Source organism: Moschus berezovskii, chromosome 22, assembly GCF_049115385.1.
Source record: "Moschus berezovskii isolate FMDL1 chromosome 22, NW_MosBer_1.0, whole genome shotgun sequence".
Taxonomy (NCBI): Eukaryota; Metazoa; Chordata; class Mammalia; order Artiodactyla; family Moschidae; genus Moschus; species Moschus berezovskii.
The window spans coordinates 22,742,982-23,814,852 of record NC_142481.1 but is presented as its reverse complement, the minus strand read 5'-3'; the positions used below and the strand labels follow the sequence as shown (position 1 = coordinate 23,814,852).

The 1,071,871-nt window shown below is 43.9% G+C and overlaps 13 protein-coding genes, 2 non-coding genes and 1 pseudogene across 34 annotated transcripts in view; 10 read left to right on the top strand and 6 right to left on the bottom strand.

Moving 5' to 3' along the window:
- Nucleotides 1-12,871: 12,871 nt before the first annotated feature.
- LOC129547408 (U6 spliceosomal RNA) lies at nt 12,872-12,975 on the bottom strand. The gene has a single exon (XR_008684081.2). It is a non-coding gene; the product is annotated as a U6 spliceosomal RNA (small nuclear RNA).
- Nucleotides 12,976-27,760: 14,785 nt separating this feature from the next.
- TAT (tyrosine aminotransferase) lies at nt 27,761-41,805 on the top strand. Of its 2 annotated transcripts, XM_055412386.2 has the most exons (12): nt 27,772-28,176; nt 28,315-28,419; nt 30,093-30,160; nt 31,016-31,174; nt 31,392-31,530; nt 31,941-31,993; nt 32,920-33,072; nt 33,731-33,859; nt 34,170-34,253; nt 35,648-35,746; nt 36,492-36,652; nt 41,461-41,805. In XM_055412386.2, the coding sequence occupies exons 1-11, from the start codon at nt 27,942-27,944 to the stop codon at nt 36,630-36,632; spliced, it is 1,365 nt and encodes a 454-aa protein (XP_055268361.2). In that variant the 5' UTR covers nt 27,772-27,941; the 3' UTR covers nt 36,633-36,652; nt 41,461-41,805. The 2 variants fall into 2 exon arrangements, with proteins under 2 accessions (XP_088686330.1, XP_055268361.2); XM_088830204.1 differs by lacking the exon at nt 36,492-36,652 and having other exon boundaries at nt 27,761-28,176.
- A 28,620-nt stretch (nt 41,806-70,425) lies between these two features.
- Nucleotides 70,426-77,396, bottom strand: CHST4 (carbohydrate sulfotransferase 4). Its single transcript, XM_055412385.2, has 2 exons — nt 77,171-77,396; nt 70,426-72,368 (listed from the first exon to the last, which is right to left on the bottom strand). Exon 2 carries the CDS (start codon nt 72,365-72,367, stop codon nt 71,192-71,194), a length of 1,176 nt encoding a protein of 391 aa, XP_055268360.1. The 5' UTR covers nt 72,368; nt 77,171-77,396; the 3' UTR covers nt 70,426-71,191.
- A 48,966-nt stretch (nt 77,397-126,362) lies between these two features.
- On the top strand, nt 126,363-135,663 carry ZNF19 (zinc finger protein 19). 2 transcript variants are annotated; one of them, XM_088830841.1, is made up of 5 exons: nt 126,363-126,407; nt 128,450-128,513; nt 131,387-131,513; nt 132,054-132,167; nt 133,283-135,663. In XM_088830841.1, the coding sequence occupies exons 2-5, from the start codon at nt 128,481-128,483 to the stop codon at nt 134,365-134,367; spliced, it is 1,359 nt and encodes a 452-aa protein (XP_088686967.1). In that variant the 5' UTR covers nt 126,363-126,407; nt 128,450-128,480; the 3' UTR covers nt 134,368-135,663. The 2 variants fall into 2 exon arrangements, with proteins under 2 accessions (XP_088686967.1, XP_088686969.1); XM_088830843.1 differs by lacking the exon at nt 128,450-128,513 and having other exon boundaries at nt 126,369-126,407.
- A 2,733-nt stretch (nt 135,664-138,396) lies between these two features.
- On the top strand, nt 138,397-165,249 carry ZNF23 (zinc finger protein 23). 6 transcript variants are annotated; one of them, XM_088830839.1, is made up of 9 exons: nt 138,397-140,555; nt 147,280-147,348; nt 148,466-148,575; nt 150,929-151,122; nt 151,524-151,640; nt 156,844-156,908; nt 159,127-159,253; nt 160,126-160,239; nt 162,815-165,249. In XM_088830839.1, exons 6-9 carry the CDS (start codon nt 156,876-156,878, stop codon nt 164,611-164,613), a joined length of 2,073 nt encoding a protein of 690 aa, XP_088686965.1. In that variant the 5' UTR covers nt 138,397-140,555; nt 147,280-147,348; nt 148,466-148,575; nt 150,929-151,122; nt 151,524-151,640; nt 156,844-156,875; the 3' UTR covers nt 164,614-165,249. The 6 variants fall into 6 exon arrangements, with proteins under 6 accessions (XP_088686965.1, XP_055268352.2, XP_055268350.2 ...); XM_055412377.2 differs by having other exon boundaries at nt 138,397-147,348; XM_055412375.2 differs by having other exon boundaries at nt 138,397-148,575.
- A 118-nt stretch (nt 165,250-165,367) lies between these two features.
- TLE7 (TLE family member 7) lies at nt 165,368-182,194 on the top strand. The gene is made up of 11 exons (XM_088830036.1): nt 165,368-165,948; nt 166,583-167,794; nt 178,297-178,705; nt 178,808-178,830; nt 178,997-179,055; nt 179,580-179,792; nt 179,897-180,138; nt 180,337-180,478; nt 180,612-180,765; nt 181,507-181,580; nt 181,880-182,194. Exons 3-11 carry the CDS (start codon nt 178,398-178,400, stop codon nt 181,982-181,984), a joined length of 1,320 nt encoding a protein of 439 aa, XP_088686162.1. The 5' UTR covers nt 165,368-165,948; nt 166,583-167,794; nt 178,297-178,397; the 3' UTR covers nt 181,985-182,194.
- A 3,109-nt stretch (nt 182,195-185,303) lies between these two features.
- TRNAM-CAU (transfer RNA methionine (anticodon CAU)) lies at nt 185,304-185,376 on the bottom strand. Its single transcript has one exon. It is a non-coding gene; the product is annotated as a tRNA-Met (tRNA).
- A 24,778-nt stretch (nt 185,377-210,154) lies between these two features.
- On the bottom strand, nt 210,155-238,330 carry CALB2 (calbindin 2). The gene is made up of 11 exons (XM_055412374.1): nt 238,183-238,330; nt 227,726-227,802; nt 224,848-224,937; nt 221,798-221,878; nt 216,624-216,680; nt 215,946-216,023; nt 215,393-215,448; nt 215,036-215,075; nt 214,846-214,899; nt 214,013-214,084; nt 210,155-210,409 (listed from the first exon to the last, which is right to left on the bottom strand). The coding sequence occupies exons 1-11, from the start codon at nt 238,274-238,276 to the stop codon at nt 210,293-210,295; spliced, it is 816 nt and encodes a 271-aa protein (XP_055268349.1). The 5' UTR covers nt 238,277-238,330; the 3' UTR covers nt 210,155-210,292.
- Nucleotides 238,331-282,308: 43,978 nt separating this feature from the next.
- On the top strand, nt 282,309-304,380 carry CMTR2 (cap methyltransferase 2). 3 transcript variants are annotated; one of them, XM_088830544.1, is made up of 2 exons: nt 282,309-282,465; nt 298,720-304,380. In XM_088830544.1, the coding sequence occupies exon 2, from the start codon at nt 298,739-298,741 to the stop codon at nt 301,037-301,039; it is 2,301 nt and encodes a 766-aa protein (XP_088686670.1). In that variant the 5' UTR covers nt 282,309-282,465; nt 298,720-298,738; the 3' UTR covers nt 301,040-304,380. The 3 variants fall into 3 exon arrangements, with proteins under 3 accessions (XP_088686670.1, XP_055268348.2, XP_088686669.1); XM_055412373.2 differs by lacking the exon at nt 282,309-282,465 and adding an exon at nt 295,191-295,328; XM_088830543.1 differs by lacking the exon at nt 282,309-282,465 and adding an exon at nt 295,208-295,344.
- On the top strand, nt 295,219-710,338 carry HYDIN (HYDIN axonemal central pair apparatus protein). Its single transcript, XM_088830541.1, has 87 exons — nt 295,219-295,344; nt 315,735-315,849; nt 387,306-387,463; nt 388,585-388,710; nt 393,454-393,573; nt 396,678-396,812; nt 415,368-415,567; nt 423,251-423,375; nt 438,369-438,570; nt 445,751-445,934; nt 466,154-466,253; nt 491,253-491,371; nt 497,354-497,577; nt 506,890-506,957; nt 515,660-515,895; nt 518,357-518,457; nt 520,788-520,923; nt 530,298-530,462; nt 532,318-532,470; nt 552,345-552,583; nt 557,294-557,567; nt 559,404-559,547; nt 566,486-566,629; nt 575,061-575,374; nt 598,506-598,637; nt 599,335-599,437; nt 601,308-601,427; nt 601,673-601,882; nt 604,536-604,673; nt 607,634-607,811; nt 609,447-609,574; nt 611,198-611,325; nt 611,757-611,893; nt 612,122-612,249; nt 612,398-612,592; nt 612,922-613,071; nt 616,590-616,829; nt 619,616-619,784; nt 626,733-626,912; nt 627,362-627,535; nt 630,187-630,357; nt 633,367-633,584; nt 634,800-634,937; nt 638,202-638,385; nt 641,014-641,155; nt 642,974-643,136; nt 645,016-645,642; nt 647,356-647,577; nt 649,685-649,905; nt 650,124-650,306; nt 651,151-651,270; nt 654,018-654,177; nt 654,282-654,454; nt 655,075-655,273; nt 656,817-656,916; nt 658,352-658,451; nt 660,032-660,200; nt 660,707-660,945; nt 662,046-662,163; nt 664,391-664,595; nt 665,318-665,553; nt 668,146-668,297; nt 668,409-668,598; nt 669,688-669,790; nt 670,249-670,527; nt 672,246-672,388; nt 674,806-675,024; nt 677,781-677,941; nt 680,195-680,292; nt 681,078-681,285; nt 682,622-682,834; nt 683,293-683,431; nt 684,456-684,621; nt 687,032-687,179; nt 687,869-688,076; nt 688,596-688,817; nt 689,277-689,446; nt 693,104-693,302; nt 695,058-695,213; nt 696,207-696,484; nt 697,276-697,495; nt 699,070-699,282; nt 700,332-700,495; nt 701,269-701,419; nt 705,745-705,975; nt 707,921-708,145; nt 709,856-710,338. Exons 3-87 carry the CDS (start codon nt 387,329-387,331, stop codon nt 710,336-710,338), a joined length of 15,381 nt encoding a protein of 5,126 aa, XP_088686667.1. The 5' UTR covers nt 295,219-295,344; nt 315,735-315,849; nt 387,306-387,328.
- Nucleotides 710,276-762,649, bottom strand: LOC129546927 (NACHT, LRR and PYD domains-containing protein 11-like; annotated as a pseudogene). Its single transcript, XR_016035765.1, has 7 exons — nt 762,516-762,649; nt 755,089-756,321; nt 753,011-753,171; nt 750,727-750,896; nt 730,122-730,416; nt 711,111-728,944; nt 710,276-710,404 (listed from the first exon to the last, which is right to left on the bottom strand). The product of XR_016035765.1 is annotated as an NACHT, LRR and PYD domains-containing protein 11-like (transcript).
- A 517-nt stretch (nt 762,650-763,166) lies between these two features.
- POP4 (POP4 ribonuclease P/MRP subunit) lies at nt 763,167-773,699 on the top strand. Of its 3 annotated transcripts, XM_088830018.1 has the most exons (8): nt 763,167-763,404; nt 765,522-765,574; nt 766,940-766,996; nt 767,105-767,328; nt 768,924-769,001; nt 769,153-769,214; nt 770,880-770,981; nt 771,928-773,699. In XM_088830018.1, exons 3-8 carry the CDS (start codon nt 766,973-766,975, stop codon nt 772,062-772,064), a joined length of 627 nt encoding a protein of 208 aa, XP_088686144.1. In that variant the 5' UTR covers nt 763,167-763,404; nt 765,522-765,574; nt 766,940-766,972; the 3' UTR covers nt 772,065-773,699. The 3 variants fall into 3 exon arrangements, with proteins under 3 accessions (XP_088686144.1, XP_055268345.1, XP_055268346.1); XM_055412370.2 differs by lacking the exon at nt 766,940-766,996; XM_055412371.2 differs by lacking the exons at nt 765,522-765,574; nt 766,940-766,996.
- A 36,488-nt stretch (nt 773,700-810,187) lies between these two features.
- Nucleotides 810,188-819,838, top strand: PLEKHF1 (pleckstrin homology and FYVE domain containing 1). Of its 3 annotated transcripts, none has more exons than XM_055412366.2 (2): nt 810,188-810,331; nt 817,885-819,838. In XM_055412366.2, exon 2 carries the CDS (start codon nt 817,899-817,901, stop codon nt 818,736-818,738), a length of 840 nt encoding a protein of 279 aa, XP_055268341.2. In that variant the 5' UTR covers nt 810,188-810,331; nt 817,885-817,898; the 3' UTR covers nt 818,739-819,838. The 3 variants fall into 3 exon arrangements, with proteins under 3 accessions (XP_055268341.2, XP_055268343.2, XP_055268344.2); XM_055412368.2 differs by lacking the exon at nt 810,188-810,331 and adding an exon at nt 810,338-810,574; XM_055412369.2 differs by lacking the exon at nt 810,188-810,331 and adding an exon at nt 813,231-815,735.
- A 23,442-nt stretch (nt 819,839-843,280) lies between these two features.
- C22H19orf12 (chromosome 22 C19orf12 homolog) lies at nt 843,281-856,083 on the bottom strand. 4 transcript variants are annotated; one of them, XM_088830157.1, is made up of 4 exons: nt 855,826-855,882; nt 851,894-851,961; nt 851,197-851,366; nt 843,284-846,379 (listed from the first exon to the last, which is right to left on the bottom strand). In XM_088830157.1, the coding sequence occupies exons 1-4, from the start codon at nt 855,880-855,882 to the stop codon at nt 846,114-846,116; spliced, it is 561 nt and encodes a 186-aa protein (XP_088686283.1). In that variant the 3' UTR covers nt 843,284-846,113. The 4 variants fall into 4 exon arrangements, with proteins under 4 accessions (XP_088686282.1, XP_088686283.1, XP_055268339.1 ...); XM_055412364.2 differs by lacking the exon at nt 855,826-855,882 and adding an exon at nt 855,968-856,028 and having other exon boundaries at nt 843,287-846,379; nt 851,197-851,382; nt 851,894-851,930; XM_055412365.2 differs by lacking the exons at nt 851,894-851,961; nt 855,826-855,882 and adding an exon at nt 855,968-856,083 and having other exon boundaries at nt 843,289-846,379; nt 851,197-851,382.
- An 89,747-nt stretch (nt 856,084-945,830) lies between these two features.
- Nucleotides 945,831-957,910, top strand: CCNE1 (cyclin E1). Of its 2 annotated transcripts, none has more exons than XM_055412363.2 (12): nt 945,831-946,089; nt 946,568-946,616; nt 946,724-946,811; nt 947,041-947,109; nt 950,834-950,985; nt 951,105-951,240; nt 954,278-954,424; nt 954,962-955,057; nt 955,542-955,616; nt 955,726-955,837; nt 955,931-956,088; nt 956,399-957,910. In XM_055412363.2, the coding sequence occupies exons 2-12, from the start codon at nt 946,597-946,599 to the stop codon at nt 956,519-956,521; spliced, it is 1,176 nt and encodes a 391-aa protein (XP_055268338.1). In that variant the 5' UTR covers nt 945,831-946,089; nt 946,568-946,596; the 3' UTR covers nt 956,522-957,910. The 2 variants fall into 2 exon arrangements, with proteins under 2 accessions (XP_055268338.1, XP_055268337.1); XM_055412362.2 differs by having other exon boundaries at nt 945,832-946,089; nt 955,482-955,616; nt 956,399-957,908.
- Nucleotides 957,911-1,067,679: 109,769 nt separating this feature from the next.
- The window catches only part of URI1 (URI1 prefoldin like chaperone), a 69,349-nt gene continuing 65,157 nt past the window's right edge, over nt 1,067,680-1,071,871 (top strand). For both annotated transcript variants that reach the window (XM_055412361.2, XM_088830786.1), the window contains exon 1: nt 1,067,680-1,068,099. In XM_055412361.2, the coding sequence (XP_055268336.2) occupies nt 1,068,007-1,068,099 (93 nt within the window). In that variant the 5' untranslated portion in view covers nt 1,067,680-1,068,006. The remainder of the gene's footprint in view (nt 1,068,100-1,071,871) is intronic.

The following is a 1,071,871-nucleotide window of genomic DNA, read 5'->3' as shown; positions in this document are numbered from 1 at the left end:
CTCCTCTGTCCAGGCGATAATACTGGAGTGGGTTGCCATTTCCTTCTCCAGGGGATCTTCCTGACCCAGGTATTGAACATGCATCTCCTGCATTGGCAGGCAGATTTTCTGCTACTGAGACACCAGGGTAGGCTACATGGATATAACTGACAGTGGTACATGGATATAATTTTTAAATAAAAATTTGTGTATTGGCATGCATGCTAGGTTTGTGACCCCAAGTCGTGCAGAACCCACAGATGTCTTTTTATGAGGAAGTATCTAGTCAAATTTTCTATAGAAATAACCTTTTAGGAAGTTTGGGAAGGAGAGCTGGTTCAAGCCAAGGCATTGTGGATGGAAAGGAAATTGATTTAGGCAATGTTAAGGGGATTCCCTGGTAGCGCAGCTGGTAAAGAATTTGCCTGCAGGGCAGGAGGACCCAGTTTGATTCGTGGGTCAGGAAGAGCCCCTAGAGAAGGGATAGGCTACCCACTCCAGTTTTCTTGGGCGTCCCTGGTGGCTCAGATGGTAAAGAATCTGTCTGTAATGTGGGAGACCTGGGTTTGATCCCTGGGTCAGGAAGATCCCCTGGAGAAGAGAACGACTAACCACTCCAGTATTCTTGCCTGGAGAATTCCATGGACAGAGGAGCCTGGAGGGCTGCAGTCTATGAGGTCACAAAGAGTTGGACATGACTGAGCGACTAACACTGTTGGAAGGAAGTATATAGTAAATGAGAAGGTGCAACCAATCAGTAAGTGCCCAGTGACGAAGAGCATGGTCACTCAATGAAAGAGAAATACTCAAAAGTGTCAGGTGCTCAATGGATGTCATATATTGGTAGCTATAAATATTTTTTATTACAGAAAGCTAAGTGAATTCAAGATTGGAAAGTGTGCGTTGTATTTGGACAGGGTTAGTGAGTCTGGCTGGGCTTCCCTGGTGGCTCAGTGGTAAAGAGTATGTCTGCTATGCAGGAGACGCAAGTTCGATCCCTGGGTCAGGAAGAACCCGTGAGGAAGAAAATGGTAACCCACTCCAGTATTCTTGCCTGGAGAATCCCTTGGACAGACGAGCCTGGCGGGCTACAGTCCATGGGGTCACAACGAGTCGTACATGACTTAGTGACTAAACAACAACAATGAGTTTGGCTAGATCATGAGAGGGTGGCTAAGGAAGAACCAGATTGCATTCTCAGGTGAGAAGAGTAGGGGACAGCTCCACAGCCAGAAGGAAGGGAAGTTATTTTCTAGAAAGGAGAGACTTAATCATACCTATGGACTGAAGAGAAAGTGGGTCAATAAAGGCATGAAAAACAGAAACGATGTCTCTTGTATAGAACTTCAGGGCCTGTTCTCCTAGAAGCACCTCCCCATTCCCCCCCCCCACACCAGAGAAATTCCTTCTCTTGTCAAAAATACTCATCTTAAAATTTTTTTTTTTTTAGTTTTAAAAGTATGCATTTATTTGTTGGTGCTGGGTCTTAGCTGCGGCACATGCAATCTTCAGTCTTCGTTGGCTTGCAGGATCTTTAGTTGCAATACATAGGATCTAGTTGCCTGACCAGGGATTGAACCTGGGGCTCCTGCATTGGGAGTATGGAGTCTTAGCCAGTGGACCAGCAGGGCAGTCACTTAAGTGTGTTTTTGTTGGTTTTTGTAGGTTTTCAGTGGCACAGAATAAAAGTTATCAGTGCACTTGGACCATCAGGGAAGTCCTGAGAATCAATAGTTTTGGGCAGGACTGTTAAACAATGTTCCATGTGATGATGAAGGCATACAATTAGTTTTTCTTTACTTCCAAGTGTTAAATAATTTTTCTATACCTCATCCACAAATACCCATGTCTCTAGAGGAAAGAAGAGTTGTCAAGGGCAAGCCTGGTCCTTTTGAACCTGGGGGGACTCCTCTTGATGTAAGCTGTCCACTTGCATAATTAAGATTTATCTCTCCCATAATATCCACCATTTCCTAAGGTTGCAAAGGCTGTAATTCCAGGTAGGTTAGAGTTTGAGCCCCAAATGAGGGCCCACCCAGATAATTGAGACTAGTTTCCTTATTTTAAGATCCTTAATTAAATCTTCAAAGTCACTTTTGCCATGTATTGCTGACATATTCACAGGATCCAGGGAGTAGGATGCAGACATTTTAGTCAGAAATTCAGCAGTGAATGGGCTCGATGGCTCATGGGTCTCCCATGAGGTTGTAGCTAAGTCTACAGTTCAGTTCAGTTCAGTCGCTCAGTCATGTCCAACTCTTTGTGACCCCATGGACTGCAGCATGCCATGCCTCCCTGTCTATCACCAACTCCCGGAGTTCACTCAAACTCATGTCCATTGAGTCAGTGATGCCATCCAGCCATCTCATTCTCTGTTGTCCCCTTCTCCTCCTGCCCGCAATCCCTCCCAGCATCAGAATCTTTTCCAGTGAGGCAACTCTTCTCATGAGGTGGCCAAAGTATTGGAGTTTCAGCTTTAGCATCAGTCTTTCCAATCCAGGACTGATCTCCTTTAGAATGGACTGGTTGGATCTCCTTGCAGTCCAAGGGACTCTCAAGAGTCTTCTCCAACACCACAGTTCAAAAGCATTGATTCTTCGACAATCAGCTTTCTTCAGAGTCCAACTCTCACTTCCATACATGACCACTGGAAAAACCATAGCCTTGACTAGATGGACCTTGGTTGGCAAAGTAATGTCTCTGCTTTTTAATATGCTTGCTGCTGCTAAGTCATGTCAGTCATGTCTGACTCTGTGCGACCCCATAGACGGCAGCCTACTAGGCTCCCCTGTCCCTGGGATTCTCCAAGCAAGAACACTGGAGTGGGTTGCCGGTGCCTTCAAAGTGAAAGTGAAGTCGCTCAGTTGTGTCCGACTCTTTGCGACCCCATGGACTGTAGCCTACCAGGCTCCTCCATCCATGGGAGTTTCCAGGCAAGAGTACTGGAGTGGGTCACCAGTGCCTTCTCCTTTAATATGCTTGCTGCTGCTGCTAAGTCACTTCAGTCGTGTCCGACTCTGTGTGACCCCATAGACGGCAGCCCATCAGGCTCCCCCGTCCCTGGGATTCTCCAGGCAAGAACACTGGAGTGGGTTGCCATTTCCTTCTCCAATGTGTGAAAGTGAAAAGGGAAAGTGAAGTCGCTCAGTCATGTCTGACTCGTAGCAACCCCATGGACTGCAGCCTACCAGGCTCCTCTGTCCATGGGATTTTCTAGGCAAGACCAGGTTTTAATCCATCTGTTCCACAGGTTGATTACTCACAGGGTAGCAAGTTGATGCTGCTGTTGTCAGGAGGCATCAATTCATCCCTAAGTGAGTCTCTTCACCAGACTGCTTGGGGGTCACCATGACATGGCAGCTGACTTTTCCCAGAGCTAGAGATCCAAGAGACAAAGGTGGAAGCTGCAGTGCCTTTTTTGACCTTTCCCTTGGAAGTCATACAGTATTCTATTGGTCACACAAGTCAGTGCTTATTAAATGTAGAAGGACCACACCAAGGCTTGGCTAGCAGCAGACAAGCATCACTGGGGCCATCTTGGAGACTGGCTATCCTCATGGTTTTCATCACTCATCTTTTGGTGTATAGTATCTGTAAGAACTTTCCCAGATTGTGAAGACTTTTTTCACAACAGTCTCTGATTTTAGGAAAAGTCTATAGAGGCATGTGCATATAGTAATTGTAACATAAAAATTACCTGGCTCCTGACTATAAATTGCTTTTACTTTTGTGTATTTTATTAAGGCTTTGCCTGCAAAAATATTTTTTACATGTTTAAGTATTGTTGGCATCCTTACATACATGAAATTTTGCAGTATGGTGACAAGGTTAAGTATATGGTCTCTAGAGCCTGATGGCCTGGGTTCAAAGCCTGATTCCACCATTTATTACTCAGCTGACCTTGAGAAAATAGCTTAACATTTTTATACCTCAATTTTCTTACGCACAAAATGAGGATAATGATACCTCATAGGGATGTCTTGAGGACTGAATAAATTAGCATATCTAAAGCATTTATAACACTGATTCCTGGAAAAAACTGGATGAGAGTTTGCTATTGTTATTATTTCCCTTAGCATTGTGCCATAAAACGCTATTATGAGTTAAGTTGTATCTCCCCTCAAAAAGAAAAAAGGGGAATTCCCTGGTTGCCCAGTGGTTGGGACTTCGTACTTTCACTGCCAAGGGCATGAGTTCAGTGCGTGGTTGGGAGCTAATGTCCTACGTGTATCTCTTTATGTCTTAACCCCTAGTACCTCAGACTGTGACCTTATTTGGAGACAGGGACTTTACAAAAATAATTTAAAAATGCGACAATTAGGGTGTGACCTGATCCAAGATGACTGTTGTCCTTACAAAAAAAGGGGAAAATTGGACACAGAGATAGATGTGTATAGAGGGACGACAGTGTGAAGAGAAAGGGAGAAGATGACCAGTGAGAGAGGCCCAGAACAGACCCTTCTATGTATTTTGGTTGTTGAATCCACTCAGTCTATGGTAGAGTTGGCCCTTGGTATCAGCAGGGTTCTGCATCCTCAGATTTAACCAACCACAAATCAAAAATATGGGGAAAAAAATTCCAGGAAGTTCCAAAACACAAAACTTGAATTTGCCACATGCTGGCACTATTTACCTTGCATTTGCATGGTATGTACAGCTATTTACATATCATTTACATTGTATTAGGTATGATCAGTAATTAGAGATGATTTACAGTTTACAGGAGGATGCCTATAGGGTATATGCAAATACTATACCATTTTATGTAAGAGACTTGTGCATCTTTGGATTTTGGTGTCCGTGGGGGTCCTGGTACCAGTGCCCCTTGGGTCCTGAGGGACAACTGTACTTTCAGTTTGTATCATCATAGTTCACTTAGTTGTCCCTCAATTGTGGGTATTTAGGATGTTTTCAATGCTTCAGTGTTAGAGCTGAGGCAGAAATAAATTACTTCTTTGGGATAAATTCTCTGAAGAGGAATTCCTAGGGTTCAAGAATATGGATCTTTTGTGTCCAGTTGTGTCTTGCCATTTTCTTTTCTCCAAGAGACATTCTTGTAACATGGCTGTGGCAGGCCAAAGTCCTGTGTAATTGTTTTTCTCTGTTCCTGGCTTCTCACTTCATGCTCTTTGTCATGCCCTCTGAGCATCACTGGACATAGTTTCATTTTAGCCATTTTAGCATCCAGTGAAGAAGTCCACCAGGCACTAGAGAAACCTAGCTGTTCACTAAACCGTAGGATGTCAGTAATGTGTTCACTAATCAAAAACAGGTTCCTCCAATCTTTTCATCTCATTAAACATTCAGTATGTTGCCTCCAGAAGTGACTCAGAAAGAAACCACTGCCTTGCAGGAAATGTGACCTGCATCAGCTGACCTGTGTTTGAGGCTTTCTGTGCGCTGATGTCCTGTCATCAGCCCCATCTTGGTCAGTAGTACTGGGTGCAGGTGATTCATAATGTCCCAGGGATGGTGGCTGAGTGCAAAGGGAAGCCTTGGGCCAAGGAGGGTGGAACTCCGACTTGACGCCAAGACTCAGCTTCAGGTAAAATGTATACACAGAGGAAGCACACTGATCACTACCTTCAGACCTCTCCACACAGCATCCTTTGCTTCTTTGGGCACGTGTTCCCTCCAGCAGGTGGCAGTCTCTTCTGCCACATCACCCCCACCCCAGAATCTTCCCAAAACAAGCTTTTACACAGAGGGATGAATGACCTCTGCCTGATAATATCACTCTCTTCTGCATGGAAAGGGCTTCCCTCATACCTCAGTTGGTAAAGAATCCACCTGTAATGCAGGAGACCCCGGTTCGATTCCTGTGTTGGGAAGATCCCTTGGAGAAGGGATAGGCTACCCACTCTAGTATTCTTGGGCTTCTCTTGTGGCTCAGCCCTGGGTTGGGAAGATCCCATGGAGAAGGGAAAGGCTACCCACTCCAGTATTCTAGGCTGGAGAATTCCATGGACTGTATAGTCCATGGGGTTGCAAAGAGCTGGACACAATTGAGCAACTTTCACTCACTTCACTTCTGCATGGAATCTTCATAGGAGCTGTTGTTTTTACATTATGACCGTGCCTGGCATGGAGTTAAGTGCTCAACACACATTTGTTGCAGCAGCAGCAGCACACATTTGTTGACTAGACAAAGAAACATCTTCATCTTTAAAATCAATCATTATTATTGACATCATTGTTCATTAATAATCATTATTATTTTAGATATTAGTGGATTCTTATTAAATTATTAATACTGTTAAATCTGGTTCTTTGAAAAGATAAATCAAATTGATATAACAGAAAGTACCAGGCCCAGATGGATTCAATGGTGAATTCTACCAAACATTTATTGAAGAAAATTGGATTGAGTCTCTCTAGTTGTTTTCAGAGGATGGAAGCAGAGGGAGTACTTCCTCACGCATTCTATGAGGCCAACATTACTCTTAATACCAAACTCTGATAAAAAGATTACAGGAAAACTACAGACAAATCTCCTTCATGGGCACAGATGTAAAAATCCTCAACAAAATATTAGCAAATCAAAAGAATTATGTGCCATGACCAAGAGGGAATTTTCTCAGGTATGCAAGGCTGGTTCAACACTTGGAAAATCAAATAACATAATCCATCACATCAGTGTAATTCATCAGACAAGTCCCTGGTGGTTCAGATGTTAAAGAATCTGCCTGTAATGTAGGAGACACAGGTTCGATCCCTGGGTCAGGAAGGTCTGGCAACCCAATCCAGTATTCATGCCTGGAGAATTCCATGGGCAGAGGAGCTTGGTGGGTTACAGTCCATGGGATCGCAAAGAGTCAGACACGACTGAGTGACTAACAGTTTCACTTCATCACATCAGTAGGCTAAAGAAGAAAAACCACATGACATATCCTTAGATGCAGAAAAAGCATTTGAGAAACTCGAACACCCATTTATGATAAAAAAACTCTCAGTAAACTAGGAATAGAGGGGAATTTCCTGTATTTAGAGCGTATCTGTAAAAAAATTATAGTTCATTTCATACTAAATGGTGAGAAGCTAGAAGCATTCCGACTCAGAAGTCCCCTCTCACCACTACATTTCTGTAATCCTACAGATTACAGGCAAGTATTTACCCCCTCACTACTGCTTTTCAATATCATACTGAAAATTCTAGCTAATGCAGTAAGACAAGGAAAAGAAATAAAGGGTATACATATTGGGAAAGAAGAAATTAAACTACCTTTGTTCACAGATGACATGATTATTTATGTAGAAAATATGAAACAAAAAAACTCCTGGAATTAATAAGCAATTAAGGCAGCAGTTATGGTAAGGTTACAGGATACAAGGTTAATTTACAAAAATCAACTGTTTCCTATAAGCAAATAGTGAATAAGTGGAATTTGAAATTTAAGCATAATACAGTTTACATTAGTACTGCAAAAAAAGAAAAGACACAAATCTAACAAAGTATGTACAAGATTTATATGAAGAAAATACAAAATTCTGATGAAAAATATCAAAGAACTACTAAATAAATGGAGGGATATTCCATATTCATGGAAAGGAAGAGTCATTACTGTCAAATTGTCAATTCCTCCCAAATTGATCTAGTAGATTCAGTGCAATCCCAGTAAGTCATTTTATAGATATTGACAAACCTGAAGTTTACCTGGAGGGGAAAGACCAAGAATAGCCAGTGCAATATTGAAAGAGAACAAACTTAAGGAATGACACTACCTGACTTCATGACTTAGTATAAATCAACAGCAGTCAGACAGTGTGATACTGGTGACAGAATAGACAAATAGATCAATGGGACAGAATAGAGAGCTCAAAAATAACCCACATAAACATAGGCAACTGATTTTTGACAAAGAAGCAAAGGCAATACCATGGGACAAAGATAGTCTTTTCAGCAAATGGTACTGAAACAACTGGATATACACACACAGACAAAAATGAACCTAGACACAGAACTTACACTCTTAACAAAAATTAACTCAAAACAGAGCACAGACTTAAATGCAAAATTCAAAACTTTGTAGTTTTATACTCCTAGTAGATAGCAGGAGAAAACCTAGATGTCTTTGGGTGTGGTGATGATTTTTTATCATCAGAGGCATGATCCGTGAAGGAAATAATTGATAGTTGGACTTCATTAGAATTAAAACTCTTTGCTCTGTGAAATATGAAGAGAGTGAGAAGACAAACCTTAGACTGGGATAAAGTATTTGCAAAAAATGCATATGATAAAGTATTGTTATCCAAAACATATGAAGAATTCTTAAAACTCAACAATAAGAAAATGAACCACCAGATTAAAATATGGGCCAAAGACCGTAACAGGTGATCTCATGAAAGAAGATATACAGATGGCAAATAAGCACATGAAAAGATGCCCATATCATATGTCATCAGGAAAGTGGAAATTCAAAGTGAAGTAGACCCAGGCCATCCCTCCTATCATGACCAAAATCCAGAACACTGAACACCAACTACTGATGAGGAATAACGGAAACCTCACACATTGCTGGAGAGGATGCAAATGGTAAGCCATTAGAAAGATTTTCTTGGCAGTTTCTTACAAAACTAAACTTACTTTTTCTTATGATCCAGCACTCACTCACCTTCTGCAGTATTTGCTCAAAGGGGCTGAAAACTTAGGTCCTACCAAAGTCTGAGGGCATCCCTAGTAGCTCGGTGGTGAAGAATCTGCTGCCAATGCAGGAGCCACAAGAGACGGGTTCAACCTCGGCTTGGAAATCCCCTGGAGAAGGAAATGGCAACCCACTCCAGTATTCTTGCCTAGGAAATCCCATGGACAGAGGAGCCTGGCAGGCTACAGTCCATGGGGTTGTAAAGAGTCGGACATGATTTATTGGCCAAAGAACAACAGCAAAGCAAAACCTGCACAGAGATTTTAAATACAATTGTTTATATAAATTTTTGGCTTTCCCAGTGGCTCAGCTGGTAAAGAATCCGCCTGCAATGCAGAAGACCTGGGTTCGATCCCGGGGTTGGGAAGATTCCCTGGAGAAGAGAATGATTACCCTCTCGAGTATTCTGGCCTGGAGAATTTCATGGACTGTATAATCCATGGGGTCCTCAAGGAGCTGGATGTGACTGAGCGACTTTCACTTTCACATAGCAATTTTATTAGTAATTCTGAAACCTGGAAGCATCCAAGGTGTTCTTCACTAGGTGAATGGATAAGTAAATCGGGGGATATATCCAGACAATGGCGCTGTATTCAGCACTAAAAAGAAATGAGCCATCAAGCCATGAAAAGACAGACAGGAAACATAAATGCCAATTTCTAAGTGAAAGAAGCTAACCTGAAAAGGCTGCTTTCTGTATGATTCCAACTATATGGCATTCTGGAAAAGGCAAACCTATGGAGGTAGTAAAAAGATCAGTGGTTGCCAGGGGTTAGGTGGAGAGGGATGAATAGGCGGAGTACAGAGAATTTTCTGGTCAGTGGAACTTCTTTTTATAATACTATAATGGTGGATACATGTCATTATATGTTTGTCCAAACACATAGAATGTACAACAACAAAAGTGAAGCATAGTGTAAACTATGGACTTTGGATGATGATGTGTCCATGTAGGTTCGTTCTTGGTAAAAGAAAAACTGTCACTCTGGTGAGTGATGTTGATAATGAAGGCAGCTATGCATATATAGGGGCAGGGGATATATGAAAAATCTCTATACCTTATGGTCAATTTTGCTGTGACTCTAGAACATCTCTAAAAAAATATAGTCTATTAAAAATATATCAGGGCACTTCCCCGGCAGTCCAGTGGTTAAGACTTTGTGCTTCCATTGCCAGGGGCAGGGGTTTGATACCTGGTTAGGGAACTAAGATCCCTCATGGCATACAGTGTGGCCAAAAGGTTAAAAAAGTTATATTAAAATATGAGGAGTGTTTTTTGTGTGATTAAAAATAGTTGGATTTCTTGTTCATCAGGTCCTTTTTCTCTATAAGTTTCCTTTATAATATATACATTAAATATTTTTTTCTCAATAATATCAAGTTTAGAACTTTGCTTTTATATCTCCTTTGATGTTTAGAGTGAATTGCCATGAAGTGATGTATTTCTGGCCTGGAAGAAGCACAGGCTGGAATCAAGATTGCCAGGAGAAATATCAATATCCTCAGATATACAGATAACACCACCCTTATGGCAGAAAGTGAAGAGGAACTAAAAAGTCTCTTGAGGAAAGTGAAAGAGGAGAGTGAAAAAGTTGGCTTGAAGCTCAACATTCAGAAAACTAAGATCGTGGCATCTGGACCCATCACTTCATGGGAAATAGATGGGGAAACAGTGGAAACAGTGTCAGACTTTATTTTGGGGGGCTCCAAAATCACTGCAGATGGTGATTGCAGCCATGAAATTAAAAGACGCTTACTCCTTGGAAGGAAAGTTATGACCAACCTAGATAACATATTAAAAAGCAGAGACATTACTTTGCCAACAAAGTTCCGTCTAGTCAAGGCTATGGTTTTTTCCAGTGGTCATGTACGGATGTAAGAGTTAGACTGTGAAGAGAGCTGATCGCCGAAGAATTGATGCTTTTGAACTGTGGTGTTGGAGAAGACTCTTGAGAGTCCCTTGGACTGCAAGGAGATCCAACCAGTCCATCCTAAAGGAGATCAGTCCTGGGTGTTCATTGTAAGGACTGATGCTAAAGCTGAAACTCCAATACTTTGGCCACTTCATGCGAAGAGTTGACTCACTAGAAAAGACTCTGATGCTGGGAGGGATTGGGGGCGGGAGGAGAAGGGGACGACAGAGAATGAGATGGCTGGATGGCATCACCGACTTGATGGATATGAGTTTGAGTGAACTCCAGGAGCTGGTGATGGACAGGGAGGCCTGGCGTGCTGTGATTCATGGGGTCGCAAAGAGTTGGACATGACTGAGCAACTGAACTGAACTGATGTATATTTTGGTCTGATTTATTTGGTACTTGTAAATCACATTTTTTTATGAGTTTTAAAATGTGTGAATGTGTTCATATCTTACTTCCTCTTGGAAATGAACATTCACCTCTTGATTAAACTGGGTTGTTTAAGTACTCCCTTGTGCATGGAACTATCTAGAACTGTATTTAAAAAAAGTTAAATAAATATGGCCCCTGCCCTCAGAAATGCACAAACATGAAACAAGGATATATACCCTTTCCTAGAGTCCACACTTTAGCAAAAGCATAGGCCAGGAACACGTTGATCAAATATTTACAAGACACATAACCATTACAGTTAATAACTTTCATGTTAGGTCACACTGACATCTAAATGAGAACTTAGTGGTAGTTAAAAATCAATAGAACAGTAAAAATCAGGAACTTCTATAAGCAATTTTATTGGTCACTTTGATAGATTGGTCATACATAAAATCTGAGAAAACACTACTGTATATATGTGTGTGTACTTAAAACTATGACTTTATTTTTTAAAATTTATTTTAAAGAAAGGAGACAGTGGTTCCTGGGAGACCCCAGAACAGCTAACATTCACATGCCTTGTAGTTATGGATTACTCCTTTGATGTCAGGCAATATTCATCACCAACTCCACAAGCCCAGGGTCCCTGTGGGTGGGAAACTTTGCAGGATAAATCTGCAGTCACTCTTCTTCGGTTCTTTCCTCACTCCCTGCGTCCCTCGGCAGCCTCTAATTATCCCATCTCATTTACTAGCTCTGTCTCGACTACCTGATGCTCATTTGAGGGGTCAGGGGCAGGAGAAGAGATGTCTTCTGTGGCACATGCAATAAGGTGCAACATTGGACTCACTGAGTCTGATGTTTCTCAATATTTGCTCTGTCAGAGACAGGCAGCCAGAGCTGATCTCTTGTTCCAAGGCAGCGAAAACTGCTTTGTAAAGAGAGGGGAAGGAGTCCACGCAGCCTCAGGTCTGGAGGCTGGGAGGTTTGTCGGGCAGTGAGTCTAGCCTTTCTTTGCTCTCACTTGGCAAACTGACGCCTCCCTCAAGCTTCCACTCCAGGTTTCATAAAGTCCTCTCCTTTCCTCTGGGCTCATCCTGAAGCTCCTTACAGACCTCCATGGTGGCAATCATTGGTTTCCCAGCCTGTGTCTTACCTGTCTATCCCCATCACATACCACAGTACTAGTCACATCAAGGGCATTCAACAAATGTCAGTAGGACAAAAGTCAACCAAAGTAGGTTTTTTCACTTGATAATCATTGGCCAGAAAACGCAATGGCCTAATTAACCAGAGAGTAAGGGGGGGTCACTTTGGTCACAGAAGCTCATGATTTTTTTTTTATTTTACTGGCAACCCACTCCAGTACTCTTGTCTGGCAAATTCCATGGATGGAGGAGCCTGGTACTATCATTATTCCCATTTTCACCAATGAAGAAACTGAGGCACAAGGATTAAGTAATTTTCTCTATTTAGGAAATGATGAAACTGTGGTCCAAACCTAGCTAGGGCAGTGGTGCTCAGGTGGGGATGAGATTCGCTTGTTCAAGGACCCAAAGAGCCTGTGTGGCCAAGCTTGGAGAAGTTGGGGGGTGGGGCGTGTATGGCAGGATGTAGTGTTTTGTCCACAAAGGACACTTTTGCTTCCTAAAAGAACAACAAACCAGCCTTCAGGTGATGTCATCCACCTGTTTCTGCAAAATTACTATCAGCGGCATCCTTCTCAGTACAGTTGTTTTGGTTTGGGTTGGTTTTAGCTTTTTTTTTTTTGAGGTAACCTGTTATTATTCTTCCTTAAAAAAAAAAATAAGGTGTACTTTACAAACAGGAAAATTCACTTAAAAAAAAAAGATTTTAGTAGTCAAGAGCTTTTTTTTTTTTAAGATTTTTTTAATATAGTGGAGGGGAAACAACTGGAAAATCTCAAACAAATCTACAGATTATTATTATTATTTTTTTAATATGGAACGCTTCACAAATTTGTGTGTCATCCTTGTGCAGGGGCCATGCTAATCTCTGGATTATTTCAGTTTTAGTATATGTGCTGCCGAAGTGAGCTCTGGGTTATTATTTTTTTAATTGGAGTAGATAATTCACTGTTTTGTGTGTCTGTGTCTGTACAGTTCTGCAGTCTTTGTCAAATGTATACAGTCATATAGCCAGCACCACAAAAAAGATATGGACTGTGTCCTCCAAAATTCCTACCAGTAACCATCCCTTTCCCCCACTTCCAGACCCTGGGAAACCACTGAGCTGTTTTCTCTCCTTGTAATTCAACCTTTGCCAGAATATCCTACAAATGAAATCATACTATCACTTTTTCAGTCTGGCTTCTTTAACTTATCCTAATGCATTTGAGATTCATTCCTGGTGATGGGTATATTGGCAGTTCATACCTTTTTATTGCTCTGTAGTTTGCCTGGAGAATCCCAGGGATGGCGGAGCCTGGTGGACTGCCATCTATGGGGTCGCACAGAGTCGGACACGACTGAAGCGACTTAGTAGCAACAGCAGCAGCAGTTTCCCTTTATTTGGATGTACTAATATTGGTTTACTAATTCACTAGCTTAAGGACATTTACGCTGTTTCCCATTTTTGACAGTTACAAGTATACTATAAACATTCACATCCAGAGTTTTGTGTGAAATAACTTAAAAGAAATATTTTCCTGTAATACAGTAAGATGACTTTCAGTGTTGTACGGTTAAGTATGTGGAACTTCATGAAAAAACGTTGTTTTCCAATCCAGAGTACTCATCTTAAAAAAAGAACATCAGTTTTCTTTATATGTACGCTCAATTAGTTTCTGTTGGTATCACAGTAATAAATGTAGTAGGGTTAATGGAGCATTAAATATTATTTTGAAGGAGCATTCAGGTGCTATTTTTTTTCTTCATCATCTATGACCTTCATTTGCCTTTTACTCAGAGGTGCCCATCTCACAGGGAAGACCAGGAAGTGTTACAGCAGAGGGAGAATCTAAGCTCAACTCTGACTTCTAGAAAGGATTCTCAAAGTTTATTTTAAAGACGTTAGCTGTGAGAACCAGAGTTTTTGATCCTCTTTGCTTTATGAGAGGAAGGGAAAAGACTTTTTGCAAATCAAATGAAAGGTCAGGGTTTATCTCTATGCAGTGGATTGAAAAGAGAGACAAGAGGAAAAAGCAAACTGCCTTTCCCTGAGGAGGGGGTAAGAGTGGGAGGTGAGCGGGGGTGAGGGGGTCAAGGAGCCGGGAACTCTGGTTTTCTTTGCCTTTCCCTAACTTTCCTGCAGAAGACTTCCCACATAGAGACTGAACTTGGAGGCCCAGCCCTTCAGCTGCCAGTTATTGTTGCTCAGTTGCTAAGTCATGTCCACTTCTTTGTGACCCCATGGACTACAGTATGCCAGGCTCCCCTGTCCTCCACCATCTCCTGTAGTTTGCTCAAATTCATGTCCATTGAGACAGTGATACCATCCAACTATCTCATCCTCTGATGTCCCTTTCTCCTCTCGCCCTCAATCTTTCCCCGCATCAGGGTCTTTTCCAGTGAGTCAGTTCTTCGCATCAGGTGGCCAAAGTATTGGAGCTTCAGCTTCAGCATCAGTCCTTCCAATGAATATTCAGGGTTGATTTCATTTAGGATTGACTGGTTGGATCTCCTTGCAGTCCAAGGGACTCTCAAGAGTCTTCTGCAGCACCACAGTTCAAAAGCATCAGTTCTTCGGAACTTAGCCTCCTTTATGGTTCAACTCTCACATCCATACATGACTACTGGAAAAGCCATAGCTTTGACTCTGTGGACCTTTTTCAGCAAAGTGATGTCTCTGCTTTTTAATATGCTGTTTAGGTTTGTCATAGCTTCTCTTCCTAGAAGCAAGTGTTTTTTGAATTTTATGGCTGCAGTCACTGTCTGCAGTGATTTTAGAGCCCAAGAAAAGAAAATCTGTCACTGTTTCCACTTTTTCCTCTTCTATTGCCGTGAAGTGCCAGGGATACTCACTAAACCCTGGATATGAGAGGTGGGCCCATTACCTGGGGCAGGGAGAGGAGAGGAGGAAGGCTGGAGGCTGCTTCAGCGTGGGTGGGAGGAGCCCAGCCCCAGCACTTGGGAGCCATGCAATCCAGTCTCCCGGGGGGTGTCCTTCCATGCTGTGACAGTCTGTGACTGCCTAATAATTTCTAGAACCAGAGTGGGATATTTAAAAATAAATTAACAGCTTTTAAATTCCTTTTATAAAACCTAGGGTCAGAGTCCTACCACCATAACCACTGATACCATTGTTCCCTCAAACCAGCACTTTACAGGACTCTCAGGTGACAGCCAAGGGAACAACTCTATTGGAAGGACCTTGGGAGTGATGGAGAAGGTTGTGTGTAAAGTCCCTTTGGGGTGGACTCACTTCCTAGGGGCGACTGCAGGGATCTCCCCAGCAGAGCCCCAGTTCTCTACAGACTCAACCAGAAGGATAATCTCCTAACTCCCCCTGCATCTCTGTCTGGTCCTCTGGCCTTTGCCCAGCAACTACAGGATGAGGTGATCCTGCTGACCTACCAGCAACAGCACGTGTCCTTTGCAGGTTTTATTTTAGTTTGCATGGGGTCAGCACTGATGCAGTTGACACTCCTAACTCCTCATGTCTAAAGGCATCTATCAACAGTGAGTTGGGGCTAGAGGAATAGTCTGGGGTGGTGAAACAAATTTTCCCATCTTAAACCAGTGTCCCTAGTTAGTCCTCTCGGAAGCAAGACTAAAGCACTTCCTCTCTTACTCCATCTGCAGCCACCCTTCGCTTGACTCACTCAGCCCACTGGCCTGGCCACACCCCGAACACACTAGGTGCCAGCCCACCTCAAGGCTTTGCCCTTGCTGTTCCTTCTGCCTGGAACGCCTGTTCTCCTGTCATCCATCGCACTCATTCTCTCTCTTCTTTCCTTTTTCCATTAAATGCCACTGCCTCAGGGAGGGTGTAGCAGGTGGGGAGCTGTTCTAATGACCTTACACAAAATACCCCTAGTCTAAAGCTGATCGCCGAAGAATTGATGCTTTTGAACTGTGGGTTGGAGAAGACTCTTGAGAGTCCCTTGGACAGCAAGGAGATCCAACCAGTCCATTCTAAAGGAGATCAATCCTGGGTGTTCATTGGAAGCACTGATGCTAAAGCTGAAACTCCAATACTTTGGCCACCTCAGGCGATGAGTTGACTCACTGGAAAAGAGTCTGATGCTGGAGGGACTGGGGGTGGGAGGAGAAGGGGACGACAGAGAATGAGATGGCTGGATGGATGGCATCACCGACTCGATGGACATGAGTTTGAGTGAACTCTGGGAGTTGGTGATGGACAGGGAGGCCTGTTGTGCTGTGATTCATGGGGTCGCGGAGAGTCGGACACAACTGAGCGACTGAACTGAACTGAATCTTACACTCTGCTTCATTCTTAGCTGTGATATTGATGCCTCCTGACATACGTCTCTTTGTTCATTGCCTCTCTTGCCCCACAGGAATGTCAGTTCCAAGAATGTAGGGGCAGGGCTTGCCTTGTTCCTTCACTGCTGTCTCTCCAGTATTAGGCATGTGCGTAGCTCATAGATACTTATGGAGTGAATTTATTAATTAAAATTGGTTGCAGAACTCTTGCTGTAGAAGGGCTTTAAGTGACAAGTAGGCACAATGCCCCACCTCTCTCCATGTTCTGGTTCAAACCTGAAATCCTATTACCCTGACTTGTTCTTTTTTTAAATTGAAATGTAGTTGATTTGCAATGTTAGTGTTAGTTTCTGGTGTACAGAAAAGTGGTTCAGTTATACATATATATATATTTTCCCTATTCTTTTCTGTTATGGTTTATTATAGAATATTGAATACAGCTCCCTGTGCTATACATTAGGACCTTGTTGTTTATCTATTTTATGTATAGCAGTTTGTATCGGCTAATCCCAAGCTCCTAATTTACCCCACCTCACCCTCTTTGGTGGCTGAGAGGGTAAAGAGTATGCCTACAATGTGGGAGACCTGGGTTCAATCCCTAGGTCGGGAAGATCTCCTGGAGAAGGAAATGGCAACCCACTCCAGTATTCTTGCCTGGAAAATCCCATGGATGGAGGAGCCTGGTAGGCTACAGTCCATGGGGTAGCAAAGAGTCAGACATGACTGAGCGACTTCACTTCCACCCTCTTTCACCTTTGGTAACCATATTGTTCTTTTTTATTTTCTCCCTCCCACTCCTCCCACGGAGGGTAATGTGTACCCTGTGGTGCTCTTCTCAATCACTAGAGACCCCATCATGTCCTTGTTTCGTCAGAGTCTCACAGGAACTTGATGTTCCCAGACTTGGGTAATTCACTGTAGTTTGGCCCCTATCAATGGTCCCCTCCCTTTCATGGATCTGGGAAGTGAATCCAGATAAAATTTGCTGGGTTGCATCACCTCTGGCACTTATTTCCAGGCAGAAGAGCAAAGGAGTGTCCTTGAGGCCTCACTGGGGGATAAGAGCAGCAAACTCTTTAAACTTTGGGACATTTCTGTGCTTCCTGGCTGAGAGTTCTTCAGAACTGCAGACCCATGAAAACGTACTTGGGAGAGAGACTTCCCTGGTGGTTCAGTGACTAAGACTCCACTCTCCCAGTGCAGGGGGACCAGGTTCGATCCCTGGTCAGGGAATTAGATCCCACGTGCTGCCACTAAAAAGGTCCAATATACTGCAGTGAAGATCAGTGATCCCATGTGCCACAACTAAGATCTGGTGCAGACAAATAAATAAATATTAAAAAGAAATTCTTGAGACTTTCTAAAACATTCACAGATATCTAGCATCCCAGTTGATGACCGAATATCAAGAATACGTGACCCATGGGCAAGAATGAGATTCAGGACCGACTTTGCGCCTCATAGGGCTGGAAGAAAAACTGCCTAACTTTGAACAGCTTCAAAATTTTCTAATGGCTATTTAAATGTCTGTATAATTATTTGCTTAAAGTCTCTCACTAGACTTTAATAATAGTACTCTGAGAGCAGGGTTTGCATCCATCTTCTTGAATCCTGTATCTGTAGAACTTAGAACAGTGCTTAACCAATGGTAGGTACTCCGTAAGCAGAGATAAGTCAATTACTGAATGAATATGGTAGAAAAATCTTCTCTGATTTCTATAGAAGTGGTCATTTTCATGTTTTTTTTTTTTTTTTACTATATTTGATTTCAGCGGTAGCCACTGTTGGCTACATTTTCATGGCAGCTGGAGGTAAGACATGAATGGGGATTAAGAATTAGGAAGATAAGGTATGGCGCCAGGAGCTGAGTCAACTGGTAAATATTGAACAGTTATCAAAACATAATCAATTATGGAATGATTTCAATGTCTATCAGCAGATGAATGGATAAACAAAATGTGCTGTATTCATCCAATGAAAATTACTCAGCTATGCAAGGAATGAAATCCTGATATTTGCTACAAATGGATGAAACTTGAGGACATTATGTTAAATGTTAAAGTCAGACGCAAAAGACTACTTATTATAGGAAATGTTCAGAATTGGCAAGTAGATTAAAGGTTGCCAGAGGCAAGGCGAGATTGAGCAGTAGAGGGTGACTGCTAATAGGTACAGGATTTCTTTTTGGAATGATGACAGTGTCTTGGAATTGGATGGTGGTGATGATTGTACAACCTTATGAATATACTAAAACCCAGTGAATTGTATAATTGGAAAGGATGAATTTTGCAGTATACGAATTATATCTCAATTTTTAAAAACATCCCCAAATAATATTTTTATTATGAGAAAAACAGTGAGAAATTATAGTCTGGAGACAGGCTGATGGATTGGAGCATAGTTTAGACACTAGGTTATTCTCAGCATCAGAATGGCAAGAACACAGAATCATTTCCCAAGAATCTAAGTTTATTTGCCTGGTGACTCCCTCTGTAAGTAGAAATGACACTCTTTCTTGACGAATGCTAAGAATTGGAGTGGGACTGAGGTCCTAGACATTCTCAGATGAAAGAACCCCAAGTTCTGAATAAGGGAAAATGACTGAATTAATGTGAGAATGGTTTAAATGATTATGCAAAGTGCAAAATAAACAGGTTTGTATTATTTGCTAAGCTCCATGAAAGAAGTAGCCAGCAGGTGCTTCAACCAGGAAACAGATGAAAGCTTTATTTTCTCTTTAGCCTTTAGTGTCCTGACGTGAAGTGAATGGCCATAATGTTAAAAGCTCAACTTGCCTTCCCCCTTCACCATGAGAAAAACATCAGACAAACCCAAGTTGAGGAACATTCTATACAAAATTGCCAAGGTCATCATAAATGAAGTCTGAGAAACTGTTCCAGATTAGAGGAAACTTTTTTGGATTAGATTAGATTCAGGGGACATGACCATTACATATAAAGCGGTCTCCTGGAGCAGAAAAAGGGTTTTAGTGGGAAAACCTAGTAAATCTAAATAAAATGTGGAGTTTGGTGAATATTAATGGACTAACGTTTATTTCTTAGTTCTGATTAAGAATATGCCATGGTAATGTAAAATATTAAAAATAAGGGGAAAACTGGGTGAGGGTATGTGGGAACTCTTTGTACCATCTTCATACCTTTTCTGTAAATCTAAGTCTATTCTAAAATTAAACATTTACTTTAAATTTTAAAAGTTCAACCAGAGTAACCTCTCTGTTCTGATAGCCTTCTCTTTGTCTAGCTCACAGGTCTGTGGTTTGTATGTGGGTTGGTTTTTAATTACTTGATAGTGAATGTGGGAACAAATTGTGAAGCTCTCTGTAAATGTAAGATGGCACCATGAATGAACAAAGCTCAACCTAGCCACCTATCCCCTCCTGAATCCCTCACCTCATTGTCTACAACTGGGCAAAGGCTTGAGTTTCGCCTCATTGATCACCCCTTCTGCCATTTCTCTCCCTCTGGTTTATGTACTATTCACTGCCAGCTGGCGAGCAAGCATTGGGTATGGCTGAGAGAAGGTATCAGGCCAGACCTGAAGGAGGTTGTCAAGAAGTGTAAGGAATGCTCTCTATCTTGCACTTCCTCAGGGAGCTTATAGTCCACCAGGGGAGTTAAAACTTATGAATTCCTTTGTACCCAACAGATGAGTGATCACTGGGAATGATTCAGGATGGAAAGTTAGAAAATAACAAGTAATAAGTAATAAAAGGTGAATCTTCCATGCTTAATCCACGTAATCGATTCATTCATTATTTTCTTAAAGTTATCCCCAGTGACTCTCCATGGTTTTTTTTCTTTCTTTTTTTTTTTTGAATTTTTTTTTTTTTTTTTCTATTTGAGAAAGAAAGGACTGTATTTCTCAACTCACTTGGCCCTATAAAGTGGGGCAGACTTGTGTAGTAGAGTCTGGAACCAGATGGTTAGATTGGAACTACAACTCACCATTCAGTACTATGGGACTTGTTTTCATCTTTAAAATGGAAATGAAATAGGCCTTACTTCTGGGAAGGAGGTGATGATTATGAGTTGATTTGAATAGAGTGTATCAAATAGTGCTGGTGATAGGATAAATAGCCATGAGCATAAACTCTCATACCTGGGTCAAGAAAAGAAGGGTGTGGCAAGAAATGTATAAAAATGGGGGGACACAGGGTTATAGGTGATTCCTAAAAACCGGGTTCAAATTGTTTTTTTACAGTCTTAGTAGGACCACAGTATCATATGGGATACCAAATTCTGATATATAAGGCCTATGGATGTACCCCTAAGGAAAACTATTTCAGAATATTAATTGTGAGCCAAATAGTTAACAGTGCTTATCTCTGGATGTGTAGGACTATTTTTAAAATGCTTTCTTATTGGAAAATGAAAAGGTGGAAAATAGAAAGGTGGTTGCCAAGGACTGGGGGAAGGGGAGAGGGAGAATTGGTTTAATGGGTATAGCGTTTTAGATTTGCAAGATGAAAAAGTTCTGGAGAACAGTTGCACAAAGTGAATATACCTAACACTGCTGAACTTTATTCTTAAAAATGATGAAGATGGCAAATTTAATGTTATGGGTGTTTTTTTTTTTTTGCCACACACACACAAACACTTTTCTATGGCAAACACAATAGTGTCATATTTAAGAACAAACCCAGTGCAAGTTGTTTGATTTTTAAGTGAAAGCCTTAATGGTTGGTTGGTGTACCTTTTAGTGAGCGTTTCTATGGTTTACTGGGCCCTGACTGCCCGGGGAAGGTTAGCTGGTGGCCGTTAGGCTCCATAAGCATGGTTGGGCCTTCTCTCTCATTCTCCCTGCTCCACTTTCTATGGAGAGAAAACGGGAACTACAGAAGAGGGGTGTTACTGAAACTTGTTTGCTTTGTCTGTTTTCCCTTCTCATCTGGGTTTGCTTGTCAGCTACTGAATGAGGGCGTGCCCAGAGGATGGCCTTCTGACCCAGCGGCCCCTGCTCCCTTCACACACCCTCAAGCCCTGCTGGTTCTGCGTCAGTTGCACTATTTCCAGGACCACCCTCAAAAACCCTGCGCTGCTGGCTGTTCTTTGATCTGTAAACCTGAGTCTGAGCCAGCTGGATTGAGACAGAGGAGGCTAGGCCAGTGATCTCGGAGCTGCCGTTTTTTTGCCTTGCAGTGCCTCCCTTGGCCCAGGTCTCACCTAAGAAAAAATACAGCCCCCAGGCAAGACGGGTGAGGGATTGTAAACAGGTAATTTACAAAATGTGAAGAACTATTCAGTTCAGTTCAGTCGCTCAGTCATGTCCAACTCTTTGTGACCCCATGGACTGCAGCACGCCAGGATTCCCTGTCCACTACCAACTCACGGAGCTTGCTCAAACTCATGTCCATCAAGTTGGTGATGCCATCCAACCATCTCATCCTCTGTCGTCCCCTTCTCCTCCTGCCTTCAATCTTTCCCAGCATCAGGATCTTTTTCAGTGAGTCAGTTCTTGGCATCAGGTGGCCAAAGTACTGAAGTTTCAGCTTCAGCATCAGTCCTTCCAATGAATATTTAGGACTGATTTCCTTTAAGATTGACTGGTTTGATCTCTTTGCAGCCCAAGGGACTCTCAAGAGTCTTCTCCAACACCACAGTTTAAAAGCATCAATTCTTTGGCGCTCAGCTTTCTTCATAGTCCAACTCTCACATCCCCATAGCTTTGACTAGATGGACCTTTGTTGGCAAAGTAATGTCTTGGCTTTTTAATATGCTGTCTAGGTTGGTCATAGCTTTTCTTCCAAGGAACAAACGTCTTTTAATTTCATGGCTGCAATCACCATCTGCAGTGATTTTGGAGCCCAAGAAAATAGTCTGTCATTGTTTCCCTTATTTCCCCATCTGTTTGCCATGAAGTGATGGGACCAGATGCTATAATCTTAGTTTTCTGGATGTTGAGTTTTAAGCCAGTCTTTTCACTCTCCTATTTCACTTTCATCAAGAGACTCTAGTTCTTGGCCTTCTGCCACAAGGGTGGTGTCATCTGTGTATCTGAGGTTATTGATATTTCTTCTGGCAGTCTTGATTCCAGCTTGTGCTTCATCCAGCCTAGCTTTTCTCATGATGAGCTCTGCATATAAGTTAAATAAGCAGGGTGACAATATACAGCCTTGATGTACTCCTTTCGCTATTTGGAACCAGTCTGTTGTTCCATGTCCAGTTCTGACTACATGAAAAAAAGACCACCCTCACTAAAATAAAAAGGAACAGAAAGAACAACAACTTTAATACACGTTTTTTTTTCCTATTGATCAATTGAGAAAAGTTTTTTTTCAGAAAATAACTCTCAGGGTTTGCAAGCAATTGCTGATAGGAAGGTAAATGGCCATTCTGAAAGGAAGCTGGCAATGTGTGTCAAGAACTGTACAATTTTTCATTCTAGAATATAATTTTCCATAAATGGTTAGGAAGATAAAAGAATTTAGTACAAGATAAAGGTGATATTTCAAATTAACAAAGAGAGACTTTCATTTTTGGTGATATTGAGGTCTGGAGGACCTGGAGGATCTCCAGTTATAAAAATATCTAGAAATGTTGGGTTAAATATAACAAAATGCCTAACTGAGCTCCAAAGATAAAAATGGAATGCCCCAGAGGCCAAGCAATGAGAATGACTGAAAACCAGAGGCACAGATGAGCTTACACTGCTGATGCCCCACTGAGATTATCAATTTAAATAATCTAAGACTCCTGGTTTAATGTTAAGGTGGGGACAGGACACCAAATCTATTTGGCTGTGAGGGTGTGTGGAAGAGCGAGTTGAACTCCACTGTAGTTGGGATCTTTGAAAGTTTAAACCTGGAGTGGTAGAATAGTCACAGTAGCTTTAAATTTTGAGACAACCTCATTCTTGCTTGACTTAACTCTTGCAAAGGCCAGTATCAAAAGGAAGGGCCTTCACTTCTGAGATTCTCTCCACCTGGAAAACCCCTGCCGTAACTCAGTTGATTCCCTATATCACCCTTCAAGTTCTAATAGCTGGTTTGAACTCCAAGAAGTTGTCATGATAAGATATATTTGTGCTCTCTCTTCTTCCTATGGTCCATTATTTGATCAATTTTTCAGGTCTATCAGTGTTTGAAATGTGATCCTGCCTCAAGGAAATTATCCCACAAATTGCAGGATACTCATAAAAATTCCCAATCATAAATAATAATTGTATGCAATGTGATTTATTTCTAATAGAAAGAAAAATTGGAAGCTGCCCCATATCCAAAAAGAGTGGAACGGCTAACTGAACATAACATAGCCATTAAAAGGAATTAAGCTGATCTCCATGTATGAAAATGAAAAGGATGTCCATACAACGTATTATTGAGTTTTTAAAAAGCAAGCTATAGAACAACATTATTCAATAGAAATGGAATGCAAACCACATAGTAATTTCAAATTTTCTAATGGGAATATTTTTAAATGTCAAAAAAATAGAAATAGATGAAACTAGTTTCAGTAATATACTTTATTTCACCCAATAGATTCAAGTATTGTTTAAGCATGTAGTCAAAATAAAATTATTGGTGAGACATTTTACATTATTTATGTAAGTCTTTGAAACCTGTTGTGTATTTCACAGCAACAACACATCTCCATTCAGATAAAGCACATTTCAAGTACTCAATTGCCACTTAAGAATAGTGGTTACAATAAGAGACAGTGAAGCTGCAGAATGAACATAGAGTATATATATAATTCTGAACAACTCCAAAACCAGCTGTATAAGCACAGTGTAGACATAGAAGAACACTTGGAAAGATAACCAAGAAATGGCTAAACTGGCTGTCTCTATGAAACGGGATTGTGGGGAAAGAAGTTTTTAAGAGTTCAGTTCATAAACATCTGAATTTGAATTTATTATATGATTAAATATTATACTTTAATTACTAGAAGAGTGAAAGCAAAATGTTTGCTGTCTTCAATGCGGTAAGTCCATGTATAGTAAAATTTACATTAAGGAGATAATAACATGTATGTCTGGTCAAGGCTATGGTTTTTCCCGTGGTCATGTATGGATGTGAGAGTTGGACTGTAAAGAAAGCTGATCACCGAATAATTGATGCTTTTGAACTGTGGTGCTGGAGAAGACTCTTGAGAGTCCCTTGTACTGCAAGGAGATCCAATCAGTCCATTCTAAAGGAGATCAATCCTGGGTGTTCATTGGAAGGACTGATGCTGAAGCTGAAACTGCAATACTTTGGCCACCTCATGCGACGAGTTGACTCACTGGAAAAGACTCTGATGCTGGGAAAGTTTGGGGGCAGGAGGAGAAGGGGACGACAGAGAATGAGATGGCTGGATGGCATCACCGACTCTGTGGACATGAGTTTGAGTGAACTCCGGGAGTTGGTGATGGACAGGGAGGCCTGGTGTGCTGTGATTCATGGGGTCGCAAAGAGTCAGACACGACTGAGCGACTGAACTGAACTGAACATGTATGAACTGATATTTATATACAATGATGCTCTTGGCAGCATTTCTTACAAAAGTAAAAGCTAGACTCCACATCATGTCCAACAATAGGAAAATTATTCAATAAATTCTAATAATTCTCTATGATGGAATGTTTTTCAGAGCATGAGAAAATATTCATGATATAATTTAAAAATTCACAATGCAAAACTATCCATAATATTGTCCAGCAGCTCTCCACCAAGGTATATATTCAAGAGAATTGAAAACATATGTTCATACGAAAACCTGGATCTAAGTGTTAATAACAACATTATTTCTAATAGCCAAAAAGTGGAAACAACCCAAAAGTCCAGCAGCTGATGAACAGATGAACAAATGAATATATTCACACAATGGACTACTATTCAGCCATAATAGGAATGAAGTAATGAAATATGCTACAACTTGGAAAAACATTTGCTAAGTGAAAGAAGTCAGACTTGAAAGATGACATATTGTATGATTCCATTTGTGTGAAACATTAGGAATAGGCAAATCCATGGAGACAGAAAGTAAATTAGTGGTTGCTGGGAGCTAAGAAGAGGAAAATTGAGAGGGGCTAGTTAATAGGTATGGAGTTTCTCTCTGGAACAATGAAAAAAAGTCTTGGAATTAGATGGTGGCGATTGTTGCACAATGTTGTGAATGAACTAAAAATCACTGAATCTTACACTTTGAGATGGTGAATTTTATGTTATATAATTTTTTTTCTCAATTTAAAAAATATGTACATAGAACAAGACCCCAACTTTGTAAGGAAAAAGTAAAACTAATGTATTAAGAGTGGTGGTAGATTATAAATGCTTTTAAAATTTTCTGATTTTCTCCAGCACACATATATTTTAAATGGAGGTGGTGGTGGAATAAATATGTTTAGGAAAGGGTGGACTTCTCTTTTGACAAGATCTTTGTGTTTTGGAAACAGCACCGTGTTCTCATTTGGCAACCTCACCAAGGGTAGTAGATCCAGCCTGCGAAGCATGTGTCTATCTGTAAAATGGTTAACTGTATTTAGTAAAATGAGCCATTTGCCTATGTATAGGGTGCCAAGTAACACACCTAAACCTTTCCTTTTCTGTCTTTTAGATGTTTTAAACATAGCTTTTTGAAACAAAGCAGTCTGGGTTGTCCAGCTCAGGGCTTCATAATTAACCTAAATTTTCTTTGACTTGGCTGGCTTCCTGCACCTGCCTGGTGCTTTTGCTTCTCCACTGGTGAGACGAAGTGGTAAATGCTTGCTTCAGTGGAGTGGGCAAGCGACTGCATTAGGTGAATTTTTCAAAGCACTACGAGTTGGAAGGGATATATGTATACATACGGCTGATTCTCATCATTGTATGGCAGAAGGCAACAAAACATTGTAAAGCAATTAGCCTCCAATTAAAAAAATAAAGACATAAATAAATGGAGGGAAAAGAAGAAGATGGAAAGACCAGAGAAATAAAAGGTCGTTCAACTCCAGTGGAGACTCAAATCACCAATAAACAGCTGAAGAAGACAGAGCTTATGAAACAACTCTCTGTCTCTCAATAAGTAAACGGATAAGAGTTGAGCCATGGGGTCACTGAGGTTTCTCTTAACCCTTGGGTGGATGATACTTTTCATAGGCTCACAGGAATTCTGAGATGTCTGCTGAGCTGACTTAGCAAAGGTTTTTGTTTAGATCTCACCTGACATCTTATTTTTCCAATAACTGCATAACAGGAAAATTAAGAATTCACAGCACAAGGATAAAATTGCACAGGTTTCGGTTGCCTTAGATACCCTGTACTTTTAAAATGTTTATGGAGTGGGCCTTCATTTATTCTAGTTGCCACAGTTTGTTCTAACTGGAGTAGAACTTTGTGGAAAGGAGCCCCAGAGGTAGGAATTAAATAAGCATGCTGCTGAACAAGTTGCAGAGCACGATCTCAGCTGTTTTGAAAATATATACAATTCTGTATCTATGTATCCATCATCTAATCTATCTACTGTCTATCGCCTATCTGTTTATCATCTGTAGATCTATTGATCTACTATCATCTCTCTATCTTGATGAATGGATAGAAATGGCCAGATCATTACCACTGCCTGGCCCTTGCAAGACTCTCACTTTTTACTCTATACATTTCTGTACTATTAACATTTTAATAGGTCTTTGTGTCACAAAAAAAGATTTAATAAAAATTACCAACTGTCATCCTAACTACCTCTCTGACAATCCTTTCAAACATCTCACAAATTACCTGGAAAGAGTTAACACAGATGTTTCCAGAAGGCTGAAGTGTTCAAATTCCTGATTTGGTGGTGGAGGTGGAGGTGGAGGCAGGGTTAGAGGTAAAAAGCACCAAAGAGGAGGGGAGGAAAGAAGAGGGCTGGTTGCTCCGTTCTTACCTGAACCAATAGCATGAAGAGTTTCAGGCCCAACACCCATTTGTGGGACTATTTCAGGCAACAGAGGTTGTATCTGAATTCACCATCACTGTCACTTGTCAAAGAACTTAGGCAACTTCCTGGTTTGGCTGCTTGGAGGCTGCTTCTCCTTTACTGGGAAGGTAAAATCTTAAGCCTCAGCTAACCTTGTGATTTGGGATGCGTGATTTTTACTTTGTGGTGTATTGACTTCTTTTTCCACAGGGCAGTAAGCTGCTTATAGAATAGGGCTTTATTTTTACTAATGATAATGTTAACACTAAATTTCTAATAATATGGAATAGTTCTTCCTGGTTGTTCTTTGCACAGGACAAGACACAATCTGTTGAAGTGTAAGGAGACTCTTCCTTGCATGGAAAGGAAGGGATACCTACACTTTCCTTGTTTAACATTAGTTTTCATGTCATTCTTCCTTGGTTTTGCTGAGAGCATGGTTAAATTTTCGTGGTGATGATGTAGCACATTGTGAATCTCACAGTAGATAAGCATTCAATGGAACACTCTGCTAATATTGTAGAATGGTTATTTTGCTTATTTTCCATCTGAGTGAAAAGTCTTAAAATTTCCCTCATTCATTCAAAGCTACTTTATACGTGAAAGGAGTTTGAAAAGACATATCTGGGATGTCTGGCAAAGTTACCCCAGTGTTTAGGTCCAACTGTAGCTGCCCCACTGGACTGTATCTGTTCTTAGAGTCACAGTGACTCCTTCTTTTCCCCATAGTCTTTGCTAGTCATGGACCCATATGTGATTCAGATGCAGGACCATGGCAGCCTCCCCTCAGTTCAGGATGTGCATGTCAGTGTCGCTGGGAGAAGCTCTGTGCTGGGAAAAGCGAAAAGCAGGAAGGCCAGATGGTCCGTGAGGCCCTCGGACATGTCCAACAAAACTTTCAATCCCATCCGGGCCATTGTGGACAACATGAAGGTGAAACCAAATCCAAACAAGACCATGATTGCTTTGTCGATTGGTGAGTAGAGTACACTTCAAGAGGCAGGCAATTGTTCCTCTCACCCCCATCCTCATGGGTTGGGCGGAGAGGATGGAAGTGGAGGGTGGGTCTGGGTCCTGGGCGTGGAAAAATAACCTCTTGGTGGTTCTTGAAAAGGGGACCCTACTGTATTTGGAAACCTGCTGACAGATCCTGAAGTTACCCAAGCAATGAAAGATGCCCTTGACTCAGGGAAGTTTAATGGCTATGTCCCCGCCATTGGTAAGTTCCCCCTGAGACTCTAATCTGGCAGTTTCCAAATCTTCTGTGCTCTTCTGACAGGACTAAATTTCTAGCAGTTCTCTTTGCTTTCCTGATGCATAATTCCTAAGGAGAGGCTAAGATAATACGGCTGTTAAATTTGGGGAAAGGAGTCTCAGAATGCTTAACCTCAAGCCATCAAGGTCCATCTTCTTTCCTGGCTTCCTCTGGCATTATGGCACCTCCCTGCCCTAGGTTCCCATTAGACACTCTGCTCAAAGAACGCTCCTATCCTATCATTGCTCCTTCTCCACGGAGGCCTTGAATTTGGCTGCAGCTGCTTCTTGACAGAGCCATCTAGCTCCTAAAACAATTTACTTACTGCCCTATGTAAATACTTCTTGGCCTTATTTCTCCTCCTCTGCACATTCAACATTTATTTTAATTATGGTCTTGGTCACACTCTCAATGTAACTGTGCTTGTTTCAAAGCAAAAACAAACAAACAAAAGCAACAGCAAAGAATAAGTTGTTCTATTAGAGGACAGAAGGTTGTTTAAGGCAGGAATAATTTTATTTAGGAGTCACTCTCTCCATGTATTGAACATTCCTACCCTAAGCATTCTGGTAAAATAAGTGACTCCTTATCTTTGTTTCAGTGACACACACTTCCCCACTGTGTGTATGTGCAGCATAAAAATCAGCTTCATGCAAAAATAGAATTTAAAAACACTTTGAAGAGATATCAGGGACATGATTTTTAGGTTGATTATTTACATTTTATACAGCTTCATAAATAAAAGTCAGAACAAAATAAGACCAAAAGTTAGTTGTAAAAAGAGTTTATACATATTGAAAGGGAATATGAAAAAGAATATATATGTATAACTGAATCAGCTTGCTGTACAGCAGAAATTAACACCATTTTGTAAATCAACTATACTTCAATTTTTTTAATGTTTATTATGACTTTTATATTCAAAGTATTAAGAAACTGATTTAACCTGAAACCTAAAACCAAGTCTCCACTTGACAAATACTCAAAGGATATGAACACTTCATGCCAAAGGAAACAGAGATAATGTTTATCTGTGTTTTTTATTAGCAATTAAGGAAATGCTGATTAATTTCAAGAGAACTATCTGTACCTATTTAAGTTAACAAACATTAGGAAATATTGCCTCTCACTTTGGTAACTGAAGATAATCTTTTTGGACAGCAATTCTGTAAAACATAATAATTGGTATGAGACTGTCTATACTTCAGGCTTGCAAGCCAACATTTGGAAACTTTGCATGAAAATATAATTTAAAAGGAAAATATTTTAATTTAAATATAAAAGGAAAATACTAATAGGTATACAATACAATGTGAAAAAGTTAAAATGAACCCAGTGTAATGAACTCATTAATTACAAGTTTTCAAATATAATCCCTGAAAGGGATTTGAAAATAATCTAAATCCTGTATTTTAGATTAAATAATCTAAAAGAAAATAAAACATAATCACAGTAACCAAGATGCTGCAGAGTATTTTATAGTTTTGTGAACACTTTTTGTTATTATTTATACATTTGTGTGCTGATTATAAAATTGTAAGGTATGAAGTTAGCCTTGAAGCCCTGTGACTCAAGGGCATCTCTGTCAGTCGTGGGATGAAAACTTCCAGCTTTCTCCTTCTGCTCTTTTTTCTCAGGCTACTTATCCAGTCGGGAGGAAGTTGCTTCTTATTACCACTGTCCCGAGGCACCCCTGGAAGCTAAGGTGAGCCCTAGACGAGGTGCCAGCTCTAAAGCGATACCAGGCAAACTCTACCCTTTGTTGTTGTTCCAGAGGAATAAGGGTTTCAAGGGAAACAAAAACTAAGAATAATTTCCCTTTGGCAATTCCAGGACTTTGTAATATGGGGAGGCCACTAGTCAGTGATTAAATTTAATGTAATTATAGTATGATAATAACATTTCATACAACTTATGTGATATCTGTCTCAAGGAGGCTCAAAGGACTCAGAGGTCACCCTATATTTGATTCTCTGCAAAAGATCATTGAAAAACAGTAATTCATAAATACCAAATAATTGAAAATTTTAATTTTGCCAATAGGCTCTTTTATTAATCTGTAGTTCCCTTGACTTACCTAAGGTCACTTAGATGGGAGGATCGAGTTTCCATGGCATATTGGACTGATGGCAGGGTCAAGTTTAAATGCCCTCCACTTTGTTGTTTATAGGGTGGAGGTCAACATTTCTTAACGTTAAGGGGAGCCCTTTGTATTTCAGAAGAGAGCCATGCTTCAAATCTGTGGTCAAAAGTAAATAAATAACCAGGTGAAAAAGTCCAAGGTCATAATGACCTCTCATGGAGGTCTGCTGAGTCACAGCTAACCTATCCTTTTTAAAGTGATTTATTTCTTCTAAGTGGCCAGCATTTTCAACAACCTCTAAATATGGACATGTATAAACATATTTGTTTCTTTAAATTTTGGCCTAGTACAATCCCTGCTACTTTACATACGATTTTTAAAAGTAAGTTTATTTTTTGCTTCCCACTCACTCATCTGATAATCCCTTTCCTCCTGTTGCTGTTGGAACCCCTAACAAAACAAAACTTTTCTTCACAGGATGTCATTCTGACAAGTGGCTGCAGTCAGGCTATTGAACTGTGTTTGGCTGTGTTGGCCAACCCAGGGCAAAACATCCTAGTTCCGAGACCCGGCTTCTCTCTCTACAGGACTCTGGCTGAATCTATGGGAATTGAGGTTAAACTCTACAATTTATTGGTAAATGACTTTTTAATTTTAGATACAAATTAGATAATTTTAGATATAAATGCTCAATTACTACTTCATAAAAATACATGACCATTTTCTTAGCAGAGAAAGATCTGAAGAGTCGGGGGCCACAGATGCATTTTGGGACTTATACCTTTGAGTGAAGTGAGTAGTCTTCCTAAAATTTTCAGAATCATCTTGATCTCACTGTTTTTTCCCTCCCCAGCCAGAGAAGAATTGGGAAATTGACCTGAAACAACTAGAATCTCTGATTGATGAAAAGACAGTTTGTCTTATTGTCAACAATCCATCAAACCCTTGCGGGTCAGTGTTCAGTAGACGTCATCTCCAAAAAATTTTGGCAGGCAAGTCCAACAGATTTCACTTGACAGGAAAGAAGACGGGGATGGAATCCTTTAGCTGTTTCCTGGAGTGAGAAAGAAGTCCTTCACTAAGTTCTGAGACTAGGATAGAGGTCGGAGGGCTCCAGTGGGGTCCCTAGTGAGTGGTGTGCCACTGGAAAGGTAGAAAGAAGGAGAAAAAGACTTGCCTCTTTATCACTCCCGTCATGTGGAAGAAAGGATTTGAAATATCTAGTTAATTAAACAGCAAATTTAGGCTCTGTACCCTGGAAGAGTATGAGAAGAATTTGTAGTTCTTAAAGAGGAAGACAAAATCCACAAACATGAAGTGTAAAGTATAAGCCCAGGTAAACATTTAAGTGCCAAGGCAATTCACATTAAAAATGACACCAGTATGTTTCTCTTATTTTCAGTGGCTGCAAGGCAGTGTGTCCCCATCTTAGCTGATGAGATCTATGGAGACATGGTGAGTCTTGGGCAGGATCTAATTATTTCATTCATTCCCTAGAGTCAGGGGTTGTACGTATTACTGGGCTGGGACCAGTTTCTTCATTTTAGGCTTCTTGGGAAATAGATGGGGAAACAGTGTCAGACTTTATTTTTTTGGGCTCCAAATCACTGCAGATGCTGATTGCAGCCATGAAATTAAAAGATGCTTACTCCTTGGAAGGAATGTTATGACCAACCTAGATAGCATATTAAAAAGCAGAGACAAAATTTTGCCAATAAATGTCCATCTAGTCAAGGCTATGGTTTTTCCGGTGGTCATGTACGGATGTGAGAGTTGGGCTGTGAAGAAAGCTGATTGCCGAAGAATTGATGCTTTTGAACTGTGGTGCTGGAGAAGACTCTTGAAAGTCCCTTGGACTGCAAGGAGATCCAACCAGTCCATTCTAAAGGAGATCAATCCTGGGTGTTCATTGGAAGGACTGATGCTGAAGCTGAAACTGCAATACTTTGGCCACCTCATGCAACGAGTTGACGCACTGGAAAAGACTCTGATGCTGGGAAAGATTGGGGGCAGGAGGAGACGGGGACGACAGAGATTGAGATGGCTGGATAGCATCACCGACTTGATGGAAGTGGGTTTGAGTGAACTCCGGGAGTTGGTGATGGACAGGGAGGCCTGGTGTGCTGTGGATTCATGGGGTCGCGGAGAGTCGGACATGACTGAGCGACTGAACTGAACTGAAATGAAACCCAGAGAAGACACCAGGTTAAATGTTTTTGGATAGTTCCCTTTGAAGCTTCTTGAAATCCCAGTCATGCTTCAGGGTAGAAAGAGCCTGTAAATCTGAGGCCCTGTGCTTAACGATATAAGGAAAATTTGGGGAGGCATGGGATTTGGAGAGAAGCCAGAAAACAACTGTAAGAAGCGTCTCTTCTCCTCAGGTGTTTTCAGATTCCAAATTTGAGCCTCTGGCCACCCTCAGCAGCAATGTTCCCATCCTGTCCTGTGGAGGGCTGGCCAAGCGCTGGCTAGTTCCTGGCTGGAGGATGGGCTGGATCCTTATCCATGACCGAAGAGATATTTTTGGCAATGAGGTGAGAATATGTATATATGTATATTCTAAATATTTATTTATTTGTTTACTTATTACTTGCTTGCTTTATCTCACAGTGGTGGTATAGATGTGAGATTTTCCTTTCTTGATCCTGTAGTTCTGTGTGCCTGGAAAGACATTGTATAAAGATAGTACTAGTTATTTCTCTCCAGAACTCAGTTTTTCTGTGTTGGTGAGGAAGTTCCATCTACCTCCAATTTTATTACCACACAAAAAGAAGCAACAAGCAGTAATGATCCCTAATACTATTTGTGGGCTTACAAGGTGCCTGTGCTTTATGTACTTTATTTCAATGTAATTCTCCCAACAACCCTGTGAGGCCAGTATTATCTCCATGTTACAGCTGATAAAAATGAACTCAGATAGGTTGTATAATTTTCTCAGAGTCACACAGTCAGTGTGTGGCAGAGCTGGGCTACAAACCCAGGTGGTCTGATTTAAGAATGACATGAGGCACCACCACGTCTCCAGAGATCAAAAACTAACCCTAACTCTGCCTAGATAGAAGATAACAATAACAACAAAAAAATTAAAAATAAATAAAAATAAACACTATACAAAGAATGGTTAGAACATGAATCTCCACAGCAGGGATGCTTAAGAAAGGCTAAATAATGTGTTTGCTGGGGGGCTTTTAGATCCGAGATGGGCTGACGAAGCTAAGTCAACGGATCCTGGGCCCCTGCACCCTTGTCCAGGGAGCTCTGAAAAGCATCTTGTGTCGCACCCCTCAAGAGTTCTACCACAACACTCTAAGCTTCCTCAAGGTAAGGGCAGCCTGTGGCCTTCCACTTTGGGAGTCAGGGAATGACTCCAGTGGAATTTTGCTCCATCATGGGGCTTCCAAGCCAGAAGGTGGCATCATTGTCAACATTCATCCATACATTTCTCTAACTTCTGGCAATCCACTCTGCTCCTGGCCTAAAGCTTTGAGTGGGCAGAGTTTTTTTCTTGTTAACTCCTTATGCCAGCAGAGCAAACCTAGGTTCCCCGCCTTTGATGTGGGCTTTCTTTTTAATGACCCGGTTTTTCTCTAGCTTAAGTTTTCATCCTTGATGTCTCTTCCTCTTCTCATAGTCCAATGCGGATCTCTGCTATGGGGCATTGGCTGCCATCCCCGGACTCCAGCCCATTCGCCCTTCTGGGGCCATGTACCTCATGGTGAGTATGTGGGTGCCAGGCACTTGGTGGCAGGTGAGGGAAGCCAGTTCTGCAATGCTCACAAAGACAACCATATGGGCTCCTGAGCCAGTCAGTTTAGGAACTGCCTTGTTCTGAATTGTCCCACTGACATGGTTTAAACTCAGTGCTACTCCTGGGCATTTCTGAGGAAACCAGAATTGAAAGAGACACATGTACTCCAGTGTTCATCGCAGCACTGTTTAGAATAGCCAGGACATGGAAACAACCTAGATGTCCATCTGCAGACGAATGCATAAGAAAGCTGTGGTGCATATACACAATGGAGTATTACTCAGTAATTAAAAAGAATGCATTTGAATCAGTTCTAATGAGGTGGATGAAACTGGAGCCTATTGTACAGAGTGAAGTAAGCCAGAAAGAAAAATACCAATACAGTATACTAACACATATATATGGTATTTAGAAAGATGATAACAATAACCCTGTATAGGAGACAGCAAAAGAGACACAGATGTATAGAACAGTCTTTTGGACTTTGTGGGAGAGGGCAAGGGTGGGATGATTTGGGAGAATGGCATTGAAACATGTATATTATCATATGTGAAACGAACGAATCACCAGCCCGAGTTTGATGCATGATACAGGATACTCTGGGCTGGTGCACTGTGATGACCCAGAGGGATCGGATGGGGAGGGAGGTGGGAGGGGGGTTCAGGATGGGGAACACATGTACACGCGGGGCAGATTCATGTCAATGTATGACAAAACCAATACAATAATGTAAAGTAATTAGCCTCCAATTTGAAGTAAATAAATTAAAAAAATAAAAATAAACTCAGTGCTAAAAGAAAGAAAGAAAAAAACCTCTTAAAATGACAACTTTTCAATACAGAGAATTATTTTATATGCAGATACAGAGATGATATGACACAAATAAGAGGCTTTCTACACTACTGTAGCTCTCAACCTGGAGAGATCTGGTTCCCTTGGAGTGTTTGGGGATATATAGGAATGTTGTTTGTTTTTAGAAGGACTGAAAGGTGCTATTGGCATCTTGTGGGCCAGCAATGCTGAATATTTTTAAAAAATGGGCAGGGTAGTTCCATGCACTCAAGACTAGCCTGGCCCATAGTACCAATAGTGCCTTTTTAAAAGAGCACTAACATCCTATTTTCAGCTTTCATTTATCAGCATCCAAGAAGGAACTCTTCAATAAACTAAAATATTAATATGAATATATCCTCTCTTCCCTATGAGAAATTCCACAAGCTCATGAGAGCAAGAACTCTCAGTTATCAGCAGTGGAGTTCCAAGATATTTTTTAGAGCAGTCCCTGCCTTGATTTCTGGCATAGGGAGTTGGCCTGTTTCCCCTTCTTATGATCAGTTTGCCTCTCCCTGTTATTGGTATAGGTTGGAATTGAGATGGAACATTTCCCAGAATTTGAGAATGATGTGGAGTTCACAGAGCGGTTAGTTGCCGAACAATCTGTCCACTGCCTCCCAGCAACGGTGAGTGCTTAAATCCCTCTCAGGTTTCTTTAGAAACTCTCAATGGTGTATAGTGCCTTGGGAGCTCTCCCTGAGCTGGTCTTTAGCCTTTTCCTCCCCCAACAAAGTGTACAGTTGGCCTTTATATGTGCAGGTTCCGCATCCAAGTATTCAACCAACTGGGGATGGAAAAATATTAGAAGAAAAAAAATTCCAGAAAGTGCCCCAAAGTAAAACTTGAATCTGCTGTAGCCTGACAACTATGTACATAGCATTTACACTGTATTAGGTATTATAAGTAACCCAGAGATTATTTAAAGTACACAGGAGGATGTATGTAGGTTATGCAAGTACTATGCCATTTTATATATGGAACTTGAGCATCCTCGGATTTTAGTACTCTCAGCGGTTATGGAACCAACCCCTCTATGGCTACTAAGGGACTACTGTATTCTCTTTTGAAAAGATTCTTACTGGTAGGTGTCATGACCTCTATTAAAAATTTGTTTCTTCCTCCTCATTATCCCATCTGATTCAGGAAGAAAAATTGTAGTTGGACATTCTAAGTGAGAGGAAATCAAGCTTGTTCCACAAATTCCTTTTAAGATAAATTAACTCAGTTACTGGTTCAGCATCCCAATGGTGGGAACTGATAGCCCTGGGTAAATAGTGTTGCTGCCTCTTGCTGATTAGGGCCCTGGTCATACTAGGGTGGTCTAGTCACTGATTCAACTGCTCTGAGAATAACAGGCTTTTATTTTTGCAGTGCTTTGAGTATCCAAATTTCTTCCGAGTGGTAATCACAGTCCCTGAAGTGATGATGCTGGAGGCCTGTAGCCGGATCCAGGAATTCTGTGAACAGCACTACCATTGTACTGAAGGGAGCCAGGAGGAATGTGACAAATAGGATGGAGTCCATCCTCCTGAGTATGTGTTCCGTCTGGGAAACTAGACTGAACCCTCCTGCCCCTCCAGGAATCAGGTGCTCCTGCTGGGATAGGAGCCTCACAAACACCACGTCAAGGGCAGAGAATTGTTCTGGCTTTCCCCCAGCTATAGCCTCACACACACACTCTAAACCCCAGATTGCATCTCACTGTGCTCTGCTGGAGTGACTCACTAATTCATTAATCCGTCCCTCTCCCATTCGACTTCCTCCTTTTATCTTGAGAGTACCAGGTGAACAAAGTTGCCCAGGAAACAGAAGGGACAAGAAAATCAAGAGCTTAGGATTCGAGAAACAAAAGATTGAGGGAACTTGTGCCCCCAACCATTTCCTTTTATTCTAAGTAAGAACATACTGTCTCTAGTCAGGTTTGAAGCCCAACTCTTCTGGCTCACTTCAGGTATACCTCACTGTAGGAAATAGTGCTAGAAGGAAAGAAGTTGGGGACACATATATTTGGTTAATTCTAAACCTATTAAGAAAATTTGCCAGTTTGAAGGATACATTACAGAAACTTGTTGATTTTTTGGTAGAGAATTATTTTGTGACACAAATAAATTTAATTGATAGAGTTTATAAATATAGATATATGTATATCAGGCTTTCTTAAAATGAAGGATTAACTGTACTAAAAAAAAAAGGAGGCATCAGAGGGCCTTCCAGAAATGCTGCTGTGCAAGGGCCAGAATTATCCTCACTTGTCAGTGTTATACAATCATTATTACTTTTGCTGTACCATTGATACTGATTTATTGATATATATATTATATTATCTTTTCATATGTTTTCTAGGAAACATTTATATTGACAAGATCTTTTATTTTGCCAAGGGCATAAATTATTGTTTTTCTTTTTTTATTTTAATAAATTTTACTAAGTATTCTCTTCTGTGATGCCATTTTTCTCCTCTGTGGGGAATTTCTATCCCCAGGTGCTGCTTATTGCTCAACCTGGTTGATGTATTACCCACTAGGTTTCATTTATTTCTTTGTTGCCTAGATCCACTAACCACTTACTGGGTAACAAATTGAACTGGTTCAGCTAACCAGGAGAATGAGCTGTGTCCAGGATCTTTTTTCAATACGAGATTTTTGTCTGCAAATCCTCTTAGGTACAGTTGCCTACTTTTTTTTCCTCACCATTCCCTTGGAGGAGGGAACCTGAAGTTGTCTTACAAGGTTAGGGGAAGGAATGTATCATAATCATCCTGGAGATTCCTTATTAAAGGATGTTTTCCTTGTCTAGAATAGAAACTTCGAGTCCCAACCCTGCCAACCACTGCCAACTCAATTAACTTCCTTTACAAAAACAAACATCAAATGTCCCCTTCCAATCTAGTTGGACTTTAGTGAAATCAACTAAAATTTACCCTTCAATTTTCTTCAGCAAATCCAAAAGGAATATACAAGTGATTGAGATGATAAAAATTTGTTTCCTGTATGCCAACCCTACCGACTTTTTGAAAATTCCTGGCTCCTCTTTTCCTGTACTTCCCGCCCCAATTCCCAGGGATGTTTGTCCAGAAATAAACAGGAAAACTTAGTGGTTTACACAAAATGTTTTATCTTCACACATAATGTATAATTCTATCCAGCATTAGGGCATCTAGACAGACGTCTTGTTTCCAAATTTCCTTGATACCTACATTTTGGTAAGGGAGTCAAATGAACATTCAAATATTAAAACACAAATTAAAACACAAAGATTAAAACACAAATTTCAAACGATGAAAAAAAAAAACCCAAAAACCCAAAACATTCATGCGCATCCTTCAGCCACCCATTTCTCTCCTGAGGTAATCACAATAGCAGTTGCCATCCAGTTCGTCGAGATTATTCTATGTACACGTAAATGTTTACATGAATTTTTCCTTTTTCTCTCTTTTTTTTTTTCAACGTTAACTGTTACTTGGTCTTCCCTGGTGGCTCAGACGGTAAACAATCTGCCTGCAATGCGGGAGACCTAGGTTCGATCCCTGGGTTGGGAAGATTCCCCTGAAGGAGGGCATGGCAACCCAACTCCAGTATTCTTGCCTGGAGAATCCCCATGGACAGAGGAGCCTGGTGGGCTACAGTCCATGGGGTCGCAAAGAGTCGGACACGGCTAAGCGACTAAGCACAACTTTCTAATTCAGCTTCCTATGGAAATCAAAGGAGGGATGACATTTCTGAGGTGTCCATCACGTCATGGGTGATCCTAGATAAAAAAAAAAAAAAAAAGGAACCACTGGCCGGGGCTGCTTCCAAACAAGATTAAAATTCTCAAGAGACAATTTCCAGCCGCCTCGCGATGGCCACAGCAGGACGTCCAAGTATCCGAGGATAAAACGAAGGATACGTTAACAGTTCGGAAACAACGGCTCGCAGCTGTGAATTCTAACCAAAGCATCGTTTACCCGGTAACCGGCGAGTCATCACTGGCCCGATACCACAAACCATCCCACTCTAGTCCCTAGCAACCACGAACGCCCGGGTACGGGCTGGGTGGCGGCTTTCGAAGACTGGATTGGGAATGAAGTGGGTTAACCTATACCTAGCTCTGGGCAGGTGCCAGTAAGTTCCTTGACTTGTGAAACGGAAAAAGAAATTCCCAGTAGCTGTTGTCAGTTTTCAGAAGTATGGTCCCTGGAACTTTTCTTCAAAGAATCTTGCTTTTCACGTACCTGACATACGTGTTTGGATTTCTGCTGAGCCAGAAAGATGAATCCTCCGCTGACCTCCACGCACACCACACATTACTGTGCTTGGGGGGCTGAATTTTAAGTACCCCAAAGGTTGAATTGGGGAGGGATTGGGGGCAGGAGGAGAAGGGGGACGACAAAGAATGAGATGGCTGGATGGCATCACCGACTCGATGGACATGAGTTTGAGTGAACTCCAGGAGTTGGTGATGGACAGGGAGGCCTGGTGTGCTGTGATTCATGGGGTCGCAAAGAGTCAGACAGGACTGAGCGACTGAACTGAACTGAAAGGTTGAATTATTGAGTTCTTTGGAGAAGTGAATTCCAGGGACATGTTATTCATACTCTTACTTTAAACAGTTTGCAGATGGGTTTCATGCGGTGACATAGAAACCTCAAATCTGGATTCTCTCTGTGGGTCAGATTATTGCACAGCACCTTCGGAAGAAACGGTCGCTTTCTGATATTCTAGTTGAGGTGTATTATGTAGGAAGGAGGTGATACCAGTTCTGGGAAGAAAAGAGTCTGCAAATGAGCATGTGGGTCTTAATTTTTGTCAACGTTTCAGGCATAGAAAATAATTCTTGCTCCTTGAGACATTTACTTATTTGAAAATTGAAATGCGAAAGTACATTATCCCCTATTTAAAAAATAAAACCACAGGGACTTCTTGCTTTAGCAGCACATGCGCTAAAATTGGACAATATAGAGAAGATGAGCACAGGACCAGCAATCTGAATTCAACAGCAGATTTGACCAAGTGGGATTTATTCCTGGAATATGAGAATGGTTCAACACATGAAAAAAAATCAGTGAAATAAAGCACAGTAATAGAACGAAGGACAATCATACCACCATCAACACAATTTTAGAATATCCCCCTTCTACTCATCTTTTCTGTTATTAAAACTCCTGGATTAGGACCACTTCTCACGTGAATTTCTCAGCTTGGGATTCCAGACCATTAAGGTAGGTAGAATGCAATTGAACACCAAATCCATGTGAAGGAATGCCTGTGGTTACAGATTCTCATGGGAGAGATTTTATTTTTCTTCCAAAAGGCAGACCAAGGGAGATTAATTTTTAATTCATCCTTTTGTTCAAGCTTAGCATTTGAAAGGTCCTGATTTCATGCAGAGTTTAAATTCTGACTGCCTGTCTTACTTGGGCCTAAGGCCTCCTCTCCGCATCTTAAAATCCAGACCTCTTGATTACTGAGATGTGTGCTGGGTTCAGTTGTTTAGTTGTGTCTGATTCTTTATGATCCCACAGACTGTATCCCACCAGGCTCCTCTGTCCATGGGACTTGTCTGGCAAGAATATTGGAGTGGGTTGTCATTTCCTCCTCCAGGGGATTTTCCCCACCTGGGGATCAAACTGGTGTCTCTTGCATTGGAAGGCAGATTCTTTACCACTGAGTCACTTGGGAAGCCTAGTTACTGAGATAGCGCCAGCATAACCATACTCTTTTTTTAAAAAATAAATATTATTTTTGGCTGCACTGAGTGTTTGTTGTGGCATGCAGGGGCTTCTCTAGTTAAGGTAGGCAGGCTTCTCTTGTTGCAGAGCACAGGCTCTAGAGCAAGAGAACTTCTGTACTTGTGGAAAGTAATAGTTGTGGCATGAGCAGGCTTAGTTCCTAACCAGGGATCAAACCGTCGTCCCCTGTTTTGGAAGGCAGATTATTAACCACTGGACCTTCAGGAAAGTCCCAACCATACTCTTTTTTTTCTTCTTCTAGTTTTTAGTTCTCTCTTTGTGATCCTTGAGAGGTACCCTTACCCTCTTGCAAAATTAGCTCTGAATCTGAAAGTATGTCTTTTAGATTTGATTTAACTTATCTAGGTGTTTTGAAGCCCACATATTTATTTTCACGTTATCTGGTTTGTGATATTGTTATAGAAATTCCCATACTTTTTGGTCCCTCCCACCTCATGCTTCCTCCTTCAATTGTTTTCCCCTGGAATTCTTCCATGGCAGATAAAATTCTGTGCCATTCCCAAATTGTTGAGAATATTTCCTTCTCCTTTTTTCCTTAAGTGTAACTTGGCTGTTTCCTGAAAGACAGTGCCATCCTTACAGCCTCTTTGAAGCTGCTTTTTTTCTCAGGCTAGAAGTCTCATTTGAAAAGACCCTGATGCTGGGAATGATTGAAGGCAGGAGGAGAAGGGGAAAACAGAAGATGAGATGGTTGGATGGCATCACTGAGTCAATGGACATGCATTTGAGTAAGCTCCAGGAGTTGGTGATGGACAGGGAAGCCTGGCGTACTGCAGTCCATGGAGTCTCAAAGAGTTGGACACGACTGAGCAACTGAACTGAGAAGTCTAACATATTGATTGTCCTCTCAGGATTTCTGTTCTCTGAGTCACACAATAACTATCCTTTAACATATAGGCTATAACACAACATTGTAAATCAGTTATACTCCAGTAAAAATTTAAAAAAATAAAATATGTGCTATATTACTTTATACCCTTTCTGTATACTCTGTTTACTTAGGGCCTTGACATGTGGGAAGTTTCAGTATTTCTGTGGATAATCCAACCAACACCTGTTAAGGCCTCCTGCCTATCTCAGACTGGAGGCACTGTAAATCCTACCCCTATTATGGCCACCCTCTCCCACAGCCACACCTTTGTTCCTTATGGTGATCTTGAACTAGACTATTTTAGGAATCTTAAACCCGGATATACAAGTAACTTCCTAAAACTTGCTTGCCCTCCAGCTTGATCACAGTTTATACTTAGACATTATTCAACATTCTGACCTCTCCACACTTTTCTCCCAAGTCCATCAACTCCCCTGCATTGTTGTTATTCTATTTTTCCCCCGGCATTTACCCCTTGGTGCAATACTCAGCCACATTTTTGCTAGCCACTTGAACTTCTCAACTTCCTTAACTTTGTGTAGCATCTGCTGTGGGCAGTCTTTACCAGAAATTAATCTAACCCTGAACCCTCTCCATTTCTATACCCTACTCCCCACCAAAAAAAAAAGGGTAAATTGGTGCTATTGGTGCATGGGCTCCAGCCTCACTTTGAAAACCCTTTTACTTGTGCTGCTTTAGAAGCCTTCAGTTGAAGATGGCAGAGCACAGAATGGAAAGAGCCCAAGTGCCTGAATTACTGCTTAGAGGAGAGGACCACATCAATGAGGATGTTTACTTCCCCCACACGCTTCACCAGGGGGCATACAATACTGGTTTGTCCCAGGATTGTTGATGCTAAATTCAATCACTTAGTTAAAGTGGTGTTACTTAACAGAGCTGTGATGGGGGATTAAATGAAAGACCCAGGGGGCCTGGTTCATAAACCTTACTTTTTCCCCATTCCCTGTCAGTCTTCACTTTGGGCAGATACACGTTCTTGACTACATTTTCCCACCACAAGTGCCTCTTGGTGGGACTGGTTCAGTTCAGTTCAGTTGCTCAGTCGTGTCTGACTCTCCACGACCCCATGAATCACAGCACACCAGGCCTCCCTGTCCATCACCAACTCCTGGAGTTCACTCAAACTCATGTCCATGGAGTCGGTGATGCCATCCAGCCATCTCATTCTCTGTCGTCCCCTTCTCCTCCTGCCCCCAATCCCTCCCAGCGTCAGAGTCTTTTCCAGTGAGTCAAGTCTTCGCATGAGGTGGCCAAAGTATTGGAGTTTCAGCTTTAGCATCAGTCCTTCCAATGAACACCCAGGATTGATCTCCTTCAGAATGGACTGGTTGGATCTCCTTGCAGTCCAAGGGACTCGTAAGAGTCTTCTCCAACACCACAGTTCAAAAGCATCAATTCTTTGGCGATCAGCTTTCTTCACAGTCCAACTCTCACATCCATACATGACCACTGGAAAAATCATAGCCGTGACTAGACGGACCTTTGTTGGCAAAGTAACGTCTCTGCTCTTTAATATGCTATCTAGGTTGGTCATAACTTTCCTTCCAAGGTGGGACTGGTAGTTATCACTAACTTGAGATTACTTAAAAAAATATTTTATTATGAAACTTTCAGGGGACTTTCCTGGTGGTCTAATGGCTAAGACTCCCAGTGCAGGGGCACAGGTTCAATCCCTGGTTGGGGAGCTAAGATCCCACATGCTAGATGGTGCAACCAAACAAACAAATACACAATTGTAAATAAAATATAATTTAAAAAATATTCTCCTAAAAAACTTTTAAAGTAGAGTGGTTTAATGAATCTCAGTGTATTCATTAAAGAAAAAAGATCACCATTTTGCCAGTAAGTTTTGTAATTACTTTTGAGTTTTATCCTTTGAGCCTGTCTTTTCTTTCCCTAATACTCAGGTCCTGAATTCTACTGGAGGCATTTGGGAAAACTTCACTTATGAATTCTCCTTGTTCTATTAGTCCAGCTTGTAGGTAAGTGCTAATGATCAGTACACACTGTTGGGAATAGTAGCACTGGTTCAACATGTCCAGAAATGCTACGTACTTCTCAAACTGTGCACTAGTTACCTGGGGGTCTTGTGATGTGACACATTCCATGGCTCTGGAATGAAGTCTGAAATCCTGCATTTCCAAACACATGTCTAGGTACTGGCAGTGATGCTCGTCTGAGAAAATGCATTGAGTTGGGAAGTGTTCTTAGAAGGTGAAATCTTGATATTTGGGGTACAAAAGATAAGAACGAAACATCTGATAAGAAGGAAACAAGCTAAGTAGTGCCCAGAAGTTCCTTCCAGAGCTTAAATTCTTTGAGTCTTTGCTCCTGTCCTTTAGCAATTGCAGAAGTAACTAAGCACAGTGGCCCCTGCTACTTCTGGGAAGAAGAAAAGCACGCTTGAATTGAGGATTTAAGAGCCCTGAAAAAAACTGCAGTAAGTCTGATCCAATTTCTTCTGTACAATTAATAGTCCTAGTGTCTAGTTCAATGGCTAGTGTCTAGTTCCACTGAAGCACGGCCCAGACTGTCACACAGACTTTTCCTTACCTTTTAAAATATTTGTTTCTGTAGGCAGGCAGATGTAGTTAAAGCACAGATGAACCAGTCTGTGGAGGTGTGGCCCCCAAATTTTTAATTCTTTTAAACACCCAGGTGATGGAGACTAGGCAGAGTTTGCTATAGTCATGAGAAATGAGAGGAATGGCTGGAAAGTTCCGAAATAATCTGCTCATGATTTCATCTTTGGTGTGGAATGTGGTCAATCAGCCACCACATATTAAGCATCTACTATGTGGACAAACAAGACAGAAATGTCCTAGTGACAGGGGAGACAGAAAATAAACATGCAGCAGACAAATAGCGAAGACAATTTCAGGTACTGAGATGTATACTAAAGAATTGGAACAGATCCTGCTTTTCCTTGTTTCAGTCTTTACCTCCTTTTGTTTTAATTTTTTAAAAATTTTAATTTTATTTTTGGCTGCAAAGCATGGGGGATCTCAGTTCTCTGATCAGGCATTGAAGCCAAATCCCCTGCCTTGGACGCTTGGGGCCTTAACCACTGGACTTCCAGAGAAGTCCCTTTACCTTCTTTTTTTGTTTCTTCTTTCTTTCCTCTTTTTTCCCCTTTCTGTCAGTCCTTCCCTCGAACCTTAACTGACATTAGATCTTCAACATGGCTTACAAAGATAGCTCTCAAAAGAATCTTTTGAACTGCTACCAAAGTACTGTCATTTATGAGAAAAAGGCATGAATACCCCAACATACCCTTTTAAATTGCAATGTTTTGCAGCATTTACAGATAAAGAAAACTGCAACTTGGGACAATACCATAACCATTTACCCCTCTCTTCTCCTGCCCTATAAAAACTCCTATTCTGCTTCAGCTCAGGGACTTAACTAATTTTGTGGTGCCACCTGACACACATCAGCTGAATAGATGAATTACTTTATTTTTTGTTCCTGAACAGAATGTAAAAGAGACCATTTTCAGGGGGAGAGACTGCTTTAATTGGTCAGGGAAAGTGTCTCTGAGGAGGATTCACTTGAATTGAGAGTAAATAATAATAATTTCAGCTTGAGATAATTTGGGATAGAATGTTCTAAGTAGGAACCATAATTCCAAAGTATAGGAAATTTGACAGAAAGAAGAGAACATGGATACAGGTGAGTGAGTGAGGAAAGAAGGGCCATGTGGGTTAGAAACCTAGAGATTTATGTTTTGTTTTTTTAAATGGCATTATTAAGACATAATTCAGGGAATTCCCTGGTGGTCCAGTGGTCAGGATTCTGTGCGTTCATTGCCAAGGGAGTGGTCAGGGAACTAGGAACCCAGTGAGCCATGTGGCTGCCCACTCTCACTGCAAGCCCTGTGCTCAGTCACTCAGTCATGTCTGACTCTTTGTGACCCCATGGACTGTAGCCCGCCAGGCTCCTCTGTCCATGGGGATTCTCCAGGAGTGGTTTGCATGCCCTCCTCCAGGGGATCTTCCCAATCCAGGGATCAAACCCAGGTCTCCCACATTGCAGGCAGATTCTTTACCATCTGAGCTACCAGGGAAGCCCAAGAATACTGGCATGGGTAGCTTATCCCTTCTCCAGGGGAGCTTCCCAACCCAGGATTCGAACCTGGTTCTCCTGCGTTGCAGGTGGATTCTTTACCAGCTGAACCACCAGGGAAGCCCACCTCCAGTCCTAGTGAAGTGAAGTGAAAGTCACTCAGTCATGTCTGACTCTTTGTGACCCCATGGTCTATAGTGTCCATAGAATTCTCCAGGCCGGAATACTGGAGTGTGTAGCTGTTCCCTTCTCCAGGGGATCTTCCAAACCCAGGGACTGAACCCAGGTCTCCTGGATTGCAGGCAGATTCTTTACCAGCTGAGCCACAAGGGAAATCCAATTTATTTTCTGTGTGTATGAATATGCCTATTCTTGCCACTTCATATAAATGGAATAATACAATATATAGTCTTTTGTACACAACTTTTCACTTAGCATAACATTTGCAAGGTTCATCCATGTTGTAGCATGTATCAGTACTTCATTCCTTTTTTTGCAGAATAGTATTACATTGTGTAAATATACTACCTGTGTTTATTCATTCATCAGTTGAGGAATATCTGGGTTGTTTCCACTTTTTGGCTATTATGAATTATGTTGCTATGAATATTTACATATAAGATTTCATATAAAATGTTGGTAATGGTTTTATTTCTCTTTGGCCTGTAACTAGGAGTGAAATTGCTATTTCATGTGGTGACTCTATGTTTAACGTTTAGAGGAACTGTCAAACATTTATCATCTTTTTATTTCAGCAGTCTTAGTGGATATCTCATTGTGTGTGTGTGTGTTTAATGTTATTTATTTATTTGGCTGTGTCAGGTCTTAGTTGCAGCATATGGGATCTAATTCCCTGACCAGAAATCAAACCTGGGCTCCCTGTATTGGGAGTACTAAGTCTTAGCCACTGGACCACCAGGAAAATCCCTGTGTTTATTTTACTGTTTTTTTTAATAGTATTATTGAGATATAGTTGACATACAGCACTGTATAACTTTTTAAAAAATTGAAATATAGTTGATTTACAGTGTTGTGTTAGTTTCAGGTATACAGAAAAGTGATTCAGTTACACACGCATATTTAAACTAGAGTATTTACTTTTTATTGTTGAAATGTAACAGTTCTTTATATATTCCAGATACAGGTTCCTTATCAGATAGATGATTTGCACATATTTTCTTCCATTCTGTGAGTTGTCTTCAGTTTTTTTTATAAATTTATTTTTTTATTGAAGGATAATTGCTTTACAGAATATTGTTGTTTTCTGTCAAACCTCAACATGAATCAGCCATAGGTATACATATATCCCCTCCCTTTTGAACTTCTCTCCCATCTCTCACCCCAACCCACCCCTCTAGGTTGATACAGAGCCCCTCTTTGAGTTTCCTGAGCCATACAGCAAATTCCTGTTGGCTATCTGTTTTACATATGGTAATGTAAGTTTCCATGTTACTCTTTCCATACATCTCACTCTCTCCTCCCCTCTCCCCATGTCCATAAGTCTATTTTCTATGTCTGTTTCTCCACTGCTGCCCTGTACATAAGTTCTTCAGTACCATTCTTCTAGATTCCATATATATGCTTTAGAATACAGTATTTATCTTTCTCTTTCTGACTCACTTCACTCTGTATAATAGGTTCTAGGTTCATCCACCTCATCAGAACTGACTCAAATGTGTTCCTTTTTATGGCTGAGTATTATTCCATTGTGTATATGTACCACAACTTCTTTATCCATTCATCTGTCGATGGACATCTAGGTTGCTTCCATGTTCTAGCTATTGTAAATAGTGCTGAAGTGAACAGTGGGATACGTGTGTCTTTTTCAATTTTGGTTTCCTCAGGGTATATGTCTAGGAGTGGGATTGCTGGGTCATAAGTGAAAAGTAAGTAAGTGAAGTTGCTCGGTCGTGTCCGACTCTTTGCAACCCCATGGACTGTAGCCTACCATGCTCCTCCATCCATGGGAGGAGCAAGAGTACTGGAGTGGGTTGGTGGCTCACATGGTGGTTTTATTCCTAGTTTTTTAAGGAATCTCCATACCTTCTTCCATAATGGCTCTATAATTTACATTCCCACCAACAGTGCAAGAGCGTTCCCTTTTCTCCACACCCTCTCCAGAATTTATTGTTTGTAGACTATTTGATGATGGCCATTCTGACTGGTGTGAGGTAATATCTCATTGTGGTTTTCATTAGCATTTCTCTGCTACTCCACGTTCAAAGTCAGGAGGGGCGGCCGTGAGGAAATACCCCTTGTCCAAGGTAAGAGAAACCCAAGTAAGACAGTAGGTATTAAGAGGGCATCAGAGGGCAGACACACTGAAATCATAATCACAGAAAACTAGCTGATCTGATCACACGGACCACAGCCTTGTCTAATTCAGTGAAACTAAGCCATATCATCCAAGACGGGCGGGTCATGATGGAGAGGTCTGGCAGAATGTGGTCCACTGGAGAAGGGAATGGCAAACCACTTCAGTATACTTGCCTTGAGAACCCCATGAACAGTATGAAAAGGCGAAATGATAGGATACTGAATGAGGGATTCCCCAGGTTGGTTGGTGCCAAATTTGCTACTGGAGATCAGTGGAGAAATAACTCCAGAAAGAATGAAGGGATGGAGCCAAAGCAAAAACAATACCTAGTTGTGGATTTGACTGGTGATAGAAGCAAGGTCCAATGCTGTAAAGAGCAACATTGCATAGGAACCTGGAATATTAGGTCCATGATTCAAGGCAAATTGGAAGTGGTCAAACAGGAGATGGCAAGAGTGAACGTTGACATTCTAGGAATCAGCGAACTAAAATGGACTGAAATGGGTGAATTTAACTCAGATGACCATTATATCTACTACTGTGGGCAGGAATCCCTTAGAAGAAATGGAGTAGCCATCATGGTCAACAAAAGAGTCTGAAATGCGGTCCTTGGATGCAATCTCAAAAATGACAGAATGATCTCTGTTCATTTCCAAGGCAAACCATTCAGTATTACATTAATCCAAGCCTATACCCCAACCAGTAACACTGAAGAAGCCGAAGTTGAACGGTTCTATGAAGACTTACAAGACCTTTTAGAACTAACACCCAAAAAAGATGTCCTTTTCATTATAGGGGACTGGAATGCAAAAGTAGGAAGTCAAGAAACACCTGGAGTAACAAGCAAATTTGGCCTTGGAATACAGAATGAAGCAGGGCAAAGGCTAATAGAGTTTTGCCAAGAGAATGCACTGGTCATAGCAAACACCCTCTTCCAACAACACAAGAGAAGACTCTACACATGGACATCACCAGATGGTCAACACTGAAATCAGATTGATTATATTCTTTGCAGCCAAAGATGGAGAAGCTGTATACAGTTAACAACAACAAGACCAGGAACTGACTGTGGCTCAGATCATGAACTCCTTATTGCCAAATTCAGACTTAAATTGAAGAAAGTGGGGAAAACCACTAGACCATTCAGATATGACCTAAATCAAATCCCTTATGATTATACAGTGGAAGTGAGAAATAGATTTAAGGAACTAGATCTGATAGAGTGCTGGATGAACTATGGACAGAGGTTCATGACATTGTACAGGAGACAGGGATCAAGACCATCCCAATGGAAAAGAAATGCAAAAAAGCAAAATGGCTGTCTGGGGAGGCCTTACAAATAGCTGTGAAAAGAAGAGAAGCGAAAAGGAAAGATATAAATATCTCAAGGCAGACTTCCAAAGAATAGCAAAGAGAGATAAGAAAGCCTTCCTCAGTGATCAATGCAAAGAAATAGAGGAAAACAACAGAATAGGAAAGAAATAGATGGGGAAACAGTGGAAACAGTGTCAGACTTTATTTTTGTGGGCTCCAAAATCACTGCAGATGCTGATTGCAGCCATGAAATTAAAAGACGCTTACTCCTTGGAAGGAAAGTTATGACCAACCTAGATAGTATATTAAAAAGCAGAGACATTACTTTGCCAACAAAGGTCCATCTAGTCAAGGCTATGGTTTTTCCAATGGTCATGTATGGATGTGAGAGTTGGACTGTGAAGAAAGCTGAGTGCCGAAGAATTGATGCTTTTGAACTGTGGTGTTGGAGAAGACTCTTGAGAGTCCCTTGGACTGCAAGGAGATCCAACCAGTCCATTCTAAAGGAGATCAGTCCTGGGTGTTCATTGGAAGGACTGATGCTAAAGCTGAAACTCCAATATTTTGGCCACCTCATGCGAAGAGTTGACTCACTTGGAAAAGACTGATGCTGGGAGAGATTGGGGGCAGGAGGAGAAGGGGACGACAGAGAATGAGATGGCTGGATGGCATCACCGACTCAATGGACATGAGTTTGAGCGAACTCTGGGAGTTGGTGATGGACAGGGAGGCCTGGTGCGCTGTGATTCATGGGGTCGCAAAGAGTCAGACACGACTGAGTGACTGAACTGAACTGAACTGAATAATGAGTGATGTCGGGCGTCTTTTCATGTGTTTGTTAGCCATCTGTATGTCTTCTTTGGAGAAATGTCTGTTTAGGTCTTTTCCCCACTTTTTGATTGGGTTGTTTGTTTTTCTGGTATTGAGTTGTATGAGCTGCTTGTATATTTTGGAAATTAATCCCTTGTCAGTTGTCTCATTTTCTATTATTTTCTCCTGTTCCGAGGGTTGTGTTTTCACCTTGCTTATAGTTTCCTTTGCTGTGCAAAAGCTTTTAAGTTTAATCAGGTCCCACTTGGTTACTTTCGTTTTTATTTCGGTTACTAAAGCTGAAACTCCAATACTTTGGCCACCTCATGCGACTAGTTGACTCACTGGAAAAGACTCTGATGCTGGGAAAGGTTGGGGGCGGGAGGAGAAGGGGACAACCGAGAATGAGATGGCTGGATGGCATCACCGACTCTGTGGACATGAGTTTGAGTGAACTCCAGGAGTTGGTGATGGACAGGGAGGCCTGGCGTGCTGTGATTCATGGGGTCGCGGAGAGTCGGACATGACTGAGCGACTGAACTGAACTGAACTGAACTGAGGAAGTGGGTAATAGAGGATCTTGCTTTGATTTATGTCATCGAGTGTTCTGCTTGTGTTTTCCTCGAAGAGTTTTATAGTTTCTGGTCTTACATTTAGGTCTTTAATCCATTTTGAGTTTATCTTTGTGTATGGTATTAGGAAGTGTTCTAATTTCATTCTTTTACATGTAGCTGTCCAGTTTTCCCAGCACCATTTATTGAAGAGGCTATCTTTGCTCCATTGTATATTCTTGCCTCCTTTGTCAAAAATAAGGTACCCATAGGTACATGGGTTTATTTCTGGGCTTTCTATCGTGTTCCATTGGTTTATATTTCTGTGTTTGTGCCACTGCCATACTGTCTTGATGACTAGCTTTGTAGTATAATCTGAGGTCAGGAAGGATGATTCCTCCAGCTCCGTTCTTTCTCAAGACTGCTTTGGTTATTTGGGGTCTTTTGTGTTTCCATATGAATTGTGAAATTTTTGTTCTAGTTCTGTGAAAAATGCCATTGGTAATTTGATAGGGATCACATTGAATCTGTAGATTTCATTTGGTAGTATAGTCATTTTCACAATATTGATTCTTCCTACCCAGGAACATGGAATATCTCTCCATCTGTTTATGTCATCTTTGATTTATTTCATCAGTGTCTTATAATTTTATGTGTACAGTTCTTTTGTCTCCTTCAGTTCAGTTCAGTTCAGTTGCTCAGTCGTGTCCGACTCTCTGCGATCCCATGAATCACAGCACGCCAGGACTCCCTGTCCATCACCAACTCCCAGAGTTCACTCAAACTCATGTCCGTTGAGTCAGTGATGCCGTCCAGCCATCTCATTCTCTGTCGTCCCCGTCTCCTCCCGCCCCAATTCTTCCTAGCATCAGACTCTTTTCCAGTGAATCAACTCGACACATGAGGTGGCCAAAGTATTGGAGTTTCAGCTTTAGCATCAGTTCTTCCAGTGAAAACACCCAGGATTGATCTCCTTTAGAATGGACTGGTTGGATCTCCTTGCAGTCCAAGGGACTCTTAGCTCTTCTCTAAATGTTTAATAGAATTCTTCTGTGAAGTCATCTGGTCCTGGGTGTCAGGACCAGCCCAACAATGAACTGACCTGAGGGAGCGATGCTGCAGAAGAATAAGGAAAAATAAGACTCAGAAATAAAGTGGGGATCAGGGGGCTGATGCCGTTCGCAGGCAAAAGCCGAGATTGTAATTCTTGCATGCCTTTTATTGTTAACTTCTACTTTTCTTGTTTGTGCTCTAGAGATATCTGTTCTTTACAATCTCAGATCATGGATAAAGATATACAATGCACAGTCCTCAATGTCAAACCGTCAGGCCTTTCATGACTTTGTTTAGCCCTTTGGCTAGTGATGCCCTTTCTCAGCAACTCCCTCAAGGCTCTGGTTATGGGAACAGTCACTAATGGTTTTCCATCAGTCACATCAGTACTTCAACATCTTATTTTCAAGATGTCTTTCCATGATGTACTTTTTTACTGCTTCCAGCCCTTTGCCTGGGAGTGATGAGAAAGTCATTCTTATTTTTCAAAGTAAAGTTGCTCAGTCGTGTCCGACTCTTTGTAATCCCATGGACTGTAGCCTACTAGGCTCATCAGTCCATGGAATTTTCCAGGCAAGAGTACTGGAGTGGTTGCCATTTCCTTCTCCAGGCCCTGTTAATTATAGTACAGGCCTGTGCATAGCATATTCTTTACACTGGGCTTTTGTTTTGGGGGAGATTTTTGATCACAGCTTCATTTCAGTGCTTGTAATTGGGTTGTTCACAGTTTCTATTTCTTCCTGGTTCAGTCATGGAAGGTTGAACTTATCTAAGAATCTGTCATTTCTTCCCGGTTATCCATTTTATTGGCATATAGTTGTTCATAATAGTCTCTCATAATCCTTTGTATTTATGCATTGTTGTAACCTCTCCTTTTTCATTTCTAATTTTGTTGATTTGATTCTTCTTTTTTTCTTGATGAGTCTGGCTAAAGGTTTGTCAATTTTGTTTATCTTCTCAAAGAACCAGCTTTTAGTTTTATTAATCTTTACTATTATTTCTTTCATTTATTTTTCATTCATTTCTGCTCAAATCTTTATGATTTCTTTCCCTCTACTAATTTTGGGGTTTTTTTGTTCTTTTTCCAGTTGTTTTAAGTGTAAAGTTAGGCTGTCTATTTGATGTTTTTCTTTTTTATTGAGGTAGGATCGTATTGCTGTAAACTTCCCTCTTAGGACTGCTTTTGCTGCATCCCATAGGTTTTGAGTTGTGTTTTCATTGTCATTTGTTTCTAGAAAATTTTGATTTCCCTTTTGAGTTCTTCAGTAACCTGTTGATTATTTAGAAACGTGTTGTTTAATCTCCATGTGTTTGTGTTTCTTACAGTTTTTTTCTTGTAATTGATATCTAGTCTCATAGTGTTGGAGAAGATGCTTGATAGGATTTCATTTTTCTTAAATTTACTGAGGTTTGATTTGTGACCCAAGATGTGGTCTATCCTCTAGAATGTTCCATGTGCACTTGAGAAGAAGGTATATTCTTCTGCATTTGGATGGAATGTCCTGAAGATATCAATGAGATCCATCTCATCTAATGTATCATTTAAGACTTCTGTTTCTTTATTTTCTGTTTTGATGATCTGTCCATTGGTGTAAGTGCGGTGTTAAGTCTCCTACTATTATTGTGTTACTGTCAATTTCTCCTTTTATATATATTAGTGTTTGCCTTATGTATTGAGGTGCTCCTATGTTGCGTGCATAGATATTTACAATTGTTATGTCTTCCTCTTGGATTGATCCCTTGATCATTATGTAGTGTCCTTCTTTATCTCTTGTAATCGTCTTTATTTTAAGGTCTATTTTGTCTGATATGAGGATTGTTATTCCAGCACTGTTCTATCTCCATCCTGTAAGTTTTGTTTTTTTGTGTCTTCATATTTATTTGTTCTCTTTATTCCTAACATTTTCTATGTCCCTTATTGGTATTCTCTGTTGGATAGGATATTGTCAACATCAGTTCAGTTTAGTCTCTCAGTTGTGTCCAACTCTTTGTGATCCCAGGGACCACAGCCCGCCAGGCCTCCCTATCCATCACCAACTCCCAGAGTTTACCCAAACTCATGTCCATCAAGTCAGTGATGCCATCTAACCATCTCATCCTCTGTCGTCCCCTTCTCCTCCTGCCCTCAATCTTTCCCAGCATCAGCGTCTTTTCCAATGAGTCAGCTCTTCGCATCAGGTGGCCAAAGTATTAGAGTTTCAGCTTCAACATCAGTCCTTCCAATGAACGCACAGGACTGATCTCCTTTACACTTTCCTTTAATTCCTTAACTAGGATGTCCTTTAATTCTTTGAACATATTTACAATAGGGGGGCTTTGAAATTTTTGTTAAGTTCAACATCTAGGCCCCCACCAAAGCAGTTTTCTAGAGCCTACTCTTTGTTTTCTTCTTGTCATGAGGCACACTTCCTGTTTCTTTGCATGTCTCATGATTTTTTTTTGTTGAAACTGAACACTGTTACAATAACATATTGTAGCAACTCTGGATTTTGATCCCTCTCTTCAGTTCAGTTCAGTCGCTCAATTGTGTCCGACTCTTTGCGACCCGATGAATCACAGCACGCCAGGCCTCCCTGTCCATCACCAACTCCCGGAGTTCACTCAAACTCACCTCCATCGAGTAGGGCCCTCTCTTACCTGGGGCTTATTTTCTTATTTATTTCTTCAGTGACTTGGCTGGAATAGTTCACAGAAATTTCTTTTCCCCAGTGTGCAATCTCTAATGTTACTCCTCAAAGAGTGACGTTTTGACCATGTGCAAAGTCTCTCTGACCACCAGGGATTATATTAGTTTTAGCAGTATTCTGTCTGTTTCCTTTTCTCCCTATTAAGCTACTAGTTTTTCTGACTTGACTGTAACACTCCCAGCTTTAAGCCTCCAGTAGTTGCTAACTCATTACTCTATTGTTTTTGGCAAAGTCTGGGGAATAAATTGTTTCACAGTTTAATCTAACTAAAGTCAGGCCCCTTTGTTTACTACTCTGAGCTCAGAAGGGCTCTTCTTACCTGTCTCTTTCCCTGCTTTACTCTCTTAAACTTCTAGAGAGTAGAAGAGCTTCTACTACCATTTTGTTTGCTGCTACTGGTTTAAAGCATCTTAGCTGCTGCTGCTGCTAGGTTGCTTCAGTCGTGTCCGACTCTGTGCGACTCCATAGATGGCAGCCCACCAGGCACCCCCGTCCCTGGGATTCTCCAGGCAGGAACACTGGAGTGGGTTGCCATTCCCTTTTCCAATGCATGAAAGTGAAAAGGGAAAGTGAAGTCGCTCAGTCATGTCCAACTCTTCGCGACCCCATGGAGTGCAGCCTACCAGGCTCCTCCATCCATGGGATTTTCCAGACAAGAGTACTGGAGTGGGTTGCCATTGTCTTCTCTAAGCATCTTAGAGACTCCTCTTAACTGTTTACCACCAAAATCTCCATTGTTTTTGACAACATCCCATGTTGTCTTCCCAGTAAAGTTATGTCCTCTTAGGGAGAGTTGCTGAATTCTCTGTTCTTATGGCCTTCCTCTCTCCCATCCCCTAAGCAGAATCTCTGTACTATCACATCAGGGTAATGTGGGGTCCATTGGACTGTGGTCCATTTCTAAATGATAAACCTGTCTTGCTCCATGAGTAGGGCATTGGATGTACATGGTAGCCCCTAGTCTTTTTGACTTGCCCTCCTGCCACAGAACCTTTGAATGAGTTGGGGTAGTTGGGGGAAGCTGGGACCCAATATTTTCAGCTTTTAGTGGCTTGCTTCCATCCTATGAGTGGAACCTGGGATTTGGAAGGGAGTCCCAGTCCAGGCTCCTGCCTGAAACAGGGATGCTATGCTGGCCACCTGCCCTTCCTTGGGTGGAATCCATAGTCACAGACTAGGAGCTGAGGGAAAAGGGAGCCCTGTCTTCTTTGACCTCCCGGCTTGAAGTAGAACTTCTGTCATACTGAGCTGAGAGGAGATAGGATCAGAGAGAGGTGCAAATACCATAGACTCTTCCTGTTCTTATCAAGATTTACCAAACTTTCTTGAATCAGTGTTTCTTCATTTTCTGTATACTCTTAGGACAATATCCAGAAATTATAAATGACTGTTTTTTTAAAAAAATGATTTTCACTAGTTAAATGTTTGTTTCAGTGGGGAGATGAGCTTCTCACACTGCCATTCCAGAAGTGTGGTCACCTTAGGAAGTTTTATCTCCCCATCACTTTTTAGTGTGAAAAATTCTAAACAGCAGAATTGAAAGAATTTTGACAGTGAATACCCATACTTTCCTTACCAAGATTCTACCATTAACATTTTGTTATAGCTGTTGTATCATATATCTGCCCTATTTGTCTATCAATCACTCTGAGGTATTTTTGGATGCAGTGCAGAATTACTGATGTCAGTAACTTCTAAATTCTCCAGCATGTATATCATTAACTAGAATTTAGTATTTGTTTGCAGTATTTTTCTTGTGAGATTAAATTTGCATACAATGAAGTACATAAATCTTAAGAGTATAATCATTGAGTTTTGATATATTCATGCACCTGTGCAACCCAAACTCCTCTATCCTGAATATGAAACATTTCCATCACCCAACAAAGTTCTCTCATGTCTCCTCCCAGTCAGTCACCACCACCTCCCTGGCCCCAGAGGCAACCGCCATTATGATTTTTTTTCCTACCATTTATTAGTTTTTTTCCTGGCCTAGAACTGTACATATTAAGACATTATATAGTAAGTACAAATTAGGACATTATATTGTACATGAACTCTTTCATGTAAAACTTCTTTCATTTAACCTGATTCTTTTGTGAGGCATCCATGTTACATGTATCAGTAGTTTATTCCCTTTTATTACTGAATAGTATTACATGGTATGAATTTAACAACTTATTTATCCATTCTGCTTTTACAGTCACCCGGGCTGTAATTTACTGGAGGACTTTAGGCAGAGAATTGACACTAATTTACTCTTAAGATAGGTCATTCTGGTTAGTAAATTGGAGGCAAACCATGAGGGCAGGCAGAAAGAGACCTGGTAGGGGGTTCTTGCAGCAGTTCAGGTGAAATTTGAGGTTGGTTTGGATGAGCATTATCATTGGAGATGATGAGAGGTGACCTGATTCAGGGTATATTTTGGAAGTCAAGCTATTAGGATTTGCTGATGGACAGGATGTGGAAAGTGAAAGAAAAGAAAGAATCAAAGGGGACTCTATTCCCCCAAGCCATTCCTAAAACCAAACTTTGCCATTGTGAGGGTGGAGAAGCAATAAAAAAACAAGCCGTGAACTTTCTGCTTAGAGATTTGGCTAGAAAACGGTTGGAAGGTAATTGCTAAGCAAGTATTTGCAGATGCTTCCAGGGGCATTCGATTACTTCATATGCTACGTTCTGTGAACACATGCAGCTTGTTAGACAACCAGCATAATTTTCAGCTTCTCTTGCTATGATAATATCACTATTAGAAATACAAATCAACTTAATTTTTGAACCTCTGTTTCATCCACCCTGCCACCTGCCACCTCACTTGACCTAACACTTCAGAGCTGTTGACTTTAAGATTCAACTTCCCTTATTTCTCTCTGACAGGAAACTCTTAAACGTTGGTTATTTCTTATCTGAATCTTTAAATATGTCACTGTGTTTCATGATTGGCCTTTTAAAAAGTATTATGTAAAGTACAATCCCTTTTCACGTAATGAGGCTGAGATCAAGGTTTCATTAAATAAAGAAGTATTATTGAGTGCCTTCTAGATGCTGGGAACTGTACTAGACATTGGTTATACCACGGTGATTAAGATAGACCTTACCCTAATAGAGCTCAAATTGGGAGGTTTTATTACAATGTGATAAATACTGTAATAGAAAGAAAGCCTGTAAAAGTTGCACTCAGAGGCTTAAGGTTCAAGCCAGGAAAAACTTCCAGAGGATCTATTTCAGTTGAGGACTGAGGGATCAAAAAAAAAAAAAAACGAGCCAGAGAAGTTGAAGGTGGGACAGAACAGGATATTCCAGGTGGGAGAATCAGCATGATTTAAAATCCAGACATGTATGTGGCACACTGGTAGAACTTCAAATATGAGATGGGGGAAGTCAAGTCTAAAAGGGGGTTATTAGAGAGGAATGTGAAGGGACAGATCATGCAGGCTTCCTAAACTCTACTAAGGAATCTGGACTTTCTGAGTTTTCAGTAACAGTGTAGGTATTGGATTGATGTGTGCATCATTGGAGGCAGGAAGACCAGTCAGTGGTTCAGGGAGGAGATGATGGTGGCATGAACAAAGTAGTGCAGAGAAGCTTCAGCGGAGAGGAGAAGTACGTGAACTTAAGACATGTTGATGAGGTAGCATTGATCAGCAGCAGAAGTCAAGGGCAAAGTCCAGGTTTTTGATATGGTAGCAGGTTGAAAACGTGGGAAGGAGACCCCGGAGAGATGATATGTGCCATGGTTGAAGGTGGAAGGGAAACTCATGAACACAGTGTTTGGACATGATGAGTCTGAGGTGTCTTCTGAGACGTTCAAGATATGTTGAATTGGTGGTTGGACTTACAGATAAGTCTCCGCTGGAGAATATACCTTTGTGGGTCATCTATATGTAGGTGGTTTTTAAAATTGTGGGCATGGTTGAGATAGTCTAAAGAGAAAGCATACAGTGAAGAAAGAAGAGAATATGTGCTGAGTCTTTGTTAAGTAACTGCAACATTTAACAGCTACATAGAAGAGAAAAATTCTACGAAAAACTGAGAAGGGGCCAGAGGAAAACCACCATAGTATTTCAAGGAGATATATATTTCAGAGTTCCAAAGAATAGCAAGGAGAGATTAGAAAGCCTTCCTAAGTGATCGAGGTAAAAAATAGAGGAAAACAATAGAATAGGAAAGACTAGAGATCTCTTCAAGAAAATTAGAGATACCAAGGGAACATTTCATGCAAAGATGGGCTCAATAAAGGACAGAAATGGTATGGACCTAACAGAAGCAGAAGTTATTAAAAAGAGGTGGCAAGAATACACAGAAGAACTATACATAAAACATCTTAATGACCCAGATAACCACGATGGTGTGATCACTCACCTAGAGCGAGACATCCTGGAGTGTGAAGTCAAGGGGGCCTTAGGAAGCATCACTGTGAACAAAGCTAGTGGAGGTGATAAAACTACAGCTGAGCTGTTTCAAATCCTAAAAGATGATGTTGTGAAATTGCTGCACTCAATATGCCAGCAAATTTGGAAAACTCAGCAGTGGCTGCAGGACTGGAAAAGGTCAGTTTTCATTCCAATCCCAAAGAAAGGCAATGCCAAAGAATGTTCAAACTACCACACAATTGCAGTCATCTCACACACTAGCAAAATGATGCTCAAAATTCTCCAAGCTAGGCTTCAACAGGACATGACCTGAGATCTTCCAGATATTCAAGCTGGGTTTAGAAAAGGCAAAGAAACCAGAGATCAAATTACCAACATCCACTGGATCATAGAAAAAGCAAGAGCATTCCAGAAAAACATCTACTTCCGCTTTACTGGTAAAGAATTTGCCTGCAATGTGGGAGACCTGGGTTCTATTTCTGGGTTGGAAAGATCCCCTGGAGAAGGGAACAGCTACTCACTCCAGTATTCTGGCCTGGAAAATTCCATGGACTGTATAGTCCATGGGGTCGCAAAGAGTCAGACACAACTGAACGACTTTCATTTTCACTTTTTCTGCTTTATTGACTATGCCAAAGCCTTTGACTGTGTGGATCACAACAAACTGTGGAAAATTCTTCAACAGATGGGAATACCAGACCACCTTACCTGTCTCCTGAGAAATCTGTATGCAGGTCAAGAAACAACAGTTAGAACTGGACATGGAACAATAGACTGGTTCCAAATCAGGAAAGGAGTACGTCAAGACTATATATTGTCACCCTGGTTATTTAACTTATATGCAGAGTTCATCATGTGAAATGCTGGGCTGGATGAAGCACAAGCTGGAATCAAGATTGCCGGGAGAAATATCAATAACCTCAGATACGCAGATGACACCATCTTTATGGTAGAAAGCAAAGAAGAGCTAAAGAGCCTCTTGATGAAAGTGAAAGAGGAGAGTGAAAATGCTAGTTTAAAACTCAACATTCAAAAAACAAGGATCATGGCATCTGGTCCCGTCACTTCATGGCAAATAGATGGGGAAACAATGGAAACAGTGACAGACTTTATTTTCTTGGGCTCCAAAATCACTGCAGATGGTGAGTATAGCCATGAAATTAAAAGACACTTGCTCCTTGGAAGAAAAGCTATGACCAACCTAGAGAGCATACTAAAAAGCAGAAACATTACTTTGCCAACAAAGGTCCATCTAGTCAAAGCTATGGTTTTTCCAGTAGTCATGTATGGATGTGAGAGTTGAAAGGTGAGCACCGAAGAATTGATGCTTTTGAACTGTGGTGTTGGAGAAGACTCTTGAGAGTCCTTTGGACTTCAGGAAGATCAAACCAGTCAATCCTAAAGGAAATTAATCCTGAATATTCATTGGAAGGACTGATGCTGAAAACTGAAGCTCCAATACTTTGGCCACCTGATGAGAAGAAATGACTTATTGGAAAAGACCCTGATGCTGGGAAAGATTGAAGGCAGGAGGAGAAGGGGACAGCAGAGGATGAGATGGTTAGATGGCATCACTGACTCAATGAACATGAGTTTGAGCAAGCTCCGTGAGTTGGTGATGGACAGGGAAGCATGGCATGCTGCAGTCCATGGGGTTGTAAAGAGATGGACATGACTGAACGACCGAACTGACTGATTTTAAGCAAAGTAAGAGTGAAAGTCCCTCAGTCATGTCCAACTCTTTGCGACCCTAGGGACTATACAGCCCATGGAATTCTCCAGGTCAGAATATTGGAGTGGGTAGCCTTTCTCTTTTCCAGGGGATGAAATGATCAATAAAGTCAATTGTTGCTGAGAGTTCAAATCAAATGAGAATTGGGAAGTGTTCGTAGGGTTGAGTGAGCAACACACAATTTAATTTTTGTTAGAGCTGTTTAGAGAAGGAGGAAAAATCCAGATTGAAGTGAGTTGAGGAGGAAGTAGAAGGTAAGAAAATAAAGTCAATGAATGCAGATAATTCTTTAGAGAAGTTTGGCTGTGAAGGTGCTGAGAGAGAGGTCAGTATTTGGTTAAGGATGTGGGAATGAGGGAGAGTTTTTCCAAGATGGTAGAGACTTGAGTAAGTTAAAAGCCAGAGAGAAGGATTCAGTTGAAGAGAAGCTGAATTCAGAAGAGAGGCAGTGAATAATAAAAATATATAGTTCTTAAAAAGGTGAGAAGGGGCTGAAATACAAAACTATGATGGTCTTAACAGGAGATAGACTAACATCTGTATTGTAACCCAAGATAAGAAGGAAGACAGAATGCTAAGGGAGGTTTGGTTATTTGTACAGAATGGTTGAGAAATTGGTATCTGATGGTTTTCCTTTCTCCTGGGAAGGAGAGGAAGGCATGTGGTCAGAAGATGGTTGTGGAAAGTTCTTCTGGAGAGTAGGGGAAGGGTTGCAAGATTGCAAGTGAGTGTTGAAGTGACCATAAACTGATGGAGGTGATTCTAATTCTTTGTGAACTAAGCTGCCCTCATGTGATTTTCTCCATTCAGCTTTTGCCTACTTGGGCTTGGCAGGAGGCAAGTTGAAGCCAGAGTGTTGGGGCCATCCAAAGTTATGGTGACTGAAGACAATTCAGCATTTCTCTAACTGGTCTTTCTCAAAATATTCCCCTGACAGATGTTAACAGGAGAAAACTTCCTTGGTCAAAGAAGTTTGGGAGAACTGCTGTATACTCCAATCCCTTCTTAACATGCGTATTAACACATTTGAAGCTCTGGGGGTCTCACATTTGAATACTCAGTTAAATTTAGTGTAGTCAACTCTTTCAAGCTTGTTTGCATCTCGAGTGGTGTGTGTGTGTATATTGCATCTGCTAAGTTCTTATAGTTTGGTTTGCTGCTGCTGCTGCTGCTAAGTTGCTTCAGTCGGGTCCGACTCTGTGTGACCCCATAGACGGCAGCCCACCAGGCTCCGCCATCCCTGGGATTCTCCAGGCAAGAACACTGGAGTGGGTTGCCATTTCCTTCTCCAATATATGAAAGTGAAAAGTGAAAGTGAAGTCGCTCAGTTGTGTCTGATTCTTCGTGACCTCATGGACTGCAGCCCACCAGGCTCCTCCATCCATGGGATTTTCCAGGCAAGAGTACTGGAGTGGGTTGCCATTGCATTCTCCAATAGTTTGGTTTAGGTTGGGTCATTCACTTCACTGCCACATATATGGTAGGAACTTTTCTTTTCATTCAAACATGTTTAAATGATCTGCAGTTAGCCATTTAGATTCACATTGATTTAGGGTAGAGCAATAGCTACAGTATAATCATAAGGGATTTGATTTAGGTCATATCTGAATGGTCTAGTGGTTTTCCCCACTTTGTTCAATTTAAGTCTGAATTTGGCAATAAGGAGTTCATGATCTGAGCCACAGTCAGCTCCTGGTCTTGTTGTTGTTAACTGTATACAGCTTCTCCATCTTTGGCTGCAAAGAATATAATCAATCTGATTTCGGTGTTGACCATCTGGTGATGTCCATGTGTAGAGTCTTCTCTTGTGTTGTTGGAAGAGGGTGTTTGCTATGACCAGTGCATTCTCTTGGCAAAACTCTATTAGCCTTTGCCCTGCTTCTTTCTGTATTCCAAGGCCAAATTTGCTTGTTACTCCAGGTGTTTCTTGACTTCCTACTTTTGCATTCCAGTCCCCTATAATGAAAAGGACATCTTTTTTGGGTGTTAGTTCTAAAAGGTCTTGTAAGTCTTCATAGAACCGTTCAACTTCAGCTTCTTCAGCGTTATTACTGGTTGGGGCATAGGCTTGGATCACCATAATATTGAATGGTTTGCCTTCAAAACGAACAGAGATTATTCTGTCGTTGTTGAGATTGCATCCAAGGACCGCATTTCAGACTCTTTTGTTGACCATGATGGCTACTTCATTTCTTCTAAGGGATTCCTGCCCACAGAAGTAGATATAATGGTCATCTGAGTTAAATTCACCCATTTCAGTCCATTTTAGTTCGCTGATTCCTAGAATGTCGACGTTCACTCTTGCCATCTCCTGTTTGACCACTTCCAATTTGCCTTCATTCATGGACCTAAATTCCAGGTTCCTATGCAATATTGCTCTTTAAAATCCCTTATGATTATACAGTGGAAGTGAGAAATAAATTTAAGGGACTAGATATGAGAGACAGAGTACCTGATTAACTATGGATGGAGGTTCATGACATTGTACAGGAGACAGGAATCAAGACCATCCCCATGGAAAAGAAATGCAAAAAAGCAGAATGGCTGTCTGAGGAGGCCTTACAAATAGCTGTGAAAAGAAGAGAAGTGAAAAACAAAGGAGAAAAGGAAAGATATTCCCATTTGAATGCAGAGTTCCAAAGAATAGCAAGGAGAGATAAGAAAGCCTTCCTCAGTGATCAATGCAAAGAAATAGAGGAAAACAACAGAATGGGAAAGACTAGAGATCTCTTCAAGAAAATTAGAGATACCAAGGGAACATTTCATGCAAAGATGGGCTCGATAAAGGACAGAAATGGTATGGACCTAACAGAAGCAGAAGATATTAAGAAGAGGTGGCAAGAATACACAGAAGAACTGTACAAAAAAGATCTTCACAACCCAGATAATCACCATGGTGTGATCACTCACCTAGAGCCAGACATCCTGGAATGTGAAGTCAAGTGTGCCTTAGGAAGCATCACTATGAACAAAGCTAGTGGAGATGATGGAATTCCAGTTGAGCTCTTTCAAATCCTGAAAGATGATGCTGTGAAAGTGCTGCACTCAATGTGCCAGCAAATTTGGAAAACTCAGCAGTAGCCACAGGACTGGGAAAGTCAGTTTCCATTCCAATCCCAAAGAAAGGCAATGCCAAAGAATGTTCAAATGACCGCACAATTGCATTCATCTCACACGCTAGTAAAGTCATGCTCAAAATTCTTCAAGCCAGGCTTCAGCAATACATGAACGTTAACTTCCAGTAGTTCAAGCTGGATTTAGAAAAGGCAGAGGAAAATTGCCAAGATCTGCTGGATCATCGAAAAAGCAAGAGAGTTCCAGAAAAACATCTATTTCTGCTATATTGACTATGACAAAGTCTTTGACTGTGTGGATCACAATAAACTGTGGAAAATTCTGAAAGAGATGGGAATACCGGACCACCTGACCTGCCTCTTGAGAAACCTGTATGCAGGTCAGGAAGCAACAGTTAGAAGTGGACATGGAACAACAGACTGGTTCCAAATAGGAAAAGGAGTACATCAAGGCTGTATATTGTCACCCTGCTTATTTAACTTATATGCAGAGTACATCTTGAGAAACGCTGGGCTGGAAGACACACAAGCTGGAATCAAGATTGCTGGGAGAAATATCAATAACCTCAGATATGCAGATGACACCACCCTTATGGCAGAAAGTGAAGAGGAACTAAAAAGCCTCTTGATGAAAGTGAAAGAGGAGAGTGAAAAAATTGGCTTAAAGCCCATCATTCAGAAAACTAAGCTCATGGCATCTGGTCCCATCACTTCATGGGAAATAGATGGGGAAACAGTGGAAACAGTGTCAGACTTTATTTTTGGGGGCTCCAAAATCACTGCAGATGGTGATTGCAGCCATGAAATTAAAAGATGCTTACTCCTTGGAAGGAAAGTTATGACCAACCTAGAAAGCGCAGAGATATTACTTTGCCAACCAAGGTCCGTCTAGTCAAGGCTATGGTTTTTCCCGTGGTCATGTATGGATGTGAGAGTTGGACTGTGAAGAAAGCTGAGCGCTGGAGAATTGATGCTTTTGAACTGTGGTGCTGGAGAAAACTCTTGAGAGTCCCTTGGACTGCAAGGAGATCCAACCAGTTAATCCTAAAGGAGACTAGTCCTGAGTGTTCATTGGAAGGACTGATGCTGAGGCTGAAACTCCAATACTTTGGCCACCTCATGGGAAGAGTTGACTCCCTGGAAAAGACCCTGATGCTGGGAGGGATTGGGGGCAGGAGGTGAAGGGGCACTGACTCGATGCACATGAGTTTGGGTGAACTCCGGGAGTTGGTGATGGACAGGGAGGCCTGGCATGCTGTGATTCATGGGGTTGCAAAGAGTCGGACACAACTGAGCGACTGAACTGAATAGCTACTGTTTTCTGAAACGCTCCTCATTTTTTATGAACCTATTTCGTGTGCGTGTTCCATTTGTTACCAACTCTTGTTATAAACTTAAAAAACAAACAGACCGTAAACTGCCTTCCTTATTGCTCTTCCAGGACCATAAGAAGTCAATGTGAGAACTGGCTAGGAAATCTGGACCATCCCAAAAGATTAGGATTAGGGCTGGCAGGGTTACTTGTATTATTATTTTACAGTACTGCTAACCAAAATTTTCATGGTCTTTACAGTTTACAAATTGTTCTCATATATGTTAATTTTCAAAACCATAATCAGTCATTATTGAGCAAGGTACAGCTATCATTGGTGAGCACAAGGAACATAGTTTGGGGAGATGACAAATGAAAAGATATGATGAGGATAAAAAGAGAGGAGCTACATGGAATGGAGCTTAAAAAATGTTGGGGACAGTGGTCTAAAGCATGCATTCTCAGTGAAGGTCAAAATTACCATGGGTGTAAAAAGTGGTTTAGGGGAGTCAGAAAAATGAGTAAATATTACGGTGCTTTGGACCCTCCAAAGGGCCACCATAAAAAACAGACATGCCATGTGTTAGTGGTATTAACATTTCATGGTGGGGGTGGCAATTAGGGAAAAAAACATCTCAGAAGGCTTGTTGGTTGGGGGTGGTTATGGTGGTAGTGGTGGGGTATTGTGGTTTAAATTCTGTGGTGCCTATGGAACTTTTTAAACAACTGTCAGTGTTTCTTCTGTTCCCAGACATGTTAGACAATTCATTTGTCTAGCACAGAGTCTGTGTCTGGCTTCATTCGTCTGCCCTTCTTGCCCAAGGCCCTATGTGACCTTGTTTTGTGCCTTTAAACTCTCTTCTTCAATCCACAGCTAACTGAATTAGGGTGGACATGAGTGAAGATCAGTTAAAGCATAGATTGGCCCATGAATGACTGGCTGGTCTCGGGAAGCTTGGCTGCGGTCACTTCATCCTGTCAGACTTCTGTGGTGCTATTCTTGTTGTTATAATGTGTCTACCACTTCTCCCTTTGAGATAACTTGAGTGGGTCTCAAAGGAGCCCAGGTTATAACATCACTGCAATCATAACACTTGGCCTGCTGGTATCCCCTTTGAGTGAGACTGAATGTAATTGAATGAAGGCGGAACAGAAATTTATTTGAATCTTCAGCTCATTGTCCTTCATGTATTAATCATGTATTAGTTAAGGGAGGGCTTTCCTGTACATTGTAGGTTTAGCAGCATTCCAGGCCCTTCCCCACTAGGTGCCAAAAATATCCCCTCTGCAAAATGTGACAACCAGAAATGTCTCTGGATGTTGCCACATGTCCCTTGTAGGGTAGAGTCACCTCTGGTTGAGAACTACTGATATTGGGAAACTAGAATGTCAGAAAAATTTCAATTTCCTAATGGTATCGTGATCAGAAATGCCTTAAATAAAGGGTTTGTGATCTGCTGTTAAACTTCACCTTAATAAGGATGTTACCAGAAATGATGGAAGACAATCCTTGAGAGCTAAGACCAGTGTTGTTACCAAGATATTCACAGCTAGCCGTAATGAGCACCAGATACTTTCCTAGCAGGTTCTGTATATCAACTCATTAGCTATCCTGGCAACTCCAAGGAATTGGTACTGCTATTATTATACCCACCCTACAGTTAAGGGAACTGAGACATGAGATGTTGAGAGACTTACTGAGGTCACCCAATTGGTAACAGCAGAGTCACCCAGACAACCCAGTTCTAGAGCCCACATGTTTATGAGCACATAACCTTGGTCATACTGTTCTTTCTGTAACATCTGTACTTCTTTATTCTCCACAACACTCAGCATACCACCAAGCATATAACAGGTTCTCACTGGACCCTGATGGATCCTGTCCATATTGACATTGACATTTACTGGGGCACTTTGTCCCAGATCTCTGCTCTACAAATGCCTCTGCTCAAATATCACTTTCTCAGCAAAGATATTCCTTATTTCCCTCTTTAAAACATTACTCTCCCTCACCTCCCAAACACTTACCCAGCTTTATTCTTCCCCATAGTACTTATCACCATCTGACATGTATTTATTGTTTATTCCTCCACTCCCCAACAGACTGAAATAGAAGCTGCATGAAAAGAGGGGCTTTGCCTATGGTGTTTGCTGCTATATCCACAGCACCTTGAACATTTCTTGGCATGCCCATCAAATGTATGGGATGAATGAAGAAATCCTTTAACTTAATCCTATATCCAATATCCTTGGTTTGATTATCTGTCCTTACTTTTTCCTCAGTACTGCTTTTAGAAAATAATCTTTCTCTGAATGAACAGGAACATTTATTCAGGAGAGGGCCCTAGCCCTCAATAGAAATGCCAGGGTATTGGGGATCCCCCACTAATACTGACCAGACGTATACTGGTGGCCTATGTCACTTACATATGTTTATTTTTAATTTTGCTTTGCTGGTCTGTGAGAGTAATTCAATAGAGTCATTATAATATGCATACTCAGAAATTATGTTTCGCTTTATATTTACATAGAACAGTTGGAAGGTATTCTTTTAAGAAAGATGTTACATACTATTCAGTGACAGATTTTCCACAAAAATCTGATTCTACCTTCTTATTTCTCCATATAACTACTATTCATAAGCTGAAAAGAATATAATTTTAATTAAAAGTAATTTAAAAACTTAGCAATTGCTCTCATGATATAGAAAATGTAGCCACAGAGAAACACGGTCAACACCACTTTGTTTCCAAGCTAAGCTTTTCTCACCCTCCAAACACATATTTAAAATTTTGGGGCTCCCTTCTCTTGCCAAAGTGGTGGGCTTAGGGCACTTGCCCAGTATGTCTTTTTATAAAAATCATCAATTGCTTTCCTGCAATTAGGCGTTTCAGGCCATTATGTTTCTCTAGATATGAAATAGCTCATTCCCCAAGCCTGATTACTAGCCCTAAGAAATTTAGATCAAATTCAGCCCTCATCTGTGTTCAACCTCATCCTTGGATTCCGTGCAGCTCAAATAGGCTTGGCAAGCAAACAAATACCTTCCTGTTTGGCGGGGGTGGAGGGCTAGAACAGATGCCTCCAGAGTAGTAAGGCTGTTCTGCAGAACACAGTCCTCTGTTCTCATCATGGGTTCTCAGCTTCCCAAATTTCCCATGTCCCATAATTGATTATACTGCCCCTGGCACCCCTGAACTCCACTCCAGTGGCAGCTTCCTGAACACTTCAGAAGGAGACATTCCATTGTTCTCTAAATATTGCTCAGCACTGGGTCACAGTTTTAGAGGTAATATAGCATGATTTTATACTACACATTCTTACATAAGAATGCCATTACAATATTATATTCTCCAAACTTTTTCTGGGGGGTTGCGGTTTGAGGTTAAGAATATGATACTGCAAACAAATAGAAATTAATTTAGACCAGAGCTATCTGATAGAGCTTTTACAGTGGTGGAAATGACCTATATCTGTGGTGTCCAGTACAGTAGCCATTAGCCACACATTGCTATTAAGTACTTGAAACATGGCTAATGCAACTGAGAAACTGAATTTCATTTTAATCTTAACTTATTTAAATCTAAACAGCCACCAGTAGCTCCTATATAGCAGTGGTCCTCAACCTTTTTGGCACCAGAGATTTTGGCACCAATTTCATGGACTGGGGTGGGGGTGAATGGTTTTGGGATGAGTCAAGTACATTACACTTATTGTGCTCTTTATTTCTAATCAAATGCTACTGCTGATCTGATAGGATACACCAGTTTGTAGCCTGGAGGTTGGGGACCTCTGCTATATAGGGTCATGTATAAGACTGTCCTTCAAGAAGATGGACCTCATCTGACATCAGGACTTGGAATATAGGAAATTTAAAACTATTTTAAAGTAGATCTTAATTTTAAATAAGATCCTGAGATTTCACTCTGTCCTTGTCTGGGGATGGGGTGACTCTTTTGGAGATAGACAAGCAAACTGCTCTGCACTCTGGCATTCCATAGAGACGGTTCTTAAGGAAGTTGCTAACTTTAAGATAGTGGTAGAGGCTGGAATTTCAGGGGGAAAATCAGAGATGGTTGTCTATCACTATCTCTTCCCCTCACTGACCATCTTCCCTCTGTTTCCACCATCACCTACTGCCGTGGCTTTATTTTCAATGTTGGGGAAATTTTTATTGTTTTGAAAGGTTTGTAGTGGAAAGAAGCACATGCCTGAGAGATTCCAGGCTCTTAAGGAGGGTCTAGAGTGGCATGGGTTTAGATATTAGAATAAATTCATTTAAAACCCATATAAATTAACTTAAGAAACCCAGATGGCAAAGGTATCTACTCAAGCGTCTCAGGGGTGGCACAACCCAGGAGCAAAATGAAGTGGGAAAATTCCCATCTGATGTGGAGGGAGCTTCGTGAAGTGAGGACCATGCCAAATGTGGGTGTGGGAACAAAAGGAACGGTGAAATGATGGTACCTCTCAGATGTGAACAAATGTCTATAGAGTCAGGACTCAGACACAGAGTTTCAGACACACAGGGACCTTCTTCCTATTCCTTCCAACCTGAGGATAGCACCTGTGTCATGAGTAAGTGCTGAGATACTTGGCAGGCACTGGAGAAGTCATCTGTCTTGGAGCAAGAAGGCAAAGAGTGCTGGTGCCCAGGGCAGGGGGTACCACTGTCAGACTGGCTGTGGAAGAGTTACAGTTCAGTTCAGTTCAGTTGCTCAGCCGTGTCTGACTCTTTGCGACCCCATGAATCACAGCACACCAGGCCTCCCTGTCCATCACCAACTCCTGGAGTTCACTCAAACTCATGTCCACAGAGTCATGTGATAAACATACAGAATCCCAGCCTCTTCAGCAGATCTGACGTCAGGCATAACAAAACACATCTTTAACAAGTGATTCTGATACACAACTAGATGTGAGGAATCCTGCAAAGACTGAAGGAAACAACCTTTCTTGTTAGGGGAGGTGATCAGGAAGAGTTGAATGGCACTGATTATATTATAACTGAGGTCCTCTGGCTGAGGTATGAGATTAAAAGAACTATAGAACCTAGAGTGATGCATCCTGTATTCTTACAGCTTACATCTCACATGAGAGTGGGCCTAGCTGTGGTTGTCTACTTTCTACAAATTCTTGAGAGGGCAGTGTATAGATCAATATTGACCAAGTTAGACTTAGTCCATCATCTGAACTAAACTCTGTCTTGACAATTTTGTTCTATGTGTGGGTGATAGATAATAACAAAAGTATTTATAAAGAATCTATAAATATAAGAATATATATATATATAAAACTGAATCACTGTGCTGTACACCTGAAATTAATACAACATTGTAAATCAACTATATTTCAGTAAAAAATTTTTTTAATTTAAAAAGTAAAATATTCCAGTAAAAGAAATCTATAAAGATGATTAAGCTGTTAGTTAAGATCCCATAAGAATGAACATTTACTACTAACTAATTAGAAAGCATAAAAAGTCACACTCCAAACAATCTTATTTTGAAATTTTAGTGTTAACAGATGGCAATTTCACAGCTTAAAATAGGAAAACACTGAGGGGAACTGATGTCCAAATTGGGTCCATCCACCCCATAAATTTAAAAGCTTGCTCTGTTGTACAGAGATTTTCTTCCATATTTGTGGTAATTGACAGTTGTATGGCCAGGCTCACAGGTAAGTGTTCAACCCTGATCCCTGCTCTCTTTCTGAATCCACTCGGAGCTCTGAGGGCTCAGAGTTCACATGCCTGTTGAACGTGTTGGTGGGCTCTTTGGCAGAAGACCCATTTCCCTATTTTTTCCTGTTTCTCTCCTTTCCCGTTGGGCAAGATGTGGACAGAGGAGTTTATGGATTTTCTCCAGTGATACTGCTTGTACCACATAGGTCCCAGGCCACAGAATCTCTGAGGTAAACACGGGTAGGAAGGCCAAAAAGAGAAGAAAGGCATCACTTCCGTTTTGTTGGTTGGTATGTGCTTCTCACGTAAGGTTCCCAAGTCTCTTTTCTAGAAATGAGCAGAGACACAGAGATCTCTCGATTTGAACACGTGTGGGCAAACCCATTCTCAAGCAGACACTGACACATACTGTCAAAGCTCAGAAACAGCCTTCAGTTAACGTGGTTGAAGCTGGTGCTGGGTGGAGAAGGAGCCTCCTTAACCCTCTTGGTAGACCAGCTCATAGGGGCTCCAGGTAGACAGAAGATCCAGCGACAGGTTTTTCTGCTCTTGGTCTGATGTGACAAGGTGGTAGCCCAGTAGGTTCATGGTATTCCTGCAGACTTTCTGAAGTCGAAAAACCTTTTCATAAGGCAGGGACCAGCGCCAGGCCTGAGAGACATTGAGTGCATTCCTGGCGTTTGTGTGGAAGGCGTGCTTACCCATGCCCTTGCCTCGAGTGATATTATGTACCCAAGTCTGGAGCTGGGGCAAGAATTTCAGCCCTACGTATTCATACATTCGGGCAGTTTGGGCCAGGGGGTCCCGGACCAAGTCCTCATAGCGCACGAGCAGGTAGCGCTGCCTTAGGGCTTTGGGCAAGGACTGCACGGCTTTGAAGATCTCCAGCTGGCTTTGGCAGATGACTTGCATCGCATAGTAAGGTTGATCCTCCTTCTTGAGTTTCTGCTGATGCTGCCCCATCACAATGTGGCTGTCAATCTTAAGCTCATTCGTGGTGTGTTCTCGGGACCGGAACACTGCACGGGGGTCCCGGACCAGGTGCACAATGTGCAGGTTGAGGGAAGGGTCTCTCAGCAGAGGGTAGAGCACCTGCAGGTTGAAGAAGCGCACCTCCTTGAGCACCACGTGGCTGTAGGTGCGGCAGGCCTCCTCCACCACCTCGAAGGGCTGCTGGTGGCACAGAATCCTGCATTGGGCCTGGGGTATGATCTTATCTCGCGGGAAGAGGTTGCAGGCAGGTGGGGAACACAGGGCCCGGCTGCCGTCCCACTGGAATAGGCTGGACTGTTTTCGGGGGCCAGGATTCATGTAGGCATCAAAGACGCTCATGTCACACAGAAAGACGGCCCGAATGAGGTCCCGCACAGCCATATGCAGCCTCTGGGCCGTGCTTTGGGTGAAGGTCATCCACACGTGCCAGGCGGGCTCCATCAGGTAAAAGACATCTGGGTGCTGTCCAAAAAGCTGTCCTACAAAAGAGGAGCCAGAGCGCCACGAAGACAGGACCAGCACATGCATGTGTGGGGGCTTGGGTTCCTCCTTCATCTGCAGGGAGTTGTTGTCGTGGGAGTACACAAGGATGAACAGAATGAAGATGGCCATCTGGGAAGCCAGGAACAGCAGGAGCTTCATTCTTTTGAGCGGTATCATGCTGAAGTGGAAGACCGTGGAAGAACAAACAGAGGGGTATCTTAGGCTATCACAACATAGAATTTTATTGTACAGATGTACCACAATTTATCAGTATTTAACCAGTGTCCTCACTGGTGAACTTTGGGGTTGTTTCCAGTCTTTGGCCATTTCAGAGCTTTCAATAATGACCATTATGTTCACAAATCATTATCCAAGCATGTAAGCTAACTACCAAGAAGTGGAACTGCTGAGTCAGAGAGTATGGGTATGTGCACCTTTGGTATCTGTTGTCCAGTTAGGCTTCATGCTGGTCATTGTCTGGTCTAGAGCTCCACAGATTTTAGGGAGCAGATTTTAGAGGAGGAGTTGGACAGCCACAGATGTGACTCTTAGAGTCTATGGCTTGCTTCCTGAAGAGGTAGAACATGCCTTGCCAGCCCATGGGCTTCCCTTGGAAGTCCCCTGAACCTTCTGGGAAGTGTGTGATGACCTCAAGAAAACCTTAAGTGGCAGTGGCCCAGAAACTTTTCTCTTCCATTCATGACAACAATGCATTTCCTCCACATGTGCCAACAGATCCAGTGAGGATCATCTCTCCCAGGTGCCAAAAAAAACCACATTGTTATATGCCAGGAACATATCAATGAATAGTAATTCCTGTCTTGGCCCCGAAGGTTAGAGTAGGACCAGCTAAGAAGAACAGGACCTAGTTCTTTTGAACTTGAGCCCAAGAGGAAATGATTAGAAACTAAGCCATGTTTGATAATGACTCAAGAATTGAGCCAAGTATTGAGGAATTGACCAGAGAGACCTTCTCCCAAAGACAATATGAGTGTGAGGAAAAGTTTGGAACAAAGATAGAAATTAATGGAGCAAAAGAGAAAGGAAAGAACTTGACCTGTGTAGAAATATAAGGATAGAATTTTATAGGCAGGGCCTATAATCAGCTCAGGAAAAAGCTAACATTTCCTAGAGACTGGTAACATGGACCTTTCAAAAGTCCACCTCCTGCCCCCATGTGGCTTTGGGCCAGCTCAGGGTCCAGGGTGGGCTACAAACTCTGAGCACTCCTTGCCTGCCTGTGGCTCCTAACCTCATGTCCATTCTCACCCAGAGCTGGAGCCTGGCCTTCAGACTCGTCCCCGGTTGTCCTTAGACTTTAATTGGCCACAGTTTTCAGGGACTGCCAAGGGAACCCTCTCCCTTTTTTCTCTGCTTTTTCTTTCCATGAGCACTTTCCCTGGCCAGCAGGAAAGTGTGCTTTTGTAAAGTGAATCCCATCTCTTGTCACTGGGATCTGGATACAACCTGGATCTAAGCAAACCATGATGGGGCTGATGAGCTCAGCCAGAGACCGTTGAGGGTGTGTCTCAGGGAAAGATCATCTCTGCAGTCACTGGAGTCAGTGTTGAGGCGGCCCAGAAAGAACAGGAAACTGAAGGCTTTTCATGGCAATGTCCTCTCATCTTACTATCACCTCTCCCCCGCTGTCCTACACTACCTTCTCTGTAGACCCTCCTTGAGGTTGGGAAGCATTTATGAGAGGTCCCTAGTGCACCTTACTGAGTGTTCTTTTCTGGCTATTTGATGCATGCTTGAACCCTGCCCTCCCTGTTATCTAATCCTGAATCGGCTCATCTCTAGCCTGGCTTTTATAATAAGTAGCCTCTCACTTCTGTCTCTCAGTTCTCTCCCTCAGCTCTCCACCTCATTTACTGCTGCCAAAATATATCTTTTTAAAGTGCAAGCCTGTCACTCCCTTCCTTAAGTTCCTTCAATAGCTTTCGGACACATATAGGATTAAATCCTCAATTCTCATGTCTGGGGGCCCTACATAATCCAATGTTAGATCTCCTGTCACTCCCTTCCCTTTCTGACACTTAGGTTCTGGATTTTACTTCCAGTTCTTCCAACTTGCCCTGTTATTTATTTTTAATAATTTATTTTTGGCTGTGCTGGGTCTTCGTTGCTGCGAGGGCTTTTCTCTAGTTGCAGTGAGTAGAGGCTGTTCTCTAGTTGTGGTGCACAGGTTTCTTATTGTGGTGGCTTCTCTTGCTGTGGAGCATGGGCTCTAGGGCCGGTGGGCTTCAGTAGTTGTGGCTCCAGATTTTAGAGCACTGGCTTAGGAGTTTTGGCACATGGACTTAGTTGCTCCACAGCAAGTGGGATCTTCCCAGACCAGGGATGGAACCCCGTGTCTCCTGCATTGGCAGGTGGATTCTTTACCACTGAGCCACCAGGGAAGCCCCTGCCCCATTGTTTACAAGCTCTGAGACATTTGCAAGACAACCACTCTTTCCTCAAGATTCTGCCCACCTCTCAGCTTTCTCCCTGAATGGTATCTTATTTCCTCCCAAGATTTAGTTTTTCCCCGAACTTTCCATTCCCCTCTATCTCTCTCTCTGCAGTACAGTTAAGTGAAGTGAAAGTTGCTCAGTCATGTCGGACTCTTTGCGACCCCATGGACTATAGAGTCCATGGAATTCTTTAGGCCAGAATACTGGAGTGGGTAGCCTTTTCCTCCTCCAGGGGATCTTCCTAACCTAGGGATTGAACCCAGGTCTCCCACATTGCAGGCAGATTCTTTACCAGCTGAGCCACAGGGGAAGCCCCTGTAGTACAGTGGAGGATGAATATCTCTCACTGGGCTGCTATTACCTAAAGGTGAAGGCTATATCTTATCTTGTTTACAGGCATATAAAACACACAACTGATTAGGGCTCGTTAAACACTTGTTGAACAAATGACTAAATAAATGAGTGTGAGAAGTGGCATGTGTGTGCACATGCCAAGTCACTCCAGTCATGTCCACTCTTTGCAACCCCATGGACTGCAACCTGCCAGGCTCCACTATCCATGGGATTCTCCAGGCAAGAATACCAGAGTGGGTTGTCATTTCCTCCTCCAGAGGATCTTCCTGACCCAGGGATCAAACCCATATTAGTTACTAAAATTTAGATGATTTTATTGATTATTGAGCACAAAACCAATACTATCTCAACTGCATGGAGCAAGATATTAAGTCAGAACTGTAGTTTAGAAGCAATGTGGCACAGTGAACCTAACTCCAAAAAATTAGGTTTTATACAGAGCATGTATTATTTAGAACTAAGGGGGTAAAAACCATGGGCTTCATTTTAAAGAAATATTTATTAATAAGAAATTAAAGCCCCATTGAAGGGCAATAGACTACTCACAAAACTTCCCTGGGTCCATTAGTAAAAGAAGAAAATAAAAGGGAAAAACACTCACAGCACAACCTGTCATCTCCTTCCAAGAAATGTAATTTAAAAACATATTGGGGTCTTCCCTTGTGGTGCAGTGGATGAGAATCAGCCTGACCCCTGATCTGGGAAGATTCCACATGCTGCAGAGCAACTCATTCTGTGTGCCTCAACCACTGAACCCAAGCTCTAGAGCCCGACAGCTCCAACTGCTGAGCCTGTGTGCCTCAACTACTGAAGCCAGCATGCCTAGAGCCCATGCTTTGCGACAAAAGAAGCCATGCAATGTGAAAGCCTGAGTACCACAACAGAGAGTAGCCCCTACTCCCACAAGTAGAGAAAGCCCAAGTGCAGCAGCACAGACCCAGTGCAACCAAAAATAAATAAAAGAAAAAACAAACACTATATTGAGACTTCCTTGGCAGTCCTGTGGTAAAGACTTTGCCTTCCTAGGCAGGGGGTCAGGTTTGATCCCTGGTTGGGCAGCTAAGATCCAACACGCCTTGTGGCCAGAAAACCAAAACAACACAGAAGCAGTGTTGTAACACATTCAATAAAGACTTTAAAAATGTTCCACATGGGGCTTCCTTGATGGCCCAGTGGTAAAGAATCCACCCGCCAATGCAGGAGACACGGGTTGGATCCCCTGATCTGGGAAGATCCCATAGGCATTAGAGCAACTAAACCAGGGTTCTGCAACTACCAAACCTGTGCTCTAGAGCCCATGAGCCATGACTGATGAGCCCTTGTGCCACAACTGCTGAAGCCCGTGCCCCTAGAGCCTGTGCTCTGCCACAAGAGAAGCCACCGCAATGAGAAGCCCTAGCACCACAACTAGAGAGGAGCCTGAAGACCCAAAAAAAATAAAATTTTTTTAAAAAAAGGTATTTCACTTCCAGTTAGAAGTTCTAGACTTGTCCACAGCCTTGTAAGACAGAAGTCTCTTCTACCTTGGCTGACTCACTGGCCTCATAATTTAATCTTATTTTACATCGGAATGGAGCTCCACAACTTTGAAAGCCCTTCTAGCCACAGTAATGACAACACTCCAATTAAATACATCGCATAGAACAGTGATGAGCCACACCTCCATGTTTCAGAATAAGTGAACTTTAATTCTCAATGATAAAAACAGCCCCGCCTGATCAGACCCAGATATTTTGGGTCCCAGATCTGAGAATTCAGTTATCACACTAAATCTCAGCTGAGCTAGAGAAAATCTGTAGCTCCTAGCACCTCTGGTCCTCACCTTCCAGCACCTGAGCAGAGGAGAAGCTACAAGAAACACAGAAGCCAGCATCGGAATAAATAAGACAAACCAGCTATAAAGTATACATCAGAATAGCCCCACTCACTTTCTAGGCTCTTTTCTTAGGGATGGGGGTGGGTGGGGTTAGGAGAGCTGCTGGCAGGCAACTTGTGCTTTGGGGGAAGATTATCCAGGTGATTTTCATCCAGTCCCTCTCCAACACCTCCTCTCTGCCATTCACAAAGAAATGCCCAGCTTATTTGTCCCATGCTATCTGAAACTCTGCTCCAAGGACCTGGGTATAAATGGCCCTGCTCTGGAGGTATACACGGGAAATTCTCTCCTTACCTTGTTAACGACTTGGGCTTCTCCACCACTCTGAAGGCTCTGCCAGCCAAGTTGTGCAGCTTTTTTCCTCTGACTCACCAGCTCTTCTCTCAGCTTCCTTCTCCTCCTCGAATCTTGTATAACCATCCCTACTCAGAGCACATTTCACTGTCTTCTTCCTCTGGCCAGAAATCAGCCACCTTCCAAGACAGGGTTAAGAAAGCACTGGCTGCCAGGGAGGTGTGATCCCAGCAGCTTTAAATCTAAGAGACTCGAGGGGTGGGGAGACGCTGTTTGAATGGGCCGGGCCTGGAGAAGCAAAGGAGGAAGTATTCTCTCCCACAACTGGAAGGTGATGCTAAATTCCTTAAAGGCAGTGGAAAGGTTAACTCTCTTAGGGCAAAGTGGAGAAAGGAAAGGAACTCCAGAAGTACTTGAGGTTGATAGGGAAGTCACAGGACAATGACAGCCAAAATGACCCAGTGTGATACCTTATTGTTAATCTCTGGTGCAAAAAGAGGAGAGAAAACCTGGAAGGTATTTCTGGGTTGTACCTTCCTGCTCACTCCACAGTATTTATGGAGATAAGTTTTTTTTTTTTTGCCTCTGTGTTTTTTTCAACATCTTCACCCTTCTTGTGCGAGGTAATAACTAGATGTCTTGCCTAGATGCAGTAACTCATTCTATGGGAGGATGTAGATGTATTGGCCTTTAGCTGGGGTATGGGAAATTTCCCCCTCAAGGAAAAAAAATGTTATTGTAAAAGATTATAGCTTCTAACTAGCTGTGTGTACATGGGCAAATCATGCAACTACTCATGATTGTTTTAAGCATAAAGCAATAGGCAAATTGAAAAAATTTTTTTAATTGAAGTATAGTTGGATTTACAGTGTTGTGCTGATCTCTACAGCAAAGTGACTCAGTTCAGCTGAATATTTTTATTCAGTTAACTTAAACATGAAAAAGTCACCCAAATTATTAAATAAATATGAATTAATTTTAATTAGTTAATTACAAATAATTCAATTTACTAAGTAAATTGAATAAAAGTTATTTTAAAAAGTGACCACTACCTTCCCCCACCACAGTGTGTAGGAATGACAGATGTTTCTGTCTGAAAGGGGCTGGGAGGTGGCGCACGTTCAGTGGTTGTTAGACTTCTCTCCAAAAACAGTGTCAGTGACCTCAGAGTTTAGGCAGTATTTTTTTTTCTTCCTTATTTTTAACACTGGGCTGTTTATAGGTGTTTGTTAAAAATGGATTTTAGTTGCCATTTACAAAATATTCTAAAGAGAAAGTAAATTCTGAAATGTCCCAAAATAACTAAATACAAAATGCCTCAGGGAATTAAGGGCTTGTCACGATGGCCTATTATTTAACCACAGACACTAGGTACAGTCAGCTCACCTTGTCCTTAGCTTCTGCATCTGAGGGTCAAACAACCTTGGTTAAAAATGTGCAGAAAAATTTTTTTTGCCAGTAAGTTCTACATAGCACATAGTAAAACTTAAATTTGCCAGGCACAGGCAACTGTTTTTATAGCATTTACAGTGTATTTACAGCTATTTACATAGCATTTGCATTCTATTACAAGTAAACTCGAGATTATTTAAAGTACACAGGAGGATGTGTATAGGTTATAAGCAGAGACTACACCATTCTCTATAAGGAACTAGAGCATGGCTTCAGTGAGAGTCCTGAAACCAGTTCACCTGTGGATATAGAGGAAGAGATGATTGTACAGGTGAGAAAATGCAGATCACTAAAGGGAAGTCTTCAGGTCAATAGCCGAATTATATAAAGCAACACACCAGATTTCCCAAGCCTTGAGTCAGCCATGAAAAATAGCCTGTATAGTTTCCAGGAATTTAATTCAGAAAGCATCTGACAGACATCTGCTCCCTTTTGTGGAGAAGGGAGATCCAGGAGAGAAGTCGCAGGTAGTGCAGCACTCGGACAGACCGACTGCTCTTTCTCGGCAGGCAAAGGGCCTCTTCCACTGTATATTCTTTGTCAGATAATCATAGGTTCAGCCGCTGGATTTGTCACATTATGAATTCCACAAACACTGTGTAATTGACACAGACCTTTAAGTAGTCCCTTCTTCCTGGTGGCGAGTTTGTTGTTGTAATTAAATGAGTTGTCACTCCCTGGGGAAATGGAACCTACATTTCACTTGGTTCATCTTGGGTAGAAGTAGGGGGAAAAAAGATGAGGAAGCTCTTTTCACCATGTACAGGAGTAAATCATGGTGGAGTGAGAGCAACTGGTTTTGAGTCAGACATCTGGACAAGTCATTCCACCTTCCCAACTCTAGAATATCAGCACAAAATATATAGTCGCCTAATAGAATGCTTGTAAATATTAGGATTGAATTAATGCATGTAACACTCCTAGCACAATATTACCCCATTCCCTTCTGCAGGGGATCTTCCTGACTCAGGGTTCATACCTGTGTCTCCCACATTGCAGGCAGATTCTTTACCGTTTGAACTACCAGGGAAGCCCCTGTTATGACAATAATGGGTTTAAAAGTGTTAGTTATTATCAAATTGTAATAATGTCTCTTTTTTTCTTTCTCAGCTGTTGGCTCATTTTCCAAGTCTTTGAAAGAGCGAGAATAGGCAGAGTTGTCTGGGTTCTGGGATAAGACAGGCAAAGCAGAGACATTACTTTGCCAACCAAGGTCCGTCTAGTCAAGGCTATGGTTTTTCCAGTGGTCATGTATGGATGTGAGAGTTGGACTGTGAAGAAGGCTGATCACCGAAGAATTGATGCTTTTGAACTGTGGTACTGGAGAAGACTCTTGAGAGTCCCTTGGACTGCAAGGAGATCCAACCAGTCCATTCTAAAGGAGATCAGTCCTGGGTGTTCATTGGAAGGACTGATGCTAAAGCTGAAACTGCAATACTTTGGCCACCTCACGCGACGAGTTGACTCACTGGAAAAGACTCTGATGCTGGGAGGGATTGGGGGCAGGAGGAGAAGGGGCCGACAGAGAATGAGTTGGCTGTATGGCATCCCTAACTCTATGGACATGAGTTTGAGTGAACTCCAGGAGTTGGTGATGGGCAGGGAGGCCTGGCGTGCTGTGATTCATGGGTCACAAAGAGTCGGACACGACTGAGCAACTGAACTGAACTGAGTATCTTTCCTGGTTTCCGTCAGCTGAGCCCCTGAAGGCCTATCATCAACATTAATAAACAGACCTGTGGTGGTGCTTTGTATTGATTTCTGTTGTGTGGCCTTCGCTCCCTTCCTGTTTCTCTCTAGCAGATGGAAGAGAAATTTCTCTTCCTCAAAGTGACTCTACCACTGCAGAGATACAAATTGAAGAGCAAAACTGGCGGTCGGTAGTTCTGCTTTTATTCTTATTGTAAAAGTAATACTCATTAAGTATAAAAAATCTGAAAAATGTGAAATGTATGAAGAAGACAGCATAAATCTCTTTACACTTTGCTGCCCAGAGAAGAGCACTGTTGATCATTTTTCCCATGCCTGCAAGCATCTGTATAATTGAGATAACACTGAAAATGTACTTTTATATTTATTTTCCTTTTGTCTTTATTTTAAAATATTTTAAATTATGAATTAAAATTAGGGCATAAAGGTACAATTTAACAAATAATATAAAGGAACTACCACTCTGGGAGGAAAAAAGAAAAAACAAGAAACAGAACATTGCCAAAGCTGCCTCAGTTTCCCTCCCCCCATCACTCCGAGGTGACCACTTCCATGAGAGGCAGTTCCTTGGTCTTCCTTACAGTTTATCACCTTAAGCAGCACAATTGCATTTTCCACAGTTTGACCTCTTTCTAGGTAGAATTATACCACATGTTTTCTTTTGAGATTTGCTTTTTTCATTTCATGTTATCCTTGTAAGATTCATCACATTGTTACATGCAATTATGGGGGTTTTTTTGGTTTGTTTTTTATTACTGTGTAATATTTCCAGTTTTTCATTATTACATATAACACTGCGGCAAATATGGTGACCTTAATGATTTTTTAAAAAAATTTTGTTTGTTAATATTTGACCGTGCCGGGTCTTAGCTGCGACACGTGGGATCTTTGATCTTTGTTGCAGCATGCAAGATCTTTTAATTGCGGCATGTGGGATCTATTTCCCTGACTAGGGATCAAACCCAGGCCCCCTGCATTGGGAACACAGAGTCTTAGCCATTGGACCACCAGGGAAGTTGCCCTGATTTCAACGACTAATGAAGCACCTCACATAGTCCTGGGTATAAGTAGCCGTTCTCACCTCCTTCCTTACATGTGTCAATAATACCACAGATCTTAGCCTTTTTCATTTGTGACTCATAAATATGTTAGGAATAACTTCTAGAAAGGCAGGCTGGAAGCAGTAGTTAAGAAATAGGTATTCACAGTAATTAATCAAAAACTTACGGTATCCAAAACAGAGGGCATTCCCAATAAGGAATTATGGAGCATGAAGACTATGAAAGACCATTGTAGCTACCACTCCTTGAGAGCCTGCTACAAACCAGGTACTGTACTTCACACTTATTTGGGTTTTCACCTTTAGTCTTTGCCATGGCCTTGGGAGATAAATTTCATAATTTCCAGGTGATGAATAGTGGTTTGGAGAAGCTAAACAGTGTATCCACAGTTACATGGTTTATCGTGGCAGAGTCTGGACTCCACCCCAGGTCTGAGTTCAAAGCCTCGGCTTATTCATCAGGTAATATTACCTTCCTATTATCCCATGGACCATTTCTTTAAGGCAGCACTGTCTGATAGAACTTCCTGTGGTGAGGAAATGTTTTTGCACAGATACGGTGACCACTACCACATGCGGACATTGAACACTTGAAGTGTGGCTAATTCTACCATTTTGGAAAATGGAATTAAGGTTGTACAGATCCAATCTCTTTCTTAAGTCTCAGAGAATCTGATAATGACCTTCTCTCTAAATAAAGTGCACATGTGCTCATCATACAAACAAAATCATATTCAATTTCAGGGAGGTCCCAAGTTAAGGATCTCTACAGAATCCTGCGTGCCCTTCTGGTGCTTCTCAAACTGTAGTTTGTGGGGCCAGTTGTCTCCCACGGACCATATACAGCAGAGCTCTGAGCTCTAACAGTTGCTCTTGGATTTTTACAGTCTGGGGACCCACCTGAATGGTGAAGAGATCCTAGGTCAGCCCCTGCAACAAAGTCTGATTTTCTCAGAGATCAAGGAGAAGCCCTGTGCCAGTTACACTACACATACCTGCTACCTTCACCCAGACCATCACTCCTTGTGTACTAGGGTTGGAGTTTCTTCACTGATGTACTTGGCTACTTGTTTTTCCTGTCCACGGTGACACTGAAAGGACAGTCCAGCTTTCCTTTTGTTCCTTTTCATATGGGGGCTCCAGCTCGCCTCTTTTCACTCAATATGCAGCAGCCTGCAATGTGGATATTAAGGTCTGAAACTTAAGTGACATTAAACTCCCTCCATTGGTCGACAGCCCTGTGAAGCTTACCAAAGCCTGATGTCAGTCCCAATTAGGATATTGGCTAAGGGGTTAGGTTTAAAGAATGAGTTCTGGAGGACTAGAGCTTTCTGTTTTGGCTAAGCGTGTATAGACTGTAGTAGTTGGTCCTTAGCATCCTGGGAAGCCACGACCTTCTGAAGAAGTATGCCAGGAAGGGAAACTTTGTTACTATAAATCCTATTATCAAATGGACAACTGCCATCAAGAGCACTTACTTCCTTGAACTGGGCCCTGGGTGGGGGGTTCCCTGGCAACAGGATAGCCCTTATCTCTCTGCATCTGTGAGGTATCTATGTCAACAGTGGGAGAACAAGCTGAATTAAGGTAGGTCAGTAGAAGGTAAAAAGTAAACATGGTTTTAAGTTTCTTGGTGGTTCTTGCTTTCTTGAGTTTCCTTAACAGGGCAGATAGAGTGGGTGAGAAAATGGGAAATAGAGCCAGGAGTTCCTGGTAAAGCCCAAACCTGTAAATTCTTAGTGGTTCAGGAGCTTGACTTTGTTAGACAGTGCCTTACCTGGAATCAGGACAGGGTGGGATTTAAGAATTCTAGCTCCAGGCTTTCAAAAACCTGCAGAGACTGCTACAGGTGATCCATAATGGCCCAGTCTAGGGGTTTCTGGGGGTGAAATCTGGGGAGAATAAAAGGGTGTCTTCTGGTGGACTATATTCCACATATCACACTGATCAGCAGGGTCTGTCTCTTCTGCCCATAAGTAACTGTCAAATTCACTCCCTTTCTCTTTATGTCCATAGCCTCTGTCTTTGTTCAGGCTTTCAATTTTTCTAACTTGAATTTCTGCCAACATCCTCTCAAGTATTCCTTCCACCTCCAATCCCACCCCTCCAGTCTCTGCTCCACCCTGTGGCTAGACTGATCTTTCATTGTCCAGGTCTGATCCCTGTCACTCTTCTGATGGAAACGCTGCAGTGGAGCTCATCATGGACGAGATGAAAACTCGGCATGCCATTAAGCATTTTCTAAAAAGTGCTGTTGTCTCTCAACGTTCCATCATAATCTCCTTCATGTGATATATTCCAAAAATACTTTTTGGGTATCTCTTACACTCCAGGCACTACTCTAGGCCCTGAAAACAGCAGGAAACAAATCAGAAAAAATTCTCTGTGTCTGTGGAGTTTGAAGTCTGTTGCATGGGAGACAAACACAAATAAAATGTGTAGTGTATCAGCTTGTGATAAGTGCTATGGAGATGAATAAGGAAAGAAGAGATTGTGACCAACTTTTATTTTAAAAAAAGGTTTATTTATTTATTTTTGACTGCACTGGGTCTTTGTTGCTGTGCATGAACTTTCTCTCGTTGTGGTGATTGGGGGCTTTCATTGCAGCTCACAGGCTCTAGTGCTCAGGATCATTAGTTGTAGTGCATGGGCTTAGTTATTCTGCGGCATGTAGGATCTTCCTGGATCAAGGATCGAGCCCGTATCCCCTGCATTGCCAGGTGGATTCCTAACCACTTGACCACCAGGGAAGTCCCAAATTTTTAATAGAAAGGTTAGGAAAAGTAACATTTTGTTGGGTACCTAAAGGAGGTAAGGAAAATACCCAAGGAAAGACCATTCTGGGCAAAAGGAACAGGCAAGTGCAGAAGTGCTAAGCCAGGAATCACAAGGAAAGCTGTGTGACTGATCAGAGGAAGCAGGACGGTATGAAAGAGGAGGCTGAGAGGTAACAAAGGCAGGATGAGACAAATTGTGTAGGAGTCCCTGTTAGTTTGAGTTTGACTCTCACTTACGGTGAAATGGGAAGCCACTTGAGGGTATAAGTTTAAGAATAACATATTCTAAGGAGATTATTTGGGTTACAGGGAGGGGAATAAACCATTAGAGGATCAAGGCAGAACTGAGAGGTCAGCTAGGAGGTGAATCAAGAGACTAGTGTATCAGATCAGGGTAAAAGCAGTGGAGTTAGTAGATCCTTAAATATCTATTAAAACATATATTTTAAAAGTATTTTAAAAGGCCAGAGAACTAAACAGACATTTCTCCAAAGAAGACATACAGATGGCTAACAAGCACATGAAAAGATGCTCCACATCACTCATAATCAGAGAAATGCAAATCAAAACCACATAGAGGTACCATTTCACACCAGTCAGAATGGCTGCTATCCAAAAGTTTATAATAAATGCTGGAGAGGGTGTGGAGAGAAGGGAACCCTCTTACACTGTTGGTGGGAATGCAAACCAACACTCTGTACACTAGTACAACACTATGTACAACACTAGTACAACCACTATGGGGAACAGTGTGGAGATTCCTTAAAAAACTGGAAATAGAACTGCCATACGACCCAGCAATCACACTCCTGGACATACACACTGAGGAAACCAGAATTGAAAGAGACACAAGTACTGCGATGTTCATTACAGCACTGTTTATAATAGCCAGGACATGGAAGCAACCTAGATGTCCATCAGCAGACAAATGGATAAGAAAGCTGTGGTACATATATACAATGGAGTATTACTCAACAATTAAAAAGAATACATTTGAATCAGTTCTAATGAGGTGGATGAAACTGGAGCCTATTATACAGAGTGAAGTAAGCCAGAAAGAAAAATACCAATACAGTATACTAACACATATATATGGAATTTAGAAAGATGGTAATGATAACCCTGTATACAAGACAGCAAAAGAGACACAGATGTATAGAACAGTCTTTTGGACTCTGTGGGAGAGGGCGAGGGTGAGATGATTTGGGAGAATGGCAATGAAACATGTATATTATTATATGTGAAACTAATCACCAGTCCAGGTTCGATGCATGATACAGGCTGCTTGTGGCTGGTGCACTGGGATGAACCAGAGGGATGGTATGGGGAGGGAGGTGGGAGGGGGGTTCAGGATGGGGAACACATGTACACCTGGGGATGGAGTCATGTCAATGTATGGCAAAACCAATACAATAAAAAAAAGAATTAAATATTAAAAAAAGAAAGAAAAAATAAAAGTTCAGTTCAGTTCAGTTCAGTCGCTCAGTTGTGTCCAACTCTCTGCGACCCCATGAATCACAGCATGCCAGGCCTCCCTGTCTATCACCAACTTCCGGAGTTCACTCAAACTCATGTCCACAGAGTCGGTGATGCCATCCAGCCATCTCATTCTCTGTCGTCCCCTTCTCCTCCCACCCCCAACCTTTCCCAGCATCAGAGTCTTTTCCAGTGAGTCAACTCGTTGCATGAGGTGGCCAAAGTATTGCAGTTTCAGCTTTAACATCAGTCCTTCCAATGAACACCCAGGATTGATCTCCTTTAGAATGGACTGGTTGGATCTCCTTGCAGTACAAGGGACTCTCAAGAGCAGAGTCAACCAATTCACTGATGGATCAGATATGGGAGTGGAAGCAAGAGAGGAGTCTAGGGTGACTCAAAGATATGGTTGCCATTAAAAAAAAATGAATTAGGTTTGGGGATAGAAATCAGGAGTTTCATTTTGGATGTGTTAAGTTCAAGATGCCTATTGGACAACCAAGTGGGAATGTTAATCAGGCAGTTGGATATACATATATATATTAATATATATATACACACACATATATAATGCAATGGAGTATGTGTGGTGCCCTGGTAGCCAAGAGAAGAAAATGTTTCAGGGAGAAAGGAGTAATCAATTGTATTTAAACCTTCAGAAAGATTAAGGATAGATACTAACCATTAGATATAGCAATATGGATGTCATTACTGACCTTGACAAGAGGACATTATGTAGAGCCAAAAGAATGAAAATCTGATAGAGGAAAGGGTTGGAGATGCCAATTCTTGTTGTCTAAAGGGGAGGAGAAAGGGGATTGTAGTTTGAGAAGTGAGGTCAAGAGTCAGTTGTTGTTTTTAAAGATGAGCTAAGTATCCGCTTGTTTATTTACTGATGGAAAATGGTCCAGGAGAGAGAGGATGGTTGGAATGATGGAACCAGGTGTACACAAGTGGAGGAGTTGGCCCAAGTTAAGAGCACATACTGTTCATCATTGCTGCAGTCCATGGGGTCAAAAAGAGTCAGATACGATTAGCGACTAAACAACAGCAGCAAATGTTAATCATTATTAATAGGAGGGAAGGCAGAGTGAATGAGCATGGATGTAGGGAGGTGGAGACCTTATGGACTTTCTTCTCTTTTTATTGTTTTTTTCCTTGGTGTACTAAGAGACAAGGTTGTCATCTTAGGATAAGGAAGATGTTATGGAAATTTTGGAGAGAGGGGGAGTTGTGGAATGGCTGTCTGTGAGACTGGTTTAATAACCGTGCCAGGATAATGTAAATAGAATTGATGAGTGACATTGAAGGCCTTTTTAAGGTGAGCGGTCATAAACTGAAAATGAGAGCAATTAGCAGAGAGATGCGAATTTTCCAGTCACGTTCAGCTGCTACACTTGTGCAAGTATGGGGGAAGAAGGTCAGATTTAATTAAAAGGCTTATGTTCAATCAGAAAAGTACGGTGAAGTGTACTTGGAAAGAGAACCAAGGTTGTTTTCGAAGGAGTGATTATAATAACAGACATAGAATCTAAGTGAGATAGGAGGAGAATCAAGGATATAACGGGAATAAATGGGCTAAAACAGAGGACAGATGTTTGGAGGAGAGGAGGTCAAAGATTTTAGAGATTAGTGTTTTGGAAGGATTGTCTGTAAGGGTATTGAGATCATGTGGGAGCAGGGTTGGAGAGTGATAGTGGCTACATGACAGCAGTGAGGGCTTCCCAGGTGGCATGCTAGTGGTAAAGAACCTGCCTGCCAGTGCAGGAGACATTAAGAGATGTAGGTGTGATCCCCTGGCGGAGGGCATGGCAACCCACTCCAATGGGTAGCATAGTCTGGTTAATGTCTGAATCAAAACTGGGCACGTTTGGAAAGGAGGAAAGCAGAATGGCCTGGAAGTAGCAATAAGGACAAAGTGGACACCTTTTCCATTGCACGGCATGGGAGAAACACAGCCACCCCATGGGAGGGCTATAGAGGAAGCATTGTTCTCAAAGAAGAGCCAGATTTCCTTTAGAGCAAGGAGGAGGGAAAATTCAGAGACTTTGAGGAAAGAAGGATTTTACTGATCCCAACAACCAATTCCTGAAGAGTTTCAGGCAATAGAGAGGGTATGAAATAGGATTAGAAAAGAGGATGTAAAGGACCATTTGGGATGAAATGGAATGCAAGGGATAAGGAATGACCTGGAAACCTGGACTTCTTGTGTGACTAGCATAAACCAGCATAAAGAGAATCATGATGACAGATAATGATGATTTCAAGGCGGGTAACACTGGCCAGACTTAGGGTACTGAGGAAAGGGAAGTGTGAAGGACCTGCCAGGAGAATCCAAGGTGCACCCATCTTTACTCTTGTCAGTGTTGAGGCCTGGGGAGGGATGTTGTCTTAACCAGAGCACCTGACATTCTAGAAATTTAGACACATCATTCTGGAATTAAATAGTTTCTCTGGAGAGAAATATCACCACTGCTGCAAATGATGCAAAGCTTTTGGAGTTGGCTTGACCAAAGGAATGGGGGCTCTGATTGAAGGAAGAAAGGGAAGTCATGGTGGGGTGTGAATACTGAAGAACAATGTAATTCTTCAGGGGATTTTATCAAGTTCCTTTTGCTGACAGTTTTTTTTTTCAAATTTATTTATTTTAGTTGGAGGCTAATTACTTTACAATACTGTAGTGGTTTTTGCAATATATTGATATGAATCAGCCATGGGTTTACATGTGTTCCACATCCTGAACCCCCCTCCCACCTCCCTTCCCATCCCATCCCTCTGGGTCAATCCAGTGCACCAGCCCTGAGCACCCTGTCTCATGCATCGAACCTGGACTGGCAATCTGTTTGATTTATGATAATATACATGTTTCAATGCTGTTCTCTCTCAGATCATCCCACCCTCGCCTTCTCCTACAGAGTCCAAAAGACTGTTCTATACATCTGTGTCTCTTTTGTTGTCTCACATACAGAGTTATCGTTACCATCATTCTAAATTCCATACATGTGTGTTAGTATATTGTATTGGTGTTTTTCTTTCTAGCTTACTTCACTCTGTATAATAGACTCCAGTTTCATCCACCTCATTAGAACTGATTCAAATGTGTTCTTTTTAATGACTGAGTAATATTCCATTGTGTATATGTACCAAAGCTTTCTTATCCATTTGTCTGCTGATGGACATCTAGGTTGCTTCCATGTCCTGGCTATTAAAAACAGTGCTGCGATGAACATTGGGGTATGCGTGTCTCTTTCAATTCTGGTTTCCTCAGTGTGTATGCCCAGCAGTGGGATTGCTGGGTCATATGGCAGTTCTATTTCCAGCTTTTTAAGGAATCTCCACACTGTTCTCCATAGTGGCTGTACTAGTTTGCATTCCCATCAACAGTGTAAGAGGGTTCCCTTTTCTCCACACCCTCTCCAGCATTTATTGTTTGTAGATTTTTGGATAGCAGTCTTTCTGACCGGTGTGAGATGGTACCTCATTGTGGTTTTGATTTGCATTTCTCTGATAATAAGTGATGTTGAGCATCTTTTCATGTGTTTGTTAGCCATCTGTATGTCTTCTTTGGAGAAGTGTCTGTTTAGTTCTCTGGCCCACTTTTTGATTGGGTCACTTATTTTTCTGGAATTGAGCTGCAGGAGCTGCTTGTATATTTTTGAGATTAATTCTTTGTCAGTTGCTTCGTTTGCTGTTTTCTCCCGTTCTGAAGGCTGTCTTTTCATTTTGCTTATAGTTTCCTTTGTTGTGCAAAAGCTTTTAATTAGGCCCCATTTGTTTATTTTTGCTTTTATTTCCATTACTCTGGGAGGTGGGTCATAGAGGATCCTGCTGTGATTTATGTTGGAGAGTGTTTTGCCTATGTTTTCCTCTAGGAGTTTTATGGTTTCTGGTCTTACATTTAGATTTTTAATCCATTTTGAGTTTATTTTTGTGTATGGTGTTAGAAAGTGTTCTAGTTTCATTCTTTTACAAGTGGTTGACCAGTTTTCCCAGCACCACTTGTTAAAGAGACTGTCTTTTCTCCATTGTATATTCTTGTCTCCTTTGTCAAAGATAAGGTGTCCACAGGTGCGTGGATTTATCCCTGGGCTTTCTATTTTGTTCCATTGATCTCTATTTCTGTCTTTGTGCCAGTACCATACTGTCTTGATGACTGTGGCTTTGTAGTAGAGCCTGAAGTCAGGCAGGTTGATTCCTCCTATTCCATTCTTCTTTCTCAAGATTGCTTTGGTTATTTGAGGTTTTTTGTATTTCCATACAAATTGTGAAATTATTTGTTCTAGTTCTGTGAAAAATACCGTTGGTAGCTTGATAGAGGTTGCATTGAATCTATAGATTGCTTTGGGTAGTATACTCATTTTCACTGTATTGATTGTTCCAATCTATGAACATGGTATATTTCTCCATCTATTTGTGTCCTCTTTGAAAATCACTGCAGATGCTGGTTGCAGCCAGGAAATTAAAAGACGCTTACTCCTTGGAAGGAAAGTTATGACCAACCTTGATAATATATTAAAAAGCAGAGACATTACTTTGCCAACCAAGGTCCATCTAGTCAAGGCTATGGTTTTTCCCGTGGTCATGTATGGATGTGAGAGTTGGACTGTGAAGAAAGCTGATTGCCGAAGAATTGATGCTTTTGAACTGTGGTGTTGGAGAAGACTCTTGAGAGTCCCTTGTACCGCAAGGGATCCAACCAGTCCATTCTAAGGGAGATCGATCCTGGGTGTTCATTGGAAGGACTGATGCTAAAGCTGAAACTGCAATACTTTGGCCACCTCATGCGACGAGTTGACTCACTGGAAAAGACTCATGCTGGGAAGGGTTGGGGGCGGGAGGAGAAGGGGACGACTGAGGATGAGATGGCTGGATGGCATCACCGACTCTGTGGACATGAGTTTGAGTGAACTCCGGGAGTTGGTGATGGACAGGGAGGCCTGGCGTGCTGTGATTCATGGGGTCGCGGAGAGTCGGACACAACTGAGCGACTGAACTGAACTGAACTGAACTGATTTCTTTCATCAGTGTTTTATAGTTTTCTATCCATAGGTCTTTTGTTTCTTTAGGTAGATATATTCCTGAGTATTTTATTCTTTTCGTTGCAATGGTGAGCGGAGTTGTTTCCTTAATTTCTCTTTCTGTTTTCTCATTGCTAGTGTATAGGAATGCAAGGGATTTCTGTGTATTAATTTCATATCCTGCAACTTTACTGTATTCATTGATTAGCTCTAATAATTTTCTGGTAGAGTCTTTAAGGTTTTATATGTAGAGGATCATGTCATCTGCAAACAGTGAGAGTTTTACTTCTTCTTTTCCAATCTGGATTCCTTTCATGTCTTTTTCTGCTCTGATTCCTGTGGCCAAAACTTCCAAAAATATGTTGAATAGTAGTGGTGAAAGTGGGCACCCTTGTCTTGTTTCTGACTTTAGGGTAAATGCTTTCAATTTTTCACCATTGAGGACAATGTTTGCTGTGGGTTTGTCATACACAGCTTTTATTATGTTGAGGTATGTTCCTTCTATTCCTGCTTTCTGGAGATTGTTTATCATAAATGGATGTTGAATTTTGTCAAAGGATTTTTCTGCATCTATTGAGATAATCATATGGTTTTTATCTTTCAATTTGTCAATGTGGTGTATTACATTGATTGATTTTTGGATATTAAAGAATCTTTGCATTCCTGGGATAAAGCCCACTTGGTCATGATGTATGATCTTTTTAATATGTTGTTGGATTCTTTTTGCTAGAATTTTGTTAAGGATTTTTGCATCTATGTTCAGCTGACACAGTTGACAAAGAAGTTGGGGTATAGTCAGTTAGGGCTGTTACAGTGACTTGATGTTGCTGTAAAGTGCCATCTTTCTGCAGACCTTCAACCTGACACTTATTGTCTCATGGTGATAAGAAGGTTGCCTCACATCTAGAACTCACATCTAAATCCCAAATGGGAAAGGAGGAAAAGGTTCACAGGTAAAGGGTATATGCATCTGTGAGGCAAACATGTGGAAGTACTTACACTAGCTTATGTGGGTTGCTCTGTTTAAAGCATCTTCTTTATTCCCTAGCTAATTTCCATCTTCTCTTTCAAAATTATACTCAAGTCAGCACCACCTTCTTGGAGAAACCATTCCTTATCTCCCTAGGCTGAGTTAGGTGCCTCTGGTATGTGTATTCAGAATCTGTAGTAGTTTACAGCGACAGCCCCAATTCTCCCATCTCTGATCTATGCCCTGTGCTGTGTAACTCTGATTCCAGTCTCAGCCATGCAACTTTCTTTGACCAATGGGATAGTTTAAAGAAGAAGCTTAAAAATCATTTGTGCAGTTAGTTGAGCATGCTCTTCCTCTTGTGCCTAAGCCAGTGCCATGAGAACAAACCTGCTGAAGGATGAGACCCTTGAAACAGAGATGAATCAACATGGTGAGGCCATCCTAGATCAGCCAATAGCAACTAACCCCTGGACACTTCATTGAACCCAAACAAAATGGGCAAGACTACCTAGGCAACCACTCCAGATGCATAAGAAATTAACAGTTACTGTTTCATCCACTAAAGTCATGGACTTGGTTGCTACTCAGCATTATTATGGCATTGGATCACTGATGCAGAGTCCCTTGGGTGTAGCTCTGTCACAAGCCTTAACCTTGTCTCCTAAACTAATGTTAAGGAACACGTTTAGGACAGGACACCTTTATCTGTATACACCTGGCACTTAGCACGGTGTCTGGCACATAAAAGGTGCTCAGTGAAAGCTTGTGAAGGTGTGAATGAATGAACCTTTGTTCAGCCTTCACAAAAGGTCTCACTGCTTTATCCACAACAGTTGCAAAATTCCCCCAAAATTAAACAACATAATCAAACAGACACACCCATGGAAAACCTGGTTCAACAAGATATACGAAGCTATCAGTTCAGTTCAGTTCAGTCGCTCAGTCGTGTCCGACTCTCCGCGACCTATAGTACGTAATAAACTCTCATCACAGATTAAAGCGCTTTTCCACCTCAGGTACAATGGCCATTTCTTAAACATTGGGCAATAGATTTTATAATTTATTATGTTTTATAGATCAATCTAAAGATAATCTAAATCTTACAAGTACACTTTAAAGGTTAGAGTGTAGTAAGTGGATATGACTCGGTCTAGAGATCCTTGCTGTTATCTTCAGTTCAGTTCAGTTCAGTCGCTCAGTCGTGTCTGACTCTTTGCAACCCCATGAATCACAGCACACCAGGCCTCCCTGTCCATCACCAACTCCCTGAGTTCACTCAAACTCATGTCCATCGAGTCAGTGATACCATCCAGCCATCTCATTCTCTGTCATCCCTTTCTCCTCCTGCCCCCAATCCCTCCCAGCATGAGAGAATTTTCCAATGAGTCAACTCTTCACATGAGGTGGCCAAAGTATTGGAGTTTCAGCTTTAGCATCAGTTCAGTTCAGTCGCTCAGTCGTGTCCGACTCTCCGCGACCCCATGAACCACAGCACGCCAGGCCTCCCTGTCTATCACCAACTCCCGGAGTTCACTCAAACTCATGTCCACAGAGTCAGTGATGCCATCCAGCCATCTCATTCTCTGTCGTCCCCTTCTCCTCCCGCCCCCAACCCTTCCCAACATCAGAGTCTTTTCCAGTGAGTCAACTCGTCGCATGAGGTGGCCAAAGTATTGCAGTTTCAGCTTTAGCATCAGTCCTTCCAATGAACACCCAGGACTGATCTCCTTTAGAATGGACTGGTTGAATCTCCTTGCTACAAGGGACTCTCAAGAGTCTTCTCCAACACCACAGTTCAAAAGCATCAATTCTTCGGCGATCAGCTTTCTTCACAGTCCAACTCTCACATCCATACATGACCACGGGAAAAACCATAGTCTAGCATCAGTACATAATACTAAACCATTGTTAACTACAGACATTTCCGAAATCATGTCAAGAGACTTGCTTTTCTTAAAAAAGAATTATATGAGTATAAAAAAGAGAGAGAACTTCTGCTGGGAGTCTAAAGAGGAAAAATACCTAATAGCCTAGTCAAGTATGGCGGTGGGAAGGCAAGAATATTATCGTTATGAAAGGTCAGCAATAATCCTATGGTAGGGCATGTTTTGGGGACACTGAGCAAACTAGTTTTGCCAAAGAAGAGAGTTTTTTGCAAAGAAATAGTAAAACAACAAAACTAAAAACAAGCAAAAAATCTGGGAGTAGTAGAGCAGGATGGAACCCAGTTGTGGAAATCCCTGAATAAAAGATTAGGGGCATTTTCACATTATTTTTTCCCATCAGGGGATAGTTAATTTTTGAGCAAGGGAGTGACATAATGAAGGATTGGGTCAGTCTTAGCTGTTGGATTCTAGCAGCATGGTGTACGGATGGGTTGCAGACATATGGCTAACAGTCATATCAAATAATTTAATACAAAGTACTGCTATTCAGATTCAGTTCCCATTTTAAAGTTAATTAATTTACTTGGGCTTTCTCTAGCTGTGGAGAATGGGGGCTACTCTTTAGTTGCAGTGCTTGAGCTTCTCATTGTGGTGGCTTCCCTTGTTGCAGAGCACAGGCTCAAGGCATACAAGCTTCAGCAGTTGTGGTACGTGGGCTCAGTAGTTGTGGCTCGTGGGCTTAGTTGCTCTGCAACATGTGGAATCTTCCCAGACCAGGGATCACAGCTGTGTCCCCAGCATTGGCAGGCAGATTCTTATCCAGTGTAACACCAGGTTAGTCCCTCTTCCTGTTTATTTTTAAATCTCATGTCTTGAATAAGTTTGTATTTCTGCTGGATGCAAATGACCAAGGAATTATTTTGAGATCAGAAAGTTTGCTATTCTCTCCCTGACTGTCTTAGCCTTTGTCCATTGACTGTACGTGAATTGTCCACCCCACCCCACCCCGCCCATCCACCACTGGGTTGTTTCATTTTCTTCTTTTTTGCCTTTGATACACTCCCCTGGCTCCTGCTGGTCTAGTTCTGTGAAGAACTAATGATAGCCTGGTGTAGAGGTCAGATGTAAGGATGAATGAGACTCCATGTAACCAAAACCAAAACCAACATTGGAAGAAACTATTCTAAGCTCTTAAGAGCACTTCTCACCTGTGCTGTAGTTGCATTTACCTTTCAGGTGTGAGGGTGTCATTTTGTCCTCAAAAGGTGTTTCATAATCCCATGATTGTATTACCAGGTATGTGTCACTGTTTATTCAAGCAGAACTTACAGTCAGGAAGGGAAAATATCAAAAATCTTATGTTAGTGATGTGTGTTAGTTGCTCAGTCATGTCAGACACTTTGCGACCCTATGAACTGTAGCCTGCCAGGCTCCTCTGTCCATGAGATTCTCCAGGCCAGAATACTGGAGTGGGTAGCCTTTCCCTTCTCCAGGGGGTCTTCCCAACCCAGGGATCGAACCCAGGTCTTCAGCATTGCAGGCAAATACTTTACTGTCTGAGCCACGAAAGAAACTCCTGTTAAGCCTTCTGAACCCTGTTCAGACATGTGCTGTCTATGCAACGTCTCCTTATCCACGCTCAGTTCAGTCTCCTCCCTCTCCCCCATTGAAATGATTATTCTTTGGGTTGTAAGAATTTCTGTAATTTTGCACATTGTTTTACATGTCTTTCTTCCCTGTTGGACCACAGGGGTGTTGAGGGTGTTGTAGAATCCAGGGGAAGAGAATCTAAAGGCCAAGTAAAGAATTCTAAATTCAGCTAACAGTCTAAGCACAAGATAAAGGGGCAACCCCTAAAACCATCCCCAGTTAGATTTATTTTCTTCCTGGTTTAAACAGTTTGAGAAGGAGTTTTCACAGCCCTCCAGTAGCCATCAGGGGAATGGTGTTCACTGCAGGGGCTCCCATGCCGACTTGCTGTGTTGCTTGCTTCTCACCTGCTTTTCTCTCCTCATGCCACCTGGACCCCTCCTGGGTGTCCCTCAGGGCACAGTTGCTTTTTCTGCCTTCCTGTGTTTTCAGAGTGGATGCTTACTCCTCACTTCACTTTGCCCTTGTTTTCTCACATTTCTGTCTCCCAGGAACTTTCCTTTTTCTGAGGAGGTATGTCTGTCTTGCCGTCCACATCCTCCTCCACCCACTGCCTCCTGAGCGGCCCCCCAGGAGAGTGGGCGGAGAGGGCTAACTCTTCTGGGCCCCAGGGTGTGTTTTCTTTTACACGGTGAACGTTGCTTCCAACTTTTCAAATCTGCAGTCAGACAGGCATGAAATGTAATCAACAGGTGGTGAGGACTGAATGAATGTGAGCACAATTTACTTAGGGAGTGAGGAGGAAGTCTCCCCTTGCGGGCCTGCTCTTCCAGCTTCTTCAGGTTCCCTGTGGACAGAACCACTGGTTAGCTGGCTTAGGGCTGAAACAAGCAGGTGGACCTTGGGAAAGCTGAGTCCTGAAGCTTCACACACATCCTGTCCTCTGGATGCCGAAAGGACCCAGCACAGGCGTGCAGCTCCCCACTTGAACTCCTCAGATCTGTAACAAAGCTGGGCCCAAGTGGCCCCAACTGCTCCAACTCCAGGGTCTCCTTCTAGTAGATGATTAGAATGGATGGAGGAGAGAAATGCGCCAACCTTTCTCTCCTCCCACCCTCCAGTTTCTAATAGGTGCCTCCTAATGGCTGAGCCCAGCTGGAAGCCAAAAGACAAAGAAGCCCATCGATGCAGTCCTTAGGGACCAGCCCGCCCAGGGGGAACCACAACTGGGCAGAGAATGGATCTGCTGGGAAGAGGGAACATACAGGGAATAACTGAGCACAGTCAGTGAGGCTGAGTGGGGCATGCACAGGGGTGGAGCCTGCCTTTATTTAAAACTTAGGTATTGTATCATCCTGGACTTCCTTTACAATAATTTTGATTTTTTAAAAAATTAAAATATTGATTTTTTTTTTTAACACCTCCCCTTCCTCTTAAATTTTGCAGCCGAGGCAAAATTCACCTCACCTTAATCCTGGCCCTGAAATGGTGCTCTCTGGATTAGGGGTATTATGGGAGGTTCTTATTTTCTCAGTTTTGCACACCTAGTTTTAGTATATTCTATTTTTTTTAAGTGATCATCTATTTATTTTTTAAAATTTATTTATTTTTTTATGCTTATTTTTGTTTGCGCTGGGTCTTCATTGCTGCACATGGACTTTCTCTAGTTGCAGTGAGTGTGCTGCTCACTGTGGTGGCTTCTCTTATTGTGGAGCATGGGCTCTAGGTGCACGGGCTTCAGTAGTTGCAGTATGCAGGCTCAGTAGTTGTGGCTCTTGGGCTCTAGAGAGCAGACTCAGCAGTTGTGGTACATGGGTTTTGTTGTTTGGCGGCACGTGGGAATTCTTCTAGACTAGGGATTGAATCTGCCTCCCCTGCATTGGTTGTCAATATCCGCTGTACCACCAGGGAAGTCCCAATCATATATTTTTTATAAAAACAGTCAAATGCAAGATATCTTCTTTGAAAGGAGGGGTCCTTAGTTTGTACAACATGGGGAAGACTTGGCAGAAAAATCAAATGTTTGTTGGATGAGTAAAGAATGTGTGTTGTTGTTCGGCCCCTAAATCATGTCCTACTCTATGTGACCCCATGGTCTGCAGCATGCCAGACTCCTCTGTCTTTCACTACCTCCCACAGTTTGCTCAGATTCATGTCCATTGAGTCAGTGATGTTATCTAACCATCTCACCCTCTGCCACCCCCTTCTCCCTTTGCCTTCAATCTTTCCCAGTATCAGGGATTTTCTAGTTAGTTGGCTCTTCACATCAGGTGGCCAAAGTACTGGAGCTTCAGCTTCAGCAACAGCTCACAATGAATAGTCAGGATTGATTTCCTTTAGGATTGACTGGTTTGATCTCCTTGCAGTTCAAGGGACTCTCAAGAGTCTTCTCCAATCACCACAATTCAAAAACATCAGTTCTTCAGCTATCATCCTTCTTTATGGTCCAATTCTCACATCTATACATGACTACTAGAAAAACCATAGCTTTGACTATAAGGACCTTTGTCAGCAAAGTGATGTCTCTGCTTTTTAATACGCTATCAAGGTTTGTCATAGCTCTTCTTCCAAGGAGCAAGCATCTCTTAATTTCATGGCTTCAGTCACCATCTGCAGTGATTTTGGAACCCAAGAAAACAAAATCTGTCACTGCTTCCATTTTTTCCTCATTTACTTGCCATTAAGTAATGGGGCTGGATGCCATGATCCTAGTTTTTTGAATGTTGACTTTCAGGCCAGCTCTTTTTGCTCTCTTCTTTCATTCTCATCGTCAGCTCTGTTCCCAAACCCTACCTCTTCTCAGATTCTAACTCAATACCACTGTCTAATAAAACATTTTCTTATATCCCAGATCACATTGGCCTACCAAGATCTACACCATGTGTCCATGGGCCACCCCCATTTCTCCATACCCCTGCTAACCTCCTGCTACCCTTCTTCTCCAATATACTGGCCTCCTACTAGCTATTGCTCCTGGAACACAGGAAGCAATTCATTAATATGTGTTGAGAATGAGTGGGACCACTCCCTTTTTCTATCATTCTTGACATAAGTTTTTGTTCTACAGTTATATATTTATCTCCCCTATTCTTAAATGACTCAGGCTATCTTACTTTGATTTGATTCTTGGTGCCTGGCACAGTGTTTGGCCTGTTGTTAATATCAAATATTAACAACAGTAGTAGAAGAGCCATCATTTGAGTGATTTCTCAAGCACTGTATTAAATACTTAGGAGTATCATCTCACTTACATATTTTATTTATTTATATTTTTTTTGTGTTTAAACTCTTGAGTTTATTTTTTTTTCCTCTTTAAAAAAATTTATTGGAGTCTAGTTGATTTACAATGTTGTGTCAGTTTCAGGTGTACAGCAAAGTGAATCAGTTATATCAGTTCACATTCACTTTTTTTCAGATTCTTTTCCTGTATAGGTGATTACAGAGTACTGAGTAGAGTTCTCTGTCCATACAGTAGGTTCTTATTATCTATTTTTTTCCTTTTTCCAAGAGTTTATTTGATTGTTCTGTTTTAATTTTTAAAATTTTAATTGGAAGCTAATTACTTTACAGTATGGTGGTGCTTTAGCCATACATTCACATGAATCAGCCATGGGTTACATGTGTTCCCCATCCTGACGGTCCCTCCCATCTCCCTCCCCATCCCATCTCTCAGGGTCATCCCAGTGCACCAGCCCTGAGCACCCTGCCTCATGCATCGAACCTGGATTGGCGATCTGTTTCACATATGTTAATGTACATGTTTCAATGCTGTTCTCTCAAATCATCCCACCCTCGGCTTCTCCCACAGAATCCAACAGTCTGTTCTTTACATCTGTGTCTCTTTTGCTGTCTTGTGTATAGGGTCATCGTTACCATCATTCTAAATTCCATATATGTGCTTTAATATACTGTATTGATATTTTTCTTTCTGACTTAAACTTCACTCTGTATAATAGGCTCCAGTTTCATCCACCTCATTAGAGCTGGTTCAAATGCATTCTTTTTAATAGCCGAGTAATATTCCATTGTGTATATGTACCAAAGCTTTCTTATCCATTCGTCTGCCGATGGGCCCCTAGGTTGCTTCTGGCTATTGTAAACAGTGCTGTGATGAACATTGAAGTACATGTGTCTCTATCAGTTGTAGTTTCCTCGGTGTGTATGCCCAGCAGTGGGATTGCTGGGTCATAGGGCAGTTCTATTTCCAGCTTCTTAAGGAATCTCCACACTGTTCTCCATAGTGGCTGTACTAGTTTGCATTCCCACCAACAGTGTAAGAGGGTTCCTTTTTCTCCGCATCCTCTCCAGCATTTATTGTTTGTAGACTTTTGGATAGCAGCCATTCTGACCGGTGTGAGATGGTACCTCATTGTGGTTTTGATTTGCATTTCTCTGATAATGAGTGATGTTGAGCATCTTTTCATGTGTTTGTTAGCCATCTGTATGTCTTCTTTGGAGAAGTGTCTGTTTAGTTCTTTGGCCCACCTCTTGATTGGGTCGCTTATTTTTCTGGAATTGAGCTGCAGGAGCTGCTTGTATATTTTTGAGATTAATTCGTTGTCAGCTGCTTCATTTGCTATTGTTTTCTCCCGTTCTGAAGGCTGTCTTTTCATTTTGCTTATAGTTTCCTCCGTTGTGCAGAAGCTTTTAATTAGGCCCCATTTGTTTATTTTTGCTTTTATTTCCATTACTCTGGGAGGTGGGTCATAGAGGATCCTGCTGTGATTTATGTCAGAGAGTGTTTTGCCTATGTTTTCCTCTAGGAATTTTATGGTTTCTGGTCTTACATTTAGATCTTTAATCCATTTTGAGTTTATTTTTGTGTATGGTGTTAGAAAGTGTTCTAGTTTCATTCTTTTACAAGTGGTTGACCAGTTTTCCCAGCACCACTTGTTAAAGAGACTGTCTTTTCTCCATTGTATATTCTTGCCTCCTTTGTCAAAGATAAGGTGTCCACAGGTGCGTGGATTTATCCCTGGGCTTTCTATTTTGTTCCATTGATCTCTATTTCTGTCTTTGTGCCAGTACCATACTGTCTTGATGACTGTGGCTTTGTAGTAGAGCCTGAAGTCAGGCAGGTTGATTCCTCCTATTCCATTCTTCTTTCTCAAGATTGCTTTGGTTATTTGAGGTTTTTTGTATTTCCATACAAATTGTGAAATTATTTGTTCTAGTTCTGTGAAAAATACCGTTGGTAGCTTGTTAGGGGTTGCATTGAATCTATAGATTGCTTTGGGTAGTATACTCATTTTCATTGTATTGATTGTTCCAATCTATGAACATGGTATATTTCTCCATCTATTTGTGTCCTCTTTGATTTCTTTCATCAGTGTTTTATAGTTTTCTATCTATAGGTCTTTTGTTTCTTTAGGTAGATATATTCCTAAGTATTTTATTCTTTTCATTGCAATGGTGAATGGAATTGTTTCCTTAATTTCTCTGTTTTCTCATTGTTAGTGTATAGGAATGCAAAGGATTTCTGTGTGTTAATTTCATATCCTACAACTTTACTATATTCATTGATTCATTCTAGTGATTTTCTGGTAGAATCTTCAGGGTTTTCTATGTAGAGGATCATGTCATCTGCAAACAGTGAGAGTTTTACTTCTTCTTTTCCAGTCTGGATTCCTTTTATTTCTTTTTCTGCTCTGATTGCTGTGGCCAAAACTTCCAAAACTATGTTGAATAGTAGTGGTGAGAGTGGACGCCCTTGTCTTGTTCCTGACTTTAGGGTAAATGCTTTCAATTTTTCACCATTGAGGATAATGTTTGCTGTGGGTTTATCATATATGGTTTTTATTATATTGAGGTATGTTCCTTCTATGCTTGCTTTCTTGAGGGTTTTTATCATAAATGGATGTTGATTTTTGTCAAAGGCTTTTTCTGCATCTATTGAGATAATCATATGGTTTTTATCTTTTCATTTGTTAATGTGGTGTATCACATTGTTTGATTTGAAAATATTGAAGAATCCTTGCATCCTTGGGATAAAGCCCACTTGGTCATGATGTATGATCTTTTTAATATGTTGTTGGATTCTGTTTGCTAGAATTTTATTAAGGAATTTTGCATCTATGTTCATCAGTGATATCGGCCTGTAGTTTTCTTTTTTTGTGGCATCTTTGTTTGGTTTTGGTATTAGGGTGATGGTGGCCTCATAGAATGAGTTCGGAAGTTTACCTTCTTCTGTAATTTTCTGGAAGAGTTTGAGTAGGATCGGTGTTAGCTCTTCTCTATATTTTTGGTAGAATTCAGCTGTGAAGCCATCTGGTCCTGGGCTTTTGTTTGTTTTATAAGATTTCTGATTATGGTTTCAATTTCTGTGCTTGTGATAGGTCTGTTAAGATTTTCTATTTCTCCCTGGTTCAGTTTTGGAAAGTTATAGTTTTCTAAGAATTTGTCCATTTCTTCCAAGTTGTCCATTTTATTGACATATAGTTGCTGATAATAGTCTCTTATGATCCTTTGTATTTCTGTGTTGTCTGTTGTGATTTCTCCATTTTCATTTCTAATTTTGTTGATTTGATTCTTCTCCCTTTGTTTCTTGATGAGTCTAACTGATTGTTTGTCTATTTTATTTATCCTCTTGAAGAACCAGCTTTTAGCTTTGTTGATTTTTGCTATGATCTCTTTTGTTTCTTTTGCATTTATTTCTGCCCTAATTTTTGTGATTTCTTTCCTTCTACTAACCCTGGGGTTCTTCATTTCTTCCTTTTCTAGTTGCTTTAGTCGAGTTAGGTTATTTATTTGATTTCTCTCCTATTTCTTGAGGTAGGCTTATATTGATATGAACCTTCCCCTTAGCACTGCTTTTACTGAATCCCATAGGTTTTAGGTTGTTGCTTTCATTTTGATTTATTTTTTCATTTTGATTTTTGATTTCTTTTTTTATTTCTTCTGTGATTTGTTGGTTATTCAGAAGTGTGTTGTTTAGCCTCATATGTTTGTATTTTTCAGTTTTTTTCCTGTAGTTGATATCTAATCTTACCGCATTGTGATCAGAAAAGATGCTTGAGATGGTTTAAATTTTTTGAATTTATGAAGGCTAGATTTATGGCCCAGGATGTGATCTCTCCTGGAGAAGATTCCGTATGCGCTTGAGAAAAAGGTGAAATACATTGTTTTAGGGTGAAATGTCCTATAGATATCAATTAGGTCTAACTGGTCCATTGTATCATTTAAAGTTTGTGTTTTCTTGCTAATTTTCTGTTTTGTTGATCTATCCATAGGTGTGAGTGGGGTATTAAAGTCTCCCACTATTATTGTGTTACTGTTACTTTCCCCTTTCATATTTGTTAACACTTGCCTTACATATTGCATTGCTCCTATGTTGGGTGCATATATATTTATAATTGTTATATCTTCTTGGATTGATCCTTTGATCATTATGTAGTGTCCTCCTTTGTCTCTTTTCATGGCCTTTGTTTCAAAGTCTATTTTATCTGATATGAATATTGCTACTCCTGCTTTCTTTTGGTTTCCATTTGTGTGAAATATCTTTTTCCAGCCCTTCACTTTCAGTCTATATGTGTTCCTGGGTTTGAGGTAGGTCTCTTGTAGACAGCATATATATGGGTCTTGTTTTTGTATCCATTTAGCCAGTCTTTGTCTTTGAGTTGGGGCATTCAACCCGTTTACATTTAAGGTAATTATTGATAAGTGTGATCCCGTTGCTATTTACATTGTTGTTTTGGGTTCAGGTTTATAAACCTTTTCTGTGTTTCCTGTCTAGAGAAGATGCTTTAGCATTTGTTGGAGAGCTGGTTTTGTGGTGCTGAATTCTCTGAGCTTTTGCTTGTCTGTAAAGCTTTTGATTTCTCCTTTAGATTTAAATGAGATCCTTGCTGGGTACAGTAATCTGGGTTGTAGGTTTTTCTTTTTCATCACCTTAAGTATGTCCTGCCATTCCCTTCTGGATTGAAGAGTTTCTATTGAAAGATCAGCTGTTATCCTTATGGGGACCCCCTTGTGGGTTAATTGTTGTTTTTCCCTTGCTGCTTTTAATATTTGTTCTTTGTGTTTGATCTTTGTTAATTTGATTAATATGTGTCTCGGGGTGTTTCACCTTGGGTTTATCCTGTTTGTGACTCTCTGGGTTTCTTGGATTTGGGTGGCTATTTCCTTTCCCATTTTAGGGAAATTTTCAACTATCATCTCCTCAAGTATTTTTCTCAAGGCCTTTCTTCTTGTCTTCTTCTTCTAGGACTCCTATGATTCGAGTGTTGGGGTGTTTGATATTGTCCCAGAGGTCTCTGAGGTTGTCCTCATTTCTTTTAATTCTTTTTTCTTATTTCCTCTCTGCTTCATTTATTTCCACCATTCCATCTTCCACCTCACTTATCCTATCTTCTGCCTCAGATATTCTACTATTGGTTCCCTCCAGAGTGCTTTTGATCTCAGCTATTGCATTATTCACTATTGATGGATTCTTTTTTATTTCTTCTAGGTCCTTGTTAAACTTTTCTTGAATCTTCTCAATCCTTGTCTCCAGACTTCTTACCTGTGACTCCATTTTGTTTTCAGTATTTTGGATTATTTTTACTATCATTATTCTGAATCTTTTTCAGTTAGACTCCCTATCTCCTCCTCTTTTGTTTAGTTTGGTGGGCTTTTATCATGTTCCTTTACCTGCTGAATATTTCTCTGCCTTTTCATCTTGTTTAGGTTGCTGTGTTTGGGGTGGCCTTTCTGTATGCTGGAAGTTTGTGGTTCCTCTTTATTGTGAAGGTTCCTCCCTGTGGGTAGGGTTGGATGAGTGGCTTGTCAAGGTTTCCTGGTTAGGGAAGCTTGCATTGGTGTTCTGGTGGGTGGAGCTGGATTTCTTCTCTCTGGAGTGCAATGAAGTGTCCAGTAGTGACTTTTGAGGTGTCTGTGGGTTTGGTGTGACTTTTGGCCACCTATATTTTTGTGCTCAGGGTTACGTTCCTGCTTTGTTAGAGAATTAGCTTGGTATGTCTTGCTCTGATACTTGTTAACTCTTGGGTGGATCTTGGTTTCAGTGTAGGTGTGGAGGCATTTGGATGAGCTTTTGTCAATTAATGGTCCCTGGAGTCAGGAGATTTCTGGTGATCTCAAGTTTTGGATTTAGGCCTCCTGCCTCTGGCTTTCAGTCTTATTCTTGTAGTAGCCTCAAGACTTCTCCATCCATACAGCACCGATGACAAAACATCTAGGTTAATGGTGAAAAGGTTCTCCACAGTGAGGGACACCCAGAGAGGGTCACAGAGTTACATGAAGAAGAGAAGAGGGAGGAGGGAGATAGAGCTGACCAGGAGGAGAAGAGGGAATCAAAAGGGGAGAGAGCAGTCTAGCCAGTAATCAGTTCCCTATTTGGTCTCCACAGTCTGGATCACTCAGAGAGGTTCACGGAGTTCCATAGGGAAGTGAAAAGGGAGGAAGGAGATAGAGGTGATCAGGAGGAGAGGAGCAGGGGTCAAAAGGAGAGAGACCAGTCTAGCCTGTGATCAGTTCCCTAAGTGTTCTCCACAGCCCAGAACACCCAGAGAGATTCACAGAGTTAAGTAGAGAAGAGAAGGGGGAGGGAGGGATAGAGGTGACCTGGGGGAGAGAAAGAAGGGTCAAAAGGGGAGAGAGCAATCAAGCCAGTAATCACACCCCTAGGTAAAAATGGGTACTGAAGACTGGATTCATAAAGGTACAAAATTGATAACAATTACCAAAAAGCAAAGATTAAAAATCTAGAGTAGAGGTTAGACTATCAAAAATACAATATTAAAAAAACAAAATCGTAAATGTTATATAAAAATATATGAAATTTGCTTTAAAAATAGGGTCTTTTTTTTCAAGGTATGTTTTAAAAATGAAAAATAAAAGATTAATAAAAAAACTTAAAAATTAAAAAAATTAAAAAGAAATTTAAAAATGATAATAGTAAAATATATCTAGGAATTTCTCTGGAGCTGTTGAGGACAGTGGGTGGTCAGTTCAGTTTCAGATAGTTCCTTGTTCCACCTCATACATCTTCTCAAAGTCTATAGGTCCCTTCCAATGTCAGTGTTAACTACAGGCTTTTAATCTGTTGCACCTGTCACTTCCAGAGCCGTTCTCTCTTCTTGGTTTATTTTGGCTTCCTCTGTTTGCAAGTCTCTTCAGGATCTAACTTCTGCTCTGACACAAGGGTGAAGGTGAAGGTGGTCATTTGTTTAGGCTCACTTGTTCAATTGTGCTGCGGGGAGGGAGGAACACTGCAAACAAATATCACTGGTGGGTGTGGGGAGTGCTCAGTGTCTGGGTCACGTTGGGTTTGCCCCTGCTCACAGCGTGTGTGCTTTTCCTGTCTACACTGCTTAGGCTCAAGGTTGCTCTGCTGGGGAACTTTTTGGGGCGGGTCCTGGGTTGTGTGCACTTCCCAGATCTACGCCGCTCAGGTTCATGTTCTTGGGTACTCCACAAAGGCACAGACTCAGTTGGGTCTGCGTTTTGTGCCCTTCCCAGGTCCGAGCAGCTCAGGCAACCAGGTACTTGGTGAGCACACACTCCCCAGGTGCGGTGCGTCTTATCACCTCCCCGGTCCCAGTCGCTCGGTTTCCTGGGTGGTGTGCCCTGTGTCTCTTCTGGAGAGCTGATCTCTGGCTGCAACTCTCCTGACAGATGTCAACCGTCCAGGATCCCAGGAAGACCTGGTTAGCGACTGAGAATCTGTGCGCAGTTTGGGAGGGGATGCCATTTCTGGGGCCGAGTTTGCCCCTTTCCTTCCGCCTGCCTCCCTGCCTCCAGTGGGAAATGGGCCTGTCCGCGGCCACCTAGCTCTCCTCTGGTATTAGCTCAGTCCTTTGTTCTGTGGGCCCAGCAGTGCCTTAGGTTAGAGCTTTTCCCGGGAAAGCTCTCTCTCTCTCTCTTTCTTCCTTTTTTTTTTTCCTCTCTGGCTATCCCATGGTTTGTATTGCTATCTCACGTTAACTCCCTCAGATTGCCCTTGGCATTCAGGCCCGGTCCTTACCCTAAGCAGTGCAGCCCATGCTAAGCTGTTCAGCTCCCACTTGCTGGTGGCAGACATGAGCATCTGGGCTACTTCTCCTCTGGAAGTTGTAGTTAGACCCGTAATCTGTGGGTTTTATTATTTATTTTTTCCTCCCGGGTATGTTGCCCTCTGAGATTCCAAAACTCCTCACAGACCCACCGGTGAGATGGTCTCCTGGTGTTTGGAAACTTCTCTTTTAAGACTCCCTCCCTGGAACAGGTCTCCGTCCCTAACTCTTTTGTCTCTCTTTTTATCTTTTATATTTTGTCCTACCTCCTTTCGAGGACAGTGGGCTGCCTTTCTGGGCGCCTGGTGTCCTCTGCCAGTGTTCAGAAGTTGTTTTGTGGTATTTGCTCAGCGTTCAAATGATCTTTTGATGAATTTGTGGGGGAGAAAGTGGTCTCCCCATCCTATTCCTCCGCCATCTTAGGACCACCTCCTCACTTATATATTTTAAATGACTATGAGGAAACACATTTATAGGAATCCACACAGTCATAAAAAAGACTATTTTAGTCCGACTTCACAGCTAAGGAAGCTGAGGTGTAGAGAGACAGGTAACTTGCTGAAGGTCACATTGCTAATAACTGGCATTAACAGAAAGTGTAATCCTAAATTACATCAGACTGGTAGTTCTCAAACTGTGATCCAGGAACCTCTGAGGTTCCCAAGACAGTTGAGTCTGTACATTCAAAATTGCTCTTGTATGTATATAGAGTTTTCCCTGAGATTCCATGCTATGTGATAGCAAACACCTTGAATGCAGAAGCAGAGGTGTGAATTCAGCTATCTCTTGTTAAATCAGGCACTCAAAAGATTTTCAAAAACAATGCCAATCTTTTCACTTATTTTTTTCTGTTTTGGAAAATATAGGTTTTTTTTTAACCTAAAGTCATACTTACATTAACATGCAATGTGTTTATTATCATTTAAAAATTATATTGATAAGTATTTTAAAAAATCCATCAGTGTCCATTTTTAATATGGTAAATGTCCATAGATACAGCCCACATAGTCAAAAACTCTTTGGAGTTCTCAATATCTTTAAGAGTATTATGGGCCTGGCTGCTCAGTGGTAAAGAATCCACCTGCTAAAGCACAAGACACAGGATTGACCCCTGGTCCAGGAAGTTCCACATGCTACTGGGGAGCAACTAAGCCCATGTGCCACAACTACTGAGCCTGTGCTCTAGGGCCTGGGAACCCCAACTACTGAGCCCATGTGCCACAGCTCTGAAGCCCATGCACCCTAGAGCCCATGCTTTGCAACAAGAGAAGCCACTGCAATGAGAACCTGCGCACTGCAACTGGAGGGTAACCCTCGCTTCCCACAACTAGAGAAAGCCTGCATGCAGCAACAAAGACCTAGCACAGCCAAAAATAAATTAAGAAATAATAATAATAAAGCATTATGGAGCCCTGAGACCAAATTATTTGAGAATACATGTGTTAGATAATTTCTAAGTTTTTTCTCAGCTCTAGAATTTAAGAGTTCTTTATCCATGAAGCAGTTTTGGAGGGCAGGGACAGGAGCTTAAGATCATTAATCAGTGTCAGAAAAGAGGGGCAGTCTTGAGGCCTGACTCCATGCTGAGGTTCTACATAGTCTGACTAGTCTTGGTTACCTGGATTTATTCTTAACTGCTTAACAGCAGAACTTAACTGCTCTGTAGACTTCTGAAAACTCCCATTACTGCCTTGGACTCATGGATATCTTGCAGTCTTACTATTTCATTCCTTTATCCTTCACCCTCTTTTCTGCTTGCGTGCCATGGCATTTTTTATCTCAACCCTGCTTCCAACTTTCTATACTTAGTCTTCCATAACTAAGGTTTTACAGTACCCGAACACTTCCTGGGCTTCAGATTAGCCCCAGGTGGTTTATCTCATGTTGCCCCTTCCATGGACAGAATTACAACGGATTTCATGTTTTAAATTCTTTCTCATTGATTCAGTTCAGTTCAGTTCAGTTCAGTTCAGTCGCTCAGTCGTGTCCGACTCTCCGCGACCCCATGAATCACAGCACGCCAGGCCTCCCTGTCCATCACCAACTCCCGGAGTACACTCAAACTCATGTCCACAGAGTCGGTGATGCCATCCAGCCATCTCATTCTCCGTCGTCCCCTTCTCCTCCCGCCCCCAACCTTTCCCAGCATCAGAGTCTTTTCCAGTGAGTCAACTCGTCGCATGAGGTGGCCAAAGTATTGCAGTTTCAGCTTTAGCATCAGTCCCTCCAATGAACATCCAGGATTGATCTCCTTTAGAATGGACTGGTTGGATCTCCTTGCAGTATAAGGGACTCTCAAGAGTCTTCTCCAACACCACAGTTCAAAAGCATCGATTCTTCGGCGATCAGCTTTCTTCACAGTCCAACTCTCACATCCATACATGACCACGGGAAAAACCATTGCCTTGACTAGATGGACCTTGGTTGGCAAAGTAATGTCTCTGCTTTTTAATATACTATCAAGGTTGGTCATAACTTTCCTTCCAAGGAGCAAGCGTCTTTTAATTTCATGGCTGCAATCAGCATCTGCAGTGATTTTGGAGCCCAAAAAAACAAAGTCTGACACTGTTTCCACTGTTTTTCCATCTATTTCCCATGAAGTGATGGGACCAGATGCCATGATCTTTGTTTTCTGAATGTTGAGCTTCAAGCCAACCTTTTCACTCTCCTCTTTCACTTTCATCAAGAGGCTTTTGAGTTCCTCTTCACTTTCTGCCATAAGGGTAGTGTCATCTGCATATCTGAGGTTATTGATATTTCTCCCAGCAATCTTGATTCCAGCTTGTGCTTCTTCCAGCCCAGCGTTCCTCATGATGTACTCTGCATAGAAGTTAAATAAGCAAGGTGACAATATACAACCTTGACGTACACCTTTTCCTATTTGGAACCAGTCTGTTGTTCCATGTCCAGGAACAGGGTGGAAGAGAAAAAGAATGGACAAGAAACCTCTTTTGTAATACCTTTTGCATTACTAGTCAAAAAATAAATGAAAACTTTGTTTCAAGTGAAGCAAAAACAAAAACAAACTCCACCCCCAAAGTCTCCTGAAAAGTAATTATTTCTGCAAACTTCCTTGTTCTGTCAGCTGCATTCCTTGCAGCAGGGGCATCACCTTGGAGGGTGGTTACAGAAATAGGGAATATGTCATCGATCACTACACAGTCAAGAACGAATGTGCGTTTGAGGAGAGAGACTACCTTTTCCTGGCTTCAGGGTTTTCTTTTCCTTTTCAGTTAAATGAGTCGTGCTTTGGTGGGGTATACTGAAAAAATATTTCTTGGCCTCTGTTACTGTTAAGAAAATGATTTAAAATCAATTTGAGTGTACTATACACTTAGATCTACATAGGTATCCTACGTGTTGTCTAGAATATACATGCTAGATATGCTTCATACTTTGTGTGTATTTACTTCATACTTTGTGGTATTTGATTTAATTGATGGTTTCCTTGGGCTCTGCTTTCGTTGTTTTCTCAGTATTTTCCCATGCTGATGCATTTGGAGAAAGGAGGTGCTATTCCCAAAGAGGTCACTTATTGGCTATGACATCTTTTTTTAAAAGAACTTTTTATTTTTTATGGGAGTATAGCCAATTAACAATGTTGTAATAATTTCAGGTGGACAGCCGAGGGACTCAGCCATACATATACGTGTATCCCTCCCCATCATGAGATCTTTGGCAAGACTTGTCCTGCGTCTCCATGACCCACATCTTTGAAGGCCAATTAGGAGGAAAGCACAAGGTCCAGACAACAAAGTCTTTTAGTAAGTTGAAAGAACTATTCAAAACCTGACTGGTATTATTAACTGCTCCTCTTGATTAGTTCTTAAAATACCGTGGGAAGGAAACAGGTCACTAGATATTGATTCCACTTTTCAGATTAGAACAATAAAGCCAAAGACCGTTCCATGAGTTCCAAAGCAAACTAGTGGTCAAGTCTGCGATATCTACTTCTTCAGAGCTAGAGGCCAGCACTTAGTGGTCTTCTAAGTGGGAGCAGCAGCATGGACAGTCTTAAGGGAACCCATTTCGAGATTCTCATTTCATGCTTCATCTGTGAAAGCAGGCCTGCTTGCTCAGGCGGCTTTTCCCTTTCCAAAGTCTTTTTCATAACCTGACCTTCTCTTAAATACTCTTACTCTGCCCTGGACTGCCGCCAGGAAAACCTCTGAGGCACCACACAATGGGACACTTGAAAACATGGATTTCTGAAAAGGCTCCTTGAATAATTAGTCCAAGAGCAAAAACAAACTGCCCATGATATGTCTTCCATTGTCCTGTATGTTTTTTTATTGGAAGGAATTAGCCTGCATTGGAATATTCTGAATTCAGATATTATGGAGTGTGATAATAGGGTAGGAATGACTTCATCTCTTTTGTCTCTAGTTTATTATTGAAGAAAGCCTCACTCCTAACAACAAATTCATGGAAGCAAAGCAAACATCAGATCCTCAGAATGCTTTTCCTGTTTTTAAGGATTCCGTTGAATCCTCAATCCAGGACAGGTCTTTTATGGAAAGGATTGGTGCAAGTTAAAATGCTGATTTTTTTCAATGAGACATGTGTTCTGGGACTAATAAATTATTCAAGATATACTGTATAAACTTACCAACAAAAGTTTTATGTGATTTCTCCCAGATTTTTTGCGCATCAGTCTGGTAGTTCATGAAAGCAATTTTATCAAAACATATCATGAAATATTTATTCCAATAGCAGTCAATCCTCATCTGATTTTCTCTTATAAAATGTTAATGATACAAAGGCTGGACAAATTAGTGTAATATATGCATTTCTCTTTCATAGAAAAAGTTTGATCATGATATGTAGTGAAATTAGTAAAGTTAATTGTGATATTTATACATCATTTTATTTAATTATTTTCAAAAGCTGAACACCTAGCATTGATATACACACAAGCAAACATCAAAGAAATGCCATATTTTCCTTTCGTATTTCTTCCGTTATAAATAACTTACAATGTTAACTGCACATTACCTTAAAGTATAATTGATGACGAATGCATGCTTATGTTGTTTTTATAAATTATTCTAAATGTGAATAAACTATATAAGAGTTACATTATTGAGGGGCTCATATAATTTATTCACATTTAGAATAATTTGTAAATCTTAGTGTTTAGTAATATATCGTACAAAATCTATTTCATGATTTATCAGTAATTTTTATATATTCCCCCAAAATACCTATTAACACATTTACTTGGATATTAAAATCCAGAGAAAGTAAATTATCTCTGATTTAGTTTATTGATTTGAAAATGAGGATCAGAGTTGCCAGTTAGGTTTTATGATGAGTATTTTCCATAAATAGGATGACATAAATCTCTTGAGATTTTTTTAACCAAAAATGTATTTTAAATGTGGCGTGAGATAGAATTATTTTTATTGGAAAAATGTTGAGTTGGTTGTAATGCATTCAGTTCAGTTGCTCATTTGTGTCCGACTCTTTGCGACCCCATGAATCACAGCACGCCAGGCTTCCCTGTCCATCACCAACTCCCGGAGTTCACTCAAACTCATGTCCATAGAGTCGGTGATGCCATCCAGCCATCTCATTCTCTGTCGTCCCCTTCTCCTCCTGCCCCCAATCCCTCCCAGCATCAGAGTCTTTTCCAGTGCTAAAACCATTAGATGAAAATCTGATGGGGACCTTGATAATGAGTGGATACACTGAGCCCACCGATTAGTACTCTCATGAAAAAAGAGATATATTCAGACTTTACATACTTTCAGTGAAACCAGAAGCACACAAACACAGCCTCTGAAGGATTCTTGCTAAAGTATCAACTCAGAATCTGAACAAGCCTAAATATCAATTTTCAGAAAATACAGAGGCCAGAGAGATATAATCAGTAAAATCCAGAATGTGGAAAACCATACAAGAAAAATGATCTAAATATTGGTTTTTCAACAAACCATTTACAAGAGGAAGGAAAAACAGGAAGAAGAATCTACCATTAAAAGAGATAAGGGAAATATTAGCCAAAAGCATTTTGTGGGCATTGTTAGGATCTTGAGTTGAAAAAAACAACACTAAAATCCAAACCAAAACAAAAAAACAAGAGCACATATGAGACAACCAGAGATCTGAATGTTTGCTGAATACTAGATTACTCACAGTTTTTAGGGATACTAGTTTGTTTTTAAATGAGTCCGGATTTCTTAGAGCTATGTATAGAGGTATTTACACATGAAATGGCATGATACTTGGGATTTGCTTCAAAATAATCCAGCAGTGGTGAAGGGTGGGAGTTGGAGAGGGGAGAGTGGAGAGATCAAACAGGACTAGCCATAGGTTGATAAAATTGTCTAAAGCTTGATTGTGGTCACATCGAGGTTCATTTTATTATTCTTCTACATTTACATACATGAACTTTTCAGTAATGAAAATGAAAAGATAGATTAAAAAAGTGAGTCTAAAAAAATAAACTCACTGAAGGAATACCTAATTCAGCTGTCAGCAGATAGATCACTGAAACTAATTTTTTGATGATTAATCACTGGGTGGCTTTTGGCACATACCTTGAAAGGGCTGAGTGACTGACACTGATATAACGAAACTCTATTCCCATCCACTTGTTTATGTGAACAGTGCTTGAACATATAGAAGCAAAATCAAGAAATCGGAGTTTATGCTGAACTCTTTCATTTGGCAAGAGGTAATAGTTACCCATGAATTCATGAATAAACAGGAAAAAAAAACCCTATCCATTCTATTAAGAGATTTGTATTGTCAACAATTTTTTGTTTTTAATCATTGTATTATATAATCAAAATGTATAATACTTATGCTGTTTTGACAAATGTGTACTAATACCAATTATTATAATCCAATCCAGAAGAAATTTTTAATATTTGGAGCTCTTGGTATCAGGAAACTAAAACAAAAACCTTAAAAAAATCACAAGGATAAAAATACATGGGGAATTTAATGGCAGTATCATTTTAAGGAGAAATAAGAATGATGCAAAATATTGATAGTTCTTTTTTTCTTAAGTGTATGAGCCATACATTCTGGTTTCTTTGTATATATCATAAGTGGCTTTTTGTTGTTGAAAACTGAATATTTTAAGTAAAATAATGTAGCAACTCTGGAAAAATAAATAAAATATTTGAGAGTTAAAGAAGAGTTTATGTATTTTTATAAGTAGATGATGGGGTATCAAGTTAGAGCATTAAGATTGTATGAATTTATTTAAAGGAATGATGTAACAGTTTTATTTTAAATTATCATTATTTATAGTATACCAGAGAGCTGCCCTTTTAGTACAGCCAGCAGAGCATCAGTGAAATATAATATACAGAAATTATATCTTTTGTAACTCTTTAAAATTCAGAAATGTTAAATATTAGCTAAAAATGACTTCCCTTGTGGCTCAGCTGGTAAAGAATCTGCCTGCAAGGTGGGAGACCTGGGTTTGATCCCTGGGTTGGGAAGGTCCCCTGGAGTAGGGAAAGGCTACCCACTCCAGTATTCTGGCCTGGAGAATTCCATGGACTGTACAGTCCATGGGATCACAAAGAGTCAGACACAAATGAGCAACTTTCACTTTCACTTTGGGGCTTCCCTGATAGCTCAGTAGGTAAAGAATCACCTGCAATGCAGGAGACCCCAGTTTGATTGCTGGGTTGGGAAGATCCCCTGGAGAAGGGAAAGGCTACCCACTCCAGTATTCTGGCCTGGAGAATTCTTTACAGTCCATGGGGTTGCAAAGAGTCAGACATGACTGAGCGACTTTCACTTTCACTTTTAAAAATGAGTAGGGAAACTACTTAGGTCTTTTTTCCTTTTATTTCTTATTGAATAAAATTCACAAAACATAAAATTAACCATTAACCATGTTAAAGTATGCAATTCAGTATCATTTAGTATGTTTACAGTGTTGTACAACCATCACCTCTATTTCTATCATATCAAAAGGAAACTCTGGACCCATTAAGCAGTCATTCCTCCTGGCAACCACTAATCTGTTTTCTGTTTCTGTTGACTTAACCCTCTTCATATAAGTGGAATCATACAACCCATAACCCTGACTAGCTTCTTTCACTTATTGTAATGTTTACAATGTTTATCTCTAAGTTGTAGCATGTATCAATATTTCATTCCCTTTTTATGGTTGAATAATATTCCACTGAGTGGATATATCACATTGTGCCTATTCATTCATCAGCTGATGGACATTGGGTTGTTTTTACCTTTTGGCTATTATGAACAGTGCTGCTGTTATGAACATAGTTGTACAAATATTTGTTTGAATACTTATTTTCAGTTCTTTTGGATCTAGACCTAGCAGTGAAGTTGCTGAGAATTCTGTTTAAGCTACAATTAGAAAACAAAATCTAGGGACTTCCCTGGTGGTTCAGTGGTTAAGACAGCTTCTACTGCGGTGGGCATGAGTTCAGTCCCTGGTTGGGGAACTAAGATCCCACATGCAGCACAGCAGAGCCAAAAAAAAAAAAGCAAAGTAAACAAAATTTTCTTTCTCTGCTGCTTACTAGATTAGCCCTTTTCTGTTTTGATGACATCCTTATAAATGCTAAGCTTCCAAGGCTCTATGATGAAATTTGAATGCCAGAGTTAGATAGCCTCTTGGACATAGTGACCTTTCTCCATGCTGATTTGTTAGTTTGACATGACAACTGGAAGAGACCTCTGGCTGTGCCGAACTGTGTTTCTCATAGACTGAGTGGGAGTGCTAAGGGAGAGACATTTCTGTGTCAGGCTGAAGGAAAATCACTACACTGGGGGTGATACCCAGGCATCACAGTTTTAAAAAAAATCTTCCCAGGTTAATCCAGCGTGCATCCCAGTTTAAGAGCTGTGTTGATGGAATTTCCTTTGGGAAGTGTATCCTGGTGGAAAGTCCCGGGACTTTTGGAATGGGTTTTTGTAAACTGATTTAATATTGATTCAGTAAGGATAGATTTATTCTAACTCACAGAGCAATTCCATTCATCCTGTGTAGTAAGCATCTCCTTCTTTCAGTTAAGGGAACTTTGGAAAGCAAAGAGGCTGTGAGTATGCTGAGATGTCATCAAAGCCAGCTGAGCCTATAACTTAACAGGGAATCTTTACAGTGAGCTAATGAAAGGGACCTGAGCAACACTTGTGGACCACTGGGGTGTGTACCTTATTGGTGCCACGATAGTATTTACCACTGAGTGAAGGAACCCTGTGGGCAAGGATTTGTACTGGGGGATCTATTTGTGTGTGTATGCGTGCTTAGTCACTTCAGTCATGTCCAACTCTTTGCAACCCCATGGACCATAGCCCGCCAGATTCCTCTGTCCATGGGATTTCCCAGGCAAGAATACTGGAGTGGATTGCCATACCCACCTCCAGGGGATCTTCCTGACCCAGGGATAGAACCCTTATCTCCTGTTTCTCTTGCATTACAGTTGGATTCTATATTGCTGAGCCATTAGGAAGTCCAGCGAACTCTATTTACATGTCATCAAATAAGAAATCTAAGTTGATAATAATCATAATGAAAGAGACTGACTGAAGAAGTAGATATGTTAATACTTTTGCAACATATTTTAAGCCTAATTGGTGTACATAAGCATTTACACATTTCTAGTGTGCTTCTACTGTGGCAAGAACTGTAGGTTGGCTCAAACTAAATCCTTTCCATTTCCTTCCTGTTATGGAAGCCAAAAAGCTAAAACCTTGCCTTCCTAATTTCTCTGCTGTTGGAAGTAGCCATGTGATGTAATTTTGGCTGTTATGAATGCAAGACTGTGATGGCAGGGATTTTTGTCTCTTTCATTCTCTGCTGGTCAAAACTCATCATATTATACACCCTAAAAATGTCCAGTTTGGTGGGAGGATGACAGATGTTGTTTAAAGCTACAAATTTGCAACAAGTAGTAAATAAGTCCCAGAGATTTAATGCACAAATAGTGAATTTGAAAGTGTTAGTCGCTCAGTCGTGTGTGACTCTTTGCACATGGGCTGTAGCCTCACAGGCTCCTCTGTCCATTAAATTCTCCAGGCAAGAATACTGGAGTGGGTAGTCATTCCCTTCACCAGGGAAATCTTCCCAACCCAGGAACCCACGTCTCCTGCATTGCAGGCAGATTGTTTACCGTCTGAGCCACCGGGGAAGCTATGGTTTTTCCAGTAGTCATATACAGATGTGAGAGTTGGACCATAAAGAATGCTGAGTGCTAAAGAATTGATGCTTTCTAATTGTGCTGGAGAAGACACTTGAGAGTTCCTTGGACAGCAAGGAGATCAAATCAGTCAATCCTAAAGGAAATCAACCGTGAATATTCACTGAAAGGAATGATGCTGAAGTTCTGACCCTTTGACTACCTGATGTGAAGAGCTGATTCATTGGAAAAGACCATGATTCTGGGAAAGACTGAGGACAGGAGAAGGGGGTGACAGAGGATGAGATGGTTGGATGGCATCATTGACACAATGGACATGAGTTTGAGCAAACTCCAAAAGATAGTGAAGGACAGGGAAGCCTGGCGTGCTACAGTCTACAGGGTGACAGAGTCAGACACTATTTAGCAACTAAACAAATGAATGAATAATGAATATAGGGCTTCCCAGGTGGCACTAGTGGTAAAGAACCCTTCTGCCAGTGCAGGAGATATAAGAGACGTGAGTTCAATCCCTGGGTCAGAAAGATCCCCTGGAGGAGGGCATGGCAACGCACTCTAGTATTCTTGCTTGGAGAATCTCATGGACAGAGGAGCCTGGTGGGCTATAATCCATAGTGTTGCAAAGAGTCTGACAGGACTGAAGATGCATGCATAGTGAATATAAAAATATACTATAACCATCAAACTTTTTGAGAGACTATAACTTAAAAATTCCAACCACTGAAAAGAAAGGATAATTATGTAATCTGGAAGAGGTGCTAATTATCACTATAATAGCAATCATATGACAATATATAAATGTCCCAAATTAACATACACCTTAAGTTTACATAATGTTGTGTCAAGTATATTTCAGTTTTAAAATTTTAAATGTTCAGTCTATTGTATGTCAATTTTATTTCAACAAAGTGAAAAATGAACATTGTTAAGAAAATTAGAAGGCAAATTATAAAATGGAAAAAAACAGAAACAAATTTCTCAGCCCTATAGGAAGCTGAAGTGAATCCTGAAAGGAAAGGAGGCGTAGAGACCCTGTTTCCCTGAATTTCAAGTCAGTTGCAAATCTAGCTGAGATTTATCTAGCTAACACTAGGTGTCACCATTGTGCTTTAAAAAAAATGTAGCTTGTGCTCATGTGTGCTATTTAATATTCAGGACCAAGGGAGGTCCTAAAATCCTAAAAGATGATGCTGTGAAAGTGTTGCACTCAATATGCCAGCAAATTTGGAAAACTCAGCAGTGGCCACAGGACTGGAATAGGTCAGTTTTCATTCCAATCCCAAAGAAAGGCAATGCCAAAGAACGCTCAAACTACTACACAGTTGCACTCATCTCACATGCTAGTAAAGTAATGCTCAAAATTCTCCAAGCCAGGCTTTAACAATACGTGAACCATGAACTTCCAGATGTTTAAGCTGGTTTTAGAATAGGCAGAGGAACCAGAGATCAAATTGCCAACATCCGCTGGATAGTCGAAAAAGCAAGAGAGTTCCAGAAAAACATCTATTTTGGCTTTATTGACTATGCCAGGCCTTTGACTGTGTGGATAACAACAAACTGTGGAAAATTCTTCAAGAGATGTGAATACCAGACAACCTGACCTGCCTCTTGAGAAATCTGTATGCAGGTCAGGAAGCAACAGTTAGAACTGGACATGGAACAATAGACTGGTTCCAAACAGGAAAAGGAGTACGTCAAGGCTGTGTATTGTCCCCTTGCTTATTTAACTTATATGCAGAGTTCATCATAAGAAACACTGGGCTGGATAAAGCACAAGCTGGAATCAAGATTGTCAGGAGAAATATCAATAACCTCAGATATGCAGATGACACCACTCTTATGGCAGAAAGCGAAGAACTAAAGAGCCTCTTGATGAAAGTGAAAGAAGAGAGTGAAAAAGTTGGCTTAAAGCTAACATTCAGAAAACAAAGATCGTGGCATCCAGTCCCATCACTTCATGGCAAATAGATGGAGAAACAGTGGAAACAGTGGCAGACTTTATTTTGGGGGGTTCCAAAATCACTGCAGATGGTGACTGCAGCCATGAAATTAAAAGATGCTTACTCCTTGGAAGAAAAGTTATGACCAACCTAGACAGCATATTAAAAAGTAGAGATGTTACTTTGCCAACAAAGGTCTGTCTGATCAAGGCTGTGTTTTTTTCCAGTAGTCATGTGTGGATGTGAGAGTTGGACTCTAAAGAAAGCTGAGTGCCATAGAATTGATGCTTGTGAACTGTGGTGTTGGAGAAGACTCTTGAGAGTCCCTTGGACTGCAGGAGATCCAACCGGTCCATCCTAAAGGAGATCAGTCCTGGGTGTTCATCAGAGGGACTGATACTGAAGCTGAAGCTCCAATACTTTGGCCACCTGATGTGAAGAGCTGACTCATTTTGAAAAGACCCTGATGCTGGGAAAGATTGAAGGCGAGAGGAGAAGGGGATGACGGAGGGTGAGATGGTTTGATGGCATCACCGACTCAATGGATTTGAGTTTGAGTAAACTCTGGGAGTTGGTGATGGACAGGGAGGCCTGACGTGCTGCAGTCCATGGGGTCTCAAAGAGTCGGACAGACTGAGTGACTGAACTGAACTGAACCAAGGGAGGCCTTCCAGTATTTGAAACTGTTACATTTCTCCCCTCTCCTGATCCCAGGATGTGATTGCTGTTGCCTTATTAAAACTCCCTGAACCCTGATTGTATATGTAGAATGCATATGATTCATTCTACATCCCTTGAGCCGGGTAATGCTTGAGACTATCCATGCTGGAAGAAGAGACCAGGGAGGGCACTGGCCTCAGTGCTACTGGTGGAGAGCTTCCCTAGTTCAGTGGTTCCCACCTTGGAGTCTCTGCCTCAGCCCTGGGAGATAAACAGTCCCTTGGGTTCTGTTACCAAAAGCTAAGGCTTTAACCACAGTTGTTGAAGTGTCCAGTGGTCTTGGAGCATCCAAACCTACCAGTTTGGTACAAGAATCCATGTGTAACACAGAACTTATTGTCCCCAAAGTCTTTAATGATTCCTGGGCTTTGGCAAGAAATATCAGGAAGCACATATTGCGTATGAAATATAGGAAAATGGTTCATGAGACCTCACATTTAATTTGTTGCATTAGTAATTTAGAAATTTATGTTTAGTATAGTGTTGCTGCTGCTGCTGCTAAGTCGCTTCAGTCGTGTCCGACTCTGTGAGACCCCATAGACGGCAGCCAACCAGGCTCTGCCGTCCCTGGGATTCTCCAGGCAAGAACACTGGAATGGGTTGCCATTTCCTTCTCCAATGCATGAAAGTGAAAAGTGAAAGTGAAGTCGCTCAATCGTGTCCAACTAGTAGCGACCCCGTGGACTGCAGCCCACCAGGCTCCTCTGTCCATGCAATTTTCTAGGCAAGAGTACTGGAGTGGCTTGCCATTGCCTTCTCCATTAGTATAGTGTAGTTCATGAGTTGGAGAAGGCAATGGCAAGCCACTCCAGTACTCTTGCCTAGAAAATCCCATGGATGAAGGAGCCTGGTAGGCTGCAGTCCCTGGGGTCGCTAAAGGTCGGACACGACTGAGCGACTTCACTTTCACTTTTCACTTTCACACATTGGAGAAGGAAATGGCAACCCACTCCAGTGTTCTTGCCTGGAAAATCCCAGGGACGGGGGAGCCTGGTGGGCTTCCGTCTATGGGGTCACACAGAGTTGGACACGACCGAAGTGACTTAGCAGCAGCAGCAGCAGCAGCAGTTCATGAGTATATAGGGTCTTGCCTTCAGTGAAAAGAGTAAGGGCTCTCCAGGTATTAGAAACAGAACTGCTCTGGCTTGGGAGGGTTGACTTGGTAAAGGCTTATTCACAGTCTTATTTACCTTTGGATTTGAGGAAAGTAGCCCCAATTATCTAGGCAGAGTATGTTTTATCTGTTTTCTGTATTGATACATCTAAGAATTTTTAACCCACTTTTTTTTTTTTAATTTGTTTGACTGTGCCTGGTCTTAGCTGTGGCACTCAGGATCTTTGTTGCAGCGTGTGGAATCTTTAGTTGTGGCGTGTGTGATCTAATTCCCTAACCAGGGATTGAATCCAGGCCCCCCTGCCTTGGGAGCACAGAGTCTTAACCACTGGACCATCAGGGAAGTCCCCCAACTTATACTTGTGATAAATTTTGGTCTGGTGTCTGTCATCTTGAATGCCTGTAGTTTGTAATGATTACTTTTATCCTGTTTTGTGTCCCTTTTGCTTTTCCTTTTTTTTGCTCTTTTATCAATTTTTTTAAAAAAGATATTTTTCCTGGTTTTATTCTACTAGTGAAACTGTTGAGGTTAAAAAAAAAATCTTTAAAATATTTCAGCTGTAGGAAAATAAAGAGAATAACAAACACCTGTGTATCTGCCCTCAGCTTTATTGTTTTTGACCATTTTGTCATGGCTGTTGCTGCTGCTGCTAAGTCGCTTCAGTCGTGTCCGACTCTGTGCGACCCCATAGACGGCAGCCCACCAGGCTCCCCCGTCCCTGGGATTCTCCAGGCAAGAACACTGGAGTGGGTTGCCATTTCCTTCTCCAATGCATGAAAGTGAAAAGTGAAAGTGAAGTCGCTCAGTCGTGTCCGACCCTTAGCAACCCCATGGACTGCAGCCTACCAGGCTTCTCTGACCATGGGATTTTCCAGGCAAGAGTACTGGAGTGGGGTGCCATTGCCTTCTCCGGTCATGACTGTTACGCATGTTTTTTAGAACTAAACCATCGCAGATGGAATTGAAGTCCCCTGTGTACCTCTTTTGAATTGTTTTCTCTCTGTGTGGTTCCAGAGGTAGTTACCATATGAATTTGGTGTTATTCATGCCCATATACGGAGAAGGCAATGGCAAGCCACTCCAGTACTCTTGCCTAGAAAATCCCATGGATGGAGGAGCCTGGTAGGCTGCAGTCCGTGGGGTCACTAAGGGTCGGACTCAACTGATCGACTTCACTTTCACTTTTCACACATTGGAGAAGGAAATGGCAACCCACTCCAGTGTTCTTGCCTGGAGAATCCCAGGGACGGGAGAGCCTGGTGGGCTTCCGTCTATGGGGTCACACAGAGTCGGACACGACTGAAGTGACTTAGCAGCAGCAGCAGCAGCATGCCCATATACGCTTTTAAACTTGTTATATATGGTTATGCCAATAAGCATCGTAAAAGTATTTTACATGTTTTGAATCTACATAAGTAGTAAACTTGATGTTTTCTTCCACAGCTTACTTTTTAAAAAATATCATTTTTAATTTCTGGCTGCTCTGGGTCTTCATTGTTTCTTGTGGGTTTTCTCTGGTTGCGGCAAGCAGGGGCTATTCTCTAGTTGCAGTGTACAGGCTTCTCATCGCGGTAGTTTCTGTCGTTGTGGAGCACAGGTTCTAAACGCGCGGACTCAGTAGTTGCAGCTTGAGGGCTCCAGAGCACCGGCTCAGTAATTGTGGCACACAGGCTTTAGTTGCCTTGCAACATGTGGGATCTTCCTGGACCAGGGATTGAACCAGTGTCCCCTGCACTGCAAGGTGGATTCTTAAGCACTAGAGCACCACTTACTTTTTAAATTCAACTTTATAGAATTGATATTTAACCACGTAGCTCAAGTTCATTCCTTTTCACTGATGCTTAGTATCGTGGTTTTATATTTTCCATCTCTGTCTAGCTGTGCTATAGTATAGGTCTGTGTTCAGTTTCACTTTCTCACTGACTGCGCTCTGCTGTCCAACCCATCCACTGAGGATTTAACTTCAGTGTCTATATTCACTTGTAAAATTCTATTTAGTTCATTTCCACGTCTGTTTATAAAACACCACTTTCCTCAAGGTTTTGATTTCTTCTTTTACGTCTTTATTTATGTTCAGACTTATCTTACATTCTCTTTTCTTATTAACCCTAGATCTTGGACCTTGCTTTTTGTCTCATCCACTTAACCTCAATCAAAATTGCTTTTTTTTTTTTAAGTTTGTGTGCTTCTCTATAGTGGCGTTTACTTTTTCTGGGGATCCTCTGCTACTCTGAAGAGATAAGGAAGGAGGAACCAGTATATATATATAAACTTCTGCTGGGGGTAGGGGACAACAATAACAAAAAAACCATATCAAGCATTAAAAGATTACTGCTAAACACAAAGTACAGGCACCTCAAGTTAATGATTTTAATGCTTTTCTTTGTATGTAAAGATTCAAGAATTTGGGCTCACTGAAAATTTTCCTTGAATATGTATCTATGTAACCAGGGGTTCTACCCAAAGCACAGAATGCTTCCTATTTTTCTCCACCCTAAATTGTCCTCAGGCGTGTTATGGGTAGGAGACTGCAGTGGCTAGTGTCTTGATCCTTGTAGAACTGAAATGGCAGGCAACATTATTTCTTTACAGTTCCTAGGGCATGTGAGTTAGCCATGTGGTGATGCCAAAACCATAGGAGACCTTGCAAGGAGAAAGGAGGATCTCCTCACAGGTCGGCTCCAAGAAGACCAGGTGCATGCAGAAGAAAATACAGCTGTAAGAGGCAGTGGACCCAGTTCCTAGATTCCCTATTAAGGCTTAGTGGCAGTGTGGCACTGGCATTGTTGTTGCTACAAATATTTGAAAATAGTACCTTCATAGTAAGTGTCTGAGCCAGACAGCTGGACCCCCGAGGTGCCTTTCATTTCTGAGGCACTGGAGTAGTTCCATCTTCCTGGAACTTGAGCATCTAGCAGATTATCCACGATATGTGACCTCGGTGCCACTGCTGGAGGCCCTGTCCAACTGATTTACTGTCTTTGGCTCAGACTTGGTTAGGTTCACATGCATATATCCAAAATAATAGAGCTTAAAATAAGACTGGGGTTGATTTTTTCCTTTTTAAAAAAGAGATATGGAGATAGGCAGCTGCACACCATCAGCAGGAATCCTGGTTCCTTCAGGTTCACCACACTGCCATCCATCAGATATGGCCATATCCTCATGGTCTGAAGCAACAACTGGTGCTCTAGCCATTCCAGGATGTGGGATGGAGGGAAGGAAGAAGATCATGTCACCTTCCTTTCAAGGGAATATTCTATGAGTACTGAAAATACTTCCATTTCATTGTGTAGACCTTGGTCCTGGGAGACCCCAGACTTACAAGGGTGGCAAGAAATGTCCTTGGCTGAGAGGCAAGGTGCCAATCCCTAATTCAGTTTTCTGTTACTAAACAAGATGGATGAATGAATGTTCTTGTAGGCAACCAGAAGCCTCTGACACTACCAGTATGTCTTAACTTCATATGTCTAAAGTAGTTTGCATGTGCTGCCATGACAAAACACCACAGACTGTGAGGCTTACCTGACAGAAATTTATCTTCTCACAGTTCTGCAGTCTGGAAGTTCAAAATCAAGGTGTTATCAGGTTTCATTTCTCCTGAGGCTTCTCTCCTTGGCTTGCAGAAGGGCAGGAGAGGCAGTCATAGAAAACAACCCAGACCACAAAGAGGTTATCAGTCCCACTGGGTATTATGGCACAGTAGGCAGCAAGTGGGTACAAGCATGTACAGGGAGGTCATCTGAGATGCCTTTGAATGCACATGTCCATGTGCCGGGAGTGCTGGAGTGTAGCTTTCTCCACACCCTCTCCAGTATTTATTGTTTGTAGACTATTTGATGATGGCCATTCTGACCGGTGTGAGGTGATATCTCATTGTGGTTTTGCTGCATTTCTCTAATAATGAGTGATGTTGAGCATCTTTTCATGTGTTTGTTAGCCATCTGTATGTCTTCTTTGGAGAAATGTCTTTTTAGGTCTTTTTCCCGCTTTTTGATTGGGTTGTTTGTTTTTCTGGCATTGTGCTGTATGAACTGCTTGTATATTTTGGAAATTAATACTTTGTCAGTTATTTCATTTGCTATTATTTTCTCCCATTCCGAGGGTTGTCTTTTCACCTTGCTTATAGCTTCCTTTGCTGTTCTAAAGCTTTTAAGTTTGATCAGGTCCCACTTGTTTACTTTTGCTTTTATTTCCGTTAACTCTAGGGTCATAGAGGATCTTGCTTTGATTTATGTCATTGAGTGTTCTGCCTATTAGTGTTCCTCTAAGAGTTTCATAGTTTCTGGTCTTACATTTAGGTCTTTAATCCATTTTGAGTTTATCTTTGTGTATGGTGTTAGGAAGTGTTCTAATTTCATTCTTTTACATGTAGCTGTCCAGTTTTCCCAGCACCATTTATTGAAGAGGCTGTCTTTGCCCCATTGTATATTCTTGCCTCCTTTGTCAAAAATAAGGTACCCATAGGTGCATGGGTTTATTTCTGGGCTTCCTCTCTTGTTCTATTGGTCTATATTTCTGTTTTTGTGCCAGTACCGTAGTTTCTTGATGACTAGCTTTGTAGTATAATCTGAGATCAGGAAGGTTGATTCCTCCAGCTCCATTCTTCTTTCTCAAAACTGCTTTGGCTGTTTGGGGTCTTTTGTGTTTCCATATGAATTGTGAAATTTTTGTTCTAGTTCTGTGAAAAAATGCCATTGGTAATTTGATAGGGATCACACTCAATCTGTAGATTGCATTTGGTAGTATAGTCATTTTCACAATATTGATTCTTCCTACCCAGGAACACGGAATATGTCTCCATCTGTTTATGTCATCTTTGATTTCTTTCATTAGTATCTTATAATTTTTTGTGTATAGTTCGTCTTTTTAGGTAAGTTTATTCCTAGGTATTTAATTATTTTTATTGCAATGGTAAATGAGACTGATTCCTTAATTTCTCTTTCTGATTTTTCATTGTTAGATATAGAAATGCAAGTGATTTCTGTGTATTGATTTTGTATGTTGCAACTTTGCTAAATTCACTGATTAGCTCTAGTAATTTTCTGATACAATCTTTAGGGTTTTCTATGTACAATATCATGTCATCTGCAATCAGTGAGAGCTTTACTACTTCTTTTCCCATCTGGATTCCTTTTATTTCTTTTTCTTCTCTGATTGCTGTAGCTAGGACTTCCAGAACTATGTTGAATAATAGTGGTGAAAGTGGACACCCTTGTTAGAATTTATTTTAGTATGGTGTGAAGTAAGAATCTTATTTTCTTTTCCTATTGTGATACCCAAATGTTTCAGCATAATTTACTAAGAAACCCCTCCTTTCTCCACTGCTTTTTTCAGCTCTATCAAATGACTGACATACAATTGAATTGAATCAGCTTATTGATTTTTATAAAGGGTCTTGTTGGGATTTTGATTGGATTGCTTTAAATATATAGAGCAGTTTGGGGATAATTGAAATCTTAGTATTGGCTTTTTCAATCAGTGAACAGAGTATCTCTCTCAATTTATTAGGTATTCTTTCATCTCTTCTGTCATTATTTTATAATTTTCATCGTGTGTATATTACACATATTTTGTTAGATTTATACCTATTTCATGTTTTCTTGCTGTTGTAAATGGTACTATTCTAAAATTTTTATTGAAGCTGTATTACAGGAAATTTTATCGCTGCACATTTCAGTTTCCAACAGTTTATCTTTTTGCACCTTTAACCCTGTGATCTTGCTAAACTCACTTGTTAATTCTAGCAGTTTTGTAGCTTTCTTTGGATTTTTTTTATGTAGATAATAACGTCCGCTGAAAATCTTAACAGTTTTATTTCTAATCTCTATGCCTTTTATTTCCTTTTCTGGCCTTTCTGCACTTGCTAGGACTCCAGAGCGATGTTGAATAATAGTGGGAAGAGCGGACATACCTGCCTTGTTGCCAACCGTAGAGGGAAGGCATTCTGTCTATGACCATTATGTTTTCAGCAACAAGGACATAATCACGTGAAATCATATCAATATACACACTGCAACAAAACAGTTTAACTGTACTTTTTGGTCGGCTAAGGCAAAAATGATCGTGCATGAAATGGAAGTTCCCCTATAACTGCAATTGTAATGTGATATGAAAACATGGGATTGCTGACAAAGTCACAAGGCACTACTGATACTGTTGTGGTCCTCGCCAACACAAAATTGATGGAAATTCTAAATTTCAGCTAGAGATTAGCCTAACGATAAGCTTTTCGTATTTGATGTCGCCGCTTAAAATCGCGCGCCTGGGGAGGAAAGCCAGGGACCACAGAGACGGGCACTCTGACTTCCTAGAGAGGAACCTCGCGATACTTGGGTGCCACGGCCGACGTGCTATCGCACTTCCGGTCACACCGCACATTGAACTTTTCTTGAGGTGAGTTTCTGGGTCTTGTCGCCTCAGCGAGCCTGCTGGGAGCACATCTTTCACCCTGGAGAAGGCTGTCCGCTTAGTCCGTCATGTCCAGGTGGAGGGAGTCGGGCGGCGCCACCTGGTCCGGGGAGCTAACGCGTCCGCCGGCTGGTCTCCCCGGCTCTCGGTGCCTTCGCCCCAGTCCTTAGCGGCCGCCTTGTGTAAGGCTGTGGATGAAGAGGAGACGCTGTTTGACCTCACACAGCCACAACCTCCCCTGCTCCCTGGGCTAGCAACTACTAACTGAGCCGCTAAATGCTAGTTGCTGTTCTAGGTTTGCAAAATGCAGCTGCGAATGAGAGGGCCGTGGGCCACTCTCCCAGGGATCTTTCAGTTTAATTAAAAGTCCTCTGTTAATCCAGGGCAATCATTCTTGACATGCACAAGGCCTAGCAGGATTTGATCTCTTACAACTTCTTCACCTTCGTCTTAAGAACATTCCACTTGATTCTTGGGACTTTCACTTCGAGAACATGTTTTTGCACATGCTGTTAACTTTGGAAAGATTTTCCTTTCAACCTGAGTAATTCCTATTCTTAAGCCTCCGCATCTAGGATAAAGTATCCCTGTCACTAGTCACTATTGTGGTCTTAAAGCTAATTCTGAGGATCTTTGATTCATATTTGTGTTTCTCTTAGTTTAAGCCCCATGAAGGAAGGGATCACACCCTTCTTTCTCAACTGTTTGTCCTGTGTCTCACACTTGACCTGGAATGAAATAAGTTTGTGATAAATGTTGGATAAAGAAAACACAGTGTCTTAAACTGAGAAAGGTGGTATACAGGAAAGAGAATACAGTGCTAGTGGAGTGTGTAACCTGGGACCCTGACCTGGTATGTAGAGACAGGCTGTTGTGAGCTGGCTGTTACCTATATGAACAGAGGGCCGACTTCTGAAAAGTATTGCACACAGTCTATCAGTTACAAAGGTTCTGAACATTGGAGAAGAGTGGTTCATGCAGAGGAAACAGCAGGTACAAAGGTCCTGAATTAGCAGAAGCTGAAAGAAGATCAGTGTGGCTAAATTAAAAGAAAAGAGTGGCACAAAGATGAGGCTAGCAGGAAATGGCCGCATGCAGTGAATTTCATTTGGGAAGATCCTGGCTTTTTGGTAGGATATGACTGCGTAACAAGAATACAAAGTGTCTGTAGGGGATGGTAGAATTAATGACCCAGACATTTTTTCCTGTTGAAGTGGTCTTTTCATGGTCTTTTGCTAATTGGTTTCTGGTTATCACTGGGTCCTAGAAGAGGATGGTGAACAAAAAAAGATGTTTGCCCCAAGATCAAGAAAAGGGAACCTTACTCTAAGATGATTTTTCTGATTTGGGGGGGTTACCTTTATCTGTTTTTTTAGCCTTAGAATCCCTTTATTGAGTTCTAAAAGAAAAAATCCTGTTGGGATTACTGTTGGAAGCAATTTGATGTAGTTATTAAAAGCTTGGCCTCTGGAAATCAGGCCCATCTGGTTTGGGATCCAAGTTCATCCATCCACTGGCTGAATGACCTTCATAGAGAAACTTAGACTGTTTTCTTATTTGGGAAAAAGAAAAGGTTTAAAGAATTATTGAGGTGATTGAATGAGTGGATATGTATTTATCATCCAAAAACATATTTCTTTTTTTTAACCATTTATGTTTCTCAGTAAAATTTTATTTTTAAGAATAAAGGTCTAGGTTCCTTCTTATAGGGTTTGCTTTGAGTTTTCTCATGTCTTGCTTGTTTGCTCTTTGTGTATTCGTGTTCCCCTGTTCTCATGTCTTAGGACAGACAGCGTTGCATGATGTTGGTGAGTACAGGCTCTGATACCCAAGGTCAAGTTACTTACCTTTCAAAATCTTAATTTCCTAAGAATTCAAACCTTATGGCATATTGTGGGGAAATATTCATATACCATCTACTCAGTGGCGTTTAGTAAATGGTTGTTGCTGTTATTGGCAGATTTGTCTTAAAAAAGAGCCTTTGTCTGGATCGGCTCACTCTTGTTTCTCTTTGCTTCTTCCCTCAGCCCTTGCCCTTCGTTGAGAGAGAGCCCAATAATGGCTGTCATGCCCCTGAAAGTCTGGCACCAGGTGAGCTGTGATTCCCTCAGGTCAGCCTTGGAGAGATCTGATGTGAAGAAAGAGGGGGATGAAAGAGATGATTCTGGCAAGAAGTCTTAGAGCCAAAGCAGTTGGAAGACCCTTGTTAATTCTCTTTAGTAGGACTGGATGCTGGGGGAAAGCTGATGACGCGGGAATGAGCAGCCAGAAGTCCAGCAAGCAGTGGCTGCATAGAGTGTCCAGGGATGCAAAAGGATAGTCTCCTGTACTCTGAGGATCTCTGTTGAGCTAGTGGGTTCCCAGGTTTAGTGGTTCCTCCTGCAGAGGGCCCTGTGAGAATGAGGGACTCAGATTGGCTTTATAGGTGTCCATTACACAGTGGGAGTAATCAAGATCAGGGAGATCACAAGGTTCTTGGGAAGTAGGGGCAAAGCGATAGCAGGAAGAAGACAAGCAGAAGGGAGCTTGTACCATTTATTCAGAAGTTGACTTGGCTAATCAAGGCAGGGGGCTATGACAGGAAAAATCTGCACTAGGACAAAACACCTGAAGTTAGGGATCCTGTAAAGCCTCTGTGACATTGTGGCCTTGAGCCAGTCACTTAACCTTTTTGCACCTTAACTTCATCTGTGACGTGAACATTAAATACGTTAGCATTTATGGGATAAGGAAATTGACTTCTTGAGTTGATTTCACTGTTTGAGACTGATGAATTTCTGGGTGTTCCTTAACTATTTCCTTCTTCCTGGGATTTATTTATCTAGTAACTCAGCATCTATGAACCATAACCCAAGTCCCCGTCCTGGATTTCTGATATCTAGCTTGTCCCTCTGCTTGACATTGTCTACCCTGTTGCTTCCATCTTCTGATCTTACATAAGTTGTCAGTTACTGGTATCACCATGTCACAATCCTGACCACTCCGTTTCTAGGTTGCTGAGTAGTTGTTGACTCTGTTCTCCCTTGATACCATTTTCAGAGTCTGACTCTTTCTGGTTACTCTCTCTTCCATTTGTCCCATCTTTTATATTGACCTCTTTGAGGGTTTGTCATTCCTTTTTTTAGGTTTTGTTTGCAGAGCTTTCCAGCCAGTTTCTCTGTACAGTCTTGGGCTTTCCCCTCATCCTTTGTTACCTGATAGAGCTTGGTTTCCTGAGCTCGGATTTTATCCTGTAGTCCAGGGTTCTTGGACTTTAGTGTGCATAAGAATCACCTGGAGGGCTTATAAAAGCACAGATTGGTCTCGGATGGGGCCTGTGAATTTGCCTTTATGGCAAGTTCCTAGGTGATCCTGCTAGTGTGGTGGGGTACCACACCTTGAGAACCATTGTTGTAGTTCATGATGACTCATTCAAGGAAGTCATTCAGTTGACTGAGTCAGTTTGTCGTTATAGGTCCATGATTATATAGCTGGCTGAGGATGGATTCAATGCAGGACAGGCCTAGAATTGGAGTTAAGTATCCCCAGCAGGTACTCAGAAAAGGCAATGGCACCCCACTCCAGTACTCTTGCCTGGAAAATTCCATGGATGGAGGAGCCTGGTAGGCTGCCGTCTATGGGGTCACTAAGAGTCGGACACAACTGAGTGACTTCACTTTCACTTTTCACTTTCATGCATTGGAGAAGGAAATGGCAACCCACTCCAGTGTTCTTGCCTGGAGAATCCCAGGGACGGTGGAGCCTGGTGGGCTGCCGTCTATGGGATCGCACAGGGTCGGACACAACTGACGCAACAGCAGCAGCAGCAGGTACTAGTGAACTGATTGTATGATAGTGAAGAGGAATCAGATTCCAGAAATATTTAGAAAATAAAATTGGCAGGATTTGATTACTGACTGCTTATTGGAAATGAGCAGTGAGTAGGGCAATTTAGTCCAGGATGAATCTCAGATTTCTAACTTAGGAGACTGGGATGAAATTCGTACTATTTCTGTGTTGAGAAATAACACTTTCACTCACTGTGCTGGTTAGTTACATGAATTGAAGATAGAGCCAGTTTGGCAGGAGGCAGATATGGTGGATGCATTTGGTGTTAGGTGGTAAAAGTGCTGACGAGGTCTGCAGAGTCAGTTGAGGTATTGAAAGGTGGGAGGACATTCCCTGCATATTTAGGTGATCAAGTTTGATACCAAAGCCTGGGGAATAAATAAAAATTCTAAGCCAGATCCTGAGCTTTCTGGCATGGTAGAGTGGGGCCATCAGGGATGGGAAAGGGGGGCTATTGAAAAAGCATGATACTTAGTTGACAAAAACATTTACAGATTGTTTTGGAGGTGTATAAAGAAAAGCGGTTAAAAGAACTACCCAGCAGCAATTTGATTCCAGAAGCATATTCTCCCAGGAAAACCCATCAGGAAACAGAATACACTGTCCCATGCAGCACTGAGTTCTTTCTGCTGGACATTCTTGAGCAGAGGCTGCACAACCCCTTCTTCAAGCAGGAGATGAGGGTCGGATGAGGCCAGTCATCGGTGCAAACCATGACTCTGTTCCTGTCATGTGAACTTGAGGTCTGGGGTAGCATGGGGAACATATGGTTTGATTGGGCACTTGGGGCAATGAAGGGGGAACAGGTCGGTCCTGCAATGTCACTTCTGAGTGGGTGTCTGAAGAGATTAAAGCTGTTTACTTGTAGGTGCAACAATAAGAGATTGAAAGTTTTATAAAATCAAAGAGATTTTGCTTTAGGGATTTTAATTCATGGGAGACTTTCAGAACATGATGTTGCGTTTCACGAGACTAAGTTTTGTGTCCAAATGGAAGCTCTGACTTTTAGTGAGAGAAGTTCCGGATTTGTTGTTGTAGCAATAGTCATTTAACACTTCGCTTACTGTCCCTGTCCCCTCTGCCTCACACTGTGAGCAGAGAATTGGCTCTGGCACAGCAGGAACCTCTTGTTTTAGGAGGTGGTGACCTTTGAGGATGTGGCTGTTTACTTCACCCGGACAGAATGGGCTGGCCTTTCTCCTGCACAGAGGGCCCTGTACAGAAGCGTGATGCTGGAGATCTATGGGAACTTGATGTCCCTGGGTAAGGCCACTTTTCTCCTGGTGCTCAGATCTGTGCTTTCCTGTTTCCTTCCTTTTTTCCTCCTTATCATCCAGGGGTGTGGTGTGGAAAGCAGGAAGTTATATCCTCCATGGTCCTGGGACTGAGATCAAATGACCCACTTGAGAGGTTATTGGGTAGGGACAAGTCTTGGGTCAGTTTGGTCCCAACGTGGGGGATTGTTGTTGCCTGGTATGAGTATGCTCCATCCTCCCAGGGAATCTGCAGGGTAAGTAGTGTCTGTTGTTAGATAAGTTTTCGGCTTACTTTTATCTCCCTATAGTCTAGGGAAGGGTATGACTCCTTCCCTTTGTTTGCATATGTCCCTCAGGATCACTGACTTACTTGTGGGTCTAGTTTTAGGAAGCAATCACAAATGTCCATTTCCACTTGAGCAAAAATCTTGGCTTTCCCCAGTCCTGAGCCCTTTTCTGTGGATCTGTTCTAGTCTCACTGAGAGCTTTTTGTTCTTTTGATGCAGCAGACATAGGACTGACAGGTGCCATTTTCTACCCTTTTCAGGATACCCAGTTCCCAAACCTGCGTTAGTCTTACTTCTAGAGAGAGGAGATTTGCTTGCGGGCCTGGAGACACAGGATAATCCTCCTGCACAGGGGACTGGAGACATCTACAAAAGTAAGTGAGGCATTGACTATAGAGCTTTACAGAGCAGTATGTTTTAAATGAACCATGCTGGGAAGGATTTAAATAGAAGATTTCTCAAAATAGGCAAATATGAAACCATTTCCACCAACCATAACTCTTTTCCACATATTTCTGATTAATTCATCTCATAATTCTCAAATCCATTTCCTTGTCAACTGTTCTCTACCTGTGAATATTTGACACTTTCATTTTATTAGCCTTGTCTGAAAAGCAGGCTGATGTTGGGAGTTCAGTAATCTCTAAAATCTCTGTTGTGACAGTATTAGTCACTCAGTTATGTCCAACTCTTTGTAACCCCATGGACTGTAGTCCACCAAGGCTCTGTCCGTGGAATTCTCCAGGCAAGAGTACTGGAGTAGGTAGCCATTTCCTTCTCCAGGGGATCTTCCCAACCCGAGGACTGAACCCAGGTCTCCTGCATTACAGACAAATTTGTTACTGACTGAGCCACCAGGGAGAGTCACATATGGGGTATATGTTTTCAGATCCCCAATGGATGCCTGAAACTGCAGGTAGTTTCAAACCCTATGTAATTATCCCTGGGTATCCACAGGGGATTGACTCCAGGACCTTTGTAACTGTGGGGTCTGCTTTCTTGGGTACAGAGAATCAACTATGTATCTATCATGTTTTTTTTTATATATGCATTCCTGTGATAAATTCGACACAGTAAGAGAATATCCAGGTTGCCAGTGTCACTCCTCTTGCATGTTGGAGCCATTATGAAGTAAAATAAGGGTTACTTGAACACAGGTACTGAAATCCTGCAAAGGTCTATCTGATAACTGAATCAGCTACTTATGAATAGGCAGGTAGCATATATAGAGGGATGAGTTATATCTGGTTGGAGTGGGTTGGTGCTAGGTTTCATTATGCTATTCAGAACAGTGCACAATTCAATTTAAAACTTAAGGATTATTTATTTCTGGAACTTTGCGTTTAATGTTTTTGAATTGTGGTTGACAAGGAAACTGAAACTGTGGAAAGAGGGACTGCAGATAAGGGGTAACCACATAATTTTCAATGTTCTTTTGTTTTTGCTATAATTCTCAGGTGGCATTTTTGTTTTCTATTTGTTATGTCAGATGCCAAGACCCACATGGACAGTGAGTTAACACCAACATGGGGAATTTATGAAGAAGGAGACATGATGATGTCACATGGGCCACAGAAGAATGTTAACAAAAGCACCTTCCTAGAAACATGTGAACTGGAGCAACACCAGGAAATCCCCACAGTGAAAAATATTAGAGGAAACGTTCTAAGAATCCACTATGATAGGAAGCCCTTCAGATGTGAGGAGTGTGGGAAATGCTTCAGCTATTTTTCTTACTATGTTAGACATCAGAGAATCCACACTGGGGAGAAACCCTTTGAGTGTAATGAGTGTGGAAAAGCCTTTAATGGCAATTCTTCATTAACTCGACATCAGAGAATCCACACTGGTGAGAAACCCTATCAGTGTGAAGAGTGTGGGAGAGCCTTTAATGATAATGCAAATCTGATCAGGCATCAGAGAATCCACAGTGGGGACAGACCCTATCTCTGTAGGGAGTGTGGAAATGGTTTCACCAGTAGTTCTGAGTTTGTTATACACCAGAGAGTTCACACTGGAGAGAAACCTTATGAGTGTAATGAGTGTGGAAAAGCTTTTGTTGGTAATTCACCACTTCTGCGACATCAGAAAATCCACACTGGAGAGAAACCATATGAGTGTAATGAGTGTGGCAAAAGCTTTGGAAGGACTTCTCATCTTAGTCAGCATCAGCGTATTCACACAGGGGAAAAGCCTTACTCTTGTAAAATATGTGGGCAAGCCTTCAATTTCCATACAAAATTAACTCGGCACCAGCGAGTCCATAGTGAGGTGAAACCTTTTGACTGCATATGTTGTGGAAAAGTGTTTAGTACTCAGGCTCAGTTGAAAAGGCATCTAAGAATCCATATTCAGGAGACCTCCTGTGATGAGTGTGGAAAAGTCTTCACTGGCAAAAGAAATCTGCTTCATCATCAAAGAGTCCATACTAGAAAGAAACCCTGTGAATGTGTCAAGTATGAAAAAACCTTTAGGACATCTTCCCAGCTAGATTGTGTCCACCCTGGAGAGAGGCCTGTGCTGGATGTTGGTTGTTTTGGGCTCCCAGAATTTTTTACCCCCTTTGACTGGTAACAGTACACTATATTTCCTTTGCCTTCCATCTTCCACTCGGGTAGAATGTATGACACAGGCCCAGCTTAGCTGCAGATTTTTTTCCCTCAAGCTATAGTTGTTGGTTCATTTGTCAGTAGATGACCAAGGATAGTCCAGTTAGAATCCCAGACCGAGTTAATAACCCTCCTAACGTTGAGCATGGCCCTGGCCACAGCAACCAGACAGCAGACTGTGTTCCTGCAATCCTTTCACCTTCCAGTTGCAAACTTGACATTCATACTTGTTAAGAGTCAAAGATATGTGAACAATGCGGCCTCCTAATGGATGGCTTCTTGGTGTTTGGAGAACCAGGTGCACCCATGTGGACTTTGGAAAGCCTGCCAGTTATGAATTCTATGATACTGAATCATCCTTGAAACTCCTAGTACTTCATTGAGCGAGGATTTCCTTACCACCCTTAGCATTTGGTGTCTGTTCTTAGTTGCACAGGGAGAAGAGGCTGGAAAAATGAGCGGTTTGGGGTAGTGGTTGATTAACGTGGCCAGGGGTAGGCTTGAATCCTGAGCTCCCACCTAGCAGGAACAAGACAGGTCTATGGGCCTTGCAGGGGCATGAGACCTGTTCTGAGCCAGTCTCTTGAGATGCAAGAACCTGATGTTCAAGGCTGGAGCCTGGAGTTTATCACCATCATCATCCTTGCTCTTTAGCAAATGGAAGAACTTACTGTGGCTGGATAGCAAGAGCATTCGACAGGTAGCTATAGCCACCGACTCTAAGTAACTCCCTTTTTACCTTGTGCTTCAGATTCTGTGCTGTGCAGTGGGATCTGCTGCTTTCTCTGAGCCAGAATCTGTCCACATGTCCAAGTACAGCATCTCAGCTTTCCTTAGGGAGCTACATCTCACGTGCTTCCAGTCCAGACAGTATCAGAGGGCTGACCCCACATTGGAAGATGGGTGTATGATGCACGTCTAGCCAGTTCCATTTTCTGTCCTCTGATTGCTATGATTGGTGCAAGGGCGAGAATGTTATCCAAGTCAGACCAAAGGCATTCCAAGTCATGAGTTTTCACCGAACCCTAGTGAAGGAGAAACCATTCCCTGTAGAATGGACTTTGAGCTTGTGTCATCCAGGAGGTGCTGGATGTAGTGAGAGACTGCCTGAGTGGAGTCATCGTAAGGCACTCAGCAGGACTGACAGAGGGGCTAGGTCACATACCATGTGAGCCCTTGGATCTGACACCTCTGAATCCACTCTTCAACTTGTCTCTTGTAAAGATTACTTTCTATCATCTATAATATAATATTTATTTCACTTGAGTGTGTCTAGTCCCTTGTAATCAAAAAAGTCCTGACACATCAGGATCATTGATTGTTGAGGCTCCCTCTGGCATGGTGTCTGATGGGTGGGGCATGCTTAGGGGAGGTGAAGACACTAGGTGCAGTCAGGTCTAAGGGGAGCTGCCAGACAACTCTTCCTGATTTCTTGACGTCCCAGAACAGGGAGAGGAGAACTAGCAGGGAGAAAGGGCCAGAGGATGGTCAGTTGGTCTGTTTGTATTTTCCATATTTTAAGGCTTATTTTGTTTGTGTCTTTCACCTGTTGAAGTCTTCAAGCACATCTGCCAGAAACTCATGACAGCCTATTTATTTATTGGCTTCTTATACTAACGTAATTCATGAAAATCTTACCAACTTTTTTTTTTACCTCTACCCTGAAACAACTGGTGATTCTTTAAGGACAAACGTTTCCAGACTTCCAACAGAGTCAGTCATGACTGTCGCCAGGCAACTTTTATCAGCCTCATTGCCTTTTGTTTTTAAAAGTCCCTGTCTCTCTCCCTCCAGAATCTTTTTGTTAAAACAGGAAGGTAGCTAGATATGGCAACCTACTCCACTATTCTTGCCTGTGAAATTCCATGGACAGAAGAGCCTGGTGGGGCTATATACAGTCCATGGGGTCGCAAAGAGGTGAACATGACCAAGCAGCTAAACAGCAAAAAAAGCTAGATATGAGCAGAGAAAGGGGAGCATGGGCCAGACGGCAGGAAGCCATGCATCTTGTGCAGAGGAGAGGGGGATCCTTGGAACCTCCATACTGGAAACCATACATTTGGAGATAAGTGTCCTGGAGGCAGAACAAAGAAATGTGGGGAAACGCAGGAATATCTGGTGTCTGAATGTAACCTTTTGCTCATTAGGCTTTTGTTACAATAAAATAAGCCTTGCAAATAAGTGTCCATCCTGCACCGATGCCATGACATTTCTGATCAATATTAAATAAGGACAAAAGTCTTTCTTCCCTCCAGGAAGATGGTGCTATGATAAAAATCAGAGAACATGACCCCCAAACTCCTCTCTCCCCAGTGAATATTATGTTCCACGTACCTGGCTTGACAAAAAAACTCAGGGCAGCTATTCACCTGAGCCTGTCTGCTCTTCCCACTGAGAGGGTACTTTAACTTAAATAAATACTTGCTTTTCTTTCTTGATTTCTCTGTATCATCTCTGAATTTTTCTGGGATAAAACGAGAACCTTTCACCAAGAACACTTTCAGGGTTACTTCAGTCTGTCTTCTGAATAGCAATTCTTAAGACCCCAAATAAGTTATTTTCTTGTTTGTTGTCTCCTGCATTATGTTATTTTATATTTTAACACTTAGCAATATATATGTAGAGTCATCTTTGTCTCTGTTTGGGTTTGTGGTTCATTTCTTTCAACAGCTAAACTATTCCATTGCCTTTGTAGGATGGGAAAAATGATTTTCCCTATACTCTTCTTCACTCTTGGCTGAGGCCCCCTCTGTAATGACCTCATAAAAAGGTAACTTCTGATGGATTTATAGATATGTGTTCACAGTTTAAAAAGTTAATCAGCCTAAAATAATTCTTAAACAGGCATATTTGGGGTGCATATGCTCTTGCCCTTCACGTGTCAGTGCCCCAATATGCTTATGCATTCATCTACAGAAGAACATCCTAGTATCTTTAAGCTTTTAGCCATTATGAATAGAGCTGGTGTATGTAATTCATGGCAGTTTTGTTTGAACACAGGTTTTCCAAAACAGTTGTCTAAATACTAGAGGTCTGATTTTTATATCCATGGTAAGAATTGTTTAGTTAAAGGAAAAACTTCCAAACAGTCTTCCAAAATGATTGTACCTGTACTCCACCAGCAGAGAAGTAGAGTTCCTGTTCTTCCCCCTCCAGCAATAGATCCTGTCATGTTTTGAAGTTTAGCAGTTCTAATAGACGTGCAGTACTGTCACGTTCTGATTTGTATTTCCCTAATGGTATGCTTTTGACTGTGTGGATCACAATAAACTGTGGAAAATTCTGAAAGAGATGGGAATCCCAGACCACCTGACCTGCCTCTTGAGAAACCTGTATGCAGGTCAAGAAACAACAGTCAGAACTGTACATGGAACAACAGACTGGTTCCAAATAGGAAAAGGAGTACGTCAAGGCTGTATATCGTCACCTTGCTTATTTAACTTATATGCAGAGTACATCATGAGGAACGCTGGGCTGGAAGAAGCACAAGCTGGAATCAAGATTGCTGGGAGAAATATCAATAACCTCAGATATGCAGATGACACTACCCTTATGGCAGAAAGTGAAGAGGAACTCAAAAGCCTCTTGATGAAAGTGAAAGAGGAGAGTGAAAAGGTTGGCTTGAAGCTCAACATTCAGAAAACAAAGATCATGGCATCTGGTCCCATCACTTCATGGGAAATAGATGGAAAAACAGTGGAAACAGTGTCAGACTTTATTTTTTTGGGCTCCAAAATCACTGCAGATGCTGATTGCAGCCATGAAATTAAAAGACGCTTACTCCTTGGAAGGAAAGTTATGACCAGCCTAGATAGCATATTAAAAAGCAGAGACATTACTTTGCCAACCAAGGTCTGTCTAGTCAAGGCTATGGTTTTTCCCTTGGTCATGTATGGATGTGAGAGTTGGACTGTGAAGAAAGCTGATCGCCGAAGAATTGATGCTTTTGAACTGTGGTGTTGGAGAAGACTCTTGAGAGTCCCTTGTACTGCAAGGAGATCCAACCAGTCTATTCTAAAGGAGATCAGTCCTGGGTGTTCATTGGAAGGACTGATGCTAAAGCTGAAACTGCAATACTTTGGCCACCTCATGCGACGAGTTGACTCACTGGAAAAGACTCTGATGCTGGGAAGGATTGGGGGTGGGAGGAGAAGAGGACGACAGAGAATGAGATGGCTGGATGGCATCACCAACTCGATGGACATGAGTTTGAGTGTACTCCGGGAGTTGGTGATGGACAGGGAGTCCTGGCGTGCTGTGATTCATGGGGTTGCAAAGAGTCGGACACGACTGAGTGACTGAACTGAACTGAACTGAATGGTATGTTATATGATCATCCCTGGTAGCTCAGACAGTAAAGCGTCTGCCTACAATGTGGGAGACCCGGGTTTGATACGTGGGTCGGGAAGATCCACTGGAGAAGGAAATGGCAACCCACTCCAGTATTCATGCCTGGAAAATCCCATGGGCAGAGGAGCCTGGAAGGCTACAGTCCATGGGGTCGCAAAGAGTTGGACATGACTGAGCGACTTCACTTCAATGGTATGTGATAGGGAAGGAAATGGCAACCCATTCCAATATTCTTGCTTAGAGAGCCTCATGGACAGAGGAGCCTGATGGGCTGCATACAGTCCATGGGGTTGCAGAGAGTCAGACACAACTTGGCAGCTGAACAATAACAGTTTTTGTGATGTTGAGTGTATTCTTGTGTACCTATTTCTGCTCTGCATATCTTTGGCCAGGAGTCTGTTCTGATCTTTGCCCATTTTTAATGAGGTTTGTTGTTCTAGAGTTCTTAGGACAAAATGAGAACAAATCCTTTACTAGATATGTGTTTTGCAAACATCTTTCTATTTGTTGTTTGTCTTTGGCTTTCTGAATAAGATCTTTCACTGAATAGAAATTTCTAATTTTATAAAATCCACATTATTAACTTTTTTCTTTTGTTGATAGGCTTTTGGTGGTGTGTGTTAAAGTCATCCCCATATCCAAGGTCATATAGATTCTTTTTTCTTTCAGAATTTTTATAGTTTCCTAATTTGTCTGTGGACAATTTGGGGTAAACTTGGGTGTAAGTTGTAAAGTTTGTCTATATTCATTTCGTCCCATGTGTTCTCTAATTAATTACTTGGTGTATAGTGTCTAGTTTCCCTAACACCATTTTTTTTCGGGGACTGTCCATGTTGTATGTTCTTGGCCCTATTCTCATGAATTAACTATCTGCATGTGAATTTTTTTGCTGGGCTTGCTCTGTATTCTTTTCCTTTATCGCGCATCTGTGTTTGTGACAGTTTCACACTGTTTTTGTTACCTTAGCGCCACGATATAGTTTGAAGTTGGAGGGAGATTTCTGACTCCCAGCTGTTTTCTTTTTTCTCGGGATTTCTTTGGCTGTTCAGGGTCCTTTGTGGTTCCATAGAAATATTAAGATGATTATTTCTAGTTTTATGAAAAAAGCCTTTGAAAATCTGATCAAGAATGTATTGAATCTACAGATGGCTTTGGGTAGAATGGACATTTTAGTAATAGTAATTCTTCCAGTACATGAGCTCAGAATATTTTTCTATTTATTTGTGTCTTCTTTCATTTTTTAAATCAGGGCTTTATAGTTTCCCAAGTACAAGTAGGAGTCTCATATCCTTGGTTAAAATTATCCTAGATATTTTTTTTCTTTTCTATGAAGTTATAAGTAGGATTGCTTTTTTAATTTATCCTTCTCATGGTTCGTTATTAGTGCATAGAAACTTAGCTGATTTTTATATATTAATTTTATATTTTGCAACTTTATTAAATTTTATTCCAGCAATTTTTTTAATGTGGAGTGAAGTGGAAAATTGTAATTCTAAAATCCCACTGTTGGGCTTTCCTGGTGGTTCAGTGGCTAAAATTCTGCTCCCAATGCAGGGAGTCTAGGCTTGTTCCCTGGTTAAGGAACTAGATCCCACATGCCACAGCTAAGACCCAATGCCTCCAAATAAATTATTTAAAAAATTATTAAAAAAATAAAATCCCATTGTTTCTACTGTATTTCAGGTCATCTATAATACCAAAGACATGGTGGCTCCTAATGTAATCTTCTTATGATATGTCTTAATAACATGTGGCCCCCTACAAGGCCAGTTAATATCACAACTTTGGTTAAACTGGATCTAGGTAAGTCTCATTTATAACAGAGTTAAGGTCTTCTGTTTTTCTGGCATGGTACTGACATGGTTGTTTTGAAAAGTAAATTACTTTCTAATAATTTCAAACAAAATTTCACAGCAGTAAAAAGTATTCACGTTTGCCACTTCACACAGAATACTCTAGTGTGTTTTACCCACAACAGAAATTCTCTCCTCAGAATGACACATAACCCTCCAATCAAGAAATTCTGTGGTTCCCACATTATAATTTAATCCACAAGCTCACTTCAACTTTTAACAGTTGTCCAAATGTGTGAAAATAACTTTTTCTGTTCTGATCCAGTTGTTTTGGAATGATTACTTCAATTTTCCCTTATTTTTATAACCTTGATGGATTTAAAGCCCACAAGATGAACATGTGATCTGGGTGGCCTTCTCTATATGGCTTTTTTTCACTGAGAATGTTTTCAGTGTTCATCCATATTGTAACAATTATCAGTACTTAATTCATTTTTCTCTACTGTGATTAAAAATACATGACAGTTACCATTTAAACATTTTAAGTGTACAGTTCTGTGGCGTTACCCTCCTTTATATTGTTGTACAAATACCCTCCATCTGCAGAACTTTATCTTTCTCAAGTGAAACTCTTTATCTATTAACATGGTGCCCTCAGCCCCTGGAAACCACATTATTTTTGTCTTCTCTGGATATCTGTGTAAGTGGAATAGTACAATATTTGTATTTCTGTGACTGACTTATTTTACTTAGTGGGGTGACTTCAAGCTTCATCCACGTTGTGGCATGTTTGAGAATTACTTTAGTTTTAAAGGCTGAATCATATCCCATTGTGTTTATTCATTTGTACTATATCTTGTTTTTCATTCACCTGTCAGTAGGTAGTTGAATTTCTTCCACCTTTGTCTGCTGTGAATAATGCTGCTATGAGATGGTTGTACAAATATCTGTTTCAGTTTCTGCTTTCAGATATTTTGGGTATTTATACTGGAGTGAAATTGATAGATCATATATTAAGTTTTTAAGGAACTACCATATTGTTTTCCACAGTGAGATTTGTATAACTTTGCAAAAATCTTCCCAAATGTCTTGCAAAGTAGCTGTATATCCATTTCACCAGCAGTGAAGGATAGTTTCTGTTGTTCCTCACACTTGCATCAATTGGTAGTATCATTTTTTTTTTTAGTTCAGCAGTTTTAATAGTTGTATAGTACTTTCTCATTGTTTTAATTTGTAATTCCCTAACGGTATGTGATACTGAACATATTTTTATATGCTTGTTTACTATCTTCGTTGGCCAAGTAGGTCTCCTGTTCAGATATAAAGCCATTTCTAATGGGGCTGTTTGTTCTATAGTTGTTGGTATAATTTGAATACAAATCCTTTATCAGCTAAGTGTTTTGAAAATCTTTTCCTTTCCATTTGTGGCTTATCATGGAATTTTTGGCTCAATTTGAGTTTTGAAACTTAATGGATTCATCAGACCTTTCAGATGGGCACAGGGCCTCAACTGAAAGGTTTGAGTGGTTGAAGCCTGCACTTTCCAGCAGGCAGAGCCAAGTCTACCTCTCTGGCTTTTGAGGTGCCTGCGTATTCATCTGGAAGACTTGATTCCATGCAGCTGACAGGAGCTTGGTTGTCTCAGGATTCACCAGGGCTTTGACTTCCAGACTGTGCCTGGCTCAGTTAACGCAGACAAGAGGTTCAGTTTCCTCAGGACACACTCACATGTGCAGACAGGAGTTCAGTGTTTTCAAGACCTGCTGGGAGGCACTGCTGCAGGAGTAAAAGGCAAAGAAAAAGTAGGGTGAAGCTTCCTGTATGTGGCTGACTCCTGGGTGGGGGGCAGCAATCCATTTTCAGAGGAGCCAGAAAAGGACTTGATGTGGAAAATTGTGGCTTTTAGGTAATTTTGTGTGTGGTGTAGACAGTTTCCAGTGCCTTTCTTTTGGTGTGTAGTATCTAGCTTCCTGGGCATCAGTTTATTGAGGGGATTTGATCCTAATGTATGTCCTTGAGTTTACTTCTGGGTTCTCTGTTTTGTTCCTCTGGTGGGTGTGCCTGTTTTTGTGCCAGTTCCACACTGTTTTGGTTCCTGAAGCTTTGTGATGTAGTTTGAAGTCAGGGAGTAAGTTGATTCCAGCTGTGCTTTCATCTTTAGAATCTCCTTGGCTCCTTCAGGTCTTTTTTGGTTCTACACACATGGTAGAATTGTTAATTCTGTTTCTGTGAAAAATGCCATTTTAATTGTGTTTGAATTGAATGTGTGCACTGCTTTGGCTGGAGGAACGTTTTAACAATAGTCTTCCAATGCTCAATCACGGAACATTTTTGTTTGTTTCTTCTTCAGTTTCTTTAGTAGTGTCTTCCAGTTTTCATTATGCAAGTGTTTCATTCACATCATTGGTTAAATTTACACCTAGATATTTTCTTTTTGATGCAGTTGTAAATGCGATTGTTTTCTTAATTTTTCATTCTGATACTTCTTTATTAGTATGTTAAAAACTCAACTGACTTTTGTGTATTACTTTTGTATCATACAACTTTACTAAATTTATGTATTACTTGTAACTTTTGGCAGTTTGATGTGGAAAATTATAATTCAAAAATCTCATTGTTTCTACCATATTCTAAGTCATCCACAAGACCCAAGACATAGTGGCTACTAATATAATCTTCCCACAGTACCTCTTAGTAATATGTGGATTCCTATAAGAGTAATTAACCATTTTAGGAGAGCTGAATGTGGGGAGGGCTTGGCCCCTATCATGAAGTTTGGTGTCTTAATACCGTATCAGAAAAGTAGATGACATGTTTGTTTTGAAAAGTTATTTACTTTTTGCTAACTTCAAACATGTAGAAAACTTGAAGTAGCAGTACAGTGTATTCTTTATCTGTAGGTTCACATTCCCCGGGCTTCCCTGATAGCTCAGGATATCAGGGATAGGCTACCCACTCCAGTATTCTTGGGCTTCCCTTGTGGCTAAGCTGGTAAAGAATCCACCTGCAACGTGGGAGACCTGGGTTCGATCCCTGAGTTGGGAAGATCCCCTGGAGAAGGAAAGAGCTACCCACTCTAGTATTCTGGTCTGGAGAATTCCATGGGCCGTATAGTCCATGGGGTTCGAAAGAGTTGGACATGACTGAGCAACTTTCACATCACATTTCCCAGTCATCACTGATTTGCCACATATGCCAGTTTAAATGATAATTTCCTTTGTGTTTTACCCCACAAAGGGACACTGTCCCAGGGAACACCCCTATAACCCCAGAATGAGAAATCATTATGATTTTTACCTTCTGATACAATCTACAGGCCCACTTCTACCACCTGTCCCAAAGTATGAAAATGTCTTTTTCCATTCTGATCCAGTTTTTTTTTTCTGGAAGTGATCTTGAGACTTTCATTTTCACAACCTTGATGGATTTAAAGCACACAAGGTGAGTATGATCTGGGTGGCCTTTTCTATATGGCTTCTTTCTAGGGTATTTTCAGTGTTCATGCATGTTGTAACTTGTGTCAGTATTTCAGTCACATTTTCCACTGTGATTAAATCTATTGAACATAACATTTACTAGTTAAACCATTTAAAGTATATAGTTCCATGACATTCACTACATTTTCATTGTTCAAATATGTCCTCACCATTCATCTCCCATACTTTTTCATTTTTTCCAAGTGAAACTGCATCCATTAAACATTAACTCCCTTTAACCCTTGTCAGCTGCATTACAGTTTCTGTCTCTGAATTTCACTTCTCTGAATACTTCATAGAAGTAGAATCATATAATATTCATCCTTTTATGCCCAGGTTATTTCACTTAGCATAATGGCTTTAAGGCTCATACATGATGTAGCATGTGTTTGAATTTCCTTAGTTTTTAAGGCTGAATAATATACCTTTGTGTATATATCAAATTTTGCTTATCAGTTCATGTATCATGGACACTTGGGTTGCTTCCACCTTTTGGCCAGTTTAATGCTGCTATGAATATGGGTGTACAAATATCTGTTTCACTCCATCCTTCAAACCTTTTGGGTGTATATCCTGAAGTGGCATTGACAAGTCATACATTAATTTATGTTTTCGATGGACCACCATACTGTATTCTTTTCCACAGCAGATGCACCATTTTACTCTATTACTGTGTATGGTGGAATAATATGGAACTTTATAGATCCACCCTCTGTTACTTATCTATTCATCCACTGATGGATTATTTGAATTATTTCTACCATTAGGCCAATGTCAACAATGCTGCTATGAATATTTATCTACAAGTTTTTGTTTGAACAACTGTTTTCAGTTCTTTGTGGCATATACCTAGGCATGGAGTTCTTAAACCAGCTTGAATTGTATTTTACCTTTTCTGAAGAAATGCCAAACTATTGTACATATTGTCCACACCATTTTACACTTTCACAAAAAATGTGTAAAGGTTCCATTTTCTCTACATTGTTGCCAACATCTTTGTTTGTTCTTGATAATAACCATTTATTGTATGTGAATGGATGTCACTTTGTGGTTTTAATTTGCATTTCTATCATAACATGAAAGAAGTATATGTAAGAAGGTTTTATTAGAATCTCAAACCTCAGGATACTGCTCAGTAGACATAGCTGTTGTATAACCAAACAGTATTAAACATTCCCCTTAAAACTATTAAACATATTCCTCTTAAACAAATTTTAAAAATCATTAAGCACAAAATAATACACCAAAATTTATTACAGTACACAACCACTTTATTAACCCATAGAAGTGCGTGCTCAGTTGTGTCTGGCTCTTTGCAACTTCATGGACTGTAGCCCGCCAGGCTCCTGTGTCCATGGAATTTTTCAATCTAGAATACCCAAGCCCACAATAAATTTGTGAAGGGTTTGAAGAAAAACCTACAAAACTACCAAAATAGTACTTAAAGCAAATATAATGTGTGTCATCATTATTCTTACATGCAATGTAATCATAGCCAATGACTTGAAAAATCGTGTCCCAACTGTATTAACACTAATGACCAACATTAATTAAATCCCACCCATTAATCAAAATTGTTAACAATGCATTTACTGATCTACCAGCCCTATCAAATAGCTCAGTCAGTCAGATCAGTCATTCAGTCATCTCCGACTCTTTGCGACCCCATGGACTGCAGCACGCCAGGCCTCCCTGTCCATCACCAACTCCAGAGTTTACTCAAATTCATGTCTATTGAGTCGGTAATGCCATCCAACCATCTCATCCTCTATCATCCCCTTATCCTTCCACCTTCAATCTTTCCCAGCATCAGGGTCTTTTCAAATGAGTCAGCTCTACCATTAGGTGGCCAAAGTATTGGAGTTTCAGCTTCAACATCAGTCTTTCCAATGAACATTCAGGACTGATTTCCTTTAGGATGGACTGGTTGGCTCTCTTTGCAGTCCAAGGGACTCTCAAGAGTCTTCTCCAACACCACAGTTCAAAAGCATCAATTCTGTGGTGCTCAGCTTTCTTTATAGTCAAACTCTCACATCCACACATGACTACTGGAAAAAACATAGCCTTGACTAGATGGACCTTTGTTGGTGAAGTAATGTCTCTACTTTTTTAATATGCTGTCTAGGTTGGCCATAGCTTTTCTTCCAAGGAGCAAGCGTCCTTTAGTTTCATGGCTGCAGTCACCGTCTGCAGTGATTTTGGAGCCCCCCAAAATAAAGTCTGCCACTGTTTCCACTGTTTCTCCATCTATTTGCCATGAAGTGATGGGACTGGATGCCATGATCTTTGTTTTCTGAATGTTGAACTTTAAGCCAACTTATTCACTCTCTTTCACTTTCATCAAGAGGCTCTTTAGTTCCTCTTGACTTTCTGCCATAAGGGCAGTGTCATCTGCATATCTGAGGTTATTGGTATTTCTCCTGGCAATCTTGATTCCAGCTTGTGCTTCTTCCAGCTCAGCGTCCCTCATGTTGTCCTCTGCATATAAGTTAAATAAGCAGGGACAATATACAGTCTTGACGTACTCCTTTTCCTATTTGGAACCAGTCTTGTTCCATGTCCAGTTCTAACTGTTGCTTCCTGACCTGCATACAGATTCTCAAGAGGCAGGTCAGGTGGTCTGGTATTCCCATCTCTTTCAGAATTTTCCACAGTTTGTTGTGATCCACACAGTCAAAGGCTTTGGCATAGTCAATAAAGCAGAAATAGATGTTTTTCTGGATCTCTCTTGCTTTTTCCATGATCCAGTGGATGTTGGCAATTTGATCTCTGGTTCCTCTTCCTTTTCTAAAACCAGCTTGAACGTCTGGAAGTTCACGGTTCACGTATTGTTGAAGCCTGGCTTGGAGAATTTTGAGCATTACTTTACTAGCATGTGCAATGAGTGCAATTGTGCAGTAGTTTGAGCATTCTTTGGCATTGCCTTTCTTAGGATTGGAATGAAAACTGACCTTTTCCAGTCCTGTGGCCACTGCTGAGTTTTCCAAATTTGCTGGCATATTGAGTGCAGCACTTTCATAGCGTCATCTTTTAGGATGATAGCTCAGCATGATGAAATTTTCTTCCCTGCTTTATATTTGTTTAATTATACAAATATTAACAGGGTTATTGTTAACAATACATTATACATCAGATATAATAACTGCCTTCTCATCTGTAACCCATATCTACTAAAACATAAACTATGGATGAATTATCTGGTATTTATATGCAATTGGACCTTTCCTATTCTAATTCTTTGCTTATTTATCCATGTAGGGAGAGGCCTGTACTTGGATGTTACACTTTCTAGAAATATGAAACATTGGAGTCATCCTACTATTTAAGGTAATAGCCACAGCATTTATAGGTTATGTCTTACCACAAGGCTAAATATCCTTTTGAAGAGCAACAGTTATTAATTACAAATCTCCTTTCAGTAATTCCTGACATTGGCAGTAACCTAGTCAAATGACTCTCAGGAGGATTCTCTGTTGATAAAGCCACCCTTCCCCTGTTCTTCACGTTCCACTTTATTCTCCCATTCATTATTGCAGCTTTAGCAGTTCTTCACCTATTATTCCTTCATGAAACAGGCTCTAATAGTCCAAAATGGATCTCATCCTGAATGAACAATATAACATTTCATCTACACTATACTAGACAATTAAAGATATCTTGGGTGCCTTGTTCCTATTTCTAATCTTAATCTTACTAATACTAGTCTCACCTGATCTTCTAGGGTACCCAGAGAGTTATACTCAACCTAACCTCCTCAGTGCTCTCCCTCACATCATATAAGAATGATATTTTTTATTTTCATATGCAATTCTGTGATCCATTTACAACAAACAGGAGGTGTACTAGCATGAACCATCTCATTCCTAATTTTATCAGTGGTCCCAATACTTCATATAGTAAAACAACGAAGTATAACATTATAACCTCTTAGCCAGTGTTTATCCTGAGTACTTGTTCAGTTCAGTTCAGTTGCTCGGTCGTGTCCGACTCTTCGTGACCCCATAGACTGCAGCACACCAGGCTTCCCTGTCCATCACCAATTCCTGGAGCTTGCTCAAACTCGTCCATCTCATCAGTGATTGCCATCCAACCATCTCATCCTCTGTCGTCCCCTTCTCTTTCTGGCTTCAATCTTTCCCAGCATCAGGGTCTTTTCCAATGAGTTAGTTCTTTGCATCAGGTGGCCAAAGTATTTGTAGGCGATCTATTAACAGCATACTTGTAGGGGACCTCTTAACAGTCACATGAATTGGAGGACAACCTGTCCATCACTCGCTTATTATCATCTGACAAACAGGATCTGTTCTGTATTTTCCTATAATTGTAGTCCTTATACCACTAACAAGCATTATTATACAGAACCTCCTAAAATGAAGAGTCTTTGTAGTGTATTTATTAGTTTGTTCTTCTAAAACAGAAAAGGAAAATAACATTTTTTCCTAAGACTCCAGGAAGATGCTCCAGCCCTCCATCAACACCCAAAGCTGAACTCTACGTCAGCGATTCCCTGAACAGCTTGCTTATGGAACATTTTACACTATCTTTAAGTACTGTGTGAGTATTTAAAAATGACATCTAAAAACTAATATTATGGTGTGCTTTGTGCATTTTGTGCCCTTCCACTTATGTAAATAAATATATATGCCTTCTCATGCATAGTATATGATATGTATAATCATGAATCATTTATCTGTCCTATGTATATAAGTATGCATATCAGCCTGTTGATATTACATACACATTAACAATTCAACTCACATAGGTTCCAGTCCCCACAAACATTCACAGGGGTAGTTGAAGTGATTAATATTGCACAGGACATATTTTTTTAATCATGCATATCACATAAAGCTGATCATTTCCAGTCATCATGCTTATTATAATTAATAGGCAGAGCATAATTATATTAAGCCATGATAAATCATCAGCTCACCCACAAATGTGCCTCTTTCCTTGTAGTAGGCCAATGAACCATGAGGATTTCTATAAATGAACTATATCTGGCATCTGGTTCTTCAAGATTATCTCATTTAAAATCACCCACTCTTTCCCCTTCAGTAATACATCTCAATAGATTAATGATTAATCAGCCATGCTCACTCGTTTCATGCTTATGGCATTTTTAATTTGAGGGAGATGCTGGGACTCAGCTATGGCCATCAGAGGCCTTAACACAGTCAAGAAACTTGTAGCTGAGCTTTGAGAGTGAAGGTGAAAGTCGATCAGTCTTGTCCAACTCTTTGCGAACCCCATGGATATACAGTCCATGGAATTCTCCAGCCCAGAATACTAGAGTGAAGTATTCCTTCTCCATGGAATCTTCCTAACCCAGGGATCGAATCCAGGTCTCCCACATTGCAGGCGGATTCTTTACCAGGGAAGCTGAGCCACCAGGGAAGCCCAGGAATACTGGAGTGGGTAGCCTATCCCTTCTCCAGTGGATCTTCCCGACCTAGGAATTGAACCAGGATCTCCTGCATTGCAGGTGGATTCTTTACCAGCTGAGCTACAAGGGAAGCCCTTGTACAAGAAGTAGCTGAGCTTAAATTGAGTATTATTTTCCAGCATCATCTATCATAATGTGTTATTGTATCAGTGGTCACAGGATACAGAGCAGTTACACACATACCACACATGCACGCTTATATCTGAGAAATAGCTTGCCTAGCCAAACCCCTACCATCCTCCCACTAATTCTCATACTTTATATACCATTATCACCCTGCCAAACCCCCAAAATAAGTCAAAGCATATAAGATTCTGCTAACTCACCTAACAAACATACTGCCCTCAATTCACCAACCCAAAGTTAGCTGAACTCCAAACTTGCCTCCTAACTACACCATTGAGTTCTTTATATATATAAGGCTTATATAGACAGCCACCTACCTCAATCTGCCATTTACCTTCAACAAAATTAAAAGTAAAAATTACATTTTAATGGTCATTTTGGAGTTTATCAGGGCTATTTTTGTCACAAGATTTGGCAGTGTTGATTGGGAGCCAGGAGTAACAAATCCTGCAGTGCACAACACAGACCTGCCTATGAAAAGTTTTCACAGGCTTTCATACGTTTTGATGGACATTCACATAGGTAAAAACTGCTTACACATGACCTGAATCTAGAGCTTTATTTTTAATGAGGATAAACATTGTATTTTTGCACAGTTTTGACATGGCTGATTCTCCAGAAATGAAACTACTGTGTACATGTAATCAGGAGATTTTGTGATCAACCATTCTGGATCACACCTTGTAGTTTTTTGAAATACCAATATAAGATACAGCATTATGGCTGTGGACCCCACATATTCTATCTGTAGAGGCAAGTTATCTGAGGACTTATTAGGTCTACAGGCTTCCTTGGTGGCTCAGACGGTAAAGCATCTGCCTGCAATGTGGGCGACCTCGGTTCAATCCCTGGGTCGGGAAGATCCCCTGGAGAAGGAAATGGTAACCCACTCTAGTACTCTAACCTGGAAAATTAAACGGAAGGAGGAGCCTAGGCTACAGTCCATGGGATCCAAAGGGTCGGACACAACTGAGCAATTTCACTATTAGGTCTACAGCAGACTTACCAAACATTTACCTACTGAAATACATACCCTTTAAATCATAAATTATTTTATTTCTCCTTTATTATATATCGTTACTTTTAAAAGAGTAGGTTGTTTATACTGTTTATGATCTTCTAAGCTATTATCTATGAGTTTCATGACAGGAACTTATGATGGTCATTAGGAGATATTTGTTTTAAAAAGGGGGCCTTAGGTTTGACATCGTGTGATCAGGGGTCCAGTCCGGCAATTCCCAAATCTGTTTATACCTGCAGCTTTACTACGATACAGATCCCCGACGCCAGGTCCTGGTGTTGGTCCATCGCTCACCTCATTCTTGCCTTCCCTAGCCCACCTCGAGGAGCACTGGTTTCTCTATTAGACCCGCAGCCGGGAGAAGGAAGCCAGGCTAGAGTACCCGGGATTCCGCTGCAGGGGGCGGGGCCAGAGCACATCCAAAAAGGAGCGGCGCTGCTGCTAGAGAGACTCGGCCGCGGTCTGGTGACGCACTTCCGGCCGCGCCGCGGAGCGGCCAGCTTGGGAGGTGAGTGTTGGCTGCGGGAGGCGGGGGCGGTGCCTGGTCAAAAGCTCTGGTTGCGGTTGTGATGCTCCTCCAAGCTCGCTTGAGGTGGATCTCCTGTATCTGTGGGCTTCTTCCGCTCCTCTTCGCGCCTACTTTAGACTTAGCAGCCGATTACGTTCCGTCGGGTAGAAGGCGAAGCCTGGGTTATTGTCACAACCGCGAAGCTGCGAGCAATTAGCACTTTGGAGAAGATGCTACTGGCCTTTTGGGAGCTTGTGTTGGAGCAGCCAAAGGGTGGAATATTTGCAGAGATGAAGAGGCCTAAGATAGTATCACGAGTCTTTCGACGTGTTGGGTTAGTGCAGGGGCTTTTATCTGTATGCGTTTCAAGTATAAGCTTTGTGTGCCTTACTTTCAAACAGGGTGAATCGAGGTCAGTGGGGGAACAGAAAAAGCCGAGCCCCTCCAGGGCACCCGAGAGCGGAAGAAGCCCGGATTTTGGAGGGCACTGTCTTCTGGAGCGATGTCAGTTCCAAAAGGTAACCTGGGCCCAACATCTCGGGCTGTGGGATGACGATGACCTGGGAATGATTTTTACAATGTAGAATATACTGATTTTCTCAGTCGTAGAATACCCATAAAATAGTTATTGAATTGCTCATTCATACTCTCAGGAAACCAAGTTTACTAAAAATATAAAGCAGTAATGAAGACATATATACATATACATATATTTGAAAAGCTTTTGGATTGTGGTTTGTAGTGTATTCAAAGGAAAATTTGTAGTCTTAGGTTTTAACTGCCAAATAGGGAAGAATGGAAATAAATTTAAAAATCGGGAACTCATGTACACCCAGGGCGGATTCATGTCAATGTATGGCAAAACCAACCAATACAATATTGTAAAATACTTAGCCTCCAATAAAAATTTAAAAAAAGAAAAAAAATTGGAATATAGTTGTTCTAAAAAAATAAAATAAATAAAAATCATACAACCTCAAGAAGTCTTTGGGTACAGGTCTTTTTAGCCTTACAGTGTTTAGTTAAAGTATTATTTTTCAGAGTTAACTTGTTTTCTTTCCCATCGCTTCAGTGCAGGAATGTTGTGGTATGGTTAGGCTCATTTGTTATTGTTTTTAGTTTTTGGAGGTTGTCACCCCCATCCCGTTCTGGTTCGCTGATTTTTTTTTTTTATTTATGTACGTGTATGTGTGTGTTTATTTTGATATGCAGAGCATTACTATGGTTAGAAAGAACAAAAAGACACACTCAGTGAGATGTCATTTCCTGTCACCCCTTCTACACCCCAGGTTTCTTTCCACCCTATTTTCATTCCCTGAGTTGCTTTCACCGACTTCCCATCCACACCTGAGGCACCCATTCTCCTTAGTTTCTGGTTTTTCCTTTTATTTCTTTTTGCACAAATCACCACATATACATATATCTTCTTATAGTTCCTTTTTGTTTTACACAAAAGATAGCACAGTACCTTTTGCATGTTGAAAATTATTTCATATCATATAGATAAGTATATATTTTAAATGTAATTCATGTATTCAGAAGATTGATCTAGCATGGCATTTATGAAGCATAGTAGTGATGTGAGCACCCATGAAACACTCCAATAAAAAGGAGAACATTGCCAATATGGCTGCATGTGTTTGTATGCTCCTCCCCACTCCAGCTCCCACTTTCTGTCCCCTAGAGGTACTCTCTTGAATTTTGTGTTAATCATAGCCTTTGCTGTTGTTTAGTTGCTAAGAGTCATGTCTGACTATTTTGCAGCCCCAAGGACAGTAGCCCTTCAGGCTTCTCTGTCCATAGGATTTCCCCGGCAAGAGTACTGGAGTGGGTTGCCATTACCTTCTTCGAGGGATCTTCCTGACACAGGGATCGAATCCGAGTCTCCTGCATTGCAGGCAGATTCTTTACCACTGAGCCACTAGGGAAATCCATCATTCCCTTACCTATTTTAAAAAATAATTTTATCACATATAGTTGTTTCTGTAAATAATGTGATTAATTCTGTTTGTTTTTGAGTTTTATGAAGGTAGTGTCATGGTGTCTGTAAGTCTTCTGAGCAAGTCTTCTTAGACTTGCCTAACTCAGTATTATGATCCTAAATTCATCCGGATTGTGTGTGTTGATGAGTCATTCATTTTTGCTACTGGGTGATGTTCCATTGTAAAAATAGTATGACAGCTTGTTTTGCTGAAAGTCTTCACTTCATCTCAAGGTCAATGGATTTGTTAACAAAATATGCCACTTGTTACATACAAGTAAACAATAGCAATATTTATTAGAGAATTATGTAGCTTACTTTTAATATACTAACATTAAAAGAAAAGAGAAACAGCAGAGGATGCATCACCAAATTGGGTTTTGACCAACATCCAGACTCAAACAGCACTGGGAAGTCCTGTGTCACAGCACATCTGGAGTCCCAACTGGGAAAAGGTCCCAGGCAGGACATCCTCTCCATGGGTGAAACTTCAAAGATTGCAGTTTGGGTTCTCCTTTATGATCCTGGAAGAAAACTGATATCATTGTCAATCTGAGCAAAACTGCAGCACTGGTATTATGTTAATTTTTTTACAGTGCTGTTTGCATTGTTCTACAAATCTTGGAATGTTGCTAAGTCTGGGAGTGTTTGGCCAGACCTCCTCCAGGGACTTAACAGTTTCCAAGATCTGCTCCCTACCTATCTGTTGTTTCTCTTCTGACACTAAGAGCAGGTGTGGCTCGCACCCACAGCAGTAGTCAGGGCAGTGTCCAGGTAGGTCAGAAGCGAGGTCAGAGGCCTGCTCTGCTTTGTCTCTGAAGCCTAAACAAGACTATTTATTTAATTTCCCTAACACTGCTTGTTCATGTATTCTCAGTGGACATGTAAGGTGTTTCCAATTCTTTTGTTACTAAAATACTGCTGATAATAAATAATTTTGTATGTGTATCACCTACATATGGGAGGTTCCCTAGGGTATTAATTTTGAAATTTAGGCATGAATGTTGAATTTTATCAAACACGTTTGACATCCACTGAGATGGAGAGTATGTTTATATTTCTTTGATTTATTAATGTGAAAAAGTATAATCTGTATGCCAGTATTGAACTTTACTTGCATTCATGGGATGATCCCTCTTAGTCATGATGTGCTGTTAATAAACTACTACTAACTTATTTTGCTAGTATCTGCTAATGGCAAGCCACTCCAGTACTATTGCCTAGAAAATCCCATGGATGGAGGAGCCTGGTAGGCTGCAGTCTGTGGGGTCGCTAAGGGTCAGACACGACTGAGCGACTTCACTTTCACTTTTCACTTTCACACATTGGAGAAGGAAATGGCAACCCACTCCAGTCTTGCCTGGAGAATCCCAGGGACGGGGGAGCCTGGTGGGCTTCCGTCTATGGGGTCACACAGAGTCAGACACGACTGAAGTGACTTAGCAGCAGCAGCAGCAGCTACAGTTTAAATAGTGTTAGAATGGTCGCGGAGAGTCGGACACGACTGAGCGACTGAACTGAACTGGAAGATTTGAAAGGATTTGCCCATGATACATAAGGACTCAGAGTTTTGTGAGAGTTCACTGTTTACTGGGTGTCTAAACAATTAGGTAAAAGTAACCATGGGTTATGGAGAAAATGTTATGTAATAAAATTGGTAGAACCTTTTGTAGTTGAGCATTCCCTAAAAGCAGGACATTGGACAGAGGCTTGTGGGCAGGCTGTTTATTTGGAAATTTAGTCCTGGGACAGAGTTAAAGACGAGGGGAGTGAAACAGAGAAGGAGGAACCAATACAAGGATGTGTTGCCAGGCTGGTCTCTCAATGGGAGAGTGGTGCTTTGACTTACGGGGTCTTTGAAGAGCCTTGGAGTCTCATGGCTGCCCACCTGGGAGACTAAAGGGGAAAATGTTTATCCATTGACCTCTGTCTGCTGTTGGTCAAGGGTGGCATCACAGATTTTAACTCCCCTGTCCTTCGGGACCCAGTGGATGTCTGCAGATGTCCCACACAGGACAGAGAAGCCCCAGGGCAGGAGCCACTACCATGTGTGGTGTAGACCCTTGAGGAAGCATTGGCAGGTTGTACTTGTGCAAAGCTGGTCAAAGCCTCTGGAACTGGACTAAGAGTAGACAAGAGGATTTGGTAAGGTGCATAAGGTGTCTCTTACAGAGCTAGAGAAACAGATTTTACAAAGCAGGGCTTAGGGAGACACGTGTGCACCCAGGCATTCATGTCGATATATGGCAGAAACCAACACAATATTGTAATTATCCTGCAATTAAAATGAATTAATTAATTTTAAGAAAAGCAGAGCTTAATTAAAAAGTAGAAAAGGAAGTGGTGTTCAGAATTAAAAAGCTGGTTGTTTAAAAACAAAGTTAACATAGATAAACCACAGTTCAGCCTAATGTTTATAGTCTGCTTGGGTTGCCATAACAAAACACCATACACTGTTTGCTTAAACAACAGAAAGTGATTTCTCTTAATTTTGAAGGCTAGAAGTCCAAGATCAAGGTACTAGATAATTTGATTCTTGGTAAGGATTCTTTTTCTTTACAGATGGCTGCTTCTCACTTGTGTCCTCACATGGCAGAGACAGAGAGCTCTGGAGTCTCTTCCTCTTCTTAGGGCACTGGCCCTATCAGATTATGACCTTGTTTAACTTACTATGTCTTCATGAATCCTGTCTCCAAGTATAGTCACATTGGAAATTAGGACTTCAACATACAAATCTTGACGGGAGACACTCAGTCCATAACATTAACTAAAGCTAAAAGGTCTGGAGAACACATATATCAAAAGAAGTAGGAAAAGCAGAGAAGCTTCAGGTATGGGAAAAAATGGGTAAAAAAATCACAAACCAGTGTTTCCCATAATCCTACACTTGTTTAAATTCTGAAAGACATGGACAATATTTTAAGAAAATATAACATCTCAAGACTGACTTTGGAGGCAGTAAAAATCAGGAAATAACCAGTCCATGTCGTTTGGAATATAACGAACAAGGAGTGCTAGGCCATGGGACCCTGGATGCTATAGTGACTCCCTCTGTCAGGCATCTGAGGCCTTGGCTTCTTTGCCATCAGAAGCCTGGAAGGTATGAGGAGCCAGCTTGGTATCTCACTTGCAGCCCGGCCTCCTCATTGTAATGCTGGGCTGGGCAGGAGCCTAACTTCCAAGATCTGTACAGAGGTATCAGTACTCTTGAAGGCTCTCAGCTGTATGGGGGAATAGGCACATGGGAGAGAGCGGCTGTACCTTTCTGCATGAACTGCCTCCCTGGAGCCTGACTCAGGCCTCTGTATGGGGGCTGCAGCCCCTTTATCTTGGCTTCTCTTGTTGTAGAATGGAAGGGGAAGCTCGTTTAGAGAAAGACATTAGTAAGCCCAAGACCCTGGGAATGTTCTGTCCCTTGAGCTGAACTGTTGCTACATGAGTCTTTGTTTTAGTACTCTTCAGGCTCTACCTGCATTTTATGTACACACTTTTGTGTGTACAGTATATGTCAGAATTGTAAAAGTCCCAGAGTTCCTGGCAGTGAGCATCGATGTCATGGCTGGGAGGACCCCTGGGCACAGAACCATTGAACAGATCACTCCTTTCTTACCATGGCAGGTAGCTTCTGCTCACACCTCAGTTTGGATGCTGACTGCCTGTATCTCAAACCTTCTGTGAGGGGCTATATGGTTCCTGGTGGGGGTGACTTGTCTTACACTTGTTCCCCTGTTTTCCCTCAGCTCCAGTCCTCCTCTGAGAGGGAGACCAGGTGATGGCAGCCATGCTCCTGACCTCCTGGCCCCAGGTGAGCTGTGGGTCCTTCCTCTCTTCCTCTGAGCAGTTTCACATTGAAGAAAACTGAGAAGGGAAGCTGGTGAGCCTTGCTGTGAAAACTGGAGGGGGCCTCCATGCTTCTGCCTGCTGGGCTGGAGCTTGTGAAAAGAGGGATGATGTGGAGGGCTGGGGTCCAGAGACCAGGAAAGAAAAGACGCAAGTGAGGGGAAGGCAGAGGTATAGTCTTCTGCACAGCGGTTTGTCTTGCTCCACCAGCAGAGGGCTCTGGTGAATAAGAGAAGAGGAAGCTGCCTGTAAATGGAGGAAAATAGCAAAGGACTAGGATTCCAGGAAAGGGAATATAGATAAAGAGGGATAGCAGGACCAGATCCACATAAAGCTGATTGTGCCTATAATTCCAGGGCAAGCAGAAGATGAGAGTGGGGTCAAGTGAAGGAGAAAAGAAAGGATGTACTGTGGGGTGGGATGTCTCGCTGTGCCCTGGAGAGGCTTTCAGGGCTTGGGGTGCAGTGGTCAAAGTTTAGTTCTCTGTTAAGAGCTGTGGATACTCTCCCCCAGAATAACAAGCAAACAGAGTTTTCCATATAATTTCAAGGATTTCATGGACCCCCTGATGCTCATCCATGGACCTCTATGGACTTTAGTCTGGGAATAATCATAATCACAGTGACTCTAGTTACACTACTTGAAGCTTACTATACTGCAGCCACCATAACTAAGCACTTTACATGGATCACTCAGTCCTGACTGCAGCGCTGGGAGACAGGCACTGTGTTGTGTTCATTCTGCCACAAAAGAAACAAAAGGCAAAGGGGATAGAAGTGACTTGCTCACAATCACACAGTCATTGTACGAATCTTTACTGTTCAGCCCTGTGTCACATGTGGGACCATAATGTGGTCAGATTTCTTATGGCTATATAAGGAATAGTTTTGAGGGTGATTTGAAAGCAGAGTGACCACTTCAGAAAAAGTCCCATCAGTCTAGGTGATGTAGGCTTCATTAAGACAAGTTTTGCTAAAGAGGAGGATGCTTAACATAATTCAGGTAATGCTTAACATAAAAATCTCTAGGACAGTGAGTCAAAGGATTGGGGTGGGGTAAAGGAGGGAGGAGCTAGGAATGAATCACCAGGTTTCTTTTTTATGGGGATGATGGTGGGTGACACCAGCTGAGATTTGAATTCAGGAAGAAGCACCGGTTGTGGGATAAAGCAGGTGGTGTCTGGTGTTGAGGGTATTTCATTTTGTACTGGGAAGTTACTTGACTTATCCAGGTCACACAATGAGTGACTCACAGAAATGCTCACAAGTTGGACTAGAATGGTTGATGGGTTGAAGGCCAATATAATTGAACAAGACAGATCCTGGTAGAGAATAGTTGAGAGGCAGATTGCTGCCAGTGTGTCCCAAAGATGTTTCAGAAGGCCGAGGAAGCAGTCTGTGCTGAGTGTGGAGTGATGCAGAGGAGTAACTGAAAAGATGGTGACCTTTCTTCTTTCCCAAACCTCCTTGGAGAGACAGTGAAGTCTTGGGTGAAGTTGGACAGGATGAGGCTTGGACAGGGTGAAGTTGGACAGGATGAATGGGAGAGGGTAACAGAAAACAGGCTTTCAGTGAAACCCATTTGGAAGCAGAATGGGCAGCCTGCTGTTAATCCACTCTCCACCCCCACACTGCCAAGCTGACCTGGGCAGCACTGAGCTTCCTCTGCTGGAGGTGCTGGAGCAGAGGCTGCACATCCTCTCATAGAGGGCGCATGATAGAAATCTGTGGCAGCTGGGGGTGGATGGGATAGAAGCCATGGATATGCTTTGGAGCTGGCTTGAGGGTGAGGGCGAGTTGTGGTAAGCTGGGCGCAGAAGGCAAGGCCTCAAGGCCAGGAGTGTGTAGCCTATGGGTGGGTCCAGTGCTGCTTCCATCAGTGAGGGGCATGGTAGCTTAACTGAAAGAAAGCAGTTGCATTGGGAGAACTCAGTCATGGGAATTTGTTTTCTTTCATTTCAACTTAATGTCCTCTTTTGTAAGTATGAAATATGGCATTAGGTTTCTCTGCTGTGAGCCAGATATGCCATGCCTTACTTTCCAGGTGTTTTTTGTAAATATTTTCCCCTATTACCTCTGTGCTCTCCACAAGCACCTCCTCAAGCCCTCATACTGCCCTCTGCCCCTCACCTAGGGCATGAGCCATGGAATTGGCCGTAGGGCAGCAGGAACCTGTTGTTTCAGAAGTCGGTGACCTTCGAGGACGTGGCTGTGTACTTCACCCAGACGGAGTGGGACGGCCTGTCCACTGCACAGAGGGCCCTGTACAGGGATGTGATGCTGGAGAATTATGGGAATGTGGCTTCCCTGGGTAAGCACTTTCTCCCCCTGGGACTCAGACTGCTTATTAGGGTTTCCTGGCTTCCTTTCCCTTTACTGGTTGCAAGGGGGCTTCTGGTAATCCTTTACGGAGTAGGAACCTCAGGAGCTGATTCCTAATTTCCTAGACCCAGGGGTTGCTGGGAAGGATGAACCTTAAGCCCTTTTAGGGCCAATATAAGACTCTGCTGGCACTGGCATGCACTCTTGATTCACACTATAGGCTGTTCTGGATACAGAGAGGAAAAAAAGTAACTTCCTGTTTTGCGGTATAACCTTCAGGTTCCCCCTCAGCTCAGACACTAAAGCATCTGCCTACAATGTGGAAGACCTGGGTTCAATCCCTGGGTTGGGAAGATCCTCTGGAGAAGGAAATGGCAACCCACTCCAGTATTCTTGCCTGGAAAATCCCATGCCTGGAGGAGCGTGGTAGGCTACAGTCCATGGGGTCGCAAAGAGTTGGACATGACTTATCGACATCACTCACTCACTCCCCCTCACCCAACCTGCATCTCTTGAGTCTTTCTAGGAGTCTCAGTGTACTTGGAATATTATTTAGGCCATGGTCAAAAATGGTATCTGTCCCTTTAGACAGAATGTCTTTATTTGCCCTGCATGAAGTGTCTCAGTCTGGCCGTCCCCAAATCCTCTCACATCTTCTCAAGCTTCTGCTTCCCACTCCACCCTACACATACACCTTCCTACCCACCCCACTCCCCGGCTTCCCCATAGTTCTTAGGCACAGGACCCCCCCTAGGGCTCTTTCCTTCTCTCCCCATTACTGACACAATCTGAGAAGAGGTTTAGAAAATCAGCTGTGGGAGCTTATTCACCTGCCTTTCCTTTTTCCTTTCCCTGAAACAGGATTTCCCCTTCTCAAACCTGCTGTGATCTCACAACTAGAGGGAGGAGGTGAGCTGGAGGGCCCATCTCCCCTGGCCTCTGGAGCAGGCACAGGCCCCCAGGGCCTCTGGACTGGTAAGGGAGGCACATATTGCCCTTATGCTGGAAAGTAGTTTAACCCTTTAGGAAGAAAGTCAACTTCAGCAACATAGAAGCGTGCCATGTTTATTGGCCAAGTGTACAGAGTAACATTTAAATAAATTTTGATTTCTAGAGATAGGAACATTTGAGACCTTTCTGTTTTTGTAGTTCACTATTTCTTTATAATTCCAGGAACAGATCTTTTTTGAATGCTTCATTCTCTTTTCAATCCTGATTTTGTTATTCTACCTTTCTGAAACAAAAGGAATGGATTCAGTACTTCTTTGGGTCCTTGCTATTTTCTATGCACCATCCACTTAATATGAAGGATACAGAATTAAGTCTTTTACCCTCGGCTTTGGAGTAGACTTTCTCAGATCCAGTCCTAACTGCTACTTCATAGTTGTGTGACTTTGAGCAGGTCAGTTATTTGCCTTCTCTAATAGTATTTTCACTGTTGAAAATGAGTAATAATTATAAAATGAGGTAATAGTCCTGTGGGTTGTGGATTGGTGATAAAATGAGAGAACATGTACCAAGTGCCTAACGTATAGTGTGTGCTCAGTTAAATTTGGTTTTATTATTTACTAATGTATTTTAGGAGAAAGCTGTATATAATAAGCTGTAGGAAGTAAGGTGGGAGGAAGTACTGCTGTCAGTTTGGCATTTCTCAAAAGAAGAATGAATGCATCACCTGGGCATCTTGCAGATGTGCAGGTTGTCATTCAGTTAGTTTGGGGCAGGGCCAAGATTAAGATTCTCTCTTGAAGTAATGAGGTTCTCATGGGCTCACACAGAGTAGCTGCCAGGTGATTTCCCATTTCTCATGAGGCTCAGCTTTAATTCCTGCCTTTGGGGTCCATAAGATACTCCTGCATCCTTTTGATAAATCTTTTTTTTTTTTTAAAAAAGATGGTTTCATTGGATTTTTGTTCTTTGTGATCGTACAACCAGATGTTTACTGACCAAGGGAGACACATTTTTGAAATGAAATGGAGAGTTTAAAGTGTTTGACCAACAGAGGGGGAAGTCAGTGGTGTTTTGGAGATTCTCAGTCAGAGAAGTCTAGATTTCATTCTGTAGGCAGCCCACAGTCCTGAAGTCTTTGAGCAACCCATCATGATGTCAGCAGAGGATAGAAAAATTCATCTCATTAGTGTTTGTAGGTTAATTGGGATAAGGAACCAAATGGGTTCTAGGCAGGCAGAAAGGGAAGTCATAGGGCACAAGACCTATGTCAGCAGAGTTGATTTCTTTTTTAATTAATTTATCTCTGCACTTGGTCTTTTGTTGCTTCATGTGGGTGTTCGCTACTTGTGGCGAGCAGAGGCTACTCTGTTGTGGAGCATGGGCTCTGGGCTTGATGACTTCAGTAGTTGCAGCATGCAGGCTTAGTTGCCCCGTGGCATGTGAAATCTTCCCAGACAAGGGACTGAACCCATGTCCTGCAGGTAAAGAAAGATGACTTGGGGTTACTGTTTCGCATTATTGTCTTGGTATAATGAAATACTGGGGGTAGGGGGCTTATTACATGTGATTGAGAAGAGATGAAACATGAAAAAATAGAGGCAACATTTTGAGGCCAATTTTGAGAAATTTGAGAATAAGTGTGGAGATCATTAGTTCTACTAGGACTGTGGGGATTATAGAAAAAGTAATAAGATGACAGAATGTTGGAGAGTGACCAATTTTAGGATTGTAGGAAGAGGTATGAGGAAAGACCAGGTGAATTCAGCAGTGTTCTGGTGGAAATGGGAAGAGGTGGGGTCAAAGGGATCAATTGGGCCTGAACAGAGTCATTCACAAGTACAGAAAGAGATTAAAGGAGAAAGTTTGGAAAGCCTAGAAATTCAGTTCTAAGAAAACAAACAAAATTCATTCCCATTTGCTTCCTAGTGCTGTCAATACTTGCCATCCCTTGTTGCCACATGTTGTTGGATTCTGTGTCTTTTCCTTCTTAAGCAATTTCCATTTTTATTAACAGAAACTGCAGAGTGTAGTAAAATATGATGTGATAGAAGGGATGTTGATCTGGCAGATAAGACCTAGAATTTTGTTGCACTGCTGTTACTCTTAACCTTCTTGTTATTGGCTATTGGTTTAGAGACTGGTGATCTTTTAAAATCATTACTATTTGTAATATTTGCACATGCTCAAAACAGTACAAAAAGTACATAAAGTGGAAGCAGTGGGGAGGTTTCCCAAAATTCCTGTGCCAGTTTGTTCAGTTTCTTGTGTATTCCTGCAGTAGATTTCTAGCCATATTCAAATAGATGTATGTCAGCCCTTTTTACTTTCTGTACAAAAATGGAAGATATTTTACATACCATATCCCAAGTTGTTTTTCCAGTAAACAGTATATCTTTGACATCTTTTCATGTCAGCACACATGGGTTTCTTTCACTTTTTTAATAGCTACCTGTTATTCCAATTTTAGATTCTTTGGCCCAATCTGGTGATTTTAAAGAGCCCTCTTGATTACTTTGATCATGTATTCTGTCCCAGTTCTTTTTCTTTTTTTTTAAACATGGTTCTTACATGATATTTTATGTTTTGTTTTTTATGTTAGATATTGATATCCAGACTGATGATAATTTGACAGAAGAAATGTATGAAGAAAAATATAATACATCATATGAACTTCAGAGGAACTCTTTTCAAGAAACAGACTTTTCAGAAACCTGTATCCTAGAGAAACAGCAGGAGGTCCACTCAGTAGGAAGTGTGAAGAAAGAAAACAGCAATGTCATTGACAGGATGGTGAAAGACAGTACTAGCCCCATGGAGGAGTGTTTCTTTAGTTGGAGTCCAAATTTGAATCAGTGTCATACCAGCTCCACTGAAGAGCAGCCCCCTGAGTGTACAGGACTGGAGAAAGCCTTCAGCTTTGACACAAAACTTATTCAACAGGAGATAATTAATTCTGGGGAAAGACCTTTTAAATGTGAAGAATTAATGGAAAACTTTACCTATAGCTCTCAACTTAATCAGGGTCAAGATAGCTACACTGGGGAGAAGCCCCATCAGTATATGGAGTGTAGCAAAGCCTTTAGCATCAATGCAAAATTAATTTGGCATCAAAGACTTCACAGTGGGGAGAAGCCCTTCAAATGTGTAGAGTGCGGTAAAAGCTTCAGTTACAGTTCCCATTATATTACACATCAGACAATCCACAGTGGGGAGAAGCCCTATCAGTGTAAGGTGTGTGGAAAAGCCTTCAGTGTTAACGGGAGTCTAAGTAGGCACCAGAGAATCCATACAGGAGAGAGGCCCTATCAGTGCAAGGAGTGTGGGAGCGGCTTTAGCTGCAGTTCTGCATATATCATACATCAGAGAATCCACACTGGAGAGAAACCTTATGAGTGTAATGACTGTGGGAAAGCTTTCAATGTTAATGCAAAATTAATTCAGCATCAGCGGATCCACACTGGAGAGAAACCTTACGAATGTACTGAGTGTGGGAAAGGCTTCAGGTGCAGTTCCCAGCTTAGGCAGCATCGGAGCATCCACACTGGAGAGAGGCCCTTTCAGTGTAAGGAGTGTGGAAAGGCCTTCAGTAGTAATGCAAAACTCATTCAGCATCGGAGAACTCACACGGGGGAGAAACCCTATGAGTGTACTGAGTGTGGAAAAGCCTTTGGCGTCAAAGGGAAATTAATCCAGCACCAGAGAATCCACACAGGTGAGAAACCCTATGAGTGTGAAGAATGTGGCAAAACCTTCAGGTGTAACTCCCAGCTTCGGCAGCATCTGAGAATCCACACCGGGGAGAAGCCCTATGAGTGTAATGAGTGTGGAAAGGCCTTCAACGTTAATGCAAAATTAATGCAGCATCAGAGGATTCACACTGGGGAGAAACCCTTTGAATGTAATGAGTGCGGGAAATGCTTTACTTCTAAAAGAAACCTACTTGATCATCACCGAATCCACACTGGAGAAAAGCCCTATCAATGTAAGGAATGTGGGAAAGCCTTTAGCATCAATGCCAAACTAACTAGGCATCAGAGAATACACACTGGGGAGAAACCTTTCAAATGTATGGAATGTGAGAAAGCATTCAGCTGTAGTTCTGACTATATTGTGCATCAGAGAATCCATACTGGAGAGAAACCCTTTCAGTGTAAGGAGTGTGGAAAAGCCTTCCATGTTAATGCTCATTTAATTAGGCATCAAAGAAGCCACACTGGGGAGAAACCCTTCAGATGTGTGGAGTGTGGCAAAGGCTTCAGCTATAGTTCTGACTGTATTATACATCAGACGGTTCATACTTGGAAGAAACCCTTTGTGTGTAATGTGTGTGGGAAAGCCTTCAGGTTTAGCTTCCAACTTGGTCAGCATCAGAGCATCCACAGTGAAGAAAAGTCCTAACGAAAGGGATGTAGAAAATTGTCAACATTAATGCTGAACTGGATCAAGTGTCCTCAGATTCACCCTGGTGGAAAACCCTGAAAGGGAAATTAATATGGCCGAATTGTCACAAGGAAACAAATCTTTTTCATTTTATTCAATTTAAATCAAGAATGATGACCAGTTTTCAAATAACATCCAAAAATAAATAGTTTGGTTTATACCAACAACCAATAGAAAATATAATGAAGGAAAATATTCCATTCCCAATAGCATCAAGAAGAGTCAATTTTCTGGGTATAAACTTATTATGTAGGACTTATGTGGAGGACTTACAGATCTCCACTGAGGGCCACAGAAGGGAAGTCAAATCGAAGAGAGCAATACCTTCTTAGATAGAAAAACTCTTTACTTACTTAATTTATTGCCCTTTAATATTTGACAACAAGCATGCATCAGTTTGTAAAGAGGTATAACAATAAAGTTTTCCTTAAGGGAAAAATATGAGTAAATCTTTTTATTTTCATGGAATGGAGAAAACCTTTCTAAGCATCAAATGAAAGCTAGAAACCAACCATGAGGGAAAGTATTGATAAATTGGCTTTTCAAAATTGAATCTTTATGCTTTTGTTTTAAATAACTCCAAATAAAAGATAAAGCACAAAAAGTGGAAATACCTTTGTAAAATTTGTGATATTAACATGTAGTACATAATATACAAAGATCTTACAGTTAAGAGAAATTCCAAAACCTAGCAAACCACAATGGAGAAGGCAATGGCAAGCCACTCCAGTACTCTTGCCTAGAAAATCCCATGGACAGAGGAACCTGGTAGGCTGCAGTCCAGGGGGTCGCTACTAGTCGTACACGACTGAGAGACTTCACTTTCACGCACTGGAGAAGGAAATGGCAACCCACTCCTGTGTTCTTGCCTGGAGAATCCCAGCGATGGGGGAGCCTGGTGGGCTGCCATCTATGGGGTCACACAGAGTCGGACATGACTGAAGCGACTTAGCAGCAGCAGCAAACAACAATAGCAAGCAGCTTTTTAAAAAGATATAAAAGTGACTGATAAAAGAAGATGTTCAGTCTCAGGAGTACTCTAAGTAAAAATTAAAAGCATACAGTCACACATAGGAAGCCCTCAAACCTCTGTCCCACGTCAAGATGAACACAGACTCTCATAGACACACAGTATACCCCCACAGCACCCCTTTCCCCACAGCTGCTCCTGTACTCTAGCTTGGAAGACCAGTGTTTTCTGGAAGTACTGTCTTGTGTACCTCAGAGGAACCATTCCTGCCAGAAAGCTAATGACATGGTGTAGCAGCTCAGCAGAATGTCCAGGACCACTGTGTAAGTGACCCTTCCCCACCCAACTCCAGCTTCTGGAAGCTACACATGGGTGGAGGCAAATCCTGGAGGCCCCCAAACATGGGAGAGCATAGTCCTTCACCCAACCATCTTGGCCTACTCCTCTGGGCAGTTCTAGACCACACAGACCCAGAGGTGCCCCAGGCTATGGGATCCAAGTTCTTCATTTATAGAAACACTGAAAACCAGAGACAGATGACACTGCCCCTGGTCACGCAGCATATCAGTGGCTAATGGGTCTCATTACCCAGGCTAGAGAAGAGGGTAGAAGGCCGTGGTTCACCCCACCCCTCCTAGGTCATGAATATTCTCCAGCTGGTCTCTGGATGTTACAGGGGAGATGGGGACAGGAAGTCCTGCAGTCCTGGCTCCAGGTGGAGTCCTCACCATCTCCACTGTGGCAGGACCAAGGCAGGGACTCTAGGAGGGCTGAGAATCACTGAGGACAGAACCTGTCTTCCGGATATATCCCCAAATCCTGTGTGAACTTGGCCTCTGGGTCTCAAGGCTATTGATCTGCAGGGTTGGGGCTGGACCTAGGGCATAAGGCCCATCTCACCCAGACGTCTCCTGAGAGTTTTCTCCCTCTCTGTAACTTTGTTACTACCCATGGTAGGTCCTCTGCTCAGATCCCAAGGATATGAGGGTGAAGAAAGCAAATAACCGCAAAGTCTCATAAAGTCATGTGGCCCCTGTGGTCCAGAAGTTCTGACACCCTGTCACCTCGATGTTCACTACTACAGCTAAGAAGCTGCCTGGGTCCAGTGGAGGCCTTCCAGGAACTAAAAAGAGTTATGGCACTGGAGACCATGCAAAAGCACTTCTTTTCTCAACAGGAGCCATGAGCCTGGAAGGGTCAGGATTAAATCAAGTGTCTCTCTCAGTCCAGGTAAGCGTGTTCCATCCCTGCAGCACAGGGCACCCTTCTGCCCAGGCCTGTCACACTGGAAGGGACCTCAGAGAACACCTGATCCTGCCCTGTCCAGATCAGGAGGGAAAACTGAGGCTCAGAGGAAAACATGACTGCTGCAGGGCATCCAGTAGGTCTGGGAAGCCTGGTGAGCAGAGGCCCAATCAGGGAGGGAGGGTGTGTGCAATGGGTGGAGGCAGGGCTTCTGTGACATCTGGTCTGGGTGGGGGTGGGGGGGACAAGAGACAGCACAGCTCCCCCTGGGTGGCAGCCCTCTCCTTGTGGTGGGGCTGGGGGTTCCGAGAAGAGGCTCCTAAGATGTTTCTCTGACCTCTCCACCTCTGACATCCCTGTTCTTCCCAGAAAATAGCGCTGCTCTGCTGTTCTTTCTCCTGACAAGGAACTGAGGACACCCCTTCCCTTACACAGTCCACTGAGTTCAATTGAACATTTGCGGGCCCATCCACAGGCCAGGGTTACCGAAGTGACTGGGGAATACGAGAGGAGCGAACTTCGGTCTTCTCTGCGAGCTCCCTGCAGCCCCTTCCGCCTTCTCTCGGGCCCTATTCGCACCACAAAGCACGTGGCCTCAGCAAATTCCACACCTCATAGTGTTCCTGGGGCTTCCGCCCGGGGTTTGAGCCTGCTCTGCGGGGGCCCAGCATTCTCCTCCTGCTCCTGGGCTTCCCGGTCCTGAGTCCCGCTCTGGCTCTGGTTTCCCACCCTCCCCTCTCCGCTCACCAGCCCCTGCCCTGCGCAGGTCGGTGCTCAAGTGTTTCCAGTGCCCCTGAAGCGTGGCCCGCCCCCTTCCTGGCCACTGAAATCCCACCCACACTCAGCCGAAGCCCAGCCTCCAGGAAGCCCTCCCAGCCGCGCGGCCGCACGCACCTCTCTCGCCCCTCTCCTCGGCTCGCCACGGTAAGGGGTCGTCCTGCCCAGGGTTTGACGCATCTGCCGGCCGTGCTGGCCGGGGCTCGGGGGCCCACCTGCTGCAGGTGGGGGCCTGAGGCTCTGGGTCCCATCCGTCCTGGCCCATAGACGTGCGGCGCTGGCAGCCGGTGGCCGCCTCCAGTGGTTGCCTCCCTGCCTGTCGCCCTTGGTCGCGCGCCTTGTCGCCCTGGGACTCTGTTTTGGCCTCGAAGTGAGAGAGAGCGGAGAGGACGGGCCTGCGCGTCTAGGGCTCGGAGGCCGGCGCTGTGGGCACGAGGAGCCAGCCATTAAGACGCACAGACCGCCAGCTTGGCCCCTGCTGCCCCCGGCGGCCAGTCCGCTCACTGCAGGGCGGGAAGAAACGAACTAGGAGCGCGAGGTTGCCCGGGTCTCCTTGGCGCCGGCCGCCTTTCCCCGCCCTGGTCCTGAGGAGTCTCCCGGGCGGAGTCCTGTGGCAGCCGGCCTGAGCCCTTGACGATAAGTCTCCTGCTGATCCGCGGAGCGGGGGTGGGGGAGGACACGATCTTAGAGACCAGGGCGCGGAGGTGGGAGTCGGGGTGGGGTAATGCTGGGGTGCGTGAAGGCGCGGAATTGGACTGTGTGCGGCCAGGACCCCGTGTCCTGCAGGTCAGTCAGAAGGACTCATAGAAGGCGTTGCAAACTTTTCTTAAAAGAAGCACAACCTATTTCCACCCCCACCCTCAGTCCTGCTGCTGCTGCTGCTAAGTCGCTTCAGTCGTGTCCGACTCTGTGCGACCCCATAGACGGCAGCCCACCAGGCTCCCCCGTCCCTAGGATTCTCCAGGCAAGAATATCGGAGTGGATTGCCATTTCCTTCTCCACCTTCAGTCCTACCTGCCATGAAATCTGACTTGAGGCTTGTGTTGTGAACACAATATAGATCTTCTGTAGGACTGCGTGCTGTGCTTAGTTGCTCAGTTATGTCTGACTCTGCGATCCCATGGACTGTATGTAGCCCGCCAGACTGCTCCGTCCTTGGGGATTCTCCAGGCAAGAATACTGGAGTGGGTTGCCATGCTGTCCTCCAACCCTGGGATTGAACCCAGGTCTCCCATGTTGCAGGTGGGTTCTTTACTATCTGAGCCACCAGGTGGATGCAGGTAAATAGAACTGCTGTAGGACTTCGAGGAGAGGGCAGTTCCAGGCCCCTGGGGGTAAGGGGCAAGGACTTTGCTTAAACATCCCTTGGGAGGTAAGAGGTCGTTCCATCAGGAAAAGTGAAGTGCAGAATTGAGAACACAAGCATTCAGTAGCCAGGCTGTGGGGGTGAGATGGGTAGGAAGAACCTACAAGATGGGGGAGGTGGGACCCACCACCATGCTCTCCTGGGAAGGGCTCAAAGTAAGGAGTGGTGAGTTGGAGGCTCCTCATGACAGGAAGGGAGGAAGAGAGAGGAAGTGAAGGGACCCAGGGAACTGTGAGAGTGTCCTTTACCTGGGGAACTTTTCCCCTCCCCCTTCACACACCTCAGCCAAAGGCCACCTTCCCTTTGCTGGCCTCCCTGATCTCCTTGGTTGGTTAGCACTGTGTCCCCTGTTCTGGGTTCTCACTCACCTCCGTCTAATCGACACCATTTTTTGCCTTCTCTACTTGGAGCTGCTGGTTTACTGACTTGCCTTGCGGACTGCAGGCTCATTGTGGATAACTCACTGGGCAAGGCCAGAACTTCAGTTCAGTTTGCTTAGTCAGGTGTGACTCTTTGGCACCCCATGGACTGCAGCACACCAGGCTTCTCTGTCCATCACCAACTCCTGGAACTTACTCAAACTCATGTCCATTGAGTTGGTGATGCCATCCAACCATCTCATCCTCTGTCATCCCCTTCTCCTCTTGCCTTCAATCTTTCCCAGCATCAGGGTCTTTTCCAGTGAATCAGTTCTTCACATCATGTGGCCAGAGTATTGGAGTTTCAGCTTTAGCATCAGTCCTTCCAATGATATTCAGGACTGATTTCCTTTAGGATGACTGGTCAGATCTCCTTGCAGTCCAAGGGACTCTCAAGAGTCTTCTCCAACACCACAGTTCCAACACCACCTCCAACATTCACAGGCCGGGTGGAACTTGCCTGTGAATAATTTCTGTTGAGTGGATGATGTCAGTGAGTTAGTAAGGCAAGAAGTGTTTCGTGCCTGTGTTTATATGGTTTGTACATTTTCATCCACAGCAGGGGCTCTAGTCAGTTCTCTGGAGGCTCTCCTGCAGAAAGTGAAATTCCAGGGTTGGGGAGTGGCACGCTGAGTACAACCATCACGTGCTTTGGGATGTGAGCACAAATGTCTTAGGTGGTTAGAATTGGGTTGCTCTCTGATTGCCCATCAGAGGGTGAACAAACCCTTGCCCATTAGACTGTAGCTGGCCAGGGTCTCTGGGCACGGAGGGGTACCTCCCTGCATCTTGCTGGTTCTCTTACCGAAGCAAAGGTGAGAAAACTATCAGCTAAACTGGGGTTTGGTGGATGAAGATGAAGAAGGGAAAAATGCTACTGGGACTTGCACTGCCTCTAACTCATTGACACAAAGTCTGTTTTCATTGGTTTTCTAATTGTGGTAAAATACACATAACATGAACTTTTCCATTTTAACTATTTTAAAGTGGCATTCGTACTTTCACAGTGCACTGATCACTACTATCTAGTTTCAGATCTTTTCATCACCCCAGCAAGAACCGCATGACTATTAAGCAGTTGCTCCATGTACTCCCCATCCCCACCTTCCAATCCCTGCTGCTGCTAAGTCACTTGAGTCGTGTCCAACTCTGTGTGACCCCATAGACGGCAGCCCACCAGGCTCCGCTGTCCCTGGGATTCTCCAGGCAAGAACACTGGAGTGGGTTGCCATTTCCTTCTCCAGTGCATGAAAGTGAAAAGTGAAAGTGAAGTCGCTCAGTCGTGTCTGACCCTCAGCGACCCCATGGACTGCAGCCTTCCAGGCTCCTCTGTCCATGAGATTTTCCAGGCAAGAATACTGGAGTGGGGTGCCATTGCCTTCTCCAGTCCTAGAAACCACTAATCTGCTTTCTCTATATATAGATTTGACTATTCTGGGTATTTAATGTATATGGTCTGTGATCTCTTTTGTGGCTCAGATGGTAAAGAATCTGCCTGCAATGTAGGAGACCCTGGTTTGATCCCTGGATCAGAAAGATCCTTTGGAGAAGGGAATGGCAACCCACTCCAGTATTCTTGCCTGGAGAATTCCATGGACAGAGGAGCTTGGTGGGATCACAAGGAGTCGGACACGACTGACTGAAGAACACTTTCATTTTCACTCTGGGTATTTCATGTAAATGGCCTCATATAATATGGAGCTATTGTGTCTGTTTTTTTACTTAGTGTAAAGACGCTTACTCCTTGGAAGGAAAGTTATGACCAACCTAGATAGCATATTAAAAAGCACAGACATTACTTTGCCAACCAAGGTCCGTCTAGTCAAGGCTATGGTTTTTCCAGTGGTCATGTATGGATGTGAGAGTTGGACTGTGAAGAAAGCTGATCGCCGAAGAATTGATGCTTTTGAACTGTGGTGCTGGAGAAGACTCTTGAGAGTCCCTTGGACTGCAAGGAGATCCAACCAGTCCATTCTAAAGGAGATCAGTTCTGGGTGTTCATTGGAAGGACTGATACTGAAGCTGAAACTGCAATACTTTGGCCACCTCATGCGAAGAGTTGACTCACTGGAAAAGACTCTGATGCTGGGAGGGATTGGGGGCAGGAGGAAAAGGGGACGACAGAGAATGAGATGGCTGGATGGCATCGCCGACTCGATGGACATGAGTTTGAGTGAACTCCGGGAGTTGGTGATAGACAGGGAGGCCTGTCGTGCTGTGATTCATGGGGTCGCAAAGAGTCGGATACGACTGAGCGACTGAACTGAACTGAATGTTTTCAAGGTTCATCTAAATTGTAGCATGTATGTGTCCTTCCTTTATTTTTCACTGGTGACTGATATTCTAGTGTATGGATATACCACATCTTGCCTATCCATCCGTTTGGTGATGGACTCTTGGGTTGTTTGTTTGCATCTGTTGGCTATTGCGAATAATGCTGCTGTGAACACTGGTATACAAAAATCTGTTTGAGCCTCTGTTTTCAGTTCTTTTAGGTATATACCTAGGAGTGGAATTGCTGGGTCATATGGTAATTCCGTGTTTAAGTTTGTGGTTTGGCTGCTCTGGGTCTGTGTTGCAGTGCACAGGCTGTTCCTTGCTGCGCACAGGCTTTCTCTAGTTGTGGTGAGCAGGGTCTACTCTCTAGTTGGGGTGGGCGGGCTTCTCACTGTGGTGGCTTCTCTTGTTGCAGAGTACAGGCTGTAGGGTGCACGGGCTTCAGTAGTTGTGATGCATGCGTGGGCTTAGTTGCCCTGTGGGATTTTAGTTCACCAACAGGGACCAAGCCCACATCCCCTGCCTTGGAAGGTGGGTTCTTTACCACCAGGCAAGTCCCCACTTCCATTCTTATCAGTAGCTGACAGTTCAACTCTTAGCATTCTCATGTCTGTCCTGAGAGTGCCCAGAAAGCACCCCTCCAGGCTGCTGCAGCCAAGTGGCCCCCTGTTCCTATCGTCGTCCATCTCCCTGCACTCCAATGGAAGGCTGTGTGGGGTTGTGCAAACCTGGTCTCAAACTCTTAACTCTAGCCCTTCCTTGCTGTGTGATCTTGAGCAAGTTATTCAGACTCTCAAAGCTTTAGCTCCCTTCAGTGTAAACCTCCTTCCTGGGTCAGCTCTGAGAGTGGGTTATGATGGTGATGCAGAAAGTGGACGTTTAGTGCCCAGCAGTGCTCTGGATCGTGATCCAGACTCTCAGTCCTGTCAAACCCTCTTCTCCAGGGGCTTCCTCGCTGACCACTGGGGTCCTCTCACTGGCCTCTCTCAGGCTGGCAGGCTGTCTGAAAGTGACAGATGTGGTCTTTTTTTTATTTTTCATAATTTTTTTTTTCCCAAAACAGAGGTCCTAGATGAGAGAACAAACAGCTTGAGGGTGGAAATGTGGAGCCTTGACAGGGACAACTCACTCTCTCTTTTTTTTTAATATTTAGTTATTTGGCTGCGTCTGGCCTTAGTTGCAGCATGTGGAATCGTTTAGCCACTGCATGTGGGATCTCGTTTCCTGACCAGGGATCAAATCCGGGCCCCCTGCGTTGGGAGCTGGGAGCATCAAGTCTTAGCCACTGAACCACCAGGGAAGTCACCTAGGGATAGACCTTAAATACAGGCATTATCTGGAAGACCATAGGCAGCGGTAACAGTTTTGGAGACAAGCGCTGTGTTCATGAGTAGGGAGAGAGAAAGGGAGAAACAGAGAGCTTTGGATATTGGAAGTCAGGGGTGGTAAAAGATTTGTAAGCAGCAGCAATTTCAGGACTTACACTTCAAAAGAAGGAAGGCAACAAGTGAGAAAAAGCAGGACAGAAGTGAGTGTGTTCAGTGGGAGGGATGGGCCATGACTGGAGGTGAACAAGGGGAGCAGAGCAGGAGAGGTCTGGGCTCGTCACCCCTTCCTCTTCTGCCAGAAAAGGACCGCCAAACATAGGGATTTAGGTGGTGCCTCTCCAGTGGGGTCCCCGGACCGCCAGCAGCAGCGTCACCCTCACCGGGGAAGTTGCTAGAAATATCAAGTCTCAGACCCCACACCAGTTCAGTTCAGTCACTCAGTTGTGTCCAACTCTTTGCGACCCCATGGACTGCAGTACACCAGGCTTCCCTGTCCATCACCAGCTCCCGGAACTTACTCAAACTTATATCCATTGAGTCAGTGATGCCATCCAACTATCTCATCCTCTGTTGTCCCCTTCTCCTCCCAGCTTCAATCTTTCCCAGCATCAGGGTCTTTGTAAAAGAGTCAGTTCTTTGCATCATGTGGCCAAAGAATTGGAGTTTCAGCTTAAGCATCAGTCCTTCCAATGAATATTCAGGACTGATTTCCTTTAGGATATATTTCCTTTAGGATGTGAAGAGAAGTGCAAGGCAAAGGAGAGAAGGAAGGATATACCCATTTGAATGCAGAGTTCCAAAGAATAGCAAGGCTAGATAAGAAAGCCTTCCTCAGCAATCAATGCAAAGAAATAGATGAAAACAATAGAATGGGAAAGACTATAGATCTCTTCAAGAAAATAAGAGACACCAAGGGAACGTTTCATGCAAAGATGGGAACAATAAAGGACAGAAATGGTATGGACCTAACAGAAGCAGAAGATATTAAGAATATACAGGTGTCAAGAATACACAGAAGAACTATACAGAAAGTTCTTCATGATCCACATAATCGTGATGGTGTGATCACTCACCTAGAGCCAGACCCCACCCCAGGGCCACAGAATCAGAATCTCCTGGGGTGGGCCCAGTGCTGGGTTTTATCGAGCCCTCCAGGTGTTGAGCACTCCAATGTAAGAATCACTGATGAGGCGTCCGCAGAGAAGAGTTCCCTGATCCTCACTTTCCAAGAGAGACTGGTGAGAGATGAGAGGTGACAGGGCTGGCCTCCCCGTGCCCCGGGGGTTCATCTGGAGATGAGAATATGAAACTGCTTCCAGGTGTAGCTCCACCCAGCTCTCCATCTTTGTGCAAACACCGGCTCGCATGGGGTGCCCCGAACCCATCCCCTGAAAAATGTCTCACAGCACCTGGCCTCCTGCCATGAATTTATTGGGCAGATCCCAGTCTTATCCCGGGACTCTTATCCCAACCTTATCAGTAAAGGCAGCCCAGCTCTGTGGTGGGCGGTGGCTGAGGTCACACCCGGTAGCTGATGAGCCATCCAGGGCCCTACTACCTGACCCAGGTTCTGACCCGGGGCTTAATTATCAATTAGTCTAAACTAGCAGCCTGCAGCACATGGAGCAGCACCTGAATGAGGGAGGGGTGGAAGAAGCTGGAGGAAGAGATTCCCATTGCTAACCGGGTGTGTGCAATTCTCACCTCCTGTCTCCAGCGTCTGACCTGCCTCCGGAGGTGAGTTGCGTGCTGTGAGGGACTGGTGAGTGCTCGTCTTGCTGGCAGGGTGAATCTCTGCTCTAGCATTTTGTGTTGAAGCTTGAGAAAGAGAGTTGCCTTTATTCCCAGTTCTGAGGTGGAGCAGAGAAGGGAATTGGTGATGCTGACTCTTCCTTGGACACTTTAGAAAACCTTGTCTTTTGCAGGTCAGGAAGCAACAGTCAGAACTGTACATGGAACAACAGACTGGTTCCAAATAGGAAAAGGAGTACGTCAAGGCTGTATATTGTCACCCTGCTTATTTAACTTATATGCAGAGTACATCATGAGGAACTCTGGGCTGGAAGAAGCACAAGCTGGAATCAAGATTGCTGGGAGAAATATCAATCACCTCAGATATGCAGATGACACCACCCTTATGGCAGAAAGTGAAGAGGAACTCAAAAGCCTCTTGATGAAAGTGAAAGAGGAGAGTGAAAAGGTTGGCTTGAAGCTCAACATTCATAAAACAAAGATCATGGCATCTGGTCCCATCACTTCATGGGAAATAGATAGAAAAACAGTGGAAACAGTGTCAGACTTTATTTTTTTGGGCTCCAGAATCACTGCAGATGTTGATTGCAGCCATGAAATTAAAAGACGCTTACTCCTTGGAAGGAAAGTTATGACCAACCTTGATAGTATATTAAAAAGCAGAGACATTACTTTGCCAACAAAGGTCCGTCTAGTCAAGGCTATGGCTTTTCCCGTGGTCATGTATGGATGTGAGAGTTGGACTGTGAAGAAAGCTGAGCACCGAAGAATTGATACTTTTGAACTGTGGTGTTGGAGTAGACTCTTGAGAGTCCCTTGTACTGCAAGGAGATCCAACCAGTCCATTCTAAAGGAGATCAGTCCTGGGTGTTCACTGGAAGGACTGATGCTAAAGCTGAAACTGTAATACTTTGGCCACCTCATGTGACGAGTTGACTCACTGGAAAAGACTCTGATGCTGGGAAGGGTTGGGGGCGGGAGGAGAAGGGGACGACAGAGAATGAGATGGCTAGATGGCATCACCGAGTCTGTGGACATGAGTTTGAGTGAACTCCGGGAGTTGGTGATAGACAGGGAGGCCTGGTGTGCTGTGATTCATGGGGTCGCAAAGAGTCGGATACGACTGAGCGACTGAACTGAACTGAATCCTCATCCATGAAATCCTGCCAAAATGGCTTCACTGCCTTTTAAGCTTTACCCACACGTGGGCCTGGGCTCCTGCCCGTCTCTCTCTGTGCATCCCCATCCCCCTGGCTGGGAAGGTGTGTGCTCGCCCTTCCACCACCCTCAGGGCCAACCCAGACCTGGGATCCCAGTTAAAAGAGACTGCTGCATGTCTTGGCAAGTTTGCTGAATTATTTAAACAAGTAATTAAGAATTGGGCTTCCCTGGTGGCTCAGTGGTGGGAAATCCGCCTGCCAGTGCAGGAGACCTGGGTTTGATCCCTGGGTGGGGAAGATCCCCTGAAGAAGGAAATGACAGCCCACTCCAGTATTGTTGCCTGGAGAATCCCATGGACAGAGGAGCCAGGCGGGCTACAGTCCTTGGGGTCTTAGAGTTGGACACAACTTAGCAATTAAACAATAACAACAATTAAGAATCATGAGAACCTCAAATTGCCAGTTGGAGAAAATGACAAAGAAAGGACCTGGTTGAGGAAAAAGGCTCATGGTCCAACAATTTTCATTTAGGTCTAAAGAGCCACAGCCATGCAAAATATATCCCAAGTTTTGCAGTGACATCCTCCTGCCATTCCTCTTTCCTACTTGCCAATTTCTATTCCTAACGGCAGCACCCTTCCTAATTTCTTAAGTCTATACAAGCGTATGCAAAGATAGGTTCTAATTTCCATCCTTTTACACCAAAGCTGTGCATTATACACATTGAATCCACTCCTTCCCCATTAACTTCCCTTGGAATTTTCCACGTCCAGACATCAGCGTCCTTGCTCTTTTTCACAGCTGTGTCATATTCCACTTCACACATATTACTGTATGACATTATATTGTTTTACCACTCCCTTCTTACAGGTTTTGGGTTCGTCCAGTCATTTATCACAAGCAGTGCTATAATGCTTCCATTTAGACATAGGTTATTTAGCTTATATTTGAGGGCAACTTGAGGATAAATTCCTGAAAGTGGAACTGCTGGGGGTTAAGTAACTACCTCGTGACAGTGGTGGATAGTACCCTCCTTTGATGGGAAGGAAGGAGACGGTTGAGAGCCGGAGACGGTTGAGAGCCAGTCAGGGCAGAATTTGAACCTCTTCTCCATGCTCTCTAACTGTTTGCCTACCCACTCAGAACCTCAGTGTTTAAAAACTGTCAAATGTGGCCCGCACAGGTGTGTGGATGAAATGGGACCAGCTATGTGAAGTATTTGATTCAGGGCCACAGGCACAGTGAGACCACCAAGTGTCAGGAGGAGTTTCCCAAGGGCAGGCAGCTTGGGTGCCCCATTGTATCTGAGAGCTGAGGACCGAGCCTGGTTTTCAAGGCATTGGTTCCAACTGGAAAATCCCCTCTTCAGCTCTGCCTGTCGTCTTGTCCCTACAGCTTCTGATCTGTCCTGCCAGTGAAACACTGGGTCTCGCCTGGGACTTCTGGGGTTGGCTTTTCGGCAGCCTGAAGGAAGGCATTTGGTCTGCCTTCAATCCTCAAAGCTCTGGTCCCTGACACAGCCCTCAAATAAACGCATATCTGCCATGTATTAAGTGTTTGCCACTGGCCTTGTATAATTCTGAGTATTCCACATGCATGTTTGCATTCAGTTCTCAGAATTAACTCCTAGGATGGGAAAGATTAAATCCTCACCAGCCAACCTCTTCATCCTTCTGCAGCCTTGCCCAAGGCTTGTTGCATGACCGCTGAGTTCTTCCATGCTGTCCCCTCTAGGGGAGTGAGACCCCATGACATGTGTATGGTTTCCTGTGGCCTCATGTTTCTTTTACCCGGTGGACGAACCCTCATTTCAAAACACTATGCAGTGGTCAAGAATCTGCCCGCCAGTGCAGGAGACGCAAGAGACATAGGTTTGATCCCTGGGTCAGGAAGATCCTGTGGAGTGGGAAATGGCAACCCACTCCAGTATTCTTGCCTGGAGAATCCCATGACAGAGGAATCTGGTGGGGTACAGTTGATGGGGTTGCAAAGAGTTGGGCTCTACTGAGAACGCAAACACAATCGTTGCTCAACAGTGTGCATGTGCTTAATGCCACTGACCTGATCTGTATGTTCAAATTAAAGGGTGAGTTTGATTTTAGAGGATAGGAAATGCAGTCTGTGTGTCGAGAAGGAAAAACAAAACTCACACCTGGTACTATTATAACATCGCAAAATGTCCAAGTGACGTTTCACCCTCAGCACCATCGCTGCCAACATTTAGTATCAAAAGTGAGTCTGTGACCAATTGTGAATCCTCTCCCTCAGAGGAGTGTTCTCACAGTCTTCTCAATAGACCCCAAAGATCGCATCCACATATCAGCATCTCTTCTCTCTTTTGCTGCAGGGGGATCGGGACGAATTGGGGACCCAGAATCTGTGTGACAAACTCATTCATTCCTCAAGCCCTGGAACCAGGCGGCTCAGGCACTTCACTGACCGAAAACCATGAGTGAAGAGAAGGAAGAGGCCTCGTTCGGTGTGCTCCCAATTTATGATGAGCCTGAAAAGAGGAGGGACGTGCCAGAGAGCCCTGATGCTTCCTCCCAGCCGGAGCACCATGCACGGGCTCAGCTGGGCGAGGTGTGCAGTCCCCCAGAGCAGCCCCTGGGCTCCCTGAGGCAGCACGGCCCAGCTTATCAAGAGATGACCTGTGTGAGTCCCCAGCAGTGGGCCCCCCAGGCCCTGGACAGATCTGAGCTGCCAGCCACTTGGCTCTCCAAGGCAGAATCTAAAGATGCAGCGGGCGGTTTCAGGTAAGTCTCCCTTGAATGAGGCTGGCCTGGGATGGTGAACTTTCTTGGGAGAGGGGGGCTCTACCCATCTCACTTCCTGTCTGTCTCCTCCCTGTGTCACAGCCCCCCACCAGGAGCGGAGTTTGGTAAGTCCTAGCTGGGACGGTGTGAGCAGGTAGGGTGCAGCCCGCTACTGGGCTTCAGAGTGGGGGTACCCTGGGGCATGAGAGCAGCCTTCTCCCTGGGTCCCGTGATGCTGTTGCTGCCTGACCCTACTTCTCTGAGCGGGTGGCCGCTGGTCTCTCCCTGTAGGTCAGCCTTGTCCTTCGCCTGGTCCCAGTGAAGAAGTCTTGTCATTCCTCAGAGCAATTGTACGTGACTTTTTCTTTTTTTTTAAACCTGGCATCTTTCCCTTCCTATTCCCCTCTCCCACCCCAACAAGAAGTTAGTAGGAGGAGGGTGAGGGCGTGTGGTGTGTCTGTACCCTCACTGTCTCCCGCATAGGTGGTAGGTGCATGGAGTCCCTTCTTCTTTGGACCCGGGCTCCCCTCCTTCTGTCACCAGTGTGTGGGGCCTCAGCTGTCAGGGTTGCATTTAGAGTGACATCCTCAGAGGGAGTCTAAGCCAGGGTCTGCTGTCATTGCTGAACTCAGAAGTGTCTAAGATATGGGAACTCAGAAGTGTCTAAGATATGGCCTGTTTGTCAGGGAGGCCACCCTGGGCTGGTGCAGAAGGATGTCAGTGGTCTGGGGACCCCAGCAGAGGACATGGTCCTGCCTGGGGATCAGAGAGGAGCTGGTGGATGCAGGCTTAGGAACTGAGTTAGAGGACAGGACAGGCTGGCCCCCATCGATGAGAGCAGGTCAAGGCTGTGACCCTTTCGTGGCCATCCCAGCCTCCCGTTCCAGATGATGTGGTGGTTAGGCAGAGGGCCCCACATAAGTCCTGGAAGGTTGGCCGACTCTGCCACGGGAAGAAAGTCTATGCAGTGGCCGTCAGCGGCTCGACTCACCACGTGTACACGTGTGGCCACGGCTACATCAGAGTGTGGGATGAGAGTGCCCTGCATGCCTGGAACCAGGCGCCCCAGGCCCAGCTCAACTTCCAGGTGAGGGTCCTCCAGAAGGATGGGGGGCTCGGGGATGACTCTGTCCTGACACTGAGAGCCCATGCTTCCTGGAGACCATTTGAGAATGTTGGCCCTTCCAACAGGACCGTGACAGCTGTGTCTTCACCTGCAAGCTGTTCCCCGATGAGCGGAGCCTGATCACGGGGGGTCTGTCCCAGACCCTGACACTTTGGGACTTGGTGCCCACCCCCCGTGTCAGGGCAGAGCTGGCCTCCACTGGCCCTGTGTGCTATTCCCTGGCTCTCTCCTCCAATGCCCAGATCTGCGTGGCTTGTTTCAAAGGATTTGTTGAAATTTGGGATTTGCAGAACCAAATCTTGATCAGGTATGACCCCAGGGGGTGGGGTGCAACAGTGAAGCTTTTGGGAAGCTTGGGCTTGCCCTACCTCACTTCCTCCTCTGCGGTAGGATGAGGTGAGTCTGTGTGGAAGACGCATATGGGCTGCGTATCTAGGGACTTCCTGGGCCCCAGACTTCTGAGGGTTCAACCAATGCACGAACCTCTGAGTTGTTTTCCCACCAGGAAGCATGAAGTCCCCGTATACGGATCCCAGTGTGTGGACATCACTGGCAATAAGTTCTGGACGGGAGGTGAAGACACCAAACTATATTCCTGGGACCTGAGGAGCTACCAGAGGCTGCAGCAACATGATTTACGGCATGAGGTGCCCGCATGGCTACCGCGGCTCTGAGTGCGGTCCCTGGGGCCTGGGAGCTGTGGGTTCCTGCAGAAGTGGGGTGCGATGAATGATGGGCCTGGCCTCTTTGAGTGCTGACCCCAAACCTCCTCCCCAACAGATCCTCAGCATCACCCATGACCCCAGTGAGGAGTGGTTGTTAGTAGGCTTGAGAATGAGTGACATCGTAATCGTGCACACACACCGGAAGGAAAAGTTTAAGGCTGTCCTACAGAAATACGTCTGCCATCACAATCTCCAGTTTGCCTCCTGTGGTGAGTGAGCAGGCCGGGGACACCTCTGGGTGCCCCGTCGCCTGACAAACTGTCTGCTCATCTGTGGAGTTGGGGCCCAGCCTCCTTTCAGACTGTTTAGTTTCCCCCTCTTTGGCCCCAGAACTGGCCAGACCAAGGTCTCAGGCCACCTTCCCAATTGCCTTCACCTCTGCTTCCTCCCACCACCAGTTTTTCTCCCCTGCTGGCATGGCTAAGTTTTCTTCTTTCTTCTTCTTATGATTATCACTTACTTATTTGGCTGTACCAGGTCTTAGTTGAGCCAGGCAAGCTCTTAGTTGCAGCCTGTGGGATCTGTCTAGTTCCTTGACCTGGGATCTAATCTGGGCCCCCTGCATTGGGAGTGCAGAGTCTTAGCCACTGGACCACCAGGGAAGTCTCTTTCCTCCTTTCCTTCTCTGCTTGTTCCCTCTGCTTTTCTGACTCTGTCTGCAATGGTAGCTTCCTACACGGAACCACAGCCCAAAGACACCAACCAAAGAGAGAAGGGGAACGAAGCCCCATATGATTGTCCTGTTGTTCAGTGACTCTCCCTGGGATCCTGGGTGTGGCAGGAGGGAGCAGGCTGAAGATGGAATGGTTTGGGTCATATCTCTGAGTTTTATAGATGGGGGAAGCTGAGGCAGAGAAAGAGTGGTTCCTTCCCTGGTCTCGTTGGGAGCAGAGCTGGGGCTGGAAGGCAGGCATGGTCTCTGGCCCCTCCATCTGTCTTTTCTCTGCCAGGGAGCTATTTTGTGGCCACAATGAATGAGACAATCCGCTGCATAGCCGCACCTTCTCTGCATAGATTGTTTCAGGTACTGGGTGGAGGGGTGTGCAGACCCAGGCACTTGGAGCTTGCAAACCCCAGACCCCAGATGGTGGGGCCCCAGAGATGGTGCTGGAGAGTACCTCTGAGATGGCAACCACGGCCGTTGAGGACATCAAGGGGAATGAGGACTCGAGGTCCTGGGAACTCCTGGGCTCCATTTTGAGCCCCGAACCTAGCCTGGCCTCCAGACCAAGCCTCAGGTCTACGCGGAGCCTTGAAAAGAGCCCTGTATGACACCTGAAGCACCCCGCATGTTGTTCCTCCGTGGCTTCTCTTTTCCTCCAGGTAGAGGAATCCGCACACATCCTGTGTTGTGATGTATCTTCTGACAACCAGTATCTGGTCACGGGCTCCAAGAATAGTGCCACGGTTTACCAGCTCTTGTATTGAAGGTCCCGCTGGTGAAGACCCAAAGAAGGCCAGCGTGCTGGGAGGGTAACCTTGGGGTGCTGGGCCACTCTGACACCTGCCACTCCCCCTCCTTCTCCTCATGTGTTGGTTATCTGTCCATTCCCCTCTTGCCCAGCACATGCCTAGCCTGCCTTCCAGGTATTTATTATACAACTTAGGGATTTTTCCTTTGTTATTTTTCTACCACTGATTTCTGGGTTTTGTAATTAATAAAATAGAAAAGCAAAAACCAAAGTGGCTTGGGTGTGTGGTCAGTTGTTTCAAACAACAAACTCATCATAATGGATTGCTTACACCCTCTTTCAGCAAATTCCTGGGTGGGTAAAAAATTTTAGACCAGACTTAGTTTTGTTTATAACTCTTTTTGGGGGTGTCAGGGAATTCTTGGACTCTTAAGAAAGCTCAGGAAGCAATGTATATCCACGTACAAACTTTGAGTTTGTATCAGGATGCTGGTAGACCAGCAAAATTCAACTCTTGACGCAAGTTAAAACTCCAGGAGTTGATCTAACCATATCCAAGGTCTCAATTCTCAGTCTGGCATTTGGTGCGTCAGAAGCTGCCTGTCTGTTTCAGGGCATCTTCTCATGTTGGTGAATGTGATATTTTGTGTGGCCTTCACTAACCTGAAAAAGACCCAGCTCTCTGAATCAAGCCATATAGGCCTGCTTTCCTCCAGCCTCTGCTTGGAGTTGGCATGGCTGAGACAACTCGTAGCCTACCAAAGTTTATAGCTTAGAATTTACCTGGAAGAGGCATGAAGCCTGGGACCAACTGTACCATCCTTTGCATTGAGATACTGTCCAGTACTGGTTCTTGCTGACAGATAACGAGTGAAGAATGTGCCTCCTTTCTGGGCCAAGACTAAAGGAGTAGGGGGATGTCTCGTCCAGGCTCTCTGTCTCCTACCAGCTCCAGGCAAGTGATTTGAAGGTCCAAGGGGATTGCAAAACAATGAGATGAAAACATCCTGTGTCCCCAAATCAAACATGGAGAAAAGCTTCCCCCTTTGGAATATTTCAGGGGAGAGAAATAAACTTATATTTGAATTGTTGTACATGTTGAAGTGTATTTATCACTATAACTCTGGAAATAACAAACTTTTACTTAAAGGGCCAGATAGTAAATATTTTAGGCCTTGTTGCAATTGCTCCGTTCTGTTGTAGCATGAAAGCTGCCATATGTGTGTGCCAATAAAACTTTGTTTATAAAAATAAGCAGTGGGTCACATTTGGTCTGCTGGCTGTAGTTTGCTGACTCCTGCTATAGCCATTGTGCCTCTCAATAATATATTTATTTAGCTTCCATGGAAAAATATACAGAGAGTAGGGTCCAACAGTAGTCCTGTCCTGGGCTATAGTAACAATTAGACTCCAAGTGTCTATATATATTTTTACACAATATTTTAAAAGGTAGGGACAAGGTGGTAATTTCTGGAGACTAAAGTAGAGAAACTGGATCATAAAAGGAAAAAAAAGGACAGATTCAATTCTATATGCATTGTTTATTTCTTCAAGGTAATGTTTGTCAAAAAAGAATTGACTTCAAGAAAAACCATTAACAAAGTGAAGACACCCTACAGAAGGGGTGAAAACCTTTGCGAAGATATTTCTGGTATGGGATTTATATTGAAAATGTGTAAAGAATTCTTAAAACTCAACAACAAAAGACAAAACAATTTTAAAAAGAGCAGAAGATTTGAATCGCTGTTTCTATAAAGAAGGTATACAGATGGCAATAAGCACAGGAATAAGCTCAACGTTATCAGAGAAACACAAACCATACCCACAGTGCAAAGGAATGTTGCATGAGCAGGATGGCTAGAATAAATAGGACAGACAGTAACAAATGTTGCTGGGGCTGTGGAGAAACTGGAACCCCCATAACCTGCTGGTGGGATTGTATTAATAGAACACATTGCAGCCACTTTGAAAAAGTTTGGTAGCTTTTTAAAATGCTAAAGGTAGAGTTATTATATGACTTAGCAATTCAACTCCTAGATGTAGACCCAAGAGAACTGAAAAAAAAAAAGGCATGTAAGTTGGGAGAGTAAGACTTTGAAAAGATAAAATAAGAGAACTGTACTTTTTCTTCTTTTGTGGAAAGAAGGTAAAGTCCAAGTTAAGAGTAGTCACGATAAGTCGACGAGTAGTGTAATTTCAAGGCTAGTTACTAAAAGAATACTAAACAAGGGTATAGCTTCCAAGTTAATAGAGGAAAACTACTGGAATAATAGAGTATAATATAATATTAATAAGTTATTTATATTTATAATTTATTATTAACTCTGTACATTGTTTAATTTGATGTTAATCTAAATAAAATTATGTAATAATGACAAACAGAAGACGTGACTAAATACTGAGTCATAAAGTTCAGAATATTTAGTTCTTACAGAATATATTCTAAGAACATAATGCAATTAAGATAGAAATAAACAAAAAGGAAACTAGAAGTTTCTTTATTTTGGAAATTAAGAAATATATGTCTAAATAATTAGTAGAGTCTAAATCACAAACTGGAAGCTATTGTCAACTGAATAATAAAAAGTTGAAGGATTAAAAAAAATCTAAAAAGAATGGAAGGATTTAGCTAAAGCTATAGTTAAAGTTTAGCCATTTCTAGGTCATCAATGCCAGGCTCCACCTTGCTTTCTGGGGCCACGTGGGAGACTTGCACTGACAGCCCAGGTCTTCCCAGAAACTGAAAACTGGGTCTGGACTGGAGAAAGGATACAGTCTCCGGAGACAGCAGAAAAAGAATGTGGAGACTGGGCCTTGATCTGAGTAGAGGAAGGTGGTCGTGTTTTAGTTGCTAAGTGGTGTCTGACTCTTTGCAGTCCCATGGACTGGGGCCAGTTAGGCTCCTCTGTTCCCAGGATTCTCCAGGCAAGAATAGTGAAGTGGGTTGCCATTTCCTTCTCCAACGGATCTTCCCCACCCAGGGATTGGACCCCCGTCTCCTGGATTCCAGGCGGATTATTTACCGCTGAGCCATTAGGGGAGCACACAGAGGAAGTTGGGGGAAAGGAAGTCAGAAATGGTTTAGGAAACAGATTTTTCACAGATGTTGCGAGATGAATTTAATCACTCAGCAGTGCTGGATCCATTTCCCCGCAGGAAGATGGGACAATGATCGACCCTCGTGGTTGTGGCTTAATGGGCTCTCTGTGGACCTTAGCATTTACTTCTGTCCTCTGGCAGCACGTGGGGATCCCTCTGCCTGCCGGGTCCGCGGGGCCTCTGTAAATGCCATCCCGGAAAGCAGATTATTTTCTGTGAATGGCAGCAAAAAGTCATGCCCTCTCTGAGGCTCGAACTCAGGACCTTCAGATTATGAGACTGACGCGCTGCCCACTGCGCTAAGAAGGCTGACTAGCAGGAGATTTTCTTTATCGCTAAAGGGAAAGTGCCCACAGCCGCTTCCTTTGCCCTAAGCGCCTCACAAGGGTCGGTGTTCGCCGGCAGAGCGCCGGTGGGGCCCGGGACAGCTGGGGAAGGACGGCGCCTCTCTTCTTGCGGCGGGAGGGAGTCCCGCGCCTGTCTGGAGCTCAGAGGGTCGCGAGAGGAGGTGGGCTCGTGCAGCCGCGCTCGCCGCGGGTGGAAGGGCGCGCGGCCGCTGGGGCTCTGCGGAGTGCGCAGGGGTAGGCGGGGCGGAACGCGCGAGGGGCCGCGCGGGCACGGGCTCCGAGGGAGCCCGGGGAGCGCGCGCCTGGCTTTGGCTGGAGGACGGGCGGCAGGGGCGCGCCGTGCACGGAGCAGGCGGCGCGGGCGGCTGGCGGCGCGGGGCCGTCCGCCCAGGCTGCCACGGCCGCCGGAGCGCTCGGGGCGTGAGCTCGGGCTTGTGTTGCTGACAAACGGCGGGTGTTCGGCTGGACGAAGGCAGGAGGGCGCGACACCCGCTGCAGATGGGCATCGGGGGGCGTCCCTCAAGGGTGGGAAGGAACCTGGGGCTCGGGCAGGCGGGCGGAAGGAGTAGAGAGGGGTTCGGAAGAAGCTGGGGCGTGAACTCTCCAGGCCCTGAGCCGGCCTTAGGAGTGGGGATGAGTTAGGAGAAGGGAGAGAAGATTCCAGAAGACTCTTGGATGTCAATTCAGTTGGAAAAACGGAAGGAGAAACCACAATTTCCTTGGACTTGCCATCTTACTCGTTTATTCAACCTTGTGGTTCTGCTTTCTCCTTCAAATCATTTTGTGTCCTTATTACATATAGAGCATTGCATTTCGGAGAGCAGAAGAGCAGCAGCATTCCCTCTAGGCAGAGTTTAAAATCTTGTTACAAGAATGCAGGGTGGGTGGATGGATGAGTGGATGGGCAGAACATATAACATAGAACATATAAGTCAGAAAGCATTTCCTCCTTCCTTCACGGGAATTTCTGCTGCCGATGCCCAGAAGGCATGACTACCGAGGAATCACTACCCCATCTCGTTTAGCCAACGATTATTAGGAGGTACGATTACTACCTTGAGCTGGGCGGCTTCTTCTTTCTCTCAGCCCTTGTGGAATTATTGTTTTCACCAGGGAACAGTGTATTTTCATATCTGGTGGGTCTAGCCCCTTGCCCCCACTGGCCCCTTTCAGGGCTTTGCTGCTCAGCTGAACGCAGGTTTGAGGTCACCTCTTGGACAGCCGTTCACACTGGTTCCCTCTTGCTGCTCAGATTTCCCAGGGCGCTTAAGTGACTGTATTGCATCCTGTGGTTCCAGGGTGTTCTCAGTTGTTCCCTGTGTGTCTCCTCCCTTGACTGGGTGTTCTGTAATGCAGGGACAGAATCTGAGCCACCCCTGGGAACGCCACGTTCAGAAGGATGGTCGAGGAGGTTCTGGACCTCACCCCCAAGCCCCTCTTTACTGCCACCTCCTGCCTAGACTCAGTGTGCCTGTTTAGTGAACAAAGAATTCACTTGGCCGGAGTCAGGGCTTGGCATTTGTTTTCTCTCAGCCAGTACCCAATCTTGACCTTGTGGCTTCCCCTCCGGGTCATCATCAGTTCAGTTCAGTTCAGTTCAGTCGCTCAGTCGTGTCCGACTCTTTGCGACCCCATGAATCACAGCACGCCAGGCCTCCCTGTCCACCACCAACTCCCAGAGTTCACTCAAACTCACATCCATCGAATCGGTGATGCCATCCAGCCATCTCATTCTCTGTCGTCCCCTTCTCCTCCTGCCCCCAATCCCTCCCAGCATTAGTCTTTTCCAGTGAGTCAACTCTTCGCATGAGGTGGCCAAAGTTTTGGAGTTTCAGCTTTAGCATCAGTCCTTCCAATGAACACCCAGGACTGATCTTAGCCTGGTACAAATTCTGCCCTGAGAACAGGAAGAAACCGGTTGCGGTACAGGCAGCTCCTCCAGCGGGCCAGGATCTCAGAAGCTATGAGTGCTGTGTGGCCAGAGCTCCCTCCAACCTTCCCTTCCCTCTCCACCCCCAACTTGAGAAGCTGCAGCGCAAAGGACACGGTTTGTTCCAGGAATCTCTCTGAACACATTTTTCAAAGCATCCCTGCTCCCAGTCCTGAATGGCACCTCACAGCATTTGGGGAAATAGTTCTCAGGGCTCTGCAGCTTGGTCTCTCAGCTGGAAGACTTAGGCCATGCACCATCCTGCACACCCACTTGGAACCTTCCAGCCTCCCTCCCAGCCTCTGCTCCTGCCTTCCACCTACCCACACATCCTAATCCGATGTTGGTCACCCTCAAAGCCCCTCTGTCTTGAACTCCTCTTGTTCAGCAGCCCAGAACCAACAGAGAATGTTTCCCTCTCCTTCACTTTCCTGTATCTTTATTCTTCCCTTGAGATGATTCCTTTACCTTTGTGGCAGAGGTTGCTCTGGAATTTTCTAAATCCTCTGCAGCAGATACACATGAACTAGTTTTAGCTTATTGATTGATTACCATAGAGAGTTCTCTATAGAAAGGCCTACAAAGGACTGGGAACTCTGAGGATTTGGGGTTGAGGTTGGGAGATGTGACCAAGGGTGTGGGGGGAGGGAGGGGAGTTAGGAAGGGGGGTCTAGAGTGCCCAATGGGATCCTGGATTGGCTTCTGAAACTTGAAAAGGACATCAGTTAACTGCATACATTTGAATGAAGTCTGTAGATGAGTTTATATATCAATATTAATTTCCTGGTTTTGATCATTGCATGACAGGTTAAGTGTTAATATTTGGGGAAGCTGGGTAAAGGGTATATGGGAACTTTATTAAATTTCCAAATTTGAAAAGTACTTTAAAAGGAAAAGTTAAAACTTGAAAACAAATGAATCACAGTGGAAGCCCTCAGACCTTCCTTTAGAGAGATTCTGATTCAGTAAATTTTGGGAATGGGCTTAGGGATTGTACTTTTAACAAACTTCTTAGGTATTTCCAGTATTCAGCTGTAAATTCTCCTGGATCAGGTAACCATTAACATCTCTTTCATTCATTAGCTCAGGAAGTATTTGAATGAATAGTCCACATGCATTAGTGGGTGAAAACAGAAATAAATGAATAAAAGCAGGGCAGGTGTGCAATGCAAGGGCCAGAGTGACCTGGACTGTGGGAGTGGGCAGTTTTATAAGTTTCTGTGTCATTACTTCCAAGTTGTTAGGTTTTTTTTTTTTTAAATAAAATGCTCCCTATGAATCAAGACACTTTCTGCTTTAACTGAATCCCCAGATTATTTTATTCAAATATGTTATTAGTGGTTTTCTGTGCTACTTACTGTGATCAGTGTCAAGGGGACAAAGAATAAAAAGACACAGCTCCGGCCCCCAAGGAGTTTATGGTTCACTGAGTAAGACACATAATTGGAACTAACTCTTATAGGGGCCAGAGTGTGGACAAAACTGAAAGCGGGCTTGGATTTGGCCTGAGCTTGCAGGAGGGCAGGGAGCAGTTGGGCTTTTGGAATGTGGGGGAAGGGAACAATCTAAGAGGCAGTTGGGAGGCAGTTGTGAGTTGAGAAGACAGTTGGGGGAGTGAGAAGCCTGCTGGAAAGAGATGGTCCAGGAAAAGTTTCAGATCTTAGAGGACCTGATGAAGGAAGGATACAGTGCTGTGATTCAAAATGGGAGAGCAGGGAGGGGACACTGGTTGGAGAGACAGGTAGGTCCTGTGTTGAGTATGCTCGGGTCTTTGAGAGGCACCGGGAGACAGAGTCTGTCCTCCAGGACCCCACAGTGGGGATGGAGGCCAGCATGGCCACCCTTCTAGACAGAATGAAGTTAGGAGGTACAAGGCATGAGTTACCCAGGCTCAGGCTGGAGGAGGGGCTGGGAACTTGGGACTGGTTAGGCTTCAGAAGAAGACAGACATCCATGTAGACACTGGCCTTTGGGAATGTGGGTCTGTTGATCAAAGAAGATGAAGGCCAAAAACAAAAAAATTGAGACTGGTTCTTGTAACTGCCAGAGGAGGAGTTATTAAGGGAGAATGTGTAGCTTGAGAGTCATGGAGGAGCCACAGAGTCCTGGGCCGTCTCATTAGGAGGCTGTATGAAAGTGTGGTTAAGAGAGGGGTGCTTGATCCAGTAACCCAATTCAAACCCTGTCATTGAGTTTTCTCACCTTTAAATCAGGGAATGAACAGAACTGATCTCAAAGCATTATTGAAGGATTAAAAGAGCTTGTGCTTTGATATGGGTGTAGTACTCAACAGATGCTAGCATTAATTAGGGGAAAGAGATCGAAGGAGTAACTCAAAGAGATAACCAAGGCGGTGCTATCTTACTGAAGCCCTGGGAAGAACAAGGGTTAAGAAGTAGAATAGAGTCGTCATGATATGGAGCACCAGCTAGACACCAGGTGCAGAATGTGTCTTAACACAGGCAATTCTTACCTCATGAGGGAATTTCTGTTATGGTCCCCACTCTATGATGGAGCAAGTCCAAGGTCACAAGAGCATTGACTTACATTTCCTGTTCTGATCTAGACCTTGAGTCTTAAATGGCCGGCCCCTGCGTTGAAGGCTGGCCTCCCATGGATATGGTCAGCTGGAGGACACCTTCCAAGGCCAAGGCTCTACGAAAATGCTGGTGACCCTGAGATGAATGAGCCTCTAGTCTTGCTCTCAGCAAGTTTGCAGGTAAGGGTTCCTATAGCCCCTTCCTCCATTGAACCATGTCCAATACATCCCAGAAGGCCTTTTCAAGGCCCAGGTTTCCCTCTTGTCCCAGTACCTTCTATGGCTCCCTGTGGCCTCCAGCCCAGGATCTGAATCAGCTCTACCAAACAGTCCTCTGTCTGCTTCAGGGTCTTGTCTATGTTCTGAGCCACTCCCCTAGTGAGTGAGTGAGTGAAAGTCGCTTAGTTATATCCAACTCTTTGTGACCCCCATGGACTATACAGTCCATGGAATTCTCCAGGCCAGAATACTGGTATGGGTAGCCTTTTCCTTCTCCAGGGGATCTTCCTAAGAAGACCCAGGGGTCTCCTGCATTGCGGGCAGCTTCTTTATCAGGTGAGCCACAAGGGAAGCCCAAGAATACTGGAGTGGGTAGCCTATTCCTTTTCCAGGGGATCTTCCCAACCCAGGGATCAAACTGGGGTCTCCTGCATTGCGGTGGATTCTTTACCAACTGAGCTATCAGGGAAGTCCCGAGCCACTCCCCCAACCCAGTTTTATCTCTCACAGCTGCCCAACACTTACTTGGTTCCCTGGTCTTACTGAACCCCTTTCCTGACCTGTTAATACCTTTCATTTGGCCTTTTGACCTGAAACCTGCCTCTCCATCCACCAGCCACTGAAATCTCACCCACCCCTCTCACAAGCCCAGCCTGCAGGAAGCCTTCCCTGGCTACACTTTTGTTCACACTGATGTTTTTCTTCTCTCTGTTTTCCTAGATTTAGAGATGGTCCCACAGCGTCATTCAAGGTGAGAGGTTATGTTTGGGTGACATCATGTATGTGTGTGTTGAGTTGTTTATTTGGGTGGAAGTTCCTTGAGCCGATGGTACTTTTGCCATCTCTGGGATACCCACTGTCCTTGCACTAGGAGCTATGGGGAAGTTCCAAAACCCCGTCAAACTCCCACCACCATTTATGGCCATCTGATGCCCAGGCCCAGTTCTGGGTGCTGTGGGAGTCAGTGTCTTAAGGTCTGTGCCATTCCACCTGGTATGTGGCCAGTGATGCTGAGAAAATGAACTTTTCCCTCTTGCTTCAATCTCTGCATTTCTAAACTAGATTTGGCGCTGGACTAAGACCACCCTAAGGGCCCTTCTGGTTACTAGGGCCAGCATTCCTCAAACTTTGATATGCACACAAAACCCCTGGAGATCTGGTTAAAATGCAGATTCTGATTCAAGAGGTTTGGGATGAGTCCTGAGTTTCTGCATTTCTAACAAGTTCCCAAGTGACACTGATGTTGCTGGTCTGTGAACCACAATTGGGTTACAAAGGCCTAACTCAGCGGCTCTCAACCCTAGCTGGAAAAAATGGTCTGAGAAGGTTGCTGCATCTCCTTCATTTTTTCCCCATTAAACAAAAATAAAGATTTTGTTGGGAGACCAGAAGGTGTGATGCTAGGATTGCACCCTGGGACAATCAGAATTTCTGGGGGTGGGATCCTGGCGTCAGTGTTCCTATAAATCTCCCTAGGTGAATCTGATCTGCAGCCAAGGTAAAGAACCACTGCTCCACCTCGTGGACCGAGAATGTAACAAAGGAGCTGTTTTCTGGTCAGACTGCGGTCTTCTTCTGCCCTCTGCTGGCAGCACAGATTTCTAGCTCAAGCTGATCTCCCCCAGATGAGATAGGAATATCAGAAGGCTAGAGAAAACAATGCTGCTGTCCAGGGTGACCGGGTTTCCCTGCACCTTCAGGACTCACCCTGCCATGAGTGAGGACGTATAACAACGATAACAGCCTGCAGGGATCTTGCTTCTTCCTCTGAACATGCAAAAGATCTTGGCGTGACACCTTCATACTTTTTCTCCTTTCCTGGGATGAATTCTGTTTCTTAGAGACAAAGGATGGTTTAGGCTTTGCTGAATCCCCTGCATAAGAATTATTTCCCACGTATTGAATTCTCAAGTGTCCAGACTGCGGACGGACTTGTGCAGGATCCAGGAAACTGCATGTTCATGGGCAGGGTCAAAGTATGAGAGCTGGGAGAGTCACAGGAATCCCACTGGAGACGGACCTGGTGGGAGAGGGGAGCTGCAGCCAGGAAAGGTGGGTGGCTTCTCTAGGTGGACAGCCACTGTGACCCATGGTGAATTAGGATGGATGGAGGGAGGAAGAGGAAGCAGCTGGGACATGGGGCTAGCGAGAAGGGGTAATGGCTATGTCTGTTCCATCCCCCACAAGTGCCTTCCCCTCTCCCCACATCTGTCTACCTGTTTCCTCCTCAAAACTCAGCTAAAACACCTTGTCGGTCATTAGAGCCCCTTTGATCCATTTCCATGGTACTTGGTCCTCCTTTCTACCTGCTCCATCCCACTGCCTACCATCAAATCTTTGTCTCACTATGTTTCTTTTTCTGCCTCACTCAAGAAATTCCACGGAAGAAAACAGTATCTTGTTTCCATTCCTCGAAGTACTGTATCCAGTGGCTGGTCACATAAAGCCATCAATAGATGATGCTGGGTTAGGGATGCAGTAAGAGAGAAAAAGGGTCTTGTACACGATGGATATGATTTTATCATCAGCTGGAATCCTGGGGATTCCCCCGGGGGTAATCTAGAGGAAAAAGGAAAATCTCTCCAGGAGGGGTTTGCCCTGAATCCAACCCTCAGCTTTCCTGGGTGGGGATCACAAGAAATCTTAGGGGTAGACTTAAGGTTTGGGTTACTTAGCAGTTAGCCAGCATATGGCACTCTGGCTCCACCTAGATCTTAACTTGGGTGCCCTAGTCCTCTCCCTCCTGACCAAAAATGCTGACTTCAGTGGCAGGATGCCCTCAAGCGGAATTTTAGCAGCTCAGAGCCTCCGGCCACGGCTTCCTGTAGCTGGCTGGCTCCTCTCCAGGCTGAGTGCAGTGGGGAAGGAGGGCCCCGTTCAAAGAGCCCACTCTTTGTGGGATGGCGAGGAAGAAGGTTCTGATGATGTCACCAGATCATGAATGCACCTTGGCCCAGGCCAAGAGCTCAGGTCTGTTCCCTACCTTGCCACTGACTTTGTGATCTCGCATGTTCAGTTCTTCTCTCTGGGCCTGTTTCTCCTCCATCAGACAGCAGGGTTCATCCCATCCAGCCCGAAATGGAAAAAGCCACCCTTGCCCAGTTTTAGGCATCCGATATCCAGTCAAGAAAAGGAACTGGGCCTGTTTTAGAATGAGTCCATTAGGGTCCAGATATGGGAAGTATAATGCCTTTTCTGTAAGTTGTCAGAACTCACTGGGCAGGTATGACATGCTGATTTCTGGCTACACTAGTGTCCCATGCCAGTAAGAAATATCCAGAGAATATTTGACTGGATATCTGTTGACTCATTGTCCCAGAGTAGGGGTGGATTAGGGAAAGGAATAGCGGGGTAGTGGTGGTGGGTGAGCTTTGGAATAACGTTTATTCATTTAAAAAACTGATCTGGTGTACACAGGGCAAAGGGTTGGCTGTGTTGGCTGGTTGGCTGTTGTTTTCTGAAACAAAAATTTTAGATATGAATACATGTAAAGCAGAAGAAAAAAATGTGCCTCTGAACAGTTTCCCCAAATGCCATTTCTTGACTGTCACAGGCCTCTGGATGCAAAGGTGCCCTGCTGGGTGGTTTTCAACAGGAATCCCGTGATTAAATTAAAGCTCGACCACCAGGAAGTGAGGACACAGGATGAACCCAGGGATATGAATGTGCTGCTTCATTCCCAGCCAAAGGTGGAAAGTGAAGTTTCCCCCTGCAGGACCACTAGCCCGCCTCGTCCACAAGCAACCTCTTCCTGTGAAACAAAAGCAGAGACAAACTGAGGAAAGTGAGGAGAAGTTTAATGAAGGAAAAATAAGGAAACCTCAGGGATTCGCCACTACTCATTGATTTCTAGGTATTGGCTGGCTTCTGGCCTCCAAGGAGCACAGAAAGGGTCCTGGCAGAGTGAGCAGGCAAGTTTGGGGGACCCTAAATGCACAAGTGCTGGGCCTTGGCGCTGACCTGCTCCATGAACCAGTAGCGCCGACAAGTTCCACAGGCAGGCGTGCTTGCAGCGTTAAAGGAGCGGCCAGCCAGAGGCACCTGCGGAGACCCACACTGCGGGGAAGGTCGGGACAGGGCCTTCTCTGCGCAGACGCAGCGCCGGCCTGTGGGAGGCGGTGCTGCCCCCGCCCCACGCTGCGTGTCCACGTCAATGCGTCAACGTCAAGTCCGCACGTCCTGTCAACGTCCCCACGTCCACGTTCTTGTCTCCGCGTCTGCGCCAAGCGCCACCCTCGGTGGTGTAGGGGTGCGAGAGGCCTGGGTCGGGCCTTCTGGGGCTTTTACCTTCCAGTGAGGGGAGGGCGGCCACTGAGGAGGTGCGAGCTGGGGGCAAGCCAGCCTGGGTCCGAAGTGCCCCTCGCCCCCGCCGTGGGCTGGGGTCCTTCCGCGAGTTTCCACGTGGCTCTGGAACCTAAGGCCCCCGGCCTGCGGCTCTGCCGCCTTGGAAAAGTTGCCTGAACCTTTTTGTGTACTCCGGTCTCCTCCTCTGTCACATAGTGACTCCGAGTCCCGACCTGACAGAATGACTGTGAAGTTTAAATGAGGTAATAAGTGCTGAAGCTTGTTTTGAGCAGGGTTTCTTTTTATTTAGAAGTATCTTTAAAAGTTTTGGAATACACTCTGCAAAGAGTATCTGACCTGAGTATCCTTGGGTGCCTGGCATTGCAGAGTGTGGTGAGGGAGAGTGGTCGCGAATGGCCATCAGGGGTTGTTGACGCCCCCCACCCCTTCAAAACGGCAAAGCTCGGAGTCTTTGGGTACAATATATTTCCTCTACCAGGGATACGATCTCCAGACTAAGCTGCTCAGAGGGGTTGTGACTCAAGAGTGGATGCCTCGGGGATTTCAAGTGACTTTTGGTTGGGAGTATTTTAGCCTCTGAAATACTGACACTTGGGGCTGGATTGTTCTTTGTCATGGCGGGCGGTGTGCTGCCCTGTGCATTGTAGGATGATTAGCAGCGTCCCTAGCCCTCCCCATCAGATGCTAGTAGCATCCCCTCCAGTTTGTGACAATCAAAAATGTCTCCAGACATTGCCAGATATCCTCAGAGAGGAGAGATGGGGACAAGATTGCCTCTGGTTGAGAATTACTGCTTTGCAACATTCTCTGTGAAGTGAGCCCTCAGAGCGCGGCTGTTAGGTGCTCTGCTGTGTTTCGCAGGATTACTTTTCTGAACCTTCGTGGTCTCTGCCTGCTTCTTCTGTGCACCGTCTGGAGGGTCCAATGAAGGCATGGCAAAAATATTTTCAAAGGTGACGGACACAGACTTTTTAAACCCTAGCCCTTTGAGATGTGAATTACTGGTTCCTAAATCTGGTTGGGTATCTGCATGGGCTGGAATTCAGTTTTTATTGTATTTCTTTTTACTTACATCTGAAGAGTTTTTATTAGAGCATTATACGGTAGTGCTGTAAATCCGTAAGTCCTTTACTATTAAAATAGTTCTGTGGGGAATAAGGTCTTGAGATAACCTTGTGTAGTGAATACATTTTCTTTTTAACTACATACTTCAGAAGTAGTAGTTGCTTATTCAGGGGAGAGACCAGAGAAGGGTTTTAAGGAGAAGGCCCAGCAGGGAAGTGATGTGGAAGATGAATTGGAAGCATTTGAGGTCCCCACTATTTAGGAGGTGATGTAAAAGTGCCGTGCACTCACAGAGCCGTTATGCTGGGGCATCCTGGATACCATGAGGATCTTTGGCCCTTTTTTTTTTTTTTTTAAATGATGATTCGTCCTCCATAGTCGAATCAGACTTTCTTTTTCTTGCTTAATTCTTTGTATAGCTACTCCAGCACTTCCCCAGGAATTCCAAACCCCAGTATACATTGCTGATCAGGAGTGAGGAATGTTACTCCAGGCTTTGGAAGTTTTTTGTTTTAATGCTCCTGTGTGGCCTGCTTCTGGCAGTCCTTCAGTTGTAGGTCTGCCAGCCTGCGATTCCCTCATTGTTGGGACTGTGATGTCTGGTACCAGGCAGCAGAAGCAAATTTTGGAAATGCTCAGGTGCAGCAAGGAGCACCTCCGGGTGGGGGAGCTGAGTGCTGGTTTTTGCCTTGAGTCGCTTCTGCGCTCTATAGGATTTGGGGATTTTGACAAAGACCCCAGGCATAAGAATTGGCACTAAGCTGGGCTCTGGGAGGTGCATGTCAGTAGCGTTGAGTGTGGCCGTTTGAGTCCCTCTTCCCATTGTGCATACCTGGATGGTTGTCTGCACAGCTGTCCCTGTGAGTTCGATAATGCAGATTCCAGCTAGCGCTTTGTAACATCAGGGACGTGCCGCGACAGATGTAATGTACACGGAGGTACATTGGGAAAGATGTGTGCACTCTGGCAGCATTGCTGGGCCCTTTAAAGCATGGAGGTGGTTCTCTGCGAAGCGAATGTGGCCGTTATCATGAAGTCTCTAAAGATACCACTGGGATGTTGAGGGCTGCGTGTTATAGACCAGGTCGATGTTGCAGATCATTACCGATGTGTGGGTTCAGAGATTCTGGTTTCCCATGTGAGAGGTAGCTGTGGAGCCGGGGCTATCAGTCTTGGTGTTAATTGCAGATGACACCTCTTCATGCTGGTCAGACTGTGCCAAGGCTTGTGGTGTGACTAGTTACAAGAGTGTGGAGCCCTCTGATTTGCTTTGTAGACAGCAAAGCCAATGCTGGAGTATGCCCAGTCTCCACAGGGTGGGGGGGGAGCCCATCTTAGAATTCTCACTTGGAAGAGATGGCTGAGGATGGTGATGATGGGGTTGGCCCGGGATTGGCCATGTCTGTGGGAATTGAGTTGGTTCCCCTTTGATGCTATGATACTATGGCTCTTCTACACAGATCTGCAAAAGTGAAGGGTTTCAGCAGAGCACAGCTATGTGACCAGAAGAGACCTTGGAGGAGCCCAGGACAAGGTGTAGGGGCTTCCTCTGCAGACCAGGACCCCAGTTCAGGCTAACCTCCTCCAGTGAAGGGCTAGGAGGGGCTCATGGGCTGTCTCACTGTTGGTGGTGGGAAGAAACAGTTCAGCCAGTGGTCTTTACAGGGGTCAGATAGTTGTTGGAAACCCAAACCTCAGATTGTCGTCTGGGTAGAATCTCTTGGGCAAAAGGAAGTTCTTACTGGGTTGGGGGAGGGGGAGAGCGCAGGTTGTATTTTCTCAGTAGGTCTGAGGGGAACCGTAGGTGGGAAGATGCAAGGCAGTGCAGGAGGTCTTCCTGGTGGCGTGGGTGTCTTTGTCTCGGTGTGACCATGGAAATTGTGGAAATGACAGGCAGCCTGTGGCATCCAGCTGCTTAGGAGAGAAGGGTTTGTTGCATCTGTGGAGGGACCCAGCTGAACCAGCCCGGACGTGGGTGCCACACTAGAGGCCTCAGGTGAACCCTGGGAGTGGTTGTTGGGGCTTCCAGTCCAGGCCGGGGTCCTTCAGCAGGGAGAGAGCTCCCACCCCCACCCCTAGTTGGCCTGGGGAGCCAGATTTCACCTGTTCTGATGGTTGGACAGACCACAGGAACCTCTGGTCGTCGAGGGCATCTTCCAGGAAGTTTCTGGCGGACTGCTTACATCTTGGAACTTTTTGAAGAGACACAGCTTGTTGGAGAGTCTCTCTTTTTCTTGGTGTGTTTGTCCTAAAACATGTCTCAAGTTGGCAGTACCCACCTCCTCTGTGGCAAGAGCTCTTTTAACATCCTGTGCCCAGAACAGGAGTTCGTGGCTTTCCTGTTCAGATGGCAAATGTAAGTTTTAGAGGATCTTTCTTGTTTTTCTAATTTTTTTCTCCAGATCTTTACTTTTCTGGTTGTCCATTTTCAATTTCTCAAGGAACATCTGCTGTTTCTTCTTCCCGATTGGCTGGCTGTGCACCAGCGCAGCCTCATGGCCGATGGCCTTCATTAGGGCCTGCGTGTTCTTGGCTTCATTTTTCAGGGGTGCATCGATTGGCCAGATGCAGGGAACTCTTGCCTCCTTCACTGCTCCCTTTCCTCTTCCAGCACTTGCCCGCTGGACACATCATCTCACCTGGGATTGGGAGGCTGCATCTTTTTTCAAACCATTCCCTTTCTTCCTGATTTGTTCGTGTTATGGAGCCATGACTTGCTGCTGATAGCCTTCTGAAGGCCTGTGTGACTCTCCTCCTGATTTTTCGGTAGAGTGGCCTGTGCACCTTCACTGTGTCTCTGCTGTGACACAGTGATGCCCCCTGTCTTCATTTGGATGGGAAATAAGCTAGCTTTTTTGAACCGTTGTGGGCAGTATTTTGTTCTGGGATCATTTCATCGTGATCGAACTCATCAGACTTCTGATTTTCTCACCCTGGGATTCAGTTGCTTTCTGGCTTGTGGTGCATTTGGATGCTGGGTTTGGGGGCACGGGTCAGGGGTAGGGTGTGAGCTGCAGGAAATGGCACCAGGAAGTTGGGGTATTTATTTGCCAACTCCAGTCTCTCCTTGATTGAGGGATGCTCCTCAGGTGATAATTCTTCCGATTGTGTGGCCTCCCTGCCTTTTTGGGTCCATTTCTTTCCCCCTTTATACTTTTCCCTGGGGCTCTTCAGCTCTTTGCCAGTTAATCCAGCTATGGTTTCAGCTGCTTAGTCTTTGATACAATAACCTACTTCAGAGGAGTGCCTCATGACTTCAGTGATCTTTCAGGAAAGTAGAAGCCAAGAGAGGGGAGTCCGGAGCAGCAGCCTCCTTCCTTCAGGACTTAGAGAGGCTACCTTTTGGGTGAGGGGAGGCATCCTCCTCTCGGCTACAACCTGGGCACAGCTGGCACCCCTTCAGTTTCATCTCTGTTTGCTGACAGTATCCCCACTGAGGACGTGCTGCCCTGACCACACCTGTCCCCAAATCAGGCCTGCTGTGTAGGCTTTTGTGATTCAGAGTGTAGTTTTGCGGTCATGAAGCACCCTTCACAACTTCAGTTTGGTTTTTAAAATTAACATTCAGGAGCCTTGCTTTTCTTGAACTGTTAAGTTTCATTAGCAATTTCTGCTCTAACAAGTGTTAGCGATTTCTTTAATGGTGAGTTGGTGAGATTCTGGAGATTCTGGGTCCTGCTGGGGACGGTCAGGGATGAGAGCCCATCCCCTGCTTATGACAGGCTAAGGGGTCACAGACTGATGGTTCTCTTTTGCCCTGAGCTGATGGTTAGTAAGCTCATTTCTGTCTCCATGTTGCAGGGGTACGGGCTGGCTTTTGGAGTGCACAACTTGAGCAGCCACAAAGGGCCACCCATGCTTGGTTTAATGCTCTGCTGTCGCTGCCTTGTACTTCTTGCTAATTTTCTGAAGTGGGAGACCCCGTTTTCTTTTAGCACTGATCAGCCCTGGAAATCATTGGCCTGGTTAGTCCTGAAGAAGGGCAGTTACAGACCACAGTGTGTCCCTGCAGTATTGCTAAGGGCAGTGAAGGCAGAGGGAACAGGTCAGCAGAAAGAGAGCTGTGCACAGAGGCTGGGGTCGGGGAGAGACAGTGGAGGGCGAGCATGGAGGGAGAGGAAGGGGATTAGTGGGATGAACAGTGTGAGAGACTAGCATTTTGTATGGGACTCAGAAAAGGCAAGGACACCCCTGCAATCCAAGGGCAGGACAACCCCTGGAAGTATTTGCTGTCTCCTCCACTAGGAGCCCGGTATGGGCAGTTTCTTCATGATATAAACTCCAGTGTGAGTGTAGCTCACAGCCTGTGCTTATTGCTCCAAACAGTAGTTGTCAAGTGATGACAAACTTCATAACTGAGCTGAGTGACAGTGAAATCTCTTAATAAGCAGCCAGGTCCTGATCGGTCAGGGCCCTGATTAAGTGGAAACCAGCTGGTCATTTGGCATTGACCACTGATACTTCTATTGTTGGTTTAATGTGATGGAGCATGTACCCTTCAGGACGTATCCATGGGATTTGAACCTGTGGCACTGACCCCATGGATCTCTCTGCACCTTTCGAAGAACCTCCTCTCAGCTCATGGCCCTCCAATTGGGATTCTGTGTGTCTCTCCTGGGTTCTTTCTTCTCCCCTACCTCTCACTGAGGGCACCGTGGTGCTCCAGCTCATGCACCTTTTAAAGACCTACACTTAATAGGATGACAGACAGTGTGGTTGCTCCCTCCGGCCACTTCTGTCACTTCCTGCCTATTTCCGTGTTAGGTACATGCTTCCCACCTGGCCAGTGTTCCCAGCCTTATCCCTGCAACTCTACAACCTCTTTGGTCAATGCAGGTGGTTCATACATGATAAATTTCGCTTGCATTGCCTCTCTGGTGTCCACCCGCCTTCCCTCTCCTGGGAGCTGCTCCCTCCAAGGCCACCTCTCCCCTGCTCTCTCCGTGTGTGGATTGCTGGAGAAAGTTCTCCAGGATGAAGCATCTCTAGGAAGGCGATGATACTCGGAGCCCAGAACGGGGGTCTCTGTGTATTGTCAGTTCTGTCCTGGGCAGCTGCAACTTCCTTTGGGAGGGGGTGTGGGAACCCTCAGGGCCTAGGGTGAATTTCAGCACACTTCTTAATCTGTTTCCTTTCTCACCTGACACAGCTTTCAGATGTGGTCTTCCGCTCTACATTCTTAAAACTCATTGAGATTACCCAAAGAGCTTTTGTTTACGTGGTATTTACTGCATTTGATATCAAAATGGAAACATTTTGAAAAGTATTTATTGAGTCATTTGAAAATAGCAATGATGAACACATTGGGTTGACATAAGTAACATTTTATCACTATTATGAAAATTGTTTTGACCTCACAGACTCCCTGTCACAGTAAAGGGTCAGTTTGTTCCCAAAAGTGAAAGGTCTGCCTTTTGCTTGTATTACTTTACACTATCTTTCTCTGGAAATAAAACTGTGCAGTGCATTCTGTTTTAGCAAGGTTTGCTCAGGTTGGATGGGCTTGCCTCCTTGGTTTACTGATTAATACCATTGCCTACAACATAGAAGGTTATTTTTAACAGCAGAGATGCTGTGTCCACCAGAAAACTTTTTGGTGCTTTATGTTGAATTTATTTGTTGTATCCTGGAATAGACCATTTTATAACACAAAAAATACAAACTCCTTATTTGGTAAGTGATTTTTAGTATCTTATTAGGCTGTGCGACCATCACCACTGTCACTGCTATGTCATTCTGCCTCATTCCAGAACATATTCACAATGAAACCCCATACCAGTTAGCAGTCACTCCCCAGTACCCTTCCTTGTCCCCAACCACTGCCCCAGTCCCTGACAGCCATTAGTCTACTTTTGGTATCAGTGGATTTGTCTGTTTTGGACATTTCACATGAATGAAACTATACAGTATGTGGCCTTTCGTGTGTAACTTCTTTGTGTAATGTTTTTAAGGTTAATCCATGTTGTAGCCCGTATCAGTAATTCATTCCATTTTATGAGTGATTAATTAATTCCAGTGTATGGATATACCACATTTTATTTATCCATTCATCAGTTGATGGGCATTTTGGTTTGTTTCCACTTTTTGGCTATTATGAACAATGCTGCTGTGAACATTTGTGTGCAAATATTTATGTGAACTATGCCTTCAGTATTCAGTATGCCAGTATTTTGGTCACTTGATGTGAATTGCTGACTCATTGGAAAAGTCCCTGATGCTGGGAAAGATTGAAGGCAGAAGGAGAAGAGGGTGTCAGAGGATGAGATGACTGGATGGCATCACTGATGCAATGGACATGAACTTGGGCAAACTTCGGGAGATGGTGAGGGACTTGGAGGCCTGGCGTGCTGCAGTCCATGGGGTCACAGAGTTGGACACGACTGGGCGACTGAACAAAAACGAACAACATGCCTTCAATACTCTTGGATCTGTCTACTATTAAATGTTATTTAAATGGGTAACCACAGATTGTCTCTCAGGCACCCACAATCATATATTAATCAAGTGTCTATAGCTCTTCTGATAACTCTTTGTAGATTTTGTCTTTTCAAATAATAAACATAGTAAAAGAAGGAAACTTTCAGGATATCATTTTCATGTACTGTGTTCTTTGACATTTATTTCTCAGAGCAGCCCTGGAAAATCACAAAGATTTATTTTTGCATCTTATTAAAAGAGAGGTACCAGAACAAATTAGGTTTATTTAATATATTTCTATTTTAAGATTTGCATAAGACTTGTCAGATCAGAGAGTGTTTTTGGCCTTCTTGTGGTTATGGATGAAATGTTAATGTAAGTGCCTTAGAAATTATATGGTTTATGGAAGCTCCTGGCGACTTGTCAGTGCCTCACTGCCCATATATTTTTACCCTTAGGGGCGAGGTTCATCTAAAGTCTAATGAAAGTGTTCTGTACTATAGTCTGAGAGAGAAGTGTACTCTCCTCCATTCTGATCTTATTGGTTAGAGTAATACATTAACTGCAGTCATGAAATCTCTGTCAGCTTAGAGATGTTTTTGTTTCGTCTGGTGCTTGCCTGAAGGCTCTGCTCTAAGCTGTAGAGGGCTTGAGTTTTCAGTTAAAGAGGATGGTCTTAGAGCCTCATAATAAAAGACTGTACCAGGTACTTCAAACTGTCCGTACTTCATATGAAGAATAGACTCTTGAGCTTCTGAGTTGACTTCAGTTAGGCAGCTGTCAGACTATCCCCGTGGATTGAGTTGGGATTTCCAGGACTTTTTTGGTCCAGAAACAGGTAAGAATGAGTTACAGAGCACTGCGTGGAGGGATGTGGGAATTTCATTGTGTTGTCGTTTTTGTTTTTTAATTTTTGGTAATGTTGTTTTATAACACTCTGCTTACTGGCTCTGTGAGGAAGCCTTTTTTCTTCTTTAGCTCCCTGTCATCCACAACAGTTCAGTAGATTTTGCTTTTGTAAATGGGAATAAGACACCTAAAAAAGATACTCAGTTTTTCACAGTGGCATTTCCCTAATGGCTGATGATGTCAGTCATCTTCAGTGTGTTTATTTGCATTTATAAATAGTCTTCAGTGAAATGTCAGGGGGTAAGATTTTGAGGGATACCTGCACACTGTCCCCTCCAAGCTTCCCATTCTGCAGATGGGGAACTTGAGAGCAAAACCAGGACTGTCTGGCTGGGCTCTCTTGGCTGACCGTGGTCTCTGAGTGGACACACAGGACCGGCATGAGGAAGACTGAGCACCTGGAGACAGACTTCCGGGCAGTTTTTGGGGCCCTCATCTGCCTGGTGTGTGAGGTCAGCTGCTGGGCCACAGCAGACAGAACCATCCCGCTGGAGTGTCTACCAGGCTCAGAAGACTCCCATCCCCGAAGGAGGAGGTGGTACACTGCGGGGGACGCCTCCTGTAAAAGGTGAGATTTCCCAAATTTGGAATCAGCTGGGTCCCTGTGAGTCCTGGGGCAGCCCCAGTCACACAGCAGACATTATCCCCACAGCTGTCAGTTAGACTCCATGCTGGGCACCATGCAAAGTGTGTGTAGGCAGGATTATCTGGATCCTCACAGAAACACCTGGAGGAAGATGCATCCTTACCCCTATCTCATGATGTGCCAGGAACACAAATATGGAATGGGTGGGTCTGTGGTTTTGCCTGTGTTTCACTGAATTTTGCTGCTGTGTATTCACGTACAGTTACTGCAGACTTTGGCTGCTTAAAACAACACAAATTTATTACCTTACAGATCTGGAGGTCAGAAGTCCAAGTTGTGTTAAAATCAAGGTATCAACAGGCCTGTGGGGCGGCTCTAAGGAAGAATATTCTCCTGCTTTTCCTAGTTTCTAGGTGCTTCTCACCTATGCATCATTTTTATTCTGGGTTTGGCCTCCATCTTTCATATCTAGGGACCTTTGTGATGACTTCAGGTGCACCTGGATCCCCTGAGATAACCTCCCCAAAGTCAGCTGATTAGTAACCTTAATTCCTTCTACAAGTAATTCCCCTTTGCACGTAAGATAATGTATTCACTATACATCTGGGGATTAAGACTCCGACATCTTTGGGGCCACTCTTCTGGGGAGCTGAGGGACACCAGGTGAGGAGGAGGCTGGGAGGACCGGTGCCCCCAGGTGTGTGGGTTAAGCGGGTATGGGCAGGACAGTAAAGTGAGAGCACTGCCCTGGAGGACTTGCCTTCTAGCCGGGGGGAACACCTGAACGCTCATCAGGGAACGTGGTCATGTGCTGTGGAGAAAAATGTTCCTGGGGAAGGGAGTATGGGGTACGGGGTGTGGATGAGTGGGTTGCAGTTTCATCAGGGTGGGCCTCATTGAGGAGGTGACAGTTGAGCCACCTCCTCAAGGTGGCTCCTCAACAAGACTAGAAGGAAAAGAAATTTCAAAGCATCCTGGGGAGAGATTGATGACTAAGCCTTCAGGGCTGCAGGACCCTGCAAGAGCCGGTCCTGTCTGGTCTTTGAGCTTTTTCTCTGAGCTTCTCCCTTCTCAGATTCAGCTCTCAAGGGACTAGCATTTACCACCAACCCCACTCTCCACCCCACTGAACCTGGCTTCATCTGGCTATGGTGCCTGTCAGGCATTCTCACCAAGGAGTTCCTCCACCCTTAGGGGCCTCTTCCCTGCTTTTTTCTGACCCACCACTTACCAGGCTGAATTGCTAGTTTCCTCATCTCTCAGGCCTGGGAGCCTTTAAGCTCTCAGCAGCCAGGAGCTGGTCTGTTTACTCCTGTGTCCCCAGCATCAAGCGTTTGTTTATCTTGCAGATGTTTGTCAAAAGCAAATAACGTGAACCTGCTGTCTGTTTTCTGTTGGTGTCCTGACAGACACCTGATACCAGGCAGCATGTCCCACATCCTGGTTCAGTCAGTTTACTCAGTCATGTCCAACTTTTTGCAGCCCATGGACTGCAGCATGCCAGGCCTCTCTGTCCTTCACCATCTCCCAGAGTTTGCTCAAACTCATGTCCATCAAGTTGGTGATGCCATCCAACCATCTCATCCTCTGTCATCCCCTTCTCCTCCTGCCTTCAATCTTTCCCAGCATCAGGGTCTTTTCCAGTGAGTCAGTTCTTCTCATCATGTGGCCAGAGTATTGGAGTTTCAGCTTCAGCATCAGTTCTTCCAATGAATATTGACTGATTTCCTTTAGGATTGACTGGTTGGATCTCCTTGCAGTCCAAGGGACTCTCAAGAGTCTTCTTCAACACCACAGTTCAAAAGCATCAATTCTTCGACACTCAGCTTTCTTTATAGTCCAACTCTCACATCCATACATGACCACTGGAACAACCGTAGCTTTGACTAGATGGACCTTTGTTGGCAAAGTAATGTCTCTGCTTTTTAATGTGCTGTCTAGGTTGGTCATAACTTTCCTTCCAAGGAGCAAGTGTCTTTTCACGGCTGCAGTCACCATCTGCAGTGATTTTTGGAGCCCAAGAAAATAAAGTCTGTCACTGTTTCCATTGTTTCCCCATCTGTTTGCCATGAAATGATGGGACCAGATGCCACGACCTTTATTTTTTTAATGTTGAGTTTTAAGCCAGTTTTTTCACTCTCCTCTTTTACTTTCATCAAGAAGCTCCTTAGTTCCTTTTTTCTTTCTGCCATAAGGGTAGTGTCATCTGCATATCTGAGGTTATTGATATTTCTCCCAGCTATCTTGATTCCAGCTTGTGCTTCATCCAGCCCAGCATTTTGCATGATGTACTCTGGATATAAGTTAAATAAGCAGGGTGACAATGTACAGCCTTAACTTACTCCTTTCCCAATTTGAAACCAGTCTATTGTTCTGTGTCCAGTTCAAACTGTTGCTTCTTGACCTGCATACAGATTTCTCAGGAGACAGGTAAGGTGGTCTGGTATTCTCATCTCTTGAAGAATTTTCCACAGTTTGCAGTGATCCACGCAGTCAAAGCCTTTATCATAGTCAATGAAGCAGAAGTATATGTTTTTCTGGAATTCTCTTGCTTTTCCTGTGATCTACTGGATATTGGCAATTTGGTCTCTAGTTTCTCTGCCTTTTCTAAATCCGGCTTGAACATCTGGAAGTTCTCAGTTCACGTAGTGTTGAAGCCTGGCTTGGAGAATTTTGAACATTACTTTACTAGCGTGTGAGATGAGTGCAATTGTGTGGTAATTTGAACATTCTTTGGCATTCCCTTTCTTTGGGATTGGAATGAAAACTGACCTTTTCCAGTCCTGTGGCTGATGCTGAGTTTTCCAAATTTGCTGGCATTCGAGTGCCACATTTTCACAGCATCGTCTTTTAGGATTTGAAATAGCTCAACTGAAATTCCATCACCTCCACTGGCTTTGTTCGTGGTGATGCTGCCTAAGGCCCACTTGACTTCACACTCTGGATGTAGGCTCCAGGTGAGTGATCACACCATCATGGCTATCTGGGTCATTAAGATCTTTTTTGTATAGCTCTTCTGTGTATTCTTGCCACCTCCTCTTAATATCTTCTGCTTCTGTTAGGTCTATACTGTTTCTGTCCTTTATCGAGCCCAACTTTGCATGAAATGTTCCCTTGGAATCTCTAATTTTCTTGAAGAGATCTCTGTAGTCTTCCCCATTCTGCTGTTTTCCTCTGTTTCTTTGCACTGATCACTGAGGAAGGCTTTCTTATATCTCCTGGTTATTCTTTAACAGTCTGCATTCTGATGGATATATCTTTTCTTTTCTCCTTTGCCTTTTACTTCTCTTCTTGCCTCAGCTATTTTTAAGTCCTCCTCAGACAACAGTTTTGCATTTTTGCATTTCTTTTCCTTGGGGATTTTTTTGATCGCCTCCTCTTGTACAATGTTTCGAATCTCTGTCCATAGTTCTTCACGCTGAAAGGTCACGCGGACCGAAGGCTGAGAGTACCGGACGTCAGCAAAACCCCCCCGTCGGAAGGTCCCGAGGAAGGTCCCAGAGACAGCCATCCACCAGTCAACGGCCGGTTGCCAGGCAGACTGATGGACACAGAGGCGCCAAGACGCCGGCCAATTAAAAACCTACACGAGGCCATATAGACCAACCGGCACCTCAGGGTCCGATCCTTACCCTATATGGAAAGGGTCTGCCACATCCTCATTCACGGGGTATAAAAGTGTGCCTCCCTTCCCGCAAGTTGCAGACTCCTGCCCCTCCCTGCTCGCGCCTGGGAGTTCTGCCCCAGAGCGATTGCCCAATAAAACCTCTTGATCACCCTTCTGGCACTCTTTCTGTCTTGCTGCAGCGCATTCTTACACACGCATTCTATCAGATGTAATCCCTTGAATCTGTTTGTCACTTCCACTGTATAATCATTAGGGATTTGATTTGGGTCATACCTGAATGGTCAGTGGTTTCTCCACTTTCTTCAATTTAAGTCTGAATTTTGTAATAAGGACAGGAGATTTGGCTGCAGCAGACCTGGGAGGTGCAGTGTGTGGCATAATTCCTCTTGGAGGAGGTTGCCATTAGCCCCACCATAGAGCCACTGAGCATTGACCCACAAACTGGAGAAGAATTACACCAAAGAAGTTCTTGCACTGTTGCAAAAGTTCTAGGACCCACAACAGATACCCAACCTAGGGATCTGGCAAAGGGACTGAGAACCTGCAGGGCATTTGACTTTGAAGGCCAGTGTGTTTTGATTACAGAACTTCCACAGGACTGGGGAAATAGACTCTTGGAGGGCACGGACAAAACCTTGTTGTGCCAGAACCTAGGAGAAAGGAGCAGTGAGTCCACAAGAGACTGAGTCAGACTTGCCTGTGAGTGTCCAGGAGTCTCTGGCGCAGGCATGGGTCAACAGTGGCCTGCCATGGGGTCAGGGGCGCTGAATACAACAGTCCTGGGAGCTGCAACATACTGGTGTGCTGGTGTAAGCCCTTTTGAAGGAGGTTGCAATTACCACCATTACCCCTACCATAGTTTGGCCTCAGGTGAAACTACAGGGAGGGAATACAGCCCCACCCATCAGCAGAAGACACCCATCAGCAGAAGATTGGATTAAAGATTTACTGAGCATGGCCCCGCCCATCAGAGCAAGACCCAGATTCACCCACACCCAGTCCCTCCCATCAGAAAGCTTTCACAAGCCTCTTATTTTTATCCATCAGAGGGCAGACAGTGAAAACCACAGTCATATCCCGGTTACCCCTCCCCCATCCCCAAACATGCTGTCTTCCTGCTGGGTTACTGGCGTCCACCATGCACCCAGTTGCTCCAGTTAATAGTCTTGGAGCCATTCCTGACTCATTTTTCTCCCATATGACTTATCCAGTCTTCAGCAAGCCCTTTTGATTCAATCCTAGAAATAGGTCCAGAATCTGATATTTGCTGTCACCTCCCATCACTTCCTTGGTCCAAGTCATCAGCATTTCTCAGCAGCCCTAGTGTATTGGCCTCTTAATTGATGTCTCCGCTTTCTCTCCGAAGTTTAGTGTCGACACAGGAGTCAGAGTGACCTTTGAAAAAATGTCACTTCTCTGATGTTCCCCCTCTCTGTGGCTTCCCTTGACACAGTCCTTTTTGTCCTGGCCTTACCCTTCCGCCAGCCCTATTTACTGTTCACCCCCTTCTGTTTTTCTGCCCTGGCCCCAGTGACCAAATTTCTGAGCTCGCCAGGAACTCTCCCACTTCAGGGCCTTTGCACTTGCTGTTTCCTCCATCTGGACTCCCCCCCACGATGGCAGCATGGCCCACTCCTCTCACTTCATTAATTTCTCTTAGAACCTAAATAGATTCTCTTTTCAGAGAGCCTAAAATAGGTTCGTCTATCTGACCCAGGTATATCCACTCTGGGGGCTCTGTTGCTCCAGCTAGGTTCCTGCTTATCAAATGGACACTTCCAAAGTTATTTAATGTCTTTGAACTTTAGTTTCTTCACCTGAAATAGTATTCATTGCAAGGACTGTTGGGACATGAAATGAGGTAATGTGAAAACTCATCTTGTAGACAGTCAAACCTGATAGCATTAAAAAAACAAAACCACACACACACACAAACAGTTCTGTCTCTATTCTGAGGTCCCAAAGAGTTCTCTGCACCCAAAGGCCATGCTGACCCTGGGGCACCTGATGTGTTATTGTGGGGTAAATTGCGTTTTGTGGGGAGAAGTTAAGTTTTTGGTGTCTGGAACTCCTGGGTGGAGGTCACCCCTACTCAGGGGACACCTAGTCCCACTGTTCCACAGACTGTGGTATCCCTATTGTGAAGAGACTTCCCTGGTGGTCCAGTGGTCAGAACTCCATGCTCCACTGCCAGGAACATGAAGTCAATGCCCAGTCAAGGAACTAAGATCTTGCAAGAAGACATGCAGCATGGCCTAGTAAAAAAAAAATGTGGATCTGATGCTCAGGAGTCATACCCCGGCTCTGTGCCGCCAACTGGCCCTGAGACATGGGGCTCGTTACTTAACCTCTTTAATCGTGAGTTTCCCTCATCTGTTCAGTGGAGACAGTCACAGCGCCCCTCTCCGGGGACTGAGAGACTCTGCAGGTGAGCTGTGTTGCACAATACCTGGCATTTAGTAAATTGGCAGTGAACTGATAACTGCAGTTATGATCTCAGAAACCTGCAAACACACGCGGAGCCGAGAAACAACATATTGATGGAGAGCAGGCGGTGCATGGCACAGTAAGTCCAGAGTCTGGGCTCCAGTGCCCTTGCCTCCAGTGCTTACACCCCAGTTGGGTGGTTCCCCCCCAGCCTTCCCTCTCCCTTGAGAACAGGCTCTCTCTCTGGCAAGAGTTGGCTGTAGAGAGAAAGTTGACCACTTGGCCAGAACTGGGAGAGCTTCCACAGGAGAACATTTTATTGTCTGTAAACTCTTCTTTGGTAAACAAGAAACCCAAAGGGAAAAGGCGCACACTGCATCACGAAAAGGACAAGGCTGACACCCACCACGAACAAGGAGCTCTGAGAGACAGCTACACCATTAGCGAGGTGGTGCAATGGGGCCTGGGTGGTTGGGGTGGCTGGTGGCATGGGGGAGAGGCAGAGGAGAGGGCCCACTCTGTTGGACATAGAAGTCTAAATCATACAGCGAATGAGCTCATGCATCACAGCAAAGAGAACCAGGGACCCCCCTGTCCGTGCCCACACCCACCGCCTACAAGGTCTGTGCCCCACAGAGTTCTGTGCCCCGTCAGCCAGGGTGGGGTTGCAGGGGGCTCCAGGGGGCCCGCAGCAGCCCCTTCTCCGTTTCTCCTTTCCTGCTGTGCAGGCTGGTGTGTGCAGGTGGCAGGGACAGTCACAGGGATGCTCAGGATCTCTGGGTCTGGGTGGCAGTGGCAGGGCAGCAGGGGCAGGTTTGAGGGGGGGGTGGAGAAGCAGCCCCCACCCCCTGTTTTACAGGGGGGGCTCGCTGCAGAGGACAATCTCCAGGTCCTTGCGGTAGAGCTTTCCCGCCTCAGCCAAGGACATGACGCTCTTTCTGTAGCTGGTGAGCTGTTGGATGTTCATTTCCTAGGAGACAGAGGGAGAGGGTGAGAACAGGATCAGGGGAAGGTGCCCCCCGTTCCCCTCCCGAAACGGCCCTCCTGTCCATGCCCCAGAACCTTTCTCCTGTCCCGTCTCAGTGCAGGTAGCTGAGAGGCATACAGAGCATGGGCTTTGGGGCCAGAAAGCCCTGGGTTAACATGCTCTGCCTCTCACTTACTAGCTGCACTGCCCTGGGGAGAGTATTCAGCTTTTTCTAAGTCTCAGCTGCCTCATCTGTGAAATCAACACAGGAATAAGTCTGCCTCACTGAGGTGTTATGATGATTAGATGAGAAATGAATGCAAACAGCATCGAGCACAGACCCTGAGACTCAGCATGCGCTCCAAACAGCAGCTGCTGACACCAGTCATTATCTGCATACAGCTTCCCTCAATTCCTCTACCTCACTGGGCTTCCGTTCACTCAGTCTGCTGGGTCCCTTTGGGTGAGAAAGAGAATGCCAGCGAAACTCCATGCTTTTGTCTTTGCCCTAAGCCTCACCCAGCGGAACAAGGAATTCTAATTCCTCTCCTCCAGTGGCAAAGCCTACCAGCCTACTTGTTCACTGGCACCTTGAGGCCTTCAGAGGCTCTAAGACCGGTGACTCATAGTCTCATATAAAATGGAAAACTGAAAGTGATAGCATCCAGTCGTGTCCGACTCTTTGAGGCCCTGTGGACTGTAGCCTGCCAGGCTCTCTGTCCGTGGGATTTTGGAGGCCAGCACTGAACAGAACACCAGCATCTGATGTGCCTTGTGTTGCTTTGGATGCAAATAGCCAGTAGCACTGAAATACAGCAAAGTCATCATTGGAAAATCACTTAAGCAATTTTCCTTCCCTCCTTCCCCTCTACACCTCTTTCCTTCCTCCTCCCCCCCTCCTTCCTTCCTTTCCCCTCCTCCTCCTCTTGTATTGAACCTGTTGGCAGATTTTTTTTTTTTTAATACTTCTACGCTAATGGGTCATTATCTCCATGAGAAAACTGAGGTGTGAAGACTAAGGTATTGGCTAAAGGATGGAACCAACCCTACAGCTATGAACATTCTTAGTCCCCTGAGTCCTGAAAGTGGAAAGTGGAGTCGCTCAGTTGTGTCTGACTCTTTGCGACCCCATGGACTGTAGCCTACCAGGCTCCACTGTCCATGGGATTTTCCAGGCAATAGTACTGGAGTGGGTTGCCATTTCCTTCTCCAGAGGATCTTCCCGACCCAGGGATCGAACCCGGGTCTCCTGCATTGTAGACAGACGCTTTACCGTCTGAGCCACCAGGGAAGTCCCTGAGTCCTGAAGGCTGTGTAATTCTTTACCTGGCTCACCTGTACTCAGTGCTTGAGGGTCAGTCTTTCATTTCATTCTTTGGTGACATCCTCACATTACTGATCTCTGGGTTTGTGCTATCAGCCAGTCCCAAGGAACTTTGCAAACATCTCTAACTTCCCTAAAATTGTGAAGTTCCTGGAAATGTCACCTAGTCCATAACACTGAGGTGTGCCTGAGCGACCTATCCCTCAATCAGGAGCCAAGGAAGGGACCCATATATCAGCCATGAGCCTGAGAAAATCCTCTGATTCAGCATGACCTGAGGAGTTCCAGCAGAATGAAGGGAGGAGGCTGCTGCCTTTCTGTGTCTGGAAGCATTGTGTGAAGCTGGGGAGGCTTTAGCAGGTTGCAGTTGTCTAAGAATCTTAAGAACATGTCAACGTTTGAGCCCATCAGCCTGTCCCGCAGGAGCCTCAGATGTTAATCTGCTCAGAAACCAATTCACTGTCCATGTAGTCACCATCAAAATGGCCTGTGCATCTGCTATGTGGGGTCACCTAAAAATGGTCATTCCCTTCCCAACTCAGGTTATTTACAGGCATATAGCTCTCTCTACTGATTCCTTTTTCTTGATCTCTATGTGCTAAGTCTGGAGCTTAGCACTGGTGGAAGGTTCCCAGGTAAACAACTTTATTAATATCCTTGTTCTCTAACCTTCAGAACTTTTCTTAACCACAACACTTGGCTTTTTGTTTGTTTGTTTGTTTGCACATCTCAGAAAGTCAAGCTGTGTAGCCATATGAGTTGTCTTTTGTGGGAATCAAGGAAGAGCCTAGTTAGATGATGACCACAGAATTCAGGTCTCTCCCAAGATTTAATGCCTGCTCTCAAGGCCCATCAGCCTCAGGCATAAAGTAGGGTCATATGGAGAAAAACTATGCCTCATTATTCCAATTACAGTTAAGCATATTTTTCATGACGATGCCCAACATCCCTTGAACACATAAAGATACACAAACAATTTTCTCCTAGAGTTTGGTAGCAGGAAAAAGTTTGCCAAGTTCAAGCACGTGATTCCTTCTTCCTAGGAAGTATTTGCACATAATTTATTTTCTGCCTCTTTCAAAAAGCTATTATAGGTAACATTAAAAAAAATAAACCAAGGGTGAAAGAAATGGATGATATTCAGGATAAAGATAAAGAGGTCAGCAGACAACTGGAAAGGGAGACAGATAGACTCAGCGGCCATGATGAATTTTTTTCCCTGAAATTAGGAGTTAAATTTAGTTCTTGCCTGACTGCCCAGGCAGTTAGACAACGCAGGGAATTATAGATCACTCATCATCTAATTAAAGAAAGCAGCAAAAAAGCTATTTGCTCAGAGAAAGACATTTTCCAGGAGGTGGAGGAAGACGCTGCCAAGACTTGTCTCTTGGTTCCTTTTCTGCCTGTGTCCTCCCATCCTAGGAAACGAGATGAGCCCCTGGGGACTGCCCAGGAGGCAACATGACCAGGCAAAGTAATGGAGTTCAGTTCCCAGCCTTTCCTTCCAGGGAACAAATTTGTCAGGGACTTCTGTTAGTCCCTTCGCCAGCTCAAGATTCTAGAGTCAATTCAGAATACCCTCAACTCCCACTGGCCCTGCTCTTCCAAATCTCTCCTAGTATACAAGTCTTTTTTTTTGGCCACGTGACTGACACTTCCAAGAAGTGTGCCACGTCAAAACTGCCATGGCCTCATAGCTGCATTGTTTACATCAGTCAGCAGGTGGGGGCAACCCACGTGTCTGTCTGCGGACAACAGATAAAATGTGGGACAGACACACCACCTTACTCAGCCTTAAAAAGGAAGGAAATTCTGACATATACTACAACATGGATGAACCTTGAGGAAGTCACATGAAGTGAAATAGGCCAGACACGGAAAGACAAATGCTGTATGATCCCACTTGTATGAAGCATCCAGAGCAGTGAGGTTCACAGAGACAGAATGGTGAGTGCCAGTGGCTGGGGGGAGGCAGCAAGGGGGAGTCATCATTTACTGGGCACAGACTTTAATTCCGGGAAGACCAAAAGACTGCAGGATGGTGGGGACGGTTGCAGAACACTGTGAGTGTACTTGATGCCACTGAACTGAGCACTTAAAAGTGGTTACAGTGGCAAACTTTGGTTATGTGTATTAAAAAAATCAACCATGAAAAGAACCCCCAAAACTGCTGTTGCCTTGTTAGGGGTAATCAGAGGGGAGCAAGATACACTCCTTGGCCGGCCTTCCCGCTTCCACACCACCTCCGTGACAGCACCCCACCTCTGGGCTCAGCCCCTCACCTTCTTGTTTTTCTCATACAGATCCTTCAGGAGGGCGTCCAGTTCATTCTCATCAATGTAGCCACTTCCGTCCTGGAAGGAAGCAAAGGGTCAGCACAGAGCCTCAAAACTCATGCTCACCCCTGGCTAGAGTCTAGCTTTGCTAAGGGTCTTTACTCTGAGCAAAAGAGGTGCCCAAATAACATGTCACTTCTGACTTTGCCAGTCACTGTAGCAATGTGAGGGCCCAGGGCAAACTGTTGGTAACCTTCCCTTCTGGTATTTTACATTTGTGTCGAAAATGTAAATGAGGTTCAAGAAGCATTTTGCTAATTCCCTGGGTGTTGAATCCCGCAATAATATGTCAGGATAACATGGGGCTGTTTACCCCAAACCTGTAGTTCTAAGGGAAACCACTGGAGTCACCCAGGCAAGGGCAGCTAAGAGAGGGGTGACAGTGGTACAGAGGGCCTCTCACTCCCCACTTCCTAGAAGAACAGCAAGGTGATGACCTGGCACCAGGGGAGCAGTACTAAGCACCTGCTGCCTTTGGGCCCCAACAGTGTAATCGCATCCTAGTCCTGGGCATGACCCTTTTCCCTTCCATGAGCCCTCCTGTACTTTGAAGGAACCAAAACCTTGGGTCCCACAAGCCACACGTTGTTGAGGACATGTATCTTCTCATACAGCAAAAGATGCTGCACGGAATCCAAAGGGACAGGAAGGAACTGCATGGCCCAGACTGCTGCTCCAACAGCTTGTTTACTTCTAAGGACCGAGGTGAGCATTCTGGTGGTGGTGGGGTGACTGGGACGGGCCTCCTGCTTTTCCATCCACACTGTCCTCTATCTTACCTTGTCATAAAATGTGAAGATCGCGTTGAACTCCTCCGAGGTCAGCTTCATGCCCTAGAAAGCCCAAGGTATTAAAGACAGAAGCCAAAGCCCTGCAGAGTGTGTGTGTGTGTGTGTGTTTTGAGGAAGGGTGAGCACAGCAGGACGAGGGGAAGGGAGGAATCAAAGAAAAGCAAAGTTGCTCTTTTACCTGAAATTTAAGCAGGAAGTTCTCCTGTACAGGCAAGAGTCTGGAAAGATAATGTTAGAGCAGTAATTAGGAGATAGAGCAGAGGTGGGAACAGCTAGGACCTGGGGGGGATGCAGAAGTAGCATCTGTAGTTATAGAAATTATTTCTGAGCACTTCAGAGGAAAGTTCAAAAAAGAGGGAGATGGAACATTGAGGTGACGATGATCACTCTTTGATCTAACTTTGATTTGCGCTTCAGGACACCTGGCCTGTCACTTTCCCCACTGGTTGATCCTGGTGATGGATCGGTAGCACAGGGATTATCTGTCAGGGTCTTGCGAAAAGTGATGCTGGGGTGAGCGAGGACGGGCACTTACCGGGACATCTCCGAGAGGCCCAGTTTGCCATCCCCGTTCAAGTCAAACATCCGTAGCTGTTGGGGACAGAAAGTGGTGCTTGGATTATTTGCTTTGACCCTCTCTCATGTGAGACCTTGACACGCCATCCCCTGTACTGGAGAGGGAGGAACATGGCAGAGCATGCTCATGTGTCCTCTGAGGTCACCTGGAGGCAGGGAGCAGCATGAGCTAAATCAGCAGGAACTTGGTCGTGACTCTCCTCTCCCCTTTCTGAGGGACAGGGCTGCAGAGGACAGTGGCCAACACTGAAGGCCCTCCTCTCCAAGTTTACCCTCTCCCGGAGCTGTGGAGGCTGTCACACAAACAGCTGCTCTGGTCTTACTCTGGCCCAGGAGCATCTGGCTGAGTGGGAACCTCAGAGAGAAGGTGCTGGGGCCATGAACTGGCATCTCTCTTGCCAGCTGCCGCTGGGATTCATTTCTCCCCGACCTGAAGAGTCAGCCAACTAATGACCCCGCAAACCCCAAATCCCACCGATTTGGGTCCCATGTCCTGTGCCCTGGCCACTCACTATGGTTTGGGTGTACTCTTGGAGCTTGGGTTCATCATACGGCCGGTTCGCCTTCTTGAGCAGATCAGACAGGAATCCCTGGAATATGAAAGGCCTCTTCAGAGCTTCCGACTCAGTCACTTTGCCCCTGACTCACGTACTTGTTCCTTCAGATAGTCACTTGATCTTGTTTTCTGAAGCCCATCATTTGCATAGCTTGCAGCCCTCATAATTCCCTCACCCCTTGATGCTTGTGGAATAACCCCAAAGGAGGCAGGAGCTGATAAATGCAACCTCATCCCATAGGACAGGTAGTAGAAACCGGCTCTGGCTCCTCAGAGAGCCCAGAACACATGCTCAGTCATGCCTGGAGATCCCTGGGTCTAGAGGAGTTTGGTAGATGTACAAGCCAGAATGCCAAACTGCTGGAAGACTTTGAGGATGCTTGTTCTGGGCACTGATGTGCTGAGGAGTGTGAACTGGTTGTACTCTGTGACCTTGCAGCTCCAGGTTGCTGATTTCAAATGGCTGAATACGTCCAACCATTCCGAGCCAGGCCTGAGTATCCCTGATCAGGCCACACGCCCAACTTCCTCACCCAATACCTCCTTCCTCCCCAGGTTCCTTAAACCCACCACCACTTGGGCCTCAGGCCCATTCTCCATCTTTCTGTACCCTCCCTGACAAGGCCCATCCTACCTTGAGCTCATTGGCTTCAATGTAGCCGCTTCTGTCTGTGTCATACTTCCGCCAAGCCTGAAACGGGAATGTCAACCCATTCACAAAGATGTATCCACACCTATAAGCTTCCCTCCATCTCTGTTTAACGGACCAGGCTGGGTCTTGATACTCAAGAATATCACAGTGGGATGGAGACATTGAGATGGTTTAGCCCAGTGCCTTCCACTTTGCAGATGAAGAAACAAGGGCAAGTGTCTTGGCCAAGGTCACACAGAGGAGAAAAAATACCTGCTGGGACAGGGTCTGCCTACTCTAACTGGCTTCACAATCATCTTGTAACCAGGGTTACAGTTTTCTTAGATAACCAGCCAGGCAGATTTTACCAAGACTAGCACTAGGGTCTGTGGATCCTGTTTTTTGTTGTGGGTGTATTGAGTGTCCTTTTACTGTTCTGGAAGCTTCTCATTCTCTGCGCGGGTCCTGGGGCCAAGGGTGAGACCCCTCTGGAAGGGGCAGAAACAGATTTTGGTTACTCTTCACTGTACGACGTCCTGTGCCCCTCATCATGGTGCCTGTGACAGCCATGTCTGAGGATGGAACAGGAGTGGCAGTGTGATCAGTTTGTTGAGACTATGCCAAGGCCACTCCCCCATCTTTCTGAGAAAAATCATCCCCCCTCCTTTGTCCTTTAGGAAACTGCCCCTCTCTCATGCTCAGTCCACATGGTTCAAAAAGGACTGACCAGTCTCCAGAGGTAGACATGTGACCTGGGCCTGGACAGTCAGTCCCTCCCTGGATTTTGCTCCATTACTGGTTCTGGGCTCTGATCTGAGTCCCAGTTATTTGGTACATGCATTGGGTCCCTGTGAGAAACCAGAGAACTGCTTGCTGACCACAGCATCTGGAGGATCAAAGAGAAACAAAGCTTCAGCAGGTGATATGGTTCTGACCACCTCTTTCCTCTCTGTTCTGTCCATCTGAGCAGGAGCAGACATTGCACAGGAGAAACAAGGAAAAACAGTTGGAATGTTTTTAAAATGTCCATAAACTCTTCACCTCCTTAATTCCCTACTCCTTGAATGTGGACTGAACTCGGTGACTCACTTCTAATGAATAGAATATGGCAGATGTGGCAGTTGTGGCTTCCAAGACTAAGTCATAAAGACAGTGAGGCTGCCTTCTTGTTCTCTCCCTTGGATCACTCACTCTGGAGGAAGCCGGGTGCCATGTTGTAAGGACACTCAAGCAGCACCATAGAAAGATACATGAAGTGAGGACCTGAGGCCTCTTGCTAATAGCCACATGTGACTGCCATCCTGGAGGTGCATCTTCCAGCCCTGTCAAGCCTTCAGATGACTGCTGCCCTGCTGACATCTTGACTCTGAGCCAGAGCCACTTGGCTGACCTTTACCAAATTTCCACAGAAACTGAGATGTTTGTTGCCTTAGGCTGGTAAATTTTGGGGGGTAATTTGTTACATAGCAATAGGTAACTAATACAGTGGTCCTGAAAAAAATCTGGTCCTGAGTACAACCGTCCTGAAACCTAAGCCATCTGGTGGGGAGGAGGGAATACCATGTTGAGGGGTGGTGGTGATGGAACTGGGTATATCTGTGACAAAAGGCGACAGAACCGTTTCCCTAAACTTTGGTCTGTTTTGGTGCCTGACCATAGTTCTTAAATTTTCTTTCAAGTTTTTTCCCCTTAGTTTTCATTCCCTTCTCCCTTAGCCCCAAACAGCACACCTTGACATCAGCAACACTTGATTTTCTAAGAGTCAGCAGGCACTCATTCTTTTCCCAGATTTGCTCTCCTGCATCCCTAACTCCTCCACATCATGCCCTCCACTTAAAAAAATTTTTTTTCATTATAGTTGATTTAAAATGTTGTGTTAGTTTTGGTGTACAGCATCGTGATTCAGTTATACATATGTGTGTGTGTGTGTATATAAACACACACACACACAGGTTCTTTCTCATGTTTTTTTCTATTATGGTTTATCAGAAGATAATAAATACAGTTCCCTGTAAATACAGGGACTTACTTATGTTATATAGTTTATCTATTCTATATATAATAGTTTGCATCTGCTAATCCCAAACTCCCATTCCATGCCTGCCCCTCTCACCTCCCCCTTGGCAACCACAAGTCTGTTTTCTGTGTCTGGGAGTCTGTTTCTCTTTCATAGATAAGTTCATTTGTGTCATATTTTAGATTCCACGTGTAAGTGATGTCATATGGAATTTGTCCTCTTTCTGACTGACTTCACTTAGTATGATAATCTCTTTCTCCATCCGTGTAGCTGCAAAGGGCATTGTTTCTATTTTATGGCTGAGTAATATTCCATTGTATACCTGTACCACACTTTGATCCGTCTGTGGCGTGTCCCCCTTTTATTGTGAGGCGTGTGAGGACCTTTCTTCCGTGCCACCAAACTAGGCTGTGACTCTCATGGTATAGTCTTGTCTTGTTCAGTCGCTCAGTTGTGTCCAACTCTTTGGTATAGTAGTGGCTCAAAAAATTTTGATCCTGGTGTTTTTAGAAAGTTATATTGCTCACAGACTTATTCTACATGAAACTTGGATAGATAACTTTTGACTTGGGAAGAGAACTTTCTCTGGGGAAAGAAATGCCCGGTTCCATCAAAATATTCTGTCTCATGCTCTGAAAGCCCACCCTTGAGTTAAGCACAAAGAAATATATGCGATTTTCAAGTATGACTTCACCAACCACCTGCATGCATTGAGTGCATTAGAATTTGGTATCTAGGTTGAGTCTTGACTGGGAGAAAAGACAGACACCCTCCAAACTGCCCAAGGGGAGGATAACCTGAAGGGACTCCAGTGCTCACAGAAAGCAAAGCATTCAGATGCCTTCAGAGTGAGAGCATCCCAGGAGGACTGCCTTCCCTCCCTGGATCCACCCCAGCCCCATGATCTCATGCTGGACTTCTCTTCCCTTCCAGCACTTTGAGCTCTGCCATCAGTGGGTCATTACCCTCTTCCCATTCAAGGAAAAGAGTTCAAGAGACCTGGGCTTTGTGAAATCTCAAAGAAATCCTGAGGTGTCACTAAAATTAGAAATTAAAATGTCGTTCTGAGCAGTGGGATGGAATCCATCTGAGAGCACAAGGCTTTCAGGGCTACAGAGGGGCCGTTCCAGGTTTCTAGCTGATAAAGATGGAACCAATGGACAACCCCAGGAGGGGATGGTCCTGTAAGGCAGTGGGGTTCCAGGAAACTTGTGGGATGGGGTGGGGATCAGTAGTTATGCTGGGCTTAGCTTAAAGGACAAAGACAGGTAAAACATGGAACCATGTCAACTACATAGAAAGAAACCACTGATGATTTGCAGGGGGAGGGGGGTTGTTTGGCTTTTGTTTTGCTCTTTAAGCGTCTCTGTCCCTGTAAGCTATCATCCCCATTTTCCTGATCATAAGTGGAACAGAGCCAATCTCCGGCTGCCTCCCTATCAAGAAAGGAGCAATCAGGTATAAATGCTCCCTTTTCTTTTCTATTTTTTGGCCACATGGTGTGGCAGGTGGGATCTTAACTCTCTGACCAGGGGTGGAACCTGTGCCCCTTCAGTGGAACCACAGAGTCTTAACCACTAGACCACTAGGGAAGCCCCTTTTCTATAGACAGAAAATTGACACTCACAAAAGTAGCCCCCCTGACAAGTTCTATGTATATGCGACTTCTTCTAGATAGGCAAGGGAGGGCTAAGAACAGAATCCAGCATGTCAAATTACCAGCTTATGGGATTTTGCCATCTTGAAAAAACTGGAGAAAATCCTTTAAATCACCATAAAATTAAACCCGTATCTAATGCTTAGGCACACTGCCACTTAAAAAAATGAGTCTTCTACTCTGAGAATCCATTATTTCTAACTGACTTTCCATCCATGTGGGGAACTCTCTGCCATGCATGTTTCTGGACTGGGTCTCCAGTCATTTCCAAGCAGTGAATCACAGACAGGCGATTACTGGTGGCTGGAAATGGATTTAACATGACAAATGGCAACTGGAGTTGTGTTGAAGGCCAGTTAGTTATCACAGCAGACAGAGTGTGTGTGTGTGGGGGGGATGATGAGGGGATGAGTTGAATCTCACCTTGACAGACACAGACGTTGAGTGGCTAGGGTGAAGAGCCCCAGAAAAATAGCAGAAAATATTTGGTAGTTTGCTGGATTAGTAATATATTTGGTTAAACTGTAAGGAATTTCCAATTTTTGTAAATAAAGAATGATTAAATATGAGCAGTTTCTCATGGTTCAATCTATTTAAATATTACTCAGAAGACATTTGAGTTTCATTGTCTTGTTCACATGAAGATCTCAAAGAATCCCTACTGCAGAGATGGCCATGTCCACTTTGAAGTGAAGCCATGACCACAGTCACAGATCAAGCCTGGAAGATCCTGGAAACTGGAGTTGTCACTGGCCGTTTTCAGTTTTAGAATGGTGTCTGAATCCTTCCTTTCCAAGAATGCTTCTTGGAACTCTGAATTCTAGGAACACTAACGCTATTGAGTGAGAAGAAAACATGAAAGTGTCCAGAAGCAAGCTGAATAAAACAGGTCTGTTTACTGCAGGACTTCTCAGAGCCTGTCATATGCAAATATCTATGTCAGATACCTGCATGGGAAGCAGAGTGTACACACGATTTCCCAAAGGTACTCTGAAGTGGAGCGAAAGCCGCTCAGTCGTGTCCTACTCTTTGTGACCCCGTGGACTATAGAGTCCATGAAATTCTCCAGGCCAGAGTACTGGAGTGGGTAGCCTTTCCCTTCTCCAGGAGATCTTCCTGACCCAGGGATCGAACCCCGGTCTCCTGCATTTCAGGCAGATTCTTTACCAGCTGAGCCACACAAGGGAAGCGAAAAGGTCCTTTACCCAGGCTGACTTCTCACCATATCCTCCACACTTTAATGTGCACAGACATCACCTGGGGATCTTGTTAAAGTGTAGATTCTGATTCAGTGGGTCAGGGACTCGGCATTTCTAACAAGCACCCAGTCAATAGTGACACTGATGCTCCTGGTCCACAGACCACACTTTGAGTAGCTGAGCTACTCAGAAGGGGTTTGGTATCTTCCAGGGACCATTGCTAGGCATAGGGTGGGCCTCTGTCTGAATGTGAGAGGAAGGCAGGCCCCAGTGTGCAAGAGAGAAGGCAGCGCCTTGGTCTCACCTCCATAAACTCGGTGCTGGAGCCCACGTGCTGCCTGAAGCACAGAAGGAAGTTCTCCTCGGTCGGCAGGATCTGTGCCAGCTGTGGGGATCAGAGAGTGACAGTAACATTACAGCCCTGCTAGGGAAGGACAGAGAACAGCCAGTGCAAAGCAGCAAGGGAGTCACATTTTGTTTCATTTTGCTTCCTTCCTTGAAAATAGGGGCTGGGAGCTCTTTAAATGGGAAGAAGGATTTCTAAAAGTGCTTCTGGGTGCCCCCAAGCCTCTGGGTATGAGTAGCTGGAGGGACCAAAAGTGGTGCCACTTTAAAACACATGTATTACGACTCAAAGGAATATTTAACGATTCCATAGATATGCAGTTCTAGAAAATGCAAAGCAATCTGAGATGGGTGGTTGCCGGTGCTCAGAGGACCCTTTTGGGGGTGATGGAGATGTTGTATTTTGATTGTGGCTATATATAGCTGTCTAAACTCATGGAATTTTACAGTTCAAATTGATGCTGCTTACTATATTTAAATTATACTGCAAACAAATCTGGTTTTTAAAAAAATGCAGGATGTGCCACTGTCCCTCCAGCCCCCCACCGCTTCTCTGTTCCCAGCATGCTGGAGTCACAGGCAAATCCTAATCAGTCTCAGTTAAACATGATAATCTCATTTCCCTGGCCAGTGATTGGTTTTTGGGTAGTAGTGACCTAGTCCTGGCCAATGAAATATGAGGAGAGGTCTGCTGAGGGCACTCCTGGGAAAGGTTTCCTTGCTTTTATCAGGGACCAGTGAGGTGGGCCCTTTCTGCATCTGGATGTGATGCCTGGAACTGCTGTAGCCAGCTTTCTTATCCAGCCCAGGGATGAAGCCGTTGTGGGGCAGAGAACAGAATCAGGAGAACTGCAGAGAAGCCAGGCTGGAGACCTGGCCTCTTTCACCAGCCGCCAACCCTTCTCATGGCATTTCTCCTTAGGAGTCTCTCTCAGTTTAAGCTAAGAGTCCGTATATTACAGCCCATGAGCCAAATCTGGCTCTCCATCACCCCCGAAAGGGTCCTGTGTGTACCAGCAACCAACCATCTCAAATTGCTTTGCCTCTTTCTGTAAAGAAACTTGTATTGGATCATGGCAGGGCCCATTTATTTACATACTGTTTGTGGTGGTTTTCATGCCACAGTGGCAGAGTTGAAGAGTCATGGCAGAGACTGTACAGCTTGCAAACTGAAACACTGACTGTAGTCTGTATCTTTACAGAAAAAGCCCGCTGACCCCTGGTTTTAAGCCCACTTGAGTCAGGATGTTCCAACAGCTGCACTTTAGGCATCTATAGTGGATGGTCTTGGTGCCTTTTGCAGATCACCTTTAACTAGACTGGAGGGCTATCCCTCAGCTGCTGAGAAGGCTGTGAGCTAGTGGCTCATAGCTGCCCCCTGCAGGAGAACTGCCCTCCACCAAACGGGCTACTTCAGCCATCCTCCCCGTCAACCCCATCCTGGAGTGGGCAGCCTGCATCCAATACCTGATTGACATAGGGGTTCAAAGTACTACCCCTTACTTCAAGGTGGGACCAGCTCTGTGGCACAATCCACCCTCCAGAGGCCCCCATGAGATCAGCTGAGACCACACCCTTGCTTAGCTTCTTCCTTTGCCCTTTCCTGCTGCTCTTTCCTCCCTTCTCTTGAAGTCCTACCCACTCGAATCTCTGTCTCAGTATCTGCTTCCAGGGCACTGACCTAAGGCACCACGGTAACCAGTCCACCCCAGAACTATGTCCTCCGTGTGCCCAATTGTCCTTCTGGATCACTTGATCGTGGGCTGCAAACTGATTTCCAGAAGAGTTTGGTTAGGCCTGCACACATGTGCACATGTATTTGTGTATGTATAAGTGTGCATATGAAAAGTGGATGTGTCACTCTCTCAGTTGTGTCCGACTCTTTGCAGCCCCATGGACTGTAGCCCGCCAGGCTCTTCTGCCATCGTTAAACAGGAAGTCTTTAGACTGAGGTGGCCTTAATGCCTTAGTAGCCTACATAACGGAGAAGGCAATGGCAAGCCACTCCAGTACTCTTGCCTGGAAAATCCCATGGATGGAGGAGCCTGGTAGGCTGCAGTCCGTGGGGTCGCTAAGGGTCAGACACAACTGAGCGACTTCACTTTCACTTTTCACTTTCACACATTGGAGAAGGAAATGGCAGCCCACTCCAGTGTTCTTGCCTGGAGAATCCCAGGGATGGGGGAGCCTGGTGGGCTTCTGTCTATGGGGTCACACAGAGTCGGATACGACTGAAGTGACTTAACAGCAGCAGCAGCAGCCTACATACACAAACCAAAATCTACACAACCAACCAAAACAGCCAACTAGGCTTTCCCAAACAATGTAACCACTTGGCTATAGCCAGTCAGAGAACTTTGTTTGCTACTGTGTCTTCTTTATAGAAGTCTGCCTTAGCTTCTGTTGGTAGAGTGTTCCTAACTATTTCAGGTTGGTACTGCCGCATTTGAATTGATTTTTGCTTAAAGAAACTCTTAAAATTTTTAGTATGTCTCAGTTTATCTTTTAGCAAAGTGTGTATATCTATGCATATCAATATGCATATATAAATGTATGTGTGTGTGTATATATATAAATATGTTATACATACTCAGTTCAGTTCAGTCGCTCAGTCGTGACATATGTAAATTACACACACATACACCCTCCCTTGAATGCCTTCAGGTGGGGCACGAACTCTCCTACTCCCCAGTCCTCACCCTGTTTCCTGTCTTAAGTTCATCACACATTTACAGTACCTGTTGGACCCTGAGAGCATCAAAGTTCTTTATCCCCGTCTTAGGCCAATGTTTGTTTGTTCCTCTTTCATTGTGAGACAAAGAAAAAGTCCCATCTGTTCTCTTTGATCTGCCTGAGGGCTAGGGGCTTTGAGACCACCACCTCATCAGACTCCTGGAAGGATGCTCGTGCATGGGAAAGATACAAGCAACCGATGACCCTTCCCATGTAGCTCTTAGCAGCTAGGACTCAGGTCTGATAACACTAAGCAGCTTAGACACTAGGACTCACCTCCGCCATCTCGATTTTCCCATCTGAGTTCTTGTCATACTTCTGCATGAATTCCTTCATCTTCTCCCCTAAGTTGTCACTCTTTGATACCTGCAGAAAGACAAAGAGGACGATTTTGCCACTAGGTCCCCTTCAAACCAGGGATCTCTCACCCTTTTGGTGTGGCAATGATGGGGAGTTATTTTGCACCCCAAATAGGCAGGTTGAACCAGTGATCTGAATAATCGAGGCTGTACTCTTTCCTTTTCAGGGTCCTTCCTTTTCAGTGCTCTCTTCTTTGAGGCTTGTGCACGCCTGCTAAGGTGCTTCAGCTGTGTCTGACTCTTTGTGACCTTGTGGACCATGGCGTGCCAGCCTCCTCTGTCCATGGGACTCTCCAGGCAGGAATACTAGAGTGGGTTTCCGTGCCCTCCACCAGGGGAATCTTCCTGACCAAGGGATTGAACCCATGTCTCTTCTATCTCCTGCCTTGGCAGGCAGGTTCTTTACCACTAGCGCCACCTGGGAAGCCTTCTTTGAGGCTCAGTCACATAATTTTCAAAGGGGAACAGGACATGTGGAGATGCTGTGTACCACATAGGTAAACACACCCTCTGCCTTTGGAATGGATTAAATGATAAGTCTGTCAGAAGGGTGAGGATTTATTCCCATTGCAGATGTGAGAACTCAGGTCCCAACATTTTACTGAGGCAGCGTCTAATAATTCCAGCTTATTGCAAGGCCCCCCAATAGGTTCTAGGCACTCCACCAGAGCAAGGGAAATCACTCGTTTTCTTCTTTAAAGACTATTAAAGGCAATTCTACAAGGCTTTTCACTGTGATTTTAGGCCAGGAAGAATGTGAAGAGAAAGTCTGTATTAGCTGAGGGTTATTTAAATAGTCCACTAGATGAGTGTGACTGCTAAAAAGCGTAGAACTTCAAAAGTTCTGTTGGGCCATCATCACCTAACTAAAATTTAAGCCCTTCTTGAAGTTCTCAGAGCTTCTCTTGGTTTGGGGTGCTGCTGATTGATTATTTGCATTAACAAGCTCTTCCTTATCCTTAATCAATGATGAATTATTTTGGCATTTGATGCTTTTTCTTTGTTTCACTGAAGGTTTTCTAGTGGATGTGTGTTTCCTAGGATTGGGCCGAGAAGAATTCTACCAATTCTTACAGTCTTTTCTGAATCCCTTCTATTGTCTTTTTTTTTTTTTTCCTTTAATCTTTGGGACTGGTCTCAGCTTGCTAATATGTGTTTGTTTATCAATATTGATTCCTTTACATTTACAGATGTGCATGGAATGATCCTAGACCCTTATTACAAGTAAGGGTCTATTTACCCTATTTACATTTCACAACAATCCCCATGAAGCTAGTAACCTGACTGTTTTACACACAAATGGAGGCTGAGATGCAGTGGCTTCTCCTGAGGTCACCAGTTAGTATAGCCAGAATGTGAACTCATGATTCCCGTTTCCAAGACCAGTAATTTTCCTGCCATGTAACAGCTGCTCTGAGAACCAGTCCAGGATGATGTTAATTGGGAGTGTTGTTGACAGACTTGAAAATCACCCCTGATGCCATCTGAGGAAGGGGATGACTAAGAGAAGGGTTTCAGCTTGGAGCACTTCATAAAACCATATTCCTTCATCTACCTCATGATCCCAGGCCCAGCTGAGAAGCCTGTGTTTTCCATGCTCTGGGCTTCATTATCTTGGTAATGAGGAGTGATAGAGGACTGTTGATAAACAAACCCATGAATCACCTCCACCACTTAAGCCCATCTCTTGGACATCCTTCTCATTGGGGCCCACTGCCGAGCTCAGAACCGAGTGCCCACCAGTGGGCTTGTGACTCATCTCCCCAAGGCTCCATGAAGACTTGCTAATAAGCAGTGGATTAGCCAGCAGACACGCATAAGTGGAGAATGGAGAGACCCTCCCGTGAAAACACCCACAGGAGCTGGGGGGAGGGAGCTGGTCTGACTCCATATATTTGAGAACCAGACATAAGAATCACAATGGACTAGCTCCAATCGCCTTACCTTTTCAAGATGTTAGACGCCCCCCAAAAGGCTTTAGTGGTCAATACTGCCAGGTTGGCACCAGGAGGAACAAGGTACCTGCCATTAAGGGGCTGGGATGTGATTTGGAGTCACTCCAGGCCATGAAGGGCAGTCTGACACCTGCACAAATGAGCCAGTGCGATCCAGCTCAGATACTGGTTTGGAGCAATTCTCCATTCTCCTCTAAGTCCTTGCTGAGGTTCCAGCCTTGGTTGTTCTAGAATAGTGGTTCTCAAGTGGGGACAATTCTGCATCCCCTGAAGGGGATATTAGCAGCATCTGAAGACACTTTTGATTGTCACAGTTAGCAGGGGTGCTACTAGGATCTCATGGGTAGAGGCCAGGGATGCTGCTAGTCATCCTACAATGTCCAGGACAGCCCCCCATGGTATAGAGTCGTTTACCCCAAATATCAGTAGTGCTCAGGCTGAGAAACTCTAGTCTTGAATAAAGGCACTGGAAACCCCCTAGGCATCCAATCTTGAGTCATGACGCCTCTAAGCATATTAGGTAGGCTATGGACTCTTCCCTGGGAAAAAATAATGTTTATAGACACAGACACAAAAATTTGCAGCTTTGGGGGCATTTATCAACTTATGGTACCCATGAACACCCCTCAATTCCAGACACTCAAGGATAGTGAGGTAAGGTACCCTTTTTAGGGATTATATCAATTTTTAAAATCCTTCCAAATAAAAGAAAAACTCTTAAGGGTCAAGACCAGAGATGTCAGGCTGCTGATGGAATGCATGACCTAGGACAGATAATACTCAAAGCCATGGTCAGGATGACAGAAAATTCCATGCAATGGGAGAGGGGACTGGGCTTACCATGCCAGAGCCTTTTCTTGCTTTCTCCAATTCTTGGAAAAAGTTTTCTAACTCTTTACCTTCAATATACCCATTTCCTGCAAAGATAGCAAAAAAAAAAAAAGCAATGAATCTCCAAGCTAAATAGTAAGATTTACAGTGGGTGGGGTGGGGAGGTCGGGGGCTTCATGGAGAACTTGTTCTCCTCACTGGTCATCAAGCAGGTGTCTGGGCCAACCCTGGACTGTTAGGGATGTGGGTCCTGTCCTCCAGGCATTTGAAACCATAGAAATCCAAGATTAATAATGGTGTTATCTTTGTAGTATACGTTTAGTAGTCAGAAAACACTGGGAGTAGTCAGAAAACATGTCAGGACCATGCCGGCAGAGGGAGCAGGGACTGGCAGCTGTCCATCCATAGCCAGCTGGGCAAGCAGCAGGAGCTGGAGCTCTAACAGGGGACAACAGGTCATCAGCCTCAAGGTTTGTGGGAGGTGGCAAGCCCTGGTCACCAGGGTGGATTGGGTCGGAGGCAAAACTTGAGTCTTTGGGGTACTCAAGTTGGAGGCTATACTGAATTGAAGATTGTCCACCTGGAACTCAGAATGTGACCTTATTTGGAAATAGTGTCTTTGCATATGTAATTAGTTAAGATTAGATCATACTAGCCCTAAATCCAGTGACTGGTGTCCGTAAAAGAAGTCCATGTGATGACACGGAGAGAGAACAAAGGAGGCCATGTGAAGACAGGCAGGGATCAGAGTCATACATCTCCAAACTGAGGGGTGCTGTGGGTTGTTAGCCACTACCAGAAGCCAGGAGAGGGACATGGAACATATTACCCCTCAGAGCCTGGAACCAACCCTGCTGGCACCTTGATTTTGGGCTTTGAGCCTCCAGGACTGTCAGAGAATAGATTTCTATTGTTTTACGCCACCCCGTTTGTTGTACTTTGTCATGGGAGCTCCAGGAAACTGATGCAGAGGGAAGAGTGGAAGGAGAAAGGCAGGGTGTCTGTCCCACGGGATGGGGGCACCTGATGTTTTAAAAAGCTCCCCACGTGATTTTCATGCCTATAGCAAGATTTGGAAACCACTGGCTAAAGGTCAAGTTCCAAATCTGAACTAAAGCAGTTGAGGAAGTTTCTCATAGACAGTATTCAACTGGAAAAGGAAAGGGAGGTGGTAGCTTGTGTCAAGGGCATACGGAGTTACAAACTAAACAAAGAGAATAAAGAAGACCTGTTTACCCTGGCCTTGGTGGGGGCTTTTGGGAGGGTGGAGGGGGATGTCAGCATGGGAGTGTATGTTCTTCCCAGCCTCCCCTCCAGTGCCCCATGATAATAAGTAACCTTACTGGCGCCCTCTAGTAGGAAAAATGCCACAATATGGAGAGTGTATGGAGGGCATCATGTGAGATAAATTATGTATTTTTATCTGCAGGGAATAGATACGATTGTAACTGTGGGTGGGGCAGGGGGGTAGTGCATGGTGGGGAAAGATTTGAGTTCCCTGTTTCCCTTAGGCTAGGGTGGTCATCTTTCTTCTAGGATGTTCTGCAAAGCTTCTTAGGAGAGCTGGAATTTCAGAAGTGTGTGCCTACTGCCAGCGAGGCCAGCTGGAGTGGGGTGGCGGAAAGCGGGGTGGGGATAAAGGGCTTTCTAGATAAAAAGGCAGTCACCAGTGGACAGTGACTCCAAGTTGGAGGAACCAGTACTTTGTGTCTCCCTGGGTCGCTCCCTGCCATGATCTGGTTGTTCTTATATTTCTCAGGCAGGAAGCTGAGCGTACCTCTGGGTCCAGGAGAAGCCGGAGGCTGAGGTTGGAGTCGGGTGGTGTGTGTGGAGCTCGTACAGTGAGCACGCACTGGGGTTAAATGTAGCGGGGGCCTCAGGTGGGCTGGCCCAGGGCTGGAGGGACATGTGAGTGAGTGCCCGTGAGTCTGTTTCGCGAGTGTACTGGGAGGAGGCTGAATAACTATGGGGCTCCTTGGACAGCTTGGGCGGGATGGCCTCGCTGAAAAACCCCAGCTACTAGCAGAGGCAGGAGGGGGCCAGGAGCCGGCCAGCGCCCCCGTGGAAAGAAACTCCTCCTTGAGTCCGACTTGTGCAGCCTGAGTAGCAGGGGGCTGCATGACCCCGCTTGCCACCAGCACCTCATTCTGTGCAGAGGAACAGAAATGCGGTTCAATTCTACAGCCTTTGTTTTGTTTTGTTTTTTTTGAACTGAATAACAAGTTCAACATTGTGGGAACTATAGCCAAGTTTAGATACAGGCCGGTTCCCCAAGAGCATTTAATGGTCTCCTGGGGTGAGGGAGCCACACAAAAGACAGAGATATCTACCAGCTGAAGGGAGAGGGTGCGGAGCAGAGATTAGGTAGGCTGCAGGGGGCAGACGAGGCATCTTCCATCATCGGGGGTAGGGTGGGCTTGTGGGGAGAAGGGCCTCCGCTACCCTGGCTTCCCTCAGAGCGACTCCCTGCCCATCAGGCAGGAGGCACCTGTTATCCAAGGTGGGAGTAAGGGACAGGTTGGCCTACCAGCATCCAGGGAGGACTTCAACACTAGGCAGGTGGTTTGCTTTTTCTATGACCATCTTATATGGGGGTGGGGTGGCTGGCCACCCCACAGATCTCGTGGATTGGCATTGATAAGGATGCGGTTAACACAACAGCCATCCCTTGTAATCTCCACATCAAACCACACCCTGTGAACATTAGGGAGGGGGACTGGGTGGAGCCAGGGACCCCGCATCTTTCTGCATGCTAGGGTCGCTACCATTCTTCACCGCCACCGTACCTCGGTTTCCCCAAATTTTGAAGTGAGTCAGCACTTCTTTGCAGTTAATCTGACCACAGACACTTGGAAAACTTGACTGAAGAATGCCCTGCCCCACGGTGGAAAGGGGTTTGTTTCTCACTGACGTTTGCGGATACAGGTTTTCCGAGAGTTGAACAAGTAAGAGGAGCCTGAGTAAGAGCTGTAAGTCTGTCGCCATTTCTGTACCTGTTCACGTGCTGTTGAGCCAGTCCGTCTCTCTCAACTCTTGATCTTTCTTGATCTCTAAAATGGCTGTAACTGTTTATGCTCAAAACTACTTATGCTTTTTTTTTTTTAACTTTATATAGAGTCACTGTGACAGCCATATAACACAAAGCTGTGATAGCATTCTGGAAAATGTAAAATCTCACATAACTTAAAAGCATCACTTTATACTCTGTGCTCTTAAGGTCTTCCAAACCAATCCATGGCTATAAACCCTTTGGCCCAAAGAGTTGCAGCATTACTGCTCAGCTTCGGAATCCTGGTTCTCAGCCCAGGCTAGGTATTAGAATCACCCAGAAAGCTATTAAAGCAGCACCATTGCCTGGGCCCCACCCCCAGAGCTGCTGATTTAATGGGGTGGGGGGTGTCTCATTGGCATGTTTTCAAAGCTCTCTGAGCAATTGTGAGGTGCAGTCAGGACTAAGGACTGCTTTAGAGCAGCCTGTCTCAAATTTTAAGGTATGTAAGAATTACCCGGGGAGCTTGTTAAAATGGAAGTTCTAATTTGGCAGATCTGGAGTATGAGAGCTTGACGTCAAAGTGTGGTCTGTGGAATGGGAACACTGAAATTACGTGGTAGCTTGTTAGAAATGCAGAATCCCAGGCCCCACCCCAGACCTGCTGATCAGAATCTGCATTTTAACAACATAGGAGCATGAACATTTGAGAACCACTGCTTTTGAACGTGAACTCTTCTCCCTTGAGATACCATGCCTTTGGTTTCACCTCTGAGGTTGAGGTGGAGGGCTGGTGTGAACCCTGAGGTGGTAGACCAGGGTTTCATTTTAAGTGACAGTGCCTGTTTTGACATGAGTGGTATGCTGCTACTGCTGCTGCTAAGTCAGTTCAGTCGTGTCCGACTCTGTGCGACCCCACAGACGGCAGCCCACCAGGCTCCGCCAGCACTATTCAGAGAGTGATCAGGGCCTGATGATGTCAGTATCACCTGGGAGTTTGTTAGAAATGCAGATTTCTAACCAACCCCAGACTGGCTGAATCAGAATTGTTGGCAGTGAGGCCCGGAAATGTGCCCTTGAACCAGCCCTCCTGTATGCTCCAGTTTGAGAAGCATGGACCTGGGGCTGTGGCCATGAGTGCTCACCAATCTGTATTATTCTATGTTCCTTCTGTTTAAGGAAATCAAAGTGGGCAGTTAGGCAGTTTCAAGTTAGCTGCCCAAGAAAGCATCCAGAAGGCCATGCCTCCTGGCTCCCTGTCAGGAGCTCAAATTTATGAAAGGGTAAGTAACCGTCTACCCTCAGCCCCGGTTTTCTTTGGGACACATCTCACCCTTTGAGGCAAGAAATGGGCTTCCTCTGGCTCTGCTCCAGTATTAATAATATGCCTTTGCACAGTGTACACCATATAAAGAGCTCTCCAATTCCTGTCCCATCTGGGCTTCAGGACCCTGCCAGGTAAGCAGACGGGTGCTATCGACCTCATGTTAGAGAGAAGGAATTTGAGGGGAAAGAGACTGAACCACAGCTTACAGCCTGTTTTCCTTTGACTTGATCCAGGGACAGCCTCTGTCCATATCTCTGTTTTGTTTTGGTTTCTCTCTTTGTCATTCTTACACAGATGGACAGACACAGACATACGTCTCCCAGAGGCTCCTGGGGGAAGTACCCAGTGTGCAGAGCTCCTGGATGAATATTCAGTGATTTTATCTGTGTTTCTGCGCTGAGCTGCTTCTGGAACACTGGCTCTGGAGCTGGGTCCCCCGAACCTGTGGACATCTGGCAGCCTAATGCTGGGCCAGCTCCCAGGGGTGGAGGCCAGAAGGATGGGACAGATTGGGCGAGAGAGGAGGGGAGGCAGAGGGCCAAAGCCAGAGGCCCCGGCTGGGACCGGCTGGGCAGAGGTGGGATCTGATGCAATCTGCCAGGACAGCCCCGTGGGTCAGAGCTGGAGAGCCTCAGTTCTTGAAGAGCCGCACGCCTGCTCTATTAATTCTGGCTCCCTGGGTACCAGAAGAGATTTCCCCGAGAGGTCTCCTTAGCCCTGGAAACCTCCCCCAGGGGCTCAGCTACTGAAACTACTCAAGTCTAGAGGGAGATAAACAAGGCGAGTAGGGCAGGGATGCGGGATCGCTGCTGGCTGCCCTGGTGAGGCGGGGCAGGCTGAAGTGTCTTGTTTGTGCAAACGTCCCCATAGCTGCCTCCCTGGGGAGCCCCAGCTCTTCTCAGACACAGCTGCCTCCCCACTCAGCTGGCACCGTCACCCTTGGAGAGGTTGGGCCATGGGGCACGAGTCCACACAAAGGGCACCCTGTGCAGGGCTGGTGTGCTGTGGACATCCACACCAAAGGGCACTGTAGCCAAAACAAACGGGGGACTTGAGGGTGAAAGCAGAGGTGGGGTGGGGGCCTTATTCTTAGGGCTTACCCAGGTGGGGCGGGACACTGCTCCCAAAGAACCCCAAATCCCGACCTCAGGCACAAACGGGGCACGTGGACCCCGCAGAGAAACACCGACAGGGTTAAAGGAAAGCCACCTTCAGACAGCGCTGGCTGCCTCCTGGCATCAGACCCCTCTGACTTTAATGTTCCACGAAGCAGTCATTTCTATAAATCCTACGATCATCTTGTGAACAGCACAGCTGTGTTGCACAGTAACAATTGTCGTGTTTGTGTAAATGCCTAGGTACAGGATACTCTGTAACCCTTTCTGGGCAAGTCTTCATTTTTTTTTTCCTTTTATTGAGTTTGATCGGAGTATAGTTGCTTTACATTGCTGTATTAGTTTCTGCTGTGCAGCAAAGGGCATCAGTTATACATATATCCACCTTTTTTAGATTTCCTTCCCATTTAGGTTACCACAGAGCTTTGAGTCAAATTCCCTGTGATCAACAGTAGGTTCTCATTAGTTATCTCTTTTATACACTGCGCTGGGCTTAGTTCCTCAGTCGTGTCCGACTCTTTGTGACCCCATGGACTACAGCCTGCCAGGCTCCTGTGTCCGTGGGGATTCTCCAGGCAAGAACATTGGACTGGTTGCCATGCTCTCCTCAAGGGGATCTTCCCAACCCAGGGATCGAACCTAGGTCTCCCGCAATGCAGGCAGGTTCTTTACCGTCTGAGCCATCAGGGAAGCCCTATTTTATGCACAGAGGTCTTCTTTTCAGTGTCTCAAAAGCCTCCTTCATTGAGAATTCCAGTGCAAGCCGCCCAGGCCTCTCTCCACCTCTGAGGGGCACTGCTGTTCAGCTTTCCTCAGCTTCCCCCATGAGGGACTCAAGCTCATCAGTGACTGAACGCTGGCCTGGCCACTCGCTGTCTGGCCGGCCAGTGTTCCCGTAGTGGGTGGGCTGGGAGGATGCTTCTGTTATTACCCCTGTGGAGAGAGGCGAGAAGACTGGGCAGGGCCTTCCTTAGTTCCTGGTGGTCCTCCCTGTCAGTAATTTTTAGTCCTTGGGGCCACACTGGATGGAACAAGGCTCAGGCCCTGTGCAAGGCTCTCAAAGCCTCCCACATCACCAGGGCCATCTGGAGGAAGACAGAGGCCTAGAAGACTGGGCAGAGGCCCACAACTGGAACGAGAGATGTATTTCTTTTGGGGGGCAATGCCCATAAAATTATTTTATTCTTGACTCTTTTTATTATTTTGCTAATTATACAAGAAACACAGGCTCTTGTAAAACACTATAGAAATTAACATCACAAGTTAAAGAAATTGCCTTTTAATTTGATATCATCTAAGGCAATGGCAACCCACTCCAGTACTCTTGCCTGGAAAATCCCATGGACGGAGGAACGTGGTAGGCTACAGTCCATGGGGTTGCAGAAAATCGGACACGACTGAGTGACTTCACTTTCACTTTTACTCTGCAGAGAAGACCACTATTTTTATATTCTTTCTAATATTTTCATTAATAGTAAAAATGGGCTCATACTATAATAGTGTCATGCTGCAGTTTAAAAAAATGCCGGTACTACCTCTCGGACATTTTTCCATGTCAGTATAAAAGCCCCATCTCAATCCTGTTGGTTGTATAATATTCCACTGTAGAGATTAGAGGATTTATTTTCCTGTTCCCTAGGGAAGCACATTCTTTCTCAAAAGTTCAGTTTCCCAAAGAACTTGGTAATAGACCACTGTGTTCATATAGTTGTATGTATATGCACGAATATGTCCTTGCAGGATGCTTCTTGGGATGAGTGGGATTCCCTGCGTTGACCTGTGAGTGTCTGTTGGCCTCTGGGAGAGAAAGTATCCCCATGCTTGCATCAGCTTCCAAAGAGTAGCGAAGGCCAAGGGCAAATCTTGGCTCCTCACGGACCCCCTCCTGATGGTCAGCAGAATAGGAGCCTGGTGGCCGTGTGGTCAGAACCACAGACAGGACAGCATCAGCTTGGACCTGGGCATCTCTCTGAAGCCTGAATCTTGCACAGTGAGAAAGGTTCTGACAAAGAAGTGACCAGGAAGCAACAAAACAGTGGACTCAGTCATGTAGGGCACGTAAAGGTTTCTCAGCCAGGCTCACAGAGTGCTCTTGGCTGTCATCTTCTTTACCTCTGCCTTTGAGAGACGACCTGGACCCTTCCAAGTGCATGACCTCGGTTGGCCATTGAGGAGGAGTAGGGAGGGGGACTAGGAGAGGATTCGTGGGTCCCCCACCCTCTCACTTTGCGATGTGGTATTGTGAAAAGAATGGTGCCTCTTTGAGTCGCAGTTTCCCCCTCTCCAGACACCTGCTCCTTCCTTTCTAACCACAAGGCTGATGATAATCTTGAAGATACTCTCTTTGTGCAAAGTCACCAGGATGATGGCTTTTCCTCCTTGTTAGAAATGGGCTGAGTTAGGGTTAGATCCCCTGCCTCGTCCTCACTCTCCTCAGAGTCCAGCTTCTCCTACGGACTCCTGGTCTCCGTTTATTAGAGTCCAGGAGGTGTGGGTCGGTGCTCCCTAGTGGCTGGGACTAATTGGGCTCCAGTGAGCTCACTCCAGGGACCTGGTGAGCTGAGTCTTCTCAGAGGTCTTTAACTCTCTGAGTGGCAGGAGAGTTGGGAAGAACCCCAAGATAAAAACAGAAGCCTGAGTTAGGAAGAGGAGGCTCAGCCAGGACAGGGAGCACCTCAGGGGTGAGAGGGAAGCTCACTGGCAGCCTTGAGAGTTCAGGAGGGGACAGAGAGCGAAGATCCAGAGCAAGGTGACCCACAGGATAATTCTGGGTCCTTTAGTGGAATTTCAGTTTGGTTGTAGCATCATTTTCTACCATCTCTGGCATTTTAATCTATGCTTTCCTTCTCTGTGAGGTCCATGGTCCCTCCTTGGAACTTCCCTGAAGCAGTGGTCAGACAGCGCAATGGGATGCCAAGTGGGACAATGAACCAAGAAGCAATCTAGCTCTCTTTCATGGAGGAGCAGGAGGGAGCCAGAGGCACAATGGTTTGGGAGTCTTTAATGACTCTTTGGCCTCATGCTAGCTCAGCTATGCTCCAGCCATGCGAAGGACCCCTTTCTAGTATTAAAGGAACTGCCTATCACTTCCAGGGTCAGGGGCCCTTCTGTGAGTGGAATGGCAGGGAAAGCAGGTGTCCAGAAATCAGAGTGGGGATATAAGCACTGGCTAGGGGCCACTTAGCTTCACAACCTTAGAGAAGTCACACTTCGTATCTGTTCCCTCATCCACATGAGGAGAGTCATGATCTGCCCAGAGCCTCTCTCTGTGGAACTCAAGAAGGTGTGATTGTGTTTTGAAAAGTACAAAGTCTCAGACAAATGTGAGGGTTTGCCTGATTATCGAGAGTGCTATTGGCTGTCCCTGTGAGAACAGGGGGAGAACTGTAGAGTCCTCTGTTTATAGCTGACTCATCTGGCAGGAGGCCGGTGGTATAACCTTGGCCACTTGGTAACTTTCCTTGAATCATGCAAGTCTCTGGTGCAGATAAACTGGCAGGAGAAGCCTTAGGGACTGTCATGTCACCTGGAATACGAGACAATCTTCTCATAACCCTTGCCCCCAAGGGATTTTTAGGCCCCAGCCATGGACTGGAGACACAACCCCTCCTTAGCCCCATTTTACAGATTTAACCATCTACCCTCCTCCTTCAGTAATTCATAGGCAGATCATACGGCCTCTCATCCCCAGATTTCTTGTTGGCTCCTAGGGAACAAAACTTCACTCATCATTATACCCGTTAACCCCTGCCTCTCCACAGCAATCTGGTGCAAGGTACCTGTGTAGCCACCTTTCCTTCCACCCTGCTGAGGCAAGGAAGGGAAGGGAGAAGAATGGCGGGACCCTCCACCTGATCCTTCTTCTGGTTCCCACCCCCTTCGCTCTCAGTCCCAGGATAAATACTCTGGACCACCATCCTGCCAGTGGTGTGAGATACCAGAACATTTCAGATGCCCACCCCAGGCAGGACTTCTGAGAAGGAAATAAGATCACTTAAGTTGGGTGGTGGTGGTGGTTTAGTCACTAAGTTGTGTCCAGTTCTTGCGACCCCATGGACTGTAGCCCATCAGGCTCCTCTGTCCATGAGATTCTCCAGGCAAGAATACTGGAGTGGGTTGCCATTTCCTTCTCCAGGGGGAGTGGTAGAGAAAAAAGTCTCTAGTGATATCTGAAGCCTCTAAAAGGGGACCTCCCTTTATGCCTGAGACCATCCTAGACCCTTGGAATCCCTAGAGCCAACTTCCAAACGTCATTCAGTCCAGCCCTTGGTTTTTGGTTGGACAGTATCAACATCACACAGACCAGAGGGTCAGTCACTGAGGCATTTAAGATGGTGCCTCCCCTGACCCAGAGAAGGAAGGAGTCACCCAAAGCACCCAGGATTAGCGCTCTGAAAGAATGCACCAGGCTGGCACCCCAAGCTTGCCCCCTACCACACCCACTGCTGCTGTGAGTGGGACCTGCATGCCAGTGAGGGATGGAAAATGGCAGAGGAAGCCCAGGGGATGCTCACTGCCTGGCTGTTCTCTCCAACCTTCCTCATACCAAACAGGCTGGGGAGGCCAAGGGTGTTCCTTCAGCACCCCTCAGCTTGCCCCAGCCCCCGGGACCCCTACTTGGCTAACCTGGTATTCAACAAAAGGGGAACTTGGGGGAAGAAATGAGTGGGCTTCTGAGACCTGTGGCTGCCGCCGCTGAAGGCAGGCTGTTACCTTGAAGGGGAAGGTGGGGGAAGATAAAATGGCAAGGGGAGTCTTGGGGACCCTTGCCAGCACAGACGTCCTGTCTGGGAAAGCCCCAACTTGCCCAGAATGAGGCTGCAAAAGCCGGTGGGCTGTCAGGGGAGAAAAGTTCCTGACAGTTGTTACTGGGCAGCGAGGTGTCTTCCAAACTCAGGACCCCGACCTCAGCAGGTTCTGCGGCCAAAACATGCCCTGGGGGCAATCTAACACCTGCCCACATCATCACTGACCCCTTCCCTCCACTGCAGGTCCCCTGGGGGCGAGCGGGCACACAAGTTGGAGGTTTACTGACCGTCTGCATCGAAGTGCTTCCAGATCTCCAGGAACTGGGTCGCCGTCAGCTCGGCCAGGTGCAGGTAAGGTGGCTGCTGCTGTGGGCCAGCCATGGCGAGCCGCTCAGAGATCTCAGGCAGCACCGCGCTCTCCTTGCGCGCCGGCTCCGCTCCGGCACTCGCCAGGTCCTGCGCGCCACGCTGCCTTTATATACAATCCAGAGGCTGCGCCCGCGCCCCGCAGCCAGCAGAGGGCGCGCGCGCTCAGAGAATCGGCTTGCGTCTCAGCGGGGCGGCGGCCGCCCAGGGGCTCTGCAGGGATTTTCTGGGTGGGGATGCCTGTCTGTGCTGAGACCACTCTGGACCTGGACAGGGAGAAGGCTCTCAAGAGCAAAGGAGAGGTTACCCTTGCCTTCCGTCTCCCACTCTGATTATCTGAGCAGCCACCACGTATCCTCACTAGCAGCGGCAATAATAAATAACTGAAGTAACACCACCACCACCAACAGTAGTGATAATAAACGTTTGACAAATCTTTAGCCCTGGCACTTCGGAGTTCTTATAGGACTCTCTCATGCGTTGTCTTGTCTGACCCTTCCTCAGCAGGAAGACCAGGGACCACTTTTCTGATAGGGGGACTTGAGACTTCAAATGACTTGCCCTGCCCAGCCCTCTTTCCTTGCTATCATGGTCCCTTAATGGCCAAGGCTTGGGGAGAAGCCGAGGTTCTCTAGGCTTTACTGGGGTTGGCTGAAATCAGCGACCTCCACCACCCAGGGAGTGGAGGAGGGGCTTCCACTGATTGCCCTCGCCTGGGTACCTCAGCTCCACCCTCTGATGCCTGCTAACACCTAGGACAGGCCCTGGGGGCTTTCAGGCCCTTGGCCATTATCTAGATACTCCTGTCCCAGGTCTCAGCCACGCACACCTAAGGGGATCATGGGAATCTGAGGCTGGTGGGCCCAGAGGGTCCTAGGAATGATCTCAGAATGCTGGTCTCAGAGAAGATGGAGGCAGCTGCTGAGGATACAGTCCGAGAATATTGACAGGTCTCCCCCAGCTGGGAACTGGGCTCCCTCCCATTCTCCTGGGGGGCCTGAGCCTGGGGGGCTGCTCTGTCCTTGTGAACCATCACCCCCAGAGTGGCAGCGTGTCCCCACCTTTCCCTCCTCTCCCGCTGAGTGACTGAGAAATGAACTGATGCTCATTAGCATGTGCTAATGAGTGTTAGCTGAACCGCCTTCCAAAGGGAGAGCAGAGGCAGGGAGGTGAGAATGAAAAGGAGGTCAGCAGGGGAGAGAGGAATGCCAGGAGGAGTCCGAGGGGCAGGCTGCCCCTCAGGGGAGGGATGCGCCCTGAGTGAGCAGTGCTGAAAGAGGCAACACAATGAAGATTCCAAAACCACTTGTGGTTTTGTTTTTTTTTTTTTTTTGCCGAGCACAAATGTGTTTCCAGTTACTTGCAGGAACAAAGTAAGAGAGAGAAGTTGTCATAAAAAGCTAGCTTTCCAGGCCTGTATGCACCCTGTGCCCCCATGCTGTCTGGTCCAGGGCTGAGGAATTCACCAAAGCCGCTGGGTCTAGGGAGGTAGGATTGTTCAATGGTTAAGAGCAGGCACTCTATAATCAGGCTGCTTGGATCTGAACCCCAGAATAAGCTGTGTGACCTTGGGCAAATTATGTAACCTATCTGTGCTTCAGTTATTCTCTTTTAAAACATGGGAATGTGAGTATCTACTTCGCAAGAATTGTTGCAAGGATTAAATGAGCTCACCCTCCAGCTTCCCTTTGTGGAGATGGAGATCAGCAGCAGTTGACTTGGCAAGAAATTTCTTGGCCAGCATCCCTCCTTGAGGGGGCTAATAGCTTCTAGAGGGGCTGACCGCAGAATGAGACCGAGGATACGCTGAACCAGACTCTTAACGTTACACTGGGCTGCTGGCCCCGTTTGGCTCTGCCACTGTCATCTGGGCTCCTCGGCTCACCTCTTGTGCCCTCCCCTGGCCCAGACAGGGGTGAGAGATCCATCTCAGGTTCTCTAAAGATCCAAACCAGTACCTCTTTGCTGCTTTGGTCTTCTGGCGACAGAGAGTGGAACTCATGCTTCTTACTTTTCAGAACTGCTGAGATGGTGGAAGATGTTGGCCTGACTAGGAAAGGTACTGAGTATGACTGCAGGGTTCCACAGTGGCCTCCAAACCCAGCATTGGGACAGCCCTGCATTGTTCATTTTCGTGCATGCTTGGAGTCTCTTTCTGGGAGGCACATCCCTCATTCCCAGATACAAGCCCAGGAGGGGTGGCAGAGCCCAGGCAAGTCCCTTTGTCCTCAAGGTAAGTCGTGCAGAAACAGTCACATTTAGTAGTTACAAGTCCCTGCTATGGGATTGGAGAATTGTGGGCGCAAAACCTACTTTGAGACCTGTGCTCAGTCGTGTCTGACTCTGTGATCCCATGAACTGTAGCCCACCAGGCTTCTCTGTCCATGGAGTTTTCCAGGCAAGAATACTGGAGTAGGTTTCCATTTCTTCCTCCAGGAGATCTTAGACCTTGGGCAAGATATATAACCTCTCTGATCCTTAGTAGAAATACAAGTCATAATAATACTGGTGGTGCTAAGTTAGTATAAGGTCTAAAAATAATGTACTCAAGGAGTTAGTTAGCAAGAATCCTGGCAGCAATAAGTGCTTACTTAAAAAGTAGATACTATTATTAATATAGAATGTTAGAAATTTTTTCTTGTTGTTCTGAAATAGTAGCTCACAAGGGACTGAGTACCCCACTTGCAAAGCTCCCCTCCAGGAGCCAAACATCTTGTGTTCTGTCTTCTGGGCTGCCCTCTGCTTCCAACCAAAACCATGGGCTGTGAAAGGAGAAGTTGCCTGGGGGAGAGGGAGGAACCTTAGTCTTCAGGGAATACAGCATGTGTGGTTTCTCTGAAGCCACACTCTGTTGGGGAGACTCTAGAAAACTTCTCCAGGTCATGAGGGGTGCCTTCTGTAAGGGGACACTGGCAGGCCCTCCTCTTCCCCGAGCAGAATTCTGGAGTCTGCACATGAAGACAGAACTGGTGCTTTTGTCTGACTTAGAGCTGTCTGAAGGCTCAGGCTGTCCGGTCCTGGCCCTAGAAGGAAGATGGGAGTGATCACACCCCACCCCGTTCCTTCTCTCTGCAGCCCCTGGAGGTCACTGTGGTTTCTGGGAAAGCTGCATGGAGTTGAAAAGGAGGAGCAGAAGCCAGATACTGCTGGTTGATTCTTGGTGTTGAAGGAAGCTAGGGTAGAGCTGAAAACAGCTCCAATAAAACCTTCGTTCTACTTTGCAAGGAGCCCTCAAACTCCCTAGAGACCAACCTACAGTTCCTGAAACCCGAGGCAACCAGATAGCTAAGATCTCCTCCTGGTCCCAGGCCTCCTACTCACTGAGGGAGGAGACATCTCCAAACCAGCCCACCCCTCCTCTCCATGATAAGCCCCAGCCCAAGACTCTCAAGTCTCTCATCCAGTTTGAAGTGGGGGAGGAGGAGAGTTTTGAATAAGAGCAGAGTCTGGAGTTTTAAGCTGGACCTGACCAAGTTTAAATACCTGAACGTGAGAACGGCATGGATCCAGAAATTACTCAGGAATAAGAAAGAGACTCAATGAGCATATTTGAAAGCAGTGACTATAGAAACAAAATTCTTTTTATGTTTATATCTAAATTGAGTCTTGTGATTATTTTGGGGGCATCTGAAGTTCTGCTACTCTTCCAGAATTTCCCCATACAATTTATAACGATGATGAGAGGACCACAAGGATAACTTTCAGTTCAGTTCAGTTCAGTCACTCAGTTGTGACTGACTCTTTGCGACCCCATGAATCACAGCACGCCAGGCCTCCCTGTCCATCACCAACTCCCAGAGTTCACTCAAACTCATGTCCATCGAGTCGGTGATGCCATCCAGCCATCTCATTCTCTGTCGTCCCCTTCTCCTCCTGCCCCCAATCCCTCCCAGCATCAGAGTCTTTTCCAGTGAGTCAACTTGTCGCATGAGGTGGCCAAAGTATTGGAGTTTCAGCTTTAGCATCAGTCCTTCCAATGAACACCCAGGACTGATCTCCTTTAGAAGGGACTGGTTGGATCTCCTTGCAGTCCAAGGGACTCTCAAGAGTCTTCTCCAGCACCACAGTTCAAAAGCATCAATTCTTCGGCGATCAGCTTTCTTCACAGTCCAACTCTCACATCCATACATGACCACTGGAAAAACCATAGCCTTGACTAGACAGACCTTGGTTGGCAAAATAATGTCTCTGCTTTTTAATATACTATCTAGGTTGGTCATAACTTTCCTTCCAAGGAGTAAGCGTCTTTTAATTTCATGGCTGCAGTCACCATCTGCAGTGATTTTGGAGCCCAGAAAAAACAAAGTCTGACACTGTTTCCACTGTTTGCCTTTAGATGACTTTAGAAAGAGAGCTTTACTGTGTCTTGCTTGGTTAAGTCTTCACAGCTATCTTATCAGTGCAAGAATAAATAAAATAAGGAAACCAAAGCTCAGAGAGATTAACACCCAACCATGACCTGGCAGGAGTGGGATATGGGGAACATTCTGGCTTCTCTGGTATATGGAGACCTTGTGGACCAGGTGGCAAGGCCCTGACGTGCTTAGTCACTCATTCATGTCTGACTCTCTGCAACCCCTTGGATTGTAGCCTGCCAGGCTCCTCTGTCCTTGGGATTTCCCAGACAAGAATACTGGAGTGGGTTGCTATTTCCTTCTCCAGGGGATCTGTCTGACCCAGGGATTGAACCCATGTCTCTTGTGTCTCCTGCACTGCACACGGATTCTTTACCGGCTGAGCCATCGGGGAAGCCACTGGGGAAGACAGTATATACAAAATACTTACCATTTTCTGACCACCGGAGCTGCAGGGCACCTCCAGGTGGCAAGGAACCTTGCCATGTCTGCTGTTCCTGAGATGCCCAGGAGCTCAGCTGATGGTTGCTTCCTTCTTCTCCAGAAGGGGCAGACTGGGTACATCCTCCCTTTTGCACCCCCAGGCCACCAGCTGCATTGTGAGTGCTACAGTCCAGTACCAAAGATTGGCAAGAAGTCTTGCCCTCTGCCTCAGACCCCAGACTTGCACCCCCAAGAAGGGAGGGCGGCCTGCTGACTGAAATGGTGAGATGCAGGAGAACAGATGACAAACAACGTTCCAGCCCGTATCCACTGGGCCGAGGTAATTGGCAGAGCTGCTCAGAGCACCTGGTGTTATTTTGGAGAACATCAAAGGAAAAAATCAGAAACCCCTTTTGGTTCCTCCCTCTGCCTGGAAATATTTCTTCCAGATATTACCTCTTTGGTCTTTATAATGGTTAGGCCTGGCTACTGGGGTGCCCGAGAGCTGGCCTTGCTTCCCAGAAAGAAGGATAAAAGGGATGCAGGAGCCAAGCAGTTTCCATGGAAACGGATCAGGTGGAAGGAGAAAAGAGTCCAGAGGAACCCAGAGGTGGGAGCAGGACTTTTGAGTAAATTTGGTCTGAAGCCAGAGAATCTGTGGACAAAATACTTCCCTCTAAACCAAGGATTTGGATAGCAATACGAAGTGGAATGACAGTAGCTGGGACAGTTGAGTGACACCCTCCCCCAACAGGCAGGGACACAGAAGAGGCTGAGAGCTTTGGCTTCAAGATCCCCAAGGCCCCTTTTAACTCTTGGTTTTACTGCTAATCAGCAACTCTGCCACGTGATGGCCATGTGACCCTGGGCAAGGCTTCTAACCTCTCTGTGCTTTCCTTTCCTCGTTGGTAAAGTAAGGATAATTCTAACAACTTCCTCACTGAGCTTTCTGAACATTAAGAGTTGGAATGTACGTAAAGAATGGCATAGGGCCTGGGACATAAGGAACACTCCAGTGTTGTTATTATAGGTGAGGAAACTGAAAGCAGATGCTTGGGGGTCTCATCGAGTCAGTGCAGCCCACTGCTTGGCCAAAGTGCAATCAAAGATAGGCAGTAAGAGATCCCATTCCAGAACGAGAAGGAGCTATTAGAAGGGATGCCCTCTCTATGGCAGACAGACTGGTATGCAGCTGTGAGGTCTGGAATTGCTGCAGCCATCTTGACACCATGAGCTAAGAGTCTAGAGTGGCCCAGGTTGGGGAAGGGCATGGAGTGGGGGTGAAGACCAATGACAAAAGGCAAGGCAGAGAAACTGCAAGAAATTGGATCGTGTGTAACATCATTTGAGTTGCTGGATTAAACTGAACCTGAAGCATCTTGGCCTTTTCAGTTATATTAATTGATATATACCCATTGATGTTTAAACCCATTTATGTTAGATTTTCTTTCATTTGTAAACAAAAAAGCTTAGCTGGTAATCCAAGAAGAGGACAGTTTTTCTCATGAGACCTGGACCTGGGAAACCTCCAGGGACCGCGGCCCCTCTCTTTCATTTTATCTTATGGCAGCAAGCCACTCCTGCCAGGGTACTGTCTCACAGTCAGCACAGTTCCTCCGGGTTCTTCTGTCCCACAGCACATGTCCTCATCACTTTGCCTTTCGTTGCCTATCATACCCACCTGGTCTCCACTTGTTCTCAAGAGTCACATCTTCCATTTCCCTTAGCGGCCTGGGTCTCTCAGTTTCCCTTTCCTAAATGCCCAAGAGAAGAATCTGATTGGTGTAGTTCACTTTTTTATATCAAGTCATTCATATCATAGGTTACTGCCCAGCTGTGGGTGACACCCACCCCTTGATCCCATTAGCTATGGATCGAGTCAGAAGAGGGTGAGGGGAGTCGAGGCGTGAAGCAGTACAGAGCAAGGGCTATTGATCTTAGAGGGAGCTGTGGGCACAGTGGCATTAATGAACACTTCTAGGCTTGTGTGCTCAATGTGGAAAACTCAAACATGCAGTGGGATGTGTTTGCAGTAAACCTGCATGTAAAACACTCTGACCAATGAATCCAAATGTAAAAAAGCCCAGAGAGAGGGTGTCATCTAAAACAGGGGTTGGCAGACTTTTTTTGGTAAAGGGCCATATAGTAATATTTTTGGCTTTGCAGGCCACAGAGTTATCTGTCTCAGCTACTCTGCACAAAAACAGCCAAGGATGATATGTAAACAAACATGGCTCCATTTCATGTGGCCTGTGGGACATAGATCGCTGATCCCTGAATGAATGAATCCTAGGCTTTCTCTAACTTCTTAAAGCCCCAGTTTCTTCTTCGATGAAATAGGGACACTAATAGAATCTCCAGAGAAGAATAGTAGTGATTCAGTAAAATGAGGCACGTAAATTACTCTGCACAGTGTTTGGCACAGAGTAGATAGATATTGGCTGCATTTATTCTCTTTATCACTGGGTGGGACCTCAGAATAACTGGATTCTGTTTATTTATTGGCTGTGGGTCTTCGTTTCTGCGAGAGGGCTACGCTCCAGTTGTGGTGCTCAGGCATCTCGCGGCTGTGACTTCTCTTGATGCGGAACATGGGCCCTAAATGTGCAGGCTTCAGTAGCTGGGGTGCACGGGCTTAGTTCTCAGCGGCATGTGGACTCTTCCCAGACCAGGGACCCAACCTGTGTGAATTGGCAGACAGATTCTTAACCCCTAGGCCACTGAGAAAGCGCCGTAACTGGATTCTAGATCCACTAGTTTGCTTTATGAATCTACAAGAGTCTCTTCATCTTCTCTGACCCGATAATGCCTCCCGCTAGAAGGTCACAGGTCACAGATCTAAAGGACCGGGGTGAAGGAGCTGGAGAGAGACAAGGCCCGGGAGGAGCGCAGGGGGAAATGTAGGAGCTGGAGAGAGACAAGGCCCGGGAGGAGCGCAGGGGGAAATGTAGGAGCTGGAGAGAGACAAGGCCCGGGAGGAGCGCAGGGGGAAATGTAGGAGCTGGAGAGAGACAAGGCTCGGGAGGAGCGCAGGGGGAAATGTAGGAGCTGGAGAGAGACAAGGCTCGGGAGGAGCGCAGGGGGAAATGTAGGAGCTGGAGAGAGACAAGGCCCGGGAGGAGCGCAGGGGGAAATGTAGGAGCTGGAGAGAGACAAGGCCCGGGAGGAGCGCAGGGGGAAATGTAGGAGCTGGAGAGAGACAAGGCTCGGGAGGAGCGCAGGGGGAAATGTAGCTGCACATGAATCTGAGCTGCAGGGCCTCCGGGTGAGGCTGGTTTGGCCTTTGTTTGGGGACCCGGCCAGGAACCCTGGGCTTGCTGTGCAAACAGACCTGCTCTATTTCCTGATGAAGGGGACTTCCTGATGACTGTGAATTTGGATCCTTTCTCTAAGGATACATACAGAGTGCCTATGGGAGCAGGGTCCCACTTCCAGGACTTTCCAGGATGTAGCAGGGAGTTGGAGTGAAATGCTGAAAGCCAAGGGATGCCTTCTGTTTATTCATAAGCTCATTTAAAATCAGAACTGTTCATGCTCTCGAAAATATATTTAATAAGCCCCAGCTTTGTGCCAGGCACTGTAGTAGGCCCTAAGGATTCACTGGTTAGAAAAACAGAAATAGTCCCTTCTCTCAGGAGTGTCAATTCAAATGGGAGAGACAGCTATTGATCAAACTATACAATGGAATGTAGAAGTGCAGACTGTAAGAGCAGTCCCTGAAATATCTAGTGTTTAAAAGAAGTCATTCTGAGAGGGAGTTAGCTGAGAAGGGAGGTGGGGAGCATTCCTGGGATTTGAACCCTGTGTTCCGTGGTGGAGGAACTGTAAGACCAGTGGATTTGGAGCACAGCGGGTGTGGGGTGTGTGGTGGGGAAGACCCTGGAGAGGTAGGCATTGGCCAGGTTCCATCTCCAGGGGAGATCCCTGGAGAAGGGCCCTGGTGAGACAGGTTAGCAGCTGTGAGGTGGGAGCCCTGGTTAGTGAAGGGGGTGGATGGGGACCCAGCAGCGGCTGCTGCACCCCTGACAGGACAGGCATATCGGAGCCATCTAGGCAGTAGCAGACCAGGCCAGCCACTCAGGAGCAGCAGCCAGCAGGGAGGACCCAGTGTTCCTCCGAACGATGTCCACCCCTCACTGCTAGTTATCTAGTTATCACCGCCCTCCCTCACCCTCAGACGCTGCCCTGGAGATGGAGGTGAGGAGAGGATGGCAAAGACTGAACGTTCTCCAGAGGAAACCAACTCCTTCAGAAGCACCCTTCTGAGCAAAACAGCAGGGTGGTTCCATAAACTGGCAATTTTAAAGTGTGTTCCCCCATTCCTGCTCCCACTGCCAGGCAGAGCAAAGGCATTTGAGGAAGACTGAACAAGTTATGGGATCCAGAGAAACTGTTTTTTCCCTGCGCATCTATCTGAGAGATTTGCGGCCTTAGCACACACAGTCCTTCCTTGTCACCCTCACTAGAATGGAGGTGAGGACGCTGTCTGTTTCGTTCATCAATTTTCTGCAGTGCTTAGTACAGTGTGTGGCCTGTATACGCTCAATGAATAAGTGCTGAGAGATGAATGAACGAATGGAAGGCAGCACGGAGGAAGAGATAAATCTACTTAGAGACCCACAACCCTCTGAAAGCCCTAGAAGCAACCCCTTGTACCAACGTGGCCAGTGTGGCTCCTGGTGATCAAGTGCCAGGCAGCAGGCCTCAGCAGGTCACCTTCGAGAGGGCAGCTGCTCACCCTGCTAGGGCTGAAGCACTTTCTGGGGAGGAGGAGCCGCCTGCTCTTGTCCTCTCCCTCATTCGTTAATCCCCAGACCTGGCTCATAGCTGCTCCCCACCCATCACATCAGTGGCGATCCCCTTAGAGGCAGAACACAGGATGGGGCTCTGGGGAGAAGACTCAGGCTGGAAGGATCTCACTGGGCGCTTCCTGGAAACTTCAGCTCCAGCTGTGATTCCTGATGGTCTCAAACAGGAGCCAGAGCCCGGGCCAAGCACTGCCCAGCCAGTGCTGGATGGTGACAGAGGAGGAGGTCCAAGAGGAAGGCAGGAAGAGGAGGAGAAAGGGGAGGGGAAGGAAGGAGTGTGGTTTTCCAGGAGTCACAGAGACGGATAGGTTGGGGCCTCCAGGGTCACTTGCCCAGAGTACATGCCAGTTGTGTCCTGCTGAGGACCCTATTAACTCTGGGACTATGCTCCCTGGCTGCTGTGAGTGTTGACTGCTAGGGCTCAAAGCTGCTCCATTATCTGAAGAATTGCCACCTTGCCCAGAGATGTTCCCCCATCCCCACTGGGGGACAACCCATGATCAATGACTGACAGATACAGGGTATCTCATCTTGCCTCAAGATGAGAGAACTTTGTGGTCCATCCCAGCTCCACTGGGGAGCAGACTGAGGCCAGACTTCAGCTGAACCTGTACCTTCTCCCGTTGCTCCTCAGGGTTCCTTCTGGGCACCTCCCTCAATAACTCACTTGCACAGAATCCCTGTTGCAGGCTCTGCTTTTAAGTCAGACCTCAGACACACTCTCAGAATAAGATGACAAAGATTTCTCTCTCACCATTCCTTGAAAGGCCCCACTCTTTAGTCTAGGACGCCGGTTTCTGATGCTATCTAGAAATGCGTGTTTTCACAAGAAGGCAGGATATTTCCAACACATCAAAGGTTCTAACAAAGGGTTTTACCACTGCCATCCATCAGCTGCATGAACTTGGACCAAGACTCGAACTTCTCATGGTTCACATTTCTTCATCTGAGGAATTGGGATCATGACACAACCTTGGAGAGGGGCTGTGAGGTAGAGAGGATCAGGGGAGCCGGCAACAGAGAAACCGGCTCTAGAGTCAGATAGAACCGCCCCCACCACCAGCTCCGTGCCTTGGGTGTGCTGTTAACACCGCTCTTCTCCGTTTTCTCATCCATAAGATAACAGTGGTATTGGTACTAAAGCCATAGGTTCCTGAGAGCCCTAAGTACTTGCCAAGCACTTACAACAGAGCCTGGTCCATCCAGGGAATATTAGCCATAGAAGGTTTATATGGCACCTGCCCAGACCGAGTACCCAGTCCACAGTGAGTATTGTTTGCTGTTTTAGTAGTAGGGGTGGTCTGTCTAAAGTCAGATGCGATAACAACAGCAGATACCTTTGGTAGTTTGGGAGAGGCACCTAAAGAGTGGCCCATAGTGTGGCAGATGGAACCCTTAGGACTTGACAACATCAGAGGTGGGCCGAAAGGCAGATGGAGCCCACCCCCATCAGCTGGCATGAACCTGAGGCCGCTGTTCGTCAGCAGCCTGCCGCCGGTGGCTTGCCGGCATGCCAGCCCATTTGTCACCCTGTCATCTCTTCTACACTTGAAAGCAGATCCTCAGGGATCACAGACAAATCATGCCAAACAAGGAGCTGATATTTTTTTTCTCAAGGGCTGGAGAGGGGAGGCAAGGATGGTGAGCAGCAAAGAATGACCACGGGCTCGTCCTTGCGGAGAGGACGGTTTGACAAAATGGAAAAGGTGCAAATTCTGTCTTCCGCGAAGGACAAGGGGCAGCGAGCTACAGCTCTCAGGCAAAAGCCAGCCACTGCCCATGTTTGCCTGGCCTGCAGGCTAAGAATGGTGTTTACATTGTAAGTGATGGGAAAAAGTTAAAGAATATTTTATGAAAATGATACGAAATTCAAGTTTCAGCGTCTGTAAGTAAGGTTTTACTGGGACACAGCCATGCCTGCCACTGCATTCACTTACATAATGTCTGTGGCTGCCTTCATGCTGCCATGGCAGAGTCCAGTGATCACAGCAGATATTCTGTGGCCAGAAAAGCTGAAAACGTTTACTGTCTGGTCCTTTTCAGAAAAAGTTGGCTGACTTCTGACTCAGAGCACCAGGCTAGATAGAAGAGAATGATGCTTCACTCTTGCTTACATTTGCTTGCCCTCCATGATTTCATCTCTTTTCAATAACCTTTCCCTTCAAACGCTTGGTATTTTCTTAACGCCTGGCTAAGGCGGAAGGAAGAATCTGATTAATAAATTCACACTAAGGTGTTGGTGACTTAATGTATTGCACCCTCCTTCTCCCAGGAGATTGGACTGAAGGAGTAAGTCTTTGAGTGGTGGAATTTGGGAACTGTTGACCCTGTGTGTGTGTGTGTCTGTGTGTGTATCTGTGTGTGTGAGAGAGAGAAGGAGTTAGGGAAAGAGAGGGGGAGAGGGAGAAAAATGAGTAATGACAAGGATGACAGCTGTAGAGCCCTGGCCCCAAGGGTATAATAGATTGATAACTTTCTTGGGAAGGGCCTACCTGGGAATGAGCATTGAGAGCCCCCATTCGTGGTCCCCAGAACTTCTGAGGCAGGTTAGAGAAGGTGCAATGCTTCTGATGTGAACTTTCAACCCAGATGGTCCAAGGTGTCTTTGATGACCGGATGGTACTGGGAGTCTGTGAACAAGTCAGGGCAGTGGGGGCACCACCTCCCCTCAGGTGCTGCCCAGGAGGTCAGACCCCCACAGCACGGCCCAGGGACAGGTGACAGCTGGCTCTGTGCATGTGTTGGCCTTGGCACTTGCTCTGCGGGCTCTGGTGCCCTGGGTACCAGATGCTTGCCTTTATGCAGAGGCATACTTTTGTTCTCCTTTTCTCTCTGCTGCCTGGATCTGAAGGTCAGTCACAGCCAGAGGGCAGGGTCAGTGCAGTTTGGCTACCGCTGCTCAGCTATCCCGCAGACTGCGGACTCAGCCACCCTGACTTCAGGCTCTGAGTGGCTGGTTTCACCCAGCCTGTCGCCTCTGGTTTCTCCTACCAGAGCCAGGGAGAGCTTTCTGAAATGCTCACTGGTATGGGCTGAATTCTGTCCCCACCCCAATTCACATGTTGATATTTGAACCCCCAGCACCTTAGACTGGGACTCTGTCTGGGGATAGGAACTTTGAAGAGGTAATTAAGTTAAAACGAGGCCCTTGGAGCGGGCTCTAATCCAGCCTGAGTAGTGTCTTTCTAAGAAGAGAAAATTTGGACAGAGAGAGAAAGACCGAGGATGTTCAGAGGATAGACCATGTGAGGACACAGTGGGTTTTCTGTGGGGTTTTCTCATGGCATCCCTGGAAAACTAACACCCCAGCCGAACTACAGAGCTCCCTGTTTGAAATCTGCATCGGCTGTCCATTCTCTCAGATCTGTTCTCTCTGTGGCCTCCGTGCCCTGGTCTCATCTTCCACTGCCCCCAACTCAGCCTTCATCCACCCCCACCAAAGTCCTTGCAGTTGCCAGAGTGTGTGTTGTTCCCTGCAGGCCAAGCCCTTGCATGTGTTGTGTTCTGAGTTGGAAAGCTTGTTCCCCAATCTGGCAACTCCCATCTCTCCTTCAAGACTCCTTCCCAGGGTCACCTCCTCCCACCTCTGTGATGGGACCACTAAGCAGGGCTCTGGTGGAAGTTATATGCTAGATCCCCTGGCGACCCATCATCTAGACTAGTTTTGTTCATCTCGGTGGCCCCAGAACTCAGCTCACGACCAGACCTGGGATACAGAAGCACCTCTTTGTGAGTGCTTCCTCCGTGGTGGGTGATGGACTGAGCATCCCACCTGGATGACATCATCTAACTCTCAGCTACAACGTGAGCATCATGTACTTACACCTCCTACCACTGCACCAAGTAGTCAACATTGAAATGTACCCAGAGTGCTTGACACAGTGCCCTGTGCCTGGGATTGCTTCTGTGGGCTTTGCTTCAGCTCACACCTGCTCCCTTCCTCAGGGACCATCTGAACCACACCACGGTCAAGGGAAATGCTCATGCGGGGCTCAAACCAGGCTGGGGCTTTACCTGAAGTCATGCCCTGGCTTGGCCTCCTTCCCTCCCCTGTCCTGCTCCTTCCACCCCTGTACTGGTTCCTCCTGGCAGCATTCCCTTGATAAATCACTTTCCCCAAATCTTTTTCCCACTTCTGGGAGATTCTAATGAAAGATGGGGTCAGCAAACTTTTTCCATAAAGGGTGAGATAATAAATACTTAATGGCCCTATAGTCTGTCATAGTCACTCACTTCTGCTGTCCTAGTTCAAAAGTACCCATAGGCATTCCATGAATGAATGTGCCTGGTTGTGCTCCAATAAAACTTTATTTAAAGAAATAGCACGTGGGCTGTATTTAGTCTGGGGGCCATGGTCTGCTGACCTTAGACTAAAGACAACAGACTTGGAAGCTTGGCGCTCTGTCACATCCTCATTTTTTTTTTTTTCCAGAGAGAGTTTATTTTTATTTTTTGGCTGTGCCACTCGGCTTGTAGGATCTTAGTTCCCTGACCAGGGATTGAACCCACACCTCCTGTATTGGAAGCACAGAGTCTTAAGCACTGGACCGCCAGGGAATTCCACACATCCTCATTTTTATAGACATAAAAACTGAGGTGCAGAGAAGTTAAGTAGCCTGCTCAAGGTTACATGCTGGTGAGTGGCAGGGCCCGCAGCCTGGCTCTGAAGCTTGTATACTAAACTGCTCCCTGAAACCGGGGGCTGGTGGGCGCAAGGCAAGTGCCTTCCAGGGTGAAGGAAACAGGATGCAAGTGAGAAAGTTCTGTTTGGCTTCACTCCCTCCATCTCTAGAAGGAACAGTAGCAAACATCCCTGGGGTGAGGGTTGGGTGATGTGTCTCCTCTAAAGTTCTGGGCGATTTCTACTAAATCATTAATTGTTTCATTTGCCTTCCTAAAGCACTGGGTGGACTGAGCAGGACTCCTGAATCCTTTGTGAAACTATGAGGTGGAAAGATTTTAAAAATAGCACCAGATTTTTTGACAAGTGAAGTGTTAATTACCCTGTCAATCCAGCACCCTGGCCCGAGTGCTGCCACCGCTGTCTGCCCGTGGGCTTGGAGCTCTCCCCCAGCTTTGAATCCTGAAGCCTTTGTTGGGGAGTGATGTGAGGCTGTCACTGCGGCCCGAATTTTCTAGTCAGGTCTGGGAGCCGCATCATAATAACAGCCTCCAACCTGAATGTGATTCTGATGGGGGTGTGGCAGATTCTTGCTTTCTATACACTCCAGGGAATAGGGTGGAGGCTTGAGGAGCCCAGGTTGGTCCCACCCAGTGTCGACCAGCCCAGGAAGCTTTCTGGCTAGCTTTCTGTGTGTTTGTGTGTATGTAAACTTTTCCTGAGCAAAAATATTTTATATTCATTGTAGTAAAAGCTGCTAAACAAAAAGAAAAACCACCCACAATCCTATCCCCTGGGTTAGTGATTTATCAACATTTTGGTTTAATTCTTTCCAGTCTTTTGCTTATACTTATAACATTATTTATTTATTACAAAAATAGGATCCTACTGTGCAAATGGCTTTGTTTCAAAGACATAGTTTGACCATCTTTCCACATCATTGCATATTCTTCCACAATGTCTTTTAAAATGGCCAAGCATGAGATAATTTGCGTGCATGCATCCTAACTTTATTTACCAATTCCCGCTTACTAGGGAAAAGGTGTCGTTTCCAGTTAGTTTGCTTGTATAAATAAAGTAGTTAAGTCTTTGTTCATCTTTGATGATCCCCTTATAGTTTTAGGTGTGGAACCACTGGGGCTTTGGGTAACATGGAAGAGGCTGGAGTCTTATTAATCTGTTCTTAGTTACCTACAGTTTCTAAGGGAGCAACTGGGGTATGTGTTTTAGATTGAACAGTTGGGTTTGATTCCCAGCTCTGTCTGGAAAAGATTTGAGACCCTATGTGTATATTACTTAACCTCAGTTTCTCTGTCTGTAATGTCTGAACAAGAGTGCTCGACTTTTTTGTGTCACAGTTAAATAAAGATCTGATTCTCGTTCATTGATCTGGCCTGGTCCCCTCACTGTTCAGTTCTCTCAGGTCTTGGTTCAGATGAGAAGAGTGTGAACTGTTTATTTTCTAGATGCAGTTTTAATGAGGTGATTCAGTTCCTCTTTTTTCATGCTCCTTTCTGACCATCCACTGTCCATCACTCTCTCTCTCTTTACTGGGTATGTTTCTTAAACCACTATGTTTTCTTGACATATGACATGTCTATTTTCTTTTGTCTATCTCTTCCCCCATCCTGAGAATATAAGTTCCTGGAGGGCTAGGAGTTTCTTTGTTCGTGACCATGTCCCCAGTATCTGAATTACATTGTTTGCTTTATGGAAGGTGCTCAAACATAATTTTTGGGATGACCGAATTTTGCATTTTAAAGTACTGAGTACAGTGCCAAGCCCGAATTGATGTACAGTAAATTGTTACTTATCTCTGAGGAGAGCTGAATGGAATGAACGAGAAGATGAAAAGGTATGCTCCAGGCATCGAAGCAGTGGTGATGCTCTGAGGAGACCGGAGGCGGGAGGTAGGAGGGATATCCTGGTAACAGGCAGCCCTTGGTGGGACAGGAGTTGGGGCTGGCTGGGGTGATGGGCATCGGGAAGGTGTAACCATCTTACCTGCAGTGTCCTGTCAGAGCCCTTCTTCTCAGGGACACTGGCCCTCCTTGCCCAGGTGCAGAGCCACCTCTCAGTTCATCTCTTCCTTTGCTGTTTGGCTGTCAGGGGGAGTTGAGTAGCTGGAAGCCCATGGAAAACCAAGGGACTCTTCCCTTCCTCCCTCGCCTTCTTCTTCTACATTTCTCCTCCTCTCTTTCACCCTCAGTCTCCACACTACACACAGCTGCGTTGAACCGCTTCCTGCACCCCGAGTGCTCTCTCCCATCCCTGGGTTTTTGCATATGCTGTTCACTCTGCCTGGAGCAGCTTTCTTTCCTTCTGCCCATTTGTTCCCTCCATCACAGCTAACTTTTGCCCACCCTTCAAGACTCAGCTTAGGTTTTGCCTGGAAAGGACCCAGCACCCCTTCTCCCAGTCTGGTGCCTCCCTGCCCCCACGCTTCTGTTCTCCTTGCTTTTCTCGCACTGCGCTATAACTGTTTTCTTATTGGCCTCCCCGACTACACTGCCTTAGTGAACACAGCATTGCTCACCATTTATCCCCAGTGCCTTGTTCAACACAGAGAAAGTGTTCAGTACTGTTGAGTGAGTGGATTACTAATAAAATAGGCACACAGAGTCGGACATGACTGAAGTGACTTAGCAGCAGCAGCAGCAGCAGCAAGTATCAGCAGGGGACATCTCTTGGGTGAGGATGCCTGTTTACAGTCACGAGGTTAATTGATGCCAGGGCCTGGAGTCTCAGGTTTTTCTCCCAGGCTGTTACTGAATTGGGGTTTGGGTCCGTTTGTCTGATGTGAAGCAAAGCCAGTCTACTGACACCAGGTTGTGATGAAAGAAAGTACCGTGTTTATTGCAGGGTGCCAATCTAGGAGAATGAGCAGCTAGTGCTCAAAAAACTTGACTCCCCAACAGCTTTCAGGGAAAGCTTTTTAAAAGCAACATAGAGGTGTGGGTTGCAGGGTGTCTGACCAGCTTGTGGACATTCTTCTGGTTGGTTGGTGGTGAGATAGCAAAGGTGATGTTTGAGGGATCAACATCATCAACTTTCTGGTCCCAGCTGGTCTAAGGTCTGTGTGCTTGTGATTAGCAGTTTTCATTTGGTGGGAGTCTGGTTTCTGTAAAAACAACTTAGGAGTGTGCATCAAACGTTGTTATCTGTGTCTGTCAGGGAGGAAATAACGGTCCTGTGACTGCTATATGGCTGATCTATTGTTTAAATTATTACCAGTTTCCTAGTCCAATAGCTATACTTGTTACAACATGTTCACACTTTCCTAATCATTGATTCAGACTTTTGAGAGAGCCGGAAGCCTTCACATTTACAGAAACTGGCTACTTAAAGAGATGGGGGACTTGGAATATCTGTATACCAGAGAGGATCCTGAAGGGCTCTGCTTGGTTCCCACGCTGGTGCTTCCGCGGTTTCTGGATGAAGCATCCTTGTGTGTCTGGGAGAGTGACATTCTCTGCTAGGTGTGCTGGTCCTATTAGATTCAAACGCTTTGGCCAGTTTCTATAAATGTGAACATTTGAATCAGGCAGCAGCTGCCATGGTAACTGGGTGAATCTTAGAACTTGGGGACTAGAGCAGACAAGAGATCAGATAACTTTTAAGGGCCTCTTTTTGAATCGTGCTGGTGTTTGGAAGCTCACCAGTGAGAACTGACTTTGCCCAAGTGCCCCAGGATGCCGAGTCTCTGAGCTTCCCTCTCTTTGGGAAGGGATCTTTAAGGACTTTGACTGTGGTCTCATCATCTTGACCTCTTGGATCCCAGGTTGTTTGGGGCTCAGATGAGGCAGACTTAGATTTTCCTTGGTACACCGAGGTGGCAAGACTGGGGAAGAGATATGGTAAAACAGGGGGATGACGTCACGTACACCTATCATATTCTGTTCCAGTCAAACTTCCCAGTAACAATCCAGGCTCATGGGTGCCTCTTTTTGGAGCTTTCTTAAGTGGCAGGACAGTAGTTTTGAAATATTAACTAATGTTATTTCCCTGTGGTATTTTTTCTCCTCCCCATTCAGACTGCACGAATGTGTGGTCAGTATTTTGAAACATGCACAGCTGTGGATATGCGTACAGCTGTTTAGGTTGTGCGTAAGATCACATGGTGATAGCCCTAAAAAAAGATTTAACAACAAAAGAAAGTGGAGCTGCCTCAGGGACTTTGGCATTCAAAAGCCCTGGCCTTAGGGGAACAAAATGAACTCCAAGCATAGATAAAAAGGGTAAGAGAATGTGGATAACTAGAAACAAGAATTCTTCAGCCTCGGTGTAAAGATAGATTCCATCAGCTGTCAGAGGACAAGAGACAAGTGCATGGAAGTTAGTGGCTGTCTGGGAAGAGGACCCTCACCCCGCTCCCTGGCCAAGTCCGAGTTAGGGCAGAAGGGTGTGGCAAAAACCTCAGGTCAGTTTGCAGAAGGAAGAACCCCAGTGATGTATGCTCCATTTCCCTGTGGAGCCCCAGAAAAGAAAGGGCTGCGTGGTAATTCTAGGCAGGCAGGACCTTCAAAAGTGGGGGCAGTGGGATGATTTCAGTGCTTTGGGCATAGCATCTGAGCTGGTCAAGGAGTTGTTGGAACTGACCGAGCCTGTGGCCGGGTCAGTTTTCTGGGCCATCTTCTGTGTGGATCAGCGACGAAGGTGGATGGGGTGATGGCCTGAGTGGACAGGGAACAGCCAGAGTCAGGCCTTCCTCCACTCCCAGACCTTGATACTCCTGGGAACTTAGATGCAAGTTTGTGAGGAAGTGGAATTGGGATTCTCATTTTGGCCAAGATCTCTACTCTGGTGGGATGAGAGGTCAAAGTAGAGATTTAGTTGCATTAAAGAAAAACAAGGTAATGTTTCTTGCAGTCAGACCTGAATCTTGGATACGAGACTTGTTTCTGCAACAACAAATTGCTTCAAGATTCATGAAAAGAAGCCTGATTGGCTGTCACTGGCTTATGTTGGTAGTTATCCACCAGGGCTGTTTCTTAGAAATACCTAGGGAGCTTGCAAAAACACACAAGTGCTTTTAGGTTTAGAGAAACAGACTGTCTCAGATGGGGCTGGTCTTTACATTCTTTTGGCTAGATTAGTGCTAGAGAATCTTTCTTTGTGGAATTTGCTGTGTGCTTTTGGAAAAATTTCTTATCCTTCTTTTTGTTTTGTTATTTATAAAAGTGGGTAAATCTCTCTTCTTGGGAGTGATTTTGAACACTCAGAAATCCTCAGAAGAGAGATCTTAAAAGAAATATATAGCAATGCTGTTCATTAAAAAAAAGCATTCCGTGATTACCATTTAAAAAGTAGTCTTTGGCACTTAGAAATTCACTCTTTAATATTAACAGATGAAGTAATAAAATGATGATAATAGTAATAAAACTAGTTACATATAAAGGGAGAAGAAATAGATGGAGGGACAGGGTCCAAAGCAGAACTTTTCAGGATGTACCTTTTCTGTGCATTTGACTTGGAAACAATGTAAATGTTGTACATGATTCCAGTACAAAATAAACTGAAAAAATGGGGAAAAAGCCCCGAAGTAACTGAAAAATGAAAATAACCGTAGTTGGATATTGAGAGAAACATGATACACTGGAACCTGATTGTGTACCAAGTTGAAGGCGCACAAAGATAAATTATTTCACAGGACTTTGAAAACACAGTAATTGTATATACCCAGTAGAATATATCCTAAAATCAAAATAACTAAAAAAATAGATCTTACACTGTTTTCAGTAAAAATATCATCAGAAATAATTATTGTTCAAAGCTTTCTGTCATGCACAGAGTAAAATAAAGTAAATAAGTAATGATGTTATTAGAAACCAAGATTTTCAGCATGAGAAAAGACACAAATGTAAGTGTAAGACTTCAAGGAAAAATTCTGTAATTTAAAATTTGAATTGGAAATATTTTAGATTTATGATATATTTTCTCTTAAAATACACACACACACATGCCCACTGTTTGTGTTTCTTACATCTATAAGCCCCAGAAGCCTAGAATAATGACCAATTCCGGAGCAATGCAAAGCTCAGACTCATTTTTTAGTCTCCAAATCCCATTCAACACTGGAAGGGGTGCCATTTCAACCAAATGCAGCATGTGGAACTTTAGATCCTAATTCGAGCAGAACAGCTATCAGGAAACACTTCTGAAATAATTGGAAAAATTTGAAGACCTGTTTGATATTTGATGAAATTAAGCCAATTATGATAATATCTGTGTTTTGGCTATGCTTTCAAAAAGAGACTTTATCATTTAAAGGTATATCCTTGGAAGGAAAGTTATGACCAACTTTGATAGTATATTAAAAAGCAGAGACATTACTTTGCCAATATAGGTCCGTCTAGTCAAGGCTATGGTTTTTCCAGTGGTCATGTATGGATGTGAGAGTTGGACTGTGAAGAAAGCTGATCGCCGAAGAATTGATGCTTTTGAACTGTGGTGCTGGAGAAGACTCTTGAGAGTCCCTTGTACTGCAAGGAGATCCAACCAGTCCCTTCTAAAGGAGATCAGTCCTGGGTGTTCATTGGAAGGACTGATGCTAAAGCTGAAACTGCAATACTTTGGCCACCTCATGCGACAAGTTGACTCACTGGAAAAGACTCTGATGCTGGGAAAGGTTGGGGGCGGGAGGAGAAGGGGACGACAGAGAATGAGATGGCTGGATGGCATCACCGACTCTGTGAACATGAGTTTGAGTGAACTCCGGGAGTTGGTGATGGACAGGGAGGCCTGGCATGCTGTGATTCATGGGGTCGAAGAGAGTCGGACACGACTGAGTGACTGAACTGAACTGAACTGGACTGAACTGTTCACGAAAGACAACTCTTGGGTTTGCTTCAAAATATTTCAGTAGGAATGGGGGAAAATTAGGGGAAGGAATAGAAAAAAAAGAAGACTGGACATGCATTGATCATTAGTTACATGGGCATTCATTGTACTATTCTCTGTATTTTCACATATGTTTGAAAATTTCCATCAAAAAATTGCTTTAAATTGAAAAGAAGGAGTAGGAGAAGAAAAAAAAAGGGATTCCACATATCTCCCAAGTCAGAGGATTCTTAGGTTGTCCTCCAAGAGAGAAGTCCAGGCACCTCCACACAGCACAGGCACTTCCCTCTGCCCAGAGGTTCCAGTGCCTGCCGGGCAGGGGGGCACATGACTGGTGACCCAGGCAGTGATTCGAAAGTCATGGCAGTGAGTTGGATAATCCATTTAGAGCAGCTGGCTGAACTGGCCTGGTGGGAGGGCAGCCGGGAGCATGAGCAGAGGTAACTGAGGAGCGGGACCAGCGATGGGCCATGGCCCCTCTTCTCTCTGGTCATGGCTTTTAAAGGGAACAAATCCTATTTTTAAGGCACTAGGGTCCTACTTAGAAGATATCACTGGGAAGGGCTCACCTAAGTCAGGCTCTGGAGACACTGTGTGATTCCAGCTTTAAAATACTTTGTAATGCAAATGTAGTTCTTTTCAGATTTTAAAAACAACGTATTCTTTTTTTAAATTAATTTTTACTGGAGTGTAGTTGCTGTACAACGTTGTGTTGGTTTCCACTGTGGAACAGAATGAATCAACCCCTTCCTTTTGGACTTCCTTCTCATTCAGGTCACCACAAAGCGTTCAGTAGAGTTCCCTTTTTGATACTGTATGTTCTTATGATCTATTTTAAAATAACATATTCTTAATATTATATGTTACTAAATAGCACATTATGTAAAACGTGTAATGTTTTGTAAAAGGAGTCAGACACAACAGAATACAGAAGATATTATTCCATTTATATAAAATTCAGAAAGAATGAAGCTGTGTTGTTTAGAGATACACGATCAAGTGGCGATTTAGAGGAAAAACAAGTGTGGGAACAATAAGATGGTGAGGGGAGTGGTTATTTTTAGTGAGGAAGCAGGGGGCTGGGGTCAGAAAGGTCATGGTGGGCTTCTACGGTGCAGGCATAGGGAGTAGTCACAGGGCTGTTTATTCTACTCTTCATCAAGCTGCAAATTTATATCTTTCTAGATGTGTAGTATTTCACAATATAAATATAAAAACAATATACTTTGCCTGTAGGAAATTCAGAAAAGAGGGAAAGTACAAACTAGAAAAAGACAGGCCACCTATGATCACTCCTTCTGAAAATAACCACAGTTGACGTTTTGGTGGGAATCATTTTAGAAGGAGTTGACCTTGGTAGTTAAGAAGAGGACTTGGGAGTTAAACAGACCCAGCCCGATTCAGATCTTGGCTTTGCCTTATACTAAAGATAAAAACTGGGAAAATGATTAAAGTTCTGCAAAGGGGGAATAATAATAATAATAATAACAATACTTGTCTTAGCAAGATGTCGTGGGGATCAAATGAAATAATGCATGAAGAACATCCAGACATAATAAATGTTCAGTATGTTAGCTATTTTTAGCTCATTCCAGTCTTTTAAAAACTTATGTGTATTATATATGACCTGTGTGTTACATGAATATACGTATAATAAATGTTTTTACAAAATTATGATTGCACTCTTAACAATTCTGACTTGAGGCAATTTTTTAAAAAGTGATTATCCATCACTGAACTTCTCAGAGGGACACTTCTGTACAATAAAGCCTGAATTACCTGGTATAATTTCCAAAGCAGCCTGTAACCAATGTTGCTCCATCATTCTCCAGAGTATCTGCGAATGTCTTGACTTACCTCATTTTCTTTGTCTGGTGCCCCTTCTCCTTTTTTGCTGGTTGAATTTCTACTCATTCTTTGGGAACTAGCCTAACTTCTCCTCTGTGAAACGTTCCCAACTGAGGCAGGAGAGAGCAGTCCTCTCCCTGCAGATTTCCTGGGCCATGGAAGCCTCAGGGGGAGGAGCCCCCTTCCCTCTTAGCTCCAAGGCACAGGTGGAACCTTAGGTACTACTTACCAATAAGGGTGGTGAACTGGTCCCAGGCTTGTTTATGGCTGACCTGAAGGCCATTAGAAATGAGTCTCAGGTCGGGGCTCAGGGTGGGGATAACCTACACAGATGCTAGACCTTTGAGCAGAATTTTAAACACGTCAAGGCAGTATGACTCCCTCCTTTCTTCTAAAAGCTGGAAACAAACTGTAGATTAAAACATAAGGGCTCATTCTCTCACATAGAAAAAGTCCAGAGATGGTGGTCAGGGCCTGAGAAAGGGGGCTGACTCCCATCCATCTACTTTTCTTTTCTGGGGGGCTGCATTATGAGAGCTCCCAGCTGCCAGAAACCCATTTTTCACATGAAGAAATGAGGCTTAGAGAGCTGAGTTCACTTGCCTGAGGTCACAAAAGATGGAATTGAGATTTGAACCAGTTCTGTTTGATTTTGAAGCCCTTGTTCCTTAACTATCAGGCTGGAATGGCTCTTACTCCCCTTTGGCTTCCCTGGTTGCTCAGATGGTAAAGTGTCTGCCTGCAATGTGGGAGATCTGGGTTCGATCCCTGGGTCGGGAAGATCCTCTGAAGAAGGAAATGGCAACCCACTCCAGTACCTTTGCCTGGAAAATCCCATGGACAGAGGAACCGTCCACGTGCTACAGTCCATGTGGTCACAAAGAGTCAGACACGACTAGTGATTTCACTTTTCCCCTTTGGGAAAAAGGGCCTGAGAGAGTTAAAATGACTTGGGAAAGATTATAAACCCAGTGAATAGGAACACCATCAGGATCCAGGCTCCAACACTTGCTGCTGAGCTGCTGACGTCGTTGCCCAGAACCTCAGAGCAGCACCCCGGGCAAGCTGACTGATGTGGCCCAGATCATCCTCAGGCTCCTACCCACTCTGTGCCATTCTAACCTAGAGGCATCCAGGCTAATCAAGGCCAGAGGAGGACTGGTGAGGTTCCAGGAGAAGCTGCAGACTTAGCAGGAGGGAGCAAGAAGCATCTTTTGATTTGTGAGCTAAACCCCTTTGATCTGAAAATCAATCAGTGTAAATTGGCTAGAGCCACAGAAGCCTTTCTCTGCCATGCCCTGCATGCACTAGCTCTTGAATTCGCTGCTGTCCTCCAACACTGTGACTCCCTCCAGGATGACCCCTGCAGTGGCCCCTGAGGACAAGCAGGCAGCAGATGGAGTTATCATTCTGCCAGCACCGAACTGGCAGTTTTTTCACTGATTCTAGCCCATAGTGTGACTTTAGTATCTCTTCACCACTGTCTAGTAGGGGCAGCTGTCCCAGAGTCATAGCTGTAGGACGAAGGCCTGGATTTAAGAGATCTTTATAGAATATGCCAACTGGACCATAATAAACCTTCCTGGAGACACTACAGGGTGAACACCATAGGACTGCTTCAAGACTCCTTAGCCTCGGTCAAGGACTGAGTGCTGTGACCAGCCAGGCATTTGCAGCCTGGGGCCTGTCTGTCCTGTCAGTCACTCAGAAGCTTTTACTGACCACCTGATCAGTTTCAGGCACACCGAGGATCAGCAGACCCAAAGCTGGAAGGGAATGCTATAGTCAACTTGTCCACTCCTGAATCTCTGTGGCAAAGCAGACCTACTGGGAACATTTTCCAGTTGTAAATCATTTGGCAGCACATCCTCAGCACTCAGTGAATAAGCACTCAATGAATGAAAATATGAACAATGCTGTAATGAATGACTTAGCCGTGAAGTTCTGCAGGAAACCCTGAGAACTCACATCAGCTGTACAGGAGTCGAGACAAGTGTGAGCTCAAGAAACCAGCACCTGGGTGTTCCTGACATTATCCTCACTGAGCGTGGACCTGTCACTTGATCTCTTGTCCTGTCACATGCACGTTTCCTTGTCTCTGGTGGGTGTAGTACGGTGATTGAGACAGTGAGTTTCAGCATCCAGCACATCTGGGTTCAAATCCATCCTCTGTCACCTGTTAGCTGTGACCTTAAGAAAATTACTTCATCTTTTAGAGACTCAGTTTGTTCATCAGCAGAATGGAGCAATAGCTGTACATGTATATTCCTCCTGGTAAAGAATTCTATGAAGAAAAGTAAGGCAGTTTGAGGGGGAGAGGGCATGCAGTGGTGGGCTCTAATGGCAACCCACTCCAGTACTCTTGCCTGGAGAATCCCATGGACAGAGGAGCCTGGTGGGCTGCAGTCCATGGGGTCTCTAAGAGTCGGACACAACTGAGTGACTTCACTTTCATTTTTCACTTTCATGCATTGGAGAAGGAAATGGCAACCCACTCCAGTGTTCTTGCCTGGAGAATCCCAGAGACAGAAGAGCCTGTTGGGCTGCCGTCTATGGGGTCGCACAGAGTCGGACACGACCGACGCGACTTAGCAGCAGCAGCAGCAGCTCTTATTATACAGTCTCTTCAGGGAAGACCTCATTGATGAAGTTAATGTTTGAGCAGAAACTTGAAGGATATGGAGGAAGAGGCTTTGTGGTCCCAGGGAAGTGCTGTCCAGGTGGAGGGATTATGAAGTCAGAATGCTCTGATATGGGGATGCGCTTTGATGTAGGGTACCATGTGAGAAGAAGTGGATGGGCTCAATGATGGTTCTTGGCCTGAGAAACTGAAAGAATGGAGTTTCCATTTATTGAGATGAGAAGGACTGTATTTTATTGTGCAAGAATTTAATTTTTAATAAACTTTTGACATTAGCATAGTTTTTGATATATAGAAAAATTGTGATGATACTACAGATCATCTCACACCCAGGTTCCCTTATTTGTATTATATATTAGTATACATTTGTCACAATTAATGAATCAATATTGATACATTATTGTTGACTAAAGTCCATCCATTATTCAGATTTCTTTGGTTTCTACCTAATACCGTTTTTCAGTTCTGGGATCCCATCCAGGGTATCATAGAACATTAACACTCATGTGTCTTTAGGCTTCTCTTGACTGTCAGTTTTTCAACAATTCCTTGTTGGGTTTTTTAAAAAATGAACTTGGCAGTTGTGAGGAGTGATGCTCAGGTATTTTGTAAAATATCCCTCAACTAGGATTTGTCTCATTTCTCCCCCTCATAATTAGAGCTGTGATTTATTTGGAGTAAGACCTCAGAAATAGAGTGCTCTTCTTATCACATCACACCAAGAGTACATTCTACCAACATGATTTATCATGTTGATGTTAAACGTGATCATCATCTGGATAAAATGGTGTTTTTCAGGCTTCTCTAATACAAAGCAACTTCCTTATACCTTTTCCAGGCTGTACTCTCTGAAAGGAAGTCATTCTGTACAATCTACACTTAAGAAATGTTATGATCCACCTCCTTGAGGGCAGAGTATCTTCAGAAGTTATTTGGATATTCTTATGCATTTAGCTAATCTCCTCCATTTACTTATTCATTCAATCATTTATACTAGTATGGACTCATGGATTTTTGCTGTATCTGTTCAGTTTAGTCACTCAGTTGTGTCTGACTTTGCGACTCCATGAACCGCGGCATGCCAGGCCTCCCTGTCCATCACCAACTCCCAGAGTTCACCCAAACTCATGTTCATTGAGTCGGTGATGACATCCAACCATCTCATCCTCTGTCATCCCCTTCTCCTTCTTTCTTCAATCTTTCCCAACATCAGGGTCTTTTCAAATGAGTCAGCTCTTCGCATCAGGTGGCCAAAATATTGGAGTTTCAGCTTCAACATCAGTCCTTCCAATGAACACCCAGGACTGATTTCCTTTAGGATGGACTGGTTGGATCTCCTTGCAGTACAAGGGACTCTCAAGAGTCTTCTCCAACACCACAGTTCAAAAGCATCAATTCTTCAGTGCTCAGCTTTCTTTATAGTCCAACTCTCACATCTATATATGACTACTGGAAAAACCATAGCCTTGACTAGATGGACCTTTGTTGGCAAAGTAATGTTTCTGCTTTTTAATATGCTGTCTAGGTTGGTCATAATTTTCCTTCCAAGGAGTAAATGTCTTTTAATTTCGTGGCTGCAATTAGCATTTGCAGTGATTTTGGAGCCCAAAAAAATGAAGTCTGCCACTGTTTCCACTGTTTCCCCATCTATTTGCCATGAAGTGATGGGACCGGATGCCATGATCTTAGTTTTCTGAATGTTGAGTTTTAAACCAACTTTTTCACTCTCCTCTTTCACTTTCATCAAGAGGCTTTTTAGTTCCTCTTCACTTTTTACCATAAGGGTGGTATCATCTGCATATCTGAGGTTATTGATATTTCTCCCGCCAATCTTGATTCCAGTTTGTGCTTCTTCCAGCCCAGAATTTCTCATAATGTACTCTGCATATAAGTTAAATAAGCAGGGTGACAATATACAGCCTTGACGTACTCCTTTTCCTATTTGGAACCAGTCTGTTGTACCATGTCCAGTTCTAATTGTTGCTTCTTGACCTGCATACAGGTTTCTCAAGAGGCAGGTCAGGTGGTCTGGTATTTCCATCTCTTTCAGAACGTTCCACAGTTTATTGTGATCCACACAGTCAAAGGCTTTGGCATAGTCAATAAAGCAGAAGAAGATGTTTTCTGGAACTCTCTTGCTTTTTCGATGATCCAGCGAATGTTGGCAATTTGATCGCTGGTTCCTCTGCCTTTTCTAAAACCAGCTTGAACATCTGGAAGTTCACGGTTCACGTATACTTTGCTGTATACTTTAGGTTATAATCTAGTACTACTTTATTTTGTTGCTGAAGTTGTTTGGCCACTGAGAGTTTTTTTATTTGGCTCCTGTGTCTTTTTGACATATCCCTATCATTATTGTTTCCTTACAATTCTCCAGGCTCATCTTGTATATTTTCTTCCCTAGTCTCTAGAATTAGCTATTTCCCCTGGTTTCTTTTATTGAAGAATGGTATTACCAAGATCTAGAAGCCAGTTCCGGAAGTTGCTACTGGGACATTGTTATTTCTAGTCCAGGAGTTCAAATTTGGTGATATTAAGTTCAAGCCTCTCATTTGATGTCTAAGTTGAGATGTGTACACAAATGGCAGTTCTGTATAGAGGTCTGGAGTTCAGGGAGGGATCTGGGCTGCAGAGGCACATTTGAGAGTCATCATGGTGGAAATGATCATGAAATTACAAGACTGGATGAAACTTCCTAGCAAGCAAAATATAATTAATGAGAGATGAGGAGTGAGCAAAGAAGATGAGGTGTGGCCAGTGAGATAGAAAGGCATGAGGAAAGATTTTTCAGGAAAGAGATAGTGGTCAGTTGTGCCAAGTGTTGACAATATTGATGAGACGGTTGAGTGAAATGAGCACTGAGAATTGATCAGTGGATATAGCCATGGGGAGGTCATTGGTAATCCTAACCACTGCTCTTTTAGGGAAGTGGTGGAGACAAAAAAAAGCCTGATAGCTCTGAAGCTGTCAGAGACAGGGAAGAGAGAACCCAGAGACATTGAGTTTGGATAGCTTTGTAAAGTTTTGTTCTAAAGAAGAGTAGAGAAATGGGGCAGTAGATGGAGAGGGATGTGGATCAATAGAAGTATTTTTTTATTTTCATTTTATATAGGAGTATAGTTGATTAACAATGTTGTGTTAGTTTCAAGTGTATGGCAAAGTGATTCAGTTATACACGATGTATTCTTTTTCAAATTCTTTTGCCATTTACATTATTACAGGTAGTAGGTCCTTGTTGGTTATCTATTTTAAATATAGCAGTGCCCCAAACTCCCAATCTATCTTTCTCCCTCTGGTAACTATAAGTTTGTAAGAGAAGGATTTATAAATTTATCCCTTTTAAAAATAGCTATTACTATGTGTTTTATTTTTAATCCAGTGGAAAAGAGAAACAATGATTCAGTAGCAACTGGGGACAATAGCTACAGTGTTTATCAAGAATTTACTATTTGCTAGCTGCTAAATGCTTTGCATGTACCGTCTTATCAGGTACTCACAAAACCCTACAAGGTAAACATGATTCTTATTTAAAATATTAGAAAACTGAGGGCCAGAGAGATCAAGCAACTTGGCCAAGGTCTAACAGCTTGTGAATGGCAGATCCAAGACTCAAATCCAGGTTTTTCTGACGCCAAAGTTCATGCTCTTAGCCAATGTACTGTCTCTTAAATCTTTGGGAAATTCCCTCTTTTCTTTCCTTCATTTGCTTCTTTCCTCTTCAGAAGAAAGAATTTTTAGAACAATGGACACCATGTGGGCTGATAACCCTTTCTGTGGTTGGGCTTTGGAGCCACCATACTTCTCTTGAGCCACATAAACAAGGCAATAATTTCTGATGTTCCTCTTCTCCAGTGTGGATCCCAAGATCTCTCCACCCACCCAGCCAGCCAGCCAGCCAGCTAGCCCAGGAATATACGGAGCACCTGATAAATGTTAGATGCTAGGGCTACAGTAGAAAATGGGCACAGTGAATGCCTGCCCTCACAAAACTGACCGTCTCCTTCCTGAGACCTTCAGACAAAGGAGGCCAGTTCTGTGGTGAAAGGTAGCAGTGAGCTTTTTCTGTCCTCTGGTCTCAGGCAGGTACTATAAGGAAGGCAGAGGGGTTGGGTGTAGCACAATATGGATAAGCAGGGACTCTGCTGAACTGAAAAGTGCATGCCCTACCTCAAGAAGGAAGCCAGTCCTGAATTCCTCCTGAATATGGCCCCCAGGCCCAGTGTTGTCAGATATTTGTATTTTGTCCAAAGAAGGTGGAAAATTAACACTTTTATGGAGAACTCCCAATGTAAAGATCTAGGCAATTCATTCTAATAAATCTTCCCCTGTCTGTTCCCCCTTTCGGTGCCCCCAACATTCCCCTCCCCTCCATCTGTGGGTATGATTCACTCTATAGGCTGTTGGTTTGCAATTTTTGCTTTACAGCAACCCAGTGGATTACCTAGCATGATAGCCCCCATTTAAGAGATGCTATTTCATCCTTGCTACTCTTTGACCTTATTAAAAATTCAGATTGAGACTTTAGCCCTGCAACTATCACCACTTAAGAATAATTTCTCTGAAATATGCCTTCTGGTTAGTGAAATTTACTGAAGTATCCCCAGAGAATGCATGCATAAACATGCATTTAGCTATGTGGGTGTTATTTAATTTTAAAAACTACCTTGTTTAAGTAAAAAGTTTGAAAGAAATATATTATAGGAAAACTCTTTGGTGTTTTGGAGCCCACTTTGATAGGAACAGTCAGAGCACAGGGACAGGACAACACAGCTCAGAAACTTAGAACTGGGACACAGCCACTCTTTAATGTCTAGGTCACTGAATTGAATCCACCCGAAGGCAAAACTGTCTAAAACATGTAAACATCAACTGCTGCTCAGTGGACTGTGTGAAGGACTCGGGATCTTGATTTGCTATCATATTCAGATTTTCTGTACCACTTTGTGGCTGAGCTTAGGTGCCGCCCTTCACAATATACGCGTAAATGCTACCAGCATTGTCATTCCCTGTTTAGTGGCTGCAGACACCCAAGTAGAGAGAGGATGGGCTGCTGAATTTAGAGAGACCAAGAAGAAGCCAAGATTTAAGTTTCGATCTTGAAGTTATGTTCTTTGTCCACCATATATAATACAGTGTTTCCTATATGCCATGTATTCATATATTGCCATAATGATTCTTATCGCAGCTTTGTACCACCTGTGTTCTTACCTACACAATTTTAAAAATGCCCCATATTTTTGCTTAAATAATTTTATAAGAAAAATTTATAAGAAAATTTATCTCACCACATTAATCTGAAACCATTATTACTTGCCATGAATAGAAGGTAACAATAAGGCATGATAAAGTTACATAAGCATTACAGTTTTGTAAATGTTTGTCCATGTATTAAGTATTTCTTTTGCATGCCATTAGTGGAATGCACTATGTCCAAATCCTTCAGTGAGGAAAGAAGAGTATGCCTAGCTTTGAGTATGTGTAAGCAACAGTTCAGGTTCACCTTTCTCCTGTAACTCTTTCTGGGTAGCTGTTAGTTCATTCATGTGTTCATTGACTTGACAGTCATTAGATCCCTACTCTGAACCGTGCAGAGTTTCCCGACCCTGTGATCCCCCCTTTTTTATTTTTATCTCTCCTGAGTGAGATTATTTCCTTGGGTCATGAATGGTGGGGTGTATTGCCCTGATATTTTGTCAGGCTTCTTTGGCTGCAAACTGGGCTGATCTTCAGCCAGAACACACCATAACAGTCATACCAGTTCCCTATGACTGCTGTCTGCCCTGATTGCTCAGGGTATCTGGTTTAGATGGGTTGGTTGCTAAATTTTTTGAATATAAATATTAGTGGCAAGCATCAGAAATCGATTAAAATTAGTTTAAGCAAAGGGGCATTCATTGGAAGGAACTGAGATCTCACAGAATTTTCTGAAGGCTGAAGAATCAGGCTGGGCAGAACCAAGGTCAATCTGGAGTACAACGATGCAGGAGACACCAGCATGGTTGGGACCTGATGCTGACCAGGAATGGACCCCATAGAGGTCGGTCTCTTGACTCACTGATCAGGACATAAAATCCAGAGAGTGCCTGACTGCCTCAGGCTTCAGTCAGCTGGACACAACTTGAGAAGCAGAGTGCTAGGCACAGGTATTTATATCTCAAAGAAAAGAAGTAAGTTCTCAGAAGGAAATAGAGGTGCTTTTAGAAAAGGGAGGTAGAGGCTGGTTGATCAAAAGGCAAGATGAATCCAAATATATTGTGTTTTCAGATCTGGCAGAGAAAAACTTGGTTTTTCTAAACTTAGAAAAGCTTAAAACTTATCAGGGGAATAATTGTGGGATGGGAAGATGAGTTTTGTCATAAACCATAACATTGGAAAGTGGTGGCAATATTTACCCTTTAGTCATTTATCAGAAAGAAGTGCATTTTTCTCTCTCAGCGATTTTGTATCTCCATTGCATGATTGTACTGACATGACATCACCGACTTGATGGACATGGGTTTGGATGGACTCCGGGAGTTGGTGATGGACAGGGAGGCCTGGCATGCTGTGGTTCATGGGGTTGCAAAGAGTTGGACACGACTAAGCGACTGAACTAACTGACTGACTGACTGAGTAAATCTGCCTGATTATTTATTTAATTGGAGTAAAGCTGCATATTTAATCAGAAAGATCATTGTACCTGGAGTGAGTTTCTAATTTCCCCAGGATTTCCTCTCTGACTTCATTTAGGTAAAACAAATAAACACCCCTGTCCCCACAGAGGTGGGATTTAATGAGTAGGATATTTATCCCAGTTCTTTCACTGAGTACCTTATGAGAAGAGATCTTTGGCAAGATGCTTTCCAGGAAGATTTTCTGTGGCCTGACGCCAAGACAGACTTCCCAAAGTCTCTTCTGGGTTGATGTTACCCAGATTGGTATTCTAAAGCACCCAGATCTTTTGAGGCCTCCCCTGTTCGTGAGCATTCCTCCTGATGAACCGACTTTTAGGCAGTACTCCTCAGTTTATCAGCCTTGTGGGGAAAAATAGTTTTCTTGATTATTTAGTGTCAGGCAGATCAAACCCCAGATATCTGACTGAATTTTTGACTCAGTAGTTTTGATATTTGGAGCGCTATCTTCAGTTCCCCAGAGTTGTGGTGTGTTGGATCATTGCAGCTGTTTTATTGTGGCTAGACCAGGAGAAATGGCATGTGTGTCTTTAGTCGAAGGGAGACCCCAATAGTCAGTCAAGCCAGAAATAGTTTGAGAATGGATTTTTCTAAAGAAAAATGAATCAGTGGTTTTCTAGCTTTTGACACATATATGCATGTGTGTGTGTATGAACATATATATATATCTCAGTATACATACACACTCAGGATTCACGAAATAGTACTTTGTGCAAATACACTGTGTTTTTTTTAAATTTCATTCTTTTTTAAAAATTCTGGTCACAACCCTGTAGTATTGATTTTGCTATAACCACAGTTTAAAAAAAACTAGTATAGATGGTCCAAGTCCAAAGCCAGCACCTTCTGCCCTATTTGCTGTTGGTGGAGCAGTCCACAGTGCTGATTTCTGCCCACTAAATAGATTTGGTTTGTGAAAAAAGGCATCCTAAAAACCTCTTGAGTTAGCCACCAGGAGATGCACTTTTATGCTTGGTTTCTCTTCTTTCCCATCCTGAAAAATATTCTCTGACTGCAGGGCTGGATATATCAATGCAGAACTCTGTGCAGTGGAAACAGCCCTTGCTTACTGTCAGTCACTGTTCTGAGAACTTTGCCTATGTTATCTCCCTTAATCCTCATAATTACCCTGTTTGCAAAAGGTCGACATCATTCTTAATATCCATTTAAAGATAAATAAGTGAATTCCCTAGGAGATTTCATAACTTGCTCAAGGTTGCGTAGTTACAAGGGGGTAGAGTTGAAATTTAAATCTAGACCTCTCTGACTTCAAAGATTTTTAATAAAACATTCTCCTTAAGATGTGTAAGTATGAGAGTTGAATAATTTAGATCAATTCCACAGTGTAGTGTTTACTTTTTAGTGGAAGGTTCAAATAACAGTACTCAGCACAGGGCCCAGAACTGTGGCAGCTTGTCACAGGGCACAGCTACATGAGATGCTCCGTGCGTGACTGGCCAACACCAAGGACTAAGCCTTGCTGATGGCCAAAAACACCTCCCTCTGAACTCAAAGCACCCTGCCATCTGGAGAAATGCTTCTCTTATGTTTTGAGGGATTGCTAAACATAGCAAGGCCTCCTGCAGCAAAACATACCTTCCACATGATTATCTGTTGGCTTCGAGAAAATCCAGCCAGACAGAACACAGCCAACTCCAGAGAGTAAGAAGAGAGCACACATGTTCAAAGAGCACCTGCATTTGCCATCCATGTAAATACACCTTCTAGTTCAAACCAGAGAGTTTGCTATAGCTTCATAGATGGCTGGTGTTATACCAATGCAAGCTTCCCCAAGGTCACCTGGGAATTGCAATATTTTACAGTCCAGACACCTGACATGAACCAGATGGCTCCCTTCTTTTTTCATAATAACATGTTTACTTCTTCTCATCCTCTGTCTGACATTTATGGAGTACCTGGTCAGAGGAGCAAAGAAAAATAAGGCAAGGCTCATCTGCTCTTGAAGCTGATGCAGTCTCCTCCCTTCCAGAACTGCCTATCACAGGGCTTTGTGCATTGCCCAAGGCCTCACCTGTCTCTCTCTGCTCTTCTGTTCTGTTTCTGTAAACTCCTCCCTACTTTCCCCAGAGATGATCACAAATTAATGTGGGCAAGGAGACCAGCACGTGATGACAGGAAGGATTTTAAAGAAGGAAATTTTCCCTGTGTAGACATTATAGGCTTGTCTCCCCATGGTTCTTCAGCTTCCAATCAGACATGCCGATTAGATCTCCATAAACAAGCAGAATCTCAAATGAGAGTGATTTCAAAACGGTTAAACATAGAAAGTTGTTCGGAACTCTGCTAATACTGTGGGTTCATATTTCTTTATTTTTTTTAGCCACTATATGCAGCGTGTGGGATCTTAGTTCCCTAATGAAGGATTGAACTCATAACCCCTGTAATGGAAGTGCAGAGTCTTACCCACTGGACCACCAGGGAAGTCCCATGTGGGTTAATATTTCTTACTCAATGTTCTCCATCTATATGTATTATTCTGCTCTCAACCTGCAGTCTCTTACCCACTATACAGGATTGTGGAGACTATTTTGCCATCTTCTTTATCAGAGTTGACAAGTAGCACTTACACAGTTTCTGTGGTTGATCAACTGATACTCTATAAGAATAGGTACTGTTATCTTTTTCGACCTCCCTCTGACTGCACATGGCAGGTGCTGAATACACATATGTTGAATTGATTCATTTAAAAATTGATCTGGGCAAGTACCACCATGATAGTTTTAGGGCTGAGATGTTGGATACAGCCCAGGTCCATCTCTAAAGGGTTTTCATGTTCCTGGATGGTATAAAACAGAACAGACTCAAAAGGAAATATTGATAAAATGAGAACTCTGAGAGTCAACAAAGCTCTCTGGATTAGAAGCTAAGGTGCTATCAGCCAGTGTCAACTGCCGTCTTTTCTTACAGTGCCCTTTGCTTGTCCTAGGATGTGATTATAGGGATTATAGGAATACAGAAAAGTTAGGAAGGCTAAACTTAAGATTGTGAAATATTACAGTGAGAGAAGGTTGAGGGACATGGAGACAAAAGGTGACTGTTTGAGTTATCTGGAAGATGATTAAAGCCTTGTTTCCATCACTGGGCAAACATCAGTTCTCAATAACATCTCCTAGAATTCCACAATCCAGACAGAGCGTTCTCTCTCCCCTATTCTCTCAGGACCCCAGAATGCCCCAAGGGTCTTAGGATTTTAGAGCTAGAAATGACTTTCGATATCACTGAATCCAAGAGATCTTGTTATATAAGTGAATCTTGGGCTAATTGAATTCCTTCAGTTGTTCGTTAATTCCGTCTCTTGTCTTAAAGAGCTACTGAATGCCAGGCACTGAGCTTGTGTTGCTACAGGGCCACAGTAGTAACCAAAACAGAAAGAGTTCAGACTGTCTTCTTTGCTCTTTGGTCGTTTACATTGTGATGGAGTGATACAGAGAGAAAGCCAGTCAAGTCAGTAAATAAATAAGATACTTTCAGGTAGTGATGAACACTGGGAAGAAGATAAAACAAGGCGGACAGGGTGGAATGGACTGGGAAATCAAGGTCAACAGATGTACACTACTATGCATGAAGTAGGTGGCTGGCGCGGACCTGCTGAACAGCACAGGGGAAGAAAGAAGGTGCAGTCTGTTTGTAGGACATGTATATTAAATTAACCTTGAAAATGCATTCCAGTATACACTAGGAATGCTGTTTGGTTCCTCCTATATAAGGTACCTAGAATAGTCAAATTCATAGAGTCAGAAAGTACATTGGTAGATGCCAGGGGCTTGGGAGGTGGGGAGGGGAAATGGGGAGTTAGAGTTGAACGGAGAGAGTTTTAGTTTAGGAAAGTAAAGAAGTTTGAGAGATGGGTGATGGTGAGAGTTGCACAACAATGTGAATGTACTTAGTGCCACTGAACTGCACAGTGAAGTATGGTTAAAATAGTATGTTTTATATTATGTGACTTTTACCACGATAAAAAGAATTTTTTAAAAAGCCAAGACACAAAGCAAAGCAAGGTAGTGAGACAGTGACTGTGAAAGAGATGGCCATGGGAATAAGGGAACATGCCTCTGTAATGAACTTTTGAATTGGGATCTGAGTAATGAGGAGTCAGCCTTGCAAAGGTCAAAGTGAAGAATTTTCTGGTTGCTTCTCTGGCAGACACCTCAAGGTGGGAATAAGCTGTCATATTCAAGAACAGAAGGAAGGCCAGTGTGACTGGATTACAGTGAGGGCAGGGGAGGCGATGCAGTGCTTAGAGCATGCATGATTTTGCAAGTCATGGCCAGGGTGTTTTGAATTTCGTCCTTCGTGCACTGGGAACCACTGGAAAGCGTTAAACAGGGCAGCAAAGTGATCTGATATATATTTTTAAAGGGCTAGTCTAGCTGTCTGAGAAAAACAGTCCATTGGAGGTGGCAACAGAGGAGTGTGGAGTATAGGAAAGAGATTTCTGCTGTGAGCCAAATGAGTGATAACCTCTCAGTCATATAGTGAGTTAATGGCAGAGCCTGGGGGTAAAAGATTAGATTTGTTCCAATAGTTAATGTATTTGGTACAGTTGAAAAAATTTAAAAAATATAAGAATAAATATCATTTATTAAGTGCTTGTTATTGCCAGGCTCTGTGCAACATGCTGTATATGCAACGTCTTATTTAATTTTTATCATAATTATGTAAGGTAGATTCTATTTTTCTTTCTATTTTATGGATCCGGAAATGGAAGCTTCAAGAATTTCTGTATACTGTCGAAGTTCACACACATGGCAAGTGACAGAAAGGCAGACTGGGGATTAAAATGCCAACTAAGTCCCAGAGCCCACAAGCCACAAAGATGAGGCTCATTACTTGCAGTAAGGGCAGTGTTGCCTAAAGGTTAAGCTGGTGAGTGTTGGAACTTTCTGGTTTCATATCCCAGCTCCCTTGTTACTAACTCTGTGACCTTGGGCAAGTCCTTTCTTCTTCTTTTTTTTTTTTAATAATATGCTTGAATTTTTTGCTGTATTACATCCTTCTCCACACTTTCCCCCTGCCAGTTCCCCACCGTGATTAGCAATAAAACTCTGGAAAGAAATAACTACCCGTGGGCTTTGTCTTTGCAAAGAATGGAAAAGCTGGGAAGACTGGGTCCCCTGTTATAGCCACAACTTAGAGAGTAGATGGTGCCTGCAGGGGAACAGAAGCTGATTCTCTGGATCCCTGGGAAGAAGGAGAAGGGTTAGGGAACTTGTGAACTAGGCCCAATAAGCAGCCTTGGGGCCGAGTAGGCAGAAAGGCCTCCTAGGTTCCTTGGTACAGGTGTGATCTGGTCTCTGAAACCCAAGTTCATTGCTTTCCGTTTGTTCAGTGTCTGTGCTCTTACACATGAAGGTCAGCAGGGGGCAGTGCAGCCAACGTATTGCTCGTGAGTGAGGGGCTGCCTGTTTTTCACACAAGGGTCTGAGGAAAAGTTTCTGTGCCTTGAAACTGTGCCTATCTGGGCAGGTTCTGGGTGGATGAGTCCACCCTTTCTCTTGTCCAAGATCCTATTCTACCCACTTTCCTCACCTCTTCTGCTCTGCCTCACATCCCCAGATCTTTTATCTTCATAAAATGTGCTCCTTGGGTCCTCCTAAATATTCTGTGCGAGAGACAGGGTCAGGTTAAGTATTTGTCATTTGCAGATGAAGGCCTAAGGCAGTGCCTGGTCCCTACCCTGTCCTTTCCTCCAGTGTACTCATAGGATATGAAAGCCAATAGCTGAGATTGATCTCGTTTACCGTTCCAGGGAAGGCTATTATGCCCCCAGGGCACCACGGGCACTTTGGAATTAGAACAAAAGCTGCCAGAGCAGTAAGCTGAGAAGGGGCTTGTTCAGAGTGTGGACTCTCGGGTCCTATCAATTTCCTAGGGCCCTCCACAGAAAGGATGAAAAATCAAAGGGCTAACCTTTGAATACACACTTGGGACCAGACAGGTACAGATCAATCTTTATGCTTTTTAAGAAAAGAAGCTACCAGAGCCTCTGGCTCGGGGCCCAGCTGGTTGGAGAGAGCCAGCCAGTGCTAAGGCTATGTCCTTTGTGCAGAAGCGTCATATTGCTAGCAAGTTTCTCCAGCTCTCTAAGCCTCAGTTTCCTTTCATATGAGGGGCAGTTATAATAGAGCAATTGTGACAGAGTCCACAAGTACTCTGCATTCAGCCAGTGTTGCTACTGGTGTTGAAATAGGAGGTTTACTGTTTCCATAGCTACTCATTGTGGAAGATGGATTACATTGATGGCCCTGGTTCATGATCGCCGTATCCACACCCTTTGTGGTTGAGAATTTCTGGTCCCTGCCCTCTTCTGACTCAGGCTCGCCTTGGGTCTTGCTTTGGGCATTAGAATGTGGCATCTGTTAGCCTCAAGCCTCCAGGGGCCTGGTAGTCTTCTGCAGTCTCTTACTTGTTTTGAAACCCTGCCACTTCTGTATGAAAAATACTGGGCTGGACTCCTGGAGGATGAGGGCCACAAGGAGCACAGGCCACTTGTCCCAGCTGAGGCCATCAGACTGGACTGCAGCCCATAGACCCCCAGTGGTGTGAGAGAGGCCAATTAAGATCAACAGGACTGCCTCCCTGACCCATAGCTGACCTCAGCTACTTGAGTATGTCCAGCAGAGACCAGGAGAACTGCTCAGCTGGTCTGTACAGACTCATGAGCAATAATAAGTATTTATTGTTTCATGTTGCTTGGTTTTGAGAGAGTTTACTATGCAGCAATAGCTAACTAATATGCTACTTAAAGTTTTATGTGTGCCAGTTGAAGAAGGGGGGTTACGCTAGGTGAGACTATTTGAAAGGTTAGTAGCTATATTACTATTTGGAAGATTACTAACTATATTACTGAGTACTGAAGAGAACTTGATATGTATAGAGTCTCAAGTTTAGGGACCATATGTAGTGGTTCAGAGTAAACACTGGAATAAAACAGACCTGGTTTCCAATCCCTCCTCTACCAATTACTAAATGTGTACCTTTGGTCAAATTTCTGAACCATTTCTATGACTCAATTTCCTCTCCCATAAAATGGAGATAATAATAGTTATTGGGAGGGTTGCTATGAGGATAAAGCAAATGTATGCCTAGTGTTTAGGACGGTGCCTGGCACACATTGAGTGCTCAAGAAATACTACCCACTCTTCCTTTGTTTTTTGCCATGTATTTATTTGGCTGTGTGGAGTCTTAGTTGCTGCATGCAGGATTGTTAGTTGCAGCATGTGGGATCTATTTCCATCACCACTGATTAAACCCAGGCCCCTTGCACTGAGAGCCACTGGACCACCAGAGAAGTCCCCGCAGTTTTCCTGGTAATGGTGAATTTAATCTCCAGAGGACATCTTTACATAGAACCCTGTGGTTGCTGCAGGTTCAGTGGGTAACACAGGCAGGATTTTGCAACTGATTCATTTAAAGCTTTGATGAGAAATTTATGATTGTATATACATCCCCCCCTTTTTTAATTATAAAAGTAACATACCTTAAGCAAAAGGGATTCTAGGGGGAAATTCCTGATTCCAAGAAAATTTGTATTGTGAGCTGTGACTTGTAATTATGAATATTGATGTCTGCTTTAGTGCATCGAAGTATACCTTATTATTTTTAAGGAAGAAATGTGCACACCATGCTGAGCTGTGAGACAGGGGCATAAATCTATCTTTGTTGAAAATTATAACAATTTACCTCATATTTCATTGACCAAGGAAGCAAAGCAATTATCCACAATATATGATGTAGGAAAAAAATCATGACTATATGAGCTCTCATGTAAAAGTTTAACTCAGCAGGATATCTCAAAAGGAAATAAGATTTTGGTTTAATGTTCAGGACAAAACTTCCTGCCATGATCAACGCCTCACTGGCTTTCGGATGGCTTTCACTGACGTTTATTCCTGATGGAGAAAGAAAGCTCATCTCTCCTGGGGGGGTGGGGGACGGTGGTAAGGAGTCAAGGTAGAAAGTCTTCCCAGTCTAGAGAGAGGAATGCTGTGTCTACTCCTTGTTCCTGAGCAGAATCAGGCTGCATGGGCATTCACTGATTCTGTTGACTCTCAGTTGGTTTAATTTAAAAATAATAAAAATAAAACTGACCCTTTCCCTAAAAGCTTGACTTCTTTCGTCTTCATCATGTAATTGGAGTATCTGATGTTACTTACATGCCTGTGAATATCCACAGTACTGCTAGTAACAGTCTAGGGGTTCCTGATCCCTGGAGTGTATCAGGGAGCTCCAGGGTCCTGTTTTAGAGGGATTGGTAAGTTCCTCAAATCCCGTTACCCACTAGTGGATCTAGCCCCTCCTCACACAGATCAGATGGAGGCTCTCCATCTGTAGGCCACTCATGTGTGTTATTCCAAGAATCACAGTGAATGCACTTGACATTATCACAAACATTTATCTGTGAGTTGTCTGGAAGAGACACTGACTCCCCAGTGGGCTACAGAGGAAATCTGTGATCACACCAAAGTTTGTGCTAGGCTGCCCTGCGACTCCCGCTTGGGGGATCCTGAGGTTCTTAGGTCACACCTTCCTGCAGCTTCACTCCCTGACGGCAGCAGTGTGGGTGGGGTGGGAAAGAGGTGAGCTTTGGGGTGGCAAAGAGCTGTTGGGTAACCAGAGTCCAGCAGTGGGGCTAGTTCTAGATGTTTATGGTGAGTTCCCCTGGATTAGTTGGCATTTGGGCCTTTTAGTGGTTAAATATTATGACTATCACCCCTGGTTACAAGTGACAGAAATCTAAGGTTTTTATTGTACCTCTCCAAATCCAGGAAGCATTGCATGTCTGTTTGTCTGTCTGTCGGTCTATCTCTTGGTTTCTTCCTCTCCACCCCCTCCCATACCCATATGTGGCTCTCTGCTTATTTTTGAGCATAGCAAAAGATGGCTGTCTCATAGCTCCTATTTCTGTCTGTTTCAAGGCTCTAGTAGAAACTAATCAGAGTCTTTGAATTATAATTCTGAATTCCTGGGGGAAAGTATCTAATTGGCCAGGTTTCGGTTAGGTGTCCATCTCTGGATGGTGGTTAGGGGGTCCCAGTCACAGTATGTAATCTTACCATCTTGCTGGCCCCCATGAGTGATGGGGGAGGCAGTTAGCAGAGAAGGACACGGTGATAGGTGGCTTCTGAGATGGCTGTCAGTGATTACTGTGACTATTGGCATCCACAGGAATTATCCTCTCTGTGATCCCCTCCTCTGGAATGTGAACTGGGTCTGGTGACTACTGCTTCTCAAGTGAACAGACTGCCCAAGTTAGGTTGCAGAAGACTGGGACTTTGATCTTGCTCAGACTCTTTCTCTCTGGTTCTTGTTTTATTTGCTGTGATACAGCAAGCTGCCATGTTGTGCTCTGTGGAGAGATGCATGAGGCAAGGAACTGAGGGTGCCATCTGGCCAAGTGCCAGCAAGGAACCAAATCGTGCCAGCAACCCTGGGAGTGAGCTTGGAAGCAGATCCTCCCCCATTCCCTTTCCCTTGAGATGACTACAGTCCCAGCTGACACCTTGATTATAGCTTTGTGAGGGACCCAGAGCCAGAGGCACTCAGCTATGCCGAGATTCCCAACCCATAGAAACTGTAAGATAATAGATGTTGTGTTTAGCCATTAAATTTTACTCCACTATTCCAGAAGTTCCACCCCCAAGCGACTACATTTTGGATTAGTCTGTTATGCAGTGGTAGATAACCAGCCAAGAACACGGTGATTGAGGGGCTCTGAGGTCAGTTAGGTTCATGTCTTGTCCTAACTTCACCATGAGCCAGCTGTGTGGTTTTGTACAAGCTGTTGAACCTGTTCAGGTTGCATTCTCTTCTGTAGAACTGACATAATAGTAATATGGTTGTTGGGAGGGCTAAATGAGTAACCCAGTGCCAGCACCAAGTTTAACTATATTAATATTCATTCATTCACTAATATTAACATTAGCAGTATCAGCCAAGTTTAGCTATTGTTATTGAATTTTCACAGCTTTGCTAACCCTATACTCTTGGGTTATTGGTTGCCTCAGTTTCTTCAGAGAAGTGGAGAATTCTGTTTCCTTTACAGGAATGATATAGAGAGGAACATTAAATACCCAAAAATCTCTTTAAAGCAAATAGCTTTTTAACTGGTAAATGTGGAGGACTGTTTTCCTTTTACTCTTTTCAGTTTCCTGGTAAAGAACAATTTCATATTATGGAGAAGTTAAATTACAGAATTCGTGCTCTCCAGTTCCAAAATATCAAAAAATATTTGAGTTGATAGAATTTGTTTTTGCAGCTTCCTTCCCACAAAGGCATCCAACAGCCTTCTGCAACCAATTATTTTGTGCATGGAAATGCCAGGGCACTAGGCAGGTGGCAATCCATCACCGAGACGGAGCCTGAAGATGAAGAGCAGGGGGATGATCGTCAGTGCTTAAAAGGTTTCTGCCTTCTGAAGCCAAAGCCCGTTGTGTCAAAGGTTTGATGGGATTTGCTCATTAATTCCAAGCTCCAGTGCTCAGTTGCCATGTTTTCATTACTCCTTGGGGATGCTGTTTTTCTCCCACTGGCAGCTGTGGACTTTGTGTGATGGTGGGAGATGTCAGGTTTTCAGATCTCCCACCCACGTCACCTCCATTCCCCCTCTACTTCATCCCAAGACCACTGCCCAAGCCTAGATTCCCCATGCATCTCCTTCTGCCATGCTGTGGGTTTATTATAGTGCCTGGGGCTCAACCTGCCTCCTCCCATCTCCACTCCTTCACCCTGCTGAACTGCTTTCCTTCCTGAGCTGGCTGCTGAGTGCGGAGCAGCTTGGCTTACCCACATTTGCTGTCCCCACTCTTTTCTGTCAAGTACCACAGAATCCCTTTCTGTGTTAAGGGTGACAGTACTCCTGGCTGAGAAAACACAGAACGGAAGAAAGAATAAATGGGAGGTGTGGTAGTCAGATACTCTTTGAAAAAATGTACCAGGATTCTTGAAACGGGCCTGCTACTGCCACAAGGCTGGGGTCTGCTATGTTCATCACATTTTGTCTCTTCCCCCACCCAACCTTGTCCCCAAGGATGGTAGAGTGAGATAACCAGTCTCCTCACGACTGAGAAAACACTTTTTTGCTTCCAGAATCACCCTCGCCTGTCACTCAACAAAATAAGCCAGTTAAAAATAATTACCGGCAATGGCCAAACAGGGAAAGAGCTTATCCTCATGCTAAAAACTGAAAAGCACCCAACAAAAAGAAAAGCAGATTTTGGTGTGACCAACCCACTCCAGTGTTCTTGCCTGGAGAATCCCAGGGACAGCGGAGCCTGGTCGGCTGTTGTCTATGGGGTCGCACAGAGTCGGACACGACTGAAGTGACTTAGCAGCAGCAGCAGCAGCAGTGCAGCCCCTATACCACCCTTTCCCCCAGAGTGATACATAGGGAAACCCTGAGAATTCCCACCACCCCCTGATTTAGATAGCAACAGCACAGCAGGCATAAAACAGATAAAAGACTGCCCCCCTCAAAAAAAGTCTACAGAGGAAATTAATAAAAGCATGGATTCAGTAAGACAAGGCTTAAAAAGAAAAACAAAACCCACCTACTTCAGTAATGAAATTCAACAAACCACAGGATGAATGGCGAGGTCAGGAGAGAAGAACTAATGCGACACTAATTACCAGGTGATCATGGAACAAATTCTGTAAGCTCATGAGGGAAAGAAATTCTACATGTCCTTTGACAATAAAGGAGACATTTTTAAGCTTGCTCAAACTTTGCACCTAGGTGCCCTCTTGAAAAAAAACCCAAAAAACTCTTGGAACCATGATAAAAAGACATAAATGGAGAAAGCATAGTAAAAGGAAATGAATCAGCTTTTATATGATGACACCAAGGTTTGGGCCTGTTCAACGGCAAGAGTGCATTCCCATCTATTGACATGGGGAAGGCTGTGGGAAGCAGAGGTGTTTGGGACCGGAGTTGGATCTCAATGAAATCTGAGATGCCTAGGATGCATTCAAGTGGAGGTACTGAGTGAGTAGTTTTGTATAAAGAGACTAGAGGTTGGGAGAGGGATCTAGGTTATAGATATAGATCTAGGCATCAGAGGTAGAGGTGATATTTGTGGCTTGAGATTGGATGAGCTCAGGGAATTAGTGTAGAGAAGGTCAAGGAGTGAGCTGTGGTTAATCTCAATGTTAAGAATTGAGAGAAAGGAGAAATGAACAAAGAGGACTGAGAATGAAAGTCAGTGAGGAAGGAGGCAAGTCAGAAGATGGTGATGTCAGGAAAGCCATGGGAAGGGTGGGTATTAAGGAAAAGGAGGTGATTAATTGTGTCAAGTGTAGCTGAGAGATCAGAATAAGATGAGACTTGAAAATTGTCCCCGGCCTCTGGCAATGCAGGAGTCACAAGTGACCTTAACAAGAGCTGTTTCAGTAGCGCTGTACAGTTGAAAGCTTGATTAGAGGGAATTTTAAGAGAGAGTTTTCAAGAACTGCTGTTGTATTTGAGGCAAAGAAAAGAGAAGGTAACTGGTTGGGATGGTGGGTCAAGATAATGCTTTTCTTAATGAACAGATTTTATTTTTTTAAGGCAGTTTAGGTTTACTGAAAATTGAGCAATAGTACAGAGTTCTCTCTCCCCACTACTCAGGGTTTCCTCTCTTATTAACATCTTGCATTAATATATTTGCTACAGCTGAGCCAATATTGGTACAATAGTATTAACTAAAGTCTCTAATTTATATTAGGGTTGATTCTTTGTGTCATCCAATTCCATGGGTTTGGACATGCATCATGTCTTGTGTCACTATAGTATCCTACACAATAGTTTCACCGCTGTAAAAAAAAAAAAAATCCCCTATGCTCCAAGGATAATGCTTTTTAAGATGGGACTGGATGTGGTAAATGAAAGAGAAGACGGACAATTCTAATTCTGTCAAGCAGTTGGCCAGCTGGCTCTAACCTCAACAGTGAGCTCTGGGTTGAGAAGTAACTCAAACAGTCATCAGCTTATTTAAGGACTGCCTGGAGATCAATGAGCCATCTTAGCGGGGCATGTAGACTGAGAAGAGTGGAAGGCCTAGTGGAGAACTCTGGGGACACCAACATATAATGCATAGCCGGAGGTACTGGAGCCCACAAAGAAGTTGAAGGAAGAAGGAGCATAGGAGGAAAAACAGGAGGTTGTGTTGTCACCAAAGTCACAGGAAGAGAATGTTCAAAGAAGGAAGACCACAGGGCTGAATAGTGCCAGGAATTCAGTAAAGATAAGGGCAGAGAAGCCCAGGTTGGATGTAGCAATAAAGGAGGTTATTTCAGATCTTCAGTGAGAGAGTTTAAGGGATATGAAAGAGGAGAAACACATTTTTCATGAGCTGAAGAATTACTGGGAGGTGATGACGTGAAAGCCATGAGCATACAACTCTTTCAAGAACTTTGGCCACGAGCGGAGAGATAGGACGATGATTGAAGCAAGACATGAGTATGAGAGGCTTATTTTCAAGATGGTAGAGACATGCATATGTAAATGTTGATGGAAGCAGGAGAGAGGGTGGGGGGAGAGGCTCCCCTGTGCCTATGGCATGAATTTCAGCGAGACAGATACAGGAGAGAGAAATGATTGATTGAATCAGGTTCCCTGATAAGGTGGAAAGACCTGGGACACAGAGAACAGAAGGAGGGGTTATTCTTAGACTTCTATTGAATTATGACAGGAAGACCAGACAGTGGGTACAGACAAGTTTGGGATGAGTGGCAGAATTCTGAAGGAGTTATCTCCTGATGGTTTCTGTTTCCTTTGTGAGGGAGGAGGTGAGGTCATCTCCTGTGATGACAGGGTAGGAAATATGAGAAGAATGGGAGAAGGCCACAGTCTCTGGAAAAGAAAAAGACTAGTCATTTGGAAACACAGAAAGGGAATCAGGGAAATAGAAGGGAGTTTGTTCCACATTCTTCTTTGTCTACTGAACCCAAGAAATGTACCTCTCCTCTTTTCAAAATGTTAAGGGGACTTAACATCGGTCTTTACTTCCATCACCAGTCACATCCACAACTGGGCATTGTTTTCGCTTTGGCTCCATCTCTTCATTCTTTCTGGAGTTATTTCTCCACTCTTCTCCAGTAGCATATTGGGCACCTACCGACCTGGGGAGTTCATCTTTCAGTATCATATCTTTTTGCCTTTTCATACTGTTCATAGGGTTCTCAAGGAAAGAATACTGAAGTGGTTTGCCATTCCCTTCTACAGATGACCATGTTTTGTCAGAACTCACCACAATGACCTGTCCATCTTGGGTGGCCCTACACTGCATGGCTCATAGTTTCATTGAGTTAGATGCTGGGCAAGATTGAAGGCAGGAGGAGAAGGGGACGACAGAGGATGAGATGGTTGGATGGCATCACTGACTCGATGAACATCAGTTTGAGCAAGCTCTGGGAGTTGGTGATGGACAAGGAAGCCCAGTGTGCTGCAGTCCATGGGGTCGCAAAGAGTTGGACATGACTGAGTGACTGAACTGAACTGAAAATGGGGTTCCAAATGAGTGATCAAGAAGGTTGTGGATCAGTTGGTCTTGGATTCCTCTAGGTCTCCTGAGAGTCTTTGTCAAACTCCTCGCCTCCTTCCTGGTCTCAGCTTTGCAGGTGGTTCTCTCATGAGCCTTCCTCAGCTCCTGGACTTGGAGGTGTGAAGGGATTGTTCATGTGACTCCAGCAGGGACTGTGGAAATGGAATCAGGATGCTGGGTTTCGGGATGAGACAGAAAGGATGTTTAGTGAAGGAACTAGACATGTAGGAGTGTTTATTTGCCATCTTCTACAGCATGGTCCCCAACCTATGGCCCATGGGCCGGATCTGGCCCACTGCCTGCTTGTGTAACAAATTATTTCAGTACAGCTATGTCTATGATTGCTTTCCAGCTGTAACATCAGAGTTAAATGGTTGTGACAGGGGCCTTATGGCCCACAAAGCTGAAAATATTTACTATCTGGCCTTTTTACAGAAAATGTTTGTCAACCTCTGTTCTAGAGGAAAGATGGGGATGTTTTGGAGGAAGGATAACCTTGAGAAAACCCCAACTCCTGAGTCTGTTTCCTTTTCTGAAAAATAAGGACACCATTCATTAAATCGTTCTTTCATTTAACAAACATTTATCGATTGTTCACTATGTGCCAGAAGCTGGGAGAGAGAGATCAATAAGACCCAGCCTTGTTCTTTCAAAGCCCAATAGCAGAGATAGATGGGTAAGCAAATAGTTGGAATACTTAGAGATAAATGCTCTGTGCGTGCCATGGGGATGAAGGGGGGCATCTCACCTGGTCCAGATGGATCTGGGAAGGCTTCATAGGAAAACAGAAGAGAAGGGACTCATCAGCATGGAGGGTTGCTGTGGATGAAGATGAAATCAGCCAGGGATCCTTGCAGGCTGAGGGGAGATCAAGGGCAATGAAGGAGCGTGAGTACTTTTCTGGAGGTGAAGAGAAACAGAGAAGGAGCGTGAGAGAGGCAGAAGGAGAATCAGGAAAGTGTCAGGAGTACCAGTGGGACACACAGTGCCCCCCAATTCTACCACCCTGCCCTTGACACCCTGCCCTGCCTAGCTGATCACCGCCAGTCCGGCAGGGCCCAGATGCGATTTCACAACTGACTCAGCACAGTATTCAGAGCAGGCACCATCAATCAGCATTTGCCCCCGTGATGAAACCCAAGGTGATCTTGAAGTATTCACAATTGATTTGTTAATTACAAAGCACCCCAAAATTGTAATGTGGTATTACTATCAACTGTTAGTAAAATGCAACAAGAGCTCAATAATATGGTAATATGTGTAATTCAACTCAGCTATCAGAATTGAAATCTATTTTAATAATGTAAACATAACACAAAACATAACCTATTTTTAATAGATTTATTATACTCTTTTCAAACTGAATCTGAGATGCATACTCATTCCTGAAAATCATTCATACATATGATTTATTTGAGCAAATGGATTTCTGCAGTGTGTGGGAGTTTGAATGGATTTAAGAATGAGGCAGATTGTCCTCTTTTTTTATGCTTAAAAGTTTTGGGAAATATTTCAAACATTCAAAGAAGTAGAGAGAATAATATAACACCCGTGTATGTACTACTCCGGTACTCTTGCCTAGAGAATCCCATGGATGGAGGAGCCTGGTAGGCTGCAATCCGTGGGGTCGCTAGGGGTCGGACACGACTGAATGACTTCACTTTCACTTTTCACTTTCACACATTGGAGAAGGAAATGGCAACCCACTCCAGTGTTCTTGTCGGGAGAATTCCAGGGACGGGGGAGCCTGGTGGGCTTCTGTCTATGGGGTCACACAGAGTCGGACACGACTGAAGTGACTTAGCAGCAGCAGCAGCAGCAGCATTTTGCCACACTTCACAACTTAATAATAAGAGTAAAAACATTGTGGATACAGTTGAGGTCCCTTTTGTGCCTTTCTCATCCCTTCTGTCTTCCCAGAGCTTACCACTCTCTGAAAGTTACAATGTGCATCTTCTTCCGCTGTGGTTTTATATTTTTCCTACATTTGTATCAATAAAACATGAAGCAGAATTTTTTCATGTGTTTTTAAACATTACACAAATGGTAAGGCAGTATAAAACTTCTGCCACTTGCCTTTATCATTCTCCTCTGTGTTTTTGAGCAGCAGCCATGCTGATTTGTGTGTTCATTCATTTTACAAAGCTGGTCTTCTTTCCATTCTTTGAAACCTGCCCAAATTGTTGAAGGCAGTGAATACATTTGACTGCTTCTCAGTGACAGATATGAAATAATTTGGTCTCAATTGTCTTCTCAGTTTTTGTTTTCTCTTCCTTCATCTCCCTCCCTCTTTTCCTCTCCTGCTCTGTTATGGGTTTTGAATATAAAAAGAAATAGTCAAAGAAGAAAAATTCAAAAAGGAAGGTCTGCACCCTATCTTCCAGAAAAGAATAGACTTCCCCCCCAACCCCCCCAGGATCAGCTAACATTTATCAGATACTAAGTGCTTTATATTCATTTGTTAATCCTCAGTGTGACCCTTGGAGATCTTCCTTGCCCCAAGTAACAAAGCTAGTTTGTGAAGATTTTAACCTAGACACTCAGATGGTAGAGCTGATAAAGGCTTAACCATTCAAAAAGATAAGCCATATTGAGCCCAAGTAGCGACAGTGTTAGGTGAGCTATTAACAGTAAGATTCCCCAGGGTTAGTGCTTTAATAACTTTTTGTATTGATTTCACTTCTAAGTATCACAATGATTATTAATAATAAATAATAACAAAGTACTTACTTAATTCACAAGCTTGAGAGAGTTAACCTCAGATTAATTTTCTCACCTGAACTTCAGTCACCCACTGATTTCAAACTTCTGCCAGGATATTTCTGCTTGGCTATTCCTCTATCATCCCTTACTGTCTAAGTACCAAACAGTTATTTCTTTTCTTCTTGACCATTTCTAGTTGCTGCAAATTCTGGCACCTAAGCTTGGTGTCCATGGCTCTCTATACTCTGGTTCTTCACTGCCTGCTGTGAATTGAATTGTATCCCCACAAAATTCATATTTTTAAGCCCTTCCCCTCAATGTAATGGTATTTGGAGATGGGGCCTTTGGGAGGTAGTTAGGTTTAGGGACAGGACTGAGCACCTAACACTAGGTTTAGATGAGTTCATGGGTGGGGAGCCCCATAATGGGATTAGTGCCCTTGTACGAAGAGACCAGAAAGCTGACTCAATCTCTCTCTCTCTTGTGAGGACACAGTGAGAAGGCAGCCTTCTGCATGCCAGGAAGAGAGCCCTCACCAGGAACCAACCTTCCCACGCCTTGATTTCAGACTCCAGCCTCCAGTACAGTGAGAAACAAAGTTCTGTTGTTTAAGATACCTAGTGTAGGGTATTTGTTAGAGCAGCCTAAAGTGACTAATACACTACCTATATAGCATTTTAATCTTATTAAGTGTCTATCCCTTTTGAGCAATTATCCTTCCTCTTGCCTGTTTTTCCACCTGTGTTATTTTCCTGAGCTAGGCTGGAACTTCCTCTATCCAAATAATAGTAGCCTTTTAAGGAAAAAATTAAAGTCTCTTTTCCCTACCATTTCTTTCTTCTTTCAGTTCAGTTCAGTCGCTCAGTCGTGTCCGACTCTTTGCGACCCCAGAGACTGCAGCATGCCAGGCCTCCCTGTCCATCACCAACTCCCATAGTTTACTCAAACTCATGTCCATTGATTCAGTGATGCCATCCAACCATCTCATCCTCTGTCATCCCCTTCTCATTCCGCCTTCAATCTTTCCCAGCATTTGGGCCTTTTTAAATGAGTCAGCTCTTCACATCAGGTGGCCAAAGTATTGGAGTTTCAGCTTCAACATCAATCCTTCCAATGAATATTCAGGACTGATTTCCTTTAGGATGGACTGGTTGGATCTCCTTGCAGTCCAAGGGACTCTCAAGAGTCTTCGCCAACACCACAGTTCAAAAGCATCAACTCTTCAGCATCCAGCTTTCTTTATAGTCCAATTCTCACATCCATACGTGACTAATGGAAAAACCATAGCTTTGACTAGATGGACCTTTATTGGCAAAGTTATGTCTCTGCTTTTTAATATGCTGTCTAGTTTGGTCATAACCTTCCTTCCAAGGAGGAAGTGTCTTTTAATTTCATGGGTGCAGTCACCATCTGCAGTGATTTTGGAGCCCCCCAAAATAAAGTCTGACACTGTTTCCACTGTTTCCCCATCTATTTCCCATGAAGTGATGGGACCAGATGCCATGATCTTCGTTTTATGAATGTTGAGCTTTAAGCCAAGTTTTTCATTCTCCTCTTTCACCTTCATTGAGAGGCTTTTTAGTTCTTCTTCACTTTCTGCCATAAGAGTGGTGTCATCTGCATATCTGAAGTTATTGATATTTCTCCCGGCAATCTTGATTCCAGCTTGTGCTTCATCCAGCCCAGCGTTTCTCATGATGTACTCTGCATATAAGTTAAATAAGCATGGTGACAATATACAGCCTTGATGTACTCCTTTTCCTATTTGGAACCAGTCTGTTGTTCCATGTCCACTTCTGACTGTTGCTTCTTGACCTGCATACAGATTTCTCAAGAGGCAGGTCTGGTATTCCCATCTCTTTCAGAATTTTCCACAGTTTATTGTGATCTACATAGTCAAAGGCTTTGGCATAGTCAATAAAGCAGAAACAAATGTTTTTCTGGAACTCTCCTGCTTTTTGGATGATCCAGCAGATGTTGGCAATTTGATCTCTGGGTCCTCTGCCTTTTCTAAAACCAACTTGAACATCTGATAGTTCACAGTTCACATATTGTTGAAGCCTGGTTTGAAAAAATATTTATTTTAATATATGCATATTTATTTTAATGTAAAAATATTTATTTTAAAAATATTTCTTTATTTGGCTGCACTGGGTCTCAGTGTGGCATGCATAATCTTTGATCTTCACTGTGGCACGAGGGATGTCTAGTTGCAACATGAGAAATATTTAGTTGTGGCATTTGAACTCTTAGTTAATGGCATGTGGGATCTAATTCTCTGACCAGGGATCAGACCTGGGCCCCCTGCATTGGGAGCATGGATCTTAGCTGCTGGACCACCAGGGTGCTGTGCTGTGCTTATTCGCACAGCCATGTCTGACTCTGTGCGACCTCATGGACTATAGCCCGCCAGTCTCCTCTGTCCATGGGGATTCTCCAAGCAAGAGTATTGGAGTAGGTTGCCATGCTCTCTTCCAGGGGAACTTCCCAACCCAGGGATTGAACCCAGGTCTCCTGCATTGCAGGCAGATTCTTTACTGTCTGAGCCACCAGGAAATCCTGGACCACCAGGGAGGTTCCTCTGTTTTTTAATGGAAAGAGATGCCATTTTTGTCTTTTGTGATATGAATTTCTATTTCCCTCAGTATTTTATTATGAAAAATTTTAATAGAGAAAAGCTGAAAGAATTATGTGTCCACTACCTAGATTTTACAGTTGTGAACATTTTGCTATACTCACTTTATCATTGATCTATCCTTCTATTCATCCACCAACTCATCTTCTGTGTAGTACATTTCAAAGTAAGGTGCAGATATAATATACTTGTCCTCTAAACACTTCAGCATGCAAATGGTTAACCTAGAGCTCAATATTTATGACTCTTTTTTTTAAAGCAAAATTTTTGTTTAGTGGAATGCTAATCTGAATTGTACCATTTGATGATTTTTGACAAATACATATACCTCTTAACCTAAATCCCCTATCAAGATACAGAGCATTTCTATTACCCCAGAAAACTCCCTCTGGGGTTTTGGAACCATGATTTGTACATTGTCGCCTCACAGCATCTGAGGATGTAATTAGAGACTCAGCAAGTCGAGTGGTGATAAATGATCACAGAAGCAGTTTATGTTTTGCTTGCTTTGACAGAGAATTATAATCAGAGCAGAGGCTGGGGAGCCAGTTGTTTTAATTCTTGTATGCAACTTATGTTGTATCATGCCAATTGAAGACGTAAAGAACTCTTAGGAACTGGAAAGAATAACCAACTGTACCTGGCTTTCACTTAGACACTGTGTATGGTCATTAAAATATATTTTAAAAAGTTAATACTAAATGCATTCACATAACTGTGCATTTTAATACAAATGTGCAAATTAGTACAGGGCCTGGTGATTTTCTTTCAATTCTTTAAAGTTTTAAATATTAATTTAATTCATTTGTAACATTTCATCTATTCCCTCCAAATTTGCAACAATCCAGCTTCCTGTTTTTAGGACAAATTGAATAAAACTCATCTTTTTAAAAAATTACTGGCCTACTATAAGCATTTCTGGCCATGAATGTGGACTATAAAGTGGTTTTTAAATTACTGGAGGCAATTTCTAGGAATTCTCTGTCGAACAGATTGGCCTTGGAGTCAGCCAACCTAGGTCCAAACCTTGACTCCACTACTAATTGACTGCATGACCTTCAGAAAACTTCTAAACGACTCTGGTCCTTGATTTCTCTGTTTATAAAATGGAGGTCTATAAATTGACCTCATAGAGCTGTTGAGAAGAATAAGTGAAAAATGGCAATTTTCAGGGGTTAGCACATATTACGTACTCAAAAAAGGTTAATGTTGTGATTATTTTAGTAAAAACAAACTCACTATAAGCTTTTTTGTTTGGAATGTTTCTGATATTTATAAACCTTAAGGAACTTGGTGATTGTGTTTAAGGGATTACATATCCTTTGTCTAGTCTTTGGTCCTGTGAAAGAGCAATAGCCATAGCTTTTAGTTAATATTTACTAAGAATCAGATATAAAAAGCAACCAACTCCCAACAGTAGTTAAAATAAAAAAGATTCACAACACTGAAAGTTGGTGAGGACGTGAAGCAACCAGAATGCTCACATACTGTGGGTAGAGATATAAAATAGTGCAAGCTCTTTGGAAAACTCTTTGGGGGTTCCTTAAAGAGTTACACTTACATCTTCCTCAGTGATTCTCAAAATGACAATAATGCTGAGGTTGAGATATCCTGATCTGCTTCATGACCCAGCCATATCATGGCTAGATACTTACCCAAGGAGATCCAACCAGTTCATTCTAAAGGAGATCAATCCTGGGTGTTCACTGGATTGACTGATGCTAAAGCTGAAACTCCAATACTTTGACTACCTCATGCGAAGAGTTGACTCACTGGAAAAGACTCTGATGCTGGGAAAGATTGGGGGTGGGAGGAGAAAGGGGACGACAGAGACTGACATGGCTGGATGGCATCACCGACTCGATGGACATGAGTTTGAGTGAACTCCAGGAGTTGGTGATGGACAGGGAGGCCTGGTGTGCTGTGATTCATGGGGTCGAGGAGAGTCGGACACGACTGAGCGACTGAACTGAAATGAACTGAACTGATATATATCTTTTATGATTAGTGCCTTTTCTGTCTTGTTATAAACTTTTTGCCTATTTCAAGATCATGAAGATGTTCTTTTATATTTTCTGCCAAGAGTTATTGTTTGACCTTTAAAATATAGATTGACAATCCAAATGAAATCTGTTTTTGTTTATTATGTGAAGTAAGAGTCCAGATAAAGTCTTTTCCATATAAAATAGATATTCAAATGTCCTAGCATCCTTTTTTAAAAGATAATTTATTTATTTATTTATTTATTTCTGACTGTACGGGGTCTTTGTTACTGTGAGGGCTTGCTCTATTTGTGGTGAGCAGGGGCTTCTCATTGCAGTGGCTTCTCTTTTTGCAGAGCACAGGCTCGAGGTGTGTGGGCTTCAGTAGTTGTGGCACAGTCTTAGTTGCCCTGTCACATGTGGACCTTCCCTGACTGAGGATCAAACCCGTCTCCTACATTGGCAGGTGAATTATTAACCACTGGATCACCAGGGAAGCCCCACCATTTATTTTTTTTTGGAAAGACTTTTCTCCACTGATGCATATACTGGAAGAGTTGTAAAATTAGTATGTGTGTGCTCAAACACACACACACATATATATGACATAAATGGATCAAACTCCACATATAGTTCTATATTCTATTTTCATATGACACTTTTGGCATATATAACCTATTAATGGCTGCATAGTAGTGTTAGTCGCTCATTTGTGACCAACTCTTTGTGACCCATGGCCTGTAGCCCGCCAGGGTCCTCTGTCCATGGAATTCTCCAGGCAAGAATACTGGAGTGGGTTGCCATTCCCTTCTCTAGGGGATCTTCCCAAGCCAGAGATCGAACCCAGTCTCCTGCATTGCAGACAGATTCTTTATCACCTGAGCCACCAGGGAAGCCCATATATATGTGTTAGTATACAATATTTATTTTTCTCTTTCTGACTTATTTCACTTTGTATAATAGGCTCCAGTATTGTTATTGATGTTATTAAGATGCTATGATAAACATTTTTTTCCCAAAGTGAGTGCAAGTTGTTTTCTAAAGCTAAATTGCTAGGAGTAGGAATTGCTGGGCTAAGGTGCAAGGTTATTTTAAAGTTTGCCTTCTGTAAAAGTGAAAGTGAAAATCGCTCAGTCATATCCAACTCTTTGCTACCCCATGGACTATACAGTCTATGGAATTCTCTAGGCCAGAATACTGGAGTGGGTAGCCATTCCCTTCTCCAGGGGATCTTCCCAACCCAGGAATTGATCCCGGGTCTCCCACATTGCAGGCGGATTCTTTACCCACTGAGCCACCAGGGAAGGCCTTGTGTTCTGTAAGGTAGTAATAATTTTCACTCTCCCCCCAAATTTTTAAACTTGTTTCTCCATATTCTCACCAATAGCCATTTCTGATCTTTTAAACTATTTGCTGAGTGAAAATAAACCTTATTATTATTATTTTTTTTAAGTCAAATAGCTTTGTGAAGTGAAAGTCACTCAGTTGTGTCCGACTCTTTGCAACCCCATGGACTATACAGTCCATGGAATTCTCCAGGCCAGAATACTGGAGTGGGTAGCCTTTCCCTTCTCCAGGGAATCTTCCCAACTCAGGGATCGAACCCAGGTCTCCCGCATTGCGGGCAAATTCTTTACCAACTGAGCTATCAGGAAGCCCAAATAGCTTTCTCCTGTGAAGAAGGCAATGGCAAGCCACTCCAGTACTCTTGCCTGGAAAATCCCATGGATGGAGGAGCCTGGTGGGCTGCAGTCCATGGGGTCGCTAGGGGTCGGGCACGACTGAGCGACTTCACTTTCACTTTTCACTTTCACACATTGGAGAAGGAAATGGCAACCCACTCCAGTGTTCTTGCCTGGAGAATCCCAGGGACGGGGGAGCCTGGTGGGCTTCCGTCTATGGGGTCGCACAGAGTCGGACACGACTGAAGTGACTTAGCAGCAGCAGCAGCATGGAGAAGGAAATGGCAACCCTCTCCAAAATTCTTGCCTGGAAAATCTCAGGGACGGCGGAGCCTGGTGAGCTGCCGTCTATGGGATCGCACAGAGTCGGACACGACTGAAGTGACTTAGCAGCAGCAGCAGCAGCATATCCCTATTGGTTATTTTGCTTTTTCGAATGGCCTGTTCAATCTTCTCCCATTTTTCTTTGAGGTTGTCATGTTTAAGTGAAAAGTGAAAGTGAATTCGCTCAGTCATGTCTGACTCTTTACGACCCCGTGGACTGTAGCCTACCAGGCTCCTCTGTCCATGGGATTTTTCTGGGCAAGGGTACTGGAGTGGGTTGCCATTTCCTTCTCCGGGGAGGTTGTCTTATTCGCTTATAAATATATGTATGTTATGATAACAGTGTTTTTGTAGTTTCCCTAGTTTGGCTTTTTAACCTCACGTTCTTCTGAGCACCAGTTTTAACTCAACCAGCGCTAAGAGCTAAATTCTACCCCAGAGCGAGACAACCTCCGGCGTCCAGGGCCCAGGTGGGCGGGCCCAGCGTGTCCGGGACAGGTTGTTTTCGCCCCATTCCACGCCTCCACCCTCGGGGGGCGGGGCCAAAGGACGCTGGGGTGAGCGCGCAGTTGCCATAGCAGCCGTTGGGCGGGAGGCGGGCGCTTCCCAGCTTCAGAAACGAAACGCAGCGGAGAAAAGAAACCGAGAGCAGAGGTCTCTTACGAGAATCGCCGACGTGCGTAACGTTGACGTAAGACGCCAGCTCAGCCTTGAGGCGCACGCGCAGTGCGAGTGTTAGGGCCTTTGGGCCTCCGTCCGCCGGCGTCTGGCGGCGGCGCGGACTCGAGTTGTGCTTCCGCTTTGCTTGTTCTTAGGGCTTCTCCTGCCGCCTTGTCGAGCTTCCGGCGCGCCACCTCCCACCCCTGTGCTAGGGGTCGGAAGACCTGAAGTAGCGATGCTCTTGGCAGTCATCCCCAGGAGTGGAAGTGGAGAGTGCCCTCCTTGAGTGAGGAGAGCGAGTGAAGCGCAGCCTCTCTAGACTCTGGGGGCTGAGGTGGGCGTGAGCGAAGGTAATTCAGGTCCACTTTCCGAACCCGGGTCTTCCTTCGACTTTCCAGTGGCAGAGGCTTGGGCCGGGTCAGGGACTGGGCCGCCCGAATGGAACTTGAGACCCATTTCCACCTAGAGGAAACGAGGTTTGGGGTGCCCCTGGCGGAAAGTAGGGCGCTGGATACACACTAGGCATTATTTTCGCTGTTGCTGTGAGGAGGTGGAGCTTTTGGCACCTCTTCTAAAATTCCTTTGCAAGTGTTAACTGGAGGAGTAACAACTATTAATGAGACTTTGTGTTAGGCCGGTGAATTTTGCGGGTATTCCCTTCGTGGCTTTGGGCAGGGGGTATATGACTTCCTACTCAGTTCTGCAAAACAACAGTGGTAAAACTGACCCTCTAAGCAGAATGATGATGCCACAAAGCTCTATGGAGTGCTTCATAAGAGGGATAGAGGAACCTTTTCCAGAGGGTCATGTGAAGTCTGTCAGTCGTGTCCGACTCTTTGTGACCCCGTGGACTGTAGCCTACCAGGCTTCTCTGTCCATGGGATTTTCCAGGCAAGAGTACTGGAGTGGGTTGCCATTTCCTTCTCCAGAGGGTCATACTGAAAAATTTTTCCTTGTATCTCGTAAACCATACATGTGGAGCCTGGGCTCCACAGTCCATGGGGGTCGCAAAGAGTTGGACACGACTGAGTGACTTCACGTTCACTTTTTCACTTTCATATGTTAGAAGGAAGAGTGTCATAGGAAAAAACAGCAAAGTTCTTACCTTTACCATTGTTAATGGAAGATGTAATTTTAAATTAGAATGTCAACGTAGGCTTCACAGAAAAAATGACACTTCTGTAAGTTCTTAAAGGAGATAAGGGACGGAAAGAGCATTCCAGGTGGAGGGACTGACTGTCCAAAGACTCCCCGTGCTATGTGTCTGGGCTTTTAAGTGAACAGCAAGAGAGCCTGTGGGGCTGGAACACAATGAGAAAAAGGGGTAGTAGGAGAAAATTAGGTTAGACATGGGGTGGGGCTGGAGAACAGACATCTTCAAGGGCCTTGTAGGCTATTATAACGACTTTGGCAGTTATTCACTTTGAGTCAGACGGGGAGCTATGACAGCACAGTTTTGAGCAGAGCAGCCATACAATCTAACTTAAGTTTTTCAGAGTTACTCTAGAGGTTGTGTTTCAGAGTAGAATGGTGGAGGCAAGGGTGGAAGCAAAGAGGAGTGAGAAGGCTGTGGCAGTAGTTCAGAAGAGAGTTGACAAGTGTTTCTAATCAGCAGGTTGGTAGCTGGAGTGAGTGAGAAGCAGTTGGATTCTGGGAATTTGGTAGTAGAAAACAGTGTTTGGATAAGTTGTGTGTTATCAAACTGAATATTTTTCAACATGATACACAGTTTATGTATAAATATATAGTATGTAATTTTGGTCCATGTTCCACAGGTATAGTTGGGAAGAACAGTGGAGTGTTTGAATCACTTTAGTTGTTCTGTGAAAGTAATTACCTATTAGCTTAGGTAAGATTTCAGAGCTTACTTACAGCCATTAATTGGTATGTGAAGTTAATGACTACAGTCAGACTTTTTCCAAAATAGAATATAGTTGAAATCTAAAAGTTGTAGTTTCCAGTAAGCAAAGTGTGAATTAGGACAGAATAACTTGTAGTACTCGTGCATTTACTTTTAATTAAAATTTTAGTGAATGTGAAAATGTTTCCTTTTTGCCTTCTTTCAGAAATTCATCTAAATATTCTAGCATTAAAAAAAAAAAGATCTAAGGGAAGAAAAATACATTAATAGGTAATTGTGACTGTTATCCACAATTTTGGGGTAAATATACCATGGCAAATAGAAATGACTAAGATAATTGTTACTTCAGGAAGTCTGCAAGCTCGTGGGCTTTCCTGGTGGCTCAGACAGTAAAGAATCTGCTTGCAGTGCAGGGGACCTGGGTTCAATCACTGGGTTTGAACGATCCCCTGGAGGAGGGCATGGCAACCCACTCCAGTATTCTTACCTGGAGAATCCCCATGGACAGAGGAGCCTGGAGGGCCCACAGTCCATGGGGTTGCAAAGAGTCAGATACAACTGAGTGACTGAGCACAGAATGGCACAGACAGACTTGTAAGTAATTTAAACAAAATATAAAAGGATGAAAAAGTATTTTGAGTACAAAGTAAATGCTAATAGAATACAGCCTTCTTTTGTTACTGATGTAGACTGTATTGAATACGCTAAATAAACACAGAAGTCATGAACTGAAGAATGTGTTGATTAATACTGTGCCAACAAGTACCATGTAATACTCATTGCTGTCTCTGCTGGAATTTAGAACTTTTCCAACACTATGCCGTTAAACCTTGCTTCCTTCTCTTGCATCCCTTTCCGTTTCCAGTGGACAGATGTTTTTGGTTTCTTAGACAGTATTAGAGCACAGAATGTAGAGTGACTATTTGTAATTTGTATATTCATTAAGGATATTTCTTCAGTTTAAAATTATTCTATCAAAGTATATTAAGTTTTTGTGCAATAAAAAGATAATAGTTTATAATATAAACATGGAGCTGTCTGACTGACCATATGAGGCAGGAATCTGAAGTTTAGAGACATGCCAGGGTGAACAATAGGTCAGTTTCAGTATTGAGCGAGAGGCTAACATGTCAAGTTCACCACAGTTGACAAGTAGTACGGTGATGGGTGTTTGCTGGTGGGTGGCCTGTAAAGGTGATTTGGTACCACCAAAGTGCATGACTTAGCAGGAGTCAAACCTGGACAGAGGACATATTTGGCAGTCCTCATAGGTGAGTTTAAGTGGGTGGGGGCAGAGAGGTCATAGCAGGACCAGTGCTGGGTTCAGTTGCTGGAATCTCTCCTGGAAGGAAGTGATATTTGGAGGGAGCTAAAAAACAGAGCTAAAAGTCACTTGTTAATAGTTTGAACAAAAGGATAAATCTTCCTCTGAGTGTGTGTTTGGGTCCCTGTGAGTGGTGGTCTCAGCCATGGGTGCAGAACTTTGGGGAGGAACTAGGTGGGTTACTTTGGTAATAGGAGCTGCCATTCACTGATGAATGTTCTTTTGTGTATGCGAACATGTTTCAGCCTCATCTTAAAAAATAATACCTCACGTTTTTAAAGAAGAACTGATGTAAAGTTATTTGCCCATGGCCACTTTACTAAGCTGTAAATAAGAGTACTGGAATTTGAGCCTAGGTTTATTGGACATCAGTGCTTTTATTCTTTCTTTATTACAAATTGCTTCAATATGTAATGAATTGTACTCATATTATCTACCTATTTTATGTGATTTGTCATGTTTGTGATCCAGTTTGCTGTGGATTAGATTTCACTCACTAATAAAATTTGGTTCACTTAATTGTGTGTTTTCTTTTTCTAGATTTTAATTTGATTTGAAAATGAGTAAGTGCAGAAAGCAACCACTGGGTTCAAGTCCTGAGACATTCAGCCCAGATGTTCTTGCTGACATTTTTGAACTCTTTGCCAAGAACTTTTCTTACGGCAAACCACTTAATAATGAGTGGCAGTTACCAGATCCCAGTGAGATTTTCACCTGTGACCACACGGAATTCAGTGCACTCCTTGATTTGAAGAACTCCCTAAACGAAGTGAAAAACCTACTGAGTGATAAGAAATTGGATGAGTGGCATGAGCACACGGCTTTCACTAACAAAGCTGGGAAAATAATTTCTCATGTGAGAAAATCTGTAAATGCTGAACTTTGTACTCAAGCATGGTGTAAATTTCATGAAATTTTGTGCAGCTTTCCACTTATTCCACAGGAAGCTTTTCAGAATGGAAAACTGAATTCCCTACACCTTTGTGAAGCTCCTGGAGCTTTTATAGCTAGTCTCAATCACTACTTAAAATCCCATCGATTCCCCTGTGATTGGAATTGGGTAGCCAATACTCTGAATCCTTATCATGAGGCAAATGACAATCTTACTATGATTATGGATGACCGACTTATTGCAAATACCTTGCATTGCTGGTACTTTGGTCCAGATAACACTGGTGATATCATGACCTTGAAGTATCTGACTGGACTTCAGAATTTCATAAACAGTATGGGTACCATTCACTTGATCACTGCAGATGGAAGTTTTGATTGCCAAGGAAACCCAGGTGAACAAGAAGCCTTAGTCTCTTGTTTGCATTACTGTGAAGCTGTCACTGCTCTGATGACTCTTGGAAATGGTGGTTCTTTTGTTCTGAAGATGTTTACTTTGTTTGAACATTGTTCCATAAATCTTATGTACCTACTAAACTGTTCTTTTGATCAAGTTCATGTTTTCAAACCAGCTACTAGCAAGGCAGGAAACTCAGAAGTCTATGTGGTATGTCTCTACTATAAGGGGAGAGAGGCAATCTATCCCCTTTTATCTAAGATGGTGTTGAATTTTGGGTCTGAAATGACCAAGAAAGCTCTCTTTCCCCATCACATGATTCCAGAATCTTTTCTTAGAAAACATGAAGAATGTTGCATGTTCTTTCATAAGTACCAACTAGAGACTATTTCTGAGAACATTCGTCTGTTTGAGTGCATGGGAGAAGGGGAACAAGCAAAGCTGAATAGTTTAAGGGACTATGCTGTTCAGTATTTCATGCAAAAGTTTCAATTGAAGCCTCTTTCCAGAAATAACTGGCTAGTGAAAAAATCTAATATTGGCTGTAGTACAAATACAAAATGGTTTGGGCAGAGAAACAGATATTTTAAAACCTACAATGAAAGGAAAATGCTGGAAAACCTTTCCTGGAAAGATAAGGTGGCCAAAGGGTACTTTAACAGTTGGGCTGAAGAACATGCTACATATCATCCTGGGCAAAGTTCTCTTTTGGAAGGGACAGCTTTCAATCTTGAGTGTCACTTATGGCAGGTTTTACAGGGAAAGAAACTGCCAAAGGTAAAGTGTTCTCCTTTCTGTGATGGTGAGATTTTAAAGGCTCTTAATGAAGCAGTTGAAAAGTCATTAGGAGGAGCCTTGAATTTTGATCTTAAGTTTAGGCCAAAACAGCAGCGTTGTTGTTCTTGTCACGTTTTTTCTGAAGAATTGATATTTTCTGAGTTGTTTAACCTTACCAAGTGCCTTCAGGATCATCAGGATGAAGAACCCAGCGCCCAGATAAAGTGCCTGCTAGTGGGTTTCCCAGCTCTCCATAATATCAAAATGCACATACCATTGGAAGTTCAACTCTTGGAATCAGCTGCACTCATGACTTTTAGCTGTTCATTGCTTCATGATGGAGACCCCACTTACCAGCAATTATTTTTGGACTGCATACTACATTCATTGCAGCAGCTTCATACAGGAGATGTTATGATTTTGCCTATACTTTCTTGTTTTACAAGGTTTATGGCTGGTTTGATCTTTGTCCTCCACAGCTGTTTTAGATTCATCACATTTTCTTGTCCCGTATCCTCTGAGCCCCTGAAGACTTGTGCAGTCCTGCTTTGTGTTGGTTATCAGGATCTTCCGAACCCAGTTTTCCAGTATCTGCAAAATGTGAATGAATTGTTGAGAGATTTGGTTAACACTGAGGCACCCCAGCAGGTTTTACAGTTTGTGCCAATGGAAGTGCTCCTTAAGGGTACACTACTTGATTTTTTGTGGGATTTGAATGCTGCCATTGCTAAAAGGTATTTGCATTTGATTATTCAAGGAGAGAGAGAAGAAATCATCGGCAGCCTTCAGTTATGAAGTTGATCTCGTCCTTTCTGAGATTTAACTTGATGGCTTCTTACAGTTTCCATTGTTACTGCATTCCTTTGCTGTTAATTTAAAACCTTCTATTTTGAAGAATAAGTTTTGCATCATTTAAAGTCTCACTTTTTTCTGGAAAACCCATCAGTTAGTCTGACCTCTAGGGTATATACACACACAGGCATAGAGCGTCCTATATGGTAGAAGATAGTAATGATGGTATTCAGTCTCACACAGAGAAGTGTATATGCTTGGACATAACCATGTGTGCATATGCAGTTTGCTGCTGCTGCTGCTGAGTCGCTTCAGTCGTTTCCGACTCTGTGTGACCCCATAGCCCACCAGGCTCCGCCATCCCTGGGATTCTCCAGGCAAGAACATTGGAGTGGGTTGCCATTTCCTTCTCCAATGTGTGAAAGTGAAAAGTGAAAGTGAAGTCACTCAATCTTGTCTGACTAGTAGCGACCCCATGATTTTCTAGGCAAGAGTACTGGAGTGACTTGCCATTGCATATGCAGTTTAGTTGGTTTTATTTATCTGCACCTGTGTGCCTTCAGGTTAAATTTTTTTTCCAACTAATTTTCTCTCAGTGGCTAATACTGTTATGAATTGATAAGAGGTCTTTGATAAAAAGAGATGAGCCACTCCTCAGCAACATTAATTTCCTTTAATATTGACCATGTCAGTTACTAATTTGGGGAACTCATCATTCTAGACATCTTGATATGTGCCATTCATTGCGTTTAGGCCACTGATCCAATTTACTTGTGTCGTTCAAATGAAGCTACTGTGCTGTTTTATAAATATTTTACTAACTAAAATCCAGCTAGAAAGGCTATCAGGACAGCTTTAAACCAAAGATCATATTTAAAACAATGAAGAATTATTGTGTCTAAAACAGTCTTATATGAGTGAAAAGTTTCATTTAGCAATGGAGTGGTGATTTTTAGCTTCCAGGAAATAATGTGTGAACAAAAAGATTTTTTTTAATTGCAAAATAATGTTTATGGTCTCATATTGGGGACATACAAATGTGATGAACGTAGTGAATACTGAGAAATTTTGGCACTTTGAGAATGATGGTATAACATGAACATTTTTTTAATCTTCACAAATCCTTTTTTCCGTATGAAAGTAGCACTTTACCAAAAGATTAACCATGTGATTGTGATGTTTATTTTTCAGTTATGTTTGATTTCTTTTGCATTATATGTATCTGTCAGTATAATCAGGCTATTACGGCCAACTATGTTAAGCAGATCTTTGTTACTTTGAAATTCCACAAGGTGAAGATATTTGTATTTTCACATGTGCATCTTAGAGATTTTTGTTAGTTATATAAAAAATAAATATTCTTTGATGTATTTGGTTGATAAATATTAACCTGAAGTTTTTCATGTTCTTTGCTATTTTGAGTTCCATTATAGATTCATGAATAAAGTCATTAGCAGAGAAATTTTGTGTTCATTCTTTTAAAGAGAATCATGGGGGAATTTAAAAATATAACTTGGAAACACTTTTTTTAAGGAAAGCTTTAATGGAAGCTAATGTTCCTTCATTTTCTCTGATTTGTATTCATTAAAATTTATTCCTTAATGTTGCAATATTTACAGAAGCTCTACTTCAGGAAAGAAATGGAATACTTAAGGGACAGAGGAAGAGGTTATATTTAGTTCTTGACAGGGAGGATGTGAGTGTTGGAGGTAGATTTCTGAAAGAAATGTGATTTCCTACTGGTGACTTTATGAAAGCTGTTACAGTTGTGTAATGGTAGACATCTGATAGAAAATTGGTTACCAACAGAGAGTTAAAAACCACTCTTGGGAAACCATTTTGCACTTAAATAGACTTTATGCCTTGGTTAATGTGGTCCAATACATTGACTCAGTTTATTTTTACCTGTTTTAAATATTTGAGTAGAATGAAGTTGAAAGCCTTGGGCCAGGTTCTGATATTAAAACTTTTTAATTTAAGTCCCTCAAATAAGTATTGAATGTTTAGTTGTTTTTACTGTTAACCTGTGTTGGGATATGTAACATACTGGTGTATACTAGAATGTATTTGGTTTTTAATCAGTGTTTGGGATCCGTTGCTTTTCATCTGGCTTATTGAATTCAGAGTTGGCTCTAGAGGTGAGATAGAACTCAAGGAAGATTCGAATTGAACAGGGTGTAGCTGACAGGTACCAGTGATTTGTAGAAATTGCTCTGAGAAAAAGGGAAGGAAAAATAATGTCTGAGAAATGAATAAGAAAGTAGAGGAAGACCATAAGATGAGATGATTTGTGTAGGTTATCAAGGCAGTAGTTACTGTTATTAAAATTTTTGTGGGGGTCGGTCTTGAAATTTTTACTTAATTGTGTTTTGAAAAGAATTTTTAACAGCCAGAAAATTTAAACATCACAGATGTGTTTCCTGTAAAAAATCAGAGAAAGCGGTCTTAAAATACTCTAATTTCTTCAATATTGTTTTATGTTTTCCAAGAGAAAAGTCAGTTTTGTATTTTAGTGGGGCCTTTTATATATCATGCTAATGTCAAAGTTTTGAAAATTTCTGAGTCAATGTAAAATCCAAATTTGTGGACTTTCTCCATCTTTACAGTCATTATTTTGTTTAAAAATATTTGTATTAAAAGTTTTTTCCTACTCTGAAGATCTAAGTGGAACAAAAATAACAAGTTACTAGAGGAGTTGAAAAAAATCTTTATGCTTTTGTTATTTAATCTTTGATGAGAATACAAGTCCTTTTAAATATTTAAACCTTATCTTTTATTTCCAGATATTTAATTGAATATTTTTAACATTTGTTAAGGTACTGTGGTATGAGTGTATGAAATACCTCACTTTTTATAAATACCTCACTTTTTTAGAATGAAAGTGTTGATTCCGTTCCTTTCAGTCGCTCAGTCGTGTCCGACTCTTTGTGACCCCATGAATCACAGCACGCCAGGCCTCCCTGTCCATCACCAATTCCCGGAGTTCACCCAAACTCATGTCCATCGAGGCGGTGATGCCATCCAGCCATCTCATTCTCTGTCATCCCCGTCTCCTCCCGCCCCCAATCACTCCCAGCATCAGAGTCTTTTCCAGTGAGTCAACTCGTCGCATGAGGTGGCCAAAGTATTGGAGTTTCAGCTCTAGCATCAGTCCTTCCAATGAACACCCAGGACTGATCTCCTTTAGAATGGACTGGTTGGATCTCCTTGCAGTAAACCCAATTAAATTTTTGTTTTTCTTGTTTAAATACTTAATATTTTTCATTGATTCTTTAAAAAGGACAATAATTTTGTTTAGTGTATTTTTGCTTTTTAAGATGAAAGTAAGAAAAAGGAGATGTTTTAGTTCTGTTTCAGTTTTTTGAGTCATTTTAATCAATAAATGATTTTTTTTATAAAACCAGTACATGCTTATAAAGATTTTAAGTGAAGCTGAGAAATTTTCTGTTAATTTTTATGTTCTATAGACCACCAGGCTCCTGTGTCCAGGGGGTTTTCCAGGCAAGAATACTGGAGTGGATTTCTTCTGGGGATCTTCCTGACCCAGGGATCAAATCTGTGGCTCCTGCCGTATCTCCTGTGTTGCAGGAGGCATTTTCTTTACTGCTGAGCCACTGGGGAAGCCTGATAAAAAAATAAAATCATTAATTACAGTGTTATAATTAGGTCTTAAATTCCCTTTACAATCTGTTTTAATACAGTTTGAACAAAACTTAGATTTAATATCGTAATATCTAGTATATCCTTTATTAAAATGATGAAAAATTATTATACATATATGGTACTACAGATTTTCAGGGCCTGGCTGAATATTTGTTTGCACATAGTTCCTACTGCAAAGAGACTCAATTATTTGGTAATAGGCCTCCCCACCTTTTTTTTTTTTCTTAAGTTAGATTAAAACTTATTTCTGGCTGATCTTAGCAGAATTAACTATAAAACAAAAATTTCACGGTTCCCAAATAAATTTCTGTTTGGATAGTAGATGCTTTTCTGGTTGGCCTAATGGCCAAGTACCAAAAAGCTAAAAGCTCGATACTGCGTAGAGTCACTTGGTATGTTTTAGGGCATGTGATTAAAACAATAATCCTCAATAAGTTTATGATTTTGTATTTCTAATCAGTGCACACTTTATATAAAACAGTTTATATTAAAGTTTTTAATAAGATGGAAGTTTTCTCCTCATTCTATTGTTTTTTCTTAGTTTTGGCCAATACAGAAAATGAAGGTAATTTATCTTTAGATAAGCACAAGTTTATATTGGAATGTTTTGATTTATAACCACAAATATGGAAGATACCAACTTTTCTTTATGAATATGAAATCTTTTAGTGAAAATATTTGGAAATTACCCGTCACTGAGCATAGGTTAGCATTTGGTTTCATTCAACTAAAAGTTTTCTGTAAAAGTGTAATCTGCTTATGTTCACATAAAGGTTGTATGTGCATGTGTGCTAAGTCGCTTCAGCCCTGTCCAACTCTGTGACGCTATGAATTGTAGCTCTCCAGGCTCCCATGTCCATGGCGATTCTCCAGGCAAGAATACTGGAGTGGGTTGCCGTGCCTGCCTCCAGGGGATCTTCCCGACTCAGGGATCAAACCTGCGTCTCTTAGTCTCCTACATTGGCAGGCAGGTTTGTTACCACTAGTGCCACCTGGGAAGCCCAGTAGGTTATATACTCAATTACAAATACAGTGTTTCTCTAATTTTCTCAAGATCTTGATTGTCATGTCTTTATAGCGGCCTAATAGATTAACTAGGTGTAGTCATTCTTCGTTCCCTTACACCAAGTGCAGGAGCATGAGTTTAACCTGTTACCAGGGATTTAATAATATTTAATATTGCAGCCATCTGGTGATGTCCATCTGCAGAATCTTCTCTTGTTTTGTTGGAAAAGGGTATTTGCTATGACCAGAGCATTCTCTTGGCAAAACTCAGCCTTTGCTTTGCTTCATTTTGTACTCCAAGGCCAAATTTGCCTGTTACTCCAGGTGTCTCTTGACTTTCTACTTTTGCATTCGAGTCCCCTATATTGAAAAGGACGTCTTTTTTTGGTGTTAGTTCTAGAAGGTCTTACAGGTCTTCATAGAACCGTTCAGCTTCTTCAGCATTACTGGTTGGGGCATAGACTTGGATTACTGTGATACTGAGTGGTTTGCCTTGGAATCGAGCAGAGATTGTTCTGTCGTTTTTGAGGTTGCACCCAAGAACTGCATTTGATACTCTTGTTGACTATGATGGCTACCCCATTTCTTCTAAGGGATTTTTGCCCACATAGATATAATGGTCATCTGAGTTAAATTCATTCATTCCAGTCTATTTTAGTTCACTGATTCCTAAAATGTTGATGTTCACTCTTGCCATCACCTGTTTGACCACTTCCAATTTGTCTTGATTCATGGATCTAACATTCCAGGTTCCTATGTAGTATTGTTCTTTACAGCATCAGACTTGACTTCCATCACCAGTCACATTTACAACTGGGTGTTTTTGCTTTGGCTCCATCTCTTCAGTCTTTCTGGAGTTATTTCTTCACTGTTCTCCAGTAGCTATTAGACACCTACCAACCTGGGGAGTTCATCTTTCAATGTCCTATTGTTTTGCCTTTTCATACTGTTCATGGGGTTCTCAAGTCAAGAATACTGAACTGGTTTGCCATTCCCTTCTCCAGTGGACTGCATTTGTCAGAACTCTTCACCATGACCCGTGATGTCTCCATCATGACACCTGATGCAAAGAACCCACTCACTGGAAAAGACCCTGATGCTAGGAAAGATTGCAGGCAGGAGGAGAAGGGAACAACAGAGAATGAGATGGTTGGATGGCATCACCGGCTCAATGGACATGAATTTGAGTAAGCTCTGGGAGTTGGTGGTGGACAGGGAACCCTGAAATTCTGCATCCATGGGGTTGCAAAGAGTTGGATATGACTGAGCGACTGAACTGAACTGAATATTGCAGCCGCATTGTTGGTTTGTGGCTTAAATTTGTTATGACATCGTTAAGGAACACATTTGTAGAGATCGTTCTTTTTCTCTATTTATGTACACTATGCTGAGAAGATACTTTGATTTTAAAAAGTCTTTGTAGCTTTGTGGATAAACCTATTTTGTTTACATGTATATCTACATCGTTTTCCTCTTTAAGATTATATGTCAACACCTAATTAATTTACTGAGCAAGACAGATGTGCTTTTATTGTCTAGACTTTTGGGAGTTTCTATTCTGTTTCCAGTGAACTCCAGGGCTGAAAAATTAGTCTTTATATTATGCTAGCTGAGAAAATTCAAAACAAGCACAAACATCCTAATTTCCTTTTTTTTTTTTTTAGAGTAAACATCATTCCTGCAACTATTTAATACCTCTAGTAATGTTAATCTGTTCCTGGAGCTATTTTTATTGCACATACATTTTGGGTTGTTCAATGTGAAATAAATTGATTTTTCTAGTCTCAAAAAAATTTTATTTGTAGTAGTATATATATTTTAATGAAGTATAGGGCTTCCCTGGTGGTTCAGATGGTAAGGAATTCTGCCTGCAATGCAGTTGACCTGGTTTTGATCCCTGAGTCAGAAAGATCCCTTGGAGAGGGTATAGCTACCTACTGTAGTATTCTTACCTGGAGAATCCCATGGACAGAGGAGCCTGGTGAACGAACAGTCCATGCAGTTGCAAAGAGTCAGACACAACTGAGTGACTAACAACACACTATTGAGGCATAGTTGATGTACAGTTCAGTTCAGTTGCTCAGTTATGTCAGACTCTGCGACCCTATGGACTGCAGCACGCCAGGCCTCCCTGTCCATCACCAACTCCTGGAGCTTACTCAAACTCATGTCCATTGAGTCAGTGATGCCGTCCAACCATCTCATCCTCTGTCGTCCCCTTCTCTGGCCTTCAGTCTTTCCCAGCATCAGGGTCTTTTCAAATGAGTCAGCTCTTTGCATCAGGTGGACAAAGTAAGAGTTTGAGCTTCAACATCAGTCCTTCCAATGAATATTCAGGACTGATTTCCTTTAGGATGGACTGGTTGGATCTCCTTGCAGTTCAAGTGATTCTCAAGAGACTTCTCCAACACCACAGTTCAAAATCATCAATTCTTAGGTGCTCAGCTTTCTTTATAGTCCAACTCTCACATCCATACATGTCTACTGGTAAAACCATAGCTTTGGCTAGATTGACCTTTGTAGGCAAAGTAATATCTCTGCTTTTTAATATGCTGTCTAGGTTGGTTATAACTTTCCCTTCCAAGGAGTAAGCGTCTTTTAATTTCATGGCTGCAGTCACCATCTGCAGTGATTTTGGAGACCCCAAAAATAAAGTCTCTCACTGTTTTATCTGTTTCCCCATCTATTTGCCTTGAAGTGATGGGACTGGATGCTATGATTTTAGTTTTCTGAATGTTGAGCTTTAAGCCAACTTTTTCACTCTCACTTTCATCAAGAGGCTCTATAGTTCTTCTCTTTCTGCCGGAAGGGTGGGGTCATCTGCATATCTGAAATTATTGATAATTCTCCCAGCAATCTTGATTCCAGCTTCTGCTTCATCCAGCCTGGCATTTCACATGATGTACTCTGCATATAAGTTAAATAAGTAGGGTGACAATATACAGCCTTGACATACTCCTTTTCCAATTTGGAACCAGTCTGTTGTTCCATGTCTGGTTCTAACTGTTGCTTCTTGACCTGGATACAGATTTCTCAGGAGACAGGTAAGGTGGTCTGGTACTCCCATCTCTTGAAGAATTTCCACAGTCATATCATTTGCAAATAATCTCCTCCCATTCAGTAGAACTTTTTTTTCTTCTTGATGGGATTATTTTTTTTTGCTGTGTAAAAGCTTTTAATTTGGTCCCATTTATTTTTGCTTTTGTTTCCTTTGTAGTAGAAGACAGATCTACTACATTGCTACAATATATGTCAAAGTGTTCTGCATGTGTTTTCTTCTGGGAGTTTTATAAATACTTAATTTAAAAAAACACTTTATCAGTTTTCAGATAAGTAAGATGGTGTCTTAGTAACTTCTAGGGGTGACCAGTGAAAATTTTTTATAGTTTTTTAAAAAAATTATCTATAGAAACTTCTGGGTGCTTATTTAGATGTATCTTAATGAATTACAGTTATTGTTTTTGCTCGATGCTCAAGTTATCCTAATTGGCATGTGTGGGTCAGAGAGAGGATCCTTCAAGTTGATACTAGGTCATTTTTAAAATAATTCAGTCTCTGATAGTTTCCATACTTTCTGGCACAACTCAGTTCCATCTTTTATGTTTTCTGCCCATACCTGCTACCATCCTGACCTTAGTGGGAATGTCTGTAGTACTGTGGTTCTCAAACTTGGTCTCAAGACTCTTTTACCCTTTTAAAAATTATTGAGGAATCCAAAGAACTTTATAGTTTATGGGAGTTATATCTGTTGATATTTTCCATATCAGAAATTTAAACTGAGAAACATTTTATTAATTCAAAAATAATGATAAAACTATTTTAGGTTAACAGATTTTTTTATGAAAAATAATTTTCAAAACAAAAGTCAGTGAGAAGCACGGCATTGTTTACATTTTTCCAAATCTTTTTTTGTTTATGTGTTTTAATAGAAGACTGCTAGGTTCTCATATCTGTTCTTACATTCAGTCTGTCGCAACACACTGTTTTTGTTTTATTGAAGTACCTAAAATCTGGCCTCACACAGCTATGTGATTGGAAAGGGAGGAGTATTAAACAACCGCTTTAGGTAGTTAGGAATATTCTTTGATGCCACTCCAGAATCTGACAGATGATAGTTTCTTAAAATTCAGTTGCAATGAAGAATGTTAAACTAAATTAATGACCTTTTATACTCTGTTACACTAATATCCATTGGTCTGTCTTGAGCTTTGAGTGGGTCCCTTACATACAGGTGGTTTTGTAACGCCATGAATTTGTCCTTTGGAAAATATCAGTTCCTTGAGTTTTGCAGATCTTGCAAATGTTGACACATCTGATTATATGGTATCAAAAAAGAATCACATTTTTAAATATCTCAACTAATGTCTCCAATGTAACTACTGAGAAACTGTCATTCTCACGATGGTGAACAAAATTTTTCTTAAATTCTGATTTTCACATGTGTGCTTGAATGTTATGGCAGCAAATATTGTCAGTTGTTTTCCTTGAAGTGATAGCTCACTTTATCAATTTTTGAGAAAATATCTGTCAAAAATACATCTGAGTAACTACAGTTTATCTGCTGGTTGTTCTTTAAAGTAAAAAAAGTAAAGCTTCAATTTACAACTCAGTCTCACAAATGCTTTTCCTGAAGACAGCCATCATACTTGGATATGCAGCAGAAGTGCTTTGTGTATAGTTCCCATTTCTTCTCCTAGAATATTAAAGACGTGTTCTCAGGGGTCGAGACTTGATAAAATTCATCATGTTTATTACGTCATCAAAGATATTCTTTTTAAAAAATGTTGTATTTTGTTTATTTGTAATTGAAGGATAGTTGTCTTACAATGTTATGTTGGTTTCTGCTGTACAGCAGTGTGAATCAGCCATTTTTTGTTGTTCAGTCGCTCAGTCGTGTCCGACTCTCCACGACCCCATGAATCACAGCACGCCAGGCCTCCCTGCCCATCACCAACTCCTTGAGTACACTCAAACTCATGTCCACAGAGTCGGTGATGCCATCCAGCCATCTCATTCTCTGTCGTCCCCTTCTCCTCCCGCCCCCAACCTTTCCCAGAAAGTGAAGAGGAACTCAAAAGCCTCTTGATGAAAGTGAAAGAGGAGAGTGAAAAGGTTGGCTTGAAGCTCAACATTCAGAAAACAAAGATCATGGCATCTGGTCCCATCACTTCATGGGAAATAGATGGAAAAACAGTGCAGTGTCAGACTTTATATTTTTGGGCTCCAAAATCACTGCAGATGCTGATTGCAGCCATGAAAATAGAAGACGCTTACTCCTTGGAAGGAAGGTTATGACCAACCTTGATAGTATATTAAAAAGCAGAGACATTACTTTGCCAACAAAGGTCCGTCTAGTCAAGGCAATGGTTTTTCCCGTGGTCATGTATGGATGTGAGAGTTGGACTGTGAAGAAGGCTGATCGCCGAAGAATCGATGCTTTTGAACTGTGGTGTTGGAGAAGACTCTTGAGAGTCCCTTATACTGCAAGGAGATCCAACCAGTCCATTCTAAAGAGTCAGCCATAAGTATGTATATATCCCCTCCATCTTGGAATCCCCGCCAATCCAACCCCTCTGGGTTGTCACAGAGTGCTGGCCTGGGGTCCCTATGTTATATATAGCAGCTTCCCACTATTTATCTGTTTTACACATGGTAATGTGTATAGTTGGTGATGGACAGGGAGGCCTGGTGTGCTGCAGTCCATGGGGTTGCAAGGAGTCAGACATGACTGAACGACTGAACTGAACTGAACTGAGTGCGTAAAAGTGTATATTTGTCAGTGCTGCTCTTAGTTTGTTCCCCCTTCTCCTTCCCCCGCTGTGTCTACAAGTTTGTTCTCTATGGCTGCATGTCTATTCCTACTCTGCAAGTAAGTTCATCAGTACCATTTTTCTAGGTTCCATATATATGGGTTATATCAAAGGTACTCTTAAGTAAAAATGGCTTCTCCTCCCACCACTATAATATGGTGATGAAGAATGACTACTGGTATAGTTTGTTGCCACTATGGTGATTTATGCTGACACCAGCAATTTTGCTCGTTGCTTTTATATTACATTTACTGTTAACATAGTGAAAAAGGGAAATAAATAATGTCTTGGTTTGGGTCCACACAACACACTTTGAGAACTGGGGCTCTTTTCCCCATTATATCAGCTGCTGAGATTTAAAAATTTTATTTTTATTTATATTAATGAGATATTAGTTCCTATTTTTGAGGCTTTTAAAAGCATAAATGAGTGTTTCATTTTTCCATTTTTTGAAATCTGTGAAGATTAGCATAGAGCATATTTTTCTCTTTGGCTCTACTAATATGATTAATTATATTAATGGATTTCCTAATAGCGAACTCTTACTACATTTCTGAAATAAGCACTGCTTTATCTTGATGGGTTATTGGATTCTGTTTGCTAATACTAATTACAATATTTGCTTTAATATTTACAAATGAGATTGGTTTATATCTTTGTCTTATTGAGCAGTATTTTTCTGATTTTATAATCATTATTATATTTGCTTTATAAAAAAAATTTGGATGTTTTCTTTTTTCCCCAACTCTCTGAAGTAGTTTAAATAGCATTTGCATCGTCTTTGAGGTTTAGTAGACTTCTTTGTGAAACAATCTTAGCTTGGTATATTTTTGGCAGGGAACTCTTACGATTTCCTATATTTCTTTTTCCCAGGTGGACTCTAGTGGTAAAGAATCTGCCTGCCAATGCAGGAGACATACGAAATGCAGGTTCGATACCTGAGTTGGGAAGATCCCCTGGAGAAGAACTGGCAATCCACTCTAGTATTCTTGTGTGGGAAATCCCATGGACAGAGGACCATGGATTTGCAAAGAGTCAGACTTGACTGAGCATGTGTGCGTGCACACATATTTCTTTTTACAAAATTCATTTGTTTAGAGCCTCTGTTTCTATTAGTGTTAGTTTTGATACATTTACCTAGAGTTTTGTTTATGTCATCTAAATTTTCTCAAACATTTTCTCTTGTAGAATTGTCTGATTGCAGCCATGAAATTAAAAGGCGCTTACTCCTTGGAAGGAAAGTTATGACCAACCTAGATAGCATATTAAAAAGCAGAGGCATTACTTTGCCAACAAAGGTTTGTCTAGTCAAGGCTATGGTTTTTCCAGTGGTCATGTATGGATGTGAGAGTTGGACTGTGAAGAAAGCTGATCGCCAAAGAATTGATGCTTTTGAACTGTGGTGCTGGAGAAGACTCTTGAGAGTCCCTTGGACTGCAAGGAGATCCAACCAGTCCATTCTAAAGGAGATCGATCCTGGGTGTTCATTGGAAGGACTGATGCTAAAGCTGAAACTCCAATACTTTGGCCACCTCGTTTGACGAGTTGACTCACTGGAAAAGAGTCTGATGCTAGGAGTGATTGGGGGTGGGAGGAGACGGGGACGACAGAGAATGAAATGGCTGGATGGCATCACCGACTCGATGGACATGAGTTTGGGTGAACTCCGGGAGTTGGTGATGGACAGGGAGGCCTGGTGTGCTGTGATTCATGGGGTCACAAAGAGTTGGACACGACTGAGCGACTGAACTGAACTGATACCTTTTTAAAAAAATCAGGTTACCTCTTTCTATTTTGTTGATTAATTTTCAGAGAACAAGCTTTTTTGATTTACTTACTGTTTATTTCTCTTTTCTAACTCATCAATTTCTGCTTAAAATTTTAAATTGAGATATAATTTACATATAACATTATTTCAAGTGTGCAGCATAGTGATTCAGTATATGTATATATTGCAAAATGACCACCACCACTAGTTAGCATTTGTCATCATACATAGGTTACAAATTTTCTTTTTCTTACAGTGAGAACTTTGAAGATCTACTTTCCTGGCAACTTTCAAGATTGCAGTATTAACTATAGACAGTTGACTCTTGACCAACATGGATTTGAACTGTGTGGGTCTACTTACATGTGGCTTTCTTTCACTAAATACATATTATATACATACACTACACTATCCACAGTTGTTTGAATTCGTGGTTGTGGAACTGTGTATATGGAAGGCTGACTGTAATGTTATACTTGAATTTTCGACTGCATGGAGGGTTGGTGTCCCAATTCCTGACTTGTTCAAGTGTCAGCTGTATATGTATTAACCTCCATCTCTGGCAACCACCAAGCTTTTCTCTGTATAGATCATGGGACCTGGGACCTATATTCCCTGTATAGGTCACGGGACCTCGCTTTTACATTTTTAATTTTGTATATTCTACATATAAATGAGATCATGGGTTATTTGTCTTTCTCTGACTTATTAATATTTCTTTTAACATAATACCGTTTAGATCCAACCATGTTGTCTCAAATGGCAAAATTATTTTTTTTTTATAACTGAGTAATCCATTGTATATATACCACATGTCCCTCATCCACTCATCTGTTGATGGATAGCTTGCTTCCATATCTTGGCTAGTCTAAATTTAATGCTGCAGTGAACATTGAACATGAAAGTGAAAGTTGCTCAGTTGTGTCTGACTCTGAAACCCCATGGACTATACAGTCCATGAAATTCTCTAGGCCAAAATACTGGAGTGGGTAGACTTTCCCTTCTACAGGGGATCTTCCCAACCCAGGGATCGAGCCCAGGTCTCCCACATTGCAGGTGGATTCTTTATCAACTGAGCCACAGGGGAAGCCCAAGAATACTGGAGTGGGTAGCCTATCCCTGCTCCAGAGGATCTTCCTGACCCAGGAATCGAACCAGGTTCTGAATTGCAGGCAGATTCTTTACCAGCTGAACTATGAGGGAAATGCATATATATATATATATATTTATATATACATATTTGAATTAGTGTTTTTGTTTTCTTTGGGTATATACCCTGAAGGGAAATTACTGGATTACATGACAGTTTTATTTTTAATTTTTTGAAGGCTGGGGAAGCTGGTTCCTGTTATTGATGAGGGAAACTTTCTCAGGCTGAGGAGTTTCCTCTTAGCACTGAGCAGGGCCAGCCTGGGGGATGACAATGATGCAGACAAAATGAAACTATTCTTCCTATCTTTTTTGTGTGGTTATTTTCAATTTTTTGGCTCCATTGTATTGCTGAGTGTGCTGCAGTCCATGGGGTCACAGAGTTGGCACAACTGAGGGACTGAACTGAACTGAACTGTGTTGGACTCCTTAAGTGGACTCCTGAGCTCTCCCAGAGCTATTTTCATTCATGGATAGGTGTCTAATTGTTACCCTTTGTGAGGGGTGTTTCCTACTTCACAGTCTTGATGAAGTCACTCTTGTTCAGTCCTTTAAACATGTCACACTGTTGTCTTTTAGGAGCATGATTTCTAAGAAGATGCTGTTGTAATTGTTATTAATACATTTATTTCTCTTTAGTAATATGTCTTTTTTCCTCTTTTGACTGCTTTCAAGATTTTCTCCTTATTTTGTGTTTTCAGAGGTTGAATTTTAATATGCATACATCTGACTTGGGTATTTATCTTGGTTGGTAGTTTAGATCTATAGTTTCATATATGCCATTAATTTTGGAAATTCTTAGCCGTTATCCCTCAAAATATTTATTCTATCCCATTCTCTGTCTTTTTTCCTTCTGAAGTTGTAATTGCACATCTATTAGATCATTTGTTGTCTTATAGTTCTTGGATGCTATACACTGTTTTTATTTTTAGATGTTTTTTTTCTTTGTTCAGTTTGTATACTTTTCAAATTTGCTGATGAAGCTTTGTTAAGTCTACTGATGAGTCTGCCAGTAACAGTCTTGGTCTCTGTTACTGTGTTTTTGTTTCTAGCCTGTCTTTTTTTTTTTCCTTATAGTTTCCCTTTCTGCTGAAATGACTCATTTGACAATGAGTATTGTCTACTTTTTCCACCGGAGTCTTTGCCATATTTTTCATAGTTATTTTAAATTCCCTATCTGATAGTACCAATATCAATGTCATATGTGAGTCTGGTTCTCTTGATTGGTTTGTCTCTTGGCATTGTGGGTTCTCTTGCTTTTTGGAATACCATGTAAGTGGTATTATTATTATTTTTTAAATAGGGGAGATGAAGAAGGATCTGCGCAGGGCTCCATGGCCTTCCTGCACAGCTGCTCTTGCCCCCCCAAACCTGTACCATGAAGACTACTTTCTCAGGACTCCTGTCATAATTTTTTTGTGAGTACCCATTGAAATCTGTTGAAAGAGGGACCAGTGAGTGGTGTGAAGTCCCCTTTATCTGCAGCCTTTAGAGCTCCAAATTCTGTCTACCAGCCAGTACTTAGCCTCCACCAATACAATTCTAGGTGAATTCTTCTTACCAGTATTCAAATGCCCCAAGTAAACAAATGCTTGCGTTTCCCATCTCCCTGTAGGCATTTGTCTCTCAGGTTTGGGGCTAGTTGACATGTCTTCAGCTTCAGCTCTTTGATGGATTCAGGAAAGGTCATTGACTTGCAGTTTGTTGAATGTTTTTTTCAATTGTAAGGTCTTTTTCCAGCTATTAATCAAACCCCAAGCTTACTCCTTTTTACCCCACTCACCACCACCCCCAGTATCTCTGCTGGTCGGATGACTCTTTGTCCTTTTTTACACCAGTTTTGTCCCCCTTTTACTCAAGAGGTGTCTTCATTTGAATGGTAAATTGTGTGATCACCCTGTCCTTGAAAATATTACATAATGAGTTTTCACTGGGAACATATGTTAACTCTGGATGAATTTGTTTATCTTGGATAAAAATCAAATGTTGAAGGCCATTTTGGCTATATTCTAAAGGACATGGAGAGAAAAGGTGTAAATGAAAGACACGTCAACCAAATCCAATGTGTAGACTTTGTTTGGGTCCTGTTTTAGTCCAAAATAATTATTTTTACACAATCAGGAGCATTTGAACATGGACTAGGTATTAGACATTATAAAAATATTGTTATTCTGTTAAGTATTATGAAGATATTATAGTTATGTTTTTTAAAAATATTATTTGTTATAAATTCTGATATATTTTGAGGTGAAATGTTATGATAGCGGGAATTTATTTAAACGTGCTCAAAAATAAAAATGAAGGTGAAGAGAGAGAGAAGTTTCATAGGTAAAAACAAGAATGACAAAATATCAATAATTACTGAAGCTAGATAATAGGTAATTATTTTATAATCTCATCTTTATTGTAGTTTTTGTCAACTTCCATAATAAATACTTTAAAAAGAGAATCAGGAATATAATCAGGAATCTTTTTTTTTAAAAGGTTCAGTTCAGTCGCTCAGTTGTGTCCGACTCTTTGCGACCCCATGAATCACAGCATGCCAGGCTCCCTTGTCCATCACCAACTCCCAGAGTTCACTCAAACTCATGTCCATCAAGTCAGTGATGCCATCCAGCCATCTCATCCTCTGTCGTCCCCTTCTCCTGCCCTTAATGCTTCCCAGCATCAGGGTCTTTTCCAATGAGTCAACTCTTCACATGAGGTGGCCAAAGTATTAGAGTTTTAACCTTAGCATCAGTCCTTCCAATGAACACCCAGGACTGATCTCCTTTAAAATGGACTGGTTGGATCTCCTTGCAGTCCAAGGGACTCTCAAGAGTCTTCTCCAGCACCACAGTTCAAAAGCATCAATTCTTTGGCGATCAGCTTTCTTCACAGTCCAACTCTCACATCCATACATGACCTCGGGTAAAACCATAGCTTTGACTCGGACCTTGGTTGGCAAAGTAATATCTCTGCTTTTTAATACACTATGTAGGGTGGTAATAACTTTGCCTCCAAGGAGTAAGTGTCTTTTAATTTCATGGATGCAATCACCATCTGCAGTGACTTTGGAGCCCAAAAAATAAAGTCTGACGCTCTTTCCACTGTTTTTCCATCTATTTCCCATGAAGTGATGGGACCAGATGCCATGATCTTAGTTTTCTGAATGTTGAGCTTTAAGCCAACTTTTTCCCTCTCCTCTTTCGCTTTCATCAAGAGGCTTTTTAGTTCTTCTTCACTTTCTGCCATAAGGGTGTTGTCATCTGCATATCTGCGGTTATTGATATTTCTCCTGGCAATCTTGATTCCAGTTTGTGCTTCTTCCAGCCCAGCGTTCCTCATGATGTACTCTGCATATAAGTTAAATAAGTAGGGTGACAATATACAGCCTTGACGTACTCCTTTTCCTATTTGGAACCAGTCTGTTGTTCCATGTCCACTTCTAACTGTTGCTTCGTGACCTGTATATAGGTTTCTTAAGAGGCAGGTCAGGTGGTCTGGTATTCCCATCTCTTTCAGAATTTTCCACAGTTTATTGTGATTCACACAGTCAAAGGCTTTGGCATAGGTAATTATTTTTAAAAGGTAATTATCCTGAAATTGGGCTTCCCTGGTGGCTCAGATGGTAAAGCGTCTGTCTGCAATGCAGGAGACCTGGGTTCATTCCCTGGGTTGGGAAGATCCCCTGGAGAAGGAAATGGCAACCTACTCTAGTACTCATGCCTGAAAAATTGCCATGGACTGAGGAGCCTGGTAGGCTTCAGTCCATGGGGTCGTAAAGAGTCAGACATGACTGAGTGACTTCATTTTCTTTCACACTTTCTATCCTAAAATTTAAAGTGGTAAAGGTGAAGTTTTCTTGTGGCAGATCAGAGGTCAGGCAACCCTGCCTAAAATTTCATTTGAAAGCTTCCTGTGCTTCAGTGGGTATTCGGGTAATCAGATAATATGGTATATTACAGGTATAGGGAGGGGGGGAAAAAAAGGGGAAATGCCATAGTTTTAATGTAGTTCAGTCCTGCAGACCTACATTGGACCCAGAGGAGGGAATGAACCATGCAGGTATCTTATTAATCCTGGTTCAATTTAGTGTCTATTTTGTGCAAACTTGAGCTTCCCTGGTGGCTCAGATGGTAAAGAATCCTCCTGCAATGTGGGAGATTTGGGTTTGATCCCTAGGTTGGGAAGAGCTGCTGGAGAAGGAAACAGCTACCCATTGCAGTATTCTGGCCTGGAGAATTCCATGGACAGAGGAGCCCGCTGACAGGCTACATCCATGGGGTTGCAAAGAGGCGGACACGACCGAGCGACTTTCACTTCACTTCGTGCAAACTTACCTTAGAAAGGGTATGTTTTGCTTTGCTTTCCTTTTATCCAGGTTCTCAGTGTTGCTCTATTCTCCCCTGTTTTCATAATATGGAGAGACAAATGCCTTGGGAAGGGGAGATCAAGGCTATAAACTCCATGGGGGCAACAACTATTCACTGCTTTGAACTAGATATACCTAGTACCATTACTGTACATGAAAAGCATTTAATAAGTAATGGATGATTTATGTCAGCTTCATTTAAAATGAAAACAAAATTGTGTAGCTGCATATAGACCACCTTTCTTTCAAATATATTTATGGAAATGATTAGGAGAGGACAGTGATTCTCTCTTCTCCTCTAAAAGTCCTTAGCTCTAGTTCAGCCAAGAAATCAAGAGACTGTAATATCCTGTCTACAGAAAGTTGAAATGACAGGTACCCTTAAATAAACAGGTGTAATTAATCATGGTGCTACTTGTTTTGATGAGCATGCAAGAGTGACAAGTTAATAATAAATCTCCAGCTCATACAGGGGAGGTGGCTAAGGAGATGCTGTGGTTTAATTTACATCTTTGGAAGGCACCGAAGATTTAATAATCTCCCTGCCTTATATATCAAACTAATACCCCTGAGGCAGAAAAGCATAACATTTTTAACTGTTAATCTGAGAAGCAATAAAATCTCGTCTCAGATCAAAAATAAATTGAGTTTCTAGTGGTCTCAATGGACCCTTAGGATGTGTGATTTATTCAGATTCTAAAGCCGCTCAGGACCCCTGGGGACCTTGGCTGCAAAACCAGGCAAGCTGGGAACACCATGGGGATTGCCAATCCAGTCAGAAGATCAGACCGAGGGCAGTGACTGATTTTACCTTAGACTTACCCAATAATTTATTTTACCTTCTGTGTCAGCTACAAATAGATTATGGAATACAAACCTTTGTGAATTTGAGATTCAGTTCTAAACGATTGCTTTAGTTCTGTTTATGTAAATTGTCGTATCTTGTATAGTCACTCAGTCATGTCCAACTCTTTGTGACTCCATGGACTATAGCCCGCCAGGCTCCTCTGTCCGTGGGATTCTCAAGGCAAGAATACTGGAGTGGGTTGCCATTTCCTTCTCCAGGGGATCTTCCTGACCCAGGAATTGAACCCAGGTCACCTGCATTACAGGCGAATTCTTTACCATCTGAGCTACCAGGGAAGCCCTCGCTTATGTTAATATTTGTTCTTTTTTTTAAATATTTGTTCTTAAAAGTTCAGAAACTGTTTTGGGGTTTTTACTAAGTGTAGGATTTTAACCTGACTAGAGAAACTGGGATACAGGAAAAGAAAATAATCCTTCATGGCACAATGAATCACTTGTGAAGGCTCAAGTGTTCAGACTTCCAGCTCTTTGTTTCTAAAGGAGCTAAACTGTAAGGTACATTGAATTTATTAATTTGGAAAACTGCCTCCTTACAGATACTAGTAGAGAAGATACCATCTTCTTTGTTTAAAGAATGGACCAGAGCTAGTTGAGGATCCCGAAGGAGACACAGAAACAATTTAGAAATAACTTGAGTCACCCACTCCCTGCTTGAAGGGAACCAGACTCTTGGTCTTTGGGGAGCCACACAAATTGACTGAGGGAAGACAGAGGAAAATTCCCTGGATCCCTGCAGGGTTAATTTATTCAAAAAGGAAATTGAAAAATACTCAACACGCAAAAGTCTTGTGAAGAAAATAAAGGAAAACCACAGAACATGCCAAAGGCTGAGGAAGACCATCTTTTGGAATCTGTACCACAGGAGGCAGAAACAAATCTTCAACCTTCTGAAGAAGGTGTAAGCCAGGAAGCAGAAGGAAACCTTAGAGGAAGGCTGACTCAGCCTGGTCAGGGATATAAAGAGGACACTCCTGTTAGGAATTTATACCCTGAAGAAATGATAAGAGGAACAGATGAGTTGGAAAGGCTTCTGTTCAGTTTAGTTCAGTTCAGTCGCTCAGTCGTGTCCTACTCTTTGCGACCCCATGAATCACAGCACGCCAGGCCTCCCTGTCCATCACCAATTCCCGGAGTTCACTCAAACTCATGTCCATCGAGCTGGTGATGCCATCCAGCCATCTCATTCTCTGTCGTCCCTGTCTCCTCCCCTCTCCAATCCCTCCTAGCATCAGACTCTTTTCCAGTGAGTCAACTCGTCGCATGAGGTGGCCAAAGTATTGGAGTTTCAGCTTCAGCATCAGTCCTTCCAATGAACACCCAGGATTGAACTCCTTTAGAATGGACTGGTTGGATTTCCTTGCAGTCCAAGGGACTCTCAAGAGTCTTCTCCAGCACCACAGTTCAAAAGCATCAATTCTTCGGCGATCAGCTTTCTTCACAGTCCAACTCTCACATCCATACATGACCACGGGAAAAACCATAGCCTTGACTAGACGGACCTTGGTTGGCAAAGTAATGTCTCTGCTCTTTAATATACTATCAAGGTTTGTCATAACTCCTTCCAAGGAGTAAGCGTCTTTTAATTTCCTGGCTGCAGTCAGCATCTGCAGTGATTTTGGAGCCCAAAAAAATAAAGTCTGACACTGTTTCCACTGTTTCCCCATCTATTTCCCATGAAGTGATGGGACCAGATGCCATGATCTTCGTTTTATGAATGTTGAGCTTCAAGCCAACCTTTTCACTCTCCTCTTTCACTTTCATCAAGAGGCTTTTGAGTTCCTCTTCACTTTCTGCCATAAGGGTGGTGTCATCTGCATATCTGAGGTTATTGATATTTCTCCCGGCTTAGGGAAGAGATAAGAAGAATAACAAGCAAGTTTGCGATGATGCATTGGAAACGACATTCACGCAGCCGTCCTTATCCTGTGTGCTTTAGGCCTTGAATTCTTTTTTTGTCCAATGTTAAAATCTGGTCCCTGCTTTCTGTTAGCATTTTCTGATGTATCTTTTACTTTTGCTTTATTTTTAATCATCCAGTGGAGTTTTGTTTTAGTGTTTTGTTTGTTTTAGTTTTCCTTACATTGCTGCTGTAACAAATTACCACAAACTTAGTGGCTTAAAACAACACTGATTTATTATTTTACAGCTTTTTAGGTTAGAAGTTTGACACAGTCTTACTGGGCTACAGTAACTTAACAGCAGAGCTGTGTTCCTTTCTGGAGTGGCCAAGGGAGAATCCACTTCTTTGTCTTTTCCATCTTCTAGAGGCCTTCTACATTTCTTCAGTTCAGTTCAGTTGCTCAGTCATGTTCAACTCTTTGCGACCCCATGGACTGCAGCATGCCAGGCCTCCCTGTCCATCACCAGCTCCTGGAGTTTACTCAAACTCATGTCCATTGAATTAGTGCTGCCATCCAACCATCTCATCCTCTGTCGTCCCCTTCTCCTCCTGCCTTCAATCTTTCCCAGCATCAGGGTCTTTTCCAATGAGTCAGTTCTTTGCATCAGGTGGCCAGAGTATTGGAGTTTCAGCTTCGGCATCAGTCCTTCCAATGAACATTCAGGACTGATTTCCGTCGGGATGGAATCTATGTTCCTTAGCTTGTTTATTCTTTATCAGAATCTTATCTCTCTGAACCTTCTTCCTTTGTCAGCTCTTTCTCACCACAACTGAGAAAAATTCTCTGCTTTTAAGGTCCCATCTGATAAGATTAGGTCCACTCATATAATCCAGGATAATCTCCCCACCTCAAGGTCCATAACTTAACCACATTTTCAAAATCTTTTTTTGTCACGTAAGACAATATTTTCACAAGTTTTGAGGATTAGGTCATAGACATCTTTGGAAGAACATTTTTCTGCTTACCGCAGTGTCCAAATAAATGTCTCCAGCCTAGACCATTCTCCTTAACTCTTAAGACCATATATTCAGCCACCTACTTGACATCTCTGTTTGGATGTTTAATAGACATTTCAAAGCTATTTGTCCAGAACTGAGCCCCAAGCAACACATATACACATACACCATACATGCATGTATATTTGTGTGTGTATATAAGAAAAAACTTGTACATATATATATGTTTGAAAAGATTTATCTTTTGACCTTCATTTTGGTGCATGGTATACATCTTTTACAAAGGTAGAACTGATAATTTGAGACTTCATAATGTATTCTTTTGTTGACTATGATGGCTACTCCATTTCTTCTAAGGGATTCTTGCCCACAGTAGTAGATATAATGGTCATCTGACTTAAATTCACCCATTTCAGTCCATTTTAGTTCACTGATTCCTAAAATGTCACTCCTAAGATGTCACTCTTGTCATCTCCTGTTTGACCAGTTCCAATTTGCCTTGATTCATGGACCTAACATTCCAAGTTCCTGTGTAATATTGCTCTTTACAGCATCGGACTTTACTTCCATCACCAGTCACATCCACAACTGGGTGCTGTTTTTGCTTTGACTCCATCCCTTCCCTCTTTCTGATGTTATTTCTTTGCTGATCTCCAGTAGCATATCGGGCACCAACTGACCTGGAGAGTTCATCTTTCAGGGTTGTATCTTTTTGCCTTTTCATGCTGTTCATGGGGTTCTCAAGGCAAGAATACTGAAGTGGTTTGCCATTCCCTTCTCCAGTGGCCCGCGTTTTGTCAGAACTCTCCACCATGACCCGTCCATCTTGGGTGGCCCTACACTGCATGGTTCATAGTTTCATTGAATTAGACAAGGCTGTGGTCCATGTGATCAGATTGCTTAGTTTTCTGTGATTGTGGTTTTCAGTCTGTCTGCCCTCTGATGGAGAAGGATAAGAGGCTTATGGAAGCTTCCTGATGGGAGAGACTGATGGGGGAAACTGGGTCTTGTTCTTATAGAGGGGCCATACTAAATAAATCTTTAATCCAATTTTCTGTTGATGACTGTGGCTGTGTTCTCTCTCTGTTATTTGACCTGGGGCCAAACTATGGTGGAGGTAATGAAGATAATGGCGACCTCCTTCAAAAGATCCCATGCATGCACTGATACACTCAGTACCCCCAACCCTGCAGCAGGCCACCACCGACTCCTGGACACTCACAGGCAAGTCTGGGTCAGTCTCTGGTGGGGCCACTGCTCCTTTCTCCTGGGTCCTGGTGTGTACAGGGTTCTGTTTGTGCCCACCAAGAGTTTGTTTCCCAGTCCTGTGTAAGTTCTGGTGGCTCTATGGGGAGGTTAATGGCGACCTCCTCCAAGAGGACTCATGTCATACCGAGGTCTATTGCACGCAGAACCCCTGCCCCTGAAGCAGTGCACTGCTGACCCATACCTCCTCAGGAGACACTCAAACACAGTTCTGTCTCAGTCTCTGTGGGGTCTCTGGGACCTGGTGCACACAAGGTATGTTTGAGCTCTCTGAGTGTCTCTGGTGGGTAAGGGGTTTGGTTCTAAATGTGATTTCTCCCCTCCTACCATCTTGCTGGGCTTCTCCTTTGCCCGTGGACATCCAGTATCTCCTCAAAGTTGCTCCAGTGCTGTGCAGCCACCATGCCAGTACCTACCATCTTGCTGGGGCTTCTGTGGCCTTGGCCATGGGTTATCTCCCTATAGCCACTCTAGTGCCTTGCAGCTGCCGCTCCAGTGCCACTCAGCTACTGTGGGCAAGAATCCCTTAGAAGAAATGGAGTAGCCATCAGTTCAGTTCAGTTCAGTTGCTCAGTCGTGTCCGACTCTCCGCGACCCCATGAATTACAGCACGCCAGGCCTCCCTGTCCATCACCAACTCCCGGAGTACACTCAAACTCATGTCCACAGAGTCGGTGATGCCATCCAGCCATCTCATTCTCCGTCGTCCCCTTCTCCTCCCGCCCCCAACCTTTCCCAGCATCAGAGTCTTTTCCAGTGAGTCAACTCGTCGCATGAGGTGGCCAAAGTATTGCAGTTTCAGCTTTAGGAGTAGCCATAATAGTCAATAAAAGAGTCCAAAATGCAGTACTTGGATGGAATCTCAAAAACGACAGAGTGATCTCTGTTCATTTCCAAGGCAAACCATTCAGTATCATAATAATCTAAATCTATGCCTCGACCAGTAATGCTGAAGAAGCTGAAATTGAACAGTTCTATGAAGACCTACAAGACCTTCTAGAAATTACACCCAAAAAAGATGTCCTTTTCGTTATAGGGGACTGGAATGCAAAAGTAGGAAGTCAAGAAACACATGGAGTAACAGGTAAATTTGGCCTTGGAGTACAGAATGAAGCAGGGCAAAGGCTAATAGAGTTCTGCCAAGAAAAGGCACTGGTCACAGCAAACACCCTCTTCCACAACACAAGAGAAGACTGTACACATGGACATCACCAGGTGGTCAATACTGAAATCAGATTGATTATATTCTTTGTAACCAAAGGTGGAGAAGCTCTATACAGTCAGCAAAAACAAGACTGGGAGCTGACTGTGGCTCAGATCATGAACTTCTTATTGCCAAATTCAGACTTAAATTGAAGAAAGTACAGAATACCACTAGACCATTCAGGTATGACCAAAATCAAATCCCTTACAATTATACAGTGGAAGTGACAAATAGATTCAAGGGATTAGATCTGATAGAGTGCCCGAAGAACTATGGATGGAGGTTCGTGACATTTTGTAGGAGGCCGGAATCAAGACCATCCCCAAGAAAAGGAAATGCAAAAAGGCAAAATGGTTGTCTGAGGAGGCTTTACAAATAGCTATGAAAAGAAGGGAAGCGAAAGACAATGGAGAAAGGGAAAGATATACCCATCTGAATGCATAGTTCCAAAGAATAGCAAGGAGAGACAAGAAAGCTTTCCTCAGTGATCAGTGCAAAGAAATAGAGGAAAACAATAGAGTGGGAAAGACTAGAGATCTCTTCAAGAAAATTAGAGATACCAAAGGAACTTTTCATGCAATGATGGCACAATAAAGGACAGAAATGGTATGACTTAACAAAAGCAGAAGATATTAAGAAGAGGTGGCAAGAATACACAGAAGAGCTATATTGAAAAAAAAAAAAAAGATCTTCATGACCCAGATAGTCACGATGGTGTGATCACTCACCTAGAGCCAAATATCCTGGGATGCAAAGTCACATGGGCCTTAGGAAGCATCACTATGAACAAAGCTAGTGAAGGTGATAGAATTCCAGTTGAACGATTTCAAATCCTAAAAGATGGTGCTGTAAAAGTGCTGCACTTAATATGCCAGCAAATTTGGAAAACTCAGCAGTGGCCACAGGACTAGAAAAGGTGAGTTTTCATTCCAATCCCAAAGAAAGGCAATGTCAAAGAATGTCAAACTACCACACAATTACACTCATTTCACGTGCTAGTAAAGTAATGCTCAAAATTCTCCAAGCCAGGCTTCAACTGTGTGAACCGTGAACTTCCAGATGTTCAAGCTGGATTTAGAAAAGGCAGAAGAACCATAGATCAAATTCCCAACATCCACTGGATCATTGAAAAAACAAGAGAGTTTCAGAAAAACATCTACTCCTGCTTTATTGACTATGCCAAAGCCTTTGATGTGTGGATTACAACAAACTGTGGAAAATTCTGAAAGAGGTGGGAATACCAGACCACCTGACCTTCCTCCTGAGAAATCTGTATGTAGGTCAAGAAGAAGAAGTTAGAACTGTACGTGGAACAACAGACTGGTTCCAAATAGGAAAAGGGTACGTCAAGGCTGTATATTGTCACCCTGCTTGTTTAACTTAAATGCAGAGTACATCATGAGAGATGCTGGACTGGATGAAGTACAAGCTGGAATTAAGATTGCTTGGAGAAATATCAATAGCCTCAGATGTGATACTACCCTTATGGCAGAAAGTGAAGAAGAACTAAGGAGCCTCTTGATGAAAGTGAAAGAGGAGAGTGAAAAAGTGGCTTAAAGCTCAACATTCTGAAAACTAAGATCATGGCATCTGGTCACATCACTTCATGGCAAATAGATGGGGAAATAGATAAAACAGTGAAAGACTTTATTTTTTTAGGCTCCAAAGTCACTGCAGATGGTAACTGCAGTCATGAAATTAAAAGATACTTGCTCCTATGACCAATGTAGACAGCATATTAAAAAGCAGAGACATTACTTTGCCACAAAGGTCCATCTAGTCAATGCTATGGTTTTTCCAGTAGTCATGTATAGATGTGAGAGTTGGACTATAAAGAAAGCTGAGTGCCAATAAATTGATGCTTTTGAACTGTGGTGTTGGAGAAGACTCTTGAGAGTCCCTTGGACTGCAAGGAGATCCAACCAGTCCATCCTAAATGAAATCAGTCCTGAATATTCATTGGAAGGACTGATGCTGAAGCTGAAACTCAAATGCTTTAGCCACGTGATGTGAGGAACTGACTTATTTGAAAAGACTGAGATGCTGGGCAAGATTGAAGGCGGGAGGAGAAGGGGATGACAGAGGATGAGATGGTTGGATGGCATCACCCACTCAATGGACATGAGTTTGAGTAAGCTCCAGGAGTTGGTGATGGACGGGGAGGCCTGGTGTGCTGCAATCCATGGGGTCTCAAAGAGTCGGACACGACTGAGCGACTGAACTGAACTGAATGTATTCTTGGCTTTGGCTCAGCTTTTTGTGACATTAAAAGATTATTTGGGACCAGCTGCAAAACCTCTTCTTTGTAATCCTGTCTGTGAACTGTCACTGAAATAGCAGGAGGGGTCAATACAGACATAAGGACTTCCTTCCCTCACGGGGTAGGGGAGCTGGCCTCTGGCCCTCACAGCTGTTCCCTGCTAGAACAGTCATAGTTCCTGGGTGCTCTTTGATATCCTGAGCAGCTGTGACATCAAGCAATTTAGTGCAGAATAATTCATCAATTAATCTCTTTGTTATTGGACATTTGAGATGCTTGTGCCTTTGTTCATACTATAAATGAGCTAGGATGTGGCATGACTCCTGATTGTCACGCATCTCTCAATGGATGGTTGTCCCCCTGCCCAACCAGTGACCCATGGGGACCTCCAGAGCCCAGAGAAGAATAGCAACAGTGTTAGGAGTTGGTGAGACAGATTGTTGTGGTTTATTTGCTAAGTTGTGTCTGTCACTTTGTGACCCCATGGACTGCAGCACGCCAGGCTTCCCTGTCCTTCACTATCTCCTGGAGTTTGCTCAAACTCATGTCCATTGAGTTGGCAATGCTGTCCAACCATCTCATCCTCTGTCATCCCCATCTCCTCCTGCCCTCAATCTTTCCAGCATCAGGGTCTTTTCCACTGAGTTGGCTCTTCGCATCAGGTGGCCAAAGTAGGTAGTCTGTGGATCATACTCAAACCCCTCAACACTGGCAGTGACTCATGACTTTGTCTGACACCATATGAAGTATATTAGAATGATACTGAGTGAGAGCTAGCTTTGGGTCCCCTTTTAAAACTGGTACATTATTGGAAAACTTTAATACTGGAAACACCGGTGACAAACTAGTGTCAGGATATCATGGTTCAGGCTTACTGTTCTCTTGGAATACTTCTAATAAATAGAAGAAATATAAAATGGTGTCTATGCACTTCAGCAGAATTGTCCAGAGGCCTGCTTTTGCCAAAGCTGAAAAATCCCTTGGAAATCTTCAGCTTTGCACTTAATTACCACCTCCTTTGGCTGTTTCTCTTTTACTACTTTTCTCTCTTCCCCCTGTGATTTTCCTTTCTTGTTGCCAAAACACGCTTTCTCTTCCAGACACCATCTGTTTTCAGAATATATCTGCATTTCTTTTTTCCTTTCCTAAATGGCCCTACTTTGCTACCAGCGTTTTCCTCTCAGTGCACTGCTTCCACTGTTACCCCCATGCATTGGTGGGATGGAAAGCTATGGCCTGCCAAACTGAAATATGACCAGTAACCCAACAGAGACCTTCTGGTCTTGAATGTATACAGCCACCCTCCTAAGGACCTCAGGGTGCCAGGATTGGTCTGTGGTATGTCTTTAAAACAGCTTTTGTTTTTAACTTCAAAGAGTTCCAAAGTATCAAAAGGAGAAAGTGATTCTCTGCTGTGCCAGTCACATTCCTCAGAGGGGCATGACCCCCTCGGCCACACACAGTGACCCTAGTGACTGCTCTCAGCAGTGCGGCTTGTATCCTTCTAACTTTTTACTATGCACGTATCAAAATGCGCAATATGAATACATAGAAATGCAAAACAAATTGGATTAATACTATACATATTGTCTGCAACTTGCTTGCTATTATTTTGCATAAATGTCATGAGTATCTTTTCATGTCAGTACACATATATTTTCTCATTACATTTAGCACCTGGTATTCTACTGTGTGAATGTACAATGATTTATTTACTCAACCCATTAATGATGCATGGTAATTCCGATATCTTATTATTATTTCCAGCACCTAACACATTTATCTTTATCCTTTGCAGCTATTTTCTGTAGGACAGTTGGAATTGCTGCATCAAAGGGTACGTGTATTTTGAATGTTGCTGAGGGTGAAATACATGTTTTAAAGGGTTATGTGTTTTAAACATTGATGTATACCATCCTAAACTTTATATGTAATCACTAATAGAAGCACAGCTTTTTCTCCCTTCAGTTATCAGAGATTATGAGATAAATAATACTAGTTTGCAGAGTGTAAAGCATTTCACAAAGTATTTTTATTCAACTTAACACTCACAGATATTCTATAGGGAGATAGTATAGTCTCTTAGAAACAAGCTCATCAAAATCAAGTGATTTGCCTAAGGTAGTACCTTTGGGTGGCAGATCTGAGCTTGAGTCCATCTTTTATCTCCAAGCCTGAAATTCTTTTTCCAACAGCAGTGCTGGCTTCTCATGGAAGAGTACCCGCTGCTGTGTGAACTGACTGAGCATAGATGCAGGGGGAGAGGGAGCGTGGAGGCGATGCTGGTCTGCCCACCGCTGTGGCACACCCCTGGACACACAGACATTTCTGTCTCTGCCGTCACTTCCTTGGTGATGTTATTTGGTCACAGCTTCAAATACTCTCTATATATCAGTAACTCCTAAACTTGTATTTCCAGTTTAGACCTCTCTCCTTGACATAACCTATATGGAACTCTTGATCTTGCCTCCTAAACTTGCTCTGCCCATAGCCATCTCACTTGGCCACTCCCTCATCCTTTTAGTTTTTCAAGCCCAAGTTCTTTCTTTTTTAAATTATAGTTAACTTGCAGTATTTTGTTTCTGGTGTACAGGTGAGTGATCCAATTATACATATATATTCTGTTTCACATTCTTTTCCACTATATTATATATTTATATAATTATCTATGCTGTACAGTAGGGCCATGTTTATCTATTTTATATATAGTAGTTTGTATCTGTTAATCCTAAACTCCTAATTTATCCCTCTGCTTGCTTTCCCCTTTGGCAACCATAAGTTTGTTTTCTATGTCTGAGAGTCTGTTTCTATTTTGTAAGTAAGTCCATTTGTGTCATATTTTAGATCCCACATATAAGTGTTATCATCTGTTACTTGTCTTTATCTAATTTAACTTCATTTAGTATAATAATCTCTAGGTCCATCAAGATTGCTACAAATGTTCAGGTCCAAAATCTTGATTATTCTAATTCTCTCATACCCCTCATTCACAGAGAATAGGATGAAGGCTAGATGTTGGTTATTGCCAGGTTTGTAATTAAAATCCAGGCACGCCTTGCTTTAAAATGTACCTCAATTATCCTGCTTTTTTCTGATCCCACTAGCCCGAAATGTGGTTCTGATTTGACTCTTAGAATTTGTACTCTAGGTTAGGATTGGTGTTTAGACATGAGATCACATTCTTAATAAATTATTTCTCCTGATTTCTAAGACTACAAAAATTGAAAGTCTGAGTTAAACTTATTGAAAACATAATCAATTTTAGCTCAGGAGATCATTGTGCCTAGCCTCTTGATAACAAGTCCTTCCTAGGTCAGTTTTTCCATATTGCATACATACGTGTTGGGGGACGAAAAAAGGGGATGAGAGGAATTCCAGAGGGAGGCTCTTGCTCTGCTGCTTGTTCTCTTCCTATCAAAAATATGGGATCAGAACGAAGGTCTTCCAATGGGAAGGCCACTGATTTAGGGCGTTTAAAGCAGGAGCTGAGGCAGAGTGGTGGCTCTTTCTCCATGCACAAAGAAGTGCTAACTCTTAAGTAACATGGTGAGAAACTTAAATTATTGATCAGAAAGGGGGGTTCATCTTGTTAGGAGTTGCTGATTTTAATTTTAGCATGTATTTTTGGTGTTTGTGTTTTTGTGCATATGTTTTTGTATAACAAGAGATCATACTCAGAAAGCAAAAGCTGAACAGTATATGTGCTATTTTAATTATAATTCGTCAACTGGGACCTCCCTGGCCTTAGGAAATTTAGGTAAACTTCAAATCCTCAGTTTTCCAGCCTGGTTACAGTTTGCCTCCGAGAGAGGGAGTTCTGGAAATGGGAGCTTTCCAATGCTAACATTGGAGAAGTCCTACACAAATTGCAACAAGTTGGTTATTCTGAGCTTGACTGAGTCCAGAGCCCTTGCTTAATTTTTTCTTCTACCTTGTTGTGATTCTTGTATAGAGGCTTTCTCATTTCTGTCCCAGGAGGACCTGCATACAAATCTCAGTTCCTTCATGGATTTTCACAGAAGATTCACTTGGCACTATGAATTAAATGAAGTAAGCACCTTTCCTGAAGACTTAAGGTGCACATATTGCAATGAACAGCCTTTAACCGGTTTATTTTTGTTTTTTGTTTTTGGTGTTTTAGCATCTTTCTCTTTCTTTCTGTTCCTTTCAACAAAGTAGCAAATTTATTCTCTTATTTTACCCAGAGTATTTCTGCCTCACAAGGTCCTTGGAGGCAGGGGTCCCACCTTTTATTCCATAGGGTACACCAAGAAAGGTGAGTCTCATCTAAGAGGAAGCCTCTTACCCAGCTACTTAAAGAATAAAATCATGTCCATTATATTACAGAGTGAAGAATATTTTATACGAACATAAGCAAAAATTTTGACCTGATTTGGAAATTATTAAGCTGCCTTCCTTTTTAACTCTTTCCTAAAATCTTGTTAAGATGCAACTCCACCCCCAATTATACAATGTCATTTTTTCCTTCTCTCCTGGAGCTTTACCAGTAAAGCCTAAACTGAGGGTAGAGCTTAAGTATCTTCTTGTTTTAGGGACATTATGGAATTTCTCCCTGAGGTATGTGGCTTTATGCATTAAAAAACCCCTCAGGATCCTGGCTATGCAAGGGGAATCAAGTATGCAACTTAGAAACAAGTGATGCATCTTAACAGTAGGCATTAAAGATTCACTTCTGACTTGGATGTGATCATAAGAAAGTTGTCAAAACCATTCATCAGGAAGGAGCTAGAGGGAAGTGAGGTCAGATGGATGAGACTCTTTGAGTGGCCTGGAGCCTCTGAGTTAAAGGTTCTTTTTGGTCTTCTTGGAATTGACACCCCTGAGCAGGGATGGGAACCTGTGTATATCAGAGGTCAGAAGTCTCACTCGGTCTCCAGTTCCTCCTACTCTGTATATCTAGACTGGGGGAGAAACAAGAGGTGTTACTGTTAGAGAAATTAGTCAAGAGAAGTGGGAGGCATGGGGAGAGGCACCCATGGGAGATAAATGATGGGTCAAGAGAGTATAAAATGTCTAGAAACTTCTAGAAGTCTGTGCCAATGTCCCTGTTTGAAAAGTTGTGCTTTGGTGACCACAGGATAATAATAATAATAGCAATAATAGCTAGCATTTATTGCATGCTTGCTATACGCTGGTTGTTGTTCAGTCACTAAGTCATGTCTGGCTCTCTGCAACCCCGTGGGCTGTAGACTGCCAGGTTCCTCCATCCGTGACTTGGTGTTTAATGCACACATGGGAAGGTATATAACCTGGAAAATGCAAATTGAAACCATGTGATAGTGCTGGAAACCCACTAGGACGTGTGAAATGAAAATGTCGCGAAATTGTTAGTGAGGATGCGAAGCAACTGAACTCTCATACACTACTAGCAGGGATTTAAGTTGGAACAACCACTTCGAAAAACTGATTGGCAATATCTGCTAAAACTGATACCCTTTGACCCAGAAATTTCACTTGAACCAGAAGTGTATATATGGTTTCACCAAAAGATATGTACAAGAATTTTTGTAGCAGCACTATTTATGATAGCCCCCAAATGGAAACAGCTGAAATCTTCATGAAGAGTAGGAGGGTAAACAACTCATAGTATATTTGCAAAGTTTAGTATACAGCAACGAGAGTGAATGAACTCTATGTGCAACACAATGGATGAATCTCATTTGCTCCTCAAAGTAACTTTATGAGGTAGTTATTGCTGTTAATTCCATTTTACAGGTGAGAGAACTGAGCACACAGAGACTAAGTTATTGCCTAAGGTCCACACAACTCAGAAGTGGAGTAACTGGGATTCAAACCCTGGCAATTGAGTTCCAACCCTTAACCACTACACACCACTACACAGCACTACCCCCCAACCTCTGGCTGTATAATCAGCAGGTACTTGGTGTGTGTGCTGCTTCAGTATAACACACTCAGAGGCACAGGGTGGAACTGGTGCAAGTGGGCCCCACAAAAGGCTTCTACCAGCTAATTTTGGTCACCATGTCACAGGCTGTGTATAAGCGCTTCACCTAGAGTATAATCCTCACAACAGCCCTCGTAGTGCGTGCTCTTGTTGTGTCCATTATTACAAGTGGGGAGACAGATATGGAGGTTAACTGGTTGACTGAGGTCATATGACAGGTATGTGATGGAATTAGGATTCCAAGCCGTCTGTGTGCTGCAGAGTCTGTGCCCTTCACTGTCCCACCATGTGCCTCTGCTCAGCACCAGGAAAGCAAAGCTGCAGGACCTACGTCCTAACAGGAGCCACCACTTCTGGTCACAGAGCTTGAGGTCTTTGAGCTGTATCAGCTGACAAAAACTGAAAATTTAAGACCAAACTAGGTTTCACGAGGCCATGTGACTTCTAAGTAGTGTCTGTCACAAGTTATCTTCACCCACCTTCAAGGGAAAAAGAAGCCTGCATTTCCATGGCCGTGACCACATCTTCCTAGAAACAAAAGAGATAGATGGAAATCTCTGCAGTTTTTGAAGCTATTCCAAATTGCTCCACAGCATACTGTTAGCATGGCCCCCTTCTAACAGCCAGAGCTGAGAGAACTAGTACTGGGAAGAAAGGGAGGGTTACTTAGCAGATGGTGGGGGTGCATGTGGAGTTCCTTGGTGAATTCTGAAACACGCATGGGCCTGCACCTCAGGGTTCTCTAAGGAGAGGAGGCCAACCTCTAGCCACTAGCTGCTCGAGAAACAAATATCAGGCCTTCCTGCATTGCCAAGAGCAGAAGACATCAGGGACTCAGGTTCTTTTGCTTGAATGTTGCTAGAAGAATGAGAAGGTAGGAGGGTTGAGGATGTTTTTATATTTCTTCCTGATTGTAGAATTTCTTCATCTCTAGCTGGAACCATTACAGTGGCTTCTTACCTGGTCTCCCTAACTCCAGCCCTTCTCCTCCCTGATTGACCTTTCTCACAGACCACAGGGACAAAGTCCGTATCTGAAACTCTGGCTGCCACTTCCTCAGGTACACCATACAGTTGAATGTGGCCATGTCTTTGCAAATGCTGAATTCTCCCACTTAACATGGCATGAGCCTACTTATCTCTGAAGCCCCAGTATGAAGCTCTGTCTTTGGTGTGACTCTTCCTTACCATCTCCCTAGGTAAAATTCATTGTTAACTCCTCATCCACTCCCCAAATGATTTTTCTTCCCAATTTTAACATCCCTGCTCTGGCAATGTACTGTCATCATTTGCCATCCTATCTCTGGTATAGACTGTGGTCATCTAACAGGCAGGAGCTGTGGCATATTCCTCCCCATATGGCTCACACCTAACAGTACACAGCCTGTCTAACCACTCGGTAAACATCTGTTGGATGAAATCCAAAAGCACAGAGGTTCAAGGTATGTGATCATGGTGTGTTTGCAACCTGAACACAGCCACTGGAAAATGAAGTGCTCTTCTCTGGCCAGCTTTGCCCTCTCTTGTCACATTGCTATCTCACCCATATATACCCCTTCTGAATTTCAGCATTAGTATTAGAAAGTCTTAGCACAGTGGTAAAGAATCTGCTTGGCAATGCAGGAGATGCTAGAGATGTGGGTTTGATCCCTGGGTGGGGAAGATTCCCTGGAGAGGGAAATGTCAGCCCAGTCCAGCCTGGTGGACCGAATAGGATTGCAAAGAGTTCAACAAGACTGAGCACACATGTACCACACTGTACCAGAAAGTCTAGCTTTTAAGGGTAGGTAATGAGTTTCTTTCCTCCATCTCAGTTTTCTCATTCAGGTGGGTGGTGGGAGAGGTGACAGAGTTATCAGAGATGAGATCTAATGTAATGAAGTATTTGTGGGTGGGGAACAAGAACTTCTGGTTCCCTGGGCCCCTAGCTCCTGTGCTGCTGCTGCTGCTAAGTTGCTTCAGTCGTGTTCAACTCTGTGCGACCCCATAGATGGCAGCCCACCAGGCTCCCCGCTCCCTGGGATTCTCCAGGCAAGAATACTGGAGTGGGTTGACATTTCCTTCTCCAGTGCATGAAAGTGAAAAGTGAAAGTGAAGTCACTCAGTTGTGTCCGACTCTGTGTGACCCTATGAACTGCAGCCTACCAGGCTCCTCCATCCATGGGATTTTCCAGGCAAGAGTACTGGAGTGGGGTGCCATTGCCTTCTCTTCTAGCTCCCATGATGGGTTAGCAAATATCAAATGATAACTTTAATCAAATTTTAATAAGCAAACTTTTAACAAATTTTATTTTTTAGAACAATAAGCTAAAGTGTATCACTTACTCAGGTTTCCTTAGTTTTTACCTAATGTTCTTTTCTGTTCCAGCATGCCACCCATTAAATTTAGTAATCCTGTTTACATGGGCTTCTCTCTGCTGTGACAGTTTCTCAGACTTTGTTTTAGATGATCTTGACAGTTTTGAGAAACCCTGGCCATGTATATGGGGCAGAAATGGCAACCTGCTCCAGTATTCTTGCCTGGAAGATTCCATGGACAGAGGAGACTAGTGGGCTACAGTCCATGGGGGTCGCAAAGATTTGGACATGAGTGAGACGCTGACCATTCACGCATGGCCGTGTATATTGTAGGATGTCCCTCAGTTGGAATTTGTCTGATGTTTTTCTCATCTTTAGACTGGAGTTATGGAATTTGAGGAGGAAGATCACAGGTGAAGTGTCATTTTCATCATGTCATAACAGTAGTATAAGCAAACTTTTAAGAATGTGAGCATATAATTACCCTTCCTTCTCCTCAAACTTGTGTTCTCTTCTGTATTTCCTAACATGATTAATGCCATCATCACACACACAGTCACAAAGACTGGAAACTGCCTCTACTGTTTCTTCTCCATCTTCCATCTGACTTGCCATCAATTACTAATGTGCTTCTACCCCAGTAGCTCTGTACTTTCCCCCTTATCTGATTCAAGCGATCTCTGGTTAACTGTGTTATTTATTCCATAAACTGTAACCAAAGTTCCCTAACTAGTCTCTCTGATTGGATTTCCTTTCCTCTCCTGTTGGGGTCCTTTAATGGACCGGGACCTGGTGGTCCGGAGACGATGATAAGAAAATGAAAGAGGGAAAGAGGCTGATATTCCCTAGTTTATGCAGAAAACCAATAAAGTCCTTGGCACAGGACTTGTGTCTCCCACAAAGGCACCGGGCACCCTCTCAAGGGGGAGTGAAGGCACAGGGTGCCTTCTCGAGAGAGTCTTGGAAGCCCGGGCAGGAGAGTGGGCAAGACGGTTCTCTACGCTCTAAGGAATCAGCCGAGGAGAGAGAAAGAGAGAGAGAAGGAAAGAAAGACACGGGGACCCAAGCTCTGATGGAGCAAAGGTACTTCAGTGATTTTTCTGTGAGTATATAAAGGCTGTGGTACAAGAAATTTCTTTCAAAAATGATAAAGATCAGAAAACCAAATGTACAGTAACCATTACCAAGGGAACTAGGGGTTAATAATGGTCACAAGGTCAGGAGACAATCCATATCTCAAGAAAGGATTGAGACTAAGCAGTTTTGTTATAAAGAGAATGTTTACTAAAGGAGACCCAAGCCCGTCTCACACAATGACCTTAGTTCCTGGGAACAGTGTGCTGTTCCACTTGAAAAGAAACAAAGAACTTGTGAGAAACAGCACGTAGGAATCCTCCTGTTAAACATTCCCTGACACTCTCCACGTCCTTCTTCCTATCAGTTAACTGTTGGTTCAACATCAACTCCATCTTTAGAAATCTCAAAATGGTATTCCATCACATACACTATGTTTAAATTTCTTTTTTTAAAAAAATATTTATTTTTAAATTGAAGAATTATTGCTTTACAGAATTTTGTTGTTTTCTGTCAAACCTCAACATGAATCAGCCATAGGTATACATATATCTCCTCCCTCTTGAACCTCCCTCCCATCTCCCTCCCCATCCCCAACCCCTGTACGTTGATCCAGAGCCCCTGTTTGAGTTTCCTGAGACATACAACAAATTCCCGTTGGCTCTCTATTTTACTTATGGTGATGTAAGTTTCCATGTTACTTTCTCCATACATCTCACCCTCTCCTCCCCTCTCCCCATGTCCATAGGTGTGTTCTCTATGTCTGTTTCTTCATTGCTGCCCTGCAAATAAATTCTTCAGAACCATCTTTCTAGATTCTGTGTATATGCGTTAGTATACGATATTTATTTTTCTCTTTCTGACTTACTTCACTCTGTATAATAGGCTCTAGGTTCATCCACCTCATTAGAACTGACTCAAATGCATTCCTTTTTATGGGTGAATAATATTCTATTGTGTATATATACCAAACTTCTTTATTTATTCATCTGTCGATGGACATCTAGGTTGCTTTTGTGTTCTAGCTATTGTAAACAGTGCTGCAATGAACAGTGGCATACATCTGTCTTTTTCACTTTTGGTTTCCTCAGGGTATATGCCTAGGAGTGGGATTGCTGGGTCATATGCTGGTTTTATTCCTAGTTTTTTAAGGAATCTGCATACTGTTTTCCATAGTGGCTTTATCAATGTAATAATGTTTAAATTTCTTGATGTGGAATTCAAGGCTCTTCTGGGGCTAGCTCCAAATGACCTCATTTCCCACATTAAATATTAGTTCCCTTCAGTTCAGTTCAGTCGCTCAGTTGTGTCCGACTCTTTGCGACCCCATGAATCACAGCACGCCAGGCCTCCCTGTCCATCACCAACTCCTGGAGTTCACTCAAACTCATGTCCATCGAGTCAGTGATGCCATCCAGCCATCTCATTCTCTGTCGTCCCCTTCTCCTCCCGCCCCCAATCCTTCCCAGCATCAGAGTCTTTTCCAGTGAGTCAACTCGTCAAACGAGGTGGCCAAAGTATTGCAGTTTCAGCTTTAGCATCAGTCCTTCCAATGAACACCCAGGATTGATCTCCTTTAGAATGGACTGGTTGGATCTCCTTGCAGTCCAAGGGACTCGCAAGAGTCTTCTCCAGCACCACAGTTCAAAAGCATCAATTCTTCGGTGATCAGCTTTCTTCACAGTCCAACTCTCACATCCATAAATGACCACGGGAAAAACCATAGCCTTGACTAGATGGACCTTGGTTGGCAAAGTAATGTCTCTGCTTTTTAATATACTATCTAGGTTGGTCATAACTTTCCTTCCAAGGAGCAAGCGTCTTTTAATTTCATGGCTGCAATCAGCATCTGCAGTGATTTTGGAGCCCAAGAAAATAAAGTCTGACACTGTTTCCACTGTTTCCCCATCTATTTCCCATGAAGCGATGGGACCAGATGCCATGATCTTAGTTTTCTGAATGTTGAGCTTCAAGCCAACCTTTTCACTCTCCTCTTTCACTTTCATCAAGAGGCTTTTGAGTTCCTCTTCACTTTCTGCCATAAGGGTGGTGTCATCTGCATATCTGAGGTTATTGATATTTCTCCCGGCAATCTTGATTCCAGCTTGTGCTTCTTCCAGCCCAGCGTTCCTCATGATGTACTCTGCATATAAGTTAAATAAGCAGGGTGACAATATACAACCTTGACGTACTCCTTTTCCTATTTGTTTAATGGTTTTGGGGAATTTATTTATCTCAGAATAAATGGGTGTTTTCTTAAATCTCCCCCCCCGAAAAATAAATGAAATGATATGTGCAGGTATGTGTGTGCTTGCACATGTGCGCGTCTCCCTGGGTGTGTGTACCTCTCCCGGTCATGACTTTAGCTGGGAAAAAGAGCTATGTACATGGCTTCAAGTCTAGAATGAATAGGACCAGTTCATTTGCTGCATAGTTTGTATCAAGTTAGAATAGATGAGAAGGGAAAATAAGGTAAGGAGAAAATACCCTTTCCCAGAAGTGTATGTGGGTGTTTAACAAAACATCCACTCATTTTTCTTTTCCTTTTTTTTTGTGGCTGAAAACCACAGCATCTGTTGTCTCACAGTTTCTGTGGGGCAGGAGAGATTCGGGGTTTCTCCCAGGGCTGCAGTCAAGGTATTAGTGTCTCTACTCTTTGTTTTGCACTTCAGTCACAAACCCTTTCTAAATTCACTGACTTAACTTCAAGTACTTCGAACTTCTTTACCGCAGAGAACTTTTGTCACACTGTGGGAATGGCGTTTAAATGTAAATTAAATTCTTTCCTGCCTGGGAGAGCCAGTTGTCCATGTCACAAGATGTGAACTGAGTCTATTATGCTTGATTGTATAATATGGCTATCCTAAATTTTAATGAGCAAAAGAAATTAGCTTTCAAATTCCGTTTGCAAATTATTTATGTAAGTCTACAGTCTTCATTATTAAAATTTAAAGTGCACAAGGAATTTGTGAAAGTCTCTTGGGCAGTCTGCTGAGGAATGCATAAGGCCATCTAGGTCAGGGAGCACTTTTGTGCCCAACACTAGACAGAGAAGGGCTAACAGAGATGCAGAAACAAGAATGGGAAAAGCAGGGGCCACGGCTCTGAAAGTGCTCACACCCAAGACTTTGGATAAGTCATTGGATTAGTCAGTCAGGAAGGGCATTGCTGTTTTTGCATATTTAGGCATATTGAGCTGTTTGCAGCTCTGTTATGGGGAAAGGCAGAGATTGTGCAGAAATTGTCACCACTGGTTTGGAAACTTTTCATTTCCTGATTTCCTAAATAATGAAACTGTTTTTATGAGAGTGGAACAAAAACTGTGATTCTGGGATGGGAAACAGCCGCAGCTCACCTGATAAGAGCAACAGCTGTGAGAAAACCCCCAGTGTTTTCGCACTCTCTGGGGATCCCATTTGTCCACAGTATAGAGTCCTTCAGTCTCCCATGCTTTTGATAACTGTGTTGCCAGCAACAGAGGTAAGGGCTGTTTATTAAGAGTTTAGGTGGTGGTGTGCAGACACTGACAGACCAAGACAGTTGGTGAGAAACAGGAGGAACGCATAGAACACATCGTATATTAATAATTTCATATATCCATGAAGACTTAGACTCTGTGTCCTCATCTTCATTTTGGCTCTCAAGAAACACACCACACACACAGCACTGTCCACCATGTATATATCAGTTATGTTCCCCTACTCGGTTTTGTCCATGTTAGTAGAATAGCTGTCCACATTAGTAGAACAGCTAAGGACATTTCAAAATACTAATTTTTGGTGTATTATCCATGCCATGACTACCTTTGTTAGTGTAGGTGTGCAATATTTGATTATACAAATAGTCAGCCATGTTGCTACTACTCTTCTAAATTTTTGTTTCTCCTGTTTCTGTAGGTGGATTATTTTCTTAAATTCTAGCATAATTTTAGATTTTACCTTGTTGTTTGTTCCCTACCAAAAGTGTTGCCCTCAGTTTCCAAAGTCATAACCATCTCCAGACGGTCAGCAGCTAGGACCAAGTCATGTCAGGGTCATCCCTGGCTGCTATTAACCCCTCTGATATGGCCATCTGCTTTCCTAATGAGGCCTGGGGCTAAGGGCTCTCTGAAGCCTCAGAGTTGGTCTAATGAGAAGACAAGGGCAATGGGTACTTTTAAATTGGACTTTTTTGTCTTGTTTCTTCCCAAGAGTTAGCCTGGACAGCTAATGAAAGACCACTGGCTCACTGTCTCCTCCTCCTTGCTCCTTTCCCTTCTTGTCACTATCCTGGAGACAGTACCCTTTGATGTTGAGTCTAGCTGGAAAATTAACCCCTGAGAATTTTCCTCTCTTGTCCCTGGTATCAGACACAATTGATACAGTCTTGGATACCTAGGTGTTTGCGAAATTTGGGCTTAAATGGATGAATGTATGAGTTCTTATATATTCTTTCCTATTCTGTAAAAGGATATAATTATCAGAACAAAATTTTTAAAGAATTTTGATTGGAGTGTAATGGGCTTTACAATGTTGGGTTGGTTTCTGCCGTACAGTGAAGTGAATCAGTTATATGTATGTCTTTTTTGGATTTCCTTCCCATTTAGGCCACACAGAGCATTGAGTGGAGTTCCCCGTGCTATACAGCCGGTTCTCATTAGTAGTCTATTTTATACATAGTAATGGATACATGTCAAATCCCAGTCTCCCAGTGCATCCCACCTCCCCTTCTCCCTGATATCCATATCTCTGTTCTCTACATCTGTGTCTGTTTCTGCTTTGAAAATAAGTTCATCATTACCATTTTCCAGATTCCACATATGAGCAATATTATTAATATATGATATTTGTTTCTCTCTTTCTGACTTACTTCACTCTGTATGACAGTCTCTAGGTCCATCCACATCTCTGCAAATGACACGATTTCATCCCTTTTTATGGCTGAGTAATATTCTGTTGTTAGTAGTGATGCTTTCTAAGGCCCACTTGACTTCACATTCCAAGATGTCTGGCTCTAGGTCAGTGATCACGTTATCGTGACTATCTTGGTCGTAAAGATCTTTTTTGTACAGTTCTTCTGTGTATTCCTGCCACCTCTTCTTAATAGCTTCTGCTTCTGTTAGGTCCATACCATTTCTGTCCTTTATCGAGCCCATCTTTGCATGAAATGTTCCCTTGGAATCTCTAATTTTCTTGAAGAGGTCTCTTGTTTTTCCTGTTCTGTTGTTTTCCTCTATTTCTTTGCATTGATCACTGAGGAAGTCTTTCTTATCTCTCCTTGCTATTCTTTGGAACTCTGCATTCAGATGCTTATATCTTTCCTTTTCTCCTTTGCTTTTCGCCTCTCTTCTTTTCACAGCTATTTGTAAGGCCTCCTCAGACAGCCATTTCGCTCTTTTGCATTTCTTTTCCATGGGGATGGTCTTGGTCCCTGTCTCCTGTACAATGTCACGAACCTCCGTCCAGAGTTCATCAGGCACTCTATCAATCAGATCTAGTCCCTTAAATCTATTTCTCACTTCCACTGTATAATCATAAGGGATTTGATTGAATTCATAGCTAGTGGAGGTGATGGAATTCCAGTTGAGCTATTTCAAGTCTTAAAATATGATGCTGTGAAAGTGCTGCACTCAATATGCCAGCAGATTTGGAAAACTCAGCAGTGGCCACAGGACTGGAAGAGGTCAGTCTTCATTCCAATCCCAAAGAAAGGCAATGCCAAAGAATGCTCAAACTCCCACACAATTGCACTCATCTCACACGCTAGTAAAGTCATGCTCAAAATTCTCCAAGCCAGGCTTCAGCAGTATGTAAACCGTGAACTCCCAGATGTTCAAGCAGGTTTTAGAAAAGGCAGAGGCACCAGAGATCAAATTGCCAACATCCAGTGGATCATGGAGAAAGCAAGAGAGTTTCAGAAAAACATCTATTTCTGTTTCATTGACTATGCCAAAGCCTTTGACTGTGTGGATCACAATAAACTGTGGAACATTCTGAAAGAGATGGGAATCCAAGACCACCTGACCTGCCTCTTGAGAAACCTGTATGCAGGTCAGGAAGCAACAGTTAGAACTGGACATGGAACAACAGACTGGTTCCAAATAGGAAAAGGTGTACGTCAAGGTTGTATATTGTCACCTTGCTTATTTAACTTCTATGCAGAGTACATCATGAGGAACGCTGGGCTGGAAGAAGCACAAGCTGGAATCAAGATTGCTGGGAGAAATATCAATAACCTCAGATATGCAGATGACACTACCCTTATGGCAGAAAGTGAAGAGGAACTCAAAGGCCTCTTGATGAAAGTGAAAGAGGAGAGTGAAAAGGTTGGCTTGAAGCTCAACATTCAGAAAACAAAGATCATGGCATCTTGTCCCATCACTTCATGGGAAATAGATGGAAAAACAGTGGAAACAGTGTCAGACTTTATATTTTTGGGCTCCAAAATCACTGCAGATGCTGATTGCAGCCATGAAATTAAAAGACGCTTGCTCCTTGGAAGGAAAGTTATGACCAACCTAGATAGTATATTAAAAAGCAGAGACATTACCTTGCCAACCAAGGTCCGTCTAGTCAAGGCTATGGTTTTTCCCGTGGTCATGTATGGATGTGAGAGTTGGACTGTGAAGAAAGCTGATCGCCGAAGAATTGATGCTTTTGAACTGTGGTGTTGGAGAAGACTCTTGAGAGTCCCTTATACTGCAAGGAGATCCAACCAGTCCATTCTAAAGGAGATCAATCCTGGCTGTTCATTGGAGGGACTGATGCTAAAGCTGCAACTGCAATACTTTGGCCACCTCATGCGACGAGTTGACTCACTGGAAAAGACTCTGATGCTGGGGAAGGTTGGGGGCGAGAGGAGAAGGGGATGACGGAGAATGAGATGGGTGGATGGCATCACCGACTCTGTGGACATGAGTTTGAGTGAACTCCGGGAGTTGGTGATGGACAGGGAGGCCTGGCGTGTTGTGATTCATGGGGTCGCGGAGAGTCGGACACGACTGAGCGACTGAACTGAACTGAACTGAATATTCCGTTGTATAATATATCCATTCCATTGTTTATGGACATTTTAGGTTGCTTTAGGCATGATCTGTTCTAGAGTGAGGATTCAATACAATGTTTGATGAATCCATCAAAGAACCTATTAGTTAGTGAATCAGAATTTTACTTGTCTTTCAATGGCCACTTTAAATTCAACCTCTCTTAAAACTTTCATGACAACTACAGCCAACCATCATCACACTCTTCTTAACCACTCTTGTGTTTGTTGAATGTTTTTATAGAATTTTACAGTGCTATTTATTTTATGATGTGTTGTACATTAATATTTGCTTGTCGATGTCCCTTCTCTCCCAGTGATTTTATAGTATAATTTTCTAGAAAGAATAGACAGTTTTTTTCTCCCCCTCTGGCATGACTAATGTAAACTGGTATGTTTACTATTGATAGTTGCTTACATATCTATGTGTGTTATCTCACACGCCAACATATTCACTCTTTGTTGTACTGCTATACCTCTGGATCCTACAAAAACAGGAATTCTATTTTGTGAGATTTTCATCAAAGAAAGGAAAAAAAATAGTGCATCTCTAATTATGTAACTGCATTATCAACTGTTTTCCTAATAGGGGATGATTTTTACTTTGCCAGGATATTGACAAGAAGCAGAAGCTCTGCTTACAATTGATTATCCATGCCGGATGATGGGAGGAATCTTTCACAGACTAGCTTTGGCTTCACCTCTTTTAAACTGTAGTTCTTCTCTACCATACACTTTTCCAGTGCCACATGACACTTTCATATCATGAATCAATCCTAGATCCTGAGGGTTCTCATCTACTGTTTCTTCAATTATGTCTCATGGCCTACAGACACAGCAAGTGTCTGCTGTCTTCTCTTGACAAGTGTTGGTCTCTGGGTCTCCTCGTGACAGTTAATCACTAGCAGTATATCTCTGTTGACTGTTCTTGGATTTGCATTTTTAGGAAGTCCAAGGTAGAATAAAATCTGATTTTAAATTTGCTTCCAACCCAGACATTGACTGTATTGACTGAGGGCATGAAGTCATCCTCAGGACCTGAGATAAGATATTTTTCTCCCCTACAAGCAAAAAACAGTGGGTAATTAAACATGGTGTGGACAGTTTTTTATTCCAAGGCCCTGTAATAACTTTGTAATTAGTCTTTTAATTGTTGAGCTGAGTCTGATGTTCAGGAGAAGGAGAAGTTCAGTTCTACTAACTGAATAACTATAAATAACCAATGTTAAAGGGGAAGGCACGGGAGATGGCATGCCACAGAGAACCAGAGGGGAAGCTGGGAGTTGTGTCATCTTGGTTAAGACTTTAGACCCAAGTTGGACAGACCTAAGTCCTGCCACGTACTCCCTGTGTGATTTGGGGCAAGTCACTTAACGCTTTGTGAGCTTCTGTTCCTCACTTGTGAAATGAAATAAAACAACCCCATGGGATTGTGAGAATTCATGTATAAAGCACTCCTCAAAGAAGCACATAGTAAGCACTTCAGAAATGCTGCTGCTGCTGCTAAGTCACTTCAGTCGTGTCCGACTCTGTGCGACCCCATAGACAGCAGCCCACCAGGCTCCCCCATCCCTGGGATTCTCCAGGCAAGAACACTGGAGTGGGTTGCCATTTCCTTCTCCAATGCATGAAAGTGAAAAGTGAAAGTGAAGTTGCTCAGTTGTGTCCGACTCTTAGCGACCCCATGGACTGCAGCCTACCAGGCTCCTCTGTCCATGGGATTTTCCAGGCAAGAGTACTGGAGTGGGTTGCCATTGCCTTCTCCATTCCATCTCCTACTCTTGGTAAAATAAGAATGAAAAGTGAGCAATATTTTAGTGTCTTAGTAATTGTTTCACAGCATGCCTGGGCCAAAAGGAATAACTAACAATTCCATTTATTAAGTAAACACATCCAAATAGCTTAATAAGCACTTCTGTTCTAACAACTTAATGCTGTTGAACACTGCACACCTTCTCAAGCCTTGGAATCATGTCAGCCAACACCAGTCTTATTTTCTGCTACACATTGATTTTCAAGTGGTGTGTGCTTTCATCACAGCAATTACTAAAAACCACCTTGGAAAAGATTTGGTCTTTGGAAATAGTAAAATAAACTAATATCAAAACTGAACTACCTCAAGCACTGGCTTCCCTGGAAGCTCAGATGGTATAAGTTCTGCCTGCAGTTCAGGAGACCCCAGTTTGATCCCTGCATTGGAAAAATCCCCTGGATAAGGAAATGGCAACCCACTCCAGTACTCTTGCCTGGAAAATTCCATGGACTGAGGAGCCTGGTAGGCTACAGTCCATAGGGTTGCAAGGAGTTGGACACGACTGAGCAACTTCACTTTTACCTCAAGCTAGTAGTTTCTGACAGGTGTTACTATGATTTCCATGACAATTTAAAATAACCTGAGACACCCCTCTGAGTTGACGGTGGCACCTCAGGGGCCTCAGTATATGCTTTCTGTGTTGACTTGAAACTCAGCAAGAACTGTGGCAGCAAACCAGGCAAGATATGATACTGGCTTGAGATAGAGTGGTGGCAGGGGAGTTAGAAGTGGGAAAATTTGCGGAGAGGTAGAAGTGAAAAGTTGAAGGCAAGGAGAGCTGGCCCCAAAATGGTAAATGAACAAGATGTGGAGATGAAGGGAAAAAGATGTGAAAAATGAAGTCTGGCACCTGGATGTTTGGCAAACTCGTATGTAGTAGATGGCTTTCTGCCCAGCCCACCTTCACTTCCTGGAGAACTGACAGCCACCCTCCACACAGGAGTGGCCCTGGCAGTCATGTTCATCCAGTGTGATCCATCTCTCTGGCAGAAGTGAATGGGCTCAGTGGATGTGTTGTTGTATGTGAGTTAGCCTAAACCAGTTAGATTTTCTCTCCCAGGGATTTGGAATGAAATTAGTGTAAACTTGGATTTGGAATAAAACTTAGTGTAGTTGTTTCTTATGGCTGCTGCAACAAACCACCAATAACCAGGTGGCTTCCTGCAAAAGAAATAATTCTCTCACAGGCTGGAGGCCAGAAGCCTGAAGTCAAGGCATAGACAGGGCTGCACTTGCTTTGGGGCTCTGGAGAGAATCCTTCCTTGCCCCTTCCAGTTTCTGATGGCTGTTGGTGGTCCTTGGCTTCCTTGGCCACATTTCTTCAGGCTTTGCCCTTGTGGTCTCACTGCTGTTTCCCCTTTATGTGTCTGTGTCTTCTCCTATTCTCTCTTGCAAAGTCAGTGTATTTAAGGGTCCACGTGGGTAATTGAGGATAATCTCATCTTGAGACGCTTTACTTGATTACAACTGCAAAGACTCTTTCTAAGTAAGATATCATCCACAGGGTCTGGATTTTAGGACACAGGCACATCCTTTTAGAGTTACCATTTAACCCACTACCTTAGAGACAAAAATGAACGTGAACTGAGAGTATGGGTATGTGGGGCACTGGGTTGACTGCTTTGTAAGATTTGGGTAGAAAAGTAGGGAAAGACAAATCTAAGGTAAAGGAGAAAAATGACATACATAGAGAAGCAGAAACAAAGGGACATTTGGGTCCAGAGAGAAATATGTAGACAGAGGAACCAGGCTTACTTTAGCTTCACTTTCTATTTTTGGTTCACTTGGTGTTTGATCAGTTCAGTTCAGTCGTTCAGTTTTATCTGACTCTTTGCAACCCCATCAACTGCAGCATGCCAGGCTTCCCTGCCCATCACCAACTCCTGGAGCTTGCTCAAACTCATGTCCATCGAGTCGGTGATGCCATCCAACCATCTCATCCTCTGTCATCCCCTTCTCCTGCCTTCCATCATTCCCAGCATCAGTGTCTTTTCCAATGAGTCAGTTCTTTGCATCAGGTGGCCAAAGTACTGGAGCTTCAGCTTCAACATTAGCCCTTCCAATGAACATTCAGGATTGATTTCCTTAGGATTGACTGGTTTGATCTCCTTGCAGTCCAAGGGACTCTCAAGAGTCTTCTCCAACACCACAGTTCAAAAGCATCAGTTCTTTGGCTCTTAGTTTTCATTATGGTCCAATTCTTACATCCATACATGACTACTGGAAAAGACATAGCTTTGACTATATGGACCTTTGTTGGTAATGTCATGTCTCTGCTTTTTAATATGCTATCTAGGTTTGTCATAGCTTTTCTTCCAAGGAGTAAACTTGTCTTATTTAATCTTCAACAAGCACCTGTGGGGTGCTTGCCCCTATTTGATAGATGTGGGAGCTATATGAAGCACAGAGAGGTTAAGCAGCAAACTCCACAAAAGGAATAAGTTCAGAACTGGAGTCATCTTATAATAGTAAGAAAAATCACTGCTCATGTATGGGGCAACTACTGTGCTCTGAGTCTTATACACATTTTTCTCTAAGGCCTTTTATAATGGTAAGTCTGTGATTTCTGCAGGTTCTTACCCAGAGTCTTCCTCTGCGTGGGTCCCATGGGCCAGGACTGCTGGGGTGGGCTTGGTGTCTTGAGGTCCTCAGAGTTACTGTCCTAGTTCACTCTGAAGTCTGAAAATGGTTCTGTCTTCATAATCTTGTCTGCTTGCTGCCAATTGTTTGCTCACAGCTTAGAAAGAAAAAGGCCCTAGCCTCATCTCTCTTACTTGATCAAAATGTAAGTTTCTTTGAGGGGTCAGGCAGCTTAAGACAAATGGAGAACTCTTCACACTTCCTGTTAGCCTTTTTGGTTAAAGAGAAGTGTAGGTTAACAAAAATGATCCCTAAATCTGATCTACTTTTTAATACCATAATTAGCATTCAGTTGGATATCCATTTCTGCATATGTTTCTTGTTTGTGTTTGTTTTCCCTTGTGTTTGCCTGCCTCTCCATCTCTCTGGCACTGAGGCCACACCAGGCTTCTATCGTCATGCAGCAGCTGCAGCGGGGCCCTATGGAGGAGCGGCCATGGTCACTGGCCACAGCTCTCAGCAGCCCTGGCAGGGCCTCTGGGGATGGGGGCTTATACTCTAGTCTCAGGTCTGATGCCAAGGTTCTGTGTGACTGGATAAATTTTTTCCTCCCCATAATAGTATACACTTTAATCCTTAACTTTTTTCATCTACTGTTCTGTACACTTCAGGTATAACCCATGTTGCTGCCTATATTATAGCCTGTCTCATATATCTTATATAACCCTAAAGTTAAGCAAGCATGACTTGTGGGTCACAGTCATAAAGCAGCTTAACTCTTTTCTTCTAGTCTCCCTTTAAAATGGTCTGTGGGACAAATTGTTTTCCTGCTTTTGGGTGAACTCAGTCGGATGCCAAGACTTTTATGAACACTCTTGGGTGTCAAAACACAGTCTCAATATGTTTGTCTAAAGTGATAATCAAAACTTTTAACTTAAAATTATGGCTTCTTCCTTTTTCAGTTTGGTCCTGATGCAAACCAGAAACCTGCATGTGGGGAATGAAAGCGTGAGCACTTTCTGCTTTTTTTCCTGTTGTTTTCTACTTGGGTTCATTGCCAGCCACTTACCTGTGCCTCCAGTTGAGTCATTTTTTTCTGGCTCCTCTGAGATTAGATCAGGAGGAGGGAATAGAGAAGGCATCAAGGAAATTGTCACTTGTCTGATCCTGCTTGACTTGGTTGATACTTCCTCTTGTGGGGCACTTTCAAGAGTCAGAAAACTCACTTTCATTACTGGGCATCTGTACCCTGCATTTCTCTCAGTGGGGGTCAAACTTATTTCTGTTTTGACTGGTTCTTGGCTTTTCCTTGATCCGAGGAACCTGACAGTACCCTTAGCTTCCCTGTGCTGAGGCATCCTTGTCTCACCAATTTTGCTCTTAGAAAGGACCCCAAATAACCATACACATTTCTTAAGAGGAATCTGTAGCACCAGAAAAGCACTCATGCATATTTTTACCCTTAATAAACCCTAGGGGAAGGCGACGGTTTGTTCCCAACCAAGCAGTTCTTCCTTTGCTCTGGTCTCTGCCCACTAGTCCGCTCAACTCTTGCTTGTTAGAACAATTAGGTAGGATTCAGACACAAGCCCACTGTGCCTCTTAATATTATTAAACTTATCTAGTGGTCCCCTCAAACCTCACTTTGTGGACTAGAGGTTAGGAAATGGGGCTCACAGCTCTTTGAACAAATCTTCCTTAATCACCTACTCCTGCCCCTTTTATACACTTCCCGTGACTGTTTGCTCTTGTGTAGGTATTGTCTTCTCATGTGTGCTTAGTTGCTCAGTCGTGTCTGACTCTTTGTGACCCCATGGACTGCAGCATCCTGCCTCCTGCCAGGCTTCTCTGTCCATGGCGATTCTCCAGGCAGGAATACCGGGGTGGGTTGCCATGCCCTCCTCCAGGGGATCTTCCAAACCCAGAAATTGAACTGGGATCTCCTGCACTGCAGGCAGATTCTTTACCAGCTGAACTACCAGGGAAGTATTGTCTTCTCGTGTCTCAACTCAAATACCATCTCGTCAATGTGAACTTCCCTAACCATCGTGTCTAAAGGGCTCATTGCCTTCGACATCTCCATCGTATCACCATATTTTATTACTGCATTGTAAAGTGATCTTGTCTAGTCATCTGTTGTGTCCCACACCATAAGGAGAACTCTAAGAAATTAGGGATTCTGTCTCAATGATTGCTGTCTTCCAGTGGTTAGAAAAGTGTCTCTGTGGTAAATGTACAACCCATAATTAGTGGTCAGTAGATAATGTATTGAATGAATGAATAAAAGTCAAGAGTTAGAGTCTCTGGGAGGCATCTCAAGGCAGGATTTGAATGAGGCCACAGTCTAAGTGGAATCTGGGAAGAACCGCACTATATTTTTATCTGCATTCTCTGAGAAGAAAGATGGGGTAAATGCATAGAGTAGTTATTCTCTTGGACTTTCCTGGGCATCTGGCAGCCTTTGTTCTGTTTCTGGCTCCTTTAAGACTCAACAGTTATGGACCATCCTACTTGGAACAGGGACATAAATTTTTGCAGATAACTTAAGGGTTCACAGACCTCCTGAAGAGCTAAAAGAACCCTTAAATATTTATGGAGAGATGAAGAACCTCACTGCAACACCGGCAGATAGGCGTTAAATAAGATAATGCATGATGCACTTTTAAAGAACTAGGACAAATGTCTGGTGAGAGAGGGTGCCTTTGGGGAGAGAAGGTGTCTGATGGAGAAGGAAATGGCAACCCACTCCATTATTCTTGCCTGGAAAATCCCATGGACTGAGGAGACTGGTAGGCTACAGACCATGGGGTACAAGTATCTCTGCCTGGTGGTTGCTATGGACGCTTGCCTTCTCCAATCATCGAGCAGCTTGCTAAGCTGTGCGGCGCGGCGTGGTTGCTGTGGCAACGGGTGATAACAGCTCCGCTACCAAGCCGCACAGGAGGAGAGCCCGCTGCTTGGAGCCGGGTTGGGAAGCCCTTGCTACAGCGTCTGTGAGTTGGACGCGGGGTCTTGGTGGGGAACGCGGCGCGGAATTGACATGGGGTGGAGGTCACCGGGGTCCAAGGCCCTCGCAGTGGTCGGGGGTCGCAACACGAGGGGTATGAGGACTGGCTGGGGCGTCCCCTCGTGTTCCAGCTCTTCGTCCCAGGGGTTCCCTAAGCTTTGCAGATCCCATCTCACCCCAGCCTCCTCACGCTCTTCCTGCTCACCCACCCCCTCTCCCCCCGCCCCCCATAGTGGAGCCTCCAGTTTCTGTTGGTTCCCCAGACTACCTGTGTGGATGAGGAGCAGTCAGCCTGAAGGACAAAGTTAGAAGTTCACCTTGCTTCTAACTTCTAATTCGCTCGGCCTTGGGCAGGTCATTTTCTGTATTTCCTTAACGGGAAAATGGGGTGGCGTACCCCCTCCTCCATTCTTCTCAGGATGACTCTGAGGATCAGATGCATTCCCGGTATACCCTGATGTGATTTACCTGTGTGGTCTCACTGCACAGCTGCGCCTGCGAAGTGACTAATGATGAACTGCCCTTTCACTTCTGCAGTCTGGGTTCATAGAGTGCCCCGTGTTTGGAGCTGTCGGTGTGGCTCTTAACCACCTGGTGTCCCGTTCTCTACGTGTCCTCACTTGTTTTACCTTAGATTTCTTGCTCCCTGCCTCTATAGGGTCTTGGCCTTTTCTCTTCAGAATACTTCAACCAGGATGCATTTTATCTAGGTGATTCTTCCTCACTCTCCTTTGCTTTACTCCTTAAAGTAATTGAGATTCTACTTAATGTTTGGTAGTAACCTAGAAGTTTTGCAGGAAAAAAAAAATGTAATGTTAAGACAGGGTTTGTGCTCTTGATGAGCTTATTTAGTAGAGTCATGTTTTACTACTGTATTAGGTTGGGGATGCTAAGGTCAACGTTGAAGGCAAAGCCTTCGTTGCTGCACTTGGGCTTTCTCGAGTTACGGTGAGTAACGGCTACTCTGTAGTTGAGGTACGTGGGCTGCTCATTGCGGTGGCTTCTTATGTTGCAGAGCACCAGCTCTAGACGCACAGGCTTCAGTAATTGTGAGCTTAGCTGCTCTAGGTCATGTGGGATCTTCCTGGACCAGAGATCGAACAGGTGTCTCACGCACTGGCAGGCGGATTCTTAACTGCTGGACCACCAAGGAAGTCCCTGTTCCATTTTGTCTTTGTTCTTCTAAATTTTGCTGTAGCGCTCATTTCATTCTTCAGCTTCCTCCTTTAGAACATTGAGGAGGCTGTTGCTATTCATGTGGCTACCCGGACATCACTCTGCTTGGTGGACCGCTAATGCCTTGAAATCATTCATGTATCCTTCTGGGCTCTTCTCAGTCTGCTCTGGACTGACTGTTGAGCACTGATTGATGAAATGGACACAAGTATTCTCAGGACTAACTACCGTCTCACCTCGTTCTGCGGCCCACTGACTAAGCAGCAAAGACAATCACCTAGCTATTATAAAGGTTATTTTTTGGTCTTTTTATTTAGCTGAATATGAATAAATTGAATTTCCATCATCCCCATTGAAACTCTTTTGAAATCTTGTTGTAGAGATTGTATTTGCCCTGCATAGGCATCAACACTTGATATTATCATTCTTAAAACTTTGTCTTTCTTATGGGAAAATAATGTTTACCACTTTGTTGTAATGTACGTTTGCTGGCTTACTAGTGAGATAAAGCAGTTTATGATTATTTACTACTGACAATTGATCTTCTGTGGGTTATCACTCTTTATCTTTGTCCAATTTAAATCTGACTGTCCTTTTTATATTGATTTGTCGGGGTGTCTTACATACCCTTGGTATTGATACTTTGAGATATTGATACTATATTGAGATATAATTTAAACTAATGTTTTATCCCAGTATATTCTTAGCTGTTTTAAAAAGTCAGATTTATATGTGTCATTTACATACTGTAAAATTCATCTCTATTTTTTCTTCTAGTTTTATTGAGATATAATTGACATAGAGTACTATGTAAGTTTAAGCTGTATAACATAATGATTTGACCTGTATTCAGGATGAAATGATTATCACAGTAAGTTTAGTCATCATCCATCATCTCATATAGATACAAAATTAAAGAAATATAAACAATTTTACTTGTGATGAGAACTCTTAGGGTTTGTTTTCTTAGCAACTTTCATGTATAACATACAGCAGAGTTAATTGTATATATCATGTACATTTCATCCCTGGTACTTATTTATCTTGTAACTGAAAGTTTGTACCTTCTGACTGCCTTCTTCCGGTTCCCCCTCCCTCAGCCCATTACTACTGGTAACCTGATCTTTTTCTATGAGTTTGCTTGTTTTTGAAGTATAGTTGACCTCCAACACTGTTAGTTCCTGTTACACAACATCATGATTGAATATTTCTATGCCTTTAAAAATGATCACTACAATAAAGCTAGTTATCTGTCACCACTCAAGGATATATAATTATTGAATACATTCCCCACACTGTATGTTTAATACCAATGACTCACCTATTTTGCACCTGGAAATTTCTACCTCTTAATCTCCATCATCGATTGCTCTCCTCCCTTCACCTCCTCCCCTCTGGCAACCACCAGAAAAAAACCACACAGTTTGTTCTCTGTGTCTATGACTATCTCTGTTTTGTTATGTTTATTCATTTGTTTTATTTTTTAGATTTCACATATAAGTGATTACTTATAGTATTCTCTTTTGACTTATGTCACTTAGCACAGTACCCTCTAGATCCACCCATGTTGTGACAAATGGTAAGATTTCATTCTTTTTATGGCTGAGTAGTATTCCACTGTGTACATATATCACATTTTCTTTATCCATTTTTCTATTGGTGGACATTTGGGTTGCTTCCACATATTGGCTATTGTAATAATGCTGCAGTGAACATCGGGGTGCTTGTGTCTTTTCTAATTAGTGTTTTTGTTTTCTTTGGATAAATACCAAGGAGTGGAACCACTAAGCCACATTGTAGTTCTAGTTTTAGTCTTTTTTGAGGAATCTCCACACTGTTTTCCATAGTGGCTGCATCTTACATTCCCACCAACAGTGCACAAGGGTTTCCTTTCCTCCACATCCTCACCAAAGCTTATTTGTTGTCTTTTGGATGATATCTCTTCTAGAGGTGTGAGGTGATACCTCATTGTGGTTTTGACTTGCATTTCTCTGATTAGTGATCTTGAGCATCTTTTCGTGTACCTGTTGATCATCTATAAAGAACCCAGAAATGAATCCACACTTATATGGGCAATTAATCTATGACAAAGGAGGCAAAAATATATCATGGGGAAAAGACAGCTCCTTCAGTAAGCAGTGTTCATAAAACTGGGCAGCTATATCCAAGAGAATCAAACTGGACTGCGCTCTCATACTATGCACAGAAATAAATTCAAAATGGGTTAAAGATTGAAATGTAAGACCTGTAACCATAAAACTTCTAGAAGAAAACATAAGCAATATGCTCTTTGACAACGATCTTAGAAATATTTTTTGGCCATGTCTCCTCAGGCAAGGGAAACAAAAGCAGAAATAAACAAATGGGAATACTTCAAACTAAAAAGCTTTTGCACAGTGACGGAAACTGACAAGATAGAAGGCCACTTAAAGACTGGGAGAAGATATTTCCAAATGCTATATCTTATAAGTTATGACCAACCTTGATAGTATATTAAAAAGCAGAGACATTACTTTGCCGACCAAGGTCCGTCTAGTCAAGGCAATGGTTTTTCCCGTGGTCATGTATGGATGTGAGAGTTGGACTGTGAAGAAAGCTGATCGCCGAAGAATCGATGCTTTTGAACTGTGGTGTTGGAGAAGACTCTTGAGAGTCCCTTATACTGCAAGGAGATCCAACCAGTCCATTCTAAAGGAGATCAATCCTGGATGTTCATTGGAGGGACTGATGCTGAAGCTGAAACTCCAATACTTTGGCCACCTCATGAGACGAGTTGACTCGCTGGAAAAGACTCTGATGCTGGGAAAGGTTGGGGGCGGGAGGAGAAGGGGACGACGGAGAATGAGATGGCTGGATGGCATCGCCGACTCTGTGGACATGAGTTTGAGTGTACTCCGGGAGTTGGTGGTGGACAGGGAGGCCTGGCGTGCTGTGATTCGTGGGGTCGCGGAGAGTCGGACACGACTGAGCGACTGAACTGAACTGAACTGATATCTTATAAGGGATTCATATTAAAATATACAAAGAACTCATACAACTCAACATCAAAAAAGCAAAAGACCCAGCTAAAAATGGGCAGAGGATCTGAATAGACCCTTTTCCAAACTTTATTCCTTTTGGATGTAGATGTACAGTTCTGTGGGTTTTGAAATATTGTTATGTATCCATGTAAATGTATAGGATGATTCTGTTAACTCAGAAAGTTCTCATTGTTGGTTGTAGTCATCCCCAGGAAAGTCTTTGTATCCGCATATGTTATTATAATTTTTGGATAAATACCTGGGAATGCGATTACTAGGTTCTATGGTAAATATATATTTAATTTTATAAGAAACTGTTTTCCAAATTAACTGTACCATTTTACATTTCTACCAGCATAGTGTGAAAGTGTTATCTGCTCCATATCCATGACATCTAGTGACAGTCTAGTTCATTTTAATCATTTTTGTAGATGTGTAGTGTTTTCTCCTTCTGTTTCAAATTTGCATTTCCGTGATGCCTAATGATGTTAAACAACATGAGTTTATCGATTGTTTTATCTCTTCTTTGGTGAAGATTGTGCTCATTTCTTTTACCCATGTCTTATACACTTGTCTTCTTGTTGAGTTGCCTTTTGGAGTCAAAAGTTTTAAATTGTGATGAAGTCCAATTTACTGTTTCTTCTATTATGTTTTATGTTATCTAAAATTCTTCACCTAACCCAAAGTAACACAGATTTTCTTCTGTGTTTTCTTCTTGAAGTTTTACAGACTTAGTTTTACATTTTATTTCATGTTTTGTATATGAGCAGATTTAGAATTATTTAGGGGAAGGCCCTAAAATCCCTCTGGCTTGTGTGGGAGAGTGATTCATGTGATCACACAATAATATTATCTATTATTAATTAGTGGTATCGTTTTACAAGCTTCACAGTAGCTTTGAGAATGTTTTTACATGTTAACATCAAAAAATATTTAGAAGAGGAAAACTCTCATCAAGTGTGAGAGAACCGACATAGCCTATGAGTGAGTATTGAAGCTATGTTTAAACTGGTAAACTGGGATCTGCATAGAGTAGAGATGCTTGACTCTGGATTTATGTTAATGGGTTTCTTTGTTGTTTGTTTTGAGGGAGGAAAGTTTTTTCAGGGAGGAAACGCACTCCATAGAGTGTGGGCCATCTCAGAAGGCAAGAGAGGCATTAAAGGCACCAGGTTCTGGGGTTGTCAGTTTTTATTAGGGGTGGGTAATTTCATAGGCTGATGAGTGGGAGGAGTATCCAGCTCTTCTGGGGAAAGGATGGGGACTTCCAGGAACTGGGCCACCGCCCGCTTTTTTACTTTTACGGTCATGGTGCATGTGGGTGTGTCATTTAGCATGCTGATGTGTTTCAGTGAGTGTATACTGAGACTCAAAGTCTAGTAGAAGACAACTGGTCTGCCATCCTGGACGTTGTTGTCTCTGCTGCTGCTGCTGCTAAGTTGTTTCAGTCGTATCCGACTCTGTGCGACCCCTTAGACAGTAGCCCACCAGGCTCCTCCATCCCTGGGCTTCTCCAGGCAAGAACACTGGAATGGGTTGCCATTTCCTTCTCCAATGCACGAAAGTGAAAAGTGAAAGTGAAGTTGCTCAGTCGTGTCCAACTCTTAGCGACCCCATGGACTGAAGCCTCCCAGGCTCCTCCGTCCACGTGATTTTCCAGGCAAAAGAGTACTGGAGTGGGGTGCCATTGCCTTCTTGTTTTCTCTACTCAGTTTGTTGTACCCTCAGGCTGTGTCATTCTTTTAAAGGTTGTACCCTGCCCACTTTCCTGCCTCATTCTCCCTTCAGAGATTTTACTCCTGTAATCTTTTGGGGAACAGAAAGTTGACAGTCTTCTGTAGCTGCTTCAGTGCTGAGTAGTCACTGACCTGCTGCGTCAACCCTGCCTGTTGGGGAGTAAGCATTTCTGGATGCCTGATCTAGGGGCCCCAGGCAGGACGACTTCTTGTTTTGAGTTGGTATGGGCTGGAATCCTCCCGCATTGTTCTAGTTGTTATCTTATGTTTATGTTTAGATTTTATGTTGATTTTCATCTTTTGGGGAACAGTGTTCATAGCTTTTAACTGATCCCCAGTGGGATTTGAACCTCGAAGGTTAAAGATCACTGGTTTAGGACAGAACGTTTCAGAGTGCAGGGCACAGTTACTGTTGTTAAAAGTGAAGAAGCAGCTGTTTCCGAGGGCAGTTTCTTTCTACCAAGATCTATTTCCTCATTAACACTTGCAAAGGAGCTTAGCATTTGGCTGCTCTTCATATAAAGTGTCTTGCAAGGGGAAACCAGGCTTGAAATAAGGCAAAAATCATTGTAGGATCATGACTAGAAGGATTTGAGTTGGACAGAGCATAAGTGAGGAATCGACGTATCACATAATGTCTCTACTGCAATTTAACTTGAAAAGCTGTGCAGTCAGTCTTTTTACATCTTTGAGGGTTTAAAGTGCTTTAGTTCTCTAATTTTTTAAGGGTCATATTTTCCTGTTGCAGTGGTAGGGATGGAGAGACGGCTTTTTAAAAGTGTTTCATGTGTGACTGAAAGACTTGTCAGAAAGTATATGGTATTGTTTAAGTGGTGATCTTCATCTTAAAATAAATACCAAAAAGTCAACTCATCTTAATTTGAGGAAAAATTAGTGTGACATGATTAAGAAAGAAATCTCATGTAATTTCACTGTCAGTTAATAAATCTCTCCTGAATTTTATTTTTAAACGGCATCTTCTTTCTTTAATAGGCTATCTGCTGCTGCTGCTAAGTCGCTTCAGTCGTGTCCGACTCTGTGCGACCCCATAGATGGCAGCCGACCAGGCTCCGCCGTCCCTGGGATTCTCCAGGCAAGAACACTGGAGTGGGTTGCCATTTCCTTCTCCAGTGTGTGAAAAGTGAAAGTGAAGTCGCTCAGTCGTGTCCAACTAGTGGCGACCCCATGGACTGCAGCCAACCAGGCTCCTCTGTCCATGCGATTTTCTAGGCAAGAGTACTGGAGTGGCTTGCCATTGCCTTCTCCGAATAGGCTATCTAAAATGTCCTAAATATAAAGTTGCTCTATTAACATTATGATCTCACAGCATTTATCTTTTTATTTTTTTAAACTACTCTTATAAACCCAAGTTAAAAAACTTCGCCCCTAATTTTGTGTTCTGTACAACTATGTTGTTGATGCTTGTTTTTATTATAAACAATCCACCAGCTTTGCGGCAGTGACTTTGAAAAATCCTTAATTAAAATAAATTTCAAGGTTAAGCTATTTTTATTCATGCCTGGAAACAATCACCAATCCTTGTGGCTTTTAGAATAATAGCAGTGTGGTAAGCATATTTCAAAACCAAGAAGGCTGAAATTTGTGTTTATGAAAGCCAAAAAATTAGTCTTGCAATACTTTGGAATGTCCCAGGTAATTAATTATAGGCGATGTGTGTTATATGAAACCTCAAAGATTTGAGCAGGAGGTAGAAAACAGGAGCCTTAGGTATTTCATTTCTGATATAATCCCTGTCACTCTCAGAGGAAATTAAAGTTTAATAAGAAGAAGTAACAGAAATATAATCCAAGAATACTAATTAATAACTTTAGCACCACCAGAATGAGATTCTGTAATAAATAGTAGACTGCCAGTTGCTAAATCATGAGAGGAAATCATTGCAGAGAGGAAAAAGGAAGTACGCTTTTTCACTATATGGCTTGTTATGTTAAAACTGTTCGTGGTAGGGAAGTTTTGTACTTGTCAATCATTTGTGTTTTTGCATCGCTATTTGTAAATACAATTAAACAGATGGTTCCTAAAAAGATCGTGTGCTCTTAGCAATTAAAATCATGGCAGGCAGCTTTTCCTCTTCCCCAACATACAATTAAACTGAATAGAACCACACATCCTGTGGATTCCTCTGAGTAAAGGTTCTGTGCATATTCAAGTAGATGAGCATTCTCTTCCCCAACCCTGAAATCTTAAACCCTGCAAGTTGAGAACAGTGAAGTTGGCAGAGAACTTCCAAACTTGGGTTTTAGAAAGTAGTTAGCCCTCTTTGCTTTCTTCCCAAGTCCTATTCTCACCATATGGGGATTAGTAGAATTTGTTTTTAAGTGGGATCTTTGGAACAATCTAACAGTCATTGGATGTATTGTTTTTGATATGGCCTTCCAAATTCTGAGAGCTCAGCTAGCTGGTGAAATTTCTCAAGGGCACAGGAAAATTTGTCTTTTTTCTTTGTCAGACAACTAATGTTGACTTTTGCCTGTGGAAAAAAAATTCTTTAGTTTCAGAGTTTTTAATCTAAAGAATATAGAATTTACTTTGGGTTCTAGGGAAAACAAATTCTACCTTAGGTTTCTGTTACAACAAATTAACTTCAGGAGATTTTTCAACAAGGACTCAGCACCCCATGATATATTTCGCTCACTGATGTACGGCTTTGCGGCTAGTGTCCCTTCCTTGAACCAGACCTCAGCAGTGTTAATGGGTCTCCCCCAGAGCGGTGGAGTTGAAGCCTGTGGTGATTTGCTCACAGGTGAAGCCTTGGAAATAAGTGTTTTGTTTGCATGAGCATAGATAGGCCCAAGTATACTTTTAATGATTTTTAGGTACAGGCTTTTGTGCTCACAAGTAAGCAATTATTTGCTGGTGTAATTAACCATCTGCACCTTATTATGAGAGTGCAGCTGGCTAATTATGCCTAGCCCTCCCTGGGCAGGTTAAACTTCTCATCTGCATAAAAAGTAGATTTTCAGCAAAGGACACTGACCTTTACAAATCAGTCCCTAAATTTAACTAGTTCAGTTTGAGGTCACCACTCCTGGGTTTGTTTTGTTTTGTTTAGAAGAGAAATTTATATATGGGTAAAGATGTTTCTATTTGGTAAGTAATGAATACAGAGCCATAGGACAGACTTCTGTTATTATGCTGCTGCTGCGTCGCTTTAGTCGTGTCCGACTCTGTGCGACCCCATAGACAGCAGCCCACCAGGCTCCCCCGTCCCTGGGATTCTCCAGGCAAGAACACTGGAGTGGGTTGCCATTTTCTTGCAGGCACAAATGACATCCCTGCTGAGTTCAAATTATTTTGGTTTCTCACTTTGGAAAAGTTGTACATTAGTATGGATTTACAAGTATTAATGAACTTGTATGAACGATCACTTGGGTCATTCATTGAGACTTCAAATGGAATGATTTGTATATTAATGATTTCAAAATCATTTTCAGCAATAGTTGTTCATTTTTCTTGTAACTTATTGGATGGATTGTTTGAGACAACAGCAGAATGCTGGAGAGTGATCTAAAATATCAGTGTAGGTTAAAGTTGCAGTCAATACCAATTAACTAAGTTTGAAGTAGATCTGCTATGGGGAATCTTCCCACATTTGTTTGTCCAAAATTGTCTTTAATTTACTCTTGAAAGATATTTTTGCTGGCTATAGAATTAAAAGATGGCAGTTTTTTCTTTTTTTTTTTAAATTTATTTATTTTAATTGGAGGCTAATTACATTATTGTATTGACATGAATCTGCCCTGGGTGTACATATGTTTCCCATCTTGAACCCCCCTCCCACCTCCCTCCCCATCCCATCCCTCTGGTTCATCCCAGTACACAGCCCCGAGCATCCTGTATCATGCATCGAACTTGGACTGGCGATTCTTTTCACATATGATAATATACATGTTTCAATGCCATTCTCCCAAATCATCCCACCCTCGCCCTCTCCCACAGAGTCCAAAAGATTGTTCTATACATCTATGTCTCTTTTGCTGTCTCATGTACAGGCTTATCATTATCATCTTTCTAAATTCCATATATATGCGTTAGTGTACTATATTGGTGTTTTTCTTTTTGACTGACTTCACTCTGTATAATAGGCTCCAGTTTCATCCACCTCATTAGAACTGATTCAAATGTACTCTTTTTAATTGCTGAGTAATACTCCATTGTGTAAACGTACCACAGCTTTCTTATCCATTCGTCTGCAGATGGACATCTAGGTTGCTTCCATGTCCTGGCTATTATAAACAGTGCTGTGATGAACATTGGAGTACATGTGTCTCTTTCAATTCTGGTTTCTTTGGTGTGTATTCCCAGGAGTGCAATTGCTGGGTTAATCTCAAAAATATACAGGCAACTCCTGCAGCTCAATTCCAGAAAAATAAACGACCCAATCAAAAAATGGGCCAAAGAACTAAACAGACATTTCTCCAAAGAAGACATACAGATGGCTAACAAACATGTTAAAAGATGCTCAACATCACTCAATATCAGAGAAATGCAAATCAAAACCACAATGAGGTACCATTTCACGCCAGTCAGAATGGCTGCTATCCAAACGTCTACAAGCAATAAATGCTGGAGAGGGTGTGGAGAAAAAGGGAACCCTCTTACACTGTTGGTGGGAATGCAAACTAGTAAAACCACTATGGAGAACAGTGTGGAGACTCCTTAAAAAACTGGAATAGAACTGCCAAATGACCTGGCAGTTTTTTCTTCCAGTAAATTTGATTGCATCTTTCTACCATTTTCCGTCTTCCACTATATTGGGAAATTAGCTCTCAATCAAAATTAGCCTCTTTGAAAGTAATTTGTCCTTTTTTTTTTTGGCCTTTTAAATGATTTATCTATTTTTAGTTTTCTTTACCATCTCCAAGATGAGTCTAGGTATGGATTTTCTCCCATCTATCTAGCGTGGGATTTATTGGACTTCTTGAATTTACATATGGGTCTTTTTCAACATTTTGGTAGAATCCTCAGCTATCACTTTTTTAGATATTGCCTCTGACTCATCTCTTTGCTTTCATGGCTCCAATATATCAGATCTTTCTCCTCCATGTCTCTTAACTTCACTTGTATACCTAAGAAATTTCTAAATTTAGCTACTGTACCTCTTATTGTTAGGTGTTCTATTTGGATCTTATGAAATCTTCTATACAACTTCCCCCTACAACGTTTTGTTTTTAAAAGTTTCCAAATCTAAAGAAAACTTGAAATAGTAATACCTAAATGTGCTTTGCTTAGAGTCATTAGTTGTTATCATACTGCCACATTTGCTTGTTTCCTTTCTCTCTCTCTTTTTTTAAAAACTACTTGAGAGCAAGTTTACAGCTTACAGATGGGAGATACCATCACATTGCTCCTTTAAATACATTAACAGATACTTTCTAAGAAGAACAACTTTCTTTCAGGTAATCACAATATTGTTATCACAGTCCATAAGCTTAAAATTTATACAGTGTTAATAAATTCTGTATTCATTCCCCCCCCAATTTTCAATAATGTTTCGTTTTTCTTTTTAAATTAAATTCACTATTCAGTCAATGGTCATGTGCTTCATTGAGTTTTTAAGGTTTTTAGTCTCCTTAGTCTAGAATAGTTCCCCTGATGTATTGGAGGTGGGTAGGGGGACGGTATTGGTTTTTGCTTTTTAGAATATTAACATTTTCTAAGAGTCCATTTATTTTCACAGAATTGTTGTATCATTTTTTGGTTATAGATTCCTGTGTCCTAAAGAGATCTTCAGGCTTACCTGTTAGTACTTCAGGCCGAGTAATATAGTTATTTCATAGTCTGTATCCGTTAAGTCCCCTCTGTGAAGTCTTTGATGATCTACTATATGTTCGATTCAGTTGAGTTGCTCACTCATGTCCAACCTTTGCGACCCCATGACCCACAGCACGCCAGGCCTCCCTGTTCATCACCAACTCCCGGAGTCCACCCAAACCGATGTCCATTGAGTCAGTGATGCCATCCAACCATCTCATCCTCTGTCGTCCCTTTCTCCTCCTGCCCTCAATCTTTCCCAGCATCAGGGTCTTTTGAAATGAGTCAGCTCTTCGCATCAGATGGCCAAAATATTGGAGTTTCAGCTTCAACATCAGTCCTTCCAATGAATATTTAGGACTGATCTCCTTAAGTAGAGATTGGTTGAATCTCCTTACAGTCCAAGGGACTCTCAAGAGTTTTCTCCAAAAGCATCAATTCTTTGGTGCTCAGCTTTCTTTATAGTCCAACTCTCACATCCATACCTGACTATTGGAAAAAACCATAGCTTTGACTAGATGGACCTTGGTTGGTAATGTCTCTGCTTTTTAATATGCTGTCTAGGTTGGTTATAATTTTCCTTCCAAGGAGCAAGCGTCTTTAATTTCATGGCTTCAGTCACCATCTACGGTAATTTTGGAGCCCCCAAAATAAAGTGTGTCACTATTTCCACTGTTTCCCCCTCTATTTACCATGAAGTGATGGGACTGGATGCCATGACTTTAGTTTTCTGAATGTTGAGTTTTAAGCCAACTTTTTCACTCTCTTTCACTTTCATCAAGAAGCTCTTTAGTTCCTCTTCACTTTCTACCATAAGGGTGGTGCCATCTGCATATCTGAGGTTATTGATATTTCTCCCAGAAATCTTGATTCCAGCTTGTGCTTCTTCCAGCCCAGCGTTCCTCATGATGTACTCTGCATATAAGTTAAATAAGCAGGGTGACAATAGACAGCCTTGACGTACTCCTTTCCTAATTTGGAACCAGTCTGTTGTTACATGTCCAGTTCTAATTGTTGTTTCCTGACCTGCATACCGATTTCTCAAGAGGCAGGTCAGGTGGTCTGGTATTCCCATGCTTTAAGAATTTTCCACAGTTTATTGTGGTCCACACAGTCAAAGGCTTTGGCATAGTCAATAAATCTAAAATAGATGTTTTTCTGGAACTCTCTTGCTTTTTCAATGATCCAGCAGATGTTGGCAATTTGATCTCTGGTTCCTCTGCCTTTTCTAAAACCAGCTTGAACATCTAGAAGGTCACAGTTCATGTGCTATTGAAGCCTGGCTTGGAGAATTTTGAGCATTACTTTACTAGCATGTGAGATAAGTGCAATTGTATGGTAGTTGGAGCATTCTTTGGCATTGCCTTTCTTTGGGATTGGAATGAAAAACCACCTTTTCCAGTCCTGTGGCCACTGCTGAGTTTTCCAAATTTGCTGGCGTATTGAGGGCAGCACTTTCACAGCATCATCTTTTAGGATTTGAAATAGCTTTACTAGAATTCCATCACCTCCACTAGCTTTGTTCATAGTGATGCTTCCTAAGGCCCACTTGACTTTGCATTCCTGAATGTCTGGCTCTAAGTGAGTGATCACACCATCGTGATTATCTGGGTCGTGAAGATCTTTTTGTATAGTTCTGTGTATTCTTGCCACCTCTTCTTAATATCTTCTGCTTCTGTTATCTTCTATATTCTGCTTCTATCTTCCTATTGTCTGTAGTTTCTGTTAATTTTGCTCATGGTTTCTTGTTTTCTTGTGTGAGGGCTTGTTTTTGTTCTTCATTGTCCTTGAAATAATATTTGTAGGGATTTTATTTTTTTAGGGTCTGGGAAAACTCAGCAGTGGCCACAGGACTGGGAAAGGTCAGTCTTCATTCCAATCCCAAAGAAAGGGAATTCCAAAGAATGCTCCAACTATCGCACAATGCACTCATCTCACACGCTAGTAAAGTCATGCTCAAAATTCTCCAAGCCAGGCTTCAGCAATATGTGAACCATGAACTTCCAGATGTTCAAGCAGGTTTTAGAAAAGGCAGAGGCACCAGAGATCAAATTGCCAACATCCGCTGGATCATGGAGAAAGCAAGAGAGTTTCAGAAAAACATCTATTTCTGCTTCATTGACTATGCCAAAGCCTTTGACTGTGTGGATCACAATAAACTGTGGAACATTCTGAAAGAGATGGGAATCCCAGACCACCTGACCTGCCTCTTGAGAAACCTGTATGCAGGTCAGGAAGCAACAGTTAGAACTGTACATGGAACAACAGACTGGTTCCAAATAGGAAAAGGAGTACGTCAAGGTTATATCTTGTCACCCTGCTTATTTAACTTCTATGCAGAGTACATCATGAGGAACGCTGGGCTGGAAGAAGCACAAGCTGGAATCAAGATTGCTGGGAGAAATATCAATAACCTTAGATATGCAGGTGACACCACCCTTATGGCAGAAAGTGAAGAGGAATAAGAAGCCTCTTGATGAAAGTGAAAGAGGAGAGTGAAAAGGTTGGCTTGAAGCTCAACATTCAGAAAACAAAGATCATGGCATCTGGTCCCATCACTTCATGGGAAATAGATGGAAAAACAGTAGAAACAGTGTCAGACTTTATATTTTTGGGCTCCAAAATCACTGCAGATGCTGATTGCAGCCATGAAATTAAAAGACGCTTGCTCCTTGGAAGGAAAGTTATGACCAATCTAGATAGCATATTAAAAAGCAGAGAAATTACTTGCCAACCAAGGTCTGTCTAGTCAAGGCAATGGTTTTTCCCGTGGTCATGTATGGATGTGAGAGTTGGACTGTGAAGAAAGCTGATCGCCGAAGAATTGATGATTTTGGTGCTAGAGAAGACTCTTGAGAGTCCCTTTTACTGCAAGGAGATCCAACTAGTCCATTCTAAAGGAGATTGATCCTGGGTGTTCATTGGAAGGACTGATGCTAAAGCTGCAACTGCAATACTTTGGCCACCTCATGTGACGAGTTGACTCACTGGAAAAGACTCTGATGCTGGGAGGGGTTGGGGGCAGGAGGAGAGGGGGATGACAGAGAATGAGATGGCTGGATGGCATCACCGACTCGATGGACATGAGTTTGAGTGAACTCCGGGAGTTGGTGATGGACAGGGAGGCCTGGCGTGCTGTGATTCATGGGGTCGCAGAGAGTCAGACACGACTGAGCGACTGAACTACTAACTAACTCTAGGGTAGTGCCTTCCTCCACAGGAGATTTGTATTTGCTTCTACCAGGCACCTCTGGATTTGTTAGTTTGGGATGACCCTGAACCTAGCTCATGACTTGAAGTTCTGTGGACAACTTAAGTGATAGGACCTGGGCTGCAAATTTGAGTCAGAAGTGATCCCACCTTTTCAGATATATTTTCCACCTTGTTTTTCTTTTTATTTTCTTTCTCTTTTTAGCACCATGATAGATTTTTGTGGCTTTCTGGCGATGGTAATGGAGTTGTCAGTTTTCATTGTGGGCCCCAAGCTAAGGTGAAAAAGACCTCTCATTATACTTCCCATCTTGAGTGGAGTCTGATCATTGTTTCCTATGTCATCGCCCAGCAAGGTCACCAAAACCAAAGCCCAGATTTATCTGGATTAGCAGATGCCCTCGGGCAAAAGTGGCTATGAGTTTAGTGCTTTGCTCACTTCTCTGGTTTTTGATTTCCTTTAGATTTTGGTCTGGAAATTGTTGACTATATTGAAATCTCTTTAATACTTTTAAGGAGATTAAGCTTTTTTGTTTTTTTTAAGGATTCCCTCATAGCTCAGTCGGTGAACAATCTGCTTGTAATGCAGGAGACCTGGGTTTGATTCTTGGGTCAGGAAGATCCCCTGGAGAAGGAATTTTTAGTTGTGTTCACATGACTTGTTGGTTCACCTGTTACCTGCCGTTACTGAAAATGGAGGTCCTGTTTAGTTTTAAAAGAAAGTTTATAGTTGTTCTTATTAGAGACATAGGCTGGATACAGATATTTTTCATACTGTTAATGGGAATTGATCTGGCCAAACCCTTTGAAAGCACCACACTCAGAATTTTCTAGTCAATATTTAACATTGTGATAACTGAAAGAAGAAAAATGGCCCTGTAATACGCTAGACAGCTCAAGTATAGTGTTTTAGTTTGTAACCAATCTCTGTCATTGGTTTTCATTACTGAATTCTGTTATGACAGCCATCCAATATGAATTAAAAGAATTCCATTTGACATTTTAATAAAAGGTGGACGTGCAGCATTTAACAAGTAGCTGCTTGTGAGGGTGTATGAGACAGTGATCAGTGTTGAAAGCACTCTGTTGAGCAGGGTCAGGCAGGCTTGCTGTTCTCTTTCTTCTGGGGTTCAGCACATCCTTAATGGCCAGTGGAGACTGATGAAAGCTTTGGTCCCTTTCTTCACTCATGTTTGTTGAAACCATGGAAGAGTCACTGAGTAAATCCAGATTTGCTCTTATGTGAATGGCTGGCTTTTATTAAAGAGACTCTGTGAAAGGAAATCAGATTCCCAGGCATTATTTTTTGTCAGAGAATTTGGTTAACAAATAAGATCACTTTTAAATAACATTGCAAATAACTCTAAGTTGTTAGTACTTGCTCCTTGGAAGGAAAGTTATGACCAACCTTGATAGTATATTAAAAAGCAGAGACTTTACTTTGCCAACCAAGGTCCGTCTAGTCAAGGCAATGGTTTTTCCCGTGGTCATGTATGGATGTGAGAGTTGGACTGTGAAGAAAGCTGATCGCCGAAGAATCGATGCTTTTGAACTGTGGTGTTGGAGAAGACTCTTGAGAGTCCCTTATACTGCAAGGAGATCCAACCAGTCCATTCTAAAGGAGATCAATCCTGGATGTTCATTGGAGGGACTGATGCTAAAGCTGCAACTGCAATACTTTGGCCACCTCATGCGACGAGTTGACTCACTGGAAAAGACTCTGATGCTGGGAAAGGTTGGGGGCGGGAGGAGAAGGGGACGACAGAGAATGAGATGGCTGGATGGCATCACCGACTCTGTGGATATGAGTTTGAGTGTACTCCGGGAGTTGGTGATGGACAGGGAGGCCTGGCGTGCTGTGATGCATGAGGTCACGGAGAGTCGGACACGACTGAGCGACTGAACTGAACTGAACTGAACTGTTAGTACTTGGAGAAAATGATGCAAAATGTATCAATTTTCTATAAAGGATTTTTCTGTGTAGCCCTCTATAGACTTTCATCCTTCAAAGTGTGAAAATGAAATAATTTTAGTTCTTTCTTCTTGGACTCACACCTTCTGGATGACCAGAATATTTGGATCCATGTGAGCTTCTGCAGAGACCTTGTTATGTGCCAGTCATATTCAAATGTGGGCTTGGTAAGAGCAGAATAATTTATATATGGAATTCCTGTCCTTGGTTTCATAATCCTATATCTGATGATTTTTCATGATTTCCAGCTTTCTAGGCATCCTGGAGAGTACATCTGATGGTACAAATGAGTTAATCTATATATTATATGTAAATACAAAATGTATAAACTTACTCTCTTTTATCCTAATAGAAGTGAGGCATTTTTTACTGGTTTTGGAAATAAAGCTCCTGACTTTGCATAGTAGTTATTTATAAATCATCTTCCTAATTGCCAGGAGTAATTTTCAGGTAAATGTATAAGTCCTAAAAATATAACAGTTATCACTGGAGAGTGTCAGATTTCAAGTGACAGAATCTTACTTCAAGTTTCAGTACTGCTTAAACAAAATAAGAAATTTATTAGTTTGTGTAGTTGGGACACTAAGACACTAGGATGGCTCATAAGATCAAAAGATGAGCTGTAGATATCAGGGCCTCAAAGTTTAGAACTGCTTTCAGTATGGTTATGATTCACTTATATTCATCTTTGTTCCCGCCTGTCATCTGTCCATCCTGCTGACATTTCTGCTTTTATCTACATGGCATTGTCCTGCAGAAAACTTTCTCCACGAAGTGGGGAAGATGCCTGCTGATATCTTTAAATTCATTTTCAGCCCAAAAGGTCCAAAAAAGAACTTCTCTTTCACAGTGTTCAACTATCACTCAAGAGAAGATTCCAGTTGACACTGTTAGGGTCACATTGCTCACACTCAGGAACAAGCAGAGCATAGGAGAACAGGTTATTATGATTGGCCAGGTCTGCCTCCACCTCTGGACAGGGCAATGGGTTCTTACAGAAGGAACAAGAATGGGAGGGGGAAATTAATACTGGACAACTCAAATCCTTTACAATCGTTACAAAGCATTCAGTTCAGTTCAGTTCAGTCACTCAGTCGTATCCGACTCTTTGTGACCCCATGAATCACAGCACTCCCTGTCCATCACCAGCTCCTGGAATTCATTCAAACCCACCTCCATCGAGTCAGTGATGCCATCTATCCATCTCATTCTCTGTCGTTCCCTTCTCCTCCTGCCCCCAATCCCTCCCAGCATCAAAGTCTTTTCCAGTGAGTCAACTCTTCACATTAAATACTGTTAAAAAGTATTCCTAACTGAGTATTCATTCTTGAATCCAAGTAACATAAGCAGATTTGAGAAAATGATCCACTAAACCCATTATAGTATCATATGAGAAGATATTTTCTCATGTTAGAAAAATTCTGTAGAGGAATTGATATAGCACACTGGAGGAGGGAACAATTGAATTAGGGATTTCTTTTTTTGTTAGGAAAAGAAATTAATACACCCAAGATTTTCCTTTGCTTAGTTAGATTTCTTTCACAAAGAAGTCATTAAGAGATCATCGACTGTTCAGTTCAGTTCAGTTGCTCAGTCGTGTCCGACTCTTTGTGACCCCATGAATCACAGCACGCCAGGCCTCCCTGTCCATCACCAACTCCCGGAGTTCACTCAAACTCATGTCCACAGAGTCGGTGATGCCATCCAGCCATCTCATTCTCTGTCGTCCCCGTCTCCTCCCACCCCCAATCCCTCCTAGCATCAGACTCTTTTCCAATGAGTCAACTCGTTGCATGAGGTGGCCAAAGTATTGGAGTTTCAGCTTTAGCATCAGTCCTTCCAATGAACACCCAGGATTGATCTCATCTAGAATGGACTGATTGGATCTCCTTGCAGTCCAAGGGACTCTCAAGAGTCTTCTCCAGCACCACAGTTCAAAAGCATCAATTCTTTGGCGATAGCTTTCTTCGTAGTCCAACTCTCACATCCATACATGACCACGGGAAAAACCATAGCCTTGACTAGACGGACCTTGGTTGGCAAAGTGATGTCTCTGCTTTTTAATATGCTGTCTAGGTTGGTCATAAGTTTCCTTCCAAGGAGTAAGCGTCTTTTAATTTCATGGCTGCAATCAGCATCTGCAGCGATTTTGGAGCCCCCAAAAATAAAGTCTGACACTGTTTACTCTGTTTCCCCATCTATTTCCCATGAAGTGATGTGACCTGTAGCTTATTTTTAAATTATTTTTTATTTTGCTAAACCAGCAGGAGTGCCATTTCATGTTATTATTAAAATAAACCTTCATTGATATAATGGTTAGATCCAAAAAAGGGATTTTAGTTATCAGTAAATGGTAATTTTAATATCTCTTCTTCACTGCAACAAATTCATAAATAAATATGCATTTGTTTATGAATTTTCTGTAAGCATATAAAATAGATTACTTTGAGTGATGTGCATTTGTATGTGAATTGAAGCAAATTCTCCAAATGAACATTCATCAAGTGTTTCATGAAACTAAAGGCATTCAGAAACCAAAGGCATTCTCACCGTGCTTTTGCAAGCCTACCGGTTTTTAGACTCTGGTGGTAACAGAATCAATGGCATATAAATTAGCAGTTATTTTATTTTATAAAGAAAACATGGATTTAAAATAGCTTGTCTTCCATGTTTAAATTAGTATATTTGATAAAATGAACAGGTCTGTCAAAAACTGCTTTTACATGTTATGGTCTGAAACTATAACTCTTGTTATTTATGCTATAGTAATACATTACATTAATTAATTGAATAAAGTAGGGAAAAACAGTAGACCATTCAGGTATGACATAAATCAAATCCCTTACGACTGTACAGTGGAAGTGACAAATAGATTCAAGGGATTAGATCTGATAGACAGAGTGCCTGAAGAACTATGGACAGAGGTTCGGGACGTTGTACAGGAGGCAGGGATCAAAACCATCCCCAAGAAAAGGAAATACAAAAAGGCAAAATGGTTGTCTGAGGAGGCCTTACAAATAGCTATGAAAAGAAGAGAAGTAAAATGCAAAGGAGAAAAGGAAAGATGTACCCATTTGAATACAGAGTTCCAAAGAATAGCAAGGAGAGATAAGAAAGCTTTCTTCAGTGATCAGTGCAAAGAAATAGAGGAAAAAAATAGAATGGGAAAGACTAGAGATGTCTTCAAGAAAATTAGAGATGCCAAGGGAACCTTTTATGCAGAGATGGGCACAATAAAAGACAGAAATGGTCTGGACCTCGGCTCTGGCGGCGCAGATGCGGGAGACGCCCGCCTCCGGCGGCGCCGACGCGGGAGACGCCCGGCTCCGGCGCAACCGACCACGTGCAGAATCGTGGCTGAGATGAGCTACCCCTCGCCCAGGGTTAGGGTGGTGGCCGAGAGGAGCTGTACCACGTTCAGGAGGCGGTGGCTGCTTGGGCACCGGAGGGCCGAGAGGAGCTGATCTACATTCAAAGCAGGAGGCGCGGCCTTGAGGAGATACCCCTCGTCCAAGGTAAGGTACAGCGGCTGCGCCTTGCTGGAGCAGCTGGGAAGAGATACTCCACGACCAAGTGGAATATAAGAATCCAGTGTTCTGGGGAGGAAGGAACAAGATGGCGGAGGGATAAGATGGCAAGACCACTTTTTCCCCCACAAATTCATCAAAAGAACATTTGAACGTGGAGCAAAGTCCACAAAACAACTTCTGAATACTGGCAGAGGACATCAGGCTCCCAGAAAATCAGCCCATTGTCTTCTAAAGGAGAGAGAAGAAATCCAGCTCCACCCACCAGAACACCGACACATGCTTCCCTAACCAGGGAACCCGGACAAGTCACCTGTCCAACCCCACACACAGCGAAGAAACTACGTAATAAAGAGAACTCCACAAACTGCAAGAAGAGGGAAAGGCCACCCCAAGCAAAGCAATATAAGCAAGATGAAGAGGCAGAGAAATACCCAGCAAGTAAAGGAACAAGATAATTGCCCACCAACACAAACAAAAGAAGAAGATAGAGGGAATTTACCTGATAAAGAATTTCAAATTTTGATGGTGAAAATGATTCAAAATCTTGAAAGCAAAATGGAGTTACAGATAAATAACCTGGAGAAAAGGATTGAGAAGATGGAAGAAAGATTTAATAAGAACTTAGAAGAAATAAAAAAGAGTCACTATACAATGAATAATGCAATAGATGAGATCAGAAACACTCTGGAGGGAACAAACAGTAGAATAACAGAGGCAGAAGACAGGATAAGCGAACTAGAAGATAGAATTGTAGAAATAAATGAAACAGAGAGGAAAAAAGAAAAACGAATTAAAAGAAATGAGGACAATATTAGAGTCCTCTGGGACAATGTTAAACGCTCCAACATTCGAATCATAGGAGTCCCAGAAGAAGAAGACAAAAAGAAAGACCATGAGAGAATACTTGAGGAGATAATAGTTGAAAACTTCCCTAAAATGGGGAAAGAAATAATCACCCAAGTCCAAGAAACCCAGAGAGTCCCCAACAGGATAAACCCAAGGCGAAATACTCCAAGACACATATTAATCAAATTAACAAAGATCAAACACAAAGAACAAATATTAAAAGCAGCAAGGGAAAAGCAGCAAATAACGCATAAGGGGATTCCCATAAGGATAACAGCTGATCTTTCAACAGAAACTCTTCAGGCCAGAAGGGAGTGGCAAGACATACTTAAAGTGATGAAAGAAAATACCCTACAGCCCAGATTACTATACCCAGCAAGGATCTCATTCAAATATGAAGGAGAAATCAAAAGCTTTACAGACAAGCAAAAGCTGAGGGAATTCAGCATCACCAAACCAGCTCTCCAACAAATGCTAAAGGATCTTCTGTAGACAGGATACACAGAAAGAGTGTATAAACTTGAACCCAAAGCAATAAAGAAAATGGCTACGGGATCGTACTTATCAATAATTACCTTAAACGTAAATGGGTTGAAATTTTCAAAAAGGCTAGGAAACAATTCTCATAGCCATCAATAGTTCAGTGTTGAGTTCATGAATAGTTTTTAAGTTTGGGACAAACTGTAGTATTTGCTATTTGAAGTACTATTTGTAACTGGCATATTACGATGTAACATTGGTCTTCATTTCCATCTTAAAACGCCTAAAAATGCCTAACAGGTTTTTAGATTTGTGAATTTTAGTTGAAATGTATTTTACGATGTTACTAAACCTGCAGAAATATTGAAATATTTCAGAGAACTTATTCACTGTACGTTTAACTTATTTTATTTATAAAAGTTATGAACTGTAGAAAGTTTTACTTGTTGGGTCAAATGCTTGTTGCTTCAAATGCTTGTTGCATTTGAAGTGCTAGTTACAAGAAAATCAAATACCTTCAATGTATAAATGCTATTAAGTTTTTAAAGGACTCTGGAGTATAAGTAAGTTTGTTTAAAGAAATTTAGTCTGTTCAACTTGAAAAAAATAAATAAATAAAATTGGAAAAAAAAAAAAAAAAAGAAATGGTCTGGACCTAACAGAAGCAGAAGATATTAAGAAGAGGTGGCAAGAATACACAGAAGAACTATACAAAAAAGATCTTAATGACCCAGATAATCACGATGGTGTGATCACTCACCTAGAGCCAGACATCCTGGAATGCGAAGTCAAGTGGGCCTTAGGAAGCATCACTATGAACAAAGCTAGTGAAGGTGATGGAATTCCAGTTGAGCAATTTCAAATCCTAAAAGATAATGGTGTGAAAGTGCTGCCCTCAATACACCAGCAAATTTGAAAAACTCAGCAGTGGCCACAGGACTGCGAAAGGCAATGCCAAAGAATGCTCCAACTACTGCTCAATTGCACTCATCTCACATACTAGTAAAGTAATGCTCAAAATTCTCCAAGCGAGGCTTCAACAGCACATGAACCATGAACTACCAGATGTTCAAGCTGGTTTTAGAAAAGGCAGAGGAACCAGAGATCAAATTGCCAACATCCATTGGATCATTGAAAAAGCAAGAGAATTCCAGAAAAACATCTACTTCTGCTTTATTGACTATGCCAAAGCCTTTGACTGTGTAGATCACAATAAGCTGTGGAAAATTCTTGAAGCATGGGAATGCCAGACCACCTGACCTCCCTCCTGAGAAATCTGTATGCAGGTCAAGAAGCAACAGTTAGAACTTGACATGGGACAACAGACTGGTTGCAAATTGGGAAAGGAGTATGTCACTGCTATATATTGTCACCCTGCTTGTTTAACTTATATGCAGAGTACATCATGAAAAATGCTGGACTGGATGAAGCACAAGCTGGAATCAAGATTGCCAAGAGAAATATCAATAACCTCAGAGATGCAGATGATACCACTCTTATAGCAGAAAGTGAAGAAGAACTAAAAAGCCTCTTGATGAAAGTGAAAGAGGAGAGTGAAAAGGTTGGCTTAAAACTCAACATTCAGAAAACTAAGATCATGGCATCTGGTCCCATCACTTCATGGCAAATAGATGGGGAAACAATGGAAACAGTGATAGACTTTATATTTTGGGGCTTCAAAATCACTGTGAATGCTAATTGCAGCCATGAAATTAAAAGGTGCTTGCTCCTTGGAAGAAAAGTTATGACCAACCTAGACAGCACATTAAAAAGCAGAGACATTACTTTACCAATAAAAGTCCATCTAGTTAAAGTTATGGTTTTTCCAGAGGTCATGTATGGATGTGAGAGTTGGACTATAAAGAAAGCTTAGCGCTGAAGAATTGATGCTTTCGAACTGTGGTGTTGGAGAAGACTCTTGAGAGTCCCTTGGACTGCAAGGAGATCCAACCAGTCCATTCTAAAGGAAATCAGTCCTGAAAATTCATTGGAAGGACTGATGCTGAAGCTGAAACTCCAATTCTTTGGCCATCTGATGTGAAGAATTGACTCATTTGAAAAGACCTTGATGCTAGGAAAGATTGAAGGAGGGAGGAGAAGGGGACGACAGAGGATGAGATGGTTGGATGGCATCATCGACTCAATGAACATGAATTTGAGTAAGTTCTGCGAGTTGGTGATGGACAGGGAGGCCTGGCATGCTGCAGTCCATGGGTTGCAAAGAGTTGGACCTGACTGAGTGACTGAACTGTACTGATCATTGAGAAAGAAAACAATAAATGGTTCAACTGCCCATTAATCATTAAACAAATATTTATTGATTCCATGCCTGGCACTGTTAATGTATTAGGCATATATACTAGTGGTGAGCGCAATGGTTGAGGTGTCTGAACTCAGAAAACTTTCTTTCTGGTGAAGACAGATATAAAAATCTAGTTACACAGGCAATTTATTCATTATATGAGAAGTGCAGTTACTATGGGAACATATAACTCGGGGCCTTCAGGGTGGTCAGGGAAGGCTTTCTAGAGGCAGTGATGTTTCAACTGAGACCTGTAGGATGAGTCTAAGCAGGGGGGAGGGTATAGAATGGGAGGAGAGAGTTTCAGAAGTTTTTACCCCTAAGCAACCCTGTAGTTGGATCAGGGGAAATGGAGAAGCCTGAGAACCTAGTCAAAATGGGGACAGAGTGTACCAGTAGGGCTAATGGACTTGGAAGAAGAGACTGGATATTCCAGAGATGAGAACAGTGCATTTTACCATGTCATCTGAGGGTGTCTGTGATAAGTGTGTCTCATAATCCAGATCCATACATGGATCAAGACTCTTTCTGAAAAAGACAAAGGTCTGTCTAGTCAAAGCTATGGTTTTTCCAGCAGTCATGTATAGATGTGAGAGTTGGAACATAAAGAAGACTGAGCTCTGAAGAATTGATGCTTTTGAACTGTGGTGCTGGAGAAGACTCTTGAGAGTCCCTTGGACTGCAAGGAGATCCAACCAGTCAACCCTAAAGGAAATCAGTCCTGAATGTTCATTGGAAGGACTGATTTTGAAGCTGAAACTCCAATACTTTGGCCACCTGATGCTGAGAGCCAACTCTTAGAAAAGACCCTGATGCTCAGAAGGATTGAAGGCAAAGAAGAGAAGGGGATACCATAGGACAAGATCATCACCGACTCAGCAGACATGAGTGTGAGTAAGCCCCGGGAGTTGGTGATGGACAGGGAAGCCTGGCGTGCTGCAATCCATGGGGTCACGAAGAGTCAGACACAGCTGAGCGACTGAACAACAGCAAAGCTCGGAGAGTCTCGATTTCAAAAATTTTTGCTTTTGGGGTTCTTAAGGTGAGAAGGAGCTAGAAAAACATGCCTTTGGCTGCTTGATAGACAAATTAAAAATGTTTTCTTTGGGGCACTAAAATTCTGCAAGTAGCTATTCAGTGTTAGCACACTAAGTGTGCATCTCAGCTAACGGTAATTGTATCTCAACTTTTACCTGAAATGAGACAATCAAGATGTCAAGATATCAGCTCTGTATATCTTAGATAAGTGGCATGAATGGGATATCCAGGTAATTTCAGACATCTGAGCCTCTAAGTAGACTTCTACTTGTCCTGGGTGCTGTTTGTATTGTGCTTATTTTATATTTTATCTTCAAAGTTTCAGAAAAGTTGGAGTATTGGAAAATTCTTTAGGCCTGGGTCAGGGTTTCTCCCCTTATACCATCTACACTCAGTGAATGAGGATTTCTGCTTCTCAGAATGGTAGACTAGGTAATACAGGCCCACCCTCCTGCTGAGGGTGATTGCAAAAAGTGGACAGATTATAAACAAAGGCCTGCTTCAAGTTTAGAAGGTTAACAAATAGTGAAGTTATCAGGCCACGTCCAAGGGCAACAGCAACCCAGGGACTATCCTTTTATAATAAACCAGTGATCTAGTAAGTAAAATGTTTCTCTGAGTTCTGAGGGCCACTGTAGCAAACTAATTGAACCTGAGGCTGGGGTTGTGGAAACTTCTGATTTACAGTCAGTGGGTCAGAAGCACACACGCTGGGCTTGCAACTAGTGTCTGAAGTGTGGGGGCAGTCTATAGGACTAACACTTAACCTGTGGAATTTGATGTCATCTCTATGTAGATAAATTGCTTGCTATTGTGGGGAACACCCCTCCTGCCCCCGCCACACCACTCACAGAAACACACATGCATTTTGGAATTGGTGACCAGAACAAAATTCAAAATGCATCTCTATTTTTCTTTTCTTCAGCCTGGTCAAATAAGAGGATTCTTTCTGAAATTTGTCTCTCTTTTATCTGCCTAGGCTATAAGCCACACATCCTGCAGAGACAGATTGTTTTCAGGACATATTTCAGGGGAAAAGAGCAAAGCCCAATGTGAAACCTATGAAATTGAAGAAACCCAATTTAAAAGAGACCCTACACATAAGAAACCAAGAAGCATAGCAGCTTTAGAAACAGAAGAAAACCAGAAGCAGCAGCAGGATTAAAATATGAAAATTAATCCTTTTACTCCAAATGCCTAGAGAACCCCTCACTGGTAACAAGTCATGTTGCATTTACTTAAGCATTTTCTGCAGTTTTTTCCTTCAGTATTTTCCTGCTAAAATGGTACTGTGGGATAAAGAAATATTTATCAACATCCCAGAGTATGTAATGGCCCCTGTCCTTACTTTAGCAGTAGCAGAACTTGAAGACATGTAAGCAGTTTCATATGATGCTCTTACTTATTTTTAGCAAGCAAGGTTTAATTAAATGGAATTTCCATCTTTTCAATTTTTTTTTTAAACCAAACTTTCTGACAGTAACACTGCTGCTGCTGCTGCTGCTAAGTCACTTCAGTCATGTCCGACTCTGTGTGTCCCCATAGACGGAAGCCCACCAGGCTCCCCCGTCCCTGGGATTCTCCAGGCAAGAACACTGGAGTGGGTTGCCATTTCCTTCTCCAGTGTGTGAAAGTGAAAAGTGAAAGTGAAGTCGCTCAGTTGTGTCCGACCGTTAGCGACCCCACGGACTGCAGCCTACCAGGCTCCTCCATCCATGGGATTTTCTAGGCAATAGTACTGGAGTGGCTTGCCATTGCCTTCTCCATAACACTAAGAACAATTATATGCCAAGTACTGTACAAAGTGACATATAGTTATTATGTCATTTAATCCTCCTAATAAAACATATGAGATAGATGTGGAAGATGGTTCCAAGATGGCTCCCAGTGATCCTTGCTGCTGCTGCTGCTGCTACTCCTACTCAGTCACATCAGTCGTATTGGACTCTGTGTGACCCCATAGATGGCAGCCCACCAGGCTCTGCTGTCCCTGTGATTCTCCAGGCAAGAACACTGGAGTGGGTTGCCATTTCCCTCTCCAATGCATGAAAGTTGAAAGTGAAAGTGAAGTCACTCAGTCATGTCCGTCTCTGGGACCCCATGGACTGCAGCCTACCAGGCTACTCCGTCCATGGGAGTTTCCAGGCAAGAGTACTGGAGTGGGTCTCCAGTGCTTTCTCCGCCCAACGATCCTTCAGTTCACTTCAGTTGCTCAGTTGTGTCCGACTTACTTCCTGGTAATTACGTCCCTGTGTGGCCTTTCTCATATGGAATAGGGCTGATCTGTGTGATTAATAGATCTTGCCTAAATGATAGTGTGTGAATTCTGGGCCACAGAGGACACAACGCAGTTTCTCCCTTTGTCTCTGGGACTGCTCTCTGTGGAAGTAGTCAGTCATTGTGCCATGAGGACACTGAGGCATCCCTGTTGACAGGCCCATGAGGGAAGGGCCTGAAACCAACAGCCAGGAACAACATGCTAGCTGTGTGAGTGAGCCACCTTGAAAGTGTGTGTAGCAACCCTTGCTACCATCTTTGCATCCTCGCCGAAGAATTGATGCTTTTGAACTGTGGTGCTGGAGAAGACTCTTGAGAGTCCCTTGGACTGCAAGGAGATCCAACCAGTCCATTTTAAAGGAGATCAGTCCTGGGTGTTCATTGGAAGGACTGATGCTAAAGCTGAAACTCCAATACTTTGGCCACCTCATGCGACGAGTTGACTCACTGGAAAAGACTCTGATGCTGGGAGGGATTGGGGGCAGGAGGAGAAGGGGCCAACAGAGAATGAGATGGCTGGATGGCATCACCGACTCTGTGGACATGAGTTTGAGTGAACTCCGGGAGTTGGTGATGGACAGGGAGGCCTGGCGTGCTGTGATTCATGGGGTCGCAAAGAGTCAGACACGACTGAGCAACTGAACTGAACAGAGACTCCAAGCCAGGTTCTATTTCCTAAGCTGGATGAGAATGCATTTTTCTCTGTTTTCTTTCGAAGAAGATACTGTGTCATGCCTACTGAACATTTATGTAACTGGACTGTTAGGTAGAAACCCTGGAAGGAGCTGGAAGTTTATTTTCAAATTAAGGAAAAAGAGGGAAATTGTTCCTCTGTGAAATGTTTTGACCTCGTAAAAACTCTCTTTTAATGAGTATGATTTAATATTAAATTCAATTCAACAAATACTAATTGAGTCCCTTTGTGGCAGTCACACATGGTCTGTACAATGAAGGAGCTTATATTCTTGAGGTAGACACAGGCTTGTTAGCAGATAGTTGTAGTACAATATATTACATTCAGTAAGAGTCATGTGCAAAGGACAAAGCGATTGGCATTCTTTGAATGCATTAGGGAAAGCCTTACTTCTGGGGACCCTTGAAGTAAGTTTTACAGGATGAATAGAAGTTCACAAGGCAGAGAGGGATATGAATGTAAAAAGAAAGGATGAGTCTGTTTAAAGGTATAGAGGTATGAAATAGCCTGGCAATTTGGGGATTGTGAAAGCCATTTCATTGATTAAACACATTTATTAAATAAGCGTGTGTATGAGGCACTGTGCTGGATTCTGGGAATGCAGTGATAAGAAACAGAAAATCCTTGTACTCAGGAAACTTAACAGTCTCAGGGCAGAAAAGGAGATGGATAGGTGGCTATGATAGGGTGAGCATGAGAACCTGTGAGGTCAGTAAACAAGTGGCAGCCCTGGATAGTCAGGGAAGCCTTTCTGAAAGAGGCCACATCTTGATTCCAGAAAGACAAGCTGGATTTAACTGGAGAGAGGGGTGTAGGGTAGAAGAAAGGCATTCCAGGTGTTATGTGTAAGTCTGGAGGTGTGTGAGCCCCTGAGACTTGGTGAGTTGTGAGTTGAGCATAAAGTGCAAGAAGGGCAGGTTCCTGGAATGGATGTCATGCTGAGAGCCTCATGGAGTATTCCGGACTAAAGGATTTCAGGCAGGGGAATGGCATTACCAGGTTTTCCCCTTAGAATAGTCCTTTGTGGCTGCAGTGTAGAGAGTGACTAGGCTGTGGGAGTGGAGTGGGAGTGGAGACCTGGAGGCAGGGAGGTCAGTTAAGCTGTTGCAGTCACCCAGACAAGCCATGAGAGTAACATTAATAAAGGAAGGCAGCAGGGATGAAAAGGCATAGGTCAGTTTGTGAGATATTAGGGGATAGAATCTCAGGGTAGAGGCAGAATAGTGTCCCCGTTGATGGTGTGGACTCTGGAACCAGAATGACTGCTTCTCCGTGCAGCTGTCCCCTTTCCTAGTGTGGGAACTGGGGCAGGTTACTTACCTCCTCTGTGCCTCTGTTTTCTTATCTGTGATACGGGGAGACTAATAGTACCCACATCTAAGTTGTTGTCATAATACGCAGGTGATTGATAGGTATGTGGTATTATGGTATTATTTAATCATGGTATTAATTTGCGTTTTCCTGATATCGAGTGATGTTGAACAGCTTTTCATATGCTTTTTGTGTTTGATACATCTTCAATGAAATGTCTCCATGTCCTTTGTCCATTTTCTAATTGGACTGTGTGTTAGGTAGAATAATGTCACTTTTCCACCAAGTATGTCCATGTTGAGTCTTCCAATCCATGAACATAGATCTCCTTTTACTTGGATACTCTCTGATTTTTTAAATTGGCTCTTTGTCATTTTTAGTATACAAGTCTTCTATATGTTTTTTTCAACTTACACTTACTTTGTTTTTGAAGGAATGACAGTTACAGATGGTATCGTATTTTGGTTTCCACATCTTTATTGTTAGTATATAGAATTATGAATGATGTTTGCATGTTTTTACTCGTTAGTTCTAGGAGGTTTGTTGTAGATTCTTTGGGAATATCTATGTAGACAGTTATGCCATCTGCATTTAAGGAGAGTTTTTTTTCTTGTTTTCTGCTCTACATGTTTTTTATTTCTTTTTTTTTCCTTCTCCTAGCACGACTAGAACTTCCAATACTATGTCTGATAGCCATGGTTAGAGTGGACCTCCTTGCCTTGTTCTCAGTCTTCACAAGGAAACCATGCAATCTTTTACCATTCACTATGATGTCAACTGGGCTTCCCAGGTGGCTCAGTGGTAAAGAATCTTCCTGCCAATGCAGGAGTTGGGGTTCGACTGGGTTGGGAAGATCCCCTGGGGAAGGGAATGGCTACCCACTCCAGTATTCTTGCCCGGGAAATCCCATGGACAGAAGAGCCTGGCATGCTACAGTCCATGGTGTTGCAAAAGAGTTGGACATGACTTAGTGACTAGTCATCAACAGTGATGTCAGCTGTAAGGTTTTTTGTATATTTTCTTTATTATGTTCCTCTATATTCCTAGTTTTCTGGGAGTTTTTTTTTTTATCATGAATGTTGTTGAATTTTGTCAGATGCTTTTACTACATAAATTGATACGATCATATGATGTTTCTTCTTTAGCCTGCTAATGTGATGGATTACATTGAAATTTGAGTGTTGAACCAGACTTATATTCCTGGAATTAAACTATTTGGTCATGGCATATAATAATTTTTCATATTGCTAAATAACTTGTTAAGATTTTTAATATTTTATTAAACTTTTTTTTCACTTATATTCATGAAGGATACTGGTTTTTAGGTGTTTTTTGGGTACTACTTTCTTTGGTTTTGTCTTCAGTTTAGTTCAGTTCAGTCGCTGTCATGTCCGACTCTTTGCCTCATAAAATGAATTGTAAAGTGTTCCCTTCTTTTCCATTTTCTGAAAAAGATAGATAGTATTGGTGTTAATTCTTCTTTAAATGTTTCCTATAATTCTCCAGTGAAACTATCTATGCCTAGAAATTTCTTTTTTTTTGAGTTATAAAATTATGAATTCTTTTTCCATAATACTTTGAGTTATTCAGATTATCTGTTCATATTAAGTTGTGGTAGTATGTTCTTTGAGAAATCGAAGCAATACATCTAAGTTGTCAAATTTATGAGTGTGCAGCTGTTTATAGTGTTTCCTTATTATTCTTCTGATATCTATATTGTTTGTCCTTTTTTATTAAATTCCTAATTTGGTAATTTGTGTCTTCTTTCTTTGCTGGAGGTTTGTCAGTATTATTGGTTTCTCCAGAGAATCAGATCTTTGATTAATTCTCTCTATTGCTTTTCTGTTTTTAATTTTACTGATTTCTGTTCTTATCTTTATTATTTGCTCCTGTTTGCTTTTGTTTTATTTGGTCATCTTTTTTTATTTCTGGACTTAGACGCTTAGATGACATAATTGACTTTTACTCTTTTCTAATGTAAATATTTAGTGTTATAACTCTCAACCTCCTCCAAATTTTGAACTGTTGTATTTTCATTTTCAGTCAATTCAACATACTTTTGGTTTTCCTTCTCTGATTTATGTTTATTTAGAAATTTATTGTTTAGTTTCTAAGTATTTGGAGATTTTGTGTTGTCTTTCTGTTGTGTGTTTCTAATTTGATTTCACAGTGGTTAACCAGCAATGATTCCAGTTCTTTTAACTTTGTTGAATTTTGTTTCGTTTCCTGGAAAATTATCTATCTTTGTATATGTTCCTTGGATACATGAAAAGCATGTACATTTCTGCTGCTGTTGGGCAGATTGTTCAATAAATATTGATTAAATCATGTTGGTTGTGTTTAGTTCCTCTATCTTGTTAATTTTCTGCTTAATACTTACATTAATTGTTGAGAAAGGAATGTTGAAATCTCCAGTTACAATTGTGGATTTGTATAGTTGTTTTAATTTTTTGCATCATATATTTTGAAGCTTGGTTCAAGTCATATATTTTATAAGTTGTCTGGTGCATTTATAATTATGATTGTTGTGTCTTTTTGGTAGATTCACCCTTTGACATTACATAATGTCCCTTTTTGTTCCTGGTCATTTTCTTTAATTTGAAGTCAACTTTATCTAATATTATTATAGCCCTTCTTGGTTTCTTTTGACCAACATTTGCATGATATGCCTCTTCTCTCCCTTTGCTTATGATCTATGTATGTCATTATTGTTGGAGCGATTCTCTTAATTCATAACTGTCCTCCCCAACCCCTCTCAGGTGTTCATATTTGCACACATGCACTGTTTACTAGTTTAGTGAAGTGGGTCATTTTCCTGTAACATTTTCTACATTCTTGATATGCCTTAATTATGTTCTTACACATGTTCCTCCATTTCCTGATCTCCTGTACCCTAGCTGGTAGATCTAGAGATTAATTAGATTTAGGTTAAGATTTGTGTTAATAGTGCTACACAGGTGGTGCTGTGTACTACATCACGTCAGGAGGCACATAATATGTCTGGTTTTCACTCTTTTAGTGTTAAGATTGATGTAGAGGGCTCAGGTGTTGTTAGCTTGTTTGAGCCATTATAAAGTTCTTTAACAACATCCTTCCTAATGGTTCTGGCATTGATGATCCTTCGTTTCATTAGAGGCTGAAAATGGTGATTATTTTTCTGTCATTTCTTCTGCATTTATTAGCTGGAGTTCGTCTATGAAGAATAATTTTCCCTCATAAACTATTTGGATAACTTATGATGCAATTTGTACAGAAAGGGACAGGATAAATGGTTGATTCTTCCCTGTTATTATTTCCAAAATAATTAGTTTTGTGTCCTAGCAACTTCCAAAGGTGACCAATGATTTTTTTTTTTTTTTAGTATCTTTTTTGAACTTGGAGTTTTAAAGACGAATCCATTGCACACTTTTGTTTTTGTTTTTCCCAAATTGTCCTGTCTTTGGTGAATGAAAACTCCTTCAAATTGCTCTGGGCTCCTTAGATTCAACCCCACGTTCTTGTTTTTCAGTATAGTGGAATATCCCAAGTTCATCTTATCCATTTCATGCCCCAGACCTTGAGTTACTCATTTCTCTAAGGAGTATGGTTTCTTTTAGTGAGAAGTAGTATTTAAAGACCACATTACGTCCTGGGACTGTCATCGCTTACTGAGCTTTCATTGCTTCTAGGGTCTTTCAGTAGGCAGGTTGTTTAAAAGGAGAAAATAATCATGAGCTGAAACTCATATTTGCAATTTAAATTTAAGATTATAGTATTTCTTAATATAAGAACTTTTATGGTTTTTTTTAATGTTGAATTGCTTGAGTCCTAACAATATTTATATTGCTACTTGTTTTTAAAATATTATTACCAATATTATGACAATAAAACTACTATCCAATGATGATATGTAGTCAAAAATCATGTTTTAAGGTTGTTTAGAATAATTGTTTTTTCTTTGTAGTTATGACACCAACTTAATATACAGCAAGGTTTGTTTCACTTTTCAACTTTTAAGGACTGATTTTTTTTTAATGTTTTAAAATATATTTTAACAGGTTTATTGAGATACAATAATTCACATTTAATTCAGGATGCAATTCATCCATTTAAAGTGTACATACAATCCACAGTTTTTAGTATATTCACAAACACGTGCAATTATTACCATAGTCAGTTGTAAACATTTTCATTTCAAAAAGAAATCCCATACCTTTTAGTTGTCACTCTTCTATCCCTTCATTCCTCCCAGACCTTTGCAATGACTAATCTACTTTTTCTCTATAGAGACTGTCCTGTTCTGGTCACTTCATGTGAATGGACTCACACAATATGTATTTTTGTGTGTGTGTGACTGGCTCATTTTACTTAATAAAATGTTTTTGAGGTTTTTCCAAGTCTCTGTGATCCAAGGGAGTGCTTCAGTCTCACCCTTGGTTCCGGGATTTTCTCAAAGGTGTCTTGTCTATGGATAAATGCTGTTAATAGATGGTCTTTATGTGAGTGGGACTGAAGTTGGCAACTACCTATTCTACCATGCTGGTGATATCACAATTCCTATTTATAATAATTATGTATATTGTATGTGATTTATTGTTAGTCTTTATTTAGTATGTCATCTTTGCTTTTTCTAAAATTACTTTTGGTATTTAGGAGCTTTAATCTTTATGTTCAGCAGTTTTCTTTGTATGTAAACCCTTTATAGTGCCTATATTTTTATCTATTGCTGTATAACAAATTACCCCAGATTAATAGGTTAAAACAATATTTGTTTTCCCAGTTTCTGTAGGTCAGGAATCTAGAAGATGCTTAGCTGGGTGATTCCTACTTAGGGTCTCTCATGCATCTCCAGTCAAGCTGTTGGCCCAGACTGCAGTAATCTCAAGGCTCAACTGGGGCTGGCAACTCTGCCTTCATTCCCATGGTTGCTGGCAGGCCTTAGAAGATCCACTGCCAAGCCCACTCATGTCATTGCTGGCAGGCCTTGGTTCCTCACCACATGGGCCTCTCTATAGATTTCTCAGTGTCCTTACAGTATAGTAACTGGTGATCCAAGAGAGAGCCAGACAGGGCCCAAGATGGAACCAGTTCTCTTTATAATTGATCTCACATGTGACATCCATCACTTGTGCTGTTTTGTATTTGTTACAATACCTAAGTACAGCCCACACGCAAGGGGAGAAGGATTATATAAATACCTGAATGCTTAGAAACAGGTATCATTGGCTGCCATCACAGAGGCTTTCTACCACAAATCCCTTAATTCTTCTTTATTCTATCTCATTAAATGGTTTGATTCCTACCTCTTATACAACTACTAATAATCTTTATCTAGTTTTCGGCTTTCTTTTCTTAATTTCCATTTAAAATTGTGTCCTTTTGTTTGAATGAGCCCATCCTCTAGTATATTCTTCAGGAAGGGAACATGTTTATAATATTCCCTGGGCTTTGGCTTGTTCAAAACTCCTTTTCTGTAGCCTTGTGATGGAAGGAGAGCTTGGTTGCTTGTAAAATCTCTGGCTCAGGCTTTTGAAAGTTTTTGGAAAATATTCCTCCTCTGTTTTCCCATTTCATGGATTGCTTTTACAAAGTTAATGACATCTAGTTCTCTTGCTTTCATACATTATTTTGACTTTTTGTCTGGATGCTAATTTTAAAAATTCTTTAAGGTCTAGTAGTTCTTCTAAGATATGACTCAGAGTTGATCATTTTGGGTCAATCTTCCTGGGTAACCACCAATCCCTTTTGCTTGTTTTTTTATGGAAGATTTTCTTGGATTATAGTTTTAAATATTAGTTCTCCTCCTCCAGTACTTTATTTTTCTTCTTTATTGGCTCTAGTTATAGCATGTTAGAACTTCTTTGACTGTTTTCTATTTCAATCATCTTTTTTTTTTCTGATTGTTTTTCTAATTTTAAAATTTCGTATTCATTTCTTTGGGTGTTTTGTTGCTTTATTTCAGTGTCCCTTATTACATTTTCATTCATATCTATTTTCCTTTATGCTCCTCTTTCTCTTCCAGTTTGGTCTGGTAATGCCTTACTGTCTTTTGAACTTTTAATGATTTTAAGGATTTTTTATTTGATGTCATATCAAGCATTTCTCCCCCACAGGGTTAAAGAATCTAGCCTGCTATTACTAAAAATCGAAATCCCTACCTAGTCATAAGTGAAAGTGTGAAAGTGAAAGTCACTCAGTCATGTCCGACTCTTTGCAACCCCATGGACTGACTATATAGTCCATGGAATTCTCCAGGCCAGAATACTGGAGTGGGTAGCCTTTCCCTTCTCCAGGGGATCTTCCCAACCCAGAGATCGAACCCAGGTCTCCTGCATTGCAGGCAGGTTCTTTATCAGCTGAGCCACAAGGGAAGCCCCTACTTAGTCATAAATGGATTCCCAAAGTTGCAAATGTCCTGGTAGAAGTATAAGGAAATATATGCAATGGGGAAATGTCGTATTTCTTTGATTTGGAGGTATTGGGTGGCTGATTAATGCCTTATTTATTACTATAAACTTCAGAACATTTTCAGAAAATTCTTCCCCATATCATCTTATGCTGCCTTTTTCAATTCTCTGCCAGCTGCACAGGCCTGAAGCCTTATATTTATTCTGTTTGAAGGGTGTCATGAGAGAGAATTGTCAAATAAGCAGATAAAGTTGCAAACTATGAAGTATATTTGTTGAGCAGTTTTTGTTTATCAGGGGAAGATAAAAGTACCAAAATGTAAGAGCTGCTTGTGTTTTCATGTCTTCCCTGAGCTTAGTCCAGAATCACTTGTTTTGTCTAAAAGGGGTCCCAGGGTTTGGGATAAGGCTAACTCAAGACTGGCTCATGGAATAGACTCCTACAGTTAAGGCATTGGTTCCAAGTACTGGATGTATTTTTGAAGATCAGTATTTTCTAAACCTTCCTGTATTTGAAAAAGCTTCAAAAAATGTGACCTATATTCAGAAATTAACTGCATTTTTTCTAAAACTTTTTTCTTTTTTTTCATTCTTAGGTAAACAGAGGAAATAGCTAGAAATGACAAGTAGAAGTATTGAGGAGTCCATGGGGGCTGTTCATATGGGGTTAGTGAGAACACTTAAAGGATTCCAAAGCAAGATTTTACCACCCCTGAGTCCAAAGGTGGTTGCAGAAGATGAAGTAAATCGAATGGTAATGTATCAGAGAATTTCAGAGTAACTTATCTCCTCTGAGAGGAGAAGTATCTCTCAGAAAAAGTATCTTTCTCCTCTGGAGAATGACAATGGCTGCCTGGCATTCTCAGAATATCAAATATTCTCAGTTTAGTTAACATGGTAGCTTGCTACAGAGCATGGCTACCTTTTAAAGCCTGGGAAGTTTTTGAAATTACATACATCAAAGTAGAGGCTTAAATTGCTTACGTGAATCAGTTGAAGTAAGACTATACAGACAAAGCAATGAATAGTAATTGGTCTTGGGTAAGCCCTTGCTGGGTTATTTAAATGATAGGTAACATTTTTTTTCTCATAAGATTAGAAAGTGTTAAAGCATTTTATATTCTTATTTGGGTAAGTGGATGTGACTGACTGTTGTATCTGATGATCATCTGAGAGCTCTTTGGAAACAAGATATGAATGTGCTCTTATGATTTCTAAAAAGTTCAAGCTCATTCCTAATCAGCACAGTCACACTTCCCAGATCCTTTACATTTTCTAAGACTTCTCTTTAACCAGGTATAACATGCTGCTGCTGCTGCTGCTGCTGCTGCTAAGTTGCTTCAGTCATGTCCAACTCTGTGCGACCCCATAGATGGCAGCCCACCAGGCTCCTCCTCCTGGGATTCTCCAGGCAAGAGTACTGGAGTGGGTTGCCATTGCCTTCTCCAACACCCAAAAGCTTTGCTTGCATGTTGTAACTTCAGTTGAGAAACAGAAATATCTCAGACTCTTTAGCTCTGAAGCCCTTAAGTGATTTTAGAAACCTAGAGTTTTATGCTCTTCTGAGCATAAATGTTAAGCTCGTTGGACATTCTCCTGTGCAGTTTCTTGCCCTCCCTCTCCCCAACCCCATGTTCTTTTGTGTGATTCCTTTAAAATCATAAGGAAACGGCAGCCATATGTCATTTCAAATTATTGTGCAAAAAGCTTGTTTGTATTATTTAATTATTTTAAATGTTTTATAAGAGAACTTAGCAGCATTCCAGAATTATCCTGAAAGCTATAAACACAAATTATTCATTACCAGCACTTATGAAAACACTTTTTCAGTGTTACCATTTATGAATCTTCAGCTCCTGTTGTTTTCAATTCTAGCTGACACCCTCGGAGTTCCTGAAGGAAATGTCCCTCACCACAGAGCAGAGACTGGCCAACACCCGTGTGATGTGCCGACCGCAGATCATTGAACTTTTAGATATGAGGGAAACAACACATCAAAAGGTAGCTGCTTTCTGTTGTATTTGTGTATAAAGTAGATCCTGGAGTAATGTGACTGTTCTAAAACAGTAAGAACTAAGCAGTACTTACTGTTTATGGGCGAACTAATCCCTTATTGGATTTGTTTTATATATTCTTTTTCTACCTCTGTTGGTGTTGGTATCTATGATTTAACACCAAGAATTGCAGAGTATAAATAACTTTTGATTAGTCACATTTCTTCCTTAGCTACTTCCGAACACTATGGTTTACAGAGTAAGAGTAATCCTGAGTATTATATTAGTCAAGCCCAGTTAGGTTATCTTTCTAGAAAAAGAAGTCCCTGCTTAACTGAGCTGTCATTACTAGAAAGGAAGAAGAAACAATTCTTCATTGTTTATTAAAACAGGCATTTTTGTCTGTTCTGGCTCATTTCCAATAACAAATACATCCTTTTAGTCTGTAAAGAATAGCTATTTTGATATTTCTGTATTTGAATGTAAACCATATGATCCAGGCTTCAGGAACATGTTTTTAGAGTGGGTCTTATTTCCTACTTTTAAATTACTTTCTTGAGTTATATGCTTCAGTTTTTATGCACAAATTATGGTCTGAGCCTCCCTTAGTTGAACTCCTGGAGATTAGCCCCCTCTCAAAGGGTTCCTAGCTATTCCTGAGGGTTTTTCAGAGTGATTTCCCTCAAGAGGAGTGATTGCCTCAGGCTGTTTTGCTCTTCTTGGCATGCCATTGCCTCTCCTGTCTAGGATATGCATACAATTTAACTCTTTTTCTGAGCCCTGCCAGCTTTAGTTATTCACTGCTTCATCTTTTTCCCATAGCCATCCTCTAGCTTCAAGGGCAGGGAACACAGCTTCTTCCAAAGCTAGGGCTATCTGCTTCTTTCCCAGAGCATAACTAAAACCAGACTGTGTGTACTGTGTGTGTTGCTGCTTGTGTATGTGCTTTAGTGTATTCTGATTGAGGCTCTCAGTGTGCCACATCTCATCTTCCTTCTTCTATCTTCTGTTAGCTCAGTCAGTTATTTTTTACTTTATTTTCCCGAGTTTCATTTGTTTCTTATTTAAATAAGAGTCATACCCTTCTCATTTCCTCAAGAAGAGATTATGGAAACTGTATTTCCTTTATTTATACGTTTGACAATATTTGCTTATTGCCTTTAGAGGTGAACTGTAGACTTGTTGAATGTACAATTCTTGGGCCACATGTTTTCCCTATAAGAAAGAGCTTTGCAGGCATTTTCTTCACTACCTTCTGGTTTTAAATGATGATATGAGGGGAAAAGTGAAAGTGAAAGTTGCTCAGTCATGTCTGACTCTTTGCAGCCCCACAGACCTAGTCCATGGAATTCTCCAGGCCAGAATACTGGAGTGCGTAGCCTTTCCCTTCTGCAGGGATCTTCCCAACCCAGGGATCGAACCCAGGTCTCCTGCATTGGGGGCAGATTCTTTACCAGCTGAGCCACAAGGGAAGCCCAAGAATACTGGAGTGGGTAGCCTATCCCTTCTCCAGTGGATCTTCCTGACCCAGGAATCGAACCGGGGTCTCCTGCATTGCAGGTGGATTCTTTACCAGCTGAGCTATAATATTAACTTGTGTGCCCAAAGATTGTTTATTCTTCATTTGATATCCAGTGATTCTATTAGGGAGGCTTCCCAGGTGGCGCTAGTGATAAAGAACCTGTCTGCCAGTGCAGATGTAAGAGATGTGGGTTCAATTCCTGGGTCAGGAAGATCCCCTGGAGGAGGAGATGACAACTCACTTCCAGTGTTTTTGTCTGGGAAATCCCAAGGACAGAGGAACCTGGTGGGCTGCGGTCCTCTGGGTCGCAGAGTCAAACTTAGCATGCATGCAGCATGCACAATATTATTAGGATGTGACTAAATTTTTCCTAAAATATTATATCTGTTATTTTTTGCTAGAAAGCTTTTCTAGGATTATCAAGTATTCATGCCATTTTTTTCCTTTAAAAATATCAGTTGTGAAGATGCTGTATCTTCTTTGCCCTTCTTCACCTTGTATTTCCTCTCTAATCCATTTTAAACTTTGTTCATTCCCATTTCATTGTAATTACATTTGTCAGCATCCTCTGTATCCCTTACTTTGAGGTGTGTGTGTGTGTCTTAAAATTCATTCTTAAGCTTGATCAGTTCAACACAGTTGGGTCATCTCATGCATTTTACATAGTTAGTGTCTTTTTTGTACCTTTTAATTTGCTGTGTCTCCGATATCACACTCCTTTGGCTTTCTTCCTACTTCACTGGTTGCTTTTTTCTTATTTGTTGGCTCTTTCTCCTTTTCCTAATTACTAAACATTGGAGCTCCCCAGTACTTGCTCTTTAAACTTCTTTTTCTTCTGCACTCACTCCTTAGGTGGCCCATTCTAGGAACGAGGTTTTAAATTTCACCTTTTAAATGATTACTTTCATAATTGTATCTTCTACTGTGATCTAGCCTCTGAACTCTGGATCATATATTCATCTCAGTGTATGATTGGCAGCTCAAACTTAAAATCTTTAAGATCTAAGTTTTGCATTACATTCTTTCCCTAAAGTCATGATCTTTCCTCCCTCCACTATGTTATACCTCCATTGATCTGTTTTCCCAGGCCAAAAACCTTGGTGTTATCTCTGATGCCCCTGTTTTTCTCACATCTTATGTGAAATCCAACAAGGGCTAGTAATCACAAATACATCTCTATAATCAAACCACTTCTCACCACCTCTACCACCACCATCCCGTTCAACCCATCATCATCTAGACTCCTAAAATAGCCTCCCTGTTTCCCTCCGATCACCCCATTATCAGTTCTCCACAAAGAAGAGTGGTTTTTAAAAATGTAAACTAGAACATGTTGCTTCCATATTGAAAACTACCTAGAAGCTTCCTGTTACCCTCATAATGATAAAGTCCCGCATCATCTGATCCTGCATCCTTCATAGTCTTTTCCTTTGTCTTTTCCCCAGCTCATTCTCCTCGAACTGCACCTCCTTTTGCTGCTCTTCAAATACTCAAAGATAATTCTTACCCCAGGGTCTTTGCACTTGTTATTCCTTCTAACTGGAATGCTGTTTTCTCAGATCTTTGAATGACTTACTTCAATTCAAATCATTTCCATAGAGAGGCCATCCCTTGACTGCCTATCCCCATTCACTCCATCTCCTTGTCCTGCTTCGGCTTTCTTTATAGCTTTAACATTGCCTGACCTTGTTTTATGAATTTTTATTTTTTATCCATTTCCTCAAGAATTTTAGCTTCATGAGGCAGTGGTTTTATTGGCTTTGTTCACTACTGTATGCTCAACATATGGAAAGCATTAGAAATTCAATTAGCATTTATTAAATTAGCACTTGAATTTTTCATCGCTTTTGATTGCTTAATCTTTTCTGAACTCTGGAATATTTGCTTTGTGCTCTCAGATTTTTTTTCTATTATGTTCTTTGAGCTTATGATGAAGTGGTGTAGTTAAGATTCTTGTTATTTTCATGGCAACCAGAAAAGTGAATATTCATTTGACATTTTCTTTTTCTTTTTTTGGTGAGTGTTTTTATATAGATCCTGGCTTATTTGTCCTTGTGATTATTATTATCATTCATCGTTGAAATAAAGAAGGGAATTCTTCCTGGACTTGCTGTTTTCAGGTATTTAATGTTGAGGCAGGGCTGGTAGTATTGCAGTCCAGTAGGAATTCTCCATGATTCTAGGGGCAGCTCTTTATGAAAGAGGATTGTCTGTGTGTGTTTATTTGGAAGGAGGATGAGAAGAAGGGAGGAGATGTGACAAAATTGTGTTAGCCTTTTCTTCCCCCCAGAGTTCCTCAGCTATGATTCTTCTAGCCTGTCTAAATGATGGACTCTTCCTATAAATATGCATATTAGTGTATTTTCCACACACCTGCCAGTGGTTCAGTGTAAATTTTCTTTTTCTTTCTTTTAAAATAAATGTATTTCTTCCCATTAGGGAAGTCCATAGAGTTTCTTTAGTTTCTCTCAATAATGGTTTGTAGATTTTCCAGATAAAGGTCTTACATATCTTTCATTGGATTTATGCCTATGTATTTTATGTTTTAGAATGTGGTTTTAAATGGTATTGTTTATAAATTTCATTTCCTAAATGTTCATTGCTTATACAAAGAAATATAATTGATTGACATTGACCTTTTATTCAGTGACCTTGATAAGTCACTTATTAATTTCTAATTTATAGGTTATTTTGAATTTTTTTAATTAATTGATTTTAATTGGAGGATAATTACTTTACAATATTGTGATGGTTTTTTGTCATACATCAGCATGAATCAGCCACAGGTATACATGTGTCCTCCTTATCCTGAACTCCCCCTCCCACCTCCCTCCCCACTCTATCTCTCTGGGTTGTCCTAGAGCACCAGCTTTGGGTGCCCTGCTTCATGCATCGAACTTGTACTGGTCAGCTGTTTTACATATGATAATGTATATGTTTCAGTGCTGTTCTCTCAAATCATCCCACCCTCGCCTTCTCCCACTGAATCCAAAAGTCTGTTCTTTACATCTGTGTCTCCTTTGCTGCTCTGCAGGTAGGATCGTCAGTACAATCTTTCTTAATTCCATGTATGTGCATTAATATACAGTATTTGTCATTCTGTTACTCCTTTTAAAGTGTTTCCTTGGTTCTTAGTGTTAATATTAGGTATGTGTAGTAATTTCTTATCTTTTCCAGTCATTTCTGCCACTTTGTGACTATATGATTAATTTATTCTTTCAACTGTAGTTTCCAGGAATTGACCTGGATCAGGCGTTATTCCAGCCCTTTCCATCAGAAATCATATTTCAGAACTACACTCCCTGTGAAGTCTATGAGGTTCCACTGGTTTTGAGGAACAATGACACAGTGAGTATGTTTGCTGGGATGGCTGTACCTTTTATGCACATATAAGGGATTAGATAGAATGGGATCCTGTAGGATCTTAGATAAGCTCTTTAATTTGATAGACCGAGGAAAATAGATGAAGACATGCCCTTTGATTATGAGCTTAATGAAGTCAGGACCATACTGGTTGGTTTGTTGCTAAATGCTCAGTCCCAGGGCAGTTCCCACCATGTGCACTAAGTATTCTTTTGAATAAAGGATTAGCTAGATGAGTGTCATGAAGTTCTCACCAGTGACTATTTGGGCTTGGTTTTCATTTAAGACAGTGCCATTACTATTCATGTTTGCATACTCCACATTAGAGCCACTGTTTCCCACTGTTATAGCCACAAATTCTAGCTGTAACAAAGGACGTGAATTAAGTGAGGTCTCTGCAAGAATTTAAGGCAAAGGGGAAGACTTGCAGTTATATTCACTACAGTAGCTCATTAAAGGAATCAGTGATGCCTTTCAGAGAAAGTATCAAGTCTACTCATATGAATTGCAGTTGTTGAGCCAATGCGTTTAGATTATGCAAATTATATTTTTAAAAAAAACTTCAAAAAAAGAAGTTCCCGTTTTCTCTTTTCCATTTCCCCACTTCTACCTCAGATAGCCTTCAGAATTTGTCTACATATAGATTTGGATGGCTTCTCCACTGTCTGTTCCTTGTTTCTTTGTGGTTGCAACTGAGGATTTCTTCTCTATTATGATGCCTTTTCCCTTCAGAGATAAATTAGGGTTTATTTCAAGAAAGAGTATTGAATGACTGAAGATTTTCTTGACATATAACAATGATGAAAGAAAGAATAATGCAGAATGTCAGCATGATGCACAGTTAAGCATGAAAAGTAATCAGATAGGGAGGAAGGTATTGGAGAGATGCTAAATATCAGGTGTTAAGGACAAGTAGAAATACTTATAGGAGACTTAGAATATTGAGACAAAAATTCTATAATAAAAGTGGGAAATTAAGTGAAGACTATGCAAGAATTCAAGGCAAATGGGAAGATTTGCAGTTATATTTACTACAGTAACTGATTAAAGGAATCAGTGATGCCTTTCAGAGATCAGTGAGTTTCTTTAGTGACAGCAAAGTCAGACTTTAGAAGATGGAACATTTAGTTCTTCACTGCAGGAGAGTTAGCAAGAGAAGCTCATGGGATGGAAGCTAAAGGGTAGGCAGAGAGAAGAAAAAGAACCCGAGATGTTTATAATCAGGTTCGTTATGTCTCAAGAAGAGATCAGTTACATAGGGCTGCCAACCAGTTTAGTTTCTCACTTTCAGTTTTCTTTTTCCCTTTCTCCACTGCTTTTTGATTCTTGTTAAAGTTTTTTTAGGCTATTAAAGGCAGAGAGGACCTATACCAAAAGGTACTCCTCCCTGACCATCAGCAAGAAATGATTGCCAGTGGGTATAGTGAGCATATCAAGGATAAGAGGCATGTGTCAGCCTTGTCTACCAAAGGACACTCACTTCTTATGGATGAAACTCACACCTCTTGGTCAGATGCTGTTGGAGTATTGGACCCCATGAAAAGAAGGTCCTCATCCAAGGAAGTTCAGCTGCCAACAAGCAGACAGGCAGGCTTGTTCTTGGTGTGTTAATCCCAGGACCCTTGTATGAAGTGGCTGATGTAAGCCTGCTTCTCTACTTCCTATTTCATGAAGGAGCCACTGAGATGAATTTAGGACACTGAAAAATGCTCTCTGTGCCACTCACCTTTTGCTTCCTCACTGGCTTGGAATGCCAGAGACAGAGCCTGGTTGTTCTTCTCTCTCTCTTGAACACACAAGTTGAAAGTAAGCCATGAACACTCTACAAGCCACAACACGGTTCACTTGGGGTACAATTATAAGCACCCAGACTCCAGAGTCAGATTAATCTGGGATCAGATTCCAGGTGGGCGCTCTCCTAGCTGTAGACTTTGGGCAAGTCACTTCACTTCTCCAAGCTGTGGGGATAATAATTGCACCCATTTCAATAGGTTGTTTGAAATATTAAATGAGATAATGGATGTAAAGTATTCAGCTCAGTGCCTGTCATTAGTAAGCACTAAAGCAGTGTTAGTATTACTACCAGTGTTGCTGTTGTTTTCCTTTCTAGTTTTTAACCCACAGTTATGATCTTACTAAAAGTATTCCCCCCCAAAAAAAATAAATAAATAAATAAAAGTATTCCCAACAAGCTTATATGACATCATTTAACACATCATGAATGCCATTGAACTTTTCTCTTAACAGCAAAGCCAGTTCTGTTCCTATCAGATATGAACACATCTCTTTCTTACCTCCCCAGTCTCTAGTCTTAAGATCTGTCTGAATTCTCTCTGCATTACTTCTTCCCTTCCACATCTGGGCTTCAGCTTTGAGAGGCTGTGGGGTTTCTTGTTTCTCATTTTCCACCAAGACTCCTAGGACGGACATAGCTGTAGTTAACTTTCTTCTGCTGCCTTTAACTCTTTTTTTTTTTTTTTCTTTTTTAAAAAAATCCTCTCCTGTTCCTGTGTCCCTAGAACCTCTACCTCTGACCTCCCGTCTTCTCACAGTTACATTTCCTTTATCGCTGGGGACTGTCCAAGATAGGCGTATGTACTCTGGGTGAGGCAAGCAGGGCAGAAGAATAAGACTTTAAAAGGATGGAACTGTTTGAACCAGCTCCAAGACTGGCCTTGGGGATATTCTACTGCCCTCTATGTTCCTGCTTCACAGTAGTGTTGGGTGGGGCAATCCTGTAGGGAAGAAAGGTAGAGTTAGGCCAGGATTTGATTCCGAACACCATTGCCTGGTAAAGCTGTAACTCTTAGGGCAAGTGTCTGTTTCCTCATCTGAAGAATGAATTGTAATGAAGCTCAAAGGTTATTGCGAGGATCAAGTGGTGCCTCATGTACAGTGATGAGCCATAGCAGGAGTGCAGTGTGATATCTTCTACCAGGGCAGTTCTCAGATGTTGGAAAGTCCAGTGCAGCTCCCCAGTGTAGGTGGGGTTTTAGATCATTAAGCAGTTAGTTTTCAAAAATAGTCACATTTAACTAATAAAATAAAAATTTTCAATAATAGTACCCGTTATTGGGTTTTTCTTGCAGATTCCAAGGATGGTGAAAGTTGTTGAGGAAAGTTCACCTTACTTTAAAGTAATCAGCCCCAAAGATATCAGCCACAAAGTCGCTCCAGGAGTGCCATCCGTGTTCCGAATCCTCTTTACTCCAGAGGAAAACAAGGTAACAGCAGCGCTGGCAGGACAGTGGTTGAGTGCTTGTCGCTGGCCGTTTGCAGTTCTGACCACGCACGGAGGTGGGGGGGGGTGGCTGTGTTGTCGATGGTGTTGGTGTTGTTGATGGCCCCGCTGGCGTCAGGGTGGGTGAGAGGAGGGGATGGGGTACCACTGGGGATAGGAAAGAGCTGTCAGTGATGAGGGCCTATGTGAGCTGCAGGTGGCCAGACTGTAAGGAAGGCTAGCCTTCTGGTTGCTTCTCTGGCACCTGCCTCAGCATATTTATGTTGGACAGTGCAGCTGGAGAGACACCAAAAAGGGGAAGGTGTGGTCCAGGTGCAGTGAGCTGAGACAAAGGGTAGAGATCACGGCTTCTTGGAAGTCTGGGATCCTAGTTAGTTACATCCTTCCTCCCCACCTTATAACTAGTTTAGGAAAGAGACCTAAGATTCAAATGCTGATCACAGTATCAGTCTCATTAATGGCAAAGAATGTGACCAGGACCTGAGGCCCACAGAAGGCCTCCTTCTGCTCCCTAGTGACGGTGGGCAACCAGTCCTCGGGGAAGGGCTCACCTCACCAGTAGCTCCGCCCAAGCGCAAGTGGGGCAGCGAGAGCCGAAAGCAGAGGCCTGCCCCGTCTTCTTACCCCTGTCTGCACAGAGCCTGAGTTCAAAACGAAGCCACTTCCGCCCAGCACCACCACAGCCGTCGGGCATCTAGCCCATTTTCAGGCTCTCTCCTCAGTTGTGTAAATTCCAGTTGCTTCTGGAAGGAAGAACTAGCTTGAGGGACTGAGGGAGGGTGGCTTCTCCCCACCCCTTCTCCAAGAGTGCAAGATTGCTGGTTGAGTTTTCCTCTGTAAGGGGCAAAGTGGGGACTTGTGTGGAAGAGAAAAGGATTTTGCCAGCATGACTGAAGGAACAAGGATAAAAAAAAAAAAAACACACACACCAAGGCTAAAATCGGCATAACAAAATGTCAGTTTATATGTAATGTTAATAGTGTGTATGTGTATCTGTGTTGTGCTGTTACAGATGGAATCAGAAGAACGTAGTGGAGATAACTAGCTTTGAATGCTTTCTTCTCTATCACTAGTACTTTTTAGCTGCTGTAAATGTCATTAGCGGTGTTCCTGCTGCTGTGGCTACTGTTTCTACTTTTCTAGAGAGCAGGGATAGAGGATTTAATGTGACTTGCCAAGCAATGGCAAGCCACTCCAGTACTCTTGCCTAGAAAATCCCATGGATGGAGGAGTCTGGTAGGCTGCAGTCCGTGGGGTCTCTAAGGGTCGGACACAACTGAGCGACTTCACTTTCACTTTTCACTGTCACACATTGGAGAAGGAAATGGCAACCCACTCCAGTGTTCTTGCCTGGAGAATCCCAGGGACGGGGGAGCCTGGTGGGCTTCTGTCTATGGGGTCGCACAGAGTCGGACACGACTGAAGTGACTTAGCAGCAGCAGCCAAGCATGGATCACTGTAGTGAGTGGTTAGAAATTTCATTATATAATAGTGGTATTATTAATTTTCCACTTTGTAGTATTACTGTTTATTTCTTGGATTGTGTTTATGAACTTTGAATTTTGTTTGAGGTGTTAACTGAAATAACCAAAAAGATAAATAGCTCCAGAAGTAGTGCTTTTTGCTGTACGTTATTGAAGTCCTGATTTTTTTTTTTTCCTCCAGGTTCTATATCTGAATATTATCTGTGAAGAGAATGGTTGGATTTAGTTTGGCGGTCAAATTCCTACACTGTCATTTTATTATAAAAACTGGCTATAGTAAGCCTTTATGCAGCTTGAAATGTAAAGCTTCCTGGATTCGAGGGGTTGGCTTTCCTTAATTTTTTTTCTGTGCTGGAAAAAAAAAAATCTTCTGTTGAATAAGTATTATTCTATCTGCAGGCAGTCTGACTGAGAAAGGGATACACAGAACTTTCTGAAAAGGTGGAATGTTCTGTGTCATCATAGGTGTGTGGGTTCAATGGATGAATTCATTTGTCAAAGTTGTACACTCTATTTATGCTTTCTAAATATCTAAATTTTACCTTAAAAACTTAAAAATGTAATGATAGCAATAGAAAGGCAAATGGATAGAGGTACAGATGAAGCCCGAAGGACAGAATGTTAGTTTACTGTTGAATATGGGTGATGAGTACATGGGGTTTGTTATACTCTTCTGTTTTATTTATAAGTCTTTTTAATTTCCCCTCATCAAAAACTAAAAGCAAAGGGAGAGAATTTTAGAACTACTTATCTATACAGCAAATAATATATTTTAAGTGAGTTTGTACCTACTTTATAAATATGAAATGCCAGCATTCCCACTGAGGATTACTTCATGGCTGTATTTTGTGGCTGCTTATCTTACTCCTAGCTTTTTTATTCCCTCTTACCGTTCCATTTCACCAACATTGCCTGTGGTCTATTGGGAAAGCCCTAATTAAAAATAGATCAGTTTAATGTTGCTTTAGTATTTCTTTTAAGTATTTGAAAGTTATCAAGGGTTACATGCATGTGTGAGAGGAGGTAGGCTGAGAGTAATGGCTGACTATGAGAAATTTATACCATTTTCAGTACATTAGGATTTTGTGTTGGATTGGGCTCTAAGCTGTGAAATAATTGACATAATATGTGTTTCTGAGGATGTAGTGATTTCTCCTTTTACTGACTGTCTAAGACTAATGGTGGGTATTTGGGGAAGCACCTGCTGCTAGTTTTGGTCCCCATTTTTCTACAAAGATCCTGCCATCCCGCACCTTCAGCAGGGCCCCATTGCAGTAGTTTTTCTGGTCGTCTGGGCATCTACATTCACTCTTACTGTTGGAAAACCAACAGGGTGTGCACAGAACAACCAACTAGAGTTAGTCCTGCTGTCTTCAGTGCTGATCCAGAATGTAGCAAAGCGGTAGCAAGACCAGATTTATTTTAGGAAGAATAAAATCAGTCTTTCCACTATGTCACTTTTTCTCCACTTGGCCAAATTGATAGCCAAAGTACATATGTCTTTTTCCTCCTACCCCCTGCTGATCTGAACACACTTCATTCTCATTTGCCCTCCTCACATCTGGAGGGTGAGATATGTAAATTGCAGCATGCCACAGTTTAATAAGCCAGTCCTCTTTCAATTGGATTTTCGGCCCCCTTTGTATATTAGCATGTCGAAGATTATAATGCAGTGTACATTTTTTCCCCTGTCATCTATTATTCTAGCTTCCTGGAGATTTAACTTGTTCCGTTCCGTTTAGTCGCTCAGTCGTGTCCAACTCTTTGCGACCCCGTGGACTGTGATTGAACCCGGGTCTCCTGCATTGGAGGCAGACGCTTTAACCTCTGAGCCACCAGGGAAGCCCACTTAACTTGTTAAGGATGCCAAATACCCAGATAACAGGTGCAGCAAATTCATTTCAGCTTTCCTTATCTCTTTTCACGTGGACTTGAAAAAAAAGATTGGATATGTTATTTATTTAATAATCCTAGTATACATGTCATGGAAAGTAGAAATGTAGCAGTCAATGTTATCATAACACTATAAAATTCTGGAGCCTGGCATTTTTCTTGACCTCTTAAATTTGTATCTTTACTATTAAAAAGAATATAAGAAATACTAGGCTTTTGTAGGAAAGCAAAACTGGGTACATCCTTGGACTTAGGGCAGCATCAGTTTGCAATAGTGTTGACAAATGAAAATGGCAGCAGTGGTTTACAGAAAATATGAAGTGATCCATTTTTTTTTTTTTTTTTGCTCAGTTGTGTTTTAAGAAAATGCCTAGCTTGTCGTCAGAATAGTTTTCTTGGTTTGTTACTATGAAATTTAAAGAACATGACCCAAGAAGAATCGAAAAACATTACAATAATTTGTTATCCAGGTGTACATATTTTTTGAAAAAGTTTTAAAATTTTTAATTGGAAAATAATTGCTTCACAATGTTGTGTTGGTTTCTGCCACACAGCATTGCAACTCAGCCATAAGTATACTATAGTGCTAGCATTTTGAATTAAAATATAGATTTTTTAAAATTAAGTATATTTTAATATAAATATAAAATATTAAAATATAAGATTTGCCACAATCATCAATTCTTATTGACAAAAATAATGATAGGGATTTAGTTTTCTTCCTGCCTGGAATTCACCCTCCCTGGTTCTGTCTAGGTTCCCCTTGTAATCCAGGTGCTTAGCATAGGGCCTAACATATAGGAAATTGTGATAAATATTTTAAAAGTGAGATAAGTAAGTTCATCTCAAGAAAATAAAAGGTAGTTTCTTCAACTTGAGGATGGCCTAAAGATAATAAAAGCAAAGGCATAAGAAAAGGGGGCTCAAAATATCTTTTTGTGCCATCAATGTATTCAGTTCAGTTCAGTTGCTCAGTCATGTCTGACTCTGCGAACCCATGGACTGCAGCATGCCAGGCTTCTCTGTCCATCACCAGCTCCTGGAACTTGCTCAGACTCATGTCCATCAAGTCGGTGATGCCATCCAACTATCATCCTCTATTGTCCCCTTCTCCTCCTGCCTTCAATTTTCCCCAGCATCAGGTCTTTTCCAGTGAGTCAGTTCTTTGCATCAAGTGGCCAAAGTATTGGAGTTTCAGCTTCAGCATCAGTCCTTCCAATGAATATTCAGGACTGATTTCCTTTAGGATGGACTGGTTTGATCTCTTTGCTGTCCCAGGGACTCTCAAGACTCTTCTTGAACACTACAGTTCAAAAGCATCAATTCTTCGACGCTCAGCTTTCTTTATGGTCCCACACTCACATCCATACATGACTACTGGAAAAACCATAGCTTTGACTAGACAGACCTCTGTCAGCAAAGTATTAGATGTTATCAATGTATTAGATGTTGACTTTTCCCCTGTCTTTTCAACCAGGAGAAAGATGTCTAAGAAGTCTTCTTTAAAAGTCTTTCTTCCCACTTTGTTTCATATCTTCATAGTCACATCACTATTTTCTAGCTTTCTGGATTTGATAAATGTCATTTTGTAATATGGCTAGTGAGGCTCTCAGGCATTCTGTTTATTAAGAACTCTTGATAGTGTAGTATCCAAATAAAGATATTAATATGAGTATTATTTCACTCACTCTACACCAGGCTCAATGCTATAAGCCAGGATCCAGTGGAAAATAGCAGAAGCTTGGCCTTTCTGGGGCTTATTGATTCCACAATGAATAAACAGACGTATCATTTAATATCAGATAATGCCAAAGAATGCTCAAACTACCGGACAATTGCCCTCATCTCACACGCTAGCAAAGTCATGCTCAAAATTCTCCAAGCCAGGCTTCAGCAATATGTAAACCGTGAACTCCCAGATGTTCAAGCAGGTTTTAGAAAAGGCAGAGGCACCAGAGATCAAATTGCCAACATCCGCTGGATCATGGAGAAAGCAAGAGAGTTTCAGAAAAACATCTATTTCTGCTTCATTGACTATGCCAAAGCCTTTGACTGTGTGGATCACAATAAACTGTGGAACATTCTGAAAGAGATGGGAATCCAAGACCACCTGACCTGCCTCTTGCGAAACCTGTATGCAGGTCAGAAAGCAACAGTTAGAACTGGACATGGAACAACAGACTGGTTCCAAATAGGAAAAGGTGTACGTCAAGGTTGTATATTGTCACCTTGCTTATTTAACTTATATGCAGAGTACATCATGAGGAACGCTGGGCTGGAAGAAGCACAAGCTGGAATCAAGATTGCTGGGAGAAATATCAATAACCTCAGATATGCAGATGACACTACCCTTATGGCAGAAAGTGAAGAGGAACTCAAAAGCCTCTTGATGAAAGTGAAAGAGGAGAGTGAAAAGGTTGGTTTGAAGCTCAACATTCAGAAAACTAAGATCATGGCATCTGGTCCCATCACTTCATGGGAAATAGATGGAAAAACAGTGGAAACAGTGTCAGACTTTGTTTTTTTGGGCTCCAAAATCACTGCAGATGGTGATTGCAGCCATGAAATTAAAAGACGCTTGCTCCTTGGAAGGAAAGTTATGACCAACCTTGATAGTATATTAAAAAGCAGAGACATTACTTTGCCAACCAAGGTCCGTCTAGTCAAGGCAATGGTTTTTCCCGTGGTCATGTATGGATGTGAGAGTTGGACTGTGAAGAAGGCTGATTGCCGAAGAATCGATGCTTTTGAACTGTGGTGTTGGAGAAGACTCTTGAGAGTCCCTTATACTGCAAGGAGATCCAACCAGTCCATTCTAAGGGAGATCAGTCCTGGATGTTCATTGGAGGGACTGATGCTAAAGCTGAAACTGCAATACTTTGGCCACCTCATGCGACGAGTTGACTCACTGGAAAAGACTCTGATGCTGGGAAAGGTTGGGGGCGGGAGGAGAAGGGGACGACGGAGAATGAGATGGCTGGATGGCATCACCGACTCTGTGGACATGAGTTTGAGTGAACTCCGGGAGTTGGTGATGGACAGGGAGGCCTGGCGTGCTGTGATTCATGGGGTCGCGGAGAGTCGGACACGACTGAGCGACTGAACTGAACTGAACTGAACTGACTGAGTGACATTATAGAGAACAGAGAGTGGTAGAGAATGGAGACTGTTTCCTTTCAGTAGGAAGATCAGGAGAGACTTCTTCAATGAGGTAACTTTTGGGTAGAGAGCTGAACTGGGCAGATATTGTTGTCTGGGAGCATCACTTCTGGAGGCCCTGTGACAGAAGCATGTCTGGCAGCAGGTCAGGGAAGTGGATGGCCAGTGTGACTGAAGGAGAGGAAACTGCTCAGGAAATGGTAGGAGACAAGGTTTGTAGAGGGTGAGACCATGAAGAATCTTAGAAGTCATACAGAGTAGAATAGGAAGCCATCATAAAGTACTTAAACTATTTTTTATTATGGAAGCTTTCACCCGTATGCAGAAGTATAGAGAATAGAATAGTGAAGTGTCATCACACAGACTTTCAAGCTATCAGCATATGACCATCTTGCTTCATCATCCTGTCCCCTGTCCCAGAGGATTTTGCAGCAAGCCCCATTCAGCATTTCATTGTACTTCATTGTTTGTCTCTAAGTGACAAGGTCCTTTTTAAAAGTTAAATCACAGTACGTTTATCACATGTAAAAATTGACAGTAGCTTCTTAATATCATCAAATATATAGTCAGTATTCAGATCTGCCCAGTTGAGTAATGTATGTATGTATATGATGTATATGTGTATGTTTGTTTTTGTATATGTGGATGTGTGTATATGTATATGTAGATCTGTATATATGTATATGTTTGTTTTTTAAGTTCATTTTCTTAAATTGGGATCCAAACAAGGCACTAAGTGCATCTTCACCAGATTCCATAAAGTGATCCTCCATTCCCCCTGTTTCCTATAGACTAGTAGTTAGATCTAGAGGTTAGATTCATGTTGGATTTTTGAGGGGCTAGAATTCTTGGGTGATGTGGTATGTCCTATTGCATCACATCAAGGCACAAAATGTCTGTTGTTATGCTTTATTTTTGTAACGATATAGTGAACTTCCTGAGGTACAGTTCATACAGGAAAGATAGAATAAATGCTTGATTCTTTTCCCTTTATCTACTCTGGTGAGTTTTGATTAGGAATTACATATCTGACTTACATTTTAAGACCACTCTGGTTGCTCTGTGGAGAATAGATGGAAGAAGGTGTGAGGCATAACAGCTAGCTGTGTACCCTTGACATCTATTTTTCTTTTTCCTCATTGGAAAGAGAATCACAAATTTTGATTGGATTCATAGCTGCCAGAGATAAAAGGTTTCATTTCCCCAGCCTTCTTTGTCGCTGCTGTGTCTAAGTGTTGGCCAGTGAAATGTGAGCAGGACTTCCAACACATGTACTTGATGGAAGCCGACCCAGTGGGAGGAGTGAGGAAGAGAACCAGGAACTCAGTTTTATATGTTAAGTTTGAATTTCCCTTTAGACATCCAAGTAGAAATATCAAGGAAGCAGTTGGACACAATGGTCTTCGGTAAAGGGGAAGTGTTGGGGCTACAGGCAAGCATTTAAAAATCATAACTCATAAATGTAAGTACCACCCTTGGTGGTCAGCAGAGTATGACGCTAAGAAGAGGTAGTAGTGAGGAGGGAAACCCAGAAACCCAGTGCTTTATTGTCCAAATGGATTGTTGGTTTTTAGTCACTGAGTTGTGTCTAACTCTTTGCAACTCCACGGACTGTAAGCCCACCAGGCTCCTCTGTCCTCCACTATCTCCCAGAGTTTGCTCGCATTCGTGTCCATCGAGTTGGTGATGCTATCTATCTCTTCCTCCACCCCTTCTCCTTTTGCCTTCAGTCTTTCCCAGCAGGAGGGTCTTTTCCAATGAGTCAGCTCTTTACATCAGGTGGCCAAAATATTGGAGCTTCAGCTTTAGCAACAGTCCTTCCAATGAATTTTCGGGGTTGAGTTCCTTTAGGATTGACTGGTTTGATCTCCTTACTGTCCAAGGGATCTCAAGAGCCTTCTTCAGCACAGTTCAAAAGTATCAGTTCTTCAGTGTTCAGCCTTCTTTATGGTCCAGCTCTCAAATCCGTACATACTAGAAAAACCATAGCTTTGACTCCACAGACCTTTGTCAGCAAAGTGATATCTCTGCTTTTTAATATGCTATGTAGGTTTGTCATAGCTTTCCTTCCAAGGAGCAACATCTTTTAATTTCATGGCTGCAGTCAGCATTCACAGTGATTTTGGAGCCCCCCAAATAAACTTTACCACTGCTTCACTTTTTCACCTATCTTTGTTTTTTGAATGTTGAGTTTCAAGCCAGCTTTTTCACTCTCCTCCTTCACCTTTATCAAGAGGCTCTTTAGTTCCTCTTTACTTTCTGCCATTAGAATGGTATCATCTACATTCCTGAAGTTGTTGGTACCTCTCCCAGCAGTCTTGATTCCAGCTTGTGATTCATCCAGCCTGACATTTCAAATGATGTACTCTGCATAGAAGTTAAATAATCAGGGTGACAATATACAGCCTTGTTGTACTCCTTTCCCAATTTGAACCAGTCCATTGTTCCATGATAGGTTCTAACTGTTGCTTCTTGACCTGCATACAGGTTTCTCAGGAGATAAGTGAAGTGGTCTGTTATTCCCATCTCTTTAAGAATTTTCTACAGTTTATTGTGATCCACACAGCAGTGTAGTCAATAGATAAAATATATTTTTAAAAAAGCACTAAAATCTAACATTTTGACTCCACTTGTTTGACTTAGTATGACTAGAATGCTAGATTTCTAATTAAAACAATAGATATGCAACAAGCAACAAAGATTTACTCTATAGCACAGGGAACTGTAATCAAGATTTTGTAATAACCTATTAGTTCAGTTCAGTCGCTCAGTCATGTCCGACTCTTTGTGACCCCATGAACCGCAGCACGCAAGGCCTCCCTGTCCATCACCAACTCCCGGAGTTTATCCAAACTCATGTCCATTGAGTCAGTGATGCCATCTAGCCATCTCATCCTCTATTGTCCCCTTCTCCTCCTGCCTTCAATCTTTCCCAACATTAGGGTCTTTTCAAATGAGTCAGCTCTTCGCATCAGGTGGCCAAAATATTGGAGTTTCGGCTTCAACATCAGTCCTTTCAATGAACAGCCAGGACTGATTTCCTTTAGGATGGACTGGTTGGATCTCCTTGTAGTCCAAGGGACTGTCAAGAGTCTTCTCCAGCACCACAGTTAAAAGTCATCAATTCTTCAGCACTCAGCTGTCTTTATAGTCCAACTCTCACATCCATACATGACTACTGGAAAAACCATAGCCTTGACTAGACGGACTTTGTTGACAAAGTAATATCTCTGCTTTTTAAAATGCTGTCTAGGTTGGTCATAACTTTCTTTCCAAGGAGTAAGCGTCTTTTAATTTCATGGCTGCAGTCACCATCTGCAGTGATTTTGGAGCCCCCAAAAATAAAGTCAGCCACTGTTACCACTGTTTCCCCATCTAGTTGCCATGAAGTGATGGGACTGGATGCCATGATCTTAGTTTTCTGAATGTTGAGCTTTAAGCCAACTTTTTCACTCTCCTCTTTCACTTTCATCAAAGGCTCTTTAGTTCTTCTTCACTTTCTGCCATAAGAGTGATGTCACCTGCATATCTGAGGTTATTGATATTTCTCCCGGCAATTTTGATTCCAGCTTGTACTTCCTCCAGCTGAGCATTTCTCATGATGTACTCTGCATATAAGTTAAATAAGCAGGGTGACAGTATACAGCCTTGACGTACTCCTTTCCTAATTTGGAACCAATCTGTTGTTCCATGTCCTGTTCTAACTATTGCTTCCTGACCTGCATACAGGTTTCTCAAGAGGCAAATCAGGTGGTCTGGTATTCCCATCTCTTTCAGAATTTTCCACAGTTAATTGTGATACACACAGTCAAAGGCTTTGTCTTTGTCAATAAATTTTTTGTCAGTAAATTTGTCAATAAAGCAGAAATAGATGTTTTTCTGGAACTCTTGCTTTTTCAATGATCCAGCGGATTTTGGCAATTTGACCTCTGGTTCCTCTGCCTTTTCTAAAACCAGCTTGAACATCTGGAAGTTCACGATTCACGTATTGCTGAAGCCTGGCTCGGAGAATTTTGAGCGTTATTTTACTAGCGTGTGAGATGAGTGCAATTGTGTGATAGTTTGAGCATTCTTTGGCATTGCCTTTCTTTGGGCTTGGAATTAAGACTGACTTTTTCCAGTCCTGTGGCCACTGCTGAGTTTTACAAATTTGCTGCTGTATTCAGTGAAGCACTTTCACAGCATCATCTTTTAGGATTTGAAATAGCTCAACTGGGATTCCATCACCTCCACTAGCTTTGTTCATAGTGATGCTTCCTAAGGCCCACTTGACTTCACATTCCAGGATGTCTGGCTCTAGGTGAGTGATCATATCATCGTGATTATCTGGGTCGTGAAGATCTTTTTTGTACAGTTCTTCTGTGTATAATTGCTACCTCTTCTTAATATCTTCTGCTTCTGTTAGGTCCATACCATTTCTGTCCTTTATCGAGCCCATCTTTGCATGAAATGTTCCCTTGCTATCTCTAATTTTCTTGAAGAGATCTCTTGTTTTTCCTGTTCTGTTGTTTTCTTCTATTTCTTTGCATTGATCACTGAGGAAGGCTTTCTTATCTCTCCTTGCTATTCTTTGGAACTCTGCATTCAAATGGGTATATCTTTCCTTTTCTCCTTTGCTTTTCACTTCTCTTCTTTTCACAGCTATTTGTAGGGCCTCCTCAGACAGCCATTTTGCTTTTTTGCCTGTCTTTTTTTTGGGGATGGTCTTGATCCCTAATAACCTATAATGGAAAATAATCTGAAAAATTATATATGTGTATGTGTATAGCTGAATCACCTCTCTGTGCACCTGAAATATTGTAAGTCAATTGTACTTCAATAAAATCAATTTATTATGAAAAAAATAAGTAATCCAATGTGCCCAAAACTATTAAAAATAGAATGAAACAAGGACGTGGACTTAGCCTTTGGATTTGGCAGTCATTAGTGACCTCGGTGAGAACAGTTTCTGTGGAATGTTGGGTACAGAAGCCTGATGGGGTGGGTAGAAGAAAGAATGGAAAATGAGGAGGTGGTGATATTGAGTATAAATAACACTGTTGAGGAATTTTGCTATAAAGAGTAATTGGAAAATGGGGCAGTAGCTAGAGGTGGGTGTTGAGATTGAGGGTTGGTTATTTAATATTTAAGATGAGGCTATTTAAGCATTGTTATAAGCTGATGTTTATGTAAGTGATTTAAGCATTGTTATAAGCTTATGTTTATTTAAGCTATTTAAGCGTTGTTATAAGCTGTGAATATTCAGTGAAGAGGGAAAATTGCTGCTTCAGGAAAATCATAAGGTGAGTAAGAAGGGTGATCTAGTATTCGAGGCAAGAAGTTGGTCTTAGATAAGAACAGGAGTGAAGGCAGAGTATATGGACTTAGATACAGGTAGACTGGTAGATTTAAGGTAATTTAGCAAAAAAGCTCAAGAGGATTTTAATTACCTTAAATGGATGATTTGTACTGGAATCATGAGGTAACCACATGATTGTTATATCGATGGACATGAGTTTGAGTGGACTCTGGGAGTTGGTGATGGACAGGGAGGCCTGGCGTGCTGTGATTCATGGGGTTGCAAAGAGTCAGACACGACTGAGCGACTGAACTGAACTGAACTGAATGATAAAAGTGATCAAAATATATTTGAAAATCCTTGGGTGTCTTCACAAGCCAGAGGTCAGAAGTTATTCCCTTTTAATAGATGGAAAAGTGTGGGTGCCCCTAGGAGGCTGAGACCTCAGCTAAATCATGTGAAGACTCAAGAGTGATACAAAATAAGGCTCATGAGACCTGATTAGTCTTGTTTTTAAACTGATTAGGACTTGAGTACTGATTCTTCCCTTTAGAAAGGGGAATTTCCATGTCCTCGCTATTATAAACAGCAAATGAAACAACTGACAAAGAATTAATCTCAAAAATATACACGCAGCTCCTGCAGCTCAATTTCAGGAAAATAAATGACCCAATCAAAAAATGGGCCAAAGAACTAAACAGACATTTCTCCAAAGAAGACATACAGATGGCCAACAAACACATGAAAAAATGCTCAACATCCCTCATAATCAGAGAAATGCAAATCAAAACCACAATGAGATACCATTACACACCAGTCAGAATGGCTGCTATCCAAAAGTCTACATGCAATAAATGCTGGAGAGAGTGTGGAGAAAAGGGAACCCTCTTACACTGTTGGTGGGAATGCAAACTAGTACAGCCACTATGGAGAACAGTGTGGAGATTCCTCAAAAAACTGGAAATAGAACTGCCATATGATCCAGCAATCGCACTCCTGGGCATACACACCGAGGAAACCAGAATTGAAAGAGACACATGTACTCCAATGTTCATTGCAGCACTGTTTATAATAGCCAGGACATGGAAGCAACCTAGATGTCCATCTGCAGACGAATGGATATGTATTGGTACATATACACAATGGAGTATTTTTCAGCCATCAAAAAGAATGCATTTGAATCAGTTTTAATGAGGTGGATGAAATTGGAGCCAATTATACAGAGTGAAGTAAGCCAGAAAGAAAAACATCAATACAGTATACTAACGCATATATATGGAATTTAGAAAGATGGTAACCTGAACCCTGTATACGAGACTGCAAAAGAGACATAGGCATATAGAACAGTCTTTGGGACTCTGTGGGAGAGGGTGAAGGTGGGATGATTGGGGAGAACGGCACTGTAGCATGTATATTATCATAAGTGACCAGTCCAGGTTCGACGCATGATACAGGATGCTTGGGGCTGGTGCACGGGGATGACATGGAGGGAGGATATGGGGAAGAGGGAGGTGGGAGGGGGGTTCAAGAAAGGGAACACATGTACACCCGGGGCGGATTCGTGTCAATGTATGGCAAAACCAACCAATATATTAATGTAAGGTAATTTGCCTCCAATAAAATAAAAAAAAAGAAAGGGGAATTTAAGATTGAGAATATACTATAAAGTACTTTTAACTGGATAGGAAATTTATAATTGTTTTTCAAGGACAGTGAATATTAGATGTGCTGAGTCCTAATCACACCTGGTTTTACTGTGTTAGCCATTCCATCTCTAGTTTAGGAGTGGAGAAAAAGCAGAAAGAGGATTGTGAGGGCTTAACCATGGGCTGTGCTCACTCTTGAATGCCTGAGGAGTTTGCTGCAGTAGAAGACATCATTTTTCTTTGCCTAAGACATTAAAGGACAGAATTATTGCCACATTTGCTTTCTGTCATGGAGCTAATATAAAATCAAGATTCATTCTTTCCACTTCTCAGAGTCAAATCTGCCACTTTCGTATTCCACTGCATTTTTTTTTTTTTTAAGTTTGGAGGATAGGCATGTTGCAAGGAAGGCTAATGGACAAAAAAACTGGATTGGAAATTTCATCTGGAGACCATTTAGCATTTTAGGATGTAAAGTTATTCATGACTAAGTCTCTCATAGTAGAGGAGAGTGTGGAATAAATATTTTGGCTCTGAATGGTGACCTGGTTGCTCTGAATTTAAGTACAATGGAAGGAAGTACATCAGCTAAAGCAGTTGCTTAGCTTGCAGGCTGACAAATCCTCCCAAGTGAATTAATTTTAAGCCAATAGAGCAATATATAATTGTATATTATATAATCTAATATAGTCATCTTAAATATAGAACTTTAGTGATTAGAATACATTTTTAAGGAGTTGTGTGAAGAATTTCTTCATTTCTTTTATGTGAATTGATTATGAAAAAGTATATAATTCTGATAAAATTTCAAATTTTCCTCACTGGGAAATTTGAAAAGATTTGAACACATTCCTGTGAATATTTCAACTAGCCTCCTACTCTATTTTCAGCTGTCTTCAGTTCCTTATAGAACAAGGCAAAGAATTATGTAAACATAAAAAAAATTACTTGCGGATCACCTCTCATCATGGATTCAGCAGCATCTTTTGTTCTCTCTGTCAAAGCCTCAGTTAATATTAAGTTTCCACATATGCCAGCAGCTTTCCAGTTTCTAATTCCCAACAAAACCTTTGCTTGCTGGGCTTGATCTCCTAAAAAAAAGTGAAAACAGTACTTATCTCTTTAGGATTCTGATGTAATCAGACTAGACTGTTTTGTTGTTGAATTCTGTGGAGTTTTCTAGGATCAAATATGCTTCATGTGACTTGTACTTCCTTATATCTGAATGGCATAATTTTTGAGCCTGCTATTACTGTGCAGAAACCAGAATCAATTGAAGAACTAAGAGTCCAGTTCATGAAATTCATGAAATTTAAATAAATTTCATGAATACTGCCCACTAATTTTCATGACTTGCTCCTCCTACCTTAGGACCTTTATGTTTTCAACTCCCCTCACCAGGAGCACTGCATTTCTAGATCTTACCTGACTGGATGCTTTCCTATTCAGGTCTCCATCCAGAGGTCACGTCCTCAGGGAGGTCTTCTTGGCTGTTCTAACCTAAAGCAGCCCCTTCCCGTATTGTCATTTCACCATTTTATTTTCTTTGAAGTCCTTGTTGTTTTACAAAATTATCCTGTTCTGTTATTATCATCGTTAATTACCAGGATTACCGTTATTATCCTAACAAGAGTTCACAAATTGAGTTTTCCCTACATGCTTTATTCAAATCATTGTGTTTTATGCAACATTTTTGTAATGACAACTAGCATTCATTGACTGCTTACTACTCACCAAGCACTAGGTTAAGCATTTATTGTACTAAGCCAGGTCAGTGTCATCTCTCGCTTGGACTGCTGCAGTGGCTTCCTAACTGGCCACCCTTTTTTCATCTTAGCCTCCTTACGGTTCATGCCTGCATAGCAGCTAGTCATTCTTCTAAAACATAAGTCAGGTACATCATGATCAGCTTTCAGCATCATTCATGATTTTGGCCTTCCTCAGGTCTTCCCAGTGGCTTACAAGCTCCTGTGTCATCTCACCTCCCACCACCTCCTTGCTGTATCTCTGACCTCTCCTTGCCTTTTTCCCCTCTGGCCATGGTCTCCGAATCATCCTTTGCTCAAATTACCACCCATCCCCATGGTGTCATTTCTCCCTTCACTTAGGTTTCTGCTGAAATGTCACCTTCTCATAGAGGCCTTTCCCCACTCACTTATACCTCATTTCTCTTCACTCTGCATCATATTACTCATTTGTCTGTCTTCAGTAAATACCTGTCGAGTGTTTACTAAATACCAGGTCCTGTTCTTGACAGTGGGTATGTGAAGTCAGTACAATGTGCAGAATCCCTGTTGGCATGGAGATATGGGATAGGCATAAAATAGACTAAATAAATAGGAAGCCCGCAAGGTCACTTTGGGAAAGCTAAAGCAAACGAAAGGCTCAGGTTGATGGGACAGGAGAGGGAGAGTTAAGTTTACTGTAGGGCAGTTGGGGGAGGCCTAGGGGAGACAATGGACATTTTGCAAAGTCCTGAAGAAAGTGAGGGAGCGAGCGATGTGAATAACTACATGGAAGTGTGTTCTGGATGGAAGGAACATTAAGTTTGAAGGCTCTGAAGGGAGAGCATGTCTAAAATATTCGAGCAGCAGCAGGGAAGGCTGTAGCTGGAGGACAGGAGCCAGTGGGGGAGGGAGGTATGGCTAGAGAAATGACAGGGGTGCCAGATAATAGCACTCAGCGCACCCCGCCTCCGTCTGGGAGATTTTGCACAGAGAAGCCTCCCGAGCTGACATGTCTGGCCCTTGTGTGGAAAATAGACTTTCGGGGAGCAAGGTTTGAAATAAAGGGTCCAGTTAGCCCTGAAAAGATTGGAGAGGGAAGGGTCAGGTCAGGATGGCAGAGTAGAGATAGTGAGACCGAATTGTGGTCTAGATATATTTTGAAGGTCAGTCCTGTATGTTTACTAAGAAATTGAGAAACAGAGCAATCAAGGCTGTTTCTTGCCAAGGTATTAAATCCAGGCCACTGGAAGGATGTAGATGCCAGTACTGACATGGGGAGGCAGTAAAGGGACAGATTTAAAGTGGAAAGAAGGCCATGATCAGGACCTCAGTCAGTACTGTGGAGCTCTTGTGGGCTTGAGAAAAGGCTGCTCCTGTAGACTGGTTCAGTAGGCACTGTCAGAGTGAACTGGATGTTAGGCCCCATTCCTTCCCTTGGCAGGGCCTCTCTGTGCACAGTTGTAGGCAGTGGCATTAGTCAGGGACTTTGCTCTGGGCCGTGGTAAGTTTGTAGCCACTGAGATGCTGATTGGGCTGCTGGGTGTGAGTTTGGAGTTCAAGGAGGCAGAGAGAACTGCAGATGCAAGGCTGTGTCATGAGACCACTCCTAGCTGTTTTATCTTTATATTTTTTATATATTTGTGTGTGTATTACATTATACATTCAGTTCAGTTCAGTTCAGTCGCTCAGTCGTGTCCGACTCTCCGTGACCCCATGAATCACAGCACGCCAGGCCTCCCTGTCCATCACCAACTCCCTGAGTTCACTCAAACTCATGTCCACAGAGTCGGTGATAACATCCAGCCATCTCATTCTTGGTCGTCCCCTTCTCCTCCCGCCCCCTAGGTATGCTTTATTTACTCACTCATTGTCTCCGCCATCACCGTGTAAGCTCGAGGTGATCCGTGTCTGTGTTTACTACTCAGTTGTATACCCAGACCCAGCTCAGTGCCTGGCACCTGAGCACTGATTAACATGGTTGGATGAATACACTAATTGGGGTACCACTGCTTTCTACTTGTCCTGTGGGTTTCATGAAATCGAGTGCATGGCCTTGAGGTCTAATTGTCAGTTTGTCAGACATTCCGTTTTCTGCTCAGTACTTCAAATCCAAAGAGGTTTTAAAACCCTCACCACTGAAAACCATTTGTTAAGTGATTACCAAAAGGAAACCTGAGTTCCAAGAGGCCATAATGCTTAATCAGGATTGTCTTGCAGCCAAAAACACATGCTAAAATGATGGGGAAACTTGAAGGGAAATGATCCTGGTTTAGATAGCAAATTCCTTTCACGGTGATTCTGAGCTTCTGGCCTATTCTTGAGGGGACTGTTAACACTTCGCTTTCACATTTAGGTTTGCTTGTTGGTGAGGGTTTACTTTTAACTTTGATGCATTGAGGGTAAGAATTCCAATTTTATGAGAGGAGGTAAAGGGTGACTTGATTCAGTACTTCTGTTGCATTTATGCATTTAGACTTAAGACAGGGGAAGATAGATGCCCAAGACCTCAGCTTTTTTATTTGGAATGGTCAGTAATGGCTTTGCACCTGAGGTGAGGTTTGAAATGGCTCTGTGTTCTTATCTATTGTTGTATGATGACAGACCACTCCCAAATTCTAGTATTAAGGCTCATAAGACTATGGTTTAGCTAAACTTGATGGGACCCACTCATGAGTGGAGTAAGCAACTGCTTAACTTGGCTGGGCTGTCTCACATATCTGGTGCCTCAGTCTGGTCTAACATGGCTCTGGCTGGGATAACTGGGCTGCCATCCTGCAGTAGGCTAGACCAGACTTACTTACATGGTATGATTTCAAGAGCTAGACCGGAAATGCCCAAAGCTTCTTGAGGCTTTAGCCTGGACCTGGCATAGCATACCTTCTACCAAATTCCACTGGTCAGAACACGGTTGAAGAAATAGATTCCACTCATGATGGAGAAGCTGTACAGTCATATTGCAAGAGTGTAGTTAGAGACCATTAATTGGAGCTATCAGTCTAATAGATGGCTTGAAGGATAAGTAGGTAGGGTTTAGAAGGAGGGCATGAAGTTACTGGTGTGAACCTCCTCTGGTCTAAAGAAGAATGCAACTCAACTATCCTGCATCCCACCTCCCTAATGTCTGAGAAACACAAGAAGTATAAACTTCTCTATTGGCTTGTAGGTTTTAATTAATTTCATTGAATTTTAATTAATCTCATTGAAAGTACATCTTTCTTGAGAAGGTTTCATAAAATATATATACACACACTACACTGTTTTCCAAGATGCATGGCATACAGTCATATTTCTTGTAGTTATCTTGATCATGTTGGTGTTTTCACAAGTAATGATTGTCTCCTTCTCTTGTAGGATTATGCCCATATGTTGACCTGTGTTACTGAAAGAGAAAAGTTTATTGTGCCCATCAAAGCTAGAGGTGCACGAGCCATCATAGATTTTCCTGACAAGCTGAATTTTTCCACTTGCCCTGTCAAATACAGCACTCAGAAGATCCTGCTGGTACGAAACATTGGCAACAAAGATTCTGTGTTTCACATCAAAACTCATAGGTATGCATTCCTTCAGCTCTTGGTTTTGATTGATTCTAGCTAAATCTAGTCCACACATGTAATTTCCCAGAGTAGCAGTCAAGATGCAACTGCTTATTACAATCTTCAGTTGCAAGGATGGGAGGGGGTCAGGCTTCCTCTTCATCCCATGAGAAAACCAAAATTCAAGATTACCTGTTTGGGTAGGGTAGTTTTCTGAAATTTTGGATAAGAGACTGAGCAATAGAGAGATTGTATAACTTGCTCAAGAGCACACAGCTAGTAAGCGAAGGTGTTCAATGTTAATCTGATTATTTATTTGGTAGCTACAGTGTAGTAGACAGTGAGACAGTACAAATATGGCCTTCAAAGACCTCTCTTACAAGGCAGGAAAGAACAGTTGTTATGGGACATGAAAATGCTGGCTGATTAGCAGGGCCATAATAAGAATGGCCAGCTTGGGAAGACAGGAGACAGAAGGTCAAGTTCTTTTCTGTGGCTTTTTGAAAGATAGTGCAGGTCCTGGGCTGGATCATGAATTCCTTTTCATAAGGGCTTTATCTGTGGAATCCTTTGCTAGTTTAAGGATACATCTCTTCAGAAAGGATTAGCGTTTACTTCTGCCTGGTTACCAAAGGTAAGAACACATAGACTGCCCTTCTGGGAATTTCTTGGCTTAGGGTTTCTTGGACTGAACATGCATGTCCGAACCTCAAACCTGCAGAAGACAAGTGTCCAATATGAATTCCCTAGAGTCCCTATTTCCCTCCCTCAGAACTGAGATAGACATTTTTCCTTGTGCTAATGTTTTGGTTGCCTTTGACATGTCTCAGGTTTATATGGGGATTTTGTTACCAGTCCCCCTGACGTCACCATTCCAAGCCCTTGTCTCTTGCTTTAGCAGGGCTGTAAAACCCAGGCTTCAAGGGCTCAGTAGCCTACTGCTCTGGTTCTTATTTTCCTGAGGATTTGAATCCTGTGGATTTGTCATTTCTTTTTTCTTTTTAAACACACTTAGCTATACATTTACCTAAGTTATTTTTTTTTATCCAGACTTCCTAGGTATTTTCTGTTGGGAGAGTTTTCAGGTTACTTGGTCTGCTATGTTATAAGTAGCAGGGGTGCCATAATATAGGTTGAGGCACATCCCACAGGAGGGAATTCGTGCTTATTCTTACATGTGTCCCAGGAGCATCACTGTCTGTAAACCAGTTCATGTAGATTCAAGTTTCTGTCTGGTATCATTTGTTCCTGGCTGAAATCTACGTTAATATTTCTTGCAGGACAAATCTAATGGATATTCTATCAGTTTTTGTCTATCTGAAGAGAAAGCATATTGTCTTCATTTTTGAAAGGATTTTTCTCTATAGAATTGTGACTTCTGTATACATTTGATGATATAGAATTATATATATATATATATATTTAGTACTTGAAAGATGTCACTTTATTGGTTTTTTCCTTACATTTTTCTAATGAGATTTTAGAGATTTCTAACTTTGTTTGTCTATAGGTAATTATATCTTTTTCTTGGGCTACCTTCAAGATTTCTGAAGATATTTGGTTCTTAGCAGTTTAAATGTGATGAATCTAGGTGTGGATTTTGGTTTTGGTTATTTTTTGTTTTAAGAATTTTATTTTGCGTATATTTTGTTTTGCTTATAATCCTGCATGACGTTCTCTGAGCTTCTTGGATCTTTCACTATTTTTGGAAAATATCAGCTATTATCTCTTCAAACATGTCTTTTGCTTTTGCTCCATCCTCTTTCATCATTTCTTCTGCTTGTAGGAATGCCCTGTCTGCTAAAGGTGAACTCCTCAGCACATGTCTCATTTTAATTAGGAGCAGGGCATTGTCCATTTTTGTTTGCTCTGCAATGTCAGCTCTCTAATGGGTTTGAGAAAAATTGTGATTTTGTGGTTTATCTGGTTTTTTTCATTGTTAGGGTAGGAGAAACACCCTTTCAAGCTTTCTACCTCCTGGGTGGAAGCAGGACTCTGACCCACTTTAGATAAATCAGTCAGCAGAAGCAAAGGAAAAACTCTTATAAATCAGTGTCTGCTCAGATTTTCAAAGTACTTATAAAGCTTTTGTTTGCATTTTGTGGTGAGACTCGTATTTTTATTGAAGGGAAGGGAGCAGGTTGTTCAGCTGGCTCACTGTCACTTAGAAAGAACCAATCTCTTTACATTAAGAAAAAAGACCCTTCATAACCGCCATTCATAATACACATTAAAAACTTCCTGTTACATTGATATTGTTCCAGTGAAAGAGAGAATCCACATGAGGTGGAAAAACAAACACAGGCAGCGTATCTTCCTGAATTGTTTGGCTGAATCTTCAAAACTACACATAAATGGCAATACATTCATATAAAGTAAAACGAAATCACAGATTTAATAGTATGAAGTTGCAGGAAAAGATCTAAAACTTCTGTATCCGTACAACTGAAAGTGAATCATAATGTAGAAGCACTTCTAAGGTAAAATGGTGAGCTAACTCAAGGACTAGCCAGGAATCATAATGATGTTAGAAACTCATAGTCCCACATTTTAATTTTACAGATGAAAGAAGTAAGGTCTGAGAAGGGAAATGACTTATTCAAGTTCTCCCAGTAAGTTAATAATAAAACTTGGATTAAAAACAAACATGGGCCAGTTCTGGCCTTGTTTACCTTAAGATCCATTCCTTGCCCTTCAGACTTTGCTCAGCATCAGTATTGGGCTGTGTTAGCCCCCTAGCCTACGTTAGCCCCCCTAGCCTGCGGACCTGCTGGATGCCAGCTGTGTTTGTCCAGGGGGGTGGGAACTAGAAGGAAGTTGGAGAGTGGGAAGAAGTCACAGTATTTCTCTTTCTCCCTCTCTGACTTCAGTAGAGTCCCCAGCAAGTAGCTGCATCTCCTCTACCGTTCTTGCTCCTGTCAGACAGACTTACCATGGTTCTAACTTCCACCTGGTCCCCAGGATCTGCTAACACTTCCTCCTCTCCTTTTGTCTCCAGCCCAGTGATGGAAGTGGCTTACTGCTGTTACCAATCCCTGAGCTAGTTTACCATCTTAAGTTGGGCTTTTCATAGCTTTCATCTTCTATATAATCAAATCTTTCAGTTGAATTTCCTGTTCATTTTTGTTTTCATGTGTAGATTCTGCACCAAATGGTACTTTTATGTTCTTTCCTCTAAATGTGTGTATTCCAACCATGATGTCGATTCTGTGAGTTACTTCCAAATCCTTCCAATAGATCCCCTTTCTGTCTAAGTTAGCCAGAATTGGTTTCTGAAGAATGCAGCTGATTTTGTGGTCATATCATATTAAATCCGAATGTCTGGGGAGATCCCCTGATGACTATTCTAAAAAACGCATAGTTGATTATGCTGTCCAGGCAGGACTGAGGACCCCTCTTTCATTGACAACATGATTGTCAACAGACATAGTGGAGCAGTAATAGTTAGGGAAAGCAAAAAGTCTTGCTTCTTTTATGGTCATTATGCAGTTAGAAATATCTCTCAGGAAATTGTTTAAAAAAAGCAAATCATGTTATTTTCATTGAAATAATAGTTTAATTAATGGCTAAGTTTATAAATAACAAAAAATACTCTCTTTATGTATCTTTTGCTCCCATTAGCATATGAGCTTCTCAAATGCAAGGATTTTATCTCTTCTAATTTGTATGTCCCCAGCATCTAGCAAAGTGTCTAGAATAAATAAGTGTTCAATAAATGTTTATAGGATGCCTAACCAACAGTATATCACAACAGCAGAGCTACAACTATAAACCTCTACAATAATTTAAAATAAAAAACATGCTCCAAGTACTATAAAAGAGGCATAATGTTTTTTTACACTATAAAAGGAGCCTCAATGTGCTGTAAAATATACAGAGAACACAAACAATACATTTTCAACTTTATTACAGATTTGACCTAAAACTCTTGTAGGTACCAGAATAACTTTGACTATTAAAGTAGGATTAATTTTGGAAGGTGAAATAGAATGAAGAAACAATTTCAAAATCTAAAATCTCAATTTAGGAATCAATTAATAAGAAAGATTCTCTAAAGGAAAAAAAATACTAATTTTATATTCAGTGTTTAATATAATACAACCAATATTTAGTCTTCTGCTAAAATATTGAATCATTTGGATGGGATCATTTTAGTTCTTATGAGCAGTTCATAGTGAATTGAACAAAAACTCAAAATCTTTCTCATGGCTCATGATTTTTCACAAACCTGAATTCCCTCCCTGATCAAGTGTGCAGTATTAATGAGGATGTGATATCAAAACCAGACATTCTGGTAGACAGAGCCAGCCTTAGACCTCGGAGGAACAACACCTTTTACCTCTTTGTAAGATCATTTTCTGGTACTTGGTATTCTCTAGCCTTTTCAGTCTGTCTGCCTTTAGTAAATTGAAGTACAGAATCAAATTATAGACATGTTTAAGCACCAGAACTTAACACACTCTCTCCAATTAATGTCTGATTTATTGAGGAAGCTTAGGCAGCTCTAAGTAGCACTGGCTCTCCCAGGTGACTTTCTAACCTCTGAAGAAGTTTAGTGTAATATAGGCCCAACAATTAGCACAAAAAGGAAGAAACTGTTACCACTGTTTAGAATTAGGATTTCTAGAGGTCCTAAGAAGAGTCCCTTTGTCCACAGAAAATTAACTTAGGTTCTGTAATGTAATACTAATTCATCCCAAAACTGTTATTTTGCTACTGAGAAATGTTTGAAAAGAAAATGAAAACACAGTGTAGGAAGAAAAATATTAGGACGTAGGGAAGCAGAGAGAGAAGAAAATACTACAGTGTTTTTCTCAAAGCCAGGGAGCTGGGGCCAGTTCTTGATTTTTCTGAGCCTTTAAGGAAGGAAAGAATTTTAAAGACAGTAAGACTCACCTTCATCTTCCATCAAGTAGAAATTCTTGAGATACCAGAAGTCTGCTCTTTCTGTATTTCACCGAAATGGTAGAAAGATTAAATAAAAATTAGATATATTTTAAATTTCCCTTTAAAAGTTGGTTATAATTCAATTCAACATGTTTTGAGAGGCTCTTATGAGTAAATAGCTGTGCATGGGTTGGTGAGAGACACAAAGATAAATCTAACCAGGTGGTTTCCACAGTCAGGGATAGTTTGGGGAGATAGGGAGAACTTGAACTTGAGGGCAGGCTTCCATCCCTGCTGTACCACTCACTAGGTGGGTAGCATTGGGCCGGTTGCATATGCTTTTAAAGCAAACATTTCTCATGTCTAAAATGCAAATAACAGGACCTGCTTTCTCAAGGTTTTTGAGGATTAAAAGAATTGACATATATGAAATGCCTACTATAGTATCCAGCATAGAGTACATGCTCTTGAAATTTTGTTTGCTTTCTCTTTCCTTTCAAAAGTCTCTAGTTATTGAGAGAGACAGGCATGAAAACTTATAGTACAAAGTAAAAATAAAGTTACAGCTTCCCCTGAGAGGAAGGAGATTTTATTAATAAGAGGAAGAATCCAGAAAGATTCAATTTAAGAGGTAACTCTGAGTCTGGGCTCTGATAGGTGACTTTGGAAGGAGTATGATGGGGGAAAACAGTGAATGTTTCTATACAACTCAAGCAGTTCTGGAATGTTTATGTAGGGAGCACTGTCTGGCTGGAAGGAAGAGGAGATGCACTGCTAGGGAAGGTTATGGGTGAAGAGACTAAAGCCTTCCCATCCTGTCCACCCCAGCCTGATGTGAAATGTGACAGGTATACAGGACATTTGGACGGATGTATCTATTTAATGAGAAAGCCCAAACTGGTTGGAAACAGATTTCTTGGGACTTTAAATGTCTAGGACTTTGAACTTTATTACATAAATGATGGGGGCCACTGCAGGTGTTTGAACAAGGTGTTACGTCCTCTGTGTGTTTTTCACAGTATCTCTGGGGCAGAGTGAAGGATTGAAAGGACAACGATAAACACCTGATCTCATCTGAATTCTGAAGATCATCCTCTGTCTCCTTTGCCATCTAGGGGCTGCCAGTAGCAATAACAAAAATAATAACAAACATCTGTTTAGCTCTTCCTACGTGCCAAACTTATTCTAAGCACTTTACCTCTGTCAGCTCCTTTAATTCTCACTACAATCTAGTGAAATAGGTTCTGTCATTACCTCATTTTGCAGATGAGGAGACTGAAGGTTGAGTAACTTACCCAAACTCATGACTGATCTGGGTTTTGAACTTATTCAGTTGACTCCAGGCTAGTAAAGACTACCTTATGGTGCCCCTACGGCAGTGCCTGGAGCTCATCGGAGGATTGGTGCTGAAGGTACAGGAAAAGGACAGACAAAGGAATGAGAAAGTGGTGAAAGAAAAGGGCAATCCAAGTAGAGAGCACCAGAGAATATTAACAATTGTCCATGGTAGGAAGCACTTGAGATCCTGCAATGATAATCTCAGGTACCACCAAGTGCTACCCAGATTATAAGCTCCGTACCCTCAAAGAAGAAAGGTTAGGTTTTCTGAAATTAAGTTCATTATCTAAGGGAAGATTTTAAGGAATGAAGACTCTAAAAATGCTCGCATTGAAGTAAATAATCAGAAACAGCTTAGCCTGCCAGATACATTGTCCAGCACATTACTTTGAAAAACAAGCAATTTAAAGAAGTGAAATGGACCATGGAAAGAATTAAATGGTCTGGGTTTCCTGTTTAAAAAGAAGAACTCTGCGAGTTATTTAAAGTACATCGCGATCAGATCCACCTTCTCTCTTACTGCTCCTTTCCAGGGCAATTAAACTCAATTATTTTCTGTTCCCAGATCTACCCTACCTCCTCATAATGTCTCCTTGCCTAAATTCTATTTTCAAGAGACAGATGTCCCCTTTCCAAATGCTCTCCATCCTTTTCCAGCTTACTCTCACCCAGGAGGCTGACCTCTCTAAGAGGTCAGTAGGCTCCTATGCCTTTGGCTTTTGGTTGGGTCAGTCGGTGGGAGCCCCAGCAGGCAATCAGACAAAGGATATGAGGTCAAGACACTTTTTACCCTAGAGTCTTATGTGTGAGGCCCCCTGGAATGACTGTAACTCTTGACTAAAGCCCTTGGAGCCTTCTCTTAGGCCACTGGGGGGTTTCAAAACCACTCCTCCTTCTAGACTTTTTGGGTATTTGTGCTCTTTGGTAAGTGTTCTACTGTTAATAACCCTGGGTGATCATATCATCTCTTGTAGTTTCCCAATATCCTTTCATCCTTTTATTATAAATAGACCCTTTGTTAAACTGTGCTCATCTCATCCTCATGCAGTTGTGTGATCACTTTCCTTTTGAGACTTTGATATGGTTTTTCCCATTGTAAAACCTTCTCTTCTGTGAACTCTTCCCAAAACTTGGTTTTTATCTCTTTGAAGGTACTGTTCTTTTGCAAATTACAGTATTTGCATACATGTTATAAGTCCATCCTTCACTGGAATCACTCAGTGAATGTTCAAAGAATGGCTAAACGGCAAGAATAGAAGCAAGACTATTGTGCACCATTTAAGTTTTTCTTACATTTGTTGTTCTATATCTGTTATTAAGTTTTTCCACATTAAGGAGAAAGTATAATTCTGAATCACTGAATTCTGGTGTAAGGTGTGCTCTGTTTGCAGACCTGGAACTCATGTTTCCTCTCCCCTTCCCCTCACACTAGTCCACAGTGTGTTCTGATGGTGTGTGTCTCCATTTGTGTTGCAGGCCCTTCTCTGTAAAGCCATCTGTTGGAACTCTTAATGTAGGGGAGTCCATGCAACTGGAAGTGGATTTTGAACCACAGACTGTGGGCAATCACAGTGAAAGACTTATTGTGCATTACGACACAGGTATGCATTATTCTTTGGTAAAAGTTCTACATGTTATGAAAGGTTGGATGGAAAACATGATTAAGCAAAGTAGGAAATGGTTATTTTGAATGCGTTAGATTAAAGCTAAGACCCACAAGGTAAAGAACTAAAGAGTAAATGCTTCCAACAGAAATAATGTTGAGTCACATATAAATCCCACCTACCAGTTTCTCCAGTGCTTGAAAGCCTGAGAAATACAGGGCTCAGAAGGAAGGGAAGGAACCAGTTACCCAGAAGTTACACTGGTAGACTGAGGTTATTTATATGTAAATACAAACTTGAAGTTAACTTAATATTCCTTGGGCTTTCAGTTTACTGCTGCCTTTGTCTAATATTTAAAAAATATAAACTCTAGTTCAAAATGTTCTTCTCTGTGCCCTCTAGTCTGTGTAAGATCTGGTTATTTAATCCTTAGAATATGCAAATGTCTTACTTAGCATCTTACTTAAATCTGGGGCTTTGTTGCTGCTAGCATTTTCTTAAAGGCCCCACCCTGCATAATAATGAATATTCACTTACTGTTTTTGCAGCTGTTTGGTCTGTGGTTAGGTAGGTTGCGTGTACATTATGCCAGTCTCCAAAGTTGGTTTGCAAATTAATATATGTTATCTTGTTGTTGTTGTTCAGTCCCTAAGTTGCATCTGACTCTTTTGAGACCCCATGGACTGTAGCCCACTAGGCTTCTCTGTCCTACTATTTATTATTTCATGATTTTTCTCACTTTTTCTCATTTCTTCTTTACCCATTTAGATTGATTGACCCAGATTGTCTGCATCAGAAGGGCACTGTAGGGAGAAAACAGTGCACAGTCAGGGAAAAATCAGCAAATAACATCTAGGTCACAGTTCAGAATTGCTGGCTTTGTGGATGTGTGTCTGAGCAGGACCAATCAAGCCCTTGCTTAAGGACCTGTGGGTAAGTGGTCCTGGCTCCACAAAGCCCAGCGTAACAGCAACTCAAAATCAGTGGCACAGTCTATATTTATCTTTAAGGAGTGGCGGCTGCGCTTTGCTGGAGCAGCCGTGAAGAGATACCCCACGTCCAAGGTAAGAGAAACCCAAGTAAGGTGGTAGGCGCTGAGAGAGGGCATCAGAAGGTAAACAGACTGAAACCATAATCACAGACAACTAACCAATCTGATTACATGGACGACAGCCTTGTCTAACTCAATGAAACTAAGCCATGTTGTGTGGGGCCACCCAAGATGGATGGGTCGTGGTGGAGAGGTCTGACAGAATGTGGTCCACTGGAGAAGGGAATGTCAAACCACTTCCATATTCTTGCCTTGAGAACCCTGTGAACAGTATGAAAAGGCAAAAATATAGGACACTGAAAGTGGAACTCCCCAGGTTGGTAGGTGCCCAATATGCTACTGGAGATCAGTGGAGAAATAACTCCAGAAAGAAAGAAGGAATGGAGCCAAAGCAAAAACAACACCCAGTTGTGAATGCGACTGGTGATAGAAGCAGGGTTTGATGCTGTAAAGAGCAATATTGCATAGGAACCTGGAATGTTAGGTCCATGAATCAAGGCAAATTGGGAGTGGTCAAACAGGAGATGGCAAGAGTGAAGATCGGCACTCTAGGACTTAGCGAACTAAGATGGACTGGAATGGGTGAATTTAACTCAGATGACCATTACATCTACTAATGTGAACAGGAATCCCTTAGAAGAAACGGAGTAGCCATCATGGTCAACAAAAGAGTCCGAAATGCAGTACTTGGATGCAATCTCAAAAACGACAGAATGATCTCTGTTCGTTTCCAAGGCAAACCATTCAATATCATGATAATCCAAGTCTATGCCCCGAGAAGTAACACTGAAAAAGCTGAAGTTAAATGGTTCTATGAAGACCTACAAGACCTTCTAGAACTAACACCCAAAAAGGATGTCCTTTTCATTATAGGGGACTGGAATGCAAAAGTAGGAAGTCAAGAAACCCCAAATTTGGCCTTGGAGCACGGAATGAAGCAGGGCAAACGCTAACAGAGTTCTGCCAAGAGAAGGCACTGATCATAGCAAACACCCTCTTCCAACAACACAAGAGAAGACTCTACACATGGACATCACCAGATGGTCAACATCAAAATCAGATTGATTATATCCTTTGCAGCCAAAGATGGAGAAGCTTTATACAGTCAGTAAAAACAAGACTGGGAGCTGACTGTGGCTCAGATCATGAACTCCTTATTGCCAAATTCAGACTGAAATTGAACAAAGTGGAGAAAACCAGTAGACCATTCAGGTATGACCTAAATCAAATCCCTTATGACTATATCATGGAAGTGAAAATAGATTTAAAGGACTAGATCTGATAGAGTGCCTGATGAACTATGGATGGAGGTTCATGACATAGTATAGGAGACAGGAATCAAGACCATCCCCAAGGAAAAGAAATGCAAAAAAGCAAAATGGCTGTCTGAGGGGGCCTTACAAATAGCTGTGAAAAGAAGAGAAGCGAATAGCAAAGGAGAAAAGGAAAGATATACCCATTTGAATGCAGAGTTCCAAAGAATAGCAAGGAGAGATAAGAAAGCCTTCCTCAGTGATCAATGCAAAGAAATGGAGGAAAACAATAGAATGAGAAAGACTAGAGGTCTCTTCAAGAAAATTAGAGATACCAAGGGAACATTTCAAGCAAAGATGGACTCAATAAAGGACAGAAATGGTATGGACCTAACAGAAGCAGAATATATTAAGAAGAGATGGCAAGAATACACAGAATAACTGTCCAAGAAAGATCTTCATGACCCAGATAATCACGAAGGTGTGATCACTCACACTCACCTAGAGCTGGACATCCTGGAATGTGAAGTCAGGTGGGCCTTAGGAAGCATCACTACAAACAAAGCTAGTGGAGGTGATGGAATTCCATTGAGCTATTTCAAATCCTAAAAGATGATGTTGTGAAAGTGCTGTACTTAATATGTAAGCAAATTTGGAGAACTCAGCAGTGGCCACAGGACTGGAAAAGGTCAGTTTTCATTCCAACCCCAAAGAAAGGGAATGCTAAAGAATGCTCAAACTACCACACAATTGCACTCATCTCACACGCTAGTAAAATAATGCTCAAAATTCTCCAAGCCAGGCTTCAGCAATATGTGAACCGTGAACTTCTAGATATTCAAGCTGGTTTTAGAAGAGGCAGAAGAACCAGAGATCAAATTGCCAACATCCGCTGGATCATCGAAAAAGCAAGAGAGTTCCAGAAAAACATCTATTTCTGCTTTATTGACTATGCCAAAGCCTTTGACTGTGTGGATCACAATAAACTGCGGAAAATTCTGAAAGAGATGGGAATACCAGACCACCTGACCTGCCTTTTGAGGAACCTGTATGCAGGTCAGGAAGCAACAGTTAGAACTGGACATGGAACAACAGACTGGTTCCAAATAGGAAAAGGAATACATCAAGTCTGTATTTTGTCACCCTGCTTATTTAACTTATATGCAGAGTACATCATGAGAAACGCTGGGCTGGAGGAAGCACAAGCTGGAATCAAAATTTCTGGGAGAAATAGCAATAACCTCAGATATGCAGATGATACCACCCTTATGGCAGAAAGTGAAGAAGAACTAAAGAGCCTCTTGATGAAAGTGAAAGAAGAGAGTGAAAAAGTTGGCTTGAAGCTCAACATTTAGAAAACTAAGATCATGGCATCTGGTCCCATCACTTCATGGCAAATAGATGGGGAAACAGTGGAAACAGTGGCTGACTTTATTTTTTGGGCTCCAAAATCACTGCAGATGGTGATTGCAGCCATGAAATTAAAAGATGCTTACTCCTTTGAAGGAAAGTTATGACCAACCTAGGCAGCATATTAAAAAGCAGTGATATTACTTTGCCATCAAAGGTCAGTCTAGTCAAGGCTATGGCTTTTCCAGTGGTCATGTATGGATGTGAGAGTTGGACTATAAAGAAAGATGAGCACTGAAGAATTGATGCTTTTGAACTGTGGTGTTGGAGAAGACTCTTGAGAGTCCCTTGGACCGTGAGGCGATCCAACCAGTCCATCCTAAAGGAGATCAGTCCTGAATGTTCATTGGAAGGACTGATGTTGAAGCTGAAACTCCAATACTTTGGCCACCCAATGCAAAGAGCTGACTCATTTGAAAAGACCCTGATGCTGGGAAAGATTGAGGGCAGGAGGAGAAGGGGACAACAGAGGATGAGATGGTTGGTTGCCATCACTGACTCAATGGACATGGGTTTGGGTGAAGTCTGGGAGTTGGTGATGGACAGGGAGGCCTGTTGTGCTGCGGTTCTTGGGGTCACAAAGAGTCCAGCGCAATTGAGCAACTGAACTGAACTGAACTGAGTGTGTCCACAATTCACTGGCTGCTAGCCAGACAGATGTAGCCTGGACTTAGCTTAAGCAGAAGGGGGAAGTTTCTGCACTGGTAACCCAAAGGTGGAAGATTAAAAGCAGAGTCCATAAACCATCATGGATGTCAGTTTTTCAAAGTAGTGCCATTTTAGTCGCCCACTGACAAAGCATGGTAGTTCCATTTGCTTCACACCCTTGCCTGGCCACAGTGTTGTATTGTTCATTTTAGGCATGCTGGATATATAAAGTGATGTCTTCTGTTGGTTTTAGTTTTTATTTCTCTAATGATTAATGATATTGGGCACCTTTTCATGTGCTTGCTGGCTTTTAATTTATCTTTTAAAATTAAGTTTCAAGTCTTTTGCTCATTTTTTATTGTTTTTCCTTTTGTCATTAATTTGTAAGAGTACTTTACGACTTGTTATTCTGAATACTAGTCATCTGTCAAGTGTATGTATTGCTAATCTTCTGTTCCATTCTGTAGATTGCCTTTTCATTTCCCTAATGATATTTCTTGACAAGCTGACATTTTTAATTTTGATGAAATCTCTATTATAATTTTTTTTCTTTTAAGATTAATGCTTTTTGCCTTCTTGCCAAGAAATCGCTGCCTTTTCCAGGATCATGAATATGTTCTCTTGTGTCCACTTTTATAAGGGCAGTAGTTTTGGCTGCTTTGTTTAAGTTAATGATTTATCTTTTATTTCAATTTTGCATATGTGTCAGGTGCGGACCTTGCTTCTTTACTTTTACCCTGTGGGTTATTAGCTGATCTCCTTTTTATTATTCTGGAATTCCAACTACTTACTATATTATTCTATTATTTATTCTACTATTTGTCTATTATTTATTCCTTTTAATCTGTATTTTATGTTTCCCATTTTTTTTGTAGACTTCTCTGAATGCCTCCTATGCATTTTCCCATTTATTAATTTCTTCTTCAGTGAATACCCATCTGCTGAGTTTTAATTTTTCAATTATTTATAATTATTTTAATTTCTGAAAGTTTATTTGGTTCTGTCAAATCTGATTGCTCTCTACTCTTATTTTTCATATTTCCCTTTTATTTCTTTAATATAGTAAATATAGTTATATTGTATATTTGGTAATTCAGACATACTAAGTGTGCCCATCTATTTATTTATTTTGTTGTTTGCTGTTTCTTATGGTTTTCTATCATGGTATCTGGTAGAGGAGGAAAAATCTCTTTTTTCCTCTGTTTTATTTTTTGAGATGTGGTCCCTGTAACAAAGGACAGATTAACAAGAGAAGAACATAAAAATATTTTTAATATAAATTTTATGTGATATGTGAGCAGCTGGTAAAGAATTCACCTGCAATGATGGAGACCTGGGTTCAATCCTTGGTTTGGGAACATCCCCTGAAGAGGGGAAAGGCCACCACTCAAGTATTCTGGCCTAGAGAGTTCCATGGACTGTATATGTATGGTCCATGGGGTTGCAAAGAGTTGGACACGACTGAGCAACTTTCACTTGCAGCTTACTTGAGCCTTCATAAAGAAATGATCTGAAGAAGTAGTAAAATCTGAATTTCTTTATGCTGGGTTCACACTTCAGGTCAGAAAGTTGTGGGAAAATGTGATAGGACCAAACAGTGTTTGAGCTAAGCATAGTAAATTGAGGGAAACAGTAAGGCCTGTTGATTCAGATTCCTCTTGGTTTCCTTCTGTATTTGAAGGTAAACATACTTCTTTCTACCTGGTATTGAAAGGCACCTCTTGCATAGGGGATCTTATTACCTGCTTCAGGGGAGGTTAACAAAGCCCCTCTTGCACCTGCCATTTCTTCAGTTTGATATCTTTAATATGTCAAGGTGCCTTGTTTTGTGGTAGTATGTTATGGATCTTACCATATCTTATGCCTGTTTGAGTTTTATAACTTTTGGATTTAGCATCATAGCTCTGGGAAGGTCCTGGACTTTGTGTTCTGTCCTAGGCATCCAATGCAATAGTTAAAACAGAAGTTCACAGGATAACAAAGGCCGGGAGGGCAAAAGACAGCCTTGGCACTGGATTATTTCCTGATATTTTTCATTTTGCTTTAATGTCCTTATTTTCCTATCAAGTTAGTGATCAGTTTTAAAGTAGTTTGAAAAATGTTTTATTGATTATTTTAGTTATTTCAATCTCTAGTTTAATATGCTGCTTAAAACTAACTCTAATGTATGTCTTTTTTCACATTATGCAGCTATTTATGCAGTAGTTAGATTATCCATACATCATCAGTAGAATCAAAACTTGACAGAAGACTTCAGTGAGAAGCTAATCTCGTCCCTAGCTTTGTTTGCACATGGAAAACTGACATCCTAAGAAATTAAGTGGCTTGCCTGTAGCTCATATAAGTAATCAGAAGCAGTTAGAACCCAAACTCAGACTCTCAACTCTTGCGCAATGCTTTTTCCTCCATAGTGGGTCATCTCCCTAATCTCTTATATTCTTGCATATACATTTTTACTCCCTTAACCTGTTGACTTTAAAATGTAGCTATCTGTACATTCTCCTAGCAGCCCTCAATCTGGATTTTACTTTTATGTAAGTATTTGGATTGACACGCATGCTTACATTTATAGTCCCTTGATAAAGAAAGTGAATATTTGTATATTAAAATTTAGTCATGCATAGAAAAGTTGATTTCTATACACTGAGGTTCTGGTGTCAGCTTTGATTTTTGAATAAAGTCATTTTCTAAAGATTGCAGACAGAGATAAACTGTCTTGTAGCATTTTCCTTACATGAAAAGAACTGCTGATAAGAATATGCTTTCATCTTTATTGTGGGTTATCAATGACCAGGACTTATAACCTTTCATTAGTGAAAAACAGTAATGACTACCTAAACACAATTAATCACAGAGCTTTTCCAAATCCTTGATCACATTGGCTTGTCATCTCACTAAATAAGCATCTGATTGAACTTTCTGCAGCTGTTTGAAGTATGAATTGATTTGAGGAGGGAAATTTAGCATCATTTTTTCTTCATACTTCTTCAAACAATGTTCCAGAAGGAGAAGCAGTGATACTCCTCAGCAGGAAGTACTCAATCACTTTTCTAACAGTTGTGTTTATGCCCTTCAATTGCTGGTCCTCCACTGGATTTAATTATTGATTAAATACAGCTAGGACATGTTGTTTTCTTAACATCCAGAGCTTGAACCAGTGCTCTAGCAATTATGGCGGTCAAGTGTAAATTTCACCAATATCTAATATTTTACTCATTTTCATTTTCCTGAATCATATCCCCCCCCTCCTTTCCTTTCCTGTGTATGCCCTTCCATAGTGAAATCAAGTTTGTTTAAGCAATTGATTGTACCCCAGGGATGATTTAGTTGCATGAAAGTGAAAAGTGACAGTGAGGTCACTCAGTCGTGTCCAACTCTTAGTGACCCCATGGACTATAGCCTACTAGGCTCCTCCGTCCATGGGATTCTCCAGGCAAGAGTACTGGAGTGGGTTGCCATTGCCTTCTCTGTATTTTTATTATAGTCAAAAACTAAGAAAGAAATGAAGTAACTTGATGGTTTTTACAAACTACAAACCTCCAGAAGAGATTAGGAATGCAGTTTCTCAGGCTACATTAATAACAGTGAAACAGAACAAAAACCAAACTAAAACAAAACCAAAACAACTAGTAAATTAATTCTATCATTTGATTAAAACTGAGAAGTGAAAATGTTGACTATTGGGAGACAAATAGCTGGAGTAGGAAATGGCAACCCATTCCAGTATTCTTGCCTGGAAAATTCATGGACAGAAGATCCTCGAGGGCTATAGTCCATGGGGTTGCAAAGAGTTGGACATAATTGAGCATGCATGCACACATGCACAGGAGACAAATAACTGGTTAACTTTCACACTTTTCAACTGGATATTGAGAAACTTTATATAATCTAAGGGTTCAAGGAAATATCAGTATTCAGAATAGGCTTAAAAAAGACATAAGTTCTACAATTTTGGTTACTTGAATGAGCATTAGAAGTAGGAGCATGGCAGTGTTTTTTTCTTTAATGCCTGGTAATTTTGCTGTAACTTAGAGCTGACATTACTGGCATAAATAGGAAACAGAGCTAATGCACTTATTCAGCATTTTTGAAAATGTTATGTCTTTTACTAAAGTGGAAATAGTTCAATTCAGGGATCAGAAGTTGGCAAATAGGCTCTTTTCCCCAAAGGTGTGATGATGTATTATTAAATATATAAGCAATCATAATATTAATACTTCACAGAGCAGCTTTATGGTCAGTTATATATTTTACTCTAATAAACCATGAAGAAATTATTCTTTTCCTCCTGAAAGCTAATAAATGAGTACCAAATTATGATTCAGTAATTGAGTGTGATATGCTGTCTTGCAGTTAAAACTGCTAAATAATATACATCTGAATATAACCATGCAGAATTCACTAGTGGTCCAGTGTTTAGGACACTGAGCTTCTACAGCAAGGGCCCGAATTTGATCTCTAGTCAGGGAAGTAAGATTTCCTGCATGCTGCCAGGTTAGGCCAAAAAGATAAAAAATAAAAAAACCCTGCTAACTGACTATACTCATGCAGATTTACCTGTATGAGCTTTATGTCAGTTGTGAAATTATTATAATGAATTATAAACATATGCCATTATAATTACAAAATCTAGCAAAACATCGTTACTGTTAAAAAAAAAAGGGAATGTTTTTAACATGGCTTTAGAATCAGTACAAATATTCCTTGACCTAGGAATATTTTTTTGTCTATATTTTTGTCACAATTTTGTTTTCTTTGCCTCTTATTCCACAGTTTAGGATAGGGAATGGTAGAAGTTAGGATACACTGATGATTAGAGATTGTTTAGATAAGTGGAATGTTTTTGAAAATTACATAGCAAGTGAAAAGTCTCAAATCATTAGATGTTAGTGCTTACAGAGAACATCTCTGTAACTCCCTTCTTTTTAAAGGTGAGTAAACTGAGGCCCAGGCTTCTCTGGTGACCCAGTAGTAAAGAATCTGCTGGCCAATGTAGGAGGCGTGGGTTGGATCCCTGGGTTGGCAAGAGCCCCTGGAGAAGGAAATGGCAACCTATTCCAGTATTCTTGCCTGGGAAGTCTGATGGAGAAAGGAGCCTGGCGACCCACAGTCCATGGAGTCACAAAAGAGTCAGATATGACTTAACTAACAAGTAAACAACAAACTGAGGCCCAGGGGCATTAAGTGACGGTACATCTAAGTAAAGTTTGAACTTGAACCAATTCTTTGGTTCCCTCTGAGGCCAGCAAATTTTCTATAATACTTTCTATAATACTATAGTATTAAATTGCAGATCAAATTGCCAACATCCATTGAATCTTAGAAAAAGCAAGAGAGTTTCAGAGAAACATCTACTTCTGCTTCATTGACTGTGCTAAAGCTTTTGACTGTGTAGATCACAACAAACTGGAAAATTCTTAAAGAGATGGGAATTCCAGACTGCCTTACCTGCCTCCTGAGAAACCTGTATGCAGGTCAAGAAGCACCAGAATTGGACATGGAACAACGAACTGGTTCCAAATCAGGAAAGCAGTACGTCAAGGCTGTATATTGTCACCCTGCTTGTTTAACTTATGTGCAAAGTACATCATGAAAAACGCTGGGCAGGGTGAAGCACAAGCTGAAACAAGATGGCTGGGAGAAACATCAGTAACCTCAGATATGCAGATGACACCATGCTTATGGCAGAAAGTGAAGAGAAACTAAAGAACCTTTTGATGAAGGTGAAAGATGATAGTGAAAAACCTGGCTTAAAACTCAACATTCAAACAACAAAGATCATGGCATCTGGCATGATTGGATCATGGCATCCAATCACTTCATGGCAAATAGATGGGGTCGCAATGGAAACAGTGACAAACTTTATTTTCTTGCATTCCAAAGTCACTGCAGATGGTTACTGCAGCTATGAAATTAAAAGATGCTTGCTCCTTGGAAGAAAAGCTATGACCAACCTAGACAGCATATTAAAAAGCAGAGACATTACTTTGCCAACAAAGGTCCATGTAGTCAAAGCTATGGATTTTCCAGTAGTTATGTATGGATGTGAAAGTTGTACGATAAAGAAGGCTGAGTGTTAAAGAATTTATGCTTTTAAACTGTGGTGTTGGAGAAGACTTGAGAATCCCTTGGACTGCAAGGAGATCAAACCAGTCAATCCTAAAGGAATCAGTCCTAAGTATTCATTGGAAGGACTGATGCTGAAGCTGAAGCTCTAATACTTTGGCCACCTGATGCGAAAAGCTGACTCATTTGAAAAGACCCTGATGCTGGGAAAGATTGAAGGCAGGAAGAGAAGGGGATGACAGAAGATGAGATGGTTGGATGGCATCACCAACTCTATGGACATGAGTTTGAGCAAGTTCCAGGAGATGGTTAATGGACAGGGAAGCCTCATGTACTGCAGTCCATAGGGTCACAAAGAGTCGGACACAACTGAGCGACTGAACAGCAAAAACAATACTGTAATACTGTAGTATTATAGTATACTGTAATTCTATTAATAATCTGCACACTGCCTTCTGTGCAGATTAAGAATACCGATTTTGGCATTGCCATTAACACTGGTGTGCTGGGTAAGCCCAGATCAAGTTGCATAATTTGTTTCCTGAACCCTTCAGAGAAGGAGGACTTCTGAAGATGTGTGATTCAGCAGTTCACTTGAGAGGTGAATTTGACCTTGCCATGACCAGGAGATGAGAAACACTCTTTCCATCAACTTGCTAGTTCCCTAGAGAATCTATGGCTCCGCTCATATATTTTATTTACTGTCCTCCATTGTCTGAAAGTAACTGAAACCACAGAGTGAAATGTATTGTGGATATAGCTGGCTTCACATTTTTGGGGCAAAATTAGTTTTGCTCACATTTGTTTTTGCTTGATTGATAGTAGCAAAACTTGCAAGAAGTAATGAGACCTTCCACAAAATACGTCTTTACTAGAACATAATAAATGACTGTGGCTAACCTCATCTACAGTGACTGAAGAATTCAACCCCTGAAACTGATAAGAAACTATCTTGGTAACAGGCACTCCAAGGGCACAAAAAATACTGATGGTGAGGTACAGCAACCTTAACCATTCTCCCAGGCTTAACACTCTTTTGCCATTTTTCCTATCAGTTGTCAAACTGGGGAGAAGGACCCTATTTATGGTTGTCTTCATGAAAGTAGATGTGAATAGCAAGTTCTTCAACAGCTATGGAATCAAGACAAGAGTTATTGCTTTCTTCACTTTGTGATCTGATGACTTTTGGAAGATAGTAGTGAAAAAAATCAATATTAGATGGCTCTTGAAAAGAATACAGTGGCTTTTGTTATATTTCTGGGAAGGAACATTTTGCAGTGAGCAACTTAAACTGATGACATTAGTCTGTCTGACCCCTAGCTTTGGATGAAATAAGTAAGCCCTGGAATCTTTTTCCTCAGTTAGATTTTTAAACAATGAAGTATTTCAAATAAGCACAAAAGCACAGAAATAATGTAATCAACAGCCATTATATTTAACATATCTCAACATTTTGCCATATGCTTTTCTTTGAGATGTTTTATAGATAGCTAAACTGATTATAGATGTGCAGTTGCTTTGTTATTCTTTTCTAATCTAATTCTCATGTCTTAGTCCTCAGAATAGCCATACTGGGTGCATATTAATGCCATTCCTGCATATTACTTATCCACAAACCATTGTCTTGAGTAGTTTCAAACTTCTTGTAAATGGTATTATATTGTGTATACCATTTCCCAACTTGACTTTTTTATTCAACATTATGGTTTTTTTTTGTTTGTTGAAATACTTTTAAAATTTATTTGGCTGTGCTTGGTCTTAGCTGCAACATGTGAGGATCTTTAGTTCCCTGACCTTGGATTGAACCCTGGCCCCCTACATTGGGAGTGTGGAGTCTTAGCCACTGCACCACCAGGGAAGTCCTTCAACATTATGTTTTAAAGATTTAAACACACAGATATATAGCTGTGATTCATTTTAACTAATGCAGCATGCTCCAGCATGTGAAAATACTGTAGTTTATCAGTACTCCTATTAAATGTTAGGATATTCCTAGTTTTTTGCTATTATAAAGAATGCTGCAATGAGTTTCTTTGTATATGCCTTATGCATCTGTGTGAGATTATCCTTGGGGATAGATAACTAAAAGTGAGATTGCTGAGTTATAGGGCAAATGTATTTCAGTTCAGTTCAGTTAATCAGTCATGTCCGACTCTTTACGACCCCATGGACGGCAGCACGCCAGGCCTCCCTGTCCACCCCCAACTCCCGGAGTTTACTCAAACTCATCTTGAGCTTTACTGGATATGAAATTTATTGGTCAAGTGGTTGTACCAACTCTCACATCCATACATGACCACTGGAAAAACCATAGCCTTGACTAGACAGACCTTGGTTGGCAAAGTAATGTCTCTGCTTTTTAATATGCTCTCTAGGTTGGTCATAACTTTCCTTCCAAGGAGTAAGCGTCTTTTAATTTCATGGCAGCACTCACTATCTGCAGGTATTTTGGAGTCCAGAAAAATAAAGTCAGCCACTGTTTCCACTGTTTTTCCATCTATTTTCCATGAAGTGATGGGACCAGATGCCATGATCTTAGTTTTCTGAATTTTGAGCTTCAAGCCAACTTTTTCACTCTCCTCTTTCACTTTCATCAAGAGGCTTTTTAGTTCCTCTTCACTTTCTGCCATAAGAGTAGTGTCATCTGCATATCTGAGGTTATTGATATTTCTCCTGGCAATCTTGATTCCAGCTTGTGCTTCCTCCAGCCCAGCGTTTCTCATGATGTACACTGCATTTAAGTTAAATAAGTAGGATGACAATATACAGCCTTGACGTACACCTTTTCCTATTTGGAACCAGTCTGTTGTTCCATGTCCAGTTCTAACTGTTGCTTCCTGACCTGCATACAGATTTCTCAGGAGGCAGGTCAGGTGGTCTGGTATTTCAATCTCTTTCAGAATTTTCCACAGTTTATTGTGATCCATAATTAAGAGTATGCAAATTAAAGCAACAAGTTTCCGCTCATCAGACTGTTAAATTTAACTCATCAACAAGCTTAAAAGTTGACAAGAATGCATATCTTTATTTTGAAAGGAAGTACATGAAAATATTAGCAGTTCTTATCTCTAAAAAGTAGGCCTAGGGTTGAGTGAAGGAGAGGAAGATGTGTTCTTTTCATGGTATGTGCTGTTTAGTACTTAAAATTTTAACCTCATGTATATATTTTTTAAATAAAAATGTAACATTTTAGAGGCAAATGCCTAGATACTTTTTCTTTAAACGTCGGGAAACGTTTTGATGTGTTCAAAGTAATAGGGCCTAAAAAACATTTGCAGTATATAAAGGGCTATCAGTTTACTAAATCCCTGTTCAGTTCATATAGTTATGAATGTAGCAGAAATATTTGCTAAAAAAAAGTCCAAGTGATTAGGCTTTCTGAGTTCTAATTAAATTGGTAGCAGCACAGATCGACAGACATTCATGATATTTAAGGATTTCCTTTTTCTACCTTGATGTCAAAGTAAGGTACTTGCTGTGACGTTGCAGAGATCAGATAAAATAAACCTTTGTAACTTGTGTCTTCTTGGAAGCCCAAGGACATGCATATACCTAGACTCAAGGCAGTTGATGCGTCCTGAATGAAATCAAAACTTAAATTAGTGTGCTGAATAAAGGTGTTCTTAGCATGAAAACATTTAAAGTTTTAACCAATACTTTGGTCTTTCTGTTTTTTCCTTTTCATGTAATCACTATCCAGCCATAGTATGTATGTATGTGCATGTGTGTTTCATTTCATTTTTGTTTTGTTATAATTACTGTTGTTAGGAGAATGTGGTTCCTTTTAAATAGTCAGTTTTCTGTTAATGAAGTTATTAATGCCACCTTTCTGATCCCCTTTGTTTGGACTTAGATCCTCTCATGCTGAGCAGCTCTTCCCAGATGTACTTGGTGCAGTTAATTTAAGAAATCCAGTTTATGCTTGGAATAAAGATGAGGCTAATAGCTATAATTCTAGAACTCAGGTGCCCTCATGGTCAGGTTTTTGGATTTTAAACTATTACAAAGAAGTAAAAGATTGGTAGCACTTACCACAATTCATAATTTATGTATTCTTTTTACAGTACTCAAGAAAGTTAGTTTATTTCTCTATAATTGTACCAAACATAACATTTCAGATTTCTGATCATGTCTGATCTCTGACTGACAGGGAAAAGGGGAGAATGAAGTATCTAATGCTTGTGCAATATTCTCTGACTTTACCATGGGGGGAAAATAGCTTAGTAGCATAGTTCTCAGAGAAGGCAATGGCAAGCCACTCCAGTACTATTGCCTAGAATATCCCATGGATGCCTGGTAGGCTGCAGTCCGTGGGGTCGCTAAGGGTCAGACACGACTGAGCAACTTCACTTTCACTTTTCACTTTCACACATTGGAGAAGGAAATGGCAACCTACTCCAGGGTTTTTGCCTGGAGAATCCCAGGGACGGGGGAGCCGGTGGGCTTCCGTCTATGGGGTCACACAGAGTCGGACACGACTGAAGTGACTTAGCAGCAGCAGCAGCAGCAGCATAGTTCTAGAATAAATCTAAAAGTACATTTATACTTTGTTAATATTCTAGGTGAAAAAGTGTTTATATCTCTGTATGGAGCTGCCGTAGACATGAACATAAGGTTGGACAAGAATTCCTTGATCCTTGAGAAAACTTACATATCTCTGGCCAATCAGCGAACTGTAACTATTCACAACCACAGTAGCATCATTGCCCATTTCCAGTGGAAGATATTTGCTACCCAGGAAGAGGAAGACCAAGAAAAGTACAGGTTTGTAAGAAAAATCACTATCCATATAATTCGAAGGAACATGAAACTTAGTTATGAAAATTCTGTGGCTTTTGCGGTAAGTTTCTAACCAACTCAAACAATGTCAGATACATTATCATTTGGGTCCAGTTTACAATGCCCCTTGTTTCATTTAAAGAACTGGACTGAACTATGTGGAACACAATGTTGTCCATCCTCAGTTAATCTTATCCTGCTTATGTTAATAATTTATCAGTAGCTGGTTTCCTGAATTTTAAAGACCAAGCACATCATTCCTCACTATTCTCTGAAAACAAATCTACATGTCTTTATTTCTTTTCATAACCCTAACCAGATCAATTAGTTTTCGTAGGGTTTCTAAAAGTAATCTCTTGTGGATTGGGATCTTGTGGACTACTTTTTTCCCAATGAAAAGAAACTTTCAGAAAAGACAAAGAATGGGGAAAATGAGGGCTTAGATATAAATGGCTTTAATAATTTCAGTTTTAGTAGCATTGCTCAGTCCTCACTAACTGTATAATTTAATAGAGGTTTTTTGTTGGTATTTTAATCTGCTGCTTTTTAAAATGATACTTCAGGCAGTGGAGAAAATTAATAAAATGGGAAGCCAAACTTTTAATTAATCTCATCACTGTTAAATTTTTAATATTTCTCTTTTTTACTGAATCTATCATTGACTCTTTTAAACTCCATTTGCAATTTTAGCTTCCTCCATCCTCCCTGAATTAGCACTTTTGCCGCTTTTATTGGAACTTATTTCAATCTTTTTTATTTGCCTCTCCATTTTCATTAAAGATTAGCCCCGAGAAGCTTCAAAGCTCTGTTTAACACCAAGTTAGTATGTGATAAAAATAAAAAGTCTTAGGTCTGTGGAGACCAGGCAGAAATCCCCCAGTGAGCTGTCCCTAATTGAATCAGAAGGAGCGGTGACAGTGATAGGATACCACGGACCAGAGGCTTTGTCATCCAGACAATGAGCTTTAATCACCGCATTGCCACTGTGCCACCTTTAAAAAGTGAGAAAAGAAAAGCCTTTTCTGCCTAAAATCTTCATGTTGCCTCACGGCATAGAAACACCAGTAGTTTAAAAAGGCAAGAGGAGACCTCTCGTCCATTGCTTCATCGGTCCTGATTCTTCAGCTGACATGTATGTATCAACAATCAGAATGGTCCGGGCATGTTCAAAGATAAAAACAGAGCAGTTACAAATGCAGAAACAGCAGTGAAGGAGTGTTTCAGTACCCTCCTTGTGCTGTGGGCATAATCTTTTGGGGAGAAAAGAGTATGTACTATCAGAGAGAAAGTGTTAGTTAGTGGCTCAATCATGTCTGACTCTTTGCGACCCCATGGACTAGAGCCCACCAGGTTTCTCTGTCCATGGGATTCTCTAGGCAAGAATACTGGAGTGGGTTGCCATTCCCTTCTCGAGGGGATCTTCCCAACTCAGGGATCAAACCTGGGTCTCCCGCATTGCAGGCCGATTCATTACTGTCTGAGACACCAGGGAAAATCATCAGAGGGAAAGCCAGCTTTAATTTCAATTATGTCTTTGTGTTTGACCAAATGTATAGGACGTGACTGATGCCATGCCTATGTCCAAAAGATATGTAAGGAAGTTATTCAACAGCGAAACTCAGGAAAAATTCAAACCAATTACTGTCAGAAATTCAAAGAGATTATAATTTTAACCACACGTGAATGGACATTTCTACCCTCCCCCACACTTCTTGTCCCCCCAAACACTCATGGCCCTATCTGTAATATTATCTTTGAGTCTTATTCTTCCTTTTCTTTTGCATTGTCTCCCTTGCTCTTTCTGTTAGATCCTCCTGGCTGTTTTTTGTTGGTTTGTTTTTTTGTAGCAAGGAAACAATATAATAGAGCATTTTGACCATCACAATTAGAAGCCCAAATTTATCATCTTGGATCATACCCCTCCCTTAAACAATGAACTTGAAAAGTGGCTTCAGGAGGCTAAATAAGAATGTTTTGCTGTGTGTGGGTGACACACAGTAACATAACTTATATTGCTACAAACTGGACTGGTTGATCTAAGTGAAGAATGTATTGAATTTTCTGCCCTATCCCCTCTTCCTACCCTTCTCTTAGGGTAAGATGCCTTATCTCTTATTTGACCAGGTATCTCTTCTCTCCCATGCCTCTCTTGTTCCTTGATACATTCCCAAGCATGCCACCAAGTTTCATATTATTAGCCATGGATTCTTGTCCTCGACTAATGAGCAACAAAATGCCCATCATCTCAAAAAGCAAAGAAAGAGGCTGTTCTTTACTGAACATCTGGTTCATATCTTTGGATAGGTGCCTCTTTCATGGGTGGCTGTGCTCTTGCTGTGAGTGTAGATCCTCTCCTCTTCCGTGTAACAAACCCTTAGCTTGTCTCTTAGGCTCACATCAGCAGCAGATCAAGCAGAATGTTCTTGGATATCTTGCTTATGGGCCAAGGTTTGCTTGTCCCTAAGAAACAGGAGTGAGATCTTTAGCTTCTGGCATAAATTCTCTCTTGAGCTCCCCAAGAAGACCAGTGCAAGAATCCCTGGAATAATCTTTTTATGTTTGACTCTGCCACTCCTAGTGGTGAGCAAGCTTTTTCTTCTCCTCTTCCTTCAGTAACCTCTGTAGTAAAGGTATAGAGAGAAAGGTTGACTTCTGTCCTGAACTTGCGACACAGGTGGTCTAAACGGGCCTTACGCATACTTTAGGAGATTCATGTTTCCCTTTGCAGCATCCTAGTGACTTAAGATTTTAAAACTTCAGTGTAGATTTTAGGTGAATTCAAGAGTCTTCTCACTGCTTTCCAGTTATAACATGGCTTAAAATGTGGGAGAGGGTGAAGCTGGGATGATTTGGGAGAATGGCATGGTAGCATGTATATTATCATATGTGAAATGAATCACCAGTCCAGGTTCGACGCATGATACAGGATGCTTGGGGCTGGTGCACGGGGATGACCTGGAGGGAGGATACGGGGAAGAGGGAGGTGGGAGGGGGGTTCAAGAAGGTGAATACATGTACACCTGGGGCGGATTCGTGTCAATGTATGGCAAAATCAACCAATATATTAATGTAAAGTAATTTGCCTCTAATTAAAAAAAAATAATTTAACAAAGACAAAAAAAAAAACTCATCCCAAGGCATTCATCTATGGGGCTGAAAATAGCTACGCGATCACTTCGAGAATTCTAATCCCTTTAGTATTATGGACATCCTCATGGTCCTATTCCAACCATCATAGTTTCCTGTTCTCCAGCATCCTGATGCTGGGCCTGAGCAAAGGCACATCTGAGCCCTCTACCTTTCTGGCAGTTTATCACTTTCATTCTATGAAGGAAGTCTTCCTCTCTGTCTTCCAAAACATGTTGATATGAACCTTGGGACACACATTCAGATTTGGGGACCTCAGGCTAATCTCAGGCTCCAGACTCTCACAATAGAGATATCATTTCCCCTAGGAAGAAGTTCTGAACTTTTTTTTTTTTTCATTTTTTGTGAACCTTAGGAATCAGATATAAGAACCTTTGAAAATAATCTTTTGGTTCTCTCTCTTTTCTGACATTTTTCTAGGAGTTACAGAAAATTAATCCCTTCAAAAATTGAGACTGAATTCATTCCTCCTTACTTCCTTTATCTTGGCCTGAGGGATTATAAAATATCCTACAATATACTTCCATCCTCATTCTTATCACAGTTTATTATTTCCAGAGACACAGCTTGGGCTTTTGAGGATTTCTGCTCCCCATTTCTCCATCAAGGTCATGGCCATTCTCTCAATAACAGTTGCTCTGGTTCCAGATTTACTGTGTGAAAGAACACAGAATCCTCAGCGGAGCCTCCTGCCCCAAAAGTGATCAGCATGGATGTTGTTCCAAAGCATTACAGTGTTGGAGATGACACATCTCTAAATAAATCAGTTGTATTTGGGCTTTCAGCCCATCACCCAGGTAGTAATAAATTTAATCTCAGTTGTGTTTGGGGAGCCCTTCCAGGTGGTGCTAGTGGTAAAGAACCCACCTGCCAATGCAGATTAGACATAAGAGACTCCGGTTCAATCCTGGGTTGGGAAGATCCCCGGGAGAAGGAAATGACAACCCACTCCAGTATTCTTGCCTGGAGAATCCCATGGACAGAGGAGCCTGGAGGGCTACAGTCCATGGGGTCACACAGTCAGACACGACTGAAATGACCTAGCACATCACTCCCTTTCCTAGTCATATGAGAACCTAAAGACTTGAGTGGTACTTGGTAAACAGGAAGAGGACCTCTAGTACTTCATTTATAACAGGCATCACAGAGTTATTGATACTCTGTCCAGTATCACACAGTCCATTTGAAGTTGGATGGCTCCATCCTTTCCATACCAGGTGTGGAGGGGGATATTTCTGCCAGCCATGATGGCTGAGGTTCTTAGTTTTTAATCTCGGCATTCAATTACCACCTTTTGGGATGCTGCAGAGGATCAGAGTACAGGTCTCTAGGAACCCAAGATGAGAGGGCAGTACTGGTTCAACACTAGAGTACTTGAGACACACTATACTCCCCGCTGAGTATAGTCCACTGACAGAACTGTAGTTGATGCCTGAAGGTGATGGATGTTTGGGCTACCAGACCATTTGCAAAATGTGTTAAATCCATGATTTTACTGAAAGAGAAGGCTAGTGTCTTGTTACATTCTGTGATGACAGGCATCTTCATCTGAAAAACAGAACACCTCTGAGTGCAGGAGCCAGTGAGTATCAGCCAGACAAGATGGCAAAACAGTAGACTGAGGTATATAGAAGTCCTTGTTGGCGTCAACCCAGCTCACAGTGATGTGACACATTCCCTTCTTACACTCAGCCATGGCTGTAGTTCTGCATAGATGGCAGAGAGGATGACATCTGGTATCCCCCCCAACCCCCAACCCCCACTTCTCATTATACAGCAGTCACTGACTCAAGAGTCCCAACAGCGTGGGAGAAAAGCAGCATTTTTGTGTTGTCCTCTTTTGTTTCCTGGTGTAAAGGTTGAGTTCACCATACTCCTCAATTCATAAAGCATTATCATCTTTGGTCCACACAAGCCGTTTTATCCCCACACCCTACTCCCATTAACCCTCATATATAAATGTAATGTGTATGAGTCCCATTCGGAGAAGGCAATGGCAAGCCACTCCAGTACTATTGCCTAGAAAATCCCATGGATGGAGGAGCCTGGTAGGCTGCAGTCCGTGGGGTCGCTAAGGGTCAGACATGACTGAGTGACTTCACTTTCACTTTTCACTTTCACACATTGGAGAAGGAAATGGCAACCCACTCCAGTGTTCTTGCCTGGAGAATCCCAGGGACGGGGGAGCCTGGTGGGCTTCCGTCTATGGGGTCACACAGAGTCAGACACGACTGAAGTGACTTAGCAGCAGCAGCATGAGTCCCATTATTTGTTTAACCAATACTTCAATCTGGTACATCAAATTTACCCACATTTTTTGTGTTATTACAAGCACTTTGGTGAACCTCTTTGTTGCTTTTTGTTTACATTCGTGATTGTTTCTTTAGGATATGTTCCTAAGGAATCAGTTCAGTTCAGTCGCTCAGTCGTGTCCGACTCTTTGCGACCCCATGAATCACAGCACGCCAGGCCTCCCTGTCCATCACCAATTCCCGGAGTTCACTCAAACTCATGTCCATCGAGTCGGTAATGCCATCCAGCCATCTTATTCTCTGTCGTCCATGTCTCCTCCCACCCCCAACCTTTCCCAGCATCAGTCTTTTCCAGTGAGTCAACTCGTCGCATGAGGTGGCCAAAGTATTGGAGTTTCAGCTTTAGCATCAGTCCTTCCAATGAACACCCAGGACTGATCTCCTTTAGAATGGACTGGTTGGATCTCCTTGCAGTCCAAGGGACTCTCAAGAGTCTTCTCCAGCACCACAGTTCAGAAGCATCAATTCTTCGGCGATCAGCCTAAGGAATAGATATGTATTAATAAATTCCACTTGGAAAAATACATGATTTCCTTTCTTCCTGTGGACTGAGCTGCCTTTCATTTGCCTTGACCTGCCCAACAGTATAGAAGGATGGCTGCTCTGGTTACCTTGTGCACTGCTTCCCATCCAGCAAGAAAAAGGGAGTACACGATGCTTTCTTCACTGGGACCAGAACACACTGAACCCACTTCTTCGACTTCTTTATGCTGTGTGACTGAAGGACCCTGGACACTGAAGTTATTTTAAAAAGAGTTATTTGACATTGCTGAGCATACGGTTTGCATGAAGTCAGTTACAAAATAATTGGGGCTGGTAATCCCAGAAAAATGCTGGGAAAATGGTCATGTCCCCTGGCAGGACTTGAAATTCAGTCTTCAGATGAAGTCACAGACACAAGGAGCTGTGTGAGCATACCTTCAGTGATGAGTAGACGGTTGTGAAGGCTGCTTTTCTGACTTATCACAAGGGATGTGAAGATCTAGAGAGAGAGAGAGAAAGGACGTGTCTCCACATGTAGTCTGAGTATTTTATAACTTGACAGCTTGGCAACTACCTGCGGTTCATATAGGAGAAAACTGACATTTCTTGAGCAACTGCTTTGTTCCAAGATTACCCCATGTCCTTGATCACGTTTAATTCTCAACACGTTTTTGTGATGGAGGATCTCCTATTCTTTCCATTTTGTTGATGAAGGCACTGAGGCTTAGAGGATTTAAGTAACTCCTGAAGTCACAGAATGAGTAGAATTAGTATGAAAACTTAGTCTATGGTGGCTCCAGATTCTGTTCTGTAGGTAATAAGGGCTAGGAAAGAATTCAAGCTAAGCAAGTTTAGAAGAAACAAAAAATTGCCCTTGAAGTGTGAGAGGCAGGGTAGATGTTAAATATTGAAAAAACATCCTGGAAAACACAATTACCTAAAGGAAAATATTTGTGCAAATAGCTGTAAGGGCTCAGGAGTAAGCAAATGAGCATTGAGTAGGATAGGAAGCCTGGGGGACTTCTTGAAGGAAACAAACTGAAGTTCTCGAGAGGATAAGGTATAAGGTCTCTCATCTGGTATGTTACAGTCTCAGGCAAGGAAGGACCACCCCAAAGTCATGGGTGAGACTGTTCATAAGAGGATGGGCTGGAGGGGAGCCCTTTACAGTGTTCTTCATGGAAGTACCAGAGTGAATCTCATGTTTCTTCTTCTTTTTTAAGGGTCTGTGATGATCTTAGCAAAAAGGAAAAGAGTGAGACTGATGAGTTTCTTGAGGAGTGCATTATTGATCCTTCTCTCCGACAACGTCTTTCCATTCTATCCCGAACTTTTGAGAATCAGAGAAAGCTGGTTCAGGCAGACAGCATGCTCTTCTTGAATACCATTTTCACTATTGAGCCTCTGGTAAGCACATAAATACAATAAATCTTGCAATAAACATAGTGGGGAACAGGGCTTAATGTGATGTGAATACTCACTCTGAAATTGATGACGGTATGATCCAAGAGCGTAAAGATTCCATCTGAGCCACCTCATTGTCATTACGTGACAGTGAATGAAGGTTAATGGTTAGAACACTCAGAGGTGACGTTCATAGAGGTCACACTGTATGTACCAGTTGCTGATAAGCACTTCATACATGATACCTACTTTATCTCATTTATATATATGTTATTATCAGTTGTTATTAGTCTCCCATTCTACAGATGAGGAAATTAATAAGAGTTAGAGAAATTTGATAACTTATTCAAGGTCAAGCAATTAGTGTTAGTAGTTAGAAATTTATCCCTCATTGGCCTCATTCTAGAGCAGGGTTTCTCAGCGTCTTCACTATTGACATTTGGGGCTGGATAATTCTTTGTCCTGTATACTGTAGGATATTTTAACAGCAGCTCTGACTTTTACCCATTGGATGTTAGTTGCAAGAACCAAATCTCCATCCAGATGTCAGATGTCCTCTGGGGGGCAAAATCATTTGAGTGGAAAGCTGTTTTGTCCTTAATTCACTCAATAAATACTTATTGACTGCATGTTCTGTACCAGGCATTGCGTAGTGGGCATTGATGAACAAAACAGACATAGTCCTTGACCTCACTGTCTAACTACTGAGACCTGAGCTAGAGTTAGAACAGAATCTGTCTGATTTCACAGACTAATTTCTCTTTTTTTTAAGGTATGCAATGTAGTGAATTGATATTTTTATAGATGGTACTCCATTTAAAGTTATTACAAAATAATGACTATAATTCCCTGTGCTGTGCAATATATCCTTGTTCCTTATCTTTTTTATACACAGTAGTTTGATTCTCTTAATTCCAGACCCCTATCTTGTCCCTCCCCACTCCCTCTTCCTACTGATAACCACTGATTTGTTTTCTATACCTGTGAGTCTGTTTCTATGTTGCTGTATATATTTGTTTTATTTTTCAGGTTCCACAGGTAAGTGATAACATGGTATTTGTCATCTCCATCTGACTTATTTCACTAATCATAATATTTTCTTGGTCTATCCACTTGTTGCAAATGTCATTCTTTTTATGGCAGAGGAAAACAATAGAATGGGAAAGACTAGAGATCTCTTCAAGAAAATTACAGATACCAAGGGAGCATTTCATGCAAAGATGGGCACAATAAAGGACAGAAACAGTATGGACCTAACAGAAGAAGAAGATATTAAGAAGAGGTAGCAAGAATACAGAAGAACTATACAAAAAATATCTTCATGACCCAGATAACCATGATGGTGTGATCACTCACCTAGAGCCAGACATCCTAGAGCCTGAAATCATATGGACCTTACCTAGGAAGCATCACTATGAACACAACTAGTGGAGGTGATGAAATTCCAGTTGAGCGATTTCAAATCCTAAAAGATGATGCTGTGAAAGTGCTGCACTCGATATGCCAGCAAATTTGAAACACTTAGCAGTGGCCACAAGACTGGAAAAGGTCAGTTTTCATTCTAATCCCAAGAAAGATAATGCCAAAGAATCTTCAAACAACTGCATAATTGCACTCATCTCACACACTAGTAAAGTAATGATGGAAATTCTCCAAGCTAGGCTTCAGCAGTATGTGAACTGAGAACTCCCAGATGTTCAAGCTGGATTTAGAAAAAGCAGAGAAACCAGAGATCAAATTGCCAACAACTGTTGGATCACAGAAAAAGCAAGAGAGTTCCAGAAAAACATCTACTTCTGTTTCATTGACTATGCTAAAGCCTTTGACTGTGTGGATCACAACAAACTGTGGAAAATTCTGAAAGAGATGGGAATACCAGACCACCTGACCTGTCTCCTGAGAAATCTATATGTAGGTCAAGAAAAAACAGAACCGGATGTGGAACAACAGACTGGTTCCAAATTGGGAAAGGAGTACATCAAGGCTGTATATTGTCACCCTGATTATTTAACTTATATGCAGAGTACATCGTGCGAAATGCCAGACTGGATGAAGCACAAGCTGGAATCAGTATTACCACAGGAAATATCAATAAACTCAGATACGCAGATGACACCACCCTTATGGCAGAAAACAAAGAGGAGCTAAAGAGCTCTTGATGAAAGTGAAAGAGGAGAGTGAAAAACCTGGCTTAAAGCTCAACGTTCAAAAAACTAAGATTATAGCATCTAGTCCCATCACTTCATGGCAAATAGATGGGGAAACAATGGAAACCGTGACAGACTTTATTTTCTTGGGCTCCAAAATCACTGCAGATGGTGACTGCAGCTATGAAATTAAAAGACAGTTACTCCTTGGAAGAAAAGCTATGACCAACCTAGACAGTATATTAAAAAGCAGAGACATTACTTTGCCTACAAAGGTCTGTCTAGTCAAAGCTATAGTTTTTCCAGTGGTCATGTATAGGTGTAAGAGCTATACTATAAAGAATACTTAAGCACTGAAAAATTGATGCTTTTGACTGTGGTGCTGGAGAAGACTCTGGAGAGTCCCTTGGGCTGCAAGGTGATCAAACGAGTCCATCCTAAAGGAAATCGGTCCTGAATATTCATTGGAAGGACTGATGCTGAAGCTGAAACTCCAATCTTTTGGCCACCTGATGTGAAGAACTGACTCATTGGAAAAGACCCTGATGCTAGGAAAGATTGAAGGCAGGAGGAGAAGGGGACAACAGAGGATGAGACGGTTGGATGGCATCACCGACTCGATGGACATGAGTTTGAGCAAGCTCTGGGACTTGTGATGGACAGGGAGGCCTGGCATGCTGCAGTCCAAGGGGTCACAAAGAGTCAGACACGACTGTGTGACTGGACTGAACAGTTTGTCTGTTGATGGAATTAGCTTGCCATAGGTTAATTGACCGTATGTGTGTGGTTTCTGTCTGGGCTCTGTTCTGCTCCATTGATCTGCATGTCTGCTTTCTATTCAGTGTTACTGATCTGTGTGCTGGTACCATGCTCGTTTGATTAGCTGTTTAGTATGGTCCGAAGTCAGGGAGGGTGATATTTGAGCTTTGTTCTGTTTTCTTGAGATTGCTTTGGTTATTTGGGTTTACTTGTTCTAGTTCTTTGAGAAGTGTCATGGGTATTTTAATAGGTATTATATTAAGTCTTTAGATTGTTTTGGGAAATATGGGCATTTTAACAGTATTAATTCTTCCAATCCATGAATACAGGATACTTTTCTACTTACTTGTATCGTTTTCTATTTCTTCATCTGTGTCTTTAGTTTTCAGAGTACAGGTCTTTTAGTTCCTTCATTAAGTTTATTCCTAGGTATTTTAATCTTTTAATGCAATTGTAAATGGAATTGTTTTCTTGATTTCTTTTTTAAATTGTTCACTGTTAGTGTATAGAAAAGCTACAGATTTCTATATATTAATCTTATATTCTATAATGTTACCAAATTCATTTATTAGTTCTAGCAGTTTTATGGAGGAGATTTTAGGATTCTTTTTATATAGTATCATGTCATTTGCAAATACTGACAGTTTCATTTCTCCTCTTCCAATTTAGATTCCTTTTGTTTCTTTTTCTTATCTGATTTCTGAGACTGGAACTTCTAATACTGTGTTAAATAGAATTGTCAAGAGTGGGCATCCTTGTCTTATTGCTTTTAGCTTTTTACCACTGAGTATTATATTAGCTGTGTATTTATTGTAAATGGGCTTTATTTTGTTGAGATATGTTCCCTCTATACCAACTTGGTTGAATTTTTATCATGAATGGCTATTGAATTGTGTTGAATGCTTTTTCTGAATCATTTGAGAAGTGATCGTGTAGGGTTTTACCCTTTGTTTTGTTAATGTGGTGTATCACAGTGATTTATTTGTGTATATTGAACCATCCCTTCATCCCTGGAACAATCCCACTTGATCATGATGTATGATCCTTTTTATATATTGTTGAATTTGCCTTGCTAATATTTTGTTGAGGATTCTTGTATCTGTGTCCCTCATAGATATTGGCCTGTAATAGTCTCCTGTTTTGTTTTTTTTTTTTTTGGCAGTATCTTTCTCTGGCTTTGGTACCAGGGTAATGGATTCATAAGATGAGGTTGGGAGTGTTCCCTCCTGTTTAATTTTTTGGATTAGTTTGAGATGGATAAGTATGTTTGATACTCTTCTTTATATGTTTGATAAAATTCGGAGAGGGGTTCAAGAGGGGGAACACATGTACACCTGGGGCGGATTCATGTCAAGGTATGGCAAAACCAACCAATATATTAATGTAAGGTAATTTGCCTCCAATAAAAAAAAAATTCCCTGTGAAGCCATGCAGTCTGGGACTTTTTTTCTCTTAAAATTTTTTTGATTACTAATTCAATTTTGATACTAGTAATTGATCTTTCAGATTATCCTTTTCCTGATTCAATCTTGGAAGATGGTATGTTTCTGGAAATTTACCCATTTCTTCTAGGTTGTCTGTTAGCATATGACCATTCATAGTATTCTCTTACAATTGTTTGTATTTCTGTGTTATCAGTTGTAATTTCTGTCTTTCATTTTTTGTTTTGTTTATTTGCATTCTTCCTCTTTTTCTCATAATGATCCTGGCTAAAGGCGTATCAGTTTTATTTATCTTCGTGTCATTGATTTTTTTCTTTTTGTTCTCTATTTTATTTAGTTCCTCTCTTATATTTATTGTTTTCTTCCTTCTACTGATTTTAGGCTTTGTTTGGTCTTCTTTTTCTAATTCATTTAGATAATAAGTTATATTGTTTATTTGAAATTTTTCTTGTTTCTCGAGGTAAGACTTTGTTGCTGTAAATATCTCTCTTAGAACCACTTTTGCTGTATCCCATAGATTTTGGAAAGCTGTATTTTTATTGTCGTTTATTTTGATGTATTTTGATGCTTTCTTTTTTGATTTCTTCAATGACCCATTGATTTTTAGTAGCATGTTGTTTAGTCTTCTTGTGTTTGTGTTTTACCCACTTTTCTTCCTGTAATTGATTTCTACTTTTGTACTGTTGCAGTTGGACATGATGCTTGATATAATTTCTATCTCTTAAATTTGTTTAGACTTGTTTTGTGACTTAGCATGTGATCTGTTCTGGAGAATGTTGCATGTGTACTTTAAAAGAATGTTGCATGTGTTGCATGCTGCTTTTGAATGGAATGTCCTGTAGATATCTATGAAGTACAGCTGGTCTGATATGTCATTTAAGGTCATAGTTTCTTTACTGATTTTCTGTCTGGATGATTGGTCCATTGACGTAAGTGAGATGTTGAAGTCCACTACTATTATTATATTATTGTAAATTCCTCCCTTTATATCTAGTAATATGTTTTATACTTTTATGTGCCTATTTCACAGAACAAATTCCTGACCACTCTGCCCCACTGCCTCAAAATGAATAACCAGCATCTTCTATATGTGCTAGGCACTGTATGTTATTTTAAACTTCGCAAGCATAGAGTGATGTGAGGATAAAGACAATAATAAGAGTTAAGAAAGCCCACAGCTAGTTAGAGCTGCTGGATTGTTACCATTCAGACCTGTTGGGCACAAGGACACATTAGAATAAAAAGTCATTTGTGAGAAATTCCACTGACTTATATACAGCAGTTTTCCTTTTATCTGTACTTTGAAATTATGATTACAAGATATAACATAGAAAAGGTATTCCATGGCTAAGTAAGTTTAAGAAACAATGGGTTCCATATTGTTTGAAAGTTTTATTTTGCTGTTAGATGGCTAAAAGTCTTTCATATGATAATGAGCATTATAAATCTCTAAGAGGGAGCCTTCCCCTTGGAGATATCCTTTGGAACTAATATTTAGTAGACTTGGCTATGTGCTGCTGCTGCTGCTGCTAAGTCACTTCAGTCGTGTCCGACTCTGTGTGGCTATGTGAATCACTGGTAAAGATTGTCAGGACACTGATTCAGAGGCTGAGGTGATTATCATAGGCTACAAAGTTAGAGTAGGCTTTTTGAGAGCAGAGCCTTCAGTTGGATCTTGCAGAATGGAACTTTTGGAAAACAAAATTGGGGTTTCATTCAAGGCATGGTTTGTTTAGAGCTCCATTAATGGTTCTATTTTGGTTGAAGTAAAGGGTTCATGTAGGACAATAAGGTTGGAGATGTGGTTTGAGGTTGAATCTTCTCTCATGTCAGAAGACAATCTCGGGTTCAACTGAGCCAAGGGATCTTCAGATATAATGAGTTAAGTCAAGGTGAAAATATAGTCTTGGAAGGACAGGACATGTACCTGTACAAGTAAGCCATACCCAAAGATGTGAGAAGATCAAGAAGGCATTACAAATTCCAAGCAAGTAAGTTGCTGGGTGGGACAGAGGCAGGGAGGAGCAATCAGTCAGGGCAATCTTAGACATAGCTGGCAAGGCCCAGAGTGTAGGCAGTCCAGGATTTTTCCCAGCTGGTACAGAGAATCCAGGCTGATGACTGCTGTCCTTTTCTCATAGCCTGCTGGGAATGGGTGACTCTGGGATGGCAAAGGTTGGTAGTCAAAAGGAGGTGGGAGGCCCACAGGTAAGGCTTGTACATATTAAATTCAGAAGTAAAAAGACTAGGCTTAACCTCAGATTTTCTTTGCTTCATGCACAAAACCCAAAGCTTCTCATTGAGGATTTTAAATGTGTTAATATGTGCCATTTAATATGATTATTTTTAAATTCTAAAATAGGAACTGAATTGGGCACAAGGCATATTTTTACCATTAGGAAGAAAACCGCTTTGTAAGATAGTGATCCACAGATATGATATCTTTTAAATAAATGAGACTAATTTTGTTTATATTGTATTAAAAAAAATCTCCAGGAAGGGGATAATATTTGCTTAGTGTATAACTGATGCTTATAGCATCTATAATGATTTTATCTTTTCTGTACAGTATTCAGGTTTTCTTCTCATGATAGTATTTATTAGCTGATTCTTGATAATTTTTGCAAATTGAAAAATGAAGTCATGAGTTTTTTCCTAATGTCTTCCTTAGTGTTTTTCTGGTAAAAAGAGCAGAACTCAGTATCTGTTATAGTGAATTATTTATTGATATTTAATTTCCCTTTTTCCTACTGAGAGACCCTGATAGTTTTATAGAAATACAGTTCTTGTGAGTGTTATGCAACCTTGCCTTGTAAATTACTTTTGGAGTTATTTGATGGGAAAATTCTGTAACATTAGCTTCTTGACTCAGATGTGAACTATGACTAGTTTCTACCGTTGAGATTTTGGTTTTATGATACAGGTAAATGAATTCTGAGGGAGCTGGTAAAAGATTTATGGAAGAGATGAGATCTGACCTGAATATTGGAGGAAGGGTAAGATTTAAGAAAGGGAGAAGAATGTTTCCAATTGGTAAAGTTATGAAAACAAAGAAAAGAGAAAGTGTTAGGTTCGTAGCATATTAAATAGCAATGAATCGATCAGTTTGTCTGGAGCCGGCGGTCATGGAGAACCTAAGACCTGAGACTGAGAAGGAGAGTTGGCATGTCTGGGCTGCCCTGGCAACCTGTTATGCTATGGCTGACTGTCTCCTACAGTGTGTTTCTGTAAACACTGGATCTGACAGGTGGTAGTGTATGTTCCCTGCAAAAAGGGAATTTTTCAGTCAAATAATTTTGGGAAATACTGGTTCAAGAGACTGTGACTTTCAAAGGGCAAAGTGCAAACAGTATTTCCCCATGACCAGAGACCCCTTTTCCCACAAAATATATACTGGAGTCAGTGTTCTGTGGATCCTAGTTTGGTAACTGGTACTGAGGGTTTCTGAGACTCAGTTCAGTTTTGGATCAGGCACAGGGTGTGTTCAGGGTGTTTCAGAAAGATTATCTTAGCATCTACTTGTGGATCAAATTGGAGAAGGATGGATAGAGGTGGGATGGGTAGTGCAGGTCAGGCAGGGGAAATTCACTAATGCAGGGAAGGTCAGGAAACTGAACATCTGCTGGCAAGTGGAAGGTGTGCTGTGTGAGGGTGATGCTGACCTCAAACAGCCTGGTGACAGTCGGAAAGCAATGGAAATGACAGATGTGAGAGATGCTCAAAAGAAAGACACCAAAGTGCTTTTTGGTAGACTGGCCATTGAAGGTGAGACATGGTGAAGAATCACGTGTCTTCTCAGATCTGAACTAGAGTGACTGGGAGAATTATGAATTTAATAGGAACTGGCAAGCCAGAAGTCCTGGGTTTTACTCCTAGCTTTGCCAATAGCAAATGTAGCCTTAAGCAAGTCATTTCATCTCCTGTGGCATCAGTTGCCTCGTATACCAGATAAGGATATTTGGGTAGGGCGTGTTGATCCTTTTTGGCTAGTAGGTTATGATTCTCTAGTCTGACAGACTCTGAGCTCCTTAAAATCAAGAAGTGCCTTATCCTTATCTGTACCCCATGCATAGCACAGTACCAATTAATGGGTGGATGCAGGAAAAAATGAACAAATGGAAATCAATTAATGATGATGAATTTGGTTCTGAACAGGTTGAATTTGAGATGACACTGGATGTCCAAATAATTTTGAAAATACAGTACTTAATTTGTGGGATGGGAATCAGGTCTGGAGGCAAGATTTGTGAGTATCCTTTGGAGGTCTTCACGGAAGGGATAAAGAGCGGATGGAAATGCTAAAATAAGAACAGAGCACAGAAAGACATTTGCAGCAGGCCTAAGATAGCCCCCAGGGGCTCACCTTTAGAGGCCCTGCAAAGAGGGGAGAGGCTGTTAATTCACAGAGAAGGGTGGCCAAGAGGAGAATCAGCTGACTGAGAACTCACCAGGCTATCCTTCATGTCTTTCTACCCTATTATGCCTTGTTCATCACCATTTTCTACTGAAGAATCTTTTGAATCTTGCTCATGTATAAGATCAGTTGTGCCAAATGGCCACTGTTTAATTTCTGACAGTTGAGCTATGCATCAGTGATTAGTTTTCTTTATTAGGATGTGATTTTTTAAAATTAGTTTCTTGATATGATCTGAGTTCACAATAGAAGCAGAGATGATTAAAACCAAGCAGTGCCAGCTACTGATCCAACAGTCAGTCTCTAATCGATGGCCTGTTCAAAAAATAAAATTAAATGTTGATGTAGGGGTTTAGAGACTGCTTTCTGTTAGGTCCTTCAGCCTCTTTGTCCACTAAGGAAGGATATCTTCAAATGAGGTAAACTTAAAAAATAAGTTTAAAAACCAAAAAGGAAAAAAATGGTACTTTGGGGTCTGAAAATAAGTAAGAAATGATATGCTTATTTTCTCAGACCTTTGTCTATATATCTGGTTCTTTAAATGCATCAGCTAAAATAGAGTTTAGTTTAGCCCTTATTGTGTTCCTTGCATATTGAGTATTTTATGGGAACATTGTTCCTATTTTAGAGGCTCTTTCAATTTAAAGCAAGTAGATTCAAGATTAAGAGATCAGTCACTGTCCATAAATTGTCAAAAGGTGGTGACGGTTTGAATTTAAATCACATTTTGTTTATATGATCTTGTGAGAAGTAGTTTGACTCAGTGCTGTAAGAATGATCCAAAACTCTGGAACTATAGGTTCTTACTCTGTTCTATAACCTTTTCACCGCTTGACACCTGGTTGGGTCCACTGTCTCAGTTCACTTTCTTCTCATCATGCTCATTGAATACCATTGCTATAGGGTCTGTTGGCAGAATCCTGGGGAGTTATGCCTGGGCATCTTTGGATCTGGTGTGGTCACAGAGTGTAGAAGTGGACGTTTGTCTTTTGAGAGACCCCAGACAGGCTCATTGGTGGAAGAAGGGGATGGTAAAAACACAGGAAGTAGGCAGTTTTGGGCAAATACATGAAAACTGGACGGAAGGGATTTTTTTCAACTTAGTTTGTAATTTACTGATATTCTAATAGTAACCACTGATATTCTAATAGTAACAAAAATTGTTGCTCTAGTCATTAAAACATATGTATTACTGCTATTTATATCAAGTTCCTCATGTCAGTTCTTTTGATAACATCTCAAAATACTAATGTACTTAACCTAAAATTTCCCTTTATTCCTTACCTAGGGAAGGCACTAGGTTCTATAGAATACTGATCATTTGTCAAGCCGCCTGCATCCACACAGGTTTCTTTCCCCTTTGGAAAAGAATCACAAAATTGAGTCTATTATGCATGATTTGTGCCTTCCAGAAAAACGAGTGAAATGGACTACTTTCAGAAATGTAATATTCTATTTTATTAGATGGACTCTAGCTGTACAGAATTTTGACAGTCTTATTCTCTCATTTCCTTTGCTTATGTCTCTTGAGTACCCTGAGTGAGAGAGATTTAAAGACAAAAAACACAATTCTGAGAACTGAGAGGCAGAAGAATATTACAGGGCAAAAAAGAGAGAATTAAGCTTTCGATTTCCATGGGCATCTAGGAGTCCTCTGAGAAATTACAGCACAGGTGTGGTAGCCTTGCTTTTGAACTCTGGTACTGCTAGCTCAGGTCACACTTTTAAAATGCAGCAATTTTCTGAATGCTGAACACTAGATATTTTCTCAAAAAGAAATGTCTGAGAATTTAAAGATATTTGCCCAAACTGGCCCTAACTGATTGACTGACTGACATCAGGGAAAACATTTCTGCTTCTTTTAGCAAGTGTCTTCCATCAAAGCAGACTTCATCCAGTCTTCCTAGGAAGCTTCAGCTTAATTTAACTAAGCCTTTTAAAGGGAGAGAAACTTGATGATTTCTTTATTACCATGTAAGTAACAGTAAACCATGCTTTGTCGTCACCTAAGCCTGCAGAAAACAGGGGGTTCAGCAATTCAGACTTTGAAAACACAGCTCAAATTTAGTTTACTTTATTTTTCCCAAATTGGCATAGCATGTGAGCTCAGCAGAACTAGGTTGGGTGGGAGCCCAGATGGCTAGCAAAGAGGAAGGATCGAGCTTTTTACTGCAAACCCCTTCCACTTCTTGTACCATTAGTCCTGAGTCACACTGCAGACACGTGGGCGCTGACTTCTTGGAAATGGACACCGGAAAGGAGAAAAGAAAACAGGGATGTGCTGAGAACAGACTGTCCTTGACAAGTCATGGCTCTTCTATCAGCGTGGTTTTCCCATTCTTCACCCTTCCTTTATTATTGTTCATCCTCTCAGATCTTTCTGCTCAGCCAGATCTTTTCCATTTGTGCTGGCATATTCGCTGTTGTATTTGAGAACCAGTGGAGGCAGAGGGAGACTTAGGGAAGTCTTAGAACCATCAAGGTTCCTCATGGCTTGTTAAATAAATTAAGACCCTTTTTTGCTGAAAGTGACGCAGGTCTGGCTCTCTCCAGAGGAATGCAGGAACATCACCCACAACTTCCTCAGCTCCATGAAATCCCACTGGAGTTTTCGCTGTACATGGGTTGGAGTATCTCACCCAAGAGAGATCTTTTGTGAAACATTCTCTGAGAGATGGCCAAATCTTTTTTTTTTTTAAGATTTTCTTTTTTAAGGTATGGACCATTTTTTAAAGTCTTTATTGAATTTCTCACAATATCATTTGTTTTATGTTCTGGTTTTTTGGCTACAAGGCATGTGGGATCTTAGGTCCCTGACCAGGGATGGACCTCATACCCTCTGTGTTGGAAAGTAAAGTCTTAACCACTGGACCTCCAGGGAAGTCTCCCTGGGATAGCCAGATCTTAAAACCTTCTCTTAAAGACTTTTCTGGTCAGAATCAAAACTTGCCTAAATTCACAGTTTCCTCTCCCAGGAGATACACTGAAAGAGAACAATCTCCCATGTGCCGATTCAGTCTTTTCTTTCAATGATAATTAGAATAGTTTACCTTTAGATTTTAGGTTCTATTTTTTCTTATTTCTCTTTGAGGCATTTCTATTAATATTTGCCCCAGGTGACAATAAAGGTAACCTCCCACTGATCTGTAAGGTTCTAAGAAAGTCATTGTGGATTATAGCTGCTAATCAGTACTTCTATTTTTTCTCTTATTGTCTAATAGAAATTTGACTTTAAGGGGATATTTTTATTTCCCAAGAAAAATTCTTTAAATTTTTCTTAAATATGATAAGATAGCTGAAAATATTTGTTCCATTCTACCAAAAGAATATTTCCATTTTGGTAGAACATTATGAAATTCATGGCACATTATAGCTGCTCTTGAAGTCATTTTTCAGTAACCTTGTTCTGAATTGGCTGTACCCTGACCCAACCAGGACAGCTTGGTGAAGATCCTCCAGTGCACTTCTCAAGAGCTACACCATGCTAACGTTGACTGCGTCATTCATAGGAACCTCCTGCGAGTCATCTTCCAAAGTACCTGAATGTTTGCGCATGCAGCATGTCTTACTGTGTCCACTGGACGAACACCAGGTCCCACCGGCTTTAATTAAGCCTGATTGTTGGTTGTAGTGTTTTTAAATTTTTCCTGGCAGTTTTTAAAAGCAGAGGCCTCATGTTTTGTTATAATTGCAGCAGGGTTCAGGAAATTAAATAAAAAAGTATTACAGAATCCCAGCTCTGCCATTTAACTGTTGATGCAGCCTTGGGTGAGATACTTAACTTCTCCTTGCCTTGGTTTTCACATGTTTAAAATGGGGATAATACTACTTCACAAGGTTGTAAAGACTGAACTAGATAGTGTACATCAGCACTTAACACAGTCCTGGGAACATGAGCTCTCACTTAATAGCAAATATAATGGTTTGAAGTTAAATACAGTTCAGTCTTATGTTGTGTCTAATCTCTTGCCAGATTAGAGAGTATGATTGGAAAGTGTAACATTTGAGTGGGCAAATGTTTGGATTACTGTTCTAAATGTAAGTTGGGAATTAAAATGCAGCTATTTTATGATAAATATAGGCAGAGTCATATTGTAAACTACTTTCCAGATAAACCAATGTATCCATGTATGTATGTATGTATGTAAGCTCAGTTACTCAGTGGTGTCCAACTCTTTGTGACCCTATGCACTACAGTCCACCAGGCTTGTCTGTCCATGGGATTTTCCAGGGAGGAATACTGGAGTGAGTTACAGCCATTCTTCTTGCACTTTGGGCTTTGATTTTCAAAATTTTTCAAGAAATAATTTTTCATTGGAAAGAAGGAAGGAAGGAGATGGGTAATAGAGAGGAGGGGAAAAGGTGATTTTAAAGTATTTTATTTTTATCTAAAGATTTTCAATAGAGAATTTTTAAGTAAGTTTACTCACTCAGTCATGTCCAACTCTTTGTGAACGCATGGACTGCAGCACACCAGACTTCCCTGTCCATCACCAACTCCAAGAGTCTGCTCAAATTCATGTCCATCAAGTAGGTGATTCATCCAATCATCTCATCTTCTGTCATCCCCTTCTCCTCCTGACATCAATATTGCCCAGCATCAGGGTCTTTTCCAATCAATTGATTCTTGGCATCATGTGGCCAAAGTACTGCATCTTCAGCATCAGTCCTACCAATTAATATTCAGGACTGATTTCCTTTAGGATTGACTAGTTTGATCTCCTTGTTCCAAGGAGTCTCCAAGGGACTCTCAAGAGTCTTCTCCAACACCACAGAGCAAAAGCATCAATTCTTTGGCACTCAGCTTTTTTTATTGTCCAGCTCTCACATCTATACATGTCTACTGGAAAAAGCATAGCTTTGACTAGGCGGACCTTTGTTAGCATAGTAATGTCTCTGCTTTTCAATATGCTGTCTAGGTTGGTTATAGCTTTTCTTCCAAGGAGGAAGTGTCTTTTTATTTCATAGCTGCAGTCACCATCTGCAGTGATTTTGGAGCCCAAGAAAATAAAATCTGTCATGGTTTCCATTGTTTCCCCATCTATTTTCATTGAAGTGATAGGACCAGATGCTATGATCTTACTTTTCTGAATGTTGAGTTTTAAGCCAGCTTTTTCACTCTCCTCTTTCACTTTCATCAAGAGGCTCTTTAGTTCCTCTTTGCTTTCTGCCATAAGGGTGGTGTCATCTGCATATCTGAGGTTATTGATATTTCTCCTGGCCATCTTGATTCCAACTTGTGTTTCATCCAGTCTGAGATTTTGCATGATATACTTTGCATATAAATTAAATAACCTGGGTGACAATATGCAGCGTTGATGTACTCCTTTCCCAATTTAGAACCAATCTGCTGTTCCATGTCTGGTTCTAACTGTTGTTTCTTGACCTACATACAGATTTCTCGGGAGGCAGGTAAAGTGTTCTGATATTCCCATCTCTTGAAGAATTTTCCAGTTTGTTGTGATCCACACAGTCAAAGGCTTTAGCATAGTCAATTAAGCAGAAGTAGATGCTTTTCTGGAACTCTCTTGCTTTTTCAACGGATGTTGGCAATATGATCTCTGTTTTCTCTTGCCCTTTCTAAATCCAGCTTGAACATCTGGAAATTCTCACTTCATGTACTGTTGAAGCCTAGCTTAGAGAATTTTGAGCATTACTCTGCTCGTGTGTGAGATGAGAGCAATTGTGCAGTATTTTGAACATTCTTTGGAATTGCCTCTCTTTGGGATTGGAATGAAAACTGACCTTTTCCAGTCCTGTGGCCACTGCTGAGTGTTCCAAATTTGCTGGCATCTTGAGTGCAGCATCACGTTCTAGGAATTGAAATAGCTCAGTTGGAGTTCCACCACCTCCACTAGCTTTGTTCATAGTGATGCTTCCTAAGGCCCACTTGACTTCACATTCTAGGATGTCTGGCTCTAGGTGAGGGATCACACCATTCTGGCTATCTGGATCATGAAGATCTTTTTTGTATAGTTCTTCTGTGTATTCTTGCCACCTCTTCTTAATATCTTCTGCTTCTGTTAGGTCCATACCATTTCTGTGTTTTATTGGCATCACTGACTCTGTGGACATGAGTTTGAGTGTACTCCGGGAGTTGGTGATGGACAGGGAGGCCTGGTGTGCTGTGATTCATGGGGTCGTGGAGAGTCGGACACGACTGAGCGACTGAACTGACTGACTGACTGAAGAGGAGAGTAAAAAAGCTGGCTTAAAACTCAACATTCAAAAAACTAACATCATAGCATCCGGTCCCATCACTTCATGCAAATAGATGGGGAAACAATGGAAACAGTGACAGACTTTATTTTCTTGGGTTCCAAAATCACTGCAGATGGTGACTGCAGCCATGAAATTAAAAGACACTTGCTCCTTGGAAGAAAAGCTTATGACCAACCTAGACAGCATATTAAAAAGCAGAGACATCGCTTCACTGACAAAGGTCTGTCTAGTCAAAGCTATGGTTTTTCTAGCAGTCATGTATGGATGTGAGAGCTGGACCATAACGAAAGCAGAGCACTGAAGAATTGATGGGTTTGAATTGTGGTGTTGGAGAAGACTCTTGAGAGTCTCTCAGACTGCAAGGAGATCCAACCAATCCATCCTGAAGGAAATCAGTCCCGAATATTCACTGGAAGACTGATGCTGAAGCTGCAATACTTTGACCACCTGATGCCAAGAACTGACTCATTGGAAAAGACTGTGATGCTGGGCAACATTGAAGGCAGGAAGAGAAGAGGACGATGGAGGATGAGATGGTTGGCATCACCGACTCGATGAACATGAATTCGAGCAGACTCTGGGAGTTGGTGATGGACTGGGAACCCTGGCATGCTCCAGTCCATGGGGTCGCAAAGAGTCGGACTTGACGGAGCGACTGAACTGAACTGAACTTGCATGAAATATTCGCTTGGTGTCTCTAATTTTCTTGAAGAGATCTCTAGTCTTTCCCATTCTATTGTTTTCCTTTTTTTCTTTTCATTGCTCACTGCAAAGGCTTTCTTATCTCTCCTTTCCCTTCTTTGGAACTCTGCCTTCAGACGGGTATCTCTTTCCTTTTCTCCTTTGTCTTTGTCTTCTGTTCTTTTCTCAGCTATTTGTAAGGCCGCCTCAGACAGCCATTTTGCCTTTTTGTATTTCTTTTTCTTGGGGATGGTCTTGTTCCTTGTTTTCTGTACAATGTCATGAACCTCCGTCCATAGTTCAGGCACTGTGTCTACCAGATCTAATCCGTTGAATCTATTTCTCACTTCCACTGTGTAATCATAAGGGATTTGATTTAGGTCATACCTGAATGGACTAATGGTTTTCCCTACTTTCTTCAATTTAAGTCTGAATTTTGCAATAAGGAGCTCATGATCTGAGCCACAGTCAGCTCCCAGTCTTGTTTTTGCTGGCTGTATAGAGCTTCTCCCTCTTCAGCTTCAAAGAATATAATCAATCTGATTTTGGTATTGACCATCTGTTGATGTCCTTGTGTAGAGTCATCTCTTGTGTTGTTGGAAGAGGGTGTTTTCTGTGACCAACACGTTCTCTTGGCAAAACTCTGTTAGTCTTTTCCCTGCTTCATTTCATACTCCACGGCCAAATTTGCCTGTAACTCCAGGTATCTCTTGACTTCTTACTTTTGCATTCCAGTCCCCTATCATGAAAAGGACATCTTTTTTTGGTGTAAGTTCTAGAAGTCTTGTAGGTCATCATAGAGACATTGTTGAGAATTTTTAAAGGTCCTATTTAATCATTGCCAATATCATTTTTTAAGGCGATCATTTTAATGGGATACCCTTCTCATGATCGTATTAATTGCTTATCAGGAACCAGTGGCTGTATATTCATAAATAGCATTCAAAACGTCTCCAAACTGTCCCTGTCAAGACACTTGGTTGTTCTTGTCCCGGAAGTTCCATTTCCAGAAATATTTAATATTTGGGCCAAAAACACAAACACGGAAAATTAACTTTAAACTTGAAAATTCAAAGTTGATTTCTTCTAGCAGGTCACTTGATTGATAAGTGAAATGTAGTGGTGGTTCTGAGGGGAAAATAAAAGATTAAGACCAAGAAGGAAGATCATTACAGTAAAACTGAAGGCCATTTTGCCAATTATTTTCAACAAACAAGATAATGGGCATCTGCAGATTATATTCTACGTTCTCAGTCTCTCATTTGGAGCAGGAAAATGGAAAATGATGGGAAAGGAGTCGTTTGTGGAAGGCAAAGGAGAACAGCAGGGGTTTCTGCGTGATAAGGCTGGTTTCACAGGCCTGGGAGGAAACGATACTGATGTCAGAGCCAGCAGGGAACATTCTGAATGTTTTGGCTCTCAGAAAGAAACTTTAGAACTGAGCAATAAAGAAAGAAAAATTCTCTTCAGAGACGACATAAATGACATGGTAGTTAACTTCAGAAATGTCTGAAAAGTAACATGAAATATATCAAAGATACATAAGTAAAAATGGGATCATCTTAGGCTGATGACCTGTTTCTGGTATTTGCACTCTCTGATTTGGTAGGAAATACTGTAGTGAGTTTTTGCTGTAAAAAAAAATTAAGTTCTTTAACTTTTATTTTAATTCCTACTGAAAAATAAAAGTGTCCTTCTACATATTCGTAACTCCTTGATATGACCTTATGTGAGAAGCATCCCTCTGTGACAGGAAACTGAATGACCATACTTCTGTTTTTACAGAGACACTCAGCACTCTTAATGCACTAGCTGCTATAAGCCCAGGAGAGGCTTTAGAATGGGATTTGTCCTTGAATTACCTCCTGGGGCTCAGTAAAAGCTGTAAATTACTAGCAGATGTCGTAGACACAAGAAAACCACTGCAGCCTAGGATAAGAAAGCAAGGTACCCACAGTTGCATTCGCCCAGTCTGAACACCCGGTGGGCTCAGATTTTCTCGTATTGGTCTTCCCTCACCATGCAGAAGGCTTTCTCAGCCTCCAAGTCATCCATATCAGACAGTCTGCTCCTGGATCACATCCAGATGTTACTGCTCCTTCCTCTGGGAGATTCTGATTGCCTCTCTGGAGCATGTCTGTACCACCTTTTCCCAACTCACCAGTTGGAGGAAGGCATGGCAGCCCACTCCAGTATTCTTGCCTGGAGAATCCCCATGGACAGAGAAGCCTGGCAGACTATAGTCCACGGAGTTGCAAAGAGTCAGACACGAATGAGTAAGCACAGTCTGATAATCAGACTTCTTTGAAGGTGGGGTGTGCAAAAGTGCCTCTGGGATAATACTTAAGTGTACTGCCTTCTTGTGAGCACTTGGGCCCTAGATTTTCTTGCTTGAATAATGTTTTTGAAAGTGGGTTGGACCAGCCCAAACCATGAGACCAGCCCAAACCATGAGTACCAAGTACTGAGCTTGTCTGTCTTCCAGCATATCCTTTTTGGGGCATTTCCTACCATTTTGGTGAGGCCTTTCTAGTAGAGATTTTCTAGGGATCCAAGATGGCCTCTGTGGTCAAGCAGTTTGAATGGGAACAGGTTAGCTGTGTCCATTCTACACTTCCAAACAAAGCAGAGCCTGATCCCTCCAGGGGAATACATTTGTTTTGTGGGTTAGGAGTAAGCCCAGGTCTTCAACCATTCTAAGATGGACTACCCACTGATATACCACTGAATGGATGAACCACCTTTTCTGCTTGGCCTCTCTGCTCATTCTAGCCACAAACGACCCCAGCACTCCATATCACCAGAATCCCCACAAATCAAAATGGGCCAGGTGTTCACTATCAGAAGAGAGCAGATACCAGTTACAAAGTTTGGAAAAGGGCTACAGTGAGATGCCCAAATGAGTGAAAGTGCTTAGGACTTCCCTGTTCCCTGAATGATCTCAGAAGTCCCCATCCTATCTAAAACTGTATGACTTTTGGGTTCCAGTTGAAGAGAAGATGGCAGAAATACGTAGCAAAGATGAATAGGCAACTGCCAATAACTACACATTGTGCAAACTGAATGGATACAACCAGTTCAATAAATATGTTGAACACTTACTATGAGCCACCTCTGGTTTAGGTGCTGGAGATAGAATAGCACCCACCCTCACGGAGCCTTCATTCTAGTGGCTGAAGGGATGAGAGAGCTCCCAGGACCCACGTGACCCCCACAGCCCTCAGTGCTCCTTCTTGGAGTCTCTGTGCCTTTATTCTCCTGAAGCAGGGGCATACAGCCTGGGAAGCACACTCACCAGACAGCTACCTTCATAAGCAAACCCAGATTGACTCTACTTTTCTCTTCCTTGCCCCCTTGTTTGACATCTGCATTTTAAACCACTTTCGTGTCTGCTTAATTCTTTATTCCAGCACTATGTTCATGTCAAGTCAAAATGGAAATAGAACATGCATGTGGGATTGTCTGAAACTGGATCCTAATTATTTATTGTCACCTTCCTTAGTTTTTTATTTAGTTGGTAGGACTGTTTATACATTTTTGGATGTGCTTATCACTGATACTCTACTTGGCCTTATTTATAAAAACCACAGAAAAAAACACATTTTCTTCCCTAATTTTTCAGATATTTTCATCTTAGTCATTCCAAGTGGCAAAAGAATAACATCAATCATAGCAAGCCATTATTTGCTGAGCTCTTACTGTGTACTAAATGTGGGTGAAAAGCATTTGACCTCATGATCCCTCATCAGACCTCAGGAAACCCTTTGAGGCAGGTGCTATAACATATCCTTTTACAACCCTGAGAGGTTACATGGTTAGTAGAAAATATTTTTCAAAGGGTATCTCAAGGGGATTCTGATATTGTCGTATGTTGCATTACAGTTTCAAACCTGTTTTCTTATTATGACTTTTGGGTACGTTGAGTTAAAATGAGAAATAATATCACACAGGATCAGAACCAGAGTTCGATTTCGCTGTTGTTCTGCCTCAGACCATTGCTATTTTCACAAAATAAGAGTATTTCCTTTTGCTGTCACTCAAAGGTTCGGAATGTGGTTTCTCCATCAAGTGAATTAGATACTTCTTTGCATGTGAAAAGCAGTATCTGGATCTTATGTAGCTAAAGCACAGATAGCATTTATCACATATATTTTAAGATATTTGTGTACATTTTTATCATCCCTCTAAGAGATGAGCTCCATGCAATCTTAGACCATGCCTTTCCTCATCTCTGAAGCCTAATGCTGTACACCCATTGGCATACATTGAATGTTAGTTGAATCTACAAACTTTAGAAAATGCCCTAAGTACTCTAGCTTCCTTTAATAACTAATTATAAATTCATTAACTCACTGAAATGATCTTTGAAGCTTTTTTTCCAGCTTGTATCACCTCTTAACAAGTAGTAGTAATTTCCTATCTATTGGGTAAAGTTGTGCTTTCTTTTATTTTTTGTCAAAATATTTCCTTCAAATTTCCTAGAGTTTTAATAACAGCATTAAAAGCAGTGTCTTCCCTTCATCATATTGTTTTTAACTTATTATTTCATGTTTTTAGGAAGGCGATGTCTGGCCCAATTCATCAGCTGAAATCACTGTGTACTTTAATCCCCGGGAAGCCAAGCTGTACCAGCAGACCGTCTACTGTGACATTTCAGGTAACGACTTCTTCCATTTGGTAAATTCAGGTTACCAAGTGCTCAGAGCATAAAGTGTTGAAGTGCTGTGTGTGAGAGAATATTGGGGATTATGTGCATATATGATATCAGGAGGAGAATAAAAGAGGCAAGTTGTGCACTTCATACTTCTTTCTAGAACAGATCAACCTTTGAAGTACCTTATAATTGTGGTGTCCTGGGTGGGGATGGAAAACCACGAATCTAGGTTACCCCTTGATTTTAGAGCAGCAAGAATATTAGTTGAAATTCTCTTGCTTTTTCTATGATCCAAGCAAGAGAATTCCAACTAATATTCTTATTGCTCTATAAATCAAGGAATAATTTGGATCATAGATAAAGCAAGAGAATTCCAGAAAACATCTATTTCTGCTTCACTATGCTAAAGCCTTTGACTGTGTGGATCACAACAAACTGGAAAATTCTTCAAGAGATGGGAGTACCAGACCACCTTACCTGCCTCCTGAGAAATCTGTATGCAGGTCAAGAAGCAACAGTTAGAACCGGACGTGGAACAGCGGATTGGTCCATATTGGGAAAGGAGTACATCAAGACTGTATATTGTCACCTTGCTTATTTAACTTATATGCAGAGTATGTCATGTGATATGCCAGGCTGGATGAAGCACAAGCTGGAATCAAGATTGCCAGGAGAATATCAGTAACCTCAGATATGCAGATGACACCGCCCTTATGGCAGAAAGCAAAGAGGAACTAAAGAACCTCTTGATGAAAGTGAAAGAGGAGAGTGAAAAAGCTGGCTTAAAACTCAACATTCAGAAAAGTAAGATCATAGCATCTGGTCCTATCACTTCATGACAAATAGATAGGGAAACATGGAAACAGTGAGAGACTTTATTTTTTTGGACTCAAAGATCACTGCAGATGGTGACTGCAGCCATGAAATTAAAAGATGCTTACTCCTTGGAAGAAAAGCTCTGACCAACCTAGACAGCATATTAAAAAGCAGAGACATTTCTCTGCCAACAAAGGTCCATCTAGTCAAAGCAATGGTTTTTCCAGTAGTCATGTATGGATGTGAGAGTTGGACCATAACGAAAGCTGAGCACTGAAGAATTGACGGTTTTGAATTGTGGTGTTGAAGAAGACTCTTGAGAATCCCTTGGACTGCAAGGAGATCAAACAAGTCAACCCTAAAGGAAATCAGTCCTGAATATTCATTGAAAGGACTGATGCTGAGACTGAAGCTCCAATACTTTGGCCACCTGATGCAAAGAACTGACTCCTTGGAAAAGACCCTGATGCTGGGAAAGATTGAGGACAGGAAGAGAAGGGAATGACAGATGGTGAGACGGTTGGATGGCATTACTGACTTGTTGGACCTGAGTTTGAGCAAGCTCCGGGAGTTGGTGATAGATAGGGAAGCCTGTCTATGGGGCTGCAAAGAGTTGGACATGACTGACTGAACTGAACTGAACTGAAGAATATTAGTAGTAACAGTAGTATTTGCTCAATAGTAATAGTATTAGTTGCTCAATCATGTCTGACTCTTTGTGACCCCATGAACTGTAGCCATCCAGGCTCCTCTGTGCATGGGATTCTCCAGACAAGAATGCTGGGGTGGATTGCCATTCCCTTCTCCAGAGGATCTGCTTGATCCAGGGATTGAACCCGGGTCTCCTGCATTGCAAGCCGATTCTTTACTATCTGAGCTAGAGAGAAGTCCCAGAGTATTATATAACTTGATGTAAATTCTCACAATGTTATGTTTTATTCTTTTTATAGTTTTTGGATAGTTAATTTTTTCCTTTTCAAGTTTTTATCAGAATAATGCATGCCAAGTAAGATGGGAAGGCAGCCTTGCAGTGACCAGAGGCACAAAGAGGGTGTACTGGTAGGGTGGCAACCTGATGGCTTCAGGAGATTGGATATATATAGAGGAATTAAGCAAAAAAGTAAGTATATTGAGGATAACAAGCACTAGTAATTTTCACTCAGAGAAGGGAAATAGAGATATGGGAAGGAGGAAGCCTAAGATGAGCCCTTTGTTATTGGAATGGAATGGTAGATGCATCTTAGTTAATACCAGCAGTTAATAGAGCAAATCAACCTCATGCAGTGGAAACACAGCATCTCTTCAATGATATTAAATACTTACTTGGGTCTAATCACAAGGAAGCCTCAGACTAACCCAAGTTGAAGGACAAAACATGATGACATCTGGGTGCAACATGTGAGCCTGGATTGGATCCTTTGCTACAAAGGAGATAATTGAGAGCAAAGGAATATATAGAAGTTCTTTGTACTACTAAGGAGAGTTTTATATATTTTAAAAATGTTTCGGAATTTTTTTAAAAAAGCTGATATCAGTAAGTAAGTAAAAATACATATAGTAAGATTATAAAACTAAATAATAGTCTTATTTCTTCAGTACTGCTTTCCAAGAAGTACTTTTAGCTGTTTCTTGCTTATATGGCTATTTGTTGATTTATCAACTTCACATACTACTTTTGAGTCCTTAATATAAAAAGTGAGGATTTAGTTCACTTCTATCTTCTCTACCCCTTCCTGGACTGGACTTAATTAGATTATAATTTACATGCAGTAAAATTCACTCTTTTTGGATATACAGTTCTGTGAACATTGGCAGATGTAAACAGTGATGTAGCCACCACCAAAAGCAAGTGTAGAATCTCTGCACCACCCAGTAAAATTTCCTCATGCCCCCCTTTGCAGACAGTTCTATCCCCCACCTTAGTCCCTGGTAACACAGTTATTTTTATTATATTTATTTTATTTTATGAGGTTTACTTATGGTCTTAAATAGCCTTTACTTACATATTTAAAACTATAAATTTGTGTCCATCAACTCTACAATACCCTTGGATGAGTTGTCTGCCCAATATAATTTTCTCTCTTCTGTGAGTTGTCCTACTTTTGTGTTGTCATGGTTGATATCCACATTCAAGTCTTCTGTTTTGTCTACATAAATTTTATACACTGGAGGGCCAACCTGTACTCTGGGATTACATTTTATCCTCTGTTGGTTGAGTGTTCTGACCTTAAATTGCTCAAAGAATGTCCCTAAGGTCTGAATCTTGTAGATTCTTTCTTGACTGTCCACCACCTTCTCACTATTTCTCATTTTAACTCACTTCATAATTGACTTGACTCTTCCATACAGTTTTTGGTATTTTTCCCCCTGTGGTTTCTAATTCCTCATTTTAAAAATTTGTATCTAAATTTAGGGCTCATGCTCTTCTTCTTGAAGATATTTCCTCAGAGCCCATCAGCTTTCTATTCTAATTTAGATCATTTTACTTCCTGTACAGTTTTTATCCAAGAGTTGTTTTTTTTTTTTAATTTCCATGTGCATTCCATTATATCTTTTGACTCTCATTTTACTCAAGTAATTTCCTCAGAAGGGGTACTTAGATGGGAAACTTTGATTCTTGCATGCAAGAAAATGTCTTATTCTCCCTCCATACCCACTTGATGGGCTTTTCAGGTGGCACTACAGATAAAGAACCTGCCTGCCAGTGCAGGAGACTTAAGAAACACGGGTTCAATCCCTGGGTCGGGAAGATCCCCTGGAGGAGGGCAGCAAACCACTCCAGTGTTCTTGCCTGGAGAATCCTATGGACAGAGGAGCCTGGCAGGCTACGGTTCATAGGGTTGCAAAGAGTTGGACACGACTACGGTGGCTTAGCATGCACGCTTGCACCCACTTAGTTCAGCTGCCTATAGAATTCTAGGTTCAAAATAATTTCTCCTCAGAACTTTGGAGACCTTGTGCCAAATTTATGATAAAAATTCAGAAGCTTGAAGTCACTCAATTCTCATTCTTTTATAGGTGGCCTGGTATTTCTCTCATATTTTCTAGGGTTTTCTTTTTGTATTTGGGATCTGAAATGTTGTGAAGGTATGTCCAAGAGTGAGTTTTTCTAGTTCATTCTCCTCAACTTTCTATGGGCCAAGTCTGATTACTCATATGTTACTTCAGCTCTGGGATTTTTTTTTTTTTTAACATACTTTCCTCCATCTTTTTCATTTTAGCCTTTTGGAAATTTTAATGTTCCAAAATTAAACATACAGAATTGATCATCTTTTGTCAAAGAACAAGATTTCAATCCTCAAAGAAGAGAAGTAAATGATATTAAATGCCATTTAAAGCTATTAAATAAGGATGCCCAGAGAAATACATTTCTGACATTTATTAGTCAGAAAAATCCAGGTAGCTTATATCTTGCATTCACAGGACTCCTTCCAGTGTTTTCTGGTCTGTGATTATCTATTTGTATATAAGACTAAGAAAATGGGCTTAATTTTCGGGCTTGTGCTACTTACCTCTTTGTAGGTCTCCCAGGAATATGGCTGTGGTGGTTATTTTAAATATGTTTCCAGTCCATATCTATACAGTCACTCTTTGTGTACAGGGGTCAGGCAGTTTAGAATGTGGGCTGCCAAACCCAAGACTGTGCCATTTTCCACTTACCCTAGGTGTGCATCTCTTCCTGATGATATTTCCCTCACCTCCCCTGGATGTAGCCATCACCTTGACTTTTGTGATAGTCATTTTCTTATTTTCGTGTATTACCACCTATGTATTCATTCCTAAGCAAAACAGTATAGTTTTACCTGTTTTAAAAAATTTTGTGTCTTACGCTGTTAGTACTTGAAAGATAAAGCCACTCAGTAAATACTGATTAAAAGAATGAGCAGATAAGTTAAAAAAAATTGAATGAATGATTGAATGAATCCTAGTTTGATCCAGTCTCTTCCTGGTGCATGGACGCAGGATTCTCAAGATGGCACTAGGATGAATGTAGAATGCACTACAAATTTCTGGATTGACCTGTTTCCATGCTTCAGATCAGCATCATCTACCCCAGACTTCTTAATGGATCTGGAGGAAATATTGGTACATCAGTGTTCAGACATAGGCTGGAAATGGTCCAGTGGCGCCCACATCACAGGTGCTGGGATCTCCCTCCCATCGATGGCTCCCCTGGGATGTCGTCGTGCTTGGCCTTATTCCAGGGGGCTGGCTGCTCTTCAGGAGGTTCCCAAACATTACATAACTAATTGTATTTATCTATTGTTTTCTTTGCAATTCTGAATTCTGCCACAGAATTCGCATCCTGGGTAAAGTGAATGGTGTAATTTTCCATCTGCATGACATTCTTTTTTATTTTGTTAGTGATTTATTTAAAGATATGATTGCCAGGAAAGGGTTTTGTTTGCATAGTAATTCCATATTATCTTCTCTGTAAATTCCATGCAATTCTGTGTGTCTTTTCAAGGGCTGGTGCTGATTCCTTACTATTATCTTCAAAGGGTTGGTGAAACCTCCTGATTTTAGGTCACTGAGAAATACTTCTTAGGCAAATAGAAAAGCTCCCTCCCTTGCTTTAATTTTTTTTTTCGTATATGGTTTGAGCACATAAAAGTAGAAACATACAGATATGCTTTTCCTCATACTTTTTTGCAGAAATGACAGCATACTTTACACAGTAGTTCTAACACTACTTTTTAAATGCTTCTTAGAGATTATTCCATAACACTAAGTATAAAAGGGTTATTCTTTTTCATGGTTGTATAGGAATTCTTTGTATTTATATACCAGATTTTACTTTAACCTTTTGTCACTGAGAAATAGAACACAGATTCAGAAATGTACATTTTGTGTGCTGTGGTAGGCAGAGTAATGGCCTCCCCAAGACGTCCATGTCCCCAGTATCTGTGGATATTTTACATTGCATGGCAAAGGGGAATTAAAGTAGAAAATGGAGTTTAGGTTACTAATGAGCTAACCTTAAGGTATGGAAAATATCCTGGGTGACTCAATCAATAATAATCACAAGGGTCCTTAAATGTTCAAGAGGGAGGCCGAAATATCAGTCTCAGTGTCAGAATGCTGCCCTGTATGAAAGATTATACCAGCCATTTCTGGCTTTGAAGCTAGAAAGACCAAAGAATTCAGGCAGCCTCTAGGAAATAGGTAAGGCAAGAAAAGATGTTTTCTCCTAGACCCTCCAGAGAGAAACACAACCCTGCCAACACCTTGATTTTAAGCCAGTGAGACCCATTTTTGATTTGGACCTACCAAACTTTTAAGAGAATAAGTTTATATGTTAAGCCACTAAGTTTGTGGTAGTTTGTTGTAGCAGCATTAGAGAACTAATATACATGCAAGTACAGTGTAACAAATAATTACAGAGCATACATTATGTAATTGCCACCAAGATCAATAATAGAATATTTCGAACCTTTGTTAGGCTCCTGTGTGTTCCTTCCCCGTCACACTCCCTTCACTCCAGCTTCCCCCTAGGTAATCATCATTTTCTCCTTCACGATCATTATCTCCTTGCTTTCACTTATAGTTTATATTCCTGTGTATGTGTAGCTAAATATTACAATTTAGTACTGCCTGCTTTTGGAATGTACATAATTGGAATCAATTTACATGTCTCATCCACGTTGCTGCTTGTAGCTCTACTTGCATTTCATCTTCATTGTTGTAAAGTATTCCATTATGTGAATGTGTGTTCAGAGACAGAAGTATTAGGGAAGGCCGATGTCATTGGTCTTGAGGGAGGCCTCTTGGGATGCATGAAATTAAACCCCCATCTCCAACTGCAACTTCTTCTTCATTTGAAAGCTTCTATAACTGGGCACCACGAGTACAAAGAGGCACAAAAGCATAGCTCCTGCCCTCAGAAAGCATAGAACGGAGTGGGGGGAACTGACGCAGAAAATAAACTATGGTTATGTAATGCCATACAGTGAATGAATGAAAATTATTGAAAAGAATAGTTCTGTCTTGCAGTTTGCATGGAAGGTCCCAGAGAAAGTGAACCTTGAAATACTTATTAGTCAAGTGGAAAAAAAGGAGGGCCTAGGCATGACAGGCAGGGAAACACTTGTGAAAGCACAGAGAAACACTATGTAAAAATATGACGAGCATGAAATGACGAAGAATTGGAAGTTCTTAGGCTGTGAATCAGAGAGAAACTGAGACTTGGAAGGGGACAGGCGGGGGCAGGAAATGAAGCTGTAGGCTAGTATATAGTAGTTGGGAACCCATTCTTAGAGGCCGGCCCTTGACTGGCCGACTAAGAAGCTCAGACTTCATCCTCAGGGAGCAGGGAATCCCTGAAGGGCTCCAAGTGGGGAGTGACCAGCTCAGACCTGAATATGGCAAATATAACATCATTAAAACCTTTTCAGTTAATCTGATACTGAATTTTTTTCATTTAAAATTTTCAGATTTTCTTAGAAGTGGTTAAACCTGTATATTAGATATTTATAAAAACTTTCGGTGGTTTGATCTAGGTCTCAAAGCTGATCTTTCATCCATCTTGACTTTCCTGTGGAATGTGAAAATACCTAATTTAAAGATTACCCTTAAAAAAAAACTCGAAGGGAAACCACACATATTTGGTTTGAATCACCATATGAGAACTTCAAAGGAAGTAACACTTCCTGATTTAAACTGTGAAATATATTGCTAGAAAACATGGTTAATGGGTGCTTCAGAGTCAAATTCAGGAAAGCAACATGGTGGAAGTGACTCCACATGTGCCCACTTCCTTGAAAGGCCCAAGTATGGTGCAACCTCATTGTCCGTTTTCATTCTGTGCATCCCAAGAGAAACATCTGAGTTTTTAGCACAATTTGGGACTTTTGAGATTTATCCTAATTAAACTAAAGAATGGAGTTTTAGGAAAGAGAAAGTTAAATTACTCAAGTCATTAAAAATGTTTTGGGCTTTTCAGAGTATTGGTGGCTCAGTGATAAAGAATCTGCCCGCCAATGCAGGAGACATGGGTTTGAACCCTTTAGCAGGAGGATCCCCTAGAGAAGGAAATGGCAACTCACTCCAGTATTCTTGCCTGGGAAATCCCATGGACAGAGGAGCTTGGTGGGCTATAGTGCATGGGGTCGTGAAAGAGTTGGACATGACTGAGCGACTAACACTTTCACTATCATGTGAGTGATACGCTACATAGTTGTAAGTTGTCTTTCTCAAAACTCAGCAGATTGTGCCCTGATGATCAGATAAGGTGCGTTATTCCTATGAATGTGAAATTATTTTCTTAATCAGCTACTTTAAATTATATTCTCAGTTATCAAATATTTCAAACATAAAAATACAGAGAATAATATACCAGTTTCATCTTTTATACTTACCCAAATTTAAGAAAACTTGAACAAATAGAAATGCTCATGGTTTTGATCAGGAAGATCAACATTATAAATAAGTCACTTCTCCCTGTAAATGCATTGTGATCCCAGTAATAATATCAGTAAGGTGTTTTTTTTTTTTTAATTAGGTTCATTCCAAAACTCCTTTGGGAAGAAATAAATTCCTGGTTGCCTAGAAAATTCAACAGGAATAATGTGGGAGGATTAGCTACACTATATATTAAAAACTTATTTAAAACCTACAGTAAATACAATTGTATGGTTCATGAACATGAAGAGAAAGTAGGCATCAAATCAGTGCTTATTTTTATTTTCATCCTTTTCAATTGTCATCAGTAACAGCAGCATCTCATAATCCTCTAAAATCCTATCCTCCCCCGAATCCATATGTCCCAGTGTCCTATGTGAGCAAAATAAAAACCCTCATTTGCTTAAGTCACTTTGCTCTATTTATCTTTTGATGCATAACAAACTACTCAGTTTAGTGGTTTAAAGCAACTAGCAATCACTTATTTTGCTCATAGATCTGTGATTTAGGATTTAGCAAGGGCAGCACTATTAGCTCCACATGAGGACAACTAGGCAAGCTTGAAGGCAGAGGCTGATAGCATTTTTTAGCTCATCCATATCTGGCAGTTGATCCTAGTTGTGGGCAGGGCCCTTACCAGGTTCTGTTTGCTGCAAGCCCTATTGTGGCCTCTCCATGTGGCTGCTTGCTTCCTTGTGGCATGAACAATGGACTCAGTTGTTGAGAAATCTCCTGCAGTCTAATTGTCGTTTCTGTTGGTTATCTGTCTTTTTTATCAGATTAATATTAAGAATTACTTTATGCTTTGGTGTTCTACAGTTTCACCTAGATTAATTTACCTTTATTTATCCTCCTTCAAACTTGGTATGCTTCTTTAATATAAGTACCTTTCATCAGTTCTGGAAAATTCTCAGCAGTTATCTCTTCAGTGGTTTCATCTCATTATCTCAGTTTTTTCCTTCTGGAAATACTTTTATATATATTTCTTTCCCATGGAATCAAAAAATCTTTTCACTTCTCCTTTATATTTTTTTTCTTTTTGTCCCCTTGCAATGAAAGCACAGAGTTTTAACCACTGGATCATCAGGCAAGTCCCTCCTTCACATTTTTTCCTTGTATGATACATTCTGGGTTTTCTCTAAGATTTTTCTTCCAGTTGACTCTTCAGCTATTTCTACTCCATTTGTCTATTTAGTTTTTATTTCATCAATTTGGCTTTTCAGTTTTAGAAGTCCTGTTTGGTTTTAATACTTTCATTTATCTCCTTCACATGGTTTCTATTTCTTCATCTACATCTTTAAAGATTTTGGTAATGCTACATGTTCGACTTTTCTATTATCTAAAACTGTTGGAATACTAATTTACATGTTTGTGATAACCACTGATTTTCCTCATATTGAATTGATTCTTCAGATGACTTGAAACATAGGTGTTGTTAGCTCATCTATAGCATGTGCTGTGGAATGAATGAATGTGTCCCTACCCCCTCACTCCCAAATTCATATTTTGAAATATAGTACTCAATGTGATGGTAATTGGAGGGTGATACCTTGAAAATCCCATGGGTGGAGGAGCCTGGTAGGCTGCAGTCCGTGGGGTCGCTAAGGGTCGGACACGACTGAGCGACTTCACTTTCACTTTTCACTTTCACACATTGGAGAAGGAAATGGCAACCCACTCCAGTGTTCTTGCCTGGAGAATCCCAGGGACGGGGGAGCCTGGTGGGCTTCCGTCTATGGGGTCACACAGAGTCGGACACGACTGAAGTGACTTAGCAGCAGCAGCAGCAGCACCTTTGGATGTGATTAGGACATGAGGGCATACTCTTCATGAATGTGGTTAGTGCCCTTTATAAAAGAGACCCCAGAAAACTCCCTTGTCCCTTCTTCCATGTGAGTGAGAAGATAGCATCTGTGAACCAGGAAGCAAGCTCTCACCATACGGTGAATCTGCCAGTACCTTGATCTTGGACTTCCCCATCTCCAGAACTGTGAGAAATAAATGTTTGTTGTTTAACCCTCATAGTCTATGGTATTTTATTATAGCAACCCAAACAAACTTAAGACAGCATGAGTACTAGATCATGGATGGTCCTTCAGAACAATTTTTTATTTCTTCACGACCTTGCAACTTTCATTTTCTCAGCTTATAATTCTTTCACTTATGTTGCTGTTTGGTTGCCCAGTTGCGTCCAACTCTGCAACCCCATGGTACACCAGGCCTCCCTGTCCCTCTCCATCTCCCGAAGTTTGCCCAAGTCCATGTCCATTGCATTGGTGATGCCATCCAGTCATCTCATCCTCTGATGCCCTCTTCTCCTCCTGTGCTCAATCTTTCACCTATCAGTTCAGTTCAGTCGGTCAGTCATGTCTGACTCTGTGACCCCATGGACTGCAGCACTCCAGGCCTCCCTGTCCATCACCAACTCCCAGAGCTTACTCAAACTCATGTCCACCGAGTTGGTGATGCCATCCAATCATCTCATCCTCTGTCGTCCCCTTCTCCTCCCACCATCAATCTTTCCTAGCATCAGGGTCTTTTCAAATGAGTCAGTTCTTTGCATCAGGTGGCCAAAGTATTGTAATTTCAGCTTCAGTATCAGTCCTTTCATCTATAATATAGTGTAAATTTGGATCCTGTACCTATATATGGGACTTTGAGTTCTTGCAGAGGTGTATTTCTGTTATTCAGACTGCAGGGTAGAGGACAGGCTTCATCACTGCCTCCCTAGACCCATAGGTAGAATTTTTCTAGTTCCCTTTTTGGAAAGAGGCATCCTTTCCAAGGCCCTGGACTTATGCAAGGATCTAAGTTCAATTCCTCATTCCCAGATAGGAGCATAGCCATATGCCCTCTTTCTGTGAGGGTACTTAAACTGAAGCCATTACATCATAAGATTGTATATACTTTACAGATCTCTGAGTTCTTTTTTTAATTTCTGAAAGTGAAAATGAAAATCGGTCACTAAGTTTGTCTGACTCTTTGATGACCCCATGAACTGTAGCCTGCCAGGCTCCTCTGTCCATGGGATTTCCCAGGCAAGAATACTGGAGTGGGTTACCATTTCCTTTTCCAGGGGATCTTCCTAACCCAGGGATCAAACCCAGGTCTCCTGCTTGGCACATGAATTTTTTATTTCTAGCAGCTGATAAATTCCTCTTTCTTTTTTTTAGACTTGGATAAGTATTAAAGCTACACGTTTGTCATACTTTTAATAAGTTCTTTTTGTATTTAAAAATAAAAGGATGTGCTGAGTCAGCTTACTCTGCCCTGTTGTCAGAAGTTAATGTAGTTAACAGTGTTTATATATTTCTTGAGGTAAGCGTTCTTAGAGAATCTGCATTGAGTCACTCTGGCTGCTTGTTAAAAATGTGGGTTCTTGGGTTTCATCTATGTTTTATTGCATCGAAATCTGGAGACGGTACTAGAGAGCATCTGTTTTATTGTGGACTAAAAAGTAAGTGTGTAGCAAAGTTGCAGGAAATGATTTATATATAGAGAAATCAATTGTGTTTCTAGACAGAGAACAATGGGAAATTGAATTTTTTAAAAAAGCAGTATTACTTACAAAAGCATTAAGAAATATGAATTACTTAAAGATAAACTTGACAAAAGATGTGGGAAAGTATAAAACGTTGCTGAGAGAAATTAAAGACAAAATTGAATGAAGAACTGTACCTTGTTAATATAGGTAAATTAAATATCAAGATGTCATTTTTCTCCAAAATTAAATTATAGATTCAATGCAATTCAAATGAAGATCCAAGTTGCTTTTTTTTTTCTGATAGAAATTGACAGACTTATTCTCAAATTCATATGGAGATACAAAGAATTTAGAATTGTACCAAAACAACTTTGGGATAGAAGAATAAAATTGGAAGGCTACTATGACTTGATTTCAAGACAACTTTAAGCTATGATAATCAGGATAAAGACTTCCCAGGTGGCTCGGTGGTAAAGAATCCACCTGCCAATGCAGGATGCACAGTAGACGCAAGTTTGATCCCTGGGTTGGGAAGATTCTCTGAAGGAGGAAATGGCAACCCACTCCAGTATTCTTGTCTTTAAAATTCCATGGACCGACCCCGTGGGTTACAGTCCATGGGGTCACAAAGAGTTGGACATACCTAAGTGACTGAGCACACACACAGTCAAGATAATCCAGGATAATATCCCCATCTCAAAATTCTTAATCACATCTTTTGTCATGTAAGATAGTATTCACCCTTTCGTGGTATCAGGTAATGTTTATAGGTTCCAGGAATTAGGCTGTGGTTATCTTTGGGGCCATTATCTGGCCTACCACAGATCCTATGTTGGTGCCCAGTTGTTTTAGGTCTTTATACTATGTAGTCCATCTTTCCTACTGATTCTCAGTACCTGTTCTGTCATAAGTCAAATTTACATATATGTGCATTTATTCTGAGTTTTGTATTCTGTCTCCTCAGTTATTTTGCACTTTTTGCCTCAATATCAGTTCAGTTGCTCAGTCGTGTCCGACTCTCCACGACCCCATGAATCACAGCACGCCAGGCCTCCCTGTCCATCACCAACTCCCGGAGTACACCCAAACTCATGTCCACAGAGTCGGTGATGCCATCCAGCCATCCCACTCTCCGTCGTCCCCTTCTCCTCCCGCCCCCAACCTTTCCCAGCATCAGAGTCTTTTCCAGTGAGTCAACTCGTCTCATGAGGTGGCCAAAGTATTGCAGTTTCAGCTTTAGCATCAGTCCCTCCAATGAACATCCAGGATTGATCTCCTTTAGAATGGACTGGTTGGATCTCCTTGCAGTATAAGGGACTCTCAAGAGTCTTCTCCAACACCACAGTTCAAAAGCATCGATTCTTCGGCGATCAGCTTTCTTCACAGTCCAACTCTCACATCCATACATGACCACAGGAAAAACCATTGCCTTGACTAGACGGACCTTGGTCGGCAAAGTAATGTCTCTGCTTTTTAATATACTATCAAGGTTGGTCATAACTTTCCTTCCAAGGAGCAAGCGTCTTTTAATTTCATGGCTGCAATCAGCATCTGCAGTGATTTTGGAGCCCAAAAAAACAAAGTCTGACACTGTTTCCACTGTTTTTCCATCTATTTCCCATGAAGTGATGGGACCAGATGCCATGATCTTTGTTTTCTGAATGTTGAGCTTCAAGCCAACCTTTTCACTCTCCTCTTTCACTTTCATCAAGAGGCTTTTGAGTTCCTCTTCACTTTCTGCCATAAGGGTAGTGTCATCTGCATATCTGAGGTTATTGATATTTCTCCCAGCAATCTTGATTCCAGCTTGTGCTTCTTCCAGCCCAGCGTTCCTCATGATGTACTCTGCATATAAGTTAAATAAGCAAGGTGACAATATACAACCTTGACGCACTCCTTTTCCTATTTGGAACCAGTCTGTTGTTCCATGACCGGTTCTAACTGTTGCTTCCTGACCTGCATACAGGTTTCTCAAGAGGCAGGTCAGGTGGTCTGGGATTCCCATCTCTTTCAGAATGTTCCACAGTTTATTGTGATCCACACAGTCAAAGGCTTTGGCATAGTCAATGAAGCAGAAATAGATGTTTTTCTGAAACTCTCTTGCTTTCTCCATGATCCAGCGGATGTTGGCAATTTGATCTCTGGTGCCTCTGCCTTTTCTAAAACCTGCTTGAACATCTGGGAGTTCACGGTTTACATACTGCTGAAGCCTGGCTTGGAGAATTTTGAGCATGACTTTACTAGCGTGTGAGATGAGTGCAATTGTGCGGTAGTTTGAGCATTCTTTGGCATTGCCTTTCTTTGGGATTGGAATGAAGACTGACCTCTTCCAGTCCTGTGGCCACTGCTGAGTTTTCCAAATCTGCTGGCATATTGAGTGCAGCACTTTCACAGCATCATCTTTCAAGACTTGAAATAGCTCAACTGGAATTCCATCACCACCACTAGCTTTGTTCGTAGTGATGCTTTCTAAGGCCCACTTGACTTCACATTCCAAGATGTCTGGCTCTAGGTCAGTGATCACATTATCGTGACTATCTTGGTCGTGAAGATCTTTTTTGTACAGTTCTTCTGTGTATTCCTGCCACCTCTTCTTAATATCTTCTGCTTCTGTTAGGTCCATACCATTTCTGTCCTTTATCGAGCCCATCTTTGCATGAAAAGTTCCCTTGGAATCTCTAATTTTCTTGAAGAGGTCTCTTGTTTTTCCTATTCTGTTGTTTTCCTCTATTTCTTTGCATTGATCACTGAGGAAGGCTTTCTTATCTCTCCTTGCTATTCTTTGGAACTCTGCATTCAGATGCTTATATCTTTCCTTTTCTCCTTTGCTTTTCGCCTCTCTTCTTTTTACAGCTATTTGTAAGGCCTCCTCAGACAGCCATTTCGCTCTTTTGCATTTCTTTTCCATGGGGATGGTCTTGGTCCCTGTCTCCTGTACAATGTCACGAACCTCCGTCCAGAGTTCATCAGGCACTCTATCAATCAGATCTAGTCCCTTAAATCTATTTCTCACTTCCACTGCATAATCATAAGGGATTTGATTGAGGTCATATCTGAATGGTCTAGTGGTTTTCCCTACTTTCTTCAATTTAAGTCTGAACTTCGCAATAAGGAGTTCATGATCTGAGCCACAGTCAGCTCCTGGTCTTGTTTTCGCTAACTGTATACAGCTTCTCCATCTTTGGTTGCAAAGAATATAATCAATCTGATTTCGGTGTTGACCATCTGGTGATGTCCATGTGTAGAGTCTTCTCTTGTGTTGTTAGAAGAGGGTGTTTGCTATGACCAGTGCATTCTCTTGACAAAACTCTATTAGCCTTTGCCCTGCTTCATTCCGTGCTCCAAGGCCAAATTTGCCAGTTACTCCAGGTGTTTCTTGACTTCCTACTTTTGCATTCCAGTCCCCTAGAATGAAAAGGACATCTTTTTTGGGTGTTAGTTCTAAAAGGTCTTGTAGGTCTTCATAGAACCGATTAACTTCGGCTTCTTCAGCATTACTGGTTGGGGCATAGGCCTGGATTACTGTAATATTGAATGGTTTGCCTTGGAAACGAACAGAAATCATCCTGTCATTTTTAAGATTGCATCCAAGTACTGCATTTCGGACTCTTTTGTTGACCATGATGGCTACTCCATTTCTTCTAAGGGATTCCTGCCCACAGTAGTAGATATAATGGTCATCCGAGTTAAATTCACCCATTCCAGTCCATTTTAATTCACTGATTCCTAGAATGTCGACGTTCACTCTTGCCATCTCCTGTTTGACCACTTCCAATTTGCCTTGATTCATGGACCTAACATTCCAGGTTCCTATGCAATATTGCTCTTTACAGCACCGGACCTTGTTTCTATCATTGGTATCACACTCTCTTAATTACAATGTATTTATAATAGATTTTAATATATGAAAGGGCAAGTCCCCTCACTTTGTGTATCTTTAGAAATGTCTAGGTTAATATTGGCCCTTTGATTTTTACGCTTAAATTTTATAAAGAACCATCAAATTCTACCTGCTGGTATTTTGTTTAGTAGCACAGTAAAATTATAGATTTAGATCAGTTGGAGAAAACTTGACAATTTTATAACATTGAGTCTTCTTTTCAAAACATAACCTAGTTCTCAATTTATTTAGATCTTTCTTAATATCTTTCAGTAGAGTTTTACAATTTGTTCCTTGAAGGTTTTAAGTATATTTTATTATATTCCTAGGTACTTTATATTTTTGTTGCTATTTTAAACAGTATCTTAAAAGTTACTTTTTGACTGTTGCTCTCTATAGAAATGCAGTTGATTTTTGTATATTAATTTGGTAAACATCAATCTTACTCTGTCTTATTAATTTTAAAAAGTTTTTATAGATTCTTTAGGATTTTTCAGGTAAGATCATCCTAAAATGTTAGTAATGACGATTTGTTCTTTCCATTTATGCATTTCCCCCCTTTTTCTTGTCTCATTGCACAAGAATGGAGCTCCAGTATCATATTGAACATCTAGTATGTCTTAGATGGCAGGTTTTTGCAAGTCCATGGTTACATTTTCTGGTGTTTGATACAATGTAGTCTAGTGCATTCACAGATTTTTAGGGCTGGGAAAGAGGTTTTATAGCACATCTCTCTGCTTCTCACCTGTGAAACCAGGACACTGTAATCATAAATGAGAAGCTTCCCTATTTTAAAAATATTTTAATATTTTGATCTTCTGTTAAGGAATCTGTCCTTAGAGCTTCCTCGTTCCTGCAGGCTTGTCCACCTTGCTGCCTTTTGCCAAAACAAGAAAAACCCCTGCTTCGAAAATCTTGTGGAAATGTAGCATTTGTAATGTAACACTAAAATTTAAATTAACTCTTGCAAATGCAAGTCTGGGTATCACTTTACTCCTGTTCTGCCCTGGGTTAGAGAAATGGCTAGCTACAAATAAGACAGTCACCTTTGAAGTAATTAATAATTCCCAAAGAAACATTGGCTCCTGCTTTATTATAACACATCTCCTTTTTTTTTTTTTTTTAAAGGAAGGCAGTCAAGGTAACAGATTGGGAAAGCTTTAAGCCTGACAATAATGAATAGGCTTGCAGTTTATTCCACAACACATTTGCAGTTTTCTTTCTTTGCCTTTCTGAAAGTTGGATCTCTGTCAAAATACCTTTCTCTTGACCAGGGAGTACAAATCACTGCCTTCACAATAGGTTTGAAGATTAAAACTCTAAAATAATGGAGTAGGGTAATAAGGTTTGGGCTCTCTGAAATTTTTACTGATGTTCTAGAGTGTTGTCAAACTAGCATCTGATCGATACTTCCAGGGATCACATGGATTGGGGGAACCCTTTGAATAAATCAACTGTCCCAAATATTGCTAAAATTACTCTTGTTTCTTGTAATCAAAGCAGTCCTTGCCTAACGACCACTGTGTTGCCAAGCACTAGAGGGGACAGAGACAAATATATGTGTGTGTGTGTGTGTATGCTCAGTTGTGTCTGACTCCTTGGACCCCATGGACTGTAGCCCTCCAGACTCTTCTGTCCATGGAATTTCGCAGACAAGAATACTGGAGTGGGTTGCCGTTTCCTTCTCTAGGAGATCTTCCTGACCCAGGGCCGGAACCCATATCTCCTATGGCTCCTGCATTGGCAGGTGGATTCTTTACCACTGTGCCACCTGGGAAGCTCAGAGACAAATATCCTTGTTTTTAAAAGGATAGTCATGGAGAGAAGGTATTAAAGATACAGAGCCTAAATAGCAATAGAAGGCAATGAAACATAAAATATCACAAGGAGGTATAATGATAATAAATAAATTAATTAATAGCCAATAATGTCACTTGGTTGTTCAAAATTTATTTGCTAATACTGAAAATTACATTTAATGGAGCATCAAAATTATTTCAGATGTTTAAAATGTTACATGCAGAGCAAATACATAATTTTTCCTTAAATAGCTTGAAATTATAGTGGTATAAATTTAAGGAACATTTCATGCAAAGATGGGCACAATAAAGGATAGAAGTGGTATGGACCTAACAGAAGCAGAAGATATTAAGAAGAGATGTCAAGAATACACAGAAGAACTGTACAAAGAAGATCTTCACGACCCAGGTAATCACGATGGTGTGATCACTCACCTAGAGCCAGACATTCTGGAATGTGAAGTGAAATGGGCCTTAGGAAGCATCACTATGGACAAAGCTAGTGGAGGTGATGGAATACCAGTTGAGCTATTTCAAATCCTGAAAGATGACACTGTGAAAGTGCTGCACTCAATATGCCAGCAAATTTGGAAAACTCAGCAGTGGCCACAGGACTGGAAAAGGTCAGTTTTCATTCCAATCCCAAAGAAAGGCAATGCCAAAGAATGTTCAAACTACCACACAATTGCACTCATCTCACACGCTAGTAAAGTAATGCTCAAAATTCTCCAAGCCAGGCTTTAGCAATACGTGAACCGTGACGTTCTAGATGTTCAAGCTGGTTTTAGAAAAGGCAGAGGAACCAGAGATCAAATTGCCAACATCCGCTGGATCATGGAAAAAGCAAGAGAGTTCCAGAAAAACATCTATTTCTGCTTTATTGACTACGCCAAAGCCTTTGACTGTGTGGATCACAACAAACTGTGGAAAATTCTGAAAGAGATGGGAATACCAGACCACCTGACCTGCCTCTTGAGAAACCTGTGTGCAGGTCAGGAAGCAACAGTTAGAACTGGACATGGAACAACAGACTGGTTCCAATTAGGAAAAGGAGTACGTCAAGGCTGTATATTGTCACCTTGCTTATTTAACTTATATGCAGAGTACATCATGAGAAACGCTGGGCTGGAAGAAGCACAAGCTGGAATCAAGATTTCTGGAAGAAATATCAATAACCTCAGATATGCAGATGGCACCACCCTTATGGCAGAAAGTGAAGAACTAAAGAGCCTCTTGATGAAAGTGAAAGAGGAGAGTGAAAAAGTTGACTTAAAGCTCAACATTCAGAAAACTAAGGTTATGGCATCCAGTCCCATCATTTCTTGGCAAATAGATGGGGAAACAGTGGAAACAGTGGCTGACTTTATTTTTCTGGGCTCCAAAATCACTGCAGATTGTGACTGCAGCCTTGAAATTAAAAGACGCTTACTCCTTGGAAGGAAAGTTATGACCAAACTAGACAGCATATTAAAAAGCAGAGACATTACTTTGCCGACGAAGGTCCGTCTAGTCAAGGCTATGGTTTTTCCAGTGGTCGTGTATGGATGTGAGATTTGAACTATAAAGAAAGCTGAGCGCCAAATAATTGATGCTTTTAAACTGTGGTGTTGGAGAAGACTCTTGAGAGTCCCTTGGACTGCAAGGAAATCCAACCAGTCCATTCTAAAGGAGATCAGTCCTGGGTGTTCATTGGAAGGACTGATGTTGAAGCTGAAACTCCAATACTTTGGCCACCTGATGTGAAGAGCTGACTCAATGGAAAAGACCCTGATGCTGGGAAAGATTGAGGGCAGGAGGAGAAGGGGACAACAGAGGATGAGATGGTTGGATGGCATAACCAACTCAATGGACATGGGTTTGTGTGAACTCTGGGAGTTTGTGATGGACAGGGAGGCCTGGCGTGTTGAGGCTTATGGGATCGCAAAGAGTTGGACACGACTGAGCGACTGAACTGAAATTTAAGGAAAACCTATTAAATTATCAAATATTTAGAGCATTGATTTTTGAGGGAGAACATGGAGAGACAGAAATTATTCAACACTGTTAATACTGTTGATTTTTATGTGTAAATTAATGCAACCATTCTGGAAAACAATATAGCCATAACTCTCAACCTGTCAAATGTGCATCCTTTTGTTCTGGCATTCTACTTCCAATTGGGGTGAGCTGGGTAATTTAGATTAACTTCCTCAATCTCTCTCTCACATACACACAATCTCAGAGCAACTAAAAAATAAAATAACAGAAAAAAATATTTTTTTAAACTTGTTTAGAAAGCAAAAGAGAGCTGCTGAAGGATTTGTAGGCTAAGATCCATGAGAAGAAAGAAACCAAAACAATCAGATCTGGGGGGCCTCTTTATCCTTAGTGACACTGACTTTTGGGCAGATACAGCAAAGACTGAAAAATTAAATGGAGTAAGGAAAGAAAACATAGGAGTTCATGGGATGCCCAAGGAGAAACGGCCCTGGAAATCCCCCATGCATAAAGGTGGGAATCAGTAAAGGGGGGACTAGAAATAAGTCCTTTTTTTTTTTTTTACACATATTCTTTTTCATATTCTTTTCTTTTTTTTTGTAATTAATTTATTTTTTATTGGAGGCAAATTATTTTACAATATTATATTTGTTGATTTTGCCATACATTGATATGAATTTGCCCCGGGTTTACCTAAGTTCCCCCTCCTGAACCCCCCTCCCACCTCCCTCCTCCCTTTATCCTCCCTCTGGGTCATCCCCGCATGCCAGCCCCGAGCATCCTATAACATGCATTGACCCTGAACTAGTGATTCGTTTCACATATGACAACATACGTGTTTCAATGCCATTCTCCCAAATCATCCCACCCTCACCCTCTCCCATAGAGTCCCAAAGACTGTTCTATACATCTGTGTCTCTTTATAAGAACTAGAGCTCAACTTTAGATCATTTTTCAGGTACAAATTTTGTTAAGATGCTTCTCCACCAAGGTTCCAAGAGATAATTAACCCCTAATGTTCTAAGGTATATTTTATATATGAGAAATTAAACTTCTCTTCTGTATGTAGAATGGTACTCACCACATACCCTGCTTGGTAGAATTGAGAAAATTGTTACTTCAGTGATCTGGTGCAGGGCTTAATTCTGTCACAGTATCTTGCTGCCAGTGGTTAGATTGGGTTATCTGGGATCACTAATATCCCTTAGTTACCACCCAGTTCCTGGAGGAAGATAACATCTTCTTAGGGTTTCAATTATATCTACAGTTTCTTATGTACACTGATCAGCCCTTCATCAAAAGTAACCAAGTGTATAGGGAGGTAACACAATCTGATGTAATATTAAGATATACAATGGGAACAAACCCATGGAGAGCCAAGTAATAGAGTTTTTCAGACACAGATTTTTTTTACATGTTCTCACTGAAAACATTGAGCAGAAGCCTGGGAACTACAAAAAATCCATTTGGAAGTCTTGCACTAAAAAGCTATGATGACAAATTAAGAACTCAGTAGATGAATTTAATAGCCTGTTACAGCCAGGGGCAGATTTTGTAAACTGGAAATTAGATAAAGAAAATAACCAGTAGACTAAACATGTAAGGACAAAATTCAGAAAAGAGCATAAGAACTGAGGGGAATGAGGCAAAAAGCTTGTGTGTGTGTGTGTAAAGAAATGGGAAAATTGAGCATAAGCAATATTTCAAGAGAAAATGACTTTAATATTTTCCAAATTGTTGAAAGATATTCATACATAGATTCAAGAAATGCAGTAAATCTCACAAAGGATAAATCCTAACCACGAGAATGTTACAGTAAAACTGCAGAAAGACAAAGAAAATCTTAGCGGTCAGAGAAAAAGACATATTATCTCAAATGAGCAATAAGACAATCAACTGAGTTCTCAACAGAAATGGTAGAAGACAAGAAAGAATAGGATGATGCCTTCAAAGTGCTTAAAGAAAATATGGGAAACTGGTCATAAATGTATTCAATGACATTAATTACACTGTATGTTTTAATGAGAAGTTGAAAACCACTTAAATATCCGCAGAAGGGACTGGTTAAAAGTATTTAGTACATCTTTAGGTGATAATATGTAAAAATGTTCCAGATGTATTCAGTCAGTTCAGTACAGTCGGTCAATCATGTCTGACATTTGCCACCCCGTGGACTGCAGCACGCCAGGCCTACCTATCCATCACAAACTCCCAGAGTTTACTCAAACTCATGTCCATTGATTCAGTGATGCCATCCAACCATCTCATCCTCTGTCATCCCCTTCTCATTCCTCCTTCAATCTTTCCCAGCATCAAGGTCTTTTCAAATGAGTCAGTTCTCGCATCAGGAAGCCAAAGTGTTGGAGATTCAGCATCAGCGTCAGTCCTTCCAATGAATATTCAGGACTCATTTCCTTGAGGATGGACTGGTTTGATCTGCTTGCAGTCCAAGGGGCTGTCAAGAGTCTTCTTAAACACCACAGTTCAAAACCATCAATTCTTTGGCGCTCAGCTTTCTTTATAGTCCAACTCTCACATCCATACATGACCACTGGAAAAACCATAGCTTTGACTAGACGAACCTTTGTTGTCAAAGTAATGTCTCTGTTTTTTAATATCCTGTCTAGTTCGGTCATAACTTTCCTTCCAAGGAGCAAGTGTCTTTTAATTTCATGGCTGCAGTCACCATCTGCAGTGATTTTGGAGCCCAAGAAAATAAAGTCTGACACTGTTTCCATTGTTTCCCATCTATTTGCCATGAAGTGATGGGACCAGATGCCATGATCTTAATGTTCTGAATGTTGAGTTTTAAGCCAACTTTTTCACTCTCCTTTTTCACTTTCATCAAGAGGCTCTTCAGTTCCTCTTGACTTTCTGCCATAAGGGTGGTGTCACCTGTGTATCTGAGGTTATTGATATTTTTTCCAGCAATCTTGATTCCAACTTGAGGTTCCTCCAGCCCAGCGTGTCTCATGATGTACTCTGCATATAAGATAAATAAGCAGGGTGACAATATGCAGCCTTGATGTACTCCTTTTCCTAATTGGAACCAGTCTGTTGTTCCATGTCCAGTTCTAACTGTTGCTTCCTGACCTGAATACAGATTTCCCAAGAGGCAGGTCAGGTGGTCTGGTATTCCCATCTCTTTCAGAATTTTCCACAGTTTGTTGTGATCCACACAGTCAAAGGCTTTGGTATAGTCAATAAAGCAGAAATAGATGTTTTTCTGGAACTCTCTTGCTTTCTTGATGATCTAACCAATGTTGGCAATTTGATCTCTGGTTCTTCTGCCTTTACTAAATCCAGCTTGAACATCTGGAAGTTCACGGTTTACGTACTGTTGAAGCCTGGCTTGGAGAATTTTAAGCATTACTTAACTAGTGTGTGAGATGAGTGCAATTGTGTGGTAGTTTGAGCATTCTTTGGCATCGCCTTTCTTTGGGATTGGAATGAAGACCGACCTTTTCTAGTCTTGTGGCCACTGCTGAGTTTTCCAAATTTGCTGGCATATTGAGTGCAGCACTTTCACAGCATCATCTTTTAGGATTTGAAATAGCTGAACTGGAATTCTATCACCTCCACTAGCTTTGTCCATAGTGATGCTTCCTAAGGCCCACTTGACTTCACATTCCAGGATGTCTGGTTCTAGGTGAGTGATCATATCATCATGTTTATCTGGGTCATGAACATCTTTTTTGTATAGTTCTTCTGTGTTTTCTTGCCACCTCTTCTTAATGTCTTTTGCTTCTGTTAGGTCCATATCATTTCTGTCCTTCATTTTGCCCATATTTCCATAAAATATTCCCTTGTTAACATCTGATTTTCTTGAAGAGGTCTCTAGTCTTTCCCATTCTTTTATTTTCCTCTATTTCTTTGCATTGATCTCCGAGGAAGGCTTTCTTATCTCTCCTTGCTATTCTTTGAAACTTTGCCTTCAACTGGGAATATGTTTCCTTTTCTCCTTTGCTTTTCACTTCTCTTCTTTTCACAGCTATTTGTAAGGCCTCCTCCGAGAGCCATTTTGCTTTTTTGCATTTCTTTTTCTTGGGGATGTTCTTGTTCCCTGTCTCCTGTACAATGTCACGAACCTTCGTCCATAGTTCTTCAGGCACTTCATCTATCAGATCTAATCCCTTGAATCTATTTCTCCCTTCCACTGTATAATTGTAAGGGATTTGATTTAGGTCATACCTGAATGGTCTAGTGGTTTTCCCTACTTTCTTCAATTAAGTCTGAATTTGGCAATAAGATGTATTATTAAGTTAAAAAAATGGAGGCCAAAAATAATACATAGCTTATGCTCTCATTTACATTGGCAGTTCTTGAATATGATTAAATGTGGAAGGATTGGCCCAAAATGATAACAATAGTTATTACCTTTGGATGGTGGAATTGTGATAGAATTTCCACTTTCCCTTTTAATATTTGTGTAATGATCATGCATTATCAGCTGCAGGTATACCTCATTTTAAAAGGGAAACAAGACCAGTCAGTACTTTAAAGGCTTGTGCTCTGTATGCATTGTGGCTCTGTAGTAAGGGATACTGTTTCAGTTCAGTTCAGCCACTCAGTCACGTCCAACTCTTTGTGACCCCATGGACTGGAGCATGCCAGGCTTCCCTGTCCATCATCAACTCCCAGAACTTGCTCAAACTTATGTCCATTGAGTCGGTGATGCATTGAACCATCTCATCCTGTGTCGTCCCCTTCTCCTCCCGCCTTCAATCTTTTCCAGCATCAGGGTCTTTTCCAATGAGTCAGTTCTTCCCATCAGGTGGCCAAAGTATTGGCGTTTCAGCTTCAGCATTAGTCCTGCCAATGAATATTCAGGACTGATCTCCTTTAGGATTGACTGGTTTGATCTCCTTGCAGTCCAAGGGACTCTCAAGAGTCTTCTCCAACATCACAGTTCAAAAGCAACAGGTCTTCAGCACTCAACCTCATTTATGGTCCAACTCTCACATCCATACATGATTACTGGAAAAACCATAGCTTTGACTAGACGGACCTTTGTAGGCAAAGTAATGTCTCTGATTTTTAATATGCTTTCTGGGTTGGTCATAGCTTTTCTTCCAAGGAGCAAGCATCTTTTAATTTCATGGCTGCAGTCACCATCTGCAGTGATTTTGGCACCCAAGAAAATAAAGTCTGGATTTCATTTCCTCTACATGAAAGAAGGTGTAAAGTGAGGGTCAGATTAGACTCCTGGACTCAGATCTGTTAATGCCCTGCCTCTTCCTAAATCTAGGAAAGATCAGTATGAACAAGTCTCTTGGAGCCCCATGTCTACTCTCATCTTACGGTTATATTTTAGAGATCATTTCTCTTTGATTTAGAGAAATTATTTTCCGTTATAAGAAATTTAAGGATATAGTTAAGATATGGGGTTAAATTAAAAAAATTTTTTTTCTACTAGAAGATCAAACACACTAGAAATATAAGCTGTCCTCTAAAGTTAAGAAACTAATAGTATTTTTGTTTCTTAAAGATAAGCTAATTCTTTAGCATTGGTTAAATTACATTTCCTCAGTCCATTGCAGGGAGCTGTTGCAATAATCTTGACTGGTTTTGTTAATAAGACGTTGTGGATGATCTGGGGTAATAGAGCATCACTTAGGATAATAAAATCTGAATTGTTTTTATAGGTCGAGAGATCCGTCTGCCCCTCCGAATCAAAGGAGAAGGAATGGGACCAAAGATTCATTTCAACTTTGAGTTGCTGGATATTGGAAAAGTTTTTGTTGGATCTGTACATTGTTATGAGGTAAACATTAGGATTGTTCATTGAGACTCAAAAGTATGTGCTGTTTTTGTTTGATTTTGTGTGTTTGTATTGATAGGAAATTTTTGCCATCATATTTTTTACCATTACTCACACCTGTTTGGACCCCAAATGATCACACTCCTCTTCTTCCCTCCCAGTCTTATTGAAGGAAGCAACTTTTTCCATCCCTTTTAGCCCTTCTAACTTTACAAAAGACATCAAATTCATAATTGTATTGATTTTATCAACATCATGTTATGAATTGCAAAGGGGGACACCATAAATATTAATACATCTCCCTATCTGTTTAATGTTTGTTCTCTGACAACATAAATCCTATAAATCAGAGAATGGAGGACCTTTTACATTTTCCAGAATGTCCTAATGAGGATAGCTGTTTTCATACTTCAGAGTTTTCTCTAATTTAAAATTTTAATTTAATTTTCTCTGATTTAAAAAGCAATTATCCTGATTCCTGGAAGCTATCTCCCTGTTTTGTCTTTCCAATTAAATAGAAAATGATTTTTTTACATGGTGTTCCCATGGGTTCATGAGGATCAAAATTACTTCAGTGTTGCTTCATCATTAAATTCGTGTCTAGGACATTTGTTTACACTATATAAAACTATAACCTAGAAAGGTTATTGTAGAAAGATTCCTAAATTGTGTTTATATTTCTATAGATGTAAAAACAAAAGCATTCATTTAGTGAGAAACAAGCAGGCATCAGGTTCCATGCTTTATTATGTGTGCATGCCTACATATGCGTGTGTCATTTCTAATTTTTATGTACCTGTTTTATAAATGAGAAATATGAGGCACATAGCAGTTAATTCAACATTCTCACCCTTCAGGTGTGTGGACCATACATGTATTAGTTCTCTTGGTCCTTACAAAAGCCGTATGAAGTAGATACGATGACTGTCCCCATTTTATAGCTGAGGAAGGTAGATAAGGTAATGCTATATACTATAACAAACAAATACAATAACATATCCATTTTGTTCTTAACATAAAGTCCCAGTCAAGCTTGCTCATCAGCAGCAGGCTCTTCTCCTGCAGAGGATCAGGAACTCAGCCTCCTTCTATCTCATGGCTCTGCTCCCCGCTTACCCCTCACACGTGCCTTGCAAGATTGCATCTCACCTGTATCACACTGACGGTAGAAGAAAGAGCCTGGAGGGATACGCACAAGAGATTTTTATGGGAGGCAGCACCAGCAGTGGCACGTATCAATTTTGTTCACATTCTATTATGGTCTGTGACTGCAAGTGTGACTGGGAAATGTAGTCTAGCTGTAGGCACAGGAAGAAGAGGCTATAGGTCCAGTGAGCAGCCAACTTGACTCTGCCACATTTGTTAAGTAACTTGGCAAGGTCACAGCTTGGAAATGTTAGTGAGCAGTGAGTGACTAGGGCCCTACATCCTGGGGGAAGAGAATGCCCTTTGCTGGCTTGTCAGTCTCATGGCATCTCATTGTGGGCGAATCCAGTCTACAGGCAACTCACTTTTCAGTCCAGCCTAACCTGGCATAGAAGGTAAGTGCCCAGCTCTTGCTGAGAGCTTCCTGCTGTGTCATTTGTCATCACATTCATCAGAGTTAATGATAGCCCAAATGGGATGATTTGAAAGGTTAATAGAGATGTTAATGTCACGCTGATGTGGAATATATATATATACCTAAGAGCACACTTTAAATGAAGTAATCAGTTGCATGACTGATTTGATTATCATAAAAGGAAAAGTGCACACCTACCATGTTGCATTGTGTGTATTGCATTCTGAAAAAAATAGTCACTTAGAGGGAAACAGGTATGAATTCTTATTGAATTGATATTCTGCCTGTAATTTATCCAGAATAAATTTCACTTCTGCCTTACAGACTGTGTCATATAGATGCTGCAGCCAAAAAGAGCATTTAGTTCTGATGCAAAATGGATAGGGTTTGCCTGAATATAATAATAATTTCTTGCAAATTTTAAGAGAAATTTACTTGAGCCCGTCACTTCCCACCCTCCCACATTTGAACCGTAACAAACCACAGCCCGCTAAATAAGTGTTAAATGAAGTGCAGCATTAGACGGGACAGTTTTGAGAGCTGTGCAGTGCCAGAGAAGGACATGGTAAGGTGCTTCTTATAGGAATATTTTGCACACACTGCGTATTTAATGCTGATGCCTCATTGCATCTCTGTTTCAATTTATTACATTACCTACTTGAGACAAATTTGAATAACTAGCTATTGCTCTTAGTCATTGCTGAGCTTAGCAGATACATAAAGAATAATCCCCAAGAGTATACACTGTTCCCCAGTGTAATTAGAAGAAAAACAAATGAGAGGTGAAGTTCTTCTATAAATTTCCCCCTCTCTAAGGAGTTGGAGAATCCCAGGGACGGGGAGCCTGGTGGACTTCCGTCTATCGGGTCACACAGAGTCGGACACGACTGAAGTGACTTAGCAGCAGCAGCAAGGAGTTGGACTACAGGGTAAGAGTAATCAGAAGATGTCAGAATTGTGCTGCCAAACAACTTCTTGGATTCCTCATACAAACGTATTTTCTGGTTTGTCAGGGGGGAGAAGAATGAAACGCATATTCTTGAAAATAGAGTTGGCCCCTTATAGAAAATCTGAGTAAGACAACAGAAAAAGCAATCCTTGCACCAGCTCAGAGAGGAGAACAAAGGTCCTTCAGTTCAGTTCAGTTGCTCAGTCGTGTCTGACTCTTTGTGACCCCATGAATCACAGCACACCAGGCCTCCCTGTCCATCACCAACTCCCGGAGTTTACCCAAACTCCTGTGCATCGAGTCGGTGATGCCATCCAGCCATCTCATCCTCTGTCAACCCCTTATCCTTCTGCCCCCAGTCCTTCCCAGCATCAGAATCTTTTCCAGTGAGTCAACTCTTCGCATGAGGTGGCCAAAGTATTGGAGCTTCACACCTTTGAGTTGCCTTCAAGTTACCACTAGTACACATCAGTTGCATCTTGCTGCTGCTGCTGCTGCTAAGTCACCTCAGTCGTGTCTGACTCTGTGTGACCCCATAGACGGAAGCCCACCAGGCTCCCCCATCCCTGGGATTCTCCAGGCAAGAACACTGGAGTGGGTTGCCATTTCCTTCTCCAATGTGTGAAAGTGAAAAGTGAAAGTAAAGTCGCTCAGTTGTAGCAACCCCACGGAATGCAACCCACCAGGCTCCTCCATCCATGGGATTTTCTAGGCAAGAGTACTGGAGTGGCTTGCCATTGCCTTCTCCAGCAGTTGCATCTTAAGCACAGATAAATCTTAAACCCATTCGGCTTAACACTGGGTATATAAATATCAATCACTGTCCTATATGAACACTCACTGCCACTCACTAATCTAGAAGTAATTAATAAATTTCATTTTCATAGCAATCTGAGAAGTTAGTAGTACTTAGAGGCAGGGAAATAGGCACAGAGATGCTAAGCAGGTTCTGCAAGATCACACAGCTTGTAAAGTCAGTGGAAAAGCTGGGATTTGAACCCAGGCATTTGACTTCTGAGACTATGGTCATAGTCACTTTGCCTTATGGTCTTTTTAAAAGGAGTAAAGAATAAAAAGTGGTTCCTATGACCAGGGAACTTAGAACAAGGGAGATGGGAAATAAATGTAAAAAGATGAGTAACATCAAGTAACAGGTATCTTGGTGAATCATCCATCTTCTCTTGGCAGGAGCAGTTTCTTCCTTTGCAAGAGCCCCTGTCTCTATCCTACTTATGCTCTTGATTCCTTCTCTGCCCCTCAGGAGGCAGCCTAATCTAGTGGACCCCCTGCTGCTGCTGCTGCTGCTGCTAAGTCACTTCAGTCGTGTCCGACTCTCTGTGACCCCACAGACGGAAGCCCACCAGGCTCCCCCGTCCCTGGGATTCTCCAGGCAAGAACACCGGAGCGGGCTGCCATTTCCTTCTCCAAAGTGTGAAAGTGAAAAGTGAAAGTGAAGTCACTCAGTCGTGTCCAACCCTTAGCGACCCCACGGACTGCAGCCTACCAGGCTCCTCCATCCATGGGATTTTCTAGGCAAGAGTACTGGAGTGGCTTGCCATTGCCTTCTCCAGTGGACCCCCTATACCTACCTAAATCCTATTACCTTGGTTACTTAGTCCCCTTTTCTTATTACAACATCAAACATCTAGTCTGGGCTTTGAGTGCATTATCTCATTTAATAGTATAAATAGACTAGATCTCCTCTACCATACCTTCCTACAGCTTTGCCATCCCCATTGTCTCTTTTTACCACTAATATTGTCAAAACAGCAATCTGGAACAGTCAACCACTATTTCCTCTGCACCTGCGCACTCCCTAAACATTTGTACTCTGGATTCCACAATCATGCTCTTTTGGAATAGGGATGGCCTAATTAAAAATAAAATATCTGTAGCATTTTCTCAAAGCTTATTCTCCTTGACCTCTGTCCACATTCAACCTCTTTTGGAAATTTTCTCTTGGCTTTCTCAGTTCCTGACATGCCTCACATACCTTTTTGAATCTTTCTTCATTATCTCCTCTTTTTTTTCCTCTAGTGTTTGAATGTAGGTTGAGGGCACTTTCTACTTAGAGAGAATGGCTGTTCACTTGTTCAGGTGTAAACATTGGCAAGGAATGGAGATTGTGTTCTAGAAGTCCAGGAATAGAACTGTGTGGCAATACTACAGATTCATGGCAGCAACTGTGGCAAGTGGCAGCAGGAGCAGTAGACAGAGCCAGTGTAGAGGCCTCTAAATGCCAAGCATGAGCTTTTTACACACACCAACTGCGCAATCACGGAGAAGGCAATGGCAACCCACTCCAGTACTCTTGCCTGGAAAATCCCATGGATGGAGGAGCCTGGTAGACTGCAGTCCATGGGGTTGCTAAGAGTCCAACATGACTGAACAACTTCACTTTCACTTTTCACTTTCTTGCATTGGAGAAGGAAATGGCAATACACTCCAGTGTTCTTGCCTGGAGAATCCCAGGGACAGGGGAGCCTGGTGGGCTGCTGTCTATGGGGTCACACAGAGTTGGACACAACTGAAGTGACTTAGCAGCAGCAGCAGCAGCAGTGTGCAATCAAATATGGGCAAATTGGTTCCAGAAACTTATATATAGGAATAAAACTTCTCTGTAGTAAAACAGTAGCTTGCAAAAGCATCCCCAAACAGTTATCCCTCCATTAGAGTTTGAGATGAAAATATCACAATAGAATGAAATCTAATGGTGCAAGAAAGAGAATCTTTGCAATCTGGAATCCAGTTATATCTCATCTACATTCTTCAAGCGACATTATAAAGGTAGGCTTGGATAGTTCTTGCCCCTCTATTCTGACTTGATTTTTACTTTTCAGCATGTCACTTAATCCCAGCCTTCTCATGTGTGTAAGAGAAAGCCCTACCTTCCCTTGATAATCTCATGGATAGAATAAAAGGTATTTTAAGGTTCTTCTTCAGTATATGTGGTTATGATCAGTCTTTATAGCATAAGTATAATACATATGACTAACTCCATTTTTGGAGAAGGCAATGACACCCCACTCCAGTACTCTTGCCTGGAAAATCCCATGGACGGAGGAGCCTGGTAGGCTGCAGTCCATGGGGTCGCTAAGAGTTGGTCACGACTGAGGTACTTCACTTTCACTTTTCACTTTCATGCATTGGAGAAGGAAATGGCAACCCACTCCAGTGTTCTTGCCTGGAGAAGCCCAGGGACAGGGGAGCCTGGTGGGCTGCCATCTATGGGATCACACAGAGTCTGACACGACTGAAGCGACTTAGCAGCAGCAACTTCATTTTAAAGAGGAGATAAAAACACAAAATTATTTTCTGGCTTGGGACTCCTGTGTTTAAACAGAACACTGTTCATTTTTCCCCTGAAGTTTTTCTTTGGAGCTGTCTTCCTGCAGCTGTCTCTGTGTTGGTGCTTATATGAAAATAAATCAGAGTCCTGTTGCCTACTTTTTTCATTCTTGTCTTTTTGATACAGGCAGTGCTATCCAACAAAGGCAGCATTGATGCCCTCTTCAATGTGATCCCTCCCGTTTCACCTCTGGGGGCCTGCTTTGTTTTCAGTCCCAAGGAAGGCATCATTGAACCAAGCGGAGTCCAGGCTGTCCAGATCTCCTTCAGTTCTGCCATCCTAGGGCACTTTGAAGAAGAGTTCCTGGTCAGTGTGAATGGGTCACCTGAGCCTGTGAAATTGACCATTAGGTAAGTTGCTTCTACAAGTAATATGGAAACTGAAGTTTTTACCTACTGCTTTCTTAAACTTCAAAACTAGATCACTTTACACATTAATGGAGAATTACTAGGTTGACAAGATGTTTATTTTTTGTTAATAACACTATTGACACCTATCTGAAAATAACAATTTGACTCCCTACTGATGACTTTTTAAAATCCAGGCACAAACATAAAATGTAAAAATAAAATCCTCTCATAAAATTATTTAAAAAAACAGAACTAGATCTTGTCTTGAATATCCATATCTGTCTTTGTTGATATGAATATGTCAATATATAAGGGTGTTTTTAATTTCTACCAGTGTTTCTCTAGTAGACATGTATAACTTCTTGTAACATGGATACAGTTGCTCTTTTGGGATCTAGTTTTTCTTTAAATTATAACCTTATAAAATACTTAAGTTAGTTTCTGCTTACTCTCTCTGTTTTAGTATGTTTAGGGAAAGTAAGTTACTAACACCTGGATAAAATCATCTTCTATGACTAAGCTTTGGCTGTTACCCTATTAACAGTTTCTCTAAACTTTTATCTTTTGTTTTTTTCCCATCTTTTGTTTTTATTTTAAGGAAATTATTTAAATGCTCTTACGTCTAGTGCCACCAGGAATTATAAAAGTCTTACTTATAGTGTCAGTCAGTCAGTGCTAGACACTTGCAACTTTTGTGCTAGACATCTTTTGATGCCTTTTCCGGCTGCTCAGTTTGTCTTCAGGTTTTAAGTTTTCTGTGACCAGCCCATTGGCGGACCTATAACTTTGGTTCCTGGTGCCTTAGAAGTTCATGTCTTCAGGATAGATTGCAGATTCTATTTGGATTCCCACAGCAACAGGTTGTTAATTAGTCGATAGTCTCTTTTATTTTGGTTCAGTTACCGAGCAGGACCTCACTCCATCTACAGCCGAGGTCTCTCCCTTGGGGTCTAGAGATGACATAGAAAAGAGACAGGCACATTTCTGAGGCCTGAATGATCCTAGGAAGACTTATTGATCTTAAGGTATCTACTGAAAATGTAGAATCTTAAGATTGACTTGAAGGTGATTACCATTTCTTCTCAATTCTTCACCTAACTATCTCTGTTATAGGGTGAATTACATCCTCTCAAAATTCATATGTTGAAGTCCTAACATCCAGTACTTTGCAATGTGACTGCACTTGTAGATAAGACTTTTAAAGAAGTAATTAAGGAAAAATGAGGTCATATGAGTGGGCCTTAATCTAATGTGAATGATGTCCTTGTCAGAAGAGGACATAGGACAGATGCACAAATAGGAAAAGACTATGGGAAGACACAGGGAGAAGGTACCCATTTGTGAGCGAAAGAGAGAGTTCCTCATAAGAATCCAACCCTGCCAAGATGTTGATCTTGGACTTCCAGCCCACGGAACTGAGGAAATAAATATGGACACAGTTAACAACAGAGCCCCAAAATACATGAAGTGTAAGCTTACATAATGGAAGAGAGAAACAGGTAATTGAACAGTAATAAATGGAGATGTCACTACCCTACTTTCAATAATGGATAGAACACCTCGCCAGAATATCTTAGTAGAAGAGGAATAATACCGTAAACCAACTAGACCTAACAGATACCTGTAGAACTCGCCACCCAACAAGTACAGTTGGAGCATTTTCCAGAATAGACCAGGGGTGAAGCCATAAAGCAAGTCTCAATAAATTTTAAGTAATTTGAATCATGCAGAGTGTGTTCTTCAACTAGAAAGGAATAAAATGAAAAATCAAAAGTAGAAGAAAATATAGAGAATTTACAAATGTGTAGAATTTGAAAAACACTCCTAAATTACCAGTAGGTCAAAGAAAAAAATTACAAAATACTTTGAGATTAATGAAAGCAGAACACAGAGTCCCAAAACTTATAAGATGTGGTAAAAGTGGTGCTTTGAGGGAAAGTGATAGCTGTGAGTGCCTGTATTTAAAAAGGAAAAAGATCTCAAATCAATAACCTAGATTTCTGCCTTACAGAACTTGAAAAAGAAGAGCTAACTAAATCCAAAGCAAGCACAAGGAAGGCAATAATAAAGATTAGAGTGGAAATTAATGAAATAAGAAAAACAATAGAGAAAAAATAAAACTGAAAGTTGTTTTTGTTTAACATTGTACTGAAAGTTCTATCCAAGGCAATTTGGCAAGAAAAAGAAAAGACTTTCAGATTGAAAAGGAAGAAGTAAAACTATCTCTCTTTGCAGATGATGTGATTTTATATGTAGAATATTCTAAGGATTCCACCAAAAAGCTGTAGAGCTAGCAATTGAGTTTAGAAAAATTATACAATATAGGCTCATATACAAAAATCAATTGTCTTTCTGGAGAGTAGCAATGAAAATTCAAAAATGAAATTAAGAAAATTCCTCTTACAATAGTTAAAAGAATGATATAGTTGGGAATAAATGTAACCAAAATAAAAGCATTAGATTTGCACATTGAAAACTACAAAACCACATAGAAAATGAATGTATTTTTTTTTTGGTTTTTTGGGAAATGAATTTAAAAGAAGACCTAAATAAGTGACATAGATTAGAAGACTTAATATTAACCTAAGATGGCAAGATTTCACAAAGTGATATATAGATTCAACGTGATTCTATCAAAATTCCAGCTGTCCTTTTTGCAGTAATTGATGAGCTGACATTAAAATATATATGAAAAGGCAAGAAATCCAGAATAGCCAAAATAATCTTTTTAAAAAACCCTAAATATGGAGAACTTCTATATCCCATTTCAAAACATACTACAGTTTTGATGCAGTAATCAAGAATGTATTATACTAGTATTAAGATAGACATATATAGATCAATGGCACAGAATTGAAATTCCAAAAATAAATTCATATGGTTATGATCAGTTTATTTTTATCAAGAGTATCAAGAAAATTCAATGGGGAAAAGGATAGTGTGTTTCAACAAATGATGCTAGAGCATCTGGATATCTACATTCAAAAGAATAAAGCTATTATAAACAGTGCTGCAGTGAACATTGGAGTACATGTGTCTCTTTCAATTCTGGTTTCTTCGGTGTGTATGCCCAGGAGTGCGATTGCTGGATCATATGGCAGTTCTATTTCCAGTTTTTTAAGGAATCTCCACAATGTTCTCCATAATGGCTGTATTAGTTTGCATTCCCACCAACAGTGTAAGAGGGTTCCCTTTTCTCCACACCCTCTCCAGCATTTATTGCATGTAGACTTTTGGATAACAGCCATTCTGACTGGTGTGAAATGGTATCTCATTGTGGTTTTGATTTGTGTCTCTCTGATTATGAGGGATGTTGAGCATTTTTTCATGTGTTTGTTGGCCATCTGTATGTCTTCTTTGAAGAAATGTCTGTTTAGTTCTTTGGCCCATTTTTTGATTGGGCCATTTATTTTCCTGAAATTGAGCTGCAGGAGCTGCGTGTATATTTTTGAGATTAATTCTTTGTCAGTTGTTTCATTTGCTGTTTATAATAGCGAGGACATGGAAGCAACCTAGATGTCCATCTGCAGACGAATGGATAAGAAAGCTTTGGTACATTTACACAATGGAGTATTACTCAGCCATTAAAAAGAATACATTTGAATCAGTTCTAATGAGGTGGATGAAACTGGAGCCTATTATACAGAGTGAAGTCAGCCAGAAAGAAAAACACCAATACAGTATACTAACGCATATATATGGAATTTAGAAAGATGGTAATGATAACCCTGTATATGAGACAGCAAAAGAGACACACAGGTGTACAGAACAGTCTTTGGGACTCTGTGGGAGAGGGTGAGGGTGGGATGATTTGGGAGAATGGCATTGAAACATGTATATTATCAATATGTGAAATGAATCACCAGTCTAGGTTTGAAGCATTATACAGGATGCTCAGGGCTGGTGCACAGGGATGACCCAGAGGAAGGATAAGGTGAGGAGGGAGGTGGGGGGGGGTTCAAGAAGGGGAACACATGTACACCTGGGGTGGATTCATGTCAATGTATGGCAAAACCAACCAATATAATATTGTAAAGTAATTAGCCTCCAAAAAAATAAATAAATAAAATTAAAAGAATAAAGCTCCATGGAACCCCCCTCCATCTTACACCATATACAGAATTAATATGGACTTCCCTGGTGGCTTAGATAGTAAAGAATCTGCCTGCAATGCAGGAGACCTGGGTTTGATCCCTGGGTCAAGAAGATGCCCTGGAGAAGGGAATGGCAACCCACCCCAGTATTCTTACTCAGATAATCCCATGGACAGAGGAGCCTGGCGGGGTACAGCCCATGGGGTCACAAAAGAGTTGGACATGACTAAGTGACTAACACATACATAAGACCAAAGACCTAAATGTAACAACTAAAACTATAAAACTTTTAAAATAAAACATAGGTGCAAATATACATGACTTTGGATTAGGTAAAGATTTCTTAAATATGACACCTAAGTATAAGCAATCAAAGGAAAAGTAAGTAAATTAGACTTCATCAGAATTTTTTAATTCTGTGCTTCAAAGGACAGTATTAAGAAAATGAAAAAAGCAAAGTACAAAATGGGAAAGAATATTTGTAAATCATATATCTGAAAAGGGGTGTCTACCTAAGATATATACAGAACACTAACACTCAATAACAAAAAGACAACCCAGTTAGAAATGGGCAAACCATCTGAGCAGACTCTTCTCTAAAAAAGATATGCAAATAACTAATAACATACGAATAGACTCTCAACATCATTAATTATCAAGGAGATGCAAATAGAAACCACACTGAGATACAACTTCATACCTGTGTGGATGGCTATAACTTAAAAATAGAAAAGAGCAAGTGTTGTAGAGAAATGAGAAGCTTCGTACACTGATGGTGGGAATGTAAAATTTGCAGCCACTTTGGAACAGTCTGACAGATTTTCGAAGAGGTAAACTTTGAATTACCTTATAATCTAGCAATCCATTCCTAGATACCTACCCAAGAAAAATGAAAATTTAAATCCACACAAAAACTTGCACGTGAATGTTTAACACTGCATTATTCTTAGTAGCCAAAAGGTGGAAATAATCCAAGTGTCTCCCAGCTGATGAATGGATAAATAAAACGTGGTCTGTTCACACAATGGAATGTTATTAAGACCATAAAAAGGAATGAGAAAAGAAAGAAGGATGTACCTGCTGCAACATGGTACCTGTTAAATGGGTGAATTTATAGCATATGAATTATATTTGAATGAGGCTGTTATTTTTTAAAAATTTCCAGGAGCCTGTAATATTGAATAATTGTCCTGTCATTTCATGGGTGAATTTTTAAAATCTCTCCTCTCTTCTCCTAAAGATCCCAGGTATGCACTATGTAGTGTTGCATGTCACTAGCAATGTCTGAATAGATCAGAATGTACTTGGGTTTTCCACTGTGAATAGCAGAGTTTAGAAATCTTCTAGGAACCTTCTCACAGGTAAGTTTGGACTAGTTAATGCCACAGGTATTCTGTGAAGGTTAGGTCTCTTAAGTTTCTGGGCCTTGCCATTCATACCAGCTCCCATGCCTCTTATTTTTGCATGTTCACTCCTTGTTTCTTGCAAAGGAAAGGAAAATCTGACTGTGAATGTTTATTTCATCCTAAAACTAATTACAAATTGCTATGAGAAATATTCTTGTCTAAATTGCATTTGTCCAGAATTGTTGTAGCATGTCATACCACAAACAGTAATTTTGAAAACTTGGTAAATATCTGGTGTCATAAATAAATGTCTAATCATAAAGGTTGAAATACGTGTATAATTTATTATTTATTTTCAGTTCCACAGAGTAATACTCATTTTACTTATGACTTTGCCAGGGATACTCTCTTGGGCCTTATAGCCCAGGAAGTCTCTCTAAAGTTTATATTGTGGATTCTGAAATTTTATTTCTTACTCTTTTACTGTCAGGTAATCTTCTTTCCTCAATACCACATCATTTTTGCTAGTATACCTTGAAAGTTATCAAAACTATTGCTGAATTTTTTTCTGTTTATTTCTCCAGTTGCATGACACAGTACTAAAGTGTTTGGATAAACAACACTGTAAAATTGAAGTGATTTTTAAAATTACCTATAAGCAATTTTGGTTTACATATGTGACTTTATGAAGTTTAACTGTAGCATAGTTTTCATTTAGTCTGTTTTACATAACATCATAATAATTCAATCACTCTATCTCTTAGTCTTTAAAATTCTAATCTTAACAGACCACTGCATTGGTGTTGGGGACCATCTTGGCAGAGACTGTCCTAATAGAATCCCTGTTTGAATGGGTGTGACAGTGTCTAAGCCCAGTTGGTATTCAGCTGCCGTTCCCTTAGTTATAAGGCCTTTGAACAAATGCAATTTAACTCTGATTTTTTTCTGCTTCACTGATTAAACGACTGCATTGTGCAATTTTGTGATCTTCTTTCCTATTTCTTTATGCTTTTGTGCATGCAGACACTTTTGATCTATTCGTTACTTTGGCCTCCCCGAAACTTTTATTACAAGTCAAGTATCTAATCTGTAGGCTCGTTTGACTTCATTCTCAGCTGGATCCTAATTCCTCCTGAGTACCAGCCGCTCCTTTTGAAACCACTTTGGATTATTAGCATGAAATAGAATAGATGGTCCTGGGAAAGGCTTTTGGAATAGAAACTTCCTGTACTGAGTCTTTGTTGTCACCTCTCCTCCCAGGCTTGCAGGAGCCTCTCAACATATTATAGTCAGATCTCTAACAGCTGGAAGTATCACTGGGGCACCAAGTGCATTCATCATGGTATGACACACCTACATCGCCAACATCTGGATCTGGGTGGATCAGAAGACTCAGGCTTAGTGGGATTTCTGGTATCTGTGTGTCTAACTTTTGAAAGCCTGGCACACAAATGGGGAATTATTTCAGTTCTTACCTTTGGTCTAGAGATTTTAGGAACATGGACCATGGGAAAAGGCAGGAATAAACAAATATCTGATATATTAGTTTTCTATTGCTGCTGTAACAAATTACCACAAACTCAGTAGCTTAAAGCAATACACGTATATTATTTGAAGTCCAACACAGGTCTTACTGAGCTAAAATCAAAGTATTGGCCAGGGCTGTGTTTGTTTATGGTAGCTCTTGGGGAGTGTTTGTTTCCTAACCTTGTTTGGCTTCTTGACGCTGCCCACAGTCTTTAGCTCATGGTCTCCCTCCTCCATCTTCAAACCTAGCAGAAGCCGGTTGATTCCTTCTCACATTGCCTCACTCCTACCTTGTCTTCTGCTTCCATGTTCTGATTTTAAAGACCCTAGTGATTACATTGAACCCAATTAGATAATTCAGGCTAATGTCCATATCTTGTGTGCATGCCTGCTAAGTCACTTAGGTCGTGTCCAACTCTCTGCAACCCTATGGATTGTAGCCCTCCAGGCTCCTCAGTCCATAGGGTTCTCCATGCAAGAATACTGGAGTGGATTGCCATGCCCTCCTCCAGGGGATCTTCCCAACCTAGGGATTGAACCCACATCTCTTACATTGGTAGGCGGGTTCTTCATCACCTGGTAAGCCCAGTTTCCTTATTTTAAGTTCAGTTAATTAGTAGCTTCAGTTCCTTATGCTACCTTAATTAGTCTTTACCATGAAGCCTAATATATTCATAGATTTTGGGGGTTGTTAGCATATAGACATCTTTGAGGATCCTTATATTATCTACCACACCTGAAGGCAGCAGCTGCTGCTGCTGTTGCTAAATCGCTCCAGTCGTGTCTGACTCTTTGCAACCCCATAGATGGCAGCCCACCAAGCTCCCTTGTCCCTGGGATTCTCCAGGCAAGAACACTGGAGTGGGTTGCCATTTCCTTCTCCAATGCGTGAAAGTGAAGTCGCTCAGTCATGTCCAACTCTTAGCGACCCCATGGACTGCAGCCTACCAGCCTCCTCCATCCATGGGATTTGCCAGGCAAGAGTACTGGAGTGGGTTGCCATTGCCTTCTCCATGAAGTCAGCTAGAAGCTATGGAATCTCTATTATTTGTTTTAAGCTAGAGCATCACTCCAAGACCATCACTGCAAGAGCCTTGCATGAGAGGGAAACAGAAAATCAACAGCTCAACATTCAGAAAACAAAGATCATGGCATCTGGTCCCATCACTTCATGGGAAATAGATGGGGAAAGAGTGGAAACAGTGTCAGACTTTATTTTGGGGGGCTCCAAAATCACTGCGGATGCTGATTGCAGCCATGAAATTAAAAGACACTTACTCCTTGGAAGGAAAGTTATGACCAACCTAGATAGTATATTAAAAAGCAGAGACATTACTTTGCCAACAAAGGTCCGTCTAGTCAAGGCTATGGTTTTTCCCATGGTCATGTATGGATGTGAGAGTTGGACTGTGAAGAAAGCTGGTCGCCGAAGAATTGATGCTTCTGAACTGTGGTGCTGGAGAAGACTCTTGAGAGTCCCTTATACTGCAAGGAGATCCAACCAGTCCATTCTAGGGGAGATCAATCCTGGATGTTCATTGGAGGGACTGATGCTAAAGCTGAAACTCCAATACTTTGGCCACCTCATGCAACGAGTTGTCTCACTGAAAAAGACTCTGATGCTGGGAGGGATTGGGGACGGGAGGAGAAGGGGACGACAGAGAATGAGATGGCTGGATGGCCTCACCGACTCGATGGACATGAGTTTGAGTGAACTCCGGGAGTTGGTGATGGACAGGGAGGCCTGGCATGCTGTGATTCATGGGGTCGCAAAGAGTCAGATACAACTGAGCGACTGAACTGAAAGGCCACCTATTCCCATCTTCTCTTTTATATGTTAGGGAAAAAACAGACCTGCAGAGGTAAAGTGATTGACCAAGATCACAGCTAGGTGGTGGTAGGAACTGGATTAAAACAGATTTATAAAAGTGTGGGCCAAGGAATACTGGTATCATTGATAGTCTTTGATGTCTATACCTGGATTAAACTATAATTTTTTCTTGTCTGAGTTAATATCTTTTCATGTTGTGTATCTCATCCACATTAACATTTTGTGCCGTTAGTTTAGTGGTGTGTCTTCTCTGCCTCATCATTGGTAGGAATGTGGTGATAAATTAACCATTGCATCATTTGCCAAAACCCAAAGGTTTGAAAGTTGTAAAGGAATTTTAAGAACCATTGTGATTGACCATCATCTTACAGTTTCTGTGAGTCCTAGATGATGCTGTAATTGATTAAATGCCAAATTATGGTTTTCGGTGCTCACTCTCTGCCCACTTCTTGTTTGTTACCTTGAATTCACTGGATTCTCTTTCCATTCCCTCAGTGTATATTCTTACTTCCAGAGGCTGTGTCATTGGACCTACCTTCCATTTTAATGTTCCTGCTCTGCATTTTGGTGATGTTTCCTTTGGTGAGTACTTTTCCATTTTAAATGCGATATTGGGAAAAATTCCTTTTCCCTCTACATGGGAGGGAGAAGGTTTACAAAGAATTTCTCCCACCATTTTGTGTGGGCAATAGCTAAGAGGTTCTAGAATTGTTCTTCCTCTCTAGCACTTTGGTGCCATTTCCTAGTTTTTAGGTGAACATTTTAGCCATGTGCTGGACACCAGTAGTTGTCAGGCCATGGCTGTCTACCCCACTTCCTGCAATAGAACAACAGAATGCTTTATATTTCACTCCACTATCTAAACATTCTGAACACCCTGTTTTTATGCAGATTTTGACTTGCCACTTTGGCTACACAGCCTGTCAGCAGAGATGCTCTCAAATTTAAAGTGAACTCAATGGTGGTTTAAGTCAGGTGTTTTATCACTTCAAATTAAAGACTCTTCTTTATTGTTGTATAGTCTTTTTACTCACTTGCTTCCCTGAGTCATTTTCTCCCATCTGAACTTCGCCAATAATAGAAATGATAACAACAATAGAAGCAAATTTACTTATTAATTGGTTCTTTCTTGTAGTCCAATTGCTGCTAAGTAATAATATGAAATATGATATTCAAACACTTTAGCAATCCTAGGGGGAGGCACTCTTTAAGGTTCCCATTTTAAAGATAGAAGACCTGCGCACTGGAACAGTTAAATAACTCCCAAAGGTCACACAGCAGTAGCAGAATTAGTATTTCAGTTGAGATCTATCTAAATCATATTTTTTCAACTTGGGTGTTGACAGTTGCCCCTATAGAAGCAAAAATTGATTCCTGGGGGTTGAGAAAACTTAGATATAACAATGGTTTGTGTCCAAAGGTCCACCTTACCCAACAGAATCATTTTCCTTGGTATTTATTTCTCTTGTTAGAGAGAATTGAGTCTAATTTAAAGCATATTTAATTAACTGATTTGATGATATAAAATTAGTTTATCACAATGGTTCTTTTTAGGAGGTGATAATTTTTTTAAATTGAGAAACCCTAGTCTGAATCTTTATTCCTTAATTATTTCCATTTTGCTCTATTGTTTTCCATTTTGATTTTTTATTCTTTTGCTTCATTTCAAGTTGGCCCATCTAACTTGGAGAAAAATAGTTAAGAAAAATTGTAATGCCTTTATAAATTGCTTTAACATGTGGGTGTTGTAAAATTTTTGAAAATTCAGAGCACATGTATTTATACAATGCCCCCACCCTGACCTATGTTATATTGGGTAAGGCACATACCATAAGAAAGTTTATATAAATGAAATTGAATGTCTCTTCATGTAGACTGTGAAAATGGCTAGAGAGAGGTTTACAAATCTGCAGGGCATATTTGAATGATAAACTCCTTTGAAGGAAAATTAACGTGACCTACAGCTTGAAGGGTAACTGTGACAGCGGCACAATAAGATGCGATACAGAAGCTAGGCTCTTGTGATACGAGAGGCTAGAAGATGCTCCAGAGCCATGACCCAAGACCACCCAGGTCTGAGATCTGAGAACTTACTCTCCTGAGTCCACCTTCAAAACCGAAGTTGCCTTTTCTTTGAGCTTGGAGACGGATTCCTTAAACTACTCTCTGTTATGACAAGAAAGGTTAACAATAGCATACCCTTTTTTCTTGCCAACAGGAAACCTAAGGCTGTTTGATTTTCATAACACTTAGGTCAGTGAATTTAAGCTACTTTTCTGTGCTTCTGGATTCTGCACTTTAATGACCAAAGTTAGGAACAGTTTTGTAGCAATCTTTCAAAATTATCTTGTAACAACATTTTCAAATTCCAGAATTGGAACTAGAGTCTTCATGACTCCAATACCAGGTGTCATGCATTTCTCCAGATAGATTGGCCTCCTACCATAAAGAAACATGATTCATTGGAGAATTATTTATTTGAAGCTCTCTAATTATTACCCCACCTATACAGGTAGGGCTTTGATGAGAGAGATAAAATAAAGTATGTTACTGGCTCAGGGATGAAAGACTAATAGAGGTGTACATTGATAGTTCCATATGCAAGAGAGAACAGAACTGTACTGTTACAGAAGCCAGCCAGACATTGGAGGACTTCTTAAATTATTTCAGGGTGATAGATAAATTGTGTGGAGTTAAGCAAGGTCTGCAGGGATTGCAGTAGTGCTGGGTAGTACATTTGGGTAACTGAGATTGATAATAGCATCCCGTTATGGGCACTGTGTCCGACTCTTTGTGACCCCATGAATCACAGCACGCCAGGCCTCCCTGTCCATCACCAACTCCCAGAGTTCACTCAAACTTATGTCCATCGAGTCGGTGATGCCATCCAGCCATCTCATTCTCTGTCGTCCCCGTCTCCTCCCACCCCCAATCCTTCCCAGCGTCAAGAGTCTTTTCCAGTGAGTCAACTCATCGCATGAGGTGGCCAAAGTATTAGAGTTTCAGCTTTAGCATCAGTCCTTCCACTGAACACCAGGATTGATCTCCTTTAGAATGGACTGGTTGGATCTCCTTGCAGTCCAAGGGACTCTCAAGAGTCTTCTCCAACACCACAGTTCAAAAGCATCAATTCTTCGGTGCTCAGCTTTCTTCACAGTCCAACTCTCACATCCATACAGGACCACTGGAAAAGCCATAGCCTTGACTAGACGGACCATGGTTGGCAAAGTAATGTCTCTGCTTTTTAATATACTATCTAGGTTGGTCATAACTTTCCTTCCAAGGAGTAAGCGTCTTTTAATTTCATGGCTGCAATCAGCACCCACAGTGATTTTGGAGCCCCAAAAAATAAAGTCTGGCACTGACACGACTGAGCAACTGAACTGAACTGAACTGATGGGCACTAAGGCCCATTCTTAAAGAAGCGTCAGTTACAGACTAGTGGTGGAGACATGGCATTTACTTGATTACAGATAAAGATCTAGATTTGGCATCACAGGGTCTGCTGATATTGATGATATTAGGATATTGTAATTATCATGAAGTAGATAAGAGGTAATAGTACTATTGGTTGGTATCTAAAATATTTAAAGTATGACTATAGAAAGGAGAGATAAGAAAGCCTTCCTCAGTGATCAGTGCAAAGAAATAGAGGAAAACAATAGAATGGGAAAGACTAGAGATCTCTTCAAGAAAATTAGAGATACCAAGGGAACATTTCATGCAAAGATGGGTTCAATGAAGAACAGGAATGGTATGGACCTAACAGAAGCAGAAGATATTAAGAAAAGATGGCAAGAATACACAGAAGAATTGTACGAAAAAGATCTTCATGACCCAGATAATCACAATGGTGTGATCACTCACCTAGAGCCAGACATCCTGGAATGTGAAGTCAAGTAGGCCTTAGGAAGCATCACTATGAACAAAGCTAGCGGAAAGGATGGAATTCCAGTTGATGCTGTGAAAGTGCTGCACTCAAAATGCCAGCAAATCTGAAAAACTCAGCAGTGACCACAAGATTGGGAAAGGTCAGTTTTCATTCCAATTCCAAAGAAAGGCAATGTCAAATAATGCTCAAACTACTTCACAGTTGCACTCATTTCACGTGTTAGTAAAGTAATGCTCAAAATTCTCCAAGCCAGTCTTCAACAATACGTGAACTATCAACTTCCAGATGTTCAAGCTGGTTTTAGAAAAGGCAGAGGAACCAAAGATCAAATTGCCAACATCTGCTGGATCATCGAAAAAGCAAGAGAGTTCCAGAAAAACATCTATTTCTGCTTTATTGACTATGCCATAGTCTTTAACTGTATGGATCACAACAAACTGTGGAAAATTCTGAAAGAGATGGGAATACTAGACCACCTGACCTGCCTCTTGAGAAATCTGTGTGCAAGTCAGGAAGCAACAGTTAGAACTGGACATGCAACAACAGACTGGTTCCAAATAGGAAAAGGAGTACGTCAAGGCAATATATTGTCACCTTGCTTATTTAACTTATATCCAGAGTACATCATGCGAAATGCCAGGCTGGAGGAAGCAGAAGCTGGAATCAAGATTGCCAGGAGAAATATCAATAACCTCAGATATGCAGATGACACCACCCTTATGGCAGAAAGTGAAGAAGAACTAAAAAGCCTCTTGATGAAAGTGAAAGAGGAGAGTGAAAAGGTTGGCTTGAAGCTCAACATTCAGAAAACTAAGATCATGGCATCTGGTCCCATCACTTCATGGCAAATAGATGGAGAAACGGTGGAAACAGTGGCAGAACTTTATTTTCTTGGCCTCCAAAATCACTGCAGGTGGTGACTGCAGCCATGATTAAAAGACACTTGCTCCTTGTAAGAAAAGCTATGACTAAATTAGATAGCATATTAAATAGCAGAGGCATTATTTTGCCAACAAAGGTCCGTCTAGTCAAGGCTAGGGTTTTTCTAGTAGTCATGTATGGATATGAGGGTTGGACTATTAAGAAAGTTGAGCACTGAAGAACTGATGCTTTTGAGCTGTGGTGTTGGAGAAGACTCTTGAGAGCCCCTTGGACTGCAAGGAGATCCAACCAGTCCAGCCTAAAGAAGATCAGTCCCGAGTGTTCTTTGGAAGGACTGATGTTGAAGCTGAAACTCCAATACTTTGGCCACCTGATGCGAAGAGCTGACTCATTGGAAAAGACCCTGGTGCTGGGAAGGATTGAGGGCAGGAGGAGAAGGGGGTGACAGAGGATGAGATGGTTGGATGGCATCACCGACTCAATGGACATGGGTTTGGGTGGACTCCGGGAGTTGGTGATGGACAGGGAGGCCTGGCATGCTGCAGTCCATGGAGTCGCAAAGAGTCAGACACCATTAGCGACTGAACTGAACTGCTGGAGATTGTGATGGTAGGATTGGATGTTGGATGACATATCTAATAGTTAATTAGTTTGACTAATGTTACATTATCGAGAGAATTAAATTATAGAATTTGTGTAGTGATTGTCCCTGAAAGAACACTGGGGCATTGATAACTCCTCAGATTGATCAAGGAATGAAATGGACCAAATCATCAGTGGTATGCCAGGTGATAGATCAAATGGGGCAGGATAAGTATCTGCAAAGTCACTATTTTTCAGGAGGTACAAGAACTTGCTGAATGAGAATAAGAAATTTTGAAGGCTCTGGGTTCTCAGTGGACTTGACCATTAGATAATTTAGACAGAGAAGTTAGGGTTTGAGGGCAGAGTTTTTGGGATAAATAAATATAAACATCAAAAAATACACATGGCCTATTATAAACTAGCAGCATTTTACTCAAGGAGAAGTATTTAAGTTAACTTTCAGTTCAGTTCAATTCAGTCGCTCAGTCGTGTCCGACTCTTCGCGACCCCATGAACCACAGCACGCCAGGCCTCCCTGTCCATCACCAACTCCCGGAGTTCACTCAAACTCATGTCCATCGAGTCGGTGATGCCATCCAGCCATCTCATTCTCTGCCGTCCCCGTCTCCTCCTACCCTCAGTGCCTCCTAGCATCAGACTCTTTTCCAGTGAGTCAACTTGTCGCATGAGGTGGCCAAAGTACTGGAGTTTCAGCTTTAGCATAAGTCCTTCCAATGAACACCCAGGATTGATCTCCTTTAGAATGAACTGGTTGGATTTCCTTGCAGTCCAAGGGACTCACAAGAGTCTTCTCCAGCACCACAGTTCAAAAGCATCAATTCTTCGGCGATCAGCTTTCTTCACAGTCCAACTCTCACATCCATACATGACCACGGGAAAAACCATAGCCTTGACTAGACGGACCTTGGTTGGCAAAGTAATGTCTCTGCTTTTTAATATGTTATCTAGGTTGGTCATAACTTTCCTTCCAAGGAGCAAGCGTCTTTTAATTTCATGGCTGCAATCAGCATCTGCAGTGATTTTGGAGCCCCAAAAAATAAAGTCTGACACTTTCCACTGTTTCCCCATCTATTTCCCATGAAGTGATGGGACCAGATGCCATGATCTTCGTTTTCTGAATGTTGAGCTTCAAGCCAACCTTTTCACTCTCCTCTTTCACTTTCATCAAAAGGCCTTTGAGTTCCTCTTCACTTTCTGCCATAAGGGTGGTGTCATCTGCATATCTGAGGTTATTGATATTTCTCCCGGGAATCTTGATTCCAGCTTGTGCTTCTTCCAGCCCAGCGTTCCTCATGATGTACTCTGCATAGAAGTTAAATAAGCAGGGTGACAATATACAACCTTGACGTACTCCTTTTCCTATTTGGAACCAGTCTGTTTACGAGGGTGTAAAGTAGAGAGTTATGGGCAAAGCTTAATTGTCATGATCATAGGAAATTCTTAGAAAGGTTGGCAGAAGAGACTATAGCAGGCATAAGCAAAGCCTAGATTTGAGTAAGGGATCATTAGCAGTAATGGGAAACACAACAGTGAATATCAGAAGGGTTAAGGATTAGTATGACTTTAAGGTAGCAATAGAGAATAATATGGCAGAATGATAAGAACGAAAGAATACAAGGTAAAGTGTGAAACTCAGTAATACCAGGTGTGTTGAAAAATCTTGTTCTGTCACTCATGAGCAGAATCTTTCAACTTCATGTTGAGTCTGCTGCTATAGCAGCAATCTATTGCTGAAGGTCACTGATTTCTGAAAGTTTATTTTAGCAAATTTCCACTTAAGATCTCCAGCTGTCAGAATTGAAAATTTTCCTTTGCAGCCTTGTGATCATCTGTCCCTAGTCTCCTTAAGTTTCTTCTTTGGGGCTTTCTAAGTTGGATGAGGTGGCCAAAGTATTGCAGTCGCCTGGCGTGCTGTGATTCATGGGGTCACGGAGAGTCGGACACGACTGAGCGACTGAACTGAACTGAATTGAACTGAGCTGAAGTCGGATGAAGGGCTTCCCTTGTAGCTCATTCGGTAAAGAATCTGCCTGCAGTGCAGGAGACCTGGGTTTGATCCCTGGGTTGGGAAGATCTGGAGAAGGAAATGGCGACCCACTCCAGTATCCTTGCCTGGAAAATCTCATGGACAGAGCCGCCTGGTGGGCTGCAGTCCATGGGGTTGCAAAGAATTGGGCACGACTGAGCGACTAACACACTAAGTCAGATGAAAATACACATCTTGAATGAGAATCAGACCTCCTGAGACTGCAATCTTTTAAATCATTATTTAAGTACTGGGAGAGGTATGAAGGTGTCTCTTTGAGTCTTTGAGGCATTCTGGCCAAGTGTGTTGTTAATTATTTAAAGAAAAGGCACATAGATGTTGATTTTTTGAAATGTATTAGATGTAAAGTACTTGCATTCAGGTGGACAATAGAATAGTAATTCGGATTTGATGCAACCAGAAGCCTAGGAATAACATTTGTGTTAATGAATGTTTGATCTTTAATAAAGCAATATCCTCTTTTTGGGGGCTTCTACACAAGCAATACAGGCTATTACAAGTAGTTGTACAAGGAATTGTTCTAGCTAGAAGGTTGTAATTGACTTTGTTCTCAGAAAATCTTACAGATTCAGGAAAGTAGTCTGGGCAGTGGTTTGGAAAGACACATGTGAACCTTTATAGGATCCACTTCCAAATTACACCATACATTTGAAGAGTGTTTATCCCGTAATTGGTAGGGTAAAATAAGGAAGAATCTGTAGTTTTAAGAGTCATTTTGAAAAAGTTCAGAGAAGTCAGATGAAGCAATTATTTGATTGTGAAAATGACTTTCTAGCAATATCTCTGGAATTTTCAAGAATAATCTTTCAAGTGCCCTTAATCACACAATTCTTCCATAAAATGTCTCTTCCAAGGAGGTGTGAAATTATAAGGGAGATGTGAATGTGTTTCCTCCAACAGTCCTAATGTTTAGACAAAGGCTCAGACAGGGAGAAGTAGATCAGTTCAAAATATCCCCAGCAGTACTGCAGCAATTACTACAGGAGACCAGTTGTGTTTTATCACAGTAGGTTTCAACATTTCTAGAAAGAGAAGTGTTTACATACAGTAGAAATATGCATGTTTATTCTCTTATGGTTTTAGATCATTCTTGTTCTGAAAATGGTAGCAGATGCAATGACCACCTAGGGAATCCAAAATCAGAGTTTGGTTTATTGCTTGCAGGCATGAAGGAGCCACATCTCTTAGGAAAGGAGCACAAGTCTCCCTGAACAGAATGTAGGAGGGCTAGAAATAACATTAAAAAACAGTTTTGTCTCAGGGAGGTGAAAGCTTTGGCCAGCTAGTCTTTGGCCAGCTCAAAAGCAGATTGTAAAGTCTCTCTCAGGAGAGGCTATTATTCGATTTTGTGTCATCCACTCTAAGAGCAAGAGCCTCAGACAAGTCTAGGATGAATTATATAACATACTGGCAGGCTCTGGGTCACACAGCAAGCAAAACTGCGTGGGCTTCTCCTTTCACACACCAGCAAATAAAAAGAGCAAATATACTCCTATTCTTTGGGGAAAATTGTATTTCTATGTAAAAATCAAATGCAAAATGTGCTTCTAGAAGATTACTCAACAAACTGATTATAGAGACTGCCTTTGGAGAGGGGTCTGGATGAAGACAGAGTGGTTTGTTTCATGTCTATTGTTGTTACATAGTAAGTGCATAATAAGTACTCATTGAATGAATGAGTGAAATGTATTTATTGGTTGTGCAACTTAAAACAATACCGGGGAGAGTTGGAAATAAATAGCAGTGGTGAATTACCTGTCCAATTCATTTAAGAGGTTTGGCACTGAGAGGGGAGGTTGAAGTTAAAGGGAAGCTATCATAGGGCATTTATTTCTCACCTTGTATTTTGTTTTCCAGGGTTTCCTCATACCTTGGTATGTTCCCTCAATAATACCTCCTTGGTCCCCATGACCTTCAAGCTGCGTGTCCCTGGGGATGGCATTGGCCAGCAAAGCATTTCAAGTTGTGAGCAGTATTCAGACAACAAAAAACCATTTTGGAACAAGGATGAATTACCTGTAATAAGACCAAAAGAATTCACCATAACCCCCAGTTTTGGCACCATTCGCTCCCAAGGATTTGCTGCTATCAGGGTAAAGTGCTCAGCCTTCCAGCATATGTAGCCATACAGCTGAACTGTCAAATAGTTACTGAGACTACATCTAGCGTTTGCTTTATATGGCTAGTGTCAATGAGAGGGAGTACCTCTAATTCACATGGAAAAGTGGGCCTATCTCTACAAGGAAGTAAACTACTGTGGCAAAAGAAACCAGATACAAATATATTGGGCCAAAGAACTGACACTGCTTCAGTAGGTTTCCATCAGTCTAAATGCATTGCCTTTATCAGAACAGTGGATTCTAGCAATTTCTGCTGAAATCATTGCTCTGTGCCTAATAGTTCACTCATCAATACTAATATAAAAATATTTAAGAGCTCATTGACAATCAGGTCCTCCATTAGACTCAAGTCATTTATACTAGTAAGTATCCAGGTTTATGTCCCAGAAGATATCCAGTGTATTCAAATTTTTAACCTGAATCTGACCTTTCTGGTGAATGTGGACGTGATGTTCCCAGCAGTGCTTGAAGGTCCACAGTGTGATGCTTGGCTTATGGCCTTATAGTGCCAACAGCAGAATTGTTCCACAGCTAACTGAGAAAAGTTTTCGTTGTCTCCCATCACTTACTTTTGCTTCTCCAGGCAGTTAGGTCTAGCAACACTGAAGGCTGCTAAATTTAAATCATTTTATCTTTTCCGGAAAAGAAAAAAAAAAATGACTTCACAGCTACGGTGATAATTTTCTCTTTAGTCATTATCTTTCAATATTTAATTCAGCTGTGAGTTTTACCCCCCAAATTTGCTTTAAATGCTTCATAATATCTCACCATGAATTTATTCATCCTAAATCTATTCTAGGAGGTTTTTCAGCTTTTCTAAGGGCTTCTTCAGGGATACAGTGAGGTTTGATATCACATATTGTTGTAACTTCCCATTTGGGCTCCTATTACAAAATACAAGAGACAGGGTGGCTTATAAACATCAGAAATTTATTCTTACAATCTGGAGGCTGGAAGTCCGAGGTCACAGTCCCAGCATGGTAGGGTTCTGGTGAAGGCCATTTTTCAGATTTCAGACTGCTGATGTCTCCCTGTATCCTCACCTGGTGAAGGGACGAGGGAGCTCTCTGGGGCCTCTTAGAGGGGCACTCATCCTGCTCAAGAGGGCTTCACCCTCATGACCTCATGACTTCCCAAAAGGCCCTACCTCCTAATAATCAGCACATTGAGAGTTAGGATTTCAGTGTATATATTTGGGGAGGGAGGTGGGGACATCAGCATTCAGATCAGAGCAGTTGCTAATTGTGACTTGCCCAAGGAGAGGTGCAGCTGCAATGAATGAATTTATTTTTTACAGAGTAATGCTTAGCTTACATATTACCTACCATTCCCCCCTTTTGTGGATCTTCTCCCGTGTAGTTAAGGAAGATTCCAGAAGACAGCATCTATCCAGCAGGTTTCTGCCAGAACCACTTCCTCTAACCAGAGCTCAGAGACATAAGTCAGGCTTAGAGTCAGTCCAGGAATCTAGACGCTGTAGTGGTTGCTTCTCTCCAAAGCTGCCAAGTTTTCCTTCCAAATCAGCGACTCCTTCTTTGCTTTATTTTTCCTTTGTATTTCAGAAAGCTTTCTCCAAGCCTCAGTTTTCCCTCCTGATCTGCACTTTAACCACGTCTATCTGGATTCAAATTTGCATCCAACAATTCCCTTTCCAACCAAAAAAATTTTAATTACTACCTGATGCATAATTTATAGATAGAAGAGCCATAACCTATGCCAGAAGCTGTTTTCTACACTTAAAGTATCTCTTCCAATACAAATCATCTAAAGCAATTAAAAATTGTGACAAGGCTTCAAAAGCCTAAATGTCAAGTTTCACAATAAATACAAACATAGGGTAAAATATATTGGTCAGATATTGTCCTTGGATTAACCTTTCTTCAGAGTTTCCTATTTTCTGCTCTAATAATGAATACGGGAGGTGGGGAGGAACGACAAGATTTTGGTTAAAATAAAAGACTATTTCTCACACCATTTCTATCACTGACTTGGTTATATTCATTTATTTTGCCATAAGTGAAATCTAGCTGTAGTGTTTTATTGATGTACTGAATTTTCAGAATTTATGTAGCCCAGAGGCATAGGGAACACTTTAAATTGCAGTAATTAAAGTTTGTTTGATGTTGATGTCCTTAAGGGCCAGTTTCCCCTCATGGCAGATCTGTGGCTCCTTTGATACTACCCCCTCAGAATTCAGCAGACCTATTATACCAAAAGCCATTTGTTAGAATCTAACCTGGCCTTTGAAACAACTCAGCATGCCCTGACCCTGAAACATAACCTGTTTAACTAAAAATGTTAAATGCCATACATCCTCTAATAAAGTACTTAGAAACCACACTCATCTGTGTGGTCCTCTCCTGGCCCCCTTCTCCCCTGTGTAGGGGGAGAGCTGGCCTTTTAGAAGAACAGCTTTTTACCTTTTTCTTTCCAGGTGACCTTATGCTCCAACACTGTGCAGAAATATGAGCTGGCCCTGGTGGTAGATGTGGAGGGCATCGGGGAGGAAGTGCTGGCACTCCTAATTACAGCAAGGTATCATGCTCACCTGCTTCTCTTTCCCAGTCTCCCCTAAGCCACCAGTAATGGGCTGGCTCTCAGGAAGGAAGGCAGCACAGGAGCTACCAACCAGTTTACTGCCTTTCCTGAGAAAGGAAGAAGAATCTGATATTGGAGTGACAAAGTTTTATATGAGAAAACGCACCTTTGGTGGAGATATGAGGAGGGATGTGTATGTTAGGTGTTAAGTATAATAGTACTTTTTAATGGGTCTGATTTTCTGTGTATATACTTGACAAGGTTTTATCAGGAAGAGATGAGCAGTTGCTGGCTTTTATTTTTATCTTTAAAGATAGTACTCCAGAGTTCTGCAGCAGAAAGAGTGGTGCTCATAGCCCTGCTCCAGGACAATGTCAGTAGTACTTAAAGGCAGTTTGCAAGTGGCCCCCCAGAACAAGGCCTTCACTAACATCATAAACTCCTCAGAACCATCACAACTTGTCTCTCTTTTTTTAGTAGAGGCTACAGTGGGTCCTGGAGTCAGGTTAAGATCCTGGCTCTGACATTTGTTGACCGTGTCTCCTTCACTAAATTTACAGCCTTTCTCAGCGTAGTGTGTCACCTACTGATGCAGACCATGGTCCTAAATAAAATCATAGGCCGTGCTCTTGCCAAAGTAAACAAGTGTCCAGATCTGGGACCTGATAGTGTGTATGAAAACATCATCTGAAGGAAACGGGCAGTATTCCAGTACTTAGAATGTAGGACCTTCATGAATCTTAGGAAGATGCACCTTAAAGAAGGTACAGGTATGCTGGTTGGTGGGGTCATCATAACCAGCACCATTTCCCCTGTCTTGGGCTTGAGTGAAGTCAGGGGGCAGCCCTAAAATAACTTGAAGGTCAAGTTCTTGCCACAATCTGCTTAATATTCCCTCTAGAGACCTCACTAATCATTTGTTTAAGAACAGTGGAAAACTCTTTTGTTTGGTCTTCTCTATCCCAAAGTTTGACCTTTTGTCTAGTCTTGCATTTCTTTTCTATTTTTCTTTTATTCTGATACTTTCCAATGCCTTATCCCTGCAGCTTTAAGTAGAAAATCCTGAATTTTAAAAAGATGGGGGATGGGTTCTAGGAGGCTATGAGTTTTCTAGCATGTATACTCTGTGACCAAGTCAAATACTATGAGTCCTGTCAGCCGCAGTGTTTCAGATAGTAAAGGATAAGCTTTACCAAAATCATTGGGTTAACTGACAATTCCCATTCTAACTAAAAGTGAACCCTCATCTTGCGCTAAAACCCAAACTTGAGGTCAAGACTCTCATGTCACTACTTGTGGAGCAGTCTGTAAGGACTTCTCAGAGACTCTCAACAGAGGAGCTACTTTTAGAATGTGCTCCCTTCAGTGATTCTGCCAGAGAGCCAGCAGTGCGACTGGCCGGGCAGGGACCACAGGCTCATCATCTCATACTGAGCCGTCAGGCGGTCCCGTGCTGTACCTTCATGCACACCATCTTCTGTATTTCCCCAGGAAGAGTTGATGCTAATGTCAGTTCCTCGAGTTATCTTCTTCCTACCTGTGAGCAAAAATGGGACTCTGGGAGGGAGAGTGGCTGGCTCAAGGTTGTGCTTGGTGAGGTCAGTATTTGAACCTGGCTCTGACTGATTCACACGCCAGCACTCCTCACCATGGCACTATGTTGTGAAAGCGCAGCAGGGCAGGGCAGACCTGGGGACTTAACAGACACAAAGTAAAACCCAGGTCACCTAATAATAGGCCAGTCTGCACACACAGGCCTTCCATCCCTCCCTCCTCTCCCCCACAGCACCCCCTTCACACTGAGCACCACTGTCACAGTGCCAGTTCTGGGTCGAGCAGCTGCCTGAGCCCAGTGATCCAAGGCAGCTGTTCCGCATGGAAATTAGAATTATTACCATTATCTAGATGGTGCGAGCTGTTGCTGGTCCTCAGGGGACTCTGACTGGTCCAAAGTGTCACAGCGAGTCAGGACCCCATGCTGGTGGCATGGAAACAGATCCACTATCCTAAGGAACTTGTGCTTTGGGGGCTTCTTGCCAGAGAAGGGCCAAATATGAAAAACAATGGAAATGTTAGTCATTACCCACAGAAGACAGTGCTTAAGGCGTCCTGCTTCTAGGCCTTTTTTGATTAAAAAGTGGTTACTAGGGGCTTAGAGAGAGGGATGATAGGAGAGAAGATGTGAAGATGATTAATGTAGTTATTAGAGGAAAACTACTGTGTGACAGTGACAAATGTGTTTAACTTGGGACTCTGTGTCCTCCATATGTAAACAAGCTTTCCCCTCTTCCTTTTGAATTCTTTAATGGGCTCCTTCCCCCGAGCAGGTGTATTGTACCTACCCTCCACGTGGTTAATACAGAGGTGGACTTCGGGCGTTGCTTCCTGAAGTACCCATATAAGAAGACGATCCAGCTTGTCAACAATGACAGCCTCCCAGGATGCTACCGGGTCCTGCCTCAGGCGAGTTCCTCTATCCATGTTCAGTGCTGCTTTTCATCCAGTTGGATTCCTTCAGTGAGAAAGAGAAGTCCTTTGAAAGAGCCATATTCCTGGCCACATGGTCTACATAATTCTGATTTTTAACTGAGGGATAACCTGGGGGTGGGGTTATAAAGCCACAGCTGGATTGCCTCCTGTATAAGTGAGCAGCTGCAGGTGGAAACAGTTGTTAATTACTGAGGGAAATTGCCTTTGATAAAGAGGGGAAAGGGTCAATTAGGCCAACATGCAGAAGTTGCACCTGCAAATCATTGCCTGTGAATTCACCATGCATGGGAAATAAGGCAGAGCTGGGCGTTTTCATTTATGTCTATGGCTGTGACTTGAACAGAATCACTAAGATATGCTAATACAGTATTTATAAATGAACTTTTTGTACCAGAAAGCTAGACATAATATATGAAGGAGAAAGGAGGAACTGTTCCTTAATGTTTTATGAAATGGATCTATCCACATGCCATTATACCTATCTAGGTAGGAGACTAAGCACTTAAACACACTTGGAAAAACGATTCAAAAATATCTGTACAGACTCGAGTAAATAGAAAGTGACTAATGAGATACAGTTTACCAAGGAAGTGTTTGGGTTTAAAACTCAATTCTATAAGTACTACTGTAATAAAAATTCATGAAGAAAATAAAATATTTTGTTTGGCTACAAGTGCAAAATAAAAAAACCAGTGAGGTGACTCCATGGTGCGATGAATAGTGCATTGGACTTCCAAAAGACCAGTGTTGGGGTCACAGAACCAAGGCAGGTTTAGGCTGCATCAGAGAAACACAGTGTTCCACAGCTAAAGGAAGGAGAGAGCCACCTGTCAAAGCAATGCTGGAGTGTTGTCTTCAGCTCTTGACAGGATTTTTTTTAATGGAAACTTGAAAAATAGAGAATCATGTTCAGAGTAACCAGAGTGTCAACCTACATCATCTGGTAACCCAAGTCATCTGAGGAGCAGGCACAGTGTCTAACCTGGAACAGACTATTTACTGGAGTGCAATAGCTACCCCTAATTAAATGACTACTGTATAAAAAAGGGAATTCAAATTATTCTGTGGGTTTCTCTGAGACAAAACCAGAAGCTAAGAATGGGGGTGACAGGAGACAACTTTTCTAGCTTTCAGGTGTTCAACAGCAGAACAGACTGGCTACTCACAGCGCATGGTCACCTCAAGAACTCAGAACAGAGCCTGAGTCACAGAGCGATGGGGAAGCTGTTACTGCACAGCTGGGCTGGGAAAGGGTGAGGCACCAGCCTCAGGGGGACCAGAACAGTCATCAAGATAGACAGTGTTTTCATGCCACACTTGAAGAAATCAAAAGTATCACAAAAAATCCATGATAAATAAGATATCAAAACACTTGGTAAAGGTGGAATCAGTGTTACTGATTTTCGTTTGGCCTCAGTGTCCAGGAAGGCTAGGCAGATCTTTGCCACAGAGGGCTGTTGAGTTATGATTAGGTCAAGTTGGACCAGACCAGGTACAGAAAAACCACAGGGTGCTCCAGGCAGGTGAAACTGGCACCATCTGTCCTTCTTTCCAGAAGTGGGGGCTCTGAAAAGTGTTTCCCTGAATTATTCAAACTTACTTGACTGTAGGATTTATTTTTAACTTTTTTATTGAAGGATAATTGCTTTACAGAATTTTGTTATTTCCTGTCAAACTTCAACATGAATCAGCCATAGGTATACATATATCCCCTCCCTTTTGAACCTCCCTACTATCTCCCTCCCCATCCTACCCCTTTAGGTTGGTACAGAGCCCCGTTTGAATTTCCTGAGCCATTCCCCTTGGCCATCTATTTTACATACGGTAATGTAAGTTTCCATGTTACTCTCTCCACACATCTCACCCTCTCCTCCCCTCTCCCCACATCCATAAGTCTGTTCTCTATGTTGTTTCTCCGTTGCTGCCCTGCAAATAAATTCTTCAGAACCATTTTTCTAGATTCTGTATATGTGCATTAGAATATGATGTTTATCATTCTCTCTCTGACTCACTTCACCCTGTATAATAGGTTCTAGGTTCATCCACCTCATCAGAACTGACTCAAATGTGTTCGTTTTTGTGGCTGAATAATATTTCATTATGTATATATACCACAGCTTCGTTATCCATTCATCTGTCGATGTACATATAGGTTGCTTTCATGTTCTAGCTATTGTAAATAGTGCTGCAATGAACAGTGGGATACATGTGTCTTTTCCAATTTTGGTTTCCTCAGGGTATATGCCTAGGAGTGGGATTGCTGGGTCATATGGTGGTTTTATTCCTAGTTTTTTAAGGAATCTCCATACCATTTTCCGTAGTGGCTGTATCAGTTTACAGTCCCACCAACAGTGCAAGAGCGTTCCCTTTTCTCCACACCCCCTCCAATGTTTATTGTTTGTAGACTTTTTGATGATGGCCATTCTGACTGGTGTGAGGTGATATCTCGTTGTGGTTTTGATTTGCATTTCTCTAATAATGAGTGATGTTGAGCATCTTTTCATGTGTTTGTTAGCCATCTGTATGTCTTTTTAGGTTTTTTTTCCCACTTTTTGTTTGGGTTGTTTGTTTTTCTGGCATTGACTTGTATGAACTGCTTGTATATTTTGGAAATTAATCTTTTGTCAGTTGTTTCATTTGCTGTTACTTTCTCCTATTCTGAGAGTTGTCTTTAAACCTTGCTTATAGTTTCCTTTGCTGTGCAAAAATTTTAAATTTAATCAGGTCCCACTTATTTACTTTTGCTTTTATTTCCTTTAATGTAGGAGGTGGGTCATAGAGGATCTTGCTTTGATTTATGTCATCAAGTGTTCTGCCTATTAGTATTCCTCTAAGAGTTTTATAGTTTCTGGTCTTATTTTAGGTCTTTAATCCATTTTGAGTTTATCTTTGTGTGTGGTGTTAGGAAGTATTCTAATTTCATTCTTTTACATGTAGCTGTCCAGTTTTCCCAGCACCATTTATTGAAGAGGCTGTCTTTGCTCCATTGTATATTCTTGCCTCCTTTGTCAAAAATAAGGTACCCATAGGTACATGGGTTTCTGTGTTGTTCAATTGGTCTATATTTCTGCTTTTGTGCTGGTATCATTCTGTCTTGATGACTGTAGCTTTGTAGTATAATCTGAGGTCAGGGAGTTTGATTCCTCCAGCTCCGTTCTTCTTTTTCAAGACTGCTTTGGCTATTAGGGGTCTTTTGTGTTTCCATATGAATTGTGGGATTTTTTGGTTCTAGTTCTGTGAAAAATGCCACTGGTAATTTGATAGGGATCACATTGAATCTGTAGATTGTACTTGGTAGTATAGTCATTTTCACAATGTTGATTCTTTCTACCCAGGAACATGGAATATCTCTCCGTCTGTTTATGTCATCTTTCATTTTTTTCATTAGTGTCTTATAATTTTCTGTGTACAGTTCTTTTGTCTCCTTCAGTTCAGTTCAGTTCAGTTCAGTCGCTCAGTTGTGTCCGACTCTCTGCGACCCCATGAACCACAGCACGCCAGGCCTCCCTGTCCATCACCAACTCCCGGAGTTCACTCAAACTCATGTCCATCGAGTCGGCGATGCCATCCAGCCATCTCATTCTCTGTCGTCCCTGTCTCCTCCTACCCCCAATCCCCCCCAGCATCAGACTCTTTTCCAGTGAGTCAACTCGTCGCATGAGGTGGCCAAAGTTTTGGAGTTTCAGCTTTAGCATAAGTCCTTCCAATGAACACCCAGGATTGATCTCTTTTAGGATGGACTGGTTGTATCTCCTTGCAGTCCAAGGGGCTCTCAAGAGTCTTCTCCAACACCACAGTTCAAAAGCATCAATTCTTTGGCACTCAGCTTTCTTTATAGTCCAACTCTCACATCCATACATGACCACTGGAAAAACATAGCCTTGACTAGACGGACCTTTGTTGACAAAGTAATGTCTCTGCTTTTTAATATGCTGTCTAGGTTGGTCATAACTTCCCTTCCAAGGAGTAAGCATCTTTTAATTTCATGGCTGCAGTCACCATCTGCAGTGATTTTGGAGCCCAGAAAAATAAAGTCTGCCACTGTTTCTCCATCTGTTTGCCATGAAGTGATGGGACTGGATGCCATGATCTTAGTTTTCTGAATGTTGAGCTTTATCACTTGGTTTTTATCTTTCAATTTGTCAACGTGGTGTATCACATTGATTGATTTGGGTATATTGACGAATCCTTGCATTCCTGGAATAAACCCAATTTGATCATGGTGTATGAGCTTTTTGATGTGTTGCTGAATTCTGTTTGCTAAAATTTTATTGAGGATTTTTGCATCTATGTTCATAAGTGATATTGGCCTGCAGTTCTCTTTTTTGTGTGTGTTGTCTTTGTCTGGTTTTGGTATCAGGGTAATGGTGGCCTTGTAGAATGAGTTTGGAAGTGTTCCTTCCTCTGTAATTTTTTGAAAACATTTTAGAAGGATAGGCATTAGCTCTTCTCTATATGTTTGATAGAATTCTCCTGTGAAGCCATCTGGTCCTGGGCCTTTGTTTGGGGGTAGATTTTTGATCACAGTTTTAATTTCAGTGCTTTTAATTAGGTTGTTCATAATTTCTATTTCTTTCTGGTTCAGTCTTGGAAAATTGAACTTTCTAAGAATCTTTGCATTTCTTCCAGGTTATCCATTTTGCTATATAGTTGTTCATAATAGTCTCTTATAATCCTTTGTATTTCTGCATTGTCTGTTGTAACCTCTCCTTTTTTATTTCTAATTTTGTTGATTTGATTCTTCTCTCTTTTTTCTTGATGAGTCTGGCTAAAGGCTTCTCAAAGAACCATCTTTTAGTTTTTTTATCTTTACTATTGTTTCTTTCATTTCTTTTTCATTTATTTCTGCTTGGATCTTTATAATTTCTTTCCTTCTACTAATTGTAGGGTTTTTTTTTCTTCATTTTTCCAGTTGTTTTAGATGTGAAGTTAGGCTGTCTATTTGATGTTTTTCTTGTGTCTTGAGGTAGGATTGTATGGCTAGAAACTTCCCTCTTAGAACTGCTTTTGCTGCATCACATAGGTTTTGAGTTGTGTTTCCATTGTCATTTGTTTCTAGAAATTTTTTTATTTCCCTTTTGATTTCTTCAGTAACCTGTTGGTTATTTAGAAATGTGCAGTTTAATCTCCATGTGTTTGTGTTTCTTACATTTTTTTTCTTGTAATTGATATCTAGTCTCATAGTGTTGTGGTCAGAGATGTTTGATATGATTTCAATTTTCCTAAATTTACTGAGGTTTGATTTGTGACCCAAGATGTGGTCTATCCTGGAGAATGTTCCGTTGTGCACTTGAGAAGAAGGTATATTCTTCTGCATTTGTATGAAATGTCCTGAAGATATCAATGAGATCCATCTCATTTAATGTATCATTTAAGCCTTGTGTTTCCTTATTAATTTTCTCTTTTGATGATCTGTCCATTGGTGTGAGTAGGGTGTTAAAGTGTCCTACTATTATTGTGTTACTGTCAATTTCTTCTTTTATGTCTATTAGTGTTTGTCTTATGTATTGAGGTGCTCCTATGTTGGGTGCATAGATATTTACAATTGTTATGTCTTCCTCTTCGATTGATCCTTTGATCATTATGTAGTGTCCTTTCTTATCTCTTATAATCTTCTTTATTTTAAGGTCTATTTTGTCTGATATGAAGATTGCTACTCCAGCTTTCTTTTGCTTCATATTTTCATGGAATATATTTTTCTATCCTCTCACTTTCAGTCTATATGTGTCTTTAGGTCTGAAGTGGGTTTCTTGTAGACAGCATACATATATATGGGTCTTGTTTTTGTATCCATTCAGCTAGTCTGTGTCTTTTGGTTGGAGCATTTAATCCATTTACATTTCAAGTAATTATTGATATATATATTCCTATTGCTATTTTCTTAAATGCTTGGGGTTGATTTTGTAGATCTTTTTTGTTTTCTTGTATTTCTTGACTATATAAGTCCCTTTAACATTTGTTGTAAAGCTGATTTGGTGGTACTGAATTCTCTTAACTTTTGCTTGTCTAAAAAGCTTTTTATTTCTCCCTCAGTTTTGAATGAGATCCTTCCTGGGTACAGTAATCTTCATTGTAGATTTTTCCCTTTGAGTACTTTAAATATATCCTCCATTCCCTTCTGGTCTGCAGAATTTCTCCTGAAGGATCAGCTGTTAAACATATGGGGTTTCCCTTGTATGTTACTTGTTGCTTCTCCCTTGCTGCTTTTAATATTCTTTCTTTGTGTTTAGTCTTTGTTAGTTTGATTAGTATGTGTCTTGGCATGTTTATCCTTGGGTTTATCCTATATGGGACTCTTTGTGCCTGTTAGACTTGATTAACTATTTCCTTTTCCATGTTGGGGAAATTTTCAACCATAATCTCTTCAAAAATTTTTTCATATCCTTTATTTTTCTCTTCTTCTTCTGGGACCCCTATAACTTAAATGTTGGTCCATTTGATGTTGTCCCAGAGGTCTCTGAGACTTTCCTCAGTTCTTTTCATTCTTTTTACTTTATTCTGCTCTTCAGAAGTTATTTCCACCATTTTATCTTCCAGCTCGCTGATTCGTTCTTCTGCTTCAGATATTCTGCTATTGATTCCTTCTAGAGTATTTTTAATTTCAGTAATTGTGTTGTTTGTCTCTGTATGCTTATTCTTTAATTCTTCTAGGTCTTTGTTAATTGATTCTTGCACTTTCTCTATTTTGTTTTCAAGGTGTTTTGATCATCTTTACTATCATTATTCTGAATTCTTTTTCAGGTAGTTTGCCTAGTTCCTCTTCATTTATTTGGACTTCTGTGTTTCTAGTTGTTCCATCATTTGTGTAGTATTTCTCTGCCTTTTCATTATTGTTTTTAACTTATTGTGTTTGAGGTCTCCTTTTTCCAGGCTTTGAGGTTGAATTCTTTCTTCCTTTTGGTTCTGCCCTCCTAAGGTTTTCTGCTTCATTGACTATGCCAAAGCCTTTGACTGTGTGGATCACAGTAAACTGTGGAAAATTCTTCAAAAGATGGGAATACCAGACCACCTGACCTGCCTCTTGAGAAACCTGTATGCAGGTCAGAAAGCAACAGTTAGAACTGGACATGGAACAACAAACTGGTTCCAAATAGGAAAAGGAGTACGTCAAGGTTGTATATTGTCACCCTGCTTATTTAACTTATATTCAGAGTACATCATGAGGAACGCTGGGCTGGAAGAAGCACAAGCTGGAATCAAGATTCCCGGGAGAAATATCAGTAACCTCAGATATGCAGATGACACCACCCTTATGGCAGAAAGTGAAGAGGAACTCAAAAGCCTCTTAATGAAAGTGAAAGAGGAGAGTGAAAATGTTGGCTTGAAGCTCAACATTCAGAAAACAAAGATCATGGCATGTGGTCCCATCACTTCATGGGAAATAAATGGGGAAACAGTGTCAGACTTTATATTTTTGGGCTCCAAAATCACTGCAGATGCTGATTGCAGCCATGAAATTAAAAGACGCTTACTCCTTGGAAGGAAAATTATGACCAACCTAGATAGTATATTAAAAAGCAGAGACATTACTTTGCCAACAAAGGTTCATCTAGTCAAGGCTAAGGTTTTTCCTGTGGTCATATGTGGATGTGAGAGTTGGACTGTGAAGAAAGCTGAGCACCAAAGAATTGATGCTTTTGAACTGTGGTGTTGGAGAAGACTCTTGAGAGTCCCTTGGACTGCAAGGAGATCCAGCCAGTCCTTTCTGGGGGAGATCAATCCTGGGTATTCATTGGAAGGACTGATGCTAAAGCTGAAACTCCAATACTTCGGCCACCTCATGCAACAAGTTGACTCACTGGAAAAGACTCTGATGCTGGGAGGGATTGGGGGCAGGAGGAGAAGGGGCCGACAGAGAATGAGATGGCTGGATGGCATCACCAACTCAATGGACATGAGTTTGAGTGAACTTCGGGAGTTGGTGATGGACAGGGAGGCCTGGTGTGCTGTGATTCATGGGGTCGCAAAGAGTCGGACATGACTGAGCGACTGAACTGAACTGAACTGAAGGTTGCTCCAGTGGTTTGTGTAAGCTTCTTACAGGGTGAGATTTGTGCTGAGTTTTTGTTTGATTGTTTTTCCTCTGATAGTCAAGGCTAAGTGAGGTGGTAATCCTGTTTGCTGATGATTGGGTTTGTATTTTTGTTGTTTGGATGAGGCGTCCTGCCCAGGGTGCTACTGGTGGTTGAATGATGCCGGGTCTTGTTTTCAGGTGGTTTCCTTTGTGTGAATTCTCACTATTTGATACCCCCTAGGGTTAGTTCTCTGGTAGTCTAGGGTCTTGGAGTCAGTGCTCCCACTCCAAAGACTCAGGCTTGGTCTCATTCAGGGGTGACTCTTGTTTAAGGAAACGTCCCTCTTGTATGTCTGTGGCTTAGAGTTGTATGTTGTGGCTTCTTTCAAACCTGAGCAACTGTGGCTTAGAGTTGTATGTTGTGGCTTCTTTCAAACCTGAGCAACTGCGGTGGTGGCCTGGCAGCCTGCTCCGGTATTCAGGTGGATGACTGAGTGCCCCAGGCGGTGGCTTGGGGGTGGGCTCCCAACCATGGGATTTTTAAAGTTTTATGTGTGTTACGTAAAAACTTAGTAATGTGCTGCAGAACAGGGTTCTTAGGAACACACACTAGTAAACAATGGACAACGTTCATTCATTCAGCTACCTGTTTTTTCCATTTAAAAAACATATACCGAGCATGTATTTTGGGCCAGAAAGTGGGCAGGTATTGAGGAGAGACTCCCAGGTCATGCCCTAAGACATTTATAGCTCTTGGAGAAGATGGACATGTTGATAGTGCATGCTGAGGAAAGGGACTGAGGGATGCTCCCTGAGAACAAAGGAAATGCCTGGACTTTAGGGCCCAGTCACACCTGGGGGTTTCAGGATGAGTGGGGGGCAGGTCAGAGGGTACGGGCATTGCAGAAAGGGTAACCGCAAGTGCAAAGGGTTGGAGGTGAAAGCAGTTATCATGTGTTCAGGAAATGCCAGTGGCCTCTACTGATGGAGTGTACAGGAGTGAAGTGGATGGGGATTAAAGCATGAAGGTGCAAAAGGCCTGTTGAAGGAATTTGGCCATGGGAAGCTGTTGTCCTGAGCTAACTCACATTGCGGATGATTCTGTACTTTTCTGGGTCGCACACTTTGGATTTGGGGCTTGTGCACCTCTCTTAGCCAGAGTTCCTTTTGGCTGAATTGAGGTGGTCATCCCCATTCACTTGCTTTAACAACGGTACATTATAAGACCCTCTGTGGATTCAGGACAATGCTTGTTTCAAAGTACTGTAATGTGCTACTGGTTTCATACTGAACCTGAGGCTTACTTATCCTTCTAGCTTCTCTCCTCCACCAGGTATATCAGGATGTGCCCGCTGTGCTACTCTCTAGTCCCACACCCTGTGGGATCATCCCCCCACACAGCACAGTTCACATACCTCTGACCCTGGAGACCCAAGTCCCTGGGGAATACAGGTCCACAGTTTACATCTCAACCTTTGGGAGCCAGGATCCCCCGATGGTGAGTGCCTGTTTTCAGAATTGCAGTTCTAAGCCCCATACTTCTTGTGGGGACATTCTAACCTTTGCCTGTAAGGTACTCACCATATTTGCATATCCTCTAGTTGTTGGTCTTCTAGAGTCTTTCATTTTTTCTTTGCAGTGGTAAAATACCAGGGCTGTTACTTCGGGAATCTGTGGATACATCTGAAAATGGTGCTTTATAGCAATTTATTTTTCTCACACATACAGACATACCTGACCCCTCTCCAGACCCATGAAACTAGAATCTCTGAGGACAGAGGACCAGCACACCTGGATGATTAACCCCTTTCTCAGTTGTTCCTACTACAAAGCTGGGTATCCCTAGCTTGCTACATGTGATCTCTGAGATTGATTTCCTTCACTGCTCACCAGATCTTTTCCTGTAGATTATTGGATAAGGGTCGGACACGACTGAGCGACTTCACTTTCAGTTTTCACTTTCACACTTCACTTTCACACATTGGAGAAGGAAATGGCAACCCACTCCAGTGTTCTTGCCTGGAGAATCCCAGGGACGGGGGAGCCTGGTGGGCTTCCGTCTATGGGGTCACACAGAGTCGGACACGACTGAAGTGACTTAGCAGCAGCAGCAGCAGCAGCATACACAACTATCAGAGAAGGCAATGGCAAGCCACTCCAGTACTATTGCCTAGAAAATCCCATGGATGGAGGAGCCTGGTTGGCTGTAGTCCGTGGGGTCGCTAAGGGTCGGACATGACAGCGACTTCACTTTCACTTTTCACTTTCACACATTGGAGAAGGAAATGGCAACCCACTCCAGTGTTTTTGCCTGGAGAATCCCAGGGATGGGGGAGCCTGGTGGGCTTCCGTCTCTGGGGTCACACAGAGTCAGACACGACTGAAGTGACTTAGCAGCATACACAACTATATGCTACAGCATATCCTATTATATTCTTGGACTTATATCACTGATTAACCTTACTTACTCTAAGCCTGAGAAAAGGGAGACATGGAAAGCTCTCTGCTGCTTGAGCTGAATCAAAGGACAAATCTTGAAGGAAGTTGCCCAATAGGCTATGAATTCCTAGACATTGGATTTACTTCGAAGCTGGGTGGTGTCAACATATGTTTGTTTGAAGTGATTCTGATTATTCAGAGAGTGTAATAAACTAGGGTTTTGCTTTCATTTCTTCCATATAAGATCACTTAGATAAGGCATCTGACATGAAGCAGCGTCATTAAGGCAGGCCAGCTGAAAGGTGCCACAGTCCAGGTAACCTGCTAGTCTACACGCCTGCCCTGCACAGATGCAGCACAGATGTACCTTGCTGAGCAGGAAACATTTTATGAAAGAAAAAGACCCCCTTCCTTGGGCAGACAGAATGCCTGGCCGAGAGCATAGCGGAAGGGAAGGAGAGCAAGGCGAATTTCAGTCCCCAACCTGCACAGCTTTGCATGGTGGGTGCCCTGTCGTATTGCTAGTACAGCGAAAGGACTGGGACTCAGTCCAGCCACATCCATCCCTGAAGTGCTGGTCCTTAACCCCTAAGTGTTCCTGAGACTGGAGTTCTGGTGGCACATACCAAACTGTTATTCTGGTTTCCCATCAGTGCGCAGCTCTGGGCTGACCCAGGGAAGCAAAGCTTTATTTTAAGGAAGGAATTCCATGCTAGATTCACAGGTCTGATCAGAGGGGCCATCCTTGTGACCTTTCACTACAGAATATCAGGGGAAAGGACTGTCAATTCTAATAGCAAGGTTTTATGTCCCTGCTTTTTGTGAAAGGATGCTTAGAAGGTTCTGTTTCAATTTGATTTTAAAGGCCCACCATTTCAGCCATTCCTGTATTCTTTCTCTTGCATGGACTGCAGGTGTGTCACTTAAAGAGCATTGGAGAAGGCCCAGTTATCTATGTACATCCCAGTCAAGTTGACTTTGGCAATATCTACGTCCTGAAGGACTCCCTCAGGGTTCTCAACTTGTCTAACCAGTCCTTCATCCCGGCATTATTCAAGGCACACATGGTGAGTAGATCGTTCGCTGTCACATGACGAAAACACAGCTTTTCCTGTATCTTAGAGACAGTGGCCTTATTTCAGCAACATGTCTTTGAAAATGATCTACAGAAGCAGAGATTTACATAGTTCAACTGCATTAAACTGTGTTATTCTCATCCCTAGTTCCTCTTTATTATAACCCATTCCTGGGTATGTCTCAAAAAAAAAAAAAAAAACAACCAAAAACACTAATTAAAAAAGGCATACTCACTCCTATGTCTATAGCAGAATTATTGACAATTGCTCAGACATAGAGACAACTATGCCTGGCTTTTCATTTTTTCAAAGTATTATCTTTTTTCTGTGTATTAAAGTAAAAGACATGTTTTAACACTTAAACTCATTGATTTATAGTCAAGCCTCTTAACTATTTTTTATAATGTTTTACATGTTACCAGTGAGCACCGACAAAAGGATGATAAAATGTATCTTTATGAGAGAGCAGAGTTCTTATGTCTTAGCCTTAATTGTGAACAAAATCTATAGAGTAAACTCATAGGAATAAGGAAATAAGAGAATAACATCCTAATATATCAAGATGGGCATCTTCTCTTTTACCATGTAAAAGTCATAACCATTCCAAAATGGACCACGCTCTTCCTAAGCCTTACCAAGTGACTCTCTTAGTCACAAGAGGATACCAATGGCAGTGAGATCCACAGACTTCCAGAAGCAAAGGTTTGTACTTGGCAGACAGCTGTAAGCCCCTCCTTCCGACCCTCACTTGAGACCTTTTTTACTTTGGCATAGCTGCATGTGAAACTCATAAGACAGATTCCAGCAGGTCATACTGATTATAAACCAAGATAGGAGAAGGAAAGCTATTAATTACATGATGGGTCAGCACCTTCCCTGAATTTAGAGTGATAGCTCTACTGATTAAATATGATTTGTTCAAGTATAAGCTCAAGCCAGAGTGAAAGGAGGCTTGATATCCTTGTCACAAAAGAGCTAGCCAGAAAATAAAAGAAAAACATATTGGTTTCCTGCATGCTTTATAAGCCTTTCCATCTTCGTTCTGCCTATTCCAGCTCTTAATTAGCTTTCAGTTCAGTTCAGTTCAGTTCAGTCGCTCAGTCGTGTCCGACTCTCCGCGACCCCATGAATCACAGCACGCCAGGCCTCCCTGTCCATCACCAACTCCCGGAGTACACTCAAACTCATGTCCACAGAGTCGGTGATGCCATCCAGCCATCTCATTCTCCGTCGTCCCCTTCTCCTCCCGCCCCCAACCTTTCCCAGCATCCTAGTCTTTTCCAGTGAGTCAACTCGTCGCATGAGGTGGCCAAAGTATTGGAGTTTCAGCTTTAGCATCAGTCCCTCCAATGAACATCCAGGATTGATCTCCTTTAGAATGGACTGGTTGGATCTCCTTGCAGTATAAGGGACTCTCAAGAGTCTTCTCCAACACCACAGTTCAAAAGCATCGATTCTTCGGCGATCAGCCTTCTTCACAGTCCAACTCTCACATCCATACATGACCACGGGAAAAACCATAGCCTTGACTAGACGGACCTTGGTTGGCAAAGTAATGTCTCTGCTTTTTAATATACTATCAAGGTTGGTCATAATTTTCCTTCCAAGGAGCAAGCGTCTTTTAATTTCATGGCTGCAATCAGCATCTGCAGTGATTTTGGAGCCCAAAAAAACAAAGTCTGACACTGTTTCCACTGTTTTTCATCTATTTCCCATGAAGTGATGGGACCAGATGCCATGATCTTTGTTTTCTGAATGTTGAGCTTCAAACCAACCTTTTCACTCTCCTCTTTCACTTTCATCAAGAGGCTTTTGAGTTCCTCTTCACTCTCTGCCATAAGGGTAGTGTCATCTGCATATCTGAGGTTATTGATATTTCTCCCAGCAATCTTGATTCCAGCTTGTGCTTCTTCCAGCCCAGCGTTCCTCATGATGTACTCTGCATATAAGTTAAATAAGCAAGGTGACAATATACAACCTTGACGTACACTTTTTCCTATTTGGAACCAGTCTGTTGTTCCATGTCCAGTTCTAACAGTTGCTTCCTGACCTGCATACAGGTTTCTCAAGAGGCAGGTCAGGTGGTCTGGGATTCCCATCTCTTTCAGAATGTTCCACAGTTTATTGTGATCCACACAGTCAAAGCTTTGGCATAGTCAATGAAGCAGAAATAGATGTTTTTCTGAAACTCTCTTGCTTTCTCCATGATCCAGCGGATGTTGGCAATTTGATCTCTGGTGCCTCTGCCTTTTCTAAAACCTGCTTGAACATCTGGGAGTTCACAGTTTACATATTGCTGAAGCCTGGCTTGGAGAATTTTGAGCATGACTTTGCTAGCGTGTGAGATGAGGGCAATTGTCCGGTAGTTTGAGCATTCTTTGGCATTGCCTTTCTTTGGGATTGGAATGAAGACTGACCTCTTCCAGTCCTGTGGCCACTGCTGAGTTTTCCAAATCTGCTGGCATATTGAGTGCAGCACTTTCACAGCATCATCTTTCAGGATTTGAAATAGCTCAACTGGAATTCCATCACCTCCACTAGCTTTGTTAGTAGTGATGCTTTCTAAGGCCCACCTGACTTCACATTCCAAGATGTCTGGCTCTAGGTCAGTGATCACGTTATCGTGACTATCTTGGTTGGGAAGATCTTTTTTGTACAGTTCTTCTGTGTATTCTTGCCACCTCTTCTTAATATCTTCTGCTTCTGTTAGGTCCCTACCATTTCTGTCCTTTATCGAGCCCATCTTTGCATGAAATGTTCCCTTGGAATCTCTAATTTTCTTGAAGAGGTCTCTTGTTTTTCCTATTCTGTTGTTTTCCTCTATTTCTTTGCATTGATCACTGAGGAAGTCTTTCTTATCTCTCCTTGCTATTCTTTGGAACTCTGCATTCAGATGCTTATATCTTTCCTTTTCTCCTTTGCTTTTCGCTTCTCTTCTTTTCACAGCTATTTGTAAGGCCTCCTCAGACAGCCATTTCGCTCTTTTGCATTTCTTTTCCATGGGGATGGTCTTGGTCCCTGTCTCCTGTACAATGTCACGAACCTCCGTCCAGAGTTCATCAGGCACTCTATCTATCAGATCTAGTCCCTTAAATCTATTTCTCACTTCCACTGTATAATCATAAGGGATTTGATTGAGGTCATATCTGAATGGTCTAGTGGTTTTCCCTACTTTCTTCAATTTAAGTCTGAACTTCGCAATAAGGAGTTCATGATCTGAGCCACAGTCAGCTCCTGGTCTTGTTTTTGCTAACTGTATACAGCTTCTCCATCTTAGCAAATTGTTTTTGCTAATTAGTTATTATTCAGGCATACACTTAATACTTGTCACCACAGAGGGAGATTAAGGCAAAACTTCCCTTCAATGGACCAAATGTGGCTTTTTTATTTCAAGTTCTACTTTCCCTCCTCCATACAGATCTACAGCTTCTTCCCCATCACCAGCATCACCGTCAGCAGAACTGCAGTGGACTAAATGTGTGTGCCCTGTGCCACCTCCCACCCCTGCCACCACCAACTCATGTATTGAAATCCTAACTCTCATTGTGATGGTATTAGGAGGTGAAGGTTTGGGAGGTAAATAGGTCATGAGGATAGAGTCATCATGAATGTGGTTAGTGCCCTCATAAAAGAGACCCCGGAGAGCTCTCTCACCCTCTCCATCACTTAGGGATACAAAGAAAAAAATGGCTCTCTACAACCTGGAAGAGACCTCACACCAGAACCTGACTATATTGACACTCTAATCTCAGACTACCAACCAGAACAGTGAGAAATACACTTCTGTTGTTTGTATACCACCCAGTATAGTATTCTGTTATAGCCGTCTACATCGACTAAGACACCAACTCATGTTACTCGTAAGGGATGCCTGTCATTGTCATTATAAACTAAAGAATCTATTCTGCCTGTTTGGGCACTGACAGTAGACAGTCATCATCAATGATAAGCTCGTACAAAATGAAACACACTTTTATGTAATGAAAAAAGACAGATGCATTAAGGAGCATGGTGTAAAGGTTTGTTAATGGTATGAAATCCTGACACACATACATAAAGATCAGGTGAAGTTGATCGGGGAGCAAGACATATTCTTCTTCAGTGCCATTTTATCTTCTCTGTCACAAGTGAAAGGAAAGAGACTAGAGAGGCATCTGTAACATGGTAGAGCTCTCTGTAGAATGGCATTTGGGATTTTTTTTTAAATGTTGGTTGTGATGAAATTATATGCAGCATTGTTTCATGCTTTAGAAGGAAAAAATCCTCTGGGATGTTAGGATATTAAATTGAAATGAGTCTGGGAGAGAAGGGCAACATTTATCTGAAGGTGGGCACAGTCATACATCTTGCACAGTTGTCTTACATATGGCAGTCACTCAGCAAACAGTGGTTGAGTATGTGAGAGCTGCAGTAGTATTCTGTACTATCAACAGTATGAGTTCTAGTCACACACATCTGGAATCAAGCCCTGACTCTGCGTGTGCTCATTCTGGGCACGTTGTTTAATCTTCCTGAGGCTTTGGTCCCTTCTCTTTCAGTGGAACTAATAATGGCATCTAGAAAATTAAACATGATAATCTGCGAAGAAAGAGCCTGGTGAAAAATAAACATCAGCTTTCAATAAATGGTAGTTTTGATTATTAATGTTGACAGACAAAAAGATCTAGGTGAAATGGCTTATGGAAAGACTTTTTTATTTTTATGACACTATATCTTAAGATTTTTTATGTTTCTTAGGTAAGAAAGAAAAAGAAATAAGGCACACTCAGAGAGGCCTTAAGATTTCAAATTTAACTGATCCACATAGTGCAGTGCTCTATCAGATGGGAGCACTATTACTGCCTTTTTTCTTACTCTTCATTTGTTTCTGTAACTTTCGACAGTGAAGCCAGCTTATAAAATATAAAACATTTTTATTGATGAATCCACCAAAGAAAAGAGATTTATAAGCAAATAACTTACTTTAGAAATTTTAGGTTCATTAGCTTTCTCATTCTTGGAACTTATTTATTCATGTATTTGTGCAGATGCTTCCTGGCACCATGTAAATCATGTCTGTGTGCTCAGAGCAATCCTAGTTCCTTTTATTTAACTATCTTCATGCCTTCTGTTTGATTGAACACCTTTGACTGAGTCTTGAGAAGGCAGTGATTTTCAGAAAGAACATTATTGTCCCTGTTGAAAGATACCTCCTTGTAGCCTCAAAAGATCATTGGTAATCTTAAGAGCTGTGTAATTGAAAGAGATATGTAAGTTACAGAAACCTGCTTCCCTCCTATAGTCAAACTCTGCTGGCCTTAAAATTCTCACAGACGCCCCCCTACCCGCCACTCCCTGCAAAGGGGGAAATTAAGAAGTAGGACAGTTGCTTGCCAATAGGAACTCTCAGCATCTCAGTAACCAAGCCCTTTCAATCAATCTGTCATTCTAAACACCTTCCCTCTAAGAACAGGGAGAAAATCTGGGCACGGTATGAAAAATAACAAGTTTAAGGGAATGATGGAGCAACAATGCCAGTGACAAAAACCCAGAAGAAAAAGGAAGTTAAGAAATTTAAACCCAGCATTTATGACTGCTTTTTCTATATAGTACCAGAAGAGGTTGAAAACTAAAAGGAGCTTTCAGAAAACTCGTTGATCTAAGAAGATAAACACTGGAATCAAGACAGGCTAGAGAGATAAAAACTGGAGAAGAATGAACTTGGTAAAACTCTCAGACTTTTGGTTCTGACTAGGAAAAGCTATATTCTGGGAACAAAAGTGACCTAATGCAGACTTCATAATCTCTGCCTGGATGAAGGAGTTCCAGGATCCCTACTTCCCTCCACATCTTTCCTAGAAGCAAATATATGTTCTTACCAGAAGACAACAATGATTCTAAGCCTCAAAATGTCTCTACAGTTTTCATATACAGTGTCAAACAGTTAATTTTAAAATTGCCAAGCAGAGGATACAAATTAACATAAAACTACAATATGCTTAATATACTCAAGGATATAAAAGGCACAATTTAGAATTTTGGTAGAGATCTAGAAAGTGGAAAAGAGAACAAATGGGAATTGAAAACCTGAAGTATGCAGTTGAAATTAGGAACTCAGTAGATGAGTTTAACTGCACATTACATACAGATGAATAGAAAACTGTGGAAGTGAAAGTTCAGAAGGAGCTACCCAAAATGAAAATGTAGAAGAGCTGGTAAACAGACAAACTCAGAGAGAGAGGGAAAGGGTTAAAAGCTATCATTGCCTTCCACAGAAGTAAATGGATAAGGCTCAAACTGCCAAAGTAAGAAGTAACAGTAAATTATAGATAAGAAGGTGAAGAGCAAAAGAAAATGCTAAAATTGACAGTGGTTGCCCTCATTAATGAGCAACAGTGGGATTGATAAGGGTGGGAGGGTGGGTGCAAGAGACTTCTGTTTTTCACAAAAATGCCTTTTCTAGAACCATTTAACTCTGTAAATTGTGTAATTCATATGTCTCATAAAAATAAGATTTAAAAATTTAAATCATGCTGCAAGACAGTATGTAGAGGTATGCTACCATTTATGCAAGAAAAAGTATATAAGAAAAAATATAAATATGTATTTTTTTAGTTTTGTTTATAAATTTTCTCTGAGAAGACAGGCAGAAAACTGGAAACAATGGCTGCCTCTGGGAATGGTAACTAGTGGTCCTGTGCATGAGAGAGAGAGACTCATTAGAATCCATTTGAATTCAACACTGTGACATGCATTATTTATTTTTTCAAGAAAAAGCTTCTAAGAAAGAAACTGGGACTGAAACTAAGGAGAACAAGCAGAGTTAAAATTAAATGGGTCCTAAGTGGCTCAGAGGTTAAAGCGTCTGCCTCCAATGCGGGAGACCTGGGTCCGATCCCTGGGTCAGGAAGATCCCCTGGAGAAGGAAATGGTAACCCACTCCAGTATTCTTGGCTGGAGAATCCCATGGATGGAGAAGCCTGGTAGGCTACAGTCCACGGGGTCACAAAGAGTCAGACACGACTGAGCGACTGAACAGAACAGAACAGAAAGAGAAGGATGTTCATATCCTTTTCCGTTCCGTTCCATCGCTCAGTCGTGTCCGACTCTTTGCAACCCCGTGGACTGTAGCCTACCAGGCTTCTCCGTCCATGGGATTCTCCAGGCAAGAATACTGGAGTGGGTTACCGTTTCCTTCTCCAGGGGATCTTCCCAACCCAGGGATCGAACCCAGGTCTCCCGCATTGGAGGCAGACGCTTTAACCTGTGAGCCACCAGAAACAAAAGTGTGTTCCCTTTTACACAAATTAGCATCCTTATAGAACAAACAGAAGTTAATAAAAGAAAAAAAGTCATTCATATGCCACCCTACCAATAACCACTATTAAGGTTTTGGTGTGCTGCTAAGTCACCTCAGTCGTGTCCGACTCTGTGCGACCCCATAGACGGAAGCCCACCAGGCTCCCCCATCCCTGGGATTCTCCAGGCAAGAACACTGGAGTGGGTTGCCCTTTCCTTCTCCAATGTGTGAAAGTGAAAAGTGAAAGTGAAGTCGCTCAGTCGTGTCCGACCCTTAGTGACCCCACAGACTACAGCCAACCAGGCTCCTCCATCCATGGGATTTTCTAGGCAATAGTACTGGAGTGGCTTGCCATTGCCTTCTCCGAAGGTTTTGGTGTACATCTTCCAAAATTGTACTTTGTGTGTTTGTCTGTGTATTCCTATCCCCCACCATCAATACTATTTCATTACCAGCTATTTTCATTCAACAGTGTGGTATAGTCAGTTTCTGATATGAATTATTAAGGAATATTCCTACACAGAAGGTGATTCCAGCCATGAAATTAAAAGACGCTTACTCCTTGGAAGGAAAGTTATAACCAACCTCGTAGCATATTAAAAAGCAGAGACATTACTTTGCCAACAAAGGTCCGTCTAGTCAAGGCTATGGTTTTTCCAGTGGTCATGTATGGATGTGAGAGTTGGACTGTGAAGAAAGCTGAGCGCCGAATAATCGATGCTTTTGAACTGTGGTGCTGGAGAAGACTCTTGAGAGTCCCTTGAACTGCAAGGAGATCCAACCAGTCCATATTCACTGGAAGGACTGATGCTGAGGCTGAAACTCCAATACTTCGGCCACCTCATGCAAAGAGTTAACTCATTGGAACAGACCCTGATGCTGGGAGGGATTGGGGGCAGGAAGAGAAGGGGACGACAGAGAATGAGATGGCTGGATGGCATCACTGACTTGATGCACATGAGTTTGGGTGAACTCCGGGAGTTGGTGATGGACAGGGAGGCCTGGCGTGCTGTGATTCATGGGGTCGCAAAGAGTTGGACACGACTGAGCAACTGAACTGAACTGATTCCTACACAGATCATTTACAGTGACTGACTTTATTGCATCATTTGGCTTCACCACAGTTGATTTAGCTAATCGCCTACCGATAGGTGGTTTCCAGCTTTTCACCACTGTAAACAATGCTCACATCCTAATTGCTACTCCCACTGTTTCCTTAGACTAAATTCCTAGAAATGAAATTGCTGGATCAAATGACATGAATGTAACTAAGTCTTGGTAAGTCTTTTGAAATTATCTCCTAGAAAATTTGTACCAGTTTATATCCTACCCATCCTATCCCCCTCAGTGTCTTTGAAGGTTACCCTGTCCCAGACCCTTGCTGGCATTTTGTTTGCTAAATCTGGCAGATGAGAAAAAAACCATATTGCTAGTTAAGTTTGTGTTTCTTTGGCTTACTGGTGATACTGAACGTTTTTCATGTACTTATTGACTAACAAGTATTTCTAAGTATCTTCCCCATGCCTGGGACTAATTGTGCTCACTGAAGGGAGAGATATAAAAATTATCTCTTTCTTCATAAGATCATAAGAATGATCTCTTTCTTCAAAGAATTTGCAATCTCAAAAAAAGAAATGAATACAAAAACAACACAGTATTACAGTGTGCAGTGTTATATATAAGCACTGCGTAAGATGTGGCTAGTGAGTGAGTAAAGTGAAAGTCCCTCAGTCATGTTCAACTCTTTGCGACCCCATGGACTATACAGTCCATGGAATTCTCCAGGCCAGAATACTGGAGTGGGTAGCCTTTCTCTTCTCCAGCGGATCTTGCTGAACCAGAAATCGAACCAGGGTCTCCTGCATTGCAGGCAGATTTTTTACCAACTGAGCTATCAGGGAAGCCTATAAGAAGTTGCTAATTCTCCCACAAAATTAAAAATGTTCATAGATGGGCACATTCGAGTGGAGACTTGAGGGATAAGGAGGGAGGAGGACAGGGAAATGGGGTCTACATTTCCAGAGAGCAGCACAGTTGAATGCAGTGATGGTGGACAGCACCTTTGGGGAGACCCAGTGTGGCTGAGGCCAAGGATGCCTGTTGGAAACTGACAGTGCCTGGGAAGTAAGCCTACAAAAGTGCTCCTTAACAAAGAATTTGAAACAGATCCTCCAGATCAGAGGCTCCTATCTGTTGCACCAGTCTTGATTGTAGGCTGCCTTTGTTTCAAACAAATTGGACTTCCCTGGTGGCTGAGATGGCCTGCAAATATAGGAGACCCAAGTTCGATCCCTGGGTGAGGAAGATCCCCTGGAGGAGGGAATGGCAACCCACTCCAGTGTTCTTGCCTGGAGAATCCCATGAACAGAGGAGCCTGGTGGATTGCAGTCCATAGGGTTGCAAAGAATCGAACATGACTGAAGCGGCTTAGCACACAGTGCCTTTGTATCAAACAGAAAAGATTACAAATATCCACCATGTTTGGAGGTCCTTGAGCCCTGGAAATTATATGTAAAGTTTGGGATATATGTTTAGAGTATGTTTGTATGTGGGAAGTGTGTGTGTGCATGCACACATTTTTCTTTGAAGAGGTTCCATAGTTTTCCCAATGAGGGGAAAATTCAGCACTACTCGTCCAGACATTGGAGAGCCATCCAGAATCTCCAGAATAGGAGAGGCACAGGATCAGGTCTGTGAAAGAGATTCCTGTCAACAAGTTAGATTGGGGAGGGCACAAGCAGGAAGGAGGACTGGACGTGAAATTTTGAATGATAATCTTATAATAACCACCAGTTACTGAGTATTTATTCTGTGGTAGACAAAGTGTTTGGCACCCATTTTATTAAAAATTAGTACAGAATCACCTGGCTACAAATTGGCAGAGTCTGCAGTTGACCTATCAGTCTCCATGTGACTCTAAAGCCCTCTTTTTTAATCATGTCCCTCTGTGCCTCTCTTATAAAACTCTGTCATCATTTCTTTTGTATTTCATTTCCTAACGTTCAGTTAATTATTTTAAGCAGCAAAGTGACTCACTTCAGGGCAGAGAACCATATGGCTAGAGATACCATTTAGAGGACAAAAAAGAGAAAGGCCTCGGTGACTGTTCATTGTTTTGTTCCACAAAGAATTGATCATCTGCTGAGATAATGGTATAAATCCAAAGAAATCCCTCACCCTGCACTTTGGTTCCTGTTGTTATTTGTGTCCTGTCATCCCGTGGAAGGAAATTCCTGCAGGTTTCAACTAGCAAGCGAGTCATTCTGGAGACAAGTGCACAGTGCTGTTTTCTTCAAGCTTCCTAGTCATTAGCTCTGCAGGATAGAAAGTCTGCCTGAGTGTATGCGTGTTCATTTATTGTTAAAACGACATGTGGAAACACTTCTGTCTTTTGTGGAAAATATTAAATAAATGATAGGGTAACTTATAAAAGCACTGGCTGCTTTACCTTGGGACCTGAGCGTTGGCTAAGAAGTGTGCTAATGCCCTGTTGTCAAATAAAAAGCAAATGTTAGCCTTAGATATGTGTAACCTCGGGGAGCAGGGATTAAACTCCTCACTAGTGGACCTGGAATTCCAAAATGCAAAAGATCACAGCTTTTTGTGTTCTGCACAATCATATGCACATATGCATACCAACCACCTGTATGTGTTGTTCATGAGCTACTGTAATAACAGAAGCATTTTAGCCCCAATTCATAGAAGAAACAGAGGCAACTATTGCTGAAATTTTGGTAGAAGCCTTAGGAAAGCTTTTCTTTTAAATCATCTTAGGAACAAATATTTGAAACTCTGTATTAGTTTTCTATTGCTCAGTAAATAATTACTACAGACTTAGTGGCTTAATACAACACAGATGTTACCTCAGTTTCCATGGGTCAGAAATCCAGGCATGACTTGTTGGATCCTCCCCTTAGGATCTCAGAGGGCTGAGATAGAGTTACTGGCTGATCTGCATTCTCTTCTGGAGGTTTGATGAGGGAAGGATCCATTCTGGGTCCCCTTAGGTTTGGCAGAGTTTCTTTTCTTGCAGTTGAATGACTGAGGCCCCGTTTTCTTGCTAGCTATCAGCCAGGGACCACTGGCAGCTATTGAGCCCCCTACAGACTCTCTCCTGCTTGGAATCTCCTCATTAGGAAGACCCAGCCCCTTCTAAGGGCTCTCCTGATTAAGTCAGGCCCAGTCGGGTAATCTCTCCTCCTTAACATCAACTGACTCAGGATCTTTCACAGTAGTGCCTAGATTGGTGTTTGATTGAATAAGTAGGAGAAGATAACTGGACTCCAGGAGATAGAGATCTTGGCGGTCATCTTAGATGTCCACCTACTGTAAACCCTTATGAGATGCTTCTCTACTGACAAGAGTATTGTATGTTAAATGCTTCTTAGCATCTATCCTTGTTTTATGAGTTTGGTAATACATGTCACGGGAAATACTATTGAGCCCATAATTATATGTCATGTGGAGCATTTCAGCTCTCGGTAAAATGATGACAGTAGCTGTTGCTTACAGGGATTTACTATGTGCGAGACAATGTTCTGAGTTTTATCTGCATCACCTCATTTAATCATCAACTCTTTGCAGAAGTCGTCATCAGTATCATGAGCTACAGGTGGGATAACTAGGCTGGACACAGTGAAGTGACATGCCCAATGTGTGAGAGCTGGCAAGTGGCAGATCTGGAACTCAAACCACAATGTCTCTCTTCCTTTAGAACCCTCCTTCATAACCATCAGAACCTTTAAAAGGGTTACAGAGTGTCCTCCATAGCCAAGATTATCGTTCATCGGTTCCCCCTTTAGTCAGATTTGCCATCTAATAACAGAAAATGTCACATAGATCAAGTCCTCCCTAAAAACAAAGGACACCCCTAAGAGCCAAATACCAAAGAGACACAAGGTGAGCGTGGTTTAGAGACTGACTTTTGATAAGGACAGTCCAGTACCTTAGCAGATGGCATTTTATTGTGACTTTTTCTTGGATTCTAGGATGTACTTTGCTGCCTGGTTTTATGCCAAACATTGATTAACAAGCTTCATCAAAAAGAAAACTCACCACTTCAGCCCTGGAGAGCAACGTCAGGTCTTCTTTCAAGAGCAGCCAACCTGTGTCAGCAGGAATCAGAATAGAAGTGGTACCCATCCATTGAAAACTAATGTCCCCTGACTTGAAACAGCACTTATGCTGGTGACACCCTCTCTTTACTGTGGACAGAGGGTTGATCTGTGCTACTAGCTAGAGGAGGAAAATAAATGGTTAGAACAGGAAAGCTGACATTCACAATGCCCTCTTCTGAAAGGCATTTGTTTTTTTGATAAAAGAAGAACAAAAATGGCATTGATTTATGTTTTAATTGTAAGCTAAGCCTCAAACTAAATAGAGTGCTCAAAGGCCATGTATTTGGGAAGAAGGGCCATCAGAGTGAGATGATCCTGCCAGAACGTTTTTATTTTATCTCCTGGCTGCTCCTCCATTTGTCCTAACAGCAGATAGATATGAACTCCAGGCCTGAAATTCCCAGAGAAGTTGAAATGTGATACTTCTACTTCTGGGTTCTGGTGGAGTGAACTCTTCACCTTCCAAAATCTACGATTTAAGGCAGTTGGGGTAGACCTAAGAATCTGACAGTAGACTGAACCCACAAGGTCGCTGTAGCAGAGAGTGGCTTGTAGTTCACTATGCCTGTCCTCCTTTCCTCTTGAACCAGAGTAGGTGATGTTTCCCAGCCTCCTCTGGAGTTAAGTGTGGCCTCATGACTGAGCTCTGGCCAGTGGAAGTGAGCAGAAGTGATCTGTGCCACTTCCAGGCTTGGTGCATAAAATCTTGGCCTATGACCCTCCATTCTGTTTATTTTCTTATTGGCTGGGCAGATGTCAGTCAGTGTCCAGACTGCCAAAGAAGCCATGAATTAAACTTGACATTCTCTATTTAGCTGGGGCCCTTGAATGCCTGAATGGAACAGAAACCCATCCTCACTCCTGCCAGCAACTGGAATGCATGTGAACAGGAATAATAATAAAATAAATGGCTTTTTTTTTAAGCCATTGAGTGTCAGGGGTCTTTCCCTTATAGCAGTTGACATTACTTTATCTAAAATAATCACCTATACAGATTACTATGTGTCTTTTGAAGTCAATCTGGACATTAAAATTCTAAAAGACCTCTAGAAATGTGAAAGATTATGTCAAATATTGTCTTCTTATTGTTCTATAGGAGATCAAACAATTAAATATCTAACTTATTAGCAATTGTATTTCAGCAATTTTTCCTTTCACTGGTTATATAAACCAGTCCCTGTGTTCTCCTTGGAACCAGCTGTATTATTTTACTAATTTTGTCATTAAAGAGATAAAGAAATCTTTGACAAAGTAAAATAAAAGCCTAGAGTCAAAAGACTGAAAGTAAAACAAATAGTTCTAAGTAAGGAGAAGGGCTGGTTGCTCAAACATGGAATATCTATTTCCATATATTACTTTGATTTGTGTAGATCATACTGGAAATGACATGTCAACGACTCCTATGTACAATAACAAAAACTCCAATGAAATGAAGCTATAATGACTCATTTAAAAGCATCTATCTGCATTTATAGCTCTTTAAAACTCACTTTTGTGTTATTTCCTGTGGTTAATATGTTAGAAATGAAAGTTGCTCAGTCATGTCCAACTCTTTGTGACCCCATGGACTATATAGTCCATGGAGTTCTCCTGGCCAGAATACTGGAGTGGGTAGGGTTCCCTTCTCCAGGGGATATTCCCAACCCAGGGACTGAACCCAGGTCTCCCGCATTGCAGGTGGATTCTTTACCATCTGAGCCACCAGGGAAGCCCAATATGTTAGAAGGTATTAGTATTTGCACTTTGGGACTGTGTCTTAGTTCAGGCTGCTATAACGAAGTACCAGTAGGCTGGATGGCTTATAAACTACCGAAATTTATTTCTGTAGTGTGGTTGAGTTCTGCCAAGGGCCCTCTTCCACCACAGGGACTCATAACTTGTCACTGTATCCTCACAGTGGAGTAGACGAAGTGAATCTTTCATGACTCTTGTGCTGTGCTGTGCTTAATTGCTCGGTCATGTCTGACTCTGCAACCCCATGGACTGTAGCCCACTAGGCTCCTCTGTCCATGGGGATTCTCCAGGCAAGAATACTGGAGTGGATTGCCATGCCCTCCTCCAGGATTCGTGACTCTAAGGACAATAGTAATCTGGTTTATGAGCCCCGCATCCTGATACCATCATACTGAGGAGAGGGTCTCAATATTAATTTAGGGGGAAACACAAAACATTCATAACATTCCATCTTGGATCCTCCAAACTGATGTCCTTCTCATATGAAAAATAAGTTCATTCCATCCCAACAGCCTTAACTTGTTCCAGTATCACCTCTAAGGTCCAGAGTCTCATCTAACTATCAACTAAATCAGGTATGAATAAGACTGAGCGTACATGCATCCTAAGGTAAAATTCCTCTCTGGCTGCGAACCTGTGAAACCAAACAAGTTAACCAAGCAAGTGCTTTGGAGGCTGTTTAGATGAAATGGATATATTGTGCATATGAGAACGGCATGGATTTGGGGGCTCTGGGGCAGAATGTCAGAGAATGGATGTTCATATTCCTCCAAAATTCATATTTGAAACTCTCTCCATAGTCAGTCTGTGGTACTTTGTTATAGCAGCCCCAGCTGACTAAGACAGATACTGATGCTGAGAATGGAGTACTGCTGTAACAGATACCTATAAATATGACTGTCATTTTGGAACTGGGAACTGGGTTGAAGATATGAGTTTTTTTTTTTAATTTTTATTGAAGTGTGTATGTTTGTGTATGTGTATTCTGTTTTAAATTCTTTTCCTTTATAGGTTATCACATAACATTGAGTATAGTTCCCTGTGCCATGCAGTAGGTCCTTTTTGGTTATCTATTTTTAAAAAAATTTTATTGGAGTGTAAATGATTTATAATCTTGTGTAGCTTCTGCTATACAGCATAGTGAATCAGTTATACATGTAAGAGTTTTGAAGTTCATGCTAGAATAAGCCTACATTGCTGTGACTGGGCTATCAGACCCTGTCTTTTAAAAAATGGATAAATTAAGAAAATGCAAAGAAGTTATTTCTTTCAGCCTAAACATGAGCAAAATATAGTGATATTCAATCATGTAGTTTATCTTGCCAGTAATAATTGATCTATAATCCCCAAAATTAAATTTGTGAGAATTATTATTTTTTGTTACTAATATTTTAGGATAAATTATGCACAAGTCAATTTTATGGAAAGACAGACTTTGCTTATTGTTTTCTTAATAGTAAAAGTATTTCACTGGGGCTAATTTACTATGAGGAGAGAAGTTTAAAAATTTTGGAGAAACAGTTTGTCATACAAACATCAACATTTCTTTCAGCAAGTGTTCTGAATAGAGATAATTAGCATACAAATATCTTATCTCAGCCCTAGTTTATCTAGTGTGGTATTTAATGTTTGTTTTCTTTTCTATCTATGTCTCTAGTTCAGTTCAGTTCAGTTCAGTCGCTCAGTCGTGTCCGACTCTCCGCGACCCCATGAATCACAGCACGCCAGGCCTCCCTGTCCATCACCAACTCCCGGAGTACACTCAAACTCATGTCCACAGAGTCGGTGATGCCATCCAGCCATCTCATTCTCCGTCGTCCCCTTCTCCTCCCGCCCCCAACCTTTCCCAGCATCAGAGTCTTTTCCAGTGAGTCAACTCGTCTCATGAGGTGGCCAAAGTATTGGAGTTTCAGCTTTAGCATCAGTCCCTCCAATGAACATCCAGGATTAATGTCTCTAGAGATGTCCCATATTAAAGGTTATGAATAATAATAGGACTCATGACTTAGAGTTAAATCTATAATTTACATTAATACCAAAATTAAAATTTTCTCATCATTCATCTACATCCTTTTTACAAACAACTTATAATTTTGAGAACTGTTCTTTGCTTCATTTAATTTATTTGAATTTTAAAATGCAATTTTTTAATTCCCATGGAGACTTTCAAGCCAAGAGAAAATTTAATTAGCATTCTGATCTGTGAAATAGGATTTTCCTCAGCTATTAATTGGGAAGTTGGCATTTGGGTTTAAATATTAGATTCTCCTTATTTAAGTACCTGTGACCCTGTTCCCAAGAGGGTGAACATTCAGGGCCCACTGACCAAGTCCAGTCTCTGAGTTTACACTGGGGCTAGATGTGGGTTATGGTGACATTCCAAGGCACTGTCATCCTACAAGATTCTGCCTACTGAAATTTCTAACTCTTGCCTACAAATTGCAAAATACATTCTTATTTACAATGAACATCAATCATTACAACTCTATTCCAAAACCCAGGAGATTTTTGATCTGTAACTTTACATCGAACCTCAGCCCTCATGGAGCTACATGTGTTTTTACATTTCTCTTTTTCCTTTTGCTAAGAGAAATACACCATAGAAATTAAATAGAGGAAGGATAACTTTGGACTGGAATGCTCTCTCAAATCCAGCCCGTAGAGTATATTTTACATTTGTTTTTAAATTGTTGTTTTCTTCTGTCTGCTTTTTTCAAAGAGAGCTTATTCTGAGCTTCCTTACTCAGAAGAGTACAGGGAGCCAAGGAAGATTCATGAGGGGATAATCAGACTCTTCTTCAATGGAGTGGAAAGATTGATTTTGCCACTCCATTATTATCCTGGAAGTTTTGAAATGATCTCTACATCTTTTCTGTTTTCAGCCTTTTCCCAATGCATTGTTAATTATTGTTAAATATTTTATATGAATATTTACGCATATAAATATTTCTGAGTAATTTTTTCTCAAAACAGTACTGTTAGAATTAATTTAAATAATATAACAATTAAAGTAGGGATATGGTGCTTTGTGTTAATTTTGAAATACTGTTTACATGTAAAATGAGAGTGGAACAAGTTGAATTTTATTAAGCAATTTTATTAATCACACTCTCTGATAATTAAGCTCAATTTCATATTTAGACAGAAAAGAAAATGTGTCTGGAAATTTATCATACAAAGAATTTCAATATCTAATGCTCCAAAAATGCAGCTTGTTCTTTATATTTCCCTGAGATACTTTCACCGTATCCGCCTTCTGACTTGCATTTTTGTTTTGCGTGGTTGTCCCTCTGAATGTCATTATTATCAGCTTCTTGGGGGCAGAAACTGTGCTTTGGATATTTTTGTGTCTCACAGAATATCTGGACCTCAGAACCACTGAGCATATATTTGCTAAATGCACTTAAAAAGTATTTGCTTTTAAGTACATATAAAAAAATTTGCTTATCATATTTGCAGATGACTAGGCAGGATGACGGAGAAGGCAATGGCAAGCCACTCCAGTACTCTTGCCTAGAAAATCCCATGGATGGAGGAGCCTGGTAGGCTGCAGTCTGTGGGGTGGCTAGGGGTTGGACATGACTGAGTGACCTCACTTTCACTTTTCACTTTCACACATTGGAGAAGGAAATGGCAACCCACTCCAGTGTTCTTGCCTGGAGAATCACAAGGACAGGGGAGCCTGGTGGCCTTCCATCTGTGGGGTCGCACAGAGTCGGACACGACTGAAGTTACTTAGCAGCAGGCAGGATGAGGAAAAGTAGCTAATAAGTTGAATGTCATAATCAGAATTTTAAAAGATCTCAAAAGAATGAAAAATGTATAAAAAGAAAAGTAAATAATAAAACTGAATTCAAAAAACACTGAAATTAAAATATGCTAGATGTGTTTAACGGAGAAGGCAGTGGCAACCCACTCCAGTACTCTTACCTGGAGAATCCCGTGGATGGAGGAGCGTGGTGGGCTGCAGTCCATGGGATCGCGAAGAGTCGGACATAACTGAGTGACTTCACTTTCACTTTTCACTTTCACGCATTGGAGAAGGAAATGGCAACCCACTCCAGTGTTCTTGCCTGGAGAATCCCAGGGACGGTGGAGCCTAGTGGGCTGCCATCTATGGGGTCTCACAGAGTTGGACACAACTAAAGCAGCAGCAGCTAACTTAGCAGCAGCAGCAGCAGCACATGTGTTTAACAGTGAACTTATATACAGCTGAAGAAAGAATTATTGAACTGGAAGACAGCTCAGAGGAAATCATCCAAAATGAAGCACAGGGAGAGAAAGGATGGAAAATGAAGATGGAGCCTGTGAGGACACACTAGGAAAGTCATACCCCCATATAATAGAATAACATAAAGAAAGAATGAGTCAGAAACTGTATTTGAACACATAATTGCTGAGAATTTTTCAGAAGTAAAGATTCCAAACCACAGACTCTGGAAGGGTAGCAAATTCTAAGCAGGATATACAAATAAACTCATAACTGGACACATTGTGGTGAAACTACACCATAATTAATCAAATACAAGGAGAAAAGTCTTAAAAGCAGCCTAGAAAAGTAGATTAACACTAAAGATACAGAGATTTTTAAATAAGATGCTAATAGCTTGATTCATTTTTATAAATTATTATTTGACACATTAGCCAAATTTTCAACTTACTTTGGGGCCATAAGAAGTTTTCTTCTTAAGTTGGAGGTGTAATTTGAAGGGCTGTTAAACAAAAAAGGGAGATTCAGTTTGTTCTATTTAGCTCCAAGGGAGTGGACCAAATACCAATGTCAGTTCAGTTCAGTTCAGTCACTCAGTCGTGTCTGACTCTTTGCGACCCCATGAATCACAGCACGCCAGGCCTCCCTGTCCATCACCAACTCCCGGAGTTCACCCAAACTCATGTCCATTGAGTTGGTGATGCCATCCAGCCATCTCATTCTCGGTCGTCCCCGTCTCCTCCTGTCCCCAATCACTCCCAGCATCAGAGTCTTTTCCAATGAGTCAACTTGTCGCATGAGGTGGCCAAAGTATTGGAGTTTCAGCTTTAGCATCAGTCCTTCCAGTGAACACCCAGGATTGATCTCCTTTAGAATGGACTGGTTGGATCTCCCTTCTCCAGCACCACAGTTCAAAAGCATCAATTCTTCGGCGATCAGCTTTCTTCACAGTCCAACTCTCACATCCATACATGACCACGGGAAAAACCATAGCCTTGACTAGACGGACCTTGGTTGGCAAAGTAATGTCTCTGCTTTTTAATATGCTATCTAGGTTGGTCATAACCTTCCTTCCAAGGAGTAAGCGTCTTTTAATTTCATGACTGCAATCAGCACCTCTACTATAACATCATGGAAACTTTGCACTTGAAAAACATTTCTTTTAAAAATTCTAAATTCCAGGAAGGATTTTGTACCTTCTGTTGGTGTCTCAGAATTTGGAGATTAGAGCAGATAATTAGTGTAAGTTTGTTAGAGAGCTGGGCTGTCATCTTACAAAAAAGATGTAAAGAATCTTCACAGAGCATTCAAAAGTAGAATTGTAGGTTTGCTCTTCAGAATCATATTGCTTTTTGAAAGAAAGAAAAGCCAACAAACACCCAGCTGCTTTGATTCAAAAAAAATAATGTTTGTCTCTGATGTTGAATTCTGCAGTGCTAGGCATCTGAAGTATAGAGGGCTTTGACATGTGCAGAACGAAAAGTCAAGAATATCTCCACAGTTAACTGGTAGTCTTGTTTTACAGGCACACAAAAAGTCCCTTTGGACCATTGAGCCCAAGGAAGGCATGGTTCCCCCGGAAAGTGATGTCAAACTGACACTGACCGCCAACCTGAACGACATACTGACATTCAAAGACACGGTCGTTTTGGACATTGAAAATAGCAACACCTACCGAATTCCTGTCCAGGCTTCAGGAGTTGGCTCCACCATTGTTTCAGATAAGCCCTTTGCACCAGAACTCAATTTGGGAGCACACTTTAGGTAAAGAAATATCATGGACCAATTTTTATACGTATCATATATATTGCATAAGCTGAGCACCACTTCTACTTTGGAAAATTATTTTTAAGTAAATAGAACTAGCCTCCTCATCTTCACTTTCCCTCCTCCAGGTGGTTCATCAGCCAGAAGGAGACATTTTCTAGTCTTAGTTTGGTTACATACTGCAAGCTGTGTCCCTCTGCACTAGAGAAGAGATGGTTCATAGGAAGGGTGTTCTTCTCTAAAACTTAGAGTGATTCTCTGTAACAGATTTAGAATCTCAACCATGATTTCTCTTCATTGGTTTCAATACATTGCTAACTTCTCTCCATGAATGTAGAAAATAAAGATGCAACCTAGTGATAACATAAATAGAATATGACTAGGAAGGTAAAAATGTATTGCAAATGTATCTTTTCAGATATTGCAAAGCCAGTGATTTTTTTCCTGTATCATGCCCTCTGCTTACCTCCTTACCATAGCACCAACAATTGAAATGATTGTGGTTGGCTTCACCTGATCACTCAGGAAAAGCTAGAGAGCCTAGATATTTAAATAACAGGTGGTACAGTATAGACACCTCTGAGCAGAATGATGTAAATGTAACTCTTAAAATGTGTGGGGTTTGAATACTAACCATGGAGGGTATGTGTGGGAATTTGTTCATGGTTCCTCACAAGAGTCACACGTTGTCACTAGTTGACTCTCAGGAGCCAGCTGAATTGTTGCCTGTTTGTTTCAATACTGTGAACAGATGTCAAAGGGATGCTCCTGCATTCTGGTGTGATGCCCTGAAACCAAGGTGGACACACTGTGTTAAGAGAAGGTGTACCTGACAAAATAATATCAGGAGCCATCCCTTCCTGTCCATTAACCGTAAGCCAGGGCATTTTTCATTGCGTACCGTGCCTCTGTTTCCAGATTTCTTTGTTAAGTGCATTCAGATATAATTATAGAAAACATTATACTGCAAACCAGACTTAATTACATGTTCTCCTTAATCTACAAATAGTGTCAAATACATGAGAAATCTGTATGCAGGTCAAGAAGCAACAGTTAGAACCAGACATGAAACAGCAGACTGGTTCCAGATTGGGAAAGGAGTACATCAAGGCTGTATATTGTCACCCTGCTTATTTAACTTATAGGCAGAGTACATCATGAGAAATGCAGACTAGATGAAGCACAAGCTAGAATCAATATTACTGAGAGAAATATCAGTAACCTCAGATACACAGATGACACCATCCTTATGGCAGAAAACAAAGAGGAACTAAAGAGCCTCTTGATGAAAGTGAAAGAGGAGAGTGAACAAGTTGGCTTAAAACATTCATAAAATTAAGATCATGGCATCCGGTCCCATCACTTCATGGCAAATAGATGGGGAAGCAATGGAAACAGTGAGTGACTCTATTTTTTTGGGCTCCAAAATCACTGCAGATGGTGACTACAGCCATGAAGTTGAAAGATGCTTGCTCCTTGGAAGAAAAACTATGACCAGCCTAGGCAGCATTTTAAAAAACAGAGACATTACTTGGCTGACAGAGGTCTGTCTAATCAAAGCTACGGTTTTCCAGTAGTTATGTATAAATGTGAGAGTTAGACTATAAAGAAAGCTGAGCACTGAAGAATTGATGCTTTTGAACTGTGGTGTTGGAGAAGACTCTTGAGAGTCCCTTGGACTGCAAGGAGATCCAATCAGTCTATCCTAAAGGAAAACAGTCTTAAATATTCATTGGAAGGACTGATGCTGAAGCTGAAACCCAGTACTTTGGCCACCTGATGCAAAGAATTGACTCGTTGGAAAAGACCCTGATGCTGGGAAAGATTGAAGGTGGGAGAAGGGAATGACAGAGGATGAAATGGTTGAATGGTGTCACCAACTCAATGGACATGAGTTTGAGCAAGCTCCAGGAGTTGGTGAAGGACAGGGAAGCCTGGCATACTGCAGTCCATGGGCTCGCAAAGAGTTGAACATGACTAAGGGAGAAATATCAGTAACCTCAGATATGCAGATGACACAACCCTTATGGCAGAAAGTGAAGAGGAACTAAAAAGCCTCTTGATGAAAGTGAAAGAGGAGAGTGAAAAGGTTGGCTTGAAGCTCAACATTCAGAAAACAAAGATCATGGCATCTGGTCCCATCACTTCACGGGAAATAGATGGGGAAACAGTGGAAACAGTGTCAGACTTTATTTTTTTGGGCTTCAAAATCACTGCGGATGCTGTTTGCAGCCATGAAATTAAAAGACGCTTACTCCTTGGAAGGAAAGTTATGACCAAGCTAGATAGTATATTATAAAGCAGAGACATTACTTTGCCAACAATGGTCCGTCTAGTCAAGGCTATGGTTTTTCCCGTGGTCATGTATGGATGTGAGAGTTGGACTGTGAAGAAAGCTGATCGCCGAAGAATTGATGCTTTTGAACTGTGGTGCTGGAGAAGACTCTTGCGAGTCCCTTGGACTGCAAGGAGATCCAACCAGTCCATTCTAAAGGAGATCAGTCCTGGGTGTTCATTGGAAGGACTGATGCTAAAGCGGAAACTCCAATACTTTGGCCACCTCATGTGACGAGTTGACTCACTGGAAAAGACTCTGATGCTGGGAAGGATTGGGGGCAGGAGGAGAAGGGGACGACCGAGAATGAGATGGCTGGATGGCATCACCAACTCTGTGGACATGAGTTTGGGTGAACTCCGGGAGTTGATGATGGACGGGGAGGCTTGGCGTGCTGTGGTTCATGGGGTCGCAGAGAGTCGGACATGACTGAGCGACTGAGCTGAACTGAACTGAAATGACTGAAATGAACTGAACCCCAAAAGATATTCTGACACTTGCCTAGAATTGGAGGGTTAGCTGATAAGTTTTCTATGAAAACAGAAGCAACCTGTAGCTTTTAACTGCTAATTTCTGCTCTGCCTAAACTCTACTGTCCTTCTTTTTGACATAAAATCTTGATGCCAGCAATCTGCACAAGAGTCATCAAAGGCAAAGATGGGAAAACTATAGCCCATTGCCTGTTTCATTGGACATATTTTCAGGGCAGATATAGAGAACAGACTTGAGGACATAGTGGGAGAAGGAGAGGGTGGGACAAATTGAAAGAGTAGTATTGAAGCATATACAATACCATATGTGAAACAGAGAGCTAGTGGGGAGATGCTGTACAATGCAGGACGCTCACCCCAGTGCTCTGTGACCGCCTAGTGGGGTGGGATAGGGTGAGGGGTGAGAGGGAGGCTAAGGAGGGACGGGACATATGTATACTATGGCTGATGTGTGTTGTTATATAGCAGAAACCAACATAACATTGTAAAGCAATTATCCTCAAATTAAAAATAAATTTAAAAAAATAGTGTTATTGGAACACAGCCATGGCTATTCATATACTTGTATCTTCTATGGCTTCTTTGACACTGCAATGGAGAGTAGAGTAGTTATAATGGACCACAAGGCCCAAAAGGTCTAAAATATTTATTATTCAGTCCCTTACGGGAACATATACCAACTTTTGGGGTATAAGATCTAAAGAAATACTCAGATGCCACCTTTTCTGATGGCATATTTTTTAACAACTTTCAGTTTTCAGAGCTTCTGTTTCTTCGTCAATAAAATGGGAGTAAATATACTTATTATTACTGGGTTGCTGTGATGGTTAAAACATATACTGTGAATAAGTGACAGAGACCCTACCTAGTTTATAGTATTTATTACTTGTTATTTCTCCCCAAAGTGTTCTATTAGCCATGAAGTCTAACTACAAAGTAAAGACTCCACTGAGGAAGCCCTGTTGGACATATATTTAGATAAAAATGGTTGTACCTGACAACTGGCATTCATTTTTTTTTATCAAGGTTAAGCTTGATATGACATCTTTCCAAAGAAGAGACAGATGAGATGAAAACTCAGAGTCCCTCAAAATTAAAAATAAATTTAAAAAGTTCTGAGATGAGTTTTTCCCTGAAAAGAATATTTTAAAGTAAGCTTATAATCAGTTAAGAAAAAAAAAACACGTATAAACCACCTCCAAGATCTTATAAATCCCTATAGGTCGCAAAAAAACAGACAATAAAGAGGTACTTTATTTGTGGAACAGATGAATGAAAAAGTGAATGAAATAGTAGCATCTTTAAAGCACGTGAGTCTAAGAAAAATGACCAGTCTGGCTGGTGTTCTAATCTGTTACAATCTCCTTGAATGTAAGGCTTAGAGGATGTTCTGTTTCTCTTTGAAATTCCCTTCAAAATGAGTCCATCACAGTGGCATTTTACTGGTCACTAGACGTTTACTCAACACCATTTGAAATAAGCTTCTCCTCCAGGAGGTATTTTATTTTTACTCCTCAGAACCGTTTCTTGCAAATGAAAGTGGTTTTCACATGATCTGTATCTTTGTGTTCTGTGGTGGTTTCTCCTGATGAGAAAGACTGAGGACGGATGGAGCCACTTCCCCACAACACCTTCCCTGGTGATGGCAACTCAGGGACTACTAATGACCCTACGAGCAGATGCTGCATTGTCCTATGACTGTAGCAGCTCCTAATAGCATCACTGTTTAGCCTTTCTACATTACAAAAAAAAAAAAAAATACTGATGTCTATTTTTTCGCTCACTTTTTAAGTACTTCCAGAGGGATAAATCCCAAGGGTGTAGAGCTGAACAGAACAACCCACAGGGAAGTCCTATGAATCCCTCCCTCCTCTTTTCCAGCCTGGACACCTACTACTACCACTTCAAGCTGACCAACAAGGGACGTCGGACCCAACAGTTATTCTGGATGAATGAAGATTTCTGTCCCCAAGAAAAGTTGAGCAAGAAGAAACTGGCCAAGAAAGATCGTGCTAAGAGCCAGCCCCAGGTCCAGTGCTGCCAGGCACCCAGGGAGCCTCACAGCCCCGTGTTTCAGCTCCACCCCGTCAGGATGGAGCTGTCCCCAGGCCAGACGATCAATGTGATACTTGAAGGCTATTCTACCACTCCCAGGGTAAGAGGACGCCATGTTTAGAAGCTGTTATTCTCCTAAATAAATATTTGCCCTGTTTCTTAGGTGAGTCTCTTGACATTTATCTGAAGGAAGGCTATGGTTTCTCAAGGATTGCATACAGCACTGTGTTACCATGGCAGCACCCATTCCATTCAAGGTTCAGCACTGTGGAGTTTTCTGTTTGTTTCTACAGCTGCCGTGAACCCAATCTTAAAATACCATTTAAAGCAGGTTCTCATCCCGAGTCAACAAAGCCAGTAGGTCTCTGGTGGAGGGACAACCAGTGTTCAGCCCAAGCTAAGCCCCTTATTAACACTTAGCAGTATTCACTTAATATTTATTTTTAAAAATGTTTTTATAGTCACTCTTGCTGCCTCTCCTATCCAGGTATTGGAATGTCTTCACTTCCTTTCCTCTCAGCCTGAGTTGAAAGATTCACATTTATAACCATCACCTTTTTATGTATGGATAAAAGAGCGACATTTATCTTCAATTCTGATGTTCTGCTGTTATTCACATTATCACCATTCTGCTAAAGGCATTTAGGCAGATCCACCCATGTGTCTGTTTATTCTTCTCACCTCATGGAGGTTAGAAACCATCAAAAACATAAAAATCTGAAATCATTTATAAGCCTCTTCACAAAGACAGACTTTGTGAATGAGAAACGGTGGTTACCTGAGCTTCTGCTCCTGTTACCAATTTAGGATGTGACAGTGAACTTTCTCCTCATGAAAAAGGAAACAGTAATAAGTTGTCTCCTAGCAGATGAGATGGGAAATCTGGTCCACTGCTTAGTTCCTCTCGGGTCACAGGGTCACTTTGTTTCACTTAAATTGTTTCTTCACAGAATATTTTCAGGTAAAACACATCCTCAATTTTAAACAGACAGTTATTCCCCACGGTGGCGTGTATAGTGTGTTATTGAGGGGCTCAGCCAACTTTCACTGGGTATGTACACACGACCACCACCGCAGCAGGCACTGAGGACTCAGAGGTGAATAGAACGCAGCCCCTCAGCTCAGCACTGACGGTGCATTGCAGGAACATGTTTACAGTGTCGTTATCAGGAGTCAACTATTGTTAAAGCCATTAAATCTGAGCTGCTGGGGTTCTAAATTCAGTTGTAGCCTTACTGAAAGCTTCACTGAATGTTCTTCCAAGTTCTCCTACGTGAGATGAGTCTTGAATTCCTTAACATCTGAAACCTTAGCCAGTCTTCAATAAAGGCTATCTGTGATATAAATTCACTTTGGGTCCTTTCTACTTTATAAAAATCTAGGCTTCTTGGATCCAAAGTAGTATTAGTTACCGTATATGATTTTTAAATATTCAAATATGAAAGGCAAAATTGTTCCAGTCAGTTTCCAGCTAGCTTGGTAAGAAAGTGTGTAACTACCATTAAACTCTAAGCCTGTGAAGATTTTTTTTTTTAACTGAAGTATAGTTGATTTACAATGTGGTGTTAGCTTCAGATGTACAGCACAGTGATAGCCCGTGAAGGATTTTTATCTGCTTCGTCCATCACTGTTTTGTGTATCCAGTCCCTAACAGCCCCAATGCATAATAGATCTTCCATAAACATACTGGATGAACTGGATGTAAATTGATTGTGCCCTCAGGGACAGTCAGAAGTAGGCACAGGATCCACCCTGGCCATATCGAACCAATCAGACTTTAACTGTGACAGAGACCCCTCCCTGACATGCACTGCTCAGAAAACTGTGCTCTTCCCTGGTGTCCCCAGGCAAGTAGTTGAGAATGTTTGCTTATGGTTGAGAATTAAGTTTTCTGAACTATGGAAGGTCCATAAATGCTGGTATATCTTATCCACAGGTAGTCAAAGAAAAGCTGGTGTGCCACACCATCATTGGGACACAAAAGGGGAAGAGCCTGGTGATGACCGTGAACATCATCTGTGAGTTTGTGGCACCATTCATCCAGCTCTCCACCAAGCAGCTCGTTTACCGACTGGAGAAGGTCAGTGAGGCTTGCTGCGGAGGGCCGGGCACTCTCCAGCCAGGGGTCCACATGTTCACACTTTCATTTAGGAAGCTAAATTAATGGGAATCCTGTTAGACCCACAACCCACCAGTGTTTTTTCAACTTCAGAGGCCAGTACATATTCAACTAAAAATTCCTAATCTAAGCCTACATTCCTTTGAAAGGTGAATTGCCGTGGAAATTCTATTTCCATAATTTCTGATGTATAAGACCAAAATGAAGGGATATTCCATTTACTGAAAATGCATTTCAGTTCATCATTTACTCTACATAGGTAAAATTGACATCATAGTACAGAAATGTTTGGAGAAGAATTTTTGATAATTACAGTAACCAGTTAGAATAGCTACCCATTATTGATTGGTATATACTGGACATTGAGCCATGTTCATTACACACATTTACCAGCTGTCCCTCACAACAATCTGTGTGGGAAGGTCTGATATCTTTCCTGTGATATACAGGAGGAAACTGAGAGACAAGTTAGGCTATTTTGTAGATCACCTAATACTGCTTGAAAATCATTGACTTAAACTATTTGATTCACATTCTTTAATGCCTGTGCTTATACCTGTATATGACTTTGTGTGCCATTAAGAGTGAGCAGTAAGTGGGGGAGGCCCAGGACAAGGAAGAGATGGTATGATTGCTGCTCAGGGCAGGGGGCAGGCATGGTTGTGAGGAGAGGGAGATATCTCAGCAGGACTCACCCTACTCCTAGGCAGGTTTCCAGCAGAAAATTATTTACTATTCAAAACAGGTATGTGTGGAACATCTCTGAGTCAAGGGCTGTGTTGGTGCTGAAAATCTGACATAGTCAAAGCTGAGACACTGGTTGAGGTTACAGCCTGTAAACAAACTATGAAAATTTAATTGTTTAAATGGCAGTCCTAAACAGTACTATGAAGAAAAGATACAAGGTGCAATGAGAGCGTGTGTCAGGAGACATGACATTATTTGTGCACGAGGTCATAGATGACTTCCTTGAGCAAACACCTCAAGTTGGGACTTGAAAAACAGCAAGTGATGAGAGATGGGGAGAGAATTGTTAAGGAACAGCACATGCAAAGGGCCTGAGTCAGGAAAGAGCTTGGTCAACATAAAGAAGCTAGAAGTCCACCTTAGACAGAGATTTTGCCAAGAATGACAATGAAGTCCATCTGGAGAAGTGGGCCAGGGCCAGGTGTGTGTGGCATGACCGGGACGTGTGTTGTGAACTTTGGGATTTGCTCCAGGTGACCATTGGAGGGCTTTGGGGAAGGGAGTGTCATGGTCAGATGTATTCATTGAAACAGGCCGCTGAGTAGAATATGTATCCAGACCTACTGTGTGCCAGGCCCTGTGTTGGGTCATAGAGATACAACAGTGATTAGTCCCTCCCTGTTGAACCTCACAGTCAACAAAGAAGACTAACCCTTACGGAAGATCCCACAGGTATGATCTGTGCTGTCATACGAAAGGTCTGGGTGTGGCAGTGCCTACCCAGGTCGTGAGGGAACCAACCGGGATTCCTTTTATTAACAGATGCTTGAAGGAGAGTGTTCAGAATCATTTGTTCTGGTAGCGTGTTCTGTAAGATTGTTCATATTAAATAAATATCTGTTGAACACCCACCATGGATAAGGTGCTCTGCCAGGAGATGAATAAGAGAGCTTATTGGCTAGTATGAGTGATGAGATGTATTAACACAATTCAATTCAAGTCAACAAATAATGTGTCAGCACTTAGATACAAGCAAAAACTCTAACATTTCACAGACTGGTGGAGAATGAAGAAGAAGTAGGATTGCAGTTTCAGTTACAGGATGCTAAACTGACTTGATATCTAGAGATACCTGAAATAACAGGCAAGTTTGGCCTTGGAGTACAAAATGAAGCAGGGAAAAGGCTAATAGTTTTGCCAAGAGAATGCACTGTTCATAGCAAACATCCTCTTCCAACAATACAAGAGATGATTCTATGTGTGGACATCACCAGATGGTCAATACCGAAATCAGATTGATTTTATTCTTTGCAGCCGGAGATGGAAAAGCTCTATACAGTCAGCAAAAACAAGACTGGGAGCTGACTGTGGCTCAGATCATGAGCTCCTTATTGCCAAATTCAGACTTAAATTGAAGAAAGTAGGGAAAACTACTAGACCATTCAGGTATGACCTAAGTCAAATCCCTAATGATTATATGGTGGAAGTGACAAATAGATTCAAGGGATTAGATCTGACAGAGTGCCTGAAGAACTGTGCGCGGAGGTTCATGACACACTGTACAGGAGGCTGTGATTAAAACTATCCCCGAGAAAAATAAATGCAAAAAGGCAAAATGTTTGTCTGAGGAGGCCTTACAAATAGCTAAGAAAAGACGCAAAAGGCAAAGGAGAAAAGGAAACATACACCCATTTGAATGCAAAGTTCCAAAGAATAGCAATGAGAGATAAGAAAGCCTCCCTAAGTAATCAATGCAAAGAAATAGAGGAAAACAAAAGATTAGGAAAGACTAGAGATCTCTTCAAGAAAATCAGAGATACCAAGCACGGGAACATTTCATGCAAAGATGGGCACAATAAAGGACAGAAATGCTACAGACCTAACAGAAGCAGAACATATTAAGAAGAGGTGGCAAGAATACACAGAACTATACAAAAAAGATCTTTATGACCCAGATAACCACAATGGTATGATCACTCACCTAGAGCCAGACATCCTGGAGTGCAAAGTCAAGTGGGCCTTAGGAAGCATCACTATGAACAAAGCTAGTGGAGATGGTAGAATTCCAGTTGACCCATTTCAAATTCTAAAAGATGATGCTGTGAAAGTGCTACACTCAAAATGCCAGCAAATTTGGAAAACTCAGCAGTGGCCCCAGGACTGGAAAAGCTCAGTTTTCATTCCAGTCCCAAAGAAAGGTAATGCCAAGGCAAGGAATGTTCAAACTACCACACAATTGCACTTATCTGACATGCTAGCAAAGTAATGCTCAAAATTCTCCAAGACAGGCTTCAACAGTACGTGAACCTAAAACTGCCAGATGTTCAAGCTGGATTTAGAAAAGGCAGAGGAACCAGAGATCAAATTGCCAACATCTGTTGGATCATAGAAAAAGTAAGAGAGTGCCAGAAAAACGTCTACTTCTGCTTTATTGACTATGCCGAAGCCTTTGACAGTGTGGATCACAACAAACTGTGGAAAATTCTTCAAGAGATGGGAATACCAGAATACTTTCCCTGCCTCCTGAGAAATCTATATGCAGGTCAGGAAGCAACAATTAGAACTTGACATGTAACAACAGACTGGTTCCAAATCGGAAAAGGAGTACATCAAGGCTATGTATTGTCACCCTGCTTATTTAACTTAAATGCAGAGTACATCATGCGAAATGCCAGGCTGGATGAAGTACAAGCTGGAATCAAGATTGCCCGAAAAAATATCAATAACTTCAGATATGCAGATGACATCACCCTTATGACAGAAAGCAAAGAGGAACTAAAGAGCCATTTGTTGAAAGTGAAAGAGGAGAGTGAAAAAGTTGGCTTAAAACTCAACATTCAGAAAACTTAAGATCATGGCATCTGGTCCCATCACTTCATGGCAAATAGATGGGGAAACAATGAAAACAGTGACAGATTTTATCTTCTTGGGCTCCAAAATCACTGCAGATGGTGACTGCAGCCATGAAATTAAAAGACGCTTGCTCCTTGGAAGTAAAGCCATGACCAACCTAGACAGTGTATTAAAAAGCAGGGACATTACTTTGCTGACAAAGGTCCATCTAGTCAAAGCTACAGTTTTTCCAGTAGTCATGTATGGATGTTAGAGCTGGACCATAAAGAAAGTTGGGCGCTGAAGAATTGATGCTTTTGAACTATGGTGTTGGAGAAGACTCTCGAGAGTCCCTTGGACTAAAGGGTGGTCAAACCACTCAATTCTAAAAGAAATCAGTCCTGAATATTCATCTGAAGGACTGATGCTGAAGTTTCGATACTTTGGCCACTTGATGAGAACTGACTCATTGGAAAAGACCCTGATGGTGGGAAAGATTGAAGATAGGAGGAGAGGGTGATGACAGAGGATGAGATGGTTTGCTGGCATCACGGACTCGATGGACTTGAGTTGGGCAAGCAACAGGAGATGGTAGTGGACAGGAAAGCCTGGAGTGCTACAGTCCATGGCTTCTCAAAGAGTCAGTCCATGAGTTTGCAAAGAGTCGGTCCATGGGGTCGCAAAGAGTCAGACACGACTGAGCTACTGAGCTGAACTAAAACTGACTTGACAGTCTCTCTGAGATACAGAGAAAATACAACAAGAATTCCTGCTGCAGCTATCAAGTTTTCATTGCTGTTTTAAATTCTTCCTTTTTTAAAGTAATCAGGAAGGATATTTACTGGTGACAGCTGCGCCAAATTTGGTGGCATCATATTTTCTCTAAATGTAGCCATTCAGAGAAAATTCAGTGAAGATTTATTGAATAGTTATTCTGTGCAAGACACTGCAGTGTATGCAGCTTAGTTTCTTATTAGATTATTTTTTCCAAAGCTCATAAACATGTGTGGATAGTGTTCCTTTTCTTTTCTTTATTTTCTTAAGCCTTGTTTTTAGTTAACACATATTCTTATTTAAATGTCTTTTGTTTGGATTTATCACTGGAATAAAACAGTAAATATTTTGAGTATGAGAGTAACTTGTTGAACTACGAAATGAATTGAGTCATAAGGCCCTGTTTGTTTTTGCCTTTCTCTACTTCCTCCCAAATGTCACAAGTTTGCAATCTGCCCACTACTGTATTTTTCATTGTTCATTTCCTGCTCACATTGAATCCATATCGGGGGCAATGAAGAAATGTGACTTCATTACCCAGGATGTGCAGGAGACCTGTAAGGTCTTGGTTTTCAGGTTTAATTGCATAATACCCAGTTTTCCATTCTTGTCTCCTTGTTTTTGGCTCAAGGCAGTGTATCTGATTTAGCACATTAGACTATAATGATACCAAGCCTGCCTATGAGAAGAAATTTTCTATAACTGTTTCCTCAGTTTTGATCTACTGTGAACTATTGTACCATTCATAAGCCACAGAGATGAAACCACATCTCTGTGGAATTGAAAAGGTCAGTTGAAACTAGCAGTCAGTTTACTTCATGAAGTCCAGCAGCAAATTCTGTCTGCTGATATTTGGCGAGACAAACAAGCCAGAAGGGGTCATTTTAAAATAGATCAGGTTCTCTGTGCATCCACTCTTTCTCATCACTGTTCTCTAAATGGCCTCTTGCCAAAACAACCGAGTGTGGCTTTTTCTCTTCAAAACTACCTGCAGTGACACAGCAGGCTGGGAGGGAAGTCGAAGGTGCTGCTCCATCTCTCCCCAACCTGTAATATGCAGTCCGCGAGTGTACAGTGAACCCGGGACCTATGTCACCATGTTAGAGGGAGAGAAACAGTGGCAGCTTCTCTTGGGAGGTTTGAACACTGAAGGAACTTCGAGCATCCACAAAGGGCTAGTGGGGTGCAATTGACGCAGAAGGCTCAAGCCAACTTTATGGACTGAATATTCTGTCTCCCCAAAATTCATATGTTGATGCCCTAATTCCTTATATAGTGTTGTAAGTGGGCTTTGAGAGTATAAGATCATGGAGGTGGAGCCCTCATGAATGGAATTAGGACCCTTATAAGAAGAGACAAGTGAGATGATCTCTCTTTCAGCCATGTGAGGACACAGTGAGAAGACAGCCATCTGCAAACCGAGATATAGGTTCAGTCCAGACACTGGATGTGCTGGCACCTTGATCTTGGCCTGGCTAGCCTCCAGAGCTATTAGACATCAATGGCTGCCGATTTAAACCACCCAGTCTGTGATACTCACTACAGCAGCCTGAACTGACTAAGACATCTTGGACACTGGTCACCCTAGCTCCCTCAGAAAGCCCAATAGAGAAAAGACTATGCTGAGCAAAGGAGCAGAAACAGAGAAAAACATGGAATCAGGGGGATTTACCTTAAATTCGAACAAGGAGAAAAAGCAAATAAAAACATTGAGGCCTGGGAAAAATAAGCTAGAGTTGTTGGAGGAGACGGGGAGTGAGAGGGAGCTTGTTGTTGGAGGCCAGAGACGAAGGTTTCCGGTCTTCTCCTACTGATATTAAAGGACCCCCTTTCCAAGATACACAAGGAATAATGTGGATCCCAGAGTCAGAAGGAGAAAACTTCAGTCTGAACAGAAACCTCCAATTCAAGATCCATTTTTGATGCTTTCTCCAGTTGAAAATGAAATTTGATCTAACAGAGTGAAAGGTCCTTCTAAGTCACCTCTCCCAGTGTTATCAGGAAAATTTATAGAAAACAGTTATGAGCATTTTTGATATAGCAAGGTGAGTATATTTGCAAATTGGGTGTTTTAAGCATGAAAAAAATATTGTGTGAGGAAAAAATGTTTTATTCATTATAATGATGCATGGATTCTTCCATAAAATACCACTAACTTTTTAAACTTTTGTTTTATGATGCTGTGGAAACTTCATTAGTAGTAATTCTATTCAGAGGCATGGCTTATATAGGGTATTTTTTAAACAGGTAACAAGGAAGTAAGACAATCTAATCTGTATTTTCTGGCTTAATGTAGGATCATTTCTAGTGAGATAGATACATACATACATAGACAATTCTATACCTGTATCTTCATCTATGTCAATCCCTTGTAGAGATTTAGATAAATCATTGTTAATGTATGGTAGACCATTGAGACTTGAATCTATATAATATATAGATATATATTACCTATATTTAGATAGATGGGTGGCTAGATGGAGATAATATAAATCCATACATCCACATAGAGAGAAGGCTAAATTAGCTGTTAACAATGAGTATCAGACCTTTGTTGCTAAAGGCTTACTGTGGTTTGTTTCCTCTTTTTTCTTTTATTTTTGCAGAAACCTAACACTATCCTAGAACCTGAATACCAGCCCTTGGCCATAAAGAACATTTCCACGCTGCCTGTGAATGTGTTGCTCTCAACAGGTGGACCCTTCTTTATCTGCGAGACTGATAAATCCCTACTGCCCTCAACTCCTGAGGTAACTAGGCAGCGGATGTCCTAACTCCCAGTGGGGAGCCATGTGTGTGATAAAGGAAGAGAATAGTATCAGTGCACTGCCAAATTTCAGTCCAGAAAAAAATGTAAAGAAACTTGGAAACAGAGGAAAAATCTGAAATGAGTCAAGTTTTGGTATCAGTTGGTAGGAAAGCTATTATTAATGATGAAAGAACTTCTCACTCACTACTTTGATCCTTCCTTTCCTGCCTGTGATGATGAAGCTGATCTGATCTTTAGAAAACAGTGACTTCCCAGCAATGAGAGGAAGTATCTTAATGTCCCTCAAATTTGACCAAAACTCAAAGCCCAGGCCCTGAACCAGCCAGCCCATCTCCAGATACTGAGAAATGGGAACCAGGTCACAGGAGGAGGCTGTGAGCTCCCCTGGCCCACTGTCTGGGGCTGGATGCGGTGTTCCCTGAACAGTCCCACAAGATCATCTATTCTTGGCTGGACGTGAGGACACCAGAGGGAATGACGGCCCTGCAGCAGGTGGTGCTGCAGAGGGAAGAGGAGTGAAGGAGAGAGGAGCCCCACACTCCAGGGTGTTCAGTCTCTCAGGGGAACAGCCAATGGAGAAATGAGATAGAGGAGGCAGGAAGGGCAGGCAGAGTAGAGGGAGCCTGTGACTGAAGGATGTTTGCTATGGAACATGAGTGGAGATGACTGAGCCGTGGAGACATGCTCGGGGAGACAAGTGTTTGTGGGAGATGGGGGATGAGCCACTGGATGAGACGGTATTGCAGACAATACTGCACCACTGCCCTCTCCTGCCCTTCCTCCCTCACTGATTCTTTAGGGCCTCATTCAAGCACTACTGCTGGGCGGGGGGAAACAGCTAAGGTCTTTGAACAGAAAAATAAAAGGAGAAGATGATTATAAACAAGAGGCAGATGAAAACCTCCTGCGAGGGAACCTGTGCAGAGAAGAAAAACACAAAGTACAAACAGGGAGTTTTCTACAGTCTCAGAGAAATGACAGACGATATAACCTGTCTTTAAAAAGAGCTCAAGGACAAGATACAAGTGTACAAAGAGGAGATGAAGAGTGAACTGAAGAGCAGAGGAAAACAAACGGATGAGAAAATGAAAATTCAGGCACGAGCAGTTTTCTCCGTCTTAGGTCAGACCCCATCTTGTCCCTCCTGAAATCTTATAAAAGTAGAAATGTTGAAAAGGAAAGCCACTCAGAACAATAAGGTGAAAGGAGAAGAGGGTGGGTGTAACCAATTAATGAGAGATTTAAACAAATTCTGGCAACCCACTCCAGTGTTCTTGCCTGGAGAATCCCAGGGAAGGGGGAGCCTGGTGGGCTTCCGTCTATGGGGTCACACAGGGTCGGACACGACTGAAGTGACTTAGCAGCAGCAGCAGCATAAGATAGAATGAAGAGGGGAGTGGGTAGACAAAAAGGCAAAGACGTAAAGCATAGGAAATTCTCCAGTGAGGCAAGGCAGTGTGAGTCCTTCAGCTCAGGGAGCCTGGGCTGAGAGGCACCAGCTGTGAACACAAGGGACCCCGTGTGCACCAGCCAGCTGTCCTGACCAACTCCACTCAGAAGACATGGGCTGCGGGCTTTCATCCTAAGACGTACAGATAAATGCTCTTCCACAGAGAAACTCATCAAAATGTTCTGGGAATTTAATGTGCCCTGTGTCAGTGTCGAGGTATCTAAGTTGTGTGCAACGCCTGATCATCCCCTCTCTGACCAAAAAAGCTCTTCCATAGATCCATCCTGCTACCAGAATTGAGAAATGGTGGCCTCGGGACTGTTGGAATGCCAGAGTGGGTCAGGAACGACTATTTCTTGTAATAAATTGTGTAGTACAGTTCGACCTTTTATATTACTTGCACATGTAACTTTAATAAAAGCAATACATACAATTTTAGAAATAACTGCTACAAATCAGCAGGAAAAGTACCAACAACCCAGTGGAAAAACAGGCAAAAGAAATGAACAGAGTTCACAAAAAGAAAAAAGCTCTTGAATATATGAAAGTATGTCCCACTTCACGCATGTTAGAAGAAATGCAAGTTAAAATTACTATGAAACACATTTTTTCCTATCAGACTGGTAAAGAGCAAAAATTGGCTGATGCTCTGTTAGGGGGCATGTAGAAACAGGCCCTATGTTGGGGAAGTATACAGTGGAAGACAGTAGAGCTCTCGCTATCAACATTTTAAATGCCCATACCCTCTGACCTCGTCATTCTACTCCTAGGAATTTATCCTATAGACGTGGACACGATATACGAGATAATATATATACAAGGATATTCATTGCAACATTGATTATAAGAACAAAAGACTGGGAGTCAATGTCTGTCAATAGGAAATTGCTTAAAAAGTGATGGCAGAATTTTATGCTGGAATAAAATGGAGCTATTGAAAAGAAGTGAGGCAGCTCTGTATGCACTTTTTCCCCCAGTGGAAAAAGCAGTGTGCAGAACAGGAGTGCATAGTACGCTATCATACGTGTGAAAAATAAAGCAATACACATGTGAATGTGATTTTATATTCATGTAACATCTTTATGTTCATACAAGGACAGATAAGACACTTGTGTCATCATAATCGCCTCAGGGGAGGGAAAGAGTTCACTTGAGTTACAGGAGGGGAGATGGGCACAAGGATAACATGGTTTTCATTGTCCTGTCTTTTCAAAGATAAAAAACAAAATAATTGTTTTAAGATTTAAAAAAAAAAAACAAGGCCACACTTTGTCCTGAAACAAAATGATGTAGAATATTTAACAGGTAGATATATCTTAGTGAAGTTACGAGTCTTATGATTGACCAAAGAATTCTATGGCTTCTAAAGAGAGGAGACCCACCAAGGGAAGACTTTAGACTTACCTTAGACTTCTCCACACTTTCTGATCAATTCTGTTGATCATAAAAAGATGATAGTCAGTTCAGTTCAGTCGCTCAGTCATGTCTGACTCTTTGCGACCCCATGGACTGCAGCATGCCAAACTTCCCTGTCCATCGCCAACTCCCGGAGCTCACTCAGACTCATGTCTGTTGAGTTGATGATGCCATCCCACCATCTCATCCTCTGTCGTCCCCTTCTCCTCCCACCTTCAATCTTTCCCAGCATCAGGGTTTTTTCCAATGAGTCAGTTCTTTGCATCAGGTGGCCAAAGTATTGGAGTTTCAGCTTCAGCATCAGTCCTTCCAATGAACATTCAGGACTGATTTTTAGGATTAACTGGTTTGATCTCCTTGCAGTCCAAGGGACTCTCAAGAGTCTTCTCCAACACTGCAGTTCAAAAGCTTCAATTCTTCGGTGCTCAGCTCTTTATAGTCCAACTCTCTAATCCATACATGACTACTGGAAAAACCATACCTTTGACTAGACGGACCTTTGTCAGCAAAGTAATGTCCCTGCTTTTTAACATGCTGTCTAGATTAGTCATAGCTTTTCTTCCAGGAGCAAGCGTCTTTTAATTTCATGGCTGCAGTCACCATCTGCAGTGATTTTGGAGCCCAAGAAAATAAAGTCTGTCACTGTTTCCATTGTTTCCCCATCTATTTGCCATGAAGTGATGGGACCGGATGCCATGATCTTAAGTTTTCTGAATGTTGAGTTTCAAGCCAACTTTTTTCCACCCTCCTCTTTCACTTTCATCAGGAGGCTCTTTAGTTCTTCTTCACTTTCTGCCATAAGGGTGGTGTCATCTGTGTATCTGTGGTTATTGATATTTCTCCCAGCAATCTTGATTCCAGCTTGTGCTTTATCCAGCCTGGCATTTTGTATGATGTATTCTGCATATAAGTTAAATAAGCAGGGTGACAATACATAGCCTTGATGTATTCCTTTCCCGATTTGGAACCAGTCTGTTGTTCCCTGTCAAGTTCTAACTGTTGCTTCTTGAACTGCATACAGATTTCTCAGGAGGCAGAAAGGTGGTCTGGTATTTCCACCTCTTGAAGAATTTTCCACAGTTTGTTGTGATCCACACAGTCAAAGGCTTTGGCATAGTCAATAAAGCAGAAGTAGATGTTTTTTCTGGAACTCTCTTACTTTTTCTATGATCCAATGGATGTTGGCAATTTGATCCCTGGTTCCTCTGCCTTTTCTAAATCCAGCTTGAACATCTGAAATTTAACTTACTTTTGAAGCCTGTCTTGGAGAATTTTGAGCATTACTTTGCTAGTGTGTGGGATGAGTGCAATTGTGTGGTAGTTTGAGCATTCTTTACCATGCCTCTCTTTCGGACTGGAATGAAAACTGACCCTTTCCCATTCTGTGGCTACTGACGTGTTTTTCAAATTTGTTGGCATATTGAGTGCAGCACTTTCACAGCATCATCTTTAAGAATTTGAAGTCATTCAACTGGAATTCCATCACCTCCACTAGCTTTTTTCACAGTGATGCTTCCTAAGGCCCACTTCACTTCACACTCTAGGTTGTCTGGCTCTAGGGGAGTGATCACACCATCATAGTTATCTGAGTCATAAAGATCTTTTTTATATAGTTCTTCTATGTATTCTTGCTACCTCTTCTTAATATCTTCTGCTTCTGTTAGGTTCACAGCATTTCTGTCTTTTATTGAGCCCATCTTTGCATGAAGAGGGCTTCCCTTGTGGCTCAGCTGGTAAAGAATCTGCCTGCAATGTAGGTGACCTGGGTTTGATCCCTGGGTTGGGAAGATCCCCTGAAGAAGGGAAAGGCTACCCACTCCAGTATTCTGGCCTGGAGAATTCCATGGATTGTAGTCCATGGGGTCACATAGGTCTCTGGTAGCTGGCCGTGATTGTACAGTGGTTAGTACTCTGTGTTTTGGCCGCAGCAACCTCGGTTCGAGTCTGAGTCACAGCATTGTGGCAACAATGGCACAGCAAGGGGCCTCTCTTTTCAAATTCCTTTTGGGGCTTCCCTGGTGGCTCAGATGGTAAAGTGTCTTCTTGTAATGCAGGAGACCTGGGTTCGATCCCTGGGTCAGGAAGATCCCCTGGAGAAGGAAATGGCAACCCACTCCAGTACTCTTGCCTGGAAAATCCCATGGACGGAAGAGCCTGGTAAGCTACAGTCCATGGGATTGCAAAGATTCGGACATGACTGAGCAGCTTCACTTCCTTTCTCACTTTGCATGAAATGTTCCCTTGCTTGGTATCTCTAATTTTCTTGAAGAGACCTCTAGTCTTTCCCAATCTATTGTTTTCCTCTATTTCTTTGCATTGATCGCTGAGGAAGGCTTTCTTATCTCTCCTTGCTTTTCTTTGTAACTCTGCATTCAAATGGGTATATCTTTCCTTTTCTCCTAACTTTTAACTTTTCTTCTTTTCACAGCTTTTGTAAGGCCTCCTCAGACAACATTTTGCCTTTTTGCATTTCTTTTTCTTGGGTATGGTCTTGATTCCTGCCTCCTGTACAATGTCACAAACCTCTGTCCATAGTTCTTCAAGCACTCTGTCTTATCAGATCTAATCCCTTGAATCTATTTGTCACTTCCACTGTATAATTGTAAGGGATTTTACTTAGGTCATACCTGAATGGTCTAGTGGTTTTCCCTACTTTCTTCAATTTAAGTCTGAATTTGGCAATACGAGTTCATGATCTGAGACACAGTCAGCTCTCAGTCTTGTTTTTGCTAACTGTATTGAGCTTCTCCATCTTTGGCTGCAAAGAATATAATCAATCTGATTTCGGTGATGTCCATGTGTAGAGTCTTTTCTTGTGTTGTTGGAAGAGGGTGTTTGCTACGACCAGTGCGTTCTCTTGGCAAAACTCTATTAGCCTTTGCCCTGCTTCATTCCATGCTCCAAGGCTAAATTTGCCTGTTACTCCATGTGTTTCTTGACTTCCTATTTTTGCATTCCAGTCCCCTATAAAGAAAAGGACATTTTTGGGGGGTGTTAGTTCTAGGTCTTGTAGGTCTTCATCAGTTCAGTTCAGTTCAGTTCAGTTCAGTTGCTCAGTCGTGTCTGACTCTTTGCGATCCCATGAATCACAGCACGCCAGGCCTCCCTGTCCATCACCAACTCCTGGAGTTCACCCAAACTCATGTCCATCGAGTTGGTGATGCCATCCAGCCATCTCATTCTCTGTCGTCCTCGTCTCCTCCCGCCCCCAATCCCTCCCAGCATCAGAGTCTTTGCCAGTGAGTCAACTCGTCGCATGAGGTGGCCAAGGTATTGGAGCTTCAGCTTTAGCATCAGTCCTTCCAATGAACACCTAGGACTGATCTCCTTTAGAATGGACTGGTTGGATCTCCTTGCAGTCCAAGGGACTCTCAAGTGTCTTCTACAGCACCACAGTTCAAAAGCATCAATTCTTCAGCGATCAGCGTTCTTGACAGTCCAACTCTCACATCCATACATGACCACGGGAAAACCATATCCTTGACTAGATGGACCTTGGTTGGCAAAGTAATGTCTCTGCTTTTTATATGCTGTCTAGGTTGGTCATAACTTTCCTTCCAAGGAGTAAGCATCTTTTAATTTCATGGCTGCAGTCAGCATCCACAGTGATTTTGGTCTTCATAGAACCATTCGACTTCAGCTTCTTCAGCATTATTGGTTGGGGCATAGGCTTGGATTACTGTGATATTAAATGGTTTGCCTTGGAATCAAATGGAAATCATTCTGTTGTTTCTGAGATTGCATCCAAGTACTGCATTTGGGACTCTGTTGACTATGAGGGCTACTCCATTTCTTCTAAGGGATTCTTGCCCACAGTAGTAGATATAATAGTCTTCTGAGTTAAATTTGCCCTTTCCAGTACATTTTAGTTCACTGATTCCTAAACTGTTGATGCTCACTGATATGTAATACCTGGCATTTATATACCCTACACTATGTGTCAGGCACTGCTTTGAACATACCACCAATATATTAACTCATTTTATCCTCTTAGAAAAGAGTTAGGTACTGTTACTGCTCCTGTTTTACAGATGGAGAAACTAAAGGCTAGGAAAGGCAAACAACTTTGCCCAAGTTCACAGAGTAACTAACTGCCAGAGCCAGAATTTGAACCCAAGAAGTCTGGCTCCAGAGTCCATGATCTTACAATTAATATCTCTTATATAAGAATTTTTCATAATTTTAAAAGTGCAAACATAATTTTTTTAAAATAAATTAGTCTAATTCCATTTTTGTAGAATTTTATTTATACATTCATCGTGTCTGGACTAATGTTTTACCAAATATGATCTCTGAGAAATAATATCTGGTGAAATTTTGGATATGTTTGTGACTTCTTCTTTGTGCTTTTGTATTTAAACACTAAGCATTGCAATGCCTAGTGCTGCAGGTGCCATGGTCTACAAGAATGACTTCTAAACTGTGCCAAGCCACCTGTGTGTGCCAAGCGGCTGGCAAGGCTCTCAGAGGAGATTAGCCAACTGGGGAGTCATTACCCTCTCTCTGACTCTTCAGTCGGGTAATTGGCTTTATCCACTGAAGCCATCTGATCATGTCAGTGAAGTACACGGTTAAATACCTGAACCTTAAAACTCAGTGGAGAGGAAAGTGCTCTGTAAACAGATTTGTTCCTGTGCTATATTCTTCCTGACTTCCTCAGGGCACTCTCTGCAAAACCAGGAGGTGGCTTTCATGCCGATTAAATGTAGGGATTAAGGGATTCCTAAAAAAGCTAACTCAGGGCCAGGCTTTCTATGGGAAGGTGTTTCTGTGGCCTTGGTATCAAGGAACACATGGGGATTTGAATCAGAGAAGAGAACAAACACAATCTCCCGAACAAACTCTGTACAGCTCTGGAGTGTCATTTTAAGTTAAATAGAAAATAGCGGAAAGTGAATAACACTGTACAAAGTGTTAGAATTGCAGACGTTAGAAAAGAAATTAAATTACCTAATCTATCCCTTTCTGGGTCACTGTCTATGGAACCCCTCCCCCAGTCCTTTAGAAAACCTTTTTAAAAATTTTTCTTAAGCAAAGGACATTTCCTACTTATCTAGGAAGAGCGTTTAGCAATCTAATTTATTTTCAGTTTTTATATGATTTTCAGAATATTTTATAATAGCTATTCATTGCAGACTTTCCTTTCACAACTCCTCAATCCTTAGAACCTCACAACGTTTATCAAAATCTCTTCTTTCAAATCATTTTCCTCCAAATTTTCCTTGCTTTCATTTTTAACTATGGAAACATATGTGCGTAGAGACTGAGATAGAGAAAGATACATACAGATATTGCTATCAGTATGTCAGCTGTTTATGTAAACTGTGGATGCATGGTTATGGATAAAGTGTGTGTGTGTGTGTGTGTGTATTTACATATATGTGTGTGTGTATGTGTTTCTTGCTAATATGTGTGTCTGTATGGATGTATATGTATGCGTGTGCACACAAATATATGTAAATAACTTTGGTTTTCCTAGTGCATACATCAGGTTGGAAACGCATAGTGTAGAGGTTGGTTAATTCCCCATTATCTTTTTTTGTAGCCTGTTAAACTGGAGGTCGGTGAAGTAAAAGACCTGCTGGTCAGATTTGACCCTTCCTACAAAAATGATCTGAACAACTGGGTGGCCGAAGAAGTCTTAGCCATCAAGTATGTGGAGCACCCTCAGGTGGACATCCTGCACCTGCGTGGAGAAGTGAATTACCCCAACCTCACCTTTGAGACCATGGAGCTGGACTTTGGCTGTATCTTGAATGATACCGAGGTGATCCGCTACATCATGATCACCAACTGCAGCCCCCTGGTTGTGAAGTTTCGCTGGTTCTTCCTGGTGGACGATGAGGAAAATCAGATAAGGTACCAACCAGCAGGGCAATCCTGCAGAGCTCCCCCGTGCTTTCATTTTTTTAAATCTCCTTTGGACTTTGCACGGAGTTTCCTGTATTCTGAGTCTTGGTCTTCCATGAATATTTTCCTTTTTTAACTTTTATTGCTTTCTTTCTGGCTTTGCTGGGTTGTCTTTGCCGCATGCGAGCTTTCTCTAGTTGCAGCAAGCAGGGGCTACTCTTTAGTGGCGATGGCTGGGTTTCTTATTGTGGTGGCTTCTCTTGTTGCAGAGTACAGGCTCTAGGGTGTGTGGTCCTTCAGTTGTTGCAGCTTTGAGTTCTAGAGCATAGGCTTCAGTAGTTGTGGTTTATGAGCTTAGTTGTTCCACGGCACGTGAAATCTTCCCAAACCAGGATTGAACCAGTGTTGCCTGCATTGGCTGGCAGATTCTTAACTGCTGGACCACCAGTGAAGCCCTCAATAATACTTTTCAGCTGGGATAAAGTTCCACAACTAATCACTAACAGAGGAACAAAGAGCCATGGTCCCTCCTAGTTTCACAGGAAAAACAGATAAAATATCCTTGAAAGCCCCAGTTGCCACCCGATGAACAAAGTGATATCCCTAAGCCTGCTCTAATTTTGAATCTAGTGGTTGGATCATTAGCGATTTATCACTAAAAATAGTCTTGATCAAGTTTCCTTATTAAGCATTTCAAACCCAAAGCACAAACTGTGAGTAGGACAATACATGAGCTATGTGCGCCCGTGAACTCTACCTTCTGCATATTTCAGTGGGATTTGTTCTGGCCCATAAATGTACATTATATGTATAGACATATACGTGGGAGATGGCAGGCACTGAAAGGGAAAAGCTATCTTCACAATATTTGGGTTTAGAAGTGTCCCTCCTGTTCAATTAGAAGCTAAATCCAACTTAATTTGAAAAACACTCCTTTACAGAAATGGAAACAGCCTATTTCAGTCAGGCCTTGGTAATAGTTTCATCTGGGTCAAAAGCCACATTGGGGGCCAGGATGAATGGCCTTCTGCGTGTTTCCTTGTTGGATGTTTGGACAGCTCAGTTTTCAACACCTGAATATGAATAGCCGTTCTTAACTGGGAACATCTCATGTTGTTTCTTGGCTAGTCGATGCTTCCTATCCACAGTCCTCATCTTGTGTATGACAGCCATCCTTTCCTTTAGCGTGCCTGTTTCCATGGTAACTATGGCTTGCTCTGGATATCTTCCATAAACATCTGATAATAACCCAGTGTAGCGCCGAAGCCGGTTCAGGGCCTGAGTGATGGAGCCTACTCATTTAGGTGCCAACGACTGACTGTTCAGGTTTGGGATGAAATTTTGTAGATGGTGAATATTTAAAATAATTATGGAAAAATCAGTCAACCCGACCTAATGAGTTTCAAATACCAGATTGTATGAAGTTATTCAGATGTAACACAGCTAAATGAATTTATTCCATCTGGGAGCAGGGGATATGCTTTATTTATTTTTTTGTTTTCGAGAAGCCATTTCCATAATTTAAAATAATGACATTTTGAAAATGTACTTGGCCAGTACTAGAGGTGATACACTTAATTTTTCATTGGCTTAAGCACTCATTTGACCTTTATTTCCCTTTCTTCTTTGTCTTCTAATATCTTGATATTGAGCCTCTTGCTTATATTTCATTTGTTCATTCAGAGAGTCTCTCGGAAACCATTTGATAAGTAAATCTTATACACCAAATACTTTGTGAGGCATCAGAGATACAGAAGTAAGACATGATCCCTGGACTGAGGCTGTTGGGGAAGCAGGTGTGTAAACCACGGTGGGCACGTGGTGGTGCCAGGCTCTCTGAGAGGCCACGGGGTTGAATGCTCACAGGAGTCAGAGAAGACTGCACTGAGAAGCATGGTTAAATGCTCTAGTCAGAGAAGCAGGGAAACATTCTCAGTTACAGAAATAGCATGTATGGAAGCTAGGATTCATGGATTCTGTTGCAAGTGATAGGAAGCCTGGCTGTATGTAAAAATGAAAAACAGAGCTCATTCACTGGTTCCCACAGCTCAAAATTCCAAGTTCATTTTGGCTTCTGGCCTGGCTTAAAGGAAAGACTCAAAGAATGTCCCTGGTGCCAGTCTCCCTGTCTCAGCTCTGCTCTCCTTCACGTGTTAACCGTGTTCTCAGTGCTGCCAGCACTCCTGGGGCCATGTCTGTGAGATTCTGAGCCACGGGAAAGGAAGATGAGCCTTGGTCCCAGAACTTCTAGGAGATTCAACGCTGATGGGGCCATCTTGAATCACCTCTCCTGTCCCCTCCCCTTACCAGTCCCTGTCAGGAGAGAGTGAAACACTTGATTAGCACTGACCTGATTGTGTGCCCCATGCCAAGGGCTGCACTGGTGACTCAGAACCACATGGACTGAAAGGGTGGGAGTGGGGCACATCTGCAGACAAGAGCTGCAATCTGGGGGGAGGAATGCAAGAAAAGCAGATGGTACACACTTGTCAGTGTCCACAGGGGCCTCAGCACAGACTTCATCGGTCGGGGGCGGTCGGGGAGAGGAGTCTGGGCAGGTAGACTGGCAGAACACGTGAGAGGCCTGGGATTCCATGATAAGGACTTTAGACTCTTTCTTGGAGGCACTGGTGAGATATGTAATCAGGAGAGTGACAGAGACAGGTTTTCTTGGAAAAATAACCCTTAGCAGCATTCAGCACAGTTGTCCAACCCTTCCTTCCAGAAACATAATTCCTTTCATATCTTGAATAGCACCATACTCTCCTGCTTTTCCTCTTGTCCCTTCAGCTGACTACTCTGCAGCTCTTGGCCAGCAACAGCTGGAGTTGTAGGGGCACAGGGCTCCCTCCCAGGCCCTCTGCTCCTCCTGGAGTCGCACCACCCACAGCTTCACTTAGCTCCTGTGGCAGAGGCTTCCGAATGTGTCTCTCCTCCTAGAACCCTCAGAGTTGCAAGTTTGCCTTCTTGATGTCTCCTCTTGGCTGTTTCACAGGTGACTCATGTCTGGTGTGCCCCACTCCAAACTCAGGCTCCACTCCCTCCCTGCTTCTCCTCCAGGGCCCTTTTCCAGTAAATGACCCCATTGTCCTCCTGGGAGGCATCCAGATTTCTTCCTCTTTCTTATCCCATGTACCCCATCAAATCCATCACCAAATTCTACCTACTCCACCTTCTAAGAACCTCTCAGTCCCATTTCCATGTTTGTTACACTAATTAAAGATAACTTTGCCTCTTGCCTGGACCGTTGTGACAACCTCTGACCAGGCTGTCTGTCTCCACTCCTGTGCCACAGCCCATCACCCCCTCCGCAGCCAAGTGATGAGCACATCACTGCCATGGTTTTCAGCTTTTGAGGACACCCATGCTTCTTGAGATAAAGTACAGATACTCACCGTATTCTTCAAGGCTCAACATGCACCACCGCTACGTTCCTCTCCGAGTTTTCCTCACTTCACTGTCCTCTACCACCTTGGCATCTTTCTGTTTGCTCACATGCCAGCCTCTTTCCTGCCCAGTGCTGTTGTTACCTCACGCCCTCTCTCTGCTGGAAGCTCTGCCTGCTCACCTAGCTAGCCCTGCTGCCTCGTCAGGTCTCTGTTTAAACTTCCTTCCCTGAGAAGCCTTCTCTAAGACCCTTCCCTACTGGAGGTCCCCTGTCATAGGCACCGGTAGGCCGTCTCCTCCATGACTCATCACATTTGAACTCTGGCTAATGTTCAACTCCCCTGCTGGCTCTTAATCCCTGTGAGACTAGGGAGCACATCTGATCTGTGGCCTCTTTATCCCTGGGCCCGGCACAGTCCATAGCACAGAGTGAGTCCTCAAAGAATGTTTTGTAATTAATCAACTTCTCTCCCTGCCCCTGGTGTTTGTAGTGAGAGGAGAGTCATTTCATAACTGGTTTAGCATTCTTTTCTGTCAACTTCCTGGCACCTGCCAAATGGAAAGGTTCAAGGCATAAATGTCACCTTGCATAGAAAAAAATGCCACTTGCTGTCCAGACAGACTCTGTCTGTACAGCCTGTCAGAAAAACATGAACTGCTCATTGACTAAAGGTCACTTTTATCAGATATACTAACACAAACCTTTCATTTCCAATCAGAATTCCTCTAACCCTCACAACTAATAAAAGAAACAAAAGCATAAAAGAGGATTTTCTTTATTAGACAGAATATGAGGAGACCTGGACACTCAATATTCTTGCCTGTCACAGCACACATATATCACACCCAAGGGAGTGTGTGTGTGTGTGTGTGTGTGTGTGTACATGTGTGTAGGCATGTGTCTGTGCATTTGGGAGTTTGTGTATATGTGTGAGATTTTGTAGGCAATTCTGACTCAGACATTCAAAGCATCTCTCTTGTTTGAACATAATTTTTGTTTCAAAAATTTTTCCATCTCATGTCACACATGGAAACAAAGAAGTGAAGTGGGCAAGTGTGTTTGGTAAGCACTCTGTAAGCCTGCCATTGTCTGAAACCCACTCATCTATGTGAGTCCCTGTGCATGACAGGGTTCTAGACTGACTCTGGTAGATGACAGTCCAGTTGCTTACATGTAGTGAGGAAGCTGGGATGACATATCAGGGCTGGGCACGGCTGCCGGCCTGGCCAGCACTGTAGGAATGTACCCTTTCTTTGGCCTGACTGCTCAGCTGGATAAGAACATGATATTTCATGGCATCCATGTAGAAGGAGAGCAAAGGAACACTCACACTCAAACCAGGCTTTGCTCTGAAGAGACCAGAGAGAGCCAAGCAGATGCTGTCTCAGCTGGCATCTGTGCCCAGACTAAGAGCTAGAGGCTGACACGATGTTAGAACTTCGAGCATGTGGGCCACATGGTCCCCAAGGACAGCTTTGCCTTTTCATTTCCAAATCAGATTATAAATAAATCAAATACAAGAGCCTCAGGGAGCCCAGCCTGACAGCAAAAGAACATGTGTTGTTCTCACACTGATTTTTCTGTGGTGAGCGTCATTTATCCAATACTGTGATTGTAAGAGGAGAGTGGAAGGGCTGGAAGCACGATAGAGGGACTCTCATTGCCTGGAGGCTTCTGTCTGTTTCTTCATCACCCCTCACTTTCTCTTGCGTTGATAGGGAACTTTTTAAAGACATGGAGTCAGTGGTACCTGAGGTCCTGGGCTGTGGAATTGGACATGGCTGGTTAGAATCCTGGGTCTGTCCTCCTAAATGTATGACCCTGTGCCCTGGTTTACTTACATGAAAAAGGGGGTAATGCAGAAACCGAAAAGTGTTGTTGTGAGCACTAAGTGTTTATGAAGTGCATGTGTCTCCAAGATGACACTTGAAAGAAAAATCTGCAGTTGGTGGCTGTTTTCAGGTCTCAAAGGGTTCCTTCTTCTCTGTTCCTTCCCACCAAGTGCTGCTAAGTAAAACCCTCCCCAGGACCCTGAAGTGTTAGAACCACAGGATCTTTAGACACCGAGATAATGGACTCAGACCCCTTTTCCTTCTAAAGGATAGAAACTCACTTCCCTGTACCAGGCCACATTCATCAAGGCTGAAGCTGAGCCTTCACAGGCCACAGTCCGAGTATGGGCAGGATGGCCGGGCCCAGCATGCCTCCCTGTCCTCCCCACCACTCCTCTCGAAAGACAGGTAAGCCCAGACTCACGGTCAAGGACAGGCCCTTGCTTTGCCCAAGGGCCCAATCAAGAAAACAAAAATGTTTAGGGGGAAAATAAAATGAGTCTTTAATTTTCTTTCAAAACAAAAATAATTTTATTGAGTCCCCTGGGGCAGGCACTGGGTATCCTTGCACCCCAGCCTTCCAGGGCTGCTCAGAATGCGGAGAACCTGGCCTCTGAGGCAGCCTCCCACTCAGCCACCTGCCCCACCTGACCTGGTGGATGGCTGAGGGTCCCTGAGCCTTGGCTTCCTCATCTGAAACGAGGGCAATTGTAATAGCACCTCCCACATATGGATATGGTGAGGATTGACTCCACCCCTACTTAGAGTTCTTAGATCTTCACCCATACATAATAAATGATCAGGAAGTGTCGGGTGTTATGGTCATTCCTTTATTGAGGAAATTAGTGGATTGGCACCCCAGTGCAAACACAGGACCTATTTGAGAAGCAGGGTCCCAGAGTTGGCTTGGAGATATCTCTTGCTGGCCTGAGCATTATCCCTTTCATAAATAACCCTCTCTCTTCCCCACAGACCCTTAACCTCTCGGAATCCTTTAAACTTATGCAGTCATGGTTTTTTCTTTTCGGCCTTCCAGGAAGTTTGTACAAGAAATTATGGAGCCTGAGGGCTGGAGGGCAAGCAGCTCTGTTGAGGGAGCAAGAAGGTCAGGAAAGGGAACAGAAGTGGCCACAGATGGCTTCAGGCAAAGTGCCAAGTCAAGCCCTTATGCCCCTCTCACCCACCCCCACTTTTTGCTCTAATTCTCCCCCTGCTTGCATTTGAGCCAGAATGATGATTTTACAGCCCAAAGAATGAATCCAGGGGCAACAGGGACTAACCCTTCACCTGTATTAGCTTCCTTTTGCTGCTGTAACAAACCACCATAAGCTGATGCTGGCAGGAAGCAGACAGCACAGCTAAAGGATTAGTCTAGACGAGATTAAGAAAGAGAGTGGAGGCCTGAGGGATGGGGGTGAGACTCCTAACCAGAACCTCTGTGGCCTCCCTCGCCAGTTCAGGATGTCCTGTGACCTATTCTTCTGAGTCATGTATGGCTGAGGGTTGAGGGGCAGTTGACCTAAGAATATCCCCTGAGCAGTGGGGCACAGGTACTGGGGGTTAGAACTTTAACGTAGTATTTCAGGGGGGACCTTGAATTCAGCTCATAACAGTCTTTAATTTAAAAAATTTAAATCGGCAAATGTATGAGTAAACATTCGAAGAGTAAAAAGGTCATGATGTCAGAAGTCTATGAGCCAGGGAAATGGTAACAATATGACTGGAAGGTTCTGCAGGGCCAGTCAGGTCATGCTAAGAAATTTGATTCTTTTTCAAAATGTAGTGAAAAACTATGGAAGGGTTTAAAGTAAGAGAGTGACATGGGCTACTGTGAACCGGAAACAGCAGTCCTTAGAATAACTGTAACTGCAAGAGGTCATTATGAGCAGGCCCGTTAAAGGAGGGGCAGACTCATTAAAGACACTCCTATGGGTATACTTAAGAAAGAAGGAAGATTATCTGATATAATGTCTAAGATTCAAGAAAGATTTCTGAACTAAGAAAATGGTACATTATAGGTAAACTTAAACTCCATTAACTACATAAAATTATAATAGTAATGTAAAATCTGGGGGATAAATATCATATCAATATAAGACTGAAGTACTGTTCACTATGGAAGAGGAGAAATCAAAGATTTTAGGTCTTTGAATTGTTCCAGAAGAGGGAAAAAGTAAAGGGGACAATTACAGTCAATCCAAAGGTAAATTTAAAAATTAGGGGAAGGGGTGACATGGAGAAGATACAGAGAAAATGTTTTAAAAATTACAAAATAAAATGATAAAATAAATCCAAATGTATCAGTAATTGAAATCAGTGTAAATTAAACTAGCTAAGAAAATGGCTGTGCTTCTGGATTTTACTCACAATTATTTTAAAAAGAGATATCTGAAAAATAAGGACATGGTAATGTAAAAGGATGGGAAAAGATAAAACAGGCATATCTTGAGGTGGAGTTCTGACAAACCTATGACACATCAGTTAAAATATACTTAATTTTGTGTTATCATTTTTTAATTCTTATTGGTGAATAGTTGGTTTACAGTGTTGTTTCTGTTGCACAGCAAAGTGAATCAGTTATATACACACATACATCCACTCTTGAAAATTTTAGATCCTTTTCCCGTTATAGGTCATTACAGAGTATTGAGCAGAGTTCCCTGTGCTATAAAATAGGTCCTTACTAGTTGTCTCTTTTCTATATATAGCCAATCCCAATCTCCCAATGTATCCCTCCCCTCCTCCCCGCTTCCCCTCACTCCCACCCTGGCAACTGTAAAAATAGACTTTAAAACAAAAAAAGCATTGCTAGAGATCAAGAAAGTTACTAGGTCATTTTTTAAAAGTTCAGTTCACCAGAAAGATATAATAAATCTAAACTCCCACATGTCTCAAAACATAACTTCAAAATACTTAAAGCAGATACTCAGAGGACCACAAGTAGAAGTAGACAGATCCACTGTCTTTAATAACACTCTCTCAAGCAGACAGAAAATCAGCAAGACTATATAGTTTGCAATGCCCCATGGAGTAGCCACCAAGGCTCATATAGCTATTTAAATTAAAATTTTTTAAATTAAAAATGCAGCTCCTTAGTCACGCTCACCAATTTTAAGTGCTGATAACCACATGTGGTTAGTGGTTATTGTATTTAACACCACAGATATAAAACATTTCATCACTGCAGAAAGTTTTGTTAGACAACTCTGCTACAGACAACTTGAACACAATTACCAGGCTCGATATAATTGGTATATGTTGAACATCCCACTAAGAAAAAGCTCGTCCAGCCCTATGGAACATTTATGAAAAATTACCATATTCTAGGGCTTAAAGCAAATGTCAGCAAATATGTTAGAAATCGATAACAAATAGATGTTTAAAAACAAACAAACAAGTACATAGGCTTAGACATTTTAAAATACAATGCTGAATAATCTAGAGTGAAAAAATCACAGTGAAATTTAGTTAATACTTAGATTGAATGAGGGGCTTCCCTGGTGGCTCAGCAGTAAAGAATCCACCTGCAATGCAGAAGATGTGGGTTTGATCCCAGAGTTGGGAAGAGCCTCTGGAGAAGGAAATCACAACCCACTCCAGTATTCTTGCCAGGAAAACCCCGTGGTCAGAGGAGCCTGGCAGGGGTCACATGGGGTCGCATGGGGTCACAAAGAGTCAGACACAACTTAGTAAATAAACAAGAACAACAGATGAATGAGGATGGAAAAAAAATTAAGTGTAGTTATAAAAAATTTTTGTTGGATTATAGTTGATTTACAATGTTGTGTTAGTTTCAGATGATTCAGTTATGTATATACATATATTCATTCTTTTTCATCTTCTTTTCTCATATAGGTTATCACAGAATTTGAGTAGAGTTTCTTATGGCTATATAGTAGGTCCTTGTTGGTTATCTGTCTTTTATATAGTAGTGGTGGTTGGTGGTTTAGTCGCTGAGTCGCGTCCAACTCTTGTGACGCCATGGACTTTAGCCTGCCAGGCTTCTCTGTCCATGGGATTTTCCAGGCAAGAATACTGGAGTGGATTGCCATTTCCTCCTCCATTATATAGTAGTTCAGTTCAGTCGCTCAGTCGTGTCCGACTCTTTGCAACCCCATGAATCACAACACGCCAGGCCTCCCTGTCCATCACCAACTCCCAGAGTTCACTCAAACTCATGTCCATCAAGTCGGTGATGCCATCCAGCCATCTCATTCTCTGTCGTCCCCTTCTCCTCCTGCCCCCAATCCCTCCCAGCATCAGGGTCTTTTCCAATGAGTCAAGTCTTCGTATGAGGTGGCCAAAGTATTGTATGTGTGTGTTAATCCCAAACTTCTGATTTGTGCCCCCACCTCCCCATGCTTCCCCTTTGGTTTTCAATATCTGTAAGTCTTGTTTGTTTTGTAAATAAGTTTATTAGTATCATTTTAAAAAATTAGATTCCACATATGAGTGATATCATTTGGTATTTATCTTTCTCTGTCTTTAGTGTGATCATCTCTAGGTGCATCCATTTTGCTACAAATGGCATTATTTTGTTCTTTTATGGCTGAGTAAATATTCCATTATGTGTGTGTACCACATCTGCTTTATCCATTCCTCTGTTGATGGACATTTAGGTAACTTCCATGTCTCAGCTACTATAAATAGTACTGCAATGAACATTGGGGTGCATGTATCTTTTTGAAGTATGGTTTTCTTCAGATATGTATGCCTGGGAGTGAGATTGAATCATATGGTAGTTCTGTTTTTTAAGGAATCTCCATACCGTTCTCCATAGTGGTTGTACCAGTTTACATTCCCACAAACAGTGTAGGAGGGTCCCTTTTTCTCCACACCCTCTTCAGCACTTACTGTTCGTAGATATTTTGATGATGGGTGTTTCGACTCGTGTAAGATTATACCTCATAGTTTTAATTTGCATTTCTAGTGATAATTAGTGATATTGAACATTTTTTCATATGCTTTTTGGCCATCTGTATATCTTCTTTGGAGAAATGTCTGTTTAGATCTTCCCATTTTTTGATCGGGTTGTTTGTTTTTTTGACGTAGAACTGTATGAGCTGTTTGTATACTTTGGCGATGAATCCCTTATCAGTCAGTCACTCTGTTTGCAGATATTTTCACCCATTCTGTGGGGACAGGCCAGGCATGCTGCTCAGCATTTTTGAATGCACAGGACAGCCCCCAACAACAAAGAATTATCTATTCAAAATATTGATAGTGCTGCCATTGACAAACTCTACTGTAGATGCTTATGTTACAAAAGAAGGGAAGCTGAAAATTGAGTTGAATATTTACACCTTTAGAAGTTGGGTAAATCGATAATAAAGTCAAAGAGAATAGACAGAAGGAAATACTAAATGTATGACCAGAAACTAATGAAAGAGAAAATTAAATAAAATACAAAGAATCAACAAAGCCAGGAGTTGGCTATTTGAAGAGACTATCAATAAAATTGATAGATTCAAGCAAGACTAACCAAAAAAAAAAAAAAAAGACACAACTATTGCTAGGAATACACAAGTGACATAACTATGATTGTAGTAAATATTAAAAAGCTGAAATTTTCGTGAGTAACTTTATGGAAAATTTTGAAAAATTGGATAAAATGGATAAATTCTTAGAAAAATACAACTTTTGAAAACTAACTTTAAAAAAAGAAATCCAAATGGTCTTTTAATCATTGAAGAAATTGAATAGTTTCAAGTCTTTCTATAATAAAACACTAGTCCTGATAGACAAAAGCAAGTTTTTCCAAGTATTCAAGGAACAAATAATTCCAAACTTACACAAATTATTTTTTATATTACTTATTTTATTGAAGTACAATTGATGTATAATATTGTATAAATTGCAGGTGTATAATATAGTGATTCACAATTTTAAAGGTTATACTCTATTAATAGTTATTATAAAATATTAGCTATGTTTTCCATGTTATACAGTATGTCCTTATAGTTTATTTTATACATAATAGTTTCTAACTTTTACTCCCTACCCCAATATTGCCCATCCCATCTGCCCTCTCCCCACTGGTAGCCACTATTTTGTTCTCTGTATCTGTGACTCTGTTTCTTTTTTGATATATTCACTAGTTTTTTGTATTTTTTAGACTCCTCAAATATGATATCATATAGTGTTTGTCTTTCTCTGTGAGACTTATTTCAGTTAGCATAATGTTGTTACCATCTATGTTGTTGGAAATGGCAAAATTTCCTTCTTTTATGGCTGAGAAGTATTCTATTATACACACACACACAGACATATATACACACCACATCTGTATCCATTCATTTGTTGATGGACACTTAAGTTGCTTCTGTATCTTGGCAATTGTAAATAATGATGCTATGAACACTGAGGTACATGTATCTTTTCAAATTCATGTTTTGGTTTTTTTTTCAAAATATACCTAGGAATGGAATTGGCAGGTCATACGATAGTTCTATTTTTAGTTTCTTGAGAAACCTCCATACTGATTTTCACAGTGGCTGCGTCAATGTATGTTTCCATCAGCAGTATTTGAGGATTCCCTTTTCTTCACATCCTTTCCTGCATTTGTTATTTGTGTTCCTTTTTATAACTCTTCTGATAGTTGTGCAGTGATAGCTCATTATAGTTTCAGAAATTTGCATTTCTCTGATAATTAATGATGTTGAACATCTCTTCGTGTGCCTGGTGGACATCTGCATGTCCTCTTTGGAAAAAAGTCTATTCAGGTATTTTGCCCATTTTTAAATCAAATTGTTTGTTTTTCTGATGTTGAGTTGTATGAGCTGTTTATATATTTGGGGTATTAACCCTTTATTGGTGATACCATTTGCAAGTATTTTTCTTCCATTTAGTATGTCTTTTCATTTTGTTGATGGCTTCCTTTGCTTACACAACTCGCAAACTTACATAACTCTTGAGAAATAAAAGAGAAAATATTACTTAAGTCATTTTTTGAAACTAAACTAGCCAAAACCAATTAAGCCAGATCAGAGACATAAATATTTCATGTCATTATCACTCATTAATTTAAACATGTGAATGCAAAATATCCACCAAAATGTTAGCAAACTGAGTCCAGCAAAGGATAAAAAGATGGAATATCATGACCAAGTTGGGCTTATTCCAGGAATGCAAGGTTGATTCAAGATATGAAAAATCTAAACATTCATCACTTTACTATTTTAAAGATATATGGTCCTTTCAATAGATTAAGGAAAAACCATTTAATAAAGCCAAACAACTGTTCATGGGAAAATTCCTCAACTCAATCAAGGAGAACTTGAAAAACAATAATATGTTAAAACTATTTCCTTTAATATCAAAAACAAGACAAAGTTGCATTTCTATTCAGTAATTTACTAAAGAGCCTGGTCAGTGCAAGAAGATACAAAAGTAAATAAGAGAGGCTAGATTTGGAAAGAAAGAAATGAAGCTGCCATGTTATGATTACTTATATAAAAAACTCAAAATAATCCATAGCAGATTATTAGAATTAGGAAAAGAATTTAGTGAGGGTGGTGGATGGGTATGAGTTATAAAAGTCAAATGCATTTCTGTGTACCAGCAGCAAATAAAAAAGAGAATGCAAAATTTTAAATGTAGGAATAAACTTAACAAAAACTGCAAATATCTCTATGTATAAAATAATTTTATTGAAACTCTTTTTAAAAGACATAAATACAAGGTGACATACTATGATCTTTGCTTTAAAAGACTCGATTTGTTAAAGATGTTATATTTCTCCCCCAAATTACAGTTTCAATGCACTTATAATCAAAATCCCAACAGGTTGATTCTAAAATATTAATAGAGCAAAGGGACAAGACTAGTCAAGTCCCTCCAAAGTGGGAGGTCTTTCTCTACTGGATAACACATTAGTATGAAAATATAGTGATTTTAATAGTGTGGTATTGGTGCACAGATAGGCAAGTGGACTAAAGAACAGAATAAAGTCCAGAAACAGACCCATACATGTATGGAAACATAACTAAGTTGAAATCATAAAACAAAGGAGAAGGAATGGTATATTCAGTGAATGATCTAGGGACAATCCACTATCTGTGGAGGAAAGAAAGCCTAAATGCATCCCTAAACTCACACTATACAAAAAATTAATTCCATATGGGTTGAAGATATGAAAGTCTGAACTTTAAATATGAAAAAGATGTGGGATGATGCCTTGATGATCTCTGAATAAAGGGGAATTTCTTAAACAAGATAACAAAAAGCACAGAACCTTAAAGAAACTTTTTATAGTTTCTGCCTTAAATTTGAGAACTTTTATTCCTTTTTACACCATAGAAAAGAATGAAAGACGAGTTACAAACTGAAAAAGGTTTCAGCATACACATTACCTTCAAATTATTAGAGTCAGTTCAGTTCAGTTCAGTTCAGTCGCTCAGTCGTGTCCGACTCTCCGCGACCCCATGAATCACAGCACGCCAGGCCTCCCTGTCCATCACCAACTCCCGGAGTTCACTCAAACTCATGTCCACAGAGTCGGTGATGCCATCCAGCCATCTCATTCTCCGTCGTCCCCTTCTCCTCCCGCCCCCAACCTTTCCCAGCATCAGAGTCTTTTCCAGTGAGTCAACTCGTCTCATGAGGTGGCCAAAGTATTGGAGTTTCAGCTTTAGCATCAGTCCCTCCAATGAACATCCAGGATTGATCTCCTTTAGAATGGACTGGTTGGATCTCCTTGCAGTATAAGGGACTCTCAAGAGTCTTCTCCAACACCACAGTTCAAAAGCATCGATTCTTCGGCGATCAGCTTTCTTCACAGTCCAACTCTCACATCCATACATGACCACGGGAAAAACCATTGCCTTGACTAGACGGAGCTTGGTCGGCAAAGTAATGTCTCTGCTTTTTAATATACTATCAAGGTTGGTCATAACTTTCCTTCCAAGGAGCAAGCGTCTTTTAATTTCATGGCTGCAATCAGCATCTGCAGTGATTTTGGAGCCCAAAAAAACAAAGTCTGACACTGTTTCCACTGTTTTTCCATCTATTTCCCATGAAGTGATGGGACCAGATGCCATGATCTTTGTTAGAGTACATAATACATAAACCATGCCTTTGAAGGAAAAAGCATGTAATTCAATTTTAAAAGGGAGGAAATGAGCAGTTATTTCACAGAAGAGATCTGAATGGCCAGTAAGCGTATCAAAAGATGTTCCATCTTGTTAGTAATCTTGAAAATGGAAATTAAAACAACAGCTGGGCACCATTGCACACCCACCATATTAAATGCAATACGGCCATACTGAATGTTGTTGAGGGTGTGGAGGTTAGAAGCAGATAATAGGAGTGTAAACCAACACGATTACTTTGGAAAGCAACATGTCACTCACTGATCATTGATCCTGAACATGCCCAAGGCTATGCCTATCTGGTTTTGTACCATCTTTCTTTGGTTCTGCTTCTGTCCTCAGCCCAGTTGGTCAGTACGTGCCATCAGTTTCTCCTCAAAAGTGTTTGCTGGATCGGTCCTTTCTTTTAGCTTCTAGCCGCTTTCTTACTCAGGCATCCCTCCTTCCAGGTTCCCACCACACTGCTAGACAGCTTGCTTCCCTCTAGCCCACACCACATACTGGTTTTCTTCAGGCTACCGCTTTCATCATCTCATTTCCTTCTCCTGACATCTGTTGCTTTTCAAGGCCAGACTTGGCATCTGTGCTTCTCTCCATCAGTAATCTCTCTCTTACCAGAGAGAGAGATTTTTGGCCTCTAGCTTTTTGCCCCCAGCACAAGTGCTCCACATCTTGAAAAGCCCTCCTCTTAATCCTCTTGTGTCAGCCACCATCTCTGTATGAGGAAACAGAAGGAAACAGTACACTCGTCACCCCTTTCACTCCCTGATTCGATCTAAGCTGACTTTTGGCCCGTCACTTAACTGAAACTGCCTGTCTAGAAGGTCAGTAATGATTTCAAACCCAGTTGAGGCCCTTTCTCACTCCACAGTGTTCCTTGACATTCACTCTTGTTTTATTGGGAAATTACATCATGTAGGCAAAAGCATGTATAACACATGCACATAACTTAAGAATAATAATGAATTCAACACCTACATCTCATCACCCTCATCATAAATATAACACCATTGGTAAATCTGAAGCCCCTGATGAGAGAGAACAAGGTGAGGTCAGCCCCCAGCCATCCTGCTTATCCTCCATGCTGATGCCCCTGGAAGCCCCCCAGGCCTCCCATAGCCCATTTATCTAGAATCTCCTCTCCTACTATGATGGGCCAGCTAAAAACAGGGGATCAAATTTGCCTCTGGGACTAATGGGAGGGTTTCACACCATGTTTCAAGTCTGAGCTTCCAGAAATAAGTTCTTGCCTTTGTAGTCAGCCTGCAAGTGACTCCAATCCAAGAAAAGGGCGATTTTTCACTCTCTTCGTATTTTACTTAAAAGTAATCACCATGTGAGGAATCATACAGTCTGCTTCTGTTTGCAGTTTAGTTTAGTCCAATTTCCTGAGATACATTACCCCATAGAGAAATGAATTGGGCTGCCTTTTCATTTCAATTTTGAGTGTTATAAAACTTTTAGTACTGTTTTTATGTTATTATAGAAGAATTCTAGTTACCTTATTTTAGATTCATTCTTTTTAAGGCATCTTCTCAATGTCTCAAATTCAGTGGAGGGCATCAGGCTTTTAGATATTCAGTGTGAACTAAGCTGGCTTCTAAAGGAATCAGTGGAAAGTTTTAGGTGCACATCTGAACCTGAGGTAGGATGACATCTGCTTGCTTCATATAGTGATCTGATTTATCCACATGTTTGTATTAATTAAGATTTCCCAACTCCCGCAAAGCTAGCTATATCTACTAAGAGCCAGACATTAAAGAAATTGACAATTTTTTAACGTCTGGCCCTTAGTAGATATAGCTAGCTTTGGGGGAGTTGTGAAATCTTAATTAATACAAACATGTGGATAAATCAGATCACAGGGAGCTCTGTTCAATGTTATATGGCAGTCTGGATGGAAGGAGAGTTTAGGGGAGAAGGGATACATGTATATGTATGGTCAAGTTGTTTTGTTGTTCACCCGAAACCATCACAGTGTTGTTAATTGGCTATACCCCAATAGAAAACAAAAAACTTAAAAATTTTTTTAAAAAGAAATTGACTTTAAACGCTGTCCTGTTTTGGAAACATTTCTGAAGAGCTTTGAAGCTGATTGTAAGGGAGATTTCACCACCTGTTCGGCAGCCTTCCTAAGAGCATGTGGCAGTGGAGACACCTTCTGGAGCTTTTATAGAAGTGGTCATTTATCACAGAAATCCCTCTGGAGAGCTTCAAGGTAAACTCTGGGCACACCCCTCCACTCTTACCTTCCAGCAAAACTAGGAAGTCACTTCAGGGGCAAGGTCAACTGTGTCTTGCTTTCCATATTTAGATACAATCAGAATGGGTCCCTCCTCTTCCAGAGAAAGCTTCTAGACAATGCACTGTATGTTCCTTATATTGTAGATTCCAATTACTTTTACAATGGGAAAAAAAAGCCTACTTTATGAGTCACTGCCTTGGGCATGGCCTGGCATGAAGTAACCAAGGAGGAGCCTTCTCCTGTTGTCCAGTAAAGTGTGAAGAGCATCAACCTTGGAGCCAGGCTGACTTAGCTCAGTCACTGACTTACTCTTGAGTTTTGTCATCTGAAGACTGAAGACCATCATCATACCTACCTCATCAACCTGTTGTGAGGATTTAACTAGGCAGTCCTTGAAAAGGAAGTGAAAGTATTAGTCATTCAGTCATATCCGACTCATTGCAATCCCACGGACTGAAGCCCACCAAGCTTCTCTGTCCATGGACTTCTCCAGGCAAGAATTCCGGAGTGGATAGCCATTCCCTTCTCCTGGGGATCTTCACAACCCTGGGATCAAACCCAAATCTCCTACGTTGCAGGAAGATTCATTATCATCTGAGCCATCTGGGTCAGGAAGATCCCCTGGAGAAGGGAATGGCTACCCACTCCAGTATTCTTGACTGGAGAATTCCATGGACAGAGGAGTCTGGTGGGCTTAAGTTCACGGGGTTCCAAACAGTCAGACACAACTGAGCAGCTAAAACACAGGCAGTCCTTAGCAAGTGCTTAATGTAATAGTTGAGAGAGAGTGAGAGAGGCTAGTTGTTGGCTGCGGTTACTTTATTAGGGTCTGTCTCAGTCCATTCGGGCTGCTGAGACAACTACTGCAGACTGGGTGGCTTAAAACAACAGACATTTATTTCTTACAGTTTTGGGTAGGGAAGTTGTTCTTAAAGAACCACGGGTGATTCGGTGGGTAGCTGCAGGGAGATCCATTGTTCTGGAAGCAGCAGCTCCTTTTGAGAACCTTTAAAAGCACAGTATGAGTAACTTGAGTCTCGGCTATCCCATTGTGTCTCACCAACTTCCACCTTAGAACAGGTAGGCCAGTTGGAAGCATTCTGGGATATAACAAAGGGCTCGGGCAGGCTGCTTTCCATGTGAGAAAGTGTGTAGGTGCCAGATGGCAGCAGATGATGGTGATGACAGTGCTGTTGACAGTGTTGACAATGATGGAGACTAGAGAAGCAATGAGTTGGGGGTCAGGGCTGGCCACAGTGGAGGTACGCATGACAGGAGAGGGCAGATAGCAGCCACAGCGACAGGAGAGGTGCTCATCCTCCTGCCGCTTGATTTTTAGTGTTTTCACATGCCTTTTCCTCTTGGTATTGGGCAGGGAAAGTTGCCAAATGTAGGGGGAACATGGGTGATGGTAGTGTGGCCCCTCCGGTCTCCTCCACTGTTCTCCTATTTCCATCCCCTCTATCTAGCCAGCCACTCATCCTTGCTCATGGACAGGCTAGGGAGGCGGCAGCAGGGGGTTGGACCTTGGGCTGTGGTCTGTCAGGATGAGCTCCTCACCCCAGGGCCATGGTCCTGCCATCCTACCTCCTAATCTGCACAGGAGCGTCCCACTCTGTCTCCATCCCCATCTCCACCTCCTTGACCAAGGCTGCCATTATCCTTTGTCTGAATGTCTAACACTGTTTTCTGTGTGGGCTTCCTGATTCTTATTTTGTAAAAAAAAAAAAAAAAAAAGTCATATAAAAACAGAGAACATCACATTGGGTTCTATTTTCCATCACTGTTTATGGCATGGTTCACAGGTTTTGTCGTGCTAGGGCTGTCCCCTTCAAATCCCTGCCCCTTTCTACAGCCCAAATGAACTTACTGATTGTTTCACTTCCCCATTTAAAACGTTTTGGAAGACCCCCCATTTTCCTGAGGATAAAGTCAGCTCCTTAGTGAGACTTACTAAGACCCTTCAGGGTCAAGCCTTCTGCTCCCCGCCCTCCCCTTATTTTGAAAACAAAATGAGAAAATGACCCACAGCAGTGACTGGTGTCCCATCAGTGCTCCTACCATGGTTCAGAGGTCCAGCTGGAGTTCCAACAATTCAAAGTTGTGAATGTGTGCTGTTCGACAAGACTGATTTCATTGTTGAGGTATTTTCTCCTACAGTTATACCTCCTATTTCCATTGCTTTAATTTATAATCTGTGCTACATTAAGCAAACCATACATCTTTACTTGTTAGATCTTATCAGGTGATTTTTTACATTCCCATTCTTCCTCTCCGCTATCTGACCTACGCTTCTCTCAATTTCTTAAACCACCCTCTCTCTTTCCCTCCTGCCTGCCCTTCCTCCAACACTGCACCTTGCAAACTGCCCTAGCTTAGATAGCCACCCCCCAATTCCTGCTTCTAAAGGGGGCAGATTATAATCATCACTTTAAATCACATTAAAAGTAGGCAAATTTCGGAGCCTCTCTGAGCACAAACACAAAGCCTCAGCCACGTTTCCATATTTGTTGCCCGGCTTTGTGGTCTTACACTTGCTGATCTTTCCACATTGGGAAGCAAATGACAGACGAAACAGATGGGACTTGCTCAGCACCTTCCCCATCAGCACTCGCTCTGCCACATGAGTGGGAGAGGCGGACTGCAGACATGCACGCAGGGAAGACAGCCTGCCTTAGCCCTTCATCGTGGCCCAGAAGGCAGATTCCCACTGGCCACCCATGCTGAGGTGGGACACAACTGCATAGCTGAGACTGCAGGGGATGCAAAGCATAACCTCCTGGGCAGCTCAGGGCGGGTGAGGCAGCTCCCACTGAGCCAGGGCAGTGCTCCAGGGAAAGGTGTAACCAGCACCACAGCACCCAGGGATGGGTGCGTCATCCTAGTGCAATCTAGCCTGCGCACCATCAGCCTCTGCTGCTGTCAGTAATTTCAGAAAATATTAAACATGAGCCAAATAAAACATACCTGCAGGACCTTTTTATCCAGCCAGTGGCCATTTTCACCCTGTTATATGGACGCTCCCAGGATCCAAGTTTCGATGAATCAGCAAATTAAAAGTCACTGTCTACTACAGGGGTACCCCTCTTTTTCAAGACCTTGTCTGCACTGCAGAGACTTCAGCGGCTGTGCATCGTACACCATTCCATCTCCAAATGTGGTCTAAACCACAACACACAGCATTACCTGAAACACCAGCCTGTTCTTTGGGGTTTTGTTTTGATGGAACACTGCATCGGGTGAAGGGAGACCAGGAAAGAAGAGTGGTGGACTTCTTTTAATTTGTAACACAAAAGATTGCATCGATTGTAACTTACCCATGAATTGAAAATAAAATAAGAAAAAGGAAATCGCTGAGCCCTAACCAACGTGGCTGACGGACAGTGTGTCTGACATTCACACAGCCCTGTCACAGCTGAGGGGAGGGTTTCTTTGCTGGCTCCTTCAGCAGTCCTGACGTGGGCAGCTCTGCAACTGGGGCAGTATTGATTTTCCTTGTTTGCCACGCATTCTCTTTTAAAAATAACTGAATCTAATCCTGTTTGGGTCAGCATAACAGGAAAGTAATCATCTGTTCCTGAGAGCAAAATGAAATTTGATCCAAAAAACTCTCCCAACATTCTATTTCAATTCTTTGAAGCAGGTTTTTCATTTTAATGATAAGTTACAGCCTTCATTATGATGAAGCTTTCTCTGTCTCCTGCCTGTTAGCAGTGGGGCAGCTTTACTAGTCTCCTTTGTTTGTTTTCAAAAGACCTCTTGCTTCCCCGATGTCCAGGTAGCATTGTCAGCTGAGGTGTTGTTTCCCCTCAGGTCGGCAGACACTCTACAGCTTTGTATTTTTACTTTTCAGATATTCCCATATGTTTTTTTTCCCCATCCAAACCACATCCCAGGGGGGTGTGAATTTTGAATGAGAGTGCTGCTATGTGGGGCAGGGACCTGCAGAGTCTCCCCAAACAGTCTGCTGTCCTGGGGTGATTTAATAAATGCTCCGAATCATCCTCTGCTGGTCTTCACTGTCCCAAGCTGGTTAGGCTGAGTGACAGCCCCACATTAATTATCAGCTCCAGCCCTTCACTGTCCTCTGGCCTTTCCTACCCATGATGGGTCCTAAATTTGGCTCTACATTAGAATCAACCTGGGAAGACATTAAACATCTAACTCCTGGGCCCTACTGAGACCTGAAGAATCAGAATTTATCTAAGGATGAGGTTCCGGAGTCTAATGAGCCTCCCGGCACCCAGTCCCTCTGTCCTTTGCCTAGAATGGTATGATTTCAGCCCAAGATAATGTCAGCCAGAGACACCTGACCTGAGAGGAGCCAAATAGAAACTTGAGGAAGATGAAAAGAGCTTTTCCATGCTCTTATGAGGCCATCCTGGATAGGGATGGGGGTGGAGGTGGAGGTGCAAAAGAGCCAAATTACCCTGCATGCTGCCTACGTGTTCTTGTTCAACCATCCATCCATCCATCCATTCAGTCAGACCTGTATTGAGCTCATGCCCTGTGTCTAAGACCCTGGGCTTTGTGAGTGGTAAAGAGGAAAGACCTTGAACCCTGCCCTCCAAGAGCTCACAGAGCCTGGGTGGTGCTAGCCCAGTGTTTCCCCAAGAGGAAACCGGACTGGTCTCTCTTCTTGAAAAAAGAGCAAGTGGGAGTCGACTCAAGTCTTCACCAGGCAAGAAAGTAATGGCATTAATTTTTCCCATCATGCCGATTTTTCTAAATGTGGTAGATAAAGCTTGTTTTTAATTTACTGTAATGATACAAGGTTTTCCTTGAAAATAAGCCTACTGATTAAACACCACAATGTGCCTTCACTTCGTACTCATTTGAATAGTTACAATTTAAAATACTGAATACCAAGTGTGGGTGACGACATGGGCCAGCTGGAACTCTCATCCCGGTGGGTGGCAGTGTAAATGGGTATAAGGCCACCTTGGAAAATGGGTACTCTCCTATAACGTTAAACATACATATACCATACAACCCAGCGGTTCCCTTTCTTGGAATTTACCTGAGAGGAATGAAAACATAATGTCCACAGAAAGACACATATTCGTTTGTTCTTAGCAACTTTGTTTATAGTATTAAAAGCTGGAAAAAGCCAAGGTGTGTTATCAACAAGATGATGGATAAACACTCTAGTCATCACGCATACTGTGGAATACTGTTCAATGATGGAAAAGAAGAGACTACTGCCCCTTGTTACAGTACAGATGATTCTCAAAACTACTATGCTGAGCAAAAGAAGTCAGACACAAAAGAGTACATATTTAGGAGTCCACTTACATGAAACTGTAGGCACAGCTTAATCTACAGTGGTAGAAAGCTGATGATTGTTCAGCTGGAGCCAGTGTTGGGGGTTGACTGGGCAGAGGCACAAGGGAACTTCTTAAGATGATGAATATTTTAAGTGCTATGTACATTAATATGGTAGTGATTTAAATGATTATACTGGGAAGTATATATATATATATGTATATGCAGAAATTCATCAAACTATATGTTTAAAGTGAGTGCATTGTGACTGTTAGCTGTATCTCAATAAAATGGATTTATTAGGCGATACTCAACAAGGCAGAAATCATGACGTTGGAGGGTAGTGAAACATCTGAAGTTTAGAACTGGCACTGAGGTGAAGTGGACAGGATCCTAAAACATGTGTGCGTGAAAGGCTGTGAAACTTCAGAGGAAGAGGGGAAGTGGTGGGAGCGTCATAAAACGGATAACATTTCTCCTGAACCTCTTGAGAAAAAGTAGACAGCACATGGGGTCAGAATGAATATCTAAGTGAAACTGGGTTGAAATTAATATCAGGGGCCTGAGATGGGAGAGGGGAGATATCCTTAAAAGAGCCCGGACATCCTGGGAAAACAGTAAGAATGGGGGTGACCCCACCACTTTGGCCTTTATGAGGTCCATTCTGTGAATACTGAACATAAGACCTGGACATAAGGCCTTTAGTACCAGCTGGTGCGGTCACCTGCTTTCCCCCTCAGCCCTTGGGGGCTCTGAGAACGTGAGTGGTGACAAAGCACACTGGCCAGGCCAGGACCAGGGTGAGGGGGTCAGTCCACCCAGAACAGGCTTGATGGGAGGCAGGGTCCCACAGGGCTAAGCCCTCACTAACAGGACCTGAGAGTGCATGCCTTGCAACCTTACCCTGCTTTCTGCTAAGCTGGGAGCGGGAGCCTGAGTGACTCATTGATTCCTAGTTGTGCCTGCGTGCCCCTGCAGGCCATGCACTGTGTTAGAGGGCGTATTAGATACAAGTCCCCAGTGAGCTCACAGTCTAGCAGGAAAGGGGAGAACAGCGTGTGAGGGGAAGCCTGAGGGCCACGGGTTCTCAGAGAAAAGACACTGGACCCATACTGGAAGGGGCTGATCAGCAAACTTTTGGAGAAAGTGAAACCTCAGTTATGAAGTGAGGAAGGTCAGTCCAAGAGAGGGGTGGGGCAGTCCCATCTCGACCTACCTGGTCTCGGAGTTAAGAGTTTGGCCTCCAAGAAAGAGTCCACCAGGCACTGACCTGCAACAGCTGATGTGACTGTGTTCCCCCGCCCACCTTATGTTTTTGTAGGTTTGCTACAAAGAAGCCCTACAGTGCCCCTCTGTCCCAGGGGGAGTCCACCCCAGTAACCTTGGCATCTGTCAGCTCGGCTGGGGTCCTAGCAACAGAGTCCCCCGAGATCGACCTAAGTGATTTTGTTAAGTAAGTGTAAACTCAAAGCCACAATGTGCTTCTTTAAATAGCATTCTTTTCTCTACACTGAATTATATTCTCAAACTCATTCTTCATATCCTTCATTTATTCTTCCAGCAGTTTAAGAGTGCCTCCTCTGTGTTAGTCCCTTTGCTGGGCATCTGGGATCCAGAGTTAAAAATCATCTCTGCTCTCAGAGAGTGTAACCTCCTGATTCCTGAGGGACTGAGCCCTTCCTATCATGTTGCCTTCTCCATCTGCCCAAGGTCTGCAGCCAGGGTCAGGTCAAGTTTATTTAGAAGGCAGAGAAGGATGTGACAATTGGCCAAACTTTGTAGTCTCACAATAAAAATGTTCCAATAAATGATGAAGCTTAACATTGAGCACTTGGGGGCACATCCAAATTGTCTGAAGGGTTGCCCGAGCTTTTGAGAACTTCTGTAAGTCAGATAAGGGCTTCATAGGCCAGGAAAGAAGGGTTGGGGCCTCTGGGAAATTGGCCAGTCTGATGCCTTAGACTGCGTGTTTGGGGGCAGGGAGTAACAGAGCACTGACCAGCTTGAGAAAAGTGTCTCTTGAGTGAGAACCTCACTTACTCTTTCGGGTGCAGCAGAGGGGAGAGGAAGACAGGGCCATCATGCAGCTGAAGACTGTGCTGTGATGGTGGCTGAATGAGTGATTCCCCACATTTCATTAAACTCCCTAGGACTATTATTGTGGATGAAGATGTTGGATCTGAAGAAAGAGAAAACAAAAAAGCACAAGTGCCCACCCTGGCCATCTCAAACGTACGATTTCCTTTCTCTGGGGTGAGTGGGCTATGAATCTTTTTCCAGGTCACTTCCCAACCAAACACCCACAGAACCATCACCTCAGTGACAACCCAGACACCTCAGCACATAGATTTTCTCTGTAACGGAAAAACCAGGTACCCCTGACCTTGGCCATCATGCATTCTTCCCAGCCCCTAGATAGAGGCTACAAAAGGAGAACTGTCTTACATGGTTAAAAAAAAAAAAGAGCAAGAGAATTTATAAATTCATACTCTTAAATTCTCCTTCTAGAATGATGGCCTAAGGAAATAATCAGGAATGATTATTACAATATACAATACAATATGTATATTGTATATACGTAGATGTATATACAAAGATGTATGTTAAAACACTTGAGAAATAGCAAAAAAAATTGAGAAAATAAATTGCTTTGTGTCCATGATGATCTGCAATCTTTTAAAATAGGATTTGCCTCTATAGTGGCAGAGTGGGGGGAAGCAAGCATTTTCACACTTTGTAGGTAGGGGTGTGAATTAGTGGAGCCTTTATGACAGGCAGTTTCGCAGGTGGATCAAAATTTAATGGACAAGGAAATGGCAACCCACTCCAGTATTCTCACCTGGAAAATCCCATGGACAGAGAAGCCTGGCGGGATACACCATGAGGTTGCAAAGAGTTGGACATCACTTAGCAATTGAGCACATCAAAATTTAAAATACACAGTTCCTCTACTACAGTACTATTCTACACATATACCTTTAGGTTTACATAATAACAGGTAACTATCCTTGTACATAGCAGCTTTATTAGAAAAAGGAAGAAAAATTGAAAACTACTTAATTCTCCCAATGAGAGACTGGTTGAATAATTACATCTGCACAAGGCAATACGATGAAGTCCTTTTTTAGAAAATGAGAACTTTTTTCTTTTTACTGATTTGGAGCAATCCCTGATACATTAAGTAAAAATACTACATGGTCTGTTTTTTAAAGTATTTAAAATTATGCTTGTAAAGAAATTTAGTCATATGGGAAGGTGTCAGTCATGCTATAATGTTAACTGAAAAATCAGAATATAAATGTATTTGTATATATTCACACTATGCACACACACATACATATAAATCTGCAGAATAACCTAATGATTGATTTGTATTTTGATCTTTTAAGCTTTCTGTGTATTTTTAAGATGTCATAGAAAATTTAAGAATATAGAAAAATGAAAGCAAAAATTTTCAAAATCCCACCATTCATAGAAAAATTTTAGCATTTACCCTCCCAGATATCTCTATTTGCATATGAAAATCTGAGTGAATTTAAACACACTCACACTTGCAGGTGTGATACATAGGCATATGTAATATTGCACATATGAAATGAGATGGTTGCGTGGCATCACCACTTGATGGACATGAGTTTGAGCAAGCTCTGGGAGTTGGTGATGGACAGGGAAGCCTGGCGTGCTGCAGTCCATGGGGTCTCAAAGAGTCGGACACGACTGAGCGACTGAACTGAACTGAATATTATACAAATGGAACTGCTTTTTTACTCAGTAAGGCACGTCATCCCTGGTCCATAAATGCATCCTCCACAGATAGAGGTACCACGTACACTTCACTTAAAGCGACCCCCCTGCCTGCCTAGTGATAGGCATTTAGTTTGCTTCCAGAGTTTTGCTGTTATAAATAACACTGCAGTAAACATCCTTGTACATACATCTTGGACACTTGCCCAGTTATCTCCGGGTGGGGAGGGGGGCGGGGCGGGGGGACAGAGGGGAGGGGAAAGGTGCATTTTTTTAAATATATGCAACCTACTTCATTTTTCTGTCAGTGAAGGGGAGGAGCACATTGATGACAATTTATGAATGCTTACATGTTTTTCCTCACACCTTGAATCCCTAGGGTTTGAAAATGAACTCTGCTGAAACAGAAAGAATAGACATGAACCAGAGCCACAGGGAGTTTCAGGAATCCCCATGGAGCTTTGAGCGGGATGAAATGTCTTCCATCGGGATAGAAGAAGTAAGTTAACACCTCACGGGCCCTAAAGTCATCTGATATTCACTCTTCTTACTGAGCACCTGCCCCCAAGTTAGAAATCGAAATTTTCCCAAGCACCATTACTGCCTTGTGATTATATATTTTCAGAGTGCCGAGTTAGTCACCTTTCGTAGAATCAAGCAAGGTGAAGTGAGGAGTCAGTCTGTAAGTTGGCTGAACTTTAGCCTACCCTTTGCAGACCTTCCTGTGGGATGACTTCTCTGCAGGTGTTTGATATTTTGCCCCTCTATGGAGTGCTGCGGCCACACAGTAGCCACCAGATGTCATTCACCTTCTATGGACACTGTGACATCATTGCACAGGCTAAGGCCCTGTGCGAAGTGGAAGGAGGACCCACCTATGAGATCATACTAAGGGGAGAGGCCTCCCTGGTCAACTACTCCTTTGACACCAAGGATATCAACTATGGATTACAGGTATTGCCAGCCATCGGGAGGAGATTTTCTGGGTTTGCCTTCAATATTGGTCAAAGTCCTTGTGCTCTCATCTCTCCGGGAACCTGCAGTCTTCATAGTCTCACCATCACCCCTGTCCTTGATCCCTAATCTGCTTCCTAACCCTGATCATCCTCTTACTGCCAGCCACATGCCAGACATTTTCACTTGCTTTTCTTATTGTATCCTCAAATTCTGCATGTTAGACCCTAAAATTTGGATCTTTATTCTCAATCCAAAAGCCCATTCCAGGCTCTTTATTTCTTTCAGGAGGACTCCTCCTTTCTCAGCCCCTTGAGTTTACGACCTCTACGGAATTTTCCACTGCCCTCCGTCCCTCACCTCCCCACATCCTTACACCCTCCAGGGTTCGTTCCTTCATCAAGCATAATTCTTCTGAGCTGGTTTTCCTTTCCCATCACCAATGCAGTTATCACACTCCAGGATCTCATCAAGCTATGCCTAAATTACTACTCAGACTATGATGTGTATACGAATCACCTGGAGTCCTGTTCAAGTGCAGGTTCTGATTCAGTCGGTTCATGACGGAGCCTGAGACTCTGCATTTCTAACAAGCTCCCAGGTGATGTCGATGCTGCTGGTCCACAGACCCATGGAGACAAGGGATTACAGTGCATTCCTGGCTTCTACCTATAATGCATCTAAATATCACTGTCAGATAGATTTCCCCCAGATTACATTTTCATGCCATCAATCCCTGAACGGTTAACTCCAGCAGCATTTGGAAAAGCAGCATAGAGAAGAGAACATTGTTTTGTGGTCAGAAGAACTGAGAGGTTATCTTTCTTTTACTTCCTACTGACTGTGACTGTCACCTAACCTCTCAAAGTCTCAGCATCCCTCATCTATAAAATGGGAATGGGGTGGCATTTCCTGTTTCACCAAGTGTTTATGGTTTCTTTAGTGTCTGGTCAGTACTGTGTCTGGATCAGAGAATGCATTCAATCATGAGTTGCCCTGTGGATCAGAGCCAGGTTCCTCCACCTGGGTCAGGGTATCCTGCTGCTGCTGCTAAGTCACTTCAGTCATGTCCGACTCTGTGTGACCCCATAGACGGCAGCCCACCAGGCTCCCCCGTCCCTGGGATTCTCCAGGCAAGAACACTGGAGTGGGTTGCCATTTCCTTCTCCAATGTGTGAAAGTGAAAAGTGAAAGTGAAGTCGCTCAGTCGTGTCCGACCCTTAGCGACCCCACGGACTGCAGCCTACCAGGCTCCTCCATCCATGGGATTTTCTAGGCAAGAGTACTGGAGTGGCTTGCCATTGCCTTCTCCGCAGGTTATCCTAAGTCCCTCTATTAACTGATGCTCCCTACATATTGAACTTTATTTCTCATGATTTCCCGTTATAAACCGTTTATTCATTTATAGTCAGACTGGTTTACCCACTAGCCCTAATACATCCTAGCCCTTCCTGCCTCCATCTTTCTTGTTCTATTATCCCTTTCATCCTCCACTCTGCCAGCTCCAAACTCACACATACTGTAAGACCCAGCTCAGCTCCATCCCTCTGTTACCTTCTTCCTACACTCCATTCTCTTGACACTTAGGTATAGTCTTTGCCATAGTGTAATGATATAATGTACTTTCTAAATCTTGCTTTGGAATAATTGTCAGTTCTATGTCTGTACAGCTTCTCTTCCCAGTTAGAATTAGTGTTATGTACTCCGATACTATATCTCCTACCAAATTTTAATGGGGATTAGAGTCCCCATTATATAGCCACTGCATGTATTATTACTGAATTGCATGTATACACGTATATTTACAAGTTAAAGACTGTGCTGAAAATCAAATTCACCCAACACCTGTTGACACTTTGTGTATCATGTTGACTAAATAGATTTCTCTTTCACTCCTTATCTCCAAGGTCTTCTGGGCGATTGGTTCTGGCTCAGCTCAGAGTACTTCCTTTGAAGTAGCTAGTTCTTGCCCTAGTTTATTCTAAGAGCCCCTTAAGTGGCTTCAGTTTGTGATTATTGGACCGTTTGGATTGTGTGAGCAAAATCTCAGGAAAAAGAACATGTCTGGCCTATTACTCCCATGTCTCTCTGTAAAAATAGAAACATTCACTCTAGAAAATTCTGAACTCAAATCTTATCTGAATCTTCTTAATGTAAAAAAGTTTACTTTAAGATGCATATGAATTCATATTGGTGAATATGAATATGAATTCCTCTAATATGAATTCCTTTGGTGAAGAAACAGAGGTCTAAGGAGGCTACCTACAGCTGTACTAAACTAAATTAGTTGTTAGAAGACCTAAGACTAGAGCCAGACTCCAGGGTCCAGTGCTCCTCCCACCCAGCAGGCACCTGATTGTGATACTAAAACATGGGATTGGCCCGCATCTACCCTCTGGAGGAGGGCACGGCAACCCGCTCCAGGATTCTTGCCTGGAGAATCCCATGGACAGAGCAGCCTGGCAGGCTACAGTCCATGCGGTCTCAAAGAGTCAGACGCAACTGAACCAACTTCGTACACAGCAGACACCTCATGGAAAATGAAATACATGTATGTGAGGCGTGCTTGTCTATCCACCTTGGTCAGAATGACGGCAGAATCTCGGACGGTGAGTGGCAGGGGAGTCACTCATCTCCTTTTTCTCCTCTCGAGCTGTTCGACCATGTCACAGAGAATGAAATCACTCTCAAGAACACTGGGAAAGTTGGCTTTGAGTTCAAGGTTCTGACTGACCCCCAGTCTTCACCAGACAACCTTCTACCAGGAGTGCCACTCATCCAGCCTCTCTCAGTAAGTAGCCTACCCCACACCCACCCATGACAGCCACTGATCATGGTAGGAGGGGCCCAAACTCAGACCTGTAAGCCACACCCTGGAGTATATAAAATGGTATATAACAATATATAAAGTTTCCTTTTATACATTTTTATTTCTGTGTTATTTAAGACAAGATTTAATGACTGTTAAGTGTTCTTTGTGGACTGTATATTTTATCTATTGTAAATAACCACTTTCTTCCCTTTTAATGCTTTTTACTTTGAATTCTTCTTTGTTTATTAATATTAATTCACAATATTAATATCGCATCTTTTGAAGTAGCATAGTAACTGTCTTTCACAAGATTTGGTATGTTGTTTTTACTGTGATTTGGTTCTATACATTTTACAGTAATCATGAGTGTATCTTTTTCTTGGTTATATGTTCATTCCATCATTCTGGCTTCCCAGGTAGCTCAGCTGGTATAGAATCTACCTGCAATGCAGGAGACCCTGGTTTGATTCCTGGATTGGGAAGATCCCCTGGAGAAGGGATAGCCTACCCACTCCAGTGTTGTTGGGTTTCCATGGTGGCTCAGACAGTAAAGAATCCTCCTGTAATGCGGGAGACCTGGGTTCGGTCCCTGGGTTGGGTAGATCCCCTGGAAGAGGGCTTGGCAACCCATTCCAGTATTCTTGCCTGAAGAATCCCCATGGACAGAGGCACTTGGCAGGCTCCAGTATTCTTGCCTAGAGAATCCCCGTGGGGAGAGGAGCCTGTGGGTTCCAGTCCATGGGGTTGCAAAGAGTCAGACATGACTGAGTGACTGAGCACACAGTACACCTTCTTTGTGAGGATCTGTGTCTCATTTCTTATCACTTCAAGTATTGCTTCTACCCTACTTTCTCTAATCTTTCTCTAGTCTGCTAAAGCAAATGTTAGACATATGTTGGACCGTCTCACTCTGTCCATGTTTCTTAACCTGTATTTCACATGTGTATCTCTTTACTCTTTACCTCTGTATACTGTTTTCTAGATAACTACCTCAGCTCTTTCAGTTATCCAATTTTCTTTTCAATTGAGTATAATCTACTGTTTAACCCTACCCTCTTAATTTCAGAAATTCCATCCGATTCACCACTTTCACTTGGGATTTTAATTTCTTCGTTTATCACTAATCATTTTGTACATTATTTTACATTTTTCTGAGTTATTATTATTCCTATTTATGTGACTGCTGACTCTCTTTCATCATCAATGCTTTCCCCGTATGATTTGTAATCTTTGACTTGGGGTCATCTTCAGCTGAGAGTGTTCTCTCTGGGAGAGCCTCATTCACCCTGGATTGTAATGTGACACTACCAATAGTGTTGCACTTGTTTTTGCCAGGTACCTCAAGGGGTCAGATTTTGAGTTAATATTTTGACCTGGATTAACCACAGTGATCTGTCAGTGTACATTAAGACTCCATAAGTTTGCATGACAGGCTTTTTCTTATCTTCATCCTCTAATTTTTCCTCAAAGAATATACATCAGTTGTAACATCAAAATACAATAGGATATGTTTAAAAATTATTAGAGACCCCTTCAAAGATGACTTTTAAAGCACTTCTAAATAGCTTGAATCTATAATAGCATTTTCCCTGGTTTATATTCTAGGCTGATTTTCTGGTAGTTTTTACCATAAAATGCTCCCACTTTTATTTTCTGATTACTGACCTAGAGTTTTTATTTTGTGACCTTATTCACAATTTTTAAGATTTATTATATGATATTTGATGTATGTAGAAGATACCCATGTCACATGTGTTTGACTTTTAGAGCATAATAAAAAAAATGAATACCCTATGTACTTACTACCCATCTTCAAACTCAGAACATTACTAATATATTTGAAATCACTTGTGTGTTGGTGCATGCAGTTCAACATACTGCAATCTACCCAGGCTCTTTTTGTCTCTCATACTCCTTCTGGCTACCCCTGGGCCAGCAACCACTAGTCTGAATTTCATGTTTGTTATTCTCTTTGTAAAATACAGTTTTATTACATATGTATGCATCTTTACATCGAGTACTTTTAGTTTATTAATTTATCAAAACTTCTAAGCACCTGCAATGACCAGGTATTTTTCTAGAACCTGTAATCGAATAGTAAACAAAACATACAGGTATACCTGCCCTCATGGAGATTTCATTTTATGGGATTTTGCTTTACCTTGAGCTTTATAAAATTGTCATCAGTACCTGTAATTTGTGCAGTTTTCCCCCCTAATATTTTGTTTTTAAGGCTAGTCTACATTGTTGCATGTAGCTATAGTTCATTTATTTTCACTAATGTGTAATACTCATTTTGTAACTACTACATGGAAAGTAGTTTTCCTTTTCCCTGTCAAAACACATTTGGGGATTTCCCCCCGCCAAGTTTTGCTGTTCAATAATCCTGCTACAGATACTCTTGTACCTGTGTCCCAGCCAACAGGTGGAAGAGTTTTCACAGAGAATTCTTCTAGGAGTGAAATTTTGAGGTCATAGGCTATGCATTTGTTCAACTTTATAAGGAGGTGCGCACACAGTTTTCACGGTGACTTTTCCTGTGAAAAATCTTGTGATTTCCCACAAGACGTAAATGAGTTTCTTTTGGTTCATAGTCTCACTGAAATTTGGCAAAGTTTGCCAATCTTATGGTTAAAATTTTTTTCATTATGATCTTAATTTTCATTTCCCTGATTACTTATGAGAATAAGCAGCTTTCACTGTGTTGACTTGCTGTTCCAGTTTCCTCTTTTATGAAATGCCTGCCCACATATGTTGCCTGTTTTTCTATTGTCGGTCCTTTTCTCACACCTGCATAGGAATGAATCTTGGGAGAGAAGTGTGAGTGGACACTATGGCATACACTAAGCCCTTGGGGTTATTCAGTGCATCAAACTGCTGGAACCAAGCGTCTATTGTAAATTTTACTTAAAGTTCTCTCTGATCTTTCTGCCACATAGGGTTTTATCAGTTCCCATAAAGAGCAAGTATTGAAGGTTTATTACTTACCTGGAGTGCCTGAGATCTTTCAAAGAAGTTTCCAGATACAGATTGCCCACCTGGACCCAGAAAATATTACTCTGAGTGGAGAGGGAATCTTTCCCCGAATCTGCCTTGATCTCCCCAGGAACCTCAAAGGTACTTCTACCCCCTGTAATATTTCCCCACTGGATGACAAGATGCATTTTAGCTGCTTATCAAAAGAGTGCTGACACTCTGCGTTATTTGTTTGGCAGTCCTCCCTTTTGTGTTATTCCTCAGTTGCAAAACACATCAAGGGTTGAAATTGACTGGATGACCTGAGATGAGTGCAACAAGATATGTCCATGACAGTCCCAAATTAAGACGTTTGGACAATTTCACCATTATTAAATTACAGAGTGATCAGGACATCATACTTCCAAATGCCTTTTCTTCCATGGCATGTTCCTTCCAGCTGCCCTGTCTCCCTGAGTTTTCACTCATGGTTGGCCATTGAGAAGGCTATGGCTAATTTTACTGCAAGGAGTACAATTTTCAAAATATAAACTGTAAAGAGAAGCAACCACAGTTCCAACCCCTTATGCTGGCATTACTCAGTTTGGGGGCTAATTTAGACTGTTATTAATTGTCTGCCCACATCCCTAGCCAAGGACTTTCTGGGCAACATCCAGCTCCTGGAGCCATCACTCTGTACCAGAGCATTTCTGTCTTAACAGATTCTGAAGCTCAACTAAGCAGCTTTTTGAGCCATGGACTGACTCTGGCTCTTTCTTCCTGACATGGGCTGCAGGATGAGGAGTCAAGAGAAACTTCTCATTCTTCAAGCTCCTTAAAACCCACATTCCCTAAGCAGCTTCAGACTAAGCTCTCCCACCTCAGCCTTTCCTCCTACCCCACTCCCCAAAGTCACTAACTCACCTGTTGATTCATTATATCCCGATTGTCTGCTTCCTGAAACTAGGAACACAAATATTGGTAAATCTAAGAACATGTTACTCGCTACCATCTAGAGTTCCAACCAGACATAGGTTAGTCCAGCTCCACATACAATTTCAAGAAGGAAATCCTTTGCCTCGTGGTTGAAAACTGGATGCCAGTCTGGCCTCTTTATGGCAGTACACATATTTAACCAATACAGAGCTTTAACATAATTTAAATCTGAGTATTAGTTGAGTTTTCTCTGCTCCAGTTCACCGCAGTCTCAGCACTTCTTGTGATTTCACATAAGGCACTTTAATTACTTTGTCTGCTTGGGCATTTGAATTGTGCTGACTTACTGGTGAACTTGGGTGTCTGACATTTCTCCCACCGTTGCCCACCCTCCCTGATTCGGGGGGACTGTAGCTTATTTAGTTGTAGTTAAAGCAACTTGAATTAAATATATTCTTTTAGTTAATAGATAATCAACAAACATGAAGACCAAGCTAAGGGTGGCCATCCATCTGGATTTGTCCAACATGGAGAGGTTTCCCAAGCGGTACAGCTGTCTATGCTTAAATTGGCAAAATATCAAGTAAGCTGGGATCCAGTTGGTCACCCCACAACTGACTCAGGATGTTACTGCCATAAAGTTCTTGAGAACTAGATGGTAGCTCACTAAAGTATAATGTTATGAACTTCATGGGGTCTCTGGTACAAAATATCCTCTGAAGCAGAGAAAACATCGTAGGTGAAGTATCACAAAGTTCACTTCCCTTTTCATCTTATTGACCCTGAGCTTAGAATCTATGTTTTAGGCATAATTCATGTATTTGTAGCCATCCAGATTTACTTCTAATTCCACATCCACAGGATGTGAAAAATATGAAATCTTCTTAAATCAGGCCAGAAAAAACCTAGAGAAAGAGTGCAAGAAATGTGAAGTGCTTGATCACTTAGAGACACCAGAGGAGCATGTGCCTGATGATGAATCTTCTGAGGTAAGATTGGCCTCACTCTGCACAGGAACTAGATTCACAGGAAGCTGCAAGGAAAAAAAAGTTTTTCCCAACAGTAGCATCTTATGTAACTGTAGAACCATATAGAAACTAGAAAACTGACATTGGTACAAGCCACAGAGCTTATTCAGATTTCATCAGTTTTATATGTACGCGTGTGTCTGTCTGTCTGCATGTCTACATGTGTATGCGTATCTGTATGTGTGTGTGATTGTACCCACTTTTTCCATGTATAGCTTTGTGTAAACACCACCACAATTAAAACACAGAAGTGTTTCATCTCCTAAGTATCCCTTGTGGTTGTTAAGGGAAAATAGAATTACAAACAAACTCCCTTTCCAACCCACAAAATCTCTCCACAAAGAAAGAATCCAACTTTATTATTGATAAGCATTAAAGTAGAAAGTGCTCCATGTTTCTGGTAGTCTGCTAAGAGATTTCAAAGACAGAAAGAAATCTCAGTCTTTCATGGAGCCAAGCAGATACAATCCCACTGTATATAACCCATTATATGCATGTTCTCAAAGTAAACAGTAACTAGTCCTTAAGAGCTATAACTAGTCCTCAGGTAAGAGGACTTGACAGCAACATTTATCACAGTTCATGCTGAACTCACATGGTAATTGGAATGACCATCTGTGTTAGCTAATTGGCTTTACCCAAAGGGAAACAAACCTCTTGTGTTTTTATGATAGAATCCTCTGAAGTTGGACTCTGTCCCCCCACGGAAACTGGGAGATGGGGCTCTGTATTCCTTCATAGTGACACAGAGATGTCAAACCATGTCAAAGAGATGGTTCCCAGGTCCTTGAGAAAGACACTCCTGGGTTATGAAGCTGACGAAAAGCTTACCCTCTAAAAATATTTATATATATATATGTATGTATTTCTAAGAGACAAAGAAAGAACTTGCAAGTTTTCTTAAGTAAATGCTCAAGAAAGGTGAAACTGGAATGAGTCTCCACCCTTATTTTTAACGGGGAGAATTGAGCCTCTATTTTTTTGGCTATGCCGCACAGCTTTTGGGATCTCAGTTCCCAGATTAAACCTGGACTGCATCAGTGAAAGTCCAGAATACTAACCACTCAGCAACCGTGAACTCCCTTGAGCCTCTTATTTTTAATTTGTTTTTGTCCTTACATGCTTACATTGATATAGCAATCCCCAGGCTCCCCACCCCTTTCACTTGGCAACCACTATGGTTCTCCATCTCTGTACTCTTGTTATGAGCATAGAAGTTATATAAATGGAATTATACAATGTGCAACCTTTGGAGATGTTTTTATCATTCAGCATAAATGCCCTTGAGAACCATTAACATAAATAGTTCATTCCTTACTTCATTGCTGAGTAATATTCCATGGCATAGATGCACAGTTTGTTTAGCCCACTCTATCCTACAATAAAAATTTTAACCCAATAGTTATCCTGTATATCTATTTATGTACTCTGACCCCTTGGAGGGGCCACAAGCCATTGTAATATCTAAGATTTTCTGACTTTCCCTCCACAAAGTAGTTTTTGCCCCCTTGGGGGTGATATTGCCCCCACTGAGAATGCATATTCTAAAAGAGTTTTTTCACTTGCTCTTCTCTTTTGCTCCAGTTAAATGCTCACCTCCAGATGGAAGTAGAGCGACTTATAGTCCAAGACTATGCCATAGAACATCAGAAATCAATTGTCCCTGTGTCCATGGATGAGTTCTACCATCGGAGTCGCCGTAAACCAATCAAGTAAGTGACCTTCCCTGTCATGTTTGTTTTAGAAGGTAGCAGAGCTGGTGGTGCCCTCCACCAGAGTGCTCCCTGACTTAATGGTTGATCATGTTGGGATGAAATCCACGTGCTTCACATATCTGCTATTCTCCAGCAGCCAGCCAGCCAGCCAGGCAGGTCTCTGCCTCTTAGAAACCTCCCACTTTGTGTAATAGACAGGCTGGGCTTCAGGTGCTTAAGGATCAGCACTGACTGCATTTAGAGATGAGGGCTAAAGCAGAAGTGTGGTCTCCTGGGGGAGGTGTCTCATCCCTAGCCTCCATTCTGGAGAGTGGTGGTTCTCCCAGAAGTCCCCACAGAAGGGACTTCTGCAGAGGAAACAGAAGAGACCTCACACTGTCTCACATATGGAAACGCGAGTGGTAAGGAGAGCTTGTTCACTGTTTCAGAGTCCAGCTACCAGAATACATCCTGGACTTTGGCTACATCGTCCTCGGTGACGTCCAAACCCACATCATCAAGATCACCAACACCAGCCACTTTCCGGTGTCCTTCCATGCAGAGAAGCGTGTCCTTCATGACACAGGTGACCAGGCTGGAGACCCTTTCTATTGTATGATGTCATTTCTGACAAGTTGCCCAGCTGTACTGTCCTGGAGAGGTGGTTATGTTTCTTCTGGGATCAGCTGAAAGAAGTGTTGGGCTATCAATCAATGCTTTGAAGGATTGTCCTGCCTCAGGTGGGCTCTCTCTAGAGCAGCTCTTGATTGCTACTTTTCCGTCCCACAAAGAAGTTTTGTTTGTCTTGCTCCAGGCTTTAGCATTGAGCTAGATCGTGTGAAGAATCTGCCTTACTGTGAAACAGAAACATTTGAAGTGCGATTCGACACACAAGGGGGCAATGTTTCTGTTGGCTACAAAGAAGTCATTCTGCCCATCAAGGTAAGACGCGCCACTGGGTCCAGCTGATCCTCCCCAGCTTCCAGCCCTGCTTGCTGACCTCCCTGTGATGGTCCACAGCGATTTCACAGCCATGATTCTTCCTCCAAGCCTGTGCTGTGTGGTCACCACGATTTTATGCCCTTTATAGGTGGTTGGCGGGCCACCAGTCCACATCCATCTCCAAGCCAAGGTGACCATTCCCAGTATGACACTGTCTTGTGGAAAAGTGGAGTTTGCCACAATTCAGTGTGGACAGTGCCTTGTGGAAACTATTCAGCTTTCCAATCATCTCCAAGTCTCTTGTGAATGGTTCGTCCAGAGCCATAAGCAAGTTGTTAGCAAGGTAAGTGAGTTTTGGCCCATTGTCGCCTTTTCTCCATCTCCATTTACGCCAGCTTTATAATTTTAGACTTTCACTCTCTTCACTTCACCCTCCTGCTCAAAGACTTTCAGTGACAACCACTGCCTCCTGAATAAAATGTAGGCCCTCAGCCCAACACTCAAGGGCCTATCAGGCCATGCTATCTGGCGAGTATCTTGTTTTTCTTTGTTTCCCTGGTTCCACGCATCCCCTGACACCTGGGAGGTAATCAGTAAACACAGGCTGAGTGAATGGAGAATGGAATCATTTTCCAAAGAAAATGATCTAATTGTCGAATATTACTTCACCAGCTGGAGAAACACATGCCAAAATACTTAAGACGCAAACTATGTGCTGAATTAAAGCCAAAGACACGGATCTTTGAGATTCAGCCCACTTCTGGGGTCTTGGATCCTGGTGAGAGGTCCAACGTGCAAGTGAAATTCATGCCCAAAGAGGAGGTAAGCTTTAAAGAAATGTAGTTGGAGTCCCTGGGTCTCTTTGAGATTTACTCGAAGTCCATGCTTAATTGATCTCCAGGGAAGCTTTGAGTGACCTGTCCCTCATTGTTCTGATTATGACATCCAGTACTCTGGTTCATACAGGAGCTGTGTCCTGGTGGTTAGGAGCACCACTGCTGGAATTGGCAGCAGTGGTCCCAATTCCTATCTATCACCCTCACTTCTATCAGCAAACCTGGCTTAGTGGCCTTCTTCCTTTGCACTTGGAGGGAACATGATTTTGGACAAATTACTCAGCCTCACTAGACCTCAGTTTGCTCACAGATAAAATGAAAAATAATAATATCATATGTCCCCAAATCCTTTATTGCAATTTCAAAATCCAATAAGATCTAAAAACGGGGGGCAGGGAGGGGAATTTCATAAGTTTCAGACACAAGTTCATTTGGCAGAAAAACCTAATCTGAAATGACATGAAACTGCTTAACCTTTATTTACCCGCCTTGATTTGCCGACTCAAATACTACAGCCACAGAAATAATAATGTGCTTGATTCCAGGGGACCCTGCAGATGATACTTTATAACATAGGGCATATGCGGTATGTTTTCCTTTTTAAAAATATGAATTTTTAAAACATCTGGCCCCTAGGGTTTCAGGTAAGACATTATTGACCTGCAATAGCTACCTCCTAGGGTCATTTTGAAGAGGAAATGAATTAATGTGAATAAAATGCACAGCATTCTGCTCCATATGTACTGGCTCAATATCTACTTACTATTATCATCAGTAGTTGTGATAATAATAAGTACTTCCTGATAAACATACTCCCTGGGCCTCACAAATGACTCTTTTGCAAACACCATCAACACAAAGCTACTCCTGACAAAGAACACAGTGAAAAATGATAAAATCCTAGAACCAGAGAGGATCTCAAGAGGTTACACTGTAAAGACTTTTGCTCAAAGCCTAAGGCATTTGGGAGATGTTTTTCCTCTGTTCTTTTGAAAGAAGAAATGGATGTGAGTTTTATAAAACACCTATAGTGAACTCCTGTTTTCCGGGTAACAGCTTTGATGAGACGCTTAAGAATCTAGTGAGAAGAGAGAAACGTGAATGGTTTCATATCTGATTCTAAAAATAAAGTCCCAGTTTCTATCATTGTCAAAATCTCTCTGATCCTTTAAAACAAAAGAAAACTAACGTGTTTGTCATTCTTAGGAAGTCCTAAGACTATCAGCGGGGTTATTCAAGATTTTGGATGTCTAACTGAATGAGAATTATCAGTAAATATAGTAAAGAACATAGATTTGTTTGCACAGTTCCATAAATGCTGAATTAGAATTGATCAAAATTAAAAAAATATTTCCACCAAATTGGAGAGGAAGTTTTTAAGCATCATTTTTATTAAAATATAGCTAACTTACAGTATACAATGTTGTGTTAGTTTCAAATGCATAGCAAAGTGATTCAGTTATATATAAATATATATGTATTCTTTTTCAGACTCTTGTCTATTATAGGTTGGTTATTAAAAGATATTGAGTAGAGTTCCCTGTTCTATATTATAGGTCCTTGTTGTTTACCTATTTTGTTAATAGTAGTTTGGATTAACAATATATGTTAATATATTGTTAATCCCAAAGGCTTTGTTTTTGTCCCCACCCCACTATCCCTTTTGGTAATCATGAATTTGTTTTCTGTGGCTGAGTTTATTTCTGCTTTGTAAATGAGTTCATTTGTATCACTTTTTTAGATTCCACATATGTGATAACATGATATTTGCCTTTGGCTTACTTCACTTAGTATCTCTAGGTCCATCCATGTTGCTAATGGTATTATTTCATTCTTTTTTATTCCATTGTACATATATACCCCATCATCTTTATCCATTCATCTTTTGATGGACATTTAGGTTGCTTCCATGTCTTGACTATTGTAAACAGTGCCGTTATGAACATTGGGATGCATCTTTTCAAATGAGAGTTGGGAGAGGAATTTATTAGCTGTGTACAAGGGCTTCCCAGGTGGAGCTAGTGGTAAAGAACCCACCTGCCAATACAGGAGACATAAGTGATGCAGATTCAATCCCTGGGTCAGAAGATCCCCTGGAGAAGGAAATGGTAACCCACTCCAGTATTTTTGCCTGGAAAGTCCCATGGACAGAAGAACCTCGCAGGCTACAGTCCATATGATCACAAAGAATCGGACACGACGGAAGTGACTGAGCACGCACACATACTAGAGACTGGTTAGCCTTGCAATCCGTATGATCCACGCCTATATCTGCACCAGCACTGGGAACACAGAGAAACTATTGATGTCCCCAGTGACAACTCCTAGACATTATAACGTGTTCTGAATACAAAGAGCTGAATGAAATGTTTTAGAAATGCTTCCCTAAAAAGCAGTTAAAATATAGATGTTCGGATCACATAAGATGCTAAACCCATAATTATATAGAAAAGCTTCATAGCCAATAATTCATTTTCTTACTCTCTCCAGCAATAGGTATTTTTTGAACTTGTATCTACGTCCTTACACATTCTATCCATCTGATTTTTCCCCTTTAAACTAAGGTATTCAAAAGCTCCCCAGATTGCTCAGTCAATCATGCCATCCAAACCCAAGCCATGGGCCCAAGTTTCACAATAACCTGGGCATCTGGTTAAAAGTGCAGAATTCCCGTCCTTTCTCTGCCAAGTCAAAGTCTCTAGGAATGGGCCTGCGAATATGCATTTTAATAGACTTCTCAATGAAACAAGATTAGGGTCACTGGTGTCACTGTCACCTGGTATTTGGATTGTAATTGTATGAGATGAATTGATTGCCCTGGCTGATCATCTCTGACCAGTTGCTTAACTGTATCTTCAAATAATAGAAGTGTGATCATTCAGATTCTCTAAGAAACAGACTTGGAGTCAAGAATTTGAGTGTAAGCTGTAGGAAGTGTAGGGGATACTAATAGAGAAGTAGAAAGTGATCAGGAAAAGGAAGGCAGCTAATAGGGTGTAAAAGTGAGCCAGCTACCTTGGACACTGGATCTTAATCCCACTGGAAACTCAGAGAAAATATACAAAATGCACATTTCAGAATTTTCCTTCCCCAGGAGTGAGGGAGCTCATACAATAACTCCTGGGAGTCGTTGATTGAGGATTGTTCCCAGAAGGTGTTATTTCTCTGGCATTTCTGTCCTGCCCTTTACTTACGGGAAACAGGGCCTGTGAAAGGAGAGCCCAGAGGTGCAGATAATGGCAGTGGGACATCTGAGCACATTGGAGGTTCTGAAGGGTATGAGAACAACATTCTGAGGACTGTGATAAAGCCCTGGTACAGTGCCTGGCATGTTAGATTCCCAGCATTAACACTCTAATCTAAATTGCTCTCATGCTGTTTTATAAGAAAAAGTTTTCTTTCTTAATCTAAACAGAATCCATTTTGTTCTCCAGTGGTTATCAGTTTTACATGACAGACAACAGAAACAGATTCAGATGCTTGTTTTGTTTTTATGTTTCCCAGAAATTCTACAGCCAAACCTTGGTGTTCCAGATTGCCCAGAGTGCTCAAAAGCTTTCTCTGCTGGCGGAGGGGCAAGGTCTAGAACCACGCTTGGAATTTAGTCCCTCTGTTCTGGAGCTGGGGCCCCTGCTGCCCTACGCAGCTGGAGATGAGGCCGAGGTGGTGGTGAAGAATCCCTGCAGCTTTCCTATTGAGTTTTACTCCTTAGAATTTGACCAGCAATATCTTGTAGAAGAGAAGGTGAGCACAGACTGAAACCAAACTCCATTTTCCTGGGCCCTGCCAAGTACTCTCCTATCTGCTTGGATAACTCCTGACCTTTGCTCCTTCTTCTTATGAACCCTTCCCTGTCCATTTAAAGACCACTTCACAGTCTTTCCTGACCTACTTCCCTTGCCTTGAGAGAATTCATTGCTTCTTTGTGATCTCATTATACATTTTAAACAGCTGATTGAAAAACTAATTCATGCTTAGAGTTAAAACATTAAAGAACGTATGCCACAGTCATTGTATTTGAAGTGAGGTTCTTGTGGACAGCATATATTTGGGTCATCTTTTTAATATACTCTCAGTTCAGTTCAGTTCAGTCACTCAGTCGTGTCCGACTCTTTGCGACCCCATGAATCACAGCACACCAGACCTCCCTGTCCATCACCAACTCCCAGAGTTCACTCAAACTCACGTCCATCGAGTCGGTGATGCCATCCAGCCATCTCATTCTCAGTCGTCCCCTTCTCCTCCCGCCCCCAATCCCTCCCAGCATCAGAGTCTTTTCCAGTGAGTCAGCCTGTTGCATGAGATGGCCAAAGTATTGGAGTTTCAGCTTTCGCATCACTCCTTCCAATGAACACCCAGGATTGATCTCCTTTAGAATGGACTGGCAGTGTCTAAATTGGGGTATTTATATATTACATTATATTTGATGTAATCACGTTAGGACTTAAGTCTGCCTTTTTCCCCCTAGTTGGTCTGGGCTGCATATATTATAATTGCTCTGCCTTATCCATTTTTTTTAAAACTTAATTTTTTAGAGCAGTTTTAGATTCTTATCAAAATTGAGGGGAAGGTGCAGAGATGTCTCATATCTCCCCTCCCCCATTATCAACCTCCCTCACTCGAATGGTACATTTGTTACCATTGATGAACTTGTGTGACATCCTAAGCACCCAAAGTCCATAGTTTACAGTCCACTCTTGGTACATTCTAGGAATGTATACAAATGTACAAGTATCCATCATTATAGTGTCATATAAAGTATTTTTATTGCCCTAAATATCCTCTGTGCCCCAGCTGTCCACCCCCCGCCAACCCCTGGTAACCACTGATCTTTTTACTGTCTCTGTAGTTTTCCAGGATGCCATAGAGGTAGAATCATATTGTATGTAGACATTCACACTGGCTTCTTTCACTTAGTAGTATGCATTTAAGATCTGCTTCCTCTGGACTCTCCACCAACTTGGCCTTTGAATATTGTCTTTACATCCAGTGTTTATGCTCTGCCCAATTTGGATTCTGTATCCAGAAATTTTCCTCCAAGTGGGACTCTGTCCCTGCGGAAGCAAGCTTCTCCATTAGGTAATATTAAGTGTTCAGTGGCTTGTGTTGGCACAACAGCCTTTACCGTGGGCCAGGGTCTGGGGAAAGCAGAATCTGAGGCTCTGAGATTTGCATGCAGGTTTATCAGGGATGATCCTGTGAAGAATAAAGGATGATCCTGTGAAGAATAAGGACCGTAGGCCTGGGTAGACGAGAAGATAAACTGTGATGATGTGGCGCAGGGAGTTCAGCTGATCCCACAGGACGCTGTGCACCTGGGCTGGCTCTTTAACGCTGGCCTGGTTGAAGCACGTTGGCCAGGCCTTTGTGTCTCTATGTCAGCCAGTCTTTGGACCAATCCTTCCTGTCCCCACTGATCTGCTGTGCCGCCTCTGTCCTGTATCAAAGCTCTGCATGCACATGGGTTCTATTCTAAACTTTCTCCTCTATTTCCATTTGTCTATACCAACATCTACACCTCCCAGTCTGTTGCTCCAACTTCATAAGTCCTGATATCTGGTAGGACAGTCCTCTCTGTTTTTCTTCATTAGCGTTTTAACTATTCTTAGCCCTCTGTTCTTCCATGTGAATTTTAGAATCAGCTCATTAATATTGGTTTTCAAACAACTAAAATTGGTGATCTTGGAGAATGGTTACCTAACTGATTTTTCACACCAGTAACTTAGGAAGTAATTGCTTTCTAGGAGTCAACTTTACTGTCTGCTATACTAAATATATATACACCCTAGAGTAGCAGGATTTAGCAGAAAGAAAAACAGGTTGCCCCAATTAAACTTGACTTCCAGATAAACAATGTGGGACAAATTCATACTTTAAAAATTATCAGCTTTTTATCTGTAATTCAGATTTAACTAGGCATCTTATGCTTCATCTGACAACCCTAATATACATCTGCCTCTGTGTTTCTCTCTCAAACACACGCGCACACACACACACACACACACACACACACACACACACACGTATGCACATACATACCTAAGGCCATTTTACCTGTTTTTCTCTACATCCTCTATTTATGAGACAACCATTTTTTTTAATAACATGTCACTCAAAGTGGATAATTGAGTTCTGTACTTTTGTCAATGGGGAAGAAAAACAAAAGAAAAACAGTAAATGTTGTTTTTAAAACAAGGAGAAAATTCTTTTCCACATGGGAAATGCCCAGACACAAAATCATATATCCCCTATATATCCCCTATATATGTCCCCCCTTTGAGGTCCAGAAAGTATTTGTGTACACCCCAGCTAGTGTTCTTGCCTGGAGAATCCCAGGGACGGGGGAGCCTGGTGGGCTGCTGTCTGTGGGGTCGCACAGAGTCGGACACGACTGAAGCGACTTAGCAGCAGCAGCAGCAGCAGCCTTGAGTAGAAGCAGGACTTTCATGAGATGGATGGCAGGCTCACCTGGGGCTGTGGGGAGGAATATTCCAGTCAGACCAACAGCAACTCCCATTCTCCTTGCGCAGATCTTGCGAACACTGAAGGGCTATGATTCCTACAACTCTCTGCTGCTGCCTCCTCGCCTTCCAGGGGAGAAGCTGCCCCCAGAGGTGTATGAGTACTTCAGGGAGATAAAGCGGTCCAAAGAGGAGCAGATGAAGGTGAAATATCTGGAGAGTCTGGCGCAGGAGAACGGTGAGAACTCAACGGTTCTGGAACCCCTGGCTTCTTTAAGATATCTCTACTGGGAGATGAACCAGTTACTGAGCACCTGCCAGGTGCCAAGCAGGCTTCAGATGTCCTGGGGATTTCCTTTCTAACCCTTACAGAATGGCCCTGTTGTCCCCATTGTATGGATGCGGACACTGGGACACATTCTGCTCTCCCTGGAGTCTGGTGGGGAGTTGAGGCTTAAAAACAGCTAATGCAGATATAGAAGGATGAATGCTTGATGCTTGCAAGCTCTGTGCTGAGGGCTTCACACATACAAGTGAGAGAGGAAGCACTGAAAATCCAGGCCCACAGTTTTAAGTGGCAGAACCAGCACTTAAGCCCAGAGCTCTCTGACTCTGGAGTCCACGACAGTAACCATCCTACTCCACAGCCTCCAAGTGTGTGCCTAGGTGATGCGATATAATCTGTCACACATGGTAGACATTAGTGCCCTATGAGAGGTAGTCATGGGGTGTTCACATGAGGAAAAACCCTCCATGATCATAACCTCAATCACAAAGATAAGCTGTGCTCTTATAATCTTGCCCTTTCTTGCCCAGCATCCCCAAGCTATCCATCATCTGCCCAGGGGCCCCCTTGTGTACACTTGAACAACAAGGTTCCAGGGTGACCTGTAGGATTGTGTAGCTTGTTGGGGTGCTCGCTTGTCTTCCCTTCTTCCCTGTGCCCTCATCCTGGAAATCCACTTTCCCCATTCTTTCTTTCTTTCTTTTGCATAATAGTCATCATGTGTATTTTCTTCACACCCAACCCCCGCAGACAAGAAGCCCCCATAAAGGCAGTGACCATGTATTCCCCAATGTAAACCCACTTCATGGACCAGCACCTGATACATCATTCAGTTCAGTCCAGTCGCTCAGTCATGTCCGACTCTCTGCGACCCCATGAACCACAGCACGCCAGGCCTCCCTGTCCATCACCAACTACCGGAGTTCACTCAAACTCATGTCCATCGAGTCGGTGATGCCATCCAGCCATCTCATTCTCTGTCGTCCCCGTCTCCTCCTACCCCCCAATCCCTCCTAGCATCAGAGTCTTTTCTAGTGATTCAACTCTTTGCATGAGGTGGCCAAAGTATTGCAGTTTCAGCTTTAGCATCAGTCCTTCCAATGAACACCCAGGATTGATCTCCTTTAGAATGGACTGGTTGGATCTCCTTGCAGTCCAAGGGACTCTCAAGAGTCTTCTCCAGCACCACAGTTCAAAAGCATCAATTCTTCGGCACTCAGCTTTCTTCACAGTCCAACTCTCACATCCATACATGACCACTGGAAAAACCATAGCCTTGACTAGACGGACCTTGGTTGGCAAGGTAATGTCTCTGCTTTTTAATATGCTATCTAGGCTGGTCATAACTTTCCTTCCAAGGAGTAAGCGTCTTTTAATTTCATGGCTGCAATCAGCATCTGCAGTGATTTTTGAGCCCAAAAAAATAAAGTCTGACACTGTTTCCACTGTATCCCCATATATTTCCCATGAAGTGATGGGACCAGATGCCATGATCTTAGTTTTCTGAATGTTGAGCTTCAAGCCAACCTTTTCACTCTCCTCTTTCACTTTCATCAAGAGGCCTTTGAGTTCCTCTTCACTTTCTGCCATAAGGGTAGTGTCATCTGCATATCTGAGGTTATTGATATTTCTCCCAGCAATCTTGATTCCAGCTTGTGCTTCATCCAGCCCAGCATTCCTCATGATGTACTCTGCATAGAAGTTAAATAAGCAGGGTGACAATATACAACCTTGATGTACTCCTTTTCCTATTTGGAACCAGTCTATTGTTCCATGTCCAGTTCTAACTGTTGCTTCCTGACCTGCATACAGGTTTCTCAAGAGGCAGGTCAGGTGGTCTGGTATTCCCATCTCTTTCAGAATGTTCCACAGTTTATTGTGATCCACACAGTCAAAGGCTTTGGCATAGTCAATGAAGCAGAAATAGATGTTTTTCTGGAACTCTCTTGCTTTCTCCATGATCCAGCGGATGTTGGCAATTTGATCTCTGGTGTCTCTGCCTTTTCTAAAACCTGCTTGAACATCTGGAAGTTAGTGCCCGATACATGTATGCTGTTAAAGTGAATGAATGAAGTCCATTTCTCCTGCCCTTAAAGCTGTCTCATTGTCTCTTAGGGAGACAGAAGCTAGTTGGAGAACATTCAGTTCAGTTCAGTTCAGTCGCTCAGTTGTGTCCGACTCTTTGCGACCCCATGAATCACAGCGCACCAGACCTCCCTGTCCATTACCAACTCCCAGAGTTCACTCAAACTCATGTCCATTGAGTCAGTGGTGCCATCCAGCCATCTCATTCTCTGTCGTCCCCTTCTCCTCCTGCCCCCAATCCCTCCCAGCATCAGAGTCTTTTCCAGTGAGTCAACTCTTAACATGAGGTGGCCAAAGTATTGGAGTTTCAGCTTTAGCATCAATCCTTCCAATGAACACCCAGGATTGATCTCCTTTATTTTTTTTAATTTTTATTTAATAAACGGTACAAAGCACAGTGCCAAAAACATTAACAGTTAAAATTTCACCAAATGAAAAAAATACTATAGAATACACAGTTGCAAAAAGCTACATTAAGTTATTTTACAACTGCCTCAAGCTGCAAAAACAAAAAAAACCCAATGCCATACCTAAGTTATCCCTCTCTCAAAATAATGCCATTTATATTATAAACCACGAGCTCCCCATCAAAAGATGGGCACTGCTTTTGTTAATTCATATATATATATGACTGTATCACTTTGCTATACACCTGAAACAAACACAACACTGTAAATGAAATATAGTACAATATAAAATAAAAATAAGTAACAGATCTTTGGGGCTTTACACTGAATTAGAGTTCCTATCAGAGGGACAACAGCACCACAGCCGCACTGGATCCTCATGAAGGAGGCACACGAATGACTGGGTTACAAGAGTTGCAGGAATGAGAGCTGCTCATTTCTCAGAAACTACAGCTCACAGAAAACCAACAAAGGCACGAGATACAGACCATTCACTTATGAATGTGTAAAACTCAAGAAAGGCCACATCACTCCTACAACATGTCGAAAGTGCCTCAGAATTCACACAATACCAACTTTCTCATGGTTCTGGTTAAATTACATGTACCAGTTTATAACAAATGGCAAAATCTGTAACTCTGTTCAAAATTTTAAAAGATTACTTAAGAATAGTTTCTTGTATTTCTATGCCACCTTTATAGTTCTGGTTTCTCATTTCTTAATTAGTAAATTCAGCATACAGGTTCTATCCCAGGCTAATTTATACACTTCCAGAAGGAACGGCCTCTTAAATCCACAGAGTGTTGAGGTGGGGAGCCCCCAACCATGTCAGACTTGTTTCACCTATGATAATATAATATACATACTTCAATCCATTCTCCCAAATTATCCCACCCTTGCCCTCTTCCACAGAGTCCAAAAGACTTCTCCACACATCCAAGTCTCTGCTGTTGTCTCATATACAGGGTTATCGTTATTCTCTTGCTATATTCCATATATATGTGTTAATATACTGTATTGGTGTTTTTGTTTCTGGCTTACTTCACTTTGTATAATAGGCTCCAGTTTCGTCCACCTCATTAGAACTAATTCAAATGTTTTTTTTTTTTAATCGCTGAGTAATACTCCATTGTGTAAATGTGCCACAGCTTTCTTATCCATTCGTCTGCGTCTTTCTTATCCATCCATTCCTGACATCTAGGTTGCTTCCGTGTCCTGGCTATTATAAACAGTGCTGCAATGAACATTGGGGTACATGTGTCTCTTTCAATTCTGGTTTCCTCGGTGTGTATGCCCAGGAGTGGGATTGCTGGGTCGTATGGCAGTTCTATTTCCAGTTTTTTAAGGAATCTCCACACTGTTCTCCATAGTGGCTGTACTAGTTTGCATTCCCACAAACAGTGTAAGAGGGTTCCTTTTCTCCACACCCTTTAGAATCTCCTTTAGAATGGACTGGTTGGATCTCCTTGCAGTCCAAGGGACTCTCAAGAGTCTTCTCCAGCACCACAGTTCAAAAGCATCAGTTCTTCAGTGATCAGCTTTCTTCAACAGTCCAACTCTCACATCCATACATGACCACTGGAAAAACCATAGCCTTGACTAGACGGACCTTTGTTGGCAAAGTAATGTCTCTGCTTTTTAATATACTATCTGGGTTGGTCATAACTTTCCTTCCAAGGAGTAAGTGTCTTTTAATTTCATGGCTGCAATCAGCATCTGCAGTGATTTTGGAGCCCCCAAAAATAAAGTCTGACACTGTTTCCACTGTTTCCCCATATATTTCCCATGAAGTGATGGGACCAGATGCCATGATCTTCGTTTTCTGAATGTTGAGCTTCAAGCCAACCTTTTCACTCTCCTCTTTCACTTTCATCAAGAGGCCTTTGAGTTCCTCTTCACTTTCTGCCATAAGGGTGGTGTCATCTGCTTATCTGAGGTTATTGATATTTCTCCCAGCAATCTTGATTCCAGCTTGTGCTTCATCCAGCCCAGCATTCCTCATGATGTACTCTGCATAGAAGTTAAATAAGCAGGGTGACAATATACAACCTTGACGTACTCCTTTTCCTATTTGGAACCAGTCTATTGTTCCATGTCCAGTTCTAACTGTTGCTTCCTGACCTGCATACAGGTTTCTCAAGAGGCAGGTCAGGTGGTCTGGTATTCCCATCTCTTTCAGAATGTTCCACAGTTTATTGTGATCCACACAGTCAAAGGCTTTGGCATAGTCAATGAAGCAGAAATAGATGTTTTTCTGGAACTCTCTTGCTTTCTCCATGATCCAGCAGATGTTGGCAATTTGATCTCTGGTGTCTCTGCCTTTTCTAAAACCTGCTTGAACATCTGGACGTTCACAGTTCACCTATTGCTGAAGCCTGGCTTGGAGAATTTTGAGCATGACTTTACTAGCGTGTGAGATGAGTGCAATTGTGCGGTAGTTTGAGCATTCTTTGGCATTCCCTTTCTTTGGGATTGGAATGAAGACTGACCTTTTCCAGTCCTGTGGCCACTGCTGAGTTTTCCAAATTTGCTGGCATACTGAGTGGAGCACTTTCACAGCATCATCTTTCAGGATTTGAAATAGCTCAACTGGAATTCCATCACCTCCACTAGCTTTGTTCGTAGTGATGCTTTCTAAGGCCCACTCCAAGATGTCTGGCTCTAGGTTAGTGATCGCACCATCTTGATTATCTTGGTCATGAAGATCTTTTTTGTACAGTTCTTCTGTGTATTCTTGCCACCTCTTCTTAATATCTTCTGCCTCTGTTAGGTCCATACCATTTCTGTCCTTTATCGAGCCCATCTTTGCATGAAATGTTCCCTTGGAATCTCTAATTTTCTTGAAGAGATCTCTTGTTTTTCCTATTCTGCTATTTTCCTCTATTTCCTTGCATTGATCGCTGAGGACATTAGTTTGCTCTAAAAGGAGAGGAAAGAAGAAGGCTGCCTGTCCACCTATTATCCTGGTTGTATTCACTGAGCATATTGTTCTCCAGAACTGCCATTGCAGATACCACAGACTTGGGGGCTTAACCAAGTGAAACTTATTTTCTCATGATTCTGGAGGCTAGAGATCCAAGATTAAGGTGCTGGTGGAGTTGTTTTCTGTGACCCTCCCTTCTTGTAGATGGCGGTCTTCCTGCTCTGTGTTCACAGGGACTTACCCCCATGTGTCTGTGTCCTAATCTCTTCCTGTAAGAACACCAGTTGTGTTGGACTGTGGATGGATTGGGACACTCACATGACCTCATTTAAACTTAATTACCTGTTTAAAGGCTGTGTCTTCAAGTAGTCACATTCTGGCACACCGGGGTGAGGGTGGGGGGCTTAGGACTTCAGCAAATAAATTTTTTGGAAACTAGTTAAGTCCATAAGAAGCACCCATTGTGTTCCAAGCACTGAGCTGACGTGCTGGAAGGGAGATCAGTGAAACCAGCCCCTGCCTTTGAGAGCTCACAGTCAGGAAGGGTTGGGGGGTGGACCCAGGATTGCCTGGTGGCCCAAGGCAGAGAGCCATGAGAAGCTTTAGGGTAGAGAGGAATTAATGAGGGTCAGGAAGGGCCCTGTTGCTCTCATCCCTGTCCTACACACCTTTCCATTTGGCCCATGAAAAGTTGGTCTGCAGCTGCGACCTGAGGGTCAGCAGGAGTCCAGGGACGCGCTCGCTCTGCTCCTCCCCAGCACCTCTCTGAGCTCCTGCTCACTCTGCTGTCACACAGAGGATCCATCCTCCTCTGCTTCCAGACCACGTCCAGGGAAGGCTAGCAGCTCCAAGTTGCACTGCTGCCATTCCCAGGAGAGCTACAACCTCTCTGACTCAAATCCAAAATTAAACAAAGAGGATGTCTTAGCTCCAGGGCAGAGCGGACCTTGTACAATGACAACCCGATGCACTCACTGAAACTGTGGAATCAGGACAGTGAGGAGGGTTTGGGGCATATACAGTAGTAGATGTGCTCAACCATGCTCATGAAAAGGAGGAAAGCAGGCTACAAATTGGTGTGCGTACAGTATGATCCCAACTTCAGTTTGGAAAAATTAAAAATCTGAGAGGCTGTGGCTCTTCCACTCTGGTATCCGATGAAGCCGCCGCCGTTCCTCTACCACCATTTTTTTGTATCACTTTCTGCAGCTAAATTTTATCATTTTTGCTCTTTGGAATGTTCCAAATTTTCTGGAGCGAATGTGTAACTTTGGTATCTTTTTTTAATGTTAAAATGTGGAAACACTCTGGGCAGAGAAATTTAAAGGTAGACTGACTGCAGTTCTTTTTAATTTGGGTCAGACGGTCCAGGCTGATGGTAACCAGTTCAGTGATTCTCCTCCTCATCTCTTCCCTTCTTTGCCCCATCTCCCTGGTCCTCTTCCTGACTCTTGCTGTGTGTTTCCATCCTGTTCCCCCCGGCAGAAGAGGACGACGGGCCCTCGTCAGAGCAGGGCACTTCAGTGAGCACAAAGAGGACCTCGCTCAGCCGTGGGATCTCTGTCACGTCCAACCTGGAAGAGCGGCACGTCCCATTGGTCGAATCCAAGACCTACCCAGAGGAGGAGGAGGATGAGGAAAGCCTGGAAAAAATCATGTTTCAAAGTAATCATGCATGTTAACGTTCGGGTACCATATCCTTCTAAGCAAAAGCGGAAAGTCTGTTCAGTGCCTTTCACCTTTCTCCATAAAACACGTTTAACTAGCACAGTCAGGCGTTAATTCTACAGTTTGAGCAGTCCATCATTATTTAGCCATGTCCCTTACTATTGCAAACACTAGTTTCCAGTGTTATTTTTAAGCAGGAGAGATTCCCCCAGATGGGATTAAGAATCAGAGAGTAATCTGTGTTTTCAATTCTAGTAGCCATGGACAAATTATTAGCAAAAAAGGGCCCTTTCGTCTGCTGTGAGGTGAGTGATGCAGCAGATTGTGCTGGTCATTTTAAAATAACATGCAGGCTAAGAAAAGTCATCCCGTTTTCATCAGAACCCGTGTGAATTGTGGGTGTGTCCACATGCACTCATGTGCGCATGTGTATTTTTAATTTGCAGCTGACAAGATTCAGAGCATTGACAGCTACTCTGCGGAGGAGGTCGGAGAAGTAGAGAACAACCCAGTGAGCAGGGCCATTGCTCGCTACCTGGGCATTGACATCTCAGCAGAAGGCCGCATGGCCAAGAACCGGAAAGGCATCGCCATCATCATCCATGGGACGCCCTTGTCAGGTATGCACAGGCCTAAAGAGTTGCTTTGGGATAAATTTACAGTGAAATTTGCATGTGCAGTTTTGAGGCAATAAAATACTCTTCTGTTTGAGATTTATGTACCAAAGGATTATCCCTAAATTGTTACATTGCCAACTTCAGAGATACAAAGTTAGAGAAAGAGCAGGGACACCTCATTTTTAATTAATTCATCTCTGAATTGTTGGAGCTTGTATTCTTTCAATAATTTAATAGCATTAAAATATTAAAGAAAAATCCAAGACATTAAGTCATTTAAGAAGAGTGGTGGGGGAAATATGTGCAAACTCTTTGCTGCTGCTGCTGCTGCTAAGTCACTTCAGTCGTGTCCGACTCTGTGCGACCCCATAGACGGCAGCCCACCAGGCTCCCCCGTTCCTGGGATTCTCCAGGCAAGAACACTGGAGTGGGTTGCCATTTCTTTCTCCAATGCATGAAAGTGAAAAGTGAAAGTGAAGTTGCTCAGTCGTGTCCGACTCTTAGTGACCCCATGCACTGCAGCCCACCAGGCTCCTCTGTCCATGGGATTTTCCAGGCAAGAGTACTGGAATGGGTTGCCATTTCCTTCTCCGCAAACTCTTTGACCTGGCAGTATTATTTCTAAAAATTTATCTTAGGAAAGTAATCATATGGATAAAGACTAACTGCATTTGGTGTTCTCTGCAGCATTGTTAGCCATACTAAAAATTTGGGAGCAGTTGAAGTATTCGGTATGGGGGACTAGTTAATTAAACCATAGTACATTCTCGAGGACACGACTAAAGTGACTTCACATGCAGGCAGGCATGCATTCATGTAGTGAATCATATCACCTTTAAAAACAGTGTCCTGTGCACCCATTTTCATGGCAGCATTACTCACAATAGCCACAAGGTGGACACAGCCCAACTGTCCATTGATGGGTGAGTGGATAAACTAAATGTGGTAAAGTGGGATATTATTCACCCATAAAAGGAAGGAAATTCTCACACACGCTGCAACATAGATGAACCTTGAAGACATTATGCTAAGTGAAATAAGCAAGACGTGAAATAGCAATTACTGTTTGGTTCCATTTATATAAGGACCCTAGAGTCATCGTATTTATAGAGACATGAAGTAGGATGGTGATTTCCAGAGGCTGAGCAAAGGGAGGAATGAGAGGTTATTGTTTAATGGTACAGAATTTCAGTTTGGAAAGATGAAAAATGCTGGAGATGGATGGTGGTTATGGTTGCACAACATTGGGAATATACTTAGCTTTTTAAGCTGTGCACTTAAAAACAGTTAAAATGGTAAATTTTGTCTGGATACTATGACAATTTACAAAAGTACCATTGAAGTGTATTAAATGAATAGAAAAAGGTTCATGATATATCGTTTTAAGTGGAAAAAGAATCATGCTTACAATTTGTAATCTGTTCATTTCCTATTGCTACTGCAACAAATAACCACAAATTTAGTGTCTTAAAACTTTCTTAGAGTTCTGGAGATTAGAAGTCTAGAATGGGTCAACAGGGCTGCATCCTTTCTCAAAGCTGTAGGAGGAGAATCCATTTCCTTGCCTTTTCTTGTTTCTAGAAAAGTTATCTCCATTCCTTGGCTCATGGCCTCTTCCTCCATCTTCAAAACCAGCCTCATAGCATCTTCTAGTCTGTCTGTCTCTCTCTGTCTCTCTGTTTTCATCATCACATCACCTGTTCTCACTCTGTCCACCCTGTTTCTCTTGTAAGGACCCTTGTTATTATACTGGGCCCACCCAGATAACCCAGAGCACTCCCCCACATCAAGATCCTTTATTTAATCACACCTGCAAAGTCCCTTTACCATATAAGGTACCATATTACAGGCTCTGGGCTTCCCTGGTGGCTCAGTCAGTAAAGAATCTGCCTGCAATGCGGAAGACCTGGGTTCGATCCCTGTGTTGGGAAGATCCCCTGGAGGAGGGAAAGGCTACCCAGTCCAGTATTCCTGCCTGGAGAATCTCCATGGACAGAGGAGCCTGGCGGGCTACAGGCCATGGGGTCACCAAGAGTCAGACACGACTGAGCATCGCAGGCTTCAGGGATCAGGATGTGGACATCTTAGGGTGGGGGATTATTCAGTCTACCACCTAGCCCACTACTTTTTTAAATAAGAAATGTAAATAAAATAATTACAGATGCATAAATAGCAGCCATATGCTAACTATAATCTCTCTGGGTGAGTAAATTATGGATCTTTTTTTTTCCTTCTGTTATTTCTGAATTTTCTGCTTTCTTTTTTTAATGAGCAGGTATTTTGAATGAGAAAAACAGACATCAACACAAATTATTCTTTAAACCAAAGTCTCTTCCCAGTAGAATGAGGGAAGTAAGAGCTACAAGATTTTTAAAGTTCATCTTCTAGAATCACTTTTTAAGCTGAGGAAAAAATCCAGAGGGAATGTGGATTGCCATAGCACACGGCTATTCAGGGGTAGAATTTGGACCAGAACCCTTAGTTATGACTCCTGGCTCAAGTCTTCCCTCTTTTCTTGGCTGCCACACAAGAGACTTAGAGGCCAGGACCTTGGAGAGGTCACTTTATAAGAGCCTCTGACCTAGAAACTTCTTCTGTTGAGAACAGTGAGCAAATGAGAGCTGTGAAATTCAACCCCCTGACCTTTTTTGTAGGAAAGTCCGCCACCGCAGTCAACATGGCCAGGTACTACAGCGCTGCCTGCCTGAACCTTGACTCTGTCGTGCTGGAAGCCATCTCTGACAGCAACAATATCGCAGGCATCCGAGCCCGGGAGCTCTGCATTCGGGCTGCCATAGAACAGTCCATGAAGGAGGAGGAGTCTGGTGAGAGCCATTTCCTCTGACTCTTTGTGGCCGGCTGGCCCAAATCCCACTGGCGATGCTCAGTTTCCCCCCTGAGCTTTTATCCCACAGCTCCATTGAAGGCTGACTTATAACCTGTTGCCCATCAGCAGCCCAGAGAATTCTCTCCCACAGACATCCACTCTCCTGGCTGCCCAGTGCACTTGGCACTACAGGGAGCAGGGTGACTGTGGCCCACATCTTTGCGGGTGACCCCTGGAGCGGGGACTGACGTGCAGAGCAGAGGGCAATATGTAACAGAAGTACCAGCTTCTGCAACACACCAACTTTGGGATAAGTGAGTTCCAACAAGCATTTGGGGAAGTTTTCAGGGAAATGGGCTTTGAAGAAGGAGAAGGTTGACAGGCAAAGATGAAGATAAGGACATTCCAGACCAAGAGAGCAGGGACGGTAAGTCAGAGGTGGGAAGACAGGTTGAGGGCAATCACAGTTGACCTTAGTGCTGAGCTTAGGCATTTGGATTGTATTTTGAAGGAAAAGAGGAATTGGGCACTTTTCACCCTGTGGGAGAAATAGCCAGAAAGTCACAGGAGGAAAGGCACTCTTGTGGTGTCTTATAAAGAAAGCAGTAGTGAAGCTGAATGTGAGTGGGCTGAGTGACCTGCATGGCAGGGAACTGAAAGAGGGGAAGGCATTCAAGGTGGCCACACTCGATTACCAGTTACAGAAACCAGAAAGAGAGTTAGGTCATTTACCAAGACAGGGGACATGGGGGAGGAGAAAGTTTACTGGAGAGGAAAATTGAGTTTTTAAGCCCCATAGTAGTAGTACTTACTACTAAGTACTAAGTAGTATGGCCTTATCTACCAGAGGTTAAGAATCCTGGCTCCCTCAGGTCCTCTAAAGACCTGTGGGGCCGGAAAGCAGCTGCTCAGTGGGAGAAAATCTGTGGACTATAAAGCCGAGCGCCTGCTGAGAGTAAACTCATTCTTATAATAGGAATGCTTAGAACAGCATGATGTCATTCCTGATGGTGTCCCACGCTCACTAGTTGGTAGACCTGGCTGGGGCTTTCAGGAGAAATGGGAGATTCTTTGCTGGGAAGATGAGAGAAACAGCTTTTTAGTGGTGTAGGGAAGAAAAAATAATTTTCTCTCTACTTTTCTGATTTCTTGAGTGAGTGCCCCTGTAATAAAAAACAAATTAACAAGAGAAGAACAAGTTTATTAACATGTATACTTCATGTTTCCATGGGCAATACTCAGGGGGAAATGAGTAGCTTTAGAATTCAGAAGTAAATACCACCTAATAGGAAAAGGAAAGGGGGTTGTGGTCCTGTTCGGTTAGGGTCAGTGGTTTTTAGGAAAGATGAAGGGGCCTTAGGAGGATGGATGGGAGGTATGATGACTTCTGATGGTTTGGGTGTAGTGTGGACTTGAGTCTTTCTTCTGTGATAAGAGTCCATCTCCTTGGTTGATGAAACTTCCCTGGACGGGATTTGTGACAATGGAGCTTCTTAGGGAGACTCTGTCTTTAAGTGGCTGGGGGGAGGTCAGAGAAAGCCACTCCTTGCATTTACTGCTTTTTTCAGGTGCTTAGCTTAGAATAGCCAGTATATCAAAGCAGCATGTTTCGAGGTGGCATATCCTGAGCTTCTATAGTCTTTTTTGGGGGGTGGCATATTCTGGCACCCTTTAGAGGGAACCCCAAGCTGCATCATAATTCCACTTCTGTTAGATTTTTTTGATTTCCTTTTCTGTCAAGCTGCATTTCTCAGAGGTCTTTGGAGCTGTGTTGATGTCCCTTGACAAATCGTAAATTTGAACTCCCTGAAAAAGTAATGTCAAGCTAAAGACTTAATGATTGGGAGAGACTTCCTCAACAAAGTGAGAGATGTGGCTGCTGAAGTGTAGGAAATCATTCCAGAAAGTTCCAGAAAGAGAAGAGAGAGACGGACACAGGGCAGGATGGGACCTTGGAGAACACTTATCTTTCAGGAGGAGGCAGAGGCAGGGAAGCCAGGGGAGGTGGAGAAGGCAGAGTGAAGGTCAGAGGCAGGGGCAATCAGGAGGGCTGCTGGAGAGGGGCCAGAAGGACTTTCATGTCTCTCCATAGTCCTAGTTAAGAGTCTGGGGGACCCTTCCCGCTTTATTTTTCTCACAGCCCTTATCCCTAGTTAACATACTATTTATTCTACTTACTCTACTGTCTATCTTCCCCCCACCCCCACAGGAATGTGAGCTTCTGAGGCAGAGATTTGTGTTAGTTTTTGTCACTAATGTATTCCTGGCATCTAGAGCAGTGCCTGGCACATAGTAGACACAATAAACATTTACAGACATGTATTAAATCAGTAAGTGAATATAATCAGAGATGGCTGAAAGTTCAAATTGAATGATCCCTGAGAAGAGGACAGCTATAGTTCATAGTTCAGAAGTCACTGGTGACTTCATAGAAAGCACTTTCAATGGTGGGGGTTAAACCCAGACCTACATTTGCTGTTTGCTGTGAAGTGTTTGCTGTACTGAGGTGGAAGTGACCAATCTAAACCCATGGGTCCCACATAGGTCCTGCTGGCTGCTTGAAATGTGCCAAGTCCAAACTGAGGTGTGCTGTATGTGTATGATACGTGCTGGATTTTGAAGGTTTAGTGAGAACAAAAGACTATAAAACTGCACAGTAATAATCATGTGAGGTTTCCCAGGCAGGCAGGGCTGTGGTCGTACCAGCAGTTTCGGAAATGATTACCTTCTGGGCTGGAAGAGAAGGGGGGGCAGAGGCTCGTGGGATCCCCTGAGAAGATGAGCAGTGTAGGCCGGGGCTCCAGCCCAGACTGGGCACACACCCACCATCATCACCATCCACCCCCAGTGGTAGAGTCACTTCTCCCAGCCCTGCTGGGCCAGCCGCAGGTGGAGGTGGCTGTGCCATCCCCAGAAGAATCACACTAAGTTTCAACTTGCCATCCTCCCTATTATTTCTTTATTATCCTGAGGTGATTTTCAATATAAACCCACTCTTTCCGTGTAGCCCAGGAGTCTGCTGCTGTGAGTCAGAATGCCATGGGACAGTTGCGACTGAGCAGTGAGACCCTGGGCAAGTTAACTTCGGAGTGCACTCTGGTAACTCCCGAAGTTAAACCTACCAAGCCTGTGCGTGGGAGTGTGCTGCTCACCAAGGGCAAGGCAGAGAGCCACGGCTCTGGGTCTCAGAAGCAGCATCACCAGCACTCGTCCGAAACGCCCCAGGTACAAATCAGGGCTCCCCAGAAGGAGGGTTGGGATTCCCCCTCCTCCTTCCCCCTAGTTCCCCTCCTTCTCCTACCCCTCCTCCTCCTGGCATCTTGCATCTGGGTCAGCACAACCTCATTCCTACAGCTGCCCTGGCCAGGCAGGCCTGGGTACTACCCCTGTACCACTCCTGAAAGGAGTGTTCTTCTACCAAGTGTGAAGCAGGTCAGGTCCTGGCAAAGTGAAGATAAATAAAGCAAAACCCTGCACTCAGGCTGAACTAAGAGGGTGATGAGGGTGATCACCACACATTTTATTTGCAATAAAATGAGATTAGGACAAAAGAGGTATGTAAAAAGAATTAGGTTAAACCATACGAAATTGATATGAAATTGACAGTATTCAACCACTTGAGACCTCTGTTGCAACAACTTCATATGGTTCAACCTACTTCTAAAGGAATATTAAGGATGGAACCACTAATATAAATTGTGGGAGGGCTGCAGGGGAGTCTTGAAAAGTCATAAAGAAGCCAGAGTGTTTGAGTCATGTGCCGAGGGACTTCAAGAACAATCTCGGCTGAATAGCAGGGGCTGAAGCCAGAGAGAGCGGGTGGCACAGTGGATTGTTGGTGGGAACCAGAGTCAGATGAGTGCAAGCTTCTGAGATATTTGAAAGAAAGGGAGAAAAGACCAAACAGTCATTGGAGGAGCAAACCCAGGATCAAGAGAGTTCTTTCTGTGAAAGGAGGTAGAGGCACAAGCAGGTTCTCTAAAGATAGGAACTCCTGGAGAAGTATCAGATGATGATCTTCCCAAGAGGGAAAGAGATTCCAAGGAAATGTGGCGGGGAAGACCAGGATTAAGAATAGTTGAAGGAAATGGGTGCCATCTTCCTCTAGAGTCAGTAAAGGTGTGAAAATAGATACAGCTACTTGTGGGGGAAGCAGGGTGGAGAGTAGAAGTGAACAAATGTTTGAATGAATGAACAAACGTTTGCTGTTCAATACACATACCAGGCGTCTTCCACAGTGTTCCTACTTGAAACTTAACAGCAGTTATTCAAGTGAGATAGGAATCTTCCAGTTTACAGTACAACCCCCATTTTATAGATGAGGAAGTGAGACCCAGAGAGTAGATGATTTCCCCAGGGTCACATGGCCTGTTAAGTGGAGGGGCTGTTGAAACACCAGGCTTCCGGATTCCAGCTCCTGACCCTTCTCTCCCGAAACAGGTCTCCTCCAGCCCTCTCCCCTCGGGGCCCACGCAGCGTCGACTCAGTGTCAGTACCAGTGTTGGAGGTGATGCCGGGCTCGTGAGCTGTGTGCTCCCTGAGGAGCTGTTCACTCAGATCCTGGCCGACCGAATTCAGGTGCGTCCACACCTACCTGCGTGGAGAGGCAGGGCTTACACGCCTGTGCCCCTGCTGTCTGCTGAGGTTCTGAGCCATTGCCCACACACAGCAGCTCAGAACCCAGGGGCCTCGGAGAGGAAAGATGGGTTTCTTCACCCTCTTTTGTCCTTTTGATAGCCCTCCTCAGTCTCTGACCCTGGCTGTCTGCTGGCTGAAACCACACTCACCTTAAGGACCAGTGAGCAGAAGGTAGCACATTCAAAACACACGTGTATACAGAGTCATGGTACAGCCCTCATGAGTATGTTAAAAATCATAACGTGGAGCCATGATGAGTTAGAATTTGGAGTGATGTAAATTGTGGTAAAATAAGTGTTTACACAGCTCAACTGGTAAAGAATTTACCTGCAGTTCAGGAGACCCAGGCTCAATTCCTGGGTTGGAAAGATCCCCTGGAGGAGGAAATGGCAATCCACTCCAGTGTTCTTGCCTGGAGAATCCCATGAGCAGAGGAGAATGGGAGGCTACTGTCCAGGGGTCACAAAGGGTTGGATGTGACTAAACTATGACCACCATGTTATTAACTGAGAAAATCAGATTATTAAGTAGTATGTAAACCGTAATTATATTTCTCTAAAAATATTTATAAATGTATATCATACACATAATAAAAATCCTTAAAATACATGTTAACTGTGGTTATCTTTGGCTAGCAAGATGATAGGCTTTTAATCTTCATACATTTCTGAATTATTTTATAATGATATATGGCTCTTAAAGTCAGAAATACAGTAACTATTTCTTTTCATTTTGATTTTTCATGAGTGTTGTTTAGTTCAGTTCAGTTCAGTCGCTCAGTCATGTCCGACTCTTTGCAACCCTATGAACTGCATGCCAGGCCTCCCTGTCTATCACCAACTCCCAGAGTCCACCCAAACCCATGTCCATTGAGTCGGTAATGCCATCCAACCATCTCATCCTCTGTTGTCCCCTTCTCCTGCCGTCAGTCTTTCCCAGCATCAGGGTCTTTTCCAATGAGTCCGCTCTTCGCATCAGGTGGCCAAAGTATTGGAGTTTCAGCTTCAACATTAGTCCCTCCAATGAACACCCAGGACTGATCTCCTTTAGGATGGACTGGTTGGATCTCCTTGCAGTCCAAGGGACTCTCAAGAGTCTTCTCCAACACCACATTTCAAAAGCATTCATTCTTCGGCACTCAGCTTTCTTTATAGTCTAACTCTCACATCCATACATGACCTCTGGAAAAACCATAGCCTTGACTAGACCTTCGTTGACAAAGTAATGTCTCTCGTTTTTAATATGCTGTCTAGGTTGGTCATAACTTCCCTTCCAAGGAGTAAGCGTCTTTTAATTTCATGGCTGCAGTCACCATCTGCAGTGATTTTGGAGCCCAGAAAAATAGAGTCAGCCACTGTTTCCACTGTTTCCCCATCTGTTTGCCATGAAGTGATGGGACCGGATGCCATGATCTTCGTTTTCTGAATGTTGAGCTTTAAGCCAACCTTTTCACTCTCCTCTTTCACTTTCATCAAGAGGCTCTTTAGTTCTTCTTTACTTTCTGCCATAAGGGTGGTGTCATCTGCATATCTGAGGTTATTGATATTTCTCCCGGCAATCTTGATTCCAGCTTGTGCTTCTTCCAGCCCAGTGTTTCTCATGATGTACTCTGCATATAAGTTAAATAAGCAGGGTGACAATATACAGCCTTGACATACTCCTTTTCCTATTTGGAACCAGTCTGTTGTTCCATGTCCAGTTCTAACTGTTGCTTCCTGACCTGCATACAGGTTTCTCAAGAGGCAGGTCAGGTGGTCTGGGATTCCCATCTCTTTCAGAATTTTCCACAGTTTATTGTGATTCACACAGTCAAAGGCTTTGGCATAGTCAATGAAGCAGAAATAGATGTTCTTCTGGAATTCTCTTGCTTTTTTGATGATCTAGCAGATGTTGGCAATTAGATCTCTAGTTCCTCTGCCATTTCTGAAACCAGCTTAAACATCCAGAAGTTCACAGTTCACATATTTCTGAAGCCTGGCTTGGAGAATTTTGAGCATGACTTTACTAGCGTGTGAGATGAGTGCAATTGTGCAGTAGTTTGAGCATTCTTTGGCATTCCCTTTCTTTGGGATTGGGATGAAAACTGACCTTTTCCAGTCCTGTGGCCACTGCTGAGTTTTCCAAGTATATGTTGTACTTGAAAAGAAAACTAGATCATCAGAATTTGGGAGGGTTTGCTGCTTATGAATTACGGAAAACTAAATTGCTAAAGCGACTGAACTGAACTGAAATTGCTTACCAGGTCTTAGAGTTCTTTGTTTGCTTTGGTTTGCCAGAATGGGCCACAGTATTAATTGCACATTTAAGGAAACAAAAATTAGACTTGAATTTCCTAGAAGAGGAGGCATGTAATCACCAGAAATGATTCAGATTAAGGTTTGAACTCACTACTGCGTTAAAGGGACCATTGCTCTCAGCTCGTTTGAGCACAGTGGTCTAGCAAGTGTGCATGTCTTTCATGAACCCAGAGTAAAGGCCGAGACCACTGGTAAAACCCAAAGTAAGCCAGGAGAGCTGTGCTACTCATAGTACTGGCCTCTGATGAGATACAGAGTTTGCGCTACTTCCTTTATTGACTTCCCTATGAGGGAAAAAAATGGCAGCTAAACTAAATAGTATATGTACTATAGTATATGTACTGATTGCAGCAGTTGATTTCCTGACACAGGATTCTTGTCTCATCAGAAAGTGGTAGTAATCAGTCTCTAGCCCATGGTGGCCAGTCTGTGTGCTACACTTTTAAGTAACACTGCAGCACAGCCAAGGCCTGTTCTACAGTAGTTATTGTTACCAAAATCATTACGCTCCAAGGCAGGAAAACCACTAAGATAAAAACGGCCCATCTGCTGTCTTTGCTGCAGAGGGACACCTTTTATACACATCTTCCTTCCCTGTATTTCATGAATCTTCCCAGATTTTCACCTTAACATTATTTGTTTTCTTGATTTCTACAGAGACAGAATAAATCCTTTACTCTGCAGATACGTACGGCAAAGATCTTTCATGACTGCTGAAACATTTTTATTTTTCTCTCTTGTTTAATTACAGTCCCTTGAATCTAGCAGGTGGGATGGCAGTGGAACTTTCATCTGGGCCCAGGATCAATGGCAGCACGTGTAAAAGCAGCAGCAAAAGAAAAAGTAGCTTCCTTCTTGGAGAACAGATGATCTGTGGCCACAGTAACTGTTTGTGATCTGGTTTCAGCTGAGTGACTGCTACCGAGGAGTGGTGTTTGACAGCCTGGAGACACTCTTTGCCCGGAACACAGCTGCTGCCCTCCTCTGCCTGCTGAAGGCCATCGGCAATCGGGAGCACATCTATGTCATCAACATGGCCCAGGATTACGCAGCCATGAAGGCCCAGGAGAAAGCCAAAAATGAGCAAGAAGGTAAGGCCATACCCTCCTGGGCTGTCCTTCCCAAGCCCTCTAGGTCTTTCCTTTAAACAGAGCTCTAGGCTATTTACAGTCCTTCCCTGCTGTGAGCACCCATTAGGCTTATGTGCAACTACATCTACCATCTCATTGGCGCCCCACCTCTGCCCTGGAGGGTGGCTGGGAGTTCTTATTTCTACTTTGCATGCGAGGAAACTGAGACACGAGTGACCTGTTGAGAGATTACAGAAGGAAGGATGGAACCCAGCTCTTCTCACCATGGGCACCTTCCTCTTTCCCCTGACATCACATTACATCCCTTCATCTTCTCTGTAATTACAGCTTACCAGAGGGTATCACAGGGCTTCCAGGTGGCTCAGTGGTAAAGAATCCACCTGCCAATGCAGAAGATACAGGAGACGGAGGTTCAGTCACTGGGTTGGGACAGTCTCCTGGATGGCAACCCACTCCAGTATTCTTGCCTGAAAAATCCTATGGACAGAGGAGCCTAGCCGGCTACTGTCCACGTGGCTGCAAAAAGTCAGACACGACTGAGCACTGACTGGGAGGACCACATCTCAGGTCCCATCCTTACTCGGCTGTCCCATTCATTAATTCATTAGCTGGTCGGTTTTAAGCCCACTTTGAATTTCCTGTAAGACCACAGCAAAGCTTGTAACTTTAGGAAACAGTTTCTACATTTTAGCCTATCGTGTACCAGGCATTGCAGCAGACTGTGTACACTTAAAATGTCTTTAAAGGACACTTTGGGTCATTTAGTCCTCACAAGGATTATTGCCTCCATTCTACAGATGTGGAAAACAAGGCTCACAGATATCAAAAGTTTTACGTAAGATAAAAGAGCATATTAGTAAGATCTGTGTAACTCTGAATTCTTTGCTTTTTTTGTTATTCCAGTGGCCTGTAAAAAATTTTCAATGATCGAAAAGTACATACACACATACACAAAGAAAGTAATGTTAGCTTAAGTTCCAAATTTAGACAAAAGCAGACCCAGCAAATCTTGGCCCCCAAGGGAGAAGACGGCACTACCCCTCAGAGGCAGACAAAAGCAGACTCAGCAAATGTTGGCCCCCAAGGGAGAGGACGGCACTACCCCTCAGAGGCAGAATCCTGCTTCAGCCTCAGCTCCGGTCACATCACTGCCCTTTCTCACTCACCTGTGCCTCTGTCTTCCAGAACAGTCTGCACCAATCATAATGCTTTTCCTTTTAAGGAAATATTTACAAACACTGAGCTCTCTCAGTTCATAGTGAAGTGCAAGTCGCTCAGTTGTATCTGACTCTTTGCAACTATGCAGTCCATGGAATTCTCTAGGCCAGAATACTGGAGTGGGTAGGCTTCTCCTTCTCCAGGGGATCTTCCCAACCCAGGGATCAAAGCAGAACTCAAAGACTGCTTCCTTTTATTCTCATCCAGAGAATGACCAGGCATCTCTCAGTAATATTTCAACCTCCAGATTCCTAGTTTCCAGAAAACTCATTTCCCCTCAACAATCAACTTTTGAAAGAAAGTATCTCTTTTCATTTTCTCAATTACCTGTAGTTTTCACAGTTGCAGTATAGGTTCCTATTCCTTTAATCATTTAAAAAAGTCTTGAGGCAGCATACAATATTATTATATTAGAATCTAGTTGTCATTGAACATTTATGAATGTGCTAGGCACTGGGCTAGGTGCCTTGCATGATTGTTTGTTTGATCCCCACAACAGCCCTGTGAAGGAAGAATTATTCTGATCTGTTACTATCCTCTGGTAAGTGTTAGAGACTAAGAACTCAAGATATAGATCTCTGAGCCCAAAGCTCAAACTTAGGGAAGCATCAGGCAAGAATGTGGTGCCTGTGACATGTGCAGAAGCAGCCCAGAGCCTTTGTGCCAAGTGTGAACCACACTTCAGGACCTGGAATCTGCAGGGTGTGGAAGTTGACAGTTCTGTCACCTGAGCACTTTGGTGGCTTGTGTTAGTAATGGGTAAAGTCAGTGGGTGGTATATTACTTTCCTATTACTCCTGTAATACACTGCTTCAAACTTGATGACTTACCACAGATTTGTTCTCTGACAGTTATGGGAGTCAGAAGTCCTAAAATTGAGGTGTCAGCAGAGCCATGTTCCTCTGGAGGCTCTAGGGGAGAATCCTCCTCGCCTTTCTGGCTCCTAGAGGCCCTGTGCATTCCTCAGCTCGTGGTTCCTACCTCGCAACTCCGCCTCATTGTCCGCTCTTCTTCTCTGACCCTGACCCTCCTACCTGCCTCTGGTGGACCTCTGGGATTATATTGGGCCCACTCAGATAATCCAGGGTAATGCCCTAACTCAAGATCATTAATTTAATTACATTTGCAGAGTTCTTTCTGCCATGTAAGGTGACATATTCACAGGTTCTGGGCATTAGCACATGGATATCTTTGGGGCCTCTGTTCAGCCTACCACAGATGGAAACCATTGTGGGGACTATGTGAGTGCAGGAAAGCCCACCAGAGATTAGGCAGGCCACCTGTGGAACCTGCCGCCTCTCCCTGTCACACACGCACCACAGCCTGCTTAGGCAGGAGCTAAACCACTGGGGTCCCCGCAGCCAAAGTGGGTGGGTGAGTTTTTCCCACCTTCCTGTTTGTTCCCCACAGAGCACAAACGCAGGGAAGCACAGAAGAAAGAGAAGGAGCGTCTCCAAAACATGGATGAGGAAGAATATGATGCCTTGACAGAAAAGGAGAAAATAATGTTCAACCGCGAGGTTCAGCAAGCCCTGCGGGAGAGGAAGAGGAGGTCAGTGTCCGGGGCTGGTCAGAAGGGACGCTCTGCCACTGGGGGCAATTTCCGTCAGGCACACGGCCCATCCTGGAGACCAGGGTCACTGGGGCCGGGAAGGAGGGGGCAGTGGCCACAGGAGACCTGGGAGGATGACTTGCTGAGAGCAGAAACAGGTATATTGCACAACCAGGGTGCTGGTTGCTGCAGCCTTCCCAAGTCTCCATTCTGCTGTCCTTCCTTGTTTCTGAGGGACATTTGGGACCCAGGGATAGAGGCTGTAGTTTAAAAAGAGGTGGGGCTTCTGGCCCCTGCACTGTCCTGGGCTCCTGCTGGTTCCCTGAGAGCTACGGCTTATCAGCCTCTGTGCTCAGGTGTCCACAGATGGTGACCTGGGGGGCCACTCTTGTGATGTGGGCATGGTGGTTGCCCTCCATAACTTAGCCATTTCTCCTCCTTTCCTGGCCAGCGTCTTGGCCTTTGGTGGTGCTGTCCCTCCCCTGAGGTCTGACTGCCACTCCCACTTGCTCCTCAGCCTGGGCAGTTCACCAGAGACCCTGGGCAGGCTCCCAGGCCAGTGCTCTCAGCCACCTTCTGTGCCCATCCCTGGCGACCACATGGGACTGACTGAATCCCCTCCATACCACCCACGAGACTTGGCCCACGATTTCATGCTGTCTCAGATACAGGTGGGCAGTGTCCTGTCCTCAGATCTTCAGACATGCCAAGGGAGGGAGGGGGGTCTACTGCCTACCCCTCCCTAGGATTCCAAACACTGGTGGGGGGCAAGATGCTCCCTATAATTTAATCCCCTTTTCTCCTCTCCCCCTACCTCCAGACTCCTCCCACTGGACCCCAAGGAGCTTTTATGCCCTCTACAGTATCAGTATCTATATAGCCACATCTCCTGCATGGTCTCCTATAAACATGCCTGGGCCTCAGGAATCCCAGCTTTGGGATTCCAAAAGAATCACTTTTTTTTTTTTTTTTTCTCATTCAGGTCATTTACTTTCAGGCATTCATCTCACAGGGACCTTAGAAATGCAAATCTGATTCTCAGAGCTCAGCAGTGACTTGTTTGTAGCACACACACACACACAAAGTGATGAAGTCACAATGAGTCCACTTCAGTGAGCAGCCACCGCAGCCAGGAACAAGCAGGGATTCCCAGAGATGGAAACAAATGGACTCCGTATCTTCAGAAATGCCATCCCCTCCACGCTTTGTTTATACGTGGTGCCCAGGCTTGGTGCCCTCTCTGCCGTTAGCAGCGGGGCAGACAGGGCTGAATCCATAGCTGGAGAGGGAAGAAAGAGAGAGAAGGAGACGAACGTGGCCTTCAGCTCTAGCACCATGGCTCCAAGTGGGCCAGAGTGGGGACCACTGTGAAAAACATCATTTCTACTTGTCTAAACCTCAGACATGACTGTAGAAAGCTACATCTGTACTGATATCAGAACAATCTTTGAAAGTTGTTTTTTAAGGGTGATAACATCCAGCTTATTTACAGCCCTTGCCTCACTCTCCTGTGAAAGGAGATTGGAATAGAATTAAAGATCAGTTGAGAATTCCTCTTAGTTGAGCTTCTGTTATCAGTTTTACTAAATGACGATTCAAAGATAGATGTGAGCCATCCTTTCCTCCTGTCTTTCCTTCTTTTCTTCTCTGTCCTTCCATCTTCCTTCCTTCCTATAATATCCATCTTTCTTTTGCTCTTTCCTTGTTTTTATGCTCAATAAAGCTCTGCGCCATATTCCCCCACCAGGTGATCTCAGCAGGGGAGGGGCTCGGGCCGGGCCCTCTGAACTCTTGTTTTCTCTGCCTGACTTAATGAAGGGAGCTGGAGAGACTGGCAAAGGAGATGCAGGAAAAGAAGCTACAGCAGGAACTTGAGCGACAGAAGGAAGAAGATGAGCTAAAACGGAAGAATAAAAAGCCAAAGCAGGGACCCGTAAAGGAGGAGCCGTCCATGAAGAAATCTCAGATACCAAGCCGGCAGGTAGCATCCCTCCCTCGCCCATCAGTGGCAGGCAGGTGCAGAGTGGTCCACCACCACAGCTAGCATATCAGCCCAGCACATCTCCCCTCCAGAAAGCTGACCTAGGCCTGTGTAGACTCTGTGGTGGAGCAGAAGGCAGGAGGAGAGGGATCAGCATTTTCTGAGCACTGACTGTGTGTCCCGTGCTTTCTTGTGCTTCCCATAATCCTGTCCTGTGACATCCTGTCCTTCCTCAGAGGTTCAGAGACATGAACCCCATCCAGAATTTAACAGGATGAGCTGTAACAGGTGTGTGTGTGCCCAGATCTGACTCCTTCTGATGTCTCCTGCAGCCCCCTGGATGGTGTTACACAGACTGGTGGCGAAGAGCTGTTTGCAGTGAGCCACCAAGTCAGTGTGTTCAACCGGGAGCTGATCCTTGACCACAGTCAAGGGAGAGGCTCCAGCATAAGCTGTCCTTGTGATTATCAGTCTGCCTGTCCCGTCTCTGCCCACTGTGATACACGGTACCCAGGCTTGGTGCAGACTGGCCAGAGCAATGTCCAGGGTGGCGCTAGTGGCTGACGGTTGTGGCTAGTTGGGGTGCACAGTGGCCACTCCAGCCCCAAGAGTTCTGAGGGTAAAACTAAAGCCAGACTCCCAGACAAGGTGCAGACTGGTCCCAGGAGGCAGATGAAAGAGCAGAGGAATCAGTGTCCAGGAGTCACCATCAGGTAGAGCTCAGGAAGGAGCAGGTCTGAGCACTTAAAACTTAGGCACCAAAACAAGGATAAGAAACAGGCTCCTGCAACCTTCCAAATGCAAGTCCTCCCCTCAGTAGGCGCTTCTTCCACACTCAGTCCACTTCCACTTGAAACAGGATATTTAGGCTGAACTCTGTAGATGGGAACATACAGCAGGCACCCAGCCCTCCCCTCCCCTGCACAAATAAGGCAATCTACCCACACCAGGAGACAGTGTTGTTGGTGCTGTTGTGTCAGCTCTCTCCAGGCTGTAGAGACGGACATTTAGGGGGAGCTGATGCAGTGCAGAGAGGGGATAACCAGCCTGGGCCTCTCATGCCTCCACACCTGAGCTTAGGCAAGAGAATAATGTCACTGGGCTGAACTGGACTGTATGTCATCAAAGAACGACCCCAGACCTGTGAAGCCTCCTGGAGGGTTTCATCAGGAGGGGAGAAAATCAGAACCCACAAAACAGTAAGAAAAAGAATAAGGTTGGTTTCTCTCTGCAAGGGTCATTAGATAAAATACAGATTTGTTTAAGAGGCTGGAGTGTAGCCACATTCTGAAATCCTGTCTGTCCCAAGCAGCACTGATTAATCTGTATACATAATCTGTATAATTTTAATAACTTGGCACTATGAGATCTTTTACTCTGTGACAGACACTGTTATAAGCTTTTTACATGTACTCACACATTTAATCTTCAGTGGTCCTCTGGGGTAGTTATTAATATTACTGTCAATATGATACAGATGGGCCAGAGATGTGGATTGCTCACCGATGGTCACACAGCTAACCATTGTGAGACCATGTTTGGACCACTAAACCCAGTGGCCTCTCCGGAGGAAAGATTTGTCTTGAGCTTCTTTTCCTGTTGATCCTTCAGAGCAGCAGCTCTCAACCAGGAGTGAACATTACAGCTGCTATGCATAATGCCAGGCCCCAGCCAGCTCTATGACAAGGAAGGACCATAGAGCAAATCTTCTGAGAAAGGCCCCCACACAATCCATAGTCACAGCCCTGGTGTCTATGTGAGGGGCTGGAATCCTATGAGGCCATCTTACAAAGCAGAATGCCCTCTTTTTCCTTCTTTTGCGACTTGCTCTCCCTGAAAGAACTGTTTTAAGAATGTTCTATGTGTTTTTGCTTTCTAGATTCTTACCTTTTCCAAACTAGATGTGAAGATTGACGCGGTTGAAAGAAAAGTGTCCGTCAGAGAGCAGGTAGCTGTGGAGAAGGAAGAATGGAATAAGAGGAGGAGGAACCTCCTGTCAGATACCAACAGACTTTGGTTTCCTCTTGTTCAGGAGCAAGAAGACAGTGAGGGGGACCTCCCGAAGGACACTGACAAGAACATGGCCCAGAAGTTTAAGACCTTCGAGCTGACCCTGAAGGACATCCAGAGCATCCTCACGTACTGGGACCGGAAGCAGGGAGTTGTGCTGCATCACATCGGCGCTGAGGACATGAGCCATGAGGACGGGACCGACCAGCGCCAGGTTCCCTCCGGGGGACGCCGAGGCCGCAAGGACCGGGAGCGGGAGCGCGCGGAGAAGGAGCGCGCCGAGAGGGAGCGCCTGGAGCGGGAGAGGGCTGAGAGGGAGCGGCTGGAGAAGCTCCGCGCCCAGGAGGAGCGCAGCGACGGAGGCGAGGGCGAGGAGGAGGACCACGAGGGGAAGAAGGATCTGGGTGTGCCGTTCATAAACATCCAGACGCCTGACTGCGAAGGCTTGAACTGGAAGCAGGCCCTGGAAAGTGAGAGGCTTCCTAAAGGGGAACAGGTACAGACTTTCCCCCAAGACAGAGATGTAACGGGTAGCCAGGTAGCCCTGCAGAGCTAGTCCTTGTAAATGTGTTTTCAACACAAAATCCAGATCCCCTTAATTCCATTCATCTCTGATGTCCCTTTGTATATAAATCAAAAATGGCTGAAAGGACCTTTTTCTATGTGATGAAGTATCCACAGGAAGTTCCACAGATCTAAACTATTCCATCTAACCTTGTAAAAAGCCACTCATAAAGTTAATTTTAGTATTGACAATACTGTGTTATGGGTTGTTGGCAAGGCAGGTATACTTCGGGGGTGATGCAAATGGCTCAACTATTCTAAAATTTCTTTCCCATAAGCTTCCACCATGACAGAAATTATACGACCAGACAGCTTCTTATTCCTAGAAACACAAACATCATATTCAGAAACCCTTTGGCAGTGATTTGGAGGGGATGGTTATTATAACCTTTCATCCCGGGACAAACGTTTTCGGTGAGACACCAAAAACAAATACTTGAGGCTACAGGTCATACAGTCTCTGTCCCAAACACCCACCCCCAACAATGGATATGACTGGACATGACTCTGTTCAGATACGGCTTGATTTACAAAAGCAGGTAGCAAGCCAGATTTGAACAGGGGGCCGCAGTCTACCCACTGGTTTAGTTTAGTATTTATCAGAAATCAGATGCAACCTTAAAAGCAGAGAGCAGAGCCTGAGAGGAACCGTCAGTTAGACTTGTTTAAAGAACTTCCTGCCTCTATTAATTTAATAGGGGATGTAAATTATTCATCCCTTTCCTCACAGATATTCTGAATCCTGGGAGTTAACTCTAGCTACATGTTAGTCAGGAAGTGTCTTCAACTTTCTGACACATAGAATTAGCAACACATGAAGATAATTACTTGCTTGAGCTAATAGTCTGTTTGGTCCACTCAGGTGGCCTCATGGTTGTGATGACAACAATTAATCAAGGGATAGCATCCTTTTTCTAAGGGTTTTCCAAGCTGAGGAGAAAATTGCTACCAGATTTTCAAGCCATCTGCCCTGGATGGCTCTCATTCATTATATATCAGAGTATAATGGGAAATGCTACAGAAATCAGTTGACTCTCTCAAGTTTCTTTCTTAACTTCTCTCTTCATTCCCATCTTTCACCCCATTCCCAGAACTTTGATGCACTTTTTTTTCCTTTGCTGTATATGACCTGCTGTAGCCCTAACTCTCTTTTGCCTTTGAAAAGAAAGAACACTTAAAGGTAGAAGAAATATTAACAGGGGATCTGAAATAAATGAAACAGCTCTATACCATAGACATCAGAATATTAAGAGATGTCCCCTTTAAACAGAGGTTTGAGCCCCAGCTGCGTGCTAGGCCATGTGCTATATCACCCTAGTTCCAGTCCTAATGAACTTTACAGTCCAGTTGCAGAGATAGACTATCAACGAATCATAATAAAGTGACAAAGGTTATGATAAGAGAGGGAGCCTGAAGCCCATAGCTAGAGCCCCAGCTAGGTCTGGACCTGTGGGGTCTGGAAAGACCTGCAGAGCTGTGTCAGAGGCCCTTTACACACCATCCCTGACACATGCCTATATCAGGGCGTCTCCCGAGAAAGTTGAGAGAAAGGAAGGAGGGTCTCACCGTCCTGTGCTCTTTCAGGGAGGCTGTTAGGGGTAGCCTACCCTCTACACCAGAAATTCATCTTGATATTTTCCTTTAGATCCTAGACATGTTGGGCCTGGGTTCCTCTGGACCACCTATTCCACCCCCTGCTTTATTCTCAATCATCTCCTACCCTGTGAAGCGGCAGCCTTTGGCCATGACAGAAATCCTGAAGCATTTCGTGTTTGTAACTCCACCCTCTGAAGACCTGTCCCTGATGGAGGAGAAAAGAGAAGTGGAAGCAGAAATAGAGCTTTCAACCACCCCAGGCTCCTCAAAGGTAAAGGGAGAAACTTATCCTCCTGACCTTGGCGAGACTTCACATGGGCCCTCCATGTGGCCAAAAATTGAGCCCAGGGTTGATGTCAAGCTCACTGGGGTGTTTGCCTCCACTCGCTTGGGATTCCACCGGAGCCTCCCTAAGCTGCACCTTCCTGGGTCTGACTCTTCCTATGCCCCCAAGAAGAGACTAAAAATGACACTTGTCGATTCTCTCTGAAGCCCATTTTCAAAAAAAAAAAAAAAAGTGAAGCTAGGTCTTTTAAAAAGGTAACAGAATGTATTGTGAAGCTAAGGTAATTCACACAGTGCAGAAGAATACAAGAATCAACAGACACAAGGAAATACACACCATTAGAGAAAGAAAAGACTATTAAGAAATTATATGGGGAAGATTGGATATTTTGGATAAAGTTGCTTTTTATCTCCTTGCCTGATACAGTGCAGTAAAAGTAATTCCTCCTAGATTAAAAGGATAAGTTATCAAAATGAAATCATGTAAAAGAAAATTTACTTTTACATATATAGTTAATGGAATAAATAAAAAAAGAAAAATAGATTTGACTAGTAATATGAAGAATGCATGGATATTGAAAATTACAGAGGGGCTTTTTATTCCCAAAGGAGTAGTTCAGTTCAGTCGCTCAGTCATGTCCAACTCTTGGTGACCCCATGGACTGCAGCACGCCAGGCTTCCCTGTCCATCACCAACTCCTGGAGCCTACTCAAACTCATGTCCGTAGCATTGGTGATGCCATCCGACCATCTCATCCTCTTTTGTCCCCTTCTCTTCCCGCCTTCGATCTTTCCCATCATCAGGATCTTTTCCAGTGAGTTGGTTCTTCACATCAGGTGGCCAAAGAGGAGTATGGGGGCCAAAATTTGAATCACCTCCTAGCCTTCTTCCTAGAAACCATGCATGTTAGCAAAAAACACAATCAGCAGCAAATAAAGTTATCTATCGGCCCTACTTACACCTCAATTAGGTAACAGAGAGCCCCAAACTTCACTTTGATAAGTAAATAGACAGTCAACATCAGGTCTCAGCATTGGTGAGCAGGCCTTACTTGGGCAGAGTCCAATAAAAAGGTAAAAAAAGAAAATATTGCCACCATCAGAGGTGACTGTTACACCAACTTCTTTTCTGAAATTTGAACCTGAAGGGGAAAGAGTTTAGCTTTCTTTAACTTACACTTTTAGAAGGAACTCAGGCTCATCTCCAGTACATGAAGGAAAGCTCTTCTTTCTAGGAGAATGACAGCTGAAATTATAGAAAGAATGGTAGAATTAGAAAGGCACCGTTCTGATATCCCCAATGACGTACTTGATTGAGGAGTACCAGGGGATTCCTGGAGTGCTGGTTTGTTGGAGAACAGGACACTCGCTCTGAGTCAGAGCACCATCCCATGGATGGCTGGCTGGCTGCAGAGAGGGAAGTCTGCTTTGCTATGGCCAAGATCTGCAAGCATCACTGCAGCCACACAGACACCCTTTGCATATGTAATCAGTCAACCTGACATCATTTGTCTCCCACCGTGACGAAGTATGATGTGCACAGCATCCTCTCTGAATCTAATGAAGTTTTTAAATCTTTTTTTCAGCTTACATGAAATACAAGAAATAAGTAAGTTTTAAGGGACACTCTGAGAACAGTCAAAAGATTTGCAGACTATGGAATGTTCTGTCATGATACAGATTTGGTCTATGAAAAGAATCAGTGTGATTGGGAGGGAATGAGAAATCTAGATTAAAAAAAAAAAATACTAAAGAAGCACAACAACAAAATACAGTATGGGAACACACTCCAGGCCAGCTTCAAGCTTCCTCTGGGGCTTTGGCCCCCTTTCAGGGAATGGGGTTCCAGGGAAAGCCCTAGACTCCTCTCCACGCTTCTGTCCTATGGTAGTGTCATGGTCTGGGCCCTGCCATTCTCAGCAGTCACCAGCATCTTGAATCTGGTGAGGTCACCCCAGACTGCAGGCAGCGGGGTCACCCCAGACTGCAGCAAGGTCACCCCAAACCACAGGCAGCGTCATGGGCATTCCTGTCTCCTGCTTCTGTGGTCGTTCGATGAATGTTTAAGACCCTGTGCTCACTTTCAATTCAAGACCCAGGAGGAGCAAATCACCTCATCTAAAGGGAGCAAACAGAAAACGAAAGAAAAAGAGAAAGAAAAAACGGATCAGCCACGTGAGACTCAGAAGGAGAAACGTCGAATGGCCTTCAACAGGAAGGGCCTTTCTGCAGGAACTTCTGGAACCGTTGCTCCGCTGTCGGACGTAGAGCAAAACAACTTATCTGGGCAGCATTCCCAGGAGAAATTCACCAGGTGGGCCTCGGAGCCACCCGGGGAGGGGAAGGCTGAAGCTCCAAACGAGGGTGTGGCTGTCACAGCCTCAGACGGGAACCGGGTTGTCCTGACTGTTAAGGACCTCCATGGCGGTCAAGGACCGCCATGCCTAACCGGACTTCTCCCAGCAACAGTCCTGTCTTCTCTTGGTCCAAAGGAAGCATCCTCACAGTAAAAGCATGTGTGGTCATTTTCAGGCTGAATCATTTCCGGTGGATCGTGCCTGCCAATGGTGAGGTGACATTGCGCATACACTTCTCTTCGACCGATCTTGGAATCTTTGACCAAACATTTAACTTTGAGATCCTTGGAACTCACCGCCAGTACCAGCTTTACTGCCGAGGTGTCTGCACTTACCCATACATTTGCCAAGACCCAAAGTAAGTGTATTTTGTTCTTAAAGAAAAGATTGGCAGATACATTTTTTGTTTTCCCCCATGGGACTTTGAACAAGGCGTGTCTTAATAGAAATGTGGAACAGGGGCAGCATCCCAGGCCCTCTTGTACTGGGCTCCAGAGCCACGGACATTGATTGAGTCACAGCAATGACACGGTACCATGTGGCTAAAATAGAATGCTAGCAGATGTGAAGAGCAAGGGGATAGCTTCCTGTGGCAAGTTAGTTTGTTTATTTAACTATTAAGCAAATATAAACTATTAAGCAAATATATTTGCTATAGGACTTTTATCCTGTAACCTCAGTATATGTGTGTATCTCCACAGGCAGATTTTTTTCCTGAGTACCAAACACTGAGCCTCTTATGCACCACATAAAGGCCCCTGACTTGAGCAAGCCAGGGGACTTTTTATAGCTTGTACACCTAGAGGAGTTTTTTTTTTTTTGCAATTCTCACCAAGGGGCTACGTCAGACAGGGAACTCAGAAGCTAGTTAAGATCCACCAGAACTAGATTTCCTTAGGGTTTCTCAGGACGTTTTCCAGCTAGGCACACTAGAACAGGAAGTCCAGCTCAGTTTCATCATCAGCCCCATTATGAAAGACACTACTGGGAATATTTTTTTCTCAGGTTCAAACTGTACTGTCTTCCCTCAGGATTGGTTCCATAAATGTCCTCAAATTAAGTCATTCCAGAAATGTCCTCAAATTAAGAGTTGTTCTGTCTCCAGACTCCTGGCCCCTTTGCTGAACAGGGAATGTTGGGTTCATGAATACATCATGTGGAGGCATTCAGACACTTCTCTCCTCTGCCTCCTCTGTGTTCAGGGTGGTATTCCCTCAGCGGAAGATGGACATGAAGGCAAATGAGGTCATCTTTAAGAAGTATATTGTGAGCATGGAGAGGTTTCACTTCGGACCACTGCTTTGTGGGAAATCAAGAGATAAGTGAGTGTTCCATTATTTCAAAGCAGATTTCAGACCCCTGGGTTGGACACATGAAGAGTCCAAGCCAGGGTTCCTGTGTATTAACAGTAGATCCAGCTCTTACTGACATTACCTCGGGTGGTCCTGCACCACAGACCAGGAGAGGTAAGTTCTCGTGCCCCAAGTTTCTGCTAAGCTCTCAAGTGATTGAGGATGCTGTTTTCCCAGATGGGGTGGCCTGGAAGAAGACCCAGTTTGGGTAGGGGAAGGGTAGAAAGTAGAGTTTACTTAGGGGTGTGTTCAGTTAAGATGCTCGAGAGACACAGCTAGAAGCCATGGAAAGCAAGGCATAGTCTATACGGTTTTGGTTCTCAGAGGAGAGTCTGTTTCAAGAGAAAAAAAAAAATGCCATGGGTCTGATGAGATCACCTAAATGAGAGTACACAGTAAGGCAAGAAGGACCATGGATGAAGCCCTAAAGAATTCCACCACTCACAAGAGATAAGAGGGCAGGGGCTACTGGTGGAAACTGGGAGAGCACGGTGTCCTGGAGCCACGAGAAGAGGGCGTGGCCATCCATGTTGACTGTGGCAGGGAGGAGGGAAAGGTGATGACATCAGCGTCCATGGGGCTTAACAACGCGGAAGTCATGGGACCCTCTCAGGGGCTTTCTGAGGATGAAAACCTGAGTAAAGTGAGTTGAGGAGTGAGTGGGAGGTGAGAGAGCAGAGACAGAGTGTGAAGGTGGTTCTTTGGAAAAGCTTGACTGTAAAGGGAGATGGAGGCAGCTGAGGACAGGAGGGAGACCTGGAGTGCGGGGAAGGCTGTTTGTTCACTGATGTTCTTAGGATGTTTAGATGTCAAGGGGGGAAGTAGGGAGGAAGAAGCTAGAGTTTCCAGCGAAAGTCAGGGCGGTGAGTGGTGCACCTTCCTGAAACAACACGAGAGGTGGAGATGCTGGCTTTGCCAGGAAGAGGGACCATCATCACCTTGGAGGAAGGTGAGATGGCTTCAGGTGCAGGTAGGGTCACAGATTTGGCTGGAATGGTGAGGAGGTTCCCATGCAACCATTTTCTCCATAGTGAATGATGTGAGGTCATCCCTAACAGTGAGGCAAGTGGAAAGAAGTTTAAAATGTTGGGAAAATGGAGAAGGTATGAAACAAGTTGTGTGCAGAGTAGGGGAGGGAGAATATTAGAGAAATAGATTAAGATTATCTGGCAGAACTGGGGGTCCAGCTAAGGTCAATGGTCATAAATATTTAATGATACAGGTGTTTTTTTTAGTCATATATAAGTTGCTTATTATATAAGCAGGAAGGTGAGACCAAAAACAGAACTAGGATCTCAAAACCTAGTTGAGATGTCTTAATTCCATCTAGCATTTATTGTGATAAGTGGCGAATGACTATTTCTCTGCTTACTTGGTGAAATTAATGAGCCAAGTTGGTTCTCCATTCCCTTCATAATCTCCTGTTTATTTCCTAAGATATTGGACTAGAAAATGAAGTTGAAGAGAGTTGACTGTTGATGGAGAGGATCCTTAAGACCCAGTAGAAAGGCTTAGACAAGAGAAGGGGTGGGAGTCAGGTTGATGGACGTGATGTACATCCATCAGCAGCCGGAGGTGGGATTCAGGGAAATGATGGCCAGTTCAGAGAGGCCTGTGTTCAGAGCAGCACTGGAATTAACCAGGATATGAGGCCAGACAGCAATGATCCAGGAGGGCAATTAACACTAGTCTCTAAACGAGTATCATTTATCTTTTTAAGTCTTGCTGAGCCTCAACATCCTCATCTGCAGAACGGAAAAATAATAGCGCCTACTGCACAGTTTTGGGAAGACTGAACTAGAGAGTACACATGTAACTTTTAGCAAAGTGCTTGGTGGCGATCATTAACAGTGAGATGTGAAGGCCACCACCTCTCTGGCCGTTACACAGAGAAAGCTCTGTCTCTTGGATTTAATCTTTGCCATGCCTTCTCCTTCCTTTGTAGACTGTCCATTATAGACTGTCCAGAGAGCTCTTCAGACTGTCTGTGGGCACAGTGGGTGCCATGCTTTCCTGACCTGCGCTATAGCCTCCAGTGATGTGTGTGTCCGTTGATGTTCCCTGTGCCTTCTCTGGCTGCTCTTCTGTTCGGGACCATTAACCGGGCCGTTTCCAGTGCTTACAGCACCCCCACCCAGTGGGTCTCTCCCTAAAGTGCTGGGGAACAGAAGCAGCCCTGAACAGTGAGCAGCGTCAGACGCATCTATGTCGAAACAGTAGCATCCTGTGCAAGTGTAGGAGAAGGTGGTAAATGAGGTCTTCGCTAAGCTATGAAATAACAGGTTACTCAAACGATCATCTCTCTTGGAAGCATAAGCACTGGAAGGATAGAGCTTTCATAGTTAGAAATCTTTGCTGTAGTAACAGCTGCCATTTATCGGGCACTTGTTTTCAGCTGTCCTTAGAGCCTTAGGCACTCTATCTTGATATCGAGAGTATCAAATATACTCTTGATATTTCATTTGACACTTGACATCCTCAGAGTTTTTATCATCCCCTCTCAAAGATGAGACCAAGGTTTGAGGTGGGTTTGTGGGGGAGTCATCAGGTCACAACTGCAAGTCTTCACCATAAGGTTTGTGTTCGTAGCCTTCAGGGCACTGCTTCTGTGTAGCCACTTTATCCTTCGAAATCGCCTTGCACCTCACAGTCTGCTTTTCTACCTAAATTCTCAGCCAGTCCTCACATCCGCATCCCTAATTTTTGTTCACTTCCAGATACAAGTCCTCCTTGTTCCCAGGCAACATGGAGACACTGACAATCCTGAACAGCTCCCCAATGGTTGTGGAGGTGTTCTTCTGTTTTCAGAATGACATCAAAGCAAACACCTACTTCCTGGAGCCCATCAACATGACTCTGAAACCCAATGAGAAGCAGGTACAGTCACGTGGAAACAAGTCTACCAGGGCAAGGCTTTCCTTTGAAGTTTGAGGCCTTGGCACCCTGGATATAAATGTTCTTTGTTTTGACTCTCCCGTTAGATGCTGAATGTATGGGCCTACCCTACTGCAGTCGGTGTCTTTGAAGACAGCATTGTCTGCTGCATCAAGGAGAACCCCGAGCCAGCTGTCTTCAAGTTAACCTGCCAGGGTGTCCGCCCAGAACTGGAGCTGGATCCCAGACAATTGCATTTTGACCGGCTCTTGCTGCACAGGTCAGAGTTCTAGATAATTCCAGGACTGGAATGAAATTTAAGGAACATTTAGTTCTAAAGTGACCAACTCATCTTGACCTGCTTGGGACCTGCCTGGTTTTAGTGTTGAAAGTCCTCCATTCTGGGAGACTTCTGGTCCTATGCAAATCAGGATGGGTGGTAACCCTCTGAGTTCACAGGTTGTCAGCTTGGGTTCAGTGAATGTACTCCAGGCTGTTTAAGGACTTCTTTAAGATCAACTGCCAAAGTGTGTGCATATTTGTGTTTTTTTCAGAAGGGCTAGCTTTTTTCAGATTTTCAGTCCATTACCCTAAAAGGTTAAGAATCTTGGCTCTAGAAATTTAGAGGACAAGCAGAAAACACTCAACCAGACCTAGAACTTACACAATCATTCATGGAAATTGTATTAGTCTAAATAGAGAATGTTTATTTCTGAGGCAGCTGGGTGAGTATATTGATTCATGTATCCTGCATTTCCTGATCATCACAGGTAGGCCCCGTTCCCTGCAATAAATAGTAATAAACTGGTATGATTTGAAATAACCAGAAGTGTTTTTTCTGACTTGCCATAATAAGTCAAAATTGTTTGAGACTGACAGAATTTCCTTTGGTGTCTGCAGAAAAGACTCCAGGGCAGTTCTTCTCCGCAACATCACACTCCTGCCCCTGGCCTGGAGGATCACCAGCCTGGAGCACCTGGGCGAGGACTTCTCTGTGTCCACCATGCAGGGGGTCATAGCCCCCAGATCTGAGCATAGCCTTCAGGTGCACTTCCAGCCCTCCAAACCCGTCAATGTCAGGAAGGCGATCCGTTTGGAGGTAAGGCTTCATATGTCTTCAGCCCTGGTCACCAAGATATGTACACATTGGGTTCGCTGACACCCACACTACCGACTCATGGACACACCAAGGCAATTCTCCATGCTACATGCTCCCATCTAATCTGTGTGTGACAACCCACAATGCCCTGCTCTGCTTCTCTCCCCAGGTTATAGTCCTTCAACATCCACATGGGGAAATGCCTTGCTTTTTGGTCACTCTGAAAAGCACTCTGGTGAACTTTATTTGATTTCAGTACCTCTTAAATTGTCCTTATTTTCCCCAATTACGAAATTTAATCCCCCGCTTCCCCTGCCATCCAGTAGAGGAGCAGAGGAAATAGGATGCTCTGGGTGCTTGGTCTCTGTCAATAGAGAAGAACTATATAAATTCTGGATCTGACAGCCCAAGTTCTTTGTCTTACCTTCCCCTCCTGCTGCCAGCCCTTCTTGTCATCTCTGTCAGAGGCTGAGCATCACAAGAAAGAAGGTAAACTCAAGCAATCCAATTTGTTGCATGCAACATTGGCAGAATGCTTGATGAAAGGAAAGATAGAAACTCTGAATTAAAACTTGAGTTTGGTGACAGCTACAGATTTCCCCCCCTGGCACCTTAATAAGACACCAGCTGTGGGGAGCTGGCCACTTAGCTTTCCAGCTTGGGGCTTCAGCAGAGAGGCAGGTGGTCTCCAGGCAGATACAAAGAGCCACACCCACTGCCCAGTGGCTCTTCCCCTTGAAACACAGACCCTTTACTGCCCCGTCATCAGTCTCAAGAGTCAACAATCAGATCCAGCTAAAGACTGACACCAGCTCAGATGTTCCTCAGGACAGTGAGGGAGGTACCAGCATCAGGGATGACCACAGAGGGGACAGCAGTCGGGATAGATACCACCATCAGGGACAGTAGAAGGGACAGAAGTCAGCTGGAGGCTAGGAGTCTTGCTTTTATTTATTTTTTCAACTTTTCCAGCTTTAATAATAGTGATTATTAAATAGTTCATTTTTTTTAATCTGAGATTTCCAAAAGAGAGACATTAAGCACTCATTTAATATGAAAAATCTGGCACTTTTATCATAGGTTGAATCAGAAATAAAGAACAAAGCAGTTCAGATTTATAAAATGAGTTAAAGCAATTTAGAATATAAAAGATTTTCATTTCAACTGTCAGAAAAATGCTCTTCAGGTTTATTTGACTTAAAAGTTCAAAGAAGACTTTCCTACTGTGTGTACTCACAACCCAAACTTCAGTAAGGCAGTGCCAGTGATACAGATTATTGAAACCCAGTGAGTAGACAAGATGGCAAGTGTAGTCCCTCTTCCTCAACCTTTTCTTGATTGCCTACACCGGCCCTCCCCCAAAGGATGTTACAAAGAACACTCAGCCTACACAAATGCTCGGTAAACAAAAACTAATACATTGCAAAAGTGTTTCTTACCATAGCCCCTTCTACATGATCCCCTCCTGCAGGTTCTTTAGTTTCCAACTCCCAAGAACCCTGCGGGTCTTGCCCTCACTAAAGAATGTCTCTTACCCTGACAGGTTTTGGATGCAGACAACCTCATTGGTGTCGTTCAGATTGAAAATATCCTGATCTTTGCCGAGTCCTATGACGTTGCCTTAGACATCACCTTCCCCAAAGGTCTGTTGACCCCGCCAAAGAAAGAGTGTTTAGAGGTCACCTCTTTTAGGGTAGTATGTTTCCTGTGTAGAGAAAGACCAGTGATTATTGGAGAGAAAGGTGGAATTGAGATAAATAGTGAGCAGGCAAACTCAAGTGATGTTAGCAGTGTTACTACAAATCTTAATCTCTCCAACTGGAGACAATAATGGGGTGGTCAAAATTTTAAATTTGAAGAGTTCTTTTCTGAGCAGACATCTGAGAGTAAGTTCTTATCTGCCTATGTTGCTTTTCTGTCACCACCCTAACAAATTACCATGAACTTTGTGGCTTAAAACAATACAGATCTATTATCTTACAAGTCTGTAGGTCAGCAGTCCAAAATGGCTCTCTCTCGGCTAAAACCAGAGTGTTGCAGGGCTACTGTCCCTTCTGGAGCCTTTGGGGGAACCCATTTCCTTGCTTTTTCCACCTTCTGGGAGCCACACATATCCCTCAGCTCATGGTCCTCTTCCTCCCTCTTCAAAGCCAGCAATGTTGGGTCCAGGCTTTCTCAAACTGCCATCTCTCTGGTTCTCCCACTTCCGTCTTTCTCTTCTGCCTTTATGAACCATTGTGATTACTGGGGGTCCCCCCAGAGACTCCAGGAAATTTTCCCTTATTTTAAAGATAGATGATTGCCAATCTTGATTTCATCTAATTCCTTAATCCCCCTTTGCCATGTAAACTGGCATATTTACAGGTTCTGGGTATTAGGAGATGGGCATCTTTGATGGGGGAGGTGCCAGGCTTTATTCTGCCTACCACACTGCCCCAACACCCAGGTTAGGGCCCTTCTTTCTCTGATAGGTCTCCTACTCAGCACAACTCATAGAGTGTTAGAGCTCCATGTTTGCCTTGATGTCATTGGTCTTACATAAAGCATTATTTATTGCAGCATTATTTATAATAATGGAAGATTAGGAATACCCTAAGTGTCTATCTGTAATGGAATATTATTATTGTAGGAATAATATTGTAAATTATGAAATAGCCATATCATAGTATATTAATGGGGAGATTTTACTTACATGGGGAAATGATTGTGATGTAATACAAAGTATAACAATATGAATTTATGCATTATGTCCCAACTCTGTACATTATACACATGATTCAAAAGGTTTTTTTTAAACGCTGGGAGTTTTAGCTAATGAGAGACATGAAAGGAAGAACAGCAGTCCTAAGGTGGAAGCTAGAGGCAGCCACCCGGGTTGAACTGAGTACAGGAGAAGTGTCTGTTGTTTGTTTGCTAAGACTCAATTCCAGGAAGTTTTTCTAGCCACAGTGTTTTTAGAAAACAGATTCTCTGAAATTGTCACCATGGATTTCCCACGTGAACTTCAATAGGAGTCTCCCTTGCTTCTCGCTGCCACGCTCACGCACCGCTTCCCACCCTGGCCCCTGTCTCCTTCAGGAGCTGAAGGAGGCCTTGATTTGGGGATTGTGAAGGCCACGGACGAGGTGAAGCAGCCCCTGCAGCTGAAGAACCGTGGGAAATATGAGATCATGTTCAGGTAACCTAAAAACTACCGAGCATATGGTCGTCCACATCCCATCATGGCGAGAGGAGTGTTGCCTGAGAGAGTTTTTTTTAAAAAGTCGATCAAGGAAATTCTAAGAACCATCTCTGCCATTAGCCTCTCTTAGCTTCAAATGAATGGAATCCCAGCTGCTCTGCAGGTTGAGCCACGGGGGCCTGGGGGTGGGGAAGAGCCTGGTGAGGTGGTTGGAGGAGGAGATTCTGGGGTCGGGGGAGGTCTTAGGGATTGAGAGAGAGACTGGAGATGGGGGAACCTGCCCTCAAGCCATCCTGCCTGGCTTCCAGCTCCTGTCTGTTTCATAAGCTGATGGTCTATGTAAGATTTCACGTTAAGAAGGGATTGTCCATTTTTCTTTCTTAATGTTGAGAACTATTATATTATAGATTCCAAATGACAGCCTGGTGGAAGACAGCTCCAGCTTGTGCTCATCTTTAGATTAAAAAAAAAACCCTAAATAAGGAAGGCTCCTGAAGGAGAAAGAAGTGGCTCTGGGGCAAGGAGGGAGGAAGGAGGTCCTCAGGCAGCGCCAGCACCCACAGCTGGTCGATGTTATGGAAGGTCATCCTTCTCCCAGAAGAATTTGAAGTTGATAAAGGGACTTCCCCCGCCACACAGACTTAATAGGAACTCTATATATTCATCAGTGTTTCATTTCAGTTCAAAGAATGCTGAAACTAGAGAGTCCCCACCTCAATACTGCTGTTTCTTAGAACTAGAAAATGAAATCAGTTAATATAAATCAATGCTAAACAAACCTAGAAGAAAGCCACAGTCACTCTGGAATTAGTGCTAAATGGAATCTTGCCCGTTGTGAGTTTTATTTTATAGATTATGGTAGGTGTTACCCCTGCTCTTTTAAGCTGCATGGAACAGTCTCCCTCAAGTTGGAGCAGGTGATCAGGGTTCACTGAAAGGATGTTCAGGAAGGTGAGGCAGCTCAGGCAGCATGCACACTGCAGTGAAGGGCCAGGTCTCCTGGAGTGAGCATGGGGATGACATGTGGCAACTCCGCGTGTCTCGCCTCAGCTTAGGTTTCTTGCTCCAGCTCCAGTCCCCAAGCTTTTCTCTGCGCCTTCTCATCTCACCTGCAGTGGGCCAGGGCTGCGCTTCTGAACACCTCGGTTGCATGATTTCTGCCCCTGCCTTTCTGACCTTCCTTAGATCCCCCAGCTTCTGCTCACTGTTCCCTCCATGTCTACTGCATTCAGTCTTAGAGCAAGGAGGGAGAGAGAGGGAGACAGAGGCAGGGAGAGGAAGAAATGAATTGATTTTGTCCTTACCGAATATCATGTGTTCCTGTTAGAGCTCTCCTGCAAGGACATCTCTTAACCATGGGCTGGAGATGGCTATCTTTGCCTCAAGCCTCAGTGCCTGGCCTGGTCAATCCTGGCTAAGGAGTGCTCACGGAGTACAGAGCACAGTGAACACTGCTCGGCATAGTGGTTAAACAGGGCTGGGGATGTGGCAGGCACTTACCAGTCTAGAGTCTCATCTCTGGTGTCTTGAGCTCCCAAGATAATGACTAAAACTGACTTTTTCTTCTTGTCACTCAGCTTTTCTGTGGACTCCTTAGGGATTTCAGCAACCAATATAAGTTCCATGATCACAGTCCAACCCAAGAAAGGCTCACTGACCACAACAGAAAAGCCCACAAATGTCCAGGTGATCTTCCATGCAAAAAGGGAAGTGAAAATCGAGAACCAGCCAGTCCTGCGCTGTCAGGTAAGAGAGCTTGAAGGGATGACTCACGCGGTGGCAGGTACCAAAATGAAGCTTATGTAGTCTGACCCATGCCCTAAGGGGAAAGGGAGGGCTGACCTGGCCACCAGAAAGGATTCACCAGGGCTTGGGGATTCACAGGCACAGATAGGTCAGGTGGGAGGTGTTCAGAGTCATCAGAAATTGAAGCTCCAGAGAAGAAATGTGGCCCCCGGTCTTTGGAAGAGACCAGACCAGAGACAGGGAGGCTGAGTTCAGTCATCAAGTACAAAAGAAAAGGGGGAAGTGAAAATGGGAGGCAGAGGTGGTGCATGTTGACCCATAGCTGGTACACAGTAAGGTTCACGTTAGCATTTACTCACATTATCGATGCAATTATATAAAGAGAATAACGAATGTGGCTTCGTGTCAATGAAGATAATAAGGAGTGGAGTAGACAGCCATAGAAATTATGCTGGCAGCTGTTATTCTGGTAGCTGACATCTTCCCAATCTGTCTTCCCTTTCTAGATTATTGAGCCTAATATCTCAGAAGGAGGTGAAATGATTGCCAGCATCCCGATTAAGTTTTCTGTGACTGCGGTGTTCTCCAAATACAACATCAGCCCCTCCTCCATCATCAACTTCGGGTCTTTGATCTATGGCACTCGTAAAAGCGCCTTCTTCACCATAGAAAATCAAGGCATGCTCGACTTCAAGTATGCCCTGTATAGGCTGACAGGGGAGAGCCCCCTTCATCAGAAGAAAGTGTAAGACAAGTATTTACTTAACTCAAAACATCCCCTGGTTAATTGGTGCTTTTTATTCTCCCATGAGCTTTCATATATTTTATCTAAACTCATCCACCCAATCCCCCTTCGTGGGTGAGGTTACTAAGGCTTAGAAATGGCTCATCCAAGATTATCAAAAAAATCACCAGTGAATCTCAGTTCTGAACCCACATCTCTGACTCCAAATTTCACATGCTTTTCAACTGCTGTCCAATATGCAATACATTTCAATTGAATAAATGTGAAGTCCTCTGCATGGGCTTGTGTCTGTTGTCAAAGTGCACCTAGTGTGCTACATTGCTTACCAGTAAGTCACTTCCTGTCTGTCATTCTGTAGAAGTCAAGGGGTGATTATAACAGCAAGCTAAATCAAAAGAAATCATGATGGTTCATGATGAGGGGTGGCAAAGAGTACCCTGGAAGTTTGGACTAGAGAAAACCTGGTGAGGCCTCCATCTTCCTGGGACTATCTTTACCTTGTCCCCATGAAGACACTTAATCACTGTAACTAACTTAATAATTGTTCCAACAAAGAACTGTAATTTTCATAAAGTGGTTGTCAGTCAACTAACTGAAACAGTTCATGTTTTTGAGTGCTTTTGGCTTTGATTTGATTGTCATATTCTTTTTTTTTTTTGACAAATTAGGGACTATTTTTATCAATTCCCAGGCACTTTGTCTTGACTTTCTAATGAACTGACTTTCTCAATAGTCATTTAAGAATGACTTTCTAATTAATTGTTTTAAGTCAGACACACAGCTTTACATTGTTTGTAATCATTTCATATTTTGGTGGGTCTTCTCTTCCATTTTGGCAAACATTTACAATTATTATTTACTTGCAGTAATTTTAATGTCCTTATGAGTCATATTTAATATGTATAATTTCTGCATACTTTTCTCACACTTGTTAAATGAGTTTGGCTGTTAATAAATAAGCTGAGCATGCTCCCTGATGCCCTCTGGGCAAGGAAAGGCCCTTTCCTCCATTCCAAGAAGAAGAGACCTTGCAAGCAAGCAGGTAGGTGGTATTTCATGATCACCACACCCTGAGGATGTATTCCCACTTCTTTAATCAGAGCCACCCATGTTAGACATGCAAGATCCCGGGAAAGCGAGAGTTTCTACAAGACTGGACCTTCCAAAACAACCAAGTTCTCTGACTCTGTTCAGAAAGACGTGAACGTCACAGGGCAGGTGAGCACCCTTTTCTTTGTTCAACAGAAACCCTCTAAGGCTTCCTGCAAACTAGTTCTTCCAACAGATAACTCCTTAGGATACCAGGATTTGAATTTTGAATATTCCTACTATGGCAGGAACATTAACTAGTTATAATGAAACTATCACTTTCATTTTAAAATAAGGAATTATGACTTTTAATTTGGATATCCTCTTTTGCTTTAAAACCTTCATTGGTTCCTCACTGCTTTACAATTAGTGTCTACTCTTCATAAGTATTTTAATCAAGAATCTTTTGTTGGACTTCCCTGGGGGTGCAGTGGATAAGAATCCCCCTGCCAATGCAGGGAACAAGGGTCCGAAGATTCCACAGGAAGATTCCACATGCTGCCGAGCAATTAGGCCTGTGCCCCACAACTACTGAGCTTGTGTGCTGCAACTACCAAAGCCCATGCACCCAGAGCCTGTACTCTGCAACAGGAGAAGCCACTGCAACGAGAAAGCCGCCCGTTGCAACAAAGAGTAGCCCCTGCTCACTGCAACTTGAGAAAGTTCACACAAAGCAACAAAGACTCAGCACAGCCAGAAATAATCATTTGCTGATACAGAACAGAAGCCCATTCAGATTGGCTTAAATAAAAGGAGATTTGAAGGCTTTTACTTCTAGTAATATGAAGTAGATGATTTTTCCCTATTCTTACAAATAACTACAGCTAAAAGCCATGAACGTTATGTATAAAACAAACATAGATGACTGAGAAACAGGAAAAAAGCATCACACTAGCTAAGGTTCTTGGGACCCAACAGACATCACAGTGATGAGTTCCCTGAGATTTCTTTTTACTTCATACTTCTCAGATTTGGTACTGAGGGAGCCAGCAATCCAGAAACATCAACAAGCACAGACCAAAAGCCTGCTCTCACTAGCCAAAGAACCAGAAAAAGGGTAGTCTAGCAAGACAGGAATGTTCAGATAAGAGCTGCAGTGTCACAGTCAAACATGACAGAGAAATCTGTGGTCCTACTCCACATATTTCGAAAAAAGACCCACAGGGAACCTAGACTTCCCACTCAATTCAGGCTGTAACGAGGTCAAAGTGATGTCCAAGAACACTCAGCAGAGAGCCAGACATTCATTACCCACCACCACCTCTGCCATTGTCAACAGAGACACCAATTGGAAAGCCTTGACTTCCACTCCAACCATGTGGAAATGAGCTGCCCTTCCCCTCCCCCCAGTGGACCTCCTACTCTGTGGAATCAGCAGAACAGTAATGAGATACTATTACCCTTCCCCTCCCCGCCCAGGGTGATACTGGTCTAAGACTAGTGGAGAACTGGAGCTCCCACCCTTGCCTGGCAGCAGTAAGAAGTCCAGTGTGGAATCTGGACTACTGTCCCCACCCAAGAGGTGTCAGAGAAAGCCAGCCCAAAGAGAAGTTTAGTAGGATCCAGAGTCTCATAATATAATGTCCAAAATGTCCAGGTTTCCACTGAAAATCACTCAGCATATCAAGAACCTGGACGATCTCAAACTAAGTGAAAATAGATAAGCCATAGATGCCAACACTGAGATGACCAAAATGTTAGAGTTATATGACAAAGATGGTAAGGCAACCAACATAAAAATGCTTCAAAACACAATTATAGTAAGGCAAAAACAGGAGGGAAACTCCTAAGACCCAGAGGAGTGAATGATAACATCCCAGGTTTTGAGCAGACTCTGGGCCCGTAGCTTTGTTAACTGCTTCTTGTACATCCTTTCATTGAAGCCTCCGGTGGTCTCAGGGTAAAGGCTTTAGCTCCATTTTCTGGATAAAACTAAGACTCAGAGAAGTCACTTGACCAAGGTCTAACAGTTAATACACAGGAGGGTTTGAAGGCTGCAATTCAAACCCAGGACTATCTGACTCAAAGGTCGGTACTCTTAAGCCCTGCCCCTTTGCTGGGAGCTTCCCATCTGGGTAAGTGTTGTACTATGTTGAATGTGTCTATTTCCTTAAAACTCTCACCTACCCGTGATTGTTCAGAAGGAATATGTATAGAAAGAAGCACTGAGAGAGCCTATTCCTGAAGGACTGCCCCCCCCAGGCCCTCCCTGCCTCCAGGAGCACTGCTGGGGCCCAGAGAGAGCTTGTGGGGAGGGCCTTCCACCCCTGCCACCCAGTCCCTCTTGACACCATCACATGACTCTGGTGGAAGGACTCAGACCTTGCCACTTACTCTGCCTCTGCCCCTCCTACAGGCTCGCTTCACCCACGGGATGTTCACCGTGTACCCTGGGTTTGGTACCATCCCTTCTGGAGGGATGCAGGTCATCACTGTTGACTGCATGGCTGACCCTGTGGGAAGATGCGAAGAGTTCTTAGCAATTGATATCTCTGACCGAGATCCAAGAGACCAGCCCGGTGGCATCCCATACAGCCTGTTGGCTGAAGCCTGTCAGCCAGGTACTGAGCACTCAGATGGGGCAGCAGCCCTTAAGAGACCTTCCTCTGTAACAGACCCCTCCCTCTGCAGGCACCTAATAGACATTGCTAGGCTTCTTCCTTTGGGACCTTAGAACTTCCTGTGGTGTCTTCAGCTATACTTTTCCTTAAAGACTTCTAGGGCATGTGCACACCTAGAAGAGGATGTGCAGCTTTAAACTCCAGGTCTTCCTGAGTTTGGATTCTCATATGGACAGTGTTATCTGGGAATTGTGGTGTGATGGGGTGTGGCACAGGGTGACCCAGGAGTACTGAATTCTGCTCACCTAAGATCTTGCTGGGTTTGAGTGGCCAAGCCACTCCCTGTGCAAATGTTCACAGAGAACAATGATCAGTGATAGAGCAAGTCTGGAGCACAGAAACAGCTCCTCTTGCTTTGGTTCTAGGTCCCCAGCAAACTTGCATCAAACTGAGCTTAATGCCTCCTTTCCTCAGCTCACCCCAGATCTCATCCTCCTTTCCACTGGAAGGAGAAGGTGGTTGGAGTCTGGAGACCAGCAAAAGCAGTCCAAAAAGGAAGAGAAGATAGAATTTGTCCCACCCCTCACACTCCCTTGTGTGAATCCCCCTGTCTCTCCCCTGTGATTGTCCTTTGTTGGAGTCTAAATCTCCAAGTTAGGGATTACAGAGAGTAGAAACCGGGCACTTAGACTGCATCTCACAGCCTTCCCTCCACTCCCCAGCCTTTGTGACTGACAACAACAGCTTGATATTCGAGGAGCACCAGCTCTGTAGCAGCGCCAACCTGAACAGCATCCTGCAGACCATAGAGAGCGGGGGCTTGTATGTGGAGGACGAGAACAAGTTCATCTTCTGCAACGTCCTGGTGGGCCATCAGGCCAAGGCTCGGTTCAAGATCTGCAATGTGGGAAAGATCGCCTGTGACGTGAACCTCGTGGTTAAGCCCATCTCCAGCAAGGTTGGTAGCCCCAGTCCACTTGACTGGACTGGTCCTCTCTGGCCCTGGTCCACCGTGGTTGGCGTAAAGCCAGGGCGGGAGCTCTTGGAAACCCCTGCTGTGGAGCCTGCATCTCTAGTGGGAATTTTCTGGCTCTCAGCCTCCCTGGAAGTTAAGTGAGAGGACCTAAATGTTTGTTCCAGTGGCTGTCTCCTCTGGGTACCTTGTGATGAACAGGGTCACATGACAGAGCAGAGCACTCCTGCATCAGACACTCCCCGTGCCTACAGGTCAGAGCACTGTGGGGAGAGCCAAAATGTAGTGCCAGCTCTGGCAGGCTGCTCAAGGGGCACATTGGGCTGGTGAAAGAGTTTTGGGAGATGTCACTCTATAAAGTGTAAGCTGAGGTGAGCATTTATTGAGCTCCTACTATAGTCTGAGCACTGGGCTGATGTTCGTTTATCTCATTTCACCCTCAGAAGTTTGTATTATCGATTTTGTATTATTCTCCCCATTTTACAGTTAGGAAAATTGAGACTCAAAAATGCTGCATTCTTCCCCTAGGTCCCAGTGCCTAGGGATATATAGCTTGGTTTAAAACCAAGCTTCGTCCGCTTAGTAGCAGAAGTGAAAATCGCTCGGTCATGTCTGACCCTTTGTAGGGTCAGACCCCCTGGACTGTAGCCCACCAAGCTCCTCTATCCATGGGATTCTCCAGGCAAGAATACTGGAGTGGGTTGCCATGCCCTTCTCCAGGGGATTTTCCTGACCCAGGCACCGAACCCAGGTACCGAACCCAGGTCTGCTGTATTGCAGGCAAATTCTTAACCATCTCAGTCAATACCAGGTAGAAAATAAGTGCCTATCTTGGGCTCTGCCAGACCAAAACTGCCTTCCCTCTCTGAGTTGGACCACACGGAGACACTGTTTCCCTGCCGTGGGACAGAAAATTCAGGAGACCAAGAGAAGGGACTGAGACAGTGGGTTTCGCTCCCCGTTAATTTCCAGTCAGTGTGCCACAAACACTGCCAAGTGTCTCAGCCACGTCAGTCCTCTAGCCAAAGGCAGAGTCTTGACCCAGAGTCACAGGAGAGTAAGCCCTCACAGCTAGCAGTGGTGGGGAGGTGACCTAGAGGATTGGCCTCGCCTGGAGCTGACAGCAGTGTGCATTCTTGGGGAGCCGTCACTGCAGAGGGCCGGGGGTTGAGAGACTGTCATCACTTTCTGGCCTGCTTGGGACAGGAAAGGGCAGCTTTCTCCCTATTCCATTGCTATAAACATAAGAAATGAGCAAGCCTGACTTCTAAAAAAAGATAGGTTTTTAACAGGGATTTGTAAACATGTTGTTGTCCTCCTCTGTTCGGGATTTGTAAACATGTTGTTGTCCTCCTCTGTTCTTCTTTTTTTTTTTTTTAACGTGAAGCAAAATTTTAATTTCTGGCTCTTACAAGACCTTTTACAGTAACTCAAAAATAAAGGGATGGAACAAGTCTTATCATTCCCATCTACCCAATGTAACTAGTTACCCAGGCACCAGTTCCTCTATATTTCTTCCACCCCTTTGGGAAAATGGACTACAGAGAAACCTAGCACCTCTTAAGCAGTTCCATTCATTCCACGAATCAGTAGGCACTGATGTGCTTCACCTTCTAGCCCAGGCTTCAGAGGTTGCACCATATTAACCTTTGGTGATGGGTGCATCCCTAGCTGAATCTGCCCTCACATGGCCTCAGGGGCCCAGTGACCGAGGCCCACACTTTTCCAGACAAATGTATGCTGTTGTCCTTCCTTAATTTGCAGATTATCCTTTGGAAAGGTCAAAGAAATTATACTCTCAGCTTAAGAGCAAGAAGGAATAGTCAGTCTTGAATCCCACCTGCCTCCCATGAGAATAAAAAATCCTTTTGAGGTTGTGCCCGCAGTCTTCCCCAAACACTGCCTGAAGACAGGAGCAGATAAAGTGCTGCAGGAGGTGGTTTTAACTAGCACTCTTAAAATTGCAAGGAGCAGAAACCCACTCAGAATGGCCCCACCATAGCAAGGTTTGCTTCAGTGAATCCGAGACCTCACACTCAGGATGGAACACAGCCTGTAGCCAGAGGCCTGGGAGACTGACTGGAATTGTCACCTGAAATCAAACTTTCAGAAGATCATCTGCCAAAGGTCGCGTGTCTCTCCCACATGGTGTCTCCATTGCTCCTTTCTGTCATCCAGCTTCTAGCCCAAGCCTCACATCAGTAACCACCAGGGGTCTCTGGCATCTTAAATTTATTTGTGTGTGTATGTGTGTGTGTGTGCATGTGTGTGTGTGTGTGTGTGAGAGAGAGGGAAAAGTGGGGGTGGGGTGGGTGGATCTGCTATCCAAGATACAGTTTAGTTCATCTAATTGCAAAGACCACAAGTCTGGCCAAGTCCAGCTAATTAATGCTTAGGGTTGGGTCTCTAAGAACCCAGGCCACACCTTCCAGGAGCAGGATTGTCCAAGTAGTGGGACATGCCTGCGCAGAGCTTAGAGGAGGGGAGTCACAGCAGGGCCAGTAGAGATGAGCAGCAAGCCCTGTGCAAACATCAAGTAGCATATACATCAGTCCCTGCTCCCTTTCCCCTTTCCAGGTCTTTGCCCGCATCACCGACATCTTTGAAGTGGAACCTAACAAGATGTGCGTTGCTAGCCATTCACACGCCTTTGCCACAGTGTCCTTCACCCCACAGATCATGCAGACCTACCAGTGCATCTTTGAGGCCACCTTGGACGGCTTGCCCAGGTACCAGCTCCCCAGCTCCCCGCCAGCACCAGGGCTGCAGGCCATGCTCTCTGTGGAATGTCCTTCCTGCCTTGCTAGGCTGACAGGCCTCTGTCTTCCCGTTCCCTGCAGCACCCTGGCCAAGAACCGAAGCCTTGTGTTTGATATCGTTGGAGAGGGGAACCTCCCTCGGGTGACCGTTGTGCGGCCAGTTCTCTGCAACCAGCATGGAAACCTCTTACTTCTCTTTAAGAGGCTTCTGCTTGGTCATTCAGAGACACTGCCTCTTATCCTCAAGAACAGCGGTGCCATCCCCGCCAAGGTACTGCTGGAGGGTGAGCATGGGGTGAAAAGGGAGAGTCTTCTAGAAGCGAGACTTTTGATGTTGGGGTCTCCGCCATCCCTAACTTGTGAGGACTTCCTCATACGGGAACGTGGGTAAGCCACGGGACGTGCAGAGGGAACCAGGGTTGGTCCGATTACTAGGACACTGATACATGGTACACTGGAAATCTCAGTGCAAGGCAGTGAGCCATGATATATGCCAAGCTGAATAGGATTATGAGTGTCTTTATTTTTCCACTTTTTTTCTTCTGTAATGAACACTGCATTTGCAATAAAGGAAAAAAATGGAAGAAACTTCATCAGGGGTGAGAGATATAACATCTGAAGGGACTTTGGGTTCAGCACTTATGTTTTTAATTTTATAAAAAAGGTGATAAATCATGTAAGTATTATGCAAAGAACTGTAGGACTTTTGAAAATGACCTACTCCTATCTAGAAGATACTGGTTTTTAGGAACTAAAATTCATGCAAGTCCTCATAGAGTGATGAATATTCATTTCCATTTTATTTTTGTTGTTGCTTAGTTGTGTCCAACTCTTTTGAGACCCCCATGGACTACAGCCCACCAGATTCCGCTGTCCATGGAATTCTCCAGGCAAGAAAACTGGAGTGGGTAGCCTTTCCATTCTCTAGGGGATCTTCCCGACCCAGGGATTGAACCTGGGTCTCTTGTATCACAGGCAGATTCTTTATCATCTGAGCCACCAGGAAAGCTGTCATTCCCACTTGATTTGTCTCATGTATATTTGACAACTGCTTTGTCAATAACAGAGGGCTTGGCAGCCCCATTTTAACACTACATAGCTGGGTGTTCCGGAAAGTCCCCATATTCTCTGGACCTCTGCATCCTTATTTGAATAGGAAGAGGTGAGCTAAAATTTTTATTTCTCCTTTCCAGGTCTAATATTTATTATCTCTGTCTTAATAAGAAACTCAAAACAGTGAGCCCTAGGCACAGTGATGTGGGGTTAAGAGGGGTACTTCCCCAACAACGCAGTGTCTCTCAGTTCAGAACGCATGAGCAACCTGTAAGCTTAACACTCCATCTCGTCTTCCTTCTGCCAGCTGCATGTTGACCTACAGGACCAACTAGGAGTCTTCTCCCTGAAAGGGAAGCCTTCTACCTCCTACATCTACATCACAGAGGAAAACAAACCACAAGTAAAAGGTAAGTAGGGTGAGTATAGCTTCTGGAGAGCAATGAGTGCCAGTAGCTGTTTTGTAAGGAACTAATGTGTACTCTTCAAATGACTTCCTGATGGCTTAGATGGTAAAATGTCTGCCTACAATGTGGGAGACCCAGGTTCAATGCCTGGGTCGGGAAGATCTCCTGGAGAAGGAAATGACATCCCACTCCAGTACTCTTGCCTGGAAAATCCCATGGACGGAGGATCCTGGTAGGCTACAATCCACGGAGTTGCAAAGAGTCGGACACAACTGAGTGACTTCACTTCACTTCACTTCAATGTGTACTCAGCCCGAGTCAGATGCTCAGCCTTGTCACCAGTGGCCTCTCTAGGAAAGCCTCCTTCCCACATAAGGACTGCTTTCCCTTGAGTCCAGGTCTTTACAGATACATATTCCTTTAAATTGACTCTAGATCATGTCTCTCACTTCTCATTGCAGCAAAGAAAGCTCACACAGCTTCCCTGGTTGTTCCTCCTGGAGAAGTAGCCGAATTTGATGTTGTTTTCCACTCCAAGAAAGTCGGGAGAATGGCAGGCATCCTTCACTTGTCAGTGATCGACAACCAGTACGAGGATACAGTCATCCACATGGTCGGAGAAGGCTATGAGGATGACATCACCTTGGACAACATCCACGGGCTGGTGGCTTCCTCTGGCCAGGAGTCCTCGGATATCTCTGAGGCCACTGAGGAAAGCACCATGGAAGAAATGGTGGCAGGTGAGAGGAGCGGCAACGAGGTGTTGACAACTTGGTGTTGGCCCTTGGGTCATTTTTATTATTTTATTTAAAAAAAATTTGTTTTGATGTGGACTGTTTTTAAAGTCTATATTGAATTTGTTACAACTTTGCCTCTGTTTTATTTTTTGACCATGAGGTGTGTGGGATCTTAGTTCCCTGACCAGGGATTGAACCCTCAACCTCTACATTGAAAGGCAAAGACTCAACCACTGGACCACCAAGGAAGTCCCTCTTGGGTCATTTTAAATAAGAATGAAATTTAAATAACAGATTGGCTAGCTTCCTGAGAGTTTAGGATGGCATCTCCTCCTTGTTACTGTTTGCTCCCTCACACCTGGCTCAGTCACCACATCCTCCATGTGTTCCCTCAAGGAACATTTGTTGAACATCAGTGTGCATGTGCCTGGAGTTCCAGAGAGTAATTAATAAGAGAGTCTGCCCCATAGGGAGCTTTCTCTTTGAGCTCAAGTTCCAATTTAGTTAATAAGTGAAATTTAAATTCCAGATTAGCTAAGAAGTGAATATATGTATCTCTGGAGTTTTCCCTGTCTGTATTTTTGAGCTGGCTTGTGTTGGTATTGTCTGTTTCATCTGTATCACGTGTCCTAGACATTCTAAAGGAAATGGCCAGCTGGTTGAAGTAGAGAACGTGTAAGTTTGTGCTTCCCTGCAGCCTCACTGCTAAACATGCTGTCAGAAATTATAGCATCGGCATCACCTGGGAGTCACTAGAAATGGGAGTTTCAGACTCACCCCAGCACCTCAAACCTATTGAATGAGAATTTGCAGTTTAACAAGATCCCTCGGTGATCTGTGTGTGTATTAGGGCTGAAGACATGCTGCTCTGTAGTCTGTCAGGCACCACTACTGCATTTGGTTAACTGTATTCATTGGGCAGGAGAAAATGTACTTCATCATTATTATCAAAAAGCATTCATTAAAACCCTAATTGTGTGGCTGACTGCTGTGAAGTGAGTTATAAACACAGTCTCACAGTTTTTCTAGGAGCTTAACTCCAGTCACAGAATGGAGCATCAGGCAGCCCCTACAGCACGGGTTAAAATCAGGGCTGCTCATGTTTTCACCTCTGTTTGCAGCCATGGGGTGGCATCGCTCTTATCAGGGGTCAAGCAGGAGCCAGCCATGAACCCTAGTTCAGAAGTCAGATTCCATTTACTTCTAATAGGGTTACCAGGTTTGGAAAATCAGAATGCAGCAGTCCCCACTAAATTTTAATTTTAGATATTAAACTTGAATTTTAGGTAAACCATATGTAACTTTGGGTATATTTATGTCCCCAAATTTTGCCTCGGACATTTACTTATACTAAAAATTACTCGTCATTTACTTGTAATTCAGATTCAGTGGGGACTCCTGCATTCTGCGTGGCAGTTCCAAGCCGTAATAGTACTGTTTCAGCAAACAAATGGAGTTGAGGGGGTGGTTGTGTTTTCCTTTGTACAGATGGAGGTGAGGGCCAGGATGGGTGGGTGGATGGATGGATGGATGGTAAATAGATGCTCCCGTAGAAGAGAAAGCGTGCTGCCAAGGGACTCCAGGTGTTTCCAGGATGACCGTCCAAGGAGGGTAGGGGTGCATGAGGGTGAGGTATAGTGTCTTTCAAGTGCAGGCTCCTCAGGGGAAGCGAGCCTGCAGAGACAAGGGGGAACTCACTGCCCACTGCTTCTGTCCCCTAGCTGCTCTGGTGAATCACATCCAGTTCGGGGACTGCCACATTGGAACCAGCTATAATGTTAGCTTCACCATCACTAATCACAGCCAAGCGAACGTGATACGGTTTGAATGGCCGCTTTTGGCTACCATTTCTTTCTCCCCACAGGTAAGTGAAAGACAGTCCTTGTTTTCCACACTCCCTTTAGGCTACACCAACCCTGACTTGACTGTTGACCCATTCCACAGATACATGGGATGGGGCGGATGTGTCCCTTACTCACACTTGGTACCAGAAGTATCCCCTCTGGCCTAAGAAAAGAGAGTGAAGTCGGCCAAGTCTATGGCTAGGCTGATGTTGAGAAGTTCCATGGAGACCTCCATGGATGAAGACAGGCCCCAGTCTTCCCATCCCTAAAGATAGACCCGTGTCCCCCTCGGTGTGTATTCTTTGGAGTGTTCATCCTGCAAAAATGGTTCATTAAAAGCTAAAATGGGGGTGGTGGGTTTTGTGAACAATGGAGAATTAGAAAATATTACAAGTTACATCTTTCTCCCAAAGATTCTCAGTCTCCTTCAGCATATTAAAACATAGTCAACTTTGTTTTACCTGGAATTTTCTGTCCCCTTTTTTTAGCATCTCACAGCACACATTTTATGGATTGCTGACCAAATCTTGACATTGAATAAAGCCTAGGACAACATGGCAGCAGAGCCTCACCTCTGGCCAGCACTTGCTCTTTTTTATTTTTTGGCCTTGCTGCACGGCTTGTGGGATCTTAGTTCCCCAACCAGGGATCAAACCCGCACCCTCAGCAGTAAAAGTGTGGAGTCCTAACCACTGGACCACCAGGGAGTTCCCCAGCACTTGCTTTTCATGGAGAGTTCACTTCTGAGTTCTCAGGACTATGGGTGTATCCATGGCCTCCTGCTTTGTTTCCACCACCAAGTCTACTTAAGCACAGCAATCTAGGAGGATGGAGGAGGGTTGGGGACCCTACTTTATCACTTTAAATATTAGTGTGCTCTCAGGAAGAAGTGCTTTGCTTCCTGGAAAGATGTAAAGTGGTAGTCAAAGTAGGCAGAATTAGCTTCTCATGATCCATTTACAGACCCACCCCCCCCCCACACACACACACACAGAGTCATGGCCTTGGGAAGTATTAAGCTTTCTTCTCCCTTCACTTCCCAGAGGAGAAAGAGTTTTTAATTTATTAGAAACATGAGGAAACTACATATATAGGACTATATACAGTATACATTTGGCTATGTGTATGTGCATTTATGTATGCTAAAGCACAAATGATTTTATTCTACAGACCAAATCGGATTTCCTATATATCTGGAATACTTCAGGAAATCTCAACCTTTTTGGTATCAGCCCTCCTTTATACTCTTAAACTTTATTGAAGACCATCAAAGAGTTTTTGTTTACGTGGGTTATGTCTAGCATATTAGAAGTTACAACAGAGAATCTTTAAAAATATGTATTTATTCACTTAAAATATAATAACAATCCTATTACATGTTAATATGAATGTCATATTTTTTGAAAATGGCTGTATTTTCAAAACATTATGTGAGAAGAGTGACATTGTTTTACATTTTTACAAGATCCTTTAGTATCTGGCCTAGTAGAAGATAGCTGGATTCTTGTATTTGCTTCTGCATTCTGTCTGATGCAATATCATAGTTCATGTAATCTGTAGGAAGAGAAGAGAGTGTACACTCACGTCTCTGAGTATACAATGGAGAGTATTCCATTGTATACTCATGAGAAAATGAGAATGAAAAAGTCAAATGTCATCTTAGTATTATGATGAAAATAGTGTTGACCTTATGGACTCTTAAAAAGGTCTCAGGGCCCCCAAGGGTCACTAGATCACACTTGACAACTGCTAAGGTACTGTGTACATCTGTCCATAATTTGTATGGATCGTTTGATTAAGAAGTACAGATGGTTAAGAGTATGGTATCTGGCACCATCCTACCTGGGTCTGAATCCAGATATTCTAATATTAATGGTATGACCTTGAGCACCTTACCAGCTTCCTTGCCTATAAAATAGGGGTTATAGCTGCACATCTATAGGGTTGTCATGGGGGTTCGTAGAATTTTGTAAAGGTTTAGAATAGTACCTGAAGCATGTAGCAGTTTGATAATATTAGTTCCTCATGTTTTGTTTTTATTTCTCATAGTATTGCATTGTATGAATATTTATTTTTTTTATTGGAATATAATTGCTTTGCAGTGTTGTATTAGTTTCTGCTGTACAGTGAAGTGACTCAGCTATATGTATACTTATATCCCCTCCCTCTGGAGTTTCCCTCCCACCCTACCATCCCACCCCTCTTAAGTCATCACAGAGCACTGGGCTGAGCTCTCTGTGCTATACGGCAAGCTGCTCTTGCTTTTATGATTCTATTTCCAAGAACCTCACGTACATATTTAAGATGATCTACATATATGGTCTTGAATGATGCATTTTTGCCAGGACTTTGGCTCTATCCCTACAATGGTACCATCAGGTATGAAGAGTCCTCAAGATTGGATTCCCCCAAATACTAATACAAGGCTCTTCCACAGATGGGCCACCTCCACCCTGGCTGTGCCAAGGACGTAGTGGTGACCATGAAGTCAGACGTGCCCATCAACCTGAAGAAGATGGGGGTCAAGTGCAAGGTCTCCAAGATCATGTTTCCGCTCCCTGCAGACCAAGTGCCTGACTGGGATGACCGCATGCGGACGGTCAAGTGGGTAGACGTGCCCAGAAACACTCCCGGGACTTTCATTACAAAACAAAAAGTGAGTAGGAGCACCACACCCCTAGTCTGACCGGGCCTGCCTACTGCTGTCATGTTCCATGTCTCATCATTTCGTTCTTTCATGGAAAAAAGAAACGGTCCCCGTTTACCTGACCTGGGTTTCCAAAGCGGCAAACTGAACTTCTAAGCATGCTTCCTGCCATCCTCACCACGCATACCACACAAACCACTCAGCTTCACTGGCAGAGCTTTCATGTGAGTCTCGGTACCTAGTTTCTAGCTGAGCAAGTCCCCCCACCTTTTTCTATTTCAGAAACCTCACGACTAGTCTTTTAGCTGCTTCCTTTTCCCCTCAGTGTCCAGAATTAGGTTAATCTCTTGTTTGGTCCATGCATGCCACTCCTTTATTTATTCCTTAGTTGGTTTCTTTTTAATAAAATAATAAACAGAGATGAACCCACACCCAACACAGCAAGTATAACCAGGAGTACCTGTATGCTTCTCAGCCATTCCCTCCCACCAACCAAGAGGTGGTCACTATCCCAGGATCTTGTTTGCTCATTCCCTTGATTTTTGGTTTTAATTCTTTTTTAAATTAACCTTTGTGTTCTAAAAGGCATATTGTTTCAGTCTGGTTTTGAACTTTATTTTTTATAGGTTATTGCCTGTGGTCATCTGTGTTGCTGCATTTGGCCGTAGCACACCCATGTCACTGCTGTGTAGAATTACATTATTATTTACCCATTCTTCTTTTGAAAATTACTTGGTTTGGTGAGCATTATAGTTCAGGTCACATGGTGTTCATTTGCAAGAGTTTATATTCCTAAACTGAGTCACGGGAAGTGGAAGTGCTGAGCCATAGGATGTGTGAAAGCTCAGCTTTCCAAGATAATGTCCAAGTGTTTCCACAGAAGCTCTCTGCTAGCAGAAGTATAAATTGGTAGAGCCCACTTTGGACAACACAGGCATTATCTTGGAAAAACATGATATTAGTTATTTGATAAGCTCTTTTGTTCCTGTATTTGTCTGCAAATATCCTCACCATATTTATCACTTATCTTTCCACTTTCTTTAGTGTATCTTTTCATGATTATCTTCATACTGTTTAATTCTGAAGTATTTTGATTATTCTTGGCCCCTTATTTTTCTAAATAGTTTTTGAATCCATTTAAACAAGTACTGTGAAAACCCTAATGGAAACCTGATTGGAATTGGATTGTATCTATAAATCAGTTTAAGAACTATTGATCATTTTATAACATTAATTCATCAAGGTATATCTCTCTTTCAGTTCAGTATCAGTTCGGTCGCTCAGTCGTGGCTGACTCTTTGCAACCCCATGAACCGCAGCACGCCAGGCCTCCCTGTCCATCACCAACTCCCGGAGTTTACCCAAACCAACGTCCGTTGAGTCGGTGATGCCATCCAGCCATCTCATCCTCTGTCGTCCCCTTCTCCTCCTGCCCCCAGTCCCTCCCAGCATCAGGGTCTTTTCCAATGAGTCAGCTTTTCACATCAGGTGGCCAAAGTATTGGTGTTTCAGCTTCAACATCAGTCCTTCCAATGAACACCCAGGACTGATCTCCTTTAGGATGGACTGGTTGGATCTCCTTGCAGTCCAAGGGACACTCAAGAGTCTTCTCCAGCACCACAGTTCAAAAGCATCAATTCTTCAGTGCTCAGCTTTCTTTATAGTCCAACTCTCACATCCATACATGACCACTGGAAAAACCATAGCCTTGACTAAACGGACCTTTGTTGGCAAAGTAATGTCTCTGCTTTTTAATACGCTATCTAGGTTGGTCATAACTTTCCTCCCAAGGAGTAAGCGTCTTTTTAATTTCATGGCTACAATCACCATCTGCAGTGATTTTGGAGCCCACTGCTCATACAAAACAATGAAAGTGAAAGTCGTTCTTTAGGTCTTTTTAAAGATTTTCTTTGGCTACTGCTCAGTTTCTTTAATAGTAATAAGACTCTTTAGGATTTTTTAAATTTGTTTTTTAGTACTTTTCTTAATATTTATTTATTTGGCTGCATTGGGTCTTAGCTGCATCACACAGGCTCTTCATTATGGGATCTATCGTTGCGTTGTGAGGGCTTCTCTCTAGGTGTGGTGCATAGGCTTTAGTTGCCTGTGGCATGTGGGACCTGAGTTCCCTGGCCAGGGATCGAACCTGCATCCCCTGCATTGCAAGGTGGATTCTTAACCACTGGGCCACCAGGGAAGTCCCTTGAGTCTTTCTTATTAAATTATTTTTCTAGGAATTTTCCCTTCAACTAAGTTTTCATATGTATCTTCATAAAATTATTCATAATATTTTTTGTCATGTTTAAGTATCTGTAGGGTAGACAGTGATGTCTCCCTTTTCATTTGATATTGGTTATTTTTATTCTGTCTTTCCTTTATTCTTCCTGATCATTCTCACCAGAGTTTTTCTTAATCTTTTCAAATAAACAGTTTTTAGTTTCACCGATCCTCTCTGTTTTAGATTTATTTTGTTTTTTTAATATCTGTTCCTATCTTTATGATTCCTTTAACCTTTTTTGGAGTGTATCTGACCCCAAAACTCATGCCTATGTGGTCATGATGCTCTCAGTAATTTTGTGTTATTCAATTTTTTCCTTTCCCGTTTATGAGTCATTTTAGGTTTGACCTCATCAGGTATCCTGGAACTTGGGTTTGTGGGTTGGTGCTTGCTTGCATGGGCAGGATGAAGCACTGTCTCATTGCCCCATCATTCCTATGAGGCAGCTGGCTCTGCATCACTGAGGACATGGCTGTCTTTATTGCAGGTGATAGAGACTGATCCTGAGCCGGCTTACTCAGTCCTAGAAGAAAACTATCGAGAACTACAGCTGCAAATCAGTGCCCACGTGAATTTCGCCTCATATACGTGCCAGACTACCGACGTGCACTTTAAGGAAACACTGGTTTACCAGACTCGAGTGTTTGAGTGAGTCATCAGAAGCCTCCTGACACTCTTAAAGTAGTCCTCTCATTCCATCATTCACTCACCCAAACGTTTATTCAGTGTCCATGACAGCACAGACCAGACATAACATCTGTGTAGCATGCACCAGAGAGTCTTCATAGGTCCAATGAAACACTCAGACCCACGAAACTATTCAAGTTCACACTTGAAATCAAGATGTAGACTTGATTCAGCTTGCTTCAGTGGGAACAGCCCTTGCAATGGTCCATATCACCACCCAACAAATATTCTTATTGCCAAAACCGTCTGCCCCAAGTGGCAGCTCAGACAGTATCCGTGTTGGTGGGCACAGGGTTCATCTTAGCTTGGAAGGCCGTGACCAACAGAAGCCAACATTTCTCACAAGCACTCCATGGCTATAGCTTCCAGGATTCCTGCAAGGAACCTGCCCGGTTACAAGAGTCACTACACTGAGAGAACCCCAGTGCTATGGCTTCCCTCCAGATATCATGATTTCTCCCAGCCCCGAAGCAGGTTAGAATCAGGGGTCATTTTTACTGTAAACAGAGTTGTCTCATAATATAGATGCTATTTCTCTCTTATCAGGCTTCCACAGACACAGAACTCAAAAACTAATTCAAAGTCAAAACTGTACTTAGAAGGAGAAGGGGTTATGTTAAGGCCTTATTCACACTCAGTTGGTACAAGGATGCATGGGTCCTGCTCTCAAAGAGCTCATAGTGGATGTTGGGGAAATGGGTGAAAATGGTTGAATTGATGGTTACAGTCCAGTGCTCTGGGTTTGCAGTAAGTGTCCCAAAAGCAGACCAAGATATGGGGAGAGACAAGAGTCTGGGAAGGCTTCCTAAAGTAGTGGACCAGCTGAACTTCGGAGGACAAATAAAAGGCAGTCAGGTGAAGACGTGAGAAAAAGGGCCTTCAGGCAGAGAGAAGGCCTGTGACTCTTCTTTGAGAATTACAAACACAAAAGTGTAAACCACTGACATTTCTACTTTGTAAAAATTGGTAATTAATTGTTCAACTCATTCTTCACTTTGGCCCTTAATGTATCCTCTCAAATTATTATAGAACCAAAAGCTAGGAGACAGGAAGTGGGATCTTCTGCTGGTGGCCATTTCACCTAACATGGGGGTCAGCAAACTCTGGCCCATGGTCCAAACTCAGCAGCTCCTTATTTTTGTAGATACAGTTATGCTGTATGTTGTGTGGGTACACAGTCATGCTCATTTGTCTATTATCATTGAAGGCTGCTTCCACAGCAAAGGGAGCAGCTACTGCGGAGACCTCTGGCTCGTGATGCCCAATACCTTACTGTCTGACCCTTTACAGAAATGTTTGTTCACCCCTGGGCCTAAAACAAGAGTGCTTCTACTGGAAGTATCCTGTGCCACTTAGATTTCTCCCCTTCATGAAAATTTGCTTTAGCCTAAAGACCAGTGCTCATAAATTCACATAGTTCATAAATTCACACAAGTCCCTGAGGCCAAAACACCTGACTTCACACACAACTGTATAGTCTACCTGGACTGGATATAGGGAGTCTAATCCTTAAACCCCTCCCTTGGACCTATTCCCCCAGTCCTCACGTCTCAGCTCCCACTTCTCCCCTAAAACCGGGAAGAATATGTGTGTTTTTCTCTCACTTGACATTTCCTTGAATCATCCTCTTGGTGTGACTGTCTGTGATCACGTTTAACAGTCACTCCAGAAAAAGTTTCTGTCTCCCAATTCTTAACCACAGAGCAGGAAAACTTGAGGCAAGACGAGGATCCACTAATTCAGAATGTGAGATAAGTCGGTATCTCAGCCAGTGAAGACACTTGAGGCAGGGGTCAAATGATTTCTGACCACGAGGACATTGTTTCTGGGAGAAAGTGATTTGGGAAGGCAGAGGCCTTGGAGTTTGCACCCGAGGGAGAATGAGTTTTGTTTCCTCTCCCATGGGAATTTTTCAGGATGACCACGATGCAGGCTGAGAGCTCAAGGCATGGTGTGCCAGGAGTACACAAGACAATTGAAGTGCTAAACACCTGGATGCTTTTGCTTTTAATAGCTATGTATATATTTTTGTGTTTTAAAAGGAACTATAATTTGAAATCACATGCTTGATTTCAAATAAAATTGCCTTTGAAAAAACATTTAGGAAACAAAGTGACTTGACTTTAAAAAAAGTTAACGGTACAGATGATGTGCAGACAGGACAAAAACCGTCTTCAGTGTGTTTCTCACATCTGTTCCCTGATCTGTTTGCAGGTTTGAACTGATTAATTCAGGAAATGTGCAGCTGCAGTTCAACTGGATCTCAGAAGAGACAGCAAAGGCTGTCAGCTTTGCCATGCCAGACAACCAAGGTAAATGAGGTGACAGGTAAAACCCAGGGCTTGAGCTGGTTCCCCAATTAGTAGAAGAGCCTGGTTCATGGGGAAGCAAGCACTGCTCCATCCCGCCTCCTTGGTAGCAAAGAAGCAGAACAGAGGCCCCCTAGAGCCTGCAGAGCCAAAGGGGTCCAAGAAACTCCAGAACTGAATTCTGCCTCCCTGGGCCCCACAAGGCCCCCCTCTCACAGATCCCTCGGAGTCTTTTCTTTTAGATCTTAACCTTCCAGAAATCGCAGACTCTTGGAGAAGCTGATGAAAGCTATGAACTGACTCCCCAGGAAAACACACACCCATGCCCAATTTGCAGTTGGTACATGTGAAGAGAACCCGACCCTTGGTGGGCAAATGTCCATTACTACTCTTTAAGTTTGGAGATTCCCAGACCTTTCCAATGGACTCTCTTTCATGGACCCCTCCAGATTGTGAACCCCTGCTTTAAAGCAATGATTCTCCAAAAAATTATTTCACAGCTCATTATTCTTATGGCAGATGACCCACAGACACCTACTTGACCCATACCCTTGAGTAAAAAGGAAAAACACTTAAAAATCTGATGTAACTAATAGAAGTGTTTTTCATGAGTCTCCTGTGAGACACAGTAATTCCTTACCCCGGGGCCCAAAGTTAAGTATACCGGCAAGGAGAGGTGAGCCCACAGACCCCATAGAGGGTGCCTAAGGACCTCTATGAGCGGGCTGCCATCAACCGCCCTCCCACTGCAGATGCAGAACATCACTGGCACTCTTATCTGCCCTCAGGTTTCTCCCAAAGAGACCAGCTTAGCCAGGGCACGCCGCACACTGTCAGCACAGTGGACAGTGCCACGGACCACTGGAACGAAACTTCCCTGCCACCCTTCTCTGTGGAGCCCGTCTCGGGTATCGTGCCAGTGGGGAAGACTCAGAAGCTCAAAGTGAAATTCTCCCCGTTGGAAGTTGGAGACTTCGAGAGCAATCTTTTCTGCCAGTAAGGAGACACTCTCCTACCCTTCTTCTGTCCCACCACAACCACCCTTCTTTCACCCCAGCCCCATCTAGAGCCCCACACTACCACATTTCCCTCTGGAGAACAAGAGGAGTCTGATCTTTTGTATTGTTCATCAACCCTCTGTAGACCCTGCCTCCTGCCCACCTTCCCCTTCCTGGCTACACTAAGGATTCCACTGGAGCAACAGAATGGCGGGCAGCCAGCTGGACTCCAGTCCTGGGCAAGCATGGCCTTGGAAAAGCTTTCTTGTACCTTTTCTGAGGCTCAGTTTCCTCCTATGTAAAATGCAAATAATAGCACCCACTCTGTAGAGCTGTTGTGAAAACTAAATGAGCTAATTCAAGTGAAGAGCTTAGCAGTGCCCGGGGCACGATAAATACAGTTAAACATCAGGTGGTAGTGATGATGGAGGCAGTGGACCTGGAACATGGTAAGAGACGAGCAGATGGAGTCCAGGTCCGGTTAGAGGAGAGCTGATCCAAGAATATATGGCTATGAAAGTCCCTGAGAGCTCCAGACACCGACCTTAGAGGAAGTCTGTGACCCATGGCGTGGGGTGGCAGAGACCTATGTGAACCATGAGACCTGTGGAAAACGTGCAGTCACACTGCAGGGACCCTTCCCACACCTGGGCCACCTGAGCTCAGTGCTGGGGATGGAGGTCTGCTCACATCTCGTTCACTTGCTCCGAGGAGCTCAGGGTAGTTTTTTATTTTGTTTTGTTTTCTTAAGGATGCCTGGGTCCTTTTTCGTATCCCATTAGATGCCAATGAAAGAGCCCAGAGGGAAAGACTGCTGACTTTATAGCAGAGAGATTTTCTCACCATTGGTAAAGGAAGTAACTTGAGGCCAAAATAAGGCAAGCTGTTGTTCAGTCACTCAGTCGCGTCCAACTCTTTGTGACCCCATGGACTGCAGCACGCTAGGCTTCCCTGTCCTTCACCATCTCCTGGAGCTTGCTCAAACTCATGTCCATTGAGTCAGTGATGCCATCCAACCATCTAGTCCTCTGTCGTCCCCTTCTCCTGCCTTCAATCTTTCCCAGCATCAGGGTCTTTTCTGAGGCACCCAGAAGGAACCAGAATTCAGGCTCCCCGTACTCAGCCCATGCATGTATTTATCCCTGTCACGATTAGTTAGTAAATACCTACTACATATCATGTACTCCTCAAGTCACTGAAGTTATGTTGTCAGCCAGACAGACCCATTCTCTGTGCTCATGGAGCTCACATTCTGGTGGGCATTCATTTCCCACCACAAAAGCAAGAACTGATTCAAGAGTTAAAAATAGATCAAAATAACCTTATTCTCTCAGGATTCCTAACCTGCCACCCGGAGAGCCTGGCCCAGTCCTATCAGCCAAAGGGCGGAGCTCCCTGCCCATCTGCCATTTTGACCTGAAAGATTCAGACTATATCACCGGTCATCGGCGCAACCCAGACCTCCGAGGGCCTAGTGGTGGGCCTCTGGATCCAAACACCCGGGTGATTGAGTTCACCAGCGTGGGCATAGGAGGGAAGAATCTCCGGTGAGTGGTGTGGGTTTGCGCTAGTTGAGTTCATATCAGTTTGTCTTTCTAAAAACCCGGAGGAAAAAATTCAGGGAAGCAAGCTAGACTGACACCTGGAAGCACGCTTGTTCTCCTAGGGTTTAACTTTAGAGAACTGTTCCAGTGAGGAAGCGAATTTCTGTCTCCTTAGTTTTGACACTCAGGAAATTTGAAAGACATAAAACATGATCCCTGACCACTGCCTAGAACACAGAGGGTCACTGGGACAGAAAGGCCCTTGGAGTTGTTATTACTCCAAAGTCCAGAACTAGAGCCACACTTGGGAGCCCCGAGTGAGATGCAGTTTTTGTTTCTACAGTAACAAAGTGGCCACAACAGTTCTGATCCCCACTTAAGGAGACTGTGCTAGGGAACAGTCTAGAAAAGTTTCTCTTAATCCTCAAGCCCCTCTCTCCCTCTCTGCTGTCCTTGGACAGGACCTTTACAATACTAAACCCGACCAATAGTGCCTATACCTTCTCCTGGCTCTCTGAAGAAATTGAAAGTCTCCAGAACCCTCCAGCCTTCACGTGTCTTACAGAGAAGGGTATCGTCCTCCCAGAAAAGAAAGCTGAGGTATGTGTGAATGGGGACCACTCGCCCCGGGCTTTATTCCTCCCCTCCCCCCCTGCAGAGCAGGTGTGCTGCAGGGCGCCGGTAGACCTGGGGAGAACAGCCTGAGGGGGTGTCCTTCGACAAGTGTTTCTTGGGTGGTTACTGTGTGTTAGCCCGTCCTCATGAACAGGACAGACCTGAGCCGTCTTGATTGGCCATAGAGAAACAGAGAACACTAGTATTTGAAGTTTTAAAAATTGTTATTTTAAAAGCCATGAAAAGAGAGCTGGACACCAGTGCCTGAGGACTCTAGGACTCATACAATAGCAAGGAGCCGAGTTATTTTTGTCCAGGGACTGACAGCCATGAAAGAAGAGAGATGTATCTTTACTTGGTCAGGCCAAAGGGCAAAAGAGAAAAGCAGAGTTATGTCCCATGATTTAGTCCTAATGTCCACACAGTGATTCAGAGCAGAGGGTCATATTTAAAGAAATACAAACTTGCTGGCCAAAGCAGCTCTGTGGGCCCCGTGTCCTGTAAATTCTACAGAGAATATTGGGGGCAGAAATAAATCCATTGAAGCAAAGATTACGGATTGAGATGCCTTCAGAAAGATCATAAAAATGGAGAGCACAGGCCAAGGTTAATGACAGGGAATGGTGGGCACCAGGCTGGCCAATGCTTCTCGGGGGACAAATCACCACACAGGGCAGTGAGCCCAGGGTTGCCAGTTCTCCCGAACTTTTAAGGAAAATTCCAAATTTTACCTGAATCTTTCCATTTTTACATGTCATCCCAAGACATGGCAGCCTAGCCAGCAGAGCCTTAGAAATAGAAATGAGCAGGGCAGAAGCCCTTAGAAATACTTGGTGGGCTGGGCAAACAGACATAGATGTTACTTACGTGCCCTTACAAAGACTGGGGAAAGGAAGTGATGACCTGGTAATGTCACCCGGCACAACCCCAGGGCTGGCATGCCTTAAAAGTACGTGGAGCAAACACATACAAGTGCCTGTAACCACTGTGCTCCAAACTGTCTTCTTAGGTTATCTTCCAGTTCACACCTTCCCATCTGGACATGTCGGAGGCATTCTGGACTTTCTTAATCCCCGAACACAGCATCACAGTCCCTTTCCTGCTGGTAGGCAAAGCCACTGACCCTCTCATCAATTTGGACAAGTCACATATCAACTTCAGTTGTCTCCTCATTGGTAAGGCTGCCCCGCTAGTTTATATTTTAGAGATGGCGTGACCTGTGGGGGAGGGGTGTTCCCCCTATCAGGGGAACTCTTCCTGGTATCTTCCAGAAGCATGTCAGAGGGCCTCTTTTTTCTATTCACAGGGCCACAGAATATTTAACCTCTCAATCTAATTTCCATCAAGTGTCTTCTAAACCCACACACTAATAACCTAAGAACATTGAGGAAGCTTACTGCAGAGCCTACTTGGAGGATTCCTTTGGGGTCTGGATTGACTAGTTTATCCCCAGAGCCCCATATTAGCCCCATCCTACTTGCATGTGCCCCCAGATTGTGGGCCAGAGTGGTCACATTCCTCTGCCATCCTTTCACACTCTTGCCCAGTTCAGCAAATATTGTTGAGCCCCACATGTGAGCCAGGCACTCTTCTGTGAGCTGGGAAGCAGAGGACAGAGCCCATGTCCTGATCTTCATGATGGTTGCATTCTAGTAGCAGGAAGCAGACTACCAAGAAATGAAAAGGTGAAATATGTAGCATGTCAGGTGTGGATAAGTGTTCCAAAGAATAAAATAGGGTAGGGGGAAAAGGAGTGCCAGCGGGCAGGGGGAAGGTGACATTTGAGCAGAGACTTGAAATAAAGGAAATGATGGGCAAGTCCCCCTCTAACACTGTGGCTCTGTCACATGGACGTGATGCTCTGTGTGTGTGTGAGAAATACAGCTGAAGTCAGAAGATCTGTTTTAGTAATTCACTAGGCTAGTTATGAAAGTAGCATTCTTTATGAGTCAGTCAATGTGGTGTTGTATAAGGGAAAGTAGAATAATCACTGCCCGCCTCCCTCATTTTCCCCTTTCCATCAGAGGAGACCATTGTGAACAGTATGAGGTGTATTACCTCCATACATTTCTTACGCTGATAGATATAAGAGATAGGAGGAGACTGTGGCATTGAATCAGGTTTTGAACAAGTAAGTGGGCAATGTGGCATAAGAATAATAACAAGACAATTTATTCTAGGAATGCAATGATGGTGCATCTCAATATAATTAATACATCACCAGATTAAAAAAGAACCAGGTATTGGCATATATCAAAGAGTCATTGCTAAAAGTTCAGCAGACATTCTCAACAAAAACTCTAGTAGTAAAACAGGAATAGAGGGAAAAAGCTTGAATAAAAATTAACCAAAATGAAGAGGCAAATATTATCTGGTAGTAAACCACTGAAGTCACTTCAATTAAAGTCAGGAATTAGGCAAGAATGGTCATCGTCACTGTCATTATTGGACACTTTGTTAGTGATTTTAGCAAGTACAATAAAATAATTAAATAATTGGCATAAACATTGGGAAAAAAAAGAGACAAAATTGTCTCATTATGGTATTGCTAATGACACCATACATAGATAAGCTCAAGAGACTCTAGAGAAAAGCAAAACAAACTTCTAGAATCAGCAGGGTAATTTAGGAAGTGGCTGTTTGCAAGTTGTATGCAAAAATCAATGGTTTCTCTTTCTTTTAGCAATAAGCAGTTAGAAACAAACAGAAAATTCCATTTAATACTGATAAGACCTATATAATAGCTAAGGATAAATGTAACAAGAAAAGCATGGGACAGGACCTATATGAATAAAACTATAAAATCTTATTAAAATGCCCTCAAGCAAAACCTGAACATTTGTCCATTCTCCCAAAAATTAAATACAAATTTAATCAAGTTCTAAATAAAATCCCAGCTAGTGTTGTCTAATAAAACACAGGATACACAGTTTAATTTGAATTTCAGATAACAAGGAATGATTGTTTAGCATAAGTATGTCCCATGCAATATTTGGAACATACGTATACTAAAAAAATTGTTTGCTAAACCTGGCAACCTTAGTCCTAAAGGATTGAGGTGAGGCCAGAATTTGATAAAATGATTCTTAAGTTTATGTAGAAAAATAAATGTTCCACAGTAGTCAAGGAAAGTAAGAAAAAGCAAACTAGTGACAAGAGATACATTAGTCAGACAAGACACCCGTGACACACCTGAAGTCTAATTCAAAAGAGTCTGATGTACAGATGATTCACAGAGATATGGGCAGAACCGAGGGGCCTAACAACCCTCATTCACAAAAGCAGGAAGGCATTGAGTCTAAAGGAGCAAGAAGGATCCCAGGAGAGCCACAGCCCAGGCTAAGTGGCCACCTACGAGGAGCAGACAGTTGATGGGGTACAGTTCTAGAAGGAAGAGCTGGAGCGCCTTGAGAGGAAGAACACTTGCAGAGTAAAAAGAAGGAAGAGAGGTAGCCAGAGGCTGAGGAGCTTGGAAGAGGGAAGAAAAGAAGCTGGAGAATCCCTTCTAAGCATGCTTTCCTCGCCTGCTGAGGTACATCAGGAGCAGGCATGAGGCCTCCTCTGAGGGTAGTGTTTCCTCCTCAGGCAGAGAAGCCAGGGAGACTGTGAAGATCATCAACAAGGAGGAGCAGGAGTTCCATTTTGCCTTCCAGGACACCTCCCGGTATTCTGAAGGTTTCAGCAACTGCCTGGTTGTATGCCCCATGGAAGGCTGGGTCCCCCCACTGTCCAGGTAAACAGAAAGGAAGCCCCCAGGACTGCCCTTGCCCAACATGGCAGGGGTCCCAGGCCTACTAGCCAGGAGAATCAGGTTCCTTTAGAGTGCCCCATCTCGGAAGGCTCTCCCAACTCTAAAATTTGGAGCTTCCCAGGTGAAGCTAGTGGTAAAGAACCCACTTGCCAGTGTAGGAGACATAAGAGATGTGGCTTTGATCCCTGGGTCGAGAAGATCTCCTGGAGGAAGGCATGGCAACCCTTTCCAGTATTCTTGCCTGGAGAATCCCATAGACAGAGGAGCCTGGTGGGCTACAGTCCACAGTGTCACAAAGAGTCAGATACTACTGAAGCACCTTAGCAGAGTGTCCCATCTCTGAAGCCTCTGCCAACTCTAAAATTGAGACATTACAGTTCCATCTCTGTCCTGCTTACTGTTGATAATTTTCATGATGAGTCGTAGAACACTGAGAACTTTAAGCACTTTTTCTCAGTATTTTCTTATGCTAATATTCTTTTCCACACTATCCACTGTGTTCACGAATCCCTAAAGCAGTGGCCTGCCGTGCCAGGCAAACTTTCAGAATTCACCCTGATTTGGAGTTATGCTGCCTTCCCCTCCTAGTGCATGTTGATCCATGGGGCTTATCTTCTTCAGCTTCTCAGATTGGTCTAGTTACCCAATCTGCTGTCGTCTTCCCCAACCAGGTTCCCAATTGATATTTTCTTCACACCAAAGAAAGAAGGAGATGTGAACTTTAATTTGATCTGCAATGTGAAAAAGAAAGCTCACCCTCTGACCTTAAATGTCAAGGCTGAGGGCTACTCTGTGAACGTGGAGGTCAAATGCAAGGACAGGAACGGCTCCATCACTCTCCTGACTCCCAACCAGACTACCACTGTCAACTTCTATGAGGTAAAGGTGTGAGAGGGCCCTGTTCTCTCTGCTTCCACACTGGCTGGGAAAAGCAGTGCACGTGAACATTAGATAGAGCACTGTTTCAAATGCCAGGGAGATCAGAACAGAAACATGCCAGCGGCAGCTCCATCCCCAGAATGTGTATGGTTTTGATGTGAAAAGAAAGCTTTTCACATGATATAAGAAAGCTTTTCTTATTTTACTTTTCAGGGGGCAGAGAGATGGTAGGGAAGGGGAAGAATGCTTATCTTAAACATACAGGAAAGAGGTTTTGCTTCCAAGTGAGCTCTAAGAATTCAGCTGTCATCTTCCTCTTCAGATAGGAAGGACTCCAGCACTTTGTAGCTCCTGCTGGACTCTGGCTGCATTATGCTAATGAGACTCACTCAGCTCACTCACATCATGGGCTGTCGCTGCTTCCCAAAGGAAATTTCCCCCAACACGTTACATATCCTGACCCCAGAGAAGGGAACCATAGTTCGTACTCACTCCACATACAACTCTGTTCTCCCTCAGGTGGAACTGAATGAGTGTGTCCAGTGTGAATTCAGCTTTATCAACACTGGAAAGTTCAACTTCAGCTTCCAGGCAGAGCTGTCCGGCCCCAGATCCCTGCTACAGTACTTGGAATTTTCACCCACTGATGGCAGTGTGGACGTGGGGCAGAGTGCACACGCCTCCCTGTCTTTCCGGCCTTTAAAGAAATGTGTCTTGAAGGGTCTGGGACTCAAAATCAAGGTGAGGCATTTAACATTGTCCGACACTGAACGCACTCACAGCATTCTGTCTTGAGAACTGTGTCTGATGTCCACCCTTAGCTGCAAGGCAGGATGGGAAGTCAAGCATGTTTCTCAGGCAAGTTGGCAGCCAATCGGAGTCCTGCTAATGAGGAAGCCCCAGGAAGCAGATGTTGAGTGGGAACTGATAGGTCTCTGCACTCCCCTCTGCCTTCAAGCTGAATTATTGCTGCAATGATTCAAAAGCCAGTGTGGGGCCTGGTTGCAGAGTCATCCACCTTGGTTTCCTTAAAGAAACTTAGAGTCTGAATCAGAATCTCTGCAGAGATTCTGCACATGGAGTCCTGGGGCCTGAATTCTTTTAAAGCACCTGACTGCTTCCCTCCTTCACCTGAGGGTGTAAGGGCCCTTTCCTCTCACTTCTCCCTGTCATCTCCACTGGACATTCTCTCCCCCACAGATCAGCCACGGTCCAACATTTACGTGCACCATCTCAGGCTTAGCTGTGAGCCCAGCTGTCCATTTCTCCTTCACCAGCTTCAACTTTGGCACCTGCTTCATCTACCAAGCTGGCATGCCCCCATACAAGCAAACCCTGCTTGTCAGCAACAAGGAAGAGACAGCTATGAGGTAAGCAGACTTCCCAGAGCTTCCAGATGATTCTGCCACTCCTGTGGGTCCTACAGCCTCCACACAGCTGAGGTCCTGCCAAGACAGAGAAAGGATTATAAGAGAACCTCCAGCACAGATAGGCATGAATCCTGAGTATCCTTTCCTCACTGCTAATACCGATATTTGGATAGCCATGAACTACTCTGCTAAAAAAAAAAATCCTCTTCTGGAAGTGAGGACAATGCCAGGTGACCTGACAAGAGGCTTGATGACTTGCATTTATTTTCCCCACATAATAAATGTGGGAACTCAGATTTGGAGAGTTAAAAGTTAATTTCTTGGGCCAGTGACCTTGCAGTAAAAGGAAGGTCTATACTGAGCCTTGGAGAAGGCAATGGCAGCCCCCTCCAGTCAGTACTCTTGCCTGGAGAATCCCAGGGATGGGGGAGCCTGGTGGGCTGCCGTCTATGGGGTCGCACAGAGTCGGACACTTCTGAAGCGACTTAGCAGCAGCAGCATCCTGAGCCTTAGCCCTCTGATTCAAATTCAGCCTCTCTGTACCATCCCTGTATAGAATGTTCCAATCCAGATTTCTGGGTCCTATTCCAGACCTAACAAAACAGAATCTCCAGAGACAGACCCAGAGACCTGTGTTCATTAAAAGTTCTCTAGATCAGTGCGCTGCAATTGAACTGAAACTTTAGCCTCAGAAAAGTTGTCTATCTGCAGTGTCCAATAATGGCGGCCTGTAGCTACCTGTGGCTATGGAGCCCTTGAAATGTGCCTAATGCCACCAAGGAACAGGATTTTTTATTTTAATTAATTTTAATAGCCACGTGTCTAGTGGCTACCATATCAAATATCAAATAGCATAGGTTCAAATCCCAGTTCTTCCCTAGCTATGTGACCTCAAGCAAATGTTTTTTTGCTTTTTTTAAAATTCATTTTTATTGGGGACATAGTTGTTTTACAGTGTTGTATTGGTTTCTGCTGTGTAGCAAAGTAAATCAGCTGTATGTATAGACACATCCCCTCTTTTTTGGCTTTCCTTCCCATGCAGATCCCTGCAGAGCATTTAATGTAGTTCTGTGCTGTACAGAAGGTTCTCATTGGTTGTCTGTTTTATATATAGTAGTGTGTACATGTCGGTCTCGATCTCCCGATTCATCCACCCACCCTTTCCTCCTTTGGTGTCCATGCATTTGTTCTCTACATCTGTGTCTCTCTTTCCACTTTGCAAAAAGTGCTCATCAGTATCATTTTTCTGGATTCCACATGTAATATATGATTATTTTTCTCTTTCTGTATGACAGTCTCTAGGTCCCTCCACATTTCTGCAAAGGGCACAGTTTTGTTCCTTTTTACGACTGAGTAATATTCCATTGTACACATGTGCCACGTCTTCTTTATCCACTCCTCTGTTGACGGACATTTAGGTTGCTTCATTGTCCCAGCTACTGTAAGTAGTGCTGCAGTGAACGTTGGGGTGCTTGTCTCTTTTTTTTTTTTTTTTAAGTTCTTATTGAATTTTTCACAGTATTGCTTCTGTTTTATGTTTTGGTTTTTTGGCCATGAGACATGTGGGGTCTTAGCTCCCTGGCCACTAATGGAGTCTGCACCCCCTCCATTGGAAGGCGAAATCTTAACTGCTGGACTGCCAGGCAAGTCCCTATCTTTTTGAATTATGGTTTTCTCCGAATCTATACATAGGAGTCATATGGTAGACCCATTTCTGGGTCATATGGGTAGTTCTATTTTTTTATTTTTAAGGAGCCTCTATTCTGTTCTCTAGTGGCTGTATAAATTTACATGCCCACCAACAGTGTAAGAGTTCCCTTTTCTCCACACCCTCTTCAGCATTTCTTGTTAGTATTATGTTTTGATGATGGGTATTCTGACCAGTGTGAGGTGATACCTCATTGTAGTTTTGATTTGCATTTCTCTAATAATTAGTAATGCTGAGCATCTTTTCATGTGTTGTTGGCCATCTGTATGTCTTCTTTGGAGAAATATCTATTTAGGTCTTCCACCCATTTTTTTATTGAGTTGGGTTTGTTTTTTTTTTTTATATTGAACTGCATGAGCTGTTTGTGTACTTTGGAGACTAATAATCCCTTGTCTATTGTTTAATTTGTGAATATATTCTCCCATTCTGACAGTTGTCTTTTCATCTTATTTAGGTTTTGATTTACTGTGCAAGTTTTTAAGTTTAATTAGGTCCCATTTGTTTTTGTTTTTATTTTCGTTATTCTAGGAGGTGGGTCCGGAGAAGGCAATGGCAAGCCACTCCAGTACTCTTGCCTGGAGAATCCCATGGATGGAGGAGTCTGGTGGGCTGCAGTCCATGGGGTCGCTAGGAGTCGGACACGACTGAGCGACTTCACTTTCGCTTTTCACTTTCACACATTGGAGAAGGAAATGGCAACCCACTCCAGTGTTCTTGCCTGGAGAATCCCAGGGACGGGGCAGCCTGGTGGGCTTCCGTCTATGGGGTCACACAGAGTCAGACACGACTGAAGTGACTTAGCAGCAGCAGCAGGAGGTGGGTCAAAAAAGATCTTGCTGTGGTTCATGTCAAGGAGTGTTCTTCCTGTGTTTTCCTCTAAGAGTTTTGTAGCACCCAGCCTTGCGTTTAGGGCTTTCTAAACCCTCTGTGCCTCTGTCTCCTTACCTCCCGTGGGTTATTAGGAGGGTTGATTAGCTCCTTTAGAGAGAGCACTTAGTTCCTGGAACACAGGAAATGCTCGGTTATTTTTATCTGCTGCTGCTTTTATGGCAGTGATGCTGGTGGTGATGACGACTCTCCTGAATGTTACATTACAGGAGTGTTGTGTAATTTTCAATACTAATTTAAAATCTTATCTGCCTATATTCCCTCTTGCCTAATTTAATTCAATCTGACTCTTACTTTGTTTTAGGCATTATGCTCTATTTACTGCCTTAGCTAGAGTCCTTCACTAAATACTTGCAAGACTTGGAGGGATTGTAATGGAGGTCGAGTTGCTTCCCATCCACAGATGCAGGAGGGTGGACGTGATCTTTGAAGGTCCCTTCTAGTTGAGCTATTAGTAATAATAACAGTAGCTCACCTTTAGGAATGTTTCCTCTGTGCCTTTAGTGGCTGATTTAGTCACTTTATCTCGTTTAATCCTCACAACAGCTTCATGAGAAAGAGATCGCTACTCTCATTTTACAGATGAGGCAGCAGGGAGCCAGACAGGCTGAGTAGCTGCTCTCAGGTCCCATGGAAGTCAGGGCCGGAGCCTGGATCCACACTCTCGCCCGACTCTGGACTCATCCTCCTCCCCGCTGTGCTTTCCCACCGTTACTCCAGGAAGCACACCCTTCTTCCAGGAAGCTGCCACACCGTGAGCCGCGTTAGCAAGGAAGGGGGGGTGAAGAGAGTGACAGGAGCACTGGGTAGCGGGCCGTGAGACTGCCTTTGGGGCCTGCTTCTGCCCAGGTCTCGGGGTGTGATCTGGGGGAAGTGACTCAGTCGTGCCCAGGAGACTGTAGGCTGGACCCCTGCTGCAGTCCCTTCCCGCCCTGAAATTCCAACTCCGGGACAACACAGCAGGACATCCCGCACTAGGTCCAGCTCAGAGAAGCATGGAGCTCATTCCCTCTCTGTCAGCCACTCGAGAGCTCACCCACCTTCCTTCTGATTTCCTCCAGCTTGGATTGTTTGTACACCAACACCAGCCACCTCGAGGTGAACTTCCAAGTTGATGTGATAAAGCCAGGAAAGACACTGGAGATCCCCATCACCTTTTATCCTCGAGAAACTATCAGTTATCGAGAACTCATCCCCTTTGAAATCAATGGGCTCTCCCAGCAAGTAGTTGAAATCAAAGGGAAAGGAACGGAAATGAAGGTAAGCGACAGTTGGGGGGAATCATCGGGCTTGGCACCACCGCCCCTTCTTGCCCTTCTCAGCCGCCTTTGCCCACCTGAGCCCACACTCCTCTGACTCCATGTCTCCTGCCCCCTAGCTGCTCTGTCAGAGGCCAGCCAGTCCCATCAAGATAAATCAGACCCAAGAGAATCACACAGATCTTGCCAATATCAAATGTTACTGTATCAAAGAATATGAGTAACCACAGGGGCTGCAGAAACTTTCCTTGGAGAAGTTTGAGACTATTAGATGCAGTATCCCAAGCAAGTCCTCTTCCTCCCACATGAGAGCACGTAGTGTTTTCAGGTTACAGTCAAGGTTTGTTTGAAGCACTGTACGCAGACGTAAGTTTCCGTTATGGGACATCTTTCCCTAAGACCACATAGGCTGACGTTGTTCAGCCAGCCCCAGCTCCCAGGATCCCATCTGACTGAGGGCCTTCCTTCTAACCAGGCGTTCCTGGCAGGAAGGGGATGGTCTGGTTCCACCGCTTATCCTTTCTTCCCCATGTCCAGTATACATTTCACATGTCTGTCTGGTGAGAGTTTTTGCATTTATTAGGCAGTTTTAGAAGACTGAAGACCTTCTGCAATCCTCAGCAAGGCATGGGACATTTCAGCAACCAAGAGGAAATGGGAGGGGTGCGTTCCTGGCATCCTTTCCATCCATCCCGGGGAGCAACAGGATCAGGCCCCCTGGTGTGTCTGCACCCAAGCCAGTGGCAGGGTCTCTTCTGATGCCGTGGTTCCTTTCACGTGTTCACTCATTCACTCACTCAGCATTCATTTGTGTCAGGTGCTTTGCGGAAATCCAGAGGAGACTTACACGTGTTCTCTGACCTCCAGGAGCTTACAGGCTGGGGCCAGAGACTCTTACCTTTGGAGACAGCATGGAAACCTGTGGGTGGGAGGGAAAGATCCCGTCTTTCCGTTGGGGGAGGTGTGCTGTTTATTGGCTGGTCAAGTGACAGTGACTGGTGGGAGCTGTTTGTGTGGGTCACACCATCCCGGAGGGCAAGGCCCAGCCTGATCTCAGCCTCATGCAGGCCAGCACTTTGATCAGGGCTTTAGATGCGGACTTTAAGATGTATGTGCTTTTCCCACCTCCGCCGCCATGGTCATCTCTCTCTCTCCAAGGCTCTGTCTCCTGCCCTCTTCCCGTTCCTCTCCACAGAGGAGCGAGCCAGGGCACGCTCACAGGATACCCATCTGATGGGACCGCTCCGGGCTGCACTGGCTTCCCACTTCTTCCAGAAAAAAACCTGATCCCCCTCCAAACTCTCTTCCTGTGTTCCCCACCTCGCTCCCAGCCACAGGCCTGACCAGGCCACTCCCTCCAGCTCAGGGCCTTGCCACAGCTTGTCTCCTTCGGGATGCAGCCCCACACCACCCTGACTTAAAGCCAGACGCTGCCCTTCCAGCAGCTCCCAGTGTGAGCATGCCTTCCCCAGGGAGGCCTCCCGCACCCTCAGGCTGGCTCAACCCTTGGTACCCCGAGCCCTTCCTTCTTAACATCTCTGAACCCAGCTCTAAGGATGTCATTGTGCAGCAAGTTGCTTAGTGCACATTTGATGCACATAAATGTTTGTTGAGTGAGCGAAGGCGAAGTGTGGAGAATGAGGGGCACAGGAAGAGAGGGAGCCACCCTTGCCTCACTAGGGCACACACACCGTGTTTCTCTTGCTCATTAACTGCTGGCCCCTCGCCCCCTCCCTGCTCTCTTTCTTGTCCACAGATTTTAGTCCTAGATCCAGCCAATAAGATTGTGAAGTTAGGAGCCATCCTACCTGGACAGGTGGTGAAAAAAATGGTTTCCATCATGAACAACAGCCAAGCCCAGCTCACATTTAACCTGTCAGTCATGTTCTCAGCGGAACTGCAGGAAACCGAGGTTGGTGACCGGGGTCCCTGTGGCATCTTGGTGCCTCCACACCTCACGGTTCTCAGGCAGCTTCTGTGTGCCAGGCCATTCCCAGGGTTCTCCCTGTCTGATCACCTTTATGGAAAACGGTATAGGGGCGCCCCTGTCACTCTCCTTTTACAGGTGGAAAACCGCAGCTTGGAGACCCTCTTCCTCTAGAGGGCAACAGTGACACACGGAAGTGCCCTTGAAAGGATCCAGATCTGGGCTCAAATGAATATATGTACATCTCCATGACAGAAAATTTGAAAAATATGGAAAATCACAAAGGAAACCATTTGGCCTATAATGTCATACCCTGGAATAATCACTTAACATTATTGCTACCTTTCTCTCCCCTGCTTTGCCTACACATTTTAAACACAAATTACCAACTTTCAGATTGTTCTGAAACCCACTTTTACCATCTACCAGTAACTCCGAAACATCCAGTTTCATTTGTTCATCTGTACCTTCATTATGTAGATGAACCAAGCCTCTATTTCTGCTCATTTCAGGTGTTCCTGGTTTTTTATTTTATTTTATAAGCAACGTTGTAATATTTAAACAAAACTTTGTGTGCACTCATGACTCTCTGCTGAGCATGTACTCCTAGAAGTGGGCTTCTTGGACCAAAAGGAAGAGCGTGTTTCAATATACATCACTCATCTGCCCCCGAAAGGCTGTCCCTCTTTCCACTGGAGTCCGCTGTGTGAGAGAAACGTGCTTGTTGCTAAATCCATGTCCTCGGGCTCCCTGCAGAGGGAACCCACAGCCCCGGCTGCCTGCTTCCTCTCACAGTGTTCGGATGTCCCTTTGAAATGGGACCAGGTGTATTTCATCTTGAGGATGGACGGTACCCACTCCTTCACTCAGTTCATTCTTCCATTTACTCAGTGATCCGTGCTCGGAGCAGGACCTCAGAAACGGAGCTCCAGGAGCGCCCCACCCTCAGCTGCTGAGACTTGTTGTCGTTTTGTCCAGGTCATCACCTTGTCACCATTCCGCAACATCACTCTGAAGCCCAAAGAGGTTCGGAAGCTGGAAGTCACCTTCACCCCGTTAAAGCGTGTCCCTCCCTTCTCCGAGGAGGTGTTCATGGAGTGCATGGGGCTCCTGCGGCCCCTTTTCCTCATCAACGGCTGCTGCCAGGCCCTGGAGATCTCCCTGGACCAGGAGCATCTTCCCTTTGGACCAGTCGTGTGTCAGACACAAGCCACGCGTCGCATCCTTATGTTGAACACGGGTGACGTGGGTGCGAGGTAGGAGAGCCCCCTGGGCCTGGGTACCCATTAACTATCCCATGACCCTCTGAAGTGGGTACTTGGTGGTCCCCATGCCACAGATGGAGTTAAGGCTCAAAGTGGTGCCCACCAGCAGGTGCCCGCCCCATCACCATTCAGCACATTGCCACAGCGGTGCCTGCTGCACACCACCCACGCCTGCTGCACACCACCCACCTGCAGGGGGCGCCCTTCACAGTGCCCTGAAGCTGTGGTGTGGCAGCCTTGGCACTGGAAGCACTGGTCTTCACCATCCTGCCTGGACCAAGGGCCAGACCACAGAGGGGTGACCACAGGGCCAGCGGGTCCCAGGGCCACCAGGATCAGGGGCAGCTCTCATGTGAAGGGGTCGTCTCCACCCTCCTGGATCAGACCCGAGAGGCAGTGCAGGGACTGGTCATGGCTGCCAGCTCGGGAGGGTTCCAGTCCTGGCCTGACCACATCCTAGCTGTGTGACCTCAGGCACCATTTAAATGTGTTCATGCACATGTCCCCCCAGTGGGTGTCACTTGTGGACAGTAAGATAAGATGCACCACTTTCCACCCTTCTCAGCCCCTAGGGAGAGTGAAGAGATCGCACGCAGGAATGACTTGGCCTTGGTCCCACACCCCGGCTTTTCCTGGCAGTCTTCCTTCTCCTAGGTCCCAGGAAGGGCACAAGGGGATGAACCTCCCACCTGAAAGCCAGACGCAGAGTCTCTTCTCAGCAGCATTGAGGACACTGCTGGGATATTAATAAACTGTCTTCCTTGTCTCCTATCTTGGACAAGGTTCAGATGGGATGCCAGAAAACTTGAGCCTCTGTTCTCCATCAGCCCAGAAGAGGGCTATATCACCGCAGGCATGGAGGTTTCTTTCGAAGTGACTTACCATCCTACCGAGGTGGGCAAGGAGATTCTCCTCAAAAACTTGATCTGCTTCATCCAGGGAGGCAGTCCTCTGAGCCTAACCCTGTCTGGAGTGTGCGTGGGACCACCTTCAGTAAAAGAGGTCAGTAGGTGCTGCCAACAGATGGACCAGTGGTGGAGTGGCCCAGCAAGCCCCACAAGAGAACTCAATCAGACTCTGTTCAAAGAGTCCTCAATGCCCACATCAAACATGCAGACCTGCTCCCTGCACCACAGGGCCTCTGCACATGCTCTTCCCACTGCTGACAGACTCCTTTTCCCTCTCCATTTAGTTAACTCCTATTTATTCTTCAGCTCTCAACCCAAGCATCTCACTCTCAAGGAAGGTTATACGGACATCTCTGGCTAGATCACATTCTGTCATAAGCTCTGTAAGTAAAGGGTGACACCTGGCTTAACCTCTGCTCACCCTTTCGCTAGAAGCCCTAGTAGTGGAAACCTGATAGTTCCTGGCAACATTGCTTACGGTCGTAATGACACCTGATCTCCATCTCTTGCTATTTCAACAACATTATGTACATGGAATCATGCAGTATGTTATAAATCTGTATGTACAAGTCTTGGCAAGAATATATACTTTCATTTTCTTGGGTGAATATGTAAGAGTGAAATGGCTGGATCATAGGGGAGGTACATGTTTACCTTTTTAAGGTCTTACCAAATTGTTTGCCACAGTGGTTGAGTCATCTTACATCCCCATCAGCCACATCAGACGTTTCTACTTGCACCACATCCTTGCCAATGCTCGATATGGTCAGGAGTTTTAAAATTTTAGTCATTCTAATAGGTACATGATGATATCTTGTGGTTTTAAATTTGGATTTCCCTAATGACTAATGGTGTCAAGCATCTTTTCAGGTACTTCATTGCCATCCATCTGTCTTCTTTACTGAAGTATCTGTTCAAGTCATTTTTATTTGGGTTGTTTGTTTTCTTGTTTTACTGCGTTTTGAGAGCTCTGTATATTCAGGACATAAGTTTTGAATTTATATCTTCAGTCTGTTTAGAGTTCATTTTTGCATGTAGTGTAAGATTATGGATCAAAATTCAAAAAATCCATTTTTTGTACACTGATATCCAGTTGTTCCAGAACCATTTACTTAATAGATTGTTCCTTCTCCACTGAATTGCCTTTGCACTTTGGTCAAAAACCAATTGATCATATATGTGTGGGTCTCTTGCTAAACTCCTCTCATCCCCTTGGTGAACTCTTTGATTCCCTTTACATCAGCGCAACATTGTCCATGTTGCTAGATTCAGTGGCTAGTTCTCACTGCTCGTCTTACTTGACTTGTCAATAGCATTTGAACACCTTGAACAAGCCCCTCCTCCTTCAAGCACTTCCTTCATTATGTGACCTCCAGGATACCATCCTCTCCTCATTTTCCTCCCACTTTAATAGTTTCTGCTTCTCATCTCCCCTTCTGATTTTTCTTAACATTGGAGTGTGCAGGATTTTAAGAATTAGTCCTAAAATTACTTCTTTTTTTCTAAATACACTTACTTCTTGATGATCTCATCCAGTTTCTTGGCCTTGAAAAAAAAAAATTGCTATACTGACAGCTCCCAAATGCGTGTGTATGTGTGTGTAAACTTTCCTTTGAACTCCAGACTTGTAAATTCCACTGCCTGCTTGAGGTATCCATCTTCTTCCAGGTGGTGAATTTCACCTGCCAGGTGCGCTCCAAGCACACACAGACCATCATGCTTTCAAACCGCACCAACCAAACCTGGAATCTGCACCCCATCATTGAGGGTGAGCACTGGGAGGGGCCCGAGTTCGTCACCCTGGAGCCTCACCAGCAAAACAAGCCCTACGAGATCACCTACCGGCCCCGCACCATGAATGTGGAGAACCGCAAACATCAGGTAGGCTGAGCCCCGCCTCCCACATCGGTTTCCTGGCACTGTTGGAGGAAGGAGCTGTGGGAGAGAGAATGTGAGGACAAGGGGGGACCCTACAGATAATGCGGAAACCACAGGGAACTGTGTCCAAAGCTTATCAAGATCAAAGCTCCCCATTTTGTCCATATATTTTCATGTTGAGGGGCTTCTCTTGGAACCAGAGGCTCATCTCTGAGATGAAGTCCCGGATGAAGCATCAAGCAATTAACACTTAGTTTGAGTGCACAAATAATATCAAGGTGACTGTGATAAAGATTGCAAAAAGGAGCCACAGTCTTCCACTCCCCTCACAAACAAAGAACTGTTTTCGTCTGTCTTGACTTGTCAAGTCCTGACTCAGCCAGCCGTGGCTGCCGTCACCAGTTCCGCACCGTTTACTTTGACTTTCCATCACTTCATGAGCATGCTTCTGTTTAACTGTATGATCCATGATAGTCATTTTTACTGACTGACTAATATTTCACTGAATGACAGTTCTGGAATTTATTTAACACCCCCAGTTGTTGGATGTTTAAGTCATCTCTAAATTTTCATCAATAGAAGCGATTCTAATATACACAGGTGTCCCCGATGGCTCAGTGGCAAAGAATCTGCCTGCAATGCAGGAGACGCAAAAGACTGGCTCAATCCCTGGGTTGGGAAGGCCCCCTGGAGGAGGAAATGGCAACCCACTCCAATATCCCTGGTTGAAAAATCCCTTGGAGAAAGGAGCCTGGCGGGCTACAGTCCAAAGGGTCACGAAGAGTCAGTCACGACTGAGTGACTGACCGTACACGTTTATGTATAACTCTTTCCGCTGCAGAGATTTTTCTTCCATAAGTTCCCTGGGATGAGATTCCTGGTTCAAATATACATGAACATGTTTATGGCTCTTGGAAACATATTATGAAGCTGCTTTCCAAAAGTGTTAAACCTATTTGCATAACTTCATTAATCCTGTGTCGCTGCCGTGCCTTAGAGGTAGCTGATAAAGGACCCTCTGTGTCATCTCACCACAGCTGTTCTTCTCTTAGGGCACCCTCTTCTTCCCCCTCCCAGATGGGACTGGCTGGCTGTACATGTTGCACGGGACTTCCGAGCTCCCCAAGGCTGTGGCCAATATCTACCGTGAAGTGCCATGTAAGACACCCTACACTGAGCTCCTGCCAATCACCAACTGGCTGAACAAGCCCCAGAGGTGAGAGAATAGGTGGGGGATGAAGAGGGGATGGAGGGAGGACTCACAGTGTCGAGTCTGGCCCTTTGTGCTGCTGCCAGGCATTGCCCGACCTGTGCCCCACAGAGCGTGTCCTGTTCAGGGCTGTCTGTGAGCAGCTGACACCTTGTAAATCTCCTGGAAGAGTGCCAGGCACAAAATAAGTGCTCAATAAATGTTAGCTGTTATTACTGTCAAAACGATCATCGTGGTGGTGATTACTGAGAGCCCTGTCTTATCACATCAGCCACTGGCCAGATCCTCGTATATTGTACTTGCAGAGAGAAAAGAAGCTGGAGGAGCTGGAGGCCAGCCAGATGCCCTTCTTTTATGGAAAAGGAGCCAAAGGCTGGGAGAAGAGAGCTACCTGCTCGGCATAGCGGATAAAGGCGCAGACCCACATTTGAATGCTAGTTCTGCCTGTAACTCAGCATTGCTACCTGAGCATGCTGTCTTCTCTCTACCTCAACTTCTTCCCTAGTGAAATAGAGAGGCTAACGAGACGTGCCTCCTACAGACACTGTGGTGACTAAAAGCTTGTAATATAACCCACGTGGAGCAGGACTCAGTACCTGGCACATAATAAGCAGTCATTAAATGGCAGTTCCTGTTATTACTAGTGACAGTGTGGAGGCTAGAACCCTGGCCCCACATGCTTTCTGTGAAATCAAGAGTGGACAAGGTACCTTGCCTTCTTTCCTTTGGGCAAACTGTCTCACTTCATCTCCTCTTCTTGCACCCCTGTGTTCCCCCAGATTCAGGGTCATTGTGGAAATATTGAAACCAGAGAAGCCTGACCCGAGTGTCACCTTAAAGGGCCTTGATTACGTTGATGTGCTGTCCTCCTCCAAGAAAGATTACAAGCTGAACTTCTTCTCCTACAAGGAGGGACTGTACACAGCAAAGGTATCCACACACTAAAGGCACTGCCCTGGGACCCTGGAGGTTTGGCCCTGAGGTTGATGACCCTGGTGTTGGGAGGGAAGATATACCCTCCCTTATCCTGCGAGACTGACCATTTAGGGGGACCAGACCCTTTAATATGAGACTAGATAGCCAGCCAGCATGTAGGCCCATACCAAGCCCTCAAGGTGGCAGAATCGTGAAAACCCTGAAGCAGTAGGTAACTCTGGTAGACCACAATCATAAGAGCAAAAGAGCCCTTTCCTGAGGGTTTCAAGAGCACCCAGCATCAGGCTGAGCCCTCGACACAGCTAGTGACGCCAGAGCCAGGATTCATCTCAGAGCCGGTGACTCCAGGACTCCTCAGGTCCTTCACGCATGGACTGTTCCTCCCGACTCATTCATCAGCTCAACAAGCATCTCTTGAGCACATGTACCGTATGCTATGCTACGTGCTGATAACACAGCAGTGATCAAAAATAGGCACAGACTCTGTTCTCCTGGAACACACAGTCCAGTGGAGGAGATGAGCATTCATCATGTAACTGCACTCTGAGTGGGTAATTTCAAAATGGCTATATGTGCTTTGGGGAAAAGGAGTACATGGTTCAGTGGCTCACTGAGAGGTCAGGGCTGAAGAGAACGTACAGGAATTATCCACCTACAGATAGTGCTTGACACCAAGATGGAGGATGGAATCACCTAGGGAAAGATTCTAAAGTGAAAAAAAATAGCACATGAGCACAAAGAAATGGCAAGAATGAAAGGAAATAAGGACAAGTACTGGCAAGGGTGTGGAGAAAACGGATCTTTCATGTGTTGCTGGTGGGAGTGAAATAGTGAAGCTACTTTGGAAGACAGTCTGGCAGGCAGCTCCTCAAATGGATAAACCTAGAGTTACCATAGAATTCAGCAATTTATTCCCAAAATAAGTGAAAACATATGTCCACACAAAAGCCTATATATAAACGTTCATAGCAGCATTATTCATAAGAGCTAAAAAATGGAAGCAACCTAAATTTCCATCAGCTGGTGAACAGAGAAATACAATGGAATATTATTTGACAATAAAAAGTGATAGGAACCGAGTACTGATACAGGCAACGCTGAAATGAACCCTGCAAGCATCACACTATATGCACAAGGCCAGTCACAAATGGCTACATATTGTATGGTTTTTTTTTTTATATGAAATGTCCAGAATAGGAAAGTATATAGGAACAGAAAGGAGACTCGCGGTGCCTAGGACGAGAGGGGATGGGTTAGGGGGACATGGGAATGAGTGTTGCTGGATAAAGAGGTTCTTCTGAGGGTGATGAAGATGAGTGGTGATGGTTGGACCACTTTGTGAATATACTAAAAAAGCACTAAATTGTACACTTTAAATGGGTAGATTCTATAACATGTGAGTTGTATCTTAATAAAAATGAAAGGAAATATGAGACATAAAATACAAATCAAGAAGTTCCAATACCCATCTTGTAGAAGCGCCTGAAACAGAAAAACACAATAATAAAGGGAAGAAATACTCTTCAAAATGATTGGAAAAAAAATCCAGAGCTATTTGACAATGTCTGAGTCTTCTAGTTGAAGAAACCCAATTTATGAAATGAGTCCTGTGATTATCCTCTCTGCCTTGGGGAGAGTTTCCTGATTGCAGTGCAGTGAGCTGGTCTGAACAGAGCATATCAGGTTTGGGGAACTGAGGAGGAGGAAGTTAATAGTTGGGGCAGCTGGACAGGGGAGAAGATTATCCGAAAAAGTAATTGTTGAAATTTCTCTGATTTTATTTTTTTTTTAAACAATTTACAAATCCAAGAAACTTGGTAGAGTTTTAACAGGAGAAACAAAGATAATCATGCCTGTGCACATCATAGTAAAACTGCTGAAAACCAAAGATAAATAGAAAACAACCCGATAAAAAATTCTATTATGTACAGGGAGGCACCAATAAAAATGACCACTGACTTCTCTGCAGAAATAATAGCAGCCCTCTGAAAAGTGCTGAAAGAAGAGATTGTCAACCTAGAAATCTTTATTCACTGAAAATATCCTTTAAAACAGACAGTAAAATATACATTTTCAGATTTTTTAAAAAAAGGATGAGAGAATTCATTGCCAGCCCACTGGCCTTGCTGCAAAATATGCTAATGGGTATTCTTCAGTCAAAAGGAAATGATGCCAGGTGGGAACGTAGATATCCACTGGAAGGGAAGAAGAGCTCTAAAAATGGCAAATAAGTATATAAATATGAAGCATATATATTTTTATTAGAACTTTCTTAAAAAGACAACTGGCAGTTTATAGTAAATATAACAACATCGTAAGGTGGACGAATGCATGTAGACATAAAAGATATAGCAACAAAAGCCCAAAAGATGGGATGGGTAGGTAAATGAGGTTATACCTCTGTAAGATTATTGCATTTGTGAAGTAGGATGTGTGAGATCGGAAACATAAAGCGTCAGTTACGAAGTGGGAAGTGATAAAATACCAACTCTACATTAAATGTTGATAAGTCGTCAGTTCTAGAGCACCTACTAAAACTATGTTCTTTAAAAATATAGCTAAGAGGCCATAGAGGAAATAAAAGACATTCAAAGAGATTTCACACTGATCCATAAGAAGGCAGAAAAGTAGCAACGAAGGAATTAAAAAAAATAAAAGAGACAAATGGAAAAGGAATAGCAAGAGGGCTGACTTCAACCTAAATGTATAAATGATTGCTTTAAATGTAAAACAACACTCCTATCAAAATACAGAGGCGGTCAGAGCACTCTAAAGACAATGAAAGGTCAAAAGTAAAAAGGCAGGTACGTAAGGAACTATTATCACCTAACAAGATAAACAACTCAAGGTATTAAAAAGGACAAAAAACTGGAATCCTCTGCCTCACAGAAGTAAGTGTCTGAGGGACCAAGAAGCACATGAGAAGATGCTCAATGTCATTAGACATCCAGGAAAAGAATTGCAAAAGGGAGCAACCTGTCAACAAGTCAGATGTGGGCAACAAGTGTGAGCTCTGGAGTCAGGCCAACCTGGGTTCAAATCCTGGTTCTGATACTTTTTTGCACAAGACCCTGGGCAAGGTAACTTCCTTAGCCTCAGTTTCCTCACCTTTAGAAAAATCAGTGAGGGAAATAGTAATGTTGCCCACAAGCTGTGTGAATTGAAAAAGTACCTCCAGTGCGTGTGTTGTCATTCAGTTGCCAAGTTGTGTCCGGTCCTTTGCGATCCCATGGACTGCAGCACACCAGGCTTCTCTGTCCTTCACTGTCTCCCTGAGTTTGCTCAGACTCATGTCCATTGAGTTGGTGATGCTCTCTAACCATTCTCTGCTACCCCTTTCTCCTTTTGCCTTCAATCTTTCCCAGCATCGGGGTCTTTTCCAGTGAGTCAGCTCTTCACATCAGGTGGCCAAAGTATTGGAGCTTCAGCTTCAGCATCAGTCCTTTCAGTGAATATTCAGAGTTGATTTCCTTTAGGACTGACTGGTTTGATCTCCTTGCAGTCCACAGAACTCTCAAGAGTCTTCTCCAGTACCACAATTCGAAAGCCTCAATTCTTTGGCGCTCAGCCTTCTTCATGGTCCAACTTCCAGTGCCTACGACACAGTAATCCTTAAGTGTTCAGTTCAGTTCAGTCGCTCAGTCGTGTCCGACTCTTTGCGACCCCATGAATCACAGCACGCCAGGCCTCCCTGTCCATCACCAACTCCCGGAGTTCACTCAGACTCATGTCCATCGAGTCGGTGATGCCATCCAGCCATCTCATTCTCCGTCGTCCCCTTCTCCTCCTGCCCCCAACCTTTCCCAGCATCAGGGTCTTTTCCAGTGAGTCAACTCGTCACATGAGGTGGCCAAAGTATTGGAGTTTCAGCTTTAGCATCAGTCCTTCCAGTGAACACCCAGGAAGTGTTAGATGCCATTATTATTAGTATTGATGTATTAACTGTTCCAGCAGTAGCAGGAATAGGCGTGAAACCCACCACGCGTGAACCTCTTGAGGCCCTGCTTGTTCTCCAGGACCACTCGCTGTCCCCACTGAGGACACCTTCCTCCTCAGCCCTAGACCGTGCTGCTCTCGCCTCTTCTAAAGCAACCCAGGGTCCTCCATGCCGGCTTACCTGGAAGGAGCCAGAGCGGAACACCTGAAGAGAAGGGCCGGTGGCGGGTTCGCGCAGCCTGGGAGGGCCCATGCCAGCCTGGGCCCCATGCTTCACATGCCCAGGCACTGCTAGCAGAGAGAAGGGTCCTGCCGATGGTGGAAGACCCCGAACTAACCCCTCTGCCCCGCCCCACTTCCTCCCCCTCTCTCTGTGAATCCAGGTGATCTTCCGAAATGAGGTGACCAACGAGTTCTTATACTACACGTTGAGTTTCAGGGTCACCCCTTCAGGTGTCATCAAAACCATTGAGATGGTGAGCCCCGTCCGGCAGAGCACCTCGGCCTCCATCAAGGTGGAAAACCCCCTGCCCTACCTGGTGACCTTCTCCACGGAATGCAGGATGCCCGACATCAGCCTGCCCTCCCAGTTCGTGGTGCCGGCCAACTCTGAGGTATGGCCCTGCCTGTGGGGGCTCCCCACTGGATATCTGTGATGGAGACTCTGCCCAGGGGGCCTCTGGACCACTTCTGCATCCTTGAGTTGGGGCAGCCTGGCAGTAGTCAAGAGGGCGGAGGACAACCGATCCATCAAGGTCCTATTCTCTCCCTTCCCCGTTGCCCAAGTCCTTGTATAAACCAGGGCCACATAGAGCTTTGGCTCAGGCATGTTAAAGGAATTTATTTATTAGCCACTGGGGCTTCCCTGGTAGCTCAGACAGTAAAAATCTGCCCTCATTTCAGGAGACCCAGGTTCGATCCCTGGGTCGGGAAGACACCCTGGAGAAGGGAATGGCAACCCACTCCAGTTCTTGCCTGGAGAATTCCATGGACAGAGGAGCCTGGTGAGCAACAGTCCATGGGGTCGCAGAGTCGGACACGACTGAGCGAGTAATACTAGCTGTCTCTGTTACATGTTTGTTTGCCCTGCTCAGTTTAAACTATTTTTCTTACTTTTCCTAATTATGTAAGTCACATGGAATATATGTAGTGAAAGGGACAGCAAGGGACACTTAATGGAGTTGCTGGATCAGTTGATAATATTTTTATTAGATGTTTTGTATATATGTTCAGTAAGGAAGTAAGGAAACACATCCAGTTTTCTTATATTAGCCTTGTTGGAGTCTGATGTAAAGATTATGTTCGTTGAGGTAGGTTTCCTCCTATTCTTTTCTATGGGAGAATTTGTGGAATATTAGGTTGGCAAAAAGAAAGCTTTGTGATCCTGGAATTTTATTAAGGGAAATTTTTTTTACTATTGATTAAATATCTTTAATGGTTATGGGACTATATGGGTTTTCTTTATCTTTTTGAGTCTGTTGTGGTAAGCTATATTTGTTTACACATTTGTCCATTTTCATCCAAATTTTTTAATTGTGGTAAAATCATGTAAATTTTAACATTGCATTTTTTTCTGTTAAACACCTACAACAACTTTAACGATATCCTCTTTATTTTTCAATAAGACCAAGTTTTTTAAGAAACAATATCTGTCCATGACAAAAAGACTATTTTATCTCTATGTACATGAAACAGAAAATAAAAGTCCCAGGACTTCCTGGCGGTCCAGTGGTTAGGACTCCGTGCTTCCACTGCAGGGACCACAGGTACGATCCCTGGTCAGTGAACTAAGATGCTACATGCCACTTGGCATGGCCAAAAAAACAATAAAGAATAGAAAAGTCCCCAAAATCTCATTTCCCCCACCCTAAGACAATTACTGGTAACAGTTCAATATAGCCTTGCTGTGTCTTTTCTATACATATGTAGACATATTCCTCTCTACAACAATGAACTCATACATTTCTGGAATCTTCTTTTCTCCACCTAAAATATTATTACCACCTTTAATTTCAATGATTAGAGCTTTGGTGCTTCCTTTTTAATGGCTACATAATATTCCACTGAAGTGATTGAAGTATAATTTATTTATCCAGTCTTTTACTGCTAATACATTGGAATTATCGCCCTTATTTTGCTTTTATAAGCAATACTCTTTGGTTCTTGTTTTGTTTTGCTTTGGACGACAATAGAGGAAGCAGAATGCCTCCCCGCTAAATGATGGTAGAACCCCAGAAGCTGGTTGGAGATTGTCCATGAGCAGAGAAGGAGCTGCCTGACCTTTAGCCTCCTGCTCCCCCAGCCTATCCACTCCTGTCTCTGTAATTACGCTTCTCAAGAGAGGATCCAGTACCTATTTTTATATTCGGAGAGATTCCAGATATAGAAATACCCCGACTAGGGAAAAATTCCAGGGAGGAAAAGTGGACTGGTTTGGACAGAGGTTCCCCAGGCTCAAGATCAGCGTGAGCATCTACGGCCAAGCTGCTCTGAGGTCCCCAGAGGGGCAGAGGAGGGACGGACATTCAGCATCACTGGAGCCTCTGTCTTCTCTCGCAGGGAACGTTCACATTTGAATTCCAGCCCCTGAAAGCTGGAGAAACCTTCGGGAAACTGACACTGCACAACAGCGACCTGGGTTACTACCCATATGAGCTCAATTTGAAAGCCTTGCCAGCACTGCCTGAAAAGCCCGTCCACTTCCAGGCTGTTCTTGGCAGCGGCCAGAGCATCTTTGCCAAGTTCACCAATTACACTCGGCAGAAGACAGAATACTACTGCAGGGTAAGCAGCCCCGGTCCCGCCCTCCGCCCTCCACTTTGCAGAAGTCTGGGCTCAGAAATAACAGGAGGAGGGCACTGCGGTGCAGAACACGAAACTCACACTCAGGGCCTTCATCTGATTGAAAACTCCCAGCTAGAAACAGAGTATCAGAAGGAATATCAGGTCTGGGCTCTTCCTCACAGACTTTCTGGTTTAACAAGCTGGAGCGTGGTGGGGAGCAGCGCTGCTCGGCGGTCGGTACAGAAGCAGCTGGTTTTGGGGAGGTTCTGCTCCACTAGTTAATCCTATGTTCACACTGATGTAACAGGAGGCATATGTGGGACACTTGCTGTGGGGCAGGCTCAGTTCTACATGCATATTTTAAAAATCCCGACAGCTATCCTGTGAGAGTATTGGTCAGTTATTGATAAGCTCTACTGAGAGCTCAGTGGTCATGGGTACATGCTGTGAAATCCAACAGACCTGGATTTGAATCCTCGCTTCACTGTTTATTCTTTGTATGAATAACTGACCAACACTCTCACAGGATAGCTGTCAGGATTTTTTAAATATGCATGTAAAACTGAGCCTGGCCCATAGCAAGTGTTCCATATGTTACATCAGTGTGAATATAGGATTCTCTACTGAAACAGAATCTCCCCAAAGCCAACAAAATAAAATGAATTCCTTTCTCAGATAGCAGCGTGGACTTAGGGTTAGGCGCCATGACCTCAGGCACCCAGACCCCTTCGTCCTGATGTCCTTCCTTCTCCAGAGAGTTGCTTCGGTCCACATGGACCAAGACGGTTTACCATGGCGTCCTCATTGCAGCCAGCTACCGTGGGAAAAGCGGGGAGCTGTGTACCTCACTTCCACTCACACTTATTGAAGAAAACTTGATATGACCACACCCAGCAACAAGGGGCACTGGAGTGTAGCCTTACAGTAGGTGGCCACGCGCCCGGTTAACACTGAGGTCCCACGGCCATGGTCACCAGGCAGAGGTTTTTTTTAACTGAGGTATACTTGTACAATTTTACATAAGTTTCAGGTGTACAAGATGGTGATTCACAGTTTTCAAAGAGGCATCGGCTCCTAGTCATCCCATCCATCAGGAAAAGCCCAGTTATGCTGCAGTAACAAACAGTCCCAGTATCTCAGTGGCTTTAAAACAACAAAGTCTCCTCTAGCGCTTCTCTGTGTAGTCACGGTCAGCGGGGACTCTGCTCATCCCAGCCACTCAGGGATGCAGGCTAAAGGGCACCCACCATCTCAAATGTTCCAGTCATAGGAGCAAAGGGGTGAAGAGACCCCAGAGGGACCCAAACTGGCACCTAAACACTCCGGTGTGGAAGGGACATCTTGTACTTCTGTTCTCAGCTTATTATCCAGAACTAGCCCCCACCCCATCCACAAGGAGCCAGAATATCCAGTCCTCCTTGCCTGTGGAAGGAAAGAAGTGCAGGTGCAGGGGAGCAGCACCAAGGATGGCTGCCCACATCACCCTGCCTCAGTGTCTCTTGGCCTTGGTTTCTTCTTAGTAAACTAGGGATAAACTAGTAATACCTACTCTTCAAGAGAGTGACAAGGACTCGACTTTTGTACAGCTGCCCTGCCTCACACAAGCCTAGGTTGCTCATGTCCGAGGGTGGGGGGGCTGGGGAGGGCCCAGAGCTGCAGGTTTGCTCTTCAGGGTCCAGGGTGAGCCGAGCATATGTGTTCCCCTTTCAGACCGACTGTCCAGACTTCCACACGGAAAAGGTCATCTACGCGGCACCTGGGGCGCAGGGCGGCACGGAGGTCAGCGTGGAGGTGTACTTCGAGCCCAGCCATCTGGGCGAGAGCAAGGGCATCCTGAGCCTGTCGTCACTCGCGGGCGGCGAATACACCATCCCCCTCTTCGGGGTGGCTCTGGCCCCCAAGCCACAAGGCCCCTTCCTGATCCGAGCCGGCTACAGCATCATCATCCCCTTCAAGAACGTCTTCTACCGCCCGGTCACCTTCTCCTTCATCGTGGAGAACAACGCGTTCTCCGTCCGTGCCATGGACTCCGTGAAGCCCAAGAAGATCAACAACATCACCGTCTACTTCGAAGGAAACCCATCGGGCAGCAAAACACCCATCACCAGCAAGCTGATTGTAGCCTGCCCGGCCAGCGACGACAGCAACACTGGAATTAAGTGGGTTTATTACCTGAAGGGGATCACCCTGTAGTGAGAAGCAGGGTCAGCAGCATCATCAAAAGGCCATCTCATCAGCCATGAAGACCTGTGTGTTGTTCTAAGCCCCACAAAGAATAGAGAAATAATGAGAACTCTAAAGGTACTATCTCCAATTCAATTATAAGGGCACTTATTTCCATATTATATGAATTCCAAATATCTATATGAAATACAGATACTCTTAACTCGGTAACTGTATAAAACAGAGCTATATTTTACTTTGCAAGAGCAAGTCTCTAAGTTTGGTTTCTTAATATATCTGCAAAGCCCAGGCACTGTGTAATAATCCCTACGTTTAATAAGGTGACCTTCCCTCACATGGCACTTAGCAGCACATGACTCTGGGGCCCCGCAGTTTCTTTTTAAAACCCACGATGGCTTCAAGAGCCCTTACCCATGACTCTGTTTTGACACGGTATTTTATTCTGCTTTCATAAGAAAGCCAAACAAGCCACTACTTTCAAAGTGAAGAGCAGACACAACAAGGCAAATATTGCAGAGATAGAAGTTCAGGCACTCCCCCATCTCTGGGTCCCTGATCTGTTTCCCATAGAAAGTTCTCACAGAAGGCTGGATCCTGCAGAGATGCTAATAGAGACCCCAGTTCCCCAACCCCACTCAGCTTGTGGAGCAGTGAGTCTCTGCCTAATTCTGGTCCAGACTCCACCTCCCCAAATACTGATTTACTCAGTCCAGGGAGGGACCTGGCATCTCTTTAGCTTGTATCACAGAGTTGAGAAGCAGTGCTATAGATCAAAACCCACCTAGCCAGTCATGCTGTAGCCAGTCAGGAATCTGCTTCCGGGGGGACCATGTCACAGGTTGATACGTTTTAACTGCAGTTGTCCTGTGTGCTCACAAAGGGTGACATCTGGTTGGTGCCCTTCTTCAGAGGGAAGGCACCATGGAGGCCCCAGCTCTGAGTAGAGAGCCTCCCTGGACTCTCCCCGGGGTCCTGCAGTGGTCTTAATAGAGCCACTCACCTGTTGGCACCACCTGTTGATATAAAGGTGGTTGAAGACTGGCCCTCAGGCATAGGCGTGGAGGGCCAACAGGCTTCTGCACAAATGCACACACACACCTATGCCTGAGGGTCCCCAGCCTCCACCTCCTTCCCTCACCCACTCCACCTGCAAGGGAGGAAGGAGGCACAAAGAACCTCCATGGCCTTTGGGGAATGGATGCTCCCAAGAGGTGGCACTCAGAAATGATCCCTGGACCAACAGCCTGAGGATCGCCTGGAATTTATTAAAAATGCAAGTTCTCAGGGCCAGCCCCAGACCTACTGAGTCAGAAGCTCCAGGGGTGTGGCCCAGAAACCTGTGTTTTTAACAAGACCTTATGGCTACCGGGGGTGTTTCCTAATGGACAGAGATTCTTCCACCTCTTTGTACCTCCCTCCGACCCTCAGTGAGTTACACCTGACACAGAGCTATACCAGAGGAAGCCTCCTAAAGAGGCTGCAGACACATGCTTGAGAGCTCATTTTTGTGACCACTGAAGACCGTGCTGATAGGAATAAAGTTGAAGAAAAGACGACAGATATTCCCAGTGATTAAATGAGTAGCACGCCGAGGGGGCACAGAATAAGGAGCACGTCCTCTAGCCAGCCAATAGAGAGTCCGAAGAAACCGATGGTTCTCAAACTCACTGTCGGTCAGAATGACCCTGAGGACTTGCTGATCAGACTGCTGGGCCCCACCCTCAGAAGGCCTGATTTAGTAGGTTTGGGTGGCCCGAAAATTTGCATTTCTGCCAGGTTCTGAGGGATGCCATCGCTGCCCAAGTGAGGATCCCACGTGGTCAGCACAGCTCTGAAGCCTGGCCCTCCTCACATCAGTGGCACCTAGGAATGCAGACTCTCAGGCCCGCCTGGGCCTCCTGAGTCAGAATCTGCATGTTAACGCCCTCCTGGGTGGGGGTGGGGGCTGTGTGCACAGCGCAGAGGAGATCGCGGCTGTCAAGGCCCCAGGAGAACTGGAGCCTTTGCAGAGCCCACAGCCCCTAACGCTCTTCATTAGAGCCCTGGAGAGACTCTCACCAACTCTGCTTACAGCCTAGTGAGTGAAATGGGCACCCCCCCCAAAAGTGCCCCCTCCCACCCATTCCCCAGAGGCAGATCTAGGCAGAGGGGAGCCATTGGCCCACCACCAGCTTCTAAAAGGGTAAACCTTTTCAACACTTTTAAACCCCATATGATAAACAGTTCTTAAGACTGCAGGAAAGAGGAGGAAGCTGAGCAGAAGCTGGCTAAAACATCCATGGTCCGAGTGCAGTGAGACTCAAGATTTCTCTAAATGTGAGGGTCAAGACTCAGCTATGTTCCCTTGAGGCTGTGGGGCTCCCAGCCACCACCCTAGACACTGGCTGCTACAGAAACCGGTCACTTCCCAGTATCACCACCAGCAAAACAATGCCTTTAGGTGGCCAGGAGCACTCCCCTGCTTCAGCCCTGTCCTGCTCCTGCCAGCCACTGAGTCTAGGGCCCAAGCCTCATAGGCCTGGGGACACACCTCCCTGGGACCAAGCACCCAGCCCAGACCCTGCCCCAGCATGAACCCGCTTCCAGGATGACTTGAGATGGGGTACATCGCTTTCCTGTACCTGGTTCTTACATTTTCTTGGCCTCAAAAAAGGCAATGATGAAAATCATTTCATATTGGTAAGTTTGGGATGGCAGAATAGCTCAACGGAGGGCTGGAGGAGAGGTGTGGTGAAAACAAGCATCCTGAAAAAAGCTCGTAGAAGTTAAACATTTGAAAGAACACTTTCTCAGCAAAGCAGACCAAGAGATGTCTCACTGAGGAGTGCTGAGAAAATATCAGGGCCCAGGTAGCACAGTTCCAGAGACCACGGTGCTTGGAAAATGATTGTGAATGCGGCCCCCTGACGCCATTCATTCTACACAGAGGCCCTGGTGAGTATGGCATCCTGGTGAGTCTAGACACTTCTCTGGGCTAAAAGGGCCTCAGGTCAGAGGTGATTATATTGTGACATCATGAGGGCCTGCCAGATACTAAGAAATGCCAAATGTGGGATTTCCCAAGCCTCTTAGACCCTCAACATATTGCCCTGACACTCCAGCAAAATCACACTGCTGTTGGAGAAGCTGCTTTGTGCAGTTCAAGATTCAGGGACAGTGTCTTACAGTCTCACAAGCCCCTTCTTGCTACATAATGCCCCTAAGTTACGTGTCACTAACCAGTTGTCATCACACATGTGCAGATGAGTTGCAACTGTGCAATGATGGCCAATGTGTAAGCAGACATACTAATTATCCACTAGTCTGGAAAAGTCTGAGCACAGCAGGGCCTGGGCAGGGCTGGTTCCCACGGACAGAGAAGTGAGCGCATAGAGAAGGCAGTGGAGGCCCTTGGGCCTTGTTCTCAGTATCCCTGCCAAATTATGGGTGAAGAACTTAACTAGTTGACACTTTCCAAGATATCAGAAAAACAACAATAGCAGTTATTTCCAGGAACTTCTGAACTAAAGGTAGGACAAAACATTGATTTGGGCCTTGAGCAAAAAACTGGTTTCTTAGCAACCTTGGTCAGAATGTGATTTCAGAAGAGTTCCTTCTGGTAAAAAAATAAACATCTCCTTATTGGTTCAATTATTTAAAAACTCTATCACATTATGACCCATGAGAAATACAAACAGCAAAAGAAACATGAAAAATTATATTAGATATGAGTACACACTGGAGAAATAGATCCAAACTGTTCCCATTGATTTTTTTCACTGTTTTATATCAACCATCATCAAAATTCTAACGACATAAACCGTACAAGACATTTAGAAATGCCCTTATCGGTGCTACTTGGTGTCAAGGTACAGGGAGGAAGCTGTTAAGCCATGCATTGTCTTCTGGAGATGAATCTGTATTAGGATCAGTTTTCAGATTGTTGCTGCACCCACCTTTATTTGTAAGGTTATATTGGCAGGGGTTTTAAAAGCTGTGAAGACCCCACCAGTAAAGGAAAGCACAATTTATGTTTTATAAAAATATTTCACTACTCAAGCCCATGATTTTAAGGCATAAGCAAGGTTGAAACAGTGCTATGAAGGACCTACAAGACCTTTTAGAATCAACACCCAGAAGATGTCCTTTTCATTATAGGGGACTGGAATACAAAAGTAGGAAGTCAAGAAACACCTGGAGTAACAGGCAAATTTGGCCTTGGAGTACAGAATGAAGCAGGGCAAAGGTTAATAGAGTTTTGCCAAGAAAATGCACTATTCATAGCAAACACCCTCTTCCAACAACACAAGAAAAGACTCTACACATGGACATCACCGAAATCAGATTGATTATATTCTTTGCAGCCAAAGATGGAGAAGCTCTATACAGTTAGCAAAAACAAAACCAGGAGCTGACTGTGGCTTGGATCATGAACTCCTTATTGCCAAATTCAGACTTAAGTTGAAGAAAGTAGGGAAAACCACTAGACCACTCAGGTATGACCTAAATCAAATCCCTTGCAATTATACAGTGGAAGTGAGAAATAGATTTAAGGGATTAGATCTGATAGAGTGCCTGATGAACTATGGACAGAGGTTCGTGACATTGTACAGGAGGCAGTGATCAAGACCATCCCCAAGAAAAAGAAATGCAAAAAAGCAAAATGGCTGTCTGAGGAGGCCTTACAAATATCTGGGAAAAGGAGAGAAGTGAAAAGCAAAGGAGAAAAGGAAAGATATACCCATTTGAATGCAGAGTTCCAAAGAAAAGCAAGGAGAGATAAGATTCCTCAGTGATCAATGCAAAGAAATAGAGGAAAACATTAGAATGGGAAAGACTAGAGATCTCTTCAAGAAAATTAGAGATACCAAGGGAACATTTCATGCAAAGATGGGCTCAATAAAGGACAGAAATGGAATGGACCTAACAGAAGCAGAAGATATTAAGAAGAGGTGGCAAGAATACACAGAACTGTACAAAAAAGATCTTCACGACCCAGATAATCACCATGGTGTGATCACTCACCTAGAGCCAGACATCCTGGAATGTGAAGTCAAGTGGGCCTTAGGAAGCATCACTACAAACAAAGCTAGTGGAGGTCATGGAATTCCAGTTGAGCGATTTCAAATCCTAAAAGATAAAGCTATGAAAGTGCTGCACTCAATATGCCAGCAAATTTGGAAAACTCAGCAGTGGCCACAGGACTGGAAGAGGTCAGTCTTCATTCCAATCCCAAAGAAAGGCAATGCCAAAGAATGCTCAAACTACCACACAATTGCACTCATCTCACACGCTAGTAAAGTAATGCTCAAAATTCTCCAAGCCAGGCTTCAGCAATATGTGAACCGTGAACTTCCCGATGTTCAAGCTGGTTTTAGAAAAGGCAGAGGCACCAGAGATCAAATTGCCAACATCTGCTGGATCATGGAAAAAGTAAGAGAGTTCCAGAAAAACATCTATTTCGGCTTTATTGACTATGCCAAAGCCTTTGACTCTGTGGATCACTACACACTGTGGAAAATTCTGAAAGAGATGGGAATACCAGACCACCTGACCTGCCTCTTGAGAAATCTGTATGCAGGTCAGGAAGCAACAGTTAGAAATGGACATGGAACAATGGACTGGTTCCAAATAGGGAAAGGAGTATGTCAAGGCTGTATATTGTCACCCTGCTTATTTAACTTATATGCAGAGTACATCATGAGGAACACTGGGCTGGAAGCACAAGCTGGAAGCAAGATTGCCGGGAGAAATATCAATAACCTCAGATATGCAAATGACATCATCCTTATGGCAGAAAGTAAAGAAGAACTAAAGAGCCTCTTGATGAAAGTGAAAGAGGAGAGTGAAAAAGTTGGCTTTAAGCTCAACATTCAGAAAACTAAGATCATGGCATCTGGTCCCATCACTTCATGGCAAATAGATGGGGAAACAGTGGCTGACTTTATTTTTCTGGGCTCCAAAATCACTGCAGCTGGTGACTGCAGTCATGAAATTAAAAGATGCTTACTCCTTGGAAGGGAAGTTATGACCCACCTAGACAGCATATTAAAAAGCAGAGACATTACTTTGCCAACAAAGGTCCATCTAGTCAAGGCTATGGTTTTTCCAGTGGTCATGTATGGATGTGAGAGTTGGACTATAAACAAAGGTGAGCACCAAAGAATTGATGCTTTTGAACTGTGGTATTGGAGAAGACTTGAGAGTCCCTTGGACTGCAAGGAGATTCAACCAGTCCATTCTAAAGGAGATCAGTCCTGGGTATTCATTGGAAGGACTGATATTGAAGTTGAAACTCAATAGTTTGTCCACCTGATGCGAAGAGCTGACTCATTTGAAAAGACCCCGATGTTAGGAAAGATTGAGGGCAGGAGGAGAAGGGGATGACAGAGGATGAGATGGTTGGATGGCATCACCAACTCAATGGACATGAGTTTGAGTGAACTCCAGGAGTTGGTGATGGACAGGGAGGCCTGGCGTGCTGCGGTTCATGGGTCACAAAGAGTCGGACGCAACTGAGTGACTGAACTGAACTGAAGGTTGAAATAGGAATTTAAGATTTTTAAAAGTGAACTGATTAAAGAAAGTACTTGTTAAATAATAGTACAGGTGGCTAATATGTACCTTCTTTTTTCTCCTGTGCTACACAGTAGGTTCTCATTAGTTACTCATTTTATTCTATTGTTCTAATTGAAGTATAATTGCTTTACAATGTTGTGTTAGTCTCTGCTGTACAATGAGGGGAATCAGCTATATGTATACATATATCCCTTCCCTCTTGGACCTCCCTCCCTCCCCTGCCCCACTCACCAACTAGGTCATCACAGAACACTGAACTGAGCTCCCTGCGCTATATAGCAGGTTCCCACTAGCTATTTTACACATGGCAGTGTATATATGTCAATCCTAATCTCCCAATTCGTCTCACCCTCCCCTCTCCCGTGGCTCTCCCCCGACCCCCGTGTCCATATGTCTGTTTTCTACATCTGTGTCTCTTCCTGCCCTGGAAATAGGTTCATCTGTACCATTTTTCTAGATTCCACATATAGACATTACTACACAATATCTGTTTTCTGATTTACGCTGTATGACAGACTCTAGGTCCATCCACATCTCTATAACTGATCCAGTTTCATTCCTTTTTGTGGCTGAGTAATTTGTTGTTGTTCAGTTGCTAAGTCATGTCCAGCTCTTTTTGACCTCGTGGACTGTAGCACACCAGGCGCCTCTGTCCTTCACTGCCTACCAGAGTTTGCTCAAACTCATGTCCATTGAGTCAGTGATGCTATCTAACCATCTCATCCTCTGCTGCCCCCTTCTCCTTTTGCCTTCAGTCTTCCTAAGAATCAGGGTCTTTTCTAAGGAGTCAGTTCTTCACATCAGGGGGCCAAAGTACTGGAGCTTCAGCTTCACCATCAGTCCTGCCAATGAATATTCAGGGTTGATTTCCTTTAGAATTGACTGGTTTGATCTCCTTGCAGTCCAAGGGACTCTCAAGAGTCTTCTCCAGCACCAGAGTTCAAAGACATCAATTCTTCAGCACTCAGCCTTCTTTTGATCCAACATTCACATCCATACATGACCACTGGAAAAAATCCACAGCTTTTACTAATATGTACCTTTGTCAGCAAAGTGATAGCTCTGATTTTTAATATTCTGTCTGGTTTATCATAGCTTTCCTTCCAAGGAGCAAGCATGTGTCTTTTACTTTCATGGCTGAAGTCACTATCTGCAGTGATTTTGGAGCCCAAGAAAATAAAATCTGTCACTGCTTCCATTTTTTTGCCTTCTATTTGCCATGAAGTGATGGGAGTAATATTTTATTGTATATATGTTTACCACAACTTCTTTATCCATTCATCTGCCGTTGGACTTTAAGTTGTCCCTGTGTCCTGGCTATTGTAAATAGTGCTGCGATGAACACGGGGGTATGTGTGTAATTTTGAATTATGGTTTCCTCAGGGTATATGCTCAGTAGTGGGATTTCTGGGTCATAAGGTGGTACTATTTTTAGATTTTTATGGAACCTCCATACTGTTCTTCACAGTGGCTGTATCAGTTTCCATTTCCACCAGCAGTGCAAGAGGGTTCCCTTTTTTCTACACCCTATCCAGCATTTTCTGTTTGTAGATTTTTTAATGATGGCCATTCTGACTGGTGTGAGGAGACACCTCATTGTAGTTTTGATTTTCATTTCTCTAATATTAGTGATGTTGAGCATCTTTTTCATGTGTCTCTTGGCCACATGTATGTCTTCTTTGGAGAGATGTCTATTTAGGTCTTCCACCCATCTTCTGATTGGATTGTTTATTTCTTTGGTATTATATTGGGTTGTTTGTTTCTTTGGTATGAGCTGTTTGTATATTTTGCATATTAATCCCTTGTCAGTTGCTTCATTTGCAAATATTTTCTCCCATTCTGAGGATGTCTTTTCTTCTAGTTTATGGTTTCCTTTGCTGTGCAAAAGCTTTTAAATTTACTGAGTCCTACCTGTATTTTTATTTTCATTACTCTAGGAGATGGGTCAAAAAAGATCTTGCTGTAGTTTACGTCAGAGTGTTCTGCTTGTGTTTTCCTCCAAGAGTTTTATAGTGTCTGGCCTTACATTTAGGTCTTACTCCATTTTGAATTTATTTTAGTGTACGATATTAGGAAGTGTTCTAATTTCATTCTTTTACAGGTAGCTGTCCAGTTTTCCCAGCACCACTTATTGAAGAGACTGTCTTTTCCCCATTGTGTATTACTGTCTCCTTTGTCATAGATTAGTTGATCATAGGTGCATGGACTTGGTCTGTTTCTGTTTTTGTGCCAGTATCATACTGTCTGGATTACTGTAGCTTTTTAATATAATCTGATCTCAGGTAGCCCGATTCCCCCAACTTCATTTTTCTTTCTAAAGATTGCTTTGGCTATTCAGTGTCTTTTGTGTTTCCAAATAAATTGTAAAAATTTTTGATTCTAATTCTGTGAAAATGCCATTGGTAATCTGATAGGGGTTGCATTGAATCTGTAGGTTGCTTTGAGTAGTATGGTCATTTTCACAATATTGATTCTTCCAATCTGAGAAAATGGTATATCTCTCTATCTCTTTGTGTGTTTTTTTTATTTTTCTCATCAGTATCTTATAGTTTTCTGAGTACCAGTCTTTTTTCCTCCTTGGGTAGGTTTATTCCTAGGTATTTTATTCTTTTTGTTGCAGTGGTAAATGGGATTGTTTCCTTTATTTCTTTTTCTGATCTTTCCTTGCTAGTGTATAGGGATGCAAGAGATTTCTGTGCTTTAACTTTGTATCCTGCAATTTGCCAGATTCATTGATTAGCACCAGTAGTTTTCTGGTAGCATCTTTAGGATTTTCTATGTACAGTATCATGTTATCTGCAAACACTGACAGTTTAACTTCTTTTTCAATTTGGATTTCTTTTATTTCTCTTTCATCTTTGATTGCCATGGCTAGCACTTCCAAAACTGTGTTGAGTAACAGTGGTGAGAATGGCCATCCTTGTTTTGTTACGGATCTTAGAGAAGTGCTTTCAGCTTTTCACCCATGAGAATGATGCTTGCTGTGGATTTGTCACATAAAGCCTTTATTATGGTGAGGTAGTTTCCCTTTGTGTCCACTTTCTGAAGAGTTTTTATTACAAATGGTTGTTGAATTTTGTCAAAAGGTTTTTCTGCATCTATTGAGTTGATCACCTGGTTTTTAGTCTTCAGTTTGCATCCCTGGGGTAAATCTCACTTGATCCTGGTGTGTGAGCCTTTAAATGTGTTGTTGGATTCTGTTTGCTAGTATTTTGTTGAGGATTTGTGTCTATGTTTATCAGTGATATTGGCCTGTAATTTTCTTTTTGTGTGATATCTTTGTCTGGTGCCCAGCAGGCACTCTGCAAGAACCACTGCAGACCCTCCACCCACCACCCCGCTGTACCTGTGAGGAGACACAAACACCACGTCCTCCTACTCCGCCATCTTGGCCAAAGTTTAATTTATAAACTAGACACAGTAAGAGAATGTCCTCATGGCCAGCATCACTACTCTTGCATTTTAGAATGGTTATTAAGTAAAATAAGAGTCTTCCCTGGTGGCTCAGATGGTAAAGAATCTGCCTGCAATGTGGGAGACCTGGGTTCAATCCCTGGGTCAGGAAGATCCCCTGGAGAAAGAAATGGCAACCCACTCCAGTCTACTTGCCTGGAGAATTCCGTGAACAGGAGAGCATGGTGGGCTAGAGTCTATGGGGTCACAAAGAGTCAGACACGACTAAGTGACTAACACAAGGGTTCCTTGAACATAATAAGCACTGCAATACTGGACAGTCGATCTGATAACCCAGCCTGTCCAGTATGACAGCTCCAAGGTGGGTAGGTATCATGTTCAGCATGAGTATACTGGAGGAAGGGGTGATTCATGTCCTGGTGGGACAGCACGCGATTTCATCTCAACGCTCAGAATGGCGTATAGCTTAAAACTTACAAATTGTTTATTTCTGAAGTTTACCATTTAATATTATGGACCTGTAGTTGACCACTGGTAATTGAAACCTCCGTTGATGGGGGGACCACTGTTTGTATTACCATGATCTGACATACTGCTTTTTTCAGAATCTACAAGATAAGGTGTTTACCTTCAAACCTTCTTTTAAGATTCTTCTGCTGTTATTTTACATTTGTATTTTTTTCCAGCCGAACCTTTGTGATAAAGTCAGGTGGGTGGGTAGTTTCAGAAAAGTAGAAAGAAAGACTGTGAAACTGAAAGAATGCCAGTCTGTGTATCAGGAAACACACATGGTAATTCTGTCCTGTCCAGTACAGCAGTCACCGGCCACATGTGGCTGTTTAGTTATATTATCAAAGACAAATAGAAAGTTTAAATCAAGTTCTTCAGTCACACCACCCATATCTCACATGTAGCTGTCCGCTGCTATGGTGGACAGCGTAGAGTGTAGAATGTATCCATCACTGCAGAATGCTCTAAGCTGGTCTGTGGGGTGGCATTCTTTCACTTGGGCAAATTCCTTAACTCAGGGTTTAACCTCAGCACTGCTGACATCTGGGGACAGGTAATTTTTGGTTGTGGTAGGCCTTCTTGTGCTGCTTTTAGCAGCATCTCTGTTCTGTGTCCACTAAGCATCATAGCTTTGCATCAGTTGTACAACCAAAACTGTCTCCAAACATTGTTCTTTGTCTCCTGGGGATGCAGTCACCCCGGTTGAGAACCACTGCCTTAACTGCTTCGGGGTTTAGTTTCATCATCGACTAAAGGGGATTTTGCTATAAGAAGAGGGCCCTCCCATCCAGCTCTAACATCCAGCATGTCCAGAGCACCTCGCTGCTTCTCTCATCAAGTGCCACTTTCCTGAGTACCGTCTTTCTCCACCGCTGCTTGTCGTTACCCTGCCTCTTGCCAATGCCAGCAAGTTGCACTGAAGAGTATTGCTCTAATGAGCAGGAGTCCCAGCGCTGATGTACAGACTTGTCTCCATGTCTGTGGTTTTTTTGGCAGAAGGCACAGTGGCACTTGGTTTTGTCCGTCACTAGCTCCACTTCTCAAAAACACCTGGTTTTATCACAGCTTGAGTCCCTGAATAGAGGTGTTCACCTCAACATTATTGCTGCCTCCTGCACATCCTATGTAGAATCTTCTGGAAGGATGCTGTCTTCACCAGGATGTGTTTTGTATTTGACACTGCCCTTGGCTCCTGGAGTCAGGGAAACCCGTTAGGGCCTTAACTGGACTATGAACTCCTTAAGAGCAGAGACCCTGTTTTATTAACCCTCAGCCCTTGGCACAGTGCTTGACAGCACTGGACAGTTGGCATCTTGATAAATAAATGACCATATATTTTTTGGGGAAATAAGATGGTAGTCTAAGGACTTTGCTACTCCAAAGTATAGTCGACAGACCAGCAGCATCCAGATCCCCTGGAGGCTCATTAGGGACAGATTCCCCAACCTCACCCCAAGCCTATGGATCGGAATCTGCATTTTAACACCATCCCTGGTGATCTGGGCACACAGTAGAGTTGGACAGCACTGGTCTAGAAGACTCTGCACTCAGTTTGTAGCCTTCTTCAGGGACAGAGGGACTTAACTCGGGCTTTACCTGAGAGTTTTCTGGTGTTTCTGCTTATAAGGACACTGATCCTGTTGGACCAGGGCCACATCATTATGACTGACTTTACTTTCCTTTAGGTCCTGTCTCCAAATACTGTCACCAGGGCTATATGAATTGGGGGACGGGGAGGCACAATTTAGTCCATAATATCGATCATTTAAAAAGTGACCACTGTAAACCACTGCCTGCCTTGGTTGAGGGGAGGAGGACTTGACCAACTCACACCCTTTATCTCATCGGGCAGCTGCCCGATGAGCTAGGTAGCATCACCTCATTTCACAGATGAGGAAACAGAGGCTCCTCGAGGCTGATTCATCTTCCTAAGGTTTCACAGCTAGAACCTGGAATCAAAACACCTGTGCAGGTGACAGAGCTGGTACTGCGTAGGCTGCTGGAGTGAGGGATTAAAATTCCTAATAAGGGGAGGGAATCTTATCTTCATGGCAGGCCTCTCAGACGCGGAAAACATAGAGTCAGATATTTGGTTCGGACTAAATCTCAAGAGTCAATTGTGCACAGTGCTGAGAGTCTTACCCCACAGTCCTGGCTCCACAACGCCCACGAAGCTTTCTCAAAGATAAGGTCCTGAGGCTTAGGTTTAGAATGGCTGTGGCAGGTTCTTCAGGCTGTCGGTTTCAAGGGATCCAGTCACTGATCAATCCCGAGGACAAGGTTGGTGAGACCCTGGGCCCTGCTCTCCAGGAGAGTCTCGAGCCGGGGAGAAATGCCAGCAGGCACTCTGATCAGAGCAGTGGGTGCTCCCTCGGTGAGGAATTCTGCCCAACACTGTGGTGACAGGCTGCCAACTGCAGGCTGAGGGAGACGACGCCATTCATGGTGACCACCAAGTCTCTGGTGCTCCTGAACTTCGAGTTCCAAAACCTAGCAAGCTTTTGAGGGTGCCCAGGCCACACACCCTGAGGACATCAAAGCCTCAGGGGGGTGTGCCCAGGATTAGCGCTCCTGAGAGGTGCATTGCTGCCTGCTGGAAAGGTGGGGTGGGGGGCTGGGAACGCTGGGCTCTGCAATCATATCAGGGTTGAATAGTTGAGTTTGGCCTAGATCATTGGAACCTACCACCTCAGTAGGGAGAACTATTTATTGCCAAATGGCCATAGACAGTGTTTCGAGTATGAGTCAGAATTCTACCCACCACTATTCTCTACCAGCTGTAGGATCTCAACGAATTGCTTCATCCGCAGGTCACAGATGGGCAACCTAGGGCTGTGTCCTGGCAGACCTCGTTGATTTGGCTTTGACCATGATAATTTTAAAAAATATTTTGTATGTTCTTTTTCTTCTACTTTTGTGAAAGTGTTGGCATTATTTTCATTCTTTGAGGTAAGCTTCGTTTTGCTATTCCCTTTGTTTTGTAACTTGGGGGTTTCCTGCTCTTTTTAAAAAAATTCATTTTAATGAAATATATACTTTTGAGAGCTGTTCCAGCACAGAGTGCCCTCCATTTTTGAGTGAAAGAGGCTTGGTGTAGAGGGCCTGCCTGGAAGTGAAGACTGTGGTCCAACTAGTGGGAACCAGGCACGCAGGATCCTCAGGGGGCTCATTTGCCTGAACATACATGGCAGCCTGGGGACTAGACTGCTCAGGCCGCCTGGATGAGACAGCAGCCCCAGGGTTTGAAGCCTAAGGGGAGTAGAGGAGACGTTTATTTTTGGCTTCCTGTCGTGGAATTTTTATTCTCTATTGGGACATATTGATTGAGAGTGTTGTGTTAATCACAGGTATAGAGCAAGCTGATTCAGTTAACATATACACGTGCCTGTCTTTTTAGGGTTCTCTTCCATAGAGTTTATGAGAGGGTATTGAGTACAGTTTCTTATTTATAGAGCACATCCTTGTTCATTATTCTTTTTCTCTTGTCTGTGTATTTCTCTGTATAGAAGAGTATATGGGTTAATCCCAAACTTCTCAGTTCTCTCTCCACAACCACCTGGTCTTCCCACTGGTAAGGAAAGTTTCTTTTCTAAGCATGTTTCTGTTTGATCCGAGAGCTCGTTTGTATCCACCATGAGGTTTCACCTGGGTGTGACGTCCCGTGCTTCTTGCCTTCGTCCGATGACTGGACTTGGCGTGATCCCCTCCAGGTCCCTATCTTTGTTGCTGCAGCTGGCGCCACTTCCTTCTCTTGTGTGAGTTTCAGGGTTCCAGTCAGTCCATGAATGTGTGCGGCACGTCTTAAGCCTCCACTCTTCTGTGGCTTGAGGTTCTTGTTGCTTGTGTGCCTTGGCTGTTGTAAGCAGCGCGGTAAAGAATGCTGGGATGCATGTGTGTCCTGGAGGGGTGCTTTTCCTAGGGTCTAGGCCCCAGAGGCAGACTGCAGCCTCCTAGGCTGCTTTTGTTTTTAAAGGAGCCTGCACGCACTTGTCCACAGTGGCTGTTGCCAAGGACACTCCCTGCGGGAGCCTCGGCATGCTCCCTGGTCTCCTGGCCTTCTGCAGGACTCACTGTTTGCACATTTTCCACTGACTGCCACTAACCAGAGCTCCCTGTAGTTCCGGTGTGCCTTCCTCTTCCATGTGGGCGGCCCAGGATTTCCACAGGAGCGGGATTTGGATTTCCTTCCTATTTTTTTAAGTGTAAGCAAAATTTGCCATTTGAAATTGGCTCCTGAAGGTCGGCCTTTGAATTCTGTTTCTGCTGCCTCCTGAGTGTCATTTCTCCAGCAAAGGGATCATTTGGAGCAGAGCAGCTCTGGTGAATATGAGACGCCCATAGGTCCTGGATTTGGGGTTGTTGTTTCCTAAAACGGCCACAAGGGGGCAGCACTTATTCACGCCCAGCTCTGCGTGTTGGGGAACCCTGAGCCCTGGCAAATGCTGTGTTCCCGGGCTGGAAATTATTGTGGAAAGGGCAGAAGAGACACAAAGGGCCAGAGTGTCATTCCTTCTGCCCCTTGCCCTTCTCCCTCTAGACCTGTCCGATCCCCTGCCAGAGTGAGGCGGCCGTCCTCGGAAGGTGGAGCTTCTCCAGGGAGAGAGGCTGGAAGTAGGAACGCCCTGAGCAAAAGAGGGGGCGATAGGGAGACTTTTCAAACCTCTTCCAACACAGCCCACCATTTTCTAGGTGCAAGAGGCCTGCTTTATGTGTAGCGGGGCCACCTGCATTTTAAGGTGGTGGTCCCATCTACTGGGTCAGGCAGTCAAGGTATTACTGTGCCCCTTGGCTGGCACTACCTTTCCAGCTCCCTCGTGAAGACCTCAGTTTGACCCAGAAGTCAAGCCCATTAAGGCCCAGGGATGAGACAGCAGCACAGGGGTCGGAGACCTGAGGTGGATGCAGTAGACGCTGGTTTTGGGGGTTTTCTCCTCAAGTAATTTTTATTTTCTGTTTGAGTCAGTCCTTAATTTAAACCAGAGTCTGCCCTGAATGTGGTACTCATTTTGGCCTGCCTCTGGTCCACACTCAGGCCTACCTACGGTCCACACAAGCCTGCCTCTGGTCCACTGAGGACTGATTCTTCTCAACACTATGACCTGAATCTACACACATGAGGCCTGATGTGGTCTAAACGAGGCCTGACTGTGGTCCACACTGAGGGCTGACTGTGGTTCTCAGTCCTGACTCTGGTTCACTTTGAGAACTGACTCCAGTCCACGCTCAGGCCGTCTCTGGGCCACGCTCACACCTGGCTCTCGTCCACACTCAGCCTGCCCGTGATCCACAGTGAGGCCTGGCTTTTGTCCACACTACGGACTGCCCCGGTCCACACTCGGGCCTGACTCTAGTCCACACTGATGCCTGCCTTCGCCCACACTAAGTCCTGACTCTGGTTCAGTTAGGCCTGACTCTGTCCCACACTGAGGCATCACTCTGATCCACACTGAGGCCTGCCTCTGGTCCACACTGAGGCCTGAATCTATACACACTGAGGCCTGACTGTCTAAACTGGGCCTGACCCTGGTCCACACTGGAGGCTGACTGTGGTACTCAGTCCTGACTCTAGTCCACGCTGAGGCCTGAGTCTGGTCCACCCTGAGGCCTGAGTGTGGTCCACACTGAGGCCTCACTCTGGTCCATGCTCAGGTCTGGCTCTGGTCCACACCTCGGTCTGACCCTGGTCCACAATCAGGCCTGCCTTTGGTCCACACTGAGGCTGCACTCTGGTCCACACAGGCCTGACCCTCATCCACACTGCGTCCTGAATCTACACATACTGAGGCCTGACTCTGGTCCACACGGAGGGCTCACTCTGGTCCACAGTTAGGCCTGACTCTAGTTATCACTGAGGCCTGAGTCCGGTCCAAACTGAGGCCTGACTCCAGTCCTCACTTAGGCCTCACTCTGGTCCACACTAAGGCCTCACTGTGGGTCACACTAAGGTCTCACTCTGGTCCACACTAAGACCTCACCTTGGTCCAAATAAAGGCTGGACTCTGATCTGGTCCACACTAAGGCCTGACTCTGACCCACTCTGAGGCCTGACTCTGCTCGAGACCCAGACCTGACTCTGGTCCACACTCAGGCCTGACTCTGAACCACACTAAGGTCTCACTCTGGGGCACACTAAGGCCTGACTGTGGTACTCCCCTAGGACTGACTCTGGTCCACACTAGGGACTGACGCTGGTCCACAGGAAGGTCTGACTCTGGTGCCCACTAAGGCCTAACTCTTGTCCACCTAAGGCCTGACTCTGGTACTCACTTAGCCCTGACTCTGGTCCACACTAAGATGTGACGCTGGCCAACACTCAGGCCTGACTCTGAACCACACTAAGGTCTCACTCTGGGGCACACTAAGGCCTGACTGTGGTACTCCCCTAGGACTGATTCTCGTCCACACTAAAGCCTGATGCTGGTCCACAGGAGGCCTGACTCTAGTATTCACTTAGCCCTGCCTCTGGCCCACACTCAGGCCTGCCTCTCATCCACACTACGGCAACTGTGGTCCATGCTAAGGCCTGCCTTTCGTCCACACTCAGGCCTGACTCTGGTACTCACATATTCCTGACCCTTGTACTCACTTAGGCCTGACTCTCGTCCACACTAACGCTTTACTAAGGTCCATGCTAAGGCCTGACCCTGGGCCTGACTTATTCTTGACTCTGGTACTCACTTAGGCCTGACTGTGGCCACACTAAGGCCTGATTCTAGTCTTAGGGCTTACTCTGGTCCACATCGAGACCCGACTCTGGTTGTAGCAAAGGCCTGTCTCATCATAACACAGGTCTAACTCTGGTCCTCAGTCTCCGAGTCAGTCTTCTCTATGGCCTATACATCTTAAATCAACTCTACTCAAAAATAAGTGAAAATTACTGGTGGGCTGCACTAAGTGAAAACCGTCACAACGTTTCAAAGCTATTATCCACACAGGGCTATGTGCAGTGTCATCTATTTAGCTTCCATGCCCAATGAGAGGGCTGGAGAAAGCTACTATTTTCCCGAAGACGGCTGCTCAGTGGCATTGGCAGCACTGGGAGCAATAACCGAGACAGTTAAGCAGCCTGCGCTGCGAGGAGAGACGACGGCAAAGAAGATGCAGTTCAGACGCACAAGGCAGTGCGATTCCGCCGTTCTCCAGCCACAGCAACTGAAAACCATGATCCTGATCTTGGCGAGACAGCAGTGAGCGGTCCGGAAGAGAAAGCTTAGCTCCCTGCTCAGGAATTGAACCTGGGTAGCCTGGATGGACACCAGGATTCCCAACCATGAGACCGCCAGAGGCCAGAGGCGACAAGCAAAGTGGCCCTGCATCTCTTCCCCGTTTGAAAGCAAGACTGTTTTAAGGAGGCGAGAGAGTACACACATGCGTAAAGCCCATTATTATAGACGCAGTGCGAGCTGTGGTTGAGCGCAGAAGCCCAGTTTCAGACAAGCAGGACGGACACACGACCAAGAGAAGCGTGGGCATCCTGAGGAGCGCGGCAGGAGGGGCCCTGAGTCCCGCACAGAGAACAGTCCCTCCGCATCTGTTTTCCTTTCCCCGATTGTCCTGTTTCTCTCTTCACACACATCTGACTCGTCTGGGGCCTGCCCAAGATGTGCGCGCAACCTTTGCTACGACTGACCCCACAGGAGAAGCCTGTGGCTGCATGTCCACACTGATTATGGGGTGGGACCCCCCCCTTTTTGGTCTCCAAGGAGCCTCCCTGCACTTGTGCAGACAGGGAAGTCTTCCTTGACCTCAGGCATAGGCCCCTTACCTCTTTATTCCAGCAGAGCTCAGCCTCTGCCATTAGCTTGAGTATCTGGGTGAAAACAAAGCTCCGAGTTCACTCCACTTGACAAACACCAGCAGTCCAGTCCAAAGGCCCCTCTATGTCCCACCTCAAATCCCTCTGAGAGACATGAACCCCCAAAATCTTTACCGTAAAGGTGAAGGTCTGTCTTCTGTAGTCTCTTCAAGCTGGCCTGGGGCTCGCAGACCCGACCTGGCTGGGTCACGGAGCTCTCACCCTGTCCCATTTAGGGGCCTCAGGGTGACTTATGTTGTTACTCTCCTGAAGGATCTGTTCTGAAGATTCTCTGGAACCTCTGCATCACCATCATCTTGATGTGAAACTGTAGTAATCTGAAAGAGACAAATTTAACAAGTAGATTTAAAAAGGTGGGAGCCAAAGATCAGTAAAGGAATTATTTTGACCAGAGGCCCAAGCAGAAGTAAGAACCAGGTTACGATTTTACAAATTTCCATCCTGGTCCAGATTTACAGTCAGAGCTTGTACTACCCTGTCCAAAGGAAGGAGCCTTTTGTTGTGGTCTCACATATTTTTGGTATCATTTTTATTAGCCCAGAGTGACTGATATAGGTGTTACAGGCCACTCAACTTCAGAAGTAGTTGGAGAAGTGACAACCTGTATATTAATTTGCAAACTTGATCTCATTTATTTCCAGGAGAATAAGCTTGAATCCCAGTCTACACCTGGCACTTCAAGGAGACTTGCAGGCTTGTAGCCAGTTGTCTAGTTTTATCAAAGTTGGTTTTGATGTATTATTAACACTTAAACCAAAGCATCTTCCCCTTGGTCCTTTAATGCAAATCTTTTGTCACCTTCTAGATCTGTATTTCTTCTATTTTTTCCCCATTTATAAACAACCAACTGTAGAACAGAACTATCATCATTACTTCTGTACAACAAAAACATCTCCAGTCTTTATATCTTCTCTCGCTGACAACATATATCTTACTTGCTTTATGCACCAAAATCTTTTCCTTGTCACTTTAGTACCTTTGATTCCATATTATAATTTTTAACCTTTAAAAAACCTTAACTCCCAGTGAAAACCAAGAAGAAAACAACTGTGAACTTTTTATTGTATTGACATTCTCTAACTAGCAAACTCAGGAACATATTTTAGAACCTCTGCTGCTGCGTCACTTCAGTCGTGTCCGACTCTGCGTGACCCCATAGACAGAAGCCCACCAGGCTCCCCCATCCCTGGGATTCTCCAGGCAAGAACACTGGAGTGGGTTGCCATTTCCTTCTCCAATGTGTGAAAGTGAAAAGTGAAAGTGAAGTCGCTCAGTCGTGTCCGACCCATAGCGACCCCACGGACTGCAGCCTACCAGGCTCCTCCATCCATGGGATTTTCTAGGCAAGAGTACTGGAGTGGCTCGCCATTAAAAACATGTATTTTTCCAAAGTTCCATTTCTTTTCTCAATGTAATACAAGGGATGTGTCTAATAAGCCCAAATATCTTTAGTTTTTTCTTGTAATTAGAATTATGTGATTTGTAAGTACTTACTTTGCTTTAAGTCAGGTAAACAGAGCTCACTTATAAATTAACCTCAGCAATATCATCCAAAGACAAAGACACGCCCCGAGGCACACACATTGAGACAGACAGCGAGCGAGCTCACGGTTTCCCGCTGAAGATTCATTATAAAATGTCTCTCGCTCCTTTTCTTTTTCTTGGCTTGATTTTCTACTAATTTGCCCAAGGCTGAAGTCTCAGGTAAAGTGGGCTGTGTATCTCCCGGTCAAGATAAAAGCTTCAGGCTTTTTTCGTGGTATATTTTTATTTTCTCAGGGTCAGGGTTCTAAAAAAAAAAAAGTATTTCAACAAGCCAGCTTTTCCTAACTGCATATGCAGAAGGAACCAGTTTTGCAATTTAAAAAAAGTTTCATTTTAACCCATTTTTCTCTGGAATCTAAAGAATATCACGGCCATCTAGTGTCAGAAACTGTCATCTCTCCTTTCTGTAGTCCTAGTTTCATAGCTAACATACAGACCAAACATGCTCAGATTGGCCCTAATAACAGGAGCAGACTGGCTATGTTGTCCCAGCAGGGACTTTCCCTCTGGGAGCTGGGGTCTTCGTTTGATCAGAAGGATCTGAAGGAATAAGGGAACATGCAGGAATAGGGGAAATGTTGTTCTTTTCCCACTTTCTTCTCTCCCTGCTATATATCAAACAGATAAAAAGGACCTACTGAATAGCACAGGAAGTCAACTGAACACACTGTGATAATCTATATGGCAAAAACAAAAGAAGAATAGACATATGTCTGTATATAACTGAATCAAGTTCCTGTACACCAAAAACAAACACGACATCGGAAATCAGGTCTACTCCAATAGAAAATAAAAAATTACCCCCCCCCAAAAAAAACCCAAATAAATGGAGCATAAAGAAATGCTGCCGCACTGTGGACACTTTTGGTAACAACTGAAAAGCCGCTGTTGCTGCTGCTGCTGCTAAGTCACTTCAGTCGTGTCTGACTCTCTGCGACCCCACAGATGGCAGCCCACCAGGCTCCCCCATCCCTGGGATTCTCCAGGCAAGAACACTGGAGTGGGTTGCCATTTCCTTCTCCAATGCAGGAAAGTGAAAAGTGAAAGTGAAGTCACTCAGTTGTGTCCAACACTCAGCGACCCCATGGACTACAGCCCACCAGGCTCCTCCGCCCATGGGATTTTCCAGGCAAGAGTACTGGAGTCGGGTGCCACTGCTGCTGGGCACTTAATATTCACCAGGTCTGTGAGGGCTTCCCTGGTGGCTCAGCTGGTAAAGAATCCGCCTGCATTGTGGGACACCTGGGTTCAGTCCCTGGGTTGGGAAGATCCCCTGGAGAAGGGAACAACTACACACTCCAGTATTCTGGCCTGGAGAATTTCATGGACTGTATAGTCCATAAGGTCACAAAGAGTTGGACACGCCCGAACAACTTTCACTTCACTGTGAGGATATAAGGAAAAAACACCTGTCCTCAACAAATCTCCTCAGCTTCAATGATGGCTCAGCTCGTAAAGAATCCACCTGCATTGCAGGAGACCTGGGTTTGATACTTGGTTTGGGAAGATTCCCTGGAGAAAGGAACGGCTACCCACTCCAGAATTCTGGCCTGGAGAATTCCATGGACTGTATAGTCCATAGGGTGGCCAAGAGTTGGACACGACTGAGTGACTTTCACTTTTCACTTTCATTCAATAAATGTCCTCAGGCAGGTCCTGGAAAAAGTATTCAAAATGGGGCAGATGGTCAAGAAGCCCACCGTGACTTGAGAGGTAAGTTTTACTCACACTCTTTAAAAATAATCACATGAAAAGATTTTATATCTCTAAATCTTATAGAAATGCAAATCAAAACTGCAAACTACCTCAGATTGGCTTTTGGCAAAAAGTCTACAAACAATCAATGCTGGAAATGGTGTGAAGAAAAGGGAGCCCTCCTACACCAATGATGGCGTGATAAATTGTTAACGTCCAGGATGGAGGTTCCTTAAACAAGTGGAAAGAGAATGACATTAGGATGCTCCCTAAACCCACGCAGAAAAACATACTCCAAATCAATTAAAGATCTAAATGAAGGACGGATACTATAAACCTCTTGAGAAAAATACAGGCAGAATATGCTTTGCTGTAAATCACAGCCGGTTTGTTTTGGATTCATTCTTAGAATAATAAAAAACAAAACCAAACAAATGGGACCTCATTAACCTTACAAGTATTTGAGCAGCAGGGTAAACCATAAATGAAAGAAAAAGACAACCCTCAGAATGGGGGAAAAAGTATTTGCAAATGGAGATATCCACAACAGGCAAACACCTTGTGCAGCTCAATATCAAAAAACAAACAACCCAACAGAAAAATGGGCCAAAGATCTAATGGACGTTTCTGCAGAGAAGGCATTCAGGTGGCCATCAGGCACCTGAAATGATGCTCAGCATCCCTAATCATTAGAGAAATGCAAATCAAAAGTTCAGTGATACATCACTTCACGCCAGTCAGCATGGCCATTTCAAAAATTTGACAACAGTAAATGCTGGAGGGGGTGTGGAGAGAAGGGAACCCTCCTACACTGGGAGTGGACATGTAAATCGGTACATCCACTCTGGAGAACAGTATGGAGGGTCTTTGAAACACTCAACAAAAAAGTACCAAGTGACCCAGCCGTCTCACGCCTGGGTGTGGATGCTCAGAAAACCAAATGTTCAAAAGACACTGTATGCCAACAGTCATGGTGACACTAGGTACAATATCCGAGACAAGAGAAACCTAAGCGTAGAAGTCAGCTGAATGGATAAAGACGACGGGGCGCACGCACAGGGCAGCACCACCCAGCATAGGAAGGATGGAGGAATGCCGCCTCCAGCCACAGAGGAGGGCTGGAAGCGACCACCGACCGAGACGCAGACAAGTTTCACACGTTATCACTTCCAGGTGGGATCCAAACATGGGTACAATGAACTTCTTTACAAAACAGATTAAACAGTTTTACAGACTTAGTCCAGAAAGTCATGGTTACCCAAAATGAAAGGTGTGGGGGCAGGGAGAAGTTAGCAGGTTGAGAATAACATACACACACTACTACTCACAAAATAATCCACAAGGACCCACTGTGGAACCCTACTCAACAATCTTTAATAACCTATTGGGGGCAGGAGGAGAAGGGGACAACAGAGGATGAGATGGCTGGATGGCATCACTGACTCAATGGACATGAGTTTGAGCAAACGCCAGGAGTTGGTGATGGACAGGGAGGCCTGGCGCGCTGCAGTCCATGGGGTCGCAAAGGGTCGGACACGACTGAGCGACTGAACTGATGAGAAACAAACCCGAAAAGAACGTATACACATCCACACACAAAGTAATTAAGTTGTTATATACACAAGAGAAAAGGGGGCTTCCCAGATGGTGCTAGTGGTTAAGAACCCACCAGTGAAAGCAGGCAGACATAAGAGTCATGGGTTCGATCCCTGTGGTCAGAAGATCCCCTGGAGGAGGGCCTGGCAACCCACTCCAGTATTCTTGCCTGAAGAAGCCCATGGACAGAGGAGCCTGGTCAGTTACAGTCCATCTGGTCCCAGAGTCGAACAGAGACACTGAAGCTAATTAGCACACAAATAAAAAAAATCCATAACAATGCAAATCACCTATACACTGGAATTCAAAACAAACAAACAAACAAAGACAAAAGAACTGCTGACTCTGTTCCCCTCAGGCCTTGGGTACCTGGGCTGGTGTCACATCCCTGGAGCCTGAGCAGGCTTGGGTCCCCAAGCTGGCCTGTGGTGGGGCTGAGGGAGCTGGGGAGGGTGTCCAGGCAATGTGCCCCCTGCCACCCTCCATGGACCTGGACTTCCTGTTCCCCTCTGTACAAGCCCACAATCTCCAGACCCAGGGGGGCCCTCCTGCAGCAAAACCAAGCCTAGTGCCCCCAAAGAATGGTGGAGTCTCTGGCCTGGAAGAGCTTTTGCAAAGCCCCCAGCTCCACGTCTCCTGCTGGCGGGGTTCCCACCTCAATCCTCCTTCCTTAGGGTCGCCCACTTGAGGAGGACAGCACCCTCAGAAGAGTGGAGCGGCAATCGTTGGGATGTGTCCGGGGGATGAAGACTAAGGGGGAGGAAGAGAAGTAACACAAGCCTTGGGTGTTGCCATTCTAGTTGACAACCAAGGAACTGGACTTGCCCTAAGGCTCTGGTTGCCCAGGTAACTAGAGTTGGGTATGAAGAAATGCTGCCGCCTTGTGGCCATTCCTTGTAACAACCACCTGAAAACCTGGGCTGATGGGCTCTTAATACTCACAAAGCCCGCAGGGCTGGAAATGACACCTGCCCTCAAGAAATGCCCTGGGACGAATCACCAGAAAAGAATTCAAAACAGGGCTAACTCAAAGTCAATTTCAAGAGGTTAATTGTACTCACAAGGTAAAAGGTAAAAAGCCCATGGAAAGATACTCAATATCAATAATTATTAAAGACATGCAAATTAAAACTAGGATGCGGTATCACCCCACACGGCTCAGAATGGCCATCCTCAAGAGACCGTCAAAGGTTAAATGCCACTGAGGGCAAGGGGAACAGGGAACCAACTTACACTGTGGGCAGGGTTGCAAATGGGTAGGTGCAGAAGAAAATATTTGGAATCTCCTTAAAACACAAAATAGAGAGTTACCACATTTTTCGGCAACCCCACTCCTTGCTTGGCCTGGAAAAAAATCCTAATTCAAAGAGAACACGTGCACCGCTCTTTTCAGGGCAGCACTATTCACAATAGCCAAGACATAACATTAACCAAATATCCATCAATAGATACATGAAGGCTAACTGGCCCATCTGTACACTGGAATACACTCATGAACCAAAAAAAGAAAGAAGGAAAACCGCCAAGGGCAGCAGCATGGACAGACCAAGAGATTATCTTACTAAGTGAGGTTAGAGATAGAAAGACAAATATCCTAAAATATTACTTACACGTGGAAGCCAGAGATTCATGCAAATGAAATAATTTGCAAATAAAAACAGACTCAGAGAGTTAAAAACCCAACTCATGATTATTTTCTTTTTAAGTTGTGGGGAGGGATACACTAAGGGGGATTAAAATGTACACACTCCTACATATCAAATAGGTAATCTAAAAGGACCAATTGAACAGCACAGGAAGTCAATGGAACAAACCGAGATAACCTTCATGAGAAAAGACCCCGGAAGAGAACAGATAAATGTTTATATCTGCTTGAAAAAATGTCATTATACGTCTGTATCTGTTTGAAAAAAAAATGTCCATTTAGATCTTTGGCCCATTTTTGTTGTGTTTTATTTTTTTATTGAGCGGCATGTGCCGTTTGTTTAGCAGATGAATTACTTGATATATTTGCTTGCAAACTTAGTTTTTCCATTCTGAGGCTCTGAGGGTTGTCCTTTTGATTATGCTTTCCCTTGCACAAAGTAATGCAAATACAACCTAAACAAATACAACCTCGGAAATCAACTCTATCAGAAAATAAAAATTAAAACACACACACACCAAAAAAAGAGCGAAAAGAAATGCCGCTGCCTTGTGGCCGCTTTTGGTAACAACTTAAAAGCTGCACTGATGGGCACTTACTTCCCAGGCCTGTGGAAAGTAAGGAAAAAACACCTGTTCTCAACAAACATCCTGGGGTGGGTCCTGGGAGGAGATTCAAAACTGGGCAGACAGTCAGGAGGCCAATATTAAGAGGTCAGTTTTACTCTCACTGTTTTAAGAAACAATCACATGAAAAGATTTCAACATTGTGAAATCTTAGAGAAATGCAAATTAAAACAGCGAGGTATCACCTACGCTGGTCAGAATGGCCTTTGTTGAAAAGTCTACAAACAATAAATGCTGGAGACGATGTGGAGAAAAGGGAGCCCTCCTCCACTGAGGCTGGCAAGGTAAACTGTGAACAGCCAGGATGGAGGACGGGGTGGAGGTTCCTTAAACACACTAATAGAGAATGAAATCATGTCACTCCATAACTGGTGAAAGAAAAATAATTCCAAATTGATTAAAGAACTAAACGAAGGGAGGATTACGCCCTGCCTCTAGAGGAAAAGGTAGGAGGAACAAGCCTTGACATACATCGCAACAAGCTCTTTTTGGATCCACCTCTTAGAATAATGAAAAATAGAAAAACAAAACCAAACCTCAATAAAAAACCTCATTAACCGTAAAAGCACTTGCACAGCAAGGGAAAACATAAACAAAAGGACAACCCTCAGAGCCTCAGAATGGAAAATATGTTTGCAAGCAAATATATCAACAAGTAATTCATCTGCAAAACAAGCAAACAGCACATGCGACTCAATAAAAAAATACAACAGAAAAATGGGCCAAAGATCTAAACGGACATTTTTTCAAAGAACGCATTCAGATACCTTAAAGCACATGAAAAGATGCTCAGCATCACTAATGATTGGAGAAATGCAAATCAAAACAACAAGGTATTTGCTCACATCATTGAAAATGACCATCGTCCAAAAGATCTACAAAGATTATACTCTGCCCGCAGGCCTTGGGAACAGGGAATCCTCCTACACTATGGGCAGGGATGTAAATGGGTAGGTGCAGAAAGAAAACAGTAAGGAGATTCCTTAAAACAGTAAACACAGACTTACCATCCCCTCTGCAAGCCCACTTAGATCCAGAGAAAATAAAAATTTTAAATGATACGTGTGTGCACTTGCCGTGTCCAGCACAGCGGGTGAGAAAGACCTGAAACGGGGGCGAGCGCATAATGAAAAGACAGACGCATGCAACCTGCAAGCGGGGCATCAGGAACCTGCTCTGCATGGCAGGAAGACAGAATGGCTCCTTACAGCCCGCACTTTTATTGGCAGAAGTCACCTGAGATCATCAGGGAATAGCTATGCTGGGGAGTTTGACCAGCGCACCATAAAGAGGGAGTACAGTTAAGGCTCTGCTGTTGATCTGCAACATCTTGTTTTGTTTCCACGGGGACGGACGCAGGGGTAGGCAGTGAAGTGGAGCAGAGACCACGCCCTGCCCCAGGAAGGTCCGTGTGACATGTTTACCAGGACAATCACGAGGGCACAGTCTGCCGCACCCTCGAGTCATGGGGCAGGTTCTGGTCTCTGCTCCGCCAGGATGCAACATGCACCCTTACTTTCAGGGCAGCACTAGTCACAATATCCAAGACAGAACATAAACCAAAACGTCCATCAATAGAAAAATGAAGAGTAACTGGTCCATCTGGACACTGGAATACATTCAGCCATCAACAAGAAGGAAAAAGTGGAGTGGCATGGACGGACTGAGAGATTTACGGCACTGAGTCAAGTCGGTGAGAGAGGGAAAGAGAAATATCGTATCACTTACAAGTGGAATCTATAAATTCATTCAAATAAACTGGTCTGTAAACAGAAACAGATTCACAGACTTAGAAAACTAACTTATGATTATTAAATCAAAAGGCAGGGGAAGGAAGACATTAAAAGGTTGGGATTAACATATACACACTACTTATAATCAGATAGAATATCCAAGAGGCCCTACTGTCAGCACAGGGAAGTCCACTGAACACACTGAATAACCTATGTGGGAAAAGACCCTGAAGAAGAATAGAGAATCTGTGTATAACTGAATCAAGCTCCCGTTCACTGAAAACAAGCACTTCAGAAACCAGATCTACTTCAACAGGAAAAAAAAGGACTGCGGGAAAATGCTGCCGCCTTGTAGCCACATTTCGTAACAACTGAAAAACCTGTGCTGATGGGTATTTAATACTCCCCAGGCCCGAGGGGATGGATGGAAGGGAAGAAACACCGGTCCTCAACAAGTCCTCAGGTAGGTCTGGGGAAAAAAATTCAAAACAGGGCAGGCAGTCGAAAGGCCAATCTGTTTTTTACTCGAGAGGTCAGTTTTTTACTCATACTTTTTTTTTTAATCATATGGAAACCTTTCAACATAGAATAATTTTAAAGAAATGAGAATCAAAACTAGAACTAAGTATGAACTCACACTGGTCAGAATGGCTTTTGTTAAAAACTCTACAAAAAGTAAATGGTGGAGAGGTTTTAGAGAAAAATAAATTCTCCTACGCTGATGCTGTCAATGTAAATTGTTAACAGCCAGAACAGAGAACAGGGTGGAAGCTCCTTAAACGAGGGAAAAGTGAATGAAACTATGTCTCTCCCTAACCTCACACAGAAAAGAAACTCCAAATATATTAAAAAGCTAAATGGAGGGATGGATACTCTAAACTTCTTGAGGTAAATATGGGCAAAACAGGTTTTGAAATCACAGAAATCTTCTTAGTTTCACTCTTAGAAAAATGAAAAATAAAACAAAACTCAACAAAAGTAATCTCATTAACCTCAAAAGCTTTTGAACAGCAAGGGAAACTCTAAATGAAAGAAAAAGACAACCCTCAAATGGGGGGAAATGGTTATGATGAAATTTAAAAACAATTTATTCATCTCCAAACATGCAGATAGTTCATTCAGCTCAATATCAAAAAACAAACTCAACAGAAACACAGGCCAAAGATTTAAACAGACATTTGTCTTAAGAAGGCATCCAGATGGCAATAAAGCTCATGAAAAGATGCTTAGCATCACTGTTAGAGAAATACAACAAATCAAAACTACGAGATATCAACTCACACCCCTCAGAATGGCCATCCTCCAAAAGATCTACAAAGATTAAATGTTGCCCAGGGCATGGGGAACAGGGAATTCTACAGTCCACAGAATTCTCCAGGCCAGAATACTGGAGTAGGTATCCATTCCCTTCTCCAGGGGATCTTCCCAACCCAGGGATCGAACCCAGGTCTCCCGCATTGCAGGTGGATTCTTTACCAGCCGAGTCACTGTGGGAGGGGAGGTAAATGAGTATGTGCAGCCAGGAAGGAAAAGAGTATGGAGATTGCTTAAAATACTAAATATAGAGTCACCACAAGCTCTGGCAAGCCCACACCTTGCCTTCTATCTGTATAAAATAATAATTTTAAGTGATACTTGCACCCCTATTTTCAAGGCAGCACTATTGACAATATTTAGTAGACAGCATCAACCAAAATGTCCACCAAGAGAAGAATGAAGAGTAACTGGCTCACTCTGGAACACACTCAGCCATCAGAGAGCAAAAAAATGCCATTGTCACCAGCATGGAGAGACCTGGATTTATCATACCGAGTGAAGTCAGTCAGAAAGAGAAAGAAATATGAAGTCACAGGTGGAATCTATAAATTCATACAGCTGAACTGATTTATAAACAGAAACAGACTCACAGACTTAGAAAACCCATTTATGATTATTAAAATCAAAGGTAGGGGAGTGGAGACATGAAGAGGTTGGGAGATTAACAGATACACACTATTATCAAAGATAATCCGAAAGGACCTCTTGAATAGTCCAGGGAAGTCACCTGAACACACTGAGAGAACCTCCGTGGGAAAAGACCTTGAAAAGGAATAGATATAGGGCTATGTATAACCTAATCAAGTTCCTGTAAACCTAAAACAAACGACGACAGAAATCAACTCTACTCCAAAGTGGAAAAAAAAACCCACTAAATTATAAAAAAAAAAAAAAAGCGTGAAGCATGAAGAAATGCTGCTATCTTGTGGCCACTTTTGGTAACTACAATTGAAAACATCTCTTATCTGCTGCTGCTGCTGCTGTCACTTCAGTCGTGTCCGGCTCTGTGTGACCCCATAGATGGAAGCCCACCAGGCTCCCCCATCCCTGGGATTCTCCAGGCAAGAACACTGGAGTGGGTCGCCATTTCCTTCTCCAATGTGTGAAAGTGAAAAATGAAAGTGAAGTCGCTCAGTCGTGTCCGACCCTTAGCGACCCCATGGACTGCAGCCTACCAGGCTGCTATCTAGGCACTTCATATTCACCAGGCAGAGGGACAGAAGGAAAAAACAGTTGTTCTCAACAAATATCCTTGGGTAGGTTTTAGGAGAAGATTCAAAACAGGGCAGATGGTCAAGAGGCCACTCTGGAGGGGTCAGTTTTACTTAAACTGCTTAAAAAAATTAGTGGAAAAGTTTCACCTCCTGAAATCTTAGAAAAACGCAGATCAAAATTATAATGAGACATCACCTCTCACCGACCGGATTGGCCTTTCTTTAAAAGAGTCTACAAGCAGTAAATCCTGGAGAGGCTATGGAGAAAAGGGAACCCTCATACCCTGCTGCTGGCCATGTAAAATGTGGACAGCCATCGTGGAGTACGAGGCGGAAGCGCCTTAAACCAGGGAAAAGAGAATGAAATCATGACAACTCCCTAACCCCACACAGAAAAAGGAACTCGAAATCAATTAAAAATCTAAATGGTGGGATGATTACTGTAAACCTCTGGAGGGAAAATACACATAGAACACGCTTTGATACAAATCACAGCAAGTTCTTTTTGGATCCACCACTCAGAGTAATGAAAAATAAAACAAAACTCAACAAAAGGCACCTCACGGGCTGTAAAAGCATCCACACAGCAAGGGAAACCCTAAAGGAAAGAAAATGTCAACCCTCAGAACGGGAAAAAAAATGTTAGCAAACTAAGACCCACAGGGACTTCATCTCCAAAACATGCAAACTGCTCTGGCAATTCAATAACAAAACACAAAACAGCCCTACCGAAAAGTGGGCCAAATATCTAAATAGACACTGCTCCGAGGAAGGCATAGAAAAGGCCATGAAGCACATTAAAAGATGCTCAGCATCACTAATTATTAAAGAAATGCAAATCAACATGACAACAAGGTATCAGCTCCCACCCCTCAGAATGTCCATCTTCCAAAAGATCTACAAAGATTAAATGCTGCCGTGGGCGAGAACAGGGAATCCTGCACTGCCGATGGGGATGTAAATGGATGGGTGCAGCCACAAAGGAACATGATATGCAAGTTTCTTAAAACATTAAATACAGATTAACCACATGATCCGGCAGGCCCACTCCTTGTCTTAATCTGGAGGAAATCATCATTTTAAATGATACATGCACCTCTTTTTTTCAGGGCAGCACCACTGACAATAGCCAAGACAGAGCGTCAATCAAAATGTTCATCAATAGAGAAATGAAGCCACTGATCCATCGAGACCCTGGAATATACTCAGGCATCAAAAAGAAGGAAAACTGACATTGTCAGCAGCATCAATGGACCAAGAGGTTCATCATACACAGTGAAGTCAGTCACAGAGGGAAAGAAAAATATCATATCACTTACAGGTGGAATCTATAAATTCATATGAATGAACGAATTTATAAACAGAAAGACTCACAGTCTTAGAAAACCAACTTATGATTACTGGGGAAAAAAAAGTAGGGAAAGGGAGACATTAAGAGTTTGGGATTAACATATACACACAAGAAGTCCAAAAGGACCTACAGGATACCACCAGGAAGTCTACTAAACACACTGAAATAGGCTATATGCGAAAAGACCCAGAAATACATCTACGGTTATTTCTATAGAATAGACATACATCTATGTATAACTGAATCAAGTTGCTAAAGTAAACCTAAAACAAACACAAGAACGGAAATCAACTGTATGCCAATAGAAAACAAAAATAAAATTTGTCAAAAAAAAAACAAAAAACCCCAAAAACCAATGCCGCGTGAAGAAATGCTGCCACCTTGTGGCAGGTTTTCTAACTACAACTGAAAAACCTGTGCTGCTGCTGCTGCTAAGTCACTTCAGTCGTGTCTGACTCTGTGCGACCCCATAGACGGCAGCCCCCCAGGCTCCCCCGTCCCTGGGATTCTCCAGGCAAGAGTACTGGAGTGGGTTGCCATTTCCTTCCCCAATGCAGGAAAGTGAAAAGTGAAAGTGAAGTCGCTCAGTCGTGTCCGACTCTTAGCGACCCCATGGACTACGGCCTATCAGGCTCCTCCGCCCATGGGATTTTCCAGGCAAGAGTACTGGAGTGGGGTGCCATTGCCTTCTCCAAAACCTGTGCTGGTGGGCATTTATTAATAATATTCCCCAGGTAAGGGGAGAAGAAAGGCAATGCCAAAGAATGTCCAAACTACCGCACAATTGCACTCATCTCACACGCTAGCAAAATAATGCTCAAAATCCTCCCAAGATAGGCTTCAACAGCACGTGAACTGAGAACTTCCAGATGTTCAAGCTGGATTTAGAAAAGGCAGAGGAACCGGAGATCAAATTGCCAACATCCGTTGGATTATAGAAAAAGCAAAAGAATTCCAAAAACATCTACTTCTTATTCACTGACTATGCCAAAGCCTTTGACTGTGTGGTTCAAAACAAACTGTGGAAAATTCTTCAAGAGATGGGACTACCAGACCACCTTACCTGCCTCCTGAGAAACCTGTATGCAGGTCAAGAACCAATCGTTAGAACTGGACATGGAAAATGGACTGGTTCTAAACTGGGAAAGGAGTACGTCAAGGCTGTATATTATCACCCTGCTTATTTAACTTACATGCAGAGTACATCATGCGAAATGCTGTGCTGGATGAAGCACAAGCAATGATCAAAACTGCTGGAAGAAATACCAGTATCCTCAGATATGCAGATGCCACCACGCTTATGGCAGAAAATGAAGAGGAACTGAAGAGCCTCTTGATGAAAGTGAAGAGTGAAAAGCTGGCTTAAAACTCAACACTCAAAAAACTAAGATCATGGCATCCAGTTTCATTGCTGCTGCTGCTGCTAAGTCGCTTCAGTCGTGTCCGACTCTGTGCGACCCTATAGACGGCAGCCCACCAGGCTCTCCCGTCCCTGGGATTCTCCAGGCAAGAACTCTGGAGTGGGTTGCCATTTCCTTCTCCAATGTGTGAAAGTGAAAGTGAAGTCGTTCAGTCTTGTCCGACTAGTAGCGACCCCATGGACTGTAGCCCACCAGGCTCCTCTGTCCATGGGATTTTCTAGGCAAGAGTACTGGAGTGGCTTGCCATTGCCTTCACTTCATGGCAAATAGATGGGGAAACAATGGAAACAGTGACAGACTTTACTTGCTTGGGCTCCAAAATCACTGCAGATGGTGACTGCAGCCATGAAATTAAAAGACTCTTGAGAATCTCTTGGGCAGCAAGATCAAACGACTCAATCCTAAAGGAAATCAACCCTGAATATTCATTCAGAGGACTGATGCTGAAACTGAAGCTCCAATACTTTGGCCACCCACTGGGAAGAACCGACTCACTGGAAAAGACCCTGATGCTGGAAAAGATTAGGGGCAGGAGGAGAAGGGGACGACAGAGGATGAGATGGTTGGATGGCATCACCAACTCGATGGACATGAGTTTGAGCAAACTCCGGGAGCTGGTGACGGACAGGGAAGCCTGGCATGCTACAGTCCATAGGGTCGCAAAGAATCGGACATGACCAAGTGACTGAACTGAACTGAAGGGGATGTAAGGAAAAGTACCTATCCTCAACAAATATCCTTGGATAGGTCCTGGAAAAAGAATTCAAAACAGAGCAGATAATCAAGAGGCCAATATCCTGAGGTCAGTTTTACTCACATTGATTTTTTTTAAATCACATGAAAAGGTTTCAATATCATGAAATCTTAAAGAAATGCAAATCAAAATTACTATGCTGTATCAGCTCACACAGGTCAGAATAGCCTTTGTCAAAAAAATCTACAAATAGTAAATCCTGAAGAGGTTATGAAGAATAGGAAATCTTCCTCCTACAGTGATGCTGGGAATGTAAATTGTTAACTGCCAGGATGGCAGACAGGGTGGAGGTTCTTTAATGATGAAAAGAAAATGAGATTACATCACTCCCTCACCTCACACATAAAAAGAAACTCCAAATGGATTAAAGAGCTAAGGGGAGGGGCGATTCCTCTAAACCTCCTGAGGAAAATACAGGCAGAACAAGCTTTGACATAAGTCGCAGGAAATTCTTTTTGGATCAACTGTTACAATAAGGAAAAATAAAAGAAAACTCAAAAGGGACCTTGTTCACCTCAGAAGCTTTTGCACAGCAAGGAAAACACTAAGCAAAGGAAAAAGAGAACCCTCAAAATGAAGAAAAAATATTCGCCACTGAATTTAAAAACAAGGAATTCATCTCCAAAACACGCAAACAGTTCATGCAACTCAGTATCAAAAGCCAACCAACCCAACAGAAAACAGGATAGAGATCTAAATGGATATTATTTGTTCAAAGAAGGCATCCACATGGCCACAAAGCACATGAAAAGATGCTCAGCATCACTGTTAGAGAAATGCCGATCGAAACTGCAACACGGCATCAGCTTACTTACTCAGAATGACCGTCCTCCAGAAGATCTACAAAGATTCAACTGCTGCCTAGAGCAAGGGGAAGAAGGAATCCTCCTACACTGTGGGCGCGGATGCAAATGGGTGGGTACAGCCCCAAAGGGAAACACTATGGAGATTCCTTCAAACTCTGTAATATAGAGTTACCACCTGATTCAGCCAGCCCGCTCGTGCCTTAGATCCCCAGAAAATCATAATTTAAAATGATACTTGTGCCTCTATGTTCAGGGCAGCGCTACTGACAACATCCAGTCAGAGTATCAACCTATTTTAGCCGAAAATGACACCTGAAAGTTGAAGAATCAAAAGTCTCTTATCTCCAGACCAAGCACTCCACGTGGCTTGGTTTTCCAAATTTAACTAGTTCCTTAGGCTTCCCTGCTGGCTCAGATGGTAGAGTCTGCCTGCAATACAGGGGACCCGGGTTTGATCCCTCAGTTGGGAAGATCCCCTGGAGAAAGAAATAACAGCACACTCTCGTATTCTTGCCTGGAGAATTCCAAAGACAGAGGAGCCTGGCAGGCTACATACAGTCCATGAGGTCGCAAATATCTGGGCATGACGGAGAGACTAACACTTTCACTTTCTTAGACTCTCAGAATTTTTTCATTAAGGAGTCCCCCAAGCCTAATTCACTCCACCTAAAACTCAAACCAGCTTTGATTCTTCTGCCATCTTCATTTCAATAGGTAAACATTGTTTTTATCAGGTTAATGTGGAAATTATCTGTAACTCCCCTTAGCCCCTACCACCAACCACAACCAATTACTTTCCAAGGCTTATAGATTACAACCCCTATACATGTCTCAAATTAATCGTCTTTTCCTGTTTAATTTATCCCTTCATTTCTATTCTGAATATTAGGAAAAAATTAATATGGCACAGGTCCTGTCTTTGAAGGTCTGATTTTCATAGCAGGAAAAATAATTATTTCATTCTTTCTCCATACACCTTCCATGGGTGCCATATCTATTTTACTGAGTTGATTATTAATTCAATATTGGGATTCCCTGGTGGCCCACTGGTAAAGAATCTACCTGCCGATGCAGGAGACTCAGATTAGATCCCTGGGTCAGGAAGATCCCCTGGAGGAGAGCATGGCAACCCACTCCAGTATTCTTGCTTGGGAAATCCCATGGATAGAAGAGGTTGGTGGGCTACAGTCCATGGGGTCACAAAGAGTCAGACACAACTTGGCAACTAAAACAGCAATTAATTCAATAACCAGACAAAGAGGGCATTGCTACTGTAATTTAAGGGGTGGAAGGCAGGAGTGATAATCAACACCTTATAGTACATACCTGACCACAAACATCTATCTAGTCTCAAATGTCAGCAGTGCCGACACCCAAAAAACATTGACCTAGGTCCCACAGTTAACAACTGAACACCTGTTCCTAACAAGTTTCTGGACCTGTCCTCTAATCCTCTTCCAAGATCAGGAATACATAATATTAAAGGTATTTTTTTTTTTTTTGGCCAGTGAAAATGTTATGGTCTGAATGAACCAGAATGTCTAGAAGTTACACAAGGGGCTTCGCAGAAAGACTGCCTCTGTTGGCTAGGACTCTAAAGCCCTAACAACAGTGCCTGATGTAGATTTCTCAACAGGGAAGAGAGATCAAAGCAGTCAATCCTAAACAAAATCAACCCTGAATATTCATTGGAAGGACTGATGAAGCTCCAATACTTTGGCCACCTGATGTGAAGAGCTGACCCTGATCCTGGGAAAGACTGACAGCAGAAGCGGGCAACAGAGGATGAAATGGTTGGACAGCATCACCAACTCAACGAACATGAGTTTGAGCAAACTCAGGGAGACAGTGAAGGTCAGGGAAGCCCGGCGTGCTGCAGTCCACGGGGTCGCAAAGATTCAGACGTGCCTGAGCAACCGAACAACAGGGTCAGGGCTTGGCTTTCTCAGTGCGAGCCAGGGCAGAACCTCAGCCCTCACCCTGGATGCAGACTTGGCACTTTCACTGGCACTGACACCCAGTTCAAACCTGCAGTCAGGCCACATGCAAGATAAATGCTCCCTAGAAAGATTTTCATTGGCAGAGATGGCAGGCTAATCTCAAGCAGATCTATGGTTTGGAAATCTTCCCGTAGAGCACAAGGTATGACTTCTGGGGATTGTGAAAAGATTTTTTTTTCTACTGCGGTCATTCTTAAAAAATATTCACATTAACTTGCTAAGCTATCTATTTGTGGGAAACTCAGAATATATTCTTTTCCAGGTACCCATGGCTTTGAAGCTCCAACACTTTGGCCACCTGATGCTAAGAGCTGATTCATTGGAAAAGACCGTGACGCTGGGAAAGACTGAAGGCAGGAGAAGGGGACGACAGAGGAGGAGATGGTTGGATGGCATCACTGACTAAATGGATATGAGTTTGAGCAAGCTCCAGGAGTTAGTGATGGATAGGGAAGCCTGGTGTGCTGCACTCCAGGGGGTCACAAAGAGTCAGACATGACTGAGTGACTGAACTGAACTGAATTTGATATGTTAAGATATTAAAATTAATTTTACCTGTTTCCTTTTTTTAAATTTTTTAAATTTTTATTGGAGGCTAATTATTTTACAATATTATATTGGTAGGTTTTGCCATACATTGACATGAATCCGCCCCGGGTGTACATGAGTTCCCCCTCCCACCTCCCTCCTACCCTTATCCTCCCTCTGGGTCATCCCCGCATACCAGCCCCGAGCATCCTGTAACGTGAATCGACCCTGAACTGGCAATTCGTTTCACATATGATAATATACATGTTTCAATGCCATTCTCCCAAACCATCCCACCCTCACCCTCTCCCACAGAGTCCCAAAGACTGATCTATACATCTGTGTCTCTTTTGCTGTCTCGTATACAGGGTTATCATTTCCATCTTTCTAAATTCCATATATATGCATTAGTATACTGTATTGGTGTTTTTCTTTCTGGCTTACTTCACTCTGTATAATAGGCTGTAGTTTCATCCACCTCATTAGAACTGGTTCAAATGCATTCTTTTTAATGGCTGAGTAATACTCCATTGTGTATATGTACCAAAGCTTTCTTATCCATTGGTCTGCAGATGGACATCTAGGTTGCTTCCATGTCCTGGCTATTACAAACAGTGCTGCGATGAACATTGGAGTACACGTGTCTCTTTCAATTCTGGTTTCCTCAGTGTGTATGCCCAGGAGTGCGATTGCTGGATCATATGGCAGTTCTATTTCCAGTTTTTTGAGGAATCTCCACACTGTTCTCCATAGTGGCTGTACTAGTTTGCATACCCACCAACAGTGTAAGAGGGTTCCTTTCTCTCCACATCCTCTCCAGCATTTATTGCATGTAGACTTTTGGATAGCAGCCATTTTGACTGGTGTGAAATGATATCTCATTGTGGTTTTGATTTGCATTTCTCTGATTATGAGGGATGTTGAGCATTTTTTCATGTGTTTGTTAGCCATCTTTATGTCTTCTTTGGAGAAATGTCTGTTTAGTTCTTTGGCCCATTTTTTGATTGGGTCATTTATTTTTCCGGAATTGAGCTGCAGGAGCTGCTTGTATATTTTGGAGATTAATCCTTTATCAGTTGCTTCATTTGCTATTATTTTCTCCCATTCTGAAGGCTGTCTTTTCACCTTGCTTATAGTTTCCTTTGCTGTGCAGAAGCTTTTGATTTTAATTAGGTCCCATTTGTTTATTTTTGCTTTTATTTCCAATATTCTGGGAGGTGGGTCTTGGAGGATCCTGCTGTGATTTATGTCGGAGAGTGTTTTGCCTACGTTCTCCTCTAGGAGTTTTATAGTTTCTGGTCTTACATTTAGCTCTCTAATCCATTTTGAGTTTATTTTGGTGTATGGTGTTAGGAAGTGTTCTAGTTTCATTCTTTTACAAATAGCTGACCAGTTTTCCCAGCACCACTTGTTAAAGAGACTGTCTTTTCTCCATTTTATATTCTTGCCTCCTTTGTCAAAGATAAGGTGTCCATAAGTGTGTGGATTTATCTCTGGGCTTTCTATTTTGCTCCATTGATCTATATTTCTGTCTTTATGCCAGTACCATACTGTCTTGATGACTGTGGCTTTGTAGTAGAGCCTGAAGTCCGGCAGGTTAATTCCCCAGTTCCATTTTTCTTCCTCAAGATTGTTTTGGCTATTCGAGGTTTTTTGTATTTCCATACAAATTGTGAGATTGTTCTAGTTCTGTGAAAAATATCATTGGTAGCTTGATAGGCATTGCATTGAATATATAAATTACTTTGGGTAGTATACTCATTTTTACAATATTTATTCTTCCAATCCACGAACACGGTATATTTCTCCATCTATTAGTGTCCTCTCTGATTTCTTTCACCAGTGTTTTATAGTTCTCTATGTACAGGTCTTTTGTTTCTTTAGGTAGATATATTCCTAAGTATTTTATTCTTTTCGTTGCAACAGTGAATGGAATAGTTTCCTTAATTTCTCTTTCTAATTTCTCATTATTAGTGTATAGGAATGCAAGGGATTTCTGTGTGTTGATTTTATATCCTGCAACTTTACTGTATTCATTGATTAGCTCTAGTAGTTTTCTGGTAGAGTCTTTAGGGTTTTCTGTGTAGAGGATCATGTCATCAGCGAACAGTGAAAGTTTTACTTCTTCTTTTCCTATTTGTATTCCTTTTATGTCTTTTTCTGCTCTGATTGCTGTGGCCAAAACTTCCAGAACTATGTTGAATAGTAGTGGTGAGAGTGGGCACCCTTGTCTTGTTCCTGACTTTAGGGGAAATGCTTTCAGTTTTTCACCATTGAGGATAGTGTTTGCTGTGGGCTTGTCATATACAGCTTTTATTATGTTGAGGTATGCTCCTTCTATTCCCACCTTCTGGAGGGTTTTTATCATAAATGGATGTTGAATTTTGTCAAAGGCTTTCCCTGCATCTATTGAGATAATCATATGATTTTTATTTTTCAGTTTGTTAATGTGGTGTATTACATTGATTGATTTGTGGATATACCTGTTTCCTTTTTTTCATCCAAATGTGGCTACTCAAAGATGTTAAATTATCTTTCTGGCTTGCTTAATATTTCCATCAGACAGGGTGCTCAGGGCTGGTACACTGGGATGACCCTGATGGATGGGATGGGGAGGGAGGTGAGAGGGAGGTTCAGGATGGGGAACAGATGCACACCCATGGCTGATTCATGTGAATGTATGGCAAAAACCACCACAATATTGTAAAGTAACTAGCCTCCCATTAAAACAAATAAATATAAAAAATTTCCATCAGGCAGACTCTAAGGATGTTTTTTAAATTCTTAACTTTTTATTTTATATTGGAGTATAGTTGATTTATCATGCTCTTTTTCAGGTATATAGCAAAATGATTCAGTTATACATATAAATATAACTGTTCTTTTCCCATATAGGTTATTACAGAATTCCCTGTGCTACAGAGTAGGTTCTTACTGATTATTTACTTTATATATAGGCAGGCTCTAAGGTAGTATTTTTTAATTTCTTTATTATTTATTTACTTATTTTTCTATGCTTGGCCACAAAATAGAAAAGCAGGACCTCAGTTCCCCAACCAGGGATCAAACTCGTGCCTGCTACAGTGGAAGCATGGAGTCCCAGCCCCTGAAGCTCCGGGGAAGCCCCAGGCTCGAAGGTTTGACCAGGGTGTTCTATGACCGAGAATGAGCAGAGGGACAAGAATGATTAGACACTTACAAGTCAAAGAAACGAGAAGCCAAGTTATAGAAAAGATCATCCGGGTACAACTAGTGGGAAGCTGCTGTATAATGCAAGAAGCCCAGCCTGGTGCTCTGTGATGACCTAGAAGGGATGGCTGCGAGGGAGGCTCCAGAGGGAGGGGACAAACGCATACAGCTAATTCACGATGATGCACAGCAGAAGCCAACACAACACTGTAAAGCAATTATCCTCCAATTAAACAAAAAAGAAAAACCGTCCATGTAGAAATCGAAACCATCCAAAATGACAGGAATAAATGTTGGTGGGAGAGAAACAAGCCATGTGCTTAACATATTTAAGGAATGAGAGGCATCCAGGAGAAATATGAGGTGGTAGCATCTAAAGGGGGGTTTCCCTGGTGGCTCAGATGGTAAAGAATCCACCTGCCAATGCAGGAGACATGGATTTGATCTCTGGGTTGGGAAGATCCCCTGGAGAAGCGAATGGCAACCCACTCCAGTATTCTTGCCTGGAGAATCCCATGGACAGAGGAGCCTGGCGGGTACAGTCCATGGGGTTGCAAAGAGCTGGATGCAACTGAGCGGCTAAACAACAAGCAAAAATGATCTCAAGGGTGCCTGTGCCTGCCAACATCCAGGCATTCCCCTCCTGCACACAGTGAGCATCCAACAGGGAATAACTCACCTCAGATGCTCTATATGCTGCGAACCGGATCCTCCAAGGCCTCACCCAAAAGTGAGACCATTTTTAGGGAATGGGGCACACAGTCGAGGCTCAAGGACATCAGATTCTGGATATGAACAATAGACTTGAACACGTCTTCAAACCGGGTACCCACCGAGACATAGGTCAACCTGCAGAAAGATAAAACAGCGGGAGACATAAAGATAGCTAACAAACACATGAAAAAATGCTCAACATCCCTCATAATCAGAGAAATGCAAATCAAAACCACAATGAGATACCATTTCACACCAGTCAGAATGGCTGCGATCCAAAAGTCTACATGCAATAAATGCTGGAGAGGGTGTGGAGAGAAGGGAACCCTCTTACACTGTTGGTGGGAATGCAAACTAGTACAGCCACTGTGGAGAACAGTGTGGAGATTCCTCAAAAAACTGGAAATAGAACTGCCATATGATCCAGCAATCGCACTCCTGGGCATACACACCAAGGAAACCAGAATTGAAAGAGACACATGTACTCCAATGTTCATTGCAGCACTGTTTATAATAGCCAGGACATGGAAGCAACCTAGATGTCCATCTGCAGATGAATGGATAAGAAAGCTTTGGTACATATACACAATGGAGTATTACTCAGCCATTAAAAAGAATGCATTTGAACCAGTTCTAATGAGGTGGATGAAACTAGAGCCTATTATACAGAGTGAAGTAAGCCAGAAAGAAAAACACCAATACAGTATACTAATGCATATATATGGAATTTAGAAAGATGGAAATGATAACCCTGTATACGAGACAGCAAAAGAGACACAGATGTATAGAACAGTCTTTGGGACTCTGTGGGAGAGGGTGAGGGTGGGATGGTTTGGGAGAATGGCATTGAAACATGTATATTATCATATGTGAAACGAATCGCCAGTTCAGTGTCAATGCATGTTACAGGATGCTCGGGGCTGGTATGTGGGGATGACCCAGAGGAAGGATAAAGGGAGGAGGGAGGTGGGAGGGGGGTTCGGGAGGGGGAACTCATGTACACCCGGGGCGGATTCATGTCAGTGTATGGCAAAACCAACCAATATAATATTGTAAAATAATTAGCCTCCAATAAAAATTTAAAAAAAAACAACAACAGCGGGAGCGTTACGGCCTCGGTCCCACACAGAGTATGTGCCTCTTCTCCATGTCATTCTTCCTGCCTTCCCTCTTCAGGCCAAAGCAGATTTTCAGTGTTTATCACATGCTGCTCTCCATCTCAGACTCCCAGCCAGGTCAGGGGATGTCTGTTAATTTCAAAGTCAGGTTGTCCAAGGACCTACTGTAGAGCACAGGGAACTCTGTTCAATATTATGCATCACCTTAAATGGGAAAAAGAATTTGAAAAGGAATAGATATATATCTCTTGGACAGCAAGGAGATCAAATCAGTTAATCCTAAAGGAAATCAATCCTGAATATTTATTGGAAGGACTGATGCTGAAGCCTGAAGCTCCGATACTTTGGTTACCTGATGCAAAGAGTTGACTCATTGGAAAAGACCCCGATGCTGGGAAAGATCAAAGGCAGGAGGAGAAGGCGATGACAGAGGACGAAATGGCTGGATACCATCACTGAGTCAATGGACATGAACTCGGGCAAACTCCAGGAGATGGTGAGGGACAGGGAAGCCTGGTGTGCTGTAGTCCATGGGTTTGCAAAGAGCCAGACATGACTGAGTGACTGAACAATGACAATGGGGAAAGAACTTCTCTGCTGATCACCTCAGCTTCAGATAACCACCTGTAACACAAGCTGTGTATGAAGAGTATTCTGTCTGACCTACACCAGGCTGACGGGAAGCCTTTCAAATATGGGAAGATGGGGACTTCCCTGGGGGCCTAGCAGCTAAGACGCTGCACTCCCAATGCAGGGGGCCCAGGTTCAATCCCCACGCAGGGAACTAGAAACCACATGCCATCAGTAAAAGCTCGCAGGCCACAACAAAGACTCAGTGCAGATAGACAGATGCACGCGTGCTCAGTCACTCAGTCATGTCTGACTCTTTGTGGCCCCCCATGGGCTAGAGCCCACGAGGCTCCTCTGTCCATGGGAGTTCCCAGGCAAGAATTCTGGAGGGGATCGCCATTTCCTTCTCCAGGGGATCTTCCTGACCCAGGGATGGAACCCACATCTTCCTGCATCGGCAGGCGGATTCTTTACCACTGAGCCACCTGGGAAACCCAGTGATGGAAGAGAGTAACTATTATTCCCGGGGGAACACCTGAGGTGGGGTAAACCAGCACCTACCAGAGTATCTGAAGGTGACAGCAGGGATGTTTCACAGCTTTCACAGGATCTGTTCTGACATGTCATCAAGGTCACTGTTACGGATTTCCAGCTCCCAGAGGCTCTCCTTAATGTGCAGGAAGTTGCAGAGGTCTCTCCAACAGGCAAGGGTCCTCATTTTACTACTTGGAGGAAAAACATCAAGTCTCTAGAGGAACAAATTCAACTCCAGCCATTTCAAAGATAACACATACTCTAAAATATCCTTTGAGGGAATTCTCTGGAGGGCCAGTGGTCAGGACTCCGCACTCTCACTGCCGAGGGTGTGAGTTAGAGTCTTTCTTGGGGAACTAAGATCCCACAAGTTGCATGGCTTGCACACAGGCAAATAAGTGAGTAAAATAAATAAGGGACCTTCCCTGGTGGTCCAATGGTTAATAATCCTCCTTGCAATGCAAGTGACATTAGTTCAATCTCTGGTAGGGGAAGATCCCACATACTGCAGAGCAATTAAGCCCGTGCATCACAACTTTTGAGCCTGCGCTCCAGAGCCCAGGAGTCACAGCTACTGAGCCCAAGTGCTGCAACTACTGAAGCCTGAGTGCCCGAGAGCCTGTGCTCCGAAACTAGAGAAGCCACCACCATTAGAAGCCCAGGCACTGCAACTCGGGAGGAGCTCCCACTCAGCACAGTGAGAAGAGCCCGCACAGCAGTGAAGACCCGGCACAGCCAAAAATAAATGATTAAATCTTTAAAAAAAATAAGTAAATAAGCAAGTACACAAGTAAGTAAATAAAATATCTTTTGAGTGCGCCTGTTCCCTGACTCAGACTTAATACTTGGAAGAAATAAAGTATGGTGAAGTGTGAGAGACGATGGACCCACAAAAGCATCAGTAGTCACTGAGTCTGTAGGCAGGCAAGAAACAGCTTACGGAGGGCAGCGTCTCTGAGTGTGAGGACGCGCACTGCTAAGAAACAGCGACATGGATAGCACATGTTGCATGCTACGTACACCTGTGAACATCTCTAAGGCTTCAGTTCATCTGCACAACTGAAAAGCAGAGGTTAAACCAGTGATTCTTAAAGAAGGGATGTTTTGGAGATATGTCTGAAGATATGTTTTACCATCACCCCTGGAGAGAGGGAATAAGTTCTAGTGTTTTCTTGTGGGTAGAGGTCAGTGTTACTACTGAACAGGGCAGTCCCCAATCACAAAGAATTATCTGGCTCAAAATGTCATTAATACTGATATTTAACCCAGAAACCCTGAGTTAAACACAAGTAGAGAGATTGTAAAAATCACTGGTTCAATAAGAGACCAGATCAATTTCTTCATGGCCTTCAGTTTCTTGTTATAGTCAACAAGCAAAAGAATTACGGGCAGGTCTTAGGAATACAGGAATGAACCTTTTTTTTTAGAACACTCCGCCTGTGCCCAGACACACAGACACATGCACCCCCGTGTTCATCGCAGCATTATTCTAGGACATGGAAGCAACCTACATGTCCACTTACGGGTGAATGGATAAAGAAGTTGCGGTACCTATATACAGTGGAATATTACTCAGCCATAAAAAGGAATGCGTTTGAGTCGGTTCTAATGAGGGGGATGAACCTAGAGCTATTATACAGAGTGAAGTAAGTCAGAAAGAAAAAAACCAACTATCATATATTAACACATATATATGGATCTAGAACGATGGTACTGATGAAACTATTTGCAGAGCAGGAAGAGAGATGCAGACATAGAGAAGAGACCTGTGAACACAGCAGGGGAAGAAGAGGGTGGGATGAACTGAGAGAATAGTGTGGAAACATATGTTACCACGTGGAAAATTAGGTGACCAGCGGAAATCTGCTGTAAGACACAGGGAGCTCAAATCCTCTGCTCCGTGACAACGAAGAGGTGTGGGAAGGGGTAGGAGGTGGGAGGGAGGTTCAAGAGAGAGGGGGCATATACGTATCTATGGCTGATGTGTGTTGTTGTATAGCAGAAACCAACATTGTAAAGCAATTATCTCCCAATTAAAAATAAATTTTAAATATTTAAGTAATAATTAAAATCCTTAAAAATTAAAAAAAAAAAAGAAAACTCACCTGGAAGTTAGCCTTTTTGGCTGTTTGTCTTTAAAGATGTATTGAACACTCAACTCAGTTTTCTGTAGAAGATAGCAATGCTCCAGGCAATATAATGAAACCAAAAGATCTTTTGTGTTTTTGAATATAAATGGTAACTTCTAAAAAAGAGCCCACTATTGTAAATTCTTCATCCTCATTCTCAGCAAGACAACAGAACAAAGGCATGTGGTCTTCCACTGCGTTTGGATTATCACCCAAATATTTTGTTTTCTCTCGGAAGTACTGCTTAAGTTCTCCTGTCAACAGATGAGAGTCAAAGGCCATCTCAGGAATTTTTCTCCTCATTAAGAAGACTGAAAACAGAAGTAATTACTGGACTGAAGTCATTGTATCTTTCTCGTCTCTTTTTATATAATTTACAGGTGGAAGGAATCTGACACTCAGTTAATATCAACATATACACTATGGCTGCACAACTCCTGGATTTTCAAGTGTACGAACATGTGATGGTCTTTATGGTTGCTGCTTGGCAAAAGAATCTTCAGGGCCTTCAACTCAGGGACATCAGCAGCAGTAAACCCAGCATGCCTGAGGTCCCCATCACTACAACGCAGAATGACACAACCCTTCCAAGGCCAGCAAACACAGGCATTCCAGGAGGACTCGGAGGCACAGACAGGCGGGGACTGCAGCGTTCCATGCCAATGTGTTGGCAAGAAAGCAGGCATATAAGTCAGTAAGCATTGGGCACGAGAATTTCCCATCATCCTCCGTCTCCATCTGCCAACTTAGGTCCATGCATGTGACCCAGCATAAGCTGGGCACGTGGCATAGGTCCACAAACGTGTCCTTCTCTTGCACCAGCCTGAGGGCGGTCAGGGCCTTGCATCTATTCTTGAAGAATAAGGTGAAATACTTCCTCCTCTTTTTGTTGGGGAACTTCAGGATCATGGAGTAGTTGTTCTCCTTTGTGAACGCTCTCCTGGCAGCCTCATGTTCGGGTCTGGAGGGGACAAGGAACGAGGAGCTGGCACCATCTTTCTTTTCAACAAATGGGACAGGAGCAGCGGCAGCAGCACCTGCTTTCTGCTGTCGCCACACAAGGCGGATTCATGGTCAACGGTCAGATCAGTCTCCATGTCCTTGAGAACAAGGAGGAGCTTCCCAGGATCAGACAGAATGGGAAAGCGAAAAAAAAAAAAAAAAAAGCAAAGATCAGAATCCAACGGGAGCCTGGCCACTGGGTCAGTCCTTGGCAATCAGCTCAACCAAGCTGCACGCAGCCTTCAGATCTATGCTGTGAGAAGGCAGATGAACTATGTGTAAGAGGACACCTTCCCAGATGTCCCCATGTGTCCACTGTAACAGCATCACTTTACAATCGTCATTTTGCCAGCAGCCTTCTCTCCCACCAGGAACACATTCCGGTCCTTTCAATATCGTTACTAGGATTACACAGCATTAAGTATCCTGAGACCACTGACTATCATTTCTTGGTAGAACTTATTGTGAACTTTTTTGAAAAGGCATTTTTCCCACTGAGGGAGGATTTTTTCCCTTGAGGAGGACTCCATAGGTGTCTTTGATACCTAAGTCAATGAGCACAGGGCAGAAGAAATATAGAACAGATCAAAAATTCAATGTACAAATATTATATACATATATGTCCTGTCTTTGGCACCTGGAGCCTCCCCCACCTCACATTCTCATATTGCCCAACACAGTGCCAGGCTGACTGAAGCCCTCCTCCTGGCTCCTATGGGCAAAGTGTGGAGGCCTCCTTCACAGTCGCTGATGCTCCAAAAGCAAAGATCAACAGGCGTCCAGGTGTGTGTTAAAGATGTATCCTCCATCAATACATTTAGCTTCTGGGGGGGTCCCCACCAAATCCAAAGCCCTGAGACAGAAAAGCCACTCCAAGCTCACAAAGAGGGCTGCAGCACCCAACCCCCAATCCCTGACTACTCTGAAGACCGGCGCCATGAATAAAGGGGGCCTGGTCCCCAATAATTCACTGACAGCCTCGTGAATGCGGGTAATGCGGAGAAGATGGAAAACAATTCAGAGTCCAGCCTGAATCACTCTCCTGCTGGCAGGCTCCACGTCCCAGCGCTTCAGATGCCTGAGACTGCTCAGAGGGCTCCTGCCCAGGTGAAGCAACCCTTGGGACCGAGAGCCCACAGAGAACCGTTCCCAGGACCTGACTCCTCTAGCGCCAGATTACACAAGAGCTGAAGGAAGAGTCCCCAGGGCTCCTTCAAGCAAAATACAAGGGTCTAGAGAGACCTCGCGGCTTACGCGATATAAATGTTTATCAGATGATTTAAAAAGAAGGGCAAATGTGGAACATACTCTCAGTAGTAATGAAAATGTTCAGTTTCAACACGCATGCAACTGCAACATCGTTCCATCAAGGGAACACGGAAAGTGTTTTTTGGCTCCGAATTCCCACATCTCTGCTGAAACGCCTCATCTTTACACCCACTGTTCCCTTCTTTTCCTCTAAGTATTTGATGTATTTGCAGTAGCATTCCATTTTATTTTTTTATTCTCATTTCTTTGGTTGTGCTGGGTTGTCGTTGCTGTGCACGGGCTTTCCCTAGTTTCAGAGACAGGGGCTACTCTTCATGCAGCGCATGGTCTTCTCACTGTGGTGGCTTCTCTTGTTGCTGAGCACAGGCTTGGCTCTAGGTGCATGGGCTTCAATAGTTGCAGCATGCGGGCTCGGTAGGTGTGGCTCTTGCACCTAGAGTGCACAGGCTTCAGTAATTGAAGCTCACGAGCTTTGTTGCTCCACAGCATATGGAATCTTCCCCAGATCAGGGATAGAACCTGTGTCCCCTGCTCTGGCAAGTGGCTTCTTATCCACTGACCCACCAGGCAAGTATTTTAAAGGCTGCGTCTTTCAATTCAAACATCTGGGTCATCTACGGCTCTGGTAGCGGCCATTCTTTTCTCTTGATTATGGTCAGAGTTGCTGCATGTCCTATATACCGTGTTTGCTTTCTTTTTTTACATCTTAAGCTGTATGGTGTATATTAAAGAACAGAAGAGAGAAGACCACCCCTACTTCCCATAGGGCTTTGAGATTCAATACAAAACCAGGTCTCTTCACTTTCAGTCCATCCCAGTTCATTTGGGGTGATTTTATATCAGCTCCTTCTCCCTCCCAGTTCCCCACATTTTGAACTAGCCTGGACACACACATATGTAAACACACAGCTCCTCAGCCAGGAGCCAATGACAACTTCCCCAAAGTTAAGCACATGTGAGGAGAAATAGGAGCTGCATGCACACATGCCCCATGAAGCCGACAGTGGTTTCCCTATAAATCCTTCAAGGGCCTCAAGAATTACCCCACACATCCACAGAAGGAGAACTCTTAGGACCCCAAAGAGCCTCCTGTGTATTCAGATGTCACTGTTGTTTAGCTGCTCAATTGTGTCTCTTTTGTGATCCCATGGACTGTAGCCCACCAGGTTCCTCCTGATGGACTGTGGTTCCACCAGGAAACCATGGGGTTTCCCAGGCAAGAATACTGGAGTGGGTTGCCATTTCCTTCTCCAGGGGATCTTCCTGACCCAGAGACCAAACCTGGGTCTCTGGCATTGCAGATGGAAATCTTTACCGCTGAGCCACCAGGAAATCCCATGTAGATACTGTATCATGAAAACCAAAACCAAGCATTTCCCAGGGGGTTCAGCTCAGAGTGAAATTTCGTCAGGGAACTGGGCAGATCTGTAAGAGTTGCCTTTTAGACCTGTGGGATCAAGGTAGCCTTGAAGCGTGACATCTGCATGTTGACTGAGTGACCTGGCTCTCAGACACTGCAATTTGACCACACATGACACGTGTTACAGTCCTTGCTGTTCAAAAACCTAAATGGCTGATCTGAAATTGATTTAGAGCACGGTACTGCCTCTTGACCAGAGAGACTGACATGGCATCCTCCTTTACAAGTCAGTTCTTTGCTTCTTGTAGCTAGAACACCCAATCACCCAGCAGGAGAGGGTTTGCCTGAAAGAAATGTCCAATGTCAGCGCTAGTACCTTACTGCCTAGTCCCTTCACTCTGCCAGAGTGGGCAGAGTGACTCTAGTAAGCCTAAGGAATGATTGCTGGTGCCACTGCGTCCAGGTCACCCCTAACACCACCACCATCCCCCGCTCCTCTTGTCCATATACCACATCTGGACCAGTCTACAGACCAAAGGCAAAGCAGGGCCAGGGACGTTCATAACCCTGAGCCTGAGGGACTGTTTCAGCTTTGTAGGGATGAAGACAACAACTCTCACTTCTCAAACCGTGCGATCTGTGCCACGCCATTTGAACATGGGCATCATCTCACTGGGTGCTCACAGGCACCCTAGGAAGCAGGTACTGCTGTCAACCCATTGCAGACAAGGCCTTCCTGTTGTAGAAAAGCAGCACGGACGGGCCTTATCCCTCTTTAATCATTTAAAGGAAACACAGAAGAAAAATTTACAAATATGTGTATACATGTGTGTATACATATGCGTATCTATGTATATACACATATATAAATATGTACAATATATAAAACAGCATGCTGACTTTTTTTAACTTGGAGGATTACAGCTTTCATTGAAATTAAAGCTTTCCATGCTCTCACTGCAGGTGTGCTGGTATTTCTTCAGGATCATTACCTTTTCTTATATTTAAAGGAAAGGCAGAAAATCTACTAGTAATTATGTCTTTCTTTAATCCAAAAGTGGAGGAAAAGGTATGCAGAAAAAAAATTTTTTTCCATTGTATTGTCAGAGGCTGTTAGATAAATTATTTCTATTGATTTAGTTGTGTTTATTTACAAGGAGCGTCCTAATTTTCATGGAAAAGAACTTATTTAATAGCTGAGGCTTAATCTTTTTGACTTTACTTATGAAATTTTCCTTGAGTGCTCAATCTAATAGCCTGAGTGTCTTAAAGCAGCAATCAAAAGAAACTTGTACAAATATAACAAAATGTTAACTGTATAATCTAAGAGCATAAGAATAGTCAGTATAGACTTCTTTCCATTTTTCTGTATATTTGAAGTTCTTTACAATAAGTTGTTCAGGCATAGGGGAAAGTCACCTGCCTGATACTAACAAACCTTGACTTCCCACAGAACACTCACAAGGTCGCTCGTGGGAAAACGGGTATCCATGTTTGAAAGCTATAAAAAAAAAAAATTTAAGGAAGTCTTATTTTCACTGAGTAAAATTTAGAAAATGGACAAAAAAAGAATTTCTCATAACTTCACTGACACAGGTACATAAACTTTCAGTATATTATTATAGTTCTTTCCAATCCTTTCTGTGTATATACTATTTGTACTATTTTGTAATATACATTCATATTTTGAACACTTTTTAAAAAATAGAATGTCATTTGATTACTGGCATCATGGTATTCCATGATATAAGTTATATAAACATACCATACTATAGTTACCAAACTTATTCAACAAAATCACCTGGGAAAATTCTTTGGGACCCACCAACTAAATAAGAATCTCCAGGGATGGCAAAGAATATGAATTTTTGAAGCTTATCTTGTGATTATAATGCATTTAATTGACCTAATTAATTAGCACAGACTTCATTTGTTTAATCCCTTATTTTCAAACATCAAACAGTTTTCGAATTTCTGCTAAACGACAATCACAATAAATACCTGTAAGGACAGGTATCTCTCTGCATACATATACAATTATTTCTTGAGGACAATTAAGTAGTTTGTTTGCTTTTTAAAAAGAATTTAGTAATCAGGGACTATGGAATAACTGCAGTTCAGGGAGTGCTCACCCCACCACAATCAGAGAATTCTACGGGAGACTCATCTAGGGTCAACTGGAAGTTAAGACTACTAACAACCCTTGAAAAACTCTTAAAAGACTGAGGTTTGCCTTCTCCTTTATCTCCATAATAACAAAGGTCCTGCTCAAAAGGGCCTCCTTGAGTACAGCACTGAAATTGGCTCTTGCTACCTTCTGCTGTTGTGTGCTATTTTAAAATACAGATATGTTAGTTCGCTTTGTGTGGATAACAACAAACTGTAGAAAATCCTTAAAGTGATGGGAGTACCAGACCACCTTATTTGTCTCCTGAGAAACCTGTATGCGTATCAAGAAGCAACAGTTAGAACTGGACATGAACAATGGACTGAGTCCAAACTGGGAAAGGGGTTTGTCAAGGCTGCATATTGTAACCCTGCTTATTTAACTTATAGGCAGAGTGTATCATGTGAAATGCTGGGCTGGATGAATCACAAGCTGGAATCAAGATTGATGAGAACAATATCAACAACCTCAGATAAGCAGATGATACCAATCTAATGGCAGAAAGTGAAAAGGAACTAAAGAGCCTCTTGATGAGGGTGAAAGAGGAGAGTAAAAAGCTGGCTTAAAACTCAACATTCAAAAAATCAAGATCATGGTATGTGGTCCCATCACTTCATGGCAAATAGATGAGGAAAAAGTGGAAGCAGTAACAGATTTTATTTTCTTGGGCTTCAAAATCACTGCAGACGGTGACTGCAACTATGAAATTAAAAGATGCTTGCTCCCTAGAAGGAAAGTCATGACAAACCTAGACGGTGTATTCAAAAGCAGAGACATAACTTTGTCACCAAAGGTCTGTATAGTCAAAGCTATAGTTTCTTCAGTAGTCACGTATAGAAGTGATAGTTGGAACATAAAGAAGGGTGGGCAATGAAGAATGAATTCTTTCAAACTGTGGTGCTGGAGAAGACTCTTGAGTGTCCCGTGGACTGCAAGGAGATCAGACCAGTCAATCCTAAAGGAAATCAACCCTGAATATTCACTGGAAGAACTGATGCTAAAGCTGAAGCTCCAATACTTTGGCCACCTGATGGGAAGAGCCAACTCACTGGAAAAGACCATGATGCTGGGAAAGACTGAAGGCAAGAGAAGGGGGTGGCAGAGGATGAAATGGTTAGATAGCATCACCAACTCAGCGGACTTACGTTGACCAAACTCCAAGAGTTAGTGAAGGACAAAGGATCCTGATGTGCTGCAGTCCATGAGTTGCAAAGAATCAGACACGACTTGGCAACTGAACAACAAGGAATGGTAGTTTACATAACTAACCCAAAGAGCCGTTTCTTAAACTTAGTCCCAGAGAGTCCTAGGTATTTTCAGGGGTCTGAAAGTGCAATACAGTTTGGTTTCAATGCTGTTTCCATTTTGATGGTAATACACATATAAGGTAAATGTTAGACAAGTCACTCAGTAACAGGGCCTGCAGTCTTATGTTTAGTATCAATATGATACAAGATCACCACTCAAAGAAACTTAAGCCAATGTTTCTAAAACTAGGATGTGTGGACATACTCCCAGGGTTCCTTGAGAAAAGTTTTTCCTTTAAAGGGAGTTTTTACCGTACCGAAAGCTGAGACCCACCTGCTTAGAAGACAAGTGCCTTACTGTTTTTCCTTCCAGAGCAGCACCCAGCCCTGGCTCAGCACTGGGCAAAAGTTCAGGTTGCACGATTCTGTGCCCCTTCGGGTCACTTGTAAGAGATCTCCACCAGGCCTTCCAGGCACATTTCTTGAACCCATCCCCAGGGCAATAAGAATCCATTCCTTGCCTTTTCCCTTATTGACAGAACCTAATATTCCAGAGACCATCAAGCCCAACCCCACTCACAGTACACGGGAAAAGTGAGGCCCCGAGATGGAAAGTGCCTTAAGTGAGATCACACAGCTAGCTAGCAGCAGAGACAAAGCAAGAACCTCCTACCCCAACTTCCGTGCCTCCGCTGACCCTGTAGCGAGCACTGAACTCATTTCCTCCATTACCACCACCATCCCCAAACCCATTTCCACCCTCCTGAGTCCCCAGCCTCCCTCCGTCCTCTCCAAGTCGACTCGTCTCGCTCTATTCCAGGACCTCACAAACACTGCACACTCCCCAACTCCAACCCCACTGCTCGTGGCAGTCCCTCGCCTACAAAACACACACACCGAGAGAGCCCCACCAGACAGACGCTCAGTCAGCGCGCAGCCGTCCGCGCGGGGCCCGCCCCGGGGCGCGGGCGTCGTCCTACGTCGGCGCGCGGCGGTGACGTCACTGACGTCACGGCGGCGCCACCCCCGCGCGAGGAGCCCGAGACTCCAGCTCCGGGTCGCGGGAGGTCCGCCTGTCAGCGTGCCTGCCGCGCGACTTCGGGCACAAGCAACGTCCGCGCCACAGACTTGGACGAGAGAGGCTCCAGTGGCCGAGGGCCGCTGAAGAAAGTAGAGACGGGTGAAGAGTGAGCGACGCCTGAAGGAGACGTCAGCAGAGCGCACCGGAAGCGGTCCGAGAATGACGAGTAAGCCGGGTTGAGGGCCGCGAAACTGGAGAGGAGTGGGGGGCTAGAGACCCGGAGACTAGGTCTCGCTGTTGGTGGGTGACAGGGTTCTGAACTGGAAACTGATGTCGGGTTCCCTGGGCCGGAGGAGGGGAGGGGCTGCCCTGCTCCCTGCTGAGTGGTGCTAGAGGAGTCCCAAGTCCTTGGTCTGACTTGGTGGTGTCTCCCGTGGTGGCGTGGTCAAGGCCCTTTTCCTCTCTACAACCCGGTTTCCCCTTTTGTAACGGTTGGATGGCATCACCGACTCAATGGACATGAGTTTGAGCAAGCTCCAGGAGTTGGTGATGGACAGGGAAGCCTGGCCTACTGCAGTCCCTGGGGTCGCAAAGAGTCGGACAGGACTGAGCGACTGAACTGAACTGAAGGTACTGATAATGGTGCCTGACCAGCCAGCTGTTCTGTGAACGACCCTTTTCTGGTGTAAAGCGCAGAGAGCGCGCTGGGGAACAGTACCACTAACCCAAGGCTTTGAGAGTTTGAGCATAGAGGAGGTGAGCAAGCACCCTAGGCAATGTATCTACGCAGGGGAGTGACACCGTTAAAACTGGATTTTAAGTTCCATGTTTGCCTCGATGTACGTGATCGAGTTAAGTGTCTCAGCATATTTAAACTTCCAATTTTCTCAGTGCATAATAGAAATGTGTGTGTGTGTGCTTAGTCGTGTCCGACTCTTTGCAACACCATGGACTGTAGCCCACCAGGTTCCTCTGTCCATGGGATTTTCCAGGCAAGAGTACTGGAGTAGGTTGCCTCCTCCAAGGGATCTTCCCAACCCAGGGATTGAACCCATTTCTCTTGTGTCTCCTGCATTGGCAGACGAATTCTTTACCACTGGCGCCACCTGGGACTTGTAATAGGAATAATAACGCCTTTAAAATGGTCACTGAGGAAGTATGAGATAAAATATACGTAGCACCCCACTCCAGTACTCTTGCCTGGAAAATCCCATGGATGGAGGAGCCTGGTGGGCTGCAGTCCATGGGGTCGCTAAGAGTCTGACATGACTGAGCGACTTCACTTTCACTTTTCACTTTTCTGCGTTGGAGAAGGAAATGGCAACCCACTCCAGTGTTCTTGCCTGGAGAATCCCAGGGATGGGGGAGCCTGGTGGGCTTCTGTCTATGGGGTCACACAGAGTCGGACATGACTGAAGTGACGCAGCAGCAGCAGCTTCTAATTGGACATGGCAAGTACTGAGGGCTCAATAACTGTTAGATGTCTGTTATAGGAGGGAAAAAAAAGGCTTCTGGGTTTAATGCTAGGCTCCTGTGACAGTTGCAGTCATTCCTGGGGTTCCATACCCTGCAAGTTACTTTCTACAAACAGATTTCAATCCCTGTCTTCCAGTTGAGGGAGTATATAAAACTTGTAACCACCTTAGTTTGTTTGTTCAGATGTATTCAGGGAAGCACAGCAGAGCTGGGATGGAGTTTAGAGTGTAGTGTGAACCATATTTTCTAGTCTTTTGGCCCTTAAACCAGGCCTTTGTCTCATTCTCTTCACACCCATATTCTGTCCCCAATACTGTGGTTTTCTTTTTCAGAAGTAATTAAAAAACAAGAGTGTGAAAATTTTTGAAGGTTGAAACCATGTTGAGCAGTATGTATTTTGAGCTTGAAGAAAGTTCTATGGTATTTAATCAATTTAGGACACCACCAGTTGCATGATACATCTCAGCTTCATTGATACTAAAAAGTGAAAAGTCTTTTCTTAAACATCAAACAGTAGACAAAATATAATAGTTTCAACTGTCCTCATCCTGAAAAGCCCTGTCACATAACTTTTAAATAAGATACATTATTAGACTTCTAGAGCAACAGATTCCAAAGATTCTGACACACATTCATGTTTTAGAAGCACTGTTTTAAAGCACATTGTTGGGACTGCTAGGATGGATGATGTGGCTGGAGAATAGGCCCATAGACATCTGAGAAAGCTTTGGTGCTGTGCTCTTTGTACCACTCATCTTCTGTCCCTCATAAGCAAAGTGCTTTTCATGGATAGAAAAGTCTTAGGTTTGATAGCCATAGCCAACAGGATTGATCTTTCCATGTTGTGTGTGTGTTTTAATCCCCTAGGTGTGGTCTACCATGCCTTTTCTCAGAAGGAGGCAAAAGAGTTCGACGTTCAGGTACAGTGCTTGGGCAGGGGCTCTGGGAGCAACAGAGGTGATGACAAAGATGGCTCAGTGGCTTCTTAACTTTCCCACAGTTTACTCCTCACGTTTCCAGCAGATGTGTTAGGTTTAGTCAAGGTCTGTTGTTCTGCTGGCCTCCTTTCCCAGAGTCAGGTTTGGTAAACTGGGACTTCTTGATCTGTGTCACCTCACCATGTAGGGACACCAGGCTGTGCTCACCTGAAACCTGTCCTGGTGAGCACTGTCATTTGACCTTGTTACTTTGACCCTTCACTCCTGAGGAGGGAAGACAGATCATATTTCATAAGTGTAATTTATGGATCATATCTGGGTGCTACAGACACACTTTGTCAGTTTGGCAGAAGCGTCACTGGTCACTTCTAATGAGGGAGTTACTTAGGAAGTCAAGATTTTGAAAGAATCAAATGTCCTCTTAAAATAATAATAGCGATGATAGTGAATTTTTACTTAACGTTTGAAAGTACAGAGCTGAAGCTGACTGCCCTCCTTACTGTGGGGAACCTTGAAGATTGTGTGTATCACATTTATCCCCATCTCCCACCCATCCCCAAGCCCATGTCTGCTCCATGAAATGAGAGCTTGATTACTATCAACACTTGAGCTCCAAGGTGTTTGCAGCCCAGTCAGTGCAACAGAAGTCCAGGAAATGGCCCTGCCAAGAGGGAGAACCTCATCCCTAGGGGTGTGGCGAACATGTGGGCAAAGGCGTTGGAATGAGGAAGAGACTGGTGGAACTTCAACTGGAGGGTCACCAGTGCATGTTCTTTTAGGAATTACACACAGTCACGACAGTTACTTTGCCCAGAAGTTCTCTCTCAGCGCAGGTGCTCAGTCACAGTCACGTGATACTCTGCTCTGTGTGGGAAAGCGTGAACATGCAGGTCTAAGGTTTGCTGACAGTGTCTTTCTTCATGCAATGCCAGAACCATCTAGGAGAGCACCAAGCCACGTCTGCAAGGCTGAAGGCGCAATAAAGGGTATCAATGATTCGGCCAGTGTTGAAATTGCTGCGGCTGGGCCCAACCTGGAGTTCTTGATGATGTTATTTTTTCCTAGTGTTAGGGTCATTTCCTTCGAAGCCATCGCTTGCCTTCATTTGGTCATGCTTGATTAAGTACTGTTGCCTTATTGTTTCTCAAGCTTTCCTTCCTTCCAAGGATGAGAGAAGTCTTTTATTTCAAATACAATGTTTTTTGTCCATTTGGGTTTTTGCTGTGGCTTTTTGTTTTTGTTTTTAACTACCCTCAAAGAAGTAGAATGGGAAGTTGGAGTCTGAGGTGATTGATCTATGTGGCAGTCACAAATTGACATTTAAATGTGGTTTTCTCTTCTGGCCAGCTGAGCTAGCGGACACTCGGCCAACAAGAGGCGATGTGGGCCTCAGTGGGTAGAGAGGTGGGTCAGCGAAGGTGGCCCACCTGCTGTTGCGGTGGTGTGTGGGAGGGTCCAGGGGCCTGGGTGGTCCCAGCCAGAGCAGCACCACACCATCTTGTCCCCAAGCAGCACCCGGGAGCCCAGCGGGCCGAGGCCTTCGTGAGGGCCTTCCTGAAACGGAGCATACCCCGCATGAGCCAGCAAGCCCTAGAGGACCACCTGCAACGCAAGGCCGTTGTCCTGGAGTACTTCACTCACCGGAAGCAAAAGGAAAAGAAAAAGAAATCTAAAGGCCTTTCTGCCAAGCAGAGGAGGGAGCTGCGGCTCTTTGACATTAAACCAGAGCAGCAGAGGTATGGGGAGCTTTTCCTGCCTTTCCTACCCAGCAGTGTAATCTTCCTGGTACTGAGTACGAATATGGAAAGCTAGGGGATTCCCTGGTGGCTCAGACTGTAAAGAGTCTGCCTGCAACGCGGGAGGCCTGGGTTCGATCCATGGGTCGGGAAGATCCCCTGGAGAAGGAAATGGCAACCCGCTCCAGTATTCTCGCCTGGAAGATCCTACGGACAGAGGACCCTGGTGGGCTACAGTCCATAGGGTTGCAAAGAGTCTGGCACGGCTGAGCAACTTCACTTGGAGAAGCTAGACAGCCCCTGCTCCACTTAAGCTAAGAGAGCCTCTCCCATTTCTGCCACAAGGGGGCAGCCTTCCTTTACCAATTCGGACCTTTTTGAATTTGGCTTCTGTCCTATCCTTAACTAATAAGGTCAGTGCCAAAAGTGAGTCTGTTGCCCATGACAACAGGGCGACAGTTTTCTTAGAACAAAAGGAACTGATGCTTCTTAACATACATCTCTCTGTAGCTTTTAATCGCACTAGACAGAATCACCCATTGGAGTTTTATTGCCAAAGAACGTGCTGCCCATGTATTTCAGAAGTTTCCAAGAGAGACATCACTCTCTGTGGGAGGACTTGTTCCTCCCTCCAGCTGACACTCCATCCCTCCTTGGCTGCAGTTCTGCATTTGCATGTCTTAGGACTGTTCATATGCTTTGGCTCCAAGATCTGTAGCCAAATAGCCTCCCACATCCCACAAGACAGAATCTGTCACTTTGTTCCTGGCCCCCTCACAGAATCAGCTGGGTTTTGGGAGGAGGAAAGGACTGCTGCCTGCCCTGGTGTGCCTCGCCCATGTCCCTACCGATAGGGTCCACTTTGGGTTTCAGCCTGAGGTTCTCATTCTCTAACCAGTAGCTTCGTTAAGTGGATTCCCCATGAAGCGTCAGGAAGGCCCATTCGGGGTGCTCTCACCTGCTTCCTCCCCTGCACCCCACCACTTCTCACCCTCCAGACAGACCCTGTCACCTTGCACATGGACTTATGACAACCAGCAACTCCTGTTCACTGAGGGCTTATTGGGGTCAGCTTCCTGTAACAGAAAACCTCAAAACAGCAGTTACTTAAACAATAAGCCAGTAGCAGTGGCTTCTTTTCTTTTGTGAAAAGTCCAGTTGAATACCATCCTGGGCTGGTGCAGCAGGCAGTTCCACAGTCATCAGACACCCCGGATTGCAGCTTTGGGTGCATCCTTGCTGCTGCAGCATCTTTATCTAAGGTGTCTGCTTGAGCTCCAGCTGTCACGGCTGCATCTAAGCAGCAGGAAAGATGAAGGGGCAAAGGAAGGCAATATCTTTCTCTTCTCTTTAGCAAAAACTTAGCCTTGAGAGTGTTCTACCGGAGAGGAAATTAAGATTTGAGAGGTGAAAGTACTGGATTTCAGTGCAGTTATAGGAAGTAGAACTAGGATTTGCACCCAGGCCCCAGTGATCCAGGTCATGGTCCTTGGCATCAAGCCAAGCCAGACAGTTGTACTCTTTGGATGTTATGTTGTCATATATTATAAATGTCACGTTGCCTAACTTTTTATCTCTATCTGAATTTGCCACAGGTACAGTCTTTTTCTCCCTCTACATGAACTCTGGAAACAGTACATCCGGGATCTATGCAACGGCCTCAAACCAGACACGTGAGTCGCAATTCTGAAGCCTTACCCTTTGGAGCAGAACCCGAGGGACCCTTCTATCAGCATTGCCTGGCTGCAGAAGTCTGTAGACCTGTTTACTTCTTTCAGAATTTATCATCATGGTATATATTGAAGGCTTCTGTTTACCTCTTAGGCAGCCACAGATGATTCAGGCCAAGCTTCTAAAGGCAGACCTTCACGGCGCTATTGTTTCAGGTAATTTGCCTAAAGAGCACATCATCCGGATGCCCGAGCCGTCCTTCAGCGACAGTTCCTTTCATTGCTGATATCCCTACATCACCAGCACTTAGGAGAGGAGATGACTATAGATGTCTTAGTCCGTTCTGGCCACTTGTTGGATACTCTTAAATGGTCTCTGTGTACCGTCTCCACACAAAGACCCCCCCTGGTATCCCACAGGACACAGCAGCTGCTGGCACTCACACGCAGCCTGCTCACTTGGACAGTCCCATGGTTTTAAATGTCAGCTCTGGAGCAGCAGTCCCCAAGTTGTCATCTCCTCACAGACCTTACCCTTGAACTCTTTGAATTCACCTGTCTACTGGATGTAGCCACCCAGATGTGCAGTAGACATTGTAAACTTTTCCAAAACAGAGCTCTGGGCCCCTCCTCAGACGCCACTACATCACTGTCAGTGGCACCACTGAGTACTGCTGAGGGCCACATTTAGACGTGCTCTATTCACCCTGGTTGTTCAGGCTGAAAACCTGGGAGGTAGCCACATTTCTTCTTTCCTCATCCCCACCTCCAAGGCATAAGCACACCCCAACATCCAAATCTAAGCCACTACCTCCTCCCCTGGATTATTGCAAAGCTGCCTAACCCTCTTCCTACCAGCACACTGCTCCTCCCCTGACCAGGCAGCCAGAGGGAAGATTTTTTTAACTGAAAAAGTTCTGTCCCTTCTGACTCTTTACTGTGGTCCAAACAGCCTGTCCAGTCTCCTTGGGCAGCAGGCCTAACCACACTGGCCAGCTTTCTGCTTCTCACCAGGCCTGGCCATACCTCAGGGTCTTAGCATTTGCTTCTTCCCTCTGCCCAGGGAATTCTTTGTGCTCACAGACTGATTCTTTCTCGTTATTTGGGTCTCTATTCAGATGTCACTTCCCAGGGGTCTACCATTACTAAAGGTGACCCTCTCCCCCATTACCTTGCCCTTGTATTTTTTCATCACACTCATCACTGTCAGAAAATACAGTTGTCTGCACTTATTACCGCTCCCTCTATTAGAACAGCAGCTCCCTGAGAACCTGACCCAGGACTGCCCTTTTCACTACTGTGCCCAGCACCTGCCTAGGACAGTGCCAGACACACAGCAGGTGTTCAGTGACCATGTACTGACCACATGGGAGTTGGGTTGGAGGAGGTGAGGGGCCTGCTGCCGTGGTGGCAGCTCATTGCTGGTGACCTGTAGTGGCCTCCCATTCTGGCCAGAACGTAGGAGGTTACAGGAAGACTGTGGTGAACAGGTATTCATTCAGGTCCTATAAGTGAGACTTGGCCTTGCCAGAGCAACCCAGCTGTGGGTCTTGGTGGTATTGGCTACACGTATGACCTCTTGGCTCCAGAATCCTACCTAGGACCCCGGGGGCAGCAGGCCCTCTGAAGGACACATCAGAGCAGCACGGAGGCTGTAACGCCCCCAGTAAGGGACTGGGAAGCTGGGGTTTGTCCGTGCCCGGCTGAGTAGCCAGCACCTAGGACAGGAGTGCTGGCCCTCACCATGCCCCGCCTGGTGCTCGCTCTTCCTCTCCTGGCTCAAGGTTGGGAACAGAGCCCTCATCCCCGACAGGCCTGGCTGCCTGCGGCTCCGCTAATAGCACAGAGGCCTGAGCCCTGAACTGCCGTTTTCCTTTGCAGTTACAAAATCCAAGTGCCCCTCCTATGTGGGTGTTACAGGGATTCTTCTACAAGAAACGAAACACGTTTTCAAAATCATCACTAAAGAAGACCGCCTGAAAGGTATGTGACTGGATGGTCATGGCTGTGGCCATCCCAGCCAACTCGTCGGCCCTTTCCTCAGGGCTCTAAAGGTTGTTTGGCCTTTCGAGTTAGCAGATCCCTGTCTACCTTACATCTCAAGCCTGCAGAAACCATCCTGGCCCCAAGCCTCTCCCTGAGACACTCGTCAGCCCAGCTGCCGTGGCCAGATATGATCAAGGGAAGGAAGGGTTGCTTGACTGTGCCTCCAGACACCTGGGTCTGTTTCCAGGACTGGGACCCTCCACCTGCTCAAAGGCTGCTGCCTCCCAGAGGATTGTAGACAGAGAGGTAGTAGGGAGGAAGCCAAGGCAGCACCTGCCCCTGGAGTTCCCAGGGCCCGCACCCTGGGATCCAGGGAAGCGAGTCCCTGCTCATCTGCCTGTTGTGCCCACCGCTCTGGCAGAGGAGCACCTGGTCTGTCAGGGTTCCCACACCCCCGCCTTGCCCACGAATCCAGAGATTTCAAAACCACAGTGGGAATTGTTCCTTTAATTTTTGACCCTTGGATTTCTTGCGGCTTGCTTCCATTTCCCTATATATTCCTCTGCTCTCATTTTAAACCTCAGAAAGTGGTGTACAAGTTTCCCCAGGAAGCATAAAGCCATGAGTCTGTTTGCACGTTATGTGGTAAGACCTGTTTCTGGCAGTTTTTCTGGGAGTTTTTGATTGTGGGAGTTTGGTTCATAGCCTTTCACCCTGAAAACTAGGTGTTGAGTTATATTTAAAATGTGAATAAATTGGCCTCTGGTAGAATCATCACCTTCATCCTGGTATTGTTAACTTTATAGGTTCCTCCATTTCCTAATGTCTTCCCTAGTAGCTCTGTTGTTTTCTAATACAAACATCTTGGGAATAATAGTTTCCATAAAAGTGAACTTACTGCCAGGATTTTTTTCCTTATCCTTTTTCTCTTACTTTTTTTCAGTTATCCCCAAGCTAAACTGTGTGTTCACCGTGGAGATCGATGGCTTTATTTCCTACATTTATGGTAGCAAATTCCAACTGCGGTCAAGTGAGCGGTCTGCAAAAAAGTTCAAAGCCAAGGGAACAATTGACCTGTGAGCTGTTGCCGCCTAAGGGGATTATTTATGCCACCCAAAGACTGGAAACATCCTCCTTTCAGGGAAGAGATGGTCAGGCCAGTTCTGGTAGTTATAGACCTCTTCCAGCCAGTTTAAATCAGCATTAAGGACATTTCATCATCTGGGAAGAAGCACACTGTACTGAGCACAGAATTCAGGAACCAAAGGGACGTGTCTTTGTAGATGCTCTTGTTTTTATGTTACTCCTATGGAGAGAAAAGATTGGCAGAAAGCACCAGGATTAACACAAGTTGACCTAAACAGTTTATTTGGTTTTTCTTTTTCATACTTCTTTGTGTTTTCAGAATGTTGTTTGATAAATCAGTAGTTTGTGATAATAACATGTGCATGTGGGCGTGAACAGGCCACAGGAGTGATTCCTGCAGCACAGTTCAGTGGTGTCCTGCATCTTTGATGCGTGACTTTGAATCATGCCTTCTGTCAAGCTCTTTGACCTAACCAAGGTTTACTTTGCTGTTTTCAGAAAGCAGAAGAAAGTTTCAGTGCAGGGAGCTTAAGCCTACGGAGTGTTCTCAATTCCTGAGTCTGTTAGGCTCCAGAGGAAGGTGGACTGAAGGGAAAATAAGACTGCAGCCTTTCCCAAGGTCTCACCTGCTAGGAAAGCCTGAGTCCCCAGTGGTGCCGCCTTAGTTGACTCTCAGTTCCATTTTTGCTGCCAGAAAGCATGCTCTCCAGTCACCCTAGCCCTGTGGGCACTGTGCCCGCGGGCCGGGGAGGGGCCCTTCTGCACAGGCCTGAGTACAAACCAGCTGAGTGAGAACAGGGTGGGGACCAGCCTTCCAGGTCTGCTATTCAAAAAGCCATGTGGCTTAGAAGACCCTGTCACCCTTTCCTTTGAAAAGCAGGTGTTTGCCAATCATCAAGGTGAAGGCAGAAGCATTCCTGATGACAAACTGGTGGCAAATTCACGGGCTTTTCTTTCTCAGCATTTCCCACTCAGACTCCACACGGGACAAGAAACATGATAAGGGGAGCGTAAACACTGATTTCACATCAACTGGAGAACAGCGAGAAGGCCTAGCTGTGCCTCCTGAAGGCTGAACCCACCGAGAGTCTCCCACGGACATACATGCCTGGCAGCTCGACCCCGCTTGCATCTGTGCGTGGTGTCCCTCACTTAAGGGTCTGAGTCTCCTGGGGTGTTCTCCACAGTCTAGCCACCATTTCCTGTGGTTTGGAGCACAAGTCCCAGCACCACCTCAGACAGGGCATCCTGACCCAGTGACAGCCATTGGGTGTGGCCACAAGGACACTCAGAGTCAGGGCACTGGCTTGCCTGGGGCCTCACCACCTGAGAGAGGTCAGGCTGGGATTTGAACCCTATAGTCTAGCTCCAGAGCCACACTTTTTAGGATGGGAAGAGACTTCAAGAGTGCATCCTTTATTACATGGGCTCCCGCTTCCTGAGGGAATCTCTTGTCTTTCCCATAATAGAGCTTCTGCTCTTCTGGCTGTCTGGAAGTGCCACACTGGTAACAGCATAGGTGCTATCCCTTCCTAAATCCCACTGCTCTTACCCACCCCTCTGCAGTGTAAAAGGCGGCCAATGTTGTATAAATATACAGTTGCTTTCCAGAAAAGTTGTTGGAAGTAATTGCCATGTGAAATCTGTTTTTCATTTGGCGCAGACTCAAGTTTCCATGTGAGTGGCTGTTTAGTTTGTAGACTTCTCTCCGCCTCCCCAAGGAGACTTGGTGAGAATGCTCACCTGCCATGAAGCTGCTGCTGGGCTGCCTGTTTCTGGGAGACCCTTTTGTCCCTAGGGGCCATGAGGCCTCGTGCCCCACGGACCACGCCATCCTCAAAGGCAGAGGAGGGGGTGAAGAGGGCCCAGGCCAGGCTGGGCGCTGACTGTGAGTGAGCGATCCCAGTGAAACTGCTGAACACTGCACAGGCAGGTGCACAGGGCTGGCCATGTCCCCGCGGCTGCAGCACAGGGCTTGTCTTGGAGAGCGGTGTAGTACTTTGCAGTCCAGTCTCTCCCATCTCCACTGCCCAGGGAGCAGAGCGCCAGCAGAGCTGGGGCCTTGGACATGTAGGCTACCTGTGAGATACAGCGAAATTTGCCTTGTGTATAAGCCTTCATGCAGGGGAGAACCCTGTGCCCCAAGAGGCCTGTGGAGCAACAGAACGGTTAACACCATGGGACGAGACAGGAGACGTGGGTACAGTGGCCCACTGTCCCCCCAAGAGTGAGCGGGCCCAGGCCCTTTACACCCCCTAGGGCCAGTTCTGAGGAGGACGCAGCCACCATGCGGGGCCTGCAGAGGACAGGCCGGTGCCTCTAGGGCAGGAAAAGGAAGCACCTGGAGGGTGAGGGGCAGCGTGGGCCATGCCTTATTAGCCCAGCCTGCCCTAACAGTACTGCAAGGAGGCAACTCAATCAACAGACATTTATTTTCTCACCGTTCTGGAGGCTGGACGTCCGAGATTAAGGTGCCGTCAGGGTTGCTGTCTGGTAAGAGCTTTCTCCTTGGCCACATCACCGTGTCCTCAGATGACCTGTGTGTGCTCAGGAGAGGTGAGAGGAGGTCACTGGTGTTTCTTCCTCTTCTTATAAAGACACCAGTCATGGAATTAAAGCTCTACCTTCATAAGCTTATTTAACTTTAATGACTTCCTTAAAGGCCCAGGGCTTCAACAGAGGAATCTGGAGGGAACATGATTCAGTCCATAACAGCCATGGAGGTGTCCCTGCTGGGACAGACAAGTTGTGCCCTGCACCCTGACCCACATCCTCAGATACTGGCCTGGGCCAGCCTTCCCACACCCCTCTATGGGGTGCTCGGACCATTAGCCAGTTCATCCAACCCAACTGCTGGACCCTGAGCTCCCATTGCCACAGGATTCCAGGATTTGCTCATGGAACTTCATTTCAGCTGCTCCCTCCAATACCAGGATCTCAGAGGGTTCCAACTTCTCTTACATTTCTGCAAACAGCTCCTCTTCCCAAGCCCTCTTGTTGGGGCCAGGCAGAGTCTGGTTGGGAGAAGAACACACAGGTGGGCAGGGTGGGCAAGGGAGGCTCCCTGGAGGTGGCTCTGGATCCAGGCAGTTGTGGGATGTTAAGAATGCAGTCACACAGGCTCGGCAGGGGCCTTCAGGGCCAACATGGAGGACCCAGGAAATCACCTGCCCAGAGGGCCTGGGTCCAGCAGAGGAGAGACAAGAAAGGCTCTGGGGCTATGGCCACCAAACTCGGGAGATGCTCAGCTGGAGGGGAGAGATGGCAGGAGCTGCTAGAAAAGTGCTACTGCATTGGGGCAGGCTGTGGAATTGTGCTGATCCAGTCACCCAGTTCTGAAGTCTTCCAAGGCCTCCAGTGTCACCATCTGTCAAGTGTGGCCTTGAGACTAGATCAGGGCTTCCTGAAGTGGGATTCTGGCACTACCTGTGCAGGAATCTGCAGGATATGTGTTAAAAGCAGCCAGATCCTGGGCTGCAATCAGACTCCACGGGTGGAGCCCAGACAGCTTTCTGTTTCTCTAAGACCCCAGCTGGTTCCTCCAATCACTGATGTTTGAGGATGCTGGACTCCAGATGGTATCTGAAGTCTTTTCCAGCTCTGACATCTGGACTGTGATTTAAGATTTGGGCCTCTCGGGATGGTGCTTTCTGAATGCTGGAAAAGATTGTCAAAGGACTGATCTCAGATTCTGAAGAGTAAACATGAGCATTCCCCCCAAAAGCCATAAATTATGGTAAAAAGCTTTCTTTCTGGACAATGGCTTTAGTTCTAATTTAGTTTGCATTTCTTAACTATAATGTCTAATTAAGACATCTGTTAAATGTCTATAATATTAATTTAATAGAGGGGGTTCTAATAGAACTGTATTGGAATTGTCCATTTAATTAACCTCATGGGCCTTTAATGGATGTCTTAAATAGACATCATTAACAAGAGTGCTAGACAAATTAAAATTAGAGTCAATAATATTCTTGGTAATTTTTCCTCAGCTGTGAAGGACAAGCATTGCTAAGTAGACAGACACAGAGAGGGAGTGCTGGTGCCGTCATCCCCAGCGGGGTCCGCGATGGACAAGGCCCCGGGCACGGCTCAACCATTCTGTGTCCTGGTCGGCTCTGCCCAAAGAGGGTCCAGCCATCGGAGGCAGTTCTCAGGAGCACAGTCCTGCCCTGCCCGCTTTGTTTACCTTTCACAGAAAACATTTGCTGACCAGGTCCTTCAGACAGCTCCTGGATGTGGGAAGGAAATGGAGGAAGGAGGGACTCACCCAGAGATTCTCACTAGATACCATAGCTGCGTGGATCAGGAGGGGTGGCGCACTCTAGCCCAGAGCAGGAGTGGCTGGAACGGGTGGGCGGAATAGGATGAGATGGGATGAAAGGAAAACATTCCATCACTTTTGGCCCCACTGCTCCACTAAACAGCTCTCACTTAAATGAACTATAGCTTTCCAAAATCAGTAGTCAGATCTCTCTTACTTCATCTCTTATCAGCTTTTGTCATGACTAACCATTCCCTGCCTCTTGAAACACCTCTGAAGCCCCACACTCCCTGACTTTCCTCCTGCCTCCCTGGCCACACCTTCTCAAGTGTTCTTTCATGGTTTCTTATCCTGTTCCAAACTTTCAAATGTTGGTTAAGCCCTGAACTCCAGCTCAGGACTCTTCTGCATTTGCTCTGTAGTTGGTCTCATCCACAACTTCAAATACACTTGACTCTTAAAATCATATTGGCAGCCTAGCTTCCTCCTAACCCCCGACCCAAATCTGTAACTTTATTGTCTACCTCCCTGCCCCGTTCCAGTGTGAACTGCTGAAGGACAACTTTGTACTGATCTCTACTGTCTCCCCGGTGGTGTAGAAACACTGAACCCTAACAGGTGCTCCATGAGGGAATGAACACAAGTGCACGTTGAAAGCTCCACCTGCAGATCTCATGGCCCCCCACCCCACCCCAGCCTGATATGGCAGTGCACCGAACTACTGACTTTCCTTGCTCCCACCTCAGTGAATGGCCTCACGGCTCTCCCATTACTTAAGCCAGAAACCCAGGCATCATCCTGTCTTGCATTCATGCCCCCCAACCAGTCTTCCATAAAGTGCTTCCATAAAGGGCCCTCCTTCCAGCCCTCCTTGCTATCTCCCTGCTCCCACCAGCTCTCATCTCAACCAACAGCCACAGCCCCTCCCTACCGACCCCTCCACCACCACCGCCTCCACGCGGGGCCCCACCACAGCCGACATGACCTTTGTGAAGCATGACTCAGATCTTATCGCCCTTGTGCTCAAAACCCACAGGTAGACTTCCCAGTGCTCTTTGAATTAAAGCCAGCTTCTGAGCTTCCCTCGTGGCTCAGATGGTAAAGCGTCTGCCTGCAATGCGGGAGACCAGGGTTCGATCCCTGGGTTGGGAAGATTTCCTGGAGGAGGAAACGGCAACCCACTCCAGTACTCTTGCCTGGAGAATCCCACAGACGGAGGAGCCTGGTGGGCTACAGTCCATGGGGTCGCAAAGAGTCGGACACGACTGAGCGACTTCACTCACTCACTCACTCTGACCAGGGTCATAGGGGCCCTCTCCAGCCCTGGCCTAGCCCACCTCCCCAGTGTCCCACCCCGACGCCTTCTCTGCATAGCTCTGCCCTACTCTGTGTTGGCACCTGTCACTCAGCCTGGGACGCTCTTCCCTTGGACCTGCAACCACAAGGCAGCCCCTCCTCTGTATTCAGCTCCCCACAACTGGCCTCCCTCAGAGCAGCCTCCTCTGAGCAGCCCCACGCCAGCCCCTCTCATATGATTCCATCTTACATTTTCTACAGCATTTCTTAGTATCTAACAATCTTGCCTGTTATTTGCTGTCATCTTCTTCCACTAGAATATGAGTCCCATGACCACCTGGACTTTGCCTGTCTCGTTTGCCATTGTTTCCTCAATGCAATCTAGAACACTAAGTTGCACCTAATTGTTCAGTTAAATAGTTCCTGTCTGACCAAAAACAAAAACAAGGAGCCAAGAGTGTGGCTTGATGATGGATAAGGGTTGACACTCAGCAGCTGTGACGCTTGCCATGACCCCCTCCAGCCCAGACAATACCCCACCAAGCACTGCCACAGCTTGTCCACAGCAGAGAAGAACTGTGTCCTGGGACCCAGAGGCTCCACACCTTCCAAGCTGGCAGGCATCCCAGGCAGCAGCGATGCCCTGGGTCATCGGGCCTACCCTTCCGTCTACTCAGCCGGATGCACTTCCACTTCAGGAACAGCTGTGACATGCAGTGTGTGTGGCCAGCGCTCCTCTGCCCTTTCCAGCTTCACACGCTGGAGCCCAGGGTGTGAGTGGGAGCAGGTGTGGCTGGTGCAGGTGACCCAGCCTGAGAGGGTGCTGAGCTCAAGAAGCTCAGTAATCAATCAGGAAACTCAAACTCAAGGTCCAACTTACTCTTGACTTGCAGGTTCAGCCACAAAGGATGTGAAAAAAACAGTGTGTTCATGGTAGTTTTATTTAATCTAAACAAATTAACATGCATCCTCTGCCAGAAGAAAGGGAAGGAGAGAAATGATGTTGCAGATGGAGCTGCCGATGGCCCTGCCCTCCTGTTCAGTGGAAGCTTGCCCTGCAGTGGTATGAGATGGAAAGCATCCTCAGGTGCCCTCTACCTCCCCAGAAAGTGTGCGAGTGTGATGCTGTTCACAACAACACAGACCCTAAGCCTGAGGTGTGCTGGAGGGGCTCCCCAGCCCAGGAGAGTTGACGTGTGCCTCTCTTCCCAGCTTCACTATGCCGTTCACGTCTGCAACTCGAGACCAGCCATGGTGGGAATATTTAGACCACACTACCAATCAGGGCTTGTTCACCATTTTCCACCTTGCCACCCGAAACACCAGTCAGCTCCTCTGCGTGCAGGAGAAGCCGTGACAAGTTCCAGCCCTGTGAGTAGGACCTTCTGAGGGAGGAGGGCCTGTCCCTGCAGGAGATGTGACAACATGATTTCAGCCTGAAGTGTTGTTTGACGACTAGTGCACGGAAGATGGGACACCGTGGGCTGGGGACTGGAAACATGATTTGCATTTGCTGTCTGATAACTCACAGGGCTATGAATTTAGGATCTGTGTCTTTTCTGTGTGTGAGGCTATGATGTGGGTGCTACATATGTTTCTGCAAGTTAAGTATCTCCCGGAAATCTTGTTTTCTTGATGGTAGCTGGGTTACCCTAACAGCTCTTGCTCAAGGATCATGGATTGGAAGCAAGGAAACTCAAAGTCCTGAGAAATGTGGTGTGTCACCAACTTTACAGTTTTAACACCTCCCTCTCAAAATATGTGCTCTGTCTCTCCACCCTGGACCTCCACGACCAAGAAGTCAGCAGTGCTGTTACTAGGGTGTGATCGCCACAGACGTCCTCGTCTCCACCCATGAGAAGCTCTAACGGGTGTGACAGACAGCGAGTGGTGGGAACAGTTATCATGGGGGCTGCAGAGTGGGGTGGCAGGGGTGGGAAACAGGACCTACCAGGGGAAGCTGGTAGGTCTGGAGGTGGAGCAGGTCTCCCTGGGGAGCTGACCTTCAGATGAGGCCAGAGGGCTGAGCTGGAGCCAGGCAGGCAAAGGGACCTCCTACAGAGGAAATGGAGGCAGGCAGAGGGGAAGAGTACTGACTGCAGCTGGAGGCTTTGGACACTGGGCAGTGCGGCGGGAAGCCAGGGTCGGAGGGAGGAGAGGAGTCGGGTGAGCTGGCGCTGGCTGTGGCCAGACCTGGAAGACCAGCACGGAGGCTGTGCCTGTGAAGGAGCAAGTGCCAGCCTCAGGGACACACATAAGCAGGTTTGAAGGGTGCACACAACTCCCCACGGACAAGGCCTTGTGTTCACAAGCCTCCCACATGAGCCGCCACCTGAGTCTCCATCCACAGCCTCCTGACCTGTAAGGTGGAGCCTTACAGGTCAATAAGCAGAGGGTGGCCTCAGCCAGCCAGGCTGTAAGTGGAGGGGCTGCAGCACGGCCAGCAGGGCCAAGGAGGCGGGAGGAGGCTGCAGTTGAGCTGTCTCGGACTAGAAAGGGCCAGTGGGCAGGTGGGGAATGAAGGAGGAGCCCCTGGGCAGCAGGAAATGAAGAGGAAGCTGGGAAAGCTGGGCCAAGAACAGAGAGTGGTGTGGGCACACTTCTGAGCTGTCCTTACCTGCTTTGGCTCTGTCGCTTAGGCAAGCCACCACCTTTGCTGTGCCTGTGTCCCCATCTGTAAAATAAGCGTCACAAGTAAAGCACAATGAGTAAGATTTACTCTCTGGGACTTCCCTGGAGGTCCAGTGGTTAAGAATCAGCCTTCCAATGCAGGGGATGCGGGTTTGATCTCTGGTTGGAGAACTGAGCTGCACGTGATGCAGGGCAATTAGGCCTCCACGCCACAATTGGAGAGAAGCCCACACTTTTCATCAAACAGACCATGTGCCGCAATGAAGACCCAACACAGTCAAATAAGTAATTTAAAAAAGATTTACTCTGTGTGTGTGTGTGTGTGTGTGTGTGCTCAGTGTGCTGAGTCACTTGATTGTGTCTGACTAACTTTGTGACCCTGTGGACTGTAGCCCGACAGACTCTGTCCATGGCATTTTCCAGGCAAGAATACTGAAGTGGGTTACGATTTCCTACTCCATTTACTGTGCGTCTCACCCCCAAAGTTGGAGAGTTCCCACAATACATGGTCTCTTCTTTCAAACACACAGGAGCTGTCACTTGTCCAAGCTGCCCCTCTGTGGCTACACTCTTGGTGGAGCCTTGGCGCTGGTCATCTGTTTGCTGGCCAAGGACACTTGAGATTAATCCACCTGGGATTGCACAATGGGCTGGATCACATGTGTAGGCCTCCATCCCAACATCAGCTATTCTTCTGGAATTTGATAAAGACTCCCTTTCCCCCTGAATTTAAAGCCCTGGTGTTGCCTGCCAAGGTAAGAGCAGGACTGATTTTTGCAAAGTAGGAGCCCCTGCCAGCTCCTGGCTCCTGGCAGCGTTTGCTGCAGAATTTACAGGCTGTAATAACTATTGAACATCCTATTATCCGGCTGCCTAATTAATGTAAATGATAGTTACCGTCCGCTCACTGAGGCTGATGTTTCTCGGAGGAGGCTCTGCCAGCCGCCTGGGCGCCATTCCAGGGGCATTTATGGTGGCAGCCCCATTCTGACTTTGTGGAGTAACAGGTAAGTCATGGCCTTAAATAATGAAGACAGAGGGCTAATGGGCCCCAAGAACTGAGGAAGCTCAGTCTTGAGGCCCCGAATCAGATGAGAGAGACATTCCCACGAAGGTTCTTTTTTCTCAGACCCAGAGGCTCAACTGTTCCCTGAAACCCAGCGGCAACATTTCCTAGGCCTTCCTGCAGGGAGACCAAGGAATGTTTCTCCCAGAAACACTGAACAGAGAATGAAATCCTAAAATTCCTGCATCCCTCCAGCTTCACCTCATCCCCACCTCCAGACTAGGGGACCAGTTTGTCCAGGTTTTGCCCAGACTGTGCAGTCCCAAGCAGATCTACCAGGAAGGACTTTCCTGTTCACTGTCTGGCTCCTTTTAGCTCCTGGGGGTAGGGAGCCCACTAGATGCCACCGTCTCAGGAAGGCCTTCCCAGTCCACCTTGCCTCAGTTGATCTCCTCCCCCCCAGTGCTAGAGAACAAAGCCCACAGATCTGTCCCCACCCTGTAGCAATGGCTGGGCCTTGCAGTGGCTGCCCACACTTCCCTGCCCCAGTCATGGGTGGCACACAGTACAGGTTGGGGCTGGCCTCTCTTCGCAAAAACCTGTGTCCAGGTCAGTGGCTGCTCGATCCTGGCTGCACATTTCAACCATCTAGGGAACTTCCAGAACAGTTCCAAAGGCAAGACCTCACCTTCCCAAAATTAAGCCAGAATTCCTTAGGGGCAGGACCCTGGCATCTGCATGTTTTTAATCAGTGGTAGAAAAATCGAGGTTCAGATCCCAACTCAGGCACTCCCCAGTGCGTGGCCTTGGGCAAGTCACTTGGCCTCTGAGAGTCGGGACTTCTCTGTACAGTAGGACTGTCTCCCTTGTGTTATAAGAAGTGAAGCGGGCCAGGCACAAGATTTTCTCTGTCCTGGCTCTTTCTATTGCTGAATGGATTGTTCATGAGTATCAAGAAACAGTCTAAGAAAAAAAAATAAAGAACCAGTCTAAGAGCTGGGGCTTTGGAATTAGCTGCACCTCGCCACTGCAGACATGTGGCCCAGGTCTCCAGGGTGACCACAGCTCCACCCAGGTCCAATAGACTGGGCTAGGTGCCCCTTAGTCCAGATACCAGGGGCCTGGATTTGTCACGATCCTTCTACAGGTGTTATAAATACACACCTGCCTCCTTGACTGTGACCTCTGGGAAACCCACTCTGAGTCCCAGGGCTCAGCACAAAGCAGGCTCCATGCAGGTGCCCAGGGAGTGAATGAAGGCGGGTGTCAGCTAGTGCACCGACAGCTGGTTTAGCCAGGTGCTCATGGATCGTCTCAAAGCGATCTCTGTGGCAGGACTGCGCTTCTGAAAAGCGCCTCTTGAACACTTCACCCAGTGACCCACCTGCAGGCCAGCACATGTCCAAGCATGCCTTGCAGAGGACACTTTGGGCAAATCTTTTTCAACTATTCCAAAAACTTCAATGAATCAATGTTAGCAGGTGGTGATGATCATTCTTTTTTTATCTTCTTTTTTGAAGAAAAGAGAATAAACTATGGAATAAAATACCAAAGCAAATTGCACATTTTATTATAATAAAGTCAGAAAACTTTATTTCCTCACATTTTGTTTGGTAAGTGGAGGTCTCCAGGCACAAGGAACACTGAATTGGGTCCATGTTAGGGAGCTCTGCACCAACACCTGGTACAAGGGACAGTGAAGGCATGCAAACAAAATTATGTTCAGAAGAGTGAGGGAGCAAGCAAAGGGCATTACAAATTATCCAATTTCTTACTCCATTACCATTCTCCTAATTCATCCACACCTCTGTGGAACCCAATGGTCTGCTCTGGCTCAGGAGCACTGAGGTGGGTGAGTCTTCTCCACTTTGGTCCCATGCATACAAGGTCTCTGAGCTGCAGTTCCAGGAATCACTGACTTTAGCCTGTGACCACTGAGTGCATCAGTGGGGCTGTTTTGGTTGAAAGTAACAGAAAACCCAACTCAAACTGGTGAAACAAGAAGGGAATTTATTGTACCCCATAAGTGAAAGGTCAGAGTAGAACTGCCTTCAAGAATGGTTTGAGCCAAATGAAACAACGTCTTCAGATCCCTTTCTCTCTTGTCATATCTTTGCTCTGTGCTGTCTGCTTGCTCAGACAGATTCTTGCTTCATAGCAGCAGCAATCCGCACATTCTCTCCATCTAGCTGAGGTCTAGCTAGAAACAAAAGGAATGTTTCTTTCTGGTAGCCCTTCCTCCAGTCCCAGGATTCCTTCACCCTGATTTGACCATTTAGATCAGGTCTCTGTCTCCCTATTCGGTGACTGGGGCATCCAAGGCACTGATTGGCCAGGCTTGGGTCACATGCTTCTGCCCTGGAAACACCCGAATGAATTATGGGACAGGGGATGGTCCTTGAAAGGCATCAAGGAATTATTTTTAATAAGAAAGGAGGGTGGATGCTGGTGTCAATGATAATATTAGTAGATGCCCACTCCACTGAGCTCTTAAAGGGGGAACCAGTTGCAGCACAATGAGGGGCTCTGGGATGGGTTGGTAGCGACAATGCAGTTGAGCTGGAATTACATTTCCCAGCATTCCCTTTTGTGTGTGGTCTCAGTGTGAGAGGCCACAAGAGGCCTTCTGCCTAAGAGTTGGAGGTGGAAGCACAGCAGCAGCATCTCTTCAGAGCTCTGAGGTTGGTGCTGGTCATGAGGTGCCACTGCTGCTGACGTTGGCAGGATCTGCTGGCTCACAGGGCTGGTACAGCTTGCAACCAGGCCTATGGAGCTTCCAGCTTCTGCTGGGTCCTCCTCCGGCTTCTCTGGTCCTGGGCCTTTAAGAAGGATGCCAGCGCCTCTTGCAGAACACCCTCACGGGTGAAACTGGAGGTGGGGACACAGTGAGGGCCTGATGCAGCGCCAGCCTCCCAGGACCATTTCATCCTTACATCACCTGCCCCAACACACACACATGTTGGATGACTCATCCCTTCCCAGTCACCTGCCCTTCAGGCTCCTGGTTCCAGGATCAGACACAGAAGTAATGGCCTCATGCCATCTGTTCAACCAATTCCCACAGGAGGATGAGGTCAAGTCTCTATAATAAATCCTTTATGATATACAGTTTCACAGAGGTTCTGCTCCTCTGATGGACCCCTGACACAACAGTGTCTGAGCTTCTGGCTCTGAAATTATCCTGATGAGCTCATGAATGATACATAGGACCAATGCCAGGAGCAGCCTTCTCCCCTCCTGCCTACAAGGATTCCTGGGTCACCCCACTTCAGTTAGACATGCAAGTCCTTGAAAGAAGCTTTGGCCCTGGTAGAAAACCTGGACTAGAGTCACCCCATCAGGACATAGGATCATCTGGGTGAAGAATATCTTCCCCACAGCCACCTCCCTCCCCTGGCTTATGCCAATGAAAATGCCCTCACTATGTGTACCTCACTATCTATAAATGTGGTCACAGACACATTTATCGAGGTAGAGGTCTTTGCAGTTAACTGGCCAGAACCAATTCCCCATCCAAACAAGGCTCTAAGTCAATCATTGTCATCCAACTCTCCTTGATAGGGACTGGTTTGTAAACAGCCCTATTCTGGCCAATGAGAGCAATTGTGACAATTGTTAGCACTGTTTATAGTTCTTCCCCCTTCTGGCAGGGGAATATTTGTTTCCCGGTCTCCTTGTGGTCAAGTGGGTCGATAAAACTAACGTTAGCCAATGAGTCATGAGACAAAGCTCTGTGTGTCACTTCTGAGGCACAGCATTTACCTGCTGGTGAGAGCCCTTTGCGCAGCAACCAGCAACATCCAAGATGGCGGCTACTCCCTCAGCCAGGTATCTGAAAGACGTCAGCGAGACAGCCCTCTGCAGATCTGCCCTGCCGCGCAACCTAAGTGAAAATAAAACTTTGTGGTTTTAAGTCCCTAGCACTTTGAGATTTTTTGTTATTGCTGTGTAATTTATCTTGGCTGTTACAAAATTCTACTAGGGGCTCAGGGACAGCGTCTCTTTCTAAGAATGAAGTACATATAAGAAAGCCAATACTCCCTTCTTGTTCCTCTAGGGATGAGAAGTCTGGAATTCAGCCTCCATCCTGACAGGGAAACACCACCCTGAAGACCACAGGGCGGAGGAACTGAGAGAAACAGGATCCTGAAGGATGTGGCCAAATCTCTGAGTCAGACAGCCCTGCAAACTCGCTTACCATTCAACTTCCTGTTATGAGAGGTAATAAAATTCCTTCTTGTTTAAGCCAGTTTGAGCTGGAGTTTCTGCTACTTGTATCCAACAACACCCCAGTTGGAAGGCACAGTTAGGGTGTTTGGGATGGACATGTACACACTGCTATATTTAAAATGGATAATTAACAAGGATTTACTGTAAAGCCCTCTACTGTATATGCAGAGTACATCATGGAAAATGTCAGGCTGGATGAAGCACAAGCCAGAATCAAGATTGCCGGGAGAAATATCAATAACCTCAGGTAGGCAGATGACACCACCCTTATGGCAGAAATCAAAGAGGAACTAAAGACCGTCTTGATGAAGGTGAAAGAGGAGAGTGAAAAGCCTGGCTTAAAACTCAACATTCAAAAAACTAAGATCATGGCATCCCATCCCATGGGATGAGGAAACAATGGGAACAGTGACAGACTTTATTTTTGGAGGCTCCAAAATCACAGCAGATAGTGACTGCAACCATGAAATTAAAAGACACTTGCTCCTTGAAAGAAAAGCTATGATCAATCTAGACAGTGTATTAAAAAAAAGCAGAGACATTACTTTGCCAACAAAGGTCTGTCTAGTCAAAGCTATGATTTTTCCAGTAGTCACGTATGAATGTGAGAGTTGAACCATAAAGAAAGCTGAGCACCGAAGAATTGATGCTTTTGAACTGTAGCATTAGAGAAGACTCTTGAGAGTCCCATGAACTGCAAGGAGATCAAACCAGTCAATCCTAAAGGAAATAAGTCCTGAATATTCACTGAAAGGACTGATGCTGAAGCTGAAGTTCCAATACTTTGGCCACATGACATGATGAGCCGACTCATTAGAAAAGACCCTGATGCTGGGAAAGATTGAAGGCAGGAGGAGAAGATGACAGAGGACAAGATGGTTGGATGGCATCACCGACTCAATGGACCTGAGTTTGAGCAAGCTCCAGGAGAAGGTGAAGGACATGGAAGCCTGGCATGCTGCAGTCCATGGGGTCGCAAAGAGTCGGACACGACTGAGCGGCCGAACAACTGTATAGCACGTGGAACTCTCTCAATGGGATGTGGCAGACTGGGTGGGAAGGGAGTTTGGGGGAGAATGGATCCATGTATATGTATTACTGAGTCCCTTCACCGTTCACCTGAAACTATCACATCGTTAATCGGCTATACCCCAATACAAAAATAGAAAGTTAAAAAATAAATAAACAAAACACCCCAGCTGATAAATGGTGTGGACACACTTCTTCCTCAGGCAACTTTTGAAGGGATTAGTTTCAAACCAACTTTACCTATGAAGAATCTACATCCAGAAAGGAGAAAACTCTCAAAGCCACATACCCTCTCCTCCCGATCTGAAGGCTAAGAAGAATGAAAGTGTGTATTAGTCAGTTGGAAGTGTCAAAACCAAACTCAGAATTGGCCCCTGTAAAAAAAAAAAAAAAAGGTGTGGAGGGCAGAAAAAATTGGTTTATGTGACTGAAAAAGATAGGGGCATTGTAACTTCAGACCTGGCTGGATTCAGGGCTCAAAGATTCTGTTAGGAATATGCTTTTCTCCGTCTCTCAACCACGTTTTCCTCCATGTCAGCTTTACTCTCACTCGGGTCAACTGATCTTGGGGAATGTTGGTCATATCCGATTGGCCTGAACTTCCCAGTGTCAGGACAGCTCTTTCCCAGAAGCATAGCAACGGGACTGAGTCGGATCCTGGCCTGGCTCAGATCGTGTGCGCATCCCTGAACCAACTGCAGGTGAAGGACACGGCTCTCTAGTCTGGAAGACTCACATCTCATAACTACCTCCAGGCCCAAGACTGGGGTCAATCCTCTCGGAATGAAAGGAAGGATGGGAGAGAAAGACTCAGTTTCCCCAAAGAAAACAGGTATTTCTGCCAGAAGGGAGAGAGGACGCCATGCAGGAGAAAACAGTGAATAAAGATGTCTGTGTAGGCCTGGTGTACTTGGTTTTACTGTGAAGGCTGGGCTAGGCCAGGGATGTTAGTTGGTGTTCACCAGGAAAAAGCCAGAGGCAAGACTTTTAATGCAAGTAGTTTATTTGGGAGGTAAAGACAAACACTGGCAGGGGAGACAGGAAGTGAAACAGCTAAGAGAGGGCTGCCAACAAAGGGTTTTCAGGCTGGAGTTGTGAGCAACTGCAGGAGACCCCACCTCAGGCATCCTACCTGAAGTGTGAGGAAGCTGGGGTATTAATCCACCAAAGCTAGCGGTGAGGGCTGTCGCAGCACGTCGATTCCTGGAATGTCTGGATTTTTTGTTCTGGAATTTACCAGTGGGTTCTGATAAATAGATCCAGAGACTGGTTGTTGGCCTTCAATTTACAGGGTATAAGTGGGTACCAAGTATCTGCTACAGAACTAACATTGATTAGGCCAGCACTGTCTGCTATACAAGTAACCACTTCAAATCCTACCAACAACTCGGAGAGGCAACTTTCAACATCCAAGTGCTCTGAAAAACCTCAGGAAGTGGCTCTCAGTTGGTGAGATGAAGGGGTACATATTCAAATCCTGGACGTGTGGTTCTGAGATCAATGCTGTCCCCATGAAGAAGAAAGGGTAGTCACTCAGTCATGTCCAACTCTCTGTGATCCCATGGATTAGAGCCCACCAGGCTCTTCTGTCCATGGGATTCTCCAGGCAAGAATACTGGAGTGGGTTTCCTTGCCCTTCTCCAGGAGATCTTCCTGACCTAGGGATCGAACCCAGGTCTCCCACAATGCAAGCAGATTCTTTACCATCTGAGTCACCAGGGAAGATGTCCCCATAGACCCCACAGATTCATCAGGGTTATTTTAAGCCACCACCAGGCTCTGCCAACTTCTCAGAGAAGGAAAACTGAGCAGCCACTTCAGAGACCCTCAAGGACCTGCCTTTACCAATAGTCACTTTCTAGGTTGATGCTGGGCTCTCTTTGCACCCACTGTGATCACAGTCAAGGCCTCCCCTTCTGTGATAGCCGCTCTTCCTAGAGTCTCTTTTCAGGAATGTTTTTCTGCAGATGCTAATGAATGACCCTTAAAATTCCCAGGAAAGGCTGCCTCTTTTTGAAGTGGTTGAAGATCTCCGCTCTTGATTGCAATCTTCCCAGAGCTGATTTTGGCCACTTGGCTCATTTCTGAAGTGATGATGGGGGTGGGAGGAGAGGAGAGTGAGGAGACAAGCATTTGGGGCTCAGCTTTCCTACAGAACTGCAATTTCAGGATGCAGTCTTTCAGTCAATCAGAATTGTGAGAGAAAAGAACTTTATTTTCAGTTTGGGGCTCAATTTCTCCCTGGTTTGTACTCCAATGTAAGCCATCCTCATTCCTATAAAAATCATGACTTGTAAAGATTTGCCACATTTTTGGTGATTTTATTTTATCATATAAACAAATTATTTCTAGAAGTCTCATCCTAGTTTTTAAAATTAAAGTCTATGGGGAAATGTGACTTAAGTTGGAGAAATTTGTATTACACGTAATTTTTACAAGCTACACCCACACACTCATAGATGTCAGAACGCTTGTGAAGCACTTGCCAGGCAGTGTTGCTTGGATTAGCAAATTTAAGCTTCACAACAACCCAAAGAGGTCAATGCCATCATTATTCTCATTTTGCAAATAGGAAAACTGTGGTTTAGAGAAGTTAAATCACTAGGCCAAAGTAGAGCTGGGATTTGAATTGCGGCAGCTTGGCCTGAGTATGGGCCCTTTAATGGTATTCTCCATTCACAGATAGATCATAGGGAGGCACCGGGGCCTCTGCAGACACACTCTCGCCCACCACACACACGCACACAAGCCTCTAGCGCTTTGGTGCACCCGAACACACGCACGATCCCTTCTGCAGCCTCTATCCCACTCCCTGGTGAGTCCCGGCACAGACGATTGAGGGAAGACTCTGCTCTCACAGCCTCATCTGGATGCTGGGTCCCTCATCTCCTCATTTAAAGCCCAGCCGCCACTCACCCTGTCTTCTTCACTCCCCACATGTGAGAGGGCGGCCCCAGCCTCTCCAGCGCCACCATCCACTCTGATCCCCTCATCACCTTGTAAGGCAGGTGGGAAACTGTTCACCTGGGGAAACTGAGGCCCAGAGGAAAAATGCAAGTGGCCCAGAGGCATCCTGGGAGCTCCAGGCGCCAGGCCCCAACCACTGGGGTTCCCTGGGCACAGAGCAGGGCCTGAGCAGGGCTGGCAGCTCTTAGGGCTCCTTCAGCAGCCCTGGGCAGGCAAGTTAAGGCCCCAGCTGGGGTGGTGGCATTTTGGAGGGTCTGTCACAGCACAGGGCTGTCATCCCAACACTGGGTCAAGCCTGAGAGTTGCCCTTTTATAACCCACGTGTCCCGCCCACGTGCCTCCCAGCCTGTCACCCTCCACAGCCTGCAGACCGGCCTCACAGGATGTTCCTGTTTAGCCTCGACCCTGAATGCCAGCGGCCAGCACGGCAGCCAGAGCTATAAATCTCCGCTTCCTCTTCCAGCTCCTGGGCTCTCCCTCACCCTTTGTGTGGCTGGAGGTTTTATGGGAAGACAAAAAATAAAAAAATAATAAAACCCCCCAAAAATAAATTACTCGGGAATTTGTTTTTAATTAAGCAATAAGGCTCGATGGGGCCTGGCTGCTGCCTCATAAAGCTGCTCCCGGGGTGTGGGGAGGCATTCGGTCCAGATGAGTGCCTCAAATCAGCCTGGAATGTGATTAGATGATTACTCCCCGGAGTTAATACGAGATGATCTTCCCCAGAGTTGTCTTATTGCTATTATAAAAAGTCTGCAGGCAGGAGGGGAGAGGAGTGCCTTTGCTGCTTGGAAAAGATGAAAACGCCGATTCGAGCTGTCAGGGTGACATCAGGGCCTGAGCTGCCTCCCCTGCCTCCCCTCCATCACCACACCTGCTCAAATGGTGGAACCCACCAAGCTGGATGGATGCGGACATCTTTCAAAATAAATGGGTCCCTATATGTGGGAAATAGGATGTGTCATCAGGGAAGTGGGCCAGGGAGATGGGGGGAAGATACAAGGAAATCTCACTTTAAGATACTTTCTCCTCTCCTGCCAGGAGCAGCAAGCCCTCCTCTCTCCCAGGGCAGATCAGCACGTCTCACCAGTATACAGAGACTAAAAGTGTTAACGTCTGTGAATTTTCGAACATCTATCCTCATCTCTCTCTGTTTCTCATTTCTCATCTCTAAGTGTTTTTTAAAGTATATTTCATTTTGACAAGATAAAAAATTCATCAAAAATATATATAATAAAAAATATCTATATAATAAACCAGTTAACAGTTGGAGAAAATCACTAGATTAGTGACAGGACAGTTGCTTCAAAAAAGAATGATTTGACTGTCAATGGGTTAAGAAAATTGATAAGATAATTAAATATATATATATGGTTTTTTTTTTTCAAAACTGTCCCTTTAAACCCACAAGGAAGAGTCAGAAGAGGGACATGTCATATCAAGTGATCACATTTTGTCTGAAGATATATGCCTCCTCCAAACCACCATGACTCAATCTTTGTTCATCCTAAGCATGTCTGGGTAGTTGCAAGCATAGAAAGAAAGAAAGTGAAGTCACTCAATCATGTCCGACTCTTTGCGATCCCATGGACTGTAGTCTACCAGGCTTCTCTGTCCATGGGATTTTCCAGGCAAGAGTACTGGAGTGGGTTGCCATTTCCATCTCCAGGGGATCTTCCTGACCCAGGGATCGAACCCAGGTTTCCTGCATTGCAGGCAGACGCTTTAGCCTCTGAGCCAAGCATAACCCACATTTTGTTAAATGCAAGCTAAACATTTTCATAATTCTATTTCCTTTTTTTTTTTAACACAAAGGCACTTTTTTCTTTTTAAATTTCTTTCTTATTGCGTCCCCTTGTGAGCTGACTCACTTTAAGGGGCTTTTCTCTGATAGTGGTGTGTTCTCCTCAGATAACGAGGACATATGTAATGAAGAGAGGTACAGATGTGTTCTAAGGTTAAATTTCATGCTCCATCAGAAAATTTCTAAGGGAAAGAGCGCTCATAAATAGTAGACTTACGCAAGCACTTTCAAAAGCAACTGTGGTGTCAATAGTCAAAAGGGATCCCTCTTAAAGAAAACAAGTTATGAAAGCAACGAGTGTGGCTGAAACTTCAAGCAGAGCTCAACATGTTGGCAGCAGAACATTTTCAGTACATTCCCTAACTCTAGCCTGTGCTCCTACACGCCTGTGTGCATGCTAAGTCACTTCAGTTGGGTCTGAAGTGACTCTTTTACGACCCTCAGACCGTAGCCCACCAGGCTCCTCTGTCCTTGGGGTTTTTCAGGCAAGAATCTGGGAGTGGGTTGCCGTGCTCCTAAGGGATACTCCAGTCAACCACAATAGGAACAGCGCTGCATGTTACGGGTGTGCACGCGGGGAATGAACCCAAGTCACGGTCCCCTGGGTCTCAGACTCCAAGGAAGCAGAATCTCAGAAGACCACGCTGTTGGGCAGCAGAGCGGTGAGAGGGATTCACAAGGATGCAGCTGAGAGAGGAATTGGAGCAGGAGTCAGGGAAGCCTCTGCAGTGGGAGGGACAGGTCACCTGAGGCCTGAAGCCTGGATCTCCCAGGCGAAACTCAGAGTGAAGGGTGTTTCAGAAGAGGGAGCAGCAGAGATTCAGAGATCTGAGAGGACGACTGAGCACGTCGAGCCAGGCTGCTGACAGCCTGTATACTGGGGAAGAACCAAGCCTTGGGTATTAACTCTCATGAAGAATCGCCCCATATCCAGTGTCAGATCTTTGGTCGTCCAAGCCTCTGAGTGCTGAGGAAGAAGCAGCCTTAGAGAGATGCCGGCATGTGTGGGAACCACAGCTTTCTGTTGTCAGACCTGGGTATCCAAGGGGATACCCGGGGAGAAGTCCAGGAGAGGCGGCTAGGCCTTGCAGCTCCTGTCCATGTGTCCCCCTCCCCAAGGGTCCTCACCACCTCTGCCACCTCTCTGTGAAAAGGAGCAGAGTCAAGAAGGGCCCTGGTCACCCAATGCACTCTTATCTGAGAACGGACACAGGGCCAAGGCTCCCACACTGCGGCGAAACCTTCCTCAAAGCTGGGTAGGAGCAAGAGAGAAATAAGCAAAGCAGTAGTCATCATGGCCGTGGCTATAGTCAATGGAGCTGGCGATAAGCTGGGCACTCAGAACTGCAACAGGAAAAGCTAACCCACTTTATTTGGTAGCTTTCTTCCATTCACTTTGGATAAGGTTTCTCTCCGGTGGCACTGCAGACACTGCGGCTGGATAATTCTTTGTTGTTGGGCTGCCCTGTGCATCGTAGGGTGTTTAGCAGCATCTCTGGCCTCTATCTAGGAACCGGAAATACTACCCTCCAGTTGTGGCAACCAGAAATGCTCACAGACCTTACCCAATGTCCTCTGGGGAGGAAAACCACCCATACTTGAATACTGTTGGTTTTAAACATAAATCTTGTGAGGAACATCTTTAGGCCATTCAAGAGACTCGGGTGCCTGACCTGCTCATATAAGCCTTATTGTTTTGCTCAATAAGAAGTCCTATACAATTCAAAGGGGATTGTGTTGTGGGCAGTAGATTAAAAAAAAAAAAAAAACAAAACTCCAAACTCCCCTTCTAGACTGACAACCTAAGAAAAGTGCCCTCTCTGGACTCACGCAGCCTAAAGGATACAGCGTGGAAAGTAAAGGTTGGATTTCAGCCTTCTCATCTCTGCTGGGCATCTTTGTGCAGTGAACAACCTGCCCAGCTGTATTAAACCCCATCTGGGTTCAGAACTGGGGAATATCCAAAACCAAAGGAAAGTGGAAAATAAATACATTCTGGATTTTTGTTTGATGCCATACTGCCGATTGGGAAATTCTGCTTTTTGCTTTACATGATGAATTCAGGAAACTGTAAATTGAATAAGGAAGTTTGGACTGCAGAAATTCAAACAGGCTTTGGACAGGTGAAACCCTATCTTGACACTGACTGTAGCCAGAGGCCCATGTGACTCTGATGCTCATGTTGGCAGGGAGGAAGGGAACAGAAGGTTCAGGGTGGTCATAATACCAGAGAATGAAAAGCAGAAGGGACCTACTTTCTTAAACAGGAAATAGATATTCCCAAATCACTCCCAGATCACAATGCAGAAAGCAGTCATAAAAATAGCTCATCCTTACACACAGCCTGTATATGCCTGCCCTGCTGTAGACACTTCCTGTGTGTCAATTCACCCACTCTGAACTTGACTGACCTCCACCTTGAAGAAGCAGGAAATTCAGTCCTTAACTTCACGCTCAGTCCCCTGCCTCGAAGTGCTTGTCGTTCAGTCATCGTGTCCGACTCTTTGCGACCCCATGGACTGCAACACGCCAGGCTTCTCTGTCCATCACACTCTCCCAGAGCTTGCTCAAACTCGTGTCCATTGACCTGGTGATGCCATCCAAACATCTCATCCTCTGGAGCTCCCTTCTCCCCTGTCCCTCAATCTTTCCTACCATTAGGTCTTTTCTAGTGAATTGTCTCTTTCCCATCAGGTGGCCAAAGGGTTGGAGTTTCAGCTTCAGCATCTGTCCTTCCAATGAATGTTCAGGACTGATTTCCTTTAGGATGGACTGGTTGGATCTCCTTGCAGTCCAAGGGACTCTCAAGAGACTTCTCCAACACCACAGTTCAAAAGCATCAATTCTTCAGTGCTCAGCTTTCTTTATAGTTCAACTCTCACATCCATACATGACCACGGGAAAAACCATAGCCTTGACTAGACGGAACTTGGTTGGCAAAGTAATGTCTCTGCTTTTTAATATGCTGTCTAGGCTGGTCATAGCTTTTCTTCCAAGGAGTAAGTGACTTTTAATTTCATAGCTGCAGTCACCATCTGCAGTGATTTTGGAGCCTCCAAAAATAAAGTCTGTCACTGTTACCATTGTTTCCTCATCTATCTGGCATGAAGTGATGGGACCGGATGCCATGATCTTAGTTTTTTTAATGCTGAGTTTTAAGCCAGCTTTTTCACTCTCCTCTTTCACCTTCATCAAGAGGCTCCTTAGTTCGTCTTCACTTTCTGCCATTAGAATGGGGTCATCTGCATATCTGAGGTTATTGATATTTCTCCTGGCAATTTTGATTCCAGTTTGAGCTTCATCTAGCCCAGCATGTCACATGATGTACTCTGCACAGAAGTTAAATAAGCAGGGTGACAATATACAGCCTTGACGTACTCCTTTTCCAATTTTGAAACAGGGACTTGGAAGCCCTCAATCCAGTCTGAGATTGATTATCAGTCAGTGTGGCTCAGTGGTGTCTGTCCCTTTGTGACCCCATAGCTGGAGCCAATCAGGCCCCTCTGTCCATGGGATTCTCAAGGCAAGAATACGGAGTGAGTTGCCATTTCCTTCTCCGGGGGGGCTCTTCCCAACCCAGAGATCAAACCCATGTCTCTTGTGTCTCCTGCATTGGCAGGCAGATTCTTTACCACTGTCCCACCTAGGAAGCACAAGACTGATTATAAAAGCTTTTTAAAAAGCCTAAATGACTGAGAGAAAATACCTAAATGAGATCAAAGTGGCTGATTTGGGAGAGAGTGGGACACGTGAGGGAGGTACATCAAGATAAACCTTTGGGTACAGTATTGCTAACATTTTTAAACTTTGCAATTCAATTTGGTAAAACATTTAGATTTGAGTTTACTCTTTTGTTGTTGTTATTGTTGTTTGTTTTACAGTATTTTCATTTCAGAAAGATATACACACACACACTTTCAAGGATCTTTACGCAACACAAGTGCTTCCCTGGTGACTCAGGTGGTAAAGAATCAGCCTGCAAGTCAGGAGACCTGGGTTTGATCCATGGATTGGGAAGATCCCCTGGAGAAGGGAATGGCTACCCACTCCAGTATTCTTGTCTAGAGAATTCCACAGACAGAGGAGCCTGGTGGGCTACAGTTCTTGGGGTTGCAAAGAGTCAAACACAACTGAGGGACTAACACTTTCACACTCTACTTTCACTAGGCAATGAAAAGGCTAACCCTGACACTAGCCATGTCAAACTCTCTGTGTAATTTCTTCTATTCATGCCAGGCTTTCAGGACTGCCCTATGAGCTGTTCCTGGGAGGGGGAATGAAGGGAGAGTTGGGTCAGTGTCTCTCCGTTAGGTGGTTAAGTCAACCTGTTGCCCATAGTTCCTACAGGTAAGGCTTTGAGGTCTGCTTCCTAGTTACGAAATAAGCAATAGTCACTCTGGATGGCAAAGCAGTTGAGATGAGAGACCTGCTAGCACAGGTGGGCAGTGTCTTTACCTAATGGAGAGACACTAACCGAACCCTCCCTTCACTCCCCCTCACAGGCTGGAACAGCTCATGGGTCTTGTGCAAAACTTCAGTTCAGTTCAGTTCAGTCGCTCAGTCGTGTCCGACTCTCCATGACCCCATGAATCACAGCACGCCAGGCCTCCCTGTCCATCACCAACTCCCGGAGTTCACTCAAACTCATGTCCATCGAGTCAGTGATGCCATCCAGCCATCTCATTCTCTGTCGTCCCCTTTTCCTCCCGTCCCCAATCCTTCCCAGCATCAGAGTCTTTTCCAGTGAGTCAACTCATCGCATGAGGTGGCCAAAGTATTAGATTGTGGTTGTGCAAAGCTTGCTGCTGCTGCTGCTGCTGTTAAGTTACTTCAGTCGTGTCTGACTCTGTGTGACCCCATAGACGGCAGCCCATCAGGCTCCCCTGTCCCTGGGATTCTCCAAGCAAGAACACTGGAGTGGGTTGCCATTTCCTTCTCCAATGTGTGAAAGTGAAAAGGGAAAGTGAAGTCGCTCAGTCATGTCTGACTCATAGCGACCCCATGGACTGCAGCCTACCAGGCTCCTCTGTCCATGGGATTTTCTAGGCAAGAGTACTGGAGTGGCTTGCCATTGCCTTCTCCGTGTGCAAAGCTTAGTACTGGCTTAAATAGGAAATAGAAGCAGTTTTGCCCTGGGATGTAGAATTTTTTTTTCATTGCAATTAAAAGAAATCAAAGTACAGGGCAGTTCTAGGTGGGGAGATATTTCTATATTTTCCTTCAGACAGCAGTCATCTATTTTCTGAATCCCTATGGAATCTGTAGCTGGAGAAAATTAGAGCAATGGCTACATGATTGTTCTGTGGTCCATCTCTAACTGCACTGCCCACCAGGAAAAATCAAAACGAGGAGGGCAAGTGGTTTCCTACAGTGAGACCCAGGGGATGGTAGGGGTGTGGAAGATAGTCATAACGTCTGTGTCTCCTCCCACAATCATGCCTGCTGAGAACCTCAGGCTTGTTTTCGCTACTGGAAGGTATTACTCAGAAGTCCCTCTAGGGTTTTGTCCTCTCACTCCCTCTTCTCCCTTACAGCTCTGAGGTTTAGAGGCGAGGAGTTAGGTCACTGACTCTGTGGCCATGAGTTTGAGTGAACTCCGGGAGTTGGTGATGGACAGGGAGGCCTGGCGTGCTGTGATTCATGGGGTCGCGGAGAGTCGGACACGACTGAGCGACTGAACTGAACTGAACTGAACAACCTAGTTCATTTCTGAAATTTTGTTTCTCTTAACTCTGAGTCGGACACGACTGAGCGACTGAACTGAACTGAACTGAACAACCTAGTTCATTTCTGAAATTTTGTTTCTCTTAACTCTGGTTGCTCCCTTTTTTTTTTTTTTAAGATTGACTGATTTTTAGCTACACTGGTTCTTGGTGGGTGTGCTCAGGTTTTCTCTAGTTATGGCGAGCAGGGGCTACTCTCTAGCTGCAGTGCACTGGCCTCTCACTGCAGTGGCCTCTCTTGTTACCCAATAGGGGATCCAGAGCGCCTGGGCAGGCTCAGCAGTTGTGGCACACGGGTTTACCTGCCCCATGACATATGAGATCTTAGTTCCCAAGCCAGGGATCAAGCCCTGTCCCCTGCGTTGGCAGGTGGATTCTTAATCATAGGATCACCAGGGAAGTCCCTGGTTGCTCCTGTAGAAACATTTTTGGCAGGATATTTTGCCCTGGTCTTTGTAAGACCATTTCTATTCTTAGGTTGCTTTTTGTTTTGTCTACTGGTGCTTTATTGCGTTTGATATGGGAGGTTTTTGCATTTTGTTATTGCCGTATGTCTTTGATTTGCTGATTTATCTTTACTTATTCTGTGTTCTGCTTGCTAAGATTCAGGGGAGGGAAATTCTGACTCCTTACCTGGGAAATTCCCTTCTGTGACTTTGGAAAAGGGAATGGAAGTTCTAACTCCTGAGTTCCTAGTCAGGAAACAGCTGAAGAATTCTTAGGAGAAGTCTTTTGTTTACGGAAAAATCTGTTAACAAATGCTTGTAACAGGTTTATTAATAGAAACAAGAAACTGGAAACGGCCTAAAAATCCTTTATGTGGTGGGTGGTATATTAATACAATTAAATGAAAAGGAACTCAGTCAAAATAGGGAATAAACTATTGTAGACCCAGCAACAACGATAAATCTCAAATGCATCATGCTAAAGAAAAAAAAACAACCCAAACTCAAAGGCTCTTTGCTTCTCTTGAGTAAATATTTATGAATTAGGTTGCTGGTCACAGGTGAGAGTATGTTTAGCTTCTTAAGACATCGTCAAACTATTTTTCAAGCTTTTGCACTCTTAGTAGCAGTGTATGATGGTCCAATTGATCTTCACTCTCACCATCACCCAGTATTACTATTTCTTTTTTTTTTGGTTCTAGTTTGATTTTGAGAGCCATTCAGATGGGTAAGCAGTGAAATCCAACTGTGGTTTTAATTTGCGTTTCCTTAACGTATAATGATGTTGAGCATTCTGTTGCTGCTTCTTAAGAAAAACTACAGCAGCATCTTCATAAATGCCCCATGAAACCTCCCTGCTTAGACTCCTTAAAGAAAAGGAGGAAGAAGGACAATGTTTTCAACAAATGATGCTGGAATAGCTAGCAAAGAAATGAACTTTGACCTATGTCTTATACAACTATTAACTCGTAATAGATTGCTGACCTTAATGTAAAATGTCAAATTATAAAACTTTGAGAAGAAAACAGAAAATCTTTGTGAGTTTGGGTTAAGCAAAGGGTAGATACCAAAATCATGATCCACATAGGAAAAAATGATAAATTACACTTCTTCAAAATTAAATTTTTTCTCTGTAAAAGACACTTTTAAAATAAAAAGAAAAGCCACAGACAGGGGGTAAATATGTGCAAATCACATACTTGACAAAGGGATATAGATCCGAAATATATAAAGAACTCTCAAAATTCAACAACAAAGGAAATTGCCCAATTAAAACATGGTCAAATATTCCAGTAGATGCTTTACCAACAGGTATATATGGATTGCAAATGCACATAATACTCAAACAAAGACTAAAAGCACTATGGGGAATTCCCTGGAGGTCCACCGATTAGGATTCTGTGTTTTCTCTGCCAAGGCCTGAGTTCAATCCCTGGTCAGGAAACCAAGATTCCACAAGTCATGGATGAAAAAAGAGAAAAGAAAAAAGAAAAAACAAACAAACAAAAAACCCCACTGTAGCATTTGCATATAAACAGACACAAAGATTAGTGAACCAGGATTGAAAGTGCAAAAATAAACTGATGAATATATAATCAATTTAGGACAAAGGAGCCAAAAATATGCAATAGGGAAAGGACAGTCTCTGCAATAAATGGTGTTGGGAAAACTGGACATACCATACACAAAATGTCTCACACCATACACAAAATTTACTAAAAATAGATTAAAGACTTGAATGTAAAGCCTGAAACCATAAAACTCCTAGAAGAACACATAGGTAGTAAGCTCCTTGACACAGGCCTTGGCGATGATCTTTTTAAATTTGAGATCAAAAGCAAAGGTGACAAAGGCAACAATAAACACATGGGACTACATCTAACTAAAAAGCTTGTGCACAGCAAAGGGAACTATCTAAAAAATGAAAAGTTTGAATGGGAGAAAATATTTGCAGATTGTGTTTCTGCCAAGGAGTTAATATCCAAAAAATATAAAGAACTTGTGCAACTCAATAACAAACAGTCTGATTTTAAAATAGACGGAGGATCTGAACAGACATGTTTCCAAAGAAGACACACTGATGGCCATGGATACATGAAAAGATGTTCAACATCACTAATCAACAGGGAAGTCCATATCAAAGGCACAATGATTTATCACCTCATAACCGTTAAAATGGCTATTATCAAAATATAAGAAATAACAAGTGTTGGTGAGGATGTGAAGAAAAGGGAAAAAGAAACACTTTTGCACTGTTGCTGGGAATGTCAATTGGTGCAGCCACTTTGGAGAACAGTATGAAGATTCTTCAAAAAATTAAAAATAGAATTACCATATGGTTTAGCAATTCTACTTCTGGATGTTTATCAAAAAGAAATGAAAACACTAACTTGAAAAGATATATAAACCTTATGTTCACTGAAATATCATTTATAATAGATAAGATATGGAAGCAACTTAAGTGTCTATGGATAGATGAATAATAAACATATAATAATAATAAACATGCTAAGTCACCTCAGTCATGTCTGACTCTATGTGACCCTATGAAATACAGCCAGCCAGGCTCCTCTGTCCATGGATTCTCCAGGCATGAATACTGGAGTGGGTTGCCATGCCCTCCTCCAGGGGATCTTCCCCACCCAGGGATCGAACCCATGTCTCTTATGTCTCCTGAACTGGAAGGCAGGTTCTTTACCACTAGCACCACCTGGTAAGCCCAAAGACGTAGTATAAATATAAGTTGAATATATTATACTCCCATAGAAAAGGAAAAAAATCTTGTTATTTGTGACAATATGGATGGACCTGCTGCTAAGTCACTTCAGTCGTGTCCGACTCTGTGTGACCCCATAGACGGAAGCCCACCAGGCTCCCCCGTCCCTGGGATTCTCCAGGCAAGAACACTGGAGTGGGTTGCCATTTCCTTCTCCAATGTGTGAAAGTGAAAAGGGAAAGTGAAGTCGCTCAGTCGTGTCCGACCCTTAGCGACCCCACGGACTGCAGCCTACCAGGCTCCTCCATCCATGGGATTTTCTAGGCAATAGTACTGGAGTGGCTTGCCATTGCCTTCTCCGATGGATGGACCTACAGGGCATTAAACCAAGTGAAATAAATCAAAGAAAGACAAATACTGTATGATCTCACTTTTACGTGGAATTAAAAAAAAAAAACTCATAGATACAGAGTACAGTGGTTGCCAGAGGCATAAGTGAAACCAGTTGGTTCTCTTAGCAACCTGCCCCCACACCTAGGTGCATCCCAAAGGTCACCTCATTAACATAACAAGAGACATTTTTATAGCTCTGGACACTTGGGAAACACCAAGAGTTTTAGGAGCTCTGTACCAGAAACAGGGGACTGACCTAATATATATTTCTTATAAATCACAATATCACATGTCACATGCATTTTCATTCAGCCTTCACTGTCTGGGCACAGTGTAGGGGAGAAAATCCCAGTTAGATTGCTGGCTCTCTTCTGTCCCTAGCTGTCTGCCCCACACAGACTCTAGTGCTGCTCTGGGAGAGACACCAGGAAACACCAGTAGACAGCACGTCCTGCAAGAACCACACTCAGTCTTCAGAGTCCAAACACTGGGAAGGAGCCGGACTGTGGGATGCATGCCCTCAAATAGCACTCAGAGCAGATTTTTTAAAGCTACATCTATTTTACTTTACTGAGGTATAACATATATATATAATACAGAGAATAAATCTTAAGATTTATGTTCAAACTTCAGTGAATTGTTTTATAAATGTTTATATATGCATGTGTGTTTGCGTGTTAGTCATTCAGTCATGTCTGACTCTTTGCGACCTCATGAACTACAGCCCTCCAGGTTCCTCTCTCCATGGAATTCTCCAGGCAGAGTATTGGAGTGGGTTGCAATTCCCTTCTTCAGGGGAGCTTCCTGACCCAGGGATTGAAGCCGGGTCTCCTGCCTTGCAGGCAGATTCTTTACCATCTGAGCCACCAGGGAAGCCCCTTAAGCGTGTGTACACATGTGGAATTATCACCAAAATCCAGATAGTGTCTGGGAGATTCATCCCTATGAGATACATATTTTCTTTTGTATAGCAGTAATTTTATTCCCTGGAGGAGGACCTGGCAACCCACTCCAGTATTCTTACTGGATAGAGGAGTCTGGCACGCTACAGTCCATGGGGTCTCAAAGATTCAGACATGACTGAGCAACTAACACACATACACACACACACACACACACACACACACACACATTCTTCTTACTGTTGAGGAGTATCCAATTATATGAATACACCGCTGTCTATTACCCATTTACTGTTGGTGGACACGAGTTGTATTCATTATGGAGCTATTATGAATAATGTTCTTATAACATTCTGTCAGCCACAAGTTGGCACTTGCCGTGGGTACTTGCCATCTACCTCTCCAAGGATTAAATCATGTGCTGCTGCATCTGCTGACCTTTAACACCTTCAAGGTGGAGAGCAGAAACGAGGCTCGGAAAAAAAAAAAAGGCAAGACAAGTGTTCAGATAGTTAGATATTTTCAGGAGCAGATTTTAAGAGCCCAATTCTTGTATCTCCCATATCTAGAAAAGCACTAAATTCCTTTATGGTGACGATTATTCTTCTTGACTACCAAAAGCTTCATGAGACTAGTAGAAAGCTTTTGGAAAAATATGCGCTTGGTTGCATGCATTCCTCCTTCACCAAAATCATGTATATACTGAATTTTCCCCCTTGCCTCTTTGAAGGAGTTTCTCAGAGCTATCTGAGGTGCTGTCTCTAGGGCTGCAGTCCTCATTTTGCGCCAAATAAAAGCATCACTCACAACTCTCAATTGTGAGAGTTGACAATTCTTTCCTTTAATCCATCAATTATTCATTGCCTTATTTTTGGCTGGGCTGGGTCTTCACGGCTGCACGCATGTTTCCTCTAGCTGCAGTGAGTGGGGGCTACTCTTCATTGCGGTGTGAGGACTTACTGTGGTGGCTTCTCTTATTGTGGAGCACGGGCTCTAGGGCACACGGACTTCAGAAGTTTTGGCACAAGGGATTACTTGCTCCATGGCATGCAGACTTCCCTGATCCTCCAAGCTACAACTACTGAGCCTGTGCTCTGCAACAAGTCACTGCAGGAGAATCTGGAGCAACGAAACCGAGAGAATAACCCCTTGCTATTGCTCTTGTTCAGTCGCAAAGTCGCGTCTGACTCTTTGCGGCCCCATGCACTATAGCACACCAGGCTCCTCTAACCTCCACTGTCTCCCGGACTTTGCTCAAATTCAGGTCCATTGAGTTGGTGATGCTCTCTAACCATCTCATCCTCTGCCGCCCCCTTCTCTTTTTGCCGTCAACCTTTCCCAGCATCAGAGTCTTTTCCAGTGAGTCAACTCTTCGCATCAGGTGGCCAAGGTACTGGAGCTTCAGCTTCATCAACAGTCCTTTCAAGGAATATTCAGGGTTAATTTCCTTTCGGATTGACAGGTTTGATCTCCTTGCAATCCAAGGGACTCTCAAAAGTCTTCTGCACCACAATTCAAAAGCATCAGTTCTCCAGCACTCAGCATTCTCTATGGTCGAACTCTAATATCCATACATGACTACTGGAAAAATCATAGCTTGGACTATATGGACCTTTGTCCCTTTGTTGGTAAAGTGATGTCTCTGCTTTTGAATACACTGTCTAGGTTTTTTCATAGCTTTCCTTCCAAAGAGCAAGCGTCTTTTAATTTCATGGTTGCAGTCACTGTCTGCAGTGACTTTGGAGCCCAAAAAAATAAAATCTGTCATTGCCATAAAGTGATGGGACCAGATACCATGATCTTAGTTTTTTTAATGTTGAGTTTCAAGCCAGCTTTTTCACTCTCTTCTTTCACTCTCATCAAAAGCTTCATTAGTTCCTCAGTGGAAACAGTGTCAGACTTTATTTTTTGGGGGCTCCAAAATCACTGCAGATGCTGATTGCAGCCATGAAATTAAAAGATGCTTACTCCTTGGAAGGAAAGTTATGACCAACCTAGATAGCATATTAAAAAGCAGAGACATTACTTTGCCAACAAAGGTCCGTCTAGTCAAGGCTATGGTTTTTCCCGTGGTCATGTATGGATGTGAAAGTTGGACTGTGAAGAAAGCTGACCACCGAAGAATTGATGCTTTTGAACTGTGGTGTTGGAGAAGACTCCTGAGAGTCCCTTGTACTGCAAGGAGATCCAATCAGTCCATTCTAAAGGAGATCCATCCTGGGTGTTCATTGGAAGAACTGATGCTGAAGCTGAAACTCCAATACTTTGGCCACCTCATGCGACGAGTTGACTCACTGGAAAAGACTCTGATGCTGGGAGGGATTGGGGGCGGGAGGAGACGGGGACGACAGAGAATGAGATGGCTGGATGGCATCACCGACTCAATGAACATGAGTGTGAGTGAACTCCAGGAGTTGGTGATGGACAGGGAGGCCTGGCGTGCTGTGATTCATGGGGTCGCAAAGAGTCGGACACGACTGAGCGACTGAACTGAACTGAGGCGCTACTCACCATAACTAGAGAAAGCCTGCACACAGCAATGAAGACCTAGAGCAGCCAAAAATAAATAATTTTTTTAATTTAAAAAGACAAAATCCAATGTGCTAGCCAAGCAAAAAGGGTCTGTGAGCGTGCAGGCAGCTAGTATGAAACCTCTGCCCCAAAGGGCTCTCCACTGCCTGCACAGGTGCCCCACTCCTTACACACACCTGGAAGCCAGGTTCTCCGAGCATCCGAGTAGTCCAGGGATCATCGCCCAGGCAGTGGTTCCCATCTTCCCACCCCAAATCTACCCAAAGTAATATCCTTAAATTATTGCCCACAAAGTCCATGGTGTATATTAGGTTATTAATATGATTATGATCATTGTCATCATCACCACCACCATTATTTGGACATGCACAAATGTAAAAGGTACAGATTTCAAAAGACCTATTAGTTATCTAGTACTACATAATAAATTATCTCAAAATTCATTGGCTTGAAACAATAAACGTTTATTATACCACATGACTTCTGTGGGTCAGGAATTAGGAAGTGGCTCAGCTGAAAGGTCCTGCCTCAACGTCTCTCAGGAGGTTGCAGTTAAGATAACAGCCTGGGCTGCAGCCACCTCAGGGCTTCTCTGGGGCTGGATGCTCTCCTTCCAGGCTGGCTTGCTCATACACTTGCAAGCTGGGGCTGGCGGTCGGCAGGAGGGCTCTGTTTCTCATCACAGGGTTCCTTGCACAGGGCTGCTCACCATCCTCATGACTAAGCAGCTGCCTTTCCCCAGAGCCAGTGATCCAAGACAGCATGGCAGAAGACACTATGTCTTTTATGACATATTTTGGAAAAGTCACACACTGTCATTTCCTATTGGTTACACAGGCTCATAGGTTCACACCATCCAGTGTGGACTGTGAATATCACAAGGGTATAAAATGTGAGTCTCCCTCTCATGGGTTTGAGTCACTAATTCTCTCTTCCACAGTCAAACACTGGGACCAGTTTTTTGTGAATTCTGCCAGCAATATTTTTCATACATGCTCATACAGGAAATCACACTTATTCTTGCACCTTACTTTTTTCACTCAACATATCTTGGAAATCCTTCCACATCAGGACACAATGACCTGCCTCTTTCTCTTTAAGTGTGATAAACCATTCTATGGCATGCATAATTTATTTAACCATTCTCCTACTGAGTATCATCTGGGTTGTCCTTACTGCTTCTCCAAGCAGCAATGGATAAATGAGCACAAGTCCTTCTGCACTAGAATAAATGTCTAGAATTTATTAGACATACATGTCTAGACTGGACTAGCTGGACAGAAGGGTCCTGACCTCTTTCAGTGTGGTAGCTGCTGCTGCACTGCTGTCCATGGAGGCTGGATAGAACAACTAACCTTCCCACCAGCAAAAGTGCGGATTGTATGAAGCACTGAGCAGTAATGTCCAAAAATGTGGAACCTCTTGGGCCGCTCAGTAAGTAATTAAAATGGAATATCATGTGGAATCTAAAAAGAAATGATGCAAATGAACTTACTTGCAAAACAGAAAGAGACTCACAGACTTAAAGAACACATTTCTGGTTGCTGGGGAGGGGGAAGGTGAAGGATGCAGGGAAGGGAAGGTTAGGGAACTTGGGGTGGACATGTACACACTGCTTTATTTAAAATGGATAATCAACAGGGACCTATTGTATAGCACAGGGAACTCTGCTCAATGTTATGTGCTAGCCTGGATGGGAGGGGACTTTGGGGGAGAATGGATACATGTATATATATGACTGAGTCCCTTCATTGTTCACCTGAAACTATCACAACATTGTTAATTGGCTGCACTCCAATATAAAATAAAAAGTTTAAAAAGAAAAAGAAAAAGTGAAGGAAAGAAAATGGAGTATCACCCTTCCTTGCCGTTTGAAACTTTCTCTGGTCGCCCTTCTCAGAGGGCTCCCCCTGGCCCTCTCTTCCACCTTGAGCTGTGCCTTTTTCTCTCTCTAGCTTTCTTGCTGCTGCCCCCCAAAATTCCTCTTCTTGCCTCCAATGCTCCTGATAAAGAATTCTTTGCCAGCCAGTCCCCAAAAGCTGAATTTTTTAATGCCAAAATAATGCTCCAAGATGTGTTATCCAACCAAGATCATTCTCACCAGAGATGACCTCTGCCCTCTGCTCAGAGCGAGCAGTTCTCACTCCTCAAGGATAAGCCTGTGTTCGCAGGTCTGCCTCTGCTCCACTGTGAGTGCCTCAAGGGCAGAAACAGTGCCTCATTCATCATGGCATCTGCTGCTTGGGGTGACAAAAAGAACATCCAGTAACTGTTTGTTGAATGAATGGATGATGCAGATAGAACCTGTTAAACCAGTACTGGCAGAGGCCTCTTAGCTTTCCTCCATTTGAGAAGCTAGGTATGTCTAAATCACTGTGAAGAATGTATTTAGCTGAACGCGTATATTTCCGTCACCTGAAGCATTTTTCAAAGGGCACTGTTTCTTTTGGTCCCTCTTGTTTTCCCGTTTGGCCCAGTCAGAGCCTCGTGGAGACACCCATGATGAGAAACAGGAACAAAAATAACACAAACATGAAAAGCATGTGCCGGCTGGGAATGACAAACACAGGGCAAATTTACACACGGAACAGAATAGATATTGACCTTGCAGAGAGAGGGGGAGGAGAGAGGAAACCACCGCAGTTCCAGTTCCCTGGCTTAGCAGAGAATAGATGTGGCTGTGGATTCAAATCCAATAATTCAGCAATCCAAAATCCAAACATTTTGAAATATTTTCCTTTGAAATCATAGTTTCCTAATATCTCAGGTGTCCTTCTTTAAAACCAATTCTTCATAACCATTTGAATAGAAAATTTCCCCCAATGTCCACATTTCTAAAGCCTTGAGGCTCGGTCTCAGCTATAACTGACAAAGAAGGCAGCATGGAGAATCATGAAAACTTGACTAATTCCAAATCTGCCCGTTATAAGCAGGATGGCCCCTGTTTCCCTTTTTTCTTTGTTTCCCCCCACTTTCTGTTTTGAATATTTTCAAACCAACGGAAGAGCTGCAGGTCAAGTATGATGAACAGCTGCAAGTCAGGGCTCGGCAAACTCCAGCCTGTCGCTTGTTTTATATCTTTAGGTGGTTGGAAAAAACTCAAAAGAAACTTTCAAGATGCGTGAAAATGACATGGCAATCAGACAAGTGAAGTCTACCGAGGGCTTGTGCACTATGTCCTGTCCTCTGGACAAAGGCAGAGGAGAGTAGTTGCCACAGGGATCCTGGCTCCCCAAGCTCAGAACATTTATCATTTGACCCTTCACTGACCTCTGACCTAAGGTCATCAGTTGTTACTATTTGCCCCTTCTGTTTTCTCTCCCTCTTGCTGAGACATTTGCACCTTCATCTCAACAATTCACACTTCCAAGCTTTGGCCTCTGTCTCACTTTCTCTAGCCCAAAGCTGGGAATGACAAGTCCAGCCTAGGGGGAGATTGGATGTGAAGTGTTTAGCACACACTGCTTGACACTTACATAGAACTTAAGAACTACTCCAATAAAAAAATTCCTGCCATTTTACACAGAAGTGATTTCTAGAACCCCTAATCTGAGCCTGGTGCTCTCCTGAAAGCCAGTTCCTGAAGTCTGGAAGCCAGCCTTCCCTGAGAAAGGGCTTCTTACCCGAGGTGCAGAAAAAGCTTCAGGCAGACTTCATTTTTTCCACAGCCTGTGGCTTGGCTGACTCAGCCTCTGCCTTTCCCTGAGTCACGAGTTTTTCCTCTTATTTGGAGGAGTCGGCCCTCCACCCTGGTCTTCTCCACCCACAGCCCGTCCCTGGTGAGAGGCAGTAGACAGCCTGAGGATCAGGGTTCATGCTGCCTCCTGGGGTTTCCTGGCGCTCCCCCCAGTTCCATAGAATGTCAGCACTGGAAGGAAGGACAGAATAGGAGACGGAGGCCCCTGTGGGCCCTGGACCAGCAGTGAGAAAGGCTAGTTGGGGTCTCCTGACTACAGAACCAAAAGCTGTACATATTCTCTCTGGTTTTCCAGAATCATGTAAAGGCCTCCCTTTCCTGGAAACCTGCTCTGTGTCAAGGACACAGTCAGATGCCAGAGACCTGTTCACAGGGCTTTCCAGCTCCATTCCTAGAGCCACCCCACCCCAGGCAGGGCCCACCTTCCTGGAGAAGCCCCCCTAGTTAGGGAGGTGGTAGATCTAGCACTAAGGAAGTCACCAACATGGCCTTGAAAACTAACCTCCAGGTTCCCCCCATCCCTGCCCCCTGGGGTGACAAGCATGTGTACACTTGGTATGGCATTTCCCAGTGTCTCAGTGTCCCAAATGACCTTCCTGGTTATAACTCAGTTTCTGGGATCTTGGGGCCTTGTCTCTCCCTCCTCTGTCTGGTGCAGAGGCTTGACTTTACCACCAGAAGTCGCAAACTCAAATGCTATTCAATTGCAGGTACATAAGCGGGTAAAGTGGGGTGAGAGGGAAGCCATGGAGAACGGTGGGGACTGAGGTGAGTAGGAGAACACGTGCCCAATTTAAAGGAGGCAGCCCTGTGGAGAGAGGGGACCAGCTCTTTCAAATCTTGATTTAAGAGGAGCTGAAAATCCTGATATTTCTGTGTCATCTCTCAAGATGAAGTGCTGGAAATACATTTTATAAGTGTTTAAGTACTTTTGTGAGGCTGTGGCTTCATTGGGTGAGGGTAATAGCTGGGAAGGTGGTGGAGTAAGGGATGCTGTGGTGGGCTACGTAGACTCTCCAAGGTCACAGGTGGTGGCCTCTTACTTGCCCGTTGATCGCCTCCGCTCCTCCTCTTTCCCTTAGCCTCTCCCTGCTCTCTCCTCCCTGACTCTAATCCCTTCCCCTGTGGGAATGTGCCCACGTCCTGGCCCCACTCCACTCCGGCTGGGAAAGCCAGATCCCCAGCACTGGGCCCCACCTCACAGCCTCTGCCCACACCACCCAGGAGAGCAGGTCACCCCCCTGCTCAGCTCACGCCTCCCAGCACCAGCCCTCCAGGCCCCAGCCCTGGGCAGAGTCCGAGGTCTGGACCCAGGCACCTGAAGCTTCCTCCTGCGTTGGTCCTGGCCCAGCGTGCACTGCCCTGGCCTGAGCCAGCCCCTCTTTGCAGTTACCCGGCTCTGCCCTGTTTGGCAAGGCAAACTCTTCCGTGCCACAGACATTTACTAAAGGCTGAACTCCACTCTCAGCACTGGGGAAAGAGAGGAATGAACAAGATGGGAACAGTCCAGCCCACAGGGCTCACAGTCTAGGTGGGGCAGACAAGCCACGAACATGTAAACAAGCGACCTAATCAGATGACTTCAGGTTGAGAGATGTGGTTGACAAAATAACAAAACGGGAGTGAGGCAGATGGGGGTGACCTCAGAGGCCAGGCAAGCCTCTGAGGAGGTGACAGTGTGAGTTGGATCTCAATGCCAAAAATGCAGCCATGAGAAGATCTGGCGACAAAAAGTAAGTGCAAAGACCCAGAGGTGAGAACAACCTTGGGGTTTTGAGGGACAGGAAGAAGCAGCTAGTGTGAAACGAAGTGTTGAGGGGAGGCCAGAAGGAGGTTAAGGAGGTTAACCCTCCAGGAGTGATGACGCTGAGGCTTGGACTTTCATTTCATTTCAGTTCAGTGTTGCGAGGTGGGTGGGCGAGGGTGGAGAAACAGGACAAAACCGGTTGATCAAGTAGGAGCTAGGTGATGGTTGCATGGAGTCCATTAGTCTCCTTCCTTCAGTCTATGTTTGAAAGTTTCCACTACACAAGTTTAAACTATAAAACATAAAATGCTGAAGACTTTTAATATTATGATCATCGATCTTTCGATTGCTGAGAGAGGACTATGTCAGCCTGCAGCAGCAGGGAGTCCCACCCGCGGCGGCAGACGGCACAGTAAAGCCACCGCCTCTCTCCCCGACCCCTTCCCTGGCCCGAAGGCCCCACTTCGGTGAGTTCGAAGTCTCCTGCGGGGCCAGAGTGCGGAGCGCGGTGGCGGAAAGGGAAACTCAGGGGCTTGAGCCTGGGTTCCCAGTCCCGGGAGAGAGCGACAAGGAAGCCCGACGCCCGCACCGCCTGCAGCATCAACACACCCAGACGCTCCCGAGGTCTGGCCGCTCCGCACGCGCACGCTTCTCTGGAACGCGGACTCCGAGAGCGGGCGTCCGGGCTCCGCCCCCGCCTCGCGCGCAGGCTCCGATTGGCGGAGCCGCCGGGAGGGGCGTGTCGAGGAGAGTTGGGACGCGGCGGCGTGGGCGGCGGGGGTTGGCCCGCTCCGGCAAGCGGAACGCGGCAGCCCGGTGCGGTCCGTCTGGCCGGCTGCCTGGTGGGGCGCGAGACGCGAGGGGCCGCGGCTGAGCAGGTAAGGGCCACCAGCCAGGCCGCGGCCCCCGGAGCAGGCGGGCTTCCGGCCGACTGCCTCCCAGCTCCCCCGGGCTCCTCGTCTAGGTGGCCCCTGAACTCGGGCGGGGCGGTCGCGCAGCCGGTGCCATCTCGGACTCCGGCCCCGAGCAAAGGCGCGGACCAAGGCGCTTAGTGCTGGCTGGTGGGGCTGGAGGCGGGGCGGGGGCTGCCAGGAGCTCCAAGGACAGCGGGGTGAAAACAGGTAAGGGGGGTCTCCGATGTCGAGGCAGGGTGCCCGGGGGGATGCACAAAGTGAGAGCAGAAACGGTCTGGAGACGGGGCAGCAAGGATCTCAGCGCTCCTGCTGTCTGGGGAGGGTTCGGGGGTTCCTGACTCACGTCATCGTGGGGGCCGCCACTCTTGATCCCAGTCTGCAGGGTGTGGAGCAGTGGGCAGGGATAGTTGGCCCAGGGAAGCGGGGAGGAGAGGCAGGGTGGTAGCGCTTTCCGGGCGGCCTGGGTGCTCGCTGGCCCTTGAAGCGTCTGAGTTTATGACTTTTGGTGGGAGTTGTCAGAGGAAACAAGGCCAGGCTTAATCTCCAGTTGCACAGAGGAAGTACTGGACTGACCCCAGAGAGAGGTGGCAGTTCCTTCCCAGCCTGGAATCACCCGGAATCTCCTTCCCTTTCTCTCTCCCTGAACATCTGAAGAGCTGTGCAGGGGAGAGTTGTCGTCCAGCCCCTTTTTCAGATAGGAAAGTGGATGCCCTGAGTCACTTTGTAACTTGATCAGGGATATATTCGTTTGGAATTTGAACAGCATTGTTATCTCACCACCAGGGAGGTCAGAAGCCAGGGAAGAGGGGAGGATGATTGCTGGCGAATTTCCACTTAATGCTGGCTTGTTCCGGGGCATGCAGTTTCCACTGGGGTTGTCTCTGACTTCAGTCTGTGTCCCTGCACACATCAGCCCCCAGGGCTGCCAGGATGGGCAATTGAGGCAGCCCAGCTGAGCTAAGGGACTTGTGCAACCCAACTCACTACAAGGATGGAAGGGGCTGGGCAGCTCAGCCAAGCTAATGGACCTGCCCAGGCCACCCCTTGACCTGGGTGGAGAGGGTTGGGGGTTGGCGATCAGGCATTTGGAGAGGGGCCCTGCCCTCTGAACTTGGAAGATTTCGGATTCTGTCTTCAGCAGCTCATGGTTGTCTTGGAGCTGGGACTTTGGGCAGTGACTTCGATGATGGGGGTGGCACCTTCCCCTTTTGTGAAGAATCGGCATGATAATACTTGCCATGTGTTTACCGTTGTGCCTGGTGAGCTGTAAGCTCTCAGTTAATGGCACCCCTGCTTTATTTTCCTTATTACTATTATTTTCATGGAGGAGGGCTTTCCAGGAAGCATAGAACTGGACAAGCCTGCAGAGTGGCCCCTCTGGAAGGAAAGGACACTTAGATTGTACTTGGGGAAACTCAGATCCTCCTCTTGGCCTGTGGACCTGGAAGACTGGCTCCTACAGCACCTTTAACCTCACCTGTTACTCCTCCTGCCTCCATAGTGAGGTCTTTGAGCTGTTCCCTCAGCCCAGAACTTCTTTCCCTCAGGCCTTTGCATGGCTCAGATCCTTCACATTCAGGTTGGTGCAAGGTCACTTCCTCACCAGGCCTTTCCTGACCACCACCCTCACCCTAGCCTCGCTCAGCACATCAGCCCTTTTCTTTGTGGCGTTCACAATCAGAAATCACCTTGTTGATTTATTGATACTTTCTAGTCTGGCTGTCACACCAGGCTGTCTGATACTGAAGGGTCTGGTCCCTAGCTCCCGGCTGTAACCTGGTGCCTAGTCCTGCCTAGTAGAACTGAGCCAGGCACATAGTAGGACTTTAGTAAATATTTAGAAGGTGAAGTCAGGTAGGCATGAAGACAGTGTGGGCCAGGTTGGGACTGGAGGGAATGAGGGTCAGGTGATAAATCAGCCCTGCCCTAATCTGGGGAAGCCAAGGAATAGTCCAAAGGGCCAACACCCTGAGTCCCTCTGTGACCTTGGCCAGGTAACTCCCTCTCTGATAAGCAGTGTCCCCAGCTGTAACTCTTAATGGAAGGATGGACCTGAGTGCCCCTCCCAGGTCCTACTATACAGGGTTCCCAGGGTGGGGCCCCAGACAGCTCTTTGAATCTCAAAGGCTGTGTCCAAGTGGAGGAGACGAGCTCCATCAGGACATGGCCCCATGTCAGGTGCGTCCCTGGAGCAGGCACATTATGCATTTGACAGTGTGTGGTGGTATAGATCAGAGGTCTGCACACTTTTTCTGTGAAGGGCCAGATGGTAAATATTCTAGGCTTTGCAGGACAATCTCTGTTGCATGTGGCTATGTTCCAATAAATCGTTTTTAGAAAAGCTGGCAGTGGTTCGGACCTGGTGTAGATTTGCTACCTCTGGTGTAGATTCACGTGTGACACCTCAACTGTCAGGCATAGAACCCTGGCCACCCAGTGACACTTGGAGCGTGGCTTACTTACTGAGAGAGCCGTTGGCCTAATTCAGATGGTGGGATCACTAGTGTTCAGAAAGGCCAGCCCTGGAGCCTGCCCCACTTCAAAAACATGCAAGAAAGAGCTGGCCTGTTTACTTCTTTGCTCCCAGACACTGGCCCTTCATGAGTGTCCACCTTCTGTCAGCACTTGGGGTACCACACAGGGGTCACCACAGGCTATCCTGAGGCAGGCAGCCACAAAAGGAATGGGCACAGGCTCAGCTCTCCCTCTGTCCTGTCCTAAGGGAAGGTAGTTCACTTCTTTAGTGAGAAAAATAAAAAGAGGATTTCTCATCTGCTGGGAGGGGTGGGGGATGCAGAGGTGGAGTTGCTGCCGCATTTACCAAGAAAATCTCCCGGGGCTTTCCCTGGGGGCCCGGTGGCTAAGACTCCACACTTTCACTGCAGGGGGGTGCAGGCTGGATCCCTGATCAGGGAAATAAGCTGTTGACATGGTCAAGAAAAAAAATCTCCAGGCCATGTTAGACCAGGTGTGAAGTGAAGTTCTGGTTGTGGTGGCAGCTGTGGTGGGCGGATGTCGGGGAGCTCCCCAGGAGGATGCCGTCTGCTGGCCCCTCACCCCAGCTGCTACTTGCTGGAGGCCCACAGAGGAGAAGGAGGCACAAAAGCCTTCCGCACACCGTCTGTGTGTGGGCTCTGCTCAGAGACCAGACCCCTTTCAAGGTCACCAGGTACTCCCCATCCTTCCTGGGCCATGTTTTGCTGCCAACAGCTGAACAGGGTCTTTAGGGCTTGCAGGGGGTCTGTAGACCACTGATGAGGGACACAGCAGCGTGGGGCTTCCTGGGACCTCCTACAAGGGACAGGGAGACAGTGTTACAGGCCCTTTCCTGCCCAAAGCTCTCCCCTCCATGGGCGCTGCCCCTCACTTCCTCCATGCCGCCCACCTGGGTAGCATCTAGTCAGAGGTGGATTCTGGGCAAGTGTGCCTCCAGAGCTCACCTAACCCCACCAGGCCAGGGTTGCTGGGGATGGGGGGAGGGAGGGGGGACGCCTGCTCTTCTCTCCACATAAAGTCCATCTGCCTCGGCGCTGCGTGTTAGGCCTCAGTGTGTGACTGCAGGATTGGGGTTTCACCCACTTCTGCCAGGTGGTGACACCCAGGAGTTTTGGAGGGAACAAGTGGTGTTCCACCCTGAGATGTTCATCCTAGCATGTCCTGCAGCCTGGGCCCTGCTGCTGTGTGCTCAGGGGAGGCCCAGCCAGGTCACCCACTTCAAGGCCAGTAGAGCCTACAGCTGTTGACCCAGACATTACACTATAGTTCTTTACTTTTTGAGGACCTTATATTTAGAAAGAGAAGAAAAAGCTCATGTTCCAACTTCCCAGAATTGATTGGTACTGGGACTTTATCACATATGCTGCTGCCTTTTTTTTTAATGAAAGAAATAAAATATTGTAGATAAAGCTGAAATCTTTGATCCAACATGCCTAGTGACATTCAGGTGTCCTCCCCCAGGCCATTTTTCTTCTGATCTTGCTTTGTGTCCATCTCTTTTTGTAAACCACCTTAACCATTTTTAAGCTTACAGTTCGGTAGTATTAAGTATACTCCTATTGATGTGAAATAGCTCCAGAATTCTTTCCATCTTGCAAAACTGAAACGCTAAACCCATTAAATAACAACTCTCCTCTCCCTCTCACACCTCCTCCCCTGCTCTTCTTCCTTCTCCACCCCTAGCCCTGGTAACCACCTTCCTACTTTCTGTTTGAGTTTGACTATTGTAGATATATTAGTGGAATCATGCAGTATTTGTCTTTTTGTGACTAGCTTATTTTAGTTGGCATAATGTCTTCAAGATCCATCCATATTGTAGCAAGTGACAGTATTTCTTTTTAAGGCTGAATAATATTCCATTGTATGCCCATCCCACATTTTCTTTATTCATTCATCCATCAATGGACACGTGGGTTGCTTCCACTGCTTGACTGTTGTGAATAATGCTCCTATGATCATGGGTGTGCAGATACCATTTGGAGATCCTGCTTTCAATTCTTTGGATAAATAATTAGAAGTGGATTGCTGAATCATATGGTAGTTCTATTTTTAATTTTTAGAGGGGCCTCCATACTTTTTTCCCTAGTGACGGCACCAATTTACATTCCCACCCACAGTGCATGAAAGGTTCTAACTTTTCCACATCCCCCTGCCAACACTTATTTCCTGTTTTTGTTTTTTTTTATAGCAGCCATCCTCATGGGGGCAAGGCTCCATCCTGTCCACTTTTATTTACAGATCTAGTTTGTGAACACTTCTTAAATGCATAATTTCTGCATTCACAGGGTCAGATCGTTCTGCAGGGTGCTTTTCCACTCAGCATTTGGTGTTTATTGTCACTCCATGTTGACCCATGTGGATTGGGTGCTGACAGTGGCCCATTGTGTGAATGCACCCAGCACACCCTTTGTTCTGCCCTTTCCCCTCTGCCAAGAATCTCTGTTGTCGCAGCCACAGGTCCCAAAGTCACTGCTGTTGGTGCCTCTCCCTCTGCTATGCTCTGAGCTTCTCCAGCAGAACCCTCATCTAGCCCATCCCAGGGGTCCTGAGGGTGGCCTCTGGAATGTTGCCCGACTGTCCACAGCAGGGACCTGGTGACTGGTCCTAACAGGATGGCCCAGGGCTGTCACTGATAATCAGCTGGGTTTGCAACATGCAGCCCGGTTCAGCAGACTAAAAATAGTGGTTCTTACATAAGGTGGTGTGGACAGCACTTCTCAGGACAGCTTGCGGTCTGAAAGGGGCAAGCGATACGTGCCGTGGGGCCGAGCACCCCTGTTGTGTAATGCATCCAGCCCCTGCACTGGCCCCACTTCAGCCTCCCACAGGTGGCCAGACTTACGGAACTGCAGTGTGGTGACCTAGAAATTCTGTGAGTGTGATCGGTTTGGTCAGGGGCGTGCTTTGTGCTTGTATGCACGTGGTGGTGGCGGCGGTGGCGGCAGCTGTGGGGTCAGCTCTCTCTGCTTCCTCTTCAGAGACAAGAGGCGGTGGCTCATTCCTCCCACAGTGGGCCTGAGGGAGCTTTGGTTCATTCATTGACTAGCCACTCAGGAAGCACCCACTGTGTGCTTAGCACTGTTCCAGGTACTGGGGATACAGTGAATAAGAAAAGAATCCTGTTCTGATGGAATTTAGAAGTGGCTGAGGGAAATAGAAAATATGCAAGCAAATGATGGATAGACAAGATAATATCAGGCCCTGATAAATCCTGTGAAGGAAAAGCAAAATAGGTTAACATCCTACAGAAGGGGTTGGCAAACTTTCTCTGTAAAGACAGTAAATTTTAGGTTCTATGGCCATGTGGTCTCTATCACACCTCTCAGCTCTGTTATCGCAGCAGGAAAGCAGCACAGACCACTGTAAATGAATGACACAGCTCTGTTCCAATAAAGTTTTATTCACAAAATCAGGCTGTGGGCCAGATTTGACCCTCAGGCCATGATTTGCCAACCCTGTGGGGGAGAAGCTGCCTGAGTTGGGGTTGTCAGAAAGACTCTTTCAGAAAGGGAGATCGCCTTGCTGGAGTTGTGTGGTGAGAAGTGGGGAAACTAGGGCCAAGTGTGAGAGAGAAAAATGAGGGAGCTTGCTCATTGGTTGAATGTTGGGAGTACAGGAAAGAGGAGATTCAAGGATGAGTCCTAGATTTCGGGCTTCCACAACTAGGTGAATGGTGGTTTGTCTCTGAAAAGAAAAGGAGCTGGTGGGAGGTCACGGGGGCAGCTCAGGGGAGAACTGGGACTGCAGGCTTGACCTGGGTCAGCAGTGTTTGGGTGTCTTCAATGCTGTGAGTCAAAGGGAGTGGGTGTGGACAGAGCAGAGGAGGCCCAGGTGAGATCTGGGGCTACCACGTGGAGTGCTTGGCAGAGGAGGATAGAGGCCTCTAGCCCCATGGGGGAGGGCTCTGAGCAGTGTGGTCTCCAGTGGTGCAGGCTCTGGGCTGCCTGATTCCCAACAGAGCCTCAGTTTCCATCTGTCAATGGTAATTCTACGAGCTAGGATTGGTGTGGGAGAAGGCAGTGGCATCCCACTCCAGTACTCTTGCCTGGGAAATCCCATGGACAGAGGAGCCTGGTGGGCTGCAGTCCATGGAGTCACTAAGAGTCGGACACGACTGAAGCGACTTCACTTTCACTCTTCACTTTCACACATTGGAGAAGGAAATGGCAACCCACTCCAGTGTTCTTGCCTGGAGAATCCCAGGGACGGGGGAGCCTGGTGGGCTGCCGTCTATGGGGTCGCAGGGAGTCGGACACGACTGAAGCGACTTAGCAGCAGCAGCAGCAGGGCTGGTGTGAGGACAAGTTGAGATAGTCATGACTGACATGGTGGAGGCACTCTGCAGTGGTGTCTGTGATGTTGGTGTCGGTGCCGTTCCATCAGAACAGGAGCCTTTTCTTATTCACTGTATCCCCAGTGAATGGAACGATGCTAAGCACACAGTAGGCGCTTCCTGAGTGGCTAGTGAATGGGTCCACGGGCTGAGTGAGTGGGTTGCAGGGTCTGTGATGCTTTGGCCTGGTAGATAGGGGAGTCAGTGACCTTTGGGGTTGCAGCACTCCATTGTCCGGCATTCCCCAGGTAGTACAGGCTCCTGCACTGTTCTGCCTGGGGCAGGCCCAAAGCACTGGGTAGTTAGCACTCCCGGAAGCCCCTGATGGGAGTTGGGGCTCAGTGTCCTTGTCCCTTGGGCAGTGGATGGTGCTGAGGCTTGTTCTACGCTGTCTCCCAAGGCTCCCCAAGGGTTGAGCCACCGCGCCCGCTCAGTCATACATCTTTTCTACTGCCTTCCCATCCTGGACTGGCTTCCACACACCCCTCACCTCCCAGTAACTCCATGTCTAAGGGGTGGCTTCTGGAACAGCCAGTTTCCTTGAGTGGCACATCTGGGCCTCCTGGGTTGCAGAGGGGGCGATTAGTGGGTTGCCTGACCTATGGGTTGGGGAACTGGGGTTGGGGGTGGTCCTGACCCCAAGCTATGTCAGAGCAAGCTGACACCTCCTCTGCCGCTCCTCCCACAGCCGAGGGGCCAAAGATGGTGGACTATCTGGCAAACACGGAGATCAACAGCCAGCGCATCGCGGCTGTGGAGAGCTGCTTCGGGGCATCAGGGCAGCCCCTGGCCCTGCCGGGCCGAGTGCTGCTGGGTGAGGGTGTGCTGACCAAGGAGTGCCGCAAGAAGGCCAAACCGCGCATCTTCTTCCTCTTCAACGACATCCTGGTGTACGGCAGCATCGTGCTGAGCAAGCGCAAGTACCGCAGCCAGCACATCATTCCGCTGGAGGAGGTGACCCTGGAGACGCTGCCGGAGACCGTGCAGGCCAAGAACCGCTGGATGATCAAGACGGCCAAGAAGTCCTTCGTGGTGTCCGCGGCCTCCGCCACGGAACGCCAGGAGTGGATCAGCCACATCGAGGAGTGCGTGCGGCGGCAGCTGCTGGCCACGGGCCTGCAGCCCAGCACGGAGCACGCGGCGCCCTGGATCCCGGACAAGGCCACGGACATCTGCATGCGCTGCACGCAGACGCGCTTCTCGGCGCTCACCCGGCGGCACCACTGCCGCAAATGCGGCTTCGTGGTCTGCGCCGAGTGCTCCCGCGAGCGCTTCCTCCTGCCGCGCCTCTCGCCCAAGCCGCTGCGCGTCTGCAGCCTCTGCTTCCGCGAGCTGGCCGCCCAGAAGCGGAAGGAGGCCGTGGAGGAGCAGGGCCTCGGGTCCCCCGGGCCGTCGGCCTACCTGGCGGGGGCCGTCTGCGGGGCGTCCAGTGGAGACGACGATGACTCAGAGGAGGACAGGGAGGGCAGTGGGGATGGGGACTGGCCCAGCAGCGTGGAGTTCTACGCCTCGGGCGTGACCTGGTCATCCTTCCACAGCTGACCCCAGGTCTGCAGACATGAGGGAGGGCTTCCCTGGTCACTTCGGTCCAAGCAGATGCCTCTGCCCGGACCCCTGAGAGGGCAGAGTTCCCCAAGCTGCCCACCCCCCGGCAGGGCCCTCCCTACCCCAGGGGACCCTATCCCATGGGTAGTGGGCACAGCAGAAGTGGCTCCTTTTCTCCGAACCCCCAGTGCCTCTTTTTGGATATTGGCATCCTTCTAGTTCCACTTAAGGTAATTACCTTTTCAGTTCAGTTCAGTTCAGTTCAGTCGCTCAGTCGTGTCCGACTCTCTGCGACCCCATGAATCACAGCAGGCCAGGCCTCCCTGTCCATCACCAACTCCCGGAGTTCACTCAAGCTCATGTCCATCGAGTCAGTGATGCCATCTAGCCATCTCATTCTCTGTCATCCCCTTCTCCTTCCGCCCCCAACCTTTCCCAGCATCAGAGTCTTTTCCAGTGAGTCAACTCATCGCATGAGGTGGCCAAAGTATTGCAGTTTCAGCTTTAGCATCAGTCCTTCCAATGAACACCCAGGATTGATCTCCTTTAGAATGGACTGGTTGGATCTCCTTGCAGTCCAAGGGACTCTCAAGAGTCTTCTCGCAAGCCCCAAATACCTAGGCCTCTTGGGAACAAATGTCGTTTCTCAACCCTTTGAGCTGTAGCTCCAGAATTAGATGATCCCAGACACCTTTAGGGACAAGAGAGAAGGTAGGACTGGAGTGAGGTTCCTCTTTTCTGAGGCCTTCAACCACCACACCTGGCCCTGCCTCCTTGCAGAGAAGACTGTGGATCCAGAGAGGCTTCCAGGAAACCAGCAGCTACCCACCCACCTTGCTGATGCCCACCTGGCTGGCTGGCTGGGCCTTGTCAGGCCAGGCATGTGAGCTCACCCAGAGCAAGGCAGGAGACTGCCATGCTGTGGGTGCCCACCAGCCCCAGGGACTGCAGTCTGAGCTCCCTCTCAGTATCTGATGCCCCTCAGTCCTGTCTTCATCCCTCTCTCTGCTGGTGAAAGCAGTGTTTTCTGTTTTATTGCAAGTGACAGAAACCCTATCCAGACTGACTCAATAATAAAAAGAAGGTTTATTCACTCATGTGGTTGTAAAGTCCAGGAGTATTCTTACTTCAGACGCAACTCTGTGATCAAGGACTGAAACCATGCTAGGTGGCCAATGTCAACAACTGTCCACCACGCTGGGCATTCCTGAGAATGCTAGCAGTTTCAGTGGGCTCAGATGTTAGCACCTCACCATGGCTGGTTCCCAGGAATGGAGCCCTGGCCATCCAGGCACTGTGACTGTGGCCTAGCAGCCCTGTTCACTTGGTGTGAGTTATCTAAACAGACAGGCAGCAAGTAAGGAAAAGGAGCCAGCTCTGTATGAGCCTTCCAGGTTTAAAGCTCTCCCATGTGGTCTCCTGCCCAGGCCCGCCCCTGGGTATTGTGCCATTGAATGCAGAAGTCCCACATGCAGCAAGCTGCCTTGCTCAGCAAATGTGTGTTGGGGCTAGAGCTTGAATAGCTTGGCCTGATGCCTGGCCTGCACCCAACCATGGAGTTGTGGTCCTTCAAGACAGTCTCCTGAACCAGTCCTCCCCCTCATAGCCTGGCTGGCCTTAGCCACTGTGGCAGAGAGGGGGTCACTGTCAGCTAGAAGGGATGACTTTGGGGCCAGGAAAGCTCCCCCAGCCCACACAGTGGAGTGCCTGAAACCCCACCATCGGCTCCAGTCCCTGGGTGAGCAGTTTGTCCTCCCTGCCCAGTTCTTGGTCATTCACTTGCAGGCAGAACCCTGAGGATCTTCTTCGAGTGCTAATTCTGATTCAACAGGCCAGGCCCGCTGCCAGGGGTGGCAACACTCCAGCCGGCTCTTGAGTGGAGCCACTGCCATGAGGGAGAACGGGAAAGGCAAAGTGAGGCACCCAGGGCCTGCCTATGGACTGACCCACAGGGCAGAGGGACCGGGTAGGAAGGGTCAGAAGTGCTTCCAAGAATCTACAAGCACTTGGCCTCCCTGAGCCTCACAAACCGGTTCAGGCGGTTCTGCCTGGACAGAGGGCTCAAGGCAGGTTCAGGGTGCAGGGCAACTTAATAAAGCTGGATCAGCTTGGAAGGCCAGGCCAGGCAGTTCTGTCCCTTCACCCAGAGTTGGCGCCCAGGCAGGGAGTGTCCAGCTCCAGCCACCAGTCTCTTGGGCACTGCCCTACTCCCTGAGAACCTCTCTTGTCTGGTAAACAGGGAGTAGAAGCACCAGGACAGTGTTCCTTTGGACAGGAGAGGATTTCCACAGCTGATTCCAGGCACCAGCGGCGCCTTCTAATAGCTGCCTGCCAGAGGGGCACAGGGCACTGGAGCAGGTGAGGCCATGCCCTATTCACCAAGCTGGGCAGGGGCTGGCTCGGCTCAGCCTTCCACCCTCAGGTCTGCTTCCCTTGTGACCCCAGCCACCAGACTGTGGCTTCCCTGAGCCCTGAGGTGTTAGGTCCTGGAAGGAGTCAAGGGCTCGGGTGGCCAGTAATAGCCTTTAGAGGGCCTTCATTCACGCAGACTCACTCATGGCCGTATGCCGCACCAGGGACTGGAGACAGCCTGAGTGAAAGGCTCAAGTTCTCAGCTCTCAAGGAATGTGCAGCCTGGCAGGGGAGACCGAGAGGTCCAGAAGCAGGTGGCATTGGTTCTGGTGTGGGCTGTGAGGGGGCCATGGACTGGGGCAGGCAGTGTGCGGGAGGAGGGCAGTAATCATGGGGGTGAGCTCACCCCGAATGGTGAGATGAGTGAGTGAGGCCAGGGGTCCAGAATGGCATTCCAGACTCCACTAGGGAGAACAGCAAGTGCAGAGGCCACAAGGAGCAGAGGAGCCCATGTGTTCTGGAGCAGCTTGGCTGGACTGAAGCCAGAGAGTGGGTGGGGCCAGGTGGGATGCACTGGAAGCCATGGGAGCCTTCAGCAGGGTGGCAGGTCTGCTGTTTGCTTTTCAGGAGCTTGCCTGGTGGCTGCATATAGATGGCTGAGCTTGGAGAGTGGCCAGGAAGCCTCCTGCTCCCCCTGAGGTCCCCAAGGGGTGGCCTTGGCTTCACTAAGGCCACATCTGCCTACCACAGTAGATGGCAGAAGGCATGCCTTGGCTGCCCTCAACTTATCCCATAGGGTTGGCCCATGCCCTGTTCTGCAAGATGCTCTGATGATAACAGATGGTGCCCTTGGAAGCAAAGTAAAAGCCCTGGGCAGAACGTTTGCCCTGGGTCAGCATGTGACGTGGAGCAGCGATCGGCCGCAGCCACTGAAGCGCGGAGAGGAATGTGCCCGAGTCAGGACCTCTGGAAAGGGAAGATGTGGGTCCAGGAAGGGAAGGCACTGCTTTGGGAGACCCCATCTCTGACTCCTTTCGGTTTTGTTTCCCTTCAGAGACAACCTCATCAGCCTGACTTGGGTCAAGGGTCAGGCCAGGTCCTGGCTCCACCCTGCTTCACACCCCATCCGTCACCTCCCATTCCCCACCACTGTTCCTAGAAGCAGCCTGCTGCCCAGCCAGGCCGCAGGGGTCTGTGCCTTCCTCACCCGTCTCCCCAGCAGCAGGTGTCTTCCAAGACTCGAGTTGCACTCAGTCAGGGTCACACAGCTGACCTTGGCCACCAGTGGAGGAAGAGGTCAGAAGCTCTCAGGCCGAATCAGTGCCTTGCTGCTCATGGATGTTCTCTCCCCAGGATGATTCCTTAGGTCTGGCTGCAGGGCTGGGTCTGCTGGGCTTCATCCAGGCCTTCACACTCTCTCCTGGGGCTTCACTTGCAGGCCTGGCAAGGCCACAAGAACCAACTGTCCTGCCAGCCAAGTGCTCCAGTTCATCACCCAGGAATCTTTCCCCTTAGCTGGGCATGGACTCCGTGTCCTTGCCAGCAGCTAAGGATGCTAACAGGCTTTGAGCCCTGGGAGGACCTGCCTTGCCCCTCCTTCTCAGAGGGGTAAGATGGACGAGAGTCTGAGGACCAGGCCCATGCATTTGAGAGGGCTTGGAGCCCCCACCATCTTAGTGTTGCCTGAAGCGCCCTTGCTGGAAGCAGCCCAGATGGAAGTGAAATTGCAGTGGTGACCTCCAGGTGGAAAGTGAAATTGCAGTGGTGACCTCAGGGAATTTTGGGATTGACTGACAAGCAGGCCTCCCTTTAGAGTTTGGCCCACCCCTAGGCAGGGGTGCCATGTTCCTGCAGTACTCAGCTGTTAGGGGAGGCCTCCTCAGGGGGTGAGCCCGTGGCCTCTACCTGTAAGTTTTGGCTGTTGGGATTTTTAGAGCTGAGTTTTCTTGAATAGGGCCCACTGCATGTGTGCTGATAACATTTGGGTGCTCTCTGCCACAGGCAGGCAAGGGATTGACAGGACCCAAGGAATATTCTCTCCCGTTGATGTTGATGATGGTGGGTACTGGTGCTGATGGGAGCTGTGACTGCCACTTACTGAGACCCACCTGTGCACTGGTTCCAGGGTAGCAGATCCAATCACACAAGGCTATCCTAAGGTCCCAGGACAGCTGTGTGGTCATGGAGGGCTTCCTGGAGGAGGTGGTGTTTGGTTGAACCTCAGAAAAGGGCAGGACTTTATCAGAGAGGGTGGTAGTCCCCATTAGGTCTAGGAGTCTGGGTCTTTTTGTTAACCATACCCTCGTCCCTGGCATTAAACATTTGTTGATTGAATAAATGAATCAAGTAAGAAATGGGCTGGGGCATTGAGGTGGAGGGGATGACAAGGAAATGGGAATTGGGTCTCACTCCTGGAGCCTCCAGTCAAGCTCTGGGTGAGAACCTTGGCCTCTTTCTGGAGGGTTGAGGGCTAACCCCTCCCCCAAGACACTGACTGTTGCCCTCTCAGGCAGGGCAGGAAATGCTCACCCACCCCTACTCAGACAGAACTTTCTGGAAAGCTGTCATCACACCTGTTTGTAGAGGCCCAGTGGCTCCACTGGGGATGTTATCCAGGTTGGCATCAGGGGATTTCTGGCAGCCTGGTCTTTCTCCTGCCCCAGCCTGTTCCCTGGGACACAGACAGAAAGAGGCTGCAGGGGAGGTCAGGGCCTCTCTTGGGTTCAGTCACTAGAGAACCCAAGTTCTCTCAGGCCATGCTTGCAAAGCAAAGCAGTCACTTCCGCTGGCCCTCCTCTGTCCCAGGCCTGCAGGAAGTGGCCTTTCTGAGGGCTGCATGCACGGCAGGGCCCGGGCTATGTCTGGGGCTTTTCCCACCTGATCAGCAGGCTCTCTGGGTTCCCCGAAGCCTCCCTCCTCAGAGCTCATAAGCTGGCCCGTGCCTCTCCTGGTACCCAGGCCCTCATCTGTGAAGGGTCCCCACCCTCCCCATGCCCACCCCACCTCAGCCCTGAGCAGATTCAGTGGGACCTGTGCTCGGAGGGCAGAATATAGGGCCAGAGGTAAGGGAGAGGGGTCTCTCTCACCAAGCCCAACAGAGCCAGGCTCTGGGTTTCTAGGGGCTGCTTGCTAGCTCTGTGCCCACGATTCCACCTCTGCCCATGGCCTTAGCTCCCCTGTGAGCCCAGTGCAGCTGCCACCTCCACTCTGCTGCCTTCCTGGGATGCCCCGGGTCAGCACGGCTGTCCCGTTTGTGCTCCCAGAGCACCTGGAGCCCTGCTCCAGCTTCCCTATCCTCCAGGAGGTGCCTGTGTGGGCCTGTGCCCATCAGAGCCAGCCCTCAAGCCCTGAGCCACTCAAGGGCAGGGGCAGCCCAGTCATCATTCATCTGTGTCCCCGCCAAGTTCCCAGCCCAGGCCCTGTGCCACTGCCGAGTCCATAGATGCTTCTCTTCTAGGAGGAGATGGCCTTGTGACTTTTCCTAGCTCCTGGAGGCCGTTGGCCGGATGTTGGGTTTGCAGAGAGAGCCCCTGTGACAACATCTGATCCCATCAGCCTTGGGTAACCTGCTTGTCTGGCCTCCATTGGCACCTACGCTCGCTCAGGCCTTCTAGCCAGACACCGAGGTGTCTCCTGTCCCTTCCCTTGCCTGTCTCCCAGCCTCCTATGCCCATCCAGGCAACCCAGGTCCAAACTGAGGAGTAGAGGGACGGCCTCTGATGCTCCGAGGCACTGAAGGAGCTTCCTTAGGGCCACGGAGGGAGCAGTTCACGCGAGGCCATGGAGCTGAGTGTGGGCCAGGCCCTCTCCCCCACGCCCCCCCCACCCCTTGTCCTGCCTCCCACTGGCCCCTTCCTGGGCTCCCCATCGCAAAACCTCAGGCTGGCTTTGGATCAATCTAGAAGGGAGGAGCAGGCAGTGTGGACCCGGGAAGGAGAGGAGAGTGGAGCCCACAGGAGGCTCTCAGAGCCCTTCCTTCTCTCTTCTCGGGCCCTGGGGGAAGGCGTATCCCCAGCACGCGGGAGTCAGGGTCAACGCCCCATGAGAAGCCACGGCCAGGCAGTGTCCTGAGTCCCTCCGGATCCTATCTCCTGCTGGCTGCCCCACACCACGGAGCCCAGCTCTGACCAGAATGTTCCAATGCTGAAGACAGAAAGACAGGCTGGTAGGAGAGGGCAGGGGGGCGGGGGACGGGGAGGACAGAGCGAGGGCAGGCCAAGCCAGACGTTTCTGGGCAAAAACAAGAGGAAATTTCAGTCCTTGGAACATCAACTTAGGGATCCTGCCAGATGTTCTGACCCCGAAGAAGAGGCTTTCCAGAGACTAGTTCCTGCCCACTGTGGCTTCCAAGTAGGGTGATAGGTGGGGGGATAGGGGGGCAGTGGGAGTCAGGGGCCTGGGGCCAGCCTTCCTTGCTGCCCATTCTTTCTCAGTACTGGGGGTCCTCTGGATGCCCACAGCAATGCCCAGGGCTGTGGAAATCAGTGGTTCCAGGATTCTGGAACACACACACACACATTTTATGCAGTTTACAAATTACCAACATTCTAAAACGCCAACATGCCTTCCTTGGTATCCCAACCAAGTCTCTTGGGGTTCCCACCCCACACCCAGGAAAGGGAGGAACGTGTCAGGCTTGGACCAGAACCAGCCACTAGCTGACACGTTCTTTCCCAAGACCTGAGCTGGAATAGAAGTCAGAGTTGAAACAAAGGCACTCAGTGGGGGGTGGGGGTGGGGCCTGGGGCCGCAACGGAGGCAGGGCTCACAGGGGGCCCAGCCCTGGGTGGGGCTGGGGTGCAGATCATCACCCCAGGAGAGGCCCAGTCTCCTCAGTGCTCCTTCTTTTCTCCACTTATGCTGTGACCTCACTTGGATCATCAGTTTGCTCACCGCTCCCTACCCCCGATTGCTGGAGCGAGTTCATGGGGTGGTGGGCACCTGTGGCTCACCTGAGTGCATGTTCCTTCTGTGGGTGGTCACACTCTGGTATCCCCTGGTGTGAAATAATACAAAAATTACATATTGGTCTCTGTTCCCAGTTCCTGGCACAGAGCTCTTAAAACCTTTGTAATTTCCGTGAAGAGGAACTCAAAGGCCTCTTGATGAAAGTGAAAGAGGAGAGTGAAAAGGTTGGCTTAAAGCTCAACATTCAGAAAATGAAGATCATGGCATCTGGTCCCATCACTTCATAGGAAATAGATGGGGAAACAGTGGAAACAGTGTCAGACTTTGTTTTTTGGGGCTCCAAAATCACTGCGGATGCTGATTGCAGCCATGAAATTAAAAGACGCTTACTCCTTGAAAGGAAAGTTATGACCAACCTAGACAGCATATTAAAAAGCAGAGACATTACTTTGCCAACCAAGGTCCGTCTAGTCAAGGCTATGGTTTTTCCCGTGGTCATGTATGGATGTGAGAGTTGGACTGTGAAGAAAGCTGACCACCGAAGAATTGATGCTTTTGAACTGTGGTGCTGGAGAAGACTCTTGAGAGTCCCTTGGACTGCAAGGAGATCCAACCAGTCCATTCTAAAGGCGATCAATCCTGGGTTCATTGGAAGGACTGATGCTAAAGCTGAAACAGCAATACTTTGGCCACCTCACGCGACGAGTTGAATCAATGGAAAAGAGTCTGATGCTGGGAGGGATTGGGGGTGGGAGGAGACGGGGACGACAGAGAATGAGATGGCGGGATGGCATCACAGACTCGATGGACATGAGTTTGAGTGAACTCTGGGATTTGGTGATGGGCAGGGAGGCCTGGCGTGCTGTGATTCATGGGGTTGCAAAGAGTTGGACACGACTGAGCGACTGAACTGAACTGAAGAGCACTAGGAGGAGCATTTCTGACACAGAGCTCCTAAATTCCTTGGAATTTCCTGGGTGACGGGAGTGTCTTTTTTTCTAATGAAGCAACGTTTAGTGGGTGGGAGAAAGACTAAACCATGATTAGAACTTGGAACTTGTAGCCTGCCCCCACTCCCTCCCATCCTCCTGGAAGGGGAAAGATTGAGTTGATGATCAATCATGATGAAAGCGCCATAAAACCCACAAAGATAGAGTAGGGAGAACTTCCAGGTTTGTGAGCGCGGAGGGGCTAGGAGGGTGGTAGACCGGGAGAGGGCATCCGAGCTCCGCCTCCTTTCCCACTGGTCACTTCCTCTGGTTGTTCTTTATTAAATCCTTTATAATAAACCAACAGACGAGTATTTTCCTGAATTTTGTGAGCTGTTCTAGCAGATTATCAAACCCAAGGGGGAGGGTCAGAGAAACTTCCATTGATAGCCAGTCTGTCAGAAGTACAGGTGACAACTTGGGACTTGGGATTGGCATCTGAACTGGAGACAGCCTTTCAGGACCAAGCCCTTCACCTGTAAGGTCTGCACGAATACCAGTTAGTGCCAGAACAGAACTGAGTTATAGGACCTACTGTTGGTATGGCAGAGAATTGCTTGGTGCAATGTGTGGGAACCCCTGCACATCTGGTGTCAAAAGTGTGCGTGTTGTATTAGTGTGAGGGTAAAGAAATCATGGAGTGGTTTCCCCATGCCCCCGGGGAAGCCCTCTTCCTTCCCTTCAGCCACACATTTTGGTACAGCTGACTCACTCACATCCTGGCTCTAGAAACAGGTATAGTACACGGGGCTGGACACCCAGTGCAACTGTGGAACAAAGGAAGGGGACCTACTGAGTTTCAAGGGTCCACGGCCACTTCTTCTACCTTTGCAGAGAGCGGAGTGGTCCGGAGTCATGTGACAGGGGGTCTCAGCCCAAGAGAAGAGGACCAAGGAATCTGGGGAAAGGGGCTAGGTGAGGGTCTTAGGGCCCTGATTTACACTCATGACGCTGTTGCCAAGACATTGTTCAGATTTCAATCCAATTAGGGACAAAGCCACTCAATCATGAACAGCTCCAAGATATGAAAACAGAACATTCACAGTGATTGTTTCCTTTATTCAAGTCAAAAACAATGCAACGTCTCAGGCAGTCTTGCCGTCTCGTAAGCTGATTATCACATGAGTGGAGGAACAAACATAATTCAGATGAAAATATGATTTTGGGAAATAAAGCCTGTGAAGCCCTCCTCAAGTTAGGAGAGTGATGATGCAGAGACCAAGCTCTTCAAGGATGTATTTTGTGAAAGCACCATATCTTCCAGGATTAGGTCCAAGGTATTTCTGCACATCGACCTCCTCTCCAAATGGCAAGGAGTGAAGGGGTAGGGAAATCAACAAGTCTGCAGAGCATTACAAGGAGGAAATTAGCAGAGGGTCAGTACATAGATAGAGCAGATGTCTGGGTTACCACCCTGGGACTTCGGTTTCTTTTTTCTTTCTTTCTTCCTTCCTTTCTTTCTTGTTGAGGTCTAACTCCCTTCAGAAAAGTGTACAAATTTCAAGTGTGCAGCTCAGTAAGACTTTGCACACTGTCAGACACACACCTATTAACACTACCCAGGTGGAGATACAGAGCATCTCCAGCACCCAGAAGCCTCCCTCAGTCCCTCCCAACAGTACCTGCCTCCAAGGGTAACTGATGTTCAAGTCTATGTCACCATAGATTTTTTCCTCCTATCTATTTAAACTTCATTGGATGAAATAAAATTCATATTTTATGGCAAGACAAGAAAAATTTAAATATGAAAATGTTCTCTGCCCATTTGCGCCTCCTCCCTTTAATGGGAGCTGTGCATCTGGATTAACCAGACCACCTTAGGAGATAACATTCCTCCTTAATCTCATCAAGGGTCACAAATTTTTAGAAGATAACCTTCCTTCTTAATCTTGCAAGGGGCCATGATGACCCATTACCCTCTGCTCACTTCTACTCAGGGCTGGATTGTGTAAACTGTCAATAATACATCATTTAATGCCTTTTGTCTCTAAAAATTTATGTAACTATGCTTTGATCTCTAACAAGTGGAAAAGTTCTTAGAGCTTTCTAAAAGGCTGTTCTCCATTTATAATCCTGTTTGGTTCAAATAAAACTTTCTTTCTTAGATTGACTGATTAATATTTCATTGACCATATAAATAGAATCAACTGTATGTATCTTTCTGTTCAGGTTTCTCTGCTCAACATTGTGTCTGTGAAATTCCTCCCTGACATTATGGGTGCTTGTGGTGGTTGTTTTTCACTGCAGTGTTCTACACTGGGGTAGAACTGTGGTGCTCAAGACTCTTGAGAGTCCTTCGGACAGCAGGGAGATCAAACCAGTCCATCCTAAAGGAAATCAACCCTGAATATTCACTGGAAGGACTGATGCTGACGCTGAAGCTCCAATGCTTTGGCCACCTATGGGAAGAGTCGATTCACTGGAAAAGACCCTGATGCTGGGAAAGATTGAAGGCAAAAGAAGAGGGCAGCAGAGGATGAGATGGTTAGATGGCATCAGCAACTCAGTGGACATGAATGTGAGCAAACTCTGGGAGACAGTGAAGGACAGGGAAGCCTGGCGTGCTGCAGTCCGTGGGGTTGCAAAGAGTCGGATATGACTTAGTGACTGAACAACAGCGCTGGGGACCCTCCACAGTTCTTTATTCATTCTGCTGCTGGGTGTTTGAGATTGGGGTTGTCACGAATGAAGATTTATGACTGATCCTATCGATGCCTGTCGGTGCACATAAGCCCTCGTCCCTCTTAGGCACATAACTAGGAGTGGTGTTGCTGGGCCATGGGGTAGATGTACGCATGACTTTAGCAGATGCTACCCAGCCATTTTTGGCAGGAGGCAAACCACCAGCAGTGGGTCAGGGTTCCAGTTGTTCCGTGTTTTCACCAGCAGTTGGTGTTGTCTGGCTTTCCCACGGCAGTCATTCTGGAAGATTACTTGCATGTAGGCCTCAGACACAGGCCTGACATTAGAGCTGGCATCTCCAGGCACGTGGGAGGCAGCCTTTTCTCTCACCCTCAGATGGACTGGGTGTGTGAGATGGACATGGTCTGGTCTGCAAGATGTCTGCGTATTGGATGCAAAATGAAATAGGAGAAAGTCTGCCTGCTAGCTTTTAAATTTTTATTTATTCGTTCAGCAAGTATTGATGGAGTACCTATAAGCACTGAGAATACAGCTGTGAACAAATTGGACAAAAAACTCCCCCCCTTGCCAGAGTTCATCCTCCAGTGGAAAGAGACAAACACAACATTTTAAAAGTACATTATACTCTATCTCTGGTATCTTTTCCAGCACTAGGGCGATTTCTAGCCAAGAGGGCCCACATTATTTGGAAAAGCTCATGCCTGTCCCTTGTTCGTTCAGCTCTACTAATGTACTTTTTCTTTTGTTTTTTGGAAAGATTATCTCAACACTCTTCTTGATATAGATTGTCTTGGGGGGACAAAACCTCTGTAATGGAGGAAATTCATAGGTACTAAGTGCTATAGACGATGACAGCACAGAGAAAGGGACAATGCAGGCTAGGGCTGGGCAGCTACGGTTTCAGATCCAGTGGCCAGGTAGGGCTTCACTGAAAAGGCGGATTTGAGTCAAGACTTGAAGGAAATGAGGCAGATGTTCTGGAGAAGGAAGCAGCAAGTGCAAATGCCTTGGGTTGGGAAGGTCCCTGGCCTGGTCCAGGAGCATGGAGGAAACCAGAGTGGCTGGGCCAGAGCCAGTGGCCAGAGATGAAGAGATGAAGGAGAAGAAGGGGTAAGGGGAAGGGAGGTGAAATAAGGACTGGCTTCTCTCTAGAGCTGGACACTGGGAGTCATGGGAAGGCTTTCAGCTGAGAAGCGGCACATGCTGACTCACTGGCTACAATGAGCCTGACTAAAGGGGTGGGGAGGGCAGCTGGGAGACCATCGAGGAGGGGGAGATGATGGTGGTCTGGTCCAGGGCCCAAGAGGAGGTGCTGAGAAGAGATTAAATTACAGATATATTTGAAGGAAGAACCAACAGAATTTGCTAATGGACTGGATATGGAATGTGAGAGAAGGAAAGACATCAAAGCAACTAAAGGCATAAAGCCCCTGGTTTCTGAGACCCAGAAGGCTGAAGGAGGAGCTGTTCATTGTTGTTGTTATTTGTTGTGGGTTTTTTGAGGACTGGGGAATCTGGTATCAGGAACTCAGTTTCAGAGTGTAAAGTTGGGAAGGCTGAGCGGGCAGTTCTGCTTAAGGGACTAGAGTGCAGGAAGAAACTCTGAGCTTACAAACAGTTGGGAATCTTCAGCGAGAGAGCAAGCTGTGCACAGGTTGAGAGCCACGGGGGAGTGATGTAGACAGAAAAGAAAAGGGGCGAGTGCAGACATGGGAGCAACCTAAGTGACCATCGATGGATGAATGGATAAAGATGTGGTGTGCATATACAACGAGATACTACTCGGCCATGAGAAAGAGGGAAATCTTGCTATTTGCAACATCCAACATGGACGGACCATGACGATAATATGTTGAGTGAAAAAAGTTGGAAGGTGAAAGAAAAAAATCATATGGTATGATATCACTCGTATATGGAATCTAAAAACAAAAGTGAAAAAAAAAAACCCACACAAGACTCTGAAAACGAACAAAAACAAACTCATAGACACAGGGAACATATTGGTGGTTACCAGAGGGGAAGGGGGTTGAGGAGGTGAGAAAATATGGGTGAAGGGAGTCAAGTGTAAGGTGATGGATGGTACCTAGACTTTTGGTGATGACCACTTTGTAATGAACACAGATGTTGAATTATAATATCATATACCTGAAACTTATATAATGCTATATACCAATGTTACCTCAATAGAGAGCGGGGGAGAGGTCAGGAAATGAACCTCAGACATTTCAGTGTTTACAAACCAGGACTGGAGGTGGAAGCAGCAAAGATCAAGAAAGAGCCACCAGGGAGGCCAGAGGAGGCCAGGAGAGTACAGGGTCAAGGAGGCCAAGTGGGGAAGGGGAAGGCCAATGGGGCCAAGTGCTGCTCAGACCTCTGGGCTTAGTAACACAGAGGACAGCGACTTGGCAGGAGACCATTTAGGAGGGTGGTAGGGGCAGCTGCCTGCTAGGATGAGAGGCGACAAATTGGTGACAGTGAGTGTGGAGAACTCCTGTGAGGAATTCTACTACAAAGAGAAAGAAAGAAATGGGTCACTGGCTAGATGGGGCAGCAGGGCCAGAGAACTCTTTCAACAGCTTTATTGAAACATAATTCACATCCCATAAAAGACACTCTCCCTCTTTAAAGTATGCAATTCAGTAGTTTTAGTATAGTCACCAGATTGTGCAAACATCTCCATCACCTAGTGTCAGAACATTCTTGTCACCCCAAAAAGAAACCCCGTATTCATGAGCAGCCATTCCTCCCTTCCCCCAGCCCCTGAATCACCATTCTATTTTCTGTCCCCAGGGAATTGCCTATTCCAGACATTTCAAATAAATAGCTAACGGGCTAGTGAAGTCGCTCAGTCATGTCCGACTCCTTGCAATCCCACGGACTGTAGCCTGCCAGGCTCCTCCGTCCATGGGATTTTCCAGGCAAGAATACTGGAGTGGGTTGCCATTTCCTTCTCCAGTGGATCTTCCCGACCCAGGGGTTGAACCCAGGTCTTGCGCACTGCAAGCAGACTCTTTACCATTTGCGCCATCAGGAAAGCCACTTCAGTCATCAAATATATGGTATTTTGTGACTGACTCTTTCACTTAGCTTATTTTTTTTTAAGTTCATCCATGTATCATTATACACAAAATATATCATTATACACAAAATATTCTTCTTTCACTGTATGTCATGTACAATGCATATGCCACATTTTATTTATCTGTTCACCAAGTGATGAACATTTGGGGTGTTAACACTTTTTGGCTAATGTAAAAAATGCTGCTCACAAACATTTATACACAAGTTTTTGTGTGGCCATATGTTTTCAGTTCTCTTGGGTATATACCTAGGAGTGGAATTGCTGGATCATACGATAAATTTATGTTTATATTTTGAGGAATTCTCAAACTTTTGCAAAATGACTGTACCACTTTACATTCTCAGCAAGGCGCCAATTTCTTCCCAATTTAATCAACATTTGTTATTGTCTTCTTTATTTTTGTCATCCGAGTAGGGGAAAAGTGGTATCTCATTGTGGTTCTGAAGACTACTGATGTTGAGCATCTTCTCACATGCTTATTGGCCATTTGAATATCTTCTTCGGAGAAATGTCTGTTCAAATCCCTTACTCATTTTTAAATTGGGTTATTTGCCTTTTTATTGTTGAGTTGTGAGAGCTCTTTATATATTCTATTGATTCCTTCTAGTGTAGTATTCATCTCTGTTCATTTGTTCTTTATTCTTGTAGGTCTCTGGTAAACATTGCTTGCATCTTCTCAATCTTTGCCTCCATTTTTTCCTGAGAAGATAATCCCTGGATTATCTTCACTGCCATTATTCTGAGTTCTTTTTCTGGAGGGTTGCCTATCTCTAATTTATTTAATTGTTTTTCTGGGATTTTATCTTGTCCCTTCATCTGGGACATAACTTTCTGCTTTTTCATGGTGATTAACTTTCTGTCATATGTTTTTTGTGCAACTGTGCTTCTTCTTGCTTCTTCTGTCTGCCCTCTGATGCATGAGGCTAAGAGGTTTGTGGAAGCTTCTTGATGGTAGAGACTGGCAATGGGAAAAACCAGGCCTTGCTCTGGTGGGCCAGGTCTTGCTCAGTTCAGTTCAGTTCAGTTCAGTCCCTCAGTCGTGTTCAACTCTTTGCGACCCCATGAATCACAGCACACCAGGCCTCCCTGTCCATCACCAACTCCCGGAGTTCACTCAAACTCATGTCCATCGAGTCGGTGATGCCATCCAGCTATCTCATTCTCTGTCATCCCCTTCTCCTCCTGCCCCCAATCCCTCCTAGCATCAGACTCTTTTCCAGTGAGTCAACTCGTCGCATGAGGTGGCCAAAGTATTGGAGTTTCAGCTTTAGCATCAGTCCTTCCAATGAACACCCAGGATTGATCTCCTTTAGAATGGACTGGTTGGAGCTCCTTGCAGTCCAAGGGACTCTCAAGAGTCTTCTCCAGCACCACAGTTCGTAAGCATCAATTCTTCGGCAATCAGCTTTCTTCACAGTCCAACTCTCACATCCATACATGACCACTGGTAAAACCGTAGCCTTGACTAGACGGACCTTGGTTGGCAAAGTAATGTCTCTGCTTTTTAATATACTATCTAGTGGAAAATTCTGAAAGAGATGGGAATCCCAGACCACCTGACCTGCCTCTTGAGAAACCTCTATGCAGGTCAGGAAGCAACAGTTAGAACTGGACATGGAACAACAGACTGGTTCCAAATAGGAAAAGGAGTATGTCAAGGTTGTATATTGTCACCTTGCTTATTTAACTTATATGCAGAGTACATCATGAGGAACACTGGGCTGCAAGAAGCACAGGCTGGAATCAAGATTGCCAGGAGAAATATCAATAACCTCAGATATGCAGATGACACCACCCTTATGGCAGAAAGTGAAGAGGAACTCAAAGGCCTCTTGATGAAAGTGAAAGAGGAGAGTGAAAAGCTTGGCTTAAAGCTCAACATTCAGAAAATGAAGATCATAGCATCTGGTCCCATCACTTCATGGGAAATAGATGGGGAAACAGTGGAAACAGTGTCAGACTTTATTTTTTGGGGCTCCAAAATCACTGCAGATGCTGAGTGCAGCCATGAAATTAAAAGACGCTTACTCCTTGGAAGGAAAGTTATGACCAACTTAGACAGCATATTAAAAAGCAGAGACATTACTTTGCCAACCAAGGTCCGTCTAGTCAAGGCTATGGTTTTTCCCGTGGTCATGTATGGATGTGAGAGTTGGACTGTGAAGAAAGCTGATCGCTGAAGAATTGATGTTTTTGAACTGTGGTGCTGGAGAAGACTCCTGAGAGTCCCTTGGACTGCAAGGACTCTAATCAGTCCATTCTAAAGGCGATCAGTCCTGGGTGTTCATTGGAAGGACTGATGATAAAGCTGAAACTCCAATACTTTGGCCACCTCACGTGACGAGTTGACTCAATGGAAAAGACTCTCTGATGCTGGGAGGGATTGGGGGTGGGAGGAGACGGGGACAACAGAGAATGAAATGGCTGGATGACATCACCGACTCGGTGGACATGAGTTTGAGTGAACTCCAGGAGTTGGTGATGGACAGGGAGGCCTGGCGTGCTGTGATTAATGGGGTCGCAAAGAGTCAGACATGACTGAGCGACTGAACTGAACTGAACTGAGGTTGGTCATAACTTTTCTTCCAAGGAGTAAGCGTCTTTTAATTTCATGGCTGCAATCAGCATCCGCAGTGATTTTGGAGCCCAAAAAAATAAAGTCTGACACTTTCCACTGTTTTTCCATCTATTTCCCATGAAGTGATGGGACCAGATGCCATGATCTTTGTTTTCTGAATGTTGATTTTCAAGCCAACCTTTTCACTCTCCTCTTTCACTTTCATCAAGAGATTTTGAGTTCCTCTTCACTTTCTGCCATAAGGGTGGTGTCATCTGCATATCTGAGGTTATTGATATTTCTCCCAGCAATCTTGATTCTAGCTTGTGCTTCTTCCAGCCCAGCGTTCCTCATCATGTACTCTGCATATAAGTTAAATAAGCAGGGTGACAATATACAACCTTGACGTACTCCTTTTCCTATTTGGAACCAGTCTGTTGTTCCATGTACTGTTGCTTCCTGACCTGCATAGAGGTTTCTCAAGAGGCAGGTCAGGTGGTCTGGTATTCCCATCTCTTTCAGAATGTTCCACAGTTTATTGTAATCCACACAGTCAAAGGCTTTGGCATAGTCAATGAAGCAGAAATAGTTGTTTTTCTGAAACTCTCTTGCTTTCTCCATGATCCAGCGGATGTTGGCAATTTGATCTCTGGTGCCTCTGCCTTTTCTAAAACCTGCTTGAACATCTAAAAGTTCACAGTTCACATATTGCTGAAGCCTGGCTTGGAGAATTTTGAGCATGACTTTACTAGCGTGTGAGATGAGTGCAATTGTGTGGTAGTTTGAGCATTCTTTGGCATTGCCTTTCTTTGGGATTGGAATGAAGACTGACCTTTTCCAGTCCTGTGGCCACTGCTCAGTAAGACTTTAACCCAATCATCTACTGATGGGTGGGCCTGGTAGTTGTTTGGCTTGAGGCGACCCAGCCCTGGGGCCTAGGGCTGTGTGGTAGGGTTAATGGCAAACTCCAAGTGTCACCAAGGGAGACCTTCCAATGCCCCTATCCCTGTGGTGAGCCACTGTTGCAGGCCATCCAACACTTGCAGCAGGTAGTTTTAGTTCAGTCTCCTATGAGGTCATTGCTCCTCTCTTATGGATCTTGGTGTGCACAAAATTTTGTTCACACCCTCAAGACTTTAGTCTCTGTTTCTTCCAATCCTCTGAAGTTCTATAATCAAATCTCGCTGGCCTTCAAGGTCAGATTCCCAGGGGATTCCCAGTCCCTTTGTTGGATCACCAGGCTGGGAAGCCTGACATGGGGTTTAGAACCTTCACAACAGTGGGAGAACTTCTTTGGTATTATTGTTCTCCAGTCTGTGGGTCACCCACCTGGCAGGTATGGGATTTGATTTTATCATGATTTTGCCCCTCCTGCCATCTCATTGCAGCTTCTTCTTTGTCTTTGGGTGTGGGGTATGTTTTCTTTGGTAGGTTCTGACATCCTGTTGTCAATAGTGGTTCAACAACTAGTTGCAATTTTGGTGCTCTCACAGGAGATGGGCGCACATCCTTCTACTCCGCCATCTTGAACCGGAAGCTATATAGTCTAGATATTAGTCCCTTATCAGATACATGATTTGCAATTACATTTGCCCACTCTGTGGCTTGTGTTTTTACTTTTTTGATGGTGTCCTTTTGTTAGGTAGTTCAGTTCAGTTCAGTCACTCAGTTGTGTCCAACTTGTTGCGACCCCATGAATCACAGCATGCCAGGCCTCCCTGTCCATCACCAACTCCCGGAGTTCACTCAAACTCATGTCCATCAAGTCGGTGATGCCATCCAGCCATCTCATTCTCTGTCGTCCCCTTCTCCTCCTGCCCCCAATCCTTCCCAGCATCAGAGTCTTTTCCAGTGAGTCAACTCGTCGCATGAAGTGGCCAAAGTATTGGAGTTTCAGCTTTATCATCAGTCCTTCCAATGAATACCCAGGATTGATTTCCTTTAGAATGGACTGATTGGATCTCCTTGCAGTCCAAGGGACTCTCAAGAGTCTTCTCCAGCACCACAGTTCAAAAGCATCAATTCTTCGGCGATCAGCTTTCTTCACAGTCCAGCTCTCACATCCATACATGACCATAGCCTTGACTAGATGGACCTTGGTTGGCAAAGTAATGTCTCTGCTTTTTAATATGCTGTCTAGGTTGGTCATAACTTTCCTTCCAAGGAGTAAGCGTCTTTTAATTTCATGGCTGCACTCAGCATCTGCAGTGATTTTGGAGCCCAAAAAATAAAGTCTGACACTGTCTCCACTGTTTCCCCATCTATTTCCCATGAAGTGATATAGGGAAAAGGAATCCAGAATGGCGGTGGCTAAAAGATAAGGAAGAGAAAAGCCCGCAAAAATAGAACAAAGAAAGGTCGGAGGACTGGAGTGAGGAACTCAGGTAGAACAAACAACACTCCTGGCTAACCCAGTTTATACAGGGCAGGCCAAAGGGGAAAGAAAAAAAGAAACACATATAAAAAGAGGAGCCAAAAGGCTGGCTCTCTCTCTCTCTCTTTCTCCTGCGCGCTGGGGTGCTCTTCTCTTCTCGTCTTTGGGTCGACATGCCCTCATGCCTCGAGGATGGAGTTTCCTGCTATTATGTAAATAAAATAGAGCTGTAACACTGATTTGTCTAAGAGCTATAACACGGTCTGTCCAAGACCCGAGAGCAGTGACACGCCAAGGGCTTTAATGTCCATCACTCCAAATCTTTGTTGTGACGAGACAGAACCGAGGAGTATCCACTCTCCTGACACTTTGAAGCACAGAAATTTTTAATCTTAATGAATTCCCATTTATCTATTTTTTCTTTTGTCACTTGTGAGTTTGTGTCTTGTCTAAGAACCCATTGCCTAATCCAAGGTCATAGGGTTATTCCTGTTTTCATCTGAGAGTTTCAGAGTTTTAGCTCCTATGTTTAGGTGTATGATCCATTTTAAAGTTAATGTTTTATATGGTAAAATGTAGGGGGTCATCCAAGTTCATTTTTTTACATGTTGTCCCTATACCATTTAAGACGATTCTTTCTCACCGAATTTTCCTGGTAGCCTTGTTGAAATGTGTTGTTTTTAATTTGGAAGAAATCACTCACATGTGCACACTGATGGGAAAGTTCTGTGCAGAGAGGGAAGTGGTGATGAACAGGAAGAAGGAGAATGACCGGACCAGTGCCCTCAGGAGGGAGGGGGTGGGATCCAGTGTCCAGTAGAGGGGCTGGCCTGAGTCAAGAGCAAGGGCAGTTTGTCATACCAGGAGGAAAGGTGGGCACAGACGTAGGGACTGAACATTCTCTTCCCATTAATTCCTTTTCTCAAGGAAACAGGAACTAAGGTCGTGACCTGAGGGATGACAGAGGAGGACGTGTTGGCAGCTGAAAAGTGGCAGAGGGAGAGGAAGTGGATGGGAAAACACAGCGATGCTAAGTGAGACCAGCAGCGTGGGCAGGCGTTTTCTTTAGCCACATCCAGATCGGCAGGTGCAGGCAGGGAGGGGGTGGAGATTCAGGGGTGCCATCCTCCGAGGCCTCTGAGGGCCACCTGTGCCTGGGACAGCAGGTCAAGGCTGGTTCTTAGTGGCCGAGGATGTTCAGTTTCATCCAGGGGGGTCTACACCCACACACTGCTCAACTTGTCATCTCCAGGCAGGGGAAACATGTTGTTGCCCCTAAATCAGGTTAGAATTCAGGGATCCAGAAGTCCCCCTAAGCCCTCACCCACCCTGTCCCAGTATGCTCAGTGTGCTGTAGCAAAGCGCTGCAGGCTGGCAGCTTAATCATGCCCATGTGTCGCTCACAGCTGTGCAGGCTGGAAGTCCAAGATCAGGGTGCTGGCACGGCCAGTTCTGGTGAGGGCTCTTGGCTTTCAGATGGCCTGCTCCTCTTGGTCTTCACGTGGCAAAGAGAGAGACGGACAGAGAGGAAGCTCTCTGATGTTTCTTTTTGTAAGGACACTAATCCCATCATGGGGGTTGCTCCACCATGGCCTCATCTAACTCTATTTACCTTACAAAGACTCCATTTCCAAATGCCATCACATTGGGGTTTAGGATTTCCACATAAAAATTTGGGGGAGACACAATTCCATCCATAGCACCATCCAGCCTGACCCTGACCTCTAATGAGGACCTCAAACAAGCTCAGATGCTGAACTTCAGAACAGAGAAAGGACTGAAAGAGCTTGCCGGCCCTTACAGTGATGTATCTCTATCACTGGCAACCCAGGTGGAAAAGAAACATCTTTCATCTTTTTGTTTCCTATTGTGTATCTTATGGAGTGGTGATGCCTGATGAGGTCCCCACTGGCCACACGTGACTTGACATGTGTCTTTTTGGCAAATCTCAAAACACAGATTTGAGATGTGTTGTGTAACATCTACATTGAGTTTCAAAGAGATAACATAAAAAATTGGAAAATATTTCAATAATCTTTTATATTGATTACATTTGAAATGATAATATGTGGTTATATTGAGTTAAAGTATACTATTAAATTTCTTACTTTTAAAAAATGTGGTTACTAGAAAATAAAATATTATATTTGTGGCTTATATTTCTATTGGACAGGCCCTAGAGAAAAGACCCTATGTCTAAACAACTCCCAGCACAGCTGGCCCTCCTGCCGTGGCACATGCACCACCCTTCAGGGTTGTGCTCTGGAACCCTGTGCTGTGGTGGCACCTCCCCTCTGGAGGGGCAGGTCCACAGGGGGTTCGTGAGATAGCCTTGAACTGTTGCTGGGAGGAACAGCCCCAGGGAGCTGAGCACCAGGCTGGTTCTTGTCTGGTTTCTGGACTGGTATCTAATTCACATGTTTAAACACTAGACTCCCCTCAGGCACAAGAGGCCCACACTCTGAGATTCTCCTGCACCTCTGCTGCTTCCTGTGAGCCACAACCTTGGGGTGCTGGAAGGCCTGGGGTCATCGCCAGCACCAGTACAGCTTGTCTTTTTCTTTACTGCCCCCCAAGCACAGACGTATGAAGTTGCTACAAGGCAAATAATGCATATGGAACAATTCCACTGACTTTCATATACCCACCCCCAATTACTACTTATCAAAATTGCACTTATTTCACATGCTAGAATGGTAATGCACAAACTCCTTCAAGCTAGGCTTCAGTAGTACATGAACCAAGAAATTCCAGATGTACAAGCTGAATTTAGAAAAGTTAGAGGAACCCGAGATCAAATTGCCAACATCTGTTGGATCATGGAGAAAGCTAGGGAATTCCAGAAAAAAACATCTACTTCTTCTTCATTGACTATACAAAAGCCTTTGATGGTAGATTACAATAAACTGGGAAAAATTCTTAAAGAGATGGGAATACCACCTTACCTGTCTCCCGAGAAACCTGTATGCAGTTCAAGAAACAACAATTAGAACATGGAACAATGGATTGGTTCAAAATTAGGAAAGGAGTACATCAAGGCTGTATATTGACATTCTGCTTATTTAACTTCTATGCAGAATACATCATGCAAAATACTGGGTTGCATGAATCACAAGCTGGACTCAAGATTGCCAGGAGAAATATGACAGTGGCAGTGAAAATCACTCAGTTTTGTCTGACTCTTTGCAACTCCATGGACTACACAGTCCCTGGAATTCTCCAAGCGAGAATACTGGAGTGGGTAGCCTTCTCCTTTCTCCAGGGGAGCTTCCCAACCCAGGGATCGAATACAGGTCTCCCACATTGCAGGTGTACTCTTTACCAGCTGAGCCACAAGGGAAGCCCTGGAGAAATATCAACAACCTCAAATATGCAGATGATACCACTCTAATGGCAAAAAGTGAAGAGGAACTAAAGTGCCTCTTGATGAGGGTGAAAGAGGAGAGTAAAAAAACTGGCTTAAAACTCAATATTGAAAAAACTAAGATCATGGCATTCAGTCCCTCTGCTGCTGCTGCTGCTAAGTCACTTCAGTCGTGTCTGACTCTGTGCGACCCCATAGACGGCAGCCCACCAGGCTCCCCCGTCCCTGGGATTCTCCAGGCGAGAACACTGGGGTGGGTTGCCCTTTCCTTCTCCAATGCATGAAAGTGAAAAGTGAAAGTGAAGTCGCTCAGTCATGTCCAACTCTTAGCGACCCCATGGACTGCAGCCTACCAGGTTCCTCCGCCCATGGGATTTTCCAGGCCCTTTACTTCATGGCAAATAGAAGGGGGATATGTGGAAACAGTGATGGATTTTATTTTCTTGGGCTCCAAAATCACTGTGGATAGTGACTCCAGCCATGAAATGAAAAGACACTTGCTCCTTGGTAGGAAAGCTATGACAAACCTAGACAGCATATTAAAAAGCAGAGACATCACTTTGCTGACAAAGGTCCTTATAGTCAAAGCTATGGTTTTTCCAGTAATCATGTAGGGATATGAGAGTTGGACCATAAAGAAGGCTGAGTGCTTAAGAATTGGTACTTTTGAATTGTGGTGCTGGAGAAGACTCTTGAGAGTCCCTTGGACTTCAAGGAGGTCAAATCAGTCAACCCTAAAGGAAATCAGCCTTGAATATTCACTGGAAGAACTGATGCTGAAGCTGAAGCTCCAATACTTTGGCCACCTGATGCAAAGAGCTAACTCACTGGAAAAGACCCCGATGTTGGGAAAGATTGAGGGCAGGAAGAGAAGGGGATGACAGAGGATGAGAAGGTTGGATGGCATCATCAACTCAACGGACATGAATTTGAGCAAACTCTGGGAGATAATAAAGAACAGAGGAGCCCGGCACGCTGTAGTCCATGTGGTTGAAAAGAGTCGCACGTGATTTAGCGACTGAACAATTCCATCATATTGCCCATGTACAGTTTAAATATTTCCCTGTTGTTCAACAGTGGAATTACTTTCCTTTTTTCTTGCTATCATAAATAGCACTGCTATGAATTTATCTTTTTGTCATTTGAATTATTTTATTGTAATGTTTTCCCTGAAGTGAAATTTGTGGGCTGGAAAGTATATACAGTTTTGTGATACCTGTGACTTTTTTCCTTCGAATCACTCTCCCCAAAGACTGTATCACTGTGTATTTCCTCTGGTGGAGTGTATGTGTGTAGGTATATACATTGTTTACCCACAGTCCTGCCCATTCTGGGTTTGATCATTTGCATTCACTTATACTAATTAATTGGCATGTAATAGACATCTCTTAGATATTATCCTTGTATTTAATTCAAATGAGAGTAAAGTCCTCCCCTGAAAACCCACAACAATTAAAGACATAGCCACCACCTCAACAGTTTAGAAAAACACTTCTCAACTTCCTCCACTTGTCAGCATTTGTGGTACCACAGCAGCCTGAGCCTGTGAAGCAGGGAGCCGGCCCAAGCTTTGACTCCTGACCCACTGCTATCGTAATGGTCCGAGAAGCCACCTCCAGCTAATAAAGTCATTTATCTCCTCCCAACAAGCTGAAAACACATCAGACAGTCCCTTTTCCCTGTGTGGTTTAGATAAATCCTGGCATTGCTTAATTGCCATATGTTGATTGTTTGGGATTGAGAGACATTCTGGTTTTTATGCAAAAAGGTTGCAGGAGACATGGTTGATGTTCTGCTCCCAGCTTATTAAAACCTCAGGAAGGCTGCAGCCCTGTCCCAAGGGGAACTCATAAAACAGCATCCTTGTGGAGCCACATCCTGGCCAGGCTGGAGACTCAAAGGCTCTAGGCCCGGCCCAGGGAAGAGAAAGGATGGCCCGCTTGTCCACTAGATGGCGCCTCTCAATAAGCAATGGGGAGAGGACCCTTCCTCCACACCCTGCGCGCCAGTCCTCCCAGCCTCCAGCATTGCAGCACACCCCAGTGTTTACTTCCAAGCCAGACATCTCAAAAATAAAAATAAATAAATAAAAAAGTTAATGCTAGCTAAAAATAGACCATCTGCCTGAGAAAAATCTTGCCTGGCACTGTCACAGCAACACTTGAAGCAGGTTAATAACCAGCCCAGAGCAGATGGTTTCTTTTTATAATTACTGGGTCCCCCACCAAGGCTTCTTCCTCAGCTGCCTCCTTACCCTGCTGGCACTCTCCTGCTGTTTCCTGACCACCGCCTGGCTGGCCGCGGCCCCAGCCGGCTGTCTGCTCACACCAGGGCCCCCACACCCTCTGCTAGGCCTGGGCCCCAGGGTCCTGGAGCTCTCAGGACCACCTGGGCAGGTAGCCCCCAGGAGCTCACCCCAACCTTGTCCCCCTCACTCACAATCCAAAGATAAATGAATCAAACCAAGATGTCAGTAATCACCCATCAAATTAATAAAGATTTAAGATACTGCCATTCTGTTTCCTGGTGAGGATGTGATAAGATGTGCATCTCCAAAACTTGCTGTTGGAAGAACAAATTATTGATACTGCCTCTCTGAAAGAATTTTGACTGAATGTAACAACAGCCTTAAAAATATTGTTGTTGTTGTTCAGTGGCTAAGTTGTGTCCGGCTCTCTGAGACCCCCATGGACTGCAGTACACCAGGCTTCCCTGTCCTTCACTATCTTCTGGAGTTTGCTCAAATTCATGTCCATTGAGTCAGTGATGCCATCCACCCATTGTAAAAAATATTACATACTTTTAAATGCAACAGTTTCACATTGAGGAATCTATCCTACAGACTATCATAATCTAAAATATGAACAGAATATTAACACAAAAGTGTTCATAAAAAATGATAGCACTATAATATTAAAGACCTATAAAAGACACTATAGCTGGTATATGGTTTAGTGCAATGGAATATTATAAAGCCATTACACATGTTCACAGGGAGTTCAAATTACATTCCAAGTGTTATTTAAGGTTAATTGGTAAAAGTGTTCAAAGGGTCTAAACAGTAAAGATGCAAATAGGTTAGAAACATACATACCATTAAAAAGTTTGCACAAAGTATGCCAAATGTGTTAACAGTGCGTTTTTTGGGGGTGGTAACAATTTAATGGTTTTTATTTCATTGTACTTTTCTGGATTTTTCTGTTTTCAGCAATAAACAAAAGACTATCTAAAAACAGGAATACAGAGGAAATTGCTACAGTGGCTGTATCTGGAAAGGGGCTGGAGCAGCAGTCAGCATAGGAGGATGCCTTCATTTTCCATTTATACCTTCCAGTGTCTTCTCAGTTTAAAAAATAAACGTCAGAAATGGTCAAAGAAGATGAAGAAAATACTCAGCCACAGCCACTGTGAGGAGAGCGTGAAAGGAAAGCAAGGAAAGTGCTTTTAACTCCTGGGAGAGATAAGACTCAAGGTCTGGACTCCTCTTAGGCCCAGAGTCCACCACAAGTCACCCAGGACCTGGCTTGGCCAGTGACTTCATTCTGTAAGGCCTGCTTCATCTGACACCTGTCTGGTTGGGAATCAGGTCATCTCCTCAGAGTGGCTTCCCCAGGGGTAAAGGCAGGCAGGCCAGGGGAGGGGTCCAGTGGACACTGGTGTAGGACCTTTAAGCTGGGACCACCTGTGTCCCCTGAGCCTGGCAGAGTAGGACCCAACACAACTAATGAGTGGGTGGGATCCCCCCAAACTCCCCAGTCCCCTTCTGTGAGTCAGGAGAATCATCTCAAAGGGCCCTGCCCTGCTCCCTCATCAACCCAAGCAGGGCAAATGACCAAGTGGCCCCATCAACCCCAGGCATTTGACCTGTGAAGGGCACCCGATGAGTACTAGATGAGGCCAGATAAAGAGCAATTTTTCCAAGATAAAAGCCTGATCCTTCCTTAATCACCACGGGTTCAAAGTTGCCCTGAAGTTTTCCTGACCCACAAGAAGGTGTGGGATACTATCTCTGCTCCACACGAGCGCCTTCCGCTGTATCCCGGGGAGGCCAGTGAAGCTTCCTTCCAGCTCCTTGGAGAGACCCAGGGATGCCTTGTGGCTGCCAGGGGAGGCCTGGGCAATGTGCTCACGCTGGCAGCACAGGGAACCGCAGCAGCCTGGAGGGTCAGGTGTCGGGCCCGGGAATCCACAGCTTTCATTCACTCTTTAAAGCCACAAATCCGTTCTCTTCCTTTGTGTTCCAAGCATACAACTTTGAATCTTAGAGACGCTTTACACAAAACAGGTGGAGAAAAGGACTATTCAGAAAACATTTACTGTAATTTGATGACAGTCAAGCTGTGATTCTGAAAGCAAAGCAAAAACAGTATTAGGGAAATTTAGGATGGAGACATTTCCTGTGTCTATGTAAGTTTATGATCCTACCACTTCAGAAAGAGAAATACTTTTACTGAAAATATTTAATTTAAAAAGCAGAACACAAGAGCTACCGTGACTGTTCAGATGGGGAAAGCCAGCCCCCTGGGAGGGTGAGAAGCCAGTCTGGCAGCTAGTGGGGGAGGGACTGAGTGCCACTGGCCTTCTTGGCTTCACTCAGCAGGCCGACTGCCCCCTCCCTGAGGCCACTCAAAAGTCACTGGGTGGTGAATGGATAATCAAGAGGTAAACATGATTCCAACAGAGGCCAGCCCACCAGGTCCCAAGAGGCGGGGATCGGGGGTGGGGGTCCTGAAATGGGTACTGGACAGGCGTCATCTTCTTGTGATGAGATGAGAGACTAAACGTGATGACCTTCTTTTGGCTCCTGTGTGAGCAAGTGTGGATTCAGAAAACTGCCACCACATGGCAGCAGGCACAGCTTTGCTATTCACCAGCTTCCCCCTCGAAGGCTGTCAGGACACACAGATGCACACGGCCATAAAGCGCAGCATCTTCTCCAATAATTTCCACAACACGACAGCAGCACAGCAGCAGCCTCTTCAGCGGGAGGTGCTGCTACACTTTAGGTAACATTCTGATGATGTGGGCTTCCTGGAGCTCCCCGGTCACCTCCCATGAGTCAGGGGAATCACCCGAACAGATCCCACTTCCCAGGGCAGAGGCCTAGTCATCGTATTGCACTTCCGCCCGCAGCTCCCTGGTGACGTAGTTGGCCAGCATCGCCAGCAGCTGCTTCTGCAGGGCCTCACTGCCCATGACCAGCAGGGTCAGCTGCACGGCGTCCGTCCACTCCAGGTGCCTGAGGATGGCAGTGGCTTCGTTAAAGAGCTTCTGCTGCTCGGCAGGCGGTAGCTCCATTATGATCTGAGGAACTGGCTTAAACTGTCCACTCGTCATCCAGGCACCTAACAGACCCCCGACGGCCCCGCCTAGAAAACAGGAAGGACTCAATTAGTCGGCCTTATTCATAAATGATGGCCACAAGTTCTCGCTGAGTGCACGGCCCCGGTCATGACAAGTGAGCACATTCATGAGCGGGTCAGGACGGGCTCAGCTTCATGTCTGCTCCACCAGCAGGGCGGAGGGCAAAGGTTTACGTGGTCTTTGATCCATTTGGCTCAGATAATTGACACTCACACATGCCCTCTCCTAAGCTCTGCGCTCACGGTGCAACATGAAGCATCTCGCCCCCTGAGAGCTATGCTAACTAAAATCCTCTTCATGGGCTGAAGGTTTCCATGCTTCCATAAAAATCTCTCTCATCTCAAAGGAGAGGGCTGAGAAGCAAATGCATTTTCAGGGAGAACTATCTCAGTGGTGAGGCTGAGTTTCCTCCACTGGGTGGCTAACATGTGCCTGAGCCCTGAAATTTCTAGTGGAACCACACGGTTCAAGGACCCTGGGGACAGCAACAGATGACAAGGTATTTTCTCTTGAGGCAATGTTTTTCATACAACCCTTCCAAAGTTGTATGATGATAAACAACAAATTTAATGTATTCAACTATTTCTTTTTCTGCTACCCCAAAAGGGCACGAACATTACTTTTATATGTAAATTTATTATCATCAAAGTTAAAGCATGCTATCTTGGGACCAGAAGAGTCCCAAGTTCAATGGAAAGTTCTATTTAAGCAGGTCAGGCGAAGCCTGCTATAGGAAGATGTCCTAGGGAAAGGGTCTCAAACGTAAGTGTCTACAGGGCCCAGGCAGGCAACTGAAAGGAGTGAAGTGGGCTGAGTGAGACTGTGGTGATCTGGACAGTTAGGAACGTGTCTAAAGTCGGAGTGGCTACTCCATGCCAGCCAACTGTTGCCACATGGAATACCAGTATGTATCTTTTTAAAGTCTTACAAGTTTTAAATATTGGTGATCAGACACTGAAAAAAATGCAGGCTGGCTGGACTTGGTGACTTTCTTCAAAAGAGAAGAGTAGGAGAGGGGAAACAGTAACTCTGTAGTGGAGAAAACTGACAGACATGACACTAGTCAGGTGATCAAGTTGAGCATCTCAAGGAGGTCCTGTGGGGTGTCGTGTGTCCCTGGAATGTGTGATGAGAAGAGCCACGGTATTCCTCCCAAAGATCCAGTCTACTCATGAGAAGGACATCAGGCAAACCCAAACTGAGAGGAATTCTCCAAAATACCTGACCAGTATTCCTCAAAAGTATCAAAGCAGCAGAAAACAAGACTGGGGACACCCTCAGAATGGGAGAAAGCAACCGACAAAGGATTAGTCTCCAATATATACCAACAGCTCATGCAGCTTATTATAAAAAACAAACAAACAACCCAAATAAAAAGTGGATGGAAGATCCAACTAGGCATTTATCCAAAGAAGATACACAGATGGTTAAAAAGCACATGAAAAAGTGCTCAATATCACAAATTATCAGAGAAATGCAAGATCAAAACTACAAAGAGCTATCACCGCACATTGGTCAGAATGCCCATCATCAAAACATCTACAAACAGTAAATGCTGGAGAGGATGTGGAGAAAAGGGAACCCTCCTACACTGCTGGTGGGAATGTAATCTGGTACAGCCACGATGTGCTGTGTGCTGTGCTCAGTCATGTCTGACTCTTTGAGACCCCATGGACTGTAGCCCGCCAGGCTCCTCTGTTCGTGGGATTTTCCAGGCAAGAATACTGGAGTAGGTTGTCATTTCCTTCTCCAGGGCATCTTCCCGACCCAGGGATTGAACTCGCATCTCTTGTGTCACTGGGATGTGAGTTAGCACTGTGCCAAATAGTCACTATGGAGAACAGCATGGATGCTCCTTAAAAAACTACAGAGTTACCATATGATCCAGCAATCCCACTCCTGGGTATACACCTGGAGAAAACCATAATTTGAAAAGATATATGCACCCCCACATTCACTGCAGCACTACTTACCATAGCCAGGACATGGAAGCAACCTAAATGCCCATCAACAGAAGAAAGGATAAAGAAGATGTGGGACATATGTACAACGGAATAGTACTCAGCCATAGGAAAGAACAAAGCAATGCCATCTGCGGCAACATGGACTGTCACACGGAATGAAGTCACTCAGAAAGAGAAAGACACATATCACATGATATCGCTTATATGTGGAATCTAAAAAAAAGAAGGTACAAAAGAACTTATCTACAAGACAGAACTAGACTTATAGAGGTTTTCCACTGCAGAAATAGAAAAGAAACTTATGGTTACCAGAGGATGAGGAGAGAGAGGGATAAACGGGAAGACTGGGATTGACACAGACACCCTACTCTATACAAAATAGATAACTAATAAGGAACTCTACTCAATACTCTGTAATGGCCTACATGGGGGAAAATAAAGAGTGGGGGGAAAAAAAAATAAAGCTGGAGAGACTAAGGCGACATGAGGATTAAGTGCAATGTGTTGTCTTGAGCTAGACCTGGGGCAGAAAAAGACCTTGGATGCAGAAACTGATAAAATCCAAATGAAGCCTGAAGAATAGTTAACAGTAATGTCAGGGTGGGTTTCTTAGTGTTGACAAGTGTGCTGTGGTAATATAAGATGTGAACGTTAGGGGAGCTGAAACTGGATGAGATATACATAGAAATTCTCAGCATTACCTTTCCAACTTGTCTGTAAATCTAATATTATTCCAAAATAAAAAGTTTATCTGAAAGAATACAGCCTAAGGCAGAGAGAACCTATTTGCAGGCTGGACACAGCCATCAGTGAGTAAATCTTGTAACATTTTAGGAAACCGGGTGTGGAAGCACCTGGTAGCACACACTTCCTAAGATGCAGGAAACTGACCAGCTTTATGTCTCGGAGGCTGAACACTGTCCTGGACAGACTTCCCCCCACACTGAAGGGAAGGAGCATTCCAGGGAGGGAGGGTCAGTCACTTACAAGTTTTAGTGAACTTTTCCCCATGACACCAGTGAAATGCTTAGCACTGACAAGAGTTGCACTTATCTGCACTAAACCTTTATGAGAACATCAATATTTGATTTAGAGCAGCACTTAATGCAAAAAGTCGCCAGGAAATATCGACCAAGAAATTACCAACTCTTTGGAGAAGAGAAAATTCCTTTGTTTTCTGGGTAAAATGATGCTCCTGCCCATGACCTAGGGGTTGCAAGTAGCCAATCCCCAGGGTTCCCTTTGCCGACAGCTTTTCCTCCACCAGCTTTTGCTCACTCTGAACAAAATACGTGCTCCCAAATTGGCATCTGGGCACAGCTATGTGATAAATGATCCCAGCTAGCCCTTTTTGGGACAAGGCAGTGGCACCCCACTCCAGTACTCTTGCCTGGAAAATCCCATGGATGGAGGAGCCTGGTGGGCTGCAGTCCATGGGGTCGCTAAGAGTCAGACACGACTGAGTGATTTCACTTTCCCTTTTCACTTTCATGCATTGGAGAAGGAAATGGCAACCCACTCCAGTGTTCTTGCCTGGAGAATCCCAGGGACGGGGGAGCCTGGTGGGCTTCCGTCTATGGGGTCACACAGAGTCGGACACGACTGAAGCGACTCGGCGGCAGCAGCAGGAGCAGCAGCCCTTTTTGAGCACATCAGATGGAGAGGGACAAAGATAAAGGATGTCACTGAGGAAGGTGGCAATGGCCTTGTCTCCTCCCCCAAGGGAATACTTCCTGGATGGCAAGAAGTTGAAGTCAGGACTCACTAACTCACAGAGCTTGGAAATGGAAATGTATAGATGGAAGATCTAGGGTCACCCACAAGCTGATTTTTTTCTCCTCAGTGTGGCCTCAGCTTGATACAATGTCCTCGAATGTCAATCCTGCTCCAGGAGGGAAGAGGAGAGTGGGAAGCCCTTCCGGTGAGCTGGGACACAGAAGCCACCCTCAGAAGAAAAGCAGTCATCTCTCCAGCCTGTATTCAAGTGAAGACTACAAGCCACATAGAAAGGGCTTCCACCAGCCTGTGAACTTTCTCAGGCCCTGGAGCCCCAGCACAAGCTACCCAGCACCAAGGAGGCGTTCAGTAAATATTTGCTGAGCCCAGGGTAGCAGACATAGCCCTGTTTTGCAGGGTCCATCTGACACACCTCAAGGGAAACCTTATCTGGCCCCTCCACAGGTCAGGCCTGGACAGCAGCCAGCTCTTTGACAACACCCCCAACCCACAGTTCAGACCACATAGGAATTATTTCTGCTCCTAAGCCAAAGGAAGCAGCTTCATTCTAGCTACAAAGAATTATGGGAAGGTCATCCAAACTTTCGTTTACTGCCAGAAACAAGTTCTCAAATAGAAACAGGTGGTAAAAGAAGGGGCAGGGATGATGATCACCCTAGGAGCTAGCTTGTTGCTTTCCCTGAGCTGTACTGCTTGCTTTCAGACTAGGGAAGCACTCTGTGAATGAGTTCATGTTCAGTGGCTCTACAGCATCACCCCTCAGTAGGGGCTCAGCAAATCTCAGCTTCCTCTCTGGATGTCTCACGGTGATGGGGGGAGGGAGACTGTCCAAAACCTGGGACACCCTGAAATCCTCTGGCTCTAGGACACATCTCCGGGAGAAAGGCGTCCTTCAGGCCTTTATGACACAGATGCCTTTTGAGAGAGCCCTGCACTTCTGAGATAGTCACGCAGAAGCTGGTGTTGTTAACAGGATTGATTATGTGCCCAAAGATCGCATCACAGAAGTGACCTCAACTCGACAAACTTCTCACACAGGACAGAGGCTTTTACAATGTCTCTGTGGTTTCAAAGGCCTTTTCCCAACAACTGCACTGTCCCTGTGAGGTCCCTGCACTTACCAACGGCTAGTCCTGGTGGACCGCCCACCAAGCCACCAACGAAGGCCACGGCCCCAGTGACCAGGGCGCCCCTCCCGGAGTGCTTGACGGCCGCCTTCATTTTCCTCTCCTCGGAGATGGAGCACAGCAACCTCATGATGTCCTCCACCGCGACAGGCATCGCGGCAGACCTCGGGGTAAGCGTTCCTAAAGACAGTTGCAATGAGTGAAGGGCCTTTCCACCCAAATGTTACTCTTCCTAAAGTTTTAAGGAAGGTTCCCCATTTTTGGTGGAGAACAGGATCTCTGCCATGTGCAGGATGGCCAGCACCCCCAGTCATGTGGCAAGTCCTGTGCCAAACAGAAAGCAGGGCAGCATTCAGTTATTAAGTAGACAGGATCAGCAGAGTGGGTGAAAGGTCTTCTCTGCACTCTAACTGCTGATTTATGACAGATTAAGGAACAACCCCGGCCACATGCTCTACCAGTTCATCACAAGTGATGCAATTCTGAGCTCTCTTATGTTAGGGCCCTTCAGCTAGCCCAGGCAATCCCCAGGCACAAAGCCGGGCAGAGTGCACCAGTCCCAGCGCTGGGTCCATTTCTGTGTCACAGGGCATCTCAGCTGCCGCGAAGTCAGAGAAGGGGGAAGCATGGACTCTGTAACCACACAGCCTTGTAGCCTTGGGATGACCCAGCAGAGTGGCAGGTTTCTCACCTGTAAGATGAGGACAAACCACCTGCAGGCTGGATTCCTACAAGGTGTAAGCAGAAAGGATACAAAGTCTCACTTGGAGCAAGACTGTTCACACTGCAGACATGATGGTTCTAAATGAACGTTCTCTTCCTAACATATACTAATGACTTCAACAAGCAACCACTTAGAGTCGATCCAGTTCTACTCCTGGGATATTAAAGGCAGGGGCGGGATGATAAGGTACGATGAAACGCCCAGAGAATAAAAGAAATCAAAGAATTCCATATGGAAGAACAGATGACAGATGGACGGACAGACTTTGGAACAATGACCTTTAGAAAAATTCTCTGGGGTCAGAAAACTGTTTGCCACACTAGCAGGAAAAAAACAGGCAGTGGCAAGGGTGGAGGTGGGGCAGGCACTAACTACCCCAGGGTTGGTGGGAATGGAGAACCTCGGCACTGATGGCCCACCTGGTAGGACAGGAAGTAAAAGCAAACAGCAATGAGCGGTGCTTCTTTTTCCAGCTTTGGCTGGACCCAAGGCTTGGGTGGGCACCTTCCTCTCTCACCAACACTTCCCTTTTCAATCAAGGCTGTGAGTCACAGACATTTACAAGGAATTCGATTATGGAAGTTTGGAGCAGAACCTATTGTTCAATATCGTTTGGATATATGAGTTGTTTTTAAACCCAAGGAAAATCCAGAATTACCCTAATGTAAAATTATCCTCCCAATTCTGAGAGAGAACTCTGAGCCTTTAGAACAAATCTGTGGATCTACACCAGTCAGAACTTCTTTGTAGTCCCAGGGGAGGTAAGTGGGATCCTCTTCTCCAGGCCCTGAAAATTTCCCGTTTTTCTTTTTTGCCCATACTATGTGGCATGGGGGATCTTAGATCCCCAACCTGGGATTGAACCTGTAGCCCCCTGCATTGGGAGCCCAGACTCTTAACTACTGGACCATCAGGGAAGTTCCTCCTCGTGATATTCTTGACATCAGTGATTTTCCACCAGCACACAGGAGTCACCAGAACCTTGTTAAATACTGCCCATATAGGTAGGGTGAGCCTCTGTATTTATAAGCCCCCAGCTGGAATTCTGCCCTCACTTTTGGACAGCAAGACTCTATGACAGAATGACTGAAGATGTCTGATATCTGCTACTCAGTCCTTGAATTCAGAATGCAAGCGGCATGCTCCAGATGTGTCCGTTTACCAGGAGTGTGAGAGGTAGTGAAGGGGTAGCCGGGCAGGGCTGCCCAAGGGACTAGAGGAAAATTCAGGTGTGCTTGTCCTAGCTCTGGCTCCCAGGTGTCCTGGATCTGCTAAAATGCCTCTTGGCTTCCAGGCCCTTCTGCTCACCAGCAGTGACCACGTGTAGGCATAGAACATGCCCCAACCCCCTCCTACCTGCAAGAGAGCCCCCTTCCACCCTTCCAGAAGTCAAAAATTTTCCAGGCACAAATGTCAATATAACATTATAGCATTATAACAGCGAAGGAACTGCACTTAGAAATGGGAGGAGGGAAGAAATAACCTGGTTTACCCAATAGCCATGGGCTTGTAAAGCTATGCAAACAAAATGTGTAATTTCAGATATCTATTAAGATAACCAAAGGAATTACCCTCATGATAAAACCTTTTAAAACCCTAAAAATCACTCTGTAAAATACCTAATCACCTTCTAGCTTAGCTCTGATTTACATCTAGCTTTCTATCTGTCAGTTTTGCAGAAAAAAAGGAAGATGAAACTCAGGTCCTGGGAAGGTCCCTTGCATTCCCAGAGGCATGAAGACCCTGAGCCTTGCCATGCTTGATCTGCAAGGCTGGTTTCCAGGCCAGCACATTCTGCCCATATGCCAGGTTTTCTGCAGAATTACAGATTTGTATTCTCCAAACAGTTTCTGCACAGCAAGAAAAGGCATGTAAAAGAGGCTGGAGATATATACCCACTTCACCCTCTATGGTCTATTAAAAACAAAACAAAAACAACCAAAACCAGTTTCCAATCTCCTCTGAATGACTTTAAGTCAAAACTCACAGGGACTAACGAGGCGTCACTGTGCAAACACCACTTTTAATCTCCACTTAGCCCCGCTGAGCCAGCACAAGGTGCAAGCCCAGAGCTCTGTATGACTAGTGGGCCAGCAGGTGTCATGGTGTGTGGGAAGGGAGAAGTGGCCCAACTCCAGCTGGGTTCAATGGATCCACACCATGAGTAGAGCAGTGGCATTGTGCTTGCCTCCATCCAAGAGACCGCTGGTTTAATTTCCTTGTAAGAATCATTTTAGGCCTCCAATAAAAATAAAAAACAAACGAACAAAAAATTAAAAAAAAAAAAAGAATCATTTTAGAAGCTGGAGCATCAGTAGATTCTTGTTGTGGAAGAAAAGTTTGCAGCACCATCTCCTGAGCCCCTGCTAAAAAGCTCAGCCTCCCAACTTCTCCAGGGTTGCCTGATGGAGGAAGGAAGCCGGTGCCGCTTTTCCTTCTCCCACTCCAGCGGCCTGAGTCAGTAAGTGGCAGAGAAGTGAGTGAAGAAGGAGGAGGCAGCAGCGCTCTGTTGGGACAGACCCCAATGGGGTGGGAGGGTACCCCCCTCCACAACCACATCACACCTATTTCATAATCAGATGTGTCCACGAAAGAGACTCGGGTCACAGGAACTCCATCTGCCAGCCACAGGGAAGGCAAATGCCAACGTGAAGGCCCGGTTTCTTGCAAGCAACCACGCGGGTCTGCTGATTATAGCAGGAATCTGGGGGAAAGGGAGATGAGCCTGGCCCTGGGACTCCAGTCTGGCTTTCTGAGATGGACCAGATTGTGAGAGATGAGAGGAAGGCTGCAGAGCTAACACAGACCTCCATGCACAAAGCTCTTTTTAAAAATTAAAAAAGCAGGGCCTCTTAAGAGTCAGTGATGTTGTTCACCTGCAATCCTCAGTACTTTTTACTTCACTGGTGGACTTTATTAGAAAGCTCCAGTGTGCCGACTGGCTCCTATAAACTGTGTCTTTCCACCTCTCTATGGCCCAGTACAGACACTGGATCCCATCAGCAAATACAGTCAGATTAGACTTTTAAAAAATGGATTAGGGACTTCCCTGGTGCTTCTGGGCTTCCCTGGTGGCTCAGCTGGTAAAGAATATGCCTGCAATGTGGGAGCCCTGGGTTCGATCCCTGGGCTGGGAAGATACTCTGGAGAAGGGAACAGCTACTCACTCCAGTATTCTGGCCTGGAAAATTCCATGGACTGTATAGTCCATAGGGTGGGAAGAGTCAAACACGACTGAGACACTTTCACTTTCTGGCAGTCCAAGTGGTTAAGACTTCACTTTCCGGTGCAGGAGATGTGGGTTGGATCCCTGGTGGGGGAGCTAGGATCCCACATGCATTGAGGCCAAATAAATAAATTAAATAGTTGCTAGAATTTTAAAATCATGAGATTTCACAAACAACTCAGATTTCTGATTCTCCTGAAACATCAAAAGTACAAGCCACACAGGATCTGCCTTCTGCAGCAATCCAGGCCAGAGCTGAGTAGGGTCTTACTGGAGCACACCTCATCTACCTACTTGGCCCTTGAGCAACACCCTCTCAAAATATTCCTATTTCTTTAAACAAACAAAAAGGATAAAGAGGGACTTTCCTGGCGGTCCAGTGGTTAAGACTCCCCGCTCCCAATGCAGGGGGCACAGGCTTGATGCTAGGTCGGGGAACGAAGATCCCACATGCCCCACAGTGCGGGCAAAAAAAAGGACAAAGAAGCTATCAGTCCCCACAAGGCTAATCTCCCCGCCCCTAAATCACTAACATCCCTTCCTCATCATCTCTAATCTGGCGTCCAAGTTCTCTCCCCAGAGGGCAAGGCCAGGAGTGCCCCACCCTGCGGATATAACACCCGCCACACGCGCACCCCGGTTCCTGCGGGAAGCGACACGCGCGCGCGCGCACAGGAGTTCCTGCGGGCGGTGACAGCACACGCATCCCTCCGTTCCCCCGTTTCTCCATAAGGAAACTAAACGGACTGCGACCGTCTGCCCTGGCGCTGCTCCGGGCGCCCCCTTGGCTCCGGCGGCAGCTCGGGGCCCTTTACCTGCGGAGGCGGCGCCGCGAGGTCACAGGCCGGCAGGCGCGGGGACACCAGGCCCGCCCGCCCGGCGCGCAGGCCCCACCCCGCCGCCTTCCGGCTCGTCCGCGCGGGGCCTTCCGGGGCGCCGCCCACCGCCGCGCAGCCGCCCCCGCCGCCGCGCTCGCGGCCCCGGCTCCGCTCTGCGAGCGCCTGCCGGTATGGGGCGCCCGGAGCGCGATCGCCGGGGCGCCGAGGCCGCGCGCGGCCCTGCCCTCCAGCCGCTCACACCCGTACTAGGTCGGAGCCCCTTCAGTGCTTGCTCGAGCCCGGGGGCCTCCTGGGAGGCCCTCTCTCGCCTTGGCCTTTCACTCAGGACCGAGACACTCCCCCACCCCTCGGGTCCCGGCTCGGGAGGGAACACCGCGGCCTCGGCTGAGTTAATATTCGGTTGAATGTACCCGACAAAGCCAAACGTCAGCCGGCCGCAGTGCGGACACCGGCGGCCTCTGGGTCTGGGGGCTTGAAAAGATCTTGCGCCCCCTTTGCTCCTGGGGTTCCAAGGAAAGAGGAGGTCCAGCTTCCAGGGACAAGCTGAGGTTGGGGAGCCTCCTGGGAGGGTGCAAAGGCGTGAGGGAGACAGGTAAGAGAAGAGCCAGGGGATACTTTAGAGCGGCACGTGGAGGAGCCTTCTACCCATCTCCAACCCGGCTGGCCTGGAACCATCTCAAAGCTGAAAAAGGCTTCTGGGGGCTTTCCATGGGCTATCCCCCTCAATCCTGCAGCGTAGGCCTGGTTCCCATTGCCATATTACAGACAGGAGAAGGGAGGCACCAAGGTTCAGAGGGGGTGATCTATCCAAGGCCACCAATGGAGGGAGTGTCAGGGTCCAGACTCCACCTTGGGTCCACCGGGCTCAAAGCCCTGCTTGTAACCGGCCCTCTGGCTTGCCTTCCTGAGTGCTGTGGACACGCAGAGAGTCGGCCTCTTTCACACTACCAGACAATTAAAAAAAAAATTTTCCGAATGGGAAAGTTCTTTGGGTGTTTGTGTGTGAGCCTTCACTTTACTGAAGTATGATTTACCTACAAGAAACTACATATTTGATGTATACAAAAGTTGAGTTTAGTGAAGAATTTATACCCGTGAAATCATCACCACCATCAAGGCCATAAGTATATACATCACCTCTGGGTGTTTCCTCCCACCTCCTTTATTATTACTGTCTTTGGTGTGGGGGATGTGGTCAGAATGCTTACCATAAGATCTACCCTCTTAGCACACTTCAGTGTATGATACAGTATTGTTAGCTACAGATACTATACTGTATAGTAGATCTCTAGAATTTATATATGTTGAGTTAGTTAACTGAAACTTTGTATTCTTTATTATTTTGTTACTTCTGTTTCCACTCTGTCCCTAATGTGAGAAAGGGCCTATAGCATTAACCAGAGTTCCCCTGCAACAAATAAGTTCCCCTGAAATAACTCCATTTGTTCCTGAACAGGAGCTTTATGAGTTTGGGTGACTTTCCAAAACTGAAAATAAAAATTTACCAGGGTAAAGAATAGCCCAACTCCCTGGGGTGTCTCCAGGCTTGGGCCTGGATAAGATTTTCCTGTTTATCCTCAGGCCAGCTCCCTCTGGTGGTACATTAAGGAACTGGACCCTCTCACTCCCAGAGAGATGGGGAGGAAAGGACAGGATTGGAGGAAAATGCTGGAAGGGAAAGAAATTTCAAGGGTGGGGCTGGCTAGAGAAGGTTAGCTATAAGAAGTCCTGCAAACATTCAACCCATCAGCAACTTGGGACCTTCATTCTGATATGAATAAAGTCATAAAATGCACACACCAAAGCCCATAAATGTAACACACCTTCCCACATTCTCATAACGGCAGCCGAGCCCCCTGCAAAGTGGGTTCCATGAATGAGGAGCACAGTGGGGTCTCCATCATGGTGTGGTGACTTTCCACTGGCCCAGCATCCATTTAGTGCTTTCATAATGCTTATGATCTTAAGATCTGGCTGGATGATCTTGGGGAAGTTATTCAACTTCTCTGTGCCTCAGTTTCCTCATTTGGCCAATGACAGTAATAATAGTGCCTGTCTCATAAAATTGTCTGAAGATCAAAGGAGGTAATGTGTAGGAATCTAGAATATTCTTGATTACATCATAAATTATGAAAATGAATGTCCAAGTTCCCCAGTATGAGCCTCATATGCCCAGAGTGGTGAGAAATGCAATTCTATTGCAGCCTTCACAATTCACCCTCTTCCTGATGGTCCCAGGATGCTAGGTTGTGTTCAAAGAGCCTACCAGAGTCAAAATCCAGGTGGGATCCCCTGAGGCCAGCAACCCCATCCTCCCCTTTTTTGAGAGGATGAGTGAGGGGCTCCCAACTTACACAACTCTTTCAGGATAAACCCACCTAGACCCAGGGCTGGATGATCCACACATACATAAACCCCTGCAATCTCTTAATAACAGCATACATATAAACCAGATGTCACTTTGAAAACTAAATCGTGTTCTTTAAGTTACCTCCTTGGGTGTCCCTAGTGGCTCAGATAGTAAAGAGTCCGCTTGCAATGCAGGGAACTTGGGTTCAATCCCTGGGTTGGAAAGATTCCTTGGAGAAGGGAATGGCAGACCAATCCAATTTTCTTGCCAGGAGAATTCCATGGACAGAGGAGCCTGGTGGGTTACAGTCCATGGGATCGCAAAGAGTCAGACATGATTGAGTGACTAACACTTTCACTAAGGACACCATAGTCTGTCTGGTGATTAGGGATTCCTGGGTATCTTGATCTAGCCTTGAAGACAATCATTTATCCCAAGGTACTCACTGAGCCAATGTTTTGGGTCAGGAGAGTTACATGCTGTGTCCACAGCACGTTTCCTAAGAACCTCTGAGTCTTTAGCCATGGAGGCAAAGGAAGTCTCCTCATCTCCCAGTCCTTCCCCCAAGGTTGCATTCACCTTCACCTGTGAAGTGTTCAGCACACTTCTTGGCATATACCAGGTGTATTAGTTTGCTAGGGTCCCATAACAAAGTACCACAAACTGGGTGGCTCAAAAGAGAAATTTATTGTCTAACAATAATGTACGTCTTTGTTTACTAAATATGTAAACCATATAAATCACAATTCTCAGGTCATTATAACAGAAGAAAAAGAATGTTTCTGAATTCTTGTAATCTGAATTTTGATTGAGGATCATATGATGGATTGTGAAAAGCTTTACTTAGACTATATGTGTACTTAACATGTTTATTCATAAAAGTGAATGGTTTATTAAAAACAGAAGTCCAAGGAGTTGGCAGGCAGTGCTCCCTCTAAAACCTGTAGGGGAGGACCCTTCCTTGACTGTTCTAGCTAGCCTGTAGTGGTGGTCACCAATCCTTGGCATTCCATGGCTTGAAGCTGCATCTCTACCTTTTTTGTCACATGACATTCTCCCTTGTGTCTGTGTGTGTCCAAATTTCCCTCTTATTATATGGCACCAGTCATATTGGAGTAATGAGCGTGCTCACTCAGTCGTGTCCGACTCTTTGTGACCCAGTAGTCTGCAGCCCACTAGGCTCCTCTGACCATGGGATTTTCCAGGCAAGAATATTGGAGTGAGCCGCCATCTCATTGGAGTAAGGGCTCACCCTAATGACATCATCTTAACTTGATTACAACTGCAAAGACCCTATTTTTGAATAAGGTCATATTCATAAATACGAGAGGTCAAAATTTTCACATATATTTTGGGATGACACAGTTGAATCCATAATACCAGGTAGTCAGCAAATACCAGCTATGATTATTATTATCCAAATAGGCACATGGGTACCTGCAAGCATGATAAAAATACCTTTCTCAGGGACTTCCCTGGTGGTCCAATGGCTAAGGCTCCTCACTTCAAATGCAGGGGTCCTGGATTGGATCCCTGGTCAGGGAACTAGATCCCACATGCTGCAACTAAGAGTTCTCACGCAGCAACTAACACCCGGTGCAACCAGATAATTAAAAAAGAAAGATTTTTTAAAAGAGAGAGAAAAAAATACCATTCTCAGCCATGCCTTGTGTTAAGGTTGTTGTGTGCAGGAGGTCATCCAGCTGCGTGCTTTCAGTCTTGCTGCTGCTGCTGCTGCTGCTAAGTCACTTCAGTCGTGTCCGACTCTGTGTGACCCCATAGATGGAAGCCCACCAGGCTCCCCCATCCCTGTGATTCTCCAGGCAAGAACACTGGAGTGGGTTGCCATTTCCTTCTCCAATGCATGAAAGTGAAGTTGCTCAGTTATGTCAGACCCTTAGCGACCGCACGGACTGCAGCCTACCAGGCTGCTCCATCCATGGGATTTTCTAGGCAAGAGTACTGGAGTGGCTTGCCATTGCCTTCTCCGGCTTTCAGTCTTGGGAGAGATTAATTCCAAAAGGGTTGTTGAGGGATGAGGTGGCTTTGGGATTGGTAATGAGCTCCTCCTGGGCTTCCTCATTGTTCTTCTAAATAATTAATTCATCTTCTTCCTTAGTGTTTACATCCTTCAAATATTTGTCGATGGTTATCATGTCCCTTTAGTCGTCATTTAGCACCACTCTACATATTTGCCATGGTGTTGAGTGTGTGTTATCCTCATTGTCATGATGATGATTATTATTTCCTCGTGGCACACTCCCTTAGTCCCATAGCCACCATCATTGCTGTGTGAATTTCCTCCAGGTCTCCAGCTTCTCAAGTGCCAAGTTCCCTGGCGTGGAATTTTAGAAATCAGTGGTGGTGACAAGAGATGACTTGCAGGCCCTCTCACCCCCCCAAATCCTTTGTCACTTTTGCCAGTTTCCCCAAAGCCACATCAAATAAATAGACAAGCTGAGTAAAAAGAGTGTGTTTACAGTGCAAATATTTTAAGTTTCTAGTCGGATCTCCCTGCGCCTGCTTCCATCCAGGTACTCCCAATTTCCTCAACTATAAAATCAGGCTGAGATCCCCCACTCTCAACAAGCTGGGAGTACTATGAAGACTACACGAGGAACAGGGCAGAAAAGTGCTCTGTAAACCACAAGCAGGGGGAGTGGCAGCACCAGCAATGCCTTCAACATACGTTTAGATTTCTGCAGAAAGTTCCAGGGGTCAGCTGTTCCAAACAGCTACAAATTCTAAGTTAGAATTTACAAAATGAACTTGATAGAACCGAGATTCACCCTAAAATCTGTTTGTTGAAAGAATATAGAGATGCCCTACTTCAAAATCTACTATTAGATTTTAGTATTCCAAATAAAGTGTGGAACTCAGAGCTGGATGGGCCCTTGGAGACATGTTACAGATGGCCCTGAGGAGGCTTTGGAAGGTTATGCTGCTATAAAAGATTAAAAAAAAAAATCCACCCTGTCTTCCATTTCAGATCTCACTGAAGAGTTCTCCTGTACCCGGAAGACTTATTTTCAGTCTGAGAACAATGATTTTCAATGGTTTTGTTGAACATGCAATTCTCACGCAAGTATTTCTATAATTATCCTGTTTCAGTTATAATACAGTTTCTGGAACAATAGGACTTTTATTGTATTGCCATATCTGTTATAATAGATGTTTTATTACAGAAAATTATAGTAGAGTCACTATTATGATTCTGAAGTTTTTATTTCAAATTGCTCATAGGATGGAAATTTTTTCTCCCAAGTAGTTTTTACTTTAATAGTGCTTTGGGTTTTTGTTGGTTTTTTATTTTTTAAACTGTGGTCTGTTTGGGACTTTATTCAATGGCAGAATGTTTTCTTTTGCTCCAGTATATACTATGGCTGAAAAGTTACCCCTGGTGTGTGTTTGTTTGTTCTTAGCATGTAGTGCACAGGATGTTTTTTAACGCCATCTAGATTGTTCTAAATATATCTGAATACATTAGCCTATTCAGGCTGCCATAGCAAATACCATAGACTGAGTGGCTCAAAGAACAGAAATTTATTTCTCACGGTTCTGGAGACTGAAAGTCCAAGAGCATGGTGATGGCAAGGAGCGGTTTCATACTGAGGCCTCTTTCCTTGGCTTGCATCTGCCATATTGTTATGTGTTCATATGACATCTTCTGTGTACATGCAGGGAGAGAGAGTAAGCTCTCTGGTGTTTTTTCTTATCAGGACACTAATCCTATCAGATCAGGGCCCCACCCTTATGACCTCATTTAACCTTAGTAGATGGGGAAACAGTGGAAACTGTGTCAGACTTTATTTTTTTGGGCTCCAAAATCACTGCAGATGCTGATTGCAGCCAGGAAATTAAAAGACGCTTACTCCTTGGAAGGAAAGTTATGACCAGCCTAGATAGCATATTAAAAAGCAGAGACATTACTTTGCCAACCAAGGTCCATCTAGTCAAGGCTATGGTTTTTCCAGTGGTCATGTATGGATGTGAGAGTTGGACTGTGAAGAAAGCTGATTGCTGAAGAATTGATGCTTTTGAACTGTGGTGCTGGAGAAGACTCTTGAGAGTCCCTTGGACTGCAAGGAGCTCCAACCAGTCCATTCTAAAGGAGATCAATCCTGGGTGTTCATTGGAAGGACTTATGCTAAAGCTGAAACTGCAATACTTTGGCCAACTCATGCGACAAGTTGACTCACTGGAAAAGACTCTGATGCTGGCAGTGATTGGGGGCAGGAGGAGATGGGGACGACAGAGAATGAGATGGCTGGATGGCATCACCGACTCGATGGACATGAGTTTGAGTGAACTCCGGGAGTTGGTGATGGACAGGGAGGCCTGGCGTGCTGTGGTTCATGGGGTTGCTAAGAGTCGGACATGACTGAGCGACTGAACTGAACTGAACTGAACTGAACCTCTTTATGACACCACCCTTATGGCAGAAGGTGAAGAGGAACTAAAAAGCCTCTTGATGAAGGGGAAAAAGGAGAGTGAAAAAGCTGGCTTAAAACTCAACATTCAAAAAACTAAGATCATGGCATCTGGTCCCATTACTTCATGGCAAATAGATGGGGAAACAACGGAAACTGTGACAGATTTTATTTTCTTGGGCTTCAAATCACTGCAGATGGTGACTGCAGCCATGAAATTAAAAGATGCTTGCTCCTTGGAAGAAAAGCTATGACAAAGCTAGACAACATATTAAAAAGCGGAGATGCTACTTTGCCAACAAAAGTCTGTATAGTTAGAGCTATGGTTTTTCTGGTAGTCATGTATGGATATGAGATGTTGACCATAAAAAAGGTTGAGTGCTGCGGAATTGATGCTTTTGTTTTTTTTTTTTTTTTTGAACAGAGGAAAATTTATGCGTCGAACCTGGACTGGTCACTTATGATAATATACATGCTACAATTCCATTCTCTCCAATCATTCCACCTTCACCCTCTCCCACAGAGTCCCAAAGACTGTTCTAAATGCTTTTGAACTGTGGTGTTGGAGAAGACTCTTGAGAGTCCCTTGGACTGTGAGGAGATCAAACCATTCAATCCTGTTGCTGTTGTTGCTATTCAGTTGCTTAGTCCTGTCCGACTCTTTGTGACCCCATGGACTGCAGCATGTCAGGCTTCCCTGTCCTTCACCAACTCCCAGAGCTTGCTCAAACTCATGTCCATTGAGTCAGTGATGCCATCCAACCATCTTGTCCTCTGTTGTCCCCTTCTCCTCCTGCCTTCAATCTTTCCCAACATCAAGGTCTTTTCTAATGAATCAGCTCTTTATATTAGGGGGCCAGAGTATCAGAGCTTCACCTTCAGTCCTCCGAATGAATATTCAGAATTGATTTCCTTTAGGATTGACTCAGAGAAGGCAATGGCAAGCCACTCCAGTACTCTTGCCCAAAATCCCATGGATGGAGGATCCTGGTAGGCTGCAGTCCGTGGGGTCGCTATGGGTCGGACACGACTGAGCGACTTCACTTTCACTTTTCACTTTCACACATTGGAGAGAGAAATGGCAACCCACTCCAGTGTTCTTGCCTGGAGAATCCCAGGGATGGGGGAGCCTGGTGGGCTTCCGTCTATGGGGTCACACAGAGTCGGACACGACTGAAGTGACTTAGCAGCAGGATTGACTGGTTGGATCTCCTTGCAGTCCAAGGGACTCTCAAGAGTCTTCTCCAACACCACAGTTCAAAAGGATCAATTCTTCAGCATTCAGCCTTCTTTATGGTCCAACTCTTAGTTCTATACATGACTACTAGAAAAACTATAGTTTTGATTATATGGATGTTTGTCATCAAAATAATGTCTCTGCTTTTTAATAAGTTGTCTGGGTTTGTCATAGCTTTTCTTCCAAGGAGCAAGCATTCCAAGAATCTTTTAATTTTGTGGCTGCAGTCACCGTCTGCAGTAATTTTGGAGCTGAAGGAAATAAAGTCTGTCACTGTTTCCATTGTTTCCCCATTTATTTGCCATGGAGTGATGAGACCAGATACCATGATCTTTGTTTTTTGAATGTTGTTGTTGTTTTTTCTTTCATAATTGAGATTTTACTGGTTCTTTTGAGGATCACTACAAAGATATTTCAATTTGTATACAATTCTTCACATACATACCAAAAATCTAAAAAAATCGCATAGTTGTGATTCTTAACAGTTATTCCAGTGACTTTCCAGATTAAAATTTGGAGCACATTTTCCTTAACCGGATATGAAGTATCAATATCCTCAAATATTGATATGCTGTTACATCATAAATCATGCTGATTCACAATTTAATATCATATACACTACATACTTAAACTGTCAATCATTCACAGCACAAACCAAGTTATAGGAAAACTGGATTACCATGACCAAAGATGTTAATAGGGAGCACAAAATTCTGACCAGGAAAGCCAAGATCAAGGAGTGGTTTGCTGTAGGAAATAATTCTACCGAAACAATATGAGAAGAGAAATAATTTAAAGTGTTCAAGACATTAAATGCACAACTGACTCCAAATTGCCATTTAGTATGCTTTTGTATTACAGGATATAAAAGCTACCCCCCATCTGTGGAATGTTAAGCTGGCACCCAAGACAATCAAAGCCTCCTGTATTCAATATACCACCATTTTCTGGTTGTACCAAAAAATAAACAACCAGCAAATGACTTCACCTCTTTAAAAAATAAGCATTTATACTTTAAAAATGGGATGAGGTAGGATTCCTTCCTTTTTAAAAATGTTTCTAGAGCTAGTAAAAAAACTTGCATTTACAAAATAGTTGATAAAAATATTCCTCTGAACCGTACAAGAAGGGAAACAGGGACCACTGACAGGATTGGGTGTGTGGTATTAATCTAACTTGGCTTCTTTCTCTTCTGCGACACCAGAGGCTGGGCTCTGCTCATTTTTAGTCTCTCATTTTCTGCAGGTAAGTCTTCTTTAGTCTCTTGGTTGGCCATTTCCTCCTGTTTTCCCTTTGCTTCTCTCTTCCCTTTTGTTTGCTCTGTTTTGCCTGAAGATTTATCCTTTCCCACCGCCATTTTTGGTTCCCACTTTTGCAGAGCCCTTGGAGAAGGAAATGGTAACCCACTCCAGTATTCTTGCCTGGAGAATCCCATGGACAGAGAAGCCTGGTAGGCTACAGTCCACAGGGTCGCAAAGAGTCGGACACAACTGAGCGACTTCACTTTTTTGCAGAGCCCAGCCACTTTTGCTGGGACCCACAGTGGGTGGGGGGTAGGGGGGTGGGCAGTGGGAGAACTGGATGGAACTGGATTGGGAGCCCACCCCCTCTGAATGTTAAATTTTAAGCCAGCATTTTCAGTCTCCTCTTTCACTTTCATCAAGAGACTCTTTAGTTTTTCTTCACTTTCTGCCATAAGGGTGGTGTCATCTGCATATCTGAGATTATTGATATTTCTCCTGGCAATCTTGATTCCAGCTTTTGTTTCCTCCAGCCCATCGTTTCTCATGATATACTCTGCATAAAGTCAAATAAGCGGGTGACAATATACAGCCTTGACATACTCCTTTACCAATTTGGAACCAGTCTGTTGTTCCATGTCTGGTTCTAACTGTTGCTTCTTGACCTGCATACAGATTTCCCAGGTGGCAGGTAAGGTGGACTGGTATTTCCGTCTCTAAGAATTTTCCACAGTCTGTTGTGATCCACACAGTCAAAGGCTCTAGCGTAGTCAGGGAAGCAGAAGTAGATATTTTTCTGGAATTCTCTTGCTTTTCCTATGATCCAACAGATGTTGGTATATTGATCTCTGGTTCTTCTGCCTTTTCTAAATCCAGCTTGAACATCTGGAAGTTCTCAGTTTAGGTACTGGCTTGGAGAATTTTGAGCATTACTTTGCTAGCATGTGAAGTGAGTACAATTGTACGGTAGTTTGAACATTCTTTGGCATTGCCTTTCCTCGGGATTGGAATGAAAACTGATCTTTTCCAGTCCTGTGGACAGTGCTGAATTTTCCATATTTGCTGGCATATTGAGTGCAGCACTTTAACAGCATCATCTTTTAGGATTTGAGATAACTCAGCTGGAATTCCATCACCTCCACTAGCTTTGTTTGTAGTGATGCTTCCTAAGGCCCACTTGACTTCGCACTCCAAAATATCTGGCTCTAGGTGAGTGATCACACCATCATGGTTACCTGGGTCATTAAGACCTCTTTTGTATAGTTCTTCTGCGTATTCTTGCCACCTCTTCTTAATATCTTCTGCTTCTGTTAGGTCCCTACCATTTCTGTCCTTTATTGTGCCCATCTTTGCACGATGTTCTCTTGGTGTCTCTAATTTTCTTGAAGAGATCTCTAGTCTTTCCCATTTTATTGTTTTCCTCTATTTCTTTGCATTGTTCACTTAAGAAGGCTTTCTTATCTCTCCTTGCTGTTCTTTGGAATTCTGCCTTCAGATGGGTATCTTTCCTTTTCTCCTTTGCCTTTAGCGTCTCTTCTTTTCTCAACTATTTGTAAGGCCTCCTCAGACAGCCATTTTGCCTTTTTGCATTTCTTTTTCTTGGGGATGCTTTTGACCACTGCTTCCTGTACAATATCATGAACCTCTGTCCATAGTTCTTCAGGCACTCTGTCTATCAAATCTAATCCCTTGAATCTATTTGTCACTTCCATTGTTTAATCGTAAGGTATTTGAATTAGATCATACCTGAATGGCCTAGTGGTTTTCCCTACTTTCTTCAATTTAAGTCTGAATTGGGCAATAAGGAGTTCATGATCTGAGCCATGGTCAGATACTGGTATTTTTTTAGCTGACTGTATAGAGCTTCTTCATCTTTGACTGCAAAGAGTATAATCTATCTGATTTTGGTATTGATCACCTAAGGATGTCCATGTGTAGAGTCATCTCTTGTATCATTGGAAGAGGGTGTTTGCTATGACCAGTGCGTTCTCTTGGCAAAACTCTGTTAGCCTTTGCTCTGCTTCATTTTGTACTCCAAGGCCAAACTTGCCTGTTACTCCAGGTATCTCTTGACTTCCTACTTTTGCATTCCAGTCCCCTATGATGAAAAGGACATCTTTTTTTGGTGTTAGTTCTAGAAGGTCTTGTAGGTATTCATAGAACTGTTTGACTTCAGCTTCTTCAGCATTACTGCTTGGGGCATAATCTTGGATTACTGTGATACTGAATGGTTTGTCTTGTAAACAAAGAGATCATTCAGTCACTTTTGAGACTGCACCCAAGTACTGAATTTCAGACTCTTTTGTTGACTATGAGGGTTATTCCATTTCTTCTAAGGGATTCTTGACCATTATAGTAGATATAGTGGTCTCTGAATTAACCCACTCATTCAAGTCCATTTTAGTTCATTGATTCCCAAATGTCAAGTTCACTCTTGCCATCTCCTGTTTGACCATTTCCAATTTACCTTGATTCATGGACCTAATATTCCAGGTTGCTATGCTATATTGTTCTTTACAACATCTGACTTTACTTTCACCACCAGACACATCCACAGCTGGGTGTTGTTTCCACTTTGGCTCAGCCTCTTCATTCCTTTTGGAGCTATTTTTCTGCTTTTCTCCAGTAGCATATTGGGCACCTACCGACCTGGGGAGTTCATCTTCCAATGTCATATCTTTTCGCCTTTTCATACTGTTCATGGGGTACTCAGGATAGAATACTGAAGCGTTTTGCCATTCCCTTCTCCAGGGAACCACTTTTTGTCAGACCTCTCCACCATGACCCATCTGTCTTGGGTGGCCCTACACAGCATGGCTCATAGTTTCACTGAGTGAGACAAGGTTGTGATCCATGTGATCAGTTTGGTTGGTTTTCTATGATTGTGGTTTTCATTTCTGTCTGCCTTCTGATGGATGAGGATAAGAGGCTTGTGGAAGCTTCCTGGTGGGAGAAAATGGCTGTGGGTAAAACTAGGTCTAGTCAATCCTAAAGGAAATCAATCCTGATTATTCATTGGAGGGACTGATGCTGAAGCTGAAGCTCCAATACTCTGGCCACATGATGTGAAGGGCTAACTCATTGGAAAAGAACCTTGATGCTGAAAGATTGAAAGCAGGAGGAGAAGGAGAGGACAGAGGAAGAGATGGTTGGACGGCATCACTGACTCAACAGATATGAGTTTGGGCAAGCTCCGGGAGATGGTGAAAGACAGGAAAGCCTGGCGTGCTGCAGTCCGTGGGGTTGCAAAGAGTCAGACATGACTGAGTGACTGAACGATGACAACCACCTCCTTTTGGCCCCATCTCCAAACGCAGTCACTTTGGGAATTAAGGCTTCAGCATATGAATTAAAGGGCACACAATTTAGCCCATAGCTCTACATAAATTTTATTATTATTGTGGAAGAAATTCCCAGAGCCCGTGTGTTAAAGTAAAGTTAATAAACTGTATTTTGAGAAAGAACTTGAGACTTCAAGCACAGTTAGATTAGGTAATCTTCTATTTCAGAAGATAGCCCCACTGGGGGAGAAGGGAGGGGCTGGAGTTTTTCTTGGTTAATTCACTGACCTCAGACCCCCCAGCTGGTGCAGCCCAACTGGGGTCTGGAAGTATGTTTATTGACTCTAACATGATGTTTAGTCCATAGGGAGATCCCACCTCAGGAGAAAAGGTGATTTTGAAAGATATCAGGTTGACCTCTAAGCTCAGTGGACCTGTCGACATGAAAGGTCCCCCCAAATCTGCCCACCAGTCCAGCACCCTCAGGACCTGCCTCTGAGGTTACCCGTCATTTCCACGTGTCCCTGGTAGAACACACTCCCTAGCTTAGAGTCCAGAACTATGGATGGAGGTGCCCGGGGAAAAACAGAGGATCCCAGTCAGTCTTTAACTTAGACAGACCTCAAATTATCTAGGTGCTCAGGTTTCCAAATGATTTCTTAGGCTTCCCAAGAAACAGAGAGGAGGGTACTTTCCCACAGTTACACTGAGTAACAGAATCATGGTCCAAACTTCTTGGCTTCCCAGCCTCTCTTCCTCCCACAGCACACTCTCCAGCAGGGAAGAGAGGAGACCCTAGAGGGTACTGAGGGTGGGGGTGCTGAACATTGGGTGCTGAGTCCCCTTGAAGGCTGGCAGGGTGGTGGATAAACATACACACAGAGTAAATATGGAAAAATTGGAAAGGAGACTGTTCAGGGAATCTTCCAACATAGAAAGCAATCTGGTAGTTTGAAGCTCCCAGAAGAGAGGGGACTTTAGAATTCGAGGCAGTCTTCTGAGGCTCAGAGGCACTGGGAGATGGGATCTTTGGGGTCTTGCCTCCTCCCCTCCCCCAACTCCCATCCCACAGTGTTGTGTCCACTGCAAAATGCCAACTGCCTCGTGGGAGCACAGTGCTGACTTCAGGATGGACACCGGTGGGGAAAGGGATCTCCTTTGCACACATTTGGCCCCTTTGCAGGCCACATCCCTGTTAGGAAAGCAGAGACTTGTCCCCTGTTCTGTAAGTGCTTATCCACCTGTGGACCTCAGGTCAGTGATGCTCCATTGACCTCAATGTTCAGGCCCTGGTAAGGCAGACTCTGGGGTGATGGTCTGGGGTGATAAACATGTATTGTCTCTGGCAGTTTCCGTAGGTCAGGATTTCAGGGGTGCAGAGGGCACCAGTAGCTCTTTCTATCTGAGACCCCCTCCACTTGCCCAAGGCCCCAACAGGTATCGGGCCCTAGGCCCTCGCCTTCCTTGGTTGAATCCCCGCCACCTTTCTCAGCTGCTGTTGTAGCCCAAGGCAGGAGGCAGCCAGGTGGGCTGGGATCACAGACCCATGCCTTGGTGATGGCCTCACCGGTGCCAGCGACTCGTGGAGAGTGATCCTAGCTAGCCAAGAGATTTCACTTAAGTAAGCTCCTCAAAGTATCTCCTGAAACCTCACAGATTACAGAGCCCACACAATGCAAGCAAAGCGGCTTCTGCTAATGCGGCAGACAGCCGGCCGCGGGGCCGCGGGGCACTCCAGGTGATGTGAGGGCCCAGATCGGCAGAGTGCGGGCTCACCCATGGCGTGGCTTCTCCCGGAAAACAAAGGCTAGGGGCCTGTCGGGGAAAGGAAGCGTGCAGGAGCGGGCGGTGCGGGGTGAGGGGGTGGAGAGCTTTGCTGGCTACACGCGCAACAAGCAGAGCAGCCAGGCAAACGGCGAAGCCGGAGGGTGTGCGGCGGGGAAGCAGGGCGGACCGGATGGAGTGCCAGGTGTGGGTTTGAGACCACCGATGGGAAGCGCTCCAAACAATGCCTGTTGTTTCTTTTGGGCTGATTTTTGCTCAGTTTCATCAAGTAATTTGCATACCATTTCAATGAAATAAATGAATTATGGCCGAGTTTTTGTTTTATTTGCATTAAATGAGGGCTTCCTTTCCTTTATTATTGAGATAATTTGTCCCGAGCTGGGTGCACCGTGGGCCGGAGGGAAGGTCTCCTGCGCCGGCCAGATCTCAACTTCCCTTGTGCTGAGCGGGACTCCTGGGACACCCTCGTTTGTTCCCGCTGTCCCCAGTGGTTCTGGGAATAAACATTACCTTTCTTGCGGTGGAGACTCCAAAAATCTCCGTGTGGGAGGGGGTCCGGGGAACAATGCAGTAGGAAGGAGCTGGGGGGTTAAAGGGCTTCTTTTAAAGTTGAATTTGCAAACTGAGCACACTCTTAAGTTTACTAGGGTATTATGTTGCAACTGTTTAAAAAAGACAATATTTTCTAAAACTCAGTTTCTAAAATTTATGCAAGACTGAGGAAGTGTCAATAGTTGGATTTAAGAACAGGGTAACACCACTGTATTTATTATTATTGCTGCATAACAAATTGCTTTAAAACTTAGTGGCTTCAGACAACTGTAAACGTCTAACATCTCTCACAAAACTCTTGAGTGCTTTATCTGGGTAGTTCTAGCTTGGATTATCTCATGAGGCTGCAGTCATTTGAAAGCTTGAATGGGACAGGAGGGATCATTTCCAAGGCCTCGGTTCCTTGACACCTGCGCCTATCTGCCTATCCATATCCACACCTATCCTATCCACCCTTATCACGAAGCAGTGGGCTTCCTTCAGAGCCCATGATCCAGAAACAAAGCAGAAGCACATTATCTTTACGATCTAACTTTGAAAGTTACGCAGCATCACTTTCTTAACATCCTACCGATTATAGTCTAGCGTTTGTCAATATGGAAGCTTGTGCATGCATGCTTGCTCAGTCATGTCCGGCTCATTGTGACCTGGTAGACTGTGGCCTGCCAAGCTCCTCTCTCCATGGGATTTCCCAGGCAAGAATACTGGAGTGAGCTGCTCTTTGTTTCTCCAAGGAACCTTCCTGACCTAGGGATCGAACCCACCTCTCCTAAGGATTGGCAGGCATATTTTTTACTGAGCTACCAGGGAAGCCCCTGTATACTTCGATCCTCCCCAAATTGGAAATCTCCAATAACCCAGGCATTACATTAAGGTGGCTACCAGCCAAACCTTTTAGGAGAATAACAACCTAGATAAAATGGACTTTTGATACAATCACAGCCCTCACGGACCACCCCTATTATATACAACACTCTCCCTCCCAGAATGTGATAACCACAGGAGAGGAACCTTGTCTTATTTACCCCTGGGTCTCTAGTGCCTAAAGAATGACTAGTATGTAACTGGCATTCACTAATGACTACCGTTAGTAATAATTATTTCATAGCTATTAGCCAGTTGGTTCCCAGGTCTTTCAGGCTTAATGGAAGTCACCCTAAACATTAATAAATGAAAGTGACTCAAGCTCTCAATCCACTCACAGTAGAACATCCGCACTGAATCCCAGAGACTGCTGATAGGTGCAGTGAAAACAAATTCCATTTCTCCTGAGCGGAAGTCCCTGGAGCCTGACTTCCTGGCTCCTCTCCTAGCCTCCCTTCCCATCTCCTGTATCAGCAAACCTCTCCCTGCTCAGCTTGCCTGGACTGAATGAATGGGGAACTCTAGAGCATCCCAGGCACTTCCCCCAAAGAAGCATCTCTAACACAGATGCCTTGTGCTGCAGACTTTGGCTGAGGACTTGCAGTGTCTAGAGAGACTTCCATGGAATAACGTGACCCATCAAGGAGCATGAGAGGGAATACTGAGTTACTCAGATTCTTTAAAGTTAGTGGGGCCCAACCAGCCTCTCCTTAGCTTTTTTGGGGGAGCTTCTTACTACTCTCTTCCCGATGGGCCAGCATCAACTCACTCCCACACTCTGCCTGAGTTAGCCGTCTTCTAAACGGAGGGAAGTGGTAGGTGTAAAAGCTTACTCCGTTCCCATAATGAATTAAATCCCCACCCCTGCCCCACCAGCTTCTCTTTGGAAGACACAATCACTCTAGTCAATATTTCTGTTTCTTTTTTAATAGCAATTTTTCATTCTGGTTGTGTGTAGATACACATACATACCCTCAAGGCTGCTGATTATGTTTCTTTAAGATCTTCTGAGCTATTATATACTGCCATTTTGCAAAACAATTTGTTGTCCATGCAGTGACTTTAGGGGCTTTCAAACATTGTGTGTTCTCAAAGACTATTTACCAGAGAAGTGGCAGAGCTGAGTGAATCCCAGACATTCCGTGGACAGGTGGGCTGAGGGAGAAGTTCAGAGGGCATTCCTGAGTGATTTGCAACATCTCAAACAGAACTATGACATCTTCTTTCATCGTCTGCAGAGTCTGGAGCAAAATTCACACCTTGTATTTTTCTTCCCATCACTTAAAATCAAATTCTTGCCCTTAATACTTCCTTTCAGAACTGCACCCAAAAATGATGATGTCTTCTCATGCATATGAATTACCCAAAGTGTGTAAGAATCAACCCTACTGGAGTGTGCTAAAGCCTTGACTACGTTTAAAGCTGCTAAGCCCTGATTCAGGCAAAGGTGTCTTTTTATTTTATAAGACGTTTAAGATAGCTCACATCACCTTGCACAGACGTACTGAACGATTGTGGGAGGAGCTGTAAAGAGAGCATGTGCTCCCTGCTTCTGTCCCTGAAGGCAGGGTGCTGAATTCTGATGAGAAATAGAGGCAGACAGTGGCCTCTGTCTCCCTGCAGCACCTGTTTGGACACTGGTCTGGCACCCTTCCTCGCTGTTCATCCTGGGAAGGTGGTGCATTTTCAGTTGAAACCTCATACTCAGTCATGGTGTCTTTTACAAACTACACAGATACACAACAATTATTTGCTGGAGAAGCAAAGCATAAAACATGACCTTTTATTTTAAACATAGAGGTGGAACAGATTTATCCTCCAAATAGTCAAACACCTCATAATCTCTCCTTAGAGAAAAAGCAGTGAAAGTAGCTTCCCTTGTAACAAATTTCCACTAATTCAGCTTTTGCAGAAGCCAAATTCCAGGCTTCATTGCAGAGCTCAGGACATGAATTGAAGATACCACTAGGGGGTGCTCGAGATCAGGAAATCCAACAACTGTTGGCTGGGGAGAACTCAAAACGCACCCAATTTAATCTCAACAAACTAAGCATTTCATTTTGTGAGAACTGTACATTGAAATGGCCTGTGTCTTCACTATTTATGCTACAATGAAATTTTTCTGTATGTTCTCGATTTGATAATTTATGTACCCTTGTGATTACATGGAATTTCAATACTGGCCCCAAATTAAAGAACTGAGGTCATATGATAAACACCAAGTATTTTAAGTACTTTATGTTCATGGATAAAAGTCCCACTTACAGATTTTAGTTCTTTCCCAGGACAAATTGGGGTTTGCAGACACTGTCTTAACCTGGGTCCTTCCCAAAAGCAGAGCTTGAAAAAAAAGACTTGGAGCAAGGATAGCTTATTTAAGAGGTGATCCCAGAAACAGAGGGGGCTCCCAGGTGGCACTAGTGGTAAAGAACCTGCCTGCCAATGCAGGAGACATAAGAGATACACGTTCGATCCCTGGATCAGGAAGATTGCCTGGAGAAGGAAATCCAGTATTCTTGCCTGGGAATGAAATTGCTGGTTTGTACAGTATTCTATTTTTAATTTTTTGAGGAGACACCATACTTTATTTTCAATGGCAACTGTACCATTTTATACCACCATCAACATTGTACAAGGGCTCCAATATCTCCACATCCCTGCCAACACTTGTTCTTTTTTTCTTTTCAGTGGTAGTTATTCTAATAGGTGAGACGTGGTATCTCATAATGGTTTGATTTGTCCTTCCCTCATGGCGAGTGATGTTGAGCATCTTTTCATGTGCTTTGGACAATTGTTTGAGTTGTTTGTTGTTGTTTTGTAAGAGTTCTTTAAATTATTCTGGATATTAAACTATTGGGCTTCCCTGGTGGCTTGGAGAGTTAAATAATCTGCCTACAATGCAGGAGACGTGGGTTTGATCCCTGGGACGGGAAGATCCCCTGGAGAAGAGAATGACTACCCACTCCAGTATGCTTGCCTGGAGAATTCCATGGACAACTCTGGTAAGGGACAGGAAGGCCTGGCGTGCTGCAGCCCATGGGGTCACAGAGAGTAGGACCCTACTTAGAGACGGAACAACAATAACATTAAACTATTACTGGCTATATGATTTGCAAATATTTTCGCCTTTCCTTAGGTTATATTTTTAATTTCTCGATAATGTCCTTTAATGCAGAAAAGTTTTAAATTTTGGTGAAGTTCACTTTATCTTTTCCTTTGTTGCTCATGCTTTTGGCATTGTATCTAAGAATTCATTGCCAAATCCAAGGTCATAAAGATTTACCCCTATGATTTCCTCTAAGACATTTATGGTTTTAGCTCTTATGTTCAGGCCATTGATCCATTTTGAGTTAAAATTTGTATACTGTGTGAGGTAGATGATTAATTTGTAATTCTGCTTGTGGAAACCCAGTTGTCCTAATCACTCCTATTCTGTCCTCCCTCTTGCCTCATTTACATGAGAGGTTCAAGTTGACCATACTTATGTTTTGAAGTTCAGTGGAATTTGTGATGTCCCTTAGTAGAATAGTCCACTTTCCTTCCACTGCCTCCACTCCCAAGATGGCTAATTTGCCAGAACCCAACCCAGGGAGGGACACAAAGCACACATTTCCCAAGTGGGTCATGGAGAGCGATGGGGAAAGGAGCCAGTCTAGCTCCCATTCCTTGGTTCCCAGACCCATATGTTCAGTTGTTGGGAACATAGGATCAATATGTGGCAGATCACACATGCTATAGTCTAGCGGGTAGCACCCCAACTGTACAAGGTACTGTCTCTCAGCTTCGCCTTCACACAACCCTGAAATATGCCATTCTGATGTTCTGTAAGGCCAGCTGCTTCTGGATGAATCTTGTTGTCATGAACCCATTGTCTACTTCCTTTGCTGTGAATCAAAACAGATCTCTTGGCTTGAGGTAAAGTTGCTTGATCTCATGCCAGTCAACTAGGCATGTGTAAGTCCTTGGATAGTTGTGCTGGTGAAGGCACTATGTATGGTAGGGAAGGGAATCCTTATCTAGAGTGTCAGTTCTGGTGAGAACCACTCCCTGTGTCCTCTATAGCAGAAGGGATCTCAGGTCATTAACTTCTCACCAGTGGCTGCCTGGTCTCCTGAAGAAATGGTGTCATATTAAGGATACAGTATTGGGAAAAGAGTCTGATGCTAGGAGGGATTGGGGGTGGGAGGAGGCGGGGACGACAGAGAATGAGATGGCTGGATGGCATCACCGACTCGATGGACATGAGTTTGAGTGAACTCTGGGAGTTGGTGATGGACAGGGAGGCCTGGCGTGATGTGGTTCATGGGGTCGCAAAGAGTCGGATACGACTGAGCGACTGAACTGAACTGAATTGGTCATCACCGACTCTGTGGACATGAGTTTGAGTGTACTCCGGGAGTTGGTGATGGACAGGGAGGCCTGGCGTGCTATGATTCATGGGGTCGCGGAGAGTCGGACACGACTGAGCGACTGAAGTGAACTGAACTGAAGATATTCAGCAGTGGCAGTAGCCAGATCATCCTTAATAAGAGAGAACTCTGATGCTGGGCCCATGCACAGCCTGATCTTTGACACCATGGCTACACCATTTACGAACTATTTATTGCCCAAGCATGAGGTGACTGATGCTGGCTCTATAGGATGAATCTTCTTGTCTGCCTACCTGCTCAATGCCTCCTCTGCAGGAGATGCTTTTTAGGGGGCCTTTGCATAAATCCAAAGTTTGTCCCCCAGGTGCCCATTTTCCACAGATGAGTATCACTGATTTTCCTTTTGCCTCAGGCTGCAGTGTGGCTCAGCGTGGCACTGTTACTGATCCTGTCTTTATTTAAAACTTTGATATTTCACTCATCATGGATTTTTTGCATTAATTTTGACTTTTTAAATATTATATTAACATATTTTTTATCTTGACTACTGATAAATTTTTCTCCCAAGATGAGTGCTGCCCTTGTTCCAGCCCTGAGGGCAGCAGTTATTCTTAGCTCAGCTGGGCATGGGGACACCTCTCCCCCTCCCCTGCCCATAAGGCCACATCTTAGTCCTTGCAGGCTGCTATAACTAGGTGGCTTATAAACAACAAATGCTTATTTCTCACAGTGCTGGAGGCTGGGAAGTATAGTGTCATGGCACGAGGACATTCAGTGTCTGGTGACAGCGCTCCTCAGGGTTGCAGACGGCCAAATTCTCCCTGTGTTGTCACATAGGGGAAAGGGCTAGGGAGCTCTCAGAAAAAGAGCACTGATCTCATTCTAGTGGGCAGGACTATGCTCAGTAAATCTTTAATCCAATTGTCTGCTGATTGGTGGGCTATACTCCCTCTCTGTCTGTTGTTTGGCTTGAGGTGACCCAGTTCTGGAGTCTACAGGATCGATGGTAGGGCTACTGGCAATCTCCAGAAAAGACTTATGCCAACACTCATCCCCCAGGACTGCTGCTGCCAGGGTCTCTGTCCTTGTAACAGACCACCACTGATCCACGCCTCCTCAGGAGACCTTTAAAAACTATGGAGGAGTTTTGTAGCATTGTACAGGAGGTGGTAACCGAAACTATCCCAAAGAAAAAGAAATGCAAGAAGGTGAAGTAGTTGTCTGAGGAAGCCTTAAAAATAGCTGAGAAAAGAAGAGAAGCTAAAGGCAAAGGAGAAAGGGGAGGTATACCCAACTGAATGCAGAGTTCCAAACAATAGCAAGGAGAGATAAGAAAGCCCTCCTAAGTGAACAATGCAAAGAAATAGAGGAAAACAATAGAATGGGAAAGACTAGAGATTTTTTTTCAAGAAAGCTGGCGATACCAAGGGAATATTTCATGCAAAGATGGGAACAATAAAGGACAGAAATGGTATGGACCTAACAGAAGCAGAAAAGATTAAGAAGAGGCGGCAAGAATACACAGAAGAACTATACAAAAATGGTCTTAATGACCTGGATAACCACGATAGTGTGGTCATTTATCTAGGGCCAGACATCCTGGAATGAGAAGTCAAGTGGGCCTTAGGAAGTGTTACTACGAACAAAGCTAGTGGAGGTGATGGAATTCCAGCTAAGCTATTTCAAATCCTAAAAGATGATGCTGTTAAAGTGCTGCATTCAACATGCCAGCAAATTTGGAAAAACTCAGCAAGGCCACAGGACTGGAAAAGGTCAGTTTTCATTCTAAACCCAAAGAAGGGCAATGCCAAAGAATGTTCAAACTATCATACAGTTGCCCTCATTTCACATGCCAGCAAGGTAATGCTCAAAATCCTTCAAGCTAGGTTTCAACAGTACATGAACCAAGAACTTCCAGATGTACAAGCTGAATTTAGAAAAGGCAGAGGAACTAGAGATCAAATTGTCAACATCCGCTGGATCATAGAAAAAGCAAGGGAAATCCAAAAAACATCTTCTGCTTCATTGACTATGATAAAGCCTTTGACTGTGTGGATCACAACAAACTGTGGAAAATTCTTAAAGAGATGGGAATATCAGACCACTTTACCTGTCTCTTGAGAAACCTGTATGTAGGTCAAGAAGCAACAGTTAGAAATGGACATGGAACAACTGACTGGCTTAAAATTAGGAAAGGAGTATGTCAAGGCTGTATATTGTCACTCTGCTTATTTAACTTATATGCAGATTATATCATGAGAAATGCTGGGCTGGATGAATCACAAGCTGGAATCAAGATTGCTGGGAGAAATATCAGCAACCTCAGATATGCAGATGATACCATTCTAATGGCAGAGAATGAATAAAAAGAATCTCTTGATGAAGTTGAAAAAACTGGCTTAAAACTCAACAGTAAAAAAAAAAAAAAGGCCATGGCATCTGTTCTCATCACTTCATGGCAAATAGATGGGGTAAAATGGAAAAAGTAGCATATTTTATTTTTTTGGTCTCTAAAATCACTGCAGACTGTGACTGTAGCCATGAAATTAAAAGACATTTGCTGCTTGGAAGGAAATCTGTGACCAACCTAGACAGTGTACTCAAAAGCAGAGACATCACTTTGCCACACTGAGTATTCATTGGAAGGACTAACGCTGAAGTTGAAGCTCCAATACTTTGGCCACCTGATGCGAAGAACCAACTCATTGGAAAAGACCCAATGCTGGGAAAAAAGTGCAGGGAAAGATTGAGGGCAGGAGGAGAAGGGTGCGACAGAGGCTGAGGTGATGGGATGAACGTGAGTTTGGGCAAACCGCAGAAGATAGTGAAGGACGGGGAAGCCTGGTGTGCTGCAGTCCACGGGGTTGCAAAGAGTTGGTTAAAAAGAGTTAGCAGCTAAACAACAAGAAACAAATCTCATTCTAGAGGTTTGTTGGGCTCCACCCTCAAGATTTAACCACCTCCAGAAGGCCCCACCTACTAATACCATCACTTTTAGGCATTAGGATTTCAATGTGTGGATTTGGGAGGACACAGATATTCAGAACATAGCAGGCCCTGAGTGTGAGCGGAGGGAGAAACGTCACTGCAAAGATAAATGATCATGAGGGTCTAGGCCACCTGTTCATGTAACTTGGATGTATGTTCCCAGTGGACTTCCCCAGAAGAAAAGAAAAACTTTTTATTTAGTTGCTCAGTGTCCAACTCTTTGCAACCCCATGGACTGTAGCCCACCAGGCTCCTCTGTCCATGGGCTTCTCCAGGCAAGAACACTGGAGTGTATGCTGCTGCTAGAGTCACAGGGGCTGGATGTACTGAGCACTCTGTTCTTTCTTGGTTGTAGATGACACAACATTTCTGCTACATGTGCTTTACCTTAGAAGGGACATCTGGCTTGTTTCAGACCAGTGGGACCTCTAAAACCCTTGCCAAGGTGGATGCACCCTGAATGCTTCTGGGCTTACTTTCTACCCTTGGCACGTAAATGGCTTCTCACTAGGACCTCCAATGCTTGCTGCTCTGCTCAAAACTCAGCATGTCCCCTTGGCATAATGTCATAATAGGGCACCACTGTGCTGTTCAGACTATACTGCAATGAAGAGCACGCAAGTATTATTTTATACATGACATTTTGATTCTTGGTTTAAATAGTCATTTTAAGGAGAAGGTCTATGTAGGAATCCTTTCTGACCCCCTTCACTAGGCCCCACCCCCAACCCCGCCACTAACACAGAGTTCCAGGCACATGGCAAGGGGTCAGTAAATGTTGGATGGATGGATAGATGAACATATGAATAAATTCCATCTCCTTCGAACTCTTCCCAAGACATCAGTCAAGTTGCCACATAAAGTAGATTCCCACAGGGTAAGAACAGCAACTCATGGTGAAATCTGAATAAGACCCATAGATTAGACTGTAGGACCAAATCAGTGGTTATTTCCTGATTTTGATAACTGAACTGTGTGTAAAATAAGGGCTTCCCTGGTGGCTCAGATGCTAAGGAATCTGACTGCAATTCAGGAGACCTGGGTTCAACCCCTGGATTGGAAAGATCCCCTGGAGAAGGGAATAGCTACCCATTCCAATATTCTTGCCTGGAGAATTCCATGGAAAATAATGTTCTTGTTTTTAGGAAATATACACAGAAATATTAAAGAAGAAAGGGAATTACATCTGCAACTTATTCTCAAGTGTTTCAAGAAGGAAATTTTCTTTCTATTTATCAGGAGAGAATGTTTTGTTCCAAAACTATTTGGAAGTATGAAAACATTTGGAGAATCTGAGTGAAGGATATATAGGAATTCTTTATTTTTGCAATTTTTATATAAGTTTGAGATAATTTAAAAATACAAGCTAGAAATTAATACATTAATAATTTTAATTAGCAATGTAACCATTTATAGTTTTATTAAAATAAAAAACAAATCCAACAAAAACAAGGAACATACCCTTGAAGGTGGATATAGAACATCTTCATTCACTGAGAGCTAAAAGCTGCTGCTGCTGCTGCTAAGTCACTTCAGTCGTGTCCGACTCTGTGCAACCCCATAGACGGCAGCCCACTAGGCTCCCCCGTCCCTGGGATTCTCCAGGCAAGAACACTGGAGTGGGTTGCCATTTCCTTCTCCAGTGTGTGAAAGTGAAAAGTGAAAGTGAAGTTGCTTAGTCGCGTCGGACTCTTCGAGGCCCCATGGACTGCAGCCTACCAGGCTCCTCCGTCCCTGGGATTTTCTAGGCAACAGTACTGGAGTGGCTTGCCATTGCCTTCTCCAGAGAGCTAAAAGCTAGAAGTGGACAAAAAGCCCAAAAAGAATCCACTTAAAGTGAATCCAAAACATGATTTGGTTATTATCTTCAAAATTAAACCTACCAACTATTAAAAAGAAGTTTATTTCCAATATTTTCCTTAAATTAAAATCTAAATTATATCTCCATTCTGCTCTAAATTTTAAGACAAAGAATGAATCGACTATGATTTTTTATTTCTTATTTATAACTTTATTTATCTTGCTATATATTTATCTCATATACTATTTACAACTTTTATATTTTTATTTCTGTTTCATTTTTAGGAGTAGATATGTGAAGCTTCAACTGTTTGACATACAAATAAGTCTCTTTTGAACTCCTGTCCCATCAACATCCTTCTTTTGATCCTTATCTGGTCGAACTTAGCCAAATGCTTGAAGGCTTTTCACATGATTCCAAACTCTCCCTACCATCATTTTCATCAACTTCATGAAATCCTTCACCTTTGTCAGAATTTTCAGTCTCACTTCCTAAATTATTTGCATCCCATGTTAATTTTATTGATATACATTTAGGGCATGCTACAGTCAGACCAAGATGATGACATGTGGTGGGGACTCTGGTGTTAAGAAAAAAAGAAGTTTGAGTGGTGTGTGTGTGTGTGTTCTGTTCCCTTGTAGCACATATCTGCAGAACTCTGGGGTCAGGAAGGCTTCTCTCTCTAAGCAGATCGAGCCTCAGGGTTGTGGAATAGCGGAGGGGACTTTTCTTCTGAGGAGTCAGTAGGAAGTTTAGCATTCACCAAGTTTCCTTGTAATTCTAAGTGGAATCAGGGACCCTTAGGTCTGATGGTTTCTGTTTTCTGCTGGAGGTGATGGGGAGAGAAGTGGAGACTATCGTAAAAGGCGCAACAGCTCTAATTGTGTAGTTTAAAATCCTCCTAATTGCTTCCTGGGAGTTCCTCGATTTTTAACACTCCAAACAAGTTGTACTAAGTGAAGGTTGGGGCTTTTTAAAAGGTGGATTTTAAAAGGGAGGCCGCAGAGGGATGAGTAGCCAGAGCACAGAGGATTTTGAGGATAGTGACAATGCTCTGATGGTAGACATGTGTCACCACGCATTTGTCAAAATCCTCGGAACGTACAACACCGAGAGTAAACCCTAGTATGAACTGTGAACTCTGGGTGAGAGTGATGAAAGGACCACACTGCTGTGGATGCTGATGCAGGGAATGGCTATGCGCATATGGGGGCACGCAGCACGTGCTCCGCTCAGTTTTGCTGTGAACCTAAAGCTGCTCTGAAAGAATTGTCTTCAAAAATGAAAGCATATTTTAAAGTTATTTCAGGGTTCGAAATTGGAGACAATCAACAGAGCCACCTCTTACTGTGAGTTTGCCAGCTCTGGGCTGTGAGCTTTGTCTGTGATTACTTCTCTATGCCATCTCATCTCATGAATGGAAAAAAGTAAAATTACTTTATTTTACCAAGTACTGCCTTCAGCCATTTGATGTCGAGTTTCTCCTTCCAATCCCTTGGGGGTATTGCTACAGTGGACAATTTGTCAACATCACCCTGGCCCCTTCTATACTTAAAAACTCCCTCTGAGGGGTAACCTAGGATACTTTCTGCCCCATCAAGGTCTGTCTTCTATCTGCACATCCATCCCAGGCCCCTTGCCCTCAGCATCGTCCATGTCCCTTTCCCTGGTGCCTTGGGACTGGCTGAGGTCTCCTTCCTCAGAGGGCAAGAGGGGACTGGGGTGGGCATGTGACCCCATCTTTCTTTGCAGACTTCCTCTACTGCTCAGGATGCACCAGCATCCTCCACCTTTAGATCGTGCTCCATCTCTGTGTCCATGTCCATAGACACCCCTGGCTCCCAGGAACACACACCAAGCCCTCAGAGGGGATGTCAGCTCACTTCCTCTGCTGGACACACAATCTTGAACTCAGCCAGCACTCAGTGGAAACGAGGTGGGAGCCCCCTTTTCCTGCCAGCATCCTGATCCCTACATGGAACATGCTCTGCTGGAGTTTGGGAGGGCTGGGTGAAGCATCTCCCTCTGCCTCCTCTCACCGGAAGTGGGGAGATTTACCCTCTCACCAGGGTCTCACTGAAGTCTCACTGATGACCTCTAAGCTCAGCACCTGACATATGAGCCTGGGGCTTATGGCACAGGGCCAAGGTCCCAGCTAGGCAGCAGGGAAAGAGCCATCTCACAGATCAGAGTCCTTGAGTGGTCAGTGCCCTTTCTCCTGGACAGAGACTTGCCTGGAGGCCAAATCTTCTTCTTTACCTTTTGAACAATGAGACCTCCAGGTAACAGGGTGTTTAATGGTTTCTACCTTGTCCTCTTGGCCCCCGGTGACACTAGAAACTGTCTTACATGCAATGACTAAAGCAACTACAGGCTATACTGTCTGCTCTGGCTCTGGGGCCACCCTCTTCCATGCCCCGGGGCTGACTGGCCCTTCTTCCCTTTTCACCCTAAGCAGCTGAACAGGTGGCTGAGAGGGAAGTCTTCTCACCCAGAAGCCTGCTGCACCCCGGTTACAGATGCCTTCTCAAGGGGCGGGCTTTTGTTGCTTGTTTTGAGAACTTGGAGACTGCTGTTCAAAGCCCAGGAGAACAGGCAGGAAGCATGTTCCTGCTGCCTCCCCTTGCTCCTTGGACAGAGGCAAAGACGAAGCGTGGGTGGGCAGAACTTCCCTGGTCACCGGTTAGAGAAGCTGCTGCAGTGAGGTATCACTGAGGCCGGTTTCCTGAACACCTGCCTGCCTCCCCCTCCACACACAGGTGTGTGTCCAAACACAGTCAGTGCCCTTCAGGTGCAGACCCCAAGGTGGAGGCTAGAGAGGGTGAATTGTGACAAGGGCCAGCCCTGTCGTTAGGCCAGCTTTCCTAATACACGCTTAGGGGCAAAGGTCTCCTTTCATTATTTTGCTTTAAAGCAACAAGATCAACTTCAGCTATAAGCAGGTACTAGAGAAATACTTTTTGATCAAGATAGCACCCCCCCACCCCAGCTGAGTCTGATGTGTTGTCCCAAACCCCACCGTTTTGCAAGTCCTTTCTTGTGAAGATCTGATAGCTCCCTACAGTCCTATAGATGTGACCTGAAGGAGGCAGCACCGTCGCCCAAAGGGCCCCTAACAGCCCGTTAGCCTGGATTGTTTACTTGACTAGATGCCTGTCTCATAGGATCCTAAAAGTGCTGGACACAAGAAAGGGGCTTTCCATGGTGTGGAAAGAGGTGGGATCTGTAAGTGGCAGCTGCCCAGGGAGGACAGGGCCTCCAAGCCCAAGGAGGGAGCTCTCCCAGAACCCGTGTGCAAGGTTGTCCACTGTGGCTGGAGAAGCAGGGACTGGGATTGGTGAAGGGCAGGAAGGACAAGGCCTCGTTCTTACAATTCTTCAGCAACATTCCTTGTTACCAGCTGTATGACTGTAGCAAGTCTCTCAAACACTGTACCTCAAGCTCCCGAGGTCCAGGGAGAGTCAGGGCAGCTGGGGCCAGGCAGTGGGCCAGGTTAGCAGGGCCTTCTGGGCCACAGGGTTGGGGCTGTGCTGTGCTTAGTCACTCAGTCGTGTCTGACTCTTTGCGACCCCATGGACTGTAGCCCGCCAGGTTCCTCTGTCCATAGGGATTCTCCAGGCAAGAATACAGGAGTGAGTTGCCATCCCTTCCTCCAGGGGATCTTCCCAACCCAGGGATCAAACCTGGGTCTCCCACATTGTGGGTGGATTCTTTACCATCTGAGCCACCAGGGAAACCCAGGGTTGGGGCTTGGGCCTACAAAAAACTGATCAGATAAGACTTTAACACACGGCCCAGATGTGTGAGGAGCAGGAACTATGAGGAGTAAAGGACTGGGGTGAGTGTTGGATTGAGTGGATGACTGTATTTCCCTTAGATTCACTGGTTTAGGTCTCAGCAAGGTGGTATTAGGAGGCTGGGCCTTTGGGAGGTGATGGGGTTAGAAGAGGTCATGAGGGTGGGGCCCTTATGATGGGATTTGTGCCCTTATAAGAAGAGGGAGAGATATGCTCTCTCTCTTTCTCTGCCTTCTTTCCTTCCTTCCTTTCTCTCTCAGCTACATGAGCAAGAAAGTGGTGTCTGCAAGCCAGAAAGACAGTCCTCAGCAGAACCTGACCACGGCATCTCAGACTTCCAGCCTCCAGAACTGCAAGAAGTACAATTCTGCCCTTTGAGACCCCAGCCTGCAGTGTGGTGTTGCGGGAGCTGACTGAGACGGGAGACTGGGGGTCTGGTCGAGTGAGAGATGAGGGAGGCTTGGGGCCTGGTGGCTGCAGGGTGGGGAGGAGAGCAGATTGGGTATAGGACACATGCTGTAGGGTGTACCCACCTGGTGATGGTTTGGATGAGCGGAGGGGAGGAAAGGGGCGTCAGGAGTGACCCCTGGGCTTGGGCTGGGGCTGTAGGGGAGTGGACATGCCATGCTCTGGGGAGGGCAGCAGGGGCCGTGGAATCTGTTGTGCAGGGTTTGGCGCAGGAGCAAGGAGGGGCCTGAGAGGTAGGGGGCTGTCAGGAGGGTGGGGAGTCACTGAGGCTGCACAGAGGCTCTCCAGGAGAAGGCAGCAGTCAATCACCACAGTGAGGCCTTGCCTGTCAGCCAGCTTGTTCAATGCATTTCCCCCGCCTGCCTTCCCCCCAACCCGCATGGCTGCCCAAGTGGTTCCTCTGGGTCAAGGGATCCTCTTGGCTGCTCCAGCTGTGAGGAGGGGCCTCAACTTTGAGCCATTGCTCCCAACTCCACAGGTGTGGGCTGCACCCCTGAGGCTTTCCTCAGTGTTCCCAGCTCTTTACTCTGCATCCCCCAGCCCCTCATCCCTGTCTTCTGGCTGACACAAGAGCTGAGTGTGTTCTTGTCTGTTTCCCCAGGAGGTGAGGTTCTCACAACCCAGGGGCCATGCTCTGAACAGAGGGTTTTGCCTCTGAACAAAGGGTCAGGCACCGGTAAAAGAGTGAGGAAATTTATTGAATGACTATGTGAACGCGAGCACACGAGATGGGCAGATGGGGCTAAGTCACCTGAAACATCCCCTGCCAGTCACAACAGCCCCGCCAGGCAATGATTTCTGCCTTTGGAGGTGGTGAGCAGCCTCTCAGTGTCGGGAAATGAGTGAGGAGTTTCTTTCAATGGAGGCAGGTCAGACTGCACACAGGCCTTCCCACTCTGGGGCCTCCTTGCCTAAGAACAAAGCAAGAACAATGATGGTGGAAAGCTGAAGGATTCACTGACATAATTCCAAAGTTTGGCACCTAACCTGAAAATATTTGCCAACCTATTATGGATAACAGTATTCACAGCTTAAGGTGCTTACCCTCCACACTCCAGAGTGTGAAGATGAGCCTCTACGGAGACAAAGACGTGCTTGTTGCCATCAGCGCAAATTGACACGAGGTGGCAGTAGGGGTGCTGACTGGTGGCATCTCGGCCCCACTGCCTCCCCCGGGGCCACTCAGAGAATCCAGCAGACAAAGACAGTAGGATGCAGGTACAGGAAGATTCACAGCCCAGAGGGCCTGGTGGGCCTGGGTGTGGGGTGCTTTCTAGGCCCCCAGCTCTTCCTCATGTCAGCCCACACACATCCTTTTCATCGTCAGGTCCTTGGACCTTGGGAACCGAGGGGTCAGGACATCTTCACAGCCACACCCAGGTCTAGCAAGGCTCTGTGGGTACACGATCACGGCTGCTGGCTAACATGGGTGACCAAAGTCACCGGAGTTCTTGGGTATAATCACTTCACATATCTGTGGAATTGGGGGTCTCTCCCATGCAGCTCTGTATCCACAGGACATGTCTGCACAGGACAGGGGACAAGGGCCTTTGGCAGCACGTGGCAGAACTTGCTTGAGCATGGTAGGAAGCTCACTGTCCTACAGGGCTGAAGCCCAAGCTGGGCTGCCTCAGGGCCTCGCCGCTTCCTCTGGGGGCCCACTCCACGTGTCACAACCTGGCTCCACCCTCAACGCCCAGGACAGGCAGAAGCCAGAGCCCCTTCCTGTGGCTCCAGTTCAGATCCTGGCGGCTCCCCTCTCTCAGGCACCTCTAAACCTTCACTGTGGCTGGGGGAGGGCACGGAATGTGACAACTGGCCCCCGGGGCAAGGTCTGGGAGTGGGAAGAAGGCTTCCTTCCCCAGGAAAGCTGGCGCGCTCGTATCAGAAAGAGCAACAGAGGCCGGGTAGCAAACCTGCTCCATGAGGGGAGGATAAGGAAGAGAAGGCTGGCTGCCTCGCCCAGGTCAACCAGCTGGCTGGGAGTCCAGGGCTGGCCGACCCGTCAAAGGACAGGCACAGGCAGCCACGTGGACAAGCAGCGAAAGAGACCCGAGCGCCCAGAGCCCAGAGAATGAGGAGCGAGGCAACCACAATGAATACGCGTCTTAAAAACTACCCTCGACTCCACCCTTATCCTTCAATCAACTAGATTCTTTTTTCTTTTTTTTTTTTTTATGAATTATGAGAGTAATTTAGGGAAAGCATCTCTGGGGGTGGGGCCAGGGGAGGGCATGTAACTGTCCAGTCCCACAGCCTGGAACCTCGGTGTCTTGGCTCAGCTGTGAGCTCAGCATGGCCCGTGTCTAGAGCAAGTCTCCCCTTCACCCTGCCCATTCCACAGACAGGGACCGGCTTCCTGCTGTGGGTGCCGAGTCCTGTGCTTACCGTTGTGCTGAGCGGAAACGGCAGGGAAAGGTCCCTGCTGTCACAGAACCCAGCTTCTGCTCGGGAGAAGAGACGACAGGAAGAAAAATGGTAATCCAGACGATGACACAGGCAGGGAAGAAAAGAAAATAAGGTGAGAAAGCAGGGCACTTAGGGGCAGGATGTCTGGGAGGGCCTCCCTGAGGAGGTGACATCTGTACGAAGCACCAGATGACAACAAGCAGCCAAGAAACCATCTGGGAAGAGGGAACAGCCAGAGTGAAAGCACCTCAGACAGAGGGACTGGTCTGGAAGGTGGGGCGTTCCGGGGTGGCCCCTGCTGGGTCTCTCTCAAGGACTTCTCTGGCCTTTGACTGACCACCCCGATAGGGGCTCCCTGAGCACACGGGGTGCACAGACCCACACATTGGAGGGCAGGGGTCAGAAACAGAGGCTGGGCCAGCTCCCCCACTACTGTCCTGAGAGCACATACGTTGTCGTTCCTCAAACAAGAAAGTAGACGTGTCAGCCAGGCAAACAATAAACCACTGCAGCGTCGTCAAGTTGGCAGAGTTTGTCGTTTCTTACCTAGTCCATCCCCTTTAAATCCTCAGCAGGCAGGGCAGAAGCCTCATCAATTCTCTGATTTTAGGAAAGAATCTGACCGCCCCAGGCTCACCAACAGGCTTGAAAGTGACCTCTGGTCAGGCCAGAGGTGGCGTGGGGGTGGGAAGCGACCATAGCGATATTTTCCATGTGTTGTTGGTAATTGTAACCTGTGGAACAAAACTGCTGAAAGCTTTAAAGCACGACACAACCATGATTCCCAAGGGAAAGGGAGCGAGCGAGAGAGAGAGAGAGAGAGAAAAGTTGGAAGCAGTCTTCTGAAAATGAAGCGGCCTCCAAGAAGGCCTGAAAATGAAGAGGTACCATGATGGAACAGGTTGGAGGGTGAATTTTAAGACATTGGTTGGTAGGCAGGCAGGGAAGGGCCTGGGGGTCACAGAGCCTTGTCCAGGCCACTGACATCCGCTTCTTGGCCTCTGCTCACCGCCACAACACTGAAGGTCGTGCCCACGTACAAGCCTGGTTTCTGCTCAGAGAAGGCTTGGACTTGTTCTCAGGACCCTCCCAGTGAACTCATCTGCTCAGGAAGCCAGCTAAGTAATCACCTAAGGAGTCACCAGGCTCGAGACCCCAAGGCTCTGGAACATGGCAGAGATGGCAGTGATGAAAGTAGAAGGTGTACAGGGACGTGGCGGGCTGCTGAGCCTTGTCCGGGGCCACCTGGAAGAGATGTGGAACCCAGCCCTGGTCAGCAGCATCTGTGGTCCTCAGGGCAGAGCCGGGGCCAATTTGCAGGTGTCCTACACAGCTCTTAGCATGCCCCTGCTTGCATATCTGTGAAGCGGGCGTGCCGCTCTGTGCCCTGCCTGTCTCACTAGGTTGTGGGAGAAATGGGTGGATGAAGGCTTTGAAGAGGCGCTAGGGGCTCCCCAGCAGTTGACAGAGACTGTCTGTGACAGTGTTCACCCTTTCTCAGTTGGTCTGTTCATTTCCCCCAGGACATGGACCTCACTCTATGGGTAGCGGCTGTGCACAGTTTAAAAAAACTGTATCACCCCCAAGCCAGCACAGGGCCTGTCACAAGCTTAAACATGTATTTCTTTTGTTAAGGATGTCAGTGTTTCGGGAAGGTGAAGGTGTGGGGAGCAGGAGCAGGGCCTGTGTTCCTAGGGGAGACCCAGGAGTTCAGGAGGAAACTGAGGCTCTGATGTGCCGCCAGGCTCTTCATGATGAGACGGGCTGGGTCATTGTGTTTGGCCCAGCAAACGGGTCTCCGCTGCTCACCAGCCTCTGCTGGGCGGGGCCTCAAAAAAAAAAAAACCAGGAGACCTCACAGGTCTTTCTGGAGTCCAAAGATGCTCCAAGACTCCTCGCCTTTCCATTTCCAGAAAGGCTTGGTTCCTGATGGTGATGGCCCAGCCTTGTCCACTTTCCCCAGGCAAGCGCCAGGCCACAGTCATCCACGTAGCTCTCAGCCCCGTCCCTGTGGACAGAGTTCCTGTTTCCTAGGAGGTCACTGGATCTCTGGCTTCTGTCCCAGCTCACTACCCCCGAAGCAAAGACAGAGAAAGAGCGGGACTTAGAAGGCAGTGAGCTGTTCCTGGGGTGCTTTTTGCCCCTGTAGCCTTCTCCTGGTGGGTTTGGGCAGCCTGGGCTGGGAGGTTGGGGTTTGGGGGGGCAGCGAGCTCACCTGGCTTGTCTGTGTGGGGGTGGGACCTGCACTGCACACTCTGGTCAGGGGCCCCTCCGATTTCTGTTCTGTGTTTTTACATCCTGATTATTTCATATACGGCCTTCTGATGGACTCATTTACTGGGAAGCTAAAGATACTCTTAAATGCCTAAAAATAAACCTGAACTGCTAAAAATTCAGCATTTCTCTCCCTCGCCTCCACCAGCTGGGCCTGTCTGCTTTCACTCCAACACCATCAGGAGCTACAAACAAGATTTACAAAAGTGAACAAGTTTACATGGGCCTGATTAGCAGATTCTCTTTTATCTTCAATTTGCCAAAACATTTTAGAGACGTTATTACCGAGACGCACTCTTTTTCTCCCTTCCGTCTTTTCTTTCTTCTTATTTCCTCTTCCTTCCTTCCCCCTTTCCCCTAACCATTTCAGTTTTGTGACTTGTGCTCTTTTATTTTAATATGTGGGGTAAGTTTTCTATAAATTCAGCCTTCCAAAATTCCCTCCCTCTGGTCAGCTGCACCTCCTTTTCTTATTTCAATTATTTTAAGAGACTCTTCTGGTTTCTATGAATACTGTGCTGATTGCCTGAAGGCCAGTTAAGAATAAACCTGCTAAACCAATAAATTACACTCACCCTCATTTCCAGAGAAACGCTTTTACATAAATATCTGCCATAGAAATAAATCAGATAAATTAATAAGGACTCCCTCCTCCCCCCAAACCAAACAGTGAACAGTAATGGTTATCAGACCAGTTAAAAGAATAAACCTATTAAATAAATAAATTTGCTCTACACCAATTTATGTCACCAATGTACTTAAGGGGAAACCTTTTAAAGGAATAGATTTACAGTGCACACACACAGATCTCCACTGGGTATGTGTAATTACGCATAAGAAAGGCATTACTTTTAAAGTGGATGAATGGGCCATACTTTTTTGATTTACTGTTAGAAACAGAAAAATGGTAATGGCATGAAATAAGCGTTTGCAAACCCATTTCGGAAGACAGGAAATGCTTGATTTACCTAGGGTACCCATCATGTTCTGTATTTCAGATCGAAGTAGATAAATGGCAAGGCAAATGGATATTTGGGGGGAAATCTATAGCCTTTCTGTCAACTTGGCAAGTTGAACGTTTGGAATAAAAATGCAGAGAGTGTCTATGTGTGAGGAAGAAGCCATGATTCATCAGCCATCTGGCAAATGGAAGTGGGCAGTGCTTACCTGGGAAGGTGAGGATTTCTTGTATAGGAGGGGCCCCAGGCCTTTTCCAATCCCCGATGTCTTCAGCTATGAAATCTTGTGTCCGACTCATCCTGATGCTTTCCCTTTTCGCCACCTGAACACAGCCCCCAATGCTGTGCCTACTCTGATCTCTTTCTTGCGCTTAAAAACCCTGCCTGCACCTGCACCCCATCTGAAGAAGGGACACCCTGTGCCGCAATGGGGCATTGTTTTCAGGGAGGCCGCGTGGAGCCGTGGGCCTCACTGGTCAATGCCATGCACAAACTTTCATTGAACGCCAACTGCGAACATTTACCTGTGTCAGTTGCTGCTTACAAACTCCTACATGATTTCTGTATTTCATACAACTCAATATTTCCCGAGGCAGAAATCAGTTTTCTGGAAACGAGCCCAGGACCTCAGGAGCCATGTCTACACTTAAACAGGGGGTTGAAACTAGAGTCCAAATCCTAAATATTTCCTAAACAGCAGCCCTCTCTTCCTGAATCACCCGAGTCACTTCAGGAATTATTTCCTCTATTTGTTTCACCCTTTGGCTCACAGCCTCAGAGGAAGACCTTCAGGCTGGGCAGGATGGAGGCCCTCATTTCAGTCTCAGCTTGGCTAGTGGCTGGCTGATCAAAGTCTCTCTGAATCTCAGTTTTCACATCTCCAAAATTAGTATAACCCCTGCACAGCCTCTGGTGTTTAAATGGAATCAGGATTAAATGAACTTACCATGTTGGGCAGGCAGTAAATGGTGACAATGTCTGTTTGCTGGTTTTCATCATCAGAGACACAAAAGGTATGACCAGGTGACAGGCCTACCTCTGTCTTAGCTGCTCAGAGGGCCAAGAAGATCTAGCCCCCAGGCTCTGTCTCAAGGAGGGTATAATAATTCTCAAAAGAGGAGACACATGGTGGTATTGTTAGTGCCTGGGCGGCTCAGAGAGAAGGGTGGAGTTGAGTCAGCAGAGAGAGGAGGGCATTCCAGGCAGCGGGTACAGCTGGGCGAAGGCAACTGGGAAGGAGCAAGGGAAGGAGGAAAGAATGGAGGGTGTCTGGAGGTGAAGCACCTGGCTGTCAGGGAGCCTCAGGGCTTTGTCTCAGAAGATGCTCTCGAAAGAGTTAATGGGAGCTCTCTCTCAGCCCCCGGAGGAAGCTTGGCCTCTTCCAACTTGGCCACTTCCATCAAGCAGTCAGATCAGCTGCCTCCCCACTTCTCTCCCTGCCCCGGGACCACCTGTGTGAAGGTTTTCCCCGCACTGGGCCAGAGCCTGCCCTGGTTCTCCCTGCAAGATTCAGCCCCCAGGCAGGTGCCCCACTCCTGCTCAGGGTCGGTGGTCCTGGCTAGGGGACGTCCTGCCTGCCCACACCCCCATGGAAGGGCTTTCTGAGAGCATGAGAGGGTTCAGGAGCTGGCAGATTTACACAGTCAGATACACTAAGATCTTTTGACCGGCTTAAGAATAAATATGGCCCAACATATTGTCGTTTTTATGGATATTTACAACCAAGGCACTTTGTAAACCCAAGAACTAATATTTCCCAGAGGAAATTTAGCTCTCAATTCTTGATAAATTATTGGAAATTCAAGCCAACCCCAGCCCAGGAGTTTCTCTAAATTTTTTGGCCCCACAGGTGAGGCCTAAGACCAACTTAGGCTTGTCTGGGGCTGAATCACTGGAGGGGATGAGCAGCCTCGAGGCGCCTAGATGGTAACTCCAGTGGTAATAATCACAGCTCTCCTGTAGCAATTATTAAGCCCCAAGCATTCTTCTAAGTCCTTCTTCAAGTCTTAACTCATTTAACTGTCACAACGAACTATGTTGTGGGTGCTGGTATCATCTCCATTTCACAGATGAGGAAACCGAGGCAGTAGGTTACAGCAAGATTCAGGGAGAGCATCTCAAGGGTAAACAGGAATGCAAGTTCAGTGTATTGGTGGGTATGCTTTCTGTTTTAAGTTAGAAAGCCCCCATAAAACTGACATTTAAGCAAAAAGAAAGAAACATATTAGCTCTTGTAAATAAGTGCCTAAGGAAGTTTGCCTTCAGGCAGTTCGGGGCAGGAGCTCCACTAATGTTAAGTTTCCTCATGCCTCTCGGCTCCCTGTATGCAGGTCAAGAAACAACAGAACCAAACATGGAACAACAGACCAGTTCAAAATTGAGAAAAGAGTACGACAAGGCTGTATATTGTCATCCTGCTTACTTATATGCAGGATATTTCATGCAAAATGCTGGGCTGGATGAATCAAACAAGCTGGAATCAAGATTGTTGGGAGAAATATCAATACCTCAGATACACAGATGATATCACCCTAATGGCAGAAAGTAAAGAACTAAAGAGCCTCTTGATGAGGGTGAAAGAGGTGAGTGAGAAAGCTGGTTTAAAACAACATTCAAAATACTAAGATCATGGCATCCGGTCCCATCACTTCATGGCAAATAGATGGGGAAAAAGTGGAGGCAGTGAGAGACTATTTTTTTGGGCTCCAAAATCACTGCAGATGGTGACTGCAGCCATGAAATTAAAAGATGCTTGCTCCTTGCAAGAAAAGCTATGACAAACCTAGACAGCATATTAAAAGCAGAAATGTCATTTTGCCAACAAAGGTCCATATAGTCAAAGCTATGGTTTTTCTAATAGTCTGTATGGATGTGAGAATTGGACCATAAAGAAGGATGAGTGTCAAAGAACTGATACTTTCAAATTGTGGTGCTGGAGAAGACTCTTCAGAGTCCCTTGGACTGCAAGGAGATCAAACCAGTCCACCCTAAAGGAAATCAACCCCGAACATTCTTTGGAAGGACTGATGCTGAAGTTGAAGCTTCCAATATTTTAGCCACCTGATGCAAAGAGTTGACTCATTGGAAAAGGTCCCAGTGTTGGGCAAGACTGAAGGCCAAAGGAGAGGGCAGCAGAGGACTGAGATGGTTAGATAGCATCACTGACTCAATGGACACGAGTCTGAGCAAACTGCATGAGACAGTGAAGGACAGGGAAGCCTGCGGTGCTGCAGCCCATGGGGTCTCAGAGAGTCGGACAGGACTTAGCGACTGAATGACAACAACAGCAACCCAGGTTCCCTCTGCTCACCTGGCCATTCTCACACTGGCTGCCTATCTTGCTGTAGGGGCCTCAGACTTTAAAATCCCCTCCCATTCAAATGGAGCAGGAAGGGGAAGGGAGGATCTTGTTGAAGGAGGATGGCATGGGCCCTGGGGCTGCCCACACCAGCAGACGTCCACTCGCCAGGCCCAGAGTGGAGTCACCATCACAGGAGGCCTGCAGCGCAGTCACCTCCAGCATAGGAACAGGACTCGGGTGCTGTGACCCGGGTTTCTGCCCCCTTCCCCAGTTCACAGGCACCTTTCCCAGAGGGGGCCAGGCCGGCCTCTTGTTCACTGCCTGGGCTCATGGGGAAGGTGAGGCAGGCACTCTTGGGACCAAGACGCCTCCAGCAGCCAGCCTGCTCCATAGACATGCACAGGAGTCTGTGGGGCTGCAGGGACAGATAGGAGGTATTCTCTCAGTTCTGTAGCCATCTGGCCATGAGGCCTTCAGCAAAAGATTACCATCAGATTTCTTTGGTTATAAACTCTTTCCCACCCACTTAACATGTTGAAATCAGAGTGCACCTTAAGATCGATGTGTGCCTGGCTTTATGCCTTTTATTCTCCCAAATCTGGTGCTGTCAATGGACTGTTTTACAGCTCATGACACAAAATGTCACTTCAAGTCCAGATGCCACACAGAGGAGGGAGATGCATGCAAGTGGAGCTGGAAAGAGCAGGGAAGAGGTGACCGACACCCGCACGATGGGGCTTGGCCCGCAGGAGGCCAGGGCCACTTTGAAGCCGTGCAGGGCAGGCTCAGGCCAGGGCGGGTATCACAGGCGCCTGGGTCCCTTAAGCCCCGGGGGTTTACTCGGTGAGCACAGCAAGGACAGCCGTCCCTGGCGCGCTGGCCACCCCACGGCTCACTGCCCGCCATCCCGGCTGTGCAGAGCAGGCGCTTCCTCCCCTTCAGGGCTGTTCCAGAGAACAACAATCCAAAACAAACAGCCAAACTCAGCAAACATACTTCTTTGACAGCTTGAACATTAAAAAGGGAAAAAAAAAAAAGCCAACAAATGTTCAACAAAGCAAAGTGCTCTTCCCACAGCACTCAGAATGGGGACTCCGTGTCTCTCTGGCGGGGCCTCGGGAGCGCTGGTCCTTCGAGGCCCCGGCTGTGTGTTGGCGCCCCGGCAGGCCTGGCTCCCGGGGGGTCTGACACCAGGCCCTGCCCTTCCCAGGGGGTGTGGGTCTGCGGCCTGACAAGGGGGCCTGGAAGAGCGCTCTTTGCTGGGTTCTGGCAGGCAGAGGAGAAGACAGGCGGGGAAGTGAGGAGATGGGTCATTGACCGGGATGTGGGCACCTGTCGGGCGGAGCCCCGCAGTGCCCAGGAAGCCAGAATCAGGGCTGCCCAACGCCAGACTTCTCGCTACTCCAACGGAGAGGCAGCAGAGGCTGGGCTGGGGGCCAGGGCTTGTCAGGGTTCCAGGATGGATCGTAACGTGACCCAGAAGGTAATGTGTGCAGACGCAGGGACCAACTGGAGGAGAGCAATAGCGTGGAGAAGGAGCATGCTGCTGGGGCTCTGGGCACAGAACATGACGGGAGCAAGTTCCCGAGACAGATCCAGGCCTGGCTGGTGACGAGGACACATTGGGGGACCAGTCCCACATTTAGGGTAACATGGTTGGGAGTGGGCTGAGGCTGTACAGGAACGGGGGCTGGTCCTCTCTGAACAAGTGGAATTTCTTTATGTGGGTCTGTCCCTGGGTTGGCTAAGGGCAGAACTGTGTCCCCTCCAATTTTGGGGAAAGTTTTGTTCCTATGAATCTGGGAGAATAGAGAAAATGGAGAGTCTTGGAATTTAGATCGTAAGATGCTTGAGATAAAGTGAGAATTCGTCCATTTTAATCTTGAAGTTTAAGATAAAGGGATTATAAAGATTTAAGCTACATGTTACCCCCATTCTTTTCTTTAGCCTATAGTGCAAATGTTGAAGTCCTTACCCTCAGTACAGTAAGTCCCCAACATACGAACGAGTTTTGTTCCAAGAACTTTGTTTCTAAGTCGAACAAAATTAGCCTAGGTACCCAACTAACACAATCAACTATACAGCACTGTACTGTAACAGGTTTATAAACCTAACATAAAGAATACATAAAAAGCAAACACAAAAAATTAAGAAAACAGTTTAAATCTTACAGTACACCAGACAAGTGAACTAACTTATGAAATTGGACCTGCAAACACACATTAGCATCTCTGAATGTTTGCAACTTGAAGGTTCCTATGTAGGGATGTACCTCAGAATGTGACTGTATTTGGAGACAGAGTTGCTTTCAAGCAGCAATTAAGTTAAAATGAAGTCTTTAGGGGGCCAGCACCCAGTAAGACTGCTGTCTTCATAAAAAGAGGATGTATGGCCACTTACACATAGATGGGGACAATTAAAGAAAGACTCAGGCCATCTCCATGTGATGATGAGAAGCTTCAGAAGGAACCACCACTGCTGACATCTTGGTCTTGGACTTCTAAACTCCAGAATTAGAAGAAAGGAAATTGCTCTTGTTTAAGCCGCACAGCCTGTGGCACTTCGTTATGGCAGCTTTAGCAAGAAAAATATAGGGAAATTCAGAGGCTCCACAGAGGGGGCCTGGAGGCATGTGGTCCCTTCACACACACCCTTCCCTCCTCTGACCTCTCCCTCACCTGGCCAGAGCTCTGTGAACGCCCCAGGCTGTCTCAGCTAACACCAAAGGAGCTCCTCTCCCAGTTACTCTGCTTCCCAAAGGGACGGGTTGGGGGTGGGGGTGGTAGGTCAGGAGGCAGGCAAGTTTCCAGACTTCCACTGCCCTTGTCCATAAAGTCAGCCTCGTCAGAGCTTGGCCATCCTTTGTGCCAGAGCTTCAGCCACGCTTTGCAGAGCCCAGCAGGGAGAAAAGGCTTTCACCTCCCTTGTCTCAGACACTGCGCTTCTATTAATGCAACCAAACTGAGCACTGGTTCTCTCGACAGCCCTTGCTTTGTAGCCCCACATTGGCTGCTGCGGCTGAGCACTCCACACTCTGCTTTACACACGCCTCTGCGACGGAGCGTGTCCTCCCCTCTGTGTCACACACTTGGGTTTGGGGCCCAGATGTTTGGCTTTACGTTTTGTCCTTTTTAAGTTCCTGCGTGTGACTCTGCATCCAAGAGTGAACACAGCTGTGAGCTTCAGCACTGGGGGAAGGGGAGGGCAGGCACGAGGAAGCCCCAGTGCGCATGTCTCCTGCAAGTCTGCATCCGCAGGGTCAGTCAGTGTTTCTTGTACAATCTCAGTGGCCCCCACTGGGGCTGGCCCCTCAAGGAGTCTTCATTAGGAGGGAGAACTAGGCCTCATGAACTTATTTACTTTGTGAAGCTGAATTTGCTCCTGTTAAGTCAACAGGAACTTGGTTCCCCTGAGATCCAGTTTAAAGAGGAAAGGTAGAGTATTGCTGCATCTATTCCTTTTGGCAGTTTTCAAAATAATGATTTAGTTAGACTGCATCCTGCAAAGGCGGGGTGACCATATGATTTATTGTGACTTTATCGTGCAAACTAGGATACGTGTGCAAGTAAAAGGGCAATGGGTGTAAATCAGAACACTCAGCAAACCTAAACACATGTTCATCCTGTCCAGTGGTGACTGTGAGGCTTTGTTTCATTGTAGATGTCTTTATAAAGTCACAGACATAAGTACAGTTCATTGGTTTCAATTCACTGTAGCCATTATTCTCACTGATTGCACCATCTTTGGCCAGGAGCAAATCAACACCTCTAAACGCCTATCCTCTTCCTAAGACACGAGTGAAAACATACGCCTGATGTGCTATATTTTTTTTTCTAAGTACATATGCAAAGCACTTGGAACTATTAAAATAAGCACCATTCCCCCCTGCACTGCCAAAACTTAGCCATGCATCGCCCTGGTGGATCACCGAAGGAATCAGGGACCTCCATGAAGTTAGGAGCTGACTTGAGGGGTGATTTGGGGGCTACACAGCCTTAAAGATCCCATAGGCAGTCGGGGAGGAAGGAGTCATCCATTCTCTAGGACCTGGGCAGGCTGCTGGAGGGTGGATATCAGGGGAATGGTTTCAGCTCCATTCTGAAAGTGCACTGAGCTAGTCAGCACTGGGCCATGCGGGGACCAGCTATCTCCATGGTCTCCCCATCACTGCAGCCATGCAGACAGCCTTCCTCTGCCCAGCCCCTCCCTACAGGATGAGAATTCTACCTGGCCAGGGGGGTGTGTCCACCCAAAGCCCAGCCCCTTCCTGATCACACCCTGGGACTCCCTATCTAGACAGCTCATGGCTGGAGTGGGCCTCAGGACTGCACACTTCTAGGTCAGCGATTCCCAAGAGGGTGGGAGGAGTGATTTTGCTGTCCCCCACCCAGGTGGCAGTAGTGGCAAAGAACCCACCTGCCAGGGCTTCCCTGGTGACTCAGACAGTAAAGAATCCCGCCTGCAATGCGGGAGATCTGGATTTGACCCCTGGGTTGGGAAGATCCCTTGGAGGAGTACATGGCAACCCACTTCAGTATTCGTGTTTGGAGAATCCCATGGACAGAGGAGTCTGGCGGGCTACAGTCCATGGGGTTGCAGAGTCGGACACAACTGAGCGATTAAGCACACAGCCAGTGAAGGAGACTTAAAGACGCTGGTTCGATCCCTGAATCAGGAAGACCCCCTGGAGAAGTAAATGGCAAGTCACTCGAGTTTTCTTGCCTGGGAAATCCCATGGACAGAGAAGCCTGGGAGACTACAGTCCACGGGATGGCAAATAGTCGGACACGACTGAAGCAACTGAGCGCCATGCAGACATGTTTTGATTTTCACAACTGGAGGAGGGTTGACATGTAGGGTGCGTACATCTGACAGTGCACAGGATGGCCCCACAACAACAGCTGGGCCCAAGAGGTCAGTAGTGTCCCAGCTGAGAAGCTCTGCCCTTGGCCCCAGGGATGTCTGTGGGAGAAAAAGTGAGCACCCAGGCACCCCAGCCCTCATGCACATAAGTGGGAGAACACAGGGTAGAGTGGAGGGTGTGAAGGGAGGGTAGGTGAGAGGCTGGTCAGGGTCGCTCTCCAGGCTGCCCTGCTCCAGGGTGAAGCCCCCAAATCTGAGATTTCTAAAGTGGAACCTGGCCCTCCAAGTCTTTGTGAAGTTATATTCATCAAGAGTTAGGGGTGTAGAACACATTAATATTTAAGCATTTTAAAAAAAATTGGCTTGTAACTTAAATATTTAGACATGTGGTATATCACCTCTGCCTGATACTCTTGCTCTGAAAAAGGACTTGTGAAATACCCATTCTCAAAATCTGCTGGGTCACAGACCTGGGGAGAGTGAGGAATGGGCCTGCAGGGGGCTCCACGGTCCCGTTAGGCAGGGGGTTGGCAGGGATGACTTCGAGATTCTTCTGTCCCCAGGATTCATCACTTGCTAAACCCTGGCTGTGTGTAGGCAACTTGCTAGGTGGGGCAGCTTACAGTCATCTCGGACAAAAGCTGATTGATGATGGTTGTCACCAAGTATGTGAAAGAGACGGTGGGCCCCTGTCAGAGCCCAGGGCTGGGGCCCACGACTCTGGGGACTTCCAGGCTGCTTTCTGCTGAGTCCTTACCTCAGGCCACATGGGCCTTCACATGGCCATTCTGTCCTCGTCTACCCACAGAGAGAATCTCCCCTTTTCAGACCAGACTTGGGCACTGCCAGAATCACCCTGGGAGAAGTGTCCTCTGAAATCTGAGTCCAGACACACAAAGCAGTGACCTCTGAGATCGCCAGTGTGCCCATTTCACAGATAAAGAAATGAGGCTCCAAGGTACAGAAGGAGTGGCAGGGGCCTGGTTTAGCCAGATTAGCTGGTTCCCATTGTGTTGTACCTCCTGCAACATCCCTTCCCATCCAGCTGTCCCCAGGATATGGGTGGGGAGGGTTTTCCCAAACGGCAGCATTCTTGAATCTCCCAGAGCTAGTCCTTCTCTGCTTCACTAGAGAGCCACTGTTAGGGTCCCCTTGTCTTTGCCTGGCCTGTTCCTACCACTGGCCCCATGAGGGATGGCCCTACCCATAGGGGGCACAGAGGATGGACTTGTCGGGGGCTTTACCCCCCAGTGGGCAGCCTGGAGAAAGTAGGGGGAACTGCTCACCTCCCCACTAGAAGGCCTTTCTTTTTTTTTTTTGGAAGGCCATTCTTTGCCCGATGCCCACACATCCCAGGTCCCAACTTTCCTGGAGATATCAGTTGGAGAGCAGAGGTCAGCTGTGTTACCACCACTGACCATCAGAGGGCACCTAGCCCAGCGGCTCCTAACAAAGGTGGCATGCTCAGAGTGGGTCCTTTTTCCAAGGAGCCAGCCCACAGCATCTTCAAGAAGAAAACAATTAGGAGAGTAACATGGAAACTTACATTATCCTATGTAAATAGACAGCCAATGGGAATTTGCTGTATGTCTCGGGGAATTCAAACAGGGGCTCTGTATCAACCTAGAGGGGTGGGATGGGGAGGGAGATGGGAGGGAGTTTCAAAAGGGAGGGGATATATGTACCCCTGTGGCTGATTCATGCTGATGTTTGACAGAAAACAACAAAATTCTATAAAGCAATTATCCTTCAATAAATAAATAAATAAATGTTAAAAAAAAACAGCCAACTAGGACTGGACCCTAGACCTCTGAATGGACACCCCCCCGACACCTCCCCCCGCTCCACCCCATCCCCACCCCAACACACACACTCATTGGCATGATGGGAGCTGTCAGGCCTGCTTGTCAGTCTTTCTGTTAGGTGTTAAACCTTTCTGACCAGGTCCACACCTGTGCCCAATTTTGCAAAAGTTAAAATTAGTCTCCTCACCGAGAGTCCAATATCAACCCTATCCTGTCGCTAGGCCTGGGCTAAGAAGAGGCAAGAGTTCCAATTCTGCCCCTAGAATAAGAATGTGAGATGACTGTGGGTGTGGGACCCCAGAGAGGGACGGTCTTGTTGGCTGGGGATGAGAGGCTAGGAGCAGGGTGGGGAGCACCTGAGCTTTGCTGTAGGAGTTCGAGTCTGACTCTGGACTCCTCTGTGTGGACTCAAAGGCTGCTTCCCAGCTATATGGCTTGGACAGTTTAATGAGACTCTCTGCGCCTCATTTTCCCTTCTGTAAAGTGAGGGCGATTGGAGTGCCTCTTCAGGGATTCAGCAGGGCCAAGCAGGGAAGTGCTTCGCATGGATGTCAGCACATAATAAACCTTAGTTCTACTCATTATTGTATATGGACATATGTGCCATCATTATATTTGGGCTGAGCCTTCATAAAGGGGTACTAGAGGGATTTCCCTGGCGGTCCAGTGGTTAGGACTCCACACTTTCACTTCAGAGGACATGAGTTCAATTCCTGGTCAGAGGACTAAGATCCTGAAAGCTGCATGGTAAGGCCGAAGTAGAATAAAATAAAAGAGTACTAGAATCTGCCAGCCAGAAGGAAGAAGACACAGTCTGGGTGAAGCCCACGAAGTTGGGCTGAGTATCTGAGTGAAAGGGTAAGGACGTCAGAGCTGGAGATGAGGCAGCTCTTCAGAGTCCTGGGCTCTCTCAGCTGTGGGTGAAAATGGAGGCAGCAAGGGGCTGCCCAGGACTCCCACCCCGGCATTCCCCTAAGCAGGCTGCTGCGGCTGCTGCTTCTTCAGAAAAAAAGCTCATCTTGCTATAGTATGCGGCAGCCAGTAAAAGCCCGTTAATCTTTAACGTGTTAGCAAAACAGCCTCCGATCTGAATATTGGCTCTTCCTTCCATCTGTAGCAGTTTGCACAGATTTTTTTTTAGAGCAGCAGAATGCCTTATCTATGCGCCAGCCGGCTTCAGGCACTTTCCACGGGCACAGAGTAACCCCCACCCTGAGGGTGAGGACCAGACCTCTTACCCAAGCTCCAGTCCTATCCACCACCTCCACAGAGGGGCTCAGTGCCCGTCTCAGCTTTGCGCAAGTGGCCAGATTTGTGGATTCCAGAGACCAGTAAGGCCTTCCCTGGTAGCTCAGCTGGTAAAGACTCCACCTGCAATGTAGGAGACCCGATTCGATTCCTGGGTTGGGAAGAGCCCCTGGAGAAGGGAATGGCTACCCATTCCAGTATTCTGGCCTGGAGAATTCCATGAACTGTATAGTCCATATGTCGCAAAGAGTTGGACATGACTGAGTGAACTTCACAGACCAGTAAAATTATCCCCCAAACCAACTGAAAAATGCAGGATTTTGCCAAGGAAAGCTATTTGAGAGAGAGAGAAAAGAAAGCTATAATCCAAAGTCTCCTTCAATTCATCAAAGAAAGGAAAATTTGACATCAAAAGGAGAGGACAGAATTAAGACTAAAAGGTTTTTGAACAGGTTGAGCTTTATGAAAGCCCACCATATTGCCTTTATTTTTCTCCTTTGGGATTATAAATAACTCTGGAGAATCTGCACCAGTGAACGCAGTGGGGGTTGGTGAGTCCACACCCTAGGGGTGCCCAGTGGCCTGAGCCTGAGCCATCTGGACTGGCCCCTCCCAGTCCACTGTCCCCACCAAAGAGAGAGAACCACAAACGAAACTTAGTCCTTGGGAAATGTAAGTTGCTCCAGAGCTTGTCAAGTGGCAAAGAATCAAAGAAGGAATAAATGGTAATATTTTATAAGTTTTAAAATGCTATTTTAACACAAATACCAGAGAAATTCTAGCATAAATCAACAGAGACACCCAAAAGTATGTTTGTACAAGAAATGTAATAAGCTGGTATGAAAAACAGTGTCAACTGGTGCAGATGGCAGAAAAAGCCAATATTCAAATGTATGCTGTTTTACTAACACATTAAAGATCAACATTTTGCTACCTGCTGCTCATGATAGCAGGATTAAAAAAACACACAACACACACATATACTCACGCGTGATATTCTAACCCAGAGAACGAAAGATTCTTACAGAAATTGTCAAGCATTTTCCATACTTCATCTGGTGGTTTTAAAGCTTCCATGGTTCAGAGAAAAATTTGCATCTGAAAATGTAGCTTTCTGCATATCTGCCTGATGTTTGAGAAAATTAGACAAGGAGGATGAGAAAATATCAGTGCTGCCACCCTCAACGCCCTCCTGGATTAGTAATAGGAACAGCGGGGACAGAACTACCCTAAACGTGAGCTGACTCTGCCTTTCTCTCCGTGCACAGCACAGGCTATTTTTCAAGGTGTTTTCTCAGGCACTGTAGCTCTGGGAGCTCCCAAAGGATTCTGTGAAGTGGGCAGGGTTGGGGACATCAGCCCCTCACTGTAACTGGGCAAATAAGGCTCAGCAATGGTGAATCGATGGACAAGGGATCGCAGAACCTAAAGGAAGTAGATTAGGGATGCAGGCAGAGAACATTATCCAGCAAGGATGCTGCCAAGGAATCCTCATCTGTCTTGTGGTGTTTTGCTCTCATACCGAAGGGTCTGAGAATCAGGCAGCCTGAGTTCAAAGCCCAGCTCCACCTGACCTGACCTTGGCCAGGTGACCTCACCTTTGAGCATCCACTGGTTCCCCTGAGGAATGAACATAACAAAATTGTCCCAGTTAGGGATGGTGTCAGTTCAGCAAGGGCCTGATGGGTGTGAGCAGGGCCTGCACTGTGAGGCTCTACCTAGAACCGAAAGAGCAAAGAGCTGGCCCACAGACGGTTTGTTTGGTGTTTTTTAAAGTTTTGAAACATGTAAAAAAAAAAATCTAGGGTTTTCACTTAAAGATCTTATCTTGACAAATCCCCACCTGGCAATAGCAGCCTGGACTGTGAGGGAGGTGGCTAACCTCGACAGGAAGTGCTGAGGGTAAGGGCTGGGCCAGTGCTCTCAGCCCCATTGCCGGGCACAGGCAGGGCACGATGTGCAGCCTGGCGGGCTTCACAGACCCAGGAGGCACCGCTCCCCCAGGAGACAGAAGAACCTGTGACTACAACCTTGTTAAGGGGTCTTTGCAGACGTAATTAAGTGATGGCTCCCCAGATGAGGAGATATCTTGACTCCCCAGAGATTAAGCTGACGGGCTCTATATCCAATGAACAGTGTCCTCGTAAGAGACAGGAGAGGGGATAACGTGGGGAGGAGACAAGGGGAAGACAGAGGCAGAGACTGGAAGGATTCTGCCCCCCGGCACCGTCGGAGGGAATGCAGCCCTGCTGACACCTGGCTTTCCGATTTCCAACCTCCAGAGATGAGAGAGGATGTTTCTATTATTTTGAGCCACCAAATGTGTGATAATCTGTTAAACAGCCTCAGGAAACTCACTTGAGAGTGGCCAGCAGCTCAGACGCTGGGTGGTGGGTGGCCCCCACATGTGCCCCTCTGGCTTCACGAGGGCCTGACCCCCTTGGCTCAGACTCTTAAGAGGCTCCCGTGGCCCCCAACGCAGTCTGCAAATCTCTCACTGTTCACATCAGCCTGTGCTTCCTGCCCTACTCACGGGTCACATCACCTCCAGGGCACCAGGCTCCACCACCTCCCAGCCCTGGCCTGACACACACTCCTCTCCCCACCCCCACCTCAGGGAAATGGACCCTGATCTCTTTGCTGGCCCATCTCGGGCAAGAACTGCTTCTGCTTTTCAGGTGTCAGAGCCCCAGTACCCAGCAGAGAGCCTAAAATGTATGAGGAAGAAACTACTGTGGGAGTCCTAGCTGAACGGAAAGGGAGCGGGGAACGAGGTGATACGTTTTACCCATTAAATTGAAGGAAAGGTAAAGTATGGTAGTATCAAGTCTTGCAAAGGATACGGGCAAACACTCACATATCAATGGTAGGCGTATAAGTTGGTATCTCTGAGGCAGCTTGTGGCATCTTTAAAGACACATGCTCAAGGACCCAGCAGTTTCACTCTTCATAGCTACCCTGGAGAAGTTCTAAACAGAGAGCGGGGCAATGACCTCACTGCAGCTGACTGTGAGAGTGAAGAAAGGTGCATTGGAAGGACTGATGCTAAAGCTGAAACTCCAATACTCTGGCCACCTCATGCGAAGAGTTGACTCACTGGAAAAGACTCTGATGCTGGGAAGGATTGGGGGCGGGAGGAGAAGGGGACGACAGAGAATGAGATGGCTGGATGGCATCACCGACTCTGTGGACATGAGTTTGAGTGAACTCCGGGAGTTGGTGATGGACAGGGAGGCCTGGTGTGCTGTGATTCATGGGGTCGCGGAGAGTCGGACACGACTGAGTGACTGAACTGAACTGAGTTGTTGCTAGAAGGCCCCGCTAAACAGCCAGGGTGAGGTCCCTGTGAGCGGACAGGATGCAGCCGTGAAGAAGCACAGCGTACGATTTTCCCTGGTGGTCCAGGGGTTAAGAACCCATCTGCCAGTGCAGGGGACACAGGTTCGATCCCTGGTCTGGGAAGATCCCACATCGCACCAGGCAGCTAAGCCCGACTGAAGCCTGCTCGCCCCAGAGCCAGTGCTCTGCAGCAAGGGAAGCCATGGCGATGAGAAGCTGGCGTACTTCAACCAGAGAGTAGCCCCTGCTCGCCACAGCTAGAGAAAGCTGGCACACTGGTGAAGACCCAGGGCAGCCCCTTCACCGCCTCCCACCCCCACCAAGAAAAAAGAAGAAGCATGAGGTACACCTGTCTGTGCTGATACACCACTGGGCTGGAAACAGTTGAAGAATCGCATGCACAGGACTGTATTTTTGTTTTTATTAACTTTTAAAAAATAAAACCAGCCCCACAAAGTAATTCTACCAATCCTCTGGGCACTGATTCTATGACAATATGATTTGTAATAAGAAACAAATACTTGATTTCTACCCTTGTTTGACACTTGGGGCTTCCCTGGTGGCTCAGATGGTAAAGAATCCACCTGCAATGCGGGAGACCTGGGTTCGATCCCTGGGTTGGGAAGATTCCCCTGGAGGAGGGGATGGCAACCCACTCTAGTATTCTTGCCTGGACAATCTCCATGGACAGAGGAGTCTGGCAAGCTACAGTCCATGGGGTCACAAAGAGTCAGACATGACTGAGTGACTAAGCACACTTGTCTGACACAGAGCTCCTAAAATTTCCTAAGTGTGGAGAGCTATAAAGCTGTCTTTTGCTGTGTTAATGAATGACTTTTGGAAGGCCCCTGGGTCACCTGAGGGTGGGAGCTGATGGCCAAGGGAACCAGCCAAGTGATTAGAGGGTTAGAACTTTAGGTCCCACTCTCTGACCTCCGGGAAGGGGAGAGGGGCTAGAGGTTGAATCAGTCACCAATGGCCAATGATTTAATCAATCTTACCTTTATAAATGAAACCTCCATAAAACCCCTAAAAGGATGGGTTCTGGTTCAGAGAGCTTCCAGGTTGGTGAACGTGTGGAGATGCAGGGCAAGTGGCAACACAGAGAGCATGGGAATTCCATGCCCTTTCCCCAGACCTTGCTCGGCCATCTTTTCCACCTGGATGTTTCTGAGTTATATTGTTTAACAATAAACTGGTCATCAAGAAAGTAAAATGTTTCTCTGAGTTCTGTGAGCCTCTCGAGCAAATTAATCAAACCTGAGGAGGAGGTTGTGGAAACCTCGTTCTATAGCCAGTCAGTCAGAAGCACAGGTTACAGCCTGGACTTGGCACCCTAAGTGGTAGGGGCAGTGGCGGGGGGAAGGGAGGGTTGTGGGAGTGACCCCTTAACCTAAGGGACCTGACACTGTCTCAGAGCAATAGTGTCAGAACTGAGTTAAACTGTGGGACAGCAGCTGGTGTCAGGATGCTGCTCGTGTCCCCTGCCCCCAACTTATACACGTGCTGGAAACTGCGCAAAGAACCTTTTAGGTTCACAATGGGGAGTGACTTTGCCCCCTAGGGCACATGTGCCAGTGTCTGAAGGTAGTTTCGGTTGTCACACTAGGCAGGAGCTGTTACTGTTACTGGCACCAAACTAGTGGAGGCCAGGGTTGCTGCTAAACATCCTACGAGGCACAAGATGCCCTTCTGAACAGACTCATTGGCCCCAAAGGCCAACAGTGCCAGGTTGGAAACCTGGCTCTAAATGCAGGAAAATGTCTGCAAAGGCACAAAACGAACTGATGTCAGAGGTAGCCTGGGGAGTTTGGGTGCTGATCAAAGAGCACTGTAATTCCTCTGGCTAATATTTTCACTTTATTTCCTCAGTTCAGTTCAGTCGCTCAGTCATGTCCGACTCTTTGTAACTCCATGGACTACAGCACGCTAGGCTTCCCTGTCCATCACCAACTTCCAGAGCTTACTCAAACTCATATCTATCGAGTCGGTGATGCCATCCAACCATCTCATCCTCTGTCATCCCCTTCTCCTCCTGCCCTCAATCTTTCCCACCATCAGGGTCTTTTCAAATGAGTCAGTTCTTCACATCAGGTGGCCAAAGTATTGTAGTTTCAGCTTCAGCATCAGTCCTTCCATGAATATTCAGTACTAATTTCCTTTAGGATTGACTGGTTGGATCTCCTTGCAGTCCAAGGGACTCTCAAGAGTCTTCTCCAGCACCACAGTTCAAAAATATCAATTCTTCGGCACTTAACTTTCTTTATAGTCCAACTCTTACATTTAAACATGACCACTGGGAAAACCATAGCCTTGACTAGACGGAACTTTGTTGGCAAAGTAATGTCTCTGCTTTTAATATGCTCTCTAGGTTTGTCACAGCTTTTCTTCCAAGGAGCAAGAGTCTTTTAATTTCATGGCTGCAGTCACCATCTGCAGTTATTTTGGAGCCCCCCCAAAATAAAGTCTGTCACTGCTTCCATTGTTTCCCTGGTATTTGCCACGAAGTGATGGGACCGGATGCCATGATCTTAGTTTTCTGAATGTTGAGTCTTAAGCCAACTTTTTCACTCTCCTCTTTCACTTTCATCAAGAGGCTCTTTAGTTCTTCTTCGCTTTCTGCCATAAGGGTGGTGTCATCTGCATATCTGAGGTTATTGATATTTCTCCCAGCAGTCTTGATTCCAGCTTGTGCTTCATCCAGCCCAGCGTTTCACATGATGTACTCTGCATATAAACTAAATAAGCAGGGTGACAATATACAGCCTTGACGTACTCCTTTCCCGATTTGGAACCAGTCTGTTGTTCCATGTCCAGTTCAAACCGTTTCTTCCTAGAAGCACATTCTTGTACTCTCGTGTAAGTGAAAAGACAGAGAGAGAGGAAGAAAGGAAGGCCAGTGGACCTGGGCCTGTCCTGTGTCTCCTGTCCCTCTGTGTTTTCAGGGCAGCAGTGGGGTTGTGGATGGGAAGATGCCAGGGGCTTATTTTCTCACACTCCTGGCCACAGGGCCTTGGCCTGGGGCAGGCTGGCAGCACCCGCCTGCCCCGTGCAGTCATCCCAGGGAGCGCTAGCCCTGCAGTAACACCAGCCACATATTAGGTTCTCACTTTCCCATAATGAATGTGACTTTCAGCAACTTTGCTGATATTTTTAAAAACAGCCTCTTTCACCAAAGCGTCATTCATCCATTCATTCCATCCATTCCGTCGCTCAGTCGTGTCCGACTCTATGCGACCCCGTGGACTGTAGCCTCCCAGGCTTCTTCGTCCATGGGATTCTCCAGGTAAGAATACTGGAGTGGGTTACCGTTTCCTTCGCCAGGGGATCTTCCCGACCCAGGGATCGAACCTGGGTCTCCTGCATTGGAGGCAGACGCTTTAACCTCTGAGCCACCAGGGAAGCCCAAAGCGTCATTACCAGCGAATTTCTGACAGCTTCCATTACCAGCGAATTTCTGACAGCTTCCAAACAAACTTCATCGAACCACCTACAGCTCCTGGTAACAAAGCTCCTCCATCTTCACAGGCAGCTACAGAATTCTCCTGACAATTAGCTGAGAAGGAATGACATTTGTGGTGCCATTTGAATGCTCAGCACAGACTTCTGGTTCTAGCAGCTACTAAGACCTGGGTCTGGGGAAGCCCGTGGTATTCTATTATATTATTGTTAAGCCCCTGGTTGATACCTGAAATTGGCAGTGAAGCTAAGATCCCTTCAGCCTCATTGTACCTCGGACCTTTCTGTTATTACCCAGTTTGGGGTGTCACTACCAGACCTTTATCCTGTGCATCTACATAGATGATGGATAGATAGATAGATGGGTAGGTAAATAGATGAATGGATGGATGGATAAGTAGATAGATTTGCAGTCACAGAAATTGTTTTCTGGGGCTTTTTTCCAGTACCATGGCACCATATTGTTCCTCAATTTGCCTTTTACCCTCTTTTGTGCCTTGAAGGTCCTTCTTCGGCTATCATGTATTATTATCACATTGTGTCTTGAAGCAAGGGGTGAGTGGCAGCTGGAATCAGTCTTGCTTACTGGTCAGACCTTCTGTGTCAGTCCAGAGGCAGGGATTCGCCTTTCTAGGCTCACACAGGTACCACAGGGGGTTGGCTGGCCTCTGAGTGCTATTCAATGCCCTGCAACATGCAGAGATCGCACTCTGAGCAGCTGAATATTTAAGGGGTTTCCATCTGTTGGTTGTGCATGAATCTACCATGAGCATCCTTGTTTTTGCCTCCCTGGGCATATGTGTCTCCAGGCAGACAGTCTGAGCTTGCCAGAGCTGCCACAGAGTGGGTCTTTTTTGAGTCTCCACCATCCTGTGAGGAAGGCAGCTTGGGGAATTGTAACTCATGGGCAGCAAAGAGGACCCTGGGACTTTCCTGAAGTCAGCGGGCGAGTGAGCAACAGGACTGGGGCCAAGCCTGAAGCACTAAGCTCAGGGCTGGCTCCTCTGCGTTAGAAAAGCAGCCCCATGCTGGAGCTCAGCCTCTGAGCTCCGGTCCCTGTTATTCATCACAGTCCCAAGCCTGAGGACTCATGCCTGCTGTGGCCATTCTCTCAGCCTAGCTTATCCCACAGCCTTATCCATCTGTCTGTCTCTCCTCTCTCTGTCCATGTACTCTTTCACAGTCTGTGAAACCATTTGCCCATCTACCCATCCATCCATCCACCTGTCATTCATCCATTTTGAATAATTCACTGAACAAATAATTATCGAGTACCTACAATGTACAAGGCATTATTCGAGGCACTAGAGCAGGGAACAGATCCCTGAATTCATGGAGCCGACCTTTTAGAGGTAGGGAGGCCATAGTCAACAAGATGCTTCGGTAAAGCAATAAGTCCTATGAAAACAAGACAAGTGATGTGACTGATCGGGAAGGGAGGGAGGCTGGGAAAGGACTTTCTGGGAGTGACACCTCCTGAATGTGGAGAAAGGGCCAGTTGTGCAACAGTCTGGAGGGAGGGTGTTCCAGGCAGGGGAACTGGGCTTGGAAGATGCTCAGCATAGGCTGGGAGTGGCATGCAGGCCCAGCGGCTGACGTGTGGTGTGGAGAGAGGATGCAGAGAGGCCAGTGGGTCTGCTGGCCCAGGAGGAGCCACACCTGGAGCTTAACTGGGTGACAGTGACATCAAACATCGCCTCTGCAGGGCCATCCCGCAGCCTCCCCATCTGGAGTCCTAGATCCATGATCATGCTTTACCCCCACCCCCAAGTGGGACAGCAGATGGGCGAGTATAATGTGCCCCAGGCCCTGCGGGCTCCACTTGGCCCAAAAAAGGCAGAACCTACCCTTCACCCCTACCAACCCTCTTTCCCATCCACTGGGCCCTCTCCCCACACCACACCTCAGCCACCAGGCCTTCACGCCTGCTCCCAGTGTACAGCAGGAGGTCTGTGATCAGGGCCCCAAAGGCTTCCTTGTCTTCACCATTAACACATCGTCTCCTAATGAACCAGGGGACTGTGCGGGTGCCAGGTGACATTGAGTCCCAGCCCTGCCATCCATTCCTGGTGTGTCCTTGAGCCAGACACCTCCCTCTCCAGCCTTAACTTCCTCCTGGGTATGGGAAGGGGAAAGTTCCTTAAGGTGAGGCCTGGGTCTCAACCCCATATTCATAAAACCTTTCTGAAGTAGAGTGGAGCCTTCCACCCCAACCAAAAGTCCTTTTGAGTTCCCAGGCCCTGGACTTGAATTCTTCCCCCAATGGGAAAAACTGGGTCAAGTCTTCACCTGCTTGGTGAATGTTTGTTTTAAAGCAATGGTTTAAAAGAATTTGGAGTAGTTGACAACGTTTAAAAATTGGGAGAAATTACACTAAAAAATAAAGATTCTCAGCTTATCTGTAACGAAAAGATGTGGTAACGCTGGGCTGTGCCAAGTCCACAGCCACCTCTGGACATGCACACATATACCCTCTGCAGTCTGCCGCAGTCCCCACCACTCCCTCCTGCCCCCCACCTAGGGAGCCACCCTGCGAGACCACTTAATCCCCTGGTCCACATGTACAAAGGCGGATGAGTGAACTTGGGGTGCTCAGGTTCCAGATCCATGGACCTCAGTGAGGTGGGGCAGTGTGCTGGGACTCTGCCCTGATGCTCTGAACCCCCAAAAGGCCCATGCCCAAGAGAGTGGCCAGGAGGAGGCATCTCAGCATAATTAGAGGGGGCCCTCGAATGTTCATGTAAGACATCAGATCCTTTGCATGATACTGGAGCACAAGGAGCCCCAGGAGGACAGAAAATTTCTCACAGGCAGGTGGGCTGGGTATCCAGAATCATACACACAAAATTAAATTCAATTCAAAGAAAATAAAGCTGGGACATCCCAGTTGGGACCAAAGGGTCCTCTCTGTGATAATCAAGGCCTTTGCCTCGTTCTTTAGAGCAGCTCCTGTAACTAGAGGTGGCAGGGGTGGAGTGTGGGGGTGAAGGACTGAAGCCCACACACTAACCCCACACATAGAGCTAACACTCTGTTAGCTGAACAGTACCCTTAGAATTCATGTCGGAGCCCTAACCCCAGTACTTCAGAATGCGACTGTATTTGGAGATAGGGCCTTAAGTAAAGATGTGAGTCAGTTAAATTAAGGTGTGTATGGGGGTGGGAGTTGCTGATCCAAACTGACTGGTATCCGCATAAAAAGAGATTAGGGCATCACGAGACACCAGGGCGGCATGTGCCTGGAGTAAAGACCCTGTGAGGACATACAGAGAAGGTGGCGTCTGTAAGACCGAGGCCTCAGGAGAAACCCTGCCAAAGCCTTGACCGTCAACCTCCAGCCTCTCGAACTGTGAGGAATCCATGTGTGCTGTTTAAGCCCTGTAGTCTGTGGCATTTTGTCATGGCAGCCTAGCAGACTATTTACAACTACCATATGTACACGCACGCAAGCCCCCAAAACCGGCCCCATGTATATACCCGCGCATCCATCCCCAGGCTCTCACCAGCCCTTTCACACCAACAGATGTCCTGCAGCACACATGATCTCTGCTGTTGATTGTTTTATATGCAGTTGTGTGTATATATTAATCCCATACAATACTCTTGATTCTTATTGTAGTTCAATCTAATTGACTCCTCACGACCTAATACTGGAGTGGGTTGCCATGCCCTCCTCCAGGGGATCTTCCTAACCCAGGGATCCAACCCTACTCTCTTGCATCTCTTGCATTGGCAGGCGGGTTCTTTACCACTAGGGCTTCCCTCCTAGCTCAGTTGGTTAAAAAAAATCTGCCTGCAATGCAGGAGACCCCAGTTTGCTTCCTGGGTTGGGAAGATTCCCTGGAGAAGGGATAGGCTACCCACTCCAGTATTCTTGGGCTTCCCTTGTGGCTCATCTTGTAAAAAATCCACCTGCAGTGCAGGAGACCTGCATTTGATCCCTGGGTTGGGAAGATGCCCTGGAGAAGGGAAAGGCTCCCCACTCCAGTGTTCTGACCTGGAGAATTCCATGAACTGTGTAATCCATGGGGTCGCAAAGAGTCAGACACAACTGAGTGACTGTCACTTCTTTACCACTAGTGCCACCTGGGAAGCCCACAGCCCCAGTCAACGTGTTTCCATTTGTCAAAGAGGAACCTAAGGCCCCTTCAAGGAACCAGCCATGAGTCACACTCTTGGCGAACAGGCAGTACCAGGAGTGCCCTCTCTCCCCAGCTTGCTGCCCACGTCTGCCTGAACAGTGGAGGGCTCTGAGGTACAACACAGCCACTGGATTACATGCCCACTTTCAAAAACACTAATCCTGTAAGTAATAGATTCCTGAATGTATGTGGAACTCCTCAAATGTTTTGTCAATAACAGAAGATGCACCGCAAGCCTGCAGACTCCTGGGGTCACAAGGCTATTGTCGTGGTACTGTGGACATGCATGCATGCTGGTGAATCGGGAGTCATGGAGTGTCGGAGAAGCTGCCTTTTCCTGCACTTTATAAACTAGATTGAACTAGCTACTAGTCTGGGGATGAATACCTCTGGAGGTGAGGTATTCTTGATTCCAGTATCAATACCAGGAGGACTTCCCTGGTGGTTCAGTGGTTAAGAATCCATCTGCCAATCCATCTGCCAGAGTTCGATCCCTGGTCCGGGAAGATTCCACATACCACGGGGTAACTAAGCCCACGTGCCACAGCTACTGAGCCCATGCACCTTAGAAGCCTGTGCTCCTCTATACGAGAAGGCACTGCAACGAGAAGACCATTGACCACAACCAGAGAGTAGCCCCCACTCGCTGCAACTACAGAAAGTCTGTGCACCACAATAAAGACCCAGCACAGCCAAAAATAAGTAAATATGTTTAAACATTTTTTAATATCAATATCATATCTTTTCTGCAGCTGGGAGGGAAAGTGTCAAAGTCACGAAAACTCACATCGACATGGTTGATAGTTGTGAAATATTCCTTTAGCATCAGGCAGGATACTTCCTCAGGGCAGCCACCCGAGAAGGCCTCAGACCTTCCAGGCTGGCCGTCCCCACAGATGACAACCAGAATGTTCTGGAGCAGCAGACTGTAAGGTTACTAACCAGACTGTGAGCACTCAGAAGCCAAGAGGGGTGTGGACCACCTTTTTCACAGTAGATCTTGCACTTCCTGCCCCTCCAGTGGCCTCTGCTCAGGGCCAGCAACACAAGACCTGCAAGATCAAGTTCAGCCTGGTTGAGAAAAATGGAGACTGACCTCTAGGGCTCATTGCATGTGCGTGGCTGCCTGGGCCTGCACCCCACCCCCTTTCAAACCCCTCCTTCATGCATCTGGGGCCCAAGACCGCATGGAGGGGTGATCTGGACCTCACAGCTGTTTCTGGAGCCATTGGATAAGAGAAGGGAGAGCCTGAACTGAAGTCACTGTGGCTAGTGGAGATTATGGTTTTTTAAATTATTTTTAAAGACATTCTCCAGGTAGATGAATAAAGATATCATGGATGAGGCTAAGGACCCTGCTGTCCCTTCCCCTTGTTCTAATGCGGGTGTCTCTGGGGATGAACGTCCCAGCACTGCTCCCATGTACAGACGTACGCGTGTCTAGGGGGCAGAATCCCCCTTGCACTCAATCCCGGGCCAGGAGGTGAGAGCCTGCTCCTCACACCGCAGCAAGGGCTGTGTGTCCTTGCACCTCCTGGCATGCGTGGGAGGGTCCCCTCCCTTGGGCACTGACAGGTGAAAAAGCTGCCTCACTGGTACACTCTTTTTTCAGTTTTAGTGGATTCTGCTCAATTAAGTTTCAATAGTAAACAAAAGAAAAAGAAAAAGCTTCACTCAATAAACATTGAGACTGACCCCACCTCCTTCTCAGACCACACGGAAGATTTCTGGATGGGGAATGTGGTGGGACTTGGGGGAACCCCCAGAAGCCAGTGGGAGGCAAGAAAGGATCCTCTTCAAGAGCCTTCAGGGGGAGCATGGCCCTGTTGACACCTTGACTTTGGACTGATAGCCTCCAGAAGGGTGATAGAATAAGTGTCTGTGGTTCTATAGCGGTCTGTTAAGGCAGCCCTAGGAGACTCATACAGGGGATATGTCTGGAGTCAATCGCACCTCTCAATCCACTGCTGGGGCAAGGCTGAAGCCTTTCTTCTCTTTCCCCAGATGAAATACTCTTGCAGCCAGAGGGCCTTGCAGTCCTTAGCACCAGGATTCCAGCCAGTGATGGTCCAGGTACGGGGGCCACATGACCCTGGTTAAGTAACTTGTTCTGTGTCCCACACAAGGGGGAGCCTCTCTGCTCAGGCTTCCAGAGGAGCCCCACAGAGATAACTCTCTGTGCTGACCCTCTGATTGTGTGCTCCCCCGTGCTGTCTGCCCACCTGCTGGCCCTCCTCCTTGGGGCAGATCAGGCCTCCCCCCAGGCCAATACAATCTCAGCTCCACTCTTCTCTTTCATTCCCCCTCCCCATCCTCCTCGTCTAGTTTAGAAAAATTTTAAATTCACCTGCACCTACATTTCAGCCCTGTGATTTCCCCTGGGATTCTGAGGCCTGAGTAAGGATGCTGCAGTGAGTTTAGGAAACTACAGCCCTGGGAGTGGGTGGTGGGGTGAAGGGATGGAGTGTGTCATGTCTTCAAGTCTCAGCTCTGCCAAGGGCCTCTCCTCCTGGATCCCTCGTGGGGAGTCCAGCTCTCCATGATTCTGGTGACCTTAAGAGAAGGGGTGTTTGAGAGAAGAAAAGATGGGGAAGGTCAAAGAAGATAGGAGGAGGAAACTTTGGGTCAGTTTCCTGAACAACTGGGCTCCCAGAACAACACTCAGGGCCATAGCAGTCTTGGTTCATCTCCTTGAAGACTGAAGTTCAGAAGAGTCTTCACTTAGCAGCCATGGACAGAGAGCAGCCAGAAAGGCAAATCGTATCCTCCACCCAAGAAAGTACACACACACTTTAAACCTTGAGGGGCTTCCCAGAGAACTTTCATGAGTGTACAAGGCTCTGTGGGATCTAGATCACCCACCTCTCAGTCTTTCCTTGTTTCCGTCTCCATGCTCCACACCCCAGGCACACCAGTCTTTATGTGTTCATACTGGCCACAGGGCCTTTGCACATGCCACCCCCTTTGTTGTCTGGAATTCTCTTCACTCCCTCTTCTGGGTAATTCCTGCACATTCTTCAAGCCTCGGCTCAAAGCTCACTTCCACAGGAAGGCTTCCCTGACATGTCCCCTTTTCCCCAGAGTAGCTCAGATTTCCCCTTAAGGGCTGTCATCACAACCCACCTGTCTCCATAGCAACACTTATCACGACTGTGATTACACACAGAGCTAATAAAAGCTCTGTTGGTCTTAGTTTGCATCACATGACCATCGCACTACAGGCTCATCTTGAAACTGGGGAGGGCCATGGGGATAGCCCCAGTTGAACCACTTGGGTTGGAAGAAGTATGTTTCTTGGATTGGAATTACCCCAGGAAGAGGCAACTGCTACCAGCAAGGGAAGAACAACTTCCACCCCTAGTGAAGGCAGCCTGTCTGCGCAACCACCTCTCTTCAGGCCTGTCCAGTTGGCAGGAGAAGCGGGGAGAGCCCAGTTGTTGCTTAGGTTGGAGCTGCTAGATGATACCATGGGCTCCATCAGGAGACAGTGAGCAAGTAGAAAGAAGGAAGGAAACAACAGAAGCTCCAGGCTGCCCCCAAAGAGGTGCCAGAGCCACATCCTGGCCTAGGGGTGCGGGCAGCATGCGTGCAGTTCTCTCCATGCAGTGGACAATCGCTGACCTGGGGGTATGAGGGTGCACCTACCTCTGCTGTCACAGAGGCCACGTCTGGCTGCAAGGTGCAATGGCCAGGACCCAAATAAAGCTTGGAGAGCAAGTAGGAAAAAAGTGATCTTATGAGATTAAAGCAGAGTAACAGAGTGTCTTAGGGATGGAATAGGAAGGGCTCTTATGAGAAGAGAGTCAGGCATGTCAATATCTGGAGGATGAGCTCTTCCGACAGGAAACAGCAAATGCAGAGGGCCTTTGGTAGAAATGAATGTGGCATGTTCTAGAAGACAGAAGGTTCTTGTGTCTGGGGCATGGGAGTCTGAGCGAGAAGAGGGAGGGGGCAACAGGGGCCTTGTAAAGGAGCTGGATATTACCCCAAGAGCTGTGAGAAGCTATAGGAGGACATTCAGTGTGAGAGAAAGCCCTAAAGGCTCTGAGATTCCAGGACTCGGTGGTGGGAGGGGGGTGTCTGCCGGGAAGCCCCCCGGAGTCTGCAGCCTTTATGAACACACACTGCTCCCCCCCAGGCTCCTGCCGCCATAGAGCAGAGTTCTGACACTACTTCTGTGTGAGGCAATGGAGACATCTGCTGCATTGTAGACACAATTGGACACTTTTCAACATATTGCTTAGCCTGTAATTTCCAACAGCTCCATCCAACTCAGCCCGCACCGGGTGGGGCAGGCGGCACCAGGGCAGCTTCTGCGGCAGAAGCAGGGGCGTGGGAGGTGCTGCCAGTCCTTCTGGGGCACCCAGGTCAGGGAGAGTTGCCCGGGGGGGAGGCTTTTCCCCAAGGGGCTGTCTGGCTGGTGACTCAGGCCTCTTTGGCTTGGGGCATTTCAAGGATAACGTGGAAGGCTCATCCAGATGTGAACTGGTGAAAGTTTTAAGCCAAGAACCTGCTTCCTGAAGGAGGGGACAGGTGCATGTGAGAGGCTGGCATTTCCCCACATCCCGATGAAACCCTGCCCCTGCCGCTGTGCTGGGGACCTTGAGGCTGGGAGAGGGAAGTGCTTGCATGAGCTCACACTAAGCTGTAAGTGGCAGAGCCATCACTTGAGCCCACATTGGCTGGACGTGTGGGCTCTCAGCATCCCACGCTTTGAGATCATTCCCTGGGCACCTACTGCAAGGACATCACCAATGTTCACAGGACCTTGCTCCTGCCATTCCCTCCCCAGAAATGGATCAGAGAACAGGGAAGCTGAGGCCCCATGGCCCCAAAGGGTCCCTGTGTCACAGCCCACATACCCACCATGGGCAAACCTCACAGTCCGGCTGGCCCTGTCCACATGCCTTACTCGAGCCTGACACCTGAATGGGTGGACTGAGAAGTTTCAAAAAGATTCTGTGGGCCCTTTCCAGCAGTTGGTTTTGGCCCGTGCCCATGTGAAAGGGCAGGAGGGGAAGCTGAGGGCTGCAGTGGGCAGACAAGGGGCTGTGTTTTGAGGCCACCCTCTTGTATGTCTTTTGACCCACTTTTCCTCTAGACCCTCTCAGGATCCTGGACTGCTCACAGTCCTCAGGTAAGCACAACTCCCTGAACCACAAGAGGGCTTTGCTTAGCCCCTTCCATGTCAGGGCCCAGCCCGAGGGACCAGGACTGCCTTGTCTTTCCATTTCTGTACGTTTCCAAAGTCAGCCTTCTCAGCAAGGGAAGGAAAAAAGGCCCCTACCGGCCCTCATATCCTTTTCTCTCACAAAAGGACCAAATCCCTTGTTCCAGCTGCAGTTTCAAGACAGCTCAGGGAATAGCTCCGAGTGACCTGACTTGGGTGTTTCAGCCACCTGGCACCAGTCAACTGCTGCAGGGGTGGGGTGGGAGCAGGGATGATGACTGCAGGGCTGGAGAGAGGAAGGAGCAGTTCCCCCCAAAATAGCATGTGTGTGTGTGTTGGGGTGCGGGGATACTGTTTCCAGAAGGAAGGAAGGGCAAAAGAAAAGGCAAAAGAAAACAGGAAGAGCTTAGAGGAAGAGGTGGCATCTGCATGGGCTTCAAAGGGTGGGGACAGCGTGGATGCCCAGGGAGAGGACAGGAGAGCCACAGCTGGAAAAACGGTATAGACAGGCCCAGTGGTGTGTCTGGGGCATGGGATCTTGGGCGAGTATGCCACGTGGAGTCTACAGTCAGGGGAAAGGGAAAGGGAGTTACTCAGTCATGTCTGACTCTTTGCAACCCCATGGACTATATAGTCCATGGAATTCTTCAGGCCAGAATACCGGAGTGGGTAGCCTATCCCTTCTCCAGGGGCTCTTCCCGACCCAGGAATCGATCCGGGGTCTCCTGCATTGCAGGCGGATTCTTTACCAACTGAGCTATCAGGGAAGTCAGGGGACCAGACACCAGAACCAGGTCTCTGCTAGCTAGCTCAGTGCTGTTGGGAAAAGGTACCCTCCTGGGCCGGTACAGTCCAGGGGCAGATGACACGGCTAATGAATGCAGGATACGTTCTGGCCAGGTGGTGTTATGTACAGCATGCACAACTGTGTGTGACAGCCCTGACCAGGGTGTCGGGTCTGGACTGGGCTGGCCCTGTCAGTTCGCTTGGGGGCCCTTCTCTCTGGAGCTCTCTGTCCCACGGTGCCTGACCAGGATGCAGCCTCTTGTAGCAACAGCATCAATACGGGAACAAGGATGGCAGCCCCCCAGCTGATGGGTGAGAAGCTGAGAGCCTGGTAGGCAGCTCTATGCATCTGCTGCACACTCCTTGAAGCGGCCTGGGGCGGAACACAGGAAGCAATTCATCAGCCACGTGGGCCTGCATGGACGCCCACCCTGTTCCAGGGCTTTAGGTCTTCTGTTGCCCAGCAGACAGGCCTCTGATTCCCTCCCAGCCCACCAAGAGGCTGGGGGAAGCAACACACGCCAATTACAGGAGCCAATTAATTCGCACTTAACGGGGATATTTTCTTTTACTGCACAAAACCGAGGGGCATAAAACCCTGATTCCTCTTTTGTGGCTCCATCCTGCTCTCCGTGTGCTCATAGCATTTAATAACTCCTGCCACAGACCGAGGGCCAAATCTGCACGGGGCGCGGGGAAGCCGAGAGGGCAATTCCCCATCAACAATCTGGTGAGGAGGCCACTGCCGTCTGCGCTGTTTATACTTCCGTTTCCCCTCCGCAGCTCCCAGAAGTTTCCATAAAAACAGATGTAAGTAATCAAAGACTTCCCAGCCCCCGAACAGCTCTGCTCCTGAAAGCTTCCACGGAGCCTGCTCCCGCTGCTGGGGTTTGTGGCTCCAAAAGACTCTTAAACCAGCCCTCAAATCTCTCCCAGGAAGGAGGAGTCCTCGCCTGCAGATCTAATATCATTTGTCGAGTATTTTATGGTCAATAATAACAGTAATAACACCTCGGCTGTGCTGGTGTCTTTTCCAATCACACTCAGAGCATGTTGTGTGGGACTCCCATGGCATCACAGTGGCCTGTGAGCAAGGTGTCTCATCGCCACTTTGGGGATGTAAAGAAGGCAGTACTCTGAAGGGGCCAGCCTCAGTGCCATCCCCCCTCAAGTCTCAGTGCTCCAGGATGAAGGTGGGAGTTGTCCTCTTCCTTGGAAGGCCTGTTGCTGGCCTTTTCCCACATTCCTTGTGCAGCGTAGCTTACCAAGTGCCGGGAGCCTGGAGCTCAGCAGTAGGGGAGGATGGAGCCAGGACACCGAGTGTGATGCTGATTAAACATCACGACTTCAGGCCATCTTACTGCTCTGAAGGTCTGGCCCAATCCACACACTTTACAGGGGGATCTCTCAGGGCTAATGCCAGGACACCCAGCCAGGATCCAAGCCTTAGGCTTCTCCACCCATGCTCCCTGCATTTCACCACAGCAGTGCCAGCATGAGCTGAGTGGTGAGTGAAAAAGTGACTTTTAAATCAAACAGCTCAGACTGCACCTGAGTGCAGTTGGTTCTCTGAGACCCAGAGGGCAGGGGCCCTTGAGCTAGACTTACAGACCACATGCCTGTTTCCAGGACTGTGAGTCTTGATCTAAAGATACAATGAGGAAGGAAATGTCCATCTGGGAAGTCACATTTCTCCAGGGACACCCTTTTAGGTTTGAGATAGCTGGAATCAGTTCCTGCAATCAAACCCCAGACCAACACGGCCCTGTGATCAGTCATACCTGATGATGATCATAGCTAATGCGTGTGGAGCAACTGCTATGTGTCAGGTGCCCTCCTTGTTACTTTAGCTAGTCTTCACATGGCCCTGTAATACTACCCCATGTCACTAATGAGGATCCTGAGGCTCAGAGAGGTTAAGTAACCTACTCAAAGTCACACAGCTAACAACTCAGGCCATCTGTGCCCAGATTCTGCATTCTTGATGAGCACACAGGTCTGACTTGAAAAACCACAGTGGTTTCTTGGCATCCTAGTGGCAGAAATAGGATGCGGGCTCTGGGTGTATGCTTTAATGGGGAGGTGGATGAAGTGAACTTTCCCATAATAAACCTCCTCTACTATGTGAATGTGTGGGCCCTGCTGGGGTAGGAGCATGTCAAGTCTCCAGGTTATCCCCTACCATGGTGGGCTGTGTGTGGAATGTCCAGAGGCTGCTCTGGCCCAGGTCCCCACCTCAGGTGAGGGGCCTCAGGAGGATCTTCAGGTCATCAGCAGAGGGAGCCAGAACAGACAAGTGGAATGCCCGGGGAGACACAGACTGCAGGTGTGGTCTCTGGAGCCTGGAGTCCAAGGGGACGAGGGCAAGAAGTAGAAGGGGCACCTCCGACTCCAGCCAAAGCAGTGCTTCTCGTCCTCCTTCCCTTCCTGGACTCCCAAAAGGAATCTCATTTGAAGAAAGGCCTCTCCTCAGCTGACAGGAGGTTAAGTTCGGAGCTGTCGACAGCTCTTCTACCACCACTTGGGGACCACTTGCCCGAGAATAATGCCAACGTAGAGAAAGGCAGAGACAAAGAAGAAAGAGTCCTATCAGCAGAATTCAAGCCCCTGGAGCCAGCCATACCTGAAGTCTGTAGATGTTTTGACAGCTAGAGCCAATAATTTGTTGATGTTATTTCAGTTTTCACTTGAGCCTGTTGACTCAGGGTTCTTTGACTTTTAGCTGAATGAATCCTGACGAGTATGGGTCTATCTACACTAGAATAAGCACCAAGCTTTCCCCAGCCTTGAAGACTTTTCCTGCCATCACAACAAAGAGAGAAGCTCTAACACCCTGGAGGGACTGTCTTTCCTTGAGTTCCGTCAAGAGAGAGGAGCAGCTAGCATGAGCCACTCACACCCTCACTCTCCCACCGAGGGTGCCTTGGAGGCCAAGTTAAGAACCAGAGGTCCGGTGAGGGGCCTGTGGCCCTCCCAGCCAGAGGGCCCTCACCCACCACAACACCCTCTACTGTCAGTTTTCCACCCAGCAGCCTGATGGAGCTTGTAACAGAAACCAGCCCTGTCTCTCCCCTGCTCAAAACCAGCCAGTTCTCCCTGCACTTAGAGTCCAACCAGCCCAGTGCTGTGCCTCAGCCTGGTCTCTCCACATCTCCCCTCCCTGGGCTCCAGCCCCTCTGGCCCGTTCTCTCATCTAGAGTCAGACTACCTTTTCCACCTCTAGGCCTCACTCCCACGGTGGGAAAGCAGCTCACCCCACAAGGCTGTCACCTCCCCGGGGGCCTTCCCTGACCAGGCCCTTCCAGTCGGCCTGTGACTGCCTTCCTCTCCCAGCACCCCTTGTGAATCTGCTGCCCCCCGGAACAGAAGATAATTAGCGTTACGGTGACCACGGGGCCTGAACGAGAGCCCTTACACGTTGGGCGCTCAATAAACACTTGTGGAAGGAAGGAGGAATGGAAGGAAGGGGGAGAAAGAGAAGAAGGGAGGGAAAGAGGGAGGGAGGGAAGGAAGAAAGACCATAGGGTGAACCCAGCCTCGAAGCCTTGCCAACAACACTCACGGCTCCTGCTCACCCACCCTCGGCTTTCATCTTCACTCACACATCAGAGCAACCCACCTTAACTCTTTACCTTTCTTCCAGAGAAGGTTCAGCACCTGTGATGAGGGGTCTTTCTTCTATCCCCAGAGTTCTCTTACCAGCCCATGGCTGCCCCTCTGACGAACCTGGGAATAAATGCCTCCTGAGATGCCGCTGGCCACAGCTGCTCCAGGGGACCCCCCCGTCAGCCCCCTGGGACTGCCCAGATGGGCTGGAGGTGGGGGCTCTAGCAGGCCCTGTTCCAGGGAGCAGTGGCCCAGGATAGTGGTGGGTTTTTTTTTTTTTCCCCATATGAAGAAAAAATTAGTTTTCCTTACCAGACAAGAATGACAATTTACAGAAAATTATGCTCTGAATTCATAATCTGGAGTGAGCGGAAATGGTATTCTATCGTAATCCATCCCAACTGACTCGCTATTGTATACGCACCTGCTAACATTTTTTAAGCCGGGACTTTATGGAAAGGACATTTTGATCGCTTCTGAAGTTTGCTGAGCAATTCCCCCCTCTCTCAGGCATACGGTCTTTGTGCTGGAAATTTCCCTCGTGGCTTCCTGCAAGCACTGGCAGACAGGCACGTGGGCTCGCAGGCGGGCACGCGTACATGCAGCCGCAGCCCCCTCTCGTTGGCATGACTCTAATGGGGGGCTTTGCAGGTGCCGAGCTGTGGAAATGGAAGCTGGGAGAGTGGAATAACAGTTGGCACCTGTGCCGAGTTTGCCCGAGGAGCTGCAAACTGTGGTGCCACTGGAATTAGAGCCGCTTTCCAGCATGGGCTGAAAGGAGAGCAGAGGACAGGGGAGGGCTGGAGAGCTCGGACTGGGCTGCCCCTGGGCCATCCAGGGTCAGGGGTGTGAGAGTGGGGCCTCATACTGTGGAGATGCTGGGAAGAAGGGGGCCGGGTGACCATCAAGTCCTCGAGCACCCAGCCTCTGTGGTCCCAGAGAAATCACTCACTCCAGGCCCACTGGTCCTTGCCTCAGCCTCCAGCCCAGCACTGACCCAAGGCATAGTGGACTGGGAACCCCATGGGCACAATGAGGCCACAACATGCCTCGGTGCCCTTCCTGGGCTTGGCACATAACAGGTACTAGAAAAGTACCTCCAAACCTTAGTCAAGACCTGGTCAGAGGACCACTCCTCTGGAGAATGGACCCTTCACACTAATGTTCGGACCCTTCACACTAATGTTCAGGCCCTGCAGCTCCTGGATCTCCAAGTCCTGTTCTTTCGGGGGCTCACTGACACCAAAGCTCAGAGAACAGGTGGGTTGTGGGCGGGGACAGCAGGGAGGGGCCTTGTTTCCATTGGGATCATCAGGAGAGTGACAGTCATGCCAACCTATGACCCAGTCATGAAGAGTTCACTGCAGCTCTCTCTGTAAGAGCTAGTGTTTAGGAACCTCCTGAACTGACAGGAGGGGAGCAGCAGACAAGCCGTGGAAATGGGCTACAACAGCAGTGGGCAAGAAGTATTAGATGCACTCCTGCAGAGGAAACTTCTGGAGATGCTATTCCTGACAAAGAAAGTACATTTAAGACAAAGTAAGAAGCAAACAACACACAATGTGATTTCACTTATTTTTGTCCTTTTTTTTTTCACTTTTTAAAAAAGTCTTACAAAATGATACCATGCACTTTGATCAGGTGTGTGCATGCATGCACGCACCCACATACACAAATATGTCAAATGTGCAGAGAGCAGGGAAGGAAGTTACCAGCTTTCGCCCATATCTCCCTCTGGGGTGAAGGAGTTTCTGGAGTGGGTGAGAAAGGGGTGCTTGGGCCTTATCTGTAGTGTCTAGATCATACTTACTATGGGAATGTATTCATGCCTGTTTCTGTAATTAAAAGTTAATGTTTATTTTAAAAGAATAGTCTGAGACGGGACAGTCTCTCCAACCCAAACCATTATGAAGCCCTCCTTAATTATTCGTTTCATTCATACATACGTCAGTTCACTCATTCCATAGACCCTTCTCCTGTCATTTGCTTATTTAAGAAGCATTAACTGTTACTCCAGGTTCTAAGCTGCATCATTGAACAAACACACAAGGTCCCTGCGCCAAAACTATACATTTATGTGTGTGTGTGTATAAATGCACACTCATGCATGTGTGTCTTCTCCACAGCCCCACTGGGCGCCTGGAGAGGGAAAGGAACAACAGACAGTTATTTTCCTTCTTCCTCTGAGTTGATGGAGTTGGAGGGGGACATTAAAATGGCTTCCCTTGAGCATATGAAAATAACACATTGGCCAGGAAATGAGCTGACAGGAGGCCACTGCCTCTTCTCGCAAAACCCCTGTCATGGGCTTGTGGACTCTGCTCAACCTTCAGGCCCAATTCAAATGCCCCCTTTTATTGAAAGTTCTGCTGAGTGTCCCCACTCCTGCCCAAACCACATGGGCTCTGCTTCTCAGCAGAGCATCTCGCCAGTAGCTCCAGGTTAGAGTCACAGACTGGCAGCCAGCTGACAATTAGAAAGCTGAGGGGTATTTTGTGATGTCAGCCCGGTGGGTTGAGAGGCTCCATACCTGTGCAGGCACCAGGCCCGGCTGTCCTACTTCTAGCCTACTTCGTGTCCTCAGGCCCGGCTGTCCTACTTCTAGCCTACTTCGTGTCCTGTGGCACCTGAGTTTGTAGTCCTCCCTTCACGGTACATCTGGATGTGCGTTTGTCTTGTCTTGTTCCTCCATCTACCACCCGACCTGATGCATCACATTAATCCCAGGCCAGGCCGGTCCATGCCCAGTGGATCACTGGATGGTTAGACAGATGGCTGGATGGGTGGACAAGTGGATAAACAGAAAAATGAAACAGAAGGGGTGGACTGACACCTGGGTGTCAAGCTACTCTGCATAAGTGATCTTGGAGATGAAGGAAGACATTGGGGAAAGGTGGAGGGGCATCTCCTTCTCTTTTCCAATAAGAGGAAAATGCTGTCAATGAAATCAGCCAGCAGATAGCTGCTGCACTACCATGAACCACCTGCCACACGGTGGGTGGGGAGAAGCAAGAGGAAAGGGAGGAGACAGAGCTGGGCAGGGAGGTGGGGATGGGGGGCGGAGAAAGAGAAACCGGGCTCAAGGCTGTATAGGCAGGATGGTGAGGCTGCGGGAGCCTGTGTGCAGCCTGGGTCAGCTAGAGGGAGGGCAGAGCCCTGGAAAGCTCAGCCCTTCCCCCTGCCACCTGCAGATGCTTCTGCTCTGGTATTATAGGTGGTTTTGCTGAGAACTAGGTCCTGAGATGCCCAACCTGGAACGAGCCAGTTCTTGTCTCTCTAGAATAGCCTCTGCCACCTAAAGGCTTGGCTTCTGGAGTAGACAGGAAGCCCCAGTTTGTGGGTGGGGGGTAGGGATCACCAATCTTATTGGAACTTCCCCCAGTTTGTTTTCAGCTCCCTGAACCTGAGAATCATGACAATTTTCCCCAAAGGGATGTCTAATGCCCCACATGGAGTGACCACCCAGAGTTCGTTCATTTAATGAATATTTAGTGGGGCCCTTTGGTGTGGGAGGCTGTGCAAGTACTGGACAGGACAGGTACTGAAATCTGCTCTCATGGAAGCTGACAAAATCATGGACGTGGGGGTTTGGGAGAGAGATAATAAGAAAACAAACAGGGAGAACAACAGCTGGGTTGAACGCTAGGAAGAAAAGAAAACCAGTGCTATGATAAAGTGACTGAAGGGCAACAGGTCGGTGGGTGGGCAGGGAAGGCCATGTGGAGGAGTTGGCACCTAAGCTGAGCGCTGACAGGGCTGAGGAAGGAAGCTTGCAAGTCTGTGTTCCCAAGGCAGGCAAGGCACACCCAGGTTCCTCACTCTAGTTCTCAGATCTGTCAACAGATACTGCCCAGGTGCCATCACTGGGCCTGGCACCAGGCTAGGCACTGGGGAAGTGGCCGAGAAGAAGCACCTTCAGGGCGTTCAGGGGCCAGAGAGTGTGCCACCAGAGTCAGCCTAGTTCAAGGGGTGAACAGCTTTGGGCACCCAACAGAGGGCGCTCTTAACTGCTCAGTGAAGTCCTGGAGGCCTTCCTGGAGGAGATGATGGCTAAGCTAGGTTTTGAAGAAGAATTTGCCAGTCAGACAAGCCGGGAAAGGGCATCCTAAGCAGTGGCTTGGGGCAAATTGAGGTTTGAAGAGCCTATTGCGCAAGTCTCAGAGGGAGGAAAGAGCAAAGAGAGACAGGGCTGGAGGGGCACAGGCTCAGATTACCAAGAGCTGGACATGCTTTTTAAAGAAGAGAGGACTTCATCTGGGGACAGTGAGGAGCCATCAAGGGTTTTAAGCAGTATGCGATCTTCTTATGTCTTAGAAAAAGCTAAATTTTCTAAAACTTATGTTTTAGAAAAACCACTTGGCTGTCCCTTTAGAGAGAAGGGACAATGGTAGACCAGGGAAGGTATAGGAAAGGGACATGTTCTTGGTGAGAATAAGGCATGAGTGTGAGAAATAGCCTGGAGGGAAGTAAATAAGACGTGCACACACTGAGTGGGTCACTGAAGGGGAAGGAGTCAGGAAAGATTGCCTCAGGATGCTCCTGTTGTTTCGCTGCCGGCGGCCAGGATTTCCCTGGGGAAGCACCCCTCCTCTCACTCTTGGTCCATGGCAACACCCCCAGGCCCAAGATGAGCACCTAATGTGAGCCAGACCAGTGGACATCAAGTCGGAGGGCGTCGGCTGGGATAGCTAAGCTGGCCATTTCTGCCACCACCCACGGAGAGCCTGCCAGACATCAGGACCGAGAAGTGGACACAGCCCTGATGAATGGGGCCCCGAACCCAGCTATACCTGAAGTACCCTACTTTAAGTAACGTGAATCGGAAAATCCTTTTCCTAAGGCCAGTTGGCACTAAGATTCTGCTACTGGCAACCAAATCAATTCTGACCAAATCAATACAGAAGGCAGAGGTAAGTGGGACCAGGTTCCTATCCTTAAGGAGAGCCACGGTATCTGATGGGACCGGAAGTTACAAAATGAGGTGCAAACGCACTGCTCCACAGGACATTCAGGGAGAGCAAAGACAGGATAGCTCCCTAGAGGAGGTGGCATTTGACCGGGCCTTGAATCGTGTTGACAGCTGAAGATGGACAGATGCACAGATCAGGAAAGAAAGCAGTGAGGGAAAAGAAGAGCCAGATGCATCTGGCTCCCAAGTGGAAAGGGCTGGAGCAGGGGTGCACTGGGAGACTGGGCCCTAGGAGGGGCTGACCCTGCCAGGGCAAACATATGCCTGTTGTAGCCTCACCTGTTAGGGGAGCAAACCCCCGGACACTACCTACCACCAGGAAGAGCCACCTCAAGCAGGTAGCCTAGTCTGACGCAGCGCCATCTTGAGGAGAGGGGCCAGACTGCAATCTGGACAAGACATCAGAGACTGCGATCCACACGTGGATCCAGCTTCCTCGCCAGCTGAGCCCTTGGCCTTCAGGACCAGGTTCATGGGCTGTTTCATCCTGGCCTGGCCACTTCCAGAGAGGCCAGGCCCCCACAGCACAAGCAACCTCCTTGGTGAGCAGCAGTGGGAACATCAGTAGGCATTCTGTGGAAGGAGCTCGAGGACGCTGTTTGGAAGGTGGGCTCATTTCTATGGGTCATCTGCTCTCAGCAAACTCCTCTTTCCTGCCACCTTCCCAGTGTCACCCACTATGGCTTGCAGAGCGACAGCCTCAGCAACCAGTGGGAAGGCCCAGAGCCCTAGCCCGGTCTCCTGCACTGGATCCCTTGGGCAACCTTCACCTCTCTGAGGCCTCAGTTCCCCCAAATTAAGAACTTCTGCCCTGGCTGCTTCCTGGGGATCTTTTGGGGCATGGAATGAAATTTAGGTGGGAAGTGCAGGATCTGGCAAAGTACAAAAGTAAGACAGCAATGCCATCCAGTCCAGTGCATCCTCCATGGTCTGGGGTGAGGTGAGGCTAAGGGAGGGGATGGTCAGATGGGCCTAGAGAAAATCCTCCATTGTGGAACACTGAAAATAACTACAACCAAAAGTCAGATAATAACAAGTGTTGGTCAGGATACAGAGAAATCATAACCCTCATATACTGCTGATGGGAGTATAAAACAGAGCAACTGCTTTGGGAAAAGTCTGGTAGGTCCTTATGTGATTAAGCATAGAGTTACCATATGTGTCTGTCCTCAGTCATGTCTGACTCCTTGAGACCCCATGAGCTGTAGCCTGCCAGGCTCCTCTGTCCATAGGATTTTCTAGGCAAGAATGTTGGAGTGGGTTGCCATTTCCTGCTCCAGGGTAGCAGGGGATCTTCCTGACCCAGAAATCAAACCTATGTCTCTTGTGTTTCCTGCCTTGGCAGGGGGATTCTTTAACCCTGCATCACCTGGGAAGCCCATATAGAGTTACCATATGGCCCAGCAATTCTACTCCTGGGTATATACCAAAGAGAATGAATATATATATTCCTACAAAATCATGTACCCAGATGTTTATAGTAGGATTATTCTTATTAGCCAAGAGGTAGAAACAATCCAAAACAAAATGTGGTATTTCCACACAATGGAATATTCAGTCAGTCAGTCAGTTCAGTCGCTCAGTCGTGTCCGACTCTTTGCAACCCCGTGAACTGCAGCACGCCAGGCCTCCCTGACCATCACCAACTCCCGGAGTCCACCCAAACCCATGTCCACTGAGTCGGTGATGCCATCCAACCATCTTATCCTCTGTCGTCCCCTTCTCCTCCTGCCCTCAATTTTTCCCAGCATCAGGGTCTTTTCAAATGAGTCAGCTTTGTATCAGGTGGTCAAAGTATTGGAGTTTCAGCTTCACCATCAGTCCTTCCAATGAACACCCAGGATTGATCTCCTTTAGAATGGACTGGTTGGATCTCCTTGCAGTACAAGGGACTCTCAAGAGTCTTCTCCAACACCACAGTTCAAAAGCATCAATTCTTCGGCGATCAGCTTTCTTCACAGTCCAACTCTCACATCCAAACATGACCACTGGAAAAACCATAGCCTTTACTAGACAGACCTTTGTTGACAAAGTAATGTCTCTACTTTTTAATATGCTGTCTAGGTCGGTCATAACTTTCCTTCCAAGGAGTAAGTGTCTTTATATTTCAGGGCTGTAATCACCATCTGCAGTGATTTTGGAGCCCCCAAAAATAAAGTCAGCCACTGTTTCCCCATCTATTTCCCATGAAGTGATGGGACCAGATGCCATGATCTTAGTTTTCTGAATGTTGAGCTTCAAGCCAACTTTTTCACTCTCCTCTTTCACTTTCATCAAGAAGCTTTTTAGTTCCTCTTCACTTTCTGCCATAAGGGTGGTGTCATCTGCATATCTGAGGTTATTGATGTTTTTCCCGGCAATCTTGATTCCAGCTTGTGCTTCTTTCAGCCCAGCGTTCCTCATGATGTACTCTGCATAGAAGTTAAATAAGCAGGGTGACAATATACAGCCTTGACGTACTCCTTTTCCTATTTGGAACCAGTCTGTTGTTCCATGTCCAGTTCTAACTGTTGCTTCCTGACCTGCATACTCTCAAGAGGCAGGTCAGGTGGTCTGGTATTCCCATCTCTTTCAGAATTTCCCACAGTTTATTGTGATCCACACAGTCAAAGGCTTTGGCATAATCAACAAAGCAGAAATAGATGTTTTTCTTGAACTCTCTTGCTTTTTCGATGATCCAGCAGATGTTGGCAATTTGGTCTCTGGTTCCTCTGCCTTTTCTAAAACCAGCTTGAACATCTGGAAGTTCACGGTTCACGTATTGCTGAAGCCTTGCTTGGAGAATTTCAAGCATCGCTTTACTATTGTGTGAGATGAGCGCAATTGTGTGGTAGTTTGAGCATTCTTTGGCATTGCCTTTCTTTGGGACTGGAATGGAAACTGACCTTTTCCAGGCCTAGGGCCACTGCTGAGTTTTCCAAATTTGCTGGCATATTGAGTGCAGCACTTTCATAGCATCATTTTTTTTAATTGGAGGCAAATTACTTTACATTAATATATTGGTTGGTTTTGCCATACATTGACACGAATCTGCCCCGGGTGTACATGTGTTTGCCCTCTTGAACCCCCCTCCTGAAAGAAAAACATCAATACAGCATATTAACGCATATATATGGAATTTAGAAGGATGGTAACATAGCATCATCTTTTAGGATTTGAAATAGCTCAACTGGAATTCCATCACCTCCACTAGCTTTGTTCGTAGTGATGCTTTCTAAGACCCACTTGACTTCACATTCCAGGATGTCTGGCTCTAGGTGAGTGATCACACCATCATGATTATCTGGGTCGTGAAGATCTTTTTTGTACAGTTCTTCGGTGTATTCTTGACACCTCTTCTTAATATCTTCTGCTTCTTTTAGGTCCCTACCATTTCTGTCCTTTATCGAACCCATCTTTGTATGAAATGTTCCCTTGGTATAATTTTCTTGAAGAGATCTCTAGTCTTTCCCATTCATTGTTTTCCTCTGTTTCTTTGCATTGATCACTGAGGATGGCTTTCTTATCTCTCCTTGCTATTCTTTGGAACTCTGCATTCAGATGGGTGTATCTTTCCTTGTCTCCTTTGCTTTTCGCTTCTCTTCTTTTCACAGCTATTTGTAAGGCCTCCTCAGACAGCCATTTTGCTTTTTTGCATTTCTTTTTCTATTTCAATGGAATATTATTTGATCATAAAAAGGAACATGGATGAACTTTGAAAACATTATGCTAAGTGAAAGAAGGCAGACACAAACACCATATACTATTAATATAATGATTCCAGTCTATTAAAAGCCAGGTTAGGAAAAATCTAGATATAAGAAGTAAATTAGTGGTTGCTTAGGGCTGAGGAGAGGGCCTTAGAAGGGTAATAGGTAATGAGTTTCTTTTTGAGATGATAAAAATTTTATAAAATTGACTGTGGTGATGGTTGCACATGTCTGTGAATAAACTAAAGCCATTTAATTGTCCACTTTAAATGGGTGAACTATGTGCCACGTGAATTATATCACAGTAAAGCTCTTTTAAAAAAGAAAAAGCAAAAGAATTGCATCTATCAGACAAATTCAGAGTGGACAATGTCCTATAAGACAGCTGGCCCGGACTTGTCAAGGAGCCAAAGTCAGGGGAAGAAAGGGGGTGGGCATGGGGTAGGGGCTGCTCTGCATGGAACGAGAACAAAGAGCAGACCCAACAGCCGAAGCAATGTAGGGACTTTGACTGGATCTTGGCTGAAAGCAAAACCTGGGGACAACTGGGGCTTTTCGACATGGATTAGGTATCAAGTGGTATTCTGAGATAATTGTTAGTGTTCTTATATTTGCAAGTGCCATAGGTTTTATTGAGGAGAGTGTCCTTATTCTTCAGTTCAGTTCAGTTCAGTCGCTCAGTCGTGTCCGACTCTCCGCGACCCCATGAATTACAGCAAGGTACAAATATTTAGGGGTGAAGTGTCAGGATGTCTACAATTGTATAGCAGAAAGGTGTGTGTGTGTGTGTGTGTGTAGAAAGAATGAGAACAAGCAAATATAGCAAAACATTAACAACTGGGAATTCTAAGTGGGAGTTAGGTATTCATTACACTATTCCTTCAATATTTTGATATATTTGATATGAAAAAGTCAGAGGGAAAAAGGTCATTTTTGCCTTTGTGTTACTTCCCAGGACTTTGAATCCTGGGTTCTCCATCCCAGTGAAGAGTGTCATTAGAGGCCAGCTCTGCAGGCCAGAAACTCTGGATCTCTGGACTCATGCTCCCCACCACAAATCAACCCAAGCCAAGTTGATCTTACTCCAAACAGCACTGAATCCACCCTCTTCCTGCCCAGCCCTGCCATACCCAGGCCCCGGCAGCCACCATCTCTCTGATGATCACTGTAGTCTCTAGCATCTGTCTCCCCCAGAAGCTCGTTTTCCACAGGGCAGCCCAAGGAGTCTTTCTAGGACACACCTCTGATTTCCTCCTATGGCTCTCAGTATGAAGAAGGGAAAACTCACCATGGCCTGAACCCCAGCTTGAGCGCCCAGGGCCCCGGCCACCTTCCAGCTCCTGGTCTCGCCTGTGCCCGGCCTTTTCCATGCCCTTCCCTTCACTAGGAGTGCCTCCTTTCTCTGTCAGTTCCTTCGAATCCTGTACCTCTCAGCTGAAGCATCAACTAGTCTCAACTCCTTAGAGGAGCCATCCTGGACCTCCACCCTCCTCCTGCCTCCACAGGCCAGGTGGTGATGGTGGTTTAGTTGCTAAGTCATATCCAGCTCTTGCGACCCCATGGACTGTAGCCCACCAGGCTCCTCTGTCCACGGGATTCTCCAGGCAAGAATACTGGAGGGGGTTGCCATTTCCTTGTCCAGGGGATCTTCCCGACCCAGGAATCGAACCCGGCTCTCCTGCACTGCAGGCAGATTCTTTACCATCTGAAGTTCCAGATAACTCCATTCCTGCTTTCAGTACAGGTACCCGTGCTGGGAAAGACTGAAGGCAAAAGGAGAAGAGGGCGGCAGAGGATGAGATGGTTGGATGGCATCACCAATTCAATGGACACGAATTTGGGAGAACTCCAGGAAATGGTGAGGGACAGGGAGGCCTGGTGTGCTACGGTCCATAGGACCACAAAGAGTCAGACATGACTTAGCGACTGAACAACAGCCACCTGTGCTCTACTGTCTCCTAGCCGGTGACCTTGAGGGCTGCTGTGACCTGATCTGAAGAGAGGCTAGCACTAACACCAGCATCAGGCTGTTGATAGTGTTGATATAATATCTTGTACTTACTGAGGCGATGCAGCTAATGCACTAAATCAGCAACGTTTGCTGTCATCAGTATTCATGATGTGGTCCTTGGTGTGGTCATCTGATTGATGTCTCCCTGCCTCACGAGCCTGTGGACCCCATGAGGGCAGGACAGCCCTGAGCACACTGGGAACACACAATAGTGCATGATTCTGAAGAACTGAATTATTAATAGATTGACCAGGGCTGTCTAGTAGGGCCTGGCTCAATGCTTCCACTGAAGGGGCATTTGCCTTTGCTCCTCTAGCTGCTGGCATGTATTATAAATGGGGCTCCCACTGAGTCTGCTGCTCATGGCCTTGGACCTTTGGCTAGTCCTGCTTAAGGAAAAGGAAGATGGCCCTAGAGCACAAGCCCAACTGCTGGTTTACAAATCAGTCACGTCTGAGTTAGGGAAGTGTGATGAACACTCAGCACGTTGCCCAAGACCCCTCTGAAGAAGGTCCTGTTGTCCTGGCTATTAGCAGTGCTGCGGGCCCTCAGCCTCCAGCCGCCAGTTCAGTCACGGATGGAGCAGAGATCGCAAGGTCCAGCAGCTTTGGCCCAGCACTGCGCAGCTCCAAAGCTCAGAAACCCCTGAGCTTGTCCTCCTTCCTTCCCCAGGCATTGGTCCCTAGGGCACTCCCTGACACACCTCTGAACATGCGCTTCCGCAGAAGCCAAACTGCAGCATGTCGCTTGCCTCTGTTATGTGATGCATGCTCAGCCGCTTCAGCTGTGTCTGGTTCTTCATGATTCTGTGGACTGTGGCCTGCAAGGCTCCTCTGTCCAGGAGATTCTCCAGGCAAGAATACTTGCCATTCCCTTCTCCAGGGCATCTTTCCAACACCAGGATCGAACCTGGGTGTCCTGCATTATAGGCGGATTCTTATACTGCTGAGTCACCGGGGAAGCCTTTGCCTCTCTTCTAGGATAAGGCAAAGGGACACTCACATGACTAAGACGCAAAGGCCTGTGGCTATGTCTGGACAGGAACGTGAGGCCTTGCTGGTGTGAAAGGGCCAGGCTTTCTTCACCAGCTGGTGAGCAGTACAGCCAGGTGGCCCTGGGAAGGGCAGTCTGCAGTCTCTGGAGAAGGGTCATCCAGAGGTGGCCTCGTCACTGTGTGGTCCCACGCAGTCACCTCTCCTCCTGCCAGAAGAATGACAGTGACCTGTCACTATGCTTATGACCACGGAGGTGAGGAGACAGGAAAGAAAGCTAGGTTTTCCACAAAGAATGGCACAGATGGGGCACCTTGCTGCAGAGATTTATGTTTTCGCAGCTAACCTGTCTGACTCTTATCAGCCTCTCAGGCCCCAAGGCCATACATCCCCATTCTCAGCCAACCCTCACTCTATCTGCAAACATTATCGAATCCCCGTGTCCACTCTACCTTGCCCCAACTCTGGTCAAGCTGCCATCTTGCCTGGCTTGCACCACTGGTCCCTAGGCTCCAGGATATGCCCGTTTTCCATATCCACACTCCCCTCAGCAGCAGGGTGACCTTTCAACATGTAAATCAGATGAACCACTCTCCTACTTAAAACCCTTCAAGGGTTTCTAATAGCACTGGAGTAGAACCCAAATTCCCACTTACATGCAGCTCATGACACCTTGGCTCCTGTCCCTCCACTCCCTCTGTCCCCATACCCCTCACTCACTATACTCCAGCCTTCTTGCTGCTTCACTACAACACTGAACTTGTGCCCACTTCTAGGCCTTTGCACATGCTGTTCCCTCTGCCGGGGACACTGTTCCCACAGCTCTACTTGCTGCATTTTACTTATGCTTCAGGTCTTAGCTCATATGTCTCCTCTTGAGAAAGACATTCCTGAAGCCACGTGGCTGAAGCAATTTGAAACGCTCTGCTCACCCAATCACTTCTTCAGGAGCTCTTATAACAGCTGGGAAACACCTTATCTTTTTCACATGTTGGTTTACTTATTTACGTCCTGATCTTCTCTCCCCTCTGATGTCTGCTGTCATGGTTCTTCCGTTGCCAGTAAAGGAGCAGTACTTGGCATATGACAGGATTGCAGTGAAGCTTTGAAACACAGATGGATGGATGGGTGGGCGGATGGATGGATGAAGACTGACCGGCCTCAGAGAGGACAGGCAGGGCACTTGCTGAGGGAGCTCTTCAGACGAAGGCCGGGTGACGTGCTTCTGTTGTCTTCCTTTTCAGGTTTTCACCATATGGCTTGCTGCATACTTGGCTGAATTGCAGATGCTCTAACTTGGAGCTTTCTTGCTTTTGTGTGTTAATAACATAAAGATGGAACACAGCTTACCACACATTTTGTGTTTGCTATCTATATGTACATAAAACAGACTTCAGTGTTACTAGCCAACCCACTTGTGAAGTGGAAGGAAAACAGAGCAGTTAGAGAGAAGAGCAAAGCAAGCGCTTATGCAGAGCACAGCCAAATCCCCATACTGGGTGCACTCCCCGAGACGCAGGCTCCATCCAGGAGGCGAGGAGGCAGGTGTTGGGGGGTAGCCACAGAGACTCTAGGGCCCCATGTCTCCAGGATAGAGTCCACCTTGGATGCTCCTCCGGCTCCTGTCCCTGGGCCCCCTCAGCCTCAGCAATCCCCCTTTCCCACCTCGCCTTTGACCCCAGACACACTCAACACCTGTCCTCCCAGAATGTACTGTGCTGTCTTTATCCTCTGGGTCTTCTCCCCAAACACTCGCCTCTGCCACCCCACCTCCAACACTGCCGGCTCACCCCTCCCAGCCTTCATCTGTGACTCTTTCACTCAAACGTGTGAAGACCGAGTGCTTCCCACAAGCCTTCGTGCAGATTCCTCCTGAAGGATGAACAAGTAAACAAATGCACAATTATGAAATATCTCAAGTGCTATGAAGAATGAAAATATGGAGCCTAATTAAAGGGAGAGAATTCAGAATTCAGCATTTACTCTATCATATAAGCTGTATTTCAGGGCAACCAAGTAGCCCTAATTGATAGGAAAAATTTCTTTACAGAAGACTCCAGTGAATAAATTCTGAACAGTACAGTATGTCATGGGGCGCTGGGCAGGTGCACTCTGCACTGCCAGGAGCAGTGGTCCATCACTGATGTTGTTTAGGATGGCAAGGCCATGGTGATGATAAAATAACTAAAATTATTTTTTAAGTTCTTTACAGAAAATGCACCCCAATTGCCTGCCTCGGGTGGACTGCTCCCACATACCATCCCCTCTGGGTGTACCTCTAGTTTAGAAGAAATGAAGGAAATAGGAAAATCACCATTTGGCAAACCCTCATCAAATAACTGATTCAGGAAAACACTTACCAATGGATGAGAACAACAGGAGAAGCTGATAGGAAGCTGTAAGATGGGAGAAAGAGGCTGTCACCACCTGACCCCGCTGGTCAATCTCAGCATCACGAGAAGGGATCGCAGGGCACTGTGGGCCTCCAGGGTGATGACACAGGAAGCCCGTGGCATCACCTGCAGATGTGAATTTAAGCGGGTTACTTCCACCCTCAGGAAGTACAGGGAAGAGAGGAACATGAAAGACGGCTCCGTGGAGAAGCAAACAGACAAAACCAGCACATGGAATGATCCTGCAGGAGGCTGACCTGGCTTCTGAGGCAAACGTGGAAAAGGAGGAGCTGCTCTAGAGTAAAGAGAGCAAAGGGCACCGGAACCAGATGCGGTGTGTGAATCCTGTTTAGGTTGCGATCCACTCCAATGGTTCAAAGACATATTTGAGATAACTGGGAAACTTGATTTTAGACTGAGTACTGAATGACACCAAGAATCATTCATGTTGCTAATGTTTGTCACTGGCATTTTGGTTATGTAAGAAAATACCCATATTTTTCAAAGATGCATACTCAAGCATGTAAAAGCAAAATGATGTAATGTTTTAAATATGCCTTAAAAGACTTGAGCAAAAAAAATAAAAAAGAATAAAAGCTGAAGGCTTGAAGAAGCAAATATGACAAAACTTTTTTTTTTTTGGTGGGGGCTGTGTTGACTCTTCACTGCAGCACTCAGGCTTCTCGTTTTGCAGTGCACTGGCTCTTGAGCGCGTGGGCTCAGCAGCTGCAGCGTGCAGGTTCAGTGGTTGTGGCCCATGGGCGCTGTAGTTCTGCTACACTGGCTTAGCTGGTCTGTGGCTTGTGGGATATTAGTTCCTTGACCAGGGATCAAACCTGAATCCCCTGCATTGGAAGGTGGGTTCTTAACCACTGGGCCACCAGGGAAGTCCCCACAAAATCTTAATTGTTAAATCTATAGACCAAGCTGATGAGAGTTCATTGTACTATTATCTCTCTACTTGTGTGAAATTTTTGTAATTAAAAAAAAACAAAAAAGATGCTGAGAGAAAACTGGCGACATTGAGAAAGAAAACACGTGTACTAGGAATTTCCTGGCAGTCCAGTGGTTAGGACTGGGCACTTTCACTGCAGGGACCAGGGGTCAATCCCTGGTTGGGGAACTAAGATCCCACAAGCCACAAAGCATGGCCAAAAAATATTTTTAATGAAAAAAATTGAAAATATCTGTCCTGCAATGAAGACAACTGAATTTTGGTGGTGTTAACTAAGCAAGGCCTCCTTGAGGAGGGGATACTGGAGGAGGAGGAGGCTGACACAGACAGTGGGGAGTGGGAGGCGCAAACACACCAAAGGAATTGAGCTCTTGGTGTAGCAGAGAAAGAGGCCGAGGCCTGTCAGGCTGGGGCAGAGGCAGAGGTGGGAAGAGGGCCCAGGGTCCCAGGATGAGAGGGCAGAGGCAGGAACTGAGTCAGGCAGCGGTCCGTGCCGCTGCAATCAGTGGGAAGCTGACAAACGGTTCTCAAAAGAGGCATGTTTGATCGAGTTTATAGAAGTGAATTTGAGAAGAATAGCCATTCCATGCAAGAGGCAGTGATGATGGGAAAGTAGTTCAGGAGACAGTGCACCTGTCCAGGAAGCAGACAGCGGCCTCCCTCCAGCATGGGGCAGAGAAGCAGAGAAGTAGATGAACTGGAGATATTTGGGGGGCAGAGAGCTGTTGGGCTCAGCTGACGCATGCAGTACAGAGGATGAGAGAAAAGGAGAAAATCAAGGATGAACATCAGGTCTGTGGCTTAAGCAACTGAAAGAATGGTGGCACCAGTGGAGGAACTTTGAGGCAGGGAGGGGATAACCAGAGTTCGCTTCTGGGCACCTTACGCTGAGAGGCTGGGAGACTGACACGTGCAGGGGTCCAAGGGGCTGGGCAGAGGGGTGAGCTGGATGTGTTAAGACAGCCCAGGGAGACAGAACAACCATATGGCCTGAGAAAGGGAGGAGCAAAGGTGGTGAGGAGGCCACCAGGGAAGGAGGAGGGACACCGGGAGAGGGCAGTGGTGCTCTCGGGGGAGGGCAGAGAGCTATCACGGCCGGCACTCACAAGAGGGCTGAGCAACGAGCCTGGAAAGTGCCCTTTGGAGGTGGCAAGATGGAGGGTGTTGCTGACCTTGACAAAGACAGTTTTGGTGGGCTCCACTTTCTGGCCCCCTCCCCTCTCTGAGCTGGAGCAGGACCCCTGCTGCCAGATGTGTCCCTCCCTGCATCCCTCTTGCTGCTCTGTGGTGACAGGTGGGCTGCTTTTCTCCTCCACTGGGCGTGAGCATCTTGAGGACAGGACGTTTGTTCCACCTTCACGCTCCTAGAACAGAATTCATCCCTGAAATCAGTCAGTGGACACTTCAAGAGACAACAGCAAGATCACGGACTCCTCCATTGGCCAGCATCATGAAGGAATTGAAAACAGGGCATTTGATCAACTAACTGTCCCAGACACTGGAACCGAACTCATAGATCTCCCCACCAAAACTGACCAGAAAGAACCCAAGGAGGCTCCTTGTGGACGCCAGGGGACAGATCCTGAAGAGTGCTCTCCCATGAAGCGCCCCACTACAACCTCATGTCCACCCTTTCCTCTCCTCTTGGCCAGAGGAGGAAGTTGAGGCAGCAGGAGGTGACGTGCCTTCCCAAGATCATGCCGAGCTAGGAAGCCTGCAGCTGGGACCTGTGTCCCCTCAGTACAGGTCCACACAGCCTGCAGCAGCTCAGGGCCTCGTGGCAGGACACACGGACACCCACACTACAGAGGGGCTGTCCTTCTGCACACCTTCTTAAACTTCTGGCTTATTCCTTTTCTTCCTCTGACCACAGTTTTGCGTACTGATTTGAAATAATACCACATCACGTGGTGAGTGAGTCGCTCTCTTTTCAGTTCTTCACGTTAATCAAGGAGAAAGTCTCAGTTTGAAAGAGATGGCTTTGACACCTCTCCAGTGTCTACTCAACTCCTCTAAAAGACGTGGTAAAATACACCTAACAATTAACCACCATAACCATTTTTAAATGTCTAATTTGGTGGCATTAATTACATTCACAATAATGTGTCACCATCACCACAAATCACCCTCAGAACTTTTGAATCTTGCAGAACTGAAACTCTGTACCCATTAAATAATAACTCCCATTCCCGCTCCCCAGCCCTGGCAAACGCCCTCTTAGTTTCTGTCTCTTTGAATTTGACTACCCTACTACCTGGTATAAACGGAATCATACCGTCATCTCCTGTTTTAAACAGAAAGAGACCAGGCCTCAGACTCATGGCCTGTCTCACATTGTCCTGTCTGCTTATCAACTCTTTGAAGCTTCCCTTCTCTTTGTGGCTGGTGATGTTGGTTTTTCATTTAGGATAGGGACAGTAGATTTCCCTTTCTAAACAAACAGATTCAAGTGGGAAAAATAATTCACAGTGAAACGCTGAAGGCAGAGAGACTCTCAGACAGAGAGGAGAGGGTGGGCGCGTGGGCGGTGGGGAAGCCCCAGCCTTGACTGTGGAGGCTATTTGTGCCTAGCCCTCTGTGACCCCGATGCCAGCCCCATGTGGGCTGCAGCAAAGGAATGTGCCCATTCCATGCACCTGAGCTCTTCAGCGTCCCATCGCCATCTGGAAAAGGCTTTCTGTAGCTCTCACCTTTGCCCCCTATACATTCATCCACGCACTTATTTATTCAGCAAACCTGGCTGTCCAGACTCTGTGCTGCTCTCTGGGGAATGCTTAGGTCTGGGTTCCTCCCAGTCTACCCCTTCCTCAATGCCTTCTTCCTTCTCGCCTTGTTTATTTAATCCTGACCTCTCTCATCCAAGACCCTGCTATGCAAGCTCTGGTTCAGCTCTGAATTCCCAGCAGGGTCTCAAGGTCAGACAAGTAGGAGGCCAAGGTTGATACTGAAAGGAGTAAAGACATAGGGTGAAGCTGCCCCACCCAAAGAGGTTAGCAGATGGCTGTTGCCCTGCACAGACATGGGCCCAACTTGCCAAATCATCCTGTTGCTCAACAAGTCAGAAATCCTCATGTGTACAAGGATTCAAGCTTTTGCTAATACTCCATGGACCAGGAGCATCAGCTTGTACCCTCTATCTGACCATGTTAGGAGTGAGTCTTGCTCAGGTAGAGTTCACTTGCTTCCAGAAGGTGTGAGGTGCTCTTGGGAGCTCCTGGAGGAGCTCCCAGGCCAGAGTCAAGCCAGCACTTGGGGGTTCTGAGGCTGCCAGGCTGATTAATAAGCGGAGTTCTATGTGACTGGTGGCAGCAAGTAATGAAGGAGGTTGCCATGGAAGTCAGGATTCTAGGGGAATTGAGACCACAGCCAGCCCTGGCACCGCCAGAACCACATGCCAGCCAACCAGCCATGCCACTGTAGATTTACAGACCTTATAGAGAAGGGCCTGAATGAGTCCAGGAGACCATCAGAGGCTCTTTGGTGGGCACAAATGACACCAATAACTCTCTCGGCAGCAAGTTATGAGAAATCCAAACCCTACTGTCTAAATAAACATGAAAATAATTGGCTCCAGCATCCGGAAAATTCCTAGTAATCTGGTCTTGGGCTTGATTAGATCCAGCAGCTCAACAAATCACAAGGCTGCCTCCCCTCACCTCTGGCTCTGCTTCCCTGCAAACCTCCCCCATCCCCCCAAAGGACCTCCCTCAAAGGAAGGTCGCCTTGAGTGGCAAGATGGCCTCCTAGTTCCAGACCTCTTCCCATCAGCTTAGCAACTCCAGAGGATTTTCACTGGCCCAGATTGGGTCACGTGCCTACCCCTGACCCAATCACATAGTCAAGAATGCGGGACTCTGATTGGCCAAGTCCCCCTCCCCCATTAAGTTCAAGAGCCTGGTGCTGTAAGGAAAATGTGAGTCCCTGACCAGAAGAGAGATTCCAGGGCTTCCTCTCTCCAAGCCCCTGCTCTGTATCTTGCAGCTGTGACTGCTTTCAGAAAACCCAAGATGAGACGATTTAACTGAAAGCTGGGAATATAATGGTCAGACACAGAACAAAGCTCTCTTGTGTCTTAGCCCATACTAAGGGGGTTGCTTGTTGCTGCATAACTGCCCCTCCTCCCCACAAAACCTGGTCACACACTCCCACTCAATGAAATGTCTTCAAATTAGTCTCTGTTCCTTGCAACTCTGAGCTTAGGACAGAATCCATAAATGTCAGCTGCCATCATTGTTCTATCGTACACTGCTTTTAAAGGTAAATTTTAGTTTTCACTGGAGTTTTTTAATTAACCAGAACTTCTGTCTAAAGGGTTGACTGGATTTGCTTTCCAGTGTAAGAGAGGGTTAGGCCAGGGCTGGGCCACCCATTGGTTTGCTAGTCTCCCCCCTTGGAATCCACCACAGTGTGAGCCTGGTCTGAACAATAAGCAAGTCTTGGGGAGCATAGCTGGGCCCGGGGCTCTGACTGACCTGGCAGGCCTGTGCAGATAGGTCCCCAGGGCTACAGGAGGACAGGAGCTAAGCCTCTGAGGCCTTCCCACACTCAGTTCCCTGGCGCTGAATCCTGCTCATCCTGCCTGGCCCGCACCCCACAGCCCACACTGGTGCAGCCAGTCTGACCCTCTTTCCTCTGGTTTTCCTGTGTGTAAGACCCTCCCCTGCCCCTTCCACCCCCCCACCCCCACCCCACACACACACCTTTGGCTCAGCCAGGCAGCCACAATTGTCCAGCTCTGCCTGAAAGCAAAGCCTAGGCCAGCTCTACTCCTAGTCACAACCCACGCCTTCCTCGATCTACCCTCTACAGCGCTCCTTAACTTTTGTGTGTACCTTTAAGGAGCTGGTAAAAGTTATGCACCAGCTGCTCAGGAAAGTGGACTTGATGGGCTGGCACTGCCAGCACGCAGTTTCCTGGGATCCTGAAGGCTGTCTGCGGGCCCTGCATTAAGGAATCCTATCTGGGAAGAACTTGGTCCTTGCAACCCCCGTGGGCTTACTTCTTAATGCTTGCATCCTTGTTCCTTAACCTCTACCATCATCAGCACCTAAACCACATATGAAGCTAAGCCAATGCCCCAAATTTCTTTATGAATAATAATGATAGTTGTTACATACTGAACATTTACTGTATGTTAGATACTATGGCAAATCCATTATATGTATTTATACATTTATTCCTCACAGGTTAAGATAATTAAAATCACATCCATTTTACAAATGAGGAAATTGAGGCACCAAGAGGTTAAGGAACTTTCCCAAAGTCTCATGGCAGAAGAAAGGTGCTGACCTCACTACACAGCAGTTGCTTTGTCACCTTTAGTGTAATCCTTAGTTTCCCTCAAGGCTGTCAGTGTTTGAACACAAAATGAAACGGACTCGAAGAGCCAAAGGTGAACTGCTCCAGACAAGTGACCACTGGTGACTTCTGAAGACTCCAAGTCTTTGCGCAGGCAGTTTCTGCTGCCTTAAACATATCTTTTATATTGTTCCCGCTAAATTCATTCATCTTTCTGGCCTTGATGCTGCTTCCTTCAAGTAGCGGTGTCCAAGAGTAGATTGAATGCCCTTGCTCCCAACTCCACATGAAATCGTAGCCCCCAGAATTTTTCCATCCAAGTTCTTATCACTCTATACAGCAACTGCCAATCTACATGACTGCCTCCTTTCAGACTGGAAGCTCCCAGTGGGCAAAGATTATTAAAGGCTTACTTTATTGTTTTGTCAGTTATTTTTAAAAATTAACCATTTTATTTTTTAGTGAGGTATTGCATACACTCAGTCGGAGAAGGCAACGGCAAGCCACTCCAGTACTCTTGCCGAGAAAATCCCATGGATGGAGGAGCCTGGTAGGCTGCAGTCCGTGGGGTCGCTAAGGGTTGGACACGATGGATCGACTTCACTTTCACTTTTCACTTTCACACATTGGAGAAGGAAATGGCAACCCACTCCAGTGTTCTTGCCTGGAGAATCCCAGGGACGGGGGAGCCTGGTGGGCTTCCGTCTATGGGGTCACACAGAGTCGGACACGACTGAAGTGACTTAGCAGCAGCAGCAGCAGCATACACTCAGTAAAGTGCACAAATAACAAATATATAGCTCATTGAACTTTTATTTATGAACATAGCCATGTAACCACTGCTTAGATCAAGATATAAAACATGTGTACAGTTGTACCTAGGACCCCCACCTCAGAGGGGTCTGATTGCTGTCACCACAGTTTTTGTCTTTTCTTCCTTTTTTTAAGTAAATTTTAAAATTTTATTTATTTTTGGCTGTGGTAGGTCTTCATTGCTGCTTGTAGGCTTTCTCTAGTTATGGTGCACTGGCTTAGTTGCTCCACAGCTTGTGGGATCTTAGTTCCCTGACCAGGGGCTAAACCCATGTCCCCTGCCTTACCAGGCAGATTTTTAACTACTGGGCCACCAGGGAAGTCCTGGTGGTATTCTTTGCTGATAGGAGTATAAATTACTGCAACCCCTAAGGAAAACTGTCTTGTCTATCATTGTTAACAACTGTCATTTATTGGGTATTTACTATGTGCCAGGCACTGTACTCAGCAATTCATCTGCATTATTTCACTTAATCCTTGCAGTGACCCTAAGAAGTAGATAGTGCCATATGTGAAATAAGACAATCATGGTATCAATGTCATAGGATTATTGAGAAGTTTAGTTGAGATAAGTATTTAGGACAAAGATGTTATTTTTGAAATGTTTGTGATACCTGTTATTGTCACTACCTAAGGGCACAAGGCTGGGAATTTAGGAGCCTGGGTTCCATGCCTACCTAAGCCAATCTGAGCAAGACATTTCAGCAGCCTTGACCTCAGAGCCCCTGCAAGGTCAAGAATCTAGCAGGGACCTCTGAGGATGACACGAACCATGTCCTCCAGTAAGATCCAGGCTCTAACTTCAAAAAGACAGTCATGGTGGGCGGAGGCCCAGGACTGAGACTATAAATCAGGAAGGCCCTTGAGAGTGTTTAGGAGCCCTGTGCTATGTCTTTTCCAGAAGTCTAGTACAGTAGGTACTTTCAGGTGATGATAGTTCAATACTTGTCTCCTTAGCCTGTAAAATCCACAAGGGCTTGGTCGCCATGTTTTTCAAGCATTCCTTCACAAGTAAGATTGAAGTGCCTTCCTTCTTCCAGGCAGTATGCCAAGAGCTGGAGGATACAGCAGTGCACAAGACAGACAAGGCAGGAAGAAGAGAACCAAACACTGCCAAGAGACATGGCAGCAAGTGCTGTGAAGGAGCCACAGCAGGGCAATGCGGTGGAGAGGAACTCCTGGGGAAGACCTGGAAATTCTCAGGAAAGATGTAGCTGGAAGGGGCCGGAGCTAGGGACAACAAATTCCAAGGTCCCGAGATGAGAAAGGACAGAGGATGGCCAGAGGAGCTCTGATGGGAGGCAATTGAAGGAAAGGTCTGAGAGGGGGTGAGGTTAGGTCCACCTGGAGTCCTGTGGATTTGGATTTGTCCTGTGGATTTGATTTTACAGACTGCTTCAGTAAATACCTAAGGTAAAGAGGGCTGCATGGAATCCCAGCATCAAAAAGGTCTTCTGATGCTCAGGGGAAAATCTGTGGTGAAGGGCACACACGGAAGGTAACGTGCTAGACTATTAGCTGAATGAACACACGCACGCATGGACAGATGGATGGACGCATGTCCAGGAGTCAACAGCTGTTCCACAGGCGGCCCCCGATCTGGCGGCCTGAGGCCCTGGTTCTAGGCTCTGTGACCATGCGCTGTGACCTTGGGCACATCCCATCCTGACTCAGAGCCCGGAAACCTGCGTCTCGGGGGCGGGGGAGACGTGCAAGGAGAGACAGTGCGCGCGCGCTGCAGGCCTGCGGACGTCAGGTCTAGTGGCCCGACCCCTCAGTCGGGGACCGCAGCCTCGCCGCCCGCCGTGTTTACATTCCACCAGCGCCGGCCACGCGGCTTTTTGCCGCTCCAGCGCCGCTCGGCTCCGCCCCCAGAGCCCCGCGACCCGCCCCTCCGCCGCACTCGCGCCAGGCCTCCCCCGCGTCCCGCCCTGCGCAGCCCCGCCCCAGCGCGCGCGCCGGCCGGCCCCCGCGTCCCGCCCCGCGCGGGCTCCGCGGCTCGGGCGGCGCAGGCCCCGCCCCTCCGGCGCGCAGGCCCTGTCACTTAGCCCCGCCCCGCGCTGGCCCCGCCCCCGGCGGGCCCGAGCGCCTGGGCGGGCCTGCGCCGCGCAGGGCGGTCCTGAGGGCGGTGGCTGGGCGGGGCCGGGCCCTCTGGCTGCCGCTGAGGGGCTCCGAGCCGGCCGGGGCGGAGCGGAGGGTGGCGGGAGGGCGCGAGGGCGGTCCGGGGGCCGGTTCCGCGCGCTGGGATTTTTAAATGTCCCGCTCTTAGCCGGGCGCAGGAGCAGCCGGCTCGGCCGCCAGCGCGGTGTAGGGGGCAGGCGCGGATCCCGCCACCGCCGCGCGCTCGGCCCGCCGCCGTCTCCCGCCTCCCGGCTTCCCGCTCGCCTCTGCCGCCTGCGTCCGGCCTCGGCTCGTGCCGCCTGCCCGCCCGCCTGCCGCGGAGACGGCTTCGGGTGAGGACCCCGCCGCGGGCTGCCGGGCTGCGCGGCGGGCGAGGACTCCCGGAGCGCCCGGGTCGGGCCGGGCCGGGCCCGGGTGGGGGCGGGGCGCGGCCGGGCGGCCGGTCCCCGGAGGCGTCAGCGCGGGGTGCCCCGCTGGGGCGACTCGGGAGCGGGCTCCGGCGAGGTGCTGCGGGGAGGACTGAGGCAGCTGGGGGTCCCCAGGGACGCAATGGGCCGGCGAGAGTTCCAGGGGGCGTTGAGCGCCCCCCCGCACCCTAGGTTCCGACCCGGCGTCGCGGGCCGCTGGTGGCGCCGCGGGTGACAGGCCACCCCGGGCCCATCGGCCATTTTCCCGACCGGCCCGGGAGGCTCCCGCCGCCGCCGCCGCCGCCGCCGCCCGCGCGGGAGGGGGAGGGGTGCTCGGGGCAGGCCGGCGGGCCCAGGACCCCTCTGCTGCCGGCCTCAGCCCACTGCCGTTTCGTGCCCCCAGGCTTGAGGTCTGATCCTGCGCCCAGCGCCATGCCGAGGGAAAAGGAGAGGTGAGTGGCCTGGGCGCTGCGGGAAAGGGGAAGGTGTGCAGTGGTGGGGGAGGGGTGGGCCGAGATTTGGATAGAACTCTTACCTCTGTGCCATCCTGGTTTTGCAGGGATGCGAAGGAACCGGACACCATGAAAGAGGAAAGTGGCACCGATGTCTCTGTTCGCTCCAGGAAAAGAAAGGCAAATGTAGCCGTTGTGAGTACAAAGGAGACAGGTGGGGGAGGATACCCACCCCCCCCAATCTTACCTGGGTACCAGAATGGGTTCTGCCCATGTATTTGTTGATAAGGGATCAAGTGGGGGAGCGTTTGGCAGAAATGGTGATCATAACCTTACTAGCTTTCTTTTTCTTCTCTGTGTCTGTGTTTTTGTCTTTGGGCTGTTTGGTGTGTTTCCTTGGGGTATGGGGGTTGTTTTATGTTAGTTTTTGCAGGATCCAGATGAAGAAATTGCCAAAATTGACAGGACTGTGAGAAGCCAGTGTGGCAATCAGGTAGGTACGTTTTCTGATTGGGTCGAAGTTGAGGCTCCCCTTGTTTGGGGTCAGACTGAGTCTCATACTTGCTTGCCTCCTGCTGAAGGCTTTTTCTCTAACTATGGCCACAGTTCATATAACTGAGCACTGTGCCTGTCAGTGGCACTGACCTCTGCCAGTCTTGGGATTCCAGGAAGGACTGTGTTCCTGACTGACATCCCTGAGATTACAAATATGCGCTGATGTCTGGAAGAACCAGAATGAACCTCACATAACTCAGTCCTCTCCTTTTGCCCTTGAGGAAACTGAGATTCAGTTAGAGGAGGAAAGTAACCCAGAGTCCTGTGCAAGCCAGGGGCGGAGTCTGTCCTATAGCCTAGGCTGTAGGCTAGTGAACTGTGGGAGGGCTCCTGACACAGCTCTTTGGGTAACTGCGATGATGGGGATTTGTGTGTGCTCATAAGCAACTTCTCCCCCATCCACACTTGTGTTTATTTCCTTGTGGTGCTTAAGGACTTCCCTTTCCTGCTCCCACACCCATTAGTTCATGTTTCAAACTTTTTCCCCCTTTCTGATAGTTCTTCTAGCCTCTTCAGCAATTACTTACAGTGATAACTGCTGCCTGGAGCTTGCTCTGACCTCCACCAGAGTATTAGTTAGACATTCTGTGTAGTGATATGTGCATCTCAACACATTTTTGAGTGTTGATGGACTAGTCAGTCCATTTCTCTTGCCCCTCCTTCATGGAGTTCCCGCCATATTTCTTGCATGTTCATGGTAGCATCATAATATCAGAAGTCCCTAGCCAAAAAAGCTTGTATTATCTCTCTGCCACCAGAAATGGCTGGAGACTGTAGTTATGGCCCCAGTAGGGGAAGCAGTCTATCTCCAAACTAACTGATTAGGCTTTCTGACACTATAACAGATAAAAACTGAGCAGGAACAGTATTTGAGCCAAGGAAAGTGGTTCTGATGAGGTTAGCAGTGGCAGCACATCACTTTGTAGGACAGTGAGCAACACCCATAGCAGCTGGGTCTGGAAGAGTGAAGGTCTTCAAAGCCATGGGACACATGGTAAAGCTGTTGTTACTGCACACAAGACCCTAGTAATTAGCATTTCTGGGGAGATTCCACTTAATATTGGACAACAGCTTGATGATTTACTTGCTGTATTAGAAGAAGAGATACTTTGTTTTAGGAAAAGAAATAAGACAGTGCATTTCAGGTTCTTTCTTTTTTTTTTTTCTCTCCCTGTAAAGACTTCAAACCAAGAAAGTTAATTTTTGTGGGTCTCTACTAAAATGAATCTCAACTTTGTGAAATGCACGATTGGTTGTCTTCCTCGCTGTGTTTTGAATTGGAATTTTTAACTGAGGATGAAGCAAAGCTGTCCCTGTTGACTTCTTGGGGTTTTAGAGTAGTTTCAGTTCCAAAGATAACTGGAGGTGCCTAAGAAAGGGCTTTGGCCCTGTCCCTGGACTGCAGAGAGCTGATCGATGTGATATGTGAATAGCCATATTATTTCCCACTAGAAGGCATTTTCATGGTTCAGAGATTAATGACAACAGGTTTCTACACGTGGTCTAAAGTAGATAGCTTGAAAATTACCCATCATTTATGAAGCAGTCAGTGTCATATGTTATTTCTCTGTAGATTCATGAAGCTAGAATTGTGGGGTAACAACGTTTTTGCCGATTAATTACACAGAGTTTTTCTGTGGAGTGATCATAGTTCAGCCCTGTTCAATAGCCCTGAGCTCCTTGAGGCCATCACGCTGAACTCTGTGATACTGCTACATCAAGACCTCATGGAACCTTTGATTCTTACTTTAGGTTTTTCCCACTGAAAATAATGCTCTTTTGTCTAAAGTCTATTTAACATATCCATTTTGTTCGATTTTTTGCATGAGACCCAACTTGTTTATTGAAATGGAGTCCTGGAATTTCTATTAGTTACTTCTCAGAACATAATTTTGCATAGTTTCATTCTTCATTAAAAGAGGCATAAAGAGTCAGAGGTGGTTAGAAATAATCTAAATTGGTCTCTTGCTATTATCCCCTTCCTTCCTAAAGTCAGATTGATCTTGCTTTCTTTGAGACATGGTATACATTCAAGTTAAAGAATATAGACTTCATTATTCTGCTTCATACAGTGGTCAAAGGCCAACTTTGGGGACTATTTGTCTGCTTGTGGTTCACCTGATTTGTGTGTGTACTGCAGGTTGGGAACTGTTACCATTTTATCTCCAAAAGTCTTCTCTCAACTATTTCAGCCATCTGGCTGTAGAGGGTGACACCCAGCTTCTGCTTTCAAAACTAGAATTCATTCTTGAATGAATACAACTTAAAGCAGTTGTAACATGACCCTTTTGAGTCAAGGAAATGATACCAGCACATGATACTAGAACTGGAAGAGGATGTTGCCCTTCTCCAACAGCTGTTGGCAAGATCTGTCATGGTTAATTTGCATGCCCAATTCTTTGCACATTGGATGGAGGAGAGTTTTATCCTACTTTGCTCTTTTCAGTACCCTGAAAGTGTTCTGGCTTCCTCTGCAAGTGGCCGGTGTGCTGTGATAGCCACCCTGTCCCATATCTTCCAAGCAGCACTTGGAGAGCCCAAGTTTCCATGTTCATTTATAGTCCTCTCGGTTGTCTCTTTTCCAGTCAACACTAATGATCTCTCTGCTTTAAAAAAAATTGCTAAGAGTCTCAGACCTTTAACAGAACATTCATACTGGCAGGATTGTTAACATGCCATATCGTCAATAAATTCACTATAATTTTAAAAAACAATCATAGTTGTTTAGAGTAAGATGATAAAGAGTAGCTTTAAAAAGAAAAAAACTTTTAAATAGCAAAATGACATTTTCCAAATATTAAAATTTGAATTAAATATCTGGACTTTTTCAAAGAAGCATTGTTTGGATTTTTAATGATGGTTTAGCATTTATTACTATACAATGCTTTGGGGGTGGATTTCAGAGGTCTTCAGGAATATCTAGGCTTTATCTCTATAGACTTGTTAGTAAATCCTGTGACTTTTGCTTGATGTGGTTTTAAGTAGGCAGATACTCCTTTTTTTCCATTTGAATTAAGGAAAACGAAAGGTCCTCATTGTGTAATATATTTGGCTTGACCTGCAACCAAAGGAAGATGTCACATTTGGTGGGTTTTTATTAAATGAGGAGACTAAATATAGATGGTAATCAGTTTTATACTTGTGTTTTATACTTGTGGTTGTGGAGTGCTTATGTAAATACTTTTATTGAAAATTCTGTCTTTCAAGACATTTTATTAGGTTAGTTGTACTTGTTAAAAAACCCAAGTCTTTGAATTGTGACCAAATCTCACAATACCCTTTTGGAGCCATGCTTAGTGTCTTACTGAACTGCGAGTAGATTTTCTTTTTTGGTAACGTAAGAGCTGTTTGCATTTTGTCTTACCCTTCCTGTGCCCTCACGCGCCTCATACGAGGATGATGATACGGAGAATAAAATGCTACTGACTAGTTTTCTTAGGTACTTACTGCATAGACTCCTGAGAAAATGAAAGCTTGGAGTCACTACTGTGTCTTCCATGCCATCTCCATCTTAATTTAGGCCAGAATATTGATTTAGGCCTAGAGATTGCTCTAGGTGTGTGAAGACATTTTTTTTTGTTTTACTGGCTGTTTTATAAATCAATGAATGTAAAAACAGCTGGTTTATATCAAATGTTTTTTACCATGTCTTTACTTTACAGCCTTGGGACAGTACTACAGCCTGTGAAAACCCCTGCTCCCTGATTCCCACACCTGACAAAGAAGAGGATGAACTTCTGTACCCACATGCTGCGTACAAGCCTCAGAGGTGCACGCCGTCGTCATCCAGAGCGTCGCCGCTGCCTATACTGAAGTAAGCTGACCACCGAGTGCCTCCTGGGTCTCTTACTCCCTGTGTGCACTTCCACTTCGCTAGTTGGATGCATCCTGACTTCTGTCTTTTGTGTTTTGCTTGGTTTTGTTTTTTTGTAGCTGGGCAAATAGAGAGGAAGTATGGAAAATCATGTTAAACAAGGAAAAGACATACTTGAGGGACAAGCACCTTATGCAGCGGCACCCTCTTCTGCAGCCTAAAATGCGAGCAATTCTTCTGGATTGGTTAATGGAGGTAGGTTGAGCCTTCTGGTTAACTAGAAGCATTGACCGTTTTTAGATTCTTTTGTGATGTTGTGATCTCTTCATGTGTTTGATTCCATTGACACATTCTGTGTCTCTGAACTGTGGTGTGTACGCTACAGTGGTTTAACTTTTTTGCTTATGTACTTCCTTAAAAGAATTTCTGAAGTCTCTATCCCTTAGATGTTTTTAAGTTGGCATCTGATTTTTTTTTTCAAAGTTGAAATAGTTGCAAAGGTTGTATTTTCCAATTAATCATGAATATTGGTATTTGATCTTTGTTAATTAAATTGCTTTTTAAGTGTACACAGTAGAATGTGTAACAGCTATTTGATAGCTTACTACCAAATGTTTTAAAAATATATGAGCAGATTTATCTTTAACAGTCAGAAATTTTATATTGTTTCATTTTAACTCCTTGGGACCCATTTCTCTTTCCCCACAGAAGTTTATGCTAACAAAATATATTGTTCAAGTCTTCTGTTGATCGCACTATCATACTTCACATTATCATACAAAAATTGATCAAATAACAAGATTATAAGTTATAGTAAATAATTGTCAAATATAAGAAGTTACGTTGTATATGCAGTGCACCTCTTTCTGGGAGGAAGAGTGGGTGTCTCAATAGTGACTTGATTAAAGCACATTTCTTGGACACCACTTCCCTTGTGGCTCAGATGGTAGAGAATCCTTCTGCAATGCAGGAGATCCAGGTTTGATCCCTGGGTTGGGAAGATCCCCTGGAAAAGGGAATGGGAATCCATTCCAGTGTTCTTGCCTAGAGAATCCCATGGACAGAGGAGCCTTGCAGGCTACAGTTCCTGGGGTTGCAAAGAGTCAGACATGACTGACTAACAAACATACCTGGACACCTCTGTAAACCTTTGGTGGGTGCGAAATGAGCTTTCTTCTGTGAGTGGAAGAATATCTTAGGCAGATCCATTTTATGAAAGTATATATGGAGGCTGAGTGGCTACGTATTCCCTAGAAACAAACTGTGCCATGTACCCTTCAGAAAGCTTGTATTGACAGGGGTATGTGCACCCTAGTTGTGCTTGTCCTAGAGTCAAATCTGCTGCCACTTAACATCTTTGTGCCTCAGTCAGGCAAGTCACTTAACTTGGTTTTCTCATTGTAATGTTTTCTATTAGTATTTTCCTTACAGAGTTTGTATGGATTAGAAATAGTGTATATGAAGTACAGCTTACATGTGTGTGCATGTGTGCTAAGTCATGTCCAACTCTTTGCAATCCCCTTGACTGTAGTCTGCCAAGCTCCACTGTCCATGGGATTCCAGGCAAGGATACTGGAATGGGTTGCTATTTCTTCCTCCGGGGAGTCTTCCTGATCCAGGGATTGAACCCAAGTCTCCTGCACTGGCAGGCAGATTCTTTACCACTGAGCCACCTGGGAAGCCTCTCAGTAGGGAAGATCCCCTGGAGAAGAAGATGGCAACCCACTCCAGTATACTTGCCTGGGAAATCCCATGGATAGAGGAGCCTAACGGCCTATAGATCTCCTTTTTGGGGTCACAAAGGAGTTATACTTAGTGACCAAACAATAGCTTACATAGTAGGCCATGTAAGATATTACATAAAAGCATCTTTTTATCATTCTTAATTTGCTTTTCTTTATTGGTCCCTGAAAATGTCAACATAGAAAATGTACAAATGTACAAATTCTTTGGCAGGCCTGCTTAAAACTGTAGGCCTTACAGTTGTCCGTAGACCCACCATGGCACATAGCCCTCCTGGGCCTTTTGGAACTTTTTATAATTCCTTGAAGCATTAGATGTAGTATGCTTTAATCTCTTAGGCTTCAACTCAGAAGATGTTGAGACTTAGTGGATCTGTTTTATATAATGCAATTGATGCTTTCTAAACAAATGATTTCCCCTGGAAGTCAATCAAAAATGTCATGTAATACAATTGAAAGGATAGAAAAGAATGATAACTTATGTCTAAAGTGGGACAAAACGTGTGTCTGCAGTTCACAGGCAGTTTTATCTGCAGTGATGTTAAATTTCCTAGCCCCCAGCCCAGCCAAGAAGTGTGTAGCAAAAAAAGAAGTGCTGACACCATGTGCCTGATGGTGAGCTGGGTAAAATAGGTCTGAAAGTTTGTTCCTTAGAGAACAGAAGCTCTGGCTTCACTTCTAATCTGATTGTAGTTGTGTTACTTAATAAAGACGGACTCTAAACATGGTTCCACATGGACTTAGAAACTCTTCGGTGATTGATGGAGTTTTCTAGTAATGTTCTGTTTGTTGTTTCCTCTGCTGCCTTTCCTAGTTATTATAACCCTGTGAAGTGTACTTATTTGGGATATACTGTTTAGGAACAGCAGTTTTAAATGCATAATCAAACATTTGATGATAGTAATGAATTCAAGTCTAATATTTCTTTGGTCCTTTTCAACTCCATCATGTACACTATTTTTCCATATCTCACAGCAGTCCTGTGAGGTTAACAAAGCAGGACTAATTTATAATGTCTCAATTTTATAATTGGTTTTTCTAAAGGGGAGTCTAGGATAGAACCTAGGTCTCTGAGTCTTTCATTTAATGCTTTTTAATAAAGCTTTTGCCTCTTGTGATTAGATTAACAGTGTTTTAGTGTTGTGGTCTTTAAATAAACCTATGTTCCAGGTTTCAGACTTTCACACTGATGATGTTCATTGTAAAGAAATATTGTAGTTCTTTCCTCACATCATAATGAAACTTACAAAGGGGGACATATTTCTTTGAGAAAATTTTTTCCTTGAAACGCTTCTTTTACTGGACTGTGAATGTACCTTCTTTCTGCAGCCTGTGAGCTTTTGCTCTTATATTAGATCACAGAACACTTTATCCTTATCCTGAGTTTCAGTTTTTCATTGTGCATGTGCTTAGGGATAAACAAGGTAACCATCCTTTACAAAAAGCCAGCTTCTGTCTCTTTGGTTTTAGCCTTCACCAAAATCATGGCAAGTTTTTTTGTCTTTCTTTTTTCCCTCAAGTAACTATTCTAAAACTTACTATTTTTTCAGGTATGTGAAGTCTATAAACTTCACAGAGAGACATTTTACTTGGCACAGGATTTCTTTGATCGGTATATGGCAACACAACAAAATGTTGTAAAAACACTTTTACAACTTATTGGGATTTCATCTTTATTTATTGCTGCCAAACTTGAGGTAAATAATTTTCAAATGTTTTTATGTAGTACATGCTTTTCTTGAGATCCACTGAGATTAGGGGAAAGGATCAACTATTTGTCTGTATTTGTAGTTTTCTAATTTGAAGCCTTCTAAAGTTTAGCCACACATAAAAAAAGGCTAGAAATTAACCAAGAAAAGTATGAGCATTTAAAATGCTTAGGTTAATTCCTTTAATCAAAATTGAACTTCTCCCTAAGAGGATTAAAATTTTGGTGTGATTAGAAGGGTAGATGGGCCCAACTTTCAAACACATTGCTAAAGGTATTGAAAAGGTGAAATTTTCAAAACTCTTCAGTAAGTAAAAGGTTGTTGACTGACTGATGAGGGTGAATGTTTCATTTCTTTCACAATTAATGCATTTTGAACCACTAGAGTAGCTCTTATATTTATCCCATCAATGTACCCTCTCTTTCTGTGTTAGCATACTAAAAAATAGTTTGAGAGGTACAATATATAAGTTAAAACTATGAGATGGGCATTTTGCCAGTAGTATCTTCTTTTATTTCCTTTTAGGAAATCTATCCTCCAAAGTTGCACCAGTTTGCTTATGTTACAGATGGGGCTTGTTCAGGAGATGAAATTCTTACCATGGAATTAATCATTATGAAGGTATGTTACAAGTTAATTTTTCAGTCCTTTTCAAAAATACATACATAATATCTTTTCTACATTCAGCATGAGTGCATCTGGCTAGGTGTTCTCCAGCTGGACACATTGTGGCAGGGGAAATGGCTGCATTTTGAAACTCCTTTAGAGGGGCTTCCCTGGTGGCCCAGATAGTAAAGAATCTGCCTGCAATGCAGAAGACCAGGGTTCAGTCCCTGGGTCGGGAAGTTCCCCTGGAGAAGGGAATAGCAACCTACTCCAGTATTCTTGGCTGAAGAATCCCGTGGACAGAGGATCCTGGTGGGGTACAGTCTGTGGGGACACAGAATCAGACGTGACCGAGCAGCTGACACTGTAGAGGGCCAAAGGGAACAGAAGTGTCTTTTTCTTTTTTCAAACCATCGGTCTGTTTTCTGTTTTCCCATAGGCCCTTAAGTGGCATTTAAGTCCCCTGACCATTGTGTCCTGGTTGAATGTATACATGCAGGTTGCATATCTAAATGATTTTTATGAAGTGCTCCTGCCTCAGTATCCTCAGCAAACCTTCATACAGATTGCAGAGGTAAGTGGCTTGACTGCCTCTGTGGGGCGCCCTAACCCACCGCTAGGCTGAGTAACTCTAGAAGGGATGTGTGCTGGCGTGTCCCTTAGTGCTCTGTTCTTCACTACAGCTTTTAGATCTCTGTGTCCTGGACGTCGGCTGCTTAGAATTTTCTTATGGTGTACTTGCTGCTTCCGCCTTGTATCATTTCTCTTCATCCGAACTGATGCAAAAGGTTTCAGGTATGTTGGCTTTCCAGTCCATTAACAAGATATATGAAACTTAAAAACCGGTCGTTCGTCTCAAATCAAGCGTAACATGTATTTTCGTTGCAGGGTATCAGTGGTGTGACATAGAGAAGTGTGTCAAGTGGATGGTTCCATTTGCCATAGTTATAAGGGAGACAGGAAGTTCAAAACTTAAGCACTTCAGGGGAGTTCCTGCTGAAGATGCACACAACATCCAGACCCATATAAACAGCTTGGATTTGCTGGTCAGTACTGTTCCTTGTTTCCCAGACAAAGTCTTAAAACTGCCTGGGCAGCCTCTTCACTTCGCTTCACACAGGCTCCAGATAATCCTAAAAAGACTCCAGTTCTTTTTAATTCCTTGGAAAAGAAAAATTTGGATCAACAGATCCTATCTCTTAAGTATCATATAGACCACAGGGTTTTAGATTGTTCTTTGCTTTTTTTTTTTTCCTTCACTCACCTACATAGGAAAAAACACAAAGTAAGTGAAGCCTGGAGGATATATTCTTCTGTTATAACATTTCTATTTCTTGCTTTTATTCTTATCAACAGGACAAAGCCCAAGCAAAGAAAGCCATATTATCTGAAGAAAACAGGATTTCTCCTCTCCCCACTGGAGTCCTCACCCCACCACAGAGCAGTAAGAAGCAGAGCAGTGGGCAGGGATCAGCATGACCACACCAGCATCCTCACCAAAGACAGCTGTGCAGAAGTGCCTGCTCCAGGTTCTCTCCTGTCTACTGCAGCAGAGACGTGCATTAGCTTTTACAGATATTTAAATGGAAGACCATGTCTCTTCCGTGACAGAAGGTTTCTGTGGATGGCATTGGACAGGGAGAAGTGTTTTTTATTGAATGCTTAGATTTTTTAAATAAGTGGGTCAAGTACACCAGCCACCTCCAGAACACCAACGAGTGCTCCAGATGCTGCTAAGGAGGGTGATACTTGACTTGATTGACTATTCACACAAATAACAAAGGCTTGAAGTTGAGGAGTGCCATGTTGCTGTTGTCTCCCCATGGCTGTTCTGGGCTGAGTCGTATTAAGTGGACCGGTGGTTGTGAGTGTTGTGATGTACAGCCCACCACCAGCTGTGCTGGGGGCCTCCCCTTTCCATACTATCAGTTGACAGTGTACAATGCCTTTTATGAACTATTGTTTTTTGCAAGTGCTGCTATGTTTATCCGTTTTTTAATAAAGATAAAACACTGTCTTTGAGACAGCTGGTTTTATGAGCTATGTCTGGTAATTTAAGTTAGAAGTCAACTTTGAATGTGGCTGTATCAAGTTCTCTGTGTTAATTAACTTCATGCTTCTCAAAGCTCAAGCCTTTCAAACAAATATATTAAAAGAAAACTTCTGAAGTGAGCTTCAGGTGCCAGCCTCACAGGCCTCCCAAGGGCCCCTGCGCTAGAATGAGGCTCTGATTGGCATCTTCCAACAATGCCCTGTGCAGTGGTGACTCCGGGTGGGCTCACTGGCTGGCTATGGTGATAGCAGTGAAGTCACATCTGCATCCAAGAGGATTCTTATGTGTGATTTCTTCCCAAGCACAGGACAAAGGTCATAAAGTATCCGTGATTAGTGTTATTTAATACTCTTTGCGTCCTTATCCAAAGCTTAACCTAAAGAATCTCTATTTGGAGAACTTGTTAACGTAGTAGCCTAAACTACTTTGAAGAAGAAAATGCAAAGTAAAATTACATGTAACTCAAGGCCATTATGTTCGTTAAAGTCTGTTCCCTGGTCATTGATGGAATCACCAAGTGCCTTGCTAACAGAAGAGGTCACTGTCCACTTTAAGGCCCAGTGTGCACAGTTCACATCACATTTTGTGGGACATTTTCAAAGTGGTGGCCTTGTCAAGTCTTATGTTTCATTTTCTCACAGTGTTTTGTCTATGTATGAGTTCATTAAGGGAGGGTGAATGAGCAAATAAATATCATTTATTTCAACTTGGTATTTGTTATTTTGCAAAAATCTATCTGAAGTAGAAAGAAAAATAGCCACTTTTAATCTACCACATTTATATGAAATTTGAGAGAGAGCCTACTTTTTCACATTGTGATGTTATAGTTCTGTCATTTTAGTGCAGTTTTCTTAATAAATGCATTATAAATATACATGTAATGGCATTTAGCAAATGATACTCTTAGTTAATTACTCATCTCAGAGATACTCTTGCCTTTAAAGTAGTGACTTTTTAACGGTGATCATTTGTGACTTGAAAATTCCTAAAAGGGGTTAATTTACATATGACATTTTCTGTGCAAAACTATGGCACTAAATACATTTCTGTTTTATAAGTTTGAGAGCTTGGCAGATGTGAGGAAACACTGGCTCAAAAGCATGTTTGAGGTAAATACTTCATGGACTGCTGAGCCATCGTACTGCAAAGAGTGTTAGTTACTGAGTATGCTGAGATGAGGCTGCCTTACTTGTAAATTGTCAAGAGTGCTGTATTTCTGGAGATCGGTATTCTTTTAAATGGCTGTGTTGCCACAGGCAGCTCTTGATAATCTGTGCTAATAAAGGATAAATCCCAGATGGGTAAGTGAAATCCATAGTATCCAATATTTTCTGTGACTCTGCCAGAAACTCTCTAAGCCACTAGTAAGTGAAATCAAGTTTCCCCTCTTGAAGGAGCTTGTTCCAGTACAAACTTTGACCTCTCACTGGTTGGCTCTATACCCATTTGCCAGATCATATTTGTTCTGCAATTCATCTGAAACCAACTGAGGCAATGTGATATCAAACAGATAGCAGGGGTGGAAGTGGCAGCTCTAGTCACCCCTGGTGAACAAATGCTATGAGGCAAAGATGTGTTGGCAGGAAGGACCCAGAGAAGGGAGGGGTAATTTATCAACCAATCGTGAAGACTTGATTCGATTGTGGTAGAACACACCACATCCTCATGTCGCACCCCAGCTCACAATTTACACAGCAGCCCTCATCACAGCTGCTGTCAGGTCTATGGCCCCTGTGCCCAAGAAAGAAAACAAGGGTCTTCAAGTGGTGGGTGTTGAAGGTTTTCCAAAGCCATCGCCCATGTGTGGAATCTGGACAGCCTGTATCACAGAGGTCATTTTGTACCAGTGGGAGAATAAGAGATGCTGAGCTTCACCTTGATTTGTTCTTGAGACCAAGACCCAGTAAGCAGAGTTGTGGGTCCATTAAGACTTGGAGCTTAGTGTGTGGATACACTTCTATTCTCCAACTCAGGCACAAAAGAGATTGAAGTTTATTTGGGCAAAATTAGGCTCTACCTCAGAGCAGGGATGGAAAGAGAAATCAAATCTGATAATGTCTAGTCATATTTATCCAACCGTGCATTTTCCTACCACATGTTTAGCATTTTGAAATTCAAATCACATTTATACCTTGGACATTGTTAGAAGACTATTTTTATCCCTGCTGTAATCATCTAATTTGCTGATTACAGGTCTCAAATTGCCACAGAGAACTCAATTTTTGAAAGAATTGTCCTGTTTGATCAAATATGTTATTCAAGGAATGCAGTCATTTGTTCCACAAAGTTACCTGCCAGGCAGAGCTAACCAGGAGTAATAGCATTAGAAGCCTATACTTAAAATCAAGCATTAGCTAATCTGCCTGTGACAATAGAGTCTTAAATATAATTTGTGGCAGATACTTTAGTTCCTGCAATGACAGACAATTGCATTTTGTATTCAATGAGCATAGATTTTTCCTACCTTATCCCAATTTCAAATTTAACTTCAGAATACTCTAATGTGCTCAGTTTCACAAGCTAACAGGTACTATTTCCCAAGAGCCTCAGACAAGAGGGCAATGCTGTCCTTTATTCAATAAACACTCTTTCTCTGCCCCATCAAATAATTTTCCTGATCAATGCCAATTCCAAAAATCTGTGTAGTATCTGAGTGTCTAATGCTGGCTTCCCTGGCATGACACAGTGAGCTGGCCTCCCACGGGAGCCCCTGCTGTGTGCTAGGCTGTACTAGCTCTGGAGATGAAAGCGCACCAGGAAGAGTCCAAGAGCTCAGGAGAGCCTGGGAGACAGAAGAGCTGGAATCCAGAGGGCAGCGGTATGAAACGCTAGCATGGAGTGGAAGCCGTGCTTGTGCTCAGGAGGGAGGCTGTTGAGTCCTTCCAAGCAGCCCTGGAAAAGTGGAGTGGAAGGAGACAAAGGCAGATGAGGTGACAGAGGCTACATCACAAAGGGCTTCTGCACATTAAGCCCAAGACGGGCCTGACCCGCCTGGCAGAAGAGCTGGTGTGAGAGGAGGAGAGTGAGGGCTCAGAGCAGTGTGTGGACACAGGTTGAGGAAACAAGCCCAGAGTCGTGTTTCTGCACCACAGGAAAGGGACTGCGCAGGAAGGCGATGGGGCATCGAGGAAAGTAGCTTCCAGCTGGCCCTGCGTGGGGACTGCCCTGCATCATTCCCAGACGACAGTGATTTTGGCCTCTGCACCTCTGCAACCTCAGCCAGCTGAAACCTCATCTCCTGCAGTAAGGGGACCCTTTCTGGACCCACACTGAGGTCATTTCTTCATTGGGCTCTGAAGGCAGTTACCTGGAGCTGGGACCTTTCCCTGCCACTTCACAATGTGATTTTGGGCACCATGCTTAAGTTCTCCAAGCCTACTAATCCTCAGATGTGAAATGGGATGATAATAACAGTCTTTGTTCCACAAGTTAAGAGGGAGGTTAAACGGGAGAAGGCATAAAAAGTCTTAGCCGAGCACCTAGAACATGAAAAAGAAACAGTAATAGATGGTTGCCCTTGCCATTATTGCTGCTGCTGCTGGTGGTAATACAAAGGTAGACAGTCAGACGGAGGCCTGACTGGGAGCAGCCCTACAGTGGGGACTCCAGGAACACATGGCACATGCTCTGAGGTGCTCTTAGCCTCCAGAGGCTCCTCCCTGCAAGCCTGCTCCCTGGCCCTCCCCAGGCTTCAGCTCCATCTCACTCCTGCCCTTCCTGGGCAGCCTCCTGGAAAGTACCATATACACCAGATGTCCCTCTTCCTTCAAGCTCCTCCAGTGGGGCTTCTGCCCCACTCACCACACACTATCCTGCCAAGGCCACCTAAGATGGCCATGTGGCAAAGCTAATGGCCATGTGGTACCCTTTAGCTTTCATCTCATGGGGCGTCTTTGCCACACTTGGCACAGCTGACCCCACCTACCCTCCATAAACCTTTTGCCCTCCCTTCACTTCTCGCACAGACACACTTGCTGGCCCCCTGGTAACCCTCCCTAATCCTACAGGGTTTCTTTCTTCCTCAAAGGAGGCCCCCACCCTGAGGTCCAGGTGGATGATTTCCACACAAACATTTAGAATTTTATCATTTATATCTGTATTCATTTGCAATAGATTCACAGAAACACTGCTTTGGGTGTTTTTAAAATTCACATAAGTGTAATAGAACTTCACACGTCAGGACTTTCCTGGTGGTCAGTGGTTAAGAATCTGCCTTCCAACACAAGAGATGTGGGTTCGATCCGCGGTCTGGGAAGATTCCATCTGCCTTGGAGCAAATAACGCTTTGGGCCACAACGATTGAGCCCACAAGAGTCTATGAGCCACAACTAGAGACAGACCCTGCATGCCACAATGAATAGCTCGTGCAACCAAAACAAAAAACAAAAAAACCCCTTACACATCATAATACCACTTTTTATCTTTTTCAACATTATTTTCAACATTTACCCACGTTGATAACTGTAGGATAGGGTTTACTCATTTTCAACTGTGTTAAGAGTTTTCTCTTCAGTGAGTGTGCCACAATGTATACCTTCTACATGTATACGTGTAGGTTTCCAATTTTTTTTTCACCATCATAGACAGTGCTGCAGTCCACAAATTGTGCACACGTGTGCCATGTGTATTAATTCCCTAGGGCACATTCCTAGATGGGGAATTGCCATGTCAAAGGGCATGTGCTGTTGCAACTTGCTAGATGTGGTCAGTTACTTCCCCGAATTGTGCCAATTTATTCTCCCAGGTGAGGAGTGTGAGAGTTCCTGCCTTCTCACATCTGCTTCAGCTTTGTAATGGTAATGTCATCTTTTCTTCACAGTAAAATTGCTATTATTTAACTTTATTGGTTTTCCTATAATGACAATAGTGCAGCATGTTTGTCATAATGTTAGAATACTACAAACACATACAACATCAAAAGTGAAAACTCCCCAGAAATGCCATTCTGTTTTGGTGTTAAAAGAATGTACATTGCTCCAGAATTTTTTCTGTTCATACAACTAACATATGAATAAATGAAAATATTTGCTGTTTCCTTCAACTGTATAATATCTAAGTAGTTTAAAATGCACATAAAAACTTGCTCTTTTGTTTTTATTTTTCAGCGGTGGCTTGCCAATTTATTTCATTGCTTAGCACATAATTTCAGGGTCTGGCACATTAAATATTTTCTCCATTTGTACATGGATTGAACCTTACATGTATAATCACTTTCATTAAGTTTCTTCTCTTCCATGCCCAGGAGAATATATGCTACCAACATTAAGATTGAAAAGCTAAACATCAACAGGAAAGAGTCAGGCCTCTGTCTCTGTTACAATCCTTCTCTGAGCAAAGGAGCCACATAGTTCCTGGGAGGGTTGCAAGAGTGGGATGACAAGCAAGTACCCAGGTTCCAATGCATCAAGACACAGATCATCCATTTTCCAGGACTGTGGTGAAGCAGCCTAGCAGGGCCTTCCTTAATAGCAAAAAAAAAAAAGAAAGTGCAAAGTTAACATATCCTAACAGTCACAGCCTAGGTCACTCAGAAGGTTCTCTGTGTCTCCCTTGCTAAGCACCTAACCAAGCTATCTCTTGTTAAGAGATGAGCAGTGAACATTCGATCTGTGCGAGGTAATGACTTGGTCTGAAGTGAGTCCTTTGGAGTTCTTTGTCCCAGAGGCTGTGGGGGTCCCTGCAGCAGAGAGGACGGTTCTAGAGGCACCACCTCAGGGGTGTATGTCCTGTGCTGGTGTGCCGGGTTTGTTGTGTCTGGGCTGCAAAAGGGGTTTGAAAACATTTGAGCCAACATTTAAAACTTGAGAGAGTTCACATACAGACATGGCTCCCAGATCTGGGCAGCACCATAAGTCTGCAGAGAGCCGGCGTTCCCACCACACTCCCTGCTGCCTTGCAGGACCCACTGCTTTGATCTTTACTTAGGTGACCCATGACTCTATCAAAAGTGAGAAAACAATATAGATCAAGAAAGCGGAATGTCTCAATAAAAGTGGCAGAGAGGGCAAATTTCTCTCTGAAGCACAGAATATTTGAACATGTTTAATTTTCAGGACAAAATGTCTTGGTGTCCAAAGTTATGTTCTTTATCTGCCTGGCTCCCACAGGCAAGTTTCAGACTTATGGTTTTTACAGGAGAATCTCAGCTGGCCATCACTCAAAGGCATATAGGGCTTTTAGCTCATCATTTGCCTGCCCTGGGCCTCTGGTTCCTCACCCACCCAGCGGGCAGTGTGGCCACAGCACGTGCCTCTGAGGGGTTGCATTGCTTTCTGTTTCTCTTCAGACTCTAGTCTTCCAGGTGGTGATAAGAGATGGGCTTAGGGTATTTTCAGGTTCACAATCACACTTTAGGGAGCCACCCCCTACTTCCTGTCATGCAAATGAGTTTCGTTTCTCTAGATGTCAGGAAGGCAACAGCATGCAGCAGACGTCAGACTGGCAAGCAGGTGGCGGGAAGCCTCCTGGGGCTGAGAGCTGCCTCACCTCCTCCCAGGCCTCCAGGTTTCCTGGTGACCCTCAGGATGACCTCTGACCTTCAGCCCAGCTAGGGCACGTCAAGGCCAGAGTTTGGGCAGGTGTGATTCCAGGGCTGCTGCCAGAAAATTGACCTCTACCCAAAGGCTGGTGCCTGAAAAGTTCCTGGTCCTGCCAGGTGGCCTGAACATGGTAGGGTGGGCTTTGTTCTTCCCTGAATGGAATTCTGCCCTGTGCTACTGGAAAACACTCTAAATCTGCCTCTGTGATGGAGAAAACTGAGGCATGAGAAGACAAATTACCATGGAAAAAGATGAGCTTCCAGATCTCAGCAGTGATTTTCTGCACTGTTCATTTTAGCACTGTCCAGGGCAGCGGAAAGAGAGGCCTTGTCTGTGGACGAGATAGATGCAGAAGCCAATAAAGAATTTATGGGAAGCACAAAAGGCTGTCTGGATGGGTTTTATTAATTATATTTCTTTTATCCTCACAACAATGGCACGTCAGTAATCTACACTGAATGTGCTCACTTGATGCTAATGATTTCATCCTTTTGTTTCTGTTAAAAAAAAAAAAAGAGAAAAGGTCTGTCTGCCCAGTTAGTCAGGCCCAGCATGAGCCTGGAGCCCAGCAAGGCCCTGGAAGCCCTCCTCTGGGCCCCTCCCCCATCATCTGCGCACCCTGGCTCTCCCTGGCAATGCCAACAGGAGTCCTGCCTGGCGATGGTCATTTCCTGTGTCCCCGGCCAGGCCCCGCCCCCACACTCCTCCACCCTGCTTCACCATAACTCCATGTACAGGTAGAGTCCTCTGGGTGGAGTGACAGGCAGGGTGTGTGTGTGTGTGTGTGTGTGTGTGTGTCCTCTGGGTGGAGTGACAGGCAGGATGTGTGTGTGTGTGTATGTGTGTCCTCTGGGTGGAGTGACCGGCAGGGTGTGTGTGTGTGTGTGTGTGTGCATAGCAGTATTTTGTCGTTCAGTCACTCAGTTGTGTCTCACTCTTTGACATGCCGAGCTTCCCTGTCCTTCACTATCTCTCGGAGCTTGCTCAAACTCACGTCCCTTGAGTCATTGATGCCATCTAACCATCCTGTCCTCTGTTGTCCCCTTCTCCTTCTGCCTTCAACCTTTCCCAGCATCAGGGTCTTTGCAAATGAGTCAGCTCTTGGCATCAGGTGGCCAAAGTATTGGAGTTTCAGCATCAGCATCAGTCCTTCCAATGAATATTCAGGACTGATTTCCTTTAGGATGGACTGGATCTCCTTGCAGTCCAAGGGACTCTCAAAAGTCTTCTCCAGCACCACAGTTCAAAAGCATCAATTGTTCGGCTCTCAGCCTTCTTTATGGTCCAACTCTCACATCCATACACAACTACTGGAAAAACCATAGTTTTGACTAGACGGACTTTTGTCGGCAAAGTAATGTCTCTGCTTTTTAATATGCTCTCTAGGTTGGTCATAGCTTTTCTTCCAAGGAGCAAGTGTCTTTTAATTTTGTGGCTGCAGTCACCATCTGCAGTGATTTTGGAGCCCAAGAAAATAAAGTCTGTCATTGTTTCTCCATCTATTTGCCATGAAGTGATGGGACCAGATGCCATGATCTTTGTTTTTTGAATGTTGAGTTTTAAACCAGCTTTTTCATTCTCCTCTTTCACCTTTGTCAAGAGGCCTTTAGCTCCTCTTCACTTTCTGCCATAAGGGTGGTGTCATCTGTGTATCTGAGGTTATTGATATTTCTCCCAGCAATCTTGATTCTAGCTCCTGCTTCATTCAGCCCAGCATTTTGCATGATGTCTTCTGCATATAAGTTAAACAAGCAGAGTGACAATATACAGCCTTGACATACTCCTTTTCCAATTTGGAACCAGTCCGTTGTTCCATGTCCAGTTCTAACTTCTTAACCTCTGTACAGATTTCTCAGGAGGCAGGTAAGGTGGTCTGATATTCCCATCTCTTTAAGAATGTCCCACAGTTTGTTACGATCCACACATTAAAAGGCTTTAGCATAGTCAGTAAAGCAGATGTTTTTCTGGTATTCTCTTGCTTTATTTGGTATACCTTAAATCACATCCCTCACCTAAGGGTTCATTGTGAAGAAAGAAAAAAGGAGGTTGAGTTGCTTTCCTCCCACAGTCCCTATCTCTTATTACTAAATTTTGTTGTTTTAGCATAAGTTAGAGGGGTATATGTGCCAGGGGCATGGCAGTGACTGAAGTTGCCATGAATCATTTATTTGCCCATGTCTGCTATCATCCTTCCACCTCGGAACTCAGGAGGAGTTGTCAGCAATGGCCTCGAAGAGTTTCCACACTCCAGTGTGATAAACCTGGATAAAACTGATGAAACTCAGTGTCTTTTTCTCCTCCTTCTTCTTATGCTACCTCATAATGTGCTGCTGAACCTCTGGCCCAGGAGAGAAGCCCAAGGAAAGCAGGTAGGTGATAAACAATGTTTCCTGTTACAAATGAATGAGACAAATGTGCACACCTGAAACCTCTGCTATTGTCTGAACACTAACTTCATTAGCCCAGGATGCATGGGGTAGTGTACAAGCTGCAGAGCCCTGTACCAGACCCTCACCTGGAACACCCCTCAGACAGCTTTCAGGATGGGGTTTGGATGGCTCTCCTGCACATTTCTCATTGGTATGTGCCCTCATCCCCATGTCAGGTAGCCCTGGTTTGTGGAAAGGCCCTAGAAGGGATCCCAATATGGTCATATCCACCTGTAGCTCAGGCAGGGCAGTTGTGGAATTTCTAAGCAGGAGGTTTAAGAGTGCCCTGCAGCTGAAGGTAGGGGCTGTGATATATCCTGAGGATGCATCTGCAACTTAGTGTTTATTGAGGTTGTTTGGGAGGAACTGATGGTGACGATGGAGGGGGTCAGAGCTTCTCTGCCTCCCACTCTCCAGCACGGCCAACCCCCTCCCTGCTGTACCCGCCTTTCTACCCTCCAGGCCCCCTCTTCCCAGGCAGTGGGGGCCAATCCGCATAGCTGGTGACCCAGGCTGGCACCCTTGGTGGAGACCACGCTGAGAGAAGACCATTGCTGAGAGGTTGCTGGAGGGCCCCATGTGCTCACTTACCCCGAGCAGCTGCTGGCCTCTGGCACACTCTGCTGCTATAAAAATATCAGCACTGCCGCCCCAGCTCCTGGAGAAAGTCTCAGCGTGACAGCCTGCACAGTAATCCTACATTTGAATTTCATCTACAAATCCTGGTTTTCTCCAGACAAGCTCAAACCTGCACAGATGGCCCCTCACACCAAAAAGTAAAAATAACAAAAGCTTGCAATTCTGGGCCTCCCTTTTTCTCTGGGCAGATGTGCTGCTGCACATTTCAGGAGGTGCACAGCCTGCTTACGGGCAACAAGTCCTCACCTCTTGAACAATTCTATTCACCCCTTCTGGTGTGCTGGTGGGGAGCAGTCATGGCCTATCAGGGTGTTTCTGTGGTGCCTGGGCCTTTGGAGTCGGGCAGGGAGATCCAAGGTGGGGAGGAAGAATGAAAAATCATTCCTCACTCAACTACCCAAGACTGGCCACATGGCCATAAAGGAGATGGTGAAGGGAAATGGTTGAGGGTTTTGAATGAAAGTCGCTCAGTTGTGTCCGACTCTTTGCAAACCCACAGACTCTTTGTGATCCCATGGACTGCATATGGCCATGGAATTCTCCAGGCCAGAATATTGGAGTAGGTAGCCATTCTCTTCTCCAGGGGATCTTCACAACCCAAGGACAGAACTCAGGTCTCCCACACTGCAGGCGAATTCTTTACCAGTTGAGCCGCCAGGGCAGGTTTTGAGGTAGTCAGTAAAAGTGGGGGCATGAGGCTGCCATGCATGTCAAGGGCAGGTGTCAGGGTGGGAGAGAGGAAGCTCTGGTGGTTCCTGATTTTCTGAAATCCCTACCTTCAAATCCCAGCAGGCCACAGGAATTACAATTCCCATTAATTCTCTCCACCAGTATTTGCCAAGAGCATCTATGCTGGGCCCTGAAGATACAGTTATAGACAAGACAGACCTGGAGGGCACAAGCCCAGTGAACACAGTGTCAAGGTCCTCTGTGGGCTGGGTGGCCACAGACCCACTGGTCAGGAAGGCCATAGAAGGAGGCCAGAGCAGAGGGTCTAGAGAGAGGCTAGAGGAAGCAGAAGCCCCTGCTAGAGACACCAGGAGAGACACTTCTAGGCTGGGTCCACCTCTGATGAGCCATGTGACCCTAAGTACCCAAGGCTCACATTTCTTTCTCATCCAGAAATGGTGGCGGTTGTCTTGGCTCCAGTGGAGGGTCATATGACAAAAAGACAGTCAGTGGCAAGTGAAACACAATTCAAACAGCCAGGAGAAAAAAAGAAATTCTTGGATACAGACCTCTGGATAGCCCAGGGACGTATTTAGCCTCAGGCATGGCATGGCTGGATCTGGGTGTTGGCATGCTGTCCTCTGGAATCTAATACCCTTGCTCAGCTTAGCTTTGTTCTATGCCGATCTTGTCTTCCATGTGATATCTGCCAGTATCTCCAAGTTGATATTTCTACCAGCAAGCCCCTCCTCAATCTCTAGCCAAAGTCCTGGGGATGATTTTCATGGGTCCAGTGAGTTGCATGCCTGTCTCTTCTCTAACCACTGTGGCCAGGAGGATGTAGTGCTCTGATCAGCCAGGCAGGAGCCAGCTGGGATGGAATTAGTGCCATGTGAACCACCTGGTCTCACAGACAGGGGAAGGGATGCTAGAGTGGAGAAAAAAGCAGCAAACACAGAAACAAATGACAAAACTCTCCCAAACAATGGTGACAGCAAAGATGTGAGCATGCTCTGAGACAGCTGCAAAAATCCTGCTTCCAACAATGTTCATCTTACTGCAGGTGTGTGGCCACTGTCACTCAACCCTTCCGTGCCCTTGACTCCACAGTGCTGGTCTCTGTGCCAGGTCCAAGATGCAGGGAAGGTTCTCGACACCCCTGTGGAAAAGTCTGCCCCACACCTGGTCTCAGGGTAGGAGCAGCCTAACACTGAAGTCTGCTTCACCCTCAAACACTGCAATTTTCCTCTCTGGTGTCTGCTAGGTTTCCCTGTGTTTTACTTCCATCTTCCTCTTTCTTAGACCAGCACCCAAGATCCCCCATCTGGCCTGGAGGAAAAAAGACAGAGATCAGGAGGGTCCTCACTAGCCAAAGCACCTAGCCAGTGCCTCTCACGCACAAAGCATTTGTTTGCCACTCAGAAGACCACTCTGCATAGACTTGCCCTCCTTAGTAGAATAAAGGTATGAATCCAACATTCCACTACAGTTCAGGGAGGCACTATCAAAACAGAGGCAGCCAAATATGTGTGGCCCTTGGTCCTGGGATGGGGGTGGGGACAAAGCAAGCAGCATTAACAGAGACAGACATGCTGACGCTGGTTAGTAGGTAAGTGAGCCGGGAGGAGGCAAATTTCAGTTTCTGGGCCACCACACAGGCTTGTGTGGCTGTCCTGACATGTCTCAGGGACTGCATCAGGGCAAGTGGCTGTTAATGGTGCATTCACAGTACCTTCCATAAAAAAGATCTTTAGAGAAGAACTGACCTCAAGGGTTGGGTTTCAATTCAGACAGCAAGAAAGCCAAGTTCTTAGTCCTGGCCTGAACGCTCCCAACAGTGTGCACGGCGCTGTTGTTAAGGCTCTAATTTAGTCATTTAATTCTCTCTACAACCCCGTTTCAGACAAAAGGGTACAGATAGAGGGAGATTCAGCAACTTGTCCAAGGTCATGGGGTTGGGGAGGGGACACGACAGAGGCTGGTTTCAGGGTCCGTGGCTGCACTTCATGAAAAGCCGGGGCCTGGTTATTCCATTAACCAGTTTACATGAACCCCAAATCCAAACCGCAGGTTGGGGCCCAAGTATCTGCTTTCTGGTATCTTGGGCCCTATGGTAGCCCCTAGGGTGCCCCGGCTGCATGGCCCTGGGAAGAGCGCTTGTTACCCCCCTGGAGCCGGGCAGCTCAGCTCCTGTGCCCAGGACACTCTCTTTAAAGAACCCTGCGCACTCTGCCCGCCTCTCCCAGGCCACCCCGGCCCCCTGGCGGCCACCGACTCCGCGAGCTGCGCTACAGGTCACGCGGCGCGGACGGAGGAGGAGGAAGAGAGATGGAGGAAGCGGAGGAGGAAGAGGAGGAGAAAGGAGGGAGGAGGGTCTGAGTGGAAGTCGGCTCTGGGAAGGAGCGCTGACTGCACCCGAGTGCCCAGCGCGCCGCTGCAGGGGGCGCTGACGACCCCCGGCTCAGGCAAGAGAAGGGTGGGCCAGAAGGAGGGCCAGAGGTCCCCGCCAGCTCCATCCCCTCAACTCCGACACCCTGGCGGAAGCTATCGTGACGATTCGCTGAGCGCCGCCTCTGAGCCTCCTCTGGAGGCGGGCACCACTGCTACTTCATTGTACAAACTGGAAATCTTAGGCTTCACGGAGTGCCCTAGGCCAACCCCAGCCCCAAGGGGCGGGAACAGAACGCCAGGAGCAGGATCTCGGCCCCTGCACAAAAGAGCCAGGCTGCCTGCATCGGGATCTTGGATGCACCACTTTCTGGCCACATGACTTTGGAAAAGATTCTTAGCCGCTGAGGGCTCCGCTTTCCTCATCTGGGAAATGGGATAGTGCCTACCTCACCGGGTTATCAAAGGTTTATTACCGTCCTTTAGACCAGGGCCTGACACTGCTACGCCGACCTCAGTGCCTGCCATTGCTCTCAGGGGTTTAGCTGAATAGGAGGAACTGAGCCTCAGTGGGGCGCACGCGGGCTTGGGCCTGGCTTCTGCCTCACAGCCTACCGGCCACGCGCCGCGGCAGCCTGCCCGACTCCCTCTGCGAGCAGCTAGCTGACACCACCTTCAGGGCTCAGGCTGCGCTCCACGTGCGGCGTGTTTACCCACGTGATGCCGACCCGCCCCCCGCGCCCGGGCCCCGCCCCCGCCCCGCCCCGCCCCCGCCCCTCTGAGGCCACTGGCTCGCGGCTGAAGGCTGTCGGCTACTGCTGCTCCGCGCTGGGGACACGGAGCGCGACCTCACGCCGCCCCAGTGCCTGCCCAGGAGACTAAGCAGGCTGCTCACTCTTTAGGCACGCCGGGCGCTGGATCCGCACCGAAATGGGATGAGCCAGGGGTCCAGTCCAGCGCACAGGCTCTAAGTGCGCCCCAAGGAAGGGGCGGGACCGGAGTTACTGGGGGCGGGCCCATGGGCGAGGGCCGGCGGAAGGGGCGGTCCCGAGGCGGGGCGGGGCGGGTCCGGGGCGGCTGGGGGCGGGCCCGCGGGCGGGGCCCTTCCTGCGCAGGCGCTCCTCCAGGTCGGGTCCGGGGGCGTGGCGGGCCCTTTCGGTGCCCCTGCGCAGCAGCTCCGGGCTTTAGAGCTGGTCGCAGTTTGCTAGATCCTTCCAGGAGAGGTGGAACTCGTGGAAGCTCGGTCATTAGCGGAAGTGCACATTCAGTCCCAGATTCCTCTACAATCTCAGTAGAGCCACTCCCGGCCCTTGGTTTTGCCCCCTTGACTTCCTCAGCCGGCCTTCCTCCTGTCTGCTTGACGTCCTCTGCGGCTCCAGAGTTGATGTTGCAAAGGACTCCGGCCTCAGAACCGCTGGCTTCTAGGCTGACTCTGAGAGACTTGGTCCACTCTCTGGTTTTAACTTCCAGTTCTGTGCGGGTAATCCGACAGTTCTACCAGTAGTTAGCACACACGTGGTAGGCACTTTTATAAGTGCTTTGTGACTTATTCACCAGTAACCGCTTGGACGCGTTACACCTAAATCTGTCTCACATCCGAGACCACTGCCTTCAGCTCCATATCCTTCCATCCGGATGCCCACTCGACCCCTCACTGGATGTTCCAAAAGCCTCTCTGAATAAACACATCTGAAGTGGAACCTGCTGCTGCTGCGTCACTTCAGTCGTGTCCGACTCTGTGTGACCCCATAGACGGAAGCCCACCAGGCTCCCCCATCCCTGGGATTCTCCAGGCAAGAACACTGGAGTGGGTTGCCATTTCCTTCTCCAATGTGTGAAAGTGAAAAGTGAAAGTTAAGTCGCTCAGTCGTGTCCGACCCTTAGCAACCCCACGGACTGCAGCCTACCAGGCTCCTCCATCCATGGGATTTTCCAGGCAAGAGTACTGGAGTGGCTTGCCATTGCCTTCTCAAGTGGAACCTACCGTTCCCTAAATCTGTTTCTCCCCAGATCTCAGTGAATAACATCGCCATTCCCCTAGTCACTGGACACGCTTGAGTTCGGTTTTTCCTTTTAAATTTAGATATAAGGGCTATCATACAGTATTTGTCATTCTCTGTCTGACTTGTCTCACTTAGTCTACTGTCCTCAAAGTTCATCCATTCTATCAAATATTACTGTCAAACCATCATCAACATAGAAAACAAGAGAACCAACAGGCTAATTAACCTAATAAAAGAACTGAACAAAGGTAGCTTTATAAAATCAGAATACAAAGCCAACAATGGGTCCCTCAGCAATAATAATACATTTCTTGAAACTGTAATAAAACAACTTGCATGATATTGAACTATTTAGGAATTCACCTAACAAAAAGTGCACAAGATCTTTAGGACACTAACTCTAAAATTAAAATATATAGATATCTAAAAGAAACTTGAATACATAGATAAATAATGGGATGTCTTAACGTTGAAAGGATGATCTATATATTCAACGCAATTCCAGTAAAAAAAAATTCTAGCCCAATTGTGTTGGAACTTGGGAAACTGATTTTACAATGTATGTGGAAGAATAAAGGTCCATGATAGGATAACAGCAAATTTGAAAAAGAACAAAGGAAAGGTCTTGCTCTACAGGCATTAAAACAGATTACAAGACCAAGTTTTTAAAATATTGTGATATCGGTATAGAAACAAATAGATGAATGGAATAGATTGAAATGCCCAAAATGAACTCATTTATATAACTTGGTATGTGAGAGAGAAAAAAAATTACAAATGATTAGAGAAGATCTAGATTATTCAGTAAATGGTTCTGGGAATATTGATTTTTTTCCATAATGCAGAAAAAATAAAATTGGATCCCTGCCTCAGACCTTATTCATAAACTCTAAATCAATTAAATATCTGATTGTGAAGGTAAGAATATAATAAACTAGAACATAGGGTAAAAAACTCTGTGACAGCAAAGGATTTATCATTACCTCAGAAGCTTAAACCATGAGGAGGAAAATGATGGATCTGATGACACCAAAATGGAAAATGTTGCTTTCAGTTCAGTTCAGTTCAGTTCAGTCGCTCAGTCGTGTCCGACTCTCTGCGACCCCATGAATCACAGCACGCCAGGCCTCCCTGTCCATCACCAACTCCCGGAGTTCACTCAAACTCATGTCCACAGAGTCGGTGATGCCATCCAGCCATCTCATTCTCGGTTGTCCCCTTCTCCTCCTGCCCCCAACCTTTCCCCTTTACTGTAGACAAAATCAACATATATGTTGATATCAACAAATATCAACATGTGATGAGATAGGAGAAGATATTCTTCATGTCTTAAACCAACATATTTATATTCCAAACTATAACTAGAATAATCAAAGTACTCCTAAAAATCAGTCTAAAAAAAGGAAACCAAATTTTTTAAAAATGGGCAAAGGATATGAATAAGTCATTCCCAGAATGAATCAGGTTGGCTAAGGTGTCCGGGAGTTGGTGATGGACAGGGAGGCCTGGTGTGCTGTGATTTATGGGGTCGCAAGGAGTCGGACATGACTGAGCGACTGAACTGAACTGAACTGAAGGTGTTCAAGAGGCTTATCCTCATTGGTGATCAGAGAAAGGCAAAGTAAAGAGGTGCCACATTACTGCAGCCAACTGACACGTCTCAGCAGGTCATATGGAATTAAGTGCTGTCATGGAGGGATGGGAGAAGCATGTGGCAGCTGTAGTGTAATTAAGTATGCAGGTATCTTTGTATGGCTCAGACCAGGGTGAGAAAAGTAAGGCCCTCGCTGTGCTGGCCAACCCTCCACCTGCTGGGCCTTCTTACATGTGAACTCTGGGTGCCTTACTCTTCCAACTGGTCCCAGCCTTGTACTTGTGGACTCGACAATTCCAATCTTGATATATACCTAGAGAAACTTCCTTGGGAAGTGTATTCCAGTTCACTTAGGCAGTAGTTATGTAGGATCCCCCAGGAGGAAACTGAACAAACAGTATTTGGTAAATGAAGATAGTAACAGGGTCTTCCGTGGGAAGGAGGACCTGGTGAGTAAAACTGAGAACAAGGAAAAGGACTTCCATCCGCCTTCTCACAAGTGAGGCAAGATCAGGGTGACATCTGTTTCTGTCTGGGAGGGTTTGTAGGTCTCTGGGCCTTTGTCACTGATCCTCCTGCCCCTTCCACCAAGCGGTGCATTTGGTCTTGGCAGGGGAGAGAGAAAGTTGGAAGTTGCCCTGGGGTTACCTGAGAAGGATTAGACATATTTTCACTGTCACATAAAGAAAGAGAGGCCAGAAACTTCAAGATCTGTTTCCTGTGTTGAGGCAGAAAAGATCTAGAGGGTAAAGCTTGGACTTTGGAGTTTACATATGTAAGTTCTAATCCCTTTTTGACTTTCTAGGGATGTGAACTTGGGCAGAAAGCACAGCATAGTGAACTTCAGGTTTGTTCCCAGTGAGAGGGGAGTGAAAATAAAGCTTAACATAGGAGTCAAAGGAGAGAAGATATCTGAAACCTATCTGCTTCTCAAACAGCATGGACAAGTGAGGATTCTTTCAGGGTCTTTACCACACTTTTCTATTCTCCGGATAGCAGTCTGGAGGCCTTTCAGGAGCCAGGGCCAGGGAATGTACTTCAGTGGGTGACATATAGAATCATCCATCAGATTCAGGTAGTTACATCTCAACCCCTCCAGACTTTAAGCATGAGGTTGGGACCAGCACTATTTTGGATGTTGCTCAGCTCTGGAAGCTTTGGAGCAGCCCCCATGTAGGAGCTGGGCTTCTTTCCCCAGTCCATCTCTCTGACAACTCTCACTTCTAAGAGAGGAACTGGATTTTCTTTTTTGTATTTAAATGAGAAATAGAGACACATTGCAAAGTAATAATATCAATAAAAACTGTAATAATCAGCACTACCCTAGCCCAACTGTTGTTAGCATCTGTGGTGAATGTCTGCTGTTTCTCTATTTAGCCTCCCTTCCTCCTGCTAACAGTTTCCTATTTTCTACCGGGGAACTAATCCTCTTGTTCTCAGACTGTGGGATTTGAGTTAGGTTCAGTCCAGACCAGCTCTGAAAGGCCCAGTACAAAATGAAAGTGCAAGGTCTCTCATTCAAAAATTCTTAAGAATTTCAAGATACCACAGCAGAGCATTAAACCAAACTAAGGGTCCTATGAGTCTGCATCCCTGAAACTAGCCCTGGAATGGGTGCATGACTCACGTTTTGCCAATGAAATTCAAACTTTTGCCAGAAAAAGGCTCTCACTTTCTGCTTATATTATTAGATCAATAAAAAGATAAACCTGGAGCTGTTGACTGCCCTCCTTGTCTCCTAGGAGGAGAGCCCTTGCTGGGAAAACATAGTCCAGAAAGAGATGAACTTCTGGTCACATAATGTGAGATCCTTCAGCTTCAGCTCTCAGAAACACAAGTCATTTCATTCTGTCTTAGGCTTCAACTAGTTTGAGATACAACTAAGAATCAAAATTCCTGGAACATTTCACTCTTTCTATGCATATTCACTAAGTTGTAGTCATAAGGCACATATAGTGTTATATGCTTCCTAAAAGCTACATTTTAAAAAAAGACTTCCACCTCTGGTCCAGTGATTAAGACTCCACACTCCCCAGTACAGGGGGAACAGGTTTGATCCAGGTTGGGGAACTAAGATCCTGCATGCCGCGTGGCATGGCCAAAAAAAGAAAAAGTTACATTATATCATGGACTTTTTGGTGTTATTACAGTTTTCATAGGCTGTATATTCCATTCCCAGTTGATGGCCATTTGATTGTTTATAGGTTGGTGCTTTTAAAAATACCCTTGTGATGAAGATATCAATGAATATAGTTTGGGGAGAACATTTTTGATGTGATATGATATGCCTTTCATGTGGACCCTACCTAAATATGAAGTTTCACTAGGATTTGGAATTTCTGCAACAACCCAGGTAGGAAGGATGATGTAGGATAGAAATAGCCGGCTATTTACAGCTCTGGACATAAACTCCCTGTGGGGTTGATCTGGGAAGGTGGTGTGTGTGAAGTAAGCACAGCCCTTGAGCTTTGAGAGAAGGGGCAGACATTCCCTGGAAATGTCCAGTGTCATAGTGTCATAGCTGCAGGAAGCTTTCATCTAGTCCAACCTCCCCACATCATAAATTGAGAAACTGAAGGCCAGACAAGGAAAGTCAGCAAGGTAGTGCAGAACGGGGCTTGGAACCCTGTCTTCAACATTTGGATGCTCACTTAGGGCAAGCACTTGTGAGCCTTCTTGACACCAAATAAATGACAATCCCGATTCTTGATGGGATTGCAAACCCCCAGTTACTCTGTGTGTGCTAAAACACTTCAGTTGTGTCTGACTTTTTACAACCCCATGAGCTGTAGCCCGCCAGGCTTCTCTGTCCATGGGATTCTCCAGGCAAGTATGCTGTAGTGGGTTGCCATGCCCCTTTCCAGGGGATCTTCCCAACCCAGGGATTGAACCCACGGCTCTTATGTATCCTGCATTGGCAGGTGGTTTCTTTACCCCTACTGTCACCTGGGAAGCCCCTGTGACTCTGGATACTACGTAAACTAGAAGCCTTCAAATGTTCTTTAAGCTCAGCTGGTATTACTAACTCAACTCCACATCCCCCTCAAGCGCATCTTTCTGCCTGCCTCATAGCCAGTCCTAAAGAAAAGCTGTTAGTACAAGGACCTCCCTTCCTTATGCAGAGGTGTCCTTTTAGTTTGCTTTAACTGTTACATGGAGCTCCATGTGCAATATTCTCCATGTGCAGAATACTGATTTGATTTACCCAAGAATGGGCCTTTAGGTTGTTATTTTTCTATTTTTTTCCAAGTCTATTTCTTTGAAAAATAAGAAGTAACATACACCATGGTTTTGTTTTTTTGACTGCACCATGCTGCATATGGGATCTTAGTTCCCTGACCTGAGATTGAACCTGTGCCCTTGCAGTGGAAGCACAGATTCTTAACCACTGAACGGCCAAGGAAGTCCCAACATACATATGTTTTAAAATCAAATTTATCGATGTACATTTTATAACAAAATTTACCCATTTTAAGTTTTTTTAAAAGGGTTGCATCAGTGAAACCATTGCCACAATCAAGATACAGAATGCTTCCATTACCATAAAAGTTTTCTTCTTACTCCTTTGCAGTCAGAGTCTCCAGCCATACCCTCATTCCTGGCAACCACTGATTAATTTTGCATCCCTGTAGGTCAGCTTTGTTTTTTTTAGTTTTATATAAATCACTTACACTACCTACTTGTGTCTGGCTTCTTTCACTCAGCAAAAATATCCATGAGACTCATCTGTGCTGTTGCACAGTAGTACTTTCCTCTGTGTTGTTGAGTGTGACACCATCGTATAACGACTTGTTTATCTGCTCATCCCTTGATGGACATTTGATTATTTTCAGTTTGAAACTGTTGTGAATAAAACTGTTATGGGCATTTATGTAGAAGTCTGTGTTTTCATTTCTCTTGGAAATTTCCGGAATGGGATTGGTGGCTTGTATGGTAAGTATATATTTGATCTTATGTTTAACTGATCTCATATTTTCCAAAGTAGTTTTACCATTTTTGAACTCCCACCAGCAGTGTATTAGTTCTAGCTCCTCCATATCCTCACTAACATTTGGTATTGGCAGTCTTTTTAATTTTAGCCATTCTAGTGAGTCAGTTCAGTTCAGTTCAGTCGCTCAGTCGTGTCTGACTCTTTGCAACCCCATGAACCGCAGCATGCCAGGCCTCGCTGTCCATCACCAACTCCCGGAGTCCACCCAAACCCGTGTCCATTGAGTTGGTGATGCCATCCAACCATCTCATCCTCTGTTGCCCCCTTCTCCTCCTGCCCTCAATCCTTCCCAGCATCAGGGTCTTTTCCAATGAGTCAGCTCTTCACATCAGGTGGCCAAAGTATTGGAGTTTCAGCTTCAACATTAGTCCTTCCAATGAACACCCAGGATTGATCTCCTTTAGGATGGACTGGTTGGATCTCCTTGCAGTCCAATGGACTCTCAAGAGTTTTCTCCAACACCACAGTTCAAAAGCGTTAATTCTTCAGTGCTCACCTTTCTTTATAGTCCAACTCTCACATCCATACATGACCACTGGTAAAACCATAGCCTTGACTAGCTGGACCTTTGTTGGCAAAGTAATGTCTCTGCTTTTTAATGTGCTGTCTAGGTTGGTCATAACTTTCTTTCCAAGGAGTAAGCGCCTTTTAATTTCATGGCTGCAATCATCATCTGCAGTGATTTTGGAGCCCAGAAAAATAAAGTCAGCCACTGTTTCCACTGTTTCCCCATCTATTTGCCATGAAGTGATGGGACCAGATGCCATGATCTTAGTTTTCTGAATGTTGAGTGTGTAGTAGTTTGATATTATGGATTTCATTTGCATTTCCTTCATAAGCAGAACATCTTTTTCACGTAATTTGTGGCTATGGCTATTTGTATATCTTCTTCTGTGAACTGGCTATTTAAACTTTCCCTAGTTAATTAATTAATTGAAATATAAATGACATATTAATTTCAGGTGTACAACATAGTGAATCAATGTTTTAGTACATTGCACCATGATAAATTTAGTTGCCATCTATCATCATACAAAGTTATTACAATATTATTGACTATATTTCCTGTGCTACACATTACATCCCCATGCCTAGTTTTAAATTGGGTGATTTGTCCTCTTATTACTGAATTATAAAAGTTCTTATGTATTTGGGATCAAGTCCTACATTGACAATATATTCTGTCAGTCTGTGGCCTGCCTTTTCATTTTCTTAACAATAAATTTTGAAGAGTAGGTTTTAATTTTGGTGAAGTATACACTTACTATTTTTTTCTGTAATGGTTCAGGCTTTTTTGTGACATTATAAATTTTTTTGCCTGCTGCCAAGTCACAAATATTTTATTCTGTATTTTCTTCTGAGGTTTTATGGTTTCATCTTTAGATCTATAAACTATTAACACTTCAATTTAATTTTGTGTGACACAAAGTAAGAATCAAGGGTCGTTTGTTTTCTATGTGGATCTCCTGTTGTTCTAACATCATTTGTTGAAGTTGAAGAGACTATCCTTTATCTAATGAATCACCTTGGAATATTTGTGAAAAGTCAAATGGCTATGAATGTGTGAGTTTATTTCTGGACTCTATCCTATTCTATTAATTTATATATCTATTCATATACCAATACTATCTTGACCACTGCAACTTTATAATAAATCTTGACATCACATAGCAAAATTTCTCCAAATTTATCTTTTATTTTTCATTGCTTTAGCCATTTTAAGTCTTTCACATTCCTTTATAAACTTAAAAATCAGATTTCCATTAACTACAAAAAAAATAGCCTGCTGAGATATAGCTTGGGATTGTATTGAATCTATAGACTGGTTTTGAAAAAATTGATATCTTGACAGTATTGAGTCCTTCAATCTATGAACATGATGTATCTCTCCATTTACTTAGGTCTTTTCAAAATTTTCTAAGTTTTTTTTAGTATTAGAGCATATTGTTGTTGTTGTTCAGTCCCTAAGTTGTGTTTGACTCTTTGCGGCCCCATGGACTACACCAGGCCAGGCTTCCCTGTCCTTCACCATCTCCCAGAGTTTGCTCAAACTCAAGTGCATTGAGTTGGTGATGCCATTCAACCATGTATCCTCTGTCACCCCCTTCTCCTCCTGCCCTCAATTTTTCCTGGCATCAGGGTCTTTTCCAATTAGTTGGCTCTTTGCATCAGGTGGCCTAAGTATTGGAGCTTCAGCTTCAGCATCAGTCTTTCCAAAGAATATTCAGGGTTGATTTCCTTTGGGATTAACTGGTTTGATTTCCTTGCTGTCCAAGGGACTCTCAAGAGTCTTCTCCAGCACCACAGTTCAAAAGCATCAGTTCTTCAGTGCTTAGTCTTCTTTAGGGTCCAACTCTTACACCCATACACGACTGCTGGATAAACCATAGCTTTGACTATACAGACCTTTGTTGGCAAAGTGATATCTCTGCTTTTGAATCACTGTCTAGGTTTGTCATAGCTTTTCTTCCAAGGAGCAAGCATCTTTTAATTTTGTGGTTGCAGTCACCATCTGCAGTGATTTTGAAGCCCAGGAAAATAAAGTCTGTCACTGTTTCCATTTTTTCCTCATCCATTTGCCATGAAGTGATGGGACCAGATGTCATAATCTTAGTTTTCTGAACGTTGAGTTTTAAGCCAGCTTTTTCACCTTCATCAAGAGGCTCTTTAGTTCCTCTTCACTTTCTACCATTAGAGTGGTATCATCTGTATATCTGAGGTTGCTGATATTTCTCCCAGAAATCTTGATTCCAGCTTGTGAATCAACCAGCCTAGTATTTCTCATGATGTACTCTGCATATAAGCTAAATAAGCAGGATGATTGTATACAGTTTTGATATACTCCTTTACCAGTTTGGAACCAGTCTGTTCTTCCATGTCTGGTTCTGACTGTTGTTTCTTGAGCTGCATACAGGTTTCTCAGGAGACAGGTAAGGTGGCCTGGTGTGCCCATCTGTTGAAGAATTTTCCACAGTTTATTGTGATCCACACAGTCAAAGGCTTTAGCATAGTCAATGAAGCATAGTATAGCCTGGCTTGAAGGATTTTGAGCATTGCCTTGCTAGCATATGAAAGAAGTTCAACTGTATGGTAGTTTGAATACTCTTTGGCATTGCCTTTCTTTGAGATTGGAACAAAAATTGACCTTTTCCAGTCCTGTGGCCACTGCTGGGTTTTACAAACTTGTAAGTATTTTGTTAGATTCATTTCAAAGTAGTTCTTCTCCTAAATCCTATTTTAAATGTATTGATTATAACAGTTTCTTCAGTTTTTTTTCTTTTCTTTTTTATTCTTAGATGTTTTCTACATAGATGATGGACTTCCCTGGTGACTCAGTGGTGAAGAATCTGCCTGCCAATGCAAGAGACTCAGATTTGATCACTAGGTCGGAAGATCCCTTGGAGAAGTAAATGGGAAACCACTCCAGTATTCTTTCTTCCTTTAGGAAGAACTAAAACGAGCTTCATTCACAGAAGACATAATTGTCTATCTTGTTGTTGTTTAGTACTAATTTGTGTCTGACTCTTTTGTGACTTCATGGACTGTGTGTAGCCCACTGGGCTCCTCTTTCCATGGCATTTTCCAGGAAAGAATACTGGAGTCTCTTGCATTGGTAGGCAGATTCTTCACCACTGAGTCACCAGGGAAGTCCATCGTCTATGTAGAAAACAAGATGGGCTCGATAAAGGACAGAAATGGTATGGACCTAAAAGAAGCAGAAGATATTAAGAAGAGCTGGCAAGAATACACAGGAGAACTGTACAAAAAAGATCTTCAGGACCAAGATAATCACGATGGCGTGATCACTCACCTAGAGCCAGACACCTTGGAATGTGAAGTCAAGTGGGCCTTAGAAAGCATCACTACAAACAAAGCTAGTGGAGGTGATGGAATTCCAGTTGAGCTATTTCAAATCCTGAAAAATGATGCTGTGAAAGTGCTGCACTCAATATGCCAGTAAATATGGAAAACTCAGCAGTGGCCACAGAACTGGAAAAGATCACTCTTCATTCCAATCCCAAAGAAAGGCAATGCTAAAGAATGTTCAAATTACCACATAACTGCACTCATCTCACACGCTGCAGTCCAGATCGCTAAGGGTCGGACATGACTGAGCGACTTAAGTTTCACTTTTCACTTTCACACATTGGAGAAGGAAATGGCAACCCACTCCAGTGTTCTTGCCTGGAGAATCCCAGGGACAGGGGAGCCTGGTGGGCTTCCGTCTAAGTGGTCACACAGAGTCGGACACAACTGAAGTGACTTAGCAGCAGCAGCACATGCTAGTAAAGTCATGCTCAAAATTCTCCAAGCCAGGCTTCAGCAATATGTGAACCATGAACTTCCAGATGTTCAAGCAGGTTTTAGAAAATGCAGAGGCACCGGTGATCAAATTGCCAACATCCGCTGGATCATGGAGAAAGCAAGAGAGTTCCAGAAAAACATCTATTTCTGCTTCATTGACTATGCCAAAGCCTTTGACTGTGTGGATCACAATAAACTGTGGAACATTCTGAAAGAGATGGGAATCCCAGACCACCTGACCTGCCTCTTGAGAAACCTGTATGCAGGTCAGGAAGCAACAGCTAGAACTGGACATGGAACAACAGACTGGTTCCAAATAGGAAAAGGAGTACGTCAAGGTTGTATATTGTCACCCTGCTTATTTAACTTATATGCGGAGTACACCATGAGGAACGCTGGGCTGGAAGAAGCACAAGCTGGAATCAAGATTGCTGGGAGAAATATCAATAACCTCAGATATGCAGATGACACCACCCTTATGGCAGAAAGTGAAGAGGAACTCAAAAGCCTCTTGATGAAAGTGAAAGAGGAGAGTGAAAAGGTTGGCTTGAAGCTCAACATTCAGAAAACAAAGATCATGGCATCTGGTCCCATCACTGCATGGGAAATAGATAGGGAAACAGTGTCAGACTTTATTTTTGTGGGCTCCAAAATCACTGCGGATGCTGATTGCAGCCATGAAAATAAAAGATGCTTGCTCCTTGGAAGGAAAGTTAAGACCAACCTTGATAGTATATTAAAAAGCAGAGACATTACTTTGCCAACCAAGGTCCGTCTAGTCAAGGCTATGGTTTTTCCCGTGGTCATGTGTGGATGTGAGAGTTGGACTGTGAAGAAAGCTGATCGCCGAAGAATTGATGCTTTTGAACTGTGGTGTTGGAGAAGACTCTTGAGAGTCCCTTGTACTGCAAGGAGCTCCAACCAGTCCATTCTAAAGGAGATCAATCCTGGGTGTTCATTGGAAGGACTGATGCTAAGGCTGAAACTGCAATACTTTGGCCACCTCATGCGACGAGCTGACTCACTGGAAAAGACCCTGATGCTGGGAAAGTTTGGGGGCAGGAGGAGAAGGGGACGACAGAGAATGAGATGGCTGGATGGCATCACCAACTCGATGGACATGAGTTTGAGTGAACTCTGGGAGTTGGTGATGGACAGGGAGGCCTGGCATGCTGTGATTCATGGGGTTGCAAAGAGTCGGACACGACTGAGAGGCTGAACTGACTGACTGACTTACAGTTTGTATGTCCTTTATTTTTTTTCTTTGTCTCATTTCATTGGCCAGATTTCTAGTACTGTGTTGAATGTGAGTAGTGAGAGAGAAATTCTCTGCTTTCTTCCTGATCATTTCTGTCTTTGTTTCAGAGTTTATGATTTTACATTATCACAATAATCTACATTTAAAGAATATGTTATTACTTCACAAATAAAGTAAAAACTTTACAATTGTATACTCTTCCTTCCCCCAAATCCTTTTGACATTTTTCTGTCTTATTTCTACATATGTTATAAACGCTATAATATATTGGTAACATTTTAGCCTTAGTCAGTTAATTATCTTTTTTAAAATTTTTAAGTAAAAACAAAGCCTCTTAAATTTATCTAAATGTTAACTATTTGTGCTTTATTCACTTTCCATTTGGTATTATTTTTCTTCTTCTGAATAACTTCTTTGAATACTTCTTGTAGTGCAGATCTGATGGTAGTAAGTCCCCTTAGCTTTTGTTTGTCTCAAAAGAAACTTTTATTTCATCTTCATCTTTGAAGGATCATTTTGCTAGGTACAGAATTCTATGTTGCGGTGTTCCCCTGCCCCACCCTCACCACCATTTTAGATATGTCATTTCATTGTCTTCTGAAATCTTTGTTTCTGGTAAGAAGTCAATACTTACTCCTATTTTTGTTCCTCTGTATGCATGGTGCCTTTTATTTTTTCCTGGTCACTTTAAAGATTTTCTGTTTATTTACTCTGGCTGGTCATAATTAAAATTTCTCCTCATCCTATACGAGCTCTGGAAATTGTTCAGTTTCCAGCTTCCAGTAACCTAGTCATTCTTTACCTGGAATAGGGCTCACCCTCTTCAACCATAGCTTAGTATTCAACCACGGACGGAGAATGGAATGCTAAGCAGATTTCTAAAGTTCTTTCTCTATGAAGTTCCTGTTCTGTGGTTCTCTATCTTGAAAATTCCAGCTGCTTCACTTTTCTTGAACTCTAATGCTTTTCTCCTCAGCAGGACTGCCATGCTCTTCTTTGGATCCCTACACTTACCTTCTACAAAGTGCAAAAAGCCAGGGATTCATATGACAGGCTTATATGGTTTCCCTTCTCTCAGGAATGGGTTCTTTGATGCCTGTTGTCTAATGCATGAAAAGAGTTGTTTCACGTGTTTAGTCCGATTTTCTAATTGTTAATTGTAGAAGAGCACATTCATTCTCCATGACTCCATTATGGGTAGAAATAAAAAGTCTTTAAATAAAGTTTAAAATTTAAAAATTTATAGAAATTAAGCCAAACAGACTTCTAACAAAGCTCCAGGGTAAGACCTACCTTTTTCTAGAAACTTGTGCTGTGTAATGCTCAAAGATCTAATCCAGAGAAAATTTCTCCTGTCCCAGGGCATGGTTGCAATAGAGTACTCTACTCTACTCTACTGTAAATACGTAGGGTGCCAAGGGAAAAAGCTTGGAGAGCTACTTTGATACTATGTTTCGTGGGCTTCAGTCACACATTTTCCCATTCCCAAAAGAGGAGGAAGATATTTCTCAAAAGAGGACTCGTAGGTTGATTGGGGCTCTTATCCTGCAAAATGGGGATGAAGAGGGGCTAATATGGTTTGATAACTGTGGGTCAAATGGAGAAATGGCCTTCTCAGCTGATTCCAGGAGGTATAAATACCTCAGTTATAACCAGTGGGTTTCCCTCCACACATAGGAAGGTGATATCACTTTTTTGTTTATTTCTGATAGTCTTTATTACTCTCCTGAGAAAATTAATTTTTTTATTTATCATGATCAGATTTTCCCTTATGCTCATATGCATACTTAAAATAGCTGCTTTGAAATAATTATCTAATTCCAACACCTTTTGGACTTCTCTAGTGGCCCAGACTGTAAAGAATCTGTCTGTATTGCAGGCAACCTGGGTTCAGTCCCTGGGTCAAAAAGATCCCCTGGAGAAGGGAATGGCTACCCACTCCAGTATTCTTGCCTGGAGAAATCCATGGACAGAGGAGCCTGGTAGGCTACAGTCCGTGGGGTCAAAATCAGACAGGACTGAGTGACTAACACTTTCACTTTTCATTTTCAAGGTCATTTATGTTTGGGATCCATTGGTTATCTTTACTCTAGAGTTTGGGTGAAATTTTCCTGTGTCTTCATATACCAGATAACTTTGATTTTATCTCGGACATTGTGGAGATACATTACAGAGACTCTGGGTGGTCTATAATCCTCTGAAGAATGTTGATTTTTTATTTAAGCAGGCAATTAACTTGGATGAATTCAAACTGTAAACTCTCTCTTCCCTGCAGAGAATAGCAGCTGAAATCTCAATTAAGTTCTTTTAGTCTTACTCCAGATGATGGTGACTGCCTCGCTCCTGTGTAGTTCTGGGATTGATGAGATTTGGGCATTTTATATGTTGAGTTGGGACTCCTCTTTAATGACTCTCTCTTCTTTTTGCATTTGTCCAGTCACTTTTTATTTCCCATAATTGTCTCGACCCTTGGTTCTTCAAGCCAGTAGGACTTTTCCATCCAAAGTTTTCTAAGTTTTAGTTGCTCTATGTGAGGAGCCCGCCATCAGGATTAAGCCCGAAAAGATGGGAACCTTTTCCAGTGCTCTTCTCTTCTTCTAAGTATTGACTCTCCCCCAACATCTGCCTTTCAGTCACTCTCCTGTTAGTGTCAGACTTTGTGGTTGTTATCTACAGAAGGTTTGGTCAGACAGGAGCTATTTGCCCCTGAGCAGAGCAGAATTTCCAAAGAATGATACTGAATGGCCAAGAAGAACTCTCTTTCTGCCAATGTCCCCATTGCTATGATTCTTTTACCCATGAAACTCACATGGACAAAAGGGTAGGGAGGAAGATCTAAATAATTTTAATCTGAACTGGCTAAACAAAGCACCAAGTGTCTGAGAAAACCTGAAACTAACTAGATTAGCTTTTCTGTTATCGTGTAAAGTGGAGGTTCAATTCTCACTTACAGACAATTAGAGAAAATTGCATTTTTCCATTTATATCTTATGGTCTGAAAATATCTTTTCTCCTATGTCTATAAAGATGGTAAATAAGGAGTGGGGGGAGCCTGGGTAGAAAGTAATTATTATCTTCGTGTTATTCAGGTTTTTCATTAGTAGAATGGTGTGGGGACTAGATCTGGAAGATTTCAAAGGCTGTTCATGTTTTAACACGTGTGCTATTTATGAAATTTTTAGGCCATAAACTGTCCTTGGCAGAGTGTCATCTTGTGGAAGAGTGCTGTGCATCAGAGAGCAGAAGGTGCCACTCCCTCAGCCTCTTCTGATCCTGGAGCGTGAGTCACATGGTTCCTTAGGAAGCAGAACTGCAAACAGAGCTAGTGAGGGGATGGGAGTCCAGCTGAGCTGAATCAGTTCTAAAAGATGCTGCTGCTAAAGTGCTGCACTCAATATGTCAGCAAATTGGAAAACTCAGTAGTGGCCACAGGACTGGAAAAGGTTAGTTTTCCTTCCAATCCCAAAGAAGGACAATGCCAAAGAATATTCAGACTATCATAGTATTACACTCGTTTCACATGCTAACAAGGTAATGCTTAAAGTCTTTCAAGCTAGGCTTCAACAGTACATGAATTGAGAATTTCCAGATGTACAAGCTGGATTGAGAAAATGCAGAGGAACTAGAGATCAAACTGCCAACATCGATTGGATCATAGGAAAAGCAAGGGGGTTCCAGAAAAAACACCTACTTCTGCTTCACTGACTAAAGCCTTTGACTGTGTGGATCACAATAAACTGTGGAAAATTCTTCAAGAGATGGGCATACCAGGCCACCTTACCTGCCTCCTGAGAAACCTGTATGCAGATCAAGAAGCAACAGTTAGAACTGGACATGGAACAATGGACTGGTTCCAAATTGGGAAAGGAGTACGTCAAGGCTGTATATTGTCATCCTGCTTATCTAACTTATATACAGAGTACATTATGTGAAATGCTGGACTGGATGAAGCACAAGCTGGAATCAAGATTGCTGGGAGAAATATCAGCAAACTCAGATATGAGGATGATACCTCTCTAATGGCAGAAAGTGAAGAGGAACTAAAGAGCTTCTTGGTGAAGGTCAAAGAAGAGAGTGAAAAAGGTAGCTTAAAACTCAACACTTAAAAAACAAAGATCATGGCATCTGGTCCCTTCACTTCATGGCAAATAGAATGGGAAAAAGTGGAAACAGTCACAGATTTAATTTTTTTGAGCTCCAAAATCACTGAGGACTGTGACTGTAGCCATGAAATTAAAAGATGCTTCCTCATGGGAAGAAAAGCTATGACAAACCTAGACACTGCATTCAAAAGCAGAGACATCACTTTGCTGACAAAGGTCCGTATAGTGAAAGCTATGGTCTTTCCAGTAGTCACATACAGAATTGAGAGTTGGACCATAAAGAAGGTTGAGGGCCGAAGAATTGATGCTTTCAAACTTGGTGCTGGAGAAGACCCTTTAGAGTCCCTTGGACAGCAAGGAGATCAAACCAGTCACTCCTAAAGGAATTCAACCATGAATATTCCTTGGAAAGACTGATGCTGATGCTGAAACTCCAATACTTTGGCCACCTGATGTGAAGAGTGGACTCACTGAAAAAGACCCTGATGCTGGGAAAGAGTGAGGGCAGGAGGAGTAGAAGGTGACATAGGATGGCATCACCAACTCAATGCACATGAGTTTGAGCAAACTCTGGGAGATAGTGAAGGACAGGGAAGCCTGGAGTGCTGCAGTCCATGGTGTCACAGCGAGTCAGAAACAACTTAGCGACTGAAGAAACAGGACTGTTTGAGGCATCATTTCTCTCACGGGACAGATTCCTACTGACTCAGTACTGCTTCCAGCACGGGAGATTTGGAAATGCAGGAAAAGCCTGAGTGGTTTGAAGGGAGGAGCAGCCTGGCATTTTCTAGAGCTCTTTCCAGCTTGATTCTCAGTAGGCACTAGTGGTAAAGAATCCACCTGCCATTTCAGCTAGATGCGGGCAGGAGACCTGGGTTTGATCCCTGACACAGGAAGATCCCCTATAGAAGGAAATGGTAACCCACTCCCGTATTCTTGCCTGAGAGATCCCATGGACAGAGGAGCCTGGCAGACTACAGCCCATGGGGTTGCAGAATCGGACATGACCGAGCAGCAGCAGGGTTAACACAAGACTTCAAGGGCTTATGGCTTTGTCAAGAGAAGACAGCTTGTGCAGCTGAACCTGACCAGCTTGCCAACTCTATCTCATTTCTTTCCTTAACAATGTTATTAATTTATTTTGAGAATTTTAATTTCTGCCTTGTTTAGGAGTGACGAGTGGTCCTTTGGACAGAGTCTTCATCTGCCCGAGACCCTCTTTTGCTTTGGTTTTGCCCAAGGCTAGGTTGGCACTGAACTGCAAGCTCCCAGGCTAGCAAGTCTGTTGGGAAAAGGGAGCCTGTGTCCGGGTAATTCCAGCAAAAGCCTCAGGACTGAGCCTCATCCAGCTGTCTCGGGCAACATGACCACCCCTGTCAGTGAGGTCAGGGAGATGCAGGACGCTGATTGGCCATCCTTGGCTACTAGCAACCCTTATAGTCAGGGGTGAGGTTAATTCCAACCTAGCCACTTGGACTGGGAGACAGAAAGGGGACCACCTTAAGAAAAATGGTGGGGCCGTCCCCAAGAGTAGGGAGATGTAAAATAATCAACAGACCTCTACAATAAATTTTTCTCAAAATTCCAGATCTGAGACCCTTCAAGGCAGGACTGCTGTTTGCCCTGTATACATATTTCTCATTTTATTCGCACACCAGCCCTGTGAGAGCAGTGTGGTTTGAGATAAGGAAACAGGTTTAGGGAGCTTAAGTACCTGGGGCAGAAATGGGGCAACCCTGTGTTTGAACTTCCTGCCTTCTGAAGGCAGGACCTGGGGTGTGAGTTGGCCCCCTTTATTGTCTTAAATCTGACTCCCCTCTCTCTGCCTGCAGTCCTGACACCAGGGATTCTGATCTTGTTTCAAAAAAGACAGGAAAAATTGGCAATGGCCATGAGTTGAGAAGATGTGATAAAATATTTCTTGTTTTCTCAAGTTTACATAGACCAAGTTTTCACTGTTGCTATGGGGTGGGTTGGCAGAGAGATGAAAATAAATCTGTGTAATTTATTTTTTCTATGCGTCAAGTATATTTCTGCTTGCTTAGCACACGTACACACACACAGACGCGTGCACACACGTACAGACGTGCACACACATGTCCGCACATATAGACTTTAATAAAATACTTAAACCCCTTTAATACTCTCTGTGGAAGGAATAAATATGTACTGTACTTTCAACTTCTGTTCTTTGAAATACCATATGGTCTGCACTGTGAGCTTAAAATACTCTGGTGAGCGGAAGCTTTCATGCAGCAGATAGCCAGGTGGAGCTTTCCCCGCCAATCTCACAAGGTTAATTAATCCTTTAAAATACAACATGGAGGGGTCCCTGCGTCAGGAACAGGCGCTGTCAGAGGGAGGCGGCCCATTGGCCTGCAAGGGGCTGAGAAGAGCGTACAAAGGCGGCCGGCAAGGTGGGCTGGGCTGCTGCCCTGATGGTGCCTTTGATGAGCAAGCTCAGTCACTCAGATCCTCACAGTTTGCGTCCCGCATAATCAGGGATAACAGGCTGATGGTTTGCATGAATAACTAAGTTTGTCATTGTGGCTAATTTTCCCTCAAAAAGAGCCCCACCCCCCATCTCTCTGGCTCACTGCATATTTATAAAGGGCAGGGATACAAGGGAAAGGAGGCTGGATGGCCTGGCACCCCAGGGAGACAGGAGAGGTGGCTGCACCCAAGAAACCTGGAAGCCTGGAAGGCAGGTTCAGGCCAGGCCTGGCTCCTGGAGGAGGGTGCAGAGTTCTGTGGAGCGGGGAGGAGAGGAGCTGCATGGGGTGGGATGGGGTGGGTAGCTTGGTTTGCCAGGCCCAGGGTGAGATGTCTTCTTCCCTGCTCTGAGCCTCAGTTTTCCAACCATACAAGGAGCATGTGAGCCACCTGACCCAGGTGTCAGGGACTGTCATTTCCAAATGAGGTTCAGTGTAGAGTCAGAGGAGGGAGAGACGCTGACATAACATCCAACACCTGTTGTGCTTTGTGAGCAAATATTTTTTGGATAAATTTAATTATCATTGCATTGTATATGTCTTGGTGTTAAAAACTGTTAGACTGTTCATTGTAAATACTTTAAATGGGCAATGACTCTTGAAACCTCATTGTGGCATTCTTTTTAAATGTTTAAACAATTCTTATTTTATATGGGGATAAACTGACTTACAATGTTGTGTTAGATGAATTCTTCAATTATCATTGCATTGTATATATTTTGGTGTTAAAAAGTTTTATATTGTCCATTGTAAATATTTTAAACAGACTATGGCTCCCGAAACCTCACTGTGGCATTTATTTCTTTTTAAACATTTATTTTTGTAATTTAATTTGTATTTTACTTTGGGGTATAGTTGATTTTCCTGGAGGAGGGCATGGCAACGCACTCCAGTATTCTTGCCTGGAGAATCCCCATGGAGAGAGGAACCTGACAGGCTACAGTCCATGGGGTTGCAAAGAGCTGGACACAATTGAGCGACTGATCACAGCACATAGCTGATTTACAAAAGTGTTCATTTCAAGTGTACAGCAAAGTGGTTCAGTTATACCAATGCATATATCCATTCTTTTTCACATTCTTTTCCCATAGCATTTCTTTTTGACTCTTCAGAGAACATTTTGGCAGCCTGAGAAGTCCGGCTTCCCCTTTCCATGCATTTCAGGGAAGCCCAGATAGAGGTTAGAAGGGGCAAGGAGGGGCTCATGGACCCTTTGCACTTCCCTGGTAGCCCTCTTCTTAGGCCAGTAGGTGGCAGTTCTGAGCCTCCCTCCTTGGACCCCAGCCTTCCTCCAGTCTGGGGTCCTTAAACTTTTCAGTCCACATAGCAGGGATCAGGGATGAGCAGGGAATCCAGAGGGGCAGCTGAATGGCCATCTAGCTGCCCCTGCCTGGGACTGCCCTCCCTGGCCTCCATCTCTGGGTCCTGCTCAAGGCAAGTGGACTTCCTGGAGGAGTTGACATCTTAGGTAAAACCTGAAAGGCAGTAAATGATTTCGGGCAGAGGAAAGAGAGTTTGCCAAGACCCAGAAAACACAAACCCTGATGCTTCCAGGAACTGACAGAAAGCTGGTGTGGCTGGGATGCAGAATATTGGGGTGGGGGGTGAGGGGTTAGAGATGATGGTTGACACTGGTGGGGAAGCAGGATCAGGGCAGCCAGAGTGAAGAGTCTAGACTTTATCGTGAGGGCAGTGGGAAATTCCCTGGCCCACTCAAACCTTCAGATTTGTCTTTTGGAGAGATCACTGTGGTTGCAGCTGCCTGACACCTCATTATACCTCCCCTCTCCCCATCCAGGACACTGACAAACCTGAGCCTCCCGCTCTGCCTGGGCACAACTTCAACCCCAAGACTAACTAGGAGCTGACCTGCCTTGCAGACACTGTGAGACGGGCTAGAAGAGGCTGTCTTCAGGATGCCCTCCTAGCCGAGGGAAGTGGGTACCTCAGAGGGTCCTTGAGCACTAACCAAAGGGGAGCTGAAGGTCACCACATCTCATGCTGGGCCTTTTGGAGAAAGCACTTTTCCTTTTTAAGGTTGTCAAGGAGCTCCTAACCCCTGGGATAATGGCAAGTCAAGGGGACAGGACAAGGCCTGAAACCAAGGAAGTAATCTCTAATGATGGAATTTTTGGATGGAGGAGGTGTCAGGTGTGTGTAGGTGTGTGTGAGCCTTGGAACTGGGCTCCTGGCTATTTCACATCCCTGTAAGTTGGCCCTGCGACCCAACAGAAGAGACCCCCACCTAAGTGAGCACGACATTCTAAAACAGCAAAGCCCACTACAGCCTTCATCATCAATTAATTACTGATGCTCCCCAAGTGTCTCCTGGAGGCTTCTCTCTTGCAGGGGAGGGGAGACTGAGGCTGCAGAGGTTCCATTCTGTTGAATGGTTAATGGCTATTGAGATATAATGTCCACTAAGTCACATCTGATTCCCTATTTAATGTTTAAATATTTAATTAATTAAATGTGGCAAATATTTAATTAGATGCTATGAAAGCCACCCTGACACTGCACTCTGCATAACTCAAAGGCGGCTAGCTTCTTCTCCAGGTTCTCCACCCACTTCTAACAGTGCTTACCTCCCCCTCCCACCACAAAACCCAGTTCTGAGGCTCGGGGCACCCGTGTCCTGAGCATTAGTGTTTGATTAGACTTCAGGCTGCTTGTGCTGCAAACAGTCTCCCTCCCTCCCTCCTCCTCACCTCTCCTCAGTTCTCCCCTCCTGCCCAGTGACACATGATTAATACTGGCTCTTGGGCTCACCTCTGTGATAACAGATTCTGACCTTTGCCACATGACGGATGAGTAACCGAGGCTGTCCTAATCAGAATCCTTCCCCAGGACTTTTCTAACAGGAATTAGAGGAGAAAGATTTTTGTTCTCTCTAGCTATCGGGCTCTGAGAAAGTAGACTGGGGACTGCCTAAGGCCACGTTCCTGACTTCCAGAGAAAGAATCATCTGACATGCAAAGAGAATACCTAAAACAGTATCAATAGTGTTCTGTTCTCTGGATCCAGCTCTCCTGAAGATAGAATCGCGCCTGTTGTCTCTGTGGCAAGATAGGTGATCAGTAAGTGCCTTGCTTGTTTAAGTCCATTGAAATAGATTTTCTCTCTTTTGTTGTAATCAAAAGAGGCTTGACCAAAAGCAATCCCTTCCCTCATCATCATATCACTTGTATACAGATAAAATGACTTCATTAGTTCTTGTAAATGATGGTTGTTAATAGTGCATGTACCTGCCAGGAAAGTATGCTGGGTTTCCTTGAATATGTCCTGTGCTCTTAAAAATGGAGGCATCTAAGTATGAAAGGACTCTGATGCTGGGAAGGATTGGGGGCAGGAGGAGAAGGGGACGACAGAGAATGAGATGGCTGGATGGCATCACCGACTCGATGGACATGAGTTTGAGTGAACTCCGGGAGTTGGTGATAGACAGGGAGGCCTGGCGTGCTGTGATTCATGGGGTCGCAAAGAGTCAGTCACGACTGAGCGACTGAACTGAACTGAAGTATGAAAGGATGAATCCCTCAGGCTACTGTTGCTACTGATGGTGAGATCAGAACTTTTCCAGCTGGATCCAGGGGCTCAAACACTGTCAACACCTCCTTCCCTGTCTCTCTGCCCATCTCTCTGCCTCTGTCCATCCCACTGTGCATCCTGTCATGCTGGTTTCATCCTTCAGCAACCTTTCTTCCTGTTGTAGCCCCAGCAGGTCCAGGCTCACGTTATCCTTACAAAGAGAAATCCTGACCCAGTCACTGAGACCACGGTTAGAATACACCGACTGGCTTGGCTTATTAATGTGCTGGCCACAAAGCGGGGAATGGAGTCTGATGGACCCAGCCTCCGGGAGGGTGGCTCCCCAAGAAACGCCGCAGGGCTGCTACTGCAAAGAGAGCAAGTGAATAGGGGCAGAAAAGAGGAACAGGAGGCTGTTAGACTAGAGTTAGAGGAGAAAGGGTGATGCGCTGCTTGGCAGCCTTCCTGCCTTGAGCCCCTACCCTGCCGTGTGCCCTCCAGTGCAGGGAGTGGAGACAGGCCTGGCACAGGAGGCAGGAAGCATGAGCAAATCGTGCCCACAGTTTGCAGAAATGCTGGGGTTGCCATCTCTTATTCCTCCCCCTGGTGGAGAGACAGGGTAGGTATAGTCTTGACTGGAACTGATGAGGAGGGCTTTCTGGCACAGCCAGCCTAATGCACTGAGAAAGCACCTATGGTGTACCAGACACCTGGAGAAACTGGGCCAAGTCTGGGGGCCCTGCTGCTGGGGGACTCTTCAGCCACCTGAGCAAGCCTGGAAGAAGAAGATCTGAGTGGGGAAGGTTCTGAGTATGGGGATGTTCATCCCCGAGAGATGAGAAGGTAGGTATTCAGGCACCTAAAGCAGAAGAAGCTGGAGTCACTGATACCTGAAAATAAGTAATACAATTGAGAATAAATGATATTTATTATGCTTACTGTTTATTGTTTTCCCTCATGCTTTAGTCATCTATTGGTACACTGCCTCACGGATTAGTGGCTTAAAGCAACAGCAATTATAATTTCAGTGACCACATGGGTAACTGGGCTCAGTGGGCAGTTCTTCTGTCCCAGGTGATATTGGCTGGGGGTGTTCAGATATCTGCATTCAGCTTGGAGCTTGGCTGGAGGGGGGAATGTCAAGATGGCATTGATCACACCTGGTGCTCAGCTAGTGTGGCTAGGATGGAAAAGAGCTGGCTCAGCTTCTTTCTGGGCAGGTTAGTTGGGATTTGTATGTTATGTTCTGGGCTTCAAGAGACCCAAATCAGAAGCTGCTTAATGGCTAGGCCCAGAGCTGTCACAGCCTTACTTCTGCTATATTCTATTGTCAAAGCAAGGCCAGCCCCAATTCAAGAGGAGAATTAGACTCCTCTTGATGGAAGGAGGGGCGTGGGTATGCAGGCACAGTGGAACTGTTGGCTGCCATCTTTGGAGACCATGTACCGCATCCCAAACATGGATATTGGAACAGTCCTAGAACAAAGTACATGTTCAATAAATGTTTGATGATTGAATTGGACTCAAGTTGCCCATATTCAGCTTATATCCACACCTGTTCCTAGATCACAAGAGAGGATTGGGGTGCGGTGACCTTACCTCACTGCTCATAGCATGACAATCTGTGTGCACCTCTCCACACATATGTACAGTTTATAAAGGATATAAAAGAGATAAAAAATGAGGCAAGCGGAATAATGATGGGTAGATTGGCTTCATGGTCATGGCAGCCTTCTAGCCCAGTTTCTAGGCTGGGAGAGAGTCTGGGAGTCCCTGTTCCACTCTGCCAGCCCTTGGTTTCTCCATCCGTAAAGTGTGTGCGTGGGGCCTGTTGACTCAATGGGCTTGAGGGGAGTTTTTAGTGCTGTAGTTTTCTGGTCAAGTTAAAAAGCAGATTCATTCATTTATTTATTTATTGATGTGTCAGGCACTGCGCACATAGAAAAGATACGATACAGTTGGTGACTTCTTAGACGTGTAAATAGACAGGTAAGTGTGACCAGTAAGGTCTAGGTAAGATTGGTTCAGATGATATTCTTAAGCCAGTGCTTCTGTTCCTAGCTAACCAGCAGCATCCACCTAAATAGTTTCTAAATGCTGATGCTGACGCCCCCACTCCTAGAGATTTGATTTACTGGTCTGATGTACAGCCTGGGGTTCAACCTAAATTAGAAGATCCCCAGGCAATTCTAAGATACCCAGGTCCTCAGGTCATATTTCCAGCCTGGATTCCTGGTTCCCTCTTGGCTACATCCCAGGACACACTCAAAGGCGGGGCCCTGCCCTTTCTACTTAACCTCCCCCTCCCAAGTCACCCCCACCCCCAAAGCTCTGAGAGCGGCCAGCCTGCAGTGGAGCATGAGGGAGCAGGCTGACACCGCTGGCCCTCCCTGCCCTGGGTCCCTCCCAACTCCCCTAAGTAGGACACTGGCAGTCTGGGTATCTTTGCTGTCCTCCAGAAACCTTGTAGGCTGGGTACCTGCAAGGCCTGGGAGGACATGGCCAACACTGACAGAAGGGTAACAGTGTACCAGTTCACACAAAGCTGCCCACTGGGGCTGAAACCACAGAGCAGGCTTGTCACTGCCCAAAAGATGTCAGCAGCCTACCCTGCCCAGATGTTGTTAAAGAGAAAATTAATGCATGTGCTTATTGAAGATGATAAGGCAGATTTTACTCAAGGTGGGGGTGAGCATTGAGATAGATGCAGGGACGACTGCACTGGACTCTTGAACTGGAGGAGAGAGACGGACCTCTACTCTGAATGCAATGAGAAAATGTGGGAATTGACAGCCACGGAGCAGGCTGAGGAGGTCAGTGGATGGAAAATTACTAAGCAAACATCAAGGGTGAGGGGGATTTGGGCTAAACTGACCCAACAGGATTCTTGCTGAAGGCAGGCCAGGGTGACTAGACATCACCTGGGGGATGACGGAGGATGAGCAACCAGATTTCGAGGGTGATCAGATATCAAAGGTGGGGGTTCTGGCTAAACTGACTCAGCAGGATTCTTGCTAAAACAGGACAATGCAGAGACAAACACCAAAGTCAAAAGCCGAAGTCTAGTTGAAAAAGAGTTCAGGGGAGCCTGAGTTGAGTTTGGTTGAGGAGAGAATCTTTGTCAGTGTGCAGGGAACCCCCAGCCCTGAAGAGACAGGAAGATGAGCACCCCATCTGTGAGAGGCTTCCCTGATAACTCAGTTGTTAGAGAATCCCCTGGCAATGCAGGAGACCCTGGTTTGATCCCTGGATTGGGAAGATCCCTGGAGAAGGGAAAGGCTACCCACTCCAGTATTCTGGCCTGGAAAATTCCATGGACTGTATAGTCCATGGGGTCATCAAAGGGTCAGACATAACTGAGTGACTTTCACATCTGTGAGAAGGCAGGGACCTCAGGGAGGATGTCCACACTGAGAAACTATGGTGGCAGTCCTATTGAGGGGGAAAGAGAATGTCAACAAAAAATTGAGAATCCTTAAGAAGATGAACTGGGATAGCTAGACCTGGAAGCAATCTAGATGTCCACCAGCATTCAGATGAATAAGGAAGTTGTGGTACATATACACAATGGAATATTCAGTTCAGTTCAGTTGCTCAGTTGTGTCCGACTCTTTGTGACCCCATGAATCACAGCATGCCAGGTCTCCCTGTCCATCACCAGCTCCCGGAGTTCACCCAAACTCATGTCTGTTGAGTCAGTGGTGCCATCCAGCCATCTCATTCTCTGTCATCCCCTTCTCCTGCCTTCAATCTTTCCCAGCATTAAGGTCTTTTCAAATGAGTCAGCTCTTTGCATCAGGTAGCCAAAATATTGGAGTTTCAGCTTCAACATCAGTCCTTCCAATGAATATTCAGGACTCATTTCCTTTAGGATGGACTGGTTGGATCTCCTTGCAGTCCAAGGGACTCTCAAGAGTCTTCTCCAACACCACAGTTCAAAAGCATCAATTCTTCTGCACTCAGCTTTCTTTATAGTCCAACTCTCACATCTATACATGACTACTGGAAAAACCTAATCCTTGACTAGACAGACCTTTGTTAGCAAAGTAATGTCTCTGCTTTTTAATATGCTGTCTAGGTTGATCATAACTTTCCTTCCAAGGAGTAAGCGTCTTAATTTCATGGCTGCAGTCACAATCTGGAATATTACTCAGCTATAAAAAAGAATGCAATTGAGTCAGTTCTAATGGGGTGGTTGAAACTGGAGCCTATTATACAGAGTGAAGTAAGTCATAAAGAGAAACATCAATACAGTATATTAACACATATATATGGAATTTAGAAAGATGGTAACGATAACCCTGTATGCGAGACAGCAAAAGAGACACAGATGTAAAGAATAGACTTTTGGATTATGTGGGAGAAGGCAAGGGTGAGATGATTTGAGAGAATAGCATTGAACCATGTATATTACCATATGTAAAATATATCACCATTGCAAGTTCAATGCATGAAGAAGGGCATGCAAAGCCGGTGTTCTGGGACAATCCAGAGGGATGGGCTGAGAAATGCGGGAGTGTAGCTCAGGATGGGGGGGACACATGTGCACCTGAGGCTGATTCTTGTCAATGTATGACAAAAACTACCACAATATTGTAACGTGATCAGCCTCCAGTTAAAATAAATAAATTAAAAAAAAATGAACTGGGGGTGGCATGGGGGTAGGAAAGGACCATCCGTAACTAAAAAGATAAAATGGCTTCTCAGTTTAAATATTCAACTGATGAGCTCAGAAAAAGGGTGATCACTGCTGAAAAATAAGTCAGTATGCTTGTAGTTCAAGTGGAAGTAAAGTTCATCTCAGTGCAAAACAAGAAAGAGATTTGGAGGACAAATCCAGGCAATCTAACATTCAAAGAAGAGGGGTTTCAGAAAAAGAAAAAAAGAGAAAAGAACATATAAAAGGAAAACAATAACTGAACAATTAATTAAAGAACTCTTTCTGAGCTGAAGGAAAGCCTTGATTAAAAGGGCTTGTAAAGTTCCAGGAAAGATTAATTAAAAAGACATATACTTAGACCCTGATGTAATTCCTGAATAATAAACTTCCAGACAAAAAGGATGAGAAGGAAATGGCAACCCACTCCAGTATTCTTGCCTGGAGAATCCTGTGGACAGAGGAGCTTGGAGGGCTGCTGTCCATAGGGTTGCACAGAGTCAGACACGACTGAAGCAACTTAGCATGCATGCATGCATAGGAGAAGGAAATGGCAACCCAGTCCAGTATTCTTGCCTGGAGAATCCCAGGGACAGATGAGCCTGGTGGGCTGCCGTCTACGAGGTTGCACAGGGACTTGGTAGCAGCAGCAGACAAAAAGGAGGGTTACTCACAAAGGAAAGAAAGATTAAGGTAGTATTGGCTTTCTTATTGATGCTCTGCCACCCAATCACACCGTTGGTTTCAGACTCTTGAGGGCAACGACAATAACCCAAGAAGCCTATGTCCACACAAAGTACGACTGTATCAGGGCGATGGCACTAGGCTCCAGGGTACACTGTATCTTGTATCGCATCTGAAGAATCTGATGGAGAGATGGACCGAGGCACAGCAAGGAAAACCAAATGATGACTTGGAATTTAATTCAGAATAAGATCAGCAAAATCCAGACGTTGGAAGTGGAAGAGGAATGGAGAACAAAGAGAGGAAGAAAGAGGGAGGGATGACCAAGGGCTTTCATCAGCTTCCTGAGAGATGATGAGTCAGGACCCCCCAGCTAAGCTGCCCCTGGACTCCTGACCTTCAGAACTGTGAGATAATCAACGTTTATTGTTTTAAACGGCTAGGTTTTGTGGTAATTTGTTACACAGCAATAGATAACTATTACAATCTGTAAAGAACTATCGCTTTCTATGATTATTAGGGATGGGAAGGAAACAATCAGTTGGAGTGAAAAGTATCATAGGATTTCCAAATTAATAGGAGAAAGGAATGATGAGGAATCTGAGCAAGCAGCAAAGTGACAATAATGTAGTGAACACAAGAAAAATGAATAAAACCAGTAAATACATTACAAAATTGAAGAAAATACAATTAGACCTCTAAATTACACGATACTTAAAGGTAAATTCTTTTTTTAATTTTTAAGTGGAGGATAATTGCTTTACAATGTTGTGTTGGTTTCTGCCCTACAACATGAAACAGCCATAAGTATATACATGTCCCCTCCCTCTGGAACCTCCCTCCCATCTCCATCCCATCCTACAGATGGGTTGTCACAGAGCACTAGGCTGAGCTCCCTGTGCTATACAGCAACTTCCCACTAGCTATCTATTTAACAAATTAAAATTCAATTCTTGATGGTGCAAAGACTTCATGTGCAATCTAGGGTAAAATTAGACATACTTTACCATACTTTATCAACCAAAACCATACAAAAAAGATAATCATATTTCATTACATAAAAGTCACTTTGTCTAGAAAAAATATTAAGTAGATTTATAGAAAAATAATCATCAAAGGTTATATATAAAGAGGTCTTTGTTTCAATAGAGGATTGCACCCTTACTATACAGGTCCCTCTCTAACTCATTTCACTTAGCATAATGCCTTCAATGTCCATCCATGTTCAGTCAGTTCAGTTCAGTTCAGTAGCTCAGTCGTGTCTGACTCTCTGCAACCCCATGAATCACAGCACACCAGGCCTCCCTGTCCATCACCAACTCCCAGAGTTCACTCAAACTCATGTCCACAGAGTCGGTGATGCCATCCAGCCATCTCATTCTCTGTCATCCCCTTCTCCTCCCGCCCCCAATCTTTCCCAGCATCAGAGTCTTTTCCAGTGAGTCAACTCGTCGCATGAGGTGGCCAAAGTATTGCAGTTTCAGCTTTAGCGTCAGTCCTTTCAATGAACACCCAGGATTGATCTCTTTTAAAATGGACTGGTTGGATCTCCTTGCAGTATAAGGGACTCTCAAGAGTCTTCTCCAACACCACAGTTCAAAAGCATCAATTCTTTGGCGATCAGCTTTCTTGACAGTCCAACTCTCACATCCATACATGACCATGGGAAAAACCATAGCCTTGACTAGACGGACCTTTGTTGGCTCAACATTCAGAAAACAAAGATCATGGCATCTGGTCCCATCACTTCATGGGAAATAGATGGAAAAACAGTGGAAACAGTGTCAGACTTTATTTTTGGGGGGCTCCAAAATCACTGCAGATGCTGATTGCAGCCATGAAATTAAAAGACGCTTATTCCTTGGAAGGAAAGTTATGACCAACCTTGATAGTATATTAAAAAGCAGAGACATTACTTTGCCATCCATGTTACAAATGCCCAAATAGCAGGATATCCTTGTTCTTTATCTATTCATCCATCAATGGACACGTTGTTTCCCTATCTTGGCTGCTGTAAAGAGCTGCAATGAACATGCGGCACAGATATCTTTTTGAGTTAATATTTTCATTTTCTTTGGATAAATACTCAGAAATGGAATTGCGAGTATTTAAAAAAAGTTGTCCAGTTTTCCCAGTACCATTTACTGAAGAGAATGTCTTTTCCCATTGTCTATCCTTGGCTGGATGGCATCACCTACTCTGTGGACATGGGTTTGAGTGTACTCCGGGAGTTGGTGATGGACAGGGAGGCCTGGCGTGCTGTGATTCATGGGGTCGCGGAGAGTCGGACACGACTGAGCGACTGAACTGAACTGAACTGAACTGATCCTTGGCTCCTTGGTTGTAGGCTAATTGGTCATATATGTGTAAGTTTATTTCTGGGTTTTCTATTATTTATGCTGATACCATACTGTTTTGATTACTGTCACTTTGTAATATAGTTTGAAAGGTCACATTTGATTTATTTCTGACAGAGATACAGAAACAGTAGTACCATTTAATATTTCATTCTATTACAATGACTCAAACACTAACTTTATTATATATTAGATTATAACATATATTAGGATCTATTTCTGGTTTGTCTTCCTTTTTCCACATTCTTTTTATATTCCTTTTCACTACAGTTTATCGCAGGATATTTAATATAGCTATGCAGAAGGACCTTGTTGTTTATCCGTCCTGTATAATGGTTTACATCAGCTAATCGCACACTCCCAGTCCTTCCCTCTCTCCCCCCTCCCCCTTGGCAACCAAAAGTCTGTTCTCTGCGTCTGTGAGTCTATTTTTGTTTTGTGGATAGGTTCATTTGTGCCATGTTTTAGGTTGCACATATAAGTGAATGTCATATGGTATTTGTTTTTCTCTTTCTGACTTACTTCACTTAGTATGATAATCCCTAATTGCATTCATGTTGCTTCAAATGAGATTCTTTTATTCTTTTGATGGCTGAGTAGTATTCCATTGTATATATGTACCACATCTTCTTTGTGTATTTATCTGTCAAGGGACATTTAGGTTGTTTCTATGACTTGGCTATTGTGAGTAAAGCTGCTATGGACATAGGGGTGCATGTACTTTTTTGAATTATAATTTTGCCTGTACATATGTCCAGGAATGGGATTGTTGGATCATCTGGCAACTCTATTTTTAGTTTTTTGAGGAAACTCCATACTGTTTTCCATGGCAGCTGTACCAGTTTACATTCCCACCAACATTGTAGGAGAGTTCCTTTCTCTCCACACTCTCTCCAGCATTGGTCATCTGTAGACTTCTTAATGCTGGCCATTCTGACCAATGTGATGTGATACCTCATTGTAGTTTTGATTTACATTTCTCTAATAATTAGTGATGTTGAGCATCTTTTCACGTGCCTACGGGTCATTTATCTTTTTTTTGAGAAATGTCTATTAAGGTCTGCTCAATTTTCAATTGGATGGTATTTTTTTGCTGTTGAGCTGCATGAACTGTTTGAAGATTAAGCCCTTATCTGTTGCATCATTTGTAAATATTTTCTTCCATTCTGTACATTGTCTTTTCATTATTTTGGCGGTTTCCTTTGCTTTTCAAAAGTTTGTAAGTTTGATGAGGTCCCAATTGTTTATTTCTGTTTTTATTTCTATTACTTTGGGAGACTGACCTAAGAAAATGTTGGTGAGATTTATGTCAGAGAAAGTTTTGCATATGATCTCTTCTAGGAGTTTTATGGTGTCATGTCATATGTTTAAGCCTTTAAGCCATTTTCTGGTTTATCTTCTTTGTTGTATGAATTTGTCCATTCTGATGTAAACTATATTAGTGTGACACAATAGATTTTTAGCTATTAAGACAACTTCACTGTTCCAGCCCCTCAAAGGTGTTCTGGTTCACATTTTATAGGTTTTTCTCAGAGTTCTGTTTTCCATTAATGTCTAGAGATTTTGTTTTACTCAAACTAAAAATCATATAAACAGAAAGCTCTGGAATGATTTTTAATTTCATGAAATTCATTTATTAATTTGAGACATGTTAGATATATTCATTCAAAAACTTTCTACTCAGAATGTATATTGCATTCTAAAAAAAATCAACAATGAGAGAATTGAATTCAAATATATGATGACTTGTGTAACTTGCACCTTTGGAGGGCTGTAAGAGGGAAAATCTACAAGTCTTTTGAACATATTGAGAACTCACTTCCCTGCTTTACAATGGAGCAGCTACATTTTATTGTTGGAAGGTGAAATGAGTTTTTTGGCTAGGACTCTCTCAGGACTTCTAATCTCAATGGGATGAAAGCATAGCACTGACCGGTATCCTGCTGGAAAGGGCAGGTTTTGGAGTTAGATCAGCCTCAGCTTTTATTCAGCTCTGCTACCTAATGGTTATGTGCCTTTGAGTTGAGTGTCCTTAAATTCCTCAAGCCTCCCTTCTCTTTTCTGTAAAATAAACCTAATACTCATCTCATTGTTGTAGGGGTTAAACGATCAAAGGTCTGCAAAGCACTTAGTGCCTATAAGAGGACAGTTTCTTGGAGATAAAGGATGTTGTCTACATGTTGCCCATTATTACGTATGATAAAGAAGAGCAGGCCAGGCCACCATTGCCCCCTGCAAGTACCGGTGGCTGGAGCCTTGCGGATCTATATTACAAGATATACCTTATCGACTCCAGCTGGTAGTTTACCAGGAGGACTGACTTTTCTAGCATGCAGTTTGAACTCGTCATCTGAGAAGCACTCACATCTTCATAGTTTGGGTCAGGGAAAGAATCCAAGCCCGCCTTTCTATTTCTACCACTCTTCAGGAACTTGCAGAGTTTGATGATGACCTCCATGTCCAATCCCAGGGTACCCTCTGAGTCCTCTAGGCATTTTCTGGATCTCTCCTACAGCAGATTCAGCTGAGCATTTCCTCCTTAAAGTCCTGAGCTTCCCTCCTAACTTTCTGATGAACTTTTTCTGGTTGATGTCCTTCACCCAGTCTTTACCCATCAGAATCCTCAGGATTCTGTCCTTGGTCCCCTGCCCTTCTCCTTTAAGCTCTTCTTAAGTGAGTTCATCCATGGTCATTGTCTATGATCCCTGAAGACTTATACTGGCCTTTTTATCTCTGACTGTCAGTTTCATATTTCAACTCTTATTTGGGCATTCACTTATGGGGTGTCCATAGGAATTTAAAAACTGATATGTCCAACATTAAATAAATCTCCTATATCTTTTGGCCTCATACACACACCCCCAAATGACTTTATCTTCCTTCTTATTGCTAAGTCAGTTAATGAAATCACCATCTAGTCAATTCCCAAACCAGAAATCAATCCAGCAACCATCCCTGCTTTTTTCCACCATATAAAATTTTTCCCCAAGCCTCACTAATTTCATCTCTCAGACATGCTCATCTCATCTACAATCCTCATTCAGAACTCAGCATCTTTACCTGAACCACTGTGATACAATTTAAACTTCTTGGTGCCAAGTCTGTCCTTCAAGACTGCCTCTCCACTCATTTTCTTTTTTTTTAATATGTATATATATTTTTTTCCCACTCATTTTCTACCACATTCTTCCTCACAATTCATGATCTAGTAAGAGTACATTGTGGCTTCCCCAGATCAGAAAGCTGTGTCATGGCTTTGTGCCAATCTCTTTACTGAGAGCATTCTTCCCATCTGTCTTTGCTTGGCTATCTCTTACTCACTGTAGTGAGTGGAATGGTCTCTCCTCTAAAACATAGATCCTTCTGAAGCCTGAGAATGTAGTCTTATTGGGAAAAGGGTCTTTGTACATACAATTAACTTAGGATCTTGAGATGAAATCCACCTGGATTTTCCAGGTAGGCCCTAGAGTTGATTCAGTTCAGTCGCTCAGTTGATAACAAGTCGCTAGAGTTGATAACAAGTGTCTTTTTTGAAGAGGAGCAGAGAGCAAAGACAGCCCTGTGAAGATGGAGGTGAAGGTTGGAGCTGTGCTGCCACAAACCAAGGAATGCCTGGGGCCACCAAAAAGTAGAAGAGACAAGGGAAAAATATCCCTTAGAGCCTTTAGGGCACACCTGGTCTTGCTTGATTTTTGGACTTCTAGCCTCTAAAACTGTTGAAAAGTAAATTTCCATTGTTTTAAGCTGCTATGTTCATGATAATTTGTTATGCCAGCCCTAGAAAACTAATACACTCACACTTTAGAATTCAGTTCATTATCTCCTCCAGGAAGTCCTCCCTGAATTCCTCCTACCATCACTCCCCTCCTTCAAGCATGTGTGTGTATGTGAGTAATAGTTGCTCAGTCATGCCTGACTCTTTGCAACCCCATGGACTGTAGCCTGCTAGGCTCCTCTGTCCATGGAATTCTCCAGGCAAGATTACTGTAATGGGTTGCCATTTCCTTCTCTAGGTTGTGTGTGTGTGTGTGTATATATATATATACATACATACATTACATATATAATATTAAAGTTAATATATATATACATGTATTTGAAGAATTTAAACCAAATTTATGTCTATCACAATAAATTATGAATATTCCTGTCAAGTTGGGAGAATAAAATCCAAGTAGATATTATTTATATAAGACATACAAAACAATACCAAATCTACTTACTACTACTACTAAAACTCAACAGACACTGAGCACTCACTATAGGCCAGCTAAGGGTCTAAGTACTTTGCATGTATTAACCCTTCCCACAAACTACATGCTCAGTCCCTCAGTTGTGTCCTCTGACTATTTGCTACCCCATGGAGTATAGCCCGCCAGGCTCCTCTGTCCATGAGATTTCCTAGGCAAGAATACTGAAGTAGGTTGCTATTTCCTCCTCTAGGGAATCTCCTGGACCCAGGAATCAAATGCATGTCAACCCATGTCTCCTGCATTGACAGGCATGTTCTTTACCACTGAGCCACCTGGGAATGTCCTGATAATTGCTATCTGTTTGTCACGATGGCTATAATAATCCTTCCCACTCTGTACACACAACCCTTGAAATATGGGTCTACTATTCTGCCTTTTAAGAGGTAGAGTCTATTTCTATTCATTGAATCTGGTCTGGCCAATCTGCTTTGCCTATAGAATGTTGCAGAAGCTTTTTATGTGTGTGTGTGGTTTCTGAGCTGGGTGTTGAAAGACTTTGCAGTTTCTACTCTTTCTCTTTTGGAAAACTTCCACTATCGTGTAGAAGTAGACCAGTCTGTCAAGGACTTGTGGCCAAGCGCTAATCACCAGACATGTGAGTGAGTCCATCTCATAACAAACAGACCAGGTGACTGTAGCTGCGTGAGTAACCCCATGGAAGTACAGCAGAAGAAACACCCACCTGAGCCCAGCCCAAATTGCTGACCGAAAGAATCATGAGAAAAGAAAATGGTGGTTGTTTGCAAATTTTTTGGAGTGGTTTCTTTTAAAGAAATAGATACCTGATAAATAATCTCCATGTTGCAAATAAAAACACAGAGGCACAGAATAGTTGAATAATTTGCCCAAATTTTCACACATAATATGAGATTAAGCCATGATTTGAATCTAGGTACCAATGAACCAAGCTTTTATAAAATTAATCTCCATTCAAACATTCCTTTCAGTTTGCAGTTAGCATCTATCCTAGACAAATGCATCAACATTTTTGTGGAGAATTGCTAGAATTACATTCAAAACCACTGACTAAGAGCAATAAGCAATAGAGACATTTTGAAATTGAAAAAGTATTTCAGAAGAAGATGGTTTACTTATTGTGACAGAACTGTTAATTGCCAGCCAATATTTATTCCCTTCTCACTGACAGCACCCAATTCAGTTCAAGGTGATGATGTGCTCAGTTAAAAAAGTTTCACACCTCAGACTCCTTTGCAGCTAGGAGTAGCCATGTGATGACATTTTGGACAATGAGATATAAAAGTCTGCTTGTGGGGTGTCTGTGGAAAGTTATTGTTAACCTGATAAGTAAGGAATAGACTAACCTGGTGAGAACATTTTTGCTGAGTCCCACCCCCTTTTTTGAGTTGGGACATGGATATGATGCATGGAGGTGCTCTAGCCACTTGAGCCAGAACAAGAAGCCAGAGGAGTCACGTTTGTGATGTTCTCTGTGGGCAGTGGGGCCCCAGCCTCACTATTTGCATTAGTGCTTCTGTCATATGAGAAAAATAAACTCTTAGCTTGTTTAAATTGCTAAATTGGGTTTCTGTCAAGTGCAATTCTTACTGATACAAATAGCAACACATTAAGGAAAGCCCTTCGGATGATAGCTCAAGCCACCTTTTCTAAAACATAGCAGTATTGCAAAAGTCAAACATGAAGCGTGTCCTGCCATGCTATCACACAATTTTATTGGAAACTTTATACTTCCAAAGCTATGACAAACCTGGACAGTGTATTAAAAAGCAGAGACATCACTTTGCCCACAAGGGTCCACAATCAAAGCTATGGTGTTTCCTGTAGTCATCTATGGATGTGAGAGTTGGACCACAAAGAAGGCTGAGCACCAAAGAATTGATGCTTTCAAATTGTGGTGCTGGAGAAGACTCTTGAGAGTCCCTTGGACAGCAAGGAGATCAAACCAGTTAATGCTAATGGAAATCAACCCTCAATATTCATTGGAAAGACTGATGCTAAAGCTGAAGTTCCAGTACTTTGGCCACCTGATGTGAAGAGCCAACTCATTGGAAGAGACCCTGATGCTGAGAGAGATTGAGGACAGGAGGAGAAGGAAGCAACAGAGCATGAGATGGTTGGATGGCATCACTGACTCAATGGACATGAGTTTGAGAAAATTCCAGGACATAGTGAAGAACAGGGAAGCCTGGCATTCTGCAGTCAATAGAGTTGCAAAGAGTCAGATATGACTTAGCAACTGAACAACAATACTTCCAAAAAGTCAGCAACAGATTTACTGTTTTTAAGCAAACTTTTAATTTAAGTATAATACATATATGGAAAAGTACACTAGATTTATATTTGTTTGTTCTCAAACATAATTACATCCTTGCAGCTATAACCTTACTAGGCTTCCTCGGTGGCTCAGTGGTAAAGAATCTGCCTTAAATTCAGATCTGGCAGGAGCCCCGGATTTGATCCCTGGGTCAGGAAGATCCCCTGGAGGAGGAAATAGCAACCCATTCCAGTATCCTTGCCTGGAGAATTCCAGGGACAGAGAAGCCTGTCAGGCTTCCATGGGGTCACAAAGCATCAGACATGACTGAGGGACTGAGCACAATTATAACCTAAATTTTAGTAAATATTGGGTACATTTTTTTTGAGAATATTTTGCTTCATTTCTCACCATATAGTTCCAATAAAACCTTTTTTTACTTTTTGCATGAAATTTTGCTTTTCCTTAAGTGGGTTCACTTCAAAATGTTTTTTTCTTTATCCCCTTGTTCACTTGTTCTTGAATAATGATATCCTGTATCTTTCAGAAAGTGGTAGATTTGAGTAGATAAAGATATAGAATATTTGGATAATATAGTTAATTGTTGTAGATTTTACTCTATAAATGGAGACTGTACACTGTCCTCTTATGTCTCCTGGATAGTCCCAAACATAAAGCATGTTCTTGCCCACAAGCAAAACTTTAGGCAATCTCAATGAAATCAGGATTTTACACATCACATTCTCTGATCATATCCCAGTGAATACAGAAAACAATAATATTTTTTTAAACCCTTCAAAAAAAATCACTGAGGAAAACATGCTTGTACTACTTGGAAATTAAACAATCTCTCTTGAATTATTTGGATCAAAAAAAGGAATTGAGGAGAACATTTCACATCAAAACTTAAGGACAGGAAAAAAATCAGAGGAAATTTTACAGTAAATAAAATATTTTAATATTAAAAATAAAGTGAAAAAACTCATTTAAGTATTCAGTTTATGAATTAGAAAAAGGCTATGCCACTCACATGTGCATTGCAGGAAGGAATTAATAAAGTAAAAGTTGCAAATAATGAGATAGAAAACTGAAAATAATATTAAGGTAAACCCAAAAGTGAGTCTTAAAAACACCCAAATAAATAGACTCCCTTCAAATCTGATTTTGGAAAAAAAATAAAAAGCAAAAAAGCCAAAAATATTAGAAATGAAAAAGTAGTTACAAGCACAGACCCCATGCTATATACATTTATGGCAGTAAACTTTATAATCTAGAGGAAAATTGATAACTTCTAGAAAAAGACAGACTACCAACAATAGAAAAAAACCTAATCCAACGAAGACTCAGTGAAGAGTTGAAGCAACAAAAGTCCTGCCCTTCAGTTCAGTTCAGTTGCTCAGTCATGTCCGACTCTCCGCGACCCCATGAATCACAGCACGCCAGGCCTCCCTGTCCATCACCAACTCCCGGAGTTCACTCAAACTCATGTCCACAGAGTCGGTGATGCCATCCAGCCATCTCATTCTCTGTCGTCCCCTTCTCCTCCCGCCCCCAACCTTTCCCAGCATCAGAGTCTTTTCCAGTGAGTCAACTCGTCGCATGAGGTGGCCAAAGTATTGCAGTTTCAGCTTTAGCATCAGTCCCTCCAATGAACATCCAGGATTGATCTCCTTTAGAATGGACTGGCTGGATCTCCCTGCAGTATAAGGGACTCTCAAGAGTCTTCTCCAACACCACAGTTCAAAAGCATCGATTCTTCGGCGATCAGCTTTCTTCACAGTCCAACTCTCACATCCGTGCATGACCACGGGAAAAACCATTGCCTTGACTAGATGGACCCTGGTTGGCAAAGTAATGTCTCTGCTTTTTAATATACTATCAAGGTTGGTCATAACTTTCCTCCCAAGGAGCAAGCGTCTTTTAATTTCATGGCTGCAATCAGCATCCGCAGTGATTTTGGAGCCCACAAAAATAAAGTCTGACACTGTTTCCACTGTTTTTCCATCTATTTCCCATGAAGTGATGGGACCAGAATCCATGATCTTTGTTTTCTGAATGTTGAGCTTCAAGCCAACCTTTTCACTCTCCTCTTTCACTTTCATCAAGAGGCTTTTTAGTTCCTCTTCACTTTCTGCCATAAGGGTACTGTCATCTGCATATCTGAGGTTATTGATATTTCTCCCAGCATTCTTGATTCCAGCTTGTGCTTCTTCCAGCCCAGCGTTCCTCATGATGTACTCTGCATATAAGTTAAATAAGCAAGGTGACAATATACAGCCTTGACGTACTCCTTTTCCTATTTGGAACCAGTCTGTTGTTCCATGTACAGTTCTGACTGTTGCTTCCTGACCTGCATACAGGTTTCTCAAGAGGCAGGTCGGGTGGTCTGGGATTCCCATCTCTTTCAGAATGTTCCACAGTTTATTGTGATCCACACAGTCAAAGGCTTTGGCATAGTCTATGAAGCAGAAATAGTTGTTTTTCTGAAACTCTCTTGCTTTCTCCATGATGCATTGGATGTTGGCAATTTGATCACTGGTGCCTCTGCCTTTTCTAAAACCTGCTTGAACATCTGGAAGTTCACGGTTTACATACTGCTGAAGCCTGGCTTGGAGGTGATTTATTTTCCACACTGTTTCTGAGAAGAAGATGAAACAAATGGCATACATAAGAGACAGAAGCTGTTACTGTTGTTCAGTTGCTAAATTGTATCTGACTCTTTGCAACCCCATGAAACTGCAGCATGCCAGGCTTCCCTGTCCTTCGCTATCTCCTGGAGTTTTCTCAAACTCATGTCCGAGTTAGTGATGCCATCCAACCATCTCATCCTCTGTAGCCTCCTTCTCCTCTTGCCCACAATCTTTCCCAGAATCAGGGTCTTTTCCAATGAGTCGGCTCTTTGCATCAGGTGGCCAAAGTATTGGAGCTTCAGCTTCAACACCAGTCCTTTCAAAGAGTATTCAGGGGTGACTTCCTTTAGGATTGACTGGTTTGATATCCTTGCTGTCCAAGGGACTCTCAAGAGTCTTCTTCAATACCATGGTTCGAAAGCCTCAATTCTTCATTGCTCAGCCTTCTTTATAGTCCAACTCTCACATCTATATATGACTACTGAAAACACCATAGCTTTGACTAGATGGATCTTTGTCAGCAAAGTAGTGTCTCTGGTTTTTAATACACTGTCTAGGTTTGTCAAAGCTTTTCTTCCAAGGAGCAAGCGTCTTTTAATTTCATGGCTGCAGTCACCACCTGCAGTGATTTTGGAGCTCAAGAAAATAAAGTCTGTCATTGTTTCCATGTTTTCTCATCTATATGGCATGAAGTGGTGGGACGGGATGCCATGATCTTAGTTTTTTGAATGTTGAGTTTTAAGCCAGCTTTTTAACTTTCCTCTTTCACTTTCATCAAGAGGCTCTTTAGTTCCTCTTCAGTTTCTGCCTTCAAAGCAAGGATATTTAAAAAAAAAAAAATCTACTTCTGCTTCACTGACTGCGTTAAAGCCTTTGACTGTGTGGATCACAACAAATTGTGAAATATTTTTGAAGAGATGGGAATACTAGACCACCTTACCCATTTCCTGAGAAACCTGTATGCAGGGCAAGACGCAACAATTAGAACTGGACATGGAACAATAGACTGGCTCAAAATTGGGAAAGGAATTCATCAAGGCTGTATATTGTCACCTTGCTTATTTAACTTACATCCAGAGTACATCATAGGAAATGTTGGGTTGGATGACTCACAAGCTGGAATCAAGATTTCCTGGAGAAATATCAGCAACCTCAGATATGAAGATGATACCACTTTAATGGCAGAAAAGATAGAAGAGACCAGTGTAATTCCAATTATTGTGAAATACAATTCTGGGAAGAATTAATGTTTTATTATATTAAATCTTCCTATGTAGAAACATGGTATGTCTTACAAATAATTCCTTTACTTTTCTTTCAATAATATCTAAGAGTTGTCTTGTTATAAATGCTGAACTTTCCTTGTTACATTTATTTCTTGATTGTTTTCTTGGTCTCCTGAGCATTGTCCATGTCCTGTTTCTATTTCTAACCATTTATAGTAGGCATAGAGAAAACCATTGATTTTAGTATATTTATTTGGAATCTTAAGACCCTAGCAAAATCTCTTAGATTGTATTTACTTTTTAGCACGCCCACCCCCTCCGCGTGCAGGCCTAGTGCTGGGACACAAGTGTGCGCGGCCAGATGGGCTTTTTATGGCTCGGTCCGAGGTCTTTCTTATGAGTGGCTTTCGCAGCTTTTCCTGTGAGACACTATTTTTAGCTTCTTTAAAAGGCTTCAGCAAATGCCAGACTCCTGGCTCTCAGCTCGGAGTGCGGCGGTTCCTCTGGCTGATTTCTCATCTGAGGGGTCCAGGGTCCGCCTAGAGGGCCAAGCACCCCTAATCGGAACCCCTCTCTGGCGCAGAGGATACTGGCTCCCAGTTCATGGCTCTTCTGCTCCAGCGCACATGGCTCACACGGCAAACTCCCACTGCTCTCCAGGCCCTCCCTCCGTTTGCACCCCTGCACGCGGCCCAGGGCGGGCTCAGAAAGTGCCTGTGGCTTGCCCCAGGGGGCTTGCACCCACTCTTGAGTAAACGGCTCCATGCACCATTTCTAGTTCATCTCCGGGCTCTGGGCACCGTTGATGTGGAGACCAGCTTGGGCCTTGGAGCGGAGATCGGGTGCAGAGTTCCACTCTGCCATCAGCCAGGGTGCGCCCACAGCCAGGCCCCAGTCTTGTCCCAGCCGCAGTTTCCTCGGGGGTCAAGCAGGATGACAGCTCCCTTCCCCTGGGCTGCCGCAGAGCAAGCGGTGTGAACCGGCCGGCCGAGGGAGGGCTGTGAGCCGGGCCTGTCCTCCAGCCTTCTGTCCACCGTCCGCCCCGGCGTCCTCCCGGTGGGAACTGCTTGCTCGTCCGGCTTCCCCGGCCTGGACCAAGCCACCCAGCACGCCCGCGCCTGAACCGCGGGAGACGGCTGCCCGAGGACCGGGCAGGGGGTCGGAGCCAACTCCTGAGCTACGGGTCGCGCAGGGCTCAGGCGGGGAGAGACCGCCTGGTTCCCCGGGGGCGCGCCGCAGGTGGCCTCCGCGGGCCCGCGCCCTGGCCCGGCCTTGCGCGCCCTCCCGGCGGCGCGATCGCAAAGCGTCTGCTGCCATCTGGTGGCGGCGTCCGGGCAGCTGCGGCGCGGAGCGGGGAGGCAGGGTCAGGAACACCCCCATCCGGAGCCCCTCGAAGCCTAAGCCGAGAAACACATCCAGGAAGCCCCATGCCTCTGCCCCCTGGCGCGGCTCCGATTCCCCAGGCAGAACGGGAATGGCGGGCATCCCAAGAGAGGCAGTGTGGTGCAGTGGTCGGCGCCTGGACTTTGATGCCCTCACCTGACCGTGGAGCTTTGGCCGGCCCCACAGGGGCCCTTTGCTCTCTGAACAGCGTTTTCTCATCTGTAAAGTGGGGCTGAAAGAATTACGCATCTCGAGGAGGCTTCGGATTGCCTCCTTGGCAGATCCATGTCAAGCCCCAGACCCATAGCTGTGGCTCATAAAACCCTAGACCGCTTCTCACACACAGTCTCTTTATGTCATTCTGCCACTCGCCAGTGTGAAACCTTGGCCATACCATGAATGTTCTGCTTCTCCATCTGTAAAGTGGAGATGCCAGTGCTGGCTTCCACTCCTGGTAACTGGCACAAAGATGACTCCACCTCTCTGTGGACAGTTGCACCTGACGTCTCTGGCCCACTGAGCCCTCCACCTGTGAGCTCCCAGAGGCTAATTCTCCATTCTCTGCCAGAATGAAGATTCTCCCAGCTGCTGCCCAAACCTGGAGGCTCTGCCTGGGTGCTTGCACCTTGTAGACAGGACCTGTTTTCTGAACTAAGAGTATCTCAGTGCCTTTTCTGGGAACCACAGACCAGTGGGTCTAAATTAGGGGTCATGCTCTCTGATGGAATACTTGAATACTTAAGGAAAACAAATTCTCCTTAAAAAAGAAAAAGCATTTTGCGTTCATTCATGCACCAGGCACAATCCCTGAGACTTGGGTCTGGTGTGTGTGTACACATGTCATGTCTTACACATGGTTCGAGTAGGCACACAGCTTTAGTTACTTCCCAGAGAGCAGCAAGGGGGTGCCTAAAGAACAGCGTGGCAGCCAGGTACACCAGCAGGGAGGGGGCATCTCAAGCAGCCGCTGCCATTCTGCCTGTGAAAACACCGGCTCCAATTCAGAGGTATCAAATATTTGCCTAGCTGTTCAACATTTCTTTAAATAATATACTCACGACTAATTCATATCTAGACTCGTCGTCTTCTTGTCTCCCAGGCCTCCCTCCTGGATTAGCGCGTCTTGTCTATTCTGGGAGAAACTTGTCCTACATTCTAAAAATAGATCAGAGTCTGGACACTGGCATGCACAGTCAGGGGAGGCTTTTTTATGTATCTTGAGGTTTGTCTGCTTGGGACAGTGGCATCACAGTGCAGGGACACATTGGTGACACAGCCAGCTATGGGCACCTGGAGGAGGCCTTTCTTTCAACTGTGCTGTGCTTAGTTGTTCAGTGGTGTCCGACTCTTTATGACCCCATGAACTCGCCAAGCTCCTCTGTCCTTGGAGATTCTCCAGGCAAGAATACTGGAGTGGGTTGCCATGCCGTCCTCCAGGGGTTCTTCCCAACCCAGGGATTGAACCAGGTCTCCCCCATTGCAGGCAGATTCTTTACTGACTGAGCCACCAGGGAAGCCCTTTCTCCTGCACAGATGGGTCTGTTTTCCTCTTGAAGTTAGAAGCCCAGGAGCCTGTGAATCAGCCAGGATCCGCAAGGAGCATGTGGCATGCTCACCTGGGTCATTCAGGCATCGTGAACCTGGGCAGGACTGTCAGCACTCGGGTCTGGGGGAGGAGGAGTTACTGACCCTGGATGCCGAGGTGGCCGTGCAGAGAGTGCCGTGTGACAGGTGTGATGACCACAGGAGGGGGGGCCTGGGGAATGGCCACCCCAAGCACTCTCCTCTGCCCCCAGGCTCCTACTGGGCACCACCCTCCACTAGGCTCAAACACATCCAGCAGGCGGTGGTGTGTCCCATATGTTTGTCTCGGGGAGGGTGTGCAGAGCAGAGAGGGGAGGGCAGCGAAGGGTCTACAGGGCAGAGGAAGACCTTAAGCTTGAAGAAAGGGAGGTCCCTTTCTTGGGGCCTCTCCACCCTGCTAGCCCCTCCTGCCTCTCCTCGTGCTGGCCCTCATTTCTCTCTTGCTGTCTCACCATCTGTATCTCTCTGACTCTTCTCTTTGTTTTCTTCTAGATATATCCTGCCCACTTTCAGTTCTGTGAAGGGGGAGGGTAGGGTGGGTACCGGGCGCCTTTCCCACGTGATCCACTTATAGGGGACCCCAAGAGCTCCTTCCACTGTGGCCTGCCCCAGCGAGTGGAGGGGAGCAGTCAGGCCCCGGAGACTGGCTTCATGCGATACCCGGCTCTGCCTTCTTTGAACTCCACTAAATGAGGCCGATCAGCATTACTTTCCGTTTACTACTTCAAGGACTTCCTCATCCACTTCTTCTCATCCTTCTTGCTGCTTTTGCCTGGAATTATCGAGGAGGAGCTCCCTGCTCCTTGAACCACCTCTATCCACCATACAGCCCTTTCTGAGAGCTCCTACTGTGTGCCCAGCCTGCCTGAATGCCGTTGGATGCCAGAGCTCAGAGCACATGGTCCAGAACGGGGTAGGACCCCACCACCCATTCACTCAGCCATTTGACAGGCTGCACTGCTGTGCGTGGGCTCCGGGCCAGACCCTGGCTATATAAATAGCAGTGAGGGATTTAGTGTCTGCTCTTGATAGAACAGATGGGAGGTTGTGTAGCACAGTGGATAAGCCCATGCAAAGCTCAGTTTCCTTTTCTAAGAAAGAGGGGTAACCATCCTTACCTCACAGATTTGCTTGGGGGTGATACAAGATCACGGGGGTTGTTATTATTAAGTGGCAGGCAGGGACTTCTCTGTCCCCCCTCCCTCCCACACACATAAAAAGTATAACCTCAAATGGAAGGTGGGCCCTCCCAGGTTGGGGGGTGAGGAGGTAGCAGAGAGAGGGGCTGGGGATGCAGACCTCAGACAGCAGGAGGACGAGGGGGAACAAATGTGGATCTCGGCCTCCAACTTCAGCTCTGGTTTTAAACAGGATAAAATAACTTCTAGAATGAATATCCCCTCTACCAGGCAGGTCCATTTATGAGGGAATCCCTAGTAACAGACCTTACCACAGCTCAAAGAAATCCTCCTTGTCTAATCTGGTGATGATCTATACAGTCAGCTAGTGCAAAATGAATGTTCATGTTATTTTTGCTTATTTTTAAGTCCATTGGGTGCATCGTGGCTGATCGCTGTTCTGACATTTTTCTTCCCTCATTAAGAAAGATGCCCCTGGTGAGTTACCTGTTCTGGGCTCAGAGCAGAAAATAAATATCGCTGGCATCCACGTTCCTGTGCTCTCTGGGTGTAATTAAGAAAAAGGCATCTGCAGAAGAGAAGGAACAGAGTTGAAAACAGCCTCGTGGTTACTCTTCAGAGAACTCCCTGGTCTGTAAAACCATATGAGTGTTCTTCCTTTCCAGAATATCTTTCCTAACCATCACCTACCTACCCTCCAACCTTGAACCCTAGCACTTCCCTTTGGGGGCTTTTCCTTTTCATTATAGTTATTTTTTTTTTTGCCTTAATGCATTTCTCACCCCTTCTGTGGTAGAATTGATGCTTTCGAACTGGGGTGCTGGAGAAGACTCTTGGAAGTCCCCTGGAAAGCAAGATCAAACCAGTCAATCTTAAAGGAAATCAACCCTGAATACTCTTTGGAAGGACTGAAGCTGAAGCTCCAATACTTTGGCCACCTGATGTGAAGAACTGACTCATTGAAAAAGACCCTGATGCTGGGAAAGATTGAAGGCAGAAGGAGAAGAGGGTGACAGAGAATGAGATGGTTGGATGGCATCACCAATTCAGATGACAGGAACTTGGGCAAACTCTGGGAGATAGTGAAGGACAGGGAAGCCTGGTGTGCTGCAGTCCGTGGGGTCGCAAAGGACACAACTTGATGACTAAACAACAGCAGCTCGAAGAGGCTGGCCTGGGCAGCTGCAGTGAGAAGACAGGCAGGCGCCCTGCACAGGTGTGTGTGGAAGGGTGCTGGAGAGGTGGCCAGGCCCTGCGGCTGGACTGGCCTCCTTGGGATGCATCGCCTCCTCCATGATGGCCCTGCTCCTGCTGTTGCTGCTAAGTCACTTCAGTTGTGTCCAACTCTGTGCGACCCCATAGACGGCAGCCCACCAGGCTCCTCTGTCCCTGGGATTCTCCAGGCAAGAATACTGGAGTGGGTTGCCATGTCCTCCTCCACGATGGCCCTAGGGTTGTCCAAAAGCCAGTGGAGAATGGTTTGAGGTGACTTGCAGCTTAAACGAGTCAAAGTTCCAGCTCTTGGCATGTCCGCATTCTCCCTGGTATTCAGTGGCAGGTGTTCAGTTTTATAAATGTCATCAGTGCTTGGCTCCTATGGAGGCAGGAAGCTCTAGCTTCTAAAACCCACTCCCAGTTGTTTCTCTCTTTGACTCTTTGTGGCCTGCCTTACAGTTGTCTGTAGGGCACAGCTAAGACCTTCCTCGCAGAAACCTCCCCTACCCCGCCAGCTCCTGGGCTTCTCGACCTTGACTGTGCATGACTGTCACCTAGGGGGAGTCCATAAAGCTGGCAGCTGTCCCGTCCCCCACTCCAGAACAATGGCACATACAGCATCACTCAGTTTCTTGGCCCAGGCACGTCTCAGATGCCAATGGGCAGAATCTAAATCCAGGCCGGAGGCTGCTTCTGGAGGGGTCCTGAGCAGAGGATTGAGGTCCAGAGAGGGACTGACTCTCCAGCGCAGCCACAGCAGAAATACCAGTTTGAGAAGACAGGCAGCACGTGACCAAGATCATCACCAGCACTTTCCAGACAGCAGAGAAGCTGTGGGTCAGATCATGTTAAGACTGAGCTCCAAATCCAGCCTGCTTGAATCGGTGACAACCTTGGGCCGAGTTCCTGCTGGGGCCTTGTGGCTTCTGTCCTTGCCACAACACTGCCATCTCTTTGTGAGTATGGGGCCAGAGGGGCTCTGTGTGAGAAAGGGAGCACTGGGCCGGCAGAACACCCTGGGGTGCCACGGTCTCTCGGGCTCGTTCACACCCAGGGAACCAGAGTTGTCAGCACAGGTCTGAACACTCAGAACTCCTTGAGTCTGGCTTGGAGGTTGTCAGACTCGAGCATTTACTGTGTGAGCTGTGAGACAAACCGCCTGCTGTTCCCTGGTGACTCAGGACCTTTGGGAGTAGCCAGCTACACTCTGTATGGAGAGCTCCGCAGTGGCCCTGAGGGGTGGAGGGCCGGACAGCTCAGCGACCTTGCCCTGCCTGTCTTCTCAATGTCATTTCCACTCTGTGTCCCTCACTCTCCACTCTCTTGCCACAGACTTTCTCTTGACCCTCACACTCCAGACTTATTCCTGCCCTGGAGCTTTGACCCTTTGCTCTCCTCTCAGTTCAGTTCAGTTCAGTTCAGTCGCTCAGTCGTGTCCGACTCTCCGCGACCCCATGAATCACAGCACGCCAGGCCTCCCTGTCCATCACCAACTCCCGGAGTACACTCAAACTCATGTCCACAGAGTCGGTGATGCCATCCAGCCATCTCATTCTCTGTCGTCCCCTTCTCCTCCCGCCCCCAACCTTTCCCAGCATCAGAGTCTTTTCCAGTGAGTCAACTCGTCGCATGAGGTGGCCAAAGTATTGGAGTTTCAGCTTTAGCATCAGTCCCTCCAATGAACATCCAGGATTGATCTCCTTTAGAATGGACTGGTTGGATCTCCTTGCAGTATAAGGGACTCTCAAGAGTCTTCTCCAACACCACAGTTCAAAAGCATCGATTCTTCGGCGCTCAGCTTTCTTCACAGTCCAACTCTCACATCCATACATGACCACGGGAAAAACCATTGCCTTGACTAGACGGACCTTGGTCGGCAAAGTAATGTCTCTGCTTTTTAATATACTATCAAGGTTGGTCATAACTTTCCTGCCAAGCTCTCCTCTAGGCCTGGAAAATTCTCCCAGATCTTCCAGGTTGCTTCTCACCCTTTATGTCTCAACTCGAGGTCACCTCCCCTGAGAAGCCCTCCTTGACCACTCTTCCCACAACTGACATATCTGTGTCAGTCTCCTGCCCACTGAAATGCAAGACTGAAAGTGGCAACTGGGCAGACTTGTCCACAAGCTGGGCCACAGTGCCTACAATTGTGCCCAGGGCAGGGTTGGTTTCCTACAAGCATTGTTGTTCTTGATAAACACTGAGGATGGCAGGTCCTCCCAAAGCGAAGAATGAATTTAGGAGAGTGGCCGGGGCTGACACATTAGCACAGGACCCGCTGTGGGAGGCTCCAGGGATGCCCTGCCCCTGCTCCCTCAGCATTCACTGTTTCATTCCTTGCAACTGAGCAAGTGATGAGCACTCTCCCGGGGACCAGCTCTGGCAGCAGGAGCCTGCTCTGCCTGCGTGCCGGACAGGTGGGAAAGCCAGGAATTAAGGTCAGTCGGTGACAAGAGAAGTTGTGGATAAATTGCCCAGCTCCCTTTCCCTTAGATGGGCTGAAGCCAGGTCTGCGCTGAGTCCCTGGTCCCGGGGGTTGGGCTGCCCGCAACAAACCTGCTGGGCAGGCCATTCACTTGCTCTGGGCAGGCTTTCTTCCCTTCCCTGTCTTGCCATGCCACCCCACAACAGCACCAGGAAGAACTATCTCAATCTGCCCAGCAGTCTCTCAGTGATGAATCCACTGTCCGCAAAGGAGGCTCCCTGCTGTTCTAATTATCTGATGTGAGCAACCAGCCCTGAGCGGGTTGGGAGTGAAGCTGGTGGTCCCCTTCAGCTCCGGGGAGTCTCAGGTTCCTGGGGAAAGAGGCTTCCCTGGTTCCCTGGCTCCTGCCCTACAGATAGCTAAACTGAACAGTGTGACAAAGTTGTTATCTGGAAAAGTTTTGTGGCCATAGGGGGAATGAAGAGACAAGGGTGAGTCAAGGAGCCGAGATGCCTAGAGAAGCTAAGGCTGGGGACCAGCTCCACCCAAGAGCGAGCTCTCTGTGGCCAGGACACAAGTGATAGTCCCTGGTGGGAGCAAAGAAAGTTTCACTACTCTTCCCTCCCAGAGATATTTCTAAGAGCTTTATTTTTCTTGCCAGTTGGCTAAGAAGCAAAAAAGGAACAATAGATTCAAGCTGAAATAATTTGCATTTATGATGAACACAAGGAATATCTACCTTGCATTTTCCTAAAAAAGAAAAATTAAACCCCGTTTTTAATTAACTGATAAACTATTAATCAAATTTTTGCAATGTTAGGTGACACATTATTCATTTAGATAGAATGACTGTGAACTTAAACTAATCAAATCTGATTTGCCCACATAGGCTTGATTGAAATACATTTTAACTAGCATATACAAAGAGAAAATCTTGGATTTCTTACCTAATCTTCAGAGTATACTGCTGAGTTAATAAGGGCAGTTTTTTTTTTAAATGAGACCACCATTTCTTCATCTGCATATCAAAATCAAGAGGAACTTAATTGCAAAACACATATTCCTGAAATCTAATCATTACACTGCTTTAGGGTATTTTATTGAAGCATGTTAAATTATGGACAGAATATTAATGATGGAGCTAATCAAACCCAATTAGTCACTTCTAACAATAGTCACATAAATATACAAGTCAGGTACCAAAGTACTGTAGATATGGTGTAAAATTTTTTAAATATTAAATATATGGGATATTTATGAAATATTCATACAGAAGTTAAAGTCAAAAATTGCTGGGTAAGTCACTTTAAAGAAAACAAGTTCGGAAGTGTCCTGCAAAATTTGACTAGTTTCACAACTTTTCACATATTCTTCAGGTACATTTGAATCTAGGAGATTAGCGAGTCTATAATCAATCAATCAGTAAATTCTAATAAGATGACTTACCATATTCATGACCCAGGATTTCACTTTTGCATCCAGAGACTCTTTTTGATCTTTTGTTTTCTGACTTTTTCAAGGCCTGGTGGAAAGGTAAGTCGGGGGTCTCTGGCCCCTGGAAATCTGTTGGCGGTTGGATGGAGTTTTCTGGGTCTGGTGATTTGCTGTCCATGCGTCTCCCTCCCTACCCCAGGGACAAAGCCAGGCCAAATAAGGTAGAGTGGTCACTACCTAGTTACTTCAGCCTCCTCCCTTAGATGACACTTCAGGAAAGAAGGCTGAAAGGTTCCTGGGAGTCCCAGGCCCTGGACTGTGAGGAGTCTTGGTGGGAGATTCCAGGCCTGGAAGCTGGGCCAAAGCAAGTAGGCAGCAACAGATAGGGGAGTTTCTCCTGAAGAGCCCACCCCCTGCTTTGTTTCAAACCAGGCACCTCTGGCTGTGCAATCAGAGACGCCAGCATCCACATATGACTGGATGGCAGCCTCATCACAGGGTAGCTCCTAAGCGTCCCCTTAATCGGGGGAGGTTGTCAGTCCTCACAACTCGTTTTGCTGGCTCTTCTCCTGTTCTGGTATTCTGTACAGACCTCCTTTCTCTCTCTAGTCCTCCAGGCACTGCACTTCTGCCATGTGTGCCAGAATCTCAGCTCTGGGAGAGAGTGAGCCTGTAACATCAGGCCCAGCTCTGGCCAAACATTCCAACTGGGGCACCATAGGAAACGGGAGACATTGTCCCTCCCATCCATCCATTCATCCTATAAACATTTACGAGGTATGAATATGTCCCAGGCCTCATGCTGGACCCTTCCTAAGCTTGGGGAGCACAGAAATGAAGCAGAAATTATGTTACGTTTCTCATATGTCATGCGTGCTCCTACTCCAGATGGTAGCACCTCCAGTTTCCTTTGAAGAGTCTCTCTATCCCCACTTACAGTCTGTAAGGTTTGAGACTGCAGGCATGTGACCCAGGCCTGCCAACAGTGATCTCCATCCTCTAGTCCCTGTGATTGGCTCACAGGCAGAACAGGGTCAAGGTGTAATCCTGGGGTTTTGCCAGAAACACAAGGGAAGAGAAGCCTTTTTCTGCTGACGTGACCTGGGAGGAGCGGCAGGGCCAGAGCTTGGAGAGAGCCTATCTGACACTGAAGCCAGCACAGAGAACAGGTCCTTAGGACATCGGATGAGCTCAAGAACCCAGCAATGTTTGGGACTATACCTGAGACAACAGAGCTCCCTGTTTGTCTCCCTCCCTTTAGCCAATTTGAGTTGTGTTTTCTATCACTTGCAACCAAAAGATTCACACTAATAGAGGAGAGAAGTGGAAGCCGTACAACCTGAACTCTGAGACAATATGAGGTTGAAGCAATGCCAAGTGGAGGACACAGCCTCTCAGCTTCTGCAGCTTGGACAACAGGAGACAGGAGCTGGAGAAGAACCTGGCTGTGGCTCTTGAAGGGCTGGCAGGGCTATGTCCTCGCCCTGGGTGCCTCGGACATCAGTGAGGGATGGCAGGTGGAGCTAATGTGGATCCTGCAGGGAGTGTGCTGTGGTCATGCTGAGCATCATCCTGAGGTCCGTGGCCCAGAATGTGGCTTAATGTGTGGTCACAGATGCACAGAGCTGGTATAGTCTAGCAAATTTATGTGCAAGACTAGTACCAAAGACGCAAGCTCTTTCTGGCAAGAATTCCCTTCTCGTCCAGCATTCCCGGTTTTCCAAGGTCTATCCCTAGTGTTCCCAGGCATCTTTAGTTTCTCTGCTCCAGCTGCATTCCTCGGGTGGCTGGCTAGTCCCCCATAAACTTTTATGTCCTCTGGAATGCCGCATCTCATCAATTCTTTTTGCATGGCCCAGCTCCATTGCCATTGAGGCTTCCCACATAGCTCAGGTGATAGAGAATCCATCTGCAATGCAGGAGACCCCAGTTTGACTCCTGGGGTGGGAAAATCCACTGGAGAAGGGTTAGGCTACCCACTCCAGTATTCTTGGGCTTCCCTTGTGGCTCAGCTGGTAAAGGATCCACCTGCATTGCAGGAGACCTGGGGTCGATCCCTGTGTTGGGAAGATCCCCTGGAGAACAGAAAGGCTACCCACCCCAGTATTCTGGCCTGGAGAATTCCATGGACTGTATAGTCCATGGGGTCCCAAAGAGTCGGACACGACTGAGTGACTTTCACTTTCATTTTTCACTTTCAGCTCCATTGCCACTTCCTCTCCCTGTTTTGAAGCCCCAGAGGCTGGACTTATAGACCTCTCGTGAGGTCCTTAGCTTTCTGTGCCCTGAAATGGAAAGAGGAAATCAAGGTGCAGAGGCTGCCTCCACGTTTGAGTGGAGGCAGCAACAGAGACAGAGGCCTAGACTGCAGGTGAAGAGTTAACAAAGAGGTTAAAGCTGAACACCTCAGCCAGATGTGAATGGGGGAATCTGCCACAAGGCCCTGGGACAGTTCAAAGGATGTGGGAGTGGTGTTCAGGCCATGCCCTTCTAGTCACCAGGGAGAAGGTGATGTTCTTGACCTGGCTTGGGTCTGTGATCCAGGTCCCCTATTATACCATGAGCCCCCCCAAAGGGCAGGCAAGGAGCTGGCATTCCTTTCAGCCCCATGGCACCATCAGGATAGGTTGATTGAGGGGACAACTCCAGACTCTGAAAACATCCCTGGGCTCTGGGACCCCAACCTCTGGTTCTCAGAGAAGACTCTAGTTGAGATTTAGCTTTGGATCAGCATGTGGTTGACACTCTAGGGCTGTTGGTACAATTTTAATCAAGCTAAGCTGGACTTTTGTAAGGCATCACAGTGCTTTTGAATAATTTAAAAAATCAGATAATAATGCAAAATGATAAATACCAGTTAGCATTTTTGTCCTTTCTGCTTCAGACTTGTTTTTTAAAGACCAAAAAGCAGCAGACAATACAATATATATATGTATATCAATTGCCTACTGATAGGCATATAGTTGATTTCCAGTTAGTGAAGGTCCTATGTGTCTGGATATGCAGTGCATCTTCACCTTAGTGCTTTGTTACTCCCTGTACATTCCCTCCATAAGGTGAGAGTTTCCCAGCACCCTATCTAATGTCCTGTGCTGTGCTTAGTCGCTCAGTCGTGTCCAGTTCTTTGCAACCCCATGCGCTGTAGCCTGTCAGGCTCCTTTGTCCATGGGGATTCTCCAGGCAAGAATATTGCTACCCTACCTAATACTGGGATGTAAATTTTCTTCTTATATGTGTTCATGATTGATTAATTTGTATCTCCTTTGTTGCTGGATGTCCCATGTGCCTTTTTTTTGTCATTTAAAATTCAACCTACAATCACATTGTTCCATTGTTATTGCATCACTCCTTTCTCTCATGATTGGTCTCCTGTAAGAGCCCACAGCTGCTGTGGGTTTCAGGTAAGCACCTTAGCTTTCATACCCTTATCTGTGAAATGGACATAATGATGACTAACCCATGAGGTTTAAACAATGCACACCAACCAGCTCTTCAACCAGTTCTTCCAGTCTTGTAAGGTTGGAAGCTGGTGGGGAGACCCTGCTCTGTCTTCCTCCTGCAAGCAATCAGGTCTAGAATGACGCTTTCATTTTTGTCAAGAAGAACAGAGCCTTCATTGATGAGGCCTAGATGCAATTTCAAGTCAAGCAGAATTTCTCCTGAAGCTGAGATGGCAACCCTTCCCAAAGAAAACTCACTTCTCCTTGTCAAGAGACTGAGGGGGAGAAGGTGGTGGAGGCGGGGGAGAGTAAGGGCCATCTTCAGAGCCACATTTGGTGGGGCCACAGAGCCAACACTGTGGCAAAGCTGATGGTGATGCTAGAGCATCACCTCCCACCTTCCTCTTGGCAGGCCTCCATCCACTCACTGTGCAGCCCAGGCATCTGGCCTCTCCCACCTGAGGTCCTTGGCAGACCTAGGAACAAGGGGCAAGGCCCAGGGTCAGGTCAGGCTGACAGCAAAGAAAGGAAGCATCTGTGTGTGGGGGGGCACACCTGACAGATGATTTATTTCTGCCCTAGGCTCCCTGACTTCCCAGCCTTATCTCTGCTTTGCAAGGCCTCCAAGGCCCCAAAGCAGAAAAAGTCTGCTTCACTCAAGACAGAAGAGAACCATCTAGGTGAGTGCCTGAATTTTCCTAGAGGCTTTGGCCTCTGAGGAATTCCCTGGGCATAGTCTTCAAGGCATCATCAAGTTACCTGAAACGCAGTATCAAATCACCCTAAAAGGCACCTATTTTAAAGCTTAAAGTCAATCAGTTCAGTTCAGTCGCTCAGTCATGTCTGACTCTTTGCGACCCCATGAATCACAGCACGCCAGGCCTCCCTGTCCATCACCAATTCCCGGAGTTTACTCTAACTCATAAACTACTGCACAATTGCACTCATCTCACACGCTAGTAAAGTCATGCTCAAAATTCTCCAAGCCAGACTTCAGCAATACGTGAACCGTGAACTTCCAGATGTTCAAACTGGTTTTAGAAAAGGCAGAGGAACCAGAAATCAAATTGCCAACATCCGCTGGATCATGGAAAAAGCAAGAGAGTTCCAGAAAAACATCTATTTCTGCTTTATTGACTATGCCAAAGCCTTAAAGTCAATAGGTTTTGGCAAATATGTATACCTGTCTAACCAGACTTGCAGTCTCTGAAAATGCATAATTTCCATGGGTTTTAAAACCTGTTAGTTGAAAATATAAAAGTGCAACGTTTTCCAGTCAGTGAGCAAGAATACTGACCCACGTCAAGAAGACCAGTGTTTGCTGGCCAGACTTCAATAGAAACCTTTGCAAGGTTGGTGATGGGACTGGAAAGTGAGCACAACATAATTTAGTGATAGCTATTCTCCACTGGGATCCACATAACTTTCTGAAGTGCTTTTTCAGTTATCAAACCCATTAAACCAAGCATCAAGATAAAATAAACTCAGAATCAGGCTTCCAAATTGCTGCATCACAAAGTGTTAATCAAGATTTTAAAAAATAAATGAAGAATGTTTAATCACGTTGCCACTTACTAAGACTATCATAATTAATATTTGGGTGAGAGCAAAAAGATTGTGTTGTTAATAAATAAGTTATTTAAAATACTGTTTATTTTATCTCTATCTTATCCTTTAAAAATGTGTATTCTGTGTATGTTTCGTTACAAACATTGAAATAATACCGTGGTATACAGCAGAAACTGATAACAAGGATTTAGGTGCAGGTTGTTTATTTGGAAGGTGATTTGGGGAAGCAGGAGGGAGGGGAAGGGTTAGGGAGACAGAGAAGGGAGCATAGGTGAGGGCTTCCCTCACCCCCTCAGAGGCCATCTGAGGTGTCAGACTGTTCCATCAAGGGATGGAGAAGCTGGGAGACTTACCTTTTTTCCTTCACTGGGTGAGAGTCGCCCTTGGGCTGTTAACTCCCTGTCATTTTCAAGCTGCCCTGTGAGTTGGCCAAGGAAGCTTCCCTGATGCAGGAAAAGCCCTTAGCCTAAAAAACAGAGAGGATCCAGTGCTGGTGGGGAGGCAGTTGCTTATGTGGGAGTGCCCGCCACGGCTGTAGGTGAGTCAGAGATGGGCTAAGAAGATGGGGTGGCCCCCAGCAGCACTTGCATAAAGCTCTGTGCTTGTAAATTTTTCACTGAAAGGAGTATATAACCTAAAATTGAGTGGAGACCACTAACCTTGAATTATTCATAAAGTGGTAAAAAGCTAAACGGTGACTGAGAAAAACTGAATTATAACCACACTCAACCCTTGTTAACAATGAAAGCACACCTGCCGCTCCTGGCCACTGACCACCCCTTCCCCTGGCACTCAGCCCAGATTATTTTATGGGTGAACAAGGATGAGGTGAGCTTCCCTGGTGGCTCAGAGGCAAAGATTCTGCCTGCAATGCAGGAGCTGCAGAAGACGTGAGTTCAATCCCTGGGTCAGGAAGATCCCCTCGAGGAAGGCAAGGCAACCCACTCCAGTATTCTTTCTTGGAGAATCCCATGGACAGAGGAGCCTGGAAGGCTACAGACCATACGGTCGCAAAGAGTCAGATACAACTGAAGCCACTTAATACACACACAAGGACTGCTGCTGCTGCTCCTAAGTCACTTCAGTCGTGTCCAACTCTGTGTGACCCCACAGACGGAAGCCCACCAGGCTCCCCCGTCCCTGGGATTCTCCAGGCAAGAACACTGGAGTGGGTTGCCATTTCCTTCTCCAATGTGTGAAAGTCAAAAGTGAAAGTGAAGTCGCTCAGTTGTGTCTGACCCTTAGTGACCCCACGGACTGCAGCCTACCAGGCTCCTCCATCCACGGGATTTTCTAGGCAAGAGTACTGGAGTGGCTTGCCATTGCCTAAATGGAATAACTTGCTACTCAAATTACGTCCACCACTGTTGGATTCATTTACAAATTTAGTGTAACTCCAATCAAAGTAAAAGAAAACTCATTCTGTCAAATTTTTATGTTTTTCTTTTAAAAACTTCTAAAGGCACCCCTCAATGCCTCTGAATTCTATTTGTTTTAATCAACTTAATTGGGTCAAGTACAATTTCCATGCAAACCACTGCACCCATTTGAAGTGTATACTTTGATGGGTTTGGGAAATGTATGGACCCTTGAAAGCATTACCACAACGGAGATACAGAATATTTCCATCATCCACAAAAGTTTCCTTATAACCCTGTGCAGTCACTCCATCCCTCTGTCCCTGACCCCCAGCCACCCCTAATCTATACTTTCTGTTACCAAAGATTAGTTTGCATTTTCTAGATTTTATCCAGTGGAATTAGGCAGTATGCATCCCTTTGCATCTGGTGTCTTTCACGCAGCAAAATTCTTTTGATCCTTATCCACATGGTTTGTTCATATTTATTACCAAGTAGTTTTCCATTGTATGGATACACCACATTTGGTTCATCAGTCCACCTGTTTTGTCATTTATGTTGTTTCCAATTTTTTATAATTTTGTATAAACAATGACTATTTGTGTATGAGTCTTTGTGGGGACATCTATTAGTTTTTCCATCACTGCTGTAACAAATTACCACAAACTTAATGCTTAAAACCATACCCGCAGTTCTGTAGTTCAGAAGTCTGGGTACAGCATGGTTCAACTGGATCTTCTACTTGGAGTTTAATAAACCTGAAATCAAGAGTCCCTTTCCAAGTTCATTCATTTCCTTGTTGGCCTAATTGATTTCTGGTAGCTGTAGGACTTAGGTCCTCATTTCTTTTCTAGCTCTGAGCCTGGGACAGTCTTGCTCTTAGAGATTGCCCTCTTGACCTCGCAGATGGCTGCCTGTATCTCAGAGCATCAGAAGCATTGTAAAATCTTTCTTCTGCTCAGAATATCTTTGCCTTCTTTCCTGCATCACCTTTTCTGTAACCAGCTGGAAAAATTTCTTTGCTTTTAAGTGCTCAGGAGATTAGATTTGGCCCATCTGTATACTTCAGGATAGTCTTCCCTTAATTATATCTGTAAAGCCCTTTTACCCTATTCACAAGTTCCAGAGATCTTTGGAAGCCATTCTGCCTACCACAGGACATATGTTTTAATTTCTCTTGGGCAGATACCAGAAGTGGAATGGCTGGGTTGCATGGTAGGTGTATGTTTAGCTCTACCCACCTCCCCCCCAAAAAAAGTCAAACAGTTTTTAAGTGGTTTTACCATTTTATATTCCAGCCAGCAGTATATGAGAGTTCCATTAGTTCCACCTCCTTGTCAACACTTGGTATTAACAATCTTTATTTTAGCCATTCTTGATGAATATGTAGTGGTATCTTATTGTAGCTTCATTTGCATTTCCCTAATGATAAATGATGTTAAGCATCTTCTCATGTTTTCATTCAGAGAAGGCAATGGCACCCCACTCCAGTACTCTTGCCTGGAAAATCCCATGGACGGAGGAGCCTGGTAAGCTGCAGTCCATGGGGTTGCGAAGAGTCAGACACGACTGAGCGACTTCCCTTTCACTTTTCACTTTCAAGCACTGGAGAAGGAAATGGCAGGCCACTCCAGTGTTCTTGCCTGGAGAATCCCAGGGACGATGGGGCCTCGTGGGCTGCCGTCTATGGGGTCCCACAGAGCTGGACATGACTGAAGCAACGTAGCAGCAGCAGCAGCAGCATGTTTTCATTGGTCATTTGTTTATTTTCTTTTATAAACTTCAAATAATTAGCCCTTTGTTGTTGTTTTTTCAATCCTCCTATGTTTGATTGCAAGGATTCTTTATATATTCCAGGTTTAAGTACTTTGTGAGATATATGTATTATGAATATTTTCTCCCAATGTGTGACTTAACTTTTTTAAGAGCCAAAATTTTTTAGTATGATAAAGAGTATTTTTTTTTCTTTTGTGGGTCATGCTTTTTGTATTCTAAGAAATCTTTGCCTACTCTAAGATTTTCTCTAATGTTTTCTTCCAGAATTTTTATTGTTTACAATTTACAGTTAGTCTGCTGATCCATTTTAAGTTAACTTTGTGTATGATGTGAGTTAATGAACAGTGTGCTTTTTTTTCTTATGGATGTCAAGTAGCTCAATTTGTTGAAAATTTTTCCCTCATTGAATTGTCTAGTCATTATTGTCAGAAGCAATGGAAGATATACATGTATGTCTTTCCCTACACTCTCGATTCTGATCCATTTTTCATCCTTTTGCCAACACCTCCCTGTACTGATTGCTGCAGATGGATGACTTGAAATCAGGTAGGGTAAATTCTTCAGCTTTGTTTCAGGTTATTTATATTTCTGTATATGTTTTAGAATTAGCTTGTCAATTTCTGTAAAAAGTCCTGTTGGAATTTTCATTGGAATTGCTTTGACTCTATGGATATGTTTGGGAGAACTGACATTTTAACAGTATTGAAACATCCAATGCAGATGTGGTATATTTGTAGTATATTAAAGTTCTGTAGTTTTCATTATAGAAGACTTCACTGTCTTTTGTTATTTTTACTCCAAAGGCATATTTTGTTTATTGATGCCATTTTAAATGTTATTTTTAAAATTTCATTTTAATTGTTTGCTTCTAGAATCTCAAAATATAATTGATTTTTATGTTATCCTTGTATCTTTTCACCTTTACTAAATTTCATTAGTCCAGCAGTTGTTTTATAGATTCTTCAGAATATTTTATGTAAACAATCAAATAATTTAAGAGACTGTTTTATCACTCCTTTCCAATATTTGTATACTTTATTTTACATCATATTTTATTTTAATTGTATTTCATTTTACTCTTTTTAAATCTATTTATCATCTTATTGCAATGGCAAGAGCTATTAATGCCAGCAAAATACTGAATAAAAGTAGCAGGAGCCAGCATTCTTACCTTGTCCCCAGTCTTGGGAGAAAGGATTTGCTATTTTACAATTAAGGATGATTTTAACTCTAGACTTTTTGCAGGTGTCTTTGATCAAATTGAGAAAGTCCTCCTCTATTCCTAGTTTGCTGAAAATTTTTTTAAAATCACAAACAGATGTTAAATTTTTCCAAATGCTTTTTCTATATTTATTGAAATGATTATTAGGTTTTTCTGCTTTATTCTGTTAATATCATGAATTAAACTGATTGACATTTGTATGCTAAATATCTTTGTCAGATTTTGGCATTAGATTCTGCTGTTTTTTTTTCTATATTTTTCAAAAGGGTTTGTGTATGATTGTTGCTATTTCTTCCTTGAGAGTGTGATAGAATCCACCAGTGAAGACTTTTGGGCTTAGAGTTTCCCCTGTTGAGAGGTTTTAATTACCAATTCAATTTCATTAATAGATATGTAAGACTATTAAGATTTTCTCACATCTTATTAATTTTGGCAGGTTGTATTTCTCAAGAAACTTGTCCATTTCTCTCTTTTTATCTTGATCAGTCTAGGCAAAAGTTTATCAATTTTGCCGATCTTTTAAAAAAGACAAAATAAACACTTGTGGAGCAGAGATGAGTCCAACTCACAGCCCAGTCTAGCTGGCCATGACACTTAAAGCAGAGTCATCTAACAGAGCCTAATCCACCATCTCACAGACACAATAGGTGTTTGTTTCAAGTAACTGAGTTTTGGAGGTGATTTGTTAAGCATCTATGCTGATTGATACAGTTTATGGTCTACCAGTTTTCTGTTGAAGGACAATGAGCAAAGTGAACCATGCTAAGCAAAGCTTGGCTCATTTAATAAAAAACATTTTTTTAAGATTTATTTCTAAAAGAACCTCAGTGTCAAAGGGTTTGACATTTATAATTTTTAAATAATAGTCCTAAACCTTGGGGTTCCCTGGTGGCTCAGATGGTAAAGAATCCGCCTGCAATGCAGGAGACCTGGGTTTGATCCCTGGCGAAGGAAATGGCAGTCCACTCCAGTGTTCTTGCCTGGAGAATCCCATAGATAGAGGAGCCTGGTGGGCTACAGTCTGCGGGGTCACAAGGAGTTGGACACAACTGAGTGACTAACACACACACACATATTCCTAAACTTTGCTCACTAGAGCTATGCTGATTCACGTTCCCAACCAGTACTTTATGAGCATGTACTCTTCCTCACACTTTCCAAAACTAGAGGTTAAAAAATTTCATATTCATCTATTTAGTAAGTGAAATATAATATCTATCTAATTTTGTATTTCCCTGAGCATTGGGAAGGTTTAATAATTTTTCATATATATATATTTATAGTTCTTCTCCTTTGATTTGCCCTTTCATATTCTTTCTTCTCCTTTGAATTGCCCCTTATGTTCTTTGCTTGCTTTTGTTCATTTTTGTTTTTCCCTGATTATTTGTAGGAGATTTTTATGTATCCTGCATGTTAATCTTTAATCTATTAAAAATACTGCAAATATTTTAATTTTGAAGCTTCTTTTTAAAGTAGTGTCTTTCACGAGAGAAGCTTAATGCAAAGTCAGTTTTTTTTCATTATGTCTAGTAGATTTGCCTAAGAATGCTTTTCTTATTTAAAAAGTATTAAAATTTTAAATCATATTTTCTTCTATTATGTTTATAATACTTATTGTTGTTTTGAATCTTCAAATCATCTTACATTAGTTTTGCGTTATTATTTTGTGTTAAGTATAAGATTCTTTTTCAAATCAATAGGTAATTATTCCACAGTGTTTATCAAACATTCCTTATTATTTTCTTTTCAATTTGAATGCCAAGTTAAAATTAAATTTTATTTAAGAGTTGTTTCTAGAATTTCCTCCTATTCCACTGATCTCTCATAGTCTTATGTCAATACCATGTTACTTGACTGTGATGTCTTAAACTATATTTTGGTATTTGCAGGAAAAGTACTCTCAATTGCTCTTTACACAAATTTTTTATTCTTGGCATTTACACTTCTAGATGAACTTGAGAATATTAACAAGTTCATAACAAAATCTATGTGGATTTGTTTGGGGTTGCATCAAATACATAGATTAATTTGTAGAGAATCATAGCCTGACAGCATTGAGTTATTGCATATGACTTATATCTTGATTTTTAGAAATCCTTATTTTAATAATCTTCAGAAAAAGTTATTTGGTTTCCTCCATGTAGGTTTTGCACAGTTCTTGTTAGGTTTACTTTGTTGTTGTGAAATGAATATTGATATGAATTTTTCCCCTGATATATTAGGTTAATATCATTTATCATGTGCTTCTATATTTTTTAAAGAATACTTCTGTGTACATGGATACTATATATCCAGAAAAGCTTTGAGTGTTATTGCTTGTTTAGTCTTCTGTCTTCACTAGGTTGATCTCATTTATGGCAGGAACCATATTTTGACGACTTTGTTTCTTACCTGTGCATGGCACCTGGCACATTTTAGTATCTCAAAACACCTTTGTAAAATGAATGAATGAAATAAAGGGATATTGAAGGACCTACCTATATAGACAAGATAAGTATCTCTTACCTGAAGTGTATGGAATTATAGGTTTCCTTAAGTTCTTTCTGCTTTGCTGCATTTCCTGATTTTTCTCTTGTGATCATGTATTATCTTGTACTTGAAGAAAGAAAGAAGATGATTTTCACTTGGAAACCACAATGAAAGAGCATCGTAAGCTGCACATTGTTTACTACTTGTAAATTTTAGAAAGAGAAAAAAGATACGTGGATTCTAAAAATGTCTAGGGAGACAGGTTGTTCACCTCTCTGGATGAAGTTATCCCAATTTTAGAGGCCTGGTTTTACCATCTGTAAAATGGGATTCCTCTGCCTTGCTTCTACCTCTTATTGATCAGCCAAGGCTGTGCTTGTGATGAGCTCCAGGCCTGCATCATCCGGAGGAATTAGAGGGAAGCCAGGGAAAGTAATTCTTCAGTCCCTGAGGTTGTTTTTACATTATGATGATATATGGTTTTTGTTGCTACAATGCCCAGGGTACGTTTACAGACAGGGCAGCCCTTAGGGCTGGGAGGTCCACCAGGTCAATAATATATGCAGCTGGCAAAAGAGAACATCGACCTCACTTCCTCTGGAGAATAGATGACTATAACCTTGGAGTCCTGGTTTGCATGTAAATAATGAGCAATGGTACTGCTTGGCCACTTGTATCACTGAGGAAAAAGTGAAACAAGAATGAGAAAGACAAATTAGAGAAATATGAGGGCACCATTTATAGATCGGAGCAAGGAAGTATATGCTGAGCAGTTGCCCCGCCAATGATTTGATTACACTGGTAAAAACCTGGGAAGGAGGCTGAGGGTGTGTGATTTGGGGGAAGTCAGGCTCTCTTTCTAAGCAGGCAGTAGCCTAAGGCCTGCTTAATCTTAAAGCTCCTGGCTTGCTGTTTTAAAGCAAAGGTCATTTTCTTGAGGGCAGACAGCTCTTGTTCTACGCGCACTGTATCTCCTACACTAGGACTTGGCACAGGGCTAGACCACTATGATGCACTCCACTGAGTCTCTCTCCACCTCTCACCCCTCAACAAAATTTTAAAGCAATTTTTTAGAGCAATTTTAGGTTTACAGCTAAATTGAAGAGAAGGTGCAGAGATTTCCCATAATCCCTTGCCTCTACATATGCATAGCCTCCTCCATTATCAACATCCCCCACCAGAGTGGTGCATTAGTTACAACGGATAACTTACAGTGACACATCATAATCACTATAGTACACATTATAGTTCTTGGGGTTGTAATACGTTATATGGGTACAATGACATGTATCCATTATTATGGTATCATACAGAGTATTTTCACTGCCCCTAAAAGTGGTGAGCTCAGCCTGTCTATCCCTCACCCTGTCCCTCAAAACTCCTGGCAACCACTGATCTTTTTTACTGTTTCCATAATTTTGCCTTTTCCATATTGTCATGTAGTAGGAAAATACATCATGTAGGCTTTTCAAATTGTTTTTTTTTTCATGTAGTAACATGCATTTACGGAGAAGGCAATGGCACCCCACTCCAGTATTCTTGCCTGGAAAATCCCATGGATGGATGAGCCTGGTGGGCTGCAGTCCATGGGGTCGCTAAGAGTCAGACACGACTGAGCGACTTTCCTTTCACTTTTCACTTACATGCATTGGAGAAGGAAATGGCAGCCCACTCCAGTGTTCTTGCCTGGAGAATCCCAGGGACGGGGGAGCCTGGTGGGCTGCCGTCTGTGGGATCGCACAGAGTTGGACACAACTGAAGCGACTTAGCAGCAGCAGCAGCAGCAGCAACATGCATTTAAGTTTTCTCCATGTCTTTCCATGGCTCGATAGCTTAATTCTTTTTAGTGTTGAATAATATTCCATTGTCTGGATCTGACACTATTTATTTATCCATTCACCTGCTGAAGGACATCTTGGTTGCTTCCAAGTTTTAGCAATTATGAGTAAAGCTGATATAAACATCTATGTGCAGGTTTCTGTGTAGACTTAAGTTTTCAACTCCTTTGGGTAAATATCAGGAAACATGACTGCTGATTTATACGGTTAACGTATGTTTAGGTTGGTAAGAAACTGCCAGACTGTCTTTCAGAGTGGCTGTACCATTTTGCTTTCCCATCAACACTGCATGAGAATTCCTGTTGCTCCAGCATTTGGAGTTGACAGTGTTCTGGATTTTGGCCATTTTAATAGGTGTATAGTAGTATTTCACTGTCGTTTTACCTCCCACTTTTTATTATGGAAAATATAAACATATATAAGAGTAGATGAAATAGTGTAACACCCCCTCTGCATGCCCATCCCCCAATTTCAGCTATTACAAACTCATGGTCATATTTGCTTCTCTTTACATGCCTGTGGACTGGGGAGCCAGGAGCCCTGGGAAGAAATACATCCCTGTGCAAGATTTCAGGACTCAGAGAGCCAGGGTCCTGGCTCATGTCCTTGAGTCCATGGACTCAACAAGTCCATGACATTGTCAAAGCTAGGGAAAGAGGAGACACCAGACTGCAGAAGGAAAACCTTGTGAGGTTACAAGGACCATCTTCAAATTTTGCTGAGGCAATTAAGGAACAAAGGAAACATATTTTAAAAACTTGGGAACTCTAGGAAAACAAATTTGAGGTCAGCTTGACAAAGAATGTTGAGAGCATTAGACAATAATATGGAAGGATACTCAGTAAACTGTGATGGTTCTGAGGTGGTGAAGGCTTGGACCAGCACTGGAGGCTGTGGTCCAGTGACATTTCAGTCTTATCTGCAATGTTTTAATTACTTATTTCAAAGGGAAATACACTCATGTTGTGCCTCCACCAAGAGCAAAAAGTTTTAAAGGGAAGCATTTCCCACAGGGACGGCTGCCTTCAAATGGAAGTTTCCCATCACTGGAGATATGTCCAAATGAGATTTCTGGACATGGCAAGATTACCCAAGCCAGGCCATGGAAGAACCAGCAAGGAGCTTGCTGAAATATAGAGATCATGACTCAGCAGGTCTGAAGCAAGATCCAGGAGATTTTTTTAAGTTCTACAAAATTTGAACCTTCACTAGATATTGTATATTCAGGAATTATTAATGTCCAACAGATGAATGAAAAGATGTTCAGCATCACTAATCATCAAGGAAATGCAAATCAACGCCATGAGATATCATCTTACACTTGTTAGAATGGCTATCATCAAAAAACAAGAGATAACAAGTGTTGGTGGGGATGTGGTGAAATTGGAATCCTTGTAGACTGTTGGTAGAAATGTACACTGGGGCAGCCATTATAGAAGCTTCCTCAAAAAATTTAACATAGAACTACCATCTGATCCAGCAATCTCACTTCTGGATATTTACGCAAAAGAATTGGAAATTCAAAGAGATACCTGCACTCCCATGTTCATACAGCATTTTTCACAATAGCCAGCATGTATAAGCAACCTAAATGTCCAGTGATGGCTGATGGGAAAAACAAAGGTATAGTATAAACACACAATGAAATATTTAGCTTTGGAAGGGAAATCCTGCCACATGTGACAGCTGGATGAACACTGAGAACATTAAACTAAGTGAAGCAAGCCAGTCACAGAAGTACAAGTACTATATGATTCCACTTACTTGAGGAATATGAGGACCTAATTGAACACATATAGAGTAGAATGGTGGTTACCAGGAGCTGGGAGGAAGAGGAAATGTGGAGTTGCTATTTAGCAGATATAAAATTTCAATTAAGCAAATGATTAAGTTTCAGGGATCTGTACAACATTGTACTTATAGTTAACACTACTGTATTGTGCGCTTAAAAGTCAGTTAAAGGGTTTGAGCTCAAGTTAAATGTTCTTATGACAAGTTTTTTTTTTTTTTGGTTGCACCTGCACAGTGTGCAGAACTTCCCTGACCAGGGATGGAACCCATGGCCCCTGTGGTAGAAGGGTGGAGTCTTAACCACTGGACCATCAGAGAAGTCCCCTTTTCCCAGTTATTGTCTGATCCTCCACAGAACAGAAACTATAACAATACCCAGGCTTGGGCCATGTTCCTACCCCAGTTGGAAGCAGGAGCTGTGAGCTACATTGACAAGAAAAGGTTCTGGGGATAGATAGCAGTTCAGTTCAGTTCAGTCACTCAGTCATGTCTGACTCTCCGCGACCCCAAGAATCACAGCACGCAAGGCCTCCCTGTCCATCACCAACTCCCGGAGTTCACTCAAACTCATGTACACGGAGTCGGTGATGCCATCCAGCCATCTCATTCTCAGTTGTCCCCTTCTCGACGAGTTGACTCACTGGGGATAGATATACAGATATACGAATTTGATTCATGCCATCACCTGGGCTTGATTACAGAACTTCCACAGGACTGGGGAAACAGACACTCTTGGAACCTTGTGCCCCCTGGGACCCAGGAGAAAGGAGCAGTGATCCCACAAGATACTGAGCCAGATTTGCCTGTAAGTATTCTGGAGTCTCCAGCAGAGGGATGGGTTGACAGTGACCTGCTGTGGGGTCAGGGGCACTGGCAGCAGCAGTTTGGGGATGCTGGCATGCTGGCAAAAGTCCTCTTGGAGGAGGTGATCTTTATCCCCACCATAGAGCCAAGCAGCGAGTTGTAATTTTGGAGTCCTTGCAGGAGAAAATGAGCACATGTCCTTCTACTCCTCCAGACAAGACCTTCTAGAACTAACACCCAAAAAAGATGTCCTTTTTAATATAGGGGATTGGAATGCAAAATTAGGAAGTCAAGAGATGCCTGGAGTAACAGGCAAATTTGGCCTTGGAGTACAGAATGAAGCAGGGCAAAGGGTAACAGAGTTTTGCCAAGAGAACGCACTGGTCATGGCAAACACCCTCTTCCAACAACACAAGAGACGACTCTACACATGGACATCACCAGATGGTCAACACTAAAATCAGATTGATTATATTCTTTGCAGCCAAAGATGGAGAAGCTCTATACAGTCAGCAAAAACAAGACCAGAAGCTGACTGTGGCTCACATCATTAACTCCTTATTGCCAAATTCAGACTTAAATTGAAGAAAGTAAGGAAAACCACTAGACCATTCAGGTATGACCTAAATCAAATCCCTTATGATTATACAGTGAGAAAGTAGTGAGAAATAGTTTCAAGAGATTAGATCTGATAGACAGAGTGCCTGAAGAACTATGGACGGAGGTTAATGATATTGTACAGGAGGCAGTGATCAAGACCATCCCCAAGAAAAAGAAATGCAAAAAGGCAAAATGGTTGCCTGAGGCCTTACAAATAGCTGAGAAAAGAAAAGTTGCAAAAGGCAAAGGAGAAAATGAAAGACATACCCATTTGAATGCAAAGTTCCAAAGAATAGCAAGGAGAGATAAGAAAGCCTTTCTCAGTGATCAGTGCAAAGAAATAGAGGAAAACAATAAAATGGAAACGACTAGAGATCTCTTCAAGAAAATTAGAGATACCAAGGAAACAATTCATGCAAAGATGGGCACAACAAAGGACAGCAATGGTATAGACTTAACAGAAGCAGAAGATATTAAGAAGAGGTGGCAAGAATACACAGAACTGTACAAAAAAGATCTTCACAACCCAGATAATCATGATGGTGTGATCACTCGCCTAGAGCCAGACATCCTGGAATGCGAAGTCAAGTGGGCCTTAGAAAACATCACTATGAACAAAGCTAGTGGAGGTGATGGAATTCCAGTTGATCTATTTAAAATCTTAAAAGATGATGCTGTTAAAGTGCTGCACTCAGTATGTCAGCAAATTTGGAAAACTCAGCAGTGGCCACAGGACTGGAAAAGGTCAGTTTCCATTCCAATCCCAAAGAAGGGCAATGCCAAAGAATGTTCAAACTACTGCACAATTACACTCATTTCACACGTTAATAAAGTAATGCTGAAAATTCTCCAAGACAGGTTTCAACAGTACGTGAACCGTGAAATTCCAGATGTTCAAGCTGGTTTTAGAAAAGGTAGAGGAACCAAAAATCAAATTGCCAACATATGTTGGATCATTGAAAAAGCAAGAGAGTTCCAGAAAAGCATCTACTTCTGCTTTATTGACTATGCCAAATTCTTTGACTCTGTGGATCACAACAAACAGTGGAAAATTCTTGAAGAGATGGGAATAACAGACCACCTGACATGCCTCCTGAGAAATCTGTATGCAGGTCAAGAAGAAACAGTTAGAACTGGATATAGAAAAACAGACTGGATCCAAATCAGGAAGGGAGTATATCAAGGCTGTATATTGTTACCCTACTTATTTGACTTATATGCAGAGTACATCATGAGAAATGCTGGGCTGGATGAATCACAAGCTAGAATCAAGACTGTCGGGAGAAATATCAATAACCTCAGATATGCAGATGACACCACCCTTATGCAGAAAGTGAAGAAATAAAAAGCCTCTTGATGAAAGTGAAAGAGGAGAGTGAAAAAGTTGACTTAAAACTCAGTATTCAGAAAATTAAGATCATGGCATCTGGTCCCATCACTTCATGGCAAATAGATGGGGAAACAATGGAAACAGTGAGAGACTTTATTTTCTTGGGCTCCCAAATCGCTGCAGATGGTGACCGCAGCCATGAAATTAAAAGACATTTGCTCCTTGGAAGAAAAGCTATGACAAACCTAAACAGTGTATTAAAAAGCAGATACACTACTTTGCCAGCAAAGGTCTGTCTAGTCAAAGCTATAGTTTCTTTCAGTAGTCATGTATAGATGTGAGAGTTGGACTATAAAGAAAGCTGAGTGTCAAAGAATTGATGCTTTTGAACTGTGGTGTTGGAGAAGACTCTTGAGAGTCCCCTGGACTGCAAGGAGACCCAACCAGTCCATCCTAAAGGAAATCAGTCCTGAATATTCACTGGAAGGACTGATGCTGAAGCTGAAATTCCAATACTTTGGCCACCTGATGCGAAGAACTGACTCCTTGGAAAAGACCCTGATGCTGGGAAAGATTGAAGGGAGGAGGAGAAGGGGACAACAGAAGATGAAATGGTTGGATGGAATCACTGACTTGATGCACATGAATTTGAGCAAACTCAGGGAGTTGGTGATGGACAGGGAAAACTGGCATGCAGCAGTCCATGGGGTCGCAAAGAGTCGGACACAACTGAGCAACTGAACTGAACTGAACTGAACTAGAGCCAAGAGCCTACTGTAGAGGCTGCAGATTCTAGGACTGGACTGCCTTAGGCCAAATTACAAGGAGGAAGTACAACCTCACCCATCAGCAGAAAATTGGATAAAAGATTTACTGAAGATGGCCCTGCCCACCAAAGCAAGACCCAGTTTTCCCCCAGCCAGTCCTTCCCATTAGGAAGGTTTCACAAGCCTCTTATCCTTATCAATCAGAGGGCAGACAGAATGAAAGCCAGAATCGCAGAAAACTAACTGAAATGACCTCATGGATCTCAGCCTTGTGTAATTCAGTGAAACTATGAGCCTTGTCATGTAGGGTCACCCAAGATGGAGGAGTCATGGTGGAAAGTTCCAACAAAATGTGGTCCACTGGAGAAGGGAATAGCAAACCACTTCAGCATTCTTGCCTTGAGAATCCCACGAACAGTATGAAGAAGCAAAAAGATACAAACAACACTGAAAGATGAACACTGCCCCCCCGCTCCCCAGGTTGGTAGGTGTCCAGTATGCTGCTGGAGAAGAACAGAGAAATAGCTCTAGAAGGAATGAAGAGGCTGAGCGAAAAAGTGGAAATGATGTCCAGTTGTGGATGTGTCTGGTGGTGAAAGTAAAGTCTGATGCTGTAAATAACAGTATTGCATAAGAACCTGGAATATTAATTAGGTCCATGAATCAAGGTAAATTGGAGTGGTCAAACAGGAGATGGCAAGAGTGAACATCAACATTTTAGGAATCAGTGAACTAAAATGGATGGGAATGGGTGAATTTAATTCAGATGACCATTATATCTACTATTGAGGCCAAGAATCCCTTAGAAGAAATGGAGTAGCCCTCACAGTCAACAAAAGAGTCCAACATGCAGTGCTTGGGTGCAATCTCAAAAACAAAAGAACAATCTTATTTTGTTTCCAAGGGGAACCATTCAACATCACAGTAATTCAAGTCTACGCCCCAACCACTAATGCTGAAGAAGCTGAAGTTGAATGGTTCTATGAAGACCTGCAAGATCTTCTAGAACTAACACCAAAAAAAGATGTCCTTTTCATCATAGGGGACTGGAATGAAAAAGTGGGAAGTCAAGAAATACCTGGAGTAACAGGCAAGTTTGGCCTTGGAGTAAAAAATGAAGCAGGGCAAAGGCTAAAACAGTTTTGCCAAGAGAATGCACCGGTCATAGCAAACACCCTCTTCCAACGACACAAGAGACAAATCTGTACGTGGACATCACCAGATGGTCAATACTGAAATCAGATTGATTATATTCTTTGTTGCTGAAGATGGCAAAGCTCTATATACTCAGCAAAAACAAGACCTGAAACTGACTGTGGCTCAGATCATGAGCCCCTTATTGCAAAATTCAGACTTAAATTGCCACTTCATGGCAAACAGATGGGGAAACAACGCAAACAGTGACAGACTTTATTTTCTTGGGCTCCAAAATCATCGCAGACATAGACCGCAGCCATGAAATTAAAAGACACTTGCTTCTTGGAAGAAAAGCTATGACAAACCTAGACCGCTATTAAAAAACAGAGACATCACTTTGCCAACAAAGATCCATCCATATAGTCAAAGCTGTGGTTTTCCTGGTAGTCACGTATGGATGTGAGAGTTGGACCATGAAGAAGGCTGAGCGCTGAAGAATTGATGCTTTCGAACTGTGGTGCTGGAGAAGATTCTTGAGAGTCTCTTGGACAGTAAGGAGATCAAACAATAAGACAGTCAATCCTAAAGGAAATCAACTCTGCATATTCATTGAAAGGAATGATGCTGAAGTTGAAGGTCCAATACTTTGGCCACCTGATGTGAAGAGCCAACTCCTTGGAAAAGACCCAGATGCTGGGAAAGATTGAGGGCAGGAGGAGTAGAGGGTGATAGAGGATGGCATCATTGACTCTGTGGACATGAGTTTGAGCAAACTCAGGGAGATAGTGAAGGACAGGGAAGCCTGGTGTGCTTCAGTCCATGGGGCTGCAAAGACTCAGACACTACTGAGTGACTAAACAGCATCGACAATCACCCAGGCTGCATCCAACTGGGAATAGCATTTCAAATCAAAGTTTTACTTTTCTGTACAGAAGTGACCTATTTTCCTATAAAAAGATAGGAAGAAACCTGTCTTTATTTTGAAAAAGAAAATAAATTTAGAAATTTATTAGTTTATTTATTTAACAATCATTTGTTGAATTCCTACTCTGTGCCAGGGACTATGGCAAGCTCTACTAAAGTGATTCTTAAAGTGTGGACAGTAGGCCTTTTGGGGTCCTTGAGACCATTTAATGGGTTACAGAATAAAAGTATTTTGTAATTTACATTATTTATAATAATACTAAGATGCTATTACCTTTCACATTATAATTAAAAATTTTTATTGAAGTATAGTTGTTTTACAGTGTTGTGTTAGCTTCAAGTGTACAGCAAAGTGAATCAGTTATGCATATATCCACTTTTTTTTAGATTCTTGTCCTAATATAGTCCATTACAGAGTATTGAGTAGAGTTCCCTGTGCTCTCCAGCAGGTTCTGATTAGTTATCTATTTTGTATATCGTACTGTGTGTGTGTGAGGGTTTCCCAGGTGGCGCTAGCAGTAAAGAACCCACCTGCAGATGGAGGAGACCTAAGAACAGCGGCTTCCATCCCTGGGTCGGGAACATCCCCTGGAGGAGGGCACAGCAACCTACTCCAGTATTCTTGCCTGGAGAATCCCATGGACAGAGGAGCCTGGAGGTCTACAGCCCAGGGTCACAAAGAGTCAGCCAAGACAGCAGTGACATAGCATGCACCCAGTGTGTATATGGGCTTCCCTGGTAGTAAAGAATCTGCCTGCCAAGCAGAAGATGCAGGTTCAATCTCTGGGTCAGGAAGACCCCGTGGAGTAAGCGATGGCTTACCCATTCCAGTATTCTTACCTGGGAAATTCCATGGACAAAGGAGCCTAGCAGGTTATATAGCCCATGGGATTGCAAAGAGTCAGACATGACTGAGCACACACACACACACACACACAGTGTATATATATCTGTCCCAAGTCATTCCAATTTTAGTACATGTGCTGCTGAAGCAAGCACTAGTTACCTTTTTAAACTCTTTTGATATTTGTACTGATGAGTGAAACTGCTGGTGCCTTGGTGCTCATCAAGTCAATGGCATTCAATTGTACTAGGAGCCAATGGATTCTTCATACCACTAACTCAGAGCCAGAAAAAAAAAGATTTTCACTTAAGAAAATCTCTACTGAAGCAGTAAAAATTACTGTTCATAAATTTCAGCCCATGAGTACTCATCTTCTTCAGATTCTACATGATGAATGTGGATCACACAGAACAATTCCGCCCTGACCAGGTATGCCAGCTATCTCCAGGTAAAGGACAGGGCAGTGTTTGAGTTGTGAGCTGAACCAGCTGCTGTTTTTCATGGAACACCATTTTCACTTTGAAGAAAGGCCTTGTACATAAAACTGTGGTTATTTTAGACTTAGGTATTTAACAGACATTTTCTGAAACATGAGCCAAGTGAACCTATCATTTCAAGAAAAGCAACTGACAGTATGAGTTGTCAAAGATAAAATTCAGAGTTTCAAACTGAACATTGAAATTTGGGGAAAACTTGTATCCACCACCATGAGCTTGTCAGTTTCTCTCAATATTTAAAGGCTTTTCTGATGATATCAGTGATGATATTAAAGAATTTGACTTTTGATATTGTATAATAGCATTTGGAAACTCTGTGTAAGAGAAAGCCACCCTTGGTAGTGCAGGCTTGGAGGATAAGATTGGTCACTCTTGCAGGAAAGGCATAAAACACCATCTAGATCCTTCTTACCTACTCCCGAATGGAACAAAGCTCCTTAGCTGCCACAGGGAAGAAGGGAAGGACCACTGAGAAAGGCCTACCTCTGAGGCCCAAGGACATAGGAAATACTGAGTAACAAGCAACAACTTATTTTGTTTGTTTATTTATGCTAACATATCATGGGTTTATTGTCATTACATTTAAATGAATTAATAAACATATATTTAGGTTCTCAGTTTTGATTTACTGTAAATATCATTGGTAAAACCAACATAATATGTCTTTGGTGTCATCAATAATTTTTATTTATTTATTTTTATTAAATAGCATCAATGTATATATTGATTTGGCTGCACTGAGTCTTAGCGTGGTATGTGGAACCTTTTGTTGTAGTGCTAGGGCTCTCTAGTTGGGGCTCATAGGCTCCAGAATGCTGGTTCAATAGCTGTGGCATGCAAGCTTAGTTGCCCAAACATCTGGGATCTTAGTTCCTTGATCAGGGATAGAACCCATGTCCCCCACATTGGAAGGCAGATTCTCTCTCTTTTTTTTTTTAATCTTTTAAGATCCATTTTACTAAGAAAATTTAAAATTTGAACTTAAGTTATAGATTAAGTTATATGTATACATGTTTGAAACAAAGATGAATATTTTTTTATGATGAAAGGTACAGTTCACAAAGAGGAGAGATGTCATAAGCCATTAGACACATAACAACAAAGAAACAAAGATAAAGCAAAAACCAGAAGAAATATAGGGAAAAGAAAAATATGTATAGTCATAGTGAGACATGTTAACTTTTCTCTGAGAATATCTTATGAAGTGCAGAAAAAGTAAGAATAGGAGAATCTTGAATGATGTCATTAATAATTTAAATATAATAGATTATATTTATGTTAATTTATGTTAATCTTATATCCTACTCAAATATATTTAAAATTTTGTATCTCGTACATTATTAGATTTCCATAGGACGTTTAGAAAAACTAGCAAAAAGATAAACATTACTAAATTTCAAAAAGTAGGATTCTTTTATTTTAGCCTGTATTATTATTTTTTAAAAGGCCCCTCTTGAGTCTGATTCAGTAAATCTGAAATGGGACCTTGAGTCAATGCGGTTTGTTTTTTTTGGCCATGCCACGTAACATGCAGGATCTTAGTTCCCTGACCAGGGGTGGAACCCATGCCCCCTGCTGTGGGAGCAGAGTCCTAACCACTGGACCATTAGGGAATTCCTGTCAATAATTTTTAAAAAAATTATATATTTTATTGAAGTATAGTTGACTTACAATGTTTCAGGTACACAGCAAGGTGATTCAGTTATACAAATACACATATATTATTTTTGAAATGAATGATTGGAGAGAATGGAATTGTAGCATGTATATTATCATAAGTGACCAGTCCAGGTTCGACGCATAAATTTTCCTCTGTTCAAAAAAAAAAAAAAATAAAAGCTTAGCTTCCTGGCAAAAAAAAAAAAAAAAAAGAAATAATAGGGAACTATAGTCAATATATTGTAATAACCTAAGATGAAAAAGTTTCAAAAATAATATATGTATATTTATATAACTGAATCACCTTGCTGTGTACCTGAAACATTGTAATTCAACTATACTTCAATAAAATATATAATTTTTTAAAAAATTATTGACAGGAATTCCCTAATGGTCCAGTGGTTAGGACTCTGCTCCCACAGCAGGGGGCATGGGTTCCACCCCTGGTCAGGGAACTAAGATGCTATACAGTAAACCTTTGTTGCTTATTACATATCTATTTTTAAATTAGAAATCAGCATTCTATTCATACTAAGTTAAACAAGTGGAATCAAAATGCCCTAATTTTGTTCAGTTCAGTTCAGTTCAATTTAGTCACTCAGTCGTGTCCGACTCTTTGCGACCCCATGAATCACAGCACGCCAGGCCTCCCTGTCCATCACCAACTCCCGGAGTACACTCAAACTCATGTCCACAGAGTCGGTGATGCCATCCAGCCATCTCATTCTCTGTCGTCCCCTTCTCCTCCCGCCCTCAACCTTTCCCAGCATCAGAGTCTTTTCCAGTGAGTCAACTCGTCGCACGAGGTGGCCAAAGTATTGGAGTTTCAGCTTTAGCATCAGTCCTTCCAATGAACACCCAGGATTGATCTCCTTTAGAATGGACTGGTTGGATCTCCTTGCAGTCCAAGGGACTCTCAAGAGTCTTCTCTAGCACCACAGTTCAGTTCAGTTCAGTTCAGTTCAGTTCAGTCGCTCAGTCGTGTCCGACTCTCCGCGACCCCATGAATCACAGCACGCCAGGCCTCCCTGTCCATCACCAACTCCCGGAGTTCACTCAAACTCATGTCCACAGAGTCCGTGATGCCATCCAGCCATCTCATTCTCCGTCGTCCCCTTCTCCTCCCGCCCCCAACCTTTCCCAGCATCAGAGTCTTTTCCAGTGAGTCAACTCGTCGCATGAGGTGGCCAAAGTATTGCAGTTTCAGCTTTAGCATCAGTCCCTCCAATGAACATCCAGGATTGATCTCCTCCAGAATGGACTGGTTGGATCTCCTTGCAGTATAAGGGACTCTCAAGAGTCTTCTCCAACACCACAGTTCAAAAGCATTGATTCTTCGGCGGTCAGCCTTCTTCACAGTCCAACTCTCACATCCATACATGACCACGGGAAAAACCATTGCCTTGACTAGACGGACCTTGGTTGGCAAAGTAATGTCTCTGCTTTTTAATATACTATCAAGGTTGGTCATAACTTTCCTTCCAAGGAGCAAGCGTCTTTTAATTTCATGGCTGCAATCAGCATCTGTAGTGATTTTGGAGCCCAAAAAAATAAAGTCTGACACTGTTTCCACTGTTTTTCCATCTATTTCCCATGAAGTGATGGGACCAGATGCCATGATCTTTGTTTTCTGAATGTTGAGCTTCAAGCCAACCTTTTCACTCTCCTCTTTCACTTTCATCAAGAGGCTTTTGAGTTCCTCTTCACTTTCTGCCATAAGGGTGGTGTCATCTGCATATCTGAGGTTATTGATATTTCTCCCGGCAATCTTGATTCCAGCTTGTGCTTCTTCCAGCCCAGCGTTCCTCATGATGTACTCTGCATATAAGTTAAATAAGCAAGGTGACAATATACAACCTTGACGTACACCTTTTCCTATTTGGAACCAGTCTGTTGTTCCATGTCCAGTTCTAACAGTTGCTTCCTGACCTGCATACAGGTTTCTCAAGAGGCAGGTCAGGTGGTCTGGGATTCCCATCTCTTTCAGAATGTTCCACAGTTTATTGTGATCCACACAGTCAAAGGCTTTGGCATAGTCAATAAAGCAGAAATAGATGTTTTTCTGAAACTCTCTTGCTTTCTCCATGATCCAGCGGATGTTGGCAATTTGATCTCTGGTGCCTCTGCCTTTTCTAAAACCTGCTTGAACATCTGGGAGTTCACGGTTTATATACTGCTGAAGCCTGGCTTGGAGAATTTTGAGCATGACTTTACTAGCGTGTGAGATGAGTGCAATTGTGCGGTAGTTTGAGCATTCTTTGGCATTGCCTTTCTTTGGGATTGGAATGAAGACTGACCTCTTCCAGTCCTGTGGCCACTGCTGAGTTTTCCAAATCTGCTGGCATATTGAGTGCAGCACTTTCACAGCATCATCTTTCAAGACTTGAAATAGCTCAACTGGAATTCCATCACCTCCACTAGCTTTGTTCGTAGTGATGCTTTCTAAGGCCCACTTGACTTCACATTCCAAGATGTCTGGCTCTAGGTCAGTGATCACGTTATCGTGACTATCTTGGTCGTGAAGATCTTTTTTGTACAGTTCTTCTGTGTATTCCTGCCACCTCTTTTTAATATCTTCTGCTTCTGTTAGGTCCATACCATTTCTGTCCTTTATCGAGCCCATCTTTGCATGAAAAGTTCCCTTGGAATCTCTAATTTTCTTGAAGAGCTCTCTTGTTTTTCCTATTCTGTTGTTTTCCTCTATTTCTTTGCATTGATCACTGAGGAAGTCTTTCTTATCTCTCCTTGCTATTCTTTGGAACTCTGCATTCAGATGCTTATATCTTTCCTTTTCTCCTTTGCTTTTCGCCTCTCTTCTTTTCACAGCTATTTGTAAGGCCTCCTCAGACAGCCATTTCGCTCTTTTGCATTTCTTTTCCATGGGGATGGTCTTGGTCCCTGTCTCCTGTACAATGTCACGAACCTCCATCCAGAGTTCATCAGGCACTCTATCAATCAGATCTAGTCCCTTAAATCTATTTCTCACTTCCACTGTATAATCATAAGGAATTTGATTGAGGTCATATCTGAATGGTCTAGTGGTTTTCCCTACTTTCTTCAATTTAAGTCTGAACTTCGCAATAAGGAGTTCATGATCTGAGCCACAGTCAGCTCCTGGTCTTGTTTTCGCTAACTGTATACAGCTTCTCCATCTTTGGTTGCAAAGAATATAATCAATCTGATTTCGGTGTTGACCATCTGGTGATGTCCATGTGTAGAGTCTTCTCAAAAGCATCAATTCTTCGGTGATCAGCTTTCTTGACAGTCCAACTCTCACATCCATATATGACCATTGGAAAAACCATAGCCTTGACTAGACAGACCTTGGTTGGCAAAGTAATGTCTCTGCTTTTTAATATACTATCAAGGTTGGTCATAACTTTCCTTCCAAGGCGTAAACGTCTTTTAATTTCATGGCTGCGGGCAAAAATTCATGTTTTCTAAAATATATATATTACACGTATATATATATATATATATATGTATACAAAAGGTTTTCTACTACACTTGATAAAGCCTTGAGAAAGAACATCAAAAAAAAAAAAAGGAAGAGATGAAGAAATTGGAGAACATAAACTAAATGAAATGGTAGCAATGAATACGAAATATAAAAAGTGAAACTAGATAAAAGTAAAAGGTCATCATATAGTCCAATTGTTTTTAAATATGACTGCTCATTAGAATAGAGAAGGCAATGGCAAGCCACTCCAGTACTCTTGCCTAGAAAATCGCATGGACAGAGGAGCCTGGTGGGCTGCAGTCCATGGGGTCGCTACTAGTCGGACACGACTGAGCGACTTCACTTTCACTTTTCACTTTCACACATTGGAGAAGGAAATGGCAGCCCACTCCAGTGTTCTTGCCTGGAGAATCCCAGGGACGGTGGAGCCTGGTGGGCTGCCGTCTATGGGGTCGCACAGAGTCGGACACGACTGAAGTGACTTAGCAGCTCATTAGAAACACATCTGGAGCTCTGGAAAAAAAAGCAATACCTGAACATTTGTACTTATCAAGAAAATTTCAAGATAATTCTGATATGCATCTGGATTTTAAAAAGTGATTACAGGTTTTTCTGTTGGATCCTAGTTTTGGTGATATAGAGTTCTATTATTTTCCTGTTGACCAATCATGATCCAATGGTATTAAGTGAGTAATAGTTACCTAATCACAAGAGTTAAAGATGTTTGTCAGTTTTCACAATCAATAGCCAGACCAAAAAAAAAAGCTAACTACAATTGCAAGCCATAATGGGAACATGATTAACTTAACAATATAAAATAATTACATACAATTTTAGGGGGGTCAAGCAGAGTGATGTGTTAAATGGAAGTGCATACATGCTTTCCTCCACCCAGGCAGTCTACGTCTTTTGGTTGGTGCATTAAATCCACTTACATTTAAGGTAATTATTGATATGTATGATCCTGTTCACTTCAGTTGCTCAGTAGTGTTCAACTCTTTGCGACCCCATGGACTGCAGTATGCCAGGATTCCCTGTCCGTCACCAACTCCTGGAGCTTGCTCAAATTCATGGGCATTGAGTCTGTGATGCCATTCAACCATCTCATCCTCTATCGTCCCCTTCTCCTCCTACCTTTAATCTTTCCCAGCATCAGGGTCTTTTCCAAAGAGTCATCTCTTGGCATCAGGTGGACAAAGTATTGGAGTTTCAGCTTCAGCATCAGTCCTTCCAATGACTATTCAGGACTGATTTCCTTTAGGATGGACTGGTTGGATCTCCTTGCAGTCCAAGGGACTCTCAAGAGTCTTCTTCAACACCACAGTTCAAAAGAATCAATTCTTTGGCATTCAGCTTTTTCATGGTCCAACTCTCATGTCCATGCATGACTACTGAAAGAAACTATAGACAGACCTTTGTTGGTAAAGCAATGTCTCTGCTTTTTAATATGCTCTCTAGGTTGTTCATAGCTTTTCTTCCAAAGACCAAGCATCTTTTAATTGCATGGCTGCAGTCACCACCTGCAGTGATTTTGGAGACAAGGAAAATAAAATCTGTTTCCACTGTGTCCCCATCTGTTCACCATAAAGTGATGGGACCAGACGCCATGATCTTCATTTTCTTAATGTTGCATTTTAAGCTGGCTTTTTCACTTTCCTCTTTCACTTTTATCAAGAGGTTCTTTAGTTCCTCTTGGCTTTCTGCCATAAGAGTTCTGTCATCTGCATATCTGAGGTTATTGATATTTTTCCCTACAATCTTAATTCCAGCTTGTGCTTCATCCAGTCCAGCATTTTGCATGATATACTCTGCATACAAGTTTAATAAGCAAGGTGACAATATACAGCCCTGACATACTACTTTCCCAGTTTGGAACCACTGATCCTATTACTATTTCACGTTGATCTTATTACTATTTTCTTAATTGTTTTGGGTTTACTTTCTGTAGGTCTTTTTCTTCTTCTGTGTTTCCTGCCTAGAGAAGTTCCTTTAGCATTTGTTGTAAAGCTGGTTTGGTGGTGTTGAATTGTCTTAACTTTTGCTTGTCTGGAAAACTTTTTATTTTTCCATCAAATCTGAAGGAGAATCTTGCTGGGTAGAGTATTCTTGGTTGTAGGTTCTTCCTTTCATCACTTTAGATATATCATGCCATTCCTTTCTGGCTTGTAGAGTTTCTGTTGAGAAATCAGCTGATAGCCTGATGGGAGTTCCCTTGTATATTGTCATTTTTCCCTTGTTGTTTTTAATAATTTATCTCTGTCTTTAATTTTTGTTAGTTTGATTACTATGTGTCTTGGTGTGTTCCTCCTTGGGTTTATTCTGCCTGTGATTCTCTGTGCTTCCTGAACTTGGTTGACTATTTCCTTCCCCATGTTCCTGAAACTTTTTGCTATTGTCTTTTCAAATATTTTATCAGGTCCTTTCTCTCTCTCTTCTCCTCTGCTGCTGCTGCTAAGTCACTTCAGTCGTGTCCGACTCTGTGTGACCCCATAGACGGAAGCCCACCAGGCTCCCCCGTCCCTGGGATTCTCCAGGCAAGAACACTGGAGTGGGTTGCCATTTCCTTCTCCAATGTGTGAAAGTGAAAAGTGAAAGTGAAGTCGTTCAGTCGTGTCCGACCCATAGCGACCCCACGGACTGCAGCCTACCAGGCTCCTCCATCCATGGGATTTTCTAGGCAAGAGTACTGGAGTGGCTTGCCATTGCCTTCTCCGCTCTTCTCCTCTGGTACCCATATAATGTGAATGTTGGTGGATTTAATGTTGTCCCAGAGGTCTCTTAGGCTGTCTTCATTTCTTTTCATTCTTTTTTCTATATTCTGTTCTGTGGCAGTGATTTCCACCATTCTGTCCTCCAGGTCAGAATTTATCCATTCTTCTGCCTCAGTTATTATGCTATTGATTTCCTCTAGTGTATTATTCATCTCTGTTCATTTGTTCTTTAGTTTTTCCAGGTCTTTAGTAAACATTTCTTACATCTTCTCAATCTTTGGCTCCATTTTTTCCTGAGATCCTGGATTATCTTCACTATCATTATTCTGAGTTCTTTTTCTGGAGGGTTGCCTATCGCCACTTTATTTAGTTGTTTTTCTGGGATTTTATATTGTCCCTTCATCTGGGACATAACTTTCTGCTTTTTCATCGTGATTAACTTTCTGTAATATGGTTTTTGTTTTAGCCGCTGTGAGACTGTGCTTCTTGGTTCTTCTGTCTGCCCTCTAATGAGTGAGGCTAAGAGGATTATGTAAGCTTCTTGATGGGAAGGACTGGAAAAACTGGGTCTTGTTCTGATGGGCAAGGCCTTGCTCAGTAAAACTTTAATTACCTGCTAATTGGTGTGGTTGCACTCCTTCCCTGGTAGTTGTTTGGCCTGAGGCAACCCAGCCCTGGGGTCTACAGGCTCTATGGTTAATGGCAAACTCCAAGGGGGTATATGCCAATAGGGGTCTTCCAGTGCCCTGGTCCCTGTGGTGAGCCCCTGTTGACCCACACCTTCCCAGGAGGCCCTCCAACACTAGCAGGTAGTTTTGGTTCAGTCTCCCATGGGGTCACTGCTCCTCTCCTCTGGATCTTGGTGCATGCAAAATTTTGTTTGTGCCCTCTAAGACTGGAGTCTCTGTTTCCCCCAGTCCTCTGGAAGTCCCATAATCAAATCCCGCTGGCCTTTAAGGCCGGATTCCCTGAGGACCCTTTGTTGGATTCCAGGCTGGGAAGCCAGACATGGGGTTTAGAACCTTCACAACAGTGGGAGAACTTCTTTGGTATTGTTGTTCTCCAGTCTATGGGTCACCCACCCGGTGGGTATGGGATTTGACTTTACCGATTATGCCCCTCCTATCGTCTCGCTGCAGCTTCTTCTTTGTCTTTGGACACGGGTTATCTTTTTTTGGTGGATTCCAGCATCCTCCTGTCAATGGTTGTTCAACAGCTAGTTGCCATTTTGGTGCTTTCACGGGAGGAGATGGGCACATGTCCTTTTACTCCGCCAGCTTGAACAGGAAACTCTTGTCAATAATTTTTAAGCATGCAAAGGATCTGAGGCTAAAATATTTGAGAATGCTGCTCAATGAAAAAACAGAGATGAATGAAGCAACGAATTAGAAACAACTTACATATTCATCAACATTAACTTCATTATCTTCAATAGGAGCAGCAGCAGTTTGAGCAGCACCATCCACGTACTGAATCATGAAAAATTCTTCTGTGCCAGGGACTGTCCTAAGTTCTTAGCATGTATCATCTCATTTAATCCTCACAATCGCTATGCAAGGTGAGTACAATGATTATCACCCCATTTTCCATATTGGAAAACTGAGGTTCAGAAAAGGTTAAAAACTTTCCCAAGGTCCCAAGCTAGTAAGGAATAGATCCCAAGGCAACACTTAGAGTGATCTGGTCTTAGAGTAGAATATGGGTACCCTTTGGGGTTGAAGGTAATAAAAACTTCCACTCACATAGTCATTCTTTAGTAAATGCTGGCATCAGTATGTGCCTTCTGACTGTCAGAGCCTTAAATAAGCCCCAGTTGCTTTGGATAAAACATTTCAGATGAAGCATGTACACAAGCACACACATGCCTTCCAAATCCTGACATATTTGTAGAGCCTCGTTTCTCTGGGAAAAAAAGCACCCTTTGGGCCAAACTTCCTTCTCAGCAACCCTGGGAGCTCCAAGAACCTCCCAAGTCCCATCAGAACTAAAGGCCATCAGATATTAACATCTATGGCTGTGGCTCATTCTTAGACCCTCTAAGTAGTAGAGTAATGGAGTGGGTTTCTAGAAGGAACTGACCAGAGCTGACAGAATGCTAATGATAGCCTGGGGTTCTTGTGACAACTGCCCAATTGCAGCTCTATTAAGTACACTACTGACCATGAGAAGCCCAGCCAGAGGAAGCAGAGGGCCAGAAGGAAATACGCCTGGCCTAGGAATCAGGGTGTTGCCAACTGCAGGTGTTTTCCTGTGGGATGTCAACACCTGCTTGAGGCCCAGGGATCTTCAATCCTTCCCGACACAGGAGACAGATCTGGGCAATAAACGGTCTCCTTTGGTAACCCAGCAGGTGATACGGTTCCCAGGGGCTGCCCACAGCTCTGACCTGGTGCCTTGATGCTGCATCTTCCATGTCACTGCCTGCTTCTTGCTGTCTCAGGCCAGCTCTGTGTGTGCCTCATTCCTGCTCTTCACCCTGCTCTGCACAGGTAGCCTCAGTGTAGAAAACACAGTGGTTCCACGAAAGTCACTCTGCACCTGGAAAAGTGTCTGCACAGGCTGGTCTGACCTTCACCTAAAGCTTTTCAAAGCACAGCAAGAGAGTCCGTTTTGGGTGTGTCACTGGTAGGCAGTTTTTGTTTTGTTTTGCTTAATAACTAATATTTCAACAATAATGTTTCCTTCCTTTTTTTTTCTTTTGCTCTTTCTTTTTAAACATAGAATATCTAAAACCACCACTTCTGATATATGCTTATGAGAAAATACACTGCTGTTCTAGAAGCTCCTGTGTCCTCACCCCATTTCCATCCCTACCCCCACCCCAGGTGTCCACTCCTGAACTGTGTAGCTCTCATGAAGATGACTCTTTAGAACTTTACCCTGGATATAAAAGGATCTCATTAGTTTTGACTGTTTCTGATATCTATGACTTATTTTCTTTATTCTACAAGATGAATGCTTTTTTTTAATCTTAGAGGTTACATGTTTATTTTACTGTGGTATTATATAAAAATATAATCAGCACTTAGGTTCATGATTTCATGGATATTGTTGCTAACTTAAACCTTTACATTAAAAATGAGATGACTTAAATAGAAATATCAAGTAAATATTAGTACAAGTGGCAAGCACATATGGCAAAAAAGATAAAATTGGAATATAAATGAATAAGGCTCAGAAAGCACAGTTTTAAATAAAAACAGATAACATCTAAAATTGCTCTGGACTTATGGGACAGGTCTGCCCTGGAGGGGTCCTTTATGGGCCTGGGAACCTGTCTCAAGCCCTTTCTGGGCACAAGGAGAAGGTGATTGGGTCCAGACTCAGTCCCAGCTTGCTTCAGCCCACTTTCAGCCAGCCAACTTGGTGACCTCTTGCCTCTCTCGTCTCTATCCCCTGCCTGAGACTTGCCCGGCACAGCTCTCCTCCCAGGTCCTCAGTGCATGCCCCTGCTTGCTTCAGGCTACTTTCAGCCAGCCAGCCTGGTGTCCTCTTCCCCTTGCGGGGCTCCTGCTTGCCCTCGCAGCCCCTTTAAATCAAGGTGACTTCTGAGTCTCTGCCCTCCTGCTCCGCTCATGCTCAGGTAGTAGTTGCACTCATAGCCTTGTTTGCTGTCTCTCTTCATATCCACACTCTTTGCCAAGTAACTGCAGTGTCTGCTCATTCTGATCCGGGCAGGTCATGATATCTCTGTGGGCCAACAGAATGAGGCTAATGTGATGGTGTGCCAGCCTAAGCCTCAAGAGACCCTGTGTATTGTGTGTTTCTGCTTTCTCTTAAGAGAAGGCCAAAGTTGGCTGGTCCAAGGAGGAAGATGTGAGACAGACACAGTGGAACAGAGCTGACTCAGCTGAAGTGCTCCAGCCAAGCACAGCCTAAAGCAGATCCCCAGCTCACACACAAACTCAGGAAGGAGAGACCTTCTTATTCTTTGGAGCCATCAAGCTTCGGGACACATGGATAAGAAGCACCTGGCTCCCATCCCTGTTCTGTGGCTGTGTTCTACCCAGACCTAGAACAGGAAGTGCTTATATGATTGGAATCCAGCATTTCCAAACTTTCACAGATGTGTACCCTGGTTGTGTGTGTGTGTGTGTATACTCACTTACTCAATCATGCTGGACTCTTTGTGATCCCATGGACTGTAGCCCACCAGGCTTCTCCATGGAATTTTTCAGGCAAAAATGCTGAAGCAGGTTGCCATTTTCTACCCCAGGGTTCTTCCTGACACAGGGATTGAAAGCATCTCTTGCATCCCTGCATTGGTGGGTGGATTCTTTATCACTGCACCACCTGGGAATTGCACCCTGGTTCAAGGCTATGGTTTTTCCCGTGGTCATGTATGGATGTGAGAGTTGGACTGTGAAGAAAGCTGATCGCCGAAGAATTGATGCTTTTGAACTGTGGTGCTGGAGAAGACTCTTGAGAGTCCCTTGGACTGCAAGGAGATCCAACCAGTCCATTCTAAAGGCGATCAATCCTGGGTGTTCATTGGAAGGACTGATGATAAAGCTGAAACTCCAATACTTTGGCCACCTCATGCGATGAGTTGACTCACTGGAAAAGACTCTGATGCTAAGAAGAATTGGGGGTGGGAGGAGACAGGGATGACAGAGAATGAGATGGCTGGATGGCATCACCGACTCGATGGACATGAGTTTGAGTGAACTCCGGGAGTTGGTGATGGACAGGGAGGCCTGGCGTGCTGTGATTCATGGGGTCGCTAAGAGTCGGACACAACTGAGCGACTGAACTGAACTGAACTGAACTGGGCCAGTAATATTAGCCTGCCAGCACTGGGGAGAGGGCGAAGACAGGGCAATTTTTGCTCTGCTCAGGAGGCAAGAGGTGGCTCTCCTTCACAAACTCGGAGGACCCTCATCATCTGCTTCTCAGCAGACAGTCCTGTGAGCTGGGACCAGAGCCAACGCGGGGAGAAATTAGGTGTGTATTCTATCCCAGCTGTGCCCTTGGAGGCCTGGTGTTGTGCCCCTGCCGCACAGAGAATTGGAATCCTCGTGCCTGCAGATTCTAGGCCTCTGTCTGTGTCACAGGTAGGTGTTCTTTCCAAATTCCTTCCAACTGACCCTCTGGCTCTTTCCCAGGCTCTCTGGAGATCACCTCTGTTGTTAGCATGGCCTTACTTCCAAGGACATCATCCTCAGGAGAGAGTGGCAGCTGGCACAGTGGTGAGTTGAGGCTTGCCTCTGCTGTAGCTTTTTCTCTGTTAGCATATGGGCTTTACCATAGTCCTGCTTTCACCAGAGTTTGAGGTCTTGCAGACTCGTCTTCTGTAATGGCTTATTAGCTGCTCCACAAGTGAAGGCATAGCTATTTTCAAGGTCAGGAGCTCCTCAACATTGTTTCCCATACTAGCTATGTAGGCTGCTGGGGATTTTTGCCATTTTACAGTCACCAGCTTTCCATTCTGTGGACCTTTATTTCCTTCTGGTGAATTTCTTACCTCCCACTGTGGGGACTAAAAGGGCCAGGCCCTTCCTCCACCAACCTTAGGATGGCCAAGGGTTGGGCACCTTTCCCTAATCAGACTCTATCCTGAGACTGTGCAAAGCAATACAGGCACTGAGAATGCAGGGTGCTTGAAGCCAGGCTGCAGGCCCCTTCCTCAGTCTTCAGAGTTCCTACACAATCTGTCCTCAGCTTCCCGGCCTCACCCAAGCCCCCTCCAATGGAGTCCTTTTGCTCAGAGAGAGAGGCCACCTCCAGTTCTTATAGCTACAAGGCGTACTTAAAGAATAAATGTTTTGGTAAATAATTCTTCATGTGTATAAGTTCTGTTTTTGTTTCCACTTGAATTGTACGTACCTGTGGGCAGTACCCACTTCCTCCTGAGCCCAGAGCTTGGTGTGGCTTAATGTCAAGGAAGGGGCTTTGGAACCAGAAGGCTTGAGCATGAGGCTCAGCCCCAGCGCTCAGCCACTGTGGGGCTTGGTTTCATTATGTGGCATCTTCAGTCTGGACTCTGCTTTTGTAAAGTGGGTGTAATACTTACAATGGTTACTCTCCCTCCAGGCTTCAGGGCCTATGTGAGGTTCCCATGAGTTAACTGGAAACCAGTCTGAAGGGTCCGTGTCTCCTTCATATTCAGTGAACAGAAGCCAATACCACCCTGCTCCCAAGGAGGAGACACACAAGCAGACAGGTGATTGTACAGGTTGGCTGTATAGGCATGCAACAGGGACAGTCACACAGGAGGTCAGAAGGGCCTCACACTTGATTTATGCTCTGTTCTCACCATCTTGAAATTCTCAACAATTTTGAACAAGGGGTCCTGCACTTGAATTTTCCACTGAGCCTGCAAATTATTTAGTGATTAAAATACTGTGATTTTAATCACATACTCTGATTAAAATACTGTGTGAACTGAGAGTACACACAGTGTGAGTCCATTTGTATGAAGTGTGAAAACAGGTGACACTAATCTAAAGGGTAGACATAGGGGTGGTGGTATGGGTGCTGAGCGAGGAGGGAGCGGGGCGGGGGACAGTGAACAGAAAAGGCCTTGCCAACGCTTCAGTGGGTCCAAGAATGTTCTGTTTCTTGCTATGGAACCTGGTTGTTCAGGTGTGCTCACTTGGTGAAAATTCATCTAGCTCGGCACAGAATCTGTGTACATTTCTGTGTGTGTGTTACACTTCAGTACGAAGTTAAGAGAGAATTTGTGGAAGGACATGCATGTAGTAAAAGGAAGTACAGGTACTTAGGATGCTCAGAAAAGGCTTCCCGGAGGTGGGGTCTGAAGAAAGTCCTGACAGAGGAGCAAGAGGCAGAGGCTGGGGTGGGGTGAGGTGGGCTGTTCCTGCAGCAGGAAGGCAGGCCTGTCAGCCTGGGGATGAGCAGAGGCACAGCTCAGGAGAGCATGGGCTCTGCCTTGGAACTGGGCACGAAGTAGGCAAGAGACACAAAGGGTGTTCTGTATACATCTTCGCAGGCCTCCTGAGGCCTTGGATTCTGCTCTGGGCAGTAAGAAGCCATGAAAGATGCTGAGTTCAGGACTTCAAGACTCCAGTTGCAACATGGAGGGCAGACTAGGGTGGAAATGGGAAGTGGGGAGACACTGGCCTTCTCAAGGCCACAGGACTTTCCTAGGTGAGTAGGGACAGGAGTTTGGGCTGGCGGAATGTAGAAAAAGAAATGAATTTCAGAGACAGCTTTTTTCAAATGTTACATTGGGTGATTTTACCTTATTACCACAAATTCTTTGACATTTATCCCATCAAAAACTAGACTCCAATTCCCCCACCTCCTGAATATGGGCTGGCTTTAGTGACTCACTTGTGATGAATAAAATTGGGTGAAGTGACGCTATGTGACTGCTAAGGCTAGATTAGAAAAGGTGGCACTGCTTCCAGTTGGCTCTCCCTTGGTACCCAGCCACCATGCTGTAAGGAAGCCCAGGCGAGAGAAGAGCTCACATATACATGTTCTGGCTGACCACTCTTCTGAGGTCTCAGGTGACAGCTAACCTCAAGTCTAGAGTTGTGCATGAAGAGATTTTCAAGATGACTGGAATTGCATGAGATTCTGAGGACTCCCTGCCAACCTCCAGAACTGTGATTTGTGCCATTAAGTTTGGGTGGTTTGTTGGCAGCAAGAAAATAGCACCCTTCACTATTAGAAAGCCTTTTCAGAAGAGCTTAAAAAATTCCCAACATGCAGGCTAGATCCAAGCATTAATATTCTTCTGAGCCCCAACATGCAGTCAAGGCTGAGAACCACCACTGTAAACCAAGCCTAAGGCTTGAGCTGGGTTAATTCCACAAATTACCCCTCATTCCCCCTCCTCCCCTTATACAACTCCTTTTGTCCTTGTCACTGGTTTCCATCTTCAGTTCCTGGTAGATAAAAGTGATCCATTTAAGCAACAGGAACTTTAAGATCAGTGCTTTAGTTCTTGATGCATGAGATGTTTATTTTTAAAGCAGCGAAGGAGAATGGATATGCAAGGGAAGCAGGGAAGGTCCCCAGGGTAGGAGTGTGAATAAGGTTGCAGGATAAAATACAGGAGGACAAGGTAATTTGAATTTCAGATAAACAATGAAGATTTTAAAGTATGATCCAAATATTACATGTATGCATGAGATGCTCCAATTATTATATAGACATACTAAAAATTATATACTGTTTATCTGAAATTCAAATTTAACCATGTTTCCATGTTTTTATTTGCTAAATCTGGCAACCCTAGGTGTGAAGCCAGATTAAGGTATATTGTTGGGCTTCCTTCTATGGGGTCACATAGAGTCGGACACGACTGAGGTGACTTAGCAGCAGCAGCAGCAGGCCTCAATAGAGGAGGGACATCTATAGACTCCTGAGTCCTCCAATGCCAGGGTAAAAAGCATTCAGAAATCTCCAGATCACTCCCCTTGTTGGAGAAAAGAGAAGCTCCAAGACAGGAAGTAATAAATCCAAAACAGGCAGCTCTTAATTTGCACAATATTATGTTAACTAAACCCATGCAAATATTTATTGTTTTGTTGCAATAAATATTTGCATGCAGGTTTTTGCAATGACATAAATTTTCAGATCAGTTGGGTAATGCCTGGGAGAGCAACTGCTGGGTAGAGGGGCTTCCCTAGTGGCTCAGATGGTAAAGAATCTGCCTGCAATACAGAAGCCCCGGTTCAACCTCTGGGCTGGGAAGATTCCCTAGAAAAGGGCATGGCTACTCACTCCAGTATTCCTTCCTGGAGAATTCCATGGACAGAGGAGCCTAGCAGGCTACAGTCCATGGGGTCGCAAAGAGTCAGACACCACTGAGAGATTAACACGCACACGGTAAGTCGAAGTTTAACCTTGTGCAAAATCAACAAACTGTCTTCCAAACTGGCTGTTACCATTTTATATTCCCGTGTAATGGAAGAGAGTTCCTGTTGCTCCATATCCTAGTCAGAAATTGGCATCATCTGTTCGCTGGATTGCAGCAGTTCTAGTAGAGGTGTAACAGTATCTCATTATTTTAATTTGCATTTACCTATGATAAATGATATTGAACATTTTTTACATGCTTATTTGATATCTACATATCTTCTTTGATGAAGTGTCTATTCAGATCTTTTAAGTGTTTTTTAAAATTGGGTTGTCTGTGTTCTCTGTTAAACTTTGAGTTCTTTCTTTTTCCGCATACAAGTCCTTCATCAGGTTTGTTATTTGAAAATATTTTCTCCCAATCTGTGGATTATTTTCACTTTCTTTTAGCAATATATTTTGCAGAGCAAATGTTTTCAATTTATCTATTTTGCCAAATGCAAGGTCATAAAGATTTTCTCTTATATTTCCTTCTAGAAGCTTTATAGTTTTGTATTTTACATTTCAAATTGCCAACATCTGTTGGATCATAGAAAAAGCAAGAGAGTTTCAGAAAAACATCTACTTCTGCTCTATTGATTATGCCAAAGCCTTTGACTGTGTGGATCACAAAACTGGAAAATTCTTCAAGAGATGAGAATACCAGACCATCTTACCTGCCTCCTGAGAAATCCGTATGCAGGTCAAGAAGCAACAGTCAGGACCGAACATGAACAATGGACTGGTTCCAAATTGGGAAGGGAGTATGTCAAGGATATATATTGTCACCCTGCTTATTTAACTTCTATGCAGAGTACATCATGTGAAATGCTGGGATGTATGAAGCACAGAATTTTGATTCTGGATGCTGGAATTAAGATTGTTAGGAGAAATATCAATAATCTCAGCTACACAGATGACAGCACTCTTATGGCAGAAAGTGAAGAGGAACTAAAGAACTTCTTGATGAAAGTGAAAGAGGTGAGTGAAAAAGTTGACTTAAAACTCAGCATTCAAAAAACTAAGATCATGGCATCCCATTCCATCCCTTCATGGCAAATAGATGGGGAAATGATGGAAACACTGTGAGGCTTTATTTTCTTGGGCTACAAAATCACTGCGGATGGTGACTGCAGCCATGAAATTAAAAGACGCTTGCTCCTTGGAAGAAAAGCTATGACCAACCTAGATGGTGTATTAAAAAGCAGAGACATTACTTTGCCGACAAATGTCTGTCTAGTCAAAGCTATGGTTTTTCCAGTAGTTATGTATGGATGTGAGAGTTGGACTATAAAGAAAGCTGAGCGCCGAAGAATCAATGCTTTTGAACTATGGTGTTGGAGAAGACTCTGAGAGTCCCTTGGACTGCAAGGAGATCAAACCAGTCAACCAAAAGGAAATCAGTCCTGAATATTCATTGGAAGGAGTGATGCTGAAGCTGAAACTCCAATACTTTGGCCACCTGATGCAAAGAATTGACTCCTTGGAAAAGACCCTGATGCTGGGAAAGATGGAAGGCAGGAGGAGAATGGGATGACAGAGGATGAGATGGTTGGATGGTATCATTGACTCGATGGACATGGGTTTGGATGGACTCCAGGAGTTGGTAATGGACAGGGAGGCCTGGCGTGCTGCGGTTCATGGGGTCTCAGGGAGTCAGACATGACTGAACGACCGAACTGAACTGAATTGAAACAGAAACTCTATAGCCATTAAGCAATAACCCCTATCTCTCCTTCCCCTCCAGTCCTTAGTAACCTCCAATCTACTTTCTATCTCTATTAATTTACCTATTTTATTTTAAATGTTTCATATAAGGGAAATAATATACTATTTGAATTATCGGGTCTGGCATATTTCACTTGTCTGTAATTTCATATTTCATAATTTTATATTCATCTTACAGAACTTTTAAGGTTCATTAATGTTGTAGCCAACAAAGGTTTGTCTAGTCAAGGCTATGGTTTTTCCAGTGGTCATGTATGGATGTGAGAGTTGGACTGTGAAGAAAGTCGATCGCCGAAGAATTGATGCTTTTGAACCATGGTGTTGGAGAAGACTCTTGAGAGTCCCTTGGACTGCAAGGAGATCCAACCAGTCCATTCTAAAGGAGATCAATCCTGGGTGTTCATTGGAAGGATTGATGCTAAAGCTGAAACTGCAATACTTTGGCCACCTCATGCAACGAGTTGACTCACTGGAAAAGACTCTGATGCTGGGAAAGGTTGAGGGCGGGAGGAGAAGGGGACGACAGAGAATGAGATGGCTGGATGGCATCACCGACTCTGTGGACATGAGTTTGAGTGTACTCCGGGAGTTGGTGATGGACAGGGAGGCCTGGCGTGCTGTGATTCATGGGGTCGCAAAGAGTCGGACAGGACTGAGCTACTGAACTGAACTGAACTGAATGTTGTAGCATGTATCAGAACTTCCTCCTTAAGGCTGAGTAGCATTCATATACATACATACACATACACTATATATATGTACACCACATTTTATTTATTCATTCATCACTAATGGAATTATGAATATTTTTATCTTTTGGCTACTGTGAGTAATGCTACTATGAACAGAATTGTACAAGGATTTGTTGGGGTTTCTGTTTTCAATTCTTTGGGGGACATATATCTGGGAGTAGAACTGCTGAGTCATATGATAATTTTATGTTTAACTTTTTGTGGTACTGCTATCCTTTTCCACAGAAGCTGTAGCATTTTAAATTCCTACCATCAATAAAAGAGGGCTCCAATTACTCTACATCCTTGCCAACACTTATTTTCCCTTCCTTTCTTCTTTCTTACCTTCCTTCCCTTCTTTTTTTATAATAATATAAAATTTTTTTTATAATAGTGGGGATGAGGTTGTATTTCATAGTGGTTTTGATTTGCATTTCTCTAATGACTAGGGTCATTGAGCAACTTTTTCAATGTTTATTGGCCATTTGTACAACTTCTTTGGAGAAATGTTTATTCAAGTCCTTTGCTCATTTTCAACCTGGTTTTGTTGTTATCCTTTAAGTCATGATTATAAATATTTCTTCCTTTTGTTGTCTTTTCACTCTCTTGATAGTATCCTTTGATGCATAAAAGTTTTTAATTTTGATGAAGTCAAATTTACCTATATTTTCTTTAATTGCCTATGCTATTGATGTAATATTTAAGAAACTACCAATTCCAAGATCATTAAGATTTGCCCCAATGATCTCTTCTAAGAATTTTATAGTTTTAGGTCTTATGTTTAAGTCTTAAACTCATTTTGAATTAATTTTTGTATATGGTATAAGTTAAGGGTCCAGCTTCATTCTTTTGCATATGGGATCCAGTTGTCCTGGGATAACTTGCTGAAGACATTGTCCTTTCCTCACTGAATGATTTTGGAAGCTTTGTCAAAAATCAATTTACCATATATGGAAGAGTTTATTTTTGAGATTTTTTATTAATTACATTGGTCTACGTGTTTACATTGCTAATCACATGGTGTTTTGATTACAGTAGCTTTTTAGCTACTGGACTGGAAAAGGTGAGTTTTCATTCCAATCCTAAAGCAGGGCAATGTCAAAGAATGCTCAAACTACCACACAGTTGCACTCATCTCACATGCTAGCAAGATAATGCTCAAAATTCTTCAAGCTAGGCTTCAATAGTACATGAACCAACAATTTCTGGTTGTACAAGTTGTATTTAGAAAAGGCAGAGGAACTAGAGATCAGATTGCCAACATCTATAGGACCATAGAAAAAGCAAGGGAGTTCCAAAAAAACATCTACTTCTGCTTCACTGACTATGCTAAAGCCTTTGGCTGTACGGATCATAGCAAACTGTGGAAAATTCTTCAAGAGATTGGAATGGCAGACCACCTTACCTGTCTCCTGAGAAAACTATGCAGTTTAAGAAGCAACAGAACCAGAAGTGAAACAATGGACTGGTTCCAAATTGGGAAAGGAGTATGTCAAGGCTGTATATTGTCACCCTGCTTACTTAACTTATATGTGGAGTACATCATGAAAAATGCTGGACTGGATGAAGTAGGAGCTGGAATTAAGATTGCTAGGAGAAATATCAATAACCTCAGATATGCAAATAATACCACCATTATGGCAGAAAAACAAAGATGAACTAAAGAGCCTCTTGATGAGGGTGAAAGAGGAGAGTGAAAAAGTTGGCTTAAAACTCAACATTTAAAAAACTAAGATCATGGCATCCAGTCCCATCACTTCATGGCAAACAGATGGGGAAACAACGGAAGCAGTGACAGACTTTATTTTCTTGGGCTCCAAAATCACTGCAGATGGGGACTTCTGCCACGAAATTAAAAGATGCTTGCACCTTGGAAGAAAAGCTATGACAAACCTAGACAGCATATTAAAAAGCAGAGACATTACTTTGCCAACAAAGGTCCATATAGTCAAAGCTCTGGTTTTTCCCATAGTCATGTATGGATGTGAGAGCTGGACTATAAAGTGGACTGAGTACTGGAGAATTGATGCTTTTGAACTGTGGTGTTGGAGAAGACTCTTGAGAGTCCCTTGAACTGCAAGGAGATCAAACCAATCAATCCTAAAGGATATCAATTCTGAATCTTCATTAGAAGGACTGATGCTGAAGCTGCAGCTCCAATACTTTGGCCACTTGATGCCAAGAGCTGACTTATTGGAAAAGGTTGAAGGCAGGAGGAGAAGGGGGTGACAGAGGATGAGATGGCTGAAAAGCATCACCTATTCAATGGACATGAGTTTGAGTAAACCATTGGAGATAATGAAGGACAGGGAAGCCAGGCATGTTGCAGTCCATGGGGTCACAAAGAATAGGACATGACTGAGTGACTGAACAATGACTTTTTAGTAAGTTTTCAAATCAGGAAGTATGAGATTTTCCCCAACTTTATTTTTTGCAAGTTTGTTTTGGCTATTGAGAGTCCTTGCAATTCCATAGGAATTAGGCTGAACTTTTGTACCTCTGCAAAAAATATCATTGGGATTTCAAAAGGATTGCTTTGAATCTGTCAGTTATTTCAAGGAGAATTTTTGTATTTATCTGCTGGGGTTGCCACAGCAAAATACAAGAGAAATTTATTGTCTCAGTTCAGGAAAGTAGAAGTCCTTTATCAAGGTGACAGCAAACTCAGTTTTCAGTGAGAACTCTCCTTTTGTCTTGAAGATGGCTGCCTTCTCACCATGTCCCACATGGCCTGTCCTCAATGTATGTGTATGAAAAGAGTGAGCTCTCTCTTTTTCAAAAGACACTGATCCTATTGGATCAGGACCTCACCCTTGTGACCTCATTTAACCCTAAATACCATAAAGGACCTATCTCCAAATACAGTACATTGAAGGTCAGGGTTTCAGTGTATAAATTTTGGGAGACATTCAGTTCACAACAGTTTTCATCTTAACTATAATATCTCAATTTAACTTCAGTCTTACAACCCATGAACATAGAGTTTTTCCATTTATTTGTATTTCATTTAATTTCTTTCCATAGTGTTTTATAGTTTTTAGTTCAGAATTCTGTGTTTCCTTATACTCATCACTAAGTATTTTATTCTTTTTTTATGCTAGTGTAAATGGAATTGTTTCCTTAATTTCCTTTTCAGATTGCTCTCTGCTAGTGTATATAAATTTAACTTATTTTTGTCTGTTGATTCTGTGTCCTGCAACTTTTTTATTACTTTAACATGCTTTTTTTCTTCTGGATTCATTACAATTTTCTACATATAAGATCATATCATCTACCAATAGATATAATTTTACATCTCACTCACTTTGGCATTGTTTTATTTCCTTATTTTGTCTAATTTCTTTGACTAGAACTTCCAGTACTATGTTGAATAAAAGTGATGAAGGCAGATATACTTATCTTGTTCCAGATCTCAGAGAAAAAACTTTCAGTCTTTCCCCCTTGGGTATGTTAGACATAGGCTTCTCGTATATGGCCTTTATAAGGTTGAGGAGGTTGCTTTCTCTTCCTAGTTCATTGAGTGTTTTTAGAAGGATGTTGGATTTTTGTCAAATGTTCTTTTCTGCATCAACTGAGATTATCAGGCAGTTTTTTCCCCTTTCCTTCTATTAATGTGGTATATCGTTTTGATTGATTTTCATATGGTGAACTACCTTTGTGTTCCTGGGATAAATTCCACATGACCCTGATGTATAATCCTTTTATTATAGTCATAAATTCAGGATTCAGGGTGCTAGTATTTATTGAGAGATTTTGCATTTATAATAATAAGGGACATTGGTCGGTAGTTTTCTTTTACTGTCTTGGTCTTGCTGACCTCAAAGGGATTCCCCCTTTCTTACTTTTTTATAAGTATGTGAGAAGAATTGGTGCTAATTCTTCTTTAAATGTTTAAAATTCACCTTTGAATCCATCTGGACTTTTCTATGTTGGGAAGATTTTGATTATTGATTTATTCTCCTTAGCTGTTAATTGGCTTTCATAGTTTTCTGTTTCTTCTTGAGTCAGTTTTATTAGTTTTTGCTTTTTCTAGGAATTTGTCCCTTTCATCTGGTTTCTACAGTTGTTCATAGTGTTCTCATGTTCTTTGTTTCTTTTTGTAAAATTGTAATTTTGTCCCATTTTTATTTCCGATTTTAGTAGGAGTCTTCTCTCTTTTTCTTAATTTAGGTTATCAGTTTTATTAACCTTTCCAAGAGTCAATTTTGGTTTCACTGGTATTCTCTGTTGTTTTTCTATTTTCTGTTTGTCTCTTTGTTATTTCTTTCTTCTGCTAGCTTTGGATCTTGTTTTACTCTTTCAAGTTCCTTAAAGTACAGTTAGGTTATTAATATATTAGTTTGCTAGGGCTACCATAACAAAATACCATAGACTGATGATCTACACAGCAGAAATTTATTTTCTCACAGTTATAGAGGATGGTATTCCAACATCAAGGTGTGAAGGGGGTTGGCTAACTCTGAGGCCTCTCTGCTTGGCTTACAGTTGGATGCCTTCTTGCTGATTCTGCATGAGTTTATGCTTGTGGCATGCATGCCTCTGGCTTTTCTTAGTGTCTCCAAATTTCCATTTTACTTTCAACTCTTCTGTGTTTTTCATTCTAAAGTGAGTCACTTGTAGACAGCATATAGAACCAAATACTTAGAAGATAAATGTATTTACCCTTCTACTGAAGCTGGGGGTGGGTCAGCTTCCCACAGGCACAGGAGCTAAATAGGCTAGGTTTGAATACCTGAATGAAGGGAGATAGGATGGGGCTTCCCTGATAGCTCAGTTTGTAAAGAATCCGCCTGCAGGGCAGGACACCCTGGTTCCATTCCTGGGTCGGGAGGATATGCTGGAGAAGGGATAGGCTACCCATTCCAGTATTCTTGGGCTTCCCTGGTGGCTCAACTGGTAAAGACTCCGCCTGCAATGCGGGAGAGGGAGACCTGAGTTCAATCCTTGGGTTGGGATGATCTCCTGGAGAAGGGATACTCCAGGTGCTGTATAGTCCATGGGGTCCCAAACAGTCGGACACAACTGAGCGACTTTCACTCTCAGGGTGGGCAACTGCCAAAATCCATTAGAAAGGGTGAAAGTGAGAACTGGGCAACCAGAGCAGAAGCTACTGAAGTAGCTGAGGATACACAGATGATGGTGGTGGTAGAGCAGTCTGAGACGGCCAGTTTCAGAGGAATTGGATGTTTGATATGTAGTAAGAAAAGACAGCAATTAACATTTACCATCTGCCCAAATTTTCCTTCCTTCTCTCTTTGAAGCAAATGTAAAAAGAGTGTTATCTGAATTGGGCAGCTGACCAGAAGGGAAGAGAAATCTAGCAAGCAGGCACACCAGGGTGAGAACTGCAGTTCTCTGTGAAGTACTGGATCAGAGATGTTTATTACGCCAAGGCCCATTCCATTCATTAAGCATTAACTGAGTGCCTACTGTGTACAAAGACTGTACTTACAAAGAGGTCACAGGAGTTTGAAATAAGAGGAAAAGTTTGGGTAACGTTATTCTTGAAGTCTCTTAAACAGCCCATACATAGCAATATATTAATTAAAGCACAATACCTTCATATATGTAAACGTTATGTGTGCAGTAATTAATACACAGGCAAAATTTAATTGCATATTTTAATTCGTTAAACAGGTACAGTGAAAGGTTGAATTTTTAAAAATTAAGTATGCTTATAAAGCAGTATTAGTACACGAATTAAGCTCCTACGGCCAAATGCAGCGCTCAGCGACTAAGTGCATATGTGGGACACAAGGCCAAGTTGGGATAATGTCCGTGAACCGAGCGTCTATCCTCCCTAGAATGAAAGCTTCCAGGCAGCTAAGCGTCACAAGAATCCAGGCGCCGCGGCGGCGCTCCTGCGCCACGTGACTCACCGGGGGCGGGACGAAGGGCGGAGGCTGCGTGAGCTTCCCAGCGTGCCGCGCGGGGCGGGGCGAGGGGCGGGGCCTGCGGAGGAGGCGCGGCCGCCACAGGACGCGTCGCTCGGCCCGGCTACCGGATCGGCGCTTCTCGGCTTCCACGGCCGGCCTGCTGCTCCGAGCCCGCGGCGGCGGCGGCGGCTGCAGCGGCTGGCGGCATGAGCGTGTGAGATGCGGCCGCGGGCAGCGCGGACGCGAGCAGCGGTCGCCGCGGTAGCGGAGAAGGCGGGCGCGGCCTCCTCAGCGCGGGGCGCGCAGTGCATGAGGGCGAGCACGCGGGCGCTGGGCAGCCGCCGGCCACGCCGCTTCCATAAACACTTGTTTAGGACTCGTTCGCCCCGCTGAGGCCCCGGCATCCCCTTCATGGAGGCCCCGCCGGACCCCAGGCCCCACGCCTCGGCCGCGGCTCCGCTGCGCGCCCCAGAGGTGGCGCGGCTCCGTGAGGAGCAGGAAAAGGTAACAGGCCGCGCTCCGTCCCGCGCTTAAGCCAGGGGTCTCGGGAGGCGCCCGCTCCCCGGCGCGTCCTTGGCGCCCGGTTCCCCCTCCCCGTGGCTGGGGCCGGACCCCCGGCCGACCCCCTGCTGCCCTCAGTGGGCCGCAGCCCTCTGGTCTGGGCCCAGGCCCCCCGGACCCGGAGCAGGGGAGAAGCGTAGCCTCTAGGCCCGGAAAGCGTGTTGGGAGAAACTTTTGTCACGTGCTTTTGTTGTCTTTGTCCGGGACCCCTCGACCTTCGAAGGGAGGGGAGGGTTGAGGGGAAAAGAGATGTAATAATCTGTTTAACTTCTGTATGAAAGTGGGTTTTAAACCTTAATGCGTACAGCGATGCCTGGGAATATTCTTGGTGAAGGACATGCTGTAAATGGAAGAGTTCACCTTATTTTTTAAGCCATTTCTCTAATCGTTGCTAAAATGTATACTCTGTTGTAGTGATAACGCTTCTTCTGCATTTCTAGGTTTAGTTTCGTATTTGTAAAAATTGAATGGTGTTTTGTTAAATTTTAACTTCATTTATATAAATGAGTTTTAATTTAATAAAGAGGAGAGAAAGTTTTGTATTTCCTAATGGGATTGCATACGAAGTATACCAATTTAAGAAATACAGTATTATTTTAACCTGAATTTAATTTGAGATTTTTACCCCCTCTGGGTTCCTTATCATTTGTTTTTCACCATCTCCGAAAGTTTGAGATTCTTACTTTGAAAGGCAACTTTTAATTTACTTAATATATGTCTTGTGATCTTTTTGAGAGTATCATGTCTATAAAGGTTAGGAAGGTGTTCAAAAGCTGTAGATACTGGGAATCCCTAACTTCTATTGAGCATTTCTGTATAAAAATGACTGCTTACATGGGTAAACAAATCTTTAGCTGGATGAGGGACTTTTCATAGAACCTAAAAAATCCTGGTTTACTTGGAAACAACCTGCTAGGATAAATTGTGGGAACCTTTCCTACTATGTTTGTTCTAAATTATTTCATGCGTTGGATTTCCCTTTTTGAGAGCCGTTTTTCCTCTAATACCATATACAACGGGTGGGTTTTAAACTTGGCTTTTTTCAAATTGGGGGTTTAAAAATTCGGGTTCACTGACTGCATTTAAAATGTAAGACAATTCCCCTCCCCCACCTCCACCCCCCCAGCCCCCCACCCCCGCAAGAGAAGATAAAAGAAAAGACAGTCCTTCATGAAACCAATTTCTGGCAAAAACTGTTTACATTTTTTATTTTAGAAAATGTGAAACAGACCCTGGAAAAAGTTTTTTCATTGCCCTTCTTTCTGCTGAGGAGTTAACTCTTCTCCTTCATAGTATGTGTTTGCATACTGCTGAGTTGATATGTTTTCTCCCACTTGGCGTGTTGAGAAGAGAAATCCTTAGTTTTATTCTGATGTTAGTGAGGCTGAAATACAAAGGATATGGTTTGGAGTGCTCTGAACAGCTTTCTGGTCTGGTATCCAGTTGCATTTGAAACCTCCCTTCTCAGTTCCAGTCCTGTAGGAACCCAAATAGCATTTTCAGTAGAAAGTTGAGTATGATACCAAATTACTTTTCTGTGCAGTATTAATGTTATTTTCACCTCCCTGGTGATGACTCAGATGGTAAAGAGTGCCTGTAATGTGGGAGGTCAGGGTTCGCTCCCTAGGTGGGAAAGATCCCCTGGAGAAGGAAATGACAACCCACTCCAGTATACTTGCCTGGAAAATCCTATGGACGGAGGAGCCTGGAGGGCTACAGTCCATGGGGCTGCAAAGAGTCGGATAGGACTGAATGACGTAAATCACTGTTATTTTGGCATATGAGACAAGCATGTGCTTGTCTGTCATGGGTGTGTAAGATCATTCTGAATTCATGATAAAGCCTCTGAGTAAATAGGAACAAATATTTTAACCAGTCTGCTTCAAGGAGAGACCCATAAGGCCATAAAACACACTGGTTAGTTAGCTATCCTTTAATTACAGTTCAGTGTGGGAAAACTTTATCTAGTAAATAGTTAATAAATAAATAAGTCATATTTTTGTGAGGGACTGTAGGCGTTAAAACCTAGCAGCTGTAGGAGTACAGTGAACTCTAGTAGGACGTGTTGGGACACTGAAGGAAAAAGGGGAAAAAAAGACATAGTAGTGTAGGATTTGTATTATTTTATGTAAGTCTAATTAAATGTGCTTTAGGACTTACTTTTCCCTACAGGGACTCTGTGAGAGAATAAAATATGAAGAAAATGATTTGAATGACTCCCTCCCCGGCTCTCCCCTAAATTTTGGTAGCTAGCTGCTGCTGCTAAGTTGCTTCAGTCGTGTCCGACTCCCTGCGACCCCATAGATGGAATCCCACCAGGCTCCCCCGTCCCTGGGATTCTCAGGCAAGAACACTGGAGTGGGTTGCCATTTCCTTCTCCAATGCATGAAAGTGAAAACTGAAAGTGAAGTTGCTCAGTCGTGTCTGACTCTTAGCGACCCCACGGACTGCAGCCTACCAGGCTCCTCCATCCATGGGATTTTCCAGGCAAGAGTACTGCATTGGGGTGCCATTGCCTTCCCCAGCTAGTAGGCTCTAATTGCAGAGGAGAGAAATGGGCTCTTTATATTCAGTGGATACCTTTGGTTCAGGCCATTGTTTTCTCTGGGAATCTTGATTAACAATGGCTCCTAGATAAAAGAGGCTTTCCTGATAGCTTAGTTGGTAAAGAATCCGCCTGCAGTGCAGGTCTCGGTTCAATTCCTGGATCAGGAAGATCTGCTGGAGAAGGGATAGGCTACATACTCCAGTATTCCTTGGTCTTCCCTTTTGACTTAGCTGGTAAAGACTCTTCCTGAAATGTGGGAGACTTGGGTTTGATCCCTGTGCTGGAAAGATCAAGCTTTTACCTGGCTAGGTAAAGATGGTTTAAATGTTGTTCATAAATTTTTTGCTTCTTAATTCAAGTAAGGAATATAACGCATTTTACCTTTGTTCCCTCTCTCTGCTTTTTCCTTGATTATCCTTTGGAGCATTGAGTAATAAGGACAAACAATTAGTAATGTAAGGGAAAAGACAGAGGAGAGGCAAGAATGATCCACAACTTCAGTGAATGACATCTGTAGTAAATGGATAGGATCAAGTATTTAAATATTGTTCTCATTAATGGCCTCACTGCTGACATTTTCAAAAAAAATTTTTTTGGTGAAAACTTCTGTTTGTTTTATTTTTAAGAATCTAGCAAAAAGACATGCACAGAAAGGTTTCCTGCAGATTTGTGTATAATAATGAAAAAAGCTAAAAATTCAACATTAGGGGATTGGTATGAGGAGACTTTTATGCAGTTATTAAAAATTATAGAACAATATGTGGTGTGGTTAATTATGTGCGTTAATAAAATGGCCAAAAGTTCGTTCAGGTATGAACTTTTTGGCCAATCCAGTGAGTGAAGTTGCTCAGTTGTGTCCGACTCTTTGCGACCCCATTGTAGCCTACCAGGCTTCTCAGTCTATGGAATTTTCCAGGCAAGAGTACTGGAGTGGGTCACCATTTCTTTCTCCAGGGGATCTTCCCAACCCAGGGATCGAACCCGGGTCTTCTGCACTATAGGCAGACACTTTACCATCTGAGCAATGTACCATACCACTAAATGTTTTAAAAGCACACAGTTTCATTTCTTATTTTACCTAAAAGTGAGTGCATTGAATAGGATTTTTTTTTTCAACAAAGGCTATGATGAAAACCTAATTAATGAAAGCTGGGATGTTGTATCTTC

Excerpts from the sequence above, each read along its gene's own strand:
- CMTR2 (XM_088830544.1), top strand. The coding sequence starts at position 298,739 with ATGAGTAAGTGCAGAAAGCAACCACTGGGTTCAAGTCCTGAGACATTC.
- POP4 (XM_055412370.2), top strand. Across the intron at positions 769,002-769,152 it reads AACGGCCTCAAACCAGACAC|GCAGCCACAGATGATTCAGG; the intron begins GTGAGTCGCAAT and ends TTTACCTCTTAG. Across the intron at positions 770,982-771,927 it reads TAAAGAAGACCGCCTGAAAG|TTATCCCCAAGCTAAACTGT; the intron begins GTATGTGACTGG and ends ACTTTTTTTCAG.
- C22H19orf12 (XM_088830157.1), bottom strand. The coding sequence starts at position 855,882 with ATGGAGAAACGGGGGAACGGAGGGATGCGTGTGCTGTCACCGCCCGCA. Across the intron at positions 851,962-855,825 it reads CACCGCCCGCAGGAACTCCT|ACTTTGTATCCTTTCTGCTT; the intron begins GTGCGCGCGCGC and ends GCTCCAAGTGAG. Across the intron at positions 846,380-851,196 it reads TCCACCAGGACTAGCCGTTG|GCGGGGCCGTCGGGGGTCTG; the intron begins GTAAGTGCAGGG and ends CCTGTTTTCTAG.
- ZNF19 (XM_088830841.1), top strand. The coding sequence starts at position 128,481 with ATGGCTGTCATGCCCCTGAAAGTCTGGCACCAG. Across the intron at positions 128,514-131,386 it reads CCCTGAAAGTCTGGCACCAG|GAGGTGGTGACCTTTGAGGA; the intron begins GTGAGCTGTGAT and ends CTCTTGTTTTAG. Across the intron at positions 131,514-132,053 it reads TGGGAACTTGATGTCCCTGG|GATACCCAGTTCCCAAACCT; the intron begins GTAAGGCCACTT and ends TACCCTTTTCAG.
- CCNE1 (XM_055412362.2), top strand. The coding sequence starts at position 946,597 with ATGCCGAGGGAAAAGGAGAG. Across the intron at positions 950,986-951,104 it reads TCGCCGCTGCCTATACTGAA|CTGGGCAAATAGAGAGGAAG; the intron begins GTAAGCTGACCA and ends GTTTTTTTGTAG. Across the intron at positions 955,058-955,481 it reads TGGAATTAATCATTATGAAG|GCCCTTAAGTGGCATTTAAG; the intron begins GTATGTTACAAG and ends GTTTTCCCATAG.
- CHST4 (XM_055412385.2), bottom strand. The coding sequence starts at position 72,367 with ATGATACCGCTCAAAAGAATGAAGCTCCTGCTGTTCCTGGCTTCCCAG.
- TAT (XM_055412386.2), top strand. The coding sequence starts at position 27,942 with ATGGACCCATATGTGATTCAGATGCAGGACCATGGCAGCCTCCCCTCA. Across the intron at positions 28,177-28,314 it reads CATGATTGCTTTGTCGATTG|GGGACCCTACTGTATTTGGA; the intron begins GTGAGTAGAGTA and ends GTTCTTGAAAAG. Across the intron at positions 35,747-36,491 it reads TCCACTGCCTCCCAGCAACG|TGCTTTGAGTATCCAAATTT; the intron begins GTGAGTGCTTAA and ends TTATTTTTGCAG.
- PLEKHF1 (XM_055412366.2), top strand. The coding sequence starts at position 817,899 with ATGGTGGACTATCTGGCAAACACGGAGATCAACAGCCAGCGCATCGCG.
- CALB2 (XM_055412374.1), bottom strand. The coding sequence starts at position 238,276 with ATGGCTGGCCCACAGCAGCAGCCACCTTACCTGCACCTGGCCGAGCTG. Across the intron at positions 214,085-214,845 it reads TCTTCACATTTTATGACAAG|GACGGAAGTGGCTACATTGA; the intron begins GTAAGATAGAGG and ends GCTTCCTTCCAG. Across the intron at positions 210,410-214,012 it reads TGTATGAGAAAAACAAGAAG|GAAATGAACATCCAACAGCT; the intron begins GTGAGGGGCTGA and ends TCTGTCTCCTAG.
- ZNF23 (XM_088830839.1), top strand. The coding sequence starts at position 156,876 with ATGGCAGCCATGCTCCTGACCTCCTGGCCCCAG. Across the intron at positions 156,909-159,126 it reads TCCTGACCTCCTGGCCCCAG|AAGTCGGTGACCTTCGAGGA; the intron begins GTGAGCTGTGGG and ends CTGTTGTTTCAG. Across the intron at positions 160,240-162,814 it reads CCCCCAGGGCCTCTGGACTG|ATATTGATATCCAGACTGAT; the intron begins GTAAGGGAGGCA and ends TTTTTATGTTAG.
- TLE7 (XM_088830036.1), top strand. The coding sequence starts at position 178,398 with ATGAGTGAAGAGAAGGAAGAGGCCTCGTTCGGTGTGCTCCCAATTTAT. Across the intron at positions 179,056-179,579 it reads TGTCATTCCTCAGAGCAATT|CCTCCCGTTCCAGATGATGT; the intron begins GTACGTGACTTT and ends TGGCCATCCCAG. Across the intron at positions 180,479-180,611 it reads AACATGATTTACGGCATGAG|ATCCTCAGCATCACCCATGA; the intron begins GTGCCCGCATGG and ends CCTCCCCAACAG.
- HYDIN (XM_088830541.1), top strand. The coding sequence starts at position 387,329 with ATGACAAGTAGAAGTATTGAGGAGTCCATGGGGGCTGTTCATATGGGG. Across the intron at positions 641,156-642,973 it reads CTGCGGGAGAGGAAGAGGAG|GGAGCTGGAGAGACTGGCAA; the intron begins GTCAGTGTCCGG and ends GACTTAATGAAG. Across the intron at positions 668,298-668,408 it reads ACCTTGGACGGCTTGCCCAG|CACCCTGGCCAAGAACCGAA; the intron begins GTACCAGCTCCC and ends CGTTCCCTGCAG.